The following is a 1,022,698-nucleotide window of genomic DNA, read 5'->3' on the forward strand; positions in this document are numbered from 1 at the left end:
GTAGGGCGCGATAAGGAAAACAAGATGGATGCCGCTCGTGTGTGGAGGTCATTGCTTTGTGAGAAAAAGAACGCAGTTGAGTGGCGGCAAAGGTCGAGGAGAAACGCCAGCTTTCCGGTCATCCAACTCCTTGGAGCCTCTCCCTTTAAAAATACCGTAGCAATACTGTTGTAATCGAGTAGATGAAAGGTAATAAATGACAAAAGTGACAAGATAATAGCAGCGGGGTATAACGGACGTCCCTTTTTGCCGACACCAACACCGACCCAAATGCAAGTGCGAATTCAATGCAGTATTTCTAATCGGTATCCGTAGTAGATGATCCTAGTTAGGGGTATGAAGGGAAAGTAGCTCATGTGGAAGCGGAAGGGCGAATGGGCGGCGCAGCGGTTGACTGAGGTTCGAAAGTAACTTTGCGCACTTTCTGGTCACCACTATCGTGTGCAAGGTCGGACTTGCGCTTGTTGGATGGCGCTTGAGCATGTTTGCTGTCAGGTAATCTGCCGTCTCTGTTTGGGTTGTGGAAGTCATGCTGTGGTTCTGTGGCTGCCTCACTAGGTGGTCTAGTGTCGTAGTCTTGCGGGGGACAATGACTATGCGTCCACTTCCACTCCTCGTACATGGCATCGGCCTTTTTCTTGTGGGCTTGCAGTTTTGCTATCAGATTCATGCTCATTCTGCCGAGATCGTTGCCGTTCTCCGCTGGTGAGCTGTGCCGATAGGAATCGGTATTGGGAAGAGGCCGCTTCCAGGCTTCGTGGCATCCTGGACATCGCTCGACTGAGGGGTCCCGACGTCGTTGGGCATGTGATGGATCCTCGGTGGGCTGATGGTTGGGTGGGGGTGCGGTCTGCATAGAGGGCTCTATCGACGGTGTAACCGACTGCTCTGGCTCACTGTTCTCAGTAGCAGCGGGCACTGCAGGCGAAGGATCAGGACGAGGTTTCTGGAAGGGTGGCATGTTTTCCGAGGTGTAATTAGCGATGAAGCGGACGTTGTAGCGTTGCTGTCGCGTGGTACTATTGTTGGTTTGGTCTGAAGAAGCAGATGGGCCCAAAGTTTTGGTTGCGGACTCAATGGCAGTGGGCGAAGAGAAGGCGGCTTCGTGATCATGTGGCTTGGCGGGCTCCATGGAAACGGGATTGCCTTGAAAAGGTGGTTTGGCGTGCCCTCTTGCTGCCGATTGAGCTCTAGACTGTGAGGGCAATTGGCTTGTGCAGGACTCAGCTACTAGCAGGGGAGGAGACGACGGGGTGGTTGGTTGGGAGTTGGGCCTTGGACTAGCTGGATGGTGCTGACTGTGGTTTGGGCTCCGATGAGAATAAGAAGACAGGAATTCGGAGGACGAGGCCGAAGACTGCGTGTCCGTGGAAGCCTCTATGCGTTGCTGCGAGATGGCCGAGTCTTGGCGTTGGCTGTTGATTGGTCTTTGTGAGGGTGCTGCGTCCTGCAGGCTCTGGCAATCTTCAGACGTCAAGGCAGAAGTGAAGGGCGGGCCGGCAGGCTGGAGTTCCCGGTGATGGTAGCGCGGTTGATCTAGAGCAGTAGTAGATGGTTCCCTTGCGTCGGTAGGACTAGGACAAGAGGTCAGGACATTTGGGCGCGGGCACGATGATTGATGGCGACTACGTTACCTGACATGAGGGCTTGGGTGATTGACGGCTGTCCAGGACGACGGTTGCGCAGGTGTTGGAAGTGGCGCCGGGGGAGGGGTCGAAGGGGAATCTCGAGGGTTGACGGGCAGTGGGCGCCCAGAATGAGAATGGTCTAGGTGGTGGTGATGGTACGTAGGCGGTGAGGTAGGCGTTCTCGACAACGACGACGACGACGATAGCAGCTCCGCGACGCTGGGCAGCGTGGTTCCCGGGCTCTGGAGTTGACGCCAACCACTCCCCATGGTGGGCGGGCTGGACGAGGGCGTGGGGAAGTGCGCTCTTATGAAGGGCACCAGCAATGGTGATGTGTGTGTGTGTGTGTGAAGCAGTAGCAGCGGGCAGAGGGCTGTTGGTTGCACAGAGGGGAGGAGTAGTTAGTACAGTCGCACACGCACACTGTGAAGAGTAGGTAGGGTACTCTCTCTCTCTCTCTCTCTCTCTTCCACTCCCTCTCGCGTCTTGCTTGTGCTCCACTCTTTGTCGCTCGTTTGGCCCGCAGGACGGCGTAAACGAAGGATGAGCCGTGGCTTGCTACCCTGCATCTCATTTGCGGGCGGGGAAAGCGCGCTGCAGTGAAAAGGCAAGAGCGACCCACTTCTCTCCATTGCGTGCAGCGGGGGTCTCCTTTGCACCTGCCGCCCCAATTCATGTCAGGCAGGGATCTTGGATGGCGGGAAGAAGGCGCGGCCGAGGGTGGGATGGCGCTAGGCTAGGCAGGGCCGGGGCGACGGGCACCTCATCCGCCGCCAGTCGACGACTTTCCCGTCTCAGCCCAGCAGCCAGCAGCAACGCATCCCCCCTGCCCTCCACACCTCCTCCTTGCAAGATTATCATTCATCTCCGTTGCTTGCGCCCACATGCTACCACCACACACAACGGCGTCTACCCGCCAAATGCAGCGCGCGCACGCGGAATGACCAGCAATGCCAACAGCGCGCCCTCCATTGAGCGCGCTTCGCTTCGCGGGACGCCCCGTAGGAACCTCGCCAAGACTATACTTCTTCCTCGCTATGCTCTACCTCTCATCTCGCCTTCTCAACCACCCACCCACCCACACACACACACACACCCTTCTCCAGTCTCCGCCCCCACCATGGTCGAGTACGTACCCGCTAATGCAGCCATCCTTGTGGCGTGCGACGACAAGCTTCAGCGGCGGCCACCATGACGTGCTATACTGGCATTGCCTCACCGATGGATAATAGACGTGGCGTACCTCGCCTGTTGTCTTTCGCTGTATAGTCAACTCGCCACCGCGACACTAGACAATGTCCGGAATGGAAGAGAGCCTTGGGATCGAAAACGCATCCTATTTAGGCCATATGGCGCCACTTCACCTCAATCTGGGCTTGGCCAGGAGGATGCAACGCCTTTTGCTCCCCATCTTGGACAGTTGCATGGTGCATGCCGCCATACCTCGAGTCCTCGTTACGTTTCGTTGCATCGCGATTGGAGACTGCTTCGCTTCGCCGACAATGCGAGGGTGAGGAAGCATGAGCCCACTGCAACAGATCACGATTCCGCTTCTTGTTGCTATTGGTGACAAGAGGCCAAAACCTGAAACATGGTGGTTGCACAAGGAGAATGGCCACGCGAGTGCCCTACGCCCTCACCGTTCGGGTACTTGGCTCCTCGCAAGCTGCATTCCATTCTCCCCACTTGCCGAGGAATTGACTCTGCGGGATCCGCTCGACTTGATACTCGGGTGGCCCGAATGCACAATCTTCGTCTTCTCTCCCGGCAAGAGCCTTGGTCGTGTTGCACGAAAAGCTCTGTGCCGTGTCACAAACCCATTCAAGTGACTCGCTTCGAGGCTGTCGAAACTCATGCGAACTCCCGAACCTGATGGTGGGCTCACTTAGATCCAAGCCCACCGTCCCCTGAGCGTCGTCCTGCATCACGATCCTGCGCAGTTGAACAGCAATTCGGCCCAAGTCTACATTCCGTAGTCCTCAGATAGACCAGTGATAGCCGGTGGCTCCACCAAGTCGTCTATTATGCTCACGTAAGCGCATACTCCAAGACCCTACTCATCAACCAGTAAACAAAATCACCGGTTGCAAGCGAGTCCATGTCCATGCAGACGGTTGATGAGCCATGTGAGCGCTAAACCGAAGACTTTCACTGCTGCAAGCCCCTAGCATCGGGAGACTTTCCCCGGCTCGCTTGCATGTCTAGCTCAAAAGACCAGGGCCCACGTCAAAAGAGACAAGCCTACCAATCAACGAAATGTGGGCGTCACACAGTCAATCTTGCAGCTTACGGCAGTCCTTGTAGCAAGTTTCCTTATATGGGGCTGCCCCGCTTACGCATGTGCCTGCGACATTGAAACCTGGATGCACAACTTTCCAGCGGAGGTTAGGTCGGGTGCTGCAAGGCTAGTGCAGGTCACAGCATCGCACGACACGTACTTACCCTCGTTCGCTTACCTTTTGACAAGGAAAGTAGCCTCCGCATTTGCAACCGACTGGCTTGTGCTCTACGAGGAATCGCCACCGCCATAGAGAATGACAACCTCATCCTTGTCAATACAAACACGTTAGGAATGGGAACGAAGCCACCGAATACGTTCCTGGAAGCACTGTAGCTGCCAGCACCGAATCATTGTCGTCTTTGCCACCAGATAGATCAACTCGTTCGACTTTCCTCAGTCTCACTGTTATGAAAAATAGTAGGATCAAGGCACCTCGAACTCACCCAGGTCACGCATAATGTCTCGGCATTGCACCATGTCGCATTTAGGTCATATCGCAGACCACACAGGAGCTGTAGCTTCCCATGCGCTCTGCGACATCACTTGCATAGCTTTTCGCTGCAAGTAACCGCATCTCATTCCAGGTTGGACTGCCCAGGACTATTGACAATACGCACGGTACAGCTTCTTTATTCGTCGTATATAGGTACGCCTCAACATGTATTCAAACATGTATTCCTGTATATCATCCCCCTTTCTAGAATATTGGCAACACATGCCAGAGTCTTGGTACAACCTTGCATCGTTCAAAAGACTTCTAGCATCGGAGAACTCCGTTCAGCGACCGGGAATACGGCCTGAGGTCTCTAAACATAGACCACATGTTTTCAGCAAACTCTAGCACCACGGGTTCGCTTGCTAAACGGGCCGCACCCGTGAGCTTATTCGGACCACTGGCGAGTTTTTTTCTTTTTTCGTTGGATTGTTGGGCCTAGAATTGGGCCCGCTTCGGGTGCTGGCAGGCTGGTTCGATGGGTGCCCGCATCCCGCGCGTACGAACCAAACACGATTGGGGAAAGTGAGGCTGCGAGGTGCGACATGGGGTTGGGATGTCATCTCGATGGCGAGCATCATGTCACTCACGCGTTGGCGAACCTAGCATTCAACACTGGCGCCGGGTCTTTCAACTGCGATGAGTATCGCCGGGACGTAGACGGCGAACGGTGAGTTCTTCTAGCGTCGTGTAATATTTCTCGGAAAAGAGAAGGGATGTCGGCGTTCAAAGCCTTTGTTGGGTCATGATTGACAGCATTATTACCGCTACGACAAGCCCTTCCTTTGCGTCACATTACTCTTCATTACACCGTGCTTTCTATTACGAGAGTGCAGATCATGTTGTTTCTTTTAACTCGATCTACCCGGCAAACGACCATTGTAGTGTGAGATCTTTCTGCGCCACTGTCGGGCTTCTCGTCCACCCACGCTACTCTGTCTTCTAGCGCGCTGTGGGGTAGATTGTCCCGGTGATGACTGAATCTGATTAGCTTTACGCGGGAATGGAATCGGAGCAGCGCAATAGCGACGGGAAGAAGGAAAATAAGACTATGCAGCCATCAATCTAGGGATAGAAAGTCTCTCTCTATTCTTGACACAATCTCACGCCTCAACAGCAGTCCAGAACGCCCGTCCTTCGTTGCCTTGCTTGACCTTGGCGACACTTAGATCTGCCGCATCTTGCTGCCAGCTGATGTATCTCTGTACTACCTGCAACCACATCGCCTTCTCCGCTCTACTTGCTCCTCGTCCTTCCCAAATCCATATGCCCTTCCCCGAATCCAGCAGAAAGACATCGTCGCCATGCAGATCCTCCTTCCCGATACCATTCCCCTCTTTCACCAGATCAAACGCCATATCCCCACCCGCATCGCTAAGCCGGAACAATTTCTTCACCTCCCTCTCTGTAGCCGCCGATACAGGCCGTGGAGCATGAAACTGCATGCTGAACAAATCAACGTCGTGACCACCCAGGTAGTCAACCACAACTTTGGACCGTGGCTCCGTCTGCGCAAGAACCTCCACATCGACATGTTTCGCAATCGTCAGATCGTGCACCACCTGCGCTGCTTTCAGCTTCTCCATCGGCGCGCACTGCTTGCCCTGCCACACGTATATCTTGTCTCCCTTGTCCAGGATGAACACGTCTTGTTCGTCCAGACTCTGCCAGCTGGGCGCAACTTCGTGCACTAAGATGGCATCACGACCTGCTGCAGCGCTGGGGTGCTGGAACACCCGCAACAACGTATCGACATGCGGCGACACCTCGTCTAGATCCACGTGCGTAAAGCCCGACTTGACACCGCCGCGCAGGATCTTGAGGCGCGGGAAGACGCGCGCAAAAGCATCGGAAGGAGCGGTCTGCAGCTCACGATGCTGTGTCGCCGCGCCGTGGAGAAATTCATCTAGTTCGACCGTCTTGTACGCTGCGGTCCCGGCTTCATCCTGCGTCGTGTGCGCCCCGAGCCAGAAGAAAATGTCATGAATCAACTTCTTCTCCTCGGCCCCCTCTCTTCCTTGTCCATCAAAGCTCTTACTCAGCAAAACAATATACGAGTCTCCCTCGTGGAAACTCCCGTATTTCCCTCTCGGCCACGGCACGACTTCAAAGTCTTCAATGCGCCAGACGAACAGGCCTGGTTCGGCGCCGACGACGCCGTTGTTCCACGCGGGTTCTGTGGCGGCGGATTGGTATTTCACTTTGTGGTCGATGTCGGAGTTTATCAGCGCGACGTTGGAGTCGCGCCAGTCGTATTGGTCGGGGTGCACGAGGCCGTTGTGAGGCGGCATTGTGGTGGGAAGGGTAGAGGAGAGGGAGTTCGTAGTCGTGAGGAGATGGCGAGAGGGTCTTGGGAAGCTAAGCTAAGCTTCAGGGTGCTACGGAGCTGTGGTGGGGCAAGGGGTCTGAAACGTGGGGTGTGTCGAGCTACGTCATTGCTATTTTTGGAGCGTTGGAATGAGCGCGGGGATAAGAGGTTTGTTCAGCTTCGTCTTGTACATTAGCACAGTTATTCCACTGAGAACTGTACTGCTGGCCACACGTGCTTTTTCTTTCTTTCTATAGGTGCTCTTAGCAATTCGCTCGAGGAATGAGATAGGTTATGAACGATTGCGAATTCCTACGTAGGGAGTAAGGTATTTTGGCATGCCGTGTTGTACATAGTGACCTAAAAGTAATGTTAGTACTTGTATCCAACTATTATCATACATGTTTACCTCATACGCGCTGTTGGGTTTCTCACATCACTGTATATAGCGCTGCCAGCAAACCTCCCTTGGCCCCCTTATCTTTTCCCTTCTTCTTCTCGTCTCCGTTATTGAGCTCTTGTGATACCGGATATCTTTTGCTGTCTCTTTTGCTGTCATGGCCTGAGATCTCTTTAGCTTACTCAGGCGTGACGTGGATGATGTTGTCTTTGCTGCGTTGCTCGTTCATGTACTTGGAACAAGGATTGCTGAAGGAGTAGGGCAGTGTGTCAATGTGAGCTGGGGTGCTTAGCTTTGTTTATGTGACGAACTCAGCACTTCAGCTCTAGTTTGGGGTTGCTTCTAGCAGTAGGGAAGTTGATCGTCGCACAACCGTAGATTGCGAAGAAATAGCAAATTGAAAAATGGTGAGCATTGTAACCGCGAGAAGGATAGCTAAGACAAGGCCGGGCTTGACACGTTCGACACATCAAACATGACATAGGATTGCGAAAGAAATGATGGTATTGGAATCTAACAATGAAAAAGAGAAGAAGAAAGCAAAGAGTGTACTGTGCTTGTAACAGACTGAAGGAAAGCTTGTCCGCAGAGAGGGCGTGCAGTTGGAAGGGCCCAGGTCTAGATTGCATTCATCAGAAAACAGGCATCTAAGATTCAAAAGAAGTACATTCGAAACTGGGTAGGATTGTGGATGCGAAGATACGGGTATTTCAACGTAGGAGTGGAGCCTCGTTCATCGGCGCAAGCGCCGCCGAACGAGGGGCGGGGCGGGGCGGGCATCCTCACAGCTGCTCACGCTCGAACGTCATCTTCCTCCTGTACCACGCTCATCTCATCTATAATCTATAATATGTCATCTTGGAGTGCCTGATCCTATAATGCCTTTTTCACTTACAACCAACCGGGCGCAGGTCCCTTTAACAGTTAACAAGAGCCATTTGCAGGTAGCGTATGCTGACGAATCTCGCACCAAAGCACCAAAACGACGCCGAACAGTGTGATTCGCTAGGGATACGATATTGTAGATGCCGGGCTGATACTGAATTGGCGGTCTAGTGTTCCTTAAAACCTATTCTTCTCCTCCAGCTGTCATTCGGTCATTATTCTCAGATCAAGTATTCCTTTCCTTCCAATATGCGTTCTTCAACATACATCGCAGCATTCGCAGTCTCCGCTGTCGCGCAAGAGTCGGCCACAGTGCTCAACTACTTTCAGCTCAGTAATACCCTCACTGTTCTAGGCTCAGACGCGAGCGCCACAACCTATGGGAACACGTGCCCCCCGCAAAGCGTAGGCATCTCTGCAATTCCAACGCAATTGCGCAAGTCCCACTTTCAGGCTTAAAGATGAGTCACTGACGTCGCTCAGGACCAACTCCAGCTCCTACTGCGAAGCCCCGCCTGCGCCGCCAGGACCAAACAACGAGCGATGTCGATGGCTACTCCATCTGCGAACCGTTTACCCTCATACAAGGCGCTTCGACGTACGAATTCCACCTCACGGATCCTGCACCAGGCGTATGGACGATAGATATGGCCTGCAAGTGGCAAGGTGCAATGACAACAGCAGATCTAACCTGTGCTGTTACACGGGGTGGCTACGTCGCCGGTTCGGCTGGCGTCGGAACTACAACAACAGTTCTGAAGCAGAGCGTGATACGGGACATGGAGGCATATCAGACAGTCGCCTTGGTGAGCGCATCTGGCGCGTCTTCGGGTAGTTCCTCGGTGTCGGCTTCCCGTACCACTTCGCAATCTGGGACAGGAGCTGCCTCGCCTAATCGGTCTGGGTCTGGATCTGGTTCAGCTGCCGCGACTCAGAGTACTGGCCTTGCGCCTGCGGGACCGTTGGCCACTGGTGCGATGGGGCTTCTTGGTGGTGCGGGTATATTTGCAGCGGCACTTGCGTTCTAAAGTGCACAGCGTACTTCGTATTCGTTGCTACGGAGTTGGACCAATCCTTGGAATGCCTGTAAGTTGCTGCAGAACCAAGGTTGTGCAAAGGTAAGTGATCTATGATTGCTACGATTCGCTGCAGCATCATAACTTTTATGAACATACTTATTTTATTTGTCATAATGTTTCTCTGTTCTCGATTGATCGATTCCTTTCTGAAAGTATGAAGGCCCATGAAAGCCTGTCTCTTGGTGCGAGTGGGACTTCCGGAAATTCACCGCGCCTTTGAGACACGTGCTAACGCGTCATCCATCGACGCGAAACCATCCTTTGCTGGGCAGTAGGCCATCGCGGTGTTACTAACCCCGCAACCGTCACTACGCCGTTTGCGGCGCTGGATATATTTCGGTGACTTCCACTGTACCTCGTTCCGCAGTCTTTTCTTTGTCTCACCTGCTGCCTGCAACGCCAAATTTCAACAACTCAATACATGCCACAACCTCGAATTCTACTCCGAAAGAAGGGCTTCAACATCAAGAACATTCATTATGGCTATCCTAATCGATCAGAAGTCTGCGTTGCCGAACATGTTTGCTGATCCAGCAAAAACACGACTCCTGAGCACTCTTATTCGCCATGCCTCCGCGCCAGCAAGCCCACGATTGACGATTGACATTTTCAACCCCAGCGAAGGAGGTCTGGGTTATCATCAAAAGCGCTCAGTGCCGCCTCACAGGTCCTCCACGGTTGTTGCATCACGGTCCAACCAAAGCCTCCTGAACGAGCTATCGCTCTCCCAATCTCTCGTGTCCCGCCTGCGTCGCGATCGCGATAGCTGGCGCTCTCTTGCTCAGAAGCAAGGGACTGACCTCGCAGCCCTTGAACCGTTGATCAGGGAACAAACCCACACTATATCCCAACTTGAAGATCAGAAATCTAGCCTCGACCGCCGCAACGAAGATGACCGCTCCAAGGGCAAGCACCTATACTCCCGCTTCCAAGGCCTAATCACCAAGCATGACAAGCTCGTAGACCAACTCAACGATGCACTACGCGCCATCAACCAGCTGAAGAAGAGCGATCGCGCCAAAGGCAAAGTCCAACAGCGGAACCTGAGATTAAAAGCCACCCTGCAGCACTACACTTCAAGAAGTGAGCCATCTGCTTCTCGATCCGATGGCAGTGTCGAAGCTACCCTGCTAGAAGCGCTTGCGGCCACCAACGAGCGCATTGAAGAGCTGGAGAGGAAGGGCGAGGATCTACTGGAGGCGCTTGAGAGGCGGGATAATAGCAGCGGAAGCGATGACGATCACGAAATGGAAGAGAAGGATGAGGAGGCGGAGCTGCGGGAGGCCAAGGGCGCGTTCCAGGGTGTCATCGAGGACGAGACGTTTAAGGAGCAGAAATTGAACTGGGCGGATCTGCTCAATGAGTGAGGGCGTACTTCCGAGGTTTCTAGCTTCTGGTATGGCCCGCAAATGGCGCAGTTATTGCTGCGTGGAGTTGTTTTATGAGCTGGATGTGCGTTGCATCAGGTATATATCGGCAAATTGGGAACATACACATTCCTCGCTGCATCATGGCCCTCATCAACAGCGTACCACCTCTATCGATTCTGGAAATATGCTCTATTAATAGCGAAGTTCGATTTTGCAAGCCACATTATGCTGGTCGTGAATACATTCACATCGCTTGCCAGCAAGTAGTATGTTCTTAGATACCCGTGAGCAGCGCGGAGTAGTCTTCACAAATCTGTATTATCTGAATCGCGCTCATCACATCATATCTTTTCATTGTTCTCGTCATCGGACACAGTAGAAACAATCTAGCGAGAGTTATGCTGTGGCGTAGGAGTGAGTTTAGAGAAGAGAAGGGAGCATGTCTTCAAACTTGGGCTTTGGTGGATCCTCTCAGACGGTCAGGCAGTGACGATAAAAACCTGTCGACAACCAGCGAGCTAAACATACTCAAGGGGAAGTGGTCATTTTACTTGACCCATCTCTTTCATTGCTCGCATAATCAATTCACCCGTCATTCCGCTCAAACCTCTAAATCCTCTTACACTCAAAACTTATCCCACCCCTTCTCAAAAGCCTCCACCGTGGCCTTTCCTACATCAGACGAGAACTGGAAATGAATGCCACCAAAGATTCTGCTATCCCCGTTATCCTTGACCGCCTGTTTGAGACTCTTGTATCGTCTCATAATCACACCAATGCCCGCGCCTGTCCCATTCGTGCTCTGCAGAATATCAATGGTATCGCTGCCATTGTTCCAGGGCTTGATGACTGCAGCCGCGGCCCCGCCGAAAATCGCATGTGTGGATATGTACTCCTGGTGATTTGGCGTAGGATCAAGCAGGGGCGTTCAAGTCGGATTCGACACATTCTTGCCACTGGGTAGCCAGATGTCGGTTCTGCGGATCGCAGTCACGGGCCGCCAGGAGTTGTAGAATGCCTTCGAGTCCCATCCTGCGATCGCGGCGTTGGCTAAGGCGTAGTTGACTTGCAGGTAGAATTTGGCCGAAGTCAAGACATCTTTGGCATAGCGGTTTCCAACGATGTTATGGGCCACACGGTTCCATTGGATTGTTGAAGATTCGCGCCAAAAGTATGCTGTCTCTGTGTTATAGGGCGTGCGTACGGTGGAATTCTTTTCTCCCTGCGCTTTGACGTAGTTCAAGATAGCTTCGTACTCGGAGGAGTTCCAGGCTGGTGGTGGAGGTGCACGGAAGCGCGTGATGTCGCCGAGTCCGCTGAATGTACGCAGGTAGCGTGCTTGTGGTGTGTCGGGAGCAACAAAAGCTGAGCCTGGGGTTCTTTGATAGACACCTGGAGTTGCTGGATTGTATACATAGTTGACGAAATTGTTCAGTTTGTCGTCTTGTCGCGCGTTTGTGACCTTGATAGCTGCTTTCCGTCCAATAGCTGCCGCGCGCCAGTAACGATCGTCACTTTCACTGATATTGATCTTGACCAAGATGTCTTGTGCTGACTTGAAGATGTTCCCATAGTTGCGCGTGCCATGGAATGTCCAGGTGAGGCTGTCGTGCGCAGCGTGCGACACAGCGAGTTGTTGAAAAGCAAGTGATTCGTTCTTGGTCTGGACGGCGGTAACGTAGATAGCTGCCTGAACGACAGCTTCGAACCAGCCAGAAGGTGGGGATTGAAGACCGCCGATCAAGGAGTTGTTTGAGAGAAGGCCGGATTGGTCGACCCTTTTTCATTTAGCTATGCAATCGTCGAAAATTGTAATCGCTCTCACCAGTACTGCACAATATCACCAGAGTATTCTGCGTTTGCAATACCAGCACTGAGCGCAAACAATAGCGTCGATAGCTTCATCATGAGGACTTAGGGCAGGTATCGACTCGATAGATTCGTCCTAGGTATCAAATGACCTCGTGGAATACTGAGAAATTCAAAACTCCCAGCCCTAGCTGAGATCCGTATCGGGGGGCCTTTTGTATGCATTTCATCGGATTCCAAATGCTAGATTGCGATCTAGACTCATTAAGCCACCAGATCGCGACATTTGTCGACCATGGCTTTATTCGGCTTCTTTGTATTCGCGCAGACCTCTAGGCGTGCGGAGTGATGCAGGACGCGCTTGGCAGATGCAGGTAGAAAATAGACAAACTTAACCGGCGTACCAATCAGCAGCTCCCCCGAAACCTTGTGCCTGTGAGGCTGAAATCGCAATCGCAGCTAGATGTGGAGTGTTAGGCTTTGGTTGTAGTTGCTATTGGAGCATGAAGCACATCAAAACCGCCAATCTTGGTACGAATTACATGAATGTCGGTGGCCCTCGAAGCTGATCAAAATTTACCGGCACGTACCAGCTACAGATCTGTTGGTACTTCCTATTACTTATTCGGGCGCACTTTGGAATCTCTGGGTGAGTCGAACCGCTTTCTTCACAAGAGTGTCTAAGTATTTTGTTCGTGCTTTCTCTTCTTATCGAATACTCGTCTGAGTTAGAAGCAATATGACTTCCAGAGGTATTGGTTACTGTAATGAAACTGGATGGCCGTGTTTCATATATTTGATGAAGAAAAGGGAGGGTATTGGCTTATCTTTGAACTATTGCCAGACTGAGTCTCCTTCCTTGTCGACTCATATCAAACCTTCTAGGCATTTGGTATTGATAGCATCGGTAGTTTCGTTGTGTGAGTAGGAGTCCTGTGTTAAGAACTGAAGTATCGGCGTAGTGGGACATCGATCCGCGGCCGCTCGCTTACGCGATCAGTGTTCTCCGCCGACCACATCCATCTCACATCCTCATCACAGGTCAACATCGGGATAGCCTGTCTTTAAAGATTTTGTATCTTCGCGAAGATCCCTGTCTTTGTTGGGATTTGTGTCGTAGAGGCTGATGCTTTGGCGTGCCTCCATGAGATTCGACATCTGGCCTGGGCGACTCCGTCGAGGGCTTGTTGCGGACAAACATAGTTGTTTCAAAAGATGTACATGGCTCCTGCTTCTTTCTCTTGGGTATTATTGGTTCAATAACTGGATGAGTTGCAGTGATCCCGAGTACGACTCCGCTTCCACGATTGGCTGAGAGCTCTGAACGAGCTTTAAACTTCTTCCCTTCACCCATATCACAATGTATGACTTCAAGTCAGGTATCGCTGCGAGAATCCCTGGAAATCAATTAGCCTACTACAGGTTGATTGGAAACGCTCAAACACCAGCACCTCGTCTAGGTAGAGCGCCCTTCTAGCGCTAGAAAGTGGCTTGAGAGCATGTTCGCTCTACTTCCGTCTTGATAATTTTCGTCTTCACTTTCACGCAGCTTGCGTTTGCTCTAGCGGGCTTGCCAAGATCCAAGTCTAATCACCTTTCATTGTCCACGACGTCTTCTCACTGACATCGCAAATAATCAGCCATTGCATGTAAGCTCACTTTAACAGTGTACCTTTGAAAGCTAGCTGTGGCTACTAACCAACAACTAGTCCGAACAAAAAATCACTTGCGGCACCCCGATCATGGACGACGAAGTCATATTCATTCGCGCGACTACGACAGGAAAGCGCGAGGCAGCAGAATATGCCAATCCTCCTCCGGCGAGGCCTGCACAGCCCAGTGACGTCCCTACAGAACGTCAAGAGCGGTATCTTGCACGAGAGAAAAGCAAGACTACGGAGGGCTATATCGCGAGGCTGGACGATGCCCTCAAGCGGAAGCAGAGAGGCCTCCAAAGCAACGATTCTTCCCTCCAAGGTCAAGTTGCCATGCTCAAAGCGCAGATTGCGAACCAGGAGGAATCTTCCAGGGTAGAGATCAAAAGTCTCCGCGAGCACAATGCGAAGCTTGAGTACAATGCAACCGCACACAACGACAAAACCCGTGCTCTGGAGGCCAAGATTCTCAGCTTGACAGAGGAAGTCCGTGAGCAGAAGAGCCTGCACAAAGCGGGATCAAGCGATGACGCCCGAATCCTAAAAAGAAGAATCAAGCTGTCCATAGAGAGAGCCGAGAGGCAGAAGCAGCAGATTAAAGACCTAGTCAAGGAAACCGACACTCTATCCCGCAAAGTCGAGAAGCTGAAAGCCGAGCGTCAAACCACCAGGCCTGAGCAAGGCAACACTGCGGTACTTGACCAATCCGACCAAATCAAGACCCTCCAAGCTCACGCCGCGCGACTAAAGCAAAAGCTCCGCGAGCGTGGCGACCACCTCATCCGACTAAGTCGCGACAACATTTCGCGAACGGAACTGCGAAGGGAGAAGAAAGCTGCGTTAGAAGCTACCAAGTCGCTGCGTACGCATGTCGCGGGGATGTTCATACACTACCGCGCTCTTTCCGAGAAAAACGCCGTGTTGCTAGAGAAGCTCTCGGGTATGGCGGAAGCGGGTGGGTTTGGAGATCCGGGGAGCTTGTATCGGAAGGAGCTGGATAGGTTGAAGGGGCAGCCGATTGAGGAGTTGTACGAGTATAAGAGCAGGGTGTGATTGATGGGGTTGGCTTTCTCGTACGATAGATTACGATGCAAGACTGCAGTGTTCGGAGTCTGTCATCCCCCAATGACATAGAATATGCCTTTCTTCCAAGGCATAAGCACCAAGAGGAAGTCCCGTTGGGCTATTTCTTGCATTGTATGGTCTTGTTCCGTCAGGAAGGCTACGTTGAACGAACGGTTTCTAGCTCCAATCGTTGGTTAGTTAGTGAGATCGAACTACGTCCCCCTTCTAAACCAGTAGTACCTTACCTACTTTGTATCTTCATCACACTCATGTATAATTCTGCCAGGATTTGGACACAATGGAATTCGTGGGTGCAATGTTGCACAGTAAGTAGTTACAAGGCTCGGAAAGGATCGACGTTGTCGAGGATATATCCTGTACGCTGGACCGGCAGTCTCCAATGGAAGAATACACACCACATCGAAAGAAATACGCCTCATTTACCCAAGTAATCACTCTACAATTTCGAGCTCGCCAGTCCGCTGCTTCGCAAACGTGTCCTTGTGCTCCTCCCACAAGCGCATGAGCTCACTAATGTACTTCTCATGGACCTCATCCAGATACTCGGCATCCGGGTGTTTATCCTGCACCACTCTAATGGGCCGTCCGACCACGATGTTTATGGGCCTGCGGTAAGGCATCATGCCGACATCGTAGTTGAAGATGCCTCGTGCGTGGAATATGGGTATCGTAAATCCCATGACCTTCTTGACGAGCAACTGAAACTTGTGGATGTACGGATGCGACTCGGTGTCGAGTTGGTCGTAAATGTCGTTTTCGCCAAATGCAAGCACAGGGACGAGGTCGGCGCCGGTGCGAATCGCCATCTTGACGAAACCTTTGCGACGGCGGAGGACGAGGCGTACGATGCCGGGGCGAGCGTCGAGGGATTCGCTGGCGCCACCTACAACAATGGTGATGGCGCGGCCCATGCCCTCGCCATTAGTTCCACCTTTAGATAGCAAGTTTTCGCAGGACTCGCGGGACACGGAGGCCATGCCCAGACGAAGGGCGTACTCGCGGTAGATGGGGTAGCGGAAGTTGGAGTCGAGCGTCAGCAAGGCATTCGTGATGCCAGGAAAGAGCTGGGAGAAGCCCAACGCCTCTGTTGCAAACGCAGCAAATGCGCCATGAGAGATGATACCATGGGGATGGTAGCCAAATATGTACTTCCTTGTAGGCTCCAGCTCCTGCGACCGATGCAGACGTGCGGGGAAGTATGACGCGAAAAGCGACCAGACGGGGAGGCGTCGCAGGCGCTCGCTGCGGAGGGAAAGTTCGCCCGATGTGCCAGCATTGGAGAAGAGGACGTAGACGGTGTAGGGAAGGAGGATGGGCCAGAGCACAGGTATGCTGCAGAGGAAGAAGAATATGGCGAGGCCGCCGACGATGCTGAGCGTGTGCATGAGTACGGCGAGGGTCTGGAGGCGGCGCTGTAGCGGTACGTTCATAGGCGCAAATCGTATTCTGCTGTAGTTAGTATATAAACAATCTAATAAAGACAAATTTAACCTACTTGCTCCTGGCCCATCCAGCACCAGCCTGTCGTCCCGACTTGAGCTCTGAATTCCTACGCTTGAGAGCATCCGTCCTCGCGCCCTTGTCGAGCTCCAGCGACGGCTTGACGGTTGTCAGCGCATCACCATGGCCGTTCTGATGCTTCTCATAGAGTCCGTTCTCTGTGTGTTCGCCACGCTTGCGGGCAGGAGAGCTGCGCGACCCGCCCCGGCGATGGCCCTTTACTGTCGGGCTCTTGGGCGACGAGTCCAAGCCAACCCCTTCGAGACTGTCTTTGTCTTCTGCAGACGGGATCTTGATGCCATTGGCCTTGACTTGCTCTGCCTTGTCTCTCACGCGCCTCCCAGCGTGCTCGAGGGTGCCATCCGTGTGGTTTGCATGTGATTCTGGCTCGAGCGCTTCTTCGGCGGCGTTGGCGTACGTCTTGGGCGGGAGGTCTTGTCCTGCGCGCTCCTCAGGCGCGGATGGCTCGGGATTCAGCGACATGGCTAGCAATGGGCTGGAGGAGGGAAAGGGGGGAGGATGTGTGTGAAGGGGGTTATGGGGACATAATTGGGACTTGTTGGGTGAATAGCGCGTGTTTGAGCTTTCCTGAGCAGCCGCGTGGAAATGACATCAGAAGTGGCACCGCCGGAACCTGCCCGGAAGCTGCGAACGGCCTCACTGGCGGTCATCCAAACACGCGTAGATTAGAAAAATGTACCCTTTGAAAGGAGTGTGTAAACGTATCTTCACGATCCATAGTCTTGTTCAATTCCTACACATATCCCTAGACATTGCATGTACTTTACCTTGCACATACTGAATGATCTGCACTAGCGCTTGTGGCGCATAGGGACCTGGGGACCGAGGCTTCAAATCTTCAACACCACGTCTCTTGTCTCGCCACTCTCTGATTCGTCAGTACAAGGACATGTTTATGTTCTGAGTTGCGATGACTCTGATTTCGCATTCTGTGTTACCTATTCAACCCTTCATTCCGCCTGACTGACGCTCCTTCTGCCTACATGGTGGCGCAGTTCTCACTCATCTCCTTCTGACTACTTTCAAACCTCATCAATCGACTATCCACCGTCGAAGACGCAAAGATGTCTTTCCAAACTACGCCAGCGCGCTCATCGCGCATCACAAAGCCGCGGAGACCGAGCGCACATGCCGCACTCGGATTGAAGAAAAATACATCATCCCCGTCTACAGTCAGCCCGAGGAAGAAGTCACTGCCGTCTGAGACCAGCATCTCATACGACGATGAAGAGCAACTGGACGACACGGGGGTAATTGCCTCCCTTGCCGAAGACCTCAACTTTCGCGACGTGCCACAGTACATGGAATACATCCGCAACAGAATGTTCAGCAACATGCCAGAGAAGGCGGGCATGAACTCGACCAGGATTGCTGAAGTCTTGAATTATCAAAGGAATTTGCCGCCGTTTGTCACAATAGCTCATGTCGATGCCTTGAGCACATCGTCGACGAGAATCGAACGAGAGATCGCCGAGTTAGCGCAAGCAGGCATCCTACGAAGAGTGACGATACCGCATCGCGGCGTTGGTGCTGCTGCTGTAGGAGATGGTGTTGCCTCAGTGAGGGAATGGCAGGCGCTTGTTCAATCGCATGACGGCCTGCCAGAAAGTATCAAATGTAAGCAGACTTTAACACAGTCGAGTTCGGCGCTGACTGTGTATCAGTAAAGTATAACGCCGCCATGAACGCACATTCAACATCAACCACAATCTCCGGCATAGCCTTTTCGTCAGCAGAAATCTCCGCATTAGTAACTGTCGGCTTTTTGACTTCAATGAGCGCCATCAACTCTGGCTCGTCTTTCTTCGCTTCTCCTGGCGCCAGCTCACTCGCGGCCGTTTCTACGTCTGGTTCCCGTCACGCAGCAGGCTCCTTAGAAGCTGTCGGTGGCGCCTACGCCGCCCAGCACATCCACGGTGGCACATCGTTGTCCGGCTCTCGCCCATCAGTAACTGCTAACTACACATTCTCCCTGCCAAACATGGGCACACACATCAAGCTTATTGTAGAAGCGCGAAATCACCTCTTGAATATGTTGAAGAAGACAAAATACAAGGAAATGCCCCTCGATGTGCTACGTGAGCGCTGGGACGGCGGCGTTGTAGCAAGTACTGTGCAGTCGGAAAGAAAGAAGTTGAGAGGAGAATTTTCCGGCGTACTTCCTGGGCGGACAAAGAAGTGGAAACAGTTTTACGGGATGAGGTTCGAATGGATCCTGGAAGAGTGCCTTGGTGCTGGGCTTGTGGAGCTTTTCGAGACAGGAAGTGTGGGCAGAGCTGTACGCGCGATACTCTGAAGTACAAGTACCATGAGCCTTGGAAGATCATCTTTGCCGTCTTTGGAAAAGGTGTTGCGGGCGCTGAAGATTCGTTATATCTTCAAGTATTGCGCTATACAGAGGGACTGGAGCACGCCACCTAATGCTGGTCTTGAGTTATCTCCGAACCGCCATTCACGTCACTGCTACCCCACCGACGTCGAGCCGCCAATGCCCCGCGCAGCATTTATAAGGACGAACACATAACATCGCTGTACGCTTTTCATTAGAACAATTAGCAACTCATCATGGCTATCGCAGAGCTCGTAACCGCACAGCCAGACATCGGCTACACGCCCGATTTTGATAAATACATCGCACGTGTCAAGAAGAATCTTGCAACCAAGAGCCTCGACAAGTCTCTACCTCCCGGTTTTCCGTCGAAGCTGGAGTCGAATCTTGTTTGGGATAACACCGACATAGCTTCGCGCTTCGACTGGGCGTATCAACTCTCAACATCAGACCTAGACGAATTAGAAGCAGCACTGCAGCACTTCAAGAGCTTGGGAAAGCCATTGGGCTATTTGAATCAAGACACATTTCCATTGCCAAAGCTGCACTCCAAACTCCGGGCTATCTCGAACGAGATCCATAATGGCTTCGGCTTTCAAGTCATTCGCGGCCTCCCCGTATCTACTCACTCACGCGAAGATATTGTCGCCATCTACGCAGGGTTGGCCTCGCACATAGCTCCTATACGTGGACGACAAGACCATCTCTACGACGGAAAGCCTGCTGATGTCGCTATGAACCACATCAAGGATCTCACTGCCATTTACGACGCGAGTAAGATTGGCGCGCCAGCGTACACATCGGATAAGCAGGTCTTCCACACAGATTCAGGGGACATCATTGCGCTGCTGTGCCTGAACGAGGCTGCTGAGGGAGGCCAGAGCAAAGTGAGCAGTAGCTGGCGCGTGTACAACGAGTTAGCAGCGACAAGACCCGATCTTATCCGGACGCTGGCAGAAGATTGGCCGGTTGAACTGTGCGTAGTACCCTCTCTTCATCTACAATGTCAAGTGCTAATCTGTCTTCTCCCATCCAGTTTCGGCGACAAGGACAAAGCATTTGTCAACCGCCCACTCCTACACTACCAACCACAAACAGGCACAGAATGTTGGTTTGGATTCCCAACACGTGATTCATCATGTGCCCAACACGCTAGCCCATGTACAGACTAGCCTACTCTAGTTTTACTCCTTTTTATATATAAATATAGCTTCTTTTACACAAAAAATATTATTAATACAATTATTTTTTTTTAATTTTATAAGTTATAAGCTTTTTTGCGCACTTATGCGCAGTTTAGCTATAATAAATTATATTTTTTTTACGCTATTATTGCGCAACTATATTAGTTACTTTTTAATTATAAAGTTAATTTTAAAATTATAGTATTTATATTAACTTATTTAAATTGTTTAACTACTATGTTGTTTAAAGACTACTGCGTTTATTTAATTTACTAAAATACTACTATATTAAGTATAGTATAATATTAAATATGTTTTTACTTATAGTTAATACTAAATAAGCATTTAGTAAAAATTTTATTAAATTAACTAGTTTTAATAATTTTTATAAATAAAAGTGCGTTTTTAAGAAAGTTACTGCTTAATAAAGCTTATTTAATTACTATAATAGCTTTATAGTTTAGTACTTTAAGCTTATTAAGCTTATTCTTTTATATATAAAAACTATATTTAAAGCTATAATACTGCTTTTTAAAAATTAATACTTTCCTTTTAGCACTATTACTTTGTCTAGTAATAATAATAATACTACTTAATTTAAGTATAAGGCTAAGCTTAAAATTTATAAGCTTAAGCTTTAATTTTATAATAAATATTATAAAAAATTACTTACTACTTTTTATTTTTTTAAAAATACTATAAAAGACTATATTTAGAACAAACTTAATAATAAATAAAAAAAAAAGCTTTATATAGCCTAAGCTAATATTACTAAAACTTACTAAATTTTAAATTTAGTTATTATTTACTATACTAAAGCAAAGCTAGATGCTTTTATATTTATAAATTTTTCTACTATTTATTTGCTTTTTACTAAGTTTAAATACTATTATAAAAATATTAATGCTGCTAAAAGCTTTTTTACTTATACTATTTTAATTTATAGGATTAATAAAATTCTTTCTTTATAATAGTACTATATTTTTATTAAAATTTAGGACTTTTTTTATTCTAAAAAAAAAGTTATTACTTAAGAAACTTAGGTAAACTACTAAAATTTTATTATTAAGTACGCTAATAACTACAAAAACGCCTAAAATACTGTTAAAAATAAGTTTAATAATACTAGTAATGCTTATATTAATAGCAATAGCAAAAATAATGGCAAGAGCAATAGCAATAAAAAAAGCAAAAATAATAATAAAAATAGCAACTATAATATAAGCAATAGCTTTATATACAGTTACTATAGCTATACTAGTTATACTATTAAAACTTATTATTATATTAGCAAGCTTAATACTTCTAAGTGTACTAGCTATAGCAAATTTAAATATATTAAAGCTACTTATTGCAAAAAGCAATAAAATACTAAAAATACTAAAAATATAAGTAATAATTACAATTCTAATTTTACTATTACTAATAATTTCTATTTTAAGCATATAATTGCAATAGTAACTAATAATTCTAATTTTAATTTTTTTTATATTTTAAATTTTAAATATATATACTTTACCCTTAACCGCTCTCTTATATTTAACATATAATAAAATTATAAATATAAGCTAAAGACAAGTATAAAAGGGGCTGTCGCAAATAGCAATAGCTAGAATATATAAAATTTAAATAAAATTAATAAATTATTTATATAAACTATATATATAGTTTTAATACTACTAATTTTTTCTAATTATTAGATTTATAACAGTAGTGCTTTTTATTATATTATTAATAATTTATCTTTTTTTTCTAAGCTTAAGCTTTATAGAAAAACTATTAAAAAATGCAAACAAAAATTTTAATTTAATATTATTAGTATAAGTAATATTAAATTTATTATTACTAATTTATATAGCAAATTTACTATTTTTAAATTATATAATATATAATATGCTTTTTAAGTACGCTGCAATCTACTATTTTTATTGCTTTTTATATAATTAAACTTTATTATTATAGTTACAGGCACTGCTATAAAAATATACAAAAAAAATAATAAAATAAAGTTTATATACGCTCTGCTTTACTTCTAAGCAAATATTTATATACTTTAGTTTTAGTGCTTATTTACACTTTTTATTACTGCTGCTGCTATTAACTTTAATAACCTAGTTTAGTTAAAATATTATTATTTTAATTATTTAAGTCTTAATAGTATGCAGATACTATTTAAAATAAGTAAAAAATTTAAAATTATAAATATATAAATTAAAGCTAAAATTAAAAATATTTATTTTATTTACTATACTATTTACGCACTCTATAAAATTTTTTATAATTTAGCTTACTATTACTATAAAAAGTTTAGGCAATTTATTACTATAAATATATAAGGACTATATTCTGTACTAAGCCTAAAAAGCAAAAAATATATGCTATTTTTTGTTATAGCTTAGGCTTTAGCCCAAGCTTTAGCATTCGCGGACTAAGGACCTTAGCAAACTTTAGCAATAAACTTTTATATAAGTAGCTAGAAATTTCTGTACTTCTTTAAAGTATATAATACTATTATTTATACTTAAAATAGAACAATTCTAAGGCTAGTTTATAACATTTATATACTTTCTTCTTATTATTTATATTTAATAGATAAAATAGAGCTTAATAATAAAAATAACTTAAGCTTAATTAAAGCTTTTTTACAGACTTTTAAAGAAGGATAATAAAAAAATATAGTAGTAATAGCAATATTATATTAATAAAATAAAAATGTACAAAATAAATTTTAAAGCTTTGCTAAAATACTTAAAGGCAACTGCTTATTATAGCTAGGATTTGTAAAAGCAGAACTAGCACTTGCCTTAGCACTGCTAGAACTTTAAGTTAACTTTTAATTAGGCGCACTTACCCTACTTATTACGCCTATATTTTAGCTAAACTTTTTTATTATTTACTATAAGCTTTTTTTAATAAGGGAGCTATTTTTAAGATATAAAGTATATTTTTAGGCCTAAAAAGTTATAATTAAGTATAAGTTAAAAACTAATACAGCTTTTATAAAAAATAAAAAAAATATATTTGCCTTTATATAGAGTTAACTAAAAGTAAATATTTAAAAAGAAGTTAGCTTTTACTACAAGACTAAAAAGTAAAAAAAATAATAAAATTTAATTGCTTTTTTTTAATACTTAAACTTCTGCTATAGAGATAATTATAAAAAGGAGTAGGCGCAGGCTAAACTAGAAAATTTTTAGTAAAGTAATAAAAAAGTTTTTTTAAAATTTTTTATCTACTTTAAGCAGCTTTTAGCCTAAAGTAGCAAGGCTAAATAAAACTTTAAATAAAAATTTTATAAGCTTTAGCGCTATTTAAATTACACACTTTAGACTATTGCTTTATACTAAAGAGTTACTTAAGTAAACTACTATATAGCAGTTATAGCCTATAAATTAATTGCAGTAGACATTAAAATTATAGCTATAAAAAAAAAAATCTATTTATACTATTAGCCTATACTAAAGGCGAAGTGTAATAAGGATAAAAATATTAAAATAACTTTAGTTTATACTATAAAGATAGTAAAATTATAAAAATAAAAAAGCCTAGTAGCTTTAAAAAGCAAATTATAATTATAGCAATTTAATTAAGTGCTAAATAAAGTTTTTTAATAATAATGCAAGGCAGGACTATATATATGCTGCAGAAAAAATAAATATTTTGCAAAAAACTGCGCAAATATAGTATTTCTACGCGCAGTATTTATTAAGGCTATAATAATAATATTACTGCTAGTTAAGAATAAAAATTAAGAAAATTAAATATTTTTAGCTAAAGATTAAACTAGGGGCAATGCAGGGATACTATAGTAGAAAAGTAAGCTAAAATAAAAAATAATATAAAAAAAATTTAAAAAATTTAGTAAAAAATAAATAAACTTTTATTTTTTGTGCTAGTTTTTTTTAATAAAATAAAGTTTATAAATGCTTTAGTTAACTTAAAATGCAAGTATTTTAGTGCTATAAGCAAAAAAATAGTAAAGCAAGTTAAAATAAATTTTATTAATATTCTGCTTTAATTTTTAAACTAGGCTATAGGAACTTTTTTAGGTGTAAAAATAACTTAGCTAGTTATACTAGGCTGCAATATAAATAGTTAGCAGTTTTGTTTAATAGTATATATAATTCCTAGCTTAAAGCACAACCTTATTTTTAGGAAATTATAGATAGGCTAAAAAGGAGCTATATTAAATATAGCCTAAAGTAAGCTAGTTGTGCATAGCGCAAAATATATAATAATAAAAAAAAGCTATTTTTAGGAAATGCTTTTAAAAATAAAAATAGTTTTAGGCTTAATATATGCGGCCCTGCTATAATAAAAAAAAAAAAATTTTAATAGTAGTAATAAATTTTATAAGATAATAATTTAGCACTTAACTACTATTTTCTAAGGACAGGGCCCTAATAATACCCTGCTAAAAAAAAAGTTAATAAAAAATAAATTAAAATTGCTAAAAAAGCTAAAAAAGTTTTAAAATTTATTTAATAATAGTAAAGTAAAAAGGCTGCTTTTATACTAAAAATGCTTAGACTATTATATCTGCTTATAGCAAACTAAAAAAAGCAACGCTTTATACTTACTATAAAAATTTTTATATAGCATGCTTTAAGATTATTTGCTAAAATTATAGAAACAAATTATAAATTTAATAAATAAAAAATAAATTTAGGCTAGCTTTTTTTTAGCAAAGGTACTTATTTTCTTTATATATAAGCTTTTAAGAGGGTAGCGCTTTTATATAAACTACTAGGCCTTAAATAAAATTATAAAAGCAGATTAGTACCCTTTGCTTTTTATTAAAAAAAATTTCTAAATATTATCTAATACTAAGTAGTTTATAAAAGTAAATATTTATTTAGCATTTTATTATTTACAAGTAGCTAAAAAGGATAAATACTTAATTATATTCTAAACTTAGTTTAGCTTTTATAAATAATTAGTATACTTAATAGGCCTAATTAAAGCACTTGCTTTTTTTTAATAATATATTAATAGAGCGCTTTAAAAAATATTAGGGGATTATGCTATAGTATACCTAAATAATATTTTAATATACTTAAAAAGTACTTGCAAAAATTATATAAAAAAAGTCTACTAAATTTTTATACTACTTAAAAAAACTAAATTAAATTTAAATTTAAAAAAGTACATTTTTGCTGCGCACAAAGTTTAGTATTTAAAATATATTATAAAAATAAAAAAAGCAGTTTGCCTAAATTTTAAAAAAATCTAAGTAATTTAAAAATAAAAGCTACTTACTATAGTATAAAGAGTATAAAAGTTTTTAAAATTTATAAACTTCTACTAGGATTTTATTTTTTAGTTTTTTTAAGTAGCAGGGCTGCTATATTCTCTAATAAAAAAAGGCGCCCTATTTTTATAGGGAAAGGCTTAGCAGGTAGCTTTTTAAATACTAAAAAATATTTTTGTAGCAAAGCTAGTACTAGCTTAGTAAAATTTTAGAAAAAATATAATTATAGAAGCAAATTACTTTAGACAGGCATTAAGAAGATGCTTATTTTAAATTATAAAAAGTATTTTATACTTTATTATATACTATTTAGCAGCCCTTACTTTAAAGTAATAAAATTATATAATTTATAATAAAAAGCTAACTACAATAGTATAGTGCTTAAAAGTATAATTAGTAGAATTTTAGAGCGTAAAACGCCTGTTTACAATACTAATAAATTATAAAAATTTAAAATACTTTACTACTTTTTGCACGCTTAGCAAATGCTAATATAAATAAGTAAAAATACTGTTTTAGTATAACTTTTATTTATAGTTTTGCCTAAGCTAGATAGCAGCCTACTTAGATATATTAAATTAATAAAAATAAAATATTATAATAAAGTCCCTTTAAATATTTTAAGTTATAATACTTATTAGTATAGTAGTAATTTAGAATAGTAAAAATATAAAGGCTAAACTAGAACCGCAGAAAAGCTGTATTTTTATAAATAATTATATGCAGGCCTTATAAAATAAAGCTATAATTTAAAATAAAATGTATAATATCTAGCTTAAGGCAGTGCAAAAAAGCAACTAACGCTTTTTACTAAAAGCAAAAATTTTATAGTAAATTAAAAACTATATAGTTAGCGCGCATAGCACTTTATTGTAAAAAAAAGTAATATAAGTATTAGTATAAAAACTACTTACTACTATAATTATTTAGCAGGCTTATAAGTTTAATTTAGCTAAATATTTAAAAAAAAACATAATATTTTAAATAATATAGCGTAATTATTACTAAGATAGCATGTTTAAGGACGTTGCCTAGTACATTTAGAACTATTACTATTATAAAGCTTATATATTTTAAAAAAAGCAGTAAAGACTATTATAATTTTTACTAATAGCAGACTAGTTTTAGTTATAAATTTTTATAGATTTTATAGTAAACTTGCTAGTAAAAGAAGAAAAAGCCTTATACTATTTATTAGTTATTATAAATTACTTTTTTAAATATATTTAGTTAAAAGTACTAATTTTTATAGCTGCTAAGCATTATGCGGCAGTTTTTTATAATATATAATAAAAATTCTATAAGTTCCTGTTTTCTATTATTACTAACTGTAAATTAGACTAGTTAAAAAAGTTCTAAACTATGCTATATAAACTTATAGGTATAACGCAGCTTTTTTTTACTGCCTATTACCTTTAGACTAATAGTAGTATAGAAAAAGCAAACTAAAAAATACAAATAATATTAAAGGTAGTAATTTGCTTTAAGTAAACTAATTAGTTTAATTATTTTTTAGCCTACTAGCTAGCCTTAAACAATAGAAATTTTATAGTAATAAAAATAAGCTTAAACTTCTTTTTTAATAAATATACAGTAGACTTGCTCTAATAAGTGCTAATAGAAAAAAAAAGCTAGACTATACTTAAAAAACGTACAGTATAATTCTTAAATTATTTAAAATAGGGCATAGAATTAGTACAAGCTACTATTTTATTTGTATAATAATACTAATAAAAAGTAATAAACTAAGTGCGTTAGCTAGTAGAGTAATTTTAAATAAAAAACTATATCTAGTTTTCTTTATAGAATATAAAAATAAATTAGCTTAGTAATAAGCTTAACTAGCTGCAAGCCTAATATATAGTTATAGTAATATTTACTTTTTTAATAGTTACTCTAGACTTGCTAAAGAATTTCTATAAAATAATATATATAAATTTAGTAAAATAAGCTGCAACTAACCTATTACTAAGCTAGAAGAAGGAGGATAGCTAACTAGGTCTAAAGCTTATTTTTAAAAAAAAAAACTTTTTTTTTTATAAATAAAAAATAGAAGAGATCTTTAATATTAAAAATACTAGAAAAAGAAATAAAAAAAAAGCTTTAGTTAAATAGCAAGGCTAGCTAAACCTAACTTAGCAACTTCTAAAGAATGTAAAAAATATAGTAGTATTAAACTACTATTATAAAAAAAAAAAAAAAAGAATATATTACTAATAAAAACAAAAAGTATGCTAAAAAGGGTAAAATATTATGTATTTTTCTAGCTAAAAAAAGGCAAAGGCTGCCCTAGGCCTAAATAAAAAAAAAAATATAGGGGTAGAAAGCCTTACTGCAGCCAATAGGCTAGCTTAAGTTAAAATAAAATTTTAAAAAAAAAAAATAAAAAAAATATAAGGGCTAAAAGCTACACCGCGGCTACTTTAGACTAGTCTAAGTTAAAATAATAAAAAGCTTTAAATAGAAAAAAGGCAGAAAAAATACAAAACTTAAAAAAAAATTCTATTTTTTTTTATTATAAAAACGGCTAAACTATTAATGCTTTCTACTACTATAATTATAGCAAAGGCGAGTTTTTACAGGATGCTAAGTAAGTATAGTACAATTTTACTAAAAAAAAAAAAAAAAAATATTTAAGCCTAAAATAAAGCAGCTTAAAAAAGTACTGCTTAAGGCCTAAGTTTGCTAAGCAGACATAGTATTACTAAAATAGAAAAAATTAAAGCAAAGAAGGCTAAATAATAAATTACTAAAATATTTAAAGTTAAAAAGGCAAATAAAAAAAAAAAAGTTTAAACTAGCCTAAAAACAGCGCCGCTAATAGGAATTAACTAAAAAAGGCTAGGGTAGAAGCTAAGCCTAGGGCAGAAGCTAAATTTAAAATAAAAGCTAAACTTAGAGTAAAGGCTAAACTTAAAGCAAAAGCTAAATTTAAAGCAAACTTATTAACTTATTTTATATTAAAAAAAAAAAAAATTTTTTAAAAAAAGAATACTTATACTAGCGCTAAAAAAGAGTAGGGGAAGAATGCTAATTATAAGTAACAGGCGACTAGTTATAATAGCTATAAAAAAGCTTAGGAAGCTCTTAGTAGACTTAAAAAAAAATTAGCTTATTACTACTATTAATAAAACTAATAAAAAAAACGCGTTAAAGCGCTTTTGCATTATTGCGCTAAAAAGACTATTTTAAAGCTAATTTATAAAACCTAATTTACTAAAAAAGACGCATAAAAGCAGACAAACTAGCTTAAATATAATAAAAAAAAATTTTAAGAAAGAAGAAAAATACTTATATTAATACTAGTAAGTAATATATTTATAAAAGCCTAAAAGGCGTTAAAATAAGCATTTTAGCCCCTAATATAAGTATAAATTAAATTAATAGCCTAATTTATAATATTTATTATACTATTTATATACGCATTAAGTCCTTAACTAGTATAATTATAAAATAAAGTATAAAAAATAATAGCTAAAGCTTCTTTTATAGTAGTGCAGGGGGAATTACTTATAGCCTATTTAAAGCTATAGGCAGTCTAAAACAGAAATAAAGTAATAATATTATAAATAACAGTGTTGCAGACATCCTTATAATAATAGCGCAGTATATAAAATTATAGATTAAACTAGTAGTGCATACTAGCTATATAATGTATTAAATTAGTGCTATAAGTGCTTTAAATAATAATATGCGAATTATTATTAAAATTAGACTTATTATAGTAGTTTTACTAAGCTTAGAAGGCCTAGCGAAAATTAAAATATATAGCAAAAAAAGTATTTTTATATTTATATATTTTTTTACTTTAGTAGCAAGCAAAGCATAACTAATTAAGCTTATTTTAGTATTTAATATAATTAAATTTTTTTATAATACTAATATACTTAGTATATATTTAGCTTTAAGTAAATATTGCTTTAAGTTTTTTATTATTAAAATTGCTTTTAGTAATATACTGCCTAGATTTGCATACTAGCTTAGCTAAAGTACTTAATTAAAAAAAAATTAGCTTTACTATAGCGCTATATAAAAAAATAGCATATATTTTAGTAATAGCTGCTAAAACTACTATAATTACTACTAAGTAGGCTACTACTACTGCTTAAAGTAGAAAATTAAAAGCTAGAAACAAGGTTGCAAATTGCTATAGTAAAAAAATAAGCAGTACTATAAAGCTAATATAGAAAAGGAAGCTTATAAAATAAAAGTATAAAAAAAAGTAAAAAAAAAGCGTATAAAAATAGTTTTAAAAAAAAATAATTAAAAAAAAAAAGTTATAAGTTTTTGCTTAAAAAATTTATTTAAATTTAGTATAAGCTACTATTATAAGTGCGCAAAAACTAATAATTCTTAAAACTACTTAAAATTTCTTTAAAAAAGAACTATACTAAAAGTACTATAAAAATTTAATAATATTGCAACTGGCCTAAGGCCTAAAAAAAAAAGAAAACTTTTTTTAAAAATAAAAAAGTATATTATAGCTTAGGCTTTAGTTTAAGCTCTAGTATTCGCGGACTAAAAACTTTAGTAAACTTTAGCAATAAATTTTTATATAAGTAGCTAGAAATTTCTGTACTTTTTTAAAGTATATAATACTATTATTTACGCTTAGAATAGAACAATCCTAAGGCTAGTCTATAACATTTTTTATTAATAACGCCACTTAATTTACTTAGGTTATTTTATTTATTACTAAAAATAAAATTGCAAAGTTTTTTACTATGCTTATTATATATATATTTATAAAATATAGCAAACTTATTATTTGCATATAATGTAATAATAAGTTTTTATAATACTTTATTTAGGCTTTTTGCAATAGTAAAGGTATTACTATTAAATTTAGTATTTTATATACTTACTATATAATTAATATAATTAAATACTTTTATTAAACTATACGCGAATACTTTTTAGCTATAATTAAAAATTTTATGCTTTTTTTTAATATAACTAAATTTATTATTAACTGCATTAAAAAAATACTGCGCAGTGCTATATTACTAAAAAGTTTTTAAATATATACTATTTAAAAAGCTATTAATAAAAAAAACTAAGCTTTTATAAAAGTACTGCTAAATAAGAAAACTTTTTATAAAGCTTTTTATAGTAAAAAGCCTAATTTTAGCAAAAATAATGCATAAAAAGTATAAATTTATATTACTACGCTTCCTAAACTCCGCGTCGCTATTAGCTAATAAAAGCTTTATTTTTTATAAAAATATATTACATATTTTTTATATATAAATAGTAAAAATATTTACTAAGTTTAGTGCTTTAATATTAAATAAGTTAAGTGTATTTTTATAGCTTGCGTTAATAATATAATTAGTATAAATAATATTTATTTTTATAATTAGTATATTAATAACTGCGTACTATAAAAACCTATTTAGGTACTAAATATAATACTTAACTTAGATAGCAACAATAACAGCAATAGTAATAATAATACTATATTTGCTTTTAATAGCTATTTTTTTGCGCTATCTACTTTTATAAATAAATTTTTTAATAATAAAAACTTTGCAAAATAAATATAAAAAATAATATATATATAAAACTTTACGCGTATTGCTTAAACTAACTATTACTACTAGTAATGCTAAAATTATTTTTTAAAAAAACTAAACCTATTACTAATATATATACTAGCACTATTAATATAGTTTAAAAAAATAGTATACTAATAATATTTAAATATACTACTTTTTATTTTTGCTATTATTTTACCTTACTTTTATACGCCTAATTACTAATAGGCAATTTAATTTTAAGTAAAAAAAAAGTAGCTGCTAAGTATAAACTTATGCTTTAAATTTACTTAAATTATAAAATTTTATTTTTTAAATAAATAAATAAATTTTTTTTAAATTTTAGAAATACACACTTTTAAAAATTACTTTATAAACTAACTACTTTATAATATTATATTTAACTTGCAACTAATTATATAATATTTTAATAGTACTATATAGTTATTAAATACACTTATATAAATATATATAATTATTAATTTTACTAATAAAAATAATAGCACTTCTTAAAACAAAGATGCAACTATTAATTTTATTAATAAAAGTAATAAAAATAGCTTATCTAGCTTTTTTAATAATAGCAATAATACTTTGCTTAAAAATATTATTTTTAATTTATAACTTTAGCTTAGTAATAGTAATACTGCTATAGCTAGTTATAAACTACTTATTAATTTTATATTTTAAAAAATATTTCTAAAACTACAATAATTCTTAAATAAAAATAGTTATAGCTTAGTAAGTAGTAGCAATAATAGAAAATTTAACTTATTTAAGCTACTTAAAATTACTAAGCCTATTAATAATATCTGCACTTACTATTTTATATAATAAAAGAAATGCTTAACCTTAAGCAATAATATAAAATATAATTAGTATACTAAAAAAAATACTAAGTGCATTCTATTTATAATAGAAAAATAGCAGTATATTTAAAATTACTATAAATAATATAAAAAAACTGCAAAGGCTTTTACATGCACAAAATTTTTATATAATTATTATACTGCAATTAATAAATATTTAAACTATATACTAGTGCAAACACATATATAGCAAATACTACTTAAAAAGTAATAATGCGCTATATATTAAAATTATAAAAAATAATCCTGCAACTTTTACTAGATACTTAGGCTATTATAATATAATAGTTAATATTTATATAATATATATATTATAAATAGTAATACATATACAGCTTTTGCTAATAAAAATAATAATTTCTGCAACTACTATATTAGAATAAACTTTAAGTATAACTAAGCTATTTTTTACTTATATTGCATAAATAGTAGCGTTCTATATAAATGCTATAGTAATAATAATACTATATAAATAGCCTACTACTTTAATAGAAAACTTAATTACTTTAAATTTAGTATTTATATAGTTTATAAATACACTAAATAAAGCTGCGCAAAAAGTTACCTATACTTATAATATATAATAATAAAATATTTACATTTGTATAAACGCTAACAGACATATATAATAAAAATAAAAGATAATATTTTTATTGCTAAAAAAAAAGCTGTATATATAGTTTATAAAAAGCCTAATAACTATAGTTATACAATACTTATTATTACTTATAATTTAAAATATAAAAAACATAAATTTATATTTTAAGTACTTATAAAAAATAGTCGTCTTATAGGACTTTGTAACAGTAATAATAATAATATATTTAATAAAAATATTTTTAATAAAAAATTTTTTTAAATTAATTAGTTTGCTTTTTTTGCATACAACTTTAGGCAAGTTTTAGATATAACTATTACTATTAATAACTACTTTAATAGTAATCTTGCAAACTTATTTATTATAAAAAATAATATATTACTTAATAAAAATTTTTAAAATATATATAATTAGCTTGCTTTTACTGCTATTATAGCATTTTTTATTTGCATGCTATATAACTACAAAAAAGCTATAATTATATTTAAAGTAAAAGTATAGCGCGATATAATAATAAAAAAGCTTAATTTGCTTTTTAAAAAAAGCGTTTATAAAACAGTTTTATTATTTAAAAGTAAAAAAACTATTTTTACTAAAATAATTTATAAAATTAAGCTTATACTAATTAGCAAAATTATTAAGTTTAAAACTTGCTTTATTGCTTGTAGTTTTTAATAGTACTTTAGTATTAATTATATTAAAAATTTTTTTTTTATAGCTTGCTTTATATTAATACGCACGCTACTTGCTATTTATATACTATTTAAATAAATAAGTATATAAATTAATATTATTATTGCTTTTTTTAATACTATACTTTAAAAAATAGTTTATTATATACTGCTACTTCTAGTTACGCTACCTCCTAGCTATATATAGCTACTACTTAAGTTTTTTTATAGGCTTGTATAGGCGCCTTGCGTATAGTACAAAATACTTACTATAAAATTTATATAAATAAGCTTTTATATTTTACTTTATAATAGCTGCATTTATATATATATTACGCAAAAGCTAATTATTTTAGTTTATATTAATAATATTTGCATTTATGCTTTATACTAAAATAGCATTAATATATTTAAAAATAAACTTTCTAATACTTTTACTATTATATTAGAAAATTCTAATACTCTGTATTTAAAAATACACATTAAATAAAGCACAGATATAATAAAAATTTACTAAGCTAAATATATTTAGCAATTTTTTAATTACTATAACTTTAGCAATATAGCTATTACTAAAATTTTATGTAATTATTGTGTTAAGTTAAAGTAAAATAATAATAATATTATTATTTTTACTTTTAAAAAAAAATATTTTTAAAAGTTTAATTTTTTTAACTACTTACTAGTTATAATATATATTAACCTAGCCTACGCTGCTTTGCTCTATAAATACTTTAATAGTAATTTAATATAGTATTATATAAATGCAATAATTAGAGTATATGCTTATATAAATAGTACTTACAAAATTAGTATTATATATAAAAAGTAAAAACTTTAGCTCTTAAGCTATATTAATACTAACTAAGCTAAATGTCTAAACTTTTAACGCTCTACTACTAGCTATATATTTATTTTTACTAAAAGGCCTATTTTATAGTTATCTGCTATATAGAAAGTTGTAGCCTAGTTTATATATAAAGCAGAATATATAGTTTTTAGCAAAGCTATAAAAAAAATTATATAAATTAAGTTATTTATTAATAACTTATGCATTAATATTTACTTTAATACTATACTTATATATATTAATAATTAGTTAGTTATTAAGCTAGCTAAAAATTTAGAATTTTACTAACAAACTAAGCATATTAATATTTATTATTATTTTTTCTATAACTATGTTTATAAAAGCTTTATTATAGTTAAATAAATTAGTAGTAAAAAAAATTTTATTAATATACTTACAAAAGCTCTAGACCCTATTAAATTTAAAATAGTTTACTAAAATATTAGTTTTATTAGCTAGGCACTTGCTATAAATACTATTTCTAACCTACTAAATATAAATATAAATAATATTATTATTTATAACTACTAGCTCTACAAAGCAGAGCAATATTTTTTTATTTATATATTATAGTAAAAATAAATTAAAGTAAATACTAAGCGCATTTAAATTCTAAAGCTTAAATAACTTTATATTATTTATAGCATTATAAAAGATTGTACAAATGTATAATTTAATTATATTAAAATTTATAACTATTGCAATTATAAAAAAAAGGCGTATAATTATAATTTTGTATAACTTTACTATAGCAAACAGCGTATAAACTATAATTTTAATATAAAATACTCTTATTATAGTATAATACTATAATGCTATTATTCTTTTTTATTTTATTTTATATTAGAATTTAGGGGGGCTGTTAGTTTAAATTCTTAATATATAATTTATTATATGCCTAATACGCTAGCCTATATATAGACTAGCCTACTTTAGTTTTACTCTTTTTTATATATAAATATAGCTTCCCCTACACAAAGAATATTATTAATACAATTACCTTTCTTCAGTTCTACACAGAACCGGAGCGCCTGATCATCCAGTACGCCCGCCGAACTTTCACTGGCTTCCAAGGCCTCCCGCGCTCAGCAAATATCCCGCCCATAACCGAAGCGCAAGCTGAAGCCCTCGACACGCTACATTTCCTCGCGGAAAAATACGCACTGGGGCTGGAGTTCAAGCAGGGCGACGTACAGTTTGTCAATAACCTTTCCGTGTTTCACGCACGCGATGGCTTCACCAATACAGCTGAGAAACAGAGACATCTCGTTAGACTGTGGCTCAGGGATCCAGAGAACGCGTGGAAGACCCCGGAGATACTACAGGAGCGGTGGGATAAGGTGTATGCTGGGGTGAGTGCGGAGAATCAGGTTTTCCCGTTGGAGCCGTATATTAGGACTTCAAGCTTGGGGGGCAGCGAGAAGAAGTAGATGTGTGGGAGTGACAAATTGTTCTAGTGAGTCAAGAAGGCGGGGGAGTGTGCATGGAATGGTGCACCATGTTTTCTCATAAACTCTACGCAAACATGAAATAAACTTCCTCCTTGAACTCTCAAAGCACTTGTCCCCGAATATAATATGATGTACAGAATATAACCAACGCAGCCATTGCACACTCGTATATATCTAATATGTGGGATCAACGTAAAGCTGAATATGCGCCTATGGACAAGCGGATAAGCAAGCAGGAGGAGGTGGAGGAGGAGGAAGACGAGGAAGACGATGGCCTCGCGTTTGAGAACTCGGCTGACGCACCTCCTGCGCCGCCACCCACGATTCTACAACTCATGTGATTCCACCTTGGCACCCGATTTGTCCTTGGAGCTAGCATCACCACTCTGCAGCGTCGTCGGCGCAGAACTACGATCTCCAGCCCCGCCCTCGACATCCACCTGCGCGCCGTCCTTCAAATTGACCGGCCGTCCAGTGAAAACATCCGCAGGAAACGGAAACAGCGTCCTACGCCTTGGCGGACTCTTTTCCTGTGCAGTCATCCACACCAACGCCGTGACATCTTTGCCCAGCGCCTCCAGCACAGGCGTAACAATCGGCAAGCTGAGGAATAGCAAAACATACGACGTCACGCCCACAATCGCGACGTTGATGCCGTAGCTGAAGTCCCGTGCTGCAAGGAAGACGAGCAGCCAGCTTCCCCAGGTCCAAAATACAAGGCCGTGCAGGAGGTAGATGGTGAAAATGTGGGGGAAGAGGAGGAGGAAGGGGCGTGTGGAGAGGAGCCATTGTACGGTCGAGGATAGTTCTACAATGGCTTGCATGCCGCCTGCGAAGAGAAGGCCGTTGAGGCGGGGCGTGTAGTACGCTGGGTATCTAGGGGAAGAACGAAGTGTCAGTACTTGTCTTATATTCAGCCTGGACACTGTGTTTGTACATACCCCGCGCGGTCAGTATTGAGAAGCGCTTCGCCAGTAGCAACATCCGGATGGATATTGCGCTCTGAAATAGCAAAGTTGAAATTTCCCGGCACCCAGTTCGGAATCAAATTAGCAGCGAAGCCAGCACCGACACAGATCCAACAGAAGACCATGAGCGGATAGTACGCCGCTGGCCGAGTGGACAGGTACGTCTTCCACTTGAACGTAACATCGAGATCAGTGAGGAGCAAGCCGAGCCACAGATACGAACCCCAACTCTGCGCATACCAGTGATTGACGAAGCAGAAGAAGTAAAAGCCCATTCTTTTCCACGGACTCTTGATCTCGTACACGACCATGGCACCGAGTAGGACTAGCCAGGTGCCTTGCAGCTGCACGGCAATAGTCCATAGCACACCCGTGCAGTAATGCAGTGTAATATTCGGCACCGCATTCGGGATCAAAAAGATCAATTCGAGCACTTCAGATACGTATTGCCCTGGGTTTGCGTAACGCGTCACGTACGGCCACGTCGACCATGTCAAGCTGGGTATATACCGCAGATATGTCGTAGTGCCCACGTCAATGAGGAAATACTCCAACAACGCTATGCTGGCAACTGGTATCATGAGCCTCGGTGTCCGCCGCACGGCCGCCCGGGCGATGTCCTCCACCTTGCCTTTGCGTAGGTATGGTGCAGTGAGAAAGCGCACGGAAGTTGTAAAGAAGACACCGAGCCACATTTGGTTCAGCAGAAAGGGCGCAATGATCTTTTGTGCCCAGTACTCCGATCTGTTGTGTTGAGGTGCGCCAGGGATGACCATGGCGGGCACGAAGGTGAGGCCAAAGTGCATGACTGTTACGAGAACGGAGCATAATGCCGTCAGCCCGGCAAGATGGTCGATGCGTTGTCGTGGCGGGGGCGGCTGAGATCTCATGCGAGGTGCTGGTAGCGCAGACTCGGTGACGGTCTCCATTTGGATCTTGTCGTTTGAGGTGTGGGGAGTTTGTGGCGAGATAAGCGTCGACTCTGAATCTTTACCGGGGAATTTGAACGCAGCTAAATCTTCTTTCGTAGTGTTCAAGTTACTAGTGCGGGGCGACAAGATATGAGGCGTTGTCCCACGACTGTCAAAACGTACAGAGTTATGTGGCGATGGTCCGGTTTTGGGAGTCGAGCCTCCTAGGACTGAGGAGCATTGACTGGGGCCAAGCTTTTCTATAGCAAGATCGTCTGTGAACTCGTACTTGGATGATGGAGGTCGGCTTGCCAGGGAAGAGTTTTGGAGAGAGCCAGAATGATTATTCGCCTCGTGCTCTCTCACGGCAAGAGCATTCCTATCCACCTCATCGACGGCAGAGGATTTCGTAGGCGAACCATGGCCATTGGATTTTGATTGTGTCACGCGGCGAATGAACGTATGGGTGAGTAAGAGTGTCGAAAACGCTATACAAGCGACCGAGATCCATAACGCCGGCATCCGCTTGATGCTCTTGTAGGGGTCCTGTTTCCACTTTTTCGTTGCCTCTTCAGTGAATGGAGTCGACCCTCGCAGTGTAACGTCATCCATTGAACAGGCATCGCTAAACCCACAGCGAGCAGCGAAATCCTCACGGACAGGCTCACTCGTCGAAACGGAGTTGAAGAACATACGGATCCAGCCAATATTAGCAACCGACTCTCGATCTGGTGGTCCCTCCATCGAGAAGCTGTTGCCCGTAGACCAGTGCTTGAAGAAAAGAGCAGACGGCACCGACGGCATGCCTTTGTTCTTTACATGCAACACTTGTCTAGTCAGATTACCACCAATGTAAAAGTTGATATAGTCCGGGGTCCAGTCGATCCGATATTCAATATAATCCCATGGGCTGACGCTGCCGTTGCCGAGTCCTCCACCCAGTGTGGTATAATTACGATTCGCCGCTGGTTGTTCGAGGAGTTGAGTAAAGTTGACTCCCAGATCGCGCGTCGTGAACTCATTGTTGACAAAGGTGCCCACCCAAGCATCCGAATGATTGTTTCTGTTCATTACAGAGAGCTCTGCGACTTCCGTCTCGTTGTACTTCCACATCATGGACATGGAAGAGCCGCTCGTCGTCTGTCCGGGTGACTTGATGAGGGTGCGGAAAGAACCATGCTGGATATCGCGTCTTGTCGTTCGAATACCACCGCCTTTCACCAGATGTTCGTTGTTAGGGGGTTGCACAAAGAGTTGAAGGGACTCAGAGTTGTTAAGCCGGATGTTTGAAGAGTCTGCACCTTGCCGGTATATGGCGTTCCAATCCTTCTCGTACTTTTGGGCGTAGTCTTCAGCGATGAAGTCTTTTGGTAAGCTACTCGTTTCGTTGAAGTAGACAATGATGGAATCGGTGAAAAAATCGTTGGTCTGTCCATTGTAAAATCCGCAGGTACAATTCTTCTTCTCACTCAAAACTTGCGCGGACGTAGTCAGCGCCCACCAAAGGGCGGAAAGGGAGGGAGTGAAGGATAACATGATGATGAACGAGCGAGGGAATGGAAAGTGCGAAAGAATGAGGACGTCTCAGTCTCAGAACGGTTAGTTTCCCAGCTACAGGCGACTGTTCACAGAAAATGACAGATTCCCCCGGAGAATTGAGGACCACTGTGACCGTGGGGGCGTTGTGAATCTTCCTGGCGTGAGTGGAGCCGCTCTGTTGTTTGGATCGTCATGACGAGGGGTTGGAAGCTTCAGCCTCGAGAATACCCCTATCATTTACAAGGCCTGTTACCTGGTTCTTGAGGTCATACTCGGAGCCATACTCAGCCACATGCTGTACAGTGACTTGGGATAAAGGGCCGAAACCCTAGTAAAAATCCTTGGCAAATCTATTTCTTTTTGAAGGTAACGGCATGCGTTGTAACCTGTGGGCAGGTTGCCGTTGTGTGAGGCGACAGAAGCATGTCGAGACGTTGTGCTCTCGTTGACGGGAGCCGGAAGCGAAAACGGCTAGCACGGGCCCACCTTTCTTCCCATCCCGCATCTGCTCAGCCCACTACTGCATCCTAGTCCTCATCTACGTGATTGGAGATGAATGATTCCAGCCTTCATCTCTTCATCTCGGCACCGCCTGATAGTGCTATGAAGTTCGTTACACTGGCCCCTTCCACGGTCCAGCTGTCTGCACATTTGCGTTGCTGATGTGGAGACATGGTGCCGCTTAAGGTTGAGAAAGAGTGCTTTTTTCTCAGCGGGCACGGCTTCCGTTACACTAGTTCTACTGAAGACCAGGCCAAAGAGAGGAAGATAGCGAATGATCTGTCAACTAGTGTTCTTCCCGGCATCCCCTCCAGAACCTGGTTTCATAATCGACAAGTGTTCTCGTTGACGACAATCACAGATTGCGATAGATCATCTTGTTGAACGGACTGACGGCGTTTCAAGGCTATCTATTCGGCGCTTTAAACATTCTCGTGCATGCAAGAATGTACAAGGATAGACATGATGAGGTTTCAGGGCAGACCCACTACGATCTCGTCCTCATGGTCCGGAAACACGCCTTACTATTGCTGGTCCTGCACGCAGTACGAAAAACTAGTTTGTGGTTGGTCCAATGGTTTATCTTGAAATGTTGTGATTGTACAGCATATTCCCTTCATGAGTATATCTCTTCAGTCTCTCATTGTCCGCTACGCTCCTCATTAATCGCTCTCCGCGTGTTGCGCCGAACGAAGGGCTGGTCTCATTTTTCTTCTTGACTTTACATTCACTCGTTTAAGCTCAGCTGTGGTGGTCACTCATTTTCCCCGCCTATCCGCTCGTTAACGTGCCATCAAAATCAAAGCACCCCTGTTCTATCAACTCGCTTACTACACTATGTCGGATTCGAAGGACTACATCATCGAAATTGGAGAGACGAACTCTATTGAACTCGATGAAAAAGTACCCATCAAGGATAATTGGACAGCCTCCAACGTTGTAGAGAGCGTGTCGGCATTTATTTCGGATTGGACACCGTTTGGTCTTGTCGCTTCATACTACGTCTTCTCAACATGTCTCTACATGTACTGCAGCGAGGGCTTGATCGCAATCTTCTGGTTCATTTATATGTGCACAAACTTCTACATTGCCGGAACAACTGTCTTGGAGGCGTTTTTCAGCATCACTCCCTGTCGAGAGGCGAGGAAGATTGTCACGCAGGCTCAAGACAAAGAATGGCTCTTTCCGACAGCGAATAGCAATCTCCCGATTCTGGATCTCATCATTGTGGCATACCTTCCGAATGAGCAAGATATTATCATGGACCGCGCCATATACGCTCTCGAGCAACTCGACTATCCCAAGGAACGGATTCGCATCAACATCGTTTATAACACACCAAAATCAATTGAACCATTGGAGACCGACCTACACCAACTGCCTCTGCGATACCCCCATGCTAGGATTATCAAGGTTCCTAACTCGACCTCCAAAGCGGACAATCTCAACTACTTCTTCACTTTGGACACTGGGTCAGATCTCATAGCCATCTACGATTGTGACCACTACCCGCACCCTAATAGCCCGAGATGGGCAGCCGAACGGTTCATGGCTGATCCAGAGGTCGACATCGTTCAGGGACGGTGCATCGTGTTCAATTCCACCGACACCTTCCTCACCAGCATGATCGCAGTTGAGTTCGACAAGATATATGCAGTTTCACATCCTGGACGCTCTACGATGTGGGGGTTTGGACTCTTTTGCGGTTCCAATGGCTATTGGCGAACTTCAGTGCTTCGCGAACTGAGGATGGACGGTTCCATGTTGACCGAAGACATTGATTCTGCATTGCGCGCCTTCTCACGCGGCTGCAAGACGGTTCATGATCTCAACGTCACCTCCTACGAACTCGCACCTACAACCTTCAGTGCATTCTGGAAGCAGCGCCTTCGATGGGCTCAGGGCTGGGCACAGGCAAGCATGCGACACCTCAAGATGGTCTACAATGGCGTCCAGGACCCGTTACATGAGGCGCACTCGAAGCGCAACTTCACGGCTCGGTTCGGTGTACTCTCGCTTCTACTCATCCGCGAATCGTCCTATTACCTAGTGACGCAGTACGCGTGTCTGGTATTATCGTTTCTTATCGTCAAATTCCCGTCGTCGGGCGAGGAACTGTGGGGGCTAGTCTATTTCCAGTACCCCGTGTCACAGTGGCTTTTTATCATCAGGTTCGTACCACAACACCACGTTTCAGCCTGCACGCATCTCGCTAACAGAGTTTTTAACAGCATCACTTGTCTAATTGCCACACTTTGGATCACAAACCAGGTCAAATCCGAGTTCGTCTCGAGGAGGATGATTATTCTCTTCTCGGTTCTTTACCCCTTCTACCTTATGGTCAATGCGACTATTGGGTTGTACGGACATGCACGGCAGCTTGTCAGGTATAGCTCCTGGAACCCGACTGCGAGGAAGTAACGTATCACCAAGGGTGCACTGTGGATTCTCTGGGAGTCAGGCATACGTCCGATCGTTGCGATTAGGCCAACATCAGGATAGGGTAGAACGGTATCTGATTGCATGTCAACTTAAATGTCACATGAAATAGTAGAAGAAGCAATTGTAAATGTTAATGCGCACAAACCTGTATTTTGAATGTCGTAGACATGCAAGTTTCTGCAGGGGTACATATCACTAGGACATCGGGATGGTCAGAATCTGGTTACAAGATGCATCCCAGGACATGGTGCTGCTTTCTCTTGCCCGCATGCATGCATTTGATGCACAGCGAATTTTTCAATTTCTCCATGTATCGCCACCTGCTGTCTCAAGCTGGCAGGTTGCATAACGTCTCTTGGCTTTCAACAAAATACAGGCGCTATGATGTGACGAGCCTGTTCACGGTAGGTTATAACGGATCGACGCATCGCTTAATCCTGTTTCTCGTGAAGCCATGGATGTCACAAGCTTTCGCAGCACAAAGTTATTGGATAGTGCAATCCTGCCGAGATTCATCCATGAAGTCTACTGCCTGAAGTGTGAAACGCAGGAGGTAGACACGACATGCGTTCTCGGGAAGCCCACATGGTTAGCAGACGGCAGCGCCCGAAAGCTTGGCCCCAACGCGGATGATCCCTTGGTAAACAAACTGCAGGAACAAGCCGGAGATGCAACCCCTGAGAAGCCCCTTGCAGCAGTTCCGCCATCTCTCAGATATAGTACCCATCCTGTAATAATACTAGCCTCATAAACTACCACCAATATGACGAGAGAGATTTGTGGTCTATGCTCCCACAATACTTTCCACGGGCACTTTTAAAAAGATCAAAGACACCACGTGTTCATCGAGCACGTCACGACGGACGACAAACAGGATGAACCCTGCACATTGTAACATTGACGCCACAAGATAGGGAAATTTGACTATACGGTCGGTTCAAATTCCCGTCAACGCTAATGCAGTCATGGCGTTCACTACGGTAACTAGCCAAATCTAACACTGAGCCCCAGTGGGGCAACGGAATCTACGCTTTATCACATACGCAATTTCTGGGCGCATACAAGCTGAATGTCTCGGACCGTAGCTGAAATTTGAGGTAGTATCTATAATCTAAAGTCTGTTGTGCAACAAGACCAGGGACCGGAGAGACCGGTGGCCCCAGAACATACGCTGGCTACCAAGACGTGAAATTATTTCGGGTCTCCCCACGGAAAATTGTAGACGCGGATTTGCACCGTTCGAGCACGTGTTTGGGTCGCACTTGTCGTAGAAGCAGAGGAGGACATTCTTCATTCTAGACAGACTATTCTTTTGATGTGAGTTTACAACGCCTCAAGCCTCAGTGGAGATATAATACTTATGAGTTCGAGTAGTATCGTTGTTACTATGAAGTCCCGACTTCTAGCCTCTCGTTTTGCATCAGTATTATCTTCCTCGAATCTTCGTTCGCCGACTACGACTACCGACCAAGACTACCTCATCGGGCTCCGTAGCCTTCTCGTAGTTCAGTCGTTCCTGTTCGTCTTCTTCCAGACGTTCCTTCCATCGGCGGTACCAGACTCGAAAAATACAAACGGTCCGCTTTACCAGATTGTCCTTCGGAAGTCTTTTTCGGTACTGTTTTGTAACGAATCATTGATCTACTCGTGGTTCATCTTCCTCTCAGCGCGCACGATCTGCGTACCGTACCTCGTAGACAACGCTCGCGGAGTCTGCGCATCCAGCGTCTTCCGTCGCTGCATCAGACTATGGATTCCAACATTTGTCGCGTACTCGCTCGCAGCTGCGGCATTCAGCATCGCGTCCACCGACTACATCTCCGAATTCCTACATGTCACTGGCAATGTCTCGACAAATACGCCAATGCGACTCCGAAACTTCCTGGTGTACTTCAACTCGCTTTTCGAGGTCTTCTGGCTCAATAAATACTACAGCAATCAAGCTGCAGCTAAAGTCTTCCCCTCTGGTACTCTTTGGATTGTATCCGTCCTCTTCCAGCAAAGCTATACAGTCTACATGACGATGACGATCGTCCCCTACACACGCGTATCCTGGCGCGTCAAGGCACTGCTCGTGTTCATCGTGGCAGCTTTCTGGGTGCAGAGTTGGGCCTGGTACAGCATTACCGGTCTGCTCATCGCGGATGCGGTCTTCAACATGGACTTTCGGTCTAGGTCGCGTGCCGGTTTGCGGGTGAGGAAGTTCCGAGTTCCCATCTGGCCGTTGTACATTGCCATGGTCGTCACGGGTGTGGTGCTCCAGTACCTATTCATCTCCTGGAACCCAAAGATGCGGGACCACGAGCTGTATGGACATACTGGGTTATATGAGACCGGCGTGCTGAACGAGAACCTGGATGTGGATCAGCCACTAGCGAGAGTAGACAGTTACCTTATCATCTTGGGTGTCATGCTCCTGGTCGAAACGTTCAGTTGGCCGCAGAAAGTGCTTCGGTACAAGCCTTTCGTCGCGTTGGGCAGGCGAAGCTTCAGTAAGTCAGCTGACAACGTAGTATTGTTGGAGTCCATTCTAACCAGCACTAGGTTTCTTTCTCGTCCAATCTATTATCGTCTACACAGCCGGCATCAAGTTGTTCCTCCACATCAAAGCCACTGGTACAGGCGACGCCGTAAATAACTTTGCATGCTTCTGCGTCTGCGCGCCATTAGTCGCGCTAGCGTCGGAAGTCTTCTACCGCCTCGTTGATCTCCCGAGTGTAGTTCTAGCAAGAATTTTCTGGACATGGATGACGAAATAAGGAGTGCAGGGACCGAGAAGCTCAGCAACCCGGACTGCCACGTTTTTGACATGCGGCTAGCATACCTCGTGCTGTGTTCATTGCCCTACGTATATAATTGGTCGATTTGGCCAGGGTGGAGGGCGTTTCCTAGAGTTATCCCGCTGACGTCCTGTCGACGGCATGGGTTCATAGTCCCGGGCTGCCTGATGTGGCATGCCCCCGCAAAGTATTGGCGATCTTTTCCCCGCATGCCGGTAATTGTACAAGTAGCCGACATAGCGAATAATGCATAAGAGTCCGTTTCTGTCTGGCTTCCTGGTTAATTTTATTTATCTGGCTCATTCTGAAGCGGAGTTGTGTAATGGCAACTGATCGTAGTTGATTTTAACCACCACAACAGCCGACATGGAGAAATTTACGCCGGATGCTGCACATATAGAAAAGGCAACCAATTCCGACGACGCCATTGTCAATCTCCAGCTCGATAAGCGGCTAAACCGCAAATTCGACGTCCACATCTTGCCATGGCTGTTTGGAATATGGTACAACACACCTCTCGATTCAACTCCGTAACTTACCTAACGACTGCGTCAGGCTTTTCTCCTTCATAGACCGCAGCAACATAGGAAACGCTCGAATTGCAGGCCTAGCTGAAGAACTGCACATAACCCACGGCACATCCTTCAACGTTGCGCTCCTCGTTTTCTACATACCTTACATCCTCGTCGACGTTCCTTCAAACCTTCTCGTCAAGAAACTGCGGGCAGGAGTGTACTTGCCGACTCTGATAACGGCATGGGGGCTGGTATGCACGTTCATGGGCTTCGTTCAGTCATTCGCGGGATTGGTCGTTTGTCGCCTTTTGCTGGGCTTGTTTGAGGGCGGCATCCTAGGCGGCGTTATCATCTATCTAGCAATGTTCTATCGTAGACATGAGATGCTTCTGAGAAGCGGGTTGTTTTACTGCGCTGCGCCGCTCAGCGGAGCTTTTGGAGGGCTCCTTGCGTCGGGCTTGGCGCGAATTGAGGTTGGTGGGTATAACAAGTGGCCGTGGATCTTCTTCAGTAAGCCAAATCCAACGCATACATACCGAACTCGAGCTAACGTCATGTTCAGTCGAAGGCGCAGTAACGGTAGTCTTTGGCATCGTCTGCTTCTTCTTCATGCCGGACACACCTGCCGCTGCACATTTTCTCAACGACGAAGAGAAAGAATGGGCGCTGCGACGTATGAGGCTTGACGCTCACGGGTCCTCCGCCGTCGTGGCTGTTGATGACGAGAGGTTCAGCTGGTATTGGATGAAGATGGCGCTCACGGCTCCGCAGACGTACTTTTGCTCAATCATTTGGTTCTTCCTTCTGGTGCCACTCTACGTAAGTCTGAACCATCGATCTGATTTCGTCATACTCACCTCAAGCAGAGCTTTTCTCTCTTCCTCCCCTCAATTATCAGGGGCATGGGTTATCAATCGACTACTGCGCAACTTTTCACCGTTCCGCCGAATATGGCAGCATTCTTCACAGTTCTACTGACAGCATATTGCTCGGACAAGGTCAAGAACCGTGGTTACTTCATCGTTGGGGGGTCAGTACTCGGCATATGTGGGTATATCATGATGCTTGTTGCAAAGAACAATGCCGTACGATACGCTGGGACGTTCCTCGTCGCAATTGGTGTTTTCCAAGGCTCACCCATGGTCATGGTAAGGCTCTATTCACAGATTACGAGTCTCACACTGAACTAAATGCAGGGCTGGGCTTCAAACAACCTCGCGCCTCATTATGTGAGAGCAGTCGGTATCGGTATTGTGATTTCGATCGCCAACTGCTCTGCGTTTATTGGCACTTTCATATACCTCCAACGCGATTCGCCAAAGTACGCACTGGGTCATTCGGTCAGCCTCGGTGCGCTGGTCCTGACGCTTGTCCTTGCTTTGGCACAGATCATGTATCTGAACTGGGAGAATAAAAAGCGAGATAGAGGAGAACGAGACGACAGGCTGCTGCAGGAGAACGTTGGGCAGCTTGGACATCGCCATCCTAGTTTTAGATATACCCTGTAAAGCGTTCATTCTGAACGTAGCTTGACAGATTGTGAATAGACTCTGGCATTGCAAATGCAACTTCTCCATCACTTTGCATTGTGTTGCAACACCGCTTTTACGATTTGTAGAAAGCTCTCCGAGCTTTACAACTTCTTCTTCTCATCATTTTGCCTTCTTGTTATCTCGCCCCCCGATCATCCCCTTTTGTTTCGTATTCTGCAATCGCCACGGTGCCAAACTCCCACCTCCCGCAACCCATCCAATCGCCATGACAATCAACGTGAACGGAATCGCAGTCAAAAAGTACCATCCGTAGGTCGACTTCAGCGCCGAAATACTCTCGTTCATACTATACAAGCCCGACACAAATGTCAGTGGAATGAAAATCGTTGCCAGCCAGGTTATGCGCGCCATGTTGTGGTTCTCTTCTAGGCCGCGCCGAGAGTCCTCGATGGATATTTCAGACGTCACGATACTCGTGAGGCGATCGACGCGCTCCTGCAGTTCATTGACGATGGCCAGAACGCGGCGGAAATCGGGGATGATGTCTTCGAAGCCGTCTACGCTGTCGAAGTTGATTACCACGGGGGCGGACCATGTTGTGCGGGTTGAATATGTTGGTGAAATTGGCGCGGCGGAAGAATGAGATGATGGGGAGGTCAGTCGCGCTGCAGTTGGGAGGGCTTGTTCAATCGTCTCGGTGACCATTTCTCTGAACACCGGGATTTGGCGGCGCCAGGTATGAAGACGTCTGAGCGAGGTGTCAATCGCGTCGCCTTTTGAGCGGAAGAGTCGCGGCATCTCGAGTTCCCATTCGATCTGACTGAGTCGAGCTTTGACGTAGTCGCACACAATGAGCCATTCGGCGCAGATGGTGTATATCGTCGGCTTAGCAAGAACCTGAGCGTTGATCTCGTGTCCTTCGGTAACTTCAAACCAAGGGAACGCGGCTGTCATTTGGACAATGTCTTCGTACCAGGACACGGAGGATTTTATGGAAGGAATCGACTTGGTGTTCATTTTGGGCGTGGGAAGCCAATTGGTGCGATCGTACCAGAGTGGCTGACCCTGCGAGACGGTTGGATCTAAAAGGACGATACCGACAGTCCCGTTGCCACACTTCTTATCCTTTCCAATCCACACCGTGGTGCGTGTGCGCATGATGGACACAACCGCACCCTCTCTATCTTGATAGTGCCAGTGGTTTTCATCATTATCTGGTCGGCGAAGGACATTCCAGCTGTTCGCCTCTAGTCGCGATTGCTTGAATATTTCCTTGGAGGTGAGGTATCGTAGCCGCATGTTCCGCATCCGAAACCACTGGCGATGCTTCATATTCGATTTGAGACTTGGCGGCTGAGCCCAGGGATCGCGGGTATTATGCCACACGTAGTCGTCGATTTGCTCGCGGAAGAAAAGTGGGTCGATGTCAAATCGTGACCCCAGAAGCTCAATGACTTGCTGCGAGAGGTCTTCCACGACGAACAATCTGAGAGGGAGTTCCTTGGAATTGTCGTGTGCAAGCGCATGTAGGGTCTCTTTGAGCGCTATTGATGTAGTGATGGGTGTAGTCGTCGGCATCGTGGCCGGTTTATATTCAATAAACGTGATATTGGTCTTGTTCGCACGGCGCTCCCGCTCCTTTGGTTGGTTCTTCAGTTCATTCCAACGCAATGGCGTAGTTCCGACTTGCATCCAGTCCGCTAGATGACGCAAAGTTTTCCATGTCGTCGAGAGAGATTTTATGTGCGCAAGATATGGTAGTCTTTCGCTCCTCCTGTACTACGTGAGCATATACCCAGGAAGATCGTGGCACTTTACTCACGGATCTGGTATCTCCCATTCATCCGCTACCGAGGGTCGTTCATAGCAGTCTCCTATCAGTTTGTATGGGTCACCAAACTCGGGCGTATGCGGTATTTTTTTGGCTGACCATAGCGCGGGCGGTAAGTCTATCGCGATCGCCTTAGCGGGCGGCGTGGCCTGGCGCTTTGTAGAATCAGATGACATGGCATCAGCCCGCTCTCTCAACTTCTTTTTGGTATTGTGCGTGTTACCGCATATGCAAACATGATAGGAAAGACGAGGACACAGGCGGTCTATATACCCATAGTAGTCAGGCTATGGGGCGTGGTTGGGGGCTAAAACAGCACGGGGAAGGCTGAGGCTGAAGCTCCCAGGATCGTCTCCACGGCCCTAAACTCCCGCTATTGCCGCAGTGTAGCGCCCGCAATGCCACTAATAAGCCCGGCGCCCAATGAAACTAATGCGCTCAGAAGTATCATGTTCGAAGTATGGAATCTTCAAAGATGGAGAAAAAATGGTAGAGATGACGCGGTTGTGCCAGAGCAATGTTCGTGTCTGGGTCGGTCAAGGTTCCACATTTTAGGCTAGACATGAAACCAGGCCTCCAATAGCAAAACCAAATGGAGTATCTAACGTAACGTAGGCGCTTGTTCAGCTCAAGCTGTTTTCTCTCGTTCGTTGGACTGTGGTGGGTCTATATCGTTGGCATCTGTCGTCCTTGAGAGAAGAAATTAGCAAAGTACCAACATAAGGTAGACCAACACACCAACCCATTGACGGCTGCTGACTAAGCTCGACTGCCCAAGTGGAGTCGTCGCAGCTTCCCTAACTCATCTGATTGTCATCTATAAACACGACTCCAAAGCTGAAGCTCATACAGCCTATAAGCCCCGAAATGACGTCGGCGGGCTTACTCGCGTGCGAAATGTCAGAAGAACGCCAGAAGTCCATAACCGCGGGGTGAAACCAGTACCTCGGAACGCGTAAACGATGAGCTTTTCGACCACCATAAGCATATACGACGCCTCGTTGCTAGCTATAATATAAGTGCATAGTCTACTATTCTGCAAGGCCTACAAGTGCCTAAGATTTGCGTTCTGGCTTCAACATGACGACCCAGCACAACATCTTCACGCCCCACTGGTCCAGATTCGTAGCTCCCAACGCCCCCGATCCCCACACAGCCAAATACACACCCCACGACAAGCCCATCTTCGCCTCGCCATTCGGCGCGTTCCCGCCTACGCCATCAGATCTCAACATCCATGACCTGTGTTTCCCGCCCGGCAACCCGCTACCAGACGACTACCCGCTGTTCATCAACGCGGTAACGCAAGAAACCGTCACGCTGCACAGCTTCTACGCACGCGTCTGCGCACTGTCCCGGGCTCTGCGCTACGATGGCCCGAATCCACTGCGTTTGGGTAAGAGCCCGGTGAATGACGCAGAGCAAGGCGAGATTCTGGGTCTTTTCTCGAAGAATCATATTCACTATCCGATGGTGGCGCATGCGTGTTTCCGGTCTGAACTAGTGTTTGGCGGGATTAGTCCAGAGAGCACGGCGTATGAGCTTTGGTGGATTCTGCGCAAGATGCAGATTACGAGTCTGATGTGCCATGAGGCGTTACTTCCTGTGCTGCGGGAGGCGGTGAAGTTGGGGCGGGGAGAGGGCGATGATTTGCCGCTTAAGCTTGTTTTGGATCTGGAGAAGGTGGTTGTGCTGAGTGATGATGGACGGTTGGACAGTGTCGCTGGGCATCGGACGATTGAGTCGCTGGTGAGAGAAGGTGAGAGGCTTCCTGAGAGACCGCGCAAACTGCTTGGGGGAGAGCGTATGGCGTATCTATTTCAGTCGTCAGGGACGTCTGGGCTGCCAAAGGTAAGGTGAGTTTACACCGTGTTGGCCTGCAAGTCAGCTAACATACGCAGGCGATGATGATCTCGCACAAGAACGGCTACCACTCAGGCATACAACTGCTCATCACCGCGGTCCAAACCGCACGATACTTGGGCGTCGAACCACTACCGCCATCAACCATCCTCGGCGTGATCCCAATGTACCACTCCTACGGCATGATCCTGTGGATCCTGCGTATAAACCTCACCAAAACCACCACCATCCTCCTACCAAAATGGGACATTGAACTCGCACTCCAAACCATCGAAAAGTACAAGATAACCCACCTGCCCCTCGTCCCCCCTCTCGTCCGCCAACTAGCCCAATCCCCACTAACACAAAAATACAACTTGACCTCGGTGCTAGCCGCCATGAGCGGCGCCGCATACCTGCCCGCAGACGTCGCCTACCAACTGGCCCAGAAGCTGCCGCAAGGCGCCGCCGCCCCGATCCCCAGCGGCTACGGCCTGAGCGAAGCAGCCAGCATTGCCAGCCCGCCTGCGGCAGGCCTCTTCGGCCTCGCGCCCTCGCCGCCCGGCACGATTGGGTATCTACTACCCGGCATGGAGGGCCGAGTCGTAGACCCAGAGACGCTGCGCGACGTGCCGAAGGGAGAGAAAGGCGAGATGTGGACCCGCGGCCCTGTTGTTTGTCCGGGGTATTTCAAAGATGCGCAAGCGACGGCGGAGATTTTTACAGAGGCTGGGTGGTTGCGCACGGGCGATCTTGTCTTGCGCGATGAGCAGGACCGGCTTCATTACCTTGATCGCTTGAAGGAGATGATTAAAGTCAAAGGCTTGCAGGTCGCTGCTACGGAGGTCGAGGACATGCTGCTTGAGCACCCGGCGGGGCTTGTGCGCGATGCATGTGTTGCTGGCGTGGACAATGGAAGGGGCGATGGGTCGCTGTTCGTTCGGGCGTGGGTTGTTCTCACGGCTGCGGGCAAGAAGTTGGGCGAAGATGCACTGGCGAGGAAATTGGATGAGTGGGTTCAGAGTAGGTTGAGCAAGCATAAGTGGCTGACTGGCGGTGTTGAGGTGGTGGATTCGGTACGTATCTGACGTGAACGTGAGGTAGTTGATGCTAACGCAGACCAGATCCCCAGGACGCCATCAGGCAAGATGTTGAGAAGAGAGATGCGGGATCGATATCATGCGCGGCTGAAGACGGAAGGAAAGGCTAAGCTGTAGAGATCAACTCGAGACGCGTCACTGATACGAGCGCTTCTTCCCAGGTGCTCTCAAAATGCTGTTCTTCCAAGGTTAACAGCCAAGTTCAGCACCAAGTATATCGACAGTGGGTGAAGTTAGCGCTAATCCAAGTGCACTGCGAATGTTGCTAAACCTCGGGAGTAGAGCGAACAGTCATACTAAAAGCAGAAACAACTTAACACGACAAGACAACACATCGATTTATTGCCAAAGTTGTAACCGAGAAGGTGCGCTGAGCGTCATAGGAGACCTCTATCGAGAGCAAGTGCGAACCTAATCCGGAATGAACAGATTAGGAATAGCGTTCTGTTCCGCATGTACACTGCAAGCCACCTGCACGCATATCGGCCTACTCCTCTTGTCCGAGGTTGTGCGAACTCCAGACCGAGTCTACAGATCGAGACGCGCGATCCCTCGACCCAGGCGGTCTAGAGCCTCTGCGCAACCAACTATGCAATCTGAAGCACTAGACTGGACGCCCAGTATCTCGATCCACCCTCAAGCCACAGTGTCCAAGCGGTCAATAGCTGTTCTATACAAAGAAGCTGTCCATGCCCGAGAGTTTGACTATCTTCTATGACGGAGGTAGGTGGCTGAAGGGACGGCTAGGACGGCTAGAGGCTTGATCTAGAGCAGTCTACAAGCCATTCCTTGACTGGGTGCCAGAGTCCGGGTGGACAGAGTTTGATTTTACTCCACGGATAGTGAGCGCGCTGGGGCCTCGTGGGGGAGCTTCGAACGTGGCAAAGGGGGCACGAAAAGGAGGAACGGCAATAAGCTGGGGTCTGGATGATTGATGATGTGCGCGTCTGTATTGGTGGCCAGCACGCATGTGCAAGCGTCAGTGCCACGAACTGGTGGTATGGACGCGTCAGGACCGAGTGTCGTCGACTGCCGCCGTCAGCCCTGTTCCTCTTGGATGAGACACGATTGATTCACGAAGGATGCCTGCTGCTGATTGTGTAGGCGTTTTCACCGTTTGGAATGTGGATCTAGACCGTGGACGGCCGCCTTGTTTGCGAATGCTAATGAGGTAGGCAGGCAGGTGCTGTCAGTGCCCGATGCAGCCTCCCATGTCGACGCTGGTAAGGTCCCTGCTGTGATGGTAGGTCCACGGGTAGACAAGGGGTCTAGTATAGGTATGGCCCAGACCGTTGCCAAGGATCTAGGTCTATATCGAACAGAACTGCAGTCGACATGGGCTCCCATCGTCAGCGTCATGGATCGTCTGGGTGAGGATGTAGGTGGTGTGCGAGGAAGCTACTGCAAAGGCGCCCTCATGGTCGTGGTGTGCACCAGGCTGGCAAGACAGCAGAGTGAATTGATGCAAGGGCCAGTCATCGTCAGGATCGTTTCGCTAATCTTGCTAAGTTTTCGCTAGTGGTCTGGAGAGTGGCAGGCTTTTAAGCGTGTATACGCAGAGTAAGAGCTACCGCGCATGTGCGGTTGGGGCTCTGAGAGAAAGCAGGCAGCGGAACGACGACGTTGCGATCTGTCCAACCCGTACCGGAATCATAGACTCGATGGCATTTGTTGGTCAATATTTGCATTTGGGTCAGCGTTTGGAGGTGGAAGGATGTGTCGAGTTGGTAGCGCCTCGGCCGGTCTAGATGCTCAGGCTGGCCAAGTTTCAAGTTGGCCACGGGTCACGGCATATGGAGGCGTTGCAGATGGATATCATGTCTTTTGGATGCGCATCTGAGAGAGCGGGTAGTGGCAGCTTGACGTGATGTGTAGGGGTTGAAGCTTTGGGGAGGCCAAGAGTAGGTGAACAGGGCGGGGTGGTGTTCTTCGTCCCTGCCGATCCTTGGGGGAGCGACGCCCACCCGCACACAGACGCATGACATGGTAGACAGGTAGAGCAGCCCTTGGACTCGCTGCTGAATCATGTGTCAGTAGAAGAGCGAGCAAAGCCGTGGCTGGAGACTGGCAGCGTCTCTACCAGCGAGCAAGACCATGTAACGTTACTCTCGAGGACAGGCTTTGAAAAGCATGGAGCAATGAAGAAGCGTGGAGCAAACGGCCGTTCAAAGGAGGCGCGACGGGAGGGCGTGCGGATGATTCGCCTGGCCAAAGCGAGTGTTGGCTTGTTCCCCAATGAAGAGACGACGGGAATAAGAGCCGCATGGCCTAGACGCCAAACTTTATGCCAGGCGACGGCATGACATGACAGGTTTGAAACTCGCCATCGAGATGGACTGTGGAGTGCGGCGTCTTGATGAAGAAGCCATTCTCAGCGACGCGGTTCCATCAAGGGCTCGAGCAGCTCGAGCGCAGCGCAGGCACACATACAACTACATGCACATGGTCTGGGGTGGCTATCGATGGTCGATGCTGTAGGACAAGGCGCCAGCCATGTCGAACCCGTCGTACGGCTACAAGACTGACTTGCGATGGCCATGGATAGGTCTATTGTAAGCAGCTGCGTCCTGAGTTCTAACAGTACACCGTACTATTAGAATACTATGACTACTGAACTATTAACTATTAGACTGGACCAGGCATAAATCACCATCCATCGTTTGTCGGCAACGCGGCCAGGCTGGGGGCCGAGCAGGAAGGAGCTGCCGGCTAGTGTTGCAAATCGCGCAAGAGCCGAGCGCGGCCAGACTGTTCCAGCAGGTGCGACCCACTCGACGCCTGCCAGGGCTCCCTGCTCAGCTCCCCACCGCCGCCCATCAGCCATCAGCCATCAGCCATCAGCAGCAGCACATCAAGCCAAACCAGCAGTCAAAGCAAGCCAGCCGCCAACAAGCCAGCAGTCAAGCCAGCAGCCAAACCAGCAGCGTGCCATAGCTCGGCGCCGCATCAGATGGGTGCAACATGCTACCCGCTCAATGTGGCTAGCTGGGCTGGGTGAAGCAGCTATCGCGCCCCAGATGCGTCCATCCATCCAGGCGGACGCTCGGAGCAGCTACATGGACATGGACACGCAAAGGCCTCCACAGCATCGGGACATGTTCTAGATGCTCCTGGGCGCAGACCTGCCGCCCGCCGCCCTCTTACGTGCAAACTCTCCAAGCACAAGCAGCAGCCCCAGGCCTGTCCGTCCAGCGTCTGCTGCCAAACCAACCATGTCGTCGCCGCCCCATTCCTCACCTTTCTCTCTTCGTCCGCACTCAACCCGCATTCCTCACCCTGCCCTCCCATCCTGCTGTCCCAATCCAAACTCCTCCACTGACTGCCCACTCGTCATTCGCTTCCGCAAGCGATCTACAACTTTGTTTGCTCGTGTGTCGTTGTTCACCTTCTCGTGTCGCCTACCATCCCAGCCCGGCCTTGCATCCCACCTCAGTCATCCACCCTCAGTCTCGGTATCCCACCTGCTGGCCATATCTGAACTACCACCCCCCGGCACCCATCTCTCCGGCGCCCCGTCACCTGCTGTCCGGATGGAATTTTGACCATGGCCGCCTCTACCGCCATCCCACCTGATATAATCGAACGCCAGTCGCTCTGCTTCTCCCGCCCAATGCCAGGCATGGTCGTGCAGCAGGGCGAGTCCGGCTTCAAGGAAGAGCTCTCCCGCATCTACGACTCGGCAGAAAGCAACGCGGCCGAGCAATTCGTCCAGCTCAAGGACACGCTGCGCAAAGCCGACACGGAGAGTTTTTGGGGCCTGCTCACCAAAGGCCTCGCCAGCATCGCCGATGCGCAGTATGCTTTCGTCTCGAAGAGAATTCTGGTCGACGACAAGGACGTCGCCGTCGAACTGCCGCCCATCGGAGAGCCTGGCGCTTGCCTCATGGGCGAGGCTTTCTACATCAATGATGACCATAATAACGGCCCCGGCCACCTGCGCAACTTCAAATACCACGCCTACTCGTGTCCCTGCGCCTACATGAAACACGACAAGATCCTCGTCATCCCGGAAAGACTAAACGACTTTATTGTCAACAATCCCAACGATCTCATTATTCCTGGAGAGGCCTATCTGGGGATCCCACTGTTTGCTGAAGGCAAATGTTTTGCCCATTTTGGTGTCATGTGGGGCAAAGAGGGCGCTGCACGCCGTGTATTGGGCTGGGGCTTTCTCGAAATGCTGTTCCACGGCCTCGAGGACCTGATTCTGGAGCGCGTACTGGGAGGGAGCGACTTTGCAAGTTCAGCACAGCCCGTGCGAAGCCAGCAGCCTGTGCTCGTGCCACACGAAGCAGTGTCCGTCGCTCAGTCGCTCAAGCCCTACGCCAGGAGCCTTTCGCACGAGCTCAGGACGCCCATGCAGGGCGTCGTTGGCATGCTGGACGTCATGATGGCCAATGTGAAGGAAGCATCCGAAACGTTGCAGATCGATCCGAGGACTCGCCAAATTCTGGAAACATTGAAAGATAACATTGAGGCCGTTCAAGGTTTGTAGTGCACCCTTGACGCTTCTTGATACAATGTACTAACCTACTACAGATAGCTCAAGGCGCGCAGTCGAGGCAGCCGACAACGTCGTCCATGCCTACGACATGAACATGGGCGTCCCAGAAACGCCACTCTCCCCCCTGGACAAAACCCCTGAGCAGTGGAACGCCTTCTGGCACGAAATGCGACCTGATCTCATGATCACCGGCAACGGCATGCCAAGGCCATTTCGCGGAATCAAGAGACGGAGAGACGAGGTGTCCTGGGCAGACGTCAGCTCCAAAGCACGTGTATCACGCCAGGCTCGCGTTCGAATTCGAGGCGTCTATTCTGACGAAGCTCGAATTTCTGGTTCACTGTCCTGTCCGCCGGACCTGGACATGGATCGGTTAGAAAATGCCTGTTCTCATGGAACCATGACAGACCGATGTGACTCGATCAGCTCGCCCATGTTCGCGTCCGAGCATTCCAAGGTACCCGGACTCCGACATACCAATGTGCGAGAAGTGCTCCAGTACGTCATCAACGATGCTCTCAAAGTAGGGGGGAGGCCAGATTCTGCCATCGCAGAAGCCACGGATACAGGAGAGAGAATCGAGGTCCGGACACGTGGGTCCAATGGCGATGTACACACTAAGTGGATCGAGTGGACCGTGTCTCCTGACGTGCCAGAGACGATTCTCATCGATGAGAGGGATCTTGCCAAGATGGTGTCGTGCCTGGCTCTGAATGCCATCAAGTTCACCCATGACGGGTCCATCACACTGCAAGCGTCGCTTAGTGCCAAAAGCCGCTACATTGTCATCAACATCACAGACACTGGCTCGGGGATTCCGCCAGCTTTTTTGCCGAATCTCTTCAAGCCCTTTGCGCGCGAAGACGACTCGACGACACGCCAAAGCGAAGGCCTCGGCCTGGGTCTGATGGTGGCAAAGGGCATTGCCAGGAAGCTCGGTGGCGACCTCTTGTGCGTGCGCTCGCATGTTTCAGGGCCAGGAAAGGGGTCGGAATTCGAGATGCGTGTTCCTCTCAGCCCAGGCGAGCTCTGCAGTCGTCCTTCAACCCCGTTCGGATCGCCCAGCCCTTCGGTCAAGTCTCGCATGTCGGTGGATCCTGAGGTAGCTCGCCCCGACTTCCACCATGAGCCCGTGACGCCTCCTCTGTCGTCGGACTCGTTCAAAACTGAGGGTGAGCGCCGGGCACCGATCACGGCACCAGATACACCCTTGATCACCATCCATAGCGGGACTCCACCAGAAGCCCTTGGTATGATGACACCACGATACACCTCGTCGCCACCTCGTCCGTCCAAGAAACGTGCTGCTTCTTCTGAGCCAGATGCCATACCCGCAGACCTCGCCCAACAGTTGCCTCTAAACTTTCTCGTCGTCGATGACAACGCCATCAACCGCAAGGTTCTGGTCAACATGCTAGCGCGACTGGGCTACAAGAACGTCACAACAGCCTTCAACGGCAACGACGCAGTCGAGTGCATGCGCCGCAACGCCCAAGGCCCCGCCTCGGCAGCCATCGATGTGGTGCTCATGGATCTCTGGATGCCGCTGCTGGACGGGTTCCAGGCGTCTGAGACGATTCTGTCGATGCCCGAGTTTGCGCACGAGCGCAGGCCTACGATTCTGGCCGTCAGCGCGGACATTACGGATGCGGCTCTTGAAAAGGCGGTCAAGAGCGGGATGAAGGGCTTCATCACCAAGCCCTTTGTCACCCGAGACATTGCCCGGTTGATCCGGTCGTACTGTGCGAGTCGATGATGCGCTCCTTCACTTCCCTTCACTTCTCCCAGCGCAAGAGGTTTGCGGTGGTATATTCACAAGTATATATGGTATTCTGATGCATAGTATTTTGGGACATGTAGAAGCTGGGCTTTGCATGGTTATGATGATGACAGCATTTATAGAGCGTATAGCTCATGCTCGGCGTTTGGACGACGGTTCATAGGCCGCGCCACGTTTAATACCCTGTTGACGACGGTCATATAGTAGGTAATGATAGATAGCGTAGTAGGTGGTTGCCAAGTGGTAACTCGTGAATACATGGATACACTATGTAATAACCCAAGTGTTTGTTCCAAGACTAGAAACAGACGAGGCTTGCTATATATTAATCCCAGCTTCTTTCTACCCTGCAGCAGAGGTGATGGCTTGCAGCGAAGTGGGGGTACCTGAATCGCGGGGCAGATACGATTCCGAAGGCGGCGCAGCGTCGGAATCGCGCCCATGCCCGTCTCACCTACGAACAAACAGCCAAGCACAACAGCAGTCGAGAATAATAATGAAATAACAGCAAGCAACATGGTGCAAAGTCTCTGGTCTGGTTACTAGCGAATCCTGGGTGATCTGGTACAACGTGCGCAGATGCGGCGGGATGGCTGGACTGTCTGGGCGTTTCCCCGTCTGGGTGGTGGGTGCATGTGGCTTAGCGCGGCGGGCGGGCGAGAGAGAGTGAGAGGACAGATTTCTTTGGGGACGTTTTCTCTCGACGAGCCCAAGTTTTGCGAAAGCTTTGCGCCAAACACACTTGGAATAATCTTTCTAATATAATAAAGCTGTTGTTTCTGCGGCCTGGCTTCAGAGACTGTACCTTCTCTTGAAATTCTACAAACCCCCCCTGCGACTGCAGATTTCTGGTCGTATCGCTATCTGCTGCTGTACTTCTGCGCCCCGTACCAAGACAAGACGACCAACGCGCACACCGATTGACGCGCGATACAACGTCCAACGCGCACGAGATCAGACTTGAGGATTACTTGACGGGGAAGCGTGTGGGAGGCATGGAGAATGCGTACACAAAGTCGCCCGCTGAGGCGCTCAGGCAGTTCCAGGTAACAGAGGAAGGAGGCCTTTCAGAGCAGCAGGTCAGGAGCTCGAGAGAGAAGCATGGCAAGAATGGTAAGTCGCATTGGAAAGCTGGGAGAGGGTAAGCTAACGCAAGGGAACAGCGCTGCCAGAAGACCCCCCAACGCCCATCTGGGAGCTCATACTCGAGCAGTTCAAGGACCAGCTCGTCATTATCCTGCTCGGCTCGGCCGCAGTGTCGTTTGTGCTCGCGCTCCTCGAGGACGACGAGGGCTGGACCGCTTTCGTGGACCCGGCAGTTGTACGTATCTTCTAAAAAAAAGTCTTGATAGCTTGCGCTCACAGTATGCTCTACAGATCCTCACCATCCTCATCCTGAACGCCGTCGTCGGTGTCTCGCAAGAGACCAGCGCCGAAAAAGCCATCGCCGCGCTCCAGGAATACTCGGCCAACGAGGCCAAGGTCGTTCGCGACGGACACATTACCCGCATCAAGGCCGACGACTTGGTCCCTGGCGATGTCATCTCCGTCACCATTGGCGACAGGATACCCGCCGACTGCAGGATCCTGTCCATCCAGAGCAACAGCTTCAACATCGACCAGTCCATCCTGACGGGTGAGAGCGAGAGCGTGTCCAAGGATACCCGGGCTGTCAAGGACGCAAATGCCGTCAAGCAGGACCAGATCAACATGCTCTTCTCCGGCACCACGGTGGTCACGGGCCATGCGACTGCGCTGGTTGTCTTGACCGGTGGCAGCACGGCGATTGGCGACATCCACGAGAGCATCACGGCGCAGATCTCGGCGCCCACGCCGCTCAAGGAGAAGCTCAACGACTTTGGCGACCAGCTTGCCAAGGTGATTACTGCCATCTGCATCCTGGTCTGGCTCATCAATATCCGCAACTTTAGCGACCCGAGCCATGGCAGCTTTACCAAGGGTGCCATTTACTACCTCAAGATTGCTGTTTCGCTCGGTGTGGCTGCGATTCCGGAGGGTCTGGCGGTTGTCATTACGACTTGTCTAGCGCTAGGTACGCGCAAGATGGCGGCGAGGAACGCGGTTGTGAGGAGTCTGCCGTCCGTGGAGACACTGGGCAGCTGCAGCGTTATTTGCTCCGACAAGACGGGCACCCTGACCACCAACCAGATGAGCGTCAACAAGCTGGTCTTCATCAACGATGCCGGCAACGGGCTTGAAGAATTTGATGTCGAGGGCACCAGCTTCGCGCCCGAGGGCCAGGTCTCGTTCCAAGGCAAGCCGGTGCAGAATCTCGCGGCTTCGTCCGAGACGGTCCGCCAGATCTGCGAGGTTACTGCGCTGTGCAACGAGGCTGCGCTGTCCTACGACGCCAAGAACGGAACGTACAGCCTTGTGGGCGAGCCTACTGAGGGCGCGCTCGTCGTCTTGGTGGAGAAGGTCGGAACTGCTGATGCGAGGGTCAACGCAAGTCGCGCGAGCGCTTCCCCCGAGGAACGCCTCGACTTCTCGACCAAGCACTACGAAAGCCAATACTCGCGCCTTGCTACGTATGAGTTCTCGCGCGACCGCAAGAGCATGTCCGTCCTGGTCAAGAACGCAAACTCGCAGAAACTCCTCGTCAAGGGCGCGCCCGAGTCCATCCTCGACCGCTGCACCAGCGTCATCGTCGGCAAGGACGGCAAGAAGGTGCCGCTCAACAAGCAGCTCGCCAGCCTCATCAACAAGGAAATCATCGAGTACGGTAACCGCGGTCTTCGCGTCATCGCGTTGGCTTCGGTCGAGGATGTTGGATCGAACCCGCTCCTTTCCACGGCCAAGACGACCCAGGAGTACACGCAGCTCGAGCAGAAGATGACCCTCATCGGTCTCTGTGGCATGCTGGATCCTCCCCGTCCTGAAGTGCGCGCCTCGATTGCAAAGTGCCGCTCTGCTGGAATCCGCGTGGTCGTCATTACCGGCGACAACCAGAACACGGCCGAGGCCATTTGCCGCCAAATCGGCGTCTTCGGTCCCAATGAAGACCTCACTGGCAAATCGTATACTGGCCGCCAGTTCGACGACCTCAGCGACGCTGAGAAGATGCACGCTGCCAAGCACGCTTCCCTGTTCTCCCGCACCGAGCCCACGCACAAGTCCAAGCTCGTGGATCTCCTCCAGCAGGCAGGCGAAGTAGTCGCCATGACAGGCGACGGTGTCAACGACGCGCCGGCCCTGAAAAAAGCCGACATTGGCGTCGCCATGGGCTCAGGCACCGACGTGGCCAAGCTCGCCGCCGACATGGTGCTCGTAGACGACAACTTCGCGACCATCGAAGGCGCCGTCGAGGAAGGCCGGTCCATCTACAACAACACGCAGCAATTCATCCGCTACCTCATCTCGTCCAACATCGGCGAGGTCGTCAGCATCTTCCTCACGGCCGCAATGGGCATGCCCGAAGCCCTCATCCCCGTCCAGCTCCTCTGGGTCAACCTCGTCACCGACGGCCTGCCCGCCACCGCCCTGTCCTTCAACCCGCCCGACAACGACGTGATGAAGCGCCAGCCCCGCAAGCGCGACGAACCGCTCATCTCGGGATGGCTGTTTTTCCGCTACATGGTCATCGGGACCTACGTCGGCGCCGCCACCGTCTTCGGATACGCATGGTGGTTCCTGTTCAACTCCGCCGGGCCGCAGATTTCCTTCTACCAGCTCCGCAACTTCCACAGCTGCGCCGCACAGTTCCCGGAGATTGGGTGCGAGATTTTCGCCAATGAGAAGGCGCAGGCGGCGTCGACTGTCTCGCTGAGTATCCTTGTCGTTATTGAGATGCTCAATGCGATGAATGCGCTGTCGAGCTCCGAGAGCTTGGTTACCCTCCCGCTGTGGAAGAACATGATGCTTGTGTATGCTATTTGTCTCTCCATGGCGCTGCACTTTGCTCTCGTATACCTCCCCTTCCTGCAAGGCCTGTTCAGCGTTGTCCCGCTCTCCGCGCATGAGTGGCGCGCTGTGCTGTGGATTAGTGCGCCGATTATGTGAGTACCCTATCGTAGTTTGTGAAGGGCCTTTTTGCTAACGACATGCAGTGTGATCGATGAGGTGCTCAAGTTCTTCGAGCGTCAGTTCTTCATTCAGAAGGGCAATGAGAAGTTGGAGTTGGATGAGAAGAAGGCTGCGGCTGTGGAGCAGAATGGCCGGCCGAAGAAAGAGTAGAGTAGAAGATGTTTCGCGTTTGTGTTGGCGTGGGTATAGACGCATGTTTCTTTACGCGTGGGTGGTTGGGCGGCTGGTTGGTTGGTTGGGGAGATGTAGGTATTAGATGGCTGGCTGGCTTGCTTGCTTGCTTGCTTGCTTGCTTGCTTGCGAGAGTTTATAACATGCGTTCATAAGAGAGTAGAGTAGAGTTAAGTAGAGGTGACATTGCACTGCATCTAGACCGTTGAAAGGGCTGAAAGAATAAAATATAGAAGATCACATTTTGCATAAGAAGAGTTTAGAATGGAAAGGAGAGAAGAGGAGAGAGGAGAAGAGGAGAGTAAATGTGTAATACCTATACTCACTGTGTTAAGGTGCTGGATATAGCACCTGAACTGTGATTTTATACTGATTTCTCCTACTACTGTGTTTGTAGAATCCGCTCTAGCGTTACCTATACTCTTCAAACAAAGCAGTAATACCTATACTCTACTAGTTCTCACTGTCTCCGCTGTATGGCATGTTCCTCTCCCCGGTTGCAGGGTACAGATAAAGATATCACCTGTCATCACGGCGAATTACCAGTCCGTCCAGTCGGCATGATTTTAAGTAGTTTAATTACTAAAGCAATTGCATCGTGTGGGTTGCATATAATCCGCTAGAGGGAGTCGGGCGCGAATGGAGTAGTCGGTGTCGTTTGACTCCCTCTACTAGCGCGCGTATGTAATGTTTGTTATGGAAGTATGTTTGTCAACGGCTGCTCGAACGAACGACCGACCGGTCTGAGCTGAGCTGAGCTGGACTGAGCTGAACCGGAAATGCAACAGATAGGTGTGAGCTCGGATATATCCAAGATCCAAGATCCAAGTCCAAGTCAATCTCCTTCAACCATTCAATCACTTCACTCACTGAACATTCAAAGCGGTAGAGCAGCTCCCTTCTCAGTCCTCCACAACGCCCCCATCATACTTAGCAAACAGCCTGCGTCCCTCCTCCTCCAACTCATCCTTCTCCTCCGCCCACCGCACCGCGCGATCATGCACGCCAACAAACTCCATGAACCTAGCCTGCCCCCCGGGACCGCCCTCCATCGGCTTGCCCAGCAGCAACAAGTGCAGATCCATCCTGAGCCGGAGATACCCGTTTCCGAGAAACACGACGTCGACCTTGTACCCCTCGACGCTCGTGGTGAGCGTAGTAGACCGGAAACTCGCGTGGGGCGGCGCGCGGAACGGCAGAATCGCGTACGCCATGGAGCGCGGGGGGATGCGCAGGCGCGCCGTGCACGTCGTCGCTGTGTCTGGGGAGCCTGCGATGGGCGAGATGGCCAGCGTGCGCTGCCCGAAGCCGTACTTGTCCTCGTGCGTCGCGCTGTACTGCGGGCAGAACAGGCGCCATGTGCCCTCGATTCTGCCGAGTGGGACGGGCACGCGCGCTGCGAGGGCGAGGGCGAGGAGGTCGTCTGCCTTTGCGCAGCGCGCGGATGCGTCGGCGAGGGCGCGCGCGTGCGTGTCTGTCGCGACGAGGAGCGAGAGCAGGTGCGACGATGCACTGTCTTCGCGGCTCAGACGCAGCATTTGCTCGCGCTTGGCGTTGCAGCCTGTTGCCTTGTTGAGGCAGGGCAGCGGGGCGGAGGCGGCGCTTTGCGCGCGCCAGGTGAGGTACGTTGTCGCGTAGTCGTGCTCGTCGGTGAAGTTGACCGTGTGCTGGCTGGCTTTGAACTTGGCGGTGAACTCCTGCGTGGTGGCTTCGTCGTGCGTTTCGCGGTGCTTCGTTTTCTTCTTCTTCGTGGCTTCAGGCTCGGTGAAGGGGTCGATTTCGGCGCCGGAGCGCGAGTACGGCTTTGTGACGCGGGGGGCTTCGACGATGCTCATGGACGATGCGCTCGACGTGGTGGAGGTAGCGACGGATGCAGCGCGGCCGCGAGGGCGGGGCTTGGGCTCATCGTTCAGCGGCTGTGTGTAGCGGAGGAGGTTCGACGAGGTGAGGGAGGCGTGGTTTCCACTGCTGACATTTGTGCCTTTCGAGAGACCTTCTTCCGATGTTGATGGAGAGAGGTGGACGGTGGGACCTTTCTTGGACTTGCTACGCCCACTCGTCGCGGGTTTGGAGAGACTGAATGGAACGGGTGAGCTGAGAAAGCCAGACGGCGTCCTGGGTAGCTGAGATGGCGGCGTCTCGGCGACGAGAATCTCGGAGTCCTGACGACTGGGCTTTGCCTGCTTTTGCCTCGTCTCAGTGGCAACAGTAGCAAGTCGAGAGGGCGACTTCTGCGGAAGCGGAATGGGCGTGTGCTTTGGCTCGGATACATAGGGAGACGTGACTGACGGTGCTGGAGCCTTAGCTGGGCTGTCAGAAGCCTGTGTGAGCGTACTCTTACGAGGTCTGCCCAGCTTCTTCTTGACACTCTCGCCAGGGGGGATGCCGTTATTCGTGCCATTTGGAGCTGCTTCGCTGATCTTGTCGATGGTTTTTCCCTGCTCGGCCTTGCTGCTCGACTTCCTCTTCTTCGATGGCTTTTCATCAGTCTGGACCGGCTGAGCTGGATGGCCAAAACTGGCCGAGAGATCACCCATGGACGACTTCAAGCCCTGCAAGAAAGCGCCACCGAGAACAGAGCCGGCATTGACCAGTTCACCACGTGCAGTAGTCGGCGTGTCTGCGTGTACTTTGCTCTCTCTCTTGCGCTTCTTCTCAGACGCGTGCGCGTCATTTGTGCTGCTCTCTTTCTTCCCATCCTTGTCTTTTGTGCTCTTGGAGCTGGATGGAGCAGGCGTCGCACTCGCGGGAGCTGTAGGCACCGTCGACTTCTTCGTGACCTTCTCGCCCTCCGCATTGAGAGAGTGTTTCTTTTTCTTCTTCTCCTTCTTTTCACGCATCTTGTCGTCTCCACGCTCGGTCTCATTCACCGGCTGGACCGCGTCACTGTCGACAGTCGCTGCTGGCCCCGGAGACGTATCTTGGAAGTCCATGCTATTGAACACGGGACGCGCCAGTGGTGCCGACCCACCATACTGGTGATGTCGTGCCACCGTGTAGAGGCCGAAAGGCGGCATTCAGATCGAAATGAAGACGGCGCGACTATTGCAGTTGAATGGTAACTTGGGCGAGGCGGCTGCTGTTGGTGTTCTAGAAAGTGCGAGGCTGGACGGTTAACAACAATGTAAACACGGGAGAGGCGCAACCGGATAGCGATATGCGTGCGGAGGTGAAGGTGAAGGTGAAAGCCAAGGCAAACAGCCAGTCACCTTGAGTTTATACTTTGTTTGCTATACATGCAGCTCATGCTTGCACACGGTGTGCTCGGGACTTCGTGGTGCCTAGATAGTATCGAATATCACAAAGTAATCGAGAAGAGGACTAGAAGCTGTCTGTTGCCTTTGGAAGGCTATGAGTGGAAGCAACAAACAAAAAGGCCAAGGTATGTCTCGAAAATGCCTTTATATCATCCTTTGAAAGTGAAACTGGCAAGCTTCAAGACCATTATTACATATTTTATAATCACATAGTTCCTTTGCGATCAGAGAGCGAGAGGTTGCTCTCCTGGGTTGTTTTGAGTGTGTTGATTCGAAGGAGTCGCTGTGTAGCTGTTCAGCCCGTTAATGGATCTGCCTCGTTGCGCCAGGGCGATACTATAACTTTGAAGCTGAGCGAAATTTACACGCGTGTGCCTTCAGATCATATCGCGAGTCGCCAAGCAGCGCATGAGTTGGATGTGATGATGTAGGAAGCTGAGGGGAGAGGTTGGAACAAATCTCGGCTTGTACATTGTGTCCGTGCGTCGGCGTTAACGTCAACACATCCCCCTCGCCTCAACAACAGTGAAAAAGCAGGCAGAGGTGTGCTATTATGTTGCCATATGACGATAAATTTGACAATATGTAATGTTAACTCCAACAAATATTACCTCCAAAAGGATGCTGAATCCCGAGAGTTTCCCGGAAACCCCTACCATGGTTATTGCTAACGGTTTGGTGCCGGCCGTCACTCATACGCATAGATCAGCTACACCACACCGCGTGGAAGTGTCGATGTTTGACTGGTGCCGTCGACCCCCTTTCTTTTGTTTTGTCCCCTCTCTTCGTCCACGGCAACCGCACCTTCGAACCGCTCCTGGTTCCATTCTTCTTGTTCAGCTTCATCTTATCTCTCCCCGTCCCCATCTCCCTCAACTTCCTAGCAGCAACGAAGTGGTAAAAATTCCACTTCAGATTCTCCCTCCCTTTACCTACCTCGTCTTCTCCACCACTCTCCATCAGGCTAGTGCCAGAGCGCCTCGTCTTCAAGACCCTCATCACGGCGTCATAAGAAGCAGGCCGTTGTCGAGAATTCACCCTAGGTGGATAGGGCGGTGTTCGTGGAAACAAGAAGCGAGGTGTTAACGGTGACGCTGGTGTTGCTGGATGTAGAAACGTTGCCTTCGTAGGCGAAGGAGTGCGCGAAAGAAGGAAGGTACCCATTCTAGGCGACACGGCACAGTCAAATATAGACAGTGGCGAAGCCGGCAGCAGGGGCGATGCCATAGGGAAGAGAGTGTGGGGGCTGAATTCGAGAATTGGCGGTGGCGGTGAGAGGAAAGGGTTGCGAGGTGACATCGTAGCGGTATTAGGTGTCGGAGTCTCGGGGTCCCAGAACGACAGTGGTGGAACAGGAGGAGCGTTGAGAGAGATAGACCTAAGAGGAGAGGTCGAAGTGATCCCAGGTGGCGGGAAGGTTGCTCGTCGAGGCGTCGGAGGACGGGGTGCACGCCATAATGCCGTTGAAGGAGTGGGTATGGTGAGGGAACTGGGTCTTGGGCGGGCTGGTGGCATATTGGATAGAGGTGGGAAGAATATGGAGCTGTTATCAGAAACCCGCCAGATGTTTGCATGTGTGACCAATCTGATTTCAGTGAGCTTCCGACCGCCACAATATATACTGCATTGTCTTTTGTACGCTCGCAAAAGCAAGCACCGAAAGTAGAGACATGGATCTGGCGTCGACAAGTATGGGCTGGCAGGAACAGCACTCAAGACATCCCCTGATTTCGATGAGTATTGTCTGATTCATCGCTGTTCCGGCCAAAGGCCGTGGAAGAGTCTTCGCACAATGTATTCTCAGAGCTTAGCCCAATTGGTGAGCAGATGGAGCAACTCCCCCTCTCTCGCGTCCCCATGGCGCTGTGCAGTGGTTCCTGTGTGCACCCAAGCTCTAATTTTGACAAAGGAGACGTGGTATGCCGAAACAAAACCAAAGCATCAGACCCATAAATCAGAGTCAATGAGAATCAGCTATCTGGGACGGGGATGTATATGGCCAGTGCTAGACTAGTGGCTGGATCAAAGTAAGACAGGGGAGAGTCAGGACCCAATGGAGTTCACATAGTTTCAATGCGTATAAGACTCATACACAGAGATTCAGAGAGTGAATGATTGATTGTAGGGGTAGGATCGTATACAACGCTTACGGAACGCTAGAAGCCTCGATCTTTGTACAAGAACCGTCCCGACCTAGGCCACCAATTGTCCTCATGACTCATGAACGTTGAGAACCTGGCCACGCTCATCAATCTCAACTTTTGCACGCTTTAGTGATGCATTCCTTGGGTTCGGCGCATCGAAGATTTCCTTCAGCTCTTCTAGCGTCTTCCCAGCCGTCTCAACAAAGAAGAAGAAGATGACTACGAGCTCAACACAGATCCACCCAATATACACCAAGTACAGCTTCCATCCAATCTTCTCCATACCGACTGAAATACCGTATGTATTGACGACCATGGCGACGTTGAGGAAGAGGAAGTTGACACCAGAGCCCTTCGCACGTGTACGGTTCTCAAGGCACTCGACGGCGTAGAGAGTTTGAAGTGGTGTCCAACCCCATGCGAAGCAGATGCCGAAGACATAGATCGAAACGATAGTTCCATACGCAAGGTTGTTTTCAGGCGTGGCGGTAGCTGTGAAAGCAGTCAAGAGGACGTAGGCGAATAGGCCGCCCGTTAAGCCGCCCATGAGCATCTTGCGACGACCGAGGCTATCTAGTAATGTCGCGCCATAGATGGCTGCAAGCATAGAGAAGATTGGGTTGATAGCGTTGATCAGAAGCTGTTTGTTGGGATCTGTAATACCGGCCTGCTTTACCATGGACGGCATAAAATAGCTTACGACGTTGTTGCCAGACCATTGTCCAAAGAAGGCCATTGCGATGACCATTGCCAACCGGTATCTGGCAGCGCGGGTATTGCCAAGCTCGCGGAAGTCCCACCATGGGTTGTCGTTCCGCGTTACAGCGAAGTCCTCAGTGATCTCGCGGAGCTGGAGTTGTACGATAGGAGCATTCGGATTGCCATCGCCATGGTACTTAGCCATGATTGCAATAGCTTCTTCCCTACGGTCATGGGCTAGTAGCCATCTAATGTTCTTAGCTGTTGCTTTCGACCACACATGACTACTTTGTTTACCTGGGAGTTTCGGGGAAGAACATGATCAGTCCCATAACGATACTTGGGAGGATGCATTGAACAGCGGTGGGGAGTCTCCAGGCCCAAGAGGAGTTGCTTAGGTGGAGATTGGTGCCGTAGGTTGTCCATCCAGCGAGAATGTTACCTACCCACCAGAAGTTGTTGTACATTCCGGCCATCGTCCCCCTATACGCAGGATGCGCCAACTCAACAGTATAGGCAGGGCCTGCGGCAGAGGCAATTGAAGCACCAAAACCAAGCAAAAAACGGCCTGCAATGAACTGACCCATGCCGTGAGCTGATGCCTGGATAGCAGTGCCGAGGAGGACGAGCACACAGCCGACTAAGATGCAGACCCGGCGGCCGTAGCCATCGGCGAAGAAGCCACAGAACGGAAACGCAGCGATCTGACCTAAATTGTAGATGATGAAGATGATTCCCGTGGAGGAACCCTCGCCAGTCAGACCGAAGGTATTTTGATAAGCCTTCATGGCATTGATTGAACCCATAAGAGATGAGTCAAACCCGTTGAGTGTTGAGACAAGATAGCCGACGCCCATGATACCGTAGAGCTGGATCATGCTTCGAGACCACAACTTCGGCCTTTGAGCCTCGACAGCGGCAGCTAATCATCATCAGCGTCGCAGTTCAAGATTGGAGCTCAATTAGCCCGTCTTCAAGATAGAGAAGCTTACCCAGAGCAACTGAGGCAACATTCGCCTCCTTCACAATCCCTGACTTGTGCATATCATCATCAACTGCGCTCAACTGTTGCGTCACAGCGCCCATCTCGTCCTTCTTCTCCGCCATTGTGATGTACGAGATGACCAGTGAAACCAAATGGGAAGCTAGTAATAGAATGGACCCGTGGAAACAATTTCCTCAAGCCAATATGCGCTGATCTACAGAGATCTGGGGAAGTGGGTAGATTTATACACCTTAGACAAGGTACAGGCTTCTCCGCACGGGGAAATAGTCGTAGAACCTGCTTAGAGAGCGGGGGTAAGGCTCTAGGCGCGCTTTACAGTAAATAGTAGCCCTAAACGCTAATATTACTAACGTTATTTTGCACTTTACTTTTTATTAATAGTAAAAAATATATTATTAATATAATAAGCTTATATTAAGCTTTTTATAAATATACTATTATTAAATTACTACTATTACTACTACTACTACTACTAAAATATTTTTAATTATTTTATTATAATTATTATAAATCTTGCGCACTTTGCGCAAAAGCTTTTTTATTTTATTTAATTTTTAGCTTAGTATGCCTGCAATTTTAAAAAAATTTGTTAAAAATTTTTATAAAACTAATATATTTTTACTACAATTTTAGCAATATGCTAATTTTTTATATTTATTATACTATATTTTTAAGCATAAGCAGCTTTAGCTTTAGTAACTTTAATATATTTAAAAAATAAGTACTATATTTGCGTATTTTATAATTTTAATTTAAAAATTTAAAAATTTTAAAAGTATATAAAATATACTAGGCGCAAAGCACTTATTTTGCTTTTTTTTAGTAAATTTTTTATATTATTAAAGTTTTTTATTTTAGCCTTTGCTTTTATTTAAAGCTTTATATTAAGTATTTATAGTAGTAATATAAGTACTATTTATTATTTATACTTAAAATTTTTTACTTTATTTTTAAATATTTTAAGCTTTTTTTTTTTACTTTTTAGCTTTTTTTAAAATTTTTACTAACTTATTTTTACTTTTAGCATTATTTTTTTTTTACTTTCTTTTTAGTTTTTGCAGTTTGCTATTTAGACTATAATAAGTACTATAAATATTAATATTATTAATTAAAAAGCGTAGAATAATAATTTTTTTAAATTTTTATTCTGCTGCCTATAGTTTACTACAAAAATTAACAAAATTTTTTTAAATATTAATAATTCTACTTAAAAAGCATAAAATATTAGTTTTTTTAAATTTTTACTTTTTAGCCTAATAGTTTTTAAGCCTGCACAAAAACTTTATAATATTAATAATTTTATTTAAAAAATATAAAATATTAATTTTTTTAAACTTACGCTTTTTTACTTGCAACTTACTAAGCCTAAAAAAAAGCTTAGCAATATTAATAATTTTAATTAAAAATTGTAAAATATTAGTTTTTTTAAATTTTAGTTTTTTAACTTTTTAGTTTTTAAGTAAAAGCAAAAGCTTAGTAATATTAATATTTTTAAAATAAAAGTGCAAAATGCTAGCTTTTTTTAGCTTAAGCTTTTTAATACGTAAAGTACTAAATTTAAAAAAAAACTTAATAATATTAATAATATTAAAAAAAAAGTATTAAATAGTAGTACTTTTAAGCCTTTTAACAAATTTAGTAAATTTGTAAAAAAAGGCGCTAAAAAAAAAGCAATAAAAAAAATAGCTATTAAAAAAAATAAAAGCAAAAGCAAGCGCATAATAAATAAAAATAAAAATAAAAATATTAAAAATTCTAAAGCTTTGCTGCCCCCGCCCCTAATACTTATACTAATAAAAAAAAAAAAAAAAATATTTTACTTTTTTTAAAATACTTAAGTATAGTAAGCTACTTTAATATAGCGCATAGTAAAGTAAAAAGCAAGTATATAATTATATAAGCTAAAAAACTAAAATTTTTTAAAAGTATAAATTTAAATTTTTTTTTTTAGCAATTTTATTTTTTTTAAGCTTTAGCTAATATATTCTAAAATAAACTATTTAAAAATTATATTTAGTAAGTATATTTAAATTTTTTATAATTTTTTGCCTTTTTTATTTTTAATTATATTAACTTACTTTATAGGATTGCTTTTTTTTTACTTACTTTTTTTAGCTTAATATTTTTTTATTTTAAAATTTTAGTACTTATAAGCTTTGCAGACAGGCATTACTAATTTTACTATATTATAGTACTATATTTTTTAGTAATAAGTTTTATAATGCTAGCAAAAAAAACTTTAAGCTGCGCTATTATATTTATTATAAAAAAAATAATATAAATTATAAGTATTCTTAAAAAAAAATTTAAATAATTTAGAACTTTTTTAATTAAATTTAATTAATATTAAACTTTAATAATATTTTAAATAGTACTAAAGTCTGCCTACTTGCGCTTTATAGCTATAATTATACTATAAATTTTTTTTTTAAAATTTTTAATATTTATTAAAATAGAAGCTAATAATTCTAATATTAGGCTACCTGCTTTAAGTTTTACTATATAATACTTAGGCTTTAAAAAGTAATTAATTCTAAATTTTTTTTTTTTAATTTTTAGCTAATTATATATATAGAAATTAAAACTTTAATATAGTAAATTTATTATTTAATATACTATATTTAGTCCCTTAAACTTTAGTGTGTCTGCCTAAATAATTATATAAGTTTAAAAAATAAAATTTAGCTTTTAATTATTTAAGAAAGTATATCTTTTTAATATTATTAGTATATTCTAAAATTATAGCTAATATAAAAGTAAAATATAAATATTTAATATTAGCAATAAAAAAGCTAAAGCTGTAAAAACGCAAATTAAAGCTTATAAAGTAAAAAGCGCTATTTTAAATAAATATTTTTAATTTTTTTAATATTTAAACTAGTACTTAACTAACTTTTTATAAATTTTAACTTTAAGCTGCTTTTTAAAGTTAAAAGTAAGGCTAAGCGTCTGCGTAAAATTAAAAAAGCAAAATTAGCTAAAAATAGCTTTACTAGGCCTAGTACTTTTTGCAAAGCTTAAAAATAAAAAAATATAAATAATTAAGCTAGCAATGTATATTTTTTATAGTAATAATAAATAAATTTTTTATTTTTTTTAATATTCTTTAGGCTTTAATATAAAAAAAATAGTATCTAAAATTTCTTTTAAAATTATTAAAATAAATAATACCTAGTTCTAATAAAGCTTTACATAGTTATTTTTTTTAGTATTATTTATATATATAGCTAAGTAATAACAAGCTTTATAAATAATATCTATAATTATTTTATATTATAAATTGCCTACTTTTTCTAACTTATCCTTCTTTAAATTGCAGAATAGTTGTATAAGTATAAACTATATTTTATTATATATTACTGTAAATAATAAAGTTAAATTAAAATATACTTGCTAATATATAAAGTTCTAATTTAATTTATAAATATATTTTATATTTTTCTACTAAAATATTTAAATTTATAAATATATTATTTTAATATAATAAAACTTTTGTATTATAAAAAGATAGTAATAAAGTATATATATTAACTTATACTAACTACTAAGTATAGTAAAGTAAATATTTAGTATTTTTATATATTATACTAAGTACTTTAGTTATACTAAAATATTTTTTATAAATAAACAAAAAAGCAACGCTAAAGCTTAAAATTATATAAACTAATAAAATAGCCTAAAAGCTGCAGAGCGCATAGACAGAAATACTAAAAAATTAGTTATAAAGTATTACTCTAGATATTTAGCTAGGCCTTAGTAAATATAAATAATATATAAAAAAAAACAATTAAATGCTTAAAGCTTAAAAAAATAATATTTTATATAAAATAGAGTCTAAATCCTAAATACTATAGTATAATTTTTAAAGTTTATTTCTATAACTTTAAAAATATTAAGCGCTATAAGCATAAAAATTTAATAGCTCTAACTTAGCTTTAATAAAATATATACTATTAAAGTAAAAAATATAATATATTTAATAAAATAAAAATATAAGCATAGTTATACTAAGGAATTTTACTATAATTTTAAATTTTTAATATATATTACTTAAACTATTTTTTCTTCTAAATTAAATTAAAAATATTAATTTTTTAATATACTAAGTTTATTTTTTTAATTAATTACATTTTTTATTTTAATTTATACAGTATCTATATAAAATATTATAATACAGCAATTTTTTTTAATATTTAAAGTTTTAATTTTAAGTAAAAAATTAAAAAAAAGTTTTATATTTTTAAAATTTCTATATAAAGTAAATAAAAGCTATATTATAGTTATAAACTCCTAGAAATATTAGGGAACTACTGTAAATATTATAAAAAAATATTTATTAGTATCTTATTCTACTTGTAGGAATAAAAATGCAAATATTTATAAAATAATTAAGCAGGTATTATAGTATATATAAAGTATTATTTTTATTTATTTTATTATATTATTATTTTTTTTTTCTTTATCTTATAGCTATAGCTAGTAGTATAGCCTATAATATTTAAATGCAATTTTTAGGTCTATATTATATACTTTTATTGCTAAACTAATTTAGTATAAAAAAATATTATTAAAATTATAAATATATTCAGCTTTTGCCTGCTCTAACGCTTTTTTATTAATTTTAGTTTATTTTTTTTATACTTTTTTTACAATTTTTTTCTAAGATAGCTATTTTTATAGTTAACTCTATTTTTTTTAACTTTTTTATATTATTTTCTTAAAAAAGTCGGCTTAAAAAGTATTAAAAGTATTATATAGTTTATAAATACTAATAACTAATTATACAATATAAGCATTTATAAAACTTAGATATTTTAAAAATTTTTTACTTTTTGCTTGCTAAAGTTCTTAGTATATATTTTTTAAAATACTTAGTATAATTTTTAAAATATATCTAGCTAAAACTAAATTAATATTAAGATTATTTAGTATATTATAAGCTTATAGCTACTTTTTTTTTAATTTTTTAATAGCGCTGCTATATTGTTTTTATATACTTTTTTCCTTATTAGTAGTAGTATATTACTAGTATTATATAATATAACCTAGTTTTTAATAATAATTTAGTATATTTTTGCGCATTTTATTAAGTAGTATAATAGAATATGTAAATTAAATAAAAATTAAGTAAATAATTAAAATAAATAATTATAAAAATTAAAAAATATTAAGTTTTATAGTTATAGTTCTAAATACAGTCTTACTAATATAATAAATAATATTAATTAAAAAAAGCTATTTAAAACGGCTAAATGCTTATTAAAAATAATAATATGTTTTTACTATAGTAGTATTATAAACAGGAGCAGCTATACTAAAGTTTTTAAAAATTTTAAAGCTAAAATTTTATTTAATTTAGCTTTTTTATAGTTGCGTATAGTATTAGCGTAATATAAATATATTTATAAAAAATTTATATAAGCTACTTTTTTAATAAAAAATAATTAAACTTATAGCTTTTTACTTTACTTTTTTATAAATATTAGCTTTATAAGTATTATACGCAGCTTTTTTTAAAAATTTTTATATATTTTTTTAAATATTATAATATTTTTTATAGTAATTTTTTTTTGTATAATAAATTTATTAGTAGCAGTATATATCTGCCTAATATTATAGGCACTTTTGTTATTATCTAAGTTTTTATTAGTATTATTTATTTTTTGCTATTTGCTTAGCTAAAAAAAAAAACGCTTAATATAGTATAAATTCTATTATAATTTTTATTATCTTAATATTAAGACGTATTAGAAAAAAAGAAGTAATATAAGCTATTTTTTAGTTTTAATATAAAGTTATAACTGCAAATTTATTATACTTATAATATACTAGCCTGCTTTTTTACTTTAATATAAGTATTAAAAAAGTTAAATTAAACTTTATTAGGTTTTATGCTTATAGGATTAACCCCTACTCTAAATAAAATTATTTAATATAAGCTAAAGAAATTATAGCTTTAGTTTTTATATTTATTTGCTATAGTATTTTAGTATTATATACTTATTTATTGCATAGTATAAGTTTTTGTATACTAACTATTATAATTACTAATTTTTTTTTATATAAAGCTTTTAATATTTTTTTATTACTTTTTTGCTTTTAGCTTAATACTATATACTTAAGCCTAAAATTTTTAACTAAATTACTATATTTTTAGCTTTTTAAAATATTTTTGCATTTATCTGCTTATAAATTACTAAAAAAAATAGCTAGCCTTAAAACAGCGTTAATATTAATAAAAAAATAAATAAATAAAACTAAAATTTTGCAAATATTTAGGTTATTTACTAGAATAACTTAGATAATTTAGAAGTAGTTAATAAGCATTTATAGGCAGTATTTAAAAGTATATAAAATAATGCTAAAAGTATATATATAAAGCAGACCTGTAAAAACTATAAATTATAAATATAGTTAAAAAAAAACTTTTTTATTAGATTTAATAAAAATTTATAAAATAATAGTTAAAGTTGCAGTTATTTACTAACACGTATACACTAATAATAAATAATTTTACTATTATTTTTAAAAATACTTTATTCCTAATTTGTGCATAGATTAAGTTCTACTATAAAAAATTAAAAGTATTATTAAATAATATAAGTATTATAGCTAGATTTTTTAAAGCTACTAATTTTTATAAGTTTAAAAATACTAACTTTTAGTTATCTACTTTTATAATAAAAGTTAGTGTAATTTATTACTATATTTATAAACAAAACTGCTAAAGCTCGGCTTTTATAGAAAATAATAAAAAAAAATAAGTAAAAAACTTATATTTATTAAATATTATTTAGCGTTATATACAAGCGCTTAAGTACTAAAAAGTATATTATATATTAAATTTAATAAGTAAATATATATTTATTTTATTCTGCAAGCTAGAAAAAAGCTTAACTAAAAAAATATATAAGCAATAACTAAAAAAAAATTTAAAAATTTCTACTAATATAACGCAGGATATACTAAAAATCGCAGTAATTATTAAAAATAAAATAAAGTTAATTTTTACAGCTAGGCTAAGCAATGCTAATAAATAATAATAAGCCTAGCCTATGCTATTGCCTTTCTATATCTGCTCTATTTAAATAAAATTTTATAAATTAAAATTTAAAATATTTAAGTATTTAATAATAATATAAAAAAAACAAAGTTTATATTACGTTTCTATAAAATATAGCAATTAGGGAGTAAGTTATTAGTAATACTAAAAAAATATAATTAACTAATTATTAATATAAAAGTTTAACTTTTTTATTTATACTATAACTAAAACTGCTTATAGCTAAATATCTTTATACTTTTTTTTAAGTAAGTTTTAATATTAAAAATTACAAAAAATTATTTATTTTATTTATTTTTTTTATTAAATTAGCTAAAAATTTTAACAAGTAAGAAAACTTTACTAGTAAATTTATTTTATATTTTAAAATTTTTATATTAACAAGCTTTTCTAGAGCTATACTAGTTTTATTTAAAACTTTTATTATAATTTATATAAAATTAAAAAATAAGTATAATTATATACTAGCTACTTATTCCGCCGCAGTAAAGCGCAATAATTTATTACTATTATATATTAAAATATTATATAATTTTATAATTATAAAAGTTAGAGCAAAAATTTTAATAATACTATAATTATTTAGTATTTAATTAATATTTTTAACTAGTTCTAAACTTTTTGCAAAGACTACTTTAACCTAATAGCTTAAAAGCAGCGCTATATAACTTATAGTAAAAAAAGTTAAATATTTCTAATATAGTTTAGTATAATTTTTAATAACTTTTATATTTTTTATAATGCTATACTTTAATAAGTTAAATATATATTAAAGCATAATTAAGTGCACAGATTATACTAGTATTTTAGTAAATAATACTATATTTAAAGCAATTTTTTAAATTAAATAAAGCCTCTGCTTTTTATAATTTTTATTTGCTATTTTTTATACTTCTACTTTTAAACTTACTATAAACGTTATTTTTTTATATATTAGTTAGTAAATATTATATTATACTATTACGCATTTTCCCTACTTGAAGGAAGACTAAAACCGCTTAGGCAGCTATTTAATAATAAAACAACAGTACTATATATAATAAAATTTATATGTTTATACTAGTTTACTATATTAAGCTATATTTTAAAAAAGATATACTATAGTATATTATAAACTATTTATTTGCAGCTTGCAAAAAGTAGTTAATTTAATAAAAAGTATATAATATACTTAGTTTGTAAAGAAATATTATTATTTATATAAAATTTTTAAAAAAATATTTTTTTTTAGTAAAAAAGAGAATACTGCAAGCAAAGATAGTACTATATAGTATATTTAATAGCTTTTAAAAATAAAAATTTCTAACGCTATAAAAAGCAGAAAGCAAGAAAGTAGAAAGTAAAAAAGCAGAAAGTAAAAAAGTAGAAAGTAAGAAAAAAAAGCAGAGTATAAAGCGCAAAAGCAAAAAATTATAAAAATTTTATAAAAATTTTGTAGTAGCAATTTAGTAGTAGCAATTTTTTAGTATATAGTATATAAAATATTGTAGTTTTAAAGTGCTAATTTTTAATAAAATTTTATAATACTTTTTTAATAGTAACAGTTATTTAATGCAATAGTTAACGGTATTTAATGCAAAAGTAATTAAAAATAAAACTTATTTTTATATTATAGCTTATTAAAAGTTAGCTTGTTGTATATTTACTAATTATATATTATTAATTATTATATAAATGCTGTATATTTATTTTTAATTATTAATAAAATAGACTTTAACTACTTAAATGCTGCGACTATAGAGTATAGAAAAAAAGTTAGTATTAATAATAGCTAGCAAAAGCTAAATTTACTAAAAGTACTAAAGCTCTTCTAGTTTTATATTAAAAACTTATATATTTAAAGTATATAGTTATTGCAGTTATATAGTAATATATTTAAACTGCTAAATTATTATAGGGCAGCTAGAATTATTAAATAAGTTTTTTTTTGTTAATTAGCAGCAAATGCTAGAAAAGCTAGCTAAAAAGCTAGCTAAAAAGCAGGCAATAAATACTAAAAAAAAATTTATTGCTAGTTTTTAGTAGTAAGAAAAGCTAGAAAAATACTTATATATTAGTAAATAAATAGTTATTATAACGCGCAATGCGGCAGTGCGGTAGTATAATAGTATAAAAAAATTAAGTAATATTTAGTACTATAAGCCTAGTATTGCGCAGTATATTAGTAGTTATTTTTATATAAGTAATTAAGCTTATTATAAAATAATTATAAAAATAATAGTAGCAAATTGCAAGGCTTATTGCGGGGAGTTTAAAGTATAAAGTATTTAGTATTATAGAATTTAGTAGTATAGTAAAAAAGTTTAGCGCTGCTAAATATAATTTATTTCTATATTAGCTTAAGTATTAGTATTTTATTTTATAAAATTGTAGTAATTGCAGTAATCGTAGTATTATAATATTATAATATTTATAGTACTAGTATTTGCGGTATTTGTAATTGCAGTAGTTTGTATATTTGCTATAGCAGCTTAAAGCAGCTAAAAAGCTAAGGCTTAGTTAGTTATTAATAATAAGATTAATGCATAATAGTTTAATAGGGTCCCTGTTTAGAAAACTTTTTCTACTTAAATATTTATAATAGCTTTATATTATAGCAAAACTAGTAGTAAAAATTAGTAAGCTCTTATATATTGCAAAAGCAGTATACATTAAAAAGCTAAATAAATTTTTTTTAACTAAAGCTAAAAATACTAGAAATACTAAGTCTTTTACTAAAAAATATTAAAATATATATTTACTTTTTATTTTATTTAGTCTAGACTAGAATACCCTACTAGTTTATAGCTTTTTAGTTTATACTAACTTTATAGTAAAAAATGCTAATATATCTAAGCTTTACAAAGTAATAATTTATAATTTTTACTATATTTAATTAAAATTTTAGTCTATACCTCATATGCTTAGCGGCAACTATAGTAATAATATTAAAATATTTAAAAAGTCTGCTTTACAGGTTTATAACTAAATATAACTTAATTTATTATAAATTTTAACTAAATAATAAATAAAGCGCTAGAAATATTGTAAAATTAAAAGCAAAATAAAATATTATTTAAAAATAAAATACTTAGCTATTATAGCTACTAAGCATCGTACTAGATAGCAGCAAAAATAAAAAAAAAAATTTAAAAATCTATTATTTATAAAAAAAAAGCTTTAGTAAGCAGCAGTTATTCTAAGTATTATTATAAATAAATTTAAAATTAATATGTCTAAATTAGCATTCTAAAATAGTAGTATTATAAAACCTTGCTATTATAGCTATAAAATTTAAGAAATAGTACGTTTTTTATATTTTATAGTTTATATAGTTTAGTTTACTAATTATTATTATTATAAAGTCTAGCAAATAGCAAAAATGCTTTAAATAAAATAGAAAAAAAGAAACTTTTCCCTTATAGCTATTTTTATAAAGTATTATAATTTATAATTTTATACTTATAATAATAGCTTATACATCCTAAGCCGCCCTATTAAAAATATAGTATATTAAAAAAGGCATATTTTATATAAATTTTATAGTAAAATATTATATTATTTAAAAATTCTACTTATAAAATTTTAAAATTCTAAAATTAAGCAAATAAACTGCAAAGCTAGTAGCTAGTAAATTAAGCATTTTAATTTAAAAATACTTAGCAAGTATAAAATACTATTTTTTTAATTTTAAAAAATATTTTTTAGCTTTTTTAATTTTTAAGTAGTATATTATATTAAATTATATTAAAATTTGTATATATTAGTACTTACGCGTTTAATTAATTAACTATTAAAAATAGTAAAAAAAAATATTAACTTTGTTTAATAATTTTAAAAAAAAATTATTTATATTTTTTTATAAATATAGTCCTTGTATTTTTTGCAGTATTATACTAAATATATTTATTTTAAAATTAAATTTAGGTTATATAAAGCTAAAACGCTATAACAACTATAAAAAAAAAAAAACAAGTCTAGCAAACCTATATAAATATAAAAAAATTATAAATTATAATTATTTAAATTTTAAGTATTAAATTTTATAAATTTTTATATAACTAATATATAGTATTCCTAAAATTTTTTATATTAATTTTAAAAAAACTAAAAGTCTACTAAAGTATTTTTAACTTATTTATAACCTATTTTGCTTTATACGCTATAGCCTAAAATAATATTTTTTTTAACTTTTTAGTTTAAAATTTTAAAAAAAAATAAGTATTATATTTATATATCCTGCATTTTTAGTTTAAAAGCTTAAAAGTTTTAAAAGTATATAAAGTATATTAAAATAAAGCGCTTACTTTGCTTTTACATAGCAAATTTTTAGTATTACTAAAAATTTTTATTTTATTTTTTACTTTTACTTAAAGCTTTATATTAAGCACTTACTATAGTAATATAAGTACTACTTATTATCTATACTTAAAAATTTTTATTTTATTTTTAAATATTCTAAGTTTTTTTTTTTTACTTTTTAGCTATTTTAAAAATATGTACTAATTTATTTATATTTTAAGTATTTACCCTTTATATAAAGCCTTGTATTTATAAAGTTAATATAATTTAACTATAATAATATTTATAATTTAGCTATTAAAAAGTAATAATGCTGTAAATTTTAAAAGTAAGCCTAATAAAGCCTTTACTTTCTATTTAAAAAAAATTAAAAAATAAGTTGTAAAATTTAAAGTAAAAATACAAAAATATTATATATTCTAAAGGCTAGCCCTGTCCCCTAAAAAAAAAAAAAAAAAAATTAAAAAATAAATTATAAAATTTAAAGTAAAAATATAAAAATATTATATATTCTAAAGGCTAGCCTTATCCCTTAAAAAAAAAAAAATTAAAAATTAAAAAATAAGTTGTAAGATCTAAAGTAAAAATGCAAAAATATTATATATTCTAAAAGCTAGCTCTATCCCCTAGAAAAAAAAAAAAAAAGAATTAAAAAATAAATTATAAAATTTAAAGTAAAAATGCAAAAATATTATACATTTTAAAAACTAGCCCTATTTTTTAGAAAAAAAGAAAAAAAAAAATTAAAAAAAAAATTATAAAATTTAAAGTAAGAATGCAAAAATATTGTATGTTTTAAAGGCTAGCCCTATCTACTTAAAAAAAAAAAAAAAAATTATTTTTTAATATTTTTAACTTATTTTTTTATATATCTGCTTTTTATACTTTTGTAACTATGCTAGACGATTAATTAATTTTAAAATATTATAAATTTAAATTTTTTTTTTAAGCAATTCTATTCTTTTTAAATTTTAGCTAGTATGCTTTAGCCTAATATACATAAAAATAAATTTAATATATATATTTTTTATACTTATAAGCATTTGCTGCGTATATTTTTAAATATATTAATCTACTTTATAATATTACTTTTTTTTTATTTATTTTTTTTAGCTAAGTATTTTATTTTTTTAAAATTTTAGTACTTATAAGCTTTTTTAACTTATATTAAAAATATTTAAATATTATTTGCTGCTTATTAAAGTAAATATAAAAAAATTAAATTTAATTTTACTATATTTATACATTTGCTTTTTTATTATTAAAATAGCTACTAAAATTACTACTATTTTTTTAGAAAATTTTAAATATTTTAAAACTTTTTTTACTAAATATTAATAATGCTAAAAAATAGTTTAAATTAAAAATATAAAAGTTAGTACACTTGCAGACTATAATTATAATTTAGCTATTTATTTATATATTAGAATTTTTAAGCATATTATTTATAAAAGCTAATAAAAAATTTATTTTTACTTATTTTGCTTTTTTTTAATTAAATGTATAAACTTCTTTATTATATAAGCAGGAGATATTAGTACTTTTAAGCTTTTGCTTTTAAAATATTAATACTACTTTAGTATTATATTTTATTTTTTTTATATTAATAATAAAAATAAGTACTGTTTTTTTTATTTTAATATTTTAAGTACTACAAAAAATAGTATAATATCTGCTAGTATAAATTTAATATTTAAAACTAGCAGTAAATAAAGCTTATATATGTACTATTTATATTTTTTAAATTAAAGTAAAAATAAGTATTTAAAGCTATATTTTTAATTTTTTTAATTTTTAAATACAGAAACTGCAATATATTTTTGTAGTAAATATAAAATAGCTATAAAAAACTATTCTAACAGCAAATAATATAAAAATTAAAAGTATAAGTAATTATTTTTAAAATACTTAATATTTTTAAAAAACTTTACTAGCTTTTTTAGTCCTTTTAAAAAGCTTTAAAAAAAATGCAAGCCTACTTATATTAAAATTTAAATTTTAGTTTTTAAAAATGCGCAGTACTTAAAAAGTATATAAAAAAATAGTTATAGTTTTAACTATTTTTATTTTTAATATATTTTATATATATTAAGCCTTTTTCTAAAAATCATTGTTTATTTTAAATTATAAAATAAATACTTTTAATATTACTTATTTTTGCATTTTTATTATTTCTAAAGTTCCTAATATAAAACTATATAATAAAAAAGTAATTTACTTTTAGAAGTTGTGCAGTATGCTAGTACTTATTTAAGACTAGCTTTTTACTAGTAAGCGCGAGGAGGCGCGGCCGGAGTCTTACCCTCGCCCTTCTAATTCTGCATATTCTCACGCCGAGGTATTATACCATGCTCACCATGTCCCGATGCCCGTCGTGACACAACGAACCAATTGGCTGCGGCCACCCCATACGCCAAGTGCGGTCGGCCGCTGCGCCCCAACGGTGTTATAGGGGCCAAGGAGCTTCACATACAGCCCAGCCTTTCTAAGGTGCACGATCCAAGGGATTAAACTCTGAGAAAGCGGATGCAGTTCCTAAACAAGGGCGACGGGTAGAAACAACCCCTAAATGTATTAGCGCAATGCTTAACTGCTGGGCACTCGTCGTGTTCATGAATCGGAAGAGGGGGTTTCGCGCCTTATTTAACTCGTGTGAAGGCATGAAGGCCAGGTTTTGTCGATGTTTGGTGGTTCAGCCTCGGGCATGGAGATGAATGTGTGGAGGGATCCGGAGAAAATGTGGGTCAGCGTAGCCAAATGTAGTAACCCCGCGGTATCAATGCCCCGACGCCGGCGAAACTTGAACACGTGCAATTGCCAACACGGTTTCCAGTTGTCTTGGAAGCAAACTGTTTTCTTGGTTCCTACAATGCATGACCGGAAGGCTTTCCTAATAGGCACATCCCGTGTCCTGCATGACATGGCGATGTGGGGTAGCGGGGGAACATGTTTGGTAGGCATTGAGACATTAAGTACAGAACACAAGTTTCTCAAAACTAGCACACTCTCAGGTCGAATCTTCTACCATGGCTTCAAGCGCCCATCCAGCAGAGATTCCAGACTGGAACAACCTCAGAGTCCTTCACAAGAATACGCTGCCAGCTCGCGCATACTTCCACAACTACTCATCGGAAGCTGATGCCCTCACATATGATGTGACCAAGTCTAAAACACACAGCCTATCCGGCACGTGGAAGTTCCAGCATGCATACTCGCCGTTCGAGGCTCCAGAAGGGTTCCAGGCCACCCAATTCGACACCTCGCAATGGAGTGATATCGCTGTGCCAGGAATGTGGCAGTTGCAAGGTTTTGGAAAGGGCCCTCAGTATACAAATGTCATCTATCCGATCCCGGTTGACCCTCCAAACGTATCATTCACCGAAAATGAAACTGGATCTTATGTCAAGAGGTTCAAGATCCCAGAGGAACTGAAGAATAGTCAGATTCGCCTCCGGTTTGAGGGCGTTGATGCTGCCTTCCATGTCTGGGTAAATGGTCAAGAGGTTGGATACTCTCAAGGAAGCAGGAACCCGGACGAGTTCGATGTGACGGCTCTAATCGACCAGGATGGTGACAACACTCTGGCCGTTATGGTGTATCAATTCTGCGACGGGACTTATATTGAGGATCAGGACCAGTGGTGGTTGAGTGGCATGTACGTTCATCAGATCGGATGTTGGAATTGATAGCTGACAGCAGCAGCTTCCGCGATGTTTTATTGGTTGGCTTCCCGAATGAGTCTCGCATTGAGAATGTGTTTGCGCATACTCTTCTTGACTCCTCTTATATAGACGCCGAGATCAAGGTCAAAGTCAGCGCAATCGGATCCGGTGAGATTGCGATCAAAGTTTTGGACGCACAGAAGCAGGTCGTCGCTTCATCGAACGCGGACATCAAGACTGGGGGCGTGACGGAATTCAGCATCCCAGTGAAGGACCCATTGAAGTGGACGGCCGAATCACCCCATCTTTACCATTTAGTTGTGTCGCTCAACTCCAAGCAACACTTTGCGCAAAAGATTGGCTTCCGCCAAGTGGAGATGAAGGATGGCCTCATCAAGGTCAATGGCGAGAGGGTCGTGTTCCGTGGCGTCAACCGCCATGAACATCACCCTAAATTTGGCCGTGCAGTGCCCTACGAATTCATGAAGCAGGATCTCATTACCATGAAACGACACAACGTCAACGCTATCCGGACTTCTCACCAGCTCAACGATCCACGTTTGTACGATCTTGCGGACGAAATGGGCTTCTGGGTAATCGATGAAGCAGACTTGGAGTGCCACGGATTTGAAACGATTGCTGATGCTGCACTCTCCCCTGCTGAGCAAAAGCTACCTTTCCGTGAGCGTCAGCTACTTACTAGGCAGAAAGCTGCTGAATGGACTACTGACAATCCGGACTGGACGCACGCCTATGTTGATCGGGCTGAAGCATTGGTCAAGAGAGATCAACTGCATCCCTCTATCATCATATGGAGCTTGGGCAACGAAGCATTTTTCGGCCAGAACTTCAAGGCCATGTATGAGCATATCAAAGCGTACGACGACAGCCGGCCTATTCACTACGAAGCGGACATTTATGCAGAAACGATGGACATGTACTCCAGGATGTACCCGCCGATCGACGAGATTGTCAAGTTTGCCGAGGACAAGAGCAAGATGAAGCCTCTCGTACTTTGCGAATTCGTGAGTTCGATACCCCTACTAATCTAATCTTGGGCTAACAGCTTGTAGATCCACGCAATGGGCAACGGTCCCGGCAACATCAAAGAATACATCGACGCTTTCTACAAATACCCGACACTCCAAGGTGGTTTCGCTTGGGAATGGGCGAACCATGGCCTCTTAACAAAAGACAAGCAGACCAACGAAGAGTACTACGCGTATGGAGGAGATTTTGGCGAAGAAGTACATGATGCGACCTTCGTCATGGATGGGCTGGTCAACTCTGATCATGCTCCCAATGCTGGCTTGGTCGAATACAAGAAGGCTATCGAGCCTGTACAGCTCCTAGATTCCAGCAAGACAAAGGTGAAGTTTATCAACCGTTATGATTTCATTGCGCTCGACCATCTGGTGTGTCAGTACAAGACAGCAGGCGAGGCATCTAGCAATAATGCGCAGAGTGGTTCAATCGAAATCCCATCTGGCATTAGACCAGGCCAGACCTTCGAAATCGACATTCCGAAAATAACGAACTCGGAAGGCGAGGTCTTAATCAATTTCTCGTTCAATTTGAAGGAAAGTACGCCATATCTTGAGCAAGGCTTCGAAGTCGCCACAGCGCAGATCCCCGTCACTGCTATTGCACCGCTACAGCGACCTTCTTCTTCCGACAGGCAGTTGGAGGTAGACTCATCTTCCAGGAATCGTGTCAGAATCACAGCTGAGAAGGCCACCTGGGAGTTCGATACCCTCCACGGTACGCTAATATCATGGCTTCAAACCGGGACGGAGCTCATCTCCAAGGCCCCAGAAATCAACTTCTTCCGCGCGCCCACTGACAATGATATACCGCAAGACGGCTGGGACTGGGACGACAAGAAGCTGCATTTAGCCAAGGTGTCGACGCGCAAAGTGTCATGGGAAGAACCTAGCTCTGCCTCAGTCAAGATTACTGTACATCAGCGCGTCGCACCCCCAATCTTGTCATGGTCCATAGACTGCGTCTTGACCTACACATTCTCCGCTGATGGAAGCCTATCGATCCGTGCCAGTGGTACCCCGAAAGGAGAAAACCTCCCAAGAACACTGCCACGAGTCGGATTTGTTCTGGAGATTCCAAACGAATTCCAGCACGTTGAGTGGTTTGGTCGCGGACCGGGAGAATCTTACCGTGACAGCAAACTCTCACAGTCTGTGGGCAGATATAACACGTCTAGCGTGGACGAACTCTGGGTCGATTATGAGGTCCCACAGGAGAGCACGAATCGAACTGATACGCGGTACTTGTCAATTAGAAATGAAAATCGTGCGGGTTTGCTCGCGCAGTTTGTAGAAAAGGATGGGCAACAGAGACGATTGTTTGACTTTCAGCTTAGTCATTATAGGATGAGGGATATTGCCGAGGCCAAACATCCATATGAGTTAAAGAAGAAGAAGAGAGAGGAGGTGGTGGTGAGATTGGATTATGCGCATCATGGTTTGGGGAGTGGCAGTTGTGGGCCCAGGACGTTGGATGAGTATGCGTTGCTGGCGGAACCCTTTGAGTTTGAAGTGCTTCTGCAGGCTGCGTAGAGAGGACTAGGTAGCATCTTGGTAGATCTTAATGGTCTTCCACATGCCTACTGTGCGCTTGATAATAACGTGACCGGAACAAAGGCCCAATCCGTGGCACCTAGCTTATTCCAGGGTGCACTAAGCAAACTGGACATAAAACGCTTTTAGTACATCCAGTCATACTTCAGTGACTTACTAGAGACACGTTGGGCGTCTGAGCTGATCTCGTATTCGACATACGTATATACTCGTTCAATAATTGCGACTCTTCTAGCGCACAGTGAGTGAAAAGAGCGTCGCATTGCCTTCATGTCACACGCAGCCCCGATGATGAGTTGAAGAAGAAGAATAAGTATGTTGGAACGGTCGCCTGCCGAGAGTGCTCAATATATGAACCATTGATCTGGACACCTCACAGTCAGACAAGTATGAAACAACGTCTAGCCTGCCTTGCCTTGCCATCGCATACGTACTCGAACCAAAAGCCGCATGAAGCATAGGCTACCTTATTTGTCGCGTACATAGCTTGTAGCTCTTGGAGACTACCATACCCTGCTTCAGCATATGCGCAGTAGTAGTATGCAGCGAGTAGTATCGTAACGGGAACGCGGATAGGTAGTGAGACCATGGTCATTGTACAGTCAGAGAGCCGAACTCGTACGGCCCGATGTGCGCGAGCAGGATGCCATTGACGGTGATAGGTGGTAGTCGTAGGTGAGGGAGCTGTGCAGTTTCCAAAAACGGCCATCACGACTGCCTTTGGGGGCAGGTCGCACGCGTGCGCACGCGGCTGCCAAAACACACCGTGAAGCTTATTTCAACGGCCACTCAAGAGGATTTTGACTCAGAGACCAAGCCGCACGCCGTTCAACATGAAACACGCATTCCAGGATCAAGTCAGTGTACAAGAAAAGGGTATATAAGTATCAAGTGGCGCTTGCGCTTTCGAGCCAAGGTATACATGACACGCTCAAGACGCTACGTTTGAAAAACATCGACGTTCGTCACGACTATATCTGAACAAGACACCCCTAGCCGCATTATACAAACACCAAGATATGACGCAGACAATGCAACTTCAAATCATGGCAGGTGTTTAGAAAATACGAGCAAACGCGCGCTTCCAGGCGGGCCAGGTCTTCATCTCCTCGCGCTCCCGGTTGATTAGGTCCCAGTCGAGCTCACGACGACCGGTATCGACGTCCATCTGAGCAGTCCTGAGCCAACCCTCACGCTTCCAGAGATATCCAGCAATCCAGAAGACGGCGACGACGAACAGGGCAAGGTAAGCCTTGAAGAAGTCTTCGGCAGTACCAAGCTTCTTGCCAAGAGGGGAGACGGCGGTGTAGAACTAGGCAAAGTTAGTGTTTGGTCTGTAAGGAGTTAAGGGTGGTGAAGAGCTTACCTGAGCGATGAGGACGACGAAGATGATGGCAAGACCGACCCAAGAGCCGATGACACCACCAGCAGCTTTGAATGGAATCTCATCGAGAGTATGTCCGTGGTAGGCCCACGCCTTGCGGAAACGAATGTGGGCCAGGCAGATGGAGCCCCAGGTGAAGAGGGCAGCAAGACCGGACAAGGCAACGAACCAGTCGAAGATTACTACACCAGTAGCAGCCAAGTTCATGTAGGCGAGACCACCCCACAGAAGAACGAAGCCGACGGCATACAAAGGACGTCCAGAGCGGTCCACGTAGGTGAAGATCTTGGGAGCATAACCTTGGTCACCGAGCGCAACGAGGGTACGCGATCCACCGTAGATACCAGAAACACCGATGGAGACGACGGATACGAGAATGACAACGTTCATGAATGAGTCGAATCCACGGAGGCCAGCATCCTTGCCAGCAATGACGAAGGGCGAGGTGTTGGCACCGCCACCCTCAGCACCAAGGAGACGCTCATCGTCAGAACGGACGAGGAGACCGACGAAAGTGAGACCGAGAACGTAGAACAAGGTGATACGCCAGAAGACCTGACGGATAGCACCCGGAAGGGACTTGAGAGGGTTCGCGGTCTCGGCGGCAGCCAGACCGACTAGCTCAGTACCAGAAAAGGCAAAAGCAGCGGTGACGAAGACGGAACAGAAACCCTTGAATCCGTTGTTAAAGGCGCCCGGATCATACCAGTTGCGGGCACCATAGTATTCATTGTATTTGCCATTACTGGGGCCTCCACCGAGAACGAGGACCAAGGCAATGATCATGAAGATGACGGTGGCGGAGAGCTTGAGACAGGACGACCAGAATTCTTCTTCAGCGTATCCCAGCGTACCGAAGACGTTGATTAAGATGATGAAGACCCAGAAGACAGTGATGAAGACGGCAACGCTAATGGGTTTCGCGCCGTCCCAATATTGGACGGTAAGCGCGGCGACGTTGAGTTCGAGCGGCAAGACGATAGCCCATTGGAAGACGTAGTTCCAGCCCATGGCGAAACCCCATGATGGATCGATGAAGCGAGACGAGTAAGTGTAGAAACCACCGGAGACGGGGTACATGACAGCGAGTTCACCAAGAGCGTAGACTGCGAGGCTGGTCAGTTACACGTACGCGCGCCAAGACGCCACAGTTTTGCTTACCGACGTTGAAGATCATAACACCCATGAGGGAGAAATCAATCAGGAGAGAAGCGGGACCCTACAGCAAAGGTCAGCGCGTGCATTGCACACAAAAGCATGGCGCATCAAGAAAGACTTACACCCTTGTTGAGGGCGCCGCCGGAACCGACGAAGAAACCAGCACCGATGGAACCACCGATGGCAATCATGTGCAGATGGCGCGTCTTCATCGACTTGTCGAGGACGATGAGTTCGCCGCCCCTTGGGCGGCGCTGAAAGGACGCGAGGTTGAGACCATTGCGGGTCATGAAGTCCTCCTTTTCACGCCATTCTCCTTCGTGGTGGTCGTGATGCGTCTCGACGGCCGGGTGGGGGACGGCCGTCTTCTCATCATGCGCGAGTACCTTCTCGTGGTCCATGGTGGGCGATGGACAGCAAAAGACTGGGGCAAAGAGTGACGGGAATACAGGGAAACACACACCCTGGGGACGACGTCCTTTAAAGCGACTCGCCGGTTGGGATCAGCAGAGGGGCAGGCTAAATACAAAGGTTCCCAAGAACAGTAGAGTTGGCTCACGGCGCGACCGACAGACAGGGTAGCTGTTCCCTCTCCGTTGCTGGAGCACGGGCGCACACGAGCGCAAAGGGCCAGGCATCCCGCCGCAGGACTGATACGCTGGAGCGCCGTTTGATTGGCTTCTGGCACGCGACCACGATGAAAGAAGCGTTGGACGAACATGCGCTAGCAGGAGAATGCAGGGTGGCGGGCGCGGCAACTCTTGGTGGTAGCTTGGACCTCCCCATCGCGGGGGGGTATTGCGCGTTGGCATCGTTCGTATCTCTCCCAGAGGGGTCCCTGTTGGTCGACCCCGGTGTATGGATCGGAGATGACACCCAAAACAGTCTGATAAGGAGCCAAGTGACGGCCTAGTCAGCCTGTAGCGACATTCTAGCAGCCTTTCTAGAACGCGGAGAGAGCTGCTAGGTCTCCTTGGCTGCTCCGCTTTTCATCGGCTGGCAGCGAACAAAGGCCGTTCGTTTCCTTGCCAGCTGCCTGCTTGGGGCATCTCGACGACACGACGTGATGGGGGCCGTCTTATCTGCATGCTTTGCGGCGTCTCGCGCACCCTGCAATGGAATTTCGAGAAGCGAGAAGTTATTGGATAATGAAGGCCAAGTGATTGGAAACGAATTGCACGCCGAGTCTGGAGATGACCCTCACGTGCGCCGGGCCTATCCCTTGTCGACAATGCGCTCCTTCCCCATATGGAGTAGCGCTCGCGTTTGGCGTTTGGATCCGACACATATCAATCGTTGTTCTTTGTCAGAGTGAGGAGGTGGTGAGCAGGTGGCTGTTGCGAGGCGTCTGTCACCGCCCGAGTACGAGTGGCCATCACACTTCGGCAAGCGGCAAGAGGATAGATGCATGTATGTCAAGATGCTACTGCATGCTTGCTTGCTGATAGCCCAGCAGCGAATGTATTGCGGCGCGGAGGTTGGTATTGGGCGTCTGCATTCGGCCTAATTGCGTTACATTTGGGCCCGTCTCAAGCTATCAATCCCAGCGCATGCGGCGCGGCACAACACCATGCTCGTTTCACTGCCTCAATATCGTCGCCTCCTGTATCCTTTGCTCGTCCGGCTTTCTGAACTTCTTCAGGACAGCCTTATCAGCATGTGGGGGTCCGTCGCCGTTTATAGCGGAATAGTGGAATCCTTCTCATAAGAGGCGCCCCATTTCGCCTGTTTCGCGCTGGAGGTTATCTCAGATCCACAACCGCCGCCGTCCCAAAGGAATGCTCACTTATCAACGAGAGCCAAAAAGCAGCGATTTTATCCTCCTCGTCCGCGCGTCCCAGCCAATTGCGGGTGCTGACGATCCGGGCGTGCCAAGCCCGCTTCCCCGATTTTCACTAGCGCAGAATCTCCGCCCGCACGGCTCCCGCCTTCATGAGTCGCCGAGACATCCACACTACCTAAATACGACTGAATTCGTGGACGTGATTTGGAAACGCCGGCATCATCATGTCAGAGTGTCGTGATCCAAGCGCCGGGCAACAAGCGACCGTCAGCACGTCTTGCCACACTACGGGAACACCGTGGTCTTCTGACGGCCCTTTTATCACCGTTATCGCTACATGTCAGATCAGCGTTGCCCATTGTCTGTTTAGCGTGGCTCCACTGATACCCAGCTGTTTGAGCGCTTACAGAATGATCACAGTCAGACACCATGTTTCTCGATTAGTGCACGCACTCATCACCACTAGACTTACATATAGGTCGGAATGACGATTCGTGGCGCCCTGTCGAACGAACCTTGATGACGTTCCTCAATGTACATCATGGATACACAAAGGTTGTGACAACTCACTCTGTTACAGGGCAAACAGCAAGGCGGACAGTCAACATTCTTGACATGTCTCACTTTTGCTATGCCTTGCGCTAGCATCCTGACCGGCTCTTCGGCCTTGTACGAGGCTTGTGCCACGAGGCATTTTCACCGCTGTTGCGGCCAGGTTACACTTGAATAACGAGCTACTAATATGGGCGACAGCACGATCCCGATCGTCATACAAAAGCCGAGCCGTTACTACGCACAGGCTTATCTACAGGTGGCTATAAAGCAGCAAACACGCGATACAAACGGCACCTTTAAGAACAGCCTCTTCCTCAGGCACGCTCAAGACAGGTATATCAATTTTCTTTGTCTTGAGTATAGCCTGCGCAGTTCTCAAAGGCGCTTAGCAAACGCATCCATCCGATGGAAACTTTGATCGCTCCTTGTCGCAAGGTTCTCGGCTTGTCAACGCATCTCAATTTCAGATGACGATATTTCTTTGCTCTCCCCTTCAACATTTCTCTGTCTCAAAATCCTGGGTAGGATCACCCTGACCAATTATGACCCGGCCAAACCTCAGCATACGAGTCCAGATCAGGTAAGGCCATGTCATCTAACGCCCCGCTTATGGATACCTGGACCCACCAACCTCGCAGTGCTTCTCGAAACTATAGAGTTTATCTAGGACTTTCACAATTCCGTAATTATGGCCATTGAAACAGATTTAGGCACCGTCCTGGTCACAGGAGGCCCTGGGAGGAGGCCTTGGGTTTCTAGGTTCGCACATAACATCACGCCTTCTCGCAGACAACCATGCGACGACGATCATCAGCACCAGTCGCAATCCCAAACCCGATGCCAGTCCCAAAGACACAAGACTCGTTCACCACGCGCTCGACATCACCTCTCCAGGCTCCGTAGACACCCTTTTCAAGACCCTGAAGCCCACCGTGGTAGTCCACAGCGCAAGCCCACCGCCACGCTCTCATGCGTCCCTCCTCGAAGTAACAAATATAACAGGAACAAATAACCTCCTAAAAGCAGCAAAAGCATGCCCGGAGACTCAGGCCTTCATCTACACATCCTCCGACTCAGCATGCCAGCCTTCCCCCTTCGAGCAAATCACAGGAGCCCAATGCAACCTATACACCGCATCCTCTGCCCCGAATCCCTAAAAGGATTTCCAAAGCGCCTACGCCCTAGTTGAGCTATCGCTGGTTCTGTGAAAGTACTTCGAGTGCCCAAATCCCTACGCCCGCACAAAAGCGCTCGCCGACGCATTGGTACTCGCTGCAAATTCTCCCAGCCTAAGGACAGTGACACTGCGGGTACCCATCATCTACGGCGAGGGCGATAAAAATTTCATCCCGCAGATTATCTAAAGCGTGCGGAAAGACCTATGGCGGAACCAAATCGGTCCCAATGACAAGATCTTCGAGTTCGTATACGTCGAGTCCGCAGTCAAAGCGCACGTTCTCGCTGCCCATGCTCTCCTTACGCACGGAGCTGGTGCAGACGGCCAAGCGTACTTCGTCACCGACCGCGTGCCAAGGCCGTTCTTCGACTTCATGCGCCTGTGCTATGTCGCTGCTAATTGCACGGTTTCTCGGGAGGAAGTTCGCGTTATCCCTCTTTGGGCTGTGCAGACTATGGCGAGTGTAGGCGAGTGGGCGTTTTGGATTTTCACGCTGAGGAACGTGACGCCGCAGATGAGGGATGATATTAATCATCTGGACACGGGGTGTTTTTGGAGTATTGAGAAGGGGAGGAGGGTGTTGGGGTATGAGCCTGTGCTTGGGCAGGATGAGGCGATTAGGATGAGTGTGGAGTGGGGGATGGGGAGCTTGTAGTTGAGTGGGTGGTTGAGTGGTTGAAGAGTGGTAGGTAATAGTGAATTATATTCATTTAGTTTCGCAGTTGCTCTGCGGTGATAACTAGTACCATCAATTGCTGAAAGCACTCCCTCTGGAATTTACAAAAATCTATAGATGGAATTTACAGCATTCCCGAACTTCTCATTCTCGTGCTCAGTTCATAGAGCCTCCGTAATCAAGTGGACAATAAACTAACAAACTAATAATATAATCCCAAACATCTCCGCACTCAAATTACTTTCATAGAACCAGAGTAGCTCAACTAGGGGGTATGCGCTTTGAAAATACTCTTAACAAGCTATTATAACACATGTCACGTGCTAGAGACGACTGGAGACGTAACGCTCCATACAGTATCAGACTCTAGACGTCCCCTGAGCTAATTTTGGATCTTGAACCTTGAGGTAGGTTGAATTGGTGTAGGTCTGACTAACCCTATCACCTAGGCCGTGGCAGATAATGACCGTAGATATGATATCTTTCCCGTAGGAAGCGTGACACAGCCATTTGCCGCTGCGATCGACGCCTTTCATCAAAACTTGCCCTATGTGGAAAGTGGAGCAGTTTCGGCTGATTGGTGGACGTAGTAAGGTAGACAACGTGAAGCACCGTGAAGAACCGTGAAGAACTCCTGAAAGCGATATCCAAGACTTGTTTCCTCGAGGCTTTTGCCGTCCCATCGTAGGTGCTCATAGACCCCGCATGCGTGGCTGCGAGGTCCTGCATTTCGGGCACAGCTGAACCACTAGCTTAGGCTGCCGCGACACCATGGCTGCTTGTTATTGCTTTTATCACCATTTCTTTCTTTCTGATTTACAGGAAGGATCTTCTTACTGGCATCTTCTCTTACGCCGAAAGATCTCCCTGCTCGGGTTACTTTGTCCACCGCATTTCTTCTTGCAAGCACAAGGCTGAAACATGGCCTTCGTCCACCAGCCGCTAATTGCGCAAATCCGGCGAATTCGCCTGCTCAAGATTATAGCACCAATATCCCCTTCTGAGTTCTGGGGTCCATTATCGTGCGAAATCAAAACAGTCAATATGGAGTCTGCGCCGCCCTATTTCGCTTTGTCATACACATGGGGCGATCTGGGAGATCCAACATATATCATTCATATCAACGGTGGGGCCTACCGGGTCAAAAAGAATTTGTATCACTTCCTATGCTACTTTCGGGGCGATTCTAGATATCATGGAACCTACCTCTGGATCGACCAGATCTGTATCAATCAATCGGATTTGGACGAGCGCAGTTATACGGTTCGGTTTATGCCTACGATATACTGGAGATCTACTTGCGTTATAACATGGCTTGGAATCGACACCGACACCGTCGCCGCAGCGCTCGATTTCGCGGCTACGAGATCAGCCGATGCCCTCACAGTGTTATTGAGTAACCGCTACTTCACACGGCTATGGATTGTGCAAGAAGTCCTCCTCGCTCGCGAAGTCCATGTACTGGCCGGAACGGTCTGGCTGGGATTCCAGGACATGGAGGAAACCGCCCGTGAACAGGTGGATAAAATGTTGTATGGGGTTCGCAATCCGTCCCTCTACCTACTGTGGGACAGCATACACAACCGACAAAGTCGGCATTTAGCACAATGCATCGACCGATATAGCTCCAATCACTGTGAAAAACCACAAGACCGAGTATATTCGCTCCTGGGTCTTGTTAAACCAGAAGAGCAACTAGCAATCGACTACGAAAAGTCGGTTCCCGAAGTCTTTGTCGATGCCGTGAAGGTCCTCGCGAGGAGTCATTGGAGACAGCACCCTTACACACGGTTCTCCAAAGAGCCTCCATACATAACGACTTTTATGTCTCTCGCCAAGAATATGGGGTTCGCACAGCAACTCGATACTCTGCGCAAACTCACTAAAGAGATCTATAACACTAAACCGAGTGCTGCATGGTACCAAAAGGTTTTGCAGTACCTAGAGAGTAGTTACGGTGCCTCGTATAGTCATATTACAGATGACGACTATGATGAAGAAGAGGAAGTGCAAGAGGAAGAGGAAGATGGGGGCTATCAATACCTCAGTATCTAAGTTGCCTCAATCAATATATATTATCAAGACAGCAACGTTAGCCCTCTAAGCGGACTGAGGAAGCTGAATAACACCGATTCAGCGCCATAGCTGAAGAATCAGCAAGTAAAAAACGTCGAGAGACATTGAGTGCGCAAGGCGACTCGAATACACCCCTATCGTTGTACATTTGTAAACCCGGATCTAGCTCTCCTGCCGATGGAGTTACTTCGTGCACCTCGGGTTCCACCAAGACACGTTCTATACCTGGATACTCTCGTACCTCGTTGAGCGCGGAATCATCCAATGTTAAGCCGCCCCAAAGCAGGGATCTACCAGGAATTCGTCTGACGGAAGTTATGTACCTGCTCTTATCCACAACAACCGTATCGTTCAGAAATTTATTGGTTTCCAGAATCTCGTCGGGGTTATTGGGGTCCTTCGCCCATGCCATGTAGGTAACGTCATCATCTCGACATTCGACTTGGCTGCTCTGGGCTTGTGATTGAGTGACAGATGAAGTTCTGATTATGGGGTTAAAAAAAGAGTTGGCGAAAGCAGTCTGTGCGACGACTAGCAACAGAATAGTGAGGGAATAACCATAGTAAAGTCAACAAAAGTATAGTTGCGGCTTTTGAAGGCAGGGTACAAAGAGGATGAATGAATACTTGTCTTATTGAAAAGGTGCCACACATGTATACATCTCCCCGGCCATGACATATTTGACGAAGCCTTGGAGTCGGAAAAGACTCGCGCAATGGACTGTAGATGACGTGTGGTGCTGCGGGGTGACGTTGGTGCTGTGGACGGCAAAGGAAGATAGAAACTGTGATTGTCCTTCCGGTGCCCATCATTATTTCACCCAATCCTCTGACGAGGCTTCATCAATGCTATACACTTCCTTGAGAAACCTGCTCTTTGCCTTCGTATAGGAGTAATTGTGTCTGTAATGACATTTTTCGTCACGGCTTTTTTTCGGGGCTTAGCGTGACAAGCCTCCGCCCTGAGAGACATCCAATAGACAAGTTTCTCTCTGTCTGATAGAGGACCACGTGAGTAGCCGCAATTGACTTCATAACTTCTTTTCAAATGATACATGCGATAGTATCTTAGATTCAACCTTTACTTTCTGACTCCAGCCAGCCCATGCCGTCTGTAGGCGTTGAGAAATCTTTGCGTCAACCCTGCAACCAACTGCATCAATCAAAACTGCGTAAGGTCTCCGACTCTTTATTTGCAAGATTGAAGCTCTCGCCACTCTTTTGGGATAAGTTTCGCAAGGTTTCCCCACCTCAATTGGGTGGAGGCTCTAATATTCACTGTTCTTGGCACCTTCCGGTGGGCCACCGTGGCACAGGTGTCGGAATGTCCGGCGAGGCGGTACTAAAGATTGTATTCATTCTGGTCATTTAGAAGGGCAATTTGTGGAACTCTTTGCCGATACTGAAGGAGTGGAGGTGTGCTAGCCGTTCACCACGGTGACATCCGCCGCAAAGTCCTTCATGATTCTTACATAGCCATTATCATGACACGCTCCAAATACGATGTGTCGGCACGTCGAGTTTCGCAAAAACTGCTCAAAAACACCTTCCCAGTGATCAGCGAGCCAAACCTAAACGCAAAGGTATACTCACCCTTGATCTTTTCGTCTACGTGATCCTTTCCATTCCCTACGAAACAAAGTCGGATGCGGCGGGAGCCTTGGAGAATCCTTTTGCAAATTTCATAGGGAACCCGAAGGCTGCACAACTGCGTCATTAGAGAGAAACTTAGACATCCTATTTCCATTGGCAAACGCCCTGATGGCGATGGGCAATTTTTTCAAATCCAGCTTCGCTTCCCAAAGGTAGTCTCTCACACGGGAATGCAAATACCAAGCCGCCTTTTGCCCGCCATCGGAACCGAGGCAATATTCATCCTCAGCTTTGAGTTGTTAACATCAAATGTAACAATAGGCAAGGGTATCTTACTGGTCACGCATCGGAGTCGGCATGGAGACCGCGGCTTCGACGACGATATGGGTCTTATGACCCCGTACAAGATGCTGTTTCCGATGCCCTAAACGAGGTCAGCCAAGTGGGGAATGGTGGAGATCTCATCGCGCTCGGTCGGAATGTTGAGATGGTAGAGGAACAATATTCGAGCTGTTTGGGTCTGTTGGCGGATTTCATGCTAGAAAGGGATGTCAATGCAAGCGTGGTTGTTGTGCAGTCAAGAAGGGAATAATTTCACCTAGTACCTGTTAGATATCTTGGCCCATAGTATTGGTATATAATTTTCAAACCTGGGGAAGGTCTCCGTATGATGAGCTGGTCTCATACACAAGCCACTTGCGTGTGTAGAATGCCAATCATAATAATATAGGGAGCTACACACGGGAAATTATTAACGAGAACAAAGTGATTCATGAAGTACTTATCATTACCTGAAGTCGTTAGTTCATCCGTGCTAATAGTATTCTGACCCGCTATTCAAGCCCTCCCGCTACATATCGAGATCCGACTTCCTCGTCTATCGCTTCCAGTCTGGCATGAAATCATATCTCTCAATATCGATAAACCCTTCTAATCCAGCCCCTATGCTTGCTCTAAGTTCTTCGTTCGCTCCGTCTGCCCTTCTTAAGGTGCGATTGTATACGCATTCCCGTTCGCATTGTCCCCACCCGCATTTGCATGCCCATTGGACTGACCATCCGCATACGCACTCGGCCGCCCATTTGCATAGACATTCGTATGTCCGTTGATCAGCCCACTGACACCGTCGACACCACTCGGCACATCATCCCCATCATAGTGTAAACGGAGGCTAGTTGGGATAGGGCTCTCCTTGGAACTGGCATCGAGATAATGCCTCATAGTAATACCAGCGAGTGTATGTTCGGTAATACTGAAACGCCCCTGTTTCCCTGGTGCACGGCGTACATTTCTTAACTTGAAGACCTCTCGTAGCGTGGCAGCGAGCGAGGGGCCGACTAGGCGCGCGCCGAAACAGAAGTGCATGCCGTGACCAAGCAACGTGTAGTCTTTGAACGATCGGTGCGGGTCGAGAATCTCTGGGTTTGGGAATGCGACGGGGTCCATAGAGGCTTTTGACGTGGCAACGAGAACCGTGTGGCCCTTTTTGATGGCGATGGGCCCGCGGACGCCGTCGTTGATGGTGATATCGCGTGTAGCGACGCGGGGAAGACCAGGCACGACGCCGGCGTGGCGCATGCCTTCGTACACAAAACCCTGGAGTTCACGGTCGGAAGCCGCAGGGTCCATGTGTGCAAGCTGCACGATGCGTTCTTTGTACTGCTCGTATCCTGGGCTGAGGTAGAGGTCAATCAGGAGGGACGCTTGCTGTGTCAAATTACCGGCTACGGGCGCTCCCATGCCGATACAGTCGCCTACTTGGTCGCCGAGAGGTAGCTTGGTCTCAGCGAGCGCGTGGTAGATACGGTCAGCATGCGGGCCAACTTCAAAAGCGCTGCCCTTGGCCATCCAGTCCACGATGCCTTCAAGCCTGCCAGTCTGCGTCTTGAGATGGGTTTCGAAAATGGAGCGGAGTGGAGCAGCGGCTTTCATGGCACCTTCCCGAAGCTTCCATTCGTTGGCGGGGATGATGTTGAAGCTCTGGTACATGAATAGGACTAGGTAGGCGGTAAAGGCCTCATGGATGGAGAGGAGGCCGCGTGGTTGCTCCTGCGTTTTGAGAGGCAGGGCGAAGCGCTCTGCAAGCCAGAGGATGGGCGCGATGTTCGTCACGTCCCGGACGATGTCGATTGACATCCTACCCTTTGCACCCTTGAGCGAGTTCTTCTTAATCAGATTGCGGACGTTGGTGCTGAAGAACTCGTTGATATTCTTCTCAAAGCCCTCCTCAAAAAAGATCTTATGCAGGATGTTGGAGCGCTCGTCATGCTTCTTCTGCTCGTCCCATCCGATCATAAAATCGTGACCAGCTGTACATTGGCGGATTGCGGCTTGGTACATAACCGCGAAGCTCTCTCGGTCCTCGAAGACTTTCTTGCAGCCCTCTTGGGTTTGGATGCTGACGATATCGTAGTCATTGGGCGGTCGCTCAAGCTTGTACTTCTCGAGAACTTTGTTGCCGCTGAGAATACCCTTCGCAGCCTCGGGTGTGTAGAAGGGCAAGAGCACGTAAGGTGATGTACCAGTGAAGCCACCGGGAAGTCCTTGGAAAAGAAGCCTCGGAAAAACACCGCCGTAAGCGCCAGGAGTCGTCTCTGAGAGCAATGCCGCACCCCACTGCGTCAGAGTATTGCTGTTGAAGTCGTAGCTCAAGAATCGGTCGCCACGAACCAGCGCAACGGCGTCATCAAGGATGCCTCGTCCAGTGGTTTGCCCTGGACACACACCGCTGCCTGGCATAGGAGGCTTGGTACATTCAGCCATCAGGCCGGGATACAGCTCCATATTCTCAATATGACCGTACAACAATTCTGCCGATCGTGCCGTCTCCTTGTCAGAGCACCAGTCTTCGAATGTCTCGTAGGGCTTCAAGTTCAAGTATCTGCGGAACTCGTTGAGCGTGCAAACGTTGAACATTTCGCGCGCCTGCAACTGCCCCATCAAGTCAACAACCTTGAGACTAGCAGGAGTACCATGGGCGCCAAATGCGTGAGCAGGTTCCTCGGTGCAACTCTTGATCAGCTCGGCCAATTGAGCGTCCTTGAATCTCCCATCAGCTCCTCGCTCAAGGCCCCCAAATGTCCAATCTTTGGGTAGTTTGCTCATAAGAGAATGTCCATGGTACTTCATGACCTCATGAAACATCTCGATAGTGAGATCGTCGATGCTTCTCAAGTCGGGGAATATGACTCGCACGATGTCTTCCATCCACTTGTCGTCCGCTACACTCAATGCTGCATGCCAGTGGTACAAGACCGCGAACTCAACGGATACTTGACTACCAGTTCCGCGCTCTACACGATTTCCGCCCTGCTTTATCTCCTTGCCGAGATCGAGAGACCATTCAGAATTAGCTCGCGGGGTGTTGAGGATAGCTGCAACGTAATCTCGAAGCACGACTGACGCGAAGAAGCCGACGTTGATATTGCGCGTGATCTGGAAGATATCTTCGTCTTGCCTTTTCGAACATTTTAGCTATTTTCGTCACAGCGTTAATTAATGAGACTTACCATTTCCTACCTTTGTCGTCGAGAGTATCCCAAGGCCTATACTTGCCGTCCTCATTCACCGACAGCAGCGACTCAGCGATATGGTTGTGATTCCTAGAGAACATGAGGAGCACAGCGACGACACCAGGAGGCATCATCATGATACGCTCTGAGGCAATCGAGTCGGGGTAGATTTCGCCATTGTGATATGTTCGAACCCGCTTCTGCTCATTTTCTGTGTTCCCGTAGAGGGTACTGAGGTCGACGTAACTGGACGTTTCATTGACCCAGGGGTCCGTTCTTGATGTTTGGAAGCACTCGTGAATCACGACAGTAGCGAAAGAGAAGAAGAGTCGGTTCAATCCAGATGGATGTGGGCGGAAGGGACCATCACGCTTCAGAAGCGCCTCATATACGTCTTCAACATCAGGAAGATTTGGTCCTATGCGCGTCAGCCACGCTAGATGAACAACATAACAGGGCTTACCTTTCGGCTTCGAGGGTGGCACATTTCGGGCATATGGTGAGCCGGCCTTGCCCATCTCAGGGTTGTGAGGGTTATTCCCAGACCCGTCATGTTTGCGGTATCGTGCAGAGGGTCCTGCATGGGTGGGTGTAGGATGTGGCAAATCATGCCAGAGCATACTGATGAAGCCATCCGATACCTTTGCGCTTAGACCACTGTTTGGCGGCAAGGTTTGGAGCATCTCAACACCTTGCTCGAGCAAGAGGTCTTTGTCGTCAAGAGGCTCGCCAGAGGCTAGCGTAGTAACGGCCTCAACAGCGAATTTGGCGTTCTTGACGCCCATAGTCGTCACGTCGTTGACGATGGACGTTTTGTCATTATTCGTGACTCCATAAGCTTCCGCTGACCTGCCATCGCTGGCCTTGGTTGGCTTCTTCCTAATGGTGCCGAGTAGAGATCGTAGTTGACTAGTCATGGTGATGGAAAGCTTGTGTGATCATGTGAGGTGAGCTGGAGTAGAATGAAGTTGAAGTATCTGGGGAGCTTCAAAGAAGAAGAATGAGGGGAGGCTGGAGCAAATGCTCTGGACACCTTGTCGGAGGCGTCATGCTCTGGCTGCAAGAACTGTCCTTGAGGAGCTTTGCCATGATCGTCGGTATTAGCTGCAATGCAGTGATCACCGTAGGCAGCCGCCGAACAACGCTTGGACGCTCCCCACTCCGTGCATATTGTCCCATACCCGTATTTGTGCTCAGTGGGGAGTGGTGTTGTGGATTTGGTACGTCAAAGCTCCTTCAGCTTCAATTAGCCTGCTCCTCATTGGTGGTGGCTGGCTGAGTGGAGGGCAACACTAGACGGTTTTGCACTACTGTTTGCTACGAGCATATGGTGTACTGCATGCCAAGGGTGATACTAGAATATCCTATGCGTAGATCGTGCAACACAATGATATGTGAGAAAGCGGGGCACCAATGTAATGAAAGCATTTAATAAGACTTTCTCGTGTGGTAGAGAAGGATGCGATACGGGCCATTTCGGGAACAGATGGCAATATAGGTAGGCGATCGGCATCCCGATCCAGTTGGCGAGTAGGAAACGCACAATTATGGAGGAGACGTAATTCAGCTTCGGAGGCGGCGCTTGTGGCGTACGCTATCTGCCAGCACACCTCTCCGGTGCAAGTCGAATGCAGTGTGCTAGCAACATGAAGACGGGCGTTCTGTTCCAAACCAACACGTTCCATTCAGCTGGAGGGCAGCCTGGACAGCCTGACAGGGAACACTGGAATCAACCATGGGTCCATCACCATTAGTTTACCAGACGACGGAATGCTGCCACTTCGATGCGACACACGAGCTGTTACTAAGTTAGATACTGGTCGGAATCTGGTAAAACTAGATAGGTTAGTAACTAGAGCCAAGGCACAGATAATACTGGGCGAGGAGAAGTAGGGTAATAGAAGTAAGGCACGTGCGCACCTCTCTTCCTTAGCTAGTCCATATCCTCAGCTCAGCCATCAGCTATATGTATGATCGACATTTTAAATCGAACCAGTTAGAACGTTGTTGACAGTCAAACGTAAAGATCGAGGGAGGAGTTGGGACGACAAAGAGGGGGGAGGTCCGTGCCTTAGAATATGCACAGCGATCGCGCACAAGTCACCAGCGGTCTTGTTCACAAACCCACCAACACAAATACAGCGTTTCAGCAATACACCGCGTCCTCGATCAACAATACGGCGTAAGCTAGATGAGTCGCGGAGCTAATTAGCGGTTGCATAATGCGGGCCGCACATCATCCCTGGCCAAATCCAGATCTCACTCGTGAACCACGACAGGACACCCCCACTCAATCAAGTTTCCCGGGCCATACAGCATTGGCTATCTTGTATGAACTACCTAACACCTGACAAGAGCTGAGGCATCGTGTTGCAGGAGCGGGGAACGGTCTGCGGTGGACGCTGTCGCGTGTCCAACAGCCATCATCTCTCAACGCGGGTCGTGTCTGATTTGTCAACATTGAGACTATCATAATGTTGAGAAAGTTGGTGAGATCTGAATCGGAACTCAATCGAGCGGGGCCCACATATGATCAGCTAGCATATGCAGGAAGAAGAAGCTCTCCGGCGCGATCAGCTGCGACTTTGCAGCAGTAGGACATTTTCAGGTCTACACCAACTGTAAACGGTAAGACGTCTACTGGTGCATGTGACTCTCGATGCTGGAGCAATGCGATCTTCGCCGCCGTGCCTCTTATGCCTCATTTGGAGTGGCTATCGCTCCGTCGGAAAGGCAGACACGCCACCTACCCATTGCATGATTCGCTTTCCTTACTCGTCTTGTCCTTCATTGCCCTTGTGTCGTAATTATCTATTTCTTTCTTTTTCAATTTTTTTTCTCCTCGTGAGTGATTCCATAATCTCGTAATACGCACGATATGGCTCCCAAAGACACCGAGCAGTCACGGCCTCCAGCCGTCCTCTCACAAGTTGATTTTCACTCCAACCCGGGACCAATGGAGTATGCGGCGCCTGCACCAGGGCGAATGTATATGCGCAAGAAGTTTGTCCTTTGCTTTGATGGCACCGGCAACAAGTTCTCTGGCACTGATGCAGACTCCAATATTCTTAAGATCTATCGCATGCTTGACCGCAATGGGGACGATCAGTTTCATTACTACCAGCCCGGCATTGGAACCTATGTTACAAAGGCTGAAGGCTCGATAACGCGGACGAGCCGGGTCGAGAGATTCAAGAGCTGGTATGCGAAGGCGAAGGACAGCGCTATTGGTAGGCTTACTAGTAACTCTGGTGTTGTATCCGAACTGACACCATACAGGGACTTCGTTCGATATGCATGTCATGGCAGGATACAGGGTAAGCTCCAACATGTCTAATACAAGAAAGAACACATCAGTGCTCCAAGTGATGGCAAATCTCATTGATTAAGCTTCACCGTTGACTGCCATCATCTGCTCATATCTGTTTCTAGTTTTTGATGCGGTATTACACACCCGGAGACGACATATACTTCTTCGGCTTCTCAAGAGGCGCCTATACTGCGCGTTTTCTTGCTGAGATGTTGGATCATGTCGGCCTCCTATCGGTAAGTGTACCCACCAGGTAGCTTAGCGATTGACCTAACGTCAAGTCAGGCCGGAAACGAAGAGATGTGCCAATTTGCGTGGAAGTAAGTCCAACAACTGCAAACCTGAATTGACCCGACTAAAACACCTCACCAGGACGTTCCAGAAGTGGCAATGTCGACTGCCCGAAGGCAAAGATACCGACCACAAATCAGGAGAAAAGTCGGACAAGAAGAAGCTCCTAGAGTTCATGTGCGCCTTCAGAGAAACATTCAGTCGTCCAGTCCGCCCCATTCGCTTCCTTGGCCTATTCGACACAGTCAACAGCGTACCGCATTTTGAAAATGCCTGGATGCAGCGCAGTAAGTTCCCGTACACTGCCCGGAGTAGTGCTCGGGTAATCCGGCATGCTGTTGCCATCGATGAGCGCCGTGCAAAGTTTCGACAAGATCTCATTAGTCAGGCGAAACCGGATAAGTCAATGTACTACAAACGTCATCATAAGCATAAGCATGTCAATGACATGTTTCATGGACAAGGTACGGATAGAGCGAACGAGAAGCGAGGAGAAGAAGAAAATAGAGGCCGTCGCGATACCTTAGCCCCACCCGAGCGGTTCAGAAACCCGCACGATACGTCTGGAGTGCGCAGCATGAGTCCTGGTTACTCGCAATGTGAAAGCACCGGACCTGGTTCTGCTACACCCTCGGTGATATCGCTGGATCCTATGCAGACGTGGAATTCAGACGAGGACGACGGGGAACAAGACATACGGGAGGTTTGGTTCCCGGGCTGTCACGCTGTGAGTAATCCTCATCCATCTTAAGATCAAAGCAAGACTAACAACCGTAGGACATTGGCGGTGGCTGGCCCCTCGCTGGCGACGATGCAGCGCTGAGCCACGTCCCCCTAGTGTGGATGGTGCGAGAAGCGCAGAAAGCAGGCCTCGAATTCGACGAAGACAAGCTAGAAGCCTTGCACTGCTGTCACGAGGACGTACAGGGCACAGCTGACCCTCGCCGCCCAACCGTCGTACCAACTATCGAGATCGACCCCGTCTCACCGCCACCAGTCTCAGATGGCACAGAGCCGCACAGTCACGGCACAACAACGACAAATGGTACAACCCGCGGCGCCCTCTCGAGTAACACAACAACGTCGACACCAACCACCACCTGGGTCGACGAAGACAACTTCGCCGAGCACCACCGCACCCACCCCAACACGCCGTTCCACAAGCACCTCCACAACGCAGCGACAAAAGGCCGCATCCACGACGTCCTGCAGTTCAACAACGGCGCGCCCAGCACCAGCGTGATAAGCTGGAACATCATGGAGTACCTCCCCTTCCGCCGCATGGACCTGCAAGAAGACGGGACCTGGAAAGCCATCACCTGGCCGCTGCCCAAAGGCGAGACGCGCGACATGCCCACCTCGGCCACGGTCCACTGCTCCGTCATCAAGCGCATGCTCGCCGACCCCAGCTACCGACCCGGTAACTTGATTGTCGGGGGTGGAGGCCGGGGCGTGCGGCGCGCGCCTGAGGAATTGGGCATGGGGAAGTGGGTCGTTGCGTGCGAGGATGGACATCATGTTGGCGAGTGCTTTGTGCGGAAGGAGCCGCCGCTCAAGAAGAAGGCGGATGAAGGTAGTGCCTGTCCGCCTATTTTGTCTGGAGGCCTGCAGGGGAATTATTTCGCGGGGCGGGGGGAGAAGTAGGGATGTCTTGAGGATGGGGTCCAGTAAGCACGTTGGACATCAAGTTTATTTTTTCCGATACCTTGACGAGCAAGTAATACAATTGTGATTATTTCTATTTCCATGTGGATAACTGAATCTCTCTTCCCCTCGTTCTCGCCGTCTTTACAACCATAGCTCTTCCAAATCGTGCAAGTAGAATAAAATAGAATAATCCTATCCTATCCTATCCTATTCTGTATTGTTGTTACTGTAACTCCCCATCGTTACAACTTGCAAACACCACGACCACTCGCACAAGCACTCAGAGTACAAAGATTAATCCAAAGACAGATCAAATGTTGAAAGACGGTTTTATTCGTTCATAGTCCGCATGCCTGCCTATCCATCCATTTGCCAATGGGCACGTTCGAGCGATCCGCATCCTTGTCCATGACCCATCCATCCATCCTTCCAATGTGTCCAAATATTCAATCTCCACATCTCCATCCCGAGTAGAGCAGTAAGCAAGACATATCCAGATCTCAATCCAAGTCAGTCCACCCATTCATCCGTCCCTCATATCCAACGAAGACACGTCGAGAAGCGGCCCAATCGCTTAACAACGCCATAACCTGTCCCAACAGCAAGCCAAGCAAGGCAAAAGAGATGAGGATATCTCAACTGCACAGCGCAAAAGCAATAAAAGACAAGTCGAAGAAATAGGGTTCGCATCGCTCTAAAACCAAAAGGCAAGCCTAGATTGCCAAAAAACCAAAACAATAAAACGTGCCTGCGAGGGGCAGGCGGGTATGCGAAGGGTAAAGCAAAATAACGTGGCCCGGGAAAAGAAAAGGGAGCCTAGTACGCAGTTCGCTCGCTGGATGATGGATCAAAACTCGCTAAAACCGAACGCCGGAAGGTGGGGAGCGGCACACAAAACAGCGGCCGCCCACCAGCCCGCCCTAATTAACTTTATACAGGGGGGGAGAAAAATGTCGAGTTGGTAACGAGGCTCGGCCCATGGATCCAGTCCTAGGGCCATGAATTAAGAATTCAAACATTAGGGAGAAAAATGTGCCGTTGGATTTGATTTGGTGAGAAATCTAGCCTAGTCAAAGGCAGTCTCTTCTTGCACCATTAGATTGGTCGCGCGCGGTTCCATGCGAGGGTTCGCCGGGGGGTTGGAGCCGTTTGAGCCCTTTCGCGGAGCGCCCATGCCCATGTTCATCAGAAGCATGCCCGACTCTCGTCGTCGCTGGCGTTGTTCTCTGGCGGTACCGGTTTGAATAGCACCGTTAAGACTACCATATCCTTCTCCTTGATATGGTTGCTCATAAGCCGGGGTTTCGTAAATGGGGCGAATAGGAATAAAGCCGGACTCGTAGCCGCTGTATTGAGCTTGTTGCTGCTGCTGTTGTTGTTGCTGTGGAGGTTGTGGCGGTGGGTAGCTTGGAGTAGCGCTTGCTTGGAAATTTGGTGGTTGCCGGTCAAAACGTTGCTGAAAGGTGGTCTCGTTGTACGCAGGCGTAGGAAGATCAGAGAACATCTGCCGTCGAGGGGATCGAATGGCATCATCTCCTAGATTGGATGCATTATTCCGAATTTCGTGGATCGGAGAGCTTGCTTCGTCGAGTGCGGTGCCGAAAATGTCCGCGTAGTCTGTGAGGAAGAAGGATATCAGTGGGGCGGGAATGTTCAGAGTGGGAGCAAAGACAATGCCGACATTTCGGACAGTCATCTTGTTCACTCCAGAGTTTTCGACAATCTCAATCAAGAATGAAGAGAGGTGGCGGAGTAGTTCGAAATTGACCGTAGGTAGCTTATGCACAAGGACGTTGAACGTCTGAATCTTCTTGCCACGCTCATCCATATCTAGATAATGTTAGTAGTGTAATCGTTTTAGATGCAAGGGTAGGGATTCTTACCGAGAACCTTGAGAAAGTCCAAATGCAGTTCTCGGGTTAGGATCGATGCGGGAAGCTCTCGCAGATACAACTTCAAGAGCGAAGCAACAGCATGGACGTCGTAATACTGCCCCTCTAGAAGCCTAATGTCGCCCTCCGTGTTGAATCGATCACGCAAGCCTTTGATGACGATGTTCGACCCACTAAGCCTAAAGATGCCTTCTTCACTCGTCGCTTGTTTTTCTCTGAGGTACTCCAAGCATCGGTAGACCACAGCTGGTAGCTCGACGGTGACGCCTGCAGGTTGAGTGAATTCAACAGCTTCTTGAAGAGGGATACCAAAGATGCTGCGGTTCGCCGGCATCGTCCGCTGTTCCACGGCCGTTTGTAGCGGGTTGCCTATTTGGATAGGTGCAAGGTCTGACGAGCCGCGGGCCCTGAAGCCAAAGATACTGCGCTTCTTATCTTTGATAGCTGTTGGTCCGGGCGTTAACTTGTTACCCCAGTTCCCTACATCCTTGATCGGGGTTCCGTTGCTCGGACCGGAGATGGAGGGATAGTGACCGAGATTGTCTTGAGAGAACGATGACATCTTTGGGGACCCTCGCGATGGTTTGGCTGCCATACCATCTCGATGATTTGGACCGCGCATAGGAGCTTCTGCTGCTACCGTATCGTCGTAGCTGAGACCCTGTAGTCGATCTGGCCTCTCTAGATCTGGGCTTTCTTTCCTCTGGGAACGAGCTGAGTCTTGACTAGGTTGCTGCTTCTGTAGACGCGCCGTAGTAGGGGCTGGAACCTCCATAGGTGAGGGATCCTCTGGGTAGTCCACGTGTTGCAGGAGCGCCTCGACCCAGGCATCTCGCTCCTCGTCGTTCTCTGCGCAAAGCACGTGGCGCACCAAACTGGTTGAATCCTTTCGTTTCGGTTCTAGAATCAGAAAAGCATGACGGTACTGGTTGTCTTCTGAATCGTCACGTCGCTGCGGTGACTGATTAGACTGCTGCTGTGACTGTTTGCCGATCTGAGCACTTTGCAGCTTGATGGTTCCCAGGTGCGCACCGCCTTCTGACTCGTAGTATCTGAACTCAGGGCCGTCAAGGACAAAGAAGCGAGCCTTCCAGCCACCAAAGTTCTTGCCGCGTTTGGTGAGATAGCCCTCTTTCCGCTGCCGAGTCTTTGGTGCAGCCACAACTGGGCCCGCGGCGGGCTCTGGGGCTAGCCGATCGCCAGCTTGTGCACCAATCACGTCCATGGAGAGATAGTCGCAGACGATCAAGGCGGTCTTTTCGGTCATGGGTGTTTCCAAGATAGTGTCGAAGTACTGATTGAGCGCAACTCTTCGAGCGTCTATTTTAGCAGGCGCATGGCCACCAAACAGGGCTCGGTCAGGCAGTCTGCCTTGGAAGTCGCACAACGATCGGAGCTGAGAGTCAAGGGTAGGCAGCGTAGCAATGGTCTTTTCAACACGCCATAACTGCTTATTGTCCGAGCGGGCATAGACTGCAAGAATAAAAACCGGGTCTTCTTCTTGTGGTCTTGGGGCTAGGAAGCTCAGGCGAGACGGACGAAGACGAGACGAAAAGACCTTTACCTCGATAGAAGGCAGCGCATTGGGAGGAAGCAAAAGTCCGGGATACTGGTCGGAGACAAGGCCCCGATAAACATGCTCTGCATCGGAAGCCTCGTACAAGGTGCTCGAGTCAGAGTCTGGACTGGGTTGCGCGTTGGGCACCGCTAGAAGATTTGATGACGGATTGCCGCTGGGTTGGGCAACCCTCTGAGTCTGTGCAGCTGGAGTTGACTGGTCCGACTGAGGTGTGTTGGGCAGTAATGGGACCGGTTGTTGAAACGTGCGCGGTGGATGAACTATGGCACTCGGCGACAAGGGCGGGGATGCTATCGTTTGTTTTGGGTGCCTTGGCAACGGCGACCTCAATGGTCGATCCCCAGGGCGCGGACTGGAGGGAAGACCGGGACTCATCAGAGGCGATGCGATGGATGCTACGCTCCGGTTGACCACCATTGAACTGTCTGAGTTTGTTGGACTGAGCAGGGCATTTAGTGAGCTCGCTGGCGGATGGCGGGGAGAAAGTGGTAGCCCGGCCTGCAGAGGATTGAATAAGCGTGGCGACAGGGGGACTGCTGCAGCTTCCTCGTTTACCGGCGCTTCGGCAGAGGGTGTGGTTTGCTTGCTCTTGCTTTCGCTCTTCTTCTTCTTGGACTTGCTTCGAGGGGCCTCGTCCACTGAATACATGGCCTCGCGGACACGGTCATCTTCTTCACGGGTCTTTCTCCTGCCCCGCTGCTCCACGATGGGTATCTCATCGACCTCCAGAGTGTCATCGTAATCCGAATCCTCGTCGTTCCCATGGACAGCCTGGTGAAGATGGGCACTGGTCGTGACGGGCTTGGAGAGATTGAGGGGCGTGGGCGGGGCTTTCCGCAGTGGTTGCACTGGCTTCCGTGGTGGTGATTCGAATCCCTCTCCGCCAATGACAGGGGTTGCTTGTATGAGGGAGATTTGTGGGGGCTGGAGTTGCGCTTCGCTAGATGCCGGCGTGGTACCAGATGGTCGTTGTGCTGGGGTGTCTGGCTTCTCTGGGGTCTGCGCAGCGCGGCCGTTCTCTAGCAACGTAGTGTCAAGACCGAGCCCTCTGCCGCCAATGTGAAGGGGCTGGACAGAATAGTCTGTTGGAGAATTGAAACTCGATGCGGACGCAGGGTTCGATGCAGTGTAGGCGTCTGAGGAATGCGAGGGCGACTGTTGCAGCTGTGAGTCTGGTATCAAATGCGGTGCATGGTGCTCTTGTGTCAGCGGAGAGGACTTGTGCTCGGTGGACCTGGGGTCGGTGCCCTTGGCGTGTTCCTCAGGTCTCTCGCTGAGGGCCGGAGACTGGCTGGAATCGCGTTCCACAACAGAGGTGAAGGTGTCGGACGTGTGCAGTGCACCAGGCACTGGTGGCACCTGGTCGGCGAAGTCCTTTACTTTCTTGCGGTAACGGTCCTTGTCTTTGAGGGCGCGCTCGAGGTCCTTTTGCAGGCCGATGATCATGGAGCGCTGCTTCTCGACCAGGCGCCAGAGCTGTGCGTTGTGACTGGCCGTGCTCTGCTTCTCCTTCCATAGCGCTAGTAGAGCAGCCTCTGGAGAGCCTGCAGCTGCTATGAGACGGTCCATGTCGGGGGGGTTGGCGGTGCTGGTGTCTTGCGAGGGCCTGTAGGCATGGCCAGCCGGGGCGCGGTGCTGCGAGGCACTCGACGACAGCGACGAAGCTGCCGAGTCTATCGAGGCGTTGCGGACAGGCGCCGCGGGTCGCGTCTCTGGACGGTGGGGCCGCGAGGGGGGAGGCATGGCGACGGGCGAGGCTGGCGGGGAGAGGCGGCCAGCCGACGACGACAGGGTGGGCGACGAAGTGTGCCGTAGCTGGGCAGCATACGCAGACGGCCGTGTCGGCTGGGTGAAGGCACTGGCGGAGGCGGCGAAGTTGGGCGGCGTGGGCGGCGGACGATGATGGTGTTCTTCCTCTGCTAGGAGTGCGTCGAGCTTCTCGCGCGGCGAGCGAGGCTCTTCGTGGTATGCGACTCGAGTGGTGCCAGATGGAGGCAGAGGACTTGGGACTGCTTTGCGATGCCCCAGCACGACGTCGTGCGATGCCAAGGGGCGGAAGGGGGACTCGAGGAGAGATGCCGCCTGCGCTCTGCTTTCCTGAAGCATGGCTACTTTTGGCTCTAGCTAGTAGCTAGAGTGAGGTGAGGAATTAGTGGGGAGGGATCAGCGGGTGAATTGCATGCTCAGCACACACACCACACACAGCAGACTTGTGGGCAGCCCTCGCTCAGAAAGTGCAGCCGAAACAGAAAGGGAATTGGGGGAGAGCGGACCACGAGCAAGTGAGTGCTCGATTAATTTAGTGGGGAATGATTCACTCTGTATTACGCGCCCAGCTAGGTCTGATACCTACCTTCAACATGTGCTCCATCATTCCTCAGACCCAGCTAGCGAGCGGTACCTGGCCGGCCGACTCTCACATGGACAGCGCCAACGGGTGTCTTTGTCCTTCTGATTGGTGCTCCTCTGTGGCTTCATCACCGACCTATTGACCCACACCTCATGGGCTCGACTCGCTGAAGTGCTATGAGGGTAGGTGTATCGATATTAGCCGTCTGCACGCTGGTCACACGCAAGCACATAGCGATGGCACTGACGGCTGATTTGCTATGGCAATTTGGAAACACATGCTGCCTCCAGCGAACGCACATCGTACGACTTGCCCTGACATGGGCTCTGAAAGCAGTAGGGACAGGCGTAGGTGGTGGATTCTGAAACACACTGCCGTCGTGACGCGAATCCGAATACGGGGCCGCCACCGGGTGCTACAGCATTCTGCGCGCTTACCGTGACGACGGAACTCACTCTCTGCACGAATCTCGTAGTCTAGACTCGATAACGCTGCATTGATCTAGTAGTCTAGAGACTCTGCATTGATTTTTGATGGTAAAGTTGACTTCATCTATCTAGACTGCTGCGTGGCAGCATTGGAGTCACGGTTCCTGCTTCTGTCCTTGATACCACCAACAGCTTCATCAACACTATATCACCGGCACCTAAGGTCGACAGCATGCGCTCGCGAGCTGCACCCGACCCGCTGCATATGGCAACATGGCAGGGCTGCATCAGGGGAAATGACCACGAGAACACTCTCTTCGCCTTTAACCCTGTACTACCGAGGCATCGTCCGTGGAGATGAGTACGACCTGATAACACATATCCTTCCCAAGTACATCGCAGCCCATTTCTCTCATACTCTATTCTCGAACTCACAAGTCTTCTCGCCAACGCTCTAGTCTACTACACTGCAGATACTCCAAGTGCACATCACCGGGACCACTGTTTCCGCCTCGCGACGAGTGAGTTGCGTCAACATTCTAATTATACACCCGCAGACAAAATACCCGACATCACCAGGGACAGACTGACTGACAGACACGTTTCAATTGCACCACTCTCGGTTGCAAGGGAACATCCTCTTCCGAATCCTACTTTGAAACGAACACGTCCAGTCTGCCAGCGGGGCCTGGGCTATATCCACCGCGGCCTAAGACCCGCATTGTCAATGATACCCACCCTTTATATCGCTCAAACACTGCTGGACATGACTTGAATATTTCAAATATCTCATGTTTGCTTCCAAATAGAGATGTGGGGATACTTGTGGTAGTGTTTGCCAATTATGCTTGTTTGCGTGTAGAGTGTGTTTGGAGTGAGTGCTGGATTAGTAGACTCTAACGATATTTGTGATGTGATGAACCCCGCGCTCCATCAGCTCAGTGGATATGAGATCGTGATCCATAACCGAGGGGGGATTCGGTAGCTTGTAGGTCTAACTTAGCTGTGTCCCAACTCGACATTAAGAGTAGCATACATTCGTACTATGCCACCACCCAAACCCAGATCTATAAAGTCGCCGAGAAAATTAAAGCCCAGCAGCCCACCAAGTCAAAGTATTTGAGCGATAAATCGCATAGTGAAAGTGATACTTGACACTGCAATGCTTGAGATTCCTCTATTGTGTCGTAGACGCCGTCCCATGCTAAACCCCCGCTATACAATATGATACACGTCCATTCCACCCACCCCCCTACATCGACACCCGCCCCGAACCCCCTCGTTCTATCTTGTTCAACCGTCTCGCAGTCGCAATCTATTTCACAGTTAGCACCCATCCAACCACCACCACCACCAACACCAATACCACCGTCCCCAATTAAAACTAACCTGTGTCCTCGTCCTCTGTCCCCTGACCGGCAAACCCATAGCATGCCTACGTCCGCGATACGTGCCCATGTCCCTCAACCTGCGTATATCATCCTGCACCTGTCGCCGCAGGTCGTTTTCAATCTTCATATTCGCCAGCTCGGCCGTCAGGTCCATGACGGTTGCGTTCTTCAGGCTGCCGACTTTGGCCCAGGGGTGGATGTAGAATTTCGACATGATGGATTGCGAGACCTTGGGGCCGATGCCGAAGAAGGACTCGAGAGAGCGCTTGACGAGCGTGGCTTCTGTGAAGCTGAAGCCGTTGATGAACACCTGGAGTTGGAAGTTAGCATGGGTGTTTTTTCAATTGGAGGCCCTGGACTAGATTGGATGGATGGGAGTGTACCATTGTGTTACGCGCTCTCTCGCAATTAACGTCGCGATGTTGAAGTCAACCGGTGTATCTGGAACCGTGAGGATCTATGAACTCACGCCAGACTCTATCCGGCAGGCGGTGTGCAGCGGCAATAGAGGGTGCGACGGGGCAAGCTAGCACCAGAACACCACGTTTCAACAGCAAGCTAGCCAGCTACTCCGCCGCCCATTGAACCTCCCCAGGGGCTCAACTCTTCCCTCTAAACCCCCCATATCGCATTCCCGTTGACGAGAATCACGGCCAGACATCATGGTTTCCATCCAGAGAATCGTCATCTCTTTCTTGCTCATCCTCTCGGTTGCTTTTGTCTTCTTTGCGCAGACGTCCGAGGCAACCAAGGGCCCTAAGATCACGCACAAGGTATGTGTATACGTCTGGAGGAAGAGGAGATGTCGATGCTGATTGTGTCGATAGGTGTACTTTGACATTACCCATGGCGATGAGGAGCTCGGTCGCATTGTCATCGGTCTGTATGGCAAGACTGTGCCCAAGACCGCTGAGAACTTCCGGTAGGTGGCCCCGCACATGTAGAATGATGGTAGACTTGAACTTACATGAATATAGTGCTCTTGCTACTGGCGAGAAGGGTTTCGGATACGAGGGCTCTACCTTCCACCGTGTGATCAAGCAGTTCATGATCCAAGGAGGTAAGGATACCCATAACATAGGCTACGAAATCTTACTGACACTTCTACTTCAGGTGACTTCACAAAGGGCGACGGAACTGGCGGCAAATCCATCTACGGCGCCAAGTTCCCCGACGAGAACTTCAAGCTCAAGCACACCCGCAAGGGCCTCCTCAGCATGGCCAACAGCGGAAAGGATACCAACGGATCTCAGTTCTTCATCACCACCGTCATCACCAGCTGGCTCGACGGGCGCCACGTCGTCTTCGGCGAGGTGCTCGAGGGATACGAGATCGTAGACAAGATCGAGAACGTGCCCAAGGGTGCTGGTGACAAGCCAGTCAAGACGATCAAGATCGCCAAGAGCGGAGAGCTCGAGGTGCCAGAGGAAGGTATTCACGCGGAACTCTAAGCTGGTGCGCATCGCACTGGTATCAGGTGGAGAGTTGCTGATAGTTTACTTTGTCTTCAAGATACATACGGCGTAGCGGAACCCATGCATGCCGGCGACAATCTCGACATTACTGCTACTGCTTCGTCTCAGTCCGCAAAGGGTAGCGAAGTCGCTCACATTCCGGCCGCAAAGGGAGAGTCGCCCAAGTCCAAGATCCCGGGTCTGGCCGCTTCTTCCCCCACCGAGGGCTTGTCTGTGGGACAAAAGCTCATGTTTCTTGGTGGTATCGTTGCTGTCTGCGCTCTGTTTCTGCGTTCAAGGGGCGGTAAAAGCAATACGGCGACGACGGGTAGCTTCAAGGAGAAGAGCATGGCCTAGAATAACGAGAAATGAGAACATGTTCACGCGGAGTGCCAGCTTAGTTGAAGATGGTAAAGTGACTGTAAATTGCCAAGTCCGTCGCAATCCAATGCAGCATGTCTGAGTGGTTTGCTACATGTGCTTATCGTTGTGCGGTTCTGGCCATGGGCATCTGCTCGGCAGAAACGTCCAGAAGGAACGCAAGCGATACTCGCCACCATATGCACTCGTCTACAGAAAGATGACGACGGACCAGTGACATGCAGCGGCGAGCGATGACGATAATGTCGTCGCTTTCACCGCCCATCTTCACCGACTCGCCACAGGATGAAGTGTTGGAACACTGCGCCAAGCCGCTAAGCCTAGCGTTAAGGGCTTTGGCATTTTTTTTGTCCCGCCGTCCTCCTCCTACCAACACCCACCCACCAAACCCTTATCTAGTGTATCCTACACAGTTCTACCAGCACAGTCTCTGTGAAGCCCTTCTTTTGGCCTTCACGCTCTTTTACTTCTCGTTTCCAGGACAGAGGCGTTCCCTTCTTTCCTGTCACACGAGTCTCAGGCGCGTTTCTGCCTGCAAGTTACGAGTTTCGTCACTTAGACCCCACGCTTTTCCTCTGTTGCTCACCGCCGAGCCAGCCGGAAACACATATACTTTGTATTCTGCAATTTACCGCACGATACTTGACGAGCAACACCAAACACACCTTTCAGCTTCAATACTCAGCTCCTTCAATATGGCTGAACAACTCGACATGGGTCGTCTCAACCTGAACGACTCCCAGCACGCTCCCAACGGCTTCAACGGCGAGCGCTCTGCCTACATTCCCCCCCACCTACGAGGTCGCCCCCAGCCCGCTGGGGGCCCAGGCCCTGCGCCTATGGACGGTCCTCCACCCGCGATGAACGGTGGCGGTCCTGGCATCGGTGGCTCCGCATGGGGCCCAGCACCAGGAGGGTCAGTTAACGCCCCTGACATGACACACGATGGCATACTAACTCCTGACAGCTATGGAGGCCCCCCTCCCCAACAGATGAACGGCGGCGGCGGCAACTGGGCCAATGCCAACGCACCCAACTTCACTCCTCGTGGTCGCGACGGTCCCCAAGGCGGCGGTGGATGGGGAGGCGCTCCCCAGGGCAGGTTTGACGCCAACGCATATGGCAAGCCCGGCGGTGGCGGTTCGGGCGGCTCTACTCGCGGATCTGGCGATGGTCAGTGGAAAGATGGCAAGCACGTCCCCGGCCCAGCCAACGCTCGTCTCGAGCGTGATCTCTTCGGTGTACCAAACGACCCCTCCAAGCAGCAGACCGGTATCAACTTCGAGAAGTACGACGATATCCCCGTTGAGGCTTCCGGCCAGGGCGTCCCCGAGCCCGTCACACGCTTCACGAACCCGCCCCTTGACGACCATCTGCTGAGCAACATCGAGCTCTCCGGATACAAGGTTCCCACACCCGTCCAGAAATACTCGATCCCCATCGTCATGGGTGGTCGTGACTTGATGGCTTGTGCCCAGACTGGTTCCGGCAAGACTGGTGGTTTTCTCTTCCCCATTCTCGCCCAGGCCTTCGTCCACGGCCCTGCCGCTCCCCCCCAGGCACAAGCTGGAGGCTACGGTCGCCAGCGCAAAGCGTACCCCACATCCCTCGTACTCGCCCCTACGCGTGAGTTGGTCTCGCAGATCTTCGAGGAGTCCCGCAAGTTTGCCTACCGCTCATGGGTCCGCCCCTGTGTTGTCTACGGTGGTGCCGATATTGGCTCTCAGCTTCGCCAGATTGAGCGTGGTTGCGATCTCCTCGTTGCCACTCCCGGTCGCCTGGTCGATCTGATTGAGCGTGGCCGCATTTCGCTTGCGAGCATCAAGTACCTTGTTCTTGACGAGGCCGATCGCATGTTGGACATGGGTTTCGAGCCCCAGATTCGCCGCATTGTCGAGGGCGAGGATATGCCCCCCACAGCTGCTCGCCAGACACTCATGTTTTCAGCCACTTTCCCCCGCGACATCCAGATGCTCGCCCGTGACTTCTTGAAGGAGTACATCTTCCTTTCTGTCGGTCGTGTCGGTTCCACCTCGGAGAACATTACTCAAAAGATCGAGTACGTTGAGGATGCCGACAAGCGCTCTGTTCTTCTTGATATCCTTCACACTCACGGAGCTGGTCTCTCGCTCATCTTCGTCGAGACGAAGCGCATGGCCGATTCCTTGTCCGACTTCCTTATCAACCAGGGCTTCCCGGCTACCTCCATCCACGGTGACCGCACCCAGCGCGAGCGTGAAAAGGCTCTTGAGATGTTCCGTAACGGCCGTTGCCCCATCCTCGTGGCCACCGCCGTCGCCGCCCGTAAGTCCCTGCCCGTTTTCCTCCTGGTTTCCTCCTCGTCTTCCTCCTCGTCCTCCTCGTCCTCGTCTTCTTCATCCTCGTCTTCCTCCTCGTCTCCTTCCTCTTCCTCGTCTTCCTCCTGTTCTTCCTCGTTCTCCTCGTTTTCCTCCTGTTTTCCTCCCTTCCCCCCCAAAAATTTTCAACATTTCAAGATTTTAAAATTCCACCACGAATCAAACGCTACAGAACTAACCATTGTACCTAGGTGGATTGGATATTCCTAATGTGACTCACGTAGTCAACTACGATCTTCCTACCGACATTGACGATTATGTACACCGTATTGGTCGTACCGGACGTGCTGGAAATACTGGAATCGCTACTGCATTCTTCAACCGTGGCAATCGCGGTGTCGTTCGCGACCTTCTTGATCTATTGAAGGAGGCAAACCAGGAGGTTCCCGCTTTCCTCGAGTCGATTGCTCGTGAGGGTTCTGGCTTCGGTGGCGGCGGTGGCCGTGGTGGTCGCGGTGGAGGTCGTGGCCGTGGCGGGGCTGCTACCCGTGACGTTCGTCGCATGGGCGGTGGAGCTGGTGGAGGTGGCGGCTTTGGCGGAGGCAACTGGGGAGGTGCTCCTCAGGGCGGTTACGGTGGTGGCTACGGTGGTGCTCCCGCTGCTGGCGGTTATGCACCTCCAGCAGCTGGCGGCTACGGCGGCGGCGGCGGTGGCGGTGGTGGCAACTATGGTGGAGGCTACGGCAATCCATCTGGCCCAGGTGGCAGCTCTTGGTGGTAAATTGACCTGAGATCCTCCGCGCTTCACGATAACCGCCAGCCCAGGACCCGAATTCTTCCTCAGCGATCTCCTGGGACGTCGTGTCGCTACATCGACGGCTTACTTTCCATTTCTTTCACTTTTTCGGACGTTCTACGAATTCTTTCCGGTTACTGCGGATCACAACGGAATTCCGGAATCTCATACCCCAACCAGCATATAGACAGCGACTGTTTTTTGCGGATCTGCCTATTTTCGAGCTCTACTTGCACAGGATACCCTTTCGACGCATTTTTTGTCGAGCTCGAGCATAGACGGCAGAACCACCCGCCTTTCCATGGAAGGCATGCATTACGAACATTTTATGTCTTCGCTCTTTGCTAAGCATGCTGCTTGGGGAGCCATAGATCTCGCGTTCCGGGTCTTCCACATGCGGACGACCTCATTTCGGCACATTTCCTATTTTACTACAAAAGCGATTCCTTTTCCCTGGTCATATACACTATCCTCGGCGACAACGTCTTTTTCGCCGTCGTTCTGTCTCTGGTCTCTCCACACGCGGAGGGGAGCGCGACTATTTTGGGACGACGGACGAAAGGTTTGCTGGGTGATGCTCGCACATAGACGGCGTTCATGAAGGTTACCTACTGCCTTTCTCTATTGATGAGGATGGCTTCGCGACGGAAATACCCCGGTTCTTTATGGTAACCATCATGGGCTGTCTTTTAGGCCAGCTCGGCGGTGGGCCTACAGCTAGTTTTGGTTTGCATGTACACGCATGCCAAGATGCGAATGCCATGACTTGGGCAAAGGGAGTCTTATAAAAGCACAGTTTCGAGCGATGATTCGTTAGATAGACTAGCATGGGCTGTGATGCGCAGCCTGTGCGTTCAATGCACGATTTGATACTTGCACTATTCGCATTTACTGTCAATGTGATGCGCCCGTGATATCCACAGGTTGGCGTACTGTCGTAATCTAGCCTGATAGTAGGAGCCTCATGACATCATAGGATCGTTCCAGCATTCCATTTTTCGGAATTTCAATCATGTATTCAAATTATAATATCAATTACAATATCTCGTGGTATCATGGCTCTAGAACCTCATCGGAGACTAGTTGTTCCTTCCCGGACGGTTGGTGATGGATGGTTGCGAATGGCTCAGCTTATTCAAGGGATGTCTGGTTAGCGTCAGCTTGGCTCGCCTGCACCTACGGTACCATTGAAGCTTCTCGATACCCATGACCCTCGGATTGCCGTGACTAGACCAACCAAGCTTGAGGCAACATAACACCGGCCAAATTGCGTGCGACATGTCCTCCATGGACGACACACCGGCCTCTCGCACCGAAGAGCCCGACTCTCGAAACAGCTTGCGACACATTCTCGCAGCAGATCCGCCCATGGACGACTCCAAGCCCTCGCCTTCGCTGGCCAATACACCTGCGCCCGAAGACAGCGAGGCTGCAACAGATGCGCAAGATGGCTCCAAGCCAGCGGCAGACGGCGACGCGGCGAAGCCCTACTACACAGCTACGACGACAACTACCCGCCGCAACGCAAATGGCAGCGTGTCGTCTGTCTACAGTGGAAACAAGATTAAGCATCTCAAGAAGGACGACGGCATCCCGCTATGGCGCAAGGACATCCAGTACGACTTCCTGAAGCTTGTCTTCGAGGATGACCAGCGCGTCTTCACCAAGCAGTCGGATTCCTCGGGCGGGCATACTTTTGCCGACATCTACCTCGATGCCATGGCCAAGAGCAGCAAGTGCAGCAAGATCCTCAAGGACAAGCTGTTGACGGAGCGCCCGGCTGCTATCAACATGGCCATGGTGTGTCTGCTCGTCAACGTAGGGCGCATGAACACTACGCTCAACTGTGAGGATAATGACAATGATGCATCTGTATACTGGGCCCTACTGACTTGCTGCAGTCTTCCCCGAAATGCGCGCCCAACTGCGAACCTACCACTCGATCCCCTCCCTCCAAGCCCACCAAGACCCCAACGCATACAAGCAGCTGCAGGATGCGCCCCGACTCAAGTCGATACTGAAGGGAGCAACCGAGGATTCTGAGCAGCCCAGCACCGTCGAAGAGATCATGGCAGCCTCGATCCCCCGCACGAACCCTGTCAACCTCATCTTCGTCCTGTCGCAGTACGCGCCCAAGATCTCAGAACTACACTTTCTCCCACCACGCGACTTCTTCGACCTCGTCATGCGGTCCAACCTGAGCAGCAGGAGCCGAGCAACAGCCTTCCTGTGGCTGATGTGGTGGTACCTCGAGAGCGACTTCTCCAAGGAGGCTGCTGAGAGCAACCCCTTTGGCCCGGGACAGCTTGGGCCTGCTGATGATCCTGCAACGGCCGAGTTCCCTATCAAGTGCCCTCCCTTTGAGTTCTTGAACCCGGAGCAGGAGGTCCTGGAGAATGTCGATACGCTTGAAGAGAAGAATTTTGGCGAGATCAAGCGCAAGGAGAGGATTGCTATACTGGCAAGTGATATGGCGCCTATTGTTACAGGTCCGAAGCGCACGAACAAGAAGGGTGAGTCGAGTTTTGCTTTGCTTCATGCTGGAACGTTGACAGCATTCTTTTCATTGCATGACCCCTTTCGACCCTTTCGAACGAACGAGCCTCGACGCTTCTCATGTCATCTCCGAGCCAGTCTGACCCTTCTACAGGTTTCAACCAAAATCCAGTTTTCTCAGTACTAGCGGATGATGGCGCTTCGACGCCTGGAAGAGATCGCCAGTCGCCATCTCATGGTAAGCTTGAATCCTACTCGGCCTAAAGGGGGAAACTAAGAAGAATAGGATCTGCACGAGGACGTGGCAAGCTGGCAAAGTCCATCATAGAACGCGACTACCCTTCAGATACGGATCGCACCCGTTCTGTATCCCCCCCAGTCAGCGTCTACAACACCGGCAAGAAGTCCACACCAAACATGCGCATCAACACGCTCCTCAATGAAGACGGTCTAGCCTCGACACCCGCTCCTAAAGGCCCTGGCCGCGGCAACTGGTCGCGTAATCGTACCTCCACAGCCGGCGGCACAGCAGCTCGCAACTTCAAGTCCAAACTCGACGCCACCGCGTCCCAAGACGGCCAATCCCCCTCAGCATCAGCACCGACGTTCAATGGCCCGCATGGTTTCTACCTCCCCTTAAATGGCTCCGATCCATCTCACAAGCGCACACGACCACTAACACAACACCAACTCGCCGTCGAGCAGTATCGTCGCCGCCGCGTAGACGTGATCCTCGACCGCGGCATCCGCATTCAGTACAAAGCCGCAGCCAAGCGCCGCCGAAAGAACAACCTCTTCATGCAGAGCTGGATTAGGTGCAAGGGCATGCCCGACGGCTACGACACCGACGAAGAGACACACGCCCAAACCATGCACCAGCAAGACATTGAAGTAGGCACAAAGACACCCCCTCCCATGCCCGCCGGCCTGGTGCCCCTCGACTTTGGCGGTGAAGTCAACGACCACGGCGAAGAATCCTACTATCGTGCTAAAATGCTCAACCGCGCATTGCGCAGGCTGTCTCGCTGGGAAGATGGCCGTGCAGGCGCGCCACGAGGCAGTCGTCGGGCTGTCAAAGGGGAAAGCAGTCTCGTTCAACCTGTTATCGCGGCGGAAGACAGCGCAGACGATGACGATGAGGAGATGCTCGATGTCGAGGATGCCCTCGATCGACGGGATGAATCTAGCTCTGATGAGGATGTTGATGATGAGATGGAATTGTCTAGGGAGAGGGCGTGGGATCCGTTGTCTTTGCCGCCGTTGCCACGGATGCGTTGATTCATGTTAAGCGGGGCGTCTGTGTTGGCTTCTTCTTTCTACCCCTTTTTATTGTAGTCTATCTGTCTGTATTAGTTCCGGATCATACTTGCTCTGCTCGGCGTCTTGGTATTGTCTATGGAGTTATTACTTGGCTCACTACTATGGAAGGAAGACGGGGTGTTTGGGTAAGGGGGTATGTAGGTATTGTATGCATATATCGTCTAGTAGTTTAGTTACTTAGACTAGACCCTTTTACTTTTCTTACTCAGGATTTCATAACTGCTAGTAGAAGTAGCAGTAGTCGTAGTCCAAGTTTAAACTCAATTTTCTTCTTCTTCTTCGACGACTCTTGTTTTTCCTTCCTTGTTGGGAAGTTTATATAGTCATTACCAGTTAGGTACATTCACTAATCTGCCACAGCTACTTAGTTTTACTACTTCTACTATTTACTAATCTGCCCCGGATCCACGATAACAATGCCCTTCCCCTTCATTTTGCCACTGCGCGCTAGCTTAATGACTCCTCGATTTCCCCTGGGCCGTGGAAAGAGTTCGCCTACGATATGTAGCATCTGACGCGCATCTTTACGATGAGCTGGTGAGCGAGCCGCGAAGGCGGATGTCGCGGAAGATGAGTTCGTGAAAAGGAATGACTGCGTTGTCTGGCTACGGAGAGAGGCGTTAGTGTCAGATGAGATGAGATGGGAGGTGTTATAGGTGAGGGTTGATGCAACAAATGGCAAGGGTAGATTATGGAAAAGACTTACCGGTGCCATGTATCTTTAATGTTGGAATATGTTGGACGGGACTGGAAGTGTGCTGATTTTCGAGATAGGACTTGTACATGGGTCGCTGACAATTCTATGGATGATACGAATATAAAAATAACGGCGACGTGATCTTATATGTCATGGAAGCGCTTTCCGGATACATCGACTACGTTCTTATAGCGAGGCTCCGTTCATTCTTTTTGACGTATGATACTATTCGCGACGAAGTGGAGATATTCGGCGCTCTTGAATCCGCGTTCCTGTGTTAGTGTGGGCGTTCGTAGACCGCTTTCCAACCCATCTCCGATGCTCCTTTCGATGTAGCCATGTAATCATGTGCGATCATGGATTTTGCTAGCCGCAACAAAGGCACACAACCTAGTTCACATTTCACGTCGGATTGATGCTCTAATCCACCCGTTCAAATCTCGGGTCAGTGTTAGACTATCAATGAAGCATTCGAGCCATTCACGTCGTTGATCATGATCCAGTTCTTTGAATTTCTTTCAAATCTTCTGCTAGCACAACAGCTTGCCTCGTACCGATCCGCAGCGCTATGTACAGCAACATGTCTATACACCATTGCCGAATTTCGTAGCTCGAGAGATCAGACTGCCCCGCGGCGAACAGAGGCCAGATGAGGTGAATCATGCCCGTTGCCTGCGCACGATGAATGAAGGTTCCCGGTGTGTGAAGGGTGTATTGCAGCTCCTGTCTATCTAGGTCCAAGGTTGCCGGGTCCTTTCGTTTGGGGGATGTGGGGTCTGGGAACGGAATCATGGCTGTAATCTGGGGTACTGATGCAATGATTGCTGCTGCAGTGTCGCGCATGACTGCTTCGGTTGCCTCCTTGCGTAGTTTGATCTCGTCCGGTGAGAACAGGGGCGGATTGTATTGTTCGCAGCCTCTGGCGAGGTTCTTTAGTAGGGTTTTGTAGAGCGACATCCGGCAGGTTCTGAGATTGTTCCACATCTGCGCGATCCATGGATCGGCATAAACATGGTAAGAATCGCCGTAGAGATGTTTCGAAGGGTTTTTGAGGAAAACGGTTTCATAGTGCCAGATGGTGGGCATAAGTGCTGTGACTTCGTCTATTTCGCGGTCGATGATCAAAGCCCTGTTGACCATGATGACTGGATCGCTGAGCTTGTCATGGTTTAGATCAATAGAATCCGACATGACAGACACCATCTTGGTCGTGAATATTCGCCCCTGTATGTCGTAGTTTGAAGTGGGGGCGAGTGCCTTGTACAGATCTTGTATCCTATGGTGGATCGGCGTGCCAGTTTTGAGTGACACCAGAAGAACAACCCCATAGAATTGGTGAAACACGCGTCTTCCGATACTGGTTTCAAACTGCTCTTTTCCCCGAAGATTAAGGAGAGTACATGCCCCGACGACATGCTTTGCCCATGCTTGTATCGATCGCTGGCTATTGGAGACCAAGTTTTCATACGTACCCAGCAAAATCACAGAGATCAGCGTGCTATCCTTGACGGCAGTCTCTTTCACGCGAAGAGCGCTATTCGTCACTTGAAGGGCGTTTACATAGGCCACTTGAGCTTTATGCATAATGGCGAGACTTTTCGTGGCATTGGCAAGTCCAGCAAGGCTGACAGCATTTACGCTGCCCCGTAGAATCTCCTCAGTGTTTGGCTGAGCCAGAAGTTCGGTGATCCATTCATATTGACCTCTGGGCACGATCGACGGCTGGGCGACGTAGTTTGAGATGAAGAAACCTTGGGCCTGCTCTTCAATAGAAGGAAGAATCTCCATGGTCATGCTTTCTGGCGTTGAGTACCGGGACCATGGAATCAAGTGCGTGCTAGATCGAGGGACGTTCGAGGGACGTTTAGTATGTGTAAGCCAGTCCGGGCTGTCGGAATTCAATGTTTGTTGGCCTTTTGTCTTCGGAACTTTTGGCACCTTCGATTTCGCCAGCTCTTCATATCGCTTCTCTGCCTTCTTTGCAACGACATCACTTTCATTCTTGAACATCATCGATAATGCGTCACGATAGCCATAGCATTTCTTTCCTGCGCGAATGCATTGTGAACATGCAGGTCGTTTTAGGTCGCACTGAATGGTAAGTTTAGCGAGATTCAGTAAGCAGACAATCGGGTGCTTACCTTGACCTTCCTATCCCTGCAATGCTTGCATCCCTTGGAAGGCCGTCCGACATTAGGCATCTCCACAGCCTGACAAAATAGGAGATATACTAAAGCAGGTGGGGCTTACGGAGATCGAGATAGAAACCGACTTTAGGAGTCGCCGCCTAAGGCCCGTATACTTGTGCGTGCGCTGCTAAGCTTCGATCCTCTTTTGAAGTCCCACTTGGTATTTTTGACTAAACGGTTTGCGCGATTCTAAGGTAGTGCTGGCCCGGGGTGGTGACTGATTGGAAGACGCACAGTCTGAAGAGACACAGGCTGACGTAAGATTGGCCCGCGCTTTCACTTTCTCGGCATAGACCGACGCGTGACCTTGAGACCCCAAACTGACAAAAGGGATATGAAAAGTGCCTACGTACTAGGAATACCTTCTGAGCTATCGTTGATTCTGTGGAGGTACTTTAAGTAGGGAGATGTTTGTGATTCCTTCATATCTTCCAGACTGAACTCAGAACGCATCGGGCAAATGGTTGTTACTGAGGTTGTTCCTATGCCATAGTAGAAGTATATATTTAATTACGATTTAGGTATCTTATAATGTTGATAATACAATGCGCTATTGACTTCCACCCTGTTTCGTCTGATTTCTCCCCCTGGAGACTTCCAACCGCCTGATGAAAATCAATTCCAACGCTGCAATACTCCATACCACAAAACTTGACCTAGTCGCTATCACTGCTGCTACTACTACTATCCTCCTCACTACTCCCGTCATTATTTCCTACTCCTACAAATCCTTTGCTCCTCCCCTTCGCCTTAGCAGCCAACTTTCCCAAACTCATCGTTCTCGGATCATACGCCTTAGTCTGCGTGGCCGTAGGCGTTTTTTGTGCGTCCGCGAGTTGTTCCCTTAGCGTTCTAAAGCCAGCATAGCGTGTGGCGGGTCGCCGGGCTGCAGCATGTACAGAAACAGATTGTGACGAACGTAGTTGTGATGGAGGGGGAAGAGGAACAGGCGTTCTACGAATAGTGGATGGATTGAGTTGCGAGGTGGTGGGTTGGCTGGTTTCTGGGACCAACGGCGTCGAATTTGGAACAATCGCGAGACGGGGTGGGGAGGAGGGCACGGCGCTTTCGTCCACCGCTGTAAACTGCGGTTCGGCCTGCGCTGGGACGTCTGGCATCTCTATGTCCTCGTCTTCAGCGCCAGATTCATCGCTGTCTGATGAAGAATCGCTTTCAATTTCGTTACTATTTTCCTCTGGCAGTGGAGGCGTTGTAGCCTTCGATGCTGCTGCCGATATTCCGTCAGACTCATCACCACTATCTGATGCCTCCGGAGTGGGCGAGTGGCTGAGGAAACGCGCTGGTCGGCGTGTGATAGCAGGTGACGATCTTGTCGAGTTAGCAGCACTCGTAGAGCTCGACTTGCTGGAGGCTCTCGCTGTAGAACCCGCCCGTGCCTCATCCTCAAGAGTACCTTGGGTTATTGCTTGCGATGGAAGAGGTGCATGGGCTTGTAGCTGAACGTCTTCGGCAAGTGTGTCAGGCGCGTCATTTGAACGCTCGAGAGCTCCAAAGTCCCAGGAGTTTGCGTTCCACGTTCCCGCTTTTGCTGCCGACCCGTTCTTTGAGGGCCCCTCTTTCGAAGAGACTTGGTTTCGAAGTTGAGACTGCACTATTTGTTCCTCTGCCGTTGTATCTTTTTCGACTGCACCCTGACCTGCAGCATCGGCGTCTGCATCATTCTCCGTAGAGTCAGTCTTGCGTAATTGAGCGATTCCATTTTCTTGCTTCCGTAGGGATGGTGGCTGTTCGATTTTCGTACTTGCTGAATGTGAGACAGTGTCTTGTTGCCCTTCTTCTTCCGAGTCAGTATAGTCGGAAGTCGAGGGCTCGCGACTAGAAATCACAATAGCCTCATCTGCGTCTGGCTTGCGCGTAGGACTTGATTGAGAAACAAACTGGACTGCTTCCTGTTTTGTGGCGGGTTCGACCACTGGTGTTGCGTCTGGGGTTTGCGAAGAGTTGTTAAGGGTACTTTTCGCTGAGCGCCCGCGTCGCTTAGGTACTAACACTGGAGCTGGAGAAGCGATTCTCGTCCTGCTGCTATTACCATTTGGCTGCTCTATGCTACTACTTTTCGGGGGGCGTCCACGTCGTTTAGCAGCTACTACCGGTTTCGCTGGGGAAACGCTTCTCACCGTGCTGCTATCGCCATGCAACTGCGGTCCTTTCTCTGTGCTGCTATTGCTACTTAGGCGTCGTGCATTCGCGGGAAGGGGGATGCCACTCGAGCTCGACGGTTGCCTCACGGGGTCCTCCGCAGCAGGCTTAACACCAGACCCGTTGGTGCTTGACAGCAGTACCTCAGTCCGCAAGGGCGTGCTTCTCCTGTCAGAAGACCCTGATCCACGTCTCTCCAAGGAATCGCTGTTGGCTCGCTTGCTGGACTTCATGCTCCACAGTTTCAGGTCAGGCTTCTTGAAGACCTCTGCATCATCAGGAGTATTTGATTTTGCAGAAACCGGATTCTCCTTTGGTGTAGGATGTCTGATATTATCCGGAAGCGGGACCGGAGTTCTGACTGGTGTGGGTCGTGACAGAAGTGGCTGCACTGAAAGTCGAGTAGTGTCATCTGGAGTGATTGTTTTCGGCTCAATCGATGCTTTTTTCCCGGCAGAAGCCTTCTCGACTTGTGTCTCAGGATCGCCAGAGCTCTTGGCAGCAACATGCGCTACATAACTCTCGCCGACTGATCTTGAATCTTCATCGGATTGCTTCGAATTTCGGGGCGAAGGCTGCTTAGCTACAACTTTAGATGAACCCCTCATTTGCCGTCTTAGATTATCTACGCGTGCTTGGATTTGTGGGTCTAGCTTCTTGCTTCTGGAATTAGTCGAGCTAGCTGGTGACGCGGCACTATTCCTCGAATCTGAATCTGCCCTCGTTCGTGCATTTTTCGCTGACTCTTCCATGTTCTCAAACTGTATGCCGCGTTTCGCGCTCTGTGGAGTACCAAGATGTGCATTCCTGGAAGGCTTCTTGAGGCTGCCTGGTCGAGCTGGTTTCGCCAATGGAGTTCTCTCAGGTGTTTGAACACCGTTCTGAAGATCTCTTCCAGTACTATCCAAGAAAGCTGCGGTCAAGTCGGCATCGTTCTGCACGCTCTCTGCACGACTTCCTCGTGGCATGGCCTTAGCAGCTTCTTCCTCTTCCTGTGGAGTTGACTGGATCTCGTCGGGTGGCTCTGGCAATTGAAATGCACGGGCTTTCTTCGATAATGAGTCGGGCGCGGATCTCTGTGAATCGCTACTTGACTGAGCGTGAGTGGACAGTAATCGCGAGCTGTTGAGTAGATTGACTTCTTTTTGAATGGTATTCGCAGCGCGTGGGGATTTAGCGTACGTCTGCTTTGACTTGGGCTTCGATTTGTTTTTCAGGAATTCTGGTGAACTTGGTACATCGTATACATCTTTACGCTTTACCGCTGCAGAAGATGGGGTTTCTTGTGAAGGTCCAGGAATGGGCTTCGGGGATGGGTGTAGAGCTGTCTCAGGAGAGCCTAGTTTAGGCGACGCTGTGATTCTGTGCGTATTCTGTGCGACTTTTCCCTGTACGGGCACATTTTGTGTGGCAGCGTCATCAAGTTCCGGCACCCCATTCTCGACCTGTTCCTCAGGAATCATCACAGGGGGCACGCGAGGCGTTCGCGATCGCGACTTGGCTGATTTTCGTTTGCGGGGCGATTTCTTCGAAATGGGCACTGGCGGCTTCGTGAAGGTGGTTTCTACCGACGCAGTGCTGGGAGCTTTCTGGGTAATAGGAAGACCTAGTTCCGGCGACTCTTCCTTGATACCTGGTCCAAACTCAGCATGCCCTGTGTGAGTGTCCTTCACAACAACCAGTGATGTTCCTGTTCGCGACCTCGAGCGATGTCCACTTTGTTCCGCACCGTCGTCACCACTGCGCTCCGACTCGGTGGTCGGCATGGGCTGGTCGCGCGAAGGATCAACCTCCTGTATATCCCCCAGCTGCTGCTGCTCCACTCTTCTTCTTTTGTTTGCAAGCTCCTCATTGATTTCCCGTACTCGTTTCTGGGCGTAACCGGGACGCAGATTTGACGTAACGGGCACCGAAAAGTCGCGGTTGATGAAGGAAGGTACGACCTTGATCATGCGCATTGTGGGATCCGGCTCGCCCTCGAAAATGGAGCTGACCGTGTCGCCCAAGTCGAGATCGCAATCGTAGGCATCTTGAAGCTTCTTGATGGTGAATGCCCTAGAGTGGTATTAGTGTCTGTCGCATAGGAAGTCTCGGATTCTAGGGCACTTACGCAGCCTGTTGGGCGTCGAGATAGTTCGTCTTGTATCGCTGCTCGATTTGGCCCCATACTCGTTCGAAGGTATCCTCTAATTGCACGGGCAGGGCAAACTTGCGTCCTTTAAATGCGGCGATAGCCTGCGCTCGGTAGGGCCCATGGGCGTTCGCTGCCTCAAGTGGGAGTACTTCGACGGTGAGTCGCATACGCGCAACTGGTACCGCCATTTCTCGGGACTATCGCGGTGACGATTCAAAAGGGCTGGAGCATAATGTGCGGCGACGCGGTGGACGTGTCTGGGAGACTTGAAAAGAAAGTTGCGAGGTGGATCCGGCGGGATTAGCCTAGTACATCACCGCAGACTCTTGGCAGACCATCGTGAACTCACGGTGAAGTGCTAAATATGTGCTTTATTTCTGCTCGGACATTCCAAAGGCTTCACCGTGTGATTCCATAAACGGTTTTGAATACCTCGGCTACACTTTTATGATTACGTTCTTCCAATTGCAATTACTATCGCCAATCCGGTACCACGTGACCACGTGTCTTCGCTTATCTCTCTCCAGACTCCGACAACGCGTCTTTGAGCTCCTAACCTTTCATCTTGGATAGTTCTACGTTACCCAACAGGCGACTTCTTGATTCAAGTTTCGAATAATATCCGCAATTATGACGGAACTTGTGGTTACTCAAAGTACTTTCACAGAACCAGCGATAGCTCAACTAGGGCGTAGGCGCTTTGAAAATCCTCTTACCGCTTTAAGCCCAATGCACTGGCCTTTCCCCAATGGGATGTTTGTATACAGAAACTTGCAAGGCGTTTCGATGGAGTTTGCGTAGATGATCAACATTACTCTAAGGAATCTAACCCAGGCGTATGTGTAAAGGGTGATAACGCTGCGGCTGCACGTATAGCCGGGCTGTTAGCTACCTCGCTCGCCCGTCTTAGCTTTCACCGTCACCATCATTGGACTGAACCCTCAAGGCTTCACTGCTGTACCTCATTCCGCACCCAACGTGCCCACGATATTGCACCTGCTTAATTCTAGTCTTTGCATATAATCGCAGTTGCCATACCGAGTAGCCTCTTGCTGCGGCAACTGCATCGTCTCTCCACAGCATATAGCGCCGTCGTAGTTGCCTAGGTGTTTGTTTCACCCCGAACCTGCTCCTCTGTTGCTGACTGACACGTAGGTTCACTACTGCACGTTCACCCTCGTCCTACTCAAATCCCCCGCATGAACATCCGACGCCCGGACTGTTCAGACACGTCCCTGGCAAGCCCTCGACAACACCGTATCCCCCCGACCGACGGAGCCTCGCTCAGGCTATCCCATTCCCTCTCATCAGTGTGTCGGTCTGCAAGGCAACATGGCTAGTAGCTCAAAGAAACGGAGAGTGCGTCAGCATGTCTTCTTTGACCCGCCCATTGCGCTAATCTTAAATAGAGCTCAAAGTCGCCCAGTCGTGATGCTGCTTCGAAACGAGTGCGGCCAACCTCGACCACTGCATCAACTCATTCACACCAGACTGGAAGTGAGCCGAAACTCGCACGCGCTAAATCCGTCTTTCGTGGTGATCAAGACCCATACTTCCCTAACAAGCACGAACGCGCTACATCGTTGCCCACTGGGGATGATTGGGCCTTTCGAGTCAAGGTCATCTCGTCCTCAACCGACCTCAACGATGATGTCTTTAAGAAAGCCGTCCAAGGCTTAGTCAAGATCTGTTTTCCGCAAGGCGTCCTTGAGGAACTGGGTATCGATGTCGTCTACCAGCACATGCAGGAGGAAAATGCGTCGGAGGAGAACATCGCGAGGATGAAGGATATCTTCCGATCGGAAATGATGCACCGCATCACCTGGATGCTCGCCGAATATATGGATTCGCCCGCACGGGTTGAGGCAGGCGTACAATCCATGATTGCAGCGAGTGCCAAACTGCATGGTGACAAGCTGGGAAACGATGTGCTAGGCGATATTATAACCAGCCTGCACCGTCTCAGGGAACACGTCCCGGATGACTCTACCGGGCGATTGGCAAACATTGACGTGCTTCAGGCCGTACCCAGCGGCGATGAAACCGACAATATGAACAATATCCAGAATAGTTCGGATGAGGCATCTGAGGAGCATGTGCCTGTTCCGAAGAAGAAGAATAAAAAGCGCGACAAGAACAAGTCGCGCAAAGTACCTCGGAAGCCTCCAAGTGAAGAAAACGAATTGGATATGAATATAGATGAGCCAACTTCTCGAGCGGAACATGTCTCACAACCTTCGACTCAATCGCTGCATGAAAACAGGGACAACAAGATATCGTCGAAATGGTTCTGGGACGTCAACCCAAATGGTCTTGCCGCTAAAGATGTCTCTGAACACTTTAAGAAGACTAGTGATCTTTTCGCGTTTCATGCACTACCTATCGCAAAGAAGAAGGTTGGGCCGAATGCTAAGAGAAAGGCAATCAGGTATGAGATGGAGTCAATGCTTGCAGACATGCAGGATACCGAATATGATAAGTGGGTTGAGAGCCACCAGAAGCTCCTAGACGGCGATAGAGAGATGCTCGTCCGCCCGGAACCAGATGCTACGTTCAACAATCGAGGGAGAAGCGCAGCGACGCCTGCACCCATTGATGCTCGTCGGCGCGTGGAGAATAATATACAAGCTATGGGAAGCAATTCGAGTCAGGGCGCTGGATATGAAGATAGAGTCAGCATGCTGCCTCAGCATAGTACTCTTATCAAGCGTGAAATCAATGCTGATCTGAGCGCGCCAGCAGGAAATCATCAAGCAAAAGCACAAACAGACGAAGTCGCGGCGGCCACAACCGCCTTTCGGCACTTATCCACCGAAGAGCGCAATTTTCGACCGCCGGTGACGAGTATCGAGACTACTGGTAGAGACGATGGTGAAGATCTACAGGTACCGCGAATGGAGTCCCCAACTCCTATAGTAGATCTTTTATACGGCGATGCACAAATTGAGCGCAATGATAGACTCGGCGCAGTGCAGCTACTCATGGCGAGGCTGTGCCAGCGAGTGATTGTTGACGTAAGCATTCTGTCCAAGAATGGTGTCAAAGAAGCTAACAGATTCTTCTAGTCAATCACCATAGCACAATACGATGGTACCTTCAAGCTGATGACGAGTTCATCCCTTCAGAAAGAACTTACAACATGTTTTGTATCTTCTAGAGGCGGATATAGTCCTCAAAGGTTGAGGATAAAGCTTGAAGAGAACCTGATTCCATGGATCTGCACCAATGCTCAACTCTTCCCTGAGCTCAGGCACCAAGCATTTTTCTTCACCCATATTAAACCAGTCAGCCTAAGAACTCTCGATCCTAAGCTACCTTTGCTAACTGTTGGTCTAGACCGATCTTGTGGTGATCAATAAATTCTGTGACAGAAGTCTTGCATTAGACAAAGAATCCCGGCCGATCTTCAAAGCTTCTGTGACCATGATCCTGCATAAAAAGGGCTTATCTCCGGTATATCACAACAGCTTACACTATTAAGTAAGTTCCTTCTAACCAATTGCTAGAGTATTAAGTGTGGACGGAAGAATCAGCCTTTCCAAGACTACCTTCATGGCATTGTTCCCAATAATGAACCCGACAAGCTCAAGCGCCATAGGATGGATAAAGTCCTCCGCCATCTTGTGTTCGTGCACTGGGATAAATTTCCCGAGTTCAGGGACACGAGGTTGGTTAAAGAATGGGAGCACTTGACGGGACTGAAGTGGTGAGGGTGATCGCGAGATGGAGCTTTCCACTGTCACCATGTCTAAACCGAATGCTATTCTAGGATGAAGCGATGTTATGTAAGAGAAAGAGTGCTGAAACTGCGCTTCTACATCAATCACATAGTGTAGTGGAGTTCTCTGCTCAAAGGTCTCTCCTAGACATAGCTCAATAGCTAAATGGCAAATTCCATCTGATTCATTAAGCTATTCATCGCGCTCACGACAACCAAACAGTAAACTCTACAAGACCTACGCCTTCTCCAACGTATCTGCACCTCTCTTCGCCGACCCCGAACTCCCCATGCTCTCAACTCCGCACTAATCTGCAACTTGATCCCCAACTCCTTCCCAACATTTTTCCACTTCCTCTCCATACTCTCCGCATTATGCCTGACCTTCCCCTCAACCGCCCTCCCTCCTGTAGCGGTTCCGAGGCATAGAGTTTGGGTTCGTAACTTTCTATTTCTGAGTGCGATAACATTGTGTATTCCAATATATAGGCGGACAGTGATTGGTATGAGCAAGCTGGTTCTGGTTGTCAATAAAATGTGGCAGAAATGGTGTAAGCAGGTTGAGGTGATTTTGTGCGAAATGCAGGTAAGCGCTACGTCGAGTCAAGTAGAGCCGTGTAGACGCTAAATTCTACGGCACGCCTATAAAGTAAGCACTACTTTCAGAACACTAACATCTGGACAAACGAATTGGCACCCTTCGAAGTACCTGGTAGCTACTCACTGCTTAAGAAACAGTGCCCACGTATTTCGTTCGGGTTAGCGCAAAGTGAGGAGCGTGAATAGGCCTTTGTGTTGTAAACCATAGTTTACATGCCTTTTTTATTTCGTATGGATGGTGAGGTACCAGTGCAGCATACATTAGCCAAGGAAAATCGGTTTAACACAAGGGGCGGGCTCGAAAGCGTCCTCTAGAGCTGACTGGAGTATCTGCCCAACTCCCCGGCGCTCTGCAATCCCGTCTTTCCAGATGACATGTAGCACCCAAAACAACTTCATGGGCTTATTCGTATCAACCTTGTCTAGCTGGAATAGTGCTGAGCTGACAGTTGGCGTGTGGCTGCGAGTAATGAGAAGCAACTCGATTGTAGAACCTGGTGGCTCCATGAGATGGGTGTTATCGGGATGGAGTGAGCCGACAATTTGACCTTTCTTTGACAGCAATGGAGTTCCAGAAATACGATCAAATGGGGATTTGTGAGAATGCGATTTGATATTTTGATTGTGCTGTGGTGTGTTGGTACCGGTTTGCAGGTGCAAGGATATGGTGATGAAGTCGAGAACCGTGTAAGGCGGGAATGCACTATTCTTTCATCAGTACCCTTTTACGCTGTAACGTTGGGATGAAGGAGTTATGCAAATCTTACGGTATATCAACAGTCTTTCTAGAGAAATTTGGATTCTCCTGCTTTTGCCTTTCCATGGCCCCTCTGCCGTTTTCTATCCGCCGATCCCTCCAGCCAGAAGCACCTTTTTCATCAGCAAGACTCATGTCTCGTGAGTTTCGAAAGCTGCTGAGTTCTAATTCGTCATCGTGCGAAAGAGACTGCCGACCTATGACTGTTCTGTTTTCCAGTGCGCGACGTACACCTAGCACGTATTAGAGTCTAGTGATCCGTGGGATGGGAGATGTCTCACGACCATGGCGACCCGCCATCCAATTCATAAGTGCTAGACTCTCGTGAATATTGTCTATCCGAGAGACAAGCCTGTTGAACTCAGATTTACCGTTAGCTAAGTCCAGAGCTTTGATATTAAAGCCAGGCAAGGCACCTGACTGCTCGGCCTCCACTGAACTGTTTTCCCATTTAGAACCGAAACTGTAACCAGTGCGGATACGATCCCAGTGAGGTACGCCCCCGGAGGAACCGCTGCTATGAGAGAATATGCGGTGTGTTTCGAATTGCGGATCCCGTAAAGGGTCGGTTTCTGACGTAGTGGGATGAAAGAGGCTTGGGAACTGCTGTATCACCTCTAACAGCAAGGACGGTAGCTCGTAGGGTCGGAATGATAAATCTTCCGAACTCCCCGTGGCGTCCAAGCTTTTCCAACTTACGATCCGATGGTACCTGAGATGCTTGAAAATATTCACGGTATCCTGCACTCTCTCGGTGGTGCCGTCTTCCTTTTCGTTGAACCACACGAAGTTCTCTCGTGGCCACATAATCCGTCCCTCCCAGCCAGCCCACGAAAAACTTGCAAATCTATCTCGTCGTCGCAAGTCACCATGCGATGCAACAAAGAGTACGAAATGGTCGAGGTAATACCCGGGGAGGCCTTCAACCATTATACAGTCCATACCCGCTGCCATTGGACGTGTTACTCCTGCAAGAGCGCGCAACGCGTCACCATCGTTTCGTAAATTTCGGGTTGAGAAATCTTCGCATAGCTTCTGATAAGCCCAAATGGAGGGAAGAAAGCCATCAACCGGATCCGGCATGCGACTAATATTACTATCATCTGCGTCGAGACATTGGATCCACTTTTCGGCCCACGTCTCTTCACTCCAATTTGACTCCTGACAGCGATAGTAGACCTGCCCGTTGATGAAGATGACTGTTCTTTTTGGCAAAACGAGTTCTTGGAGCGTCCAACCTCTCTCGTTGTATGTAGATCGGCTTAGATGCCAGTCGATGCCGTGTAGGATTGTCATGTGGATGCCTGGTGCAACCTCCCTTATTATCTGTGGTACACGTCTGCCATCTTCTTCAGTATGTTCCAATCCCGGTAGTCCGGCATTAGCATCTGTGCCTGAGCCCGCAACAATTGTGAAATATGAACCTCGATAGATCGAGTTCATCATGTTAATGCCTAGGACTACATCGTCCAGGTCATCTTGTACAAGGCATAAGCCGTCGACCCATAGATACCGCTGCCCCAGAGCTTTGACAAGCTTAATTGCATCACTGACTGTGTTAGGTAGGTCTTTAAGAACACCGTCTAAGCCACGGTCCTGGGAAAGAGTTTCGAAATTACTCTTCTGAAGCTTTAGCATCGGTAGCGCGCCCCACACATAACTCAATGTGACATATCTGACATCCAAGGCGACCCTTCGAATGCAGCCAGATTCGACATCGATGACACGGAAATTGGACGTCGCGTTTTCGTTGAAGCTAGACGAGAAGTTTCTATCTCTGACTACTACCTTCGATTGATTAGCCTGAACACATAAAGGATATCGCGAATGAGATGTATACCTCGTCTTTCGTCTCGATTTGATGCTGTTGACAAGCTCCGTGATTATCACAGCAAACTTGTAGCCATGAATTCAATCTCGATATATCTATCCCGGCCCCGGGCAGTGCTCGAGCGGTATCTGGGCCTCTTGCTTGAGCTGCGTTTTCGGCCACGAAGGCTATTCTCGTACCTAGTCGAGAGGGGTACGATAACCGGAATGACTGCTCGTCTGGAAAGACTAGAACACTGATTGCTTGATTAGAGTCGATATCCTCGTCGTGCGTCTTTTTAACGCTGCCAAGTACAGCGTCGACTACCAGCTTGCAGAATGCGCATTGTTGGCGTTGCTGTAGCTGACACCACGTGCCGAGGCACCAGCCGCCATCGCTGTCTAGAGGAGGAAGCTGTGCAAGCAGCTCATCGTGCGAAGGAAGTTGTGCATGTTGCAGTTGGACTCTATTGAGTTTCTGGCAGAGTTCGGTGCAGGTGCTCATTTTTTTGCGAGTTTCCAGGACGTGGTTTCAGTTGGTGGGGTGTGATGTCAGATTGTCATGTTGTGATGGTGCATGTTAGTGCCGGGCACGGATATTATATTACTTCGTTTCTTTTTACCCGTGGTCAATCTCATCTTCCTGCGAGATATCCACGAGCGACCGAAATTTTAATAGCACAATGGCACCCTGTAAAGGTTTAGCTTTGTACCTTCGCAATAAGTCGAGAGACCCTAGCCGTCAAGAAAGCACTTCGGCATCGCAAGAACCACCAACTCGTGGATAAATTCTGCAAAGAACGAGAGCAAGATTCGGGTGACTTTATTTCAAATCCAGTTGCAGCACCCGTCATCGGGTCACAAGTACCGCTGTGCTATAATTTATGGTGGCAATAGATTGTTACTTGAAGCCTATACTAGCTACACTACCAATCAGAGAGAAGACCACGCGCAAAATGAAACAATATCTTACCGTCTACTCAGTGTCTTAGGTCATATATTTTTGCGCCCTAGAAAGCTTGCGATGCGACTACGCAGGTATGCAGGGGCGAATGGGAAGCTACAGCGTAAGCGCTAGTACCCACACAGTTGCGACAGCGAATGCCAGGTATATCAATGTCAGCGTCCCCCCTCTCCCTCCGGCACTCCTATCTCTACTTTGAAAATCATGGCTCCGCAGCAAGAGCATCATGATGTCGTTGTTATAGGCGCAGGTGTGTACCCCACCTCATTACTATTGTTCGCGATCACTAAGGCCTCCCAGGTTTTGCCGGTCTCATAACAGCCCACCGCTACCTAGACCTACATCCAACAGCATCACTCGTTATTGTAGATCGCAATGTACACGTTGGCGGTGTCTGGAGTCGAGATCGAATTTACCCGGGTTTCTACACGCAGTTCGTCACAGGACTTGCGGAGTTTTCAGACCTGAAGATGCGCAACCCGCCGAAAGAGGACTGCATTGGGGATTGTTTCAAGGCGAACTGGATGAGTGACTATCTGCAAGAATTTGCGACAAAGATGATTCATGATGGGAAGAGTTTGCAGGACAGATTTCGACGTGCTGAAATTGTCAATGTGACGCGAGATAAGCTCGATAAATATATACAATGGCGGGTTGTATGCCGCGATTTGACAGGACATGAGGACAATCGCACGTTTAAAATGGACGATGGAGAAGCACACATTGATGTGAAAACAAGGAAATTGGATACCAAGCTCTTTACAGCACAAAAGCTGATCGTAGCCACCGGGGAATTCTCGACACCAAAAATTCCGAGCTTCAGAAACCATTCCCAATTCGGTGCGCCAGTAATACATTCAACGAATTTCGGCGAGTCGGCAATTCTCTCAAAGCCCGACATCAAACATGTCGCCATCCTCGGGGCCGGGAAGTCTTCAGCAGACATGCTCTATCTGTGCATCAAATCCCTGCCCCCAAGCACTACGTTCCATTGGATCATTCGTGCAGACGGGACCGGCCCAGGCTGGTTCTCACCAATCGATCTCGCATCCCCTTACGCAAGTACCATTGAATCCGCCAATACACAAGCCATGAGCTTCATGCAACCAAGCATCTTTCACGAAGAGGGCTGGTGGGTGTGGTTTTTGCATCGGACTTGGTTAGGTGTTTGGCTGGTTTCCTGGCTCTTCGGTCTGATTGATGCGGAAGCTAAGAAACGAGCTGGTTATTTTACTAGAGGAAAAGAAAGTCAGGAACGCGGTTTTGAGCAGCTAGATTACAGCCCTGGAATCTTCTGGATGAACAGCGCTGGTGGTGCACTGCATCACAAGGATTTCTGGGATCTGATCGCTTCCCGCGTTGTCGTTCATCGTGCCCATATCACCTCGACAAGTGATCATACTCTCCACCTCAGCAACGACACCCAGATCTCATGCGACGCACTGTTACTTGGCACTGGTTGGACATCGAGCCTCACTTTTCTATCTGATGAGCTCAAAGCCGAGCTAGGACTTCCTCATGATCACGCGCTTGATTCGCCAGAGACAGCCGCAAACTGGAATACATTAGAGATCGAAGCTGAGAAGGAAGTATTCAAACGATTTCCGATTCTTGCTAACCCGCCGAAGCACAAGCTCAAGCGAGCCTACACCACCCCCTATCGTCTATACCGCGGAATTGCACCTCTCAATGATCCCTCACACAGTATTGTCTTCGTCAACTTCCTCCTAAGCGGGAATATGATCATGAACGCTGAATCACAGGCCCCGTGGGCTGTGGCATATCTCTCCCAATCCAATCAGCTCCGACTTCCGTCTATTGAAGAGCAGAAAAGGGAGGTCGCTATGCAGGTAGCATGGAGTAGGAGGAGGTATCTTTCAACCGGGCAACTGGGTAACTTTGCAGGGTTCGACGCAGTAATGTACACAGGCTTGTTATTAAGGGACATTGGTGTAGAAGGACCTTGGAAAGCAAAAGGAGCTTGGGGAGTCAGGAGGCCTGGGGATCTGGGCGAGGCTTGGAAGTTGTTTATGGAGAACCAGAAAAGATTGTCAGCAAAGGAAGGATGAAAAGGGCACAGGAAAGCACAATATCTAGCCAATAAGATAAAACACAGCTCCATTTCAGGCTTATGTGACCAACACTGTCTTTCTAACTACACCTATCGCTACGTTGATGACTCCATCGACCCCGGATTTCAGGACCCTCCCAACTGAGTAAATTTCTACGCTCTACCCAACCCGGCCACAATTAGATATCCACGCATCCCTCATTAATACCCGCTCATCTAACTTTTCAAACCTTTCAGGCACTGATCACACTGCGCCAGCATCCATCCACCGACCTCCGTCCCAGCAACTTTCTTCCCTGTAGCGATACATATATCGAGCGTATTGCTGTATTTGTCGCACGGGTATGCAGGAGTCTTGTGCATGCAGGTATTGATAGGCTTCTTTGGGTCTCCCTCGTTTGTAGACTCGTCTGAGTATGCCATCTCGGTAGGTTCGTCAGAGTCTCCCTCCCCGGTAGGTCTCTTAGGGTCTCCTTTCTTGGTACGTTTCTTCGAGCCTCCCTTGTTTGTACGTTTTTTTGAGCGTCTCTTCTTGGGAGGCAGAGGGGGACCTCCCCATATCCAGTGGACGTTCGTGTTGTTAGGGTCGCACATTGCCGGGCAAAGGACGGTTGGTCGGTAGCTAAAGTTTGAGAGAAAGTTTTGTCGAGTTTTGGTAGAGAAGGTGCTGTAGTTGTATAGTCTTTGATTTTGGTAGAGATTGTAGATGGTAGGATGCAGGTTGATGAATTTACTTTGGAGAGAATCGAGAGCTTTTATGATAGGGAATGACTTTTCTTTTATGACTGGGCTTCGTGTGGTACGAATTAGTGACTGTTTTCTAGTAGATGGGTGTATTAGTGGGCTGTGCTTTGATGACTAGATCTACCTTTTGGATGAGTTTTGGTTCCCCGATAGTAGTTTTCAGTCATATTCTAGTACCAATGACATTCACCAAGAATATACGCCGGTTTCAGCGCTACAACGCTGCGCACCAACGCAACGAGCCTAAGCAGATTTCTGCAAAGGCACACCCGAGTTTAAAAGTCCCACCGTTTCCGAGAGACTGTAGGCGGGATATCGTAAGAGCGCGCAATATCAGGTCTCGCAGCGGGTGTACTAGGACTAGTGGTGTTCCTACTCCAATTCTCACTAGAGTTGACACTTCTGCTCTTGCTCCTTCCTCTGCTACTATTCCTACTCTCTCGCCCTCTCAACTTTCCACTCGTCACACTAAACTGATTAATAGTCCCCACGTCCTCACTGGATATTGAGCCGTCTCCAAACTTAGTTGGCACTCGTGTTATTCTGCCACGTTTTAACGGCGAGGGTGTTGACTCGGCTGCCTTGGTAGTTGTAGTATCCTCTGGTTTGACTGGTGAAGCATTCCACTCTTTTGCATACAACGGTGTGGTATCGATCGTCGCAAGTACATCTTCCGTCTTGTCAGTGAGCGGAATGCGCTTCGATGTGCTGAGTGCGCGATGACGAGGGCCCGATGGCGTAGACTTTGGTGGTGCAGAAACAGGGCGTGTGAGTGCGGCTTTTGACATACTCCTCGCCTGGGTAGCCTTCGAAGGCCGTGAGAGCGGGCGCGCCGGGGTTCGAGTGACGGTATTCGACGGTAGTGGAGTCGGTACAGCTTCAACGATATGTGCCTTCGAGGTTTCCAGGCGCGTTTTTATGTCCGTCGATTGTGCAAGTTGTGTGAGAGTTGCGGCTTCCTCTGCCTCAAGCGCGGTGAACTCATTGATTAGTTTCGCCCTTCTGATGGCGATGTCTTGCAACTTTCGGACAAGTGTGGAAGAACCTGCTGCAACCTTTACACCGTCTCCATCATTCTTATTTGAAATATTCGAAGCTTCTCCTCGACCAGGTTGCGACAAAGTAATCGGCGTAGAGGTGACATGACTCACGGTGGTGTCAGATGTAGAGCGAGAGTGCTTGCCGCGAGTGCGAAGTGTATTCGAGATCGCCACACTCTCTGCTGAGCAGTTCGCAACTTTAATGGGTCGCCTAGTCGTTCTTCCCTCGTCCTTGAAGACAGTAATCTTCTCGATGACACTCACACCGGGCATTGCGGTGTTGCTGTGCAAAGCCTGAGCTGGGTTGACTGGAGGAGTCCGAGCTAGAGCTCGTGCGCCGGGGAAATGTAATATAGCTGCATCCTTCGCCGGCTGCGGTGATTGTTCGCTCGAGCTGGTATGCTCCTAAAAATTTCAGTAACGATCTGAATAGAGGAGGAGATAGGATGATGTGTACCGTTCCTGTGAGAGTCAGTTCCTCTAACTCTTTCAATGCTGCGGTGTGTTCAAAGTCCACCGAGTCCGACGAGCGCTGATGGGTACGAAATTTCGGCATCGTGACGTTTTAGAAAAGTTGATACAAGTCGAAGAAGTAGAATATAGCTGCAAGGTCTAAGAAAACAAATATATAGCAATGGTGGGGTAGCGGGGTAGTTGAGGATCAAGTAAGATAGGGAGCACAGAGTGAAAGAAAAAGCTACTACCAACATGGCGTCATTACATCACAACCTTCCCCGGGGCTTACAGGTCGAATTTCCATTAGGATCTTATCAGATTCGCGTCCATTCAATTCCCCGATGAAAATGCAGTTTGACGTACTTGAAAAATATCCGCAATCAATACTCTTCACCACCGCACGTTCCGAGTTCACCCAACTTACTCAACCCGCCCCATATACACGCCCGTCAACTCAACAACCGTATCCACAACAACCCCAGCCCGACACCCGGCATCAGCACCAACAACCGCCAGCGCAGGAAACTGCACCTTAACAAACCCATCCGCCAAAAACGCGAGGCCGAAATGAACATCCGCGCCCGTCTCATGGCACCTCGCAGCATAAAAGAGAACCTGCGTACTAGCCTCAGCAGGCAAATTGATCTGATCAGTACTAAACGTCCGCGACCCAAAATCAAAGTATACCCGCGACGCGTTGAAGATGGTCTGGATACGCAGGATACCCCGTGGCACCCACTGGGGGAGGTTCCAGCTAAATCCGTTCTCGAAGTAGCGCCATAGCTTTGTGGAGATCAGATCCCACATGCTGTGTTCTGAGAACTGCGTTGTTACTAGGACGGTGTTCCATAGTCCCGTGACGCCTTTACGAGTGGCATGCTCTCCGGGCGGGTGGAGGTTGGCTGTGTCTTCGTATGCTTTGCGGAGCTGAGATTCACGGCCTAGGTGTAGATCGTAGACTTTCTTTTGGAAAGCGAGCTTTGTTTCGGCCGCGAAGTCTGGGAGGCCGGAAGCGCGGTAGCGGTGCTGCATGTGGAGCGCATGTTGCTGCCAGATATCGGTGTTCTCTTGGGGAAGTTCGCTCGGGCTGTTTGGGGGTTCTTCGTCTTGCTTGACTGAAATGCCTCCATCGTGTCTGCCCGGATCTGGCGTGTTCTCTTCATCTCGGAAGACTCCAAACTCTGTTCTCTTGTCTAGATCTTCGTCGCCTAGGATTTCTTCAAGCGTATGCGTCTTCCCGGCCCACTTGCGGCACGCTTTTCCAACGGTGTTAGCTGGAATTCCGTCCTTCAACATGGTTATATGGTGGGCCACTGCATACTGAGCTTGTTTCAGTTTCTTTCGAACGACTTCCAAGGCTGTCGCATCATCGCTTGTCTTGAGCAGATCCCGCTCTTGCTTTAGGGCTGCCACGTCCTTACGTTTCTCTCTCAGTGAGATTTGCAGCTGCAGTCTCACCTGAGCGGCAGTCTTAACCTGCAAGTCATCGCTGTGTGCCTCACTGTACCATTGTCGTAATGTCTCCTCCCGAACTCGCCAAAAGCGCTGCTCAAGGCGCTCTTTTTCCTCCTCCGTTTGTTTAGGTCTCTTCACTTTAGCCATTTGAAGCCGAGGATGAAATAATAACTAAGAGCAATCAAAAGCGAGGGCAATAGGTGTAGACAAGGAGATGAAGGCAATGCTGGCTGTGGGAGTCAAAAAGTGCGGGCAGCCTTGCTATAGGTCGATTGACTTACAAAACATGTCTAACAGCGTGGTTGACGTTTGTACCACTTCAGTTGACAGCTCATGAGGGAATTAGCCTCTCAGAAGCTTGCCCGCACTGGAATGCTACATCCTCCTCGGCTGAGTACCAATAGGATAGCGCCTTGGCCAATATGACAACTGCGCCGAGAAACGAAAAGAAACGTCTCATCTCAAGAATGGAAAAAATAGGAGAAACGTGATAGGAAGAGAGGTCAATGTGCATACGTGAGTGCTGACCCGCAAATGCATGCAACTACTGCCACCATAAGCGCATGAAGTACGACAGCATATCGTGTCACCGAGAGATGCTAGACTTACGGTATAAGGAAAGCTAATTCTTTCATACATAAGTCTCCACACACATGCGTTTTCGATGCTGATCACACATGAAGTCTGGGCCTGGTGCTGCAAGTCATAGTATTACTAGTGCTCAACTGCATGGCACTAGTTTCGATGTGCCTTTCGGAACCCGTCCACACGTTGAATTTGTTTTTCGGCATCCGTGAAGTCTTTTCTGCAGCTGTAATCTGACTCGCGAGAGCAGACCCGCGCATTCGACACTGTCGTGACGATATGTAGAGCTCATCGTTAGTTTCATTCATATACTGCCATTTCTTGCCATCATAAGCCTTCTCACTCCAGCCATCGCTTCGCCTATCCTTCTCCTTCATCCTAGCCAATCTCCATCTTATCACCCTCAGTAGCAAGTCTCTTTGCCCTCTGCTCCTCCTTCCTCGCCCGCCTAGCACTGGACTTGGTCATCTCCTTCCCGCCTCCATGCTTGCGCTTCTCACGATACTCGTCTAACGTCATGCCTCTTCGTTCTGCGGCAGCGGCCTGCGTCCGCGTAACAAGCTCCTCAAACTTGGCGCGGTTGTTGCCGCTCTTTTGCTTGCGGGCCTCCATCTTGGCTAGATTCTGGCGTGTGCGCTTGTCTGACAGCGTATTAGGATTTACGATGGGATGATGGTGGGTGAGAATAGTGAGTAACGGCGCTATGGATCGATTGAGGAAGAAACTAGAGAAGAGCACTCACTCATCTTCTTCCCAGCGGGGACTGGATCGGTTTCCATAACAACGTCGCCACTTGCTTGCTCCACTGTTCCTGCGCATTACCGTCAATTTCTCCTCTTGCCAATCTCAGTCCACGTGCAACATTTGGCATGCGTGACCAGTGTTTCCTGTTGTGTGACTTGAACATACCTGATACGCCGCCCGTTGCTGAAGCGTCGCCATTTGGTGCAGAGAAAGCAGACCCCAACAGGCTATCCAGTTCATGAGTTAGCGCACCGATCCGCTTCCGCTCTCGCTTTTTCTTGGACTTTGTTCGCTTTTTGGACGGTGAGATGCTCCGCTCGCTTGTCGCTGATTGGTCGCTATCGCTCGCGTCTGAGGCGTGCTGGTCCTCCCCTAATCTGAAGCCTGTATTCGCGATTTTTGCTGTCTCCGCCGATGCTGGCACTGCAGTTGTAAGTGCGGAGTTCATTATGCTGACTGTAGGGGTTGGGTTGACGTGAAATGGGACCTGGAAGCAGAGTCAAGCGTTGGGGGAAGAAAGTGAAGATGGCAAGCTCGGAGGAACTTTTATCCATCAGATCTAATTCGTTCCCTAAGCCTCTACCATGATCGGCGGATATAGATGCTCTGTTCTCGCGCAGCGTTGCCTATCTAACATCTACCTTGATTTTCCGCCTTTTGAAAAGAAGTCATGCTATGCAGTATGCCGCCCAAACGTACAACAAATAAGTATAGATGTGAAGGAAGGTCGGTCCAAGGATGTCATGATGTATCCGTAATGGGAACTATGAAGAGAGTGAAGGTAGGAATAATAATGAGGAAATTCGTGAGTCGTAAATGCATGTCCAAGCACCCTGGTCGGTGGCCGAGTTGGCCAGTCCAATTGCGCCCAACTCCAACCAAAGCTCAGTCTAGCTTCTGTCCCTAACTCCAGTCCAAGTAAACATCAATGCGCTACTGTTCAAGGTCGTCGTCTACAAAGAAACCCCAGAACAGTACCTCCTCGTTTTCGCGTCCTCTTAGTCGGCCGCCGTAGACGTCTGCACACATCTCGATGGGCACCTCGAGCTTTATGCATCCGTTACCCAGGAATGTAAACAGCAACCACGAATCAAAGCCGGGAAAGGCGCCACCGTCTTCTGGTTTCCTGCTCAAAATGCCTCTGTTCTGTAACGACGGCGCAGTGGGTAGTCGGAAGGTATGGTATGGTAGCGTCTCCATTGAGTCGGCGACGTAAAAGGCGTTATTAAGCGCGAGCTCAACAGTGACCCATGGCGACTGGGAGTGTGATGGTTGCTCTTGTGTATCGTGGGTCGAGCGATGCTTGTGGAAGCGTAGTGTGCCGAGTCGGAGCTCAGTTGGCTGCCCTAACAGGTCGAATAGCTCGGTAGAGTAAAGCCGGAAATAGCCATTGTGTAAGCTGCCTAGGTCATCGTCGTCTCCTGCACTGCCGTCAAGCGATAGGTTGTGCAGCTGCTCTTCTACACGCTTTCCCTCCGACTCGGCTTGATTCAGTGATCGACGGATGTACTTGCACGTGTAACTGTTACTTAGGTCCGAGATGGCCAGCCGACAGGCCTCACGTCGAATGTCGTCCCTACGCCCACCCTTCAGCTGCAGGGGCTTGCTCTCTTCTGCATCCTCGAGGGAGCGCAGCAGTCCTGTCTCGAAGCCCTTGACCAGCTCCTCGAACTCGCGCATCACCCGAGCGAGGGGAGACGAGTCGGCACTGGCAGCTTTCGCATCGCGGGGCGCTCCTCCATCTCTCTTCAGTACGGCCATTGGGGGAGGCCAGGGCCAATGCGCGTGGTAATCGCAGGCTGTGTGGTTGCTGAGCAGCCGCGGTTGCTGGGACGCGGTCGTGAGTCGTGAGGGGTTGCAGCTCGGCTTGTGGAGCTTCGGCTGATGCTGCACGGAGACGCGGCTCGTGTTTTGGGGGGGATGGATCGTGTTGCGAGGGGGTTTCGACCGGACAATCGTGAGCGAGTCGGCCGTTAGCGGTGGTAAACAACAAGAGGCTGCGAGCTCAAGGCTGGCATTAGGAAACAAAGACACATTCGGTTGCTCGAGGGAGGGACGGAGATTTTGCTTGTCGCGGATCGAATGCGTGCCAAGGGTCGGTGTTCTGGCTTGTCCATCCATGCCAGCCATCGGACGCACTACTGCATCCCCGGCCAATGAAGCTATTTGGATGTGCACGGGCGATTCGCTTTCGACTTCCCCGATAGAGGTGCGTCGAGCGGCTAAACGTCCAGCAGCCCATTAACAAACGGACCCGGTGCAGCTATTGACTGGGAGCGACTGGCGACTTTGGGTGGGGCTTGGCTCTCACACGAAGACGCTGAGCAGCGGTTGCTCGCCTCACAGTTCGTGCAGCTAGCAGCAAGCATCTGCATCAGCAACCGCCAGGCCCGCCACCACAGCAATTCTCGAACTCCTCCCCACAAAACTCCAAAGGCACGCCAATCACCAGAGACCAGGAGCAGTCCTGCATCACACCTGTTGGACGCCACGCATGCCGGTCAGCGCCCCTCTGACTGGGGAACCAGAGCGTCAGGTCGCCCTCGGTGCATAAGTCCAAGACATGAACCGGACCACCGGTAACGACCTGCTGCCTCTTCGGACCTCGAGTGGTCGGGCCCAGGGAGAGCGGCTGTCAGCCAATTCGCCAGCTGCTGCGTAAGAGGGTACCGACCCGAATCTTTGCTCTCCAACAGCCGGCCCGATCGATCGCACGAGACATGAAGTGGGCTGAAGATGAACATGCAGGTCGAGATTTCTTTCACGGCGATGGACATGGTAGACACGAACCTGGGAAGCGGTACGTGGAACCTCTCGACGATTTGTGCCACCTCAACGGCCGCCTTGTGCCAGGCCGGCAGCGGACTTGGACAATGGCTGCTCACCGTCCAAGTGTGTGCTGTCGGATGCTTGAACGAGAATGCAGTTTTTGCCCGAGTCTCTGTCTTCGATAGACGCGGTGGTCAGCGCTGTCGTCGCTGAGTAAAGAGGACGTAAGAGGACGTGGCTGTCTTGGAGATTGGAAACGTAAGGCGACCCCCACACCCTCCCTTGCCCCCCCTGCTGGCGTGAGCCCGTGGATGCTGCAATAATTGTTGAATTTGTGCTAGTCTTCTGACGAGAGCAGTGGCATCTTCAACATGGACGGGCCTGGTTGATCAGGTCATCTGAGTGGTTGTGGGCGTGAGACAGGTGAGTAAAGGGCGGAGAAAGCGTGGGGTGGCCAAAGACGGTCAAGGCCGGTGTCAGCCTTTGTGCGCTATGCCTAGCTAGGAACCCGCCTTCCTCCAGCTACACCCACCCGGATGAGCCTTCCTCGGAGCTGTAGAGGCTCCTGCCCTAACCAGCCACTTCCAAGGTTGCCACCTCCCTTCTTCATCTGACCACCTCAAACCCACCATCTTGGAAAAGACCAACGTCCATAGCAGCTCTCGTAGAGCTCACCTATCCCTCGCTTTCGGCCTCTCCTGCGCGTGATTGGAAGGCTTACAGGGCCTATGTATCTAGGGTCTACGGCCGCGGGCTTCGGCATATCTAACACGTAGTACAGCCCCATCCTGCGAACTCTGAACACACTCTATGCATCGTCAAATCTCTCCAGTCCCACTCAGGAAGCTTTTGAGGTGAGGGAGGTAGCGGCGTCTTGTCTCCACAGTCGCCTTTGACGGCCTTCTTCTTGCCTGCCCCAAAGAACCATGCACATGCATGTACAGCACGGCTTCACCAAAGTCCAATATATGTCATCATCAATGTCCTAATAACTGCCAGACATCCAGGAAGCTCCAAGATCAGAACCTCTACACCTAGCGCGGCTGATAAATCCTTCCCATGGGAACATGCTGCGAGCTTTGCTGTAGGCGGTCATCGTCCACGACAGGGATATAGGTGCTTACCGTCAGCCTGGGACACTCACTGTTTGCGTGCTTCTTATCTTCATCTATGTCGTATATTACCCTGCGCATGATAATCAATCCGACCCAGCCCTACGGGCCTTGGCCCCGGTATCTCACGCGCAGCAATTCTCACGTCTGTGGCAGCATCGGAGGCGGACCGGTAATGGTCTTTCACACATGGAGAGATCGTGAATCGATGAACGAGGTGTCGGATGGCACCTTGCAACCTCAAAATTGATCTGGTATATTAGTGGATGCATACTAAGATAATTCGTCGGTCATGGTCATGGTGGTGACATTTCGAGACTGATTAGAGTTTGTTTCGTTGTAAGAACAAAGTCTACCGTCTTTTCCAATTCTCGGTGCTCACATAGCTCTTTCCTGCTCTCACTTCCGGCGCAGCTTCGCTTGATGTCAATAGGACACTGACTGGCCCCTCTCTACGGGCTTTACCAAACGTTAAGAACGCACCTCCATCTCCATCTCCGCAATCTTTTTTCTTCTCAAAATTGTCACCTTTGCAATGTGTGAGCTTTCTTACTTTATAATGATTACCATTTCTCTCTAATAGCGTCGCAAATGACTTCTGCATAGTCTCAAGCTAGCTATGCTATCTCTCGAATGGCACTGCGAGCAATAGCTTCCCTGTCCTAGTCACTGACTCCAAAGTTTCGCGATGAACCATCGGATATAAAAGCTTTTGATCGGGAAACATCATGGACGCTAGCTTGGGGGCAGGTCGGGATGTCAAGGCCTGGAACTGCACTGAACGCTCTTTGCGGTCTCTGGTTTCCTGCTCAGTTAGAGCCAGAGTGAAAGACAAAATGGGTTCGCCAGAATGTTCCATCGCCGCAGCGGCGCTCGTTTCCCACAACGGCACGTTTGCCAAATCGACCCGCCAGCGCGTTTGTCCTTAGGCCCCGGGCATTGCAAGCCTGCTGCATCAACAGCACCTCAACCCTTTTCACATTCAACCCCAGCCCTTTCGCGCCTTGTCTCTTGATTCCCACCAAAAGGTCGTGCCATGGCCGCGTATAATCAACAGCCCCCGCCCACGAACCATGGTCTCGACCCCGGCTTCATTGGTCGCGGAGGCTATAACAATGGCGGCCGCGGTAATGGCAAGAAGACGCGCGGCGGAAAGTTCAACGGACACGCTAATAATAATAACGGTAATGGCAAAGGTCGCGCTCTACCTGTGAATCAGAAGTACGATCCGCGAGCCGTGCCTCATACTCCTGCCGCAGTTAGCTACCCCCCAGGCTCACTACCCGCGTGGCAGACGCCTCGTAGCGGCTACCCGATACCAGTAGGCGCCATGGGTAGCATAACAGGCGCAAGCCAATTCGCTCCGGCCACTCCTCCTGCGAGCCACCCTACAGCGCTGATGGGATTCGCAGCGCCCAGCCCTTCGGTCGGGCAGCCCATACTACAGCACATTTCTAGCTACGGTACGAACAATACGCATATCTCCCCCATTGCTACGCATGCCTTGCCCGTTGTTACGCCCTCACTACAGCTCTCCCCACCAAGTACTCACATCGCCAATCCGACCCCCGTAAACAACACCATGGTGCTCAAAGCGGTCCAATCGAATGGAGGTGATGCAGAAATGAAGTATCATGTGGAGCTCTTGAATGCTACATCTGTATTCAGCGCTTCGGACACGAGTACCACCATGCGGGGAGATGCTTTCGCCTTCGTTCCCACGGTTCACGCACCGACTCCGCCTCGCGATGATCCGATCGATCTAGCGGAGAGCATGACTATCTCGACCCCAGGGACTCCAGCGTCAGATATTCATACAGGTCAGTCCGCTTCGGCGACTCCAGTGGTCATATCCAGTGCTAAAGATGTCGTCCCGATAGATGATTCACTCTCACCCCTGCAGGAGTCTCACAGGGGCCCGGAAGATATCCTTGGATTACTCAATCACAATGCCATTGCTGTTCTCCAGACTATCGATGTGGCTGATGCCGCTGCGCTTCGAAACAAGCTATACCAGACGCTTAAGGAGCGCAATGCGAACCAAGACATCATTCTCAAGTTGCAATCGCAGATCAGTTCCAACCTTGTTCGCGCCTACGACCAAGAACGGGAATGCGAGAAGAAAATTACCACCATGTATGATCAGTTCATCTCCAAAATGACCGCGTCATTCGACAGCGAGGACAAGGAGTCTCTACAGCGTGAGGCTATCAAGCTCATGAAGCTTGCCACGGAGGAATCAAAATTGGCAGCACTATATCGCAAGAGCATTGAGACACACCGACATAATTTGAACGTGTCAGATCGCAAGCTCATGAACATGTCGCATATGTGCACGGATGCGATTTGGGGTGCTGTGGTGCAAACTCTCGGTATATTCCATTCTCTTATCTCTTCTACGTCGATTGCACTGACATGGCAATAGATCGCGCCCAGGAGACCGCACAACAGGTCGGTGACAAGGAAACCGACAAGGCCACCGCCTCCATGACGAACAGGCAGATCAAGGACGAGGCAGAGCCCGAGCGCCCTGAGAAGGCCACCCAGCAGTCGGTGTTTGAACGCCATCCTGACAGGGTCCACCGGAGTATCGACGAGGTACTTGAGGACACAAAGACTTTGGAAGAACAAGTGAAGCTCAAAGAGCGCAGCGAGGATCTCACAGCTGAGAAGCTGACGACTATGATCCAGGAGACGCTCCATGTTGGAACGAACAAGAAGACGGACAGTACCACGGCGAGCAAGGGAAAAATGCCTGTGGTATATAATACGGAGCCAGCTAAGGAGCTAAGCAAGAAGGAAGGTATCGCTGGTATCACGAACAAGCAGGAGCAGCAAGATGCCACCGGCCACTGCATTCAACAATCCACCAAGAAGACTGGCGCTCAAGACCAGACTGGCAACAAGGCAGTCGAGGAGGGCTCAACTACCAAGAAGCAAAAGTACAAACACAAGAGGTACAAGAAGAGGAACGGCGGTGACTCGAACGGCGGCTCGAATAGCAAGGTCGAGGATGAGGCTCCGAAGACCAAGCACAATGCAACGATCAGCGGTGACTTTAAGAAGGGTGGCTAGACTGGCGTTGGATGACTTGTCAGTGTTACTTCCGTGGGTTGAAACGCCGTTTAGCATTTGCAGGAGTTGAGTTGAGTTAGGGAAGTTAATGTATCGCCTGAAGAGACGAGTGAAGGGCGAAGACGGTAGCTGAGACGACGGTTCTGCTAGTCTTGACGTGGCTGTCATCTATCTGTGTTCACGATTGGATAGAACAAGCTACGATTCTTCTTCGCCTGTTCCACCAACTTTTGCATGTCCAACTTGGTCTCTGTGTTTGTCTGGACTTTAAATACTAATTGACAAACTCGCTCGATTCCACAGGAAGATCTCCAATCGATGAGAGCGAGAAATTGCAGATAGCATTCAGAGGACCCAACCTTTGCAAATCTTTATTCTTTACTATCGATCGAAATTATGACGTAACAGCTTCTGACAAGATCCCTTCCTAACACAGTGATGAAAGAAGCTTTACTAAGCTTCCATCACTACCATGTCATCCTTCAATCTAACCCACATGCTCAATTCACACTCAACAAGCATGATACAGCCTTCAACATGCGCGCCTTGAAGCCCCAACCTCTCCAAACCGAATATCGTCCCTCAGTCTTCCCCACCAAACCTCCCCATCTCCCCATCGAACTCGCTGACCAAACCCCCAACCCACCCCCTCAACTTCTCCAAGCCCGCCCCCTCTACTCTCTCCCTCCCCTCCTCCTCCTCCTCCTCCTCCTCCAAATCACCTAAAAACGCCCACTCCGCAATAAACAAATCAAAACACAACGCACTCGTTAATTCAATCTTCCTCTCTACGCGCGTGATGGCCGCCATGGCATCTGCCTGGTTAAACCGTGTGGATTTGAGCGTTTCGACGTGCGCAAGTAGAACCTCTGTTTGTGAGACGAGGGTAGATTGTTCGGCTTGCATTGCGGCGAGGAAGGACTGTGTTGGTGTTAAGGGGATGAGATCATCCGGGGGAAAAGGTTGATTTGGTGGGGTGGTAGAGGGAGGCGGGATTGGGCTGGGTGGTGTGCTTTCAGTGAAGGCCTGCTCGGGAGATGGTGCGGTAGAACGCTGGCGTTGCCTAGTGTGTTTGGTTGGGCGTTGTGGCTGTACTATGTTGAGCTCGTTGGTTTCGCAAGTGGGGACGGCCGGGCTGTAGGGAGCCTCGACAAGAGGAGGAACTGGAGCGGATGGATTAGGAGAGAAGGACGACGCCGCATCGTCTCGTAGTCCATCCGGCGAATGATTCCACGGCGCTTCCACCTGTGTTCCCGTCTCGTTCGTACGTCTAGGCGATGCGGGTTTTGGTTCCTTACGGACTGCCATCATCCCATCTCTCTTTCGTCCCCTCCTATTCTTCTTCTTCTTATCCTTCATCGTCTTCTTATTTCCCACATCCGCAAGAGGCAGCTTCTCTTCTTGTCTCTTTGTAGCTCCTACTTCAACTTCAACTTCCACTTCCACCCTTCCTGCCCGTACCACCGCCTCACGTAGCTCGGCACGCTTCTCCCCTCTCTTCTGCCTTCGATCTCTTCGCTTGCGCTCTCGCGCCAAACCTTTCGCTTCGGCTTTGTGCACATTCTTTCGCCTGCTCGATAAGATGTGGCCGGAATCATGGCGGTGCTCTTTTTGCCGCTTGGGTGCGTGAATGCTGCCCTGGATGATCCGATCGTTCTGTGTAGGCGTAGTTTCATTGTTCTTTCCTGGATGTCCTGGAGTGGGCGGCGGTGTCATGAGAAAGCTGTGAGCGGGAGGCCGAGTAAGGTGGTTTGGTGGGTAGCTCATTGCGAAGAATTTGACGTGTAAGGGATACTTGCGAGAGTTGGCTTGTAGGATGTCGCACGGGGTAGTGCTCTTTTCTGGCGTGAGTGTCGCAGGATAGGGCGTTAGGACATATAATTGGAGTGTTGATGTTGCCGTAGATGTGCAGACGTTTAGGCTGGTTGTGCGAGGTCGGTGAAAGTGAAGTGTGAGCCAAGCAGCGTCACACATGAATCTAAGTGTACATGAACAAGGTGGTTAATCTCACACATCCAATAACATGTGGGAGCAAAGAATGGCGCAAGAATATTAGGATAACAGAATGTGACATAATTTCTATTCCTTGTTGCTGATCGCCCTACTCGTAGAAGACCAAACATCTGACCTCGATACTCTGCCGTCCGGGGGCATCTTCAGGCGTGTTCGGGTCGCTAAAAGCGGTATGTGGCGTCCTCACTGCGAGGCCTTTCCTCCCATTTGGCATGCCCTCTCCATAGCTGTCAAAGCACTTAAGTAGGAGCACTTCCTCGGGGGTCATATCCTTTTGGTAGTAGAACTTGTGCCTCTCGCTCGGTGCTACGGCCATGGTTTCGCCTCTGACTTCGTACCCTGCAGTTGAGGTATAGTTGTTGGGATCGGGGAGAACTTCTTTGCCACGGTCATCAATGTCCGCAGAATCTGCACGCTTCGGGTAAAGAAGGTCTGTCGCAATAAAGTCCTCTGGAGAGGTACTGCGCCAGTCTATCACCGCCAAGGGACTATCGGATGCAGGGTTCTCAATGGGTCTCCAGACGTTGATGATCTGGTATCGGCCTTTAACTAGTTCGTCTGCTTCTTCTTTGGGCAGATGGCGCCGCACACGGGCTTCAGCCGCAGCAGGGGTCTGATCAACGTGGACTTGCTGAACGGGTTGACGTGGGGAGTCCTTGATTCTCCGACGGATAGTGTGGTCGAAGATGACTACTTTCTTGATCCCTTGAATCTTGTCGCGAAGCATGTTTTCGACTTCCCGGTAGTAGCCTTCTCTTACGGCTGTGTCATCGATGAATAGCTTTTCATTCGCTGGGTACTTGTGTACTTCGAAGCCCGAGTTGTCGGTTGTGAATTCGTGCTCTCTTCCTCGCAGATTGAACACTTCTCGCTCATGCCTCTTTTGAGCGAAGTTGTTGCCAGGGCCGTCGACCTTGGACCATGGTTTGCTGTCATAAGACGCGGTGTCGATGTGTACAAAGCTTGAGGTCGTCATGTCTGCAGACGTCGGAGAATGTGGCAACGGACTCCAAAACTATGAACGGCGTGGTGGTGTTAATGTATGGGCTGCTGCTTAGAAATGCTGCATGACGCCATCTAGAGATTTGGCCGATGTGCTTGCGGCCAATCAGCGGCTTTCATCTCGAACAACGCGGAATTTGTGGCAAACATTTTCGGATGACAGTTGCAGCTGGTAGACTCTAACTTTCTCGGTATAAGAGAATACATTGAGAGCACTAACTGCATTCTAATGAATGGTGGGACTCAGGCTTTGAAGGGGATTGAAGAGACTTGAATCCAAACGTTGCTTGGAGCACTTGTTGAGCTTTTTTTTGGCATCATTACAATGATGCAACACCGCTGTAAAATACCATTGATATACTGTAGACCCAATTACGATTGCTATTTGCTCGAAAAGAAAGAAAAGAAAGAGGAGAGACGACGGGTGAACTTGGAAAGGAAGGACGAACGATGAGTAATCACGGACTCCGAAGCTTTCCATTGGCTGAGACCGCTTCCCCGCAATCTGTGCCGCCGTCATCCTCCAGCTTCGCCTTACTCAACTTATATTACGCAACTCGACATGCAAGATGCCGCGATACGTTAGTGACGATGAAGAACCTCTCGACGACAAGACGGCAGCGCTCACTCTCAGAAATAAGCGCACCGAGCGCATGAAGCGCAAAGATGCAACGCGACAACAGAAGCGGGACGCCATCGTCAATCTCACCAAGCTCCCTACCGAGCTCATTCTCGAAGGCCTCAGATATCTTGAACCTTCCGATGTCTTCAATTGCAGCTTCGTGAACCGTCGATTCCTCAGTCTTGTCAACGCGAATGCCAACGTTATCGGCGATGCCATCATAACCCGTCGTTACCACATTCTGGCGCAATGCTTTCCCAAGCCCAAGTTGCTCGACGATGTGGAGCCCCATTTACAAGCCCTTCTCACAGATCCGAATCGCCAGACGCAGCTCAGTATTCACAAGCGACCGTACCAGCATATCCAACCGCCCGACGCGCAGGAGCTCTGCACCTGCTTGACGTGCATCTTGACGTGGAACAACCTGGGGCTTGTGCTAGACTTTGCGCACTGGCAACCTCATCTCGACACGGGAGAGCCAATACCAATAATAGCTAGAGGGACAGTGCCAGAGTGGAACACTGAGCTTGTCGCACGCAATGCAAGAATAGCGCGAAGAGCTGTCGAGAACTCGCTGTGGTATGCCCGCATACTCGAAGCGCATCTGGACAGTACCAGACGATCCATCAGCAGACATGGGAAGAATAAGGGAAACAAGAGGATACATGTCGCTATGACAGAAGCAGATGCTGAGTCCGGAACAGATAGCTTCCTGGCCAAGCATGGGCCGCCGAGTATAGAGTTTCCCTATCAGCGAGACGAATACTATATGCTGTATGATAATAAGAAACCTCGGTGGCATATCAGTTACTGACGGATCACAGTGAAGCATACCTGCCGAATCGTTGGTGGAAAAAGGTCGAGGGACGCTGGGTATACAACATAGCAGGCCACCACGAGCGCGATCTAGAGCTCGTCCAACGCCTTGCCAGCAGGTAATACAGTCTCAGCTCTCTATGCATTGATTCAACTTGTGCGTCATCTTCAGTCTCTGAATCCTACATCGCACACTTTTTCCTGCGCTCACTAGCCATTGAAATCAAATGTTGGAATGCTACTGATCGGCTGCAGAGACCAGTTCGCGCTCTTGAACCACGCCATGGCCTGCATCGATCATGACAACTGGATGACAGACGTTTTGGATTTCAAGACTTACATGGTGGCTAGCAAGCGTGACGCCTCTACATCAAGGAGACCACGACTAAAGTACTACGCTGCAGTTGTATGACTGCGATCTCTCTAGTACTCAAAAGGCAGATAGCCCAAGATCACAAGCGAGTCTTTTCGTTGTTTTGTGAACACTGTTCTTGTTGCTCTAGACCGATATCGGTCGCCATCGGCAGCTTGCACCCTTCGCTGTCATGGCCTGTGCGGTTGGTAAGCGCTGCCGATTATCAAGCATTGAACCGACGCTTGAACCGACGTTTACCCCTCAACATCTTCCAGCGCAGGGCAAGACATTTACTTAAAGGTTGATCAATGTCCTATTTGAATCATCCTAGTTATCTATGTTGTACGACTAGTTCACGAGCAGTGGATCTTACTCGTTGTTTAGTTAAACAACTTCTATCTTTGTCTCTAGCGGCTTCCCAACGACCCACAGATGCGTATTTCAATGACTCCCAAGTCTATAAGAACAACAGCGCTGTTTCCTGGGAGAGTGGTGTCAGACTAACTTAATAAAAAGTTCGCATCCGGCACTTGACTACAAGTCATCATGGATCAGAACAGCATTGAGAGAGAGGAAGAGAAGGCACCGAGTATCGGAGAGAAGACCGATACCTCTAGTACCAATGACATTCAACCACCGCTTTCTCAACCAGGACCAAACGTCTCAAAAACCAATTCACGGCACTCTAACGCCCTCTCTCGTGTCGCAAGCCGGCTCAGCACGCGCTCGCTCAAAGATCCTGGCCCACCTCCCGATGGCGGGGTTGTTGCATGGACCCAGGTGCTTTGCGCCTGGTTCGCCATTCTCAACACCTGGGGGTTCGTAAACTCATTCGGCGCTTTCCTACCCTACTATCGGACAATTTTGCCCCAGCCAGCATCGGCAATCTCCTGGATCGGATCCATTCAAGCATGGCTGTTGTTTGCGCTTGGTATGTTTAGTGGTAGAGCCCTAGATCGCGGGTGGTTCAGGCCGATCGTGGCGGTAGGCATTGCCTTCCAGCTCCTAGGTATTTTCACGCTGAGTGCCGCAAAGTCGTATTGGCAACTACTCCTGACTCAAGGGCTATGCACCGGCATTGGGGGTGGCATCTTCTTTGTTCCAATCATGGGGCTTTGCGCGACATATTTCTCTGCGCACAGAGGTATGGCTATCGGTATCGTAACGACTGGTAACTCCGCTGGAGGTGTCATCTACCCTCTTGTTGTACGTCAACTGCTTCCCAAAATTGGTTTTGGGTGGACGGTCAGAGTGCTCGGGTTCATCAACGTAGCAAGTCTCGCCATTGTAATTGCATTCATGAAACCACGATTGCCGCCCAGAAAATCCGGTCCGCTGATCGACTGGGAGGCGTTGAAAGATAAGCCATACGTCTTACATGTCCTAGGGATGTGCTTCATTATACCCGGAATATATATCGTATACTACTATGTACGTTGCCTCTATTCACATTTACCAACAAATTCAGAGTTGATCGCTCTTGCAACCACCATCTACTATCATACACCGCTGACCGCCATTTCAGATTGCGTCTTTCGCCCGCGACACCCTCTCCATGCCCTACACCACTTCCCTAAACCTCGTCATCATCGTCAACGGCGTCGGAATCCCCGCACGAGTCCTCCCAGGCTTCATCGCAGACCGATACATTGGCGTTCTCAACACGATGACCATCTGCCTCCTCGCCAACATCTTCATCCTCTTCTCCTGGCTCGCCGTGGACTCCATACCCGCAGTGTACATCTGGACGGTCTTCTACGGCGTATTTAGCGCTGCTTTCCAGAGCTTGTTCCCTACCTCGATCGCAGAGTATAGTTCTGATATTGCGAAGACGGGGACGAGATTGGGTATGGGGCTTAGCGTTATTGGATTTTCAGCCCTGGTGGCTGGGCCGCTTGGGGGTGCGCTGTTGCAGGCTGCGCATGGGAATTATACAGTGCCGATTGCGTGGGCAGGTGCGAGTACGCTTGTTGGCACCATTTTATGTGTTTGTGCGCGGTGTATGAAGTTTGGGTGGGGAGTGCGGATAAGATGTTAGGGGTTTTGTTGGGTTGGCGTTGAGATGGGAAGTCGAGATTCTCTGTTACAGATGAAGTCCACGGGCATGGTATGGTTTAATTACGATAATCTCGCGTTAGAACAAACACCCTGCGTGGATTGTGGAGGGCTCTAGACCAGCTTTACTGGACTTTGCAGAAAAATCAACACTAATACCCGGTACAATAGCAATGAGCTACAGAAAACGTAAAAGGTCATTCCCGATCATTGCTCCATCAGATCTTCGGGACTCAACATGAATTTATTCTTGTATGCCTATATCAGACTGTATGCGCCTCGTATGGTACATAGAAGAAGCGTTTTAACAGTTGCTCTTAGTCCACTACGCGGGTAATACCTCACAAGTGCAGCTAGCATTCACTGAGCAGGCCTTGGCGCGTCAACGGTGTTTCTAATACGCCAAAAATAATAAACCATCTTTAAATGTCCTGTCAAAGGAAGGCCAGTTCAATTTCAACAGTACTATCACCAGCGCATTGTCAATTATAATCAGGAAAGTAAGAATTCGACCACACCCGGGGCAGATATCTGAACTTCACTATCTTGCGCGGAAGGCTTGGGGCAAAGAGATTTCCCCAGTCATGCTCGGCGCACTTCGGTACAATTTTACCGCCAAGGCGAAGAACCGAAAGTCTTGCGCAGACTATTTGCCTTCGCTCTTGAAAATTGACGAAGTATCTACAGAGGTATGGAAATTAGTTCAACGGAAGACTTCTCAAAACATTGCTAGTCTGATTCACTGATCCTCGGCACATTCAACCCCTTATTCAACGACTCCTCTTGCGATGCCATCCTAAGAGTTGAATCGAGTACTATTGCGATGATACCAGATCTAGATCCGAACAAGACACTGACTCTTCAATTCCTATCAAAGATAGTGACCCTGTCGAGAAACAATCGCACCGTTTCTCAGAGAATGAAAATGTAATCATGCAACGTAAACCTAGATTGGTTTCCAACCAACTGGCTTGGAGGAGTCGATGGGCGACCTCGCACTTAAGGTCTAAGGTCTTCAATCTGAAAGACGAGGAGGATCGTATAATCTAAGGTCTTGTGATCGTCATGTTTAGCAGATGCTAAGTCCACTGAAGACTAATGTGATGGCTAAGCCCACATGTGCATTACTGCGTAAGAGAGGCGCTGAAGATCCTAACACCACCACAGAATCAAATGCCATTCGCTAACAACTCTCAACCCCCCAAAACTAGTTCGGCCCTGAACGTCTTGCTCCATTCGCAGTCAGACCCTGAATTGAGCAATCATGCAACGGATTTTCTCGGAGATGCACAACATCGTCTGATAGTCGTACTCTCCAGTCGTTGGTGCGCTCTCAACTTCCGCCGTGTTGTCGTACGAAGCAGCGAAATCGACTGCCGCCTTTGTGACGGCGACCAACAAGCCTGCTTCAAGACTGTGAAATTCCTCTTCCGAACAACGAAGTAGTTGCGGCAAAGTAATGCCCATCTCCTTGCACCACTTGTCTATCTCTTGCTCGACGACCCTGGCACCATCCCGCCTTGCCCTATGAAACTCGCCAATGGATCCACGTATCGTACACAGCTCATCGACTCCACTGCGAGCTGTGCCACGGGGAGCGATGTGTGTTACCCGGTTGCCGAATTTTGACATGTAGTCCCCTGCCTCATGAAATGGTGAAAAGATACCGAACTGAGCGCCGGTAGAATCGAGGAACCACTTCTTTGAAGGATTCCTAGAAGTGATCTGGAAGACATTATGAGGGCTAGGCGGGCAGACTTTCTCCATGAACGAACTGATGAATAATTGTGCCATCTTTTCTGGCTCTTTGAGATTGATCGTGGTCTCACGGATTTCGATTGGTATGCCTGTGTATGTTAGTGATGGGTATAGTACTGGCCTTGAGAGTCTCACCTTTGAACATCTTTGCCAATATATCTGAGAAGTTCGCCGTGTGCTCTGCGCACATCGACGCGGACAACACCATCTCCTTCGTCTCCTCGGAGGAAAACGTGTTGTTGGGCAACTCCTTGAAGGAACCAGGGCCATGGGTAGCCTGGAAATAGATACGCGTCTCAGTCTCTTCGATGTTGACGAACTGCTCACTCAAGGTGTTCTCGCGCCAGATGAAGAACAGCTTCTGAAGCAAAGCACCAGCGCGCTGGACCATCCTGTCAAGATTGACTTTGTTGCATGTCTTCTTGTGGCCACGCCAGTGGGCCTTTTGACAGTTCGCGTCGCAGTAAATGGTGTTCTTGCAGCGACTACACTGCAACACAGCAGTATTTCCGCAGTTGGCGCAGAGTTTCTCCGCTTCGGGCGCCATGGTTGTTGTTGTCGAATCTTCTAGGTTGTCGTTTTGGAGATCGGTTCGAGGAAGAAGGATAGTTGGCTGACGAAGGAGGGGCAGGCTGCCGTATATTTGACAAGAGCGTTGGTGAAGGTGAAGATTATGTGCTGTGTGCATGAGTTGGACGGGAAAAACGCGTCGGACTCGTTGCGATAGTGAAATCAAAACACCAACACGGACTATTGTTCTACCGGATTCACTCGCCCTCACCTTCGATCCTGTTCCATCACCATCTGTCTTCTAGCATCAATATCGAGTTCAATATCGCTTGTCAATGATGGCAACTTCCTCAATGTCTGAAGACGACTTCATAATACGCGCTGCATTCACCCTCAAGCAAGCCTTCCTAGATCTACGCCAAGCGACATGGCACACCTTTATCACCAACGTCGTCATCAAAGGCAAAACAATCGCGCTCCTTACGGATAGTAGTCAGGCCGATAGATACAACGGCTGGTTCTCACACTTTCCAAACCACCTAGTTCACGACGAACATGAGAAGAACGCTGTGCTGACAACGATTTCGTGCCATGAGATTGGACATATGAAGAAGCTCATTGAGCAGCTGTTCGCAGGTCAGAATTTGAAGATACGACAGGAAGAGCGGAAAAGAATTGGGCTAACAGCGACTGGATAGGTATGGACACACTTATTGAAGAAGTCCGCGTCCGACTCAAGCCCGTCCCGCGACGCACCGTACTCGTGTCTGAGAACGGAAACCTCAACTTCAACGATTACTACTATTGGCTCATGCGCGCCACTTCACGTTCCACTGGCAAGCAATATGCCCTCGATATTTGTGGACCTCAGTACGATATCCAGTTCCCTTGCTTCGACTGGGACTTCTTATGTCGGTATTACGTCGAGGAGACTCTGGTGGTGAAGCCTTTTGGGACCATTGCGGACTATATGGCTGGTTTGATTGAGACAAAGGGCACGCTGGGACTGGAGCTCCAAGTTGGCGCGTGCGCGATGCAGGTATTTCACGCGAGTGTTGACCCGGCGATGGAGAAGAAGGGTCTGACGTGGGCTAGCATTCTGCGGAAGGACGAGGGGGACTACTTGAGGCATAGAAACAAGGTGCTGAAAGTGGGAAGGAGAGCGATAGAAGTCTATGTTGCGGGAGAGAATTTGACAAAGCGGAGGCAGAAGGCTGAACGGTATGATACGAGACACAAGGAGGAACTAGATGGGGAGCGACGGAGGTTGGGCCAATTGTTCGGTTATTGAGCATGAGAGGCGGAAAAAAGTTTGATGGCGAAAAGATTTCAGACAGACTGTGCAGTTCTATGCTAGCTGCTAAGGTATCGGGTGTGCCATGTTTCGCAAGACAATGAACGCCCCTCGACAGATATAGGTCCGTGAAAACCTCCTCTCCTGCTAATGTGATATGCTTCGTGCAAGCACACTTCCCTTCAAAGAGCCATTGCTTGATTATCCCTTAAGCCTCAGGTCGCCATGTGTCAGTTTCTAAATCCTCCCTAGGGCGGGTCATGATGCTGGCCCTAGAATACTTGACCTGACGACCATTCTTACTCGTGGGTAGTCATTCGTTAGAGTCGTGCCGGGACTCTAGGATGGAGTCCTTATATCCGTCAGAATCCTGTTAGCCAATGATTGGCTGATGCGCACACTGTCACCTGGTCCCTGCCTTGCCGCTCGGATGTCGTTGCTGTAGTCTGCCTTGGCCACGAATTCTTTGAGAGCTGTATCAAGGGTACTCAGAAGCTTCTCCTTATGAATACTATGCTCCATTTCGTTTGCTGAGATGATCCCATAGCAAGTGATGCCATTTTCCTTGATCCAACGATGCATAGCTTGATCAAGGACGGCTGCAGCGTCTAAACTGCTACCATAGATGAGGTGCATAGTGGCGTTCGCCTTGGAGCATGCCTTGATGTACGCTTTGTTCTTGCCAAACAGGCTGACACCTTGAATAGTATCCACGTATCGTTGGTCAAACTCCTTGACTCTCCAGAAAGATTGGCATAAGCCGTACTGTCCACCGGTGATATCGATATACCACATTTTGCCGCTCTTCTTGGAGGTCAGACGGAGAAGGAAATGTGAGTAGTCTGGCCAGTTGGGTTGACGAAATCCACCGGGGTGGACAGCCGTGTTCTTGCGAGGAGGCTTCTTCAACTTGACAGCGACTTCGTGTATCTCAATGGGGAGTGCTAGAAGCTGTTAGTGGACATGAACTTTAGGACTTATATACTGAGGGCCAGACCGACCCGAGATGAGTATTGAGATGAAGTTATACAGATATGCAAGCGGCTCGTTGCACATCATGTTGCATAGCACGCCAGCCTTGACGCTATCATTTGGCATAAGATCATTCGGGAATTTGACGAACTGGCCACTCTTTGCCCACTGGTCTCCATCGTACGTGATAAGCTCATCTTCTTTGACTTCGACGCGTTCGATGGGCGTGTCCCATGTGTTCTCGCGGAAGTTAAGCCACGCTGCCTGGATAAGATCGGCCGCAAGAGCGAGCGGCTTCTCGAAAGGGTCCTTGCAGTGGACCTTGTGCTTAGACCAGTCTTTGTTCTGGCAGTCTTTTGTGCAGTAGTAAGCCGTCTTACAAGCACCGCACTTGTTCGTAGCCGGATCGCCGCAGGTGGAGCATTTCGTGGGCGGCTCGGGAGCCATGGTCGTAGCTGCTGCTGTGTCGCAGTATGCAGCTTGTGAGAGAAGATCTTTAGTGAGATAGACGGGTTAAACAAGACTGCAAATATAAGTGTGGCTACGGAGTGGAGCTAAGATGGCCCAAACCTGCTGTCAGACAAAGTAAAGGTGACGGCCAAGGTGAAGGTGAAGGCGAAGGTGAAGGGGATTTGTCGCAGCATTCAGTCGCTCTTTGGTGGTAGGCAACGTGCCCCAAGTGTCCATTGAATATCATAAGCGCCTGCGTGGCTACTTCATACTCTCTTACTATGCATGTTTCGATACAAACCATGCCCGATGTCCTTCGCGAGGCTGCACTTCCAAGGTTGTTTAACGTTCCATCAATGCCCTCATGACGTCGTTCATGCGTGGAGAACCATGGAAGTCCCCAGAGGTAGAACACCGTTGAGAAAAGGGTCTAATGATCATCTCTAATCCTCTAGCCGACTACAAGTGGTGTAGGGATACAATAATTCCGCTTCCCTCGCGCGTAGTAGGCATGGGAGGCCTAGACATAAGAACTTTGAACATGGCTAATGAAGGATGGCGCGTAGAAAAACCATCTTTGAGAATCTTGTTGTCAACGAGTAAATCGCAATGACCAGAGGAGAGAAAGGGGGTTGCGTGTTCGAGATGCGACACTACGAGTCAGCGCTGCAACACATGTCCTGTCACCTGACTCGTCATGTCTGACGTATCGCGGAACGCTGCACCGCCACCGGTGGCAAACTACCATCCCCATAAGGTGTATACCGTGTACCTCCCTTTCTCCCTTTCCACTCTCACCCAACCTCCGAACATACTGCCTCTAGAACTACTTTGCAACAACCCTCGCCATGGACGAAGACCTTATCGCCTTCGGCATCGTAATGGTGCTCTTCCTCTCTTTCCCTATCCTCCTCGTCCTCGGTATCACTGGCTGCGTCGCGTACGGCCGCACCAAAGCTTGGGACAAGTCGCGCAACCAGGCCACCGTTGGTCTCGAAGGTACCCCACTGGTCGACTCCGCCGACGAAGAGTCCGACTTCTACGACACCGACGACGAGACCGAACACAACAAGCGCAAGGCCGAAGAGGAAGCGGAGAGGTTCTTGACCTTTAAGCAGAAGTTCAGGAAGGAGTTCAAGAAGGCGTGGAGTGGCAGGGGCCGCGAGGATGTCATGAAGCAGAAGGAGCGTGAGGACAGGAAGAAGCTGGCTAAGGCGGTGGCAAGGGAGATGGACCGTAGAGAGAGGCGCAGGGCAAGGCAGGCAGCGCAGGGTGTTGAGTCTGAGGACCTGCCGCCCTACAAGAAAGCTTAAATACTAGGCTCCGCTGCTTCGATACCATAGCACACGATGATTTCGAATATGGGTTCGAGCACTTGGTGCGTGGATCGTAGGAGCGACAACTATTCTCTCTTGGCATAAATTGAACGTTTTAAACACCATGCGCCAACATTTAAGACAACCAGTGAAGCCAAACCAACAAATATATCCCTTTCAAACGTTCAATTTGTGGGCGCTGGCGGTCGTGATACGCTCTGGGCGGGCACTAGAGCACGGTCCAGCTCAGTCTATGAGGGGTGGCGGACGACCTTCAGTTCCTCAGCTTCCCCATCAATTCCATCCAGCCTAATTGATTGATCGATAATGGGACATGGGTCCTACCTTTTGCCCATGTTTCCTGCGCACCTAACAGGTTCTTCAGCGTGCCCGAGAACGGCTGCTTCAGGTGTTCCATCTCCATGAGCTTGAACACTGAAGCCGGTAGCCGGTGACCCGTTCTATTCCGCCCTGGCCAGATTATCAAGACGTGGAAAGTGTCACAATTATATTCAGGGAAAGAAAACTGTCAATTTCGGCCTATGTGAGACTTCGACCGTATCCAGCTCGATGGCAAGTGTAAATTTGGGTCAGGATACTTCTTCTTACCGCCGGGTAGGCGATGCCCGAAATACCAGTTCGTTTTTGCCCAGGATCATGTACGTACCTTGTCTTAAAATCCTTACGTACCTGCACTTCGTGCCGACTACCGTTCCATCCGATACTCACGGGTCTGACATGCTCCCACTCCAATCCTGCAGGATTTACCCGGCATCATAGTGTCGCCCAGGACGAAACCCCAAACTTACCAATACTACATTATAGATAATTTCCCTTTTGTTCTCCGCGATGAAATAATTGAGTATAGTCTGTCTGATCAAGGTGCAATTGTGGAACGTCCCAAGAGCAATAGCACTTTAGAACATACACTGCGCTGACACTACTTTCACACCTGGCCCACAATTACAAATTAGATACCCCAGTATTTAATTTACGATACTTTGAAGTGAGCCAAGCACTGCCCGGTGTGGCTCCCCATGCGAGAAAATTCCCCAGCTCGAATTAATAGCTAAGACGTCGGGGGTCAAGGATCTGCACATGCATCTGGCTTCCAAGTGTCGATCTCCTCATACCAATGTTGCGGGGGTAGCCCAGAGCTCGTAGCGGGGTAAACCGATCAAGAGAATATTAAGCAGCGGGTTTGGTGCTATCTACGACACTCGCTAGCATCTACTTTTTGAGTCATGACGGGAAAAGTGTTTGCGCTACTCTTTAGTCTCCAAGGAGCTGGATATGCTGCAAGCTCCTCGGACGCCCCTCTCTTTGCTTACGAAAAGAAACAATTGACCGACAGTGCCCTCGCAAGCTTCTCGCCTGAACAGCAGAAGCTCTTCGGATTCGATGCCAGTGCTGTTAATTCTAGCGCGTTCCAAAGGAGCGGAGCATGCAAAGTCTTTCCAGGTGATAATAAATGGCCTCCTAAGAGCACATGGGAAACGTTTAATGAAATAATCGATGGAGCACTGATCCCAACGGTGCCGGTTGCGGCACCATGCTACCAGAGTTGGGGAGTGTACGATGGTGCAAAGTGTGCTGCGCTCGAGAAGAATTTCACCGACCCGTACTTGCAGTAAGACAAATCTGTATCCAAAACTGCGAACGAATACTAAGCGTGACAGTGAAGCGGATCCGACGTCCAACATGTGGCCACTCTACCAGGGACGGACGTGTCTTCCCCATAACAGCACGAACAACACCTGCACCCTTGGATCATATCCAACATATGTTGCCAATGTCTCCACCGTTGGTCAGATACAACTCGCGTTAAACTTTGCACGCAACACCAACATTCGTTTAGTCATCAAGAATACCGGGCATTGCTATCTCGGCAAGTCACTAGGTGCTGGAGCATTGAGCGTGTGGACGCACAATCTGAAGAACATTGAGTTCATCGAGGACTACAAGAGTGATTCCGGGTACAAAGGCAGTGTCTTCAAGGTCGCAGCTGGAGTCACTGTTCGAGAAATCTATCAAGCGGCGCACAAATACAACGTTACAGTCACTGGCGGTATCTGCGAAAGCGTCGGCTTCGCAGGAGGATATGTCACTGGCGGAGGGCATACACCTATGAGCGGATACTACGGAATGGCAGCCGACAATATAGAGGCACTGCAGGTGGTGACTGCAGATGGTCGATTTGTTACAACATCCAACACTTCCAATGCCGACCTCTTCTGGGCGCTTCGAGGTGGTGGGGGCAGCACCTTCGGCATTGTCACATCAGTTATCGTACGCGCTCATCCTAGAATGCCTATCGTTACTTCGACGTTCTCATACGAGACAGGAGGTAATGTCACGAAAGAGGTCTTTTGGGAAGGCACGCGCAAGTTTTGGGAGATGTTCCCTACTCTCGCTGACGCACACACATACTCCTATTTCTGGATTTGGCCACAGCCTAATGATGGCTTACAGTTCCAGATGATGCCTTTCTGGGCGCCAGGATATACTGTAGAATCCTTCAACGCCTTGATAGCGCCGTGGTTTGATCACCTACGTAAGCTCGGCATCCAGTTCACGCCCAGAACTACGCTTCACGATTCCTTTTACCCGGCGTACCACCAGAGTTGGGGCAATGAGACAGTTGGCAGGTCGACAACCTTGCCCGGTAACCGCATCTTCCCCCGCGGTAACTGGGAAGATCCAGTAAAGTTTGAGCGCATGTTCGCTGCCATTAAGAACCATAGCATGAGTGGCCGCGCAGTAGGCGGCTACCACCAAGCCCCGCAGAATCGTCTGAATGTCGACAACGCAGTATCTTCCGCCTTTCGACACACACTCTCTTTCCTCATCGGCGCTGCGCCCGTAGAAGGCGGGGATGACGCAACGCAAGCCCAGCTTCAGGCTGCCGCTCACGACCTCACGAATAACGTTTTAAAGCCGTGGCGCGATGTGTCGCCGGAGAGCGAGTTTGGCGGGAGCTATTTGAACGAAGCGAATGTGGCTGAGCCGGGCTGGCAGGAAAGCTTCTATGGAATACAGTATCCCAGGCTATTAGAACTGAAGAAGAAGTGGGATCCAAAGAGCGTGTTTTATGCGACCACCGCGGTGGGAAGTGAGGAATGGGAGGTTAGAGACGGGGACTGGGGAACACAGACGCAGAATGGGAGATTGTGTCGCGTGTAGCCCTTCCTGCTGGGCTTCTGATCAAATTGAGCCTTGGCTGGAGCATGTCCATGTCCAGCGCTATTCCAGAGGTTAGCCAAGCTGTCAGAACTTGCCGTGGTGCAACATATATCATTTAGCAAAAATATCAGATGGCGAGCATTGCAAGGTATTAACGCCACTTCAGAAAGCGATCATCTAGTCGCAGCGCCATTTGCAGCGACGAAAGTGCGACGAAAAACTCCCTTTGTACCACCACCAGGCTACTGTACCCAGGTGCCACCCGCACCCATCTCAAACACGACCAGGTACGCAAGTTCCCCGAACCGGCAACCATCGAACGCAGCACTAGGCGCGACTAACCCTCGTTGTGGCATTTCTAGGCTAGTTTGCAGCCTGCTAATCCGCGCCAGGCTACGCCGCAATCCAAAAGACCGGCGTTGGTGTAGGATTAATGAGGCGTGAGCGCAAGGGTGAGTAGCGGCTCGGCGGCGCCGCGGAAGAGATGATGGTGTGCGAATGGAATGCATTCTGCAAGGCGTGATGATCTGTTCAGACAAGACCAGATAGGGGATAGTACATATAGTAGGGGTGAGGAAACAAGACGCATATACATGTTGGAGAGGTAGGGTTCAAGGTCTGCTTCTTTTCGGAGGGTGGTTGTCGTTTCGAAAGGTAGCGCACCCGTCGAGATCTTCACACCCATTTAGCGAACAACCGCCCTCAAACTTATTGAACGCAATTGCACCAGCATCGGATGATCACTCCGTTGTCCCTCATTAACTTCATTTGCTCATATTACTTCGCCTACTAGTTCCAAAACTTTCCTATTGGCGACCGCAATCCCGTCTTATGTACTAGGTTATGCTAAGTCCGACTAAATGCCGACTTACGGTGATGAACGCTCTTGTTTGATATGCGGAGAAGTGACAGAAAAGCTTTACAGTGTTGTAACCGAAGCTCTAATAATAAGTGCGTGATCATGTTCTAGCTAGGTGCTAGAGAGTGGCTTCGGACCAGAGTGCCCAATTCATGATCCTTTCTTTCCATTATGTAACAGAGCTGCATGCCCTTATCTATCTGTCCTGCGAGTGCAGAATTCGGGCTTTAAGAAAGGTACCGCAGTAACGAGATGGTAATCGGGTGATAACGAAGCTGGCGAGTGCCTAGGTATATTGGATACGGTTGCTGACACAGAGTGCGCTAACCCTCTCAATACTAGCCTTTTTTGCCCCGCGGCCTTGATCCTTCGGTCAATCTCGAGACTCCATAGACTCTATAGACTCTGCACACCGACCGGCCCATTTCTGACTCTTGATCAATTAATTGCTACTCTCGTAACCTATAGAGCGCATGATATTGCTTCGTATTACTTAATTCCGAGCCCGAGCCTCGAGCCTCGAGCCTCGGCTTTCGGTGGAGACGCTACCTCCACTGAACTTTCGAGACCCACAACTTCAGCACTTCTTCCACGAAAGATTCAGAATCTCGCCAAAACCAACATCTGCCGAGCTACCTTGCACATATCCGTTGCCCTTGGAAGTACCCACTGAAACCGTAGCGGACAAGCTAATCTGTATTCTCGCATTCTTTTTCTGACAGACCGGTGGCTCATCGTTGGAGAGTTCGTCATCCTTGTGCAGAAGGAAGTCATCTTCGAAAGGACCCATGACCTTCTTTTGAAGGTGACCCTAAAGATCCTATCAGCCCATCAGGTTCTCCATAACTTCTCCGTTCACCTACCTTCCCCGGCAGGTCGATTCCGTTCTTGTCGATCCACTTCCATCGGCTGACCAAGCTTGCCTCTACGCCCTTTTCAACATACACATAGCCACGGAAATCGGCCGAATCAACATCGAATGCCCAACCCGGTGTGTTCATCCCAATGTTCACCCTGCAGAATGCCCGAGGATTCTTCTTGCCAGCTCTCGGTCCGTCGGCAGCTGCAAACTTATCGAAAATGATTGTCAGGGCGGAGTTGTCCTTTGCTATAGTAACGCTGACCTGGCCAGGTCTACAACCGTCGCCGTCAAGGTCAACATCGAGTGAAACCAAGGAAACCCCTCCAGGAGGTGGACGAAGTGGGGCAACAGCGGGTAGCACTGAAGCCAAAGCGGAAGAAAGAACGAAGAGCAGAGTGATAACGGACGAATACATGTTTGGCGCAGATGAGGGCTCACGGTAAATACAGGTCAAAGATACTAACATCAAGGAGATATACATGTCGATTCATGATCCGACCTACAACGAGGCTGTGAATCCTCTACTCCGCCCGGAATGATATTTAGAGCACCACTGTGCGGCTGCGGCTCAGCGTAGCCATTTCTGATTCCCAGCCGTCTATCGACCAATGGCTAATGCAGCTCGGAGAACACAGGACTGATTACAGGTACAAAAATAGGAACATACACGGCATCCCGTTCCCGGCACGTGCAGTTAACTATGGTAATGGATTGTGTTGGGGCTAATGCGGACTTCGCAATCCCACGGAATTGTTTTGATGTGGCTTTGAAATTAGCCTATGCGAGTACCTTGCATAATCTCAGTCAGCGTGCATGATATATTGCAGAACAAGCACAAAGGTTCAAAGAAGACTAATAGATTCATCATCTGGATGTTGCAGTACTACCATTTTCAGGCCGTGCGACGTCGTTGACTAGGACGTGTTCTTTCGCTAAGCGAAGTCTGACAGCGGCGTATATGACTTGTCGTAGCAACAATGGGCAAACGAAAGCCGCATGTAACATTACATCAGCGTCTGTGACAAGAGACGTCTTCCATTAGTTAGATGTGACTCAGTGACAACTCACATCAACCGCTGTTGAGAGAGAGGCAGATAATCTGTATAATAACAGTGTTTAGGCCCGCCCGCGCTCATAAATCCTATCAGAATCGATGGCTTTACCAAAATCGAAGACTTTAACGAATGCACGTTTCCGTAAAATATGTATCCTTTCAGATGCAGACGGTGGCCCTTCACTTGGTGCCTTCAACTCTGGAATTGAACTTGTCCAAACTAAATATAGTGGGACCTATTGTGTTTGTAAGAAGTTTAAAGCCGACGATGTCGCCCGGGGATACGCTGCGCGGGAGATCGACATCCTCCGCCGTCTTTCCGGCCCTGATAACATTAACGCATTCGTTGACTACTATTTGAAACCTGCAACCCGCGAGGCTGCCGTTTTCTCGCGTTTCTGCGACTGTGGAAACTTATGGTATTTAATCAAGAGATACAAGCATGACAACCGATCTTTCCCAGAGAGCTTCGTCTGGCACGTTTTCATCTCCCTCGTCAATGCAATTGCTCACATGCATCACGGCGGAGGTGGAAATACAAACTGGAACTGGGTTATACATCGTGATTTATGGCCGGCTAATGTTTTCTTAGGTAAGCTTGATCCAGATGTATATCCGCGAGTAGTCCTCGGTGATTTTGGTTCCAGCATAACCAGAGATGAAACAAGGAACCGGCATCAGATCGAACTGAGAAACCAAGATAACTTCGCACCTCTACCTCACGACCAATTTCATGTCGATGGGAGAAATGATGTATTTCAAATTGGATTGATCATCGTAGCTATGTGCAAACTTACCCAGCATCCGAAGGAACACGATTCAACATTTACCAAGTCGCCAGCCGGGTCGACTTACTCACTTAGACTCAACGAGCTGTTGAGTATGTGCCTAACAGTAAACATGTTAAATAGGATAAACACAATGTCTTTAAAGCGACTGTTGGACAGAGAGAGAAGGCGTGTAACTCAAGATAACAATCGTAGGCTGTATCTAAAGCTGGGATATGTTGATGTTAGGGGGTTATTTGATTGGAGAAACCTGGTGTTTCTAGAATAAGGATTGTGATACGAGTTGTTTTCATTCGTTCGAGGCACAGCTAAAGTGGATTAAGTACTCCTACTTTACGTTTCACCTTCATTCCTCTCTTCTCTGCAGTATTTCCTCGGCTGCATTTTCGAAATTGTCCAGTTTCAATTGTTCCGATCAGAAATGCATGCACAACATTCGCATATCTCAAGCCAGGACAAATGATATCCCAAACTCGATTGAAGCGTTTGTCCTAAACTCAGAGGGTTCCTGGAATACACTGCCTTCCTCAATGGGGCCGACCTCCATTACCAGTAGTACAGAAACCTCCCTTTCGAATCCACGAACAGATTCTACTTCCCCCTTTAAGTTGCGACTGTCTTCGCATACTTCCATAAAAGCCAAGTGAGTGGAACGCGGAGTTGACCATGGCCCTGGGTTCCGTTTAAGATCATGTTCCCTCCGGAAAACCGCTTGGACATCCCCATCATAGAAGTATCAACATTACAAGGGTGTGACCCTGATCGTCAGGCCCGACTAGGCGAAGTCTTTGAATCGTTGCGGTACGTGTATCACTCGTGATTAATATTGCTAAGTTTTGGCAGACCAGCTAACACGACCTAGGCAAGAAGGGTTCCTAATCGTCGCATCGGGCATGGCTGTCCACTCATTCCCTTCGATACATATAATGCGGGAAACCTCTACCAAAGAAGATAAAGAAACCACCGCAACGAAGATCCTAGCAGAGTCTGGGGCTTTCGACACTCACCTTTGGGAAACAGTGAGAATTCGTGATCCAAACAAAGAGGAAAAAAACCCTGCTTAGATAGAGGAACTGTACGAGTTCAAGCGCTTGTACCCCACTGTCGAGGTAAGATTGGGATTGCATATAATTGTCGAGATCAGGGAGATTGCTAACACCAAGTGCAGCATTTCACACCGCTTTTGGTTGCAGATGGAGCGGTAGGCGAGGCTGATATAGAGCCATTTGGTGTTGATTTCGTTGAGCGTGGGATGTCTTATCTAAACATTCACTTTGCATAAGTCCTCTAAGATTGCTTGGAATTGTAAATTTCTCTTATTGAGCTTACGAATATATTCAACACAGTCCTTTTTTGCGTTGCTAAGATCCTAAAGGTTTCAAGGCTAGTAAAGACGCGCTTGGTTAAAAGCCGGTTTGCGAGCCGTAGGTGGTTGTCACGCTGTTGTGGTGGCATCAATCACCCTCCAGATCATTTAGCCAGAGTGGCACATTAGATGTCGCCGAAAATGGTCATTAAAACATGGCCTCTGAATTGTACGCCTCGTAATATATGACCGTGGACTTCTGCTAAAACATCATTTTGTTCCTCAGGTGAAGTTGTCCGATTCTTGCTCGTCCTCAAAGTACGTTTCGAGCAACTTCACATTGCGATTAATTTCATGACCCACCATTGCCCGTGTCCTCACTGTGGCCTTCATTGCATCCACCAAAGCCTCCTTTGGGCAACCATCGAAAAAGCTCATCCACCCAATTCCCTTATCCGAGTCGTCATATGCCAAACGCGCAATATTATCAGCAATCAGGCGTCTGAGAGGTGATCCAGACGGGGTGCCATTGTAAACAATAGTAACGCTCTCCGGTCCCATGTTCCAGCCAGCGCTCTCCTTGGCCTCTAACACAGACTTTACCACTGTGTTTTTGTACTTCGCGTCGATTATTTTCTCTCCGAAGACGTAAGCTTGTGCAAGCAGAATGAAGACTTTCTCTGATTCCTCAGCTATCTTTTCTCTCGTGTCCTCGTCTCTCATCCTGTATAACTTCAATGGCATCGTAGCGGTATATAGCCATCTAATATAGTCGCTGACCGTATTCAACGGGTCATCAGGAAGTTCAATGGTGTCGGGGCTCTCTCTCAAGTCAAGCCATTCTGGCCTCATCGCGCGTTTGAAGAATCCAGAGCTCTTGCAGAGAACACCTTGATGAACGTTCAGGACTTCTGTTCCACTAGCGGTATTCGCTACGACTAGCTTGATGATCTTGTCGCGGGGCCTAAGCTTGTGAGTCACGAAGGCTGGGTTTATGGGGCTAGGAACTTACTCCATCTTGTTGGCTTGTGAGATTCAAAGGGCTAAAAGCGAGTTGGTTGGTTGGTCTGTCTGTAACTCGCCACGAATAGGCTTAGCGTAGATCGGCGGCTCGAAAGTGGGGTTTCGGGTGAGTGTAGCAGTGGGGATATGTTGTGTCGATCCAAACTTTGACAGCAAGTCGCAAAGGGAACTCCGAATTGCTAGAACTAGGACTTCATCTACATGCTTTGTTTCAATAGTGTGCAAAAGTCACCTGCAAACTTATGTGAGGAAGTTGCGAGGAAGAGAGGATTAGCCCTGGAGGCTACCACGCACCCCAGGCCGCTAAGCGACATGCTATTAGTCATCTAACCTTTGCTTGGCGGCGGTAGCTGTCAGTGAGTTGTTGGACATTCCAGTCCGAAGCCAACGAGATAGCCTTGACTTCAGCGAGGACACCCACCTTTAACGCAGGACTCTTACGCCTACCACCGCCCGTTCCTCCCTTTCGCCGCAGCAACTTACGGTTACTCAGTACGATTTCGCTCGTACTCACGATCTCCGAGTCCTACAACCTCCCGCTCAGCATTCAGTTGGCCCTTAGCTCTAGGCACTGCAATAACGAGGACGGCCACGGGCACAGCAGCGTATAATAATGACCCATAAGGACAGGGAGTGAGCGGTGGGCACAGTGACAACACGACGCGGTTTCCTCCGCGGCTTTAGCGACAGTTATCAAGATAGGGCACTTGAGACTGAGCAACCCAAGATGGGACGGCCGACGATTGAGGAGTCGAATGCCCCATTGGCATAATCCGACGGACTTGTTCGTCACGTACGTAGCGTAGTTTGGTGGCGTGTTCGCAACCTGTCTATCCACAATCTCAATCTTATGCGCTATTCTTCTGGTCGAACATCATCAGACCTACACATGAATTCTGTACAGCTAAGACTTGTATACGGGCGACGAGAAGGCCATTTGAGTCGTAGAATAGATACTTTGCCCTGTCCTTGCATTGTCAGGACTCGGAATACAACTTTCTCCAAGCACAGATTTAGAAGCTCTTTGGATCGACTGGGATCCATCAATATAGAAGGACGACTAAATGCCATTTCTTGTTGAGGATTCCTGGTATCCTTTCAGAATCTAGTTTTTTATGTTCCAGCGCCATAAACCCATGTTTATCTATTTGGTTGAAGCCTACAACGAAACCTCGAGCTCATCCAGCCCTGAGACCTGGTTCACGATCCACTTCCTCTTCTCCTCATCAATGTATCTGGGGTAAGGCCGCCTGCAGTCCGCGCTCGACTCAGGATATCCTCTCTTGTGCGCGACGACATACTTGGTGCCGTTGATGCCACCCTTGCCAAAGCCCCACTCTGTGACCGAGAGCTTAATCTGCAGAGCAGAGGCTTCGTCATGCTTGCCTTGCTGGTAGAGGTTGTACAATTGTACACAGGTCTAGTATGGTTAGCATCGATGATACAAGCTGTGGGTAGAATCAGCCACTTACCTTTGGGTAGAGGTTTGCAAGGCCCGTAATGGTTCCAACGCCACCGACGCTCAAGGCTGGAATCAGCCATTCACTTTGGCCTGCCAACGCAACAAATTCAGACTCCTTGAATGAAGCAGATATCCTTGCTACCTTTGCGATACCGCCGCACGTAAGCTTGACAGCCGCGATGTTCCTGTGCTTGCCAAGAATATCTAGCATCTCTGAGTTGAGGTCCAGACCAGATACGACGTTGGGGAAGTTGTAGAGGACGATAGGGATTGGAGATGCGTCCGCGAGTTCCTGGAAGAAAGCTACGATGGCGTCTTGGGTCATGGCGAAGTGAAAGTAAGACGGTACGAGGGCGAGATATGCGGTTGCGCCCGCCTCTTTCGCCTCGATGGTTTGCTGAATAGCATCTCTTGTGCAGCCAGCTACACCTCCGATCGAGATGGGGAGATCTCCGCGACCTAGACGCTGAGCGGTCTTGCGCGCTTTCTGTACGAGTTGGGCCTTCTCGGCGGACGAGAGAGTTGCGGCCTCGCCGTTGGTTCCCGCAATGACAATGCCATGGAGGCCATTGGAGACGAGAAACTCAAAGTGCTTCTCTTGCACGTCCCAGTCAATCTCTTGATTAGTGTCGTTTTTGAACCAAGTCAGAGACGGGACGTGGATGCCAGGAGGGAAAGAATAAGCGCTTTTGCTGCCATTGGCGAGGTTTTCGTTGGAAGGCATTCTGAGTAGTCTTTAGGGGAGAAACTGATAATGATACAGTATGGAAACGAATCGAGATACTTGGATAGGGCGAAGCCGCGCCATTTTGACAGTTGCTGCTACCGCGACGCGTTCCGACACCAAAGCCGACAATTCCGAAGACGTGCTCATGTGGAGAAAAGTGTGGAGTCGACATCCACAGCCTCATCAGTGCTCGCTTGAACTTGGAAATAATGCGATTCGATACAAGAGTTCGTCGGATCGTGTCGCATGCGCTTGGCCTAGAACAGGTGTCGCTCAGCTGAACAGGCGCGCTTGCCGCAAGTTGTCACGTTAGCGCACGCGACAGCCGATCGCCATGTGTAATAAACGACGACCGGCTAGCGCGAAACTCCTTCCCGAGGTCTCCACGAGGCTACGCAACGCCACCTGGAGACTCCACGGGGAACGCTATGCCCACTTCACGGCACGTTTGGTCCGATCTAGTGTCGTATGGCGGCCAAAGTTCGCTCCAATGTTGATGGTCGGATGATGGCTCTTGATTGCAGCGCCCAGTTGCTCGGATATTAGCCCTTGTTAGTTGTCCCCAGTGACCCGGGAAGGATTGTGGAGAAGCGAGCTGCACCTCTAGATCCGACCGTGTCTTCACATAAGAAGTAGTTAGTACCCCAGGTTTGGGATCAGCATCAAGCAGCCTGGAGCACTCCGCAGGCCCAACGCTCCCTCCTCTCGTCTAGTATTCAACTGTTGTTCAGTCCCATTCATCATGGGTGGCTTTGCAAGGGCACCAGAGGACAGGCCGACGCCTCCAGAAGTTGTAAGTTATTTGTGTTCCCATGGCTTGATAATCGATGCATTACCATACTAACACGTCGATAGTATAATTGGAGGGTCTATATGGCCGCGCTCGTCATCTCAATGGGTGTTTTGGCCTACGGTTATGACTCTGCATTTATCGGGGGCCTATTAACGTACGAGAGCTTTAAGCGTGATTTTGGAATCACACCGGCGAATAAGAACGAGATCACAAGCAACATCACCTCCATATACTCTGCAGGTGGCCTCATCGGAGCCCTCTTCATGTACCCCATCCTTGAGGTCCTCGGTCGCCGCACGACCGTCATCATCTCGGACGCTATCTTCATCTTTGGTGCTATCCTCTGCACGGTGCCAAAGAATCAGCTCAGTCTCGTACTCGCTGGCCGTTTCTTCACCGGTATGGGCGTTGGTGGAATCGCGGCTGTATCTCCTATCTACATTGCCGAGATCTCGCCTCCCGCTATTCGAGGGCGATTGACTGGTTTCTTCGAATCTTTCTACCAGACGGGCGCAGTTATCGGGTTCTGGATCAACTATGGCATCGTACATAATATGGATCGGAGCAAGTCGACAGCTTGGAGAATTCCTATGGCTGTGCAGCTCATTCCCGCCGGTCTCCTCGCTCTGATGATCCCGCTGCTCAAAGAATCGCCTACGTGGTTGTTGAAACGTGGTCGTGAAGCCGAGGCGCTCAAGGCCTATAGCTTTTTCCGAAACTTGCCAGAGGACCACCAGTATATTGCCGAAGAGGTTCAATTCGTCAAGAACGACATCGCCAAAGAACGTGCAGCACTTCTGGTTGGCGAGAAGCATGCCACATTCCTCACCACCGTTAAGGCTGCTGCAAAGGAAGGAGCGCTCCCAGGCATGCGAAACCGCTTCTTGCTGGTATTCCTTATGTTCATGTGGCAGGCCTGGTCAGGCGCAGCGGCTATCAACTACTACAGCCCGACTATCTTCACGTCTATTGGTCTCTCTGACGTCACGCTGTGGACTGGTGTTTATGGTCTCATCAAGGCTGGCGGCTCCATCATCTTTTTTACCTGGTTTATTGACATGTTTGGCCGCAAGTGGCCATGGATCATCTCGTCACTGGTCTGCGCGTTCTGTCAGTACTACTTGGCCATCTACATTGCTCTTGGCAAACCGAAGGCCGGCCAGCCAATGTCTGACTCCACGGTCGCCGGGGGAAAAGCCGCAACAGCCAGTATCATGATCTTCGGGGCGGCCTGGAGTTTTGGTGCCAACGGTAAATGATTCTACGTCTTTTAAATTGTGTATTATCTAACTTAAATAGGCCTCCCATGGATCATCTCATCCGAAATTTTTCCAGCATCACTTCGGTCCATTTCGGGCCCCTGGGCTGCTGCATCCGTCTGGATTTGGACTCTTATTGTAACAAAGTCGCTTCCCCAGATGTATACCTCTATGGGGTGGGGTGTATACGTGTTCTTTGCCACGATGTTAATCTGCGCTAGCATATATGCGTTCCTCTTTATCCACGATACTAAAGGTCTACGCATGGATCAGATGGATCATCTATTTGGATTTGAAGGGCAAAGAGCGGAGTTTATAGCACAGGCACATGCAAATGCAGATGCAAAGGCTGTGGATGACGAGAGCGAGCACCACGAAAAGGTTGGGAGTGCGAAGGTAGACCGCACCGACAAGTTAGTTTAGAGTTATATCATTGACCTCGCTTAGTGGAGCTAGGAGTAACTCCATAAGTTTTGTATATAAAGATGCAAATCACAACGCATATTGAATATCTTCAGGCACTACTTACTGTAGCCGCTACTACGGAGTAGTGTATACATGTATTCTTCTTGATCCAACTAGAGGTCTATGCATGGTTCAAATATATCAATTACATGGCTTTTTGGAACGAGAGGGGTTCATAGCAGATTGAGTGATTCGAAGCAACGAGCGGGGTTTGGGGAGACGGCGGCCAAAGTGTGGAGGGGGAGAAAGTCAGTGTCGTCAGCAGACATGACTCGCGCCTTTAATGTTTCGATATTTTCACGTCATCTGAATTTTGAAGAGTAACAAAGAAAAGTTTACGATGCGATCAGCTGATCTGAATTACTTGGTCTCCAATTCAAGGCGGCAGCATGAATCATGTACAATGGTGCTGGGCGCAAAGTGGAAAACGCACGTGCTATTGCTGACTCGTTAGCGCCATGGCCCCCGCAACTCGGATGCTCTCCTCTACCACGGGGTCCTGGAAAGTTTCGACGTATGCAAGTCGCGCGCAAATCGCATCTTCCGCCTGCCAATTCCTGCTGCATGAGACTATTCACTGTTGGTACGCATGTCACAGTCAACACCGCCAGAGCAAGAGACATCTGGGCCCACCTCTGAGCAGCAACCGTCCGCGCCTCGCCCTGCACGGTCAAAGAACGGTTGCAATGCATGCAGGTATATCCTCCCCCTGCTCAGGTCTCCATGAGCTGCGCTAATTAGCTTTTTAGGAGACGGAAGGTGAGATGCAACGAGCGAAGACCGCGGTGCGCTCACTGTGAGCGGCTGAACCTGGATTGTACTTGGAATCGGCCACCACAGGCGCGCAGCAAAAGCACGCAGTCGTCGCAGTCAGTCTTGACAACAAGCCCGCAAGCAAATCATCAGCAGCCATTCAATCCTAATCTCCTGCCTCTGGATGGATTTGGCATGGGCGGTAACGGCTTCTTCGATTTCTCGGGCCCGCTGCAGATGGGGACCTGGGACGAAGCCATGCTCCTTAGCCCCAACTCGTGGCCTTCGGATCCCTCCATAGTCGCCGCAACGTCGCACTTGGATTCGGTGCCACAGTCTATCTATCAACTGCCACTCGCGCACCAGTCTTCAGGTCCGCTCATGGAAGCCGTGCCTACCGTACGGCCTCGAGGAAGTGGGAGTATTCAGTCCTTGCCAGACCGCGGACCGCATCAACCTGACCCAACATCAACCTCGCCATTTTCCGCAGAAAACGCTTCGAATGGACAGGTTGATGAAGATTTACTGCTCAGCACCTTCCTGCAAATGCTGATGCCGCCTATCCTCACGCCTATTGAGATTGGACCTAAATGGGCATCTACCAGAGCCTTCTTTGGAACAATGGCGGCTGAATCGTCCATCGTTCGAAGCGCAATCATGGCCTTTGCCGCGATGCAGATGCAACGAAGTGGGTTAGGCGGCGATGTTATGAAGACGGATTGGCGGCCGCTGTACGACAATGCTACCCGCCAATTATCAGGCGCGCTTGCGAAAAAGCGAAAGAATGATGAGGGTGAAAACTCGAAGTCTAGCCTGAAACATATACTGGCATCATTATTTTTGATCACGTACACGGATGTAGGTAAAGCACATCAGCCTTTGCATTCAACCCATGTATATGGGCTTTCTCGGCTAGAGTATTTACTGACGTGAGACTACAGTTACTCACTGAAACACTTCCAAGGGCTCACGCAAACCTACGGGAAGCCTATACGCTGATTCAGAACGCTGATAAGACGGCATTCTCGGTCCCGGAGCGACGTCTGATCTCCTGGCTTCGTCTTCTAGACGCTCGCGCCGTATCAACAGCTGGCGGAGAAGGACTGTTCCTGGCCGACACAGATGAAAGCTTATTTGATGCATCCCCTGCCGCCAACCCTGCATCAGAACCCGAGACGCTCGATACAGAAATTGAGGAGATCTTGTTCGACGTACTGTATCATCCAGGTATAGTTTTCTACCAAAAGGTGCAGTCTTTTGTCGGACGCATCACGCGCATCGACCCATGGCATCGCAGTCGTGGTACCGTGCACGACGAAACCGATGTCATGGCACTCGCAGCGCAAATTTCCAAGGACTTGCATGCACTTTACGGGCAGCGGCCTGCGTTAATGGACCACGCAGTAGCGGGCAACTTGACCGAGAAGCATCTTGCGAAGAACTTGGCAGGAGCACTTACTCGCAGCTTTCGCACTTATGTCGCCAATTACTACGCTTCGTTCCTCCATCTACACCGCGTTGCTTACTTTTCGTACCCGAAGACGAAGGATGTCACCACTGCCATTGCCAACATCAAACGTCTAGCGCACCTCATGGCGGAAACAGACGAGTCGCTCCCAGTGAATCTGCTGTGGCCACTGCTCATGTGGGGCTCAGAAGAAGACAACGTGGACGAGAGAAGATGGATTCTCGAAGCCATTAGGGGTCTCGAGAGTATCGCTACCAATGCAAAAGCAACAGCGGATCTGCTCGAAGAGGTGCAGAGAAGACAAGATGAGGGCAAAAGGAGGGTAGATATACGTGGTGTCAGCCAAGAGCACTTTGCCAGTCATCACTTTGCGATAGTGTGATTAGGGTCTCTCTATCATCTTGACTGACACCCATCGGTCCACGACTCACGACTAGCAGTGCTCTCAATGGTGCAGATATCTTCAATCCCCATTACCGACAAGCTTGGACATCAACTGCCCATCATCCACGGAGGGCCTCCACGCTAGCTCGTCACGCTTGGGAACTCGGATGAGGCGAGCATAGTGCTCATGTGGACCTACACGACCGCTTCCGGAGAGTGGCGCCATCTTAGATTGTGCCCATCAAATTGAGCATGTCCAGAGCTACGCAGACCATAGTCGACGAATCCATCTGGAACGCCAGGCTTGTATCTTCACCACACCATTCCCGTCCCGCGCCGTTCGTATGGTTTGTACCATTATGGAGATCTGGCGACTGTCGCTTCGACGCTCATGTACTACTTCCCCTCGCAAGCGGCAGAAAGAAAAGAGCGTCTATGTCGACAGCTGATAGATTTTGAGCTACTACTTCCATTGCTATTTATGTGAGGAATAGGGCGTATGAAGCCGAGTCCCATGATGTGCCGGGCGATCAGCCATTGTTGAGTTATTATAATGTCAGGGTTCAGGGAAAAGAAGCATTGATCAACGCGGGGTAGCGTCATGCAGACTAGTAGTGTGAAGAGCCCGACATGCGCCCGACCCCATGTTTTAGAGCCCGTTAGGCAGAGATAAACGAAACTTGGACCATGCTCACTCATGACGACGATGCTCGGAACGCGCCGAATTGTACTGCACGTAAACTGAGTCTCACTAATCGATGCGCCCCGAAGGAATTGGGCGATGAAACTGAATATAACAGGGTTGTTCATTATTCAGGTTTTATAGGATTAGGTATTATACAAGAATTCGCTATCCTCCCTCATTCCATTACGTCCACACTCATTCACACATAACGGTCAGAGAATTTACATGCCGAGGATGGCAGCAACGAAGATGGCGCCGAAGACACCACCGGTGGCACCGAGACCAGCAGCCGCGTTGACAGACTGCTCAGGGGGGGCAGGCTATAATAATGTTAGTGAGGATCATATGAAGAGTAGTCTAAGAACGAACTCACCTTGGAGGTGTAGCTCGCAGTGCCGTTGGTATGCGGCTTGGGTGCACCAGAGGCAGTGGTGCCAACGGTGGGGTAGACAGGGACGACGACGGAGCTCTTAGTGGGGTAGGCAGGGGCAGGCTGTACCTTTGATGAAGCCGAGCTAGAGGCTGGGGCACCAGAGGTAGGCTTTCCAGCTGAAGGAGCTGCGGTAACGCTGCCGCTGGAGGCAGGCGCTGGGGCAGCGCTGGAGGCGGGAGCCTCGGTAGGCTTAGAAGCGGAGGGGGCTTCAGTAGGCTTAGCAGAGGTAGGAGCCTCGGTAGGCTTCTCAGAGGTAGCCGGGGCGGGGGTCTCTGACTTAGGAGCTTCAGGAGTCGGGGTGGGAGAAGGAGCAGCAGAGTTGGTACTCAGGTGCTTGGCTGCGGGAACATCAGGCTGCTTGCCAGACTTGGGCTCGGTGGAAAGACCGCAGCTCGTGCCGGCGATGGTCAAGGTCCTGCCGTAGTACTTCCAGATGTCGATGTTGTCGGGGCCGGCGCATACGAGGCAGTTGGCATAGTCGTACTTGAACTCCTCAATGTCGCACTTGTTGGGCTGCCTGGACAAGGTGATAGCGGTACCTAATGTGGAGTCAGTATAGTGGGACGAGAAATTTGCTGCATGAAATCTTACCGCAGTTGTCGTGGCAGTTGAAGGCCGGGGTGCCGGGCTCTTGACGCTTCAGGAGCTTAGCGAAGACGACATCTTCAGGGTGAAGGACGGAAGCGCTGGCAGCGGCAATGAAGCCGGCAAGGAGGGCGGATGTAGCAACCATTGTAGCGGACGGGTATTGGCTTGACTTGAACGAGTGAAGAAGCGAATGTTGGTTGATGGACAAAAGATGTTACAACGAGATATAGACAAGATATATAGCACTGTAGCACAGGGGCAGTTAGCATGCAGGAACCGGGAAGTGGCGTACCTCATTTCTTGCATGCCGAGCATTCTCGCTTGCTCGCTTACACGCTCCTCACCAATCCGTGCTCATGACCGATAGAAATTCTGTATATAGGGACTAGTCCGCATGCTCCACTGATTAATTTGTTGTACGAGGTAACAAAGTGGAGTGATGTATGCCGGCCGAACGTCGGAGATGCAAAATTTTATCAGATGGCTCGATAAGATGGGTCTGATTAGCCAGTTGAGGATGCGCCAAGAGACTTGGGCGTCGTTTAACTGGCGCGGCGGGGAGGGTTTCATTCGTTAGCGCAATCAGATAACTTTGCGAGTGTACCCTGAGCCGGGCAGACCGGTACTCGAGACGTCCAGCCCCATAACCTGCCAATTAGATCGCAGTGCGCTGGTTCTGGATGGTTCAGATGCCAGAGTCTGGTTGGACCGAGGTGGGTAGTTCTGTTGGCATGTCGCCGCTGATTGGGCAAACCCAACGGCAAACAATATCTCTGTGTCCTTGGCAATGCAATGCGCGACTCGTTGTGGTGGAATACGAACCGACTGGCCCAATTATCAGATCCTGCACACGGCTGGCAACCTGACAGGTGATTTTGAGTACCAACCCCACCCACACCCAACGGCGGCATGCAGTATATAGCGGAGGGGACCGTGGCGGCTTAATTGCTGCACGCCTCATCTGTCCTTGACTCTCATCTTGAACTACCATCAACATGCGTTCATCTCTCCTCTCTCTGGCAGTACTGCCTTTGTTGGCCGCTGCGCAAAAGCATGGTTCAGGTGCTGAGGGAACCGTCATGGGCCCTGTCCAGTTCCTGTGGCCATCAGATCGTCTTTGGGATGCCAAAACCGACAACGTAGCGCCTTGCGGATCCCCAGACGGACCGAAGAACAGAACCACCTACCCGTTGTCTCAAGGCTCAGTCGCACTCAGCATCGCTGACGAGGCCTACAAGATCGCCTTCCGCCTTGCGATTGGCGACAGTGAGTTGTTCCTCCAAGGACCCTGAGCATCTCGACTAATCCTGTTGAACAGACCCCACAAAGCAGTCTGACTTTGATGACCAGATTGTTGACAACGTTACCGAAGTTGATCCCGGCCATCAATGTTACAAGATTGAAGCGCTCGAGAACATCAGAGAAGGCACCAATGCCACCATTCAGCTCGAGTACTGGGCCGATTTCGAAGGCGAGAACGACGGCAAGAACCAGTCCTTCTTCGCTTGCGCCGATATTGTAAGTAGCCCTTCTCGTGCTCAGACATGATCTCTCCATTTGCAGTTTCACATGCTAACCATCCTCGAACAGACCTTTGTCGAGACCAAGAACTTCAAGCTTCAAGTCCCATGCTTCAACGTGACGAGCAAAGACTTTGAACCCCCGGAGACCTCTGGCACTCCAGCTACGCCATCTGGCGGCGCCAATCTCTCTGGCTCGCAAACACCATCCGCTTCGTCTGGTAGCAGTGGACTCTCCAAGGGTGCCAAGGCAGGCATCGCCGTAGGAGTGATCGTTGCAGGTCTTGCCATCTTCGGCGCCATTGGTTTCTTCTTATGGCGGAGAGGCAGGAATGCTGGTCTCCAAGGAAAGGATCAATATGAGCTCAGGGCGAAGAACTTGTCGAGCCCGGATGGCGACAGGAAAGTCGGAGCATAAGGGACGAACCAGTGGAGCGGGAAGTGCGGTATGAAGTGCGTTGCATTCTTTCAGAGGGTTCGAAGTAAAAGCTGTAGATATGGTGGTATTGCGGGAGGGTTTTGCGCGATGTTTTGACGTAATGCGTTACGACGTATGTAGTTCCTTTTGACGATACACAATGAATACGATAGTTATACCCCCTACTTCATCTTGCTCCAAGAACCTGAGATACTCAATATCTTGAAGCTGTCCAGTTTCCGCGTCGAGCAGGTAGGTTGCATACACCTTGGCCGTTTTGGGTCGGGAGATGGCGTTGCGGAAAACCTTTGACGGTAGTTCCACCGCTTATATCGCTAGGGCGGATCGACGATCAGATAAGGCGCCTTATGGTGCACGACCCGTACCACGACTCGCTTCATACGTGAACAACATGAGCCCGCGACATTCACAGTCGAATACAAACCAGGCACCGACGTCTGTAGCGACTGCTTACCTTCAAACACACTCGCCATGAATGGTTCAGTCGGACATGCCATGCTCCAACCGCGCATATACTATGCCTCTGCCATCGGCGATGATCCCGCGCTAGAACGATCGATTAGGCACTTGGTCAACAAGGGTTGTAGATACATCACTACGACGCAACCTAAAGATGCATCGCGCTGGGAGCTAGACGTTTCCGACCGCCTGCCAATTGCCGACTCAATCAAGGTTGAGATCGGCAAGCGCGGCTTCTTCGCAGTCGTGTAGACACAAGCGACCCGTCGACGTCGATAGCTTGTGAAGCAACAACGCCATGAAAATTCGATCTAGAAAGCGAAGGAGCAGACGCTGAGGGCTGGGAGATCAAGACGGCGGATGTGCGGCGGATTTGCGGGGCGCTGCATTGACGCAATACTGCACGAGTTCCAAAGCCAGAAAATTCATGGATGTGCGGACTCCGAGCATCCCGCGAAGCCGTCAAGCCAGCTGAAGGTATAGATCCAGACGGTCGAATGGTCAACGGCGCGTACGGGGAGAACAAAGGCTGGAATGAGGTTTCAGCGTACCAAAAGCCCGCTGGATTGGACACTGCGGATTCAGGAGGATATCGACTTAAATCTTCTGCCCCAAGAGTTTGAATACACATCGTAGTAGTGGTAGTAAGCATCTGCTCGGCCCTTCGACGTGCTTGTTTGAGCTTGGCGTTCTGTCCTTGTTGGCTCCACTTGATATTCTCTGCACAAATACCCAGATGAAGGGTTGGGCGAAAAGCTCCTAGAGGTGTCTTTGACGGGCTGGTAAGGTTGCCTGCCAGGTTTGAGTGGCGGATCATGATTTCTCATGGTTGCAGGCCCATCTCGACTCTTAGGAAAAAGGTAAAAATCGGATGAGTACTTCTCAAAATATTCAACGATATTGAATATGAAAGGCAGCCTGTACATGACAGCAACAACGACATGAAAGCTTCCGCAGCGTTGGAGGAAGTACTCACATAGTTCAGCCTCGGAGTTGGAGTTGGAGGCTGCTGTGTCTGCAGCGCGTGTTATCTCCGGGCTGCTTCGCGCTTTAACTCCGTGGCCTGTCTGCCGCCGAAAGAGCCCCCAACTCTGTCGCCCTCCTCGAGCTCAATACCATGACACCGTAAACACATTCTGGCTTCCGTCATTGAATCAGTACACTTGGAACAGAAAACGCGCATTGTTACTACACAAAAGGCCTGGCCGCAGGAGATCCATGGGCCTAACATCTATATCTGCGAGCTGTCGTCTCACAACAATTTCCGAATGCCGACGCCGGAATTCCTTCGGTGTGTCGGAAATGTAGGAACATAGAGCTAAATCCACATTGCAAGCCTCTCGTTACCACCATAGTCTGAAGCCCTTTGCTTGACAATCATATCCGACTATATTATTCTCTTGGGGCCCTCTCTCGCCAATATCCAATAGCTAAATCCCGTCATGGCAGTCAATAAGCCATCCTTCGATGAGTTGCCGCTTGCTAAAGACGGCCCTCATGGCAACGCCTGGGGCCTTTTCGGTAGCTCCGATGAGCTTGGAATGCTCAATCTCCTCACACCTGCAACCACCGCCGCAGCCGCCTCGGAAATCAAAGACGGCGTACGAGTCGCGTTGGACTGGCCGCTAGACCTGATGGCGGAACCCTGCTTTGGCCGCGTTCCTTTCAAGCAGGAAATCAAGAACAAGGCCCCAAGGAGTGTCAATGACGACACCTTGACCTTCAACACGCAGTGTAGTACCCAGTGGGATGGACTCAGGCATTACGGATACCAGAAGGAGGCGAAGTGGTTTAACGGAAAGACGCTGGACGATCTACTAAACACCAAAGCCCTTGGCACTCATGGTAAGTTTGCTGAGATGTACCCTGTCACATACCTGAAAGAAGACACTAATTGCAAATGAACATGTAGCTTGGGTAGAGAATGGCGGCATCGTTAGTCGGGGCCTCTTGTTGGATTACGCCTCTTGGGCGGAGAAGGAGGGACTCCCCGTAGATTGCTTTAGCACAAGTTCCATCCCCGTCGCGGTATTGAAGCAAGTCGCAGCAAGCCAAAACACAATACCTCGCCCCGGAGATATCCTCCTCATTCGTACTGGCTGGACCAAGCAGTACGAGTATATGACTCAGGATCAGCGACGCGCGTTGGCGGACATGACCTCGCCACCCGCAATCGGAGTCGAATCTTCCAAGGAGACGCTACGATGGCTCTGGGAAAGTGGCTTTGCAGCAGTTGCGGGTGACATGCCCAGTTTCGAGGCATGGCCGTGCCAAAACACTGACTTTTGGCTTCATGAATGGCTTCTGGCGGGATGGGGCATGCCGATTGGAGAGCTTTTCGACCTTGAGCGACTGAGCCAGGAATGCAAGAAGAGGGATAGATGGACTTTTTTCTTTAGCTCCATGCCGTTGTACGTACCGGGCGGAGTTGCAAGCCCACCGAACGCTGTAGCCATTTTTTAAGGAACACTGAGATTCCATTGTGCAAGAATCGATCGATGCATGTGTAATTTCATCTTTGGCGTCCAACGAGTTGCAGAACAATTTGAAGTGAGAGGTGTACTGCAGCAACACACTATGGAATAGAGTGGGCCGATGATTACTACTCTGTACCACTGAGAAAGGCGAATTTGCAACACGATGATCAAGAGAGTGGTCAACTATATCTTTGAATTGCTCCCAACACACTATCTAGATCTCTCATCCCCGCACTATTCGAACTGCTTCCGGTCTCTGAAAGTGCAATGAACTCAGTAGTTTACCACAGGTATCTGTACCTTGGCTGGCCATCACTCTCTTCTTCCTTTTCCGCCTTCTTATTGAGGCGATACAGGATATAAGCAAGGAAAGCTGCCGTGCAGATCTCAGCTGCCGCAAAGGATGAGAGAATAATACCGCCCTGTTCGTACTGCGGGGCATCCGAGTCCGGGAAGAAGTATGCTCCGTAGATGTTCGCGGTGTTGCCCATCAAGTTGACAAAAGCATATACGATCGCACGTTTGGTACGTGTGCGAGGAATAGTCGACGCGATCCATGCTTGAATGACGTTGAAGGCTGCGAAAGATCCGGCACACATGAAAAACATGCCCGTGTATCGAACCGGGGTGGTGTGGCCCTTTATAACCATGATATTTCCCACAATATCGAGCATAGCAGGCCACATTATGAGGACTGCTAGTCTACTCGTACGCATGGCCACGAAAGCGTTCGACAAGGAGACGATAAAGCCGAAGACATAGACTGGGGCCGTGATAAGAAGCGTGATGATGGTGTTGTAACCAAGAGTCTTAACAATCGACTGTTGATGTATTAGTATCTTTCCGTTTCTCAACAATAGAATTCCAGAGCTTACCGGGAAGAAGTATGTCCAAGTTTGAGATGTGAGCAAGCACACTTGCATGAATACCAATATCCATGTCTTGGGGTCGGTGAAGGCGTCCTTGAGACCTTGTTTTACCGTGCCATTCTCGTCCTCCTCATGGTTTGCAGCCTCAGCCAGCCTCCAAATAGCAAATCTTTGTTCTTGCTCTGTAAGCCACTTTTGCTGTCCGGAATTGGGAAAGTCGGGAAGGAGGAAGAAGGCTAACAATCCGGCAAGGATAGTGCCTGCACCTTCGATGATATACAACCACCTAGAAAGTTAGCGTGAACTTAGGATCCCAGTATATAGCACTCACCGCCAACCCTCTAATCCATTAGCCTTATGCAGGCCCCCAAGGATCCCAGCTGCAAGCATCCCTCCGAATCCGTTTGCGATTGTATTTCCGCAGTATACTACCGCAACGCGGGGCGCTATCTCGATAGGCTTGTACCAAGAGCTGATGAGAAGTCTATGGGAGTTAGTATGGCATAGAAAACGTTCTTTAATATCTGGGAACTTACAAAGCGCCTGGGAAGAAAGGTGACTCGGCAAGGCCGAGAAGGATGCGAATTACCATGAGCCCCGTGAAATTTTTGACGCCTGCTGTGGCGAGAGAAATGCCTCCCCAAAGGAAGATCGCACATGGAATGTACCGAGAAGGCTTCACCCGTGTCAAGATGATATTACTAGGGATCTGGCCAAGCAAGTAGCCAACAAACTAGGTGCAAGCTTAGTAAAAATAAGCTAGCAAAACGTCTTTGTCACAACTTACCATAATCGAGACTGCGGTTTGATATTGCGTTCCAGTAAGTTTGAGGTCTTTTGCGATACCGCCAAGTTTGGCATTGGCGATGTTCGAGCGATCCAGGATGTTGAATATGAAGATTAAGAACAACGCCGAGATAAGGTGGATGTCAACCTTTCTGACCACTGTTTCATGCTATCAGTCACTCATCTCTTTTGGCAAACAAAAGGGTTAACGTACACCGCTTCTCAAGTGCTCGTGTCTCTTGCTCATTCAGACCCTCGAAACCTGCTACACGGTCGTCCGAGATCGTCTCAAAGGTGTTCACATCGTCAAATTTTGACTTGTCCATCGTGTCCATCTTGGAAGTCAAAGCCCGTCGATCAAAGTAATCGTATTTAAAAGTGTAGAGAGGAAAGTACCATCAAGCTTTGTAGAATCGAACCTTGTAGAGCGAAAAGGCTTATTATTTTAACGTGCCTCCAACGATCTCCCAACCGAAAACCACTAGCTCATATCTTTCTCCGGGTCAAAACTCCCGCATTCGGGGAGATCCCACGGCGAAAGCATGCGGGGACCCCACAACGCTGCGTAGTTGAGATGCACCATTGTCATTTAGGCTTGCACCAGCGTTAACGCTAAGTTTCGATAAGGAAGGTCTCTAGCTGTGATGGACTTAGTGCAAGTATCTCCGGTCGGAGTGTACTCCCGCGGAAATGCAGAGCATCATCTCCGGTAGCCTCCGAGCCCCGGCCTTTCTAAATAATGACGCCAACAGCACCAAGACGACCCCGAGGGAATCTGGGAAAAGCTTATTTCCGCGTAGAAGGGCATAATTCACAAAGGAAAGTCTTCTTTGGCATATCACAAGACGGGCACTAGCATAGCGCCAGGGAAGATAATCACCGCGTTCTTCTTCACATAATCAACTGTGCATGAGAATACCAGAAAGCAATCAATACATATTAAAACGGCTGTATGAGTGCACGGCGCGACGCAGGTGAACATTGCTGCCGTCTGGGAAGGAGCAACATGGGGGCTTGGCACAGGCAGATTATATGTGGCTTGTCAGTCGTACGGATTCATCGCTTCGTAATAGTACATCTCGGATTGATTCAATTTAGAGGGAAATATTGCCATTCAAACCCTTGTTAGAGCACTACCTAGTATGTGTATCTGAAGAAGACATTTTCCTTGTCCGTAAGATCGTTGAAAGACGCAATTGTCCGCGCTTGTTCATTGTCCGCATCAGGGCCCAGTTCCTCAAATATACTTTGCTTTTTCCTGTTCATCATGGCCACGTAGACCGCAAACAAGGCAAACAACGCTATCTCTACGCAATACGCAACGAGGATTGCAATAATTCCGGATTGGTATTTGGGCGCTTCGGAGGGTTTGAAAGCGAATGGCCCGACGATGTTACCGGTGCAATACGAGATGAAGAATATAGCGGTGACTGTTGATCGCTTTGTGTAACCACCGATATTGGCGGTGATGAGTGACAAGGCCATCGAGTATGACACGGTGTAGGTGCCGGTTAGCTACGCCTTTGTGAGCAACTACAACATCATTCATAATTGGAACCTGACTTACCCAATAGCAGACCAATAGTGCCCAGTGGTTATGTCTTGGGATGGTATAGACTCCAATAATACCTACCAGAGACACAAGGACGTACACAATTGCCACAATGCACCTGCGTTGTCCGGGAAGCCATCGCTGAATGTACATTGCGGAGATATTCGCCACTAGGATGAGGAATCCATAGGGAATCTGAAGTAGTGTAGTCTTCAGCGTGGTGAAGCCAAAGCCTTTGATGATGAGTGATCCGAAATTGCTGGCTGCCCCGTTGACAACCTGAGTTGAAACACCAAAGAAGAAGAAGAACCATGTTTTCGGATCAAGCAGCGCCTCGACGATTTGGTACCGCTTGATCTCCTTGTTTTTGATACCGGTGTTATTCACGCGTAGTCTTTGAACAGCGAGTATTCGCTGCTCCGGGGAAAGCCATCGTCTGCATTTGGTCGTTAGAACAACACAAGGACTTGGAGATGGCAAACTTACGCGCTGGCGGCATTTTCGGCCAGTCCGAAAAATACAACTATGGCCCACACCGAAGAAACGGCTCCTACGATGATGAATTGATATCGCCAACTGGCAAATGAACCTTGGATATGCCCAATTCCAAAAGCCAGGAGACCACCGAATGCGTTCGATATGCCGAGGAACATTGCCCATATGCCAATGCGGATCGGCTGTTCTTCAATCTTGTACCACATTCCTATGAGAAGTATGGTTGCTGGCGTGGCACATGACTCTAGCATTCCCATGATGAAGCGCAAAGCCATAAAAGGCTCGAAGTGGTTGACACCACCTTGAGCCATGGTGATGCCACCCCATAAGAATATGTTGACGGCGAGCCATTTAGAGACGGATAATTTCTGCATGAAGAAATTTGTCGGATACTCGAATATCAAGAACCCGAAGTAGAAGATGCTGCCTATAGGTCTGTCAGTCCACAGGCTATCTGATTAGAGGCATGTTAACATACTAAGCCAGCTGTATTGCGTTCCATGTAAATGAAGATCCTTCGGCAAGTCAAAGACAGCAGCATAGCCGAGAGTCGCCTTGTCAATATACGTGATGAGATAGGTAATGCAGAGGAAGGGCATGATGTACATGTCAATCTTGCGAACCAACTTGTTCTCAGCCACTGGGTCAACGACTTCATCGACATTTCCAGCTACCAAGATCTTCATTCCCACATCTCCATCCAAAGACTCGTTCGATTTGAGATATCCATTCTCTAGCATTGTCGCTCCAGACTCTTTTTGGGCGTCCATGTTTCTAACTAATGTCGTATCGAGTAGCAGTGGAGGCCGAGTAGATGGGTTGGTGGTCAATGGATGAAAATGTGCGGTCAAGAAGTGGTCCTGTCCCCTGTAAGATGTTACCCAGAAGTCTGGGGTTGATGCCTAGATACTCTTTTAAGCTAGCCCATGAACCCCAGATGGGGAAACCTCCGAGTCCTCGGGTTCCCCAGACGGTTGAGACCAATCCGCGCGAATCAGCATGCGTTCCGGGTTTTGAGGCTGGAGAGATTTCCGTGATTTCCGGGGCTTCTCCGCACCAATCGGAGCGGTTTTATCCTTGTGTGATCCACCACTCCACATAAGGAGTATAAGCCTTCGAACGGTCTGGTCCTTGATGGAAGTAAGCTTCGGGAATCAGCAAGCACAGTCGCATAGGGCGGAGAAGGCTGTGGTTGTGTCCGTGATCTGGTACACAACACTACTTGCGTCGCGATACCCAAGAAATATGTAATTCTAGCGTACAACACGAATTCTGAAGTGGTGCAGGACTTGAAGCTTATGAGCAAGCCACCTGAAAAAAAGAGAAACCAGCCCCGCGAAGAGTGTTCGCCGTTTGACTGCCGAGGTATCAGGTTGAACGATGAGACAGAGACTGTAAAGAAATAGAGCGCAACTACGACTCTAGTTAAGAACCGAATAGCTAAAGTCGCGTCTCGGTTGCACCTAGCGCCTAGCTGTTCTATTTCGCCCAGACAATACCTAACCCCGTAATTTAACCAACTTGTTCGTAATCCTCGTACAAGTCTTAGATGAATACCATGCTAATACACAAGAATTGTGAGGCTTGGTCGTCGTTCGCTAATCTGAGGACGTGCTGGTAACCTTTCAAACGTTTGCGACAGCTCAAATGCAAAGCGAGTGATGGATCGAGTTTGTAGTACATGTGAGGTCAAGCACCGGTGGCTTGATTATGCAAACAAACAGTGGCTGTTGTCTACAGGGACGGGGAGAGAAGAGCGGGCGCGATTAGTAACTATGACGGATTCTTCCCCGCGCACGTGTACGCGCGTGAACATGGAGAGCGGGGGTGGCTTATCAATAGTCTGGTTCGTCAGCCCAAAGTCCGCGCACATCGGTAGCTGGCTGCCTAAGGGGCGCACTATACTTCAAGCAGGTCTTCGCGGAGGTCAGAACGCGCGACAAGATTGGGCGAAATGTATAATCTAGGAATTGACAGTGTTCACGACGGCGTTGAAGATCACCGGCCTAAAGTGCCGCTAACTCTGTTGCCCGGCGTTTTATTGGTTGTTCTTACCAAATCCCCTCAACGTATTTTATCCGCTATTGCGGTCTTTACTTACGGATGTCGTCACACGCCTCAACCTTGAACTAACCATACTTTTGGTCATGGAGATACTGTCCTGTCGGGGAAATCGTGCTATACTGCAATCTTGGCTCCGTACGTGCGGCCGTGAAAGAGATGGAACAACCGCGAGTTCAAATCGAAGAACCGCCAGCCAAGCGCCAAAGGAAGAATATCGCCAGAGCTTGTGACCATTGCAAGCTGAAGAAAACCAAATGCGATGGTGTTTTGCCCTGTGGGAAGTGTCGCGCTTACGGCTTCCACTGTTCTTACGATACTCCATACTGCAGGGGTTTAGCTCCTCCACCGCCTTTGTTGGCCGTCTCTCGGGCCCAAACTCGAAGCCAGAATGTTCGCATCGACTCAGGCCTTGACACATTCGCCATACCCCGCGACGAGGCTCAAGAAAGCGACACCGCAATACCGGATGGTACAGTGGCCGCTGTTCGTCGCGATGACACACCACAATCCGATCTGGAAGATGCTGAAGGGTATTTCGGTCAAAGTAGTAATATCGCCTTCTCCAATGCCGCAAGGCTTCAACTAAGCTCTCGACCACCTTCTCCACCGCGCCTCGGCGCTGATACTTTAGCAACCCCCAAAGACTCAGTAGGTGTCGAGCATGGCCAGTCACTCGCGGCACCAGCCTTTGGCGCCCCACCCAATAATAAATACAACGCCCAAAGTTGGCTGCGCTTCAGTGAACCACCATTACCAGCACTGAACCTTGCTAGATACTATCTTCCCCCACCTGAACAGGGTTTCGAGATGTCGTCTTGGTACTTTGAGAATGCTAGTCCGACGTACCGGATCCTTTACCAGCCGTCTGTGGAGGCCATGGTCGAAGGCATGTGCGGTGAAAGCCAATGGCTTGGGGGCGGAGGCGGTCATAAGTCGGAGCTGAGCCGAGTCGAAGAATGCTTGGTCTTGATGGTATGGGCGCTCGGGTGTCAGTATCCTAAGTCTCGAGCTGGCCGATCGTTTGCACCCAAGGAACTTGCATGGCTTCAGCAAAAGGGACTCCAGTACTTCCAACTCGCCCAGCTCATATTAGACAAGGAAAGATCGCTGATTGATCGACTCGTTGTTCTCCAAGTCCGGTTGTTAATGTGCCTATATCTGCTGACCGCAGCTCGACTCAAAGCGGCATGGGACCTCTTCTCAACGGTCAAAAACATGGCCAACAACCTTGACCTCAGCCGTGTTGAGTACCCATTGGGGTCCAGAATTGGTATGCACACTGTCAAGTGTGTAGATTCGTTGCAAGCGGAGCAACGGAAACGAGCGTTCTGGGCGGTCTACACTTTGGACACTTATCTATCCGCCATGTTGGGTAAGATCTTTATCTTCGACGAGAGCGATATTAGAATTGGCCACGCAACGCTTGATGACGAAGACATTGTCACTGGCAAGGATCCTAGCCGCCCCCCGACCATACCCCAAAGCCCTGATGGGTTCCCATCTTTAATGGGGGCGCCGAGTGCACATGCAAAGTTGGCGAGAATCATCAGGCAAGCTCTAAAGACTCTCTACTTAACTCAGGATGTTGAACCAAACGTTACCAAGATCGAGGAACTTGCCGCGGCGATGCAACAATGGGAAGACGACTTGCCGGACTTTCTCCGTTTAAAGAGTAGCCGAAGTTTGCTCCCAATATATGCACGCCAGTCGACCGTGATTCGACTGGCATGCCACCATGCCTATCTTCTTATTTTCAGACCCTCGCTACCTCTGTCTATGCTCTCCAGATATAGCACGGGGGAAGATGCCGTCTTGGCACCTCATATCCGCTCCTTTCAGGACCAGTGCTTAGAGGCTGCCCTTTCCATTGCGGAAATTATCTCAGCCTTGCTCCGAGAAAGCAGCATAACTGGTCAATTCTGGTTTAGCGCATATGTCAACTTTTGCGCAGCTACCGTAATGCTGGTATACCTAGCGCACAACCCATCAACTCCACGGAAGCAGGAGATTTGGGAGGCTGCTCAAGCCTGCTGCGAGGCCGAGCGAAGCTTTACGCCAACAAATCGCCTGGCAGGGAGATATGTTGCGGCACTCGAGGTGAAATACACACGGACAGCAGTAGAATGCTTACACTGACAGCAATAGGACCTCACTCAAAAGCTACAACGACGGCTTACAATGAGGCACTTACATCCAAGCTCAATGCCACCAACCCCTGCAGTTATACAAACTCCGCAATCAATCATGCACGCTCAGTACATACCTAGCAACGTTTTTGATTCAGGCTATTTTCAATATAATGAGAGAGAAGGATCGAACTTCCCCGACGGCATTAATTCGGGACTTTCTCTGGAACCTAGTTCTACTTGTAACCCTCCAGCTCAGAATGAGCAATGGGATGATTTTCTTACGGGCAGTCTTGAAAATTCGTCTTTCTTTGATCTGGATTCCCTGGTTTCTGGAGGCCAGTACTTTGGTTGGCCGGAGAACTGAAGATGAGGCAGGCTGTCTCTGTTAGCTGGTAGAGCTATGAACCCCGCTTGGAAGGCACTGGGAACTCAAAAGGCTATCAACCGGTTTTGTCTGTCCTGTGCAAGACAAGATGAATGTTGTATGAAGCATGATCTCATAGATGATTGAAAACCGGCAAACCCAATGTGTCTCACGGCAGCGCGGAATACCGATAATCAAGTGGCATTCTGTGAACGGAAGGACCTGCCCGCCGTTCGGTCGCATTGTATGCAATTGTCGTATAGGTCTTGTATAAAACCGTGCCGCAATTTAGATGATACGACTGGAAACAACGGCCTCTCCAGGGTAGGAGAAAAGATGGACTCATACGCTATTAAGACAGTGTAAGCACCTTTAACAGTGAATTATACAGTATTCGAGCACGTACTCCCAGAAAGAATAATTATCGGTCTGTGCACACTTCCTTGTTGCTTTAGGAGCTGCAAAGCCCGGTGGCCACTAATCATCCCTTAAATCTGACCTCCCAAGTTCAGCGCGCGATGACAGTGATAGGTGCCGAATACGATCATCTGAGACTTTCAAAATTCCTGCAGCACCTCTTCGAAAAGCATGGCTACGTTGCTTGGCCATTGCACTCTCAGTCCGCCAAGTTCAGTGAGCCCATCTCGCTGTGGCGATCGGCTGCAACTTCTAGGCCATAATGGAAGATGATAAATGCTATGTGCACCATTAGAGGCCGTCCGTTCTCACGTAGAGGTCATGATGCCAGGCTCAGGTTGCCAGCGTCTCGTAGATCGAGCATGTCAGGATCAAGAAAAGGCCTGCCACTCTGCTCCATACCGTCGACTTTCCCCAGTGGCGTGGGCACCGAACCTATCAAGCACTCAAAGATATCTGCGCTCAACCGTCTCGGAGCTACTGCTTCACTGGTTTCTCGTTCGTTGATGCGACACTTAGTCATCTAGAGACGGCAGCCTGAAATCATGCGTGGAATTTGACAATCGCGTGCGTAAATAAATTTGCAACAAAAGCCGATATTCCAGGGAATACTAATGGGCGAAAAGACCGAAAATGTTTTGTATAGCATTAGGACTTCTTTAGGAATTCTCAGGGGAAAAAAGCATCAACGGGAAGATGGGGCTGCGGACAGTTGAGAAGCTCCAACTACTGCTATTAAACCTAGGTACTTGCACGAAAGGTACATGTTCCATTATCAAAGCAAGTATTTTCTTCTATTTCAATCAATTTCTACGTTTAGAGTTGGAAGAGAGTGAGTAGATTGCAGAGAATTATACCACGTAAACACATTAAAAAGAGTCTTCGTTGCTCGTGTAATCTGCTAGTCTGACGAAGGTTCGTAGAACGGATACACGCAAGATAAGAAGGTTATAAGTAATAATAAGAGAGAGAGAAGAATAAGTTGTAAAGCTCGGAAGCTCTCTGCAAATCGTAAAAGCGGTGTTGTAACAAAATAAGTAATAATAGCGCGTGATGTGTAACATATAGGATGGTGATAATCGATACAAACCGGTAGTGGCCAGTCTCTATTGAATTGGCAGTCCGCAAACACGAGGGTATGTAGTCCTTACGCTTTCTAATAACTTTATTGATACGAGGTCGAATACACGCGTAGCTACCTCACATGTAATTTCTGTGACTCTTAGGATAGGCGTCTTGACTGTTGCTATCCTCCTGGTGTGGTATACTTGTTATTTTCAATTGGACGCGATAACATCAGACATGGACTAATAATAGAGCTACAGTGGTAGATCCTGCGAGATTCTTATAAGACGTACGTAACCGCTATGTCTTTAAAGGTCAGGCTGACATACTATACAGAAGGCTGGTGTCATTATGCAAAAGTTCGGGCCAAATACATCAACAAATGAGGGGCAATGGCTATCACGTACGAGCATGTCATAATGATGACATGTTAGGCAACTTCCCCAAGGAATGATATTGATATTTGTGCGCTGCTATATTCTTGCACCTATGCAACATGCCCAAACCGCCCTCTCCTCCAGCCCGGAATGATCGATTATTCGTATCACAGAAACCAAAGCCTCCTACAAACTCGAACCTGCGGTACGAGCACCAGTAAAGCTGTTCTGAAGTGCGTCCCACAGCGGCTCACCACCCTCCGTCAGATCCTTCCATGCGGGACACGCAAGACTGAGAAGCGGTGCAGCAAGCACATCGTTTACCAACTTGATGGGGACATCAAGAGTTTTGAGGAGTGGGGAAAGCGAGTTGGGCAAGAAGGTTTTGAGGACCTCGAAGACGAAGCAAAGGAGGTTATTCTTTTCAAGGAGGGTGCTTGTGTTGAGGATGCCACCGGTGATGTTGGAGAGGGCAACGCCGGTGAAGGTGTTTACTTTGCCGGTGTTGCCTCCGATGCTATTTTGTATGGTCAGCGCATCATAGTCCAGGGAGGAGGTTGGGTAACATACCTGCCAAGTTCAGGGTGTTTCATGACCCAGCTGACGATATCCAAGTTCAAAGGCGCAAGACCATACTCGCCCTTGATACGATACCAGTTCTGCGGGAACGTCTCATGGCCCTCGCGGTACTCTAGACCGCCATAGCCATCATCATACACAGCGAAGAACTTCTTGAACACCTCCTGGGTGAGAATACCACCTGGGTGCTCGTCGGTATGGTTGGACAATAGACGACCAAGGAAGAAGTAGCCAGCATTGCGACTGACCATCCCTGTGACAGGTCCATAGTAGAAATTAGGGTTGTTCCTAATGCTGTATTCCCACCGCCGAGCAGCCTGATCAGCGAGAAGATCCATGGAGATAACGCCGTTCTCGTCCGCACGATCATGAAAATCGCGGAAAAGAGTCATGTTCATCGTCCAGGCGTTGCCAGTGACGTAGAGGTCGTCGCGGGTAAGGGAGGAATCGGACTCGATCCAGTTGTGAGAGCCTTGGAGACCGCGGGGATCGCCTGTGCGTTATTAAAATACAGATCATATAGATTCAATGATCGATCACGTACCAAGAAGGCCTAGAACGTTGCCTAAAAGGTTGTCGTTACCACCTCCTCCAATGGAAAAACCTGGATTTAGGGACAGCGGATTGCCCGTCCACACCGTCCCCATGATACCGAGGATAAGAGCAAGCTCGATACCCATGCCAAATACTGTATCGCAACGTCAGTGTCGCACTCAATCTCGTATAAGATCAATCAGATGGTACCTTTATTGATAGCAGCTACTACCTCCGCAAAGCTGGTAATCCCATTATGGGAGATGTAGTTGTGGTTCGCTAGTGCGTTGAGCCCTGGGCATGGACCACGCTGGTCGTTCGCCTTTGGTGCGACGAAGGCATGCTTGCCAGTGCGCTCGATAGGCTTGAGAATGTCGAGCAGGAAGCGCTTATCGTTGCGCAACTTCTCAACTTCTGCAAGCGCTCCGTTGAGCTTCTCGGGGGTGAGACCTTCTAGGTTGCGGACGGATAGAGCAGGGAAAGCGTCAACGAGGCAGCTCGAAGATGCCAAAAGAAGGGTAGACCAGAACTTCATTGCAGAAGACTTATTGCGGCCAAAATTAAGTATAAGGGTATTATGAATTGTAAAAATCAAATCAAGCGAGTGTGAGGGTGCAGCGTTGTCGCTAGACACCGGTTAAGGAATGTATGCGTAGCAGTCAATATTGCAACTATCGTTGAATTTGGGTTTCGGACAACAGCGAGAATGATGAAACGTATATCAGCATATTAGAGTCCACTTAAGCCAATGAAGAACAAGTGATTATGCTGAAGGTTTCACCAAGGAATCCTGTCGATCCCATAAGCTGCACGGTGTAGAAAACTGCGCCGTGCGTTATGGATTTTGAATGTCCTCCGGAGAAACAACGGCTCCATCCCGTACCTGATAGGAAAAGGAGCCGTGGAGATCAGTCGGAGATTTTCTAAGTGGTCAGTTCGTCACCGAAAGACACATGCGGCCAAGAATCGACAGGAACTAACGTAAACCTGCATCACGTAGTTTCAGGAGTAGACAGCGGTCCGAATAAACGTTGAGAGCAGAGCAGTTGGGCCGAAGCGTGCAACGGTCCGAATTCGTGGGGGCTAGACTGGGTCTAGTACTACCCTGGTTTACTTCACTGCACGTACCGGCCCATCATTTCCGCCCGCTGCCTGACAGGCACGGACGGACCCGCAATTCAACCGTGAACAGCCCCATCTTCCCCAAGCAAGCCCATTGTCTCGTAATCTCTCTCCTGGCGCCGCACGCGCGCATGTAGCACACTCGCTGCTAGACATCACTACCACATGGGTTGATTCTGATCTCTAAGTTGGTCACTGGTTGCGACGTAATGAACGATTTCATTTTCTTCTGCTGTCTAATAACTAGCCAGTTACAAGAACACCCAGAAGTGCCATGGAAGTGAGGCGTGAATCCCTGTAGCCTCGGGTACTATGTAGAAAGAAATGCACACGCTATGCTCAGCTTGGCGAACCCTAGAATAATGCCACTCCAGAATCGCGCCATTTGTAAAAGTTCCGCATGCGCAGTCAAGATTCAAACTCAGATGTGCTCTTTTCCCATTGTTGCCGTGGCCATCGGCCAGCCATCAAGCCGCTCGTTCGAGACGGACTCTTTCATCGAATGGCCTGGCTGTTCCTTGCGCTCCAAGTTTGAGTGCGAATCATTTGCTAGAGCACGATCGTTACTTGACTCAAGATCGACAAGTGGGACGAAGTCGCTCTCGTCTCCAGATTTTGGCTTGATCGAGATGTTGACGCTCTTGTTCGTATCCGTTCCGTTGGATTTGTTATTGGTAAGTTTCGATATTTGAGAGTCGCCTCGGCTCGAGTTGAAGGTCATTCTGATCTTGGGCATCGTCATTGAGACCAGTAGCCGCAATGCAGGCATACATCCGCACACTATAGAAACGTCGATCTCTAGCAGACTCCAATATCCGGCTTCGACGTAGTCCCAGGTAACGTTCTTCGAGTTCGCAAAATGCACTAGCGAGTACAACCGCATGGCCGAGGTGAAGACAACGATGATACCGACGCTAAACATGGACATGACCATGAGCTTCTGCTTCAGCTTCATGTTAAGTCTGGCTAGGTTGTTGAGAGGAAGGATCATGACCCATGCGTCGAGAACGATGTTGATCGCGGCAGCAACCCAACCTTGAAGGTGAATATCGTTGCACCTTCCCTTATGAAGACCATCCCATTGGTTCCAGGCCATGCTGACAGGTATGCACTGGAGTGTTGTTGCGAAGAAGAAGGCGATCGTGTAGGCGACGCACACACCCATGACAGCGTATATCTTGAGACGAAACTCTTTGGCCGGGAAGACACGGAGGTAGAAGAAGAGAATAGAGATCTTCGAGATAGCGAGGGCGAGGACGTAGAAGATCTCACCTAAGAAGAAGTAGTAAAGCGTATTGGTGATCTCATAGTCCTTCAGAGTCCACATGTCTCGGCCAAGTCCATTTTTGACCACTATTCGCTTGTTAGAGATGCAATCGTAAGATAAGAAGTTGAAGAACTTACGATATGGTATGAATACGGCGGGTGGGATCGAAAGCGCAACGACTAGGCCCATCGTCAAGTCGTCCCACGATAGCTTCCTTCCTCTCTTGCCTAGACTGGCAAGCAGTCGTAGGATGAATGCTACGATAGCAACAATAGCGCCAGCCGTACCGAGGACAATGAACTTTTTGCTGTTATTTCGGATTGGAACGCCACAACTTTTGCTGGATACGTTTTTGGTCTCTATGAGTTGTATTAGTATCATCATGTATGCAGAAGAATCGCAGAGAGAGCCTTACGGAGCAGCTCATACCGGGTACAAGACTTCATAGCGCAAGCCCCTACCGCGGCATTCAACGCGGTGTTTGTACACATGCATGCCGACGTGAGGTTCCTAGCACATGTTGATTTTGGTACTTCAAGCGTGAAGCATGCCAACTAGAGTCAGGTGTTAGTAGAGGAAGTGATTATCCGTGATGAGTACTGGTAAAACATACGGCACATTTGGGCATCTCCTTCGCCAAAGCTTGAAGTGCCTCCTGGGCGTGTACCGAAAGGATAAAGCCGCATAGAACGGTCAGTACGGTGCTGAATCTCATGATGGTTCGGTACAAATGATGGTGGAAGTCTAGATCTTGAAAGGAAAGTCGCACGTCGGATGAGAAATGATCAAAGGAGAGTTCCTGAGAAGACTATGAGCATTATAACCAGCATCCTGCTGATTCCCGTTGAAAGGCACAGCTGCACGCGCCAAGTACACTCAGAGTTGCAATAGCGGACCAGCACGCTGGCATCTACCGACGTATGCCCGTGGAATCGGACGATGTCTACGTAAAAACTTGTTTGGGGATCTTCAGACGAGTGGCCTCGTAACGGTCTTCAAGGGTCGCTGTGAAAGGACCGCCTTCCGGTGGGTTGGAGACGCGAACCTGTCAGCAGCGGTGAAGGGAATTGCCGGTATCTTGGTAGATCCTAGACCTTGCAGGGCTTGCAGGTCGCAGATCATACCTCAGAGGGCTGAGCTGGTGGAGGCATCCATGAATTGGCGTCTTGTGGTCGTCCCTGGGAGTCTGGGCGCAGATTGAAGATGATGAAAAATTGTGACTCTGCATAATTTGCGCCGTAACTCGGTCGCGATACGATTACGTGAGTTTTCAGGCGCCTACGCCCTGCTTGAGCTATCGCTGGTTTGTGCAAGTGTTCTTTGAGTGCGATTACAATGAATCTTCCACGATTACTTCCACCATTACCTCCACTATTACTTCCGCGATTATTCTCATAAGCATGCTCAACATGGCTGTTGAACTTAAGAAAGTCTTCCTGACGACACTTCCTTCTTGGTCTCTTTGGGGCGGCAAGACGGTCTACTTGAGTTTATTCCGGTACTGTCGGTCCGATTTAAATGAGGAATCGCATGCAACCCCTGCGATCCCGTTTCAAGCTGAGCACAGTCCACAACTGCTGAATCCTTCTCCCCGCAATTTGGCAATCCAAAAAGGGTCAAGTCGAATGCAGGAGAAAGCCGGTAAAGGCACCGCCGATGATCACAATCACGGATCACAATCACGAACGGAATCCCGGGGGACGGGACGAAAGTTGCCACGAGCTATGCATCCTGTTCCCGTATAAGAGCCAGGTTCGTGTTCCTCTGTATTATCACTCATCAATCCAGTCGCTCTTTTAACTACGGGAATATCCGATTTCACTCTTTTCATCGTAATTATTCCTTAATCTTGGTTCGCTGATCATGAAGGCATTTGCCGTTCTCGCGTTGCTAACCTCCTTGGCAGCCGCGCGGTACATGTAAGTATTCCGGACTCACTTTTTAATAGAGATGTATAATTACTCACTTGCACTTCAGCAATGGTGCCGACCACACACCATTCAAGGGCGTGAACGTGAAACGTGCGGATAACAGCTCTGCTACCGACACGACAACGCTCGAAGATTACGAGTATGTCATTGTCGGTTCTGGTCCGGGAGGCGCTCCTCTAGCTGCGAGGCTCGCTATTGCTGGACACAAGGTCCTCTTGCTTGAGGCTGGTGATGACCAGACCAACACGACCCAATACAACGTACCTGTTCTGCACGCAGTCGCTTCTGAGTATGAACCCATGAGATGGGACTACTTCGTCAAGCACTTCGACGACGATACAGAGATCGAAAGAGACACCAAGGTCACCTATGAGCTGCCCGATGGTACTCGTTACACTGGCGCAAACCCACCCGCTGGCGCCAAACCTTTGGGGATCCTCTACCCTCGTGTCGGATCTCTTGGTGGTTGCTCCAGCCACAATGCTCTCATCACGATCTACCCATTCAAAAGTGACTGGAAGCACATCCAAGACATTACCGGCGATGCCTCATGGGCCCCCGACAACATGCGGAAGTACTTCACCAAACTCGAGAGGTCGCGCTATTTGCCTAGCAGCATAGTAGGACACGGCTTCAATGGCTGGCTGGAGACTTCGTTGACTCAGCTCACGTTAATCGCCCAGGACTTCAAAGTCCTCTCTTTAGTAGTTGCTGCTGCGAGTGGCATGGGCAAGGGCCTCATCGGATCGCTACTTACCACCGTTACTGGTCTTGCTCAGATCTTGCTCCGCGACATAAATCACCCTGGTCCGCTGCGAGACTCTCAAGAGGGTCTTTGGCAAGTTCCTATAGCCGTGAAGATCCCAGAATACAAGCGTGCTGGCCCCGTTGACTTGCTCAACGAAGTAGTCAGTGCTAGGAACGCCGATGGCAGCCGTAAGTACCATCTTGACATCCAGCTCAACACCCTTGTCACCACAGTCAAGTTCGAAGATGGTACAGACGGTAAACCTAGGGCAACTGGCGTCAATTTCCTAACAGGCAGATCCCTTTATGGTGCCGATCCTCGCCGTCAAGACGGCCGCGTCACTAGCAAAGGAACCAAGGGCTCTGTAACTGCTACTCGCGAGGTTATTCTTTCTGCAGGCGCTTTCAACACTCCCCAAATCCTTAAGCTCTCTGGTATTGGTCCCAGGGATGAGCTTGAGAACTTCGATATTCCGGTTGTCAAGGAGCTCCCAGGTGTTGGCTTGAACCTCCAAGATCGCTACGAAGTCCCTATCATTGGCGAAGCTCCCTCCAAGCTCGCTCTTCTCAACGGTTGCACTTTCCTTGAGGGCTACGACGCCTGCCTTGAGAAATACGAGACCCAGCCAGCAATCAACAAAGGTGCCTATGCCACCAACGGTGTCGCCATCGCTATTACGAAGAGGTCGAAGAAGACTCCTAACGGCAACGCTGATCTTCTCATTGCTGGCTGGCCTGTTTACTTCAACGGCTACTACCCCGGATATTTCAAGAACGCCACTCGTGACAGGACCCAGTGGACTTGGCTCACCCTGAAGGCCGAGTCTCGCAACAATGCCGGTACCATTACTCTCCGCAGCGCAGATCCCCAAGAGGTGCCCGACATTCGCAAGCGCAACTTCGCGGTTGGTGGCGACGATGATCTCAATGCGCTTGTTGAGGGAATCAAGTTCGGTCGTAAAGCTTTCAAGGACCTGATTCCTCTCGACGGAAAGTTCACTGAAGTGTGGCCTGGCAAGCAGACAGCGACTGATGCGCAATTGAAGGAGTTCGCCAAGTACGAGTCCTGGGGTCATCACGCTTCATGCACAGCTCCAATCGGTGCTGACGATGATGTTAACGCTGTCCTGGACGGAAACTTCAAGGTTCGCGGTGTTGAAAGTCTGCGCGTTGTCGATGCCTCTTCCTTTCCTAAGATCCCAGGTACCTACCTGGCCCTTCCCCTCTACATGATCTCTGAGAAGGCTGCCGATGTGATTATTGCAGACGCAAAGGCATAAATGTGTACCTATATTAGATATATACAAGAGTAATAAAGAGGCTAGAGAAAGATAGTTAAGATAGTATAATATATAATAGCTAAAATATTCTGCTACTAAGCTAGCTCCCGGAAAACGGCATGCGATACCGATGATCACAATAGGCTCCTCCTGTTGCTGTGCTCTGTTGACAGCGGGGATGTTGAATCAAGGTAATACCGAGAGATGTTGAGCAAGATATGGTGTAGGTCAATCTATACAGTGTCCAGCTCAGGCTCAAAACCATTATTACCCCCCTCTCATTGAACCGTCGTCATTGAAATGCCGACCGCTGGGATTATTCGGAGTTTAGCCACCATGGCACCAAACGTGTTGGTGTGCAAATCCCCACTCCATATCTCCATATCCCGGGGCTCTCTAGTACACCGAAGATCGCCGGTCGTTTGCGCTTTGCTTCGGTATAGGCATAGATGCCTCCTTGTGCCGATATCAGGTTCTAAATGGCGATGTACAAGCTGAAAAAAAGCTCAGCGTTGACTATATCCTTCAGATATCTGCATTGCGTGCCTATTTGTCCGCTCAAGCCGTCGGAGCTCGATCTTCGATGCACTATGAAAAGATAACGGATCATAGTAAATAGACTCATCAGAAGCTTCTCGCCGTGCCTTGCTCTTTTATTAGGGAAAATCGGAAAATCTTTTCCCTACGACAATGAGTTGCTATTTGCTCTTAATATCTGAAAGATAGATAGAGAAGCGTCATAGCTTCGACTAAATAGACCCATGTTTTTCATTTCGCGATACACCAGTTATAGGAGGCCTTCAACAGTCCAGCTAGGCTGCTGAATGCATGCTTTAACGTGCTCGTAGAGGTGCTCAGTATAAATTTATAGTTTAGGTAGTATACCCAGCACCTTAACACAGTATTAAGGCAGTGAGGCTTACGAGGATGCAACAGGATATGTTGTTCAGGTCATGCGGCTGGTTGGCCGACCTGAGAACAAATACGCAGCTACTGCTTCTGCAAGGCTGTACTGCGACGGCAAACTGGTCTGCAACCCGCAAAGGGTGGTCGATAAAGCCGATGAATACACATTCGGAAATTCGAAGGCCGGCCATGCCCTGATAGTAGACAAGTTTTATGATGGGGAGGGTATTCCAGCCATCTTCCGGCCCAAGAACGTGGGATATCGAATCGACTTTCTGTCTGAGGCCAAGTGGTCTTTTGAGCTGCGTCATGTCCGATCATAGTGGCGGATGTCTACGAGTAAGCCAGGGCCAGACGCAACAGGCAGCTCAGCTTTCGTGGTGTCAGTGAAAGGGGGTGTGGTCGGATCCGGGGACATGTTTGAAGGCTTTGGAATGACCGGACAGGTCGAGATGCCAGAGTAGAAACATGGTTTATGGAAAATGCAGCGTTTATGTCCGCTGCAAGTCATGTTGTATGGTCGGGGCATCGTAGGCATGGAAATATACCTCTTGTGTTGATGCATCTGCATACTGTGAACTAGAATCTGTAAAAGATATGCAATATTTAAACACTGCGCTACAAGGAAGAAGACACTGCATTCAACTTTGAGAATGACAAATGAGTTTTCTTTGAGAAAAGTTATCTAGGAGTGAAGCAAGAAGAGGACATGTTTTTACTACCTGAGACAGCACCAAGTCAAGCTACTTCGGCGGACCCCGGTAAGGCCCTGATGTAGGGGATTTTCGGCGTTCAGACTTTGCTCCGCCGCAAAACTTCGGATTGCGTATGATTTTAGCGCAGTGACATGGGGCGAGGGGCTGACAGCACATGTATTTCGCCAGCTAGAAAGGGAAGCTGCTGTCCTTCGAGCCTACAAAGTTCGATCCCGCCATTCGACTCACACTGAGTTTATACCCTCATTTTGAACTACTTGCCTCTCAATAGTCGCACGATGACTATCAATGGGGAGCATGCTGTAGCACAGCATCTCCAGTTGAAAAATGCAGTGGGTCCGAACGTCGCCTACCTCTGCACCGCCATGGAGATAGGAGTAATTAAAGCCTTCATCGACTGGAAAGTCTTCGACCACATCCCAGACGAAGGCCAAATCTCGTCATCGAGCCTCGCGGACATGATTGGTGGAGAGCAAGAGCTACTCGACCGTACACTTCCATTACTCACTGCCACTGGCATCCTGGCGGCCCCGGAAACTGACTCTGTCGCTCACACAGATCGCTCTCGCCTCTACAAGTCGGACCAGATCGGGGCGGGTTTCCTGACGCACATGCACAATCTCTTCATCCGCTCCATGGCTCATTCCCGGCATACTTGGCTCTGCACGGCTTTAGCTCTCCCAAGCATGCCCAGGTAACCCCGTTCGGCATGGCAACAGAGCATCCGAACGAGAACGTATATGAGATCATCGCCGGCGACCCAAAGCTTAGCAAAGAGTTTGATAGCTTCATCGGGCGCGCATCGAAAGTCTTCCCGATGAACGGGGTCTACGACTTGTCGTGGATGCAGAAACAGGCCGCTGCTACGCGAGATAGACCGCTCTTTGTGGACATTGGCGGCAGCAACGGCCACGCACTGCGTGACATTCTGAAGGACCATCCATGGTTATCAGCCGAGCGATGCGCCGTCTTTGACCGAGCCCCGACCATTGAACATACAAGAGCAAACCTGGATGACAGCATCACATCGATTCAGCTGGTGGCAGGCAGTGTTCTCGACGTACTCCCATCCCCAGTCCAAGGCGCTCTGATTTATCAACTTCATCGCGTCCTCAACGATTTCCCCGACGATGATGTGCGCCGATGCTGGAAGTCGCTGCGCACAGCGGCGGCACCTGACACGCGCGTGAACGTGGTCGAGGAGCTACTACAGGCCAACCGCAACGTCGCGCAAGATATATCGCTCATGCTCGTAGGGGGGAAACGGCGGAATGCGCAGATGCACGCCGCCTTGGCGGGTGAAGCGGGCTTCAAGTTGAACCGGATATTCCCCGACACGTACAACGACTGCTCGGTGTTGGAATTCCTTTTAGCGTAGATATTGTAGCGTAGCGTAGCATGCCATGCTCGAGGTCGAGGTCGAGGTCGCAACGCATTGCCGGTAGCAATTGGTAGCTCACTGCAGAAGGACAGTAACGACACATGCCGCGCAAATAAGGTTTGTTCCATCACAGGCGCTACCGTAGTGCCGTTAGCCCTTCGACCTGTCAGCATCGTTACGCGTTAGTAGCAGTGTTAGTAGCAGTGTTAGTGGGGGAACGAGGAGAACAAGCAATGTGCGCCAAGACTCCCCCAGCTGTCACTATCTATTCCGCACGTGACCCATGTCGTATTCACAAGTGGGGCCCCCGCGACGAATACCGAACAACTGCGAGGTTCTCCTTTGGTCATTCGATAAATCGCGCATGTCAGATCGAGTATGCAGCCCTTGGCTCCTGGGTAGCCGCTCTGCTCTGCGATACGCCTCTCTTCTCACTGAAAAGCTTACACTCACTTCCTTGCCACCTTCTCACAAGTCTTCGAAGATACCTACGGCTTTGGCCAGGGCGTCGCAGGTCTTTCGTATCTAGGCTTGGGCGTGGGATGTGTCATTGGCACTCTTATCTTCGCAAAGTTCAGTGACAAGCTTGCGAAGAAGCACAACACGCCCGAACATCGCATGATTATGATGATGTTTGGAGGCCCCTTTGTACCCGCAAGCTTGTTCTGGTATGGCTGGTCTGCTCAGTATCAAGTGCACTGGATCGTACCCATCATAGGAACGGCTTTCATCGGGATTGGCATCGTTTTTGTCACCGCTTCAGGACAACTCTACATGATTGATAGATTTGAATCTGAAGGGTCTGCTTCGGCGATGGCGGCTATTACTTTGGTGCGAAACAGTTCCGGGGCTTTCTTGCCTCTCGTTGCGCCGCCCTTGTACGCTAAGTTGGGCTTGGGTTGGGGCAACAGTGTTCTCGGATCCATCTCCCTAACCTTCCTACCGCTCTCCTTCCTTTTCTATAAATTCGGTGGCCGGCTCCGGGAGAAGTATATTTTCAAGCTCTGAGCTGGGGACCACTGCGGGATATGGCACTCATAATAGTGCGTATGGCTGACCATGTAAAAGTAATATAATCTTCACTCAAGGACGGTATTGTATAAAATAGCACAATCCCCACCCGATCACGACACAGTGTTTCGAATCCCTTTCTTTCCTGCCTAATAGATATCCATCCCGCCGCTGATGGTGCACTAGGCTACAAAAGTGCCCTGCAGTGGTACCGTTGACCGGTAGGTAGACCTTTGTTTTATCCACTTCGCCGTACTGAATCATTTAGGGCCGCTCCAAATATGCTTTTGGTTCGGACAATATTGTAATTGAGAAACTTTATCAAATCCTAGCATCGTAGTCCATAGCATATATTATCTTACATCGGACTTGTCGGATTTTCCTGCCTTTGCTGAAAACCGAATAATCCCAATTGATCTGGACGGTCTCTATAAGACTCGGCCCACTTAACGGAATATTGGTCTCCATTGGACCGGCTCGGATTATTCGTCTTTCGAGGCCGCATGATCTTACTTTCTTGAACGCTCCCTCCTGGACTAATTTCGATGTCCAAGTTGATAGTGCTTCCTTCCCCAAAGTCAATGCTGAAAGGTATAAATCATTTATTTGCGGATATCATCCCTTGCGCAGAAACAAGCAACATGAAACCAAGACGCTTATATATACACAGTCAGTATTGCCTGCGCCGGCCCAGTCAGACTTCTACTCACCTGTGGGCTAGCTCTGACAGGTGTTTCAACCCTTGTGCTTGAGAGACAAGCTGCCTTAGCAGACGCATGGCGAGATGGTGCGCTAGGCTTCCGACTCCTGAATCATCTCTCTACAGAGGCTTTCTATCTCCAACATCTATTGTCTCAATCTATTGCAACTGAGCATACGCCAGGCGAAACGACGCTTGCCGGGGGGAAATAGGAACGCAAAGGGCAAGTGCAGCACGGAAACCTGGCGATTTCCCTGTGACAAGTCATTTTGCTGGTATCGTTATCCATTCTAATAACGTCGACTAGAACCAATGGAAACACATTTTACCTGGGCCATCAGCTTCTGGTGGCGCTCTAAAACAGGGTCAGCTTGTTGGAGTCCTCTATCAACGTGCTAAAGACCTTGGGGTCGAGATCCTCCTCGACTGCCGTATTACTCGCTTCGAGGACACTGATACAAACGTCAACATCTGGACCGGTCCGGACTCTGCTATAACCAATGGCATCAATAATCACTCGAGTGCCAGCCACGAGACTGCTTATGTAGCCGAGCATCAGATTGGGGCAGATGGTGGCCGCAGTTTCGTCCGCCGTCACGCTGGCTTCATTATGGAGGGCAATGAAGCGACTTGGATTGGCCATATGGCTGACTGTAACCTGTCCGCGCGGTCGAAGGAGCTTCTGCCGCCTAGTTGTGCACCGTACGAATGAGGGCGCATACGCAAGTCAGACCTCGACGACGTTTGTCCTGGACTTCTATCAGAGAGTGTGCAACGGCAATAGCAACTGCAACAGTAGCCCCAACGCGTTACCATGCGCTTGGCCACATACCTATTCATTGTTTAGGTCGAAAGGGAAAGTCACTAGGTACTAGAATGAATGTAAGCACTCAGACATACACTTAAAGTAACACGAAACTTCTTGAATGTCTCCGAACCCTAGACAAGAGGAACCCGCACTCTGTGTCCGAAAGGTTCTGTGAAGGTACTTTGAGTGCGAAGATAATTGCATTACATGTGACTCAGTCAATAAGCTGGGGGCAGTCCAGCCATTTCTTCCGCAGTAGGGGAAAGGGCGAACGTTGAAGTTGGAAGATGGGCAATGTTTTGCTTCAGTTTGCTGCAATTGTCTTAGTAGCAAATTCGAGGAGTTGAATGAGACTAATTTGTGCATGTACTGGCTCAATAAAGCATTCTGGATGCGGCTGTAGGAAACTTATTATTAGCCATGTGTGACAAACTCTTTTGATGTGTTAACTCCCACTTCACTTTCCGTCCACAATGCAATGGAAAAGTGTATATCCGAGCTAGCTCTGACCCATGCGCGTAATTTGGGCTAGCATTTGGGAGTTTATTTTAGTCTCAGTACACTTCCCTTTTGACGGGCGAGGCTCTCAGTTCGCCCGGCATTCAACCCCTCAATGGTGCCCAATCCTTCTTCTGCTGCTCACTCATCCAGCTGTTCACATACACGCCCTTCCCAAGTCCGAATCCCTTGCTCCTCAAAAGCATGTACATGGCATTGAGATGGAAGTAGCTGTTCGGTATCACAAAGCCGTGAAAAAAATCCGCCATTCCCGTCATATGCAGCGTAATGCCCATATTCTCCATAGGAATGTCAACACTCTTCTCGGCGCTTTGGTTGAACGCCTCCGCGTCAACTGCGTCGAAAACGGCCTGGACCTTCTTGAAGAATTCGATGACATCGTCGAGGGAGGAGAAATTAGGGTCGAATGCCGGGATCGGGGTTGAGCCGTTCAATTGGAGATGTTGCAGCGCCGCGAGAGGGAACTTGGCGAGCAAGATTGGCTGCATGCGAAAAGGCAGCATGTTACCAATCTGGGAGTCGAAGATTTCTTGGTCCGAAGGCAGCGTGCCTTCTGCGGCTTTTGAGCGGGCGTCTTTGGCCGAGGTTAAGGTGCTAATAGCGCTGGCACAGACATTGCGAAGAGCTGGAATGGTTGTCCCGTAAAACGAGTATGTAAGTGGGTCCGACATAGCAAGAATAGGTTCAAAGACGAATGTTGAAGATGAAGGTAATGAGCGTTTGAAGAGAGGTTGAGAAGGAAACAGGTGTAACTTTAGTCCGTGACGTACGCGCTAGCTTGAGATCCACTATACTGTGGACTTTGTTCTAGCTCGTTGAACAATTGGGCGGTGTGTCTGGCAGAAGTTTCTAGTTCGGGCTGTCGGCGAGGCTGACAATTCTACCGAGACCTAGCTCCGATTGTGAAGGACATCTCCGTACTTTTTGTAAAGTGGCTTGGATGGCAGTCTAATTAACTCAAAATTTTGGAACGGCCCTCTTCAGCGCATAGTTGCATTCCCGTCGAACATTTGGTCAGCGATCGCCTATTTGCCAACAGGTACTACTGGACCACCACATTCGTGCGTCTCCAACTTTAGCAAACGCTTCCCTGCAGCCTCCTCCCCATAATTGAAGTCACCGTAGCTCGACAGCCGATTGTTTACCTTTGAGTCTGATCCGGCTCGGCGATAGTGTTGCCATCACCAGCACGATAATCTTCACCGTCGGCTTCGACCCCATCCAGATACTCAACCTCGGTCACGTGCGAGACAAGCATAGAGTAAATCTCTTTTGTAATGGACATAAGGGGCGCTTCGTACTGTAATACATCAGTGGTAACTTCCACTCTTATGGCGCGAAAGGAACCCATCCAACCCGTGCACTCCACTCTTGTGACCGTACAAAACTAAACCCACGGAAAGTTGCCCCTACAGTAGCAAAAGTGGGCATTGAAAACGCCAGTAATAGAACCCTTTCCCAAGAGGCCTAACAAGAACTGAAAAGTATCTAGTGTTGCCCCAGATAATTACCCACAAGCTCCCCCTCGCGTTACATATCGAGTCAAGCTGCATAACAAAAGAGATGGCATGTGGCCAATCTACCTCAGACCGCGTTCAGCCCTCCCACCAACATTCCTCTCTCTCCGCCTTCTGTTATTCTCCACGCTAAGGTAATGTTTATCTTCAGCCTCGTCTTCCAGCTCTTGCTCTACCATCTCCCTGATCCGCATCAGCTCCTCCTCTCCAATGCCTTTGGTATTCACGACGACACTTGGCGCGCCTTCTAGGTACCTCAAGTTCTCCATTGCGTGTTCGAGCAGCTTCTGCAGCTTGGGCATCGAGTTGAGATTCTCATGGCGCTTCGTGTTATGAAGGTCAGGGTAGAGGATGCCGTCGCCGTTATCGGCGCCTTGGAAGGCTTGAATGTAGGGAATATGCGCGGGAAGCTCGTCGTGCAGTTCTGCGCCTACACACACGGCCGTCTCGTGACACCAGGTGCGCGCGACGTTGCGGGGCGTGTAGCCGCCGCCGCCAATGAGGAGGATTGGGCGCCCGAAGGCCTTGACTGTCTCGATACAGTAGCCATGTGCCTTGATGTTGAGATTGAAGCGTCCGAGACGGTCGCCGCCAAGTGAGTCAGCGCCCGATTGCAACACAATGGCTTGCGGATTGTACTTGTCGATGACGGCGCCGGTGACGGTTTTGAAAAGCCATTTGTACTGGTCGTCGTCGATGCCGTCATCGATCGGTATGTTCAAGCAGTGGCCTTTTCCACGGTTGGCGGCGTCTGAGGGGCCCATTTCGCTAATATTGCCTGTGCCTGGGAAGAAGGGGTAACCGTGTTTATCAATGCCATACTTGTGGTACGAGAGTGTGAAGACGCGATCCGTTGATTCAAATGCCTGCTCGACGCCATCCCCGTGATGCACATCGATGTCGATGTAAAGAACGCGTTGGTGCTGGGTGAGGAGGAGCTGGATAGCTATGACGATGTCATTGACATAACAGAAGCCCGAGGCGAGATTCTTCTTTGCGTGATGTAGACCACCAGACCAGTTGATTGCAATGTCTGACTGCTTGTTTAAAAGGTTCCACGCCGCGCTCATAGAGGCGCCACTGTAGAGAGAGACGTAGTTCCAAAGCCCATCGAAGACTGGGCAATCGTTCGATTCGCCGCCAAAGCCGTACGATATGTACTGAAGATCTTCTGGCTGTGCGTTCTGAGGCGTGATTTTACTGAGATAGGATAGGTAGTCGCGATCGTGGAAGATGGCGAGTTCGTTAAAGTTTGCTGGTCTAGGTTCATACAGGTCCATGGTGTACTCAAGCCCATACGACAGAACGAGCTGTTTTGTAAGCGTCAACCGCCATGGTTTCATAGGATGTGAGCTACCAAAATGGTGATATTCGACATGCGGGTTGTAATGGAAAGACACGTTCCACCCTCTTGGTCTCTCCAGTCCGAAATCTTCAGCTTCTCGAGCGATTACCTCTTGCTTTTCGGCATCAGAGAGGGCTTTGAAGCCTTGAAAGTCTTCAACATAGGCATCGTTTGGGGATAGATACTCTTCGACGATGTTGTTAGCCGGTCCACTGGAGGGGCCATAGCCAGAAACGCGCATCTCGCGCTTCTTTTGAGCTTGGTCGCCTCGAAGCAGTCGGGTGAATGTGGTCGGTTCTTCAAACCCTGGCGGGGGCCCGTCGTAAGTCCAGCGATTAATATCGTCCTGAATCGGAACGAACGTGTCGACAAATGAGTGTGGCCTCGGCTCCTCGACCCCGTGCTTCTCCCAGCAACTCTCTGTTGCGGGATCAAGCCTCTTCAGGGTCGGCTTTTGGGCTGTTGATGTTGTTCTGACCTGTGCCCCGTCAGTCCTTGTGTTTCATCGCTGGGGGTTTAGGGAACGATCCATTTACGGATGGCTAGTAACGGCAAAGCCCCTTCAAGGCGCCTAGGCTATCCGCTGGCATGATGCACATGTCTACTTACTTTAGGCGGTGGTGGTTGCTGCGGTGGGGTTTCACTCTTCTTCTCACGGTAATCGACCCTTGCAATACTTCGAGTGCGACGGGCGGGCTGCTGCCACCACGCCTTGTCTGTGCGGAATTCGAGCTGCTTGTCTACGTTCGCGTTGCCGTATTCCTCACCGCTATCGTTTCCATTAAACTCGTCGTCGTTGTCTTCGTCTTTGTCGTAGCTCTCACTGCTCGTTTGCTCGCTGGCGGTGTTCGAGGTGACATCGTCGTCCGCTTCTGATTGGTAGGCTTTCAACATTTTCGCCGAGGCACGTGAGGGGCAACTAGCTCGCTTTGTCCGGCCTGATACCTTCGACACCTAATATGTTTGCGCGTAGCAATTTCCCTAACCAAGCGGAGCGATTTAGGGTGGTATATCAATAGTTGAGTGTTAGTGAGAGTCAAGAGCAGGAAGTCGTGCGGCAAAGTCTTGTTGTTACGGTGCAGAGTAGTTCCTCCTTCACCAAGGCGCGCTGTCTACACCTTCACCAGTGCCATAGCACCGCCAAAATCCATCGAAGCGCCATCGAAGTCATCAAAGTGAAGAGCGCGCTCATAGGCGCATCAACTCTTTACCCGCCTAAACAACATTGCGAAGCTTTCGAAGAACTCAAGAGGCCGTGCTAGTCATCACAATGGCTATTGCGGAAGACGCCGCGACGGTCTTGGAGCAGTTCATACATGATGGTATGGCCGCTACGCCCTCATGGACACAGGTTGAAGCTAACCACGAATAGTTGCAAATCTGCCAGCCGAGATCACACATCTCTATGAAGAAGCGCAGGCCAAGGACACACAAATACAAGAACTACGCGCTGCCATAGCGCAGCGTGACAATAGTCTGCAGAAGTTCATCAAGCTGAATGGCAGCCTGGTGGAGAACCCGAAAGAAGACTCATACTCGAAGGTCGTATTAACGAATTACGAGAAGGCGCAAATACTGCAGGAAGAGAAGGTCGGGCTCGTTGAAAAAGCTGCTGCACTCGTACGTTCCCTTGCGCTCCCTTGTCAAGAGATCGCACGACTTTGCTCACATGTACCACCAGCTAGACCGCCACGTCAAGCGACTAGACATTAAGCTCCGAGATTTGCAGAACGACGGCTCTATACCCACGGATGCTCAGATGCCCTCGTTGCTAAGGGACTCGCCTGGGAATCTGGTGCCGCCATCGTCGATGACAACCACTGGCGCCAATACACCGCTGCTCCCAGTATCGGGCAACCATGGTGGAGGCGCGCCAAACCTCGCTCAAGCCGCCGCCATCGCACGTATTACGAATGCGACGAGCGTAAACCTCAATTCCAGGATGAACCCGTCGCTGCAGAATATGCAAACCCAAGCGTTGTTGAATCAACAAAGGCTCACTAATGCGCAGAGTGCTACGCAGCCAAATGCTCGCCAGGAGCGCGAAATGCGCGAAATGTCAGCCGGGAGCGATAGCAAACGTCGTCGACCGACTGGCAACATTGGGCCCCTCCCAGCAGCACCCTCGAACCTGGGGCGACAAAGCTCGACGGGGCCGGGGACCCCGAAGCCAGCAACTCCAGGCTCGCGCGCAGGTAGCGTGGGACCTAGGCCGCAGAAACACGCACTCACCGTGAAGAGGGCGAAACCACAGCAACCGCTGCGCAAAGCCGCCCTCACGGCCAAACCTGGGGTCAACAAGAAGCGTCGCAAAGGCGGGTCACGCGCGTCGCCGTCGACTACGGCGGATGACGAGAGCGTGGCAAGTGAAGCTGGCACAGAAGACGAGGACATGTCGGGCGTGGGAGGTGGTGACGCAGACGAGGAAGAGTCGGACGACACAAAGTATTGCTTCTGCCAGCGCGTCAGCTTCGGCGACATGGTGGCGTGCGACAACGACAATTGCCAGTATCAGTGGTTCCACTGGGAGTGCGTGAATATCAAGGAGGAGCCAGTGGGCGACTGGCTGTGCCCCGATTGCAGAAAGCAGCCTCCTACCAAGATTAAGAGGGTGCGCTAGATGTGTTGACTTGTATGAATGAACATGTGGGAAATAGTCATGTTGGTCTTTTTTCGGGACTTGTTCTCTTTGCTGTGTGCGATAATGAGGCTGAAGTCCTCTTTGCACAATCGATAGGCGTTGTGGCGCATGTGGCGTACCTCTGGGTCGCTGGGAAGGTGCGATGCTGGCTGTTTACTATGATTCATTGACTACAAGGTCCGTTGTATATACCCCCATGAATTTGACAGAGACATTGCGCGTATCTTCCTGTTGCCTACGCGTCGTCGCCCAGGAAGGTCTCGAAGCTCCATGCCATGGCTCGAGACCCGTGCTGCTCGCAGGGGGTGGTGGTGGGTAGCCGTTGCCAACATGGGCGGAGAACAACACGATGCGCCCGCTGCTGTGAGACACACCCACAGTTGCCACTATGCTTGCTGCTGAGCCTCCGGTACAGCTCGCTCGTTGCACATGCTACCCGTCCAACAGACTCGCAGTTTCGAGCAGCCTCAATTGCGCGGCCCACATCTCTGTGCCTTCGGACGCGGCGGCTGGCCCTGTGTCATTCGTCCCCCGGCTAAGTTAGCGCTCGATTCCACCAGACCAACGCTCCCCCAGCCAGGCCGCTCCGCTGTTGAAAGGGGCATCACCGACATTTGGCTCCAGCAGCCGCAAAAAGCCTTTTAGCACTGCTGCACTAATCGCCGTCGCTCTCTTCGCTGCTGCACTGCGGGCTCTTTTGCTAGACGCTGACGGTGCTGCCTCCACGCTCTCTTCGATATCGATACGCTTCCCTGCTGTGCTCGCACGCCTCCACCACGCCTAAGGTTTCAGCAGCCCCATTGCCTAGCAGCCACCTCGAACCTTCACCTGCAGCCTTCAGACGAAACTGAACTTTGCTATCCACCTTCCATTACACTCGACATCGCCAGCAGACAGCGGCATCTCGCGCGGTGAAACGCGACCCCACACCCATCACACTATGAACACGCGCAATGGCACCCTGTCACCTGTCTCGACCGCCAGCCAGGACTGGTCCCCCATCACCCGCTACCAGAACATCGCCGGCGACAACCCCTACTCGCCCACCCTCCCACCAAACACCTACGGACCCAGCAACCCCGATGGAGGCATGCTCAATGGGATGCGCCCTGCAGGCAACGGCAACCCCTCACCACCGAGCTCAGTAGGGCGATCGAGCGACGGCACGGGTCTCTACGCCTCGAGCATGAGTGATGCGGGCATGAGCAGCAGGAAGATGCAGATTCTGGAGGAGACACTGTCGGAGCATTTCAAGGTGCTCAAGGCGTACCTGGGGCCATATCTAAATGACGAGAAGGGGAACCCGCGGCCGAGCAGGGCCAAGGACAAGTTGACCAGGCTTTCGGCAGTGCAGTTCCAGGAGCTCAGCACCGACGTATACGACGAGTCAATACGTAGGGAGCAGGACCGCAAGCGCGGAGGGCCAGGCGCGCCCGGGAACGACACGCCAAAATACTTGCTGCCCAAGAACAATTTCCATCCCAAGCGTAACCAGGCCCGGCAAAAGCTATCCACGCTGCCACTAGAGCGCTTCCGCCAACTCGCAACCGATGTCTTCTACGAGCTCGAAAGGAGATTCCCCCGTTTCACTAGTGGTGAACCGTTCCCTCGCTCGGCGAGCCCAGCAGGCAGTATTGCAAGTCGAATAAGCAACAGAGGTCCGCCGAGCCGCACAGGAACGCCCAACAGCATGAATGGGCGCCCACCCCCAGGTCCACAAGGATATCGAGGACCACCTCCACAGGGAGGTCCACCAGGCCCACCAGGAGGGCTACGGCCCGGATCCGCGAACAACGAGAACTCTTTCGGTCGCCCCCTCCCAAAAACGTTTCAGCAAAACACTATTGTGCCAAACAAGGGCACATTGGTGGAAGATGACGATGATAGTGCTGCAGATGACGATGATGCATTCAACCTAGAAGCCGCTGCCGCAAGACGGCAAACCAACAAGAGCGCCAAGAGCATGAGTATGGCGCAGGATAAAGTGGTCATGGACCTGCAGGCACAAGTCTCAGAGTTGCAGGGCAAGCTCGGTTCCCTGGAAAGTCAATTACGAGACCGAGATGAGGAGCTTCTACGACTTCAGAATAACGATAAGACACGAGACGGGAACACGGCTTCAGAACGCGCGGAATGGGACGAGCTGCGCTATTCCCTTGAGGAGAAGGTAGAACAAGCCGAGAATCTCAACTCGTCACTTCGGTCCGACATAGACAGGCTACGCAGCGAGAACGATGGCGTGGAAAAGAGCTTGCGTGCACAAATTGCCGATCTCGAATCACGAGCTCCCCAACAGGCTTACGAGAATGGCGGTGGCGAGTTGCGGCAGCGTTGTGAGGCCCTCGAGCGTGAATTGAGTGAGCAACAACAAGTTACAGAAGAGGTTCGAAGAGATGCGTCAATATTCCTACAAGAGATGAAAGAGCTGTCGTCGCGCAGCGATGCCGCTGTAGAAAAAGAGGAACGGTTGGCTACTCAAGTGTCATTGCTGGAGACTGAATTGAAGGATTGGAAGTCCCGTTATGCTCGGGCAAAGACACAGTTGCGGAATCTCAAGGCATCCTCTATCGGCTTGTCCTCTCTTGCATCACCAGACATTGCCAACTACGCTCGCGATCCCAACTTCAATACCCCTGATGGGCTTGTCAAGGATGTCCATGTAACCAAGTTCCAGCTCAGCATCGACGAGCTGCTACAGACTGCACGAAGAGGTCAATCAGAGCAGACACTTGAGAGCATGCGACATGTGGTCAAGTGTGTGCGTGCCATCACGGGGGACATCGACAGTACACCCCTTTCACAAGCGCAATCGCCGAGCAGTAGTATCAATGGCGACATCACAGCCAACCCGGAGAAGCAACAAGCAAAGCTCAAGTCTCGCGTTAGTGCTACCGCCAACAACCTCATCACAGCTACCAAGAATCATGCGACCTCCAGCGGGCTATCACCTGTCAGTTTGTTGGATGCAGCAGCGAGTCATTTGTCCACCGCCGTTGTGGAGCTGGTCAAGTACGTTAAAGTACGACCGACTCCAGAAAACGAGCTAGATCTTGAGGATGAAGACGACGACAGACCAATGCCACTAAAGCCCGCCGTCTATTCCGCTCACAATGCATTCGCGCCACATAATGTCAATGGCAACACCAATGGCGCCAGTCCAGGGTATACGCATCATCGCAGTCGCAGCAGCAGAGGAGGGAGCAGTGACACTACTGGTTATAGCACCTACGGCTCGCCTTACAGTGGCTACGACCGCCAAAGTGCAACCATGAACGGCATGAGCGACCAGAAAGATAGCGGCATGATGGAGTTCAAGGTATGTCCGCCCTGCGTGAACAAAACTAGCCACTAACGCATGCACAGAATTACCTCGAAGATCAAACCGCTCTTCTCGTCCAGAGCATCCAGCCGCTCGTTAATCTCATTCGATCAAACCCCGTCTCCACGCCTGCCGATGAACAGCAGATTTACGACCACATTCAAGACATCTCACAAGCCGTTGAGGACACCGGCAACAGAACATACACGGCTGTCAACCAGCTCTCAAATCCTGCCTTGAAGAAGCACGCCATTCCAGTTGTCGAAGTCTTGGACGACTGTAGACAAAGCATGCTGGCCGTTGATATAAGAGGCGGGGGCCGTGAAAGGATTCCTCCACTGGCATTCAAGACTGCTCGAGCGCTCAAGGTACGTGTTTGAGCCTTCAGAAGAAGGTTTATGGATGCTAATAAGCTGAACAGGAACTCGTCCTCCGCGTTGATCGTATCGAGTCCGGTGAACTCACCGCGGACCAGACGCTCAAGACCGAACTATAATCTTATCAAACTTGCACGTCCATTCGTTGCTTTTTAGCAATATAGCATTTCTCCGGCTTAAATTTTTTATCTGTTACCGGCATTCTGTCGCACACGGCATGGCGTTCTTTAGCGACGACTTTTTTGACTATCATCTCACGAGCAATGCAGCTCGAGCCACGCTTGTATACCGTTTATACCTATTTGGATACCTCACTCTCCCGACTTGATGCTGGGTGCGAGCAGGAGATAACACGAAAGTACTGTTACTGCCATCTATCGCTAGTTTCTGTTCACCACCAAAGGCACGCCTTTTTTGTTCGCTTCGTTATGGATATGAGCCTAGACTATAAAATGGGCATTTCAGACAGCAGTACATTTGCGAGGCGGATGGAGGCTTGTACATGGCATAGTAATGGGGTTCGGACATCATAGATCATGACGAATGGAATCCTCTGTTCTATTAGGGTATAGAGATAATCAATGGCACTCATGTTTCGCACATACAATGCTTTCGATATTCTTGTAGATTGCGTAAAAATATCAATCATACTTGTAGGGCAGGTGGCTTGGCCTGCGTCTTCCCCCACCGAAGCTGGCCTCTCCGCCCCGGCAGCCAATTGCCCCAGAAAAGGCCTTTTACGGCAGTATCGGCAATCTGACCGACCCACGATGACGTCACAACCAAGGCTGACGTGGCGCGTGAGCAATTGTGGCTGTGACCACCACATGCTCCACAGCCTCACCCCTCACACAGTTTCAGAGGATCAGAGACTCAATTGACCACAACCACTGCGGCCACCATCAGCACGTTCACGAAATTCAAATCTGTAACTGGTACAAAAGATAAGAAAGCGCCTCAAGAAGCGGAACAGCACTTGGCAGTTGGAAGAGAGGCTGGAAAGACAGCGAGGAGCAGACACCATGGCAGACTTTCCAGGCCAATTGCACATGGCAATGCCACCCTACAACGACTCGGTTCTTACAATTACGGACAGCAGCTGTGCAGATCCTTATGTGCTATGGGACAAGGGAACTTACTACATGACGTTTACCTGCGGCGGACACATTGAGGTATGGTCTGCCGATTCCCTCTTCGATTTTGAAAAGAAGTGCAAGAAAGAAGTCATCTGGCGCCCACCGCCAGACCAGCCCTACTCTGCCGACCTGTGGGCTCCAGAACTACATTCACTCCATGGACGGTGGTATGTGTACTTCGCTGCCGACGATCCAAAGCATGGCAACCGCACCCATCGCATGTATGTCCTGGCTGGGCCTCCAGCGGAAGAGAACCCCCTAGAGCCTAGTAAATGGAACTTTCATGGTCGTCTAGCCGGCTTGCCAGAGGACCAATGGGCCATCGATGGCACCGTCATCACGCTCCACGGCTCCATGCTTTTTGCATACTCCGGCTGGCCCCTTGGAACACACTCCGATGAATCGCGACAAGAAATCTTCATCATCGAAATGGTTTCCCCCACCGAATGTACGGGGCACCCCATCCGTATAAGCACGCCAGACCTACAATTCGAGTTCTCGGGGAAAAGCGGGATCAATGAGGGTCCGCAGTTCTTGTGTTCGCCGGATGGAAAGTGGATGGGCCTTGTGTATAGTTGTGCAGGAAGCTGGACGCATGAGTACAAGATGAATGTGTTGTATTACACTGGTGGACATCCTCTGGACCTGAGGAGTTGGGCAAAGTCGAACAATCCCCTGCTCCAGGCGAGTAAAGATGATAGTCCACCGTATGGCCCCGGACATGGCAACTTCGTCCTCATCAACGGTCCAGCAGGTCCGGAAGTGTGGGGTGTCTTCCATGCTACGGATGCCAAGACGGGGTGGGAAGGAAGGAAGGCGCGCGTCATGCGCGTAGGCTGGGGTCAGGGGGGTCCTTTCATGGGCAGCGGAGAATGTGGACGTTGCTGTGGTGAGGTGAGCCACTTCATCCAGGGCTGCCCAGGAGGTGATTGTGGTGGCAAGGGGCATTGCGGTGGCGATGGAGGAGGTGGCGGTGCGTTCTTGGAACCTGGAAAGCAAGGCGGAGGTAGTGGAAGCGCAAATTTGACCCACGAAGTGAAGCATCTGGTGAAGGAAGGGAAAGGGTTTATTAGTAAGTTTCTCAAGTAAAGTGTCTACAAATGAAACAGAAGGACGGTTTGATTATGGAACCGCGTTGCGCGTTGCAGATCCCTAGCTTATATGAGCAGAGCTATTAACTTGTCAGTGCTTTTAGGCCCTGCATTAGGGCTTATCAGCATGCGACTTGTCTTTCTTGATCTGTTGGGTCGTTTTCCAATGTGGTCGATGCTGACTCGCTTATTATAGTTGAGAGCTCATCAACTTTGCACATACGCATGCAATACGAGGGAATTTGACATGTGCAGCTGCTTCGATGCTTTGCATTACTCCACCCTCATTGCTAGCTTTCAAGACAGATTCCGCAGTTCTTAAAGAGAAATTAGGGGAACGGATAGAAGTGAGACAGTGCTGGTCGCCTGTTCAAACTACTACCCATCCACTAATGGCGAGGTGGGGTTTGGAGGTAGCATCTTTCCTGCGTTTTCGTCCGAGTACTGCTTACAACTACTACTCGTTTGTAATGACACGGAACGGATCTACTTCTGAATTCGGTTAAACCTGCCAATAGGCATTCCCGCTCTCCACTTTAATGTGCTACTAGTTATGCCGCGTACCTTACTAGGCAGACATCCACATGGGGCGAGAAGAAAAAAGAAAAAAGTATAAAGCTCATAGAGCACTCAACAGATTGTGGGTTGACCGAGGGACATAAATCACGACTAGTCTCTTACTCAGCCTCACACGTCCTTCACATCACGCAACCGTTCACAAATACAATGGCAAAAGTACAAGGAACCGCCGAAGACCGCTTCAAAGAAGTCGAGAAGTTGTTTCAATCCAACCTAGATGAAGGAGCCGAGCTAGGAGCATCCATTGCCGTCAACATCGATGGCAAAGATGTCGTTGATCTCTGGGGCGGCTACGCGAAACCAGACCATTCACAACCATGGGAAAAGGATACCATTGTGAACGTTTGGTCGACCTCTAAGAATGTCACTAGTCTCGCTGCCCTTGTCTGCATCGATCGCGGCTTACTGGACCCATACGAGAAGGTCTCGAAGTACTGGCCAGAATTTGCAGCAAACGGTAAAGAAAACGTTGAGATTAGACATCTGTTAAGCCATGCCAGTGGCGTGAGCGGATGGGTAGAGCCCGTGACGGGCGCTGACGTTTGCGACGTGGGAAAATCGACTGCGATGCTAGCTGCCCAAGCACCTTGGTGGGAGCCTGGCACAGCATCTGGATACCACAGCTTGACCATGGGTCATCTCATTGGAGAAGTAGTGCGTCGCGTCAGCGGGAAATCGCTCAGTCAATTCATCATCGAGGAGTTGGCGACGCCGCTTAACGCTGACTTCCAGCTCGGTGCGAAGGACGAGGATTTGGGCAGGGTGGCGGAGATCGTTCCACCACCGCCCATGGATCCCGCCACAATCCCGGACAGTTTCAAAGACCCTACCTCTATTGCATTCAAGAGTCTCATGAACCCTTCCATGGATGCGAGTAGGGCTAACACTGAGGTGTGGAGAAAAGGCGAAGTCGGCGCCGCAAACGGGCACACCAACGCCCGTGGCATTGTACACATTCTCTCCCCAATATCCCTCGGCGGCGGAAACCTCCTCTCGCCCAAGACTATCGATCTCATCTTCAAAGAGCAATCGAATGCTCCTGACCTGGTCCTTGGCCAAACTATTCGCTTTGGCATTGGCTTTGGGCTTAGTGGTCCCAATTCATTGCTGGACTGGCTGCCCGAGGGCAGGGTTTGTGCGTGGGGTGGATGGGGTGGAAGCATTGTGATTATGGATTTGGAACGCAAAGTGACGATTGCGTACATGATGAATAAGATGGAGACTGCAGTGATGGGAAGTGAGAGGAGTAGAGCCTATGTACGGGCTATTTATAAGGCGCTGGGCGTCGAGTAGAAGAGATTTACGGTTACTCAGGCGGCATTCACGTGTACAGCTTTGACTGGACAAGCTAGTAGGGAATAAGTGCTTCTGAGAACAAATTATTACCTATTACTCTTCCTGATCTCTCTAAGCGGGTTACCCACTCATTAGCTGCTTTTCCCGTGTTGGCTAGGCAACTTCAGGCAGCAACATTTTGCGCACTCTTTATACTGAACTGACCGTCTTTGAACATACCTAAAATCTACAACGATTCTGTACCGTGTTTGATAATGGCAGTCCAAGACCCAGTTGCCGGTCCTTTCCAAGTCTTTGTGCGTTGGCGACCACTACCAGCCAGCGAGTTGCCCGGAACCGAACTCCAACATAGCGCTACACAACAGGACTCGAAACTCTCGGTATCCTTTTCTTCGAGTGCTAACCCAGGTCGGCCTGAGACATGGAAGAGCGGAGCATCCTACACACACGTCTTTACAGCGGCTGACGACAACAGCGTTGTCTACGAACACGTCGTTGCGGCCACACTAGCCCACATCTTGAAGGGGGTAACCTGCAATTTCTTCGCCTACGGACACTCTGGCAGTGGGAAGACACACACGATCATTGGCTACGACTACGAGCGAGACCAGCGGCTTGGCTTATGTTTGGCGGCGGCACGAGATGTATTTCACGCTCTGGACCGCATCATTGAGTTTGACATGAACCGGCAAGCAGACTCGAAAAGCAGAGGAGAAGAGCTAGGCGTTGCGGTCCGGATGTACGAAGTGCGTGGTAGATACGCATACGATCTGCTCAACAACGGCGCCGAATGTCATGTCCGCGAAGGTCCTGATGGCCGCACGCACATTCGCGGGCAAACTGAAATGCTTGAAAACGGAAGAGTAAGGGTACGTCCCATTGCTGCGAAGCCATGTTTTTCATTCGAGGAGACACGTGCGACGATCCTGGACGGCCTGGCAAAGCGCAAAACGGGGTCGTCGTCAGTGCACGAGGAGAGCTCGCGCACACACGCCGTGGTGGAGCTAGAAGTCGTGAACAAGACTTTGTTAGAGGCGCGTGATGCGGTGATTGAGCGCGAGTCTGAACTCGTACCCGTAGGCAAACGCGCCACGGATATTTATCTGGAAGAGCAGATGGCGAGCCTCATTCGCAACTCTGACGGCACATACATGCCGAACCCAGAGTGCCCTCCCAACCAGACGCGCATCGACGCCGCCGAAGCAGAGAAGAAACTCTACCAAGACCGCTTAGTCGCCGCGGAAGAAGCAGTTGTTGCGTGCTTTGCGACGACTCGCCACGCCTGTCTAGGCGGAAAATTCGTCTTCGTAGACCTCGCGGGGTCCGAGTACTTTGACCAAAACCAACAAGCCTCCACTGCACCAAGACAGACAATGCAGGAGCAGAAGCAAGGTCGCCAGATTAACACCGATCTCTTTGCGTTGAAGGAGGTCATCCGTGCCCGAGCACAGAACCAGTCTCGTATTCCGTATCGAGCGAGCCCGCTGACGATGGTTTTGCGCAGTCACTTTGAAGCCAGAGGCACAAGCCAGGAAAAGCCGTCTCGTTCTGCTATGATATTGACTGTGTCGAGTGAAGAGGCCATGATGGCTGCTACGAGGAATACGTTGAAGTATGGAGGGTTGGTTGGATTGGCCGGCGGTGAATGAAGATGCAAAGTGGAGTCGATTTTATAGGTGTCGATGGTGTGTTTCGCATGTTCTCAACAAGTAGCATCGCATATAGAATAGACTTACAGGTAGTATACTAATTATAAACCGCTTAACTTTGTGCTTTTGAACTGTACCCGCACAAGCGGCATGCCCCATGTCGCTGTTCACCGTTAAATGTCAGTCTTGTGACAGCTTGCCCTAGTGTATACACGTGCTTCCGATGCACACTACACATTGATACTACCCGCTTATATACCCCGCAGAGCTTGATAGGTGCTTCTCATTATCGGAGATGCGGACTTGGGCCCCGATCACATACGGCGATCCTTTAGCCACATGCATCTGGCGTGCCTTTGGTAGTTGTCGGCCGCGCAATATCGAAGCCCATGTTTCTTTGTTGCCTGCTGGAGTCCACGTTGTACCTTGCAATGCATGTATGAGTGGGGAACGAGAAGGCCTGATTAGGCAGGTGATGCGCACCTGGCTGTGAATGTGTGCTGACTAAGCACGGCGCCACAACGCACGGGGCATAGTTCCGTGGTAACAACCTTGGAAGGCATGTACCATGCCTGGGCATCTCTACATAGTCTTGTCTTGTAGGGGGCAGTCGATATTTGCACACCTGGAGTCCTCGAACAGATCACGAAAATAACAAGCTTTCAGTTCAGGCCAGTCTCGCTACTTGCCGGTAGCCTCAGATCATGACGACAGGCGTGGGTAGCCGGGGATATCATTCAGGTACTTATTAACCTCCTCGCATGACCATACCATAGCAATCTTATTGCCACTTATCAGAGCCCTTTCTCCGTACAATGGCAGTAGCAGAGTTCCGTGCTTGACTCATCTGACCCATTTTTTGCCCCCCACTGCGGCAGTGAGACTCATGCTGCATGCAGTGCCCGTGAGCATCGGTGCCTCTTCTTGTTCCACCCCCGACAATCTACCAGGGTCTTGGCCCAAAAGTTCAGCCACGCGCCAGAACGTGAACTTGACAGCTTATTATTCTGCTGCAGGAGGCCTTTCAACAGTCACTCAGGTATCATGTCGGACGATGCGCTTCTCCCCACGAGTCCAACCGACAGCGTACCGAAATCTAACGGCCACTCGAACGGACCTTCTTCCGCGGGCGGGCCGACTCCGAATCCCCGGTCGTGCGTAACCTGTCGTCGCCGCAAAGTCAAGTGCAACAAGAAGAACCCGTGCTCCAATTGTGTGCGCGCAAAGATCGAATGCATATTTCCTGGGCCCGGTCGCGCGCCGCGAAAGAGTCGGAAGCCGGCAGATGCCGAGCTGCTGGACCGCCTACGGCGCCTCGAGGGCGTTGTGTCGAGTCTCAATGCGCAGGTCGAGGAACACGAGCAAGAGGCTGCAGGGCGAGAGCAGGAGAAACAGAGCAGCACGAGTGAGAAGGAATGCCCTATGCAGAGTCAGAGTCAGGTGGCCGTGGACAACAGTGTAGAGGGCCTGGAGAACCGCTTTGGCAGGCTGGTGGTGGAAAAGGGCAGGAGTCGGTACATCAACAACAGCTTTTGGGCGAGTTTGAACAATGAGGTATGTCACTCACTCCTCCATGCCTGGCAAAGAAAACCAGGTGCTGACAATGGGCAGGTCGAAGATCTCAAAGCCATCCTTATCGAGCCGTCCGACGACGAGGATGACGCTCATTCGCCCGAATCCTCGAACACCTCCTCACAACACCAAGGTTTCATCTTTGGATACAGCTCTACAAGCGTCGATATGCTGGCGCTTCACCCCCCAGAACAACAGGCGCGTCAGTTTTGGGAGACGTACAAAGAGAATGTGGATCCGCTGGTGAAGGTGCTACACATACCCACCTCTGAGCCCACGTTCCTCAAGGCCGTAGCACAAGTAGACAAGGTCAGCAAAGGGCTAGAGCCGCTTCTATTCGCCGTATACTATGGCGCAGTGACAAGTACATGTGCTGAGGACTGTCGAGAAAGGTGGGGCGAGGACAGGAGTACGCTTCTCGGTAGGTATCGCTTTGGCCTAGAACAGGCGCTCTCGAGAGCAAACTTCCTATACTGCGACGAGGTCATCATTCTCCAAGCCTTTGTAATATTCCTGATCCTACTTCGCCGAAACGACGATGCGCGCAAGATCTGGACACTCACTGGTCTTGTTGTACGCATTGCTCAGACCCTTGGAATTCACAGAGATGGCAGTCACTTTGGCCTTCCTCCCTTTGAGATCGAGATGCGTAGGAGGCTTTGGTGGCAGGTTTGCATCCTAGACGCGAGGTCGTCTGAGGACCATGGCTGCGATCCTACCATTGTCGAAGCACAGTTCGACACCAAGATGGTAAGTCATCCTACCTGTGAGTCGATCAGCCGCTAACAATGCTTGTTCATAGCCCCTCAACGTCAACGACACTGACCTACAGCCAAAAATGACCAAACTTCCCGAAGAACGGCGAGGCTTCACGGACATGACCTTTTGCCTCATACGATTCGAAGTCGCGAACATCTTCCGTCGCATTCTTTACGTCCCACCTGGGCCTAACAGGTGTACTGAGATGTTTGCTGGGCTTTCAATAGCAGACAAGGAGAAATGGATCGCCGAGTGCCATGAACGCATGGAAGACAGGTACCTCAAGAACTGTGACATGTCTATACCGATATGCTGGGTGACAGCTACACTTTCAAGGCTCGTCATGAGCAAGATGTGGCTGATCGTGTACCATCCACATCAGCGCAAAGACGGAGGTGCGTGCAGAAGTCGGGGAACCGATTTACTAAATCTGACATGCTACAGGCGCAACGCTACCACAAGAAACAAAGGACAAACTTTTCATTACCTCTCTTGAAAATATTGAATATTCGATCTTACTTGAGACAGAAGCACGCACCATGAAATGGGGCTGGCTCTTCCGTACCTACGTCCAATGGCACGCCATTGCCTTTCTTCTCTCGGAGCTTTGCGTTCGAACCAAGGGCGAAGCGGTGGAGCGTGCTTGGAATGCCCTCGAAGCAACCGCTGGCCGTTGGTGGTTTCCTCTGAACGACGGTTCCCCTTATCGCAAGGGTCAGCAAGGTTGTCTATGGTTGCCGTTGAGGAAGCTTCTTGTAAAAGCAAAGGCGGCAAGGGAGAAAGAGTTGGCGCTTGAGCGAGCCAGTCAGGCCCTTCAAAACGATCCGTTCGCCTACAACTACCCGCATGGATTCCCTCCATCGATAGATCAGCCAAGCTCACAGAACCTGGATAGATTGCTTAGACCGTCTGCGCCCAAGTTGGGTGAGACACCAGTTGCTTTGCAGCCTAGTTGGCCTAACAGCCCGTCTATGGCTAATGCAGAACGCATTCTCTTCACGCCTGTTAGCGACGGTTCTGGCACTAGCAAGCAACAAAAGGTGCCTAGACATGACTTCACTAATTCTAAGGGCAACAGTAACAGTCCGGGGCAAGAGTTCCATGAGCTCTCCAGCTTTGGTCTCGACAACGTCCTGCTTGATGTCATGGACGATATGACTTTCGACGGGACATCTATCAATAGCTACCCTAACTTCGATCCAGCTACAAATCGCCATGACGTAACAGACGCGGTGCAAACCAATCAGCCCCTCACGACCATTGCCCCTCATGCTCAGTCCCAGAATGGTACTTCGGGCACTGCTGGCGGCGTACTACACCCAACATTCGGTGACAACATGTTTTCAAACCCTGAAATGGACTTTACCACAATACCAGCTACGCTTAACAACAACGGCCAACAGACAGACTCCCCGCTTCTTGATGGCGGAAACATGGATTGGACGCTCTGGGACGACATGGTGAACCAGTATGGGCTTGATGGCCAACCAAATAATCAGGCGAATCCGCCGAATCCAAACGGGTCAGGGCATCTGGGGATCATGCGTTGGTTTTGAGGACCGGAGCATGTGAGGAATACCTTTGGGGATGGAGCGTCATCTTACAGCGTTAGTTTGACATAAGTATGAATTTACGACGGTAGTTTCCGGCGCTTTGGGATACCTCAACTCTGCCCTACGGATAGCGGTGTTTATACCCCTGATCATGATACGATCTGTACTGTACATATGTAGCATAACAAAGTTCATCTGTTTTCGTCAAGATCGCGGGCCTCTCGGCAGAGGTTGGTGATGATGTTTGCCCAGCCAGGATGCCGCGCCTCGTCGTCGGAACCGCCACAACTCCTCAATCCTGCTTTAACAGTTCTGGCTTACGATGTTCCACCAATTGACGGTTTCAAGCCTCAATCGATGGCAGTCCTCGAGACATCGCCAAACCGTGAGTACCTCCTCTTATTCCACCGGCCTATTATCGGCCATGCAGGGTTCAGCCGAAGCCACGTCGAGGCGCTAATTGCGTGCTGATAACCGTATCTTCCCCGCCCTATATGTGGTTACAATCGCATGCAGTTATAGGTGACCCCGACTTCATACCGATCCTGCGATCCGAAGCTCTGTCCTAGCGCTCACATGCCACTCGGAACGCGCATACTGCTACGACTACATTCACCAGCGAATATTTAACGGACATTTCTTACCAGACGAAACACAGGCTGTATCTTACCGTTTCTTTTTGCTGCCGCATGAACACGTGTAAACCTTATGGCACGCCACGGAAAATCTTATAAAAGCTGTTCGGAAAGCAGACAACTACCCCTCTTGCAATCATTGGCATTCGTACTAGTCATTAAGTCATTCTGCTTACAGGCTTTCTTTATACATAGTCGCGCCAATATCGCCAGTGTGGGTACTGCTTTAGATTTGGCTATACCACAAAACTATGTCGGCAGAAACGCCAACACCCCAAGATTCGGGCCTTCCACCACCACCAGCCCCTAACAAAACCTCGTCTCTTGCTTCTGGCTCATACCCAGATGAAAGTTTCAGACCGACAATCCTCCATCTTGGCGATGACATCCGGTGGAACCACCGGCTATATGTTGAGTTGACAAAGAAATTCAAGGTTGAGCGGACCTACTCGATAGGGAGAGAAGATTTCAAGCAAGCGCTGAAGGACAGGAGATGGGGTGATTTTGTAGGGATATATCGCCCGTTTTGGAATACGGGAGGTGAAATGGGGAACTGGGACAAAGAACTGATGTATATCCTACAAAATCATGTCTTCGATGGCATAGGTCACATTACTAACACTTCGCAGTGACTTGCTCCCCAAATCCTGCAAAATTTACGCTTCGGCTGGTGCAGGCTTCGATTGGGTCGACACCCGCGCCCTCGCGCAACACGGGACGATATACTGTAACAGCGCTTCTGCATGCACCGAGTCCGTTGCCGACGCGGCGATCGTACTCATCCTATCGTGTTACCGTGCAATAGCTTGGTCGTTCCTCGCCGCGCAGTCCTGCGATACCGAGCAGTTTCAGGATGCGAACCAGAACATTGCTGCAGTGACACATAACCCCAACGGGACTGTGCTCGGGATCGTAGGACTTGGTCGGATTGGGATGCGGATCGCGGAGAAAGCGACGCGGGCATTTGAGATGAAGATCGTCTACCACGATGTGGTGCGCATGGAGGAACGGGAGGAACAAATCGGCGCAGGCTGGTGCGCAACGCTGGACGAGTTGTTGCAAACGTCAGACTGTGTACTGCTCGCCACACCCTTCAACGGCGAAGTTCTCCTTTCCACCCCGCAGTTCGCGAAATTCAAGCCCGGCGCTCGACTTGTCAATATTGCACGCGGAAAGCTCGTCGACGAGGACGCGCTCAGTCAGGCCTTGGACGACGGTGTCATTAGCGCCGCAGGCCTCGATGTCCATGCCAACGAACCAAATGTCAACCCAAAGCTCGTGAAAAAGAAAAATGTTATGGCGCTGAGCCATACGGCTGGAGCAAGTGTGGAGAGCCATATTGGGTTTGAGAGATTAGGGATGGAAAACTTGCTGGGGTGGTTGGAGAAGGGGGAGAGCGGAGTGGTAAGCCCAGTAAATTTGCAGTGGTTAAAGAGGGATTAGAGTAAGACTGTATTATGAAAGGAGGTAATGTAGCCGCTGGAGAGGGGTGCATAGAAATGGTCTATTAAATAATGAAGGTCTGGAGTACATCTCGTTTTTTTGCTGCCCCAGCAATGAACCGTGTGGGGTAGCGTGTACTACACGTATTATTTCTGTCATTGCAACGCCCGAACCTTTGCTCGTAATTAATCTCGCATAAGCTACTGAGTAAGTGCTGCCGCAGTATATCCCTAAGAACTTCGAGGAGTAGTGACTCTCGCTGGCTGGACTAATACAGACCCTTTCTAGTTTTATCGACTTGTTACTGCGATGAGTTGGTCTAAACTCATCACTTCCTTCATAAACGCACAGTCGACATATATCACTCTTAAAAACTCGGAAGCGCACGTACGAATCTAGTACACAACAAAACACGTCTCTATATGTTAGTAGACAAGGAACGACCGGCGACCGATATACTTCATTTTTACTAGAACACAAGTGTCCGAAGAATTGAAATTGAGGCGGGAGTAATGAGCGTGGCATTCGCAATATTGTGTAGGGGTCAAGTAATGTTTTAGCTTCTATGAATCCCTCTCGCACAAAGCAGCAATGCAAAGTCCATGATCACGCTGGTCATGCACTCTTAGAATACTAATTGCGGTGCCTTTACTGAGCAGAGCTTATAAAAGATTCATGCAATGTAATTCTGCTAAGTTAGCGTTAAGATCCACGTTCATCCCTTTTCAGAATGCCACCTAAGTGAAGTGTTTCTCACTATTAACAACTCTGTCATGCATTGATATCAAATCATGTAGTTTCCCGAAGGCGCATCTCTCGTGCTCAAAAAAATTGGGAACAGCAAACGCATCCCACCCTAGTCTGTGTAACTTGGGAAATGAGCTCAAGCAGAACCTAACTCTACACCATGGGATTTGCTAATTACTGATTTGGTTACCAAAGCCGCTTCCGTTAGTCCTTCAAATCCCACAGCTGGACCAGCAGGTTGGTGGCAAATGCGCACACTGCCACCGCGGACGAGTTAGTGTATCAGGAGCTCACCACGAAGCTGGTAAGATTCGGTCGGAGCGTCTTGGTTCGAGCCTGGAGAAGTAGTAAAGCAAGTAAATCTGAAACTCGAAATGGCTGGTTTACTGTGCTGATATCTCTTAGAACGATGGGCCAGACCATCAAACGACTATATCTTCGGATAACGTCCAAGATCTCACAGAAGAGGGCCCCGAGTCTCCGATAGGCTTCGACAGCCAAGCGCAGTCCACCAGCAGAGAGCGCGGTGCATCTGTAGGACTCAGATATGGAAAACTGAACAAGAGGGTCCAGACTCATCCTCCTGGCGATAGAGAAGTGGGTCATATGAGTCCGAAAAACGTTCGGAAACGGGTTTTCAACGATGAGTCTCAGGAGGAAAGGCATACTCCATCAAAACGACAACGTGTGCGTCCAGCCAAATCCACCGAGGGGTGATGAGATGGTTCTGGAGAGGAGGTACAGGAAAAACTACAGCAATTAAGGGATAAGCAACTGCCGAGGCCAATGCGGAAGCATGCCTTACTGAACTGGAGATTACCCGTAGAGAAGTCGCCGAGCTCAAGGATGAACACGACCTTTGTAGTCATGCCGTGGATTATATGATTGCACAGATTGATAAGTCGAAGAAAGGGGAGGTCAAGATGAGCTTGGAAGCCATAACGCGGAATAGGCCGGGAAGAGGGACGGAAAGACATGGGGTGGTAGCAAGTATCATAGCGGGACTTACAGGGCTAGTTGGGGGCCAAAGACAGAGAATTCGAGGGTTGGAGGAGGGGTTGGAAGCGAAGAAGAGGCAAAATGAAAATGGCGCAAGGGCGGCGGCGAAAAAAAATCTTTCAGGAGAAGTTGCAAAGGGCAATGTTGGTCCTATTGAGCACTGGGTCTCAATCTTTCTCGCAGCGACTAAGCTAACGAGCGCGGGAGGAGACGGACGTCATGTAGTAGTTATGGCCAATCCTGTTAATGCTTGTGATGGATTCCTCAAGTCGAAATGATTGGAACGTAAGACATATCCATATAATATAATCGTTATTGCGTTACATATATGTAGATGTACCATGTACAGAAATAGGGGCCAGAATACCCTCATTAAGCATCGTAAAGCTGGGTTTATACATCTTCGACAACCTCCTTTCGCGTCACCTCCGTCTTCTCGCTCTTCCCATGCATCTTCCTAGCTACTTCATCTGTAAGGTATTGCTCTACATTGGGTGAGAACATGGCAGCGATGATAAGAAGTACTCCAAAGGGAAGAGTGCAAAGGTACACAGTCCTAAAAGCCAGAGAATACGCCTCTTTGACTGCATCGCTTGTGGTCGCAATGATCTCGGGAGAGATATCAGGCACACTGGTAAAGTTTCTGAGTGTGATACCCGTGAAAAGGGCAGGGAGAGATGCTGCGGGTAGTCCAGCCGCGAGCGCAGCCGGCATGACCTTCTGGGGAATATATTTGGCGGCTTCGGTGGAGAGGATGGACGAGTACATGCTGGTTGCGATGGCGGATAGGCCGGTACGGATAGCACCCATCACACCGGTTACGAGACCCATATCCGCAGGATCCCAAAGGTAGGCCGTCGAGGAGAGAGTGAGGTTCTCGATGTATCCTGCTGCAATCGTGCCAAGCAATAGGAGCGCGGTGGTTTGATTCCTAGTGTTAGGGGTCGATGCAGCGACAGCAGCGACAAAAGCTGTGGTAAGGATGCCTGCGACGGTCATTTGATACTTCATCTTAGGAAGGAATCGAACGCCGGCGCCACCGAGGATTTGGCCAAGAAGGAGACCACCACCGACAGCGCACTATTTGGCGTTAGTTAGAGATCACACATAAAATCTAGCATCATGGTACTCACTGAGAGCCAGCCGATCTCGGTAATATTGGTCGTGAAAAGCGAGCTGACCATGGTCGGCCAAATGATGGAGTTGGCGTAGTAAACAATGGCAGCCAAGCTAGCACAAGCGACGTTGGCATCGTACGCGATGTTTTTGAAGAGTCGCATGGGAATGAGGGGGTATTCGAGTCCGGAATAAGCCTCCCAGAAACAGAAGATAACCAAGGTTGCGAAACCACCGATCAAGGCTCCAAGCACATGTCCGCTCTTCCAGGGATACGCGGAGCCACCCCAGTTCAAGCCGATCAAAAATACGACAAGACCAGTCGAGAAGAGGAAGATGCCTAACCAGTCCAGAGTCTTAAGCTGCTTTAGTTTGGATTTACCACCGACGTGAAGCATTTCCTAATGTCGTCAGTCCAATACTGTGCGTCATTGGAGAAGGACTCGCTTACATATGTTGGAGGGTGATAGAAGAAGAAATATAAGGTAATGGCGAAAGTATTGACAATGCAGCCCAAAATGTAACACCAACGCCACTGCAACGCAGTAGTCTGATATAGAGATCGTGCGACGGGAGGCCCGAAAACAGCGAAAGGGACTGAGGTAGACAGCACAAAGGCATTTACGGGACCTCTCAGGGAGTTGGGGACGAGCTCGCCCAGGATAATGTGAAACGAAAGTTGGCCGGCTGCGGCAAGACCATTGATGGAATTTGTAGCCTATAAAGTTAGTCAAGTATAAGCGGTCCATAATGACATAAACGTACAATCAGCATGTTGATGCTCTGTGCACTCGCTCCAATTATGTTTCCAATAAGCCCGAGAATTGACGCGGCAATGAAAAACCATCTTCGTCCGAAGATATCAGATAAGCGACCAACGAGGGTGAAGCCGATGGCAAAGCCTGCTGTCCAGGAGATGCCGACCCAGATTATGTTTGTAGAGGGGCCAATGGCAGCATTGATGAGGGAGAGGGTGTTTGCAGGCAGGACCCATCCAAGGTATCCAGATATCTGTGCTAGACACGTTGCCTGATGCATGTAAGCAACCCCGCAGAGTACTGTGCTACACCTTTGCAACTCACGATAACAGTGCCGATAAAATTCATGCTCCTGAAATATGATTTGCCCAGGTCTGCTGTATGACCTCCGAGAGCCTCCTGGGCAATGTGGTCGTGGTGAAGTCCATGGCTGCTTGCGGTGTGAGTATGGGAGAGAGGGTTCGCAGTCGTAACCTCTTCAGTGTAGTTCTTTTCGCTCGCCATGGTTTCGATGATGCCCAGCGGGTGGGAGAGGGAGCGTAGATAGGAGAAAGGGTGGAGGAGCAGAAGCTGGGGAAGATGAGACCTGGGGAACTGGGGTCACTTTATCCTTGACGGACTGCATAGGAGCCTCGACCCACAAGTATGTAGTCCCCGGATGTTCCAGTGCGGAGAAAGTGCTCCAAGGCGGCGGTCAAAGCCTCTAAATTAGGCGCACGTCCCGAAGGATCGGGATATTGTTCCATGTTCTAGGCGTATGGGGCCCTATCCAGCCGGCCTCCGTATGGCATGGTGGACATGGAGTGATTGGCGAGATATGTACATCGAAAGGCCCGATCGCTTAGCAATGCGGCGGCTCCACGTGTTTCGTGTCACATTGCGGAGAAGCGTCGACGTCGGGGATGGTCGGTAAGTATCAAGAGGGTGTGGGTGCTGGCGTTCGGGTGATGGTAGCCGAGCATCCTGGACAAGCCCTGCCGTCTGTCTGAAGATTGAAGACAGACGCAATCGCGGCGCAGTATCGTGTTTAAGACGGCGTTTGTTTGCGGAATCACTGACATGTCAACAGGTGCAAGCGATGGTTGCGCAAGACGGTAGCAGCCAGCTAACAGTGCATTGCATAGTGAAACGTTGTGACTCTTGACATGGATGGTATACATGAGCTTGGATTCGACGACGACGACGCGAAGGATCGTCTAACGTTTGCCGTGTGGCTTGCCTCGGCCTCGACAAATGTTAACCGGGGTGTGTGTTGCCAGGATAAGAGTTCCATCCATCTAAACCTGGCAAATGCTGATGAAGCTCTTGCGCCGGTGGGTGTCTGGTTGGTGAAAGCGCCAGCGGGTTGGTTGGCTCGACGCCGTCGGATTGAATCTGGGGTAAGCGAGCGGGAGATTGATTGATGGGCGGCGGGCGGGAGGCGTGGGGAAGGATAGCGCCAAACTTGGGAAGAAACGCTCGGAGCAGCACGTCACGTGAGCGGGCGCATCGCCAACTTTTTTCTCGTGATTCACGACTAGTGGGCCGCGCGCACGTCGTCGTCGCCTCTTCGCAGCACACCTTGCCCATGATCGATCGATAGCCTTTAGTGCACACCTGCAGTAGTCTCCAACATGGCCTCATTAGCTGCGCCTTTGCCGGTGCCTAAAGAGGAAGAAGCTCTCAGCATGCAGGATGTAATCAGTCCCGCCGACGCACTCTACGACAAATGCGCGCAGAAGGCCCAGGGCACCGTCTTCTTCCAGCGCGACCTGTCTAACATGCAGATCGCTGAGACCATGGGCGAGTTGACCATGCTGCTGCAAGAGCTGTGCGACCGCCACCTTATGAAGCTCATGACGCTGGAGGGCGAGCCCTGCTGGAAACTGCGGTCCCGATCAGACGCCGACAAGTAGGCTACAACTGTTGGCTCCTCTCTTGTGAGCGCTGCTAATTCATGTGTTTAGACTGCGGCGACTGACGCCCGATGAACGCCTCCTTTACCACCACATCGACCAGGTCCAGGCCGAAGGCATCTGGTCCAAAGCGCTACGAGCACGCACGAACGTCACACAACAAGTCCTGACAAAATGTCTGAAGAGCTTGGAATCAAAAGAACTGGTGCAGTCCGTCATGAGCGTCAAGTTCCCTAACCGGAAAATGTACCTCTTGAAGCACCTACAGCCCTCGGAAGACATTGCTGGTGGACCATGGCAAGCCGAAGGCGACTTTGACACGGCCCTCATTCAAGCCATCTCGGGCGCAGTGGCACAGTATGTCGAAAATGAGACATGCATCAAGGTTCCAGGGAACTGGAACGACTACGCGCAGAAGAAGGCAAACGCGCAGGGCATGCGCGACATTGAGGAGGCGCCAGCTGTGAAGCCCCACCAGCCGTCGAGTGACCCAAACACCTCAAAGCTCGTCCACAAGAACAGCCCACAATATCCAAATTCTGCCTCTGTAGCCGAGTGGGTAAATGCCAAGGGGGTCCTCAGGGGCAAAATTGTCAGGGAAGATGACATGGAGCAGTTGCTGGAGATGATGGTCCTCGATGGCCGCTTAGAGAAGATCTCGGGCACCAGCTATCGAACGGTCTTGACTGCCATCGACACCAAGATATATAACGGGTTTGTCGACGCTCCTTGCGGCAATTGCCCGGTCTTCGATTTGTGCGGCGACGAGGGCGAAATCTCAGCGAGGACGTGCGTGTACTATGGGGAGTGGCTGCAGACCCAGTCAGAAGAAGTATAGTCACCTTTGTTGACATCAAAAGCATAGCGGCGGCGTTTGGTTTATCGATGCATTTTCGTCTCACGTAAAGGTATACCCACTTGGCACGCTTGACGACCCTGCATCTCTTCCAGTTATCAATCTATCCACAATTCTCTCAGTATTCAGTTCATGATTGCTTTCCCACTTTCAACGTGTCTTTTGTGTTATCTTCCAGGCGTGCCTTCAGTTAGGTCTGTTGCACCGATAGTCGCTTCCTTCCACTAGACAGACAGAAGTCGCTCACCATTCGACCCTTCACACCACCCGTTAAACTCTCGCATTAATACACGATACACGATAGATCTTTGATATGCGCCTAGGATGTCGACCACAGGTTCGAGCTCGATACACGCCAATGACGTCCGCCGCGCACTCCTCAAGACGTACATCACCACCTACACACTCACAAGCATCACCGCCCTACTTCTGCTCATGCTACTCATCTGGCATACCTCCACCACACAGGTCGTCGAGAAGTTCGATATGCCTCACGTCTGGGAGGAGGATTTCACGAGGCAGCAGTTGAGTGGGCTGAAGCTGGAGGTTTGGGTTGTAGTTTTTGTCTTTGTAAGTAGGCGCGATGTCGAGACCTAGTACATGGGTAGAGAGCGGTACAACAGCGTGGAAGATAGAAGGGAAAACTGACGTGCGAGCAGGTACCAATGGATCTGGTGCACGCTCTGTTGTGTGTCGGATATTACCACGGACAACTGAATACGACGAAGAAGGCAACAGATAGAGCACAGCGATTACAAAACTTGAGTGAGGACATCGCCGACGGAAAGAAAGAGCGCGATGACAATGATAGACGTGAGGCCAGCACGTCCCACTCTGTAAGAGAAGTACAAGGCTCTTCAATCGATGCAGCAGACATTAGGACACAGATCCCTCCGCACAACGACCACTCTGAGACTTTTTCATCGGGCAATCAGAACGCAACATCATCACCGCCGCCACCGACAAAGCCACACACTTACCACCCTCTCCTTTCCAATCACCTAACACCAACAGAGCGCCTCATCCTCCAAACGATCTGGGATACCATGATGATTACCATCCTATCTCTCCACATCTTCTCATTCTTCAGCAACATCGCCCCCAGCAGAGCATTCTGCTATACGCCCGCTGCGCTGCAATACCCCGACTGGGCTTTCCATGACTCTGCGTTGGACTGGAAAAAGGGCAAAGAGGCTCGACCACCGCAACTTGGCATGAAAGAGCGGTGCGAGAGGATAAACTGGAGCTTGCATTCCGCCGGTGGCTTCTCGTCTGCTGGCGCTGCTGTGCTGGCGGCGTTGCACCTTGTTGCTTTGGTGTGTAGGGTAGGCGAACATATGAGGCTAAGACTAGAAAGATGGATGATGGATACAAAACTTCAACAGAACGCAGAAGTAGGGCGAGGACGAGGGCAGTCTGAATCAGATAAATGGGGGCAGCAAACTCCACGCGACATCGATATTCACGCCCGTGGTATTCATGACCATATTCCGTCGGAGTCGCACACTACTACTGACCAGCCCACTACACTCAGCGAGGAAGAACAAAACACGGGTCTCAGACAGCGAAAGAGACCCGCACTAGAAGAGAGGACGGGCGAGAATGGACTGTCCAAGCTGGATGCGTTGGAGCAGAGTATGTGGAGCGCTGCGTTGCTGGAGTGCCTCCTGCCTTGAAGCCAGCGTCAAGACCAGACAAGACAAGCGAGGCATGAATAGAGCTGTCTGATTTGGAGAGAAAATGGGAAAGCCTGTTCTTGCCTTTTTGTTTGGTACACGCAAGTACGAGGCGATTAGGAAGGAATGACTTTGTTTTATCATAATTTATACCTCCCCAAAAGACGTACTCAAAATACAACTGTTCTTCTAGGTCCTACGTGATCACTATCGCCTTGCAACACCTGGTGCAGACTGGCTGTCTGACCTGTCACAGAGCGGACACCCGATATGTACTAAGTGCTGCAAGGTGACAGCGATCATGTAGGACCCTTATATGGACAAACAAATATCCCCAGTCTACGCCGTGCAAAAGAAACGGAAACGCCGGAAAATGCCTCGCTAAAATAAGACGTCGAAACGAAAACTCTCTAAGCCTGGGATACAGGTCAGTTCCCACAGTCACATGCGCTTCCATGCTGTAAATGTCTCTTCTTAAAGTCGCCGCCGTAGCTCGCGACATGATTCTGCCCATCTAGGCGCTGCCCTTCTACGGGAATATTGCCCATCCAGCTCACCTGCGTGCCATTGACGTCCGAGACGGTGAGTCCCGCGCCCTTTTGCCGCAGTTCCTCGGTCACGGCATCGACGTCGACGCCCAGGTACTCGCGTAGAAAGTCGCCGACTTCAGTGTTCTCGTGGTTGCCTACGAGTGCCGTTGCCGCTTTAGGGTCGGAGGAGTAGATGTTGACGTCTGCTGCACTGTGACCGTGGGTGCTCCAGCCTGTTTGACTCCTCCGCGAGATCATGTCAGCGTATTGGTATAATGCTGTCAGCGGCTCGTCGACAAGGTTCTTGACTTCGGCATCGGTGTAGTCGTAGATGCCAAAGCCGTCCCTGATGGAGTCGCGGATGAAATTGGCCTTCTGTTCGTCCGAAGGCGAGGAGATGAGATATTTCGCGTACTGGAGAGCGAGATGTTCGGCGGAGTGGGTGGCGTTTGCGAGGGGAGAGGGGTACCATGCGTATTCGGGGTACGTGGTGTGAAGTTCTATTGATCAAGGTTAGTAAGAGCTTATGATAAGAAGTTGGGACGAATGGGCCGCAGAGTACATACGACGAGCAGTAGCAAGACCACCGGTCTCGTGGTCAGATGTAGATACCATGACCGCTTCCGTCTTGTCGTTTTTTAAAAAGTTGAGTACACTGGTAAATGTCTTGTCATAAGCAAGGACTTCGTGCACTTGAGCAGCGGGATCGTTGTGGTGGCCTGCATGGTCGATACGGGAACCCTCAATCATGAGAAAGAAGCCCTTGTCGCTGTCCCTCGTCGCCTCGCTGAGGGCCTTCATAGCAGTCTCAGCCATCTCGTGGAGACTGGGATAGACGTCGTTCTCATTGCGGCGGTCGATCTCATACGGAATGTCCGTGTCGGCGAATAGACCCAGCAGAGGAAGTTCAACTCCAGCACCGCCTTTCAGTTTATCAAAGCCCGCGCGATCATCAATGTAGTTGAATCCATTCTTCTTCGCTAGCTCAACGATATCCCTACCATCCGCTCGACACGACGACTCGACGGTCGAGTTGGGAAGGAAATGGCACCGTCCGCCACCCAACATCAAATCCACCACCCTTCCCAGCGGAAAATCACCCACCATCTGCTCCGCAATGCGATCTTCTTCCTGGCGCATATTGACATGCGCTGCAAAGCATGCTGGAGTAGCGTCCGTGATGCGTGTCGTAACAACCAAGCCCGTCAGGTAGCCCGCCTTCTTGGCCGCTTCGAGCACCGTGCCACAGGGCTCATGATCGGGTGTGACGGAGATGGCGCCGTTGTAGCTCTTCTTCGCGCAGGAGAAGGCCGTTGCGCCAGCTGCCGAGTCGGTGATGAGGGATGAGGAAGAGCGCGTCCGCGATTGTCCGATGAGGTGCTGGTCGATAACCAACTGTTCGCCAAAGGGCGCGCCGTTCTGGAACTGCATGAAACTCCTCGTCAGGCTGAGACTCGTTGGACCCATGCCGTCAGAGACCATGAATATCAAGTTCCTCTTCCCGGTTGGGTGCGGCCTGTGGTGCTTCGCATCTTGAGACGACTGGTACAAGACTGCGAGGAAGATGACAAGCGTCGTGGCTATCACGGCCCAGACGAAGAGCCCGACTTCGCGCCAGAACTTCCATGATCGCGGCCCAGAGGCGGTGCGCTGAGTTGGGCGACCAGTGAGAAGGGCGTCTTCTTCAGCTATGTCGCGGTCGCCAGAGATGTCCGACGAGGCTCGATTCAATAGAAGGGGGCGTTGACCCGGCATCTTTGGGCAGTGAAAACGCCAACGCTCGCTGAACGATTGCTAAAGAAAGATGTAAGACTAAATGAGTGACGGCGCAGGTTCAAAAAAGCATTACGTTGGAGTTTGAGGTTGGTTGAGTTGCGAAGCCACGAGGGGTGAATGAACGTCACTTGGACGGTCGCAAAGGGCATGGCGTGGTCTTGGCATTATGTACATCCATCACCTGGACTCGAAGCGTGATCCATCTCTCAGTCCTTGCTAGCCATGTTCACCCTCGCACCGTCAGTATTATGCTCTTCAGTCGTGCTCCTTTTGTACGACACCTGTACTGAGTAAAGTACACCTCTCTCTGCTCCGGATCTTATCGAAAAGTTCGCGCCAAGAGGTTGCAGTAGGTATCTTGATCCATTACCCCATCTACTTCTTTGCCGGACGCCCCCGACATACGCTCATTGAGGATTTCTGTCGAAGATTCGATCTCCTCCGCCGTGGGCAACGTAGTAGGAAGGCTTGTTTCGTCGACAAAGTATGGTATGGTGAAAGAGGCCATCATAATGACTGTCGAAGAAAGCTAAGGTGTCAAATTAGTGCAATGGATAGTTTTGTGGTTGGGTATTTCCAACGGTATTTATAGACACCGCACTAGCCACAATGCTAAGACCAGTACGTCAAGGATATTTTAAGGACTTTAAGAAATATACATATCTACTACTCACACCTGCGCTTCAAGTCACCGGTATGCCCTATTAACCACTCTTCCACCCCCACCCAGCAATACCATCGAATTCCAATGTAACTTGCTCCTCCTCGCCTCCCGCATCCTTCGCACTCTCCTCCAGCATAATGCCATTCAGTTCCTTTAACCACTCCTCCCTCTTACCCTCTTCCCAATACGCACCCACCATCTGAAGCACAAAACTCATCGACTCCATGAACAACTTTGGTGTGCCAACCTGCGCCGACTTCTTCTCTCGCACCGCCTTCAGACAAATTGCAAAGTCAGCCAGCATGCACGCGTGTTGAATAATAGGGGGGAGGAGAGAGCTTACATCGACGTTGTGCAACCCCACTTCGCGGAGTTGAGATACAACGTACTTGTGATCACCCCACGGTCGGCCGGAAAACAGCTTCTCCTCAAGATCTGAGGACGACGGACTGTAGGGTGCGTCGGCCATTCTGGCGATGGAACGAGCGAGCAGTGAATGCCATGGCAGACAGGCCAACGTCGTTACGCCGATAAAACCGCCGGGCTTGAGTAGCTCATAGAGTTTCGGCAGCGCATCAGGCATGACGAAGATGGCAAAGGAGACGAATATGTGCGTGTATGTGTTTGCGGGGAGGTCAATGTTCTATGTGCACGCGTAATGTCAGTATGTACCTTTTTCAAGCACGGTTGTACCGAAACTCACATTGCCATCCACAATCTGCGTCTCTGTTCCTGTCCAGCCTTCCGTTTCTGCCCATTTCTTCACGTACTCCAACATAGGCGGGCTGACATCAGCCGCTAGTATCTTCAGTTTCCCCCACTTCTCCTTCGGCACTGCATCATACAGCTCTTTAACAACGGCACCCGTCCCAGTTGCAAGATCAAAGACATGAGCGTCAGAGTTCAAATGTGCGAGACCAGATTTATCCACGAGGATCTTTCCGAAGGGCCGCGTTGCTTTTTCGGCATTCTCATACTTCTTCGCTACATCGTCTTCTTGCCATAGGGCGTTCACGGCTTCTTTGAACTCGCTTGCGCTTGGATCCTGGTGTGGGGCAGCCATGGTGAAAGGTTACTCGCGAGGTTAGGGCTAAGTATATTTCTTCTATTTGCGTCGTCTGTGATGATGCTTTCCTGCGTGGGAAACAGGGGAAGCTGGCACTTTTATATTATCTTCTAAGTGCGTGGTCATCAAGTAGGGATCATCTGTTAGCGTAGCAGTTGTCGAAGGAATGCTTCCTTGACGACTAGTACCTGCTCACCTTCGGGCTTAATGGGCCTAGGGCTTATTCCACCGTATGCACATTGGTCCAGTATAACTAGTGGTGTTGGATATTAGGAGCGCGGAGACATTGTATAGCGTAAGCGGAGACATTCTGGCGACGCAGTGGACGTATCAGCAGAAGTCTCCGAACAACGAGCAGCGAAAGCTTATAGATCCACGACTCCTACCTTAGCTTGGCTTGCGATAGCTAAGAATAAGTTGTGGGTCCAGGACAGAATTGGTATATCGATTAGAAATATGATTCTTGATCTAATCGAAGGAACAGAAAATGGAATAGAAACTTGTTGGTCAGGCTATTGACTGTAGCGGCTACTGCTATTTATGCCCGGCTCTCATTATCGTCAATCCCTCCACATGTACCTCAGCCAGCATGCCAATTTACAGTAGAATTGTGAAAACGCATGGGGTACTACACCAAGCCAAACAACACCTCCTAGGCTGCTGGTCCTTGAACGCCACGCTAAGACTAAAGACAGAAATAAAATACGGGGAAGAAGCAATGAAATAATTACAAGGGGTCAATACAGAACAAGAACAAAAGTGTATTGAAACAGTACCGCCGTGTGTCCAGTAGAAGGATCATGACGAGTAGCCCTTCTCGAACTCCCCATGAACATGCTCTTTCAGTGATGGCGTTCATCTGGTACATACTAACTGGGGCAAAGAGCTCAGATTGCCATGCTAGGCTGCTAGCTAGCTAAATTCCATGATGCGCTTGATCATCCAAATCCAGATATTCGCTGCTTCTTTGCGTGTTGTAGGTGGTCTTGGATCACGTCGCAAACGTTCAGTCCGTGGGACGACGAAAAACTTAGAGATTGTTGGCACCTCCCATGGCTCTAAACGCATAGTCTGCGAGAGGTATTAGGTTATCCTTAGACCCGAAGATCCTTCAGTCTATGGATACCGACACCATGGAGACGTCGATTAGATATCGAGTATGATGGATCGTATGGTGAATCGGTTGTAGAATGCTGATGCATAAAGAACCGAAGGCACTAGAAAATCGTGAAGTAACCAATTGGGCAGGCCCTGAATAAGGCGGTTTTGATGGAACCAACACTGCTTGTGGTAAGGCTAGTCACTCTAGGGCCACCTAGGTACTAAAGTCGTTCCCGAACCCGGAATTTCCATACGAGTTCCAGTCTGTCTGCGCTTCCAGCATCCAAGACACGGAGTCAAAGAACTCGTAACTGTTTGCGCTCGCTAAGCCGTTGGGTAGTTGCAGCGGCATGCTGAGAGTATTAAGATGTGGGTTGAAGTTCGGAAGGCCATGAGCAGGATTCTCGACAACCACACCAGGTGGAGGGGTCGAGCTCGTAGATGAATCGGGATTCGTAGGGTTGGTCATAACGATGCTATCCAGTTGCTCCGCGGCACCGCTGACCTGTGCCTCTCGCCAGCGCCACGCACAATCAAATACTACGCTCATGCTCATCCGGCTGCGGATTATGAGACCAAGCGGATCATCCATCATGCCAGTGCTGTCTCTTCTTTGACCTTGTTGCTGCTGCTGTTGGGTCTGCTGTTGATGGTTGTGGTGGTTGAACATGGTCGCCATTCCTGAATTGCTAATGGATGGTGATTGTGACAGGCTGTGGAGGCTGCGTCCTCGAGAGCTCTCTTTCCACAGCTGTGCGAGGACTTCGGCAAAGCGGTCCAAAAGGTCGTTGGGCCAAACCTTAGCCTTTCGTAATGCATCTACTGTTTGCAGGACAAACTGCCGGCCGCGATCAGCAGGTAGTTTGCTAGCGAAGTCAGAGTTGAGGAGCTTCAACAATGCGAATCCGGCAGCAAGAGCCATTTGCATAATATAGTGTGGAACGTGAGGTAGCTTGCCCTCACGTTGTAGTTTGAAGACGCGCTCGAGGTAAGCCGTAGCTGCAAAGTACAAGGCGACTAAGTCATCTCGCCGTTCAAGTCGAGATTCGGGGCTGAAGAAGGAGTATAGGTGGAGGTGCAACGATACTGCATAATGGTACAGTTCTTCGAGATCTTCACATGCGTTAGTGAGGCCCAATTTTGGCTTGGCCATGCTTGACATACCGTTATCCACTCCGTCCAGAGAGCCACGGTCTTCCTTCACGCGCTCTTCTTTCAATCGATCCGCTTCGAGGCTCATATAGCTTGTCGCGGCGCCTTCAGCAAACCTGTGACTATTTGCTGAGTATAGGAGCTTGTTGATTCTGCTCGCTGCTATCTCCTGGCGTAGACGAACGAACAGTGTCGGTGGTATTATTCGCATATGTTCCTCGTCATCCACATTAAAGTCTAGAGTCGAATCGTAAAGCGTAATGGAAGGTTGCCCATTTCCTGTGGATACCCTAAACCTTGTCAGTTGTTGCTGTGGGCGGGTGGGAAGGGGAAACGTACGTCTGAGCTACGATATTGCATACCGCCCACGTCCGTAGTCGGTCATGAATGTCTTCCTGCCTTAGCCGCACCTTTGCCCGCTGGAAATCTTGTGGATGAGTAGGCTGGTGTAACCCTATTTGCATGGCAACCTGCATCATCGCGCCGCATAGTATGAATGTTGGGTCAGTCACAGTCCGTTCTGCGGGAAGCGGCCAGGTACAGAGAAGACATAAGGCTTTGACGACATGGTGATTCGGCTGGTTCCTGATGGAGTCCCAGATCAGATCGCTCAATGGTTTCGCAAGGTCTTTGAGAAGTGAGGGTCGTGGCCCATTGCGGCGCGCTGCAACGGCGATGACAGCCCAGAACAACAGCTTGTGATCCTGGGAGTAGTATTCTTCAGGGGAGCGCACCTGATCCAAGAAGGGTAGAAATGGGTGGTATAACGTGAAATACTCGGTGAACAGCTCGTTGACCTCGCTATGGCCAAGCCGCACTTCGCCAGTGCCCAGCGCGAAAAACATGGGCGATCCGCTGCGCAGGTCCAGCAGTGACGTCGCTGCCACCTGTGTGTGTTGTGTCTGTAAGAAGGCGTCGTCCTCCAGCTTGGGCATCGGACCGGGAGTGAAGTTGTGGTTATCTGACGCTGGCTGCGGAGCATTCAGTGTTGGCTGGGTCGGTATCGGTTGCCCTTCGTACAGGGCGAGCCTATCACGCAGGTACTCCATCTCCTTTTCCATTTCGGCATTGCGGTTGCGTTTGCCTACCCGCTTAAAGTTGGGTTCGATGACGCATCGTAGGCCTTGCTTTTGGCATCGGGCGCAGCTCACGAAGGGATCCTGCTGGACGTTGCACTTGAGCTGTGAGACAAATGTTAGCGGGGCACGAAGTTTTGTCCTTTGATCGATGCGCGTTGGCAATATCGAGAACAAGATTCTCTTTCTGCAGCTTAGGAAAGGATAGCGGGCGATGCCTTGATTGCGCCAGCGCACCAAGACCAAGCAACTGCCTCCCTACTGGCACTATCAGAGTCCAATTACTCTGCTGAAGCTTACCTTTTGCTGGCGACACTCATTGCATGCACGCTTGACGGCAGTGTTGCGCCGCGACGACGTGCCATTTTCATTCTCGTCATCGGTCGAAGCAGAGCGTTTGAATCCTCGGGCGTGCGCACTCGTAGGGCTGGCGAACGGGTGATGTGAGATCCCTTGCGCCAGCGGTGTCGTCGGTGACAACGACAAGCCGTTCATCCTGTGTTCTCTGGCGACACCGATATCGCAGCGCTGTGCGCGAAGTTGATGGTTAGTGGGGTGAGGAGAGGCGGAACCGGAGACCAAGCGCCTCGGTGGGCTCTAAGGCTGAAGTACGGATATTTTCCAGCCCCGCCAACGCGCACTCTCTGACTCAATTGCACGGTTGCTGTCCAGATCATGTGTTTCCCGTCGGCTATCGCAAATGACAAGAGTTGATGCAGCAAGCTGCCGAACTATGGGCTCGAGTGCGGGTAGGGACAAGGTCTCGAGTCACCAATCACAAAACGGGCGCCCACACTGAGTCGCGCTTGTCCGTTTTTTCCAGCCTCAATCTCGCCTTTCTCCGCCACGCTTGAGTCAAAGAAAACTAAACAAACGTCGTTTCTCGGGACGTTTGCCGAGTGCGAAATTACTCGAGACGAGCTCACGAATGAGTGCACGTGAAAATAATCAGGGCGCATCAAGTAGGCCGGAGGAACAAAACATACTCGCGATATCACTCCCTCTGACGCCTCATCACGCCTGTTCATGTCCTGGAAGCCTGCTGGGTGTACGAGAGATACAAGCCTCGTTATTGATGCTTTCAATGGTTCAGATCAGCTTATCACATCTTGGCTTACATATACTCATAATCATTAGTCCTGTCTGGTTACCGAATGGCACCTAAAGAAAATTCGTTGCTGTGCGAGGACCACCCATTATGAGACCTGGAGAGATCTTGATCACATATCCACCAGCTCGTCCCCTATCGTAACGGGTTCACGATTCGTGGGCCGAGAGGCACCATTACGCGACGTTAGTAACGATACCGAATCTCCATTGTGCACGGTTAAAAATCATAAGAACGAAGTCAGGGGCTCAGACGAGGACTACGCTCGTACTTCGTGGAGACAAATTGTTTCGTAGCTTGTGGATGCATTCGTGACCCTACTCAGCTACTGCCCTGGCGGACAACGCGAAAATCGTCTTGATATCGTGAAAGCCGACCGAACCAGGAGACTGCCCATAATGCACATGAACACCGATTGACCCAGTTTTGACATGCTAAACCCCTTCAACCTTCAATACCGCTGCTTAACGCTTCTTCTGTTGAGACTCCTTGAGCACCTTCTTGACGACCTTCTGCTCCTCGATCAGGAAAGCGCGGACGATGCGGTCCTGGACGCAGTTGGCGCAGCGCGATCCACCGTATGCACGCTGGACGGTCTTCTTGGGGCGAGAGATCTGGGCATACTCGCGAGGACGGAGCGCAGGGATACCGGCAAGCTTGGTTCCGCAGTCCTACGCCTTGTTAAAAATGACTCCCGATGTCCTAGAAGGTCGAACTTACACCGCACTTGGGGGCAGTGCCCTTCTTCTTGATGTGCAGGTAACGGAGCTCACCACCGGGGGTCTTGATCACGCGGACCTTCTGGCTCTTGGTGTTGTACGGCGCACGTCGCCTCTGTCCATTGTCAGCTCCAGCTTCCAAGCATTCCATATTCCCCAATCGCCATATTGAGCGCTCTGAGTTGTGGTGGGACATACGTAGGTGAGTCTGGAGTCCGGCATTGTGATGGATTTCCCGGGAATTCAGTTCTGGTTATCTGTTGTGAGATGTGAGCGACGGCGTTGGTGCGTGTGTGCGTTGCGACAAGATCGTACCTGAGTCTGTTGATGATTAGCGAGAGGTCCTGCAAAATTTAATAGCAGCACGGATTGGCGAGACTTACCACTGGGCGTGCTGTTATCGTTAGTGGTCGGTCGTGGCTTCTGAGGTTGTTCGAATTTCGTGCGCTCTAAGCGAGGGCGCTAACGAGCAGCTTGGCCAAGGAAGGCGCGCTCACAAATCACGTGCCTGCCTGCCGCCTTGGCTGTCGCGAAAAGATATCATCGAAGATGCGCCGCCACGAACTAGGAGAGCAACTCCATCCCCAGATCGCAACAACGCGCTGCGCGAGCATCTGCGCATCTCGTGCCCTGTCATTCATTACACTCGGCACTCGGAGATCGACTCGAAATTTGTGCGCCGACGCGACTTTCTCTCCTTCGACTGCGGCTCTGTCCGCCAAAGCTTTAGGACTCGACTCCTAAGCTTGCAGCGCAACGCACTGTGCTCACTCCTCGCGTGCACTGAAGGCCAGAGCTCGCTCATTTGAGAGGTTAGTATTTCCTCTCTTTTTGTAGAATACCAGACACCGTTCAGCTATGGACTCCTTGTTGGACTCCTTGTAGCTCCTCACACACGTTTCCCCTACCTCCTCTCAATTATCAACATCGTCCACTTTACTGATATTGAGAAGCTCTTCCTCCACACGCTTCTCAATATGGCGTTTCCTCCTCCACCGCCTCCTCCACCAGGCCCTCCCGGCTCCGGTTATGCACCGCCGCCGCCTCCACCTCCTGGGCCTCCAGGCCCTCCTGGTACCGTAGGGCCTCCTGGCATGCGACCGCCCATCGACCCGCAAATCGCCAAGTTCGCGCAGAAGAAGAAGGACTGGCTGCGACAGCAGCGCCAGCGATTTGGCGAGAAACGGAAGGCTGGGTTTGTTGAGACCCAAAAAGCAGACTTGCCACCAGAGCACCTGCGCAAGGTCTTCCGAGATATCGGCGATGTGTCACAGAAGAAGTTCACAACCGACAAGCGAAGCTATCTCGGTGCGCTGAAGTTCATGCCCCACGCGGTTCTGAAACTCCTCGAGAACATGCCGATGCCGTGGGAGAGCAGGCGAGACGTCAAGGTCCTGTACCACACCAATGGCTGCTTGACGCTAGTGAACGAAGTTCCTCGCGTCATCGAGCCGGTATTCCATGCGCAGTGGGCGGCCATGTGGCTAGCCATGAGAAAGGAGAAGAGCGACCGCCGACATTTCAAGCGCATGCGATTCCCGCCATTCGACGACGAAGAGCCACCGCTGTCCTACTCGGAGAACATCGAAGACGTGGAACCTCTGGAACCAATACAGTTAGAGCTTGACGAAGACGAAGACGGGCCGGTCTACGAGTGGTTCTATGATCATCGAGCCCTTCTCGATACACCACACATCAATGGACCGAGCTACGAGAAGTGGAACTTGGACTTGCCCCAGATGGCCACCTTGTACCGCCTGAGTCGACAACTTCTCAGCGACACCGTGGACAAGAACTACTTTCATATGTTCGATATGAACAGCTTTCAGACGGCAAAGGCACTGAATGTGGCGATACCTGGAGGACCCCGCTTTGAGCCGCTCTACAAGGACATCGATCCAAATGACGAGGACTTTGGCGAGTTCAATGCCATCGACCGCATCATCTTCCGTGCCCCGATCCGGACCGAGTACCGCGTCTCATACCCATTCCTCTACAACTCGCTACCACGAAGTGTCAAGCTAGCTTGGTACTCCCATCCGCAGGTTGTCTACATTCGAGCAGAAGACCCGAGTCTTCCTGCCTACTACTTCGATCCTATCATTAACCCCATCTCATCGCGAGCCGTGGCACCAAAGAACATATCTGTACCCCACGAGGACCAGGTTTTCGGCCATGGAAACGATGAGGATGATGAGGACGACTTTCAGCTACCGGACGAGGTGGAACCATTCATGGCTGATGAAGAGCTCTCGACCCCTGAGACCGCCTCAGCAATCGCGCTATGGTGGGCACCACATCCATTCGATAAGCGATCAGGACGAATGGTGCGGGCACAGGACGTCCCTCTAGTCAAGCAATGGTACCTTGAACACGTGCCTGCGGGTCAGCCTGTGAAGGTCCGGGTCTCGTATCAGAAGCTGCTGAAGACTTTTGTTTTGAACGAGCTTCACAAGAAGCCGCCACAGGCACAAAACAAGCAGGATCTCATGAAGACCCTCAAGAGCACGAAGTTCTTCCAGCAAACCAAGATCGATTGGGTTGAGGCGGGTCTGCAGGTCTGCCGACAAGGCTACAATATGCTCAATTTGCTCATTCACCGAAAGAACCTCACATACTTGCATCTTGACTACAACTTCAACTTGAAGCCTGTCAAGACGCTCACCACCAAGGAGCGAAAGAAGTCACGCTTCGGAAACGCGTTCCATCTCATGCGAGAAATCCTTAGATTGACCAAGCTCATCGTTGATGCACAGGTCCAATATCGTCTGGGTAACATCGATGCCTTTCAACTCGCTGATGGCATACTCTACGCCTTCAACCACGTTGGTCAACTGACCGGCATGTATCGATACAAGTACAAGCTGATGCACCAGATTCGGTCATGCAAGGATCTGAAGCATCTTATCTATTATCGGTTCAACTCTGGGCCTGTCGGTAAGGGCCCTGGTTGCGGTTTCTGGGCTCCCGCGTGGAGGGTCTGGCTGTTCTTTATGCGAGGTATCATTCCTCTGCTAGAGCGCTGGCTTGGTAACCTCCTTTCCCGCCAATTCGAGGGTAGGCATAGTAAGGGTGTCGCCAAGACTGTGACCAAACAGCGAGTAGAGTCCCACTTCGACCTGGAACTCCGCGCTGCCGTTATGAGTGATCTAATGGATATGATGCCCGAGGGTATCAAGCAGAATAAAGTCAATACGGTCCTGCAGCATTTGTCAGAAGCATGGCGATGCTGGAAGAGCAATATCCCGTGGAAGGTTCCCGGCCTACCAGCACCTATCGAGAATATCATTCTAAGATATGTCAAGAGCAAGGCAGATTGGTGGATCTCAGTTGCACACTACAACCGTGAGCGCATCCGACGAGGCGCTACTGTAGACAAGACTGTGGCGAAGAAGAACTTGGGGCGACTGACAAGACTGTGGCTCAAGGCCGAGCAAGAGCGTCAGCACAACTACATGAAGGACGGCCCATACGTCTCATCTGAAGAGGCTGTCGCCATATACACGACGATGGTGCATTGGCTCGAAGCAAGGAAGTTCCAACCGATACCCTTCCCGAGTGTATCGTACAAACACGACACGAAGATTCTCATTCTTGCTTTGGAGCGACTGAGGGAAGCTTACTCTGTCAAAGGCCGACTCAACCAGAGCCAGCGTGAGGAGCTAGCTTTGATCGAGCAAGCTTATGACTCTCCAGGAACGACACTGGCTCGCATCAAGCGCTTCCTGCTCACGCAACGCGCCTTCAAGGAAGTCGGCATCGACATGAATGACAACTACAGCAACATCAACCCCGTCTACGACATCGAACCCATGGAGAAGATTACAGATGCCTATCTCGATCAGTATCTGTGGTATCAAGCTGATCAGCGCCATTTGTTTCCTGCTTGGATCAAGCCCTCCGATTCAGAAGTCCCCCCTCTTCTCACGTACAAGTGGGCACAAGGTATTAACAACCTCGACAAGGTCTGGGAATCTGACAATGGCGAGTGTAACGTCATGATCGAGACGCAATTGTCGAAAGTCTATGAGAAGATCGATCTTACGATGCTCAACCGCCTGCTACGACTTATCATGGACCACAACTTAGCAGACTACATCACTGCAAAGAACAATGTCCAGCTCAACTACAAGGATATGAACCACGTCAACGCCTATGGCATGATTCGTGGATTACAATTCTCGGGCTTTGTGTTCCAGTTCTACGGACTCGTGCTCGACATTCTACTGTTAGGCTTGCAGCGCGCCAATGAAATTGCTGGCACGCCTGACAGCCCGAATGATTTTCTTCAGTTCAAGGACAAGGAGGCGGAGGTTCGTCATCCAATCCGACTCTACACGCGATACATCGACCGTATCTGGGTGTTCTTCAGGTTCACTGCCGACGAATCTCGAGACTTGATTCAACGCTTCCTAACAGAGAACCCGGATCCTAATTTCGAGAACGTCATCGGATACAAGAACAAGAAGTGCTGGCCTCGTGATTCGAGAATGCGCTTGATGCGCCACGATGTCAACCTTGGTCGCGCAGTCTTCTGGGACCTCAAGAACCGTTTGCCACGCTCGGTCACGACGATTGAGTGGGACGATACCTTTGCCAGTGTTTACAGTCGCGACAACCCCAATCTACTCTTCTCAATGTCAGGTTTCGAGGTTCGTATATTGCCAAAGATCCGTAATCTGGCAGGCGAATTCCCTGTGAAGGACAGCGTGTGGTCTCTCGTCGACAACTCCACAAAAGAGCGAACTGCGGATGCGTTCTTGCAAGTGACCGAGGAGGACATCCAGAAGTTCAACAATCGTATTCGACAGATTCTGATGTCTTCCGGATCGACCACGTTTACGAAGATTGCTAATAAATGGAACACGACCCTTATCGCCCTCTTCACCTATTACCGTGAAGCCGCAGTGTCGACGGTCAACCTACTTGACACCATCGTCAAGTGTGAGACCAAAATCCAGACCCGTGTCAAGATTGGGCTGAACTCCAAGATGCCTTCGCGTTTCCCTCCTGCTGTCTTCTACACTCCCAAGGAGCTTGGTGGTCTTGGTATGATCTCTGGGTCCCACATTCTCATACCCACAAGCGATAAGCGTTGGTCGAAGCAAACCGACACTGGTGTAACGCACTACCGTGCCGGTATGTCCCATGACGAGGAGACACTGATTCCTAACATCTTCCGCTACATCATTCCTTGGGAATCCGAGTTCGTAGACTCACAGCGCGTATGGATGGAGTACTCACAGAAACGCCAAGAAGCGCAGCAGCAGAATCGACGACTGACGCTTGAGGATTTGGAGGACAGCTGGGATCGAGGTCTTCCTCGTATTAACACGCTGTTCCAAAAGGACCGTAGTACACTCAGTTTTGACAAGGGCTTCCGAGCTAGGACCGAATTCAAGATTTACCAGCATATGAAGAGCAACCCCTTTTGGTGGACTAGCCAGCGACACGACGGAAAGCTGTGGAACCTCAACGCGTATCGTACGGATGTTATTCAGGCTCTTGGTGGTGTTGAAACCATTCTCGAGCATACATTGTTCAAAGCAACGGCATTCCCTTCCTGGGAGGGTCTCTTCTGGGAGAAAGCTTCTGGTACGTTAATCCCTCTTTTCCAACTACAATTATCAATGCTAACTCCAGTGCAGGTTTCGAAGAATCGATGAAGTTCAAGAAGCTCACCAACGCCCAGCGATCCGGTCTTAATCAAATTCCCAACCGTCGTTTTACACTCTGGTGGTCTCCAACCATCAATCGAGCCAACGTCTACGTTGGTTTCCAGGTCCAGCTCGACCTCACAGGCATATTCTTGCATGGAAAGATCCCCACTCTCAAGATCTCGCTTATCCAGATTTTCCGAGCCCATTTGTGGCAGAAGATCCACGAGTCGGTTGTTATGGATCTGTGCCAAGTCTTCGACCAGGAACTCGAAGCTCTCGGCATTGAGACGGTGCAGAAGGAGACGATCCATCCTCGAAAGTCGTACAAGATGAACAGCTCCTGCGCTGACATCTTGCTCTTCGCCAGCCACAAGTGGAGTGTTTCGCCGCCGTCGATGTTGTACGACACCAAGGATACCATGAGCGCCACTACCACAAACAAGTTCTGGGTCGATGTTCAGTTACGCTATGGCGATTACGACTCGCACGATATCGAGCGCTACGTTCGAGCCAAGTATCTCGACTACACTCAGGATAGCATGAGCATATATCCTTCCGCTACTGGTCTCATGATCGGCATCGACCTGGCATACAACCTGTACTCAGCATATGGACAGTATTTCCCTGGTCTCAAGCAGCTCATTCAGCAGGCCATGGCCAAGGTCATGAAGGCCAACCCAGCTCTCTACGTCCTCCGTGAGCGTATCCGCAAGGGCCTTCAGCTGTACGCTTCTGAAAGCTCCCAGGAGTTCCTCAACTCTCAGAACTACTCCGAGCTTTTTAGCAATCAGATCCAGCTGTTCATCGACGACACCAACGTCTACCGTGTGACGATTCACAAGACTTTTGAGGGTAACTTGACTACGAAGCCCATCAACGGTGCGATTTTTATCTTCAACCCTCGTACTGGACAGCTGTTCTTGAAGATCATTCACACGAGCGTCTGGGCAGGTCAGAAGCGTCTTGGTCAACTCGCGAAGTGGAAGACTGCAGAGGAAGTCGCAGCTCTCATTCGATCCCTGCCTGTGGAAGAGCAACCGAAGCAACTGATCGTCACGCGCAAGGGTCTATTGGATCCTCTTGAAGTCCATTTGCTCGACTTCCCTAATATTTCGATCCGTGCGTCTGAGCTCCAACTACCCTTTCAAGCGGCTATGAAGGTTGAAAAGCTTGGTGACATGATTCTCCGAGCGACTGGACCCCAGATGGTTCTCTTCAACTTGTACGACGAGTGGCTGAAGACGATTTCCTCTTACACTGCCTTCTCACGTCTCATCCTCATCTTGCGCGCGCTCCATGTCAACCAGGATAAGACGAAGCTGCTTCTGCGCCCCGACAAGACCGTCATCACCCAGGAGCATCACATCTGGCCCACACTAGCGGATGAGGACTGGATCAAGGTCGAAGTCCAGCTTCGAGATCTCATTCTCAATGACTATGGCAAGAAGAACAACGTTAACACCTCGTCGCTCACGAGCAGTGAAGTGCGTGACATCATCCTGGGTATGGAGATATCAGCACCTTCGATGCAGCGCCAGCAGGCTGCCGAGATCGACAAGCAGCAAGAAGAGCAGCAGCAGTTGACTGCTGTCACCACCAAGACCATGAACGTGCATGGAGAGGAGATGGTGGTTACGACAACCTCACAATACGAGCAAGCATCCTTCGCTTCGAAGACCGAGTGGCGGACGAGGGCAGTAGCAACCTCAAATCTGCGTACCCGTGCGAACAACATCTACATCAACTCAGAAGACGTCAAGGTAGATGAGCAATTCACCTACGTCATGCCCAAGAACGTGCTCAAGCGCTTCATCACCATCGCCGACCTCCGCGTCCAAGTTGCAGGGTACCTCTACGGCAGGTCGCCTCCAGACAACAACCAAATCAAGGAGGTCTGCACCATTGTCATGATCCCCCAAGTCGGCAACACGCGCGATGTGCAACTGCCCAAGCAGCTGCCGCAGCACGAGTACCTCGACAACCTCGAGCCACTCGGAATCATCCACACTGTGAGCGGAAACGAGCCACCTTACATGCAGGCTAGCGATGTCACACAGCACGCACGCTTGATGAATGCACACGCTAGCTGGGACAAGAAGACTGTTTCCATGACCGTGTCTTTCACCCCAGGCTCTGTCTCGCTGGCTGCGTGGGCCCTCACGCCCAATGGCTATAAGTGGGGCGCGGACAACAAGGATACCATGTCTGATAACCCCACTGGCTTCAGCACATCGTTTGGCGAGAAGTGCCAGCTCCTACTGTCCGACAAGATTCGAGGTTACTTCTTAGTGCCCGATAACGGTATTTGGAACTACAGCTTCATGGGCAGCACGTTCGGCACGGTAGAGAAGAAACCAGTACACGTACGACTTGATACTCCAGTCAGGTTTTACGATAGTGCGCATAGACCACTACATTTCCAAAACTTTGCCGAGTTGGAGGATGTTTGGGTTGATCGGGATAATCAGTTTGAGTAGTTTGGAGCAAGTTCACGAGTACGACCGAACGCGAGGGGACAGGGATTTTGAGTTCTGGGGGGTTTGTACTATTCTACGGCGTTCATGGTGTGTGCAAGCTTTTTTGCTCTGCGGATTTGCATTGGTAGGAGAGATTGGGCGACCATAGCGGGGATAAAATGTGTATAGTGTATTGTAATCGTTCGGTAGCATGTATTCTGAAAGGATAAAAATACTTGATCGAAATGTCTAGTCTTCGTAAGATCTCCAAAGATACTCTGTCAACGTATTCTGTCTGTTGTTACTTTGTCCCATAGGGCTCCACTTCGTTCTACCGTATTTAAGCATGCTTCCCGTCCTAACTATTGAACAAGACATATCATTACGCATCCATCATTACTCTACAGTCCCTTCAATTTTCCACTGGCTCTTGGTAATGTCTCAAAGGTTATTTCAATTTTTAAGTATTTAATTAGTTCTAAGTATTCTTGAAATTTATGAAAAATCGGCATCACAACAGAACTTCAATCTCGGCAGAGAAACAGGCCTCCTCGGCTCCATAACCTTTCCCGCAGAGTGTAATCTAATTTTAACGCTGTTTATCACACTGTTTCTCTGTTTAACTGATATATCACGATGGAAAGATAGCCGTTTATACCAGAAGCGGTTAGCGTCGAGGTAACAAGTGGATTTGGACCTCGTGGACGGTCACACCCCCGCTGCATACATCTCTAAACCAACTGACTCCCTCCACAATCCAAATTGTGAGAACAAGATGGTGTCGAGCTCCCTGCACGCTCGCGCCTGCATGTTTGATGTCGATGGTACCCTCATAAACACCGAGGATATCTAATCTGATACCTACAACAATCTTGAAAGAGTACGGAAGGCCTAATTATCCATGGAGAATCAAGGCTGTTCAGTAGAGCCGGGGGACCTCCGTAATTGCTCATCATATGGTGTACTATCTCAGTCCCCTCCTAACATATGGTAGGGAGCCACGCACCATCTCGAATGGGCACAGGTGCCCCTCTCAATATCCGAATGGAAGACGAAAGAATAGGCTGATACAAACTCTTCACAAATAGCAGGCTGCTTCCCGGAGTGGACACCCTCCTCTCGACTCTTAGCACCAATGTTTCTCCCCCGTCAAATTCGCCCTAGCGAGCTCTGCCGACCACCCTCTCTTCGATCCTAAATTATCCCACATACCGATCATCTGCGCCAATTTTGTTGGAACATCTTGCAAAGCCTTCGGTGACGATCCAGAAATTGTGCACTGCGATAAGAAGCCTACTCCTGATATCTTCCTACTTGCTCTTAAATGCCTAAGTCAAGAATTTGTAGCAGATTGGGAGCCATAATTAAAACCGGAGGAATGCCTCGTGTTTGAAGACTCGATAGCTGTGTCGAGTCGGTAAGAGGAGCCGACATGAGGGTGGTTTGGGTATCGCATCCGGGGTTGGCGGAGGTTTGTAGATGGACGGAAATGGATGTACTCATGGGGAGGACAGAGGAGGATGGAAGACGACCAGACTTTGGCGAGAGTAAGCTTGAAACAGGTGCCATGACGAAATCGGATGATTTTCATGATAAGATTTTATAGGACAGTCGGGCGGAGATGAGAAGAAGTCTAGCGGATTTTCTATATGGCAAGTATGGCTTTCACGTGCAGTTTTAGCATGGATTTGCGTGAACAAAAAGCCCTCTACAATAACAGTTGCATCTCCTTGAAGGTAAAGACAGAAGGAACTTCCCGTTACTTTTATACAGAGACTCTATCAATAGCTTTTATTTCACTCTATAATGTGCTTCATCGTCGAACTATTTTCTTCTGTTTGCGCTCAAGAACTTTGGGATCAAGCAACGCTGACGGCGTAAGGAGAGGATTAAAAGTGACGACTTATAACAAGCGTGTAAGTAAAAATACCTCAATGGATCGAGTGTCTTACGCTTACTTTTTCTTTTTCTTTGCTGTAAAGTAAACAACAAATCTCCTCGAGAGGTAGAGGGTTGTTGTGCAGACGACGTTGACGTCATTGGCTTGGTGGAAGGCTTGAGTTGTCGTTTTTCCAGTAGTTTACGTCCCATTCTCTCACGGTTTATGAATGAATTTTCAGATAAGAGTTTTGGGCAGTAGGATTGATGTGGCTCTGGTTGGCGCAAGCGTGTCGTCTGCGCTATCTGCCCCGCATCCTCCTCAATTGCAGTCGCGTGGGGTTGCTGCAGTACCTTGACTGGCCAGCCGTTTGCGTCCACTGACACGACAATCTACAATACTATCCTTATCAATGCCAGCAATATTGAAACGCACGAAGCGGACATGGGCGACTGCAGCATGGAGCGGCGTCTAAAGACCGTCGATACCTTTGCTGAACATGCTCTTCTCGACAAGATTTCATTAAGCTGAATAGTCGCGCATCTCCTGTGAATACTTTTTGATTCCTTTCTAAGCTCCAACTCACGAACTCGCGTCTAGTTATGATTACCGAAGTTGTCCCTGTGCCTACGGTGTCAAGCGCTGCAACCTACGCTATCCCTGGTCTTCTAGTCTACGTGAGGAACCTATCGTCAACTTTATATATTCCTTGCTGATGAAACATCTAGAGTGTAGCTCTATGTCTGTACCGCGTGTTCTTTCATCCACTAGCCAAATACCCAGGCCCGTTAAGCTACAAGCTCAGCGGTTGGCCCCTCTTATGGCAGGCATACACTGGAGATCGGCATATCTGGCACCTCAAAGACCACGAGAAATATGGTATGGCAGGCCTGGATACTAGTTGCTTCGGAACGTTGATTTTCATTGATAGGACCCATCGTCCGCATCGCTCCCAACACACTCTCCTTCAACACTGCATCGGCCTTGAGCACAATCTACGGCCCTCGCAGCGCCAACGTCAAGAAAGGCGAATGGTACAAGACCTTCGACATCGCCGCCGGATCCTACAGCAGCTTCACCGAAACAGAGAGAGAGAAGCATACCATCAAGCGACGATGGATGAGCCCAGCGTTCTCGGGCGATTCTATGAAAGCCAACGAACCGCTTATCATCAACATTGTAGAACGATTTTGTAGGACGTTGAAGCCGGCTACCTCCGGCTGGGGCGCTAAGTGGAACATGAGTGAGATGAGCACTTATCTTGGATTCGACATCATGGGTGCGTTGGTGTTCGGTTGTGACTTTAAGAGTGTGCAAGAGAGGCGAAATAGAGACCTGGCGAATTCAGTTCTGCCTGCTAGTATGCTGATGTACTGGGTATGAGGAAGTCCTGCAACTTTAATGGCATCTGCTGATACGTATGTCAGATATCTTACTTACCTTTAGCGGTCCTCGTGCGCCCGCTACTGCGCACCAGACTTTTCGAGTTGGTCGGAGGCAATTCTGTGGCGGATAACAACCGCCTCATCGATTATGCGAGTGGCCAGGTGCAAGCGCGGCTCACAAGGAGTGAGGTTGAAAAGAATATTGCAGAAGGGAGGATCGACTTTCTATCCCGCTTGGTCGGCGTCGAAGACAAGAAGACTGGCTGGCAGCCTACAATCGAAGACCTTGGCACAGAAAGTCTGAACATGATCAACGCTGGTGCAGATCCATTCAGTGGTGTGCTCGCAGGAGCCATCTTCTACCTCGTTCACAACCCCGAGGCCCTTCAGAAGGCCACCACCGAAGTACGGTATGTCACGTTTATACGTGGAATCATCATCTAGCACTCAAATGACTATCGACAGGGACACATTTGCCTCACCGGTCGAAATACAGAGTGGACGTGACCTGAATGAATGTACTTACCTCTACGCATGTATCGAGGAGACACTGCGACGCACTGCACCCGTACCCAGCCACCTTCCGCGCATTGTCCTCTCGGGTGGCATGGATATCGATGGCGAGTACCTCCCCGCAGACACAGTTGTAGGCGTTCCCATGTACGCTATCCACCATAACCCCTCCTATTTCGCTGAGCCCTTCGCCTTTCGTCCAGAACGCTGGATCGAATCTGCCAACAATTCACTTGAAAGTATCGCAATTGCACGTAGAGCATTCAACCCTTTTAGTATCGGCACGCGGCAGTGCATTGGTAGGAATTTGGCGTATCTGCAGCTGAAGCTTACCTTGGCACATTTGCTGTGGGGGCTCGACATGCGACTTGCACCGGATGGGCCGGGTTGTGGGGGAGGGAGGCTGGGATTAGGGGTAGGAAGGGAGCGGGAAGACGAGTTTCAGCTGTGGGATGCCTTCGGCTTTGGGAGGGATGGACCAATGGTGGAGTTCAAGGTGCATAATAGCTATGAGAAAGCTGAATGAGCAGTGAAAGCAGTGGTGTAACGACCATAACTTGTCTTCTGGTGTGACGAATTTATGTATCCAAGGACGAAGGATGACAGGGGCACCCATGGCTTATATCGGTCCCGCCAGTCTGGTGTTCGTGGTTGTCACAGTAATATGAATGGATGATAAGAGCTGAGGCTGACCGGAGACAAACTTGAAATGCTCCAGGTGAAAGCCTAGCGTGCGATTTGAAACGCTTTAGCGAGCTGTTGTCCTTCAGCCTTCTTAGGATACTGCACATTTATAGCGCATAAACTAGATTACACACTTGCACTCTATCAATGGATCTGCAGACGACAATGGAGTCAACGGAGACGACGTCTACACAGATATACAGCAAGCACTTCATCCCTCTCGAGTCCAATCCAGAGGTCTTCACAGAGCTAATCCACAAGCTTGGTTTGTCCAAATCACTAAGTTTCCACGATGTTCTTTCGCTGGACGACCCTGAGCTGTTGGCATTCCTCCCGCGACCTGTTTACGCTCTGATCTTGGTCTTCCCGACGACGGCGGCGTACGAGGAGAGAATTGACCAAGAGGAAGCCGAGCTGCTTGACTATCAAGGCTCTGGGGTAGATGAAGACGTGGTATTCTTCAAGCAGACAATTAACAATGCTTGTGGCTTGTACGCAATCCTGCACGCTGTGTGTAACGGGGACGCAGGACGTAAGATTGGTATGCCTTTACACATGATGCGCATAAGATGATGCTGATGGACACTAGACGATGCGTCGCTCATTGGGCAGCTTCTGCAAGCTGGCCTGCCTCTTGTGCCAGACAAGCTCGCTCTAATGCTAGAGCACAGCGAAGAACTCGAGCTTGCGTACGCCGAGGTGGCGACGAAGGGGGATACGGAAGCGCCAGCTCATGCTGAAGATGAGGTGGACTTCCACTACATCACTCTCGTCAAGTCGCATACGAACAGCCATCTCTATCAGCTGGACGGCGATCGCAAGCGCCCGGTAGATCACGGCCCAATGGCGGTACATGAAGACGTTCTGTCCGACAAAAGCCTCGATATAATCCGCAGCATGATGGCAAGCGAAGGCAACAACCTTAATTTCAGCTTGATGGCTTTGGTCGAAGAGGGATGAATGTAGGTGGCCAAGGAGTCACACTCTTCGTGGAGAGTCTCCGAAGAGCGAGGAAGTGTGAACTATGAAGGACCTTTTGTTTGTTCTTGCAACGAAGAAAGCACGCACTGGAGTGCAGCCGCAGCACCAAATCGACGCAAGACGCGAAGACGTGGGATGCTCCCCGAAGGGACTTGTAGGAATGTCGGAGACCAAGTGGCTGGTGTGCGGGTTGCGGGTTATATATAAACATGACGTATAGACCATATAGTGAGTCTCTTGCATCAAAGAGTAGTACTACTGCCTGCCGTCGAGACGTGAAGGTGATGAGGTTTTGGCGCGGAGCTTTCGCAGGAAAATGTCGATATGGCTGCCAAGACCGGGCCGCGCTAAGGCTGACCTCTCCAGCTCTCGAAATCGCGAGCTTCACCTACCGACCTCGACGTACTCGACCGCGATTGAGACCAACGCCGCTCTTCAACCCACCTATATCACCGACTTGTCGAAACACTGCAAGCGCTGTACCCTATCTAAGCTCCCCGATTCGACCGCGGCCATGACGAAGAAGCGCAAGAGATACCCAGACCTGAACCAGAAGCTCGAGCGGCCATGGTGCTACTACTGCGAGCGCGACTTTGACGACCTCAAGATTCTCATCTCTCACCAAAAAGCCAAACATTTCAAATGCGACCGTTGCGGACGACGATTAAACACTGCTGGAGGTACACACGCCCATGTTACTGCCTTCCCTTGGCCCAATATCTGGCCTCGAGACGTTACAGTGCAAGTGCTAATACGGTGACAGGTCTCTCCGTGCATATGAACCAAGTCCACAAGGAAAACCTCACGCATGTCGAAAACGCCAACCCCGGCCGTCAAGGCCTCGAGATTGAAATCTTCGGCATGGAGGGCGTGCCCGCCGAGATAATAGACCAGCATAACCAGCAAGTCACCCAAGCACATTTCGCCGAGGAGCAAGAGCGTGCGCGGATAACGGGTAATCCCATTCGCGGGCTGTATGCGGCTGGGCAGGCGCCACCGAACAAGAGGCCAAAGGTGACGGAGAGCTTGGACGAGATCGAGAGCAGGGCGGACCAGTTCCGGGTGGACAGGAAGAACGGCGTGTTGCCGCAACCAAAGCTGGAGGCTGTGACGAACCCTGTATGTATATTTCCTTTCGATGGGAAATGGCGAGGTAAAGATGCTAATAGATGGACAACAGACGCCGCCAGTCGCACAATCACCCTATGGAGCGCCACCCCTAGGCGCTCCATCTCCCTTCCCGCCTGGCGCACTTGCACAGGGATATCCACCACAAGGTCTCCCCGGCCATCCTTCACCATTTTCCCCCTCCGCAACTGGCGGCATACCTCCGCGGCCAGGCAGCATACCTGGTCAAGCAGGTATACTGCCTCCTCGCCCCGGCTTTGGAGCACCCCCGCCTGGCGCATTTTCGCACGGACAGAATGGCGTAGACTCGCATGCGATAGCAGACTCGATCGACTATCTCATCGGCGAGGTTACGAAAGAGGCTGTGCCAGCGGAAAAGAAGGAAGAGAAGAAGAGTAAGAAGGACAAGAATATGAAGTTGATTTTCTTTGACGAGCTTACGAGTCCGGAGGAGAAGATGGCTGCTCTACCGAGGTTTGCGGAATTTGTACGGACGTAGGGCAGATTATCTCGTCCTGAGGATTTTGCAATCAGCGCGAGCGCGAAGAGGTAGCGCGGCGATTGAGGAGGAGTGGAATGCGTCGAGGCGTTGCGGCGGGGAAAAGGGACATTGCCTCCCACATAGTACCTATCTAGGAGCGGAAATCTCACGAAACGAACATTATCAAGTCTATTACGAAAAACAGTCACTTGTCAATATGCGCGCGTATAATTATAACAGCATAGAGGAAGTAATAGTTGCATTCCTATTAAGATAAAACGGATATCGTTACGGCACTCTTCACATCTTTTCCAACATCGTCTTTTGTAGTGCGGATATTACTGATCATAATCATAGCCTCCGAGCTCCTCGCCCTCTTCCTCTTCATCCTCATCGTATTCTTCGCTTTGCTCATCTTCCTCGCTACTACTCTGCTCGTCACTAGCCCGTGCCCACTCTGAGCTCTCGGTGAAGAGCGAGTCGCCTAGATCCAAACCCCTCGTGTGCTCGACGCCTGAAAATGCCAGCTCGCTAGCCGTTGAGCCTGAAACGTCTTCGATGGGATCGACGTGTTGCAGGGCCTCTTTCTCGTCTGTGAAGGATGAGGATGAGGCGTTGTCGCGCGTAGCAAAGCCGACGCTCTTTCCAGTCGTGGGCCGCTCCGACGACGAGCGGGAGAATGTGCGTTGTTGTTGCTGCGGCTCGATTATGTCGCCGTTCCATGACTTGCATTCGCGAACTACCTGGCCGCAGCGCAGACATGTCCAGCCCTCGCCCTCTTCGTTGGCGATCCGTTGAGCTAGGCATGCAAAGCAGTATATACATCCGCATGGCATCGCCTCGTACGGATTCGTAATGTCTGTTGCAGCGGATCCGACGACGCCGCCTCCGCCCGCGGAGGAGGCCATGATGTCGGCTTCGCTGGCGGTGGTGGGGTTTTGGTCGCGGTAGCAGATGGCGCATGTGCGTTCAGGGAGGAACCCGAGTTCTCCCCCCTTTCCAGCCTCTTCGTCCTCATCATCTGTTGAAGGTTTCTGGCCGCGGCCGAGCAGGGAGAGAAGGGAGGAACGCAGTTTCCGCCAGGTTCGCCCGAGTATTCTTCGCCAGCGCGATATGCCCACCAATGGTAGTAGAAATAGAAGGAATTCGGTGAAGGCGTGCCAAACGAGCTGGCGATTTAGGTACTCGAACGACACTTCGCGGGAGGTAGAGTGACTTGTAGGCGTCAGGCGAAGGCGTAGGAGCCGGTCTGTAATGGTTCTGTATCGACCGTTGACGAGGAAGACGAGGAACGAGGCCAAAGAGGCAATGTCGTGTGCTGAGTTCGCCAGCTCTGATATCCGGGATAGAAGTTTGAGGGAATGTGATTCTGGGCGCGTGTAGTCTTCAGAGGATGACAGGAGGTGGTCTTCCCATTTTGTCCACGCATATCTCCCTCCAACCGTAATCGCCCCGTAGGCAATTTTCTGCCACGGCTTGGGCGGCGGCCGATTCGATGCTGTCGAGCGCGCGTCTGTGTAGCGCAGGCCTTGGAGATGTGCGCCGTAGGAGGCATTTTGATCCCAGATGCTGAGCTTGAAGAGCACCAGTCTCAGTCCCAGCAGTATCTCGGCTTCGTATGAATCAGTAATGTGGGTGCCGAAGTATTTCAGCGCGTCGCCAACTTGCTGTTTGAGCAGGGAGAGGAGCTCGTCGTCTAGCAACTCCGCGTCGACCTGGCCAACTCTAAACTCGGGCCTCGTGCCTGAGCGGCCCTTGATGGCGTCCCAGGCACTCAGGCCCGCAGAGCTCAGTCCCCCAAATGGAAAAGGGAGGCGCGACAATGCGCGTACGGGTGGCTGTTCATGATGGGCACGTTGGTTGGCAGCGCGCTGGGCGCGACGGGCTGCTATGCGCTCCTGGGCGGCGGCGAAGTCTGCGGCGGGCATCGGGGAGCATTGGTAGAGTGAAGCGCGGGGGAAGTCGATGCGGAGAGATCTGGAGGTTGCTGAACGTGATAGCGTGATGGGGTGAGAGAGTAGCCCATGGATGGGATGGGCCGAGGTTCGACGTCGAGAGGCGTTACCGGGTGCTCAACGAGGCAGGTTTACGCGGCGTCTTCGATAGTGGTACTCTCTCCATAGCACGTGTAAGTCGGTATATGTTTTGGTTGAAGTTGCACAAATCGAAGTCGATACAGGTGTGCTTGCGAAGGTCACGTTCTTGTTGTGGGCACCTCAAGGCGTCAATTGCAGTCGGAGGTCGGAGTTGTGACGCGGGGAGCTTTTTCGAAGCTTCGCGCCTCGTACATGTGAATACATGTAATTACCACAACAGCCAATCTCTCCCACCTGCTGCCTTCCTCTTTCTTAGCCTGGGTGGGCAAGATCCTGCTTCATTTCGAACAACTGCGCAGCTTCCCGTGATAGCATGGCCTCGGGATGTCCTTTGGAAACAAATTCCCGCCCATAGCTGCCCCACCATCACCGCTTTCACATACACGACGACCCTCCGCATAGCACACAATGAACACGGAGTTCAGTGCTATAGAGGTGCCTGGGGAGGCGAATCCCCTTACCGAAGGCATCTTATACCACGTACTGCGCTCGGCGTCTTCGGCAGACCCAACCCAAATACAGACGGGGACCAAGCAATTGCAAGAATGGGAAAAGGCCCAAGGCTTCTACCCAAAACTTCAGGTACGCATAGCTTCCCTACCGTTCCATGCCAATAGCTGACACAGTCCAGTCTGTTTTCCTCGACAAGTCTCTTCCCCTCGAAGTCCGCTACCTCGCCATCATCCAACTCAAGAATGGCATCGACAAATACTGGCGGAAGACAGCCACCAAGTATGCACTTTGGCCCTACTTTGAGAACATGGATAGTCTGACACAGCGATAGTGCAGTCATCAAAGAGGACAAAGCCACCATACGAGCGCGTCTGCTGGAGAGTGCCGTTGGTGAGGCCGACCATCGTCTGGCGCTTCAAAATGCGCTGGTCGTTGCGAAGATTGTTCGCTTCGAGTTTCCAAACGATTGGTGAGCTTAAAAAGCCCGAGTTCATACTGTCTCGCTGACATCTGCCAGGCCAGACCTATTCCAGCAGCTACTCCAAGTTCTGCGCGCCTCGACCGACCCAAACGCCTACCGACTTCAACTCCCTCGAGCCCTCCTCGTGCTGTTATACATCGTCAAGGAGTTGTCAACAGGTCGCTTGTTACGCACGCGCCAGAGCTTACAGAGTGTGGCGCCGGAGATCTTCAATGTTCTAGGCACAATCTACGTGAACAAAGTCCAGAGCTGGCAAGTTTTCTTCCGCAATGGCGGAGACGACGAAGGCGGGGCAATTGAGAGCATCGAGAACAGCTTGCTCGCAATCAAAATCATTCGGCGACTGATCATCGCAGGTTATGACTTCCCAGCCAGAGAGAAGGATGTGCAAGGGTTCTGGACATTGACTCGCACACACTTTGGAGAGTTCCTACAATATGTCACCGCAGGAGATTCACCCCTCGCAGAACCTGTTCGAAAATTGATCGAGAAACACTTGATGCAGCTTTCGAAGCTTCACCTAAACATGGCCATCACACACCCAGCAGGCTTCGTGCTCTTGCCTGACTCGCTCGGCCTCGTACGCGACTACTGGAGCCTCATCTCAAACCTGGGCGAGACCTGGGGCTCCAAGTCGATAGAGAGTGCGAAAATAGGCACAGATGGCGACTCCGAGGATGACGCCCCTATCATCGAACGCTTAGGCCTGAAGGGCTTGCTACTCATACGTGCCTGCGTGAAGATGGTTTTCTACCCCTCGCAGACCTTCCGCTACAAGCAACAACAAGAAAAGGATGAGAAGAATGAAGCCACCCAGATGGTCAAGTCACAGCTTCTCACTGATGACCTTGTTCGTGAGATGATGTCTTCGCTTGTCACACGCTTCTTTGTCTTCAGACCCAGCGATCTTCGAATGTGGGAGGAAGAGCCCGACGAATGGGAGAAGATGGATGAAGGCGCAGAGGATTGGGAATTTGCGATCCGTCCTTGCGCCGAGAAGCTATTCCTAGATCTCTCAAAGAATTTCAAAGATTTGATCGTCCAACCTCTACTTCAAGTCTTCAATACCGTCGCGAGTGAGTACTCACAAATAAGCAGTGGAGTGCCCTAGCTAACAGTCCGCAGCCCCAGAGAACGAAGACATCCTGTTCAAGGACTCCGTCTATACTGCCATCGGTCTCGCAGCCGATATACTCCACGACCAGCTAGATTTCGACTCTTTCATTTCAAGTACCCTAGTCGTTGAAGCTGGAAAACAGAAGCCAGGCTATAACATCATCCGTCGACGGATTGCTATCATCATTTCTCAGTGGATAACTATCAAGGTGGCCAAAGATAAGAAGCCAATCGTTTACCAGATCTATCAGCACTTGCTGGACAAGAGCGACCCCTTGAACGACCAGGTCGTACGAGTCACTGCGGGCAGGAAATTCAAAGATGTTGCGGACGAGTGGGAGTTTCATGCCGACAACTTCTTACCATATGCACCAGTCATGCTCGAAAGATTGATGGCATTGGTGCAAGAGGTTGAGCTACCGGAGACGAAGATGGCGCTATTGAACACCATTAGTGTCATAGTGGAGCGACTAGAGCACCACGTATGTTACACTTGAGTAAATATATTATCTGGCCACTGACAATGTTTAGATCACGCCTTACGCAAACAGCATCATATCCCTCCTACCGCCACTATGGGAACAGTCTGGCGAGGAGCACTTGATGAAACAAGCCATTCTCACCATCCTCTCCCGCCTAACCAATGCTATGAAAGCCGACTCGCGCTCATTCCATATCTCATTTCTTCCCATCATCCAGAGCGCTATCGAGCCGGGATCCGAGACACAAGTCTACCTCCTTGAAGATGCACTCGACCTGTGGGCTTCTATCCTTGCACAAACACCATCTGCTCCAGAGCCCACACCACCCGAGCTACTCAACTTGCTCCAGTATCTCCTCCCTCTGTTCAGCATGGACAACGATACTCTCAGGAAAGCTATAGAAATCACTGAAGCTTACCTCTTACTCGCCCCTGCCTCTGTTCTCGCCGACAACTTCCGCCCAGCAATCCTCCAAGCCCTCGCTGACCTCCTTGGCAACCTCAAACCCGAAGCGAATGGCATCATGACACACCTCGTACAATGCATCATCCGCGGTGCAGAGGGCGTAGGTGGCGAAAATGCCGTTAAGATCCTTACTAGTGATCTGATATCCTCTGGCTTCTTCGCGAAGGTTCTCGAAGGCCTACATGGCGCTTGGACACATCATCAGTCTCACGGTCCATACCGGGAACTACCTCCACAAGCAGTAGACGGCGTTGTGGAGACCGACTACTTCACCGTGCTCGCACGCATCGGCCTCGCATCTCCTAACGTACTGCTGGAAGCATTATCGAGCATTGGTGGAGAGGGCCTGGAGAAGACGCTCGACTGGCTGCTCGAGGAGTGGTTTAGCCATATTGAGAACATTGGGGATACCCCAAATAAGAAACTCATGACGCTTGTGCTAACGCGGTTCTTGGAGACGGGTCAGCCATGGGCACTTGGACGTCTTCAGAACTTGTTCGTCACGTGGACTGATGTTCTTGGGGAGTTGTTGGATGGTATGGATGACCGGACTCAAGAGTACGTAATGCGCTATCTCGATTTTCTCACTTCATTTTTCTCAGATTCTACATTTATTCAATCACCCCCATACTAACATCAACCTAGCTCTCTCTACTGGCCACCCGAACCATACCATCCAACCGAACCCGAAGCTCCCGAAGACATCCGCAAACGCGAGCTCATCTACTCCGACCCCGTACATCGTCTCAATCTCGTCGCTTTTGTACGAGAGCACTTGCAGCAGGCTATCCAAGCTGTAGGCGGGGAACAGCGGTTTCAAGAAGAGTGGCTCAGTAGGGTGGACAAGGATATATTGAAAGGCTTTGGGGAGCTAGGTATCATGTAATGGGTGAGGATTGGGATCGGTAAAAATCTCTGACCCTAGGGTCGATGATATGATGTGGATCGAGGGGAAGAAGGAGAGCGTCTAGGAACTAGTATAGCGTGTATCCATCTATATCCATGGGTATCATGGAATATAGGCATGATTCAAATGATGAGATGGACGAAGACCTCCTCGCCCATGTATGATGTGAGATCCCATCAATATGCTAATGAGGTTAGCATAGGTACATGGAAATAAAAGCTCGCAAGATATGACCTAATATATGCTACAAGGCTTCTGTTTCTGAGATTTATTGACGCAAAAATTCAATAAATATATATATGTGGTTGAGGCAAGCGCGATTCGGACTGCGTGTGGTTTGCAGGACTCGACAAGTGTATCACAGAGGACTCAAATCTTGATATTAGCATGCTCATCCCTGGTAATAGCGCCGAATTTAATAAGAGATTTCTGCAACTACCAGTCTTGTAGAAGACGATCAGTTAGTCGAAGGCCGCATTGGAAACGGGGGCTCGTTCTGGGTCGCAATAATTCGCGAAGCAACGCAGAAGCGCTTGGCTGTAGCACGCGGTAAGATACACAGGGGGTATGACAACGACAGTACGAAAAGTGCGTCGGACAATGAAAGTATTGAGAAGGAGCTTGATTCTTGGAATGATAATGTCACGATGGATTGCATTACTCATGGCGAGTTCATGGGTGGTTTTGAAGCATTGGACAAAGCTCAAGGTGTTGTAATGAGACAAAAGAATTAAACAGCACCTAATCCCCAAGGACATGTTAAGCGGTTGTAATGGTACTGGTCTAGATTATTCAAGACAGGCCTGAGGCTTGATTGACTAGCGGGTTGGCAACCTCGTGCTAGAAGACGTAGGTATATATGTATAAAAAATCGACTAGGAACAGCAGACAGATTTCATAGTTGGTTGGTATTGTTTTTCGTCCGAAGGACGGTAGCTATCTAGGTATATACTATTCTGTAGCCTCCCTTAGAGCATTAGGACGTGCAAAGAAGTAGGTTTATAGTGCCGTTACACTACTACTAAACGTATTTCCTAGTCCTATAAAGGTTGCCTGTGTTTGTCTGTACATCAGCTCCCCCTCCAAGCGGGGAGACTGTGCTGTTATACTATTGGGAGATCGAGCTCCCAGAACAGGTTTCATGGCAAGGCTGTGAAAGGCATAGTGACACAACAGTGGGGTGCTGGCTAACATCTAAATATCGTTTACGCCCAACATTCCATGCTGCTCATTCACTCTTCGCTCCGAAAGTCGATTCAAACAAGATGCTATCCACTATGGCGAACCAATGCTCCATCTGTTTCAAGCCTTTCCCTTCTAAATCCGCGCTGAAAAACCACACCGGTACCACCGATCCGGAATCACGCAAACCGCACGAATGCCGTAAATGCGACCAGAAATTCTGCAGTCATAGGGCGATGGAGCAGCATTGCAACGCACCGTCTCACAGTACCATGTTCAGTTGCGACGTGTGCAAGAGGACGTTTGGGAGTAAGCAGGCCGTGGCACAGCATAGGAAGTCGCAGCCTCATGCGAAGATGCTGGCTCGGGCGAAGTCTGAGGCTGGGTCTGCTGTGGGGGCTACGCTGAATATGGAGAACGTACGCTCATAGTCTCATATTTTAGCAGAAGAGATCATTGTTCGGATTCTAACATCAATTATAGGGTTCATCTTCCCGAAATAAGCCGGATACACGCAAAATGCCCTCGTTCTCAGGCCAAGACTGTATGCATAGTGGCAGCAACACAGAGGACGAAGACTCAGATGACAACTATGACGAAGATGCTTGGGCAGACCATTCTCGAGCAGGTTGGGACGACGATCAGGACTGGGGGCTTTGCGATAAAGATTGTGGATGGTGCGGACATTGTGCTGATGGGGTTGACTACTGAGTACTCAATCAGTACCGAGAAAAAGGATGTTGGAAATATAATAGCGTGTTCGCGAATCTAGGTATCCCCTAGTAGAACATAGTGAGGACAGTCCGATTCTTATACAAATATATAAATTCGTCAAACGACAACAGAAGCTTCGTTTACGAAATAGGATATCATACATGCTCTTTAACGCCGCGGGAACCCAATATACACGATTCTCCCCACAGTATAGTGATCTTACAATAACAGAGTCTACAGGTCCCGCCTCTCTGTACGACGCAGGAACTCCCACATAGCTCTCACAACCGCCACACCACCACCCTGCGTCTCTACCGTTCTGCCTCGCCCCCGATGATTAAGGTCGCCTTGAGCTTCGTTCGCAGCGATCAGATCCTGGGCCGCTGGTTCTGCATACTCGGGATCCGAGTACATTTCTTCTGACTTGGTGCGTGTGTTGTGGTAGTCCACTGCACCATGCGGCAGCTGGACGACAACGGTGTCCTTCTTCTGCACTTCACTGCCTTCTTTACCAGATTGGTCAGAGAAGGCGGAATCGGAAGCGCCCCACCAGGCTCCGAAGCGGCCTTGTTCGTCTCTGGTACGCAGGGCTGCTTGGGCATTGTGTACGACCCAGCCGACGTATTCGTTGCAGCTTCTTTGGTGCAGCGTGTGTATTTCTCTTGTAGAGGCGTACGTTTTGCCAGGTCTAGCGGGGTGGGTAGGCAGCGGAGTGCAGAACGCAGTGAGGTGGTGGAAGAATATGCCTTTGAATGTCTGCCCGTCTTGATTACATTGTCCAGAAGGGTCACAGAGCTCTGTTAGAATGCCGTTGCTGCCCAGGCCGTGCCAGTCTGATGATAGAGTGTCTTTGTGTTTAGCAGTCGTACTCCTCGACTGCCAGCCCGTAGCCTTGATGACGTTGCGGATCAACTCATGCCCGTCCTCGAGGTACGTTAGGTTCCCTGTAGCTTCCCATAATCCTCGCAGTCCGGATAGGATTACGCCCTGATTGTATGTATAGACCATCTCATTCCTCTCGTCGCACGCTGTCTTGCTATGATTCTGGCGATACCCGCTGATATGGAAGCCATCTACATACAAGCCCTGGTCATTCGTCATGCCGATGTTCTTCAACCAATCGTACCCATTGACCGCATTCGCAAGGTACACTGGATCGTACCGACCGCGAATACTCTCATCGCAGTCGTCGTACAGTTTGTCCGAATACGAATTGACTGCGTCGTGCTGCGAGAGGAAAGGGCTGCAAATATCGTCGCCGGGAAAGTTTAGGTACATACTGATACTCGCAGAAACGAAAAGTTGATTGGTGATAGCGTTCTTGTACGGCAGAAGACGCGGGTTCCACGTCATCCCTCCGCCGCAAAGGCGCCAATCCCAACCTTTCTCCGCGAGTTCGTAGAAGACACGCGCGCGGTGGGCAAATGCAGATATGAACTGGCGGGCGTGCCATTCTCCTTGCCTCCCCTCTCCTTGTCCAAACCCAGCGCCGGGCTCATAATGAGTTGCAGAGTGTGAGGAAATGAAGTTGGTAGCCTCCAACCACCCCAAAACCACCCAGAGCATATCGTCGAACGCTTGCATGCGTATGGCAAAATGGTCTTGACCGAAATAGTAACTTGTGCTATGCGCGAAGTACTTGTTTATCTCGTTCTCCACCATCTGCGCCTCGACGTCTAGCTTCCGTGATACATCAAATGTACCCGGCATGGTGTAATCGATCGAGCGCGACAAGGAAGACAGTGTTGCTGAGACGTAGGTACCCATCACGGCGCCTGTCCAGTCGATGGCTGTCATCCATGTACCTAGCCACAGCGAGAAGTAGTGGTCTTGCATGGTCGAGAGGGCATTGTGGAGGTCGCGAAGGATATTGTTCTCGGTTGGAAAGAGGGTAGGGTTCGTGGGTCGTATAGAATTATCGGTTGATGGTCTTCGGGAGGGTTCTGAGTGATATATGGGCGACTGTGGTGGTGGTAGACTGAGGACATGCTGGGCTCTGATCTCACCAGGCGATTGATGTACCTCTATAACACTGTCAGTTGAAAGTGCCATAGTATAGAATTTCAGATCTTACCCGCTAAAGCTTGCCATCGCGTTTCGATAGCGTTTGAGAAATCCGCAAAAACAGCGACGACTAAGAAAAGAATGGCATAGAGTCGCCAGAGAAACACGACCCGGGAGTCTATCATTCTAGAACTTTGAGAGCAGCGCCCTATCACTTGAGGGGTTTCTGTACAAGCACTCGACATCGGGACTTTACTAAAGCATACGCAACCAGAGCGAAAAGCCGCTCTCTGGAGCGGCGGCAGTCGATAAGCTATTGATCAACATGAATTTAATGGACAAAAGCATCGAGGCGACTCGCAGAGCAATGAGGAGATCCAGACGCGAGGTAATCAGCCGCGGATCCATGAGGCCTCCAAGAGGAGCCAAGCTCACCCTGCCGGGTAGGAATGAGGGGCTTCCTGCGTTCCACGGTTCAAACTATAAAAAATAAATTTAGCTTGCGGGAAGTATACCTGCACCTTATAGCATGTTATACCATCAAAAACAAAAGGTTGTAGTGCAATCCCAATCGTTATATGCTCTACGTTGTAGGAAGATAGGCACCGACTCTAGGGAGGTGGACGATGCCAAGAGTAGACCCTGGACGTCCAGCTTGCCCCGCTCTTACTTTCTTAGCCCCCCGAAAGCACGAACCAGGTTCAGCCGAAGTTGCTAATAAAAAAATCACCACGCCTGCAGAGACTTCCTCTATGAAGAGGGAAGAGGCATAGAAGAGCAAAAAGAATGATGATGATGAGAGTGGGACTCGCTAGGAAGTGTTAGCAGTTGTAATCGAACTAGGGAACTCAGTAGTACATACAACCCACGCAACTTTCGTTACTAGCACCTGAAGCTAGCGCCTTAACCGCTCGGCCATCTCACCTGGATGCTGCTCACTGAGCTGCTTGTTGAAGGTTTGAACGAATTGAGATAATATATTCAAATTTACGGATGGCCTGCTCACGCCGCTAGCTAAGATGCAAATTCTGTGGGCGCTAACAGTAGTATCGCTTCTATCGGATCCGGGCGGGGTAATTGGACGTAGTCTTCCACGATAGAAAACCAAAACTCTACCCAGATCCTGCTCCACCTGCTACGCCTCCTGCAAGGACTTCAACCGTCCAGCTCTTAGTTATCCTATCCCCCTATCCAGTGTCATTTTGACAATCTCTCACGACAAGCAGACCCTCAGTTTTTGCTACAGTTCGCACCACGTCGTACTACCACACTCGAACATTCATGTCAAGCCTTACCGTCTACAATCGATGATAACATTTGTAGATTGTTCTATATCTACTACTAGCTAGGCGTTTACATCTCGACCCCATCCTGCAACACAAGTCTGCGTACGAAACCAACCTCCAAAATATGGCTTACACCTTCTCTGGCGCAGGGGAGCTGTAGAAACCTTTATGGCCAATGACGTCTTCGATAGTTTCGTCAGTAAACTTGAGATCTTCCTCAACCGGCACAGTGTCCTTGATCTTCAAGAGCATGACCGGGAGCGCAATGACCAGGCTGCCGGCCAGCAAAATCCAACATGAAGCGAACAGGTTCATATATGGACTCCCCATCATGTCCAAACGCCATATTATAGCTGCTCCTGCTGACTGTATTCCTTTGTAAAAGCCTGCAAAGTTGGCCAGCTTGCGACTGTTGTTGCTAATAGCGCCCATAAACCTAGCTAGTTCAGTGAAGCTCGACAGCCAAGTCGACATAGGATAGCTTACCAATACACGCACGTCTGCCATGCTGCATCATAGAAGCCGTAAGAGATGTACAGGAACATCGGTCCGATATAGCCATTTGACGTCCAGTCATATTGGGCATAGCCCTTCCGATCCGTGTCCTCGCGCGTGTACTGCCTTTGGAAAACGTACCCCCCGCCCCATACCGCAAAGGTAAGACCAAACATGACAAGCCAAGCAATTTTTGCTCGTGTAGTCCTCCTGATATAAGGAAAATCGAGTGCAAACCCGAAGGCAAGAGCACCAAACATCTGAGCTAGCCAGTAAAGCGTGTTGTTAAGGGCGCGAGTACGCGTGGTAAATTGCACACGATTCACGTCGGAGAACTGGTATGTGTAGAACCAGTTGGACGCGAAGAACATTGGAAAGAGTAGAATGATGTAGGGATCACTCCGAAGTGTTTCCCAAAGACCGAATATTTCCGACTTCCAGGTTGGGTGCTTCATAAGGATAATTTTAGAGCCGTCTCGACGCACAACGTCCTTAGCGTCGACTAATGTCCAAGATAGGCACGCTCCAAGGAACGTAAGTACCAAAAAGCCTATATAAGTTGCATCGTTGACAGCTTTATTCTCGGATTGGTTGTAGTTCAAACCAAGCGAAGCCTAGTGTCTGGATCAGCTTCCTTTGTTTAGCTATTTGCTAAACAGTCTCGACTTACCACACTACCAACAACAGCGCCCAAATTGAAGATTATCCAGAACCAGGAGATATAGCGACCTTTGAGTTTCTCTGGTGGATACGACATCATGATCGCGCCTTGAGCGGACCAGAGAATGCCCGCGCAGCACCCAAGTAACAAGCCAGAGAAGATAACGTAGCCAATGTTCTTCGTGTGATTGAAGCATAGATATGCACTCACATACACGCAGTATCCAAGGCCACCAAACGAGAGCGCAGTTTTGATGCCGAGGGCGTTGGTGACAGTGCCGGCGAAGAAACCAACCACAGCAAAAGTAGCATAGAGCGCGCAATTTGCAGCGTTGTTAGCATTGGCATCAAGCTCAATCTGACCTCCCCCACCAAGTCCGTTTAGGGCATTGAACATGCCTTAATATTGTTAGCGGCCAGCAGAACAGGAGAACAGCATCTCATTTCTCAGCCTTACCTGGACACAGGAAGCACACGAACGACACCAGAATCAACTGCGACTCAGGCGATGCATAGCAAGGCAGAGTAATGGGGCCGAGTTTCAAGTTCTTGTATTTCCACCCCGTGGGCATGACCGGGTAAGCTGTTGATTGCGGGTTTGCGGGTGTTGGACCTTTCCGAGCTTCTGCAATAGGGTAGTCCATTGTTGGAGCGTGTTAGTCCCTTCCAATCGAGGTAACTACCGTCAATTTGTTATAACTCTTGATTGATTACACAAAATCTAACTCGATAAACGACGAGGGTGCTCCAGGGACGCTGTAGAAGCAAAAAAGCGAGAGGAAGATGCAACAGTGAAATGAAGGCTGAGCTCAGCTTTGTGTAATGAGTTCGACCACAACCAAGTCAGTAGGGGGCTGAAATGCAAGCCCATTGTCGTCCTCCTCCTTCGCCACCACCATCACAAGCGCACGGGCTGCAGTATGCAAGAAGACAAAACCAATAAACATATTGACAACATTGTGTTCAAAGGTATTATTCGTCGCAACCTGTACCATTTCGCAGAAACCTGGGTCATGTTTGGTATCGCTGAAATCCCCGTGCTTTTGCGAGTCGAGTAGTTGCACATCAAGACTTTTTGATGGGATAACTAGGAGTTCTCATCAATGTTACGCTCAAGGCTGCGTTTGAAGCACGATTCTTTCATTTGAAACTATCATACCCGAAATGAGATTCGGGTAAGCCCGTGGCGTTGCCTGGACCAGTCAGATGAAGACGCGAGCGCCTTGCACTACGCAAGGGGCTTGGTGTAGTTCCGTATCGGTCGTACTACATTCATCAATGCAGTTGATTCAAGCCAAGGTCAATCTATTGTTGGCTCAAATTCCGAGGTTTGCACCATGCCCCGCTTGAACAATGTCTTCTTGCCGCAGCCAGCAATTCCTATTTTCTACAACTCCCCCTGTTTGATTTGGTACCATTGCGCATTACGGCGTGTATCAATCTAGTGCGTTTGTCACAGCCCATACATACGCATTAATTAGAAGCGATGGTGGTCACCCCAGTAACAGCTGAGGACACAGCCACCGCTATCCTTGCGCTCGGAAAGTCAGCTTGGAAACTAGGGGTTTCTCTCTCGAAGCTCGATCAAGACGCCGGAATCGTTGATATAACGGTCAAGAACCTAGCAGGGGAGGTCAAGTCCTTTGGCATTGAATGTGACCTCGTATATTCCGAGTTGCAAGAAGTAGTGAGTAAGGCTGGGGCAGGGCCGCCTCCGCGTTATGAAATCTATGACGAGATTTGGAGCTGTCTCATAACCCTAGTAGAGGAGGCCGATCAAACAATACAAGAAGTGGAGCTGTTTTGCAATGGTGTTAGTGGGGAAGGTTCTGGTTCGATAGGTCAGGCTCGGCGTCAGAGGAAGCTGGAAAAAAACAGAGACAACATTACAAGCGTCAAAGAAAACATTTGTAGGCACACCGACAGCCTGCGTATTACGCTACTATTGATCAAGACGTGAGCATTGTTTTTACATATCATTTAACAAAGCTAATACCACCTGCAGGAAACTTAGAAACCCCGAATCTTCCCGCGCCGATCGGCGCCTTTCTCAAGCACTGGAAAAGTTACAATATATGCTTAAGAAGCTGCAAACATCTTTCGAAGCGAGCCCGCAATCACGACCCAGTCAAATCGAGGCCCGTTTGATGCAGTATGCGCGTGAAGTCATCATCGAAGGTACAACTACGAATGAGACAAGATCGGCCGCTAAGTCTATTGCTGGGAGTCAAGGTGCAACAAGTGATAGTATAGGAATTGCAGAATGGCCGCATAATCAGGGCTCTGCGCATCAAAGTCAGCAACGTTGGAATCCTCAAGACATGGAAGCTAAGACCCACTCCATGTATCCTGCGCAGCGTACCGTGGAAGAATGCGAGGCTGTCGGTGAATTAGGGGATTCTGATGACGACCTGGACACCGATCTTGCCACCGCAGCACTAGACACCGGCACCGTAGCTTTCGAGGCGCGAGAATGGGAGGATGCCAACTCCCTACTCCAAGAAGCATTACGAGTACTACAGCAGCTGCCAACCGAACGGCGTGCATTCTGCGATATCTTCAGTCTGCACTATAAGCTTGCTGTCTGTGCCTATCATACGCAAGGGCCTGTGGATGCCGAAGAAGCTCTTTTGAGCCTAGTTCAACAGCCAGCGAGTTCCGATATACATCGTGGGTGCATTTACGACGCGAAACATCTACTATCACAGATATATCTCCGAATAGGCCAGGTCGAACGTGCAAGGTCTGAGTGTGAGAAAGCTTTACAGGCTCGAAGGCGGTTACTGGGTAAGCAGAGCGATGCCTCGTTGGAGTCAACTGTGCTCATGGCACACATATACTTCTTGCTCAACAATCGTGCTCGTGCTAAGTCATGCCTTGCCATGATACCAGAAGCACGCAGAGAGGAAGTCATAAAGACTGTTGAGCGTTCAATGGGTACGACACTGGGGCATCTCGAATTTTCAACCTTACTGAATCGAGAGACCTCTGAAGACTTAGATCGGGGATCAACGCGCAACGAAAGTAGGCGCTCTTCGTCTACTTTTGGACAGCCTGTGGAGAACTTTTTCCATAGCCCGGTGCCTTCGATAATCAAATCACCAGCTAATAGTCCACGGCAACCCCCACAAGACATCTTCTTAGATAAATCGGGCGTGGAGGGTCGGCAGGTCACGACGGCAAAATCTCATTTGTCGGTAGAAGAAGTAAGCGAATGGAGATCTACGAAGAAAGAAAGACCAAGTGAGGATCATTCGGCAGACCCAGTAGCATTTGGTGAGATGGGACTAAGCCAGAGCGAAGTCTCCAAGGGCCAATCACTATCTCGGAAGGAGATACTCGACAAGGTTGGCTGTCAGCCTAGAGATCGAATTGAAACTGCTGTCTGCGACGGAGATCATGCAGCTTTGGCCAGTCTTCTCAGCAAGAAAAAGGATTCTTGGCGATCAAAGTTCCGCAAGCGTGTCCGTTCGGAACGCGTAACAGCGCTGCATTTCGCTGCACTTTTCGGCGAGATGAATATGGCGCGGCGCCTGCTGGACTCAGGTTTCAACATCAACGAAGTCCCGTATGGGTACACAACAAGCCTTACGCCCTTGACATTTGCTGTAGGTGCTCGGCGAGTAGACATGGTTAGATTTCTGGTTGCAAATGGCGCGAAGCCGTCCGAGCTGGATTCCTGGTCAACGTTGGCCGGCCAATTGATGAGCCGCTCATGGTTGATGAAAACCATGTCAGACTCTGAGAAGGAATTGGTTCCGACCCAGATAGTTGCAATCTTCGGTATCTTACTCCAACATGGGTGGGACGTAAATATGCCGTTCGAGACGACCGGCCGAACGGTGCTGCATCAGGCTGTCACCTTTTGGACAGGTTCATACAAGTGGGACCTAAACCTTCGCGCTGTCATTACTTCGTTTCTGTGTGAACGAGGTGCAAACCCTTTCCAACGAAATACCGAAGGAAAGACGCCGTATGATATAGCTTCGGCTTCCGGTCATCATGATCTTTTGCTGGTTCTCGACCGACATGGGAAAAGGAAAGACTTCAACGATGGGCGAGTAGAACCAGCTGAGCTTGCTAGCTAATCCTTAGTGTTGAAGCGAAAGTGTAGCGGGTGTATTATTGAAGATGTTGAGCACTCTGGGCGTTGCTTCGCTAAATGTCAATAAAATATGTGGGAATCCGAATACGAAATAGGCTAGCTTCAACCTTTATCTAACGCGTATTTACCAATCTGAAACGATTAGCTCCGTCATCTACTCTGACTCCTTACATCAACTAAATGTACCAAATGCCAGGCTACCAGAACCACTGTGATATATGCGTTTGGGATCAGCACCAAACATGTGTCAATACTGTCAGGCGCCTAGTGGGGGCTAAATATAACGCTCAGCCAGCTGTCAGCGTAATCCCGCACAGCTTCACCCTTTGCTTTGGTCTCACTTCTATACCCGGTCTGTAGAATCCGGTTTAATTCTTAGTCGCTGCTCAACTCAGGTCAATACGCTCACCGAGTGCGCATTTTCAGAAATTGGGAGACGGCCGTGCTTGCCAAGCAACCACCAGCAGCAGAGCACCAGCGGGGAGACAAGCGCGACAGGCCCACACCCATTCTGTCACGGATCCGCACAACCTTGTGATTGAACAACGATGTCTCGCATGATCCGGAACGTATCGAAAGGTTTCTGGGCCCAGTATCCAATTGGTACAAGGCTGAATTGGGCCTATGTTTCTCACCAGCTCAATCAGAACAGGATTGATATTCTCAACGCGTTCATGCTTTTCATGTCCATCTTGGACAAATCTTCTGATCTCTGGGATGTCTACGCTGTTGAGTTACTTGGCTTGGCAAACCGAGATGCTTTCCGCCAGTACGTCTCAACCGGCTCACACCCTACGAAATACACGTACATGATAATAGCGTTTCTGATTGGGAACTTGATAGTGGTTTTGACCCTCATCATTATTTCCGCTCTTTTCATCGCAAGCTTGACTACATTGCTAGTTACCACTGTGATGGTGTTGGGGATATGGGCTCTAGTGGTGTTCATGCTGTTCGTGCTATGGTTCACCTTATACAGGTATCCAATCTTCGAAGTCATTTACCCGAGGGTAAGGAAGAGGATGCTCATCAAGAACTCGAAGGTTTATTCCCAACTCTTCAATGACCCGCCATCAATCAGGGTGGTTAGGTTGAGAGCAGGAAACGTTGGCGACAAGATCCAGTGCGATCTTATGAGTGGTCCCTTGACAAGCATGGACTTTGAGGCTTTGAGCTATGTTTGGGGTGTTACCTTGGTTCCATATTCCATCCAGGTCGATGGAAGGCCATTCTACATTACATACAACCTATATAGCGCTCTCACGGAATTGCGCCATCCGAAGTACGAGCGACTCATATGGATCGATGCCGTGTGCATCAATCAAAATGACAACTCAGAGAAGGGGTTTCAGGTACGGATGATGCGAGAAATATACGCAAAAGCCTCTAGGGTTATTGTCTGGCTAGGCAAGGACACCAAAGCGACCTCTCCAACACTTGACCTGGTGCGGCAATTTAGCGCTGCCGACACAGACGCTATGAACACCCTTTGGGAAACCCGTACTAAACTGCCTCACTGGATGAGAATTCGACGAGAACTAGACCGTATCTTGGAATACGAATGGTGGGGTAGGGCTTGGATCATACAAGAGGTTGTAGTTGGACGTCATGTTGTCATGCAGCGAGGCCCGCATCAAGTGGAGTGGGAGGATCTCCACAAGTTGCTCACTTACACACCTTTTCATAACGATGAATTTGGCATGTTTGACGCCCCACTGTTCGCCGCTAATATCCAAGATCTACGAATGGAAGACATAGCTAATGAGCCGATATCGAACACACTCCTTGGACTTGCTGTCCGCTTTCGATTTCAAGCAGCAACCTTTGGATCTGACAAAATCTACGCTCTCCTTGGCTTACTCAAGGCGGAAAACCCTTCGCCTATCGTACCGGATTACAACAAGTCCCCTGAGGAAGTTTTCTTACAATTTACAGTCTCTTGTCTTGAGCACAGCGGAACCCTGAACGCTGTTGTTTTAGCAGCCGGAGCCGAGTTGCAAGGCGTGAGCTGGTGCCGTGATTGGCGCTTCACCCATGACGGGTCATTTGACGCTCCAGCACTATCGATTCATCCACCCCTTAACAAGGGTTACACAGCTTCGGGGAATCATCCGCCTATCTTCCAGGTCGATATCCCACGACGAACGCTCTCTCTTCAAGGGTACACAATCGATACAGTCGATAGGACAGGGCGCTTTCATCAAGAGATTTGGGCCCGCCTCATAGACTGGGACACGGCTTTACGCAGCTGGGAGCGAGTTGCTGGTAGTCTTCTAAGTGAAGACCCAGAATCAGAATCGAGACTGGCGTTCAATCGCACTATAACTTCGGACGGCTGGTCAACCGAGCCACTGGAATGGAGAAAGAGAATCATTCCTGGTCAGAAACTTCCACATGACGAGGAAGGTAAGGAATATCATAAGACAATGGAATATGCTTGTACTAACCGTCGCTTCTTCGTCACCAGGAACGGAAGGTTTGGTCTAGGCCCATGGAACATGAAGAGGGACGACGTAGTCTGTATCCTCTTTGGAGGCAAGACCCCGTTCATTTTGAGACAATGGTATACCAGGCCGCCGAGGGATGGAAAAGTTGACCCTAAGAAGGATGAAGCGAGAAAGTACTATAAAGTCATCGGTGAAGCCTTTGTTCATGGGCTCATGTATTACGAGGGAAGCATGGAAGAGGACATCAATAATGGGTCAGTGGTTGCAGACTGGTTCCATCTACTATGAAGCGCGTCAACATTGGGAATTATCAACTTTCATGGGGAAACATGAAGCAGCCGGGCCACCCGTCGCCTTCTTCACCTCTAGTGTATTAGCGAGTTCAGCCGTATTGATATTTCATCGTCACTACAGACTGACCTCAGGACTTTCGTACGTGACAATTTCTGCGAGTCTTCATCATTCAGTAGAGATGATCAACAGATCATGTTCGCTCTCTAGACTGCTACTGTGGGTCGTCGTCGTGGGCTTGCGTGCGTGGATGTCGAAGCACCATCCAGACCTGTCCGATTGGCTGCTTTTACCCATGATTTGGGAAGCGGGGCGCAACAACCCTCCCTTGTCCCAACCTCGTAGCAATAGCACGTCACTCCAGCACACGATAACATTGACGCGCTAGACTTACTTATCCCTTGCACGCAACGATGGCCTTAAATCCTGCGGCTCGTAAAGCCAGCCGAATAGCTTGCTGCCCGCCACCGTCAACGGTCCCGCTCCGCCGATCTCCAAATCTCCTTCTCCTTCGAGCATGGGGCCATCCCTCGTAGTACCGAACTACTTTATCCACCTTCCCTAAACATGGCAGCATGGATCATGATATGAAGCTACCCTGGTCGACCGGATAGTAGCTTAATGGCCGTCGTCATCCGTCGCGTACCTGAACGTTGCGTGAGTATTTAGTCGGACGCCTGTCGTGCCTCGCTTTGCACAGGATTCAGCATCGCTTCACTGTCGCCATGCGTTTCTCAATTGCCATTGCAGGCCTGTTGTGCGCCCTCGAGGTCGCTGCTTTGCGAACTCCACCGAGAAATTTAGGGGAGAGGGAGAATCTAGTAAGTATCTAGACATACTGGGTTGGGCAATCCATGCCTTCATTGACGACGAGCTGACAAATCTAAGGGCAGAGCTGTAGGAACGCATCGCAGTCTACACAAGCGCGCAGACGAGCCTGATCTTACACTCCTCTATCCTGAGCGCAACATCTCAGTACCTGTTGACTTTTTCCACAACGAGACAAGATATGAGCCACACAGCAACGGAACTTTCAACTTGAGGTACTGGTTTGACGCCACCTACTATAAGCCCGGCGGTCCCGTCTTCGTTCTCCTCGGCGGCGAAACGGATGGTGCGGGCCGTCTCCCATTTCTGCAGAAAGGCATTGTTCACCAGGTGATCAAAGCGACCAATGGGCTAGGTGTTATCCTTGAGCACCGTTACTATGGCAAGAGTTTCCCGACTTCAGATCTCACGACAAAGAATTTGCGGTTCTTGTCGACTGAGCAGGCTCTAGCGGAAATCGACTACTTTGCTAGGAACGTTAAATTTGAGGGTGTCGATGCAGATCTTACTGCACCCAAGACGCCTTGGGTTGTATATGGCGGCTCGTACGCGGGAGCCCAGTCTGCATTCTTACGTGTTGTATACCCGGATACGTTCTGGGGTGCTATTTCATCTTCTGGAGTAACAGTTTCCATTTATGATTACTGGCAGTACTTCGAGCCCGTCAGACTGTTCGGCCCCCCAGACTGCGTCAAGGGCACTCAGCTTCTCATCGATGTGATTGATAACATCCTGTTGAACAAGACCAACTCGGACAAGGTTCAGCCACTCAAGGAGGCCTTCGGCCTGGGCAATGTCACAGACAACCGCGACTTTGCGAACCAACTGACTGGCATCGCCGGCTGGCAGAGTACCAACTGGGATCCCGAAGAAAACTCTGCGTCTTTCTTCAACTACTGCAACAACATTACCTCAGACAAGCCATTGGCCGAGAACCTTCGTCCTGCCGTCTCGAAACTCGTCTCTGCAGCAGGCTATGACTCTGATATACATGTTGAAAACATTACCCTGAACGCGATTAGTTGGCTCAACATAACCCAACTCGGTGGCTGGCGACGCTCTAACAAAACGCAAGACGCGTACTTCACACAGCTGAACGCAACCGCTTTGCAATCATACACCTCCCTCGAAGACTACGGTTCAACCAGCTGGAGCTACCAAGTCTGCACCGAATGGGGCTACATTCAAACCGGCAACACGCCACCGGATATCAAGCCCCTCGTTTCACGCACCCTCGATCTCGAATATCTGACCTTCTTCTGCCGCGCGCAGTTCAACATCACCACGCCCCCAGATATCTGGCAGGTCAACAAGTACGGCAACTACAGCGTCGACTATCCGCGCCTTGCCCACATTGGAGGCAATGCTGATCCATGGCGGCCCGCAACCCCGCTCTGGTACCCGGAGCATAAGAATACTACGACGGAGCAGCCGTGGCTGTTGATTAGCCATGGTGTTCATCATTGGGAGGAGAATGGCGTCTTTGAGAATGAGACTACGCCGACACTTCCCCCGCCACAGGTCGTGTACGCGCAGCAATTTTTGAAGAATTTTGTCGTTGATTGGCTTGAGGGTGAGTGATGTCCTGGACTACATTTGATTGAAATATCGTGCTAATTTGGTGTAGAATTTAAGAGCGAACGCAGTGAGCTGTAAGCGGTTGCTAGTTGACCAAATGTTCACTACAAGCACGAAGAGGCTTCCGCTGGCGAACAAACGCACTAGATATTGATGAATCATGGATGTATTCTAAATGAGCATCATTACCACTCTCAATAAGCCGCGCTCACAGTGACAATCCTCAAAGTTGTATAAATGTGCAATTGGAAAATGCGAAGTTGCTACACTAGATCTTATAGTTCTTCCCGTAGACTTCCTTCTGACTCGTCGCAGGTTTCCACTCGAAATGATGCTTCCCTTCCATCGGCTTCTTGACTTCCTTATCCCCGTCGCCCTTCTTATCAAACATGTGACTACCAAAGTAATCCAGCTCAGCCTCATAGAACGATGTCGGCAAATCCGTACCACTAATGATTTTGAAGTATTCTAGTGTTGCACTTATTGCCGGAACAACCTGATCTGTTTCGATTGCTTTGCCAACCACGCGCCGAAGCGCAGGAAAACAGCGCCGCACATCTTGGGCAACGCGCGATGAGAAGTTGAGGTTGAGGTCATCTGAAGATGGTTTCGACTTGAGTACTGGAGCGAGGATCTCGTCCGAGATGTAGTCTGCTTGGATGATACAGCCTGCGCGCCAAATCTGCCAGACTTGCGAGTAATCGATTTCCCACTTGTGTTCTTGGTCTGCCCGGGCGATGATATTAAAGCCTTGTATGTAGCTTGCTAGACATGCAGCGTACGTAGCTTTCCGCAAGTCTTCAAGGAAAGCTGTCTTATCATTGATATCCATTTGAGCGGGCGGGAAGCCCCCATCAAACGCATCGTTTGCTTTTTCGCGATCGCCGCGGAAGGCGGATGCGAGACGCAGTGCGTGAGCGACATTGAGTGTGGAGGCTGGGACGTGAAGCTCGATCGCTTCGGTGTTGGACCAGATACCTGTGCCTTCTTCGCCTGTCACATCTTGGACTACCTTGTCTAGAACTTCTGAGAGTACAAGAGGGTGGTTGTTTGGATCTTCCTTGGCTTTGCCATCGTTGCCGGGCTCGCGTTTGTGTGAGAGGTCGGCTCCAATGGAGATGAGAAATGTGCCTCTCTGTTCATGATGTTGTTAGACGCACTGTTTCTGATCCAACGTGTTCGGAACACATACCAGTTCGCCTTCTGAGTTCCATTGCGAGAAGACGTTGCCAATCTCTTCATACTCCATGCCCATCTTGCGCATGATCCCCCACGCTTCACAGATAGCACTCATCATGCCATGCTCAATGCCATTGTGGATCATCTTGACGTAGTGCCCGGATCCACCCTTTCCGATTATGCCAACGCATGGCTTCTCGGCCTTGTCTTTCGCTGCCACCTTCTCCAACAACGGCAGAAGTTCCTTCAGCGCAGACACATCGCCACCAGGACACATGGATGGCCCAGCTCTTGCAGCCTGATAGCCTCCGCTGACACCGCAACCAACGTATCTAATGCCCGTATTTTTGACCTTCTCCTGGCGGCGTTCGGTATTGGCGAAGTGCTCATTTCCGCAGTCGAGGACGATGTCGTTGCGAGACAGATGGGGTAGCAGTCCCTCGAGGACTTTGTCGCCGACATTACCATGTGGTAAGGAGAAGATGAGGAGACGGGGCGATGACAAGGATTTGCACAGTGAATCGTAGTCTGTGAGGTAGTTAGCAGTGGATTTCGTACTGTCGACTTGTGCTGAATTCATGCAAACGTCCCTTTGTGCTTCGTCATCCTGCCATTGTACCCTGATTGCTCAGCCTTTGCAATTACCGCGTCCATTGCTTCCTCTGAAGGGTCTGAAAGCGCGACTTGCATGCCATCCTCTGCGAAGAGTAACGCCATTCCTCCTCCCATACTGCCGCACCCGATCATGGCAATCTTTCATACTCAGTTTTGTGTACGCGAAGAAGGGGATGAATTCTCGTACTGTTGTGAACTCCGCCATGTCAATGTGCGGTTTGCTCTTGTTGATATTGTCGTGAGCGGAATGAGATGAGTAGAGCGGAGGCTAAGATCAGAAAATACAGGTATGCGAGTGAGGAGAAAGCGGGAAGGGTGGGATCGGCGTAGAAGACGAGCCTGTCAAGATAGTGAAGCATAGTGGAGGATGCCTGTCAAAAATTGGTCTGTGGATGTTTTTGTGGATGCGGATTATGATATAAATGAAAACCTCAGGGTGACGTCGGCGGGGCGGTGGTTAGCTTATAGTAGTCCGTGACGGGTAGGACGTTGTTCGGCATCTTTATTGCTCTAGGGGCATCCAACAAACCGGACACCTGCAAACCGTTGAGAAAGCCGCGGTGCCCAAGCATGCGTCGCCTGACGTAGAAGTGAGATGATAAGCTCAAGGAAGTGGAGACTTGGAAGCTCTGGTGCAGGTGAAGATGCACAGCTAAAAGCAACCCAGCCTAGCGCAAACGCTTCCCCCACAGCAACCCGACTTTTCTGCGACACCCTAGCTAACAACCACCCGCGACATTCACCTCTCCCCCAGCATCCACCCCTACCACCGCACCCACTACCCAATTACCCACCAATCCGCCATGGCCGACACAGAAATGGACATCGATCAACCCGACCTGGCTGAGCAGTCTGAGCAACTCGAGTTGGCCGAGCCCACGTCCGCCGACCCCAAAGCCAGCGATGCGCGCACAGCCGCTGGCGCAACAGCAGTCCGCTCTATCGAAGGCTGGATCATCATAGTCACGAATGTGCACGAGGAGGCGACAGAAGAGGACTTGCATGACATGTTTGGCGAGTTTGGCGCTATCAAGAATCTGCACATGAATTTAGATCGCAGGACAGGATATGTCAAGGTATGCACTAAGTCAAGATGCTGGGAACCACCATCGCAATCAGGAAAGTAGCCTACGTGAGTAAAGCTAACATTGGCAGGGCTACGTCCTCATCGAATATCCCACCCTCGACGAAGCTAAAGCTGCCATCAAGGGCGCCAACGGCGAAGAACTCCTCGAGCAGAACATCACCGTCGACTTCGCTTTCGTGCGACCACCGCCAGCTGGCAAGGGACGCGCGCGAGACCACGATCGGAGACAAAGCGGACGTGGCGCAGCAAGGGCGCGGAGCCGGAGTCCTGGACACGAGGGCGAGGATATGGAGGATTGAGTGGCAATCGCCACCTATTGATAAATACGACAGGGCTTCGCATGGCCCACGAACAGAATCGGGATCACCAAAGACGACGAGAGGTTTGGACGAGGGAGAATTAGTTCACCGCGGCACGGTAGGCATTTAGTGTCAAATCAAGCTTGCCGGCCTGCCGTCCTTTCGAGGCAGGTCGGGCTCTCACACCTTTCTCGTAAGTACATCAACTATCCATTTCGAATACCAAGATCTGACATTGTAACAGCTTGATGCGTGGTGTTTGACCCAAATTTCCAGCTGCCCTACTATCATCTACACTACGGTCAGGGGAGTGGCTGCTTTGCCTCCAGACCAGCCAGTTCGCCCAACTGCACCTGATAGTCTGATAGCTCACTTTAGCAGTTACAAGTTGCGCGCCTGAAACGTGAGCACTTCATTGGCCGCCTACATGATGGCAGGGGAATGCGAGTCGGTCGAGTGCGCAGTTAGATATCAAACTAAGCAAGAGATGGGGGTTGCTGGATATCCCTAAACTGAATTGAAGAAGGCTGGAAGGGCGATCTCGAATATATCCCTGCCCACCGTGCCGCAGCCATACATCGACGCACGGGCTCTCTCATGATCTTTTGAACGCAACATTAACCATTTCAGTGTTGTTGGCCAGGGGTCTAATGCACCATTTAGTACTTGCCGAGTTTTAATTTCAATAATGTGCCTACATTAGGTTGCCAACCACGGTCATGTCGCTCATGCTTTCTGTCAGCACGTACTCTTGTAGTATATTATCTTCGCTTGCTACTAGGACTCTCTATCTGGCATTTTCTTGGTTTCAGACGCCCACAACCACCCATAAAATATACTCTTCTTGTTCTGTCAAGACCGACATCCAAGAATGGTTCCCCTACTTCCACAGCGCGATGTATCGAAGTTGGAACGGACGGGTACTTTGCTTAAATTAAAGGATCAGCTATCGAAGAGCGATGCGGATGCGCGTGTTCAATGTCTTTTTTATATCCCAGGGGAGGAGTATTGCCCATGCATTTGCAAGTACTATCAACATAATCATAGGGAAATCTTTAGGAGAGCAGCTAGCATCCTCGCGAAAGACGTGGACAAGATCGAAAAGGAAGACTTCACCGCCGTCAATCTTGAGCGGCCGCTGGGCGGAATGCTTCTGTACAGCCCTTGGGCCGGCTTCAGCACAGACTACCCAAGCTTCAACAATGAGGCATTGGACATGATGTCGCCGATTTGTCTCCGTAAATGGTCCGCTATGTTTCTCGACAAGGCCCATCCCGCCGATCCAGAAGCGGACCCGGGGCCAGTCTCAGGCGATGCTTGGACTGAACCTTGTCTGAACCCTGCATCTTGGTGGAGCGGGTCGCATCAGGTTGTCAATGGTATCTTTATCTCATATCGCAGTTACGAGGTGCTCGCGGATTCCATCAAAGAGTTGGAACAAGAGCTGAAGAGAGGCTGGGTAGAAGGTGGTGGCGATGCGAATCAAGTGACGTTTGTTGGTGCGCCCAAAGAGGCTCATATTGGCCCAATCCAGGATATAATGACACCTGGTAAATCCAGTCATAAGAGCGAGACCCAAGTCGCTATCGAAGCGTGGTATAAGGCACGTCTGCAAAAATAAGTCGTGGTGGTCTGCGGCACGCAGGACGGACCCTCTTCAAATCCTTCGTCAGGATTCGATGTTCTCTTGCTTATCGATCAAGGCCAATCACGGTACTCTATACCGCATAATCGACGTAGGACAACTCATCGCATCCTTTTTTGCATATCTAGTCCTCGTTTCCACTGTCGATGGTGCATCATCTTGACATCCTGCCGATGCTAAACGTCCCCCCATTTATCATCACGGTCAGTTCATTCGACTCGAGGTGCACGAAGCACCACGATGATTGCTCAAGAGAATGGAACGTCGCGCAGAATTCTCGGCAGATATAGCACTAGAGCATGTGCGCGTTGTTCAAGGTCGCATATTTTCATTGCGGGGGCAACATTTTTAAGCACTCGATAGCTCTCGAGGTCACCGCTCTTTGCGTAGATGCATCTCAGCGGCAAATTCGTCGTCCGCTTTGGTGCCCCGATTAGAATTGCGCAATGGAGCGGCTCGATGTGAGGACCCAGTTTCCTCAATCTCGGTGCAACCAAATTGATCGACACAGTAGTATGGTAGTTTACCATCAGGAACATCTCGGACTGGTCTAACATGACGTATGATGAGGTGATGAGGTATTTGCCCCTCGGATCTTCACAATTCCAGGCATAGCTCAAAGATCTCTTTACACAGCCCCCTTCTTGGCATTTTGGATGCTACACGAACACGGTACATGGTTGCCAAGATCATATCGAGGGGACCTCAAATGCTCGCCCATGGGCTTTTCAGCAACACTATTTCGATTCTGCGCCGGAGCGGTCCTTTCGAGGTTCAATGGTTCACCATGTCTTTTCTCTTCACAAAATCACGAGCGCGGATAATTTGACTTTTCCGTTATCCATCGAGGACTATCAGCGCTATGTATTTGGCGATGACAAGCTAGCGCACCGTCTCGGCACGGACCTCGCTAAAGCCTTCATTGCCCATGGCCCTGGGTTTGAGGCTACACAGTCTACGCGACCTGCGACTAAGACGAGCAATCAGCTCCCGACGGACGACGTTACGGTTGCCGTTCTATCCGGCTACGTTCCTACGGCCACTCACAGCCTTCGTAACCACTTCGTCGCCTATTTGAATCGACATCTGATCTCAATCAACGCAAGGCCAGCACTCAAGATTGATGTGCATGGTGTGGAGGAAGACTCGCAGACACGGAAGGGCGCACAGACGAGCTCTATAGAAGCGTATCACGTCGACCGAAAGCGTTTGGAATCCAGGACTATCGTCGTATTAGCCGACATACGCATGAGTCAGGAACAAGAAGATCGGATCAATCAATCGCTACAAAACCTTCGGATCGATAATCAGGTCATCTTCGCGTATCTGGTGTCACTCGACGGTCCTCCAAATCCTGTTGCCTTATTGCCCATCTTGTCGCGCGTCGTCAGCCCTTCCATTAAGGATGCCGAAAGCATTGCACAGGCAGACCAGTTCACGATGAACCAGTGCTATGTGCAATCTACGTTGGGGCGGGACCGTGTTGAGTTCTGTCAGTTTGTGAGACGGCAGGACGATTACTTTGTGCGACTGTTGCTCGACTACGCTATTGGTGGTAGCTTTCACAAGGACGAGCTTTTTGAGCAGAATGTCAACTTTTTGCTTTGGGAGATTGGAGTACGGGAAAGCCTATGAAAGGGGTGATGGTGTAGACTAGGGACTGAGTATGCTATGCTACTCGAAATGCTTCGTACCCGACTCCGTGGGCTATTAAGATGTCTTATCGGTGTGTTCGTAAGTAGCAAGGTTTCGCGCGTTGGGAGTCATAGCCCAAAGCTGACAGGTTTGTGCTTGTGTATCTTGGCGGAATGCGGTTTGGCTATTATCCACATGTCGACAAGTGAGGCACACTGAACTTCGCTCTTTCAAGAACATTCCGAAACAAATCTCGTGTGACACTAGATCTACCACAAAGCACCCCCTAAGCTTTGAATGAAACTAAATGTGACAAGAATTTGTCACTTTACCACAGGCTCGCAACATCCTCGTAGTTTACCTCTTACTGGATCATGACATCGAAACAAGTAGTCCACTTTGGCTTTCCCCCATACGACCACACCCAGACCATCATGTGTCGTCCCGGGGCCATACATTCAGGTCTATATTAAAATTAGCAAAGCACTTCTTGATCTCGATTACACTCCAAAGTCCAAATTTGACTGGAGGTGGGAATTACTCACAGCTTCAATGTCATCCAGTTACCTTTATCCTTCAGAGCAGGTGGGGCTACAACAGTCTTATCCAACGGCCATGCAAAGCTCTCCTCGGCAAATCCATTTTCTTGCACTTTATACTCTTCGGTAAACTCGCTCACGTTTATAATATCGGCTTCAGCCTCACCCTTCCAGTATACACTCACCCGTCCTGCATCCCCGTTCCCGCCAGCGTTTTGTCCACGGGAATGACCATTGCCGCCGAACATGAGCTTTAACTCACTACCTGCAGCTGCAGTAGCCATGGGTGCGGGGGCGGAATGGAAGGCGAGTTTGGGGTCTTTGGGCGTGAGGTGGTAAGTTGGAGTACGTTGACTGGGGTGACATGCATGGGTATCGCCTTTACTAGCGGCGAGACTGAGATCCCAGATATAGTGGCTAGATTCATCAACCCAATCTCCGGGGTTCTGCTTTGCACGGGGCCAGCCGTGGCAAAGGTCGGCAAACCAGGGCATGCTGCGCGAATACTAATTAGATATACGGCGCTCGGCCTCGCTGAACTTCGTGCTTCTTTATAGGAATTGGCTACTCACAGTGGATCTATCTGGCGATACGGCGTCTCCGCTGCAGCCTTTTCCATCTCTGGCCGGATTCCGGTGTTGTTGTGGTCGGTGCAGTGTAGCCATGAGTGTGCAGATGCCACGGAAATGAAGGCTAGCACCGTGGGTTTGATACCGAGCATTATGTCTTAGATAGGTGCGTGATCAGTCACAGAAGATGGAGACTTAGAGATGATTAAGTTATAAACTGTTAGGAATATCGACAATTTATGTGGTAAGAGATTGATATTGAATTGTGACAGCAAAACCACTTGAATGTTTAGCTGAGTGATGATTGAAAATACAACTTCACGTCCCCGTCCTTCAAGACTATCCATGCGCCGTGTTCGACGAACGAACTTCGTTCGCCTTTTGCAACCACCCAACTCCTGAGGACTTCTCAGGTGCACTATATGCCCTTCCCACCCATGCGCTCTCGCATCACCGGATGCAGGCCATGTCCCCAAGCGTCGGTAATATCCTTCCCCGGGCCACTTCGTCCAACATATTCCCCAGAAATCATCACACCCTTAACCGCAACGTTGCACAGCACCCTGCCTAAAGCCTTTGGTAGTTTCCAAAGAACAAGCCGACCGAGTCCATGAATCCATCCCCACCAGAAGCTGTAGATATGCAAGAGGTATCCGTTGGCCGGGGTTTCCCAATTGATTGTCAATTCTTTGAGTGATTCCAGAGAAGTTGGGAAGTGAGGAACCCATTGGAGGTCCATGACATCGCCGCGATGGAAGGCGGCAGCCAGGTTGAATGCAGTCACGAGCAAACTGCACTGCACCTGGAACTTGACCAAATTCCAAATGAACCCAAGTGCTTTTCTCATTGAGTGATACAGTCGGGGTAAGGTATCAGCAAGCGCTTCTCTAATCGTCCTTTTGTTTTGATAGATTGGATCTTTGCCTCGGCATGGGTCTTCTGCGTTGAGCGCGTCGGTTAAACATGTTCTCTGGTCGATGAGATCCGGTAGATCACAACTCGCCGGAGTAGCAGGAATGTGTCTAGTCGGTGTGCCTAGGGAGTCATGAGTTTTTGAGGGCATGAATGCGGCAAAATAACGGACGTACCACTGATGCTTTGTCTTCTCTCTAATGCCTCAAAATCAAGACTTTGCGTTGCGTTTCGTGCATTAGGCATGATCTTTTCGAGGTAATACGTTGAACGAGAAGGACCCATGGTGTAGGAGATGGCCGGCACGCAGATTAAGAACGCAGCTAGGAACCGTGCTCGGGAGAGAAGTAGCAAAATAAGGTATAAGCCTAGTGCTGCAGCCTTTACAACATTAATCGGTGTCTTGCTTGGGACACGTGACATGGACTTTGGGGACTACTGACAAGACAGGGCCTCGCTTTGCGCATGATGAGATCAAGAAAATTATATCGTTCTTCTTTGAACTCAGGCTCAATAGTTTTGGCTATTATAACTCTGCTGGCCCGCTGTATCGGTCGCGCGGTGCGGGTAGGTACGGGTTCGCTATAGACATACCATTCATCAAGAAACGAGATGTCTTGCGGGTGGTTGATGCTTCCATGTCTACGAGCGTTTTTGTAAGCTTGGCTGCGTGTGTAGTAGTCGGATATCACGGGCATTTTGTAGAAGTATCCAAGAAATCTTGAACGAAAGGGGTGTCAATTAGAGGTATTTGTTAAGAGCGCGAAGAATGGTAATGCCAGTATTAATGAAGGAGGTTGAAGAAAGCGAGCTGTGAACAAAGAAGGCAGCCACAACTTCTGTATCCGGAATCCCACAAAGAGTTGGGGTAAGCGGCAATCTTTGAGCTTCCACAAGGGATATGCAGGAAATTGAGATACTGCAGAGTGTTAGCGAACCTACTCAAAACATCACTAGATTTAAATTGATCACACTATTCTACGCCAAAATTACTCTTGTTGCATCCTACTTCCATCAAACCCGTTGAACAAGGTCTTCCTCCCCTTTGTTTGAGGATCTCCTATGTTCGACTCCTTTCACGGAATAAATAACACTGAAAGATCCTCACTCTCACCCCTCAATATGCACGTAATCAGCGGTACTGAACTAATTATCGGGAATAATCTCACTAGTCCTCGACCAAGGTAGCGACAGGTACGACAGGTACGACAGGTAGAATGCTGAGCTATGAAGACCTTAGTGGTTGAGATAGTCGGAGATTGCAATATCCAAGAGGCTATTACGCTTAGCTTTGCAACGCAAATATGATTTTATCGTTTCTTCTCTTCCATAAGCTCTTCTCGTACACACCTTGTTGTAGTACTGTTTTCCACGCAACGATACGGCTTCGAGAGCTAAGAGATATGAGGGGTGGCAGATTCGCGAGTCTGTCGCGACGATTTGCGCGTACAAGCTGCACTAGACAAGCATAGGCATTTCACAAGTAATAAATCTACCACTTAGTCATCGCACAATCGTGCTGCGTGTCTAGATGTCAATGACATAGTACAGATGGCTAATCTTAGGACTATTCGGCCTGTTATACCCGGGCGTATCGATAAGGCGTTGGTGGGGCATGAAAACCGGTCCCTACGTCATCGCGCCGAAAAACGCGACGCGCGACCTGTTGTACTGCTGGAGGTACTAGATAACAAATAATGGAAATCCGGGCAGCTTCGGCACTGCGGACTGAAACTTTGCTCTTAATCGTATAATAAGTGCTTACTAGACTCCCATGTTATCGCACCTGAGACCTTCAATTTCAGTTCGAGCATTGCAACGGTCATCTATCTCATCTCCCCCACGCGTTCAACAGCACACCACAAGCATGTCTACCACCTCGAAGCCGCAAGATAATAGCAAATTCGGGCATTTGCCCCTCTCGACGTCCGGGCCACAAGAGACAACCTTGACCGTACATTCACCCTCATGAAGTCGAACCATGTGACACTGATATAGAAGCCAGGGAAATGCGCTCCTCCGGACGCCATACTTCAACAAGGGCTCGGCCTTCACTAAAGAAGAGCGTGATACCTTCAAACTCCATAGCCTCCTACCTTCAAACATGCAAACCCTTGACGAGCAGGTCAGGCGCGCGTACGCCCAGTACAGCTCTCGTCCGAACGATCTCGCGAAGAACACTTTCATGGCGAGTCTGAAGGAGCAAAATCACGTCCTATACTACAAGGCATGAAGGCAATAGGTTCATCGAATCGAGTCATCGCTGACCCGTTGCAGCTCATTCTCGACCACCTCAAGGAAATGTTCCCCGTCATCTACACCCCGACCGAAGGTGATGCCATAGCCGAGTACTCTACGCTCTTCAGAAGGTCTGAAGGCTGTTTCCTTAATATCGATGATGCCGACCGTATAGAGGACGACATCAAACAGTGGGGCAATCCCGAGGACATCGATGTGATAGTCGTGAGCGACGGACAGCAGATTTTGGGTATCGGAGACCAGGGAGTTGGAGCGATCTTAATCAGTGTGGCTAAATTGGTCATCTACACGCTATGCGCTGGCATCCATCCGTCGAGAACGTTGCCCGTAGTACTCGACTGTGGTACCGATGTGAGTGTTGGCAATGCTCAGTCGCTTTTTGATCTTGCTAACAACATGTAGAACAAGGAATTGCTTGATGATGATCTGTATCTTGGCTTGCCTAAAGGCCGCGTTCAAGGCGAGCGATATGACGACTTCGTTGATAAATTCGTCAGCGCTTGCAGGAAGCGGTACCCGAAAGCATACATCCACTTCGAGGACTTTGGATTGAACAACGCGCGGAGAATTCTCGATAAATACACGCCCGAGATCGCCTGCTTCAACGATGATGTACAGGGGACTGGGTGTGTCACTCTTGCCGCTATCATGGCAGCTTTCAAAGTCAGCGGCGTGAATTGGGACGAAGCTCGGTTCGTTATGTTTGGATCGGGATCAGCAGGTACTGGTATTGCCGATCAGATCAAGGATGCCATTGCGCAGAATACCGGAAAGTCTGTAGAAGAGGCAGGACGTCAGATCTGGTGCGTTGCCACCAACTGCTAGAACTCGTTACTGGAAACTGACATACTGCCAGGTGTGTTGATAAACCAGGGCTTCTCTTGCAGGGCAAGAAAAACGAGCTCACCCCAGCCCAGCTCCCTTACGCAAGAGCCGACAAAGAGTGGGAAGGCAAGGAACACGGCGACCTTCTATCAGTCATCAAGGAAGTCAAGCCGCATGTTCTCATTGGCACATCTACCAAACCAGGAGCATTCACGCAAGACGCTATTCGAGAGATGGCGAAGCATGTGGAGCGCCCTGTGATCTTCCCGCTATCGAACCCAACTAGACTGCACGAAGCAAAGCCGCAAGATCTGTATGACTGGACCGACGGAAAGGCCCTGGTGGCTACAGGCTCACCATTCCCACCAGTGAAGCACAATGGGAAGGAGTATGAAATCTGTAAGTCTTGTCTTGAACCTGAAATGTCTGTTTACTGATGGTTACTAGCCGAGTGCAACAACTCTGTGACCTTCCCTGGAATTGGTCTCGGCGCAATTCTCAGTCGCACGCGCCTGATGACTCCCGCTCTCCTCGTCGCCGCCGTCAAGGCTCTCGCTTCAGCTGCTCCAGTGGTCAACAATTCAGGAGCCGGTCTCTTACCCGACGTCGAGAACGTTAGAGAGATCAGTGTCCAGATCGCAAAGAGTGTAATCAAGAAAGCTATCGAAGATGACCTTGCGCAGGAGAAGGATATTCCCACAAATGATGATGATCTAGAAGAGTGGATCCGCGAGCAGATGTGGAATGCAGAGTATCGACCACTGAAGCTAATCAAGGAGCATACAGCGAATGCACATGCAAAGGGCGAGGCGGGCACGGCTTCAGGCCACAGGGAAGCCAAGTTCGACCACTGAGACCTTGTCTCGATTCGATACACGAGAACAGAAGGTCTTGTGATGCCTCCATCCAGTCAGAAGCAAGATTTTATAACTCCTAATCCAAATACCAGAATCCTCTTTCGTGATACCAGTGTGAAACGCGTTGCTGGTAAAAGTATCTGGCAATCGACTAAGCTAGTGGATACCGTCCCTCGGGCCCCGTGCTTGATTACCAGGGGAATTGTGGGCCCGAGTACCTGAGCTTCAGGTGAAAGACTAGCGGCCAATTATCCCCCCCTACACCTATAAGTATCCCAAATCCCCCGCCACAACGCAGATACTGTTCTCTACACACATCCTGCTATCGCTCAACCGCCTCACTCAACATACTTGGAAATTCGAAACAGTCTCTCACATACTTCAAACAAACAACAAGTCAACAAGTCAACATGAAGATCACCATTCTCATCGGCGCGCTCTTCACCATGGCAGCTGTAGCTGTCCCTGGAACTGTACGTTTACCTCATACACCCTTCTGACTACCTCACTTGCCCACTCAGGTACGTTCATCTTGCTAACGCATATTTAGGACTCGCTCAAGCGCTCCTTCAAGGACGTCGCTGTCGCCGTCAATGGCTCACTTACCCACGTCCTGGCTCCCTGTGTCGAGTGCCCTTGCGATGTAAGTACACACTCAGCTTGAATTACCTTTCAATTCCACGTTACTCGAAGCTAATTTTGATTTATAGGGTTGGGACGGACCTTGCCACTGCGTTCCGAACGGCTGTTGCTGCACCTAGGTGGACCCTGCGCAGCCGCCTGCTACTTTCCTCGACACTTCTTCCCCCGAAGATTGTCCCCTTGGAATACGCACAATTCGGCTCATCAGCATGGCTTCGGCGTTATATGGGTGTCATTTCACGATTTGATAAGGTGGCGGGTTTCTGGGTTATAATGTCACTGGGATAGAAAGGGTTCGATATGGCGACTTGAGAGTGAAAGATTCGCTCTTACTGGCGCTTGGTTAGATCCGACATTTTCTCTTTGGCATGGATCTGGGAACATAAGGCAGATGACGATATGTGTTCATTGCAATCCACGAGCTTATCATAACCCCCAATTGGTCACTCATGTGAAATCTTTGAGAGGTGGTGGACTTTCCGTTCCTTCATCTTCTCAGCCTGCTCTTCTCTACTTGAAGTTCGTACCCACTACTATGTGTGAGATATATTTCATTCGGTGACTGCACGAATTATTTTCTGACTAACGCTCACAACAAATACAGGACCTCATATGTTTAGTGCTTCTATGTTGCAAGTGCGCCAGGTTTATACATTTAGCACTGTTCTTCGCCCGGCCAGAGGTTACCCATGTCCAAGGTTGTCTAGTGTATGATCCTCACCTACCCATGCAATCCGCCGATCCCACTATAGCAGCCACACCCTGCAGTTCACAAGGCTAGCATCGCGCTACCTGAGCTTGATTGAAACTAGTCCCAAAAGAGTGCATCTTCTATCTTGGAGCCTCTCAACATATCCAGCACCTTCCTTCTACAACATCATGCGGCATCACAAGACTTCGACGATAGGAAGGGGTTCATGAAGGCTGGTGTTCCATGTGCCTCTCATCATCTTTCGTTCTGCGTCTACTTCTGTCCCGTCTTCCAGCTTGGCCTTTCTGAGATCAGCCCCGAGAGCGCTTTGCAGTTGAGGATGTTCGCCGCAACGAAGAAAGGTTTCGGGGTCTGCTCGAACTCCTTGCCTTTGAGATAGGCCATAATCTGGTTTGTCGCTGTTGGCTCTGAGTCCAAATGTTCTCACCTCCACTGGCGTCACTCTTCTCAATTCATCTTCCGTTAACCCCCAATCCAACCAAACGATCTACTCAGAGTTATATTTTGCATATCGATAATAAGAAGCTTGGTCTTGGCTGGATCAATTATCACGTTCGTGATCTCGCAATCGAGGGGAATTCGAGGCTCTATTGGGAGAGTCTGCTGTCGCGGGATGGGTCGAGTCCCATCCATCTTGGAGGGACCATGTTCAAAAGTTCTCTGGGGTGCCAACGAAGATTCTCTCGTGCACATTTTCAAGAGACAGTTGTCGATCGAAAACACTATCAAAACTTTTCGAGGTAGCTTGAAGGCTGGTCTCTCATCAGAAGCGTCATCGGTTGTTGAAGGCGATTGACCGGAGAACACCCAGACTCCGGAATGGATAAAAACGAACGCATTGTTAAACATTGTGGTGATTGTATTGTGAGATTTGAGTCTGCCGTATAAAGGATACCTGGATGTCGTGCGGGGGTCTGGTTTGGAAATCACACAACGCACAGTTCACGTTTGGCGTAGGCGTCCACTTTCCCGTTATCTTCTGACTCAGTTTCTTGACACACATGGAAAATCGTTATAAATGAGGAGATCATCATTTCCGTGATATAAATCCTAGGCCCGTGAAGCCTCCCAGAAACCATAATCACAAATGACTACATTACCTCAACTACACACCTATTTCCGTGGACTTGCTTTTGCCAGCCACTCCTGAATTCTCCCCCCTGCAGTCCGTGGAAGATCCTTGTACCTCTCGCCATCATATGTCTCATCAATCGACTGCGCAAGACGCTGCGCTTTCCTAATGGTAAGTCTCTTCGCGCCCGCCCAAGGCGTCTTCTCCACGAAAGCATCCGCCTCGCCCACCAACTCCATTCTCTTATCCCGGACAGCCCGGCCATCCGCCTTCTCCGCGGCACAAAACGCACAGCTACATTCAAACCCCCAAGTCGTCATCAGGGCTGCTTTGCGTGCATCGTAGTCCTGGGACTCGTCGTAGCTGTGGAAGATTTCTTCTCCGGCTTGGATGGGTCGCGCGGCGCGCAGAATCATCAGGTCGCCAATGTACTCTTTTTCTGCGTTGGCGATGCAGGAGTGGTTGATGTAGGCGGCATGGATCCAAAGACCGGTGCTGGCGTTGCGCGCGCCTTCCTCGCCATGCTGGGATCCAGGGCCGAAAGCGTTGCGGGACATGATATCGTGTACCCGGAAGACGTCGACGACTGCGCCCTCTTCCGTCTCTGACACAGCCTTGCCATCGCCTTCGTAGTCGCCATAGAGGTCCATGACTGATTCGATCTGCGAGGGGTTGCTGAGGAGCTTTTGTACAATCGATTTGCCCAAGCCGACGGGTGATACCCTGATCTTGTCGTCACGAACATCGTAAGTCATTGCCGTCAGAGCCTCACTTTCGTGGCCCCAGACAACACAGAAAGCCTTCTCACACATGACGATCTCGCCCGGAGCTATGCTTCGTGTCGCATACAAGCCGCGTCCTCGTCCTGCGCTGTCTTTGATCTCGGTGTTCTTGATGAATGTTGCCGCATCCACGCGCGGACGTCCCTTTGATAGCCCGGTGCTGATTTTCATAAAATCGTAAGTTCCCGAGTCTTGTTCGCGAAGACGTGACGCGATCTTCTTGAGTTGAACTTTCGCATCCTTGTCGTCTGGCGTAAGTTTTTGTTGCTCCTCAAAGAAGCGTTTTGCCTCCTGGTATCTGCCTTGACTGTATGCAGCAGAACCTGCACGGTAGAAAGCTTTGCTATCGAGGTCCTTGGATCGCTGGTCATCTTTTCCGGTAAGAGAAGCGCGGGCATCAGTCTTCACTTCGTCCAACTGGTTCAAGAGTAGATTCACGTAGGCGCGGTTGCGGGAAATATCTCGGGCCAGATCGGGATTCGAGTCTGACAGAAGAGGTTGCTTTGCAACATTCAGACCTTCCGTATACTTGGCATGAGCTAGCGGAAGGTCTTGTTTCTTGAGTGCGGCGTTGCCCTGTGTCTTGTACTTTGTAGCTAGCTTTTCTGCAGCAGCAGAATCCTCGACCTGCGTCTTTCCATGTGCTTCTTCTTGATAAACAACCAGATCCGAAGGATGGTCTATTCGAATGGTGGCTTCACCCTGGTCGGTAAGGGTAAAGTATGGCTCCTTGATTATGAAGTGTTTGGCCGATTCCAGTACGTCCTCGTCGTGCCTTGACTTGTGCAAACACATCTCCAGCCGCTCCGTCTCTTTTAACTCTTCATCTTGCACCATAGTCCATGATCTGGCCACAAGCGTTACCACCGGACTTGAACGCTTGATAGTGAGTTTGCGTCCTCGATGATGTGTATCCATGAGAAGATCGGCCATTTTCATTGGCTGTAAGTCTTCAAGAGAGACTGTGCATGGCGGATACGGCTGTCCCACGGCAACAACAGGTATGGTATCTCCTCGTCCTTTGGTGTGCGTCATGTCTGGATCTGGTGCACCGCCCATATCTGCCATGAGTGCCGCGCCAGTTGCTTGTTGGTGGGCGGCTAACTGGTCCCTGGGCTCCCGAGCATGGCCGACCTTTTCTAAGCAATTCTTAGATCTCTCTTTGACAGTGTGACGGATGCGTTCCGCCTCTTGTTCGGTGAGAAAGATTGTATTTCTCTCATTTTGAGAAGCCATCCTGACTTGCAGGCGTCGAAAGCGCTACGAAGCCAAAGCGTGTTGGAAACAACAAGGCTTTGATGAGATTGACCAGCACCAACAGTGACCGGGTGTCTACAGGAAAGTCAATTGAACGCTTGCCAAGTGAATGGTGTAGGCCAATGAATGAGGCGAGTGGACAGCGTATTGAGCTTGTTGTGATGGAGGTCGAGCGGAATGCTTTCAAGGCCAAACGAGTGACGTTTAGCGCTTAATACTATCCTCCAGACAGCTATGTTGATTCCAACACGGCGTATCTCGTATAATTCGCTGCTTTTAGTGCAAAAGAAAAAGTGATGCGAGGGGCAGATGAGGCTAGACGAAAATTGTTATCGATAGTGCTAACCGAAAATGCTCAAGTCGCATCTTCCCCGCCGACAGCTCCTCCAGGGCTTGCTACTACAATCAAATCATCTTAGACCTATTCTAGTAATACAACAATGCCCCCCACAGTCTATTTCCAAATACTAGAACTCTCCGCGCCCGCCATCTTCCCCTGCTGATACACGTCACTCAAAGCACCATAAAGACCCTTAACCCTGTCAATCTCCACCACCCATTTCCGTCTCTCATCATCATCCCCCTCCTCCATCGCACCAGCAACATCATCCAAAGACCTCGCGTGGAAAAACTTGTTACGTCTATTATACAGCGGCGCGCGCCCACCCTGACCCTCCCCCAGCCCACTCCGGACCGTGAAAACCTCCCTCAAAATCTCAATATCGTGCGGAATAGCGAACAAGTCCCGGCTCTCCTCGTACGAGAAGAGGAAGTAGACCTCGCTGAATCCCGACCACGCGATGCCGCTCAGACACAAGCTGCACGGCTCGTGTGTTGCGAGGAAGATGCAGTCTCGCGCAGGGTCGGGCCGCGTGGTGGGGTCGGGAAAGTCGGCGGTGAAGAATTGCTGGATGCAGTTTATTTCGCCGTGGAGGAGGGGGGAGATGCGCTCGTTGTTTGTCGCGGTTGTGTAGGGGTGCAGCGTGGTGCGGGATAGGATTGCTGCGCCGAAGAGCTTGGAGCCTGATGAGACGCCTTGCTGGGTCAGCGGGATGATGCGCTCTTCGATGGTGGAGAGGAGGGTGGAGAGGAGGTGGGTTTTAGATGGCGGTGGTGTGTCGACGGGAGCGGACATGGTGAGTTGGTGTGCACGTTGTTGCTGGTCGGAAGACGATTGTCGGATATAGACCACGAGAGGTAAGAGGAGTATTTACCAGTAGACAAGGATAAATAAGTTATATGGCCATTTGAATCGACTTTATATCCGGACAGTACCCAACTGTGTGTGATCGGAGGCGACCGGCGTGCTGAACACGGCGACTTCCGATGGCAAGATTGTGCACATAATACTTCCTTTTTCCCCTTAAACTGGATGTGAGAGTTAGTCCAAGTGGACTGCTTTACCATGCAGTGAAATGCCTCTAGCTTAACTAAGCGTGTCAGCTACAGAATGGATCAAATACCATAGTGTCGTACATGGCGATGCGAATTGGAAAAGAAACCAAAGTCCAAGGTCCTCTTATACAAGTTGTTACGGGGGCAAATTCAAAATCCATCTTCGATAGAAGCAGCATGTACAGTAAATATCTCATCTTTCATTGTCTTCAATCACCCTTCTCACTGGTATTCAAACCCCTCCAGGGGTACTAATCGCTCTCTCCCTCCCCCCACAGCGCCTGAATGGAGACGGCCCAGCCCAGCCCAAGGAACTCTTCATCAAAATTCTATACAAACTCACTCACTCACTCGCTCCAACCGACCCACCCCCCGCTTCCCTATGCATGCAATACAACGCAGCCACAGCCAACAAAAAGAGATCAATCTTTTGCTAAAAGTGTGCAGCCGAAAGAAAAGAAAGGAAAAAAAGAACCCCGCCCGAAAGTGATATCGTAATGCACCGCCTCGTAACGCCTAACAAAACTTGTGAAATCTACCAGTTCCCAACCCATGGCAGCTGGGTGGGTGGGTGAGGAGAAGCTTTGCCTCCAGATAATGCGCCGAAGTAGGCAATAAAAGAAACAAAAAAGAAAGGAAGGAAATGTGTATCTTTACCTGGAGAGGAGCCCGTGTGGGATGAATGGGGTTCAAGACCTTAGGCGCTGCCGGGCCTAGAAGAAGTGATGGAACATGTATGATCGACGAATAAGGATGACCGATCCTGGCGTAATCGGGCGTCGAAAGGAATGAAGAAAGACTATATCTTTCTCCGGACGGTAAACAGCTTGTGCTCTATCGTAGCCGCCGGCAGCGCAGCAGCGAAGTGATCTCGAACTTTTCATACGTCAGCAACAACTTAATTCACATACCCACATGTAATACTTACTCTCAGCAGAGTCAAACTGAATCAGAATATCATCATGCTCGCCAGGATATTCAACCTCATCCAAGCACACAAACCTTCTCTTGACCCCCGACCAGCCCGTCAGTCTGCCCTCGGCCTTCTGCATCTTGCCTTCGCCTCTCCTCTCCTCAACAGGCAGCGCGAACTTGGCATCGACGAGCTTGAGGCCAAATTTGCTACCTTTGTCTGTCTTCTCGAAGACGTCCATGGTGCGCAGTTGGAAGTTCATGGCGTCTGCGTGGGAGAAATCTTCGAAGAAGGCGAGGAGCTGGACAATATTGTCTTGTTGCACGATTTGCAGGCGGATGCTGGTTGCGGTCCATTGCTTGTAGATGGGTACTACCATGCGGCGGCGGGAGATGGAGAACGTGGAGGCAGTGCCGTCGAATTTGACATCAAATCCAGTCACAGCAAGCTGGAAGTCATGTAGGTCCTTGAACGAGTTGAAAGTCAATCGCCGAATGGTAGACGCGGTCGTCAGAGTTCTGAGTAACTCGGCGAGGGCTTCGGGGATACCGCGCTCTGTCCGGCTGCCATCAATCGCAATAGCCATATCTTGTTGGGCTTCGCGGAGGAGCGTGAGTTCAGCAGCGCCGTCGACCGGGAGGCGGACGAGGAGTTCACCTGGACCCAGGTTCAGGCGATCAGAGACAATGCCAGCACTATGCCTGCACACAATCCTCAAGCTCTCGCTCATCACGGTTGGTGCAGACTCCAGTCCTGTAGCTTCCGGATCTTCATTCATCACCTTGGCCTCCTGCCACTGCAATTTCTCGAAGAGGCGGCTGCTCTGTTGGCTGAACCCCTCGGCCTGATCTGCACTTTCAATATGGAAAGCTTTGAGTGGAACTTGTGCGAATGTCATCTCGCCCTCGGCCATGTTCATAGACGTAAAAGTACCAAAGAGGTGATTGCGATCATTCGTCTCCTGGAACACGAGGTGCACGGTACAATATCTCGGTTTCTTGTCCGGACCCTCTTCGCGGAAGTGCAGTCTCATAGCGGGTGCTTGATCGGGCTCGGTGACGTACTCGAAGTTCATCGGCTCCTGCTTGGTTCCTAGCTCGTGATTGACGAGACTGACTTGTTTGTTTTGCTGGCCCGTGACCAGTGCCATTCTGTATCCTCGGTGCAACTTTCGCTTTCCAGTGCCTTCGCTACTGCGCTCGATTCTCCGGAAAACCATGAGTTTACAACCTGGCACCCGTTCAGGCGGGAACGCAGACGGATTGGCCGGGTCCTTGTACGCAGCTTCTCGGAGATACAGCTTGCACGCGAATCGCTCGTCTCTCCGTTCTCGTAGATCTGACTCGACCCGATTGGTGTGTTCCACGATAGCCCAGAGGCTGCGCCAATCGCCTTCGCTAAGCTGGATATTGAGCGTGAATCCATGCCGTAATTGAACGCTGATTTGCTGCGACTGCTTCTTCCAGTTGACGTCGTTCCAGGTCACTCCACCTTCCGAATTCGAGACGATGATATTGATGAGATTGGTCTGACTGCAAATAGCGAGTTTAGTTTGGTACTCGTCCTTTGAACGCAGTACGGAGATGACAGTCGACATGGGAACGCGGTCTGTGTTGGGATCATCAGTGCTCAGCGAGGCTTTCACAAACATCCGGAAGTAGCAGAATTCGTTCTTCGTATCAGCAAGCGGGATGTACTGCGACAGGCTGAATTGCCGCTGTGGAGCGCCCTGCGTTGTCATTGGCGGAAGCCCTGAGACGAGTACGCTTGCCGCGTCCGGGGCAAACGCAGGATACTCCTCCCATATTGACTGGTCCTGGCCTTGGATGAGTGCCTGAGTCGGTGGCATGCTTTGGTGCTTGACCATCGACCCAACAAGTAATTTCAGGTAATGTGTTATCGCATTCTGGATCTCGTAGGCTTCTGCACTCGCAGCATCTCCGGCTTGTCTCGCTAGCTCAGCCTGCACATCAGGCCCTTGAGGCCCATACTTCCGTAGGCCAGGATGATTCGGAAGCACCTCGGTAACTATCCATAATACCTTTGCTAGGTCGACATGGGGTTGGGCCAGTCGTTCGGGCTGCTCTTCTGCAATCCTCGGCCGGCTCCGTATCAGTGTTTCCATTCCCGCGCGGCCCCTCAGAAACCACCAGGTAGCCACTCGAACCCATTGCAAGGGCGAATAATCATAAATTGAACCTCCCAATTGAGCAGTGAGTTGGAAAATGCCTTTCATATGCGTGACGCGTTCAGCAAAGTCATCGTAAGCTGATTCGCCCTGCATCTTGGTGTCTGACCGACCCAGAGGCTGTGATGGCTTTGCACTAGCGTCTGGTCTCGACCGCATCGGAAGCTGACCACCGGGCGAAATGGCAGACGATGGGGGGTGTTGTGTATGTGAGGGCGGGAAGTAGGATGCCCCTTTTTCAAACGGAGACGGAGGGGGTAGCGTGGAGTTTTGGCTAGCAGTGGAAAATGGGGGTTTCTCCATGGTGGACGGTGTTTGCTGGGCTGATAGGGAGGAGAATGGCTCTGATCGAATAGCGGGTGAGGCGCGTGCCGGGGAAGTTGTAGTATGCTGCGATGAAGCTCTTGACGACGGTCGTGCTGGAGAAGGTCCACGTCTCCTCGATCGGTGAGGATCATCGGCTTCTAGTGCCCGCAGTGGTGATCCCCTCACGGTGTCGACTGGCGGCGCTTGCGGTGGTGTTCTTCCGGCGAAGGGCGCAGAGGACGAAGGCGGTGTTGTTACTCTGAACTGTTCTGCCGACTGCACCGAACTCGCGTCTGAATCTCTTTTTGAGCCAGAGGCTGCCCGTTGCGCCGCTTCGTGTAGCGCTCTCCCCTCTGTTTCTCTCATCTTGACCCGCGCTGCAAAAGAATTCGGTTCTGCGGGTTCGCCGCGTAGGTAGCGCTCTACCAACATGGCCTGGTCATCGAGTGGAGAATCATCTCCCATCTTCAGCTCTGGCAAGTGTGGTATATTTGGAATTGCGGGAGCAGGCTCGTTTTCTGAGTGGGCAGCAGCTTGGTCGTGGAGGCCGGTCTGAGTCCGCTTGAACGGTTTTGGTCGGAAGCCGTCGTCCTCTTCGATGTTGGGCTGCACGGTAGGGTCGACTTGGCCATCCAAGCCAGTGGGTGCTCGCTCAACGACGCGCGGGCGTTCTCCCAGACCCATGGGGCCCAAGCGCTGCGGGGGCGGGGGTGGAGGATTCACGTAGGCGTTGATTTGGCCCATCTGGAGCCTCTGGCCGAGCTCTGGAGATAGCTCGCCGTGGGAGGTGAGGGTGCGCGTGAGGTTGTTTCTCTGCTCTGCCTGCGAAATGGTCCTGCCTATGCCGTTGCTCCGTGTACCCAGACTCGTGTCGTCCTGGTGCCCTTGCTGCTGCAGTTTTTCCACGTCGGGCGCGCCGTTGCTGGACGTTTTCCGCCTGGACACGTCGACGACCAGCTCGTCGCAGTCGTCGCCGCCATGGCCAATGATCTCGGGTACAGTGCGCACAAAGTTGACGGCCAGGCCTGGCTTGCGCGTGCCCGTCTTCAAGCCTCCCCGTCCTGGGCTCCTTCCCTCAGCGGCCACAGCGGCATTCAGGACGTCCTGGGCGCCAGGCCAGCGCTGGGCTCGGGCGACATCTATGCGGGGTCGGTTTGCGCTGGCGAGGAAGGCGGCGGCGGCGGCCTTTTGCTGCTGGGCTTTCTCGGTCGAGGGCTTGAGGAAGTCGTTGACGTCGTCGTCGTTGAGCTGCGCCTTTTGCGCGGGCGTCTGTTCGTTTGGGGAGGGCTTGGTCCGCCAGCGGCTCTTGGAGAACATGATGGTGCTGCCCGCAGACCAGAGGAAGAGGAAGGGATGCGGTCTAGGACGAATGCGGTTCCTGCGTAGGAGAGTGCTCGCGTGCCTGGATGTGAGGCGGTGCTCTGGCGGGTGCTGACGATAGTTATGGTGTGGAGGAGGGGAGGAGGCCGCGGCTCCAACGGGGCTGCTGGAACATGAAACGCAATGCTACGCGCCTCCAATGCCTACGTCTTCGTTTCGAGTAAATAAAGAGAGGGTCGTGGGGGAAGGGAAGCACAACACAGCTTTAGACTTTGTCGGGCAGCTGGGTCAGGGACCAACAAATGTCGTGGAACCTGCAGGTAGCAGTAGTGCCGATGGACTTGAAATGGCGGGACGGATGGGGAAGGGCTGCCGCTAGTGATTTACTCCGCTTAATCTTATAATTATCTGTAGCTCTCCTGCTCTGTACCAGCTTTGCCTCGAAGGTCTTTCTTTCGGTGAGAGAAGATGACACATGTCAAGGGAGGGAGAGAATTGAATACAACAGAAAACATGAGCAGACAACAGCCTCCCTAGTGTCTGTCTGTCGTGTCTGGAAGGCAGCGACGGCGGCCAACCCCACATTGGCCCCTCCTACTCCGTCTGTGCGCCGTGCCGCGCCCTTACTACCGCCCTACACATTCAATGGACAGCGAGAGAATGAATACAACTAATAACGTCTCTGCAAGTCATAAACACCACGATTCCATGACCATCATGTTGCGCTGTACCTGGTTTTCTCTCTCTTTCACATCTTCAAACTCCGACTATAAATACCCGGCCAGGCAGCTTCTCCACCGTCCAAGCCCAACCGTCGTTCCTATGGTGGAGCGTGACGACATGAGCATCAATGACGTGTGTATGTCCAGCAGCTCCATTGTGTGTGTCCTCCTGGAATCAAATCAATCATATCCGACAAGCTCTTCACCTCAACTGCGCAAAAATAAACCCACGCCAGTGTGGCGCAAAGTCTATATTCTGCCATACGTCCCAAAGGAGACGTGGAAAGGCGGCCATACTTCCAAAACGGATCCCCGGGCCCCAGCGCCCGCAGAACAAGTGTGGAGTGATAAGGCGGACTAGGGTTTCTTGCAGGGCGCCCATGGGACGAATCGAGTAGCCCATTTACGCTGCGCTACGCCCTTCGTCTAGGCTTGCCTGCGGGCGGGAGATAGAGTGCTTACATGACTGCATCACACTAGCAAGCCGCAAGGCTGCGCAATTGGTGGCTTCTGCCCAACACCAACGCGCCTGGAATAACTCAAGACAGGCATATATCCATGCCATGCAAAACCGGTGAGAGAAGCTTTCAATCTATGCGAGCTGGAGGCGCAGTGCAGGCATCCATCTCTTCGCCAAAATTGTCTCACCACACACGGGAATCATATATTATCAAGCAATAGACCCGCGTCTCTCACTGCAGAGGAACGACAACACCAAGATGACACGGGACGTTTATTCCAGAAATAGAAACTATCCTACTGATACTAATAATGAAGCAGCAGCCATGTACAAGACCCCGCCCAGATAACAATGTATGACCAAAGTAACAAGTCCTGATCCAGCCAAATACGCAAAATTAGCGCGTGCGTAAAAATCGTCGTAACGTGGTATATGCAAAAACGGAGCAAAGTGGTATGCCGTGACAGATAGATCGCGAGCGCCAACAGAAGATAAAAATAAGAAAAAGAAAAAAGTGTGAAGCGAATAAACACCCACGCTCAAAGCATTCCAACGTCGTTGCCTAGAAATTAGTAGAAGATCCACCACTCTTCCAATCGTCGCCCTACCTGCGATCAACCTACCGAAGGGACAACAGGCTCCACATAATACCGCGTCCCAATGCTCTGTCTCAACTTCTCCCTCCTCTTCTCCGTCTTGCGTTCCCGTATCTTCTCCTTCACCCCGCTCAACCCAATATACTGCACTTGGTACTTCTTCAACCCTGGCAAGCTTCGCCCTTGACGCCACGTTCCCCGTCGCCGCGGCAGCTCATACGACACATTCGACCGTAGGCTATTCGATCGTAGGCTGCTTCGTGAGCTCTGTTTCGAGATGCCACCACCGGGAATGCGTCCAAGAGGCATGGTCGGTGGCTGAATGAGGATCTTCGGCGACGAAGCCTGCGTGGGTGTTTTGGCCGACTTGGAAAAGCGCGCAGGAAGCGTGACATGGTGCCGGCGTTTGTTTGTCCCGTGACGTTCTACGCCGAGGGAATTGCCAATCAGAAATCCACCTGAGCCCTTGAAGCCACTGGTGAATCGCTTTCCCAGCGTATTGGATCGCCTTGGGGGTGCAATGGGCGCATCCTCGACGTCGCTGGTATCGCCACCAGATGGCAGTGCTGATTCCTCGTCACTCTCGCTATCGCTGTCTTCAAAGTCGTCCCAGAACCCGCGCGGTCGCCAGAAGGGATGCAAAGCACCATTCTCGTCATTCACGGTAGGCACGCGTTGAGTACGGTGGGCGTGCGGATCGCTGGCATGGCGACTTGACGCGCGGGCTAGCACGGGCCGTATGATGTTGTCAGAGTAGCGACGCGCTCGTTGGACCAGCGTGAGTCGGCGCTGTGGATGCGAATCAGACCGCTTGGGCGGTCCAGGTACAAGTTCGCGCTCGAGCTCCTCAGCCGGCGTGGGAGGAATGAACATAATCCTGGGTGGTTCTGGTGGCGGTCGAGGATTCTTGAGAGGAGAGTCTACGGCACTGGGCTGAGCGAAGCCGATTTGCAATGGAGGCGTGGATGGTTCAAAGTTCAGACTTGGCGGGAGAGGATGCTCATTGCTTTCAATATGCTCTTCGCTTGCATCCACAAATGGCGGGGTTGGTGTGGGTTGCAAGTCTCGGTGATCCTGCTCTGTGAGTAATGTGTCGCCAGTCAACTGACTCTGATCCGGGAACATGGAGTTGCCGCGAGAAAGCTGCTGCACCACAAGGAGGGAGTGGTTGTTGTGCGGGTAGATGCTAACGGCAGTCGCTTCACTGACCTCGATGGGCGTATCCGAGTGTTGTGAGAAGGGTGTCGTCTGCGCAAAGAGATGTCGCGCCATAGCATGTTCCTCAGTGCGTATCGTTGACCTGTCGAAGCTGACTCGTCCATGCTCCTCAGAGGGCCTGCGTCCCTCGTAGCTACGACGCACCATTTCCTCTGTTGACACTCGGTCCAAGCTCGGTCGTAGATGGGTATCTGGAGACAGAGATGTGCGATTGCCCTCTCCAGATTTTGACGAACGCGAGTCTTGACGAACAGACGGCGAGCTGTCTTGGAGAGGCGAGAACTGTTTCAAATGCTCGGGGGAAGTGGGATCTTTGCTTGACTGTGTAATGAGCGTAGTCTCTTCGTCGGTCTCACGTTGAGCGACCAGTTGCCGCACTCTTTCCATTAACGCAACTGGCGGATGGTTCTCCTCTTTGTCCTCAACTGGCTCACTTGCCTCTACGAACACATCTTGCAGTACATGCTCATCTGTATATTGTATCGGAACATCGGGTAGAGACTTGTTGACGTTGGCTGCATGCTTGAATTCGGAACGGGGCTGTCGTTGCCCTTCTTTACGTGATGCAGGGGATGCTAGGAATGGCTTTGGTGAGAGTGTAGGCGATGCCTCTCGTTCATGAACAGGCGATTGAAAGAATATGTCTTCTACAGGTCGCGGACTCTCAGGCGGAGACAACTGTGAGAAGTTCCTGGGTGCTAACCTCCGTACAGGTTCCGGGGCAGACGAGATGCGCTTGTGGTAGCTGCCAGTGGATGCATAGGATCGTGAGAGGGGACTTGACCTGCTCATTATATCTGCTGCGGGTTGCAGTACATTGCGAATGGACTCCTGATGCGCGAGTGTATGCGCTGTGCTATCAATGGTTCTCTGCCGTAATGACGAAACAGGAGAAGAATAATTACGCTCACTGCCGAGGGTGTCCGACTCGGCACTGATCCTCTTATTTCTGTCGACAACACTGGTCCTCTTATGGACCAGGCGATGCAACGGAACATCATCGGACAGGACAGAATTGCGGTTCGAATACGTGACTGAGCCTAGATCTGCAGGTGAACTGGTGTCTCTTCTGTAAGCCATGTTCTTTCCAGAGTGACGGAGCGTCTGCCGTCTCCGTGGTGGTGTCACAATCACTACGGCCTCTACAACAGTCGAGCCCACGGACGCGGTGGAAAGTCGCTGGTTGCTGACATCACGCTGTGTTTCTTCCGACAATTCCTTGTCCCCGCTAGGCCAGCCAATGGACTGCGCAAACATCTCGATGGATGGAGTATGTGGACTGTTGCTGCTCGCTTCGACGCGCTCGCGAAGACCTGAGCTTCGACGCGCCCTTGTGCTCGGCGAGGGCGAGGCAGTTTCTACGACAGTGACGGCAGGAGCTCGTTGCTTACGGGGCGATGAGCTTGGCGTTCGTCGTTTTCTACGGATGGTTACGTTGCGCATCATATCTGTGTTCCACTCCCGATCAGGTATATCCTCCACCGCCGGGAAACCCTTGTCCTCCTCCGCGCCGGCCATTGTATCCGCATTGTGAATCTCGGCGGAAGACGAAGCTCGTGTTCTCTCGGTGGGCGTGACGTCGTTGTCCTCGACCTCAAAAGCAAGTCCCAGTCCCCTATCCTCCTCGACTGTGCTCAGCCTATCCCCCACTGGTGTTATCGATCGACTGTCGCTAGGCTCAGAGGACACGGGGTCTTCTCTTGCCGTTTTGAAGGACTCTGCTCTCGACGATGGATAGGCAAACATGGGCGGGCGACTGGGGACGAGGTTCGAGGTATTGGATTCGCTGCTTCGTGGTGGGCTTGGATCAGGCGTCGGAGGGCTGCGGGCATTGACTGGCGTGCTGAGAGACGACTTCTTCGACAGGAGGGAGTTTACCACGCCGTCGGCATGGGGCGGTGGCTCAGAGTCCTGTGCGACTGCCCCGTCTTGCGATACGGTGGGCGGAGTGGGTGGTAGGCCGTTCTCTGCCCCCGTCAATGCGCCTGGCGATGCTAGCGGCGTAGATTGCTGACTACTGACGACTGACTCGGCCTCGCTATACGTGTACGATGGATCCCGTCTGAGGGGTGCTGCAGTGCGCGAGAAAGAACGATGTTCGTCGCTGCGGCGCGGGAGCTGCTTGTGTTGTTGTAGTTTGGGGGATGCGAGGAACGACGACTCGAGCAGCACGTAGCTGTCTGGCTGAGGTTCTGGCATGATGCGAGGCTGCTCTACGCAGTGAAGGAATTACGAGTCCTGCCCTCGATGACCGTTGTGCCTGTCGCTCGCTTCGCTACCAGTCTTTACTGCGGCGGACGGGCTCTGCCTCTACTGTTGGGACGAAGCCATGCCCTTTGAGCACAGTATAGCGATGGCCTGCGTCATGCGACACCGACGTCGTTGGTTTGAGCGTGAAGCTTCAGGTCGCATGTAGCCTTCTGGGCGAGGCAGGACGCGCGCAGTGGTGACGCAGGTAGCCTTGGGTGTGCAGCGCCAAGCGGACAGTTCGCGATGATGGCCAACGGCGCGAGCGCAAGACAAGATAGATGATAGCGATAAATGCTAGACGTGTGCTCGGTGTCGCCAAAGTCTCTACTGCGCTGCCATCCGGCGCAGAATCCGGATCTCACTGAGGAGGGGGTTGGGGGCGTCGAAAGGAGCAGGTCGCTTGCGCAATGTCGCTGCGAGCTGGGCTAGGCGCACATGCAGACGAGACGCGGCTTCGGGGCGACGGACGGCTGGGTCCGATTCGGGTTTCGAGTCACTATGATTATTGGGTAGATGCTGTGTTCTCTCCAAGGAAATCCTGTGTCGGACTTGGAACGAAGATATGCAAGCAAGCGGGGGGAACTGTGTGGTTGATGGGGATGGGGGGCTTCCATGATCTCATTCGTCGTCTTGCAAGCATTACACGGCGCTCCCGTCCACTCATCCCCACCGAACACCATGCCTTTGCACTCTGCTAGCCCTCCTTGGTCTGAACCTGCATCCCGTCCCCGCTGACGAGAAGAGACGCCTCTCTTCCATGCACCGTCTAGGTCATGGCACCGCATCGCCTCGCAATCATGTGTGTCCAAGCACCGTTGCACCTTACTCCATCACCTCACGAACCAGAGAATGGCCACAGCAGCAGGTGAAACAGTTCGGGTCTTCCAGCGCACAATCATGTCCGATTGAACTACGATACGCTGCCGTGCGACGACACGTCAATCACTCCATCAAGTCATGGAAGAATCGACCTCCTCTGAGCGAAGGTAACACGGATCTAGTGGGTGCTGATGCTGACGAGATCTCTCCGCGAACAGCCTCGTCTCCTCAACACCTGGCCATCATGCACTCTATCTCAGCTTTGCGCACCAGCGTGAGAGCCATGTACAGAACAGCAGCTACATCCATCTACGTAGCAGGCAATACAAGTTTTATAGCTACTCGGAATCGCAACTGCGCCGACATCGCATCTACCTGACGTCGACTGGAACCCCGCTCATCGCGATACCTAATCGGTTAATTCTATCCGTCGGGTTATCACATATCACTGTGCGAGCCGCGAACAGCCGTCTCTTATATTCAAGTTGATCTTCAAGTTGAACACGATTCTCTCTTCCTGCCAAACTGTTGATTATACACACGTGAACATGGCCGTGGCTCCAAAAGTGAAATCCTACAACCTCCCTCCTACTCCCCTAATCCCCAATTCACCCTACCCTCTACTCCACTACCCCGCCTTACTCCGCGACCAAGTGCAATCCCCCGACTTCCAAACTACAAACATCTTTGACCTCTTCGCAAGCAACGGCTGGCAGTCCCAATGGATAGCCCGCTACGGCCCAGACATCCAGTCACACTACCACTCCACCACGCACGAATGCATGGTCGTCATCTCAGGCCAGGGCGCAACCATTCGTTTCGGCGTTGCGGACAGCAAGACGTGGGACTACGGCAAATTCGCCTTTGGTGACAGGGCAGATGGTGAAGAAGGGGGACTAGATCTCCAGGCTGGGCTGGGCGATGTCTTCATTATTCCCTCGGGCGTGTCCCACAAGACTTTTAATCCCAGGCCTAATACAAGTGTTTTGGCCTTCCATCAGCCTGACGATATTGCCAATGGGCAGGCAAGGGATCTTTCACCAGAGAAGGAGAGGGCTAGGAGAGACTTCTTTAGTAAGGTGCCTGTGGAAGGCGAGTTTATGATGATGGGTGGGTATCCGTATGGAGGTGTGTGGGACTTCGCTGTCGGAGGCGAGCATAAAGGTCACGAGGAAGATGTTTGGTTTGTGCCAAAGCCAGAGAAAGATCCTGTTTTGGGAAAGAGCAAAGAAGGCTTGGTCGGGTTGTGGGCGGGGAGGGAGAGGGGTAGCAAGTTGTAGAGGACGCAGCAGTAGTTTGATACGACCAATTGAAAATCGCATGTAAGCGATGTATCTAAATGGACGCATGACCCACAATGTCTTCACGACTTCACGTTTGCAAGCTGGGTGGAAGGTATGAAAAATGTGAATGATATATTTCTCGCTTCGTAATACACAGCTAAACGATACGCTTACATGCCGTCCTTCTCCTTAACGGCTTCACCCATGGCCTGGGTGTCAGTTTGATACGTCTTGAACTTCCTTGCAGGAACCTTCTTGACGAACATCTCATCCAACTCCTCGTATGTGCGTCCAGCAGTTTCGGGCTGGAAGAGCCACAAGTACACCAAGCAGATGACGGCAAGGCCTCCGAAAATGAAGCCCAAGCGACCCCCGAGATTGAGATGGTCGGGGTTGAAGAGGTAAGGAAGAGTAAAGGACCACATGGTCTGGAGGCCGTTCTGGAGAGCGAGACCGATGGCAATCGTCTTGACGCGGAGACGGGACGTGCTGGTCTCACAGAGAATCGTGTACGCCGTAGCGCCGATCGTGACGTTGTACCACCAGCAGTAGAGGAGGATCATGCTGATGGCGCCCTTGAGCGCGGGGACAGTGCCGACGACGGCGAGACCTGCCATGACGAAGAGGATAATCGTGAGAACGAACAGGCCCCAGAAGGTGAGATTGCGGCGTCCGACGCGGTCAACCAAGTACCAGGACATGACGTTTCCGACGAGGGAGATGACTTGCTGGACGATCTGGAGTTTGAAGGACATCGCCGTGGTAAAGCCTGCCAGCTGCATGTAGTAAGTACTATAAGAAGCGGCAAAGGCAATTCCACTGAGGGCCTGGATGCAGAGAGGCATGACCGAGATGATGGTTCGTCGCAGGTTGGACTTGCGGAAGCATTCCAGATAGGTGACGCCTTCAGTTTCACGCCTGACCTCCTGGAGCGTGGTCAAGATCTGAGCCAATTTCTGCTCGCCTTCGGGTCCGGTGTGACCTAGCTTGTTCAGCGCCCTCAATGCATCCGCCTGGCGTTCCTTCGAGACCAACCACCAGGGTGATTCAGGCATGAACCAGACGATAGCACTAGCAATGGCGGCAAAGCCAAACTGAGCAGCAAATACAGAGCGGTAGGCCCAGCGAGTAGTGTAGACACCAGTGGAGTTCACGATGAGAGCGACAGTGAGTGGCCCGAGGGTGTATGCGAGAGCAGTCAAGCAGGTCAACATGCCGCGGAGCTTCAAAGGAGCGATCTCGCCAATATATGTGACGGTGACAGATGCGAGGGCACCCAGAACGAAGCCGTTCAGGAACTTTCCACCGAAGAAAAGGGCGTTGGTTGTAGCGACGAATTCCATGGCAATGGCGACGAAAGTGACAGCCAGGCAGATCATGACGACCAAGCGACGGCCGAGCCAGTCAGCAAGTTGACCACATCCGAGGGCACCGACGATTGCGCTTGGAGATGTTAGCTGCCAAACTTTTATTCCAGTTTTCCCATTTACAGTACTTACGATGCCACAGGTGCGCCCTGGAAAGCAGATTGCCACTTCGCCTCGACGACGTAGCTCACGGTCCCATCCGCAGCCTTGAACTCGCGCCCAAAATCCTTCCTAAATTGCGGAATACCAATAACGTTTCCGGCAGCCTGGTTCTCGAAACTGACCAGCAGTACCAGCCAGACCATGTAGATGCACCAAAGACAGGCCCAAGGGTACTTGCGGAACGACGCAAGTTTGCCTTCTTCGTGGTCCACCTGGTTGGCAAGACGACCAAGCTGGGACGTCTCTGCATCCGTGGCGGCAACAGGGGCGTGTTCGTTGACCTCCACATTGTGAGCCTTGTGGTTCTCGGTGATGGCCATGATGAAGAGCGACGATGGGGGAGACGGCAACAGTAGTAGTAGATAGCGATAGATTGGCGAACAAAGAGACGGCTAGAGACTCGACCCAGGACTGTGGTTTAAGGCCCCGAACTGCAGGTTGTGGGTCTTGTCCAACGCGGGGATGCAGGCATTTATAGATAGGACGTGGAGAGGACGTGAAGTCGAACGCGGGCCCCCAGAAAGTAACGACCCACGCTAGCATAGCACCGACAGGCGTCGTGCTCAGCTTCGTCTCCCATCTCAGCGCCTAGTTGCCCTAGTTCCGCACATGGCACGAATTTCCCCACACCCAGCACGTCGGCGCTTGTGGGTCCTTGTTAATGTTTTACAGGCATCGAGGCCGCATCGAGTGCAAAGGCCATGGCGGACTCTACTCCGATTTGCTCACAATCAATAGTCTCGTTGATAGCGTACCCGAAGATTTACCGCGCATCGCAAACGCCGCAAACGAGTCACTTGGTGCACAATTCGAGCCAGTTTGGGAAATCAGAAGCCCTGGAGTGAGTCGTGCAGCTTCTTTACATTTGCCAGGTCGTGGTGTGGAAGCAAATGTTTTCCGGAGTTCGGCACAACAACCACTATCCATTTCTCAATTTCGTTTACTGCAAGACGGGTACATTCCCTGCGCATGCTATAAAACACGTCATGGTTGCAAAAGCCAGAGGTGAGCATGTTGTTCTGTCCTGAAAGAGCGACTTGGCCAGTAGAGATGCAATTCCCAAAGAACAAGCGTATTTCCAGCGTCTAATTCCATGCCAAGGCGACCGGACACTAAAATTGAGCTTGTTCCTGTGTGTGGCACTGTCTCCATCTTCTCACCGCATGTTTTATCAGCCCACATTCAATCCTGTACTAGGGTGTCCTCTACGCGAGGTATACCCACCACGTGCTGCACTCTCCCCAGATTTACAAAAATGGAAATATTAGGAGCCTTTGGAAAGCATCACAGGAGCAATTTCAAATCTATGCTGGGCCGCTGACTGCTATCCAAATGTAGGCAAGCCGGAACCCCTTTTCAGCAGCAACGCATCAATGCGACAACTTGCTATCCACATGGGAAACATGGTCACGGATGACTTGAAGTGCTTCTATCTACGCTCACAGTCGGAAGAAGTCGGTGTGTACCTGTATTCGGGTGGATCGGGTGGATACAGTATGCTCTCCACAAAAGATGGAAGGAAAGTTGCAAAGCTTATTGAGCTCGAGCAATTCGTAGAAGCGGTGTTACCACAATGAATGGTACAGTACCGCGACGCAAAACTTTGCCGAAGTGAATCACGCTCTCCACGGCACGGTGGAGGGCGAGATGAAAAAAAGCCCCCGGTGGAAAGCCTCGTAACTAACTGGGGCTCGTGTCCAGCTCAAGCGCACCTCTCGAGATCAGGGCGCGCGCTCGCAGACCTCGAACACTGCCACATGGTGCTTTCAACCGACCAGCGTGGCCACGAAAAGTCTGTAGATTGAGTGGGTCGTTGTGCGAACCCAATCCTTCTTCTAGACCAGGAACGCGTGCCATTACCCACTCAACCCCTGAAACCGTAACCGATTCCGAAGGGCTCCCTGCCTCTTCTTTCCTCTTTGCTCAAAGTCTGAAAAAGGCCATATTGCGGAGTCTAGATGAATTATAGAATGGTGGATCGTCGACACATCAGTGTTTATGCGCGGCAAAGCGTTTCAGGAACCGACAGGACGAGCCCCTGAGTCGCACGACAAGTGCGTAGGAGGGGGTTTCATTAAAAACAGCACGAGCTAAGTTGTGATTTACAAGCGGGAAGCATTAGATGGAAGCACAATACTCGAAGCTTGAGAGCGTTAGTCACCTGCGACATAAAACACACTCTCTGCTCATCTCCTGGAGACTGAACAACTACATGCAGACTATTGAAATTCACTCGAGCTCACACAACTAAACACGCGTTTACTTAGCTCGAGTCGATTGATTATGTTTGCGAACACCACTTAGCACAAGTATTCACTCTTCTCCAGTATCTAGGAGACGCAACAGGAGTAATTTAGGATATATTATTACACCATAATCTGATGGTCTCTCTGACCATCTCCAATCCAACTGTGTGTTGAAGGACCGACTAGTTATGAATCCTAGAAAACTCTGCCAGCTCGGTGATGCCTCTCGGCCTGGCGGATTGCTCAAAAGCTATACAACCTGCCTGACAATCAACCAGCAAAGAGCACGAAATTACAAGCAAAGCTTCAACGGACGAAAGCTCGACAAAGCGAAGGGCTTTAATTAGGAGTTGATCATAAATTGTTGAGGTATCATTGATGCATGAAGTTATAGTACATTCTCCTGCTCATCAACAATCTGCACCTTGATACTGCCATTACTCAGATCGCCACATGTATGCAGCGCATCGAGCGCATTCTCCAGCGGGTACGTGTGGCTGACGAGAGCTTTCAAATCTAGGATCCCGCCCGACAGGCATTGTAGGCCAGCGGGCCAGGTGTCGCGGTAGCGGTTGATGAATTTAAGATTGATCTGTAGTTGATGTTAGCAATAACGCGCTTTGGATCTATTGTCCGGACATACCTCAGCAAGCGATAAATGCATAAACGGCAGGTTGTTCATGATGTCTCTTCCTACACCAATGACCATGACTGTGCCGCCCCTTCGTGCCGTATAGGCAGCTGTAATCACACTGCTTTCCACACCCGTGCATTCCAGGATCGTCTCAGGAGCACCATACTCGCCCACATTCTCGAAATCGAAGAGTTCTCTTATCTTCTTGGCATTCCCTTGTGCATCGAGGTTTCGATCAACTTGGTATGTGGAAGCGGAAGGGACGAACTGCTTTGCAAACGCCAGTCTCTTTGGCTCAAGATCTGTGATGACTAGGGGGTGTGCTCCAGATGCCCTGGCGGCAGCAAGCGCAATGAGTCCAATTGGGCCCGCTCCGCAAATCACTACTCCCCTGCCTAAGCTCAAGCCAGCAGATTTGATGCCATGCATGACAACCGACAACGGCTCGAGAAGCGCGCCCTCGGCGAAGGAGACGTTCGAGGGCAGTTTGTGGCACCATTTTGCTGGGTGGCATTTGTAGCGCTGGATGGTGCCGTGGTATGGGTAGACGCCTGCGAACTGCACGTCTTCGCAAAGATTGTACCGGCCGTCCATGCACATGAAGCAGTCGCCACAGGGAACACCGGGCTCCACTGCTACGCGGTCACCTGTGGCATTGTCAGACTATGTTCGCAGTAGTACGAGGGAGGAATAGGAAATACCAGGCCTAAGGTTTGTGACGCCTTCACCGCATCGTAGGACGATGCCTGCTGCTTCGTGGCCAAGGATGCAGTCTCCCTCAACGACGAGCGAGCCTATCCTTCCTGTTCTCCAGAAATGGATGTCGGACCTATTGCACCAGCGTCAACCAGAATCACTTAAAGTGCAGCATGGGCACCCTACCCGCATACGCCCGTCGCTTTAATGTGCAGTAGAACCTCGCCCTTTGCCGGCGCATAAACTGGTGCCTCTTGTTGCTTCAACTTATGATCGGCGGTGACCTGCAATGACGGGTTTGGCAGCGGCGTCTTGATAGTCGTTCGTGTCATGCCATTGGTAGCCTGAGGTGAGGTCTTAGTAAGGAGTGCATCGGATGCGGGAGGGTCGAGGACAATTGCTGGAGACATGTTGCTATAGTTTGTAGTGTAAAGCTTTCGAAGGTGTGAAGAAGTCTTCGAGTCAACAAGGACGTAGACCCGGACGCGTCCAGAACGCTTCACGTGTTAGCGTGTAGTCTCCGGCAGTCGAGCGGCACCCAAGAATTTCCATCTAAACGTTGTGCAGCTGACCCTGAAGGGTGGCAAATGGCGGGGAGGGAGCCAGCGGGAGCATCGAAATGGGAGGGCGGTGCCTCCAATTACCGTATTTGGAAGCCCACCGTAACACCCAGCCAATGGGAGTCCAGACCCGTGGAAAGCATCCACCGCGCGTTGGGAGCGTGATCTTTTTACGTCCCCGGATTTCCCGTTCCGGTAATCCATCGCATCCGCTTCGAAAACACTTGGGTGGTTGCATATGCATAAGCGACGTGAAGTACATAGGCGCTTCGTTGCTAAGAAATTTCTAACTCTTCAACGCCTTCTAACTTTTGTTACCCAGAGACTGTACAATATGCATCTCTCACGCGACACCCCACAAGTCAACGGCTCGACCGACTACGGCAAGAATGTCGTGGAGGGCTTACAGAAAGAGGAGAAGCTGGAACAAGCATCAGTGCAAAAACTGTCGGAGGAGCAAGACCACGTCCTGAAAACCTTCAGATTGCTGATAGCAGATCTGTGCCAGCAGTTCAATGGAGGCCACCCAGGGTAATTTGTCTGCTCAGCATCACAGGTTAGAAGCTAACCATTTTGAAGAGGAGCGATTGGCATGGCGGCCATTGGAGTTGCGCTGTGGAAGTATGTCATGCGATATGCGCCGCATACGCCGACCTACTTCAACCGTGATCGCTTCGTTCTGTCAAATGGTGAGCTTTGAAACCCAATCTTCTGCGTCAGTGGTAGAGCTAATTATAACAGGCCACACATGTCTATTCCAATACACGTTCCTCCACCTCACAGGCTACAAGGCGATGACCCTCGATCAGCTGAAATCATACCACTCGGACCGTGTCGATGCGCTATGTCCAGGCCATCCGGAGATCGAGCACGAGGGCATTGAGGTGACCACAGGCCCCTTGGGACAGGGTATTGCAAATGCAGTTGGGCTTGCCATGGCATCCAAGAACCTCCAAGCAACCTACAACAAGCCAGACTTGGATGTTATCTCCAATCACACTTGGTGCATGATCGGGGACGCGTGTCTGCAGGAGGGTGTCGGGCTGGAGGCAATCTCCTTTGCTGGGCATCTCAAGCTGAACAATCTTACCGTTATTTACGACAACAACCAGGTCACATGCGACGGCAGTGTCGATCTGACCAATACCGAGGATGTCAACACCAAGATGGCGGCTTGTGGCTGGGATGTTATCGATATTGAAGACGGGTGCTTCGATATTGAAGGCCTTGTTGAAGCTCTGAACAAGGCCCGCGCATCGACTGAAAAGCCCACATTCATTAACGTCCACACCGTCATCGGTCTCGGCAGCGCTGTGGCAGGAGACGCAGTTGCTCATGGAGCGGCTTTTGGAACGTCTGATGTGGCCAACATGAAGAAGGCATACGGCTTCAATTCTGAGGAGCACTTCGTCATCAGCGAGAAAGTCCGTGAGTTTTTCGGTGACATTCCCGCGAGAGGCCAGGAGCTGGTGCAGGCATGGGAGAAGAAGGTGCAAGAGTACGAGACCAAATACCCAGAGGAGGGCGCGGAGCTGAGGCAGCGCATTGAGGGACGTCTGCCCGAAAACTGGAAGGAGCTCATCCCAACCTCTTTTCCAGATGCACCCACAGCGACGAGGAAGTCGTCAGGGCTTGTGTTCAACCCGATTGCGGAGAAGATCAAGAACTTCATGGTCGGCACCGCGGATTTGTCGCCTTCTGTGAACATGATCTGGAAGGGCAAGGTCGACTTTCAAAACGTGAGTATTCTGGTGGTCCATATCGCAAACCGTACGCTGACACTACTTCTTAGCCTGGCCTGAAGACAACGTGCGGCATCACGGGCAACTACAGCGGACGATATATTCACTACGGCGTGCGAGAGCACGCCATGTGCGCCGTGTCGAACGGATTGGCAGCCTTTGCCCCTAATACCTTCATCCCCGTGACCTCATCCTTCTTCATGTTCTACCTCTACGCAGCCCCGGCCGTCCGAATGGGCGCGCTGCAGCATCTCCAGGTCATCCACGCCGCCACACATGACTCGATTGGTATGGGTGAGGACGGCCCAACCCATCAGCCCATTGAGCTGGCCAACCTCTACCGCGCCATGCCCAATCTTCTCTATATCCGCCCTGCAGACAGCGAGGAGACGGCAGGCGCGTGGATCACGGCCATCGACGCGAAGAACACGCCGACCATCATCTCGACATCGCGACACACGCTGCCCCAATTGAAGCAGACACGGCGAGACCTGGTCGCCAAGGGCGCGTACGTGGTGGAGGAAGTCGAGGACGCGGACGTGACGCTGATCGGTGTTGGCGCTGAGCTGTCACATGCGCTCGAAGCCGCCCAGGAGCTGAAGGCGAAGAAGATCAAGGCGCGCGTGGTCAGCTTCCCGTGCCAGCGTCTCTTCGAGGCTCAGTCGACCGAGTACAAGCGCGACACACTGCGAAGGCACCGCGGCATCCCAGCGGTTGTGATTGAGCCGTATGCGCCCAATGGCTGGGAGCGATACGCCGATGCCGCTGCTTGTATCAAGCGCTTCGGCCACAGTCTTCCGGGCAAGGCTGCGTACAAGTACTTTGGCTTCGACGTACCAGCGCTGACGGCCAAGGTCGAGAGCTACTTGCAGCAGCTGCGCGACGACCCTCTGCTAAAGGGCGAGTTTGTTGATCTATGAGCGTTGGGAAATTGGGAAATTGGAAAACTGCATTGCTGGCGTAATTATTAGGGTAGAATGTTCAGGATAGATTCATAGCATGATTCAATATGGATACGAAGATGTTTCTCTGCTACAGTGTCCCGGGGACAGAAAGGCTAATGGGCGTCTTGTTGGAGGAACATGTATACTGTGCGGGACGCAGATGCTTACGGCCAATTAATTTACTGGGTCTGAGCCCTTCAAAGCTCGACCGTCTTTCCCGGATCGAAGCCATTCGATTGCGCGAAGTAGTAACCACGCTGATTCGTAACGAGTCTGGTCTGATGAGTTTCGTGTTCAAAATCACAGTTGAAATGAGTGTGTCCGAACGCCCACACCACCACACGTTCCGAGGAGAAGCAAATCTCCTGGGACAGATCAGTCATGAAGCCAGATGAAATAGTACTGCTCTTGTGTTTGGGATCGATAGCACGAGCATCATCGGTCGGAGAGTAGTGTGACATGATGATGATCGTGCGGTCCGATCCTTCCATGAGCTTCTGAATTTCGGCGTTGAGCCAACGAAGCTCGGATTCGTGCTTCTGCACATGCTCCTCCACGGTCCAATTCTCGATGTAGTAGAAATCATTGAGTCCAAAACTGACAAAGTCTTTTTGAGCAGCTGTGATGTTGGAGAAGAGCGTGCAGCCGAGAATAGACACCGTTGGCGAGAGATCGTACCGCGTTTGGTCAAGGAGGACGAACTTCCCACTTGCTTGTTGTTCGGCTTCAGCCTGGAGCGTGAGAAGCTGTTGCTTGCTAGCCGCATAAGACGAGTGATATGGCTCATGGTTGCCGAGCACATAGAAGATGATTTTGAATTTAGCCAGGTGTTTTCGAAGGAATTCGATCAAGCCGACGTCCTTGGTGTAGCCAATGTCCCCGAGCAGCGCAAGATAATCTGCTGTTGGAGTAATTTCTAAGACATCGTACGCCGCTGGAGCCTCCAGATGAAGATCAGAGAGAATTTGTATTTTTACCATGCCTGTGGTGGTGGACGCGAATCGGGAGGTCCAGGGCCGGTGGCGCCTGCTCACATGGCCGGCTAGCTCCTTCGCTTCCCCACTGCCCCACCTTCTTTATTCATGTCACCACCCCTGCACATGCTTTGCTCCGCTCCCTGCCCCGAGCGACTCCGCATACACAATTCCAAACTCTTCCAGCCTTCACTTCGCCGTATATCACCACCTGCACATGCCGGATGAACCAGCAAGCAAACGACGCCGCCTTGATGAGGACGGTCCCGTCAACACCCCCGCCGACTTTGTGTCGACCTTTCTTCCCACCCCAGTTACCGAGAATGGACCGGGGGTAGATGGCTATGGATTCGAGAACATGGATCCTTTTCTCTCCCCAGCTACTGCATCGAGCTGGCCTTTTGATGAATTCGCGCACGATCCGGACTACCTGGCATCGCAGGAAGCTCTTCGCTCTCTGCTATTTACCACGGCCCGTTCAGTTGCACCTACCCGTGCAGGAACCCCTGTCGATGGAGACGAGCCGGCTGGCGTCGTCAATATCAAACAGGTACTGTCAAAGGGCAGACGCGTCCAATACTTGAAGAATTACATGTCGCAAGTGGCACCATGGGTAGGCAGATTATACATTCATAAACGGAAAGCAGAGACACGACTGATGAGTTACAGCTCGATATGTTCGATAGTAAGCGTGCATTCGGCATTCAATTACCGGCTCTCGCCAAAGAATCGCCCCCTTTGCTGTACGCTATCCTGGCCATTGGCGCTCGTCAGCTCGAACGCAAAGAGAAAACCCAGTCATCGTTCGATAGCCTGGAGCTCTACCAAGAAGCTATTCGCCTCTTGACGCCTCTTCTATCAGCCCGAGACACGCAGGTCATCGCAGCTTGTGTGATCTTATGCTGCCTGGAAATGTTTTCTGCTAGCGCCCAGGACTGGCGCCATCATCTGGAAGGCTGTGCGGCCGTGTTCGAGGCCTTCGGCGTCAACGGCTTCAGTGACGATATTTTGCAGGCAGTCTTTTGGTGCTACGCACGAATGGGTGGGTGTTCTCTATACATTTCTTGAGTTGAATTAATGTGTTTTAGACGTCTGTGGCGCGCTAATCTCGGACGGTACAGAGAGCACACTACTCAAACCATCACAGTGGCTTCCCGTCGGAATGACTGAAGATACTGCTGAGTCTCTATTCCGAAATGCCCCGTCGCCTGACATGTACGCCAACTTTGCTGTCTATCTCTGCGCAAAGACTTGCGAACTCATCTCTGATCGCAACAAGTATGTTGAGCTGGGGACTGAGAACGGCTGCGATGCGCCCAATTTCCAACAACGGTGGTCCCAACTTTGGGTGCAGCTCTGCAACTGGGCGCTCTACCGCCCCAAAGAGATGCTACCTATTGTGACTACCAACACCATGCCATTTCCGCACATACTCTTCGCTCACTGGGCCGCTATCTCGTCAAACCAACTGTATCACACCTCTTGCGTCTTGCTTCTCAATGCCAACTCAAAGCAAAAGATAGCTCTTGGATCATCACATACGGCCTCCTTAATGTGGCACGTAAAGCGCATCTGCGGAATCTCCTTGACCAACCCGCACGAGGGCTGTCTAAACAACGCCATCCAACCACTGTGGATCGCTGGACGTCTATTGAGTCACTCCTCGGAACAGGCCTTGGTCGTCAAGACCATTCGGCATATTGAGGTCCTTACTGGATGGACTGCCACATGGCGCATCCGCGATCTGGAAAGCACCTGGGGCTACAAGGTCCGCCTAGAAGCTTGAAATCCCGACCCATCCTGTCCGATTTCAGATCACAATCTACAACTTCACCATCCGTCGGCTAATTGCCACTCGCTCCTCAGCTCATCGGTATAGCGCGAGAGGTTCCATCCAGTCAGTCTCTGAACATTTTCAAGGGTGTAAACGATAGCAGCGTGCTGACTTCTGTGCGTTACAGTCCGGGCGGCAACGATGAGCGAAGCGACTAAGCATGGATCCCAATATTCGGGTTCCTCGTTCTGGATCGCGATACCGCAGATTCTATGTGCGTGCCTAAAGGTGCCGGTACAGTTAGTAAAGAAGCAACAGTATCAAGCAACAAGAGAATATGGCATGCAATATAACATGGCCCTAGAGTACGCGGGTCTTACGTACCATAGTGTCGACATGGAAGACGAGTGTGAGCTGGGCCTATCGGCAAAGCGTGGCTTGTTTTGTAACAGCAACAACATGCCAGTGTGGTAAAGCTGATTGGCTAAGATGGCTGCGCCGCCTGTGAAGACTATGGTTGGGAAATCATGGTCGGATCTCATACCGTCTCTGGGATAAAGCTCGATGATAGGCTGGAACTCCTGTGGGCGGTGCATGTACCAATGGACGAAGCCCTGAACAAGCATTTTCCAAACCTCTACCCGATTCAGGCCATACCGTTGCTGAAGCCACCGGTCCTCGTCGCCCTGCGAGAACATGGCTGCATCGACACACAAGGCTATAACATCTTGCGCACATCGCGCTATGCTATCATTTCCGGTTGATCGAAAGAGATTTTCAGCTGCAAATGGAAGCGGAATGCGAACTGGCGTTGAAGCCATCAGTGCACAGCTCAGTACTACTTGATAGTCAGTTGAGAAGAGTACAATTTCAGCAAATATCCTCACCAAGCCTCACCGCTAGCCAATACGCACAAGAAGCCAGTGCTGAGTCGCTGTTGAGTTGAGGTAGTAACGTGTCGATGACTTTCCTCCCATTGCCAGCCTCCGCTTCCTGCAGCCAGAAGTTCCCAAGGTCAGTCACCACATCTTTCAGGATGTGGAACACGTCCAGAAGTGCGCATTGTATTACATCTTGTTCAGCGGTCGACTCCCTATTGTCATCCGCTATTTTTTGTATCTGCGCCGTGCCGTTCCTATTCAGTATTGCATCAGCGAGCGCCAGTACTCCGTAGCGGACCATTGTCGTTTCAGCCGATAGTGCCAGAACTTCGACACCAAAACATTGGTTAGAGTCGCAAATGTCTAGCTTCTCATTCTCAGCTGGTTTTCTAGATGTCTCGTTCTGTCACTCACCCAAGGCGCAATGTGGTACCGATAGTACTTCAACAATTCCAATACGAAGTCCCGTGGCACTGCATCAGATGTGTTTGTCCACCCTGGCGTCGACAAGTCCGAAATTCTCGTTTGATGTGTACTCGCCGCTTTATTACTTCCTGCAATCGCTATGGTGCGGTTTATGGAGCTCGATTCGCTTCCGGGCGTTGCAGCAAAAGGGGATTCTACTGTTGCAACCGTGCTGTAGACATTCCCGTCGACCTGAACTCGACTGGGACTTGTCGATTGCCAGTTTTCACCGACTTGCGTGTCGCCAATTCTATGGCCGCCGCCTGCTTTCGGCACTAGGGCCACATGGTCACCCAGCATCGGTATACTATCGAATGCCGATGTAACTAGTTGGTTGAGTGGCTCATTCATTGGGGAGAAGGTCAATCCGTCGTTGACTCCGTTTCCAGAACCTAGTGCTAACAGGCCATGCAACGCAAACTCGTAGCTGTTCGGCGACGGGGTGTGGCTCGCTACATTTTGTAGCTCAGCCGGTCCGGGTAGGTTTTCAGTTCCCGTCAAACGCTGTTCCCTGCCCTGAGGGATCGAGACTGTGCGACTGCTGAGACTAGGACTAGTCTCGGTATTCTTTCCAGTGTTGACAACCAAAATATTTCCGTTCTCATCTGCTGGTTGTTTGTCATTGTCTCCGACAAACTACGAGAAGGTTAGCACTTCGATAATATCAAACTTACGTATGCACAGGATCAAAGCGCAACCGAGGCATTCTCAAACAGTTCTGCAGCTGATAAAGAATATGCAGGCCGCTGTGAGAGGAATAGGACACACTGACCCGAACATTTCCATATTTCACACTGCTCTCCACTTCTGGCGTGTAATTGTTCTTGCCTAAGATCTGGAAAGCGGCAGCATAACGACACTCGAAACCTTTCGATGTGCAATTCTGACATGTTGGTTTGCTCTCGTCACCTATCTAATATCAAAACTAACCTTTTGAGTGGCAGTGGTTGGGACTCACATTTGCGACGTCGAGTACGGCACGTCAAGCAACCTGTTCGGGACCGTTTTGGCCGGGTTACCGTTGGACTGTCAGCATCTTCGGCTGGTTCCGAGACCTCCATCTTCCCTGATCCCATACGCAGTGAAAGCTGACAGCTTGGGGTCGGGGGTCTGTGTAGGGTTTAATGGCGTTCTCTCCTCGGTAAAGATAGCCACCGGCAGCACTTCGGCTCTATTTCATCCCCACTGTGCACGCAGCGGGGTAGGGAGGCACATCTTCGGGCTGCAAACAAACACCAACACACAAGCTTGAACGATTTGGCAGCGCTGGAAATAACTGCAGGCCACTGTGGATTTAGCGTCGATTCCTTGCAGCCTTCAGCCACGTTGGTAGTCATTGGCAACCTTGGAATGTGCCCAGCTGCCAAGTGGCGCGTCACCACGTATCGGTGCTTATGATTTCCTATTCGGGACGTGACGTAAAACCAATGAGAGATCTCAGAGGCCGCATCGGGAGTTCCACTTTTGGACCCTCTACTCGCTCTATACAAAGATTTGACAGAGCAGTTCTAAACGCAGGGACATTTTTTCAACTACTTCAATCTCTTCTCTCTAAGCATATTCTTACCACTTGATCTTCCACCTCTTCTCTGATACCCATAACAATTCCCCTTCAACATGTCCAAAGATACTATCAAGCTCGCCTCCGGCCACCAGATGCCCCTCGTGGGGTTCGGTCTCTGGAAGGTCCCCAAGGATACCGCTGCTGATACTGTCTATAATGTAAGTTTCACGATTTCTACTCCTCTGCGAATTGGTCAACTAACAATTGCAAAAGGCGATCAAGTCTGGTTACCGGCTCTTCGATGGAGCGTACGACTACCAGAACGAGAAAGAGGCTGGCGAGGGCATCAAGCGCGCAATTGACGAGGGTCTTGTAAAGCGCGAGGAGGTCTTCATCACCACAAAGCTTTGGAATAATTATCACAGCAAGGAGCATGCGCTTCCTATGATCAAGAAGCAAAATGAGGCATGGGGACTAGGCTACATTGACCTGCTTCTAATCCACTTCCCATGCGCTCTTGAATACGTTGACCCCGAGAAGGGAACACGATACCCTGTACGTTCTTTCCAACACCAAAGCTTCTGCAACAGCACTGACAAAAGCACAGGGATGGTGGATGGAAGACAAGAAGACAGTCAAGCCTGCCAATGTCTCCGTTCGTGAGACATGGGAGTCCCTCGAAGCTGCCGTCGACCAAGGCATCGCCAAATCCATCGGTGTTTCCAACTTCCAAGCCCAATCCCTCTACGACATGTTCACCTACGCTAAGCACCCCGTCTCTGCCCTCCAGATCGAGCACCACCCGTACCTTACACAGCCTGGCCTGGTCAAGATGGCACAGACGCACGATATCGCTGTTACTGCGTACTCGTCATTCGGGCCCCAGAGTTTCTTGGAGCTGCCCCCGGCCTTCAGGCAGCGAGCTACTGATGTGAGCTTGTTGTTTGATGCCGAGACCGTCAAGAAGATTGCGCAGAAGCATAGCAAGACCCCCGCACAGGTTCTGCTCAGGTGGGCGACACAGAGGTATGTTTGACATGTCCCCTTACCTGTGGAAGCGATTTAAACTGACTGTTTGCTAGGAACATCGCCGTCATCCCCAAGTCAAATAACAAGGACCGTCTCGCTCAGAATCTGGATGTCACAAGCTTTGATTTGTCCAAGGAGGAGCTCGAATCCATCTCGGCACTTGATAAGGGGCTGAGGTTCAATGACCCGGGTCACTACCTGCCTGATCACCCACTACATATTTTCGCTTAGATGGTAGTTTCGTGTGGGCTTGGGAGGTATGTGGAATGACATTAGATACACGAATGGAAAAGCTCATGCGTTTGCATCCCAGATACTCTATTTCTTTTCTCATGGCCCGTGGAAGTCTAAAATGCGCCTGGAAACTTAATTTACGATAGGGATTAGAATAGGACACTGGTAGGGTGGTAGATTAGTCTATATACTGACGATGGTGTTTAGCTTGGGACGAGTAGATAAATGTATTTATTCATCATAGTATAAAAGCTGCAGGCTTACAGTAAAAGAAGTGGGGCTCGGAATCAGTTCCGATGACGGACGTTACTATCCGGACTTATCTCAAGTCGATCCTCGCTCGACATAGTTCTCCCATACATTAATCGAACAATCTTCTATGACTTTATAAACTTCCAAAACTATCACATAATGGCCTCGACCTCCTCAGAACCCCCTATCCAATACTTTGACATTCCAGATTTCACCTTCCACAATGGTACCACTCTCCCCCACGTACGCATAGCCTACCAAGTCCTCAACCCGCAAAACACCAAAGTCGCAGTTATACACAGCTGTTTCCGCGGCAAAATCTCGAGCACAGTAACCCATTCCCGCGGCGCGCTGTCGTCGCACAAAATCATCGTCATCGCGCTCTTCGGAAACGGCGAGTCGGCCAGTCCATCCAACACGCCAAACTTTGCCCGCACAATCGAATACATGGACTGCGTTGCCGCACAGCACCGCCTCTTAAGCGAACACTTGGGTATCAAAGAAGTAGATGTCATGATGGGTTTCTCCATGGGCGGACAACTGACTTACCATTTCCTCGCTACTTACCCTTCTTTCACCCGCAGCGCAGTCATCATCTGCTCGTCCGCGAAGACTAGCGGGCATAACATCCAGTTCCTCGAAGGGCCGCGCGCCGCGCTAGAAAATGCAGCGGATTCTGCGCGCGGTCTCAGGGCGTTTGGGAAGGCGTATTCAGCCTGGTTGACGAGCGCGGAGTGGTTTGACGAGCAACTTTGGCGGGACGTGGGGTTTGAGACGAGGGAAGCGTGGGATGAAGTCGCTGCTGGGACGAACTATGTGGACTGGTCCGGGGACGATTTACTTGCTATGTTGGGCATGTGGCAGCGGGGAGATATTACAAGGTGTACTGGAATGGGGGGAGTGGGTGCGGAGACAACGTTGGAGGATGCGTTGGCGCGGATCGAGACTAGGGTGCTGTTGATGCCTTGTCTGACGGATCAGTATTTTCGGCCATATGTGAATGAGCGGGAGGCACGTACAATGAGGGATGCGAGGGTGTGTGTTGTGCAGAGTGTTTGGGGGCATGTTGTTGGCGGTGGGGCGAATAAGGCGGATTTTGAATGGATGGATGGTTGCATTCGTACGTTTTTGCAGGGTTGATGGAAGAGCTGGAGTGGGAGGATAGACAAGAGTTTGAATCGAGAAACTAATCTCCAAGCAACCCTTGGGATATTGGATTAGTGATGTAATCAAAAACGCTGACCCCAATCTCACCTCAAATCCTGAGGACATGAATTGTTAATACACACCAGTTTTACAGTATTGAGTCGTAGACCTTTCGTATTTGCCATCCAGCTAGCTGTAACCGAGAGTTCGGTTGGAGGGAGGAGCTACGGGAAGCTCGAGTCAGGGGGCCAAACTGAAACTTTCCGCCGATCAGGATGAGATGAAATGCGGATTCATACGATGGTTAACTTCTTGGGATCAGGCTTGTCTTCGGTACTGTACCGACTTGGCGTGACATTGGATTGGGCAAATTGAGAGGCTGAGGACGCAACGAGTTGGTTAAATGGACGCCGATATAGTGAAAAAGCCGGAAGGGTAGAATAATAATAGTTCGGTGAAATAGGAGGCCGATGGTCTTCCAGTGCTATTTTGGTGAATATGCTTTCGTCGTTACTACCTGTAATTGACACGAGCAAGGGTCAGGGTAGGGGGAAAGTATGGAAAACAAGGAAAACGCTGGTTGCCGATCATGAGAAGTCGAGGACACTCCAAGAATGGCTCTTTTTACCAGATCTCATGATATTTCGCACTAGTCATAGCTGCTACATGTCATTCATCAAGGTACACGAGGTTGAAAGCGTGCTAACTTGAGAGTATCAACATCAAAACAGGTATTTTTCAGGATTTTGACGGACTGCGAGCCTAATACTGTAAGCTAGCCATGTAAATATCCACCATGTCGAACGAGCGTCAAAGGTGGACCTGGAAATGAACAAGCGCCGAGGAAATACTTTTCCTGGCTTAGCCGATAAACGAAGGATGCTTGAAATTGCACCTTACTCGAAGGTTCGAGCACGAAGAGACAGGCGAGATCACTTTTCAATGACGCTGCGTCGCAGCTTTTCTAGCTGTTGGGGGATTTCCGCGTCGCCAGGTCCACTGGAGGCGTTGTGACAAGGGATCGGACTTCAGAGGCCGGACTTAGACGGTTGGGCTCCTATATGATTGGACTTGGCGGTTGAATTAAAGGCTCATGTCATTCCGTGGACGGACTTCAGCTGCCAAGGCATTTTCGATCCTATGACAGTCCCGTTGGTCTCAATCTGTCTAGATTAGGCGGAGCCTTCACATCTACCCCTATGAACTACATTCACAACTGAAGTCGAAGGAGTTATAGGTTTAGTATGAATCTTCGTAGCAAAGGAACAAAAATAATTGAGACAGTGATAGCACTCCTGCGCTTGTATAATTTGTGTTGAGGTCGAGATCGCACGGACCGAGTCATACAACGCTTACTTCTCTTGTCATGACGATCCCGTTTGAGCCCATTGCACGATGAGGCTGCAGAGGCATAATGCTTTCATCGCTATCCTTCCGGTGCGCTTCCCATGCCTCTTTATCCGCGCGGCCTGTTGGTTGTGCCGTAATTCGAACGTGGTACGGACTCTGCGAATTGGTTGACGAGGACCCGTCTTCCCTTGGAAAACTGTCCATTGCGATGTCCTTGTTCCATTGCGATGTTTTATTCTGATAACCTCGTGAGCTTCCGCTGACTCCATAGCTTTGGCCCTTTGATCGTCCGCCCGAGGTAAGGGCTCGCGCGGTTTCCAAGAACCAGTTGAAAAGGGGTTTGATAGTCGGTAAGGAGGCGGCAATTATGCCGACGGTGAACTCGATGTAGTTCCAAACGTTGAAGGAATCTTTTACGGTCCAGTCCGGCTCTGTCAGAACGGTCCACTGCTTGACCGCTTTGATTATCGCAGCGACACACGCGAACCAACCGAGAGAAAGAATGACTATGAGAGAAACTTTAGTTCGAAAGTTGAGCTGAAGTTGCCAGATTAGAGGTACTGGAAGGCATGCGAAAAGGACGTCGGTGATAATGTTGAATGCTATAAATGTTAATAGATATACAGACTTTGAGAGAATTTGTGTCTTACAGCTATTCATGAGACCTAGGTTACGAAATATGGTGAGATTGTAGCATTTGGCGTCTCCTGTCCCGACTGGTGGAGGACGGAGCCTCGTGTCCCAGGCAGCTTGAACCGGCAAACATTGAAAAATCAGTGTGCCGGCGCAGGCCGTGGTCATCAAGACAATGAAGATGACCGATCCGTAGAGTATCCGTTTATACGTCCGCTGGGTTGAAAGGCGCGAAAGGCAGAATGCAATCGATATCTTGACTGCCGATATGCCAACCATGATAATAATGGCCTCAGCATATTGGACTTTTGTGAGTGCCATCAATTTGGGTGGGTCTAGTACAAGTACCGTCGTATGCTTCCCAATTCCGTAGTCTGTTCGGAGCTTGAAGCAAACGAACGTCGCTGTGCACAATACCTGCATAGGGTTCGTAAGAGAATGTTGACAAGTAGTCGGGCTCACTCACCATCGCAAAAAGCATCACATAATCGTCAGTCCCGAACACCCTAAGCATAGAGATGCGGACGTAGCATCGTAGAATGACGACAAAGGCCGCCAAAGCGAAGAATGAACCCGTGATAGAAAGAATCTGGGGCGCATTGTTGAAAGCCAGCTCTTCTGGTGTAAGTGGAGGCCCTAAGGGTGCTTGCCTCCGCGACAGGGCCTCCCATTCTGATCTCATGGCAAGGGCTGTTAAGAATATCGGTAGAACGACAATATTTCAATTGAATATGTTCTGGGATAGTGGTATCTGGCTCGGCCTTATACTTGGGGAAAGCGGCCGTAGGAGGTTCAATCTGGGTTGCGATTATAGCGCAGTTTGAGAGCAGGAGATGGATCAGCCACTTGGACTAGTTTCCTAGCGAGGAAATGAAAGTCATGGAAGGATAATTGTAGGATCTACAGTTCCCTTCACCACATCCTTTCTCACCCCAAGAGGCCCTAGCGCTATGCATCAGTTGTGGTCGTATGGCTTGCAGGTACGGACGTGCAGCCCGCAGATGTAGTCTATTTCCTTGTGTCACAGGTGAACCGAAACATGATCTCGAGCAAAACTACCTGATTCGTTAGCAGGCGCGGGAGGTGAAGCAGACAACGTATACTAGTTTCGGATATAGCGTCAGGCCAACTCTTTGATGCGAATCATGCTAGCGAGAAAGAACTATAGCGGGATCAAAATAGAGTTTGAGGAGAATAGCTACATAGTCATGCGCAACCTGAGCTCGTCCCATAGCCCGTAATTTAGCCCCTAGAAGCAGGAAGTATGCATCCGCACCCAGAAGGTTACAACCACCGCTTGTTAGCGGAAGGAGCCAATACGTACATATGAACGTATGAACATAGCGGGCCCTGGTTCTGCCGTGAAGCTTCTGTGCGATTTACAGAGCTTTTCATGGCTACTTTGGCTATATTAGGAAAATTTCCCGTCGCCTCAGAGTATTTGAAGATTAGACGTTTAGCTATCTGTCTTTTATGTCAACATACCGATCGTCAACAGTTTTTTTCTCTTGTAGAGATCGCATGAAGTGCCACGATTTAAAGTTTCGCTCAAGTCCGATTGATGGCAGGCAAATGGCTTTCATGCAGATTAGCCGGTATCGCTCTAATACCCTTATGAATCTTGCTCCGCAAACCTGAGGCTTGAGAGCAGCGCCAGTAAATACTTGAGAGACACCCAAGCAATCAGTGAACAGCAGCTTGCCTATGATGTTTCAGACACTCGCAAGCGTTTGGATACTTCGCTTAAAGACTGATTCGAATTCTGCGATAATCCCGTCTGATGAGTTTTGAGTATGTGGAAAACAGGAGAGTACGTTGTAGTAGGTATCGTGAATTTGGTCGCAGAATTTCTGGTTATGGGTATTGGCAATGCGTTTGCAGGACTCAAATCGTGAAAGATATACCGAGCAGGAGTACATTCACGATGATAGCGCATGTGTGAGATCTGTTCGGATTGACCTGACAAGTGGAAGCGAGTTCGGTTCGGTTCCGGATAATTAGGGACTGGTGGTGCACATATGCACATATACGAAGACGTTTGGCCCAAATCTCGGGTGTAAGGCGGACGATGGATGCGAGGATAGGGAGAACGTGCTGAGCCGTTGTGGTGTAGCGAACCGATTACGTATTTGACGTCTAAGCGACATAGATCTTAGCGTTTGGCTAGCGTACTCATTCCATGCTCGTGCTGCATGTCACTCCGGTTAATATCGTATCGCTTCGACGTATCGCGCCTCTTAATAACAGGTTTTACTTCGTCGCTAATAGCAGGCAGCGCCCTCATCGAAGTCCGATGTTCTAGACCTCCAGCATTTCCCAGCCCGCACTGCGACTAGCGAGCTTCGTACATCTTTCGCAGGCGGATGTGGTGACCCTCTTTCGAGCGCTCGTCCTGACTGCGGTTTGGACTTTGGGTCTACGCCCGTACCACGGGACGTTATCGCAGCTTTAAAACGTGAGTTTCCATGTTCCCTTATAACACATCGTCGGCGAAGAATTTTTAACGTAGTTAGCCAACTTATCGTCGGCTTGTCTACGGTTCAAAAGACGCGCCATCCTTGCATATGTCAGCTTGCAGAATGGCTTGCAGATCCAATATAGTAGCCCTTCTTCTCCGGTCTTTCTCTGCCAGCTCATCGGGGAAGACATTAAAAAGGTTACGCTCCGAAGGGTCATAGTCCGTGAGATGAGTAGATCCTATTGGAAGCCGAAACTAAGCCCTGCGTGAGTAACGACTTGGCAGCAAACAATCGACTACCTTAGCCCTTTATTTGGCTGTTGCAAGAGTCTCAGATGAGCTGAAGAATATTTCCATCACGCCTACTACGCCTTAGTTGTGCAATCACTGTAGATGAGCTTCTCGTTGAATTCTTGTTTATTTGGCTAGCAAGCGATACTGTGCTTAGGGTTAAGATTTTTTTTTATCCTTTATCGGGATGCACTGTAAAATCGACCCGACATCTCGGAAGCGAAGTACCGCAACACGGCCCTTGCTATGGATCCCTAGGAGCGCGTTCGGAAGGAATGTGTAGGATTTCCCTCATGGGGAGCCTCATAGTTGCCTAGCCAAGCATCGGCGCGATGATGCCGGCACCATGGGCGGGAAGGACTTCGAGATCGGACGCGGTCCCATCTCTTATCAGACGATCGGAGTCGAGATCTGTAGCCGGGCGACTGGTAGCCCGTCCTATTGGATCTCGGAATACAATCACCGTTCTTTTAGCGGTTCCTCCCATCCAACGGACGTTAGTGGCCTCCAATCTGCCCGTTTGAAAAAAATAGTCTCGCCGCTTCTAATATACATCCTTGCATCGGGATGCAAATTGCGAGGCTTAATGGCCAGCTCCATCAGCCACACATGCGGCAACTGCTCGAAAGCGGCAGTGATGTATTGCCGACATGCATTGCCGACTTGCATTTCGGTCATTCATGAGCCTTCGGACGAACTTCAGTATTCCCAAATGCTCTAAAGGACCGAACTTTGGCACGCCTAGGGCGTTTGCCACGTGTGTGACACGAGGGCATCGTGGTAACATGAGCTCTTCCACGTGTAAAAATCAGACAAGGCTGCGTATAAAGACTCTCTTTGGCCTAGTCTACCACTAACAATCGTACTAACGCATGTCAGATGCATTGAACGTACGTGGAATCGACCATTTGCTCTATGCAGCCGCGTCTAGTATCGTTATGCGACCGAATCATAATTTCTTTTACTCTTAAATAACAATGCCCACATTCAGATCTCACTTAGTTTGGTAAAATATACTTTACCGCTGTCGACAAACACCTACCTTTATTCCTCAGGCTCTCACAACGCACAACCCCATGAAGTTTTCGAGCATATCGGTGGCTGCACTCCTCGGAGTTGTTGGCGCAGCTCCTCTTGACGCCCGAAACGGATTCGAGAGCGACGCTCTTGCGGCCAAGGGTGCTGTCAACCTCGGATACCACGTTGCCAAAAATGGGTATCCAAACCCGCAGAAATGTACCTTGGAGACGGCAGCTGTTCGGAGAGAATGGTACATACAGATCAAATCTTGCATAAGCGGACGATTTAACAATATGTCAGGTCGACGCTAGCGTCATGGGAGAAGAAAGATTACATCAACGCAGTCAAGTGTCTGGCGAAGAAGCCAGCAAAGACACCAGCTGGTATTGCCGCTGGAGCAAAGAATCGCTACGATGACTTCGTCGCTACTCACATCAACCAAACCTTGGCGATACATGGGACGGTATTTCTCTCCGTCTACTTTCGAGATGTACGGCACTCTGATCTCCTGTAGGGGAACTTTCTGACATGGCATCGATACTTTACCTGGACCTATGAGCAAGTTCTTCGTAATGAGTGCGGTTACAAGGGCTACCAGCCCTACTACAACTGGCCTTGGTGGGCCAACGACCCTCTTAAATCACCCACCTTTGATGGGAGTACTCTCAGCCTGTCGGGCGATGGAGCATTTGTCGCTGGACGCAACAACACATGCATCCCCAGTCCAGCAGCATGTGGCATCAGTCTTCCACCAAGCCATGGAGGAGGCTGTGTAAAGTCTGGACCGTTCAAGGAGTACGTACCCCATCTTACCACTCCCAAGAAGAAGAAGAAAAAGCTTATGTACTCACGTGCCTCACAGCTGGTCAGTCAATCTTGGACCTGTCGCCCCCGTCCTAGCAGACGCCAAACCAAACCCCGAATTCACGGGCCTAGGCTACAACCCGCGCTGCCTTCGACGCGACATCTCCAAGATCGTATCACAGGGCTGGACTAAAGACTCGGACGTGGCATCGCTCATCAAGAACGGCAAAGACTTCCTCAACTTCACGACCACCATGCAAGGCGATTTCGCAAACGGCTTTCTGGGCGTGCACACTGGCGGCCATTTTACCATTGGCGGTGACCCGGGCGGTGATTTGTTTGCGTCGCCAGGCGACCCGGCGTTCTTTTTGCACCACGCAATGATTGATCGGACGTACTGGACGTGGCAGAATCTGGATCTGGATAAGAGGTTGTATGCGCTTGGAGGGACGATCACGGTGAACAATTCGCCTCCGAGTCGGAATGCGACGTTGGACGATGTCATCACGTTGGGATATGTCGGTGTGCCAGATGTTACGATCAAGGAAGCGAGTAGTACCTTTGGTGGGCCGTTCTGCTACATCTACGTGTAAATAGTGGAGAAGAATGTAACGGCCGTTGACCTTGTACTATCATCATGAATCTACAATAGGTTGTTCAAAAAATTGATAAAGATATCGATTTTGTATGCATGAAGTACATATTGAACCGTGACATTTATGTCGTTTACATTATTTCGTGATATCGCTATGAAGTGAACGAACCCTAGCCCACTGTAGACAAACAGTATAAACCCCAAAAGACGCAATGCTCCGCCATTTTGAAAAGACAACCAGTCCAACGCCGTGCTTATGCTATGTATGCAGTTTCAAAAAATCATCAAACCCCTAGGAGAGAAGCCGACTAAGCCAGTCCAAATACACCCTTCGTTCTCCTCCACAATTCCGCTCCCATTGCTTTCCTGGTATCCACTGTCCGTAGCGCCGCCTCCTTATTCTCGCTCGCCCTTCGTAGCAAGAAGTTCAAGCACTCAGTTGTCGTACCCCAAGTCATGCACTTGACCACCTTAGCCTGCTTGTCTGCCTTCATCGTCGGGTCCAGGACGAGCGACTGCGAGATCTCGTCTGCCATTCCTTGAAGCTGTGCGTACGTGAGGCGCGGAAGCTTCTCGGGTGCGGTGGTGAGCATTTGGGATGCGCGGATCTGCTTGGCTCTCTGGACGGAGGCGAGGTTGTGGGTTGCGAGGACGATGTTGACGGGTGGGAAGGGGGTGTTGGGTGATGGCGAGGGGATTTTGTCGGTCCATTGTTGCTGTACGGCGGCGTCGAGACAGGCGTCATAGTTTGCGTCGGTGCTTTCCTTGTTATCGAAGGTGAGCTCCTTAGGCTCGTAAGTCAGATATGCGCCCCGAACAAGCTTCACACCGGCGATGTAGCCCTCTTTTGATGCGATTTCCAGATGCTGCGCCATGCGTTGCGAAATGCCCCGGAGGTAGCATTGGTAGGTAATGTAGAGAAGGGCGCGGCCATGTTCAGGGGCGTTGTACTTTTTCTGGAGAGCAAGAGTCCACTTCTCGATTCCGATGTTTGTGATTTCCTCCTCGGCTCCAGGGAGTAGAGTGACACCCTTTGCGGCAGCGGCATCGCAGGCGGCGGTCATAGCGGCCAGCATTTCCGGCGTAGGGTCTTGTTGCTTCTGGAGGAGGTGAAGGGCGTGGCGACCGAGGCCTGACCATCTGTTGTTCCATTAGTACACAGCTAATTGCGAGGAGTGTGGGCTTCCAATACGCACTTCAAGCCAACAAAGTCACCGTCCATCGCCATATCCACGCTCTTCAACATGCCCTTCCGCCACACTTCGATTTCCTGCTTCGTCTCCTCAGCCGTTGCTTCGCCTCCGGCGAGCACTTCCAGTGCGTACTCGTAATAGACGCCACCATATCCTAACACATTCCGCGCGAATTCTGAGTTACGGACTACCTCTTCTTTCTGCTCGCCCACGCAGAACTGGGCGTAGAAAGTCTTCTTGAGTAAAGTAGCGAGCACAGGGTTGTGCTCAACGCTCATGAAATACGACTTGGAGTCGAGCATGCGCCGCAAGATGCCGAAGCACAGAGAAAGCAACACTGGAGATGAAGACATGGCGGTGATGAGGTACGAGCGAAGGACTGTAGAGGTTGGCAGACGGCCAAGGACGGCTTTAGTGGAGGCTTCGTGTGGCGCAGTCTGTGTGTTGAGGATCTGTGAGGAGGCGGTCACTGGTGATGACGTCGGCAGAGAGACGTTTTGCCGTGAGCTCTGGTGGACATATCGAGCAGTGTAAGAGAAGGTTCGGGGTGTCTGTGAACGGGCCAGGCTTTGAAGGCTTTGAAGGCGCTGAAGGTGGTGTATCCGGAGTGCCATGGCTGAGATTGTGTGTAGAAGTCGTTATCGGTGTTCCAGTCGGGGATTTGACGACTTCTTTGTAGGTCACGGATCGGTTATAGTTGCACTTGGTTGGGTGAATTGCCACGTCGGTCCAGCCTGGCTACGCAGCAACGTGATTCGAATGGGGTACAATTGGGCCTTGTGACTGTCCAAAGTGCAGCCTGACGACATATATACTACCGATGACCATCATGGTAATCCACAGAACTCGCGCCATGTTGTTGGCGCTGCTCGGCTTGCGTCGGCACGCGCTAGGATTGGCGGTGCTCCAGACTGGCGGCGCCGCATCCGGGCATGCCTTATCGGCCACGCTACCATTGGGCTATGTCGTTAGATGTAGGGTGGAGGAGCAAATCGCCTTGATCGGCGTGTCGCAGATGGCAGAACCCAGAGCTGCGCGCTGTTGGGTGGGAGTCTGATCTGCAAGGCAGAGAGAGGACTTGTTGAGCGTGGTTGAGCGAGGAACGCGCCAAGACATGTCGCGTTTTCCTGACTCAGCATCAATTGGGCGTAACAAAGTATCATCTCGACTCCTGCTCCTCGTCTGCCAGAATTGCCAATTGCCTTGTCAATTATTCCCGTGAATGCTTCAAGAGTGACCGCATCCTGCCGTACCCCACAATCGGCAGATCCTTGTCTGCGTCGCGCTCATCTCAAACTCTCCTAGCGCATCCAAGCACAGCTCGCACCGCCATCTGTGGCCAATTTGCTGCATCCAACTAAGCCGAACCTACCCAGCCGCCATCGCTCTTAATCAAACGACACCCCGAAAGCTTTTCTTTTCCATTACAGCGCTACTTCTCCACATCAGGCCTGCACGGGACCACGCGCACCGGTATCGGATTCTGAGGACACGCATGTTTTTGATGGGGAGGCGATACGGGCCGTGGGTGGTGCGGAAAGCGTCGGCGCTCCACTATTCAATCGTTCGGTGTTGAGGGCGACGCACGCTGTTACTCCACCTTTTCAACGCATCGTTCTACATCTCCATTTCTACTCGAGCAGGCCCAGGGAACATCTCCGAACCATGTTCGCAGTTGGCTTGCGGATGTGGAGTTCTCCTCACGCTCCTGATGTGCCAGTGTGACCATCGATCGCTATCGCAGCAAACTTTCAATGTTCTTAAGTTCTTTGTTATGAGCCTGTGGCGACTCAAAGTAGGTACAGGTATAATCCATCAATTTGTTCCTCATAACCCGCGCTATGCCATATTGTTCTCCTTCTCCACGCGCCTTGCCTGATCCTCCTCATCGCGGGCGCGATACTTCGACCATCTCCACGCTGTCGGCCATATTTCCCTATTACTGAACTATACCACTGGCTTTCTTCCTCACGAGTTTCCTCCTCTCCTTCTTGGGCTTCACCGGTTCTGCTGCAATCGGGGGTGGTGGCATGGGAGGCAGCGCTGTGATGTCCTCGACCTCGTTCTTCTCCGCCTCTTCCTTGATGTCTTCTTTCCGTGCAGTTTCAATATGTTGGTCGCAATACCGATCTAGACCAGCAACGTCACCTTCCGCCTCGTTCCCTACGTCTCTCCACGTATTCGTAGAGCTCGACATTGTGGTCCAAGAGCGTTGATAATGTAGTCCCTTTTCTTCCTTTTCCCTACTTGCGTCCAGCTCATTCGCCTTGCGCTCTTTCTTTTTTTCAGGCCGCAAAATTTCCAACACCGCCTTCCACATGTTCTTGGCTGTTACGGCGGATTCCACTCGCTTTGGAAATGATAGAAAGCTTTGTGATGTCAGTCAACACGCGGTCTATAGGGCGAATAACTACCATACCTTCTAGAGAAGCTACTCAAAGTTGTGAAGCTGAGGGCTTTCGTGGTGTAATAAGAGTCGGTGAGAGGGTAGAGGGAAAGTCTCATGCAAACAACAACAAACGGTTTGTTTCTGCGACATCCTGGCGCTCGGTGGTGAGAGTGAGACCCCTCGCTTCTATATAATGCAAACTTCTGGAATACTACCACGAGCCCCCCAGAGCTAACGACAACGACGCTCAACTTCCAAGATGTCCTCAACCTACTTCCACCCCCGGCTGTGCGCAAACAGCACCAATGGCGTGCAATGCACCCAATCCGCCGACCGCTTCGCATGTGCCAAATGCCGACTCGTCCAGTACTGCTCCAAGGCCTGCCAGGCAGCACACTGGCCTACTCACAAGAAGCAGACTTGCAATCACGAGCTTATGAGTAAGGAATGGCTGCCAAACTACGCCAAGGAGCAACGTTTGCCCAAGTTCGCAGATGGGTCGGAGAGCGGTTTGGATATCTTCGGCCCGCTCAAGTATCTCTGGGGCCAGGAGCCGGCTCTCGATTTGATCAATCTAGCTCAGAACGAAGGCCTGGAGGATCTGTCACGCAACGTGGACGTTTTGTGCGCTGCGTCTGGCGACTCTCGTCATGTCTTTAAGACTATTGCCAATCTTCCCGAGAAACACACTGGCAAGTGTACCATTGTGTCCAACGACATCGACCTGGACATTGTAGCGAGGACCGCTATTTTCCTTCTCATCGCTGGCTACATGGAGCAAGAAGAAGCTGTACCCGCCATCATCCACCTCTGGTACTCCGCGCTCATCCCCTCTTCCATGCTATCCAGAGTCTGCGAGAAGATCCTCCCGCTAGTCGAAGATGTCTGCACCAAGATCGCGGCCAAAGCTCCCCACTCCCCTCTTGGCAAGACGTTCAAACTCGACTCTGGATCATCCATCCGCATCGTCCTGACAAAGGAACAATGGTTCAAGCTACGGCAGTACCTCTTCCTCCCCACCGGCGTCACTCGAACCTTCGCAAAGGAAGGCCGAGCTCTCCAAATCAATAACCCGCGACGCATCGACTACAAGCAGAACCACTGGTACTACAAGTCCCCCGCATTCCGCACCTGCATTGCCAAGTTCCTCAACGACGACATCTTACTGCCCTTCGGCACGTCGCGACAGCAGTTCGATACGCCGAACCCGACGTTCCATCAGCGCCCGGACATGTGGCCGTTTCGCGACGATGCGGGCCCCTTCTATGGATGGAGCCACGAGGACGTTATGCAAGGGAAGCAGGTAGCAGCTGAAGACGTACTGGGCGCGCAATTCTTCATGCTGCGGTCGCTGCTGTCCAAGGTCTGCGGTCGCATCCGCGCCTCCGATGTTCACTTCAAGCTGTCGTGTCTGGATGCGCGGGACCTGCCTGGGAGGTTGAAGCAGTGGGGGGAAACGCAGGAGTTTGACCGGATCGAGGTAAGACACGCATATTATTACTGACAGTCATTTGCTAATATCATGTTATTGCAGGTCTCCAACCTGTGTGATCGCGCCTACTGTGGCCCAGCGGCTATCATCAACCTCTTCTCTCCGCTGCTCAAACCTTTGCCTATCAACCCGCATGCAACGCTCCTCCTCTTCTTCTCAGGCGCTAATAAGGAGATGCAATTGTCCCTTACCGACCCCGAGAAAGCCCACGAGTGGTACGCCGCAAATAAACGCACTGCGTGCTACCTCGCTGTCCCGAACCCTTACACCATACCGCAGTGGCATCCAGATGGTTTCCGTTTCCACCAGTGCGCCGGCAGTGTCATGTTCGATTGGGACAAGATGTGGGAGAAGTTCCAGGTGGTAGTGGGATTGAGGGGGTTGGTTCTGGACGCTGGGCTGAAGATAAGGAGGGAGGATGAGCATGGTGTGGCGAGGGCGTGGCCTAAGAGGATGAGGGATATGACGAAAGAGGAGTTTAATTTGAGGTTGGGGAGGGATGCTACTTGTTTCGAGCGGTATGTGGAGCTTATTAGGACTGGATAGCGTTCTAGTTCCTTATGGGATGTACTGAAGATCATCTGCGCTGAAGCGATACATCTCCTCGCATGCATCATCCTACTTCTCAAACAGCACCCGCGCCAGCCTCGGGCACTTCCGCCCCCTCCTGCCCAAGCTGCACATGCCCTACCTTGGTTCCCCTTTCATTCTTCTCCGCGCTCACGCCTGTCTCCGCCAACGCCTTGAAAGCAGCCAAAAGATCACTCTTCAAGTCCTCCCAGTTCTCCACGCCAACACTGACCCTGAGCAAAGTCTCGTCTACATCAGAGTCTGACATGCGGCGCCACTCAATCAGCGACTCGACGCCACCGAGCGAAGTAGCATGGTGGAAGAGGCGGAGTTTTGAAGGGAGTTGGCGGGCTTGGGAGGACGTGTGCGTGTAGATGCTGAACACGGGGCCGAAGCCATTGGGCATCTGCTTCTTCAACCAGCCCATGTCTTGTTCTTGCAAGCTTGCATGCACAACCTTGCTAACCACCTTCTTCACCACGTCGTCGTCAGCCTCCGTGCCTTTCCCATGCAGTGCGTCGTCAAGCCATCGTACTAGCTTCTCCGCATTGCTCGATTGCCTCTGCACCCGCAACTCCATCGTCCGCATACTCCGCACACCCAACCAGCCCTCCAAACTGCCCAGCACGGCGCCGAGAAAGATCCTCTCTACCCTCAGCGTCCTGGCTCGCTTCAGCCCGTCTGCTCCTTTGGCCGTAGCAAGGATACCGCACAACATATCGCTATGGCCCCCTATATACTTTGTGCCAGAATGCAAAACCACATCCGCGCCCCACGCAAACGGATCCTGCAGCCCAGGCGGCCCAAAGGTAGCATCTACACTGAGAAACGCACCACGCGCATGCGCTCTGTTGGCGTACTTTTTGATCTCGTAGGCTTCCCCCGTTGGGTTCAAGGGTGTTTCAAGGTGCACCAAGTCACCCTTTCCTAGACCTGCTTGATCCCAGGCGGCATCGTCGGCGTGTAGATCTACGGTTTTGACGCCGTGCATCTTCTTGTGGAGGTCGATTACGCCGTGGCACCCATGGTAACCGCCAGAGATAGCGATGACTTTCGGCACTATGTTGACGAGCAAGGCGTGGAAGGCGCTCAAGCCGCTGCTGTAGCTGACGACATGGTCTGCTAGCTGTTCTAGTTCTTCTGCCTTGGAACCAGGGTAGATTAGCGGTGATAGAATGGTTTCTAGGCGGTTGATGTTGGCGGATGCTAAGCGGGAGTAGACTAATGGGGTTTGGACGCCGACATATGCGTTTTCGAGGTCTTTTGGAATGGGGTTAAGGTCGTCTGAATTGTGCGGGTATCGGAACGTGGTTGATGTGTGTATTGGAGGGGCTACGTCCGTCAAGATGTTGATGCGGTCATCAGCATGGATACCGTAGGTTGCAGGGTGAAAAGGCGCCGACATGGTGCGAACTAGCGGTGGCTGAAGTCTTCAAGATGATCTGCTGAAGCTATTTAGGCCAGACCTGAACGTGTGCTCTTGGTAGAAGTATTCAAAAGTGCAAGGTGCAATTGGTAGCTGGACCTGATGCTCTCAATTCTGCTATGAGATGAGAAAGAAAAAAAGACTTGCGAGGAGCAGTGAGTCAACGCAACAAATGTCGACATCGCGCCCTATACATCAGAACACGTGCGGTTTCGGACCTCAAGAGGCTACACGCCATTTTCAGCGGAGCCGTCGGCATCTGTGGGCATGCCGTTAGACGATTGATAGGAGAGAGGCTTGCGCTGCTGCGGCGGCGCGGGTGCTGTCGGCGATGACGAGGGCGCGCCTCTAGTGCGGGGCCGCCGTTGAGCTGCCCCTCCATTGCCAAATTATGTCGCAGAACCGCGATAAAAGCGCGCAGGACGTCAATGGGCTGCCAAAGAAAGGGTGGCGCTGAGCACATTGACATGGTTGAGAGTTGAGTGGGTTGTCATTCGTAGCTACTGCATTGAAAAGTCGTAATCGTGTTTACAGTGGCTGCTCCAAGAGAAGAAGCTGAAGCCGCTTGCCTTTGCATCTGATTCCTCCGTGACCCCAATCATCTACTCGGCACCGGCAGCAGTGATGGTAGGCGGACCGTCCTTGTACTTGATGCTTCCGCTGCCGCTGCCACAGGCCTCAATGGCGCGGACCACCCTGTATGAGTCGACATCGCCATCAGGAACGCCGCCGAAGACGACGTGCTTGCCGTTGAGCCATGAGGTGATGACGGTGGTGACGAAGAATTGGGAGCCGTTGCTGGGATAGATTAGCGCAGTGTTGGGCATGGATGCAACAGACGTACGTGTTGGGGCCCGCGTTGGCCATGGAGAGGAGGAAGGGGCGGTCGTGCTTCAACTTGAAGTTCTCGTCGGCAAACTTCTCGCCATAGATGGACTTGCCACCAGTGCCCTACTGTCTGTCAGCCAGTTGCCCCTCCTTGTGTAGCCCAACGTCAAACAGGACTCACGTTGCCACGGGTGAAGTCGCCGCCCTGGAGCATGAACTGGGGGATGACGCGGTGGAACTTTGAGCCTTGGTAGCCAAAGCCCTTCTCGCCGGTGCAGAGAGCGCGGAAGTTTTCGGCCGTCTTGGGGACCACGTCGTCGAAGAGCTCGAAGTTGATGCGGCCGGATTGCTCTGCAGCATGTTAGCAATGGGGTGCTGTACGCGAGGGTCGACCTCGGGAGGGGCATTGGTAGCCTACCCTTGACGTCGCCCGTTTTGGTGACATTGCCCTGGTCGTCGACTTGGACGTCTGGGCCAGTCCAGGTGCAATCAAAGTAGGCTTTCTTGACCATGTTGAACGCCGAAGGGGTGAAAAAGCGCTTGTTGAGAGGGGCGCGAATCGAAGTAGCAGAGCGGAAGGCCGAGAGAGTGGCAGCAGAAGACTTTAGGTGGGCCATGGCGGGGCGCGGGGTGCTGCGAGCGGAGCTTTACCCAAACCGTCAGCTTCATGGGTGAATCACAAGCAGCAGCTCTGCGAGTGTCTGGCCATTGCGCGGCCACACAAACTCTACACTCGGGGCGGGACGAGCAGGGAATCCATTCTCGTACCTGTGAAGCTGTTGCGATACTCCAAAAAAGAATAGCTAATGTACAATCGGGGTACTGCACTCGGGGAGATGCTGTGCTGCGAAGGAGGAAGCAGGAGGGCGGGACCAGGCAGCTGTGCAATGCAGTATATGGAAACAGATGGCTATAGTACAATTGGCGAGAAGAATAGCGTGTGAGAGAGTTGCTGGTGTGATGGAATCCAAGGAGACGTAACAGACGTGCCGAAAAACTTTGGAATCCACCTGTCGAAGCTTGAGCACAAACCTCCTGTTCTAGCCCAAACAGCGTCACGTGGTCCAGAGCCCCTCGGAGTTCGCGACCCCGTTTGAACACGCCTCCTGTCCGGGCAACAAACGTGTGCATTCTTCTCACTCATCGCAAGAGGCCGTGCTGCTACTCTCCGAGTCTGTAAGATAGCCAGTAGCCTTTCACGTCGACTTTTAGAGACCAACGAGGCACTCCCGGACGATTCGTTGCCGAGCCCGAATTCAATAAAGCTGCCACATCAATACACAACACCCGCCTCGCCGTTGTAACCAAGCAACGCACCCTACCCGACCACGATGGATCTCAACAACTTGAAGGACCAAGTGAGCAATCTGACGCTCTACGACCTCAAGGCGGGGTTCCGCAAAGCTCAGAATGGTACGCATCCGCCCAAGGAGAGCGCCAGCTGGCCAATGCTAATGCGCGGCAGCCGTCATGAACTACACCGAGATGGAGGCCAAGGTGCGCGAGGCAACCAACAATGAGCCATGGGGTAAGCCAGACCTTCCGAGTGGTATATACACCTAGTGACACACCCAAGGTGCATCCTCGAGTTCGCTGCAGGAGATCGCCAATGCCACCTTCAATTAGTACGCACGCCTCTCCTATACCTCGACAATATTGCCGCTGACCACCGTAGTCAATTGCTGAACGAGATCATGCCCATGATTTACAAGCGCTTCACAGAGAAGTCGTCGGAAGAATGGAGGCAGATCTACAAGGTACAGCAACTGCTCCCCCTTCTCTGCGCCTACTTACAAGCTAGGCCCTCCAACTCCTCGAGTTTCTCATCAAGAATGGCTCAGAGCGAGTCATCGACGATGCGCGCTCCCACGTCTCACTGCTCAAGATGCTCAGGCAATTCCACTTCATCGACCAGAACGGCAAGGATCAGGGTATCAATGTGCGCAACAGGGCCAAGGAACTCGCCGAACTTCTTGCTGACGTCGATCGCATTCGAACCGAGCGCAAAAAGGCACGAGCGAACCGCAACAAGTTTGGCGGGGTCGAGGGTGGAGCGGGCATGGGCGGCTTCTCTGGCAGTGGAGGCTTCTCAGGGGGTAGCGGGGGCGGCAGCGGCAGTAGATACGGCGGCTTTGGTAGCGAGTCAACAGACTTTGGTGGCTACAGCGGAGGTGTATATGGCGATGGAGGCGGCTTTGGGGGCCAAGAAGCCGGGTTTGCAGACACACAACAGCGACGCGATCGCTTTGACGAATACGACGAGTACGACGAGGGCGCAGTTTCAAGCAGTGCACCACCACGGCGGAAAGAGAACACAACGGGCCACCCCAGGAGAGAGGCGAAGAAGGAGGAGCCCAAGGCAAAGGCACCTGAGCCTGTGGCCGATCTGCTTGCGTGGGATGACGAGCCTGCACCAGCTTTCACCTCTGCCGGCAAGCAACCCGCGGCCGCAGCAGGAAACAACTTTGGGGACGACGACGATGACTTTGACGACTTCCAGTCTGCAGCCCCGGCACCCCCCGCAGCGAAACCAACCGGTGCAGCGTTCAACATTGCGCCACCAGCGTCCACGTCTACCATCACTTCTTCGACGCAATTCGCCGCACCACAGGCACAATCTGCCGCGCAAAACAACAACCTCAAGGACTTGTTTGCTACGGTCTCGCCGGCGCCCGCCTCAGATCGCTTCGCTCCGCCTTCCCTTTCTACTCCAGCAGCGACTTCGAGCTTTACGCAAGCACCCAAGCCAAGTGGATACCAAGCTTCGGGGCCAAATTACTTCACGTCTGTCAGCCAAGGCGCACCCAAGTCTGCTGCCTCTACGCCCTCAGTCATGTCTCCAGGTGCTAAGATTGGCGGCGCGGCACCCAAGAAGGCGGGTGGTGATGCCTTTGCGTCTTTGCTCGGTTCAGCGCCTAGGAAGACATCGACGCCGACGCAGAAGGTTACCATGGGCGACTTGGCGAAGCAGAAGACTAGTCAAGGTCTCTGGGGCGCTCCCACATCGAGCTCTAGCACACCTGCAGCTCAAACACCACAGTCAGGGTCCAAGCCTGGTGGTGCTCTGGGCGATTTGCTCGGTTAGATGGTGGCGACACAGTGCGTCCCTTAGTGTCTTTGTAGGTCTGGAGTTGAGCAACAAAATATGGCGTATTACAAGGCTACAGCTGAAGGCTGGGGGAGTGGGAGAGTAAATGACAGCTTGACAGCTCCAAATTCTGAACACATTCGTGAGCCGTCGAGCACCTCCTTGCCGTGCGATTGGTTGCAACTGATCCCTGTCATGCCCCTAATCTCCGCGTCCTGTGCCGCCCTCCACGCTTGCATGTCCTCTCGACGCGCTCAACATGTGAATATTCTCATTTTCCCTCGCTTTGCCTGTTTAACACCCATTTGAGAATGCTTCAATGCAGCTCTCGCGCCTTTTCTTTCGCATTGCCCTGCTCTTTGCGCCGCTAGCCCTTCTCAGCACAACATGGCTCTACTTCTATCCCAGCTTCGACCACCGTTGCGCCTTTCCCTCGCCTCCCGCTACCCACGCTCACGCCACTGCACCGTTCAGGCTCCTCGCTCTCGGTGACCCGCAACTCGAAGGCGACTCGTCACTACCTGATCCCCATGCGCGCATCTTCCCCTCTGTCGAGGATCTCGTGCCCCATCTTCGCAATGCGACGACCCTGGACGAAACGAGAAGTATCGTGACGGAAGCAGTAAATGGGGTAGGAAAAGATGCTATGAGATGGCTAGAGGGCAAGAGAAAGGCGGTTGATCTGTGGGGCAATGATTGGTATCTTGCTCATATTGTGAGGACACTGAGGTGGTGGACGGAGCCGACGCATGTTAGTGTGCTGGGGGACTTGCTGGGCAGCCAGTGGGTTACTGATGGGGAGTTTGAGAAGAGAGCTGGACGGTATTGGAATGTTGTTATGAGGGGGTTGGAGAAGGTGCCGGATTATATCTTTGGTGTTGAAGAGATTGATAGGCGGGGAGGTGCACGGGATGAGACGGTGCGTGATGATGCGAGTACAGAAGATGAGGTGGAGGTGGAAGACCAGAGGAAGGCAGAGGAAGGAGAACAAAGCAAATCAGACGGAGAAGAACACCGCACGGCAGAGGAAGGAGAACAGAGCAAGCCAGAAAGGAAGCCGGCGTGGGGAGGCACAACAGAAGTCCTGGGTGCAGACAAGAGCTGGGAGAAGCGCATCATCAACATCGCCGGAAACCACGATGTCGGATATGCTGGAGACATAGACGAGTCACGCATTGAGCGATTTGAAAAGGCTTTTGGGAGCGTCAACTGGGACATATGGTTTACTCTTCCAGATGGCTATGCATCCGCTACAGCCACAGAAGATTCGACCACGACCGACCCGCCACCTGCCCTCCGCCTCGTAATTCTCAACTCCATGAACCTCGACACCCCTGCTTGGTCAGAGGAACTCCAAACCGAGACGTACTCTTTCATGAATCACATTATTGCGAATTCACGCTCTATAACCGACAAAACACATGCCACCATCCTGCTCACTCACATCCCATTCGAGAAAGAATCTGGCATTTGTGTCGACAGCCCGTTCTTCGACTTCTTCGAAGACGGCCAAGGTGTCAAGGAGCAGAACATGTTGAGCGATCATGCGGGTAAGATTATTTTGGAGGGCATCTTCGGGATGAGTGAGAATAGATATGCGGCAGGCGGGGGGCTTGGTAGGACGGGGATTGTGGTCAATGGTCATGACCATGAGGGATGTGATGTTTTGCATTGGATTAGGCAGACTGGGGTGGAGGGTGGATGCCAGGCAGATAGCATCAAGAGGGAGGAAGCATACTGGCCTGCGGTTGCCGTTACGCTGAACGACAGTATGCCCATTCCCTCTGCCGATGTAGACGATATCGATGTCGATGCAGTGTCACTCAACGAGACCGAACCTGCAACCACGAGCAGCGACGAAGCCAGCGAGACCGCATCCTCCGAACCGAGTACAGAGCCTACAGCAGAATCACCAGAACCAGACGCATCACCCAAATGGAAGGCTCGCCGCTTCCCGCCGCTTCGTTACGATATCAACGAGAAGAACGAGTGTACGACAATCAACGACGCACCGCACATCCGCGAAATCACGCTTCGTAGCATGATGGGCGAATTTTCCGGCTATGCCGGCTTCCTCTCTGCATGGTTTGACCCCTCAATGGGCGATAAAGGCGAGTGGGTGTTTGGATTTGCAAGCTGTGGAGTAGGCGTGCAGCATTGGTGGTGGGGCATCCACATTCTAGATCTGGTTTTGCTCGTGTTATTCGTAATCGCGGGTGTGCTGAGGATTGTTGAGAGCTTCCTACAGGAGGGTCAGCTGAGAAAAGAAAAAGAAATTCGCGAGAAGGAGAAGGTGGGAGTAATACGCAAGACGAAGACTACGGCCGATCAGTAGACAAGACAGAGATGATTGTTTGTAAGTTTTGCATAAGCATACGAGCGCGGCGTTCACGGCATGTGTTGGATGAATAGACGCGCGATTATATACAAGTACCATTGTACCTCAGTGGCATCGTTACCTTGTTCACATGTACACATCGCTATGCGAAAGGGACCAACTTAATCGCATGTGGGGAGGAACTACCGCAGTGCAAGACACCACAATCTACACTTTACTAATCACCAACTCTCCCTAGTCTCGACTTCCGTCCAAGCCTCCAAGACGTCAAAACACAACAAAAAAACAGAGTCTCTAATGCCTCTTAATTCGATACATTTCAAGGACGACATAAAGTGACACGAAAGAGAAGATACATGGCAAAGCAGTACCTCGGGACATACAAACAGATGCGGAAGACCCGAGATCTACATCACATTCCAACCCCGCAATTCACTATGCGGGGTCGCGGCTAGTCGACTCGCCGGTGCGGAACGAACGCATCATTGGCGCCTAGTACATCTAATTCAGGCGATTTAATTCGTTGCGCCCCAACCTGGTCGGATGCTTTTGTTTTCGCTCCATGAGACATGCATGCTAAGCGGATCAGGGACGATATGTGGATTTCAGATAAACTCGGATTCATTCCGTCCTGTCAGCGTGTTAAGGAGGATGTACACATGAGTCTTCCATCCGAATGGGGTATATTCCTCATCTGAGCACACATTATTCGTGCTAGTGGCCTGAAATCAGGCATGCTTTCCTATACGACGGAGGATCGAGCCGGCAAACCAGGCGGTCGGATAATAAGAATAAGCGCGGATACTTTCCGTTCATCACGCAGCTGAGCTACTCGGTACATAAAGGGCTTATTCGAACATGCCGCGAAGTGGATATCATCGTCTCTCGTGCTCCAGTGCATAGAATCCAGGATATCAACAAACACTATAGCAACCATGTCTCTCGAGCGCGTAGATTCTATTGACCCGGCCGAGGTTTACGACTACATCATTTGCGGGTAAGACATTCGCATCTCCCACCGAAACCAGTCTTCGAAGACGCAGAAAACATTTCACGTTCCCGAACATTGAGGTCTGACTGACACCCAGCTAGTGGAGGGACATCCGGCTGCGTGGTAGCAGGACGACTTGCTGAGGACCCTAATGTCAAAGTCCTTGTGTTGGAAGCTGGACCGGATAACAAGGATCTCGAAAATGTGCATATGGTGGGAGGGTGGAACAAAAACCTCGAGGGTGAAACAGACTGGAACATTATCACCGAACCCATAGAGCAACTCGACAATAGGCAGGTGAAAGCTAGTCGGGGACGGTTTCTCGGAGGATCGAGTGGCGTGAACGGCACATTATGCATTCGTGGGACAAAGCAAGACTACGATGATTGGGGGTTGGATGAGTGGACTGGGGACAAGATGTTCGAGTACATGAAGAAGGTACGAGCCATTCCTCCTAAACTTCCAACTGTTATGCTTGACGGAGTTAACCGTGACAAAGGCAGAGACATTTCACGAGAAAGATTGGCACAAGGCAGACAAATCAGCCCACGGCACCAACGGCCCCCTACATACAGAACCACACGATCTCGCGCCCATCTCAGAACGAGTCAAGGAAAGCATGATTGAACAAGGACTCCCTTACCACCCAGATATGTTCACCACGGGCAAGATCTCCACTGGATGTGGCGACGCACTTCGAACAGTGCATCAAGGTATCCGATCAACGGCTGCGGACTTCATCACCAAGGGATCTAAGCGGAATAACATCACCATCAAAACCGAGGTGACTGTTGATAAACTTCTCCTATCGCGAGATGCAGGTGAACTCACCGCGAGGGGCGTTGCTACGATTTCGAAATCTGGGAAGAAGGTCGAGTATCAGGCTAGGAAAGAAGTTATTGTCTCTGCGGGTGCATATTGCAGTCCTCCGATCTTGATGCGGTCAGGTCTTGGCCCGCGGGAGCAGCTGGAGAAGCACGGCATCGAGTGTCTGGTGGATCTTCCTGGAGTTGGGCAGAATTTGATGGACCACGTGGTACGTTTATCATCTTATATTGCACTCTCGTGCCAGTCACTGACGAACACCAACAGCTATGTTTCATCTTCTATGAAGTTTCCCAGCCCGCCCTAACAAATGACTATCTCGCCTACCACGACAACGCCATTGCCTCGACGTATCAATTGTACAAGGAGAAAAAAACGGGTATGCTCTCCACCTTCCCCTTTGGCATCTTTGGCTTCACACGACTCGATGAGCGCCTCAAAGACTCGGAGCTCTGGCAAAACGCAAAGAGGGAACCAGGCCGTGACCCTATGGGCTTGACGAAAGATCAACCGAATATTGAGTTCTGGAACACTGAGCTATACGGCGGACCAGCGCAATACAACGATTTCCCGGTTGATCACAAACACACATTTGCATTCTGCACGCTTCTTTTCAATCAGCATAGCAGGGGCAGTGTCGTACTCAAATCCACGGATCCGCTAGAGAATCCCATTGTCGATCACAACTACCTGGATCATCCGCTGGACATGCTAGTCCTCACCGAAGCATGTCGTTTTGCGAATGAGATTGTTATGAACGGGAAGGGCACCAAGGATGTGATCAAGGGGAGTTGGCCGGCGAACCTAACGCACCACACTTTTACGAAGCAAGGAGATTGGGAACCGTATGTTAGAAAGCATGCAACCACTTGTAAGAACACTTACGTCTCCTATCCACTCTTGCTGTTATGGCGCTCCTTCGCCCTACCGTCCTGCCATTTTGCTAACTCGATTGATACTCTAGGTTACCACGCCTCCGGCACGTGCAAGATGGGTCCGCCAGATGACAAGAATGCCGTTCTTGACTCGCGACTGAGAGTCCGAGGTGTACGTAATTTACGTGTTGCAGACGTGTCTTCCGTGCCGATAGTGAACAATGGACACACGCAAATGGTTGCATATGGTATCGGCGAAGGCGCCGCAGAGCTGATCAAGGAGGATGCGCTGAACTCAGTCTCGAAGTTGACGCCTAAGCTAGAGGGTATAGCAATCTGATCGAAGCAAAGTCTTCTTTGGAGGCTTTCGTTATATTGCGCACTGATAGGCTGAGTCTTGATAGGGGTGTTGATGAATACATGTGTAATCTTGGGAAGTATTTATAATGCTATGTGTAACTGTGGAGGCCTTCGATGACCTGTAGGTACATACTATGTTCATGCTGGATCTTCCATCTCAGATCAGTAACGGCGTTATCATCCCTGAACAAAACTTCTCGCTCCCGTCCCTGACACCGGCCCCATGCTCGTCTCAAGAAAGCCGTAAAGGGGTTAACACTTAGGAGGCACCGCCGTGTCCACCACGTCCAGGACCACGACCGCAGAAGCCACCGCCGCGTCCGCCATGATTTAAACCCATCAGACCGCCGCGCGTAGATGGTGCACTACCACCTCTTGTAGCTGTAGAGGTGAAGCCAGGAGGAGGCGTCGTCTTGCGAGTATCGCGCCTAGCATAGTCAACATTCACCCCTGTCTACACTTCGAAGCAATGAACATACCAGTTGGGATAGTGCATCATGGTACGACCTGTACACCAAGTCTTACCAGAAGCCATCTCTTCCTTAGCTACAATCTCGTGAGCTTCCTGTAGTTCACGTGCGGCTTGCAGTGGAGGAAGCACCAGACCACCATGAGCCTTGAAATGGCGAATCAAGAGTAGGTCAACCAGTGCAGGGTTTTCTACGATGGACTTAACGCCTGGATGGCAGTCGCTGGGGTGTGTAATACCCCAGATGACTTGGTCAAGGGCGCGCTCGTTACTATCGATGAGATCCTGAGTAGTTGTTAGCTGCGTATCGACTTCTTGTAGGGAGCACGGATCTGTGTTCAATGGAAGCAGGGTTACTTACAATAGTGTTGCTGGTCTTGACAGCAACATCGACTTCCTGGCCCCACCTCTGATTGGGTTGTTTATGTTTCTTATACGTGCGCCAGCAGGTCACGATGCTAGCGTCTGCATAATCCTCTAGTAGGTTGGTTGTGGGACCAAGAGCTCGATCTCTGTCCTGGCGGTAGGTCATGTCGGGGTTCCATGCATGATTAGGGGTGGATAGGTTTTGCGAATTCGACATAGTGATGATGTATCGGGTATATGCACTGGCTAGGCTAGTGGAAGACCATGTAAGTCAAGAACAATGAACTCAAGATTCCTGGGCCGGACTTACCAATTGTGTGTCGAGAGATGACTGTCGATTTAAGCCTCAAGAGGAAAGCCTGGTTAATAAATGAAATACCTGGTGATCGTTGCTGGTAGTAGAGGGGCAAAAAAGACTATACGGGCGGTAGAAGGGGTTTATAAGTACCAGGAGTTTGGATCCATGTGATTGTGAAGTCGGATTCCTACCACAATCCTCCTTCACGGAGAGGCAAGAGTGGAAGGTTATAGACAACTACCGAAGGGCAGCAAATCCAGGTGAGTTTGCTGCTCACCTTCAGTTTCCAAGCCATGTGACGCTAGGAGTGGATGTTCAGTCACACGGAGAATTGTTTGAAGGAGCGTAGAGTGACCGAAGACAACAATTGCGGGCATCATGAGCCCCGTTCAACAAGACCACATTTGCGAATGTTTTCGGTTTGACAATGTTAAGCGCTCCCTACTTGCGAATGCCATCCAGACCGTATCTTTCAAGTGGCGCCTCGATATTACCCATCTCAGTGTTGACGCAAGACGAAAGATGGTTCAGTATATACTTGGAACGTACAAGAAGGCCATAGCTATACAGTTCGGCGCTTTAGAAACGCAGTCTCAAGTCGGAACTTGAAGATCCAGTTGTAAAGAGTCCGTCCGTGATGGCCATGATAGCTATGATAGCGTCACAGCAAATTTGCATCTCCTTGTATCGGCATTCACCCCTTCTCAAAGCCCAAAAAGACTGCATCCTTACTGGGAGCAGGTCATCCGTTTCACACTTGGTGGCGCTAGCCGTTGCACTGCGATTCCCGCTAGGAAAAATGGATGTCTCGGGTGCTGATGTTGAACAGTCAAATGAAGAATTGGAATTCATCGACGTGGAGGCGACACATATTGCTAGTATGCAATTCTGACGAAAATACCTTGGCACTTATCGCACCTGCCTCAAGCTACACGGATCGAGGCAGCTGAGCCGAAGAGCTAAAAAGTCTGTCAAGCTCATTAATGGATTGCTGTGTCATTAGACTGCGGGACGTCATAATAGCAATTCGGTATATGAGACTTCGAGGCCCGTGGAAAAGTAGGCACTACATGTCAACAATGTGAGTAAACGATGAGGATTGAATGATATGGCAGAGCATTGAGAGCAGACAATCTGCTGAGACTGAAGATGGTTCTTCTGATGTGTCTCGGCGTGTTCGCGATCGAGCTGCCCCCACCAAGCTCGAGCCCTCACTGCGATGACGTCAAGCAGAAAGTGCGAAAAGGATGGACCAGAGAGATCTCATAATTAGTACTAGCTCGAAATCACGAACAAGACATCTTTGTTGGAAGCATGTTGGTGTAAAGTGTGTTAGTGTTAAGAGTTTACCTAGGTATCGTGTTCACGCCACGCCTCAGCTCCGCCAAGACATTATTGACGCTAGTCTGTCCCAGGTTAGCGCCGGCGGAGATATCTTGAAGCGACCTCCGCCCACAGACAATTGTGCAGTTGCAACTTCCCGTTTTTCGATTCACACCAGCGACGACGCACCCGACACCGCCCAACGAAACTCGTCCCCAACTAATCATTCGAAATGGCATCCAAGCGCGGGTATGTTGCGACGGCTTTGAATGGGAGGAAATTGGACATGGCTAACTGGCTGCAGTCGCGGTTCCTCTGGAAACAAGCTCAAGATGACCCTCGGTCTGCCTGTGTACGTTCAAATCCGATGCGATCGCTCCGCCCAAAACCTACTCCCGTTTGCGAGGTCGCTCAATACATACACGATGAGAACTGAGGCTAATGGAAGCACAGCGGAGCCGTCATGAACTGCTGCGACAACTCCGGCGCCCGTAACCTGTACATCATCTCCGTCAAGGGTATTGGTGCGCGCCTGAACCGTCTGCCTGCTGGTGGCGCTGGCGACATGGTCATGGCGACCGTCAAGAAGGGAAAGCCTGAGCTGAGGAAGAAGGTCATGCCCGCCGTCATCGTCCGACAGAGCAAGCCGTGGAGGCGAGCAGACGGTGTCTTCCTGTACTTCGAGGACAACGCTGGTGTCATTGTCAACCCCAAGGGTGAAATGAAGGGCTCCGCCATTACCGGACCCGTCGCAAAGGAGGCTGCTGAGCTGTGGCCGGTACGTATAATTGCAGCATGCGAAGGACTGCGCTAACAAGATCCAGCGTATCGCCTCCAACTCCGGTGTCGTTATGTAAGGTGTCTCTTTTCCAGCTTTCTCCAACATTCATGGGTCCACGGGCACGGCGAAAATGCATTTACGGGGTGAAGGAATTGGAAGTAGACATTGCACAGCTAGCAATGGGATGATCTTCACAATACCAGTCAAATGAACATTACGACGATCAACACCAGTTCGCACTCCTGCTGATGTGATTGACCAAGCCATTATGAGAATTATGGAACAACGCGGGAGCATTTTGAATAACTTCAAGTATTGAGAAGCACCCATTTACATGCTGAAATCCACAGATTTGGTCCCTGTCGCAGTTTACTCACACGAAGCTCGATCGCAGATTAGCACATCGAAATCCGGCTCCTCGACAACATCCTGCGCCCACCTCATCTGTATCATAGCATCCCTCTCTACCTCCCTCTTCCTAGCGGCAACGAACTGCAGATTCTCGTTCCCAACAACACCCTTCGTAACCGTCCCAGTACTCGGCGCCCCCAAACCCTGCACCACGCCGTTTCCACCCTGCATAACGTTCGAATAACTCGTCAGCATAGTTTGTACTCCAGACACGAAACCCTGTCCATCGAACGCGCAGTGTCCTCCCTCAGGCGTATTGTCTACTGTTTGCAGCTGGCTGATTTGAGCCGTGTTCAACCCCGCATCTGCAGCGAGCTGTTCGTACGCTGCCACCGCCTGTGGTATGCTACCCTGGAGGGATTCGAGTTCGGATTGGGTCGACTGATAATGGATGCGCGTTTGTGGCAGAACGGTTGCAGCGTTCTGGAAATCGACCTGTGGCGGCATACCACCACAGTTCAACTCGACGGCACTGTTAGGGTAGTTCTGCATCTGTGCCGGAATGAAAAAGCCGCTCAACATCAAACTCCCCCCACTAACACCCGTGAATACAACGTTACTCTTATTCATCGCGACGCGCTGTGGCAGCTCGTTCTGAATGAAGTCGTTGACTGCTTGGGAGTGCGCAACGCCGTCCGTCCGTTGGAGACCCTGACCCCCTCCCCAGAACAGTTTCGCGTTCGGAGCGAGCAATGCTACGCCCATCGTATTCGCCTGAACGTTCTGATTCGGCATGTCGAAGAAGGATTGGCCCCCGTCGCCGTGGAGTAGGACATTCACTCCCAACGTTCCGTCAGACGATGTCGCTGCAGCCCCGGGTACTCCAGAGGCCGGCAAGAACTGTGCTGCTGGTGCAGATATCTTGAAACGGAGCGGTAGACCACTTTTTGAGTGTTAGTATTACTCTTGTAATGGAAGGGGAGAGATTGAAGAGACTTACTTCACCGTAACCGTGTCATCGAGGATCATGGAGCCATCTTGGGCCTGAGAGATACCTTGTGGGACCTGAGCAGCTTTTTGTTGGGCGGTTTGTTGTGTTCGGCCGCCGCCGCGGTTACGCTGCGGGAGGGCTGCTGTGAGCACTAGGAGGGCGGAAAAGGTAAGAAACTTCTGCATTTTCTTGTATTAGAGGTTTAGTGATGAATGAGATAGTGCGCAGCACGGAAGATGAAGAGAATAAGGGGGGGAATTAACGGTGGGCCTGCCAGAAGAAGAATAAGAAGAAATGGAGACAGCGAACGGTAGAGGAAGAAAGAAGATCGAGCTGTGTGGAGAAGTCGATGATAAATGTGGTCCTCTTGAGTTTTGAGCAGCTTAGGGAGCACTCCAAACATCGTCAAGTAGCCAAGTCGAACCCAGGAGATCATCTGAGCTTCGCCTTACTGTTCTGAGCTTGACTTTTCCCATCTCTTTGCTGCTGTTGGTTGTTCACGTTTGATGTGCGGCTGATGCAGCGCGAGTGGTTTGGGGGAGTGTTTCGGAGGCTTGCTTGGCGTTAGCTTGCTGCGACGTGCCTCAAGAGCTCCATGGGGCCTAGATTGTATTAGGAGGTACATAATAACAAAACCTAGGCAGACATGGATTGTAGCTTTTTCATTGTGAGCCGGGAAGTGGGAGAGGGCACGATAGGTACCGTAGAAGCAAGGCCCGTGCGTTCTCTTGGTTACATCCCTGTCAGTCAGCTTGCATCAACCTCACCAGTCCACTCCTGGCGTCTTCATCGCAGTCATCATCCTTCAACTTCTACTATGGTCGGCACCAAGGCGGGGTAATGAATCTTGATCTAAGATACACGCCTCACGAGAGGCACCCTCCAACCACGTATTTACCGCTGTAAGCGTCGCAGTGCTCTTCGTGGGCAGAGCATATGTGGAAACAACGACCGCCATAACGGTGACAACAAGGTCAGAAACGATATACTATATGGTAAATGCCAAGTTGAAAAGGCCTGAAGTCGGTCACACCGAGCATGACTAATTTGGAGCAGAGGAAATTGTTGGATGCAGCTGACCAGATTACAAAGTGCTTTACATAGAGAATCTTCACCTCAAGAGTTAGGCGTACTTTCTATAGATTGTCAAAGGTGGGTAGATGCGTGCACATTCATTATATGCGAAGATCGCTGGGATCGACTAGCTCCGAAAGGTGGCGCAAGAGACATGCTGGGCGTGTAACCTTGAGAGAGTGGATTAAATGTGTGTTTCGTGACTGAGTAAAGAGAAAGAAAAAAGCCCCATTCTACCGTGCAGACGCCAAAAAGACCGATACCACATCTTATCAGGCACTCGGAAGCTTTTCAAGCCTCTCATTGAACTATCATCTAAGCTCTGGTGCGTCTATGCCGACCACATTATACTCAAGCTGGAGAAGAACTCAAGTTGTAGAGACAGCTTGAGAACCCATGGCTGTCGTGCTGTCAGGGGACTGGAGATCGCGACCGGAGATGTGGATCTGGCTGTAAGTCGGAGTCGCGTAATGGCAGCCATAAAAATGGCGCGTGTACTTGTCAGTTGCTTCTCCAACGACGAAGTCGAGATCCTGGCGGTGTTCCAGATCCAACATGCCCATCTGTTCAAGATAGCGAATGGCTGTGTTGTACATGTCTTTCTTGTCGAAGAGCGCTGGAGCACCACCCTTAAGGAAACGGATGTAGATAGTAGCACGTTGATCGACTGTATCGAAGGTAAACTCGACTTTCATATCCTTCTGAGTATCTTCACGAACGCCTTTCAGCCATGCCTCGCTACTGTTAGCGAGAACTTTGTTCACTATTCTGAGGTAGAAGTGATCGCCTATCAAATCGCATATGGCCTCGTCGCGAGCATCCTCGTGTTCGCAATCGATGCCACAGTCACAATGAATGCTGTGTCCACAGTCCCAACAATCAACGTTTGGTAGGTCAAAATCCACCAGTCTACGCGATACAAACTCGGCGGTGAAGGTTGGGGAGTGCGCACGTAAGTGGCACAAAAGTGTGACATCAGACAGAACGTCGTCGTCTTCGCCATCTCCATGATCCCATGAAACCATTAGAAGACTGGGAGCGTTCTTGTACTCTTCGGTCTTCGGATAGTATGTCGTGATGAAGGGGCGGACGTTCTTCATCTCGATACGGAGTGCGGATTTGCGTAGCCACAAGGGACGAAACTCTGAACGTATTTGCTTGCAAGCCTGTGTAAGGGCAAAGAACTTGCGTGCGCTGTAGGGTTGTTGCAGAACTGTTGCTTTGGTGGTCTTGACGAGAAGCGGGGGTACCTCGCCATGTGGGTGAAAGTGAATCTCTTGAGCAAAGTGATAGATGCGGTTGCGAAGCTCTAGCGAGCTCTGTCAGCATGTCTGCTATGTAAATCTATATTGGAGAGTACCTACCAGGAGGTAGCTCGAGGAAACAGCAACGCGCGGCTCCCCCGGTGGGCTTCTTCTGGTCAAGGTCCGCTTTCTTGTTGTTCTCAGACTTCTTCCCGCGGCCGCCTTTCTTGACACTCTTGGTTTGGAACACATGGCCCTTGGCCGATGCACGCCTACAAGAATGTTAGTAAGAATATGAGGTCGAGTGTGCGGATCGTACGTTTGAGGAGCCATGGTCACCGATCGCTTGAGTTGCGCGGGGAGGTGGTCAGAGTTGTATTAGTTGGAAAGGTCGACAACCGGAAATCGAAACTGGAGCGTGGTCCTTTATTTATGGGCCAAGGTGCGACGTACAAGCAAAGGGCACGGACGTGACGCACTTTCCCATGGTAAAGTCGCAGGAGCAAACGCGCGGGCCACCAGGGAAAGACTTTCCCACAACCACAATTATAGAGCCGGGAGACATTCAGTGCATTGCCCTTCAAGTGCGAAATGTATTGTGCACATCGATCAAATCCGCTCAAAGCATCTCTACAGCCTGAAGGAACCGATGAGTAGGTCCATGCTGAGCTGAGGAGTACCCCAGGACGAGCTACACCTGTTTTCTTGTGATCATGTAACTCTTTCTGTGTATGCTAGATTCGAGTGCTTCGCGTGTTGGTGCGTGTGACCTCGTAGCGTGATATTGAATAGTCTGCCAGTTCACCGTCTGTGTGTTGATGTCCCACGGGAACTCAGTCGTTCGCGAAGCGCAGCTAAGTTGACAAGTGCTTGGAGGATTCAGGAGGTAGCAGACCCTACACGTTGATACAGGGGCGTCCGTCTTAATGGCTTCATACCTAGGTCTTTATTATGGAGATATCGGCGTTCAATTTCCACTGCATCGATGCCCATGGTTTCACCGCGATGGCGCTCGGCATCGCACAATTTTTTCTTAACCAGGCGGCAAGTATGGAGCCATGATATAGCTGTGAAAGGACTCTAGTCGGCGAATTGCATGAGAGTTTGGTCTTATCGCGGATAAGCACGTTTGCCCGACGGGTGCCCAAGGTGAAACAAGACTTTGCCAACAATATAAAGAGTCACGAGGGTCTGTGAATCGTCATTGCGTACCCGACCTGCTCTTAAACACGTCAATTAAACCTCGCATCTGTTACTACTTGGTTACTGACCTTCGCTCACCCACCTTGCTAACTTGACTTTATGAACACCTCCCCCTCATCCCTTCGAGATCAGTAGACATGATTGAGCGGGTTGATCAAAAGTGGGCACAGTCTGAGCTCATCCCCTTCCTCAACACTGTCTTCTACGAGCAGTCGCATTCCGCTTGGCAGGAAGCAATTCGCGTCGCAGAGATGAACATTGATAATATCGTACGTATCCCCAATCGAAACGCGTATTACCTGTCTATCCACTGTACTAATTTCGATGGACTAGCCTTTCTACGAGGACTTCCCATCGACTATGGATTGTCTTCGCCTAGCGCTCATTAACCCGGCCGTCCTCACGGCTGCCGAAACCACGAAGTTCGATCCCGTGAAGAATATGGTTCAGCTATGTGTTAGTATCTTTGTTCGTCATGCGATCCGCCATGAGACGTGGCCGTTGTTCTCTATGGGGCTTGCTCCAAGCCGCGATTTTCCGCGCCCACTGGGAAGTTCAAAGCCAGTGGGGAATGCAAAGCAGGGCAACTCAGACGGACTGTTGCAGGTTAGCAATGTCATACAGTAAGTCTTGATGACATGAGGGGTTCTGCGATATGCTAATAGTGTTGGAAAGGCGCCAGTCACCCGTTCAAGAGGTCAAGGCTTGGAAAAAAGGCTCTAGTGCTCCGAAGCAACAGGTTAAAGATAATGGCGAGAGCAAGCCTCGCGGACACCGCTCAGGTGGTCTGGGCGAGCTTAGCTTGGGTCGACGTCCCAACCCTGTTACATCAAGGTTAGCATACGAGACATGGCAAGGCCACGCGACTCGTGTCGACCATGCCTATGGGATGCCATCAAGCTATGACGCTAGATATGGTCCGACATCCAATTTCCATGGTACACCATCGCCAATGGCACCACAGTGGATGGGAGTCTCAAGGCACGACCAGACCTTCTTTCCGGGCCAAGAGTTCGGTACGTCTGCCATGCAGCAGGCGTACCGCCACGGGGACGTCGATCCGATGACCGGGTTATGCAGTGCGCTCTCGTACACTTCGCTGCAGGCGGGCTCAGATCTTTCTGGAGCCTACTACGACCCTTCCTATCAATATGGGTCCTCACAGCCAGCTATTTCTCGGGATAATTTTCAGCATTCAGTCGCGCCTCTCCAGGGCGGCGACGCACTGGCGTCTGAATCTGGCACTGGCTCTCACCGTCTTCGCGCCGAGGCGAAGGATTTCAACCCAGGTGCTGCCCCTCATGGCCTAGAGAGTGGCGAGGGGATAAACGTCCGGAGTCCCGTTGGTTTCGCGTCATGAGCGGTTGATTTTACTGTTGGAAATGACTCTATTGAGAAGGTATTGTCGATGGTAGGTGACGGCGAACACAATAGTCCTGTATATCGAAGTGTGACTTCTTTCTTGATAGCAGTTTTTTAATCCCAACGCATTTCATCAACAAACGTATATGACAGTGTGGGTGTGTGGAGGTCATGGGTGTCGTGTTACTCCGCTCTCCACATTTCTCCGCTAAACGAGACAGACTAGCCTCGACTTGACGTCCAATTAAGAAAACGCCATTCCAAGGTTTCAGCACAACGTCCTCTCCGAACGCCTTCGTACTGCGCCGTACGCTATCTTACCGCGTCAACACGATTGTAGAAGGAGGTGGACACATCGTAACGTTGTTATCCTGGGTTTTGGATCTTCCAAGCCCTTGGCTACCATCCTCACCAACTTATAAGACGCTAGAATAGGGCTAGTGTAGGCTTGAACGGGCAGGTGAGAGCACAAGAAATAGAACACATCTTGGCACATGAGACCTGCGTGGAAGCTTCGACAAACTGTTATCTTTTGCTTCCTCGCACGCCTTGGCAATTCTTTCTGAATGGCCTGCCGACGTGAAGTGGCAACGTGGTGCATGGCTGATCGCAAGGATTCATGCCTCACGCATTCCTATTCGATTCTAACCCCGGGGGGCCTGGGCTTGGTACCACGGGCTTGGACGCCTCTAGTAACGCGCTTACCAGCGGTAAAGATGTAAGCGTTCGTAACAGCAATCTCCCGACCGAACCAGGCGTGATCCCATGGTCTTGGTAGCCCTTTAGGATGAGAATGGCGACGATAAGAGGCCAAAATAGCAAACGCCCTGAACCCTCGAGGGTAGGACAAGTCGATGGCCCGCGCAGAGTGCCCCACCCCTGTGCAACTCGTGTCCAATGTGATAATCTAGACCCTGGTATCATGCCTATATGAAGAGGGGTATGGTACACCGATAGAACCTCAGGTGCTCGTTCACTCGCCAGCTGATTTCCCTGTGAAAACGGCCAGTCTGTGATCGCTTGAGTGTCCCTCGCGATCATTCCCCCATCATTAACTTGCTTGCCTCGACAGTTGAACGCCAGTTCATCTTGCGATCGAAATGGCTGCTACTACTACCAATGTCAAGGCTAGCCTTGAGATCACCAAAGGCGCCACTGCACTCGACCCTATCCCTCTCGACACCACTTCCGACTCATTCGATAATGAGGGCACCAGTCTTCTAGGACCGTTTCCTACCGAGGAGGAATGGGCCACTCTCCCTCGAGTCGCTGGTTCTATCCCGTGGCAGGCTTGGACTGTTGCCGTCGTCGAGTTCGTTGAGCGCTTCTCCTATTACGGCACGAGCGCTGTCTGTAAGCCACCTATATGTCATCTTGCTGTGTGGAACATGAAGATTAACCATAATCCCAGTCGTCAATTTCATCCAGAAGCCTCTTCCTCCAGGTTCCAAGACTGGTGCTGGTTTCCTCAAGAAACCTGGCTCGGGTATGTTCTCAACAGAGACATCGAACTAGATTAAACAACTAACCAATCTCAAAGGAGCCTTGGACATGGGACAGCGCGCTTCAACAGGGTTGACCATGTTCAACCAGTTCTGGTCGTACATCACGCCGCTTGGTGGTGCCTGGCTGGCTGACGAATACTGGGGTCGCTATGCCACCATCCAGTACTCTAACGTCCTCGCTGTTATCGGTCACATCATTCTCATCATGTCTGCAATTCCAGCCGTCATCGTCAAGCCTAACGTCGCCATCGCCATCTTCTCCGTCGGTATCGTAGTTATGGGTCTTGGGACAGGCGGATTCAAATCAAACATTTCTCCGCTCATTGCCGAACAATACAAAGATCAGAAGGCCTATGTCCGTGTCAAGAAGAATGGCAGCAAAGAAATCGTTGATCCCGCCACCACCACCGCGCGTATCTACATATACTTCTATTTTCTCATCAACTGTGGCTCTATCTGTGGTTCTATCGCTATGGTCTGGTCTGAACACTATGTGGGCTTTTGGTAATGAATCCCTGCCTTTCCTTGTACCTGTCTGTTATGTTTTGATGAGTTCGAAATTTTGGGTTTTCTTTTTTTTTTGCCTTTTTCATCTTTTTTGCTTTTTTTTTTAAGAAAAAGCCCCAGCGCACGATCAAGATCAATGTCCGAACTAACTCTTCGATCAGGCTCTCTTACACTCTACCGACTATCTGCTATCTTCTCTGCCCGATGATTCTCGTCACAATGAAGAAGCACTACCGCCTTTCTCCTCCTACTGGATCCGTCATGGGCAAGGCCTTCAAGCTCATTGGCCTCGGCATCAAGAAGTCTCCAAAGAAAAATACTTTCAAGGACGACGGTTTCTGGGCTAGAATCAAGCCTAGCGAGATTCGTGCGCGTGGTGAGGTCGTTCCCACTTGGATGACGTTCGACGATGCTTGGGTGGACGAGGTTAAACGTGGTGTCCTCGCCTGCAAGGTTTTCCTCTGGTAGTAAGTAGCATCGGTGTGCCCATTACGTGAAATATATGCTGACTTCAGACCTCAAAGCCCGCTATATTGGCTAGCATACAACCAAATGACTAACAACCTTGTGTCGCAAGCAAACACAATGAACCTGGGGAAGACTCCTAACGACATCGTCGCGAAACTGAACCCAATCTTCATCGTCATCCTCATCCCCATCATGGACTTCGGCATATATCCAGCACTCCGGAAGGCAGGCGTGAGACTATCTCCCATCAAAAAAATCACCGCTGGTTTCGCGCTCAGCTCCTTCGCCATGGTCTCCGCCTGTGTCATCCAGTACTACATCTACAAAATGTCCGCTTGTGGTAGCCATATCAACAAGCTGAGCAAGACCCGCAAGGACTGCCACGCCGACATTTCTGTCTGGGTGCAAGCCGTGCCCTACGGTCTCATTGGTATGTCCGAGATTATGGCCTCTATCACGAAGTTAGAGTACGCATACACAAAAGCGCCACAGAATATGAAGTCTACTATCCAGGCTATTGCGCTCTCCACATCTGCCGTCTCCGCTGCTCTTGGCCAGGCGTTTGTTAGCTTGTCGGAGGATCCGCTTCTTGTGTGGAACTATGGATCTGTTGCTGTCATCGCCATGTTTGGTGGTATCGGCTTCTACCTTACCTTCCGCAAGGCTGACGCCGAAGAGGACGCACTCAACAATCTCAAGGAGAGTCAATACGTGGGTGGTCGTGAGATCGGTGATGCTGAGAGTGTGAAGGAGGCTCACAACGTTAGGGATGAGAAGAACGAGAAGGGTGCTTTGAATTAGACGACACTGGTGATACCCCTATGCTTTACGATGGATGCCGAGAGTCAGGAAAAATCATGGCAATATGAGTAATACTCGTCTACTGTATACACGATCTGAAAATGATGATATTTTCGACTGAATGAGCAGACTGCTGCTTTCGTTGTCGTATCCTGTGACGCAATGCCGCATTTTGACACCCTCAAAGTGTTATCGCCAACCACTGCTAGGTTCAGCGCTGTGATGTAGCCTCAATAGCACATCATCAACGCTTTATAGCAAACACTTTGAATGGTCCGCGCGAAAGCCACCGCAAGTACCGCCGCCAGGGGTTGCAAAGGAAGTTCGACGACCAAAGGCGAACTTAGCTCAGGTTTCAAAGCTTCTGACGGGCTCTTCTGGCCTACCAATCCAGCCAGAGAACAGCGATACAGGCTACCTGCGACTACAACCTTCGACTGACACGCCGATCCTCATCGAGTGGCTTGCCGCACATCCTCACATCAAGGTCCTGCACGAAGCCCAAGCTTCGCCTATGTCTGAACACAGTGTATCATAACGAATGATTTGTGTGGATATACATGGTCTGAAAATGATGACATTCTTCGACTGAATGCGCAAGCTGCTGCTTTCGTTATCGTATCTTGTGACGCAATGCTGTATTTGAAATGTGATGTAGGCTCCATAGCATAGTATCAATTCATTGTATCAATACTCTGAATAACCCTAAAGGTAGGTATATGATAACGCAATGCCGTATCTAAAATGTGATGTAGGCTCCATAGCACAGTATCAGTTCTTTGTATCAAATACTTTGAATGACTCTGGAGGCAGGTGTATCATAATGCAATACCGTATCTAAAATGTGATGTAGGCTCCATAGCATAGTTTTAACTCCTTATAGCAAACACTCTGAATGACCCTAGAGGCAGGTATATGATAACGCAATGCTGTATCTAAACTGTGATGTAGGCTCCATAGTACAATTTTAACTCTTTATAGCAAACACTCTGAATGACACTGGAGGTAGTTATACTATAACGCAATGCTGTATCTAAAATGTGATGTAGGCTCCATAGTACAGTATCAACTCTTTATAGCAAGCACTGAATGGTCCGCGCGAAAGGATTGCTGGCTTCTTATTGTGCTGCTGTAGGCAGCAGCATCGCTGCTACGTGGCTGGACTCAGTTCTATGGTTCTGTTTTTGCGTCGCGGTAAGAGGATCTTCAAAGCGCCGGTTAGATGGCTCCCTTCCACTTTCACGAAGGACCTTTCGGTGGTAAAAACATCTTCAAATTCAGAGCAACCTTCCAACAAACCGTGGAATTCTCTGCCAACGTGGCTCGAACAGTCAACGGCACTATACCGTTGGTCCGCACTAAGCTTCCGAAGGCTTCAATAGCTATGGCCATGCAGAGCACATTCGAAACCTTCCGTCGTGAGAAGAGCACTCTTAGGATGGTTGATGAGCTTTTTGTATCGCTAGAAGAGCTCACTCTCGGCGTCTCGATTCTCAACAGGCAGAATCATTGCATTTGTTCAGACGAGCATGACAGGGACACCGAAGCTCATGACTGCATGTTTTGCTGCAAGTTCAAGATTTGCTCGAGTATGGTCTGGAGCGGAGACGAGCGCTTAATGTACCCATCGCATTTCGTGGACGGTGTGCCACCACACGATATGATCGTCCATTATCGAGTCACCAAGAAAGCATATAACCTCGAGCCGCAGCTTCCTTTAGAGTTCCTGCTTGCGATGAGGGATGCCTTCCTTACCAACGACTGGCTACAAGGCACCAACTTCAAAGATGCTTACAAGGGTGTCCGCCCAGAAGCACTGACGCCGAATCACATGAGCCTATCGATCGATGCAGTCTTCCCTCTGCATAAGTCAAACGACAACTATTACGTTCATCACGCCGGTAACGTTTGTTTAACCACTGTCTTCCCAAACTACCTCAAACAAGACGATCTCCCGATTGTGCTAGTGGCTGCATCGGATGCGCTCAAGTCAACAGCCCCCGGCAAGTATCTTCCTCAAATTGAGTTGGGTTCAACGATCGGCTAAGCTTGTTAGACTAGGGGTAAGTCTGCTGCGAGCTCTCTATTGGTAGCATATAGTTTCTTAGAGAGCTCGCGCTCGATAAATTGGTTATAGAGCATTGAATATTTGTTCTTAAAAGGTGTGACACTATAGATGTCTTTATACTATAGTGACTGGTGGAAGAGCTAACGCCTGCTAGCGGATGTCTATAGACTTTCTTATTGCCAACATACTTATTGTTTTGAGAATTTTAGTGCACGGAGCCCGTAGGCAAGCTTATAAGTATAGTAACAGAAATATGTATGGCACGGTGCGTGTTGACGACCGGAGATGGGACAAGCTGTACTCAGCGTGGGAATACTATCTGGGGAATGGTTTACTACCGGTAATGACTGTTCGTTTGGGGAGTTCTCGGTAGCTGAGCTCCCTATCACTTGTGTTGTCACTCAAGAGAGTGCAAACATTTCATGCTAATTTGTGACAGCGAACGACTTAGTACCTAAAGCGGCAGCTAGGCAGAGATGTCTATTATGGAGCACTATTATTCAATTTCTCATGCTAGAAAACTTCCGTACCCCTTTGTTGCGTTTCTTGTGTCTTTGCTGTCAATAGTCATGTCGCTGGCTCCACCAGGACTACCTCTTCGTTCCAGGTCCGCAATGTGCCCACGACCTTTCTCTGCTGTAGAAGGCGCCACGCGGTCGCTTATGACGTTGGAGGTGATGTAGCCGGGCAGACCCTGTTGACGCTGCCATGATTCTGAGGGTATACTTGAGGCCAAAAATTGTTCCTCGTCAGACCCAGCACTTTCCCTTCGAGCTCGCGAGGTTGTGATTGTGACTGATTTCTGAATGGACTTCTGAACGGATGGCTTAAGATCGCTAAGTTCCTGCCCCGACTGCAGCTGACCTGACTTGTTGGAACGTTTGCTCCACGGCAGCGCTGAGGCGGAGCGAGTAATTTCAAAAGCTTGTTTCATCAGTGGCCGCAGTGTCGCAACGGAGCCGGCTGCTATGCCCAATCCTACTTCGACTGTGCTCCAAATGGCAAAGTCGGTCGTCCGGTAGAGGAAGTCGCCTTTATACCCGTTAAGTGACTTGGTGTAAGGAAGGCGGACGATGGTTGCTGTCGAACCACTATGGTTGAGGTTAGAGAGGTTGCTACGAGGATATGAATTTCACTTACATGGCTGCCACCGCGATAACCAAGGCTACTATAACCTTCATGCGCATCTTCATGTGCAAGTCCTTGACGATGAGGACAGGCAGGAGCGCAAAAGTCCAATCCGCAAATGCATTGAGACCAGAAACGACAAAGGTAAAGTTCATGACCAATGTCGATGACAGGCAGGTACCAGTATGATTCGGATTTAGATCCCACCAAAATGAGACGGGTCTGCACTGAAAGATGACCACTGAAGTATATGCAACTCCCAGGACTGCTGAGACGGCCATGATGATCCGGATGATCCAAACGTGGATGGGAACGATGGTGATGCGCAAAAGGAAGAAGCCAACCGAGATTTTCAGCATACACGTGGTAAGTGTATAGAAGACCTCGCAGAGGAACCAGAAGCGGAGAGCCGTTTGTGCGCTTGCATCTGAGAGTTTTTCGCGGCGTACGCCTGTACCGTTGGCTGCGCCGGCGATCTGGCACACCGAGTATATTGTAAAGAAGCATAGCGTTGCGACCATGGTGAAGTCATCTATGCCGAAGCCCTTTACCATGAAGATCCTATAACCTGAATAAGTAACATGTCCTGTTATTGAACTTGGAAGATGAGTCTCACCTCACATAGCACCGAAGGCCAACGGTGACCCAAGTCAAGACAAAGAATGAGATGGCGATACTCAACACCTGCCCACTTCGATCCTCCATTATCAGTAGAAGTGTAGTGCAAGTCTCGGCAGAATGAGAATAAAAAGGCCGGGAGAAGATATGGTGGATCCATTCGTGATTGAGCAGGCTATTGTATGTTTTGGATGGTGCCCTAGACTCACCCTGTCGATCGCTCTCTGCAGACGTCTCAGCAGTTGCCGCGTTTGCTTATTAGCAGTATGATGCGCTAAAGTATTGCAAGCAAGAAAACCGAAGCATCCTGGGTATTTTTGCGGAGGCAACGACCAAGACTGTCGTTGGGGCCAGGGTCGTCAGGCAGCGGAAAGGAGGTTCAGGGTTGAAGATCGGCAACGTGGCGTTGCACGTCTGTTCGTGCAAGGATGGTGGTGACAGAAATGGCCGCAATGGGCAAGAGCGCAGTGGGCGCTTGACTCGACCAAGCCGAGGTTGAAGGAGTTGAACCTTAGATTCATGATCTGCAGTCAAATTGCATAGCTAAACCTGTGTGCCCCTCACTCGATAATGTCTGACTCAGCGTTGCTAGCCAGCTTTGCAGACGACAACCCACGATATCCATGTACTTAGTGCTCACGCGTCAGCTGTAAGAGTAGCTAGCTTGCACTCTTCCAGCGAGGACTTGATTGAGACTACAAACCTGCGCCATTTGGCATATTGTATCTGCTAACATCAATGCGCAACACCTGCACTTATTCAAGGCCTCGCATTGCGGTTGTCGTTAATCAGGTCTTGCGTCTCCTCTTTAGGAGTTGAGGAGCGATTTTCTTGTTCCCTTCTCATCTCGCCCTTTTAAAAGCCGTATTATGCGCTAAGGCTGAGTCCCGTGGCCCCCGTTGTAGCGTGGCAGCCCATCTCTAGCCCCCATGGCGATCCTAGGATCCTGATACATTCTCTGTCGGCCGAACTGCGGCACAACACGGGTTATGCATGTTAGTTTCACCATGCCTGATCGAAATCTCGAAATCTCTGATGTCGGCGACTGTCCAAAAGGGGCAGCCAAAGCGCACGCTAGGATGGAGATGGGCGTAGATGGGCATGGAGAAGAGCGGATGCGTGCGATCCGAACGCCTTGCCCATTTGTAACTGCCGGCCGCTCCAACTCACCCCCTCATACTACGACGAACATTAACCTGCCCTTTTGGAACGAACGCCTACTAACCGACTAGTCTGCAAGAAGCTTAGGATACAGAGGACAGGAACTTTAATAACATCGCACTAGTCAAGGATAAAGGAATAGAGTTTAAGGGCAACGTAACTCTAGCCTAAGACAAAGATGACAAAGGAGAGAGAGAGAGAGAGAGACAGCATGGGAATCATAAAAAATCGACTTGTAAGCTTGACATGTCACCGAAAAGCCCTGCGTGGCAACTGCCATGCAGTGGACAAATTATCAGCGATTGTAGCACTGAATCTTCCAAAGGACATTGAAATGAAAAGAAAGGCACGCAATCATGTACCATTATTACTTGATACAAAGTCCATGAATATCTAGCATTCTCAATTCCAGGAGCACTGTAAAAAAGCAGCATTCTCAGTTCCAGGAGCACTTTAATATATCGTAAAAAGGCCCCTTTGTCATAAACCCGCTACAAGACGCCAAGCCCATACTCCTTACAAAAAACCTATCCATCCTCAGCTATATTGTACTCCCTTCTTACATACCGCTAATATAGTCTAGCAATCTCAATAGCGCTCCATTCTCCACTCTACACCCTTCGCCCTCCCGCCGCGCCCTCCTCAAGCCCTGAGCCAGCCAAAGCCGAATCGTCTCCGGATCCAAACTGCGGAAATTCTGCTGCGATATCATAACATACGCCTGCGCACACAGCGTCGTACTCTCCGACGGGTCAGGCGGAGGGCGCGTCTTGCACGTCGGGCACTCCGGGTCCGTAGGCTCGTCAGGAGGTGGTGAGCTGGGAGTATCAGAGCAGCAAGGGGGCGGGCCACTGCTGAGCATGGCAGAGTCTGTTGTTGTTATTGTAGAGGGAGAGAGGGAAAGGATGTCGGTGATGATTGAAGGTGAGCCGGAGATGGTGACGCCTAGGAAGGATAGATCTGATATGTCTGGGTACGCCAATTGTGGGTCGCTAGTTGGTTGGATCAATGTTTGCCCCGCATGCTTATTTGGGCTTGGTTCTGTGTCCGCGATAGTAATTGCGTCTCCATTGCTGAAGGCAGAACTCTCCGGCGTCCTGGGCAGGTTGAGATGGTAGGCGGCATTTGGGGCCGCTTGCTTCGCTTTGAGCGCGGCGATTTCCGCTCTCGCCTCTGTCAGTAGTTGTTCGGTTTCTGCGAGTTTTTGTTCGAGGGTTGCGACATGATCCCTCTGTCGTGCGCGATGTCTCCTTTGGTTCTCTCGTACTCGGGTCAACGTATGTTCAGCTGAAACGCGAGATTTGCGTCGCCCAGATGCGCTCTCGGATGATGTAGAAGCCGGTGAGGCGATTGCTGATACTGAATGAGGCATGTTAAGGTCCGCTACCAAAGCACAACATCAAGAGCGCCTCTAAGACCTTGGTAAAGACAGAAAAATGGGGGTGATGCTAGATATGGTTATGTTTAGGAATGGGAGCATGAAGCATGGTGAGTATGAGCTTGGCGGTGACATATCGAGGGGCCTCTTAGCGCGAGGCCGAAGCTCTTAACCCTGTCAAGCCACAGATCGGAAACCGATCGCATGGATGTCTAGCCTGACGCCCTTGGATTGTTTACCTACACGACATGTAAAGTGGACAGAGGCTCTGAAGAAATCATTGGCTTTGTTATCAACTACCTACGCTATGCAGATGCGCCTAAAACTCCATGTTTTCGTTCATGCGGCTAGTCACCCGTCGTTATGGGATGTTAATGATACAGCTGTCTTCAGATTGGCCACCATCAACCGCGGCGATTCACGGAAAGGGACTCAGAAAGGCTCATCTTCTGTTAACCCGTTCATCGGCCCATGCGGATGACACCAGCGTGAACCAGCTTCTGGATCTTCGAGCGAATACCGGGGTTCTTCAGGTGCTCTTGTAGCGCAGCTGGATCATCCTTGGCTTGCTGCAGAATGCTCTGCATGATGGGATCCTGCAAGATGCCAGTGATCTTACGAGCAGTTAGCAGGGTTAAGGGATGTCGGAATATCAAATAGGCTTACCTCTGGGTCTCGCTGAATACGCTCCATGGTCTGTTGCTCTGTTTCACCCTCGCGTGCAGAGTACTGTGCCTCCAAAGCCTTCGTTTCCTGCTGCTGGATCTCTCTCGCATTCTTGCCATCCTTGTCATGCGCCAGAGCCTCAGCACACACGTTGATACACTTGTTGTATTCTCGCATGGTAAAGTAGGCCTGAGCTTTCCGCAGGTACGCTCGGATGAAGTCAGGATCACGCTTGATGGCTTCATCACAGTCTTGAACCGCGGAAGGAAACTCGAGAAGCTTGATGAAGCAGGCCGCACGATTTGAGAACCCTCGGGGATCTTCTGGTGCGCGCTTGATCATCTCGGAGTAGGCTTCGACCGCAGCGGGCCAATCCGACTCCTTGAATTTGGCATTCCCAAGCTCGCGAGCTTTCTCGGCTTCTTCCGGGTTGACATAGGACTCCTTCTCCTTCGTGATCTTGGCCTTCTCAGCGGCTCGGAGCTTAGCAAGGACTTCGGGCGTGCGGTGTTCGGTCTGCGCCTTCTGGTAGTAGTTGATGGCATTGGGGAGGTCGCCTAGCTTCTCGTACGCAGTGCCAATTCGAGCAAATGCCCTACATCATGTTAGTCGCCGTCTGGATACGAGGTTGGAGCTTAGACTCACTTGGCGATGATCTTGAAGTCGGCAAGAATCTCGCGACCATATTCAACAGCCTCCTGGCAAGCCTGGATGCACCCCTCATAATCACCCTTCTCAAACTTGGCTGCTCCAAGGTTGGTCTTGTAGGCAATGTCCTTGTGTGTCTCCCAAGCTTGATTGTATTTCTCAATAGCTTCGTCGAATTGTCGCTTCTTGTAGAGCTCCGTGCCCTTCTTCTTTAGCTCATCGGCCTTGGCTTTCGCTTCCTTCGCAGCCTTGTCCTCCTCTGTCTCTTCTACCGGCTCAGGTGCAGGTTCGTCATATAACTTGTCTGGTCCTGGCCGCGCGTATAATGGTCGCCCGTCTGGTCGCTCGCCTGGCTGCCCTGGTTGTATTCCGTCGTTCATCTCCTCTTCCCGGGAAGGTCTACTACCTGACCCACCTGACCCAGCAAACTGCATGTCAATGCCCAGGAGCACACCCATGACCGATAGAAATCGGGGATCCTGCATATAATCGCCGATCAGATTGGGGTTGGTCTTCAGCTGCTCCAGCTTGCTCATGAAATCTGCGTCTCTGAGGAGGCCGGCCGTCTTCGGGTTGGCGGCAATCTTCTGGATCATGTTTGGGTCGCTGAACATGCCATTGAGGCCTCCTGAGGGATCGTTCGGGTTATCGCCCATGGCTTCGGCTTCTATGGCGCGCTTGACGGCATCGAGGCCTGACTTTGCCTGGGCGTTGTTCGGGTCGAGCTTGAGGGCTGCTTCGAAAGCGTCTGTTGCCCCCACTGCTTACTGTTAGCCGGAACGTTTCCTTCATGTGTACCATGTCCTACCTAGGTCGCCTTCGCCGTGAAGCGCCGTTCCCTTACGACCCCAGCCTTTTGCCCAGTCCGGCTTGATCTCCGTGGTCTTGGTCGCATCGTCCAGCGCCTTTTGCCAGTCCTTCAACGAGGCATATGCACCAGATCGGTTCGAGTAAAGGACGTGATTCGAGGGGTCGAGCTCGATAGCTTGTGAGAACTTTTCGCTGTACGTGGGTAAGAAAATTATTTGGTCGGGCGAGATATGCGGGGGACTTACATGGATTCCGCGAACTTCTTCTCCGCGAAGAGCTTGTTGCCTTCCGCTTTTAGTGCATCAGCCATGATGGGAGCGGTGGGGAGGATTCGTAGGGTATTGGAAGTTCGGCTGCGGTTCTCGTGGTCACGAAGGCAGAAGCAGATGGTGGGTTGCAGAAATACATGGAGAGCGCAAGCTTCCAGATGCTTCGGTGTCCGCACGGGCCTCCCGTAGAGGGAAGGGCAAGGGCGTCATCCCACTTCCCCTTTGGGCTACCACGACGAACCTTCTGGGCTATACGAGGGACGAAGCCTTCATCTCGTGGTCAGTGGCCTTTGTGTTTGGCTAATCAAGTACACAGTCCTTCGGCCCCTTCACAACCCGGTGTGATTTCCTATTATTTGCTGCCCTACAAACCAAGCCAGCAGACTATTCGTGTTCTTAAAGCGTCCAAGTATTCAGCGAACTGCACCCCCACCATGGCCAAGCTTGTTCGGCAATCCCAATGGGATGCCCAAGTTGCTCAAAGTATACACCACGACAAGATCCTCGTTCAGAATCTGGAAGTCGTCGTCAACGCTGGCAAGGACGTATGGGGCCGTCCGAAGAAGCAACGAGCGTTGGTCAGTGTCACGTTGATTTTGGGCAAGCAATTCACATCCGCATCCTCGACAGACTCAGTCGACGATAGCACCGTGCACTATGGAACGCTTAGCAAGGCCATCCAAGCACACTTTCAAGACGACAAGCTGGCCTGGCTGTCCACTGCTGCGCTCTCGGACACGGTATTGCAGTGCGTGCGAGGCGTGACGGGCTCGACAGCCATATATGCCATCGAAACGAATGTCTGCTACTTGAAAGGGAGCATGTTTGGAGACGGGGCTGGCCACATCACCTCGACGATTGGTGATTCAAACGTGCGCTCAAATGTGCTATATCTGCGCAACGTCCGCATCCCGTGCATAATCGGCGTCAATTCTAACGAAAGGCTACAAAAGCAGCCGGTGGTTCTCAATGTTTGGGTTGATAAAGTATCCGACGCTCGAGCCGATGACTATGCAGCATTGGAGGCCCTCTTGTTCAACGTAAGTGTCGGTACCTGCACAGTCAGATTGTACTAACACGACGCAGCTCATCTCCGAGTCTTCGTATCAGACAATCGAGAGCCTGCTAGCATGGCTCATAGAAGAGCTCAAGCAGAAGTTCTTCACAAGAGAGGAGGACCAAGATGCATGGATCAGGCTCAGAATCGAAAAGCCGCTGGCGGTGCCTTTCGCCGATGCACCTGCCGTCGAGATAACGCGCCCAGTACGGTCGAGCCAGGACTGATCATCAGGATCAGCCTTTCCCTGAGTTCTGAGTTGGCAAGCATAGAATCTTCATGGTGGATGTGTATTATGTATTATGCGACCCCACGTGGTCCAAGCGACATGCCCGCGGGCGTGGGAGGCAATGAACGCCACACCTCGCAACCGCATTCCCCCGACAAACAGGCCGCCATCTTCAGGGTTCAGCTGCGGCATCGACTCCGATTTATTTTCTCTGCTCTCCACATGCAGTTCAGCGTCGAGTGGCACGCTTGCCACACTCCAGCTTTTGGCCTGGGGTAGTAGTGGTTGGGCGAATGGCGGGCATGTGGTTGAGCACGCTATGTCATGCTACATGTTTAGTGCGGCGGCCAGAACGAGGGGCGCTCGAGAGAAATTCCTGGTCATAGCTCCCACATGAAAATTGTTTCCCCATTCTTCCCAACAGTTGTGCATATCGTGAGGTTCTGAGTTGTGTGCTAAGCCGAGGGCTGCGTTGAACTGCCGCAGAGCCCATTTCCGGGTGTCTCATGGATGGCTCTTCAACGCAGCTTTCTCGTACATGGCAGGCTACGTAGGAAAGAATCGGGCGTGGATCGGCGTGGCCCATCTGCCATTACCATGTTTCGATTGCTGCAGTTGAGGCTTCCCATTTGGTTCTTGCAGGTGAGCGGCACTGTGCTAGCCATACCAATACCAAGCACGTATATATATAAGTCCTGTGTCATGCCTCGCAGTCGTCACACCGAGTTTCACCGGATTCCTTTTCACTCCCGTTGGCGTGCGCTTTCACCCTACTGCCCCACGTTTACCGCCGCCAGCCAGCACAGACGTCGATAAAGCAGACCGCTTCTCGACCCTGATCTGCTCCCCTCCACCTCTACTTTCCACTTTTCCTCCACATACACAGACACAATGGCATCTCGCGCGATTCCTTCCCACCTGAAGCCCTCTGCCGCAGCTGGCGGTGATGAGGGTGGCTTCTCGCAGCGCCATCACGGCAAGTCGCAGTCCCATGTGGTAAGTTGACATGTCCTTCCTACAACTTCCAGCCTACAGTACAATTCCCTCCTCGGCAAACTGCACATTCGACAGCCAACTTGAACTTGGTCTTTCCTCGCCCTCCTCGATTCCGGCATCATTGTCAACTGGCGAAGCACCCATGTGCGGGGAAGGAGCGCTGGCAGCCATCGCAAGCAGCCCTCGCAACTCCTCACACAACGGCCCTCGAGACTGGACTGCTTGGTGGAATCACCTCTCATTCCCTTTGAGCAGTCTGGTCCTCGAGGTCATGCCACCTGGCGATCCACCTACATAACTCGGGTCGCTTCTGCCGCTACCGTACAATGGAGCCCTCCAACAGAATCAATGTCACCCCACACGCTGTCGTCTGATAAAGACGGCCCAAGGAAAATACAGCTAACATGGAGACTCCTCAGGCTTTTGAAAACACATCCACCAATGTTGCGGCCTCGCAAATGCGAAATGCCCTCAACAAGCTCGCGGACACGGTCACAGACCCCGCTGAGAAGAAGGTGAGCAACAATTCCCCTACCCTTGCCTCAAAATGAGCCGATCCCGGCAGCCATGAGTTGTATCTGACCAAATGTAGTATTTTGAGACGGAGATGGACAACTTCTTCGCCCTCTTCCGACGCTACCTCAACGACAAGGCCAAGGGCACCTCCATCGACTGGAACCGCATCGCGCCCCCCAAGAAGGAGCAAGTCGTCAACTACGACGACCTGTCCAACTCCGAGGCAGTCGAATACCTGAACAAATTGGCCGTCGTAAAGCTCAATGGTGGTCTCGGTACCTCCATGGGTTGCGTTGGCCCCAAGTCGGTCATTGAGGTCCGTGATGGCATGTCCTTCTTGGACCTGTCAGTGCGCCAGATTGAGTACCTCAACAGGACGTACGACGTCAACGTGCCGTTTGTCCTGATGAACTCGTTCAACACCGACACGGACACTGCCAGCATCATCAAGAAGTACGAGGGCCATAACATCGACATCCTCACCTTCAACCAGTCGAGGTACCCACGTATTCTCAAGGACTCGCTACTACCCGCGCCCAAGGAGAACGAGTCAGACATTGCCAACTGGTACCCTCCTGGCCACGGTGACGTTTTCGAGTCTCTGTACAACACTGGCATGCTCGACAAGCTCCTCGAGCGCGGCATTGAGTACATCTTCCTCTCCAACGCCGACAACTTGGGAGCCGTTGTCGACCTGCGCATCTTGCAGCACATGGTCGACTCCAAGGCCGAATACATCATGGAGTTGACGGACAAGACCAAGGCTGACGTCAAGGGTGGCACCATTATCGATTACGAGGGCTCAGTCCGTCTGCTCGAAATCGCCCAGGTTCCCAAGGAGCACGTCAACGAATTCAAGTCGATCAAGAAATTCAAGTACTTCAACACCAACAACATCTGGATGAACCTGGCGGCCATCAAGCGCGTTGTGGAGGCCAACGAGCTTGCCATGGAGATTATCCCCAACGGCAAGTCGATTCCTGCCGACAAGAAGGGTGAGGCGGATATTTCCGTGCTCCAGCTTGAGACGGCTGTCGGTGCTGCCATCAAGCACTTCAAGAACGCACACGGTGTCAACGTCCCCCGCCGACGCTTCTTGCCGGTCAAGACGTGCTCTGATCTCATGCTGGTCAAGTCGGATCTGTACACGCTCCAGCACGGTCAGCTGGTCATCGACCCCAACCGCTTCGGCCCCGCGCCTTTGATCAAGCTTGGCAGCGACTTCAAGAAGGTGTCGAGCTTCCAATCCCGCATCCCGTCGATTCCCAAGATTGTTGAGCTTGACCATTTGACCATTACGGGTCCCGTCAACCTCGGCCGCGGCGTGACGCTCAAGGGCACTGTCATCATCGTTGCGACAGAAGGCTCCACCATCGACGTTCCCCCCGGCTCGATTCTCGAGAATGTCGTTGTGCAGGGTTCGCTGAGGCTGCTTGAGCACTAAATGGATAAATGGCGTCTTGCCTGCGATTTCTAGTAGATTTACGGGATACAAGTCTTATTTATGCGAGTACTGATTGATGACCGACATGCATGCATTTGAGTGAGCTGGGCAAGATGGTTGGGAACGTAAAGGTGCGCGTATCCCGATGTCTTGCGCGTAGTAGTAGTAAGAGTAGTAGGAGTAGATAAATATGCATCTTTCTCAACCTGTTCTCCATCTTGTTCGTAAAAGTGGAGTCTAGTAGACTATTCGACATGTTCCTCATTTTGAGTCAGGTACCAAACAGTTGCCTGATTGCTGCCTTACGGTTCGTTGCTCCGCTTTGCGGCCCACCATAACCCCCCAGTGCGGCTGGGGAACCGTGATGTCGCATGTCACCGCTGGCACCAGCCACTCAACCGCGAACACATCAGGTTCAACGGAGGCGCAGCAGGCCAGTCAGCTGCCTGGCGCATAGCCATGACACTTGCTGATAGGGCGAGAAGACATGACTCTGCAGCGGTATAAGCAGCAACTCCCTCCGTTCCACTCCCGGCCATTTGTGTTGCACAGGCACTCCCGCGGGGCAGTTTGGGGCTTCACCGCATCTTCCACAAGCATCACGTCCGCACACTGAGCTGAATGCCCGTCTCTGTGAGCGCAGCGTTGCCGACCATTGTCGCATCTTTTTGGCAAAATGACCTTGGAGCCCAAAGAAAACAGAGAGGCGCACGAAGAGCATGCAGCGAATCTAGCGCATGCGGACGCTGCACATAGGGAAGCTTACGATTACTGGGGCTATCTGTTCAAGAAGGACAAGTGCGGAACGCCATTGCTGGACCGCCTCCTCAAGGGCATTGCAGAGGTTATTGTGAGTCGTAGAGAGAGAGAGGCCAGACGCAGTGCGTTGAACTGGCGAGCTGATGCATGCGACTACAGAGCAAGAAGTTCGACCCAAGCGACTCGCCCGACCTTACGCCTTCGCAGCTGGCAGCTTGGTACCGCCATGTCGGCGGGGACTACAATCTTCTCTTCACAGACACGCCTCCCTCGTCCATTGCCTTTATTTACCGCTCGCTCGGCGCATTTCACAGTCTACAGCCCGCGCCAAGTGACGACGGGTACGGGAGTCCTACTATACCCGCACTGAAGAAGCAAGGATTTGTGACATGGCAGACGATACAGTTGCTGCTTGGGCCAGAAGAGCATGTGCCGTTTCTCCAAAAGGCGGTAGAAAAGGACGACGTCATCGATCCAGAGACAGGCAATGCATTTCCCAAGATCCTGCCCAAGGAATGCTTTCCAGAGAGGCCCGACGATGCCATGGAAACATGGTATCAGGGCGTCGCTGCCAGACTTAGGCGGGAGGCAGAGGAAGAGGCGAATGGCGCACGTGTAGCCGACGAGCCTAGACCGCGCATCTCCACGGATATGTCTGGGGAGGGCACGTCTGCGGACGAGAAACATGGCGCGTTCAGGTACTTTGAGGACCCCATGTATCGCAGAAGTAGGCCACGGCCGAGCTTCATGCGGCACGTTTCGAAGCAAGCGGCGCGCCCTGTGGAAGACCATGGGAGGGCTGTCGCTTCGAGAGTTAGGCATATGCTGAACCCTTTCGGCAGCAGGAAAAAGAACATGCCAGGACGCTACGAAAACGACAGCCTTTCAGACGACGAAGATGCTACCCCCATTGCCGCTGCTCCTCCCCAGGCGCTTCGCTATCCTTCGCACAAGCGCCCTCACCCGCAGCGACGAGATGACTCCCTATCCACGACCGACTCGGACTCGGATTCGGATCGTCCACCTTCACGACGGCATACGCCTCCACTGCGACATCGCAGATCCCACGAAACACCCACCTCGCCCCTCGAGTACTTCCCCGCCTACTATGAGGGACCGCGGCGCTACTCGCACCAGCCTGATGCCAACATCAGAGCAGAGGGCAGGGGCTCCAAAGCTACTTCTCCTCTGCCAGTCTATGGGCCCACTCAATCGCCCATGTTTGCAACCCATGTTGCGCAACTCGAAGCGCGAAACTACTACGACCGCAGGCCTAGCATGCCACCAAGACCAAGCTACCGCCCTGTTCCACAGAATGTGAAATGGGGGTCTCCTTCTGTGCCCGTCGGCCCTTCAAGAGAAGGCGAAGCCCCTTATACTCGAGATGACGGCCGTGAGCGCGAGCGACGACGCAGCGACCGAGACCGCGAAGGCCGTGCAGTTTCGCATGATGTGGGAGGCAGTAGTCGAGCGCGCCGCCGGCGATCCACAGAGGACGCTGCGTACCCACGTGAGCGCGAGCGTGACAATGCTCGAACGCGAAGCCACGACCGCGTTAAAGACGAATGGGATGAGCGAATCGGCAGCCGCGAGAGGGACAGGTCGAGAGACGATAGCAGGTCGAGAGATCGGGAGAGAGATAGAGACCGGGACCGTAGGGGGGCACACAGGTATGTGTCGGGCGTGCAGGACGGCGTCAGCGGGCGAAGATATCCGACTATGAATGCTCCATACTGATGAGAGTGCGCAGTGTGAGGGGGCAGCTTGTGCAGTTCTTGAAGGGGTTTTGAATGTGGGACTCTACTGTGTTTGTTCAGTTCAGTTCAGCAGTTCAGTATTCAGGGTCTGCGACAATATGGGTGGTGGTATACATGGGTGGTACGTACCTATTGTGGTATGGGCCTGGAAGGTTTGTGGCGCGGGCGAGATGATGTGGCTCAGGGGTTTCAGCAGCGCCTCACTACGACTATACAGCTACGTCTCTATGGTGAAGACGAGAGGTACACTAGAGTCGGACTATCGACACCCATTCATCTTGCTATCTTCCCATTTGGGCCCAATCTCCCATGCCCCATAGTATTGCCCATCTGCAAGCAGGACATAATAGCCTGTGGCCGTGCATTCTGCTCCACTCGTGCGACGAGGATGCCGCCGGATCGTCGTCATCGCCCGTCCCAAGCTCCCTGATGGAGCGGCCTGATTGCCCGTGGCTCAGCAGTCGAGCTTCACAGCTGAGCAGTTCCATCTCGTCCCTCCAACCCCGACTATCCTTTTAGCTTTCGTTTGTTCTTGCATCGTGCCTGTGCCCTACAGTGAATCGCAATTGGTGAGGTTAGTTAGCGGTAACCAACCAACCCTCGGTCCAATAAGCCTGGAGGCTAATGAGAGCAGGTTTGTGGAAAGCCCGACATCAACAACACCGAGCCGCCCTCTTCCCCTCAGCTAGCTCTCTCTCTAGTAGCATTCTTCTTTCTCTACTTCTCTACTACCATTTCCTACATCCTCGACTGCTATCCCCCCAATTGCACGCCGTGCTTCGTGCCCGATACATAGCTTGGACGGGCCGCGCCTCAGCTCCACCACGCCAACATGGCGACCGAGTCGCGTGAATCAGAGCTCAAGCAGCAAGGCGCGCTTGAAGCCGCCAAAGACCCCAATTCTTCCGTCACCGCCCAACAGGCTGAGAAGTCGGTCGTCGAGCAAGCCCGGGCCGGCGGCAGCGCGGCCTTCCAGTTCGACCCCGACGCCAGTCCAGCAGAGAAGCGGGCACAGGCAAGAGCGCGTGTGCCCGTTGGCTTCCACCACGAGCGGAACAAGAATGCTACGGCCCTGGTCTCGGATGCAGACGACAATAGCGCAGCGACCAAGTACGACCTCCCCCCACCCTCCAAGGCGGGCGCCGTAGATTCCCCCACAGACCCAGATTCGATAAAGGCAAACGGCCATGCGCCCGGTCAAGACGACGACGCTCGATGGGAACGCGTGGGTTGGGCGCCGCGATTTGGCATGCCCGGCTCCGAAGACCCCGACCAAGACGAGGGCACCCTCGCCGACCACCAGACGTGGCTCGAGAGCAGGATAGAGGACAAATTCTTCGGCGACTGGTACCACAACACGGGCATCATCATCTTCGCCTGCCTGACCTCGTGGGTCGTGGGCATCCTGGGCGGTGGGCTGGGATGGATCATGCTCTTCATGGCTGTCTGCGGCACCTACTACCGCACCTCGATTCGCCGCGTCCGCCGCAACGCCCGTGACGACCTCAACCGCGAGATGGCCAAGAACAAGCTGGAGACGGACACGGAGAGCCTAGAGTGGATCAACAGCTTCCTCGTCAAATTCTGGCCCATCTACGCCCCGGTGCTGTGTGACACCATTGTGGGCTCCGTCGACCAGGTGCTGTCCACGTCTACGCCTGCATTCCTCGACAGTTTGAAGATGAAGACGTTTGTCCTCGGCACGAAGCCTCCGCGCTTGGAGCACGTCAAGACATACCCCAAGACCCAAGACGATATCGTCCTCATGGACTGGAAGTTTAGCTTTACGCCCAATGACACGGCCGATCTTACATCGAGGCAGATCAAGAACAAAATTAACCCCAAAGTGGTGCTCGAGATCCGCATCGGCAAGGGCCTTGTCAGCAAGGGTCTAGATGTCATCGTCGAGGACATGGCCTTCTCCGGTCTGATGCGCCTCAAGTTCAAGCTGCAACTGCCCTTCCCGCATATTGAGAAGGTCGAGATGAGCTTTTTGGAGCGGCCGACCATTGACTATGTCTGCAAGCCGCTTGGCGGCGAGACGTTTGGCTTCGACATCAACTTCATCCCCGGCTTGGAGACTTTCATCATGGAGCAGATACACGCCAATCTCGGCCCGATGATGTATGATCCCAACGTCTTTCCCATCGAAATCGCAAAGATGCTTGCAGGCAACCCCGTGGACCAGGCCATCGGCGTCTTGCAGGTCCACTTCCACGGTGCGCAGGGGCTGAAGAATCCCGACAAGTTTTCTGGAACGCCTGACCCGTACGCAACTGTATCCATCAACAACCGCGCTATGCTCGCACGCACCAAGACGGTTCATGAGAATGCTAACCCGCGCTGGAATGAGACTGTGAACATCATTGTTACCTCCTTGAAGGATTCGCTCACCATCAACCTCTTCGACTACAATGATATTCGCAAGGACAAGGAGCTTGGTACCGCAACGTTTGCGCTTGAGCAACTCGAAGAAGATGCCGACCACGAAAACTTGCATCTTGAGGTCATGTCCGGCGGCCGAGCGCGTGGCATCGTTCAGGCTGACGTGCGCTTCTTCCCGGTTTTGGGAGGCGCAACCCTGGAGGACGGCACTAAAGAACCTCCACCAGAGTCAAGTACCGGTATCTGCAAATTCACAGTGGAGCAGGCCAAGGACATGGATGGTAGCAAGAGCATCATCGGGCAGCTCAGCCCCTATGCCATCCTGCTCCTCAACGGGCGAGAAATCCACACGTCGAGGACCATGAAGCGGACCAACCAGCCCATCTGGCCGGATGCGTCCAAGGAGTTGCTCATCACCGACCGCAAAAAGGCCAAACTCGGAATCGTCATCAAGGATGACCGCGACCTTGCGGCAGACCCCATCCTGGGAACATATCAAATTACCATTGATGACATGTTGGACCTCATGGGCAAGGGTCACGAATGGTTCAACCTCGCTGGAGCTCAGACTGGTCGCGTAAAGATGAAGCTCGATTGGAAGCCTGTGGCTCTCAAGGGTGCACTATCATCTGGCGGTTACCTCACACCGATCGGTGTCATGAGGCTGCACTTCCAGAGCGCCCGTGATCTGCGAAACGTGGAGAAGCTGGGCAAGTCGGATCCCTATGTCCGCGTCCTGCTCTCCGGTCTTGAAAAGGGCCGGACCGTGACTTTCAAAAACAATCTGAATCCAGATTGGGATGAAGTTGTCTACGTGCCCGTACACACGGTGCGTGAGAAGCTGACGCTTGAGGTCATGGATGAAGAGAATCTCGGCAAAGATCGTTCTCTTGGCCATGTCGAGCTTTTGGCCGGCGACTACATCAAGCAGAACGAGGCTGGCGATTACCTTATAAATGAGCAGAAACAGCCCTCTTCGGGGGCCCTCAGAATGGCCGGACACTCACAATCGAAGGGTAACCTGAACTACACGTGCTCGTTCTACCCCACCTATCCAGTATGGGATCCTGAAGAGGACGAGGAAGAGAAGAAGGAAGAGACTGTTAGCACGCCAAATGGTGTTGCGCGTCCGGCTTCCACGACGACTGCAGGATCCAAGGCGGGATCACTACATCAGAGAGCCCTTTCTGGCACCTCGGCCATTACTCGCTCCGAAACTGCAGGCACCTTCTCCTCGATAAAGTCCAGTGAGGCTGACCTGGCCAAACAACTCGAGAAGAATGAAATGCACCAAGACGAACACATACCGGAGACTAAGAAGATCGAGAAACTGAAACTGACTGCTGATGACCTACAGCAGTATGGTAAGCTGCACCGCAACTTCGAAGATACGAGGTTCTATGGCTGGTTGAGTTGGTTGGCCCCGACCTAACAGCTTTATTACTCCGTATTCTTATCCCCTTTCGAGAGCAGGAGCTAACGCGAAGCAGAATCTGGTCTCCTAGTCTTCAAGCTCATTGACGGCGAGTTTGCGGGAACAGGCGGCTACGTCGATGTCCTTATGGATGACATGGCGTATGCTAGCTACTCCAGTGCCAAGATCAAGAGCAAGAACATGACCTTCAACGAAGGTATGGATGAAGAAGTCGTCTATGGTACCGTGCTAATAGTGATGCAGTGGGCGATGCGATGATTCGCGAGCTGGACTTTTCCAAGATCACCCTTCGCATCATTGAACATATTGACAAAGATGGCGACGGTGACGAAGACCATGTCATTGCTAAGCTTACAGGAAACACCATCGATACGCTACGGAGCTGCTTGGTGAGTCAATTTCAAATCTTGCTTCGCATCGAGCTTAGCTAACCATTTCTAGTACACCCCCACTCAGCTCATCTTGAAGGACAAGCACGGTCGCGAGAACAAGATTACCGTCAGTCTCAAATACCTTCCCGTCTATATGCGCCTCGATCCAAGCGAATCCTTCAACAACCAGGGCACCCTGCGCGTTGATGTTCTGGATGCCGCCGATTTGCCAGCCGCCGATCGTAACGGCTACTCGGATCCTTACTGCAAGTTCCTCCTGAACGGAAAAGATGTCTATAAGACGAAGACGCAAAAGAAGACACTTCACCCGGCGTGGAACGAGTACTTCGAGGTGCCCGTGCGAAGCCGTACCGCAGCCGACTTCCTGGTCAACGTCTACGACTGGGACTTTGGCGACAAAGCAGATTTCCTGGGCAAGTCGACCATCAACTTGGAGATCTTGGAGCCGTTCCAGCAACAAGAAGTTACACTCACCCTGGATGGCAAGTCGGGCGTGATCCGCCTCCGGATGTTGTTCAAGCCAGACTATGTGGTGCGTTCTCGACAAGGCTCATCTACCTTCTCTGGAACCTTTGCTGTCCCCGGCAAAGTCATCGGCGCGCCTGTTAAAGGTGTCGGCAAGGGCGCTGCTTTCGTTGGCGGTGGCGTAGTACGTGCCGGCACCTTCCTTGGCCGCGGTTTCAAGCGCAGAAAGTCTCGCGGCGCAAACGGGGACGAGGACTTTGAGCGCCCTGACTCGTCACCTCGCGCGTCTGCTGACGTTCCAATCGTCTCTGTAGAAGGCGATAGTACGGGCGGCAAAGAAAGCCCGTCCAAGGATAGCCCATCAAACCATAACAGACATCGCAGCTGGGGTGCGCAGAGCTTCCATAGCCGCTTTGGTGGCGAAGGCGCTCCAGGCGCAGGCGGCGGCGAACAAGGCACGGCAAACATCTCCGTCGTGAGTGCAGATGGCTTCCCACCCAATACCAACCTGCGCGTCCATGTCCAATTGGGCAAGAAGGAAGTCCACAAAACAGACCACATCAAGACCACTTCAGGGAGCGTAGCCTTTGAAGACGAATCTTTCAAGGTTCCCTGCACCGCCGACTCGTTCTTCAAAATCACCGTCAGGGACCATAAAGCTTTTGGGCGCGACGAAGAACTGGGTGACGCGCAGTTCACGGTCGATGACCAAGGCAGTGGCAGCGAGAAGAACGTTGGCGTGGGCAAAGGCATGGTCGTTGTCCGGACTAGTTTCCAAGCTGCGGATGCGACGAGCGCCGTGGGCAGCGTGAGTCCAAGGCCGGAAAAGGGCAGCAGGAGAGGACTGCTATCCCGGGGGAAAGACAGGGAGAAGAGCGCTACACCGGCTTAGAAGGCTCGGCAGTGGCTGCATAGGGAGAGACTGTCAGTCGATGCGCCCTGGTCCAGGGAACTGACAGTGGATAGCTATCTCGAGGCTCGGAGGTGCTCTTTCGAGCAGGAGATGCGTGATTGATGAGGCTTGGGGGGCGAAGTGGGATGATTTGACGTTCCTGTGTTCTACCTTTTTGTCGCCGTCCCAGCACCTCCAGTGGGCGGATATTTGGGCTTCTTTTTTCCTTTTGTGTCTACGGCTAACTTCCTATTCCTCCTACACTATTCTTTTTCATTGGAGGTGTTTTATACCAGTCTAGTCTAATAACTGGATTCAGTTCATATTCATTGCCATGCTACATTGCAGAGGAACTGGGAAAATGTCTTAGCCTTGAGTGCACGCTCGGTCAGAGTTCGTGTCCTGCGACAGGTACTTGGAATCTCTTTCTCCCATTCAAGGTCCAGTCCAAGGCAGCGCCCACAACAACAGCACCCACGATGGGCCCAGCATAATTCATGGTCAGCCCATCAACGGGCAACATGGCCGGAAACGGCATCCAGATCAGGATAAACAGTATGTAGCACATGGCGCCCAAGTTTACATACGGACCTGCTTTTCCCAGTTTGAACGGACCCCACGGAATAGGCGTTGAGTGTCGACCCGCCAAGCGGCGCCAGGAGAGGAAGAAAATAGGGAAAAAATAGGATATATACAGCGCCAAGGCAGGAAGACTAATAAACGCATTGAACGCCGTACTCGAGCCAATGTTAATAAGCGCAAGCAGCACAAGACACACAGCAATGAGACAGAGCGCATTAACCGGCATTTTAAACCGTGGATGCACACTGGCGAACACACGCGCAAACGGGAGCCCGTCGTCCCGCGAGAAGGCCCATACGAGACGCGACACGGACGCGAAGACGTTGAAGAAGGACACGAAGATGATGAATAGGAGCATCACGACGAACAGGTTGGTTGCTGCTCGCGATCCGGTGGCTTGGTAGTAGACTTGTATTATCGGCAGTGGTGAGGCGGATACAAGGGTTACGTCGCCGATGCAGAAGAGCACCGTTATCATGTAGAGGAATTGCATGGTGCTGTTTATTATGACGGAGAGGATCATGGAGCGGGGGATGCGCAGGCGCGCGCGCTGGACTTCGTCGGACATGTGCAGGACGCCGTCGAAGCCTGGTGGGAGTGTTAATCTTTTTTTTTTTCGGCAGTTGGAGGACTTGAGTTGGGAAATTTGGATAGTTTCAACCACCTACCTGTGAGAGGGTACGTCACAGTTAACAAGCCCAGTCCCCAGGCCACAGCCGGATTCGTCCATCCACTTACATCGTGCGTGAGCGTATGAAAGACATACTCGACCGAGCTCTTGTCCGCCATGACAGCGAGCGTGATGATACTAGCGAAGAAGAACACAACATGGCACACGGCCCCCACCGTCTCGAGCGGATTAATGAACCGCGGAAGCCAGAAGTTGCCCACAAACGGAAACACCGTGAGACTCCACATGATCAGCGTGGAATGCCATCGCAGCGGGACGTAGGCTTCGTTGTTAAACGACGCAAGGCCAACGACGATGTTGGATATCAGTGCCGGATTCGACGTACACGAGCAGATCCACGCAAACACCGTGACTAGACGCAAAAATCAGTATACATCTCCTCACATCCACCCACCCCCCCAAAAACCAACGTTTACTTACTCCATCCCTGCATAAGGCCGAAGAAGCGATTCCACTTCGGCGCAAACGCAGCGCTCCAGCGGTACTGCGCGCCGACCGTCGGGTCCATGGATGCCATCTCTGCGAGAGAAAGGGCTACGAGCGTCGTTCCTAGGCCCGCGAAGATGCTGCCGTACGCGATGGAGGCGGGCCCGCCGTTGGTGAGTGAGAACTGAAATGTCACGGCTGCGGCTTCCCAGGAGCATTGTAGCAGTAAGGAGAAGTTTATCGCTGAGGGCGCGTTGATGTATCTCTACGAGTGGCTTAGTTTTTTGTAGAGTTATATATGTGTGTGTCTGTGAGGGGGGGTTGTGGATAGAGACGGACTTGAAGTGCCCCTCCCGATTGCTCTTGCTCGGTTTTTCTTCGCTGGTCCTCGATCGCTTCTTGTGTGGCGATTGCGTCGAGTCCATCACTCGCTTGAGGTGTGGGGTTGATGGTTGCTTTCTCAGACATGGCGCGTCGAGGCTGTGCTATGGAGAGATGGTCAAAGGCGCGTAAGAATGAAGCAGGGCGATGTGAGGTACTTGTTCATTCTATGCGTGCTGGATACCGCTCGCTACCTCTCGTGGACTGCGTGCGGCAGTTGAGTGCTTGTCGAGGCTGCATCTCATAGGATCCTCTTTACGCCCTCCCAGGATTGCGCGTCGGACCGGGCCATATAAGGCAAGACTGGAGTTCCGTATGCAAGCGCGTGCAGGAAGACGCATCAAGGGTCAGCAGCATATCGGAGGTTTGTCATGGTGTGGGAAGTAGATTGTTGAGTTCGACATTCTTGAAACACCGTCTTGATCCGACGTAAGCCATTTAGTGATTCAACATGTTCAAATGGTACTTATTCGCCTCACTAGGTGTTGTCAAGGTCTCTTTGCATGTATGATGGATGATGGGTGTAAGATGACGATGTGGAGATGCGATCGGCCTCCATTGGTTGTAGATCTCGTACACCCCAGCCCGCACAATATCTCTCTCGACAATATACATGTTGATTATTCAATTGCAACTTGCTAACATATCCAAGCCTTTGATATCATCATATCCTCACAAATCTGCCCTATTTCAAGTCCCTTAGCGGTGCACAGGAGTCTGCACGGGCGCCGTATCCGGGCTCGAAGGCGCCACATATACCTCTTGCATATCCTTGGAACTAGGCATCTCGTGCACTGCGCTTTCTATGCCAGACAACTGCGCCGGTTTCGCCCCCTCTTGATACCGATACACCTCAACTGGTCCAGAGTCGAGCTCCCTAGCATAACTATACGGTGGTGCTGCTGCCTGTGCCTGCTTCCGCCACTGCATCGCCTTGTAGATGAAAATACCCAACGCAATCAAGGCGATGACTCCCAGTGCGACGCCAGCTCCGATTCCTGCCTTTGCCCCCTTGGTTAGGCCGCCGTTGGGTGTAGTAGGCGCCGAGCTGGAAGCCGCAGGCGGCGAGGTCGATACCGCTGCGGAAGATGAAGCGACAGACGTGGATGACGAAGGAACTGGAGTAGGAATAGGGTCTCCGAATCGGCTTGCGAGTGTATATACCGATATACCGCTTCCGGCGGTGCAACAAGCGTCACTACTACCGCAGCACCACGTCGTGGACGTAACATTGCCCTTTCCGTCGCAGGACGTTACTTTGACGTTACTGTTTCTCTGGGCCTCGCGCTACCCTCTATCAGCCTTGAAGTTTGTGTAGTACTGGCATTCAGTTTACCTCGTTAGAGCACATTTCCTGACACCCTCCTTCGTCCCAGTTCTTTTTGGTACACGACTCGCGCCAGATGACCTTGTCATATGACTGACATAGTCCGTTTGGCAAGCAAGTATCCCATGTCGCACAACACACAGTGGACAATGCATTCGAGGTATCATTGCTGCATGGCGAAAAGTCGGCTGTCGTTGCAGTGCCGTTGCGAAAGTAGCAAGCTGCTTTTACTTCTTGAAAGATAACAAAGGCGAGGAGAATGGTGACAGGAAAAGAGACGCGAAACATGATGAAGATGGGGAAGCACGACCAAGGACCTATCTTCTGGGGGACTCGGGCGGCTGTGGAGTATAAGAGGCCTTACCGCACACAACCGCTAGCACTTTCATTATCACTAGCGTCTATGCAACTTCAAGGTCAGCGTTGGGACGTTAATAAGACAGACAGGGAATCAATACAAGAATGGCAGGCGATGCGCACTCTAGACACAACCAGCCATAACATCGCGGCGCGACTGAGCCAGCGCTGATTGGTGGTGGTTGGGATATTCGTAGCCTAGTAGGTAAGCATACGCCCTGGGGGCCGAGCGTGAGGGATGCCGTCGTGCCGTCCATCGATCTTGACTCCGCCTTGTCAGGCTCAGCGCCAAAATGGGTATCCACAGCGCGCGCACCATGGACGTGTTGCATCTTTTGAAAATCCTTCATATGCAACAGTCGGGCCTTTAATCGGGTTGTGGCCCCCAGATCTCACAAACGAATATTCGGGTTGACGTGTCATGCTCTCGAAGTCAAGAATGGTCTCAGTCTATTGGGTTTGAATGCACAGCTAGGTGTTGCATTATTTCACAAAATGTATATACAAAGAAAGGCACTAACAACAGGTCCAGGCTGGCCTAGGAGCGACAATCACGCCCACTCGCACCGACAACTGCCAGAGGTCCACGTGAAGTGCTACTCAAGTGCAAATGGTCTTCTTTCCGGTGCCCGTAAGCTTCCACTTGGTCTTGTTCGCCGTGCACGGAGACTCTACGACGTCGGTGCCATCGACCTTGAGCGTAATCGCAATATCCTTACTGTTGGCAAATTCGGACCTGGCCGCTAGCCTAACTTGTCCGCCACCGTTCACGGTTCCTCCCTTGATATTGACATTGTAGCAGTTCTCGAGCAGGATCGCGTTGTTGCCGTTGTTCGCCAAGTCGATGGTGCCAATCTCAGCAGCACCGGATTCAGAAACGCAGAAGATACCGCGACCACCGCCACGGGACTTCACCCTGTCGATGAAGATGTTGGTGTTGTACCCGCCGTTGAGCTTACCGGCCTGGTTTGCGAAACGAAGGGTAGCGTAGCCGTTTCCTTTGGCGACGTTGTCACCGTCCACGAGGCCGACCTTTGCATTGGTCACTTTCTGGAGCAGCAAACCGCACTCGCCAACGTTTTTCGCGATGACCGAGCCGATCTGGAGCTGGTTGATGTTCCATGTCTCGACGCAGTGACTGCCTGTCCTCTTGCAGTTGATGGTGCCCATCTTCACGTTCGTGTTGGCGGCTTGGTCGCGGTCGAAGCGGATGCCCATACCGCCGCTGAGATCGAACGTGATGTCACCCAGCTCAAGGTCCTTGGTGCCGAAGAAGCGTAGGCCAAAGTAGGGGTTACCGGTCATGGTAAGATAGGGAATCTTGACGCCGGAAGCGTTCGTCACTTCGATGGCACCGCGCCCAGCTTTGAGGGCAACATTGATGGTGCCGCATGCCTCGAAGGTCTTGCCGCTTTGGATGGTGAGGGTCGATGCGCCAATGGAGCCGGAAGCAATGACGGAGACGCGCTGGCCGCTGGTGATGGCATCGATGGCTGTCTGGATCGCCAGGCGGTAGTCGGAGCCGGTGTAGAGGTTGGTAGAGCCTCTGGATGCCGTGAAGGAGTTACCGGAGCCAGTTACTTTGGCGTTGGGTGTGCCTGCGCCACACTGAGCGTAGACGGAAGAGATGGGCGCTAGCAGGGCCGCGAGGAGAAAGAAACGCGCCATGGCAAGATTGATGCGCCTGCGCTTCGTGTATAGGAAGTATAAAACGAGAAGTAGAGTGATTCGATATCCTTGACTGAGTTTTCAACAATTATTAGCCAGGCGCGCTTCTTATAGGACTCGTGTGAGGAGGAAATAGGGCTTTAAATTTAAGCTTCCCCTCTCACGTCCCAAGAGAAACGAAACTTCCAAGCCTTCGATATAGGATGGTGTCGTCAAGCGATCAAGTTCCGTGCGACTCCATTAGATTAGTTTCAGGAGCGCCAACCTCCTATAGGTGTTTGCATGGCCTCCTGACGGTCGCTCAGTCTCTGTTAGGCCTACAAGCCATGAAACCCGCGATAATCCACCTATCAGTCGAGGATAAAAGCCATCGCACGACAAGCGCAGGGTATAGTTAAAGCCGTTTGCAGGATATTACACGGCGGCACTACTGTTTCAACACCAATCTACCCCCGGTTGCCTCGACAAATGTTTCCGCTCCGTATATTGAATTGGCACATGGACAAATTACAGACCACCAGTCAAGACCCTATTTCTAGCAGCCCTCCTGCCTTAACAAATGTTCCGATACGATATGAAGAAGAGGTTAATGTTACCCCGCAAAACTGTCAGGTACCTTGGATTCACGTGGAGTCCCGCCAATGACCCTTCAATCTAGTCGGCAGTCCATTCGGGCTATTTCTCTCCGCTCACGTCTTGGCAAGAGATGTTCCGCCGCCACTCGTCTAGAATGCCGATTTGTCCCCTGCCAAGCAACATCCAAGACTAGGCCACGATCCTGTCATCTTAACGCTTCAGACGAGTCTCCCCATCCCACGAATGATGCTCAATCCCTGTTCATCAAAGCGACGAAGATAGTCGTCATGCGCTATCAGAGTTGACACGAGATGCACGAGATCTGTTCCTTGAGCAAAAATGGGTGTGCTGCTAGACTGTCGTTTATTATCTGCACCTATATTAGGGTTGTTGGCTTAGGAATGCTTCTACGGCTATGTAGAAAGATGCAGGCAAAATGATGCATATGCCATTACTACACGCCTTTTGCCGGACTCGCTTCCCCACGCCCAAAGAGCCGCTTTTGCCTGCACGTTGCCGCTGCCCGGACTACCGACGTGGACACACGAACGCTTAGCCTGAAGTACTTCGCATCCCCATCGTATGCTCACCACCCATTACCACCGCTCACTACCCTCTACCACCATTCACCATTGTGGCCTTGCATCCTGAGAAACCAACCACCCCTGGATATCGTGTGGCAGCTTGCAGGGAGCCATGCGGCATTCGCCTAGTTTTTGCTTGAGAGAGCATCTCCAGCGGGCGCACTTGGCATTACGTTCAGTGCAGTTGTGGCATCGGGCATTGCTGTCGCAAGGGAGATTTCCGGCGTAGCATTCGGAGCAAGAAATGACGTTTTTCGGCAGCTTTCCTTTCGGATTTGGCGCAACCAGGTGTGCGGCACCCTGGAGAGATTCGCCATCGTTTGCGGCGCGGAGAACACGTTCCTGGCTAGCTTTGAGCTGCAGCTCAGCCGACTTGACTTGGTTTCGTAGACGGTCACACTGGCTTGTCTTCTCGCGCAGCTTCTCCTTCAAGTCGTCGATATTCTCCTGGTTGACCTTGGCCCTCAGTACTTCGACCTCATCCTCGAGATTGGTAACCTTCATGTGCTCCTCCAGGTGCTTCTGGCGGAGGTCGGTGACAACTCGCTCCCTCTTAGCAAGCGTTTCAGCCAGATTATGGGCCCGAGCCATATGATCTCCAGCATTGGTCTGAGCTGTCATTGCAGCGTCTCGCTCGAGAGTCACATGCTTCAACTGCCCCTCGAGCTTACAGATGGCATTCCTGGCGTCTTCGAGCTCGCGGTGTTTGCTGTCGGTTAGTTTATTGAGAGAGCGCTCATGAGCCTTCTCCAGTGACATTTTGATATGACGAAGGTATTCCAGCTCACCTACCAGCTGTTAGCTCGATCCATTCGCCATGAAGTCACCAGACTTACCTCTCACGCCACCAAGGTCTTGCACCTCGCGTTCTACTTCCAAGAGTTTCTTGGCCAGACCATCGTTATCCAGCTGCAGCATCTTGATTTCAACTTCCTTCGAGGCTAGGGATCGACCCATGGAGGCTTTCTGGTCTCTGTTCACCTCGTTCTGGAACCGAAGCTTGCCGATTTGTGCTCCCACGTCGTGCCCATCAATGCGCAGCGACTCGTTGTTGCGCTCAATGCTCGCTAGCTTAACCTCCAGCGCTCGCTTCTGCGCCGTTAGCATCTGGAGTTCAGTGTCCATCGAGTCCCAAACACGCTTGGTCACACGGACAACAGCATCTTCAGCTGGTGGTTCAGCTGATAGGGCAGTGTGGAGGGGTTTCTTCGGTATTGGAGCATAGACAGGACCGATGTGGATAGGCGACTGGAGTTTAGGGACATGTAGCGGTTCTTGATATCGGGGTGACGGTGTGCGCGGGTATAGTTGACCCTCAGTGTCGTCGTGGATCGGATAATTGTTGATCTGATCGGTCAGAGAATCTAGACGTTCGATGCCCTGCTTACGAAACACAGATACAGAGGGAGGCGAGGCCGAAGCAGACGATTGCTCCTGCTCTCGTAGGAACTCTGCCACGGTTTCGGGAGCTGGAAACGGACTAGCCAACGGTGACAGCAGACTACGACCGGCAGCGGTTGGACTAGTCAATTGCATACCTGAAAGACTTTTAGCGCACTCCCATAAGAGAGTGAGTATAGAAAAACACACGGTTGGTCGCAAATGACAGTTGCGGTTTTGAAGTAGGTGGTGCTACTGGCGTATATGGCTTCTTCGCCTTCATGAGAATCGCCAGATCTGAGAAGCTGTCCCGATGAGCCGGATTGGAGCGACTGGTGGCCATTGTTGTGCCGACGGAACCAATACTGGTGCGTAAGGTGGTGTTATAATGAATCACGCTCTCGTCCTCGTCAACGAGGCTGATAAGATTTTCTGTCATTGCCGTGCTGAGAGGATAGAGACGATATAGAGGATATGGTGAGGTGGTGGGTATTGATCGTGACGAAGTGAGAGACAAGTGGCAGTCACCGCGACGCCAAGCCTCTGATCGTGAGAAGGCAGGAACGTCGGTGTGCATCCGCAACGGAACCTGCTTGGGGAATGACAGAATATCGGACGCATCATCTCGACAGGTAAAGGTGAGATGACAGCGAAAACAAACCAGCCCCATTCAAACGAGACAGTTTGAATGCTGGAAACATAGAGGGTTTTGGGTAGCCAGGCTATTGCATACGAGAAGACGTCAACAGCGTGAAATTCAAATAAGAAACAGGCTTAGGTCTCAGCGATTGTATTCCGCAACGCTGCTGCGATGGCTTTCAAACAACATCTACAGACGCATCGAACGAGGGACATAGAAACATGATGAAAGAGTAGAACATGACAGATACCATAAGCCAAGTATAGTGTGCGCCCCAGAGCGCTGTCTAGTTTATAGAGGCCAGACCAGGAGAGTAGTATGATTTTCATACTGTCGTCATGAAACAGCGCGGGGGGTTGTCTTGAACATCGTTCAGGAGAACAGGCTACTCCATACGAGTTGGATCGCTAAACGATGACTCTGTTGGAGTGGTAGGATATATCGATCATCGTCCGAACCTCTTCAGTTCCCACATCCTCAACGGAAAGTACACAAGCGCAGCCCATGCAAAGCCAACAAAATTGCCCATCTAAATTTAGTCAGCACTCGTCCAATAATTTTCCACGCATAGCTTGAAGGTTCACTCACGTCCGCTCCCTGTGTTCCCACCTGCTTAGCGATCGGTCCAATGTACCAAGCTTGCGCCATGCACATAATCGCGCCCACCCAGCCGACCACAAAAGCTACAAAAGCTGCAATGCCTAATGGCAGCTTCTTCTTCTGATTCCATACTTCCCAGTTGAACCCTGTCTTGCGGCGGAAGATGAAGTGCTCTTCTAGAGTGATGGCAATCCAGACAGATACCCAGTATCCCATGAGAGATGTGAAGTTGGTAAAGATCACGGCGAGATGCTCGCGTCCTGCTAATGCGCACACAGTGTATATTACTACACCGACGGTGTTCCAGACCACCCTGGGTACAGCGCCTGCCCAGCGACCGAGAATCTGTGCGTCGATACCAGAAGAATATGTCGGAACAATAAGGTTGGCAACAAGACCTAGAGCAACGACAACGCCGCAGAAAGAGCCGAATGCGCCAAGAGGTTTATACGCCTCAACGATGAGAGCGCCTTGGGAGACGGCAAATGCAGCTTCCCAGTCAGCGTTTGCCAGCATACCGCACCCCAGCCCGACACCCAGGACGAAAGCAAATGTGAAGCTACACATTAGCCCAATCATAGTCATGCTGAAGATCTTCCAGGAAGATGCGTGCTCGGGATAATACACAAAGTAATCGGCTGCTCCTCCACCGTAGGTGATCGCCGCTGCGAGGGTCAAGCCGAAGAAGCTGATGCGCGTCCCAATTGTGGTGTCTGGATTGTCATCGCCGTGGGAGGCAGACGAAATGTTGAAGTGTGGACCGGCTACACCAGCTAGAATGCAGAGGACGATGACTTGTGGGAGCCAAGCCCAACGCTCGTAATAGTGGAAGATTTGGTATCCGAAAGTAGTGATGACCCACGCGATGATGGCTATAATGATGATGCCTACCACGACCGACATGGAGCCTCCCGACACCGCCGAGAGGATTTGGCCTGCAACGACGCAGTCGATCATCGCGTAGCCTAGAAGAACGATGATGTTGAGAACCACCACAATCTTGGAGGGCCACCACCCCATGATGTATCGTGAAAAAATCATGGTCCTATTCCCACTTTTGGGGCCAAACGTCGCAATGTAGGCAATGACTAGGCAGCCCACGAACGAACCGAAGATGCTCAACAAACATGCGTCCACAAAGCCGAGCGCAAAGACGGCAGGACCCAGCATGCCAAGGGTGATGTTATTAGCGGCAAGATTAACGGAGAACCACATGATGGCGACTTGGGAGTACCCTAATAGGCGCAAGTCCTGTCGCTCGTCTAGTTCGACGCGCTGGATCCCACGTGCTTCGAGATTGTATGAGACAAGCTGCTTCTCAAAAGCCTGCCATGATTGTCGCATTCTTCCAAGGCGTGTTCCATTATCTACCTGCGACTCCTGCGCGGTGGTGGGCAGTTGTGGTCCGTCTGTCGTGTTTGACGCAAACTGAGGTATTTTCTCAGCGGTCGCAACATCGTGCTGGTTTGCGATAGGTTCCATGAGGGCGACCTAGAGCTATTAGTAGCAGCCTTGGGGCATAGGGGAGCAAAGCATGATGTCCTTTCGCAGGGTTTAACCTGATCAAGTTCGGACCGTATTTCTCAGATCACTCGCCATTGCTTCCCTACGTTTCCTGGGGGTGGAAGCAGGGGAAGTAGTGACGAGCAACCACCGGTCTCATGCGAATTGCTATCAAAAGATACCTTGATCGGGTAGGGCTCTGCTACTCAGCTGCATGTTGGCTGTTCGCTGTGGCCGTACTTATAACGCGTGACAGTGTTGTCTCACGGTAGGTAATGAGTAACAAAGGGGTGAATTGAGGTATTGAATAACTCGGGTACTCTAAAAATGAGGAGCGAAGTGTTCGGTTGATACCTCCAGAAAATTGGTTGACTTCGCAGGGCCCCGCTTTCATGCCGTCGCGAACCGTCGCGAAAACCGGCGCATCTCCCGCGTCTTAGTGGAATAAAGCCCCCACCTCGAATGACTATTCATCTCGAACATTCTTGGTCAGTTTTCGCACTGAGACAAGACACGGTGTTAGAACTTAGAAGACGGCAGCAAGGCAGTCGGTTGTCGGAACTCAAAATTGGCCATAGTTTCCACAGCTTCCTGTGCAACGCGTCGAGGTCATCAGGACACAAGTCGCGCAGCCACCCAGCCCAGGGTGAATAAATTCTCAACAGATCACTGGTGCCGGCTTGCAGCGGTTATAAGGTTCAACATGCACACGAAAGCTTATATTGTCCAAATAGCCTGTCGGAGCACACTTGATGTACGTCACTACGTCATGGACCGCGTCGAGCTGGCACAAGCGAGATCATTATCATCTTGAACATCCCTCGCCTACTACACATCCGTATACGACTCCTACAGGCTTCTATTGGCTTCACACTCGAAACATATAAACCCACATGTCAAAAGACTTAAAGCATATGTCAGCCTATCAAAATTGACTACATAGTAGGAGGATGCAGCCTGCAAGCAGACAATAATGTTATAATCTTACGTTTGTTTACCATTAAATGTCGTTAATCATGACTAGTCGTAGGATCCCAGGAACAACTTTCATATACCCCAGTGTCTAAGCTCTCCATCTCACCTTTCGTAAGCTCGAAATCGTAGACCTGCGCGTTCTCTTCAATTCGTGACTTTGTGACAGACTTCGGGAGCGGCACGAAACCCTTTCATCATTAGTGCATGTTAAGTAGGAAGGGATTGCAAAAACTACTGACCATCTGTAAACTCCACCTGATCAAGATCTGCGACGGTGTCTTATTATACTTCTTGGCCAGCGGCAACAGCAGCGGATCATCGTTCTTTGTCGCCCTCACAATGGGACAATATGCCTCGCAGAGCACACCTCTCTTCTTACACCACTCTGTAATGTCCGGTCTCGCAAGCCATGGATGGAGCTCTATCTGGTTTATATCCAAAATGCCGCCGGAACCAGGTCCCTCTTTCTTTTCTGTTTCCTTGATCCATGCTTCCAGCTCGTCGAGATGATGCACGCCATAATTCGACACACCAATCGACCGAATCTTGCCGGCTTGGACCCCCTCGACAAGCGCTTTCCACGCACCAAGGCGCCCTTCCTTGCCGCCATATGGACTGTGCAGGAGATATAGATCAACATAGTCGAAGCCTGTGATTTTGAGTGTATTCTCAATGTGCTCTTTTGCTGTCTCATAGCACAGGTTCTTTGGCGGGATCTTTGTAGTGAAGAAAAGTTCTTCTCTTGGGATGCCAGACTTCTTCATACCCTCAGCGCAGTTTGCTTCGTTGCGATACGCCACAGCGGAGTCGACGTGTCGGTATCCAACCTTCAGCGCATGCTGAACGACTTCAGATGTGATATCTGCAGGCGTCTGATAAACGCCATAGCCGAGCGCAGGTATCTCGTGGCCAGACGGCATGCGATATTTGGTGTTGATGGTAAGGTTTGTCATGTTGGGCGATGACGTATGGAATTTGTGCGCTGTTTTGGCAGATGACAGATGTGGGCGAAGCTGCGTCAATCTGGCGAGTGCTGTGCGCATAGTCTTTTTACAAAGTTATGAAGACTGCCTTCTCATGTGTATTTGAAAATAATGAGTCGCTCGGTGGGAATTGCCTGATGGAGGTAATGAACGCAGTGATAGCAACGCACGATCGATGACTAAGGAGGTGACGGAACGATCAACACCGTTGCTCCAAATCCCGTACACACCTACGCTTCATCGCTGGGCTTTAGTGTTCGCTGCACGATACGTTTTTTAAGTTCCAATGCCACCGAGAATAAAACCTATCAACTAGCTGCGAATGTACTCTGCAGGCCTTTGGTGTGATATTTCCTAAAGGGGTCAAATTAATGCCCGCTAATTTGCCCTCACAGAACCTCATACATGCATTGTTTCAGCATGGCCCATTACGGCCCGGCAAAACACTCAAGCCATAGTCGAAGCGAGCGTTCCGGGTAAGCTTTCACATCCGCCTAGTCCTGTACACTTCCGAAGAGAGCCTCAGTCGTCATATCTTCTCTGTCCCCCCACATGTACAGGGTAGCGTAAGCCTCGAACCGACGTATTTTGTTGATGCGTACGCCGGGTACCCTCGCGAGCTCAGCTGCACGGATTCCGAGATCACGTATCGGTAAGCACTAGAAGGTTTGAAGAAGGTCAAGAGAAGACAGCGGAGTGGAAGTTGGTGGGGCTTACGCGCCATGGCAATATGGATAAATCGAAACCACGTTGCGCATGCGGAGCACGGATGCTGAAACGTCCCGAACTGACTGTCGATTCGACACAGTCTGGTAGACTGTAGTCTGTTTTATACTCGGTCCGACGGACTGGCACACGGTGGGGAGGCCCCTGTGTCTAGTCAGGGTCAATCTCTCCGAATGTCTGAATGCAAAGCACAGCTCCTGATCGAAATGCTTATTCTAACTAGACTTATTTAGACATTTTGCTACTGACTACTCGATCGCATTATCGAGAAGATCGATCTACGATTTAGCGCTGAAGCTTGTCCAGACAGTGTGCATCAGAGTGCATGGTTTGGAGGACTGCAGTGTCATCGGTGATCAGTGAGACCTACAGGCTGACACGCACGTGCGAAGTGTTTACATCAAGCCTAGTCCGTCTCTTTCTGAGCCATACTGTGCCACATGAGATACGGCTAAAGGTAGGTATACGTTCAGTCGGACTTTTTTAAGTTATTGAGTCGAGCTATAGCCTAGGACCGAGCACACGGAACTGGTTCGCTCATGTGGGGCGTAGTCTCAAAACGGTACCCTGGTCAACTCGCTTAACGCGTGATATGTCATGCTTGCATGTCTTTTGTGGGCAATACCAGTAAGCTCCAATACGCGTGATGTTTCATATTTGAAGGCCAATCTCAAATGCCGGCCACTGCGTGGGTCTAAGAGGAAGTGTTCCTGTGAGCATGATCCTGTTATCTTTACGCGGGTCGGCTATGCGGAGTAGATCCCGTAGGCCCCAAGATGGTGCGACTACGAGAAGGCTAGCCACTGTACCATGTTTATTGCACTTGCAGCGTTCGGAGTACGAAATGCATGACCATTTAGGCCATCAATGCTCTGCCAAGAAGCCATAGCATGCCTATAGGTACCAACAGGTTCATCGTAATGGCACACGCGTGGGGAACGAAAGTTATTCGAAAACAAGCTGACGGTGTCACAACACGCCTGAGACAATAAGCACTCTCTCGCAGCTTCTAGAAGATACCAAATTCCTAAGCTCACATATAACAGGAAAGCTACTAAGCTTGTCGCAAAGCCTGCCGCTTCCGCTTACGCCTGCAAACAAGCCCTTTGTAGGCCATACGCCCCGAGTTCCGTTCTCACAGAGTAAGCTGGTTCTGTGCCAAGGGAAACTACTGTTCACACGTCCACATGATCTGGGCTTATGATGCGAGCGAATGTCAGCTTACTAGGGCTTGTGACACCCTCCCAGAAAGTCAAGGGCAAAGAGTAGACGAATAGATAGCCGAAATTCGGTTTTCCCAATAGCAAGCCACAGACGACTCACTTTTTTATACGTACACCGGTCCGTATTTTCGGCTCGGCCATGAAGATATCCTTTCTTCCCTTCATCCGTGAAGTAGGCGGAAATAGTCATGCACGTCAGATCTTTAGCGACATGTGCTAGTCGCTTCCTAGAAGCAACGAAGTGTCTGTGATCGCAAGTAAAATAACAACTTTCTCTTGTCTTTCAATTGGGTCGAGATACGAACCAACGCTCAGAGATGCAGTAAGCGCAGGAATCGTGTATGTCTCATACCCGGTATAGTCGGGACATGCAGCCCGAGGAGGAGGAAGAGCTTCAGGAGAAGATTAGGATTGAGCTCGTAAACAAGCCTTGAAACAGATCAAAATGCATAGGTGCACTTGACTAAAGTTGAAGCTAGATTTTATCCGAAAAAAAGGACGGGCCGCATGATCAGCATGAAGAAACTCAAATCTTTGGTTTCAGAATAGCACTGATAGGCCTGGTTGAGCTTGAACAAGGTTAACGCTAGACTATTTGCGACAAGAAGGACAGGTCGAGAGCTTAATATATGAGAAGGAAGAAACAAGGCCGACGTGAAGCGAGATAATCTTACATCGTTAGCGACCACTCCACTGCGCTTGTGATGCTTTCCAGCAGTGCTTAGCATCGAGGGCGTCTCGAAACAGCCACTCCCGCACAGTAAGGCAAGACAACACTACCCGCCATGCGCCAGCCGTTTCCCAGCCGTCCACCTCTGATAGGCGGTTATAACTCTTGCGGCACCTGCCACTAAAGATTTTTTGCGGGCAATAGTGAGCGTCAAAAGGATACTGCATTCCAATAGGTGAGTCGCGCTGATAAACCGCAATACTGCAAGAAAATAAGAAGCAGCGATAATTTCGTTGAGGACGGGCGGCGCTTAAGATCAAAAGCGTCGAGTGTCAATAGACGTGTGATTGCGGCGCGCTCCAGTATAGATTGCGGCGTTGCTCGCATAATAAGGCGTAGCGGGCTAGGAGACCACATATTGGTGGCCTTTCTACTGCTGCGGTGCAGTATTAGCAAGACAATGCAGGAAAGAGTGGATTTCTGAGCTCATCACTCAGTGTGAATTATGCTAGTATTCAACGAGAAAAAAGAAATATGGGTTGGACTTTTTGCGCTATGTAAACGAAAATCGCATCCGGTAAGCATAAAGTGGTCAGAGGCTAGATAAAAAATTATATATACAAAAGCGGGGGTATAAAGCGAAGAAAAACAACCGGCCAGGGGTATTCAAAGTAGCATGAGAATGGATATGTGCAACGCCTGCATGCAGCCGTACCGTACGCCGCGCCATGACAGTAATGTAAGGGGTTTGAAGTCGCAAGGAGAGTCTCTACGGAACGTTCATGTAGGGTGAGAATCCGTGCGGTGGCTCGATCGGACTCATTGCGTAAGGAGCAAAGCCATGCTGGACATGTTGCTCGTAATGTGCGTACAGTGTTGGCGTAGGGTCGAGCTCGGCCCATTTGCGCGCACACTGACGGGCTGTCCACTTCTCTTGAGCGCCGAATTCAGCCATCTGTTTCGGTCAGCGTCTGTCTGCATGAAATGCACGATGCAATTACTTACCTTTTGTGAGATGATGTCGAACTTGTTTTGCGCCCAGTGCTCGTGTGCCATGCGCAGAGCTCTAACATCTGTGTCGGTCCATACACGCATCCGCTCTCGAAGTCGCTTGAGGCGCATCTGGAGAGCTGGAATTTGGTAAGTCTTACCCAGGTCGGACTGAAAGCGGGCTGCAATGTCTTTCCACGGCATGGACTCTTCTTCCTTGAGCTGCAGGAGTAGCTTGTCTTCCTCGCTCAGCTCTGGCTGTACAGATGCGTTGGAGTCTGACCGCTGCCTTCGTTTGACACCATCCACAGCCTCGTCATCCTCCTCCCGAAACCTCTTGACTCCATGCGACCTTGGTACCTCCACAGGTTGGGGAGCGATGGGCGTATACATACGTCGAGACTGTGGTGAAGTCAAATGGTTTGAGGGAAGCTCTACCAGCGGCTCGCTTAGGCGGGGACTGCGAATCATTGCTGTTGGGAAAGTCGGAAAATAAGGATCATGAGAGGAATGAATGCCGAGGGGGTTCATGGACCACGATACCTCGACTGGAGCGGAATGCAACGTGCCTGAGCTACTATGAGGACGGTCGATAAGCCGTGAATGTGCTCTCAACTGTGTTCTTGGTTGCTGTATAGCACGACTCAGATCGGGTTGCGGCTCTTCCGACGAGCGAGCAGAAACGGGTAATACAGAGTCTCGAGAGTAGGCGGAAACTGGAGAAGTGGTGACTGCTGGTGGATCATTTGGGGTAGCAGACATTGATGATGGTGGTAACCTTGGATACTGTAGGGCAAGCCTCGGCGAAGAAAGGGTGATTGACGAGGTATGTGGAGGCATATATTGGCAGTATGAGGTGTAGCTAGCCTAGGCAAGCATGTGAGCACACCGATGTAGCAACACCGGAGAAAGACATACCTCGTTGTTGCATTCTGGGGCCGAAATAGAGGGGCCATACCAGCCAGATGCTGGCAAGTTGTGGAATTCCTGAGAAGGATCCGGGCTTTCAGGTATGCGGGACATGTAGTGAAGCGACTGAGGAGACATTGGGCCAGGCGAAGAAGTTGGCGCGGGGTAGTGGTGAGGTTGGTAGGAGCACGGCCACGATGTTGATTTGTCTTGGTGGAGATGAGGTGGAGGAATAGCACGCTCAAGTAGAGACATGGTGACTAGTTCTGCCGGGTGGTGGGAGCGAACTTTAGTGCTGCGCCTCTAGTAGTTCAAATGGCCAGCAGCAGTCGAACCAGGGCGGCAGTTGGGCAAAAGGAGCCGTGCACGGTGATGTTCAAGCTCGAGCAGATGTATGACAGGGCTCGGGAGAGCACGACAGACATATTTATCAAATTGTCGATGGAATGGCAGCCACCAGTGCAGCTCACCTCTAGTGCGTCGACTCTATCATCCCCCCCGGCCTGCAGGTTTCAAAGGATTCTACTGCGCACTGACTGCACGTTTAGCGCCGACGTTCACCCTGCTCTTTCTACCTGGCTCTTCACGGTCTGGCGGCATAGTACCCTGGCTGTCCAGTCTCGCGCTTGAGCTGCGAGTTGGCCAGTCCCATCCCAGCCTGTCTACGGTAGTGCCCGGCCCAGTTTCTGGCCAGGAACGATTTACTGGGACTATCGGTAACGGCGACGATCGCGGCTGGCGTTGGAGCAGCCTCGCCGCCGTTTGGTTGCTTGCCAGATGGTGCTACGCTTTGCCCGCGACCAAGTCTCCAGCCATGGTGCAAGGAAGAGCGAGTAGACATAGTCGTTAGGCCGGCCCCCAAGGTCGGTCTCTAAGGTCGCCAGAGAGGCCCAGTCGAAGCTACCCATCAGGATAATCTCTCTTCGCTGCAGCGTGATATTGACAAACGTGTCTGTGCTGGCTGCGCCATGGGATGCTGTTGGCAAGGATGGAATTCCATCGCGCAAGACGACAAATTTCGTCAGGCCGTGTCCTCCCATTCGGCACGCCTTGGGACTGTGCCGTCTTTATGCAGCAAAATGACCCATGTTGAGAGGCGTGCAGCTGAGACAAGACAGCAAAGGCGCTTAAATGCATGAAAGGGGTAGTTGTGATTGGAGCCAATGCAGGCTAATGACCGCTAATTCGCCCGAGTGGGCCCCCAATCCTTCACCTCCGCACGCGCCTTCCTGTTGCACTCGGTTTGCTAATTAGCTACCCCGAGGATCGTCCACGATGCGACTCACGACCAAACCACAATGACCACCACCACCTTGCTGACCAGCATGCAGCTCGGCCAATTCGAGCCTCGCCGAACGGAAGTGAATTGTACCCCAGGACCAGCGGCAGAGGGTCGACGGCTCGAGCCCCCACCGTAGCCATCCTTCTGTCTCTAGTCATCCTGGGCTATGCGTTGTCGTGGATGGCTAAGCCGCCTTGCTGCTGAAATACTATCAAAGGCCCCGCCCTCTGCTCTATCCTGGGTAGAGATGCCCTCTGCTCGCCATGATTTTTCCGCTCGCCATATACTGCTGGTCGCGTTTGGTGTGTACTGCAGCTAGTATAGGGTAATAGCCGGTTGGATCGAGTCTTCTGTGCCCTATGGGTCAATTGCAGCCTTATTTTGTAAAGTAGAAGGGAGCGGACGTTCCATTCGCCTGATAGAAATTCTCCCCATGGTAAAGGATGACTGTCGACTGAAGATAGTGGTTGACAAGATGTCTTCTCCAGGTAGGTCCAAAGCTGGGGTCAAGCTCGAAGAGGAATGGCGTGATGTCGCGTCCGCCAAGCATCGAGTACGAGCTCCAGCTGGAGCTTGCGACGCAGCAAGGCAGCACCAACGACAAGCTATTCACAGCTATCACGCCCAAAACTACGACCCCATAGATCTATCCACATCTCGTGGATCCGTCTGTCGGTGTCAGTAAACCTTCACATCATCGTCTCTCCTTCTTGGCCGGCACAGGTGGCTGGCCTCGTGCTCTGTAGTCGTCGCATACCCACCAAACATGAAGTTCAACCTTTTCCACATCCTCGGCGACGTGTCGCACACGTCTTCCAAAATCATCCTAATATGGGCCATTCATTCAAATAGCAGCGCGGAGGGTGAGTCGGCCTTGTCATGAGCCTCGTGCGCAAGCTTACGCGTATAGGTGTCTCCCTCATCACCCAAGCCCTCTACGCGCTCGTCTTCGCCACACGATATCTCGATATATTCACATCATCGGCAACACAGGATGGCTGGCATACGTGGAACTTCTCGCTCAAGGTACGCACAAGTAGTGTACAGGAGCGGGGACAGGGCTAATCCGTGCCAGATATTCTACACCCTCTCCTCGCTGTATATCATCTTTTTGATGACGAGCGTCTATGCCCGCACACGAGAGCGGGAAAAGGCGTGGAAGTTTGGCATGTACGGTCTGCTGGGCAGTGTCGTAGTAGCGCCATTCTGGTATCTTCTATTCAAGCACTGGGTCATAGGGCATAGCACTTTTCTAAAGGTACCCTACCAACTTCCTTTCAATCTGTTGGAGCAGAAGCTGACTCAGTCTTCTAGATGCTGTGGGTCTTCTCTGAAATCCTTGAATCCGTCTGTGTAGTTCCGCAGCTCCTTCTCCTCCGCCAAACAACCGTCCCTACCGTCATCGATTCCTTCTACCTCGTTACGCTCGGTACATACCGCTTCATGTATGTTCTAAACTGGATTGTCCGCGGCGCCAATGAGAAGAGCTATGCAGATCCGACGAGCTGGGTATGGGGCTCCATCCAAACAGCGCTGATGATTGACTTTGCATGGGTATACTGGACACGCCAGCGCGTCAAGCTCCGGCACGGTGGCGTCGTGGACTCAGATGACCTGGGGCGTGGATGGCTAGTAGGCCGCTTTGTGGGCCGAAAGAGCGTCGATTTTGACTTTGATCAAGAGGCTGCTGCTGGACAGAGCAACAACGTAGTACAGCCGAAGAATAAGTGGGGGCGAAATGGCATTTCCGTCTCTGCAGATGAGGGCGTGGACGGAGCGCCGAAGAGGAACGGAGCGTCGAGCAGACATGTTGATCCCGAGAGTCAGCCCTTGGCAGACCCTGCAGCGTTTGAGGACGAGAGCGATGATGACGCGCCGCCACCTGCTGTTGGTGGGGGTTCTGCAGGTGAACATGAGAGCGGTGTAAGGGGAGACGAATGGGATGATGATATAGATGAAGATGCAAGGGAGCACGATGGTACGGCTAAGCCAGTCAAATAAGGGTACGTAAAGTGTCAGCATATTCGCAGCAAGCCCATTACGTTCAGCATGTCGCCTAAGTCTGTCCTTATCATACCATGTTCCCTGCATGCCCTACATCGTCCGGCTCGCTATTCTTACCCTTCGCCTCAATGCAGACCGTATTCGCTATCTATGCAAAAACGACGCACTTTCCACGTGCAGGCCACGCGATGACCGTGACTGCTTTACAGGGTCCAGCCTGGCATCAGATGCCATACGCTTACTGCGACCACCATCACACAAGAGTCCACATGCTTGCCGTCTGACAGCATATACCATCTTTCCATGCACATTCTAGAAGGGCGGCTAGAAAGATGTGGCCGTTCATTCGCGTTCGGACACCGATGTTATAGCTGTCCCAATCCAGCATCCAACAATGCCGTTAATTAGCTTGATTCGGGACGCCTCCAGCTTATTCTCACTAAGGGAGGATTGCATGCCAAGGTGTTCCCCACCAACCAACGATTGATCCGATCGAACATACGACGGAGCCGCGATTGGATGTCTCGTACAAGGTAATGAGGGGTGCTTGTGGAGTGGCATCCTACGTATTAGCGTGCGAATGTTGTTGAAGGTATGATTTTCTTGTTAGTCGCAATCGTACTGCAAGCTGTAAGCCAATATTGGGGCATTAGAGTTCTGAGGTAAGGTGATTGCGAGTACGAGTACGAGTACGATTGCGTGCTGACAGGAACTCATTTAAGCGACTGCCCCGAGGACGGGCAAGACCATCTCCACTCTGTAATCACTCGTGTAACAGTATCTCCACGTAGCATCATAGTTTCAAGTTTAGAACTCCACATGGCGGTCGAATGTTGTACCCGAGTTCATTAGCATTACTACGTATCGTAACTGGATCATACAGCATGCGGTATCGTAACACAGCTCTCTTCCACCTCCTTAGCCAGTGCAAACACCCTCCGGCACCAAAAAGCTGTCCGTCCGCTTAGTAGCGCTGTACCTTGCCAGCTCACCCAACCCTCTCTTCGCAAACCCGGTCCAAAGCTCACACGCATTCGCACCACCAGTGAGCGCCTTATCCGCATCAATGATAGCATCACGCGCCAGGACAAACGTAGGATTACAAGGCTGCAGCGCCATACCGTCCATGACAAGTTTCATCGCAAGATACTTGCCGTCTGTCGGAACACCGTTGTTGTCAAACTCGGGAGTGCCGCGATCGTTCTTGCCGTGCTTGTCGATCAGGTTCCACAGGACCTCGTACAGGATGGACGCCCAGATGTTGCCGATAGGGTGTACGCGTTGATACAGGTCGGCGTCGGCGTAGGTCTGGGGGTTGACGGTCGTGTCGGTGGAGTACAAGTAGTTCCTGATGCCCTTCGGGTTGCCCGCTACCCATGCGCCCATGGAGTAGTCGGTAGAGCGGGTGTCGGAGCGCTTGAGGCGAATAGCGGTCGCGAAGAAGTCGCTCCAGCCCTCGCCCATGCCGCCAGATTCGAGCATACTAAGACATCCTGAGTTGCGAGGTCCACCGGTAAGGCGGTTGGAGAGTCCTGTTTTGGTAAGTAAGGGAACGAGATATTGTACTGTACTGGTTTAGACTAACCGTGCGTGTACTCGTGGATAACAACACCAGCCTCGAACGAACAGTCTCGTACTGGTTGGGTGTTGGTCCAGATGTACATCCTCATTCGGGGGGCTTGACCATCAGGAGGTGTTGCAAAGTTGGCGTTGTTCACACCAGAGCCGTCTTGTGCATTGAGGTAGACGAAGTCGTTTCCTAGACCTCCTTGACCGTTGTTGTTAATTTCAAAGTTACCTGCGCGTTCGTTAAAGCCGAGCTCGTGTAGCAGATCGTGATAGGTGTTCGAAGTGTAAAACAACTGCGTGACCGATGCGTTGGCGTATTTCTTATAATCAGTCTCATTCAGCGAGTACGGGTAGTAAAACTTCAGATTCTCGCTGTAAGGTCGGGGCAAGCCGAGCAAGCCATCAACTTTGTTGTCCCAGTTGGTTTGTGCGACACCGTTGTTTCCGCGAGTAGTCTTGAAGAATTGTTGTTGAGTGCTATGCCATCCAAATTCGCTGGCTTGGCTGTCGAAGGGGTCGTCGAGAATCACGCGCCCTCCTTCAGTAGGGTCGTTGAGGCCCCATGGGCTTGAAAGGATTAGCAATATGTCCAATAGTAGTCCATTTTTTATACTTACTAGACTTGGTAACTTGCGTCGGCCGAATAGTCAACGACAGCGTGTACTTGATTTCCGCTTTCGGCGTCTACGTATGTCAAGAGCCAGTTGCTCATGATGTCAGTCTCAACCCGCCAGGTCAGTTTCAAGTTGCCAGCAGCATCTTGAACGTAAACAAGGCGTGCTTCGGGCTCGGAGACAGTTCCGCTCGTCTGTTTGATAGCAAATGTCTCATGCGCCTCTTTCGGTTCGGCGGTGGCAGACTCAGCAGACACTGGGAGCTGGAGAATGCTAACTGCCGACTTGAGGGCATTGGCGGGCTCCACAGTATCGCGCTTGCTCACGCTCGGTGCTGCAGGGATAGCGCCCTTGTAAAAAGAATTGCCGAACGAAAAGACAGTACCGTCGCGGCCAATCTGCTCACTATTAGTAAAGGTCCATTTTTTGCGCAATCTCAATGATCTTTCATCATTTGAATAGAAAGTTTGCAGCACTTACGTTAACATTAAAGTCCGCAGTGTCAATGTCCAGACCATTAGCGGTCTGCTTAAAGTAGAAGTGAGCTATGCCGTTGGCTCCGACATAGTGATCGTCGACAAGACGAAATTTAGCATCAGGCACCGTGGACTGAACCAGGGCCGTTGCAACTTCTTGAGGGCTGGCGCGTTTTGCAAGCGAAGGGATTGACGGATCTGCTGCGACTTCTGTGGCGTTCTTGTAGACGGTGGCGACCTTGACACGGAATGAGTCAAGATCGACGGCTCGCCGATGGAGCGTATTTGAGCCAGGTCTCGGATGAGCATAGGTGCTCTTGATGGCGGCCAAAGAGGCGAGGGAAGCGAGAAGAAACGATCGCATATTGACAACGAGTGGAGAGCTACGAAGAACAAGCCGCGCAGATGTCGAATAAGACGGCCCTCTTGCCAGTTCTTATACAGGCACATTTTAAGCCACACTTGATACGAGCCGTCTCCATGTTGATGTTTGAGACATCCCATAGGATCTACTGCGCGATAGCAAATAACAAGTTAGCGAGCGGACGGTAAACCGCTCACCGGTCAGCTCAAATTTACGGCGCCCTGCCTCTCCTGGTCACGACTTCGTTATAAGCTCTCACGCGGTGTTGAAATTAGTAGCATGGAGGCTTGGCGACTTGGTAGAATAGGCAGGCCCAAATCTCTAATCCCGGTCCTTCGTTGTCTGGGCACTATATCGTGCAGAGTCGATCACGACGTGATATCCCAGGACCTTCCAGATATGGATGTCGCGACCGGGAACCCAGATAATGAATCCAGGCTCATGGGATTGTTAGTGAGAAGTCCAGGCGGTATTGGCTAATACAAACCCTATTGCGAGTCGTGGAGATGACATTCCACTAGCAAACAGTAACTTTGTGCAGATATTCAGGAGAGATGTAAGCGCTGCCCCTGCAGGTACCCGTCAGCAAACAAGCGAACTCGGACGTACGATGTGACCATTAAGAACCAGCTGTCTCGTTTTGATAGGTGTGTGGCGGATGCGCAAATGTGTTACTAGAGCGTAGTGGATGACAGGAAGACTTGGCGCCTTGTTCTCCTGCCTCTTCGGCAATAGCACAATTTGTAGACCCACTCCGAAAAAGCGCAATCACGGCGGAGGGCTACCGCGGAACAACTACACTCCTACACCACAGTTTTAGACGTTATGGGAAGTGTGCGTTCTATCGCACGCATATCGAAGCCCCAACCAGCTACTCTGCAGCCAACATCTCTAGCATTTTGTCCGCAATCCCATCCGCCGACATTGGGTTATCCCCGGTTACTAGCTCACGGTCAACGGTGATGCTTCCCAAGCTCTTTGCGATGCCTTCAATCATCTCTGCGCCGCTCTCACTCAAAAAAACTCTCCGCTTTATCGATCGCTCCTCTGTCCATGACCTCCATGAACTTCTCCTCCACGTCGGACTACGTGAACTCTTTCTGCGGTCCATACTTGGTTAAGAGGAATGCCCGTGGTCCATGGCATAGTGCGCCTGTTGGCTTCTAATTCTGATGGAAGTGCAACAGTATGCGACCCAGTTCGGGGTTGTCTCCAAGGTCTGTGAGAGGGGCGTGACCGCCCGGAATAAACACGGCGCCATAGGACTTGAGCTCGTCGTCGCTGATCGCGGAGAACCTCCGTAGGCTAGCGAGTCCGTTCTCTTTCTTCATGCGCTCCATAAGGTCAAGGTCGCGTTGCCGCTCGTAGCAGTTCCCGACGAATGCGGCTATGGAGACACCGAGGGGATCATGCGGCGGCTATTTGCCTTCAGCTGATGCAAAGGTGACTTCGCGCCCTACGTCCAAAAACTTCTTAAACGGCTTCGCAATTTCCATGAGGAAATAGCCAGAGGGTTGAGAGCTGGTTTTGCCATCAGAACTTCTGTTGTATAGGTGATCTGCGTAGTAGAACAATGTGAATAGCTGGATGGGAGATATGCAGTGGTGTTCGAAGCAGGTCCAAGGTACGTGAACAGTATCTAGCTCGAGAGAAGTCGCGATTAAGTACCAAAAAAGCCGTTGTCGGCATTCCAGACAAGTGTGAAGTAGTTAATTGGGTATTCGTCAACACCTGTAGAAGCTCGTATTCGTGAAAGCTCAGTGAGCAGCTCGAAGCTCCGAAACGTGGGGCAACATGATGAAAGTCGAGCTCTAGGAAATTCGGCGCGATGACGTCCATACTCTGAAGCTACCCCAGAGCACCGTTTCGTGGTACGTGGGGGGCTTAAGCTTACGAATACGCTTAACCCCGCAGCCGGCGTGCATCATATTTCTCAGCAAGAGTACGTTCCTCGCCCTCTCAAAACTTTACAAAACTTGAGAAGACCAATAGTCTCCATTCTCATCAACGACACCCACCATGGCCACCAGCACGGCCAAGTTTACAGGCGACCCAAATTCACACGACACGTCCGAATTCAGTGACGGCATTAGCGCAACATGCCTCTGCGGCAGTATCCGGATCACCATTAACGACAACGAACTCTTTACTAGAAAGCGCGGACACTTGTGTCATTGCGCCAACTGCAGAAAAGTCGCTGGCTCATACGTATCGTCAAACTTGGCCATCGAGAAAGAAAAGGTCGTTGTTGATGATCCCCAGGGTGTATTGAAAAGGTACCGAGACTATGCCACGGCAAGTGGGAAATGTGTTGAGAGGTGCTTCTGTGGGACTTGTGGGAAGTGAGTTCCTTCCAATTCATGGCTCTGAGTATATGAGGAGTGGAGAAGAGCATTAGGGCGAACAATGTGATACTAATGGTTACGCAGCCCCCTCCTGAGTATTGCTGAGATCTACCCGACTATGATCATCGTAAAGATGGGGATATTCCCGAGGATACCAGAGCCAGAATGCGAATCCTTCGCGTTGCATCGTCATGCATGGCAGGGGAAGCATGGCGACTTGCCGCAGTTCGAGATCGTACGCGGCGGAAAGCAGCTCGGCGAATAGGGTCAAGTTCTGTATCCTAAGCAGTACTTGGCGCAGGCGAAGTACTTAGTCATTGTGAGTTGGCGGGGACGCAGTGATTTATAATTGAAGAAGCCACGGTTTGATTTGTCCTTCAAGCCCCTATTTCGACTTTGTCATTCCGCTCGAGCTCAACATCCGCCCAGATAGGAACATGGTCGCTTGGACCTCGCTCTGCTTCGCTGTCTAGGATGCCGCAAGCCTTGATGTGTCCATCGTCCCAAGCTTTTCTCCCTGCAATGAAGTAGTCCACTCTGTCACAGCTCGTACCCCACTCTCTTCCTCGCGAGAAATACGTATATCTCTTTTCTTCCGCATGCATCTGCCTCCACACATCAACGCCATTCAGGCCTTTGCCTTCTAGGAGCTTCTCGTGGAAATCAGCACGATTAACAATATGCTGCTGAGGAAATGTGCGTAGTTTGGGATAGCCGTCACGAGCATCTGGCGCGACGTTCATATCGCCTGCCAAAAGCACTTCCCAGCCTGCCTTTTCAAGATCCATGCATTCTTGCATCAACAGTCGATGGAACTCCAGCTTCCGGTCGTGTCGGGTGCCTCGTATAGCGCCTGTTGTTGGGTCACGGTAGGGATTTTCGGTACCATTCACAGCGTATATGTTATAGATTGCCATTTTTCTTGATGTTGATGTAACTTCGACAACGGAAATGCGGCCTTCTTGGTCCCAGTCTACTGTTCGGATGTTGACATCGAAGTCTTTCCGAAGGTCACTGCGAAGTATGCTGCACACGCCGTACACCTTGCCGTTCCCTCGCAGACCGCGTGCATTATACGGGTCATTAGGTAATGTGAAGTGGGCTTCGTACGTAGGTCCATTGTGACCCGACGTCATTTCTGAAGGCGATCTCGACTTCACAGCAGCTTTGACATCATTTTGCGTCTTTGTGTCCTTAGTCGCGACCTTGACTTCCTGCAGAAACAACATAGCTGGCCAACCGTGTCGCTGCAGGAACCCTCGGAGAGATGCGGGGGGTATAGCATCCTTTGCGCCCTGAGCTTTTTTGTTCGATGTCTGGAAGAAGGACGTTATTGGCTTCTGCAAAAACGGTGCGATACCGTTGATGTTCCACGAGAAGATGCGCAAGACATTTGAATCAATTGGGGGGAGCGCTTCGGGTGCGGGCAATGGCGATGTTTGTATACGAGATGCTCGTTGCGCTGCGAACTTTCGCCGCTTCGCAGGCGGTGGGCTGATATCGCGGTCCATGTTTGTGTATACAAAGCGAATAGCAGGAATATGACGTCATGTAACAGTGGCCTGCATAGATGCGTTGCAGGGAGTAATCTGGCTGCGTAATCAAATGGGGGTGTTCTGTGTTGGCCAGGCACGAACGCGTTATGCACGTAGATAAACACTAGAGCTAAAGCGGTAACGAGGACATTCACTACCCCTCCAACTCAACATAGCCCCTGCACCGTCAACTTCTACAGGATAAACACAGAGTCCCCAAAAGGTGGTTGTGGAGCCAGAAGACCACAGAAACGATCACAAAATCTATACATAGAGCAAACATGTCCTACAAACGCAAGAAAAGCCTCCTAATCGGGATCAACTACGTCGGTAGCCGCCACGAGCTGCGAGGCTGCCATTCAGATGTCGATAACATGGCCGAATTTCTTTCCTACAGAGGCTACAGCAACGCCCATCGGGACCGCGTCATTCTTACCGATCGACCTGAAGTCCCCTACGACGCACCCTACTACCCTACAGGCCACAATATCTTAGCAGCAATGGACTGGCTAGTGTCAGAGCCCGGTTGCACCTTGTTCTTACACTACTCCGGCCATGGCGGACAGATCAGAGATGTGGACGGAAACCGCAGTACCGGAATCGACGACTCCATTGTCCCTGTTGATTTCGAATCTCGCGGCCAAATTTCAAGTACACTGTTGCACGAACATCTCGTAACATACATGGCGCCTGGGTGCACCCTCTTCATCATCATGGATTGCTGCCACTCTGGCTCCGCTGTTGAGCTTCCCTTTGTCTATCGCTCTGACAGCGATGGGCAAATCAGCCTCATGGACAACCTGAAGGCTGGCGCACAGCTGGTTGGTGAAGCGCGAAATATCATTTCGGGTGGCTTTTCGTACCAGAAGGTCGGAGAGGCGCAGAAACTTCTTGCAGGCGCGAGCAGCTTTTTCAAGGGACTGAAACATATGGGCGAGCAGGACGAAGAGGGACTGGCGGAGGGGGAGTTTGCGGGGCAGTATGGGAGTGAGCAGAAAATGGTTACCATGTTTTCAGGATGCAGAGATGACCAGGTATGGAACTTGAACCTGGTGTGTTTGAGACCAGATTCGCTGATAAGCATAGACAAGCGCAGATGCAAGCATCCAAGGCGAAGCAACCGGCGCAATGACATGGGCATTCTTGGAGACAATGAAGCGTGCTGAAAACCCTTCGTACGCAGAGGTAAGTTAGGCTCCTAAAACTTGAAAAAGTCGCGAATGCTAATGTTGAGTAGGCTTTGCAATTGACGAGAAGAATGCTGGATGAGAGTAAATATACACAAATTCCGCAGTTGAGTGCCGGGCTCGATATTGATCTGGATCATATGGCGTTAGTGCTCTGAGCATCTTCTGGCTGTCCTCTCGTAGATCGAGAGGACGTTTACCTCAAAGATACGATCAAACTCTCCCCACTAGTTCATGGCTATATTAGTGCTGCTCTCGCAGTAGCACATCGGCATATCTATTAGGAAGCACATACATAGCAACTAGAAACAAGCTGTGTATACATGTAGCACAACGACGAATACTATTACTCGGGTATATACTATTTTTTCTCGTCAGACTGCTGACAGGAGAAGAAGAGATCTCGGATTACGTTAAGGGATGTACATGTGAGGAAATATGAGGGGAGTTGGACAGGGTGGGATGTGTTGCCGTACGACATCAGTGCTAATAATCTGTATAGCATGGAGGGCCGTGATTCTGCTTAAACAGACCACCTGCAGTCACACGTGCTAATAAGAACTGAACATATTTTAATCAACTGATTTGCCGCCCCCACAAGGGGACGGACCGTGGCGTAAACACAAAGAGTCAGAATAAATAGAGTAGGTATCCTAGACATCCAGTCCATGCCTGTCACACCGTAACACCGTCCGCTGCAATTGAAAAAAATAAAAATAGAGTGAAACGCCGACCAAATGCACCTGCCACCCTTGGCCAATATGTTTTGAACACATGCTTACAAGCCGTGACTAGTCCTTTGCGACTTCTGTCCGAACTTCGCCTTTGACATTCTCCGAGTCTCGTTCTGCTTGGCCTGCCTCTTTCGCTTCAGATACTTCCTTGGTTGCGTTGTCATCCATGTCGACATCTGCAACGGGAGCCGACGAAGGTGCCAATCCGGATGTAGCTGTTGGTGGCGATTCTGGCGGGGTAACCACACCAGCTGGAGACTGTGACCGTGTCGAGGCAACTGCAGCAGCAGTCGGAGCAGCGGGCTCATCCATGTCGATGTCGCCGTCCTCGTCAGCCTCGTGCTCAGCGGCAGCCGGCGTTTGTGTGCGTGATTTCACTGCAGCGGACGGTTGCCGAGTGGAGAGAGCGCTTTCACCGTTCAGCTCTTCTAAGCCGTCCAGATCGTCGGCCGCCGCGGCGTTGGGGTTTGGGTAGTCGGTAATGTGCCGCCTCTTCTTCACTCCAGGCTGAGCGCGTACACCCAGGCTGTTCTTGTAGTCCTCATCGTCACTAGCATCGTAGAGTTCACCGTCGTGCTCGATTTGCTGATCCCGTTGGCGCTGAGTCATGCGCACATCTGCATTCTCATCAGCGTCAAGGTCATCGTCCTCGTCTTCAGCATCCGAATCCATTGTGCGAAACGCAGCGGGCACATCGGGTATGGTGGTGAAGGCTTCGACCGAAGGCTTGCCCGTTCTGCGAATGTTGTCGATGACGGCTGATTTGATCTTATGAAGATAGTCGTGGGAATTCGCGTTTTCCATGTTGGAGGGGCGCACGTCGAGTTCGTAGTCCGGAGCAAAGTACTCGTAATAGTCATTGAAAGGCAGCTGTTTCGACATCTTCTCCGAGACCAGTTCGCCAGTCTCGAAGGCCCATGTTCGCGCAACGTTTCGCATGGTATAGCCACCTCCACCGAGAACGATGACTGGCACACCAAAGCTCTTGACATAGCGCACGCAGTTAGCGTGCCCATCCATGCTCAGATTGAAGCAGCCCAGCCTGTCTCCCGAAAGACTGTCACCACCACACTGTAGCACGATAGCTTCAGGGCCATAGTAGGTCATGACAGCCTCAATGGTTGGCTCGAAGATGTTCCGGTACGTTTCGTCCGTGATGCCGTCGCGAAGAGGGAAGTTGACGGCGTAGTTCTTTCCGCTACCCACACCAATGTCGCGCAACTCGCCGGTGCCGGGGAAGTACTCGCCATATTTGTGGAAGGAGACGGTCATGACGCGGTCGGTCGTGTAGAAAGCTTCTTCGACACCATCGCCATGGTGGACGTCGATGTCGATGTAGAGGACGCGCTGCTTGTAGCGCAGGAGCTCGATGATGCCGAGCACAATGTCTGCGGGGTCAGCATGGCAAAAGACGCAGGATTAGGAATTGCTCACCATTTACATAGCAGAAACCGCTAGCTTCGCTCTTTTTTGCATGATGCAGACCACCCGCCCAGTTGACAGCAACATCACACTTGCCTCTGTTCAAGCGTGCGGCACCCTCCATTGTGCCACCAGCGCTGATGCCGCAGAACTCGAAGAGGCCGTCAAAGACGGGACAGTCGTCTCCGACATTGTACTTGCTTTGTTCTCTGGTGAAGTTCTCCATGTTGTCTGGGGTGACCTTGTGCAGGAACTCGATGTACTCGTCGGTGTGGAACTGCGTCATCTCGTACTTGGAGGCGGGCTTTGCGCGCTACGACTGGTTAGCAATCCTGGCCATGCTATGGGAGATGTTGTCTGCCTACGTAGATCTCCATCTTGGTGTAGAGGCCATAGTTCATGATCAAGCTGTGCGCCATGCGTATGCGGTGGGGCTTCATAGGATGCCCCGCGACATAGGCGTAGTTACCGACGTCCGAGTCGTAGAAGTAGGCCACCTTCTTGGCTCGCGACGTGTTGCCATTGCTGATACTGTTGGAGGCACCCAAATCGCTGCCCGCCATGTCTGTCATGTTTGGGTTGCTTGTCCTGAAGATGCGCTGGGGCGTGTGTTTGCTACGGTGCGACTGCGCAACGTGAATAGGCTTCGAAGGGGGTGTAGTGGGAGTCGGAGGGTGTCTGCGATGCGCAAGGGTGTCGTCGCACACGCCTATAAGAGGGGAGCGTCAAAGAGCCCCAGACAATGAAAGATAGAGATGGTGGAGCATTCGGCAAACAAAGCTCGGGTGGTCATGATGAGTTGCGCTGCGCCGCCAGGGCTACCTACCCTTGCTTAGTGCCGGTGCCGGAACAACACGCCTGCCGCCAGCGGTCGCGACAGAGCTCCGAAGAGAGAGTGCGTACGTAGAGTAGTGGTACCTCATCATCACCGCCGCCTCACCAAACACGCTCTACGCCCTCTACCCTACTCCACCTGGTCCCATCCTCGACGCGCTCCACGCCCAAAGAACCCACTCTCAGCACCCCACACGCCGCCATGGATCGGTTAAGTAGAATGCTCGCCGCCGCCCAAGGAATGGGTGGCATGGGAGGTCCCGCCCAAGACACCAACCTGATCGATAACTCGGAAACCGTATACATCTCCTCTCTTGCGCTACTCAAGATGCTGCGGCACGGCCGGGCTGGTGTGCCTATGGAGGTCATGGGCCTGATGCTGGGCGAGTTTGTCGACGACTACACAGTGCGCGTGGTGGACGTGTTTGCCATGCCGCAGTCAGGTACCGGTGTCTCTGTCGAGGCGGTCGACCCGGTATTTCAGACCAAGATGATGGATATGCTGCGGCAAACAGGAAGGTGCGTGTCTACTACCCTGGCTCTGTCTACGCGCAGACGCTGACCAGATACAGACAAGAGACAGTCGTCGGCTGGTACCACTCACATCCCGGCTTCGGCTGCTGGCTGTCTTCAGTCGACATCAACACACAGCAGTCTTTCGAGCAGCTCACACCGCGTGCCGTCGCCGTCGTCGTCGATCCCATCCAGTCGGTCAAGGGCAAAGTCGTCATCGATGCCTTCCGCCTCATCAACCCTCAAACCCTCATGATGGGCCACGAGCCCCGCCAAACTACCTCTAACGTCGGCCACTTGAACAAGCCCTCGATCCAAGCCCTCATCCATGGCCTGAACCGCCACTACTACTCCATAGGCATCAACTACCGGAAGACCGCACTCGAGGAGAACATGCTGATGAACCTGCACAAGCACGTCTGGACAGAGGCACTGTTGATGGACGATTTCAAAGGCGAAGGCGCACGGAATAACGACAGACTACAGAAGCTCGTCTCGCTGGCCGAGGGCTACGAGAAGCGTGTCAAAGAGGAGACGGAACTCACAAAGGACCAACTGAAGACGCGATATGTCGGCAAGGTGGATCCCAAGAAGCGTACGTTCAGTCTTGGGGCGACCTGTTGTAGATATAGGCTAACGTGTTTCCACAGACATCTCCGACGTCGGCCAGCAACTCATCGAAGACAACATCGTATCTGTTTCACGGCAAATGATCGACAAGGAAGCTTCGGTGCCCAAGTCAAACGCGCGGCAGAATGGCAACGCGAATGAGCAGGATGTCGATATGGACGAGTAGGTATCCTCCGCCAGCAAGCTCCCATTCCTTTGAGGATGGCGAGTGAGGCATAGACATGACTGTACTATATCCACCGGACATGAAAGTCAGCAATGATTAAACAGTTTGGGCGCCTGGCGAATCGATGACGAGCATACCTGGGCTTCTTGGAAGCGCGCGCGATATAGTAATGCAACGAGCATGAGACAACGGCATTTAATATGAACATTGTCCAACGAAGATTCTTTCTATTCACCCCCATCTCGTTTCTCCTCCCTCCTCACTATCTCATGGTCAAACGGTTTCCTTGCATACACGCACCTTACCTCATGCCAGAGATGATTTTTCCGATTCTTAATCACCCTCCTAAACTCCCTCGCAAAATCCTGCACTTCAGCATATGTCCACCCCAGCACTCTGGTGTACAGCGCCAAGATCCAGCCCTCAATCCCTTCACTCCAATTCCGCTCTCCCCACCGCCCAAGGTCCTTCAAGTGAGCATCTTTAGGCCAGGTACCAATAGGCCATATAAACTTGACATCGTGTATGTCGACAAAGCCAGCTTCATGCATCAACTGGCCCATCTGCCGCACAATACTAAACGTCATGCCCGTCTTCTCTCCCGCACCGATCATGCTGTTCGAGAACGCGGTGAACATCCGATCTGCCTCGCGCTCACCGTGCGGATCCGCACTCGTGTCTACGCTGAACTCGAGGTGCTCCACCCACCCACCGGGCTGCAAGTGCTCATACACCTGCGCGTACGTATTCGACCACGAGCGTATACACCCCGTCAGCCCGCGGATATGTACAAAGTCGAAGTGATTGGGCGGATACGTCCAGGGGAGATTTGCATCGTCGATCTCGTAGGTTAGGTTTGGTGGGGCGCTGGTGTACAGGATGGGCGACAGGTCCGTGGCGGTTACTTCGGCGTGCGGGAAGTGGTCTGCTATGTCGACGGCCCAGAGGCCGGTGCCGGAGCCGATGTCGAGGATACGCGCGGGGTTGGCGAGGGGCGCGAGGAAGAGCTTGTCGTGCAGGGTTAGGAGCCAGAGATGGTGTCTACACGGGCGTTTGTGTTAGTATATAGGGGAGGAGGGGAAAGGAAGCGGGGGACTACTGACACTATGGCTTCGTAGGATTGGCTTTGCGCGTCGTTGGGCTGGTAATAGGTTCCATCTCCTATATATGTCATCATTAGCGCTGGTGGGTTTTCTACACTCGATAGTCAAGCATGTACGCACGGTAGGCATGATATCGTCTTCCATTCTCGTACCGATATCTAGTGATGTTTGATGCTAACGAGCCTCCCCTGAGTTGTCTATATGAGCAAAGTAATTCAGACCAAGAGGTCATGACTATATTGTACGTACGTAGCATAGGACATGCGGTCCGCATCATTGTCGTCCTCTTCTTGGAAGTCGGAATATTCCGTGTCCTGTAATGGTTAGTGATGGATTGCGAGAGATATTCTATTCATGGAGGCATGAACGTGTATCGGGACATGAGTGACGAGTGACTTTGAGTACAGTATGTATTCTTAGGACAGGGGGGTAGAACTTGGTGGCGTAACGCCACCAACCTTCTTGAACAAGGAAAGTCCCAGTGTGAAGGAGCATGTGAATAAGTTCGCAACGCAACAGTGTTACACGACTCGAAAACAAAGAATCGAAACGCAGCAAGTCCAGGACATGGAGTAGGAGAACATGAAGCGGGAAATATATACCACACTTACGACGTCGATGTCAGCTGGCTCAGCAGCGTATAGAGCATCCGACATGTTTTTGTTCCCTCCTCTGTAGACTACCCACTAGCTTCGTATGCGGCCCAGTCTCGCGGGTTTGAGAAGACAGAATGCTCGGGTCCGCGGAGTATTTCTCAGGGTTCGTAAGGTGTTTGTAGCTTCGCACTACCCGTATCTGACCACGGGGTAACTAGGTTGGTGAAGGTAGTGAAATCCCTTTGTTGGGTATCGACACTCCTCACAATCGCAGACCGCTCGTGGCAATCTCCGTGTAAACAGTACCGCAAGTCCCGCCAGCAGCCAGCGCTCGCTGCGTGAGAGAAGTTTCCTGAAGGCTTTGCAGAACGGTCTTATGTATAAGATAGAGTGAGTTGTTGTGGGGGGGGGACCAAGAGACCGCCTTTGTCAGGAGGGAGAAAACGAGGAGAGGTAGTTGGGTTGGGCGTATCCCGTTAGAAGCGTTGAACAAGGCCGGGCCAGTACCGAAAAGGCTGATCCGCTTCTTCGCTGCCGCCTGCCACAGCCGTCGTCGCCGCCCTTGAAAACAGTGCCAGCCAGCCAGCCTGCGAACAGTATGGATCCCAAACGCTTAATAAACTTGCCGGCCCCTCCTTGCTGCAGGCTACATAACGGGTGGGCTCTCCAAAACTGACGCCTCCCCTGACTGCGATACGCAGCTATGGCGGGGTCGACCCGCTTGGGTGTAGGTGGACCTGAGCCGCAACAATATAGAGGGCATAGAGTAAGCAAGCCGAGGAGTCGTTGGAAGCGACCCGTCAATTCGGGACGCTATGGATGATCACGTTGCCTTTCCCAGGGTGTCGGTAGCGGGCTGAGCGACACAGCGGACATCGTGTGCGGTCCTGAGACAAGATGTTGCTGCTGCGCCGCAGAGGTGCAGCTCTGGGTTTACCGAGGCTTCCAGGGACTATGGATTCTGAGCACCAGCATGCCTCCCAGCCTTGAGTACTCCACTTGACACACACACACAGCACCTTGCAATGAACATCTGAATGTTGCAATACCTCTATTCAATGTAATGCGCCATAGATTGGCATAGTCTTCGAATCACGACACCGCCCACGCTGCTATCGAATCACATCTCATACGCCGCGACACGACACGACACGACACGACGCTGTAGATAAACAGACACACCCGGTCCCAAAACGCTCAACTATTTTCACCGTGTCGACGTAATCCGTAATTTTGGTATCCTCCCGTGCCGATGTATTAAAAAAAAAAGAGGCAAAAAACCACCCGCTGGCTCGCTCAACATTACCACCAAAAACGCGTACAATCAATCAATCCATGTTGAACGTCGAAAATCCATCATCGTTACGCCATTGCGGTAGGGACAAACATGGTCGCAAGAATTCGAAGCATGTACAGCGAAAAATCAATGTCGTAACTTACGCCGTGAAAAGAGAGCCTCCCAATTTTGGATCGCTGAGGGAAAAGGGCCTTGGGCCGTAGGGAATTCTAAGGTAGGGACAGCGGTTTCGGCTTATATGCTGCTCGAGCTCGAGTCAACAGGGCCGTCGATATCGCCCATACACTGCTTCTAACACTCATGGTAAATGCTGGGTCGGAAATGCATGACCAGCAGTGCAGGTCTATGATATCGCTCTATGATGTCGCATTCTCATGCGACTTTTCTTGCCGCCTTTACGGAAGCTGGGGCGACTCTGGTAATACTAATGTACGAGACTATGGGTGTCCATGGGGTTTGCTAGAGCCCTCGGCTCGATAAGAACCCTCCTGAGGTCCAGAGCGGAGTTTCTTCGCTCTCTCGTCGTCAGACGAAGAAGCAGAATGGCTGCTGCTGCAATCGTCAAGCCCAATCGTTCCGTCCTTGGACTCTCGTCGAAGGCGATCGGCTTTGTCTTTCAGTACCTTGGCTTGCTCGGCCGCTCTCTGGGCTCGTATCTGCTTCTTCCACATGGCCGCATAATGGCCATTGCGCTCAAGAAGCTCCTCGTGGGTTCCTTTCTCCTGCACCTTGCCTTTGTGCAGGACGAGAATTTGGTCAGCGTGAGTGATGGTGCTAAGTCGGTGGGCAATGATGAGCATGGTACGCCCTTGCGCCAAGGTTGTGAACGCTTCCTGGATGTGCTGTTCTGTCTCCGTGTCAAGCGCCGCAGTAGCTTCGTCGAGCATGATGATTCGGGGGTTCTTCAGAATGGTACGAGCAATGGCAACACGCTGCTTTTCACCCCCGGAAAGGCGCAACCCGCGCTCACCGACTTTGGTTTCGTACTTGTCCGGGAACGTCATGATCTTGTGGTGGATGCTCGCTGCTCTGCATGCCTCGTACACTTGTTCGTCCGTTGCCTCTGGGTTCGCGTATCTGAGGTTGTACATGAGCGTCTCATTGAACAAGACTGTGTCTTGAGGAACAACACCAATGTGGCGGCGCACTGATTCGATGGTCACATCTTCGACATCGTGTCCGTCCACCTGAATGCTTCCCGATGTGGTGTTGTAGAATCGATAGAGGAGGCGGAACACGGTTGACTTGCCGCCTCCAGACTCGCCAACAAATGCAGTGGTTGTGCCCGGTTTACAGTGAAAGTCGAGACCCGTCAAAGCGGGCTTGCGTTGGTCGTAGGCAAAATGAACGTCTTGGAAGCGAAGATTGCCTTCGCACGAAGCCAGGACAATGGCATCCTCCTTGTCCACCACGGTGGGCTGCTCTTTGAACAACTCAAGCATGCGCTCTGAGTTGATCATGGCAGACTGGATCATTCTGTAAAAGGTGCCAAAGAAATTAAGAGGACTTTGAAGCTGAGCCATGTAGGTAATGAGCGTGACAAACTTGCCTACGTCCTGCTGGTCTGTGGCGACCTGATATGCTGCGATGAAGCAGGTCACGAGCAGGCCGAGCATGAAGACCATGTTCTGTGTGATATTCATCACGTTTAGCGAAAACATGACCTTGTACTCGGCGTTCTGGTACTTCTTGACGGCCTCACGGTAGCGGTTGAACTCGTACGCTTCGGCATTGAAATACTTGACGGTTTCGTACGACACCATTGAATCGTTCTTGACGGCATCTTCTTCCCTATCCGCATTGACCATTTCTCGGCGAATCTCAGCGCGCCACTGCGCCATGCGAATCGTCAGATAGATGTACCAGAAGGTAACAATGGCGAGGACGAGCGCATAGTAAGCATCGTATTTGACGAGAAAGTAGACAATGGCGACTACCAAGTCGATCAGCATGGGGACCACCGAGAAGGTCACCTGCTCCAGAAAGGTGTTGACGGAGCTTCCCTTTCCAAGCGCGGACAGGACTTCACCCGTCTTTTTCCCGAGGTGGAAATCCAGGCTGAGGCTGTGCACGTGCTCAAATGCCGCAACAGACAATTCGCGATACGAGTACTGCGAGACGGGGATCCAGAGGGCAGCTCGTGCAGCGCCCAGCAGACCATTGCCGCCCTGCAGAAAACGAAACGAGATGAAGATGATGATGGCGGTCCAGGGGCTGCCGGGTTGCTTGTGTGCAAGACGAGCAACAATGCTCCCCAGCTGATCGGGAACCAGCAGGTTGACGACGCGCTGAGCGAGGACGAGGAGGAAGCAAAGAACGACGACGACTTGCAATTTTCGATCCTTGGAAGGCCAGAGGTACGGGAAGAAGACATGGTAGCCTTTGATGTATTCCCACCAGCTGCGCGCAGGTGCGCCTGTGGGTCGACTCCAGGCGGGCGGTGCACCCTCTGTGTGTTGGTGTTTGCCACCCACCGGATGGACTGAGCCGTAGGAGCCGTTGGCGTGACCGTTTTCCGCGTGGCCATTTCGATCAGCGCCACCCAGCAGCGCCGTACTTTCACTCGAGCTTCCCGCCTCTTCTAGCACCTTGCGCTGGGGCAATACAACAAAGGCAACATAAAAGCCAATTAGGGCGAGGAGCAATACGATGCGGAGCAAGTCCATGGCCACTTCAGCCGCTTCCCAGCTCGTCATGCGGAAGCGCAGTGGGGTGTTGGTGCGGCCCGCAGTGCGCTCATTATGGGCATGCGTGTATATGGCGAAAGAGCAGGCTACCAGTACTATTTCTAGCACGGTAGCCAAGGTCCATGTTGCCAGGTGGGCCATGGTTGGCGAGGGCTTCGAATCGAGGAGGGAGATGAGGAACAGGCAGTAGACGAAGAAGGAGCCTACGAGATAAATCTACCCAGGCGTTAGTTTTGCCAGCCACGAAGCTCCCATGTGTTGTGTTCTCTGTACATACCACAGCCGCCTTGCCAGCCCAATAGTGCTCCTTCTCTTTGACCAATGCATGCACAATGATGACGGCAGAATTGCCGACAAAGGTGAGGGCCGTGGCCAGGGAAACCCATTCGAAGAGCCGCTTCTGGGTGTGTGTGACATGGTCGTGGGCCGTCTTCTTGACAAAGTTGCGGGTGGGATCGGTCGCGGGCAGCGGCTTGCCTCCAGGGCCAAGGGTGGTGGGTTTCGAGATATTAGCATTAGAATTAGAGGCGGCAATGCTACGCAGGGTAAAGGCGACGAGGAAGAAGCACAGCATAACGATGGGATAGGCATATTGCAGCAGGGTGACGAGCGAGACGAGCGTGTCGGCATGGGCCCATCTCGAATGGTCGACAGCTCGCTGGTGGAGGCGCTCGACCTGGGCGTCGTCGGCCACCATGGCCATGATTGAAGATGGGTGTAGCTTCCTGGTCGTCTGCAGGGCGATGTGAGACCCGAGTGCAAGGGCTCACCACCTGGGGCAGAGAGCGAGGGACAGAGGGACGAGATGGGAAAGAGAACAAGACGTGTGACGGAGACGGAGACGGAGACGGTAACAGAGAGGGAGAAGACGCGGTGACATGGTGCACACACACGGGTGATGGAGAGGTGGGCGAGCTGGGTGGTGGCGTCGCCGCACCCATGTCCTTGGCGGTTAGCTTTTGAAGCGAAGATCGAGTCCAGACGCCACCACCCCGGCCTGCGCCTGCGCCTGCGCCGCCTGCAGCTGCATCCCATCCTCGCCGCACGCACGCATCCAGGGGGAAGCCCCCAAACAAGCCTGCAGCAGCTTGTCACCACACCACACCACACACTACTCCACTACACCACGTCCTGTGTACCGGTACTGGTACGGGTGCTAGTAGTACTGGTACCCTATCGTGCATCGAGGGGGGACCTCTGCCGCCGCGCCGCCTACTACTCACCTCTCCTCGCTTCACACACCCACACCCACACCGTCCTGTCCTCTCACCGCCGCAAGAAGGCTGCGCTGGCCACTGTCGTCTGTCATGAGGCCCTGGACCTAGCCGTAGCCGTAGCCGTAGCCGTAGCCGTAGCAGCTCATCAACACCAACACCAGCATTGGAACACATGACGGACCGCCGCACGTCAGCTGCTGCTGCTCCTGTCGCGTCGCCAAACATTCCCCCAGCACCTCCACCACCGCCCCCCAAGCCAAAGTCCCGCTCGTACTTTGAGCGCTTTGTAGCCCAACCCTTGACTACCGCCTACGGGTCGCGTCCACCCAGTGCGCAGACGAGTCGAGCCGAGGGCGGGCCCCCAAACGTGCTAGTGCCGAGACTTCCCGGGTATGTTTTGTAGCAGCCTTGCTTCCCTTGCTTCCCATGTTCCCATGTTCCTTTGCGCCTCTACAACTAGTAGTCGCCCAAAGAGACACGTCGACTACCACCATCACTGGCATGTCCTTGTCTGTCGTCTATCCATGATTACGCCCCTCTGCATCCAGGCCCATTGCTGTTCCTTGCTCGTCCACTCACCACCTGCCATGTATTCCCACCTCTTGCCCAACGTGCCTGCCCTTTCCATCCACCGCTCCTTCCCGTCTCAACATCTTCTCCTCTCTCTCTGCTCCTGCCACTCACTGAGACGTCCCCTACAGCATTCGCACAGGCTACTCGCAAGATGCAAGCCACAAGACAGGCCTCGACATCTCGGCCCTGGACATCAACCGTGAGAGGACGCATGCTGTCCTGGCGGGCAAGGAAATCCTAAAAACAGTACGCGTGCAAGATGCCAAGATTGTCGACGAAACCAATCTGCGCGCTGCCGTCCTCAACTATGCAGACTCACATGTCAGACAGCGCGAAGGCCTCGGAATCCACGACGTCAAGTGGTCCCATGGCCAATTCAGCTCCCACATCGCCACGGCCGCTGCCAACGGCAAAGTCATCCTCTACGACCTGAACCGTGCCAGCGTGGAGCTCACTAGATTGCACGAGCATACCCGTCAGGTACACAAGCTTGCATTCAACCCTCACCAGGGCCACTTGCTGCTGTCTGCAAGCCACGATGCCACCGTTCGCCTGTGGGACTTGCGCGATATGCGCAGAGACGTCACCACCTGCCGCAGTCGAGATCAGTACGCTGGCGTCAACGGTGGCATTCGAGACGTCCAATGGTCCCCTACCGACGCTGTCGAGTTCGCCTTTGGCACGGACAACGGCACCATCCAGCGCTGGGACTTCCGCTACAATAAAGGCCCAAAGCAGAAAATCACCGCCCACGACCAGCGCATCTGCACCTCCATCGACTGGCATCCCGATGGCAAGCATTTGCTCAGTGCCGGCGTCGATCGAACCGTCAAGGTCTGGGACTTTTCCCTCGTCGGCCGCCGCCAAAAGGCGGCTTGGGTCTTGACCACGCCCTACCCCGTCTACAAGGCGAGATGGAGACCGCCATACTGGTCTGATGAGTATCATGAGAAAGGCGCCTACCAATGCACCCAGATAGCCACGTCCTACGATCGTGAGCATCCCGGCATCCACGTCTGGGACTTTCGTCGGCCCTACTTGCCTTTTCGCCAGATCAACAAATTTGCTAGCGCACCCTCTGACATGCTTTGGCACTCGCGTGACACCCTGTGGACGGTGGGAAAGGAAGGCGTCTTCCAGCAAAACGATGTGCACCATGCTCCCAAAACGGTGGATCGCCGTAACTTGCAGGCTCTTGCAGTATCGCCAAGCGGCGAAGTTGGCGGCGTGGCGCAAAGAAGACCACGGCGCCGGTCCTCGGCTGGTTTAGCGTATCCCGAGGATGCTTACGCTAGTAGTACACGTGCCCGACGCGGTAGTCCAGAGAAGGGCAGCCTACGAAGCTCGGCAGATGACAGTCTAGATGACAGCTTTCTCGCCTCATCCATGAAGCGACATCATGGCCGCACGGCAAGCAACAGATCGGCCAAATCCTTCAGCAGCACCCCTCCATCTGACACTGCACCCAAAGTCATGTTCCTCAGCGACTCCATGACCACACATGGCGAGTCGTTCAAGCCGAACCAACTGGCCTTTCGGGGCACACTGCCAGGTGCCTCCAACGTTCACATCTTTGCTTATCTAGCTCAAAAGTACAAAGCGATACCACTTTCTGATCCGCCCGACTTGCTCTCGTTTCTCGAGCTGGACCGAGTGTTTGAGCAAAACGCAGAGTACGCACAGCGAGCTGCTCTATACAGGCTTGCACAGACGTGGAGAGTAGTTGGCGCGTCCATTACCAGTGCAACACGGCGACGGGCAGAGTTGCACAGAGAACGAAGATTGCGCAAGCCTACAGCGTCAGCGTCAGCGGACATGGACAGTAAAAGTAATCTTGAACTTTTAGAGGCACAGGACAAGCGGTGGTCAGTTCCAGCAAACCCCGCAGTGCGTGCTATTCTCGGTACACTCGAGAAACCGAGTCCAGTGCTGCCTTTAGCCCAAACTCCGCCCATCAGTGAAAGCACGTCTAATATTACCACCCCTCTCGCTCGCCCACTGACAACCTCCAACTCCACTGTAAACAACCCAGAAAGGCCCGATCTTCTGGATCTTGATCAAGAGCAAATCACTCTGCCGCCGCCTGTTGTCACTACTCCACAGACTAATGCTGGCAGTTCCCTGGGTGGAAACAAAACGCTTACACCTTCACAAGCCATCTTCAACGGGCCAAATTGGTACCACGCTACAGATGGCCTCGATGAACGCCGTGCTATGGTCAGCAGTTGGCGAGCGTCCCCACGGATACCATTGAGCCTTGAACCCACTAACCCACAAGGGATCAGCATAACCGTCCCGCCTCCGTTAGAGAGGCACGATTCGGGAGAAAGTTTCGCCATGTTCTCCGCTTCCACAGATTCGCAACGCGGCAACTCCATGCCAAGCTCGTTTGCGAGTGACAAGTCGCGCTTGCAAACCACAGACTCCTTCTCAGAGAGTTGGCAAGTCAGTACAGAAAATTCAAGCTTTGGCAACCCTAGAATCACGTCCACGGAGGATCAACAACAGGGAAGTATTCCACTATCACCAACTGGCATCCCTTTGGATATAGTTCGGGATGGAACCGACGTGCCTTTAGATCAAGGTGTCCAACCAGGCTCAACCCGTGAGGATCCGGGCCACTTGGTCGAATTCAGCAGCGGGGAGCGAGCAGTGCAGGAGATGCAGCATTTGCGACGCAACAATCAGCTGCTTCGTCATGATAGCTCTGAGTCTGAAGCATACGCCAGCAGCCTCGACGACACGTCCATTTCCTCACTGGAGCACAGCACTGATATGGATGCTAGTGGAACAATTGTACCTGAAGTCTTCGACGAGGTTAGATCGCCACAGGGCTGGAAGCCACCTGCACCCCTGCCCCCTACCACGAATAGTGTGCCTCCTGTACTTGATCCAGCTGTTGGGAATGCGTTGTCGCTCTCTGACTTCCAAGCTCTGCACATTGATGCTGAGGAGGGATCATCCTACTCTGTCATCGGGTTTCTGAATCATCTGCTCGCTTACCACTCAAGCGCATCAGACGCACAATTTTCATCGCTCCTACTTCTACTTCTAGCACCACTACTGCCGCAGACGCACAGCCCTTCTCCAGCAACTGCCGTAGACGTTGGCGAAGTTCTCACCACCTTCACAGATACCTTCGTGTCGCTTGGTTTGACACCAACGCAAGCAAAAGCTATTCTCTCAACGCAGCTGAGTCAATTAATTGCCGCCGGTATTAATCCTTACCAAGCAGAATCCATCCTGCATACGTATCATGCGCAGCTACACAGTCTTTCCCTGTACAATTCCGCGGCTTCCCTTCGCCGACTCGCGTATCCCGCATATCCTGCCGTTTACGAACAGGCGCTAAAAGACACCCAACTTGGGCTACTGTGCCTCAGTTGCAAGTCACCAATCAATAACCCCAACAACAAGATGCGTTGCGAGTCATGCAAGCGAGCACAGGCACCATGTCCTATTTGCTGGGGCAAGTATCCAGCTTTCGAGCCGATCACTGCGAAGAAGAAGGCAAAAGCCAAACTCCGATCAACCTATCATGACAGACGGAAGCGGTCCTCGACTATTTCGAATCCGGCTCCCGATTCGGATCATGAGGATGAGGCATCGCCCGTGGCCCCAGCAGAATGGGGACCGCCTATCGCGACACTTTGGTCATGGTGTTCGCTGTGTGGGCATGGTGGACATGCAAACTGTCTATCGACATGGTTCATCGACCCTACCTTGTCAGATGGGGCCTGTCCGACCGAAGGATGCCTCTGCGATTGTGTACAGGGTAAACGGCGAGACGAGAAGCTCCAGGAAGTTCTCCGGAAAAAAGCAGAGAAGGATCGTACGAAACCCGTCCGCAAAGGCGACGACTGGAAAGTAAACGAAAGCAAAGCGGTATCAGCAGTCCGTGGTGCTCTCGACAAAGAGGATAATAAACGGGTACGAGTCCTCACTCCCGACCCTACTTCACAAGCTTCCGGCACTCCGTACGGCCCGTCGCCTGGATCGACATTCGGCAAAATGCCGAAACGCTAATTCATCCACTACAACACATATACCGCGCGTACATACGTCCATAGTGGAACCTGATTCTGACGTCACGGTGTCGAAGCGAGATGAATAGCGGTTGTTTCAGAGGCACTGGCTTGCGGAGCTGTCCGCAGCTTGCATAATCACACCGCTTATATGCGCGCCAAGGCCCAGGGTCGGAACTTTGTATGCTACAAGTACCGCCCGCTTCCCCGGATGCGGGACGCCTAACTTGAGGTTGAGGTGTGGGTCTGCCACGTTGTGATGGGTGGGAGGGCAGCTTTGGTAGCGAAGGGGCTTGTACACCGGTGTAGCACTGGGATGGGTTCAGTAATCGAAGTTTGGGAGAGAACTGTAGAGATCAAGGGAACGGGTTGTGGTATTTACGTAACAGCCTAAATCCGTCAGCTCAATGGACTGATTTGCAATTCATCAAGTTAATTGGGGCGTCCTTCTTTGACGTGGATATTCGCCTCGCGTCGTACCAGGCGAGTCATCAAACTAGCGGACCATGCATGGCCTGCGCCCTAGGAAAAGTTACATGCTCTATCTGCTAGTTTGTGTCAGCGATACTCGCGCAAAAGAAACACAAACATTACAAAAGCAAGCTATCCCGCTATCAATGAATGCCTGCATTAGGTATATGCTCCATAATATCTCCTATCGTCGAAAGTGCACTGTCCAAAGTGCAATTACAACAACTACGGTCCAATTGGCCACTACTCTTCTTTCGGTGCTATTCCATGACCACATTACAGGCAATGCAATGTTACACCTATTCATACCTCGTTGGTACGTCACCACTCACCACACACCACACACCACACAACCAAAGTTTCTTTTGCTCATCGGTGTGCTTCACGCACATTCCCATAGCGGACGGATGAGCGGCTGCCACGCACGGGTGATCTTTTCCTTCGATCCTCGGGATCCCAGCATGCAGAAGTGTGGGCGGGAGGCTTATTATAATCAAGTGAGATGAGCGTGTCGTGTCGTGTGCTGAATGTGTCAATTGATAGAGAAGATTTGATGACTAGGTGATGTGTTATCGGTAGCCAGCTTAGTGGTAATGACCGAACGCACGCACGAACAAACGAACGGTGAAGCCCAATATTGTTCCCACCCGTCTGTACAGATACATGTCACGCGCGCAAGTCTACAGAAAGGGATCACCGAGGCAAGCCAGCCTCTACTACCCAACGATCGCGTTAGCCCGCGAAATACCCAGCCTAGACGCTTCGTCCCGGAGCCTTGGGAATGGACTTCTCCACATAAGATAGGCAATCAACGCGTGCATACCATACCGTACACACACGAGGCTGCTGCCTATCGTGATTGCTTACCGCTTCAGGGCGATACCCCACCTGTGACCTATCGAGCCTTCTCGTCGTGTGTTTCACGACAGGATGTACACAGCAGAACCTTACATGAGGTATACGTGTCACGACCGGCGTGATGGGATGGAAGTCTAGGCTTAGAGTACAAGGGAAAATTCACACGATGGGCAGGTATCGCGGCTACATGGTGGATCTGCGTGTAGCTGGTCTTGTGACGGAGCTTGGTCGGACTGATGCGGCTGGGAGGAGCAAGTACGCCGCTGGCACGTGTAATGGGTTTTGCAATGAGTGTCGGACAGGATACGACAAATCTAGAGGAGAAGCTAGTTTTCCATGCGTGTCTTGTAAGACTCCATTGCTCGATTCGAATGTTGAGCGAGAGGCGTTTCGTGTCGTGTCATGTGTTGTTAATGGCACAAGTCGATGCGATCGGTAACTGCTCGGGCATCAAGGCATCTTGACAACTCACACGGAGGTCAAGATTGCTGGCTCCGTATCGTGTTAATTAGGGTGACTAGACTGCGGCATGAGGCAAGTAGTGGTGGGTGGAGGTATCCCATGTTAGCTCTAGACAATAATCCACCATGAGCCCTGCTTTTCGTTAGGTGTGGGATGTGCGCCTAGAGCTCGACACGTTTGTGCACTGGGACGCCGTTCGTTCATCACTCGGCCAGCGAGAGATGTCGCGTGCGAACACCATAAAGCAGACATGTAGACTTGCGTGAATTTGATGGTATTCATGTCTTAACTGATTTCCATTCCTCATGATACCGTTGTAGTCCTGGTGAGAAAGGAAAGGAAGGCCTAAGTCGCCGTGAAATGCATGCCTGCGCCTTCAAAGAGGCAGTTCAGATTCCGAATTCCTGCTTCAGTCAGCCCTCGCTCTCCAGTAAAACTGAATTCCGGCGTGGGAGCCATAGATCTGCCGTACCTCAACTCCATCTCCATCCAGCCCTTTACCGGGACGCGCTCCAGACCGACTTGAGGAAGCCGTCCTTCTGTGTGAGCCTGTTGAAGCTGTCGTCGCTCTCGCCCATGGCGCGTACGAAGCCGCAGAGGGCGTAGACCTGGTTCTCGCCGGTGTAGCGGCCGCTCTCATCGACCTTGCCGACGCTGAGCTGGACAGAGGCGTGGTCCTTGGCCTTGATGATGCGTCCGGTAGCGGACTTGAAGGTATTAGCATCGCGCATCGAAGGTTACGAGCGAGTTTCTCGGGCACTCACGCATTTGCGGGGGACGTAAACTGAGTGATGTTAGCAGTACTTCTGGGGCAATAATCGTGTGCGTTGGGCTGGTGGGGGCCCAAAGTGCGCTGCCAACTATTGTACAAGGAGAGAGGGTCCTTACGGTCAACGAGCTCGCCGCGTTCGTTCTCCATGGTGACTGATGAGTATGTAGACGGCGGGGTTGTCTTGGGAGTATCTGCGTCGAAGGTCGAGAGTCGTCGTCGTCAAAGCTGGTTGGGAAAGAGCGTGAATTTCGACTCGCTTATTGCGTCGTTCGTGTGGCGCTAGCCTGCATTCGGATTTGGCGCCATTCCCATATCCACAGCCAGCCGCAACTTGGATCATCAATCGCAGTGCAAAATCATTGGGAGATTCGTGTCGACGCATGCTTGAAATGTTCTGCAGACTGTAAATGACACATCTAGTCACTCTTGGCACGATGCGCATAGGGGGCTAAGCACGTGTTAGCCAAAAGTTCGATGAAGACTTAGCTACTGTGCCAGTAGATGCTTCGCAAATGTCTACTTGCATAGCGAAGTTTGTCTCTATGTACGTGGCTAGATACTGGAGATCATGGCTGGGTGGCTATTTCTACTCTGTATTCGGTCCAGCTCTAGTTCGTTCACTGAACCACCTTGTGTCGGCGGCATGATGCTTCGTGACAGTTGCAGACGATGCCCATATTTGTATGAGAAATCTGTCCAAATAACCAAAGTTACTGTCGTGGAAGACTCCATTGACCGTTCAGAAATGCCTGCACTTAGGTGCAATCATCCATCTGAGCAACAAAAATGTATTGTTATCATATAGTAGCAAAGAAGAAGAAGGACGAGTCTTTTTCCGTCGCAAAAAAGCCTGTCAACCTTGCGCATTGTTTCAGTGCTTGTCAGTGATCGAGAGACCCGAGTGCGACCGCTTCAACCGCAACACCCCCCCTTCAAAAAGCAGAATAATATACCGCAGAGAAAGGACGCGACGAGTTAATCCTAGGCGCAAAAGAGAAGCGCCCGTCTCGGTGCGTTGGGTCAGCGTTCGTGAGTTGTGGCAGAGACCCCGTCCCAACCACCTCATTCCACCACAACACCACCCACCACCATTCAAATCGCAAAAAAAGATAGACATCTGATTGCATCGGCCGGGAATCGAACCCGGGGCTAGCCGAATTGATCTGTGAGGATGGCAACGGCTAATTTTACCACTAAACCACCGATGCGATGAGTTGAATAGTTGATTCAGCTGATTGATGTTGGAATTTCATTTTACAATTATTATATCTGTTCAGCAATGACAGCGAGAGCTGAAGAGGTGGCATTGAGACAGGTAGAAACAATGGGTGCAAAAGTTTTCGGTGGGGCAAAAGAGGAGATTAGCAGAATACAAGTCTAGCCAAATGAAACTTTTGGCGGGGAGCGGCCAAATCTCCTACCAACGCATCGCGCAACGTTAGACACCCTCTGATTATAGTTATTGAGAGAATGAATGTATTTTGCTATATCCTAAAATTTGATAGTATGCTGGTGCATACAATAATGCCGCTGAGGTATGTTTTTGATGGCAAAGTTAGGATTCGATTCTCTTTTGGGGTTAGCATGGAGGGTTTGGCACAGCGTTTGCTGGTTCCTACCCGCTAATAAATGTCTGGTGCACAGAACGCCTAGTCGTTAGCTGCCAATGTGCAATCAGCCTCAATCGAGACTAAACATATAACTATGATAACTCCACGCGTGTATAACCTTTCCCAGCTCCCAACCCCTATAGAGCCGTCTTCATGTCTCTTAAGAGTTGATGGTTCAATTGACATCGAATCACCACAAATCCGCTCGTCAAACTCTTTTGCACCGATCAACAGCTCTACCAAGCGTCGGCGGATCCTGCAAATGTCCCTTTTGAGAATTCGCGCAACTTAACCATCCAACTGTCCGTGGCATTTACCCAAAACGCAGCGCAGATCTTCTGCCTCCACCCAGGAAATATCGCTCCGCCACTCGGATGGCATGTCCAAGGCAAATGCCTCGGGAGGATCCGGATATTCATCATGTAATCGTTCGGTCTGCGTTTTGAAGACATCAGGGTTGTAATGCTATCTTTTTAAGATTCTTCGAAGTGCCGTGTCCGTCATCTTCTCTATTCAGAAACGGAGACAATTGTCAAAGTCCCATAGCAGCTCTCTTCGCCTAGGAGGGCGACAAGAATCGTCATGATCTTCTAGTTCGAAGATATCGGGGTCAAGTCGAGTGGTAAGCTCGAGACCTTCAGGTGAGTCGTGATCAAAGCCGAGGAGATCAACCTGGTCAAGGTTATCAGTTTCATCTTGAAGATCATTTTCGAGCTGACCTAAGTCAGAATGTACCGTCCCATTACTAACATCTTGATCGCTTTGGACTACATTCATGTTAAACATGCTGTCTAGCTCCTCTAGCCTCTCCGTTCTCTCCATCACTGGTCGGACAGGAACACTTTGGGCAGCCCTAACGATAGCCGGAGCACAAAACATCGTGCAGAATAGGTTATTGTCGTCTTCGGTATTGAATGATCGGTAGCCATCCACTTCTACCGGTAATGACTTGCAGAACTGCGCCCAGGGAGAGTGAACGTATCCCTGACCGCCTGCATACCGAAAGGGTTCGATTCGTTCCAGAACAGCATTATGCTGTATGTGGGTACATTATAGTGCTAAACGAATATAAGTCTCTAATCTATCCCTTGCTACCGTATCGAATGCGATACAGATTGAAGTCACTTGTTCCAAACTAAAAGTTTGATACTCGAACGACCTTGGTGGGTGAAATCTCCGGGCAAATCAAGCTACTGATCGCAATGATGCGGGAGGTAGTTCAATTTGACTGGTACTGGGCCTATGAACGTTCTAGATATGGCCAAATACTCCTAATTTCCTCTGGCGATTTGTTGTACTCGTTGCTTTTGTGCATGACCTCTTGGAGCAGCTCTTTGTTCTGCTGTTGTTTCGCCGCGAAATCAACCTGCGGGGGGACCCAGCCCTCGAAATCAGTGCTGAGAATCTTCCTAGCGAGTTCGTGGACTTTATGAGAATCGCGGTATTTCTGAAACTGCTGTTCGTGTATTTGCAGGTCGTCTTCGCTGAAGTTGACTGGGCATTGATCAATAAACCCTAGGTCATTCCACACCTTGGACAGCTCTATAAGACAGGCCCGAAGTGGTATTACACCCTCTTCTGAGACCTCTCCACACCGAGTAAAGAGCTCCCGTAAGAATGATGGTATGCGCAAGGCTTTGTAGGCCTGATTATTTTGGGAACCACTGCTTAATTCGTATACCTTAGCTAACTTAGCTTCCTTCAGTTTATATTCGGCATACTCTTGATCGTCTGCGTCCATCTCGTGAAAGTTTTGCGGTAGCTTAGGGAACTCCGTGGTTCCAAAGGCATAGTCTTCGTCAACTGGTAAAAAAACTGGGAAGCGAGCTTGTAAAAACAAAGGCGAGATTACAATCGATTGCCAATCGATAATTGAGACGATCTTAGCCGGGTCTTCGTGAGAGACGAAAATATTGCCCATGTGGAGGTCAGTGTGCCACAAGACCGGCTTGGAGACCTTATCGACAAGTGAAGGTCCATCTAACCTTGACATCACGTCTCTAGTCAACTTCAATACGGCGATCTGTTCATCGAAAGATCCACGGGGTGGATCAGAGGTAGCGGTCGTCGGGTTTTGTTCAATGAGCGCAATCTCCCGTTCTGCAAGCGCAATACCGAAAGAGGATAGACTAGGCCCTATTAAAAAGCGTCAGCTAAGAAGACATCATTCGTACATTCGACTTACATGGTCCTTGGCTGGGACGAGACGGCAAAGACGTTATCTTGCCTTGAGCATACCACCCTCGCTCACAGGACGGTCCTATACAGAACTGCCCAGAAGGATCAACGTCACGGTCCAAAACAATATATGTGTCGTCGTTTCCCATGGACTCGCAGAGATAAAGACTCCCGCTGGCGGGGAAGCGAATGCGAGTCATTTCGCCCTCAAGCTTCGTCAACTGCTTGACAACGCACAATTGATCCCAATCACTCATCTCGCCCCATACCTTGTACAGCTGCACTCCAGGGGCCTTTTCCATCATAATATACTCGGCGCCAACCGAGTTTGACGGATCAGAACTCCAGGCTAGAACCCTAGGAACTGGGACTTTAGTATACGTATGTACTGCCAGCAGCGATTTCATTAGTTTTGGACACAACAGCAACTTGATGGGCTCGGCAGTCTTACGATATTGAAGAACAGCTACTTCAGATGCTGTTGTGTATTTCGGCGGTCCGGCAATTGGAAAGGGCAATTTTGCTATGATTTCGCTCCCGTCCTCCTTACGCAAGAGGAGGGCCTTGCTGAATCCTCCTTCCATTTTCTCGATCGCATAGACAGGCGAGTGTTCTTGCCCGCCGGTAGATGCGGCCACCGCGCAGAGCCGGTCGACGTCGAGATTGACATATCTGCGATCGGTAGCCTTTTTCTCATTGGCTAGGAAACGTCCGTTCGTGTACTTCAGCAGTTCTTCGCGGTTGATGGGTTTGCCTGCTACAACTCAGCTTTTGGATGTAATTGGATTTGCGCAAGTATTACCTCGACAAGTAATGGTGAGCGATCGAGAGGGCTGAGCCGCTGTGGAACGTTCGCTGCTGCTCCAACACCTTCTACTGATGGTCTTGAGCGAGAGCGCAAACGGCATGGCTGCCTCGCTTCGGGGGCAAGAACATATGACCTTTGGGGACAAGTGGACAATTGCGACGGCGGAGCGCGACAGCAGAGGGGCGCCCGTGACACTTTCCCAAAACACGACCGGAATAACGGATCCACCGAGCGGGAGTACTATTAATACTGAGAAGTGAATGTAACGCTCGATCCCAAACCAAATTGAGCCAAAGAAACGGCTGAATCTCTGGCTCGGCCTTATCGATAAGAGGCGATACATGGGGATGGCATGCAGCTAACAGTTCAGCCTCGCGCCAGCCCAACGCTTGGCCCATTTGCTCTGCCGCAAGGCTGTCTGCGTACGATATGACGTCGTGTCGCGCGCCGATCGTAGGGCTGTGCAATTAAGATTGCACGCCGAGGTTCCAAGCTTGGGCGTCTCTAGTGCATCACGCCGTCGTGTGCCTGTGCCTTTCATACTAGGATTCAATTGTTGAATGGTTGTACCTATCATCGAGGGTGCCGAGGGCAATGAACGCGATGTTGATAGCATAACAGTGTGTATCTTGCATCGTAAGAGCTGGACTAGTTGGGTCTAAAACTACGTATGGGGACCTCGTCACCTATCCATCTCCAGTTCGTTTCAAGGCCAGCACTCACGGTTCGGCCCCCATCCTGTAGGATCCTTAGCCTATGCTTGAAACCAACGAGCGTGTCTACGTAGTTAATCACCTGTATGGCGTACCCTTGTACAGAGCCGCAATCTTGGTCGATTGTGCGGCTACGATACCTAGCTACGCATCTCTTCACAGCGCAAATTCTGGGCATGGTGACTAGACGAAATGATCATGGCGAAAAATGCAATATTTGCATTGCTCCTGTAGTAGGAAAATAACTAGAGCAGACTCCGTTATGCATATAATTTGATTTCATGATGGCGCAACCATAGAGCCCTTTCTTGCTGCGCGACCCATTGTCTAATTTTTACTTGAAACTTAACTAGAGAGCAACTAGAGAGGAGAGAGCTACGCTCTGCTACGCTTTGTTTTCTTAATCCTACAATTCCGTGGGGCGCAGTTGGGGAGGCCTTATTTGCTCCGCCACACGTCATTGGTCGGATTCTTCCAGAATGAAGCCTCGCATTTCAGTAGCGCGAAAGCTTGGCCTATAACTCTAAATTTAGAGTAGGGAATCCAGGTCAGGTATCTGTTGTGTTGAAGAAACAGGTGATGAACGCTCCACTATTGTCCTTGCAGGACAGTGGAGTGAGGTCATGCTGAATGGGGGCGGTTTGGAGTGCGGACGGCATGAAATGACCGGGAGCCCCCAGCAGCATATTCTTGAGCTGGAGCAGTATAAAGGAGCCTCCACCTGCCAGCAATTCAGTGATACATCAACCTACAAAGACACAACAAAGCTTCAGATCACAAACACTACACCTTCGATCAACAGAGAAGCCGTTATCTGATATTCTTTCATCGTCCCGATTTTCGCAAACATGCATCTACCACAGCCCAAGACCGCTTTCGCAGTGCCTGTCATGGCAGCACTGCTTCTTTCTACCCCCGGATCCCAAGCAATGCCTATGGCAATGTCATCTGTAGTCTCGGGAGTCAAGGCACTTCTGCCTCGTTCAGTTGAAGCCAGAGGCTTCAACGGCATGGGACCCATTACTCTTTTCAATGCTGTGAAAGACTACCTCAAGGATGCGAATGCTTATGTAAGTTCGTTCATTCGTTGATTTAGCATCGACTCCCGGCGCTTGGTACAGATAACTGATTTAATGCTCTACAGGACCCAAGTGTCCCAAACAAATGCACCCTCTTCATGGAGACCACGGATGGTGGAAATTGTAGAACATCGATCCAGTGCTTGCAAACCGATAAGGCTGGCGTAGCCCTGCCCGATTGGAATGTCTGCTACTTAAATGGCCGCCAGTTCTTCACGCATCCAGAAATCGGTGACTGTGAGTTGTCCCCTCAAGTATGGCAGAGACATATATATCTACCTGCCAGTCTTTTAGTTGAAGTAAAGCCAAGCTAATATTCTTCCTCTAGTCTCCATACAATACACAAAGGCGGGCGGTGTCGACGGCAACAAGGAAGACGGCCTCCACGACCCAATCTTGCGATTGAACAATCTAAACAACAACGAAGACTTCAACGTGCAAAGCTTTATCGACCAATCGGAGGGACAACACGGCAAACTGTGCGAGAAGACAAAGAATGTGAACCGCGGTATTGTTTATAAGTGTGGCATCCCGAAAGTGGGCACCGCTGCCTTTGGCCTCAGCATCTTCAAACCTGTGGACCCCAGCCCGGGCTTCACTTCCGGCTGGTGCACCATGCATGTTATCCAACATCAACGCAACGAGTATGGCATTGGCGGAGACTACGCTTTCGACGTCATTGTGTACGATGCCGCGCACAAAATCATCGGACTTGTGCAGCGCCAGCCAATTGATGCAGGATCAAAGACGCTGAGTGTTACAAGTCATTTGCCCTTGACCGTCGGCATTGAGGCCAAGGGGGGTGACGGCGATGCAGTAGTGTTTAGATATGGGGATCAGACGTGGAAGAGTGGAGATGGATCGCACCAAAACACTTTCGGTAGTGGCCCGAGAAATGGGTTTGAGTACGGAAACCGGGAGGGTGATATGGGATTTAATTGTTGAAGTGCGCAATACAGAGTAGAGTTCTTTTTGGTTTATGTAGAATTCAAGTCCCAATTAGTATAATTACCTAGATTCTCGTCTGATGGGTACAAGTGGTATATCAAACAGTAGCATAACTAACTAGGCTACTTCCTTCTTCCTTCTAAGGAACCCAAGACTTGGTGCAAGTCTCCCGAAACCAAAGTAACTAGTCGGTACTTGATATTTGAGATTACGAGTAGTATTCTTAACGCAGGCCTTTAGAATGTAAACATCAACTGAAATACCTCTTTTTGAAAACTCAGGACCGCTGGCAATCCCACTGGCTGAACCACCAATATAATGGTGTATCAAGTGATTGAAAAAGAAATTTGCACACTGACAGAAAGAGCCCGAAGAGTAATCATAAAGATGAAAAAGAAGAGATGAGTAAAAAGTCTCTGAGGTGCGTGTGATGGCAGATGAGCGGTGAGCGAGTGGCATATCTAGGTCGACTGTTCCTATCTACAACATTGCTACATCAATCGGAAGGATTCACAAAAACAGAAAAGAGGGTGATATAAAAGATCAAGTATTCATTCACCAAGAGACAACCCAAGCGTAGAGTCCGCAAATTGTTAGGACGGACACTTCCCGGTCGGATCCTTTTTAATCTTCACCCAGCCCTCCACCTTCTCGACCCTCTCCAACCACGCCCTCACATGCCCTTCCACCCTAAACCCGATGGCCTCTGCTGCACTCGTATATACATAAAGAGCAATATCCGCAATGCTGTAATCGTCTCCCACGAACCATTCCCGTCCACTCAGATGAATTTCCATGACATCGATAGCATCTTGTCCCCGCTCTCTCAACTTTTTAATCTCCCGCTCAGTCAAATCGTCAAATCCTCCCGGAGCCCAATACGTCCGGAATTTGCACACTGCTACATAAGGCTCATGCGAATACTGTTCGAAGAATAGCCATTGGAAGACCCTGGCTCTTTCCAGTTTGTCATCTGGTAGATATTTCGTGCCCTCGGCCAAGTAAAACATGATAGCGTTTGATTCAGCGAGGACAGTACCATCGTCCAGAACTATGGTGGGAATTCGGCCATTTGGATTCAATACAAGGAATTCCGCGCTACGGGATTCTGATGGTATGGATACAATATTCAGACTTGTTGTCTTGTAGGGGATTTTAAGGTGCGAGAGGAGGAGTTGAATCTTATAAGCGTTGCCAGATGGGATGGTAGAGTCGTAGAGATGCATTTTGGAGGTTGATTCAGGTGAGGATCGTGTTTCGTTCGGAAAAGTTTGATATGTATCCACTGCTGTTCTTACAGCCATGTACGAGTACTCTCGAAGCGGGGGTCGCCCTGCACGCCCTATTGATGACTAGGCTTGGCGGCCGATTCCGAAGATGAGCCGTAGGCTCGAATCTGAGCAGATAGGATCTGACGATCGACCCTCCGCTCGATCGCCTTAATCAGTCGGTCCATTCCCTTCATGAGACTTCCACCCACTACGGGTTGTTCTCCGTTTGTGGGTGTTGGGAGGCTATGGCTAGAGGCGGAGGCGGGGACGGCTTGAGAGAACATAGTGGGTAAATCGGGCGTTCGGTAAGCTAAAAAAGGGATGTTATTCGAGGAGTCGCTTCAAAAACGGTATGTATCGATGTTGAGTGTGAGGTGAAGCTCTGGTCAACAGGTAACACTGGGTGGGGCGTAGGCGCTTTTGAAATCTTCTTTTGATGCTCTGGTGATGAGAGTGCGCCCTGCATGCTATATAGTGGACTTTCTTTTAGTTTCATCGACATATTACGTGGATCTTCCATTACGATAGACGGACGAAATGGTGTACTCTGCGGTGCTGTCGTCCTGGATTGTGGCTGGGAGGTTCGGACCTCGTACGCTGCACCAATCGGATTTCGCTAGTTGACTCGGATTTGGTCAGCTTCTCCGAATGGTCCAACAAGCTTTCGAGGCATTGTTTGGTGTGAGATGCTTGATCCTCCGTAGATGCAGGCTTGTCTCTCGCATAGTCTTACATTTCCAAGAAGATGACGAAAGGTAGAGCGTACTGCGCCTGGTGGGGACTCAGCCGACCAGCCCCACGCGTATGCCTGCACAGCCCGGATCCTTGGTAGAGAACGGATCTCTCGCAAAGTGCTCCAGGATAACTGAAAATCTACTCAGTAAGGTTAAAATTAGGTGTATAATTGGAACACGCGTTTCGCTTGATTTCCGTATGCGATGTTGGCCAACCTTTTGTCGCATGAGCCCCGAATATACGGGCGGACCAATCACCTTTGCGCTGATCAGAGCTATACGAACTATTCGTTTTCGCGCACTGGTGTTGGCTACTGGACGTTAGATGAAGAGAGCGCCCTCTTCATAACATGGCCAGCCTATCTAGCATATTGTAAATGGTATGAGTAGTTGTATGTGCATTTGAAATCTCATCTTCATTTACGCGTCTCTCGTTGCTAACGCGTAGATAAGAGGATTTTCAAAGCGCCTACGCCCTAGTTGAGCTATCGTAGTAGGCTGTATATATGTGAAGATTAAAAGATAACGAGACACGGTGTAGTCCCAATGAGAATAGGCTCCAGTATACCATGGAGCGACATGAGGAACTGCACGCGATGGAGCTACCTAGGTATGAAGGCACGGCGGCCGGTTGCCGCGTCGCAGTGGATACAGATGACTAATCTTATCTAGCGCCAAATCCTGCTCTCGTGGCTATCTTGTAACGGGACATCGACTTTGGCCTAGATTTTACCCGACACCCTACCCTAAGTTCCGACCCTTAAAAGTTACTCCTGAGTCTTGCTTGGGTTCAGCAATCTTCGTGTTCGCTACTTCGCTGGAAGATCTCGGGCATAACTAGCGCGACTCTGAGGGCCCATTTCCCATGATATACGTAATCTCGCGGTTCCTACTTGGCAGAGGTCTTTAGCCTTACAGGTCCTAATCAATACATAACGCGCCCACTGGTTCGTTATCTATGACGATGTTCAGTAGACGCGACTTTCCACCACTGCCCTCGTACAAAACAACAAGGTCCAGATGGCAAATAAGCAACCATGCCATTGCACATGTCCATACGCCCAGGCCGTTAGGTTCGGCCACTACAATCAATGACCTGCCAGACGAACTCATCCTAGAGATTTTAGACCACCTACCAGGAATCGACATTGACGATTTCCAACTGTCAACGCTTGTCTGCCTATCATTGACAAACCACCGTTTTCATCGAATGGTTGCCGAAAGACTCTATGCTACATATTCCAGCCATTTTTGCGAGCCATACCTGTTTCTCCGCACGATGGTGGCTAAGCCACAACTCGCGGAGTTGGTGCGATATGTTGATGTGACATGTGGGGACGGGGCCCATCATGACCGCAACCGTTATGTTGCAACAGCCCAAGACAAGAAGACTATCAAAGAAGGGATGCGATTGCTGAGTATATCGAACTGGAAAACTTGGGCTGTGGACTGTAATTCCTTCGATGGTGAGGTCGAGGTTTTGCATTCTGCGGTCCTAATGCACGCCCCTAATATAAAGTCTCTGGTTATCGAGGATACTGGATCGCATGATCACACAGGTCCAAAGTGGATTGATATTATCAGAAAAGCCACCATAGGAACATCTTCCGGACGTGTGCATCGATTCGAACATCTGCAGTCAGTGCGCGTAGGTGCAAGTCGTTACAATACAAGTCAGCTTGCGCCATTGTTCAGACTGGACTCCCTGCGACTACTTCATCTAAGAGATCTTGTTGCGCTCGATACTGGAGGGAGAAGCACGACAGTACTACAGCGTATGATCCCGCAGGACTGCAATCGAATTGAAAAGCTTAATTTGGAGCATAGCTTCCTTCATATGGATACTTTGGGTGTTCTGGTCGCATCGTCACGAAGATTGAAAATTTTCAAGTACGATGTAACGCTAGAGTGTATATCACACGAGCTCAACGCACATCATGAGTTGGGTGCAACGAAGCTCTCCATGGTGCTCCATCCCAAGAGAGATTCTCTTGAAAGCCTCCATCTGAGTTGCGACGCTCGCGCAGAAGAGGAGACCCGCGGTACTATCACTCTTCTTGACGACCTTCGGAACTTCGTAGCGCTGAAGCACTTAAGCTGTCCTCTTACATCAATTATCGGCGCAAGACTAGATGCATCCGCAACGTTCATCGAATCATTGCCGCGGTCCCTGATTACCTACAATACAGTCATTCGAAAGTACACTGACGATAAGAACTGCCTGACCGCCTTGGAGCACATGGCAGCCAATTACCACACCAACACACAGAAATTGGAAGAAGTTCGCATTGTTGTTCCATCACCCGCGCCCTGGCTCATGTACGATTGGGAACCTCTGGTCAGGTTCTTTTCAAGGAGTGGTGTCAATCTAGTAGTGGAACACGAAGAAGATGACGAAGATGATTTCGGTGAAAGCTGGAACGATGATTCGACGGAATCCTCGCAGTCTTCAGATGAAGTTGATCTATACAGTAATGAAGGTTGAACCATCGTCTGGCAGTGCGATGTGCACATGCGTTCATGCTAGCTTTTAAATCTCGAAAGATCGAGTTCTATTTCCGTGCGTAGTTACAAGAAGGCCCTGGCACTCTAAACATAAAAAGAAATATTCTGGTCTTATCATCAGAAGGCAATGTCTTGGCAGCCATCAATCACGCGCAACACATGTCTATCTAAGTATACTGACTCTAGACCTTGCGCTTAGGTAAAGGGCGTTACCAATGAATAAAACTTGTGAGCTCCATGCATGCCTGCGGGGGCTACGGATACAGTCACACGTAAGCCAAATCCTTCGGAATAATCATGGATTGTGCCTGCATGGCGGAGAAGAGTTCGGACAGAATGTTCAGTAGGATCTAGAACTATATGTTCACAAAAAGTCGGCTCGCATCTTAGTATGAGAGGGCAGATCAGAGCCCTCAGAACAGGCTATTCAGGCCTTCTGGTTACGAGCCGACCTGTAGTAAGCGTGTAGCACAGCACACGCGGGATGAAAACCTCGCAACATGATACCCCTGTGGTAGGCTGGACTGTGGGATTGTCATATTATAGCTTGAAATTCTGTCCAGTGTTCATACATAGCCCGTTCGCTCTCTGCTGTCAGTGTCGTGGTGGAGCATCTGCATTAGTAAGCAGCCTCGGAGCGATTACGTCATTCGCGGGAAAAGATCTCCACTAATGGCTTCCAACAAATTGACCATGACATGCATACACGAGCGCTATTAGAGACCCTTGGAAACTAGGCACCTGGCATATAGTCTAAGCTACTTGCTCTTCTCGCGATACCATCAATACGCACTTACTGAGAGAGAACACTATATAAGAGGGAGCCCGCGACTTAGGCAATTAGTATCAATTTAAAGATGGCCGACACGAAAGCAGCCCCAGTGGACCCATCCTACACCGTCCCACTCCTCATCAACGGTAAAGAAGTCACTACTACGACCACCTTCCAAGTCGTTTCTCCTGTATCCCATAAACAACTATGGCAGGCATCCTCGGCCTCGCTGGAAGATGTGAAGGCTGCTGTATCAGCAGCACAAAGTGCCTTCCCTGCTTGGTCAAAGATGAAGCCTGCTGCGAAGCGCGCCATCTTCACGAAAGCCGCCGACATCATCGATGCGCGGACGGCTGAGCTCACAGAGATAATGAACAGTGAGACCGGCTCGGTGTCAGCTTTTAGTGAAGGCTTCATCGTGCCAAAGACGGCCGACATGCTGAGAGACGTTGCAGGAAGATTGGGGACGGTCATGGGACACGTTCCTACGTGTGAAGAGGAGGGACAAAGTGCGCTTATTGTGAAGGAGCCATACGGTGTTGTGCTTGGGATTGCGCCCTGGTATGTCCACTCTCGATGCCAAAGACTTGCAAGTACTCACGTAGCCCAGGAATGCACCCTACTTACTCGGTATGCGCGCGATTCTCTATCCTCTTGCAGCAGGGAACACCTGCATTCTCAAGGGATCCGAGTACGTAAACCCGAATGTGGAACCTGACCCGAGCTCTTTACTTACGTTCGACTCTAGACTTAGTCCCCGCATATGGTGGGCCATCGGAAACATCCTTACACAAGCTGGCTTACCAGCCGGGGCACTCAATGTCCTTTTTCATAGGCCAGAGGACGCCGCCCCGATTACTGCCGCATTGATCGAGCATCCTGCTATCAAGAAGATTAACTTTACGGGATCGACGTCTGTGGGCCGAATTATCGCTTCTCTCGCAGGCAAAAACCTTAAGCCCGTTCTCTTGGAACTGGGCGGGAAAGCAAGTGCCATTGTGCTTGACGATGCTGAGCTAAAGAACGCAGCTGTCCAGTGTGCCCTTGGCGCATTCTTGCATTCTGGACAGATTTGTATGAGCTCAGAGCGAATTCTGGTACATAAAGATATCAAACCAAAGTTCATTGAAGCGTTTAAAGACGCCGTGGAGGGGATTTTCGGTGGAGAAAATCCGGCCCCAGTCCTCGTAACCCCAGCAGGTATCGACAAGAACCGACATTTGATTACCGAAGCAGTCAAAGCCGGTGCGCAAGTCGTGCATGGCGACCCTAACAAGGATGAGCTCCACCCGGAGACGAAAGAGGTCTCCAACACAAGGATGCGACCGGTCATCGTCGACGGTGTCAGGAAGGGTATGGACTTGTTCTATACAGAGTCATTCGGTCCGTCGGTATCGGTCATCGAAATCTCCAGTGACGAAGAGGCTATCCAGATTGCCAATGACACCGATTACGGACTGTCCGCCGCTGTGTTCACCGAGAACCTTGGGCGAGGTTTGAGAATTGCGAAGCAAATCGAAAGCGGGTAAGTAACAGCACAGCGTGACCTAATGGAGATTAGCTGACCCTTCCCTAGCGCCGTTCACATCAATTCGATGAGTGTTCATGACGAGGTAGCGCTGCCGCATGGCGGTGCGAAGGCAAGCGGGTTCGGCCGCTTCAACGGCAGTTGGGGGATCGAAGAGTTTTTGTGGTTGAAGACGATCACATATAAGGACTAAGTCTGATCTGATGACCTGGAGATGGAAAACACGTGAACGAACCATGACTGGCAGGCGGGACAACTGTGTTCGAATACTGCAATGCCTTGCATGCTAGACTCGCTTGGTGTGTACACATGAGGGCTCTTCAACAGATCGAAACAGAATTTCTATAAAATATGGTAAAGATTATGAAACCCTCATACCCTGGTGCAGCCGTTAGTGTCACAACTTGATACCAATTTGGTTTGTAAGACACCTAGGAAATTCCTCGAAGAAGAGCAGGGCCGCCCACGCTCACTCGGGTTCAGTGGGGTCTCTCATCTGTAACCCAATTGCAGATGGCCCTGCATGCAATCTTGTCACACAGCATTTTGATTGCGCTGACAGCGGGGGTAAGCTGACGGCAGCCACATCTTTCCCTTGTTCAAAGATAAGGCTGCGTAATGTCAGTCGACAAGTGCTCGATAGCACGTAAGGATGCATGGTCGAGACCCGGCTCTTGAATCTAGGAGCATGCATGATATAGGGCTGGGTGTCGGTTAAAATTATTACTCCCTCAACGTGCTGACGTTCGAAATCCCAATAAAGCATACAATTACTGCTCTGTGAAGAATCGTGGCAGCTTCTATTGTGCTTGATCGAAAAGGACGGAATTCCAGATTGAGGGTGCCACTCTTTCGTTCAGCCCACGAAAGGCCAATTGCCAATTGTCAATCGTCAATCTCCAAGGCAAAGAAGAGTATAATTATTTGGTAGACTTTTCAGAGGTTCCTTGAGACGTTCGGCTTTTGAGGAGCCGAAAGTGTAGGGTGCTTGCAAGGATCGACGGCTGTGCATAGCGGATAGGGTTAGGTCTGGAGGAGCTGGAGTGGGGTCTGCGACGATGAAAATCGCAATTTACTCTCCGCGAGTGTTGGAAAAGAATACACAACAAGCACGACGAAGAGAGAACTGGGACGGATCAAACATGAGGTTTCACAAAGCAACGGCCACCCCAAGTTCCATGCCCTCGGATCACGACCGTGCCCTTGTGGTCCCAGGGGCTCTAAATGCATGACGTTTCTGACAACCCCTCCCGTTCCGGAAGATCAACATTCCATACTACGCCCAGAGACGATCGTGCGCCATGTCGCACCTTTCACCCTGCAACCAGCACACCAAGCATCAACCATGCCGTGTTCGACGACTTCCGAATCCACAGCGGCATGTTAGCAACATCTAGGCCGCGCTGCACATTACGTTGAGTATGCAGCAGGCTGCGCTTGGCAGGAGTCGTGGTGGATGTGGAAACTTAAAGTAAGCTGGACTCAGCCCTAGGACACCGGCGGGGTACAGCTGAATTAACGATTGACAGCTGTCTTGCACCGTTTCCCGGTGTAGTCTGTTCGTTCGCTTCTCTTCGCTCGCTCGACTTATCGGTTCTTCCCCCCTGATTTGAACCTGCGAATTGTTCGAGTATGACTCAAGGCTGGGTTGGCTTGAAAGGTGCCAAGATGTCTACCGTCGAAACAGAAACACCACGGTCGCTAGATAGGACGCGCTCCATATTCCGACGCTTTAAGAGGAGAGAAGGAGGCCAAACGCTCTCCCCGAAACTTCCTTCAAAACCTATCAGCGAGAGCTCTCAACCAGCGCATCGAAAACTGCAACGAAGATCCGTAGAAGCACCAGCAGCTCTACCAACCCCACCAGCCTCACCTAGACGACATATCTGCGAAATCTCTAAACCTATCAAGTCGCTACAACCGCAATTAATCACACACATTCAACGTATCGAGATACCACCCACCTACCACATCGTGCGCGATCCTCCCAAGCATAGCGACTCGAACGACCTTCCTCGCGTCCTCCCAACCGCCATGCCTACGACCGCTTTCCCCAGCAACTCCCAAATACGACCGTGGGACGTATTCCTCCCGCCCTCGCAGGTATACTCGCTATACCAAGGCTTCGTGCCCAAAGACATGTCGGACAAATGGTTCATCTACAGCGAAGGGCCCGACCAGGCCGGCAAGCTAAAGGTACACTTCCACAGGACCTGGACGGGCATGAAGATTGCCGAGCTGTTCAAGTACATGATTCGCATGAGTTGTCAGTGGACGTTGGGTGTGGACCTCGAGCACGGGAAATGAAGATGGATAATGAACCGCCAACTTTGGCGTATTCTTGCTGCTGTTTGCGCTTAGCTACGTGTTCCTTTGCGTTTGTGTAGCGACTTTTATGCTTCTCATGTGTCGTTGAGCGAAGATGAGACTTGATCTCTTTTACTTAGTTAGGTGGTATTGTCGGTTACACTTTTAATGCGAAAGTCTCTACCTTTAATGTATATCTCTGCATATGTATGCATGTTTCACATTACCATCGTCGTTCCCTCGTGCTCTCCAGACAATATTTACTCCCGCCCATCGACCTCATATAGAGAGGCTTGAGATGCTCCTTGATCATGGATACTAGAGAGATCGATCTGTTGACATTCGTTGATATTTCATGTGGCAGACTCTAAGTCGTCTGGCGACCGAGAGAGACATTCAATTGCTGTATATGCCTAATCCGGTATATGGTAATGTAGCGCCGGGCATCTGGGTCGAAACCTCTTTCTCCGAGGGGCCAAAGTCTAGGCTAGGTTCTCTTGTACGCATGGTAACTTACGAGAGGGGTCGAAGAATGTGATGACAAACCCGAAAAGAACCCACGATGATGCCAAGCAGAGGATAGAAATAGCTCCTCTTGTTTGTTGTACGAGAGATGATGGTTGCGCTGAAATCTCCAGCCTATCTGGGCATGTCTTCGGGTACGTCTAGTGAGATTGAGACGCCATTTCGTCTAGAGTCCAACGTCCTGTTTTGACGTGAGGCACGGGCGCTTCTTAACTTTTCTTGTTTTTGCTTTTTCCTTGCTACGTCCGTGTGTTTTGAGATGGAAGGCAAAAGGGCCGTCGAAGACCAGACGGAATGTTTTGACCTAGCGGGATGCCGAGTGTGTCCGGTCCCGAAGTACAACTTCCCATGGCCGCCCATTGCTTTTCGACGCATCACGACCTCTCTGTTCGCCATGTTTGTGAGCGGGGTTTCATGCTGTCGAGTTGGTACCTGACCGTCGCACAGATGTCTGTCGAGGACGCGACACGAGTGGCCATTGGACCGGCAGGCGCCTAGAAGCTGCAGCAGGTCGCCTCGCGTGTTCCTCGTCCACTTCTCTCATGTCTATAAGACGACGAACTAGACGACGCCAAACCTGAATCCTGCCCAGGATGCAGTCCAACATGATGGCTTCGTCTTCAGAGGACGGTTCTCAACAGCCGCGACGCTTACCGGTCAATCCACGCCGGCACAAAGTCGCGCCAGAGCAGCGGAAACGCGTCGTGAGGGCGTAAGTATGACACCATTGTCCCGGCCTTCTCTCGACTGTAGGACGCAAAGGGCAATCTACACTACCGACAGCACCCATTGAGTCATGCACATGGCTCATCAGAATCTCGTTGCTACCCGTGTCGCCCGCTTGTTGGAGCTACGCATCGACAAATTGTGCCGATCTCTCTACTGACTCGTGTATCGTAGATGCAACCGCTGTAACTCCCAACGCGCGCGGTGTTCGGGAGAGCAGCCCTGTCAAAGATGCAGCAGCAGCTCGCGGGCGTGCGAGTATCCTGCCCCCGAACCGGATAAAACCATAGTGAAAAACGAGTTGGACCGCCTGCAAAAGCGATGTGCTGCGCTCGAAAAAACCCTTCACGCCGCATTGCCAGATGAGGCTGCGGATCTGATTTGCCGGGTTGATCAAGGCGAGCCCGTGACGCGCTCCACAGTTCAGGCGTTGCGAGATGCACTATCAGAGAGTGAGGAAGCCAAAAAGACAGAGGGCGGTTTCCTTGTGGACGGTGAGAAAATCATGAGATTCCTAGGCGGGACTTCTGGCGCGACCTTCCTTGATCATCTGAAGCGGTTCATGCGACGGCTGGTCACTATGAATTATGAACCTGAGACGCCTGCAGGCTCCTCATTCCTCGCGTCATTAGGCAAGTATCAAACCTTCGACTCACGTCCACTTCCGAACCCAGACGTGAACACTTCGTGGTTACCTGCTCGGGCAGACATGCGACTTATGCTTGATGAGCTGCGTGAGTACGTCCAGGATGGCAACGGCAAGTTCTTGTCAGGGGGCATTCACTGGTGGGGCCACCAAATGAGTTTGTTGCCGCCGCATGGGACCAACTCGGCTTTGCTGAGCACTATGACGACCGACGACACACATCGCAATCTGGCTTTCTACCATGTTTGTTTTGCGCTGGCGTCGTCCGTTGGCCATACTCCCTTCAGATATACGGAACAGCACGCCGGAGAGGCGTACTTCACACGCGCACGGAAACTTCTAGGAAACCCCTTGGACAATGTTCGGTATACGCTTGACGATGTGCCAGTCTTAGCGCTCATGGGCTTTTACCTGATCGAACTTAATCGGAGGGATACAGCGTACATGTATGTGAGCCTAGCAGTCCATATTGCTATCATCAATGGCGCGTTTGGGCAATACAGTAGTGAAACTAACAAGCGTGTAATATGGAACCTCTACATCATGGACAGATGGCTGAGTGTACTGATGGGGCGACCTCCAACGATAGAAAACGAGGCTATCAAACTTCCACGGCCTTGTGACGCTGAGTGAGTGTACATGGTAACGTTCCAGTGTACTGAGGCTGATGTTTACAGCTCGATGCCGTCGGCCGCAGGTCTTTGCGCGCATATAGATCTTGCGAGGATATCTGGCTTTATTGTCTGCGAGACCTACCAGATCGCAGCTCGCGACGGACAATCCAAGTATTCAACAAAAACCGTCGACACGGCATTAAAAATGCTCGATGATTGGAAGTCGCAGCTTCCATCCGTATTGGAAACCCCTGACGACCAGGATTCGGCCTGCTGCACATTGCATATGGCACAGAATCAACTAATTGTGCTCACAACCCGGCCAATCTTCCTCGCTGCCGTGGAAGAAACCATCAACGAGCGCACTGAAGGTCGCTATTGGTCAATCGAGCGGCACACGCACCGTAGCTATCTGCAGGCCTGCTCCGCGGCGGCGCATAGAAATCTGATATTGGCCCAACGCACGCGGCCACCAAGGAAGTTCCTACAGGCTGGCTTGCACTTCGTCTTCAATGCCGCTGTCATATTGCTCCTGGATCGTCTTCTTCACTGCACTCAGGGCCAACATACGCGGCTTTACAATGGCCATACGACACCAATGCCGTCTGGTGAAGATCTTCATGCCCCCGAAATAAAATTCGCCATATGTGTCTTTGAGCAAGCGTCTAAGACTGGGACGAATTATCCCCGGGACTGCTACAGGATTCTGCAAGATCTGAGAGCTCTGATTGACCACCATTTGTCGCCAAGTCAGCTGGACCTTCAACAAGGCATTATCACTGGTCGTTCTCGCAACCATGCAGCGCTACAGGTTGGCGCCGACCAATTCCTCGGACCGCCGCCGTCTGCTCAGCGAGCTTTTTCCGGCGACAATCATGTGGATCGAGAGAGGATGACATGGGTTCAGAGGGACAGTGTCAAATCAGAGGGCCGCCTATTGATTTAGGGCCTGTCTCCCTAAGCAATCACGATAGGCCCTACTTGCTCGATCTTCAGCACCTCGTTGGCAACAATATTGAACAGGTGCCACGGGCCGTATACTACCCGGGAACAGTTGCAGGACCATGCACCGTATGAGGTGCGTTCGCCGGAAGGGGGCAGTTGTATGACCCGGCGGATCGAACCGGCCGTCCGTAATATGCACGCCTTAACCTAAAAGAACGAACGAGAAGCGGTATAATACTCGCTAAATCCAAAGGCACTGCCATGTGTCATGTGTGAGCAAGACGAGCAAGGGAGTGCCCTGTTTTGGGAGTAAGCGATTGGTCGAACCAAACTTTGCATACTTGGACTACGGGTACAGCTACCGCGAGATTCGCCAGGAATGAGAAGGCTACGACTTGGTTCTAGCAAGTTAGGAAAAGGCTCAAACACGACCCCATCGTTCGTTTAAGTTTACTTGATCTAGATTTGGAAGAGCCTCAATGGCGGCTGTGAGTAGATAGGCAAACGGCACAGTGGACACGGGTGACCTCAAGACAGTGAAGACGTGCGCTATCATTTTAGAAAAGAAAACATTTATATTTGAGATATGGACACCATGGAATGCCAAAGACTGATCAGTCCTCTTTGTCAGCCATACCAATTTCCTTCTCGAAGATATCTTACGCCGCTGACATGGAAGAGCAAGCCCCGAGCCCTCCGATCGACCCAACACAGAGCCCCCAGTACAAAGCGATGTCAAAGCGGGTGAACCGAAAGATGGACATTGCCCTCTTACCCTTCCTCTCTCTCCTATACCTTTGTACGTAAACCTGCGGGATATGCCCCTAGAGTTTTTCCGCGGAGTCTTAGCAATCACAAAGCCCTGCGAAGGACTCTGACAGTACCTGGATCTTGATTTTACCCTTTTCTTCTCTCGTAGTCCATGTACTGACTTGTCTCGCCTCCCAAAGTCAACGGTTTGGATCGATCCAATGTCGGCAATGCGGAAACACAAGGTACGATTCACGATTCGGAACGCTGGGAAAAAAATTAAAAGTTGCTCACTGTTCTGGCAGGCTTTACGAGGGATATTGGCGCTTCTCCAGATGATCTCAATCTAGCCGTCTCCTTATTCTTCATTACCTTCGTGCTCCTCCAACCTCCGTCCGCTGCCGTGGGAAGATGGGTCGGAGCCAAACACTGGATTACAATCATAATGGTAGGTGGACTTTCTTGTCTTGGACATGACATGAGTGATAACGTTCTGGCCTAGCTTGGTTGGGGCGTCTTCACAGTTGCACACGCTTTCATCCGGGGAAGGAATGCGCTCATCGCCATGAGACTCATGATCGGAGCGTTCGAAGCAGGCTTCTACCCGACTGCCGTAGCGTACCTTTCGTTCTTCTACTGCCGCTACGACATGGCAGTCCGAGTTGGCCTCTTCTACGGCCAGTATGCCATTGCAGGCGCCTTTTCCGGATCAATAGGTGCATACCGTGTCCACACAGCAGCGTCTAGACATTACTATGCTAATCTATTGGCCTAGCGTACGGCGTTTTCCACCTCAAAGGCACTCGCTTGCACAATTGGCAGTACCTCTTCATCATCGAAGGCACGCTGACTATCCTCATTGCCGTGGTTGCGTGGTTCTGGCTTCCGCGTAGTCCTGGATCCGCGTGGTTTCTCAATGCAGAAGAGCAGAAGTTCGCTGCTGAGCGCATCCTCAAGGACAATGCCCAGTATGTGGCACATGAGTACGGTAGTGATGGTGGGGAGAGGCAACGACTTACGAGACGCGATATCGTAGAGACGGGGAAAGACTGGAAACTATGGTATGTGCTGGTATTCAACATCTGTGCCAGCGTACCCAGTCAGGCTTTCTCCGTTTTCTTGCCCTTGGTCGTTCAGGGGCTGGGATACTCGTCCATCCGGGCGAATTTGGTTAGTAGCACTACCATCTGTTCACCGAGAGGGGAACAGGCTGCTAACGTTTCATAGATGTCGGTGCCACCATACGTTTGTGGCGCTACTGGCTTGTATCTGTTTGCCCTCAGCTCAGACTATCAGTACGTTTGGACTCAGCATTCATTACCATGAGAATCTCTCTGACATTGATGTTTGTAGCAAAGAGCGAGGCTACCACATAGTTGGCGGCATCTTCATTGCCCTTGTCGGACTTATCATCACGGTGACCGTCCATTCAAGCGGTGCCAAGTACGCAGGCCTCTGCATCCTGCTCCTGGGCAGCTACATCTCCCCACCACTGACTGTAGTCTGGCTAAGTGGCAACACACCTGGTAAGTCAATACCTCGCGAGCTTCTTACACCTAAATTGCCTTTCCTCCCTTCTGTTCCCTTCGATACACTGAAGCAAGCGAACCAAACTAAACCAAACTGAACCAAACGAAACTATACCAAACCAACCATACCAAACTATATCAAACCAAACCGAGCATAACTAACCCACCCTAATTCAGAACCCGGAAAACGCTCCCTCGTCCTCGGCGTAAACGGCTTCGGCAACCTCGCAGGCGTAATCGGCAGCCAACTCTACAAGCGGCGCTACGCACCCCACTATCTCTTCCCTTCATACGTTACGATCGGCTTCATAACTGTAGCGTTGGTCGGATACACAGCATACAAATTCTCGCTGCAGGCTGTGAATAGTAGAAAAGCGGAGATCATGGCTAGCAAGACGGCCGAGGAAATTGAGGAGGAAAGGGTGGACGAGGCGAGGTATGCGGATAAGAAGTGGACGTTTATTTATGGGCTGTGAAGAGAGTTTGGGGTCTGTAGTAGAAGGGTTGAGAAAGTTTGGTTTGTTTGGTATACTTGGTATGTGGGCTTGTTAGGTTTATAAGGTGTGTAATGTTCGTGAGTTTGTAAAGTTCGTAAGGTTTATAAGGTTTGTAAGGTTTATAAAGTTTGTAAGGTTTATAAAGTTTGTAAGGTTTATAAAGTTTGTAAGGTTTATAAAGTTTATAAAGTTTAGAAGGTTTATAATATTCACAAGGTTTACAAGGTCTGTAAGGTTCGTAAGGTTTATAAAGTTTATAAAGTTTGTTTGGTTAGTTTAGTTTGCTTGGTTGGTTCGGTTTATGAGATTTGTAGAGCACGGGGACGGCAACGTCAAGGGCATCAAGATGGTCATCATGTGTGTAGCAGATTCGATACATAATCAAGAATACATGTATACTCCATTCTCCATCAAAGTATATACTTGATCATAATGACATTTCTTTGTCTTTAGATTCAACGAGACCTGCGTCTGCATAGACCTACCGCATACGCCGTTATGAATCATCGCCAATCATCCATGTCATGTCTACCTTGTACTACACTCTCGTCACGCCTACAGCACGATCAAATTCCCGATCTTCACACCTTGACTGCGGAAATAGTACCTCCGCCGTACACCTACAGCACTGCCACGCCTCAGTAATGCCATGGTTTCATCGCCCCCATTGATCATGACAAGTGGTATGGGATTCGGTCGCGGAAGGCCCGAGGGAGTGTATTGCGCTTCGTCGAGGAAGGGTTGGACAAGAGGGCTGGGATTGGGCGGTGCTTGTTGTATTGGCTTATCCGGGTCAAACTGAGCGGCATCTTGGTCTGCAAAATCGGATGGCTGTTCGTACTCTGGAAAGCTAACGATTACAACGAGCTGAAGACTTGCACTGTCTGGAGGGAAAGCGGGAATGTTCCGCAGTTTGGCAGAGAACGAACAGGCGCCGCGCGGGATGACAATAATTTGATGTCGCTTGGGTATCTCAATAGGCAGTCGTTCATCGCAAAGCGTGGTTGGATGGATGTAGATGGTCGCCCAATCCAATGGGTTGGCACTGCTATACGCGAGTTCAGGATCTGACGTATCAGGAAGAGGTGCTGCGCCAGGGCCTACAGGGAGAGTACCGACAATGGTATGACGCTGCGTCGTTTGCTGCGCGGGTTTGGGTGGCGATGGAGGTGAAGTCGACGTTGGCAAGGGGGCAGACAGTAGCGACTGCAGCGACGACAGGAAGTTTGCAAGATACGAAGGCTCATCATCCAGCGACTTAGGGTCGTCATCAAGGCTAATAGTATCCGCAATGTCGAAATGTGATAAATTTCTCATGTCACCGAGCGCGTCGTTGAGCAGATCTGTCAAAGCGCTTGAAGAAGCGGGGGTGACTGGATGTGGAGGTACATCGATTACCAGATCAAGGGTGTGCGCATCCCGCGTCCGAGTGAAGTAAGGGTCAAGGGGATTGAAATTGTCAATCGTCGAGCGAGACATGAAGACCTTCTCATCGCGCCCTAGCGCTATGTTGGAGATTGCGTAGATACGAAAATGTTCATCCAGTTCGACCCTGGGGAATTTGTCATGTTCGCGGACCATTCCAAGTCTTAGCCCACTCATTGAGTTCACCAAGATACCTTCGTGCACCCTCTGTAGCGCACCGGCCTGCAAGGTGTTGGGCATGTTCGGAAAGGAGAGATCAAAGGTTGTGCGAACCGCCATGGGTGAACTGGTAGCATTATGAGGGATAAGCTCGGGAGGCAATGTCCACGGATAGTAGGTGTAGTTGGAGGGAGATTGAATATCTGACAGAGAGATGCTTGGATGGTCGGCACTAAACTCGACGAGGGGTGACTCTAGTGTTTCGATAGTGGGCATGAGATGGAGACGAGCCAGGCTTGCGGCGTGGAAGATGTCAGATCGGGCTGCTGTCGCCGAGATGCTAAACGGTACAGTTGCTGGAGGAAGAGGGCATGTCTCAGGGGCTGGCTGCCATTCAGGAGAAGGCTGCTTTTGACGCGTTACCTTGGAAGGACGTAATCGTTTCGGTATGACTAACGGATGGCCCTCGGTAGTGAAGACAAATGGTGCGTCCCACGTGTTCAGTGGATGGGAGGGGTCGAAAAGCAGGAAAAGATATTTGGCGGTCTCGCCAAGGAAGAAGCTCTCCATGCGATCGCTCAGCTCACCAGAGCGCACATCCTGCAGGCCCGCCCATCCACACTTAGTCCAGCACCGTCTCTTGATATCGCGAAGCGCCATCTCACCAACGTGCAGGTACCATGGATCTTTGGTAGCCTGGTAAAGATACCAAGTAGATTCGATCCACTCCGGACGTCCTCCCCACCAGCGTAGACCATGCTCAATGTTGCCGGTTGCGGTAGACCATCTTTCAGGCATTGCCGAGTACCGGGTCCAAAGAGCTGTGTAGAGTAGATGCGTCTCGATGGCCTCGTCGAGTTTGCCGGCCATGGTTAGGAGACCTTGGTAGAAAGCGCTTAGGCTGTCGATCCAGAAGGCTCGGATGGCTCCAGTGTATAGGTCAACTTGGGCGTAGTGGGGATGCTGATGTTGTGCTCCGCGGTAGATGTGCCGCCTAATGCCTTCGTGCGCATCTCCCCAAGCGAGAAGAAAGGCTTCGGGCGCATCCGTACTTACATTTGCTAGATCGTAGGGCAATCCAGAGAGCAAGATGTGCGACTTGAGTGCGTACTCGAAGAAGCTATCGATGCCCGCTCCAATACCTGTGTAGGGAGAAACCCATTGGCCAGTCTCCGCATCGATGCCCGCCCCGATCAAGCCGATGCTGCTCCTTCGGTGCCACACAGCCCAGAAAGCGTCTTTGGCGGCTCTTTCATAACGAGGGTCACCAGTCAATCGACTCAACGTCGCAAACTCTAGCACTAGACTCCCAGCTCCCGCGCTACATGTCTCGGTAATTTCGGTGCCCTTTTCGTGTGGGTCTCTGCTGCATTGGCCATGTTCAGCGTCCATGTTGTAGGGGGAGTTGGCGTAGAAGGGGACGCCATGGCGCAAATTGACTCTAGGGTAGGGTAGCTGGGTCGGGGTGTGAAAGGCTGGCATCAGACGGTCTGTGAGGTCCGTGGCCAGTCGCAGCAGCTGACCGTTGTACACGAAGCCATTCGACCAGCGTATGCCCTTGAGACCATTTTTAGACGTCGCTTTCGCTGCGTATCCGCGAATGGGCAGGTCACCGACGGCGAATTGATGCGCACTCAGCAAGCCACCCACGCCACGGATAACCGTCTCGAAGACCTGGACCTTGCTGTCTAAATCAAAGCCCCGCGCTCTTGCTCCTTGACCGCTGGGTCCTGGGGTGCCGTCTCCATAGTTCTCGACTAGCAGCTTGATGCCGTCCTGGAAGTCTTGCAGCGCCTGGTTCGTTCCATTTCTGGACGGCGGGGGCGTAGAAGCGAGGATGGCGAGAGTGGACAAGCTGTCGATGAGGGTCAGAGAATAGTTTCCGAGCACATCGTTGACCTGGATATGGGCGGGGTTCTGGCGGTCGCGAGTGAGGGGTGCACAGCTCAGTGGGCGTAGTTCATCCTCGGGAAAGGCATGCTTCATGTAGTTGTCGTAGCCATGGTAGAAGATGTCGCGTGTCTCTTGTCTGTCAGCACATTAGCATGCGCACCAACATAATGTCAGAGAACAAGAACTCGTCTTCACCTGAGCAGAGAAATAGCTTCATCGGTCATGCCACATGCGAGCATCGCCCAGCAGCATATCCACAGGCCAAAGAGGCATGACAGCTGACAGGATGCTCCCCGGGGTATAGGCGCATTCCGCCGCAGAGGCCTTGCAGTCAGTCGCATGCCCAAGAACGTGCCTGTGCGGGAGACATGGGACTGAGACTGGCTCTTCTGGTACCTATGACAGGCAGTGAAGCGCAGACAATATCCAGGGCGGGTGAAGGAAGACTGAGGATCTCGAAGACTTGTGGACACGATGGCTATCTGAACCGACTTGGACAGGGCGTCATCAAGGCTTGGCGCAAGGGCAAGGGTAATTATTTCATCTGATACAGCGGGACCAAGACCAGGACCGTCACGACACCACCGCGAGCCCGCTCCACGCCTTTTCATGGATTCTTGTAGACGTGCCTTTTATTTATAATTTGTAGTTGCCTATCTATTTCCCACCATGCTCCCACGCGCAGCTTTCCGCGCGCTGCGCACCACCCGCCCTGCTCTTGCAGTTCCGCGCACATCATGCATAGCATCCTCAACATCACAATGGTCGCGCTCCTACGCGAGCAACAAAAGCCGAAAGGACAATACATGGAAGCAATCAGACCCCATTAAATTCGACGAGCAGAACAAGTCGCGCCCGAATCCCGTACATCCTTCAGAGCAGCCCGAGTTCGACACGGCCGCAGCACCAGAGCGCAACACCGAGGCCACCACCGAGAACCCCGAGAGCCAACAGCCGCAAAAACCCCTCCCTGATCTACGACAGGGCATACCTTCGACATTCGCCGCCGAGTTTGCTGAAGCCGAGGCCAAGGCCAACAGAGACCCCAACGAGCCCTCAGAAGAGCCCGCACCAGGCAGCTCAGGCGGGCGTGAAGGCGGGCGCGAAGGCGGCGAGCTCCCCAAATCCGCCTACGAGACGAGCACCGACAGGCGGCGAGTCCGTGTTGCCAACTGGTCCTACCTTGCCTTGCTGCTCTTCGGCACAACGGGTGCCGTCTTCATGGGCAGGAACTGGGAGAGTGAGGAGGAGGCGCTGGCAAACGCCGATGCGCCCAATGGCTGGGGACTTGGCCAGATGTACGCTCGCGCTGCGGCCCGCATCAATGGACAAAAGGCATACTACACCGAGCCTACCTTTCAGAAGCTGCTCCCCGACAAGGACAGGATTCCTGGCGGAGCCCCAGAACTCACTCTGGTGCTGAGTCTTGAAGACCTGCTGCTGCACTCGGAATGGACCACCCAACACGGCTACCGACTAGCAAAACGCCCTGGCCTCGACTACTTCCTGCGCTACCTCAGCTCACAATATGAGCTCGTCATCTTCACATCGGTCAAATCCATGGACGCCGACCCCATCATCCGCAAACTCGATCCCTTCCGTCTCGTCATGTGGCCCTTGTTCCGCGAGGCCACGCGCTTTGAGAAGGGCGAGTACATCAAGGTACGTTGAAAATCTTGGATATTCTGAAAGAGACTGCTTACTGACAGTATCAGGACCTCTCCTACCTCAACCGCGACCTCTCCAAAGTCATCATGATCGATACCGACCACTCGCACGTAAAACTCCAACCCGAGAACGCCATTGTCCTTCCTAAATGGAAGGGCGAGCCCGGCGACAAGGGCCTCGTAGGCCTGATCCCCTTCCTCGAATACCTCGCCATGATGTCGCAGACTGGCACACCCATTGACGTACGACAAGTTCTCAAGTCAATGGAAGGCAAGGACATCCCCGTCGAATACGCGCGTCGCGAAGCCAAACTCCGCGAGCAGTTCCAACAGGATCTCGCAGAGCAGAAGCGAAAGAGCAAAGGCAGCGCAGGCGGCATGTTTATGAAGAGTCTGGGTCTCGATGCGCCCAAGCAAGGCATGGTGCTTGGTGACCAGAATATCTCGCAGGGCATGGCTGAGGGCAAGATGATGATCGACATGTACCGCGACTTCAACAAGCAAAACTTCCAACATTTAGACAAGCAGATCAGGGAAAATGGAGACCAGTGGCTAAAGGAGATGGCCGATGAGGAGAAGAAGATGCAAGAGGCGCAATTGAAGGACATGAAGGCCGGTGCATTTGGATGGTTGGGTGGCGGGGCGCCGCCATCGTCTACAACTGCACCATCCGCTGCTTCGTCACCTGAAGCTGCAGCGGCACAAAATGCAGGCAGATAATCGGGCTGTAAGTTGAGAAAAAGATCATGTTTCCACTCCAAGATTTTAATTGATGAGGGCGCTCTGCATGGATGCTAGGGTTGTTGACGACCATGTTGGAATACCATACGTCGAGGACTATGTACTATATGTTAAAATTATAATGAGTACAAAAGCTACAACACATTCTCCGCTGCCTTTACCAAGTACGCTCCAGCTCCTTGTTCTGCCACTTGCCTCGGCACGTCCCGGACTTAAGCTATAGTGGGGTTCGCCCGCCACCCGTCGTTCGCCCATCACGTCTCACTTGACTAGGATGCAGACGAGACTGAGCAGTTCTTGGGGTTGATACCATCTACATTCTACTAAGTTCGCTATACATTATTAAATTATCACGCGCCTAAGCTGCTTCAATTGACATTGCTACCACGATGGCGTCCGGGCCCGCTTCGACCGCAGAGAAACCGTTTCCCTTACTACGTCTTCCCCTCGAACTCCGCGAAGCCATTTACAGTTTATACTTCAAGCCCGCTGATCGTCTCGTGCAAAGCCACTCGCTCGAAGCGCAGGGATACTATGGCGGAGTTTACAATATCGAATTGGCTCTCTGGAGGGTGAACAAACAGGTGTATCAAGAGTCAAAGAGGGTGTGGAAACGAGAGAATATCTTTGTCAAGATTGCGACGCCATGGCCTAGTGCGGGTATGTATCGCGTTTACCTTCTGGCGACGGATGGCAGGGACATGTTAGAGTTTGGGGCGGGTGGGAAACGTAAGTAAACGCCCTTTCTTTCGTACAAGACTACACACGGGGCATGGCGCTGATGATCAACACAGCACACTTGTCTCTCTCATTTGACCTTGCCTGGTTATATCAGCATGCATGCTAACTCGTCTCTGTTCTAGTAAATCATATCTCCACCGAAGGCCTCGTCCCCATCCTGTGCACCGATCACCGCGCCGACGCGTTCACCTCGCACCACGCCCTGGTCCAGATATCAGCGCCATTCCACCAAGCGGTTCCAGAACATACCGTCGTAGTCCTGTTGGATGATCTTCACCTGTTTACGCGAACGTGGTACTACAGCGCGCTATCCCATCCAATGCTAAACGACCGCCTATCCACCACTTTCGTCCTCCGGGATCCAGACTCCAAGGAAACAGCAGGAGACGGAGACCAAACACCCACGAAGGATATCAGCCTCGCGCTGCAGAAGAGATTGCTGTTGCCATTCGAGCAGGTCAAGGGCCTGTACCACATGGAAGTCACCGGCTACGCGCAAGAAGTTAAACAAGAGCTAGAGCGCCGCATGGCAATACCCATTCCAACAGTACAACATTGCTGCGAGAGCGCTGCCGATCTCATGACGCAGGGCGATGCTGCACTCGCCGCTAACAACGGCGCGGAAGCCTTGGACCTGTACAGAAGAGCGTTCCTTGCAATTCACATTCTAATCCACGGCCGCACACGGCGTGTCCTAGCCGACGTCTTCTTTCACGAAGGCATCGAGCATGGCCGGTTTGCCGGGCAGACAGGAATGACTATCCGCGTTGTCCTGCGCCTCAAACTTGTTTCGCGCACCATCGCCGCACACCTCCAGCTCGCACAATGGGGCGAAGCAGCATACTGGGGTATGCGATCCATACGCATAATGCGAGAAGCCATGGATACCGAGTTTGAAGACTACTTGACTGATTTGCTAGGGGAATGTGTTGTTGGGCTCATTTACGTACGCGCTGCCATAGCGTTTCGGAATATGGAGGGGGCGAGGGGAGACTGGAATAACGAGTTGGAGGCATATGTCGAGGAGCCAATTGCGAATAGCGAGAGGTTGTGGGGGTTAGCGGTGAGGTATATGAAGAATCAGAATAAGGAGGTGGTGCGGAAGGAGTTGGATCGTTTCAAAGTACCAGAGCGTGTTGTGCTGATGTTTAGAGATGAGGAGAGGTCGGTTGATGAACAGTCTACTTTGTGCCAGGATGGGAGTGGGGAGGAGTAGGCGGTCATGTAGAAGCATTCTAGACCACGTAAGTTTACCGCCCTATCCTTCATATTAATACAAGTTTCTACGCCTATAGCATATTCCTATCGGATCTTGTTTCAGTCTCTACCATCTTCTCTATCATATCCACGACATTTCACGAGTTGATATCTAGAGGAGGTCCGCGGGGCCCGCGCAGCCCCTTCTACTTTCACCATCGACCGGCTTCGACTCGATCTTGGCGCAAACAACCTTAATACATTCTTGACCTTCAGTCTTCAACAGCTCAACTTTGTAACTTTTAAATCGTGTTCTCTAGAACTAGCTTTCGAAATCGATCTTCGACACCACCTTCCATCACCATCGACCGCAATGGCCGACAACAAACCACTCATCGTAATCCTCGGCATCAACAGCCGCCAGGGCAGCTCCATCGCACGCCATTTCATTCGCCACCCCCACATGCAAATTCGCGGCATAACCAGGAACATCCTCTCCGAACGAAGCCAGAGCTGGGCGGCACAAGGCGTCGCAATGGTGCAAGTAGCCGACCACCGAGACGAGGGCGCGATGGAGGCAGCTTTTCGGGGCGCGACAGGTATATTCGCGGTCACAGACTTCTACCGCCATATAACTGAACACTCGACGCTGTCCTTGGCTGGAGTGTGGAAGAAGACCCCAGAGGAGATCGCGGGGCAGAGGGAACTAGCAGAGGGCAAAGTGATGATTGCCGCCGTGGCAGCGACAGTCAAAAGCCTTAGACTCTTTGTACTCTCGAGCCTGTGCCCCGCGTACGGCGAGGCCGAAGACACACGCGGCCTCCAGCAATTCCACAGCAAAGCCAAAATCGTGCAATACATGGAAACCAACTACCCAGAACTAACCGCGCGGTCAAGTCTACTCAAGCCAGCGCTGTACATGGAAGAATGGACCATATTCCTACGCTGCAACCCCGAAAACGGACACTACACGTTCGGCTCCACGGTCCCCGCGTCTTGTGCCTTGCCCTGGACAAACATCACAGATGACATGGGCACGCTGTTCAATCTGTGCATGGTAACACCACGCCGCTTGAACATAGCAGCCATCTCGGACATAGTATCTGGTGCCGAAATATGTACCCTCTTCACTGAAATCACCGGCATCCCGTGCACATATGTGCAATACAGCGAGGAGGAGTTGGCGAACATGCTCGGTAACCGAGGGCAGATTATCGTCGATATGCTTGCCCACATCTTTCGTAAACGGTATTATGAGGAGCCGGGCATTCAGCTGTCGCATCACTTGTTGAAAGATCGGCCGGAAGTGGCGGATTTCAAACCCACAACGTTCGCGGAGTTTATGAAAGCGGATTTGACCCGGAGCGTTAAGAAGAAACAGGGTAGCGGGGGTGAGGAGGTGGGGAGTTCGTCGGGTGGCGAGGAGATGAGCGATGGTGTTTCGCACTAATTGGCAATCGAGCTACGGGCATAAGAGGAGCGCAGGTGAGGCATGGTAGCGAAGGACTTTGTCTTGAGACGAAGCAGATTTTGGATGCGGAGGGATCAGGAGTCATGAAGGGAGAGGGGATGGAAATGAGTTAGCAAAGCCGCATGCTACTGCAAAGATGGCATGGACATATGCAGACCTGGTAACTTCGCTTCATAGACTATTCGTATCGAGATGGGCTAGAATGGATCAAGCGATCTAGATTAACGTCTAATATGCCTGCATTCTGGGAGGTTCAGATAGTGTGTAGAGTACCCTAAGAGACGTTTTCAAAGCTGGTAATTACTACTATTCACTCGGTATAAGCTTCGTCAAAGTCTACATATACCGCATGCTCCGCTCGAGTGCCCAGAGCTTCATGGCTCATCGAGAACACATGGGAATGTTCTTTCCCAGTTAATACCTCTATCCAATGAGTTCACTTTCGTCCTTTTACTCGTCGTACCTCTTATTTTGCACCTCTGCAAACCATCATCCATGGTATCCTTAGTATTGTAGTCATATTCCTCATTAATTACAATCATAGGCTTGGGATCTTGAGGATAAGTCTCTGTCGCACGCGCCCGACCAACGGCATTCATAGTCACGAGGGGATGTCTCGTCTGAGGTGATAGTGGTTCTGGAACCCCCCAGATTGAGTTTGGGACTCCATTTTACTGAATCGTTCGAAGGCGAGGCTGCGAATCCATCCGTGCTCTGCTGTAGCCTTCATGGTGTGCTACATCGTTCTTTCGGATCGGGTGCCGGCCTTGCCCACGTTTCAAAGTGGCGTGTCCAAGGAATCGTAAAGTGAGTCTTTCGAAACATCGGGCATTTCGACCACCTGCTTTGGTTAGATTGGCTCTTCAGTTTTCGGGCTGCAAGGTCCCAGGTGAGGATAGTCAAGCCTGAGAATTGGCATCGTTTAGAAGTTCTGTGCTCACCTTGCTATCTGTTCCATGATCTGGAACATCTGGTCCCCCATCCGGAGGAACATACTGCTGACATATCTCAAAGGGCGTTACGCCACTACTGTCTAAGTGTCTTTTGATCTGCAACGCCTTGGACAATAGTTTCGCCTGATTAAGACCAAATTCTCGCGCAATACGATTCAGGTAGGTGTATACCAAGTCCTGGCTCTTGGGCGATGCTATAGGCATAGCACCTGCTACATACAGCGCCCAGACGGTCGAATAGCCGCCAGATACACGCAAAATAGGGATACGCTCTGTGGTCGCGCCGTTGCCGATAAAATCGTAAGGGACAAGAGTCGACTCGGCTCGAAAGTTTTCATGGAAACCTCTAGAACCACCTAAACTGCTTGGTGACGACGCGTTGCAACTTGGTGACCGTGTTTCCTGAGGGGTGAAGGAAGATGATATTGGTGTGTCTGACTTAGCGGCATCGGTTATGGCCGTGCTTGAACCTGGAAAAAGCGAGCTATTGTTGGGGTTGGTCCTGTCTGGCACAAACATGGGGACATCATGCATGAATTGCGGCATACTTGCCAGTATCTCCGACTGCATTGCGTAGAGAGTCCTTGTGCTCTTCGCCAACTGTTCGTAATACTCTGACGCGGTGAGTGTTGGTGGAGATGTTGCAATGCCTGCCAGAATACTGTTGCGAATGATGTCGTGGAAGTAGATTCTATTGTAACGCACCCAGTTCCAGGTCTGCGCAGCGGCACAGGTAGGATAGACATGGTAACAGTCCCCATAGATGCCCCATTGAACGTCGCAGGGCACTTCTTCGTACTCCCAATCCGATCCCGCGTCTTGGAAGATTGATATGGCGATGTCATCGAGCTTGAGTGCGCTTTGTATAATGTCCGCTAACTCTATTACTTGCTGATTGATGATTCGAGCTCGAAGATCGATGGTTTTGATGTGGAGAAAAAAGAACGCGTTTCTAGGGTCCTTGAGGTCCAGGTGACTCCACACTTCCTGATTCATCTCACGGATATATTCCGGTAGGGCAACACCTTTTCCCATGCAGTTCATCGTCAGCAGAGTAACGGTGTGAATATACATTCGTTGTCCGGCCGGGGTCGAGAACTGTTCCATACCACGCATCTTGACCAGAGAAGCGGCTCCGTCAACATGATTGCTCCATGCATCTAGCGAACTATCGTTGGATGTTGCTTCAAAAGTGCTTAGAAGATTGACAGCCGCCAGTGTAGTGTCGGCCTTGACTTCCTTGGGGGATGATATGGCTGCATTTGCCATTTTGATAGCATTCAGATACCAACGTGTTGCCTCACGTTGCAGGCCTAGGTCCATGTGAATGTTCGCAATGCCGGCTAAGCCCAAAGCCGTCATTGTTGTAGCAACAAGAGGGTGAAATCCATCTGTTGATAGGTACTCATGATATTCTTTTGAATGTATTGGTGGTTGATCGACCCCCAAGGTATAACGAGACATGAAGAAGGCAATCCCTTGATCGATAAGGGAAGGCATGATATACATTCCGGGACTCTGCGGAGTCTGGACCAGTAAGGATGCCACCCGCGAATTGCGGGCATCGCGTGCATCCCGGGCAGCAATCGCTTTCGCTTTCGCCTTCTTTGCTTTTGCTTGGACGTTCGCCGTCTCATCGCGGAAGAAGGCATCTACGGTCCGATCGTATCCAGGACAAGAGAATCCCCTTTCGGCGCACTTGAGGCATCCCTGTGCTTGCTCGTCGCACTAAAGAATCCTGGTCAGAAATTATGGTCAATAGAGCGGGCTTTGTCAGACTGTCGCGATTGTCTTCAACAAGATAGTACGACCGCGCTGTGCTCGCACAGGTGACCCGATAAGGGAGCTAAGTAATCTTGCTAAGGGGCTGGCAGAAGACGCTTTTGGAAACAATTTCAGGCTACATGCCCAAGAGAGTACGTTGTGCGAATGATGTATAAATGATTGACTGCCACTCACCTTGACTTTGCGTTCGCGACACCTTTTGCAACCTGTCGAAGGCCGCCCCCGATATACCATGTTGGACACAGCCTATCTTGTTGTATTCGAAATACTGGAGAAAGTGCAAAGATAACTATCAGGCATGAGATCATTGGAGATCCAGATACCAAGCGATAAACTACCAACTACACTGGTGTTGAGCGGACTTCTCATTGCAGAGGGAAAAGAATCGGACAAAGAGTGTTGGCTCGCATGCACCATCTATTTGGTTGGCAAAGTTAGAATATTCGTAATGAACTAGGACTCGTTCTAACAGCCGAGAAGCATACTGCGGCACATGTAGAGTCTGCTTGTTGATACTCTTACTAGTTCGGTCGTGGCTAAGGATGGGGGCGCGAAGGTAGGCCTCCAGCTAGCGCTGGCGTTATGGGTCACGCTTACTTAAGCAGGTTTCTTGTAGTAACGTCATTGGCTATTGCGGTCCTGGAGATGTCAGCACCCAACATGCTTTTCTGGCCTAACCTGGGAATAATTACGATACCTTTGCCAGTTTGGGGTTCGAAAGCATGAGGTGATCTACTATTACTGTTCTCACAGCTTGCTACTCGACAGCTATGTTTCTCGCGAAGAACCAACGAGACCTACAACGTTGGGTGGGGAACGCGGAGGTGGGTCTAACTAGAGCCAATCAATGAGCTATATGTGGGTCACGTGATCCAATCTGTCCACTCAACTATCATGATAACCCTGAACCAATGTGGGTTCTTAAGTTTGATGAAGAATGGTGCAATTTGATAAAGGGGGCAATGTAGCATTGCTCTATCATTAATAGAGATTATTAACAGATCATACATATAACGTGCCAGCTTTCGGTAAGAATTCAATTGCTCCCATTTCCCCCTCAGTCTTGAACTTATTTCTTCCTTCGATAACTGCGTCCTCTATCTTTGTTAGGTTGGCTCCCCGGACTAGAAACCAATAGCTATGGATGTTGTCAACTTCACATCTATCACATAGCGGGACTACTCGTAAAGCTTAAGTGTTTTTACATGTAAGCTTGCATTGGACCCCTAGTCTGGACCCTTCCATACTCCTTAATCCTACTTTCAACCTCGCCCAACCCTCAGAAGTTTACCCAATCATCTTCATCTATCTCTTCTCGTGCTAGAGCCTTCGGTCCACAAAGACTTGCACATTCATCTCTCTCAACCAGCCTATATCTCCCCCCTTTTCTTTTGCTGCTAAGCCCATAAACTACTCTGCTACCTCTGGGATCTGCCCGAATTCCCTGAACTATTCCCTGACACTCACCTGAATATCTCCTGAGCCACGGCTGTAATAGCCTCACGTAATCACTTGAATCCAGCATTTTGTACGTTGCTGCATTATACTTCAAGAACACCCATACCCAGTCAGTCGGCCAAATATCCGCTTTCTCGCAGTTCACAAACAGGTTTTCGTGCAGACTTGTGAGTTGATGCCTATACCATTGGCTTATGGTAGAGTGCCAGAAAATATAGTACGTCGGCGGAAAGATTATTTTGAAGGTCCTTAACGTACAATGGTTCGACAGGAGAGTGATGGAATGAGACAGCGCGTGTTCGTACGACCATTCAGGAGGGACATGAAGACCAAAACGTCGCATACGTGTGCGAAAGTGGGTATGCTGTTGGGCGATACGTCTGCACTCGCCTGGCGTTGGGTAGACGTTCTGGCTGGGGTAATCCGGAGCACAGATACGCTCACACTGGTTGCCAATTAGCCTTATGCCTTATGCCTTGTGTGAACTACATGTGAGGCATTACCATGGCAGTAGTCCCGTAAGTTGGGAAAGCGACGTAATCTCTCCCCGGGAATGGAATGTGTAGGTTGATATGCTTCAACCATTGAAAGTGCCTGGGTCCGACCGTATGCAACCAGCAACTAAAAACCATCCATCCATTGATACCGCTGAACCTCCATTCGTTCTCGCCGTAGAAAACCTGGCTTGCTTCATCATGAACTAGGTGGTTTACTCGTAAGAGGCGTAGTGAAGGTTGAACAGTTCTTCGATAGTTGTGCATATTTTTCGCGCGCTCGAGATTGCTTCGGGACATGATATTGTGCACGACATGGGGCCAAAGCTCGATAGCTTCGTGTTGTACAAGATGATGACGGTATATCTGCAATCGCAGCTCTGCAGGCAACTTGAGGAACTGGAACGGTTTTCCGGTAGCCCAGATGAAGTCAGTATGTGGGAACTAATCGGTATTCTGATAGGTGCTACGTACTAGTTTGCAATACTTTCGCTCATTATGGAGCTCTGGATACTGCCACTTGGGGTATTCACAGTGAATCCTTTTAGTCTCTCGTTTCGAATATGCCTGCCACGGTCGATGGCTTCGCAAGGTTGTGCGTTCCTATAAGACAGCTTGTCGGTGATCGACGGCAGATACAGGCAATGCTGTACGAAGGCTATCCAGGCATGGAAGTGCGCGCGGGAGTCGCGAATGTGTACCTCGAGGTGGAAGGTCGGCGTTTTGGTAATGACGTGTGGGTAACATAATGATTGATTAAATACTGACGATGGGATGGATAGCGATAGACTCCAAGCTAGTCGGCAACATGCAATGGTTTGAGATAGTGGGAGACAGAGATGGTGTTGGGCTGCTCTCTGCTGCCTGAGTGTTGTCCCTAGGCGTTGCTGCAGCTGCAGTAGACAGCATGACTCTTTCCTCATTCCTCATTTTGCGCCCATTCTTCTGTTTTCGAGTGATTCGAAGGCCTACAATAGTCTAATTCTGCACACTGCAGTAGATTTTACGAGCGCATACCCGGGCTAGTCTAAATGATGATAGATACCTGATACACGACGGCCACTGTCAAATATCGCGCTAGGATTGTTGTCTGTGGTAAACGCATTGACTTTGAAGCGACAACTTTAGCAGCTCGTAGGCCATTATTCACGCGAATAGCCTGTCGTGGCAGCAACGCATACTCGCCTACTTTGCCACTCAACAAGTCTTGCCGCTCCGCCCACGCGATCTTCTTTGTCCAAACGTTGTGAAGCACAAGGTGAAAGAACGGACCAGCGGTGAAGTGCGCGCACAATGAGAACGGTGAACAATGGTCCCCCAACCTCCCCAATTGTCTTATTGTTCACCAGGCACGAAATATGCTCCTCAATACCATATCAATTTGTCTCAAGCAAAGCCACCTCTTTCGTACTCACCACTGAACTTTTACATTTCTACGTGCCAGCCTGGAGCAGCATATCGAAAGCGGACCTCACCAATTGCACCAGCAGAATCGGAAGATGACCACGATGGCGGAGCAAGTACTTCTGTCTGTTAAACCAGAGCCAACGCAATTCGCAGCAGCGTCCTTCATCGAGCGCAACAGCACATGGCCACACCAGCAGTCGCGAAAGTCTTCAACATCTAGCAATGCTACATTGCGCGAACTCCTTGGATCATGGGGCATCCTCTCCTCTACACCACCTAGCTGTTCTGCTGTGAGCTTCTCCAGTTGGACCCGGTTCACCGCATCCACTACAAGCACCACCCCGCCCGGTGAGCTCAAGGCTTCAACGCTGTGCAAAGGGAGTGGACTTTCAGCATCTTATGATCCTCCGGCGAGCGAGTGGGCGTACCTTGGTGCTGATCAGCCGGTTGGTGCCGAGAACCCTGAACATATACGACGAACCAAGAATCGGCGACAGCGCAAGACGGCCAGCTGGACCACGGCGTCTTCTCCAAGCGACGGTGGGCGAAAGAGTGAACCGATCCAGTTCCGGAAACAGGAGCTGAAGCAAGTAAACACCAGTTCGCAGCTTACGACCTCAATCAAGATGTCAGCAGCCCCGGCAAAGCAGCTCTCCAAGACAGAGACAATGATGAAGAGGCTAGGAATTGAGGGTATGAAATGCGAGGAGCTACCATCGGCGTTCGACTCAGACAGTGAGGAGGAGGACGAGTGACTGGAACACGAAACATGAGAGAGAAGATAAAGGCAGGGTACTTATGGCGCTCGGAGACTTGAGGTGGGCTGCTGATGGTGGTTCGAAGGCATTTCGGGTATGCAACTTTCATGCATCCACCAGGCTCGCGGAGGATTAACAAGGCGTCATCTCTCGTATCGTGTGCGCCAGCATCGACTGGATCAGCAACGCGTTTTGGAGAGATAGGGACATGCTAGAGGCAAAGGGATATTGAGAGTGAGAGGTCATAGTGCTTGGGCCATAAGAAGGTCCAAGCTCCAACATTTCATTAGCATTGGATGACGAGCATAGCGTTGGAGCCTTACATCTTTGCATGTACGAACATTCCTATTTACAACAATTGCATAACACAATGAAACGAAATCTACTATGTTGCTCGCGGTCTTTCTCATATTCCCTTAAGCCTACCTCACAACGATTGTCTATTTCCACAACCTCAAGACGCGTCGCATCTATTCCAAGCTGCCGAGCTTCTATTCGATGTCTACACACTACACGTCCCGCCCTCCTCCAGTCCAGGCCTCCCAAGACCCGCGACCGTGGCCCCAGAAGCGATGAAGATACACAAACTGACTTTAGCGCACTCGATGTGCTGCGAAATACCGCAGCGCCGGCGACCTCGATCGACGCCTGCACCAGCGATGGCTTTGCGTTGAACAACCAGATGCGCATAACTGGGTGCGGTCTGATATTAATAGGTGGAGAAGCGTTTCGGTGGCGGCCATGGTTGCAGGAGAGTAACAAGGAGGGAACAGCTGCCGAAGGCGGGGCTGGCGATGATGCGATGACAGGGAGGCTTCTGAACGCGAAGAATCAGTGGGAAGTACAAGAGAGCGCGTGGGGTGTGTTGGAGTTGGTGTATCCGAAGCCAGGCATGTCTCATCCATGTTCCTCTACACAGTTGGAATTGGGCGACTGACTGCTCACAGATCTTCTGATAATCGGCACCGGCCCAAACGTCACTCCCATCGCACCTGCGGTTCGCAAATACCTTAACGGCCTCGGCTTGCGGCTCGAGATTCAAGACACAAGAAATGCAGCCGCACAGTTCAACTTGCTTGCAACTGAGCGTGGAGTGGGCCAGGTCGCAGCGGCGCTCATACCAATAGGCTGGGCAGAGAAGGCGAAGCCATGAGGGTGAATGATGAGGCAAAGTTGCGGCTATGCCCTTTCCATACGCCAAAAAAGTCACATTCTTCCTTTTGGACACCATGTAGCAATATTATACACCAAGAAGTTAACGAGAGATACTCTGGGCCGCATGCTATGTACGTCAACAGGTTTCTGTGTCTTATTTACGATTCTTCGACATGCTTCACGATTGTCTCATACGTCACGCGCATTCAGTGGAGGGACCTGTCATGCTAACTGACAAGTAAGAGCAAGCGCGTTTCCACATATCTGCCGAATTCAAAGTCTCACCATAGTCACGCTTTGCTCATTTGCAGCACGTGTAGTTTTCACAAGCAGCAGCTGGGAATTAATATGCTTTTGTTCGCGCCCTTTTCTCCCTCTCGCTCATCTTCCCAAAACAATGCGGGACTTTACTGCTCCAACTCCAACTATGTATGAGGCAGCCGCGGAGGTCGACCCTACTCCACCTTTTGCTGTAGAAGAAAGCGCCAACGAGGAGGCGTCAGACGCAGACGAACCCTCCATTCTTCGCAAATTCAATGGGGTCTGGGAAGTAGGTAACCACGACGCGAGCTCCGTCCAGCCTGCAGCCTCTGCTCACGACCCGCCCTTATCCTTCGCTGGTACAGATTTACCCCCCATTGATAGCCTGTCGCTTGTAGCTATTTACGCCCTCCAGTCGTTAGAGCTTAACACATCCAAGGAGCGCGGCCCACTACGCAAAAGTCCGCCTCAGTCCGCGCCCGAACTCGAAAGTCCCACCAATAAACTTGATACCGACTCGGAAATGCAAACCGACGCTCGAGATGGCGAACATAGCCAGGCAACACCGCCACTCATCACCCTCTCCCGGGCAGAGCAGGCACAGATGGAAACCTACTTGACGCCAGTTCATGCAAAGCTGTGCAGCCTCAAGGCCACAACGCCAGAGAGTCTTCCACCTTACAACCCACGCTTGCGGACTAACAGCCACGCCCAAGTCATCAAGTCAAGACTGTTGCCCGTGGGCGAATTCATAGTGCGCCTCTTAGCGCAAGCGCCGGAGGAGAAACGCGGGATGCTGGAACTGAAGCTGTGTCGCCATATTGCTGTTGAGTACTGGCCTCTACCCGTCACTGATATGACCCACCTGCGTATACAAGAGATGTACCGGAATGCCATGTTCAGGAAGGCTGCGCAAGCGACTGGCGAGAAGGGTTCACCACACAGTCTCGAACCCGGCAGCGGCTCAGCCCAACATCAGCCTAACCCCAGACCCGGGGGAGTTGCAGACCCCCAACAAGATGCTCATCCTGTTACGGAGGCAATAGAAGGAACTCGCGAAATGGACGAGTAGGATCGCGATCTCGAGATGATTGACCGCGAAATAATGCCGGATCTTCGACGGCAATTGAAATGCGGTCATGGCCATCGTGTAAGGGAGTTCCTTTATGACTTCATTACCGTGAGTGGCGAGTGCCTTGTTTGGGATGGCCGCTATGAAATATCTGCGTACGGCAGCGCTCTCCAGGTCAACTTTCTCAATAGCTTTGTCGATTTCTTTCTCAAACAGCTTGTTCTCGAGGACGAAGTTATCGAGCACCACCTACCACTGTATCGGCTCGCGGGCTTGGACAATATCTCCTATGAAGTTCTAGAGCGAATGACGATGTTATATCGCGAAGACCGATTACGATTGGCAAATAAAATGGAGTTGCAGATAAAGCATATTATAGGTCGACTACACATGCGCAGTGTTTGTCAAGAAAAACACGAAATCTTATGGAGTGCCGTCCGTCTGGCTGAAATACGACATACAGTAGCCCTTGAAAAAGTATATTCGATGCTTTTTAAGATAATCCCGAGGTCGTTGTGTGCAGCAAATCAGAGTATTGAACTTCTCGAAGAAAAGCTATCTATGCCAGGAAATCAGGGACTTTTTGCATCGGAGACCCTACACAAGCTCAAAATGATCACCAGCCAGGGCCTTAAGTCAACTCAGCTTAGTGACCACCTGGCCGACACAGCCGTTTACATGAACTTGATACCTGATATTGATAAGCGCAGCACGAGGGGAATAGACGCTCGCAAGGAGCTTTACCGGCGAGAAGAACAGAGGAATCCGGATGTTGATACGCATATCAAGCTGATATGTCGAAGATTCGCCGAGTACGACGATGAGGCTCAACATGGAAAAGAGCAGACCAGCCGAGATGTGTCCGAGGCACTCACAGGCCCGATACCTGCTTCCAATGCAACTAATGACGTTGCGAAGCCACATGAGTCGCTTATTGCAGTCCGGTCAACGAAAAAGAAGAAGAGAAGGTCGAAGAAAAACAAGAACGCGAAGAAGTCATTGGAGCCTGTTGTCGAAGAAAGTATCTCCTCTGTTAGCGTTCCAGTATTAAGTCACCAGTCTACGACGGAGCTACAAGGTTCTTCTTCAGATGCAATCGAGCACGAAGCAGCTGAGAAGAGGGACGACTCAGCAGTGGAAACTGATGACTCCATATTCCGCTCACCTACACCAGTGGATGAATGCGTGTCAGCGGAAGAGCGCAACGTGATTATGACTAATACCATCGAGGCCGTTGAGCCTGGATCATCAATATTCGACTTCGTACCGGTAGTGGATCATGCAAGGACTGGAATAGAATCGGAGAAGGTCTTAGAAGCAGCCTATCAATGGGATTCTGACGACTGGCAAATAGTGCTTAATCGCAAAATTCAGCGGAAGCAGGCTCGGGACAAACGAGCGTCGAAGAGGCAGCTTGAGTCAAATCAGCAGCACCAAGTGATTGAGGACCCAACTACTCCGTCAATTAAAGCCGTGGGACCGCCACCCAGTGTGCAAAAAGTTCAGACTCAACAAAGGAGCGGTGAAGGAGACAGCAAATCGACGACAGATTTGTCCGATTCTGACAGGGAAACGTTGTCATTGTGCAATACGCCTCCAGCAACTCCTGAAGGCCCCGATGAGCAATGCATTTACGAAAGCCTCCCTGCATTCTCACACCTCGTTGAAGCCATTAAACAAGATCAAGGACCAGATGATCGAGCGCTGTTGTGTACAGACCCTGCGACGTCTACAGCGGAATCATTGTACGTTTGCGACACAGACATCGCCCCGCTACCGACACCAGAGAATGATGCGCCGCAGACATCAAGCCTGCCTAGCCCACCACTATGTGAAGCAGGGACTACGCCTGTCGATGACACGGAGGCCTCTAGGTCGACGAGTCCGCAGTCGGAGACTCCAGATATCAAGGAGTGGTTAGAAAGCATGTACAAGCGCACTATGGCAGATCTTAGTCAAGAAAGCATTGAGACTATGTTGTGGCGGCCTACGGCAGGGAAGGAAGTCAAGGGTCGTGGGTTCCTTAACCGTGTAGAGGTGGTGTCTGAGCGGATGAGCTTTTGGTATTGATACTGCTTGTTTGAAGGCTGTGTTGCGGATGATGGAGCAGTAGGTAGTGAAACGAAGAACATCAGTGTCTTCATGCCTATCACGTCTGTTTGTGTAGTCTTGTAAACAAGTATTGCACCATTGTTGGAAAAGCGCAGGGTCATTGGCTGCTCCGTTGGCAGTTCATAACTAGACTATCTCTAACTGACTGGTGCTCGGTAACTACTTCAAGTTTTGTGTTTCCTTTCTCTTCTGTCTTGTTCGCCTCTGGACAAGACGGGCACTCTCCAATTCACAGCAAGCGAGTCGATTGACGTAGACATTCATAGTCGTACGCTCCGAGTCGCTGGTAATCATTGTAGATACGCACTGATTTCTCACGTATAATTGTCGCCAATATGAGGTTCGCAAATATGCGCTCTGAGAGGCCAATGCGTCGAACAGCTATCGGAAAGACGTCCCATCGGAATATCTTTACGGGTTGCGCTGCTCACCCTTACTGCGGCGAATTGAGTGCAGTGATGTCAAGAATCCATCCAAGAAGCCGATCCGGACGTCCAGTTAGTTCAGCGCTCGAAGGTGACGATAAGCCTAAGATCGTGAATTATATCGAATATGTGATTGCGGGTGTTGGCGGAGGGCTTGGGAGAGATCGACCTGGCACCAGTGGACCGAGTAGAACTCGTGGTGCTGTCGTGAGTTCGTACCCATTAATGCAATAATTCTTTCTTTTCATCAATCTTTGCGCACTCGCTCACCACGCCGGACCTTGTCCCTCCTCCTTCTCCTTAGCCAACTTCTTCTCCAGCGCCAACCTCGCCTCTTCGCCGTATTTCTTCTCCCAGTCCTTACTCCTCTCCTTTTGTGGCGCAGAGAACTGCGTACTAAGTCCTCCCCTACTCTTGACTTGCATCTTCTTCTCCGCCGCTTCATTTTGCTTCAATTGCTCTTCGGCACTCTGGATCCTCCTTGTCAACGTGATCTCGAACATGTCTCGCCCTTTTCGGCGACCTTTGAGGCCGTTGTCGTCGCGGTCAAAGTAGACGGCCCATCGAAGCCCTTCTCTACCCCAGGGCGTGGAGGGGTCCGAGTCAGCGCCGTCCCACTCGTCGATTACGACAAAGCCTTCCCAGCTGTCGAAGATGAGGCGTGTTTCGTCTTCGCTCCAGTCCCAAACACCGACGTGGTGTTCAATGCTGCCGGTGCGGTTTGAGTGGCGCAGCTCATATGTCTCGCGATCACAGTATATCCAGTTCAACATGGGCGGATCGTCACTAATCGTGGATACTAGGCCTCGTTCCGGCGGACTGCGGTTCTCGTCTGGATATTGTATATAAAAGCCTGCAAAGGCATGGAGCGGCCCCAGCTCCGGGCTCAGCTGGACTCCCTTCATGTCAAAAGCCTCTCCTGGCGGTATAGGCTTGTTCTCGGTATCCCTAGGCACAACCCAGACTTTCTCATGTCTTACAACGAGTATGCCCTTGTTTACCTCGTCTTGGGCGATTTCGTCGGGATCGTCGCAGGAGACTAGGCAATTGAACTTCCACATTCGCGACTCGTTGGCGGCTTCTTCGTTTTGTTTCTTCTGGTGCTCGACGCCTTGCGCAACGCCCGTCACGACCGGAATGGCGACGACGCAGCCGCCGAGGAAGATACCGAGTGGCAGCGCCATAGTGCGCGATTGTGGTAGTAAGAGCCGTTTACGCGCGAGGGCTCGGGTAGTATTGCGTGGAAGAACGTGTAAGGTGCAGGCAGGTGGGGTTTCAATGGTTTGGCGGAAGTGGGTTCAGACGGCAGGGCTACGTCATTGGCAGGGATGGCGAACTGGATTTGGTACAATGCGACGCGACTCTCACCACCAGCACCATCGAATTAGGCCATTAGAGATGTCACCGTGAATTATACCCCAAATCCGGGCAAAACTCAAGATCATGCCTAAAACGCTCAGGTTTGGGTCTTTACAAACCGGAGCATAGAACTCGATAGGTGCCAGCAGGAAGAACGTGGATCCTAATATCCCCTCGTTGAGCGCTATATGGCCTGCACAACGGCACCGGTTATATTCACTTCCGGATATCCAGGGCATATTCTGAGGCTCAGTGGCAGCAATCAAGGTTGTATCAGACAGGAGTAGGTTTGTCGTATAGCTGGGCGACTAAAGATGCTGGAACAGCCACCAACGGTCTATGGTAAATAGAGTTGCGAATAGAATAGCACAAGCGATGGAAGAACATGTCGTTTCTATTGCTCTCCGCATATCACAATCTCGGCTCTTGACCTCGCGGGTACGCTCTTGTTCTCGACAGTATTCACGGCGGCAGCTTCAAGATCGAGATCTTAAATTATATGGGAAACTAAACAAACTAATGATCGAGATAGTAAACCACAAGACGCCGTAATAGGGTATTCGAATGGTAAAGTACCAAACCTCTAAGGAAAAATCCAAATAAACACTAATATGCACCATTTTACTAAACAGGAGACATGAAGTACTTTTAGGACGTGAAGTCTACCAAAGGCATTATCCATTTAATGAGAATAGCGCGTCAAGGGCTTCTTGTGCGAAGCACGGAATTTACTCCACTGGCTGTACATGCGAACCTCTTGACCATGGGTGAAGTGCGACCAGCATGACCTACAGTGGTGATTAGTAACAAGCATGCTAAAGTGTAGGTTGCATAACTCACTCGTCGGAATAGTCCATAAAGTTGGTGACCGGATCTTTGCCGCTTCCAGGACAGGAATTCCTGTTTTTGTCGCAGCCTTTGATTCCGCTCATCGCATACTTGATGTCTTCTGCGGGAGTGTCGTCGATCCCATCACCGTCCCCTTCGCAACCGCCTTCAAAGGTATGATACACTATTATCGAGAAAAGATCAGTAACTTTCCAAGAAGTATTAAGAAGATTTGTGTGTTGTCGGGTGCTTACATCCCAGCCAATGTCCAGCCTCATGTACGAGTGCCTTGCCCATATTCCAAACGGTGTCACTTCCTGGCGTCGTGTCCGATCGAAGTAGAATGCCATCATGATACCATTCTTCTGACTTTGGCACAACAGCTTTTGGAAACTCGGAACAGTAGCCGAGAATAGAAGACCCCGCCCCTACTTCAGTGCCATCAATACTGTCAATCGAAGGGAAGAGGTAGACATTCATATCGGCGTATGTTCCTATACGAAGTTTCTTCATCATAGGGCGCTCGTCCTGGTTTTTTGCCCACTGCGGTGCAACAGTCCAATCGGCTCCCGCTTGCGTCCAAGTGATGTTGTGAGGTCGGTACCCATCGTTGAGGGCTTGCGTTTGGCGTTTTAAAACAGAAAGACTAATACCACCGTCCTTTTTGGACTTGGAGTCGGCAACAATGATATGATAGTATCTAGCCTCGATCGGCGAGTCAGCGGTTGGGCACAATGGGCATGACAACGTATTTTGACTTACACGCTGATGTTGATTCCAGTTTTGTTAGCAAGAGATTTTCCCATGGACCGGGAGTCAATCTCGTGGACATGCAAGTTTCGAGCGACTTGCATCTGCTCGTGCGTAGGCCCAGGCGTACCGCAGATTCCAGCCACTTTTGCACCGAACGTGGCGAGCGCGACAAGTACAACAGACGTAAGTCTCATCGTGACGGTTAAATTTGTTGAAGATGTAAAAGCTGCCGAGTATGTATACTTGTCGAGTGTAGCCTGATGAGAGTTCAGAAACCTATCTTGTCCTAGGACTCAGGCGCATATAATACTTTCTCTAGGTGCGGTCAGCGGATAGGAAAGCCGACTAAGAGGATAAAAATCTAAACCTCACCCAGAGTTCATTAGTAATTCGCAAGGCGGTGTTTGCCACGATACTGTAACACTGGTACTGAACCGTATTGAAGTGTACTCGACTAATAGTACTTGACTAATCGCACCCAACGGAGAACGCGCAGAAGGGATTCATTTCGATAGCGATTGGTACAATCGCCATGAACCCAGGATGAAGTTGCAACATGGAATGAGAGCAAGAATCCCATTCGGAGATAGTTTTGAGATGATTTGTTCGCCATTTGACTAATTTTTCTAAGATTTACCACTGGCCTTTGTAGTCATTTTTCTTAACTTTGGTACTGGATTTCTACTTCGACCGATTGCACTCAGATTCACATGTCGTTCATATGCACCGAGATCACATTTTGTAAGTCATTGAGACGAGCCGCTAATGAAGTTGGCAGCAGTGAAGGACTGGCGGCAAGAGTAGTATCAATCGAGCAAGGAGCTTCTTGACGATGTAAATGCGTGGTGAAATCAGATTCTTCATCAATAATGAGCATGTTGCTGTTGCTTCGAGGTCATATCGTCGAACATGATCCAGAAAACCTAAGTTGCATCGTTACAATGCATTTCACGTTCTTGGCATGTGGAGTAATGTTTGTCTAATGGCTGGTAGAAACAGCAACTTTTAGCGTCAATGACATTATCGTTCATTATTCATCTTTGATTCTCTTCGTTGCACATTTAATCATGACTGAAACATGACTGTCCATAATTGATATCGTACAATTTTACTCATGTATACGCCTAATTTCAGAAGTATATCACGAGCTCTAGATTCCTCTTAGCCGTCCTATAAAGTTTTAGGCTTACTGTACTATCAGCCCTGTAGATATCAATACGACATGCGCAACTTGCATCGTCGGCACCATGGGCCCGATCTACAAGATGCTAGAACGAATGCGCTGAGCAATACGCGGCACCTCATTTGCTTTGTTCATTATACGCATGCCTATATGATGTCTTGGCAATGAGACGTTTAATGTTAACGCCACATAAACACTACCGCCTCATTCTTCGCCTCGGACGTGATTAGCCGAAAGGATTCGCACAATTGAACTTTGTAAGTGATGGTAAAAGTTCAAAGGGGGCACTCCACAATACTTTGTACAGACATGTTTGGTCGTCTAACGCCATTGACCCTGGATAAAACCATGTTCGAGTACTTTCGGTACCTTACACCACATCCCCAACTACCGATTATGATGCGCGAACGATCGGTTAATCTCGAGGCTCCCGAAGATCTATTTTCCCGACCATGCGACACCAAGGCCGTACCCTGATTCCCCGCGTTCTTCCCACCGCTGCCCACATTGGGGAATAAATGAACGCTAATCTAGATGAGGCGCTTGCAGCCAAATCGAGCAATTGCCGCAACCTATCACCACCCTCGTGATTATGGACATCATCCAGAACAATTTGGGGTAAGTAAAATCACTAAGATTTGTTTACATTAGTCGCGTCCTGGCAAGAAGGGCGAAGTGAGAATGACAAGTTCAAGAGCCGAATTGCCACGCGGCGAAGCAAGTGTATAATAAGGTAGGAGGATGACAACTGAAAGCTTGGAGCTCCTCGTTGCACTTCAATACTCTGCAGTTGCCATGGTTCAGCTTTCTCAGGCTCTTGCAGCCATTCTTTTGGCTACGGGCATTGTCGCACACCCCGGTGGAAACACCAACAGAGAGATCCTAAGGAGGCAGGCTCATCTTGACCACCCCAACCGCCGAAGCATTCAGTCATGCAAACGGGATCTTGTTGCAAGTGGGTGGGTACGAGAGCAGCATCAGAGGCGTGAGGCTAGGCTCCACGAGCTTCGAGTCGCTGCTGGATTTGCAAAGGCGCATGAGCTGGTTCGTCGTGACCCTGCTGAGGTCGAAGCAAACTATGGTGTCGAGGCGGCCTGCACGCTTGATCCTGAATCTACTGAGGGACCATACTGTAAGCATGAAGGTGGCTTTTCAATTTCACGCTGAAGACTGACAAAACATAGGGGTCAGTGGAGAGCTTATCCGAGAAGACCTTCTGACCGGCGAGAAGGGCGCCATTACCCACTTGGACGTCAACATTATCGATACTTCGGGCTGCAAGCCCGTCACTGATGCATACGTTGAACTTTGGGGTAGCAACGCCACTGGTGTCTACACCGGTGTACAGGCGAAGGGGAATGGTGATGGCTCTGCCACTGCCATCAAGACGAATGCGCTCCGCGGTCTACAGCTCACTGGCTCCAATGGCACCGCTAAATTCATCACCGTCATCCCTGGGCATTATGTTGGCCGTACAAACCATCTCCACAGTAAGCCTGTCCGCTCTGTTGCACACCACTGCTTGACACTGACATACATAGCCATCGTCCATCATGGCGCCAAGCTTCTACCCAATAACACCATCCAAGGCGGTACCATCTCACATGTTGGCCAGTTCTACATCGATCAGAATTTTCTCGGCCAGGTCGAAAAGACCTCCCCATACAACGTCAACAAGCAAGCCGTCACCACCAATTCCGCAGACCCGCTTTTCAATATGGCAAAGCAGGGTGGAGATGATCCCGTCTTGAAGATCTCACTCATCGGCAACAAGATAGAGGACGGTCTATATGCGACAATCGATGTTGGTGTCAACCCGAAGGCGAGGCAAAATCCTCAGGCAGTCAATGCGTGGACGGCGAACGGTGGCGTTCCCATACCGAATAGTCCATGGGCGGGGTACCCAGACAGCTGTCGCTACTGTGGATTCAGGCCACCGAAGGAGAAGAAGGATGTGCTTGTTGAGGAATAGATCGAGAGCAAATATTGACGGAATGTTTACATGAATTGGCATTGATTGGACTGTCGGATGGCGCACACATGTATGTGCTTGCACTCAGCTTAGCCTAAAATATATGATGAAAATTGACGCGATACGAGTGTCAAGCGATCGATTGAGTGCTACAATGTTCCTAAATGGCAAAGAACATGCCTTCAATCAATATTCAGCCTCCAGTCGCCTTCCCTTACCATACACTACACCCTGCCACAAATTGACTGCCAGAATCCGGCATATCATATCATAAGAGACAATCTAGCATACAGCCTGACGTGGCTGCTGTTCCATTGAGTAAAGGTCTCCAGTTTTCTCAGGTATCCTGTCTGTAGAACATCTTCACCTTCTCCAAGAGGCCACCCTTGTTCTCCACATTGACCCTAGGCTCAATCTCGACAGGCTGTCCATCAACACCAGTGTTTGTAACAGCATTCTGCTGTTTACCGAGGTAGTAGTCTACTCATCAATCAGTAACGACCTCCATTTCTGTTTGGATACAAGTGAAACTCACCAGGCATGCAGAGCGAAAAGATAACTGGCAAAATGTTGAGTACAATCGCCGTGATGAAGATGACGCCATTCACTCTTGTATAAGCCCTCAGCGCCCCCTTTCGAATCGGACTTTGCCAATCATACTTCGTCCTCAACGTCTTAATGCTCCCGTAAATTGTTTTGATCGTTTTCTCCGGAACGCCAGGCATCTCCTCGCGCATGAAGGGCAGCATCTTATCCGTCCAAATGGAGGCCGCAATTGTGTAACCTACGGAGGAAGCAAGCGTACTCCACAAAGACAGGATGGCGATGACGGAAGAAAGGTCCTCGTGAGGAACGGAAGCCTGGGAGCCGACGCGGGCACCGATGACTGTGAACGCGCCACAGCCGAGGAGGAGCTGAGACACAACGAGCGCCCCTGTAGATTGTGTGCTGCGGAAGTCGGCAGTCATGAGGATGCAATTCCCGATGAGTTTCAAAACAGCACCAAGAACCATGAGGGATTTGTAGCGGTGTGAGCATCGATGGATCAAGCCACCCAAAAGCCCGAATATACATAGAACTAGGGTGGTGATGTTGAGGAACGTATTCCACGCATAATTGGACCAGTTCTTGGTGATGTAGACGTAGGATGAGAAGTAGTTCGATCTCGTAGAACTGCCCATCTGGCCGAAGACATCGACGAGTATCGCGCAGATGAAGGCTCGGTTCCGGAAGATGCGACTTGTCATGATGGGCTTTGGGGCGACGAAAACTTCGAAACAGGCGAAGATGCCTAGAATGACGAAGCCAACCACTAGCATTGCGACCATGGACGGGTTACTCCAACCACCTTTTGCTGTCTTTGCCAGATTGAACGATAGTAGTACGAGGGCAAAGCCAAAGCCGAGCAAGATTAAGCCCGCAAGGTCGATATCAATGACACCTCGCCAAGCGAGATTCAAATAGTCTTTCCCACCGCGAACCTTGACACCTTCTCTTCTTGCCATGCCTGCTTCGCCGAAGCTGATGGCTCCAAGTTTGTCCGCTCGCCTCTGTACGCCGTATAATGTCCATATGGCAGGCACCAGAAGGATGGGCATCATGATCGCAAACATGCCCAACCCCCAGCGCCAGTGATCAGGGATCATAGCATTGGCGATGAATCCGTTGATGAAAACTGTGATGATAAAAGGGCTACTGAGCAAACCACTCCAGAACGCGCGCCACTCTAGAGGTGTCAAGTCCGCTACAATAATGTCTCCCAGGAGATCAAGGCCTGACTTTCCAAATGCTGTAAACGAGATGCCGATGATGTACGCACCAATATTATGGCATGTCGCCGCCACAATGAAGCCAATGACGTAGAAAAACAAGACAATCATGTAGCACGTAGGTCGCGACGTGATATCCGATAGCTTTCCGATGAAAGGCTTTGATATAGCGCGGATGATGGAGGCTGCGGTGTTGACCGCTCCGATTTCAGCGTGGTGTGAGAAGGCGGAGGCTGCGATGACGGTAAACTGCGAAGTGATGCCTTGGTCGAGGGCATATCCGAACATAGTCAAGCCGATGGATGCCGCAAGAATGAACAAGAGCATGCGTCCCGACTTGCCAGACTGGTAGAGTACATGGCTAAAGCGTTCGACTTTCTTGACACCAGGGGTCGCAGACTCGAGAGGGGTCTTTTGGGGTTTATCTTCTAGCTCATGGCCAATTTGTATGATTTCGTCTTCCGTTCCGTGTTGTTGGGTGTGAGAGTTGGCAGGTACATGCGTGCCTTGCCTGGGGACAGAAGTTTTCTCGGGCGTCATGTCGGATACTGAAGCTGACGATAAAACGATCGGGAATAGTTGTAGACAAGAGTGCTCAAACACATGTTCTGGTCTTGTACAAATACACTGCTTCGTATGCCGTCATCTCCCTTCAACAGCAAAGCAAGATATTGGAATAGTGTCATCGCTACGGAATTTTCGCTGAACTAGCACAGAGTCAAATGTTCGGAGGTATGAATCTAATACAAATCTGATGCGTGTGGGTGAAACGATTGATAAGATTAGATGCAAGAGCGGCTGGGCTGTCGATCAACCCCACCCACACGAGAATTAGTGTGACGCCGCCAACAATGCGATGATGTGATTAGACGAGACCGTTGCAACGATATGGGTAGTTGCCGAAAGTAGAGTATAATAAGACGGGAAAGGTGGCGTTGTGGAGATGATCGAAAGTTCGTTGCGTTGCGATCACGGTTCGCGACATTCACGGCTTCGGCAGCAATTCGGCTATAGCAGATCGCTGAATGCAGGAGCAAGACAACGCTCCTCCTCGTGTGGCAAACATCACCCCGCTCCGCATTCCAGTGTTGAATTTGCGCATCATGGCTGAAGAATATCGCAAATACTCGATTCCGCACCCTGAATGGGTTGATGTGAGTTTAACGTCTGATTCCTCGGATTATCACAACAAAAGAATCGTACGCTCATCCCGATAGTTTCCAAACAAGCTTCCACCAAATACCCGAATCGAACGCATGACAAGGGCTCGCAAAGACATCGTATCAGACCCAGCACTCGACATCACAGAACTTACCATCAAAGCCCGCGATGGATACGACATTCGACTCCGCTCTTACCGCCGTACAGCTGCCTCTAAGCTACCACTATTCCTATACATGCACGGCGGCGGCTTCGTAACAGGATCCCTGGAGACAGACGACAAAACATGCCGCGCCGTTGCGAAAGAAGTAGAACTCTGCATCCTCAGCATCGAGTACAGGCTCGCTCCCGAACATCCCTTTCCAGTAGGGTTTGAAGACTGCTGGGACGTCCTTCAGCACATCACCACATCACCCGCTATCTCGAATCTAGACTTGGATTTGGAGTCAGGGTTCCTTGTAGGTGGCACGTCCGCTGGCGCAAATTTCACGGCTGGCCTCGCGCATCGGTATCACGTCCAGGCTGTCAAAGGGAAGCCGAAGATCACCGATTTGGTATTTTGGGCAGGGAGTTGGTGCCATCCTGATGTCCGGCCTGAACACCTACGTCCTTCTATCCTGTCTGTAGACGAAATCGATGATGCGCCTGGCCTTACGAAATCAAGCATAGAGTATTTCTGGAAGAAGTACGGAGCCCCGAAAGACGATAAAAGATACAGTCCGTTGTTAGAAGAGGAGTGGAAAGGCGTGGCATCGAAGGCGTATTTTGCAATCTGTGGCTGGGATCCAAGGCGTGATGAAGCAATTGTCTTCGCTGATATCTTGCGTAACGCCGGTCTCGATGTGAAAGACCAAGTATATCAGGGACTGCCACATGGCTTCTGGACTACATGTCCTGAGTTACCTGTCAGTGTTGAGTGGGAGAAGGAAACCGTGGCGGGGATTAAGTGGATGCTGGAGAAGGGAGAATGAAGCCTAGGTTTAGTTTTCCGTCGAGTAAAAGAATTGAAGTTGCGAACCGAATTGAATCGTGGCATTGGCAAAAGCGACACATGCAACGAGGAGCCAACTACAGTGCCCGTTCTGGCCCTGTGGATCATTGTTAGAATCATGCGTCTTAGTTTCCTTCACAGTCAACAACACATTGCATCGCGTTACGTTTTATCACCTTTAGTATAAAAGTACGTCCTCAATTTTTTCCACATATTTTGTACCTTCTAAGAGCTGCAGTCTAAGTTAACGCAAATTTTCAAGGCCACTCCCATTACCACTGGAGAAGATTAAGAATCTAACGACATTCCAAAACCAATCCAAAGCCAACATTAACATGAACCCTAACTCCACGCAGCCCTCTAGCTACACCTTTTACTGCCAAAATCCCAAATGCGGGCAGCCCAACGTCGTGCACGGTTGCCCACGGTCGCCGTATCCGCAGATGCAGTATCAATTCAGATGTATGGCTTGTGGAGCGCAGCAGATGAGTGGAATTTGGCAGGAGTACCCTGATATGTATGGACGGGGGCATCGGGGGTTTTGAGAACTTGGACTTCGCGGAGGGATGGAAGGAATGAGTAGCTGAAAGGCACTTAGGTAAAGTGGATATGCTGAGGTGATGCATGCTGAACTGACACTCCATGTTGATGAGGAGGAGGTAGTAGCTGTCCAGAAATAGCATGCTCTCTTCAACGGAGCTTCTTGTATGCCAGATGAGCACCTATGTGTGATGTGACCAAGCGGGTGAGAGACACGCATTCTTCTTTGCGTTGTCAAAAGTGACGCTCACTGTGTCTGACCATGCAGGCGACGTAGACGCATCAATAGGCGTCCCCGCCGACGAATTTGTCAATGTATCTGGCCTTTCCGGCCACCACCTCGACGCCAAGTAGGGATAACTATTCTCATTTCCTAATTGCGGCGGAGATTCGGAGTTGCTGTAATCTGGTTGGGCCTGCACGAAAGCAGGCGTGTTGTGCGTGCTATCGAGTGGAACCGTAGACGTGGTCGGCGAATTGGGCCACCATCCGGACGTGGAGCATATGTTCCTGCCCGTAGCATGTAGGAAGTCCACAGGCCTTTTCTCCCAGGTTCGGGCCATGAATGCGTTTCCATGCGTAGTGCCGAAAGACTTGACTGTTGATGCACCTGAACTTCGAGGAGTGACAGTCCGCAACGGGAGTTCTTGTACACCTAGACTCTCCCTATGCCATCGTCCTTCTATCGTAGCCGGATGAAAGGGCTTCCTCTTTGGCGGCTTTTCCCCGATATTATAATGCTCCTGATAGCTACCCGTTTTGTTCTCATAGTCGAGCTTCATCACCATCTCGCCATCTTCAGCTTCGAAGCGCACGCGAAGCGGTAGCCAGTCTGGGATTTTCTCGCCGGCCATCGAATCTAGAGCTTCGAGCAGGGCCTTTTCGTCGATGGAGGCGACATCCCATTGTTTATGAATTCGGTTGCAATGGTCCATGATCCAGGCTTTCATACACTTTGCTCGCGAGACCTCGAAGGAGATTTCAGGGTCAGGTTCAATGTCAAGGTCAGAGCTAATGGATTCGAAACTGCCAAGGTCGCGAATGATTCTATGCCACGGACCGACGGATATTTGAAGGGGAGTGTGCAATCGAAGGGGAACAAGCGGTAATCTTTGAGAGACCGACTCAGCCCAGGGGAGACTTTTCGCGAGCTGCAATGCTGCGTCGACATCGACATCCCGTATGACTTTCGTACTTGGAAGTAAGGATAAACCTGTTTCTATGGGGAAGCGGCGGTGAAGTGTATTGGCGAATCCGCACAGCACATTTTGTAGCATCCAATACCGCGTGCAGAGTGTCATGCTTTGCACGGAATCAAACTCTAGCGATTCGGGTAGAAGATCTGCTATCTCTGGTGTGGGGGGAACTAATACCCGCGTGATAGAAATTCGCAAAAGCTCCGATACTTGCCTTGGTAAATCGAGCTGCCATAGGGACTCAGCGTGTGAAACGGCCGCGGCTAGAACACTCTTGTCGTCTGGATTTGTAATCGCATGTCGGATGAGGCGGCCCAGACGCGGGCATTGTATGAATGCGTGCATAATCGCCATGGAGGCCCTTTGGAATGCAGAGAGCGATATGATGTCCGAGTCAAATGCTGGTGGATATGTCGAAGACAGGTAGAACTCATTGTCGTAGACCGATTTTCGGCCAGCGAGAATGGCCTCATTAACCTTGATACAGGTTAGAGGTGCCAACTTAGAGGAATTGAAAAGACGCATACATCATCAATGTACGTGTTGTCGATGAGGTTCCAGAAGTGATCATCATCGACGTTGGAAACCGCTCCCGACTTAAGAAGTTCTGCGAGCCCAAATGCGTGAATGGCGTGGTACATACTATCGATACCTATAAGTGCCTAACACATGTCAGCAAATAGTTTCATCACTAAGATTATAAACAATGAGCCTACCTCTGCAGCATAATGCATCTTCGTAGCCAGGAGAACCTCGTAGCTTGGTACGCCCTGCGCGTTCATTACGACAAGCTGTAATTCCTTTAGGGCTTTTGCTTTTGACGCTCTCGCTACCTTTCGTTTTGAGAAGGTGTCATCCCAATACACGGTATAACTGTTGACAAGAAACTCTACTGCAAGGTCGAGCATGTGATTAGATCCTATGCGCGATGGTATTGATTGGATCCACGTCCCCAATATTGAGAGTGGTTGTTTGCCAGAAGTTTCCGAGCCGAGCATGTTGATATATCTAGCTATGAGCGTGGTTTCAGGTGATGAAGGTCCTACGGGCACCAGTGCGGAATCTTCTTGCAATTTTTGGAGGTACCTCTCGAGTGTTCGCTTTTGATGAGCTGCCTGCTTTTTTGACGGCCGTATCCTTGGCTTGGATTTTGGTGCTAGGGTTTGGAAGAAGCCGTGTCCATTCTCCGCCTCCCTCTCAGCCGTGATTCGCAGATCGGACGGCGGCGAGCTTGATGAGGCATGCTCGTCTGCCGAAGAATCCAGCGTATACACGACAGGTGCAGTCTTCGATTTGCCGTGTTTTGTCAGCTGGTTTGGGTCTTGCACCACGAATGCGGTGGCCTTGCCGTATGAGTAGGTACAAGGCCGGTCCCTCTTTTGACACGCGCCGCATTTCGGTCTTTCTTCATCGCACTGAATATATATTAGAGATGTGCTAACGAGAGGAAGAAGCTCGATCTGCTGCTAATTTTGTGTGCGCATTGAAATGTATTTACCTTGACTTTCCGTTGACGACATGTATCGCACTTGCCTATCTGCGTCATTTTGAGCGTTCAGCACACTGATTCAGGTTACTGTCCGGGTGCAGAGTTGAGTTGGTTCATGGGCGCGCCGCTAGGCAGCCACTGAGGTACAGAAGGTGATGAGTTGACAAATGATTCAGGGCAGCAATCTTCATCGATGCTAGGGTTATTTCGGCCAAGGATCAACATTCAACTCCGGATGCATTCTCCTGAACCATCAATGGATATCCGAGTGTGTTTTGAGCAGAGACGGTGGTGATGTTGCTGGTTGAAGCCGGCCTTCGTTGGGGTCACCGGTGGCGCAAGGATCGACGATCGTTAAGCCCGGGGCCATTCCCTATCCGGCGTGGACGCCTTACCGGAAAGAAATGTTTCAAATGTCCCCGACCTGACACGCAAATACTTACCAAGGCAATGATTCGGAGAACTGGTGAACGATACTGGGATGGTGTGGTTAGAGCAGTCCGTAAATTAGAGTACCGTTCGTCCCTTAATGATTTGTGGTTATATACAACGGCATGGTGCGTTGACAGAATATATTATATATTCTTCGAAATGTTGCTACGATATTTGGAAACAAAACATGCTATTACAAATGAGTCCTAGGACACTAGTAAGGTGTTCTACCTCAGTATACTGTCCGCGCTGAGAAAACAATATGCAGGAATTCTTTCCTACCCTACGCCAATATATATATATACATCACAATCAGAGAAGAATCCAAACACAATCATCATCATCACCCTTTTCTGGAGGCAATCGCACCTAACGACTGTCTCTCCTCTCCTCTGTTGTTGTGGGGCCCGGGACCATAACCTTGAACGGCATCTGTCGATCCGCACCGATCGGCGCGTAAGGACTGTAATGTTGAGGTGGCGCTGGTGCTAACGCGGGCGGTCCGCTTCGCGGCGGCTGTCCACTACTCTTGGGCCCAGAGCCAGCAGGGCTTTGCGGACCATATGGACTTGGGTATGTTGGTACATGCTGGAGCGGCATTGGCGCTGGGGCAAGTGCTCGAGGGCCATATTGAGAGTTCGGTGGAGGCGCGCCTGAGTATGCGGGAAAAGAGCCCGACGGCAAGGCTGCAAGTGGCGAATACTGCATCATCATAGGATGCGCCGGTGGAGCGGAGACGTACATGTAGTGTTGGGGAGGGCCTGAGAATGGCCCCGGAGTGGCGTACGGAGCATATGCTTCTGGTGGTGGGTGCTGGGGATGATAAGTCGGGGAGGGTTCCTGTTGCTGTTGTTGTGCCTCTGAAGGTGTCGCTTGGGGCGTTGTAGCGGTTACGGAGTCTCCCGATGTTCTGCCACCTTTCTTTCCGCTTGAGGAGTTCGACCTTGAGGCGGGAGCTTTCACAGGTGTGCCGTTTTTCTCATCTTGCTCTCTTTTGCGTGCCTTCCGCTCTGCCCACCAGATCGTCATTGAGTGACTCCGCTTTTCGCTCTTAACGCGCGGTTTTCGTCTCGAACCTGATGTAGGTGTCGACTCTTCGACATAGTTGTTGGTGTATTGGCTGAGAGGGGCTGTAATCATATATGCATCGGGCGTAGTCGATTCGCTCGGATGTATAAGAGGCACTTCTTGAAGAGTAGAATGTTGTGGCGTGGCTTGGAAAACCGTCTCAGCAGAGTTTGCTACCAGTGAGGGTGTGTCTGGAAAAGGTTGAGCATCAATCGTGAACTGACCTTGACCTTCACTCAGAGAGTTCAGTGCGGGGGGCGGAGCATTTGGGCCATGTGCCGATGGAGCTGGCGTGCCAGTCTCGCTAGTCTTTTTGCGTGGCCCTTTCTTCACGCCGTAGTCGCTACGTCTTGCCACGTTCTTGCTGCCGGCTGGGCGCCCTCGCTTTGGATTTGCATCCGAATAGTCGTCCACATCCATTGCAGAGGAGCCTTCGTCGCCTGAGCTCCCAAAGGCCGACTCTTCTCGCATCTCTTGAATGCGTTGATGAAGTAGGTTGGTAGCAGCTGTCCTCGCACGCTTCGCAAGTCGGCCTTCGGGCTCGGGAGTCTCAGATGTGGTGTTCGCAAATCTGCTGACGCCTTTCTTTCGTGCACCGCCCCATCCATTATGTTTCTTGGGCGTGTTGGTCCCGTTTCCAGAGTCGGTACCATCAAATTTCCGCGTCGCCTTCCGTTGTCGCTTCGCGGGACGGCCTTCTTCATCTTCCTCTTCCTCTTCTTCGCTTGCTGCAGCTGAGTCGAGCATGTCACGAGTACGTCGTGTGCGGAGCTCTCTGCCACCACTCTTCTCAGCGCCTGGTCGTTGCGCCCAAGGATTCTGACAGCCTGGTAGTTTTTTCGGGTCGTAGGTGTAGCCGTAGAGGTCGGCTTCCTTCAGGTCTTCAAAGATATCAGTAGCTAAAGGATTTCGCCCTCCATTGCATGCTTTCTTGGGTGGGTGCATATGAGGCGCGGTCTGGCTTGTTAGTGACTGGAAATGATTATTGGAGTCGCTTTACTTACCCTTGCGTCTAACATGAGATACTCATCCTGCCAGGCTTTGAGGATACTTTGAGCATTTTGGGTCAGTGCATAGAGATTTGCGGTACTTCGCTGAGATGCAGGAAATTTTGTAAGCGCTGCAACGATGGCTTGTACATCAGTCATGGGCTTGAACCGTTTTTGCAGTAGATAATCAGCCCTATCTTCACACTCGGCCTCAGTGGGCAAAGGCGCATGTTCGATCCAGGCTTCCGGAAGATCCGAGTCTGACAGTACATCGTCGTCAGGGTCCAACAGTCTAGATACTGCTGAAGTTGCTGGCGTGGAAGTCCCATCTCGTGGAGTTTGGGTAGCCGAACCTGTTGGGAGAGATATCCGTGGAACTGGTATTTTGTTGATGGTAGTTGTTTTGCGCTCCGAGTCTAGCCCTAGTGTCGTTGCTGACGTGTGATGGGGCGTGTATGTGCCTCCGATGATTGAAGCGTGAAATTTGGGTGGCGGTGAGCCGCCAGGTGTCGTTGATTGATTTTGAACGCCCTCCATTGGCTCTCCATCGTCAGTATCCCCATCATCGATTTCTTGCTCATCTTCAACTTCTGAGCTGTCTGAGTCTGGTGAGGGCTCAGAACCGTGTATACGGCGTAGCGGCTTGGCATTCATCGTTTGATTGGACGGTTGGTCATCATCCTCTTCTGTAAGTGGAAACATGGGGGCAGCATTGCGAGATGGGCGTGCTCGCACAGGAGAAGTCGTTCTTACAGCTCCTCCTCCTCTTGGGCGACCTCCTCTGCCTCTGCCTCTCCCGCCTCGACCGCGCCCGCCACGACCGCGACCGCGACCTCGACCTCCCCTTGGGGCTGGCTGTGGCACGATTGGCGCATCGACCTCACTCTCTTCCACGCTCTCTTCATCAGATGAGTCGGAATCATCTGAACTAGGCGATTGCTGTGGAAGAGAGGAAATAATGACTTTTCGTTGCTTTGGAAGTTTACCATGATGCTTTTTGAGACCGTCGAAGAACTCGTGTGATATGCCAAACACCATAAAGAGCGGGTCCTCGTACGAAGCATATACTTCAGGCGCAGCTTCGAACGATTGACCGGAAATGTTGGATGCTGATCGAGTGGCTTTCCTGGCGACGTTGGGACTCAGTTTCGTCGGAGTCGCCTTTGGTGCTACAATCTCTGGCGGGTCTGGCCTGGATAGGCCTGACTTTGCTCCCCTTCCAGCACGGGTTCGCACAGGCGTGTCATCTTGCAAGGAATTGCGCCGTTGCGATGAGCGCGTGGGCGCATTCCTCGGAGGCGGCATAGATGCAATCAGAGATTGAGAATGCCCGAAGATGGGTTCTTAGGATGTGAATTCAATGGTGTGTCCATGTACAGTCCCGGGAGGCGTAGCGTAGATCGCAAGGCTGTCAGGGAGACGGAAAACCTGCAGGAAACAGATGATGAACAAAACCATGCGCCAACGCAAAGAAGATGCGCAAATGGCCGTGAGTATGGGCTGAATAGATCCAAGGAAAAGAAAGAATCCAAATGGAATAGTACGGGCAGCAGTGTGTGATGATCTTTGTCTCGGGGTCGTGGCTGCTTCAGCAAAAGCGAACCATGTTGGGCTTGGCAGGCTGCTCGGGCGCCCAATGACAGCGACGCGCTAGATTGAATGCCATCCAAGGATGATGGTCCTAAACAACATATGCATCCAGCTTGAGCTTGTCGAACCTGCACAGTATACCCACCTTTGCCTCTTTCTTTTGAGGCTATATAGTCCTCATTGCCTTTGTGATTTGCGAGCCCAGACCTATAGCCTTCCCCATGCCCCCTAAAACAGTCGAGGAACAGCTTGCAGAGCTGGAAATGGTGGCCGAGGCACCAGCTCCGCCGCTGAAGCATGCCAAAGCTTCGAGAGTTCCACGACAGAAGCTGGAGCGAGAAGCCGACGCCTTGAAGGAGCTGGAGGAACTAGAAGCATTGGAAAAGTTCCAGGTTGCCCGCCCGAACACACCCAAAATCTCATCGTCGTCCACCGCGTCGAGTAACCGTCGTGGAGCTGGTGTCGTCACCCCTTCTTCTACTGAATCCGCGCGCACGAGTGAAGATAGGCCTGCTCCGCCGAGGAAGTCAGGCGAGAGTACCCGGTCGTTCCACCGAAGCTTCACGCCCACGGCCGAGGAGCCCGCCATACCAGCGCCAGAACCAAGGGAGGAGCCGAAGGAGGCTGGCGGGTCATGGTGGGGAGGCGGATGGGGTGGTCTGATATCGTCAGCTACAGCAGCTGCCGATGCAGCAAAGAAGCAAGCAGAAGCCGCCTATCAAGAAATCCAGAAGAACCAGGAAGCCCAGCGATGGGCAGACCAAGTACGAGGCAATGTGGGCGCCTTGCGTGGCATTGGTATGTCTATATGCACACCACACCACACCAACTATAGGCTAACTTGAGACAGGAGGAGAGCTGGGCAAGCGCGCCCTTCCAACTTTCACAAACCTAATTCACACGCTCGCGCCGCCCATCTCGCAACATGAACGCCTCCAAATCCACATCACCCACGACCTTATAGGCTATCCCTCGCTTGACCCTCTGATTTACCAGACATTCGCCGGTGTCATGGCGCAAGTGGAGGGCGGCGATCTCATGGTCATTCAGCGGGGCTCCGAATCAACACAGCGTGGCTCAGTAGACGGGTATAGAGGCGGGGGTGGCGGCTGGAATGATGGCCCCTGGTGGCGCCATACAGACAAGCGCGACTTGAGTGTCATCAAGGGACTTGTGGAAGGGACTAAGCTCGCCCGAGTGAGCGCTGAGGCGTATGCAAACGAGTTCTTCGCCGCAAGAGGAGGCGTAGAAGAGGCAGCCAAGCACGCTACCGAAGTGCTGAGCGAGACCAACCCTGTTCGGAGCAGCGACATTTTTATCTCTATACAAGCCATCAGCTTTCCGACAGAGGCAGACCTATTCGGTTCATCGACATCAGCTGAGAAGAGTGATGTGGAGGAGCAAAAAGAAGAGGACGAGCAGGTGGCTTTCGCCGTCTACCTACACGACCCCATCCACGGCATCAGCTTCAAGATTGTTACCCAGTCTTTCCCCTCAAAGTGGGTCGAGTGGCTGGACGCGCCTGCGAATACAGAGGCTGCGGGCGAGGAACTCCAATTACCACGAGAGATTCAAGAGATTATCGAGAGCGGAGGTGTGGACCCACGTGAATGGGTATCCGAGTGGATGGAAGAGACGCTCAACCTGGGCGTCGGTATTGTAGCTCAACGGTACGTCGCACGAAGAATGGGTGTGGGTGAGGGGGGTCTGGGAAGGGGGAAGTCGCGTGAAGAGGTTGTGGAAGCTGGTGGTGGTGAAGCGGCACGGGCAGGCATCATTTAAAGCTATGCTCGTTGAAAGGTCTTCATTATAATGCTTTGATTAGGATTCGGCGTAAGGCCGCTGCGGTGCTCAGGAGTTATATACCGTGAGCCATGGTTTGTGCTCGCTGCAGAAAACTTTCATTCTTGTTGGCCTGAACCATGGTCGTTCGACCATAGATCCTTGTGATGCGAGTTCAAGCATACAGCTCTGCGAGGGCTTCATGGGCTTGAGGTGAGCCGAGTTGTGCTAAAGTACCCTTTGCCTCCATACCCGAACCAGTCTTGTCGCCGCTTCGAAACAGTGTCTACGTTATCCTACGCAGGTCCCGAGACGTTCTAGTTGTAAATCTGGCATCCCCAAGGCGCAAGTAGTCACCACAGTCCTCTTTGGTAATGCCGCGTTCTGAAAGTCCAATTTGTATGCCCAAGTGCCTTCATTTCTTTCCCTTTTTATCCCCACCATCCTTCTTATCCCTCTTCCCGCCCTTGAGGATTTCCAGATGCCCTGCCTTTGACGCCAGAAGCTTCTCGGTTTGCGCCGTGAGCCCGCAAGAACTCTTGTGCTTGATCTTGTTCTGCGTTATAATTTGCGTCTTCTTGGGCTTGATGACTTTGGCGCCAGGCTTAGGGCCGCTTCTTGTCGGTCTGGGGGTAGTGTAAGTATTTATCCCATCTCAATAAGCAAAGAGGCTCCCAGACTCGCGTGGGGTAAACTCACTTCCTCGCCACTACGGGCTTGGACTTCTTGACTGCGCCCTGGGCCATTTTGATCGCGAGGTTCTGTTTGCCGAGGTTTGGAGCGCAAATATCCTCTGTGACTGGGTCGGTAGGTAGCGGAAAACGGTTAACGGAATGCGGTTGCTTTGGATAATTTTCGGGCGGCGCGTTCCTTCAAAATTCGCGATGCTTGGCACTAGAGAGGCGCACTACGCCACATGCACGTTAGTTGATTGCGGGGGATGGCGCATTTAGCCTTTTCATCCCACCGCTCCACCTCTCTCTCCTTGAGCCCGAGGACCCGTGTCCAAGACTCTATGATGCCTTTGATAATCATTCTTGATGCTCGAGATGCATGTGACTAGACGGGGACGCAGCAGGAGCATTGAAAGTACCCGGAACAATTTCCCCGACATCCGATTGACCCAGAGACGACTTTGATCTGTACGGTGCCTTGCATCGTGTTCATTTATCACACTGCTCCATGCACATTCACCCACAGCCTGCATCTACATGGGCTCGGGGTATTCTATGGCGACTGGTCCCCATCCCGCGGCCAAGCGTGACTTCTAGAAGGATCGCAGCTAGAATAGGACTGGATGATGTCGTTCATCAACTTTAACCATCTGAAATACCCGGCCGTGCTAGGATTCGTCATATCGGGCCGGTACACGGCGTGCATGGCGACCTTGTGTTCCTGGATCTCTGGTCAGGGTAAGTTACTAGGGATGGGAATGGCAGGTGATGCACGATGACTAGTTATTAAGGGAATAGCCAAGTGGCTATGGAGATGGCTATATATCTCGGTATATCACACAGTGGGGGAGAGTTGAGGGATCTCTAGTCATCTTCAACTCTCCTGGATTACTGCTATCGCGGCGATTGTACTAACGTCGCCATCATGGAGCTCCTCTCTCGCACCGCGCTTGGCTTCCTCTCGCTGTCAGTCGCATTTGCAGGTTCTGCTTCTGCAGTTGAATCCTTCCGCAAACCAACTGTCGGTACACAAGGTGGCAATGGAAGCTTTCTTCTCGCGTCCGGCAGCTCTCCAGTCCGTATCCTTGCCGATGCTGCAGACTGGCCTGGTGTGCTTCGTGCTGCAAATGATCTTGCCGTCGACTTTGGACGCGTTACGGGAACCAATGGCACGCTGACGGCATCGGGTAAGGGTACGGCGAATGCGTCTACGATCTTCAATGTCACTGGCATCAACGATGACTGGAGTGTTGGTAGCAGTGGAAACAAAACCGCAGCTGGTGCTACCGGAGGAACGATCATCGTGGGTACCATTGGCAATTCGAGTCTCATTGATGGCCTCATTGCGAGCGGAAAAATAGATGTCAGTGCCATTGAGGGTCAATGGGAAGCCTATGTTAGTGCTATCGTGGAGAACGCTGGGAATGGGACTAGCGAGGCGCTTGTCATTGCTGGTAAGCCCTCTCAATCTTTGGAAGTGCGAGATACTAAAATTGTATAGGCAGCGATCGTCGGGGTGCCATTTACGGCATCTATGATATATCCGAGCAAATTGGTGTCTCTCCATGGCACTGGTTTGCCGACGTACCTCCCAAATCCCACGAATCCATCTATGCGCTGAAGACTACCAAAGTTCAGAAAACTCCCACCGTAAAGTACCGTGGCTTCTTCATCAACGACGAAGCGCCAGCTCTTACCGGCTGGGCGAACAAGATCTACCCGCTTTCTCCCTATGGAGCACCTTTCGGAGCCGACTTTTACAAGCATGTTTTCGAGCTGCTGTTGAGGTCGAGGGCTAACTATCTCTGGCCTGCCATGTGGAACGGGATGTTCAACGTGGACGATCCGCGTAATCAGCCCCTTGCTGACGAGTATGGCATTGTGATGGGAACATCACATACAGAGCCCATGGTCCGCGCTACCCAGGAGTGGACGAAGGTCGCCAAAGGCTCCGAGTCTGGCTGGCAATGGGCGACTAATAACGCTACCCTATACAAGTACTTCTATGAAGGTGCGCAGCGTGCGGCACCATATGAGAATGTTGTTACTGTTGGTATGCGCGGGTATCACGATACTGCCATGTCTTCGGATGTCCAGACCAGTGTGCTCGAGGCGGTCGTCGCTGGGCAGCAGGATATCCTAAGCAAGATCCACGGCAATGCATCAGAAGTGCCACAAATGTGGTGTTTATACAAAGAAGTACAAGATTACTTTGAAGATGGAATGAAAGTTCCCGACTGGGTCACCCTCCTGTGGACAGAGGACAATTGGCAAAATATCCGCAGGCTTCCGGTTGGCGACGAGAAGAAGCGGTCTGGCGGTGCTGGTGTGTACTACCACTTCGACTACGTCGGTGACTCGCGAAACTTCAAGTGGCTCGATACCATTCAACTCCAGAAAACCTACGAGCAAATGAAGCTTGCCAAGGACCGTGAAGCAGACCGTATCTGGATCGTCAACGTGGGCGACATCAAGCCCGCCGAGATGGCTATCAGCCATTGGTTCGACATTGCCTACGATATCCATGCGTACGACGAGACTTCGGTGCCTCAATGGGTTACAGAGTGGGCCGCGCGTAACTTCGACGAGGAGCATGCGCACACCATCTCCGATATTCTGGACGAGTACGGCGCACTTGCAAACATGCGAAAATTCGAATGGGTAGAGCCCTCCTCCTACAGCATCATCAACTACGAGGAAGCAGACCACATTCTTGCACGCTGGACCGCTCTTGCTCAGAAGGCGCAAAAGGTCAACGGCGCTCTACCTGCGAAGCAGCAACCCGCCTTCTACGAACTGGTCCTACATCGCGTGCTTGCAGGTGGGAACTTTGTAGATATCCAGATCTCAGGTGCCAGGAATATCATCTATGCGCAGATGGGCAGAAATAGTGCGAATAGGTGGATGCAGCGCGTTATCGATGGTATGAACCAAGATCATAACCTCACCAAAATCTACCACACGCAACTCAACGGCAAGTGGAATCACATGATGGACCAAACTCACCTCGGCTATCAAGGATACTGGTAAGCTCTACTAAACTTCCCTACGTCCTTTTACTTGATAGCAATGCTAACTGAGACGACAGGCAACAGCCCATGCGCCAATCGACCCCCGACCTCCGCTGGGTGCAGACACTCGAGCGCAGTCTGGCCGGTGATATGGGCGTCGCAGTCGAAGGTAGCAATGCTACTATCCCTGGTGACGACATGTGGCACGGTAACGGGGCCTCGTCCCTCAACCTACCAGATATCACGCCCTTTACGCCTAGGCGCTGGATTGAAATCGTTTCCAGGGGCACTGGCCCATTTAGTTGGAACATCTCTGCTGATCCGTTTATCACGCTCTCTCAAAAGTCCGGCACTCTGAAGCCAGACGATGAGGATCTGAGGGTGTATGTGGATGTTGATTGGACGAAAGTGCCTGTTGGGTTCAGCAAGAAGAGTGCTTTGAACATCAGCTCTTCGACCAATTACGGCACGCAAGGCGGCGCACCGCAAGTCATTGTGCAAGTCAACAAGACCTCCATCCCCTCCAACTTTTCAGCTGGCTTCGTCGAATCCGCAGGCCAACTCGCATTCGAGGCCGAGCACTACACACGCTCTTCCCCAGCCGGAAACCTCAGCTACATGGTTCTTCCCAAGTACGGCCGCACACTTTCTGCTGTCAAGCTGAATAACGGTCTGGCAGAGGGGTTGACCTCATCCACTGCCCCCAGCCTTGAGTACGACTTCGTTACCTTCACGCCTACCACCGCCGCCAAAGGCCTCAACGTAACACTCATTCTCTCCCCAACACATAACATCAACCCCAAGAAGCCGCTCGCATACATCGCCCAGGTGGATGACAAGCCAGAGCAACGCCGCCAATACGTTATTGACCGCAAACAACCAGACTTCCCCGTTGGTTGGGGCAAGGCAGTGGCAGATAGTGTATGGTACAACACTACGAATCACGGCGAGTTGGCGCCTGGAAAGCACACATTGAAGTTGTGGTTAGTTGAGGCGAATGTTATTCTGCAGAAGGTCGTTGTTGATCTTGGGGGTGTGGTGTATAGTCATAATGGCCCACCAGAGAGCTATCGCGTGGGCGGTGGGAACTCGAACTCTACGGTTGTAAGGAGGCATCTGCAGGGTTGTTGGGGTAAGTTCAACAAGGAGCCGATAGGTTAGGTCAAACTATAATGCCGCCAGAGGAATAATTAATGTTTCATGATCACATTTGAGCCTGATATGAGTGAGGAAAGGTGATTAGAATCTACGAGTGGAGATGACTAAAATCTCAAAGGAAGGAAAATGCACAATGCCAATCCTGATGTAAAACCAAACCGGACGCCAAACCCATTACTGTGTCCCTACACAAATCCCGTCTCTCGTACTCTTCGCGCTAAGTAGTGATTACGCCCCGCTCCCCACGTTACGCTATTCCAGCCCCGCCCGCCCCGCCCGCCGTTCCTCCCACAGCACCACCGGCATCCACGCCGCCCTCAGCCTTGCCCGCCTTCCGCCTCATACTCTTACTCCGATGTGAGTAGTAGTTGCTCGGCTCCTTCATCTCCGCTTTATCCTGGCGCTCTAGCGAGGGCTGCAATTTGCCGTGCGAGGGCGCGAGTTTGCTGCCGCGAGAGCCCATTGTGCGCTTGTGTGCTGTGGGCGTAGAGGTATTTGTAGCCCCGGCGGTGGCAGAAGTAGAGTTGTCAGAGGAGGTGTGAGCAGTGGATGGCGGAGATGTAGAACGTGGAGGCGAGGCGGATGCACGACGTTTGTTGTAGGAGAGGATGATTACTCTGAGGGTCGCATGTTAGCTATCTGCCTACTGGAAACTGGATTGTTGCAGGACATTGTGGATGCGGCGACGCGAGTGAGTCGCGTGTGCGTGGAATTTAAGCATACTTACGGTGGTGCGGGATGGGGCTCAGGGCCAGGATTATCAGGTCCTCTCTTTCTAGTAACCTTGTCTCGCTTTCGAAGATCGTATCGTGGTGTCGTAGACGTGTCTTGACTGTGTGGGTTTTAGGTAGTTAGAGAAGCGATCGATTGAAGCAAGGATGCGGAGAGGATGCATACCATGAAGATGACGTAGGTGTTTGTGGCTGAATATTTGCTGCAGGGTCCGGTACCTGAAAGTAAGGCGCAGCTAGCGAGTCGCCGGATCGGGAAAGGATCATAATCCTAGAACAGATGAGTCAAAATTGTACGAGAAATGTAAATTTAGGTTCCGTATAACAGCTATATGGGCAGGTAAATGGTGCTTGAATGGGACGTACGGCGGTGCTGAGGGAGAATCCACAGTTGGGTCTGGCTCGGGATTGGGACCATCCTCGCGCCAGGGAGGTGATTTGGCGACATCGAATCCGGTATTAGACTGTCGAGGCATGTGGAAAGGATCTCGTAGTTCGGAGCCAGAGATCAGTAGGAAGGATCCTCTGATCAGAATGTAGATGTTGAAAAGGGCAGTGAGAGTCGAAGCAACGACTGGCTCATGTATAATGGTAGATCGGTTTGATGTAGCGAGAGCGATGCTTGTAAGATGGCCGATGATGCTTGTGGGCAGGCGAAATATGATTACAGGCGAAAAGGTGGTGTCCATTCTGTCCATTGTGCCAACGACCAAAGGCTCTTCATCCAACTCTTATATATGGTCTGTTCCCTCGACCTCAAGCTGATAATTGCACTGTTTAACTTGGCTTCCGATTATTCAGAGTCACTTGCTTTGAAACACTGTATGCTCAAACTTGGCCCCATGATCCTTCTCGTCTTCTCGCTAACGGCGGTAACTGGTCGTTCGCATCTTGCGAGTGCTGAGAAGCCACATTAAGAGGCTCGGCCAGAACGTGTCGGACCTTTCCCAATCTATATTTGGGTGGATCGAGCCTCCAGGAATACCGCTCGTGTGGGTTCATTGGAAAAAAAGCTTTTTGAAAAGATGTGAGCCTAAGGAGGTTCCAGTCGAGCTTCGTCGTAGGCTAGCAGGTATTACCCAATGCGGTAATTAGCCGCGAACACGCAATTCGGACAGATCAGTAGGTCGGTGGGACATGGCTCATCAGGCGAGACATTGAACATTGACTTCAGAGGGTATGACCGTCTCTTCAAAACACGTAGGCGATGCTGTTCTGTTCTAAGTGGCTGTGCGGGTGAGGAACGATGCTCCTGGTGATCCAATTCGCCAATGAGGTACTCCACGTGGGACGCCGTGTAGGATCGAGACAGGAGGCTCACGATAAGTTGCCACAAGGGCGGTGTTTAATGATCAAGGCCCATCACCACGAACTACGCAGCAGCCGTAGGGTGGAGAGTGGGGGCGTTCGTTGTTGAAGTTCGGCGTTTGGCGTCACTTTGTCCCGCTCGTGCTCGCCCACTCAGACAACCACGTCCGCCCCGCCAACACCATCAACCTGCAAGCAAAGTCGCAACTCCTACAGCCACTTCTCTGGTCACTGTAGTAACTCTCGTGATTACTCACTTTACTTCCTGATTCCATCTTATTGTCATCCTCGTACAATCCTCGCACGCCGCGCAGTTCATTCGGCCACTTCTCGCTTACCCCTGACACAAATACGCTGCTGGTGACCCGGAGCCCCTACATCTTACCAACATCGTATCAACCACTGTACTCGGGTTCCGAGAAGGGCGGAAAAATCCCCTAGGGATCTCACGGGCCGAAACCTCGCAATTCCAAATAAGGTTACTTTCGTCTTCTCGAAATGTTCCAGTCCAGATCGGGCAGGCCAGGGTGGAGGAATTATGACTGTCTTCACAGCAGTGCGGGGTGACGGATCTTCATGCACATACCCTCGAAGGGAATTGCACTGCTTTGTGTGGGGTCCAGTAACCGTATCTCGACCATGTCTGCCTCGCCCTAATCGAGAGTCTCAAGAACAAGGCGGTGCAGCTAGGTTCCCACTGGGGGCTTGACGACCCCTGACCCACCGCCTATACCTAAAATGTCGCATCGAGAGATTGCCTAAATTCCTGCACAATATGGTGACTACGTCTGGAAAAGAATTACATTTTGAATTGTCATTGGTAGAGAGTCTAACCTTTATTGGCTAACTCAACTACGCGCGGCTGATTGGGCGACTCCGCGATGCCGACGTCCAGGGCGCCGTATCAAGCAACTACGTTGCTTACAAATTATAGGGACTCATTCGTGGCCCTCGATGACTTCAAGGCACCGGTGCAGCTCATACAGGTAGATCGAATGTTTCACAAGGATCTTCAACCTACATCCTTCAAAGACGTCATTTGTCATCTTTACTGCTTAGCATTCCTTGGGAGTGGCATTGAATTGCTCCGTCGGCGGTGTAGAATTGCCCGAATCCGTCTGGTACTCTGTCGTGCCTTTTGTTCCTTTCCTACCTCGAACTACTGTCCATATCTGGTTTGCACCCCCGTCAATGAGCGGGTAGAAGTTCGAAACAAGGAGTGTCAACCAGAGCCATATTAGGGAGATGACGATCCAAGCGATGAAGAACTGGTGTGAGTCAGAGAACTTATGTCGTTTACCAAAGCTGGAGATAGAAAGAAACACTCACGCCCTTCGAAAACGTCATCTTTGCACCGAACATGGGTACCGGCCACAGCAGCACATGTCCCAAAATAGTCGCTGTTGCCCACCCAGCAGCCAATCGACTCATGCGCTTCATGTATTTCACTCGCTCGGGTGTAAAGTAACTTTCCCTCTCCTCTTGATCGTGTAGTGCAGTGCCATGCTCGGAACGAACTCGCTTTATCTCAGTCGCAAATACATTCCAATCGAACTCCGCCGGCCAGAGTAGCGAGATTGCGACCGTAGTTGGGAGTGGCACGGCGAAAGAAGTGATGCAGCCGAATAAGCAAGGCATCGTTGCGCCAGTGGTTTTGATTGTTATTTCTCCAAAATAGTGATATGCGGTACCGAACCTAGGTTTGTCAGAGTTGCGTTCCTTCAGCAATAGCGGGTAGAGTACTCACCACACTGACAGCCCACACGCCATACCAAATATCGGCGATACTATAGCTGCCGTCTTCGTTTGTCTTTTCCAGAGTAGTGCGAACATTGTTGGAAAGATTCCTGGATTGATTAGATTACCCATCATGTACAAAGTCCAAGTCATGTCAACACCGCCACGATGAAAAGCGGTCGCAAGCGATGAGATAAAGAGCGAGGTAAATACCACGCCGATATGCGACCATCGAATCAGCTCCTTGTCAGTGGGCTTCTTGTTGACGTATGTGCCATAGATGTCGAATGAGATGATGGAACTTGTCGCAATCATTTGGGCGGAAGCGATAGACGTACACGACATAAAGATAACGAGGAGAATGGCAGCAGCTCCGCCTTTCCCAGCGACCGCTTGAGCGACATACGGGAGGACAAGGGTAGCACCAACTTCTTCGGAACTCATCGGGTTAGGGTATGTTGGCCAGGAAGGAGCCTTTTCTAGAGCAAGAGCGGCAAGCCCGACGATGGTGCCGAACGCCCATGGGACTGAGAATGAGGCAATGCCCCCCAGGATATAGCCTGGAACTGCGGCGGCTACATCGGCGGAGAAGCCCTTTTGCCAGAACCCCGTGTCCATGATAACGACTCCGAAGTTCGTACTAGTGCATATATAAGCATATAGGACAACTAAAGTGTAGCATTCACTTACACAACATGCAAAATGCCAAAGTAGATACTCTCTTCACTCCGCATAGTGAGGTATGACCCTTTGTAATTACCCGCAACTGGTCGATCAATACCAGCTTGAACAACTGCATCATATAGTGCACCGATCGATCCAATCTCTTTGCTGACGATAACCTTTACTTAAATTAACTGCGGAAGCTGGAAGTGCTGTGTGTTGTTTACCTTCGTTGTAAACCAGACCAGGACGATCATGATGATGAACGTGTGCACATAGTCTGTCAAGAACGTCGCTCTTAGCCCCCCAAAATATGTATACACCGCTACGCCTAGAGGCAATAGATAGGTGCTAGCGGTGATATTCATCCCCGTCAAGCTTGTGATCGCCGTACTCGCACCTAGAAGCATGCTCGAAAACGTCAAAGCATTGTTCATCAAAGCTAAAAATATCCAAAGGATATGCACACTGCTGCCGTAACGACCTTTGATGATCTCAAGCATCGTGTGTGCATTCGGCGCCTTGCGCTTGGCTTCAATGCACAGGTATGCCATGAGACAAATCATAGTGCTTGCAGAAGCACCCCACCAGACGCCGAGAGCGACACCGTAGCGATACGTCAGTGAGGAGGCTGCGAGTAATGCGGTGCTGTAGAGCCACGAAGCGATGACGACGGCAGACGTGAGTCCGGTACCAACACTGCGGTTTGCAACCATAAAGCTGATATCAAACATCAGCTTGAACGACGATGAATGATTTTATACACTGCACGTAGTTGACAAATTCCTTAGGGAATCCTAGGCTGCCTTGTTAGGGGGCCTTTTTGGGAAGCAAAAGTCTGGTACTCACGTCTCGGTCGAGTTATTATCTTCGTTGAACGACTTCTTCATTGCTTTCGTCACCCATATCATGCCTGAAGACATTAGTGAGTAGAATTCCGCTCTCTTCTAGAGCGCTACTTACCCAATGCAAAAGTAACACCCAGGCCCACGACAACCCCATATCCTGCGCCTTGAGGCAGCGGTGCCTGTACATCTGACATTTTCCAGTCGTAAAAAGTGTTGAGAGGCTCAAGAATAAGTGCCACGTGGGGATGACCGAACAAGAAGGATCGGGGGTAGATTTATATTACATCGTGTGTGACAGCAAAAATTGCCAGGAGCGAGGATGACATCTTCATGCATTCTCATGATGCCATACGCTCTAAGACATGGAGTTCAAATCATTCCTTGTTGATCGCAGGGCTTGACTGGATAGATTGGGGCGCCTGAACGAGGTTCGCAGCTGAAATTGTGGAGAAATCGCCGAGAAGAGCATCATTGGGCAGTCTGCTAGTCATCCACCTCGAGTATCCACGTTCTTGCAGTGATCGATGCAATGGGACGCCCGAGAGCGAGTGTCCACCATCCTAACAAACGAATCGGAGATTTGATGCAATTATATCTAGTCCGTAGTAGAGAAGATGATTGCTAGAATATGAATTGAAATGTTTCTGGGAGCGCCAGCTAAGATGTTCGAGGGTAAATGGTTGAATTTTCGGAAGTAGTGTTCCGAAGTCAGATGTCGTGCTCCAGGGACGCGATTAGGTGCGAAGGATCACCACAAACGAAATATTTCACAGCCTTACTATGAAACGACGGATAACAGCGCTGGAATACAGCGCATGCAGCTGACACACAAGGCTTTGGGTTCGGATACATACGGGAAATCCTGTAGTAGGCGTCCCGAATCCTTCATCGTTAGCACGCGATAGTGCGCTGACGTGCCTTACGCTTGCGATGATGTGCACACTTCTGTTGCAGTAGAAGGTACACTTTTCTGAACAACTGGGGTCAATACATAGATGTAGAAAGCCTCGTCTTTGTGACAGTGGCCGAGTCAAACTACATCTTCCTCCGCTATGGGTGACTCGAAAGCCCCGAAACCAAAGCAATGGATCCTGAATGCGTTCACCATGAGCACGCCGGGACATTTAGCTTCAGGTGAGTTTGAATTGTGTCAGTGCTGTCCTGTGTCTAACTCAGTATGTAGGCCTATGGCGGCATCCGCGCAATCGTACTACGCAGTACACGGATATTGAGTATTGGACTGACCTCGCGAAAATACTGGAGAAGGGGAAGTTCCACGGACTGTTCATCGCAGATGTACTAGGCCATTATGGTGTATATAAAGGAGCAGGCAGCATCGATCCTGGATTGCCAGGCGCCGCGCAATTTCCTATTTCAGACCCCTTGTAAGTGCTTCAAGTATGATACGGCATGGCAACTAGGCTTACGAGGAACCAAGTTTGCCGATCGCAGCAATGGCAGCAGTGACAAAGAAGTTATCGTTTGGTGTTACCGCTTCAACAACCTATGAGAACCCGTTTCTGCTCGCCAGAAGGTTTGCGACTCTTGATCATCTGACGAAGGGTCGTATAGCATGGAATGCGGTGACTAGCCATCTGGAGAGTGCGGCAAAGAATGTCGGCCTGGAGACGCAGATCCCCCACGATGAGCGATATCAAATGGCGGACGAGTACCTGACAGCGACTTACAAGCTATGGGAGGGGTCGTGGAGGGATGACGCGGTTGTCAAGGACGACACGCAGTACACTATGCCTGGGCGAGTAAGATACATAAACCACGAAGGGTAAGTATCCAGATTTACGTTTGCGGAATACAGCTGATTGTGAGCAGGAAGTACTTCAGGACAGCAGGCCCGCTCACGACCGAGCCATCCTTACAGCGAACACCCTTCATCTTCCAGGCTGGATCAAGCAGTGCCGGGAAGGCCTTCGCAACCAAACACGCCGAGTGTCTGTTTCTAGCGGGAATGGATCCGCAAGCTGTTCGTAGATCAGTAGAAGACATCCGCAGACTTACTGCAGAACAAGGCCGAGATCCGAACAGTGTCAAGACTATTGCAGGTGTATCCATCATCGTCGACGAAACCGACGAGAAAGCCCAGGCGAAGTACGAAGAATACCTATCGTACGCCGACCTGGAAGGATCCCTGACCCTATTCGGCGGCTGGACAGGAACGGATCTCTCTCTGATCAACGACGATGACGACCTGAAGTTCACGAGACCAGGCGCGATCCAGAGCCTCGTATCGACATGGAGTGCAACGGTCCCTGGTACCGACAATGTCAAGTGGACTAAAGCACGAGTAGCCCGAGAGCTCGCCATAGGAGGAGCACACGCCAGAGCCATCGGATCGGCCACCACTGTCGCCGATTTCCTGGAACACTGGGTCGAAGAGTCGGGGATTGATGGCTTCAATCTCTCGTACGCGGTCAATCCGGGTGACTTCGAGGACATTGTGAAGTGGTTACTGCCGGAGCTGAGGCGGAGAGGCGTATTCTGGGATGACTATGAGGCGAGCACGACTAGGGAGAATTACCTTGGGGACGGAAAGGGACCTAGACTAAGAGATGATCATCCGGGGTCGAAGTTCAAATGGGCAGCTGAATAAGCCTTGAAGCAAAGTTCAATACTGCAGTATAGTGGTTGTCGGGGTGGAGGAAGGGTGGGCGAGGAAAAGACAGGGACCCTGGCTCGCTTATCTGGGGCGATCTGGACCCTCCGATCCAGGTACCATTCACGTCATAGATCGAAACGCGCGGGCGCGATCTTCAAACTGAACGCGTCGTGGAACAGAGAGGAGAGAAGCCGTTGTTTTCCTTCCTTCTTCATCTCTTCACAGTACCATCGTAGGCAACATATTGGCGAGCTGTGTAGATACTGAGTCCTAGATCTCGTTACATCGCACGGCGCTGTTTACAATGACCTCAGCTCTCTGAGGCAATTGGTTTCTCCGAATCCTTGTCGCATCCCAAGTTCTGCTGCCTACTTAGAAGTTGTGAACGGACAGACCGAAGCGCTTACTATGCCACCCAAACGCAAAGCGGGCATTCCACCCAATGCTGCCTCTGCCAACGACTATACCGACAACGCTGGCGACGCGCCCAACAAGCGGTCTCGAATATCTAAACCTTTGTCGAAGCCATTCACGAAAGGCGCACAACCGGCCGAGTCCGTGGCGGGAGTCAATGCGAACATAGCGCCAGGAGAAGGCTTCAAGGAGGAGGAATCAAGCTTCGATCATTCGCGGCCGGAGGAAAGAGTTGGAATTGTGGATAGACGGTATTACCCTGCTGAAATGAGCAGTGAAAGATGTACGATGTATAACGCGGACGAGATACCGCGGCCGATTGAAATATTGAACAAGACGCTCGAAGAAACAAGAAACGGACGGGAAGAGATTCGGACTGGCAAGGCGGGCGGAACGGGCGATGCGGTCGTGCATTGGTTCAAGCGTGATTTGCGTATCCGCGACAACACAGCGCTCTCGCAGGCAGCAGCATTGGCGAAGGCGAAGGGTGTGGGGCTGATATGCGTCTGGATTATGAGTCCAGAGGATTGGAAAGCACATCTAGTGAGCCCTGCCAAGTGCCATTTCGAGCTCAGATCGGTACAGTTGCTAGGAGAGGAGCTAGAGGAATTAGGCATACCGCTTTACATTGAGAAAGTGGAGAAGAGGAAGAACGTGACAAAGCGATTAGTGGATTTAGCGCAGGAGTGGAAGGTGAGGAACGTGTTCTGCAACTTGGAGTACGAGCCCGATGAGCTGCGGCGAGAAGAGCGGCTCGTGCGCTTGATGTTGGAGAAAGAAATCAATTTCGATCCGCAACACGATGACTGCGTAGTACCACCAGGGAGTCTGAAGACGGGTACAGGAAAGCAGTATGCTGTGTACTCACCTTGGTATCGCGCATGGGTAGCACATTTACACGCCCATCCGCATCTACTCGACGAGCGCCCCATGCCTGGAAAGAACCCTCTCGGTTTCCGAGAAAAGTTTGGGAGGCTTTTCGACTCCCAGATCCCGGGCCTGCCACAATGCAAGAACCTGACAGAGAAGGATAAGGACAAGTTCCATCACATGTGGCCAGCAGGTGAAGCAGCGGCAATCGATAGAGTGGAGCACTTCTTGACCGAGAAAGTCGGCAAATATACCGCAACTCGCAATTTTCCTAGCAAAAATAGCACTGGGCGCGTGAGTGTGCATCATGCGGCTGGCACACTAGCTGCACGGACGAGTGTACGTATGGCGAGGGACGTGAACTCGACCAAACGCCTCGACGCTGGTGTTGATGGAATCAAAGGATGGATATCAGAAGTAGCATGGCGTGACTTTTACAGACACGTGCTCGTGCATTGGCCGTATATCTGGTATGCTTCCCGGTTGCTCAACAAATTTTCCTCTCCACTAACAATGTGTCAGTATGAACAAACCTTTCAAGTTCGAATACACAAACATCGAATGGGAGTACAACGACGCGCACTTCCGTGCCTGGGCCGAAGGCCGCACCGGCTACCCCATCGTCGACGCTGCAATGCGCTCCCTCAAAGAAACAACATACATGCACAACCGTCTGCGCATGATCACCGCCTCTTTTCTCGCCAAGCACCTCCTTCTCGACTGGCGCCTGGGCGAGCAGTACTTTATTTCACACCTCATTGACGGGGATTTTGCATCTAATAACGGCGGTTGGGGCTTCAGTTCATCGACTGGCGTCGATCCACAGCCTTACTTTCGCGTCTTTAATCCGTGGCTGCAGAGCGAGAAGTTCGATGAAGACGGCGAGTTTATCAGGACGTGGGTGAAGGAGTTGGAGGGCGTCGAGGGAAAAGCGATACATAATCCGTATGCGGCGGGTGGTAAGGCTAAGGAGATTGCGAAGGAAAATGGGTATCCGGAGCCAATTGTAGAACACAAGTTCGCGAGGGAGAGATGCCTTGCGAGATATAAAGCCGGGATCGGGAGGGAGACGGCGTAGACCAGCCTGAAAGAGTCGATGAGGTCGTGGTGTCGCCCGTGAAATTATCACGGAGTCGAGCGTGACTTCGCCAATGGATGTGCTCACTGCGTATAAACTAGTCTCATCATTTCGCCATTTTGAGTTTGGCGTACACCCCACGTGACCGCGCGATCGATTCGCGTACACTCACCATAGTAGTGACCGGTCAGCCTCTGATAAGTTCGTATTGTGGTCATGGATTCTGTTCACCGTTAGTAGCAAATCCAATTCACTTGCACATCAAGACAGGCTATCGTAATTCGTTTCAATCATTACTTCCCCGTGTAAACTCAGGGCCTTATACCTTGATGACATTCACAATCATTTCCATCTACTTCTTCTAAGCTCACCTTGTATTCACGCTAATAGAGTCCCTTCCTAGCTCCCCCCTTGCCCCTTCCCTCCCCCCAAATGCAACAAACACTCATACTCTCACACCACCCCTGCGCCATATAGGCTTCCAACTCTTTCTCAATCGCAAGGACCTCATCGCCGCTCTCATCGACACTCAAGATTGATTGCCCATCACCCTTTAACATCTGGTTCCAAGCCTTGATCTGCTTCTGCGTCGCTCTCCTGTAAGTGCGGATGTTGGTTTGTGCATTTAGGTACGCAGTGAAGTCCTCGAGCACAATAGGATCGTACATGAGAATTTTCTCATGCCAGCTGGGTTGTTTGGGATTATTTGTTGGTGGGATCGCGCGGATGTGTGTGGTTATTTGGTTGAAGATCTCTGTTTTGATATGTACCCATTGGAGATTGGAGGTATCGATGCGGAAGACGGGCGTGTGGGCTAGGGTGTTGGTGCTAGGTTTCAAGGGAGCTTTCACAGGCGAGGGATCTAAAGAGAATAGCGGCAAGGGTGTTAGATCTTGAAAGTTGCGTTTGCGGGGTGGTGTGGGAGATAGGGCTTCGAGGGCTTCGTCTTCGGAGTCGAGGATCTCTTCGATGTCAATGAAGCGACTCGATGATTTGGATGGCGTCATCGCTATCGCCTCGGGTTGCGAGGACGCTCCTTTGAGCATAGCTGCTTTAGGAGTTCTCCCATGGCGCCTCTTAGAACTCTCGTCAGCGGTCGCTGACGCTGGCGGCCTCAACTTTGGTGACGGAGACATGCGCAGCTGCGCTGACGGCGGGAAGTCGAAATCGTCAATGTCTGCAAAGCTGATCTCAGAGTCGACATTCTGGTTCGAGGGTGGTGGCTCCTGCTCGAAGCCTTGAATGTCCTCGAACACAACATCCTTGATTGAATGATCAGCAACCCCTGATTCGACAGTCTGGGAGCCCCGAGACGTGGCATGTGGAGGTGTAGGGAGATCGGATGATATAAGGATTGCTGGTGCAGAATTAAGGTCATCGATATCAAGGAAGGTAGCAGCGTCAGACTCATCACGTGTGCTATCCATGAGCAATGGGATGTCTTGAGTCCGGTCAGGCTCTGGAATGTACACATCACCCACGTGCTCAAGCATACCGCCCTCGTCATCTCTAGTACTCGCAGCCCATAGTCCCCTTGTACCGATTACTTTTCCGAGCCTTGGCCATCGTGGTGGTGCTGGCAAGAGAAAACTGGGCGGCGCTTCTGCGTCATGTTCAGATTCTTTGAGTGCTAGCTGCAATTGGCGCACCATCGTCGGCGATTCCTCGAGTGCAAGTTGACTCGAAGTCCCGAATAGAACATCCTGTCTACCCAGGCGCTGTACTGCAGATGTCGGACTGAGCAGCTTCTCTGCAACTGCCTTAGGCTTAGGAACCTTGGCGGTCGTCTTTCTAGCTCTCGCATTCGTCTTAGTATTCTCGGTATCAGATTTGGATTTTGAACGCTTGTGAGGCGCTTTTTTGGGTGGTGCATCGGCGTCCAGCGCAGAGGTATCGTTCAACGGCACTTTTGTTGCGGTAGTTCGAAGCTGAAAGAAGTCGCTGGTCATGGCTTGTGGATCGAAATTTGGATCTTTGGGGCCGTATTGTCCGGTTACCAGGTCCGTGATTGTGCGTACCTTCTTCTTGGGCGCTTTGCCCTTCTCAGGCGATGAGTTTCTTGAATTAGTCTGGTTGCTAGGGACTTCGACGAGCTCGACTCGTCGTCGCTTCGTTAAACCCATAGATTTTGTAATTGAGCCCGCAGCTTCTACCATAGTTGGCGCAGATGGTGATTGTGCATAGGCAAAGTTGGAGAGCATATGGGTAAAGGTACCATTAGTGTCCTGCGCCGAGTGTTTGTTTTCTTTCCCGACTGAATCTGTGAACGGGGTGATGACTGCAGTATCCTGCGGTGGTGGCGTCCAATCTCGTCTTCGCGCTACGGCTTCTTCTAGATGCAGTGCCTCCTCCATGGGATTTGACGGCCGCTTTTTCGAAGGAGCCTTGTTCTTCGGTTGTGGACTTGGCGGTACCTCCCATGTTGATGTACTCTCAACATCCATATTCTGGGCCTCCACCGATTTGAGTGTTCCGAGCTCATTTGCAGCCTGATCCTCGCCCCTGTTCGCATTGTCGCGGAAATGTGCAGATACGAGCGACGCATCATCCCGCTGCAGCTTCCCGTCTTTCGCAGCCGCCTTTACTTTTGTAACTCTTGGTTTCTTCAGCTTTGGTTCTTGTGCCGTCTCGGCACTCTCGGCTTTCTGCTTCTTTGCGCGCGGCTTTCGCGGCTTGCCCGACTTTGTGAGTCCCGGTGTGATTTCTGCAGTTTCGTTCTGGGGCTCAATTTGTGGCTCTGTGTCTTGTTCCGCAAAGAAAGGGGATTTTGTAGACGCTGGGAGTCGGAGCTCTGGGTCGCAGGCGGTGTTGGCTTTGTCCGCCGTCGCTTTCCGCCGCCTGGGCTTGGGCTTCGTTTTGTCGCTGTCGCCCGCTGTCGACTTCTTCGTAGGGCGCCCGCGAGGTTTCTTCGAAGCTGGAACATCTCCTTCTGCAGCCTCTAGCGACCCTCGACGTGATTGCGCGTGCTGTCCCTCAGTCAAGTTGTCGTACAGCTGGTTTGCGAAGTGCTCTGAGCGAATGAGGCTATTAACCGTGGCGAACCCCCTGACGGCGCCGTCGGGGATGGGGGCAGCACGTAGGTTGGTCTTGGACGCGCCGGCGATTCGTCTCCTCGGACTGACGGGCGGAGAGAATGCTAGATGGGAGGATGGTGACATTGCGACGCGTCTCGTAGCAGGATAGCCATTGGGCGGGGAGGATGGGGCGTACAGCTCAGCAGCAGGCGGACTCGAGGATAGTATGACTATCTCATAGGAATTGCCCGCCATCCTCAGTCGCTGAAGAAGGCCCCGGGCAGCCAGTTGGGTCAAGTTGGCAGTTGCAACCCGTATTGTGGCGTGGGTTGTGCATTCGCGGAGAAGGCACGGGCCAGGGGGGGTGGGTGACTTTATCACCGACTAAGTCCATGTCCATAGCAACGCCCTCACCCTCAAGTCCATCTCACTCGACGTCCTCGAAGCACTCTGTAGCGCCGGTAGGAGATGTCTTCTCCCGCGCGGCTTCCCTTTCTCGTTTCCTCACGTCTCCTGGACGAGTTTCCACCGTCCAGATGACCGGATCTTGGACCCCTCTGTCCACGGCTCCAAGCATTGTCCCCGACCCTTTTAGTTACACGGCCAACCTGATCTGGCCGTAGAGCTTTCAGTTTCCCTGCTGACGCTCTCCATCGCATTCGTCATGTTCTCGTCGCTGGGCATGGTGTCCTTCATACTATGGGCCAGTAGCTCCTTCGCCGCAGCTCGCTTTGCTAACATGGGTTGAGCGTTAATTCAGACACACGATGCCGCAGAGCGTCGAGAACGCTCTGTTTCCCCTCAGGTAAGTCTCTGAGGCCTCTAAGCTCAATTCATGTTCTGAACCTTTGCTCACAAGGGCTTCGCAAACCCCCGCCTGTCGCTGCTCTGTCGAAGTGATAGAGATGACGCACAATCTTTGCAGAGCTGGAACCACGCCGGGCTACATCGATATTGACACAGTGACAGCCTCGAACGTGCTTTAGCAGTAGCAGCGGCGCTTGTTGGTCGACTTGAGCTTCTACCCTCACCGCTGTCAACACCCCACCCCACCTTGTCCTACCCGCAGCGTCAAAAATTGCGATCACTGGCGTAAAGTCGAGTGCGACGACCCTGAGAGATGTTCTATGACCTCCTCTCTAGGTTGCCGCTGCTTGAGTCGCGATGAGTGATCACCCGAGGCGCCTACAATGTTACGGACGACCTCAGGCGTATGAACGGCAGCGGCGATGCTGTGCGGTAACATGTACAGACTGTAAGCGCCACTGCATCTGTTAGATGTATCGCAACTAAAGGCGTTAGATATGCTGACCAACCTTGAGTAGGCTGAGTATCTACTTGGAGATCTCGGAACCTAAACCGCAAGGGCCAATGACCTGAACGACAGTTCTGAAAAGTCGAACTTGAACAATCTTGCGCTAGATCCGGACATCCAGGCACTCGAAGTACCTACTGGACACACAGGACGCCACCCTCGCTGCCATACTGACACACACGTACCGTATGGCCTTTCGACAGAACTGGAATGGCTTCTTGGCGGGACGCGGTTGGATGAGACCATCGGCGATGTCATGCCACCGTCGGGCCAGGTATGGCTTGCGACACCCAGGAGGCCACGGGAAATGAAGTGTACGGTAGCAATGATTCACCGAGGCATCGCCTTGCGCTCCGGTCAGGCCGAAACCCTTCATTTCTCTAGGAATCTTTGCGATATAGCGCTGGCAGCTGCGCGCTCGCACAGCAACTACTAATCGACGGTGTGACCTAGACTACATCCGTTTGGCCTGATTATCAAAGAACGCCTACCCGTAGGTATCGTTACAATGATGTGGCCATGCTTACCTACATCGTCATTAGTTGTTGCAACTCCAATTAGGTGCCTGGCACTTATCTTTTCGATACATTATCTCAGGCTCCGATGCTTCCATCGACCATCCTCGCCAAAGCCAAGTACCCTACGCAGTTAGTAAAATCGATCACTATCTCCCCGCGATCTATTCATAGTCACGATATTGCGAGTCATCGAGGAAGAGCGTATCACACGAGTTATCATTGAAACTAGAAAGGGTCAGCGAAGGCTCCTTATCGGGACAAGAGACGGGACTTACAATATACATGGAAATGTTCCGGCTCCACTTGACGAGGCTAGGCGTGGGTCACCTCTCCAAGATCAACAAAACAAGGTGGATGGCCTCTTCCTTGTTCACAACAATTGCTCTCCAAAAAGGTCTGAACATTCTGTTCGGTCCATGGTCGACATCGTTAAGCCAGCTGTTGTATGCCATAAGCCCTGGGACCTTATTGAGGAGGACGTACGAAACACCTTATCCTCGTCTACCCAATCCGTATCGGCCATCGAAAAGTTTCTCGAGACCAAAGGCTATAGACCTTGCCTGGCCAACAGAGAGAACAACGGCCACTAGACAAAAGATGCTTGCGCAAGTCTTGTCTAACGGAACAAAGTCCGGGTTGATTCTTTCCAGAGTTTGATCCTTATTCAGTCCTACATGCAACGTATAGAAAAGAGGTCAATCGGAAAACTCTCAGTTTCAGGGCGCAGTGTCATGCACAACCGATCAGTAAGAGGTGGCCTCATGAGGATGTGACAATTCCGCGCCGAGGGATATGAGTTCGCTGAAGCTTGAAGGCAGACTCAGTGTTGCTGCTCTTGAATGCCGTGCTGCTTCGTCGTAGTAGGACAGCTAGGCCTTCTCCGTGTTCATAACCTTCTCTATTCGCTTGGGGCATATTATTGATTATCTCGGAGATGGTCTCAGTGGACTCTGGGGTATGGTCTTGAAGTCGTCGAGCCCCCGCTACGATCCGATATCCGGTCTTCAGGCTTCTTTTAGGACGACGACGTCGAATCCTGAAGATCAGTCAGCGCACCGTTCACTGCGGAAAATATAGATATCGACCAACCCTAAATGCGTTGCGCCGGAATACAACATCTACCTAGACCGCCTGGTGGACCGTCTCTCCTCGAATGCATTATGGACAGCATGTTCCATACGCAGGGAATAGTCGGTCGTTATGGGTGCCTATTCTAAGCCGCCATTGGATGGCGCATCTTGGGCTAGTCATCAGCGAGCAGAGGAGGGCTGATGACTTCGAGTCAAAATGCGGATCAAACTCTCCTCCCACGGAAGGGGTTTGTGTTCAACACGGCTCCTTGTCATGATAGCCCCACGTGTCGAGGTTCATCAGAGTCATGCTGCCTCTTCAGTCACCCGCTTTTCCCGCTCTTGGAACTGTTTAGACCGACCTGGAGGAAAGAAAAGCCTCATCGATGTCTCCTTAAGACTAAGACTATCGCCATTCGCTGTTATACAGTCGTCCTCAACCTGTTCATCACAGGTGGGGGTCACCTGTCGTGAGTAACACTTGGAATTGAACTTGCGGGATAGTTCTTTGGTGTACTGGCCAGTCTTGCATGAAGTAACTTTATCGTTTATGCAAGACCGGCCTCTGGTGTATTGGCCAGTCTTGCATGAAGTAACCTCATCGTTTATGCAAGACCGGCCTCTGGTGTATTGGCCAGTCTTGCATGACGTGACCCGTCGTTTACAACTACCGCGTTGTAGTTCTCGTCCATTGCTGTCCACCCCTTTGAAGTGCAACCCGATTTGGGAGGGTTTGATGCACTGGGGTAGTTTTCCGCTCCCTCCGGGGGGTTTTGCCTCCGCGCTTCGTGCGCCTAAGTTTAGGGTGTTACAACCCGCTTCTACGAGCTTTACAACGCTTTATTATCTCCCGCTGGCTTTTAGTTTTCGAACCCAACGGAATATCGTATACGGCGGATTGAAGATCTTCCCGACTGTATGATCTTTTCGACGTCCTTGTTGGTTATACCAACAGACGTACCAACAGACGTGCCGTTGAGCAGTGGCTCAGACGAGTCTCCTCGGATATGAAGTGGACGTTGTAGGGCTTCGACTGCCCCTCCGCTGGAGTAAAGAGTCTCTGTTTATCCTCTAGGCGCGATCTAATCTTATACCGATCTCCGGTATTCCATAGCCCAAGAGGCTTCACCGGTCTAGTATTGTTTTCTCTTTCGCGGAAACCCGGCGCGTCAAATGGTTTTGCAATCGTCCTTTTGTGGCTCATGATGGGAGAAGTTTTGGGCATGACCACGGAGGGGCATGTTACTGTTTGCTGCCTACCGAGCTTGATGCGTCAGTATGGATACGATATGCGACGCACGCAAACAAGTCTTACGAACCTCTTCGCCAGTGATTCAGTGCAAGAGCGGCGTGCAAAATGGCCGCGGTCAGGAGTATTCAGGTGGGGTAATGATTTTGGCAGCCGTGGAGACCGGCAATGGATTGCGCAAGCCAGCCTGTTGGTCAAGGTTGATCGAATCCGCTCTTATGCCTCCAGTGTTATCGAGATCCGAAGCCGCCATCGTCAACTCAGGGTTGCCGTTGTGGTTGTTGTCCGCAAGCTCGACTAAGCCGCGACCTGCCCCTCGACAGGGCTATCGAAATACTTCTCGCTGTCGCAGATCATGATGTATGCACACTCAAGTGTTATAGCAGGCGAACTGTTGCTAAAGGATGTTAGCAATCGTGGCCCACCCCGTCGATCTTCCGACAATGCTTGGGCGAGGATGATGAGTGCGCAGAGGGTGCGACAAGCAAGCTTTCGCAAGCTCTGAATCGCCTGAAGCCGCGCTGTCCTCGCTACATGCGATTATGCTGTACACGTGGACCTTCTTCCAAAAGCTTCGTCATCATCGTCGTGCCCATGAAGCGCCTGCGACAACAAAGAAGAAAGTCGGTACATACCGTATGAGCTATTGGTGTTGATAAGCCCTAACGGCAGCCTCTTGAGCTCGCTGCACTCGCACGGGAGCTCAGGAGGAGCTGCTATCCTTGCCGACCTCGCTGTTGCTGTCGTCGCCGCCGCGACCTAGATCGTTGCCGCGGGTATAAGTCATACATGAGGCTTTGATGATCCTCATCAGCCTCGTTACGGAGTGCTTGCATCGCAATGGCAGCTTTCGGAAGTGTGTTGTTGTTGAGTTCGGGGTGGTGAGTTAAGCCGCACCGGAACAAACTACCAACTCTATCACCACCGCTGAAGCTCGGACCCCACCCTCGTCTGCTACAACACATGTTGCGGTGGCGTTATGAGTGAGCAAGAGTAGACTTGGCGAGCTCGTTGAGTATGCCTAAGTGCACACCAAGAGCAAAGAGCATAGAGTAAAAGTGGCCGTGTCCAATTGTTCGGTCTCTTTGCATGTGCCTGCTGGCAAACATCATCAAAGTTGCGCCTGTCGGGGACATTATACGCGGGCGCAAGATGTTGGAATCCTATGACCACATGCAGCTACAGAGGTGCAGTGGAGACTGAAGCTCGGCTGCGGCGCCTAATATGCACCCAAAACTATCAGTATCCTTGGTATGCCTGGTGCTTGTTCGAGTCGGCGCAGTCAAAAGCCAGACAATAGTCCATCATGCTTCGTACGGACAATAAGGAATGCCGGAAGAAGGGACAGTGCGCCAGTCTGAGTCCAACAGTGCCGTCAGGATGGTGTTGCAACACCATCCCCTAACAAGTCTGCACCTAGAAGTGTCTAAGTCCTCCTGAAGCAGCCCCGGCTTTCTCAATATCGGCTTCGTTACCGTCGACTCAATTCCCATTGCATCTTCACTAGGAAAAGGAGATGTCTTGGACAAGTCGCAGGGTCTTTCAGTTGATTCTACAATTTTGATCATGATACCGTCGATATCTTGCTAACTCTTAGTTCGGCTGACATGTCATTGCAGCTTACGAGTAAGTCACAAAAGCTGCCGCATTAAGCAGTATCAGCTTTTCGAAGCGGCCTGTCGTGATGATCTTAGTACTTCTCTCCTATTGCCTTTGGAGGCCCCAAGTAGGTTCCTGCGATATCACTTTCTCTTCTCAATTCTTTTCTCTATCCAGTCTTTCTACCTCCTATATTACCCCCCTAGTCCCCTACCATCATGATCTACGATCCCGCTTTCCTCTCTCTCTCTTTCATCAGATGACCAGCTTCAATGCAACACCTCCCTTCAACTCTAAACTTTGCCTCCCCGTTCTTCAGGCGCCGATGGCGTGCTGTATATCATGCCCTCCATGCCCTTCCTACCACTCCTCTTCTTCGCCGCCTGTATTCTTCTTCCTTCAACCTCATGTCTTTTCATAAGCCTCCACGTCTTCCAATTCTTGTCCCCCATTTTCACAGCCACATCCACCAACGTATCCTCACAACTAGGCTATCGGTCCCCTTGCGCCTTAAGTAGCCCGAAAAGTGTCAGATCCACGACCAAACACCTTACAGAGACTCCAGCATAAGGAGTCTCTGCCAAGTGGCCGCACCTTCCTACTCCTAATAAGGCCCTGGGATTGTATGTGTGCTGTGAGGCGGGGTGTTCGGTACGACTGGATCCGCACCGTGTAGGAGCGCTAAGTGTGTGAGTGGATGGCGAGGCGAGGTACGTCTGCGTGTGTGTAGGAGTGTGAGGGTGGAGGACAAGAACGAGATTTGTACGCTCGCGAAGAGACGAGGGTGATAGGACGATTCGAAGCCTGCGGTTCGTGGCCGGTGGAATTCGGCGGCGGGGAGATGATTGTCACTTTCCTAAGTCGTCAGCTTCGCTCCGTCCCTCCAGTTTTCTTCTCTGTCAGTCCTTACCGCATCAGCACCTTCCTCATGTCCATGCATATCCTCCTCCGATCCTGCAGACACACTTGATCGTTGTTCATTTTGTTGTTGTGCTCCACTTTCTTCTACCCACTTACTGTATCCCCCATCTGCTCTTTGTCAGTTTCTTTGTCGCACCTTTTCGATCTCTTTCACACCAACCTTGCAACTATCGCAAGACTGGGTAGACCGGCGATCCTCGTAACCAGGCATTTTCAACTCATCCTCCAGACTCGATAGACAGTCGTGGATGTAGGGACTCTGGAAGGACTTCGCTGCCGACTGGTGAGGTCGTAGCTCTTATCCGTCTCCATGTGATCGTGTCTCATCCTGCCATTCGTGTCTCTAGCCTATTGAAACCACCCTCCTGGCCAATGACTATCCTCAGTGTTTGGTTATCCTCCCTCCTCGTTCCACGCGTACGCTTTGACTTTCCGTGTCTGCCAAAACTCTATGGGTATTCGCGCTGCCCTCTCTAGAGTAGGTTTCATGGGTGGAAGATGTCTATGCGGTGTGGGTAGATATCGTATTGAGGGCGGAGAAGGCTTCGCCGTGGGTCGTCGTCTCTGCGAAAGGTATGGATGACAGTGTGGTAGATCTGGTGAGGTGCGCTCCTCTCTCGTCGACAGCTTGTCTTTGCTACTACTAACGCACAGTAAGCATCTCTTTTCCTTTGTGCCGCTGCCGTGTTTCTCAAGTCCCCGTTGTCCTTAACCTTTTCATATCGAGCGCAGTGCTCGGCGTTTTCGATGGCCGAAGTTTCCTACCCTCAGACAAATTGTGATATAGTGGTATGAGAACCTCCGCATGCAACTATTGAGCTTTGGTTTGCGATCAGTCCTCGCCAAGATCCAAAAATATTGGGCTTGTTCTCGACATCTTAGTATCTGCGTTGCTGGAAGCTCGCTGTCAACAAGCTCCGCTACCTTCTGCGACCGGCCTCTTATTATCAGTTTCACCTCCTTACCGTCGTTGTGTATCGCTCGTCTTCGCGTATTGCGTTGCTGTTGTCAAGTCGCATCCACCTGGCTCGCTCGACATATCCCCTTGCGTGATAGGCCTCGTAACTTCTCATTAAGTTACACAAGTCGCTGTTCATTCAACCATATTGTGAGTGCCTCTAGGATTCCTGGATCCTAGCTGAACCGGTTCGCGGATCCCGTTTCGTGTCCTGCTTCGGGCGCTGGGGGTTGCCTTGTGCACAGCGGCCGCGTGGATTCTATTATTCGACGGGTATGAGTCGCCAGTTGTCCCGCATAGCGCTATCTCCAAGTACCCTGGCTCTGATGTGCATCCGATCGGGATCGCGGTGGCTGCTGGATGGAGGTTTCGGTGTCGGAAAAGCTGTTCGCGGCTGAGGATACGTGCAACACGGTGCTACAGGGCGAGAAAAGAACTTACTAGTCCGATGGCGGCCACACAATATGACAGGGCATGATCCTGGTTGGGTCCTTGTGGTCAATTTGGTGGTGTGTTGTTGATGAGGTTGGCGGCCTGGCGTCGAGCACGCCGCCCTTCTCTGCCCACGATCCAGTGATCCCGCCATGTTACATGCGTCTGGGCTCTCAGATTGTGTATTAAAGATCTATTTCTTGCATGCATATGCTGGCTGGTTTCTGCGCACAGCCATCGTAGTTGATTTGCGGGTTTTGGTGTTGTCGAACTTGCTCATGGTAATGTTTTCAGTACAATTAGTGAGATTCTCTCGCCAAGACTACCGCCTGTCAACCCGTCCAAAGCCAACTTCGATTTCCGTTGTTTGTACATCTTGTTTTCGATCGGAATTCGAATGCGCATCGATTTCTAGCTGTCTAGAGGAGTTTTGGGGGTACGTCAGATCACGCAGGCGTAGCAGGAAAACCAGAACTCATCAGACTTCGGACGAACATCATGTCATGCTTCAACATCAATATTTTGCAGCCCCGCTCAACACCAGCGCAATAACAGCCCTTCTTCGCTTTAGATCTGTTTTTTTTCAAGCTATAGCTCGGTGGTCTCGAGATAAGGAGGTATTATTTCGTAACTGGCACTTTACATGTCGTAGTTTGTCGTGGACGTTCTTGTGAATGGCGTATTCGTACAGTACCGACTTCGCTGACTTATGGAGTAGTTGATAGTAGCCAAATATAATCCAAGTCCAGTATCGAACTAGAGCTCTTACAGCAATGATAGGTATTATGTATTCATTCTACATAGAAGGTAGACTACTTCCATTGAGCCAAGAACGTGAAGTGCACGTAAGACCCCCATGGCTAGCTTCTCCGTTTCGGCAACAGTATTCTCGAGTCTGTACTGTGACTCTCAGTCACAAACACTGGTGAGATGACTTGGAATGCATCAAAAGTTAGCGTCATAATGACAATCTGCATAATAATAAAAGAGCAAGGATGTGATGTCAGACTCAAAACAAAAGATCACGAACAACCGGGAAGCTTTTTCAAACAACGACTGCAATAAAGAACTACAACCATAAGATATGGGATCATCATGGTGCATTATGCGTGGGAGGGGATAAGGACAGTGGACGTACTGATAACATTCTATAATTCTACACCAGCAAAACAAAGCCGGGAGCGACGTGAAAACTCGATATGATCGTGGAGAAAGTGACAAGAGCCTGTAATGGTGTTATCATTGAACACTGTGCCGTAAGTTGATCGAAAAGCTCAAATATCTCCCATGCTCAGACTTGTAGCGGAGTTCATCATGAAGGTAGAAGTCAACATATGTGTTTGATCGGGATGAAGGGAGACTTAATTTGTTGATGGCGCTTTCGAGGTGGCTTCAAGGCAGCTTCAATCGAGGGGGTGGGATCTTGTGATTTGGTGTAGGAACCTGTGAGTGCGTTACCATTGATCGTACTGCGCTGCAATTGACATGCAAAGGATGAAGCTCATCAGGATGGCCCTACAATGGGAGACTTATGAGACCCCGCACCAGAACGGATACCATCGGTTGACCGTGCTCGACTTTCTCATGTGTGAATCGCCGTTGAAAGTAGCATCATCATCGAGCTTGAGATGTTGGATTGAAGAGGATGCCTCACCTGTTGAATTGGAGTTGCATTGTAGCCAAAGCGTGTTGATGGTTCGTGAGTGCAAAGAGCTGATATTTCAGGAAGTGAGAGGCAGCAGCAATGGTGGGGAAGGTGCAATCTTAACAGGACTGTGCGTCACGTGCAGTAGCGGCGGGCAGCGTTGACTTGAGCTCAGTCACGTCGGAAACAGCTCCCAAGACACCACAACACGTATGTAAATTTTGAAAATTGAATCCTCGATCTTGCATGGTTAACACAGTATTCTAGACCTCATTACCAAACATGACCAACTCCAACAACTTGAAAGCCCAGCTGGACGAGGTCATCGCCTCCTTGGTCCGCCGCCATGAACGCATGGCTGAAATGCGTGCCGCTGGCACACCGGAAGCCAGCCCCCGACTTGGGGCTGAGAAAGCTGCAAAGGAAACCGAGATTCGCGTCTTCGTCGAGTTTTCTGCAAAGGTCAGGGCCGCGCAGGCGCAGGAGCGGTCGTTCGACCGGTGGTGGACCACACTGGGCTCCGTACGTGCTCTGGACAGCTCTCCATGTGCTCATAGTTGTCTAACATTACTGATAGGCCGAGCGAGAACAGCGCATCGAAGATGCCTGGCGCGAAAAGTATCATCAACCAAGGCGTCGCGATTAGGCGAGTTGGTCGATGGGGAAGAGGAAGAGGTGGACGAGTAACGAAGACGAGGGATCACAACCTGTAATGGGTCTCCCTAGCCAGGAAGGATACACTCCCATGTCTCGAGTATTGTTGCCCGAGAAAGAGACTACGGGGCTACTCACCTGCAACTGGTCTTAACTGACTGCGCGCGGGAGGGTGTGCAATGTGCATGTGTATACGACCTGGGCCGCCCCGTTGATCGGGACGGTGGACTCTGGCATAAGCTTCCGGCGTTGCGAGCCGTCAGAGATAAGTACCCTCTCCAGAGGCGAAACTAAGAGAAGCTTGTGATCCATTTGGAGTAAAGCTTGATTTGTAGAGCAAGATAACGCAGCTGAGTATTCCAGAACCCTTTCAGTGTGCCGTAGAGATAACTGACATGTGTAAAAGCAGGCCATTGTCTCCCATATAACGAACCGTTCTTCCACGGAATTCTCGCAGCAAGCAATATCTCCAGTTGCCTGGCCTTACATCAACGCAATTCCGACTGCTCCATTCCCTCCACCGACAAACGAAGGGGTGACCACGAGCTCGCAATCAGAATGCCTCAATCCTCGGATCTCGATCACAAACACGCTACAACTCATCTATACTACAGGAATATGCGAAACAAGTACATGGAGTGGAATTCGAAGGAGATAGGCATTTTTAAGAATAGCTTAAAAGTATGACGGACGCTTCTTGGTTAGAAAAAGCCTAGGATACTCTTGGCGGCGCTGAAGGGCACTTGAGACAGGTAGAGGAACCAGCATGTACGTCTGTGCTGATGCATTGCCCGGAAGTCTAGTCACAGTGGGAAAATGGTGCGGATTGCCCGTCACTTTGGTTTGAGTAAGGAATGATAAATGATATAGCTTGGACATGTACATTGACTTGATCTATAACTAATTGGTGAAATATCCTCCGTTTCCAACAAAAGTTCCCATTCGATGAAGTAGACTTCCTCCTGATAGAATCGCCTTGTTAGTCAATGACACTAGAACACAGTCACTTACCTCTTTCAAGTCCGTCTTAGCTTCAGCCATTGTTTTCAGTCGCGGCTTACTAGACCCCAACGGTGCGTTGACCCGCGGACTTACTGCTGGGGGCTCTTTAAGCCCAGAGGGCGGGAACAGAGGACCGAAGCCGAGACCCGTATGCGACAACACCTCATCGGCGAGGTTGTGATGGAGGAGGATTGGCGAGAGGAGAGAAAGTGATTGAGAGACAGGAGACCGGAGCGAAGAGAACCAAAAGAGGCGGCAACCAATGGTGGTGGTGGTTGAGAATGACTTTCTGTTGGCAAAAATGTATTAGTATCGAGACTTGAAGCGGTAGTTGGTAAGAAATGGACTTACAGCAATGGCACAGTGCCATCTCCGGGAAGTTGGAGTAGTCCCACTCCCCCTCCGCGCAGCGGCGATGCATCTCCCTGCACGGGTACTTCCGGCAGTGCATCTGGCAGTGCGGCGGCGACGGCGGTGGACTTGGTGGTGACTGCGGCGGAGGTGCAGTCGAAGTTGCTGCCTCAGCAGCAGCGGTGATCGCCGGAGGGCGACCGAGCAGACGGCGGATTGCGTTTTTGACGCGGCGACGGAAGGACATCTTGGAGAGTTTTGATAGTTTTGTAGATTTGCTGTCCAAAGTTTAGTGGGTGGATGGTGTTGATGGAGGGGTTTAAGGCTGCGGGCTGACTTTATCATGCCCACGTCTTTTCTATGACATAATCGGACGTGAAGGAGACTCGAGCTCACCACCTGTATTGTTACAATCACTTGAAGCCGGAGCGTTTGAATATCCCCAGCCGAATCAGTACGACTCATTAGGTGGGCAAGATTTTTGAGATATTGTATCTCTGAAGGAATACTCAGTCATTGACACCTACAGTAAACGTAAACGCCATGCTTAGCATGTGCAGAGGTAATCTCAGCTATCGCCTTACTTCTCTATTCAAAATAGATATCAGTAAGATGTGTCCGTCGCTTTCCTGGAACTTTGTCAGAGCTCATGAACTTGTGCCGGTACTCTAATAATGCGTATGCTATGTCTTAGACAGTGTTGTAAACACTGAGGCTTTGTTCCGCGACTGAGAAGGACGGGGGAGATGCTCGCAAGTCATTCTGCAGCCATGTTACCGCGAATATTGAGTAGGAAAGCGCGTATAAGTGTACCACTTTCGGTGTTGCTTTATCTATCATGTAGACCACAATGCACCAGCCCGCGTCTCCGTCTCTCCGCCGTAGATATTCATCCGCAGGCAACTGCCACAACTACCCCTTCTCCCCTTGGCTAACATCAGCCCACTGTCTTGTAGGCCGGTGAGCAGTCGTGCGGTGGCTCCCAAGCTTGACCTTATATCGGTGAGAGGCTTCCGCGAGCGTGAAGGCTTAGCGTTCTCGGGGTAGGAACCTAAAGTTCTGCTGTGCTTTTCGACACTGACTGCTACTAAGGTGAGTACATGACGAAGCGGGAGATCGAAAAGCTAAACCGGGGTCGCGAAAGATTGTAGAGGGCAAGTTATATGGTGGGGAGTGCGGCCCTCCAAAACGTTGGAGGTTACGGGGTAGCTCTAAGGCGGGTAGATAAGCTGCCACGAAGTAAAATCCAAGAATGTCAGTTGTAGGCCAGGGACAATGAAACAAACAGTGAATGAACGGTCGCCGCGTCGGTAGCTTCAAGCATCGCAAGGTGACAAAAGCATAGCCTGTACATCCACTGTTTAACGCGTCGCAACGGCTCAATGGTCCAAAGACTGGCAAGACAAAGCAGCTTCTTCCTCAAGCAACTCGCAAGCGAGAAGTCTCAATGAAAAAGGTCGGGTTCGACGTTAGAAGCAGGTAGTGTAATAGCAGCAACATCAATCCCTGAGTATGAGCAAGCCCAGTGACTCAGAGGACCCCCTCAAAAAAAGAAAAAAGAATCAAGGATATCAATCCAAGATTTGGGAACGCCGGCGTCCAGCAAGAGAAGCAAGAGAGTCCTGACACTCGGGCGAATCCCATAAAGAAGAAGAGAAGCAATGGGGGCAGGCGGGCGGGTTTTATAGAAAAACAAGGCAGACGCTAGTGAGCGTTACTAATCAATTAAGCGACGGCATTCAAGACATGTACCGAAGTTATGCCAGCCTGTAGGGTGGTGACAGTGAGGTCAGATTGAGGGTATGACGTGCTACTTGTTGTTGGTCAGTGCGAGCTACGGCGCCTACATAAGTCACCTCAACTTAGTCCCCTTCTCCATCTTCAGTGCTGGTGCCATCAAAATCAAGAGACTGCCTGGCTCAACCGGGTACCTTCAAGTCTTGACCAATATCATCGGCTTCAGCTGCCCTTCGGGGCTTCTGGGAATTTTTGGAATCAGGTCGAAAGGAAATCGTTCCACTCTCGCAACCGTCTTTTCGTTGACTGTCACTGGCTGGTCCAGTACGTTGAAGAAGAGATCCCTACCATGCGTGTTTCGCTCGGCCGTCGCCCACCTATCTCTATGATATTATTAAGACGCCATAGAGGCTTGTCGCCGCATCTTCTTTGTATGGCAAGCTATTAAAACGAGTCGTTCCACCAACAGTACCGACCACCAATGATTCCTCACCACGGTTTGGCTTGCAGATACTCAAGGCATAATAAGTCTATGCAGGTCTTCAGTGATAGGACACATTGTATGTATGAGGTTAAGCTATTGTTCCATCCGTGAGTTATGGCTGACTGCCTGCTGGGCTTTGACAAAATGTAAGCTCCCTCTCCGTGATCTCCATCATCGTCCTCAATCTTAGGCTCACTATGCTAAGCATCTTTATTTGTTGCCTCGTTGCCTGCGCAGGAAGTTGCTTCCTCCAAACCATCATCGCCTTCGTCAAAGCCCTCTTTGTGCTCACCTGCTACATCGCCATTCGCCTCAGTATCCGCATCGGGTGCTTTGTCGCTAGAATCAGTGAAGTCGGAATCCCTCATCCTCAGACAGCTCAAAGTCGAAGTCTTCCTCCTCATTCTCCGAGCACTCCAGCGTCTCAGGCGACAAAGTATTGCCCCTGACCTCTTGCTCCTCCCACATCGGTGGATCGTAGTCTTTGCCCAAATTTTGCCTTAAGTCGCGCCTCTTCTTGCAGCTTGCTCAACTGTTCCTCTTCACCGCGCCCCAGTCGAGCTGTGTCGGTTCCCATCTGACTGGCCGAAGATTGGCTGTGTATCTTCATCCTGTTCACACTGGCCGTTAATACGTCCATTTGAATGATTCGTAGCTCTCTGAATAGTGTTGTGCGCTCTACCGATGACATGCCCTCAACCTGCGCCGGGGTGTGGCTGGTTTCTTCTAGCAACACCAGCTCCTCCGTCGTGAGCTCTTTGGGCTACACGGCGGCCACTTCTTGCTGCGCTTCGGCAACTGAAGAAGACACTGGAAGTTGATTCGATGGCATCTCGCTTTGCGGGTCAGTCGACGAGGCATGCGATTTGGGTATCGGTTCGGGGGATGATGCAGAAAGATCCGCAGTATATTCTGGAGGAGACGGCATTGTGGACGTGGACGTGCGGATTGGAGGCGACGCAAAATACTTGCTGGAAGACTGTATGTATCTGTGTATTGATCCAATTGCGGTAGATTACACGAAGGGCTAATTGATGCCTGCAAACTAACGCTGTCTGGGCGGTAGTTTGACAAGCGCCATATGATCAGCAAATCTGCGGGCAAGCTCTACACCAGTCCAGCAGACCCGAACCACTCGCAACCGCAAGAGAACTCAAACGGGCCTACTTCTCATACCGCCCCTCTCATCATGCACCATTTATTATGCGCCATTTACATTCATTTCCATAAGCTAGGCGCTTTGGAAATCCTCTTATGTCCTATTAGGAGCGCGTACCCCGCTAAATAAACCCGCAAGCACCAAGAACCGCACCGCCGCAATACCGCAACGTCTCCGCACACTGTTCACAAAAGGCCACCGGGAGGTCATATCTTCTCGAGAAATATACTAGATTACTTTATGTTATGAAGTTAGGAGCAAGGCACTGAGAACAGGTAGCAGTGCGCAACGAGCAGCAGCGATTTCACTCTACCACAAAGTTGGCTTGCGTTTTTTTCGCCTACGAATCATGCCTCGAGCCCTTCCACTGGACCCGGTCTGCCAATCATCCGACGCTAAGTTCCATTGCCCTCAGCGCTTAGATCGGATGGAACATGAACAGTTGCGCAAGGATACCTCGAATGATGCATGAATCCTCCTCATCAGCCAAGTCACACATCAAATCGCACTACCACGTTTGGTGAACTACTGGCGTTGGTTGAAACAAGACACTATTGAGCACATCATGGAGAAAAACGGTCCATGTTGCTGGTTGTAATGCATCAGTACACCAATCACGTTCATCTCAAGCTTCGACATGAACCGGCCTTTCCCACAGGTCGATAACTCCTTATGAAATTGGCAAGTATGAGGCTCACCAAGGCGGCATACATCATCATCTTAAACATCGCCGCTAACCTACTTAGACTTCGGCCAACTCCGTGGGTCATTTTACCACCCGTTTACGCCACTCTTGTCGCCGATGTTGAATACGCGGCTTGAGAGCTGCTATAAATGGGCGAATATTGGTTCACTTAAGCAATATAAAGACGCCGTTGAAGCCGCTCGATCCGAGTCGCTCGAATTCCCTTTCCCACAGCCTCTCCGTGGCGACTAGCACTCGACCCCTCGATCTCCATTTCTCACGACCCTCAAACCTTTAGCAGGAACGTGCTCCACCGTATCCGATCATATCAATAAATTGATGTGACGTTCACTTAAGGTTATCGTGGGTCACCCCTTGCGTCGGTAGCACGGTCGGAGCGGCCGTTGGGACAAAGCAGAGACAGCACACGCCCTTTGCTATAGTAGTAGTACCGGATCGAGAAAAATGACGCTTCTCAAATCAGATGACTATACATGAAGCTGGGGGTGGACGTGGGTTAGGTTCGGATAGAGTAGATAATGCCGAGATGTCTATAGCAATGCTAAGCGTGGAAAGAGCGAGCTTACATCATATCTAGGGGGGAGAAATGATTCTTCTGAGAATATTCGACAAGCTACACAAGTGGCGGCGAAATTAGTGGCAGTGACTGGGCTATGTTCGCAAACTTGATGAAGACGACAATCAGGCTTTATCTCCTAAGACTATTTCCGTTGAATAATAGGTCACGTGAAGTAGCGGAGACCGATTCACATGCACATATAACGTGGTTGCAGAGTATAGGCCCTCCTATCATTCGACTTAGTAACGAATCATGTATATGTCGATTCAATGAACAAATACTGCGTCTGATATGGTGTGGGATGGTGACATTGCCGTCATCGTTGAAGTTGCCACGCCGCATTCGTAAGTTGATGATACGTTAGCGAAACCATGGTGTACAGCTGTCGATCATCGCATATCACATTATCCGACCCTCGCCATTTTGGCTCGGCCCGCATCCAGCCTTTGACATGGGCACTGGCTCTGGCTTGATTTCAACTGTGCTAATGGTGGCCAACCTGCATATCAGACTGATGGGTAATGACCGGATAGCAGGCTGCAAGCGTTAATAGCATACAATTGAAGAAGTTATTACTCTTCTAAGTTCAGCATTTGCTGCAATATCTCAGATTGATCAAATATGGGTTTTGATACCATGATTGACGACCGGCTCGAGCAGCCTATCCGAGAAGAGTCGATGTATTCATAGATAGTTCCGCACACAAAGCACCTCCTCAGAGCCGTGGATAGCTCACATGAGGGCGTAGGCGCTCTTGAAGTATTTTCTTGATCACAGAAAACAATAGCCTCTCCCCAGTGGACTTCTTCATCTCCTCACTTCATATGCCTCTGCAGCCCTCTCCGGCACCTTGATAACTTCGAGAACTTGTCCCTAGAGTCTACTCTGCCTGCTATACTACCACATGCTCCTCCAATCGCAGGCTTTGGCTGAGATGTTGACAGTCTCGCTCAGCTTCCTGCTGGTTTTCTCGATGTTCGTGTTAGAGAAATCTGTTACCACCTTGGCCTACCACCCGATTAACCTTGGCGTTGCCTATCCAGTCACACATAATAAACCGCTCATCCTCTGACAGGTCGATCATGAATGAACGTTCATAGCATTTCACGCAGCCACCATACCCTGACCGCAGGATGCGGATGCCCAAGATGTGGTCCTAGAACAGTATATCGGTCCTGAGTGCGCTGTTGGGATTCGACCACGTCCGAAGAAACCTACCGTGGTAGTGTTCGGGCGGCATTTTCTCAGAGTCAGGCCACATAGCCTTCTTCTGACACCGTCCCTAGGAGGCAACGGTGTCTTCGATCGCGAGCAGCATCAGGCAAGCGGTGCGCACAGGTTTGGGACTCCGAGGGTATCTCGAGGGGAGTGGTTGCATTCGGCGAAAACGATCTATTCATTGATGGCGCTGTCGAGATACATGACGGTGGTCAGCTATTGAAACAGAAATGGGTTTACTCTCGTCTCTATCTTCTGCTTCGCAGCATCTGTCCGAGCGCAAACAGCAGGTGGAAGCCTAGGCACAAGGTTTTCCGTCGGCCTCAATTTCTCTACGCTATACCCATACTTGTTCGTCACATAATCCGCTTGGTCCTCTTTCCGGTGCCCGTACTTTTCCAGACCTGATGTGTGCTATCCGAGTCGGCCTCCACGCCTTCGTCATATTCTGTAGGGTGCCACGTGGAAGCTTCGAGAGCTTGTGGGGACTGCTTCTGTCGATGTATTGCTTCACCGCGTTATTCCAGGTGTTGGAAATGAGGGTCTGGGGATGGATAATATACGGGCGGCGATGTGGAGCGGCAGTGCGGCCAGCTTGATCTCATAGATAAGAGCTGTGAGATGTTGGCGGAAAGGTGAACGGCGGCTGCGAATTTCAGCCGATTGGTTATACCAGTCCATATATCATTATTACTGTAACAATTTTTAATATGCCTTGTACACTTAGGGAAGTGCAGAGAGTTGATACAAGTGGGGTTTGCGGACCTGTTGGTGCGGGCGCACAGAACGCGACATTAGCTCTCTTAGGACATTGACATCTAGCAAAAGGCAGCAACAAGAAGCACTACGGCAGTCATTCCGAGATGCCACGTTACATATTCTTTTCCGATAATTCATTATTATCACTCAGGGTCGGTTTCGATTAAGCCTCAAGCTTTCCACCCGCCTTGCCTGTACTCATCAAGCATCCTATTGTATTGTGTGTCTTCCATACCATAGCTTGAATAGAGCTGAGTAGTTCTATGATATCCATAGCGGGCAACATGCCTCTTCTCCATTATCTTTCTACTTATCTAGTGCGACTCACTTACCATGACGATGATGTCCTCAATCGTCATGCCTAAATCCCTGTTTCACCGTCACCTGGCAACCTTGCTCTTTCTCTGAGTTAAAAGCGCGTTTGTCACAGCGTCTTTTCGGCTAGTCCGCCCACAACATTTCTGCCTCTCGCTCACCAACAACAATTAGCCGACCACTGCTCTGCATCCTGTCAGCACGAGATGAGTTTTCAAAGCCCTTGATTCCCTCATTCTACGATATCTACTATTGCACTGCGCCGCAGACGTCGTCGACAGACGTCGTCGACCCTCCGCTTGCACCTCTTCCCTTCCCGTACCTCGCACCGCACGGTATCATTGAAGTACACCCTGGAGATATACACTACGGTTCCCTCAGTGAGCTGAGAGTCATGCATTTCAGCGGTGGTATTATCGCGTTGACGGGCAAGAGCTAAGTGTGCCCGTCTATGAGTTGACCTGACTCTGACGCGATCGCTTTGGTACTGGCACCTGAGGCATTGGACTGGACTGCAGTACCTGAATGCTTCATTCGATATGTAAGTTCCCATGCTCATCGTATTCTACTGTGTCGTGACGAACACAAGAACAGTTCTATCAGCCGAAGCGTCCTACATTGGTCAGCTTTAGGCTATCTGAGAACCAGCAGGCGGAATACTACACATACAAGCTTACACCGTCCTTTCCGATTGAAACTTCTATTCCTTTGCCTTCTTTACCGGGCCTTCCCTCAGTAACTAACATCACTAGGCCAAACGTCCATCTCTACACCGCCTTCACGGATGTACGGCATAACCGCCAAGTTCCTACATAATCTTTGTGGAATCAATACAGTTTGGGATTGAAGTCGCTAGGCTTTCCTTGCTCTCAGTCTTAAATTTGGCATTTGCGGCCATTCTATGGATAAGTTATAGGCAAGTCACATCTCATCGCCATCGACCCTCTGCGTAATGATGATCTTTTAGCTTCTCAAGCTACTGTATCGATGAGACGGCGACTAAGCTCCTCGTATGAGTTGAGCGAGGTTGCCTGAAAATGCTTTCATTTCTTCTTCTGATAATTGCAGCCTGAATGCCCTTCATATTTCATTACATCGGCATCTACGTTTGCTAATTCTATCCATTAGATTCAAGCCGCTCTCCGAGGTTTCAAAGTGCGCTTGTCCCAACTCATTGAGAGAGAGCAGTCATTTGCAGAAAACTTTTGTACTGAGTTGTCATCTAATTATGCTTTTGGTAAGCTTTCAACCGTCTCCTTCTCATCTTTGGCTATGATCATACAGTAGAGCTTGAAATTAAGCATCGCATCTCAACGATGGTTTAAACTGTACACGATTTCCTCCTGGAAGTTCTTCAGATTCTACACATGAGGTATACTCTTGGGCGTAGTCTTCTTGTAGACTTTGTTTCCAAACCCGCTAACTTCTGAAAGGCGTAGCCTCACATGACCATCACTCGAGACAGGTGACATATCAGTCTGATGCCTCACAAAGCCAACCCTCAAGCCACACCAGTAATCAAGGCAAGTCTATTCTTTCGCGTTTCTTTATTGGGCAATGACGAGACAACCTTTTTCGGGACAAATTGTCTCAGACAAGAACCTCGCACAATGGTAGTTCAATTATCGTTGAAACATGGTAGTATCATTGGGTGATGGTGCTTACTGATTATTTCTGGAAGATTTATACTACTGAAAAGAAGACTGAGCCATCACAACCTTTATCTTTATCAAATCATCCCGCCTGGCTCGTTCGCTAATCCTTCTTAGGCCCACCATAAACAGTTTTTCAATACCATCGGACAGCTATACTATCTTGAACATGTCATTCAAGCTTGAAACCCCACCGCACCACCCGATAAAGCACTTTGCCGCCAATATATTCTGACAGAGTTGCCTCCTATTAAAAGGCGTATAAGGTAGTTCTGAGGGTTCAACTATCTTTTATACGTCCTACGCACTTTCAAATTATTTTAATGATTTGCGCTATCACTATACAATCTTGGGGTTGTAATAGACTATAGCCACGTCTGTGAGAAGCATCTGATAGTGTGTCTGGTATGACTGATCCCACCTCCACCCCTGATTCAAAAAAGACTCAATGGACGCAAGACAAAAGAAAAAAGGGAAGACCATGGGGTAGGAGTACCAACGACTTGCAGACCACATCTTTGCAAAAGCGGTTCCTCTACTGGCTATCTTGGATGTATGTAGCGTTGGCGGAATGTGTTCAAGGTCTTGGTTCAGATTTAAAGTCTCAGTTGCAAGAGGTGAGTATGGCTGTGGTGCAATTTGTGTATTGAAGTGTATTGGGGCTACCTGTTTATCTTAACTAGAAGAATAGCTGGGTTGATAGACAATTACAATCACCTCTCATGTCATCACAGTTCAATGGCAAGACGCTCCTGCTTTCAAGCATCGCAAAATATTGTCTTCTCTCCCGATTCCCTCCTGGCCCCAGTGTCTCAGTGCTCTTATCTACTTTGCGTCTCATGAACCTGATTTCTGTAGCACCCATGCGTGGTGTATGTTTTATCTAGGACATCATAAGAGATACGAATAGTCAATGCCGTAGCCGGGGGCCCCATAATAAATCATCTATGACTGCGATATCACGAAGCTGACATCATTTTCGCTCCTTCAAATTTACACAATGTTTTTACCAATCTATATTGAGTTATGCAGACCCCGTTTTCTGGGCCGTAGATATCTAACCGATATGTTGTTGGACGACTTCGTGCACCTATGGCTGCTCTGATCGTGTTCGGAATTCGTCTGATTCTCTATCCTGTGACTCTTTCTCCGTCACCAAGTATTCCATGTAGTGCATCTATTTCGCGATAGGTAGGTGGGCTGGAGGTAATGCGAAACGCTATCGCCTTCCACTCCCCACTTCTGCCTTTTTCCATGAATCGACAAGCCTCCACTTCCCTACCGCCATTATTCCCCCTTTGTGTCCAGCGCTTGCAATACTGAGGCTACTAATAGTAGACTACTTTCACGTCGTTACCGTCACTCGAGTAGACGCTGTGGTGTGGGTGGATGGCGAGAGCGAAAGCGACCGTCGTCACGAGAGGTACGACGGTGTTCGGGTACTAAGATGTAGACTCTCAAGCGGGGCTGTATGTGAAGTTTAACTTATCGGCTTTCAGACCGGCAGGGTGGCAAAGGTGCGGCAGTGGAGGGTGTTGATACGAATGCGCGCTGGAGTAGCCGAGATGCTGCGTTGGAGGATTAAGGATGTTGACAGTGGTATCGTGGAGAGGTCACACAGCCAGTCTAAGAGACAAAACTCATGCTTCTTTTCTTTCTTCCACTGTGTCCCTCCAGCATTCGGACAATCGTTGCTCCTAAAATGCGTCACTGGCTAGCCGCAGACGGCGCTAAGCCCGGTTAGTATCGCCTATTAAAACTCTCCCACGGTGCCCTCACGCCGGCTTCACCATAGACACGGAAAACATTCTTTGCCTCCCTCTTTTCAACTTCGTACAATGGTGTCCTCAAGTTTATTCATTCTCACGACTACGACTCCGCGTTCGTGCTTTACGAGACGTGGACTCCCCTTCAGTAGCGACATACAACAAACCTCATCTCCCATATCCAAACATGCACAGCAAGCGAATAGAAAACCTTAGTAAGGTCTTCTCAGATTCTGAACTATCCGTCATTCAGCTAACTTCGAACAAATGGCTCACCATCGGTAGCCCTAGTCCCTTCGATAACTCATGCCCTCGACATCTCGAAACGTTAGTCAACCTCTACCTGAGCTACGGCATATTGCTGTCGGAATCGCAATTTCATCAAGAAACTGGCCATTGACGCGCCCTCCTCTCCTACACTTCTCCTTCGGCGCGTTTTAAGCTGTGCCTTGCGCACTTCCGGAACTACATCTCTAGTCCCCTTCCTGACACCGATGCAGGACACTCACCCACCCGCTTCAAGGAATAACGCGCAATTTATCAACGAGAGACTATGGTCTCGGGGTCGAGCTTCCACCCTTAGGACCTAATCGGATTCGACCATTTCTTTGCCATTTTGCTTGGGGGTCATACATACCATACCACGACGGCCAACTAGCTCTCTGTCCTCATAGACATTGATGCTTACTAAACGTCGAAGATCAATTCGCAAGGCAGATGTTATGGTTGTTGTCTATGGTTGTGCATTGCACAGCTTAGATTTGCAGCCTGGCGACCTGGCTTCCCACTTTAACTGGGCTGTTGGGAATGAAACCCTTTTCCCGCAGCAGAAATAGGTGGTACATTTTTTTAGCTTAATGAATTCCGTTCAGCTCGTTCTACTTAGCTTCTTCGTGATTTTGAACAGTGATTATCCAACATCTCCCTTCTACTCAGACAATCGTGATCTTGCAAGCAATGGTGAAATGAGTGCTACAGGGAGGGCATTCTTCTCCACGTTCCTCTCTTTCGCTTCCCGCATTCTAATTTGTGAAGTGAAGGGGAACTGCGTCCTGACGCACTATTGTATCCTGCGCACGGGGAGCGACGTGAAGGTGTAACTTAGGAAGCCGCTCCCAATTTCGCTCACCAACCTCAACACTACACACACAACGTACGTATTGCCGCTATCTTGCTTTCCCTCTTCATATCAATTCAAGCTTGAGGTACCTTGGTACATCAATGGTACATAGTGCTGACAGGTGTAACAGTCACCAAACAAATACCATGCCAGGACCGCCCATCATCATGCGGGATTCGGAGGTGCTTGCAGCTCGCCTGCACAACGCACGGTGGAACGTACGTATATATTGAACACGCACTATTTACCAGGAGCTAACGAGGAGTTGCAGCTTGCGGCCGCGCGTGCGGATCGTCGCCGCATGCGACAGACGGGGACCTTTTCGGTGGACGAGGACATCCGCCTCCGCCTCATAATCCGCCGTTGTAAGCGGGAGATTCGTGTCTTTCGGGTGGAGTACCGCGCAGCTATTGAGCGCGAAGTCAACTTTGAACGTGAGTACAGCTCTCTTTGAGTGGCTCAGTTGTCAGTGTAGATGATTGAATTGGAGCTGTACCGACTCCAAGCGTCGATTTACCTCGAACTCAAGTCTAAGCTACACTGGCACACTGTCATTCATAATGATCAGTGGTTCAGTTCAATCGCTAACTGTATATATAGAGTGAGCACTGCCTCCTGCGCCTCCTCCTCCGAGGAGAAGACGATGACGACGACAACGACGACGACGACGAAGAGGAGATGGCGAACGGCCTGAGGGCACCACGAACTCTGTACTTTTATATCTTGTATCAATATAATACCAGCCCTCTCTTCGTCCACAATATATTTGTACATGACTCCCAAGGAAACTGTGCATACTTCACTCCAGGAACAGCATAGTAGCGTGAGACCCTCCTGAACTCCGCATAGACCCAGTAAGTAGAGCTTCAACCTGGCATACTCAAGTATATCAGGGCTACTCCTCAGCTCGGCACATAGTATGAAACAAGACAACGTAGCCACCACGCCTACCAATTGGGTAACCCATATACAGGTATCAAGAGATTGTATACCCCAGGCCCTATTTACTCCTCTAGCCAGTCTGCAGCATCATCGATGGCCTTCGCCGCTATATCAATCCACTTCTTAACAGCCGTGTCATCGGACTCGTCGATGCCCTCCACGATGCCGGGAAACGTGGCACCTGCATAACCCGTCCACTTCCCTGGTGCGAATACCACATGTTTGAACCACGGGCGTCCATCAAGGCCCTCGGCATACAAGAACTTGCGTTCTAAGAACTTGTATTTGGTGTTGATAGCGCGGATAGCGAGATAGAGTTGTACTCTCTTCCAGGGCTTCCACCAGGGAATGTCACCGATGTGTGAGTAGTCCTCGAGGAGGTTCGCTGCAGTACCATCCTGGATAAAAGAGGCGAATGCGAAATGAGATGTTGCGTCGTCGAGGGGTCCCCAGAGATCATCCTTGCCGTTGGTGGATGCAGAAGAAGTAGGATACCCAGCCTCCTGAGCCTTCTGCTTCACGCTTCCGACGTATCTTTCCAATCCAATAGCGTACTCGGTAGCATTCAACTGGAGCACCGGCGTCTCCACCAGTTTCGCCGCCACCAGCCCCCACACCTTTGCAATAGTCGCGTGATACTCGAATGTCGGGTCTCCAAAGCGTTCCATCCAATTAAAGGAGTCGTAGTTACTGTGGTAATGATAAACAGCAGATTTCGAGTCGTAGCCAAAACCCATGTCGGTTGAAGGAATGCCGGCGAAGTCTTGGAAGGCGGTGAAGTCGCTGCCGGAGCCCATAGTGGCGATATGCTTATTCCATACGTTGTAGACTGATTGCCCTGGAACGGTCTGGTTGGGAGAGGGTACGATTTGCACTGTGCTGGGTTAGTAACTGCCACAGACAGGATGAGGATAGACTTACGAGCTTCCTCAACCACTCTACTCAGGAGCGGAGCAGCGGAAAGCTTGAAGTCTGGCCCATTCGTGCCAACGTCCACATTGAGGTACGCAACAGCGGAATCCGAGAGCCAAGGTAAGTACTCCTCCACCCATTCCGTACTTCCCAACAACCCGTACTCTTCGCCGTCCCAGCTTGCAAAGACGATAGTCCTTAAGGGTTTCCAGCCCGCCTGAACCGCAAGACCGAAGCTTCTGATGACTTCATTGAAAGCTGCGGAACCACTGTTTGGATCCCCAGCACCTCCAGCAATCCAAGCATCACGATGGTTTCCCAGCACGACTACTTCGTCGGGTATGGTGCCGTTAATAATGCCAATCACGTTCCAGAGCGGCGTTGTAACATACTCCTGCTCATTGACAAGGTTCAGGACGATATCATCTGGCGAAGGTCCAATATTGTATTGTACGCCCTTGTAGTCCAAACCGCCGCGGTGCCAGTACTTGTTGAATGATGAGGCTTCCGGGCCGTGTCCGTTCAGCGCTTTGAGTAGGGGTAGCGCGTCGAGGTATGATATGGGCAGAGAGGGGATATGCGGCATCGCGTGGTCGACTGGAAGACGAGGAGCACCAGGCTTAGAGGGATAACCAGGGGTTGTTGGGTCACCGGGTGCAAAGCCTGTCGTCCATTAGCATATGTTAGAAAAGAACTAGGTCTTGACATACTCAAGAATTGAACGCTGCCTCTCTGCACGCTGCTAGGTTCTCGCGCCGGTCCATCAGGGTACGTCGCATTCCCGTTTTTCTCCGTAACGTCTCCATCGTCGCCAGGATCGGTATACATGACAACGCCAACCATGCCCAGCTCTTGCGCACGCTTCACCTTAAGGCCACGGAAGACACCTCCGTATTTTGCCAACGCGATCTTACCTTCTAAGCTGACGTTCGCAGCCTGGAGTTCTTCAAAGTCTTTATATGTGCCATAGTTGACGAAGACGTACGGCGCCGTGACATTGCCTGAGGCACTGTAGCCGTGGAATGTGGGTATGCGGTCTGCGAGCTGGCTCGATTTGTCGTCGTCCAGCACGTCCTCTTCGAGTCGTGCTTCGTATTTGACTTTCCATTCCTCCTTCGCGTCCATGGCAGATTTGCGCTCTTGATGCTTGTCATTAGTGCTCTTCTCCAATAAGGCCAACCGGTGACCTTTGGGGTAATTGATGTACACATCATAATCCACAATCGTACTCTCGATCCCAAACTCCTCCCATTTTGACTTGGTCCACAGCGCCTGGCTTAGATTCTTGCCGGCCAAATGCGGGCCATCTGTGTAATATCTGCTCCACTCTTTTGCCCTTTCTGCTTCTGGTGTCCCAAGCAGAATGGTCTGCAGCTCTTCATATTCCAAGCCTGTCGCATGTCCCCAACCATCTGGTACTTGTGACGTGGAGAATGACGACGAAATCGACGGATTGGATTTGCGTTCGGACTCATCATCGAAAGGCGCAAAGCTAAAGATAAGGACTGCAACGATTCCTCCTATGAAAATGGTGGCGGAAAGGAGGCTTGTGCAGATGAAGCGCAGTCGATGATGCGGGTAGCGGTCGCGGTGGGGCCTCACATCCACGCGTTGGATGAGTGGCGTGCGTTCGTCGGCCATGACGCCGGTGGGCTTCTCGTTGCTTGCGAGAAGTGACATAAACTAAGCTGGGCTAAACAAACCTCCAGGGTTCTACCGGAAGGGTTGAGACGAATAGTGAACTCCGGCTAGCTAGCCAGAACCATGAGGCATGGGCTTGGTTGATGGCGTCACCCATGCCTGCTAACCGCGCACATCTAATCTTATCACTTGGCATGTCAGCGGAAAGATCCACCGACATCACCGAACAGGACACTTTAATACTGTAAAGCTTGACCTTTTTACTTTCTTTTATACTGCTGAATTACATTTGGTGAACGATATAAATATAAGAGAATATTCCTCAAAAATCTAATCACAAACATCTCCGCACTCAAAGTACATCTCTACAGACTAGCGATAGCTCAACAAGGGAGTAGGCTCTTTATTAATCCTCTTATGGTATCGTTTGCCAGGTCTGCCATTGTCTCGTCGATCAACTCGTACTGTCATTCTTACGAAAGCACGTCAGAACACTTATGCTTATCGGTCCACTCGTTATTTGTACGTTCCTATTCCTACATCAATAACACCAACAACATGCGGCTTGATGGGCACAAAATCAGTCGCGATGACTATCAAGTAATGTCCGTTAATTTAAAATTGGTAAGCCAGAAACGTTGACGAATTGATAATGTTAACTCTATTTCTTGCCTCTCTTCACAGTGTTTTCAAAATATCTTCCAGTTCCGGTGCAGCACATGTCATTGAAGGGGTTACAGTTGTAGACACCCTACCCTGGAAATTGGTGGTTCTGGGATTAGCTGCATCAATCGGATCTCAGGTGTTCCGATTGGCCCACTTCCGAGCGTCGATCGGGGGCCAGCTGATTAATTCATGTGGCATAGTGAAAGATATGACTTATATCTTCAGCACACAGCAGTAGCGACTACCATATCCCAGGTATCTTTTCATAACAATTACAAAGTAATAGATGAACAACGTTAGATAAAAGCAGCACAGAACAACGAACGGCTTTGAATAAAGCAACCATGTCTGTCGCTCTCCAACCAATCAAAGTCTCGGGCAAAGGCGGTCCCAATCCCCTTGTCCGAAGTAAAAGAGCCGTCGTACCTAGCCATCAATTCAAATGGACGCATCCCTGCCATCTATGACCCTAATACTGATCTCACGCTTTGGGAGTCTGGTGCTATAGTTGAGTACCTAGTTGAGAGGTACGATATGACGCATCAGATTAGTTTTGCGTCAGGTACGCACGAGTCATATCTGGCGCGACAATGGCTATTCTTTCAAGCCAGTGGTCAAGGGCCCTACTACGGGCAAGCGTCATGGTTCAAGAAGTTTCACACGGAGAAGGTGCCTAGCGCCGTAGAGCGGTATGTCAAGGAAATCAATCGCGTTGCGGGCGTGCTTGAGGGCCATTTACTGAAGGGGGATGAGAAGTGAAATGGTGGCGGTGGAGATGGACCATGGCTGGTGGGGAACAAGTACTCATATGCTGATATTGCGTTTCTGTCGTGGCAGACTATCGTCACGCGTGTCATCCAGAAAGAAGACGGTTTCGATCAGAATGATTATCCCGTGGTCAAGGATTGGCTGAATAGAATTCTTTCGCGCAGTGCAGTCAAGATGGCAATGGGAGATGTTGAGCCCGTGGTGTAAGGTGGAAATTACGTCGCAGGAATAGAGTAAGAGTACCTGTCAAGAACGTGGTGCTCACCTTCCTCCATCATAGAGGTCGCACTACAAATAGTGTCGAGGGCGTTGAAGTACTACAAGTAAATGGCAATATTTTGTATTCATGTATCATAGAGCAAGCAGGTAAAGAAATCCTTCCTGTTGCAGTGAAGTAATGATTTTTGAAGACAGGGACTAGATGCACATGCGAAATTCTGTTTCATCTGATCTAGCATTGAAGAAGCAAGGGCCGACCTGGCAAGGGGCACAAGATGGACTTTGTCGATATGCACGGAGTAACTGCCTCCAATTTCCTTGACATACTTTCCAGGCAACCATGGATCGCAATCGAGTACAGAGTTCGACTTATGGAACGCAAAGGCCGCGTCGATTTGCTGCGGTATGTTGCAAGCGGTGATGCATACTCCAATCATAGTGTTATAGCCAATTACACAAAAAGTCTTAGCAATAGCTTTGATTAGAGTACTATGCACCATGCCATCTTGAAAGAGCATAACGACGGATATCTCGTTAAGTTTGTGAGCGCTCCAAAGCATAGCCAGGACGTATTATTGCCACTTGAGGGTTAACTCACCGTTCATGTCTGGTTTTCAACATCTTGTAGATTTGACCCCGTACTCTGCTTTAGTCATAAATCTCATTCAAGGGCCATATATCTCTTTCCAACGAAGTTCATGTTTTTTACCGTCACCAACAAAGCGCCACCTGAACAAAAAGGCCATTTGACAACAGCTCCCATCTCCATGTGGCGTGGTCATCCTCAGCTGTAGTCTGGTCTCGACTTCTACGTACGCTCTCTGATGCATATAAGCACTCTAGAGTCGGCACCACCTCTGCTATCTCGACGTTGATCCCCTCACATCTTTCGTACATTGAGATGTGATGTTATTGGGAATACTATACTCAGCTTCAAACTTCTTTGTCTGGCTACCAGCTTTGTTTCCCCACTTTGGCTCTTCTTTTACTGAATGCGCTCATTGCTATTCGATAATGGGCGCCACTTGCTTTGTTACAACAAAGGTCAGCTCTCTAATCCCATAGTAGTTGTACAGTTCCAAGTCTATAAAATCTAAGCTCACATTCTCCAATTCAATCCTACTTTTCGAACACAGAGACGAGCCAAGATCTCTTCACACTTCACGATATTGCATTAGTCCAGAGATATCATACTATCAGATCAGTAACCATGTCAGGCTACGACTCCAACAATGACTCCACGACCGGTGAGCCCCTGCTCATTGGTGTCATTGGATTCAACTGCGCATCCTGCAACTCAACCACTGTTCCGCAATATGAATTGTCCTGTCATGAAAGCGACGATTTACATTGCCGCGATTGCTTGACTAAGAAATGGTATACTTCCAACGACGAGATCGTTCGGTGTCCGCATCGCGCTTGCGGCCAGATCTGTGGCTTCATGCCACTCAGACCTCTGTCTGAGGTACTGCACCTAGACAACCGCTTCTACGACACGGAGCGAATCGATAGAATACGTCAACAGCCGGAGGTTATGAACAATCTGATAGCTTTTACGAGAGAGGAAGCAGAGGTCGCACTACAACAGGTCTATAGTTTCTTCGAGGATCAGATCTTGGACCCCGTCGCCCTCGGAGGTGTACCAGGTCATGTTACAGAAGGCGCGCAGAACTCACTTCTAGCAAACTTCAGCTTCAATCCATTCTTTACGGGCTTGTTGGAGGAGTTGAAGGCCGCGCCTAAGCTCATGACCACACCCTTGGAGCTTGAAGAGGACCTCAACCAATTGCTTTCTCGGCTTCTCTACACATATGCAACGCAATATCATGGGGACGAGTTAGCCAGACAGGGAGTCGATTTGGAGCATGAAGAAGCAGTACTTGGCGTGGCGCTGCAGAACTACAAACCCATCAAGGATATCAAGGAAGTATGGGCAGAGATGATCAAAAGATGGGTTGACTTGCTGGCTTGGAGGCATCTTGAGAGGCTTTCATCACCAGAGGGTGGTGCTGCTGAGCGTCAGCATTGATGGCGTTCATTGATTTCAGGTAGGTAAAAGTTCAAATCCCCAGTATGCTATCCAATGTCTGAAATCAATTCAACTGTTTCTCTATTTAATTGTCCCACATGTCAAGTAGAAGGTGAAGGGGGATGTGAGCTGCGCTAGCACGTCACTGTTTGCTCTGTTTACTCACTCCAAACCCGCGCCTTGACACCAATTGCCCCAAATACTAAAGACATCACCAACACCACAACACCAAAACCAACACCAACACCAACACAATGGCCTCCACCATCTTCGTTCAGCCGACTCCGCTTGAAATTATCAAGCGCCAGGCCAAGACGTACGCGGACGTAGCACGCCTCTGGGTCAAGCAATGGCTTAAAAGCCACCGCAAGCTCTTCCTCCTCGCGCAATGCGCACGATATGGGGTCTTCGCAAAGAACCCTCTCCAAGTCAACGCGCTCATCTTGAGAGATCTGCGCTGCAAGCCGCTCCGCGAGTGCTTGCAAGAGGTGCTGAAGCTGCAGCGGGAGCTGAGGACGTTCGAGAAGAAGGTCAAGGAGTCGATCAAGGAGGAGAGGAAGTGCGATGCGCAGTTCTGGGCGCTTGCACGGTCAGTTCAATATGAAAATTCAAGATAGACTGAGAGCTAATGCTGTTCTAGTACCATGAAGCAGTGACCTTTTTCCCGGCCGCCCAAGCATCGCGCCTACCCGTGAAACCCCGTTCACGGGTATCTCCTCTCCCCCACGTCTCTTAAGCCCTAGGGAGGGACACGGCGCATAATTCTTTTGGTTTGGTTTCTTTTTTGGGTGGAGGTGGGGAGGCTCAGGCTCTTGACATGGCGTTATTTGTGTTTTTTCCTCTCCCATTGGGATGAGCGTAGTAGCCCTCAGCAAATCAATCGGACGCATGGCCTGAGCATTCAGTTTGGCCAGAAGACCCTCCATACAATCTTCCCAATGCTTTGATATGTGATGAATAGTGCTGGTGGTCTTTAATACCCCGCCATGGTGTTCACACATCTTCCATGACACCCTCGCCAAATCACCATGTCAAACGGGATGCTTCAGCTTTTGCAAACTTCAATAATCCACTTGCAATATGAAAGTAAGAAGGATAGAAATCATCACACATGCAAGCCAGACATCAGGAGAAAATACGCGCAGATGGGGTAAAAGGTTCTAGGCCGTGAAGCGCTATGCTACAAAAAATCGGTGTACTATACACAAAGAAGGTAATCGAGTCATTCGTATCCAACGAACTTCATACGGTCAACAACAAAGTAGCATCAATCATATCATGCGATCTACTGCCCTCCATCCTAGAGGGCCAAGGTGAGACGCTTAGAAAGCGCGAGCGTGGCGGCGGGCCTTGTTGGAAGAGCCCGCAGCCTTGTCCTCGAGCCATGCAATGAAGGTGTCGAGGGTGAACTGGGCGGGCAGAGTGGTGTTGCCACCGGCGCCGGAGGGAGCTGGGGAGGCGACGGGGGTAGCAACAGGCGTGGCAACGGCAGATGCAGACGGCGAAGGAGCGGACGAGGGAGCGGATGAGGGAGCCGACGAAGGAGCAGATGAAGCCGCGGCAGAAGAAGCGGCCGGGGCAGCGGAGCTGCTGGGCTTGGTCGGGGTGGTAGGAGAGCCACCGCTGGAGCCGGCAGGCCAGAGAGCGGGGCCAGGGATCTTGTAGTTGATGGGGGTGGTGTAGGGGTTGAAGATGATGCCGTCCTCATCAGCCTTGTAGATGGCAGTTCCAGCAACACCTTCGGGAGTCTCGGTACCGGAGCCAGTGACCTCAATGGCGAGACACTGGGGGTAAGCCTGAGCGCCGTTGGCCTGTTGGGCGCCGTGGAGCGCAATGATCTCGTGGCGGAAGACGTACTTGCCAGCCTTCAGCGACTCGGGGACGGTGACGGGCCAGGTGTTGTTCTTGGAAATCATCTCGATAGCTGATATATTGTAAGCAGTTGCTTGAGAGATGACGATTAAGGAACTTACCAGCCCATTTGCCGTTTGCGTAACCATCAGCTTGGATCTTGGTCCACTTCAAGTCGCCCTTCTTGACGGAAGCAATGTCGCCCGTATAAGGAGCAACATAGGTGATGACTGGGCCCACATGCGACTCGGGCCAGGTAGACCAGTGGAACTCAACCGTTCCACCGGCAGCGACCTTAGCCAGGGAGTCCGAAGTGCCCTCAGGGCTGGCATTCTTGTGGCAGATGATGTCGGCAGCGCCGAAATCAGCAGGCGCAACGAAGCCATTGTCGGTGTTTTCGGCGTAGAAGCCGATGTTGGCAGGGATGGGTTGGTTGTTCTTCTTGGTGTAGTAGTAGTCGAGCTTGAAGCCGCCGATGAACTGGCCGTCGATGGTGACACCGTTGGTGATACCGTGGGCGGTGGCGGTCGCAGCTAGAGCGGCGATAGCACCGAGAGAAGTAATGACCTTGTACATGTTGATTGATGTGTGGGGTGTTCTTTGGAAGTTGCGAGTTGAGTTGAAGTTGTTCGATGGAAGTGAATGTCAGGTTGTTTGGAAAAGAATGTCTGCCGGCTTCACACAGTGAAGGGACTTGGAATGAACGAAGGTAAAGGTTGAAAAGAAGGACTGAAGCACCGAAGACTGAAGCTGTAGCGATGAGGTTCTGTTTGGGAGGTACCCAGACCTATTTATTCCAGCGCTGTCCTTCCCGCCCCGCCAGTCCAAGACATCCACAAAATGAGAGCCCAGGACGATGGATCATGCCGCGCGCAAAGCGAAGCACAAACGTTGGCCATCCTTGAGGTCCCGATTGCCTAGTGCCGTTCTGGGATGGCCAGGCGTTTCTACCTGCGGGCTAGGCGTCAAAACGACCTTTGGAAACGAAACTCCACCAGACGTTGCTCACTATACGCTAGAATTTCCCTTCAATAAACCGCACGTGCCAAATGATGGTGTGGTTCTAGTAGACGGTTCGAGCTAGGCGGGGACGCTTGAAACGTGCGACCCGAATGTCCTGGTAATCTTCCCTGCCATTAACGCCGCCAAGATGCTAGGTGTTTCTACCAAACAGCTGCCGAGAGCGCCGCATTGCGTGTGGCGCCACGCCTGTCAAATGTTTCGTTCCCGTAGGGATGGGATGATGGTGTGAGATGATACTGACCGGGAAGTTGTTCATGCTTCGGTGGTTGTTGCACGAAACAGCGTCGCTAAGCGATAGCGAGACCAACGACCAGAACGGCGAGGATGTCAAGCGACCTCAACACAACCTACGCCGCGCCCAGGCTCGTCTTGCGTCGACAATACCAAGATTCCCATCTCGCAACCTCGACCCGCGATTCCAACAACCAGAAAACACATGCGAGATTAGGCGGGTTCGGAGCGCCGACTTGTACTTGGTCAGGGGTGCAGCCTCGTTTCAAACATGAAACGGCGAATTTTCCTCCAATAGTGGGCGCACTATATCACAACCTATATTGGCCCGCATAACGACGTCTGATATCAAATTTCAGGAGGAAGTAGTCGGAAAGCGGCATCTTAGGCATGTATGATGTTAGTGACCAGGGAGTTGAAGAGGGCCGGAGGCAGACGATCGATCCCGCTATTCATGCGCTGCAATGCCGAGGATCCTGTTTATCCCGAATGTTTCTGCGCGTTCGTTGCATCCTATCTGCGCTCGCATCTTGTTGAGAAAACGAAATTGAGATTCGAGGAAAGAGCCCATTGTGAGGGCTGTAGTTTGGAATTCGACGACGAAACCGGTTGCGTACGTATTTGAATAACGGGCGGACTTCTTCAGCCTTTATATGCTCTTCACGCCGTAGTCTGGTCCGGTGACATCCACATACGAGCGTGGAAATGAGGAGGAAGAAAATGTGCTCAAAAGACCGCTCCAATCTAACGGCTCCAGCCCAGCATATCCTACTCCAACCATGCTTGTATTCCACCCACCAACAGCACTGCAAAGCCTAGCACCCACTGAGCGACACCGAACGCACCCTGCACGTCGTTCTTCTTGACCGTCCACATTACGGCAAACGCTACGCTCCCCAATCCGCAGATTCCCATCACGACCATCCAAACCCGCTGCGCTAGGAAGCCTTCAACCAGATTGATGCCCCAGCCCATACCGAATCCTAGTCGTTCGCGCCTTTTGGGACTACGGAGATACGTAACGAGTTCGCCGTCGTAGTCGTTCGGATGCTTGAACAAGTGAAGCAGGTAGGTGCTGCCCACAGGTGGAAGTAGGTCGATAGGTTCGAACGTATAAGGGTGTCGAGATGGAGCTTGGGGCTTCTCAGGATCAGGCGTTGATGCTGGAGGGGAAGCAGAGTTCGGGGGCATGGAAGGCGTTGCGCGAATGTCTGCGAAGCGATTACGGTGCACTTCAAACTGGACGAACTCGATCGTTGTCAATCCGCGAAGGCGAGCCCAGTTGAACCAGCGGCGGTTGAGCTGATCATAGTGTTCACGCAGTGCAAGAGCGAGGTCCTTGTCACTCTTGATCCGAACGTCGTTCACGTCAAGGTGTACGATCTTGGGAGTAAGCCTGCCCTCATTTGCACACGTCAAGAGCCACGCCTCTTCTGCGCGAGTTGGCATCCGCACACTGAATGGGCTGTTGGTACGTAGGCGTGTTGGACTGTACTTCGATGAGTCCAAATGCTTGCCCCAGGGGGATGGACTACCATAGGTTGACGAAGGGGTCGCTAGGGTAGATGCTCTACTAGATGCATCAAAGATGGACGCCATGGAAGATGCAGAACTGCTCTGACTTGTAGGGCTTCTAGGGGTATGGGTTCTTGGGCGATTTAGATAAGCCTCTAGGAGGCGAGCAGCGTTTGGTCGCGTCTCGATGAAATCATCGTACAAAGGCTCTCCACAGGACTAGCTCCTATTAGCAAATTGAAGATCTAGAAACAAAGAATTTAGCTTACACAAGTCCATCGAACACGAACATGCCCTGGTGGCACAGGTGGCTCGGTACCGTATAGGTCGCCCAGGACTTTTAAACCTTTGTAAGCTTTCTCTGATAAGGCGCTGATAGCAAGACCCCAGAACTTCAAAGTTGGACTTCGAACACTGATAGGGGCAGACCTGATTTCGACTTCAGATGGAAAGGGGATTTCACCAATCTGGCTTTCATCTACCGGCTCAACTATCCGTGGTATAGATATCTCTTCAAAGCTCTCTTCCACGTCATCGGCAATATCGACCGCAGACGTAAACGCCCTTCCTAGAGCTTCCCGAAGCTCGACTGACGGATCCACTTCGGACCACTCTGGCGATGAATTCGGTTGCTCAGTATTGTCTATGGAATCGTCGGAAGAGCGTGAAGACAATACTGGTTGGTGCGTCCTCGGGGACTTCTTCCTACGCACGACCGGCGAAACATTTGTGGACTTGGGTCTCGGTATATTTGTCTGCAACCGCAGGTTTCCCTTCGTCCCTAAGACCTGTAGATCATCTACCGACAACCGACGCGAATGCCCAGGCTTGACTACTTTTACGTTCCGCGTTGGATGCTGCCATGTGCTATACTCAGCCGGAGCAAGGTCTTGTTCGGGCGAGCGGCGAGCTATTGGTCGGACACGCTCCCGCAACGTTGATGAATCTACATGAGCCTCTGCAAATGAGACTCCAGTTGCAAAGTTCGATGTCGAATTGCGTGGAGATCGACGTTTGACAGATTTGTGGGCATCAGAACGATTGAGCTCTAGGTGCGTCGTCTTACTCTTTGTGCGAGCACGGTTGGTTTTCTCCACTCTTCGCACTGGTCCTACGACTGACAAACCGCGGGTTGGAGTTTTGACTATACTAAACACCGAGTCTGATCTCGTTGGCTGAACGACGCTGGTTCTGGGGGAGAACTCTGTGTCTGTCTGATCTTCATCTATTCGACCACTTATCGATTGGACATCCGGAATCAGGGTTTCAGCATCACTCAGACTCTCTTCGGCTATCGAGCCAGCCGATAGCACATCAACAGCTGTGTGCCTGCGAGATGATGTACCGATCGGAAACCTCGAGGGGATCGCAGGGGACTGCCATTGCTGCATACCAGGTTCGTTCGAGGTTCCGATTTCATACACATCAGGGCGCCCAATGACGCTATCGTCTGTAGATGGAATGATAGTCTGAGTAGAGTCAAGTTCAGCTCGCAGATCTGAAGAGTCTAGCTCGTGTGAGGTGGAGATAGTAGTCTCCGCTGCAGTGTGTTGTTGACCAAGGTCCACCTCGATCTCGTTGGAGGGGTCTCCTGTGGATCCTTTCAGCAATCGCACTACATACCCTTTCCCTTTCTTTTTAATCTTGGCTTTGATATCAGCCAATCTTTTGGATTGCGTGGACGCTGTCGAGTCGCTCCGCGAGAAGGTAACATTCCAATCTGGCACGACCTTTTGGAGAAACTCGGATGGGACAGCATCCAGATCTGACCAGCCTTGCTTGTCTTGGAGCGGGGTGGTAGGAGGACTAGACTTTTGTGTTTGATAGAGTGTCTGAGCATTCAAAATCGGCTTTGACACCTCATTTTTAGGTGTGTGCAGATTGTGAGGAGTAGCAAGGTTCAGAGGTAGCCCAGTGGCTGTTTGATGCTTCGGGCTGATGTTAACCACGAGCTGGAACTGGCCAGGATTACGTGCGTCCTCTTGAAGATTCAAGGTGAATGGAACGGACTGTGTCTTTTCATACTGCGGAAGCGGCGTGTCGCGTCCAGGTTCTGCTGAGTGCACGTCGTTGCCCATATGTTGACTTTGGTCGAAACGCAAAGGTACAGGAGAAGCTATAGTGGAAGCCTGTTGTATCAAAAAGTCAGCCATTCTCCATCATTCGTCCTCATGTGACATTCAGCCCCGCAATAGCCTCGTCACTCGTCCAGTCTGAGGAGCCCCACTTTCACGAGGCACAGAAAGGCTACCTACCATATTTGCATGTTCAACATAGGATGATGCAGGAAAAGCTGCCTGAAAGGCGTCGAAACGGATAGCATCTCAGTTTTCATCGTCCCAGGCTGCAGTCAGCTGCCGTGTGATACGAGCAAAGCCGAGTTGGCACTGCCACAACTGCCTGTACACTGGCTGCAGGTGCATAGCCATCGCCATCGTTGATTGGCGAACTGTTCAGCCGAACGCATTACAGACTGTCGGCGCAGGACACCTCTTCTCTTCTTGTCCTATCCATGCCTCTCCTGCTGAAGCACTACCAGGGAAGGCTATGTCCTCAGCCTCGTTGTGCGTCGACTCCCAGCGTCGGAATGTGTGTGGTGCCGCACTTGGTCCTATCAGCGTTGCCTCACAATGAGTAACATGGTAGGTTCCAGCTATCAGCATATTGCGAGTAACACGAGATGAAAGGTAAGAGGCGTAGTAGAAATACAGTCGGTGGCTGTCACATGTCGAGCCAACGTCGCGATGCGGGTGTGTCATGGCCGGCTCCTTCCCGGTGGCGTCATCCTTCATCCTTCCTCCATCCAACATGCCAAACCTCACTTCAACCACCATCCCATCTTTCGCCAACGCTCGTCTCCGTTGTCGCCTGCGCCAACAGTCCTCGGGCAGCCCCATGACCCTCACATTCTCTCGCTCTACCGCAATCAGTCCTCTTGCTCCGCGCCTCGGCTCTTCTCTCGACGTTAATCCGACCGGGGAAATTCCATATGACTACATTAGCACCGTTTCTCGGGGTATGTTACTGCCGCTTCCCTACCATTCCCCCGCAAAATCTGAAGATCCCTGGGTCCCCATAATTCCTCCGCCTCCGGCATTGCAATTCCCCGCAAATCAATGTCTCCAGCGCCATGGGCGACAAGGACTACGATGGAGGCAAACGGCTGTTCGGAGCAATCATCCCTGCATATATCGGCACCGAACCATAGAATGGGTTGGTAAGACCTGGTAGATGGCTAGGCAGTGTATAGTGTGCTATTTGGCTGTGTGCTATTTCTTTATATAGTCTCGTTGTCTGTCCATCTCTTTCAGTCTCATCCGCTCCAGCTACTCGTCAAGATGCGCCTCTCTACCCTCTTCCTCTCTCTCATCACTGTCGTCTCTGCCTACCCCCAGCAGAAGGCGGCACAGCCTACCTTCTCCCGCCGTGTCATCTTCACACCACCCTCCAACTACCTTGACCCTCGCGTCCTCTACGCGCGCTCTGCTCAATTTGCAGACGGGTCCCTGCTAGCAACATGGGAGAACTACAGCCCCGAGCCTCCTAAGGTCTACTTCCCCATCTATCGCAGCACAGATGGCGGATTGAACTGGAAGGAAATCTCCCGCGTGCAAGACACCGAGCAAAAGTGGGGTCTACGCTACCAGCCGGACCTGTACATCCTGCCCGAGGACTTCGCCGGGTTCAAGGCAGGCACTGTCCTCCTTTCCGGATCCTCCATCCCTACCGACCTGTCCAAGACGCAAATCGAGCTCTACGCATCCACCGACAAGGGCGTGTCATGGAAATTCATCTCGCACATCGCTGCAGGCGGTGAGGCACGACCCAACAACGGGCTGACGCCTGTCTGGGAGCCGTTCCTCATGCTCTACAAGCAGAAGCTGATTTGCTACTACTCTGATCAGCGCGACAACGCGACTCACGGACAGAAGATGGTGCATCAGACGACGACGGACTTGAAGAAGTGGGGCAAGGTCATTGACGACGTCGCGTATCCCAAGTACACTGACCGCCCAGGCATGCCGACTGTTGCGCTGCTGCCCAATGGCAAGTACATCATGACGTACGAATATGGCGGCGGCCCAGCGATCACCACCTCGTACCAATTCCCCGTGTACTTCAAGATCTCGGCCGACCCCGAGAAATTCGGCCCGGTCACTGGCGTGGTGCTCAAGGCATCCGACGGCACTATCCCCACTGGCTCACCGTATGTTGTGTGGAGTCCGGTTGGCGGCAAGAACGGCACCATCATCGTCAGCTCGTCCAGCGCAACCGAGGTATTCATCAACAGGGCCCTGGGCGAGGGACCGTGGAAGAAGGTCGACACGCCCGAGACCGCATCGTATACCAGGCACCTCCGCGTCCTGAACGATCCTACCAAGCTGCTCATCTTGGGCGGAGGCAAGCTGCCGCCTAGCACTACGAACAAGGTGCAGCTTTCCGTCGTTGACATTAGCAAGTGGTAGACTGGGAGGTGGCAGGGCAGGGGACAGAAGGGAGGAAGACTGAGCGTGTGGACAACTGTACATAAAAATGTCTTGCATATGCCATGATAACGTATAACTTCTAACTGTAAATTCTCAATCTTGAACCAATATGTCCAGCGAGTCTTTTGCGTTGTAAATATGTTTAGTAAGACGATGGAATGATAACATCACATACAATCTGAGAATGAAAAGTACACCTTGACCAATATCTCTCAAGTACCTGAACATGGGATATAGTCGAGTGACCTACGGGGCAAGAATATTGAATGACTTCACTATGCACATTACCAGGTAAGAAACTGCTTGCCTTTCCACGAGGTACTAGTGCACAGGAGAAAAGTTTCGCATTGTTGATGTGTAGGTTAAATGGGACGTGTGCATTGAGAAGGAGATATGGGGTAATTAAGACAACCACAATGCAGACAAAAGACCAGGCGTGTTTGTAGTAGTATCGTAATTCAGATGGTATTCATAGACACTCATAATGGTGAACCAGAAACGCCGCGCTATGCTAAGTGGGTATCAAAGTGGATGGACAGAATAAGGAAAGACAACGCCATGACAGACGTCCAAGAGGAAGAGTCTAGGACCATGCCAGACTCCACAGCGCAGGCATTTGCGGCCACCGCTCCTGCCACGTGGCGATGATATCAGGAACGCGCTCATCAAAACCTGATCGCGCAGCTCCACCGCCAGACTCCCAGCCGCTCTCGCCATGTGCTTCCCTCTCTTCGGCAGCAACTTGGTTCAGAGTCAGAGCTAGGTCGAGGATGGCCTTGCCGCCTACCAGGGCCTCTTCATGGTTATCCTTGATGTCGACATTGATGACATGAACAGGGCGATTGAGTTTCCCACCCTTGTTGTGCAGGTCTTCTAGCACCGCATCAAAGCAGCGCTCCTCACACGTAATGACGACATCGACAACACCAGCTTCAGTGCCTTGCCAGCCCTTGTCCTCGGCATGCTCCAGGCGCGGCTTACCAGGCACCCAGTCTTGGAAGCGCTCTGGGAAGCCTTTGATGGCGAGGTTGCGGCCAAGCATGTTCAGCAGGCCGTTGTGGGTGTAGAGGGCAGTATTCTGCTGGGCGAGTTCATCGTGTATGGAGCGGTACGTGGTGCTGTTGAAGTGGTAGACGTTGGGCTGGGTGACGGTGGGCCCGGGGAGGCGCACGAGGGAGCCTGTGCCAAAGGAGATGGTGGGGAGATGGGCAGAGGCAAGCTGGAGGTGTGCTTCCATGGAGCTATTTTGGTCAGTTGGGAGCAGAGCAGAGGCGGGAGAGGAGGTGACATACCGATTCTGGTTGCTGGCACACACGGTGCAGAACTTGAGCTTGAACTTGTCGTCAGGCACCATGTTCCTGTCTGCGTGGGCGTCGGTAGCACCGTCCATGCCCATAGATTGAGCTGGAGCTTCGACTGGCGGTGGTGGCGGTGGAGGAGGCGTAGCAGCAGCAGGAGCAGGGGCGAGCTGCTGTTGACGCGCCCGTAGGCGGGGATCGGTCGACATGGTGAGAGATGCAGCGACGGGTGAGGTGATGGTGATGGTCGTAGTGTTGCGAGAGGCAGCGACAGAGGCTGGACGCGTGTGGAGCTCAAGCTTCAGGCGTGCAAATTCTTCTCCAACGTTAGCGAGGGTGCGTAAACATGCGTAAAGCGGCAGCAGCAGCGATGTTCAGGAGAGTATCAGAATTTTCAGTGTATATTATTATTGTAAGTCCTCAACGACTATAGCCTAGGACAGCTCCAATATGTTGTTCATCATCTCACGGGGTGGGCAAGTGCAGAGTTGTAGGGGAGACATACATTTAGGATGCGAGCGCCTCAAGCCTGTCATAGTACCGGATCATTGAAGAACCAGTAGCAGATGGATGGTGATGGCGTCAATTTGGCAGATGTTGAGGGAGGGTGTGTGAAAGGCACAAAGGCCTGTGGTGTGCAAAGCTTTGTCTCGCGAGCTTTCGAAGGTCATTGTGTTTTTCGCGCTGACTAAGCCGCCCAGGAACGGGTAGGCGGGGCAGCTCTGGGACTATCAGCCCAACGAGAGGGGCTGGCAACACTTCCAAGCTTGACGCTTTGAAATTAATCTTTCCTGTTCCTGATGCGCTTGGATGTGATAGCATTGCATTGTATAGCCGATCTGGGAAATGAGATCGAATAACGCCATGCTATTGCGCAAGTGGCACGCCCAAACGGACTATTACCCGCCTCAAACTGCCTGCCCACAGCACCCCCTCCCTCTTGGACGGGCAGATGAAAGGCCTTGCTGACGGGTCTGTCTGTCTGCCATATACCGTCTTGTGATGGTGAACTCGATGAGCGGCGCACGAGCAGTCCCAGTCTAGCTAGTTGGTGCATCTGAAACAGTGGCCGGCGTGAAAGCAGCCTGGCTTGCCCATGTTGGCCCTGGAGCGGTTGGCACCCATGGCAGACGACGCGCCAGAAACACCAGCCCCTCCCTCGTCTCTCGACTTGCTGCCATGAAGCATTGCCCGGCCCAGCTCGTCGTCGTGTCTGTACTCGTCTTGCATTCGAACTTCTTGTTTCTTATGTTGTTCTTCGTGGGCTGACGACGGCGCATTCAACTTTCTGAAACAGTCCATCGGCGTTTAGCATATGCCCCCCCGCCGTCCTGGGCCAAAAATAGCGTGCATTCACTCGACTATCCACCACCTCGCGCTCCGAGAAACCCCAGCATCCATAACCCGCCGCAAACCTCACAGCAATTCTCCCTCGCCCATCCCAGCACCGCAGTCGTACCCTCGCACGCGGCGTCTTCTATCCAGCCCTCGTCGTCGCTCCCTCGAGTGCGCATCTCTTGGGCCATTCACTGCGTAAGTGTTAGCGCCCAGGCCTGACCCCCACAACCCCCAGCGAGCGCTTCCCCAGCCGCTGCACACTGCAAATATCTTCTCCTACGCCTGCCCTGCTCCCAATCGCCGGGCGCATCCTCGCGATCAAGCTCGACTTCCAGAAGCCCTCAGCCGCCGCCCCAAAGACCCATTGGTCATCCACACCTCGAAACATCCGCCCGTGCAAACATCGAGTCGCTGCGCAATCAGCCATATCCGTCCCAAGAGCGCCCCTCCAGGTACCAACGCACCGTGATTCGAGCAAACCTGGTGCGCCTTGTGCGCTGGCCACCTCGCCGTCGTCTTCCTGCTGCTTTCGGCTCCTCTTTCTTCTGGCCCAAAAGCTTACCTGCCTCGCGCGCGCCCTGGGCCACCACACGACTCTGCCACCCACACTGCACTTCGCCTCGTTTGAACAAGACCGTATGCCATAGTCCACCGCTGACGTCCCAGACTCTGTCATATAACCCCCGACATCTCCACCTCGCATGACCGACACCACTACCGCACCGGACACGCCTGCCGACACCCCACGGCTGGACGACATCACCGAGGGAGTCGTTGTCCGACCGCGCCAGAACCATCCAGACATGGCCGCCGACGTATTATCACCGCGAAGCGAGCCTGGCTCTGCAGGCACCCTCGGCGTGAACCGCACCTCGCTACCCCCGCTCGTCACTTCCCCGCCCTCCAAAGCGAGACTGGATCGAGCCAGCTCCTACATCAACAAGCGGCTATCGACCTTTTCCAACACATCCACCACGCAACAAACACGCCCGTCACGGCCTCAGTCGCTCGCCTTCCCCATTTTCCACTCGAGCCTGCCGTACTCGCTAGTGCGGGACTTCGCTTACGATCCACTTCACCCTCTCTTCTACGGCCCTCTACCAGAGCAGCCCTCGAACATATCAACACCAGCAAGTGAAGTGGGGAGGAGACTGTCAGACCCGCCTCCGGTCCCATGGCGCAGTGACCGAGGTTGGTCCGCCGCGGCAAACGACGAAAACGGGGAACAACTACCGCAAACCTCATATGACGGCGGACCGCCATACAGCGAAGACGAAGACATCTCAAGTCCTGTCGTCACCAGCCACCACGGCGCACGACACAAGAAGCACAAGTCCAACATTGTCAACTTTGACCAGACACGGGGGCGAAGAGGATACCCAGAAGAGCATCGACGAGGCCCATTGGTGCCCGCCAATGGTGAGGGCAGCCAGGCCGTTCATGGCAACGAGGCCAACTCGCCTGCCAACGGCTCTAGCAGCGAATACATTACCTACCCGCCTGGATCGTCGCGGCTAGGAGTACCGGAAGGAGCTTCACGGCGTGATTCGCACTTTGCCACCACCCTTCCCCCGCGCACATATGCAGACGCACAGGGTCAACCATACGAGTCCGACGAAGAGATGTCCGAGCCTGAGGACTATATCCATGACGACAACCGCTTCTCACGCGACTACCAATTCACCATTGCATCGCCTGACGAGGAGATGCATGGCAAAGCGGTTGCGCTCTTCGACTTTGCGCGAGAAAACGACAACGAATTGCCCCTTGTTGAGGGGCAAGTGATACTAGTCTCCTACCGCCATGGCCAAGGCTGGCTGGTCGCGCAGGATCCTAAAACGGGCGAGAGTGGACTAGTGCCAGAGGAGTATGTGCGCCTACTCCGCGACATCGAAGGCGGTTGGAACGGGCTTATGAACGGTACCATCAGACCACAGCTACAGGAAGCAAGCAACGATGGACCTGAAGGTCTGCTCAGTCCTGTATCAACAGGACCAGAAGCTAAGACGCCTACTCAGGCTGATCACCCGCTCAACTACCTGCCGGTCATCTCGACCTTTTCTACCAGCCACAAAGATCTTGAGCCGTACCCCAAGGATCGACTGGGCACACCGACGAATCCCGAGGGTGGAAGTTTTGGGAAGGGCAAGGAGAGCGGTGCAATGGAAGGCGTCGAATCTACTCCGGAGCCACAGTCCCAGCAACAGCAACAGACCTCATGACCACTTTGAGGCTGTTTTGCACAAAACCCTTTTCACGTCCGTCTCCATGGACAGCTTGCACGCTACCGAAACCAGGCGGCTTGAGTAGCGCATATTCGCCACTTTTGTTGGAATCCAGCTCCGTGAGCAAAAGAAGCAGAAGCTCGTCTGGCCTTTCTTTCGACACTTGGAAGGACTGGATCCCACTTTGACCTCTCTTCACGACATTCGCTTCACCACCATGTCTTAACTGGTTGTCTTTTTAAAAGGCTTTATGGTCCCTGGCCGCTTTGCATCTCATGAATCAGTCGCTACAGGCGGGAACAAGGAAACCGGAGCTGGAAAGCAGGCGCAGGAGTAGGAGTAGAAATTGGCGCCCCCGAAAGGTACCATGTGGAGGAGAAAGTTCCCTTTTCTGCATATCCGTCCATCACGAAGAGAAGAAGGGAGGAAATCTTTTTGTATTGTTTTTTCTTCTTCTTCTTTTCTTCTCTGTAGTTGTACTTTTTTTTGTTCATAACGATTAACATGGCTTGGAAATCGGAAAAGACTTTTTCGAACCAGCCCCGACATGATGACGATGGATGGGAACAACGTCGATTTGTTAAGGGTCATTTAGCGTATTATGGATGGGATGAAGGATGAATTGTTGGTGTGTGTGTGTGTGCGGGTACGTGTGCGTTTGCTATAAAATCGCAACGTGCGTGCGATAATTATATGATGCTTAAATTTTCGAACGAGCTCTCAAATTGTTGTACAGTGTTTGCTTGAATGTGGAAATGACTATTCAGGCTATGTGTAGGCATGAAGAAAGTAGTGTGAACAGGGAGAGAATACTCTTGTTATGTAGGGAGCGACCATGTTTAGTAGCTACAGAAGGTTTAGTAGATTAGGTTTAAGGGGTTGAAAGGTTTGAAAGGTTTGGAAAGTTTAATCTTTTTCGAAACGGTTTAGTAGTTTGAAAAGTTTAATAGGTCTGAAAGGTTTGAAAGGTTTAGAAAGTTTGGAAGGGTACCTTCTGTTCGAAAAGGTTTAGCGGGTTTAGCAGGTTTGATAGGTTCAGAAAGTTTAGAGGGGTTAATCTTTTTTTGAAAACGTTTAGCAGGTTTAGAATGTTTAGAATATTACGAAGAGATGCACACAACCCCTCCTTGCGTCGGCGACCGTTATGCCGTAGATAGGAGTGCCGTAGTTATTAAAATGTATCAGCGGTCATCACATCACTAAGAAAAAAACAGGATTGTTCATAGAGGGAAGAGTGAGCAATAAAGCAACAAGGCCGTGAATTTCGGAAGCCTAATAAAGTGTACCAAACACCTGCAGTATCCCATGCGAGACCCGTAGCTTGCAATACCCAAATGACCAATAGCCGAATAGTAGTTGTAAGAATGAAACGCCAGACGCGGGCGCTTGCTAAAAGTGCTGAAAGAATTGTGAACAGGGGAAAACTAGTATACAAAACAAACGACCGTTGACCAATTCCAAGTCAACGAATCTGATAGTGAAGGTTAAAGCGTAGGAGCCTTCTTCAGCCCCTGACAGTAGCGCACGTGCAGAGAATCGATGAAGTGCGAGTGCCGAATCCCCGGCGGGCGCGCTTGCTGGAAGGTGTCGATGGCGTCCTCGACTCTATACCCCAGGCGCTCAATGAGATACGACACGAGGAAGAAACCGGTGCGGTTGAAGCCATAGTGGCAGTGTACTCCGATGAGGCCCTCTTTCTTCTCGGATCGGATCTTGTCCACCAAGTCCATGAAGACCTTCACCTCATCGTCTTGTGGAGGCTGCTTCGACACGGTAGGAAACTTGTAATATGGGATGCCCCCCACCTCAAGGCCCTTGGGGTCGTACACCGGGTTATCGTGCGAGATGTCAATGACAGCGCATAGCTTGCCCGCCCACTTCTTAGCGAGGACCGCTGGAGTATGTTCCTCGTCGACTTCCCGGAGCGTCTTCATGGCGCGGAAAACGCCCCCAATGGGTCGCGAAACAGGCAGCACGGCTTTCCATTTCTCGAGGTTCTTGACGTCCCACTTGCCTTCTGTGGAGAGGTATTGGAGCTGCCAGGCAAGAGACAGGCGGGGGTCAATATGGTCAGCAAAGAAGGTGCCAATGAGTCCGGCTATGATGCGTGACGACGATGGCGCGAATAGCAAAGAGTGCGCTGCCGGTGTAGGCATGATGGCGGTCTTAACCACCAGGCGGCGTGGATGGGGTGATGGATTACTGGAGCTTGGGGCCGTTGAAAGTGAGATTAGCGTGGCGTCAGCGGTGGTCATGCTGCCTTCCGTGTTGACAAGGCTGGCAGCATTGGTAGATGCAGCCGTTGAGCCCACCGTCTTGACATCATCCTCAAGGTGTGGTAGATCATCTGCGTCAATGCCAGAGTCTTGATGCTTGCGCGCCGAGTCGCCTGGAAGCACTGCAGGTAGGTCGAATGGTGCCGCTGCAATGGGCAGACTCGCTTTCTCGCTCGGTGGTTCAATTGCAGATGCATCTCTACCCAAGAACTCGACAATGCGCTTAACATTTGTAGCTGGTGTAACGTGATCAGCTTCACCAGCGGCGAGGAAAACGGGAATATCCAAGCCGGACCAGACCTCCTTTCCGGGAAGGCCACCTCGAGGTGAGCCGCTTGAGTAGTCTGGACACATGCCTCGTGCCATCCTCTGCCAAACGGCACTGCGACTTTGTTTGTTGAAGCGCAGTTGCAGCTTCTTGGTTTCTTCTTCAGCGTCGGCTCCTGCCATACGCTGAACGCTCTTACTATTGATGCCTCCTCTTCGATCCCATCGTCTGAGCAAGTCGAAGATCGTGGATGGTAGTGAGGTGAGCGATCGTAGTGCCTTGACTTGATTTTCCGTTGGTGGGTCTGCCTGGGGGCAGATGGCGATGAGGCCACTGACGTGTTGAGAAAGGAGATACGCATGGGGCGAGGAAGGTGAAGCCAGCAGTGCACCCAGTGAGCAGCCCATGCTGTGTCCGACGAGAATGACCGTCTGACCCTCATCTACCGCACGATGCGTTTCAATGACAACAGCAAGCAGTTGCACCAAGGCCTCTGTAGTATAAGCGTTCCATGCTCTTGGCTCGAAAGAAGAAATGCCGCACCCTGGCAGATCGATAGCCAAACACGAAGCGAGGTTGGAGAGACTGAGGAGAATAGGGCTGAACTGAGCGATGGATCCTCCTAGACCATGAACAAACACCAGCAGCGGAACTGGACGTGGCTTTCTCGGAAGCTTGCTCTCTTGGGGATGAGGCCGATAGAAGGTTCTGATTCCCGGGTAGGTGATCTTGGTGGAGGGCACCGTGTATGAGCGGGTGGTACTATGCTTCTTCAATAGTCCCGGGTCAGTAGTGGATGCATCATCTAGGAGGTGTTAGTGGGAACTTAGGGTCGAGCAGTGTGATCAAGTGGAGCCACGTGATTTGATGTGGAGGTGTCACTGATCCTACGGGGATAACTTACCAACAGCAGGGTCGGATGCGTGCTGGGAGCCGACAGCCTTGTCCTTCCCGTTCCGTCCGCTCCAGAACCAGAGCGCAGATCCAATTCCACAAAGTGCTGTCAATTTGACCATGCCCACGGAAATCGAAGTCGTCAAGTCGCCACTAGCTACGAAGGGATTGATGAGATGGAGCAGACGGTCAGCCGTTTTCTTTATATTCTGCCAGAGTGCCAGGTCTGCAACGGTCTGTGTCACTTGGTCGCTGGTTGGCCCGGCGAGTACGGTCCTCAGCAACCAAACGAGGGCCAAAGGAAGACGCAACGTGCCATTTCGAGATGAGCAAGGACGCGAATGAGGCTCCATCTCCCTTTGCGTGCCCCAGCGCTGAATGTATATTCAACGGGGCGTGGAAGTGCTGGCGTGCGGGATGGCGACGTGCAAGGCCCTGGCCCAGGATGCAGCCAATGGAAACAGGAAAAGCCTCTCGTGCTCCCGTCTTTGGCGAAGAAGCCCCGGTGCCTGAGAGCGTGTGTTAGGATACGAGGCGCGCACGTTGGGGATGTAGCGAATGCGCTGCTACGAAAGAAAATATCTAATCTGCACCCGGAAGACGTGTACGTTGTGCGAGGGTCTCATGTTGAAATGCAACGACGAGGGATGGCGAACCAGCGAGCCGTGACTGTCGATGGCAAGCGTGATGACCTGGAATATGTCTCTGGGGCCAGTGCAAAGAAGAATGTGTGAGGAGCAATCGCGATGGAATGTTGGCACATTGAGGATGTTGTTGGCGAATTGAGCCCTGGGCCGAATGACGTTGGGCTGCCATGGAACGAACGGCGTGGGCGGCGCCTGCCATCGTGCTTCTTGGCAAGGCTGAGCTGGAGCGTCCAACTCTCGACATCCTACTACTTTCCCCCTGAATATCATCTCATCGTGTTTCTGTCGATTGGGGTTTGAATAGCGAGTTGGCTGATGAGTTTAGAGACCATGCACGTTCGACATGACCGCCCCTCATACTCTTTGCCGACCGTGTCCACTTCCATCCACCTTCGTGCTCTCCCAGCTGTCGTTCTCGACAGATGCCAGAGGCAGCAGCTTTCTCGCAATTGCCCAACGTGCCTCCTACATTGTAGACTCTCCGTCCAAGGATGGCGCACTGGAAGAGAAACCGTTAGTCTGGCTTGTGGAGCACATACTTCTAGGCTGGCTACTCATCCGCATTCCTATCAACTGATATTTGCTGACGCGCGCTTCATCGACTGAATCCATGTTTACTTGGTGTATCAGATCTGCAACCAGACCTTCGCATTGCGATGAGTACCACGAAGCGCTGTGCTCCGCTAGTCGTCCCACGCGAGCTGCCATATTTGGGTGTCTGAGTTCAAGTCTCTCTCCCCCGGTTGGCAATGTTGACTGGCACATACATGCATTCCCTTCACGATGCATTTGGCCCCATTTATACTACGCTACCACGACCTCATTGGCCTCGTAGGAAAGCCGATTGCTTTGCCTTTGAGGAGCTATATCCGGCTAAGCTTCGGGGTTCTCACCGACGCCCTCCGCATCGGAAGCTGGCCGCGCGCAAGCACAGGTTCGTAAAGTCGCCCATCATAGCGCCAACCCGACATCGTCGCACTAGGTACAAAGGACCCTCCAATCGACATGACTCGGCTTGACAACTCAACATCTCACATTGGCCACTCATTAGCATGGACCAGAGCTAACACGCACGTAGCTTGTCGGCTATCGAGGGGCACATGTCGTGTTTTGTTATGCCCCTCTATGCTTGGAGCTTCGTCTCGACCAAGACGTGAGAACTGGGTCGCGCCCCACCCGGGGTCTCTTTGATCTTTCGGATTACTGGATCACAACTAGGGGCAACTGCTTCCGCTTGAGCCTAGTTGCGGTTGCGGGAGTGGCTAGCTGGGGTTTAGCACCGTATCTGCTCACCTATCATGCGTATCTTATTCGGCTTTACCACTGCTTCAACTTTCCTCTCTCTCATCTCTCCCACCAAGTCTCAACGCCCAATTTTCACTCTTCGGTGTTCTCAGCTTTTCTATTGAACTTTGCCATACTCAGTTGACAATTGCACACTCATCACAGTGCCAAACAATTGATAGTCCTCCACAATGGACCCACGAAATCTTGAAAAACAACGCGAGCCAGAGGAGCCACGCTTCCTCAACTTTCCACATCTCCCTGATGATGCAATGAGGGATGGAAAGCCTGCATTGAACAAATACTCATCTACTCTCACTACCGGCCACAATTTTCCAGGAGCTCAGGTTCGTCGTTCCGAATAGCTCAGCCGTCGAGTTATGTCAGCAGCTAATGTGGGCATCTCCATGTAGGCTATGCTCTATGCAGCCGGCGTGCCATCGAGAGAAGCGATGAAGACGCAACCTCATGTAGGAATTGCGAGTGTGTGGTGGGAAGGAAACCCATGCAAGTAAGAGCATTCCAAGCCTGTATGACAACATGGTACTTATTCGTTCTACAGCATGCATTGTAAGTTGCTGCATCCAAAGCTCTTCAGCTTACCACTGGCCTAATTACAACCAATCTATTCAGAGCCCCAACATTGCGTGGGACCTATATTCTGACTGAAGCACAGTGTTGGATCTCGGAAAAGAGATCAAGAAACATGTCCTGAACGACCAAATGCTCGCATGGCAATATAACACTATTGGAGTATCAGACGGTATCACCATGGGCGGAGAAGGTACAGCCAGCCCAATCGAGAGATGGAGGGTTCAAGCTAACGAAATCCAGGGATGCGATTTTCACTTCAAACCCGCGAAATTATAGCAGACAGCATCGAAACAGTGACTTGTGCCCAGCATCACGACGCCTGCATCGCGATTCCAGGGTGTGACAAGAATATGCCTGGTGTGATCATGGCCTTTGCTCGACACAACCGCCCATCTCTCATGGTGTATGGCGGCTCGATCATGCCAGGCTACTCCAAGACGTTGAAAAAGCCCATCAACATCTCAACTTGCTACGAGAGCCATGGCGCCTACATCTACAAGAACCTCAAGAGCGCCGAAGACGGCAAGTTTTCGCCAGATGAGATCATGGAAGATATTGAGAGGAATGCGTGTCCAGGAGCTGGAGCGTGCGGTGGCATGTATACTGCGAATACGATGTCTACCTCCATTGAAGGTATGCTTGTTCAGAAAGCCAGTCCTGGCGTCTTGATGCTAAATATATACAGCAATGGGACTCACTCTGCCCAACTCATCGACGACTCCTGCAGAGTCACCCGCGAAAATGCGAGAATGCGCCAAAGCGGCGGCCGCGATCCGCGTCTGCATGGAGAAGAACATTACACCCCGCAAACTGCTCACTAAAGCTAGCTTTGAAAACGCACTCGTTATGATGATGGTTTTAGGCGGTTCTACAAACGCCGTCCTGCATCTCCTCGCCATGGCAGGAACAGCCGGCGTCCCATTAACGCTCGATGATTTCCAGCGCGTATCCAACAAGATCCCATTCCTCGCCGACCTCGCTCCATCAGGGAAGTACTTCGCCGCCGACCTCTTTGATATTGGCGGTATGCCGAGTGTAATGAAACTGCTCGTCGCGGCTGGTCTGCTCGACGGCTCCATCCCTACCGTAACAGGCAAAACACTAGCAGAGAACATTGAACCCTACCCCTCTCTCCCACAGGACCAAACCCTCATCCGCTCCTTGGACAACCCTATCAAGGCCACAGGTCACATTGAGATTCTGCGCGGTAACCTCGCGCCCGCGGGCGCTGTTGCAAAAATCACCGGAAAAGAGGGCCTAGTCTTCAGAGGCAAAGCAATGGTCTTCAACAAAGAGCATGGCCTCGACACTGCCCTGAACGATGGAAAGATTCCCCGAGGCGAAAACATCGTCATCGTCGTGCGCTACGAAGGACCCAAGGGCGGGCCAGGCATGCCCGAACAACTCAAAGCCAGCGCTGCGATAATGGGTGCTGGACTTACTAACGTCGCTCTGATTACCGATGGGAGGTACTCTGGTGCCAGCCACGGATTCATTGTCGGGCACATGTGTCCTGAAGCCGCGGTTGGTGGGCCGATTGCCGTGGTGCAGAATGGTGATGTGATCACGATTGATGCGGAGAAGAATCGCATCGATATGGATGTCAGCACCGAGGAGATTGCGAGGAGACTGAGTGGGTGGAAGGCACCTAGTATGCCGGTGACGCGAGGTGTACTGGCCAAATATGCGAGATTGGTTGGGGATGCGAGCCACGGGGCTATGACGGACTTGTTCTGAGGGATTCCAGGATGGAGAAATGCGCTGTAGGGGCTATATTGATACTAGTCTTTGAGCGGTCTTGGTGGAGTTACTTGCGTTGGAGTTCTGCTAAATGGCGCTTTAAGGCATTCGTAGAAAGAGAAGCAGTTCGCTACTTTCACCTCAGATTCTCGCACCTAGGTGAGCAAATTATGCGGGTTCTTCGACTCCGATAACATCACAAACGTGGGAAATGAAATGGCACGATGGCAGTGGTGGTGGGTATCAAAGTTGCTTTTAGGCCACGCCCGATCTCATTGGATATCCTAGGCTATGATGCCCCAGCGAAGTCATCTCAACGCCATAAGCCGTAAACCGTGGATCCGTACCGCCCGCAATCAAATGCTAGCAGTTCACTTTGTGAAAACGTCTACTCGTCATCCTCCTCCTCCTGCTCAGCCTCGAGCGTGGTCTGAGCAATTCGGTCCAAATCACGCTGGCCGGACTGTGTGATGCGGCGGCCACCCTTGTCCTCATCCTGCTCAAGGACACCAATCTTCTCGAGAGCCTGCATGACCTTGCGGTCGACAGAGCCGGAGGCGTCAACGTGGTGGGAGGGGCGCGAGCCGCGGTTCTTGGTGGCACTACATGTATGCGTTAGTATCCTGCCTGCATCCGGCTTGTGGACGAGGGTAGTCGTACCCGTGGGCCTTGCGAAGACGGCCAACACCGACGGTCTTGCGCATGTAGACGTGGCGAGCGACGGCAGCGGCGCGGACGTAGAACCAGTCGATGTCCTGGGGAGGAAGCTCCTTGGACTCTGCTCCTCATTAGACACAGCCCAAATGTTCAGCGGGGTGAGTACGTACGCGAAGTCTTGACAGTATCAACCCAGCCTGTAGATAAGGGTCAGCAAGCTGAAGTTATCCCCCATTTACGGGATTCAGGCGTGTTTCACCCGGTGGATTGACACGAACCTGGACTGCAAACAATTAGCACGGCAGCATGAGACATTGGGCAAGAAGCGAACATACATAGGGAGCTTGCCCTGCCTCTTTAAGAAACCCGCATACGATTGGATGAATTTGTGCGCCTGCGGAGTCGTGTCAGTTCGCTGTTGCTGGTGGTCGCATTTGCGGTAATCGAGTGTCGCGTACCTCGACGTCCTTGACTGAAACACCACCCATTTTGTCGGTATTGATGAGGATTGTCGGGAAAGGGAAAAGAGGGCGTTGAAGTCTTGTCGAGTGCTTGCGGTCGTTTTGCGAAGTCTCGAGTGGCCGGTGATTTTCCGTTGTGGCTCGCTTAGGTCCGCTGGAAGATTTGTCGGACCGGCGCTAGCGCCACTCTAAACCCCGGCCTCACTAGCTCACAAACCTGGTCACGCCTCGACTGGTGAGCAAAATGTGTGGATGGATAGGACGTTCATAGGGTTCATTGCATTTCATTTTCATTGCCTTGGAGCTAAAAATATGATTTTAGCGCCACGCATCTGAACTTCTCGCAGCAGACATACGACTTCGCTAGTGTATGGTGCCTGAGCTATCAGCGCAATTGAAGGCTGATCCGATCACAACGCTGTTGTACGCTCCGATGATGCTTTCGATGATGGCAAATGTTCTTCCAACGTACGTGAAGGCACTGATGAGGATTAGCAGCGAATTTCCGTAGTAGACCAACATCTTCACTGGTTTGCCTTTATTATAGCTGCCATGATCGTGCAGCCATAGCCCATCCTGACAGTATGATAGTGAGTGGCGCAAAGCACACGAAGCCGGTCCACACAATCAAGGAAAAGATTGGGATCACCTCAGCGAGAACAAGTGCCAGAGCACCCAGCGCAATGGTGCAACCGAGCCAAGTACGCCAATGGACGAACGAGTTCTTTGGCAGATGCCGGCTGTTTCGCAGAATTCGAACGAAATTTCGCTGCGACGTGCAAGTAGAGACAACCGGAGACCATGAGGCCGATCAGACCTGCAACAATAAATCAGCTATGCACTTTAGGACAAGAACAGCACAACAGACCGACACCGTACGAGACCTTCTTAAGTGTAGAACCAGCAGAGCCCAGGGAGGGATCTGTGACCCATTTCCCACACTAGTTGTATACAACTAGCGCAAAGGCAAGGTATGACGCTTGAACGAGAGCCATGCAAGTTTCCTTGTGACATAATATCTGACTAGCTCGGCAGTTGCATATCACATGCCTAACTTCACGATAAGCACCGCGTGCAAGATTCCGCTGATACGCCGTACATGGGTCATGGCATGTTGTGCCGATCCTATTTCGCGCCGGTCAGCGTCTGAGGCTATTAGCTAGGAATATACATCTACTTCTGTACAAGAGTGCAGCGCCTACTCAATCTCTAGGATCGCAAATCAGACCGCAGCAGAGACGTGCGGTGCCAGAAGGCATGAGGCCCTATCATAGGACGAGCAGTTTAGCTTTGCTTCGTGATTTCGATATCAAGGTATGATCGTTATTCCGACAGATACTCGACTGCTTATAGCCAAGTGGTGGAGATGACAACGAGTCCTCCTTTCGGGTACCCTGCAGATGCCATGCATATAATGTGCACCGAGCATGACCGCATGTGCGTGGGTGTTTGATATTCCCAAGCGGGATCGAGGACCAGGCTGCAGGTCATGTGTTGTACAATCGAGAACAGTAACTACTCGCACTAATCGTTTGCGCGTCCTTGCTATTCTAGTAATCGCAATGCATGTAATAGCGCAAGCAGTCAGGAAATAGTCTTCCATGCGCCGCATTCCTTCTGAAGGTACTCATTCGAAGGGTGTGGGCAACGTATGAGTCCTGGCCACGAACAAGAAGCTTGGCTCAGAAGCGGATATCAGCACCCTTCTCGCACGAACGCGACCGCCATAGCCCTGGACACCATATCGTTTAACCGACTGCGCCTCTCACATGCAGGGGCAAATATTTGTTTACCAGGTCGGTCGGAACTCGGAACGGTGATCGGAACGTCTATGCGCTCCCCCTCGAGGACGAAAGGCAAAGGACGAAGTGTTGGTGGGTGACCGCAGGAGGATAACTAGCATGCTTGAGCACTGCATAGGTCTCACCACTTATGCAAGAGCAATATGAACCTTTTTGCGCAATTAATTGTGCTTACGGAGTGAAGATGTTGTTCGTTGGAGGATTCCATCCGAATCCCTGCGGGGCGAAAGAGTCACACGTGTCGGTTTCCAGGGCCTCCCACACCAGCAACTCTATCCATACAACCCTGATGCCTGCGTCTTTCTCTGTCGCGTTCGACCAAATTGCCGAAACAATTGGCAAAGCCTCATTGCTCAGCCGTTTCACACCGTGCTACAACGGCGACTATGTTCAATCTATCGGCCCCGCACGCCAACAGTATCTGTGGTAGACAGTGCTTATCGCAGGCTGTACCCTGAAGAAAGTTCTACGCTAGATCGGCTGATTGTTACCGAGCCTAGCTATCCATCTGACGGTAGCATTAAACGCATCTACAGTGGGCGAAAACGTGGACAGCTGGAATGGCCGCCCAAGATCCGGTGCCAATTCGAGTGGGTCAGCACGCTCCAGGAAATCCAACAGCTTTATAGCAGCACCGCAGAGCCTACTACCTTTGAACGGAGGGCTCGGGTGCCAGTCAATCAGTAACATCGGCATCAATTTGCATGTCATGGCTCCTGGGTACCGGTTGGGTGTTGATGTCGGCGGGTGAGTGCTCTCTTTTGATGTCTGCGATGTTTTGTGAAGCGCACCTGCTAGCATCAAGCCATGGTGGCAAAATGCCAGCACTCACCCAGTTCTAGCGCCGCGACCCTGCTATTTCAGGGGCGCGCCGCAATGCGTGCCATGAAGCGGCTGACACATGCTTAGTACTTTCACAGACGTCTGCGTCATTACACCGAACGGAGAGGCGGTACGAACGAAAGTTCTCACGAACACGACCGACCAGTCAATTGGCGTCCAAAACGGAGTCGCGCAGGCCCGTAAGATCTTGAATGAGAAGTACGACTGGAACGGCAAATTCGAGTACATACACCATGGCACCACGACGGGCACGAACGCGGTGCTCGAGGGCAAGGGCGCGAAATGCGGCCTGATCGTGACAAAGGGACACAAGGATATATTGACCGTGCGGAGGAGTCAAATACCGGGTGGACTGGGCGCATGGATAAATTACATACAGCCAGAGCCCCTAGTACCGCCGGAGCGGACTGTGGAGGTCAAGGAGCGCATCAAGATCGATGGCCAAGTCTGGTACGAGCTGGATGAGAAGGCGTTCAGGGAAGACCTGCAGGATTTGAAGAGGCAGCAGCCCCAAGCGATTGCTGTGTCCCTACTCAACTCCTTCAGCAACAAGGTGCACGAGGAGAAGGTTCGGGACATCTTGAAGGACGAGTTTGGTCCTGACGTCGAAGTTGTCACTTCCACCGATGTGCTGCCGGAAATCCAGGAGTACGAACGGACAGTCACTACAGCGGCAAATGCGATTGTCAAGCCAACAGTCAAGAAATACATGCACAATCTCCAGAAGATGCTGGCGAACGACACGGACACGATCCGCATCCTCAAGTCCGATGGTGATCTTACATCAGTCGATCTGGCAGGAGAGACCCCCGTACACATCCTCATGAGCGGTCCAGCAGGCGGTGTCAAAGCCGTTTCGCATTTGGTTGCAAAAAATACCCCTTTCAAAAACCTCATCACATTCGACATGGGCGGTACAAGCACAGATTGCGCGCTGCTCTCAGGTGCAGACCCTATTATTCGACGAGAAACCGAAGTCGGCCACTTGTCGGTCCGAGCACCATCAGTAGATGTACGAACAGTCGGTGCAGGTGGTGGCTCGATAGCTGTTTATAACGAATTCACAAAGAACTTCCGTGTAGGGCCTGAATCTAGCGGAGCGACTCCTGGACCTGCTGCGTACGGAAAGGGTGGAACACAAGCAACCGTTACCGATGCCAACCTGACCCTTGGCTATCTACCATCAAAACTACTCGGAGGTAAATTTGAGCTCAATGTTGCTGCATCAGCGGCCGCGGTCAAGTCGATGGCCAAGCAGATGGGCATGGATACCACAACAGCAGCTGAAGGCATCATCGATCTTGTCAATGAATCAATGCACGGCGCTCTCCGTCTTGTGTCGGTTGAGCAAGGCTATGATCCTCGCGACTTTGCCCTTGTTGCATTCGGCGGAGCTGGCCCTCTCCACGCCAACTCGCTCGGAAAGCTCCTCGGTTCCTGGCCCGTCATTGTTCCTCCTAGCCCAGGCGTACTGTGCGCTCAGGGCGATGCGACCACCAAGATGTCACACGAGCAGAGTTGCACATATATCAAGGTCTTCTCTGAAATCACCGCGGGGGACCTCACCAAGACCTTGAGTAATCTCAAGGACAGCTGCGTGAAGACGATGAAAAAGTCGCTCGCGAACGACGACGCCACCTTGAAGGTTGTATATCAGTCCGATATGCGATACAAGGGCCAGGCGATGACGCTCACCGTTGACTTCAGTGAAGACGAACTCAGCGACACACTAGGCCTTTTGGAAATTCTCCATTCAAAATTCAACGAGGCGCATAATCAACAGTTTAGCTTCTCACATGCGCAGGCTGAGATTGAGACTATGCGCATGCGCGCCAAGGTTATAGATGCTTCCGAGGAGGTAGCTATCAAGCCCATCGAGAAAGCCAAGAGCTCCACACCACCGAAAGATGCCATCACCTTCAAGCAAGATATCATTTACGAAGACAAGAAGGTCAAGGCTACCTTTTGGGACCGCACGATGATCACCAAAGCAGGCATCAAGATCCCTGGACCAGCTGTCGTTACTGAAATGGATTCCAACACTCTCATCCTCCCTGGCTACTTTGGTGAAATCGACTCCATGGGGAATATTCTCATCTGGCCTGAAGAGAAGACGGCTGAACAGAAGGCTGTTCACACAAAGCAGTCTGCCACCGAACTTGTCAAAGAGCAGCCCTTGATTGCTACTCTCATCGCGTCAGCGCTCGGCTCGATCCGACGAGAGATGGACACCCTCATGCTCCGTTGTGCTATGAGCCCAGCTATTCGAGAACAGCAAGACGAGTTCAACGTCATCACCAACACGCGCGGTCAGATGTTAGTAGGCCAATTTGGCAGTTTCATCACACAGTTTTTGAACGGTTGGAAAGGGACAGTGGAAGAGGGCGACATATTCGTTACTAATGACGTTTACCAAATTGATGGCGCTGTATCACATCTCAACGACGTCATCATCCTTCTTCCCATCTACTTTGAGCACACGCTCATCGGCTGGGCCGCCAACTTTGGCCATTTAACCGATGTACAAGGCAAAGTCCCTGGTTCTATGAGCATCAACGCTAGCACAATCTACGAGGATGGCTTACAGATCCCCATTGTCAAGCTCTATGATAAGGGCGTGTACAATGAGGGGCTGGCGTCAGTATTCTTTCGCAATTCTCGCAAGCCTGAGTGGTTCCAGAGTGACCTTGTCGCTCTTGTCACTGCATGTCGGACGGCCGCCACCCGAGTCAACGAACTTTGCCAACGCTATGGTCTTGAGCTCTACGAAGCGGCAACTGATTATCTACTTGACCAGAACAAGATCGCTATTAAAACTATTATTGACGAGAAGATCGGCCCCGAAAAATCGAGATTTACCGACTTCATCGACGACGATGGCCAGGGCGTCGGACCGTACGCCATCTCCTGTTCGATGCAGAAAGAAGGTGACAAGCTCGTCTTCGACTGGGACGGTACATCGCCGCAGTCGAACACATCTATGAACTACTACCTCTCCATCACCATGTTCAAGATGTTCATCGGCTACTACCTCCTCGCTGTGTACGACCCCCACGCCGTAGTCAACGACGGCTTCCACGACCTCATCGATATCAAGATTCCTACCGGTACCATTCTTCGCCCCGTCCGTCCTGCTGCGCTCAGCTGCCGCACACATCTCTTAGGTCGCGTAATGGACGTCATGCAAGCCCTCTTCGGGCAACGCAACGCGGCGTATAGGTGTGCAGCAGGCTTTTCTGACTCTCCACATCTCTTCTACTCTGGTTTCAAGCCAGACGGCGAATTCTACCTGCTCTACCAGATTGGCTTTGGCGGTGTGCCTGCACGGCCTGTTGGCGATGGTCCAGACTGCCATTGCCTCTTCCCGGCTATCAAGTCTATTCCTGCCGAGAATATTGAGTTGTACTTCCCAGTCATCCTTGAGGCTAATGAAGCGCTGCCAGACTCGGGGGGTGCGGGATACTTCCGAGGCGGTAATGCGCAGCGCACACTATATAGGTGGCTTTGTGAAGGCGATGTCAGCATACATGATGATAGGTGGATGATCAAGCCGTGGGGTGTAAACGGGGGCCTGCCTGGGTCGAGATCGAGGAAGGTGCTCTATAGGAATAACAGTTATGGCACGGGTAGAGAGAAGGATAACATAGAGCTTTGTCAGTCGAAGCAAGACTACATCCATGTCTATCCTGGTAAGCAGTTACACATCCTACTAAGGATTTAGGGCAGTTGCTAATGAATGTATTAGGAGATGTCCTTGAGTGGGTAACCTGGGGCGGCGGCGGTCTCGGCGACCCTCTGACCCGCCCGGCTACCATCGTAGCGCAGGAAGTTCACCGGCGCCTCGTCACCATATCAGGCGCAGCGAAGAACTATGGCGTTATCGTTCGCTCCTCGGATTTCACGGTCAACGAAGGCGCGACGACCGAACTTCGCCAGAAGATGCGAGAAGAGAGGAAGAAGACGGGTCATAGCGATGATATGAGTATCGACCGCGGCGGCACAGTACGAGAGCTCATGGCCAAGTGTGAAGCGGAGACAGGTCTCAAGCCGCCGAGACCACAGTGGGACAAGGATCCTTACGGCCCACACGTCGGGCTTCCCTATGTCAAGGAATGGTACAAAAAGATGCGGGTTGGGGGCATGGATCTTTTCGACAAGGCGTGATAAAAACCTCCGCTCGCTATAACACTAACATGACATGTATATACGAATTTAACGATATCATAGACTTTCAACAAGTATTCCAAGTCTCCTCTTTCACAACTTTCTCGATCTTGCAATCTGACCGTTTACCGTCTTTTTCGCCCATCGCACACTCCAGCATGACAGTACTTCCTACACCCCTCCTCAAACACCCAGTTTCGTCCTCTCCCATCTACATCTCCATCCTCATCACACCGCCACACTCCATTCCCACACTCGAAAACACAAGTGCAATACAAAGCTCCCTCCTCGGTGACAGTGCACAGTGAATCATCGCCCGTTTGTGCCTTGTAAATGTTGCCGAGAACGGACATTGGGATATCTGAATGTGAGTGTTAGGTCGTTGGACCAAGTCAATGGGGAGACGGACCGTGGTCTTGCATGAGTTCCCAGCCGCAGTATCGTTGTGCGGTAGTGCAGGTTGTGAACTGGGGTGGTGTTACGAATGCGCTTAGCGCGAAGATGGCGGTTGCGAGAAGGCTTATGGGGATTATTTTGACGAAAGTGGGTATATGCATCGTTTTTATCGTCGTTATCGCGATCGTTTGATTCGCTACAGTGAGTTTCGTGAGCTTTTGAAGATAGAAAGATAGTTAGGTGTTTGACAGTGTGTCGACCGCGCAGGGGAAAGTTTGGTACGAATCTGGGAGAGGCAGGTTCTACCGATGATGTGGTTACACACGTGGCAGGCTATCTGATAAGTGGTGTTACTTTAGGGGTCAACGTTGTACAAGGACTGATTTTGTTTTTCTGGTCTGTTTCAGAGTGGAGGACACTTGCTCCAAGATGTTTACTATGACTTTATCACAGAGAATGACTGCTGCAGAATGTATGAAAACGGGTGAAAATCAAGACCATCAAGCGAAAGTGGGGAGTTCGAATAATAGGACTATTAGAGTATTTAACATTGAAGCCAAAAGTGCGAGTGCATTAACATCTTGAAGTTAACTCCCCACAGTGAAAGTAGATACCCTTAGCTCAAGATCTCCACACTTGGAATACTCCCTTCATCATTCGCAACCATCTACCCAATTTTCCCGACATATTATACAGGTGACTTCTCTATTCCTTGTTACGCACTGATTCTGCCATGCCTTGAAACATTCTCGATGTACACTTCTACCGCAACCAAACTTGCACCATACAAGCTCAGACGGCGTATGGGATAGTGGAGCATTGTCGTAGCAAATAGAACACTCTTCATCCAAGGAGCGACGGCGAACGGGAGTAAGGTTGCAATGTCTTGATCGTGATGATGGAGAAGCAGTTGGTGGACCAGAAATAGAGACACGCGACACTAAGAGAATATCGTTTGAAAATCTCGTATTTCGCATTTCCTGGAGCCGCCGTTGTGCTGTTCGGAGCCTTTCTTGCAGCGCTATGAGTTCGGGGAGAGATGGAAGAGATGGCATTGATGAGATTGTCGTGGTGGCTGTTAATCGTCTCGATGATCTTGTTGACTCAAGGGTTGGGGTGCGGGATATCGTTGTTGAAGGAGTGGAGTGGGATGTCGTAGATGGAGCGACTCTCGCCGTCTCACTCTCCGGATATGCCGCATGTATCTTCCTCGTCCACTCCTCGACCATGCCGTCAATTTGAGTTTGCTGGCATCGCACGCATAAGCTATACCCCGCGAGACGCATCAGCTTCGGCCTCAAGATCGATAGGTCTGGTGATTGCGACGATATCTCAATCAAGAGAATATTCATTCGTGCCTGGTTCAACCAGGATATCGGCCTTCGACATTTGCGACTAGTGGATGGAACGATGCCGACACATCGCTGATCGGAGCAAAGATCGAGGACTTCTTTCGCCTCCCAGAATTGAGGCATTTTGCGATCTGGATCTGTTTGCTCGAGGGCAACGGGTGAGGCTGTGATTAGAATAGAGGTTCGATGCATACCTCCGTAACGATCGGGCTGAGCATATATACGCCTTGAGCATGTTTCCACATACCTCCATTACGCTGTGTCAGGCAATCAAGCCTCCAGTGCAAGGATGTTCCCGAACAATCCAGCTGTTTATGCATGTGTCAGCCCACGCAAGTTGAAGCGGCCACCTCAGGCCAGAAATACAAGATAGGGTACATCACCCACCTAGCGGAAACGGTCCGCTACCCTTCATTTTCGTCTACACTTGCCATTACTGCCTAGTTGGTGGAGGCTAATACGGTTGTAATAATCATGCAGAGGAGGGCTGATGCGGCGTAGCTTCGTTGTCATTGGTGAAATCCGGTTCCGACACCCTGGGTTTTCCGGTTTTTCTAGCAATAAGCGCCAGCCCAGCTGCCGGTTTTATTAGCACCAAAGAGAAATAAATATGGCGTGTCCTGTGACACTCCTGGAGTGCATATAGTTCTGAGGACGTGTAGTTAGCACGAAGGTTCATGAAATTAAAGCTCTCAACTTCAATATAGTGAATGCTTTGTTTTGGGGTAGTTCATATGGGAAATCACTTATGTTTGAAGGGTTCGTCACATCTTGTTATACCAATACAGACGAGAATGCTCCTGGGCATTGCAAAGAGCTCCAACGCGGGACCAGATGAACTCTACCTTGACTATAATTAACTTTCGTACACCCTTCTCCCCCTAATTCATCGCACCTCGAATGATATCGAGTTACAGTAGGGAAAGGTGCATCTAGTGTAATTTCGACTATTAAATGCGTCAAGTTCAAACAATGTTTGCCTTCTTGAAAACAGCTTAGACATGCATCGAAGTCCCCTTCATTGCATATAGTGCACGAGTACATCAAGTTAGGCATCTTTTAATAACAGAACTCACAGTAAACCGATTTTACGCGGCATGGTCTCATGCCCCCTTCATCCATCAAAAGTTCTCGCGCCACGACTAGGTTTACGTTGCAGTCTAATCCTGAACGACTGCAGGAAACTCATGAAGCATATCGGCTGCACGAGGACGAGCGAACGGATCTGGGGCGTAGCAGGCATTCACCATATTTCGATAGTATTCCGGAACTGTCTCCAGTAATTGAGGGAGAGAAAGAGGGCCAGTGTTGTGTCCCTCGTATCAGGACTCGAGATCCTTATAGAAGCGCTCTTCTTTTACAGAATATGCCGACTATCTAGTTGCTCAACTCTCGGCTAGGACCCAAAGCAACGCGCCCAGTTGGAACACGTCTGTTGATGGAGTCACAAGTAGACTCTATTGATCAGCTGGTTGAGCTGATGATGTCAGGATAGGTTTTCCATAATCCCGGAATCCTGGAGGATCAAACGGATGTGCTGCCCGCGAGATGTAGAAAGCTCGCTCGACCCGGCACAGATACAGAGTATCGAAGACGTCTACCAGGATCGGTGGACGTTGAGACCACAAAGTGCCAACAACATAGCCTTCGGGATGCGTACTGGCCACTATTTGTACCAGTTGTCTTGCCCAGCTTTCGATTTGCTCCCATGGAGTTTCTGATGATTAACTTTCCAGTTAAAAAAAACGGAGATAGCTCGAGCGGCTCTCCAATCTGTGACTCGAAGCCCCAAGTACAGTCAATCTCACTGGCTCCTGCAAACTTTACTGATGGTACTCACAGACTTCCTACACCCACCATGTCACGGAGAGAATCTTTTGAAAGCTGTAGTGTCGAACGTTTGAACTTACGGAATGAATAGTTCGGAGGGTAGTTAGTGTTCTGGTTTGGTTGGATCATGAGCAGGGCGATATCAACGACAAGCAGAACTCAAGGGAATGACAAGGAGTTTGTGGCAATAGCTTTGGTAGCTAAGTGTATTCGATTGGTTTGGGGTTGTGTGATTTTTACTACGTGCGGTACATTGTGTAATTTGCTCGATATTCACTCTGGGCTAGTGTGATGTTTCTTGACATTATACACCTTTAATGTCTATAATTGCTACACAGTGTCAGCCAATGTCTTCACTCCCTTACAGATATAATGTTCAAGCCAAGATTTCGCAAACATGACTGACAACCTACCCAAGATCAACTTGAAACTTACATTCCTAGCGATACTACCACACTTAGGCAAGTGTATAATGTCCGCGTTCATCATATCTATGACCACCCCCATGACGAGTCCCGAGAAGCGCCCGACGCGCATCGTCATACCGACAGGCACCGTTCGACTTCCGGTAGCGCCACCGTCTCCTTTCTTCGATGGTATGAACACGAACATCAACACTGAGCCCTTTCCTGACATTGGAAGCGATTTCAAGTTAGATGCGGCCGAGAAAGCGGAGCCATTGCACTGCGTTCTGCACTGTCAAGAGAGCGTTTGCAAGCGTATGACTCTTGCCGGATTTGATCTTCCGCCATGCCGATGCACATTCGAGGATGCTCAGCCAGTCAAAGTCCCTGCGTCACGCCCCAAGGGTCATGTTGACGATCCGGTAATGGACGCCCTCTCCGTCATGGGCACTCACGTTGTCCCTAGCGAAGAGCTCGAAATCCAACAGGCAGATATCACAGGCTGCTGTCTCTGAGAACTATCACCTCTGCAGTGCCTTGGACTCCCAATTTCCAGTCAAGCTGTACTTGCGACAACGAAATGATCCTTCGACGACATTCTCTCCAATTCTACGACGCTAGAACAATTAACTTAATATTTGATGTTGATATACGACTGGTCGGGCAGTTCTCAGAGTTCGGCGCGCTCACTGCGGTGTGCAGTGCCTGCCTTCGTGGGCCCTCGTTTGATTTGTTGGTCGTTGGGTTGGGCTCCCTATTTCATTTTTGAGTGCACTATGTTAATTAAAGTTTCCACCAGTCCTTGGCTTAGTCAAGCTCCAGTAGCAAGTAATATACGAGATCCTTGTTAAGCCCCATCTTCTCCACTTGATAATGACAACCAGCGCTCAAACTAATCTAGGCTTGTGTACGTACGGGAACATTCCTTCCTTGCTTGTCCAAACATGACAGACAGTAAGACTCTTGGGACCTAGGACTTAAGTATACGTAGATATGATATACAAGATTAGCCGATAGATGATGTTGTAGGCTGTAGATTCATGATGGCGGTGGGTTGGAGTGTGCTCACATTAGCGCATGATGACGATCAGCAAAGGCCCTCGGTTAGGCGGCTGACTAACGGCGCTCCTCACCAAAACTCTTTCGCCGCGACCCATTGCTCTTCTTCTCTTCAGAAAAGTTGCACCCACAAATTTGACATCAAATTTTTCCTCTCTATAAATTTGAAGTTGACAAAGCTGGGGAGATCGAGAATCTTTGCTCCCAAGAACTGCCTGCCCAAATCGCATTGGGCTGATGGTCCCGTAGCTCCGAGACATTCAATCATCGCATCGCCACGCTTTCCACATCCTCGAACGATCATCACGTATAACATCGAGTGGCACGATGGATGGATAACGCTTTCAAAGCGGTTGACGTGATCGCTTTGAGGAACGCGTAGTCTGTGACAAGATGGCGCGCAAGGCGAAGGCTGTCGACTTCTTGGTCAACCGCATGAGCAAGATGCGCCTGAAGGACGAGGCTCTCGCCCTGGCAGCAACCGTGAAGGAGGACATCAGTGATGAAACCGCCGAGCGCCCGCCTTTCCGCTTCTTCGACCTTCCGTCCGAGCTGCGATTACGCATCTACGAGTTCCTGCTCATCCTCCCCAAGACTATTGACCTTGACCCTACAAACTATCGCATAGTCGCTCCCTATCTCCGCCTCTTCCTCGCATCCCACCGCATGCACGAAGAAGCATCGCGTGTCTTCTACGGCCGCAATACCTTCCGCGTTTTCCCTATACACGGTCGCTACATCAATCGGAAGCACCCGTTGCTCGCGTGGCTGCCCCGAAGGTACCGTGCATACATCACAAGGCTAGAGTTGCGGCTCGGTCCAGGCTTCACGCGGCCGCCGAAAGGATGGGTCGTGGATAGTCGCCTCGGCCTTGCGGCTGCAACGAAGATTCACAGGTTGAAAATCTTCATTGAGATTGACCCTGCGTCGAATGAAATCTTCGAGGGGTTCCGCGTGGGGCAGGACTTTTATACAGAATATTGCGTGAACTTGCTGAGGGGCCTGCTCGCACAGGTGCCCTCGGTCAATGAGGTAGAGTTTGATGCCTACCCTAGCGTCTCGAAGTCTAGCCCACTACTGGAAGGATTGCTGGTAGAGACGAAGCTGAACCAGAAACGCATTACTTGGGGGCCAGAGAGGGGTTGGGACAAGATTGTTGAGGTTGGTCTCGCGAAAACGTTGCAGAACAAGGCCCCGACGACGCTATGAGAGCTTACAAAGGCTTGTCGGCTGAAGCGCCCATGATGCATCCAGGCAGCATGACGTCCTCTCGGTAATGTGCATAGGTAGATGAAGTATACTTTTCATACCTTTCAAACAATTTACCCGGACCCTTGTCCGGTTACCCTCCCTACTTTTGGTCCCTCTCGGGTAGCTCAAACGATATTATGCCGATCTATGCCGTCGATACATCGAGAGCCAATGTCAAATATGTCCGCCGTTGTCATCTCGTAGTAAACAGTATCTTGAAGCAGTCCTTACGAAGCGTTCACGTGCGGATGCGCACATTTTTCAGAAGGCGCTCGCCGTTCCAATCACTAGATACTCCCACTTTATAAGACTGTGGAGAGTAGAAGGCATAGTCCGGAAGGTTCATGGACTTCACTTGATATTCCTAAGTATCCCTCCTAGAGACTATATTCGTCTTTACAGATTGTCAAATTGATGCTGTCTCCTTCATTTCTCTTGTTTCCTGTCATCGCTGTTGCAGACCTTATCTAATAGCTTAGAGCGACTGGCAAAGTAAAAAGAATGGCGAAGAAAATTTACGACTGGCGATATAAACGGTATATCTCAAGGTCTATACTACTGTGAATAGTTCCACGAGGCTGCTTGGGGTTTCTGTGACTAGATTGCGCCGGGGCGTGCTTGAATTCCGCTCAGTAAGAGGAATGCAGCAGTCAGACAGTTGAGAAAACATTTGAACTACTTAAAACCCGGTGTTGCGCATCGTGCTATAGCCAGCAGTCCTCATAGTGAAATAACAGACAGTGTGCACACTCATACACAAAGAGCGTCACGTTGGCCACGGAGAGGCTCGTAGCTACGTATATGAGTCGGGCGATTGGTGCTGACGTAGGTCTTGTTCTTACGAGGAAGCAAGTGGAGCTCGCCCGCAGCCCTGACCACATCTCTCATATCCACAGTCAGAGTTAGCTAAAGCCGCGTTCGCCAAATATCACGTATTTTTAATGACTTCACAGTCTTATGAGGAAGTCAGTTAGTAGCTAATTGTGGAGTTGACTTGAGATTTCTCCTAACTACACGGTACCACGGTACAGATCGTCAAAGAATCTCGAACCCATATAACCATACATAAGACCCAATAAGAGACCAACTAGACTAACCGCCGCTGTGCTCCCCCACAAAAGCATAACCCCGATCCTAGCCGCAAGCCAATCTGGGACAAAGTTCCACGTGGTAGCTCCAATATTCAGACCGCAATTCTCTATGCAACATCTCACTGAGAAGTCAGCTTCTCAGATGTGCTAAAGCTCACTTGTCCACGGCGGGGCGTTTGTAGGTTCTGGTTTCTGCCCCACAGTCCGCGTGACGAAGGCCGTTGGTGATGCCGGGGACATCCACATGCTGGTTTGCGTCGGAATCGCACTCGTGGGCACGGTGATGACCGTATTAGTAGAGATAGGCGTGGTCTGGAAACTGAGAGGCCAGGTAGTGGCGACCGGGGCCGGGCTCAGATCCTTCCGTGGGCAGCTATACGGGCTAGAGAAATCCGCCATGCACTTTTCGTAATCCTCCCAGGAAATCAAGCGATACCAAAACAAGCTCGCATGTTTCTCAACGGTTCCCCAGCACTTCCGGCCTTGTGGAGTGTTGCCCTCGAATCGCATAAGCGCCTCGCAAAGAACGCCTTCGTCAGTCATCTCATCTCTGTTTGTAGCCATCTTTATCAGAGGGCCATAGCTCTCGGAGTCGCCGAAGAACTGCCCAGTCATGGGTTGATTGGCCATGAAAACCTTGAACTCCCTTTTGGATATGATGTTGTATGAGATGGGCAGCGTCTTAAACGTACCGAAACAATCAATCACGCTGGATTTTCTCCAGGAATCCGGGTCGCAGAAGAAATCGAGTGGGGCAGGCGTAGGCTCAGCTTTCAAGCCACCAGGACCATCGTGGAAGTAGACTGTAGTAGTGGGTGCGATGGCTGTCGTAGTGGTAGTGGTGGCGACCGACATGATTGGGGGACCCACGAACAAGGATATGTCGCAGAGTGGTGCGGAAGTGGTGGCATCTGTTGGCACAGAGATGGTGCCAGTTTCCGTCGGCGTGGCAAGGGTGAGGCCCAAAAGGCCAAAGAATGCCACAAGGGCGAGGAAGAGGCAATTCCTGAGAGGAACCATGGTGGTTAGGTAGAAGGTTTAATGATTCAGTGATGAGAGTGTGCTTTGATAGATGAGATTCCTTCCATGGGGAGGATATACGACTTTAAATATATCCCGCAAAGGTAAATTGCTTACGTGTGAAATCTAGTTACATTGTTTCTATGAGGAGATCATCCTATTGAACCATTGAAGATTCGTTCGAATTACGAATGGGGGATCAAGTGAGCCAACTAGATCATGCATATTCAATAAGATAACCAGTTATACTTCGTGAAATACATTCAGAGTTAACCCAGGCAAAGCCGTACGTAAAGTCTTCCGCTTCTTTACAAGCTGAAAAGCCTTTGCGCTCAAGCTACACACAGATACAGCGAGTGAGACTATGTGATTACCAAAATGAATCATAGTGCAATGAATATATCCAGGGCCAACTGGCCCGAAGGCTTCAGCTTCCTCATAGTACGCTGAAGGCATCTACGGTCAGCCTACGCAAAGCAGGGCAATTGAAATCATGGGCTCAACTTAGGCAACATGTGCTAAAGGTATAAAGGTCGACTTACGTATGTTCATCAATTAAACTCGGGTAAGCTAAAGGTGCCCAAGGAAAACATATGCACAGTCCTACCAAGCTCATCGAGCAAAAGAGTAGTCAGATAGGTGAAGAAGAAAATGTATTGCATGCTCGGCATGTTATTTAGAAGTTCGAAAATATATACAAAGATCCGCTTTCAAAGCTATCAATGCTCCCAGTGAATTATTGTCGCATCAAAGCATGACGGACCAATGGTTCAATGCTTCCACCGCCTGTGACTGTGGTTCTCATTGAGCCTTTCCAGCAAGCTGAAGTAGACGTCTAGCAAGCCTTGATGGAGGCGGCAGCGTACTTGCAGTTGTTGGAGGGGCCCTTGCTGACGGACTTGGGCTCGGAGCCGGGCTTGGTGCCCTGGAACTCCTCGCAGATGGTCTTGACGTTGGTAGCGCAGGTGCCGGAGATGCTGCAACATGTCAGTAATGGTTTAGCACAAGAAGGAATGGGTTTGCTGACGTGGAGGTTCCACCGAAGTTGGGGTTGATTCCAGTGAGGACCTTGCCGTTGTAGGCCTTGACGTTCTTGACGACGACGCTGCGAGAGACAGAGTTCTTGCAGTTACCGCAAGCACGGTAAAGCTTGCCGAAGTCCATGACGGCTGAAAAAAGTTAGATATGAATTGGAGATGTTGTGTTATGAGTACTTACTGAAGCCGTCGATGGTGACGGTGCCTTGTCCGTTGTGCTGGATGACCTTGTCGGAAGCGCTCTGGGCACCTCCGCCCTTGATGAGAGCATTGCCGTTACCCTTGATGGAGAGAGCATCCTCGCAAACGTCAACCCACCAGACGTTCTCGATGGTGCAAGCACCAGCGCAGTGAACACCCTCAACCTGGTCTTTGCCAATGATGACATTCCTCAGGGTACCGCCATTCTGGACGATGAAGACGGCATCAGCGTCACCGCCCTCCTTCTGGCCACTGCAAGAGACACCACGGCCGTAGGTCTTGAACCCACCGTCAAAGACGCCGGTAACAGACTGGGGCTTCTTCAAGGTGACGGTGCCCTTGGAGGCAGGGATAGGGAGGCCAGCACGCTTGGTGAGGCTGGAGAAACCCTCAGGGGCGGCGACAGCAGGACCGGCAGCAGCGGTGGCCACGAGGGCAGCGATGGAGGCAGCGATGGTGAACTTCATTTTGATGATTGTTGGATTGGGACTGGAAGTCGAAAGAGGATTCTTGAAAAGTATATATGAAGAAGGTAAAGTAGTGAAAGTGGTATGCGTCAAGCAAATGAGAGACTGAATGAAGGTGATGAGATGATTCTGTCTTGGAGACGTTCACTCCGATACTTATACGTTCAATCGTCCATACTCCCTTTTTCCACCAACTTGCATTCTGATAGAGGGGCCATCGTAATTGACGGGGGCTGACACCGACGCTATTCCTCGATGAGATGGCTGTAGAACCTGGCTGAAACTATGCAATATCCACATCAGGTATCGTTCTCCTTGGCAAGATAGAGCGGAGGAACTTTTTACGCACTTTAATAAACGGGACCTGCCGTAGGTTGGCGGAACAATGTTCTTGGTGGTCGTGCCAGGGTCGTCCTCCACCTCGCGTATCGAGTCGAACGTAAGGCTAGGCCCTTTTAGAGTCGAACTACGTTTCAAAATGTTCCGTTTAGGTTATTCCTCCAATAGTCGCCCGATTCAAACCAAGCTTCAAACAAGCCATCAACCCACTGTACCTGCCAAGCCTTGGCAGATAAGTTGTGCATGACTGCGCTCCTAGCGGCCGTACTGGCATCTGTCAAACACCCTCGTGGGTAGCATATTGTACCAATAAAGATAACTGGACCTTGTTTCAGGGGGGCATAAAGTGGAGCGGTGTTATGAGTCCAGTACTAGTCTTCCGTCTCCTCTTCATGGGACTTGGCAGCGGAGCCGACCAGGAGTAGCAATGGGTATTATGAGGATTTTACCACGTGAACAGAGCACACGCACCGTTTGTTTAAACATTGAATCTAAGGGTGCTTTGCGTGTAGCAGATATACTACTTTGCATGCCTTCTCCTCGCGGACGGCCGACAGTTGTTCCACGCAGTAGATGGCAGGCTCGCTACTCACTGGAGACTCCATTGGTGAGTGAGTGAGACTGCGTCACTGCGCATGATTAAGGAGCCAAGGGGACATTGAGAGTGTGGCCAAACCGAGAACCGAAAAGCCGTTTCAAGGTCTCCACAACCCGACCCCAGCGCCACGCCTAAAATAAAAACTTGAGTCTAAATTGGAAGCAATAGACGAGATCGGATATTGTAGGGTTCCCCATCCGAATGCGCGCAGGTGTGTTATGCGCGCCATCACCTGACGTGGCGCTTACGCCTACCAACTTCAAACCATGCGCGCTCTCGTCAAACATACTACCTTCGGCCACCAGCGATCGCCTTGCGAGAAACACTTCTCTCATTATTGCAAATCCAGCCCTGCCAAGGGATATTCAGCTGCAAACCTCCATACGCGTTTACCCCCCGATGCCCTTTTTTGACCGCAATCGTTAAGGCTTCCTTGGCATCGCATAGCGCGGAGCTCGAAAACCTCCCGCAACTTGGCAAACCCTCACTTCTCGACACTACTAGAAGCTTGTCCTAAACGGACCACCATCCTCCGGCGGAAGTGCTGGGTCCAACCCGTGCCTATAGAATGGGGCCAGGGGGGAAGAGCTGCGCTCCTTCGATATGCGCGTATCCCCCATTATTCCCGATGCCAGACATGATAATATCGTGGTGCTGCTGAACTCTATCTGTTTGACTGCGGTTGGCATTACACGCAGATAGAAACATAGGTGACCTGCTCGACACTAGGAATGATGGAGATTCTGTCTGCACAAAGCCGAGACTCCCCGATATATTCACGCCACGGCTGAGAACCACCCCGAAGTGTTGAAAGTACCATCAACCAGGTTCTAGACAACGACTGGATCCCTAGTGTCCGGAGCCATATGCTTGGCATGACGAAGACTAGAGTAATCTCATGGATTTCTTGACTCGGTCGTGAAACCGCATGGGAAGATTATATCTGGGGGCAGGGGACAGCCCCGTCTGAACTTGGTAACCTCGCGGGATGTGTCCTGAATCACGCTGACCCCCACAAATTCGAAGTAATTGCAATTGAAATATTTCAGTCTATGGCTTCTCACTCACTGCGTCGCTACGTAGCGTGTTGCTTGTACCACTACTGAGTCTCCAACTGTCTACCGCATCTCACGCTCAAGAGATGTTCTTTCCTCCCCCAAGCTCGTCGCGGTTCTGAAAGATGCGGTCTAGAAGCGGGACCGGAAACTAGAATCTCTAGCTCGTGCCAAGGTGCGAGCTCCGAGATAACGAGGAATAGGAAAGCTTGGCAGGCCGGTGGGCCAGATCCCCGATTGAAAAGTTTAGTTAAGATCGGCAGGAATATAGGCTTCTATCTTTGAACACTGGGACCCCGAAATGATTGACACGAGCAACCGCACAAATTCGTTCGGTGCCCGGTTCTATTGTGCCTAGGCAACAGGGTTCTGGTCGGATACCTGATGACACCTATTCCAATGAGCGGGTACTGGTACCACTATTAAGTTTCTACATGTACGACCAAAGGCCCTCAACGGGTGACCTGACGCAAGTAGCCAGCCCATCTTCCAACTCTAACACTGAACACGGCTTCAAGCTCACATGAATAAATAAAACTTGATGAGTACACAGTATAATCTATAGTAACCCGCCATGTCTACAGCACTTACTCCTGTGCATGCGCCTCCCAGAACAAGTCTTTCGACAATCCCACGCCCGTATGTAGTCACACCTTAAGGCCTCATCGTCACAACACCAAGATCACTCAACCTCCAATGACTATGCAGCTTAGCGCTCGTACTCCAGCCGCCCAACCGAGCAAAACAGCAACTTAACCCTACAATACACTCGCCCTGCTCCGCCCTCTTTACAAACCAATCGTTTCTATCTTCCTCGCCCCAGTAACACTCTCGGTTCCTGTTGGTAAACAGCTTAATCGCCCCGAAGTCATCAGAGACATGAACTTCTGTAACCATCTCGCCACCCGGGCCATCGATTGTAAACTTGCTCATATTCGCTTCATCAAAGGACTTGGACTTCTTCGATAGTTCCAGCTCAGACAAATTAGTGCATTTGTGGAAATCAGGATGTTGGGCGGCTACAGGACGGATCTCTCCTACGTGTGTTCCGTGTCCTTGTATCTTCTCTGCCGAGATAGCTAAGATATCTGGTACTTCCCACACTCTATCGCCGCTCTGCTTCGTTCCGCCAACGACTTGGAAACAGGATATGCGAGATAGATCCTGGTATCGTTCCGGCGACTCGGCCCACAGGATGATTTCGTGGGGGCACATATCGGATGGCACCTCAGCGGGAGGGTAGTAAGATGAGGGGAAAGTGTGGATCTGGTAGGGCCATTCAGACATGCCTCCCTTATTGTTGAATGGTACGCTTGGAGCCCAGAGCCGTCGCTGCATTGGCGTGTATGACACTGTGGCGGGCTCTTCACCGGGACGGGAGGCTTGGAGAAGACCGAGACGTGAGATAACGCCGTTCTGAATTGAATATGGATGTGAGTATGCTAGTACGGAGAACTGGGAGAAGATAAGATAGGGGTAACGTACAGCAGCGATCTGGCCGGTCAAGCCGATGAGATGCATATGTGGAAGGACTGTAAAGAGGCGTATATTCCTGCCACCCGAAAATAAATGTCTGACTGTGCCGGACGTCAGAGTAATCTGTACCGTGTCAGTTCTTAAACCACCACTCCTAGTAGAAGCACTGGACTCGACAAGAATCGATCTACTTACCATCATACCCCTAATTTCAGCAGTTTCAGCCGGTCGAGCATCCAACGCCGTGACCCGGTTACTTCTATTTTGCCTATCATTGAACATGCGGACTTCGCTGACGTTCACCTGGATCTTGCTGATCCATTCATCTGAGGGAATGTGAATCGTCTTACCGGCTTTGCCCTCGGTACTTCCAAATATCCTCTGATGAGTGCCAAAAGTCGCCGCAATTCCCACCAGTGCGCCACCTTCATTCCAATACGTATCAAAGTCACAAGGCTGATGTGTGATCTCTTGCCACGAGCGGATGAATTGTGAGCTTGTGGTCCGGACTTCTCTAGGGGAAGGATATAGAACCATCGGCATGTGCAGTGATACAGCGCGGTCCATGATGGTTTTTGCTTCATCGTCTTCCGGCTCCGCACGATCATTAGGACCGGCTATTTGTTGGTACTCTGGAACGAGTGGCTGGCACGCAGTCCATATGCGACGGCGGTTTGCGATGCCCACCAGTGGACCTGTGCTGCCAAACTCTGGTTTTGTGACACTATTCACCCATAAAAACAGGGCTTTATGGTCGAATGTATCCGGCAATATCGACTTGACAAGCATTGTATCCAGCTCCCAAAACCATCTCAAAATGTGACGACGAAGCATATATCTCCAAAAGGAAACCTCCCGAGTTGAGCTGAGAACGTGCGAGGAAGCTGACATTAGTGACATCGTATCGTCGACAGAGAGGCGATCGATAATGCCATGAAGGACGTCATACGGTAGTACTGCTAAAGGGTCATTGCGAACCTTATGCGCTAGGTCCACTGATGTCGTGCTGTCGAACAGAGTGGCGGGTATCATGCTCGGCAAGACCTCCTCGAAGCCGGGTTTCGGTCCTGGATCGGATACCGAATACTAAGCCGCCTATTAGCCATCTTCAATCGCGGTCAACATTGATAACTCACCTCTTCACCAGGTAAGCACTCCCAAAACTGCCCGCACTCTTGCACCAACCCATAATCCAGACGAGGAGCCCTAAGATATTTATCGAGATTCTGAGCTATAATAGTATATAGCACATCTTTATTCACCATTGAGCGATCGTCATACCCCAAACTCTTTGCCAGAATATCGAAGCAGGCTTCATGAAATGGGAACGCAGGAAGAGTGTTAGGATCATACGAGTAGAAGCAAGAGTGCTGGTCTTCACCGGTATCATTTGGATCGCGTCCCGGCTTTTTGATGTCGAAGCCTCCGTAATCATTATAAGTCCCGCGACCAGAAATGAAGGCTTTGGTTACACCTGGAGCGTCGGCATTGAATCCGAGACAACGACATCGATCGATCCATTTGACATCTTCGGGATTGAGGATTGAGGGATCGTAGGTAGTCTGTTCTTCGTAGCTATGCATCCTTTCCGTTTCGTCTATAGCGTTATAGGCGACGAAGCTATCCCAGCCAGAAAGGTCTGAGGCTTGGGACCAGGTGTCCTCATGTTCGCTTTCAGGCTCGGGTGGAGGAATGGGCACGTCTTGGATATCTCCAGTGTGAATGTCCGAGCTGGTGCTTTCGATGGAGTCGCTATCTTCAGACGAATACGAGGATGTAGAGGACACTTCATAGTCGTCATCGTCATCGTCGTCTTCTAAGACAGCATCCTTTGCAACTTCGACGTCCTCTTCGGTCGGAGCATCTTCCATCTCTTCATCATCATCATCTTCAATCTTATCCTCGTCCACATCCTCCCCATTGAGCTTCCTCTTCTGCGCATCAACCCTAATCCTCCTCTTCCTAAGCGCCTTTGCCTTCCTACTCCCAAATTTTAGAAACCCAATCCCCAGCGGACCGGAGCAGAATGCACAATAGCAGTCAAAAGAGCCCATGTTAACGGAGAACTCGTGCACACACGACTGAGTGAATGCCAGGAGAAGTTCGGTGATGAAATCGAATGTTTATCGCTACCTGAGGATTAGGCAAACATGGTCTGTGCCGCGCGCTATTGTACGCCATCAAGGCAGGCGCGGGGCTGCAGCCTCATGCGACAACACATGTTAGGCATCAAAGGCAGAATGCTACTTCTGTGGGGTAAAAACGATGCACGCTTGGTGATGGGATCGAGGAAGCACTCACAGTCTATGTAATGCATTATACTACATGGAGCTTAAAGCACGGTTGCCTCACCATGGCTGCTTATTGCGCTTTCAAAAATATATTAGTTTAGTACATAATATCATGTGTTGAAAATGATGTTATATTCTTTTCATTGCCCGAGGTTCCATAGGCTACGCCACAATGCTCGCAATGTCATTGCTATGCTAAGCCGGATTATTTCTCTTGTAGCTGTTACGCAACCTCGAAGCGGGATGCAGGTTGGAAAGTACCCACTGCTCGATCTCTTGAGACGACAGCCTCATCATATGCCTGGTCGGATAAAACACAAAGTTCCTCATAGCCCAAACTTTACGACACCATGCGCAAAGAATAGAACAAATGTGTATGAGTAATTCGTAGCAAGGAAACCTACGATTGTGCATCAACAAACTCCTGCTCCTCATGTGTCTCACTATCCTTCCTCGTTAGTAAATTAGGGTCCTTCGGCTCGGGAGCTGGATTCGAATGCAGCAGCTTGCTCGGGGGTAGTTCCCGCGCAATCTGCGCCTTTGTCTCCGGTGTGATGTCTCCTCCTGGGGACTTAGGCTTTTGGCTTGGTAGGACGGGGTGGTTTAGTGATGATGAGTTGTTTGCGTGGATGTCCTTAGGGAGAGAGTTTCGTGGTGCTGTTGGTCCATCGAGATTGAGGTTGTTGAGTCCGCTGATGACTTGCTCTTGGTGTTGCGGGAGAGGTTGTGGTTCAGATGGTACGGGCTGAGCGGGTTGCGCAGGCGCCTTCGACTGTGCAGGATGTTGTGTGTGAGTTGGCTGGATACTACCCGTCCTAGTGGGGATGTTGAACTGTCTATCCGGCTTTTGACCGGGCAGTATAGCATGTATCTGTAGAATCTGCTTGATCCGCTCTTCTGGAGTTTTGCCATCGCTATCTCATATTAGCTATCATTCGTACAAGGGATTCGAAGCACTAACACTTTGGCGTTAATGATCCAATCCAGGTCTTCTTCGCCTTCTTCTGATCCGCCATGACCACCTTGTACTCGCCGGAAGAGTTGTGGGTGCCAGTCAATGCCTTCGTTGTTCCTCTTCGCCGCCTCTTCTCGCTGCATGTCTTCGATTTTTGCCTTTGCATCCGTGGCCACATCCTGGTCTCTTCGCTTGACAGCTTCAGTTACGTCGCGCCAGAGTCGTTGAGATTCCCGTTCTTCTTGTTCTTCTAATGGGCGGGCTGTCGGTGGTGTATGTTTGCTGTGTCCCGCGTCGAAGAGGAGTTCCTTCTTGCCAGTCTGGATAGTCGCAGTCAGCTCCCCCTATTTTGAGTGCACGCGACGAAGGCGAAAAACTTACCGTTAAATCTTTGATGTACATTTTATCGTTCCAGAAGCCTGAGAACTCATAGAGGTTTTTGCCCTGCGCATCTTTGATATAGCCGCCAATCGCATCATATGTTCCGCTGAAGTAGCCTTTGGTCTTGAACTCCATATCGGCAACGAGTCCAGTCTCGGGACAACGGACGTAGGCATGGTCGCCAAGTTCGTACTTCATGGCGCCGAAGAGGATGCCTCTCGCGTACATGTTCGGTTGGGTGACGAAACTGTGCTTCAGTGAGCCTCTCATAATCACAAAGATATGCTCCATGCACTTACAAGCGCTCTCCAGTGTTTAACAGTCGTAGCACCGCTATACCCTCCATCATACTCGCTGCAGAGTTGCCCAAGAATTTGCTCCTTGGCTTCAGCGTGCCGTCTATTCGGATATTGTGTTCGGGTGCCATAAAGAAGTAGCTCGACTTGGGCGGGTGATGCGAAGTTTGTTCGGAAATGTAGTATCCTTTGGTGCCGTCTGGATAGTCCCAGTAGCTCGTGAAGATCTCGCCGAGGATTGGGTTGAGTGGCTTCTTCACGCCCCTATACTCACATCAGTTGTTGCTTATGGGTATGTGGAAGTCTTGAGAGACATACGGAGGTTTAATATGCCATCCACTTAGGTAGAACTTGGTTACGGCTACGAATCGCTGTATGGGGTCTTCGATTGTCGGAATGGGAAGCATAGTCTCAGGATGCGCCATGAAGCTAACTCGATCGTCAGCACTGGAGTTGCTCTCGGAATACTCGGGGTTCTGCAAACACACTTTGTTATACGTTCCAGCATGGATCGTGGCTCGAGGATGAAGGTAGGCAGCGTGACTCGGCTTAGGTCGGCGCCTGGCCGCAGTTGTGATATGATGTGCATGAGCACTGTGTCATTTCCCTGTGTTAGCCAGCTCTTCTTGTTCCCTAAGATATTCTGTCCTGCCTGGAGACGTACTGTTGCCCTGCTCTGAGTCCATGACCGTCTCATCTTCCTTGCTAACTTCGTCGCCATGTCTTGTCTCGTCGATGGATGATGCTCGGCTGCCTAGAAGCACAAGTTTAGACATTAGCTCTTCGTTCGCACTCGAGATGCTGTCCAGAGAGGCTCGGTACCCCCGGAAGACGGAGAATGACGCACTTGTCAGTGAGGCTCTTCGCCGATGCGATACTCCAGGTATATGCGGCATCGTGGGGATGCTGAACGCAGCAGGTAGTCTAGGAGGAAAGACAGGGTGGGAGGGCGTAGGGAATTAGGAAGTAGATAGTAGGCAGCGAGGTACCGCCGTGAGCTGTCTAGGGTGCTCGGTGGCGGTAGGAGTGAGCTCCGCGCAGATGACGATGGTGACAGAATTTAGCGACCCCGCGTTGGTAGCAACGCGTAGACTGAGTGATTTTACTCGCGCGACCAAAGTTTGTTTATCCTCAACGACTGCAGGAGGAGTTTGGAGACATGACGAGGCTTAGCTACGACATTGATTCAGGTGACCACAACTACATCTAATCAACTTGCATGCCTTCCAAGCTTCTGCCCCGCAATCGGCACTCAAACGCAATCCTTGGACGGCCAGCGGCACGATTCGGATCACGCACGGTTGGTTGGGCTCTCTTCGTATATGCTTGCGACTTTATTCGTTGATGAGTCGCTCAAGTATTCACTACGACTTGTTTCCAAACTATCCGCCAGTGCCGTGACTACTGGCCCTTCACCTTCTGCACCACCACATGGTCCATTCCTACGACGGTAACACCAACCTTCGCGTACTCCTTGTGAACCTCTTCCATCGATGACGGGTCTACTGCTCTCGTCGCCTCGCCTACGACCCACGTCTTGAAGCCTTCTTTTTGCGCGTGAAGCGCCGTGTGCTTGATACAATAGTCCGCAGCCAGTCCTACCACATAGACATCTGTGATACCTACACCTCGCAGCATCTCGGCTAGCCCGCTGTTGGCAACGCAGGGGTTTTGGAACGGGTCTGCAAATGCTGAATACATCTCGACGCGCGAGTCCTTGCCCTTCTCCACGATGCGATCGACCTTGCTGACATCCAGCTCTGGCAACAGCTCTGCGCCTTTTGTCCCTTGCACGCAGTGATCTGGCCATAGCTTTGTCTTCTGCGTTTCGTTCGGATTGAGTGGGTTCTTGATGGTGACGATCGACTCAAACGGCTTGTTGTTTGGCGCGGCGTGGTTGGAGGCGAAGGAGACGTGGTTCTGCGGGTGGAAGTCCTTGGTCGCAACCTTGAGCGTGAATGGCATGGCGAGGAGCTTGTTAATGGCGGGCACGATGTCGCGCCCGCCTCCTACTGCCAGGGCGCCCTTCTGCGACTACATTAGCATGAGTGGTGCGCGTAGTGCCTACGACCAGCCTACCGGAGGACAGAAGTCCTCTTGGACGTCCACCACGATCAGCGCTGGCTTGAAGCTCATATTGTATAGAATGTTCTGGGAGTACAAATGCGTGTACGAGTGCGGATGAGGGGTGCAAGTAAAGAACCGGTGCCAGAGGGGTTTCGCGGTAGTGAGCGATGCAAAGTTCTGAACAAGTCACACGGTCTTAGGATACAAACCGAAGGGTCAAGGACTCTCTTATCAGTACGAGTGAGTGATCGAGTGATCAAGCGCAGCCTACATCATGGCATGCGACCGAGCGAGTTTGCGCGTGTCAAAGAAAGCCCTCGATGATCCTCCTCCGTTTGCGAACACGGCGTTTTCCTCTGGGTTGATGTGTTACTCAGCAAAATCCCGCCAAGCCCCAAAGCTCTCGCTCGGATGATCGAACGTCAATTGCACAACCCCCAAGCTCGACACCCACGCCCACCCTCTCCACTCACCCCAATTGCTCTCGCCATGTTCGTCCAGCGCTCTGCCATTGCCGCGGCAAGACGGGTGGCCCCCGGCGCCCTCGCCCGACGCACCTTCACCACCACTTTTGTCCGCCGTAGGTGCACACGGGAGCCATCGTACGATGTACCATTGACGTGATGACAGGCGACGCGAACGAGAAGGCTGGTGCGGATAAGCAGGCCGGTAATGCTACTGGTCCCCGTAGCCTTCTTGAGGGCTACAAGAAGCTTGATGGTACGTTGCGCGCCCGCGCCCAGGTTTTCCGCATCGCCGCGCTGCATTTGGGCTGCGATGTGCTTGTGTGAGGTCATATGCTGATGTGGGTTGCTGTGTAGAGATCAAGAGCTACGACGACCTTCTCGCACCCGGTGCGAAGCCTGGTACCGTCCCCACCGATGCCGAACAGTCCACTGGTCTGGAGCGTCTTGAAATCATGGGAAAGATGCAGGGTATCGATATCTTCGACATGAAGCCATTGGATGCCAGCCGTCTCGGTACGTGATAGAGTCGCCTAGAGGACGATAATATGCAATGGTAGTGGCGTGGTACTGATAGCATACAGGCACGATGGAGGACCCCATCACCGTCAACTCGGCCGGTGATGAGCAGTACGTCGGCTGCACTGGCTTCCCTGTCGACTCGCACAACGCCATTTGGATCACCCTCACCCGCGAGCAGCCAAAGTCGCGCTGCATGGAGTGCGGCTCCGTCTACAAGATGCACTACGTTGGCCCAGAGGACGATCCCCATGGACACGACCACGGACACCACCCAGTGAACCTTCACCCGAGGCCTAAGAACATGGCTGATTTCATCAAGCCCGAGTACTCGGAGCTATGAGCTTGAGGGGCTCTTATAGAATCGGGCATGTATCTATGCGATCAGATACCATCCATGTAGCATAGTCGAGTAGAAGCTTTCTTTTGGTCTATCTACGTGCCATCTCTTTGCCTAGCCCATGTGCACAGCGCCATGAATGTTGGCAAAATTATGATCCCTTGAGCGCGACAATGCCCAGAATGATACTCTCCATCTCCTGCCTCGCATCTCCCTCTCCTTCTACAACCACACCCTTCTTCCCTTTCTTCCCCGCCCCACCTCCACCCAACTTATACACCTTGCGCACCTTGTCCACATCACAGCACGAGCCCAACTCCACGTCGTCTTCCCCAATCTCTATGCTCGTGCCCTGGACCACGTCGCCTAGATGCTGACTCACGCTGTCATGTGACACATGCTCGGCAATGGATCCTGCAGCAGTGATGGATAGCTTGACGGCAATGATTGATGTCGTGTCGTCTGCAATGCCGAACTTCTTGTAGCTTTCGCCAATGTTATTGTTGGGGCTGAGGCGGAAGACGAGCTCAGAGTGGGGGGTGCGGGTCTTTTGGCGGGAGGTGAGGAAGGCGTGGAGGGCGAGGAAGGTGGCTGACAGGAGGTGTTGGGCGGAGAGGATCTGTGGGTGTTAGTTGGGTGGATATGTATAGTGGAGAGCAGATGTATAGAAGGTAGGGAAAAGAGATATAAAATAGAGGGAGCAGATGTATAGAGAACAGACATAAAATGGAGGGAGCAGAGGTGTAGAACAATAAAAATAATTAATAGAAAATGAGTTTATGGGAACATGAGCCTTTTAGCCAATAGATCACTTAGACTACTTAAAATGAAACTGCTGGGGAGATACTGCAAAAGAATCTCGTTTATGGCATGATAAGTTGTAGTGGCATGAAATAGAGTAGATCACTCACCATGCTTGCGTCTAAGAAGGCATAGTCAAACTCGGGATTCGCCTCGAGTAACTGACTTCGCAGGAAAGCAGCATTGGTCACGTCCCTGAACAGAGCCACGTGAACGGGATATGTCTCATAGTGCGGCAGCGTAAAGGTGCGTATCGACGCCATGGCTAGAGTTGAAAGGTGGGGTGGTTGTGAGAGTGAATAATCTGTAGAGCTCTTTTCTCTCTCTGGTTCCAGGTGTGGTCGAGTCGTCTCCCAATGTCTAAGCGGATTAGTAGAAGACAGCGGCTGTATGCAGGTTCTGGATATGCACCTACTAGGCGCAGGTGTCTGCATCAAGCCATGGTGAGTCTGCGATCCCCGTCGCCGTTCTTGGGTGGAAGCGGGGCGCGCCAAGGCCAGCCTTGCACGTTTAGTCCCATCGCGGACGGGTTTACGGCGAATCAAAGCCAGGTAGCCCGTCGATCATTGAGCAGAAAACTAAACCTGGCCAGACATGTCAGGGCAGACAGACGTGACAGCGGTAGCGGTCTAGAGGGCCAAAGTTTCAAAGCAGTGTTGGCCAATGATCCAAGAGCTAGCACCTAGCAGCACAAGAGCTGAAATGTGGACGGGGAATGGGTCCGTTCCCGACCTCGACGCCAAACCACCTGCGCTGCGCTGCGCTCTTTCGCCTGTCCAGCTTCAATCAATTCTCTCTCCCCAACTAGTAAATCCCCCGAGCCTCGCACAACCGCTGCCCTGGGCGGCTGTGACACTCTCGCCCACTTCCGAGGCTAGCGGCTATGAATCTCGTGCCTGACACGCGCTTTGCTTAGGCCAGGCAAGCCACCGAGACCCGCCCCAGGGTACTTGCATCCATCGAATCCGTACCAGGGCGTCATCCTGCGGAACATACCGTCACAACAACATGGCGAAGCGCGCCTCTGATGCTGACGACTCCCACCTCGCCAGCAAGATACAACGAATTGAGCACGCAAATCCTACGAGCCCTCACCAACCCCATACCAACAACGATTTCTCTGGCTCTGTCAAGAGGAAGCTTGCCGATGCGAAGCGAACGGGCCAGGCCTGTGACAGATGCAAGGTACGTACCGAGTGCGCTGAAGGCAGGCATTCAAGCTGCCCCTTATATAAAGTCCCATTGAGTCTTGCGAGTGCCTTTATAGGCGCTGACTGCCTGTACTCTACTTGACTGCGCCTGCCCCACGTCTCCCCGGGCGCGCGTCACGTCTCGAAGGATGCGGCGCAAAGAAAGTGCTCGCGTCGCGAACCGAGTGTGAGCGACCAATTGATAGTTCAGCGCCCGCAAAGGCACTTGCATTCATATACTATGCAGAAAGAACACTATGCTAACCAGTCACTTCTAGATTCGCAAAATTCGTTGCGATGGACGACCCGAAGGATGCACACCCTGCGAGCAGAACAGAACGCCATGTCGCACAACGGATCGCATCACCGGGCGCGCTACGGTACGCGGTCACGCTGAAGCCATGGAGTCGGAAAACCAATACCTGCGGAATCAGATAGCCGATTTGCAGGCGCAATTGAAGGAAGTGGGCGTCGAGCCGCGTCCTACACCTGCATACAACCCTCTACAACCCCCTAGCTTGTCATACGACACCCAAAGCTGGTCGGAAACACCGCGACCGATAAGCACATCTCCGCTACCTGGCTACGCGCCAGCCGGCGGTGGGCCTGGCAAAGGCGAGCTACACTCGCTGCCTCACTTCAAGCATGGATCCATAGGCGACAACTATCTAGGCGTCGCTTCTGGCGATTCGCTATTGAGCCACATCAGAGGCACGTCACTGTCCGTCTTCGGGACCGAGATTGACATCACGGACTTCATGGCGGACGAGGCCGAGTACGAGAGCTCAGTCATGTCGTATACAACTCTGCTGAGGATCTCGTCAGGAGGCCAGCGTGTCGTAGCCCCTTCTTTACCACCATACCAAGGTCTGCAAGAGTACGCCATGTGGTATCTTCGGTCTCTCAACCCCTATACCATGCTTGTGCATAAGCCTGCCTTCATGGACCTGGTGAGAACCCCCTTCTTGTGGATATGAAATGCGACTAATGTTGCCAGATCTGGAGATTTGGAAATGATGCGAATTTCACTCCCACCGCGCCCGAAGTCGTAACCGTCCATATGATGCTTGCGACGATCCAGTATCAAATCGCTACGCGGAATAGCCAGCAGAGCGCATTGCTGGAAGAATCACACGCACATTACCAGTACGCCCTGACCTTCTACGCGGAGCTACTCCAAGGACGACACATGTTGCAGGATGTGCAGGCGTTGGCTATGATATGCCACCATCTTCGCAATTTCCCAAAGCCCGGCCCTGCCTGGATCTTAACCTCCCTCACGTATCTCTTCGCCATCGAACTTGGCTTGCATCGCTCTGTCCGTGCGTGGGCCGACGGAACAGGAAAGCTGAGCAAACTCGAGATTGAGATGAGGAAGCGAGTCTTTTGGACCTTGAACGCGCTGCAAGTGAATCTCAACGGAAAGCTCGGAAGGCCAATGCCAATTAGTAATGAGGACATTGACGTCGAATTTCCGGAGCCGATGAACGACTGCCTGCCAGGCGAGGAAGCAAACCTAGACCCATTCCATCAATGTTCATTCCAAGTGGGCATCCAGATCGCCAAATACACGGCTTTGGAGTTGGAACTCTACAAGACAATCTATGCAGTACGACATTCACCGCGCGCATATATAGATAATTTGAAACGGCTGGAGGCGGGCATTCAACAGTGGAAAGATGAGCTGCCTCGCGAGCTTCAAGACCCATCGCGCGCCTCTCCGGACAAGCACATATTCGCCTTGTATCTTGAGTACTGGTATCAAGCGTATAATCTCTTGCTCCATCATCCAGCGGTTTGCCGATCCGTCGATCCCGCCATCCTCAGCTCAAACCTTGACAAGTGCCTAGATGCGTCACAAAAGATGTTACACAACTGCACGGAGATGATGCATAAGAAGAGCTTGGATATACCCTGGATCAATACAGTCGTGTTCATCGCAGCTACTTTTACCACGCTATTCATCTCGACAACGCGGAAGGACCAGTTAACACCCGTCGACATGACGAAGCTGAAGGCCGACATGGCAACGTGGGTCAATATTCTTGGCGAGTGTGACCATTTCCTGGGTACGTCAGCTCTTCTTGCATAGCTTCAGACTTTTCTACGCATCAATTTGTTCTCTGAATATCCCGCAGCAAGTCAGCGTTCACTAACGTCTCTTAGGATCAAACGATAAGCTGAAGAATGCAATCGCGAAAATCATCGCTCAGTCGCTAAACAACATCAATGACAGCATTGTCAAGCGCACGGCAACGGAATCGCTTGCGCGCGTGGCTTTGCAAACACCCCAGCATGTCAACTCTACTTCGGTCTATGACAATACTAGCTACCAGGAACAGTATGCCACAACACCTAACCCCACAGATTCTGTCATGACGTCTCAAAGCTCAGGCTACAATAGCCTTTCTGGAGGCGTAAGCACTTCGCATCCCTATAACCTTGCGAACCCTCTAGTGGTTTCGCAGCAGGCTAGCAGTGGTTTTGACCAGCAGGCATACAGTAGCGGGGAGGAGTCGGGCATGAATCCGACACACGCGGCGGCTTTGGCAGCAGCAGCCAGCAACACGCCGCAGCCGACAAGCAGTGCATATGCTTATGCAGCTACTCAGATTGCTAACAATGGTCACCAGTCCGAGTACAGCAACAGTTACGCCGCACCCCATGATTGGCGCCAATGGACGAGAACGTATATGCAGCCGCAACTGGGTCAGCCCGGCGAGTACCTAAATACAGCAACAACGCTCATGACACTGGGTCGCGGCGAATCCCAAGGCCCTGGGAACGACGGGCCAGGGCTTGTCGATGGCTCCGGGGTCCAAGGGCATGCCGGCCCTCATTGGCCGGAAATATCGTTCCCGGGTGCTGCCAATGGGCATCTGGGGCAGCAATGAACGGCCAAGCCGACAGCTTTCGATCAATTTTAACGCAAGGCTGGATGCTCTCGAGAGCAATCTTGCCAACGGCGCGACATGCGCATCACTTTGAATACTTCCAGAACAGACCCGACATACACGGCTTGTTCATATTGCGCGACTGTGCCCCGCGGATATTACATGCTTAATCAATCTCTGCGGTCTGGTCTCGTGGCAAACACGATGCTCGGTTCTAGACGTTGTGGGGTAATATGTGGCATCCGTGCGGCTCCATGTGCATTTCTGGGGGACAGGCAACTATATTGTACGATAATTTTTTATTGGAGCCGCGGTGCGAGGAGAAGACATGTGGAAGATCACATGGAGAAACCGCGTGTGCGAGATTAACGCGGATAATGTGTTGTTGTACCTTGAAGCAGATGGGAGGAAGTCGAGTAGAGAGCAGATTCACGTTGTGCGATGAATTGAGATGAGATAGCACGAATACAGATCGACAATGTGTGGCAAGGCCGATCTACAGCGCTGTATCCAAACTTCTGGCTAGCCCACGTTCCACGTTCCAACGCGGTGTCACGTTGAACACACCTCGCGACCTTTCCCCCCTCTCCTCCCTCTCAATTTCGCCCACGAGACCTACCTTTTGCCACAATACCACAATATGTTCTTCGGCCGCCGCGGAAGTTTGATTAAACCGCATAAAGCACCGTCTTTTGCCGGACTCACGCGACGAGGGGGATAGCAAGGCTGCAAGAGACGCACCCTCCCCCCGGTGGTACTATGGCACAGTCTAATCCCGAATAGGCAGGAACCTCGACGTCTTGGCAAACACCTGTACACGAATGGAAGGCGCGCAACTCGTCGATAAGCTTTCTCGACGAGTTGCTCCACTTGTTTCTGGGTCGCGGGTTTGCGGCCTTCTTCTTCGAGGCTATCAAGTCCGCGCCGTAGGCAAGCTTTCGGGTCTTTCGTGCGTGGTGGTTGGTTGCTTGAGATATGCGCGGCTGCAGCATGTCCATCGTGGGGCAGATTGTACGCCCGGTTTACGAGGTTGTTGTGGGACGGGTAAGTGGCTAGGACGGGATGGGATGGGAGGGCTAGTGAGGGTGAGTGGGTATATATGGGCTGATATCGCGACGTACAGAGCTGTCTGGTCTTGTAGGATTGACATCGTCGCGATCAAAGAGGTTTGACGGCTACGCTTCCGTTTCCTCTTTTCTTGCCTGCCCGTCGCAACGTTTCCTTCCTGAACGTATTGATCGGATTCTTTGATCATGCGTACCTCGACTTCGGTGGCGGCGCTCGCGCTCGCGTTCCTCCAGACCACAACCGCTTTGAACTCGGCAGTGCAGCGCAAGTACAATCTCCTTGCGGACATGGGCCTCAATCCCGACGGATCGTCTATGGACCTCCCAGCTGTTGATAACCCCGCCATCGACATTGGCTCTCTCAAAGCTCTGAAAGCGACCACTGCTTCAGACGACCAATCCGTCTCAATCACCGCTGCCGAAAAGATCCTTCCGGAGTATGTTAAACTGCCGCTCGACAACTTTGCAAAGGACAAGAATCAGGACTATTCGTATCACGGGTCCTTTTTCAATAGATTCTGGGTGGCGGAGAGCAGTTACAAGACCGGCGGACCCGTGTTCATCTACGATGTCGGAGAGGCCAATGCAGAATCGAATGCGCTCTTCAGGTTGCAAAATGAGACGAGCTTTTTCAAACAGATGGTGGACTCGTATGGAGGCATAGGGATAGTCTGGGAACACAGATACTGTGAGTCGTCCTTATTCATACTCTACAGGACAGAGCTGACCGACATCCAGATGGCAACTCAACACCAGAGCCAATCGACATCAACACTCCACCAGAGGCTTTCAGATTTCTCACCACAGAGCAGTCGCTAGCAGATGTAGACCGCTTCGCTAAACAATTCGCTCGAAAGAACATCAACTACACATTGACGCCCGATAAGACTCCATGGGTCTTCGTCGGTGGCTCTTACCCGGCTATGCGCGCAGCTTTCATGCGCGACCAGTACCCGGAAACCATTTACGCCAGCTATGCGTCCTCGGCGCCCGTCCAGGCGTCCGTCGACCAGAGCTTCTATTTCGAGCCAATCTGGAGAGGACTAAACAAGTATGGCTTTGGCAACTGCTCAAGAGATATCCAGGCCGCCACGAGGTATATGGATAGGATCATGGACAAGGACCACGCTGGTGCGGCGAAACTGAAGGAACAATTCCTCGGCCGTGGTGCCGCCAAGAACTCTCATGCTACCTTTGCTGATGCTCTGACTACCATCTTCGCCACCTGGCAATCATATGGTGTGGAGAGTGGTGTGACGGGCCTCCGTCGATTTTGCGATTGGATCGAGACGGATCCTGATACGCGGACGTTGGCGCCAGCTGAAGGGTGGGCCAAGTCAAAGGGTGCCAATTTCACCGTAGCTAGATGGGCGACGTATCCCTGGTTTGCAGCCAACGTCAACAACTTAATGGAAACGGAGTGCTCTGGGAAGGCAAACGTTACGGGAAATTGCGACCTGGACAGGAAGTTCACTGATCCGGCATCCATCGCGTGGACGTGGCAGTACTGCACGCAGTGGGGTAAGTCCTCTCCCCTTAAAAACCCTGGAGCTGTCCCAAATTGACTTTCTTCAGGATACTTCCAATCCGCCAACCTCGGCCCCAACCAACTCGTGTCAAAATACAACTCCCTCCACCACCAACACGACATCTGCCACCGCCAATTCCCCACAGCGCCTCGCTCCCTACTCCCGGACTGGCCCAACGTCGACCGCACCAACGCCGTCTTCGGAGGCTGGAACATCCGCCCCTCAAACACATACTGGTCCAACGGCGAGTTCGACCCCTGGCGAACCCTGAGTCCCGCCAGCGCAGAGCCGTTCGCGCCAAAGGGTGTGAAGCGCTTCACCGACGCGCCGAAATGCGGAGAAAAGCAGAGCCACTGGGAGCTTTTCGGCTATGTGCTGCCGGATGCGCAGCATTGCTATGATTTCCGCACTACGTTTGCTGGCGGGGCGATTTCGAGGCAGTATTTTACTACTGCGTTGACCAAGTGGTTGAAGTGCTTTAAGCCGAGGGGCGGCAAGCCGGGGCGGCCGTGGAGGGCGTAAGGGGAGATGGTGGGCGGGGAGTGTTGTTGGATGGGATGATGCCATGACTATATTGAAATATATCTTTTATTAGCAAGGTGTTTGACTTGTCTTTGCTCAGGTCCGCCTTGTATGAGTACAAAATACAGAGCTACTAACACATTAACTCGTCAACTATTTGTTGGTTACGAACTACGGGGCCATACTTCATCAGTTCTAATGGGCTAGGAGAAACGAGCTGGTGACTGACTGTAAAAAGAGACAATAGCTGGACTTTGCACGGACTTGCTCAAGATGACTGAATTGTTGAGAATAATTGAGGTGAGATGTCTTCAGGGGCTGTACGTGAAAATACTGTGATCGAGGGGCTTCGCTGCTTCTTAGAAATGTGTGAGTATCGTAGGATAGGAGCTTTGGAAAGGCAAAAAGGGGGTTTCCAAGAGTCTTCGTAGGTTCATTGGGAATCGATACTGGTGGGAGAGGTTCGCCTCATGAAAGCATGTAACTGGGAGGTTTCTATACCGTGAAGGTTTGGGAGATAGACTCGAGTCCTAGCAGGCAGGTTTCCAATCGTTACGAAGTCTCCTGGCGTCGACTTAACTTTTTTTCTTTGTAGTCTTCATCGCTCAAGAATGTCCCCGAAAGGATTTGCAGCTTCAATGAACCTGCAATCGATATTTACGGTGCCGTTGATTTGTTATCTAGTACCGATCTACTGCTCATTACTGCTCTGGTCCGATCGAATGAGTATGCCACTCAAGAGTGAGAAGTGAGGCTAGAGAGAAGAACGAGTTGTAAAGTTCGGAGAGCTCTCTGGATAATGGAAATACTGCCATCACCGCCTTTCGCTAAGGCTGACAACAAATATCAAGTGCACGGTCATCGGCAGCCACTATATGCGCCTGGTCATATTAATATGCGGCGATTAATCTATGGCCGCTCGACTCCACCTTGCTATTGTCAGCGGTTTGCCAGTTATGAACTTGGTTCAGATCGTAGGGCGAGTGCGTGAAAGCTCTCGCTACCAAGATGTTGGTCCTCAGTGAGCCCACACTCTGCATAGGTACTCGGCCAGCCCGAAGATCCACTTGTTTTTGTGATACCTTGCTCTTTACCTGCTACGCTCCGGCGGTCTCCTAGGTAGCAGGTATCCCACAAAAGATCACTGGCCACGCTTAGGTGTTTCCGGATAGAGCAAGTCACGGAACCAGGCTCGGGACCTGCTTACGTCCTGCTGCCTAGCATGGCTTCTCATCAACTCCGGTGGCGCTATACAACTGATTCAGGCTATATCAGAAGTGACAGACATACGCGATGTGGCGACTTGTCAAAGGTTCCCAGTGCTTGTAAGCAAAGCGATCTCAAGCGCGAACTTCCTGGATTCTGGAGGCGAGGTTTTCCAATCGAGTGACTATGCAGTCAGCTACTGCGCTGACCAGGCTTGTTCCCCAGCTCATATCATCCGACCTACCGCTTCCGCTCTCTGGAACCCAACCTCCGAGATGGTCGGGTGGTCAGCAACCGAGGAGTATGCGTGACCACACCAGCCAACTGAGCTCCGACCGAACAAAGCCATTTCCACTCTACTCGTAGGCACTCGCGATGTTACATCCGCAGTGGATATGGCGCCTCACCTTCTCTTGGCTAGCACCACCCAGCAAGGCAATAATCGACTATCAGAATATTGATCCTACCGATTGATTGAGCAATGATGGCTCAGTCCTTAGCGGTCATTGAGAGGCAAATTATGCCTGCAAATCCACGATTATGGGAAAAGATTTTTGCGCGTCCGTCCTTTGCAAGCTTGCTTGTGTCGTAGTCTACGAACCTACGAACTACACACGAGGCGCATGTTGCATATAAATCTCCCGCTAGATAGACGGAACGAGGGCAGTTCAATATATCACCTCTGCTCGGTTATCTTTTAGGACCGATTAGGGGACCAACACGGTATCTCCACATGCTCTTCGGTGCGCGAAGGAGAGACTCCCCTTTTTTCATGGCTATTACCATGACTTTCACCGGATTCCTACACCGCCGACCTCGCGTCTGTTTAGCGAGCAGCATGTGAGTGCTTCGATGTTCGTGAAGCCAAGTAGCGGAACATGCAGATACCGTGCCGGCACATCTTCTGTTTCTGGACAACAGACATATATTAGCTCCACATATAGCCTATGGTTTCTCGCCCCACGTATGATCGTAAAACCCGCATTTTCCAAGCCGACTATTGGCTATACCTCCACTTTCCATTTTTCGGTTTTATCCAATAAACACGGTGCCTATCGTCCGACAGTGGCGCTATGGTACAGTGGACTTGCATCCTGATTGGGACGAAGCCGATTGAGTTGTTGTCGTTTTCCGAGGACCTTTCGCGGGCCAAGGGAACGTTGCTTTTCGAAATAGACGCGAATGACCGTATACCTGGCTCGTGGTGTTGCCTTTGCCAGTGCGCAACAGTCGGCAACGACGACAATGGTCAGCACGGCAAATCGCTAGTCGGGGGTTTATTTACGACAAAGCAATATGCCTCGCCGCTAAGTGACAAGGTGATGCGCGCCTGTAGGTGGACATAGCGTCTTCACTGTGCAGCGTCTTGCAGTAGGGTGCGGAGCTGCCCGCACCTGGTCGCAGTCCAGGGGAATATGGGGTCGCTTGCGCTACGCTACGAGATGATGAGATCATGTAGAGAGGGGTGCAAGCCCATTGCAAACATGACTTGGCCATGCGCCGAATTTGTGAACTGAACCTGCATGACACGTTGCGTGCTCTCAGTGTGCTGGTCGGGCATCACCGGTGAACGAAGTCAGTTCATAGACTTACAAGCTACCAGTCGCTACACTTTCTTCCCCACATGTAACTGAAACCGTCATGCACAGCTGGACCTGCAGGCGAACTATATCAAAAACATCTCCACTGTAGATCGTGACTTGACGATCACCGCTGTTGTATCGTCCCAACATTGCAACTGGTCGACAAACATAGACATCGCCACATGCACAACTCGAATATGTTATGAACAAGGGTCAGAACCAAACTTCATATTTGCCACTGCCACATGGCTGACGAGGGTACTGTTACGGACGAGAGAAAGCCTCCTGCATCTAAAAACCCAATGAAGCGGTACGACTTGTCATACTGCTGTTTCACAGCCCCAACGGTCGATGAGATCTACACGCTCTGAGGAAATGCGGAAGTGCATGGGTGAGTCACACACGTCAGGATGAAGATCGCTACCATGAGAGAAAGCCGATGAGCGAATTCAAACTGTTGAGACATGATGCAGATGATGCAGCAAGGAGAAGCTCCCTTGGGCAAGGCAAGTGGCAAGTCTTGACGAGAGAGGTGTGGATGCGTCCACGGTCGCGGTAATATGGAAAGCTTCCTGACGTCCGTCAGCACACACCCATAGCCAATATCACGCGATCGGAGAAGAAACGAAACCCACTCGGGCTCTACATGGAGCACCGACATGTGCAAGTGCATGCAGCGGTACGTTAATTCCGTAGCGCATGGCTATAACGCAGTTCAGTGCGCTGGTTCCGCGGGACGTGCCTTTTTTGTTGGCTATTAAGACCGGGATGGGGGGTCACGGATCGCACGAAGCTGGACAAGTCGGATGCGAGCCAGTTTGCCTCGCGCTGGCCGAAAGAAACGGCTGGATTTATGCGGGACGTGTAGCTTATCCATGCGCGTGACAATGCTCGACTTGGAGTGCTTCGCTCCACTATGCATATTCAATGTTGTTCATACTCTGCTCCTTTCCATCATGTTGTAACCGCACACGCAGCGGGCTTATGCAGCCTGCTTGTTCTCATCACTGCGGCGGCGCCAGGCGAGGTAGCGAGGTGTGTGCGGAAGCAATCTATCGTGGACCCGGGTATTATGAACAAGATATTCCTGCAGACGCAGTATGTTGGGCATGCGTCTTTAATATCGAAAACATGATAATGGTGTTGACTTTTCGGTGTGTTATATGTACCATGATAATAGTAATAAGAGTGATTCTGGGATGTGACGCTTGATGTGGAGCCAATGAATGAATGGGTGAAACAAATCGACCTTGATGCAAAAACAAAGAAAAAACTAGAGTGAAAAAGATGTTGTAGATGGATTTTAGTAATTCAGTGCTCTTCGCAGGAATCCGAGATTTGCTGTCGTACCTACTTGCTTCAAGTCCCAGAGCACATATAATGCGCAATATGCGCATAAGTCCAGAAGGCGCGGTATACATCAAAGCCGACAGTCTTTCAACGCATTCAGAATCTCCACATAACATGCACAATTGGCGCCGTTACAAGAATTCAACAACATTCCCATCCTGTCTCGCAAGGCCTTTTGAAAGTCCAGCCATCAGGCATTTTCCAAACATCGCCAAGGCAAGGCCGTTAAAGCGCGAGCATTATAAAGCCAGACCAACAACGTCAGCGTTTCACATTTCCATGCGAACAATCATCGTCACTCACAACCTGAGACACGATGCCACCAGCTCAGCAGAGCTCTGAGACAAATCTGCCATTGCGCCACTCGTCCTTCCCCGCATAACAGCGGTTGACGTGCATGATAGCAGTAACAAGTTATGATAATGTGAAAACGGGCTGATCGCATATAGTCAGGAATAAAATGCGTCTGACGATTAATATTATGGTATTATATGTATGGACTTTCGCTATGCTATAGTTCGATATCTGTATATAGATATATGCCGATGTGATGGGACTGCTATTACATTACGAATCTTAAAGATCTCTAAAGAAGTGCGGGAGAAGGAAAATAGTGTATCCCGCGACGACAAGTGCCAAGATGTAGCTGTATAGTAGTAGGAGAGAGTAGTGGTATAGCGAATGTGGCTGCGCGAGTACTGCACGCGCGGAAACTGTGTTGACAAAACGAAAAGAGGAGTACGCTCGTAGTAAGTAGTGGTATGGAAAACAGAGGGCATATTAATGGTGATGTGGTACATAGGAGATTGAAAAAAACGCAAACAAGAAAGACAGTAAGAAAATGCGAAACGACTTCCCAATGCGCCCCCCTTTGGGTATCTTTTCCCTCCCCCTTCCTTTCTGGCCTGCGTTAGACGGGCGCGCGCAGTTCGCCAAGACCGTCGTTCCTGGTATCGCGACGGCTATTGTGTTGTATGCCGAAGAGGTAGAAGGAGGCCGTTCCCGTTCAATGCGCCACAACAACCACGAATTGCCCGCCCACCTGCCCCAAAAAAAATGTGTTTCTAGTTTCTTTCCCCAACGCCGGCCGCTATGCTTTATAAACCCACTCCGAGGGGCCCCATCCCCCGCGCCTCTCTATCAATGTTCCTGTTCCGAGAATGCAAGTTTTTTTGTGCTAGCGAGTGTGTTATTGAAGAAGGGTATACCGTATCCATATCGTTGTACGTCGTGAAATATAGATTAAAAATGCATGTATGCCCCAAAAGTGAAGTATCGCAATGCCTCGGAACGAATTCGGTTTCGCAATGGGGGGGATGTTGTGACCAGCACAACCCTATAGAACTCTCCCTCCCACACACACACACATAGACACACAGACACAGACACCTCCTGTTCGTCTCTCCATGGAATGCGCGACGCTCACCACGCGCGCAGACCCTCAAAATCACCGGCCAGATCCTCACACGCCGGGTCGGCCAGTCACTGGTAATTTGCGCCGGGATCGCTGGGTCCGGATGCGAGTTGGCTCGACGTATACCCGCTTTGGTGGTGTTGTGAATGCTCCTGCTCTTCCTCCTCAGCTGCGGCTAGCTCCAAAGCCTCCATCTCAGCGGCCTTGTCTTTGCAGGCGGCGGGCGAAAAGCCACTGCCCACTTTGGAGGAAACGATGCGCCAACGGTCGTTCTCGTACTCCTGCATGGCGTTGCGAAGCTTGATTACCTGCGACGCGCAAACGTGGTTAGTACAAGCGTGTCTGAGTTAAAAATGTGGCTGAAGAATGCACAAACGTCGTGCGTTTCATGACTGGGGGGTTAGGGCTGATTACTCACCATGTCGTCTGTCCAGACGGTGGTTTTTGCCTTGAGCTTCGTGCAGTACCGCACCTGTAGCGTGCCGGAACTGCGGCCGGGAAAGAAGTCTGCGATTTGCTTCCAGGTCAGGTTCTTCTTTTCTTTGAGGTCGACGAGTAGCTGATCGTCTTCGGGCGTGAACTTGAGCTTGGGACCGCGCGGGCGCTGCGCTGGTGCGGGCATCCCTTCTTGGCCTACGACGCTGGGAGGGCCATGCTGAGCGGGAGAAGGAGGCGCGCCCTCCATGTGGTGCAGCCGCTTATTGCGGTGTTGATTGGGGAGGTGGTGATGGTGGGTAGGAGGCAGAGTGGATTGCGGGGCTGCCGGGGGAGGATACTGCGGGAGGGAGTAACTCTGAGTCGCGTGCTGTAGTGAGACGCTTCCTGCCGCCTGGGCGTATGGGTTGAGTTGCTGCTCTAGGCTCGGAGCAAGTTCGTGCTGCAAGTCGTCGTGATGACTTCGCTTGCGTCCGGCCGTCTGCTGCTGCTGGGAGGGTGGTGGGTAGCCCACGTCGTAGGAAGATGGAGATTGTTGCGACATGGAGTGATGTCGCAACAGATGGGGTTGATATGGTGCCGAAGGCGTCTCGATATCTGTGTAGGTAGTGTGGTGGCCGCCAGCGCCGGCATGTTGAAGCGTTTGAGAGTGGTGTGGCTGCAGGAAGGAGTGGTGGTAACCCGGAGGCAGTCCGGTATGGGAATGGAGGACATTTTGATGTTCGACGTTTGACGTCGGAATGTGGTGTTCTTCCCCGGCATCGCCTGGTACGCTGTAGTCGAGGAAAGGGCCTCGATAGGGACTCGCCAGTGTTGCGAATACGCATGGAGACTACCAGAGCTAGCTTGCTCTGGCAGGCCGCCGCAGTGAGACCTGAGCCAGAAAAAGAAAGCTAGTTTGAGTTTGTGTGTCGACACGAGCGTAGTTGTATCGCACGTGTTTGGGGTATTTTGAATTCTGTTATAGTGACAAATGTTGGAGCAAGAAGAGCCTGGAGGAATGCGCCATCGGTCAAAGTCTTATCGGCCGAGTTAAGGTGATGGGGTAGGCGGATATAGGCCTTGTGGGAACAAACCAGCAAAAAAAGGTACCTACGACTGGGAGCGCTCGTGGGAGATATAAGACGTTCACGCCTGAGAAGCAGGGCATTAAAAATTTGGGCAGTACGTCCCTTGAAAAAGCCCGGTCCTGTGCGATTGCCACACGGACACAGAATCCAAGCGCGGTGAGCAATGGGTCATCCCCACGAGACGGTCTCTGTTCCTGAGGATTGGACGGAACGAGCTTAGTAGGGAATGACCGGGAGTGCATTCTACGTCAAGCATAATGCGGTGATCAATGACCAGGAGGGGGGTCCCTGGCACACGATCTCGACGGCTATCCAGGTCATTTGCCCGAGTGCAATGCTGCCGGGGGCGTGATGTGAGTGGCTGCTCAAGCAAAATGAGATGGGGCATGAGGTACTTTGGCCGCCTTCCAATGGCCAGCGGGGCGAGCGCGGGCCCTGCCATCGTTGAACTATTTCTAGAAAGCTAGAAAGCCGCCAGAAAGATCTCCAACGCCGTTGCAGCCTCTACATGCGGGATCCTGGCGAGGCGTGGTGGCCAGGAGATGTGCATTGAGGAACGTTCACAATCGGCTAGGAGGCGGCGCAACATTGACAGGGGCTCGATGGACAATTGCCCAAAACGGGCGCGCCACCAGCGAGCGCAGTATGCCAGATGGATGGAGCCAAACTGAAGCGGTCGAGCAGCCAGGACCACGGGATGCGCAGCTCGGTTCCTGCTAGTAGGCAGGCGCGGGCGCGGTAAGCTGCGTGACGCCAGGACAGCATCCTCTTTCATCATCATCATCATCATCATCATCATCATCATCTTCTCGTCCCATGGCCCACGCACCGTGTGCCTCATCAGTGACAAGATGGTACTCTATGCCAGCCTGGAAGAGCCTTACCCGGCGCCATCAAGCATGATGCTGCTTGCTTGCTTGCTGCTGGCGCGGTACTCGGAATCAGGGCAGCGTAAAATGCCGGCAGAGGCAGCTGTGTCTTGCCGCACCGGCTTGTAGGCATAGGCAGTGTGGACGGGGCGCTGACAGGCCCTCCGCCATCGTTCTCTAACGCATTGGCATGGACGGCCTCAGATTGGCTCAATGCAGAGGCCGTTTCAAGGTATAGACGACTACCATGTCTATATGCGAGGATCGACCAGCCACAGGAAGTTGCCGAAGCCGACCAGGGCTGGATGACGCAGCAGAAGCAAAAAAAAGGGTACTGCAGAGAGCCCAGCGGGCGTACGGCGGCTGCGCGCAGATGCAGTGCTGGCAGCAGCAAGAGGCAAAAAAAAAAGGATGGGCGCAGGGGGAAAAAGAGGGTTGACGGGGTTCTACCTGAGACAATAGTCGATCAGGTTGGTGTAAACGAGGTAGTGCTGGTGCTGTGCTGTGTGGGGTGAAAGGAAGCGAGGAGGCGAAAGTGGTAGTCTATCGCCGGGCGATGCGCATATCCAACGCTAAACCTCACACACCAACGATAGCGACAGCTTGGCGGTTCGGTTCCCATTGACGCGCCACCATCATGATCTGCCCGCCCCGAGGGGCTCGCATACAAGTCATCTCTCGACCGCAGGCGGCGGGCGCATCGCGTCGGCCAGGACGTCGTGTAGAGGCGAGCAGGCTTCTGTCATGCCCAGGGGGGGCCCCCCATGGCCAGCGGATGCGCTGTCGCCGAGAGAGCACCAGGAGGAGCTCAACACCAAGCCAGACGGGGCACGTGACGGGGACACGACATTGCACACGGCCGGGTCGCGGACAAGGATGTCCCTGCAGGTGCAGCGCTTGCCATGACCTCACGGTCCTGAGGCCTAACGAAGAAAGTCGCGCCTCGCGGTAGGCGATGCGAGTCTGCTCATCGTCAAGTACTCGACCAACTAGTATAGCCATTTAGCCTGATGGGCCACCGCAAAACTCCAACTCACAGGCTGCTTGACCAGGACGCTGACATGTCGGGTGGAGTCATCAGTCCTTGCGCTCCAACTCAGTCAACCAGTCAACCAGACTCCTATCTACTCTACCCTACCCTACCCTACCCTACTGTACCTGCCTTGAGCGAGCGAGCACTGCCAAATACGTGTGGGGTGCGAAGACTCGTATTGTAGTTCACGCCGTCGGGGCGACAAGGTACCCTCCGCCCGGCGATAACATAATGATTCGAGCAGAACCACATTGTTTTTCCTAGTTCGTTTCAAGTACCGGCGGCGCCCATTGGGTCGGTTCGGCAGCCTAGCCGGAGCGTTCGTCTGGAAACTTCGCCGTTACACATGGATCTCTCGACTAAGATCGCCAACAAACGCTGCTGATCGCACACAAAAGTACAGCAGTCGATGCTCCCTGTTGCGTGCTGCGCCCCAGCAGGACACTCGCTACACACCAGCGGCAGGCCGCCTATATGTGTGTTCCACACATAGCCAGTAGCCAGCTGGTAGGCTGTTCGCCGAGGACGGTCCACAGCGGAAACTTGGGTGACGAGAACAACGTTGGGAGGCGAGGCACAATCGATGAAACAATTGGGTGGGACTACTGCAGATACCCGAAACAAGCGGCTCCCATGTGAAACAGAGACAGGTTCCTATCGACCAATGACCGTCGGAAGGTTTCTTCCTACGTTTGGGAGATTCCTACGTTTGGGAGAATCGAGAAAAGTGCACATGTCTGCCGCTATGCTATGCCAGGGTAAGCTGATACTGATACTGGCAAGAGAGAGACCATATCCAGTTCCACCCAAGGAGATAATACTGCGTCCTAACCCTCTCCAAGCCCATTACCAACCCACGACAAGACAGACGACAAGACATCTATCGAAAAGAGTCCCAAGGGGAAAAAAGACCAAGAAGCATTGCCCGCACGACCTATACACCCAAGCATTTTGATCGAATAGAAAGTCGGCCTAGCCCTTGTGTACCCCGCTGCCGAGAAGCAATGTCCGGAAACTCCAAAAGGGCGAACGGGCGGCCGCAGCAGTTTTGTTGCACGCAATGCCCGATCGAGAAAGGAAAGCTGGTATCATGATAAAGCGGACACGCCGTGCCCAATCCGGAAAGATGCAGACTGTGGTGCCGAGGTGATTAATAAATCCTTCAGTATTTCCCACCGAAATGCTCCTTTGCATACTGCTCACATGCCTGGTGCGCGGTCAGCTTCACATTCCCTCCATGACACCTGAGATGCAGGAAAGCGTACTTTTGCAGGTTTGCCAACCTTTTGGCCGATTACTTTCCACTTGTTGGCGTCGTATTCTTTGATGGCAGCAAGCAGCGCAGTACTCTTCTTACTTGTCAGCAATCATTCACTGAAAGGTCACAGGCAGACGAGAGAGGAAAGTCACGACTCACTTCGTCCTCTGCGAACTCGGCGTAATGCATGTCCTTGTACCAATGCTTCTTCACGCTGCCTTCAGTCCGTTGCGGGAACGTCTATCGCAGCAGAAGACGTTAGCGGCCAAGGTACTTGGCACCTTGGGCGTTGATTTACCTTTGCGATTTCACTCCAACTATTGCCTGTATCTCGCATCTGCTTCAGCCTCTGCTCTTCGGCCGGCGTCCAAGGCGTGTTGGTTCGACTCTTCTTGACCCTAGGCTCCTGCGCTCCAGCGTCGACATCAGCAGGCGGTGGCGCTGTCGCGCTGGTCGGTTGCGCGTCCTCGCCACCGCCTGCTGCTGAGCTCGCCATCTGTTCCTGCGAATGGTTGAGGGCCACAGATTTGCGCTTCCGGTTGGTAGGTGATGTGAGGGGCTGCTGGGCGCCGGCGTGGGCGTCTTGAGCGGCCGTGGCGACAGAGGCCACGGGCTGTGCGCTCGACAGCTCCGTGGGCGCAGTGAAGTGGGAGTTTTGCGGAAGGGTCGCTGCGATGGCTGAGGGTTTCAGATTGCGCTTGGTGGAGGGCAAGGAGCTGTGCAACAAGCGTCACGACGTCAGCGCGCGGGCAGGGTAACGGAGTAAAATGGCCAGAGGAGTCGCTTGGGGAGCTGGACGAGGTGGAAGGCAAACACGACAGAGACACTCACGACATGGCGGCAGACGGGGGGGCTGACAAGAGACACGAGACAGCTTCACTGGAGAGTTGTGGCTATAGAGGGTAGTAGTGTCATGCTCGTATATTGCAGCTTCAGGACCGCTTTCAAAGGGTACAAAGGCCAGCGTGAAGGCGGTAGATCATCATGAGAATCCAAGTAGGCAGATAGCCTGTCGGTGCGAGGGCTGATCAAGTACAAGGGATACAAAGAGGGTCAGGTTCGCAGGCAGGCGAGCGAATGGGGGGGTTGCAGCGGCATGAGGGGTGGACGACGACGGGGATGGTAGAAGGTTAAGCGGCCAAGGACTAGCGGGGGTAGCCGCCAGAGCTGGGGAAGCGGGGTACTGGTACATGGCCTAGCAGTGAATGTCGCGTCGTGGTCGAGGTAGAGGTACGTGGGAGGAGGTGTGCAGACAAGAAGCGGGGTAAAAGCGCCCCAGGACCAGCCTTTTTTGATGAATATGTGGCTTCAGGGTACGGGGACGACGACACGACGAGTCGATACAAGGTGAGGGGAGTGCAGCCAGCGCGTGACAGATTCATGCATGTCCAAGTTCATGCGAGCGCTGCAGAGCGTCCCAATGGAGACTCTCTCTCTCTCTCTACTTGGTACGTGGCCAGTTAGCAAACTACGCTGGTGTTATGTTATGACTGTCCGTTGCAGGTGGGTAGAGTGGCTAGCCGCCCATTGTCAAGGCGCGGTACATGTAGGCGTTGGGGGACGACGTCGTGGGTGGTGGTGATGGTGGTGGTAGTAGTGATGTGACGGAGAAGCGGGGCTAGATTGGTTGGTTGGTAGGGTGCACTGACCGGGCGCTCTTTCTCTCTCTCTGTGTCTGTACTTGCTCGTGCCTTCCCTCACTGTGATCGGTCAAGGACATGACAGGAAGTCGCGACTACCATGAACCATTGCAGCCATGGTGCCACAAAGCGTGACCACGTCAATCATCCTCTCTCTCTCCCCCAATCCATCTCACCACCTTCAGCCTGCCCACCAATGACCAACCCACTACTGTAGATTATGCTGCTGCTGCTGCTGCTATTTAGCCCTCCTCAGCGCGGGGAAACTCAGCTTCATCGTCGTCGCGTCGTCATGGCGCGCGATGCCTTTTCAACCCAAGCGCTTCCGCCACTTATTTGTGTGCCTCAGCCGCCTGACGCAGCGCCAGTATCAGCCCCAGCTTGATGCGTTTGAGAGAAGCCCGCCGCCAGAGCCGTCCATGATCTGCCAAGGCCTTTGGCCTCAGGATGCGCCTTATCGGCTTGATGCTCAAGAGCGGCCCACGACCGTTCCGAGTGTACTCGTTTCGCACGTCTCACAGCGTCGACGCCTGCGTCACTCGCAACCTGGTGTTGCGCGTCTTATCTCCCCTCACCAGCATGCTCGGCCCTTTTGGTTTCCCAAGTTGCACCCTTCTCTTCTCTTCGCCTCTCTTCTCCCTCAGTTTTGTGCGCTGAAAGTGTCGCATGCGGAACATTCATCGTCGAGTCGACGTGGACATGGACATGTTCCCTCCCCAGCCTGTCACATCGCCTTATGGCTTAGCGCCCGTCGTCTCTGGAGCTTGGTGCCAGAGCTTGTTTCCAGGCATGCCAAACACTGTCAAACCTCGCGCTCCGTAAAACTGAAGCACGTTCCGCGCTCTGACACGCCCAGTTTTGAAACCACCTCCTATATTCCCCGATGAGGCTGCTAACATCATGCATCCCGCCCAGATTCCCGACTTTTCAGGCGACGAGATCGCTCTCGGCCTTATGCCTCGTCCTCTTCCGGCTTAACATGTCTCGTGACAGGGTTCTCCAAAACATTTTGGCCTTGACCGCCCGTGAGAGCCCATGGCGACGATCGAAAACTTGGCCTGCAGCCACGATGGCTTGAAAACGTTGCCAATCTCAGCACCTGCCACTGACAATCAGCCATGCTGTCTGGTTCCTGGGACCACCTGTTTCGCCTCGCTGTCCAAACGCTTATATCTCGTTCGGATGCCCCAAGTTTCGAGGCTTCAACCGCATCTGTTCAATCGGCAACTGTCTTTTGTGTTCTTCTAGCAGCCTTTTAATACTTTCTTTCAATTCCCACTGGTTTGGGCCGCCTTACATTCCTTAATTGACATTGCTGAGCAATTACTTGTGTATACCAAAGCAAATTGTAATACATTCCTTCACGAGCAAGACTCCTATCGATCGACAGATATCCCCAGCGGAAACGAACTTGACGACATTCACGCAACAACAACAACCAGAACCACTTCTTCATCAACCCCAGCCTCATCATCCACACCATCCTCACAATGCTTCACCACCAGCCGCAAATCCTTTCCCCTCTTCCCGAGATGAACTCCCAGTCACCCGACCCATCAAGCCTTCGTGCTCGAAAAATGTCGGTCGGCGGTAACAGGTCTTGGTCTGAAGAAGAGGTATGATTGCCTCTAATCATGGCATCTACGTGTTCTAACATCATTAGGAAAACTACCTTCTCCAGACCCGCATGCAGAAGATGCCCTACAAGCACATTGCTGCACACCTCAAGAAGACTGAGCTTGCCTGCCGCTTGCACTTTCACCAGCTCTCGCACGGTAGCCATCGCCGCAAACGCAACTCCTCCGTCTCTTCGACAGCGTCCTGCAGCTCTGCCGGCCAGTCACCGGCTTATGCAATGGCCATTGACCACGACACCTACTCTCAATCCTCCCGCCACAGCTCCCCCATGAGCTACAATGGGAGTCCCCACGTCAGGGCCGCTTCTGTCACCACTTCTCCAGGCCGAGCCCAGCATAAGATCCTTCTTCCCAAGCCTCGCACACTGACTCCTCGAGGATCTCCCGAACCGTACAACGGCCTTCGTATCAACACTGAGGTGGCTCACCAACCCAAGGTCGTCGATACGGATCGTCTCCGCTCTATCTACGAGGCCCGTCGTAACCAATTTTGGGCCACCATTGCTGCAGACTATGGTGCGGACGTCTCTCCCGCACAACTCGAGGAGATCTGGCGCAATGGTTCCAATGCTGTTCGCCCCCCTACCCCCGATGCTTCTCCCGATGGCAGCATGATGAACAACCCGGTGCTGAAGCCTTCTCCGTTCCCGTCGTATACATCGCCTGCATACAGCGAGCCGACCAAGCACTACAGCCCCATGAACCCCATGAACATTAGCGCGGTATCTGCTCCTGAGAGACTTCCGTATATGCTCCCAATGCCGGTTCCCTCTACTGGTCGACAGAGGGCGGGCACTTGGAGCTCTGCGCCCCGCGACAACATGCCGATTGCCAGCCTGCTCAACGATGTGAAGAGGTAAACGGCATCTTTGTCATCTCATTACAACTCGGCGGTACCTGTTTATTTTGGGTTCGATATTGGTACGACACGGCACGACGATTCTTACTCTCGTTAATCACACTTTCAACCACGTTATGCACCTTGGGTGGTCTGGACTCTTCGCATATTGTTTGATGTCGCACGTGCGACATGGCATGTTTCGGATCAGACATCGGTTCTGGGGTTTCCAAATAGTTGCGTTTCAGCAACTGGAATCTATTCCCTCTAGTCTATAACTAGTTTCCTTTATTTACAATGATAGTTTCGGGTCCAAGCAGGCGCTTCTGGGAAATCTGCAAGATAGAAATGTAAAGACGTGTAGTCCATCCAATCCAATCCAGAACCGCTTACTTTAGACACTATTACTGTACGTTTGACCCCTTGAATCTCGCTTCGGGGGCTGTGTGTGTACCTGCCTTTTCTGGGTCGCTTAGCGAGTTTCCGATACTTGACCTCGTTCGATCTACTGCCGAGTCACGATATTGGATAACAACAACAATAACAAAACATCCTAACGAGACTATCTAGGTGCCTTGTCGCGTATCCACATTCTTCATTACTGCTAGACTATCCACGACTCCATTCAAAAAGAAAAAGTCTAGCTCAAAACACTAACCGCAGCATCCCCACCCCATTGCGCAAGCGCCATCCATCCCAAGGCATGTTCCGGTTCATCAACTCTGGTCCAAGCGCATCTTGACATCTCTCTCTGTGATAGGTAGATAGTCGGCGCGAGAATAGCGGCTGTCATCGCCATCTTTGAGAGTCTCGACTGAATGAAAACTATTTCGAGAAACTAGGTGCATGTGTGGCTGGATACCATCGTCGCACGTTGTGCGTGATGAAACATCAACGGCTGCACGATAGTGTATGACTAATGAGATTCTTGTGATTGGGCAGTATGCATGGAGTCTGTGTGAGGTGAGGTAGGAGAGCACCTGGGGTGAGTGGTTGTTCGTTTGTTGAATGACGCATGGAAGCGTAACGGTGAAGAAGTGGGTCTAGATACCTTCGCTCGCTCTAGCTTTGAATTTTCCTACGCGCGCCAAATAATAACGCGGTAATGGTTTCGAATGTAGACACGATGACTAACAAGATAGCGCCTTGTGTGTACCGGCTTGTTCATTCCGTCCCTGGTCCCCTTAGCTTCGTTGGCATACGCTGTACGCGCACATCTCCCGTTCCTATCCCGGCCATTACACCGATTAGCTGACCAGCCTCGCCGACCAAGAGTCTTTCATTTCCTAACCTTCATGCCTGCAACACAAAAACGCTCTCTGCCCCTATCCCTTTTTGCTCAGACCCCACTCCCACTTCCCTGTCTTGTTTCTTCTCGCCAACGACGACCCCTGCCCTTGTAACCTGCATATGCCGAGCACTACCGCGATCTTCGCTTCGGCAGTCCGGCGCACCTGAATCGAAGCATCGGCATCCTCAGTGTAATTGCTCTGCGTTGGTTTTTCATGCGGTGGATCCCCCGTTTTGCAGCCACTAGAAGATGATCTGTGATAGCCCTGGGGTGGATTTGAGCGGGGCGCTGGGGGGCGTGAACGAAGGATTGCGCCGACCTAGTCGGGATACAGGACCTACCTCGTCGCCTTACAGGGCTGATCTTATTGTGGTACTCTCACATACCCCTTTGAGTTGACGCTGGTGGGGTCCGGTCCAACGAAGCATAAAGGAGATATGACGTCAGGACGGATTACGCGAGTCCTTCAGTCTGCGTACGCGCATGTGACGATGAGCGTTTGATATCGCGATTTGGAAGTTCGACCGAAATTCCGTGCGTCTGCATAAGCGACATCAGTTGATCTGGTCGCCGTATGCATGTAAGAGTTGCCGTTCTTCCATAATCGTGTGTTTATGTTGGCTCCGAGGAACGTTATGATCATACGTTGATTATGAATTTCGCTGTCGCTGTTCCTTCTAACCGATGCGGCCTGGTAAATTGTCGTAGAAAGCAGTACCCCGAGGAGTCCATAACTGAGGGATGCGTTCGAAAGATTCCTGTCTTCGTGTCATAGTCGTCCGTAGCATCTTCGACCTAATCTCACTCCCATCGTGCACAATCTTTGTCCGTCTCAGCCCTCAATTGAGATGGGGTCCTTTCCTCTGGATCTTGCTCCCCCTTCCCCGTCTCCGGACGATACTTTCCACTTTCCTCGATGTCGTTTACAAGCTCTTCCACCTCTTCGGGACTGCTTCTGCCTTGCGCACTATATTCTGCGTCCATGCGTCGCATCAATTCTTCCCCAGGCAACAGTATACTCCTGTCGATGGCAAGCGGTAATCCGCGATGCCTACCTCTCACCATGACGAACAGCATGACAACCTTGCTCAAACTAGCAAACGAGCCGCTGAGACTGTAGTCTTTGCCTGGGATTCCGGTACTTAAGCCAACGGTGCCGTATGCGGACGTGACCTCAAACAGTATTGAGAAGACATTGAAACCAGGATCTTGGCGCAGAATGTGCCCACGCTCAATGACACAAACAAGAAAGAAAGCTGCGAAGTAAAGTAATCAGTATGGGTCTTGTGTGCAGCTCATGCAGGACTGCTCACCAAAGAACTGAAACCAGATGTCGTAAGCCAGCTGTTTCTGGAGATGCGATGCTATACCAGCGGCACTACTGTCGTGCTCTTCTAGCCCGATAGAACGTTCTTCGTACGTGTTCGTCTTTCGTAATGTCAGTACCATGGGGTAGCTAGATATGTACATTATGACGAGATAGGCGACGAGACATGCTGGTGCTAGAGAACCAAAACCGATTATATAGGCTCCACTTGTACGCAGCCCTGTCGCCTGAAAAAGGCCATCGAGGATTCGGGTGCCTATAGGAAGCGCTTCGACGTCTGGCATGCCGATGTTCAAAATCTCAAAGCAAAGCCATGCTGTGACGTCGATGACAAATTGTATAGCGAAAAGATACCATGTCTCGCGGCTGGGGAACAGATAGATGAAGCATCGTCGTGGATGTTGTAGGAGGAACTCCAGCGTGTTCCTAAATCTGGATCCCATAGGACACAACTTTTTCATGGTCCAGATTAGCATTCGGAGGAAGATCGGAAACTGGGTTTGGCCGGCGAAAGCTAAAACTCCCGCGACGAGCAGGATGTAGGGATTGCCGCTAAAAGGAATGAAGTTGGCGTTCAAAACGTTCAGCCCACCGTTGGCAAACTCGGTGGCGGTACAGAAAAAGGCCCACCAGCCAGGATTCACCCCGTTCGGTTGTGCTTCGTTCAGCACGTTCTTGATGTCATTGCGGTATGCGTATGGTACCAGGAATAGTACCCCGATGCAGTACCAAAATACTTGGTAGCCAACCAAAATCATGAGTAAAGCTTGAAGTGCGCGATACTCCACTCCTCCTACAGTTTCGAGGCACAAAGTCAGTGAGACTGTCATATAACTATCACATGGCTAATAGATGGAGACTCACCTAGTTCAAGCCTGTCGTGCTCGCTAAGCTCCAAGAATCGGCCTTTGGAATCCAACCGTGGCTTGAAAGATACGTAGTCATGCTGTTCAGGCTTCAGCTCGCTGGTTAGCTTATCGAAGATGCGACTGAAGAAGTTGCGCGCAAGCTTGGTTTCCCATGGCGTTGGGATGAAGCCAAATCTACAGGAATTTAGCTGGGGGACCATATTAAATGAATTGAGCGATGCCATACCCTGTCTGGTAATGGTAGGTGCGGCTCTTTGAAAGTGGTGGTAACTTCTTTGGTGATCTGTCTCTCTGCCTTTGCTTGCCATTCGCGGGTAAACTGGGCTCTCCCGCTGGCCTCTGTCTCAAGCTTCCGTTGCGGCTACTTTCTTCTCTGCCTGTATGCCGGTTGTCTTCGATATCTTGGACCAGTCTCCGCATTGTGTGCGAATGCTTCACCACATCTGCCATCTTCTTGCGGAACAACGTTCTTCGGATCAACACAACGGCTGTTGAGACAAAAGGGATATTTCCGATGATCATCAAGATGCAGAAGACAGCCTATGATAGTAGGCACGAAATCAGTGTATGTCCCGCATGTTGTTCATACTGCGATCTTACGTACTTGCTGGAACCCAGATACGTCGCCTAGGTCCACGGGGTTCAATCCTGTTTCGCAGTCAGTTCAAGTCGACCAATGATCAATACGATAATAACGTGCCCGTGGTAGTCATGGCACTACAGCAGAGGAAAAGTGCATCCATATAAGTGAGGTGGGCGCCGCCAATCTCCTTTGGTCCATTTGCTATACCCTGCCCGTAGACAATGACCGACGAGATGGCAATGATGATAATGAAGTATAACATGTGTGCCCGGTAAAAGTTTAGATTGAAGATTTCCTCGTGAAAGTACTTGAGGAAACCATTCTTCGTCTGTCGCGCATTTCGCAGCTCAACGAAGGGATCCGGCATGTCGTCGATTCGTTTCAGGACGAGCTCATATAGGTCCTTGGGCGAGATGTATGTGCGATGAGCGACCCGGATCAGAATACATGTTGTAGATTTATGAGTCTCTTGTGCTAAAGTGACAAGGCACGTTGCGGAAGCTGAAGGAGGCAGTGCAGATGCTAAACCGAGGTGTTGCGGAAATGACATCATTGGCCAACAAAGGAAATCGCGCATTGCTCGCAGCGAATCGGCCCGCAGAGTCACCCATAATCCGCGAATTTACATCGTCAGCGCCGCTGATTGGTTTCCACGTTGGATTAAATGGCAGATGTATGGTGAAATTCCTGACGACTGCTCATCATCTGTTGATATATCGTTGCATTGTCGGCGGACATGGAGCAAAGTCACAAATTTGAACTTGTTCCTCTCCGTCGAGCATCCCACTCCCAGTATTCTCCCATAAACCTCGTTTTCTCCCAGTCGTCATAGATGGCCTTTTTCTCCTCTTCTTTTTCAGTTTTGCACATCTTCTCCCAGACTTGGAGTTGCTCCTTGAAACCCGGGTTAGGGTCACAAACAGGTCGGGCCTCACACAGCTGCTCTAATGCTGTTGTTGAATCGAGGCGGTATTTCCACATCAAATAAGCGACGACCAGAGTGGCAGATCTCGACTTGCCCATGGCGCAATGCACGAAAACACCGCCGCCGCCTGCACCTTTATCGTCTTCTTTCCCGTTTCCCGGCGCTTTACTGCTGTCTTGATTGGCTTCCCTCAGAGCCTGGTCGATGTAATCCACCCCTTCATGAAAGTACTGCAATAGGTTCTCATTGGGATGATCGTCTGCTCGAATGAGGTGGTGCTTGAGGTGCGGAAACTTCTCTTGGAGTAAAGCATCGTAATCGATTATAGACAGGACGTGCGTTATGCCCTCGGCACGAATGAGATCCGTGTAGAGTGCGTAGAGACCGCCGATATACAGTTTCCCAGCACGTGGCACCTGATCTACCCAGCCCATGCCAGTGTACGCGGTACTACCGTGGAGAAGGTAGGACATGCAAGATATTGAGCACCAAATGAGCAAGTAGTGAGGCTGAAAGAAGAGAAGGGATGGTGAGCAGCTTGTAGTGCGACGCGAAGTTTGACAGGGCAATTCGAGGGGATAGTACCGAGGTTCGCGCCAGCTGTTGCCTAATCCGGTGGAGGCGCTAAAGACGTGTATCTTCGCGCGTACTGAATGACAGCTTTTCCATGTTTATGAGTCGCCGGGGATTGTACTTTGAGAATCTTACTATGTGCATACTTGAATTGTCGAGGTTGATGCTACATCACGTGTTAGGCGCCAGTGTGGGGAAACTCAGTCGTCGGAAAGGTCGAACGTCACTCATTCTACCACACATTGCACCATCTTCCTATGTACTGATTCTCATCTTCGCAAGTATGGTAACAACGGAGGGCAACCTTCGTGCTGTGTTTCCAAATCTCAAGGGTAGCACAGTCACGGTAGGCTAGGCGGTAGTGTGCGCCCCAAATAATCAGCTCAACGGAGCAACCCGAGTGCTGGAAGACGTGGAGCGTGCTAAGTATAGGTATACGGAGAAGTCCTGCGTCTTGGGAAATGATGCATGGCTTAATACTATCGTGGACGCGTGCAGTGTTCAAGCTGAGTGGTACTTCTTTCTTCAGTGCCAATCCTGCGTTCCCATTAGGAAAATGAGCACTTTCTCGCGCTATACTTCTAGTATAGTGAGAAGAAGCTTTTCACTTCGAGGTTATAGGTAAAGAGTATGGGGGATCTAAATGAGCTAATCTAAAACTGGTAAAGCCCCTTTACTAGCGAAAAACGAAAACCTTGGAAGCGCGTAGCGAAACAGATCCTTGGATGTACACCGCAACGCCGGTCTTATTGCGAGAGAGGAACATTATGGTGCTTGCCCAATTCTGATCGTATAAAAACTCGATAACATCTACATGCGCCTAGCATAATCAGGTTACCATACTGCTTTAACAAGAGGTACCCCCTTCGCAACCTTGTTTTCGTTCATTTCTTCCAAAGGTGTCATCGCCTTCCGACTTCCACCGAGCATCAAACTTGCTCAAGACGCGTCTCAAGACGTGTCAAACGCGAAAGCTGGCTACTCACTGAACGAAGTAATACACTATCTGTTCCTAGGCCGCTCATCCTCACATTGCCTGTCACCTCGCCTCGACCAGTAAGATGTCGCTAAAGCCAGTTCACACTACGCAACCGCCATTCTTGTACGCGGCAGGAAACACGCCAGCTGTGAGCTTAACGCAATCTCTTCCGCCAGAACAAGATGCTGCTCTGCTTCTACTTGGTTGCGGGGACATCCGGAACATCCTCTCCAGCGTCTATAATGGAGCTGGTACTAGTGCGTGCTTCTTATCTGCAGCATCTATCTTTCTAACCGCATACTAGATGGACGCAAACTTGACTTTACCTGCTGCGACCTTGAGACAGAAATAATTGCCCGTAACGTCCTGGCGCTGAGTACGATCCTCGACGATGCAAAAGGCACTTGCGTCCGGCTGCTCTGGAACTTATATTATCATGTCTTCATTGATAATGAAACTTTGACTCTTCTACAAGGCCAAGCTAAAAAACTCCTCAATCACGCGGAATCTCTTGAAGAGTGGGAACAAGGCCCATACGGCAACTTGGTTCGTTTTTGTGATAACACGACCTTTGCGAACGTGGTCAAGCTCTGGGAGTTGTACTCGGTCGAGCCCTCTGACCAGTCGAGGTATAAAGAGGTGCAAGAGACAGTGAGACGCCAATGGGACGCAGCTAGGCGTTATAAGAACATGATGGTATCTAATGATGGAATCGTTGTGGATGGACTTCGCGCTGCAGCTCCGTTTTTCATTGAAGGTTATGCTGACGTCCCAAGGCAATACCAGACATTCTGGGATAGCGGCACTTGCTTCGAAGACAAGAAAGCTATCAAGAAACTCACCTTCGCTAACCCTATGTTTGCCTGTCGTCGTAGCGGTCTCATCCTCCACTATGCTAACAATCCTTTGTGGGGCTTCCACCTCTCCCTCATACATGTACCACTCTCAGCGGATTCGCCACTGGGGGTATCAAAAGCAGTGCCGGCGTCAGAAAAGTCCATGCCTAAAGAGCTGAGAGCAGCTCTCGTCCAACTCGGTGCGTGGTGCCAGGCATTCCGTGATGCTGACGGTCAAGTCACGGTTCGCTATGTCAGTTCAGATGCTATCGCTTTTTGTCATGTACTCCAGCACCATCGCACGAACAACGGGTCACACAAAGCCAACTGGTACAGAGGGACTTGGAACTACAACCCCCTGGTACTCGATTCATCAGACTACGCAGACTCTGGCCACGCGCCCCTCTCTTTCGACGTGATCGACACATCGAATCTAGTAGACCATCTCGGTAGTCTGAACCTCATCACCGCCACAGCTCCATTACTCCGTGAACTGCCATCATCGACCCTCCGTACGGAGATGTTGTTGCCGCGAGAGATAAGTGTAGCAGAGTCTGCAAAGACATTGCTTAGTGGTGATCTCCCGACAATGGCACTGCTGCTCGGACTGAAGCCAATACAGTACTTGGCAAATGCCACCGCAACTTGGCACGTCAACGAGCCTACGTTGGAGGACATTCCTGGTGCCAAAGATATCGCTGGTATACTAGCGCGGAATATTGTTGTCTGGAAGCCTGCCGAGATTGGCAAGGTGAAGTACGAAGCCACCGAACTGGCCAAATTTGTCGGCAACCTCTACATGGAGATGTTTCCAGACGAGGACTTGACTCGGAAGCTCCAGAAGTTTCAAATTGGGAATGAAGATGAACGACTTAAGAAGCTTCAATTTTGGGAAGTGTATACAAAGGCCGGCTTGGCTGTTGTTCTGCGGCATCTCAAAAACACAGACATTGTAGAATGGCTCCCATTCATGGACGACTTGGCTGACAACATCTTGGCCGATGAGAAAGTGAACATGAGTCCATATCAGTTCCATTCATTGTTCGCGCACCTCGATATGTTCGGATTGTACTCTATCGAGGAAGACTGCACGTTCCAGCAAGACTTGCATACTAACATCTTCTTAACCTGGAGCCAGATGCCACCCATTGTCTGTGTCACCATGGTCGTTCCTCACTCAGCCGTAGCGGCGTTTGACGATCTCAACGACTATAATGGAACACCACTGTGTCAACTGCAACTTAGTTCGTCGCCGCACTCTAAGAAAAAATCCATATACCCCGACGTACAGCTCGGATTTGGAAAATTAACGACGTCCGGAACGCCTTTGACAAACAGCTATAGGGTTTACGTCGAAGATGACCAGGCAGGATGCAACGGCAAGTCGCCACTCATTGTCTCAGCCATGGTGTCAAGATACTCTCTTATTCAATATGGAGGTACAGAATGTGGCGTAATGTTCGGGCTGAAGGGAACGACAGCGAATGCAGCACACTTCTCACCATCCCTTGGCGAGCACCTGCATTTGCATACCTCAGCTGTTAACAGAAAGAACGTCTTCGTCACGAGATATCGACCCAACATGACAGGGCACGCTTCTGTACAGTGCGCGGCTCCCTCGGCTAAAACACATGGTAAGATGATGCGTTTGTTTGCCCTCTCGGGCACCCTACTAACACATATTACAGACGAAGATGTAGCTATCACTGTTCGGCCATGTTTCGACGACACTTCGTCCAGGATTATCTCCTTGCATACGCGGCTTGACATCATCTCAGTGGACGTCAAGACAGCGTTGCAGAGCGCTGCGGCCGTTGAGGTCGAGCTGTCAAATCCTTATAGCCTGATTATAAAGGTCGGCAGCGCGTTCCGGAAGGTATTGGAGTTGCCTCTGCCACTGGACGGTGCTCGTGGGAAAACCAAGGTTGCACGCAAATCGTTATGGATTGAGTACTCTGCGCCAGTTGCCCAGCCGAGCCTTCTTGCTTCGCGCCCAGACTCAGTGTTTTCCATTCAAATGACCCCTTCGTAAGCCGCCTACCGATCTTATCATGTTTTTGCTAACCTGCTACCAAGGTCCAAACCCCTACTTGATCATCTTCACTACGTTTTGCCTGATGTTCTCCCCAAAATGAACAATGCCAAGGCGAACATAAACACCGACTCACTGTCGGCCCTAGTCTCAACCAGGGCGACCATGTCAGCTACGGAGCATGCTGCGTTTAAGAAAGCCATTTCCACCACGGATCTTCACAAAGGCGGACGTTTGGGCATGAAGGAGACCATCGTCTCCATGTTCATTATGGCGCTGGGGCTTCAAAAGCAAGAGAAGACGTCTGTCTTCGGCTTAAAGGGAAGCCATGGAGACTTCGCTACGATCTTCGTAGATGCAGTTCGGATTGATGTCTCCAACCAAACTATTATTCTAGACGCAGCTTGCGTCGCGCTTCACGACGAAATCAGCGACAAATTTAGCACGACTCTGTCAGACATCATGTCGGACGTTGACAACGTGAGAGGTGTCTTTATCACGCCAGACGCCAAGGAAGTTCCCTTCTGGAAGCACCTCTTACCCACCTTCGCAGAGCGCTGCCGTCAGTGGAAGCACAAGTCAACGTGCGAGTACAAGCCCGAGGGCAGGATTCCGCTTTCTACAGACGCAGGCAAGCGTTACATGTGTAGATGTGGCATTGATATCTTCCCAGCCGGATATATGAAGGAGTTGAAGCAGTTTTCAAGAATTTCCAAGCACGCTGTTCGGGTTGCTATACCACTCATCTTCGCCTCGCCCATCAGCCCTGAGGATGCTACTGCTTCACCACGACCCGCCCAAAGCCATCAGCCTGCCGCTCCCGCACCCGCTGGTCAGCAGAACGGAAGCGCAGCATCTCTTATGGACGAAGATGATGCAAAGATATTACAGTGTATTGCGTGCGATGCGACGAGGGCGAAAGACGGAGGCGAACTCAAGAAGTGCAGTCGGTGCAAGTTAACGCGCTACTGCTCTGCTGAATGCCAGGCGTGGGATTGGAAGAACGGGCACAAGGTTTCCTGCAAGTTTTTGAAAGAGCACAGAGAGTTTTTTCAGTGAGTCGTGTCTGTAGCAAGCGGATGCAATTGCAATTGGAATGAGCTTAGTGCGTCGCGAGGTTGGGCTGGGGTTGACAGAAGAATGATGACGAAGTAGAATGAATGCACAATACGCACTTGCCGCTCGAATAAGAATAATCAGAGCCACGGTGCAAGATGGAGGATTTCAACACAGCGCATTAATGTGACGTCCGCCATGTGCTGATCTCAAGACCAGTCAGCCGTGTTCGTACTCGGCAGCAGCGACCCGGATCCAGGGGCAGAAGCAACACAAGCCCTGCAGGACGCACGCACGACACAATGGCACAAGTCAACGGTGCTGCATTCCATTGACCGTTTGCAACATTGTTCTGTCATGTCATTGGCAGGTGACGTGTGACCATAGCCGTTGAACATTCCAAAGTTCCAGGGACATCAGAGAGCACGTGGAAGCTTGGCACACCTAAGAATAACCCTTGGCACTAGCTGGTTATGGCCTAGCGGATCGTATCGGGTTATTGACCGCGACAGCCTGGTGTGACGCTAAAACACTGCAGCAGACGCAGGTGGCGATGTAGCGCAACAGGAGGGAAAAATCCATTATGCAGGGCAAAGGCAGGTTGAAGAGCAAAGGGAATAGGACAACGGGTTCCCCAGGGCTCACTGCGCGGTTCGTCGTATTTTGTAATTGCAAACGGTGGCCGTGGCGTTGGCGCCTCCTCCTGGTATGCCTGACGGCTATAGCAACAGAGCCGACCGGAAAGGGTTCGCGTTTAGGCCGAGTGAAATTAGGAGAGCGCTAGCCCAGGACGGCTGACACGGCGTCAGTGGGCTTATACTCCCTTCTTTTTGCTGTTGTTGCCTCGTGCATTAACCAACTCGCTCATCCTCGCCCTCTTTACTTTCCGTCCGCCTCAAATACACTTTCGCTACCGCCTAATTACCGCTCGAACACCCGACACTCGCTACTCGCCACTCTACTCGCCGACAAAGGATATTGAGGGGACCGTTGAACCAGTCGTCATTCGCTTGCGCCTGCTCCAACGGCTCGGATCTCCAGACCTTTGTTTCAGCGAAGAAGCTCGGAAGGCACTGCCCGATATAACGCGATTGCGTTGCTCGACGGCCGGACAAGTGGTCGCTGGTTTTTGACAGCTGCACGACACACTTAGCATCCTTACACGACATCTGCGCCCACCAAACCCATCGCGAACATGGTTCGAGGCGCACTCTCCGCCGTGCTCGTCGCGGCAGCCTTTGCCGGCACGGCCTTTGCTGGGGCCAAGTGCTCAACTACCCAGAAGTGTCCCGAAGACACACCTTGCTGCTCTCGTGCGTACCGCCCAGCCCACTCTCGAGAGAGGCGCTGCTAACAAGATGCATAGTATATGGCGACTGCGGTGTCGGTGCTTTCTGCCTCGGTGGCTGCAACCCGCTCCAGTCGCATAAGTTCGAGTCGTGCGTTCCCAATCCCGTCTGCAAGGGCGGCAAATACGCTCTCGATTCGCTCGACGATGTCAAGACCATCGACAAGTACCTCGGCGACCCCTCCAAGACCAACTGGCAGTCGCAGGGCCTGCCCGCCATCTACACGGATCCCAACGGTGGACAGAAGTCGACCCTCTTGACCCTGTCGCAAGGCACAAGTGGAACGCTGCTGGCCTCCACATTCTACGTTTGGTACGGCAAGATCTGCGCTAGGTTGTCAACTGCCCAAGGCAAGGGTGTCGTTACTGCCTTTATTCTCATGTCCGACGTCAAGGACGAAATTGATTTCGAGTTTATTGGTGCCAGCATCAACCAGGGCCTGTCCAACTTCTACTCGCAGGGTGTCACAGTCTGTACGTCATATCCTGTTACACAACGTCTGATTGCAAGCTAATCTCGCGCAGACACAAACGGCAAGAACCTGACCGTCGACGGCCCAAGTACCCTTGAAATGCACGACTACTGCGTCGACTGGAAACAAGACGACCTCACCTGGTACATTGATGGAAAGGAGTCGCGCAAACTTGAGCGCAAGGATACCTGGAACGCTACATCCGGTCGCTTCGACTACCCGCAAACCCCCTCGCGCGTCATGCTGTCGCTCTGGCCCGCTGGTCTTCCTACCAATGCCAAGGGCACTGTCGACTGGGCCGGCGGAGAAATCGACTGGAACTCTCCCTACATGCAGAACGGATACTACTATGCCCGCTTCCAGGAGGTTAACGTCGAGTGCTACGACCACCCCAAGGGAATCCAAACCAAGGGCGACAAGTCGTACAAGTACACGGATAGGGCGGCTACTAACAATACCATCGCCATCGCCAACGACCTGGTTGTTCTCGGATCCTTGATGGGTACTGGCGAGAAGCCTGGCGAAGCCCCTAAGAGTGGAGACTCGAAGCCTACAGGCAACGTTGCCATGGTACCTGGAGGCAACCCGGGAGGCGGCAACCGTGCCGAGCAAACGTCTGCAGGCCAGACGCAGCCTACAGACGCCAGCTCGCCTAACTCGCCCCAATCTACCAATGAGGTGGGCGGTGACTCGCAAACGACATTCAACCAGGGTGGTGATAAGCCCGCCGCCGCTGGTGCGGGATCAGCGCTTGAGCCTGGTCTGGGCCGCATCAGTGGTTCTGCGCTTGCCATTGTCATTGCCATCATGGGTCTCATCACGCTATGAGCGCAATACTCAAGCGGGATTAATTTATCCACACGGCCTGCACTTCTCACGCTTTTCATGTCCAGCCTTGGATCTCATATTTGGTGTTTTTGGATGGTGAACAAGGAGGGATTACCGTCCCCCTCTTCCCGTTGGTTGATTGTGTATAGCGAAGCAGGGGGGATTTCCGTTTCTTGCATATCGTTGACATGTATCTCTTCTACTATACTGTATTGTACGGGAGGAGGAAAGGTGTAAATTCCTGACGCATTCATTGCACACACATGTTGATTAGTGAGGAAGACTTTTTGTTGTCGGTCTTCGGACTGAGTAAGCGTTGCATATGCATAGTATGTTAGTGGCGGCGGTGATACCAAATTGGAGCTGTGAATGAAAGTTTATTCTTGACAATGTCACGTCTTCCTCCTGCCACCAATCTATGGTGCAAAAGTTCACGCGCACGGTGTGACGCGGGATATAGACAGGTTGAATAGACAGCGACTGAATAGTGCTTCTCTACATTGACACGTCCAATTAATCACTTTTCCACAACCAAAACCTTCGCCCATCATCCACTAGAGACTTAATACTAACCTCATCCTCAACTCTTCATACCTATCCTTCATGCGAACAAACAGCGAAATAATGTCTTCATCAAATCTCCCAAATTGCCCTCCAACCCCCGCCCTCGATCTACCTTCCACTCCCCCTACAGTCACATCTTTGACCATCCCCCCTCGCGCTGCTAGGGCACCCACAAACACAGTCACCGGTCTTGTACGTTACGGCCCAGATGCGCATCACAGTCCGCGCATCCCCCTGCTGTACACATGGCGCTGCTGTCAACCGAGTTGCAGCGGCTCTATTAATAGTAGAAATACGTATCGCAGCGATACGCACTTTACGTTACTTGGTAGGAGGAATGGGTATCAGGAGTGGGGGCCGGGATATGTTGGTGCGGATAGTTGTGAGGAGTGTGAGCATCTGGCGTGTGAGGGGTGTCGGTTTTTGAAGGTGGAGAGGAAGGAGGGTGAGGATGCATGATACCATGAGAGATGGTGCTAGGCTGTAGTCAAGAACTCAGCATCTGCTGGGCAGGCTGTAGGGCTTTAGTTGATGTAAACTTATATTCTTACATAATCCGCAGCTCACGCCCGTCTCTTCAATTATCCGTAGTGACGACAGCTACTTGTAGAACCACTAGTCCATTCGATTCTTACTCATGCTTCGTATACACCTTGACATACCGAACATGCTCAATACCCTCCGCATCTTCATACCTCTGGCTAACGATCTTGTAGCCGCCAAACTTGGGCCAGATCTTTGTCCAGCAGACCCAGTAGAGCACACCGAGCAGCAAAACGCCCACACCAACCACGGGGAAGATGTAGTACGGGTAGCCTTCAGCGTTCCAGGAACCATCCGGAGGAACAAAGGGAACAAGAGCTAGGAAGATGTTGGCAAGCAGGTAGACGACCGCGATGGGAAGGTACGTGTGCCATGGGGACTCCCAGCGCTCACTCTTTGCGTAATGTAGGTAGATGAGACCGGCAGTAACGAAGGCGTTGATCCAGGCTCCAGGATACGTGTAAAGATCGGTGATGAAGTTATACGCTGGTCCAGCGGGAGGAGCCACAAGAACAATGACAGTAATCAGCCAATGCAGGAAGAGCGCCGTTGCGGGAGCATTGAAGGGCTTGTTCGATGCCCAGAACCGGCTCCAGGGCAGGAGGCCTTCCTTTGCAAATTCCTGATTCAGGCGGGCATGTGCAAAGCTGACAGCCAGCACGTTGCCCAAGTTGCTGAGGGCGACGAAAGCAGGCAGACTTCGTGCTCCAGCGCTGTTACCAAAGACGTTGCGGAAGAAGAGACCCGCAACAATGACTTCGCTTTTCGCAAGTTCGGACTTAGGAATCGCGGCGAAGTAAGCTACATTCGCAAGGACATAAAGGATCGTTGTGCCTCCGATGGCGAGGGGCGCAGACCATGATAGCGTCTTCTTGGGGTTCCTGACCTCACTAAGAACATAATTTGCATTTTCCCAACCTTTGTACGAATAAATTATGCGAAGTAGAGCCTGGCAGTACTGATAGGCGCCACCGCCACCGTAGCCGTCTCCGACCTCGAGTTTAAAGGCGTTGTCGAAGTTGTTGGGTTTGTCGATCTTTAAATGGCCTCCGATGGCCGCGAAGCCGGAGAAGACGATGAAGAGGAGGATGAAGACTTTGAAAACGCCGAGGACGTTGAACAGCCTGATGCCCCATTTGGGGAATGTGGCATGCAGGCCAACAGAGAAGGTAACGCAAGCAATGCCGATACCCCGCGCTGCCCACCCATCAGGGGCAGTTGATCCCGAAGCGAAGAGCACGTAGCGACCGAAGGCGAGCGAATTTCCAGACGAGAAGCCGAGCAACAGCATCTGTGCTGCTAGAACGCACGTTGCAACGTACTTTGGGTGACGGTACACCCGCTCGAGATAGTTCTTTTCCCCACCAGATCTTGGGATGGCAAGACCAAACTCTAGGAATACGGAGAGGCCACAAAAGGTCAGGATGCCCCCGATAATCCAGAGAAAGAGCGAGACACCAACTGAGCCAGAGACGGCGAAAATACCGGATGGGGTGGAGAAGACTGTTACCCGGATCAGCACACAACCCCTCTATCTTTGTGAAGGAGCCTACTTACTACCAGTGCCAATCATTCTAGATGGTTGAAATAGGAAGTCAGTGTGTGTTTCACAGGTAAGTCATGAACGGACTGGACGTACTTGTTGAGGATGACGAATACAGTCGCGGTGTAACCCAGCTTTTGATCATCGGCGTACACATATGCGTTGTCCTCCTGTACGCTCCCGTAGTCTGGGGGAGGGGAAGTCTCATCGTCGGTATGCCGCACGACCTTGGCATCCTCCGCGTCGAACTTGGTAGCCATGATGGACTAAATACGCCTCTCAACTCCGAGTAACGTTCGTTGGAGGTAGAAGTTCAGATAAGGTTGACACCTGTCTTTAGCGTCGACAGGGACGTGTGACGGCAACGGTAGTTGCAACAGTAAGCCGGTGGAGCAGACACGATCTGCATGTTCTACGGTTCTTCTCCTAGGATGAGGAGGCCAGGATGGTCATATAGCTTTCTCTGATGACGTGATCAGGTACCTTCATACTTTCCCACGAGATATTAATTAGAATTTGATCCTTTCAGAATGCCTTGATTTCGCGATCGTCACACCGATTGACGTTTCAAGCCTTGGGTTACATGGTCAACCAGTAATTGGGTGTTGGTAACCAACGTTGAGTGGCCCAAATCAACCTGAAGTGGAAGGTGAAGCAGATATTTGGTGAGATTCTCTTGGTATGGTGGTGAGAATCTCTTGGCATGGCCTCTTAGCGGTGCGCATCGTGCGCATCGTGATCAGCGTCGATGTCGTGATTACTCGGCAGTATGACCCTACCGTTATCGTGCTTGGCACCTGCGAAACTGCGTATAGATGCCCTTTGGCCTGAAAGAAAGCTGCTCTTGGTGACTACACCAAGCCTTTTGTTTGCCTGAAGGATTCTTTTCATTCTTGTTCTGGGAGACAATCCGAGCGAGCCGCTCGCCACTCGCGACAACATCCGACCCGATTCAGGGAACCTACATCCACGTACCGCTAATGGAACCACAACGTTAGAAGATGTGTTCGTCCGGGGACTTTTGCTGTTGAATGATGGACGTTGGTGTTACAGACGTGGTGACACCCGCTCTTCCTCCTTCCTGTCATTAGCGGCTGCGCTAGCGAAGTAACGTGCCCCGAGCATTCCAATCAATGTCTCTTGACAACATCATGTACCTGGATATTCGGACGCACCGCCAAAGACTACAAGCTACCGCAGGTATCGGGCAGGCGTTTCTGTGAGGCATTAGCATTAGCATTTGACTTGACATTGGTTAAGATGATCCTATTGTGCCTAAGCCGCAAGCAGGGGGGGAGGACTCCCAAAGCGCTTACGCCGTCGGGGAGCTATCGCTGGTTCTATGGAGGTACTTTGAGTGCGGAGTTGTGAAAACCGACGGAAGGGTACCTCGACCATGTTTTGTTACACCACCTTCCCGCGACACCACGTTTCGCGCATTTCGTCTGCTATTGCGTAGTAGTGTAACACATTATGCCACAGAAACACCATACCATTATCGTGCCAGGTGGTTGTATCACCTGCAGTGATCATTGGACTTGGCTCTCTGTAGAGTTCTGCAACTACATTGCTCATATAAGACTCTTTATTTTTAGTGAAATTAGGCGATACCGACACCTCACTCGTTCACTTACCAAACCACTGCTCCAAACCAACCTCCAGTTTATTCCATTATGAAGGTACTTCATCTACTCGTTACCATTCTACCAGCAATAAGCCTGCAGCTAGGTCCAACAGACAACGACAATACGACCCTGCCCTTGCAACAAACCTCAAGGCCTCTCCCCTTCCATATTCCAACTACTGTAGACCCGTGGATACAGGAAAGTCTGGTCGAAAGTGTCTTCCATGGCAACCTCGAACCTCTCGACCGGGCAGTTGAGACGGCGCTCATAGCCAATGTTCCGCAACTGAATGATTGGGGAATCACCGACGCGAAAAGATTTCTACTATTCGCTAGCGGAATGCTGTATTGGGCACCTTCTGAAATAGCCAGTGGAAGCCTCATCTACTGGGTTCTCTGCCTTTTTTACTGGATTCTGGACCAGAAGCCTCTGAGCTTAGAGCCTTTTTCCGTGCCCATTGAGCCGTCATCCGTGGGCAAGATCTTGCCACTGGATGACTGGATCAGCCGATTTGCAGTCAAAGTTGGAGAGTACATGGACGAGCCCGGTTCGATCTCTGATGCAGCTATCGCAAGCTTCCAAGCATCACCGCTATACCACTACGAGGAGGCCTATGTACCTCCTGAAGGCTTCCCTACATTCAACAAGCTTTTTGCTCGCTATTTGAAGAAAGGCATGCGCCCCATCAGCTTCCCGAATGACGACAGCGTGGTCGTGTACCCGGCCGATTCCACCTTCAAAGGTGCATGGCCCATCAATGATGTAAACAACCCTGACCACGAACCGAACACGGTCACAGTTGACGACACGGATAACCAAACTGTTACCGTCAAACACATTGATTGGCATATCAAAGACCTCCTGAAGGATAGCAAGTATGCTCCACACTTCGTTGGTGGACAGTTCATGCACGCCTTCCTAGGCCCCCAAGATTATCATCGACAACACGCACCCGTCGGAGGCACGGTATTGGAAGTAAATAAAATTCATGGTCTCGCATATTTGGAGGTGACAGCCGAAAAGTCTGGCAAGCTCCGCTTACGCCGTCGCCTTGAGCCCCGACTACGCAAGAGACGCACCACAGTTAATGCTCCGGACCTTGATTTCTCAGAGCTGGATGCTCCAGATGGCACCGGATACCAATTCTTGCAGACACGAGGTTTAGTTGTGATCGATAACCCGCTACTTGGCAAAGTAGCTGTTCTTCCAATTGGTATGGCCCAAGTTTCTTCTGTCAAACTTGTCTGGGAGCCACCAGCGGGAAAGAACTACCCAATCTATCCGAATGCAACCATCAAAAAGGGTGACGAGATCTCACATTTTGAGTTTGGCGGGTCGGATATTGTGCTTGTCTTTGAGAAGAAGGCTTGTCTTAAGATTCTTGGGGCTACAGGTACTAATGACAAGGGCAAAGAGACCGATAAGCAGAAGTACCTGGTCGGCATGCCCTTGGGAGTTTCGTGCAAGGGAAATTGAGCCATGGACCAGTATCTTGCACATTTCTCTTTACCGTAGCCCTTTTCTCTGTCGTATCGTTGAGGCCAAAATTTCTCGCAAGGGCCAGCAAGATTCGAGTTCTGAGCGCTTGTTGTGTGCTCTTGCAGTTAGCATGGCCTTTTGTGCCGCGTCGCAACCTATCGCTCAATTCTACCGACTGGGAATGACTCTTCTATAGCAATGAACAGGTGTTGATAATAATGCGCAGATTCTTCGCTACGTTGATGCTTGGGCACGACTTGTTCTTCCTTGCTTGCTATGTCCAGTCCCGCTGCTCTATCGAGCTCATTGTCGTGCTGGTGCTCGAGTTTGTGTCCAGAGTGCGCAGCAGATTTAGGAGCGGTGGCACGACTTCCGCCAGTGCAGTAGAAGAGATTGGGGCTCCTGCAAATGTCCAGGTCATCGATGTCGTCTCATCGTCCCGTCGTCGCAATTTTGTGCCTGCAGCAAGTGGCTTTTCGATGATTGGTGGACCTTCCTTCTCCACGTACCCCACGATCCCCATGAACGCCATCTAAAAACCACGAGCCTCACCCCGCGTTCGGTAAAATGCGAGAGCGCTCTGATTGGCGGCTGTTTCCAAATGATGAACGTAAAATGTGCGTCCGCGGCTGATGAGCATGCATGACAAGTGCCTGTATGCCCACTTTGCGCCGCGGGTAGGATACACGGATCGCGATGCTTAAGTTTTTCCGATGCCATCTAGATGAGCTAGCACTGTCCTCCATAAAAGCTTGATGAGCCAAGCCATGTGGTAGGCTACATCACTATCAACCAGGACTTCCGGCCACAGGAGTCAGACATTTAAAGAACGCCATGCGTCTGCCCGCTATCATCGCAGGTCTTCTCGAAGCTGGCGTGGCTGTCGCTTCATTTAACCGTAGAGCATGTCAACACCCAACGAGGAATCCTTTGGACGGGTGTCCTAAAAACACTCTTCTCGTAGGCCCAGGGCGCAACTTTACCACGGTCCAATCGGCTATTCTCAGCTTGCCAAACAACACGTCTCCGCAGCACATACTGATCCTTCCCGGTAACTACACAGAACAAGTCAATGTCACTCGGCCAGGCTCGGTATACCTTTTCGGCCAGACCCAACATCCTAATGATCAGAGCAAGAACAGTGTCAACATCATCTGGCGCAATGCTGTACGTAACATCCATGTACGGACGGCATGAGAGACATACACTGACTTCGTGCACCGATATTTAGACGGGAGCAGGCGTCAATTCAACTCTGGACAACGCGTATACTTCTACCCTAACTGTCGCTCCAACCTTCAACTCGAGTACCACTGGGAGTGGTCCAACGGGCAACCCTGTACCTGCAAATACTCCATTTGGAAACGTCGACTTCAGAGCGTACAACTTGAATTTCATCAATGACTACAAAAACTATGCTACTGGGCCAGCTCTCGCTGTATCGGTCAGCTACGCTAATACGGGATTCTACTTTTGCGGATTCTACTCCTATCAGGACACAGTAGCTACACCAAGTTCCCCAAATTCATACGATCAATGGCTAACTAGTATTTTGTAGGTCTACGTCGGCAAGTTAGGAAATGCATATTTCTACAAGAACGAGATAGCCGGGCAGACCGACTTCTTCTACGGGTTCGGTACTGCATGGATTCAATCTAGTTTGGTAACACTGCGCAACTGCGGCGGTGGCATCACCGCATGGAAGGGCACCAACACTACCTTCGAGAACAAATACGTAAGTTTCAACGACGGATTCGACGACCTGAGGCTAATCACAGAGTTAGGGTGTATACATCCACGATTCGAAAGTGCAAAAAGCAAACTCATCTCTCGCACTCACTGGCAAATGTGCACTCGGTCGACCCTGGAACGCGCTTCACCGTTCTATTTTCGCAAACACGTATCTCGATGATTCAATTCTGCCCAGCGGCTATATCGATTGGAGCAAGACAGACCCGCGTGTTAATTCTAACACCACGATGGCCGAGTATAAGGACTATGGGCCAGGCTGGAATGCGACAGCAAGAGCTCAGAGCAATATTACGATCGTTATGAGCGAAAAGCAATATGAGCCATATTCAAGTGTGGAAAAGGTGTTTCAATATCCGTTTTCGGGCAAGTTTGGAAATGTTGCGTGGATTGATAGGGACCCGGAGCGGTGAAATCGGCTGCGGACACGTAATGATGGGTGCTTGTTGGCGTATGACAATATGCAATGAACAGCATTATTCATTTCTGATTTATGTACACGCAATATGTGGAGCCCGAAAGCCGCGCCCTGTAGCTAATACTAGCTGAACTTGCGCTATGCGCACTCATATCAAATCCTTAGAAGGCACCACAATCTTTCCATCTACCCCTTTGATATATGCTTAGTGAATACGCGTGGACCCAGCCCTCGCTCTGTCGTTTGATACGTTACTAGTCCCGAAGGATACAGGCAATTTGCCTGCTCTTTACCTTCCTATGTGCATCGGAATCTTAAGGCATGGAGATGAACTCGTTAGTCGGCTCAGAGTTAACGGGAGGATCTAGGATCATGCCAGAATCTCGATAGTAGAGAAGAATCAAGACCTGACTTACCGCAAGCGATCTTCGTAGGGCTGTCATCTGTAGCCGTAAAGCGACTACGTGCTGTGCGGATAGGGGATGTCGGAACTGTAAGCGCGAGATGATCGTGGATGTCTTACAAGTCTTCGTCGGTGGGCAAGTCACGATCTGCCATTGCCGTGTCAATATCATCCTCCTCTTGATCCCCCATATGGACATCTTGGTTAAGACTCCACGTATGACGGTGCTCGGGAGCCTGAGTAGCGCGAGGCTCGATCAACGGCTGTTCAGCTCCAGTATCGACGTTGTTGTCGAGCTCGTCTCGATCCGGAGTGGCAGTGTCTTCGCGTAAGTCCTTTCTAACTTTGCGGCCAGCAGCGATGATTTTAGCGCGTTTGTCGTTCTGGTTACGGTTTGTCAACGCCTGGGTCAGCTTCTGAAGCGGTTGGGCTACAGTTTCTTCCATAGCAGAGCCCTTCATGAAGGCGTCGCACCTGCTCTTGAAGAAACATAGCATCTTGATAAGACACTGCATGCGCTCTTCGAATGTGAAGTTGATGTCCCTCTTGATATTTCGCAGAGTCTCGCGGTCATAGATGCTGAGGATGTTAGGCCCGTGGATGTGCAACTTCTCTGCGATGTTCTACACTTGAGTGTTAGGAGTTAAGACATGAAGGGGTGGAAGGATGATCGATACGTACCACAATCTCCCAACAGACCTTCTCCATATCCTCCTCCTTATAGTAGTATCCACCACCCATATCGTCCGTGCCCGTGGCATTGTAGCGCTTTGACTCTACGTCCTTATCGAGGACGTCGTCACGATTCCTCATCGCGAGGAGCAGGCGGAGCACATAGCCGGCCCGCTGCTCGTCTGTTTTCGGGATTGAGAGGTCCGGAGATGGAGGCATACAGTCCAGATCCCGGTTGAGCACAGAGTCTCTCGCCTCGCGCAGATTCGTAAAGTTCAGGCTCATGTCTGAGTTTTCTGGAAGCGCCATATCTGGAAGTACCATTCTGTTTATGCGATTGCTCTTTTTCAATCCTTTCCCGGGAACTGGAGTCTTGAAAGCCGTCGGTCGAGCAGGAGCATTGTCACCGAACTTGTGAATCTCCGGATTTTGCAAAGGAGCTTGCGCGGGGATCATGTTGTGTGCTGCAGGCACTCCAGCATACTGTCGATACGCTTGCGGAGCCCCAACGTCCGTGTAGTGGATCGGGCGAAGCTCATGGTTATATGGACTAGGTTATTTTTAGTAAAGTAGCGGTATCTTAGTAGTAGGTTATCTTACGGAGCGTTTGTAGGTTTGGAAAGAGTACCTGGACGGCCTTCTTTTTCCCAATAGTTTCCGCCGTCGACTATGCTAGCCATATAGTGTGTAGAGTACGGGCCAGTATATAAAGAAACAACTTGCTCTGGGGTTAGTTCAGCTTCTGTCGCCGGCTGGCCACATTCTCCACTTGAAAAGTCAGAAAGAACGTTCGTGGTAGGTCTAGCATGAGACCCATGAGCCGGAATAGTTGGAGAAGCCATTGGCGGCAATAAGTCGGCTCGAAGGTTGATATCTGGGGCTCGCGTTGCTGGGGACGGCGTCGGCGCGTGCTCAACCTTGATAACGTGACCTTTTGGATTCGTCATACTGAATTCGTTCGTCAAATCGACTAGCACCAGCTTGATCTAATATTCTAGTAGATTCAGGCTAAGGTCTATTCCTGCCGAGAGAGGCGCGGTTGTGGTAGATTTGTCGATGGCTGAGCTAGAAGAAGGTGGGACTTTATTGAAATTCACTCGGGTGTCGAGCGTGAGAAGTATCCGTGGGCGATCAGTGAAGCTAGTCTGTTCCAGTCATGGCCCAAGCTCTTTTCTCGCTATCAGAAACGCATTAACAATCAAAGGTTACGTCTTGTCGAGGCATCTGTGAGTGAAAGCTACCGGTAGATTTGTGCTGATTGGCTACAAGAATGTGTGCGCTCAGGCACCCGCCGTATTGGACGCCCCTACAGCAATCACAAGCCTGGTATGTAGGGTCATGTGTATCGCGCGGGATGTAGAGCTTTCACTATTGTATTGAGAATGTAAAGAGTAGCTAGGTTACTTCACAGTGACCTACATAGTCTATTGCCAAATAGCCCTAGAGTTTGACAGTGATCAGCTGTCTAAGAAACTAGACTGCTAGAATTCGAGAGTAGTGATTATACTACTTACAAAAGTTGCAATGAATAGGGTGAACGTTCGGGGGCTGGTGCAATGCCGAGCTTGAAGGTATAGAAGGCTAGACAAAGTTTCCTCTCCTGCCTCCCTCATCAACGATACATGCGCACTTCCACCACCTACTCAGACGAAGTTTTCAATATCTAGTAGGATTTGGGATAGGTGCATAGGCCACCGTTGATCCACCCTTTGCCTCATAGCCAGGAACCTCTTGCACAATCCTCGTCCAGCCCTCGGCGCCCAATGTAAAGCGTCGCTTTCCGGCACCCTTGACCCAGATATTCGTTGGGGTATCTGAGTATCCGCCATCGCTGGGAAGAGCGTTACCTTCATAAACAGTCTGCGGCTGAGCATGTCCAGAGATGCCCGATTGCGATGTAAGGAAGCGCCCAGCTGACGTGTGTTGTAAGAAAGTGCGCATAGTAGAGGGCTTAGCACCGGAGAAGAACACAAAGAAGAGCGTTGTTGTGAAAGCACCGACAGTGAGCACGAGAGCCAGAAATGCGGGGATGCCGTAGGCGTAGTGATACTTGACTCTCCTCGTATAGCTGGTGACTGGTGGGGTCTTGGAAGATTCATTCGTTACATCGTCGCGCTTGCGCTTAGAATCCTGACCGGGCGCAAGACTCTTGGTGCCAACAACCATGTTTGCTGCAAGATCTGTCCAGACTAGATTCAGAATCTTGGCCGATGAAGCGGGGGTTCTGGAGAGCTCCTGCCATTTCTTAAACATGGCAAGATTGGACTGTCCGGAGTAGTCGACACCTTTTGTGCTCATGCCGGTTTTGTACGCCATGCCTAGAGCAATCGAAGCGAAGTCGGCACCGGGGAGGTTCTGCCAGCCCATAGACGAGTCTCGTCCAGGGAGATACAGGCTCTCCTTCCTCACTGTGGATAAATTCAGGGTTTTGGCCTTCTCTTCAGACACCAGACCCCATAGCGGGCCGCCATCCTTCAAATACATTTCTGTGTTTTCAACACCCCAAAGAGGCTGAGACTCTTTGTTAGGATATGTCTTGTCGACAAGGGAGAGGACTTCAAGGCCAGTCATATCGTCATTTGTGCCGTTGAAGCGGAATTTCACGGTCTTGATAGTTGCCTTTGCGGTGGACATGCATGTATACATCGACATCGACCATGCAGAGCCTGGGTCAAACATAAGGGATGCGCTGCCATCCTTACGGCGGGGTGCGCCATTTAGAACACCGCATTTGGCCACGATATGAGTGATGTTTGCTAAATCACCTCCTCCTTGGCCTCTGCATAGCGTATCTGCGATTATATTAGCCTCAGGGTACCGTTCATGTTACATCTGTGCTTACCAATGGAAGACCACTGTGTAATATTGATATTGAACGGATTGGGGTAGATCGGAATCTTGGTGTCGAACTTGTACTCCGTAGTCTGATTCCCAACGGTAGACTTGTTCGACAAGCCTTTTGTCCCTTCAAGGTACTGGCCAAAGGACGTCGAAACGGTCAATGATTGAGGGTCGATGGCAAGCCAACCGGATGTCGTCTCATTGTTTGGATAATATAGAGGGAACGTCTTATTCATCTCGGAGTTGAGGTAAGCAAAAGCTTTGACGCCCGTGGTTTCATTCGAAAGATTGGTGACGTTCATGTATGCCATCGAGTACGCATTCCTAAGCCAGGCTGCGCGGTAGGCGCGGTACCACAAGTTTGGGTTCTCCTGGAAATCATCAATCTGCCATCTCGGATAAGTCTTGTTGAGATCAATAAAGCCACCTCGATCGGTAATTGACGGCTTGAGTATACCGTTTCGTGCTAGGAGACCTTCAGACCCGGTCCTTGGAATAAGGAAATCCAGAGTCAGGTTCGTATCAACACATACAGTATCCGGTACAATGAAAAGAAGATCCTCGCTCCACGTACTTCCATACTGTTTCAACACCGGCGCACTGTGGTTCCGGAATCCTATCCCCCCATTCTTCATGTCGACAATCAGGCCTTCCACTGGCATGATGGCGTCGTTCAACAGAATACTAGACAGGGGTTGGTAGTTACCAATGGTCCGCGCCGTCCCGTTATCGATCAGGGGGCCCTTTTTGTTATCATCGATGACTGATTTGATGTAACTTCGGTATTGGATGTCAAACAAGCTCGACATGGATTCAGCGAAGCCGGAGGCGCCGCTTTGGAAGACATCAATGACCTTTTGTGGGACCTTGGAACTGTACCATTCGTCTCTGTAATCGACAGAGACCATCGACTTGTTGTCAATCACCGTCGCTTTATTATCGTCATTGGGGCAAGGCACTAGAAGGAAAGCGCCGCACAATCTGCTCCACGTGTTGTTTGTATCTCGCGGAGGAGTACCGTAGCCCATGGCTGAAGTGTCTTTAATGTAGTGGAAGGCGGATGCTTCTGAAACTGGTTCGGCCACGATGCCTTCGTATAGACCGAGAGGTGTTACGATTGCTGCGATTGCAATCAAGACTAACATGAATGTCTTGAAGAACGACATGAACAGAGCCGACTTGCAGGCTGAGAAAGTCGCCGCCGAGTCGGTTCGGAGGATAATAGGCCATAACGAGCTGTGCAGATATCGACCGATTACAGACCTATCCACTGATTAGACTTGTGCATTCGTCGCGCTATGTGCTGGTGTTATACCAAGATACAGCGGACTCCGTGACAGCGGCCGACCGTGGTCGGAGCAAGCCGAGTAGGATGACGGGTAGTGCTATCGGGACGAGAAATTGAACTTGGAGCTTATGTTAGCAAAGCCTAGCATTGGTAAGGAAAGCATACCAACGAATACAGCCGCTGCAATCATACCAGACACCTGGCCAACTGTCAAATCCTGGAGCGAAATCATAGTGAGAAGTCTAGCACCACTTTGGTGTACAACCGCCCCGCGCGACCATCGTCGTGTTCAAGTATCCCACCGAAGCCAAACTATGTTTAGGGTGCCAAAGGTCCACAACAAGGGTGGTACAGAATTACGAAGATCTAGGCAGCTGTTATAGCGTCTAAATAACTGGTGGAAATTCAATCACCTAGTTCGGGAGTCGAATGCGAGAATGCGAGGCGGTTATTTTGGGGCCAACGGCCTAGCTGAGGCTGGCTCACCGGTGACTGCCCTATCGTCGGCAGCGGTCTACTTGTCCGGTTATTCCGCAACACAACAGGCATTGCTTCAAAATTGAATACATCATATCACAACAACTTTGATAATGTTACCTCGCATTCAGCTCGCATCGCGAAGGAAATCGTTTGTGCGATACGCAAGTGGGGAAGATCTTGAGGTCGAAACAAGCCACATCTTGGCTGCGCTTTAGCTTTGCCTTAGCCTTATCATATCGCAAGATGTTAGTGGTAGATTTGCTCAGGGGTCTTAATTTTGCAAGCATGAGGCTGCCAGTATTGGGCGAGAGATGATCTTGTGCTACCGTATCTTGCGTTGACCGGTGTCTGGACAGGGGTACTTGAGCTGAAGAGCAACAAATTTGCAAATAGCAAGTACATGACATTGCTTGCAAGATTCGGAGAACAAAATCCAGGTTGTTTATCAGAACTGCATCCAAGTATGGTTAGAAAGGTCTTGCGATGATGATCTGCGCCGTGCAGATATGAGGTGACGGAGATGCATCCGAAGGTCGGCGAACCAAGATAGTTAGATCCCTGGGCTAGCCGGAGGTACACCGATGTACTGTATATAGACTTGCCTGCAACTGTGCATTAGCGGATGAACGCAGCCCTACAATAGTATTCCCTATCGCACACTCTATAGGGCGAGTGCACCACGTGCTGTATCTTGGTGAACTACCATGTGTGAGTTTCGACAGCGTTCTTTCTATCAAAGCATGCACTGGATTAGATAATTATGGCCTATAAACATGGTCTCCTATCCATTGAAACAACACATTATCAAAAGTAAAAGCTGGACTTGCAGAAATTAGATGAGTGAACAGCGTGACAACGCGTAAACAATTTCATATTACATTTAATTACTACAGGGCAACAACACTAGATGCTACTGATTGTTTTCGGTAGACTTGACTTGCGATGGAAGTGGATGAAAATCTGATGTTCTAACAGCATGTCAACCTTCTGCGTTCACGACACGACAAAGATACTAAACTCACCTTTCCCCGTCGACCTGTTCTTAAACAAAGCTTTAGAAGCGAAAAGACTCTTGATCCCTTTGTGGTTGCGCTGTGCTGTCTCCACGGCCGGTAGTGCAGGCGGAGAAGGAGGTAGATCAGGTAATGCAGTTAAATCGGCATCCACGCTGACTACAGACGCTGACTTGCTACGTACACTTCGTGGTGGGGACTGGAGGACTGGAGGCATGGGTATTTTGACTCTGTCGAATTCGATAACGCGCTCGACGATGTTACCGCCTTCTTTCTTGTTCCAAAGCCTAGGATATGGCATGGAGAGTGTTTCGTTGAACGCATGGTTGAGCCCGTCGTGCGTTTCGGTGTCAGACTGCTCGTCTCTGTCTGAGGCTGGGCTGAGACCTGGCACGTCGTCTACTTCAGGCGTGACAGTCGGTGTGTGCGGCTTCGTCTTCAACCCGGTAAGGTTGAAATCAAAGCCTGAAAAGCGTTTGGGCGTCTTTAGGAAGTCGTTTGCGTCAAAAGGGGAGTCGCAGTTGTGCGCAAAGGTTTTGCATGCTTCCCACCATGCCAGGCTCTCGCGTGTTGCGTTGTTTGCGCACCTGCCCCGAGCATGTTGGAATATCTGCATATCCCGCGAATTCGGTGGCGTATCAGTCTGGTTGTCAATTGAAGAGGCAAGCTCAAGATGTGACACCCGCGATTGGACGTCAAGCATGATTGTTCGGTGAGCTGCAAGTTCATCTTGGATGTTCTGAAGCGTTTCGTGAAGGGTGTGATTCGACTGTCGCAACTGAAGATTGGTAGTCGATGTACACGAAGGTTGATTCGAATCAATAATCCGCTTCGAGTACATGTTTGGCGATGGATCCTCAGTCATGAGATATGCTTTAGGGGCTTTGAAAGAGTTTAAAATGGTTGCGCAAGACAGATTTGTCATGTTGTTCTTTGGGGTATTTTCATGGAAAGAGATTACATGTGGTGTGTTGGAGGGAGTTGGAGAGTCCAGGAAGGTCGACATTATGTGGTAGAGTACGAAAGGGATGATTAGAGGTGGAGAATGGCGAAGCTGGTGGTCAAATGAATATCGGCGTGTCGGTGGAGCGTCAGCGAAACCCAAGCCCTACCCTGAAGGGGTTCAATGTTTTACAGCGTTATTCGCCTCCGACATATCATAAAATGCCAAGCTGTATAGACGCTGCCCTTACCTTCTTTTCCATTGCTACTGCATTGCGATTGGCTCAACACGCACGCACGACGCTGGAAAGGAGCTTTGTGTATTATAATGTACGTGAGAGAGATATAAAACACCCTTAAGACGCTGGTGTCGGGCGTGTCCTGTCGTTGAGAGTTTCAGCGACTGAGCGTTGGTGTTTCACTCAAGTTCGGTGGAGAAGCATCAACTTTGGGCTTATCGATAAGCGGACGAATTAGGGAAGGTCGGGTGAATGACTAACCATCTCAACTTTCTTTACTCTCCTCACCTCTATTCATGCTCACGCTCAACATGCGAGACATGATAGAAGGAGTAAAACCGACTCATCTCACAAAATGTGCCTAAGACAACGTTGAGCTTCCAAGAATTCGCTGCCCGAGACCCAGCGTGCAAGGGGCGCACGATCGTCGAACCGTTGAACCGTCGAAAAGCAAAACACATCTGTTAATTTCCATCGTTTTCAGATGGCTCTACCAATCACCTTATCGTGGGCGATCCAAACTCCACGTAGCTAAAGACAATACTAGCGCTAGTAGCACCACCACTCCTCACCCTTGCATTCGACCCTTCTCACCGGGCCGAGCCATTATCGATCCACCACCACAACGCAACCCTACTGAAACTGGAACTTAGGTAACCCTGCCTGCATTGTATGTTCCACTTCTTTCGGGTTCGCCTTTGACTTCTGTCTTCTGCCACAGAGCCAGCGTGTTCATTACCTCACTTGGTGGACGTGTCGACCTCGAATTGATAGCGTTTACAGTCCAGATACGTAATGTACTGGTAGCGTGGGAGAAGCCAGAGGCCACGTCCTAGCTAAACGGGTACAGCGAAACCAGAAATATTGCCTTCTGGAGAAGCAAGACCGTCACACTGATTTCCAATCGATACACCTATTCCCAAACGCTCGTCTTGCCCAAACCACCTATAGCCCTCACTCTACCCCCAATCTCAAGCGGACTCCCCTCCCAAACAACCCAGTCAGATTTCTCCACCGATTCCTTGCGCGTGATATCAAGTATACGATCGAAATTCGCGCCAACAAGATCCAGCGCCTCCCTCTCACTCAACCTCCCCTCACTATTCGCAAACGCAATGCCAGCTAACAGCCCGAGATCCCTAGATTCCCATGTCTCCTCGACACAGATTCCCAGCAGCACGCCAGCATCGAGTAGGATGTTTGTAGAGACATTGGTTAGTGGTGGCCCGGTGAGGCCGCGGCGCTGGTCCCAGCTCTGCGCGTGAGGGAGTAACGGTGCGAGAACGATGGGAATGTCTGCTGCGGCGACCTCATTGGCAACGAGGTGGGCTTCTGCGCCTCCTATGATGACTATGCGGAGCTTCTTCGTTGGACTAGTGGTTGAGATGGGGGATTCAGCGATGGCGGATTCGATATACGCTTTTGATCGGATGATCGATGCGATCGTATCCGCGCTGTGAGCGCTTAGAACTAGCGGTATGTCGCCCTGGACTACTCGCTTCAAATATGCAGATTCCTGGAACTTCTCTTTACTCGGCACATCTGCGGTTTTGTTCTTGCGTAACTCATCGACAGCATCAAGAAGTTTCGCTATTAGATCTCCAATCGCCTTTGAGATACTAGTTGTCTTGTCGTTTTTAACACCAGGTGTCAACTGATAGTGTAAAGCCACTTCCGCGTTCCAGATAGCGCCTTCTTCGAGCCTATTATTGGCGCCAGTGTGGAAGCCTACACTCACGCCTTTGCTATCGATACCGCCGAGTGAGGGTGCACTTATAGCCTTTGTAACGCCGTGGTCAAATGCTGCCGCGAGTTGTTTGCCGCCGAATGAGATACCCTCCAAGGCAAAGGTAATACCATCAGCGGGCGGCAAGCCGTCATGCGTGTCGGTCATGGCGTCGATTTCTTGGAGGCCGAGTGCAGTGCCGAAGGCTGTGAAGGGCGCTGTGAAATACCCGTTCTTCAGGTCAATTGTCTTCAGGGATTCAGTGTTAGATTTAAGAATAGTGATTTCGGACTCGCACAGGCCAACGCAGGTTATGGTTCCGTTGGAGATGATCGCAACGACCGATCGATCCGCTTGGGTGGGGTCCAAATAGGCGCTGTGATGAACGTTTGAGATGCCAGTGAGGATTACACTACCTTCCACATCTGACTTTTCGAGCGCTTTCGCAAGCTCAACGTCAGGTACTGCCGGCAGCTGTACCGGCTTCTTCAGTTCGATCGGGTTATCAAACTGCTTTGCGCCGTCGATCCATACCTGCACAGGTGTACCACCCACACTCAACGGATCCGAGTCCCAAACCACGAGATCAGCGTCAAAGCCTAGCCTAATCTTACCGATTCTGTGGCCTAGGCCAAGAAGCTCTGCGGGCGCAGAAGTGACGCTTCCTAAGGCGGCATGATAAGGTAGTCCATTTCTGTATGCCTTCGCAGCTTCGAAGACGACGTGTTGGGAGTTCAGTACTGGGTTATCAGAGACGTAGGTTGGTGTAATGTTGTGCGCATAGAGAAGTGCGCCGGCGCGTTCGGAGGCTGTGTAGGCCTCGACTTTGTAGTACACTAATCGATATTGTCAGCCTGTCTACAGCAAACACAATGTTGAGCTGCGAAGTAAATCAGAACATACTGTTATCAGCAAACAGTGCCGCGGCTGGAGTACCTCCCCACGCTCTCTTCAGAACTTCGGGAACGAGGAATGTCTGGTGCGCGTGATGAAACGCATATACGCGGAACTTGAACTCGTTTGTATGACGTACGAAGGCTTCCAAATCTGCTACCGTATAGCAGTGGGTGTTAACCTTGACTTGGCCTCTCAGGACGGCACCTAGAGACTCGAACTCTAGCTCTTGCCTCAAATGAGTGGCCATATTCTCCATGCCGAGAGCATCCGCAGCGGCACACCACTCGTCCTGCTCCTGTACATACTTGGTAGCCTGTTCAAAGGCGTGTCGGAACTGCCATGCTTCGCCGAGTCTGCTGAATGGTCCGCGCTCGCCCTGTTTTCCGTACACAAACTTTGCGTTCTCACCACACGCCATCTTCATGTAGCGCCAGGTTTTGTCTGGATCAGCAAACATGTCCTGCTGGCTAACCTCGAGTCTCCCGTTCTTAGTGCCTACGGCAAACTTCAGCACGAAGGCCTCTCCACCGATATTGTTGCCGCTGCCAGGCAAGATGAGAGACGTTGTCACGCCACCCGACTTGATGAACTCGATTTCAGGCTGGAGGGGGTCTATGCCGTCTATGGAGCGCACATACGGCGTGATGTCAGAAGAAAGCTCATTGCTGTCGTCCTCGAGGTTCCCAACACTACCCAAGCCAGCATGACTGTGCATGTCGACGATGCCCGCGGTTACTTGGCGGCCTTTTGCGTCGAAAATGTCGGTGTCGTGGGGAAGAGTCTTGAGGTCGATGCGAGACGCGATGTTCCAAATGAGACCTCTGTCGACGAAGATATCGGAAGATAGCCAGCTCCATCCTTTCCCAGCTCTTGCATCTTCGTCGGAAGTTCCAGGAGCAGGCTCTCCTGTCCAGATGGTAGCGTTGCGGATTAGCAGGGGCTTGGTGGTGTTGGTCCAGCGCTTGTTGAAGTCTCTCGTCCCACTTGTAGTTGCAGGCTTGCTTCTTAGTGTTGAGCAAGCAGCATACTCATCTTGCAGTCGCTTAATTGAGAGCGTGTTGATCGGCTTGGTCGTGTTATTTGCGATTTTTAAGGTGTAGTATGCAAGGGAGGCGAAGCACGCCAGGGCAAGCAGACGATAGGTTCTTCGCTTCTTCCGCCGGTTATGCCATGGGCGTGGAGTTGAAAGGGTTGTTGCAGCAGCGTACGTGGGTAGACCTTCCCCAGCCCCAACATGTTTCTCCATTGCCCGGCTATACACTCAAGGCTCTGGCTGTAGTAACAAGTGTGGTCAGGTTGGAGTTGAGGTTGCCAGCCCTGCGATTGAGTTGCCGTCACGCGATTGTGTGATGAATGATGCTATACTACTTGCGACGGATTAGGAAAGAGTTTCCCGCCAAAGGATGGAATATAAGCATGTACACCCAAAGCGACCCTAAGAGAGAGACGACAACCAAACTCTAGACTATTCTTGGTACCCGCTTCTGAGAAGGTTGATGTCTCGCACGAGTAGCAAGGGGACGCTCAGCAATCGACCCTCGGTCCCGCCGGAGTTAAGATGGAGCTTTGGCCACCTTTCTCGCGCTTTCCACCACCAAAACGTCATATACCCAAATCTCCCTCCAGAAGCCGCCGCCTGATCCCTCATCGCCTCCACCCACCTCGTCGACATCGCGAACAACTCTCACAATGGCGTTCCTCCTCCGGAGACCATTTGCGATCACCGCGACACTCAAGCAAGCAACCTCAAGGTCGTCGCAAACCCTCACACTGCGCGCCTTCCACAACACGCCACTCAAGCAGCACCCACACTTCTTTCGCCCGGCGAAGCCCGCTGTCTCGACGTCCCAAAATGTCTCTAAGTTTAGGCAGACATTCCGACGGAAATACCAGCAGGCCGCATACAACCCGGTAGCGCAAGGCGACGTGCGCCAGCGACTGCTCTACGGTGCTGGCATTTTCGGCGCAACCCTCTTAGGCATCAACTTCATCTTCAATCGCGAAACCAGGGAGGATGGCGGCATGCCGCCCTTCGAACGCGCCTACCTTAACGACACCTTCATGCACACTGGCCTCGGGATCGGAATCATCGGTATTGCGGCGCGCGCACTGCACATGAACGGCTGGAGCTTCAGGCTCATGGGCGCAAACCCGTGGCTGGTGCTTGGTGTGGGCTTGGTCGGAAGCATTGGAACTATGTATGGCACCATGGCGACAAGCCCAAGCAAGTGAGTAGCATCCACCATGGCATTTGTGACCTGATAGCTAACAATGCGCAGCTATGTACAAAAGTATGCCCTCTGGTCCGCCTTCAACGTCACTCAGGCACTTCTCTTGTCGCCACTCTTCTTTATGCACCCCGCTATCCTCGCACGCGCTGGCCTCTACACTGTCGGAATGATGGGAAGTATCGCCTTTGTTGGAGCCACTGCCAAGACGGACAAGTACCTGTACCTCGGTGGTCCGCTGCTCGCAGGCGTTGCCATCGTCGCCCTCTCCGGCCTTGCCCCACTCGTCGTCCCCGCCACTGCCGCCCGCACACTGATGTTCACTGAGAACATCTGGCTCTACGGAGGCCTTGCCGTGTTTGGTGGATTCACACTGTACGATGTGCAGAAGGTGTTGAACCATGCGCGCATGGCGGAGCGCGGTCTGATACCCAAGGATCCGGTAAACGAGGCCATCTCGCTCGAGTTGGACTTCATCAACATCTTCATCCGGATGGTGCAGATCTTGGGCATGAGCCAGAACAGGAGGAAGTAAGGTGTATTGGAAGAGCAACGGACGTCAGGAGCGACCGGGTATTGATTCGGATAATTTCGCGGACGACGTTTGGAGCACAGGCATCATTTTGAAGCTGTGTTGATTGATTGCTTTGGACTACTGTATATTACTCTCTTCTCCTGTTTTACTACTACAAACCGTCTAAAAACAATATAAATCTACCTCTATCCACACATAAACATCACGAAAGACCAGATGAAATACAATACACGGTGGAAGGGTGCGTCTATTATACCATGACGAATTCGGGCAAACCATGCCTGGGACCTTCTTGAAGAACAACAAGAATACCCAATGACGAAGATCCACTTTACTTATTCACGCCTACACCCTCACAGCTTCAACAATAACAAACGTAGGCCTCTCCACAAACCAATCCCAATACCCATTCCCTCTCCTCTCATCCTCAGGCAAGACCAATTCCTTCCACGCCAACTTCAACCCCGCCCTCTCCGCACACCGCTCATAAACCTCTTTCCGAAACTGAAACACGTCGAACTGAAATGGCATCTCTCCCTTGACTACCACGCGCATTTTGACCCCCAGCACCTCCTCGTTCGCGCTTGAGCTGCTAGAAGGGTCCACATACGCCGCATCCAAAACCAGCACATCTATGCCGTAGAAGTCCCGTTTATCCAGCTGCATCTGCGGATCGTGGACGTTCGTCGTAAGCCCTACGAACCGCCCGCCGGTTACTAGGTTCTTTTCTATCACGCGGAACATGTTTGTTAGCTCTGTCTCAGTGCCAGCGTAGTTTAGAAACCAGACTGCGAGGACGATGTCGAAATTTCCGGTTTTGTTATTGTCGGAGGGGGAAGAGGAGTGCGGTAGTGATATGTCGGGCAGACTGCAGTCTGCTACGGCGAAGTGCAAGTTGGGGTTTTGTGCAGGTGGGTAGGTGGCTTTTGCGCCTGCGATCATGGCGGGCGATATGTCGTAGCCGTGGACTGTGGAGGCGCCTAGCGAGGATAGGAGGGCGGTGTATTTTCCTGTGCCGCAGGCGAGGTCTGTGGGGTTGTGAGTACGTGTTTATGATAGTTGACTGGGCATCGTCAAGAGCCTGTTGAAGGATCTGAAGCCTAGATCTGTGCAGCTTATAATAGTAGACCCATCAGTTTGCCCTGGCACTCATGTAGATTCGACCAGTACGACATAGATGCACATCTCTCTACCGCATCTGCACAAGACCACATCATGTGACACCTTGATTAAGATCAAATCCAACATACCAAGACATTTCTTCCCCACAATATCACCCAAAGCCCTAACAACAGACGGCACCTCCGCCTCAGTAGCAGGCAACGTCTTAATTCTATTGTACTTTGTCCCGATCTGATCGTACTGCGTGTTTTGCGTGCTCTCCTTCACACCTACATGCCCCGCGTCTTGATTACGTGTCATAGTATATAAAAACCCGTTGGAAAAGAGATGACGTGACGTTGACTTTCGGTTCTCTGCGCCAGGTAGCGGGGAAACGTAATTTTTTAATTTTAACCGGGGAAGCTGGACAATGGTTGAGGAGCTTCCAAGGTTCGTCGTTGTTTGAGACATGCCATCCCCGCCTTGGCCGCTAGCAGAGCCGCCGTGCGCGAGAATCCACTTTTAGTCACACGCTATTATAGTGCTGCATTAGGGGATCTTGGATCTTGGACCTTGGACCTTGGTATAATTATTAAGCGCCTTATATAGTAAAGTATAAAAATATGTGGTGAAGACACTACTAGTGTGATGTTACCTGCTGGTGCTGAGGGTAACGAATCCGGAGGTGGCGTCGCAGCTTCCTCGCGCTGTGAGGGAGGTGGCGTCGCAGCTTCCTCGCGCTGTGAGGGAGGAGCTGACGACGGCATGGTAGCTGACGCAGGATTCGGGGGGCGGATGGCGACTTTGCACTGACTTGAACCCCTGAAATCGCTGCTGGCTTTAGTGGGATGGCCGTCTCGGATTTCAAACGCCTTGATGGGAGAAAACCTAGGCCTGTAAACCTAGGCGGAGCGAATGTGATCGTGTTCGCGGACTTTGGCGGCTGCGAGGGCGGTGGTGCTGGTACAGGAGCAGTAATAATTCTGGTCGCGGCGACGACGTGGTCTGCAGATGGGTCGGGTGCATCGTCCATCTCCATATCTGAAGACGACGGTTTGCTACTGCCCGCGGTCACGCTGTCTGAGGAGCTGCTGACAGCCGCCATGCCAGGCTGAGAACCCACGGGACTGGACAGCGATGCTGGCACTGAAGGTCGACGAGGTACCTCCGGACTCAGTTGGGCTACCAAACATGTTGGTGCTGGATGTCGACACGCTAAAGGCGGGAAGAGGACTGCCAAAGAGACCGCCGCTCATGTAGCAGACAAAGCGCGCGCATCCATCGTGTGGTATCTGCACCCCATTTCCTTCTCGTACTGCGCGAATGGTAGTGAATCGGGTGTACCTCCACTTCCGTATATTATAGCAGCCAGTGCGTGTAGCGCTTGTCTTCTTCTTCTTCTTCTTCTTCTTCTTCTTCTTCTTCTTCTTCTTGATCGAAACTCCACGCGCCAATGAGTGCCAGGTCGACTTCCACTTTGTCATGCGTAGGCCCAGTGATTTCTGCGCCAAGCGCGAGCGAGGAAAAGAAGCAATGTCTATACGGCGAGGTGTCTTCTCGCGAGTATTCTTTGTTCGCGCTGCTGGGTGTGGCTCAAGGCGAGCAGGAATCGGTCGGCAGTTATGTTCGCCTTGTTGTTGGGTGTTTTCGTGATGATGAGCTCCTTGGAGCTGCGCTTGCGGTCCGTCATAACAGCTGCACAACGCATTTCGATGTCGTCTGTCGGAACTGATGTGAAAATCTCTCTTGTTTGTTTGTAAGGGAAGATGTTGAGGTAGACTAACCGGTGTCCGCGAATGACGTGGTCTTGGATACATTTGTGATCAAAGATAATGAACAGCAAGATCGTCACGTTAAGAAACATGACAATGAATGCAACAGTGAGCGTTAAATTGCTAGCACGAGTACAAGCTCCCTTCAGACTAAGTAACGGGCTGTGGAGAGGCGATTCGCAAGTGGAAATGAATGGAGGTGAAAGGGTAGCGAAAGCTCACGGTTGGACTGACCAACATCGCGAGTACACCTCCTATCGCAACGTCTACAGCGAGCGTGCTGTGAAGGTATCGACTTCAAGTTTGCCTGTTGGATGCATACAGACTAATGCTTGTTCGAAAGGCCAAATAGACAAAAGAAGATACCAAGCTCTAACTTATCTTGTAGTAAGAATAGGTCAGGCGATTTCCTACTTCCGCTTGTCAGATGATTCTCAGCGCTTTCCGCCCCCACTTTACTGTGGCTTCGAGCTTTTCCAGTTGTGTCCTTTTGCGTGACCATAATAGATGAAACCCTTCTTTAACATCGACAGGCATGCCACTACGAGTACATTCGCCGCCGTCGTGCATGGTACAAAGTCCAATGCGCCTGAACTCATGTTGTCCGGCTTCCTTCAACAGCAAGAACAACGCCACATGGAAACTCCCGCATCGGCTTGGCTCTCGAAACATGCCGATATATAGGGCTTTCAATTTTCCAACTGTATATTCCTGGTCATTGTCCAGATATACAGTAGCATCAGGCAGTTCAGAAAAAATATATGGACGATGTTCTCCTACCCGCAAATGGCCACTAATCGTGTAGGCGACAACGTCTATCCTGTCCAACTGATGTCAGTGAATATACGAGTCGGATGATCTAAGTCACCTACCATGGATAGAAGCGGGTATAGTCGTCCGCCTGAGCCGTATATGCCAACATGCTCATACGTTCTCCAGATCTGTGCGTGACAGAAGCACTGAAATTCGCGTCTCCGATTTCGTGGGAAACGTCGGGACGGCTAGAGATGACCAGTCGACACTGGCCGTGATTGAGACGCTGATCCTTGGCAGAAGCCCAACTCCAGGATGGAAAATCGGGCTTCACTATGGCTCTATCGTGTGTGGATAGAACACTTTTTCTTCCTTCCTCAAGCCTCCACCCAAGGTTGAGGCCAAAGCGCACCGAAGTCTTGTCATCATCCCTAATTTTGGGCGCTTGCCACCACAACATTTTACTATCATCATCAACACGTTCGGGCTCTTGCAACCAGAGCGGAATACCATAAAAATGCGGGTTCGAACGCGGCATATAAAGCCCAGGTACGGACCGGAAAGCATGCATACGGTCGTCTGACGTTCGGCCAGACAAATCGCGGAACACTCCGGCAAACGCGTTGATATTGTCTGTTTTGTACCGCAGTGTCCGAACATAGTATTCCTCTAAGCGAGAGTAAATATCATTGATGGTGAAGCATTCTTTCTGGGTCGGAAGAAACTGCTTGCTCCCTGTCATCCACTTGATCAGATCTGTCGATTCGAAATCCTTATTTAGCTGCTCCATGGTCTGACGTGTTTGACACTGGAAATAGACTTGACGATCCGTGAAAATAAGGCGGCGACGGGAAAGCAGCATTTCTTGATAGGTCCAGCCTCGCGTGTTCCATATCGAGGCTTCTATATCCGTTAATGGATCCTGCACTACCATAAAAGCATGACTTCCAATCCTTACAGAGGGTGTTGCTTTTCGGAGTCGGCTCACTCCTGGTAACCCATAGTCTGAGCCGCTGCCCGCAGCAGCTATGATGGTAATAAAAGCGTTTCCATAGATTGAATCCATATTGCGAATAGCGTCGTGTTTCTCTTCTAGATTATCTTGATCAATGCAGTACCGATCAACCCACAAGTACCGCATACCGAGTTGGAGAGTGACAAACATTGCGTCGGATACTGTCTGTGGGATTTTGGCCAGAGTTTGATTATTGGAAGTCGCGTTGTCGACAGGTGCATCGCCCCAAACGTAACTCAAACACGCATATTGACTGTTGGAAGCCGCGCAAAGTGCACTGGTTTTGCAGTCGATGAGTCTTGTTGGCTTGAACTCGCGGGCGAAAGAGCGGCCACACATCGCTGAATGCTCTGATTCACATAGCTTGATGCAGTCGTTGAACATGTCGTAGTCCACAGAGCAAGAATACACTGCTCGGGCACACGGTAGACAAGTGTGCTCGCTAGACTGAGAGCCGACGAACCGCGCCTGAATTGGAAGCAAGTATCTCCATGGATCACTTTCATAGTCGACGGGCCCGAGCGAGAAGTACACTGCCTTGTAATCAGTGAGAACAGGATGCGATACACGATGAATTGTTAGGTGACAATATTTGGGTAAGTTTTCGGTTTCCTCGTCACCAAATGATGTCCATAGGAGCCTTGTAAGCTGGTTGCACCAGGAGCATCTCCCTTCTTCAGGGCTTATCGGTGTAGGAGCCATGCTCATGTGCTGCAAGTCGGCGTCTGATAATCCTGAGCGCATGATTACACGTGGGAGATCCAGCTCTCGGCAACCGTAGCAAGTACGAGTAGTGCAAGGCATGTCGTGGTGGCGATTGACGTCCATTCTAGAAGCTTGATCATAGACCGACGCGAAGAGTAAAGAATAGGCGTCAGAAGAATCTTTGGATGTGAAAACGTCAGCGGGCATGGATGACAATTAGACCACGATAGCGGGGCTGTGTAGGCAGGTAAGCCACGTGTGTCCGTTCTGCAGAGCGCTGCGGCCAATCAGCTGCACGAAGATGCCTTACAACTTGACGAGGCTGAACCAGCTTAAAAGATCAGTTTAACTTAGTCGTGGATACATCTACCGTTGCGCTGTCCTTAAAACATGGTTTTTAGAGCGCCTGATCGCCTGAGGCATGTTGAAGTAGTGCATCAAGCGAAATTGCCAAAAGTGCTCGAGATAGGAATGTTGCAAGAGAAAGAATAGAATTTATTCTTGGTAAGAAGTCATATAGCGTAACCAGCCGTCCGACGCCAGCCGATCAGGGTGAGTCTCTGCGAGCGTAGCGTCTTTCACCTTGACCACATGCTCTAGCCGTCTCACAGCATCCGTTCGCCTAGTAGGAAACGCTAAGCGCATGCTTAGACAACAGCTAATCTGGATTATCTTTGTCTAACCCCTTTCTAAAATAACAGTACTCCTCTAGCTATATTATAGCTTCTAGTATAATAGGAACGTGCCTAGGTTAAGGCCTTAGCTTAATAGCCTTAGATTTAGGGGCCTAAAAGAGAGTTAGCCTAGAACTTATTTAGAGCCTATAGAGATAAAAACCTAACTTCTTACCTAAAGAAAACTAAGTAGTTAATTACTAAACCTTTTAGAGAACTTGTTTTACTTAGACTTTATTTAGGTAAAAGTCTACTCTAGTAGGTCTTTATATTATGTAAGACCCTGCAAAGACAGGACCTAATATATTATTAATAGCTTATATTATTAGTATTTTTACTATATATTATATACTTTTATTTTTAGAATTGTTAAGTAATAAACTTTTAATTTTTAATAATATAACTTTAACTGCTAAGGCGCAGTTTTTTTTAACAGCCTTTAAGCATATATTTAAATATTTAGTATAATATTAAACTGCTAAGCAGCTAACTAATACTAGGCTTTTAAATAATAATAGCAATACTAATAATAATAACAATAACAATAATAATAATAATAATAATAATAATAACTTTTTCTGCAATATTAGCCTAAATACTTAATTATTTTTTTGTTTTTTTTTTTTACCTGCGCAAGCTATTATTTGTAGTATATTTAAATTATTATTATTTATTTTTTTATTTTTTTATTTATTTTACTACTTACGTTTACTTACGTACTAAATTAATTATTTTAAAAAGCTATATTTTTTAATTATTATACTATTAGTAACTATAATTTTTAAGAAACTTTTTTTAATACGCTATAAACTTTATATTACTTTTAATATTTTTTATAAATTATAAAAGCTTATTTTTCTAGTTTTTAATAAAAGTAGCTTAATTATAGCTAAAATTAGAATTTTGCATTATTATATAGTAGCTAATTATAAAAAGAATCGCGTATTACTGCTGCTTAGTTATAATTAATTTATTATAAAAAAATGCTAAAAAGTTAAAATTAACTAGGCAAAGTAAAAAAAGCCTGCTATAAAAAAAAAAGTTAATTTTAAAGTATTTATATACTTTTTTATAGTACTAATAGTTACTATTTACTAGCTTAAAATAGTTAAAAAGTAATAATTTATACTAGGCAATTATTAATAGCTTGTAGCTAATATTGCTAGCTATAATAATAATTTATAGGCCTATATATACAAGTTTATTTATTAGTATTATATTATTTATATTTAATATAAAAATAAAAGTAAGAAATAAAAAATTTAAAAATTAAAATAAAAATAAGTTTTAATTTATAAAATAAATGTATAAATATATACTTTACTACTTATATATTTAAACTTTTATTACTTAAACTTTTAATTTTCTACTTATATATAACTATAAGACGCGCAATAATACAGCTATATAATAAGTAATAATATATAATTATAAGCTTTAACTATAAGCTTTACTTTATATACTTTATAAAAACTACGTCTATTACGCTTATTACTAATTATAAAAAAATATTAGCTATTAAGACGCAAGCTTACTACTAAACTAAAACTTATTTAAATTTTAGTTTAAAAATTTATTTATACTTTAATAATAGTTTATAGTTAAAATTTAAAGCTGCCTAGTAATGCTTAAATAACTTAATTACTATTAAGGAATTTATAGTTCTGTTACTATAATTTTTAAATAATAATATATTAAAGCTGCTAATAGTAATGTATTATACAGGCAAGCTGCGCGCCTAAGCAAGCTATGCACTTTGCTAAAACTTTACTAAAATTTAAACTATATTTATAATACAACGCAATGCTTTAATATAATAATATACAATTTTTTTAAAAAAAAAAATTAAATATAGCTTGTAGTTTAGGCTTTAAAATAAAATGCAAATTTTTCCTAATAAGCTACTATATAAATATTTAGCATTTTTTTAAAAATATTTAATAATTAATTTAAAAAAATACTTTTATAATGCAATATTAGGCCTAATAGCATAAAATTTTTTTTAATAAAAAAAAATAATTACTTAGTATATATTTTACTTTAAAAACTAAAAATTTCCGCCTTAACTAGCTGCTATAAATAATATAATTAATATTTTGCTAGCTAAATATAGGCAATTATTTATTAGTAAAAATTAGGCTAGTATATTTATTAAATAATATTTATAGCTTAATACTAAAAAATTTTAAAAATATAATTACTAAAAAATTTTATATAAAAATCTTAAACTTATATAAGACTAGTTTTAACTTATAAAAAATATAAAAGCTAAGTATAATATTTAAAATAAAAATATATATAATTTTAATAAAATAAGCTTTATAATAAATTAAATATTATATAAAACTATTATTTTAAGTACTAACTATTAAAAATAGCTAAAGATAGTGCAGCAGAATAATTAAAAATAAGTAACAGTAATTTAAAGTATTAATATAATAAAGTAAACTATTTTATTTTTTATTATTTTTGCGGGCAAAAACTACTTTTTAGCCTAATATAAAAAAAATAGCCTATTTTATAATTAAGTTATTATAGTTTTTAAAAATAGCTAAATAATAAATAAATTTATTTTTAAGTAGTTAAAGCACTTTAATAAGTATATTAAAAAAAAAATTATTAGTACTTATTATTTACTTATTATTAATAGTTATAAGAGCTATGTATTAGTTTAATTTTAGTAGTACTATAAAAAATAAAAAATTATTACTTTTTATATGCTTTTATATTTATTATACTTGCTATAGCTACTTAATATAAATTATTTTATATTTTTAAAAAAAGTATATAAGTATTAAGCTAAAAAGCTAATGCGCAATAATATTAATTATATTACTAAAATTAAATTTTTACTAATGTATTACACAGGCAAGTTAGTTGCCTAATTAAGTTAGTTACAATGCTAAAACTCTATTAAAATTAGTAGTTTTTTATTATTAAATGTAATACTTTAATATAATAATGTGCAATTTTTTTTAAAAAAAAACTAAATATAATTTATAGTTTAGGCTTTAAAATGCAATGTAAATTTTTTTTAATAAAAAACTACGCAGATTTATAGCATTTTTTAAATAATACTTAGTAATTAACTAAAAAAAAAGCTTTTATAATATAATACTAAGCTTAATAAAATAAAGCTTTTTTTAATAAAAAAAAAAATAATTATTTAGTATATATTTTACTTTAAAAACCGAGGATTTCCGCCCTAACTAACTGCTATAAATAATATAGCTAATACTTTGCTAGCTAAATATAAGCAATTACTTATTAATAAAAATTAAATTAATATATTTATTAAACAATATTTACAGTTTAGTACTAAGATTTTTTAAAAATATAATTACTAAAAAGCTTTATATAAAAATCCTAAGCTTATATAAAACTAGTTCTAACTTATAAAAAATATAAAAGCTAAGTATAGTATTTAAAATAAAAATATATATAATTTTAATAAAATAGGCTTTATAATAGGCTAAATATTATATAAAACTATTATTTTAAGTACTAATTATTAAAAATAGCCAAAAATAGTGCAGTAGAATAATTAAAAGTAAATAATAATAATTTAAAATATTAATATAATAAAATAAATTATTTTATTTTTTATTATTTTTATAAGCAAAAACTACTTTTTAGCTTAGTATAAAAAAAATAGCCTGCCTTATAATTAAATTATTATAGTTTTTAAAAATAGCTAAATAATAAATAAACTTACTTTTAAGTAGTTAAAGTACTTTAATAAGTATATTAAAAAAAAAATTATTAGTACTTATTATTTATTTATTATTAATAATTATAAAAGCTACGCATTAATCTAATTTTAATAGTACTATAAAAAATAAAAAATTATTATTTTTTATATACTTTTGCATTTATTGCACTTGCTATAGCTATTTAATATAAATTATTTTATATTTTTAAAAAAAAGTATATAAGTACTAAACTAAAAAGCTAATGCGCAATAGTATTAACTATATTACTAAAATTAAATTTTTACTATATTTTAAACTAGTTTTTAATACTACTATTATAAAAAGTAATATTTTAAGTAGCTTTAAAAGCGCTAATTTAGTTTTTTTTAACTTTAAAATTATAATATTAAAACTTAATATTTAGTTGCATACTTTACTACTATTTATTATTAAAAATAGTTTTTAAAAGTTAAAAATACTAAGTAATATTTTAAAATTTAAATTTTAATTAATGCTAATTAAAATAAAAATTTAAAAGCACTTAAATAATTTTTTTATTTTAATAGTTAAAGCTTTTAAAAAAAATTTAAAAAGTGCAGCTATAATTGCGCATAAGCTTGTATTAGTATAAAAAAAAATTACTAAATTTTAAATAGCTAATAAAGCTATTATATAATAAAAATTGCATAAAAAAAAGTAAATATAAAAAAAAAAAACTTTTATAGTAAAAAATAGTTTTTAATTAATAATTCTAAAAGAGTTTAAAGCGCGTAATAATAAAAAAAAAATAAAAAAATAAATATATACTAAAATAGGTAAGCTTTTTTAAAAGTACTATAAATATTATAATAAAGCTAGGCATAACGCGCGAATATACAAGTAAAAAATAAAAATAATTTTTAAATAAATTAGCTTATTATAATTTACTATTATAGTTTTTTATAATACTATACTGTTATGCATAGTACTAATTTTAGTAAAGTTTTAGTATTATAACTAACTTAACTAAGTAACTAACTTGCCTGTGTAATATATTATACTTTAAACTAGCTTTTAATACTGCTATTATAAAAAGTAATATTTTAAGTAGCTTTAAAAGCGCTAGTCTAGTTTTTTTTAATTTTAAAACTATAATATTAAAATTTAATATTTAGTTATATACTTTATTATTACCTACTATTAAAAATAATTTTTAAAAGTTAAAAATACTAAGCAATATTTTAGAATTTAGGTTTTAATTAATATTAATTAAAATAAAAATTTAAAAGCACTTAAATAATTTTTCTACTTTAATAATTAAAATTTTTAAATTTTTTTAAAAAGTATAGCTATAGTTGCGCATAAATTTGTATTAGTACAAAAAAAAATTACTAAGTTTTAAATAGCTAATAAAGCTGCTATATAATAAAAATTATATAAAAAAAAGCAAGTATAAAAAAAAAATTTTTTATAATAAAAAATAATTTTTAATTAATAATTTTAAAAGAATTTAGGGCATATAATAATAAAAAAAAAGTAAAAAAGTAAGTGCATATTAAAGCGGGTAAGCTTTTTTAAAAATATTATAAATATTGTAGTAAAGCTAAATATAATATACAAATATACAAGTAAAAAATAAAAATAATTTTTAAATAAATTAATTTATTATAATTTATTATTATAGTTTTTTATAGTGCTATACTATTATATATAATACTAATTTTAGTAGGATTTTAGCAAAGTGCGCAGCTCGCCTAGGCGCGCAGCTCGCCTGTATAATATATTAATTATTAAAAGTTTTTTAATAATTTATTTAGCTAACTTAGTATTATATAAACTTTACTGCCTTAATACTATATTAAGGTGCTAGGTATAGCACTTAAACTATAATTTCTATACTAATTTCTCCTACTGCGTAGTATAATCTGCTCTAGCGTCGACTTTACTTTCAATTATAGAAATATTATGTAAGATTTGTTCTAGAATTAAGGGATCTTCTTAGGTATAGCCTATTATAACTATAGGCTTTTAGTAGAAATATAGTATTAATATTAGAAAAGCTTGTAGAAGTAGGAAAATGATAGATCTGGCAACAAAGAAGTGTCATAGGAACTCGTGGTATTCGTTGCTCGTGCTAATGGTATCTTCATCTTGGAGAGTGCATCACTATCAGTGAGCAGACTTCCTTTCCTAACTTGCATACCTAAATTGGCAGCGTCTAAACCTTCTCGTCGTTCCTCTTGGTGTCGGCAATCTCAACCGTCTCAGCACCGGCCTTCTCGGTAATGCTACCATTGTCAATATCCTTGGGAATTTCCAAACTGGCGCCAATTGGGCCAGCCTCCTCGAAGTGACGACCCTTCTTCTCAGGTCCTACTGCTGTCGTGACCGCAATGCCAATGGCGATGATTGCAGTCGCCACGCCCATGACGGGTCCGTAAGCGGGAGACTTTGTTCCCTTCGAGGTCGTAATCATGGTAGCTTCAGCGACGGCGTTGACGATCTGAGCAGAAGGTGACGAGATCATGTTTCCGAGCTGATAGGTGATACCAACAAAGGACGAACGGAAGGCAGGTGGCGACAGCTCGTTGAGATGGATGGGAATAACACCCCAAGCACCCTGGACGAAGAACTGGATCATGAAGCCGGAAGCGGAGAGGCCACGTTCAGTGGTAGGCAAGATCCATGCAGGAATGAGGCAGCCAGAGATCAAAGCAGCGCAAATGATTGTGCGACGACGACCGAACCATTGCGACGTGTAGCCGAGGATGGTACCACCCACACAGGCTCCGCTCTTCATGAGAATGGAAGCACGGGTTGCACCGGCAGAGCTGAGATGCTTTGACTGCTTCATGAACGTAGTGTAGCTGTCCTGGCTAGTGTGGGAGTAGTAGTTGAACTGCAGGTTCTGTCAGATACAGCTCAGAAGGTATGGCGCAAGAAACGTACCCAAGTCATCAGGATGATGCAGTAAACACACATCTTCCACTCCTTCGCAAGCATCACCTTAGTCTCGGCCCAGAAAGCACCAGACCCTTTCTGAGTGTGTCCAGCCTTCTTAGCTTCGATGAATTGCTTGGACTCGGGGAAAAGCACTCGCAAAAAGCCAACTGCAATGGAAAAGCCGGCTCCAACCCAGAAGACAATCTTCCAGGTGTTGGTTTCGCCACCAACGCCCAGGTTAACACAGGCTGCAAGGACGTAGCCGAAAGAATAACCTTGTTGCAGGATACCGCTCATAAGGCCTCGAGCATTCACACTAGTTGTCACTGTCAGTGTCTACTTGGGTGAGAGCGTCAGGATTAGACTTACGGGCAATTCTCCAAAGCCATGGCGATGGCATTGCCGTACACACCTCCCATGAACAGACCGAAAAGACTTCGTACAGCAAGGAACTGCTGGAAAGTTTTGGCGTAGATAGTTGCCACTTGAAGAAGGCCGAGAATGATCATGTTGAGCACCATGGGCCATTTGCGGCCAAACTTGTCTCCGGCTAGACCGAAAAAGGCCGCACCAATGGATCGGAGGAGCAGGGTGAGGGTGATGGCAGTCGTAATGTTGGTGTTTGATTGCTTGTAGTAAGCAGCCAGCTTAGTCGTCTGAATGGATAGGGCATGGAAGTCGAAAGCATCGGCGGTCCATGCAAGAAAGCCGACTAGGAAATAGAGCCAATCTTTCAGACTAAGCTGAGCGAACAAGCTGATGGGGTTCTTCAAGGGCTCAGGCCTCTGCCATTCGCAGTGTTCCTCGCCATAGTCGTTCCGCACCACGACGCGCTGGTCCCAAACGAAGAGATCTCTGAACCCTTGCTTGGCCGTTGCGATGGTGCCCTTGGCCAAAGGATCTGCGGGACGGTTGGTGCTTGCCATGGTGTCTGAGTAAGATGGACTTGGAAGCAAGAGAAGAGAATGAAGACTGCCCTGTGAAGGAGGTGCAAGTCCGATCGCAATACCGAATCTGAGAAACGGGCGATGACTGCAAGTTATATACCTGCAACCACTGCAGCGGGACTTTCTGCCCTCGAGACGGAGCGATCGCTGCCCTTGCAAGCCATGTGTGCAACCGCGCTGAGGGTAAGATGCGGGCCAAGGAATGCCAAGATGCTAATGCCAGTTGGTTTGTTGGACGATGCATGGTGGATGTAACGCACAGAGGCTGCCAAGGACACTAAGCATCATAGTGACCGGGCACGCCGCAAGAGCACGAACAAACCCCGGGTTCTGAATGAATAGCGGAGAGAAAAATGGCGTGTTGATCTCGCCCACTATACGTTGGTCCCCATGGGGTTGTGCAGGGTAAGTGTTTTTGTTTGGCTGCCCACAAAACATGGGGCTGCGAAAAAGGTAATGACTGATAGCTCCCAGGCTCCCACTCGGGCGCCCAGTAACACAGGACACCGTTCTGTGTTCGTCCTTCAATAAGCTCCACGGCGCGAGGGAAGCCTTCTTGCGACACCTTACCTTCATCGAATGAAGCTTCAGACCGGTTGGCAGCCACCAGACTTGGCCTACAACAACCCCGCAATGAATGGTACGGTCGGCCGCGCAGAAGCTTTCAAGGATTCCTAGTGCGCCGAGAGAAACTAACGGCACATACGACGGCCAAGAAGACGAAGCATGATGGCTTGCAGGCCGAGATAAAACTGTCGTCAGCCGAGCATTCTTCGCAGGCTTCTTTCGACAGCCGTCGTTTGTTCGTTCGAGCCACGCTGATGCAAACAGCGCAGGACAGCAGCCTCAGCAATCGCCAGCGGGCGGCGAGGATGGCATTGCGGCTGTTCCCAATGTTGAAGGCGTTATTGCTAGAGTATTGGACCGAAATAAGGGGCACAGATAGGGCCTGTGCAGCAACCCAAGTCGAAAGTGGAGTAATTCAAGCATGCGGCGCGTCGACAAGAAACAACGGCAAGAGAAAACGGGAGGGTAGGAGCTTCGACGAGCGGGCTTGGCTATTAAGAGGCGTACGGGATGGAGGCGTACGGGATGGCTGACCCTCGCTGTCCTGCTGACGCCGAAGATTTCCCGTAAGGGCTTACGGAACCCAAAAGGAAGGATTGGAGGATTTGCGTGATCGGGGCGGGTTGCCCATTGTGGGGTGACGCCAGAGGCGCTAAGGATAGGCCGGGGAAGCACACTCCAGCCTTGCCGACTCTCCTACTGCAACCCACCACAGCAATTCTTTACCTCATGCCCAAGCCCGACCCCACTAGCATTACTCGCCAACACTTCGCAATGCTGTCCACGTTTGATTTGGTGCTGTCAGCTTGGCCAATCCCATAATCCGCTTTGCCAAGCGTGTGCAGTAATCAGTCTACTTCCTCTTCCAGTTCATCGCGGTTGGAGGTCTTCATATCACAGAATAGTGACCATTCCCTGTGGCTGGTCTCCACCGGCTGCGTATTCAACAAGGCATTCGTTTCTCTAGCGACAGCGAGTGCTCTTCCAGTCCAAGGGTAGTCCTCACTTAAGCGATCGGTCCCAAAAGGACAAGCGGCATTCGAAGTGCTCCCCAGACTCCCCAGACAAAGACACACTTGAGCGTTGTCAGGGAACTTCTCCACGCCAAGTGACACACCGGAGGCGCTAGACTGAGGCTCTTCGCTTCTGCGTTCGAACTACTAAGATTTTCAGGCAAACCGCTCCGATATCTTACGGCTACGCCCTGGTCCTTCCCCGAGCTATTACTTGATCGGAGAAAGCCGCTTCCTGCAGCACCGGAAGATCTAGGACTTATAGCCTCTAACCGCCAATCAAACCTCCAACATTCCACGTGCTCGCTTTGGTTTCTTGACCCTGCATATGCGGCTCTGGCGGGAGGTGGCGAACATGACCTGATCTCTCCGATATGCTACTCATGGCGACCGCGGCCGAGAGCTCACGCGGGGATTGGAAGTCATAGCCCTTGTCTCAACGGCATCCTAGCGACCTTCCATGTGGCTCTAGCCAAGTTCCAGCTAAGCCGCACTAATACGGAAATAGAATCTACTCAAGACCGCTAGTGGCGGAGTATCTAGAAACTCCGCTGATTGCCGCTTTGTTAATGTTTATGCATGATGGGCCCATAAGCGCTTATGCTGTGGCCATCGACTGGTCAGATGTCCATAGTGTACTGGGCGGATGGCGTCTAGTTTCAAATGTGATGATGGGAACTCATTAACAAAACACGTCGGTATGTTGCAATCGGCGTCATACTTATCCATTTTTCATGTTCAAAATCATGTTCGACTATCCGACCTGATGAGCGTCGTAGACCTCGATAGATTATCTTTGATAGATTAAGCAAGAAGAATAGTGGAGCCGGTACTGGGATGGACGTAGCGTAGGCTACGCTACCAAAGGCATGGCGTACCACCCAACTTCGGGTCATTGTCTCCGAGACATCGCTCTTTGTGAACAGCAGACCTTCCATCACTATCACTCCGGATCACGGTCAGAACAACTTCATCTGACGCGTTGGATACACAATTGGGACCAATTCTTGTTGTAAACATGCTGCTAGCGCTGGTCAGGATGTGTGGCAATGCATATTGAAAAGATGAAAGGTAAAATTATACGCTTCTAATTATGCTAATATGCTTTCGCGTTCGACATCATTTCATATCATTTCATTCCTTCAGCAATCATCAGCATAGCTCAACCCATCTCCGTATCTGAATACGGGATTCTCGGTATCGAAGGGCACGTCCTCCTTATTCGCCTCCACAGCCGCCAAACTCCTAGGCAGATCAAAGGGCAATTTTCCCAGTGGCCTCGATCCGTCGACCCCGAAAACAACATCTAAGAATGCTTGCGAAGAAGCGCCAAAGTTGGCGATGAGAGCCGTAGCTGCGTCGGCGATCTCTGGAATGATGGCGGGGCGATCGAGGTAGATGTCGACAATGGTCGGGACAGCTGCGTAGATGGCTGCTTGACGTGCCTTCTCGGTTGCGTTGTATTCCAGCGAGCCGGCGTGGTAGTTGGCTTCGAAGCCTCCCGGGCGCGGGACATAGGGTGCTTGTAAACGAAGCAGGGCGAAGTCGGCTTCAGCGGGTGTCTCGACGACTTGCAGGTTGCGCTCCTCGAGGTATGTCTTGTTGAGGCCTTCAATGTAAAACTTCGCGTTCTCATCAGCTTTCAGGGGCAGGACGTCGTCATTGTTAGTGAGCAATGTGTATGCCTTCTTCTGCGTCTCGAAACCTAGGCGAACCCATTCTGCCTTTCCGACGTTCTTCTCTGCTGCGTCGACGTCAACGAATGGGTTGTCGAAGAGACCTAGGAGGAACTTCTCGCGGAGAAGTCGGCGAACAGAGACATCGATGCGCTCCTCGCTGACGATACCCTTTTTTACCAGTTCGAGAATCAAATCGGGCCGCTGCTCGCCTCCGAACTGGTCGGTACCAGCATTCAGGATCTTCTCCGCACGTTGAAGTTCCGTCAGGTTCTCCGCGCCCCAAGCACGCGCTGGCATATCCTGGCCCGCGATAATGGCATCCGTTATAAGGCCCCAGTCACTCACCACGATACCGTCAAACCCGAGTTCTCCGCGTAGAAGATCAGTGATAAGACCCTTGTTGAACCCAGCGGCGACCTCCTCGTACTTAGTCCCCATAGGGCGCGAGTAGTAGGGCATTATCTGCCTCGTTCCGGCCGCAATGGCAGCCTTGAACGGGATCAGGTGGTGCTCGAAGTTTTTCCCACGATACGTCGCGTTCTTCCCATACGTGAAATGGCTGTCTTCGCCATGCTCCACAGGTCCGCTGCCGGGGAAATGCTTGGACACGGTCGTCACGGACTGTGTTCCAAATCCTTCTTCGCCAGTGAAGCCCTTGATGTATCCAACAGCGAGCTCAGCAGTTAGATCCGCGTCCTCACCCATGGTGCCTGATATCCTAGCCCAACGAGGCTCAGTCGCTACATCAATCTGCGGGTGAAGGGCTGATCGAATGCCAACGGCTAGGTATTCCTGGCGCGCGATGTTTCCGAACTGTTCCACGAGGTCTGCATCCCGTAGTGCTGCTAGGCCCAAAGTCTCAGGCCATTGTGAGAAAGAATTTGCTGCGATTGCGGAACCGGCTTTGTTTGAAAATGCATGACGAGGATCTGAAGACAGAGTAATCGGAATACCGAGCCGGGTATCTAATGCCAGTTGTTGTAACCGGTTGTACCACTGTGCAGTTGTTCGGACGTTGACGATTCCACCCAGGAGGTTGAAATGCGTCATGAGTTTCCCGCTGACGACTTTCGCTGTGGTATTCGATAGCGTGCCATTGGGTCCCTGGGCAAGGATCTCATCTACAAAAAATGTTAGAATTGAGACTCGAACTGGCGAACCGGATAATACACACGGAAGAGCTGTCCTGCTTTCTCGTCGATGGTCATCCGCTGGATCAGATCCTCCACTCGATCGTCTACTGGTAGCGATGCATCTCGATATGGCAAACACTCTTCGCTGGTCGATCGAGCGAAAACCTGGTGGTATCCTACCTCGCTTGATGACGGTGCGTGGATAGCAGCCGACATTGCTGTTGTCGTAAAGAGTATTGAGGTAAAGACATTTAGCCTACGCTGACTGCGATGAGAAATTCCCATCTTGACCAAAAATTAGTATAGGCACGCGACACGGTAGAGGTCTCGATAACAAGGGCGTCTTTTCGGGCAGCCTCATCCTAGGTCTTTATACTCCCACAAAACGGCATTACAACGGACGCTTCCCGTTGAACACGTCATAGCAAGGGATGCATTCACATGTTCTAAGACTTGTCTCGGGCAGACTAAACACGAGAGACGTAGCTGCCGACGAGTTCCGCAGTTCACGATGCTCAATCCGACTACCAGAATTGCGGAGAACGATCTTGCCAAGGATGCCAAGTGTGGGGAGGGAGATGGATCCGGGAAGAACGCACCGAAGCTAGCATCCAAACCACGCGATCGTTGTATCGGCACCTGTCTCATTGGTCAATGGCCGCGCTACCCCATCCGTGACGACCATGAACTGACTTTGAAATACCCACCAAGCCCACCAGCGGGTTGCCATGTGAGCAAACGAAAAGCCATGCTCGACCAGAGAACGCTTGACGTCCCGGTTCACACACCTATGGGGAATCCTCGGCACTCGAGGACCTGGGGCCGCGCTTCTACAGCCAGTGACGCGTCTTTAACGACTGAGATGCAGTCTTGTGAATTCCATTTACCCATCCTCCAAGACATGACGGCTCGTACATGGCTCCCCAAAGGCAGAAGACCTCTGCTCCTCTACGAAGAGAACATGTTCAGGAGCTTTTGGACTACATATTCGGGCAAGGAACTCTTATACACCACCTCACAATTATGCACAGCCTTTTTCTCTCCCGCGGCCGTTCCAGGAAGCTAACCGCGAACGCGGGCGAGCACGTGGCCGTATAATAATAACCGGCTCGCCAAGGAGCCGTTCACCGAACAGCGATGACCGACCCGTGATAATGGCCATGATAGTGGAGAGGACTAACTCCAACTTCGAGCCAAGGAACAGTATCCTTTGTGCGCATGACTGTCGACTGAAAGGAACCGTGTGCCTAGAACTGGGAGTGCTGGAGTCAACACGCAGTCTTGTCCCCGTGTAACTGCTTTTTCGAGACTATGACTAGCGTATACTATAAGTTGTCATTCTAGCAAATACAGAATATGTCTTTCAACATCTGTTTTGGTTGAAAAGCGGAACATAACATTCTTCCCCCCTAGTGTCTTATGCTCCATGCAAGGGAGCGCTTGTTGAAGGAGCCGCCCTAAAACCCCGAAGCGCCGACGACGTTAACGTGTTCGGGCGCTTTGCGCGTCTAGTTCACCCCATAAATAATGTCACGCACCTCTCTGTCGAGTAGAATCGACCACTTCATCTCACTCAAGACAAACTCTTCCACCATGCTTCCCCAACCACCTCTTGGGGTCTCACCTCAGTGGCTCTGGTAACACTTTCACGTTGCGATGTAGCGTGTGTGGTGTTGTTGATAGCAGGTAACACAATAACATTTCTAGGGTATCACAATACATAGAATACTCCCAACGCCAGCTGCCATCCCTTGCTGTCTCCAGAATAGCCCCACAGACTCGTTGGTCAACATCCTTGTCATCTCCCACCCCCAAACTCACTCATCATTTCTCTCCGCCGGCCTCTGTAGAACCTTTCCAGCATTTTCCTCCGCTCCTCCTGCGTGCTACTTTCAACGAGCAACGCAAACTCGACAGGATCTGCGAACCCCATACTCTCGGCCATGCTGCAGAACTGCCTGCGTCGAATACGCTCATCAGGCCTGTACCGGTAGTTGATCTTGAACTCCCCCTTCGTAGCACTACCTATAAGCTTCAAGTCGTCATCATCGTCTTCAGGGCTGAATTCAGGATCATCGTCTTGCGCATGCGAGTGATGCTGTGATTGCGACTGCGACCCCCGGAACACTTGCTTCGTGGCAAGATCAATGTCGTTACGCAACTCCATGGCCTGCTTGCCAAGGCGAGCTTCTATCTCGCTGCGGCCGATGACTTCGGAGTTTTCATGCGTGTATTGCACACCTGCTTTCGCAAGGATTGCATTGATAGGGTCGGCACCAGCGCGCTTTGTGTACTTCTTCCTACCTCTAGTGCTCTTCGTATCCGTACTGGAAACAGATGTGAAGGACTCGGCGAGCTTCTTGATCTCCGCGAGATTGGCGTCGTCATCTGCAATGCCGAGGCTCTTGTTGGAGAGAAGTTCATCGTCTTCAGAATCCATCTGCGACTCGTCGAAATGAAAGTCGTGGGCATTGACCCCGGCTTTCGTCTCGGCAACGTTGGTCTTGTGCATGATGTCCCGAAGCAGCATGTTTTTCTCTTGAAACGTGAACAGGTTCTCGAGGCCGAACAGTTCACCTTTCTTGCTGGACTGATCCATGACCCCCTTGAAGTAGCGACGCTCTTCAGAAGCATTGTAGCCAATATTGGCCTGTTGCTGCTTGTAGATCTGTCGCGCATACACGATCTCTTCAATTGTTCCACTTGATACTAGTCGGAACACTTCAACATCCCGCGTCTGGCCGATACGATATGCACGATCTTGGGCTTGAAGATCATAGGCGGGGTTCCAATTGGGATCAACAACTACGACCTTGTTCGCAGATGTGATGTTCAGACCAACACCACCAGCTTTCGTGCTGATGAGGAAAACGAATTGATTCGAGTCCGCGTTGAAGTCCGCAACAGCCTTGGAGCGGTCTTCGTACTTCATGCTGCCGTCCAGATAGGAGAAGTTGTACTTTGTGCCATCGACGTCGAAAAGGCCCCTGAGGAGACGCAAAAGGCGGACCGAATGAGAGAAGATAAGAACTTTGTCGCCATTTGAGTGCCAGAAGTCTAGCAGCCGTCTCAATACTTTCCACTTCCCACAAAACTCACGCTGCGACTGGTTCAAGATGTTGTCGCGGATCCTGAATAAATCCTGGAACGAATCGGGACACGCAATCTCGAGGGTTTGCATATCCTTTGCTTGCTTCTCATTGTTGTCCGTTGATACCGGCACAATGAGTGCGAGATGGTTTGCAAGTTTCTGAAGGGTGACCATGCAAGGGAACATGAACTTCGCCCACTTCTCACCCTCACCAGGAATTTCCACATAGCAGCACCAGCCTCTGGACTTGCCAGAACCACAGTCGCAAGGCTCTTTCGCCGTTCGGATAAACTCGCACCTGTCGCTCTCCAAGAATGTTCGATATGCGTCGGCTTGAGTTTCAGTGAGTTGACAAAAGACTACGCGGTCGCTCTTTTTGGGTAGTTGATCAGCGATGAGTGTCTTCATTCGGCGAAGAAACACACTCGGCAAGACTTTATGGACAAGCTCTTGCGCCCTGCTTCGTGAGTCGGCGAGCTGCGCGTTCGTAGCATCGTGGGCTTGACCTAACTTGAGCGGAAGACTAATCGTCTGCTTCCACTCCTGAGCTGAGCCGTATGCGCCAGGTCGCGCCCAGTTTAGCAGATTCCAGAGCTCTTCGTACTTATTCTGTATGGCCGTGCCCGTAAGCCCAATACGACAGAGCGCATTGATCTTGTTCATCGCCTTGGTGATTTCCGCGTTCTTGCTTTTGATCTGATGACATTCATCAGCAATAACGCAGTCCCAGTCAATAGTGTTGATTTCGCTCTCGTTATTCCGGTACGTCGTATAGGTAGTAATCATAATCTCCAGCATTCCCTTCGCAGCTGCTCCAAGGACGCCTTTTCGATCTGCAGCGTTGGAACCGTGGTACCTGTAGACTTCCCACCACCCCCACTTTGACAGCTCGTCTTCCCAATTCTGCATCAGTGTCCCGGGACAGACTATGAGTACCCTAGGATACCAGCGGTTGTCGCCAAAACGTCGGATCTTGCGCATGCACTTCGCATCGCGCTTCGTAGCGGTCTTGCCGAATGCTGCTGTCAGGAAGGCGATAACCTGGATAGTTTTTCCCAACCCCATATCGTCGCCCAAGATGGCACCCGTCTGCTTGACAAAGCGCTCATGAAGAAATTGGACACCTTCGACTTGGTAGTCTCGTAACCAACGCGCAATTGGTGCTGGTATAACACCACCAGACTCGCGTAGCTTTATGTCTTTGTAGGCTTGCTGCGGTTTGATTGCCTTGTCGAGCTTAGGTTTTTCTTCAGTCTCAGAGTCAGAGAAGTCGACGTCTCGGTAGCTAGGGGGATACCGCAGTCCAGCTTCATGTAGCTTCTTCAGGATTCTCTGACGCGACGTGACGTAGTCGGGGATTGGATCGTCTAGGTAAGTCGAAGCAGCGTCCGCATCCTCAGCTACTGAGTCCGTACTGAATCCTGAAGGGCCACGACCTGGCTTCTGCTTGGGTGGAGGTTTGCGACCGACAATACTGGAAGCTGCGGCAACCTTGGATTTCTTCTGCGCGCGGATCCTGTTCGTTTCAACGGCAGCGCGCTTGCGCTTCAAGGTTTTGCGCTCTTTCCAGTTTTGATATACTGCTCTGGTATCTTCATCAGACCAGTCGGACTGTAAATCCTGCTCTTCGTCATTGGTTGCATCTTCGGACCCTGAGTTGAAAACAGTCTTGCTATGTGACCGTGGGCGTTCTAGGTGAACCTGAACCTCATCATCCGTGATATCCTCTTTCCCGTCATGCGCATTATGTTCGCCATCAGCATCTTGAGATTGAGTTTGGGTCTGTGTGAGAACTACAGTAGGTCAGCGTTTCGCTCCACGTTGCGAAAGATACTATCGACTGACCGTCAATATACTGTGAGAGATCCAAACCTTTACGTGTTGATTCAATGATGTCAAGGCCTTCTTCGCCATCGCTGTCGCTGTCACTCTTTGCCTCGCTCTCTGCAAAGGCGCGTAACGCTCTCCGGTGGGCCTTGTCTCGATTGAAAGACATTACAGAGACGCGACGGTTGAGTCGAAGATCAAAGTGTGTTGAGAGTGTGGTAGTATTGTAACATTACTCGTAACCACGACCATGGTTGGGATGACTGAGGAGTGATGGTCAATCGCGCTAACACGCTCTCACGTGCACAGCGGGGCTATTTGGCTGCAGAATCCCTGCGCTCAAGCTTGGACCACCCAAAATATCGATGAAGCTTCCCATGGTTATACATCCCCGCATAGACAGCCAACAAGCTCGAACGCCTTTCACTTTCGCTGATATAAAGATCTGTTTGACTTCTATCTTCGTTATTAGATAGTCCACGAAGCATTGAACGCCATACCGAACCTACAATGCCGCTCGACACATCCACCTACTCCCTCGCCCTCCTGCGCCTCGACGGCCGCCGCTGGAACGAACTCCGGCGCATACACGCGCAAATCTCCACCCAAGCCGCCGCAGATGGCTCCTCGTACCTCGAAATGGGCAACACCAAGATCCTCGTATCCGTCACAGGCCCCGCAGAAGGGCGACAAGCAGGCCAAAGAGGCGGAGCAGGCAGCCAAGCCAAAGTAGAAGTGGAGATAAACTTTGCAGGCTTCAGCGGCGTGGAGCGACGGAAGCGCAAAAGCGACAAGCGGACAAATGAGATGGAGCATTGTCTGCGGTCGGCGTTTGAAAATGTGCTGTTGTTGCATATTTACCCGCACTCGACTATTACGCTCAACATTCATATTATTAGCCAGGATGGCTCGCTGCTCGCTGCGTGTATAAACGCTTCTACTCTCGCGCTTATCGATGCTGGTATACCCATGTCTGACTACCTGGTTGCCTGCACCGCTGCCTCGTCCGCTTCGTCCAGCGCTGCCGACAATGCGTCCTCGGATGATCCGCTGCTGGATCTGAATAATCAAGAAGAATTGGAGCTGCCCTTCCTGACGGTGGGTACTCTGGGCGAGAGCGACAATGTTGCAGTCTGCATCATGGAGAGCAGGGTGCGGATGGAGAGGATGGAGGGTATGCTAGCGGTAGGGATTGAGGGCTGCAAAAGGTTACGCGGGATCCTGGATGGGGTTGTCAAGGGGTATGGAAAGAGGTTTGGGTGAAAAGAAGACGGAACCGTGAGCCAGGATAGGATACATGTTGTTATCCCTCGACGCTACAAGGCTGGTCGTTTGCAGTGCATGCGGGCTGCAGGACATGCACCCTGCCACTGGGGGCAAAGCGACCAACCCGACTTCAAGGTCAAGCTTGGAATGGAGACTTTACTAATCGGACGGTATAGATGGGGTCTAGGATCAGTTGATCATCTCTGAGGACAGTAAACGGTCAAGCAAGTGTCTACCACACAAGGAAGAAAGGACGCATGCGATCTCGAACAAGACAACCAGTCCAGACCCCCCGATCGCTATAGCCTGACTGATGTGCATCGATATCGAGAAGCCTAAACACATCGTCTGGCGCAAGCCGTTGCGAAAGACTAGTTACTATAATCATGCATCTTCTAGAATCAAATCATGTTGAATCAGATCACATCGCTCACTGCAAACCTCATACTGACACAGTGCATGCGGTGCTAAATGTCATTCTCGTCCCTCGCCCCTTGAAAAAATCTCCTACCTCCCACTCTATTCATTTCGTACTAGACAAACAGTCGAGAAGACTAAACGCATGTGCTTGTGAAAAACGAGTGATAATCTCCATGTCATTTCATGTTATATACAGGACTACATACGACGCTATATAAAAAGACGGAACATCGCTAGCTAGCTGGGCTGGTATCTTTGAAAGCAAAGCAACCAAAAAGAGAGAAGAAGAAAAACGTGCAAAATCTATATCATCCGTTGCCGCCCACGCATGTGGTGCGTTAAAAATGTACTCAAGCTTCCTGGCTTCTAGGTTCAAAATATATGTCAGAACGCCTCGTACGCTCGCTCGCTCGCAATGCATATAGTAGATATCGTCTCGTTGTGGTTGTGTGTCGAAGCGTTTCCAATGTGCGGTTTCCAAGGACAGAACGCTCCAGCTCTTTACATCGTCAAATCACGTCTCTTTAGGGAGTCCCTAGTCCTTCCGTCCAACTCTCCACCGCCCATCTGCAACTGTTTCGAACTTGACGTTCCTCCCCTTCTTTCTCACCGCCTCGGGACCGCCCGCATCCAACCATCTTCCCAAATTCTTACACTGACTCACATCAAACAGTTCTAGATCTCTGCAGCCCTCGACAACCGCTTCGACACCGGTGCCCGTTACCCTAACGCAGCCACGAACAGAGAGTTGGCGGAGCTCGAGGAGATGGAGACTGATGCATCGCAGCGACGTGTCTGAGACGGCGGATCCGCAAAAGGCGAGGTTGAGGTGCGTTAGAGAAGGGAGGCCGAGGGCGAGGACTTCGGTCGCTGTGTCGGAGAGTGCACAGCAGAATGACTGTACAATAGTTAGCAACCAATACCCTCAAAAGAAATTCCTTCTGGTCCAGTGTCTTTGGCTTACCAAGTCCAACTCCCTCAACCCCTTGGCAGCATTCGTAAGATAGACAATCGCATTATCAGTCAGATACGTGCAGTCCGCCAAACACAGCCTCGTCAATCTCGGAAACGGATAAACACTCCAATGCTGAAAGCCCACATCTGTAATTGTTGTACACCTAGTCAAATCAATGCTTTCGATGCGATTGGCTGCATGGACGGCGATGTGCGCCATGGACCGATCGGTGATGTGTTTGCAGTAGCTGAGAGTCAGGCGTCGAAGTTTGGGGCAGCCAACGACGGTGCCCGGTGGTATGGGTTGGGGAACTGGTTGTTGGCCATTAGCTCCGGCCTTTTGGCCGTTCTGGCGGCGGTTGTTAATCTGAGCTTGGTGTTGGGCGTGAGCCAAGGCCATTTGTGGGGGTAGTTCGGGAACGATCCAGCCGATGACGCGAGCGAGGAGGTTGTCGCCCACTTTTCTGCAGTTGCTGAGGTCGACCTCTTCTAGATTCTTGGCCTTTTGCACCATTTCAAGGACAGCAGGGCCGGTGATGTCCCACACGCTCTTCATGCGCCATATCTTGACATTAGGGGCGCAAGTCTTTGCCAGTTCGCCGAAACCCTCATCTGTTACGTGGAAGCAGTTGCTGATGTTGATGTACTGTGGTCGGCTGCCGACGAATGGACATATTATATCTACTAGTGTTCGGTCTGTCACCTTCCGGTTGTACTTGGTGAGGTCAAGATTGTGTAGGATATCTGGTGATGTTGAGATGACTCTGTGCCAATGCCAAGATATCTCCCGCAGCTTCATCAGCTCAGGTATGTCCAGATTCTGAAAGACCTTGGTCAATAACGGATCCGGAAGCTTCCCTCTCCCATGTCTACTCGGTCGTCTTATCATTCGCGGGCGCTTGAAGTCAACAGGGGCCTCTGGTGGGGTAGACGTGTGCTTCGGTATTGGAAGTGGGGATGGGGACAGCGGCGATCCGTTCGGTGAGGGTGATTTCGGGAATTCGCCCTTCGACGGGCTTGAAGGCGAGTCTGTAGTGGAGCCTGGGGTAGGAGGCGCAAGTGACCCTCTCCGTGATCGTGATCTTACGTTGTCGAGATCAACGTTTAGGAAAGGATCCGGGTCGAAAGGTTCCATCATCTTCTCGTCTCTCCGGGTCGGTGTCACTGGGCTCTCGATGGTGCTAGGCATATCGTTGAATGTGACGCTTGGCACGCTCCTCTTGCGTCTTGGTGTCCGTGGTATGATGATGTCTGCAATGGCTAGCTCGTCGATTTTGGGTGTACTGTCCGCGTCCGACATGCGCACATCGTCATCTTTGGCCGTCTGCAGCCTCTCCTTTGCCACCGATTCGACCTGCCTGCGCACGTCTGGGGTGCATTTCTCCCACAGCTGGTTCAGCGTGTCGCCACTGATCATCAGACATTCTACAGACGAGACGGTGCGGACTGTAGCGGTGCGGCGTGGTGCGAGGGAAAGACTGACTACTTCGCCAAAGTATTGTCCGGGCCTGAGTCGAGCCTTGACTTCCTGGAAGTGATGCTCCCCGGCAGCTATTGATTTCCTGCGGCCAAGGTTAGGGGATGGGTGGCCATTCTGCTCTGGTGGGTTCATGTTGCTGATGACTTCGACTTCGCCCTTGACAATGAAGAAAACATCACGTCCCTGGGTGCCTTGTTGGATAATATCAGTAAAAGGATCAAAGGAACGAGGCTGTGCACGCATGCCGATGAAGTGGAGGATGTCGTCAGGCAGCTCAGAAAAGAGTGGCAGTTCTTTGAGCAGCGGTCTCACATGGACACTTCCGCTTCCGAACGCGCTGTGGGCTATAGCGTCGGTGAGACCTGGACTCGGAGACTTTCTCTTTTTGAAGGCATTGATTTCCCCATCGCGCAAGGTACCGACCTCAGCCATGACCACGTCTCCGTCCTCGCGGTCTCGCTTGCGTGTGATTTGGCGAACGGGGATTGCGGGCCGCTTGCCACCCAGTTCGTGTTTCTTACGCTGTAAAATGGCTAGACGCTCCTGTGCTTCGTGCATGATGGCTCTTTCCACTTCTGGAAACTTGGGCAGCTCCTTCATGAGATCCTCCTTGTTCAAGCGCACCACGAGCGAGCGCATGTTGGCGATGATGGTAGCGGTGCGGGGAATGTCCATGAGTATGCCAATTTCGCCAAAGAAAGCACCAGGCTTCAGCTCTGCAAAGGTGCTCTCCTGGTCCCGCGAGGTTACGCGCACAGCACCGCGAACGAGCCAGTACATGGCCTTGCCCGTCTCGCCCTCTGTGAGGATTGTGTCATGCGGCTGGTGGAGCTGCGGCTTGAGGTGTAAGCCCACGGCTGTGAGGAACGAGTCGGGCGCGGCTTGGAAGAGTGGGAAGGAGCGCAGGCGGTCGAGCAGGTCCAGCGGTAGACCCTGGATGGTAGAGGCTGCGAGAGGGGAGGGTCGTATGGGGCGAGCGGGATTGGAGTCACTGTCGTATGCGCGCACCATGGCGAAAGGATCAGGCACGACTACACCGCCATGAGCCCGCACAGGGCCGCCGCCAGGCCTGTATCTGCGCATGGTGGTGGCAGTGGTGGTGGTGTTGGTGTTGTTGGCGGGGAGCGAGGCAAACGTCGGGTTGTGGGAGCGAGGGGCAGCGTTCTGAGGTGTGTGTGTGGACAGAGCTCGAGCTTGCTTGGGAATCTGCGTGCGATGGCCAGGCAGTCCTCAGCTCATGGTGGTGCGTCTATGACTGTCGCAGCTAGCAAGTATAGTTCTTTTTTTTGGCGGTGATTGCTGCGCTGCACGAAAGAGTGGGCTGCAGAAGCAGCGCAGGCGGAATGTATAGTAGTAGTCGTGTGGTAGGTAGCGCTGAAGCGAGGCAAGCGGGCGTTCCTGATCGACGTGCCTGTCGGAAGGCTGCCGCGGCGGTTTTGCGGCGTCTTGTACGTGGTGCTATTATTACTACTCTCTCTCTCTCTCTTTCTTGGTGTTGGACTGAAGCGTGATGGTGCTCGGCGAGACGATGGATGAGCTGCGGGACGGGCTTGGTCTTGCGGGAGCGAGGCATCCAGTGGATCCTTCCAACCTTCCACTAGGCTTCTCGAAACCGCACAGGCCTCCAGGGCTGCTCCTCCGAACGCTAGCTAGCTCCCATGCCCCTTGTGTCTCCCCTCCACCACCTGAACCGCTGCGTGGCCCCTTCGCCTCAGATCATGTCGCATGTCGCAAGCCGCAGAAGTAGCCGCATGAGCACGTCATTCAAGCAGTCAATCACTGTCCAGCCATGTCATTCATTGCATTCGTTAATCGTCAAGAGGTATCGTGTTGCCTAGCCCTATCTTTGAAACGCCCGTCCAATGCAGACTCCCAAAGGCTGTTTTCATAAAAAATCGTCGCCCTGGAGTGCCAGTCCCAAGATAACCTGGTCTTCATCAGTAAGCCATGTCCGTCTTCACTGAAACCGCTCCTCTATCAGTATCTCCTTCGGTCGCCGCGGTCGTCTCTATCCTCTCTCCTGCGATCGTCGCGACCATCTCTGTCATCTCTCCTACGGTCGTCGCGGCCATCTCTGTCATCTCTCCTTCGATCGTCGCGACCATCTCTATCGTCCTTCTTACGATCACCTCTATCACCCCCTCGATCATCCCCAAATTCACCCTCCCATTCTTCCTCCTTCCCGTCTCGCTTCCTCCTCCTATCGTCCCAGAGCTCTGAAGCCTCTCTCGCACCAACACCACCTACAATCGCCCCCACAATCGTCGCAACAGTATCAAACTTCTTGCCTTTGAGAGCCTGGTTGCCCGCAAATCCACCAACTAGTGCCCCGCCGACAGTCGCTATAATGCGATGTTGCTTATCTTTTGACCTGGAGCGCGCGCGCGGCTTGTGTGAGTCGCGCTCGTGTTTATTGGAGCGAGGCGGCGACCACGATGAGCCTCGTCGTTGGTGCGTGGGGCGTGCGCGGCCCTGATCGTAGCCTCGCTGAGGGGATTCCTGGTATGGCTGTCCATATCGTTAGCTTCAAACTTCAGCATCGTCGAGTCGATGACCTACTGCTACTTCAAAGCCGCGTGCTTTGTTGGGTTCGTCGCGATCGCGAGGCACTACTGCGCCTGGATTGGGCCCGTTATAGTAGGAGCGCTCGTCGTTTGCGTCGCGATAGTCGCGCTCTTGTCTGCGGTCTGGGGCGTACATCTCTGCATCGTCTTCGTAGCGGTTCTCGTCTCTGGAGGGTGCAGAGCGAGGGCGCGAATACCCTTTGTCGGGATGCTGCGACGAGCGCTGCTGTTGGTCTGGTCGGCCTTGCTGGGACCGTTGTTGGCCTTGTTGGTCTTGTTGGTCTTCCTTCATCTGTTTCCTCTTCCACGCTGGTAGGTGGTCGTACACCTTGTCGTGATACTTGTCTGTCACCTTGTCGAGTCCTTCAAATCCAAGCTCCTGTGTGTTGATTACGAGTCAGCAAAAGTCCCCACTGCGGCAACCATAGACGTTATATACCGCGAGCTCTTCATAGTCGGCCATTTATGCCGTAAAGTCTTCCGTGCGATCCGATCCGCCCTTTTTCCGGTGCGGTAGTGGAGAATGCGAGAGTGCTTTCTCGTCTTAGTACTGCCTGCTAACTGGCGCGGTCTTTTATTATCCTTGGTTTTTATATGCGCAGTGACGTCGCTGATGGTCATGCCCAAAATGGCTAAGCGACGGGAACTTGGAAGCTGAGACTTGGCCGCGGCCACTGCGACGTCGATCATGGGCCACAACCTAGATCGAGACTCGGCCTGGAACGCGCTGCAGCCCTAGGAGTATTAACACACTTGTTCCTTCGGCGGATCCAAAATCTTTCCGACATTCTGGTTCGGTGGTTGGTAGACTACATCATGTCACACAGCAGTGGCTGGTAAGTTGGAATGGTGGGGGCCACAGCCTTGAGGATTTACCGGTCAAGCAGCAGTTTGCTAATATATATATGTATGCGTAGTTTGGAGTTTACCTCCATCACTTCTACAGTCCACTACTTTAAACCCCATCTTTTCAGAATATCAACAACCATGCTAAACGTCGACTCCGAAATCGCTGCTATCGAACAGATCTTTGGGTACACTTTTACCAACAAGTTTATCTGCGCAGAAGCTCTACAAATGGTCGCTCCCCTGTTCAGTGTCTGCGTCGATGGGACAACCTCTGTTGTCCCAAAGAATGTGAATCTTGCCATTCTAGGCGATTCCATTCTCATGACTGTGCTTTGCCAGATGTGGGATGAACATCGCGATGATCAAGGTATTACACCACCGTCAACGAAGACATGTACTTCGCTGATACCCGACAGGCCGTTCCCTTACTCCTGAAGATTGGACCACGATCCGAAACGAAATGCTGGGAAATCACCATCTCGCCTCTCTTGGATTTGAACTCGGAGTGGATGCTTGCATCCTCAAAAACGCGTCCTCAGCGTCCGCTAAAATGGTAGCCACTACCGTCGAGGCCGTCATTGGTGCTGTTTGTCGCGACGTCGGCGACGATGCTCTCAGCGTTGTCCGTGCCATTGTTGAGCATATCGGCCTCAACGCCCATCCTCTCCTCATGGTAAAGTTTCGCGACCCCCTATCTTTTGACTTTTCAAACATACAGATGATAACTAATGTGCCAACCCCTAGCTCCCCGACATGGGGGACTCCGGGAAGGTCGACAAGGCGACCTCCAGAGTGGCTGACAGGAAGTACCCCGGGGCTCTTTTGAGAGCTGGTAGAAAATGGTCTTTTGGGCCCCTGGGTCGCGCGTGCAGTCATAGAGGCTGTCTGCACGACTGCACCAGGGGACTTGGATTATCTTCTACAAGCTCTGAGAAGATCCCCCGGGCCCTTCCTGTTGGCCACCCCGGAGATCTCCTTGTCCGCATTCCCGGAGTACCCCATGCTGGCTCGGATCTACGAGCTTGCATGTGTGGTTACGATTGCCTAGCCTCGGGCTGCTGTTGTATCCACGGTGTGATCGTGTACTAACCATCCGACATACAGAATGGCGCTCACTGAGTCAACGCCCTCAGATGAGTGATGGCTCACCGACCCGTTCCCGACAAGTCTGTATTCGACATGTGGGGGTTGAACAAACTGGTGGCATGAGACGCACACAGGATGTTATCGTCCATTCCGCTCGTTTCTCTTTTGGTTTCTCCTTGTCTGGTTGCAGTCGTTCCACCGTTATCGTTAGGTGGTTTTGCCTTTTCCTCACCCCATACACTCCTTATAGCTTCAATGAAATAATCGACTCTATTCTCTGACTTGGTCTTATTAATTATAGGGTTTTTTGAAGTATACGGGCTTACGTTCCACGAAGCTGGACCTCGGTTTTTTCTATGCAATAGCTCTTTCAATATGCTTGTGCTCTACATCTACCATCTTGAAAGCAAAGTTGTCATGTGGAATGTTCAACGGCTCCTTAGCCGCTAGTTGTTTGGAAAGACTAGCGACGAGCCTTGGAACGCCCATTTTTAGTATCTGGTTTGGCCATATCAGGCTTAGCGAGGTTGATCATCCCGACGTTCCGTCGACTCATTCTCACTCACTCTCCTTCGACTACATAGAGCATCAAAGTATCTCTGTACTCCTTCATCTGCGCATTGCAATCCGAATATGACTACCAACTCCGGTCACCACGCTCTTGTCATTGGCGCTTCAGGCCTCATTGGCTGGGCAGTCGTCGATCAACTCCTCCAGCCTTATCCGTCACCATCGCCATTCCGGAAAGTCTCCGCCCTCGTGAACAGGCCGTTGGAACTAGAAGATTCGTTCTGGCCGGATTCTGCAACAGGGAATCCTGAGCTGGGACTCATCTCTGGTGTAAACTTGCTCTGCAGTGACAGGGAATTTGAAGATCTCTTAAGAGACAAGGTGCCAGACGTTGCGTCGATCAGCCATGTCTACTACTTTGGTATTTATATGCGACATATATGATATGATGAATAGAAGTTGATTATGTGGTAGCGTTCAAGGACAATCCCGATTCAAAAAAAGAAGTCGAGATCAACGTCGGTATGATGCGCCGCGTCGTTCGCGTAGTCAAAAACCTATCGTCAAACTTCAAGTTTTTCGTTTATCCAGGGGGCACACGGGTAATCCTTTGCCTTGTCCCAAATCCTACTATCTCGTCTTAACCCACTTATACAGGGCTATGGCATCTACCGCCCAGAAGGCATTTTCACCGCCCCACTCGTCGAAGAAATGGCCGACCAACTCCCAGAAGACTACGCAAAAACCGTATCCTACCCCCAATACCGCGCTATGCTCACAGCAGAATCCGCAAACGCAGCGTGGACTTGGAGCGAAGTCATCCCCGACGCAATCATAGGCTTTACGCCCAACGGCTCTGGCTTCTCGCTCGCCGGTCACTGGGCCATGTACCTCTCGACCTACCGCCTCGTGCACGGCGAAGGCGCGGAAATCCCTTTTCCAGGCGTGATGAAGGGGTATGAGAGTTTGTGCACAGAGACGAGTGCGTCTACCTTGGCCAGAGTGGCTATTTTCGCTTCGCTTCATCCAAACGAGTTTAGAGAGCGGATATTTAATGTTGCTGACTCTGCGACACCGGGGTCGATGTGTGAGCGCTGGCCACAGATTACGTCGTTCTTTGGGCTTAAGGGCGTTGTGCCGCTGCCCACTTCTAGTTCTTCTGATGATAAACCTAGTGATTTCATCAAGCTGCATGAGGAGAAGTGGAAAACAGCTGGTATGAAGGGTATAGATATCTGGAATTACGCCCAACTAGACAGCTATGGCCATTGGTTGACGTTTGATCGGCAGTTGAGCCTGAAGAGGTTGAGAAGTGCTGGGTTTGAAGAAGAGAGGAGGCCTGAAGAGGGGTGGTGGGAGGCTTTCAAGATGTTTAGGGGGGCCGGTATGATTCAGTGAGCGAGACTTGGAAGTTCCCGCACTACTATTCATGGTACCCGTTTGTGCCTCCAATTTCGAGGCAACGGCTGGCCGGAGACTATTGCATGATTCGCGTAGCCGGGAGTGGCTTGTTGAACCACATTTCTACTACCACTGCCGGTTTTACAAGTGAGTAGAACTCGAGCTTTCGAGGACCGACATGGACGAGACGAAAAAATGGTTTCAGATACCCCCTCGCCCTTACAGCATCTATCATGCCATTGCTAGTATAGAGCTGTAGAGATATTCAGAACTACGTGATAATCTCACACGATAAGTACGGCTAAACCGGATAGCGAATGCATGGGGTTTTAGTCTAAAAAATGCAAGGCAGCTTCGTAGTAATATCGAAGGATTCGAATAGAACTCCTCAAGCTTCAAAAGGTGAAGGGTTTACTAGCTACAGTGACAGGAGAACCACCGCCTGGAAATAACTCATCGTGCAGCTAGGCCGCGCGTTCACAAAGATATCATTCCACAAAATCTAAGTGCAAAAGTCAAAGCCTCGTGCAACATGCAACTCGCTTGAAAGGGGGGATGATTGGCTGCCGAGGCAGGGTCGACAAGCTTTAGCGAGTGATCATTCAGTTATCGTAGAAGTGGTAAATAGGCTTGTTGTGAACCAATTGAACGTTCTTGAATCCAGCCTCATGCATCCCATTGCAGTTTCCCGAGCTGGAAGGCGGGAAATGTGTGGGGGCGGAGCGACGAGGCTGAGAGATTGAGGCCCGATATAAAGACGTGTTCCGCTAGATTTTTTGCGCTCACAAAGTTCGTTTATAGTCTCAAATGGCGATTTTCATACATCGCTCGTTGCTCGTTACCTTGCTTGTAGTGTTTAGTACACTATTACACACCACGACAGCAGTGCATATACCCGCCAGAAACGATGATGTATCTCAACAATCTCTAAGCCTCGATTCAGAATGCCTCGCCTTAAACGAAAGCCTTTCCGATGATTTTTCAGGACAATTCGGGGACGGTTTCTCGCCCATTAGCACTGGTAAGGGTCTGATGCCGATTCAATGGCCGGTACCAAACATCTTCAAGAGGCAAGACTGCCCTAGCAACTGTTTCCCGGATAATCCAGGAGCCTTCTGCAGCTGTAATTTGGTGTGTTGTACAAATACTGTGAAAAAAACAGGCTGGTGTTGTTTGTCAGGCGATGTATGTGATGGCAATACGGGTTGCAAAGAGTCCACGTAAGTACCCTCTACAGTGTGTATCGAGACATTGGATCTTGGTTAAATGTCATAGTGCCACGTGGTTCATCCATGAGACAAAGACGTTGTTTTTATATAACTACCGTACCACCATTTTATCCGTTGCTGCTACGACAACGAAGACCGAGGTTGTTTCTCGTATTACGGTAATCACGGTGTCTAGCGCAGCTATGGTAACGGCGGGAGATACGGTATTTAGCCTTCTGACTTGATAAGTTATTGAGCTCATTTGTTGTCAGAAAACAATCAGTACTATTGCGAAGCGAGCACCAACAGTGGCCAGAAACAACCCAGCAAACATCCCTAATCAACCAAAGGAGACATTCTTATTATCAAGTCGAACGGCGAAACCAAAACTTCAGCAATCAGTCCATGTACCTATAACTCCAAAACCTACCACGACAAAACACCGCTGCGTTCACAAGGAGAAACGTATTGTGACGTCGACAGTCGTTTTTGACACCGTCACCACAACCATCACTTCCGCGGTGGAACTTACATCTGTAGTATCTTACATTTCGACCGAAACGAGTTTGACAACGGAATGGCAGACGTCAACCACGAAGGTCATTGATGAAACAAGAACAACAGGAGGAGGTAGCCAACAAACACCGATAGATGATGAGATAACCTTAGGAAATAGCAGTCGAGGTGGCCTCAGCAAGGACGCACAAATCGGAATCGGAGTTGGTGTAGGCATTCTCGCTATCTCAGCCGCCATATTCCTCGTGATCTTCCTCCGACGTCGACGCGCCCAAAAGAGTCCTGCAAACCAAGCCATGATCAACGATGCTGTTGCAGCCCCCATGGCTGCAAATTCATCTCAGTCACCTCATGACAAAATGCCGCCCACTGCTCCGTCCCCAATACCGTACGGCACGACGTCAACTGCCTTTTACACCCCTGGTGCTCCGCCAGGCTCTGGCCAACATGGGTTTTACCGGCAGGAAGCACCGGTCGTTGACTATCAAGGATATTCTCCTGGGTTGTCTGCATCGCCTGTGCAGCAACCGTTTGGGCGGCCGCGTCAGACTGAGCCATCGCCACCGTATGATTATCCAGTACTAGACTCTCGGTAGACTGTCTTTGTGTTGTTGCTGAACAAACTTCGGGGTAAGGATTGTATTGATCACTACATAAGAAAATGAGCTGAAAAGCTTAGACTATATACTCGAACAGATCAGATGCTTAATCATCTGATCTAACTTCATCCTACTGTTCACGTGATCGGATCACAACCGTCTGATCGGATCACATCTCTGCTCCACAACACTTTGGGAGTTTTGGCAATTTCGAGAGAGAGAGATTGTCTAATGTATGCAGATTTCACAGTGAAAACACAAACCTTTGCACTCTTCGTGTGTTTCGCTAGGTTTATACTTTCCAATCCGCTGCTCTACGCGCGGCTATTATAGTTATGCTTGCTGTGAAGTCACATGGAATGATACTTAAACGTTACGGCTTGGTTTCTTCTAGTATATACCAGCTTGTTCTCCGCTTATACTATAGTAATCTAGGAGTCGCATACTTCGTCTCGCTATTGAGGATGTTCCGCTCATACTACGAAGATTTCGTACTATCCCTATATCATATCTAGATTGAAGAGAATGTCCACTTTTTATCCCATGGCTTGAACAGCCAAAGCGTACAGTGTGCTGTGTCTGTCGCGCTCACCATACATGTCGCATCGATCGACGCGTCCTTTTCTACATCACATCACATCGCTTTTCTTTTTCAAACCTGCGTATTTATGCTACTATATCACTTTGTATGAACACTGGGCACCTGTGCCAAGCCCGACCTCGTGGGCACTGGCACGTGACTAACATTTCACCACGGGGTTGCTATGGCTTTAAGCGAGCACTAAAACGGATGTTTCCCCTGTTCATGGCTGTGGTCCGTGCGAATGGCCTCAGAGATTCGGTGACCCGCCCGTACACTAATGCGCCGCAGTCCATCTGGACTTTCCTCACTCCATACGACCATTCCACATCAACTCACATCTGTTATAAACTCAACTCGCCAACTCGCCAACCTTAAACTCGAACAGGCAGACTGACCGTCTGCTTCGTCACTCGATCACCCTCAACCCTCACATTTCTGAGATTCCAACACCGCTATGTCTCAGCAGGACTCCAGCGGCAATCTCCCGTCGACGGGCTCACACAACATTGATCCAGCCGGGCAGCCCGATCTCGATAGTATAGACTACAACAATATCGATTTCTCTACTATTGATTTCGGCAAATTTACTGTCGCCAGCTTCACTATCGACGACTTGAACAACTTGGGTCCTTACAACGCGGATCCTTACAACATCGATTTCGGCGATTTCGATGTCAACCAGTCGGTTGTTGAAAGCCTTGATGATAGTAATCCAAACAACGTGGCTCCCAATGACGCGAGCATCGACTTCGATCCCGAAAACTTTGACCCTGAAAACATTGCGTACGACACAATCAACGCCCTGAACTCAAACGCAGATCTGTCGTTCTCGGAACTACCCACTGAATTTGCGTACGCGGGTACGACACCTGATCTACAGGAACCATCCAGCAACCATAAGTCATCTGTAGAACCACCCCTTGATCTTACTGATGAAGTGGAAGATGATGAGGAATTGGACGGTGGGATCGACATCTTCAACACCAAATTCACGTCAGTTGGTGTCCACTATCAGCTGCAGCCGCCTGATGAGACGCTACGTTCGGATATTATATCGAAGTTCGTTACAGATCGTGTATTAAACCGAGCGGACAATGACCCAGAAGCTGAGTTTGATCAACTCATAACATCCTTCCCAACGATTGGCACATCTCCTGAACCTTTCATGTCTTTGGAGGAGTTCTATGGACTACCGCAAGCCGTCAGAGAGCCGTGTTCGCGATCTATTCAAAACTCTGGTGGACCTGTCACATCACCTGCGCAGTCCGATCTCGGTCCCACTCCCCGACACAGTACGCCTATTGCTCCTCAAGTAACCATCCCGAAGAAGAGAGCCAAACGCCCTCGAGACGAGCCCATAGTCCCATCTGTTTCGAAACGCGCAAAGCTCACCTCTGTTTCTCAGGCGTACCAGGAGCTTCCTCAAGGAAGTCATGTACCTCTCCAGCAAGACCACGACGCCATTCCCAGTGACTTGCTTCAAGTCCACCATGATAGGAATGCATCGCACTCAATACCTTCCCAAGAACCTGAAGTAGACTTGCCATCGCCAGGCGGTCCAGGTATTGAGTCCGAAGAGACTGTGACGCCATTGCCACCAGTTTCTACCCCACGTCTACAATTCGCCAATGGCGCACAAGCCCTGCTTTACAAGGCTAACCGAACTGTTCCCTACGATTGGCAAGCTCCTCAAAGCGATGACAGTATTCCACACGACGATGAGCGTCGTGGGCTTTACGTTCGCCAACTTTTCGCTGCGTTCTTGGACAACAGTGAGTCGATAGACTCCGAGAAGATGGCAGACTGGAGTTCTGCCTACACTGAGCAGCAAATTGAGATTGTTTGCTGGAAAATGGTAGGGATCGCGGAAGCTCTTCACACACGGGGCCCTATCAGCTTGGGTGTATATGACCAGGCTAAGCTTAAGCTTACGAGGGCATCACGGAATCTGCTGTTCTCTGGCCGCATAACTCAAATATGCCAACTTTTGAGGTTGTCCAAGTTTCGCTGCGAGTCAATGATGGACTTTGAGGGTCTTGAGATGTGTGTCGCCACGCCAGATCTGTTGATCTCGCAGACTAAGATCAACAAGAGGCTCAATGCCGAGCGACAGAAAACTCTTGTGGAGGGACGGAAAGCGATGAAGGGGAAGGGTAAACGGAAGGTTATCATACTTCCAGATTCAGATGATGAGGATGAGGACGAAAACGAGGAAGTTCAAGAGCCGCTGCTTGACCCAGCTCAACCAATCGCCCAGTACCCGGCTCCTCCACAAGGTTGGTCCGCCAACTATGGCGCACCTACGCCCGGGAACATATCATATCCAGCTGGTTATGGTGACTTCTCTGGTCAAGCAACGGCTGGCCCTTCTGCTCCTCCACACACACGTGTTCAACGTCCCCGACACATGGGTGGCCGTGGCACACCCCTCGCGAACAATTCTGGTGCAGCAAACCAGTTTGTTCAAATCGCCTCACCAGAAACCGTCCGTGGTCGAAAGCGTCGCGGCAATCATCTCGACGACCCTGATTTGCCAACTCAGCCTCCATCCAAGCGTCAGAAGTAGTTGTGCTGGTCCCAATTCTCTCCAATAGAAAAAGGGAGGCACCATGAGTGAGAAAACTAGTTTCTTTCTACCCCATTAAGTATAGCGATGTGTTTCAGGTTGATCTTGTATTTAAAACGTTGGAACTCTTTTTTGTATGTAGCTACCTTTGCGCCAGAGCGCAAAGAATCATGTAGCTATTAAGGCAATATATCTAGAAACCATTGTTTCTATATATCTTCCGAAATTAACATCACTTTTTTCTCATACAATATGATTGTCCATTATTCATTAATAATTGTCCACGTAATCTTGACTGTATAGAACTTTCTCAGGTGCACGGCTCCCTTACGGTAACACTCTATGCAGCTATCCCATGTCGTGAATAATGATACGGCGAAGAAAGAACTTATTGAGATACTAATAGTTGAATGTCCAGAAATATTTATGCTTTCTCTATATTACACTACATTAAATCCCAAGTCAAACCCATAACCACACGTTTCTAACAATGTGTTAATCTTTCAAATGGGCCATGGTAGTGAGTTATGAAAGGCGAAGCACTGTCTTAGTGGTGTATCTGATAAGTTAACAACAATGAGTTCATTTGGGCAGTTCCTTTGGAAACACCGCCTCAACAACCATCAATCGCCGAAAGGTAATGATTGTATCCGGTATGCGATAGCGTATGCCCAAATTTTCCAAAGTTTCCAAAGTTTCCAAAGTTTCCAAAGTTTCCAAAGTTTCCAAAGTTTGTAAAGTCTACAAAGTTCACGAAGTTGGCAAAGTTGGCAAAGTTCTCGTTGCTGGGGTATTCTCCAAACCCTTGGATTGCGCGACCATCTCTAAGCAATTGTATAATCTGCTTGTGAAATGTTTTCCACTGCAGCTGATAATGTCAGGGTAACAGAAGAGCACGTGATTACCGCCCTTCACTCAGATCATGCGTTGCTTTACCGCCCCTAGCTACCTTAAATAGTAAGTTCCTTCTCCCAAACAGTTCTGGCATACTCTACTCTACCGTGCACTCAACCCCCCTGACACACTCTCTACCGATATATCTCAAGAACAAGCACACCTTAATATATCTCCAATCGGAAAAGTTGATACAATCTCAAGCCATGTCCTCCCCATTCATTTCCGAGGACACTTATGAGCATGCCATCGATGTTGCTCCCGAAGCACATGGCAAGACACCTTCATACAGCCAGACCTCACTAAGCCCCCAAAATGTCGCGCATTTTGGTAACGTTGGATTCCTTGCCGACAACTTATTGTACGTCGAACAAGAATCCCAGCAACTTGAAACTTTGTCTACCCTCAACAGCTCGTCTCCTCCTCAGAACGATGTTGGGCTGCATCAAACAATGTTTGGATCATTTGGCGAGAGCTTCACAACAGTTCATGATGGATCCTACCGACCATCTGAAGGATTGATACATTCACAGCGTCTCGATGGGCAAAACACTGCTTTAGTCGTTGTACCTCCAGCCCTATCGCAAGTGCAGCAGACGAGTCAACCCCGGCAAGCCAATGGAGTCTACTTTGATAACTTCAACCACGGCATAAACGCCCTTCCCCCTTTCTGGCGCTGTCCAGCCAACGACACCAGCATTCCCACCACCGATGACCACCGACAATACTGGGCAGGGAGACTTCTCGCCGGTATGAACAATCTCACTGATGTGTTCGACAAACCGAGTGCTGCGTTCAGAAAGCACTGGTTCGATCCATCCTGGTACACCGCTCCCCACAGAGAATCCGTATGCTGGGAAATCCTTGCGATAGCCGAAGGACTCCATCGATCCCGCCCATTCGCTCTCCAGACCTTCGATCCGCAATTCTGGAAGCAAACTTTCAAGACGCGCGATTGGACTTTCAGTCAGCGCATGGAGAAGATTATCACACTGCTGACGTACTCGAAGGCCCGATGCGAGAGGCTGCTAGGAGGTATGAGTATGCACCATGTGGTTGGAAATCCGGTGACGTTGCTGTCCAGCACGAGGGGCAACGCCAAGCAGAATCGCCGACGCCAGGATTTCTTGGAGGCTGGTCGTGAAGCGCAGAAGTTAGATCCCGCACTTGGTGTCGTTGAGGATCCTGCAACATCGCCAGACAACTTGTCGCGGAATGCTAGGCAGAACCTTAAGCGACAGCGTCTGTTGGAGGTTGGCCGTGCGGCGAAGAGGCAGAAGACTGAACTTTGAGCCGTTGATCGCGTTGTAGATAGTGTTGCAAGTGGGTTTGAGGTCAGTGAATAGGACCGATGGTGTTGAGACGGGATCAGAATTCTGTTTCGGGTATAAGAGGATGGAGCCATACGTAAAGCGTGGCCAAAATGGGAGTCGACAGTATGTTAAGCAGTCAAGGGTAGTGCTGCTCACTAGTTGCGTAACGTTATACTATCAAATCTGTTGTATCCTGAGACGAGAAGACTACATTACCTGAGCACTGTGAGGCGTTCTATGTCACAGCCAAGTCAGCAAGGCTTTCTACGTAACAGTTTGTCTCAAAAAGACATTGGTGATTGCCCTTAGATGATAATTAAAGAAAGCCTCCGGGTATCTTACCATTCCTTATAGTTTTCGCGTATCATCTTAAAGAATCTTCTTGTGAGGCATTTTGCTGCCCGTGCTGAAAGATTCGGGCACAGCGCGTAAGGCACCAAAGATGGTGAATGAAGCACTGGTCTTGGAGGCCCCCAAGGTACTCATAATATACATATTTGGATTTGTGCCTAGATAAAATATCAGATCTGCGCATTGGTCCCGAAAGTGAAACAGTCCGATTCCTCTCAGTGTCTCCTGGAATATGGTGTATAGGGTAGAAGACGTCGACATAGCGACCGAGTCATGTAGCCAGCTTCAGCTCCCCCACGTTCAAGTGCTGCGACGGTAGCCTAGGAAGATCTACATGACCGCTCTCCTTACGATATCAACTCGGGGAATCATGAGCTGGTGTAGGTGACGAGTGGACTCATATCGAAGCGTGACATTCGCTGATCCTAGGCTGCCTCATCCCACATCATACCCCACCACCATGTCATTCAGCACATCACGGCGTGAGCACCACGTACACCGCTTGCCTCGACTTATTCCTCCGACTAAAGACCCTGATCTCCGTCTTCATCCCACGCAATGTGCGGGGAAAAAGGTACCGGGCGACCAGTGGGGTCGAGCGGGCGATAGGGCTTGCGTGTGGCGATGTTCTCCGGCGTCCAAAGTGCCACCCGCCATGCACGATGACCGCAGCCCACATCAACCCAGCCCAGTTGTGGCATGCCACGCCAGGCTGGAGCACCAAAAGGGTCGGGCAGCCCCGCTATAGTCGAAGTTTGCGCTAAGAATTGAGGCTATTCGTCCGCATGACCTCACCGATCGCGTGTGCCGGGGGAGCAGCAGAGCAGGGTTTCACAGGCACACTGCTTTAAAGTGTCTGCCCTTCGCCTGCTGCATCAAGGGGTGACCCAACACACCTGTCCTTTACCACATCTTGCGAAAATGGGCAGACGCGACGAGACACCGTATCCACCGCCGCCCATGGGGCAACAGCGTACGATTCTGCTGCTACGAGAAGCTCTGCGTCTTGCTAATTATATACAGCAGAGCCCACCTATCACTTCGATAACTACGAGAACGGGAAGCCAAAATGGGCCCCCGACGCAAACAATCAGAGAGATTACCACGACTATCGCGACAGTCGACGGGACCAGCGACGTCCGCGCAGGGAGCGAGAACGGGAGCGATATGATGATGATGCCCCTCCCCCTCCCCCTCCTCCAGCAGCAGCTCCACCACCACCAAGAGGTCAGTTACTTCGCTCAACGCAATGGCTCGCAGCATGATGCTCACGCAGATGCAGAAGCCCGACCCCCTCGGCCCCGCCGACGAAGGTCCTACTCGTCATCAGATTCAGACTCTCCACCACCGCCACGGCGCGAACCCCGTCGAGATGACCGCCGCTCCAAACCTCGTCGCGAAGAAACCTACGATTCCTATGACGAACACTACCCTCCTCGCCGGCCTCGAGACGATGGACGTAAGACCCGTGATGGCTATAAATCCGAAGGCTACAAATCCGATAATCGTCAGAGCAAACCTCGTCGGGATCCGTACGATGATGACCGTGACCGAAGAGACAGGCCGCGTGACGACCGAGATCGAAGAGACAAGTCTCGCGACGGCAGGGACCGACGAGACCGACATCGCGACAACCGATATGACGAACTCTTCGATAAGCCGCGACGCGACCCACGCTACGATGACAGAGATCGCGACAGGCGGGGTCGTCACGACGATGTCGATCGCTATGGCGACCGTCGCAGGAGCGATGGGAAAGCTCTAGGCAAGGACCAGCCTCTGTGGCAGAAGGAGGCTATGAACATGTTCAAGCAGTATGCAATGCCGATCATCAAGAAGGAGGGTGCCAAGTATGTGCAGAAGCAGATGTCTGGTTTTGGTTCGAAGCGCTAGAGGCTGGTTGCTTGCATAGCGTTTATTGCGTAGGTCTTTTGGCGCATTGGTTTGACTTTGCGATACCTTCACTCTCGGTCTTTTAGGTTTGGTAGTGGAGTTTGGGTTAATGGTGCTAAGATATCCAGAATACACAATTTCAGCGTATCAGCCCAATTTCAACAGTGGGTGACCTAACTGATTCCCAGCTCTTCACAGTGAACCGTTCTTGAACCACCCAGAAAACCATGAGGCAGTGTCACTTCAATAGTGCAGGAGCATCACGTCAGTTCAATCGCCAAATATGGACAGTGCTTTAGTCAAGTGACGTCATGTCTTACCGTACATCTGACTTCTTCCTCGATCAGCTTACCCTACATTACGATCGTAACTGCACAATGATCTAAATATACCTCAGCGTGGTTTGTACAATCATCGCAAAGATGGTGACGACACGCAGCAGAATCACGCAGACGCATCTAATGGACTACGCCACTACGAAAAGCGCACCGAGAAAAAAAAGTCCACAATCTGAACCAGCACAGAGATCACCACCAAAAGCTAAAATAGTGATATCAACGGAGCAGAAGCCCGCAACAAAGCGCGCCAAACAATCGGGTTCTTCCTCAAACCCAGAGCACGCACATGGGATTGCACTGGGATGATGAGGTCTGCATGGACGGTCAGAACGATGGGGACTGCAAGGCTTGGACCGCGTTTGATACGCTGGTGACACAGAAACTGGCTTTAGAACTCGAGATCGTGCGCATGATTCCCAAATATGTATACTACAGAGATGAACCGGTGGAGGGATTTGGGTATTCGCCGCCTTCACATGCTTGGCTAGTTCGAAAGTTCAAGGGCCTAGTAGATAAATGTACCTTGAACGCTGCATACGAAGGTGGATGCTGGAAGGTTATCAAGGAATTATCTCAGCATGCTCTGTTTCCTAGGGTGCGACCGTACGGGAAATAGAGAAGATGAGACCGGTCATTAACTTAGTGGCCGCAAGGAGGGAACAAATGAAAATTTGGTATTGAAGAATGTATGCTATTTGGTCTCAAACTTTGATAATATGAACTGGTCAGATTGTGTGCTGCACCTTGAATCAACGCTGATGAATTGGTTTGGTTCAAACTCATTATGGGACGAGATTGTGAAACGAAACGATCTTATGCTTTTTAAGTATCGTGCCCGAACATAATATAAGAGAACCAAGTTTCCATCGTTCTACCACTGTCGCCTAGCCTGTATATTGGTGGAATAGAGCGGAAGCCATTGTCGGATCCGCTTCCAGCCTGGACTCGGTTCCAGCCTAAAACTCAATGGAATCGAGATGGACAAGGGAGTACTTGTATATTATGTCCTGCACTTCGTACAGAAGTGCGAACAAGAATTCAACCTTGAGCTTATACGTAATAGATGAGTATAGCTCATTGGTCTATCGGTTCCTAGGTACTTACATATACACGCTGATACTTGCGTTCAGCATATATTCTGGGGTATTTCTTATACGGCTTGAGGTCTTTCTTGCGGTGGACCTAGAAAGGCTCTTGAACACTGCGGGGTCCGCTCACATAGTGGTAGATACGCTGTGGATAATCTCGCTCATAAAGCTTTGCCCTTGTAACTGACTGCATCCAAAAGTTAGTACGCATTTGATGAGTTTTTCAAAGTCATGTAAACTCACATCGTGCCAGTGAGGTTGACGACTAAATTCGAGACTGAAATTGGGAGGATGAGGTGTACAGTTAGAGAGAGCGTAAGGAATAGGCTGCTATGCGTTATGTAGACGTAAGGCGTCCAGTGTGCAAAGTGCCCTAGCTGATCGTCCGTAAGAGGTATGGGTTCGACGCGATAATGTGGCCGGCATTCCCTGCGCCTAGTACTTCACTCGGTTTGCTTGCGGCGGGGTAGATGACGACGATCTAGTTGTAATCTTCTACGTGCTACGGGAAGATTGCTCATTTACGAGTTTCCACCCTTAGTCCCATTGGTCGTGCAGTGGACCTGCTTCTCAATCCCAGTGATGCTCCCACAAGCATACAAATCCTTGCCACTCGGACTCGTCACATTGATGTTCTGAATCCTAATATCAGAGCAGACCTTTGGACTCGAGCAGACCAGGTAGCCGATCAGCGGGTCGTACTTCTTGCTAGTTTTGCCCGAGAAGTTTTTGATCGTGATGTCGGAGATGGTGAGATTGGATGGGTACTGTCGCCATTATTAGCATATGATTCAGCGCAGGAGGGGGAGGGGAAATACCTGATTGCACAAGGTGATGTTCCTCTGCCCATAGCACTGCGTGATCTCGATTGCGTAGTCGACGTTCGAGAGCACCATGCCGTCGTACGTGATGTTCGAGACCGCGCCGGAGCCACCTCCGCCTTGCAGATCGCCCGAAAGAGCGGATGGCGAGCCAGGCCAGACCTTGATGCGTGCGCCATCCGAAGCGTTGGACATGCTAACGTTGTACACGTAAATGTTCTTTACGTAATCGACTTCTCCGACGTATTGGCCTAAGCTGCCGACACTGATACCGTGGCTGCCATTGCACCACAGGTTTTGAACAACGATGTTGGTGCTGTTGGGCTTGAAGGATACGCAGTCATCTCCATTGTCGATATGTGAGTTTTGAATGACGATGTTGTCGGAGCGGTATGTGTCCCAACTACCGGAGAGTTAGCATCATGTTACTTGGAGTAATTTAACACTACATACCCATCAGTGTTCTTAGCAGGGTTCTTGCTCACGCTGCCTCCAGCGATATCTATGTTGGAAAACACAACATCGGTCGAGTTCGCAACTAACGTGTACCACTGCGGGCTATATCGAAACTTGAGGTCCTCAATGCGACCGCCATGCAGACCGATTGCACCGAAAAGGATGGGTCGAAGGATGTAGATATCCTTGGCATAAAGGTCATACCAGACCTGACCATTGCCATCGAAAGTGCCGCCACCGTAGACATTGACGTCTGTGCCGCCTAGCTGGAAGAACGTGGTGGCGTTCTGGAAGGTTTGGTAGAAGGCGTGCTTTTGCCAGTAGTCCGTGTCATTGGAAAATTGGATTGTCCCCTGGATATCTACGCATGTTGTTAGCGCAGTTTCATCGCAACATCTTCCAATTGAACGTACCGAGGTCGATATGTTGGAGGAACGTGAGATCAAGTGCCGTGCCGATAGTAAATTTCTTGTCCTTCGGGAAGACGACGTGACCGCCATTGTTGCAGGTTTTGATGGCCTTTAGTATGTTCTGTGAATCATCTGTACCATTTCCGTTCGCTTTGACGACACATGTCTTCGTGCGGCTCGGGGACGGTGGAAATGCTTTGCCAGGGTGATATGGTTTAATTGGGTGTTGTGGCCGTTTCGACGGAACGGTACGAGCCTCATAAGGTTCGTTAGGCGATGACCATGCCGATGATGCTTGGAGCAGCGCAAACGTGAGGAGCTCGGAGACACGCATGTTTCTTTTCGTTCAACGAACAAAGTTGAGGGAGGACTGGCGAGAGAAACGTTGACGTTGGTGACTTTAACAATATCGGAGCTCTTAATATACCCATACCCTGCACACCACCAGGTCTAGGGCCGCGGAGGCGCCCATACCCTCGGTCATGATTCAGGAACATAAGATTGAGGTGCGGAGAAATTATGGTCCTCTCTATAATGATCCTGGGGTCCCCTCACGGCCACATGGCTAATTAGTGGCGCTAAGCGACAAGCAGCGAAGCTTTCTCCACAATGCTGGGCACTTGGCTGACAAGATTGGTGGACTTTCTTTTACCCCAGCTAGAGTGGTTTCCAGCATCACAACGTCAATTTCGGTCCTAAGGCCAGTGCTTCCACGTGCACTTTTACAACGATGGAGTTTCGCCGCGCTTAAGATGAGTTCGCTGGAGCTCCGGGATATGTCTACCCTCATCGATTCTCAAATCATTGTTGTGTACCCTCGCTGTCAGCTAGGCCGGTGGGCCTCGTCAATAATCAATCGCATAACCCGTCTCTGGCGTGCAGTTGCCCTGTAACACGGCGGCGGGCGCTTGTGGCGCATATGTCGGCATCCGCGAGTCGGAGGAACTCCCTTGCTGGGCGTTGCGTAAGGACTACCATTTTAAATTCAGACCTCATCTTAACAGCATCGACGTCTCCCTCACAAAATCTTCCTACTTGATGGCAACGCTGTCTGATCGATGTGCTTAATGCTTCCTTAATGACCGGATATGGTGCATTGCTTCTTAGTAGGTCCTTATTTTCGAACGCCGTGGATTCTCGTTGCTTGTCCTTACGACACTTGACAGACAATCTAAAGGAACAGTTTCCACAATGGGAAGCCTCAGAAACCGGCTTTTGAAGTTTTCATTTTTGAGTAGGCTAATCCGTGGAACGTGAAAGAGCTGGATTATAGGATGATCGAGCGAGAAGCATTCGCACGGCGTCCTGATTTCCGAGCCTTGGGCTCTGGTAAAAGTTGGCGCCCCAGTTACCGAAACCTCATCATGCTCAAGCGAGAGTGGAAACTGTCACCTAATCGAGCGTTTCGCGATTCTCAGCCCCCCGTCGTAGCAGGCCGTCCCGCGTGGCTGGGAGTCTCCCCACGGTGGCTAATTAGGCCGAAAGGATCCGAAGCAATGGCACGACGTCTACACGAGGCCAATCAGATAATGTATGATTCAGCACAACGGTAAGACAGAGTTCGAAAGAAATCTCTTTTCGCATGAAAGCACCTACGGGACGCGACCCGTGCCCCACTTCGCGTAGAGACTATGTTGCCTACGGACATCTCAAAGTGGACTTCAGCGAGAGATGAGCGTATTCGTGTGGCTGCTGTGCAACAATGGATGCAACTTGGACGTCGTAACTTGGATGTTTCAAGAAGAGTGCATGAGGGCCAAGGGTTAAGATTCGTAGGCCAAGCCGATTGCGTGATTGTCAATGGACGGTCGGCTGAACTTCCAGCCAAGTCAGCGGGCGTGTACGTAGAAATGCCTGCGACAGCAGTGCACCTTGATCAATAGATCTTACCAGGCGCCTGACTCACGGTCCAGCGGTTGCGATGGGCTGCTAGTGAGTGCGTCATAGGTGGAGAGATCTGATAAGATGAATAAGCACCTTGCGCTCTGGCCAGACAGAATTAACCCCATAGAATATACCTCGTATGCAGTGCGTGGAACGATGCTTTCGGTTTCGTCCCTGCTAAACCTTATCGTCCGTAAGGCAAGGGTGAAAAGAGAATGCCAGGGGTATCATTGGCCAGGACTCACCGTTCCGTATTCCGCTGGTAGGGTACCAAATCCACAGTGGCAAGGAAAACATCTGTTAGTTAAGTCCTCCCGAACACAGGCTTTCCGGCCCGATTCTCCGAGTGTAGGCGATCTTGCAGATCCATCTTGGCATAGCATAATCTGCTCCAAGTATCAGATGCCATGCGGTGTGACATTTTGAGGAACATCGTGTGAAAGGGCCGATGAGGACTTACCAACGGTTGCACGTATGACGGAACGCTGATGGGGAAGCGGGAGACGCTCGTTTGACCATAACCGTTAGACCAAGCGAGTTGCATACTAGCTTAGAACCAAGTGGCCCTTGAGATCGTTGCTACCTTTACCAAGTCTTGCAAGGCGGCTTAATCTGCATGAGTTGGCATGTAAGCTTTCCACACCGACATCCGCGGAAGAAGAAGAAACCAGTCCTGGTGGAGATTGGGAGAACAACACTCGGTGCGGATGTCCTATCGTACAACAACGTTTGCATTTACAGCGGAATAGGTTGATTATGACCTGTTGCAGCTACTCGTGTGGAATCCATTAGGTGCATTCAAACCTAATAGAAGCCATTCTTATGCTGCTAAAAGCTTCACGTCAAGACGACGAGCCAACGGTGCCAGGAAGGCAGAGAAGGTTTGGCCCAGGGTTCTGGACAGGGTTCTGGACAGGGTCTATGATCGTCACCTATACTCGGTATCTACTATCTGATGTTAAATGTAATCACAAACATCTCCGCACTCAAAGTGCTTTCACAGATCCAGCGATAGCTCAGCTAGGGCGTAGGCGCTTTGGAAATCCTCTTATCTTATGCTGTGCCTCAGGTAGTAGGGTCGACGTATGGTCGATCGTTTAACCATCACCAATGACATGGTACTACAGATGGTTGCTTTCAAGGACTCCAATGCGTTGGCCCCGTAAGCCGGAAGCGGCTTGCAGCTTCCGCTGTTAAGTCATTCGTCAGCCGCGTGGGATAAGGTCGTACATAATCGTTTTTCATTCGAGCGTGGGGCCTACCAAAGCGCCCGAGGTATGACCCACTCAGACGGGCAGTACCTGAGGCTTTGCGATAGTCTAGCGTTGGCTATGTAGTGCAGGAGTGGATCGGAAGACATGCTGCAGGTGTATGCACGAGAAGGACACCCGTTACGTTGAGCTAGACCTTGACCGCAGATCCGATTATTGGTCGACGCAGGGCTTCTACAAATGTTAGCGAGGCGGCCATACTAGATAGGGATCCTTTCGGCGGTGGTTCTACCCAGATCCGGTAAATCTTGACGAGAGGTCTGCGATAAACACTGTAATGTCAACACAAGTAGAGAACTGCAAGTGCAGGGATGTAGTGCGTCGTGAAGTTCCGCGCGAGCCATGTGATTGGATCTCTGAACTGGCAGACAAGGAGCGATCGTTTCAATCGTTTCAAATGCATAGTGCTGTAGCCTGTTGTGGATGAGGTCGTCCGGACCAAGGGAGATGAAGTTCGCCGGGTGGAGCCTTTCGGGATGTAGATGATCGGGAAGGAGCGCAAAACTGCCCTTCGATAAACGCAGCCATATCGCGAGTGCCTGCGAGAGGATCATTGAACATCTATAGGATAATAGAAACGATGGCCGTCTGTATCTTGAACCAAGTTAGAGAGTAGATGTTGAAGGTAATGTGTATATTGCCAATTATGTGACTATGACCCCAGTAGTCCCCGTGTACCCTTACGTTGTACAGGAAGAAGACGCGTAGATGCACAAGAATGTCGAACTCCTAATAAAGACCGAAATGACAATCATATGCTCTATAAAAAGGGTGTGCTTGTTGTCGTGATAGACGGTGACCGGGAAGAAGATGAAAATGCGACCACGAGTCGATTGTCTGTGCAGGGCTATGCTGAATCCGAGGGGGGCGTCAAAAGTGACGACATGAAGTTAAAAGCCAACCTACACCATAAAAAGCAAAACCAACGTTACAGTAACATAGCTTTGCATGTCGCCCAGCCATGTCCGCGGAGCCAAGCGATGAAAAATCCCCGGGCGCGATGACCTTACCGCTCATCCCGCATACGCTTGGTACGGAGCCTCGCCATGTACATTCGGCGCCCCGAGGGTACCCTCTCCAGCCCACATACGCGGACTCTCCGGCGTCCTCGGCTCATCCGGACTTAGGCTGGGGCTGTTAGTAAACAGGCTTTCAGTCGGACTATGGTCTAGCACGTATGCTGTATCCATGATGGGCATGCCCTGCGACAAGGGTGATTCTGTGTAGGACCTCGCAGGCCCGAAAAGATCAATGCCAGGACCAACAGACTGACTGCCAAAGTCACTATCCTGACTTCCATATCCAAAGTCCACATCGCTTCCATAGTACGGACTTGGCGGATACGGCATCAGCGCCTCCGTATTTTGGAATATCGGATCAAATGCGGCGGGCATGGAGCGGGAGGTGTACGGATCACTCCTATATGTTTCCACCCGATTCGAGCGTCTCATCTTTGCAGAGCGGCGGGCAGCCTGGCCGCCCTTCGCACCAGACGCTTGACGCTGGGGGAGCGGGTTTTGTGGGCGCTGGCCGCGTTTGTTCGGCTGCTTGCTGCGGTAGCGGGTCGTGGATTTGACCCCTTCGCGGACTGCTTTATCTGTAAGACGCCACTTGAAACCTTTGTGGGCGTCGTCGCAGGTCTGGTCGACCTTCTCAAAAGCCTATTGTATGTGTTAGCCAGGAGTTTAATCAAGCCGGAAGTGTTGAGGAAGATGTACCCCGTTCATGGAGAGATTGTGCCGGATGCTGTTTTTCCATCCCAGGGTCTCCGAGGCGCTTGCCTTGTCTGTGTACTTCTTGAACCACTCGTAAATGTCACGTAGGATCATAGTGTGGTCGGTTGCATCTAGGAGGGCTTTGTATATCAACTGCGCATACGGTTGCTCCTTGTCAATTGCACCTGCTTCACGAGCATTGTGGTCATGCGGACCCCTAGGTGAGTCGTCATGGGGGGTTGAAGCGCGGGTCAGGTCTGAGTATGGGCTTTGGTAGCCACTATGGTCCTCGGCCTTGATATGGGAACCGTAGTGGTGGTGTTCATAATCATTACTCAACTGCATGAGCTGGCTGTTGATGTCCTGATCAGATAGATCCATGGTATCGTGGTGCTTTGGCGGCTCGATCTGGTACGCTGCCGGGGGGTATGCCTCTGAGATACTGATGGGACCGGGTAGACCGTTGGAGCCAGGGCCATTGTATGACCCAGGGCAGGTTGAGGTGAGGGTGGGTAGGCCGCTGAGATCAAGGTCGCTGTATGTTCGCGGATAGTTTAGGCTCTGGTACTGTGCCGAGTATGGAAGGTTGAAGTTATCGTTGTATGACATGCCATTCTGGGTGTAGTGATAGAAGTCCTTGGAACCGCTCGTAAATGGGGTGGGCGCGTGGCAACCAGGAGCATCCTGGTCCATGTGGTTGAGAGGGAAGTTGTCTGGTGCTACCCACTGCATCGGTACTGATTCGTCAAGACTCATAGCTGTTGGCACAACTCGGTGGTCGCTAGAAGACGCAAATTCTTGGACAGCAGCCGCCATGCGAGGTACTTCAAGAGATAGCCCGTGGGTGGGGAAGCGTAGCGGACTTTGGGCGTGAAGAGGAAGCGATGCACCAAATACGTCTTTGGTATGTTGAAGTGCACCGAGGTCACCAGACAAGTCTGCGGAAGATGGCCTATGGGTTGGTTGTGAACATGGCATGGTCGTTGTGTTGTCCTCTTTTGATATGTCTGAACGGCAAAGATAGGAGCGTATCAATGAACAATGCGCAATGGACGATGCCAGCGCTACCCGTGGAACCAAAGGACTAGCGAGATTGGACAGGTAGAATAAGCAGAACCGATGCTGGAACAAGTGAAGCGATCGTTAAGGCCTTTAGATGCTCCGCCAGGCCCCGACGACAGGGATTGGGTGGAGAGAGGTGTCATTGTCACCTGAATGCTTCCCTGGGCGGGTTCTTGCTGCCAACACATCTGCAGAGCTTGATGCTGCGGGCGCTTGAGTGGGCAAACAAAAATTGACATCTCAAGGTGAGGACCTGAAGCCTTGTAGGCCGATGCAGGGTTAGTGTCACGGGGCCAAAAGAGCCGACGTTCAATCAGTACTGTAAGTACTCACAGGCCGAGGCGGAGCCAAAACGCCTCATTGTACTACGCCGATAGAAAGTCAGGATGACTTGCTGTGTCACGCAAAGGCCAGTGATTTTGCGGTGAATACACACTGCCGGGGCTGCAGACGGGATCCCGCATATTGCCCAGACCCTTGCAACACAAAAAGCGGAAGTTCGACGTACAATGCAGTGCCGTTGGGATAGATCTTTCGATGTTCCTACCCGTGTTCCATGCATGTCTTCTGGAAAATGTTCGACAAGAATCCACATTTACTTCATGCAGGTGCGGATAAAGGCATTGTCTGCCTCGTTGACCAAGAAAGACCCACACACAGTGATTGTCTCTCAGCAAGCGCGGAGCATTGAGGAAATTCAATTCACGTGCAAACTTTGCCTTGATAGAGTCTAATCGTAGTATATGCATGTCGACAGGGATCTGCCTGATCCAACCACTATACAGGCTGCCTACAAAGAGACAGCAGCAAGAAACCGTTTGGGGCAGATTCCACAGCGGAATGTAACACAATCCTTAGGGCCTTACTCTCCGGTGAAATAACGTTGCTCCCTGGTCGAGCGGGTAGGTTGATGTTTGCTTCCGATTGGCGGGGCGCTTCATGTGCCTGTCACCGTTCGGATTGTAGGTACACCGCCAGCAGTCCCGGGTTCGAATGCATTGCGACATGTCGATGAACAGTAGGCTGCGGCCAGATCGGCTGCAGCTAATAGCCTCACCAATTGTCACCGCCATTGTGTGGTGCTCATTGGTCAGCGCACGATCGTAGAGAAGCTTGACATGATGAGATTCCTCGCCTTGGAGAAGTAGCTATGAATACGTAAGGCTTGTGTTAGCCAACGCCTATCGATTACCCTATCGCGGTCGTTCTATCCAGGAGGGACCAGACGTGGTGGGGCGGAGAGTTGTAGTGTGATAGGCTGAACCACAGCTACTTTCGATAGTATATCTACTAGCTGTTAGTTGTGACTTTCAAAGGTCATGAGACTTTGACGCACCTTCTTGAACTGAAAATGGAGTTGTAAGATGCCCTATATTGCCTTAGCCAACTGCTCAACGCGTAGTAAATTGTACCTCGACAACCAGACCGTTGTGAGGGAGCCAGAACCTACCTTGTCGAAGCTACTTTTGAAGCCACGTTCTCTCTTAGCGCTATAGTCCCACTCTTTGTCGATTATTCTAAAAGCAATGTCTTCGTACGGTGGGCCAGCGATGAACCGGATAAGGCACGTGTCATCCTCACCGGCTGGCGCAAAGGATTGACCACGCTTGCGACCATTTTCGCGCTCGATCTTATATGTTGGCGCCTTGGCCTTATCGATGAGGTCAGGGTAGAAGATATTGAACTTGTAGCCCTGAACGACCTTGGGTGGTGGATTCTCGTGGTCATAGTGTGTCTGGTTGTACTTATTCCACTCGTAGCCCATCTGAACACGATTGAAATAGCGAGGTTTCCTGGGTTTGTAGCTCCCAGCCCATTGTGGGCTCGCGGTTGTCACTTGCTCTTCGGCAGTAAAGATCTCCTCGCCTTCTTCAACACCCCGCGCAACCTCCCGCTCATATAGAGCCATTGTCGCTTTAGAGTAATCTTCCTTCTCAACGGGTGCAAATCTTGACGCACTTGTCGTGACAGCCTGACTTGTCTTCGGCTTATTGTCGGCTGCCGATCGATCTTCCGATTTGTTCTGGGTCGGAACGTAGCCAAGCTTCTGGATTTTGCGCCGCTCATTGGCCTGATCTTGTTAGTCTTTGCAAAGCATGTCTGGACATCAAGCTGTGTAGACTCACCACATTGTCCAAAAAGGTGTTCTCTTCAATTTGGGGAAGCGATTTGTCTTCGGCACGAAGCTTTAGTAGCGGCTCAGGATCGAGAACTGCGTCGTAGGCAACAGTAGTTGGTGGCACGTCGCTCGAATCATCGGCGGGTTTGAGTATTTCGTAAAGCTTCCCTTGCACTGATGCAGCCGCCTCTGCTTGCTGCCTACGCAGTGCTTGAAGTCGCTCCTTGACAATCTCCTGTGACACCCGCCGTAGCTTCGCCTTGGCCTTCCAGACGCGCAGACTCCGTAGCAGTTGTTCCCAGTAATCATAGTCGATCGGTTCATCCGAGTCAAGCTTCTTCTTGACCTGCACCTCAAGTGTCTCAAGTTGTTCGTACGATTTGGGGGCTAGTAGTTGATCGATGTCTGCGGAAACTGAGCTGGTGCCACGGGCCTCAGCAGCGGAGGACTTGGACTTGCGGCGGACATCTTTACAAATGGCTTTGAGGGACTAGCTGGATTAGCGGGGATGCCAGATATGAGGAAGTACACTGCTTACAGTCCAATAATCCCTATTGCTGCGGTTCGTCTCCAAGGTGAGGTAACTCTCGATTTCCTTCTCGAGCTCTGACAGAGCTGCATTATCCAACCCTTCTAGGACGCCTTCCGGATCTACAACATCCAGCTCATGGTCCTCTACCTCTTCATCCAACATGTTCTTCTCCGTAGGGTCAATGAAGCGCAGCGTGACGGCGAGCCAGTCGATGGGCTTGGCGCGGCCACCTTTCACGCGTAGTGCAGCCTTCTTCTTTGCCTGCTGCAGTGCGAAGCGATCCTCATCTGCGACCCATGCCTCTTCTGCCGCGTTCGTCGACCGTTTCGCAGGGTGGTCGTGTGCGCGCGTGTCGGCGGATCGCTTTGCGGGAATTGTTGAGTTTGGCGCAGACCGCTGGGGCAGGCGATTGCGCTCATTCCGCCAGGGAGGCTCGCGAGATGCCATGATATTGTAGAGTTCAGTATTATGGCTGTATCAATAATTACGATAATGCTGCACTAAAAGCAGCACGCGAATCTAGGTGACATCACGTAGCTCTGGAGAGCCTTGGAGATGCCTTCCGCACCTGCAGGAGCCTACTCCAGTTTGGGCAAGGCCGAGGGCGTCTTGGCGCGGCTGCCTTTCACCTACCACCCGAACATTAGGTCTTAGACCAGTGCGTTCCATCTTCTCCCCTTTCCATTCCAAAGTGCTTGGTTGATGCTCGCATACTGTTCAGCGTCGTCTGCTCTTATGGAGCGTGGCTTGCTTTCCCGGCTGCTGATATGTCTTGCTGGCGCGTCTTAGAGCTGTCCGAGCAGCCAGATGGCGAGCATATCCCGCAACTACTCGTCAAACCAGTCTTCAATTTGGATTCGTATATCATCTATGTTACCGACCTGAGTAACATATGGAGTGAAGAGCTAGATCTCCAGGGTATAGTGGACCGAGCTTCTCGAGAGCAATCACCAATCGAAGTCAGCAAACAAGACACCACGCAGCTCGCCATCCTCCTCGACAATGTCAAGAAACCCCTGGAGAGCTCCAAAAATAGTACCTGCCACATCACCCGCAGTGGTGAAGATGTTGTTATTCTGCATACCACCATCACGCTACCAGAGCCACTCGAATCGTTGACCTGGAAGTTTCATCTAGGGAAGCGCTCGTCGATCATCCTCAAAAACGAACTCATTCTTCCGCTTCTCGTATCTTCGCATATTCAGCATGGGCGCATCACTGCCCTCGTTTCAGTAATTGCTGACAAAGATAAAGCAATCACTCGCCTAGTAAATCAATACGAATCCAGCAACCTGGACTTGGCTGCAGCCTTCCCCAGCGTCGGTGGTTTGAAGGTGGGAAGGAAGGGCATCAAACGTGAGCAAGCCGCTAAGCACGTTCCCGCACTTCAGCCCTTTCGAGAAGTAGCATGGAGGGAAGAGACAGGACAGTTGGAAGAGTCCGACGTCACTACGCTAGGGTTGTTCCAGGAAGCACTAGCGCAGAGCACGCCGAAAGTACCCTCACAGTTGAAGTCTGAAGACCGTGAGAATTCGTGGTGGAGTGCAGTACCGGTCCGGTTGAGTCTATCCAAATCTACGTCGAAAGGCAAAGAGAAGAAGGCCACGCTTGCAGCAAAACCGAACAATATAATTGTTGATTCGAGTGAGGAAGAGACCGAAGACGAGTTCGATACACACGAAAACTTCAAAGTGAATAACGCGACGGCCCTTCTGCATGCAGTGATTGCTAACCGCTTCATAGACAAGAAACATTCCGAGCAGAACGGTAAAAGCACCAGAACCCATACCTTCCTTGGTTCAAAACGAACAAGATGGAGACGATCTTGATAGTACCGAAGATGATGGGGATCTTGACGCACCACCGAAGAGTCAAAGTCAGAGTCAGACGACCCGCAGGCCTCCACCGCGCGCAAAATCACCAACATCAGAAGCTTCTTCACCGGGGGGCAGTCCGCGTGCTGTGAAATCAAAGGGTAAAGCTTTTCGAATAGGTGGAAAGACAAAGAACACAAAGCCCGTGTCTCCAATTCCAGATGCAGAGACTCCTCCAGTCAAAGATGACGTGCCTTCGTCACCTCAGATTGATCCACAAGCAAACATGACACCTAAAAAGGCGAGACCGGCATTCAGAATTGGGGGAAAAGGAAAAGCCCTTCAGGATGATTCGCAACGCACGGTTCCAGATTCAACAGAGATGAATAGCATGAGAGCGATACGGTCTCCGATAGCTGGGCCCTCTTCATCACCACGGCCTGTCAGGGCTGTGAAGGAGGAAACGCCAGTCGAAGAGGTGCATGAAGAAACTCCAGAAGAAAAGGCAGAAAGGAAACGAGCCGAGCTGAAGCGTAAAAATGAAGAAGCGGCAAAGAAGCAGGCTCAACATAAGAAGAAAAGGCGCTTTTGATCGTATTTTGCAAGCCATAAGCGAAGATACCCCTTGAATATGCACGAGTAAGCGTGAATCTCCATTTTCCCTATACCTGCGACACCTTCACGAATCGAAGGAGTGATCAATGCCTTTTTCTGGTGGGTTTTCATCTTTGCGCTTCCACGCGCGTGTTTAATCTCATGTCTCCTAGATGATAGCACGTCACTAGGCTGTACATAAGAACCTGACAGTTATAGCTTCGCTAGCTTCGTGGTGCCAGTCCCTGGCTATCGTTATCACGTGCTTTTTCGCAGCTTGTGCCATCTTCACTTTCACTTGTTCCCTCGTCATTCGCTTGAAGTTCGCTAGCTCCTGCCAGTTGGGACCACTACCCTCGACACCGCACTTTCTCCTAGGTTTAGCTCAGTTGGCTGCATCGACGCACCCAATATTGATAAACAAACATCGACCTTTCCAGGGCGTTACCAAAGACAACCGCTACCCAGCATTATGTGCAAGTACATTTATGCGTATTCTTCCACCTGCCAGCATGGCGAGCTCACCAGAGTAACATACTGTAACAAGGCGACAGCACTTGGCCTGCCCAAACAGTAAGCTTTTATCAGGTTTGATCTTGGATTTGGCTGATAGCAGTAGCGACAGTCATTCGCCAAACGGCGCCGGTGTAGACAATACTCCAGGCGCTCAACCTGGCCCGTCGTCTTCTCATCCACCAACATCATCCGCAAACAACAGTAGCTCTTCGTCTCCGCATACGCAGCAACAGCATTATAGCAACATGTCCACAATCAGTCCATCTAAGGCTGGCACACCGCTCGCCTGGAGTATCACCGCAACGGAGCGAAACGAGCAGGTGTCCCCGCAAGCTGCTTTCGTCCCACGCTCCGCCATCAACGACAATTATCGCCACCAAGCCAGTGGTAGCGCCAACGCCAACTCAGAGTTGGATACGCAAGGTTACCGTAATATCGACATGGATATTCCATTGGATACTCAGTCATCTCTGTCTATGGGGTTCACTCACGATGGTAAGGTCACGGAACTTGTCGCTCGATTTGAGTCATATGCTGGTTGCTCTGACGCATCAGAAGTATCTCCCATCGGCCACGCCCGCATTCACGGTGATTCCAACCGTAGTCCAACCCAGTCCGATACAGACACCGTTCGACAGCCTCCGAAAGAGCACGTCCAATTCGAGACCGATAATCACACGATTGGCCACACCGCGCAGGGGCAACAAAGCCCTCGCAAGCCGATACCTTCTCAGTGGTTTCCAAAGAGCAATGCCCCCAACCTTGCAACGGCCCAGCGAGCCAAAGAGCGCTCTCACAAGAAGGGTTCGCATAGCGGCTCCCCGGTTGAGGTGAGGACGCTTCGTGGAACGCGCAGCTCGGTTGATCTAGGCAAGAGACATAACGCGGAAGGAGCGACCTTTCTTACCAAGGAAGCTCTCGCCGCTGTCGATAGCAATATCACCTCGCCTACGTCTCCATGTAGTCCAAATAGACTCCACCGTTCACCCTCAAAGCCGTCTTGGCAGAGCCCCAATGCTTCACCATTACGTAGCAGCCTGCGTCAGCAATCTACTGTCACCAACAAGGTGTCACCAACTAGGCCGACATATCTCAACGCTGAAACGGCATTGAATGCGCATTCACGAGCTGCTAGTAGTGTTGCCACTTCTACGGGCGGAAACTCTTTCCATACTGCAGAGGACTCGCCGGTAAGGAGTCCTGTAGGCTCGGAGCTAAGCTTCTGGTCGGCTGAAGAGATCATTGAAGATATGGACATCCCTTATCACAATTTGACTGCTGACAGTGAGACTGTGCAGACAGGGCAAGGTTCGAGCAATGTTTCGACACTCAAGGGAAAATCTACTGGCAAGACGAGCTCGATCAAGCCGAAGCTCGCGCTTACGATCCCACCTTCAGGCTCATCATCCAGCACTGATCATGATTCGGTGGTTGCGTTGACTTCAGCTACAAGCAAGTCCGAAACGATTGTCAGCCCCTGGAGCCTAACATCACCTATACAAACATCTCGCATCCCCCGTGTCGCTACGAAAAGCCAGATAGGAAGGCCAAGCGGTGCAACTCGAAGCTCCACATTGAAGAAAGCACAATCTGCGAAGTGTCTAATAGCTAAAGCTAAATCGCAACAAGAACAGACATCAGCTTTGCCTCAAATTTCTCGGGCCGATCCTTCAACAGTGCAATCCCTACTTCATACCTACACTATCAACAGCCCAGATTCAACTACTCTATTTTCGCACATCTCGGCAGTTGATAAAGTCGCCCATGCGTGCGATGCTCCAGCTCATGCTGAACTCTCTCCAGCCCTAGCCCCACGTCACACTTCGGACAAGCTCACATTGAACTCGAACGAGACGGCACTGGCTGATAGTGCGACCTCTGTTGATGACTGCATCTCAGGACGCACCTCTAGTGCGACATCTGCCACTGTGAAAGCTTCACCAGCTCTGGAAGATCCCGTGCTTATAGATTCTGCCGTCATTTATAGCCGCAAGAAATCGGATGCTTTTGGTACGATGCTCGAATGGTCCATCAACGTGCTATCGTTTATTTTCATGATGGCTCACACATTGGATCTAGGGACTGTGCATGTGCACGACATCCACGACGACGCTGCCTCGGTCGCTTCTAGTTATGCCGGGATTGCTCACAACGATCTAGCAGTCCGAGGTAGGACTGACCGATATGCGCCCAGTGCACGGAGACAAGTAGAGAGCGAGACTTCTATGCAGTCCAGTTTGGGCTCAGATCTACGTGCGACTGCTCCAGCGTTCGTACCTCAGGCGACTCAACAAACGTATCCTGCCAGCTCTCGTACGGAAGAAACGACACTTCTCCGACCAGACCAGGAAGGATTATTTCCAGATCTGTCTAGTCTTGACCAGCACGGTGTTCCTTGGTTCTACTACATGTACCCGATACATTTTGCCTACGAACAAGGATTTCGCAACGGACGATCGAGGTCTCCAAAGAAGTTCAAGCCGAGGAAGCAACGCGAATCCATCTCTTCGCCAACTGCTACTCAACATGTGTTTCAGAACGCCAATACTTCTGTAGCCGGATTCAAGCCCGCGGCTACTCCTCTATCGGAGGTGCTACAGCGTCAGCCTTCGGCAGTACTAATGCCGCTTCCTCCTGTGCCTTCACATGAATTACAAGAGCCAGTGAAGCAGGAGAACTCCCATCCTGGCCTCACAGCGGAGCAGAAGGTTGCGAACATCCCTTGTACCAATGAGTCTAGTATTCCCTTCTCTACGCAAATCGATCTCATCACTCAACAAGCCGCACTGCGCAACGACACTGATAACAAGACCCAACGCTTCGCAAACATGGATCTCACCACAATCCGCAACGTAGGTCTGCCTCTCGGTCCGCGCAACATGTGCACTCCTTCTTACTACGCGTTTCCTCGCCGCAATCCGCGCCAGGGTTATCGCCACACTGGCAACGGTTTGTATGGTGGTCGTGGCGCTGCTGGTGTTCCTATGCATGCTACAGCCCCATTCCCGGATCCTGTCCCTCCCCCGAGTCGACCACTTCAGAATCAGCAACAAGTCCTAGGCGGCAGCTCGAATAACTATATGGGGTATAGCATTGGAACGGAAGCTTGTGGTCGGGTTGACATTGACATTGCGGTGGAGAGGGGTGGCGGCGATGCGTGTAATACCTGCGAGCCGGATCACTGAGTATCATGGGTCAGGGTTTCTAGGCCAGGCTTTGGAAGGGGAGATGAGTTGGATAGTGATAGAACTCTGAGAGGTGGGACGGTTAAATTGGAATGCATTGGATGATGAGATGGCATTGGAAGGGCTTTGTGTATTGGTATCCAACATGCTTCTTGATGGAACTGGATACGAAACAGTACTTATGATAAGGGGGTTACGATGAGTGTATTGAAAATAGCGCTATGAAGAATAATAACCATGCAAAACTACATTGTAAATCATCCCATCTCACTTCGTGAATTCCACAGTCATCAAAAATCGAAAATCGTAATGTAAACTTTATGTACCTTTTTGAATTTTACATATGACAGCTTAAACAAGTTGATCCAACGCCGAAACTCCACGCTTAAAATGCAAACACGCTAATCTGATCGCTCAAAGTCAACCCTAAATCCAAGTAGCCAAGGCTATGCATTCCTTATCTTTCAAACGCCACCTCTTCCCTTTCTCTCAGCCTCGCTACCATCTCAGGCCAGCGCCGCGTGCAGTAGCTTCATATGCTGCTCTGGATGCGTTTTCTCCACGTTACTCTTTGCCACCTTCTTCATCATGAAATTCGCATCGATTTCTACTTCCTCAACCAATTCCCCGCCAGCAACGCGCCACTTGCCGCTGATAGTAAGCACGCCCACGGGCGGTTTGGCGTTGACGAGAGAGTTGACGCCCGAGGGGACGTTGGTAAGTGTGAGGTTGTATGCTGTCTATAGGGTCGGTGTGTTAGTCTGAGGATTCTTTGAGGAAAGGGGGAAGGGGGAGGGGGGGTAGATGGCGTACCTGGCCACCGGGCGTCCTGTCAGTGATGCAATATGTCGCTTGGGTGTTTCTGTAGCCGGCTTCGAAGGTGTAACTGACTAGTGCTGGACATAGGGTTCTGATCATCAGGTCGTGGTTGTGTAGGGCAGTAATGACGACGGCGGCGTCGACTGCGCCGATAGGAGTGGAGATGTGGGAAGTCGGCATCTTTGGTCGTGTGGGCTTATTATCAATGATTGATGATTAATTAATCGGTTGTTGGGTTTGATATAATTGTTTTTAACGCGTTGAAGAATAGCGACAGTAGTTGGAAAGTTGATTGATGTGTTTTGATTGTTGAGAATCTTGAAGCTGGCTATGCATCAAGATTATATACACTCACCATGCCCGTCTTACAAGCTCAACTAAGACCCTGAATTTTCCCAAAGCGGTTGTACAACGTCAATCTGCATGTCGAACGACCCTTGTTGCTGCACCACATACCCATCTTGCCCTACTTCTCACCCCGGGTTTGGTACGACACCGACGATCACTAGCAGGCTCATATCGAAATAGCAGCCACGAAAACACACCGCGCTGTTTACTGAGTAAGAGGCTTCTGTGCGTGGGGATGACAGAAGCCGGATTTTCAAGGCAGGCAGCCGATCGTTACGAGCCGAGAGCTGAGTCGTATTGGGGGTTTGACGACACGATAACGGTGCTATTGTTAGTGCTCTCATTGCGACGATACGAGATCGCAAGAGGTAAGCTTTGCGCATTGTCGTCAGCGATCGCGAGCCCCTCTTTGAGATCCACTCATTTCTTCTTCTTCTTTAGGCCTTCACGCTTCTCCTCGTTGCCAACTTCGAGCTCGCAGCACCACCGGTGTACAGCTCCCCAAGAGCCCGATCATGCAGAGTGCTGACAGAAGCATGTCAGATCTACACGTAGCTCCGGTGGCCTGGGAGCCGTAATTGGTTGCTATTGAGGTGTGTTTGACTCGGTGTGTCGGACCTGGTTGGAAGAGTGATTCGGATGTCTCGACGGGCGCTCGAGATGGGGAGCCGAACCGCGCTAACGCTAATCAGCCTCAACTTGTTAAGCCAACTCTCTTATCTTCGACTTCTGGGGGCTGAAATCATCTTAAGGATGTACTGATCACATCAATCCGTGTACGATGATAGCTACTAAGCAACTGCTGTGCAACCATAGTCAACTTGAGAGCGACACTTACACTGACTATTCGAGATCAGGCCTTTCCTTCTCTTAATCACTACCCGATCCGATAAAAAGGGTATACGACGTTAGAATTGTAGTACAATTTTAATAACGCATCTCGTATCATTATAGTCCCAAGACATCCAGGAGCGCCGTAAACGTCTGTCCGTACAAGACATGCATTATTCGTCAATAGTTTAGATTGATGGGCTACGTATATATGCAAAGATATCATATCTTAATTATAAGGATTCTCACCTTTTGCGGGATCAAACTAAATATGTCTCACAAAGAGATGAAGTAAACTGTTTTCATTAGGAAAAGAATTTCTAGTCGTTGGAAGCTTGGTATCAAGTAGGCCTCTTAGACCCGTAGAAAGGGAAAAAGGTGGATATTGATGAAGACATAATTCTGCTATTTACATTGAAATGTTATCCAGGCTTGCCGACTAGTTAGCTAACTCACCTCACAGCTTCGCCTCAACACCCTTCGTATTCCCATCCACTTTATTTCCCGTAAAGCTTACTGCCTCAGATGCCGCTATCGTTCCACTCTTGTTAATTATCTGCAGTTTCCTCCGTCGCGAAAATGGCTCGTCATCATCCTTGTCCCTAATATAAAATGCCCAATCCGCTGTAGGATCGATCTCCGTCTGTGAGTACCCGTTGCCGAGCCAAGCGAAGCGATTACCGCTATACTTGACTTCCCAGTCATCATGCCTTACTTCCATAAGCGCTTCGATGTAGTGGAGCGTTGATCCGGGCCAGAGAGCCGTGACAGGCCCGTCCGCGCCAAGGGACTTGTACCAGGAACGGCATGCATCGTGCCAAACGGTGCCCTTCATGAAATCATCCTTGAACTGTAGGAAATCATCAATGGCTTCGGCCTTCGGTGCGAATTGCGAGATGTTGTGTGTCTGGAAGCGGTCGATGAGCTTGCACATGTAATCTGCCTGGCACTCGATCGCGCTTAGCACAGGCCCATTGCCGATAGGACAATTCGGGCCGAGGAAAATGAGGTAGTTGGGGAAGTCTGCGGCTGCGACACCGAAGTATGAGCGTGGCTCTTTGGCCCAGATATCTTGCAGGTTTTGGCCTGCGGGGTTGATGACGGGGAAGCGCGGCTTGAAGGATGTGTTGAAGCCTGTTGCGCATATGAGGACGTCGATGGGGTACTCGTTTCCGTCGGAGCAAAGGCAGCCGCGCTCGGTGATTTCATTAATCTCGCCGTACACCGTCTCAACATTGGGCTTGCCCAGGGCTTCGAGATAGCCAACACCGGGCGTCAAGCGACGGCAACCGACATGCCAGTTTGGAATCAGGCGCTCCTCGAGGTACTTATTCTGTAACTTCTCTGTCATTTGTTGGCGGAAATAGGTTTCTGTTTCCGTGTTGATGTTGCTTCCTTTCAGGAAAATCCCAAACTGGCCGTTGAGACCCCGCTCAATTTTCTTGCGGTATTCGACCAGAGTACCGGGCTTGGTAGCAAATTCGAGTTTCTCGTGCTCAGAGAAGACATGTTGCTCGAGACCTTGGACAGGTGACACCCAGGTGGGTTCGCGAATGAAGGTTGTGATTTTCTTGACGTAGGGTTGTATTGTGGGGAGGACTTGGATGCCGGAGGAGCTGAGGAAGAATCAGTACAAAATCAAAGATACAGAGATGGTCACTAACCCATTGCCAATCAACCCTACATGACGACCCTTCAGGTCAACTTTGTCATCCCAGTTCGCAGTATGTAGCAGGGTGCCCTTGTACTTGTCCAGTCCTGGAATGGCAGGCCATTGCCAGTTATTCAAAATACCTGACGCATTCACAAGGATATCGCAGTGGTCGTGCACTAGCTGGCCACTCGCAAGGTCTTTGACCTGCACATCATATCCGCCCTTCTCCTTGTTCCATTCGGCTCTCTCAACCTGGTGTTGAGTCTTGACGTATTTGTGCAGCCCATACTTGCGCGCAAAGTCATTGAAGTAAGCGAATATTTCCTTGGAGCTGGCGTACACGGCGGACCAGTCGAGCTTGGGTTCGAAGGACCACGTGTAGTTGTGAGATGGGACATCACAAGCACATCTAGGAATGGGTTAGCGAGTGATATTTGATTTAGACTGAAACGATGTTGCGGGGAAATCGCCCACAACCCCGGCAGTCAACAACTTAATCCACTTACCCCGGATATCGATTCTCGAACCACGTCCCTGAAACCTCGGTGTTTTTCTCATACACCTGGAGGCTGTAATTTGAAAAGTGCTTTTGCAGCTTGTATGCCATCAAAAGGCCTGAAGCACCGGCTCCAATGCACACTACGCGGACATGACGTTGTGCGTGGATTGGACCTCTCAACCGATGCTGGGCATCTGTTTCTGGACGAGCTGATGAGGGGACGATGAAGTCTGCCATTGCACAATGAGTATGAAATAAGTTGGGAAAAGCAACAAGAGAGAGGGGGTAGAGGCAACAGCCTAAATCCAGCGTACGACGATATTTGTACTTTTCCATCGCGTCTCCTCTCTGCGTTAACACTACAGTCCCCGGCTTTCAAGAGTCATGTGTAGCTTCTCCTCGCATATTGCGAGTCATTAGGATGATCTGTTAAATCCGGGGTTCCGCGAGGACGCTGGCGGAGAGCTACCACGGCTCGAGATTCACGACTCGTAGGGCGGACCAATCATGCGGGTTCGTTTTCAGCTCCGTCTGGCAAAGCATTTCCGTTAGGCATGCAGAGCCCGAAGCATCAATACCTCGCTTTCCACGAGCGGCACATTGGCCGACAGTCGACTCGTGTAGTTTGAGGGGGAGAACGCGCTGTTCGAATTTAGCGCTCTCTTGGATGGTAGGTCTCACTTCATGTTGGTGTAGAATCTGTTCCGGAGAAGCTACGCGGTCGAGGAGTTATCGGTAGTCGCTAGGCGTGATCTGGCGAATCTATCTCATTTGCGAAGTAATATTTAGGTTAGCGATCATGGGGTTGAAAGTGAGACGTCATTTGTAAGAACTGCTATACAATTGTGTACCCGCCATCTGCAACGAGTGTTGCACCAACCATGTAGCTTGCAGCATCGGAATGTAAGAATGCAATACAGTCGCCAATCTCCTCCATCTCCGAGTAGCGATGAACAGGCACCTTCTTCCTCTCAACCTCCATCATGTCGCCCTGGCCCATGGTCTGCTGCACCAGCGGAGTCAAGACGTATCCTGGTGCAATCGCATTGATCTTGATGCCCCTATGCGCAAAGGCAAGGGCGTCTGATTTGGTCAACCCGATCACGGCGTGCTTACTAGTAGCATACGCTGTTACGGGCACGTTGTCCGGCGGTGCGACGAGTCCGTACATGGAGGCCACATTGACGATGGAACCGCGATACGAGCGGTATGAGTTTGTGAGCTTTTCTTGCTTCAGCATCTGTCGAATCTGGGCGCGCTGACATGTCCAGACAGCTGTAGTGTTGACTGCCATGACTTTTTCGAAATCATCCTTTGGTATTTGGTCGGTGGTTTTGATCATGCCACCAATTCCAGCATTATTGACTGCATAGTCCAATCGTCCAAACTCCTTGACCGTCTTCTCAATGCTGTCATCGATGGCTTTCTCATTGGTCACATCGAGCTCGAATTCTTTGACGGATATGTCTGGTGAGATCCGCTTGAGCTCGCTGACTGTTTGGGAGATGGGATTCCGGTCAAGAAGCGCAAACGAGCGAACGCCTTGTCGTGCGAGGGCATAGGCCGTATATTGCCCAATGCCTGATCAATGTAAGTTTGTGCCTACAGGAGCTCACTATGGAGCTATACAGGTTGGTTGCGCATACCTGATCCAGCGCCGGTGATGTACGCAACGCCCTTCAAAGCAAATGCCATGTTGTCGATATTGCACGAGCACACGCGTCAAAGTAGAGACGTGTCGTATCCTATAGCTTCCGAACCCAAGCTTAACCTAGGCCATTACGGCAAGCAATGCTGGCACAAAGCGGGGCCATCCTGCATGCCCATGCCCCATGGTCATGGCCATGGGCGTTGTGCCGGGTGCCTATTCACTTATGGACGGTGTCGGCTATGCTCTCCCCAGTAGTTCTGGACCGCGCGAGTCATGCCAAGGGTAGTGTGTCTTCGTCCGGACTCAGGCAGACTCGGGCGGGTGTGAGGGGTCAACGATGAAAGGATGAGGATGGCTGCTACTGCTAGTTCGAAGCTCGTGACTGTTTTCACTGAGATGCCGACAGGAAGACTATGTGGAAAGGGGAGAGAATTGGATTCCAGGTGACGGCACGTGATAGCGCGTTTCGCACGGTCCCTGTCTGCAAAACAACAACCACCCCACAGATGATGATGTGATATCAACCCTGCACACTCAAAAAGCAACTTCGCTATGAACGCTTGGCTCCGCCATGTCGACCACCACCCCGCACCGAATTGCGCAGACCTCTACCGAACTCAAAAAGCAGTATAAGAAGAATGGGCCCCGCCTCCCTGAGCGACAACAGAAACAACTGGAGCGCGCCTTCGAACTAGACCAACGCGCCGCGCGCATTCGTGAAACCGAGGACCGCCGCAAAGCTGCCAAGAAGAAGCGCGAAGATAGAGAAGAAAAGGAGGCACGCGCGAGGAAACAGGTTGGCGTTGGGTTGGCAACACAGCTCATTGGATACAGTCATACACAGGCGCAGTTGAAGAGTGGCATGGAGGCCTTTTTGGGAGTGAAGAAGAGACAGGAAGAGGAAAAGCGCAAGAAGGAGGAGGAATTTGCGAAGCGGTTAGAGGTCATCGCTGATGATATCGACAAGGAACCGTGGGATGATGATGATGAGCTAGACGATATTGCGCTCCATCTTCCAGAGTGCGATGGTTCTTCTGGGGAGCAATGGGTTGACGAGGAGCTGGACGACGACTCGCTCCTTGAGGCGCATGCCTTGGTCATGTCAGACCCTGTCGAAGAGTCTCTCGAAATCGCGCAGCCATGGCCCGCCATCGCTTTTCCCATGCCCCCGACCTCGACCGAACAAGCTCCTGTGAAGGAAGAAGCCGACTTTGTCCAGACCCATGGCCCTATAAATACGGCATTGGAAGCAATCTTGGATAAGCTACCAGAGCCATTGATTGAGCTGCTTTCGCAGGATCTATCCATGAAACTGCCAGACTGGGATCCGGAGTTGAGCCTGCTGCATACGCTGAACCCTGTTGGACTGCCGCCACACCGATTGCGCATCAAGATTGGTTGCGCAGTGATCTTACTGAGAGATTTGAATACAAGTAGCCAGTTGTCCAAGAGCCAGCACTTGCAGGTTCTTCGAGCCGACAACGACCGTTTGGAATGTCTTGTTTTGGACGGTCAGCTAGAAGGAACTAGGACAATCCTTACCCGCGTAGCCTTCCTCGCGAGGTACAATAATCAGGAGCAGCATCTTTTCCAAAGGACACAGTTCCCTATACGTGTTGCGACCGACTATACACATACAATCCGCGCACGAGACACGTCGCAATCTCAGTTTAAGCTGCCCTCGATGCCCGGTCATGTGCGACCGGGTTTGCCTAAGAGACTGAGTTCCAATGTCGTTAGATCAGCTGCGCAAACAAATTCGAATCTAGGATTTAAACTACCTGGCCTGCCGGCGTCCAAGTCAAGCTCTTCTATACCGGCTAAGCATACTCCGCCTATATACCCATCTTCCATAGATAGCTGGGATGACTTTTTTGAAAGCGGTACGCAGATCGCGCGAGATCTTGCTGTTGAAGTGGTACCGATACCCGCGAGTCTACCAAAGACTACTACCTCTGCATCGCCTTCAATAGGCGACTGCCTTCCTCCACTGTCAACACAAGACTTTGACTTCTCGCTGGAGGATCTAGACGAGGAGACTTACCCATGCGTCACGAGGGCAACAAATCCAAAAGATAGTACGAGCCCAGCGAAGTCTAAGTCTTCATTGCTCCCTAGCCAGCCAGTAGCAACGGAGAAACAAGTGCATACACGGGTCACTCCTTCAAAGGTCAGAAGTCTTTCAACTGCGCTCTCGACAACAACATCGAACTCGAAAACTTCAACAAGGCTAGTGAAACCACCGCTACCGAATGGCGTTCTTAGTACATGCAAACCTTCGATAGCTCCACCTCCACGAAAGCCTCCATCGGTTTCTGACCGACCAGGTCTCAAGAGGAAGACTTGGACGGCCCAACGGAACAGTTCCTTGCCGCCACCTAAACGGCCACACACCCCATCGTCGCGTCCAACGGTTCCGGCAGCACCTACGGTTGCCCCCATGTCACATAGCTTTATCAGTGACTTCGTCATGTCGACGCAGGAAGCAGCTTCCTTCTTTGACGACGATGAAAGCTTGAACTTTGGATCTTCTCCTGTTGCGGCATGAGTTTTGAATTGGCGCTTGGGTCGCATACGTTGCTTCGCTTTTATGATTTGAATAGATACCCCTTGGAGCATTGCCATTCCTATATTAGGCTAGTCAATATAGTAGTTGTCTAGTATTATATGCCCAGCCAGCCGATTCACGAGTGGCATCTGTTGCATAGGTTAGCGGTGCGGGCTCTTCTACGGACTCGGCCGCGAAAGTCTGCAATGTAGCAACTGTCGCTGACCTTGTGATAGCGGCGTGGCAATTCACAAGTGTGGACTTCCTACCCGCGACCTCCTGTCGTGGTGTAACCTGCCAGACGCACGCCGCCATCGTCTTTGAACTCCGCCATAGATCTACTTGCTACCGGAGTATCTGCTAGTTGGTATGGCCGATTTGATTCGGTTGGTGGTCTCCACAAAAACATGTGACATCGTTACCACACAAAAATAGACCTTATGGGGGCGGGCAGAAGATGCGCGGAAGGCTAGGCAAAAACCGGTGTGCCTCATTGGATGTGCAGGGTGCACAATTTGCTGACAAAAACACCGTTGCAAGGCTAACCTTGGAAAGGCTGAACTGCGAAACGCTGAGCGTCAGCCCGATTGCCTGGGCTTCTTTCCCACATCTACGATAGACGATTCACTCAAATTCAACTAACTTTCCTTCACTGACGCATAGATAGACGTCGGCGTCACTGGGGCGCGTGATCAGATGAACAGGCTAGATTGGCATTCGTTCGCATCTCGCGAGACGATTGCGCACGACTCTGACTTTGACCTTACAGCAGATCCAGCACGAGACGCCTCTTCCGTTCAGTTGCTTGATCAACCCCACGAAGCGGTGAATCACCGGGGCGACTACCAGAGAGATACCCACTCTTTCCAGCCGTATGTTAGCGATGGATTGAAAGACCCGGGGGGAGATACGCTTCATTCACAGTCCATTCGAAACAAGTATCACGATCTAGATTATAGTATTCCCAAAAATGTACAGGCCACTACGGATTCTTCTACACGGGTTCATTGGAAAGGAAACCCACGCTATCACCTTACATGGGAGATCATCGGGGTTTTGGTCTCGGTGTGCTTCCTAAGTAAGTCGGCTCCGCCAATCACAAAAACTAGCCCAAAAAAGCCGAAATCGCTGATACATCGACAGTCCTCGGAGGCTTCGTCGCAAATCTGGAAGCTAAGCCACAGTCTAGTTGGTCCACCCGGATTATTCAAGCCACCCAGATCGCCCCTTCCCTCTGGCCCATTCTCTTCTCTGGTGTATTAGGGAACGCAATCCGAGCGTTTGCAGATTGGCGAGTGGAACGTGGAATCCCCCTGTTGGTATGAACCAATCACTCCATGAGATAAATTCCAGTTCAAACTAAACTATGCTAGGCACTAGAACAGCTAATGGGCTCACTCACTGTGGGTAACTCGCACTCGAAACCATATAATGCGAATGCTAATGAATTTGCAAACAGTTAGCTAGTTCTTTGATTACAGTCTTCAGGTGGTCTATCTTTCGACTCTCTTCTATTGCTCTTATTCTTCTATGGGCCTTTAACCCGTTAGGGTCACAGGCATCGTTTCGAGGAGTTTACCTTCAAGCACTGAAGGGCTCTGGTGCAGGACAAATCACGTACTACAACTACAACTTGAGCAGCCAGCTAGGCTTGACTATGTACAAAGGCGGATCCACTCGCTCTAGGCCTACGGTCCGCGCACTATATTCTGCAGTGCTATACGATGTCATTGCCAGCACGCAGTATGTCAATCGGACAAACGCTACCTACGAAGGAAACATTGTGACGCTTGGAGGTCATCAAGCCTCAGGGGTTCAAGCTGCAATGGATTCTTGGGGCAACCTGCGCATTCCAAATCTTGAGTATCTCGCGAATTACGATGCGCAAAATCCATACCGGTGGTTGAATACACCTTGGATGGAGTCGGTGCAGAATTACTCCAGTCTTATTGGCGACCGCGTTGACGGCATTAATCGGAATTTCACGGGCAATACTACATTCAACGTCAGCTCCAGCTATCAGAACTTCAATGTAAGAGAAGCCTTTATCTCCTCTATGTCTCTCACAGACCTTAATGATCGTTGACAACATCCAGTGTTCACCATGGATGAAATTCAACTCATCAGCAGAAGCTGAGCCTTGGTTTCTCGCCACCCTCGGAACGAACATGAGCTCCATTGTGCTTCCGAGTAACCGGGCAGCAAATTTCCCTCGCACGTTCTTCGTCGCCTCCACGCACAAACGGGTCGCCAATTCGTCCACCGTCGGCCATCCAGGGATCATTTTTGGAACGAGGGGGGTTTCCGTATTTCTATCAGTCACAGCATGCTCCACACGCACTACCTATGTCGATGCCCAAGTGTTCTGCATGTCTAGAGGCACACTAGGCAAGGCGAACTGTGGGGTAAACTCGGTTCGCAAAACACTTCTCGCAACAGACCCAGAGGATCTCACTTTGCTCGAAGCTGGCCGTGTCAATTATCCAAATACGACGATCAATCATGATCCGGGGATCCCCACTATCTTCCTCAATGCCTTTATGGATATGCTTGACGATGTGCAGACTGGTAGTGGTACATCGAGCATCGTAGAATGGTATATCAAAGACCCACTCAGCGCATTCAATAATCCGGGCCTTATTACCTTAGCCGAGCTGGGTGATCTCCACATTGAACTTTTTGAGCAGCGTTTCGCCTTACTGTGGAATACGCTGTGGAAAATCTCATTAGAATACAAATCCGTATTGGGCGGCCCCATGACTACTTCGCCATCCTACGACACGCTCATCAACACTACATCTACCACGACCTTTCACCTACCACCAGTCTACGCCATAGATAGGCCTTGGATCGTGCTCTACTTCTTCGCTGTTGCGATCATGTTCTTCGCCGCTGTCTTCTCTCTCGTAATGCACTATCGATGTCAAGCGCCTTCTATTCTAGGATTCGTTAGCAGTTTGATCAGAGACTCGACTTACTTTGGGGATAATGGTGTGCAGGGTAATAGTATTGAGGATGGTGTGAAGAAGACTAAGAGGCTAGGCGATCTCGGTGTCATGGTCGCGGACATCAAGACTGAAAGCGAGGTCGGCAAGATGGCTTTTGTGCCGCTCCAGACGGGTATGAGGGTAAGGAAACAGAGGTTTTATGAATAACGGCCTTTGAAGTCAAGATTTTCTTAAAGACTGGGAAGTATGGAACTACAATGTGATTTAAATCATTTCAAGTGCGCTCTAGCACAAACCGCCAACGCCAAATACCCGCTTCCTCAATTCATCGCTCTAGAAAACAATCATAAGTCTCGGTATTGCGCCTCATAAACAAACATTACGTGCTTTCATATCTCTTTGCCCAAAACTTCTCAATTCCCCGATAAAACGCCCATGCCAAACCCACTTTGAGATGGGAACCCATCCAGGTCACTCACCACACCCCCGCTGCTATTCCATTCCTTACCCATACTCCATTCATTGCCTCCCTCGCCCAAATTCATAAAATCCAGGTTAGTCATGCCATCTACTGAACCACCATTCGCTTCGTCAAACGCGTTGAGTTCAGGGAAATGTGCAGTAGCAAGTTGGGAAATTGAGTCTTGGGCGTCGAACTCAGCGCCCATCCAGGCTCCCGAGTTGCGCGGATCAGACGAGGACAGCGTGCTAGTGGACGGTGTGGATAACGTGTGAGAGAGCTCCGGTGTTTCCGAGATGGGCTGCCAGGCGCTCATTTCAGAGCGGGGCGTTACCATAATGAAACCGTCGCCGTTACGGTCCATGTCGTCGAAGCGTGGTGGGGGAGGAGGTACGATGCTCAAGCTCTGACGGTCCATGGGCATACTCATCGCTGTGCTCATGCTGCTCGTCCGCACTTTCCTACTACTTGCTCCTGTTCCTGCGCGAGGCCGGCTTGTCTGGCGTTTCTTGAAGACCTGACTTGAGCTCTCGTCGTCTATGTCGATGGTGGATCCGCGCCGGGCTGGCACAACCGAAGACTTAGATTTGTACAATGTGAAGGAGTTCATGTTCGGCTCTGGGCCGCCGCGTAGCTCGACCATGACGGCGCGCAACACGATAGACATGCGTTCCGCGGGCTGGTAGGTTGCGGCCATATCGGAGAGTGCAGCTGAAAGGCATTCGAGGTATTGCATGTTGTTGTTGCGGTCGTTGGGGTCTTTAATGAATGCTAGCGCGGCGACGAGGGCGGTTGCTGCTGTGCCCTAGGAAGAGTTAGAATCATGAAAGTCCACTAAAAGCTCGAAAGATGGCTATAGACCGGTCCTTACCGCGTGCTGCATCCCGGTAACAAAAATCTGCTTTGTATCAAACCGCTGCCGGTGCTGCCAATAGATTCTCGCTACGCGAATCGCATGCTTGGTGCACACTGTCCTACTCAGCGCCGAAAAGTGATCATCTGGCCCATTGCTCTCCAGGCCATCCCGCGCACTTTGGTCTTCGTACATGGCGAACGGCCTGTGCAACAGGATCAGACTGGCGTGGTACTGCTGATGTAGCAGGAAAAACGAAAAGGGCGCCGTTGCTATGTTGTTTGGTGTCCAGCGTAGTTGCTCAGGTAATCTCGCATACCAACTACTAAACTCGCGATCAAGAGCTGCCATGCGGAGGTACTGGTTGCGGTCGACTGATGTGTGCGATTCGGGGTTTTGCGACAGGTGTGGATCCATGTTCTCAGTAATCTTGCCAGCGAGTTCCATCAAGTCTATGAGTGCTTCGTAGATGAGTGTCTCTGTGGATTTTGAGGGCCCGGATGGGAGACAGGTCCCTAGGCGGGCGAATTGAGTGGTTAAGCTGTAAATTTCCAGGTCGGAAGATTTCATTGAGGTTGGGCGACCAAGGAAAAGCGCCCAATACCTGTGAGAATTTAGCAAAGCTCGCATAAAGACAACCAATTATATCAAGGATAGATAGGGGACTTACTTGTCGTAGATTACACAGGCCCAAAGCGTCATTTGGCGAATTTCGATTTCGCGTTCCGACAGGCCGGAGAGACGGGCATCTAGATGAAGCCTATCACGATCAGCAAGGAAGCCCTCGAAATCTCAAAAGCAGACATTGAGGTGCATACATACCCGATATCAAACGCAAGCCTTACAGCCATACCTGCGTAAAGCCAGCCCAGGTTATCGCGGCCAACTCCACATTCGAGGTCACCGAGTAACAACATCGCGACGACAGATGGAACTCCACCTGGTCTTTCCAACTCGTGATCAAGCATATACTTCGCCTCTCTATGAAGCGTGCTCTCCTTTCCGGGAAGACTAATTCTGAGTATATCCATGCGTTCCTTATCAGCGAACCGGAACCCCATCGCCAGCACACAGACATGCAGGAATCCACTGTAGAACTGCGTCCGACCCATCTCCCGGTCCTCGTTGAACGCTTCTTGGTGCAAAACGTGGATGACGGGGTTATAACATTGCCAGAAGAGATCCATCAAATAGTCATATGTCTCGAGTGGTAAGGATCGAATGATCTTATCCGCACGTCGCGCCTGTTCGCTCATCTCCCGCGTGGAGTCGAAAGGGTTGAGCATCTCGGAATGCACGTGGCAGTTTGTGGTAGGGCCAAAGTATCGTAGTCGGCCGCTCAATTGATCGAAGCTTAAATGTCCTCGTGTGGAAAGCAGGCGGCTGACCATGCCGTCTCTCTTCGGAGGGGGAAGCATGGCTGGGGAACCGGCACTCTCTGCGTCGTTGTGGGGGCTACCATTGTACTCATGCTGCTGATCGAGCTCAGGGTAATCGTCTTGGGGGCTCAGTTGGCTTCCCGGACTGGAGTTGTCTTGTTGGTTGCTTTGGCTATCTGTTGCCTTGTGGTTTGGTGATAGATCCTCGTTGCGTTGGGAACCGTGACGAGTCTTTGGCGGGTGGTTCGCTGGTGGTAGATCTTCACCCCTCTCCTTCAGCATTGTTTCTAGGAGTGCTACGCGCTCTGTGAGTGAGCACATGTACGCTCGTGAGATGGGTCTATCATTTGTCAGCTGCGTGTCCTCCTCCAAGCAAAAGATGCAAAAACGAACCTTCGTCGTTCGTCATCGTTCTTGATGACACAATCCACGCCGGATCTTTTGCATTGCGTGCAGTCTTTCTCGCCAGGAGGCACAACACACTACCAGAAAGTCAGCAAACGGATAGGGGCGCAGTTAGGGCAAGCATACGCGAATCCGGCGGTCCCGACACGAAGCACATGCTACTGAAGCCCTGTGCCGTGGTTTCGAAGATTTCTCTTTCGCTGAACCCTTCTCTGATGGGATTTTCTCTTGCTTGCTGTCCGAGGCAGACTTCACATCAGATGAGTCCGTCTGTTCGTTCGCTTTAGTAGGCTCTGTTGACATGGTGTCGGCGGCTACAACGGTTGTTGTTCGGTGCATTCACGGTCCAATGTGTAATGTCAAGGCTCTCACTGGGATGAGGAGGTTTAACGTATGAACTTGGAAATTGCGGGGAGCGACAGCAAGAAGGCGAACAACCCAGACTAAATTGAGCTCTTGAGGGTCCGCAAACAGGCCCCGGGACAACGTCTAGTGTTCGGACACTCCAGCCCGCTAGGTTGGAACAAGGTGGGTTCTGACCTGCGGAGCTGGGGCCCCGCAGTTTTCAAGGTTCTGAGAACCCTTAACAACGCCACGCGAGCATGAATCCGTACGATTGCGGCACAGATTAGCTCTTCGCAACCTTCCCAGCAACTTTCTGGGGTTTGTTGGGGATCGGACCGATTCCTCGCAATGATCCGAAACCTGGAGAAACCAGTCGGTAATACCTCCTATGCCTATGTCGAACCGAACATGGCTTTCACAAGACTGTCTAGAATCACTCTAGAGCATTCTCCTTGCCATTCGACCGAGCGCTTTAGCAGCCGCACCAGGTAGGCTTGAGATGACGTTCAAACGCATACTTCGGGGACAGCTGGTTGGACATGCTGTAGGGTCACAGGGATACAAGCGTAGGTTGAGAGGTCACAGGGGGGTTGTGCGTTTGGCTGCTCAGCTCGGAAAGAAGCTCCAGTCCGCGAGCTCCAATCATACGATGTGGCGTTGGCATCTGCCATGGTTCTGGGTTTTCTGCGATTCGTGTGTGCTTGTAATAAGGGAGCAGTCTGGGGAACATTAGTCGCGACACGAGGGGCGATATTGATAAGCCCTTTGTGATTGGATGGATGGGGAGTGTCGGAGCCGTCACATTCATGAATTGAGGAGGCTAAGAGCGACCATCCGAACCTATACAAGCCATGAAGCCAGGCTATCGCAAGCATGCATCCAGGCTTCAGCGCTTCTGCGAAATACGCGACCATGCCGTGCGCGCTTGTCCGCGAAGCACAGACGAGAGCTCTCCTGCCGATTGTGCACTCCAAGCGAGCTATGAGCAAGACGTCGACGTTGCCAAAAGAAGTTGTTCATGCATTCATGCATTGGAATGTGTAACCGTGGGGAACCCAAAAGTCCGGGGATACTCCGCGACCCCGACATGCAGATAATGGAACGCCAACGAAAAGAGACCCGCAGTGAGCTGGCTATCTTTGCCGAGCAAGCTCAATCCGGCCCAACATAAAGGATTGCTCGCTTAGTCGACATCCCACTCGTGATCCGAGCTCCGGATATACGTGCTCAAACCCAAGACATCCTTTGACGCCGTAGCCTTGACATCACCATTGCCCAAGAACGCGAACCGGTTCTTGTAACGATATGTGAAGTCGTAGTCCTCCCAGCGCGGGGTCTTGATGGACTTGAGGAAGTGGATCGTCTAGCACGAGTCATGTTAGCTTCAGGAGCGCTAGTACAAGCGGGGTTCACAACGATCATCTCCTTCCTCGCAACGAATACGATGACTTTGGGGAAACTTACCGCGCCTGGCCATAGGTAGATGCGGTTCTTGATCTGGCCGTCCTTGAACCAACTGCGGCACTCCTCTTGCCACACAGTTGTTTTATGATACTCGTCAAAGTGGGCATAGAGCTCATCAAGCGCCTCCTGCTTGACAGTCATCGCCTTGATACCCTCAGTCTGCATCTTCTTCATGCACTTGACCGAATACTCAATAGTGGTTTCGATCGATGGCAACAAGGTGCCATTACTCCATGTCGCGCCGGGGCCAACGATGGTGTAGAAATTGGGGAATCTAGGCGCTGAGACACCCATGTAAAGGTTGGGGCCGTTCGTCCAGTCCTCCTTGATTGACTTGCCTTCGCCGTTGCGCACTGTGAAGGCAGGCTGGAACGCGACTTGAAACCCTGTAGCGCAAACGATCGCATCTAGTTTGTGTACTTTGCCGTCGACGGTTTTGATGCCTTCTGGAACGACGCGCTCAATGCCGCTGAAGACGGGAGTCACGTTTTCTTTGACTAATGCCTCGAGGAAGCCGTCACCAGGCGAGATTCGTCGGCAGCCCACCGACCATTTGGGGATGATGAACTTCTTCAGGTCCTCGTGGCCGGGACCCATTCGGCGGTGCATTTCCTTCGTCACGACATCCCTAAACTGATTCGACAGTTCTGAGTTCTGTTGGTACATTCCAAATAGACTGTTGATCTCCGCCTCGATCTTCTTCCGGAACTCCAAGTGATAATCCGGATTTTCCCTAAACTTTTTGATATCTGCCTCTGTAAAGTTGTACTGGCGCTGGCCAGGGTCGACGTCTTGGCCTTTCTGTAGGTCGTTGGTGAGTGCGCCTGCGCCGAATGGAGGTGAGATCCATGTTGGGCTGCGCATGTATACCTCCAACTGCTTGACAACCTTTTGCAGCGATGGGACGATTTGGACGCTGGTGGAGCCAACACCGATGACAGCAGCGGTGATCCCGTTGAAGTCGACGCTGTGGTCCCAGCAGGCAGAGTGTAGTAGAGGGCCCTTGAAATCATGGATACCCTCGAGATCCGGCCACTTCCAGTTATTAAGGATACCTTCCAAGGTCAGCTACTATTGATTGAAGGTAGATGAATGTCTCACCTGAGCCATTCACTATTACATGTGCCCAGTCTTTCCACATCGCACCAGTCTTGGGGTTCCTAATGGTGATATTCCAACATCCCTCCTCATTATTCCAGTTTACTTCGGTTATCTTGCTATTAAGTTTCATGTACTTTTTGCTGCCTGGTCCAGATTAGCGCTTTAGATTTCCATTGTTCATTCGATTGCAACCTACCATGCCTCTCCGCAAAGTCCTCAAAATATCCCTGGATCTCTTTCCCTGACGCAAAGAATTGTGACCAGTCGGGTTTAGGATCCCATGTGAAATTGTAGTCATGCGAAGGGATATCGCAAGCGACACCCGGATACGTATTCTCATACCATGTTCCACCGAATTGGGGGTTCTTCTCGAAAAGGGTCAATTCCCAAGACCCGGGCTCCAGCATCTTCTCCATCTTGTACGCTAAGCAGAGACCTGACGCGCCAGCGCCAACACAAGCTACCCGCAGCTTGGTTGGCTTTGAGTGGTATTGATCGAGCACTCTGTATGGGCCGTCGATATGCGAAGGTGGATAGTCATAGTTGTGCCCGAACCCATTGACGCCGTTGAGGGCGTTGGGCATCTCGGAGGGCGCCATTGGGGAGGTTGATGAAAGAGACCAAAATGCTTTCAGTTCGCCGTAAGAGAAGATTCCTAAAGCGCCTCTACCCTAGTTGAGCGATCCCTGGTCTTGTGAAGTTACTTTAAGTAGCTCGCCGCAAGATGGCAGTTTGGGGAGATTGGATGAGTGGTCTGGGATAAATAACGAAGATGCAATGAGGGGTAGAACGAAATGCAGCCCTACAGACAGCAGATCAAGTCTTTAAAGAATCTACCGCTGGCATCCTAGAGAGATAAACATAGCTCTCACACCACTACTGCGCGACAATCAAGTAAATGCCTCTGGAGTCTTTAACCGCTCCTCGGCCTCCTCCTCACGCGCCGGTAGTTGATGCATGCGGGACATGTTAGCCCTTTTCGCTGGATATGCTTCCGACAAGCTGTGCTTGAACACGCGTGCATACTGGCTGTATTCGACAGGCTGGCGGCAACATGGTTGTTTTCTGGGGTAGCGGAAGAGTTTACGCGGGGTCGTTCCGATGGCGCGAACCAGTTCTTGGACGCGTCGGCTGACATAAGCATTTGTATATCCAGTGGTCCACCTTCTCATAGAGCTGATGCTACCGAAGATTGGGGAGCATGTTGGTGTGTTTGAATAAACGATTTCATAATGTTATAGCAAGACGTTTCAATGGGGATTTATTTGATCAACACAGTTATCCGACTGTCTGAGCCACTTCGATATGTAGAACTTCAAGCCATGACCCGCTCTCAAGACCAGCTGCTCGGGGATGTTCGGTAGCTGTATTACCGACCATTTCGTATAGGTGCCGTTGTCTAGCATGAATCATGGCAAGTTCAGCTCAACGCGCGATCCCGTGATCAGGCGTGCTCACCCTCCCTGTATTTGAAGGTCTGGAGTATATGATCGCATCACGCCGACTCGCACTCTAATCTTCAAAAGTCAAACTAGAGTTTCAACAACATCTTCTTTAGGCCCTCCTGTTGGATTGATACGGTTATGGTTTCTCCTCTATTAAACTACGCACATACAAGCAACTCAGTGTATAGGTCTACAACTTCGCCTTCAGCGCCCCATTTATCTTCTCCGCATCCCTCTTCGCCCACTCCTTGAGTACCTTTCTCATAATCTTCCCACTCTGCAATTTTGGCACCTCGTCAACAAACACAATCCCGCCAACGAGTTGCTTATGCTTCGCGACTTTGATCTTCATGTGCTTGTGGATATCATCGGCAGTGATCTTGTTCTTGTGCTCCTCTTTGAGGGCGACGTAGGCGCGCGGCCACTCTTGGCCATCGAGTGTTATGCCGACCGCTGCTGCGTCGGCGATGGGGTCGAATTCGAGGAGGACGGCTTCGAGTTCGGCGGGGGCTACTTGGAGGGCATTGACTTTGATGAGTTCCTGGCGGAACGTTAGCACATCCCACACCCAGATAACTTAATGAGGCGTACCTTTTTCCGATCTACGATCCAAAACCACCCATTCTTTACAATCGCAATGTCACCAGACTTCAACCAGCCATTGGGCGATATAGATTCCTTCGTAGCGTCTGGATTGCGCCAGTATCCTATGCAGATATTGGGACCCCGAACGTGCAGTTCGCCAGGTTGGCCTTCTGGTACCTCATTGCCGTCGTCGTCGAGGAGCATACATTCGCAGTTTGGATCAAGCTGGCCTACACTTCCAGAGCTAATCCAGAATTAGCCAGCAATCGAGACCACGAATCAATGAGGGAATACTTACTCGTCGACAGTGCCGCCAGGCACATGTATCGCCCCGCAAGTCACTTCCGTCATACCCCACCCCTGCAAAATCTCACAGCCCAACTTCTTGCTGATTTCATTCTGGAGCTCCTTTGACAGCGGCGCCGCACCACACAGAATATCCGTCACACTGCTCAGATCATACTTTGCAGTCTCCGGTCTCTTGCTAAGCATTACCATAATCGGTGGTGCTACTTGTAGATGCGTTACCTTGTGTGTCTGAATTACCCGCAGAAACTCATCGTACTCGAACTTCTTCATGATGTAAACCGGTACCTGAAGCTTCTGCGCCATGGCAATAGTGTATAGTTGACCGTATGCATGATACAAAGGAAGAAAGCCAATCCATACTTCTCGAGGCCGTGTATCTGCACTCCAGGGCTTGTGGAGATATCGCATGAAGATGGTCTGCTCGAGGTTTGCTATTAGGTTGTGGTGGCTAACTTCGACGCCTTTGGGTAGACCCGTGGTGCCGGAAGAGTAGTTCACTGTTGCTGTTGTGGTCATTGCTTCATGTTCTGAAAGAACGGGGAATTTGTAAGCCTTTCCTTCTGCTGGCGAGGGGAGGAAGTCTGTCCAGTCTGTACAGCCTTCCACTGGCTCGTTGGGCTCATCTGAGAAGAGGAAGACGCGGCCATCTGGAAGGCCAGCTCCTTTAGCTGCTTGCACGGCTGTTTTGACAAGGGTGGGATGCGCGAGGATAAATTGTGCTTGTGTGTTGGAGACTTGATGAATCATTTCTAATCCCTGGTTAGACTATCATCTGGTTGCGCATTGGACCAAGTGCAGGACCAGAAACTTACCCGATACTGTGTACGCTGGGTTCGCTCCGCTAAATATCCGCTTTGAACCTACAATCCCTAGATATGCTACGGGGACGTAGATGTGGTTAGGTGTCAGGATCATAACAACCTCCCCAGGCTTGCTTCCTATGCGATCCAAGCCCAGCGCGAGTCGCTTCGTCCATAGTAACAGCGTCCGTGGTGTGAGGTATTGGTTTGTGTCTTTGGAGTCTATCCACAGTGGCGTATCTGACGGTGTTTTCCCTTGTGGAAACAAATATTCCAGTAGATTGCATTTTGGGATATTCAGGCTGGGAAAAGGTGAGGAGAAGGGCATTGCGGCTAAGGAAGGAGCAATCAGTCAGGGCGGAAGGAGCGGACACGACAACCAGAAAGAAGACAGAGTAGTCCTTCGGAGAGAGAAACATCCATAATGAACTCTATCTCTTATAGCGAATAGCAACTTTTGAAGTTAGGCTGATGCGACAGCCAACCCACACCCGGCAAAACGAGGTATTCGCGGGGCCGCACAGACACGCGTTGTTAGTTCCGAGGATGTCGTTCTCCACAAACCGAGCTCCCCAAACTGCAGCTATCTACCCCAGCCGGACTCTCAAGATGGCGTTCAGTATTCTGAAAACGCACACTCTCTGGTGCGCTTTACTTGTGTTTGCGGGAGATTGATCATCATGTCTGAATTGAAGAATTTCGACCGCATGTTCCGCCTGGACGGCAAAGTTGCGCTGGTAACTGGAGGTGAGCTTTGCCATTGCTGCAACCTTGGTCGCGTACTAATAGACAACGACAGGCTCAAGAGGTCTTGGACTACACACAGCGACTGCCTTCCTCCTCGCGGGCGCCAAGAAGGTCTTCATCTCAGCGCGCAAGAATGAAGGACCGCAGGGCATCGACCGGGCCGTCGAGAAGCTCAACAAGCTGCCCGTCTCCGGTACCGCCATTGGCATCGCAGCGAATGTCGCCGACACAGAAGATATTGAGAGACTGGTGAAGAAGGTGCAAGAGACAGATGACAAGCTGGACATCTTAGTCTGCAACGCCGGCGCGACATGGGGAGGGCCATTCGATCCTACTCCAGACTGGTCGAGCAAGAAGGTGTTGGACCTGAATGTCCGCGGTGTCTTCAACCTGGCGAGATTGTGAGACAGCCCAAATTCTTGGCTATACGGCGAATGCTAATGAAATAGATTCGCGCCCCTCCTCGAACACGCTGGCACCCGCCGCGACCCCTCACGCATAATCATCGTCTCCTCCACCGCAGGCACAACCGTCCCCCACGTCGGCGAGCATGGTACAATAATGTACAGCGTCTCCAAAGCCGCAGCTCACCACCTCTCGCGGCAACTTGCCGTCGAGCTCGGCCCGCGAAACATCACCACCAACACGGTTGCGCCGGGCTTCTTTCCCTCGAAGCTGGCAAATGGCCTGATTGAGATGCTTGGGGGACAGCAGGAGCTAGAGGATTGGAATCCGAGGAAACGGCTGGGTGAGCCGGAGGATATTGCGGGGGTTATGGTGTACCTGGCGAGCCCGGCGGGAGCGTATGTTAATGGGGAGGATATTGCCGTTGATGGGGGCGTGAGGTATGCTGCGGGTAGGCAGTCACAGTTATAAATTACTACCCATCTATTTCAGGTATTTGAGATACACGCTGCAAGCTTGGTGATGTTCCTATCCCGACTTTTGTTCCTGCCTGGTCGTCACACACTATTTGTTCTTCCATCAGCCTGCTCCCTCTTCGTCTTCTCAATCCTAGCCAACTGATTTGCCATGCTGGTATTCTTCATCATGGCCTCCATATTCGCATCACAGAATGGCGTCTGATCCCTGAAGTAGAAGTTGTTGCCATTCACCTCCACAGTGAGGCCCCAGTTATCCTCCCCCTTGACCTTCTTCCCTTTTGCATCCTCGATGTCTCCGCCATCGACGATTTTCAACACAGCATCTACCAATGTCTCAACGGGCGTAAAGTACTCATCTGGAAAATTCTTCCACTCCTCCTGGTTCAGCAAGCCCGTCCGTATTGTCCCGGGACATGTTGCGAATGTGCGAATACCCTCGTGATGATACGCCACCGTGATCGCGCGGTTGAACTGCACCACTGCCGCCTTGCTGCCTGAATACATGGGGCAGAACTCACTCGGGTACAGACCGCCACAGGAAGCAGTCATGACTAGCACCGGAGCGATCTTGTCCTTGCCGTACTTCGCGATGGCTTTACGGAAGTAGTGTAATGCGATGTGAGACGTGTTTACCACAGCTTTGTAATTGATGTCGATGCTCAACTGGTTTGGCGGCGGCGGCGGTCCTGCATCCAGATCATGCTTTTCGTAGAAGTTATCCCGCTCCACGATGCCAGCGTTGGCAAATACAAAGTCTAGTCTCCCGGTGACATTGAATGCAGCTTCAAAGGCTGATGTTAAAGACTGATAGTCGGTAACATTGGTCTGGTGAAAGTGTGCGTTTTTCAAGCTTGTGGTTGCTTTTTCACCAGCTTCAGCGTTCAGGTCGACGATGTGTAGGTCCCAGTCTTCGTATGTGCGTGAGGCGAGGGCTTCAGCGACCTTGAGACCCATGCCTGAGGCGCCGCCTGTGATCAATGCAACTTTTTTCGTCATTGTGGTGTTATTCGCAGATAGGTTAGGGCGTTTAATGCAATCTTTGCAAAGGTCGAACATTATAAGTAGAAGACAATAGTCTGGAAGGCCTTGCGGTACAAATGCGTGAACGATAAATGGGAAGGGATTTGCAGTTCTAGACAACAGTGAGATACATGATTCAAGGTTCTCGTGGCATGTATAGAGTGTATTCGTAGATCTCAACTAAGATGACTCGAAAGGATAACGCGCCCCTACAGTGTTTCTCCGCATATCGCGAACATGGGGTACTCTTCCGGGCAAAGGGAAAGGAAAAGAGCGTTCTCTCCGGCACGACATGCTCTCTGAAAAGCCCATCTTCTTAGGCATCCAATGTTACCCACATCCTCCCTAACAGCCAATCAAGAGGCGACATAAAGTATGCCGCCAGGCTGTCATGTAACTTCACAATCAACGATGATCCTCGGAACAGCTACGGTTGCTCGGAACGAGAGTCCCCATGCGAGTCATGTGTACCACGTATCTCCAGCGCGTCCGAGTCAGTTACCCCGCAGAGTTGGAGCAAGGGTCGTCATTGCAACGCGGAAAACAAAGCGCGAGCATGCCTCTTGCTCATCCGAACACCACCGCTCAACGCGTCTCCACTCAATGGTTGCCACCCTAGGCGAGGTTGTTCTGCCGACGAGATCATGCAGGTAGTCCCTAGGCGGCGCTGGGACGCTACTTTTGCCCATTTGCCTTCGGAGTTAAGACTTTCCTGTTCTGTTAAGAGGTGAAATGGCTTAGCCAGCGCGTTGCATAGATAGCACCCAAGTCTGGAGTACAGTTGTTGACTACCCCTCCTATCCCCCGCCGGGTTCAAACTTCCTTTGCTTCCCTTTTATCTCATCATATCTTGATTTGTGCGGCGGATCACAGCTCTTCATCATGACACTCTCATACTCTACCAAGAATCTACCTAAGCAGCTCTTCATCAACAACGAATACGTTGACTCCAAGTCCTCCAAGAAGCTCTCCGTCTACAACCCCAAAGATGGGTCACTGCTCGCCGATGATGTGCCTTTGGCAGGCGAGCAGGACGTTGACGTCGCCGTAGATGCAGCAGAGAAGGCCTTCCCCGCATGGAAGAAGATGAGCGCGAATCAGCGCCGAGGTATCCTAAACAGGTTTGCAGATCTGGTGGAGAAGAATGCAGATTCCATTGCGCAGCTTTCGAGAATCTCGCTGGGCGCGCCTGCCGCGTTTGGGGCGTTCGAGATTGGACTTTGCGCTGAGTGCTTCAGATACAATGCCGGCTTCATCGACAAGTTCGGCGGCGAGTCTTGGCCACAGGAAGACGGCTTCCTCAAGATTGTACGCAATGAGCCCCTTGGTGTGACTGCCGGCATCGTTCCCTGGAACGGTCCCATCGGTACAATTGGTCTCAAGGCTGGACCTGCCTTGGCTACAGGCAACTGCTTCATCCTCAAGCCCTCAGAAAAGACACCCTTCTCTTCACTCGCACTCGGCACCCTGATCAAGGAGGCCGGTTTCCCCCCAGGTGTCTTCCAGGTCCTCACGGGAGATGGCAGCACCGGTGCTCTGCTTGCGAGCCACATGCGCATACGCAAAGTCTCATTCACTGGCTCCATCGCAACGGGCAAGAAAATCCAAGAAATGGCCGCAAAGTCAAACTTGAAGCGCGTCACGCTTGAGCTCGGCGGCAAATCTCCCGCCGTTGTGTTCGATGACTGCAACCTCGAAAATGCAGTGACGTGGACCGCAAACGCCATCACCGCCAACACTGGGCAGGTCTGCTTTGCTGCCAGCCGTGTCTACGTCCAGGAAGGTATCTACGACAAGTTCATTGAGAAGTACAAAGAGGCCATGAAGGCGAAGGCAAAGGAAATCGGCGACCCAGACGACAAATCCACAAACATCGGTCCCCTCGTTGATGAAGCACAGTTCAAACGTGTACAAGGCTTTATTGAGCGTGGACAGCAAGGCCAAGGCACTCTCGCCGTGGGCGGTAAACGTGTTGGCGACAAAGGCTTCTACCTCGAGCCTACCGTCTTCACAGACGTCGATCCCAAGTCTGAGATTCACTGCGAAGAAATCTTCGGCCCTGTGAGTGTTGTCAAGAAATTCAAGACAGAGGAGGAGATCATGCAATTGTCGAATAACACGAACTTTGGGCTCATGGCTGGTGTGTTTACACAGGATATCAACAAGGCGCTGCGTGTGGCGAGTGACTTTGATTCGGGTATGGTGGGTATCAACTGTGTGAGTATCATGTTCACCATGACGCCTTTTGGCGGATCGAAGGAGAGTGGCCTGGGGAGGGAGTGTGGTGTCCATGCGCTGAGGGCGTTTACGGAGCCGAAGACGATTATGATTAACATGAGCTACTAGGTCTTTCTAAGCAGTTAGAAGGTTAAATGCGGGTAGCTTTGAGAATTTGTTATCAATTGAAACCGTCCCTACTATCACAATCTTTTCACTAATTATAACGTCTACCAACAAGAATGCCGAACATCTGCTGAACCAATCAGAGAGGCATACAGTAACATATCACTGGGACGCTCTTCTCTGATAAACTTTGCAAGCAAACAGTGATCATTTATTCTATCGAATCCACCGCGCACTCTACATATCGCTACGGAATAATCTTCGCTTTCCTCATCCGATCAAACACGCCTCCCCAAGACGTCGCCGAATCTCTCTCCTCAGTAAACCCAGTACTATACATCTTCGTCATATCGTACTGCCTATCAAAGTCAAACAGGACTAAGAGGGCATACTCAAATCCAGGAAACACTTTACCATGGTCTGCATGGCCCTCTTGCAACCCATGCTTCTTCTCAAGCTCCTTCCACGTGCTGAAATTCTCCTTGATAAACTGGCGAACCTCGGGTGGATTTTCCACGGGGCCAGTACCCTTCAGCCCGAAGTATTCACATAAGACGGGCCACCTCTTCTCATAGGAGGACGGAGTCTTTTCGTCTGCGACGTTGTATCCGCCGCCCTTTTCCGTCTTCTCACTCAGTGATAGGTGGATTGTTTGCCGAGCTATCATGTCGCTGCTTGAGTCGTTACTCAGCGCTTTCCAACTCTTCTGCGTACCGGGGAACGGGCACTCGCTTCCCTCTCCCTTGACAGCTTTCCACAGACTGAGGTAAATAGCGAGGGAGGAACCGAGCGAGTAGAAGTTCTGGTTGGGAACGAAGCCGATGATGATGTCGGGACGTGTCTCGCACCAACTCCACTTTTTGTCTTTTGCGTAGTCGGCGATGAAATCTATTTGTGGGTGGTAGAATAACTTGTCGTGGAACTCGCCTTTGAGGCGCGGCTGGGTCTCTTTGTGCGGTGGGGTGATTTCAGGATCGGAGTAGCCGGGGACGGTTACTTGCAGCATACAGCCATCTATTTGGTGTTAGAGTGAACTCTTCAGGGAAGGTCTGGGGTAGGAGGACTTACAAATCTTCGCCCCAATCTGCAGTACTACGAATTCTAATTTCGGACACAGCCTATCCACCGCTATCACGGCTTTCTTCCACATGTCCATTGCCTCTTCTAGCTCTTTCGGCACATCTGTACCTGCCTTGTATGCCAGGTAGTAGACATGCGTAACCTCCCCAATGTCCGGAATCTTCTCCTTCAATTCCTTTTCGAGAGATTCCTGATCGTTGGCAAGCAGATCTATGCCAGATACGATGTTCAAGCGCGGGTCATTTGGCCACTGTGATTTCTCCTGAGACAGGGGCCTATTGGTAAGGGCGTGGGCGCGCTTCCACGTGTTTTTAGCAGGGTAGTCATGTAGAATCTCGTTGATGAAGGACCAGCCTGTTACCCCGCTGGCGCCGAAGACGAGGGCGGACTTGGACATTGCGAGGATGTAGTGGGGTGAATTGGCGGTATAAAGGAGGCTGCCAATGAAAGACTTGCTTGATATCCCGGACTAAAATGAAGTTGGATAGATCAATGGTACGATATGAGAAACTATCAGCCCACCTCTTCGAAATCGTCTACTAGCCATGTGTTGTCATCGGACGCTTTAATGATAACGCCGAAATCTGTGGGCCTTCCTACCCCGCGACACGAAGCGTGAGTTAATACAGGTTAGTTCAGCGCAAAATTATCTTCACGATACATGACCTAATTCCGAGCGTGTGACCGACTCAAGAAGTATAGAGACTCTGCATATGATGAGTTGTATTTCCAATCGCATACATCGCATCGGGGTTGGAAATGTTAGCCTGGGACTTCCGGGCGGCGGTTTCTAGCTTCCCGGCCTTTTGCGAGTCATCTGGAACAGTTCTCGACAGAAGCGAGTCATTAGACGTGGAGCCGATGAGGTTAAAGTTTTGGGGGCGCTATGGATTCTTGGCTTGCACTGTGCCAGGGTGGTGGGTGTGATGAGGTCGCCTGTTTGTGCGTATAGAACTTATGTTGAAGCAGGGGTATATTAGCGAGATGCATTCCCAATCAAAACCTTCGTACTAAGTCAACCAACGTCGGTGTGGAAATGCTTCCTGTAAGATGTAAGAACCAAAAGATAACTATATTAGAAGTTGACAGCCCCTGATGTTCTATAGCACCTTCATCGTAAACTAGCTCAGTGAAATTCATTCTTATCAGCGTATACATCGTTCTCCAGGAATACCTCCACCTTGTCCGTCATCTTCGGCGTCAAATCCTCGCACCAAAAGGCACAGAGCAACCCCACTATGCCAAAACTCAAACTACTTAACGCCACAATCTTCAGCGCATGTGCGTAACTCCACTGGTACGCTAGTGAAGCAGCACTGATTGCCTCCATGCTCGTTCCGGGTACCTCCGCGATAGCGGCAGCTCCGAGTGGAACGGCTGCAAATAAAGCCTGCGCATTTTCTGAAGACATGCCTTCTGCGATGGCTGCAGCAGGTACGGTAGCAGCAGCCCGTGTGCTTTGTGCGTTTGTCAGGATCGTGGTATAAATCGCTTGAGCAAGAGAGCCACCGGCATAGCGAGCCATACCGGCAAGACCTCCTGAGAAACCTAGGTCTTGTTGCGGTACACCGAGTTGGGTGAATGCGATAGACTCATACTGAGCCCAGCCGAAGAAGCTCGCGTTGATGCAGCAGAATGCGATCATCAGACCTTGGTTGAACGGCGTAACTAGACCCATTAAGGCTCCAAAAAACACCATGCCCGTCCAGGTTATTATCAAAGTGAGCTTCCAGTGTCCCAACAAATTGCCAAAGGCTATCAAACACATGGAGCCGAAGACAAGACCGACGTTGGGTGGTAAAGTGAGGAGTAGCTCGGTTCTGCGGGAGGTATCTGGTTTAAGGTAGAAGACGTTCACCATCGTAGGCCAGATTATGTTGACGGAATAGTAGAACATTGTGACAATAAAAGCCACGATAAAGGGTGCCGTAAACTCTCGTCCCTTGTGGCTCCGGAACAGATGCGGTGGGCACAGCTTGAATCTGGTATTCGATACTGTTTCCCAGACGCCGAATGCAACGATCATAATGAAGCCAACGACCATGGGCGCGATTACTGTGACATCCGAGCTTGGTTTATATGTCGTTTGGATTATGCCTACTAGCGCGAGACAAATGCCTGGAACGATGAGAGCAGTACCGACATAGTCAAGGCCCTTGATTGCTTCATGCCATGGGACGCCTTTCGGATGCTTGGGCGGTTTGTAGAAGATGAAGAGCGCAGTAAAAGAGAGGAACTGTGCGACAAGACCTGCCCAATAAACATATCGCCATGCGCCGACATCGATCGCGTACTATATACGAAAATTAGTCCTGAATAACTCTGGCTTACCAGGTTTTGCGTGAATAAATGGGAACTTACTCTTCCAACGATAGGACCAATAATAACAATGAGAAATACGAAGCCATCAGAGAGACATATACCAATATGTCGAAATTTGTTTGGCAAGAGTTCTGGGATTGTCAGTAACGGTATTCCTGCCTGTATGAAGCTTGCCTACCTGGAATACTACACATGGCCATCTGCGCAAACCCACCCCCAAACCCCGTGACTGCCAGACCAGCAGTAAAATGATTTGCGGTGTTACTCGTAGCCGTAACTATGAATCCTACACAACAACACGCATTGCCGAACAGCAAGAAGAGTCTTCGCCCGAAAAGATCCGAGTTTGCGCCCGCCAACAAAAATCCAATGCTGTTCGCTGTTGTATACGCAGGCACATACCATGCTCTGGATGTCGGGGCTCCGAACTGGACCGAGAGACGGTTCATCATTGCAGCTGTGGTAGGGACAGGCCAAAAGGAGAGACCGAAGGTGGAACTGAGGATGAAGATGACGAACCACGTTTTCCATGTTATCGTCACTGTTTCTCCTTCAACATTTTGGAGGGTATGAGCTGGTGTTGCGGCGTCGGAGACTTGTTCTACTTTTTCTATTTCGGCCTTCTCCATGGAGGAATGACGTAGATCACCATCGTGGACATCTGTCACTGCCATGGTGATGGAAGGAAAGTTACGAAGATGAGTGTGTGAAGGTTGGGAATCAACTCAGACTCTTCTACAGCACGTCCCTGATCCTTAACATGTTATTGTCGATCCAACAAAGCCCAAAGTCCAATCAATCTACCTTCCCCGCATCCCGGCCTCGGACAGCCTGAGTCAAACATTACGGTTCTTTGTTCTCATGGTCTGTATCGCTCAACTACCAAGTCGAACCGATAAAAAAGCCACAGGGACCAGGAAGTTCGCTGAAAGTCTGGGGTGGTGGAGCAGGATGTGGATATCCGGGGTAGAGTGCGGAGTGAGACAGTCACAGGCTATGGCGCTTACCTGATCAAAGCACTGTGTGATACAGGATTTGAAGATCATCTTGGCCTGGAACAACACTTCCGGAACCATCTAAGACTTCATTCTTTCTTCCTTCTGCACATTGTCTTCCACTGGCTGACAAGCTTGCACGCACTGCTCACATGCACTGGCTTGTTTAAATCGGATCTTCGGCATACATCTCAGCCAAAGAAAAACTTCACAGAACCCACTCTCACAGCGTGTGATATCTGCAGCAGCCACATATACCCTGTCTAGCAAGTTTCTTATTTCCCGCTCAATGGGACTTAGCCTGGCTCAGTTCCTCAGTCTTCGCAATATCTTCGCGCGTAATGCCATCCGCAGCATCGCAGTCAGGAATCGCTTTTCCAAACGCGATAAGATCATGTCTACACCACCTATTCAGCGAGATGTCTCAATTGCGCGAACTGTGAAGCGGAAGGACTTACCCGGCCATAACTTTAATCCCACTATGCTTGTAATCCATGAAGTGGTCCGCATCTGGCATCAGGGCAGCCTGGTACTCCGCACTCCCACTGAACTCCGCCCAATCGTCCCACGTCTTGACCCAAATTGTGCTACACGCATCATACTCCAGGATCTCCATACCCAGGCTCTTCACCTTCTCTTTCATCTGTGGGGACTGATACAGCTGTGCATAGAGCGCTCGTTAACTTTCGTATCACTTCTCGAGGGCTATTAATGAAAGAGTGGTGTACCTGAACGTATCGCTGCACTTTCACAGCGTGAAACTTCTTGCAAGCTACAGTGAGGTCGGCGTGCACGTGATTGTAATGCATTTGGAAGTCATAATCGGAGACCGAGGGAAGCTTCTTGAAGAAGAAGGAGAGTTTAATGCATGCTGAGGGCTACGTTTCAGAACGAAGGTAGTCAAATAGTAGTATACGAAGAGCTGCGTACGTTGGTAGTTCTCCTTGACTTCCCATTCGAATTGCGGGTTAGCGAAATGGTGCTTAAAGCTAGTCAGTGAACTGGTACACAGATGAGATAGTAAGATGAACGTACGTCGATCTTGCTGTGAACCATGATGAGGATTTGGTAGTAATAAGATTAGAGTAGATGAGTTGCCTAGGTTGACATTGTTAGAATATAAGTGGCCTCGCAGCTATAGCTGACAAGATATAGACAACCAAAGTATACTGTAAGCCAAGTGAAGGGCGGGGTTAGGGGCGTACTCTGGACCGGGATACTGGGACACACTCATATACTACTCGTGCCAGGACAATCTAAATCAGCATTGATCCATGCGTGACATTGTAACCCTTGAAGCTGGTATCAAAGTGACATCACGTCTTGAAAAACTTCATGTGCCGTGTTATGAGTTGAATTCTATACAACCACTTTGAGACAATTAGAATACCACCACTTGCCTCTTCTCCGCCTTTCCGGCCTCCATGTCTGCGACCATCTGAGGCAGATCATCAATCTTGCGGAATTCTACTTCCGGTTGAATGCTGTGTATACTATTAGCCCTAGAATACCCCAGTCAAACCAATGTTGGACGTACCTGTGCTTCCCTGTGAAATCAACTGCCTTCTTCATTCGCTGAGGAATGCTCGTGCTATCAGCCTTGATGCGGTACCGTCCCGTGGTTAAATCGAACGTATTGATGAACTCTAGACCTTTGGGTGCAATGCCAATCACCATCAGCAAACCGCCTATTCGGAGAACTTCGATTGCACCTGCGTATGCTGCATATGATGCACTGTAAACAGCAGCCGCATGGCAGCCTTTGCCAGTGAGATTTTTGATCTCCTCGACATAATCCTTATTCGTCATGGAGTTGAAAACGGCATCGGCGCCAACCTTCTTTGCCATATCCAGTTGGTGATCGTTGATATCGAGGCCGATAGTTTTTATGCCCATCTACCAATCGTAAGTTCTATACCTCTCCCTATAAAGCAAAACGAAGACTTACCGCTTTAGCATACTGTATAGCGTATTGTCCCAACCCTCCACACCCAATAATAGCTAACCAGTCACCTGCCTTCAACTCACAGCTGTCCACACTGTGGAACGCTGTGATTCCCGCACAGAACAGCGGTGCACTCCTCGACATATCCAGGTTCTGTGGCAACTTTACTGCATTTTGCCAATCCACTACCGCATACTCGGCAAAATATCCGTCGGCGACGAAACCCTGTAGTTTTTGGTTGCCTGTCTCGCAGCGAAGGTTGTGCACCATGCAGCCATCGCATTCGAAGCAACAGCCGATGAAGTAATTGAAGCCAATTGCGTCACCGACCTGGAGGTCTTTGGTTGGAACGGAGGAGCCGATGGCTTCGATGTGCCCGACGCCTTCATGCCCGATTGTGACGGGATAGTCAGGGCGCATGGACATCATTAGATCTGAGTGGCATAGTGAGGCACTTTGGATCTTGACGAGAAATTGATTTGGTGCTGCAGATGGTTTCGGTACGTCGTTAATAACCACTTTTTGTTGCTTGCTATAGCATGCTTAGTTTTCTGGGGTGGTTAGAGTAATGGGATTTTACTTACGGATCCCACTGGCCGGCCTTCATGGTGGATGGAACTGTTTCAAACAATCAACAACTTGCCCGGGACTATGGTGAGTACTATGATGGTTTATTGGAAGTATATATACTAGTGAACTTTTACCCACATTTCTCGGATAAGAAAGACGTGAGACATAACGAAATAGGAAAGACTTCTAAGATGTCAACGCGAGTCACGCCAGGGTCTTGGAAGGGTGGCGGCTGACCTTTGCCTCAACCGTCTAAGCGGAAAAGCAGCGCCGATATAGTGAACTGGCTGGACGCAGCAGCGCTGATCGCTTCGAGCGTAGGCTTGTGCGGGTGGTACTGCGGGGACGATGAAGCGGGGTTGCAGCCCTCCGTACTTTCTGGGGCACGGACAGGTTACGGACAGTCACGCTATAGTACACTCAAGTTCTTGGTCAAATATAATACCTTGACAAAGGCATTGTCTCTATTCATATTGGTCTATAATAAACCCGTCTGCTAGACGCGGCCCTACTTTGATGCTTGTCGTCTCTCTAAATTTTGACGTCAATCCGACCTGCTACGACAATACGAACTTGATACCCGAAGATAGGTTGTCATAGAACCGCTTCCTTGGCGTGTCAAGCTTCGCTGATGGCCAAGCGAAGAAGAAGTGTGGGTAACCCTCGTATAAATCAAACGCACTCGGAACCCTGTAGTCAACTCAGCTTTGTTCATGATTCGAAATGACGGATGACTGACGCTGCCTCGTCGAGTTTCTGCTTCATGAGCACACCGTCATCCCTTAGAGTATCGTGTCCTGCAACTGCCAGGTATACCTTCTTCAGATGCTTGATGTTTGAGTGCAGGAGAGGCGAGGCATATGGATCAGTAGGTGGGGCACCGAAGGCATCTGTTATCGTGTTAGTAGCTACGAAGTTGGAAACACATCTGAACTCACCCCAGAACGCCTTCATTGCATCACTTGTATTGATAGTGTGCTGGTCATGCTCCGTCATTGCCGTGTACTTCGACTGTAGGCCCTCTGGGACACCATCTGGGTGGATCGTTGCAGGTATGAGCCCTATTACGCCCACCAGCTGATCTCCAAGGCCGTCATCAATCGCCTTCAGAGCCGAGCTAAACGCAAGCCCACCTCCAGCCGACACCCCAGCTGTAAGGAACTTTCCCTGAATGGTATTCAACCTCTTCGCGTTCCCCAGCGCCCACTGCAAGCCTTTGTAGCAGTCATTAATCAGGCCAGGGTGCTCATTCTGCGGAGCAAGGCCGTACTCGACAGAGACAACGACAATGCCACCCAGCTTTGCGATTGCCCTACTGAACGGATCGTCGCCATTAATATCGCCCATTGCCCACCCACCACCATGGTAATATACACAGACCGGTTTTCCGCCAGTGTAGCCATCTGGTGTGTATATGCGGAGTTTCAATCCATCCTCGGTCGTTGTGTCTTCGGTCTTAACGGAGGGATCGGGTGCTGGGAAGGTGTATTTGGAGGCCATTAAGCCTCCATACCTCGCGAACGTATCTAGCATCCGCGAAACTGGCGGCTCGAGGCGCATGCGTTCGCCGAGCTCCTCTTCAAACTATGGTTGTTAGAAACTTTCTCAGGATGTACACTTCTTCGTACCTCGAGCCATGGTTTCGCGAATCCTTCATGAGCCATCTTCACCCGATCCAGAACATAAACAATATCGAGACCCTTTCATGGCGGAGGCCATTACTATAAATGCTGCGCGCCAACCATGAGTAATTGTGCATTGGCGTATGGAGACACGCTCATCTCGACTCATTTCGACGCGAGCACGTCAGGGGCCCAAGCTCACTCTGGGGTTCGCTCCACGCCTAAAGAACTCCGACCTCCCCCGCCGTACACCCTCGGCCTGGCGCACCACAACCCCATCGCCATCAATTGGTGTTCCGAGTCATTTCGGCTTTAAGCATGCGTTCACTTTTAATGTTGATGTTTGATCTTCTTTACTTACCTTCGCAGCATTGCTCACAGAACAGCACTACATCACAATGGCTTCAAATGTCCCGATAGATAGCAACCCAGCTTTCGCTCGCATTCCACCATGGGTGAAGGCTAAGCTCCGGCCAATCGCTATTGAGAAGATCCAGCAAGTTCACGATTGGGTCGAGAATGAGTGCATACCTGCCGAGCGCATATACAAGGCTCAATTGGCAGCAAGCAAGACCAGATGGGAGACGCCCGCCATTATTCACGACCTGCGGAAGAAAGCAAAAGCGCAAGGACTATGGAATCTGTTCCTACCGAATCACTTTGTTGAAAGCCCTGGTCTCACCAATTTGGAGTACTCGTGCTGCGCCGAGATCATGGGAAGGGTATACTGGGCCGCACAGGTGAGCTTCACTCCAGCCTCGTTGCGAGTACTGTACTAATCGTTTGCTTAGACGATGAACTGCCATGCCCCTGAGACTGGTAACATCGAGCTCCTGGCCAAGTACTGCACACCTGAGCAAAAGAAGAAATGGCTCCATCCCCTCATGAACGGCGACATGTCCTCTGCTTATAGTATGACCGAACCCGACGTCGCCTCCTCAGACGCAACACAAGTCGGCATAAAGATGGAGATTACAGACAAAGAAGTCATCATCAACGGAAGAAAGCTATACGGTAACTGCAAGTCCAACCCGGAAATGCAGCTCTTCATCTTGATGGGCTGCTCCGACCCCAAAAACCCCAACCCCTGGAATCGACACACCACGCTAGTTGTTCCTGCAAATTCACCGGGTCTGAAGCAAGTAAGGAATCTGACTATAATGGGTTATGACTGGGCGCCAGAAGGTCATGGTGAGTATATCTACGAAAACGTGCGCGTTCCTCGCGAGAACATCATCCTTGGCCCTGGCAGAGCATTCGAGATTGCGCAAGGCCGACTGGGACCTGGGCGCATCCACCACTGCATGAGACTAATCGGTCAAGCTGAGCGGGCCTTCGAGCTCGCCCTCGTACGATGCATGGAACCTCGTAAGAAACCTCGAGGCAAGTTCATTGGCGAGTTTGACAGCAACATCGAGCGCATCGCCGATATGCGAATGACCATTGATGCAATGCGCCTCGTTGTTCTCAATGCCGCAGATACTATGGATCTTCAGGGTAACAAGGCCGGGCGGTACGCGATTGCGCAGAGCAAGATTATGGTGCCGAACGCACTCCTTAAGGTCATTGACGAGGCGATGCAGATATATGGTGGACAAGGCCTAACGCAGCACACTCCGCTACCAGAACTGTGGACGTACGCTAGGTTTGTGAGGGTTGCTGATGGGCCCGATTCGGCACATAGACATCAGGTTGGGCGGGATCAGATGAAGACTGCGAAGGCGTTCAGGGAGAGGGCGGAAGGGTATACAACGAAGTACAAGGAGCTATGCAAGAAGTGGGGTCTGGAAGCCGAGGAGTTCCTGGGCGTTGTATAATATCCTAGCATGATCATAACTTGTATATAGCGCATGCATTCCTGACTTCAATCACTGATCCTCTTGAGAGCCATTGACGGATTTCTATCATGTACTAACTCCTACCGTCCTGTGACAAAGGCAACTAGCCCCTGCATTTTCGCGTACTGTACGCGTCGGCTTCCACGGTTATACTCTCCCGAAACTAATGCATCACTAGCGCGGTGCGGAGAGTTCACCCTAGCTCACTGTAGCCTCGGCTTCGCGGAATGACTCGACCTGTCGGTATACACTATGGAGTCTAGGTTTACGAACTAGAAAGAATTGGTCAACCTTTCAGTCGTTCCTCGGAATTCTATTCAACAATCCAATATCATCTTCTGTTGAAGCGGGCACAGTACTATAAGTGAAAATCGAACGCATCAGACCCAGTTATGGCGGGACCAGTCCGTCAACCTGTTGACATCCCCTCGCTAGAACGCTACATCGACAAGTATGTTCCTTCAATTAGTACACCAATCTCTCTAAAACAGGTACGTATGCACTATCCTACATTTCACATTCAGCTCGAATCTTACAAGCTGTCCAACAGTTTGGCTTCGGCCAATCAAACCCAACCTACCAGCTCACAGATTCCAAATCTGCAAAATTTGTGCTGCGAAAGAAGCCGCCAGGCAAGCTCGTATCAAAGACGGCCCATAAAGTAGAACGCGAATATCGAATCATCCATGCATTGCAAACGACCGATGTTCCTGTACCAAAAGTTTACTGCTTGTGTGAAGACGACGAAGTGGTCGGGAGCAAGTTCTACATCATGGAATTCCTCGACGGCCGCATATTCACAGAACCACATTTCAAGGATGTTAGCGCAGACGACAGAAACGAGATGTGGCACGATGCCATACGCACCCTTGCAAAACTACACCGGTTAGACCCAAAGTCTATCGGACTAGAATCGTACGGGAAGCCGAGTGGTTTTTACGATAGGCAGGTGAAGACATTCACTGCGCTGGGGGAGGCCCAGAGCAAAGTCAAGGATATCGAGACGGGGAAAGAGGTCGGTGAAGTTCCCAGAATGAAAGATTTAGTCAACTTCTTTACGGGCAAGAAGGGCCAGCCGAAAGATAGAGGGGTACCAATCCACGGCGACTATAAGATTGATAACTTGGTATACCACAAAACTGAGCCGAGGGTGATTGGGATCCTGGAGTAAGTGTCACCAATCTCACCTACCCACAGCATCTCGGCAGAGATTGTGATGAAAGTTTGCTGATTAAATAACCAGTTGGGAAATGTCCACGATAGGCCACCCCCTATCCGATCTGTCCAATCTCATCGTTCCGTGGACACTCACTGCGTTCAGCACCGAAAGGAGGAACAGCCACCCCGCTTTCGCTCCCAGTGCGACTACGCCCGGCCTACCAACCCGAGACCAGGCCATCGCATGGTACGCCGAAATGGCTGGTTGGGGTCCGAGACCTGAATTGGCGTGGGGCGCCGCATTCGCCATGTTTAGAGACAGTATCATCTTCCAGGGCGTTGCGTCGAGGTATGCGGTCAGACAGGCAAGTAGTGCGGATGCGAGGCAGGTGGGCGAAGAGATGGGTCCTGTGGCAGAAATTTGCTGGGAGTTGGTCAGACGGGCGAAAGAGGCTGGAAGGGCGAGACCAAGTTTGTAGATTATTTGCGGTTAGGTGATGGAGGAGCATGGAGACTTGGCTCGAAGGCGATGTGACAATAATGACAAGTATTTGAGTTCCGCTAATATGAGGTGGTTATGTGAATGGGGTGCATTACTTAGTTATTAACTAAAATTAACTAAAATTAACAACTCTCACGAGTAGATCTCGCCATGCCCGGGCCATCCTCATCTCATTGAGTCATACATCCAGTCGTAAGTCATACATCCAGTCGTAAGTCATATCTCATTCGCAAGCGTTTATGATCATCTTATGTCAATTATCGTGTCCCTGGATGTACTCACGTTGTCATCCTTCTCGCTCGTCAGCTCTTCGTCATTAACCACGGTGCCTATGCGTGTGAGCCTGCTCTCCCTCCCCTCACCTATCCTTTGGACCATACGCTGAATATGCGGATGACTTGGCGCAGGCCTCTGGGTTGAACGTCGCGGTACTGCTTCTCTATTTTTCAATCGTAGTCGCATGCCTTCTTCAGTCGACATAGTTCGGCTGAACGGGGTTGGCGCGGTATCGGAGTCCGTATCATTGGACGCTTGTGATTTGACTTTTGGTATCATCCAGCGCCATAGCTGCCTCGTCTTTGCGGCCCATATGCGGTAACCGTATTTAGTGGATAGAAAGCCAATGATGCTAAAGAAGGGTATGCAAATTGCAACCAAGGTGATGCCAAAGGGCCAGAAAGGAGCCGGTTCTGCAGGCAAGTTTGTCATTCCAAAGATCGAGGTGACGAATGTGAGAGGCTATGTGATAATTAGTGCTGGAATACCGGTCGGGCGGAAGTAATGATGGCTTACCATGAAGAAAAGGTTAACTATAGTTAGAACCTTTATGTTGTATCCTTGGTGTACTGTAACATCTGCTAACTCGACCGATTTCCTTGCTTCTTGGATGCTCGTGCCGGAGAACAGTTGTTCCTGCAGTGTTTCAATTTCACGCCGCCGTTCATTGTTCTCGCGCTGAATGATCCGAAGCTCCTTCATCTCTCGCTCGAACTGAAGCCGCAGCAACCGCAATCGTCGTTTCCAATGATCGTTCCGCGGGGATTCTTCAAAGAGTGGCCAGAGCGTCTTACTTTGCCCTTCCCATACGTCGTCGGTAAAAGTGTCTTCGAAAGCGTCAATCATTGATTTGATACTGTCATTAACGTTGCCTAGCGCTTGGTGTGCGTAGAAGTAGCGCCGCGTCCAGGTGAAGTCCTTGTCTTCGAATAGCCGTTTCCTCCGCAAGTCCTCGTTGAAGAGGAAACCCAAGGGCGGGGTGACCAGCTCGGTGATTTGCTTGTAAATCTCATCATACCGTTTCCGCGCATCTCGGTACTCCGTGAGTAGTGCATGCAAAAACGCTTCTGCTCCGTTCAGGTATCGGTGGCCTGCTTCGAAGGTATACGGGATGCCGTTCAACGGGGTGCTCTTCCAGTCGGGAAAACATTCGAGTTGAAGAACCTGCCACGGAGACCATACATCATGGGTCCATCCGAATTTTGTTTTTGCGCCTCTGCCTCGATTTCTCAGACGCCGTGGATGGTCATCAAACAGGACTAGAGCAACAACCGCACCGCACCGGGTCAATGGTATGTGTTGATCAGATGAGCTCGAAAATTTATCCGCACGTTGCCATTGCATGGGTTTGCAATCGTCTCCAATTATCGTGTAATACTCGAAATTGAAGAAAAAGGTTCTTTGTTGTTTGGGATCCTCCATAAAGGCTCTGAACATATGCGATGATGAAGCTTCAGTACATACAAGATGCCTAAACAGCTCATCCATATCGAAAGCATTGTGCAGCGTCAGATGTAGAGCGCCAAAGAGAATCGGTGATGGTTCTCGAGCGACCGTAATGCGGCCAACTGTAGTTTGATCCTTGCTCTTCCCGATGTCTCGAATCGCGTGCCAGATTTCAGTTGCTTTGCTCATACCGTTGTCGGCGCCGCTGACTTCAACCAGTTCGGGCAGCCCATTAGGACCCACATTGTAGACTTGAAAATGCGAATAATGGCTCCTGTCGTCCGCCGGGCCGGGTCCTAGATGGAAGAGGTGAGGTTGTTTGGATAGTTTAGCTGGGTCGGAAACGATCGACGCTAAAATCTCTCTACCATGCTCGGTCCAGTTGTGCGTCTTCAGGTGCTCACGTAAGTGCTCATGATCGAAGGATTGTGACGGGAGCTCGGTTTGCACAAAGAAGTCGTCTTCATCGTCGCTGCTGCTGTCCGAGAGCGTTGAAGTGTCCGCAAAGACCGCATCGGTGCCCTGCCGGGTTGCGGAGGAATGAAGTGGTGGATCATCAGATGGTCTAAAGGTGCCATTTGATGCGGTCAGGCTCTTCAGTAAGGAATCGTGCGAGCGCTGGAGCGTCTCCAATTGCTTGCGAAGCTCGTCAATCTCACGCGTGGCCATGTGCTAGAGCAACTTCCGTCTCCTGCCGCATGCGATCTAGGAGGAGGGCGACGAACTAATACCAAAGCTGCGATGCGAGGCTCTTCAGCTTTTGTTGGTTTGTCAATTGGCACTTTCAGCCCCCACAGAGACCGTGCGGATGCCCAGCCTCGCGATAGATCGCTCGCCCAATGTCCATCCGAGCCAAGGCGGACCTCGAACAAGAAACACGACTAGACGAGGGGTCCACGTCCTGGTGAGCCGAAGATGCAAATCATTTGCCTAGGATGGCGTACACGCTCACCGCTACCTGTTCGCCAGTATCCAGAGTAGTTGAAGCATCACTGAACGAATCGAAAGAACCAGGCGCAAGAGGATGTCCATTTGGAACGCCCAAAACAGAAATGCAGCTGCGCAACCGTATGCGAGAAGGTGTGCGAACGGTTGTCGCTCAGGTCATTGCTACACCGCCTTAACCCAGATACGGCTCGCCAAGGTCCGGGGGTCGGGTGGGCTTACACCGGATCGAGCCATTGTCCTGCGGAGTTTTTAGTATACATTTTGAGTGCATTATCGTGTTTGGGAAAAGAATCAACGATGTTGGTTGAATTGCAAAAAGTCGAGGAGGTGGTGGCTTGAGCCTATCGCCTTTCTCATTGGCTCTCGCTTATCGTGACTTCCAGAATCGATTTCCAGAGAACCTAACCTTTTTCCATCTTCTCAACATCCTTTACCATCAGACTCACACACGTCATTGCTGTTACTGGGAGGGACATGCCGCCGGTATTCACTCTCTTCTGGGCGTCGCTACCCATCATTTTGGCTGCACTCGTTTACCAGATCGGGATTCCAGGTTTCATTCTTGTTCAATTATCCGAGCACATTGCCTTTAAGGTACTTCGGAACCTTTTCTCAACAACACATTGCTACACTTCAATCAGGACCCTATCGTCAGGACTCCCACGCGCAGAATGTTTTAGCGTCTCTGACGGGAAGTTCTCGAGGGTGTTTCTTGACGACACCTCCTTCGACGTGGTGAAGCAGGAACGTACTGGGCACGTTATACCTGGTCTGTGGGATGGTCATGGACATCTGGTTCAATATGGCGAGTCGTTACACGCCGTGAGCTTGTTTGGTGCCAATTCAATGACGGAGATTAAGGAAAGGCTCGTTGAGTACAAGGCTAAGAATCTAGAAGTTGGAACAAATGAGCAGTGGCTGAGAGGTGTTGGGTGGGATCAGGCCAAGTTCGAGGGAAGGTGGCCGACCTCAGTACGTCCTTTCCGCATTTATGACAGGACCGATGCTGCTGAATTACTGTGTCCACGTAGATCCTTATTGCTGACATCTTGAGTAGTCGGATCTGGAGATCGACGACACCTTCAAGGACCTTTTTGTTATGTTGGATAGGGTCGATGTCCATTGCATCTGGGTTTCTGATAAAGTTCTTTCCCTTCTTCCGTCTTCGCTACCAGAGATTCCGGGAGGCGAAATCCCTGCAAAGGGTGTCTTCTGCGATAATGCTATGGACATCGTCTTGGAGTACTACCCAAGGCCAAGCAGAGACCGCAAGACCAAGTTCATCAAAGATGCAATGTCTGAGTTGAACAAGCTCGGAATTGTCGGTATGCACGATGCTGGTGTAGTTCCAAGTGAGCTAGAGCTGTACCAAGAGCTATCCGCTAAAGAAAGCTGGAGTGTGAGAGTCTACGCCATGATTGAGTGTGATATCAGGAACACCTTCTGCCCGGAATCTGTCGTAAAGGTCACCACGCCGAATGGGAAACTTCATGTGCGAAGTGTGAAACTCTTTGGTGGTACGTATTACCTTTCTATGTCGGGAACACTACACTTACGATGTATAGATGGAGCACTTGGCAGTTGGGGTAGCGCAATGATTGAGCCCTACAGCGATAAACCAGGCTCTTCTGGATCGCTACTGGTCAACGCAACTATATTGTCTAAACTCACACAGGACTGGGCAATGTCGGGGTACCAAGTCAACATCCATGCAATTGGGGATCTCGCCAACAGGAACGCTATCGATGCTTTCGAGGCTGCCCTGAGAGTTTTGTGCCCTAGCTCGACGGCGCACGAGTGTCAAGCAAAACACCGCTTTCGCATCGAACATTCTCAGATTATCCACCCAGACGACCAACGCAGGATGGCAGAACTGGGGATCATTCCCTCCATACAGCCAACGCATGCGACGTCAGACATGGGCTACGCAGAAAGCAGGCTTGGCTCGCAACGCACCAAGGATGAAGCCTACCGAATGCGCTCGCTGCTATCACTTCGTCCCATCCTCGGAAGCGACTTTCCTGTCGAACCAGCCAACATCTTCGAGGGCATATACGCAGCCACAACACGACGCAGTCCACAAACGGGTCTTGATCCTAATGGCGACAAGACTGGCTGGTACCCCGAAGAGACTCTTACTCTTGACGAAGCTTTGGTAGGCTTTACTATCAATCCCGCTTATGGCGCGTTTCTCGAAGGCAAAGCCGGTATTATTGAAGCGGGGGCGTATGCGGATTGGGTGGTGCTCGACGAGCCATTAGAGTCGATGGACTTGGAAAGCTTACGGAAGGCGACTGTAAAAGAGACGTGGGTTGGTGGTAAACGTGTCTATCGTCGACCTGAAGACCTTTCCTAGAAGAGAGGCTGACAGCAACGTCTCCAACATCGCTCGCTACGCTTTACATCGGCTCGGTCAGCCATTCAAAGGTACGGCACGCGGCATGACAGGTGAAACTTTTACCTTACGCGGACTGACAAGCTCGGATATGTAGCCTCCCGTTAGACTTCTAGCTGCCTGTCCTATACTGGCCCCCTCAAGAGCGAACTTCTATAGGCTCCTTCCGAGTATCTATACTAGATCTATAAAACTACGTTCGCACGGCGTGATGTTTGACTCCCGCCTGTTGGTTCAGATCCCCCCTGTACGACATACAACCCCACGAGACAACACGGTGCTCAATCTATGCAACCAACCACGCCGATTTTGTATCCTCTTGTTTCTGTAAGCGTTGGCTAGCGGCGGGGAAATTTTCACTGCATCCACGTCATTAATTCTGGAATGGCACTTCGCAGCTCCACTGTGCATATAAATTTGAGAAAGATTTATGGATTAGTACCTCTATCCTCCTAACAGACCGTACGAGCAATCAGGATATCTATACTATCGAAAGCGCAAGGACTACGGTTCAAGTACGACACCAACATGACGACTGTTTTCAAACTCACTACCACCAACCTCTCACAAGCGCCGGCACCTTCGCAGCACTCTGCCACGACTCCCCTTACAACACCAACGGAACTCGCACTCTCTGCCCACCAACTATTCACCGAGATTGAATCCATATACAACGAATTGCGTACCATAGCGTCTCTTGCACCACGCGATCGAGTCAATAACCTCCTCACTCGTCTAGTCAGCCTATGCATCTCGCCGCATAGTACAACCTTCATGTCTCATTTCTCGAGTATTCTCGGCGTAAAAGAGTTGTGCGCGGACTTGAGACCGCTCTGCGCCGCAGCAGAAGGTGAGCTAGAACGACATTGGGCGAGGAGGATAATCGATAGTACTGCTAATATACAGGGTACGTTCACGCTAACATTTCATGGTATACACGGATTTGTTGACAGAGGAGAAGGACCGAATCAAGACACCAAAAGTCTGCTCCACACCTTCCCATACTATCAGAACTACATCGACCTCTCCCGTCTCGAATGTTCGATCCTCGAGGCTTCTCTAGCTTGCTCATCAACGCCACCTGCTAAGATTGCTTTTATCGGTTCTGGACCTCTGCCACTCACTTCGCTCTGCGTTTCGGACCGTTATCCCAATGCGACGGTGCACAATATTGACCGCGACGCTTCAGCACTAGAGGTGAGTCAGGAGCTATGCAACCAGCTGGGGTACGGTCCGAGGATGACCTTTGCGGACGAGGACGTGAGCCAGGTCGATAGCAAAGAGAAGAAAGATTGGAAGACTTTCGAGGTCGTGTTTCTCGCTGCTCTGGTGGGTATGGATACACACTCGAAACTTAGTATCCTCTCATCATTGGCCCTCAAACTTCAGCCGGGGACGTTGGTCGTTATTCGAAGCGCGCAGGGCTTGAGAAGCGTACTGTATCCGGTAAGTTGAAGCTCTGTTGTCGTGATGAGCGATTACTAATACAATCAGGTCTTCGAGCTCACAGACGACATTGAAAAGATTGGATATGAAGTGTTGGTGGAATCGCATCCGTGGACTAAAGTCGTCAATTCGATAATCGTGTTGCGGGTCAAAGAAGAATGAACAGGGGTGTGTCTCTGACGCTCGTCAAGACATGAGTTGATACAAGTATGCATAGCTAGCGCATAACACCAATGCAACACATAGGCGGGGGCGTGAAACATAGTAATCCATATGCCAACATTTCTGGTTCGTTGACGATTTTCCCGCACGTTTGAGAAGACCACATAGGTAATGACCACGCGGTTATTTTAAGATACGGAGGACAACAACCCAGATAGCCGTTGGGCCTTTTGTCATGCTTTTCATTAACAGTTTTGCACCAAATATGCTTGAATGCGAAACCTTGTTGGAGAGACGAAGATTCTTGATTTATTATTTTATAGCAACACTATGTAACATAAGAAAAGGAACAGGGTATCTTGACAAAAAGGAGAAAGCAATTTAACATCATGAGATCCTTTCGTTCGCTTCATGGCTAAATTCATCAACACCACTCAGCCAATCTACCGGGCATGATGGTCGCCTGGCCCCGGGCTAGGCGACGATGACCAGTCATTGCTCTGCTTGTATGGCTGCAGCTCTTTTTGACTAGAAGTCGAAGCTCCGCTTTGCTCCACCACCGTGACTTGTGTCGTCTTCATAATACCGGCCCCTTTGCCCTCTTCCTCCTCTAGTATGGCGCGATCGCTTTCGTCATCTCCATCAAGAACTGATTCGCCTGGAATGCGACTGTGATACGCCCTGCTGTTGAAGGTGTTCATCTTGATGTTTCCTTCTGTTCCGTATCCGTACTGAGGTGTTTTCGACTTCGTCATGGATGCGGGGAGGAACATCTTGAACAAATTGTCAAAGGGTTTGCGGAGAGGCGGGAGGGAAGCGATAAAAATGCCAATTGATAGTTCGGTTGCACTCCAGATGCCCAGGTTGATGCCGTCCCAGCTTGGATCACGAGTCTTCGTAATAGCTTTGAGTTCAATGGTCTTGAATATGGAACATATAGTCGCTCTGTACACTTTATATTAGCCTAGTGTCCTGCGCGATTGGAGCTGCTGCACAATGTAATGTACAGATGAGACTTACGGAATACTAAGAAGGAATACTACGCGGAGGCCCCATTGCGTTTTCCTTGTCAATTGTACCCTCGAAAGATAGATGAGTGGCGCAGCCATATACACAACGTCGGTGATAATGTTGGAGGCACCTTGCGTGTATGAAAGAGCCAGGGTGCCCTTGGCCCAGCACTTGTGTGGTCCTTTGTAGCCGCGGTTCCAGTTCTGCTCGAGAGGTGTGCAACCAAACAGCGTCAGAACCGGCGCCAGGAAGTTGAAAGCAGTGACCATGAGGATCGAAAGCCAAATGATAGCGCGGTAGAGCTTGGAAAAGTTGAGCATGAGAAGCCATGCGCAGATAGACCACTTGAGGAACGCAACGGCGATGATGTTGACGATTTGCGAAATCCATAGATAGTATGCGTATCGCAAAATGTGTGGAATAACAGAGGGGTCCAAGAGATGGCGTCCCTGTCCGGCGTCTACGACGACCTGGGTGAGCGCTGTTGCTGCGATGTTAAGTGCCTGTGCAGATGAGATCGTTAGATCTTGTCTCCGATCCAGTGGGTGCTTGACTTGACTTACAGTGGCGATGATCAGCATGTAATCGCATGCCATGAACTTGCGCGATTGCATAACTCCGTACACAATTCTCCAGACAACGAATCCAGTACTGAGGATCATGAGAGCGTAAGAGGGTACCAGAATCTTCACAGCATGGTTCGGCCATTCCTGCGGGGCTGCGTCTGCCATCGTGGGCACTGAGGATTTCTGAGACGGATGGATAGAATGAGAGCGACGGCTAGCTACTTGATGGCTGTGGTGTGCAGAGGGCTTTTGAGGTACCTCATTCTCCTAACCACTGTTCACGGAACAAAGTGGCGTCGGATGGCCGGCCGGTCGGTCTCGATTTACTAACTGGGCGCACGAACCGAATAGTTACGATGCTCGAATCATTCAAGCTCCAGACTCTTATAAGACTAAAACCCTGATACGATCTGTTCCTGACTGATTTCGCATTGATTAAGCCCCACATGGCTGGTAGTGGTCCTTGGTGCCGGATGATTTGGCACGTGGAACTGCAAGCGAAGATGAACTGGTTCGTGCCAAGTACTAAGTCACACCATCGATACGAGGACTTCGGTAATATTATAGCATCATATTAACATTTGCCCGCACGATGTTAGTATCATCTCTAACATTGTCTAGATCTTTTCTAGCGGCGTTATGCTCGATGTTGGTGAAGCACTGAGCGGAAGCGAAAAGCATCCGGTATTGCATATCTGATAGTATGTCTGTCGCCTAGGTGATTGAAACTCCGGCAAAAAGCGATTCGCCTTTGCGGAAAAAAACGAATCGTCCTCGTGGAAAAAAGGGATTCGTCCTCGTGGAGGTAAGAGTGGAGGTAAGACATGGAGGCCGACGGTTATACGGCTAAAAACGCCTTCGTACGTCAAATATAATAGCTGCATTAGCTCCCATCGACTGTCGTTCCAGCGCAGACAGGAAGGAGCTGAAGCTAGCTTCGGTACCGGCGCAACACCTCTCTGTAAGTGCTTACGCTGTGGAGAATATGGGAGCAACCAGCAGATATTCAGAAAACTACCACAAAATTTTCCCCGACTATCACAATGTAGAAAACTTTCTGTGAGGGGATCATCCTTGGTCCACTTATCCAAGAGTCAAGATGGCGCAAGAGAGGTTTGATCCATCGTGGCAGGGAGCTAAGCGAGGCCGCTCAGGTTCGTCTTCTTGTTGGTCGAATTATTGATATTTGCCTGAGCTAAGGCGCACACCACAAGGAAAAGAGCGGACAGTGGACCATCAGGGGCCGGAATCCGAGCCGTCCCATGCTAGTTTAGCACCGTCTATTGAACTTTGCTCACTGATCAGTGATCAGGGCAAACTCAGGTCCAGTACGTCGATGCAGTCTACTGTCGCTACCACGTTGGCGTATCCGTTCAATAGCTGGCACAAGCGTTTAGACGTTACGAGGGTTCGATATAGTTGTTCCAAGATCGTTGATCCAAGATCTACGATTTTTACCATACCACGCGAGGCAATCCCAACGGAGGAACCTGACAGATCTTACGCGAACAAGCAAACCCTGCCGGGAAGTATTGCGGGCGGAGATGCAAATATCGACCGAGGGGGATGAACCCTGAACAGGCAAGCTTGCTCCGACCTCAGCCCTCAGCCCCTCAGCCCTCAGACACGAAGGAAGATAGGACCTGATGTGCTCAGTGGCGCTGCCTCAGGCCGCTCTGTAAGCCATTCCCGTGTCTTCGACTGCCGGAATTAAAACAATGCTCCGAGTGAGAACCCGCGAGGCAGGTAACACAAGCCGTATTTAGCGCACTGGACACCGAATCTTCTCCCGAAACCTAAATTTTACTTCTCTACCACCAGCGGAATCGCCGCAGTATCACGGAGATTCGACATTGTAGCTAGAAGTCGAAATCTATCCTCTCCTCTTGCATCTCGCCGCACTCGGACCGACTGGATACATCCTAGTACAAATGCTAGTAGCAAAGGGCCGTGCACGCACCTGAATTTCAACCTCAGACAGATAGTTGTACAAGGGTAGGCGGAGCTAGTTCGCGTGCCCTCCCTGCTCCCACAACGGGAAACGGACCATCGACCTTAGTTGGAAAGATTTTCTACTGCATTGGCGGCCTCTCTTTACCCCGTGTCCGCACCCTAGAATGCGTTTGCGGAAGAGAAGCTCCTTGCCGAAGGTTACTTGGACCATGGTCGCGCCGAGGACTTGGTTTGCTTAAGCACGTTGCCTACACATGCCTGTTATATGAGTTGATGGCGACATGCCTGCTTCCGTGCCTGCGTCCATGACTCGCAGCCTGCTAGCGCACAAGAGCCGTCCGTTCCAGAAAGTCTTCGGTCTCGCAGGAGAGCACAGCTGCGCCGCCGGCATCACTGCTCCGATCATCAATTACCGATGAACTACCTGCCTTCGTCGATATGTGGGCCTTCGATAACGTCGACAACACCAATATGGTCTGAAGCGTGATACTGGCATTCCCCAGTTGCCACGGGCCTTTCCACTCGATGCCGGGACCTTATTTCGTAGTATAAAGCCTTTAGTGGCGCTGCACCCTCTAATTGCTCCTCATCTGCACCCTGGTTTACTCTCGTTAACTTTGTACTTTGGGTTCAAGATGCCTGTATTCTCCCGTTTGGCGGTAGCCGTCCAGCTCTTCAGCGTATTCGTCTCCCCCGTCCTTGGCGCCGCGGCCACGCAGCAATACGACTATGTTATTGTTGGTGGAGGAATTACAGGGTTGGTTGTAGCTAACCGTCTCACTGAAGACAAGAGGAGTGAGTACATTGCTGATCTGCTGTAATCCTTCAACTCAGATATGCTCACATGGAATAGAGTCTGTACTAGTGATTGAAGGTGGCGACAATGTCGACAAGGACTCCACCAAGATTCCATACAAGGCGAACGACTTGTCATCCGCTGCTGGATTAATTTGGGATGGCATCAAGTCAAAGCCTGAGCCCGGACTTGGCGGCTCGTCATATGACGTGTACGTCGCAAAGGTCCTCGGTGGAGGATCGGTTATCAATGGAATGGTGTATGACCGCGGTTCGGCTGCCGACTACGATGCGTGGGAGGCGCTCGGCAACAACGGCTGGGGTTGGAGTGGTTTGGAACCATACTTTATCAAGGGTACCACCTTCCAGCCTCCGTCTGATCAGGTCACTGCAGACTTCAACGTCACCTGGGACGATTCTACGTACGGCGATGGACCGTTGAAGGTGAGCATCACGAGCAATCAGTATGCCGACATCAAGGACTACTGGAAGGCGTGGAAGGCTACCGGCGTCTATGCTCCCCAGGATGGCAACAATGGCGAAGCTCATGGTCCATCTTGGTATCCCAACACCATGGATGCGACTACCGGACGGAGAGCTCATGCGCGTTATGCGTACTACGACCCCATCACCGCGCGCACCAACCTCAAGATCCTCACCGCCACGACAGCGACAAAGATCCTCTTCGACGACAAGAAGAACCCTACCATGGCAGTTGGTGTAGAGATTACCGATGCCAGTGGTAAGAAGTCCAACGTCTATGCGAAGAAGGAAGTTGTCCTCGCCGCCGGAGCTATCCAGACGCCCAAGTTGCTCCAGCTTAGCGGTGTCGGTCCCAAGTCCGTCTTGAAGGCTGCTGGTGTCAAGGTCCGCGTTGAACTCGACGCAGTAGGCTCCAACTTCCAAGACCACGCCTACGGTACCGTCATCTTCAACACCACCACCAACACCTTCCCCAACCAGAACTCGTTGAACACCAATGCTACCTTCAACGCTAGTGCTTGGGCGGAATACGAAGCTCATAAGACTGGTCCCTACACATATGCTCGCGGAAACGCACTCGCATTCATCTCCCTCCCTGACATGACCGATGACGCCGACGCCGTTGTCAATAGCTTGAACAGCCAGAAGGATAGCGACTACCTCCCTGCCATCTACAAGAACAACGCGAAGCTCCTCAAGGGATTCTCGCGCCAGCGCGCTATCATCGCAAACCTGTTCACACGCTACGACGCTGCTGTCGCCGAGTTCCCCGTTCCAGCTGATGGCAGCTTCGGCCTCGTCGGTGTTGAAAAGCCACTCTCTCGCGGTACTGTCTACCTCAACGCATCGAACCCCTCCGGTCCTCCCGAGGTCTCTTTCAATGCTTTCGTCAACCCCGTGGACAAGACCATTCTCGGCATCAGTCTGCGCTTCTTCCGCACCGTCTGGGCCAGGCCCGAGCTCAAGCGCTTCCAGATCAGCGAAAAGGTCCCTGGTGCTCAGTACAAGACTGACGATGAGATCTTCTCGGCGCTGCTGAGCCAGAAGAACCTGTCGCCCACGCTTGCACATCCTTCCGGCTCCTGCCCGATGATGCCCGAGCATGCGGGTGGCTGTGTCAGTGACAAGTTGCTGGTGTATGGTACCCAGCATCTCTCTATTATTGATGCTTCTATCATCCCCATCATCCCGTCTTGCCATCTGCAGGCTACCATGTACGGTATTGGCGAGAAGGCTGCCGATGTCATCAAGCAGAGGTCTTAAGCTGGGGCGAAGGGTTTTCGCTGGTTAGCCGTCTTCGGCACTTTCTCGTAGATACTTTATGATAATGTTTGATGGAATTCCCAATCTTGGGCTACTCTTCATACCCCGCTCCTTCATCCTTCATTTCGTTCATGTACTTTGACTGCGACCAGCCCTTTTATACCTGAAGCTGGTGTTAAATAGCTAGTGCCGTTTTGCCACATACATACTAATCTACAATGCCGCACTACTCAGCCTGCTTTCCTCCCTCCTCTATTTTGTCTTCTTTGGAGCCTCCTACTCCAATGGCAGGGAACTATTTCCCTCGCCCCGACCCGCCTCTTTTCCCGCTCTACTCCCCCTCCAAAATCCCCTCCAGAGAGCATCCAACTTCCCGTTTCTCCGCCTGAGTTCATCCCAATACTCTTCGTCCACCTCGTTTTTGAAACTTGTTGCGCCCACATTCTCCCTAGTCAATCCTTCCACACCCGGCACACCAGGATGCAATCGAACTTTGAGATGTCCAAACCGCCGCTCGTCATCTGTTCTCGGAATTACTTCTGCGCCATAGAAATAAGTGTCGACCAGTACGCGACGACCAGTTTGTTGCACAAGATCAGCAGAGAGCCAGCATACTTCGCCGCAGCCACAGATGCACATGTGTACGCCGCGCGCGGCGCCGACGGCGTCAGTCCCCATGTACGGTTTGTTCAGTGACTCACCGTTTGAGTCCTCCCCGCCGATGACGGAGAAGTAGGGTGTGTCCAACTGTGGCCACGCGATGCTCCATTTTTGTCCCGCTTGCCATGAGAATGTGTGGCCTCTGGCGACGGGTCTGAGGATCTTGTAGTCCAGCCAGATGGGAGCGTACTTTTCTATCGCGTCTTTACGCGGGTCATTAAAGAAAGGCCTATCTTGAGCAGGATAGAAGGGATAGTAATGCGTTTTGTGTCTGGATTTGTAGCCGCGCTGGATGTAGATTTCGATGCGTGAAAGGAAAGGAAACACGAGAATGCCGTTGGCAAGCATATTTGCTACAGCGCTGCCACCTTTGATGTACCCTTCCACGAGGTCGTAGGATAGCGTAGTAATGGCAAATGTTTGTTGTGCGGAGAGGTGCGATGTTTTGTCGCGGAGCGCGACGAATGAAGTCCGCGCGTTTGGTTTTATGGCAAAGGCGTGCGTGTTGAAAGCGAGGTTTGTGGCTTCATGATTGATTTGGTGGCAGGTGAGGAGTAGAGATAGTGGGTGGTGCACCGCTGAGATAGACTCCGAGGCATCCAGCGAAAAGGCATATTGATAGATCTCGTTTCGGATTTCAGGAGGCAACTTGGCGAAAAATACGCTTTGGCTTTGCTGATTGCATGTGCCCGTACATGGCTTGCGAGGGGGAAGTGGTGGAGGTGTTGAGCTCGATACTAGTGGTGACGGTGGCGGTGGTGACTTCAAGAAAAACATGATGTCTCAAGGGACCAGTCTGATAGCTAATTAAATTAGATTGGGAGAGAAGGTTACTACAGAAGGAGATTGGACGAGAGAGAAGAGGGATCTGTCTCTGAGAAGGATTTTGAATCAAGTTTTGACATACTTATACTCTCCGGCACAGCCTCTATCTGGAGATGCTAACTCGGTGCGCAGCGCGGAGCTCAGGCCCACAGTACTGTCAACGACGCAATTGTATTGTGCAAAAAGCTAGTGATTAAATCGTTTGAGGCAGTGAAACCGAAAAAAGAATTGAGATTCCCGTATTGGTTTTGCGGTGTAAATAAGTTGATAGTCCAGCTCGTGGGACTGGAGCCTAATCCTTCGCAATCCAAGCGCAGACGCACAGAAGCATATGGCCATGACATTTCGTAACTGATGTATACGTGTAGTCAGTAGTAGATTGGAGATTTTTGTTGAATTTGTAAACACCAAGTGACAATTGGGTTGTTACCCAGGCGGCGGACGGTCAATTTTAGCGAGAACCCCTCATGCCGTCATATGTCAACTCCTTCAACGCCCACGATGACCGCCTCACAAACCTCCACCAGCACAAGAGTTACGCCCCAAGGCCGCGAAAACCTCTAGCCTACTCATCATGAGGCTTCTCAAATCGCAAATCGAACAAAAAACGGGTGCAGGGTGGGCGACCCTACTGCCAGAAGAGCCCGAGGATATGGTACCTACACGTCCCGCAGGGCCCTCAAGGTGGCAGGTCATGCTAACAGCATCCAGTGGCATGCGTATAACTTGATTCAAGAAAACGATCGGATACGCGCAAAAGCAGTACGGCGAGTCTCCAAGACGTCTGATGCCGGCTCTACCTCGTCGCAACGAATCACCCTCGACCTCACCATCGCTGTAACGTCAACCGACTTCGATATTGGCTCGGGCCAACTCCATGTCTCAGGGCGCGTCGCCGTAGAGAACGAGCACGTCAAATTAGGGCAGCACCACACGCTAGATCTCGAGCTCAACAGGAAGTTTACACTAGAGAAGGCAGATGGCTGGGACAGCGTCGCGCTGGAAATGCTGAAAGAGGCATGCGACAATGACAAGAGAGCAGAGCTATGGGCCGTGGTATTAGGCGAAGGCACAGCGAATATATGCATGATAACCGAGCACCAAACCATCCTCCGCCAGAGAATAGAGATGTCCGTACCGCGAAAACGAAAGGGTGGTGTAGACGGGCACAGCAAGGGCATGGACAGGTTCTTCTCAACCACGCTCTCTACTCTCCTCCGCCAGATCGATCTCCCGAACACCTCGACGACACAGCAAGGCAAGATGCTGCCGCTATTACTAGCAAGCCCCGGCTTCGTCGCATCCGCCTTTCTCGCCTTCATAAGAGCCGAAGCCACGCGCACGACGAATAAACCCTTACTCGCCCTCATACCCTCCATCATCATCGCCCACTCCTCCTCCGCACATATCCACTCGCTCAACGAAATCCTCTCGTCGCCCGCCATAACAACGAAACTCTCCGACACAAAATACGCACGCGAAACCGCCCTAATGGACAAATTCCTCACGCTGATGCGCCAAGATGACGGGCGCGCATGGTACGGTCCGCGAGAAGTGGAGCGAGCAGTCGATAAAGGGGCCGTCGGGCGCGGCGGCGGGGTCCTGTTGATCAACAACGCGTTGTTCCGGGCGCAGAATATAGCAGAGCGGAGAAGATGGGTCAAGTTGGTTGATCGGGTACGCGAGGCCGAGGGCGGAGAAGTCAGGGTCTTGAGCTCACTGCATGAGAGCGGGAAGCGGTTGGAGGGCCTGGGCAGCATCGCTGCTATACTCACCTACCCGCTTGAAGACCTTGATGAGGAGCAAGAGGGCGATGATGTGCATGGAGGGGAAGGCGAGAATGGAGAAATGATTATATAGAGACTAAAGCATTGACATGGGCTTTAGGTGGCTTGCTACGTGGAGTCATGGTGGCGCAATATACCCCTTTGAATACACATTTGAATCAAATGATACGTACAATCGTATATTAGCTCTTATATCGTGACCCATCACGGACATTTCGCGCATCAAGGTATAGCGTTGGAAACTCGCACTACCAATCTATCTATTCGCACTACAACTTCTAACTTCGTTATGACAAGCTTGTACCGTGAGTGCAAAAAGATATATTAAACAGATAATAACACAATAGTTTACATATGTTATGAATTCATCATGTACGCAAGCGAAGCAAAAGCACTGTATATTCATATATTTATTTCTTTTCAAGAGATCGTCTACTGTATCATCTCACCTACAGACAGTATATATACGTACGCGCTTTAATAGATCTCATTACGCACCAAGTCTGTGTGGAGGTATATCTTTCCCTCGGCGCGTTACAGTGCATCCAGCTGACCATCTATTCAACTCAGAGAGCAAGAAAGAAGAAGGTAAAAAAAGGGAGAAGAAGAGAAGACGCTTCGGAAAGCCAACATGTTAGAATCGTAAGCGTAAACTGATATCATACCCTCCCCCCACCAAACAAACAGCACCCAGAAAAACTCCAGAAAAACTCCCACCACCAAGTAATGCCAATTGGAGAACAGAGAAAGAAAAGAAGAAAAATGCAAAAAGAGGTATCCATCAACACAAAGTTCCTAGAGTCTTTTGCATCCAGCCCAACGACACTCGAATCCGAGTGAGTTTCCCCAATTCAATCTTTATCAAGAGTTGATTAACACCCCCCAACACCAAGATTGCCAAATTTATTCCCAAAAAAACACACAGAACGCTTTACTCGTCGCGGTAGAACTTCTTGAAGATCAAATGCAGGAACAAATTAACATTAACCCTGACGGCGCCACCGCCCGACCCATCTCGCCCATCGCCGAAGAGATTCATGAATTGGTGGTTGTCGAACTGCGCTTGTAGTAGGCCGTCGAGCGGCACTTCTGCAAACGCGCCGGGGATCATCATGGAGCCCTGGGAGCCCTGGATTTCAAAGGTACCCGTTGAGTTGGACGAGATGGTGATGTCGAGGCGGTCCCATTGGCGCTCTGGATAGCCGGACCAGGAGATGAGGATGCCCTTTTCAGCGAGGTTGCGGGCCGAGTATTTGAAGGAGCCGAATCGATATTCCCGCCCTGCGCGCTGTAGTTCTCGCTGATGGTTGTACTGTCTTGTAAAAGGCAGGAGGAACTTCTTCTTTCCCTTTTTGGACTGCAGCGTTACCATAGCCTGCTCGATGTAGTCGTTGTAGCTCTTGAGCTGGCTCTCGAGGAAATGCGCTTTCTCGTCTAGAGCGGAGAGCGTAATCCGCACGCCCTCGAGTTCCTTGGCGCGCTGGATGCGCCGGCGGTGCTTCGTGCGGATATCGACAGCAATAGCGTTGAGCACGTCTTGATAATTGTTGAGGTGGGAGATGCGGCCTGCGCGTTGGAGATGCACCATGTTCTCCAGACAATACTGCTTGAGAGTGGGATAATCTAGATCCAGCACGGAGTTGGACCCCATATCTGTGGTGTATGTGGAGGCGGCTGAGGAGCGCACAGCGCTGTGTTTTCGTGACCGGTCTTTGTTTTGTGCGGCGAGTTCTTCGCGAACCAGGGCGTCCCAGCGGTCTTCATCCTCGGGTGTGATGGGTTTAGTCATGATTTCTGTCAGGTTTGCACCGGTTTGGACGCGGATGATGTACAGTACGTAACGCTTGGTCTCCATGAAGAGTGACTTGATTTGCGCATCGGGGTCTACACATGTCAGCGACGTGATGCAGATGGGCTAGAAAACTGCTCACCTTCTTGTTCATGGTACTTTGGGTTCAGCGTCAACGTGATCTCAGTGGAGCTGACGTGTAACAGTTCGTTTTCGTTGTTCTTTGCGCTGCCGAGTTCACGAATCACCTCACGAAGAGGGTCGTCATGGGCAGGGCAGAGAGTGGGAAGATCATCGATGACGAGATTGTGTATAGCAAACACATCTGCAAGCTTGATATACAGGGTCGGCTTCGTCCGTGCAAACAGATCGTTGAACTCGTCAATTTCAAATTGGGCCTCGGGATCACGCACGTTGATCACTGTAATGATGTTAGTTAAGCCCCTCTATCATGAGCGGTGCACTTACTATTCGACCAGATGTCCTGTAGACGATCGATAGCCTCGGTTATGTAGCTGTTGAGCGGCTGGAGGTAGAGATCCTCGCCACCAAACAACTTCCCTGATGCGATTTGACCCAGAACCTTCGCAACAGCACCCAGGTTCCGATTCATGATAGGAGACAGGCCGCGGTCAACCACGCCCCAGTGCTGTGGTTGGATCAAGGCAGGCATTATGTACGACTTCCACACCCAGTGGCCTGCGATCTGCAGGAGTTGCTCTGGCGCCTCATAAGGAAATCTTTGGCGAAGTTCTTCAAACATTTGCTGGGCGAGGTACCGGACTCCGTACGGCATTCGGTGAAGAACCTCCTCAAACACAGAGAAGTATTGGTCTGCAACATCTCGAAGATCCTGGAGGTTGTGGATAAAGGTGCCGCGCGTCTCGGGATCCTTTAGCGCTACATCTCGTGAGACATTCGGGTCGCGACGACTGCGTTGGCCAGTGCGAAGCTCTTCGTTGTTGATAGCTGACCGATAAATCTGCATCGGGTCGCTCTCCAGATCCAGGTGTTCATTTTCAATGATGTTCTCTAGGATGAGTGGGCCTAGGACTTCTTTGAGGAATTTGCGGTCCCGTGGTGATCGAACATAGTTTCCGAAGAGCTTGGCCCAGAAGAAGTTTCCACGCACAAACTCCTGTAGCGTTGCGCAGCCTTCGGTTTCCTCCGTTAGAGACCGTGCTAGCAGCTTTAGTAGCCAGTACTCTTCCCTGCGCTTCTGAGCCAACCCGAAAAGACTCATCGTCAGCTGCTCGATGCGCTTAGTATCCTTCTCGGCCATGTTTAGTTCGCGAACGCGTCTAAAGAGCCGTGCCATGTAATGAGGTTGGGTCTGCAGGGTGAAGAAGAGTTCCTGGTACTGCTCCAACTTCCTGCGAGAGTTCTTGTTGAGGGCCTTCAGATCGAATGGATCTTTCGAAGAGATGTCTTTGCTGCTGAGGAGGGTTCCAACGTTGCCGCCGAAGTGCTTCTGGTGCTTGACGACTTCGTCCAGTGTGATCTTGTTCTTCACCAGGAGCGCGATTTTGATGTCAAGTTGGTCGACGTATTGCTCAGCAAGCTCGTTCTGTCGCACGTGTTGCACGACGGTCTTTCGTAAGCGCTCGAATTCTGGAGTGTTGTTAGAAACGTATGCTTGTGGGAAGTGAAGTATGCTTTACCGATTTCCTCATCAAAGTCAATGTCGTTGTCGTTCAGAAGATGAACAAAGTTTTTGACTGTGGACACAGGAGGGTTTGTCCCGCTCGTCAAGCTCTTGTATGCTTCACCCTGTTGGCGCCCGCGGATGAAGCTCTGAACCTTGATGACCTTCTCCATGTTCTCCTTGTAGAACTGCTTCTTCTCGACGAACTTCTGTCGTATCATCATTCCACGAGCCAAGGCCTGAAGCTCAATGATAGCCTCTTCGTGCTCTTCGACCTGGCCGAGCTGCACGCCAATGTGCATGCGCAGTAACATGCCGCGTGCCACACCTTGCAGTTCGATGATCTCTGGTTCTTGTGCGTTGAGCTCGCACAGAATTTCATAGGTTTTTTGTCGTTGAACGAATCCTCGACAAGCAGACTGAAGGTCAAGGATAGTGGGTGTTTGTGCCTGAAGTGCCTTGAGATCAGAGAAGTGCCTCTGCCTTGAAAGGAAGCCGCGAATGAAGGACTGAAGAGAAAGAACAGCGCTTTGTTGATCATTCAGTTGGGCAAGGGTGTCTGCAACTTCTGAACGCATCCTGCCTCCTCTTGCTACAGCCTGCAGATCAGTGATGTTGGGCACTTCGACTTGAAGCGCTTCTTGCAGCTCCCTAACAGAGCTCCTGATAGTGTTGCCCCGAACTTGAGATTGAAGATCGGACCAATTAACATGTGAGCTTACCAGATTCTTTTGCACATCGGCGTTCTTGCCTCGAGCCATAAGGCCTCGTGCAGCGGCCTGTAGCATGGTGACAATAGACTCGTGTTGGCGAAGGCTCTCCTGGTCGGCACGCATTGATTGGCGAAGAAGCACTGCTCGGGAGACAGCCTGGAGTTGTACAGTCTGAGGCTCGCTCTCTTTCAGCTCCGTCCATTGTCGATCGACCTCATTCCGGAGAAGGGCACCACGAATCATCGACTGTACGTGTACCACGGCAGGCTCCGTGTCGCGGGTCTGCTCGTAGCGGTCGCAGACGCGTAGTCGTTCCAGTGCTCCTCGAACTGCTGCTTGGAATTGGCGTATGCCATGCTCCTGTTGCTGAATTTTCGACTTGGTGTACTGGACTTGTGCCCTGGCTTTGCGTCCTCGGAACAAATTCTGCACCTTCAGCACCTGCACTTCCTTATCCTGCCAGTACTGCTCTTCGCCTTGCAACCTGGATCGAATCAGGTATCCTCTGGCGGCGCTCTGTAGGGTCACTGCGAATCGACGCATGTCCATCCGGTAGTAGGCTATCTGTCTAGCCCAGTCACCTCGAATGCGTGCTTGCAGGTCCACAACGAGGTGCTCGTAATCCCACAGATCCTGCATCAGGTTTCCCAATCGTATCCTTTCCAGAGCGCCTCGCATTTGTGCCTGAAGGTCAACAATGATGTGTTCATTTTCGGCCAATTCGCGGTCGACGCGGTCCTCTTCGGATTCGACTGGTTCTGGCTCTGGTTCCACCTGGAAATTCGCCTGCATACCTGAGAAATTCGGCATGCTGACGCCGGATTTGTCCAGGCCTTTTTGGGTAGCCTCCAGTTCATGGTCCTCAAACTGTAGTTTACCTACGAGGTTGCCGATACGAAAGTCGACTATACCCTTCCGGAACAGTAGCCATGAAAGCGCGTGTATACAGTAGATGACTTTGGGGATATTCTTCTTCTCATACAGATCGATCAGCTCGAATCGGAACAGGTCTGGGAGCTCGACTTCAGACAAAAAGGCAAAGAAGTGGGCGTAGTTGTTCGAGTGTCGATATTGTAACTTGGGGTCCCGGAATATGCGCAACGGCTTTCCTTTGATGGCCTGTACAATCTCGGCCAAGGTCACACCGTTTCGCAGGGCTTCTTCCAATTCGACGACGGGTGGGAGATCCGAGTGGATAATGTCTTCCACCCACTCTTTTGCCTCTCCAATATGGCAGAGATATTCGTATGCTTGCAAGAATTGGCGCTGCTGATCCATCCAATTGCGACTGGACCACGCTGAGGCCGTCTTCTTCTCCCGTTGTGGGTCGGTCCGTTGCAGCCTCCTTCGCCCATGCAGACCGACCACCTGGTGCTCGGGAGACTTGATTGCAAAGTCTTCATCGCTGGCCGACTCGGCGAATTTGGACAGGGTGCGCAAGTGTCCCGTCGACGACTTCTGGAAGCTCTGCAGCTCAGGGCGCTCGAGGTGAGCTGACAGCGGACGCGATGCGTGATCGCGAGTGGGCGCGCTCGCAGAGTCTGTTCGGGAGATGGCCAGCGACAACGGTCGCGGCTTGCTAGGAGGAGAGACGGAGCCATCATAGGGTATGTATCGCAGGTTTTCGACGCTCTGTGATCGGACATGGCTGTGCGTGGGGCTGCTTGCTGTCGCGCGCGCGGGCGGTTCAGGCACTGGGGAGCTTTGTGGAGCCTGCTGGAGCGGGCGCAGCGCTTTTCGCATACTGGAGTAGGCATGCGATGGATCGGCCGCTGAGGATCCAAAGTAGTCCTCTGACCGCGGCTGCGGGAGAGCCGTTGCCTCGCTCTGGCCGCGACGGTGGCCTATGGATCCGAGTCCATTGGAAGCCTCGCTGGACCGTGTGCTTGAGCGGCTCGGTGGGTACTGGTTCGTGCCGTTGGAGTAGTTTGACGAGCCATTCGAGGCGGTAGACGTCTGTCGCAGTGGGGAGGGCGAGGTCGCGAGGTGGCCGAGTCTCGTTCGCGGGGTGTAGGTGGAGTAGCTCATGGCGATCGCGACAGTCGAGGGCGTTGCTGCGACCCAGTTCGACACGGCATACGTCGTACAGAGCAGCGAGCGGGAGTGGGTTGGCTCTCGTAGAGTTTGGGGGGTTGGAGAGGCCGTTATAGAGGCCGCGATATTACAAGTAGAGATGGAGAGGCGCCTGCCTGCAGAAACAAACACCAACAACAGACTCGACCAAGGTGCGTCAACGAGTCAAGCGATCAGGCCGGCAGTATCGCGCAGCACAGGCCAAAGAAGGTAATGCGGAATGTGCAATTAAATTGGGAGCGTAAGAGGAGAGTCGCGGGCGGCGAGGGTGCTGGAATTGGCAATGCATGTGTCGAGTCGAGTCCAAGCTTGGCCGACGCTTTGTTTATCGTGTTTGTTGATGCGGCGACGGGACCAAGGAACCGAACCGCCTCCGCGCCACCACAGACACAGACACAGACACACACGCCCATCGCTGCCCGACCCACGTCACACCGACTTGGACATTTCCGAAGCACGGCCTGAGCGCTGGTTTATAGCTTCAGGAGATACTTTGCAGTCTTTTCTTCTTCTTCCAGCAATTGGGAGATATCGTCAAACAGTCCTATAGTCCTAGCGTCGCGTCGTTGCTCGCACCACCCTCACAGATTTCCCCCCATCCATACCGGCAACACGAACCGACTTCTGCCCTCACACAACATTATCGCGCCTATTCAACAGACTTCTTTTTATCGTCTGATGCGCCATGGAAATCAACTCCTCGAACGCGTCTCGCTGCTCTGGCTGGGGACACGCTAGAGGCGGGGTCACCTGAAAGGCTTGGCACAGGAACCCACAGAAATTCTTTCTTCGCCTCGATTCCCTCCCAACTTTTCTTTCTCTTGGGAAAGCCCATAACTTTCCCCGGCCCAAGTCCTTCCACCAAGAACTGCGGTCTGTTTCGTTCAGTCAACCCTCCTACACCCTTCTCGCTTTCTCGAGAAGACCGACTTTTCACCATGCCCATTTCCAACGGCGACGCCATGACCAACACCGCCGCCGACGCCCTCGACTACTCCAAGGCGCTGGACGTGCTCAAGAACGAGTACTCGGAGCGCGATGGAATCGACATCCAGACGCTCATTGACTCGAAGAAGAACGGCGGCCTGACCTACAATGACTTCCTCATGCTCCCTGGCTACATTGGTGCGTTGCCCCTGTACTGAGAACAGCTCCACGCCCATGTACTCGATTCCAGCTCATCCTAACCATGGCATAGGCTTCCCCGCCGCTGAAGTCACCCTCGATACCCCCATCACGAAGCGCATTACCCTCAAGACTCCCTTCGTCTCCTCGCCCATGGACACCGTCACCGAGCACAACATGGCGATTCACATCGCCCTTCTTGGTGGCCTCGGTGTAATTCACCACAACTGCTCCCAAGACGACCAGGCCGAGATGGTGCGCAAGGTCAAGCGCTTCGAGAATGGCTTCATCCTGGATCCCGTCGTCATTTCGCCCACAACCACGGTTGGCCAAGCAAAGGCGCTCAAGGCCCAGTGGGGATTTGGCGGCTTTCCCGTCACAGGTGAGCATCTTCTTTTTATCATCTTGCGATTTTTCTTTTATGATGAACAACCTTCTTATATAACTTTCGTTCATCCGCAACGATTCCGTCGTGCTGTGGAGCCAAGTCTTTCTGATCTAGTCTTCTACCGCCCTCTTCTATGCATATGGAGTAAAGCGCAATCGCTGACAAATGTCCGTAGAGAATGGCACTCTCCGCTCCAAGCTCGTCGGCATCATCACTCCTCGTGACATTCAGTTCCACGACAAGCTAGAGGACCCGGTCACGGCCGTCATGTCCACAGATCTCGTCACTGCCCGCCACGGCGTAGAGCTCAAGGAGGCCAACGACATTCTCAACAAATCGAAGAAGGGCAAGCTCCCAATCGTCGATGAGAACTTCAATCTGATTGCGCTCCTGTCCCGATCTGATTTGATGAAGAACCTAAACTTCCCGCTTGCCTCCAAGCTCCCTCATTCCAAGCAATTGATTGCTGCCGCTGCCATTGGTACTCGGCCAGAGGACAAGATTCGTCTGCAGAAGCTCGTAGATGCCGGTCTTGACATTGTCGTCCTTGACAGCAGCCAGGGCAACAGCATGTACCAGGTGGAGATGATCAAGTACATCAAGGAGAAGTACCCCGAGATTGATGTGATTGGCGGAAACGTCGTCACTCGAGAGCAGGCTGCCGCGCTCATCGCCGCTGGTGCGGATGGCCTCCGAATTGGTATGGGCAGCGGAAGCGCCTGCATCACCCAGGAAGTCATGGCTGTCGGCAGGCCCCAGGCCACATCCGTCTACAACGTCACCTCCTTTGCAAGGCGCTTCGGCGTTCCCTGCATTGCGGATGGCGGTATCCAAAACGTAGGTCACATTGTCAAGGGACTCGCCATGGGTGCTTCCACCGTCATGATGGGTGGTCTCCTTGCCGGAACCACCGAGTCACCCGGAGAGTACTTTGTGAGCCGTGATGGCCAGCTTGTCAAGGCTTACCGTGGCATGGGCAGCATCGCCGCCATGGAGGACAAGAAGGCCGGAGCTGGTAGCGCCGACTCGAAGGCTAGCAACGCCGGAACTGCGCGCTACTTCTCTGAGGGTGATCGTGTTTTGGTCGCTCAGGGTGTGTCTGGATCCGTCCAGGACCGTGGCTCCATCACCAAATTCGTTCCTTACCTTATGGCTGGTGTGCAGCACTCGCTGCAAGATATTGGCCTCAAGAGCATCACAGACCTTAGCGAGGGCGTTGCCAACGGCACCGTCAGATTTGAGCTGAGAACCGCCAGTGCTCAGGCTGAGGGTAACGTCCACGGACTGCACAGCTTCGACAAGAAGCTGTATTCATAGATTCTGCAGAGAACCGGTTAGGTGTGCATTGGGAGGGCGTTCAAAGAGTGGTCAGCTGGGTTGCTGTTTCTTTTTCGGTAGACACGTGAAGATGATTTGATGGGTACATTACGGAGCAATGGATAGGCTTAAAAGCAATGATACCACGAACAACGTTCATTCTTGATAATTTACTTTAATCACTTCAATCATTGGCTGCCAATGTGACAGCTGCTGCCGGTTTTCCTCCTGTCTCGACTTGTCTACGACGTCACTCAGGGCAAAGCTCTCCCCACAACCTCGGCATCTCCCCGCGTCCAACACTCTCCAACCACACATGATGGCGCGCTACCATCCCGCATTGTCGACTCTTTTTGAGGCGAAACATGTCAAAGCCGACTTCATTCTCTTCGCTCCTCCAGGTTGAACCTAGGTTTGCAGTGTATCCAAAACCTCGCCTCGCCTGCTCTGTTGTAACACGCCCAACTTCGTTTCACTGCGTTAAGCTTCAGACAAGACGCATATCTGCAAATCAAGAGAATTGTAGCTGGAGGTTTGCTGTACAGGAAAATAATAGAATACAACGACGTAATATGTCAACACCAGCGGACCACAAACAGTCGAAGAACGCGCCGAAGACGCCACCTGTGCCACGACCAAGCGCAAGGTATGTCTTCACTCTACCTCCCTTTTAGAACCTTGCGACAACCGCCTCCCATACTGAACATATACTGACATTTCCTAGCGTCCTTCTCATATCCCCTACCAACCAGATCCTCCTCCTCCACCGCGTCTCCAAAGCATCCAGCTTCGCCTCCGCACACGTCTTCCCCGGCGGCGCATTATCAAAAACACACGACGGCGAAATACCACACGAAAATGATCTCGGACGACATCAAGACGGGCCATCATACCGCATAGCAGCCGTGCGCGAAACCTTCGAGGAGTCCGGCATCCTACTCGCCAAGAGCAAGAAGACAGGGAAGCTTTTCACCGAGATAAGCGATGAGGAGCGCGAGGAAGGAAGACGCGCAGTGCACGCCGGCAAGACCAAGTTCACCGCGCTGCTGGAGAGCTGGGGAGCGATACCAGATACCGAGGCGCTGATTCCGTTTACGCGCTGGGTTACGCCGCCCAATGTGCCCAAGCGCTTCAGCACGCAAATGTACATGTACTTTCTGCCCTTGGGCTCTACCTCACCTACCAGACATGCTACTACTTCTGCTCCCAAGGACACGCCGCCCAGCTCAGAGTTGGAGCAAGACGAGATTGTCATTCCTAACCCCACACATGACGGCGGCATAGAACACACCGCAGCACGCTTTCTCCCCCCAAACAAATGGCTCAACCTCGCGCGGCAGAACTGCATTATCCTGTTTCCACCCCAGTTCTTCCTCATGTTTATCCTCAGCCCCTATCTCGCAGCGACGATCACGTCGCCCGAGTCCCCTATTCCCTCGACACCGGACTTGCAGCTTGAACGCGAGCGGCTCCTCGCTTTCCTAGCTAAGCCGAGGATGTACGAGGGTAAGCCGGAAGTTTCGTTTGCGGAGGCGTGTATTTCTCCCATGGCGCTGGGAAAGGGCCTGTACGGCGATAAAGCGCAGGATGGCGTGGGCGGCGTGGATAAGTACACTGCTGTGCTCACGCTTGATTATCCGGGGAAGGAGGTAGATGCGCAGAGTTTGGGGAGGAAGGGGGTTCAGGAGTGGGTTGTTACGACGCGGTTCAAGGGCGAGGGGCCAAGGGATGTGGATGTTAGGCGTAGAGAAGATGTTTTGGGTAAGGGGTTTCAAAGGGTGGGGAAACTGTGAGTGAGAGGGGTTGGTGGGGGAATAGACATATTAAGCGTACGTAGACTATAGAGTGATTAACGCTTGAACTGAGCGACACGGTGATGGTCCAGACTAAGTGTCTCTCTCTCTTTCTCGGCAAATGATACTGTCAGGACCTTCTAGTATATAACTAGAGAAGTAGCAAGTAAACCAGAGGCCGTCTTAGCCTCGTTGGAGGCATGTATAATATTTTAACAATATTAGCTAGCTAAGCGTCACCTGCTTGTGTGCCTGGCATAACAGGAGGTGCAGAACGTTGCTGGAACTTTTAGTTCTAGCTTAGTATTTTACGCATTCTTTCCTACACTTTGAAAATAATAGATACCTATTGCACTTCTTGATATACAATTTCCTAGTTAAGCACTGTACAGACATCCTGGCCTAGGCGAAAATTCTGAAGGCATTGTTGGCCCTCCTTGTAAGCGGCAGAAACTTGGCTTATTAACTGAGGCAGTTAGCGTCAAGGTTTAGCACATGTTCGCTCCTAAGGGTCATCACTCGAGCTATCACAGTTCTGTCTGTGATCAATGGCATTTATCGATAGTTGACACCGTCGAGACTACAATACCGGCCCGCGGCGGAAGTCAGCTTCAAGGACTCATACCCTAGGGGCCTTGTCCAGCTTCTCTACAATGCCATCCTTGTACTTTCCTCTGCCCCATTCCAAGATTTTACTCAGAAAATGCACGAGCTCTCGTACATTGTGTGTTGTACGCCATGACCGAATACATTCCATGTAAACCGCGCCCTGGTGGTTGAAATGTACCCACAGCGTGTGTATGGGACCCGCTGTGACAATCGAGAAGCAAACATCCGAATTAGACTGATGAGTCCTATCAGAAGAAGAACCAGAATCCCATGCCACTTGACAGTCAAGATCCTGAAGGATCGCAAGCATAGAAGCACCGCTAACAGCGGCTTGGTTCTCCGCGCTGACAAGGCTCCCATTAACACTCTGTCCCTTTGCTTCTACGACTAGGAAAGGGAAACGTATACCCATATCAGCCGCATGTGGGTCGCTAAGTATTGACCCAGATGCCTGATGATCAACAAGCTGACGCTGGTTTTGTTGGCTGAATGCAGTGTGCGCGAGACCGACTGTGATATCGGGCTTTGGCGTTGATATATGGTATGGATCTGCGGCTTCACTGCTGCTAGTCGGCGCCAGAGACGGTGGCAGGGACGGTACGGGGCCGGCAAAAGTGGAGTTAATCGCTGAATCGTCTAGTGTGTTGAAACTGGGGAGGGCAGTCTGGGCTGTGTGAAAATCGCGCGTTTCGCGTTGGTCTTCGGTCTCGTTGTACGGTGTACTTGTGGGTTTGAGGGCAGCATTCCAGACTAGTCTAGTAAGTACATTACGACAGAGCAGTGGAGCACCTATGCACCTACCCTTCTCTGACATGTGCGCTTGTAATTCGTCCGGCCAAAGATCTGATAGATAAACCAGGAGGTTGTATAGGCTGGCTTTCCAATCGCCCTCGAGCGAGCAATTGCGTGCATTTCTTCGTGAATCGGTCTGGTAGCGTGCTGCGCAAGTTTCGATGCGTGCATCGTGTGTTGCTGCCGCGACCTGATCGTCCCATGACTTGATGTCCAGTATACCTCGCACCTCGTTGTCAATTACCGACGGAAGATAGCCCAATCTGTCTACAAAAACACCTGCCTGGTGCAGGTTCCGCGTACGATACGTTTGCGGGGATGTTTGCTTGCTAGGACTAGGTGTCCGAGCCCGTCGGGGGCGGCGCCCACGGTTGTTTGAAGGTGCGCTTCGAGGGGTGGGAGGTGCTGCCATCATCTCTGGATCGCAATCAGCCGTACTGGTTTCCACCCAGTGTCGGACTGATGATTGATGTGCCTTGTGATTTAACTGGGAGCAGAGCGCTTCTTCCGTCAGAGGTGGAGTCGGTGATGTACGGGGCTGATCGAGTTTTGAATATTGATTCTTGAGCCGCTTCACGCTACAAGCGCTGCCAGGATCAGTCTGCAGGCTGTCCGATTGTTTCCGCTTCATTGTATGCAGTGGAGGCGGAAGGGACAGCTACGTCGTTGATAAATGCTTGGGAGGCGGCTTCTTGGCAATGCTGGTACTCGCTTAGTAATTAGTGGCTGAGAGGCAGGAGCGACGATGGAGGCTACACGACAACAACGTTTACCAGTCGCTTGCGAACAGCCCGACAGAACATTTGGAGGTCACAATGATGAAGCTAGCAAGGGGAAGTCTGACAAGTTCTGAGGCTTTCGAGTCAGAAGACGACTACATTCAGAGGATGGAGGCACAGAGTGGCAGGTACCTTTTAAATTATCTGAGACTTCTGCTGACTAGATGCAGATATCACGTTCTTCAAAACGTACGACATAACATACGAGTTCACCGCCACGACCTTCACAAAAACTTCCCGGCTTCCAATCAAGAGTCAACGGCTTGATGGCACTCCTTTTGTATGGTATAGATCCTGGTAAGAAACAGTCACACTCATTCGGCGGGCCAGGGGAGTGAATGACCTGGCTTTCAACCACAAGATCGTGCAATAGTAACTACGGATAGGAACCATGAGCGCATCACCAATGAGGCCAGAGCCTTGGAAATAGTCTTGAAGGAGACGAAGATACCTGTTCCGCGACTGCTAGCCCATGGGAGTCATCCAGATGGTCGGAGATTTTTAATCACAGAGTTCATTGAAGGCCCCCGTCTGGACACGTTTCCTGGCCGGAGTTGCTCCAAGCCAGAGGGACAGGAGCACACAAACGGTACGTCGTGTAAAGACTGTTCAGACCAGGCTTATGCAAATGCTCTCGACTTTATTTCTGGCACAGTTATGCCACAGCTCGCAACCATGAAATCTCAATCTCGGGGTATCGATGGATTTGTTATGCCCCCCTCTTGGCTAAGCCCTGACATCCAGCCTCCGTGGACAGGAAAAGAACGCTGGAAAACTCTCCCTTTAAAGCAGCCTGAGTATGTCTTCCAACATGGTGATATCGCAGCCCATAACATCATCATGGATCCACGAACACTGAAGGTAAAGGCCTTGATTGATTTTGAGTATGCTGGATTTTACCCACCAGGAATGGAAAACTGGACTGGAACGCTTTGTCCAGATGCGTACAACAGGCGTAGCGAAAATATAGCCCATCTGATAAAGCAATTCCTTGCGACGGAGTACGTCGAATGTTACGACAAATGGAGCGACAAAATGGAGTTAAACAAGTTAACCGACCTTGGGAAACTTCCGCATCCAGATCAAGTGAGGCAGGATGGTACAGAGGATTGATTAAATGCATGACGAAGCTTCTTGAATCCTGACTTGTCTCATAGATAACCTCTCTACTTTGAATGCCTGAGTGTGACCGATGCATTCTTTGCTTCAATCAAAAGTGTTTCCTCCACAATTCAAGCACTGCGTAGTAGTGTGCGAGACAACCGCGTCACAGCCCCGGCACCTCTTCATGATAGGAGGGTTGTTTAGTATCGTGGTGTTGAAATGGCCATATGCACACTGCACATTCTCTAGAATAACCTTACAATCCCTGTTGTGCCTGCGTTTGCTTGGCAAGCCCATTAGCAAAAAGAAGTAAACAAATGGCTTATGAAAAGTTGACGCCAGTAGACTGCGGTGTACTGTTAGTATACACCGTATTGGCCGAATCTCAAGCCTGTCTCGCAACCACTGATTCTCGCTCATGCGTAACAAGTAGGCTGTAGAGAAATGCGGACGAACCCCTCTAGGACTTACCCACCCCAAGATTTTGGAGTAACCGTAGAGCTTTACAATAAATTCTTGCGCTGTGCGGAGCCCGAACGGAGAAGATTGCCTCTCCGTATGCCACATCAACGTCAAGTCACTATGCAGCTTCTATCATTTTTTCGCACGGGCGGATCCGCCACCACTCCATTCTCCATAAGCATCAGTTCATCAGTTCTGCCAATGGCATATTCCAACCGCATCCAAGTCTTCAGGCTTCCAGCGCTTGCGTTAAGTTCCCATACCCGCATTCGTCGATAAAATCGCTTTCCGGCGTACGAGCCATAACCCCCAAAACCACTGGCACCTCCATAGCATAGCCAAGGACTTTGCGGGGTTTTACCGTCATGCTGCGTTTGTTGTGGCAATAAAGCGGCAAAATCGTTCACGTGATCGTGCCCGCAGCCTACTGCTGATATGCCATAGTCAACCAAAGCGTCGTAGAAATGAGAATTGAAGCTAGGGCCCTCGGTCGGTTCCCTTCGTTGGCCGCTCCGTATACAGAGATGGCGGTCTTTGAACTCAGGTAGAGGAATGTGTATGATAACGAAAGAGAGATTACCCGCGTTTCGTAGCGATTGGAAAGTGGTCTTGAACCAATCAATTTGGCTTGGCTTGATATGATCATAGCGGTTGTTCAATGTCGTGCTCGGCAGTTTGCTGTGCGAATCCAGGAAATACAGAGTAGATACGGGGAGCTCTGATGGGGCGGGGGCCAGGATCTGAACGTAGAAGTTGCCTACACCATCAACCTGCTCTGGGCCTGGCTCGGAGAGGCTAAAGGGTAGATTCTGAAGTATTGACATCTGTGCTGTGCCTGTGCAAGATCAGCATGATCATCTTGCGGAAACGAAACTAAACCCCTTTGCAGGAGCGTGGCAGCTCTGTGTCGAATGCTATCTTTGTTAGGGTTATGTAAAAAATGATTACTTACGTGATAATGCGTGGCTTCCCTCACTATCATGATTGCCAAATACGGCAGCGAATGGAATGGAACGCTCGATGATAGGAGCGACCACCTTGAAGAGGGCAGTTTGGCTGTCTGTGATGTCGTGATGCAATTGATCTCCAGTGAGAATCACAAGGTCTGGCTTCTCTGCGTCCAATATCTCCCCAATAAATCTTACGGTAAGGGGATCAGCCTCGCTCTCCGGTAGATCGTTCCCTTGTTCATCAATAGCATCATTGCATACGCCAACACCAGTAACCATATGCGTGTCAGATATCTGGACAATCTTAAATTTGCTATCCTCCCTAACTCTCAACGGCACATCAGCAGTCAGTCTAGGCTTGGCTCTGCCGTGAAGTATGCTTAGCCTCGCAACCGGAATCTCTGGTTGAGCATTAATTTGGAGCGGAGATTGCATGAGAGTCCATTGTGGTCGTGGATCAACAGCATCTGTACCAAATAGAACCTCCACCTCTGTCACAGCCTGGTCAATGTCGCCAGCGAACTTCTTTCTCAGCACCCAAATTCCGCCAGGTCGACTGTTCCAGTGGCCTGAGCTGGAGGGGGGCCGCTCACCGGCTCTGATATCTCCAACCACCAGGGTCTCAGCCGCGAGCTCGTCTTCATTTGCCAGCGCTACATACAGCCAAGCACTGTGCTGAGAGGTATATTGGTAAAGATCCTTCTCTATACAGTGCCATGTTCGCGGGTCGAGTTCGCAGGTGGACGTCTTCGGAGGGATGATGCATACGGTTATATCTGTGACGACGTGTCGAGCAACGATAGTGGTAGTATGCGGGGCGGACGACATCGCCCTTCGATAGGGGAAATTTTGAAACGGTCGAGCGTAAGAAGCGTGAAGGCTAGTAAGACATCATAAACAGTTATTCGTTGTTTGGGTCGACCGCGGTCGGTGCATCCGACCTCAGCGATTAGGTAATAACGGTAGGCCTTGGGTAACGATCCAGGAGCAGCCCACTGGAGGAGGTTAAGGATATAACAATATAACCCCGCCATGACGCTAAGCCTGTTTGGCCACAGAAAAGAGTTCCGTAGCCGCGGGAACGAAGCCTGGGGAAGCATCCTTGCCGAAAAGGCTGATGGGCGAATGCTAGCTCTCCTCTGAGGCTGAAAGGGCTTTGGTTCATCGCTTCGCCATCTGCAGTCGTTTACTGGGACTTTTACTTTAATCTCTACTTCTTTCGAGACCCCAGTATTTACTAAAGTAGAGGCAGGTTCTGCACCTGTCTATATTTCGAATGCGCTGCGACCGGTATTGGACGTACTGTCCCCTCAGCATGCATTTGGGCCTTATTTTCGTCATTCTCTACTTTGCTTGGGATATGGCGGTGACCATACTCCCTAATCTCGGTCCTGATGATATAAGTGCTTGAAGAAAGGCAGTAACAAACAAGACAACCATTCACTTCCAACAAGGAAGACGTCATGCTCTTCATAATAGCTCCCCCACTTCTATTATCGGAATCTGCCTATAAGGTATTGCCTGGACAACATCTAAAATGAGTCAGCTGCGTGTTATGTAAAGAGTTCCTGGCACATACTGCTCATATCCCCCTCGAATTTCTCGTACTTCCTCAGTCTAAGAAAGAGAATATGAGAAAGGCAACTCGCTAGGAGCTTACCTGAAAGATCAATAATTCCTCTTCCTGTAATAATAGAACTTAATTCACTAGTCTATGCATACAAGTTGTAATAGATTATATATCCCCTAATGCTTTATCTAGGCAGTAGCATGCGTATATATATATAAGATACTAGCGGGTATAGCACCTGAACTGTAGTTTTATACTGATCTCTCCTACTGCGTTGTATGATCCGCTCTAGCGTTGACTTTACTTTCAAAGGCAATGAAGAGAAGATATCAAAAGGTCAGCACTTACAAGAAATCGCGCCTAAATCATATCCCAACAGTTTACTTTCTTGGTTTGAAAGTAAAGTCAACGCTAGAGCGGATCATACAACGCAGTAGGAGAAATCCCAACAGTTTACAAAAGGAAGACGACTCTGACCTTACAGCCTGCGCCCTCTGCTTTCTTCACCTGGGCTCGGGCTTCCACTTCCATTCCCATTAATCGCACCATAGTCGTTCACACGAACCTCGTTCGCGCCAGGCATAAGCACCTCCCTGGCGCCCTGAGCCTCCTCTTCAATATTGTCTCTCAGAATCCTATGGCTACGTCGCCAAACAAAAGCGACAAGTGCGATACCCACCAGCAACGCCAGGCCAAGGAGGATAATGTTGACGGGGACAGGATCGTTGCGAAAGGCCTTGTGCGTTGCGGCGTCGAGTGCGGATTGCGAGAAGTTGAATAGGCCGGCAAGACAGATGATTAGGCCGTAGACTTTGCCGAAGGTGGCGAAGCCAAAGACTTTGGCGGAGTAGTCGCTACGAGCGTGTTAGTGGCATATTGGTGGTTAGTTCAAGCGTGACATGGAGGACTTACGAGACAGCAGTGTAGTACAGCGGGCGATACAGAACGAAGAGAGCAATGTTCGAGTACGCTGCCCACGTTTCGGGGATGACGCCTAGAACACCGATTGCTGTCGCAGTAGATACGAGCATGGCTAGGGTGAAGGTAGTACTCGTGTTATCCAGCAGCAGACCAATGAAGGGAACCGAAATAACACCGCCAACGGGTAGTGCGACGTCGAAGAAATTGTTGATCTCAACGGCCTTGTCGTAGTTATGGAAAATGTATGTGTACTGCGTCCGAATAGTAGCGACGAAGTAATTGATCCTCGTCATTTGCAGAACCGTGAACAAAGTGATGAGAACGAACCACGGTGTGCGGATTTGCTGTGCGGCAGTGCGTCCGTGTAGTGCACCCCACACGCCTGATGTGTTCTTCTTCCTCTCTTCCTCTTGTGCTTGATTTGCGCCGTCTTTGGTGCCAATGAGGGTTGTGATCTCACTGACAATGCTGTCACGGTGCGCGCGACGGGATTCTTGTAGACGTTGGACTGTAGCTTCGTCTTCAATGTCATCATCCGAGTCGTGGATGAGATGTTCTTCTTCTGCTTGGGTAACGAGCTCGCCGACAGTCTTGTAGGACACAGATGGCATAAAAAGTACTTGGACAGTCAAGATAAATGCCGGTACAATGAGGTAGATGAGGAAGAACTTCTTAAGCGTGAATCCGCCATTGGTAGCCTGGTAGAGCAATCGGTAGATTAGGAAGATTGCGCTCGAGGTATCGAAAGCTCCAGTGAGAAGGGCCAGGATAAGTCCAGAGTATCGCGGGAACGTGTTGCTGAGCTGGAAGGAGGAAATGAATATAAATGGTCCGCCCAATGCCATGAACAGGTATGCGGGGATATATGCATCGAATGGCAACTGCGCCGCAAACGCGAAAAGCAGTGAACCGAGAGTGATGGATATGGCGCCGGTTATGCCACATACGCGCGGCCCGAAGCGATCGAGAATCGTACCAACAGGCAATGCGACGACGTTGGTGGAAACGGCAGCAATTGTGAACATGAGGTTGAGCCTGCTCTCGTGTCAGCATCGCACCTTCCACTCCAAAGATGGATTACGTACCGGAGCTCCTGCTCATAGCACACAATGACATTCTGGTCAAGCTCCTCCTTTGTGCACTGATTTCTGTATACGCCCTCCTCGAGAAGTACCGGTTTTATCGCGGCGTACCCGAAGACGACGCCGGCGGCGAAGAGGCAGTAGATAACGGCGAAGAAGACCTGGACTACGGGCGATTAGCTCCTATGTCTCCAACTCCTGCATGTGGGTATTTGCGTACGCAGTCTCTTCCACTTGGGCACTTCGAAGGCGCCGATTGTTGCTTCTTCACCCGTAGGCTCTGTCCATGTTCCCACGGGGTTGAAAGACATCTTACGGTGCCTCGAGTCCGGACTCGCCTCTCTACTCCACGGCTCGTGCTCCTCCATAGCCGTGAGGCGCTGGGAGAGAGACATTTTGTGCTACTCTTTCTTCCGTTCTCCTCTAGGAACACCGCAGTTCGTCAGTGTATGATGCCTCCAACCTTCTATCGTGCTATCGGTGGCGGCTATCGCTCAAGCTTCGCAAAATTTAGGCGGGGGATGACGTCTGCGCTAGCTTATCTCCGGCAATTGGCTCACCCAAGCATAGTAGATCTGACGACGCAAAGGCAAAGGGCAACAATGGGAAGCAGAAGTGAAGGATCTGGGTCCTATATACAAAGTCATGGCGTGCGAATGGTAAGAAGCGGGGATGTCTGGCTGCATGCCGAGAGGTGCATGAGGCGTCGAGGTCCAAAGTCCTGGGTTCCGCGTGATCGCAGTGCAGGCAACCGCCAGATTCTATTACGCATAACACGGGTGAGGCGCCTGACATGGAAATGTGAGCTCATCTCTTACAGTCTCTACCCAAACAGTTACATTTGTTCCCTTGAAGTTAGAGCCGCTGTTCTCGAGACGATCTCAGAGCTTCAATCGTCCAGCCAATGGCTTCGCAGGCCAGCCGCGGAAGGAGAGCTCTGACCACTGTGCATATCACATAATTCTCTCTCCCCTCTCCACCACTGATGCACGATGACCAACTCCTGCACCTTGTGACTGCGTGACTGCAAATTTTCAATTACGTTACAAGAGGGCAGAAGCCAGCACGGTATTTGCACTACGATATTCGAGGATATTTGCTCTTGCCATTGCGTATCCCAAGGTTCTGTGGCGTCATGGCTGTTGTGTGTTATCGGGAATTTAACAGCATACAAGTTATCTCGTAAAATACTTTTCGTATAACTCGATATTTCTAAAATTCCTTAGCAGTCTTGCTTCATATGTCAAGCTAAGTACAAGTGGTTTTAGCCTGCGATTCTTGAATGACACTCCCCGTGTTAAGGAGTCATACTTTGCAAAAGACTATGGGTCAGCAACGAGTCGTTCATGCAGTTGTCACCGAAGACTCGTATGCCATATCTTGCTGCATTAGGTCTCTCAAACTGATAGAATTCCAAAGTTAACCCTCTGTATGTGCACAATTTACCGTAACCGCCAAAATCCCCAGTCCACATTCACTAAGCCCCGATGCATCCTACAACCCCACAATGAAACCAATACCTCACCTCTCGTATAGCCCTCAACATTCACCAGCCCGCATTTGCCCATCCAAATCAAGCTCGAGCCTTCACTGACACACCAGCCCTCTGCTAGTCCCTCCAGCCCCTATTCACCCTGTACTTTTTTACGCCAGTCCTCTATCCGCTGACAGTTCGCGCAAAACACACCCATTGTCCTTAGACGACCTTCAAGCACGCCGCACCAACCCGGTTGACGATCGCCACGATAGATCAGGACATTGGGGTTTTCGTGACTTTGGCAGTACGTGCTGTGCACAATAGCGGTGTTTTGGAGCACCTTCGAGCATTGATGGGGTGGATCTAATTTATAGTTCTCACAGACGTATTCATACTGTTCGCACATGTTGCTGGGCTTGAAGTTAGACTTTTGTTGGTTGGTGTTAAATGCTCGCTCGCTGGCTCGAGGTTTCTAGTAAGTGTTCGTGTCGCTGTCGTTTGTAGTATAAATGATAGCTCGATTGTCTTGATACTGGTCCTGTTTGTAGATTGTTGATCGTAGTATGTTGGTGGAGGAAGGAAGACAAATGCTGCCACACTGGAGCTTTTATACTTGGTATACAACATGGAACAGTCAGTTACTTTGACTCCCGAATGCGTGACTGTGGATGACTGACTAGCTCGATGCATGGGGATAAGACTCAATGTGACTAGTATATGGAGTAAACCTGCACCAAGAGTCAAAGTCGGTCATGAAAGGCATGATCAGAGGCACAGAGGACTAAAAGTGCATGTGAAATGCGTTGATAGATCACAAAGATGTATTGGTTTTGGAGGGTCTTGCCCAGTAATGATCCATTAGGATTAAAGACATTCAATGTCTAAACAGAATATAACAAAACAAAGATAAAAAGACTCCAAACTCCCTTGTAATGACCTTTTTTTGTTGACTTGACAAATATGAGGAAAAAGACGTAGAAGGCTGGCAGAGGACGCTCTTGGTTGACCATTCCTTTTGTTCGTGCGTCGCGTTCGTTGATGTAGCAACATGCGACCCTAGTGGACGCCACGTTTAGGCTTCCTCAACGGTCTTGGGGGCAGGCTTCTTGTTCTTGTACCAGAGAGTTGGGAGAAGTGTACACGATACTGTGAACAAGATGCTATGTAGGGTTAGTGTACGTTTGCATTAGATCATGTTGCGTGGACTTACCAGAGAGCAATAGCCATACCCCAAACAGTCTTGGCCTGGAAGCAGTTGGTGCGCGTAACACCAGCCCAGTGGCGCAAGTCCAAGCCGGCTCCCGAAGTGTTGAGGTTCTGGGCCGCGGCTGTGACGAAAGCGTATGCGTACTGGGCATCGACTTCCTTGGACGACTTGCCAATGACGTAGCAGTTAAGGAAGGACATCGGCTTGCCGAGGGTGACTGCGCAGACGATGAAGGCGATGAGAAGCAGGGAGTCAACACCGGTCATGACAAGCAGGCCGAGATTGGCATGAGACCAGTAGTAGCCAACAGACACCATGATGTACAGTGTTGCGATACAGGTCTATGACCAAGTTAGAGGCAGTTTTGATAATTTGATGAGAAGAACATACCACACTGAGCGTCCCGACGAATTCTTTGGGTGGCTCAACACCGGTCGTAACGATCATCTGAACGAAATTGGAGGTGATACCGATGACGATGATCATGCAGATGGCCTGGAGGACGCGGACCATGAGAAACATCTTGCTCAAAGGCATGGCTCCGTAGCTTGGGACAGGCATGATGACTGGCTGAAGTGATTGTTCTGGTGGAAAGAGGCTCGGGGAGTGTGGCTAAGGATCGGATGTCGTGAAGAACGGACGAAGCTGGTTTGTGCAACAAGGAATGTATTGCGATCTGCACAGCAGGATGAAGAGAGTGTCGTGTATTAGACAAGAAGCAAATGAATGAGACCCAAGTAGGAGACAAGGAAACAAGGAAATAAGAAAGACAGAAAGGAAACTCGCGAAGTGAGTTGGTAATGAGATGGATGCTGATGTGTTTGGTGATTGTAAGTGAGCTGCCCCAGTTTGTCTTATATATCCAAGATCTGGGTTGCTACCTCAACAACTGCATCAAAATGGCATAGCTGAAATCGCTGCTATTCTTACTCTCGCCTGTCTGGACTCCAGTGGTTTCAAGGTATCTCGAGTAGTCGCTGGACGTACCAATGAGAAGCGAGAACGGCGATGCTTCAGAAATTGTCCGAGCTGCCGCATTGACGTTCTGTGGCGGCTACAGCAGGGCCAGTCCAAACATCAATTCTGGGGAAGCCACTCATATACGAGACATCTCAGCGGTACCTGAAGGATCTGGAGCCCATCTCGCTTCGTGAATCGAGTGGATGAGAGACTGAGTTGCGGCTGTCGCTCTGCTTCCCCGACTCCACCTCAACTTCCTGCCCAGTCTCGCGCGCGGGAGCTATGCTTAGAAAATGTTGAGGCTCAATCAAATGCGCTGGAGCATGAAACTGTACCTGAGCGGATCGTTCTGTAATGGCGTGTTGGCGTTGCTGAGGAACGCAGGAGTTGATGAGAGGACAGCTGGGGTACACACGTCAATGCTAGCACAGACAGTTGGTACTTCTCCGTGCGTATTGGTCAGGGGCCTATGTGCGATAGTTTATGAAAGGCTGTCGCGTCAAGTTATGAACCATAGGGCGTGGTTCTTGTTGTGTTGCCGTTGTGCTAGGTGTCAACGCGTTGGACGCTTGCAACGGAAGCAGCACTAGCATTCACATAGCCTCCTTCTTACCTATCTCGCCAGGTCAACGTTGTACATCTTCCAGGTGCATGGCCAGCTCTTGTATAGTGTCATACAAGGCCAATACATGTAAAGTTCCTCGTGCATCTAGTTCCTGGCGAGCAAGCACGAGCTGTTGATAGCCACATTCGGTGTCTCTCTCGCACTTTAGAAGGCACATAATACGTCTGGTTTGAATAGTCTATAGTGAGCGAAGATAGATGGTACGACGGCACTGAGCCAATTGATGATAGTGAGAGTGGTGTTGAGGACAGCGATAAACAAGTGGATCGAGGGTTGAAGCTCCCCACTTCCTGACCTCGGGTAGCTCTAATACGGCAAGTCCTGCCGACAAGATAGCTATATCCGCAGGTATGCGCTCTGCATAAAGACATCGACATGTTGCTGATAGATATTCCAAAGCCCTGTCTTTCAGAGCCCCTCACATTCCAGTCCTCCAAATTGGACTTGCGCCGTGAACAGCATGGGTCTTCTAGAGTATAGACAACACAAGCTTGACTGGTATGCAGTCCCACCTTTGCGCACGACCTCGGTAGCAACATGAGCTAATGTTGTCGTAGCCAGCGCAAGCAGTCCGAGCGAGCCTCCAAGATCGCAACGCTCCCCACGTCCTACCTATACCCGCTGTCCCCGCAAGAGCGTACCATACTCGGCCGACCCATTCAAGAGCTTGTTCAAGATGTACACAAGCAGATCGCCAGCCCCGTCGACATTCTACGCGCATACGGAAAGGTCGCAATCAAGGCGCACGAGAAGACAAACTGCTTGACCGAGATACTGTTTCCAGAAGCTGAAGAATGGGCAGCGAAGGAGATCAACTTGAAGGGACCGCTTGCAGGCATTCCGGTCTCGTTGAAGGACTCGATACAGGTCAAGGGCTTTGATATCTCGGTTGGGTACTCAAGAAACGTAGGGAAACCGTATGCGGATGATGGCGCCATGGTGAAGCTGCTGAAGGATGCCGGCGCGATACCATTCGTCAAGACCAACCTTCCTACTACCCTGCTCTCCTTCGAATCGACGAACGACGTATGGGGTCAATGCAAGAACCCACATAATGACAAGTACTCGCCTGGAGGCTCTACGGGAGGAGAGTCAGCGCTTTTGGCTTTTGGTGGCAGTCGCATAGGCATTGGCTCAGACGTTGCGGGCTCTGTCCGTGTCCCGGCACACTTCTCTGGCTGCTACTCGTTACGCTGCTCGACTGGACGATGGCCAAAGGTTGGAATGAATACCAGTATGGCTGGCCAGGAAGGCATCCCAAGTGTCTTCAGCCCTATGGCGCGGACGTTGAACGATTTGACGTACTTCACACGTAGCTTCGTGCAGATGAAGCCCTGGAACTATGACTACACTGTTCACCCTCTGCCGTGGAGAGAGGACACGGAGACTGAATTCAAGGACAAGAAGAAGCTCCGCATAGGCGTAATGCGGACTGATCACGTCGTAGATCCCTCACCTGCGTGCGCGCGTGCATTGGACGAGGTCGCCAAAGCTCTCGCTGCTGAAGGCCACGAGGTCTTCGATGTTGAGCCTCCATCTCCATATGAAGCCTTGTATCTAGCATCACAGCTTCTCCTCAGTGACGGCGGCAATGTATTCATGTCTCATTTCCGTACCGGCGAGTGGAATGACCTCGGCGCAGCACAGATGGTAAAGTACATGCGTCTGCCCCGCTTCATCAAGTATTGCCACTACCTTTGGGTGAAATACGTAAAAGGAGATGGTATATGGGCTGGGTTACTACGTGACTGGCACCCCAAGACTGCACACGAGTATTGGCAACTTGCTGGCAAGCGCGAAGCCTACAAGGCCAGGTTCTTCACCTGGTGGACCGAAGAAGCCAAGATGGATGTCATGCTCACGCCACCAAATGCAACCCCTGCGGTACCGCATGGTGGTATGCATGACGCCGTGAGCAGCTGTGGATACACATTCCTGTTTAATCTTGTGGGTGGTCCTCCATTTCTCCACTTCCTTTCCTTCCGCTAATCTCGATGCAGCTCGACTATACCACGGGTATCCTGCCAGTAACGCATGTCGACCCCGTCCAAGATGCACTTCCGTCGACTTTCAAATTCGACAAACTCAATGGTGTCGCACAAGGTGCATACAAACACTACGATGCTGTGAAGATGGCTGGGCTACCTGCCGCTGTGCAAGTTGTCGGTCGCAGACTAGAAGAGGAAAAGGTACTCGCTATTATGGAGAGAGTTGAGGACGCACTCGATAGCCACGGTGGAAGATATCAGCTGCTAGAGGTAGATTAGGGATTGCGAGTCAGAATGGTCCGGATACGGGAGATGCTGGTTGCTTAGTGAAACTTATGCTGCTCCGTGGAGGCTCGATTAGTATTCAGAGATATTGTATATAGATGTCAAGCTTGGTCGCCTACAGCAACACACTGCATCTTCTCTCAGACAGCAAGGGCGTGGAACCCAAACCATTCAGCTTGTTTACCATTCAATACCTCAGTCTTCGAGACGTGGCTAGAGTACGCTGGCCCGCCGAAGAGCGTCCAGCGCATTTGTCCCAACAGAAGGGTGCAGCTCCTGTTCCAGAGCCCGTTTCCGTTTCTGTCTCCACGCAGACTACGCGCTTTACAGCTTGACTTGTATTTGGAATTCTTCTCGTCAATTAGTGTTATCTCACATCCCATCTCGTGTCGGCCAACGAATCGGCGACAGCTCAGATCTCAACTGCCCCACCTTCGTCATCGCTTCCTAAGTAAGCTCTTCGACTGCCCCTCACCGACTAGCGGCCCAAGCTTCTAAAGCTCTTGGGGCTTTGGACGATTGCTGAATGAAGAATACCACGGTGTTGATGAGGAATTGCTGTCGATATACAGGAACTGTAATAACAAAGAGCTGTTGTATGTTTGATGTAGGACCTTTGATTGATGTTGAGTCTACGACCAGGAAAGGCTACTCGCAGAGAAGCGTCAAGTACAGCGACGTCATTTTGATGTGATGCGACGCTCCGCATTTGACAAATACTAGCGACAAGGATCTATATTGATACATCTGGAGCTGATACGCTGCCCGCCAGAGCTCCGATCAGGGTCCGACGCCTTCGGGTAAAAGATGGAGAATGTACGAGAAGAAGCAAGCGGCTCTGGAGCGAGCTATAAGTACCCCTTCATCGCCGCTATGAGGACCTTGTTGTCCTACTCATACCTCACTATCATCGAATCCGGAAACGCTGAAGATCAAACATCCAATCAAATATCAACATGACGGACTTCAAGGGACACTGCCACTGCGGACAGACGGAATGGACTGCTACGCTGCAGAAAGATCAACAGGCCCATATTCTCTGGTATGTCATTGATTCCTACTATCAACCGATCTAGAAGATTGGCAGCAACCTGCTTGCAAGCTAGACTCCAGCCTACGATCACTAGTAGTTCTAGCAGGTCATGCCAGCCAGGTAGACTTCAGCATTCTACTAAACGGTCCGATTTCTGGTGTTTAGAAGCTAACAATCTGGCAGCCATTGTAATACCTGCAAGGAGCTTTCGGGCTCAACATACACGCTGAACCAAATCATCCCCACCAAGGCCCTCAACATCACCAAGGGCGGGGATAAGTTGGGCAAATACACCTACAAGGGTGACTCCGGTACGTTCCTATCGAACCAATCCGATGCCAAAAAGGCTCCACCGCTCCATTTCCATATGTGCTTCTATTCTCTCCTCAATATTTTCTAACCCCGCATCCAGGCAAGGGAGTGCACTGCTACTACTGCCCCAACTGCACCTCGCACATTTACCACCAGCAAGAGGCCCTAGGTCCCGACAACATTGTTCTCCGCACCGGTCTTCTCGAGGAAGGCATTAAGAAATTCACACCTGGTGCTGAGATCTTCGGAAAGGACCGTCTTTCATGGGAGAAGGAGGTTGCGCAGACGTTCGAGGTTATGCCTCCATCGTAGATAATTGTATCCGGAGATAGCTGTTAGTTGGTCAACTTAGGCAAAAGTTATGTCAATGGATTAAAATCTCCAACAATTTCGAAACTGTGCGAGTATTGACTACTTCATGCATTCGTATATGGGTATCGAATAATTCGTGTTCTCCTAACATCCACCACCTACTCTCCCAGCGCGGGGAAGCTTCTCAAGAAATGCGAAGGACATTCGTAGCCGCCTGGGTTGTTATCCAAGTACAGCTGATGGTATTGTTCAGCGTCCCACCATTCACCAGCGGGGAGGATCTCAGTCGTAACCGCGCCCTTCCACCATTGCTTGTTGACCTTATCTGTGACCTCTCGTGCCTCTTTCTCTTGCTGCGCGTTATGATAGAAGACTGCACTCCGATATTGTGTTCCCACATCCGGACCTTGTCGGTTCTCCGTCGTTGGGTCGTGCATCTTGTAGAAGAATTCAAGGAGCGTGCGATATGATACTTTCTCCGGATCATAGACAACTTGGAGGGCCTCCGCATCTATGCAATCGTCAGCGATTATTCAGACCATCTATAATGACTGTTTGTACTCACGACCTGTCCGTCCACTGCACACAGCCCTGTACCCTGGGTTCTGTTCATCGCCTCCAATGTACCCAACGCGCGCGTCGTACAAGCCCTGGCTCTTGAACTGTCGCCTAAACATGTGCTCGACGCCCCAGAAACATCCTGCGGCGACGGTAGCGGTTTGCGCACCTGCGGGTACGTTTATCGGTTGTGCGGGGGCGGAGGACATGCTGGACGATGTGAACGGGCGGAAGAAGCGGGTCAGAAATGACATAGAAGCGTAGGAAAGAAGGATAAAGAGTGCTAATGCGAGGAGCTTCAGCTTGAAAGAAGAGTGAACGGGTCTTGATTGTCAAGACTTCCCGTGGTCCTGGTGGGACGTTTAATGTACAATGGTGATTTGAGTTTTGCCGCTTTTCGAAGGGCTTCTCTGACGCCATCATCGCGACTGACAAATCGACCAGCTTCAGCCACACTTGCCGCGGTTTTAGATTTTGTCAAATCTGCAACACCGAACTCAGCCACTTAGGCCTACCTCGACCACCTCGTCTAGTATCTTTCTTCTTTTTGTCACTATTGCTATTAGACCGCCTCTCGTAGGCCAATATGCTCGCCGCTTGTCACTCGTGGAAAAGCTGCCTACGCCAGCCAGGCATCTTTATCCGGGGAATTAGTGGCGGCGCACGATTTCAGAACACTCTCCCGAGCGCTCAGTATTGTAGCAGCTTACAACTTTACTACTTGCGCAGTACAGTTTCCCCAACTTCTTCCTTTGGCAGCTGTGAGGTGGAGTATTTGTCCCGCACTGTCAAGACTTTTGTTCCCAGCTGATCCTCGCAAGCATTGTACTAAGAGGTGTCTGTGGTCATGGCTTTAATGAGGGATGTAGCCGCCTACGATCTCAGCACAACATCCCTCGCTTTGCCATGGCTTGGTATGCCGATGCGGTGTGGGATAGCGAGTGGCCTGGACGCTGCGTTCTTGTCAGTTGCAACCGCCGAGCTCGTTTTTACCTTCAAACACTTCCTCTCGAGCTCATCTGTTCTCTGCAGCTGTTCTCCACTCGTCGTGACTGCATGTGAAGTGGATGTCACTGAGCTGTCACTGTTTTCAACTCGATAGCTCAACTCAACAACCTAACGACGTCTACCTTCCCAGTCAGGCTCGACCCACCCCGCGTGTCGCGACTCCATTACACGAGGCGTGTAATCAATACTCACTATATTCCACCTGGCGTTATTGACAGCGGTTGTATTCAAGCGTTCGTGAGCCAGGTAGAGTGCGAATCTGGACTCAGCATCATCTATCTCCGGGATGTGGCGTGTTTTCTAATCACCAGGTATATCGACAAGTCTGGGAAACGCATCGTGACTACTCACCGTCTGAGCACTTATTTTTGGCTCATTCATTCCAGAACCAGCACTTGCCCTTGCAGGACATCGTGTTCGCTAATTTTCATTATCGCAGGGTCTCATGTGCGGATGGAGTGACAAGCTTTAATATAAGGTTAATCTACCCGACAATGTCCGCATCCCATTTTAAGATCTGCGACATGGAACAACCTCGACACCTCCCATCACCAGAATCGCTCGCTTCAAGGAACGACTCTATTTTCAGCAGTCGCTTCCGTTCATTCTACCGTGGCTGCGTTGCATACGGGACTGATAGATGAAAGTTGCTGCCAGAGTGGACTTCCTATCGCTGTTCCCTGATAGTCACTACCCAGCATCCAGGCCTTGTGTTTCTATTTCAGGCTCGGTACCCCAGAAAAATATATTCATCCAATTCAACTTCAATCTATGTTCGCCATGCCGGCTACGAGCCTTCGGACGCGAGGTATAGGCGAAGTCTGTGGTTCGTTCTCACGAGGTGAATCTTATGTCTGAACATCATCTGATGTGTGATGGAAATGCATTTCACGACAAGCCCGAGTCCACTGCTCGTATTCTCCATCTAGAACTCTATCGGACCACGCGAAGGAAGAGACAGAATTGGAGAGACTGCTCCCTTCCGCTCATATCCGGGTATCGTGCACGGCAACATAGATTGGCAATGACCAGACGACACTCTCCTTCAGGGATCTGTTGCTTCCTCGTCAGGGACGCTCGATATGAACCTGCCTCATCGGTTTCATTCGGGTTGGCGTCGCATCATGAAGCGAAACCTTTGGCGTAAAAGTCCACGCTACCGCATACCCTAGATATTGGCCCTCAGAGCTAGGGAAAGATCCAGGCGTCTTTCTCGCAAACACACATTGCAGTGTTCCGAAACACGAACTCACCTGAGTGACTTTGCGATTCTGGACCTATGAGCACGAGCGGCCCGACGGTCCAGTCGTACTCGATATTGCTATTAGCACTTGCGCTGTTATCTGCCTCGGTGGTGGAGGTCGAATCGAGAAAGAGGCTGTTTCTGTGACGGTGATTAGCGTACACAGAAAGAGTGAGGAATCGTCGGTGTATTAGTATATAACCCCGTCCATATCCTTTCTATAATGATCATCATCCAGTTTCCACTCTCGGTCTTCTCTACCACATCTTAAGATCTACAGTCACTCCACATCTTCGGATCTTTGTACTCCATTTCAACATCGTCAACATGAAGTGGCTCTTTGCTCTCCTTCCACTCGCCGCTGCGGCACCTGCTTTCCCCGATGTAGCCCTCGGTGACGCCCCTCCCGCTGGCCAGGTAGGATGAATATCTCAGAATAGTATGCCTACCTTTACTAATACATCTGTTCAGGTCAAGATCCGCGGTGTCAGCTACGGAGGAACCGGCTGCCCCCAAGGCACCATGAGCTCCCAGATCTCCGCAGATAGGAGCATCGTCACCCTCATCTTCGACTCCTATATTGCCTCCATCGGCCCCGGCATCTCCGTCACCGAGCAGCGCAAGAACTGCCAGCTCAACGTCGACATTGAGTACCCCGGAGGCTTCCAGTACTCGATCCTATCCGCCGATTACCGTGGCTATGCTGCCATCCAGAAGGGTGTCTCTGGTACCCTCAAGTCAACTTACTACTTCTCCGGACAAACTGCTCAGGTACGCAACTTTCCTCATATCCACAATCTACCGTTGCAAGGTATGCTGACATTCAGGTGTAGACCTCCACCGAATACGGCTTCACCGGTCCTGTCAATGGCGACTACCTGAAACACGACGAAGCCGACAGTACCTCCATCGTCTGGTCACCCTGCGGCGCCACGGGCATGCTCAACATCAACTCGCAGGTCCGCCTGACCAGCTCCAACTCCAGCGCCACTGGTCTGCTTACTACCGACTCTACTGATCTCAAGTTCACCCAAGTAGTGTACGTGCAGTGGAAGAAGTGCACCAAATAGCTATAGATGGCTAATTATGGCGTTTGCTTTTCTGTAGCCGAGCTAACACGACGAGCTTGATTACCGTGCAAGGGCCGTGGGAATTTAGTGTTGATCAGCTTCAGTGGCGGAGGTGTGATGGAGCGTGACTTTTGAGGGCTGCTTGGTGCATGGAATACCTAAATTCTAGATAGTCGTTTTGTGAATGTATGAGATGCGCATCTGCAAATCAACTTTGGCTGCCGTGATGACGGGGTATTTTCTCGGTTTGCTGATAGTCCTGAATCATGCGGTTCATTGTACCGCTTTATCTAGTAGTGTTTGTTCAAACACTATCAAGTGTATTGCTGAGGCCGATCTCATGCAAGAGTCACACATTGTTTAAGGGCATGTATTGAATACGGCTAGAGCAGAGACTGTAGTAAGGATTACGCATGAAGGTAGTCAACTAAGTTCGAATGAAGTGAATGATCGATTGCGTCCCGTCATGGTACAGGAAAGAGGAAATGTGGTCGATGCCACGGCAGCCACGTCGGACATTGCGGGGTGAAACCATCACGTGCATTGTATCAGGGTCGCGGTTGCCGCTTGCGTATCCTTGTCTGTTTATGGTCTGTGCGGAAATCAACACCCTCCGAAACAGTAAATCGTCATACAGCCCGACAATCCGCAACAACACACCCTCGCTCACGGCCTCCGGATTCCAGTCTTCTGGAAGTCGCGCAGTGTACTTCTTGAATTTCTCACCGTCTATAGGGCGCTACCATGGCCGCCAATGGCGCGTCTTCTATCTCTGTCACCGTGCGAGTCCGCCCGTTTACTATCCGAGAAGCTGCGCAATTGACAAAGAGCGATGATCAAACGTTGTTCCTTGGGGATGGCTCTTTGGCTGCGGTACCGATGCCTAGATTGCATTCAAAGGGCATCCGACCTGTAATCAAGGTCCTGGACGAAAAGTGCTTGTAAGGGGCCACCTTGCTGCGCTCCTATGACAAGAACTAACGTGCTCGCAGGATCTTCGACCCCCCAGAAGACAACGCAGTTCAACGATTCGGACGATCGACGGTGGGCCCTCAGGGCAAACGGGTGAAAGACCAAACTTTCGCATTCGACCGAGTGTTCGACGATACCACGTCGCAAGGCGATGTCTACGAATCAACGACAAAACCCCTGCTGGACAGCGTTCTGGACGGATACAATGCAACTGTGTTTGCGTATGGCGCCACAGGGTGTGGAAAGACGCACACCATCACGTATGTCTATGTACATCGACCATCGCTCATCGGAGGACTAACTTGTGGTCAGGGGTACGTCACAGCAACCGGGTATCATCTTCATGACTATGCAAGAACTGTTTGAGAAGATACAAGAGGTGCAGGAAGTCAAGGTTACGGAAATCACGCTCTCCTACCTTGAAATCTACAATGAGACAATTCGCGACTTGCTAGTGGAGGGGGGTAGCAAACAGACTCTGATGTTGCGGGAAGATGCGAACCAGGCTGTTTCCGTCGCTGGTCTTTCCAGCCATCGCCCACATAATGTGAGTAGTACAGAACATGGAGGCTAGTCGAATACTAATGATGCCCCAGGTGCAAGAAGTCATGGATATGATCGTGCGCGGCAATGAGTACCGAACAATGTCCCCAACCGAAGCGAACGCAACGTCCTCACGATCACACGCTGTCCTACAAATCAATGTATCATCTAAAGACCGCAACGCCTCGGTCAATGAACCTCACACCATGGCTACTCTTAGTATCATCGATTTGGCTGGCAGTGAGCGGGCGAGCGCAACCAAAAATCGCGGAGAACGTCTCATCGAAGGCGCCAACATCAACAAGTCCTTGCTCGCTTTGGGAAGCTGTATTAATGCTTTGTGCGATCCGCGAAAACGCAACCACATCCCCTATAGGAATTCGAAGCTCACACGATTACTGAAGTTCTCACTTGGAGGAAATTGCCGGACCGTTATGATCGTTTGCGTCAGCCCGTCCAGCGCCCATTTCGATGAGACGCAAAACACCCTGCGATATGCCAACCGCGCGAAGAACATCCAGACTAAAGTTACAAAGAACGTGTTCAACGTCAATCGCCACGTGAAAGACTATCTCGTGAAGATCGACGAGCAGAGGCATTTGATCGACGAGTTGATGAAGAAGCAAAAGGACGTGGAAGGCAGCGCACTTGTGAAATTCCAGAAACAGAGCGAGAAGAAGGATAACATCCTACGAGACGCCGTTGCGCGGCTGCGCCAGGCCTATGCGGACTCAGAGACGGAACGCAGAGATCGACTGAATATGATGAAGACACTGAAGCAGGCTGAAAAGCGCATCGCGCTCATCTCATCCTGGATAGCAGCGTTTGATAACGTTAGAGACGTTCGCGAAAACGAAGAGATGCCCTCACAAGTCACAGCTATGAGGGACACGGCGGTTGGCATATCAGCGGAACTTGAGCAAACACGACAACATTGCCATCGACGCATGGAACGCACAAACTGGACGAGCAAACTGGATACCGCCCTACAAGTCGGTCTGAGGGGACTGAACGAGGTGGATGGCAGCACTGATAATCATGATACTGCCAACTTGACAAAGGAGTACGAGTTGCTCAAGTCGAACGCGGATAGAGAAGTTCTCAATGCGCTACTGGATCAAGATAAGGGTGGTGACGCTGCGATTGTGCAAGTGCTTGTGCAGGCGCACATCGAGACGGTCACTATTCTAAGCCAGATCACGCAGTTGAATGAGGCCGAAGCGGTGGAGACTGCGAGAAAGCTTCTTACTAAGATTATGAATTCTTGCACGAATGCAACGGCTCAAGCAATTCGGCCAGACGGCGGTCTTCCAGTGACTGAGTTCTTCGCACCAAGCCATAAGGGCACCCCAAAAAGGAGGAAGCCAGTCGAAATCATGGCGCCGTCCCCTATGCGGCCACTTGCTTTACAGACGGAAGCACCGAACCTCAACTCATCGCCCATGAAAGGTTCGCCGCGCCGTAGGAAAATGGGTGGGGTGAAGAAAGGCGTTCAGTTCTCGCCGATGAAGAAGAGGTCACCGTCCAAGACCAAGCGTGGGGTGCGCTGGAGGGACGATACCGAGAACGGGACGCTGGCGGAGTTCCAGAAAACACCAGAGCACGTCGAGTCCACACCGACGAACTCCTCGATTGAGCTACCACCACCGCCCAGCTTCTCGGCGCCTGTCGTACCATTACCGACGGATCAGAACGGATCCTCGCCAATACCAACGCCTCCAAAGGCGTCTGTAGATCTCAAACGCTCGAATCGGTTCGCATTGGGCGCCTTGTCCAAAGGAATAAGCGCGGCTCCTGCTCCCCAAATCGGTGCATATTCGTCCGACTCAGACAACACATCACCCTTGCGTGAGATTGGTGGCAATGTCCGCACCTCGTCGTTGAGTACCGTAGAGAACGCAAACTCAATGCCAGCTGAGAACAGCGGCAACTCCAGCTCGGAGGAGGAGAAGTGGACAAACGCAGATGCACGCAAGATTGGATCTGCCATCAAGCGCCGCTCCTCAACAAACCAAGGCTCCATCCCCATCAGCCGCGCTCATCACCATCGTAGTCCCACTGCAACGTCCTACAGTCCACCAAATGAGAACTCAATGTTCTCAGCCAGTGCGGCGCGTCGCATGGTTGTCAAGAGTAACCACGATGCTGACTGGAAGAGCAGCGTTCTCAGTCCGCGAACTACGCCTATCATGAAGGGCGCTGTGAGGCGGACAACGATGGCGGTGGCGGGGGAGGATAGCGAATCAGCGAGCTTGAACCGCGCGCCTGTGCGGATTAGTAGCAATTCTTCGAACGGTTCGAGAGGTAGTCTTGCGCCCGGCTCTAAGAGTGTTTGGCGTTGATGGCTTCTTTTCTGACTGACATGGTTACAGTGTGTCCGGGTCCTTGATGTCTTTCCACAATTGCTTTTCCTGCGGTCCAGGCTCGGCCCTGGTCCTCTTGTTGCTTATTGGCAAGCGGCGTTGTTTGGAATGGTCATGGTCGAGTTTTTTTCCTTGGAAAATCCGTATTCGAAAGCATTACTGAACGGCCGGTTGGTGTTTTGGATGTTCTGCCAATGGCAGCGGTTTTGGAGTTTTTGATTAGCGGGCATTAGAGCTCTGTCTCTCTTGTGCTTTGAGAATAAGAGCGTTAGCATATTTATACTGTCTGTTAATAGCATGTCTACTCCTGATAGAGTCGTTCTTCATCGATTGTTCGTGCTCTCTCCCTCTCTTAGTTAGATTCACTTCTACCCCTTTCTTAAAAGCGATTCTGAATTGCACAGCTGTCTTGTAGCTCGCAACTGGTTTGTGATTTTCAATCTCGACAGCAGACGTTGGTTACGGTCAATCCCGGCTATACTATTTCGGCTAGTTCATTACGACTCACCGAAATGTCGACTCGCAGCATACTACTACATTCGCCATAGATTATGCCGCGGATTGCGTGATGGCGCGGACGTAGCGTCTTCGGTAGTCCTTCGAGTGAGGGGTGAAACAGGCATGATTATAAATTCGACAGACCCCGCGGCGACCCTGAGATCTATATAAGATCAACAAACGCCACGAAAAGCTGCAATATCAGCGAACAACAGATAGTACAAACTCGTGTACCGATAATCAATCCCATCAACCGAGAGGAGAATTCAGAATGAAGGAAGTGAAAGTCTCCAAAGGTCCCACGGCCGTTATTAACGACGTTCCCCTTCCCGAACCCGGCCCGGACCAATTAGTCATCCAGGTCATCGTCTCAGGAAGTAATCCTAAGGACTGGTGAGTGCAATTTCAGTTGGATTTGGGTTCATTGCCCACCCATTATGATCAAAAGAATTTAATTTTGGCGCAATTTTTCTATGGAGCTAACATCAGGGTAGGAAGTATGCTGAGTGGATCGAAGGTTACAGTGCCAACGCCGGCGACGACATCGCCGGCGTGGTGCACAGCGTTGGTTCCAATGTCTGGGAATTCAAGCCGGGTGATCGCGTTGCTTCTTTCCACGAGATGCAGACGCCTGGCGGCAGCTTTGCAGAGTATGCAGTCGGCTGGCAACATACTACGATCCATCTACCTAAAAACGTTTCTTTCGAAGAAGCCGCTACTTTGCCGTTGGCTGCCCTGACCGCTGCTATTGGCCTGCACACGAATCTGGGTTTGCCGGATCCGTGGACGCCTACGAAAGAGAGCATTCCGCTTGTGGTGTATGGAGGAGCGGGAGCGGTTGGCGCATTTGTCATCAAGTTAGCGCGGCTCGCAAACATTCACCCCATCATCACGGTCGCAGGAAGAGGCGAAAAGTTCGTCGAGGGCCTCATTGATCGATCCAAGGGCGACACGATTGTTGATTATAGGAAGGGCGACGAGGCGGTGGTGCAGGGTATCAAGGACGCGCTGAAGGGCGCAAAGCTGAACCACGCATACGATGCCGTCGCGGAGCATAATTCGCACACCAATATCTTGAAAGTGCTCGAACCGAATGGAAACTTGACCTTGGTTCTGCCGAACAATTTGAAAGAGATATCCGACACCGTGAACAAATCCCTTACGTCAGTTGGCGAAGCACACAAAGCTGATAAAGACTACGCGTACGTTGCATTCCGGTACATTGCCCGCGCGCTGGCAGAAGGCTCCTTCACACCGCATCCATACGAAGTTATTCCAGGCGGACTCGAGGGCGTGCAGACTGGGCTGGAGAATTTGAGGGACGGCAAAGCCAGTGGCGTCAAATATGTATTTAAGATCGGAGAGGTTAAGGAGAAGTTGTAATGAAGATTGGCAAATAGGTGTGTGGCATAAAAGTAGGCCAGACGTTTAGAGGTGCCAGTCATGAACTGAGTTTTCTGGAAGAAGACCATAGGCACGTTACCATACCTCGATATTGTCAATAAATGAGCTACACAGCAATCAGTGAATAAAAGTATGTTCTTAATCGCACGGGAAATATTGCAACCTATATTCCACCAAAGTCTCCTACAATTTTCTTCATCTCACTTACGGAGGGCGTGTGTCTGCCTACATCTTCCACATTTTACAGTAAACGGTAATATGCATAGCGACTAAAGTCGAGTAGCAACCTAGACTTCAAAATCTTAACTAAGAGGTTGCCGCCATCAGTAGTAAAGAGGAAGAAGACCCTCTGAGTGATTGCACATGACGCTTCTCGTGATGCTGCAACACCATTTCGTGTTAATTAGATCAGTTGCTTGGGCATCCCGTATATCGTCTGCTCATCAATACACGGTTTCTTAGTCTAATAACAGAGAGCACTGTTATGAAGGGGATCAGGGGAACTACGGTTGGGGTAACGACAGAGCGCATTTGCACTTCTTCAAGTATATGCACATCTATGAAAGTAACAGTGTAAGGTATGAGGTGTGATTATAGTGTACAATCCCCTCGTGTGCGTCAAACAAGTCAGTCACTCAAAGGGGGACGAAAGAAGAGCAGCAAAAAGAATGGCAAAAACATACAACAGCGGGGATTCGCTAGTGGTCACCCACCTAACTACTAATCCGCCGGTATCCTGCTTAAGTACCGCTGAGCGAACGGGAAGCGCTGAATTCAAGATCCTATGGTCGTATGTGAAGGAATGGACAAAAGTCTATGTATAAAACCTTACTAAGCAGCATGCAGCCGCTGCAATGTCCTTCAGATTCCCTATTGCCAGGCTCGAGTACCAAAACGTCAGACGACGCACTCAAATACGTTCAAAAAACCTCATCGGGCTCTAGTAGACTTCCAAGTCACCAATCCCAAGCCCTACTAGTCATCGTTCTTATGACCACACGGTGCAATATCAAATCGCCCAAGGGGTCTCCGTTTAGGCTCCATACAGTGTGATTCGCGTCAAACTTAGGCAATGAACTTAGAACTTCTGCTAACTTGAGGTAATAATATCGGCGTATAATATAAAGTCGCGTTCGTTGATACAGCTGCCAGAGCGCTAGAGCTCAGCAACTTGTAATGCATTTGATGGCGGGCGTTTGGCTGTGGTAATCGCAGTCATCATTGCGTTTGCGTATGGCTTTTCGCCTGATCTCGTTTATCAAATCATATCAAATCAAGAGATAGAAAATTATCGCAGCGTAGAGTGATAACTACAAGGTGTTTTCACTTGTGAATGCCGACTTTCGGGAGGCAGTGGCAGTGGCACAGGCCAAGACGCTAGTGTAGTATCCGCGGCCCCGAGGGGACCCCTACACCTCACATGCCCTACCCTCATGCCCACGCAAACATTTCTCGCACATCCATCAGTCCTTAACTCATGGTCAAGCTCCACCCATACTAGCACGTCCTTCATAATGGCGAGCCGCAACCTCTACCTTACGTACAAGAAAGACACCAGTCGACTTTTATACTGGGTCATCAACACATCCAACGGCATCATCCAGTCGGGGATAAATGCAGAACAATATGCACCCGTCGCAATCAATACCACAGGCTGGAGTACCGTTGCCGAGATCGTCAGCATGTCCCGACTCATTGCAGGAAACCTCAAGCCAATACCATCCGCCATCTTCGAGCTGTTTCAGGCCGTCATTCAAGCACGATCGACCATGTATGCTGCTTTCCAGCAGATTGTGAGCGAAAAACATGATCCGGATATTGAGAGAAGCAACGCGACCCACAAGCACTTCATCGACGCACTGACAGAGGCTTTTGACGCACTCGGCGGCAATTCACGGGGCTCAAGCAACGTCTCTTCTGCCGGAGAGGTGGTCGACGACGAACGTATCTTCCAAAATCAATTCTCTGCCCTGAGTCTTGGTACAGCGAAAGATGACGATGGCGATGCTTCATCAGATGATGGCACTCACCTAACACAGGCAAGACAACAGAAGAAGAAGACCGGGAAAGGAAAGAAAGGAAAGCGAGGCAAGAAGTCAAAGCGAAAGCCAGCCTCGGAGTCCATTGCAGACCCCCCCTTGGCTGATATCCCTGTCGAAAGCTATCGCATCATCGAGGACAAAGATGGCCTTGTGTCCGAGTATCTCTTGGCTGTATATGCAGTTGTACACGAGTGGAACGAGTTGAGGTCTTTCACTCAAGATCTTTGGCGTGAAGTAGCTTACGATGGCCTCAATGGTGCCGTAGCCGCGTCATTGACTAGCACCGCAGTTGCAAAGGTCAAACAGACATGCATTGCCGTATTTGCGGATTTTCCAGGCCACGAGTCGTACGACACCATCATACAGACAATCACACGGGGTAATCCAGACAAGGCTCAAGCACAATTCAGCCTGAGCCTTTACCGCATTTCGGCTTGCGGCCATCAGAACGAAAAGGTCCAGGAGCGAAGGCTTGATGTAAAGGAGCACTTCTGGGTGCACGCCTACAATGATCTGGTGACATTTATATCTGATTACCAGAAGAACCGAACCGGCAAACCGACCAAGGCAATGCAAGAACAGCTCAACAAATGGAGTCCAACCTTCGATCTTCAGCGCGCTTCAAACGAGGAGCGTGTCAGCTGGCGCCGTTCGTACACCGTCAATTGGCTCTACGATTTAGTCAATGTGTTCTCATCCATTGTCGTCCAGCGGAACACAATGAAAGGTGAGCGGCATGTATATGAAGACGTCGACTGGTCAACGACCGGTCCCTGGCATCAACATCGAAGGCTCTTCGGATTGAACGAATTTGCTGGCGACATCACCGCAATCGCCATGCAGAAACCGAGCACGGATATTCGGAGAAAGATCCTTCCTCACCATGTCTTTCAACTACAATGTATTGTCGATTCTTTTACTGCTTCCCGGGGTTGGACGCTGAGCCCTCTTCGTGGCCATATCTTGGCTCCACCTCCACGGAAGTTTCGTCCGAGGCGCGACGTTGACCTCTTCTTAGACCGCGAAGTCCGGAGAAATGGCAAAAACGGCCAAGGCCTACTTCAATCAATCCATGTACTGACGCAGCTACTGCAAAAAGATGCCGACCTACATCAAGATCCGAACCGGCACAAGGCACAATCCGATCTCCTTGAGGATCTGAAATTCGATTTCGTCAACTGGCTGGGCGAATCCAAGTACATGTATGGTCTCAACACTATACCCGCCTCGCGATTCTCGAAGCACAATGCAAATGGGCTATGGGAGTACTCTCCATTACTGTGTGCAGCTGGCTTGATTGAAGGGCTCATTATTGTACAACGTGTCGTGATGAACCTGTGGGACAAGATTCCAGAGCCTACCCTTGCCCTTCACTTACATAACATGCTCGTTAAGAAGGGCTACCTGAAGAAGGAAGTCGGGCTGTACGCAACACTAGAGAGCCTTCTCCAAGACTCATTCTTCCCCGGAGGCATTCCAACTGATAATTTTTCCGATGCTCTCGTCGCCCGAGTGGGGCAGGAACGCAGCAAAGGTGCGTTGTCACGCCAACAAGCAGTGAGTCGAGATATGACCAAGGATATCCACCACCTTCTGGATGCCAGCTTCAACCGCTTCTTCAGGGACAAATCAGCGCTCATGATGTATTATGACGCTGATTGGGTGCCTGAGCAAATTCCGGACAACGCGGTCAGGATCCCATCTATGCTGTACATGATTCGCCTGATGGGCACCGAGCGAGTGATTGATCCTGCCACTAACGAGAAGCGGCTCAAAGAGACCGAAATTATCAAGCGTGCCAAAGCACAAGGACAAACTGACGCCGCGCTGCTAAATGCGGCGTCCATCTCAATTCCAGATAGGGATACCAACGACGAAGATTCTGAAGCGATTATGCGTCGCATTTCCGACTCGAACGATTACAAGACCGGCCCACGACGCAATCCGTACCATGTTTCAGAACAGCAAAAACCTGAACAGCTTCAAGGACGTGCCCTGCTCGACATTCTCCGACTTGATATATTCGCTGATGTCTGTGGCAAGACTCCGGAATCCAGTCTGAACTATGTGTGGATCACTTGTCACATCATGCTTCTGTTCATGGAGTTCGAGGACCGGTTTCGCAAGGCTCGTCACCCGCTGTGGATCAAAGCGTATGAGCAACCGCCACCCCAATTGAGGCGCCAGAAGAGACTTGCATTAGTCGTGGCGGCGATGACTGATGAAGACGACCAGGCCATGAAGATCTTTGCTGAGGGATTCGAGAAATTGAGGCTGGGCGCGCTTGCTTGCATCTTTTGGGAAGATCTGCGGGAGGAAGAGTCTGGCGCGAAGCCTAAAGGAGACGATGATGAGATCCCCACGGATCAGTGCACGGTCATGTAACTATGAATGATAGTAGAGATTGAACTCGATGATACCGGAAATATTTTCTTGGGCGCAGATTAAGTGATATTACTGATAAATCGGCTGATCTAGCAGTCTACAAGTAGTAGCATAACGGCATCACTTAAAATAGAGTTGGATAAAGAGGAAATTTTCTCGTAAACCATGGGATAGGCAATGAGTGGATGATACACGAATGATACATGTGAACGCTTCTCAAATCAGTCGCCCGGCGCTACTACACGCTGCAAAAAGTGGCCCCATACGGCTATCGTGATACTCCTAGATCTAGATAATCACCAAGACGTTGGACCCGAACTGATTTACGTCAGTACTGCGTCTGAAATTCGTGGTGGGAAAAATCTGTTATGCAGCAACTCTAGAGGAGAACACCTGGGACACGGCATAGAACAACACGTTAGCTCCTCAGCATCACTGTTGTGCAGTACCACAGCTAAATCATATGTTTAGCTAGAAGGGACCTATTTTCACTCCAGGAGAAAAGTTAATAGAACGCGCTTGCTTTATTGTAATAGTTCAAATCGCATTGGCTGTATAACCACATTCCATTTCAGCTTTACTTTAGCTCAGGCAATGCCCATTTGACCATCCACTCGGACCTAAGCACCTCCTCTATTGTTAGACGTTCCTCAGGCTGGAACTTCAGCATGCCACGGATCAAATGAAGAATGGCCCGCGTCTCTTCATCCTCAAAAGTCCCAGCCGCCTCTCGTTTCCTTCTGTACTTTTGCACGAACTCTTCGAAGGCGTCCTCAAGGCTGGGCCACGTTTCCCGATCACCAACTGGCTGTCGTGGTATTGCGTCATTTCCGTCATTTCCTTCCTCGCTAAGTCGTTCCCATTGTTCCCCCCAGTTTTTAGGGAAATTGTGAGAGCCCAACACATCAATTTGTTGAGCAACGATTTCGTCCTGCGTTTCTGACTCGCTGAAGATGAATTTCATCCCCAATATCTCCCAGATGGCGGTTCCAAGACTCCATATGTCTGAAGGGTATGACAAAGGTTCATTTGGGTCGAAAAGAGCTTCGGGTGCTCTCTTAGCCAGGGGAATATTGCAGTCTCTGCCAAGTCGCTGCTCCGTAGCTGGAGAGAATGCCTCGCCAAAGTCGCTGAGGATTAAGCCGTGGGCGTCAGCTAAGATAAAATCCTGAGCTTTTTTACCAAGATAAAGAGGCACTACAGCTTGGGCCGGGACATTGGAGGTGAGGGGCTTTTCATCGACTCGAGTAATGGGGACCGTATCAGGCTCGCCAAATTTCTCCCTAAATTCTTGGACTGAAAGTTCGTCAAACGTCGATGGGAGTTTAACTAACACATTTCGGAGATGAAGATCTATATTTCTTATTAGCGTAGTCTACAGTAGTTAGATAGAGATGCAGCAAAACAAACCTCCATGAACGAAACCGCGTGAGTGAACGAACGAGACTGCAGTCGCCAATTTCGCAGCTAAAGCGCGAGCGACTTGAATAGGAAAGAGACGACTGAATGATGCCTCCTTGAGACTCCCTTGGGCGGGAGTGAACGTGTAGCATGTGTGGGTTCCGTTGGGCCCGTGGACGTCGAACACATCAAAAATTCTCGGTACCACCGGGCATCTATTGGCATCAGAAGCAGCGCGAGGAGCTTGTGGGCCTGAGCCAGATAATGTCCGTAGGATATCGGGTTCCCGTCGAGGGAGTGACAGGCCTGATATCCCAATTTTGACAGCAACATAGCGTTTAACTGTCTCGTCTCGAGCAAGCCAGATAGTAGAATACCCACCAAACCCCAGTTTATCCACTATCCGATACCGATTGTGTAGTACGCTGTCGATCATCACAGGGTGGTATCCACAGAAATCGTATAAATCCAAGCGCTCCACACCATCGATCCAACGGTACTCGATTGTTGATCTGAGTGACGTCGTCGAAAACTGTGGATGAAAACAACTATTGTTATTCACGCGTCGTGGGGCTAAATAGACGCACGGAAATCTGACTTTGGACTGTGCTAACTGAGAATCTCTGACAGCAACTCTATGATGGTAACAAAATGCTGGCGAAAATTTCCGCCAGAGCATAGCTAGAATTAAGCTGTGCTGAACAGAACAACAGAGGGTTTTTTGACGCGACAAAAGGACAGCCCGGCTCCCTGGAACGATGCTTAGGTAAGCATATAGCACAGATCCCTTTGTGGTCGTGCAGCTTGTGAGGCGGGGCTCTGAAGTTGACGCGAGATTGGGATTCCTAGTTGTGAGCTATAATGGCTCATGAGGCACACACATACCGAACATGCTACACTGTAGCCCTCTCCAATACGAGAGTTTAATCGCCGATGCGAGGGCGGTGATCAGCCGTGCTAGCGACCTCCTCTCGGCTAGCTCGACTATTTGACTCTAGAAAACGAGGCGAGCTTCACAAACAATGTAGGCGTAGACGCAGAAAGTAGGAGCACTTCGTGGGCGCATCATTGCAATATACACTTGCGTCAACAGCAATTGCGAAGCCTCGCCGTGCATACTGCTCGATGCAGATAGAATGTACTGTAGGTATTAAAAGGATGCAGCTGCAATTTCTCGTGGACGCAGGTGAATCATCGCAAATAAACGGTGCTTACAACATTAGGACTGCTCACCAACTACCTACCTATCATTTGCGTCTTGTCTCGTCTGGGTAATAAATAATAGCTTGTATTACGACGCTATTCGGTCTTTCAAAGAACGCCTAACATACGAGGTCATGCTAGAAAGGGCGCAGCAACAGACGGCCCCGCCCTTTCTTTAGTGCAACAACGACCCACCAGTTCTCGCAAGATTACTGTATTGGGTAGAATACCAACGTCACAGCCCACGACCATTTATTCGAAATCGTCTGAGAGCGGAATTATTTAAGAAGTAAGGGTTCCATGGTTTCAAGACTGCACATTCCTCACAACTGCACCATCAATTTGAAACCCACTGCTCTCAAACAAATTCAAAAGATGTCAGACAATCTTGTTATCGTCGTTACGGGCACAAATCGAGGCATCGGAAAAGGCATCACTACTGTGCTTGCACAGCAAAACTCCAAGCGGCCTCTGACAATTTACGCCACCTCCCGTACAGGGACCGACACCGGCATTGACACAAATTCTCCCAACGAGGTCCGATACAGCACGCTCGATATTACCGATCGGTCATCCATTCAGTCATTTTTCCAGCAAGTCCTCAAAGAGCACAGCGCGATCGACATTCTCATCAACAATGCTGCTGTGTCGAACGATTATCGCGAGAACCCTGAGTATGCCGCGCAGACCGTCTGGACGAATTACGGTGGCACAAGGGACATGTGCGAAGCCTTCTTGTCGCAACCAAACATTCGGCCTGGAGCGCGCATCGTCAACGTAACCAGCGGGTACAACGCATTGAGTACGTACGGACCCGAATTGCAAACTCAGTTCCGTGGAGCCACGACAATCACCGACATCGACGCACTAGCAAAACGTTACCTCGAAGACATGAGCAGCGGTCTTGACGCGCAGCAGAGTGCTGGATGGGGCCCCGGGGCCCGTAGTTACAAAGTCAGTAAAGCGCTTAACAGTATTCTCACTGTTGTCCTTGCGCGACAGCACCCGGATGTCTTGGTGAATTGCTGCTGCCCCGGGTGGGTCAACTCGGACATGGGAAGGCAAGGGAAAGGCACGCCACCGAAGACGTTGGAAGAAGGCGGGCGCACGGCGGTTCGACTGGCTATTGGCGACTTGGGACCTGGAGGCGATGAGGATGGCGGGTTGTGGAAGGAGTCGGACAAGCTGAGCGGGAGGTTTTACGAGAACAAGAACATTATAGTGCCAGGGTGGGGGACATCAAAATTGTGGCTCGAGTTGTAGTGCAGGCTACTTTGTTTCTCAGACGCGATTGTGCGGGTATGATTTGGAGACGAAGAATACTATAGCTGAAGGACCCCCATACAGTTCCACGAGATATGGTGATGAGACAAGAGAACTAACAATCGTGTACCATAGTATATTTTAGATACGCGGGCATGCTTAGTCCCGGTGAGCATGCCAAGAAGCTCCCAAGACAACAACCCCGCAATCGCAATGGTAACGAGTCACGTCAGTACAGGAGGCTGGGAGCCGCCGTTGTTTCGAGTTCCCGTCAAAGCATGCACCCCTAATGCGACGACTAGTCCTACGATGAAGAGTATACCCCTTATCCAGCTGATGCTTGCAACTAGGCAATTCACGGTCACAGGCCGCGCGTAGCCATGCTTTGGGCTAAGCGATACTGCGTTAACTTGCTTCCGAGTTACAGCGTAGTAGCAAGACACATTCTATGATTCTACTGACTACTGATAGTGCGGTTTGCAGTGTATACTAGTGGACTAATACTCCTCCAATCCCTACCTTGTGTACTTGGGGTTACCCATCGACGCATTTGTGGTGATCTAAGTGCTGGAGTTTACCCAAAGCACAGCCCTGGTCCTCCTGCATCATGGTGTATGAAACTCATGGCGCTCAACAACGCAAAGACCATTCGACGGGCCCGGCTGAGCCTCAACATCTATGGAGCTTCGAGCTGTGCCACTCAGCGACCTGCATGCCTGTTAGGGATGTATGTCCGTGTGTGCTGCTAACTGTGCCGCTCTCTAGCTTCTTTGTATCTAGTATCAAGGCACAGCCTCTAGCTGCCACTCTCCTGATTATGTACCTGCAGGTAGTATATCCCGGGGCCGGAACTAGTCATGGAGTGCTCAGTACGGATATATAGGAAAGCTAATACAAGCTATGTCTGCGGTTATACATTAAACTCGAGAAACAATCGCTGTTGAACCTCATGGCTTCGCGAACACCCCCTCCAGGCCTCGCAGCACCTTCAATTCCACATAAGTTCCGCCGCTCAAGCCGCTCAAGCCTCTCGCCCAGTCCAAATCTATATAGACAAGCGCTAGATGCATCTACGCCTGCGGATGAAGGTTCGCCTACAGCCCGTCGAAACCCAAAGCACACGACAACAGAAATGATGACACCAACACGTCAGGCTAGTCCACCTACAACATCTGTTCTGCAGCAACCTACCACCCCGCCCAAAAATCGGCCTACCCTCACGAGAGAAGTCGCGTCTGCTCCGGAATTCACTCGAAAAGCTAATATTGAGGGGTTCAACGACAGCCCGATAACCATGTCAGAGTGGTACAAGCCGACTCCGTGCGGCCGGCGCTCGTATTCCCGTAAATTCTACATGGACAAACATGTGCTTGAATGCCCTTATTGCAAGACGGCCTTGCAAGAGCAGGCTCGGGAGCAGCATTCCACCCAACGCATGTCGGTTCCAAGTGAAACATTTGGTACCGAGAAAGACACCAACGATAAGCAAGGAGCGGTTGACATGTTGGAAGAAGAAGGAGATTCGGGATTGACGGAAATCGGCGCAAGCGATAGGATACGCAACCTAGAATGCGGCCCAAAGCAGCTGGCAACACCAGCAAATGGACAGAGGTCACCCGACGAAAGCACATCAACAAGCTCTCAGGATGAATCGGTGCCCGTGAAGATAGCAGTCACCACGAAGCTATCAGCCTCACCCAAGCCCAAGAAGTCCAAGACGCCGCTAGACCTCGAAGATGAACCAAGCCCAGACGAGCAGACGAAAAATCAGACGAGCAATCTTCCTAAGGATGCAACTGGAGTTCAGAGAAGGCTACGGGAAGCCTTTGAGAGTACCCTTACGCCGAAGGACAGAGAGGGGTATGTGTACATATTCCGTGATCCTACACGTCCCGATCTCCGAAAGATTGGGAGATCCTTTAGCCCAGAGAGCCGTTTGAAACAGGTAGAATATAAGTGTGGGCTTAAGTTAGTTTTGGTTCACGACAGGAGAGTGGGATATTACACGCGAACCGAACGACTCATCCACGCCGAGCTGACGGATCTGTGCCACCCTTATACCTGCAAAACATGTGGTGCAAAACACGGAGAATGGTTTCAATTGGATGACCATACTTCTAGGGCGTCAGTGGATAAATGGGTCAACTTCATGCGCGTGGAGAGCCCTTACGACCTGGTATCGAAAGAACTCCACCTGTTTTGGAGACACTGGGTGGCAAAGAGAGAACCTCTCTTTACGGAAGGATTCGACGTGAAGAATCTCCGGAAAACTTGGGCTCACATCTTGTCACCATCTTCGTTGGACCGCTTGAACTACCAGATTGAGAACCTTTCGGCCCATTCTGTATGGGGAACGCTGTGGAAGTTCTCTTGGCAGGTGAATGCTGTGCTTGCATGGACGACAGCATTCGTTGTTTTCCAGCATCCTTCTACTTTCGTGGCTATGTTTGTTTCCATCTCTTGCACTTTTATGAGAATGTCTCAAGATCTGCAACAAGTACGACAATCTTCCCCGAGCCCGCAGAATACTAGTACGACTCAACAAAAGGGCCCACGTCCTCGTACACCACAACAAAAACATCCGTGAGCTAGAGCTTTGTAGCGGGCGCCCGTCCCTCAGTCGTATACAGAAGCGCATACGACGATCTTGCTGCTAGTGATGTACATGATCGGTTTCTTTGTGGCAGGACATCTGTTTGAGCTGTTGCCAGTCTGTAATTGTACTTTGAGATACTGTAATCGAAATCATACTTAAATATCTAGGAGCACCATGATAGAAGTGAAAACGCAGCTATGATGTTTTCTTATTCTTGTTGAGAACTTAGATAAAAACTCGTACTACCTAGTTCATCCAATGCTCAATTAAGGTGCAGACACTGAAGGTAGAGAGACGTTAGATGCGTAAACAAAGTCTGCGTCTTAGTTCACAAGCTGCCTCGGTACCCAGCAACGGAAATTCTCTTCGCCGTACTCCCCATGACAGTCGCAGACCTCAACCTAAGCGAATCTTTTGTCTACGCTTTGGGATAGTGTAAAACCATTGCGATAATGATGATCGCTCAATCATGTCGCGTTTAGAGTCTCCCGAGTCCAAAACAACATCGTGAGGCCACCAAGCGGACCTTAAAACGCCAACTTCGCTAAGCTCAAAACAACCTACTCGCTCATAGAAAAGTCCTTTGTCCTCGACTACCAAGCCAAATGCCCGTCGGGGTTCTTTTCGCGAGTGTTCCCATGGTAGGAATATTACAACATAAGTCTTCTGCAGGAGGTTTGTGCGCTGAATGGGATCTGACGTGTCAATTGACAGATGGGTTTGTAGATATCCAACGTCGACATCATTTATTGGAAAGCTTATGTAAAACTCCGAGTATTGCAGAAATTTTGATGACTTTTGCGTTATATGAACGATTGAACAAGGTATAGTCCATGCTTCAATGTGGATGTATCTCGCTGAGTAGTCTATCGAAGACAGGAAGTCCGATAGATCATTAAAGTCAGGAAACTCTTTCAATTGGCCATCGGTTAATTCGATCGAGACTGTTGTGTCACTTGGCCCAGAAAGAAAGAACCACTCTCGTCTTAGTAAACTGTGGGATTGTAATCTCCCGCCTTTCCATCCGGCCCATGACCAACTTGGGTGATGTTTTCTTCTAATACCGCCTTCGACATGATACCAGAGTAAGCCCAAGAGAAACAGTTGTGCCGGAGTTGGATTCTCATACTTTTTGGAGTATAGTATAGAGCAGATTGGAACGCCTGTGACAGTGTATACTCTCCGAGATGCGGGCGCTTTGTGAAATGCTTGAAGCACTCCTCGCATAGCGTTGAGGGCGTCTTCGTCGAAGGAGAGGTGTCTTTGGTAGTATTCAGAGATGTACTGCATGATGTCGAGTGCGTTGCTACCGGGACGCTTTGCTTCAAAATAGCCTAAAGCTACAGACGTTTTGAATCTATGTCGGCTTTTGGTATGTAAAACATCGAGTGGTAGTACTAAAGACTCTGTACAGTGCATACCATTGCACTCGTATAACATCTGTTGAGCTGTAAAGATGAGTCGACGGCGTGACAAAATACCTTCTTGGTATGTCCAACCACGAGATGCCCACGTAGAATTAGACAGTACTGGTGGTATCGTTCCAACTAAAAGACGGTCGCCGATGCGTAAGCTGTGTTGTCCTTGTCTCGGGCCTCCACTCAATCCTGGTAAGCCGTAGCTAGGGTTTTCTCCAGCTGCCGCAATGATCGTTAATGTAGCTGAAGAATAAATCAAATCCATCTGTTGTATTTGTCGATGCTTATCGACCTTGTTTGCTTGATCGATGCAGTATCTATCGACCCAAATATACGGTATCGAAAGATCCCGGGCAATCTGCATGCTGTCTTCGATAGTATCTGGTAACTCGGGAAGCTTTCGCCCTTCAATTCCCTCGCCTGCCGTCTTCCAGGTCTCATCTGAGGGCAGCTCTCCCCAGACATACGACAGTGCTGCGTATTGGCAATCAGCTGGAGCAGCCACAATTGTCCGTAGCTCGCAGTCAATCACCTTCATGTCCCTTATGGATGCTGCATTAGACATGTTACACACCGTGGTGTGGTTCCTACAACAGTAGTTCCACCAATGGCGTATCGTTGTGATATCAAAACTATCAAGATGGACTGGACGCACCGCAACTACGCTATGTTGCTGTTTGATTGAGGCAGAGTAAATGTATCCAGATGACCTCAACGATGAGATCATTCGAGATTGCGCTTGATTATTGCCGCTGTTGGCCTCGCCGGGTGGTACTCGAACAACGCCAAGCAAGATGGTGTCGCCGCCCACCGTGGATAGTTCTTCCTGGCTGAGCCCAGTAAAAGCTTTGTTTGCGGAGAAAGCGCGCAAGTAAACATAATCTTTCGTAGCCAAATCATCCCTCACCGTCAGCGGAGGGCTTGATCTAAAGAACATCTGACAAAGTGGGCAAGAAGACGATCGTAACGTGTCGAGCGAGCCCAGGTCCCGGACTTCTTTACCAAGTCTCGATCTGATATGAAGTCGTGAGATCTCGTCAAAGTCGATTGCGTCACAGGTGGAACAAAGTTGAGATCGCCGATCGGGATTGGATAATAAGGCTGCCGCAGTTGTCTTTAAAATCGGCCGCTGCTCGTCGTCTATTTCAGCATGTTTGCGTTTCTGTGGTTGAGTTGTTTCATTCATGTTACAAGAAATGGCGCGAAACCCAGGAGTTTCTAAAAGTACAGACACGAACAAGGAAGCGAGTGTCGTCCAGAACATTGAGGGGAGTTGGCAACCTCGAGCACGGTGTGGCTGTGCATATGTCTTAGCGTGTTAATTGGTAACCAACGAGGCTGAGTGGCCTTGAGGTGGATGGGTGCCCGGAAGCAGTGAGTGGCGGCAAATATGCGACCCCCAATGCGTAGAGATTACTTGAACTTTTCGATAAACACACGTGCGCTGCAGGCAAAGAGTGCGTTGCCTGGCACGAGCCTAGAGTCGTGAGCAACGAACTTGGCGCAGTGAGGCCGTGAATAAGCTCAAGGAACCAAAATATGTTGAAGGCGACCTGGCTTGATTCCACCTTTTCTTGTGAGCACTCGTTTTCAACGAATTTTGATCTATTTTGGGTGAATTTAACGTAGGCGGCCCAGAATGCAGACAGGCAAGGCTAAGGTGGGGTACAGCAGTCAGCTGCGGAAGCGAGGCTAGGCTCCAAGATGATGTAGTCTCGCCTGAACACCCCCAAGTCAGCCGCAGCTTCGTTCCAAGGCGAATGATTCACTGTTGCCTCTTTCTGACTGACTAATTACAGATTTCATTACCGGAAACTGGTGTCTGTTTACCTATTGGGGAGTGCTTGTAGAAACTCCCGTGTTCTTTGCCAGATTGAAGCCTTCCTCCCAATTATATCAACCAAATGCTTTCTGCTCCTGCTGACTCGAAGAGCGACTCTATCTCCCTTTCGAATAGCCTACCCACACCCACCCGCTCATAACATGGTACATACCCCGGCCGCTCGACTTTCCTCAGATACAGCACCCTAAATATAGTGTATTTCCCGCTCAGCCTTCCTATGCCGAAGTTTCTTTTGATACCAGGCATCTTGACCACGAAGAACGCGAAAATAGAACTATCTGATAGGCACTCAACATCAGTCTGATAATTAGGATGTTCGATAGAGGCCCAGCCAGCGACGATGTCTGTTTTCGTGTACGTGGTAACCCGGCGCCACATGGACCTTCCAAAGTCTGGACTATGACCAGTTAATTCTGCTGCGAAGTTTGTATCTCCTTCAGAGATAAAACTTGAGCCTATGCAGACACGGTGTAGGCGCCCGCGCAGCCGTAGAATCGCAAAGCGACTATCATTCCCATACCCGCTTTCCGACTGATCTGTGGGTGAATTGAATAGGGGTTGCCAGATTTCGGTTGTAACTTGTAACCTGACTCGTTGTTTGACTACGCAAACCAGTTCTTCTGTCTTGTGCTCATCCGGCCACCGTACTTTGGCGCCTACAAGAGTCTCGGCGCCGTCTTGAGAGACTCCCGTAGTCCCCAAAGAAGCCCAAGACCATGCCGAGATCCCCCTTAATCTTCGCGGAGGCCTAGATTCAGATCGTTCCCATAGCAAGCTAGGGATGTCATCATACCAAACGCCACATACGTATTTATTTGCGGTTCCGGTGCTGTCCGTGCTTATCTGAGACGTGTCCAGCAGCAATTTCTGCAGTGCTTCACCAAACTCAGCTGCTATTCCAGATAGTGATACGAGGCGGTCTTTTTCTACGCGGCTGTGATCGAGGGCTGAGTACGCTTCCACAACCGACTTCCACGATTTGAATAGGCTCTTTTTGGATGACATGTCGAAGGGTAAGATGTTCTTGAACGCATTGGCGATAGTTGATGCTTTTATCTGGTCACTTCGAATGAGGCTGGTATCCAGTGCCTCACCAGTTACCATCTTTGGGGTATTGTTACTTCGACATTGCATGAATATACCTGAACTTGAGTTCGAAAAGGTCAGAAGTCGAGGACTTAAGAGCCATTCCTGTAAAACCCATCCACGACTCAAAAGTGTGCTGTTGCCGACATTTTCCTGCCAGTCTGTTGCAAGTACACTTTGGCCAGTTGCCTGTAGATAGAAGTGGCCCTGTTGATATCCGTCCTTGTCATGGTACGGCAGGCGGGTGATCCTTGGGAAGTCTGTGATTCCTAAATCACTGCGCAAGTTACCACTCTCCGACGTATTTGTCGCGACAATAGTGAGCCACGCATGCTGGTAGTATTCAGCCATCCTGACGGACTCTTTCGCCCAGTCATCGGTGTCATCTTGCACGATACATATGGAGTCGATCCATATATACCGAATGCCCAACTTCATGGCAAGCCAGCATGTCTCTTTGAAAAGTGTAGTAAGGGGGTTACTAATCCACGTAGTGCAGGGTGAGATATGCTCGCATTTCTGTGTTCGACACTGATAATTTGAATTTTTCGTTTGTGCAATCTTGGCTTTTTCTGTCCAATGATGACTCAATGCAACGTATGTCCCAGTTCGGCCGGCAGTTTCGCGAAGAGCGAACCGCAATCCAGAGCCAGGGGCAGTGCTCTCCTGAACAGATTCGATTTCAATACACCGTGTGGGCAAGGCGACATGTTCAATGTTGAATGACTGACATTTTGACAGAGTTCTACTGCAATTTGGATGATCCAGAATGCATTCGTTATGCCAGCTCTTGATAGCATTAAAATGTGTATCTGACCACGGACGAGGGTCTGAATGCACTTTCCCTAGAATATCCCCAGAGATGTGTGCTGGTGTTCCTTGGATTTTAAGGTCAGCGCTTTATTCATATCTTAGATTGGAGACAAGTTACCTGGCTCTGCTGCGGTGTGGAAGGATACCACTTTACTAGTTAGGCTGGGGGGCCATGTATTCCACCCAACGAAAGCATTCAGATGCGATATGCGCAGAGACTTTTCTTCTTCTTCGATATAATCCACTGACCGTGTAGTGCAGAAGTGTATAAGAGCAGAGTGTGAGAAAATCGAACCAAGCATTTTCTGTGGTAGTGAACTACCTGAACTGGCCTGTAGACCAAGCATCGCCCCCAGGTCTGCATCTTGTTCATTTTCCATCACTCCTTTGATGTTTTCCAGTAACAGGCTACAAAATGTGCAGCCAGATGCGGCACTTTCGATGACAGCTTTTAGGAAATAACCTCGAGGGAAGCCATCCCCGAAAGATTGGATATCAAACTTACTGCAACGAGAACATAGTTCCATCATAACTGTATGTATATATGGGTTGACTTTTGAATCCACTGGTTTGTTGTGTTTAGAAGAAGATAATGGGAGATGCACAGCCCACAAGGCTGAGAGATCGACCTTGGTCAGCTTTAACACGTGCATGTGTCACGCAGCCTAGCCCACTGGTTTCAGCCTGATTCTAAGAACCCAACTTTGACGTAACCCTCGACTTGCTTTCTTCTTTACTACTAACAAAATTACAAACTGTCTTAAATGGAAATAAATAGAGGTTTTCCTGTCCTGGTTAGACCTCGCACAGCGGTTATCACTCAATCTCACTTCCTCTTCGTAAGTTCAACGCATGCTTGTGCAAGACCAACGACTGACTATCCCTAGGAGAAAAAAGATAAGCAATCCAAAAATGGCCTCGCCTGCTGCAAAGTGGATTCATTGCTGCCTACGACAATGGCTACAGCTCTGTTTCTGGTATTGGTCCCTCGTCTTCTTCATAGCCCAGCTATATGTATCGGTGTTCAGCCTACCTGGTCTTTTCGATCTAGCGGCTGTTGCCGAGAGAGCAATTCCGGATGAAGCCGCACAAAGGAAGTTGCACGGTACACGTGCAGTCCTGATTACTCATACGGCCATCTTCATATTCAATCAACTCTGCTTCCTTTGCCTACCGTGCTTTAGAAGCAGTGCCTATACCAGGATTTGTGTTCTCTCTATGTCGATACTGGCTGATGTCGTCGTACTTGCGATTGTGGTACGGTTCACGCTAGATATAGGTGATAGCCTGATTTATCTAAAATACCGTTCTGGGGCTCTGAGAACCTGTGTTTGGTCGATTGTCTCAACGGCTTTGGATCTCATGCACAAAATCCTGGTCATCTCACTCCACACATGGCTTGTGCCGAAGCGATTTAGGACACCTTTCCATTATGAGCCGACTTTATATGGTAAAAGAAGACGACCACCTACAATACAAGAGGTGGCTCTACAGGTCCGCAATGATGCTTCGACGGCCCTAGCGAATTCCAATCCGCTAGCCAACCTTTTTGAGAAGCATGAGAATCTGAGACTGTCACTGAATTCTTCGGGGAACATGGCAATACAGGCAAGGTGAAACTTCACCCCTTATGGACATGATCTGACCGTATATATGCAACTAGGCAATTCCCAACGTTATACAAATCCGCGTATCTGTGGATGAACCTGGGCCGCAGATTCGCCCCTCATTACACTACTGGGATGTTTACGAACCTATCGTAGCGATCACAAGGTTTATCCGTCTATGGTTTTCTGCCTTCATTGCTGTCGCCTGTGCCGTATTCGAATTCACTCTCTGGGGGCTCCGGCATCAGCTTGGCTACACCTATACATGGTTAGTTTTACATCTCTTGAAAAGCTTACAAGCTGACGTGTTGAAGGGATCAACTTATTGAGCTTTTATATCCTATCCCTCTTCTCCTATACGTCATTACCTACTATGTCCTTATTCGTTTTCGGATGTTTCCAGCGTACCGAGTATGTTGGATACTGAGGCTAGACCAACTGCTTGGGGTAACATTCTGCTTGAGTCTACTTTTGGGTATAGTGGCGAACTGGGTTTCCGAGTCTAAGCACGATATCGGTGATTTGATCATGTTTCGCGTGTTTATTCACGGATTTCTACCGCCTTTTTATATTGCCACGTATATCGCGTATATCTAAACGCTCTTTCATTGTTTAGAGCACTCTCCTCAGAGGAGATGATTTCCAAGAGCCACGCATACCCTACATTTAATTCCATGCCATCGCATACCATGCAAAGTTCGGAAACTATAATTACCCGCAACTAGGAAGTGGTAGCTTAATACTGTCTTGTTGAGGACTCCTGAAAATGCAATACACTTGAACGCCCCTCTGTTTGCCCAGACTTAGAAGTGAGTTCATCCGGTCGTGTTTCTTCCTCATCCTTCAAACTCCCGTCCACCGCCGACATCTGTCTCGTTGTCCACTCCATAAGCATCTTCAAAGCTTGCCAGCTTAACACCCCACATATCTGCCTCCTTCCCACTTCCTCCCTTATCCAGATCAACATCCATATCGCCATCATCCCCATCCCAATTTCCATCACCCGCCCACCTAAACGCCAGAACAGCACCATCTTTCAGCCCCGCACCCTTCGGACAGTTCTTCACATTTGCCGCACTCGCTATTGTCCCGCCATTTGACTTGCGCCCCGCCTTTGCTTTTCCCTTGCCCTCAGCTTCTTCCTCGGCCGCTGCGTACTCCCACTCGCCTAGTTGGAAGCCTTCGTGCGCATCGTTGATGTTGACTGGCCGGCCGAACTGGATTTCTGACGGTGACGCGGGCATTGGTATTGATTCGCCGGTCTCAGCGTCTTTGAGGTCTGTTTCTTGGAGAGCGTCATATAGGTATGATTTGATCGTGGGGAAGGTATGAAGTGGGTCGACGTGGAGGAGGACAGTGGTTTTGCGGGATTTGAGGCGAAGCGTCCATGTTTGTGGTGAAGGCGTAGCCATGGTGATCTCTTCAGGCGCGGGAATGATTGAGATAGTTCGTTCTGGCCGAATGATGGTATAGCTGTGTATGGAAGAGCGAAGGTTGGCGTTCCTGCTTCAATGATCCTCTTCGAACCGAATGACGCGTCTCTTTTCGCTGTTGAGGACAAGAGTAAGTAGCAATGGAGTTTTGACTATTAAGACGCGTTCTTGCAAGTGATAGAGGGGTAGGCGGGGTTGCGGAGCGCGACTCAGTGAGTTCACCAAATCCTTGCCCATATCTCTTGGCATGGTGCCTTTACCGTGATCTTAGCTCCACAGCTCATCGGATCATTCTACAAGCCAACGCACTAGAACCACCTACTAAGCCGTCCACACATTGACTCGAAGACCTCGGGATTCAGTCAATTAGATATCTGTCAATCACCTGCGCTCAATCACTAGTCACCACCGTGCCGCCATTGTCTCAGCTAGTACCCATCTCCGCATGACCTCCGCACCGAGTGCATAGCTCGTCGAACGCCAGACCGAAATCCAATCGTACGAACCACACCGATCCCCAATGGCAACAACAATGGCAACAACCCACGAAAATGAATCCCTACCTCCCGCCGACCTCTCCACACCCCCCTCCCAAACCTTCCAAACCCCCAGCAATGCCCCCCGCCTAGGCATGCCCTTCGACCGACGCCTCCTCCTCACAACCGCCCTCTCCTTCTTCTCAGGCTTCACACTAGGCTCCATAGACGCGGGGCACATGGCATCTCTACGTTTCCGCGCGGAAAACGCGCACCGCCTCCCCATCTCCCAGCCGGGCTGGTACCTCTACCACAAGTCGAAAAACTACTACAAGTGGCAACAAGGCGTCTTCGAAGGGCTGCGCAAAGGCGGCTACATAGCCGCCTGGTCATCCGTCTTCTTCGTCGTGGAAGAGAGTCTCGACGTGTTCCGGGGCACGTGGAGGGCGGGCCGCACCATGGCGGAGATGGAGGGTGTGGATGAGCTGGATATTAAACGGATTGATCGCGGGGTGGGGAGCAGTCGGGATTTCTGGAGTAGCGCTATGGCGGGCATGGTTACGGGGGGGTTGTGGAGTGCGTGGCATCAGTTTCCTGTCTCCATGGCTGCGCGCACGATTCGGTTGGGGTTGGTGGTTGGGTTGGGGTATGGGCTGGGGCAGGATGGGCTGGTGTTGGCCAAGGAGAAATGGGTGGGGGAGGGGGGACCTGGTGAGAGCTGGATTTACAAGGGTGCGAGGAATAGGCAGATTGCGGAGGATGTTAGTAGGAGCTTGGAAAGGGAATGAGGATGGGGAGGCGAAGAGAGGAGACGCAAAGGCGCAAGATCGAAATTATACCCCACTCAACGTCAAGACCGAAGACGTCGATAGTTCATCACACCTCCTGAGGTGTCTGGAATATGTAGTCTTACGTGAATGTGAATGCTGTGTGTGATTGATGAGTGAAGACAATGCTAGCAGAGGATCCAGCTTGGGAACACCCAGGAGTAGTAGCACAGCAAGAACTAATTATCACAACAAAAAGCATAAGTTGCTCAAATATCCAAGGCTACATGGGGCAATAACTTGCTTCCCTCACATGTACCAATGACTACTTTTGAATTTGGATATCTTCCCTAGCCCATGATCTATCGTATCATTCATGCACGTCATCCGAACCATCGTCCATTTCCTCATCCTCCAACATCTACTCTTTGTCGAAACGCACAGCCGGTTGCTCTCTGATCCAGCTCAAGTCGACTTTGTGCCCCAAGAGTTCTCGGATATTCGAAACACCGTACTTCATCATCGTGGGCCGCTCAAGAGACAGACCGAAACCATAAACGCGCATATCCTTCGGCAGGCCCATGGGCTCCAGCATCTCAGGTCTGAACATGCCAGAGTTGCCGATTTCGAGCCAGCGCTTGAGGCCAGCGTGGAAGCCAAAGATCTCCATGGAGGGCTCGGTGTAGGGGTTGTAGGCGGGTTTGAAGCGTAGGTTAGAGATGCCCATGTTGGCGAAGAAGTCTTCTAGGAAACGCTGCAGGCCTGTAGTACGTCAGCATTACTTCTATGACTATCTAGTTCGGGAATACTGATGACTTACCGCCCAAGGTGAGACCAAAGTCAGCGATCACACCTTCGATTTGGTGGAACTCTGCCAAATGGGTCGCGTCGACAGTCTCGTTACGGAAGACGCGGTCAATGGAGAAGTAGCGGGCGGGTCGAGGATCTTCTGCCAAGCGGTGGAGTGCCCATGTTGATACAGCGGTTGTGTGTGTTCGGAGGACAAGGCGCAGACTCTCATCTTCCTCATAAGGATATCGGTCTAACAGCGCGTCAGCTCAAGGTACCCAAGCCTATATATCTGCCCTCTCGAAACAGAGCGCGAGGGGATAGTTGCAGAGACACATACATCCTATCGATCCAAAGGCACCATCTTGGTGCACCTTCTTGACATCCTGCCAGTACTTCTCGAAATCTCTCGGCTTCTTTTCCCTCTTTTCGCTCTCTGGTGTCGCAAAGAGGCGTTTTGAACCCGCTTCCATGCGGTCCATGGTCGCTTCGCTAGCAGGGTCTAGCCGCGGCTTATCAGCTTTTGGTGGATGTGAAACAAAGAAAGTATCCTGCATGTCGCGCGCGGGATGTTGCTGAGGTACGAAGAGCGCGTCGAAATTCCAGAAGCCAGTGTCGACGTAGCTAACGCTGTCAGTGTTGCGCACTTTGAAAAGGATGGCGAACTTACTGTCCTGTCGGCATCTCAACGAAGCCTTGTGAGAAGAAAATGGTCCTGAATTCCTGCCTGACCTTATTCAAAGGATGTAGTGCGCCGGCATCCTGGTTTGCTCCCAGGGCTGCGAAATTGTACGGCTTGAAGTTCGCCTTCTCCCACGCGCCGTTTGCCAGTAGGTCAGCAGTCAAGTCGGTGTGCTCTACCGGTATCTCCTTTGCGTATTTTGGACCCTTTGTAACGGTATAGGTTATGACCTTGGTGACGGTGACCAGCTTCTTCTTTTTCAGCTGGGCGAGTAGCTTCGCATCAGATACGGATTGGGTTTCTTGGATGTCCTTGAGCATGTCTCGGTTGGTGTCCTTGGGCGAGTCGGTCAAGAGAGGGACTAGCGAGTCGCCGTCCTTTTTTATCCACTTGTTCTTGAAGCCATTGCCTTGCCCTACACTCGCGGATTCGGCGCCTACGATGTTCTGTACGCTAATCGTCAGCTATGAAGCCATATAGCCTCCCTGGATACTGTGCATACCGGCAGTTCCTTGATTGGAATCTTCCCCGCCTCCTTCACGGCTTTCCAGACCTTGAATTCGTGGCTTCCATGCTCGACAATGCCCTCGGATTCTGGGGTCAAAAGAACCTTCTCCGAGTCTATTGACTTGTATTCCACCATGGACCGGCTTGCGAGCCTATCCAGCGCAGCCTTGATCTCGGCTTGCGATATAGCGGGGAAGTCTTCATTGGTTTGGAGGGGCTGTTTCGTGTCGAGAAGGTCGAGGACTTCTTGGGTAAGATCGCGATTCTTCGTTTCGAGCGGAACAGGCACTGGGCCCCGGGTTCCTGCCATGACTGCGGATGTGGTGTAGTTTGTCTGTACAGGCCTCCAATCGTGGGGTTATGCGTGTGAGTCGAAGGTGGAATCAGCTCGGAAATTTAGGCGGCCCGCTCGGAACTTTACGCGCTATTATTGGCTACATGCTCAGCAGCCGCAGTAGATGCGCGAGCAGTCGCAAAGAAACATTCAATTGCTCTCTGCTTCATAACACGTCTATGGGCTTTATTGTGAGATTTTCTTACACATGCACCCCTCGGCCTGGTGCCATGGCGAAGATACAACACACTTTCCTGGAGATGCTCAACGGCACAACCTCTACAAAGTTTCGAAGCCCAGAGGCCCGTATACCAGCATTGTATGATCGAGACCGGATGAGTACGTGATCGAAGGTCAATGAGTGGCGAGCAGGTATGATTACTACCTATAAAAATAACTGCGACTCCAAGTGAAGGGTGATACAGCTCAGCCTACTCGATGAGGTCCAGTCCAAGCTTGTTTACCATTCTTGATGCTTTCCAACATCGTGTCTCACACACTCCTACGAAAACGGTGTCACCAAGACACACCTTTCCCAAAGATGCGCTCCGAAGGAGTGGAAAAGGCATACAAGTACAACACACACAGTAGGCACAGTCACGAGCAAGCGTCGAGGTTCCACTTACGGGTGCGTGGTGAGTCTCGTACTCGTGTTGCCGCACAGGGAGACGTCCCACTGTGACGCAACCGCGGGATCTACCGATGGTTACCAGAACGACAAGCTTGTCTGGATATTGAAGTCTCATAGTTCCGGAGCACCTGCCTGCAGTGGACCTACAATCATGCGCGAAGAGAGGGTTTGCGCGTCGAGTATCGGATATGTGGGTATGTTTGGCCGACCGTCTTGGTGACGACTGACCATTCTCACAGCTGACGACGCTCTATAGCCGGTTTCTGAGCTCCAGTGAAGTCGACAGGTCAGTGTTACAGCACACGGTACCGGCAACACTGAGGCCTGCTGGGGCATTGTGTCTCTATCGTGGTTGCTACGATAAGCGTGTCGCCAATACCGCCGTCGAGCTTGGACTGGCACTGGCACATGCACATGTCACCCGGGGATAGCAGTTATCGCTCACGCATGATATCATTGGGAGAGGCCTAGTGTGTTTGACCACGCAGATCCGAAGTCTAGCGCCCCAAGACGATGGAGAATGAAGATTTTTATGCGTGGTGGTGCACAGCGTCCACCTGGGCAACGTCATGACGCGGGATGCGACACGGTTCCTTCGTGGAGAGTGGATATTGGGTGCGGGGCTCCTAATTTGGGTAAAGCATTGCCTCCATGTTCAATCTTCAATCTTCAATCTTCAACAGCCAGCGCCATGCCGACCAAGACAGTCCAGCACCGCTTCTGCAAAAACTCACTTTGCGTGGCTCGATGCGGCGAGATATCTGACGCCAAGCGACAATCTCGAACGGCCGGGGGAGGCCCGCCCGCACTGGCCGCCACTGAAAGGACGCGCACGCAATCTGTAAAGGCCTTAGTAGGCGGCTGACTGAGCTGAGACGAGTCCAATCAAAGCCTAGCAGGCGGTAATTTTTGCTGCGAACTTCCCAAGCTTGGCCAGGGGCGGGCAAAGGCCGAAGGAAGGCCAGGGGTGGCACTGGAGCCATCCTCCATTTGCACGTCTGCCGCGGTAGAGAGCGAGGGGAGGAGAGGAGAGGAGAGTAGGAGGAGTGACCCTTAAGGCTGCGGAGTACCCCAACGAGAATCAACGAGACAGGCCCCACGAGAACAGTCGCAGTAGACTTGCTGTTGTTGGGACGACGGGCAACCAGCCGCAATGCCGTTGTAGCTGCACGACGTCTTATGCAGGGTGGGTGTGTGTGTGTGTGGGTGGCGGGGGGCTCTATTACCGTAGCAGAGTGAATCGAATTGGATAACTGGGCGCCTTTTGGTTGGGCCGCCTGCCAAGCATGCCTGCGATAACGAAGCATGAAGCTCCTCGCAAGAATGAGCACGCCGCCAAACAGCACCCATCCAGAGCAGAGAGTCAATTGCGTGTCGCCTGCTGTCCATCTCCTCTTTCGATCTACTTTTCGTTACCGCGAGGCTTGTCAATCCGCCGCTGCATCAGCTAGTTTGCGTTGATCCTTATCCTACGGGCCGAGCTCAAGACCAGAGTGGCTAGACGAGGGCAGGTTGGCAGACGGGCAGGCGCAAGGCCACGCTAGGCTGTCTGGGGCGGCCACCCTTTTTCCGTCAGCCCAGCGTCTCCTCCGTCTCTCTCAGCCCGCCTTCGTTCCTCTCCCAACAGCGCCTCAATCCTGCTCGTCCCTAGGACCGTACGCTCGTTTCAGTATCGCTGTCGTCCCTCCACTCCCTCAGGACAAACACTCTCGCGCGACGGCCGAGTATACGCAGGCCCGCCATCACTCGACTACACACCCTCTCCTGGTGCCCGCGACCGACTCGTTCTGCGCAGCCTTGGCCGCAGATGCGATAAGCAACAGCCGCTGTACAGCATTATATTTCCTCCTTATTCCACCACAATGGCCTCGCGCTTCAACCCCGGGAAGCTGTTCATACGGACGCGCTTCAACTACGAGAAGGTGCCCGGCGACAGTCAGAATCCATCCCCTCTACCACTCTTCGGCACAAAGTCATGGGGCAACAAATACCACCAGCCCGCCTGGGCAAGTCGCATGCAGCGCCCACGCTTGTCCTTTGCCCGCCTTGTCACCCTCGTCGTGACAGTCGTCGTCTTGGCTTCCATGCTCGGAACAGGCATCTACAGAAGGCACAGATGGAACGCACAGCAACGGAAAGGCGAAGCCCAAAAGCAGTACCACTGGGAACACTATCCTCGGTAAGCACACAGCATGCCATCAAATACTAAACCACATTGCTGACTGGCCTAGATTGAGTGGTTTCTTCAATGGTGTTCGTACCATCGTACCCTATGGTGAATGGGTGTCGGAGCAGGATTTCGTCAAGTACTCGCAGAGCCCCAACCCAGAGGACAACATCAAGCCAAAGTGGCCGCACATGTCCAAGGATAACAAGGAGCCTCCCCTCGACCCTGTTCCCTTCAACCCCTACAACTTCGACTCCGCCGATTACCTAAAAGACCACGATTCGGTTGAGAAGTGCTTTCTCGACGAGGAGGAGAAGGTCGACCTGCCCGACATCTACGCATACCCTGGAATTCCTCAAAACATGACCGCACCTTTCTTCGGCTCGTACGAGGAGCTTGGCATGAACGACAAAGTCTGCTTCGAGCGCTTTGGTCGCCTGGGACCCTATGGCTACTCCTACTCGCGCGATGAGGGCGGCCTTGACATGTCTGCCAAGTCGGAAAAGGCTGGTTCTGAGAAGATTTGGAGCTGGGAGAAGAAGGTCGATTACCGCAAGGTCAACTGGGCCTCTGCCCAAAAGCGTTGCCGCGAGAAGAACAAGCACCGCTTTGTGAAGAACACCACTGAGCCAACCGAAGAGTCGGCGCCTGCGAAGAAGAAGGTGCCCAGACACGCCTACATTCTCCGCACTTGGACCGGCTACAAGTACACCGACTACCAAATCCTGACTATCCGAGCCATGATCAATGAGCTTTCCCTCAAGTCTGGAGGCGAGTACGATGTTCACTTCCTACTCCACGTCAAGGACGATAGCCTTCCCATCTGGTCCTCGGAGGAGATCTACCAAAAGGTCATCGAGGACAATCTTCCCAAGGAGTTCTGGGGCATGGCTACTCTCTGGTCTGAGCAGCAAATGCGCATGTACTACCCCGAGCCGTTTCCCAATAACGTCTACAACCATGCCAAGGCGCCCGTTCACTCTGTATACCGCAGCGCGCACTTTGCTCTACAGTGGTTCTCGCAAGCTCGTCCCGAGTACGACTTCTACTGGAACTGGGAAATGGATCTCCGCCTTACTGGCCACTACTACGAGTTCCACAACAAGATCGGCGAGTGGGCCAAGAAGCAGCCTCGCAAGGGTCTGTGGGAGCGCTCTTCCCGCTACTACATTCCAGAACTCCACGGTTCATGGAAGAACTTTACTGAAATGGTGGAGGAGGAATTATACAACAGCGACGAGAAGCCCGTTTGGGGCCCACCCAAGTTCGAGAACACAGGCATGCTTGCCAGTCCCCCAGAAACAGAGCCCCCTCGATCCTACCTCCAAGACAACTATGAGTGGGGTGTCGGCGAGGAAGCCGACATCATCACGTTCAACCCCATCTTCGACCCAGCAAAGACGAACTGGGTTTTCCGCGACGACGTAACTGGCTACGACCTTGAGTTGCCAGAACCCCCAAGACGTTGCGCCATCATCACCGTATCCCGCCTATCTAAGCGTCTATTAGACCTCATGCACCGCGAAACGTATCTCATGAAGCACCACATGTTCCCTGAGATGTGGCCGCCATCAGTCGCATTCCACCACGGCTTAAAGGCCGTCTACGCCGCCCACCCCGTCTACTTCGACCACAACTGGCCACTCGAGAACATCGATGGTACCTTCAACAAGCCCCCAAAACCCACCGACAGCGTTTTCGGCTGGGGCGAGCATAACCAGCTGGGCAACAGCTTTTACTACAATGCAGGCTTCAGCTCAGAGTGGTGGCGAAGGTGGCTTGGTTCGCGCGAGAATGACAAGGGCGGGCCAGCTGAGGAAGAGGCTGGAACTGGCCGGTTATGCATGCGGCCGACGCTCTTCCATCCCGTCAAATACGAGAAAGGATCAGATTGATCTGTCCGCTCTGTGCTTTCATATCCTTTTAATTATTGGATTTCTCTTGCGTTTCACGTTTCGCAGCGCCCCATCATCGCTGGCGTCGTGTCTACCGACCGCTAGACGTTTTTTATTCGACATCGCATATTCAGCGCCCATCACTACATTTGGATTTTGCGCTTCAACCATCGGGCGGCGTTTTCTGGCGTTTACCTCGGGAATGAATCGAATCGAATTGATTATATATTTTCCACGGCACTGTACATCTCCAGGCTACTGTTCTGTCGTTTTCTTTTCAAGCGTATACCTCTTATCACCCACACACACACACAACACAAAAAGTCGATTGGAAGTGTAATTAGCCTGTATATGGCATCCATTCCTTCGGTTTGGCGCGCGTTCTTTTTTGGATTTGGCACACGAGCGGGTCATATTGAGAAGTGGGCTGCGATGTTGAGGAAGTGTATGGGGAGAAGATGGCTGAGCCGAGTGTTGATAGGAGACAGAGAGAGAGAGCATAGCTGGAGATACACGGGATTTTTTTTTGTTTTGTTCCCCCAATTCGTTCTGCTTGGACTTGGAATTGGGGGGCTGTTCTGGCGCACAAACAGCATGTTGACACGTGTAGATGAAGAAGGAACCGGACTTTGGACTTTGATACCAATTCACCCCAAGGCTGGTCTCTTCGTGTGGTTGTAGATTATTATGAAATGCAATGGAGGTAATCACTGTCATTGCTGTGTTTTTATGCTGTGCTGAACATTGTTATACTGATATTCTGGAGATGTGAATTTACTAACATGCTCAGACAGCATGATAGATGAGGCCAGTCTGAATATATTTAGGCCAAGCCACTGCGTTACACTTCTTATCTAGCGGCTTCACGAGTATCTGAGGAACACGCATCGCGATACTAAGACTCCCGGGAGCTGAGACAACATATGTTATATCTCGCAAGGTATATACGGGTCACTAGTATGTCTGTCTGTATAGACAGGTAGACCCTGTATCGCTCTTGCCCTCAACGCTAGGAACTCATAACATTAGATTTGTTGTGAGAGGATTTAGCTGGAAATTATGAGATTAAGAAGAAGTTTGTCTAACGCGTACTTGATTCTATCTACCAAGTATACAACTTGTGTCTTGATGCGATGTGAAGTGATGTGTAGATGGGTAACGCTGTGCAGTACCCTTATTGACTAACATGCAATCTATACGAGAGGCTGGCTGGATTCAGGTCCATGGTTGCTGCGACTAAGTTTATGCGTCGCAGTCCTTCTCTTCTCTAAGAGAGTTACACTAGTTCGGTACAAAGTAGTGTACAGAAGAGGCAGAATTCTACAACAGTGTCTAGCAAAGATAGGTTTCGTAACGCATTAGCTCATGCCTTCGTGGTTGCTCCTGGTCCAGGCGGCCAACGTCCGTCGCCTAGTTGCCCAGCTTTATCCCCATGCACGCCCTCGCCAGTACTATGAGGCGCTTCCGCAACAACTGTCCCAGTTGCTAGCTTTGGACTCGGCTTCGGCTCTGGCTTGGGCCTCTCCTTTGGCTTTGGCTTGGGCTTTGGCTTCCTGTGCCGCCCCTTGTACCAACCATTCGCCCACGCCATGTACATGGCCTCTCTGTCCGCTAGTTCCTTACTCTGCTGCTCTGTCGGCTCCGCAATAACCCATTCATGCGTGTCAGGATCAAATCCGTAGCCATTGTACCAGGTATCCGTCAACGATTCCAGCCCGTATTCTTCGGCGAGGAGGGACTCGTAGGCGTAGGGTATGCGGACGGGGATGGATTCAAAGGTTGAGCGGCGCAAGGGGAAGATTTGATAGTGCGAGTAGGCGTGTTGGTCTTTAGTGAACATTAAAATGTCTTCATCTTCCACGTTGGACGAGGGAGAGCTTGGATCGCGTGGGTCGGGAGGGGTAGGTGCTACGTGGATGGTGGTGATGTCAATGTACAGCCCCGTCGCGGTATCGATCCATCGTGCGTCGATGACGTTGTGTCTATCCGTTGTACTCGTGTTCGTGTAGTGTGGGTTTACTTCTAAAAGATACTTCTTGCCTTTCCGTAAAACTTCCTTTTCCAAGTACAGCTTGCGTAGATGGGCTTTCTGATCTTCTACGCTGTGGGGTATCTTGGGCTTCTCCATGTCCTTTGCTGATATCCCAAGATCCTTGGCAGTATAATGGTGTACAGTCATGTTCCACCAATTCCCCAGTTCTGCCATGGACCGTTCGTCTACCATGACGTCCACATCGCTGTCCCATGGCAGGATCTTGCCATTCCACCACCAGCCGAGTAAACAGCCATGCATTATCCAAGTCCTTATACCGATGATATCCATCGTGTCCATGTAGCTTCGCAAGAGTAGTCGCAGGTGGAAGGCGCGTGTCTGGGGCGGTAGTTGGGCTTCTGCGAAGCGGCCATCGTAGTGTGAGTGGAACGTCGATTCGTGGAAATACTTTTCGGGTCGAAGAACATCGTTGTTGCTCGAGTGGTCGGTAGATAGGCTCGTAAGGCCACGAACGGAGGCGAAGTTGGCGCTGCGCGGTCGCAGGGTGGCACAGGAGGCGAGGTGCGTGAGGGCGAGGAGAAGTAGCTCGGTCGGGAGCTTCATTGTATTTATTCGGTAGGCCGTGACGTGTTCGAGGTATGCAACATAGGTAGAGGTCTCTTAGTGTATGGTAAATGCATGGTCTGAACCAAGTGTCGCTATCGCAAAGTTGTGTTGACGCGCATAGAGATAACGCAAACGGCTAGATGAGACTTTCAGACCAAGAGAACCCGAAACATGCCAATGCCAGGCAAATCAAAAGAATGCGATGGCGTCGTACTGGGTGCTGGGAAAATTTCTGCAAGAGGATAAGGGTCGTGTGCTCATGTTGAGGGGTGCATCTCAACTGTTATAGGCGATCGCAAACGCCCAGGCGTCCGTCGCCTGCCTCGTCATGGATACCTCATCAAGCTTCTCCCCTTAGAAGCCAAGCCTAAAACGCTTATATGGCTTTGAGAGAGCTTAACAAAGCTTGTGTTGTTAACATTCTGCAACGGACATCCGTAACTGATATGAGTTGCATTCCATAGACGCGGGTGTAGGAGGTAAGGCGAATAACGGCGGCTGGAGCAAGGCGCGAGCTGAGTCTGAGGTAGGGTCTTAGCGAACACCGAGCATGACGAGAAAACCCGCCCGCTCGCCCCACGTAGGCTTGAGACTTGTGGGTGTTGAGGGAGCCGGCGGACTTCAGGAATGAGTATCCCTCGTTCTAGATATATGTCACACATTTGAATGCAGGTACAACTGGGCACATTCTTGCTCAAGCGATCCACCCGCCGTTGCGCCCCGGCCCGGTGTTCCATCTATTACCGTAATTTACTTTAGTTATATGGTTGATTGTCAAGATCTTTCTTGGAAGCTATTCCCTTCTACCGGATTTGAGATTTATCGCCATCCATTGTTTACCCTTTTGGGTTGGTAATCGTTGCGAACGTCACGTGAGCTATTCATTCACCCTCGGAAAAGCAAGGTATCCAAAAGGAGAGAGAGGAAACGTGGCGAACAACTTCTCGGTCACCTCAACATGCAGCGCATGCGATAGTCTTCGCCAACGCGGGTCACCCAATAGTCCACGCACAGCGTTCTACATCATTAAGCCTGGAGCATGGATAAAGACAGTAAGAACCTAGTATTTCACAACGATATACGGGAGACTTGTTTTTTTGTTCCTATAGCATTTGACAATCTCTAGACTTTGCGCTATTTCTCAGTTAAATCTACTCTTAGCACATACCTAATGTATTTAATTAGTCTTAATATACGTACCTTGCGAGTATACAGGTAATGTAGCCTCTAAGCAAAATGCTACTATATGCGAGCTAATATAGCTATTATATAATGTAAATTATACATTACTACGTTAAGAATGTGTTAAGGTGCTGGGTATAGCACCTGAAGTATAGTTTTATACTGATTTCCTGTACTGCGTTGGATAATCCGCTCCTAGCGTTGACTTTACTTTCAAATCAAGAAAAGAGGGTTTCCAAAGCGCCTACGCCCTAGTTGAGCCATCGCTAATTCTGTAAAAGTACTTTGAGTGCGGAGATATCTATAGTTACATTGATTCTTCCAGGATAGGCTGCATTCGAGAGGTTGCCAACCATGGTTCCAAACATCATCATCGCGGCATAGGTCGATTGCTTGGATGGAGAAATCATACTATGTGTGAGTGATCATGTTACACATATATTCTGTTTGGTTCTATCTTTCTTCCCGTGACCTAGATCGTTAGCCTTACCTGATGGTAGTTCACTTACTCAAGTCTTCTTCTCTTTGACAGAGCGCCATTCCATGAGCAGACTCCCAACTAGCGTCGCACATGTGAGTCCTACAGCAACATACCACTTTACGCTAATGCTTCGACTGACTCCTGCGAGCACTGCATTGTGCAGCGCAGGCGGTGCACGCCCCGTGATTTCCATCAAGCCATTGTTTCCAATATCCGTCGATGTCAGATTGGGAATTAGCCCAGCCAAATTTGAGGAGAGCTGGTTCGTGAAAATCACTTGAGCTATAGCGATCGACACTGCGGGGGCCAAAGTGTTGAGCAAACAGTACGATAGACAAGCCGAGCGAGACATCTTCGGTTGAGAGTACTGTTTGTACCGCACTCATTGGTGCATTGAATGCAATTCCGCTTGCCAATCCGGATGCGCCAGTGTATGAGATAAGTCGTGCAATGTCCGTGTTCACACCAAATGTTGTGATTAGACCTGCAAAGATAGGCATAGTAATTGATGAAAAGAGCATGAAAGGCGTATAATAACCCACCATGCTCGTTCCAGATCCGCAAAGGAACATGCCGAGCGCGCTTCCGACAACGATCGGGGCCATCATGTAACCGCTTTTACTCGGAGAATACTCGTGCACGACTTGGTAATAGGTCGGCAGGTAGTATTCGAGGACATTAATGGCACTGTTGGTGCACATTGTGAAAATGGCGCCGGCGATGACGTTGCGGTTCTTCATGATGCGTGGCGGTAATGCCGCAGTATCACCACCGCGCCGTTGGTTGAGAGAGAAAGTTGCGATGAGGACGGCGAAGGTGACGAGAAGCCCGATGACTTTCCCGTCGTCCCAGGGATACTTGGTGCTGGCCCAGGAAAGTGCAATGAAGAGGCTGGTCAGACCAGGAATGAAAAGTCAGTTGCTCAATAGGTCGAGCTGAACAAGTTTGTCCCGGAAACTAATGTTCTTTGATGCTCGGCTTTGGATCGGAGAAGAGAAATTTGATCATCAGAAGAGTGACGCCTCCAATGGGCAGATTGATCCAGAAGCACCATTGCCAGCCAAGTGGTTGCGTCAACACTCCACCAAGGATGGGAGCGCCGAGCACGGCAACGCTTTCGACACCTCCCACATGCCGCAGTAAAAGGGTCTTTTACGAAGAGGTACAATATGTGTCAGGATGGTGAAAAAGCCCCTAATAATGCCTGCGAAGCCAACCCCAGTGATGGCTCTGCCGGCTACAAACATAGCCGACGTTGTAGTTGTTGAGCACAGCAAGCTTCCCAGCAAGAAGATGACGCTGGCGAGGAGGAAGATGCGCTTCACGGAGAAAAGCTTGTACATTTTGCCGAAAATGAATTGGAGTGCGCAGGAGCAGGGCCTGAAGGCTGATGAATACCAACCAACATCGGCTACCGTATGGAAGTGGTTGGAGATGCTGATGCGAAGAAAATTAGTTCTATTTCTCCAATAGTTCTACTACACGCACCTTGGTACAGCAGTGGCGACGATATTGGTGTCCAGTCCGCCAAGAACGAGCAATGCGCCCAGTTTGATGATTACGAGCCAGAATTTGAGACCAGTAGGGTAATCGCGAGTTTCTTCCGCTGACCCAGATCGAGGCTCCAGTTCCTCAATGTTGTCTGTATCTGAAAAGATACCTTGTCTCCTATTTGGCATCGTCATGCTGTTCTCGGCATCCGAACCTTCCTTGCCAAATCTTCGCATCGGAATAGCATCTGCTGCACCGCTATCGATCGTTGTCGTTTGTGTCGCCATTATGAGCTGTCGCGAGTCACAATGTGGTCTTCAGAGAACGACGTGAGGTGGTGGTACTTGAAGACAAGCTGAAAGGGGGTCGAGATGGTACTCTTATCAATGCTTGATTCAACAGAACTGCGATTATGGAGCTGTGATCACGCAGGTGTATCGTGGGAGATGAGCGCCTCTAGGTGCGATGCAACAAAACGGCGTGGTGTCATCTGAACTGACGTTATGCTTGGTACCTTCCTCTTTGATATCCTGCTAGCCACTCACCAACGTCACAACGGATCAACCTACATACTGCCTATCGAATTTAAAAGTTTACAGTTAGCCAGGATGTAGGATTCTTCTAGACGTGTTCGTCTCTTATCTGTAAGCATGAAGCGCTCTGTAGAAGCTCAGCTAGCTATATTTATTATTAACTGTTAAATATAGACTTTTTACCGTAGTTTAACTGCAGGCTAGGAAGCCTTCGTTATTAATTTATACAACAAGTTTAAAGCTTTTACTTATTACTTACGTTGCGCCCTTACGTAACTTAGGGTTAGAAAGAGCTTTATATAAAAGTAGATTTTACTTTAATATCTACTACTATGTTAGGAAAATTTAACTTAGGTATAGTAGGCTAAGCAGGCTCTAGTAGCCGGCAATCTGCGCGACTAGGATATTTGCTATATTTACTTTATATTTATTTTTTAGTTTTAGCCTGCTATTGCGTACTTTAGCTAGTACTACTTAACTATTTTATATAGTTTGCTTATGCTACTTGTGTCGCTTATATTACTAATATTATTTATATTACTAGTGTTGCCTATATTACTAGTGTTGCCTGCCTTAATAGTATTACTTACTTTAATAAAATTGCAGAAATAGGCAAGCTTGCTTATAGTGCCTAATTATACTATATATTAAATAAAAGTTGTATATATAAATCCTGCTTAATAGCTTTTATAGCAGTATATATTTTATTAAATTTAAGCGCCTATTATAAACTTCTAAATAGAATTTAGAATTTTGCTTTATTTTATTATTTTTTATAGTTTTATACTATATATACTAGCTGCAATTGTAGTATAATTAATAAAGCATATTAATAATTATATTACTAAACTATTATTAAAGCGAATTATTGCATGCTTATATAAGGCTATTTTTAATTATATACTTATTTACCTGTATTTTATATATATTAGCCTGTTTTTAATACTTAGTTAGCTCCTATTCCTATTTATCTTTTATAAGTATAATAATTATTATATATAGTTTAGTATAGTACTTTTTTTAGGCTAGTTTAGTAAAAGTATACTAGTTTATATTTATAATAATACTTTATCTATTATTACTATTTTAAAACTAGGCTTAGGCATTATTATTTAGTTTATATATTTATATAAAGCTTGCAGCGCTTATATTATAATTAAAGTTAACTTTAATTATATTATTAGATAAAAAGCGTATTTAGATATATATTTATATAAGTAAATTTAGTTAGTATTGTTAATAGTAGTTGTGTATATAATACTATACTTTTATATTTTTTATATAATATATTTTAACTTAATTAGAGTAAAGTTGCTGCTTTTTTTTATATTATTAAGCTAACTATATATAATACTCCCCTTCTTTTAGATTATATATAGCAATAATATTATTAATATTATTATTATATTAATTATTTTTAATAGCTATAGCAAGTTTATTATTATTATTATTATTTATATATATAGCAATCTCTTTGCGCAGTGCCTCCTATATAATAAGCTGCTTTAATAAACTTAGCTAGTTCTATTTTTAGCAAATAGTATTATAGTTTGCTATGTCTTATTAATTATGCGCTATATACTATTCTGTATATATTTACTTTTTATTATATAATTATAAAATAGTATAGTTTTTCTAGTACTAGCTTTGGCGTACTTATTAATAGTGTAGTATATTATTATACTTACTAGTACTATAGTATTTGCGCTTAGTATCTAGAAGTAGTTTTTTAACTAACTTATAATAGCAAGTCTTTATTTTTTATTTGTATAAAAAGCTTTAGCAAGTATAGTAGTAATACTAGAGTATATAAACTATAGCAAATTAGGCTGCAGGTTTATTATTCTTACTCTATATATTTAGAAGATATACTTGCATTTTTTAGGTCCTTTAGCAGGTAGGTAAAATTATTTAAAAACTAACTAATTGTTATACTGCGTTGCTTTAGGTATAGCATTATATATATACTTTTAACTTTATTTTTAGCTTATTGCATTATGTGCGTTTTTAAATTGCTAACTATATTTAGTATTTGCAATAAAGTATAGTTAACTACTATTTTACTATAGTAAACTATAATACTTATTTATTAAGCAGCACTAGAGCATAGCTATAAAAGAACTATTTTTTAAACTTATAGCAGTATTATTTTTTTTGCTATTATTTATGCATTAAGTACAACCTGTATAAACTAGTTATAGTAGGAATTTATTTATAAAGTAATGTATGCCCTATCTGCACTTATACTATTATTTATTATAATTTAAGTTACTAAAATAATCTTAGCTTTAGCAAAAGTATTTTTATATTTTACTAGTACTTTAACTTTAGCCTAGCGCTTTATATTCTTTTATAGTATATTTTAAAAAAAATTAAATAGGTGCGGTTGTATCTGCGGCAAAAGCTAGGCTACTATTTTTACTATATAATAAAATTAGCTATGCTTTTTTTTATAATTATATTGCAAGTATTTAATATATATTAATATTGCTATAAAAAAGCTAGTATAAATATATCTTTCTGCGTAGCGGTGTTAGATATTTTATATTTATTAATTAGCTTTACTTTATTATAGTTATAGCTAGTTGCAAGTATAAATATACAGTTATTTAGAATTAATAACTATAAACTAGTTAATATTTAGCTACTTAAAGCAGCCTTTTAAGTACGCTATAAAGCTAATAGCATTATAATAGCATTTAATAGTTTTTTAATATCCTTATCTAAACTGTTACTATATACTTAAAATAGCACTAAAGTATATTTTATTTTTTATAACTGCTTAGTATTCTAGCTACTAGATACTATAACTAGAACTAACTTTACTACTCCTAGATTTACTAATAGCTTGTTTTTTTTCTGTTATAATATTTCTATTGCATAATAATAAATAAGTTCTAGTTTCTATACTTATAGTAGTTAGGTATAATAGTATAGGAGGCACAGACTGTAGAACTGTAATAATAAAGTAAACCTTTTAGCATTAGCAGAACTCTAAAAAAAAAAGAAGCAATAACTCCTAAAAAAATAGCTAGTAGGAATAAAGGCTAAAGTATACGCGTTTTTTATTAAGTATAGCAGGTAAAGCTAATAAACGCTGCAGATTTATTAGTAGAAAAACAGTAGTTTATAGTCTACTATTAGTATTAATAATTGTTTACTATTAGTATTAGTATTATAGTAATATAGGCTATCTCTACAAACTTAATTACTTTAAGGCACTAGTACTTATTTATAATAGTTTATTAAGTTTATAGAATGTGCGTAAAGATAGATAGATTATATATAGTATTATATAAAATATAATATAGGAATATTGTAAACTAAATTAATATATATAGTAGAAAAAGCAACTACAAGATAAATAGGCAGTTAAATATATAGTATTTAAATTTATACTAAAGGTTTAATTGCAAAGCTTAGTCTATTTCTTTTTAAATTAACTATATCTTCTAGTACACTATACTACTAAGACTTAGTTAATATTTGCATTTATCTTTAATTATTTCTATTTTTTATATAGTAATATATACTATTATTATTTTTCTAAAAGCTAACTTTTTTTTTTAGTATTTTTAAGAACAAAACAAAGTTTAGCTTATTAACGTTTAGTATGTTTTTTTTAAGGCTAGGTTGCAATAGCTATCTTATTTATATAAGTGTTTAATTAGAGTTATTTATTATATAAAGCATTATAGTTAATAGTTTGTATATATTATTAGCGCTACTTAATAATTTTTTATGCTTTAGTACTATAGGTCTACTGTAGTTTATATATAATGCAGTAGGGTATTTAATATTAGGCAGTATATATAAACTCTGTATTTTTTAAATACAGATGTATTGCGTAGCATTATAATTATAGTAGATAGTAATTTAGGTAACTGCGCAAAGCTGCTTATAAACAGGCATTTAATTAAAAATTAAATTATAGTTTAATATTACAATATTTATTATTTATTGTATTTATTTTTTTGTAAATTTTATTTAAAGTAACTAGTATAGTATCCCCTGCAATTTTATGCCTTGTTTAACTTAGGCGTATAATACATTATATTTTTATTTTATAATATGCAGTTTTTTGCAGAATTAATTTATTGCTAGGCATACTATATTTCTGCATTTTTGTACTATAGTGCAGGCTTAAGTATTATTTAGTAGGGTAGAAGGGCTAAAATATTGCTATTTATAGATAGTTTCTAGCATTAAAGTATTACTTATAGGTGCAGTAGTGCAAATAATAGCTAGTTTATACTAAAAAGGTTAAGTATACTCCTAGCCCTATTTACGTGTAATTAATATAATAGTAATATAGTAGTATAAAATATTAGTAGCTTAGAGAAACGCAAATAGCGGTACTGCGCCTACGTATATAATTATATAATAAATATATAGCTTTAGTGCTTTAAGTATATATTTTGCATTTTATGCTAGTATTTTATAGTATATTTTATAATTTAGCCTAACGCTATTCTTGACGCTGGCAGACTATAGAGCACTATTAGCTATAGCTTATTTTTTAATTTAGAGGGGTTTATAAGGCAGAAAGCTAGTTATTGCAATAGTAAATTTAAAAAAAATACTTATTTTAAAAACTTGCATAGCTAGTACTAGTAACTGCAGTAATTAGCTATAGCTGGTTGTAAAGTATTAGTAGGGAGTTAAAAGTATACAATTATAAAAAAGGCTATAGAAGCTTAAATTGCTGTTTAACTACTAAAATACTAGCCTTTTTTACCTTTTAGAAGTAGACAGCTATAGAGGTAAAATATTATTTGCTAAAACTATATAGCTTTTTATTTATACCTGCACTACTACAAAGAAACACTTTTTAAATTTAAAAAACAAAGCAGCCTTTTTCTAAAGTCTATAGTTTAAGCTATTAAATAATAAACTGCCCTAGATTTTTAATATATTAAGGTTTAATGCAGTCTAGCGTATTAAGCTTTTATTAGTATACTATTTTTTTATAAAGCTACTATAGAAGCGTAAGAGCGTTTTTTACCTAATTTAGTTTTTTAATAACTGCAAGAATATAGAACTTTAACTATATTTATAATACTACTTAATAGCTAATAAAGTTTTTTATTAAGCTTAAGTTTACTTAATTTGCAGGTAAAAAAGATGCTTATAAAGTACTCCCTTTTATTACTTATCTAGACAGTTACTTTAGATAATATACTATTTGTCTTATTGCTATGCATAGAAATAGTATGTGTGCTTTTTTATTAGTAATAACTAATTACTAATACTGCTAGGACTGCAATGTAATAGCGCGCGCAAAAACTTATAAAACACTATTTTAGTTTATATTTATTTTAATATTAACTATATTCTTTAGAGCATATACTAAATTTTTAATAATAATAAAAACGCCTATAATACTAAGCTTAAGCTTAGGAAAAATACTAAAGCGCGCTTTAGTGTTTTCCCTAAGCTTAAGTTTAAAAAAAATACTAAAGCGCGCTTTAGTATCTTTTTTAAGCTTAAGTTCTACTTATTTAATTTTAAAAGCTAGTACTTTAATACTAGAACTACTAGTTATAATAATAAAAATCTTCTTAGAGTAGCTAAAAACTTAACTATTTTTAAATACTTTTTTTTACTACTAAAACAAGTATAAAGTATTACGTAACGCCTGCCTGCTAACTACTTATTTGTTACTAGCTATTTATATACTACTATTTATATATATATTAGTTTTATTTTTATTAAATATTGCTTTTAGTTTTTTTGCTCCAATCCCTGGACGCAAAGAAACTAAAGGCAATATTTAATAAACTATACTACTACTATTATTTCTACTACTATGCAGACAAAAATTTAACTATTTTTAAATATTTTATTCTGCTGCTAAAACAAGTATAAAGTGTTATATAACGCCTGCCTACTAACTGCCTGTCTATTGCTAGCTATTTATATGCTACTATTTATATGTATATTAGTTTTACTTTTATTAAATATTGCTTCTAGTTTTTTTGCTCTAATCCCTAGACGCAAAGAAACTAAAAGTAATATTTAATAAATTATACTGCTACTACTATTTCTACTACTATGCGGACGAAAACCTAGATAACAAAAACTGTACTAATAATATTAGTATTACTACTATTAAAATAAGTATAAAGTGTCGCGTAATGCCTGCCTGCTAACTACCTGCTTATTACTAGCTATTTATATACTACTATTTATGTATATATTAGTTTTACTTTTATTAAATATTACTTTTAGTTTTTTTGCGTCTAAGGATTAGAGCAAAAAAACTAAAAGCAATATTTAATAAACTGTATTGCTACTACTATTTCTACTACTATGCGGACAAAGACTTAAATAACAAAAACTGTGCTAATAATATTAGTATTACTACTACTAAAATAAGTATAAAGTGTCGCGTAATAAGCTAGGTTAATAAGTGCCTTTTTAGCTTACTATTTATACTACCTTTTATGTGTGTATTTTATAAGTATAATATTATAAGCGCCTTTATTTTTTTTTACTATAAAAAAGATAAAAGTATAAAGCGCGCTTTAGTATCTTCCTTAAGCTTAAGCTTAGAGAAAATACTAAGCCTAAGCTTAAAAGCTATACTATAAATAAGCTTAATATTTAAAAGAATATCTTTAATTATACAAAACTAGAAAAAATAATTTAGAATAGTATAGTATAGTTTTTTATAGTTGCGTTTCTACTGCCGCTATTTATCTACAGTTAAATACTTAAAACTAACTAGTATAAAGTATTAAAACTTAAGCTTGTAAATTAAATTAACTTGTTTTATTAATATAAGATTATATATATTTATTTAGTTCTTTACTACTTTATATTATATTTCTAAATAACTCTTGTCTATTTAATATTAAACGTAGATAAGTACAGTCTATTATACTTGTCCTAGTTAATGTAATTATTAATATAGTATAAATATAAGTTTCTATTTAAAGGCGTAATAATATGCTTTAATACTAAGTGCGCTAGGCAGATAATAGTAAATAAATTATAAAACTTAAATACTTATAGCGTATAACAGGTAGCTGCGTTTCTAGCTTACTAGCGTTATATACTTAGTATGCCTAACATTTTATTAATATTCTTATTTAAATTAAACTAAAGTGCTTCTGCAAATACTCCTATATACTCTAAATTTATTTTATTACAGTTACTGTAGTTTATATTAATAAAAGTTATAAGTAGGTAGAGCTATGCTATAACGCAACTATTAGTTACTATCCTAGTCTATTGTTAATAGTTGCTAAATTTAAATTTTTAAATTTAGATAAAATCTTTTTGCTATACATTCTGCTTATTCTAATTTAAAGTATACTATATTATATTTTTTTTACAATAGTTTAGGTTGTTATAGATTTTGCTACTATTTATCTAATAGTAAATAGAAAAATAAATTTTTACTTTAAGGCGATTTACTTATAATAAGTTAGACTTTTAACAATTTTTATTTTAAAAAGTACTAAATAGTTTTAAGAGCTTGCGCTAGCTCTAGTAAATAAATATAGTAGCTATATTTACAAAATCTACTATAGCAAATTGTATTGCAACTTCCTTTAGTAGTAGTATAATTATATTTAGTTAAAACCTATATATTAACTAGCTTAATTTTTAGTATAGTAATAGGAGGGATAAACGTGTTAAATATATCCTTTCCCTGCAGTTAACTGTTGTTAATAGTCTACTTAGATTATCTACTATTCTATATTCTGCCGCTAATACTGCTAGCTTTTTAAAATTATATAAGCAAATTTAGGTTAAAAAGTTTTTCTTATTTGTTATATAGTAGAACTGTTTAACTATATTTATATAGTAGGCTTTACTATTAGCGCCTATATAAGTTCTATCTAAAGCGCTAAATTTTTAGATATTGTTAAGTATATGCGTTAAGGCATGCTATTTTAAGTAGTTAAAGTATAGCTTACTATTACGCTTGCCTACGTAGTAGAGGCAAAACTTTTTTTTAAGTATATTTAACTAGACAATTAAAGAGTTAATATACTCTATTATATTAGTATTGTAGCTTTTATACTATATAAAAGTAACAAAGTTATATATAGCGCAAATAAAATATAGCGCATATAAAGCTTTATATATTAGGAGTAGTGCTACTATAAGTATAAACTATTGCACTAGGTTTTTTTGTTTATTCCTAGTCTACTATACTATATTAGTAAATAGTTGCTAACTGTTAAATTATTTAAGCTTATTGCTGTACTTAACTTAGTAAAATTGCTTATTTAACTACTTTGTACTTATATTAAAGTTAATAGTAACCCTTGCACTATCTCTAGTTTTTTAATAATTAGAATAAATATTATTAAGTAACTTATACAACTATTTAATTATATTTATAACTAAACTTTTAAGTAATAAGTATAGAGTATTAGTAGGTAAAAATTAGTATATATTAAAGTAGGGATATTTCTATCTAAAGCAATTAATATAATACACCTAGTTATTGTAGCTTTTATCTATATCCTTAGCCTGTTATATGCAGGTATACTGTTTAGTTTGCTATAAATAAAATTCTAATAAGTTTTCCTAATTGTTAGGTAGGATAGTGTATTTTATACAGTAGTAACTTTTTTTTATACTAGTTAATAAAACCTGCTTTTTATAGTCTGCGAGTATAGCATAAAGTACTAGGTAATAGTGCTGTGTTTTACTATTAGTATATTAAAGTTATATTCCTGTAATAGCAAAATGCTTAAATGCTGTAGTTAACTATTAGCTATAGTTAGTAATAGTTTAATACAGTGCAGTACTTACAAGCTAGTATTTTACTTATATAGTAATAGTATGCCTGACTTTTTATATTTGTACTATTATTATTTATTAAAAGTATAAACCTAGCTAGTACTATACTAAAAGTGCTTTAGCGCTTTTGCGCTTTACAACTAAGGTTCCTAATTATAAAATATATAGGCTATGCTAATATATTGCCTTAGTATATAAATAGTTAGGTTTTGTCTACTGCTAGAATAACTAGTATAATAGTAGCACTAGGCAGCAATTTTGCTTATATATTCTACTACTAGTCTGCTAAATATAGCTTGTAGTATACCTAATTTTTATTATTTACTTTACTGTTAAAAGTTTAACAAAGTGCGTATACTATATTATATTAAAATAGAAAGTAGCTAATTAAGAATAATATTAAAAGTACAATATTCTAGTAGATTAGGATATGCATATTTAGTTATAAAATTAATAAAATAAAAATTTTAGTAAAGTTTTTGTGTATCTATATATCTTCTTTAAAACTAGAACTTATACTAGATATAGTATTCTGCTATTAATATTTAGACTAGAAGCGCAACTTTTTATACAGGTTACTTATATATAAGTTATTAAATAGACGCTATACGTTTTTTTTAGTATATTAAATGCGTTAGAGCTATAATACAAACGCATAATTAAACTTGCTACTAAAATTACTATATACTATTACTTTATACTAGTTAGCTATATATAGTATATCGCAGCGTGCGCATACTTAGGCTGTATTTATAGTATATTTAATAAAGGCTCCCTAGCTGCTCGCCTACAAGGATATTTAAATATTTAACTCTATAACTGCGTAGATATAGACAAAAGACCTATATATTTAGTTAGTATTAGGCTATTACTAAATTTTAATTTACTAGCACTACGTTTGTTATATAGTATAAAATAGTTTAGTATAGTGCCTGCACACTTATTAAGTGTTAGAGTACTATTATTAGGAAAGCGTATATTATTAGAACGTAGTGCATTTAAGTCCGCGTTATTAATTATATTAGTTAATAAGTATTATATTTTGTTTTTGCAAATATAATATAACATATATTTAGTAAAACTAGTATAGGTTTTTATATAAGTACTACATATTGTACAGTAATAGTCTATATTCTATAAAAGAAATAATACTAAGTTTGTATATTAATAGCTAAACGCGCAGCTTCTTTAGCTATATATTAGTATAATTACTGTTTAATAGTTTATACTATATTTAGTAATATTCTAACCTTACTACTACTTGCACGCTTTAGGGACGCTTTAAGGCCTATTTAGTGCCTAATTTTAAAATGCTGTTTTATTAGCTTTAAAAAAAACTAGAAAGTTTAGGTTAAGCTTAATAACTTTTCTAGTTTTAGTATTACTACTAATAGTATTATTATAGGCAATCTAGCCGCGCTAGAGGCGTATTTTAAAGTTTATAAAAATATTTAAAAGTTTAAGCACTAGCTAATTAAGTATAAAGATAAGTTTTGCTAGTTATTTAATAGTATACTTGCAACAAGCAGCAACGCTTTTACAATTAAAAAAGTAATTAGCAAAAATGCTACAAATTAAGCTTGTTAAAGTTTTTATCTATATAGTAATAATAGTTTATATAGTTATAAACTGCAATAAGAGTATATACAAGCTTTACCTATATTTAAATTAAGAACTTGTACAGCTAATTAAAGATTTTCTAGTATTATTTAAAGACTCTAATGTCTGCTTAACTATATTATAGAAGCTTAAATAACAGTAATTAAATAGCTTTTTTTTGTTTTTAGGTATTTAGGCAGCTTAACTAATTTCTTGTAGATAATATTGTATACCTTTATATAGGCAGAGCAATATATTACTATTTAAATAGCCCGCGTCTGCTAAATAATATCTGCTTATTAGCGCTTTAAAGCCTTAATCTACTGCGTTTGTAAGCATTTTACTATTATAAGCAGAGCTTTCCTAGCCTAGCAATATATATATAAAGCTTATATTAAAGTTAATAACTGCAAAAATATTTTAGCTAAAATAGCTATACTAGTTCTAGAAGCAGTATTGTTAATTAGCTAGCATATAGAGCTTAAAGTAAGAACTGTTAAAAGCTCTAATGCAGTTTTTAAAGGCTAGCTAGCGCTTTAGATTATTGCGGATTTAATTAGAGACTTCTAATAAAGCTAGTTAAATAATTACTAGATAGAGCTTTATTAAACCTCTAAGAATCTTATAAAAATAGCTAGTAATTATAAGTAATTGCTTATACAACCGCAAGAAATGCTTACTGCTTACTATAATATAGTTTTAAAGGAGTACTTAGTGCAATATATAGTATTTTAATACAATATACTTTGCGCGCAAATATACAAAAATATAAGTAGTTTTTTTTTAACTGTAGTGCAGGTATTTTTTACAAGCTTATATAATTTTAGGAAATCTAATAGCAATTTAAATACTTTAAGCTTTAATTAGGTTTTATTATATAACTATTTTAAGTTGCGGAAGTATGCCTCTAACTAATATTTTTTTTTTTTATTATTACTAAATTAATTAAACTAACTACAAAAGATAGAAAATAGTATACTTCTAGCTTTTTTAGTAAACTTACTGTGCGCTAGTAGCTTTTTTAGCTTTTTTTACAATTAATTATAAGAAATAGAAGATAGTATACATCTAGCTTTACTAGCAGACCTGCTTTGCATTATTATTTTTATCTTATTTTTATAGTCCTAGCTACTATAACTAAAAATATATATATATATATTTATATATATAAACTAGACTATGTTTGCAACTTTTTATGCCTTTAAAAAATAGACTAATACTAGATAATACATGTATAATGCCTACTCTATTTAAATACTAAATGTGTATAGGCAACTTTATATTATATACCTAGGTAAATAGCTAGTATGCTTAGCAGTATATATATATTGCAAATAAGCAAAAATAGTTTTGCACTATTTTTAATTAAAGCTAATAGTATTTATTTAAGTGCAAATAAATAACTATATTTTTTTCTATACTACTAAGTCTAGCTGTGTGCGTCGCGTTTATAATATAATATTAGCTTATAGTTACTAAGACTTAAGTATAATTAATTTTTTTTTTTTTGCCTTTTTTTTGTGTAATATATCTAATATGGGTTTACTTCTACTTATATACTAAGATATTTTTATAAAAAGTACTTTTGCTATTTAACGCCTTATATACTTAAAGTAGTTAATATTTCTATTATACTTTGCTAATTACTTAATTTCTTTGCGCTATTTTTATAAGCGCCTACTTAGTAACGCAAGTATATACAGTTTTTTGTTTATTGCGTAGCAAGCATAGTGCTTTATAAAAATATAATATAACTTATACGTGCATGCTAGCAGCTCGCGTCTATTTTTTAATATATATTTTTAGCAATTGTACTACTTTGCGCGCACTGCTTATAAACGCTATTTGCTATAATATACAGCTCTTAATATAGTTAAAGCATGTTAGGATTATAAAGATAAAAACTACTAAAGTCTATTTTAAAGCATACAATAGTATAGAGCTTATATAAAAATATTTAGTTTAAATAATATATTTTAAGTAACTATAATATAGGCTATAGCCTTACTTTACTTAATTTACTATACTTATTAATAGCTTTGTCAACTTCTTTAAGCGTTAAAATCTATATAAAAAAGTTAAAAACACTAGTAATTATTCTAATAAGCTATAGTTGCTATATATACTAAAGTTAATAGAATTGCTATAAATTATAGCTTGTTTTTAACTGCGTAATATAAATATCTCTGCAGAATTCTACAAAGCTATAGCTAGTATTATATAAAGTTTAATACTTTCTAAGATAAGAGAATATAAGAACGTAGAAAGTAAGGTGCGTAATAAAATACTAATACTTATACTAAGTAAAGTAAAATGCAAGCAGTTATTCTTAACTGCTTTAAATATATTTATAGTATTAGTAACTAAGCAAATAGGCTTTATTATGCTAGATATTAAAGTAATACTTAATAATATAAATATTTTTATTATAAACAACGTAAACTACAAAGTCGCCTAGAACTTTTTATTATTTAAGTTAATATTAGCCGCCTGCTAAGATTAGCTTAAAAAAAATAATTTTAATATTAAGCTATAGTATTTTAAGTTTAACGCACTTGTCGCTAACTTACTATAAAAAAAGTCTAGGGAGTAGTATATTTCTAGTAAGCTAGAGATATTTAATGCGCTAGCATTACGTCTAATTATATATAATAATAGTTTAGTAGCTACTACTAGTTTTTATATTAAAGTAGAAAGACACCTAGGCATTGCTATTAAATGCTGTAACCTAGCGCTAGCGAATTTAGAGCTAACAGGTAATATAATATACTTAAATATAATTATATTAATAGCTAACTATAAACTGTAGTTTGCTTTTAATTCCCTGCACTTAATTTTATTTCGCCTAAGCCCCTACCCTATAAGAAGAAGAAACTAGTTGTTTCTAGTTCTAATTTTAAAAATAATGCTAACTTTAGTATAACTGCTAAATTATACAAAAAAATAACAAAAAGAAAAACGCTGCTAAAATAATAGACAAAGTAGGAAAAGGACAAGAAGGAGGGAAGAACAATAAAAAAATAAAATAAAAAAAAAAAAAAAAGTTAAAAAAGTAAGAAAAGCTAAAAGTAATAATAAAAATAAAAGCTTAGATAATAAAAGTTCTGCAAATAATAATATTGTTAACACTAACAATAGCAATAAAGAAGATAATAATATTATAATAGCATAGCAGTGTATAAAAGAAAATTAACAGCGCCCTTAAGCTCTAATAAGCGCTAGGTAAGTATATAGTAGAAAACTATTAACTATAGTTTATAATACTAATATATAGCTTAAAGATCTAGGTGCCTTAACAATACAAATAGGGCTAGAAAGAAAATACTGCACTATTAAAAAATAGGAAGAAGTAGCTAAATTATTTAGCATTTGCATTAAAAAGTTCTAAAAAGCAAATTAATTACTTTGCTAGTAGTCTAGGACTTTTATATTACGTTTATACTTTACTAACTAAATAGAGTCTATTTTCTATACAAGAAGGTGTAGTTAAGAAATAAAAGTTATATATTTAAAAATATAATAAGTATAGAAAAAACAAGGGCTATACTACTTAAGCTTTTAGTAGGGTGCATCTACTAGCTTAATTAGTTAGAAGTAATAAACGCCTAAGCAACTAGAAATACAAGTTAATACTAAACTATATACAAAAGTAGTAGATAGTACCTAATAGCTAATAAAAGGACTATTTAATATGCGTGCAAGAAATTTCTATTTATGCTAAAAGAGCTGCATATATATCTAACGCTAGCTAGCAAATAAAGCTATATACTAAATATATAGAATAACAATACTATAGTAATAGCTATTTTTAAGTTAAAGTAGTATAACTTAGCTAACTTTTTTTAACTATACTTAGAGTTTTATAGACAATAAACTGCTAAACAGCATAAAGCTACTAATAAAAGATAAAAAAGTAGAAATAAGGATTAATCTTTGCGCTAATACACTTATTATAAATTATAATAAAACTATTACTACTTATAAACATATATTTAGCTACAAAAAAAGGCCTAAAATAGTACTATAGACAATTAGAGACAATAATATGCTAGTAGTTTACAAGAATATAATAAAAAACTATCCTATTCTATCTATAAAATAGTTTGTTATTATATGCAACTTTACTACACATTTATAACATATTCTAAAGAAGTATTATAAAATAACTATTAAGAACTACTATATAATAAATAAAAAAGGTGCTAGTATAGTTAAGTACTTATAACTTTAGATTTCTAGCTATATTATAGTTTAAGGTAGCATAATTTTTAGCAAATTCTATAACTGCAAGCCTAAAGACATAATTATTTCTATAATTAAAAGTAAAGTCGACGCTAGAGCAGATTATACCACGCAGTAGGAGAAATTAGTATAAAAATTACAGTTTAGGTGCTATACCCAGCACCTTAACACAGTATTAAGGCAGTAAAGTTTACACAATACTAGGTTAGCTAAATAGATTATCGAGAGACCCTCGACGATCGCTATTAGCAGCCCTAATGCGTTATTATCTGAAAATTGTAGCAACGGAACTATAGATTCCCCAACAGTGACTAAGTTGTTCGGGCATTGCCAGGCAGCTTTAAGTTTCAACTGTGGACTGTTGTTAAAGCACGGATAAATCCTTGGACCGAGATTTGGGCGAGCTTTGGTTTGGTAGTAAGCTTGCGCCTTAACAGCCAATGCTCTCCTACAATTAGTAATAGGCGCGATAGACGTAGTCTCTACAGAGCACGCAGGGTAGAGCTTGCGGTTAAGGCTTATAATTATGTATCGTCGCTTGTTGTATAGTCGTATCGTCGCGCGTCCTATAGTTGTATATAGGCGGGAGGTTAAAAGTTTGGGTAGTAAGGGTCTAAACGCGTAGGCAGCAAAGCACACATTTGCGCGCTTATCCTATAAATTAAGACCTGTCCCTATCCTAACTTTCAAGTCTTCTATCTCCTACTTCTATTTCTATGTCGAATACAAACAATATAACGCCAACAAATAAACTTGTGCATGCAGGCCCGCAAGTCGCTATTATAGCTAGCAATACTAGCCGCAAGCTATTGATAGTTGCCTAGTACGAGTCGCTGCTCCTTAATTATCTTAAGCTAGTAAATAGTAACTGCTAGTACTATAGGAAGGTATGCAGATACTTTAAAGTCAACCTTCTTTCTCGCAGCGGGCTCTTTTTACCCTGCCTAGTTGATTTTAACCCTCTAGCATCTCCTTACAATAAGCTGGTTATAACTAGGCAGCAGCGATACGCGACTCTCTCTACAGTCAGCTGCTGCATAATAATGCGAGACCCTAACCTCAGCCGCGACTAGGCTGCCTTTGTTAAAAACTAGAGAAACAAGCTTCTGCAGCTTACAGAGGATATTAAGAGTAACGCAAGGCTCACAGCGTATTAGGAAAAGTTCCTCAAAGACTGCAGTCACCAGCAGTACGATAACTAGAAGATACAGCTTCTTGAGACAGTTGACTTAGTGCGTAGGTAGACGTAAGCAGTAGAGCGAGCGATAGAGCAGAGGAGCGAGCGATAACAATTCGGATACACTACAGACGATAGCTTGCGCGGGCAAAGGAGAGGAGCGAGGAGGCGGTCGAGCGTTCGGGCTGACGTTGCAGGAAAAGTTGTTGTTGTTATTGTTGTTGTCGTTGTCGTTGGCGTTGCTGTTGTTGCCTAAAAGCCTAGTGTTGGTTAGCCGCTTGGCAGTCTGACGTTACGCCGGACATTCGGACATGTGCTTAGAAGCCGTTAAAAAAGACAGCGCCTTAGTAGTTAAAGTCACGTTGTCGGGGGTTAGAGGTTTGTTGCTTAGCAATTCTAAAAATAAAAGTACGCAATATATAGTAAAAATACTAATAACGTAAGCTATTAATGACACATTAGGTCCCGTCTTCGCGGGAAAGACATAATTATAAGTATACTATATAAAAAGCTTTAAAAGTATAACTATAGGTACTAATAAAAAGCCTAGGCCTTATTTAGTACCCTAAGAAAAAAAGGCTTATTTAAAACCTTGTCCTCTATTTCTTTATTTTAAGTTAAACTAGAAAATACTAATAGAATATTTAAGTAGTACAAGCTAGTTAACAAGGCAAACTCTAATAGTATTATTAAGTATAAATTAGTAGACAAAGTATATAAAAATATTGCAATAGTCCCCCTAGCTTAATGCTAGTGTAAGAAGATAATTGCAGGCTTAGCTATAGTAAAGTATTAGGCTAATATAATCTTAAAAGCTAATAATAGTATTAAAGCTATTACTACTTCTAAAAAGTATAATACGCTTAGGACTATTAGAGTAAATATTTTTTTTAAGTTTATACTCTGCTAAACACTTGTTACGCATAACCCCTAGTATAGGCAGATATTAGGGGTTAAAAGAAATATCCTAACACTTTTTTACTTTTATAAACTTATTAACTCTTCTTTTACTATATATAATTCTACTTAATAGTACAAAGCTATACTATTTTAAGACAGGTTTAGCAAGCAAATAGCTAATAAAATAGTTATTTTTAAATATATTAAAATGCAGGCAATTATAATATACTTAAACTTTGCTAGACTAAAGGCTATAAGCGTATAAAAATAAGAATAGTAAAAAGTCTAGGCAGTTTATATTAAAAAATATATAGCTATATTTTGCAATGTTAGACAATTGTCTGTCTACTAGAAATATTAATAAACTAACTAAATTAAAGTTTACGTCCCGCTATATTAAGTGCAAGTATAATATAGTTAGCAGCAGTATAATACTAAACTGCAACTAGAGCTAGGCTGTCTAAAATAAAGCTAAGAAGACTAAAAAGCTAGTACCTTTAAAAATAGCCTAAGTAGAAATACTAATAAAATTATATAAGCCCCTAGTATAGCTTTGTACATAGCTAGCGCGCTAAAAAAAGTATATTAATAATAAAGTTCTTATTGTAAGAAGAAGAATAAATAAGTTAGAACTTAGGGAAGCGCTCTTAAAATAGAGGGACCTAGATAAACTGTTTATTTTAGTAGTATTTATAGCTTTTATAAAAGCTAGTATGCTAATAAAAGCAAGTATAATTATTATTATAGAAGTATAATACAAACAATAACACGATACTTATTCTTATTTAGAAGATATTATATAAGCTAACTTGCTAATTTGTGTAAAAGTATTATTTTATATACTATAAAGAGCAAACTAGAATTTGGCGTACTAAGCAAGCAGTTTTTAAAGACAGTACTATAATATAGACTACAAAAAAACAGAACAGCTAGTAATAAAATTATTAAGTAAAATACTAATAGGGATATTAAAATAAAGCTAGAAAGTCTAGTGCAAGTTCCTAAATAGCTTTATTAATAGTAATTAACAGCAGAAGACAGTAAAAGACTATAAATATAAAATAATTACTGTACTTTTCTACGCTTATAAAAAACTTTAGAATAAAACTTACAAAATATTGCTGTATGTATATAGACTACTAAGTATAACAACTACTAAACCTATCTAATATTATATTAATAGGCTATAACTAATACTATATATATTACAATATTATACGCTACATTAAACTAACTTAATAAAAATATTACTTAAAAGTATTGTACTTTAGCTGCCCTTTTTAACTGCTGTAATTACCCTACTAGTCTTTAAATAGTTAAACAGCATATATGTATATTCTAATTTTTAGTTATTTCTACTGCCTTTTTATTTTTCTATCTAGTTTAAAGCTAGTACTAAAACAGTATAGTTTATATTGTATCTATTTATATATATATAACTTATAGTCTGCTCCTCCCCTTCCCTACGTATGCTATCTGCTACCTAATATTAGAGTAATTCTGCTTATAAAAGTCTTGCTCTAACCTAGACATATTGCATGCCCTAAAAAGAGCTACTTTTTATCTATATTAAGATACAAAATATTAATATCTATTTATAGAACTTTAAGTAATTTATTAAAAACTATATTATACTACGCGTTAAAGAGTATACGCAAGCTAAGGCTGCTCTAAATACTTTAATATACTTATTTGCACTATTAATATATAAAATACTATTTTGCTTAATAGTATAGTACTAGGCTTTAAAATAGAGTGTTAAAAGCGTAACTTAGACAATAAAGTTTTACTCCCTTGCTAGTCCTAGGCAGTTTTTTACAGTTTAGTATAAATAATAATAATTTTAAACTACTGCACTTTTCTGCATTTAATAGAATACAGCGTTTTTAAGAACAGCTATATTATAATATTTATACTAGATATATTATATAACTATTAAAAGGTTAGTTGTGGCATATATATAGTACTTAAAAGGACTTTAGTTTTCTAAAAAATTTATACTAAAATTGCAGACAATATGCAAAAGCTTTTAAGAGTGTTTAATTAAAGTAGATATATATAGTATAAAAAATATAATATTATAGCTTTAAATGCATGCTCTGCGCTAGCTACTTTATAATAATTACACATAGTATACTACGCAATAAAGTCTGTATACTTCTTACTTTATATTTAATTTTAACTATATTAGTAATATCCTAGCGCTTCCCTAATATTAGCTTGTAAAATAAGAAGATATAATACTTTATACTTTTTAGTTAGATTAGAGCGCTAATAGCAGTTTATTAGACTATTTTTATATTTATATACTAGAATACAAAAACTACATACTTTATTAATTCTAACTACTTTTTACTAACGCTAACAGCTTTTTTAAGCTCCCCTTTTTTAACTATAAAGAAATGTAAATAATATACTTTTTACTTTTTAGCCTAGCCTATTCTGCGCTGCTAATTTCTACTACTATTAAAGAAAAAGCGTGTACTTCCCTAGCTTATAGGCAGATAGTAATGCACTAATAATTTTATTAAATTTTTATAATATAGACTATTGTATATAAAGATATGTACGCTCTAATTTTATAGTAGCTTTACTACTATTTTATAAAATTAACCTAGACTAGATAATATACGCATAGTCTCTACTTTATTAAAATATAGTTTCTGCATTTAGAAATTTGCAACTTACTTATATATAGGTAGTTAGTAAGTAAAGCTTGCTATTATTATTATAAATAGTTATAGATAGTCTTGCACTATTTCTAACTCTAACTAACAGTATTTATTAGAAAGTAAAAAATACTTATACTTGTACTTATACTGCTAATGCAACTTATATATTCTATATTTATAATATAAAGCTAGCTTATAGTTTTAAGTTTTTAGTTACTTTTACTTTTACTTTACTTGCCCTACTTTTATACAATATCTAATTTTAATTTACTATAATTTTGCTACTATAATAATATTTATAAATACTTTTTAGTTTTTTGCCTTGCTAATAATAAACTAGCAATGCTACTATTATACTTTACTGCTTATTTACTTTTTTTGCGCTATTTTTATAAGCACCTAATTAGTAACGCAAGTATGTGCAATTTTCTATTTATTGCGTAGTAAACACGATACTGCACAAAAGCACAATATAACTAATATATATAATTTTGCAGCTTACAACTGCTTTTTAATATATATTTTTAGTAATTGTACTGCTTTGCGTATATTGCTTATAACTGTTTTTTACTATAACGCACAGCTTTTAGTATAGTTAAAGCATTTTAAGATGCTAGTAATAAGGACTGCTAGCATTTACTTAAAAATATACAGTAGTATAGAAATTATATAAATAGGCTTAGTTTAAATAATATATTTTAAGTAACTATAAAATAGGGCTATAACTTTAACGCAATTAACTTTAATATTTTTGTTAATAACTTTATTAAATTTACTAAAACTAAAAAACTTTATAATATAATTAAATATTTTGCTGCTTAGTTTAATAGACTTAAGTTACTACGCATATTAAAGTTAAAGTAATAGCTAGAAGTTATAGCCTGTTTTTAACTGTGTAATATAAATATTTCTATAAAGTTTTATAAGGCCGCAGCTAGCACTATATAGAGTATAATACTCTTTAAAATAAAAAAGTATAAAAAGGTTAAAAATAAGGCGCGCAGTAAGACGCTAATATTTATACTAAATAAAGTAAAATATAAGTAATTGTTTTTAATTGCCTTAAACATATTTATAGTATTAGTAACTAAAAAAATAAGCCTTGCTATACTAGATACTAAAGTAACGCTTAATAATGCAAATATTTTTATTATAAATAATGTAAACTGCAAAGTCGCCTAGAACTTCCTATTATTTAGGTTAATATTAGCCGCCTGCTAGGAATAGCTTAAAGAAAATAATTTTAATATTAAATTATAGTATTTTAAGTTTAATATACTTATTGCCTACTTATTGCAAGCAAAATTTAGCAAGTAGTATATACTTAGTAAGTTAGGAATTTTCAATGCGCTAGCTTTTTATCTAATTATAAATAATAATAACTTGTTAGCTACTGTTAATACTTATATTAAAGTAAAGAAATATTTAGGCATTACTATTAAATATTGTAATTTAGTGCTAGCAAATCTAAAACTAACAAGTAATATAATATATTTTAGTATAATAATATTAATAGCTAACTGCAAACTATAGTTTGCTTCTAATCTTCTGCGCTTAGTTTTACTTTACTTGCGTTATAATCCTGCAAAAAATAAAAACTAATTATTTTTAGTTCTAACTCTAAAAACAATATAAACCTTAGTATAACTACTAGAATACTAAAGAAAATAAAAAAGTAGAAATTATTAGCTACTATAATAGGCGAGCAGGGGAATAGGACGAGAAGAGCAAAACAGGATAAGGGAAAAAAAAAAAAAAAAGAAGAGGAAATAAAGAGAAAGGAAGAAAGAAAGAAAAAAAAAAATAAAAAAAAAAAGAAAAAAAATAAAAAAAATAAAAAAGTAGAGTAAAATAAAAATATAAAAAATAAGTTAGAATAGGAAAGTTTTATAGAAAGCTCTTGTTAGGAAAATTTAACTTAGGTATAGTAGGCTGGGCAGGCCCTAGTAGCCGGCAATCTGCGCAACTAGGACATTCGCTATATTTGCTTTATGCTTACTTTTTAGTTTTAGCCTACTATTATATACCCTAGCTAGCGCTACTTAACTATTTTATATAGTTTGCTTGTGCTACTTGTGTCGCCTATATTGCTAGTATTGCCTATATTGCTAGTATCGCCTATATTGCTAGTATTGCCTGCTTTAATAGTATTACCTGCTTTAATAAAGTTGCAGAAATAAGCAAGCTTGCTTATAGCGCCTAACTATACTATATATTAGGTAAGAGTTGTACATGCAAGTTCTGCTTAATAGCTCCTATAGTAGTACACGTTCTACTAAGTTTAAGCGCCTATTGCAGACTTCTAAGTAGAATCTAGAGTTTTGCCCTATTTTATTGTTTTTTATAGTTTTATACTATATATACTGGCTGCGATTATAGCATAATTAATAAGGTATATTAATAGTTATATTATTAAACTACTACTAAAGCAAACTATTATATACTTATATAGGGCTGTTCTTAGTTGCGTACTCGTCTATCTGCGCTTTATATATATTAGCCTATTTTTAATACTTAGTTAGCTCTTGCTCTTATTTGTCTTTTATAAGTATAATAACTGTTATATATAATTTAGCATAGTACTTTTCTTAGGCTAGTTTAGTAAAAGCATACTAGTTTATATCTATAATAATACTCTATTTACTATTACTATTTTGAAACTAGGCTTAAGTATTATTATTTAGTCTATATATTTGCACAAAGCTTATAGTGCTTATATTGTAGTTAAAGTTAACTTTAATTATATTACTAGACAAAAAGCGTACTTAGACATGTGTTTATATAAGTAAACTTAGTTAGCATTATTAATAGTAGTTGCGTATATAGTACTATACCTCTGTATTTTCTATATAATATATTTTAACTTAGTTAGAGTAAGGTTGCTGCTCTTCTTTATATTATTAAGCTAACTATATATAATACTCCCCTTCTTCTAGATTACATATAGTAATAATATTATTAATATTATTATTATATTAATTATCTTTAATAGCTATAGCAAGTTTATTATTATTATTATTATTTGTGTGTATAGCAATTTCTTTGCGCAGTGCCTCCTATATAATAAGCCGCCTTAATAGACTTAGCTAGTTCTATTTCTAGCAAATAGTATTATAGTTTGCTATATTTTATTAATTATGCGCTATGTACTATTCTGTGTATACTTACTTTTTATTATATAATTATAAAATAGTATAGTTTTCCTAGCACTAGCTTCGGCGTACTTATTAATAGCGTAGTATATTATTATACCTACTAGTGCTATAGTGTTTGCGCTTAGTGTTTAGAAGTAGTTTTTTAACTAATTTATAATAGCAAGTCCCTATTTTTTATTTGTATAGAAAGCTTTAGCAAGTATAGCAGTAATACTAAAGTGCATAAACTATAGCAAATTAAGCTGCAGGTTTGTTATTTTTACTTTATATACTGTAGTATAGTAAGTTAGCACGTAATAGATATCCTTAGTAGCAAGGCTGTATTGTAGTTTAAATAAGTAGAGAAGGAGAAAAGCACTAATACTAGCTTATAATAGAATACTAGAAATACAAATTGCACGTTCTACTAACTACAGGTTAACGCCTACCTCCTCTATTTAAATGCGCATTGTAGTATACTATATTTTTAGTAACCTAACTAGGGGGCGCACAATAGTCTGTTAGTAGAACAGGAAAAAGAAATAGATTTATAAAGAAACTAAGGGATTCTAAAGCAGGAAAACCTTAGCGCGAAGTTATTAGTACCTAGAGTTAAGTAAAATTAGGCATTAAGCTAACTCTAAAAACTTGTTAAAGTAGTAGCTAAGGCAGTTACCTCTTATTTAAGAGCTTTTTATGCAGCAAGGGCAGAGCAAGTTCCTATAAAAGGCCTGCAGCAACTTACTTACAACTATACTTTAAAAGGAAATCTAGAAAGTATCCCTTGCAAAACTAATTTCTAAATAAGTATTAGTTAACGCTCCTAGCTAAGGCGGCTTGTTATTTAAAGTAGTAATTAGCGCATAGTATAAAAGAAATACTTTACTTAAGTAGGAGGTAGGAGATACTACTACTATAAGGATTTAAGGCAGTCCTGTTTAAGAAGCTATTAGTAATTACTTTAATTTACTTAAGCATTTTGCGCAAAGCTAAAATTATAATTACAATCTACATTTAAAAGATAAGACAGTAAAGTCTATTTTATTGCTAATATATTATTAAAACCCCTAATAACTTAAGGCAAGTTAATTGTTTAAGGCAAATAATATAGTTAGTACTAATACTCTGTCGCTTTCTTTGCAGGAAATAGGTTTTAAGTATAGGAGCTAGTTTAAACCTACTAATATAAATGCGCCAAAGTTTAAAGGGCATAATATTACAGAGTTTCTAGAGGAATACAACTTTAAAGCTAATTAGGTGTTATAAAGCAAGAGTACTTAGAAAATACAGCTTCTATACTTTTATAAAACTTAATACAAAGCATTTATCTAAAGGCTTCTAAGTTATAGGGATAAGGAGAAGAGCTAGGCTAAATACTAGCAGGAGTTATAGAGTCTTTATGCAGGCTAAAATAAGAGCTAAAAAAGAGGCACCTAAGCTTTTATTAAGAGTTATATAAGCAAGGTTTAGAAGCGCTAGCCTATAGTTAAGATTATTAAGTACTATTAGAACTTTATTACGTACTTTCTAGCAGCTCAGCTCTAAGGACAGGTTATAGAAATTAAGAAGGGCTATTTCTTCTTCTAAGGACTAGCCTAAGAGAATATAAATAGGGTAATACACTATATATTAAAGGAGGATTGTCCTTAGTTTAAAGATGTATTAACTTTTAAAATTAAGAAGATTTACAAGTTTGTTTAAGAGTACTAAGAGCAGAAAAAAGAACTAAATACTCTTACTACTAATTACAGCGTAGTAAGTAGGGTGCTAGCCTAAAAAGATACAAAGATTCTAGAAAAACTAATGCCTCTAATTAAAGTAGCTTTAAAAGCTACTATGCTAAGCGTTCTCTATTTACTTATACTTGCAAAGCTAATTAGAGCAAAAGTTAATTCTACTATAGCTAATCTTATTTAGGGCTTTAAAGGGCTAATACTTACTATAAATAAGTTTAACTTCTTTGCGAATAACAATCTAAATATAAAAAGAGTATTAGTATTAAGCGAGAACTATACAGAAGCTTATAAGCAGCTAGTGCTTAAACTGCAGCAAAAATTGCAAGGGCTTCTTAAGAGGAATAATAGAAGCTTTTAGTCTATCTACCTACCTATAGTTAATCCCTAAGCTAGAGTTATAATAGTAGGAGGCAGGGAGCAGACTATGATAAGGTGTTACTATTGTAAAAAAGAGAGACATATAATAGCAAATTGCCCTAACTTAGGATTGCTAAAAGAAAATTAGTAGTTTTATACTAGATCTAAGAAAATACTAGGTAGCTAGGCCTAGGCTAAATACTATTTTAGACTTTATCTAACTAATATATAGAGTATTTTCTTAAGCAGAGGGTTTGCTTTAAGAGCTTTTAATAGCAAGATATTATAGTAGGTGCTGCAGTTGCTAAAAGACTAATTCTAGGTTACTAATAAGTAGCTAAAGAGGCTTATTAGGTCTGTTCTTCTAAGCTAGTTTAGAGCTAATAAAAAGGCAATTAAAGTTACCTGCTTTTTAGCTAGTAGGGAGAGCTATAATATTAAAGCAAATAATAATAGAGGTGCGCTAGTTTAGCAGACAATAGCACTTTAAAAAGCTGCAATGTTTCTAGAAACAGTGTTGCAAACTAGAAAAGTATATAATACTAAGCCCAGTTCGTACGCGGTAGAAATAAGGAATAAAGAAGTTTAAAAAACTGCAGTAAAGTAGTATTAGAAGAATAATTAGGTTACTAAGAAAAAGCCTATAGTAGTTATAGCTCCAAAGATAAAAAGTAGTAAGCTATATAACTAAATTCTCCTGTTAGTTAAAGAGGATTTAGAAAATAAGCTCTTCTAATATAGGCTTATTATAGAAGTACCCGAAGTGCAGATAGAGAATACCTAGGTAGACCTATTATAAGAACGCCTTAGAGCGAATATAACTCTACTAACTATAAGGGATAGTTAGAGTATAACTATAGGCCTAGAAACTTCTCTACTGCCTGTAATAAAGGCACAGAGGAAATTGCAGTAGATTTAGATACTAACTACTAAAAACCTAGCAACTATAGCGCGGAATACGTCTCTAAATATAATAGCCTAGGCAATGCTTAATTAGGAAGTAAGAAGACTTTAATAAGTAGATCTACTAGCTACCCTAGCTATAGTAGTAGCTATTAGCAAGGCTATTAAGGATTCGCGAAAACCTATTATTAGATTCTAAATTTTTAGGCGTAGTTTAGGGGAGACTATAAATGTTAAAGAAGAAGAGTTAATAGGGAAGAGTTTCTAGAAAATATTTAATTAAGGATTAAGCTTAGGAGAGACTTTTGCGATTAAGAGTAGAAAAGGATTTAAAGAAGTAATTACTAGAGAGGTACTTAAACAGCTATGCCTAAAGCTTAGTTGTAAATAGCAAGAGCTATTAAAAAGTGCTAAGGAAGTAAATAAGATTTATAACTTCTAGAGTTATAAAGTAGAGAATAAAGAAGATAGATATATTAAAAAGTAGTTGCAGCTACTATTTAACCTTTAACTAAAGATTAAAAGCTAACACCGCAGGCTATTAATTAAAGGTTAGCTCCCTATGTATTAGATATCCCTATATAAAGGCATAGGTTAAGCCTTAATTAACACAGGCTCGCAGCTAAATATAATAAGACTATCTACTATAAGAGCTTTTAATATATATATTACTAAACTTAACTAAAAAGGGCTACTAATTAAGCTTTAGTAAGGAATAATTATTATAGATAAGAGCGTAGACCCCTTCGTTAGTACTATATACAAAGTACTAATTATAATTAGTAAAATACTAATCCTAACGCATTTTTAGATAGTGCGAAAGTTAAGAAGGGCAATCCTACTTAGTATTCCTTAGTATTTAGCTGCCTAGCTCTAAATCTACTTTAATACTTTTAGCCGCACTATATGTTATATTAGGTCCCTTAATAGGCAGAAAAAAGTCTTGTTTATAAAGTGCAATCTAGCTCTAATAGCTAATTTAATTGCGATTAACAAGGAGGGAAAAGAGTAGAAAATATGCCTACTAGGGAGGTATGCTTAATAGAAGATCGCCTAAGAATCTAAGTTTAAGAGTATTAAGATTTCTTTAAAACTAAGAATATTAGTAAAAAGCATAAAAAAATAAGGGAAGACTTTTAAAAATCTTTCAAGGAGCTAGAAAGTTAAAAGTAGCGCTAATTAAGAAGTAGAAAGGGTTTAGGGGAAGTAAATACCCTATACAAAAAAGTAGGCAATAAGGTTTAGCCTATTAATATACCTAGACTAGATTAGCTAATAGAGCTTAAAAAGGAGGATTAAAAAGAAAGAGCTATTGCGCAGTATATTAAGAGAGTATTATTAAAGGGCCTAGACCTAGGTTTATATAACTATATTTTTAGAAAAAGGACAGCAAGCTTCCTGCAGGGGCATTAGTTAACAGCTAAACAGCTAGTAAAAATAAATATAGGAGAAAACCTACTACTAAATAAAGTTTAGCTACTCTAAGGTTTAATATTTTAGCAAGAAGATGCACTAGCTTAAGACTTTAAAGATATATTAACAATATATTAAAATATTTAGCTACTGTATAAAATTCAAACTGTGCCTTACAAAGCGTAGTAGGTAAAGGGCTTCTAGTGCCCTAAAAAGCTTAAACTAATTGTTATTAATATAATAAGAATAAGGCTAAACTAAGGGACACTTAAGCGCAGCAATAGCTAGTATAGGAATCTATATTTCCTAGTACCTAAGGTTAAGAATCCTACTAAGGCAACAGACTTTTAGTTAATTAATAATGCCTAGCAATATAATACTGTTACTAAAAGAGATGCGTACATTCTGTCTTCTGCTAACAAGTTTTTAGAAAGATTTGCTAAAAAGGCAATATATTTATACTTTAACTTATTCTTAAGATATAACTAGATTAAATTACACTTAGCTAGCTAAGATATTACAGTATTCTAAACTCTAATTAAGCTTATAAAGTAGTGCACTTTGCTGCAAGGAGCTACAAACTTAGTTGCTGTATTTATTTGCACTATTATAAAAATCCTTAAGGACTACTTCCTAGATACAGCGCCCTTTATTAATAATATAGGGGTAGCTGGCCTAAAGTTAAAGTACAATAATAAGGAAGTATTAGATAAGATTTATTAATTTGTTTTTAAGCATGCATAGCAAGTAGACTAAATGCTTATTAACATAGCCTAAGCTAAGGCAACAGTGTTAGCTATAAAGTTTTAGTAGAGAGTATTAAAGATAATTATAATTAGATATAAAGTAGACTAGTAAGATTAATATCCTAGCAATAACAAGGTCTTAAAGATACTAAACTAGCTTAAATACTAAATAGTAAAGGAAGTTTAACAGTTTGTTAGAATTGCAGTATATTATTAGTAGTAAATTTTCTATTTCTCTCTAAAAGCTAAGCTACTTTTTAAGTTACTCTAAAAGAACGCTAAATAGAGCTAGGGAGAGAGCTAGAGAAAGGTAATACAGTTAATTAAAAGCGCAATTACTTAGCTTCCTGCGCTAGTAGCAATAAACTATAAAAGAGGAGCAATATACTTTAGAGTAAATACTTTAAATATAAGTAGAGGAGCGCACCTAGAGCAAGTTAGAGCTAATAAATAGTAATACTTAATTAGGTTCGATAGTACTTTGTAGTTAAAAGCAGAATTCTAACAGCATTTAATAAAGCTAGAGTGCAAAGCTCTAGTTTAGGCGCTAAAAGCGTTTTAGTCCTATTTATATAGCTACTAATTTATTGTTAAAACAGATGCAAAAGTCCTAATTGCTTAATTAAACTAATCCTTATTAGACCTTCCTAGCTCTGTAATAAACCGATAGCTTGCAATAATCCTTTAGTAAGACTTTAATATTGTCTACGTACTAGGCAAGAAAAATATTATCTCTAATACACTTTTAAAGTATCTCTAACTAGAAGACTAGAAGCCCCCTTTAGAGGATAAAGACAACCTAGAGCCCTTTATTAATTAAACTCTAGAAAAGTATAAAGAAGTTTATATAGCTAAAAGCTTAGTTAAACTATAATACTTAGTTAAGAAGTATAATAAAGACTTAGAAGAAATAGTAGTTTTTTTCTAGATACTAGAACGCCCGACTCGCCTACAAGGCAAGATACTCTAAGCCTAGACTAAAAAAGCAACTCGCTTCTTTATCTAAAAAAGGTATTTATTTAGGAAAGCTACTAAGGTAATGCTAGCTTAAAGGGTGCTTAACAGGCCTAAAACGCAAGCAGCGCTAATTTAAGAGATGTATAAGTAACTAGGATATAAGAGTATTTAAACTATATTTAGAGCAATTAACTAGCAATACTAGTAAGAAAGAATATATTAGCAAGTAGCAAAACAACTCGGCCCTTGCAAAGAATGTTAGTTAATTAAAAGAGCTAGAAAAAAGGCAGAGCTTAATATAATATACTCTTAAGCATTATAAGCGTAGTAGACTATTAATATTACGTTTATACTAAAAGTTAAAAAGAAGACTTACTTATTAATTGCCTGCAAATACTTTTTAGGATAGCCTAAAGCTTGTGCAGTTTGCACTGCAAATTTAGAAACTATAGCCTAATTTATTTTTAAAGAGATCTGCTGTAGATAGGGAGTACTACTAAAGCTCTCTATTAATAGAAGTACTAAAAATAAGTTAGTAGTTAAAGCGCTTACTACTTTTTTTAAAATCTACTATATACAAGTCTCCGCGTATAATTTAAGAGCTTAAGAACTTATTAAAAGGAGATATTAAAGCTATATTTATGCCTTAGCAAAGCTAACTAGCCTTTAGGTAAACAATTTAGTAGTAGTTACTTAGGCTGAGCGTATATTGCTGCAACGTCTTTTTAGATATTCTCCTGCGCAACTAGTTCTTAGCTAGAACCCTATACTTCTAATAAAACTTGTAGTACCTACTTAGCAGAGTTTGCTATAGTTAGCAATAGAGAGTTATACTAATTTGCTTGCAGTTCGAGCTACCTAGCTATAATTCTAGTAGGAGAACTTAAAAGAAGCAGTTAATTATACAAGAAAGCTTTGCAGAGAGGCAACTAAAAGTTAAAATAAAAGAAGAGAGGTGCTAATTGCCTTACAAAAAAGCAAGTTAGTATTAATCTAAGATATAATAAAAGCTATTAATAAAAGCTTAAATTAAAAGCTTGCTAAGAGGTAGCTAGGACTCTACTAGATAAGTACTATAAACCTAGATAAGAGCTATTATTAGCTTAAAGATCTAAATAAAGTAGTATTTGCAAGCACTACTTAAACTAACAGGCTAAAGAAGTTTAAGGAGATGCTAAGGACACTTAAAGCTAAAATTTTAGTAGGAAGACTAAGGTTATATCTAGAAACTAAAGGGTTTTAGATAGTAATGCTAATCCCAAGCACCCTACAGGCACTTAAGAGACTATTACTACTAATACTTTCTATTACAGATACTAAAACCTTATTGTCTAAAGATAACGAGCCTTTGCTAAAGGGCTATATTCTAATAAGTTTATATATTCTAAATTAAAGGTTTAACAATGCGCCCTAAAGAGCTGTTAATAAGATTTTACAAGACAATATTCTTAGGACAATAAAAAGAGGAGAGGTAATTATAAATACTAAAAGCAAGTTAGAGTAAAGTTACATAAGCAGAAGAGAAAAGTTAAAAAAGCTGCAAGAAGATTAAAAAAAAAAAAGAAAAGAGAGGAGATTTATTAGTAGGCTATTAAAGAGGATAGAAGCCCTAGGTGCTAGCAGTACATCTAAAAACTAGTTTTTAAAAACTTTTAGATAAGCAGCTCGATCTATGCCAACTGCCTATTATTATCTAATCCGCCTATATTTGCTAGGCCTAAAAAATACTGCTAACCTAAGAACTAGGAGTATTACTATAGCTCTTACCCTTACTACTGCTGCCTTAAGGAGCGTTTAAACTGCTAAACTAGGTAGAAAGAAAAATTAGGCTATAAGGGCTACGCAGGCTACGCAGGTTGTTTAAATTTATAAATACTAAGCTTGTAGTATAACTACAAGCCTAAAAACCTTACAGACTAGGAAAGCTAGAATACTTAGAACAACTTTAGCTATAGGTAGCAGTAATTTCTGCAAAAGTAGAAGCAGCACTAATAGCATCTATAGAAGGGCAATTTAGTATTAAAAGTTAGCAAGAAAGATCTTTAGGTAAAGATTAGAAACCTACTATAAAAGCTGCAGCAAGCAGTATTACTGTTAAAAGCATACTTATTGCAAGCTCTATAGTTAAGAAGGCGGCCTTAATAGTAGAATTGCGCGCAGCTATTAAAGGTATAGCTAGCCCTAGTGCTTAAGTAACAGGTATAGTAATTATTAGTAAAGTAGACTTAGTTGCTAGCAGCTGCTTATTAGATAACTAGCAAAGTTAGCAAAAGACTATTAGTATAAAAAGAAAAGCATATTTTACCTGCTTTAATATTAGAATTGTAGTATCTACAAGTAGTACCTATTCTAAAGAGCTGCTAGATACTTAAAATAGCGCTAGCAAAGCAAATAAACGCTAGGGACAAGTAGCCCTTAATGTCGTCTTAGTAAACTGCAGAAAGTTAAAAGTAAGGGCTAAAATTAATGCCCTAGGCTGCTAGCTGCTAGAGGAAGTAGGCTAGTACGTAGATAAAGTTAAGGGTTACTTACTACTACTTTTAGCTCTCTACTGCAAAAAATAAGCTTACAACTAAGTATTAGCATAGAAGGACTTACACTACTTAAGAAAATAGCTCTTAGCTAAGCGCATATTATAGGTCTAGAAAAGGCTTTTTTTATTACTGCTATTAGCAAAGTAGTAGCTGCGAGGATAGAAAAGCTAATAGTTATTACTATTATTACTACTACTGCTACCTCTACCGAGAACACCTATTGCAGTACTGCCTAAGGCGTAGTTAACAGCAGCTATAGTAAAAAGAAAAAAGAAAAGAGAAAAAAGTAATAGTTAAGCAGTAGGTTATTAAAGAAAGCTTAGGGAACTAAAAAAGAAGAGTAAGGGAGTAGAAAAAAAAATAACTAAAAAAAAAGGGGCAGTTTATATGTGTTTTCTTCTAGAAGGGTATTAGGCCTAAGCTCTTACTATACTACTATTATATTAGAGCTGCCTCTACTTTAAAGCTAGTAGGTAATATTTAATACTAAAGCAGTAAGTAATACTGCAGCAAGTAAGAGCCTAGCATTTTACAAATAACTATCTATAATTGCAGCTATTAGTTTAGTAGTAAGGTGCGTATAAGAAGGGCTTAATACTTAAGCAGCGCATTAGGCGATAGGTAGATAGGGAGAGAGAGGAAAGTAGGACAGCAAATAATACCTAATACTACAATATTTAGTGTTAAGGGGGGGTATTAGAGCTTAAAGGGGGGTATTAGAGCTTAAGGGGACTAAGCTTATAATTAAGGAAGAAGATGTAGTATAGTAAGTTAGCACGTAATAGATATCCTTAGCAGCAAAGCTATATTGTAGTTTAAATAAGTAGGGAAGAAGAAAAGCACTAATACTAGCTTGTAATAGAATACTAGAAATACAAATTGCACGTTCTACTAACTACGGGTTAACGCCTGCCTCTTCTATTCGAATGCGCATTGTAGTATGCTATAATACTTAGGGGATATACTTGCATCCTTTAGGTCCTTTAGCAAGTAAGTAAAATTATTTAAAAACTAACTAACTATTATACTGCATTGCTCTAAGTATAGCATTGTGTATATATTTTTAACTTTATTTCTAGCTTATTATATTATGTGCGTCCTTAAGTTACTAACTATATTTAGCATTTATAATAAAGTACGGTTAACTACTATTTTGCTATAGTAAACTATAGTACTTACTTATTAAGCAGCACTAGAGCATAGCTATAAGGGGACTATTTTCTAAACTTGCAGTAGTATTATTTTCTTTGCTATTATTTACGCATTAAGTACAACCTATACAAACTAGTTGCGGTAAAAGTCTATTTATAAAGTAATATATACCCTATCTGCACTTATACTATTATTTATTACAATTTAGGTTACTAAAATAATTTTAGTTTTAGCAAAAGTACTCTTGTATTCTGCTAGCATTTTAACTTTAGCCTAGCGCTTTATATTTTTTTATAGTATATCCTAAAAAAAATTAAATAAGTGCAGTTGTATCTGCGGCAAAAGCTAAACTACTATTCTTGCTATGCAATAGAATTAGCTATGCTTTCTTTTATAATTATATTACAAGTACTTAATATGTATTAATATTACTACAAAAGAGCTAGTATAAATATATTTCTCCGCGCAGTAGTATTAGATATTTTATATTTACTAACTAGCTTTACTTTATTGTAGTTATAGCTAGTTGCAGGTATAAGTATACAGTTATTTAGGGTTAACAACTATAGACTAGTTAATATTTAGCTACTTAAAGCAGCTTTTTAAGTACGCTATAGAGCTAATAGTATTACAATAGCATCTAATAGTTCTTTAATATCCTTGTCTAAACTGTTACTATATGCTTAAAATAGCGCTAGAGTATATTTTATTTTTTGTAACTGCTTAGTATTCTAGCTACTAGATACTATAACTAGAACTAACCTTACTACTCCTAAATTTACTAACAGTTTGTTTTTTTTCTGTTGTAACATTTCTGTTGCGTAATAATAAATAAGTTCTAGTTTCTATACTTATAGTAGTTAGGTACGATAGTGTAGGAGGCACAGACTATAAAACTACAATAATAAAGTAAACCTTTTAGCATTAGTAGAACTTTAGAAGAAGGGGAAAGCAATAATTTTTAAAAAAATAGTTAGTAGGAGCAAGGGCTAGGGTATACGCGTTCTTTATTAGGTACAGCAGGTAGAGCTAATAAACGCCGCAGATTTATTAGTAAAAAAATAGTAGTTTATAGTTTACTGTTAGCATTAATAGTTATTTACTATTAGTATTAGTATTATAGTAATATAGGCTGTCTCTACAAACTCAATTACTCTAGGGCACTAGTACTTGTCTGCAATAGTTTGTTAAGTTTATAAAATGCGCATAAAAACAAATAAATTATATACAGTATTATATAAAGCACAATATAGGAATATTATAAACTAGGTTAGTATATATAGTAGAAGAGGCAACTACAAGATAAATAGGCAGTTAAATATATAGTATTTAAATTTATACTAGGGGTTTAATTGCAAAACTTAGTCTGTCTTTTTCTAAATTAACTATATCTTCTAGTGCACTATACTACTAAGACTTAGTTAATATTTGCATCCGTCCCTAATTATCTCTATTTTTTATATAGTAATATATACTATTATTGTCTTTTTAAAAGCTAATTTCTTTTTCTAGTATTTTTAGAAACAAGACAAAGCTTAGCTTATTAACGTCTAGTATATTTTCTTTAAGGCTAGGTCGCAGCAGCTGTCTTGTTTATATAAGTATTTAATTAGAGTTATTTATTGTATAGAGTATTATAGTTAATAGTTTGTATATATTATTAGCACTGCTTAATAGTTTCCTACGCTCTAGTACTATAGGTCTACTGTAGTTTGTGTATAATATAGTAGGGTATTTAATATTAGGCAGCGTATATAAACTCTGTATTTTTTAAATGCAAATACATTGTATAGTATTATAATTATAGTAGATAGTAATCTAGGTAACTGCGCGAAGCTACTTATAAATAGGCATTTAGTTAAAAATTAAGTTGTAGTCTAATATTATAATGCTTGTTATCTGTTATATTTATTTTTTTATAAATTTTGTTTAGAGTAACTAGCACAGTATCCCCTGCAACTTTATGCCTTGTTTAACTTAGGCGTATAATATATTATATTCTTATTTTATAATACGCAGTTTTTTGCAGAGTTAGTTTATTACTAAGCATACTATATTCCTGCATTTTTGTACTATAGTGCAGGCTCGAGTATTGTCTAGCAGAGTAAAAGGGCTAAAATGTTGCTATCTGCAAATAGTTCCTAGTGTTAAAGTATTGCTTGTAAGTGCAGCAGTATAAATAATAGCTAGTCTATACTAGAGGGGTTAAGTATACTCCTAGCCCTATTTGCGTGTGGTTAATATAGTAGCAATATAGCAGTATAAAATATTAGTAGCTTAGGGAAACGCAAATAGCAGTACTGCGCCTATATATATAATTACGTAATAGATATATAGCTCTAGTGCTTTAGGTATATATTTTGCATTTTATACTAGTATTTTGCAGTATATCCTATAACTTAGCCTAATGCTATCCTCGACGCTAGCAGACTATAAAGCACTATTAGCTATAGCCTATTTCTTAATTTAGAGGGGTTTGTAGGGCAGAGAGCTAGTTATTGTAATAGTAAACTTAGAGAAAATACCTATTTTAAAAACTTGCGTAGCTAGTACTAGTAACTGCAGTAATTAGCTATAGCTAGTTGTAAAGTATTAGTAGGGAATTAAAAGTACACAATTATAAAAAAGGCTATAGGGGCTTGAATTGCTATCTAACTACTAAGATACTAGCCTCTTTTACCTTTTAAAAGTAGACAGCTATAGAAGTAAAATATTGTTTGCTAGGACTGTATAGCTTTCTGTCTATACCTATGCTACTACAAAGAAATACTCTTTAAGTTTAAAAAACAAGGCAGCCTTTTTTTAGAATCTATAATTTAAGCTATTAAATAATAAACTGCTCTAGATTTTTAATATATTAAGGTTTAATGCAGTCTAGCATATTAAGCTCTTATTAATACACTATTTTTTTATAAAGCTACTACAGAAGCGCAAGAGTATTTTTTGCCTAATTTAGTTTTTTAATAACTGCAAGAATATAAAACCTTAACTATATCTGCAATACTACCTAATAGCTAATAAAGTTTTTTATTAAGCTTAAGTCTACTTAATCTACAAATAAGGAAAATACTTATAAAGTACTCCCTTTTATTACTTATCTAAATAGTTGCTCTAGATAATACACTACTTATCTTATTGCTATGCATAGAAATGGTATATATGCTTTTCTATTAGTAATAACTAATTACTAATATTGCTAGGACTGCAATGTAATAGCGCGCGCGAAGACTTATAGGATACTATTTTAATTTATATTTATCCTAATATTAACTATATTTTTTAGAGCATATACTAGATTTTTAATAATAATAAAAACGCCTATAATACTAAGCTTAAGCTTAGGGAAAATACTAAGGCGCGCTTTAGTATTTTCCTTAAGCTTAAGTTTAGGAAAAACACTAAAGCGCGCCTTAGTATTTTCTCCAAGCTTAAATTCTACTTATTTAACTTTAAAAGCTAGTACTCTAATACTAGAACTACTAGTTGTAATAATAGAAATCTTCCTAAAGTAGCTAAAAACTCAACTATCTTTAAACGCCCTCTTCTGCTGCTAAAATAAGTATAAAGTATTGTATAACACCTGCCTGCTAACTGCCTACCTATTACTAGCTATTTATATACTACTATTTGTATGTGTATTAGTCCTACTTTTATTAAATATTGCTTCTAGTTTTTTTGCTCTAATTTCTGGACGCAAAGAAACTAAAAGCAATATTTAATAAATTATACTACTACTACTATTTCTACTATTATGCAGACAAAAATTCAACTATTTTTAAACGCTTTATCCTGCTGCTAAAACAAGTATAAAGTGTCGCATAACGCCTGCCTACTAACTGCCTATCTGTTGCCAGCTATTTATATGCTACTATTTGTATATATATTAGTTTTACTTTTATTAAATATTACTTCTAGTTTTTTTGCTCTAATTCTTAGACGCAAAAAAACTAGAAGCAATATTTAATAAACTGTACTACTACTACTATTTCTACTACTATACAGACGAAAACCTAAATAACAAAAACTATACTAATAATATTAGTATTACTACTACTAAAACAAGTATAAAGTGTTGCGTAACGCCTGCCTACTAACTGCCTGCCTATTACTAGCTATTTATATGCTACTATTTATATATATATTAGTTTTACTTTTATTAAATATTGCTTCTAGTTTTTTTGCGTCCAGGGATTAGAGCAAAAAAACTAGAGGCAATATTTAATAAATTGTACTACTACTACTATTTCTACTACTATGTAGACAAAGACTTAGATAATAAAAACTGCACTAATAATATTAGTATTACTACTACTAAAACAAGTATAAAGTATTGCGTAATAAGCTAGGTTAATAAGCGCCCTTCTAGCCTACTATTTATACTACTTTTTATATGTATATTCTATAAGTATAATACTATAGGCGCTTTTATCTTTTTCTACTATAAAAAGGATAAAGGCGTAAAGCGCGCTTTAGTATTTTTTTTAAGCTTAAGCTTAAAAAAATACTAAGCCTAAGCTTAAGGGCTATACTACAAATAAGCTTAATATTTAAAAGAATGTCTTCAATTGTGCAAAACTAAAAAAAATAGTTTAAAATAGTATAGTATAGTTTTCTATAGTCGCGTCCCTACTGCTGCTATTTATCTGCAGTTAAATACTTAAAACTAACTAGTATAAAGTATTAGGACTTAAGCTTGTAAATTAAGTTAACTTATTCTATTAATATAAAATTATATATATTTATTTGGTCCTTTGCTACTTTATATTATATTTCTAAACAACTCTTGTTTATTTAATATTAAATGTAGATAAGTATAGTCTATTATACTTGTTCTAGTTAATGTAGTTATTAACGTAGTATAAATATAAGTTTCTATCTAAAGGCGTAACAATATACTTTAATACTAAGTATGCTAGGCAGATAATAGTAAATAAATTATAAAACTTAAATACTTGTAGCGTGCAACAGGTAGCTGCGTTTCTAGCCTACTAGTATTATACACTTAGCATACCTAATATTTTATTAATATTTTTATTTAAATTAAACTAAAGTGCTTCTGCAAATACTCTTATATACTCTAAATTTGTCCTATTGCAGTTGCTGTAGTTTGTATTAATAAAAGTTATAAGTAAATAAAGCTGCGCTACAATACAACTATTAGTTACTATTTTAGTTTATTATTAATAGTTGCTAAATTCAAACTCTTAGACCTAGACGAAATCTTTTTGCTATACATTTTGCTTATTCTAATTTAGAGTATACTATATTATATTTTCCTTATAATAGTCTGGGTTGTTATAGATTTTGCTACTATTTATCTAATAGTAAATAGAAGAATAAATTTTTACTTTAAAGTAATTTACTTACAATAAGTTAGACTTTTAATAATTTTTATCCTAAAAAGTGCTAAATAGTTTTAAAAGCTTGCGCTAGCTCTAGTAGACAAATACAGCAGCTGCGTCTACAAAATTTATTATAGCAAATTGTATTGCAACTTCCTTTAGTAGTAGTACAGTTATATTTAGTTAAAACCTATATATTAACTAGCCTAGTTTTTAGTACAGTAATAGGAAGGATAAATATATTAAATATATTTTTTCCCTGCGGTTAACTATTATTAACAGTTTACTTAGATTATTTACTATCCTATATTCCGCCGCTAATACTACTAGCTTCCTAGAGTTGTGTAGGCAAATTTAGGTCAAAAAGTTTTTCTTATTTATTATATAGTAGAACTGTTTAACTATATTTATATAGTAGGCTTTGCTATTAGCGCCTGTACAGGTTCTATCTAAAGCGCTAAATTCCTAAATATTATTAGGTATATTTGTTAAAGTATGCTATTTTAGGTAGTTAAAGTATAGCTTGCTATTATGCTTGCCTACGCAGTAGAAGCAAAACTCTTTTTTAAGTATATTTAACTAGACAATTAAAGAGTTAATATACTTTATTATATTAGCATTGTAGCTTTTATACTATGCAAAAATAACAAGGTTATATATAGCACAAATAAAATATAGTGCATATAAAGCTTTATGTATTAAGAGTAGTGCTACTATAAGCACAAGCTATTGCACTAGGTTTTTTTGTTTATTCTTAGTCTACTATACTATATTAGTAAATAGTTGCTAACTATTAAATTATTTAAGCCTATTGCTGTACTTAACCTAGCAGAATTACTTATTTAACTGCTTTGTACCTGTATTAAAATTAATAATAACCCTTGCACTATTTCTAGTCTTTTAATAACTAAAATAAATATTGTTAAGTAACTTGCGCAACTATTTAGTTGTACTTATAACTAAACTTTTAAGTAATAAGTATAGAGTATTAGTAGGTAGAAATTAGTATATATTAAAGTAGGGATATTTCTATCTAAAGCAATTAATATAATGCACCCAGTTATTATAGCTTCTATCTATATCCTTAGCCTATTGTATGCAGGTATACTATTTAGTTTGCTATAAATAAAACCCTAATAAGTTTTTCTAATTATTAGGTAGGACAGTGTATTTTGTACAATAGCAACTTTTTTTTATACTAGTTAATAGAACCTACTCCTTATAGTTTGCAAGTATAGCATAAAGTACTAGATAATAGTACTATGTCTTGCTATTAGCATATTAAAGTTATATTCCTGTAATAGCAAAACGCTTAAGCGCTATAGTTAACTATTAACTATAGTTAGCAATAGTTTAATATAGTACAGTACTTATAAGCCAGTATTTTACTTATATAATAATAGTATGCCTAACTTTTTATATTTGTACTATTATTATTTATTAAGAGTATAAACCTAGCTAGTACTGTACTAAGAGTGCTCTAGCGCCTCTGCGCTTTATAACTAAAATTCTTAATTGTAAAATACATAGGCTATGCCAATACATCGCCTTAGTATATAAATAGTTAGGTTTTGTCTACTACTAGAATAATTAGTATAATAGTGGCACTAGGCGGTAATTTTGCTTGTATATTCTACTACTAGTCTGCTAAATATAGCTTATAGTACACCTAATTTTTATTGTTTATTTTACTATTAAAAGTTTAACAAAGTGCGTATACTATATTATATTAAAATAGAAAGTAGCTAATTAAAAATAATATTAAAAGTATAACGTTCTAGTAAATTAGAATATGCATATTTAGTTATAAAGTTAATAAAGTAGAAGTTTTAGCAAAGTCTTTGTATATTTATATATCTTTTTTAAAACTAGAACTTATACTAAATATAGCATCCTGGTATTAATATCTAGACTAAAAGCACAACTTCTTATACAGGTCGCTTATATATAAATTATTAAATAGATGCTATACGTTTCTTTTAGTACATTAAATGCGTTGGAGCTATAACGCAAATATATAATTAAACTTGCTACTAAAATTACTATATATTATTACTCTATACTAGTTAGCTGTATATAGTATATCGCGGCGTACATATACTTAGGCTATATTTATAGTATATTTAATAAAAGCTCTCTAGCCGCTTGCCTATAAGAATATTTAAATATTTAACTTTATAACTGCGTAGACATAGATAGAAGACCTATGCGTTTAGTTAGCATTAGGCTATTACTAAATTCTAGTTTACTAGTACTGCGTTTATTGCACAGTATAAAATAGTCTAGTATAGTGCCTGCACACTTATTAAGTATTAGAGTACTATTATTAAAAAAGTATATATTGTTAAAACGTAGTGCGTCTAAGTTCGCATTATTAATTATATTAGTTAACAAGTATTATATCTTGTTTTTGCAAATACAATATAATATATATTTAGTAAAACTAGCATAGGTTTTTGTATAAGTACTATATATTGTATAGTAACAGTCTATATTCTGTAAGAAAAATAATACTAAGTCTGTATATTAATAGCTAAACGCGCAGCCCTCCTAGCTATGCGTTAGTATAACTACTATCTAATAGTTTATACTATATTTAGTAATATTCTAACCCTACTACTACTTGCACGCTCTAGGGACGCTTTAGGGCTTATTTAGTGCCTAATTTTAAAATGCCGTTTTATTAGCTTTAAAAAAAACTAAAAAGTTTGGGTTAAGCTTAATAACTTTTTTAGTTTTAGTATTACTGCTAATAGTATTATTACGGGCAATCTGGCTGCGCTAGAAGCATACTTTAAAACTTATAAAAATACTTAAAAGTTTAAGCGCTAGCTAATTAAGTATAAAAATAAGTTTTACTAGTTATTTAATAGTATACTTGCAATAGGCGGCAACGCTTTTATAATTAAAAAAATAATTAGTAAAAACACTACAAATTAAGCTCGTCAAAATCCTTGTCTATATAGTAATAATAGTTTATATAGTTATAAACTACAATAAAAGTATATATAAGTTTTACCTGCGTTTAAATTAAGAACTTGTGCAGCTAATTAAAAATCTTCTAGCATTATTTAAAAACTCTAACGTCCGCTCAACTATATTACAAAAGCTTAAATAATAGTAATTAAACAGCTTTTTTTTATTTTTAGGTATTTGGGCAGCTTAACTAATTTTTTATAAATAATATTGTACGCCTCTGTATAAGCAGAGTAACATATTGCTATTTAAATAGCCTGCGTCTGCTAGATAATATCTGCTTATTAGCGCCTTAAAGCCTTAATTTACTGCATTTGTAAGCACTCTACTATTATAAGCAGAGCCTTTCTAGCCTAGCAATATATATATAAAGCTTATATTAAAGTTAATAACTGCAAAAATATTCTGGCTAAAATAGCTATACTAGTTCTAGAAGCAGCATTATTAATTAGCTAGTATATAAAGCTTAAAGTAAGAGCTGTTAAGAGCTTTAATACAGTTTTTAAAAGCTAGCTAGCGCCTTAGATTATTGCAAATCTAATTAGAAATTTCTAATAAAGCTAGTTAAACAACTACTAAATAGAGCCTTATTAAACTTCTAAAGATCTTATAAAAATAGCTAGCGATTGTAAGTAATTGCCTATACAACTGTAAAAAATACTTACTGCTTACTATAATATAGTCTTAAAAGAGTGCCTAGTGCAATATATAGTATTTTAATATAATATACCTTGCACATAAATATACAAAAATATAAGTAGTTTCTTTTTAACTGTAGTGCAGGTGTCTTTTACAAGCTTATACAATTTCAAGAAATCTAATAGCAATTTAAATACTTTAGGCTTTAATTAGGTTTTATTATACAACTGTTTTGGGTCGCGGAGGCATACTTCTAACTAATACTTTTCTTTTTTATTATTACTAAATTAATTAAACTAACTACAAGAAATAGAAAATAGTATACTTCTAGCTTTTTTAGCAGACTTACTGTGCGCTAGCAGCTTTTTTAGCTTTTCCTACAACTAACTATAGAAAACAGAAAATAGTACACATTTAGCTTTACTAGTAAACTTGCCTTGCATTATTATCTTTATCTTGTTTTTGTAGTCCTGGCTACTATAACTAAAAATATATATATTGTAGTGTAGTAAGTTAGCATGTAATAGATATCCTTAGCAGCAAAGCTGTATTATAGTTTAAATAAGTAAAGAAAAAAAAAGGTACTAATACTAGCTTGCAATAAAATACTAGAAATACAAATTACACGTCCTACTAACTACAGGTTAACGCTTGCCTCCTCTATTTAAATGCGCATTGTAGTATGCTACATTTTTAGTAACTTAACTAGAAGGCGCACAATAGTCTGTTAGTAGGATAGGAAAAAAAAATAGATTTATAAGGAAACTAAGGGATTTTAAGGTAGGAAAACCTTAGCGCGAAGTTATTAGTACCTAAAGTTAAGTAGAATTAGGCATTAAGCTAATTCTAAAAACTTGTTAAAGTAGTAGCTAAAGCGGTTACCTCTTATTTAAGGGCTTTCTGTGCAGTAAGGGCAGAGCAAGTTCCTATAAAAGGCCTGTAGCAACTTGCTTACAACTATACTTTAAAAGGAAATCTAGGAAGCATCCCTTATAAAACTAATTCCTAAATAAGTATTAGTTAATACTTCTAGCTAAAGTAGCTTGTTATTTAAAGTAGTAATTAGCGCATAGTATAAGGGAGATACTTTACTCAAGTAGGAAGTAGGAAATACTACTACTATAAGGATTTAAGGCAGTCCTATTTAAGAAGCTATTAGCAATTACTTTAATTTACTTAAGCATTTTGCGCAAAGCTAAAATTATAATTACAATTTATATTTAAAAGATAAAATAGTAAAGTCTATTTTGTTGCTAATACGTTATTAAAACCTCCAACAACTTAAGGCAAGTTAATTGTTTAAGGCAAATAATATAGTTAGTACTAATACTCTGTCGCTTTCTTCGCAGGAAATAAGTTTTAAGTATAGAAGTTAGTTTAAGCCTACTAATATAAATGCGCTAAAGTTTAAAGGGCATAATATTATAGAGTTTCTAAAAGAATACAACTTTAAAGCTAATTAGGTGTTATAAAGTAAAAGTACTTAGAAGATATAGCTTCTATACTTCTATAAGACCTAATACAAAGCATTTATCCAAAGGCTTCTAAGTTATAGGGATAAAGAGAAGAGCTAGGCTAAATACTAGTAGAAATTGCAGAGTCTTTATGCAGGCTAAAATAAGAGCTAAAAAAGAAGTACCTAAGCTTTTATTAAAAGTTATATAAGCAAGGTTCAGAAGCGCTAGCCTATAGTTAAGATTATTAAGTACTATTAGAACTTTGTTATATACTTCCTAGCAGCTTAGCTCTAAGGACAGGTTGTAGAGATTAAAAAGGGCTATTTCTTCTTCTAAAAACTAGCCTAAGAGAATATAAATAGGGTAATATACTATATATTAAAGGAGGATTGTCCTTAGTTTAAAAATGTGTTAACTTTTAAAATTAAAAAAATTTACAAGTTTGTTTAGAAGCACTAAGAGCAGAAAGAAAGACTAAATGCTTTTACTACTAATTACAGCGCGGTAAGTAGGGTGCTAGCCTAAAAAAATATAAAGATTCTAGAAAAACTAATGCCTCTAATTAAAGTAGCTTTAAAGGCTACTGTGCTAGGCGTTCTCTACTTGCCTACACCTGCAAAGCTAATTAGAGCAAGAGTTAATTTTACTATAGCTAATCTTATCTAGGGCTTTAAAGAGCTAACGCTTACTATAAATAAGTTTAACTTCTTTGCAAATAACAATTTAAATATAAAGAGAGTATTAGCGTTAAGTAAGAACTATGCAGAAGCTTATAAGTAGCTAGTGCTTAAACTGCAGCGAAAATTGCAAGGGCCTCTTAAGAGGAATAATAGAAGCTTTTAGTCTATTTACTTACTTATAGTTAATCTCTAAGCTAGAGTTATAATAGTAGAAGGCAGGGAGCAAACTATAATAAAGTGTTGCTGCTATAGAAGAAAGGGACATATAATAGCAAATTGCCCTAACTTAAGATTACTAAAAGAGAATTAGTAGTTTTATACTAGATCTAAGAAGACACTAGGTAGCTAGGCCTAGGCTAAATACTATTTCAGACCTTATCTAACTAATATATAGAGTATTTTTCTAGGCGGAGGGTTTGCTCTAAGAGCTTTTAACAGCAAAATATTATAGTAAGTGCTGCAGTTGCTAAAAAACTAATTCTAAGTTACTAATAAGCAGCTAAAGAGGCCTATTAGGTCTGTTTTTCTAAGCTAGTTTAGAGCTAATAGAAAGGCAATTAAAGTTACCTGCCTTTTAGCTAGTAAGGAGAGCTACAACGTTAAAGCAGATAACAATAGAAGTGCGCTAGCTTAGTAGACAATAGCACTTTAGAAGGCTGCGATATTTCTAGAAATAGTATTATAAACTAGAGAAGTATATAATACTAAGCCCGGTTCGTACGTAGTAGAAATAAGGAATAAAGAAGTTTAAAAAACTGCAGCAAAGCAGTATTAGAAGAACAATTAAGTTACTAGGAAGAAGCTTATAGTAGTTATAGCTCTAAAAATAAAAAGCAGTAAGCTATATAACTAAATTCTCCTGTTAGTTAAAGAGGATTTAGAAGATAAGCTCCTCTAATACAGGCCTATTATAGAAGTACCTAAAGTGCAGATAGAAGATGCCTAAGTAAACTTATTACAAGAACGCCTTAGAGCAAATATAACTCTACTAACTATAAGGGATAGTTAGAGTGCAACTATAGGCCTAGAGACTTCTCTGCCGCCTGCAATAAAGGCACAGAGGAAATTGTAGTAAATTTAGATACTAACTACTAAAAACCTAGCAACTATAGCGCGGAACACGTCTCTAAATATAATAGCCTAGGCAATACTTAATTAGGAAGTAAGAGGACTTTAACAAGTAAATCTACTAGCTACTCTAGCTATAGTAGTAGCTATTAGCAAGGCTATTAAGGATTTGCAAAAACTTATTATTAAATTCTAAACTCCTAAGCGTAGTTTAGGGGAGACTATAAATATTAAAGAAGAAAAGTTAATAAGGAAGAGTTTTTAGAAGATATTTAACTAGGAATTAAGCTTAGGAGAGATTTTTGCAATTAAGAGTAAAAAAGGATTTAGAGAAGTAATTACTAGGGAAGTACTTAAATAGCTATACCTAAAGCTTAGTTGTAGATAGCAAGAGCTATTAAAGAGTGCTAAAGAGGTAAATAAGATTTATAACTTCTAGAGTTATAAGGTAGAAAATAAAGAAAATAGATATATTAAAGAGTAGTTATAGCTACTATTTAACTTTTAACTAAAGATTAAAAGCTAATACTATAAGCTATTAATTAAAGGTTAGCTCCCTACGTGTTAGATATCCCTATATAAAAGTATAGATTAAGCCCTAATTAATACAGGCTCGCAGCTAAATATAATAAAACTATCTACTATAAGAGCTCTTAATATGTACATTACTAAACTTAACTAAGAAAAGCTACTAATTAAGCTTTAGTAAAAAATAATTACTGCAGATAGAAGCGTAGACTCCTTCGTTAGTACTATATACAAAGTACTAATTATAGTTAGTAGGATACTAATCCTAACGCATTTTTAGGTAGTGCGAAAGTTAAGAAAGGCAATCCTACTTAGTACTTTTTAGTATTTAGCTGCCTAGCTCTAAATCTACTTTAATACTTTTAGCCGCACTATATGTTATATTAAGTCCCTTAATAGGCAGAAAGAAGTTTTGTTTATAGAGTGCGATCTAGCTTTAATAGCTAATTTAATTACAATTAACAAGGAAGGAAAAGAGTAGAGAGTATGCTTACTAAAGAAGTATGCTTAATAGAAAATCGCCTAGAAATCTAAGTTTAAAAGTATTAAAATTTCTTTAAAACTAAGAATATTAGTAAAGAGTATAGAGAAATAGGGGAAGACTTTTAAGAGTCTTTTAAAGAGCTAGAAAGTTAAAAGTAGCGCTAATTAAGAGGTAGGAAGAGTTTAGGAGAAGTAAATACCCTATACAAAAAAGTAGGCAATAAAGTTTAGCCTATTAATATACCTAGACTAGATTAGCTAATAGAGCTTAGAAGGGAGGATTAGAAAGAAAGAGCTATTGCGCAGTATGTTAAAAGAGTATTATTAAAAAGCCTAAACCTAAGTTTATATAACTATATTTTTAGAAAAAGGACAGCAAGCTTCCTGCAGGGGCATTAGTTAACAGCTAAATAGCTAGTAAAGATAAATATAGGAGAAGACCTACTACTAAATAAAGTTTAGCTACTCTAAAGTCTAATATTTTAGTAAGAGGATGCGCTAGCTTAGGACTTTAAAGATATATTAACAATATATTAGGATGTTTAGCTATTATATAAGATTTAAACTATACCTTACAAAGCGTAGCAGGTAAAGAGCTTCTAGTGCCCTAGAAAGCTTAAACTAATTGTTATTAATATAATAAAAATAAGGCTAAACTAAGGGACACTTAAGCGCAGCGATAGCTAGTATAAAAATCTATATTTCCTAGTGCCTAAGGTTAAGAATCCTACTAAGGCAATAAACTTTTAGTTAATTAATAATGCCTAGTAATATAATGCTGTTACTAAAAGAGATGCGTACATTCCGTCTTCTGCTAACAAGTTTTTAAAAAAATTTGCTAGAAGAGCAATATATTTATACTTTAACTTGTTTTTAAGATATAACTAGATTAAATTACACTTAGCTAGCTAAGATATTACAGCATTCTAGACTCTAATTAAGCTTATAAAGTAGTGCACTTTGCTGCAAAGAGCTACAAACTTAGTTACTATATTTATTTGCACTATTATAAAGATCCTTAAGGACTACTTCCTAGATGCAGCGCCCTTTATTAATAATATAAGGGTAGCCGGCCTAAAGTTAAAGTACAATAATAAAAAAGTATTAGATAGCATTTATTAATTTGTTTTTAAGCATGTATAGCAAGTAGACTAAATACTTATTAATATAGCCTAAGCTAAGGCAACAGTATTAGCTATAAAGTCTTAGTAAAGAGTATTAAAGATAATTATAGTTAGATATAAGGTAAACTAGTAAGGTTAATATCCTAGTAATAATAAGGTTTTAAAGATACTAAACTAGCCTAAATACTAAATAGTAAAGGAAGTTTAACAGTTTGTTAGAATTGCAGTATATTATTAGCAGTAGATTTTCTATTTCTCCCTAAAAGCTAAGCTACTTTTTAAGTTACTCTAAAAGAACGCTAAATAGAGCTAGGGAGAGAGCTAGAAAAAAGCAATGCAGTTAATTAAGGGCGCAATTACTTAGCTTCCTGCGCTAGTAGTAATAGACTATAAAGGAGGAGTAATATACTTTAGAGTAAATACTTTAAATATAGGTAGAGGAGCGCACCTAAAGCAAGTTAGAGCTAATAGATAGTAATACTTAATTAGGTTTAATAGTACCTTGTAGTTAGAAGCAGAATCCTAATAGTATTTAACAAAGCTAGAGTGCAAAGCTCTAGTTTAGGCGCTAAAAGCGTTTTAGTCCTATCTATATAGCTACTAATTTATTGTTAAAATAGATGCAAAAGTCCTAATTGCTTAATTAAACTAATTCTTATTAGACCTTTCTAGCTCTATAATAAACTAATAGCTTGCAACAATCCTTTAGTAGGACTTTAATATTGTCTACGTACTAGGCAAGAAAAATATTATTTCTAATGCACTTTTAAGGTATCTCTAACTAGAAAACTAGAAGCCCTCTTTAGAAGATAAAGACGACCTAGAGCCCTTTATTAATTAAACTCTAGAGAAGCATAAAAAAGTCTATATAGCTAAGAGCTTAGTTAAACTATAATACTTAGTTAAAGAGTATAATAAAGACTTAGAAGAAATAGTAGTCTTCTTCTAGATACTAGAATGCCTAACTTGCCTATAAGGCAAGATACTCTAAGCCTAGACTAAAAAAGTAACCTGCTTCTTTGTTTAAAAGAGGTATTTATTTAAGAAAGCTACTAAAGCAATGCTAGCTTAAAGGGTGCTTAATAGGCCTAAAACGCAAGCAGCGCTAATTTAAAAGATGTATAAGCAATTAGGACACAAAAGTATTTAGACTACGTTTAGAGCAATTAACTAGTAATACTAGTAGGAAGGAATATATTAGCAAGTAGCGAAACAACTCAGCCCTTGCAAAGAATATTAGTTAATTAGAGGAGCTAAAAAGGAGGCAGAGCTTAATACAATATACTCTTAAGCATTATAGGCGTAGTAGACTATTAATATTATATTTATGCTAAAAGTTAAAAAAAAAACTTACTTATTAATTGCCTGCAAATACTTTTTAGGATAGCCTAAAGCTCGTGCGGTTCGCACTGCAAACTTAGAAACTATAGCCTAATTTATTTTTAAAGAAATTTGCTGTAGATAGAGAGTACTACTAAAGCTCTCTATTAATAGAGGCACTAAGAATAAGTTAGTAGTTAAAGTACTTACTACTTTTTTTAGAATTTACTGCATATAAGCCTCTGCGTATAATTTAAAAGCTTAAAGACTTATTAAAAAGAGACATTAAGGCTATATTTATGCCTTAGCAAAGCTAACTAGCCTTTAGGTAGATAATTTAGCAGCAGTTACTTAGGCCGAGCATGTATTGCTGCAATATCTTCTTAGATATTTTCCTGCGCAACTAGTTCTTAGCTAAAACCCTATACTTCTAATAGAACTTATAGTACCTACTTAGTAGAGTCTGCTATAGTTAGTAATAGAGAGTTATACTAATTTACTTGCAGTTTAAGCTACCTAGCTATAATTCTAGTAAAAAAACTTAGAGGAAGTAGTTAATTATACAAGAAGGCTTTACAGAAAAGCAACTAAGAATTAAAATAAAAGAAGAGAAGTGCTAATTACCTTACAAGAGGGCAAGTTAGTATTAATCTAGGATGCAATAAAAGCTATTAATAAAAGCTTAAATTAAAAGCTTACTAAGAGGTAGCTAAAACTCTACTAAATAAGTACTACAAACCTAAATAAGGGCTATTATTAGCTTAAAGATCTAAATAGAGTAGTATTTGCAAGCACTACTTAAACTAATAGGCTAAAGAAGTTTAAGGAAATGCTAAGGACACTTAAAGCTAAAATTTTAGCAGGAAAACTAAAGTTGTATCTAGAAACTAAAGGGTTTTAGATAGTAATGCTAATTCTAAGTACCCTATAGGCACTTAAAAGACTACTACTACTAATACTTTCTATTATAAATACTAAAACCTTATTGTCCGAAGATAACGAGCCTTTGCTAAAAAGCTATGTTTTAATAAGTTTATATATTCTAAATTAAAGGTCTAACAATGCGCTCTAAAAAGCTATTAATAAGATTTTACAAGACAATATTCTTAGGACAATAAGAAAAAAAAAGGCAATTATAAATACTAAAAGCAAATTAGAGTAAAGTTACGCAAGCAGAAGAGAAAAGTTAGAAAAGCTGCAAGAAGATTAAAAGGAAGAGAAGAAAAAGAGGAGATTTATTAGTAGGCTATTAAAGAAAATAGAAGCTCTAAGTGCTAGTAGCATATCTAAAAACTAGTTTTTAAAAACTTTTAGATAGGCAGCTTAATCTATGCCGACTGCCTATTATTATCTAATCTGCCTATATTTGCTAGGCCTAAAGAATACTGCTAACCTAGGAACTAGGAGCATTACTATAGCTTTTGCCTTTACTACTGCCGCCTTAAAGAGCGTTTAGACTACTAAACTAGGTAAAAGGAAAAGTTAGGCTATAAGGGCTACGCGGGCTACGCAAGTTGTTTAGATTTATAAATACTAAGTTTGCAGCATAACTATAAGCTTAAGGACTTTGCAAACTAGAAAAGCTAGAATACTTAAGATAACTTTAGCTATAGGTAGCAGTAATTTCTGCAAGAGTAGGAGCAGCACTAATAGCGTTTATAAGAGGGCAATTTAGTATTAAAAGTTAGCAAGAAAAATCTTTAGGTAAGGATTAGAAACTTACTATAAAAGCTGTAGTAAGTAGTATTGCTGTTAAGAGCACACTTATTGCAGGCTCTATAGTTAAAAAGGCGGCTTTAATAGTAAAATTGCGCGCAGCTATTAAAAGTATAGCTAGCCTTAGTATTTAGGTAATAGGTATAGCAATTATTAGCAAAGTAGACTTAGTTGCTAGCAGCTGCTTATTAGATAACTAGTAAAGTTAGTAAAAAACTATTAGTATAAAAAGGAAAGTATATCTTACCTGCTTTAATATTAGAATTATAGTATCTATAAGCAGTACCTATTTTAAAAAGCTGCTAGACACTTAGGATAGCGCTAGCAAAGCAAATAAATGCTAGAGACAAGTAGCCCTTAATATCGTCTTAGTAAACTGCAGAAAGTTAAAAGTAAGGGCTAAGATTAATGCCCTAAGCTACTAGCTACTAGAGGAAGTAGGCTAGTGCGTAGATAAAGTTAAGAGTTACTTGCTACTACTTTTAGCTCTCTACTACAAAAAATAAGCTTACAACTAAGTATTAGTATAAGAGGACTTACACTATTTAAAAAAATAGCTCTTAGCTAAGCGTATATTATAGGTTTAGAGAGGGCTTTTTTTATTACTGTTATTAGCAAAGTAGTAGCTGCGAGGATAGAGAGGCTAATAGTTATTACTATTATTACTACTACTACTACTTCTACTAAGAGCACTTATTGTAGTACTGCCTAAGGCGTAGTTAACAGCAGCTATAGTAAGAGGAAAGAAGAGAAGAAAAAAGAGTAATAGTTAAGCAGTAAGTTATTAAAGAAAGCTTAGGGAACTAAAAAAGAAGAGTAAAAAAATAGAAAGAAGAATAACTAGGAGGAGAGGGGCAGTTTATATATATTTTCTTCTAGAGGGGTATTAGGCCTAAGCTCTTACTATACTGCTATTATATTAAAGCTGCCTCTACTTTAAAGCTAGCAGGTAATATTTAATACTAAAGTAGTAAGCAATACTATAGCAAGTAAGAGCCTAGCATTTTACAAATAGCTATCTATAATTGCAGCTATTAGTTTAGTAGTAAAGTGCGTACAAAAAAGGCTTAACGCTTAGGCAGCGCATTAGGCAACAGGTAAATAGGGAGAGAGGGGAAGGTAGAACAGCAAACAATACCTAATACTATAATATTTAGTGTTAAGGGGGGGTATTAGAGCTTAAAGGGGGGTATTAGAGCTTAAGGGGACTAAGCTTATAATTAGAAAAGAAGATATAGTATAGTAAGTTAGCATATAATAGATATCCTTAGCAGCAAGGCTGTATTATAGTTTAAATAAGTAGAGAAGAAGAAAGGCACTAATACTAGCTTGCAATAGAATACTAGAAATACGAATTGCACGTCCTACTAACTATAGATTAACGCCTGCCTCTTCTATTTAAATGCGCATTGTAGTATGCCACAATATATATACTTATATATATAAACTAAACTATATTTGCAACTTTTTATGCTTTTAGGGGATAAACTAATACTAGATAATATATGTATAGTACTTACTCTATCTAAATACTAAACGTGCATAAGCAACTTTATATTATATGCTTAAGTAAATAGCTAGCATGCTTAGCAGTATATATATATTGCAAATAGGCAAAAATAGTCTTGCACTATCCTTAACTAAAGCTAATAGTATTTATCTAAGTATAAATAAACAACTATATTTTCTTTTATACTATTAAGTCTAGCTGTGTGTATTGCGTCTGCAATATAATATTAGCTTATAGTTACTAAAACTTAAGTATAATTAACTTTTCTTCTCTTGCCTCCTCTTTGCGTAATATATCTAATATAGGTCTACTCCTATTTATATACTAAAACATTTTTATAGAAAGTACTTTTGCTATTTAACGCTTTGCATACCTAAAGCAGTTAATATCTCTATTATACTTTACTAATTACTTAATTTCTTCGCGCTATCCTTATAAGCGCTTGCTTAGTAATATAAGCACATATAGTTTTCTGTTTATTGTATAGCAAGTATAGCACTTTATAAAAATATAATACAACTTATACGTGCATGCTAGCAGCTTGCGTCTGTTTTTTAATGCATATTTTTAGTAATTGCACTGCCTTGCGCGCACTACTTACAAACGCTATTTACTATAATATACAGCTTTTAATATAGTTAAAGTATATTAGGATTATAGAAATAAGAACTACTAGAGTCTACTTTAAAGCACGCAATAGTATAGAGCCTATATAAAAATATCTAGTTTAAATAATATATTTTAAGCAATTATAATATAGGCTATAGCTTTACCTTGCTTAACTTACTATACTTATTAATAGCCTTGTTAACTTTTTTAAGCGTTAAAATCTATACAAAAAAGTTAAAAATACTAGTAATTATTCTAATAAGCTATAGTTGCTGTATATACTAAAGTTAATAGAATTGCTGCAAGTTATAGCTTGTCTTTAATTGCATAATACAAATATCCTTATAGAGTTTTATAAAGCTACAGCTAGCGCTATATAGAGTTTAATACTTTTTAGGATAAAAGAATATAAGAACGTAGAGGGTAAGGTATATAATAGAATGCTAATACCTATACTAAGTAAAGTAGAATGTAAGCAGTTATTTTTAACTGCTTTAAATATATTTACAGTATTAGTAACTAAGTAAATAAGCTTTATTACACTAGATATTAAAGTAACACTTAATAACGCGAATATTTTTATTATAAACAATATAAACTACAAAGTTGCCTAGAACTTCCTATTGTTTAGGTTAATATTAGCCGCCTGCTAAGATTAGCTTAAAGAAAATAACTTTAATATTAGGCTATAGCATTTTAAGTTTAACGCACTTGTTGCCGACCTACTATAGAAAAAGTCTAGAAAGTAGTATATTTCTAGTAAGCTAGAAATATCTAATGCGCTAGCATTATATTTAATTATATATAATAATAGTTTAGTAGCTACCGCCAGTTCCTATATTAAAGTAGAGAGACACCTAGGTATTACTATTAAATGCTGTAATTTAGCGCCAGCGAATTTAGAGCTAATAGGTAATATAATACACTTAGGTATAATTATATTAATAGCTAACTATAGACTGCAGTTCGCTTCTAATCCCCTACGCTTAATTTTATTTTGCCTAAGCCCCTACCCTATAGGAGAAAAAAACTAGTTGTTTCTAGTTCTAACTTTAAAAATAATACTAACTTTAGTACAACTGCTAAACTATACAAGAAAATAACAAAAAGGAAAACGCTACTAAGATAATAGACAAAGTAGGAAAAAGACAAGAAAAAAGAAGGAATAATAAAAAAATAAAATAAAAAAAAAGGAAAAAGTTAAAAAAGCAAGAAAAGCTAAAAGCAACAATAAAGATAAAAGCTTAAATAATAAAAGTTCTATAGACAACAATATTATTAATACTAACAATAGCAATAAAGAGGATAATAATATTATAATAGCATAGTAGCGTGCAAAAGAGAATTAATAGCGCTTCTAAGCCCTAATAAGCGCTAGGTAAGTATATAGTAGAAGACTATTAACTATAGTTTATAATACTAATATACAGCCTAGAAATCTAGGTGCCTTAACAATGCAAATAAGGCTAGAGAGAAAATACTATACTATTAAAAAATAAAAAGAAGTAGCTAAATTTTTTAGTATTTATATTAAAGATCTCTAGAAGGGCAAATTAATTACTTTGCTACTAGTCTAGGGCTTTTATGTCCTATTTATACTATACTAACTAAGTAAAGCCTATATTCTACACAAAAAGAAGTAGTTAATAGACAATAGCAGCATATTCGCAAATATAATAAGTATAGGGAAAACAAGAGCTGCACTACTTATACTACTAATAGGGCACATCTACTTGCTAAATTAGTTAAAAGTAATAAAAGCCTAAGTAGCTAGAAACATAAGTTAATACTAAACTGCAAAAAAGGGTAGTATACTATACTTATTAACTAAAAAAAGGACTTTTTAATATATATATAAGAAATTACTATTAATGCTAAAAAAGCTGCGCGTATATTTAATACTAATTAGTAAATAAGGCCGCGCAACAAACGCATAGAAAAAAGAAGCTATAGAAATAAGTTTTTTCTACTTTAAGTAGTGCTACTTAGCAAACCTACTTGCGCTCTATTTTTATTTTATAAATAATAAACTATTAGACAGCATAGGGCTACTAATAAAAAATAAAAAAGTAAAAATAAGAATTAATCTGCGCGTTAACGCACGTATTATAAATTATAATAAAAATATTACTTTCTGCAAATATATTATTAGCTATAAAAAAAAGTCTGAAATAGTATTATAAATAATTAAAAATAATAATATGCTAGTAGTTTATAAAAATATAATAAAAAACTATTTTATTTTATCTGCAGGATAGTTTATTATTATATGCAGCTTTACTATACTTTTAAACTATATCTTAAAAAAGTATAATAAAATAACTATTAAGCTCTACTGCTTTATAACTAGGAAAAATGCTAAAGTACCTAAATTTATAATACTTTATATCCTTAGTTACGTTATAATTTAGGAGTGTATTATTTTTAATAAATTTTATAACTATAAATTTATAAATATAATTATAAGTAATTTATATAAAAAGCTCTAAAAGCATAACTACAAATACTAATAAAAAGCTTAGGCTCTATTTAGTACTTTAATAAAAAAAAGCTTATATAAAATTTTAATTTTTATTTCTTTGGCCTTTATTAGACTAGAAAACGAAAATAAAGTAATTAACTAGTATAATCTAATTATTAAGCTAGATTCTAATAGTATTATTAAGTATAAGTTTATAGACAAAATGTATAAAAATATTATAACTATTACTTTAATTTAAGGCTAATGTAAGAAGATAATAGAAAGCCTAGCTATAGTAAAAAATTAGGCTAATATAATCTTAAAAGCTAAAAATAGCGTTAAAAATATTATAAATTCTAAAAAGTACAACTTACTTATAAGTGCTAAAGTAAAAATTTTTACTAAGTTTATACTCTACTAAATACTTGTTATACAGGACCCTTAAAGCAAGAATATATTAGGAATTAAAAAAAATTTTTTAACTTATTTCTGCTCTTATAGCTAACTAAACTTAGTTATAATTATATATACTGCTACTAAATAGTGCAAGGCAGTGCTGTGCAAAAATAAGATAACTTTAGAAAAAGCTTATATAATAGTTATTTTTAATTGTGCTAAAATGTAAGCAATTGCAATGTACTTAGTACTAGCTAAATTAAAATATAAAAAGTATAAAAGCAAAAGCAGTAAAAAAACTAAGCAATTTATATTAGTATACTTTTAGCTATTTTTTGCAACGCTAGACTAGGGGCTTTTTTCCTACTATTTTAAAAACTTAGTTAGAATAAGTATAAAGTATTAATAAGTTAAAACTAAGTGCAAAATAGTTAGCTGCTAAACAATGCTAAACTGCAACTAGAGTTAGGCTATTAAAAATAAAGCTAAAAATACTAGAAAGCTAATACTTTTAAAAATAGTTTAAGCAAAAATACTAATAAAATTATATAAGCTTTTAGTATAGCTTATTACGTGGCTAGGGCTTTAGAAGAAGTATAGTAATAATAAAATTTTTTTAATAAAAAGAAGAATAAAAAAGTTAAAACTAAATAAAGCGCTTTTAAAATAAAAGGACTTAAATAAACTATTTATTTTAGTAGTATTTATAGCCTTTACAGAAGCTATTACGCTAATAAAAGTAAGTATAGTTATAATTATAAAGCTATAAAATAAGTAAAATACTTAAAACTAGTTTATATTTAAAATATATTACTTAGGCTAGCTTGCTTTAATATGCGTTAGTTATATTTTATATACGCTAGAAAGTAAGCTAGAAATTAGTATATTAAGTAAATAGTTTATTAAGATAGCTTTAAAAAACAAATTATAAAGTAAGAAAATAATAAATAGTGCGTATATTAAGTAGGATATAATAGAAAATATAGCTATAAAGCTTAAAAGTTTATAAAAAAGTTTAATTTTGCAATATTAATAAAAGTAGATAGTAAAAGATAGTAGAAAATAGTAAAAGATAGTAAAAAACAGTAAAAGATAGTGTAAGACTGTATATATAAATTAAATTACCTAGCATATTAGTTTTAACTTTAACCTAACTTTTATAAAAAATATATTTTATATTTAATTTTTATAAACTATATTACTAGCTTGCACCCTATTACTAAAACGCTAACTATCTAATAAGTACTATTAATCTAGTTTTTATAAAAATATAGAATAACGACCCTGCAGGCAGCAGAGTATATATATATAAAAAATTTATACTAATAGCAATATTAGCAATTTGCGCGATACTAGCAACTTGCTTAAATTAATAGCTGCCTAACTACTAATAAGTATATATAATTATGCGTAACTGTTTATTACTATACAACCTAGCTAGATTAATTTTTTAGAACTTGAACATAGACTAAACACAATTGAATTTTCCTGACGTATTCCTGACGCCGAACTCCCGTTGTGACATGTCGGCGGAACGATATTCCTCGAATATTTCTCCACATCTGGGAACAAAGACCGTTAACTCCATTATATTCATTTTGGCTTATAGTAGTCTGTGATAGCCTGCGCACTTGCTGTAGCGCGTAGATCTAATTGGTCAATCTGTAGGTATGCGACACTATGTCGGCCCTAATTGGCGTTATGGATCGTAAATTCCGCAATCTCCGCTGCACACTATGCATGCCGTCTTTCGAGACGAACCATTCTAAGGCCCGTACATATCATTTCCCAATGATGTCAGGAGCTGAAAGACTAAAAGTATAAGAAATAGTCATGGACCGAAGCTAACAAATCTCTTGCATTTCATCTTCAATACCCTCCATAGCACATCTCGCTATCTTTTCAAGCTCACCAGCACTCCATAATCAACAAACGCCAGCATGTCAAAATCCCTCTTTGCGGTCTTCGGTGCCACGGGCAACCAAGGCAATTCCACCGCGCAATTCGTTCTCAATGACCCGGAGCTTTCACAACGCTATGCCGTCCGGGCCATCTCCAGAGATACATCCAACCCCAAGATGCAAGACTTGAAGTCCAAGGGCGCTGAACTGGTGCAAGCCGACCTGGATGATCCCTCTTCCCTACCTGCAGCCTTAAAAGGGGTCGAATTTGTCTTCTTTATGACAACAACCCAGTACCAAGGCAACACACGCGAAATCGAGACAAGGCAAGCGAAGAGCTTTTGCGAAGCAGCGCTGGCGCAAAGTGTAAAATACATCATCTTCAGCTCTATGTCGCACCCCTACAAGATCACAAAAGGCGTATTGAAGAATGTGGAGCACTTTGACGACAAAGCCGAAATCGAGCAGTACATTAGAACGCTGCCGGTGAAAAGCGCCTTCTTCGCGCCGGGGTCCTTCATGCAGAACTTCCATTCCAGGATGAAACCACGCCCCAGCTATACCGGAGACGGGACATATTTCGTCGCGAACATTGGCAATAGCGATACAAAGTACCCGCTCATCGACATCACTGACACGGGTAAATGGATCGGTGCCATCCTCGCCTCGCCAGAGGAATACGAAGGCAAATTCCTTGCCGCTGCTGAAGGCTTATACACGATGGACGAGGCGTGTGCAATTATCGAGAAAGTCACGGGAAAGACGGTAAAATATCAGCAGTTGCCAGATGAAATGTTCAAGGGGTTCTTACCAGAGGGAATGAGGGAGCCGCTGTATGAAATGTTCGTGCTGCAGCGAGATTATGGATATTATGGGGAGACTATGGAGGAGCAAGTGGCGTGGGCGAGAGAGCAGGCAAGAAGCAAGTTGATAGGCTTGGAGGAGTTCTTGAGGAGGGAGAAGTACACGGTGGAGTAATTGCTAGCTGAATCATAGAATGACAAGATGGGATGTTCATATTAATGAAAGACGTATTTGTCGTATCCGAGCTAGAAGTAAAGCATCGAGCTACACAGTGAACGTGCGTCATTGCCATTGTCATTTCCGACCTTGAACAGAGTGTGGGAACCCTAATGTGCGTTGATCGCTCCTAACGACCGTCTCGACAGCCTATCTGGAAGAATCAATGTAATCACAAACATCTCCACACTTAGAGTACCTTCACAGAACCAGGGATAGCTCAATTAGGGCGTAGGCGCTTTGAAAATTTTCTTCCTCTGCTCTCGTCTCGCCCTGAAGTGAGGTTTAGATAAGCTGCAATGATTAAGCACATGCACCATGACTAAGTACAATGCATATAAACTAGGCGCAGGCTTACCAATTAAAAGAAAGAGTTTAGTACAGAGGCGTAACACAACAGCACGCAGCCCCGCCACGTTGAACTTAATTAGAGCCATACTTTGCCTTTTAAAGGTCGAAATGCGATAGCGATGATGTCACGGATCTAGACGGAGACTAATGGAGATAAGCTAAACACCACCACCACTCCCTACCTGAACGATTCAGCCCCATATTCCGAATGATGGCCAATGGAATACGCCAAAACTAGTAGTCTGTGGCGCTACGCTCATTAAGCCTGGTCAAGCGTGCGTGGATTTTACGGAAATAGCGTTTAGACACACTAAATCTATGTTCAAGGCTCGTGGCTGTACTACCCGGGGCCTAACGGTGGAGTTTGCACATGTCCGGGCACTCTCTAATGCAGAGAGGTATTGTATATAATGGCACGAGTACAGCCCTAGAGGGATTTATATCAAGTCATCAACATTCCAAACTTGTTTGAGTCACCGATAAAACCTACCTTAAGTCACCTTGCACACAAGATTATCTCCTCTTGTCCCCCCAAGTTAGACTCCAATCACACCAAAGAAGTAGTAATGACCTCTACTACTCAACCTCTCGCCGGCAAAGTCGCCCTGATCACCGGCGCATCAAAGGGAATTGGCGCCGCGACGGCCCTCGAGCTCGCCTCCCTAGGCGCCAGAGTCGCCATCAACTACTCCTCTGACGCCAAACCGGCCGAAGAGCTCGTGGCCAAGATCGGAAGTGCCGACAAGGCGATTGCTATCAAAGCGAACGCGGGCGACGTCAAGGAGCTCGAGAGACTGGTGCAAGAAACGGTGGCCTGGTCTGGCGGCAAGATCGACATTCTCATCCCGAACGCGGGAATAGCCTTGATGCGGAATGTTGAGCAGACGACCGAGGAAGACTTTCAACGCACGTACGACCTTAATGTCAAGGGACCTTATTTTCTGGTTCAGGTACGTCCTCTGCGCCTTTTTGAAAATCGATTTCGCTTTAAAGATAGAAAGGATGGGAGTTCTAACAGACATGCAATCATAGAAAGCGCTTCCCTACCTCCCCAAAGGCGCGCATGTAGTCCTACTCTCTACATCCCTGTGCGCCTCATCCACAATCACACCGAATTATCTCCTGTACGTGACTTCGAAAGGCGCAGTTGAGCAGATGACGCGCGTTTTGGCAAAGGACCTGGGAACAAAGGGGATCAACGTGTAAGTCTCATAAAGCCCACCCCTGCCTTCGCTCATTCCCATCTTCCGAATGCCCCCGACTTACAAGGCAACAGCAACGCTATAGCGCCCGGCCCTATGGCAACCGATCTATTCTTCCAAGGTAAATCCCAGGAACTCGTCGACACAATCGCCTCGGGGAACCCGTTCAAGCGCTTAGGCCAGCCCAGTGAGATCGCAAAGGCCATTGCGTATCTCAGTGGCGAGGGAGGAAGTTGGGTCAATGGCCAGATATTAAGGGTAAACGGCGGGATGACTGTGGGCAATTAAAAAGGAAGAAAGTGAAAACGAGCGGGGTGTCGAAAGATATCATAGATTGATTCTAGATGGAAATAGTAAAAGTACACTTGCTGTTTCTATAGCTATAGGTGAATCGAGCACCAGAAGAACAAACTCCCAAACACCAGAATTTTGGCCTGATAGTGGCTGTTGAATAGCAGAAATTACATGGTCGTACTGCACACACAAAGCTGTCCATATCCGCAGCTGCCGAGCTAGCTCGTGGTGTGCCTAGAACCCATTATAGCCTGGCAAAGCCGGATCCAGAGGATAGCTCCACATCGCCATTGAATCTGGAATAAATAACGCCGACAGGTCCGCATCCGAGCCAGTACTCAAGTCGAACTGCGTGAAATCGAAGTTCATGTCGAAAGCGGGCTGCTGGAGGCCCGTCATGTCCGGGACTTGTGCTGACACGCCGGGAAACCAACTCTGTTGCATGGGCGGTTGAGGTTGTTGTGCTTGCGCTGCTAAAGCGGCTTGAGCCTGCTGCTGAGAGCGGGCGTGCGATTGCGCTTGGCTCTGGGAAGAGGCATTGTTGCTGCTGCCCATAGCGACCTCAGAGAGGAGATGGAGTGGGGTCTGGTTCGCAGAGGACTGCTGAGAAGGAGGTTTCGGTCCTTGGTAGCTAGTTTGGCTAGACTCGTAGTCGCCGTCTGGTTGATCTGCCCTTGCCGTACCCTCCTTGATTTGGACGAATCGCTCCTGTAGACGTTTCGCGACGAAGTAGAATTTACCGTGTGGAGACTGGGCATCGCGAGAGACGATTGCGCTGAACATGGCGACTAAACGCTCGGTGTACGACTCTATCTCAAGGTCTTCCATCTTAATGACGCTGCTGACTTCGCCAGAGCTGGTGACGGAGACCCACATCTTCATCAGGCAAACAATGGCGTATATAGCTCGGACACCTATTGTTGTTAGCTAAATACTGTTGCGTACCGTCTGGAATACATACAGAAGATGACAGGCAGGGTTAGAAGGATGTCGAATTGTATGCTCAAGATCGTGTCTAAGATGCCATGCGTAGCAGTGAGACATTCGCCTAGGGCACCAATATGTGCAGGGCCGATCGGAACGTCCTTTTTGACCCCGGACGACAATGTTTCTGAAGTAAAGGGGGGTTGGAAGTCCGCTGCATTCTGGTTCTGGTGAAGAGCAATCTCGTGGAGATAGAGATTTGTCACATGCTCAGCCAGGCGCAAAGTAGCTTTATATCCGTCAGCAGCTGTAGCGCCAAGGTTTGACTGACTTACGATCAACCTCACCCATTTTGGCGTTCTCATCCCGCAATTGCTGAAGGTCGTTCTCAAACATTTTCAACGCATAAATGACCTTTGGCTCCGAAATGACCATCTCCATGGAAGGATCGTCCATGCAGAACTGGATTGAGATATTCTCGCCAATACGGGCCATCTTGACTTGTCGACAAAGCAGTTGGTCGGATGGAAGTGCGTCAGGCGCGGTCTCGAGTATCTTGAGGCTCTCCTCCATGTACTTGGTCCAGCGGAGAAGAATCGGCCGTCTAAGTACCATTGTGATACTCATGCAGAGGTAATAGCAGACAAGGAATGTCCGTCGCGCCTCGATGCTGCTCGAGTTGGGATGATAGCCCCGGAAGGGACCAATTGAGAGCTTCATGACATTTGGGGTCGCCTTCCTCCCAAGCCCGAGGTCAAGCGCCATGATGGTAGCGCAGTTGACCATCATGTAGAAGTTGTGCTGTTCAAAGTGCAAAGGTGGACGGTACCATAGTACTGCGACTTGCAGTGCTTGCACAATCTCGAGCGACTTCTCCCCATTACGCCAGATGATATCTGCAAGCTGGTCTTTGAGAATCTTGGTCAACTCTCGCTGTACATCTTGGGAGACTAATTGCTCTGCACTGCCATGAGACGAGCCGGCCAATATCGATAGGAATAAAAGAGGCTTTTTGTCCCGAATCTCGCGGGCTGTGGTGCCCGGCGGGAAAGGCACGGCGGGGAAATGTGGACAGATGTCGTTCACATAGCGAAGGAAGACGCGCTCCGCAACATCTGGACTCATCAGGTTATCGACAAGGCCGTTGATGTGCTGGTGGTCGGCGTGGATCTTGGTTCTGCCACTCCGCTTCATCTCAGGATGCTCGGCGAGGTCGCGGTGGAGGGCATCCATGTCCTCGGGTATCGACTGTTGGTCAGTATTGGCCAAGTTACAGAGTCAAGGTGACTTACAGCATGGCCATCAGCCAGCTTCCTCCGCTTAGGTTCAGGACCACGCTGGATAGTTTGCGCCGGGCCATAACCGGGTGGGATATCCGAGTACCTATTTGCGGGAGAATTGGACCAGTCGTGACTGAGCGTGCCCGCGCGGAAGGAGCCTTCGGGCAAGGCCGTTGCGGGAGTGTTGCCATCGTACTGCGGTATGCCTCCGTGGTGCTTGACGTCGGGGACTCCTGTTTTCTGCGCGTGTAGTGTCGCCGTCAGTGCGTCGATCTTGCGTTCGAGTTCGGCAACGCGACTGTCGGCCTTCTTCTGGCGCTTTCGCGTGGGAGGGGTCGTAATACTAGGCAGCGTTAGTCACAGTAAAGGTAGACAGCGCAGCTGGGTCTATACATACCATAGGCGGCCGGCCTTTGCGCAGCGTCTGCATGACTGATCTGGTCGTTCTTGGTCACAGCGAACCTGGAAGCGGTCAGTGGCGGGTTTGTCTCGCGGTTGCGCCTCTCCACACCTTTAGCCCTCGACAGGAATCGCATGCCCTGGGGCGCTTGAAGTCGCCTGGAGACTTGGTAGAGCCTGGCGTCTCATGTGCACTACTTGTGCGCGTCAGCATCCCTTCGCAGCGCGCATCCGTTGGCACCAAAGGCTATGACGTACCCATCGTGATCGCCCTCGTCGTCCTGCTCGTCCTCGTCGAGCGAGGCCTCAGGCCCGGTGGGAGAGGTCTGTTGGAGCGCGGGATCGAGGGCATGGCTGAGCGGGGCAGGCTGCGATAGCTGCGGGGCCTGGTGTTGAGAGCCCGAGGGCAGGTAGTAGGGTTGTCCGGCGTTGTGCTGCGGTGCAGGCGTGTACGACTGCGTGTGCGGCGGCAACGACGAGGCGTAGAGGCGTGGGTCAATAGGATCTGCCATGCTTAATGTCGCGGCTGTCTCGTTCGTTATCGTCGGCGGTCGGTGAGTCGTCTTCCGTTGTGTTGACCGCGGACGCCGGGATATACAAGAACCGCTAGCGTTGCGTGAATCAACTTTGGTGCCAAGCCTTTTTGGATACGCTTTCAGGAAGGATTCAGTCATGGGTTGGAGAAATCCATGGTATTGCGATATTGGAGCCGCTAGGGCATCCAGAGTCAATCTATACACAAGTCGTACTTCCTAATCCTAAACCTGGTCCTTTGCATTCCCTTTACACTCGTTCATCCAGAGCTCACGGGTGGGATGATAGCAACCTCGTCCCCCTCCTTGATCACTCTGCCCGCGTCCTCTGCATCATCCCCCCCAGCATCCACATACTCCAGATTCACCGTAACAGCACAGCTGCTCAGGACCTTCTCCCCAATGCCTGGATATCGCTCCTCCAGCAGAGCGAACAAGTCGCGAGCCCGTACAGGGGCGGGGAGGTGTTCGCTTGCTCTGCGTGTATACGTGGAGGCTGCGGCAAAATACAAGATAGAGAAGTGACCCGCGGGGGCTTTGGCTGGCGCCATTGCGGTGATGACTATGGCTTGTTAGGAGCTGCGTGCTGGCTGGAGGTTTGCGTTGTAATGGGCATAGAGAAATTTTCATCAGGAAAATTAGGATCCGCAGTCTACCGCAGATGCGATGGTCGGATAATACATGCTATAATTTTTGAAAACATCATATGACGGCTGGAATGTGCCAAGAGGAGAAAAAGTACTTACATTACGTGGTGTGCAGGAGGAAGAAACGAGGCATGCGAGGTGGGCACCAGGAGTAGGTCTCGGTGGCTAGCGGAGAGTCCCCGACTTGGCGTCACTGGCCGCGGAGGTCTTTCAGTGTTGGTGCTATGACTTGGTAGCCTTTTCTGTGCAAGTCAGCATGGGGTTGTTGATAAATTTGTGTCTTTTCCCCTCGCTTTTGAAGAAATTGGACTATACAAACATACATATACCTTTTGTTCTGTTGCGTTGCATTGCGCTGCTCATGTGAGAACGCGATATAGTTAGCGTCTGTGCACGGACCATATCAAAGACCGCGACTTCCTCTGCTGCACCTTTTGGGATGCGGCCATTGACCTCACTATTCACTTCAATCTGCCATGTATCCCCGCTCGCTGTGGGCCACAGGCGACGTTTGCCTGCGATGCGAATGGCGACTCCTGAGCCAGCGCCATAAGACTCGTCAAATACATTCTCGTATTGCACTTTCTTCGCGAAAAGCTCCACGAGTGCCACAGCGGACGCTACACGCCGCTGCAATTGTATATACCCTCCCACAGTGCCAATTGATCTCACCATTGACCAAACCCAGCGCTCTCAACTGGCTTCTACACCAGCCCCGACCTCTCAATCCTCCAACCCCGAGCTCATTCCTCACCCGCAACACCTGCCCATTCGCCAGCACCTTGTGCAGTGGCAGCAGCAGTTTAGTAGCCCGACAGAAGAGATCTTGTCTGCATTCCAGAACCATCCAGCATGTGGCGACATGCAAAATGGTATTTCCAAGCTGTCGTCGGGATACAAGGCGGATGAGGACAGCGAGACGAACGAGTGGGATGGCGGCGAAGGAGACGAGGGCGAAGAACTGATAACCATTGGCCTCTTCTTGAGACCTGGCGATGTGGTGGAGCTTTCGCAGCCTGGCCGAGAACCCGTTCTTGCTGTCTTCGTTCAACAGATCAACAACATCAGCCAGTTCTTCTCCGTCAATGGTAGATGGTCCCACTCTATCCTAGCAAAAGTAGCCTTCGCCATCACTGGCTGCTTCGACCCCTCGCTCCTGCAGCCTCTTGTTCCCTTCTTGCCTACGGACCCAGTCACAGCCAATCCCAAAGGCGAAGTCCATGTTCCCATCGACATTGCCGCCCCCGTCCAAGCTACTCTCCAACGTATGACAGAAGATGCTGAGAGGATATACCGCAAAAATGCGTCCGTTCTCGATACTGCATATGCCGTCCTTGCCGATCCTGCCCGCACACGTATGATGACCTTGACTCAGATCACAAAGACGTTGCTAGGCCGCGATGATCCAGCCTGGGTCCCGTCTCCGGCCTCTCTCTTAGCTGTCCGGAAAGCCCTGAATCATAACGAGTTCCGCTTTCGTTCCGACATTCGTAGCCATCGTCTGACCAATGTTTTTGCTATTCGACCCAAGAATGACGTCCAAGTCGTTGAGACAGTTCACGAGTGGATCCGGGAGTACCATGACCATCTTGCTCTATCTGCCAATAAATCCCTACACTCCGTGCGCAAGTGCACTAAAGGAGCATCTTATGTCGCAGAATTCCTTGAGAAAACACGCAGGCTGGTCGCCAATAGCCGAAAAGACCGCGCTCCTAATCGCGGCAATCTTGGACCTAGTAAAACACGCTTGACGGCGACAGATGGGTCGTCCAAATTACAGGTTGTGTGGGGAGAGCCCTTCACTAGCACCGACAAACAGATCATCAACTTCCTCCAAGCCTGGGTGCTCACTGGCCAATTCAATGGCATGGGTGGCCTCCACGCTGCCTGCGCAAGCTTGATACTAGCAACGGACTGCTATGGAGCAGGTGTCGTGCAAAATCCTGCAGGCTTCAAACAAGTCGCGAATGAAATGAGACGTGCCATGGGTTTCGTATTTTTGCAGGAGATTGGCGTGCTCTTGCCCTACGAGAACCGTGCAATTTACGACGAACAGCTAATGCTTCCTACTGTTCGCCTTTCCCGCAATCTGGAGCTTCTCAATACCAAAGCCGAACTCACGCGAAGAAATCCAGATTTCCGGGACTCCATGGCAGATCTACGCCGCGACTGGGGCTCGACTACGGTTTACTGCATCGACGACGTAGGCGCGCAAGAGATTGATGATGGTATATCGATCGAGCGGGTGAAGGGTCAAGATTCGGAGTTTTGGATTCATGTTCATGTGGCAAATCCAACTGCGTTCTTCGACAAGACTCACACACTTTCCGGTCTCGCCGCACACATGACTCAGACTGTCTATACCCCAGAAAGAACGTTTCCTATGCTACCTACCTGGGCTACTCAGGGTTATTTCAGTCTCGATCGCAACCGACCCGTCATTACCTTCAGCTCTAAGATCAATCGTAACGGCAGCGTACTAGAGACGAAAATACAGCACGGCATCATTCGGAAGGTTATCAGTCTGACCCCTTCCGAGCTATCTTCGCTTCTTGGCGAAAACTTTACTACCGAGACGCGAAAGCTTGTTGTTGGTGGCGAGATTCCAGTTGAGGGTAAAGACCGCCCGTTACCAAACCTCTCGCCCAATCAGCTTGAAGATCTAAATGACCTTTACTCTGCGGCAAAAGCCCTCTGGGAGATGCGTAAAGCAGCCGGAGCCATCCGTTTTGCTAATGTATCGCCTAACGTACGCGTTTTTGAGAATCCTAGCAAGGCCGGATTGACTTGGGATCCGCCCTCCATCGACCGAGCACGCCTAGTTCAAGGAGACCCTATCATTGAACTCACCAACACTATCTCTACCGGCTTAATACAATACAGTATGAGCCCGAAGAACATTGTCGAAGAAATGATGATACTTGCTGGCCAAACAGCGGCATCATGGTGCACTGAGCGGCATATACCCGTCATGTACAGAGGTACAGTTGAACCACCCACTGGCGATAGCTTGTCCTCGGAGAAAATCAAGCAATCAGTCATGTCCTACTGGGAGAAACAGGAAGAGCCCCCCCTCAAGCTCGCCATACTCTATACCGGGTCGTTAAGTAGAGCTATCGCACATTCTGAGCCCCTGCCACACAAGATTATAGGCGTGTCTGGCTATGTCAAAGTCACCAGCCCGCTTCGTCGTTTCAGCGACATGATAGCCCATTGGCAAATAGAAGGCGCCATACGACACGAGGCACGGTCTGGCAAGAAGTTCAATGCAACTAATCCCACGAACGCCTCTCGGGGTGTTCTTCCCTTCTCCCAACGTCAAATGCAAGAATCGATAGTTACGCTCTCACCCAGAGAACGGATCATCTCCGAGACCCACCGGGCTTCGACGCGTTTCTGGACAGTCATGGCTATGATGCGTGCCTTTCACTACAAAGAGGCTCCGCTTCCAGATATTTTCATGTTTTGGGTCCGTACTGTACCTGATGTTGGGGTTCGGACAACCGTGTCAGGTTATCTTCCTGAGTATGGACTTCGAGCCAAAATGATAGATCACGAAGCCGGCCAGGTCGGCGACCAGTGGGAGGTAAAACTAGACAGCTTTGATGTGTTTGATGGAGACGTTTACGTAAAGCCTGTTCGCCTTGTCAGCCGGGAAGCTAGCTTTCCATAAACAGCCGAGGCCATCGGCCCGTCAAGACTGGCCTCTTCTTACGGGTGTTAAGTGCGGTTAAGTGCGGTTTGGACAAACATGCGCTGAAATGTGGTTCGTACACAAACAGTTTTGCCGTGGATCCTGCATGCCGAGTCATGAAAGGTAATGGCGTTAGCTGCGATGTTTAGGCCACTCCACACCAGAACTTGCAGTGCGACGAACGATCGGATTCCCACTATGGCGGAACGAGGCGTTTCGTGCGACGGCGCGGGACGAATGCACGGACTTATGCGGATCATTGACGACACTACACTCGATTCCAAATAACGTTGCGGTGCCGTAAAGACAGTCTAATCGTAGAACGAGATGTGCGGCACGGAAAGACTGGTTTCTCGAGCGGCGAGGCGTGACGGAAAATCGACTAGATCAGCAAGGCACATCAACAGGCGCCCATGTAAGCCACTTGCAAGCCATAGATGCACTAACCACGGAGCTCGATCCAGCAAGGGTGTCATTGTCTTGCTCTAAATACGCGTCGCGCGGTTGGTGCTAGAGACGAAAGGACGGCAGCCGATCCGGTTTGCCGGGGAGGGACATGCGCATGGCTAGGGCGAGAATCCAGAGGATCGGCCCGTGGTAAGTGCACCAGATCTATGTACAGTATCCAGGATCAGTATTATTCCGGCACTCCCTTTGTCTGCTTGGCGATATTCTCGTACAAGGGGGCTAGCCCACGCACAATGCAGCACGACCCATCCGGCAGTCCAAATCTCGGTGTGGGTCCAACATATCTGACCAACAATCAACTTCGACCGCCTCCTTTTCACTTCCAATTGCTTTCTTACTGCTAGAAATGAGGCTTCGCATACGCATTTACTAATCACGGGCGCTGGACTAGATGAAACGTCTTTTGCGGCGTCGCTACATGGTAGATAAACTCAGCTGGGCTAGGTCGAGACCATTGCCATTCGATTACATGCATCATTTGACATTGCTATTTTACCTTTTACATGACTCTCGCGCATTTCCAAATAGTTGCACTCTACCCACCAGACAACTGACGTCGCCCTTTTGCGCCCAACCCTGGTCAGCCTACGGCCCAGATACCTGAAGCATCTGGACACTCCTACGCTACGATGTCGGACTTCTATACACCTAGCGACCAACCTCCCGGCTCAGCCGAAGTCAACAAGAGAAAGCAACATCCGCAGCAACCTCGACAACTTCTCTCATGTACCAAGTGCCGCGAGCGAAAGGTAAAGGTAAGTGTCCAGTCGAAATTCCATGAATCGTGCCAGTGTGCACTATGAGCGTAGAAGCTAGGCTCAGACAATACATAGTGTGATCGTACAAAACCCTGCTCCGCATGCTGTGCTCGTGGTGCGCCCAAGGAGTGCCATTTCGTCGCAGAAGGGGGTGATTATGCTCCAATACAACAATCTTACGAGCTTCGCAAGCTTCGTGCGGAGAATCTTCGTCTTAAAGAGCGACTGCGCGCCAGCCAGATTCCTATTGAGGATGACGACTCAGACCCAGCGGCGACTCCAGAATCCCAGCACGGTGAAAGATCAGCCTCGTCGAAAAAAAGACGTGCTGCAAAGCAGAAGCGCTTTCAAGGTTCCGAATGGCAGGATAGCATATATTTTGGCTCACCTGGACTTGCCAGCGTAGTCACAGATGTGAGCAACATCTTTCTCCATCATTGTTTGGACTAATGCGACGCAAGTTTGCTTCTGTAAATCTCAACCCAGCATCAGCTTCTCTGTCACATCTCATGCCTCGCGGACTCGATATGTATGCGCCGCGAAACCCGCCACCTCACCCTTTTGCGACTATATTCAAGGCCACTCCAGAGGAATGTATTCCAGAGCTCTTGAGTGTCCTTCCACCGAAAGAAGAACTTCTGGAATACCTGAGCTTCTTTGAAAAAAGAGTAAACATATGCTCTTTCCCCCATGTGCCTGTCGAGATAACGAGAAGCGAAGTCGAGCGCTTCCTCTCTGAAGAAAGAAAGAACGCCCAGATGTATCCCGATATGCTAGCTTTGCTCTTCGCCGCAATAGCGTTAGGCGCCCAGCATTCGGTGTGGGACAAATCCGGCGAGCAATGGAATGGCGAAGTCATGGATGCAGAAATGAGGAGAGGCGACGTTTATAGTGAGATTCTCAATCATACCAGCAACTCTGATCTGACGTATTGTCTAGTTGCGGCCGCAATGCAAGCCCTACGACTTGCATCTTTCATGCACAAACCAACTCTGTTAGGAATTCAAACACTCATCATGATCGGACCCTACTTGACCAACAGTGGCCGATTCCTGGAGGCGTGGACCCTCTTTGGTACTACCATTCGATTAGCCCATTCAATCGGCCTTCATCGACACCCAAAATACCTCGATCCTGCTCCTCCGACACAGCGGGAATGCTCTATCCGACAAACGCTCTGGTGGTGGATGTTACACATGGACGAACAGTATTCGATGACCCTCGGTCGGCCGCTTGGGATTAGTGGGATTGGAGACTGTCCATGGCCTCAGGAACTGACGACTGACACCGCCATGTTGCGGTTCGGCGAGTTTGTAAACCACTTCACGATTTTGACCAGACAGATCTTAAGCAGTGATCGGTTGACGCTTCAGAAAATCGACGATTTTACGGAAGCTCTTCGAGGACTGCTTGATACGATGCCCGAGACATTACAGTTTGACGAATCGTGGTGTCGGCCTGACACTGCTATTCCTGATTGGCCGCTTAGTGCCATGTCTGCTGGTGAGTTGCTCGATTCTTCATGTCACACGAGTTGACAATCATAGTCTACTATTGTAAAACACATACCTATCTCATTCTCCTTAATCGACAGAGGATCGACAGGAATACCGTACACGCACAGTCGCCATACTCAAGAAATACCGCCTCGTCATTTCGACCCATCAATCGGACGCCTTCGTCGTATCCATCAACGCCTACGTCATCAAAAGCCTCACTTCGAGGTCGCCCCCTTGTGCTCTCCTCATCGGAGGATATCCTTAGCGCCTTTGTTTTCTTCTATCACAGAGTGCCAGCGGCGCTGATCGATTGGACTATCGGCCAACAGGCGTTCAATTCCTGCATGATCCTTCTACTTGACGCCATAGAGAACACAAAGATCACTGCGGGCGCTATGAAAGTGGAAAGAGCATTTGCTGTATTCAAGGAGCTAGAAGACAATCATGTGCATAAGCTTGCAGCTCTGGCTGTGGATAGAATCAGTTGGGGCCTGCAAGAGCTGCATCGAGTCGTCCAGTCCGCATCCAGTACAGGGGGGCAACAGGGGGTCCGCGTCGGGATGGAGACAGCCGGCCCAAGTGAAGCAACGCATGGCTCGGGACATGTGAATACGGTGATGGGTAACACTGGACTTTTGCTGTTGGAGGATCCCGGTCTGCAGGCTTTCGTCCAAGAAGATTGGGCTCCAATCGCATGGGCCATCCCAGGGGGTACGAGCAATATTATGAAAGAGCAGGAACAGCAATCACAGGCCGAAGCTAGGCAAATGAGCGGACTAAAGGCAGAAGATGATGTCTACCGTTTTCGATCCCCGGAGGTTATGCAGGGTATGCGGAGATCGACGACCACGCGTTCAGCACCCATGCGCTACGCGACCCTGTCAGAAGAGGATTCTAAGCCACAACCCTACACAGCTCCGACATCCCCTGCAACCCTCGCAGCGTCGATGCAGCAACAGCATCATGATGCACAAGCGACTGCCACGAGAGGCCGTCGTGAGCGGCAGCCGCCTCAAGGCTATCAACAATTCCATCCGCCTCACTTGCCACACGCACGAGAATATGAATCGGCGTCAGCAACAGGCACCTCAAGCAGCAGCGGCTGGGGATACGAAGCGATCCCGAGCGCATCGAGCACCATCCAACAACATGGCAATTTGCCCCTGACGTCTCCAGATCCGAGCAGTGCAGACAGTCCAGCGGCAACTCGATTGCCAGGTACACCCCTGAGCGCAGCCATCTCAGCAACAATGGCAGGATCAGAACCTGCCTCCTTACATGCATTTCTCGAAGCTATTCCGACTACGAATATCGTTAACCCTAGCGTTCACCCCCCGTTTGCAGCCCGACCCGCGGCTCCCATGTCTAGCATAGCAGGCTCATCGATGAACTTCTCGCCGGTGTCTCCTGGTGCATTGCACGGCATGGTGCAACAACAGCCCCAGCAGTTAGTTTTTCCTTTTACATCGCAATTTTCGAATGCAACGCCTACGACGATGGCGGAGCAAATGGACTTGGATGAGTGGCAGAGATACGTCGGTAGTTCCCGGGGCTAGGTGAATTGGCAGGAAGCTGGCCGGCAACATCCTTTCGTTTTTGTTATTTTTGTTACAAGGGAGGCCCCTTTGCTTGATACCTGGGATTAATATCATTTTCCATAGCTCACACACATTTTGGTGTAAATAAAATTTGAGCTCCACATCCCGACCTCGCTAGCATTCTGATGGGGGGTCCGAGAAATTGTGGCAAAATACTGCGCGACTGCATGTATCCGCAACCGCGCTCTCCTGCCTGTTCGGGGCGGCTAACGTCAGGAGGCAGCAGCAGCTAAAGCAACCACTACCCGTCGACCTATTTCCCATTTAGCCAATGCTATCTGATCGGCCAACTTGATTTTTTGGAATTCCGTTCCCCGTGCGTAAAGCGGGCCGGCAATAACTAGGTCCTTCCCCGCGAGTATTCACGTTTCAGTGGTGGCTGGGAAAAGAAGATCAGCGTCACAGCCTCGCTGTTCCACGCGCTGCCATGGGTTAAAGATCGCCTTTACGTCGATGATCACCTACACGTGGGGGGAGAGGGGGCCGGAGATGTGGGGTTTCGAAGCAACGCAGAGAGCACATCATCATCATCATCATCATCATCATCATTGTTTCCGGAGCCCGTGTCTCCTTCGCGATCCATCTTTACCGCCGTTGTGTGTGAATTGCTTTCTGAAACGACGCTATGGCCCCTTGTTCCCTAGCGAGTCGCTGAACGTTATACGCCCTTGTATGCATGGCTACATCAGCCCGCAGTCAAACCAGGACCCGTTCCCATGGCCCGGGGCGATCAGGGCGTTCGGCCACGAGGGTCTGGATCGCGATCGAAAAGGAAAAGGAAAGTGTGGTGTTAGCGGGTGGTTAAGTGTTACAGGGTACCGCATCCCTGGCTTCCACACAGCTGCGGACTCTCCACATTCTTCTTTTACACGCTGCATCTTGGCAGTTTCGGCGACCGACCGGCAAGCTCATTTATCCGGGTCCTCGATCCTGCGTCTGGCCGGTCAAGGTCGTTTTCTGGAAGCTTGACAAGTTGTTCGGTTTAAAATGTTGTATGCTGGATAGGGGACACGATGCTTCGCGATGCTTCGACACGCTTAGCCCATGGTTTTGGGACTGTATTACCACGTGTTGAGACACCACGTGGCCGACGGTTCTATTCCAAGTTCTCGGGCTATCGCTTCCAATCTTGAGGCTAATCTTCCCTCAACGCAAGCAACAAACTTTCGCTACCGCCATCGGGCCGTGATCAACAGGCGAGCTTCCCGTGAGGTCCTGGTAGGTGACGGTCTCTCAAGATCAACGCTGAATAGTAATCACAATACGAGAGTGCCCCAGAACATGACAACGACGACATTGACATTTTTTTTCTTTTTCGTTCTAGATTTCATCTCGTAAAGGGAACACACGACATCATTGAAAGTCACAAGTAAGCCTACGCTCGGTTACGGAAGTGGGTCCGGGAACAGTTGGCCTACAGTAGTTAGGACCCCATCCCCATGCGATCTCTGGACGCGATGCCAAGCGCAGCCTGCTCGCAGAAGGGTTGTAGGCACTATTTTTGGTATTACTACGTAGCCCCAACATTTCTTTTTGAGCATCTCGAGCCTAGACTTGCAAGAGCCGATCGCCGTTGCAAGTACTTCTCAGCCTAGGAAGTTCCGCATCGGGAAAACCGAGCCGACCTACCATGTATTCTGACGTCGGCTCGGGAAATCATCGTCATCGCATTGACAGTCGAAACTTTCGAAATGAATGCCAAGGCTCGCTCGTATTTGAGATGGGATTCTGAGTGGATGATAGATGCGCATGCATAGGCTGGTGTAGTTGATCTAGATCGGACGCAAGGAAGTCACACGACGCCAAGCTGAACTGGCATATTTATGTTGACACGATTACGGCCCGATAGTTGCAGTCTACACACGCAGCTAACCCTTACCGCAGCGCCTTCTACCGACACCGATCGGTTCGGTATGAGACCTGGAAGGCGAGATAGCGTTCCTTTAGCACCTCCACAAGCATCCACTTCCTCATCAAGTTTGCAATAGTGTCGTCGCCGACTAGGATCCCTGTGGTTACTTCCGGGAGTTACCTTATAGCGTGGCCTTGGGAGTGGAGGATAAATATACCACCATGGGAAGAACAAGCGCTTGGTGTGGAGCCGCGGTATTGTATTCAACCTGAATGGCAAAACCAAGGTATTTCAGCGTGCATGGCTGGGGGCGTACAGAGATCCTGCAAGGGGAGCGGGTGGGAGAAGCGGGGCTGAAAGATAGTGTGCGTTAAGATAGGCATGTGATGACGGAAAGACTTATAGGGGAGCGAGTAGGTGCGGGGCTGAATGCCATTGCAGTTAAGATTATTTGAATAACAGGAGCCTAAAAGTAGGGGAAGATGAAATGATAGTTCGGTCTAGACTGGTCCAAGATCAATGTGCACTAGCTAATGTGAGGTTCTAGCCTTCACGAGTGCGACAATTTAAGCACTTCATTGTAGCTACCGCAAAATGAATATATTTAGTAATTTCTCTTACGACTTGAAGTCTTTAACTCTTGGAGCGAGACCTAAGACTGTGCTTAATCGCAATCGTACGTTTAACTCGTAAATCATCTAATCTTTGTACATATTGATGCCACTCGCGGGTTCTAGTGTGTCGAGCCACAACCGCTATGACTTACAAATCAGGACCCAGTCTCCTATCTTAAATACAGCATTTAAACATAGAACCAACATAGTATACTTAAAATATTATGAAAGTAAAGAGGTCAAGGCGTATCTGGAAGCGAGTATTTAAGTAGTTATCCCAGACAGCTAGTTGCTTCGTTGTACAATGTTGCTACACCTGAAGGAAACAACTTGTGTACATAGGCTAAAAGTAGTACTCAATCAGTGCCTTCTTTAAACTTCTTTAAAGGTAGTGTGGCAGAAGCTCAGCGCCCCTATGCCAGGAGGTCTAATACAATCTCCCGAAGAAAGCAGCTAACAGAGCTAGAGGAACAATTATGCGAGCTCAGTATATATACAGAGCTATGCTACTCTGTTTTGATATAATAATCTTTCTCCTAATCATTCCTGGGCTCGTTTTCCTATCACAGGTAGGTAGTCAGATTATTTTTGAAGTCACACTTCCGCACAGTACAAAACAAGAGCTCAACGATTTCCCCCTTAGAAGAGAACACATATAAAAAGAACCCAAAACTCTTCTCGCGGTACCTCACAGTATAACACAGTGCACGCCCGCCAGCCCGTTTATCACTCCTCACTCTTTGACCCATACCTTATCCCCTCTGTAGTACTCGCGAACGAAAAGCCGTAGATCCCTTGACACCGCACCCATTAAAGAAACGTGACGACAGCAAGCAGACCTTTACCTGTAGTTCCCAGACTAACAGTGCGCGAACACGACGAATTTATCAGGAGAAGGGCCAGAAAGATCAAGTTAGAGAGTACACAGCCGCGATGAGATTGAACTAAACGTCTTCGCACTATTCTATAGATTCCTCGAGCGCTTGCACTACCCGCTACTACTTAGCCACTGCTACTATACTACTACCGCCCCGTTGCTGCTATGCGTATCCAAGACGCAAGAAACGAGACGATTTCCCTGTCTACATGTGTTCTCTTCTGCGATATCGTGCTATCCCGTTCTGTCCTGTCCTAGTTGTGTTCTTTTCTTTCTCCCTCTAGAAATGTTATAATAAAACATACTAACATCCACATTTCTTCGCTCTATTCCCTATAGAAAACTTGAACAACACCCTCTTACCTCCTCCTCTCCTCCTTCCTTATCAGTAATACACCGTCATGATAAGGCAACACGCCTACTCTAAGCCATCCCACGCACACGCACACCCGCACGCACCAATATCCCACCAAGTATCTCAATTCAATGTGAACCAATTCAAACCAATCCAATTCAAAAACACGTCAAGGTGAGAACATCTCAAGGCAGGCAATATACTTAACCAACTTCGATTTAAACTACTACTACCAACTATGCCAAACTAAGCAATTACCATACCATAACACACTATCTCACCACTCACCACTCGCCAAAAACCATGCGACTCAACGTTACGCGCGTGCTTATATATATAGTTTTCTGAGAGGGGAGAGGGAGAGACAGACAGAGACAGAAAGGAGTGAAATGCCATGCAGCCTATTTTCATCAATATGCCTAGAGGAGATGCCATGAGAGTGTTTAAGGTATGGAAAGAATGGAAAGAAAATAGCAAGAAAGGATAGTAAGGGGGTATATGCCATGATAAAAAAACGCCATTTGCCTGCCTGCCTGCCCGTCCCGTGCTGTCCATGCCTAAATATGGGGACCAAAACGCTTTCGCTGACAAGATGCTGCGCATCTGCAACGTCCTCTCCAAACTCCCCACAGCATCTCACCACTCTACTCCTGAAGCTGATGGGTAGGACACGCGCCCCTCCCCTTCTTGACCCACCACTCCTTGATGCATTTCTATATGAACACTGATTAGCCTCTCCTTCTCAAATCACAGTAGAAACAAGCAAAACGAAAAAAGTCGCAAACATACCTCATGGAACTTGCACCAACAAACCAGCCTAGCCATCCTATCCCCCGCCTCGAAATCCTCAAGGCAGATAATGCACTCGGCCTCCCTCCCCTCGTCATCCATGCAATCCTTCTCCGTCGCAATGTACGGAAACATGCCGCGGGCCGCATGGCTCATGCGGTTCTGGTTACTCGCGCCCTCGCCGTTGCCGCCTGCGCTGCTCATACCGCGGGTACGCTGGCTCGGCAAGCTAGCGGATGCAACTCGGGTAAGAGTTGCTGCTGGAGCGGGAGACGCAGAGTGCAGAGCGATGCATTCTTCAATGTGCTGTGTGCGAGCTGATTCGTCGTTACCGTGACCTTTTTGCGGGAGCTCATCGCCGCAGATGGGACACTCGTCTTCCTCTGCGATTTGGCGCCGTGGGCGAGACGGTTGCGGTTGGGGCTGCTGAGGTAGGAGTGGAGGCGCGGGTATGGGGGTATACAAGGACCGTGGAAACATGCTGGTTCTGGTTACGGAAGCGGAGTTGGGGATCGGAGGGAGTGGGGCGTTATTGGGGATGGAGCTGGCAAGCGAGCGTGGGATAGAGTCGTCAGCACCATATCCGCGTGATGCTTGGATGGCGCTGGAATTGGGCAGCGGTGGCAGCCTACGTTCTCCAGCATTTGAGCCACCCGGATAATTCACTCTCCTGTTCTCGCTATTGCTGCTGAACAGGTCACGTGGGCGTTGCGTTTGTCCATGGCCAATAGTTTGAGATGCATCGTGCGCATTCGAAGAAGATCGGTGTTGACGTGGTTGCGGCGGCGGAAAAGGCGGAACATACGACGATGATGAAGATGCTGAAAACGTTGCGGGATAGCGAGAAGAAGCTGGCGGGTTATACTGGGGCGGGGGATTGAAGTTTGGATCGGGAACACAAGGGTTGCAGACGCGGACTTCCTCGCCTCCGCCTAGCGCTGGGTTGCGGAACGGGCCGAACGAAGACATGGTGGTCCCATCGTCGTCACACGTCAAGTCGATGACGCTCGATGTGTTGTCCGCTGGCGGGTGGACGATGAACTGGCGTGGAATTGTGATGCGATGCGGTGAGCAGGACGAGCACACGACGCGTCCACATTTTCTGTTCACGCAATGTTAGCTCTGGATTCTTCTACAAGCGTCACGCATGGAACACGACGAGCTTGCCGTGGGGGATTTAAAAGAGCACATACCTGCAATGATGCTTCCTGAATAGGAACGTAAAATACCTCCCGCACACCGGACACTGCGAGACCTCAGCGTCGGGCTGCCAGGACGGCAAGACAAGATCACTCTGCCTCCTCACGGACTCAGTATTCGCCTGTGGAGGAACTGACGGCAGCGGTGGCTGGGGTAGCGCGCGTGAAGGAGCTGGTGATGCGTCCAGCACGATGGGATCCGAGCTGGTGTTGCCCGCATTACTGGAATGCATCCTGATACTCGAGGGCCGTCTCATGGGCGACTCCGCCGTAGTCAAGCGCCTCTTGCGGTCGGAGCTGCGGGACGACGAAGAGTCGGTGCGTGGGAGAGTGCGGTTGGGCAGTGTCTGTCGTGAAGTTGAGGGCTGGGGGCGCTGGTCCGAGGTGGTTGCGGGGTTATTGTTGCTGTTATTACTGGGCGGTTGGCGGTGGACAGTTTGGTCGGTACCGGATTCCCGCAGAAAGTCTATCCATGTTTCTCCGCCGTATGCCTGGAAGTGTGATGCTACAGCGCCGCGTGAAGAGTGTCTTGCTGGGAAGCTCTGGGGGATAGCCTCGCTGCCTCCTTCTGTGCTGTCGTTCCCTCCGCTGCGTTGTGTCTCCAGGACCGAGCGGTTGTGTGTATAGCGTCTGCTCTGCCGCGGGTCAAGGCTGGTGTTGGGAGGCATCTGGGAGTGGTCTTTGTAGAGGCCGTCGGGGTGGGGACAGCGCTGATGGAGGGTAGTGGCTATGTTGATATAGAGGCCGGACGCTCACGGCGACATGTCGCTCGCCACCTCGTCCTGCTTCTGAAGCGCTCGTGCAACGTTTAGTAATGCAGCAAAAAGGAATCCTGCGCTTTGTATTAGCACAGCTCCCGAGAACCATGCTTCATCTACTCTCACCTGTCAAGAGCGAAGCGTGAGTGAGCGAAGCCGGGGTGCGTGGGTCCCGCGTGGTCTGCGGTCGGGGAGGACCGATCTCCGTGCGGCGTAGATTATAATCCCAGAAACTAATTACAAGGCTGTGCGGATGAAGAACGAACTCAAAAAGCAGGACAATGTGCACAAAAGTTCACCCCCAGGCCCTGGAATAGGCGGAACTCGGCTTGGAGGAGGGTCAAGACGAGCCTCAGGCGTGGATAGCGTAGTCGAGCTTATCGTGCCAAACAAGCGCACGGCCCCACTCTGTCTCCAGCTGCAATCCTACTTATTTAGTGCAATGCTGCATCCTCACAGACCTCTCGCATCAGACCACTTCCAGCAAACGCAAATGTATCAATTGCCGCTGTATTCATTCACAAGTCTATCGTATAAGAATTATATTATCCACGTGTTCCAACTACTAGTATATGTCGCCATCGTGGCCAGCATCCCCCATATCACACACCAGAGAGTATATAGAAGACCGCTCTTTGAAAAATCATGTGTACCCCCCTTCTGCGCCTCGCAAGTCATATTGCCTGCCCCTGTCCTAAAAGAAAACGCCGTAAAGAACCGCTTTTGACAACTAAATGTGAATGTACAAGCAAGGAAATTCGTGAAGGCCACGTGCGTCAAGACTGAGATTACAAAAAGGGTTCCGATTCCCCGTGATATTTCGTCAAGAAAAATAAGGTTGATAGGTGATGCTGTATATCGTCACACAGCTATGCACATCTCGATTGCGAGACACAAAGACCGCCACTGATTAGGAAATTATTTTGAGCCGACGTTGTTTAGTTCGGCTTCTGACTTCGCCCACTTCTCTGCGTACTCCCGCTACGACTCCGATCCACAAACTCTGCTGAAGCTTCGAGGTGGTTTCCAGCGTCATACCCGTCGCTGTGAAGACTGTCCTTTGTTACGTGGTGCTGCACGTACCCCGTGCTCAAAGGTCGCTCCCCTTGTGCGCCGATAGGAGGCGGTGCCTCGTTACGATAGATGCTCGAGCCTGCGGAGCGCTCTGGGGAGCGTTCAGGAGAAGGCGACGGCTCCGTGGATCCAAAGGGAAGGCGGATAGGCAAGCCGGTAGAGGTAGGCTGCAGATGTTGATTGCCCTGGGGCGGCGGGAAGTGGGGCGTGGCTGGGGTAGAGTCCATGACGGTTGATAGTCGATTCGAGCCCGTGAGTGCTGAAATGTCAGTTGAGCGTGTGCGTCGAGAGTTCTTGCGTGGTATTGTCGGCGCTCGACTCAGAGGGCTTCGCGTTTGTGTAATGCGGGATGCGCGCGACCCTACTCTACTGGGAAGCTCGATTCCGCCAAAAGTCCCAATAGGCCCTAATGTTGGTGCCATGGCCGAGACTCGGTTCGCTCGATCATACTCCACGTCGCTTGCGTCTGACTCGCTGTCAGAGGAAGAGCTTCCTTCACCGGCCAAGACTCCTGCGGAAGCCACACCTGGTGCCGTCTTCGTTCGGGGTGGTGATTCTGGACTGTCGCGATAAGGTTCATGTGGGACCTCTGGAGAGTGCTCGTCGTCTTCGTCCACAGCCATCATCTGGGGCGGCATGCGCGTGCTCCTGACAACCTCGAACCCTTTGCTCTTCTCCTTCTTCCTGCCACCCAAAAGATTCAAGCTCTTGAACCAGCCTGTAGCAGAAGACACCGGGCTCATGGGATCTGCAGGTCCAGTCTTCCGTTTCCGGGTAGGCTGCGAAGACAAGGCGGGTCCGCGGAGGCCGTAGTAGAAGTCGGATTCTCGCACGGAATAATCCGTGTTGTTTCGTCGCTCAAGGTTCGGGTCTGAGTCGTCTCGGTTCATTCGTAGATAAGCAGGAGCTGGGGTGCCTGAAGTCCGAGATGGACCTTCCCCAACATCGCCGACCTCAAGATCCGCATTGTCGGAGTAGGGCACATCTGCAATATCAGCGCTTCCAACAGCTCCTTTGCCTTGGGTACCTGGTCTGAGCGAGTCCATAGTGTGCTTCCGTGGACGTGGAGGTCGGTAGTAAGGGTCTGCGGCGTCCAGAGCCGCGCCCATGGTTGGTCTTCGAGAACTCGGATTTGACCCGCCACCTAGTGGGGTGTAGGGTGTCGCACTCGTCCCGGGTGTGCCTGGACTTGTGTTGCCCGCATTGTATTCACCACTGAATTGATCGAACCCTAGGCTAGCGCGAGCACTCTCCCTGTCATAGGGTCCGTTGAGGAGAACCGCGGAACTGGCAGACAGGCTTCGAGATCTACTATCCATGAGCTGGATGTTCTTGTTCTCGTCATGCGAGAGCATTGCCGCATTCGAGTTGAGGCTGCTCCGCTGTTGCCGGTGAGCTGCTCGCTTGGACAATTGACGCTTGCCGAAGACTGAAGTAAGACCGCCTCTCTGATCTGCGCCTGCACCCCCCAACCTTGCGGCAACTTCGATGATGGTCTGCAAGGAGTTGAGGAAGAAGCCAAACACCAAAACGCTGGCGTGAAGTAGAAGAATAGCGTAACCGATCCAGCCTTTCGGGGCCTCGGACACGGCGAGAGAGGGAACGAAAGCAACCATGAGCAGGATGCAGGTGAGTCGCACGGCCGAAAAGAAGGTATGGTAGGCGTTCATCGAAGTGTTTGACTGAAAAGGCCGGAAAGCGTGGAGGGTTAGGATTAAGATGACTTCGCAAATAGCGAGGATGATGATCTGCGCAATACCAGAAGGCTGGATGGCACCGATGGCGACTCCGCGTATGATGGTCAGCAACACAGGGATGAATGCAAAGGGTGCGGCATCGTCCGAATAGGTGTTGTAGAGCGGTCCATAGGTTAGCACAGTCGGCAAGTCATCGAACAAGTGAGCTCGAGGACGGGTCGTGAAAATGAACCAGAAGATCCAGGTGATGACGCCGGTGACTAGCATGAGCAAGACCACAGCCGCGGCTACAACGGATCCCGGCGAGCGTGGGCCTACAACAAGCTGGAATAGTGATATGGACACGATGGGAAGCATGAAGTAGTTGAAGACGATGCGAACAATGTGGCCTGCGGTAAAAGACCAGTTCTTTCCCGTGAGGTCGCCGTCCTGCGTCTTGGTCAGATACCGCGAGAACCATCGTCCAAGAAAGCCGAGCTGAGTGAGCAGAACTGCGATGCTGATAAGTACAAGCAGGAAGATGGCCATGCAAGCCCAAATGTCCCTCTCCTTTGTCATGCCTACATACTGTCCAAGACGCGTCAGGCCGTAGGTTCCGTTGGCGAAGTAGATTCCATCGACAAGACTCTGGGATCCATTGCCGTGGCTCACGAAGCTTTGGTTGAACAGCAGGACCGACCAGCTGGCCTGGCTGACGACTGGCTGAAAGAAGCCAGGGTAGTTGAGACTCAGGCTACCGGCCAAGACGATGAACTGGATGTATTGCAGACAATCTCCAAAACCCGGGGTGACGAGGCGCAGCAGATCCTCGTCTCGGCCATAGTTGCTCGTCCAACGGAAGACATTGGAGGTTCCCCATGGGCTGCATGTTGCGGCAAAGATGGTGGCAATGGCGACAAGCGCAAGTACAGCGGCGGGCATGTAACAAAGCGCATTAGATAGTCTATGTCCTAGGTCTGGTGTAATGTTGGCAGATATACAGCCAAGCGCCTGGGCTCCAGTATTGCCTTGTACGATGCGCAGGGTTGCGGCCCAAGTGGCAAAGGAATAGGTGCTGTGGAAGTCGTGGGCAACGCTGAAGGCAGGTAGCGTGGAGACGTCGCTCGTGTTGTCGCTAAAGGAAGGACCCACTGGACAGCTCCCTTTGACAAGCGATGAGCAAAACTGGATCGAAGGTGAGGTCCATGCTGAATAGGTCAGGACTTTGACGTTGGCGAACAAGGTCGTGAACTTGTTGCCTTCTGGGTCTACATCCACTATCTTGCCAAAGGTCTTGTTTGGGTCCGACCAGCTCCTGTCCAACGGAGGAGGGTACTCTCCATTGCCCGTCTGTCCTGATACATCCCCGTACACCGTCATGTTCAGATTGTGGCTGGGCGCCGTGGTGTTGAATTCGGCCCAGACATGTAGCGGGGTGAAGTGGAGGTAGGACGTTCGGTTCGGCGTGGTGAAGAAGACGGGCTCCAAGCAGTTTTCAAAGTTGACAAACACGGCGGTCGTGAGTGGGAGGAACGAGGCAACGACGAAGAGGAGGAAGAGGGGCGAGGATGCGCTCCGTGGTTTCCGTCTCGAGCGCGGCGGAGGCTGTGTGGGTTGGAGGGTGGGTATCTCGACCTGGCGGGTGTCGGAGGCTATTCGAGCGCCATTGCGCGGTAGGGTAACTGCCATGATGAGCTTGGAGTCTACGTCTTCATGTTTCTCCTCCCGTCTGACTCTCGATGAAGTTGTAGTACCCGGGGGTGGGACGGGGTGTCGGTCGCGATTGGGAAGCCCGGGGGTTGTTGGAGAGGGCTGGGGTAATTCACGGCCGAGGGATGGCAAGATTGTCGGTAGTGTTAGGTGAGAAACGGTCGCGCAGACGGCGAGGATCAAGCGTGGGAGGGAGGGAGGGAGGGAGGCGTGAAACAGGCGTGCGAGTCTGTTGCGACGATGTGCTGGCAGCAGCGAGGGGCCAGGGTTTGGATCAGCAGCTCCAAGGGGCCATGGCAATTGGCAACAAGAAGAAAAAAGGTTGGAGAACGAGTGTATGAAGTGAAGGTAACCGAAATCCCAGGTGGGCGGTACTGAAGCTCCTGAGAGGCGAGGGTATGGCGGGAGCTTTACTAAACGGTAGCACAGAGAAAGCGCGCGACGGGCAAAGGCGCTAGCTTCGTATTCACAGCGCAATGCGCGCCTGTGGGTTGGGAGTCGCGTTGGCAGGCCGGGTAGGCAGGCAGGGCAGGGCAAGGCAAGGCACAAGAGGAGAGTCGAGGAGGGTCAAGTGAGTGAAGTGAGGTAGGGTGTGAGGTAATGCATGCATGCAGGTGGATGGGGGTCTTGACGGCGGCGCCACCTGCACTGAGGAGCGATGGGTGCCGGAGAACAAGGCGACAACCTTGGAAGCACCGTCTTAAGATGCATATACTATCAGCATTCTACCACCACGTCATGCCAGCAGCTAGAGAAGTCCCTGTGCATATATCTACCTATACAGACATAAGAGAGGTTATCAGTCAGGCCGTCTATCGCGTCCACTCGTTCAGCCAGAGCGACGGCGAGACATGGCCCTGATTGGCTGCGTAGGGGGTTATTTTGGTAGTGCTGCAGTTCCGACGCCGCCTCTCCCGCCAACGACATTGCGTCTCATGCATGGCTCTCACAAAACACCCGGTATGCTGTTCTTCTGAATGCGCATTTGCTCCACCGTTCAAGGTGGCTCCTGGCAAGAGACAAAGTCCCCTAAGCCTTACGACGATGGATGGACACTTGTCGCCTGAGACGGGGGATTACCTAACCCATACAACTGGCCCAAACGGGATCCAAGTTCGTGGCGCAGCAGGCCGACTAAAAATGGAGCATGTCGATCGTCATCGCTTGATGCTTGCGCAACAGCATCTCTCCTGCGACAAGACGGGTATATCCCACATTGCTATTACTCTACACGTCAGGTCGCATCAAGAAGCCGTGCATAGGGAGAGCTCCCTGGCATTGGTCTTGAACGCAATGAGCTCATCTGGCTGTTTGTGACATCACGAGACATATACGAATTCTTAGTCAGCTCGCGCATTCTCCCCTCAGAGCACTACAATCAAGTATGATTATATTGGCTCGATTTAAGCACATCTATCGCGTTGATGAACATAGACCCCATGCTGGTGTTATGAGTCCCGTCCTGGCCACCTAGCGTTTGTGGGGTGCACGCTAGATACACCAACACTCTGGCATCGCATCGTCGTTCGCAACTGATCAGCACAAACATGTTCTCGAACATTGACTTTGCTGGCGCAATCAGAGACCATGGTATTCTGCGCAACCAAAACAATTCCATCCAAGCTTCCTCTATCGCGTCATCCTGCAGCATAGCGTCCATCGCCTGCCTGCCACCCCATTTTCCACCCCTTCACCGACAATCTCAATCTCCATCCGGCAGGTCGAGGAACGACGAACGTGCCCCTCGCAGCAAGCCCCGCTCCTATCAGCGGCATCACTGTCTAATTGAACAAACTCCAGCTTTTGCCCAGCCCCGGCTCAACTCCATGTTGGACAAGCCCCAGAAAGCTTCCTTGGCATCTGGCTAATGAGGCAGGTGCGTACCTGGCGGGCCCTTGGCAACCATATCACGCAAACATTTCCGTTTATCATGTCGTGACGCTGCCCGAGTACCCGGCTCAGCTATAATACCCCGTCATGGCCGGCTAGGTTCTCCAGCCCTCCGTTCTGCATCTCGACTTCTCCACAGACATCTTGGGCCAATTGGGAGAAGATGGCTATGAAGACGGTAATGCTGGCTGCTGGCCTGTTGCTAGGCTCTGCACAGGCCATCACCGTTGAGTAGGCTTCTCCTGATAAAATCATGGACCCAAATTGATCGTGTTAGGGGTGTACTTGCTGCTCCACGAAGAAGCACGGGTATCCTCAGCCCTAAAGGAGTACGTATCACATCGACACCTGTCGTACCCTATACTAAGGTTCGATAGGACCGAGCCCTGTTCACAGAGGCCAAGTACAACTGGACCTCAGAGAAGTCTACAACAACTTGGTACTTCCTGGACACCACGACTGGTAACACCACCAAGGCACCGTTTGGGGGCGCAGTCTCAGAAGTCGTGTGGGTCGGTGACACCGAGGACAGCATCCTCTACGTCAACTCCACCAACGCTGATATTCCTGGCGGTGTGGCACTCTACACCGCTGATCTTGGAAGCGATTCGTTCAAACCGTACGTTTGAAAGTTTGTGTCGAACGACACCAAATACTGACAAGTAACAGGAAACTAGTTGCTTCCTTGCACGCTCCTCTTACAGGCTTGAAAGCTGTGAAGACCAAGTCGGGCGCCATCAACTTCGTGGGCAACTGTCTTGCGTACCAGAGCAACGGCACTGCCTACAATCCAAAGCTTGTTACCGCGCCAAAGAGCACTGGACAGCTGTACTCTTCCAACTTCGTTAGGCATTGGAACTATTACATCACTGCCGAACGATATGCGGTCTTCAGCGGTGTCTTAAACGCCGGAAATGGCAGCTATTCCTATGGTGGTGAACTCAAGAATCTACTGTCGGGTATCAACTCTACCATTACCCGCCCGGAAAGCCCAGTTCAAGGCTCGTCGAGTGATCCAGGCGACTACGATCTCTCTCCCGATGGCCGCTTGGTGGCTTTCCGCTCCAAAGCTCCTGAACTTCCAAAGGCAAACTACACGGCTTCCTACATCTACGTCGTCCCGCATGACGGCTCAGAGGTTGCCGTCCAGGTCAACGGCCCTAACACAACGGCTCCCAAGACTGCGCAAGGTGCATCTGGATACCCCACATGGTCGCACGACAGCAAGAAATTGGCCTTTGGTCAGCAAGATGGCATCGACTACGAGTCAGATAAGTACAAGCTGTACGTTGCAGACATTGACGGTCTGAACTCTAAAGTAAGGTCGGTTGCCGAGGACTGGGACTCGAGTCCTTCAGGTCTCCAATGGAGCCCTGACGATGCCGATCTTTGGGTCACTTCTGAACTGCACGCCTCAGTACGCCTATGGCTCGTCCCACAGGACGCAGCAGCCGACTTCAAGCCATCCAACTTTACTGGTCCCGACACCGTGGTGTCTGGTTTCGGCATTCTGCCCGATGGCTCTGCTTTCGTTGCAGCTGCAACCAGTTGGAGCAGCCGCATTTTCTACAAGCAGCACCCCGGCCAGGACAAGAAGATCCTCTTCACTGCCAACGAGGTCGATCCCGAACTCAAGGGTCTCAAGCCCGATTCTGTCTCTAACTTCTGGATCAAAAATGACGACGGTGATGATATCCAGACGTTTGTCTTCTACCCCACCGACTTTGACCCCAAGAAGAAGTACCCACTCGCCTTCATCATCCACGGTGGCCCACAGAGCACCCAAGGCGACAACTGGAGCACCAGATGGAACCTGCGCCTCTGGGCGGACCAAGGCTTCGTCGTGACCTCAACGCAGTTCACCGGCTCCCCGTCCTACAGCCAAGCCTTCACCGACAAAATCCAAGCAAACTGGGGCGGAACTCCCTACACGGACCTAGTCAAAGTCTTCGAGCACCTTCGCGACAACATCTCGTACATCGACACAGACCGCGCCATCGCCGCCGGCGCCTCATTCGGCTGCTACATGACCAACTGGATCCAAGGCCACGCGCTCGGCCGCGCCTTCAAAGCCCTCGTCTGCCACGACGGCAAAGTGAACCAAGTCGGCTCCTACGCCACCGACGAAATCTGGTTCATCCAGCGCGACAACAACGGCACCATCTGGCACGACCGCGCAAACTACGAGAAATGGGATCCCCTCGCCCACTTTGCCAACGCCAGTACCCCGCAGTTCATCATCCATAACGACCTCGATTACCGCGTCGTCCAGGCGGAGGGCTTGCAGACGTTTAATATTCTGCAGGGTCTCGGTGTGCCTAGCCGCTTTTTGCATTTCCCTGATGAGGGCCATTGGGTTACGAATCGCCATAATAGCTTGTTGTGGCATAAGAGTATTTTTAATTGGATTCGGTATTGGGTGGGGTTGGAGGGCGAGTTGCTCACTGAGGGGGTTATTACGCAGTAGTTAGGATGATAGGGGATGAATATATGGTTTGATGAGTTGATTTAGTTTCTGGAGGTGATGTCGTGATGATGTTGATTCGCGCTGGGAGTTTCTTCCATTCGTGTTTAAAGGACCGTATGCAATGGGTGAGGTGATTCTCATAAGCTTTTGTGATAGACATTGCCATGTATAGGAGTTTTGGTGTCCCAGGTTGTAAGAGGAGGAGAACTTGTGAAGCTTATCCAGAGCACTGTACATTTGGCATTGGAACCATGAACGGTACTAGTTTTAAAGTGTAGTCCTGGAACTCGACCATGTTCGAAATAAGGAGGTATAATTAGTAAGCTGTAGCGTTAGTTTATAAACAATTTTCCTCCTTATGAGGAACATCAAAGTGTTTATATTTTCAACAGGCCAAATTCTACGGCGAGCTATAGCTCAGCTTTAATTCTCTTTACCCGAAGAAAAGACTGTGGAGCAAGTGGATGCTGCCTGGGGGACGGGACGGGGGATCTCCCAGAGAAGGTCTACGCCCCACTGTGTCACACAAGGATGTGGCAGCTGAGTTTCTCGGACCACTTCTGCAGCTGCCGAATCTTTTACGCGCCTTGGAACACCCAATGGGGACTTCGCGACCCCGCCGCAGCCTTGTGTGCATCGCCACCTTCTAGGCTCCTATCTTCATACATCTACCATCCTACTGCCTGTCCCTAGCTGGTAACCATCATCACTATCATCTCCGTTCTCGAACGGAAGTGCTTCTACCATATCCTTCCTCATCTCGAGTCAGCGCGAACGAGCCGATCTAGCATGGAGGTTGCCAAACAGTTAGACGAGGCTGGAGCCTTCGTACACGAACCGCTCGACCAGACTCAACCTTCCATTCGCCTAATCCGCGTCTCACCGGAGCTGTCTGAAGAAGGACTTATCCAGTGTTCCGTTCTCCACACGACAATCGAGGCATCGTACGTTTGTCTGTCGTACAGATGGGGCGACCCGGAGCCCACGAACGCAAAATTTATCTTAATGAACGGGAAGCGGTTTGCTGTTCGCCAAAACCTCTCCGACTTTCTTCGGCTGCTTCAGTCGGAGCCACCGCTGGGAGTGGGGAATGACTACTGGATTGATGCTTTGAGTATCAACCAATTAAATACTTCCGAACGGAATCACCAAGTCACGCAAATGGGCGCGATATACTCTGGTGCGGAACAGGTCCATGTGTGGCTTGGAAAGTGCGCCGACATCCACTGTATACGGCGGGTTTTCGAGAACCTAGATGAACAGACGATTATCAAGAATAACGAATTGGATCTCATCAACCAACACATCATTTGGAACGACTACTGGGCGCGGGCATGGGTGACTCAAGAGATCATGCTTGCACGCAACGTTGTAGTGTCACTGGACACAATTCTGGTCAATTTCTCTCGCCTTGTTCTATTAACCAGAAACTTGTGGCATCAGCCGTCGTTTTCTGCTTTCGCGCAATTCGTCAAATGCTATCAAAACGACACCAAAACTCGAGACCAAAGTCTCCTATCTTTGCTATCGAAGTTCCGAGACAGGAAAAGCAGCGTCCCTCACGATAAGGTTTACTCCCTGCTTTCCTTGTGTCACGAGAAAAGCGTGATTGAAGTTGACTACAATGTCGGACAAGATGATCTGGCATATTCGGTTCTAAGTTGTCGCAAAGAAGATATCTGTATCTGTTCTGCTGCTTTAGTGGCAAAGGCTATCTTCGAGGTCGATCCGCCTAGCCGATGCGCATTCTCAGAGCTATTACTCGAGATTGACATAGCTGGATGTAACTTTTCAATGTCGAAGAATAGATATGGTAGCCACCTTAGTCTAGGCTACCTAGGAGAAGGCGGAACATGTGATCTGTCTTCTTTCAGCTACTTGCTTTTGGGGGAAGGGGTTCACAAAGACTGTCTTGGATTCTGGCTATACGACTTCGCCAAGACACTTGTAAACGACACCGACCTATCCAAGTACTGCAGACGTCTACTCGTATCTGCCACAGTGGCTCAACTCGTTGCAGTTATATCTCACATGGGTTCGCAGAGTGCTATGTATAACTTTTCGTCGGGGTGGAGCATCCAAGTGTTGGAACATGAAACAAATCTATGCAGAGTACGAGTTTTTCTACCCGCCTTGGGAAGCAGTTTGGGGGCTGTAATCGAGGCGTGTCCATCTCCTAAACCATGGCACCAAAAACCTGCTTACGGACCCATCCAAGACATCCGTTTAGTGAGAAGATCTTATGATGGCCAGTAGGGTAATCGCTATATGGAGGAATTCAGTAGCAATGAAAGCAATTATTTCTGATAGATTTTATTCTATTCATCTACACTTCTGGGAACGTAACGCTCGATACCACCAACTTCGTAGTCATTGATTGGGACGATGATAGATCGGCGATTATTTCAACTGTTTTCTCGCAAACATACCATACTGCCGTCATTAACTTCTTTCCCTAGACTATGATTCTCTCCCAATTCGCATCAAGTACTGTTAGCGACACAAACACAGCGTATCTAAATCACTGTAGGTCTTTTGATATTTCCAAAGACATGATATGTCTTACAGTAGGTCTGCCTGAACTAGCTTGCTACAAATGATTGTTGACACAACCCCCGACTTCACTGTGACCAGCTCCAAACGGCATAGAGCAAGCTCCGTTCCTACTATGTATCGGATAGTGGTAATTCGTATCCTATATATCTACTAAAGAGAGCCTAGGGTTGGGGAGTTAGGAGCCTTATTAAGAACGAACTCTTTCACCCTATCGCGCCTAGTTCCTAGAGGATTTATATTTTCCTAGTATTTTTCGTCTATGCTATACCATTTCTCAGATTATATTGTTCGATTGATTTGATTAATACATTTTGTTCCTGAAGGCTTATACTTATATTTCAATCACTGTATTTAGGGCGGATACCGAATGTTCACCATCGCGACAACGAAGAAATTGACCACCTATATACGAAAACACAGCTTCAAGTTATATGACAGCTTCCACCTGTGATCTTAAATTCTACAGCCCCACGATAGCCACCTGCACAGTGAGAACTACGACAGCTAGGCACTCTGATCCGCTGTCCAAAAGTACTCCGACCATTTGGTCCGCTTGAAATTCCACCGATACTACGACAGCACGTTCAGGGAGTCGCAAAGATGTCAGACCTTCCGTATTTTTCAACTCGCCGCGAACCGTCGCGATTTCCGCAGGCCAACATGGATAATGTCGACCCATCATTGATTATGTTATTTCCGGTATCGATTGGGAGTTCCCAGAACTCTGATGAAGACAAGCACAATATCCAGCATGATCGTATTGTGTCTCCACAGGAGGACTGGCACACTTTCCCTTCGGTGTCGGAGGTGATCCAGCCGCGCTCACAACAACAGAGCCACAACACTTCTATCTCCCGCGGGTCTCATAACTACGAGTTGCGACCTTACAACTTTCCGACTCGATCGGGCAAATGGGGCGACGGTGGTGAGGGCTTCCACCATGCCCTCCCCCGATCTGACATCCAGCCGACTGGCCAACAAGTTGCACAGCTCCAGCAACGCAGCAATGGCTTCACGCAGGTGTCACATGTTTACAATCCATACCACCCGACCAGGGCCATGCAGACGGGACTAGACAGACATGTTCTCGTTGCTGCTCAAGAGAAACAGCCTATGAACGAGTTAGACGGTCGGACCATAGCTGGAAACCACTACCAGCCATTTCGACAGCAGTTCGATGCTCATAACCCGGAGTGGCACATCGGGGAGTATAACATTGACGAGCAACAGAACGGTTACCACATTCCTACTATCGAGATGTTGGACGAGGGTACTACAACTCCTGTTCCTATGGCTTCTCAAGCTCCTAAGGCTAAAGCCGAGCGCAAGTTTGCGAAGATGCCGAAATACCAGAGTGGGGAGGCGGAGGAGGGTATTCCAGTTCAAACTAGGAGGACTCAATCTCACAAGGAGAAGGTTGTCGTCGGATCACCTGCGGAGGGTTTACATACCGAGCAAGAACTGAAGCTTTCTGCGAAAGTGAAACCTGCAATCCGTCAAGCTAATGGTCGACTGTCGAACACGATCTACATAATCGGTCGTGGCATTCGCGAGCCAGTGCCGCCAGTGAAACCGTCTGGCCTGTTCTTCGACAGCTACGAGGAAGCCTGCGAAGGTGTCGGCTCTGTAGACTGGATGCCGCCTGCGAACGATACTTCTATTCCTGAAAATACGACAGAGATTCGCCCTCATGTCCTCAAGCTACGCGATGCGATGATGGATATGAGTGCTTACGGGGACAACCCGAGCAAGAAGATGCAAAACAGATGGCTCCCTCTGGGTTGGGTGGCGGCCCAGACGCCTCAACGTGGTGATGTGCTTACCAACCCTTACAATCCAAAGCAGTGGCTTGAGAAGCGTTGTTGGGACATTGTCGTAAGTACCATTCTTCTGTAACTGGTATACAATCATTAAACTCCACTTAGATGACGTGCATTCGCCTCCACCGCGAGGGCCCAGGGTTCATCTCGTGCCTCGATCCCCTAACTCTAGAGAAGTCTTTCAAGTACAAAGACCTGACCTTCTCGGAGCGTATTGGACTTATAGTAGACATGGTATTCTACTGTAAGAACCGTGTCTCAGCACTGATGACTGGGGGCTTTGGCGTGGTTGAAGAGTACCTACTTATCCCTGGTGATCTTGTGAAGACTAGCAAGGAGAACGGGAAGCACAACAAGTTGCGCCAGGATGTTTTGAGCTCATTCCGGGAGCCTTACAAGGAGAGGCGTGCACAGGAGGCTGGTAAGCGATTATCATGAGATTATCATCAATTTTAAAGCTGTCGCTAATAGCATCAGCCGCTGCTGCTGCCGCCGCTACCGCCGCCGGTGAGATCATTCCAAGTCTGTCTCTTAATGCGGGTAGTATGAATTCTGCGGAGTCAGGTACGTCTATTATTCAACGATTTTCCCAATCTGAAACTAAGAGCATTTTACATCTAGATCTCAGTGAACGCGACTTTGATGAGTTTGTGGAAGTGGCAGCCACTGCTTATAAGTCTACCAAGAGTAAGCGTAGTCACGCCAACGGCGGCATGCCCGTAAAGGATAGGCCGAAGCGTGCTTCGAAGAAGTCTGGTAAGCTATCTTCTTAGATCTTTACAACATAGCTGATGGAACCATCAGCTTTGAAGTCTGGCGATCAGTTTCAAGAAGATATGTTCAACGACCACGATGAGCTTTCAGGTATTATACCATTCTCATGTAGGCTCATAGTCAATGACTAATGATGTCACAGAAGAGAATACCGAACTTCTTGACGACTCTTCAGTCCTTAATCCGATCATAGAGCCGATCTCCAAATCTGGACACGGGAAACGCAAGCGCGGGCAGACCAATGTGGATACGCCTTCGACGATCAAGGCAAAGCGTGGTCGCAAGGCCTAGCGGTCTTCAATCCTCGCGCCACGACGCTCCTCCTTTCCTGATAGCAGCCTCCTCAATCTTCAGTGGATTGACAGCTATCCTTTCTTTACGATAGTACTGTTTCTTTTTCTTGTGCCGCAGGATATGCTTCCATCCAGCAATTCCTGCATATAAGCTCCTATAATAGGAAACGAACAAAGACGTTGGCCCGGATAATGGAGTTGGTGGTCGATTTTCTTTAATGAAAAATATACAGCCTCAGTGATTGGCTGTACGGCGTTTGGGTTTGCTGCATCTCCAGGCGCAATATACCCATCAAGTAGCGTAGACACAACTTTGATATCATGATGCAAACCTGCTTAAAACCACTTACTCTCTACTGAACACCTTGTACGCCTGATTATGGTCATACGGTGAGTAATTCAGGTGGAATCTCTATTCTTAGATGACACTCTAGTTCTTTTTGCTCAAGGCTTTGTAGTGCTACTGAAAGCGCGTCCACTATATTTGCTTCTATGATCATCAGCACGAAGTAACAAAGTAGTAGAAAATTTGAGCATAACACTGGACTAGCATCACTTCCGTCACTAATAGCAGTCATCAGTGTCTCGAATATGGGACATCATCTCGCCCAGGAAAAGTTTCAGTGGAGCATCCTTCTTTGTACAAACAGCCAACAGCTCAAATTATAGCAAGCTGTTTCTGCAACATAGGCCGAAGACTACAGTATATTCGCGTCGAATGGTTTAGTTCACCACGCGTTCAAAAGCCTGCACATAAATGACTGACACCTACATGGCCTACCTTCATGCAACTTCGCCGCCTGACGTCAACAGATCATCTGCTACAGTCAGCTCTCCGAGAGCATCATGTTCCAAAAGCTATAGCAAGCATCTAGGGACTTATAATGAGAATTATGGCCTGTAGTTCCTTTCTTGAGAAGACAGGGACGAAGCATCAAGCACAAGCTGGCATGAACGACAACGTACCGAGATGCCCCAGACCTGTTGAACCACTTAAACGGACACCGTCTTCTGCTCTTCCTCCTACAGTTCAGTTATATACGCTCTTTACTCCCATCTACCTAGTTCGTCATTCGTATATTTGCCAGCTCAATTTTGCTTCACCTTCCCACTGCTGCTGTACTGCACCCAACTGCGCGATTAACAGCGCGACGCGGTGGCTCGGACCAGGACAGACGTCATGAAACCCTCGTCCTGACCAGATATGCCTCGATTCGGCAATTCCGCTAGACTAAGAATGGAGAGATACGAGCTCTTAGCGCGGATTTCATTCACCCTGCTGCAGCAGCGGGTGTTAGTCAGCCCGCTCCCCTCCCCAGGACTTTATCAACGCGTCCAAAGTACCCCCACCGTGTATAGAAAGACACCGCGATTCCACCCACCGCAATTGACCTTCCCACTCAGTCTATTGCGGCGACCTAACTCTTCCTCTCCGACTGTACCTACCCTCGGATCTCCTCCAGTGTTACCGACGCGGTACCAGTAACGACAGCCCTTCAAGATGTCGGGCTACTATCCCTTCCCACAAGAGCGCCGCCAGATGGAGCGCCGCCAGACAACTCGCGCTCCGCCCTCACGTATGGCCGACTTCGACCTATCTCCGACCTCGACCTCGACCGACAACCACAACAGCTCCAACAGCTATGGGTCCACCATTCACCGCATAGAACAAACATTCCGTGGGCAACCCCCGCTCAACTTCGGGCCCTGGAACGATCCGCTGTCGACACCGGAGCTGCGAGCTCATCAGCAGTCGCAGATGGAGTTCCACCAGACGCCTGCCGGCGACAGTTTTCAAGAGCAACAGAGAACTGCTCCTCCAACAAGCGGGTTCGCTGAACGCTTGTTTCCTTCCCAAGACGACAGCCTTTTCTTCTCTCAAGCCTACCCGGCTCCTCACAATCAGCTGGGTGGCAACACCTCAACGCATTCAAGGTCAGAATTCCTTGACTGGGCCGACAACGCCCTCCAAACAGACTCCGGCTTTTCTCAGCAGGCGCCGCTGGCCAATCTACCGCCAGTCCCCCATCATCGAGGTTCTCGCGTTCCGCAGTTGTCACACACCTCCCACCCTGGTGCCCGTGGCTCCATCCCTAATGCCACACGATTCCCTCACAGCGCTGCCTTCCTCCAAGATCAGGAGCTTACTCCGGACGCTCAGTGGCCGCTCAGATTTGCTCCTGATGGTACGAGCAACACTCAAGCTGAGTGGTCTGGCGAAGAAGATAGGTTCGACTTCTTTGTGAACCCTAACGCCCTCAACGATGACCACCAAGGCGCTGGTTCCTTCCATGAGGCAACTCCTAACCCAGCGACCCCTCTAGTTGCTACTCCTTCGAACACCGCCTACACCAGGCCTGTCCTGGCCCCTGGAGCTCGAAAGATAGCTATTCCGAGGGCTAGAGCGCGTATCGCTGTCGATTCTGGATCCAGAGCTGGGTCGAGCGCTCCAAGCCAGGACTTGGACGCTGTTGTTGGGGCTGTGAAAAAGCGAGGAAGCAAGTCGTGCAAAGACAGTGACAAGGTCCCTGAGCAAGCACCATCTCTTCGACCATCCGGCTTGTACTTCAGCAGCCTCCAGCATGCCCGACAAGAAGTGAAGGGGCTCAGGTGGGATCCACGCCCCGATGAGACGTTGCCAACCAGCCAGGAGGAGCGTGAAGCCGTCGTCCAAGAGCTGTTCGACGCCATGCAAGACATGAGCGTTTTCGAGGACAAGAAGAGCAGCAGCGTCCTCAAGAAGCGCTGGCTGGGTGAGGCAACACCTACGGACGACAAGGAGGGCTCCAAGAGCGATGAGGAGGACGAGAGTGCTGACGTCGACGACCCTGCAACCACCCAGTACATTGCCAGGGACGATGTCTACAAGCCTTGGGTGAAGGAGAAGATTTGCTGGGAGATTGTCGTAAGTAACACCCACAAGACCACCTCAACACTCAGCACTAACACCCTGACAGGAGACTGCCGAGCGTATCTACGTGGAAGGCACCGACTTCGTCTCCATCCTGGACCCGGCCACTCTCCGAGAATGCGAGAAGTGGCGCCACCTGACCTTCCGCAAGCGCATAGACACGCTCGTCAAAGTTTGCAGGAAGTTCAAGAGTCGCGTGGACAAGATGCTGCGCGGGGGTGTCATCGAGGAGTACGTGCTTTGCCCGGGCATGCTTCTCAGGAACAGCGAGATGAACAGGCACCACAACGATGTGCGCAAGGACGACATCACGGCGGGTCGACAGCGTGCTGGGAGGCCAAGCAAAGCGGGTGAGTGTTTCTGATTTTTTATACTTTTGGCTCCACTAACGATTGTAGTTGCTACTGCCGCAGCTGGCAAGCGGAAGCTCAAGGATTCGGACGATGACGAGCCGGCCGTGGTGAAGAGGGTGCGATTCAAACGAGACTAGAACGGTTGAAAAACGTTCCGTTATCTAGTCGTCGGCTCTAGCCTATATGTTTGACCAACTCGCATCGCTTCGTATTTGAGGAGCTGTTTTTCGACGGACCTTTGCAATAACTTGTGGCAGGGTTCCCTGTATAGTATAGCATGTCTCTTTGTTTTCAGTTTCGGACTTAGGCCCACATAAAGAAGCTGGCCGGCGAAGGTTTTTCATGTTGTTTTTCAGCGTTTGACTTTGGATAGCATGGCTCTGATTTATGCGACGGCGCGATGGCGAAGCTTCGATTTACCGGTTCGGTTTGGATCGCAATTTTGAATACACGAAGCATTAGTAGCGTTCTTCTTTTCAAGATTCAGCGGGATGGGGTTTGATTTGCGGCATTTGAAGGCGTTCTATACCCATCGTCAGTAGATGAATCACGAGTTACTTTTAATTCCACACGTATTACCCTCCAAGACATTGTAGAAGATGCCGTGCATAGCTTACAGCGCATCCAGGGCAGTATCGCCATACTCCTAACATCTGGGTCCGATAGAGCGTTGAACCTTCACCTTCGGGCCAGCATTCAGTGTAGAACATATGTGCAGCTTTTCAGATGATGCAGTGCGGGGGAAAACACGCTAAACGCGAAGACACATGACCACGAACCATCGCAGAAAACCATTAATGCTGGCATCCCCCATGGAAGCTGACTACATCACCTCCTTTGATGACTTAGATACACACAGGTTCCAGCAAACAGGTCCGAGCAGCATGAAGTGATACCAAGTCTGCCAAGCTATCGAACAAGGCCTCGATTGATGAGCTTGGTACGTCGTCCAATGGCGCAACATCTCACCGCAGAGGTGATCTTTCTGACACGACCGCCCCTGTGCACATCAATCTTGACGCCGACGCCAGTCTCTTCACTCTAAGCAATCTAGCCGAAATGACAGCAACGTTAGAGTCAGACGGCCTAACTCTGCTGTCGCGCATGCTCATACTTCTTGCTCATAGCTATTGTAGTTTCGTGCCATCGTGCGCCCTCGTCCTACAACACCACGCTTATTGAAGCTATCAAAACACACGCAACACAACGCGCAACGTAACCGGAGTGTGCCAGCGCATCGCTACAGTAGATCCCGCTCCATCATGCAATAAGCCCGAGAACGCTCCTTGCCAAGACGGTCTCCGCCCCCATTTCAGCCCGCACAACACGGCTCCCGCTACAACCATGCAGCATGCGCGATTGGACCCGCATATCGTCACCTATCCCCTTGCAGTAACTTCCGCAAATCGAGGGGCTCAAATTAGACTGCCACGGAGAGATGTCAAACGCACGTCTAGACGCAGGGTCGTTATTGGTGACAAGAGAGACGGACCGTGACAGGGGCACGCGACCAGTGGAAATGTGATGTGCACAACACAACGTGTTTTTTGCGGGCGAGCACACGATCACTTTTACTTCATTTTTGCGAACTGGACTCAGGAGAGAATTGAGAGTCAAGCATGGCGGAGAAGACGCAAACCACGGCGAACGTGTCCAATGGCACAAAGACGCCTCGACCACCGTTGAAAAAGCAGGACACGGATAAGGATCTCGACGACTATTTCGTATGTATTCTAGTCTCGATTATACTTTCGTAACAACCTCGACAACCGTCAAGAGCGCTGCTAACGTCCCCAGATCGGACCGCGAGACCTCGATCACCACTCGAAATGGCCCATCTTCTTGCGCCTGCACGGCAGTATCACACCAGAGATGATCCTCCCTCTTCTGTTCATCGCCTGCTGGTCAACTCTGATCACTTGTATCTCGAAATTCGTACATGATCGTAAGCTTCCTCCTAAGCCCGAGAAAAACAACGCGCTGACATGGATTTAGTCGGCATCAATCAGCTCCTCCTCACAGTCCTCGGTTTCGTCGTCGGTCTCGCCCTAAGCTTCCGTAGCTCTACCGCCTACGAACGTTACAACGAAGGTCGCAAGTACTGGGCACAGCTCACCCTCGCTTCCCAGAACCTGGCGCGCTTAATCTGGATCCATGTGGACGAGCGGCACGGAACGGACGCTGCAACCGGCAAGCAAGATCTTCTGGGAAAGATTAGTTGCCTGAACATGATCGCCGCATACGCCGTTGCGCTGAAGCATAAATTGCGGTTCGAGCCGTACATGCACTACGACGACTTGAAGCATCTCGTCGGGCATTTGGATACATATGCGAAAGCTGCAGATCAACCTGATGCGAAGAAGAAGCAGAATCCCTTAAGGACAGCAGGTCAATTCCTCGGTGTGCCCATGGTTGAATCCAACCCCCGTAAACTCCTCAAAAGGGCCCGCGTGCCTCTCGGCAACCTCCCTCTAGAGATTCTCAGCCACCTTTCTGCGTACATGAAGACCATCTACGACAACGGCACATTCAAAGTCAGCATCTACCAGACGCAATCTCTCAACGCGCTCACGACCATGAACGACGTGCTTACTGGTACTGACCGCATTCTCAACACGCCTCTTCCAATTGCGTACTCCATTGCTATCAGCCAGATCACTTGGGTCTACATCATCCTCTTGCCATTCCAACTATACAAGAGTCTAGGCTGGGTCACAATCCCTGCCTGCGTGTTTGCTGCATACATTATCCTGGGTATCGCACTTATTGGCAGGGAGATCGAGAACCCCTTCGGCGACGATGTGAATGACTTGCCGCTGGACGCGTTCTGTGAGCAAATCCGCAAGGACGTGGATATCATCATGTCGCGCATCGCTCCGCTCTCCGACGAGTTCGTCTCCCACGAAGACAATCTACCTTTGTACCCACTTTCTCATCTCGGTAGCACGAGCTGGGCCGACAGGAGTGTCGAGGAGATCAGGGATGCATTGGCGAGCAAGCCCGGCCTGCATTACCCAATGGTCGAGCACAACGAGCATCCGAGGCCTCATTCGAACGAGGTTAGGAAGACAGAAGCTAATCGGGCTGAGAGGGGCGAGGCTGGATGTGGTGCGGCGGCTGGTACTGAGTAAGACGAAGAGTTGTAGAAATGTTGATTTAGTCAATGAAGGTGGAGTTTCTTTAGCTTGCTTATGTTACTATACCCTGTCTACCCTACCTACCCTCTCTTCATCTATCAAGCCATCAACCCGCTCCCAGTTAATAGTAAACCTATCGAACACCATATGTCACTCTGCAACACTCATGCTTTCGCTGGCCCCTTCGTCCATTTGCTCCCTATGCCCCCAGATTCCTCAATGTTCCCCATCATCTTCTCCAAGCTCCACGCCTGCCTCTCTTCGCCCACCCCCAGGAAACCCAAGTCGCCTAGTAACTGCTGCGTTTTGCGCCCGTACTCTTCGGATTTGGCGCGATCGCCTTTCTCGCGATACAGCATAGCGAGCATAGCATACGAGTCCGTAAGCGTGGGGTATATTCCTGCCTCAAAGCATCAGTCTAAATCCCCACAACAAGATCAAACAAGCAAACAACTACCTACCTTCCTCCCTTATCATCTCAACAGCCTCTTCGGCAAGCGCGACAGCATCATCAAACTCCCCTGCTTCCGCGAGCTCAATCATCTTCTCCTCAGCCTGCGCGATCATCGTTCGTCGAAGATCAGACGCTTCGCGCTGCCTCTCTGGCAGACTGCACAGGTCGCAAGTACACGTGAAGCCCCAGCGGTGGATGAGGTGTTGGCGCTTGGCAAACGGGATGCCGAGGAGGAGATAGGAGATGGTGATTTCTTCGCCGGGTGCGATGTCGCGGTAGGCTTTTATTGCCATGGAGACGCCTGCGCGGGAGAAGAGGACGAAGGAGTTTGGGGCGCAGGCGTGGTTGATTCGCTGGGTTGGGGTTAGAAAGCCTGGAGTGGAAGGGAAGGGTGGTGACGACGCACTGATATCAAGGGGTACAGCACTCGACTGTTGACCTCCGCAACTGTCCCTCCAAACGCGTTGGTTTTCATAACGTCTTCTTCTAGCTTCCCTTCTTCTTCATCTTCTTCTTCCCTATCATCAGCACCTGCAAAACCCTCCTTCTCCCCCGCTGTCTTGTGCTTATGCCCCTCATGCTTCCCACTCATATCCCTGATCATTTCCGGCACGAGTAACCTGTCCACAGCAACTTTAAGCAAGTTCTGATTCTCCTTCTGCGAAAGCGCCTTTTCCGCCTCCATATCTACAACGACCGCCGCTTGATCCACCATGAACGTCTCATACTGCTTGATCTTTCGCGTTGCCACTACGCCCTTGTCCTTACCTGGAATATCGACTATCGTCCACGGCGGGCCGTCGCCTAGAAAGAGATTCTCTGCTTCCGCCTGGGTGAGAAATGAGTCCAGGGGGTTGTCGTCGAGATATTCTGTAGCGAGGTGTGCGGAAGATGGAGGGAAGATGAGGCTAAGGCCATGGGGTCCGGTGGTATTCGAGGTGTAGACGCAGTATTTTTGGCCGAGGGTTGGGAGGCGTGTGGATGTTGTGCAGTGCGGTTTGTGTGACCATGGTGCGTACGGTCGCTGCTCCTCGTGATGAGTGAGCAATTTTGAATCGAGGTTTGGTTCGAGAAGGTTGTTGATGTCTAGGACGCCTACGGATGCGTGGGCGTGGTGGAGAGTGAGGAGGCAGATGGCTGTCGCGCAGACCGAGAGAAAAGGCATGCTGATAATCTGTGGACGCTGGAAACTACAGAAAGGAAACGTTCCATCATAACGCGAAGGACAACACAGCCGATTTCTTAATATCAATGTCAGTCGTGGTATTCTTGAAACGACAATGCATGTCTGTATGCTTTACCCGGAAATTTACCCCCATGCACACTTGACCAGATCCCAAGAACTTGGTACTTTGTGCGCGATGTTGGCGCTACAAATCAACCAATAAGGAAGAATTATTGATATCAGCAATTTATCTGCGGGATTAGCTGCAAGCTCGTGCCTAGGGAATTAGATGTAAAATTTAAAGATCGGTCCCCTGCAATTACACAAAGTCACTTTGGATTCCCCAATAGATTGTCTCCACCTTTTGAACAGCTAATCTTTAGAATAAAAAGAGCTTTAAAAATGAGAAAGTATTAACTTGGATAACTATTGCCTATTAAGAAAGTTGGAAATTGCCAGGGCCTTGCAAGAGATTAGGTTTAAGAGATAAAGATAACACTAAAACATCGTGTTTCTAGGCCAGCATTATGTTCAAAGAGCTTCCTGCATCTTTTGTATACTCTGTCAGGCATCTGTCTATTTCCTGTCACATTGGACGTTATGTAGGTTTGGATTATAGGTAGTTTAATTGCCTCATTTAACGGATGCACAAATGTCCTTGAGGACTGCTTGTTGAACTGCGCGGTGAAGATGGGTGCTCTAAGAGCGCTTGGCATGTCCCGGAACAGCACAACGCCCTCGCTGACATGACTGGCGTCATAGTCAGTTCCGATATTGATGATTTCAAAGTCATGTCAATAGTGGAATTAAAACAGCGAGTATAATAATTACGTAAGCAACCACGTTCGGTGAGCACCACATACGCGCTTGCCAGTTGCCTTGCAGAGTCTTGGCATACTGCGTGAATGCTTCGACATTTTACATGTTCCCTGACCTGGGCTATCACGTAGGTCTGCACCATAGCCTCCAGGAATTGACCCGTCTTGGAACATGATCAGTTGACATTTTCGTTGAACCATGCGATGTTCAGCTACCTCCAAGCCTGTGAGGCGGGCTTTCATATAATCGTCGATATCAAAACCATGGCCAGCACGCGCGCTGAGGCCCATTATGCCTTATTCTACTGCCGTGCGGGCAACCTCGTTTGTTGGGAGTGGGCGCACGTTACGGTTACGGTTTGCCATGATGGCTTGAGTTAAGTTAATTTAGACTAGGGATTCGAGTTTTCATACGTTTGAGTGAACTTGAAGAGTATTTAAGGTGATGTGATTTGGATGCTGAGCGGAAGCTTGGAGAATACAAGTTGGTGTCCCTGCACGAAGTCGTTAAAAAAATGAAATGAGCCGTAATCTAAAGGAGGTCACCGTATACAAAAACTGCGGTCATGCCTCCATAACCTAAGCTGTAACGTCTTCAAAAGGTTGAAATTTCTACATACACGCTCACTGCGTTTTACGGTCTTCAGTTTCAGCCTCCCTTCTCTCTAGAGTCCAGAGGTCACTCTTTGTTGAGTCCGTGTTGTTGAAGATACGAGCCCCCATGGGAAGAAAAAAAGCAAACTTAAACCTGTCACTATCGTGATCATGGCCTCAATCTCGGACAATGTCAACATCCTATATGGGAATTGTCGGTGATAAGTATGTATTACTTTGTAAATCTAGACCTCGCATTAGCTAATTGTTCAAGCAAGTCGAATTGGCAACTTTACATAAAAACAAATCGGCGTCAATAATACAGCTATGAACAATGCTCCAATTATGAACAAAGAGACTTCGTGTCGGCGATTTCTGGCGTCAAGGGTTGCTAGGGGAGTTGGAAGGGCTGTTCGTCCGTTATCTCTGGTATGTACCTAGTAGAGCATTAGCGGGCTTGGAAAATCAAGGAGCCAAGGACACGTACTTTGGTGGGGTCTCGGTATTTTGTCCCTGATGCTAGTTGTAGATCTTGCATCATGTTTTTTGTTGTGACAAAGCCGACAAAAGAGTACGCTGGATTCTCAGGAAGCATGTTCCATACACAAACTGGCATCGAAATGAGGACTAGTTTCGAGAAACTGCCGTAAAAGCCTTCGACTTTGATTCTGGTCGCAGATGCAGGTAACAGGCGTAATATCTCTGTGTATATCCTGACATTCTCACTCGGATTATTCTCGATTTCGTTACTGTCAATGCTAATCGATACGAGTACCTGGGCTTGATCTGGCTCGTGGAGGTCACTACTCGTTGTCTTCCCAGACGATGATCTACTCTCGTCACCAACGTGAGATGCTGTTGAACCAGAAGCTGACGCTAGACTCGAAGGCGAGCTTCCTGTTTGCGGGGACGATACCGACGGCAGATTTAGCCCAGACTTGAGAGGTGCTAACATGATACTTCTGTATATCGTCTCATTCGTCAGAAAACAGTGTACCGCCGTTACCCGTTGCTCTGCTTCAGTAGGGATTGTACCATCTTCGTTCTGCCACAAGTTACCATCCCGATCACGCTGCAATGAAGGTTTCCAGGTCTTAAGTCTCCAAAGGATTCTTCCATGCAACTTTGCTACCGCGATTGGGGGTCCTTGGCTCGCGATTTCTAACTCGCGAATGAGGGCATCGGTGAAAGAGTGTGGCCCTACTCCCGAAGCTGTCGTCTCAAACCCACAGGCCGCGATGGCTTCTGTTACACCATGATCTGAATCTGTCAATGTAGGGTGTGCCGCATGGCAACAGTCCAACAACAATAAAACATCCGAATCAGCCTCCTCCAACTGAGATTGGATTGAGTTGGATGGAAGTGTTGGGCTTGAGGGACCTCGATTCCTGTGCACGTCAACCCCATGGCCGATGAATTGTGAGAAAGAGACTTACGCAGCCCACATTGGTACTCGTTGCTCATTCAAAAATCCATGCCCGGCGTAATATACAATCAATAAGCGGTCTTTGCTATCATATCTCTCAAGAAACTTGCCGACTTCGAGATTGAGCTTTCTTTCTGGTTTGTGCTGAGGAATCCACCACTCGGTAACTTCGTAGTGAAATAGATCACAAAAGGTTCTCTTCAAGTCTTCAATTTCCCTGTATACTCCAAGATCATCGTCTTCCCAGCTTAATATCAGAACCTTTACGTCTGAATATCGGCTTTCATGTCTGGTTGCCCATACCGCTTGCACCGCCGCTGAGAGGTCTTTTGAGAATAGCTGCAAATCGTGTATATGTGCGTTGGTAACAACATTGTGGGTGTTGAGTGGAAGGGGCAGGGTAAATGGGGCCGAGCGAGTCACATTTCGACCCTCTGTTTTGTCGACTGGTGTATCATTCAAGGGTGGGGCACGTAGAGGCTTGCCATCTTGCTGGGGCTGATCCATTAAGCTTTCGGAGAAATTAATGCTTGGTCCTCTACTAAATAGCGAAGTTAGTAACCAAAGCCGCGTTATGATCACATAGCGATCCTTATAGATTAGGCGTCTTACCGCCCAAAAGGTTACCTAGCGGAGGCTATCCAAGTCGAAGCTGAGTGATAGAGCTATCGAAAACCCCAAGAGATAAGTTAAAAGACATTGGAAGGCATTAAGGCTATTTATTAGATAGGCCTTTATCGTGCGACTAAGGTACGACTAAGGTACGACAAAGCAACAGAGTTCAGCTGCCTCCCTCGTTGAGTTAAGCGAGTGCGGCTACTCTTTGCTTTTCCTAGGCAGTAGCGTCAGGTTACCCCACCTTCAAGAGTCTAGATGCGATAGCTCCTCCTACTTACTATGCTGTGCTTGTTAACTGCTTGAGTACCTCCACGATCTATAACAGCCCAAATAAACAATCCTAATACAAGATGGCAGCCGTCCTTGAGAGAGGTGTTGACAGAGACTGAATTTAGCCTTCTTCGTTACAATAGAATAAGCCCGCCACAGCTGATGTATCAAAACTTGCAGCCCCGCACTTTAATATAGAATAAAACTAGGCCAATTTCATCTAGCTGCACAGTGAGATCGTCATTTGTGGCTGTGTTGCAGTACTAGCACCACTCAATCCTGAAAATGATCTAGGCCTTGTCAGCCATGACTAATTGCTGTTCTTTAACGACTCCCGCGGCCAGATTGCTGGCCCCGTATCTAGCCTGTTCGTTACAAGTAGGTTTTTATTGACCAGACACACTTGAGAATCCAGTTTCGACGTCCGGCAATCAGCGCGAGGCTGAGTTAAAGCCTAAGTAGTCGGAAGGCGAAATGGCGGCCACCCAGCTGAGTTCGGGGAGCGTCCTTGATAGGTAGGTGCTTTTGTGCTGGTTTCACCGTTACATGGCATTGACCGTCTAGTAGCGACCCACAAGCACTTTTCGCCAGTATATACGAGAAGTTCAAAGATGCACTACCACCAGGCATCCAGAAAGACTTCGCCGGGTTCAAAAGTCCCTCTGAAATGCTTCAGAATTTCAATCGCCTCGTGGAGGATAGCAAATCACGCTCAGGAATGGCTGGGCGGTCCCTGAAGGTGACTGCTAAGCTTGCGGAAAAATTAGGTCCATATTTTGAAGTCATCAATATCTACGTGCAAAGCCATCCTGAGTATGCTGCCTTGGTTTGGGGCACATTAAGGTTCATTTTTCTAGTAAGGAAAAGCTGTTGTCCTCCATGCCTATTATATTGACAAATTTGGTCAGGTTGCGACAAATTACACGACCTTCCTCACCAAAATCGAAACTATGCTGTTTCGGATGACAAATACTATGCCTAACTTCCAATTGTTTCTGTCAAAACTTCAAGAAAATAAGGTTGTCACCGCAGCAGAAGTTGTTCCTCGTCTCACTCAAGCGTTAGCATACATTTATAGCGATATCTTGTCGTTCTGTCATCGGTTGTGCACACTTCTCCATCCAGAGCAGAAAGGTTCGACCCATGAATGCTTCATTATACAATAACGGCCTAGTTCCTAACGTGCACACGTAGGGATAAGATCCAGATGGAAGCGCTTCAATAACATGGCATTTAAGCCATTCGACGCGCACTTTGCCGAGATTCTTGAGAAGTTTGAACTTCATTCAGAGCTATTCATGGATCTCATGAACACTACGTCTGCTGTTGCGGCTCTTGAGTTCTACGACCGATGGAAAGTTCACATGATGCATGTACAGCTGTCCCTGGATCAAATGCAAAACCAACAGCAGTCACAAGAGAAGGAGAATGATAAGATTTTGATGAGTAAGTGAACTAAAGGTTCTTAAGTAACATATCAATCGCTAACTAAGATTGGAGACGCTGCTATTGTAGATCTTCAGCGAAGGGTCGGTGCCCCTATGTGGGCGACTACATTCGAACACGCGCGGAGCCATAGGGTAGATGAGTCGGGCGAATGGCTGCTAGCTCATCCTCTCGTGGCAGGGCTCATTGAGGATAGTAGTGCCGCGACTGCGAGACGACCAAACGTTTTGTTTCTATACGGTGAATATTGATGGGATTCTGCATCTTGTGCAGCAATCAGTCTTACTGACGATTTAACCAGGAAAGCCGGGCTACGGCAAGACGACACTCGCAACGGTAGTGATTGACCATCTCAGAGATACGGCTTCGTTACGCGGGAAGAATGGCCCCGGTTCTCTCGCGTTCTTCTTCTTTGACAGGCAAGGCCGATTTAACTCCTCACACGATGCATTTCGCGCTCTACTAGCCCAGTTGATATTTTGCCGACGATTTGACCGCATTGTCCTAGATATCGCAGCAATTACACGGTCTGATCACGACACTGGGCAGCAACTGGCTTCGGACGATGAAGTATTCGCCATACTGCATCTGTTTCTTCTGCAATTTTCCAATTGCGCCTTTGTATGTGACGGTGTAGATGAATGCAAAGACAGAGACAACTTTCTAAAGAGGTTGAGTCGGCTCGCTGCCGATCATGAAGAATGCCAATTCATACTATTGAGCCGCCCAATAATCAAGATCCCAAGAGAATTTCGAAAACGCTGCAACATCTTGGAAATGGACCATACGCAGAACATTGAAGACTTGACAAATTTTGTTCGCCCACAAGTCGAGGACCTCGTCGAAGGTGGAGAATTAGTTCTTCTCGGTGCCACCTCTGTTGATGATCTCACATCCAGCATTTGCACTCGATCAAATGGGATGTTTCTATGGGCAGCACTGTTTCTTGGTTACCTCAAGTTACCCTCTCTTTCCATCTCACAAAGACGCGAGGCGCTTGAAGACTCACACAAGTTCGAAGGTCTATTCAGTCTGTATGATGGTATCCTCGAGTTCATTGAGAAAGAGTATCCCAGACTTTCGCGCCGCAATATCCGACGGGCATTATCCTGGGTGGTCGGTGCATTTCGGCCTCTTCAAGTGGACGAATTACAGGCTGCAATCGCTCAAATGGACGACAAGCCTTTCGATGAAGCTGACACCATCCCCAACTTCGAGGAATCCATTGGGCCAATGACTGGAGCCTTGATAGAAATCACCAAGGACAAGGCTGTCCGTCTGATTCATATAACGGTCGCGGAGTATTTGGTGTCAAATTCAGAGACCATCAGACCCAGCTTCCGCGATGAGAGTATATTGGACTTTAAGCAAGCTGTTGTGCAAGTTTATCTCACGACGACCTGTCTTGCCTACATGGTTCATACGGTCCCGATTGGTCCATATGCGGATAGATACTCCAAAGACACCGATTTTGCCTCGACACGAAAAGAGTACCCACTGTTTGCTTACGCGGCGCAATCCTGGACTTCGCATCTCCGAGAAGTCACCGATCAGTTTGCAACTTCTTCATATGTTGATAGCCTGTGCATCTTCGAAGAACTTGGTCAGCGGGCAATATTGTTCCTATCCAACAAACTCAAATTTACATCTTGGACTGAGGCGCTGTGGCATATGAGTTGCCCACAGGAAGCTTGGGCAATGGAGTCCGTAGACTGGAAAAGGATTGATTCCATCTACAACGACAGCGAAATAAAGACCGCTGCTTCTTTACTGCACTTGGCCTTTGAAGAACATAGAGGACTTGTTAAGTCTTGGGGCAATGTTCTACAGAAGTATCCAGAAGAATTATGGCAGCCAAGCATCTCCGCTTTCTCCGAATCAATGCTACGAAAGACTACAACCGCAGCGGAAACCACAAGCATTCTACACAATTCTACAGGAGGCCAAGATTCGACTGTTCTACAGACAAAGTGCTCATCATCAGGGCATGCGATTGGCATACTACGCGCGCAGTATCAGTCAAAGTAAGGCGACTATCTTTACAAGTCATGTTCCTCGTAGCCCACTACTAATACCGCTAGTGTAACACACTACATGTACCAAAGTGATAACCCGACTGATTTGTCTCCGATCACGGTGACCTATGAGATTCGTTCCCTGAATGACGACCAGCTACTCTTCGAGACTACCTTGGAAGTCCCGCGTAGGGATGTGTATATAACCAGTCGTAAAAGGACGCCGGATTCATTTCACCAGAAACAGGACAGCTTTTCCATCGAAACCTCGATCAGCACAACCTTGATGGAAGTCATAGTAGGGTGCACGCTCATGAAATTGGCGGTGAGCATGGAAGCTTCAGGTCCACAGTTTCAATGTACTAAACATACCCTCGGATTTCTTACAGACAACTCTGGCTTCCAGAGACCTCATTCCTCGGGATCGTTATGGAAGCTATTCTTGAGCCCTGGAGCGGAGTATTTACTCCTCTTACGCAATGCCACCCAACCAGAAAGTGGTTCTGTCAAAGGTAAACCATTCTGCGTAGATATATTTCAGGACCCCAGATGCCACCGGAGTCCCATGGAGCCAAGATTTGCTTGGGTAGCATGGAAAACCATCGCTGTCAGTGATTCACTTCATTGGCTTTTACTTCGGCTAACAACAATAACGTAGAATACGCCTACATTTAGTAAAGATGCCAATACTGATACCAAGTTCGGTTCCGATGATGATGATGATGATGATAATGATGATGATGATGATGATGGTTATGAAGATGGTTATGAAAGGAAGACGGAGGATTTCCAAAACCAGCCATTTGATAGGTCCTTGGATACTACCACCCCGTCTCCTGACAAGATAGCATTGGAGCTCTTGGGTGATACTAATCTACCGCCAATACTTGCTTATTGGCCTAATGGTTCATCATCTCAACCTATAATCGACACTGATTTGGACAATGAGTTGCCGGAAAACGTAAACAGGCGGAGCCATGAGCCGATATTACATTTTCATCCCACCTTTCCACAAATTGTGTACTCTTCTAGTACAGGAACTTATCTCTGGAACTTCTGCTCTCTGCTTCACTCCACCGTTCATGCGATTCATCAAGACCACGTCAAGATCCATACCTCGGCGTTGAGCAACATCAGAATTGCCGACTCTGGAAATCTTCTGTATGGGCTCGAGCGGGTCGAAGGCAAGGAACGAGTGGCCATACTAAGCCTTGAGCCATACCAGGAAATCTTCGGGAAACCTCGGATTGTGCCGGTAAATTCACAGACATTGAACTCCGCAAAGTCTGTCGTACAATACCTTGGAAAATTCAAGCGAGCTGACTTGCTCCGGGAGGCATCGTCGAACGCACAACCGAGTGGCACGGCGATGCTTGTGCTGGATCCCACTGGTAGACCAGCGATATCTATTCTCCGTCAGTCCAGGGACGATGGCTCGCTCGTCCAGGAGACTTTTGATAGTGAAGGGAACGCGAAGGCACAAACTATCGTGCACCTACCACGCTCAATTCCCAATAATACCGAGGTTACACTTCTAAACCCAGGAGCATCCAGCACACAGCACAGTTCCAAGCGCGTAAAGGTGCTGCTAGGAGTACGACCCAAAAGCTCCTACTCGTTCCAAGAAGCCTGTAATGTATCAACGGCAAAAGAGTGCTTACCAACTATGTTCCAGCGACATAAGAGTTCGATACGGACGATTGAAGGCAAAATCCAGCATCTAGTCAAGGATTACTCATCTTCTCAGCCGACTACGTTGCTGAACGAGGAGCAAAGTCATACAGCAGGGAGCGTTAAAGAGGGTGGAGATGACGACTCTTATTGAGATGCTGGTGCAGGCTCATTGACCTCCGAGATACAACATGAGACCGGATTGGACGTGTCACATCAACCTAGCTGTTCTCACTGGCGTGCAGTCTACCAATTAAAGCGAGCCTCAACCCACCTCTTTGTCTGCGACTACCTGCATGCTGACACACAGACGCGTCGATGATAAAACGACGCGTTTACGTGCCGCCAAGAAGTGAGATCCCACAGACTACTCAACCACTTCGTCACCGTGTTTTCGAGATGTAAGCTAAAAAGTCCGCTCAGCATAGCAGAGCCAGATAGACATGGAACGATAGCAAACGGCAGACTAAGAAATCCTTTGGAGTTAAAGCGTTAGTAAAGTCCCGATAGAAAGAAAGTTGTGAAATGATTCGTGACGGACGTCGATTCGTATTTCATGTAATAGCTTTTCCACTTCCTTCCTAGTCTCTGACCACCTCTCTTATCCCACCAACACGATTCGTCTTCATCGTCGGGTCGTCTTAACCTACAAATTATCAACACAGGTTCATTCGACCTCCGCACTTCAAAGCTTCGAGCTCGTACCAGAGTAGGCAATGCACTCGACTTCAACTGGCACGCCCTTGGGCAGCTGCTTGACCGCGACACAGCTCCGCGCGGGCTTGTGCGCAAAGTACTTCTCGAAGACGCCGTTCATCTCAGCGAAGTGCGCCATGTCGTCGAGGAAGACGTTGACCTGGTATACAGTCAGCGACCACGTCCCCTAATTTTCATCCTCCTACGTTGTGTAGGGTCGGGTGGATGTACCTTGACGACCCTGTCCAGGCCTACACCAGCCTCAGCGAGAATGCCCTTGATGTTCTCACAGCATTGCTGAGTCTTATCCGCGATGCTGCCCTCGATCAACTCGCCCTTGTTGTTCGCTGGGATCTGGCCTGAGACGAAGATCTGGGAGCCTGCGACAACGGCCTGGGACTGTTGTCGAGAGTCAGTATTGTCTAAGCCCACATATGTACCCGGCTTCCAGCTCTTCCTATCATCACTCCGAGGAGTCTACTTCTAGTATGAGCTGGTCGTGGGCACGGTAGAAGCTTCGTCGAGGGTATTTGCTACGGAAGTCATAGGTGGAACGCGATGGTGGGGTATCGTCGACGCGAAACGAGGGGAAAGAGCTGGAGCTCAACTCGAGAGCTACCCGCGGTTACGAAAGAGAACCTACATAAGGCCCAGCAGCTACGAATGAATCAGCAACAAGCTCAACCCCATCATACAACAGACTTACGCGGGCAAGCATTCGCAGTGAAGATCTTCTTGATATCCGCCATATTTCGGTGCTGTGTACTCAATTGAATCTGCCTGAACGTGAGTCGGGAAGTAGTCGAAACAACAGGTCGTAGCAACGTCTTCGAAGGTAGTAGTAACACTCGGGGACTTCGCAACAACATAAGACACAGACACAGACACAGACCCGACAGGTTTATTTGGTTCTCGGTTTGGGTAATCAAAGGCTACTGGCGGCCGACGGACAGCATCATCGGGCGGGCCGTCGCAAAAGCTCCGCGCTTCCCGACGTCGGAACTGGCAACCCCCACCTTCCTTTCCGGATGAGGCATGAGCGTGGCAGGGATGGGGCCTGGCGCGTCTGGCGTGATGGAGGGGTAAAGGTGAGATTTTTTTTCTCGATGCGGGGCGGAATAGAAGGGAAAGTGTCGCGATGAGGGAGCGCAAGTGTTTATTATTTTTTCGCCCGTAATTCTATGTTTTGCTTGCTTTGAATGCTGCTTGCTTGCGATAGCACGGGGTATGCTGAATGGAAAAATGACGTGGGGAACATTTAATAACCCCCACTAAACAAACGTATTATCGCGAAAGTTGGCTGCGAGATACCGCCCTAATGAAACGCCTTCCTATGCAAATTCCTCCTCTATATGTGATGGATCTTAATCTCATTGTGTCAGCTTACTGCTCGAGCTTCTCCTCCTGGCCCGTCAGCAGCGTGTACACGGGCGCATCGAGCTTATCCCTTCCTTTGAGGAAGTCGAGCTCGAGTATGAAAACGTAGCCCGCAACTGTGCCGCCGAGCTTTGTTACCAGCGATCCGGCTGCAGCTGCAGATCCGCCTGTGGAGAGTTAGCTATCGTTCTCGCCCGTCAATTGTCATGCATGTAGACGTACCAGTCGCGATGATGTCGTCCACGACAAGCACCTTCTGCCCTTGCTTGACGGCATCGGCCTGCATCTGGAAGAAATCACTGCCGTACTCCTTCTGGAACTCGGCCGTCTCACAAGGGCCCGGCAGCTTGCCCCTCTTCCTGACGGGCACAAAACTCGCGCCCAGCCTCAGGGCCAGCGACGGGCCAAACAAGAAGCCCCTGGCATCCAGGCCTACGACAACGTCTGGCTTGCCCCACCCGCTCTTCTCGACGGCCAGCTCCAGCGCCCGCAGGAGGCCTTCATGCAGCTCTGGGTTCGCAAAGATGGGCAGGATGTCTTCGAAGAGAATGCCCGGCTCGGGGAAGTCGGGAAACTGGCGCAGCGACGACTGGAGCTTTATCTTAAGACTGGCGAGTTCGGCGGCGGCGGAGGGACGGGTGGCGGCGAATCCTCCCTGGGAGGCATTGCTTTCGAGAGTCGGGTCTGGCTTGTCTCGCGAAGGGTGGGAGGAGGTGGCTTTGGAGGTGTGTGCGGCGGGGGTGTTGGTGGAGGACATTATGGAGAAGGGGAGGAGGGAGGGACAGTTATGTGGGCGGGACAGAGCAGTGCTGTGTGGAGTGGGTGCGTGTGTAGGGCTGGCTGCAAGGCAGGTAAGAATTAGGTGTCGGCTTGACCGCGCAGTGCACCCAGCAACGTTGGCAGAGGGGGAAAAAAAGGTTGCGCGTCTGGAAAATGAGTTTGTAGTGTGGAGCTAGGGTTGCGGGCGAATAGGTGTCGAAGCAGGGGAACCGTGGCGCCCGCACATTCCTGGCTAGCTGCTCTGTAGTGGCCCTTGACCGCAACACTGCTTTTGGTGGCTGCCTATACACCATGACGCTGCTTGTCCTGCTGGATGGGGCAGCTCGATGCAAGCTGCTGCGCTGATGGCGTGCGGGAAGCATATTGCCTATCGCATTTCGACCTACCCCCGGCCCACAAATGGCGACTCTCCAGCTGCTTGCTTATCGCCCGCCCCGCATGCAGCACACACATATTATCTCCTCTGCTCCTGTTGCTCACCACCACGACGCACTGCGCGGCTGGGGCTCTTCACATGTAGACTACCGATAACCCTGGCGCCGCGGTATGACTCCCACCTTACCTTACGACATCCCAACAAAACTATCGCGCCGCAGAAGGGGTTTTGCAAAGCTGCTCGTGTGGACGAACACGCTGCCCAGGGCGATTATTCGTCGTTGCCGCAATCTATTACAAATGATATCAAACCTCAACAGTGTCGCCTTGAGCGTACCTGGACTATAGCACTCTGCCGTGTTCCCCACGCACACATGCTGCCAAAGTCCTGCCAAAGTCCCTGGCGGCATCTAGATGCGCAATATGCATTACACACACGCACATGGAACCAAAGAAACCGGCACGATGCATCTCGTTTCTCCTGTCAAGATCGACACGACGTCCTTGCAGCAACCTGTTGTTGATTCCCACATTAAGCACGCCAGTACGTGGCTTGCAGCCTGCATGGGGCTAGAAGTCTGGGTAGCACTTCTAGCGCTCTGTTTTCAGCTCACCAAGGTTCTCTCTCGTTGCCGGGAGCCGGAGGCCTGAGAGCCAAAGCGTGAGTGAGTGAGTGAGTGAGAGATGAGAGCAGCCATCCATCGAACGAGGCATCACATTGAGGCTCAAGGAAACTAAGCCGCGGCAATGTTGCACGAGTGAACCCGTCTCCGCGTTACGACGCGTACAACATACACCTAGACCCTTTCGTGGAGGATTAATAGACTGATTAAGGCACCAGGACTGGCATTGGTAGAAGTGGGTATAAGTGTTTTCCGATGCCCTAATGCCTAAAAAGGTAAGACGAACTTGTCCTCCGCTGCCATCACGCATCCTCCCCAAGCAGCTAATAACATAAACTACGTGCACCGTATATGACTTTTGACTTCCAATCGCATCCCCCAAGACCGTCCTGCACGCCGGATACGTCAAGATTCAACGCCTAGATCATGCATTTCTAAAACAGAGGGAAGAAAAGCAGGCTGCTCTCGACTGCCTGGTGGGCCCAGCGACCACTAGTCCACCTGGTGGTCCGTACTCCTGACGTCCCGAGGGAATGTCCACAGCCAAACACTAGCAAAATATTGTCTGCCAATACTCAAGCAGAAGCGGTTCCTCATCCCCACACTTCCATGTTTCGCACGATGCAGTCCTCGTCAGCTCTCTTGACCAGCTGGCCGACAACAAATACTTGCTCTCCATGCTCCTGCAGTCTGTCCATGGTCGTCCTGACGTTCTCGTGACTAACCACAAGCACCATCCCCAGCCCCGTATTGAATGTTCGAGCAAATTCAGTAGGCTCAAGCCGACCCGCACTCTTCAGCCACTTGAACACGTCCGGGACTGGCCACGTCTTCGCATCAAGCTCGGCAGCTAGGGTCTTCGGTAGCATGCGAGGAATATTCTCTAGCAAGCCTCCACCCGTAATGTGGGCCATACCCTTGATCAAGCCCCTCCGCACTGCAGCTAGCAGCGGCTTGACGTAGATCTTTGTCGGAGTGAGGAGCGCAGTCCCGATGTTCTCACCTTCGCTCCAGGGACAAGCGTCGTGAAACGAGAGGCCCTTTGTTTCGACAATTTTGCGGACGAGCGAGAAGCCGTTGGAGTGGACGCCGCTGGAGGCCAGACCGAGGAGAACGTCGCCTTCTGCCATGGATGCCATGTCTGGTAGGATGGTCGCGCCTTTCTTTATCGCGCCGATGGCTGCACCACCTGCGTCGTATTCGCCTTCTTTGTAGATACCTGGCATCTCTGCTGTTTCACCACCAACGAGGGCAGCACCGGATTGTCGGCAGCCGTTGGCTACACCTTCGACAAACTTGGCAGCGCCTTCTACGTCGAGCCTGCTGCAGGCGTAGTAGTCGAGGAACATTAAAGGCTCGGCACCTTGCACGACAAGGTCGTTCACGTTCATGGCGACGAGATCGATACCAACGGTGTCGTGCTTGCCCATCTCGAACGCAATCTTGACCTTGGTCCCGATGCCATCGATCGCACCCACCAAGATGGGCGCCTCTGTGTAGCCAGCCGCTTGCAGATCGAGCAGTCCACCGAAGCCACCAATCTCGCCGTCCGCTCCAGGTCTTCTTGTGCTAACCGTCGATGCTTTAATGCGCTTCACGAGTTGGTTGCCGGCATCAATGCTGACGCCGGACGAGGCGTAGGTCAAAGCTTCCCCAGTGCTTGAACTTGTGGTCGATGGTCGTACGACGGTGGTGCCTTCCTCAGCCGGCGCGAGGAGCTTCCAGTCGCACGTGATACCCTCCTTCTTGAACTCCTCTAGAAGGTGATTTGCTATTGAATCGAAATTCTCCGTTGCCAGCGCAAGTATGGTAGGTCCAGCACCTGAAAGGCAGATGCCGAGCAGACCGGGATGTGACTGCGGGGTGACGGACTGAAGGATCTCCGTGAGACCAGGTATCAGCCCACTGCGATACGGCTGGTGGAGTTTGTCCTGCATAGCTGTGTAGATCATATTGGGATCTGGCGTAGGGTTCCCGAGTGCAGTCGTCAAGACGGCCAATCGTTGCATGTTGAAGATGGCATCTTTGCGCGAATATGACTCTGGTAGCACGGCGCGTGCCTTTGCCGTCGAAACCTCGAACTGGGGTATTATGCATATGCACTTGATCGCGGGTGACCAGTTGAACTTGGTGTAGTGCCCAATGTTGAGGGGTGGCTCAGGTGGCCGCAGACCGGTATCTACGCCGCCTGCGGGCTGCGGTAGGACTTCGCTACGGGGAATCTCGAGGCGCTCGGAATCTTCAGGTGAGAGTTCGTTTAGATATGTGCCGACAAATCCTCCGTATAGTGCCGCTGCGACATTGTCCGGGTGACGCTCTTCCATGAGACAGTAGTCTAGCATGCGCGCCTTGCTCAGCTTCAAGTTGCCCACCTCGTTCGCCAAGTATACTCCTCCAACGATAGCCGCTGCCGAAGATCCCAGGCCTCGTCCCAGCGGTATGGGGTTCTTGACATGTAGGTGGGTTTCGGCGGGGAATTCGCGGATGCCTTGACAGCGGAGGACGTATACGGCGGTTCGGGTGATGAGGTTGTTTTCAGCGACCAGAGGGACATCTTCAGCGCCAACGCCTTCGTACGTGATCTTGCAATTGAGTGAATGCTCTGAGGAGGCCTTGCGCGTCACTGTGACCTCCAGCTCCAGGTAAAGGTTGAGCGCAAGGCCGATAACGTCGAAACCGGGGCCGATGTTGGCTGAAGAGCACGGGATCTTGATATAAGTCGACATCTTGTGTGCAGAGCGCCAAAAGCTGGACGCGATGGTCTTTTGTCAGATGCTCAAAAAAAGTCGACCAGATCAGAAAATCCAACGTGAGATGCGTGGGGCTCAAACGCCGACGCCGATATCGCGGGGTAGACACAACCACACCCAACGCTTCTCACTTCACAGTCGCTCAGCCCTGCGACTGGTAGTAAATGAGTCCCAACAGACTCACCGCGTGATTCAGTATCTTAGCAACATATACCACATCTTTAATCGCCTCCAAAAGTTTTCCATGCGGGCTAGGCAAAAACAAGGCTCGCCCACACTGGATGGTTAGAGGTCCACATGCTGACCTACAGGCACGAACGTTACCAAGAACATCGGGCGGTACCCCCTAGTGCTACCCGTTAAGATATTGCTCGTTCTGTGGAGGTACTTTGAGTGCGGAGAACTTTGTGGTTACATTGAATCCTCTGGGTCGAGCTGGGCGTCAACTATGGTATCCAACCTTATAGTCGTTCTCCCAATTGGTACCAACTATGAATCAGACGGTACGATAAAACCCTAACACAATGAAAATTAAGTCACCGGAGAGGAATGGCCCACGTGAAAGACGAGCAAACGCATTACGCCTTTTCGCCCTTTTAATGTCTATGAAAGGCCCCGACGCCCTGTATTCGTTGCTGTGCCACCCGGACAAGCCCGCCAGCTCACCCCGCAAGGTACAACCGGTTTTTCAAACTTGTGCTAGACGCCTAGAGGGTACCTGTATGAGAGGGCGCATTACCAGGCTACCAGGTCATCGTTAGGCAGTAGCTCCACCACGTGGATCGAATAGCCAGGCAACAGAACATTCGTCCGTACATTAAGCCTTGCGGAGTACTTGGGACCATCCCTGATCTCGCTGTCTCTCACTCATCTTCTCGCCTGCTGTAGATCGCTATTCAGCAAACGGGGCGGTTTAGATTCTGTCTCACTACCTTATCTCGACCAAGGCGCTACCAAAGCGTCGATTCGTCTTAAGCTGCGTATCATTTGATCCCAAAACCACCCGCCTATTCCACAACAACGGCGACCAAGCGACCGAAGAGGAGTCGTGCAAAAGTGAGCTTGAAGAACCTCGAAGAACCTCGCAAGATCCAAACTCAAACTACCAAAGGTTCTGAAGTTCTCCGCCTGGATTAGAAACTGTAGTCGCATTTCCAAGATTGTCCCAGCCTCCGTACAACGTCAAACAACACCATGTGCGACTCACCGACAAAGAACTACACATATTTTCATGAAATGATCCAACAAAGAGAGCTTGATGAGCCCCGGAGGCGTCTCTCAACTCGTCGATCGCCTTCTACCTCATCGTCGTCCTCGTCCAACGAAGACGAACCCGCTGAAAAGCCCAGGACGAATGACGTCGAGCAAATTGCTGTTAACGGTAAAGGCAAGGCCGAAGTAAGCGGAACAAAAGAGGAGGCGGAGAACGACGGCGTGCACTGCGATCCAGGTATGAAGAGTGGGCTGCAGCACCTCTACTCTGGAAAAGAAGACAAAAAAGGTAGATTTCAGTGGCAAGATAAGATTCCCGAAGACATTGGGGATCCAGTGGAGAATGACGAGACAGCAAAATGGGCATTGCTGGTGCGAAATGTCAAAGTCTACAACGACCCCACGCGAGTCTTGTCCGTACACTCGATCGTTGTCCAGAGCCCTCTACTCAAGACACTGCTCGCGGGAGTCCTGAAAAACTACCCTGGAGTCACCGTCGGCTTGAATCGACTCGAGTTCTCGGGCAAGTTTGAACCGCTCATCCATCGATGGACTGAATTACAAGAAGCTATTGGCAAACTAGGCGATGAGACCGAGGATCAACAGACGACGAAAGCGCATGCCGAACTACTCCAGGAGGTTCTCGTCAAGGAATTCAAGAGCATGATCGATACGTCTCAGGACATGAAGAGCAAGCGGGTGATGACATACGAGCATCTATGGACACTGTTTCAACCCGGTGCGACAGTTTTCTCGCGACAAGACGGGCAAGAGACAGCTATGGTCCTAGTGGAGACACGTTACGGGCAAGATGCAAAGGGCACTCCGTGCTTCTGGCTTACCTGTAGATATGTTGACTGGGACGGCTCGAAATTTGGTACGCAAAAGATCAACCTCTCCGTCTCCATATACACCGGCACGCGCTCCATCAGCTCGCTTCGAGTTTACCCGCTGGAGTATCATCCCGAGGGACAGGCTATCCGTACGCGTCTTATCGAGCGTGGCACCAAGGCTGAAGCACTGGCTGGACCGAATTACCGTGCTTATCAGGGCGTCGCGTGGCGACAAGGCGCATTCGGTGCGAAGGATAAGTACAACGTCAAAGGCCGGATTGTCATCGATACGTACGGGTGGAACCGCTTCAACCCAACCCACTTAATCTTCGTAGCTCCACTTAATCAAAAGGAGCCTACGAACTCATGGTCTCGCTTAGACGGCGATCCCATTGAAAACCTGTTCGGCGACGGCGGAGACGACGAGGAAAACCGCACTGAGGTGGATGATTACGATGAGGATGATAGCGGCATGCCAATGGACGGTCACTTTGCCGACGAGGAAGATGCAGCGAAGCACGTCCCACTCACCACCGAGCAAAAGCTCATCTGCACTCCACTCCTTCGCGGCTATAGTCTGAAGAACAAGCTTTGGCTTAACTTCTTCGTCAACTGCGTCAAGGATATCGAGTGGCAGAAGGATGCATTCGACCGACTGGTCCTACCAAAGAACCAGAAAGAACTGATCCTAGGCTTCACAGAATCTCAACGCAAGTTCCGGGATACCTTCGACGACGTGATCGAAGGCAAGGGCAAGGGCATGATTATTCTTCTATGCGGCCCGCCTGGCGTTGGCAAGACGCTCACGAGCGAGTCAGTAGCCGAAGAGATGAAAGTGCCACTGTACATGATGAGCGCTGGAGATCTTGGCTTCGACCCTAGAAAGGTTGAGACCAAGTTGCAGGACATCCTCGAGATGTGCAGTCGCTGGAACGCAGTACTCCTTCTCGACGAGGCAGACGTATTCCTCGAGCAGCGATCCCTCCACGAGCTCGAGCGCAACAAGCTCGTGTCCATCTTCCTACGCGTTCTCGAGTACTACGAAGGCACCATGTTTCTCACCACGAACCGCGTCCAGACCTTCGATCCCGCCTTCCAATCGCGCATCCACATCTCGCTCGACTATCAAGAGCTCTCCGTCGACTCGCGCAAAATGATCTGGACTAACTTCCTTGACTCCACCTCCGCACAGGATCACTCCATTACGGCCCCGCAACTGCATGAGTTGGCTAGGATGAACATGAACGGTCGGCAAATCAAGAATATCCTTAAGATTGCGAGGTTGCTGGCGAGTAGGAAGGAGGAGAAGCTTAGTCATGAGCATATCGTTACCACGATGGAGGTCACGCAGCATCTGCACAATGAGACGCAGTTTACTGACCGCATGAGAGGGAGCTTATATGGGTGAGCAGTGTGTCTGAGGCGACGGTGGAGTCTAAGTCAGAAAGACTGCTAGATTCAGTCGTGGATTAGGCAACGATAACCTAGCCGAGTGGTACCCGGCAAGGGTCTGGTATGGTTACAGCAAAGTGGCGCAAGAGATGGCGATTACATCATGTATTATACAAAGATAGCAGGACCAGGACAAGGAACGATTCGCCTTCCGAAAGGGTGATGTCTTTCCTCGCGCCCTAAGGTAGTTCACCGGATGGTAGCAACGGCGTCAAGCTCATCCATAGACTAGTTAGATCAAAATAGAAAATCGTGTAGTTTGAACCTTGTTCCTCCTCCTTTTCAGATAGACTGGCCCATCACAATACCAAAAGAATGGGGTATTTTACGGTAGTTAAACGACAGTAGTCGCAGAGTACGCAATAGTCTTACCACTCATCTATTTACACTACGCTCCAGAGCAGGGTCCACTGAAATTCTCTCAGCTATGCCAGTTCGTTTGGTAACATAGTGAGCTAGAACAATGATAGTTACGACTGAAGTTGACTAATCGTACCTGACAAAGTATCCGCAAGCCATTCTCAGTTGTAGAGTGGAGGGCTTGCTTGAAGGCTCGGGAAAGAAATGTTTAAATCATCTATGCCGAGCTCCTGCCAATCTGTGGAAGCCTGAAGTCTTGGCGCATGACGCAAACTGCTGTGCCGTATATACCTGGCATATAAATGAATGGCCTCGCCAGCAACACCGTTGTCTCCACCCCCTTCGCTATCATCACCACATCCATAGCCACTACTCTAAAAACTACTGCCATGAACCTCCCCCCGGATCTCCAGGACATACTCGATGCCAATAATACCGATGCGCTTGAGGCCCTGCTATCCGGAGGCTCGAGTATCAGCCAAAAAGAGCTCGATGAGTGTCTCACCTCAGTGATGCCGGAAGGGAGCTTAGGCATGATCAAGATATTGGTTCGACATGGGTCTAAGCTCACGATATTCTCTTTCTTCAAAGCTATCAGAAGAGAAGAGCCGGCTGTGTTTCAACTGCTTATCGATCATGGCTGGAACATTGATTCCACCGAATTTGAAGTCACTGCTGTACAGTGAGTGTGATCTATAGAGTCATGGTGAATTCTACTGAAACATGGACAGCGCCGCACTTCGCCATGACAAGTTACTTCGTTGGCTTCTCGAACATGGTGCAAACCCCAACATCATGTCAACACGGAGCCGTGGTTCATGTGCAGAACGCCGCACACCACTAGTAGCAGCGGCACGTATGTCTGATGCGACGCCGCTCGAGATTCTTCTTTCGTATGGTACCAAACTGGACCCCATGGTTATTTTCAGTGCCATTTGGGTGAGGCGATACGAAAACGGCGTCGCGACTATGGCTGCCCTTCTTGCTCATGGGGTAGACGTCAACTATATGTCAGAGAGATTGGGTACGCCGCTGTTGTACGCTGTTCATAGGCTCAGGAAAGAAAAGGTCAGCTTCCTTATGGCAAACGGCGCAGATCCAACTATTCCCTGCCCGGCATCCGGGCTTACAGCAATAGAATTCGCAAAGAAACGGGGACTCGTGGAGATATTGGACATTTTAGAGGGTGTACGAGTTGATGATGTTCCTTGAGACAAATTGCTTCTCCCACGTGTTTTCGGGACTAGAAACTTGATTTCTCTTATGACTCAGTGTGGGCATGGTAGTTTATAGTCTCTCGTCATCTTTTAAAACCAAATACATGGTAATCTTTGTGTTCAAGACAATTTTCCCTATCGGTTCATGGCATACATAGTTTCTATGCGTCCTATTTGCTGTTGAATATAAGCGGTGAGTCCAACACTTTAGTATAATCTTCACAAACTTCCAGTAAACTTACATTTGTTCCTTGACGCGTATCTTGCTTAACGATATAACCCCCAAACTGTTAGATCTCGACCTGCATTTTCACTTATGCTAAAGTTTAATATAGAGTTTGAATTATACAAGCTAGGTTAGCATGTCGTTTGTTTATATTGCTGCATTTGCAGGGCTTGTAGAGAAGGTGGCGTACCGACGACAGTCTAAGTGGACTCGGATTATGGAAACTTTCAAATTTCGCGCCAGTTACGTTGGTTCTTACCTGTGAGATATTTCATGGATTTCAACTCGAGACAAAGTACTAATTCACTTCTATTTGTAGGCCTTGTTGCAGCGATTGTGTGTGTCTCCTTACATATCTGTTGTCGGTTCGCTAAGTTGAGCGAGGGTTAAGAAAGTGACTTAGCCAAGAACAAGCCGGATTTTATCATTCTAGAGGGCGCATTACATTAACAGAATTTAATTGCCCGACAGTATTCCATTCTGGTCTAGGTTTCGAGCGCCGATGGGCAGATGCGAATTTCCACTGAAAACGAAATCTGGGCCAGAAGAGATAAAAGTAGCGTAAGACCCAAGCACACCGGAACATATACTTCTTGGGTCTATGTAGATTTAGATAAGAGCTAAGAAGGTCGGACACCAGTAACAGGTTTTGCGGCCATAGTTGCGAGGAGCGAATTGTCGTGTTGCAAATCAGTGAAGACAGGCCTTCCTGCAAGTCATTGTCTGTAATTTCGGATCAATCTCCGTATGTCTTCCGACGACACAAGAATCCTAGTGTCTCAAAGACCAATCAAGTGCATGATGCCCTCGACAACTGTCAAGGAACACCCATCTACAGAGAGGTATATGTATACCGTTATGAGCGAGAGAGGGAGCTAGGAAGGTTGTCCAGAGGTGGCTGAGTGGTCATAATGAGCACGGCCTTGCCTAAGTGCGGGGTTAAATTTCCGCTTCCTCGACTTTCACACGGACCGAGCCCCAATTTCCCCCGTCATTTCCACTAGCTACCTCAACGCTTTCTCAGAGTCAGGCCACTCCAACTGGATTGTAGATGGCCCATGTTAGGCGACCTGTTTCGTGAAACGAGGCTTACCTCTGAGCCGTTGTGCGCTATGACTACACCTATGGCAGGTCCACAACGTTTGGGAACTGTAATGCGATATATATGTGGCTTGGAATCACTAAGATATCCAAAAGATACGAGAGCACTGACAGTCCTGAGGAGATCAGAATGCACGCCACATGGTTCCCTGACCGCCTATTTTGAGGACCAAGGGAGCAGCTAAAGTGACAAGAGATTGAACTGCGCTAGAGCTAACTACACTGTAAGTTCCTTTTCTGAATACAGCTGCTTTAGCACACTATATTACTCTTAGTGAGCCTAGCCGAGTGAATAGGAGAAGCAAAGATATGAACACTTGAACTAATGGTCGCAGTTTTCAACACCTCAGATTTCGAAAAAGAGCTCTTCAGTCTAGGTAGGAACATGCATGGTCGAGGAAAGACACAGAAGAGGTAGCTAAGACACTGTCATAGTGCACGGTTGACACATGTATGTTTTTAGTCCAAGACTCATGGTCTGATTCATAGGAACCCCATGAGCTGCGGTGTATGACAGAGATGACTGCAGTTCTTGAGTTTAGCACCCCAATGAGTCTTCATTCAGTGACTCTTCGTCAGCTATAAAATGCAATGTGTTGTGGTAGACCTTTTCTATACACTACTACCTACACCAAAAACGATTCAGGAACGCATATACCAGCTTTCATACACAACCATTCATCATACAAAAGAACGTCTAGAGCAAAAACGAGACAAGCACCGGACAACAGGACGACATGACACGCAACAAACAGTTACAAGAATTAGCCGACCAAGTCTGGGAGTTAGAAGCAGCCCTCCAGGTCACCCTTAAGGGTGGTGCCGGTGATGCAAAGTGGAAATGGCCTGCAGAAGCTCAAGTCCTTGTGAAGCAGATGCGGAAACTGGGGGAAGATAATAGCAATTTTGTACGAGAAAAGCTCGACCCGCTACTCACATGGCCGGATAAGGATTCGTCAAATCCGAAGGGTTTCTACGAAGATAAACCACCCTTCGACCGCACAGTTGAGTGGTTTGGAAAGGTCATGGGCTTTGATAAATATCAGACTCCATACACTTTCACCGACTCTTGGGACAAAGTGGAAATAATGGCTACATTTCTTGTCCCCAAAGACCTACAACCCGGCGATAACTGTCCAATTATGTGGTACTTTCATGGGGGAGGGTTTGTGAGTACTATTCAATGAGAACAAATACCCAAATTGAGCTGACACAAGAAAGTGTACTGGTGCTGGCGACCATGTTCCGTGGTACTCAAAGGCTAGCCTCGAACATGCCAAAAGACACAAGGCAATCGTCATTGCTCCAGATTATCCCCTTGGACCGGAAGCGCATTACAAGACCATCGCCGACTCAGTTCGTGACTTCTTAAGATTCTATAAAGAAGACGGGTGTTTCGAAGCAGGAGAGGATCACTGGACGCAGTGGCTAGCCAAAGCGATCGACAAGGAAGATGTCACGATTAACAGAGAGAAAGTCTTCATCGAGGGCGAGAGCGCTGGTGCGCACGCAGCCGTGACTGCTATGTTTCTCAATGCCGACAAAGGGGATGGGGCTAAGCTAAATATCAACGCCGCACTACTGCGATACCCCATGATTGCGCATTATGAAAGGTCTTTCCCAAGCAGGTCAAAGACTCTTAGCTATATGGGCCATAATGTTTTCGAAGCAGATGCGATTCATCAAGCGTCAGCGATAGTAGCCGAAATCGAAGTCCTCCAAAAACTGGGGCTTGTTCCAACTCGTGCTAGAGGTTACGCTCCAGAATATATGGCACCCGCCTTCCTATTATCGACCACTGGCTTCTGGAAGTATTTGTTCCAGCGCCGGCACCAATGTTCGTCAGGGCTTCCTTCCGATGAGCGTGACTATATGGACTGCCTGGAACGTGCGGAAAAGTGTTCCACGACAGTAGAGAGCAGGCATCTTCCGCCTATCGTCATGTATCACGGTCACGATGATCTCAATTGTCCATACCATAATACGGAGAAGTTCAAACAACTTCTCATGAAGTACTACCCTGAACAATATGTGGAAAATGAAACAGTTTTTCTTGAACCAGTGACCTTTCTCAATGAAAAGGCTGGACTCGAGGGGAATTACTCCCCGGAAGTAGGACATGGGTTTGACTATGCACTACGCGGAGATCGTGAGCCTTTCCTGAAACGAGCTTATGAGAGGGTTGATAGGTTTTGGCCTGAATGCAAATAGCGTGTCGGTACACTGCTTTGTTTCTTGGTGGGAGGATGCAGATCTTTGAATGATTTGAGTGCGTACTCATACTTCCACTTTTGACTATAAACTTCAATCGTCTTTTGTGATGCTCCCCTATCGAAGAACTCCACATTTCCAACGAGTGGGACCTCTTGCTCCATTCTGCATTGAAGCTGACTTAGACATGAAGCGTTAAGTTATCAGATTGCAGCAACTGGATATAATCAGCCTTGGAGATCTGTTGAAGATGACACAATGGAGCATCACTTTAACGATTCTAGATCTCCTATTGCTGCATAAAAACGATATCACGGCTACGAGGGAACAAGAATGCTCTAATAATGCTGTTGTGTTGAAAGCATCACCATAGAGCCCGCAGACGTTAACTTTGGGGCCATGATACTTTGATCTAAAAATGCCATCACGTTCGTCTTAGTAATCAAAAGCGAGTCTTCTCTTTAGTTATTTAGTAGACTAACTATTACATTAGCTTTCTATTCTATCTACTGGCAGAAACCGCCATCTCCTTGTCAGCTACTAAGATCTTCTGTATGGCTGGCCGATTCACGCAGCGGTCCCACCAAGCACTCACAGCTCCACGGCTGACGATGATATCTCCGTACCCGCATGCGAAAAGTCTTTGGATCAGCGGAATGTAGTAGATATCCACGAGGGTGAAGCTGCTTCCCGCCATGTAGTCTTTGTGTTGTAAGAGACATTCTGCGACATCGAAAAACGACTCGACCGACCGCATTGCATCTGTAACAAGAGTCTCGTCGGGAGGCAGTCCCATGAATCTTTTCGCAAATTTCTCGAATGCGATTCTACCGGCAGGCTCTGCAAAGTAGAGCATCTCTGCGCACTGCGCTTGGTCGAACAGCGATGCAGCTTCGACATCAGAGTCAGGTGGTAGAAGTGGAAAGGCGTACTTCGTTGCAAGGTATTTGCAGATTGCGCGACTCTCGTAGAGAGTGAACCCTTCTGCGGAAGTCATTACGGGTATTTTACCCCATGGGTGACGTTCTTTGTGTTCTTTGGACTGGTGCAACGGCATTAGCTCCCATGAGTTCGAATGTTGCAGGTGGAAAAAAGTCTTCGAGGGTGTAAAACATTTTGAGGCTCGATACGATATACAATCTGCGCACGCAAGAAGGCGCATCGTATTTTAAGAGAGACAAGCCACTCACCTTTTGCTCCCCTTTTTGAAGGTTGAGAAGCACGAGTTTGTAATCCGTAAAGCCACCTTCGGCGAGAGTGAGGCGAACACGATCGGTGTTGGTCGAACCGTGAGAACCATACAGAGTAAAAGCTTGCATTTTCGAGCTGCTCAGTAGTTTCGACACGGCTCCATGGTTGTAAGTAAGCTTCGACATTGTGTGATACTTTTTTCGAGAGAGATTGGATCATCCCCCTCGGTTTATAAGCTGAAGACATCTCGCTGAGAGCAGGGGTTAGCGGTACTGCAGAAAAAGATTTCAAACGCGCCTACGCCCTGGAGGTACCTTGAGCGGAGCTAGCAATATCTACAGTTCAATACTTATCGAGGCATTTGGAACTCGGCGCATGCAGGATGAGGGATGAGGGTCTTCCAAACAGCGGTATGGTTGGTTGGGTCGCTTTTGCTACCTAATCGAGCTAGCGCCGACGGCTGCTCCTCGGGCTACCTCTTTGTCAGCATGCGACACAAATCAAGTCCAAGCAACCTACCCTCCTCATGGTCCCGGTGAGGAATCATACTGCATCATTTGATTCGTCTGCTCGGATCTCTTGCTTGTTACAATTGTTCCTCTCGTATGAAAGGTGATGCGCGACAAGCTTCCCCCCGCCGAACGATGGCCGGATGCGCCGTCCTCCGTAAACAACATGAGACGTAAAACCAAGGTGAAAACTGGTTGTGCAACCTGCAGGTCAGTCATAGCGGACAGATGCCATCACCGGTCTACATCCCAATATTTTGAATTTAAACGAGGAGTGAGTGTACTCATTCAGCAATAGAACCAGAAAGGTCAAATGCGACGAGAAAAAGCCGTTTTGCCAAAGATGTGTCAACACCGGTCGTACTTGCGACGGCTACGAGTCCCCATTTAGATTTTTCACCAGTCAACCCATCAAAAACGCCCATGCTGGCGGCATCAAGTCAGACATTGGTTTACAACGCATCTGGTCCACCTTCATTGAAATCGCCCCTCGGGACATCAATCTTCTCAATCGTTACTTCTCAACCAAAACCCTATTCGATGTGAATCTGGGCTGTGACGAAGAAGCCAGGCAAGTCCTACAAGCCAGCCAGACTGACCCGCCTATACAACACGCAGTCCTGTCTCTAAGAGCTCTCCGAGAAGATCTCGAGACATCCGGAGACGATCCAGCGTCTATCGCGCAGCAGACTCCAAGCTATCACTACGGCCTTCAGCAATACTCTATGGCTTTGTGAGGTCTTGCGTTTACCTTGTCATCCTTGGGCTCCAACGCGTTGAAGCCGGCATTACTTTGCTGTCAGATATTGATCAGCATTGAGCAAGTGCGAAAGAATTATGCTGCTATGGTCCAGCATATCATTAAAGGACTCAGGATAATGCACGAGTATCGAGCAAGGCCGGGCTTTACTTCCGCAAACAAGTTGGTGCCAGCGCACTGTGAACAATTACCCTTCCTGGATGTTTTCGTCATTAAACTATTTGCTGCACCATGTAAATTTGCGGATCCTCCAGCAGCCGATAGAAGCGAGACAACATCGTCGTCTGCGTGTTTGTTTTCGACTCATCAACAGCTTGTTGAATCTTGCAATCTTCGCACGATTGCACCCGACATGCGAACAGAGCTTACACGGATTGCTACGTCGACACTTGAGTTCCTTGACAAAGTGTCGCAAGTCAAATCGATAGGCGTCGCTCTTCGGCTACTATCCGAGAGAGCAGCTCTGCTAGACTCCTTACATTCTTGGCTCATTGATCTTGAACTTGTTCAGACGGAGATCGGGCATCCTGGCCCAGAGCCTGTGTCAGTGTCCTTTTTGCGCTTCTTCCATCACATACTGAAAATCATTCTCTTGGACGCGCTAGACTCTTCGTCAAATGTTCATGCTGAGCTGCGGCCTGAGAACGACCAGTTGCAGTGCGTAGCCAACGAAATATGTGAAAGAGTCAGGTCTTATAGAACCTGCACTGGGACTATTAATGGCCGAGGGGAGCACTCCACAGTGTGCTAAGATTTATTGGCAAAGTGGCGTAACCTGTTCTAGCCACGCACATGAGTCTTGACTTTTTCAGAATTGGGAATCTGCGAACTCCATTTCTAGCAAGCTAAGCGAGACAAGGGCAGTGGCAGTATCGAATGCGGCCTAATGCAGTGCAGGTTAGAAAGAGAAGAAAAACGAGTCGGCTAGTGTGCGTTGGTAGGATCGTATGCAACTTCCGATTCCAGTATACTGACCGAATCAGCCAATCAGTGGCTGACTCTAGCTCTGAACCAACCCCCCTTGTCGACTATATAGTTGTCTACCCTGGAGGGATGGTCAACTTTATAAATAGGCCCACAACCCCCTTACCTGCTGTAACGAAGCCTCTTAGTCTCCCCAAGCAGACGAGTACTCACCAACACTTCTCGTCGAAAGCCATGCATTTCCTCCTCCTCGGCGCTAGCGGACGGACCGGCCAGCACGTCGTGACCGAATTACTCTCCAAGGGTCACACAGCGGCAGCACTCGTGCGTACCACTGGTAGCCTCATCCCTCGCCCTGGTCTCACCATCGTCATTGGCTCGCCGCTATCGAAATCCGACATAAGCAGCGCTCTCCTCGCAGCGCTTCCACTATCACCTTCTGCAACGATCATCACGCTGAACACAGTCCGCAAGTCCGACAGCCCTTTCGCGGCTCGGGTCTCACCTCCCCGCTTCCTGGCCGACTCGTGCGCCAATATTTGCGAGGTTCTGGAGCATGCCGGCTTCAATCGCGTTGTAGTGATGTCGACGGCAGGTGTCGGGGATTCATGGAGTAACCTACCGTGGTTGAGCAAAGTATTCTTGAGCTGTACCAACGTCAAGTACGCGCTCGAGGATCACGGCCTGGTAGACAAGGACATTCGGCTAACGAAGCTGGATTGGACTCTTGGGAGGGCTGTGAGGCTGCGATTCGACGATCAGAAGCCCACCGATACGAAAACGGACGTGAGAACGCTGGGCAGTAAGGGTGATGGAATGAGCATGACTGACAGCGTGAGTGTTGCTAGTGTGGCCAGATTCCTAGTCCAGGTTGCAGTCGAAGGACTCTTCGTCCAAAGCGCAGTGGTTGTCGCCGGTTAAGGCGGCTAAGGAGTTCGTGGACTTTGTCGATATTGATCAATCATTGAGGACTTCCTGAACAACTTTATTTAGACTATACTGTGTATCGGTGAGTGATTGAATCGGTTCTAGATTAACTTTCATGACTCTAGAGTGTGATCTTCGTAGCGGAATTTTAACATGAGACGGGGATATAAGTACGGACCTACAATATTACGGTTACCAATGAATCACCTGCTTTCATCTTGCACACTACGAAGCCAGACTTGCGTACATGTTCCCGATTAGCGAAGTACTCGAAGACATTTAGACTATTATGCATGGCCATATTGCTGTGCCACCCCTCGCAAACATCTGATCACGCAATGTAGAATGAACAGAAAGATAGTGATCAGATGCGTTCACTGATTTTTTCACCTCAATCAGTGGGAATCAATCAGGAACAGTCCTGAAGCGTAGGCGCTTTTGTGGCATTTATTTTTGTTGATCATTAACAAACCTTCTTCTACGCCCCTCCAACTTCAGCGACGCTCTAATTGTGACATACAAACCCACCGAGTTCAATTTGACTACAATAATAGCAACGCCACAACAGTAAGCGAGCGGAAAGAATACAGGTCATGTAAGACCAAAAGCAGCTAGTCAAAGCTGGAGCTATGCGGGGCGCTCTCATTCCCTTCTGCCATCTCCTCTTTAATCCTCTGCTCCTCCTCTTCTCTTCGTTGCTCAAGCACAGGAACCACAACCTTCATTGCCACCATATTGTTCATTCTCTTACGAATCGAGTCGTTGAATATCAAGAACAGACGTTTTGTGTTGGCCGCAAACTCGTCCGCTGTGCTTTCTCCCGTCCACAGACTCTCCATGTGAAACAGGTATTCGGTCCAATTCTCCAGACCAAGCGCTTGTCGTACACCTTCTAATTCCTTGGGAATAGGGTACTCGTATCGTGGCTGAGGATTGCGGGTCTGCTTTGCTGAAGGATCAACCAGGGCGGCTAGAGCTAGTTCCATGCTAGCAGCATGCGCCCCGATTGAAGCAAGAGGAGAATCGGTTTCATCGTCTTCGTCCAACACCACTCTCCGGTTCCTTGGCCTCCTACTCAATACCGGTGTCGTACTGTTGCTGAGTGGTGTATCCTGGCGCTTGATCTGTGTCGTCTTTGTAGGCTTCGGTGTTTTATATCTGGAGGTTGATGTATCTGGTTTTGGGAAGGGAGGATCTTGCTTCAACGCGTCTGCCTGCTCGCCGGGTCGTTTCCGGGCAGCTTTTGGATCTACTGCGTGGGGCTGAGGCTGGCTATTCTTTGGACGGTTGTTTAGGGAGGAACGTTTCGCTTGACCTGGTGTTTTCCGTGCAGCATTATTGGATGGAAGGCGACTGTGCTCGTTTTCTGGGTGCGCCAGAGACGTATGTGTGAGAGTACCTCCCCTGGTTTGGGTTACGCCGAATAAGTCGCTATCTTTCGCTGTCTTTGCATCTGATCGCGCTTTATGGACTAGATCGTTGTCATTGATGGTGTTGTTAGCGATATCGAGTCTTCCACTTCGTCGTGGCGGCATGGTCGGATAATGGTTTGAGTACGGATACACGGGCCCTAGGTATGGCGTGAAGCCCGGATAATTTCCAGGATACAACGAAGAATAGGTTGGCAGGTCTGGTAAGAAGAGGTGGCTGCTAGCTGCACCTGCTCTAGTCGCCTCTGCCGGATTGACAGGCAGCATGTTTGGAGCAGGTCCGATAAATGGATGCTGCGGCAACCGCATTGCTGCATTTGGCGGTTGACGTTGCCGCTGGGAATCATGCTCTTGCGACATGATGTGCAGGCGTTGATCTGCGAGTTGAAGGCGAGGTTGCGCGACGGAAGAGGAAGAGGGAGTAGAGGGAGAATTAGAGCTGTCAAGCTTGCTCATAGTTCTCTGCAAATTGTGAGAGCGGCGTTTGCAATGATTACTAGCACTCGGAATCAGCCGGTAGTGACCCGGGAGTTGAGTCTAATACGTGAAAATGGTGGAAGAGTGAGTGATGCCTGCCTCGTTAGTGGCCAGTTCAGCGTACACTCTCGTGATTGACCCTAGCAAGCTACGTCATGCAACTTCTATAAATTCCAATAGCCTTTCACTCGTTTGAAAGGATACGTGGAGATCCCGATATCTTCTCTACTCTTCATGTCCTGACTGACAGTAAATTAGAATGCTAGGATGCTTTTTAACACATCAGCACCTGAAAATGACTTCACTTTAAAGCTAGTTGCCATAGGCAGCACGAGATTAAGAGATGGTGTATGAAACATACATTCTTCGGTGGCTACAGTAGAAAGGCCTGGTGCTTATACAAAGCGAGTTTGAAAAAGACACTGAACTCAGCTTACCTTCAGCACAAACGTCGAAACTCCCCTAATGCTATGAAAAGGTGCGGCAGCACCTACGCCGTCCCTGTTGTTACAACAGGTCCTTATCTTCTGCAACATAGGTAGATTCCCGGTCGCACATGAAGCATCTAGACAAACAAATGGTGTCTACAATCTTGTGGTACGCAGCCCCAGTTGGCACCAGATGTCTAATACAGCAGTTCTGGCGACTTCGCTTGAGGAGCACCCTTGCCTACTTCGTCGCTCGTCCGGCCAGCTTATCATCGTGGGGCCGCGTGTTATCCGTTTTATTGGGACGAGGGCCTGGAGCACTCCTAGCCCCCGAACCAAACGGGTCGCGCAACATCTCAGCAGGGTCAGTTTGATCCGGGGTGAGGTCCATCGGTGCGCTTTGTGATGTACCGGGCACAGTCTGGTCGCCGTGTGGTTGACTATGTCTAGAGGTAGAGGGCGCGTATAACGTTGGATCATAAGGATGATATCGACCCGGTTGGGGAGGACGAGGAGGTGCCATACCACCTAACGGTCGACGAGAAGGCGGTGAGTTACCCGCAACACGCAAATGTTCGCGAAGATTTCTCGTACGTCCAAAGGTAGTGCCATGGGCTCGGGGAGGATCTGAAGTACGGTTCTGACCCAGAGCAGCATTTCGAGTGATGGGCGCCGCAGAAGCTACACTATAACCGCTTGGAGCCTGTGCAGTAGCAGGAGGCATGTTTTGTTGGTTTGGATTCCCAACACGTGATTTATCATGTGCCCGACACGCTAGTCCGCATACAGACTAGCTTACTCTAGTTTTATTCTTTTTTATATATAAATATAGCTTTCTTTTATACATAAAATATTATTAATATAATTATTTTTTTTTAATTTTATAAATTATAATGTACTTCTATAACAAATAGTTAGTTAGGACAAGTAGTTAGTCTTTACTAAGCTTTTACTAAAACCTACTATTACTTATAGTATATTGCAACTATAGTATATTGTACTATAACTAATAATATATAGTATTAATTTATAATATTTTTTATATTATTTTTATATATGCGCATATTGTGCTTTATTTTATTATAGTATTTATAGTACTTTTAAAAAAACTTACCTGCTTTAGTACGCGCTTTTTTTTTTATTTTTTTTTTATTATTACGCGCTTTAAACTTCTTTAAAATTATTAATTAAAAATTATTTTTTACTATAAAGATTTTTTTTTTTTATATTTGCTTTTTTTTGTGCAATTTATATTATATAGTAGTTTTATTAGCAGCTTAAAGCTTAAAATTTTGTTTTTATATTAATACTATTAAATATGCTATTATTTTTGCACTTTTAGTAAATTTTGCAAAAGTATTTACTATTAAAGTAAAAAAGCTATTTAAGTACTTCTAAATTTTTTTTTTTAAAAATATTAATTATAACTTAAATTTTAAAGTATTATTAGGTATTTTTAACTCCTAAGCACTATTTTTAATAGTAAGTAATAGTAAAGTATATAACTAAATATTAAGTTTTAATATTATAGCTTTTAAGTTAAATAGTACTAAGCTAGCACTTTAAAAACTTTTTAAAATATTACTTTTTATAATAGTAATATTAAAAGTAGTTTTAAAATATAGTAAAAATTTAATTTTAGTAATATAATTAATATAGTTGCGCATTAAAATTTTAGCTTAGCGCTTATATACTTTTTTTAAAAAAGCAAAATAGCTTATATTAAGTAGCTATAATAAGTGCAATAAATGCAAAAGTATATAAAAAGTAATAATACTATTTTTTTTATAATACTAGTAAAATTTAACTAAATTATAGCTTTTATAATTATTTATAATTAAAAAATAATGCGCGCTAATAGTACGCTTTTTTATATATTTATTAAAGTACTTTATTTACTTAAAGCTATACTTATTAGTTGTTTAGCTATTTATAAAAATAGTAATAGCTTAATTTTAAAATAGGCTATTTTTTTTATACTAGGCAGAGAAGTAGTGCTTGCCTATAAAAATAATAAAAAGTAAAATTATTTAATTAGCTGCGCTAATACTTTAAATTATTATTATTTACTTTTAATTACTTTACTATATTATTATTGCTTATTTTTAATAGTTAAAGCTTGTAATAATAGCTTTAGTTAATATTATACTTATTATAAAGCTTGTTTTATTAAAGTTATAAGTATTTTTATTTATAATATTATACTTTACTTTTATATTCTGCACTAGCTAAAACTAGTTTTATATAGCGTTAAGATTTTTATAAAAAGTTTTTTTATAATTATATTTTTAATTAAATTTTACTTTAAGCTTAGGCTAGCATTTAATAAATATATTAGCCTATTTTAAACTAACTAAGTTTTAGTAATGCTTAATAAGTAAAAAATTAATTATATTTTTAATTTTAGTAAGTTTAGGCAGGTATCTTCTTGCAGCAAAGTTAAGTATATAATTAATAATTATTTTTTTTTCTACTATAATAAGTTTTATTAAATTAAATATATAATTGCGTTAAAAAGTAGTTCTAGCAAATTATTTTCTAAGTATTAATTTAAACATATTATAGTATTTTATAGCGCAATAAATTAAAAAATTTGCATTTTATTTAATAGCTTAAATTATATTTTATATTTAATATTCTTTTTAAGCTAGTAATGTATTATTATATTAATTTATTATAATATACTATAGGCAATAGTAGGTTTTAGTAGGGGCTTGGCAGAGACTAACTACTCGTCCTAACTAACTATTTGTTATAGAAGTACGTTAAGCTTTTTTGCGCACTTGCGCGCAGTTTAGCTATAATAAATTATATTTTTTTTATACTACTATTGCGCGACTATATTAGTTACTTTTTAATTATAAAATTAATTTTAAAACTATAGTATTTATATTAACTTATTTAAATTACTTAATTACTATATTGCTTAAAAACTACTGCGTTTATTTAATTTACTAAAATACTACTATATTAAGTATAGTATAATATTAAATATATTTTTATTTATAATTAATACTAAATAGGCGCTTAGTAAAAATTTTATTAAATTAATTAATTTTAATAATTTTTATAAATAAGAGCGCGTTTTTAAAAAAGTTACTACTTAATAAAATTTACTTAATTACTATAATAGCTCTGTAGTTTAGCACTTTAAGCTTATTAAATTTATTTTTTTATATACTAAAATTGTATTTAAAGCTATAATACTACTTTTTAAAAATTAATATTTTTTTTTTAGTATTATTACTTTGCCTAGCAATAATAATAATGCTGCTTAATTTAAATATAAAGCTAAGCTTAAAATTTATAAACTTAAGTTTTAATTTTATAATAAATATTATAAAAAATTACTTACTACTTTTTATTTTCTTAAAAATGCTGTAGAAAACTATATTTAAAATAAATTTAATAATAAATAAAAAAAAAAGCCTTATATAGCTTAGGCTAATATTACTAAAATATACTAAATTTTAAATTTAGTTATTATTTATTATATTAAAGTAAAGCTAGACGCTTTTATACTTATAAATTTTTCTACTATCTGCCTGCTTTTTGCTAAGTTTAAGTACTATTATATATTAACAGCTACAGCGAGGGCAAAGAGGCCCTCTAAGGTTAGTTACAAAAAATTAAGCTGCAAAAATTTGGATTTTTACCTAGGTAAGTAACCAAATTTGGCAAAAAATACAGCTTTTATTGTTGGAAACTGCAGGATTCGACCTCAGTTCTACGGAAATAATTCGGATATAACTAGGTTATAACTCGGGTTTAACTCGGGTTTAAAACTTAGTAATTCAGATTTAATTGGACAATTATTAAACTTGGCTATATAGTTAACTGAATTATTAAGGTTTTTAGAGCCGTAGAAGCTTTTCCTTAATAGGCTACAATATTTGAATTTAACTACAATTGTATAGCTGCAATAGCAGCTTAAGCCTCTATTTTTTTTTTTAAAAAGTACTATTATAAAAATATTAATATTGCTAAAAGCTTTTTTATTTACACTATTTTAATTTACAAAATTAATAAAAAATTTTTTTTATAATAGTACTGTACTTTTATTAAAATTTAAAACTTTTTTTACTTTAAAAAAAAAGTTATTATTTAAAAAACTTAAGTAAACTACTAAAATTTTATTACTAAGTATACTAATAACTATAAAAATGCTTAAAATACTACTAAAAATAAATTTAATAATACTACTACTAATACTTATACTAATAGCAATAGCAAGAGCAACGGCAATAGAAAAAGCAAAAATAATAATAATAATAAAAATAATAACTATAATATAAGCAACAGCTTTATATACAGTTACTATAACTATACTAGTTATACTATTAAAACTTATTAACGTACTTCTATAACAAGTAGTTAGTTAGGACAAGTAGTTAGTCTCTGCCAAGCCTCTACTAAAACCTACTATTATTTATAGTATATTGTAATAGATTAATATAATAATACGTTACTAGCTTAAAAAAAATATTAAATATAAAATATAATTTAGGCTATTAAATAAAATGCAAATTTTTTAATTTATTATACTACAAAATACTATAACATATTTAAATTAATACTTAAAAAATAACTTATTAGAACTACTTTTTAACGCAACTACACACTTAATTTAATAAAGCTTACTATAGTAAAAAAAAAAAAAATTATTAATTATATACTTAACTTTACTATAAGAAGATACCCGCCTAAGCTTACTAAAATTAAAAATATAGCTAATTTTTTACTTATTAAGCATTACTAAAATTTAGTTAGTTTAAAGTAGGCTAACGCGTTTGTTAAACACTAGCCTAAATTTAAAATAAAATTTAATTAAAAGTATAATTATAAATTTTTTTTTTATAAAAATCCTAATGCTATATAAAACTAGTTCTAGCTAGTGCAGAATATAAAAACAAAATATAGTATTATAAATAAAAATACTTATAACTTTAATAAAACAGGCTTTATAATAAGTATAATATTAACTAGAGCTATTATTATAAGCTTTAATTATTAAAGACAGGCAACAATAGTATAGCAGAATAATTAAAAATAAATAATAATAATTTAAAATATTAGCGCAGCTAGTTAAGCAATTTTACTTTTTATTATTTTTATAAGCAAGTACTACTTTTCTGCCTAGTATAAAAAAAATAGCCTACTTTAAAATTAAGCTATTACTATTTTTATAAATAGCTAAATAACTAATAAGTATAGCTTTAAGTAAATAAAGCACTTTAATAAGTATATAAAAAAGCGTACTATTAGCACGCATTATTTTTTAATTATAAACAGCTATAAAAGCTATAACTTAGTTAAGTTTTACTAGTACTATAAAAAAAAAATATTATTACTTTTTATATGCTTCTATATTTGTTGCACTTACTATAACTACTTAATATAAACTATTTTACCTTTTTAAAAAAGGCATATAAGTGCTAAGCTAAAATCCTAATGCGTAACTATATTAATTATATTATTAAAATTAAGTTTTTACTATGCTTTAAAGCCGCTTTTAACGCTATTATTATAAAAAGCAATATTTTAAAAAACTTTTAAAGTACTAGCTTAGTACTACTTAACCTAAAAGCTATAATATTAAAGCTTAATATCTAGTTATATACTTTACTATTACTTACTATTAAAAATAGTGCCTAGGAATTAAGAATACTTAGTAATACTTTAAAATTTAAGTTATAATTAATATTTTTAAAAAAAAAAATTTAAAAGTACTTAAATAGTTTTTCTACTTTAATAGTAAATACTTTTATAAAATTTACTAAAAATGCAAAAATAATAGCGCATTTAATAGTATTAATGCAAAAATAAAATTTTAAGCTTTAAGCTGCTAATAAAACTACTATATAATATAAATTGCACAAAAAAAAGCAAGTACAAAAAAAAAAACTTTTATAATAAAAAATAGTTTTTAACTAATAATTTTAAAGGAGTTTAGGGCGCGTAGTAATAAAATAAAAATAAAAAAAAAAGCGCGCGCTAAAGTAGGTAAGCCTTTTTAAAAGCGCTATAAATGCTATAATAAAATAAAGCACAATACGCGCACATATAAAAATAATATAAAAAATATTATAAATTAATACTATATACTATTAATTATAGTACAATATACTATAGTTGCGATATACTATAGGCAATAGTAAGTTTTAGTAGGGGCTTAGTAGAGACTAACTACTTATCCTAACTAACTACTTGTTATAAAAGTACGTTATTATATTAGTAAGCCTAATACTTTTAAGTATACTAAATATAGTAAATTTAAATATATTAAAGCTACTTATTATAAAAAGTAATAAAATATTAAAAATACTAAAAATACTAAAAGTGCAAGTAAAAATTATAATTTTAATTTTATTATTATTAATAATTTTTATCTTAAGCGCATAATTGCAATAGCAATTAATAATTTTAATTTTAATTTTTTTTATATTTTAAATTTTAAATATATATATTTTACTTTTAACTACTCTTTTATATTTAATATATAATAGAATTATAAATATAAGCTAGAGACAAGTGCAAAAAAGGCTATTATAAATAGTAATAGCTAAAGTATATAAAATTTAAATAAAATTAATAAATTATTTATATAAACTGTATATGTAGTTTTAATACTACTAACTTTTTTTAATTATTAAATTTGTAATAGTAGTGCTTTTTATTATATTACTAATAATTTTTTTTTTTTTTTTTAAACTTAAGCTTTATAGAAAAACTATTAAAAAATGCAAATAAAGATTCTAATTTAATATTATTAGTATAAATAATATTAAGTTTGTTATTACTAATATAAATAGTAAATTTATTATTTTTAAACTATATAATATATAATATACTTTTTAGGTATGCTGCAACCTACTGTCTTTATTGCTTTTTATATAATTAAACTTTATTATTGTAATTACAGGCACTGCTATAAAAATATATAAAAAAAATACTAAAGTAGAATTTATATACACTTTACTTTATTTTTAAATAAATATTTATATATTTTAATTTTAATGCTTACCTGCGCTTTTTATTGCTGCTACTACTATTAATTTTAATAACTTAGTTTAGTTAAAATATTATTATTTTAGTTATTTAAGTTTTAATAGTATGCAGATACTACTTAAAATAAGCAAAAAATTTAAAATTATAAATGCATAAATTAAAGCTAAAATTAAAAATATTTATTTTATTTGCTATACTACTTGCGCACTTTATAAAAATTTTTGCAATTTAGCCTACTATTACTATAAAAAATTTAGGCAATTTATTATTATAAATATATAAAAACTATATTCTATCTTAGGCTTAAAAAGCAAAAAGTATGCACTATTTTTTATTAATAATACTACTTAATTTACTTAAATTATTCTATTTATTACTAAAAATAAAATTGCAAAGCTTTTTACTACATTTATTACTTATATATTTATAAAATATAGCAAATTTATTATTTGCATACAATATAATAATAAATTTTTATAATACTTTATTTAAGCTTTTTGCAATAATAAAAGTATTATTATTAAATTTAGCGCCTTATATGCCTACTACATAATTAGCGCAATTAAATACTTTTATTAGACTATACACAAACGCTCTTTAGTTATAATTAAAAATTTTATACTTTTTTTTAATATAACTAAATTTATTATTAATTGTACTAAAGAAATACTGCGCAGTGCTATATTACTAGAAAATTTCTAAATATATACTATTTAAAAAACTATTAATAAAAAAAACTAAACTTTTATAAAAATATTGCTAAATAAAAAATTTTTTTATAAAGCTTTTTATAGCAAAAAACCTAATTTTAGTAAAAATAATATATAAAAAATATAAATTTATATTACTACACTTTTTAAACTCTGCGTTACTATTAGCTAATAAAAGCTTTATTTTTTATAAAAATATATTATATATTTTTTATGCGCAAATAGTAAAAATATTTATTAAGTCTAGTACTTTAATATTAAATAAGTTAGGCGCATTTCTATAGCTTGCATTAATAATACAACTAATATAAATAATACTTATTTTTATAATTAGTATATTAATAATTATGTATTATAAAAACTTATTTAAGTACTAAATGCAGCACTTAACTTAAATAGCAATAATAATAATAATAGTAATAATAATACTATATCTGCTTTTAATAGCTATTTCTTTGCACTATCTACTTTTATAAATAAATTTTTTAATAATAAAAATTTTATAAAATAAGTATAAAAAGCAATGTATATATAAAATTTTATATATATTACTTAAACTAACTATTGCTACTAGCAATACTAAAATTATTTTCTAAAAAAACTAAACTTGTTACTAGTATATGTACTAGCACTATTAATATAATTTAAAAAAATAGCATGCTAACAATATTTAAATATACTATTTTTTATTTCTGCTATTATTTTACTTTACTTTTATACGCTTAATTACTAATAAGCAACTTAATTTTAAGTAAAAAAAAAGTAGCTATTAAGTATAAATTTATATTTTAAATTTATTTAAATTATAAAACTTTGTTTTTTAAATAAATAAATAGATTTTTTTTAAATTTTAAGAATATATACTTCTAAGAATTATTCTATAGACTAACTACTTTATAATATTATATTTAACTTATAACTAATTATATAATATTTTAATAGTATTATGTAGTTATTAAATGTACTTATGCAGATATATATAACTATTAATTTTATTAATAAAAATAATAGCACTTTTTTAAACAAAAATATAATTATTAATTTTACTAATAAAAGCGACAAAAACAGTTTGTCTAGCTTTTCTAATAATAGCAATAATATTTTGTTTAAAAATATTATTTCTAACTTATAGCCTTAGCTTAGTAATAATAATACTGCTAAAGTTAGCTATAAGCTACTTATTAATTTTATGCTTTAAAAAATATTCCTAAAATTATAATAATTTTTAAATAAAAACAATTATAGCTTAATAATTAATAATAGTAATAAAAAATTTAATTTGTTTAAACTTCTTAAGATTAACAAGCTTACTAATAATATCTGCACTTGCTATTTCTTAAAATAATATAAATATTTAATTTTAGGCAATAATATAAAATGCAACTATTGTATTATAAACTATACTAAGTATACTTTATTTATAATAAAAAAATAGCAGCATATTTGCAATTGCTGCAAATAATATAAAAAAATTATAAAAGCTTTAATATACACAAAATTTCTATGCAACTACTATACTATAATTAATAAATATTTAAACTATGCACTAGTACAAATATATATGCAGTAAATACTACTTAAAAAATAATAATATACTATATATTAAAATTATAAAAAGTAATCTTATAACCCCTATTAAATACTTAAGCTATTATAATATAATAGTTAATATTTATACAATATATATGTTGTAAATAGTAATATATGCATAGCTTTTGCTAATAAAAATAATAATTTTTATAATAACTATATAGGCATAAGATATAAGTATAATTAAGCTATTTTATATTTATATTATATAAATAATAGCTTTCTATGTAAATGCTATAGTAATAATAATATTATATAAATAGCCTACTACCCTAATAAAAAACTTAATTATTTTAAACTTAGTATTTGTATAGTCTGCAAGTCTACTAAATAAAGCTATATAAAAAATTATTTATGCACATAGTATATAATAATAAAATATTTATATATATATAAATATAGACAGATGTATGTAATAAAAACAAAAAATAATATTTTTACTATTAAAAAAAAAGCTGCATATACGGTTTACAAAAAGCCTAATAGTTATAATTATAGTTATATAATATTTATTATTATTTATAATCTAAAATATAAAGGATATAGACTTAAATCTTAAGTATTTATAAAAAACAGTCAACTTATAAAACTTTGCAATATTAATAATACTAATATATTTAATAAAAATATACTTAATAAAAATTTTTTTTAAATTAATTAGTTTGCTTTTTTTGCATACAACTTTAAGTAAGTTTTAAATATAATTAACGTATTACACAGGCGAATTAGTCGCCTAGTTGAGTTAGTTACAATGCTAAAACCCTACTAAAATTAGTAGTTTTCTACTATTAAACGCAATGCTTTAATATAATAATATACAATTTTTTTAAAAAAAAAACTAAATATAGCTTGCAATTTAAGTTTTAAAATGTAATATAAATTTTTTTTAATAAAAGGCTACGCAGATCTACAGCGTTTCTTAAATAATACTTAATAATTAACTAAAAAGAAAGCTTTTATAACATAATACTAGGCCTAACAAAATAAAGCTTTTTTTAATAAAAAAAGAAGTAATTGCCTAGTATATATTCTACTTTAAAAACTAAAGATTTCTACTCTAACTAGCTACTATAAACAATATAGCTAATACTTTGCTAGCTAAATATAGGCAACTACTTATTAGCAGGAACTAGGCTAGCACGTTTATTAAATAATATCTATAGCTTAGTACTAAAACTTTTTAAAAGTATAATTACTAAAAAATTTTATATAAAAATTCTAAGCTTATACAAGGCTAGTTCTAACTTATAAAAAATATAAAAGCTAAGCATAGTATTTAGGACAAAAATATATATAATTTTAATAAAACAGGCTTTATAATAAGCTAAATATTATATAAAATTATTATTTTAAGTGCTAATTATTAAGGACAGCCAAAAATAGTACAGCAGAGTAATTAAAAATAAATAATAGTAATTTAAAGCATTAATATAATAAAATAGGCTATTTTACTTTTTATTATTTTTGCAGGTAAGAACTACTTTTTAGCCTAGTACAAAAAAAATAGCCTGCTTTATAATTAAATTATTATAATTTTTAAGAATAGCTAAATAATAAATAAGCTTACTTTTAAGTAGTTAAAGCACTTTAATAAGTATACTAAAAGGAAAGTTATTAGTACTTATTATCTACTTATTATTAATAGTTATAAAAGCTATATATTAGTTTAATTCTAGCAGTACTACAAAGAATAAAAAATTATTACTTTTTATATACTTTTGCATTTGTTGCACTTGCTATAGCTATTTAATATAAGTTGTTTTATGCTTTTAAAAAAAGTATATAAGTACTAAGCTAAAAAGCTAATGCGCAACAGCATTAACTATATTACTAAAATTAAATTTTTACTATGCTTTAAACTAGCTTTTAATGCTACTATTATAAAGAGCAATATTTTAGGTAGCTTTAAAAGCACTAGTCTAGTTTTTTTTAATTTTAAAGCTGTAATATTAAAGCTTAATATTTAGTTATATATTTTATTACTACTTACTATTAAAAACAGTTTCTAAAAGTTAAAAACACTAAGCAATACTTTAGAATTTAAATTTTAATTAACACTAGTTAAAATAAGAATTTAAAAGCATTTAAATAGTTCTTCTACTTTAATAGTTAAAGCTTTTAAAAAAATTTTAAAAAGTGCAGCTATAGTCGCGCATAAGCTTATATTAGTGTAAAAAAAAATTATTAAGTTTTAAGCAGCTAATAAAGCTGCTATATAATAAAAATTGCATAAAAAGAAGCAAGTACAAAAAAAAGAAACTTTTATAGTAAAAAATAGTTTTTAATTAATAATTTTAAAAGAGTTTAGAGCGCGTAGTAATAAAAAAAAATAAAAAAGTAAATATATACTAAAGCAGGTAAGCCCTTTTAAAGGCGCTATAAATGCTATAGTAAAGTTAGGCATAACACATAAATATACAAGTAAAAAGTAAAAATAATTTTTAAATAAATTAGCTTATTATAATTTACTACTATAATTTTTTACAGTGCTGTACTATTGTGCATAGTACTAATTTTAGTAAAGTTTTAGCATTATAATTAACTTAACTAGGCAACTAACTCGCCTGTGTAATATATTATTACTTAGTATTTTTAACTCCTAAAAACTGTTTTTAATAGTAAGTAGTAATAGAATATATAATTAAATATTAAATTTTAATATTATAGCTTTAAAGTTAAAAAAAACTAAATTAGCGCCTTTAAAGCTACTTAAAATATTGCTTTTTATAATAATAGTATTAAAAGCTAATTTAAAGCACAGTAAAAATTTAATTTTAGTAATATAATTAATACTATTGCATATTAGCTTTTTAGCTTAGTACTTATACGCTTTTTTTAAAAGCGCAAAATAATTTATATTAAGTAGCTATAGTAGGTGCAACAAATATAAGGGTATATAAAAAGTAATAATTTTTTATTTTTTATAATACTGCTAGAATTAGACTAATGCGTAGTTTTTATAACTATTAATAATAAATAAATAATAAGTACTAATAACTTTCCTTTTAGTATACTTATTAAAGTGCTTTAACTACTTAAAAATAAGCTTATTTATTATTTAGCTATTTTTAAAAACTATAATAATTTAATTATAGGGCAGGCTATCTTTTTTGTACTAGGCTAAAAAGTAGTTTTTATTTGCAAAAATAATAAAAAGTAAAATAATTTATTTTATTATATTAATACTTTAAATTACTATTATTTACTTTTAATTATTTTGCTGCACTATCTTTAGCTATCTTTAATAGTTAGCACTTAAAATAATAGTTTTATATAATATCTAGCCTATTATAAAGCCTATTTTATTAAAGTTATATATATTTTTATTTTAAATACTATGCTTGGCCTTTATATTTTTTATAAGTTAAAACTAGCTTTGTATAAGTTTAAGATTTTTATATAAAATTTTTTAGTAGTTATACTTTTAAAAAGTCTTAGTACTAAGCTGTAAATATTATTTAATAAATATACTAGCCTAATTCTTGCTAATAAATAGTTGCTTATATTTAGCTAGCAAAATATTAGTTATATTATTTATAGCAGCTAGTTAGGGCAGAAATTCTTAGTTTTTAAAGTAAAGTATATACTAGGCAATTATTTTTTTTTCTATTAAAAAAAGCTTTATTTTGTTAGGCCTAGTATTATATTATAGAAGTTTTTTTTTTAGTTAATTACTAAGTATTATTTAAAAAACGCTATAAATCCGCGCAGCTTTTTATTAAAAAAAATTTATATTATATTTTAAAGCCTAAACTGCAAGCTATATTTAGTTTTCTTTTTAAGAAAATTGCATATTATTATATTAAAGCATCGCGTTTAATAGTAGAAGACTACTAATTTTAGTAGAGTTTTAGTATTATAACTAACTTAACTAGGCGACTGATTCGCCCGTATAATATGTTATAAAAAAGCTATAATAATACTTAAAGCAGGAATATAACGCAATGCAATAATAAAAAAATTTAATTTACTTTTTAAAAAAAGCGTTTATAAAGTAGTTTTATTACTTAAAAATAAAAAAACTATTTTTACTAAAATAGTTTATAAAGTTAAATTTATACTAATTAATAAAATTATTAAATTTAAAGCATGCTTTATTGCTTGCAGTTTTTAATAGTATTTTAGTATTAATTATATTAAAATTTTTTTTTTATAGCTTGCTTTATATTTATATATATATTATTTACTATTTATACGCTGCTTAAATAGACAAGTATATAAATTAATATTATTATTATTTTTTTTAATACTATACTTTAAAAAATAGTCTACTATATGCCGCTACTTTTAGTAATGCTATTTTTTAGCTATATATAGTTACTATTTAAGTTTTTTTATAAGCTTATATAAGCGCTTTATATATAGTATAAAATGCTTATAGTAAAGCTTGTGCAAATAAGCTTTTGCATTTTACTTTATAATAGCTGCGTTTATATATATACTGCGCAAAAGCTAATTATTTTAGTTTATATTAATAATATTTGCATTTATACTTTATACTAAAATAATATTAATATATTTAAAAGTAAACTTTTTAATACTTTTACTATTATATTAGAAGACCCTAATGCTCTATATCTAAAAATATATATTAAATAAAATATAAATATAATAAAAATTTACTAAGCTAAATATATTTAGCAATTCTTTAATTGCTATAATTTTAGTAATATAGCTATTACTAAAATTTTGTGTAATTATTGCGTTAAGTTAAAGTAAAATAATAATAATATTACTATTTTTACTTTTAAAAAAAAAAATTTTTAAAAGTTTAATTTTTTTAACTACTTACTAATTATAATATATATTAACCTAGTTTATACTATTTTACTTTATAAATGCTTTAATAGTAATTTAATATAATATTATATAAATGCAATAATTAAAGCGTATGCTTATATAAGCAGTACTTGCAAAATTAGCATTATATATAAAAAATAAAAACTTTAGCTTTTAGGCTATATTAACGCTAATTAGGCTAAATATTTTAACTTTTAATACTTTACTACTAGCTATATTTTTATACTAGCAGAAAGTTTTATTTTATAATTATTTATTATATAAAAAGTTGTAGCCTAGTTTATATACAAGGCAGAGTATATAGCTTTTAGTAAAGCTATAAAGGAAGCTATATAAATTAAGTTATTTATTAATAATTTTAATATAGGCATTTACTTTAATATAGTGCTTATATATATTAATAATTAATTAACTATTAAGCTTGCTAAAAACCTAGAGTTCTATTAATATAGTAAATATATTAATTTTTGTTATTACTTTTTCTGCAATTATATTTAATAAAATTTTATTATAGTTAAATAAATTAGTAGTAAAGAAAATCCTACTAATATACTTATAAAAACTTTAAATTTTATTAAGTTTAAAGCAGTTTACTAGAATATTAGTTTTATTAACTAAGCACTTGCTATAAGCGCTATTTTTAACCTACTTAATATAAATATAAATAATACTATTATTTATAACTATAAGCTCTCCCGCGAAGACAGGACCTAATATATTATTAATAGCTTATATTATTAGTATTTTTACTGTGTATTGCGTACTTTTATTTTTAAAATTGCTAAATAATAAACTTTTAATTTTTAATAATATAATTTTAACTGCTAAGGCGCTATCTTTTTTAACAGCTTTTAAGTATATGTTTAAATGTTTAGTATAATATTAAATTACTAAGCAGCTAACTAATACTAGGCCTTTAGGTAATAATAGCAACGCTAATAATAATAATAACAACAATAATAATAATAACTTTTCCTATAATATTAGCTTAAATACTTAACTATTTTTTTGCTTTTTTTTTTTGCCTGCATAAGTTATTATTTGTAGTATATTTAAATTATTATTACTTATTTTTCTGCTTTATTGCTTGCTTTACTACTTACATTTACTTACACACTAAATTAACTATTTTAAAAAGCTATATTTTTTAATTATTATACTACTAGTAATTATAGTTTTTAAAAAACTTTTTTTAATACGCTATAAGCTTTGTGTTACTTTTAATATCTTTTATAAATTATAAAAGCTTATTTTTCTAGTTTTTAATAAAAACAGCTTAGTTGCAGCTAAGGTTAAAGTTTTGCATTATTATATAGTAGCTAATTATAAAAAAAGTTGCGTATTGCTGCTGCTTAGTTATAACTAGCTTATTATAAAGAAATGCTAGAAAGTTAAAATTAACTAGGCAGGGTAAAAAGAGCCTGCTGCAAGAAAAAAAGTTAACTTTAAAGTATTTATATACTTTTTTATAGTACTAGTAGTTACTATTTACTAGCTTAAAATAGTTAAAAAGCAGTAACTTATACTAAGTAATTATTAATAGCTTATAGCTAGTATTGCTAGCTATAATAGCAACTTGTAGGCCTGTATGCACAAGTTTATTTATTAGTATTATATTATTTATATTTAATATAAAAATAAAAGTAAAAAATAAGAGACTTAAAAAGATAGAAATAAGTTTTAATTTATAAAATAAGTGCGCAAATATGTGCTTTACTGCCTACGCGTTTAAACCCTTACTATTTAAACTTTTAACTTTCTGCTTATATACAACTATAGGACGCGCAATAATACAACTATATAATAAATAATAATATATAATTATAAGTTTTAATTATAAGCTTTACCTTGCGTACTTTATAAAAACTATATCTATTGTATAAGCTATTACTAATTATAAAAAAGTATTAGCTATTAAGGCACAAGCTTACTACTAAATTAAAGCTTGCTTAAATTTTAGTTTAAAAATTTATTTATGCTTTAATAATAGTTTATAGTTAAAACTTAAAGCTGCCTAGCAATGCCTAAATAACTTAGTTACTATTAGAAAATCTATAGTTCTATTACTATAATTTTTAGATAATAATATATTAGGGCTGCTAATAGCAATTATTAAAGGTTTTTTAATAATTTATTTAGCTAACTTAGTATTATATAAACTTTACTACTTTAATACTATATTAAGGTGCTAGGTATAGTACTTAAACTATAATTTTTATACTAATTTTTTTTACTGCGTAGTATAATCCGCTCTAGCGTTAACTTTACTTTTAATTATAGAAATAACTATAAGCTCTATAAAGTAAAGCAGTACTTTATTATATATATATTATAATAAAAGCAAGCTTAAAAAAATGCTAAGCGTATTTAAATTTTAAAGCTTAAATAGCTTTATACTATTTATAGTATTATAAAAAATTACATAAAAGTATAGTTTAATTATATTAGAATTTATAATTATTGCAATTATAAAAAAAAGTATATAGCTATAACTTTATATAGCTTTGCTATAATAAATAATATACAAACTATAATTCTAATATAAAGTACTTTTATTATAGTATAATACTATAAGGCTGCTATTTTTTCTTTTTTTATATTTTATCTTGTGTTAGAATTTAGGGGGGCTATTAGTTTAAATTCCTAATATATAATTTATTATATGCCTAATATACTAGTCTATATATAAACTAGCTTACTCTAGTTTTACTTTTTTTTATATATAAACATAGCTTTCCCCTATATATAGAACATTATCAATACGATCACCTTTCTTCAGTTCTACATGTTTCTAGAACGGTTTGTAGCGCCCATACGCGCTTGATCCAGTGCTACACCTTGAGCCGTTAGTGCCTCCATGTATCTCGCGGTTCCATTCGGATCCCATGCGTCCAACAGATCGTTCAAAGCATGCCAGCTCGCTACCGGCGCTGCTAGGAACTCCTCAATGCAACGGCCACACATTACATCATCTGCAGCCTTCTTGAAATCTCGAATCAGCTTGATGAAGGCTGCTAGACGCTCCTTGAACTGTAGGTTTGCATCTTCATTGCGAGGTATATTTGCGGGAGTTTTGAAGAAGAGGCTCGTAGCGCCGTGTGTGTAGAGACGAGCAGCTTGATGAACCAAGGAAGTTGCCGTGATTTCGATGTCACGATCGTTGTAAGCGCCACGGGGACCAAAGTTGGCAAAAGCGGTAGGTCGTTGTAAGCGATCACGAGCTCGAGTAGTGTCTAGCAGTCCGAGAGCAACGGCGTTGATACAATCTGAATAATGCTGATCGTTCGCAGGGAGAATGCCGGGGTACCGTGGCCTCCAACGCGCAACATCTAGGTGTTGTGCTGCGAGTTCAAGCTTTTGGTGGTATTCACCGAGCCGCGACTTTGGCTCGTGAATAGGTGCTGAGGGCGCTGCGGAAGCATTCTATCTTTGCTTTAGTACTTGAATCGTCCGTACATAGCTTCATTGAGGACTTACGGGTTCAACCACGGAACTATTCTTCTCTTGTGAACTTTTTCGGTCCACGTCCACCGTGACCGCTCCGCTTTCAACATCGACGTTTGAAATGGTGGGGGTTTCATGCACTGCAGCTGTGCTCTGTTTTTCGACATCTTCGACCAGCTCGTCTCCCTTGTTGCCGCCGAAATCCTTTCTTATAGCACTGGTACGAGCTATGGTGGCCGCATAGCGATTTGGGAAGCGGTTGATCAGCTCACCGGGAGAGATCTTCTCCGTAGATTTCTTCTTGGGAAAATGGTCGGGTGCCATCTTGGTAGCAGAATTGCTTCGACAGTTGAGTTGGCGTGCTTTGCCTATGTGATCTTGTAGGTCGGACAAAAGAGACTTTTGGTTGGACTTATCAAGTGTGCTCCGGCAATGGAGGTTTATATTCTTCCAGGAGTGCCGCTGTCGGTCGCGGTATTCAAGTGAAGTCGTGTCGAGGCATGGCGAAACGAGAGGAACCTGGGTCACGAGCACTACGCGGTTGCTGTGAAAGCCTCATATACAACCAGGTGTGACGTAATTCCACTTCGACAACCGCTGCTTGATACTCTTTCACCGAGCATGTTACCTCTGTTGCGTCATGGGGCGGACGTGTGTATTCACTATTGATCGCTTCCTCGAGCTTCTCTCTGACCACGCTTTCACGTCCCTTCTTTGAGATCAATTTGTTTTTCATGATTGTCCAAACTCTAACAGCAGTGTACTCGATCCTAGAGGAGAGGACTAGATAGCGGGTGGAGCGCGATTCTTAAACGTCTGTAGTGGGACATTCTTCCGCTGTATTCAACTACTTCCTTGAAATCGATAATTCAACACATCAGCCACTACCCTGTTAGCATCAAGAGGATGAGAAATGAAGTGCTTGAGTAATTGTAGATTGAGAGAGATGCTAGCAGTGGCGAGAAATGAAGATTGCGACTCACGGGCGTGATGCATGCTCTCGTGTTTGGTCTCCACCGTTCCTGTTGGGTAGTGGACCCTGGTTCTACCCGGGAAGGAGCTCCCCAGCCGAGGACGGCAACGGCAGCGGCAGTCGCAACCTTCGCAAAGTTGCAACACAACCGCCACTTATCACCGCCAGCACACGCAAACAGACATCATCGCGCATATCTGCAACCCTCTTCAGAATTCTAAAGAGCAGACAAGAGGCTGATGACGAAAAGGCGCGACCCGTGCTGCACGCGTGGCGCATGACCCCTACACGGCTAGCCCTCAATGCGGGGTGCGCGCTTTCAACCCGAGCACGCAAAGATGAGGAGGATTCAGACGCCTAATCTGCGCTGCCTCGCCTCTTTCTTTCCATCCTCACGCGTACTGTCTAGTATGCTTTCTCCGGCTCTCTTACCATCATGACAGAACACCGATTGCCAGTCAAGCAACTGGTAATTCTTTGTACGTCCCCCGGCGCTCCCAAACTCTTCAAACTGGCCTAACCTCAACACCAGCAATATGTCGCTTCGCCGAACCCATCGCCTTGACCTCGGTGTTTCCATACCTCCCCGAGCTTATGGAATCCTTCGGCGTTCCTGAAAACGACATCGCACGATGGGCGGGCATCTCGTCCGCCACATTTTCCATATGCCAAGCTGTGACAGGACTCTTCTGGGGCGCTGCGTCAGACCGATATGGGAGGAAACCAACAATCTTAATAGGGCTGTTCAACACCATGTGGGCAATGCTGCTCTGGGGCTTCTCGGTCAATTTGCCCATGGCTCTAGCGGCGCGCGCCCTACAAGGTTTAACAAATGGGAATGTGGGCATCTTGCGCACAATGGTAGCGGAGCTATGCCCATGGAAGGAGTTACAGCCGAGAGCCTTCTCCATCATGCCTTTGGTATATACGGTTGCCGCCATTTTCGGCCCGACGCTGGGAGGAGCACTCGCAAATCCTCTGAGAATAGACCCACGCAAACCAAGGGGCAATAGCTTCTTGGAGAGATTCCCGTACGTCTTACCAAATCTCGCGGCAGCAGCCTTCTTCGCATGTGGAATCGTCGTGGGTTGGCTGTTCCTGAAGGAGACTTTGGAGAGTAAGAGACACAAACAGGATCTGGGGCTGAGGACGGGTGCGAAGCTCACCGCCTTCGTTCGCAAGACGTTGAACATGCCGAAGAAGCAGAAGGAATTATCACCTGAGCGTGAACCGCTACTTGGGCAGCAAAAAGCCTTCGATGACCAGTCTACAGCACGGCTTGGCGTTGCAAGTGAAATCATCAAGGAGGGCTCTCCAAAGATTCGCGATGTCCTCACATACCAGACCACACTAAACCTAGTCGTGTACACACTACTGGCACTGTACACACTCGCGTTCGATCAGGTAAGCTCTCACGTTCCCGAGTATCTCTTTGCGTTGCTAAACAAGGAAAACAGCTACTTCCAGTACTCCTGCACCATCCTCCCCAATCCTTGGACGACCCCAACGTTCGCCTTCCTCTGAAATTTGCGGGCGGCTTCGGCATCGACTCCCGCCGCATTGGCGCAATCTTTACCTTCTTCGCCGTCTCCTCCACTCTTAGCCAGTTTCTCCTCTTCCCACCCTTGGCCCGACACCTAGGTGTTCTTCGCTGTCTGCGCATCGCATTTTTTGCGTTCCCCTGTGTCTTCTTCATTACACCATTTATTACCCTTATCCCCGACCCAACAATGAAGCAAGTCGCGATGGTGGCGCTGTTGATGTTTAGGGGCATGTGTGGAACTTTTGCGTTTCCAACAAGCACGATCATGTTGACGAATAGCGCAAGCAGTCTGCGCATCCTTGGTACCCTCAACGGTTTCGCAACAAGCATGTCAGCCATAGGACGCGCTGCCGGTCCTATCATTGGTGGTGGACTCTTCTCTTGGGGCGTCAAGCGCGGATATGTGATTGTTCCATTTTGGGTATTGTCTGCTATTGCGTTCCTTGCATTAATACCAACGTTCTGGCTGGTGGAAGGCAAAGGCTTTGGCGATGATCCGGATTCGGATGAAGAGAGCCTCACCTTGGCCGAAGACGACGCGGGGGAGCAAAATACAAGACCTCGTTCCATCGACACGGATGATGAAGCAGCGTTGTCGGAATCAGAGTTCGGGGAACTAGGGGAGCCACCGAATTTGCTGAGCTACACGAGCACACGATCTAGCATAGCAGACGTGTCTGACGACGGAGCTGACCACAACGGTGACGAGGCATACAGTGATCGGAGGAGATCGTCCAATGCCCTCCACCATAGGAGTCATTCACACAGCGGGCACACAAGAGGTGTGAGGAGAAGAACATCTGTGCCAATTGGGATGGGCATAGGCTTCCGACGTTATAGCTCGAATCTAGGCGCCACGGGGATTGGGGCTGCAGGTACGAGCTGGGGAGGGACTTGAAGAGTAGATTGGAGAAGCACGGGTAGGAGGATAGATCCTACGCGCTCAACAGGACATATTCTTAAAAGTCATGATTCAATAGGATACGGCTTCTCTTAATTTCGTTGCCTTCTAATACACGTTCTCTACCACCAATTCCTAGACTCTACCAAGGTCTCTTCTGTCCAGGTCAAACGGTTCATCATGCCAGCTCGCATCTGGGCCACCAACCGGCCTCTCATACGACGGCATCCGACTAAGCCTATCATTTTCCACCATTACTTCTTTGGTGCACCAGATTCCACCCCTTCGCGTAGGAGACTCGTGTAGTATGTTGTCCTCCGACCCCTCGGTACGAATGTTATCTAGTTTGAAACCCGCATCGTGTTCGCCGTCAACGACAGTCGCTAAACGGCTTCGGCTCTGACTTCGGCTTGACTTCTTCGTTTCTTCGCTTCGATCGTATGTTCTGCCATATCCGCGCGTGTACGTGTGTTGCCGAACGCGCACAGTCAGTACGCCACAGTACTCCAGCACGTGCTGAAACAGGGAGCGAAGACATGGGATGCAGATGACAATCATTCCAACCAACTCTTCGACTACAGACCACATACCGATCTTGATGCTCTCGTTGGTGGGGTCGCCGGTGCGTCCAAACTGCGCGGCAGCAACAATTTTGAGAATGGAGGCAACGCCGGCGAAAACGCCCAGACCCATCAATCCGCCGACAATAATGCGCTCGCGGACCGGCCGCTGTATCTTGCGCAAGAAGGAGATGGGCATCATAGCGAGGGCGAAATCGGTAAGGACGTTGAGTACAGATACGGCAATAGTACTGATTGACTGGGCTCTCCTACTCCAGCAAGTGCCCGGCACGGCACCAATGAGGTCCCAGGCTTTGTAGAAGGGAAAGCATTGCAGGAGTATGGTAAGCGTGTTGTACACGCCGAGAGCCATTTGAAGGGCGATCATGGCCCAGAGGAAGCGGCGAAGCTTTTTGGACTGCTCGATACGCAACAGCATGAGGGCGAAGGAGGTTTTGATAGCAGCCATTGCCCATGCCCAGATGGGCTGCGCAATAGTAGCATGTCTGAACGCGTCTTGGGCGTCGGAGAGAAAGAAGGATGTGGGTGAGTGGCCGAAGGCGTAGGGAATTGCGGCGAGGAGGAGGATAGAGTTGACGACTACGAGGACCTAGTTGGACGTCAGTACCCGGAACGTGTAGAAAACGAAAGGTAGTGCGTACATATGCTATAGCGCAGACGTAATCGTCCCTATGCATTCTAAACACGGGATAGCATCGCGACCACATTCTCCCTCCAAATACCATGAGGGCAATACCATGGAGCGCCAGCGCGGTCCCAGCAAGAGAGCGTGCATTGTTTTGCGCTGCTGCGGAAGGGAATGCGGGGATTAGACTGGGATCAGGATGCTTATCCATCTCTTCTTCCTCGATATCATATCTCGACCAAACGTGAAAAAAGAAACTAGAGTATATAAAACAGAGGTTTGAAGCGAGACGAGTGTGTATATATGAAGCACGACGGGCGCGTATATACCAAGCGAAGCGAAGATGCCATTTCTACAGTTCGCATAGGAAATAAGGTTTGTGCAGATGCAGAGTTCGGTAGAAGTGGTTTCGTGGCCCTGTTCGGATTTTGGCTGTTTCGCTTCGACCACAAGGCTGGGTTGAGCCAATTTGAGACAGGGCCGCATTGGAGAAGGGTTAATGCCAATAGGGAGATTCACGTACGAACAGGGATTGTGGGGATCTTGGACGTCGTGGTAGCGGGGCTTCAGCCGGATCTTGGAGTCGAATCTCGGGATCAGGCTTACTGTGGGGATGCACTTGTTGTAGCAAGCATGAATACATCCAACGGCGCTATTAGAGAAGAAGGTAAACTCCCCGTTCCTTCAATGCTATCGCCAAGTTCTCCTGTGTCGGTTCTACCACTTTCATCTCCATGTCCTAATGCTTCTGGATGTGTTTCGACACGTCGACGAGATTGTAGATGAGACTTTCTTTGGCAAATTCAAGCTTCAGGCTAAAAGCGCATGTGCGTAATATGTGCCACGCATGGACGCACGGACATATGCTTGTACGTGTCGTTAGGGCATAATACCGTTGTAATTGCGCATGGTGTTTACGTATTGCGAAGGGAAAGCCGCATGGCTGCCAGCGTTGGCGGACAGAGATCCGGTCTTCGCTCTCCTAACCGGTGCACTGTTAATGAAGAACGTGATCATAGCGATTATATGATACAGCGGATTGCTTTAAAAGTTTAACTCTTAGTCGTAGAGAAGAAATTGCGACATAGTAGATAAGCAATTAATGCTGACTTAGATAGATATGGGTAAATCCTTTGCCTACGCCTTTGTACTAACCTCGCAATCGTTCACTTATTAGCCCTAAATAGGTATTCCCTCGTTAAGAGACATTGACACATTCCTAAATGTTGCTATCCACTTCCAGAAAATGATATTAGGTCCCATACTTTAAGCCATCGAAATACTAACCGAAATGTTCGCTCGTCGCAAACAGAATCCATAAACTCCTTTGCATATCACAAGTTCTCCGTCCAGATTCCAGATCTTCCCGTTTTAGGCCATTTTAGTACGTCCTTGACGGTCTTCGACGGGCTACCTGATATTCTTAATCCGCGCAAGCAACCGTACATATCCTCAGCATTGTTCTATTCTCAAGTGTAGGAGGCGAAAAGTTACTGACGGCATTCAGGCTGTACCATAATACCTGCAATAGTTGCTCTTCCCGTCTTCTCATCCTACTAAATATCTGTTTAATCGATGTGGTGGATAGGTAGAGGATTGACAAGCGCCGCCCCAAGCTGCTTGGCTAAGCTCGTGGACGATGCTGGCTTCGTTCGTAGGCCCACGCATTGTTGTCCGCCACCAAGAACACTGGTTGTATAATTGCAATTGTGTCAATCGCTGGTCAGGTGGGGCACAGGCGTGCTGAGCCAAACGAAGCCAGCGTCATGATCACCATCCGTAACCACAGATTATGGAACTCAGCGAACTGGTACCCGATCTCTACCACCAAAGGCTTCATGGGTTGAACTTTGAAATTTACACGGAAAGGAACATGTGTCATAATATCCTTCACTAGGGAGGGGCTGTCATCGTTTTCTCTCTGCAGTGTATACTCGGCAAAATATGGAATTGGAGACGTCGAAACAAGGCCACGTATGGGATTGGCTGCCTTAAAGCTTTGCGCGAAACAACGATGGCGGTTCATTAGCGTTGGAGGAAGTTCGCGGAAGGTCGAGCGGGCGAGGTCGCGGATGTGATTCTGTGACGACCCTGAAGGCAGGCTCCACCATTGTCTCCAGAACATCTCCGGTCCCTCAGCTAGCACGAACCATGTCAACAATAAGCTACCCCTGCGGCTCATCCACCGTCCACCGACGTTCTCATCCCTCATCAATAGCAAGTCTTCTATTCCCAGATTTGAGAGTGCGTCGCCCCTATCAGAGATCCATGGCTCGTCTTCTCCCGTATCTGATAAATCGGTGCCGAAGCATGTCCACAAAAGCCTGAACATGAGCTTGTAGTCGTTGGCAAGCTGATCTGGCAGAGTTTTCATGTATTGCAGGCGTTTGTCAAGGATAATTTGCTCCTTCTGTATCAGGGTGTCTAGCTCGCAGTCCGTGTAGAGGACGACCTCATATCTCCTGTGCACCTCGCGGGAGATGTTTGACAAGCTACGCAAGACGTGCCAGCCATTAGCGACTCGGGCGCGTAGCTCGTCGCCAAAAGGGTCTTCGGCTGGTATACCGTAATGCGACAGTGAACCAGTAGAGACAATACGGTGTCTATCGACTAGTATTGCTGCCAGCTGCTGCGGTATCAATCCTTTCAGCCATTCGAACGTGTATCGTGTGCGGTCCGCGAATGGTTTTAGGAGGCGGTCGCTGTATGGAAAGGTTACGCGGGCTACAGAGGGTGCGATTGTCAACATGTATTCTGATATGATGTTTCGTATCCTCGAGTTGGTCAGGCGAAGATCTAGAAGCTCGTCGATGCGACATTGCGAGCAGATCACGATGAGTATGTCGTCCGGTAGGTCGAGTAACAAATGGCACTTTATTGCTGGCCCAGAGGTGACTTTGGTCGGCTCCATAACAGGACGATGGAACATGAACAGTGAAGGATGCGGACGATGCAAACACTTCCTCCGTGTACAAACTTAAGTTAAACGAGCTTGAGTAACGTTGGACAGAGTGCATGTGAGCAACGGGGTTAATGAGGCGGATATAAGTCACGCGAATTACTCATTACACCCTTCAGGAGTGGCCGATTTCCAAGGGAAGGAACAACTCTACGCGAAAATCACCACTACTGCGCTTCGAAATAGTTGCACTCTCGTCAAGAAACTCGACATCCCTCATCGTTAGCGACAATTTCAACAAGATGAAGTTCGTCGCTATGGAGCAATATGACTCCGACGACCGGCCCGGCAATAACCCCAGCTAGCTTCCAAACGTCGGCGCCCCGTGGGGGCTGTTTCTCGTGTTCAGATCCTCGTGCGCAGATCTTGATTGCCAACACATCAGCAACAACACCAGTATCGATATCAGAGGTTTGACAAGTCCGTCGACAAGATTGATATTCCCGGTCAGTCTCTCCCGCTCTAGTTTTGCACTGCGCCCTCCGGTGTTGACATAAATTAACTGTGCAGCCGCAGCAGCACTAAGCCTCCCGTCTCCATAAAAACTTCGATGGATCTCCACGCTGGCTTTCCTCAAGTGTACAATTTCGCTTAACTTTACCAAAACCGTAGAAGAGCCTTGCGGTCTCTTCAGGGCTGGCTTTTCCGACCAAGGCCGGTCCGGTTTCACGTTCTTGTTGCACTGAATGAGGCCAGCTGAGCTTTCGCGTACCACCTCCCACGCCTGGCTCTGCGTACATGACCTATGGCAGCCCAGCGCCTCGACATGTCGTATCTGGTCGAAGTTATCGATAAATAGTAGATTTCAGCTTTCGCCCATCAGCCCTTTGCGCTAAAAGTAATACCTACGCCTAAACGCGCCACACATAAATCTTCCCGGTTTCCGCATCAATTTGGGACGCGCTAAGTCCCTTATGGGCACTCGAACTTCCACATGTCGTGACAGTGGGTCCCAGCTGAACAATAGATGGGCAATGGAGCCGCCTGCAGAAATACACCAAGCCTCGTATGGCTTGGTTCATCCCTATTATCGCTGACCGGTACCCGTCTCTAGTATCCTAGGCCGTGTCTAGGACAGTCCAACCGTTAAGCCCTGAATGACACGAGCCCGGTGCGACTTTGGTGTGGATGCAGTGTGGCTTTGGCAGAGAGAGTCGCCGTCTAGCACGCAGTGCTCGGTATTTAACTAGTCCTGCCGCCTCCCTTCGCGTTGACTTTGGGACTGCCTCTAGGAACGCGCTGCTGAGCCATAACGACTACGACGATGTCTGGAACAGTCACCATCTCCGTTCTCTGCGCCCTTGCGCTTGGAAAGTTCGCGAGCGCTCTAGTGCCCGCCGACCCAACCATCACAAGCCCGGCCGTGCTACCAAAGAGGCAGAACAACGACCGATTCATCGGATGGGTAGAGTCCAGCGGAGGATGGTATTCTCAGACTTGCAACGCCGGCCTCACATGGTATCAAGATGGAAAATACGCTCAATGTTGCCCGGCTACCCTCCAGTCCTGTTATGCACCCACTGCCTGCGTTCGCGGATCGTTGGTCTATCCTTACTCTGATAAATCAACCACGAGGACAATCGCCTGGTAGGACTTGGCCCACCGTCACGTTATTCTACTTCTAACGAATGCCTAGTACCGATAACTACAACAACAAGCAATTTTCGATCTGTAATACCGTCTTCATCTTCGAGAATATGAGCGACTCGAACCCCAAGACCGACATTGTCTGCGGTCCAAACTCTAGTAACTGGTCGTATTATCGCAAGATCCCCGCATCTGCCACTCAAGCAGTATCATCCGGGTTAGGTGAGCACGCTTCCATACCTTGAAGTGAGTTTCCATTGACATTGCCCAGCGTCCTCAGTACCACAAGTAGATCCCACCGCCGCTACTGTTCCCAAGACTGCCACAAAGAAAAAGTCAAAGTCAAAGGCCTGGATCGCAGGCGCGGTCATTGGTGTCCTTGCTGGACTTGCTCTCATCGGTGCAATTGTCTTCTTCCTCCGCCGTAAGAAGAGCAAGAAAGCTATCGCGCCTCAGGCCGGTGGCGCTGCCATGGTCCAAAACGATCCATCCCAGCCGCCCGCTGGTGTCGGAGGCTACACAGATACCAAGCCTCAGTTCAGTCCCCAACAACAACCACAAGCTTATGGTCAGCCCGACCCATATGCCCAGCAAGGAGCCTACTCAGCGCAACAAGGTTACGCTGCAGCACCGACTTCGCCTGCTCCCCAGTACAATGCTCCTAATCAGTACAATGCTCCTAATCAGTACAATGCGCCTACTCAATACAATGCGCCTACTCAGTACGATGCTCCTGCTCCTGCCCCGTACAATGCTCCTAGCAGCCCGCCGCCTCAGCAAGCATACCAGTCGCCTGCCAAATATGAATATGCTGGCGCCCCCGCAGGTGGAGCGGCAGAACTCGGTGGTAACTCGAGGGGTATCGCGCCGGCTGCTCCGGCTGCTCCAGTTTCTCCTACGCCCCAGGCTGCAGAGTTGAGTGGAGGTGCGCCAGTTCATCAAAGCCAGCAGCAGCCAGGTCACGGTCAAGGCACATATGGAACCGCCGAGTTGCCCACTCCCCCTCCAAACTCCAGGCCGGTTTATTAAGCGACTATGGAACTCACAGACGATTGAACAAGTCTGCAACCTCTCTCCTAGAAAGGGCTGTGTATAGATCGGTGATTGCGTTGTTGGAGGCTCTCTTCTCTGGTGTATTTATGGGGGAGATGAGGGAAACACGCTTCGCTATTCTTGCATTTCAACCATGTCGATATCCTATTTAGTTGTACATGTTTACGCAGCGTGGTTTACATACAAACCAATATACCACCTCATAGCAAGGCTGTGCGATGATCCAACGTATGTAATGTTCAATGTATTCATCACCTTGGACGTCGTGGCTCGTACTACAATAGTCTTCTCTCAATACGTGACCTAAGTGACTCGTACCGGTATTTCCAAGCAACCTCGGTACGCAACAGATTCGTCGCTCAAGCCTGTCTCAGGCCTCCAGGCTTGTTATGCCGACGGACTAGCTCGTAATCTCGGGCAAAGCCCCGGCATCCATGACTGCGCAAGGGCGATCAATGACATGCGTCAGGCGGAGGTCTGGGCGATCGCTTTCCCCTTGGAAGATAGAGAGCCTGCTGTTTATTATCCTTTTCGCAACGAGCTGTGAGTCAAGCAAGTACACTAATTGTATAGAGGGAGTGTAGTTGTGGGTCGGTCGGGCTATTCTTTGCCGACAGGTATCCGGCTAGTGCCTGCGCGAATGAGAAACATCGTAGATGTCACAGCCTCCTCTTCATTTCCACAACTACTCTGATGTGTTTCTGCTCCCATATCTCACGCCCCTTATGCTACAATGAGGGGGTTTGAACGTCTGCCGCTGCCACCTCCCAGCGCTGATGGGAAACTGCTATCTTCTGATATCCTTCCAGACCTTTAAGCATCCTCGTCGTCATCTGAACTCCCCATCAGACGTGATGCCAGAGAAGCTCATTCCACAAGTAGTCTTTGGTGCAAGCTTCAGTAGACTAGTTGGATGAAAACTAGAGCAGGAACTTGCAGAGGATAAGCAAGATGCCTTCTTTCGGACGTCGTGGCGTCTGGTAATTGCGAGCATTGATATGAAAGTGCGGGTGAACTGGTGGGGATAAGCAGACGCATGCGAGGCGAGGTTGCCTCTCTGGGGTACGCTCGAAAAGGAGAGCATTCTTCGAGGAGTGGTCGAGACGTCTGGATGTCCAGCAGACCAACTCTCTTCCCGTCAAGCTGCAATGGTGAAATCAAAGGGGTTGAATGGCGCCCGTCGTTGCAACCTTCTCTAACACGTCTGCACGAAGAGTCTGCAGCTGGAGAGTCGCACTGCGTTCAAAGCGCCCCGTGGCAACGTTGCCACCCTATGGCAACTCCAAGAGGTTGCCATCAGAGCGAAGATGTTTTGCCCCTCAGCCAACCCTGCTCACCCGCGTTTCGAAGCTGCACGCTTCTGCCCTGGTCGGGCAACAGCCGTGGTACTATTCGCCAGCGCTGCTTCGAGAAACGGACATGGTCCTCGCGTCAAGTGCTCCGCCCCCAGGAGTGCAGACTGTAGTATCAGGGAGGGAAACGAGGAGGTTGTCGCCGTACCAAGGCTGCAACATGGCCATGTAGCATCTCTTCTGCGACTCGGCGAGCTTGACAGTTGCAGGCAATGTTAGAAGAGTTTTCGGATACGACGGGTGATTACACGTGATGACTGGGGTGCTATGTAAAGCTATTTAAAGCTTGACGATCCACGCCATCTGCTTTAGCGTGACGCTTGTGCCCGGCCGAAGACGTAGGCCGTATCCATGCTGCAGTCGTATCGCGGTGGTGGACCTATATGGACGCTCCTTATACTTTTTGCTCATTTTGCTATGTTTAGTTTTTCCTTTGCTATAGCTGAGTGTAGATAGCGAGGGCATGTTCTATGGAGGCGTCTCAGCATTCCTTGTAGACGTTCGCAGTCCCATCATCGACCCGACCGAAAGTGGAGGCGTAAGAGCATACGATGGTAAAGAGGCCCTCAGAGGGCGAAGGACGCAGCCTGGCGATTAGAACCGACGTGAGAGGAAAGGGAGTCGCCTTTGCTAGCCATGACGGCATCGCTTCGATACCAGCGCACGGCGAGCGCAACGCCTCGGTGATTTCACAGTCCGACGACGACCAGGTGAATACGCTACTCTCGGCTTCTTCACTGGGAAACACAGACACGATTTCTTCGTCGGGCATCTCGGGCCATTCGACGGCCATGACGTCTGCTACGACATACGACGACCGACCCAGCGCCTCGAGTCCGACCGCCTCATCACCGTACGCGCACCCTAGCCTCACCCTCCTCGAACTCGTCTCCAATAGCGCCTCGTCGTCTGCATTGCCAGATAGCTTTGACGTTAGTGTGTCACGGCGGGGGTGCTATGTGGCAGTATACTCGGCATCCAACATATGGCTCATCAAGACGGTGCAGCTGCCGCGGCTATGGGCGAGGACATTGCAGATCAAGCGCAAGCCTGTAGCAATCGATGTGACCGACGACGGGTCTCTACTGGCGGTGTTGTCTAGGCCGTCGCAGGTTGACGTGTACGAGATCCATGGCGAGGGACACAATCAGATCAAGAAGAGACGGACTATCATGATGGTGCACGAGGCGAGCTCCATCGTCATTTCGCCCGATGCGCGCATCCTCATCACAGGGAACAAATTCGGCATCGAAGTGGTTGCCATTGGCCCAGGCATACCTGAGACAGCCAGACGCACCCTCTCTGGGCCCGCAGGCGATGCCCTGGAGTTCTCAGACGATGGCAGAACGCTGCTCATCACTGGCTATGCACGCAAATCGGACGGATCAGCCCTGTTTGTCCTACCCGGTCTCTATGATGGCCCACTCACCGAAGAGGGCGAACCAATACCTCAACCACCAGAAGCAGCGTGGACGGGGTCGGTGCTCTTTCCTGAAACGGCGAGGATAGCACGTCAAGCCACGCTCCTCCCAGATGCAGATACCGGGACATTCAACGAGCTATTTGCTTTCAACGCAGAGGAAGACTCCTGGGGTATCTACGACATTGCGTGTCAACGCTTCACGCAGAGAAAAATGTTTCTTCCCGACCACCAGCGATGGACGCGCTCAGAGTTTGTCGACGATGCCATGCCTGCTGTATCTCCAAACGTTGATCTAGCGGCTGTTGCTCTGCGGATGCGCGGCACGACCAATATCTGGATCTACGAGGTCCCAGGCTGGGATTACAAGCCGAGCGAGAAGGCGCAGCTGCAGGAGCCTATCCAGCCCTGCTTCTGCATCCCCATCCCGAAGGATGATGCGGGGACGCTCCAGGAGATCTGCGTCTTGCGATGGGTCAGGCTCAATGCGAACATCCAGCGGCTTGTGGCTGTTGGAAACTCCAGCATACTGCCTGGTGAGAGCGATGTGCCTGGCGTACCCCTGGGTTCAAAAGGCGTTCTCATTGTGCTTGACTTTGATAAGCGCAAGCCTCCAGGGAGTCCCGCACCGACGCCGTTAAAAACAGAGTATGACCTGGACCCTCTATGTCCCGGCGAGATGCTACCTGAAGGTTCGTTTGACTTCGAGCGAGAAGTGGAGTTGGTGCGGACTAGAACGCTGGCCCAGCGACGAGCTCAAGATCGAAGCGATGATTCGCGACGACAATCGCGAATTGGCTCGACCCCAGTCCAGCGAGCTCGTACCACAGCAAACCGAGCACCGATACGACCTCCACTCCCCACAGAGGATTCGGAGGAATTGACTGCGGAAGAAGCACAGGCAGCCTTCGAGGTGCCTTATGACAACCAGCAGCCCAGGTCGCAGATGTCGTTGGCTAGAGCTGCCACGGTAGCCGCCGTCTCTCCCGCTAATCGTCGACACCTTCGAGCGCTGCCCTTCCGACCCCTTGAGTATCGTCGCGCCGATGGCCAGCGTGAACTTCCTCACGAGAGCGACGCTGACAACTGGGTGCCACCTCCGCCGGCCTATACAGCGACTGCAGCGGCGGCGGCAAGTGTCAGCCTCAGCCATCCAGATGTGCCACCTGTCCCGCGACTACCTCGGGGCTCTACGGCGTCCTCCATCCCGCCTGTGCCTAGCATGTCTGCGACCATCAACCCTTCGCAATTATCACCCTCGAACCCGTATCAACATAGACAGCCGTCGATATCCTCCATCAACCTGTCTTCACCGCCACAGCAACCACAGGAGCGTCGCCCGTCCCTGCTCCATCCCTCTACATACCCAAATCCACAGTCCTCTGGTTCGGTACGCCGACGTAGCTCAGCTGCACAATCCCCGCCTCAGATGTCGTACATGGCATCACCCCAGTTCCAGAACCCCCAACTACCACCACATCCTCATGCAAATGCTACACGCCGGCCTTCTCTCCGCGCCCGCAGAGTGGTAGAAAGCACGGTCGATCTTCGCGCGCCGCCACTCGTCAATCCAGACTCGGGTCGCCGCGACTCCGCGCCCAACGTCGCAGTGCAGCGGCGCCACGTCCCGCTATTCAGCTCCCCGACAATGGACCGGACGAGCGTCCCCCAGGGCCCTCAAGGCGCGCCCGCCAACGCGTATCCCAACCCGAGTCAGAGGAGAGGTATCCTGCCCAGATTAGTCCAGCCTGAGCAGCAGACTGGCCAACGGCTCCCTATGAGCGCACCGCCGCGGACAGACTCCCTTGGACCAAGTTATGGCTACGGGCCGCCACAGGCCCAAATGCAGAGACAGGCGCAATCTCAAGTGTACTCGCACCCGCAGTCACAGTCGCAGATGGACCTGCCCAGCGGGCGAGCGTCGAGGACACCATATGTGCAGAGCGGGCGGGCGTCGCGGATGACTACGGGACGAGACACGCCTGCTCCGTCTGAGAAGAAGGCGGGGAAGAAGATACTCCAGTGCGTTGTTATGTGAGCTACATGTGAAATGTGAGATGATTTGAAATGTTTTTTTTTTTTGCGTTCTAGCAGTTATGAAAAATGGATTTACAATATACCCTATCCTCGGCGTCTTGGGGAAGTTTGATTGGATGGCTCCTGCTGCTGTGGCAGTTGAGCAGAGGTTTCTAGCTTGTTGTTTTTGTTTGGGGAAGAGGCCATGGTGGTTTTATGAAGAGTAGAAAATAGGAGTAGAAGCATGGATCGAAGGGAGAGGGTTAGAGTAGCAAAACAACTTTTTCTTTATTGAAGTGCCGTCTTTGGAATATGGAATAGGAATAGGTTGTGGGGCATTTACTAAGAAAGGGATATTTGAATGGATAGTTTCACATGTTGTCAGTGTGTATGCCTCGATGTTGTTGATTGGTTACTTGCGTGATGCGGGAGGATGACTAACGGGCGAGGCAACTTGTACAAGTCGAGCAGGAAGGAGCGGTCAAGGCGTTATTGGCGTTATTTAAATGCAATGCATTACATCCCACACCAACCCTCATAATCATACCATCAAGTCAGATCACCATGAAACCTCGTTGAGGTGCGCGCATGCGCAGACACTATGCAATTGGCTAGATACACCCCACGCCCCCCCTCCAACGCGCAGGTTGAAACTCGATTCCAAACAAACAAAGAGCGGTATATACCAATACCCTAATTAACACCAGGAGTATCTCGAGAAACGAAAAGCAGTCATGACATATAAACATCCCTCACGCGCACGGAAAGGTGTGCGCGCAACGCGAAAAAAGATCAACTCTTTTTATGCAAAATAGAGGTGCTTATAGCATGAAAGCGAATGCAACGGCGGCACCGGCCAGGCTGAGACCAGCCTGGAGGGCAGACGCAGCGCCGGTGGCTTCGGGCAGCCTGGAGGTGGTGGCGTTGCCGGTGGCAGAGGGCTTGAGCGAGCTGGGGACGGTGATGGGCTTGGTGGGCTGGATGACGGTGCCGTTTGCGTGGGGAGCGCCGGTGCTGTAGATGACGGTGCTGTGGGGCGGCGCAACGGTGGTGCTGTGGGCCGACGAGACGGGGTATCCGGAGGACGCAGCCTTGCTGGCAGACGGGGTTGGCGTCGGGGTAGCGACTGGGTATCCAGAAGAGCCCGAGCCGGACACGACGGCGCAGCCCTCGTTAGAGATGCCGAACTGAGTCGAGTACTGGTACTGGCCCGTCACGTCGTCGATGAGCTGGAGGCCATAGCCGGTGTGGCCGGTCGTGGGCTCGAGGTCAGAGGGGGGAGTCCAGGTCAGGCTGCCGCTGTTGGCGATGCCCTCGGCGAGCGAAGGACCGAACTTCTTGACGTTGGTCGGGGGGCCCTTGAGGAGGAGGATTGAGACCGTGTTGGGCGTGGTTGGCTGCCAGGTGATGGTGAAGGGCTTGCAGGCGGGGACGACCTGGGTGTTGTTGTTAGCCTCGTCGTTTCAAAGCGCATGCAATTGAAGCGCGCAGAGATGGTGGTTACATACCTCGTTCACGGGCTTGGTGATGGGGTTGCCGGTGGGCTCGCCAACGGGAGCGTGGACCTGGGCAGCCGCGAGGGTAGCGAACAGAGTCGCGATGGTAGCCTTGGAGAACATGGTGATGAAGATGGTCGAGTTGGTATTATGCGATTAAGCGTAAAGTGGTGGGGAGTTATGTAGAAGGTGGGCGACGACGACGAAGAAAGAGTGACTGTGTGTAAAGAAGGGCTGAAGAACAAATTCTTCGGGTTTTGTATGTAGGTCGAGGATACTGGGTCGAAGGGGTCGAGGAGCGTAGGATTAATGTATTGATTTCCGGTCACACACTCCCCCAACGGCCAATCTTAACCCGCGGCATCCAGCCCTGTTCCTGCACTAGCCGACTAGCACAGGGCTGGCCGCCAGAGCAACGCCGCCTATGCTCCAAATGCGCGCGCTATGCCCCCATGGCGTGCGCCAGCTGTTGCTGCGCCAATGGCGGGCGAGGAATGCAGGCCGCTCGGCCTCGTATACCAAGGGGAACGCCGGGGTGCTTCAGGGGGTTGCATGTTTTTCCGGTCAGGTTAGTTGTTTGGCACGGCCTATTTCTGGAAATTGGGAGCCGTCGAGCAGAGGGGGCCTGAAGGGCTGGAGTCGCTCAGTCAGCCGGCGCCTGCGAGGTTCGGCCGCGCTTGTCGAGGGTGCAGTGAAGTCAATTGAAGTGAAGAAGCAGGGACTGCATAAGGACAAGGACAACGACGACGACGTCTGTATCCATCTAATAAGCATGGGCGAAGCTTCTTTCTCCAGATTCTCGTAACAGTGGAGTGGGGATCTGCCTGTGCTGTCGTGCACGGCAGCTTGGCTCAGGTACTATCGCGGCTGACTGGCGGCCTAGCCTGCCGCCCTATGCCCAGCTGGTCCCTGGATGTTCATAAAAGGAGAAATACGACCAGCACGCACACCGTTCATCCTGTCGCACCATGCTGCCATTCGCAGAGACGCGAACGCGGGTCCCCCTTGAGCACGACCTTCGCCACTGACGAGCTGGAGCTCCAAGTGCTCACGGAATAGGCCAGGTGCGACGGCGTGGAAATTGGCACGGCAGCCATTTGGCCCCCAGGGCGAATCGAGACCTAGTGAAACAGCGGGTGGGCAATACTCGGCTTGATTCGAATCAATTATTGTTCAATCTTCATATTCATTTCAACTAGCTATGCCCCCTTCCACCTATATGCTGCGCCTCGCCCAACTACTATATGCTTTGCTGTATAAATACACACGCTGACACAACACCATGTGTCAATCTGAACAAACGTGGGCTCCCGAAACGGGGCCCTTCTAGCGAGTGAGCGCATCGGGGTATCTTCGAAGCGAAACGAAATTCGTTATATCGTGACGTTACTTGCCATGAGCAGGTAGGCAAGTAGGCAGTAGGTGGGTTGGAGATGGTGTCCGGGGCGCAGCGAATGTAGCGTGTTGGTACAGAAGAAAGAGCAGGAAAGACAACATTGTTCACACGCCAAGTCGCGTCGTCGACAAGGTGCTTAGCTGCACTGGCCGGGATCTGAAGCATGTCAGTTTCACTGTCATCAATGGATAATACGGGGACGTGTCTTACACTTGCGCGCAGTCAATGGCTGCGGGAACAGGCCGTTGGCCAACAGGTCCTGCATATCCCACTCGGGCGCACCCTCAGTCTTCCACGTCCAGAAGATCCAGCCCGTCGCCTTCTCATATGCGTCGAGCTGGGCCTCGATGAAGCGGCCAATGTTGTGCTTGTCGTCGGCGGAGAGGCCCGCTACGCTGCCCGTCGACTTGCCCGTGCAGTCGCCCACCTTGGGCGCGCCGTTGAGGTTGCCGTCGTAGCGCGCGCCCTTGTCCTTGCCGTTGAGCCACTTTGCGCAGTCGGTGATGCCGCCCGTCCACTCGCCCGCGACCGTCCACTTGCCCGTCGACGCCATCTGGTTGCCAAAGTCGCAGGCTGTCCTGATGTGGTCGTCGATGCTCAGAGCGACCTGGTCGTTGTTGAAGATCTCGTAGTGATGCGTGTCGAGCAGGAGGTTCCACATGCCCGCGCCCCAGTCGTTCCACTTGGTGACACCCTGGAACGCATCGTGGAAGGTGACGGCAACATTCGAGTTCTTCAAGTTGCCCCAGCCGTCCATGTAGAACTGCTTGACCACGTTCATGTCGAGGTTTGGGCCCAATGGCTCATTGAGGAGCTGGATCGCAGAAACGGCAGGGTGCTCAGCATGGTCGTCGCGGATCTTGTTCAGCACGTTCTTGGTGTGCTCGACCGTGTCGCCTTGCGTCCAGCCAACGCTGCCGTACTTGCCGGAATTGTCGAAGCCGTTCTGTGAATCGGGAGCTATCGACTGTCAATCTCGTGAGACACATTTTGGCGATGGCAACAACTTACCACCATGCAGGTCGATCATGACCTTTAGGCCAGCGCCCGACGCCCAGTCCAGCGCTTCACCAAGCTTCTCGTACGCACCCTGCACATACGGCTCGCCGTCCCGTGGAATGACGCTCCAGTACCCAATTGGGATTCGCACGTGGTTGAGACCAGCGGTGGCCATCTGGTTAAAGTCGTCCTGTGTGATCCACGAGTTCCAGTGGTTCTGCAGACGCGACTTTGCCCCGTCTTTGCCCAAGATCTCGCTGAAAGTCCACTCGTCCTTTGCAGCATTGCCTTCGAAGAGGGAGGGCGTGATCCAGGGCTCGAGGACAAACCAACCGCCTGTGTTTACTCCGCGGACCTTTTCGCCGTTGTAGTTAAATAATGGCGCTCGCTTCATGTGTTGCCTACGCCAATGTCAGCTCAATTGGGATCATCCAACGCCTCTAGTACTCACATAGGAGAGGCATTTGTGCTCAGGGCCAACAGGCCAACAGCCGCAGCGGTAGTCCAATGTCCAACCATGTTGTCGTTGTTGGGGATGCTCTAGCTAACCGAGTGTTGCAAGCTCATCCAGGTATATGGATATAAAGGACTAGAAAGATACTGTGCTACAATTGCAGCTGTTTCAAATATATCCAAAGATGACCAAGTCACTACGACGGGGGATCATCTTCTCTTAAAAGCATCCCTTCCAACAACTTTTCCAAGCTTCCAGAGCTTCCGCCCCAGTTTTCTGTTCTACCCACATCCATGCACGTACGTGTCCGCTGTTTCCGCAGCTCCCCCAAAACAACGATCATCATTCTTTTGCGGAGCCTACGTACTAGCCGGAAAGCCATGGCTGTTCTCTAGCATCTGCCAGCAGGGCGGTGTCAAGGATACCACCAGGCCAGCCAACCGCCGTTCCGCGCACAAGTCATGGTCTGTTGTGTCTCGTGCTAGGCCCTAGGTCATAGGAGCCTTTGCTTGTACATCGTTACTTGCTTCGGAGCGGGCCTGAGGGCTGCTGGCAGTCGGTCGACCAGACACAGTGACGCAGCGGCGTCATGGGGAAACAGTATTCCCGAGACCATCTCTGTGCTGGCTAAACTGGAACAGGGCATTGACAGCTAGCTACAAGGGACCCGGTCCTCGTCGGGACAAGGCCGTTGTTTAGGCAAGGTCAGATGATGCCTACGTCGACGAACGCAGGGAGAAGCTGGTGGTAAAGTCTAAGGGGCAGTCAGGTACGCTCGTCTGATTGGATGGCGGTTTGATGGCGATGATGTGAGGATCGCCAGCGATGCGACTCAAGACGGTTACGCGGCAGGCGTCCGCCACTTAGATCGGACTGCCATGCCCCATGCGCAAGGTTTGGCATTTTGTCAAGTAAGCCTGCCGATCGTGACAACGTGGATGTGTACCTCCGAGGTAATAAACCTCCTTCAAATTGTTCGAACGGGTGTTTGTACGTCTGTAATACCACGGGGCTAATGCAAGGATAGGGGTTTTGCAACGTCATTTGTCTAGGTCGCATGATGTGATGATGCATGCGCGCCGCCACGAGGTAGGGGGAAAATATTCGAACCAAAATTCCCACATTCTCAGGTTCCTTCACTCCGCGGCAGCGTCCCGTTGATGTGGACCCTTTCTTTCAGCAGCCGCCTAGGAGTTTCTCAAAGCGGCTCAAGGCAGCATTGCGGGGAAAGCTGTCTGCAAACGGGTCCTGATCTTCACAATGCCATGGAGGATTCCCATTCTACCGAGGGATTCATTTACTCACGCGAATATTTTTTGCACATGTCTGATGGAATGCTGGCACGCTTCATCTATTCAGCCTTACTTTCTGAGCGCCATGGTGCAAACCACTTCTTGGCCCAAGCAGATTAAGTTCAAGATCAGCCCTATGTCCAGCAGAAACCCAAGGCGGCCCAGTTAGCGAGAAGTTTGTTCACCCCTTCTAGAAACTAGGCTTGCAGCTTCGATGTCATAGTCTCACCTCTCAGCCAAACAACCGTCACGAGAATTGCCACTCCGATCGGTCTAAGACGGCACATCGTCCCTTCGACGCGGGGGAATACAAAGGTAAGCGCGATGGTAGTTAGTTAGTGCATCGTGTAGCTGATGCGGGGAACGCCAACGATGCCTTATTCCCCAAGTCGGATGTGTTCGTCGAGTAGATGTGAAGATCTTCAGATCTTCCATGCGCGTGTGACCGCCAAGGGACTGCTCGGCCTCCTCACCGTTTGCTCAAGTCGGTCATTTCCTCTTTGCGTCTCTGTTAGCCGCAGCGTCATCGGTCACGAAGCAACGGCAGACGGCGCTGGCGCGGGGACTCGGGTGATGCACGCACGGTCTTGATGCTCCTTGTGGAGGCTGATCTCCTCGATGTGGTAAGAGCGTGCAGAGGGCGAGGGCATCGTGAGCTTCAGCTGCGGTTGCGGCCCTCGTGGTCGCTACATGCTCGTCATTGTCGTGATGGGGTGCGGAACTTCGGTGCGACGCTGGAGTTATTCGGCGGTACTGCAGCCTCAGAAGCTTCAGTAGCGGTGACTACGGGAGTTGCTGGGGTAGATGATGTTGAAATCGATCTAGTTATCGCTGGCTTCAAGTTGCATGGCTCCAGCTTGAATTGCAATGTGTTAGAGATGTAGAGAGACTTCTGAATCATTAACCATACTTCGAGATGGCGAGTGAAGAATATAATGAAATCAAGTTAGCCGTTTAGTGATGATAACGGTTGAATACACTGGAAGAATACTCGTGGGCGGGGCGGAAACATTTCACACCTGGTTCCGTGCTTCGCCCTAACGAACAGAACATGGTTACTAAGACTCGACGGCTGCATTCCATCTGAATGAACATGAACGCAATATGCGAGAATATGCGAAAGTAGGTTCCACGTAGAGACTTTGCAGCGCAGTACTCCTTGCAGCTAGCATCTCTATCCCGAGCTTCTACGTTCACCCTGCGGGAGAGAAGTCGCGAGGCATGGCAATGGTTACTTGCACGAAAGAGGGCAGGTGCGACCCAGGCCCTGCTGAGTAAGGCGAAATGCGGAGACGTCAGAACCCACTTGGTATTCAGTCGTACCAAACGCGCAATACAATACAACGATCATCAAGACCGCCGCTTCGAGGTAAGTCCGCTTCCTCGGCTCTTCTCCAGGGCATCGCACCTTTTGCTCGACTGCGACACGCTGGATACCCGTGAAAGCATGTCGCAAGACGACGGCACCTCCGCCATGCTGACCCTCTTCAGAGGCCACAATGGGCCGCCACGCAAATCCTGACATACGGAGAGCTTTCGCAGAGGTATGGAATCCTCCTGGTATAGCACATGAATGCGTGGCTGACTTGATGTCTCCGCGCTGTAGTTCCAAGACCAGGATACGCCCAGCAAGTGTAACAAAGTCCGATGTCTGCACTGCGGCTTCGTGCGCGCAAAGAACACAACCCGACAAATCGAGCACCTTCAGGAATGCCAGCCATACCTCGCCTCTCCCGAGGCGCAAGCCCATTTGCTCCAGACACAGCAGCAACAGCAGCAGCAACAACAGCAGCAGCAGCAGCAGAATGGCGTGTCGACTGACCCGAACTTGCCCCCGGGCCCCAGCCAGATACTCAACGGCCAGGCACCAAATCCAAACCTCCAAGTGCATAGACGAGGCCCGAATACAAAGCGCGCCCGCGATGGCCAGCCCATTGCGCCCAATATCCAAATGGCCACCCCGCATCTTGCGCCTTCGCTGACTGCGCATTTACTCTCAACTTGCTCGACGCCCTTCACCCAGGCGACGCAGCAGCCCTTCCTTTCACACGCGGGGTGCGGCTCGTTAGCAGTAGGACCGCTGTCGCAGTGGCTCGTCCAGGACGGGCACTATGCGCGGGGATACATTCGCTTTGTCGGCCAACTGCTGGCCAAGATACGGTTACCCCAAACGCAGAACTCGCAGTTTCACCACATGTATAGGACTATGGATCTGCTGATTTCGGCGCTGAATAACATGCGGCGCGAGATGCAGTTCTTTGAGATTACAGCGACCAAATATGGGCTTGCGCTGGGCATGGGGAGTCCAACGCCTATTACGCGCGCGTTGCTTGATCTTTTTGTCAGCGCGAGTAGTTCGAGCGCGTCGCTGCTAGAAGGCATGGTCGTTCTGTGGGGCACCGAACATGTACGTACCATCTCTTCACTTCTGCGTGCTTTGTACTAACCAGCACAGTGCTATCGCTCCGCCTGGCAGTACGCCTCCTCTTTCAGCACTTCACTCCCCACGCCCTCCAACGAATCCCACATTGTCGCCCTACACCAAGCCCTCATCCCCAACTGGACATCCCCGGCCTTTAGTAAATTCGTAGACGCAACGCGCGCGCTCGTCGACGAGCTAGCAAATGTCACAACGACACGCGACGGGAAGGAGGAGATGGTGCGCTGTGAAGAAATCTTCCGCCAAATATGTTGGCTAGAACAGCGGTTTTGGCCCGACGTCAATGCCTTGGGCGATGGGAATGAGTCTACCCGGCTGAATCCTGGGCTAGGGCCCATGGGCGCGGGTATCGACAACGGGATGAACAGCGGGATGAGCAATCAAATGAACGGCGGCATGGCGGGGCCCAGTATGTCCAGCAACGGGATGAATAACAGTGGGATGAACGGCAACGGCATGAACAGCAACGCTTTGAACAACAGCGGCATGAACGGCTTAAACAACATGAATGGCAACATGAACGGACCCATGTCCGCTGGGCTAAACGGCCCCGTTGTAAACGGTGGCGACGGTGCGTCTGGAGGAGACGGCAGAAACAGCTTCGCGCTCTCGAATGGCAGTGGTCTCGAAGGCGTTGGTCAGGGCTCATAGACCGACCCCAGTCATATCAGAATCTGCGACGGAACCCCCGACCAGATCCATCTTTACCCCAGATCGCCCGCTTGAGGGTCGAACACACCGATGCTCCTCTACGGATTTGCGATGTGTATTACCGTTCAGAATATGCGCCATGCTGAATCTTTTGCTTACTAGAGAATGGCTGGACGGAGTTTCTGGTTAGGCTAACTTCGGACAAGACAGTCTGGGGGAGGGGCGTTGTTGTTATATGGCGTATAACCCTTGCTTGTTTCTCTAGGATATTGCGCTACTCGCGCGGCGTAGGTAAACATGATTGCTCTCAAGCAGGGCGGATTTCACAGCAAGGGCAATATCAACGGTGCTATTCATGGCTTGGAGTTTTGCGCCAGGTTTAAGGCTCACATACTCGTTCCATGTTCATGGCTGCTGGACCTGGGAGTCTGATGAATGATATTGCTGTAAAGACCCTCTGTCGTCGTCTCTTAAGAACTTCCGAGCGGACTCATCTGCACCCCTCATCTTATGTGGTTACATGAACTACGGCTTATGCAACGACCACTCCCGCCCTGGTTGCTCGAGCTCAATCTCATACGGACTGAGGATCGTGGTAATAACTTTGTATGACTCCACAAGCGCCAGTGGGTGTCCAAGACACACGCAAACCCCCCTCTAAAAGACATCAGCATCTTTCATCTTCTTAACCCGCGCTTCACAAGGATTTACACCGACGATTATGCCCGGAGGTAAGATCATGCCATTTGACTAACTTAGTCCGCTCGCGGGTATTACGCGCTCGAAGATGTGTAGCCCAAGACTAAGTAACAGCGTAGGCCTTCTCCATGAAACCAAACCTCTTTCTTACTCCATGTCATGTGTCCGAGAAAGTCCCAGGGCAAAATAGGACATCTAGTCCGCGGTATCACATGCTTTCCGCGATGCTGACTGTCTTTGGTCTGAGTCGGACCACATCTCCGCACTTCTCACGCAGCTTCTTCTGCGTCTCAATATGTATGCGTCTGACTGTGGTGGCTGCGGGGGCGTTATACGTCTGAGAACTTGGCCGGAAAGGGACCTGGGGTTTTCTTAAGCGGTGGAGTGAGATATGCAAGTATGTATTGGCTTATTATCGAGGAGATTACGAATTCGACTTGGAACATGGTCTACAAGTTATGTGTACTAGAAACCATCAACCGTTAAATCCGAGCAAGAAGAAAGCCAAGCAACGGGTATTATATTACACGAAGGGACTAACTTCCTCATCGAGCACTAGCCATCTCGTGCGCCTACTCAATGGAATGATTTACTACCGATTACTCTTTGAAATAGGATCATCAAGGCCCTGATGGAGGGACTTTGTCGACAAGCGGGCATGCAAAGGAGCAGGCCAACATTCTGTTTCGCTATTACCTAACCCCGACTAAGCATGCAGGTAGTTCAGTCTGCAGGATCGGGGCGTTACCAGTCACGGCCGGCTTCTGGCTGACGGCGGCCCAGATGCCGGCAAAAGTGTTAGCGTACTGGTGGCGCTGGTGTTGATATTTGCAGTGTTCAATGTTTCTAACTTTCGAACGGAAAGCCGGGGAAAATACTACGACGCTGTGAACACGTGTATATGCCGCGGCAAGGAATGTGAAATCATATCTTTCGTGACTGTGAGGATGTCTGGGAGTGGATCGGGCGAGCAATCGGTTGTGAGGGGTAGGATGGTTGTTGTTGGCTCGCTTCGCGATCTCGTCGAGATTCAGCCTGTTTCCCGTATTAGTGAACTGCACCCTCCCTCCACAGCCCTACCACTCCCTGAAGGCAGAAACCCGCTTATTGCTGCGATACTAGTCTTGCTCTCGGCCGACACCCCCGTGCCCATATTCCTCAAAGATAGTTCGGTCGAGAACCGCAACAAGGTTCACCGAAAATACTCTTTAGAGCGGGCACTCCCTTAACCCTGGTCACCATGTGAACGGTCAAGATTTCAGGGGAACCCCATCATCAGTCGTTATTGGACACTCCGAAGTAGTCAAGGCATCAGTCTTACGCACAGTTTCTATCCAAATCAGCGTGTACGGCCGCGGATAACCCGTGTAGCGCCACTTTACCTCGGAAAACATGACTTGAATTGGAAAACGGTCAAATCCATGCAACATTGATTGCCTTCGCCGCAAGGCTTTGGAAGTAAGTCTTTAGTGTTGGACGTGTGGTGGAAGACAGCAATCTATTGGAGTGTTGCACCACTAAGAATTAGAGATGCTCCAGCTGACAGAGGTCGAGACCCAGTGGACAGGAACCCAAAGCAGTGAGCGTGAAAAGTCTTTTGGTTATCCTAGGCATGAGTCTGGTTATTTTTGTGTAAGACCTTTCGATAATCAGGAATTTTGGGGTAGAACTGTCCCTTTGTGAGTTGAGAGAACTCGTTCTTGATCATACGGAGCAACATTTGAACAAGATGATTCCGATTCACTCTTTGGAGATTCTGCCTAGTCTCGGTGCCTTCGGTGTCCGGCCCACGATGGTTTTCAGCCCCCAGGTTGTAATAATTCGGACTACTCCTAGCGTAGAAGCAGCCCGTAAGCAAGGCTGCACGTGTAGCTTTGTGTAGGGGTGGTGCAGTATGTCGGCGTTACTCGAAGTAATGTAAGTGGCCTTCGACGAAATGCCGTGCGACCCATCTTGCTGACATTGTAAATTGTGGCGCCGAGCTTTCACAATCTGTGAGGGGAAGTAGTAAGCACCGTCTTACTATCTTCTCACTCGTGTATGCCAGGCTCTGTAGGAGGTATGTCTCGTCAGACCTTCTTTCAACCTATGCCAGCTGTCGACGCTCCGGTGCCTTACAGGTAGATGCCTAACAGTCCTTTCGCGTAATTTCTAGGCAGGGGATTGTAATCGTCTTACGTATCATACGCATATGGCTATACGGGCTTCACAGAGTTGCTCACACTACGTCAACCCTCTCGTGATGCTGCTGTGAATCTAGGAATAGTCTGGACTGCCTTTTAAATCATAAACAGAATCTGAACATCTTCAAGGTATAAAGATGGAAGTAGTTGTCTCGGAGTATGGTTTCTCGTGTACGAGGACTTGGGGGTCTCAGTCGCACAGTATTTTGCTTAGTTTCTGACCGCTAAGTTTCTCCTCGAGTAGAATTGAGGCAAAGAAAATTACCCCTCCAAATGGCGCATTTCATGTCGCCGTTCTGCGGTCATGATGGCCGAAGATGACAGAAAGAGGCGTTACCACCGGGATGCAAAAGACACCATCCTACTCGACAACGCAAATTACTACCGAATATGGCCTCCTTTAACACCCACACCTGAGAAAAGTTATACGAATCGATATTGTAAGACAGCGCCCGACACTACTGCCTTCGGCCCAACTGCGGATAAAACTTCATGTGAATGAGGAGGTTGTGTATAAAGAGCTCGTAAAGTCCTCAACCAAAGTCTCATCAACGCAACAAACTCTCAACCTTGCACATAAAGCCCCTAAAGATTCTTTCAAATCTCCAACCAGAAGTCATCAGTCAACATGCGCTTCCTTACCATCATCATGAGCCTCACTGCCGCGGCCTCGGCGGCGGACATCCGCCTTAGGTTTGAGGGTGGTTGCAAAGGTGGTTTCGCCGTATGCAGCAATATTGCTGCCAGGGTGCGCACTATATGACTTCTCCCCCACCTATGTTTGCAGCTAACAATGTTCCAGACCTGCTGCAATGGAGAAAGGGGTACCCAGGGCACTCCTTCCCTCGGTTTCGTCAACATGCCACACAATGCCGCTGTCGGCGGTTGGCAAGCTACCCGCAACGGACAGATCTGTGGTGCACTCGTTGCTTCGGGGAATACGGGCAATGGAAATAACGCTTGCCTCAATCCTCCCGCGGGCGGATCCAGGTTTGCGGGTGGCACCTGGAATCCGAGCAGTAAGAAGAGATATGCTGTCAATGAAGATATCCTCGAGTGCACGAACTCGCAAGTGGCAGATGCTCTGGTGTTGGCCGACGGAAAGAAGTATAACGTCAAAGGAATGGAAGAAGGGTTGGTTACGGAGCTGTATACTATGGTGTGGAACGGGACCGTGAAGGAGGATGTTCCTGAGGTTTATGCGACCTTCGAGGCCCTGGAGTAGGGAATGCTCTTGAGTCCAGTGATGGGGTAGAAAGATGGGCGGGAAGTTTGCACGTCCTGGTAGTCTTTCTCGTCATTCTGGTGGTGCCACATGGTAGCATCGCTGTTACGAGGTTGGGTTCAACTCTATGGTTGCTATAACCAGTACCGTTCGTTATTGAAGCATAACTTCTACAAAATATAGAGAGCTATGGGCGATCTTTACAACTCCACTCCCCTCTTTAGGTTGGTGGTGTCAAGACCAGCTCTGGCATGGACTCTAACCTGTGATAGTAGATACCCTAAAATCGGATTACTGGTTGGCCTCAATAATTTAAGAAACTTGTACATTGACGATGGTACCTTCTTGAGTACATGCATAGTTATTGGCTAAGCTAAGCGCGTGTTCGATTACTAAAACTTCGTCCTTAGCCTCCATCCTTTACTGACTCCCCTTGCCATGATAAAAATTAGTGTAGAAGTAGCGTAGGTCGCGCCGCAGAAAAGAATAAGTGGGGAGTAATTATCTCCTCTCCCAGCACTCAAGATCGTGCCAGAGAGGGGAACACCTGCTAAAGTCGCAAAGCTCACGATACCGTAAGCTGTGCCATATCTGCTAGCATAATCTTCCGTTTTGCAAAGCTGAGCGACGCAGACTGGGGTCAAACTGTACGCAGAGCCGCTAAAGAAACCGTAAACAACAGCAAAGGCCACAAGCCCTGGAATGCTCGATCCGATATTCAACCAAAGCCCAAGAATCGAGATTGTACACATCGTCGAACATGCGATCATGACATTGAACCGGCCCAATCTGTCTGCTACTGGCCCCGGTAAGCCTCGCCCGAAAATCGAAGCCGCGTTCAGAATGGCGAGTATATGTTGGGAGATGGAGTGTAGGTTCACCGAGGCGGCATATATCGTTATGTATGCAGGCGGAATCAAAACTGCCCAATCTAGAATGAAGATTGCTGACATTGTAAGGACAAAGCGAACGTCCCTGAAGCCCTGCCAGTTCAGAGCAAGAGCACCGCGAGAACTCCGTGGAAGACGTGTATCTAAAAGAAGCACACCCAACAGGAAGCAGAACGTACTCAGCAAAGCGAAGCATCGCATCGTCCACGCAAATCCAATACGTGAGGTGAGTCGAGCAAAGATGACTGGGTACCCCACGCCGCCAAATCCGCCGGCAGTTGTCGCAAGGCCGGTGGCAAGACCACGATTTTGTTCAAACCAATGCCCAAGAGTGGCGATACTTGTAGTCCATAGTATCGAGGAAGCTCCGCCTCCCAAACACCCAAAGGCAAGAATGAACTGATAATATGCTTGTCCCAGTCAGTTCCATCAATAGAAAATGAAATGCGAGTACTTACATTTACAGAAACTTGTAGCCACCAATGAAATGCTCAATCCCGCAGCGCCAGCTGGTAACAAGGTCTTAGAGCCATAATTATCGAATATCGGCCCTATGCTCTTATTAGATGTGTCCAGATAGGAGTTTCCGGCAGCTCATACCAACGAAAAGTCCCCCAAAGAAGAATAAGAAGGCGAATGTGCTGAAAATCCAGCTAACTTCACTTTCGGAGTATCCTTGCAACTGATTCTGAAAGAGCCAGGCTTGGAATATACCAGTAGAGTTCAGGATCCCGGAGGCTGGGAACAAAATCAACCATGCACCAAAGACGACGCTATATGCCTTTAGACCGCGTTCAGGATATGCTTCGTGAACAGAGGTCGGAGGCTCTAATATCTCCATTGCGTCTTGAAATGAACAATGGAAGGTTCAGGAGATGACAACAGTTGGCACATGGAGTATATACACAGTATAAGACAGAAGTAGTCGCCAAGGTCGTATTGCTTGGCTGCTCCCAAATTGACCAATTACAAGACAACTTATATGACCTAGTGCACTCTCAACACATCACATTATTCAGGTCGAGCCCTCTCCTATGAATCACTGATGTACAGTCACTCAGATGACACAAAGGGATTATCTTTGGACAAATGCGAGATACTTGAGATACAGCGCTATTTTGCCTCGACCTTCCAAGATCTTATGTTTCACCGTGTTGTGGCCTCATCCTTATACGGCCCGTCGCTGTAGTCCGTGTATTGGCGACAGTCTCGCGCTGGTCCGCTTGAACATGAGCCAATAAGCCCAGTGTTGTCTATAGACCGCATATCCGTGAGGATTTCCCGTAGCTGTCGGCATATGCTGTCTTTCTCCTCTTCTGTCATTTTGGGCCAAACCAAGTTGAGCATATCACCAGGTATGAAATCCATTCGAATTTGAGCCTCTCCGTCTAAAGCCCCACTTTGCGCGTCGTATACACGTGGAACGGGGAGTCCGAGCTGTGCCGCGAGTTCCAGCGCCGATCGCTATCAAGGATAACTCGCCTACCCGTTTTGGTGACTGTGGAGTCGGGATATCGTAAAATTAGACACTCAGGCATTTGGTGGAGGACTAGGACGCTTAGAAGATGACATTGAGCATTAATTATATTTACCCTTCAGCTGGGAAGGTTGGCGAAGTTGTTGTCACATGGGAAATGGGCAGTCAATGACAACGAAAGCTTAGGTAGAAGTTTGTGCAGAACAGCTTTTGGGACTATATGAGGATAAAGTAACTATCCTTCTCCATGTAGACAGTGCTGCAATGTAATTCTACTAATGCCAATTCCAGGGCCTTCGAGGCCTTTCATTCTGCTGATATCCTCTCACTATGAGCTGCTTTCAGCTATTTGTACTGTATTGTTCTGAACCGCGTCGTGTAGGCGAAGTAGAAGATCCATCCATACCGTATAGCATTGAGTATGCCAAAGAAAACGCCATTAATGCAAGCCAGACAGTACGCCGGACAAAGTAATCAAGCAACCTGTCCAAGAAAAATTCCTATCCTAACCGGGGTATAAAACGCCTCGCAGATGCTACAAGTATCGAAACCTTACTGGACGTTCTTTCGCGCACGTTTGTTCGGGGGCTTCGCTGCCACGACGAGACGGGCCTGGACATCGTTCTCGTCCTCCTCACGGGCGCGCTTCTTGCCCTTTGCCTTGGGTAGGCTCTCCTCTCCATTCGCGGCCCTCCTCAAAGATTCCACCTCAGCACCGTCTGCAATGCGCACCTCCTTCGTCTCATTTGACGCCTTGTTGCTCTTAGTGCGGTTTGTGAGTGCGTAAGGGTTACCGATGATCGAATAGTGGCGCTCGCCTTTCATCAGATCTTGGCATGTTGTCTTGGAACACTATGACTTGCGTTAGAAGAGGTCGAGAATGGAGAGGACATGAACAGTACCATGAGAAGTTCGACGAGGCAATCGAAGCGTTCCTTGAACGTGAAGAGCATAGTCTTCTGGAGCAGGTCACGCTGCTCTTTGTCGTAGATAGACTTCGTCCATCCATTCCGGTGGACGTCAATCATCGTCGTCTATCTCGCATGTTAGTAGAGAAACGTAAGCTAGCATAGAGTGAGATACACTCACCATGACCTCTTGGGCGACTGCTTTCATCTCGGGGACCGTATAGTACGTCGCGCTATCTGCCCACCGATTCTGGAAGATCTTGGAGTCGTCCTTCTCCCTGCATTCGTGGTTGTTACGGATAGCTTCGACGAGCTTCTGAACGCACTTGTTGATCTGTGCTTGCGTGGAGGGGATCGTGTCGTCGTTGGTCGGTGCCTTCCAGTACACACCTGTGATCGTCACACCGTTGGCTGAATCCACAATGCTGACATTAGCCCCAAGCTGGCTCGCGGGATCCGTCTGCTTCTTTTGCTCGCGGATGATGAGGCCCGCTTTCTTCATCTTGTCGCTGAAGTACTTCTTCACCTTCTCGGCAAGTTTCTCCGCAGGAGTCATTTCATCCTTCTTCTGGGTCTTTGTGACCTTGTTGCTATTTGGAGCTGTCTTGTTACCAGCAGCTTTCTTGCTGCTCGCGCGCGTCATGCGCTTCTTTGGCGCCATTATATCCGCAGGAGGTGTCGGATACTGCGTGTTGCTGTCATCTTTACCTGAAGCCTCGTTCTCTTGTTCCTCATCTGCAGGCGAAGCGTGTTGGTCTACATCGGAATCACGCTCGCCATGATCAGCGAAGTCGTGCTCACCGTCATCATGGAAATCGTGTCCGCCATGACCATCGACATCGTGCTCTCCACCGACATCCTCGGCATACTCAACCGTAGCAGTCTCGGCCGCCAGATTGGTATCTGGGAAGAAGTGGGCAGGTGTAGCTAAACGAATGATTAATGGGAAACCATTACACTAAGATTGCGGTACTCACCAAAGTTGTTGATGTTACCGAGGCGAGTGGCAGTGGCCTCAGTGAAGCCTGCAGGCTCCTGACCTCCGAGGAACTGACTACCGATGTAATCATGACCTCCCTGCTGCTCCGATTCGGAAAAGAGGTTTTCCATGTCGTAGTAACCCGGAAGCGCACCGGGCTGCCACGCAGAAAACATCTGAGCGACTGGGGTGATGTAGGGGGGGAACGTGGAGTTCGGGTACGAGGTGAAAGCGAAAGCCGAGCCATTGTGCTCGACGGTAGGCAAGTTCAGTCCAGCGTTCATGGTGGAAGGAGTGCTTATGCGTGTGCGGGTGTTGTTGCCATTGAAGGCGGGGGTGAACTGTGGGTGAGACATCGTAGTTGCGCGTGTATCTTAGTCAGGTCGGGAAGTAGGTTTTGAGAGACTGGAAATCTTGAAAAGATCAATCAATCAATGATAGCACTGGTGGATTGTGTGATAATAGCAATCGATGTACCAATAGGCCGTGAGTAGAGTGGAAGTTGAGTAGGTGAGAAGGTGAGAAGGTGAGAAGGTGAGAAGGATTGTCGGCGTGGGAAGGGTTTTTGAGCCCTCGGGGCGGCTTAGAAGGCACGCGACTTGGCGAAACTGTTACGCGAACGAATCTGGCGTAATCTTGAGGTTATTATCAAAATTGTGCGTCAGATTCTCTTTCACTGGTCTGTGCACGACCTCCTGCGAGCGGGGGAGGTGCAACTCGCAGCGGAAACCACCAATAGAGAGCTCTTCCGACAGAATTCTCTGATATCCAGGGCAATAGGAAGCTTCTCGCAAGGAGGGAGTACGCATGGACCACGCAGTGTCGTCAGATTGTTGTTGTTGTTAGGTGTGTTGATGGTGGTCGACAAGCCCTTGCGACAGCTGTTCGGGCATTGACAGCTACAAACCAAGATAAGTAAGATGAATATAATAGTAGAGAGGCTGTAAAAAGCCCAATTTTAGATCAGGCTGACATCGAGACCTTAGTGTAGTGTACACCTTCATCAGCAACGCGGGCGCGGCAACGAGAAGTCTGCCTAGTGTAGCGGCTGGACGCCCCGAGACACACCCATATGTGCAAGCTGTCGTAATCGTAGCTGCTAGATGTTGCCATGGAATTCATATCTTCCCTCACGCATTGCTGCTCTTTTGTGCCATACAGATCCCCAGCAGTGTTCGGCTGAACGAACAGATACCGAACGTAGCGCGGAAACGGATCAATAGAAGTCATCGCAAGACTTAGAAAGCCGATTTAACGAAGTTCCAGATAGCTCCATCATACCGCAGTATAAGACCTCATTCACGATGAAGGCCAACGACGAAATCCGATTCCTGAGCCCACTCGAAGAACACTCGAATCCGAACTCGGGACCAGATAAAGCAAGATTGCATGATCTGCTGAGAAGCATTCACAACGACTGGAATACTTGAAGAGATGGACTACCACGGCGATTGGTTCAAGAGACACCAGCGGCGATGCTTGAGGCGACAGTCTATAGGGCGGGAATCGTAACAGGCCGTCGGATCCACAGATGGCCCTTCATATATGTTCGGTTTTCATGCTTTACACACAGTCCTCGGATTTCGGGTCGAATTGCTATCGAAAGGGACTGCATTGCGGCTCTGATCAAACGCCTGGAAACCTGGCCGGCATATGACATTTTGCGCTTTCACCCTCCAAAGGGTAGTGTATAAGCCCTATCAATGGAGCTTCCGGGAG

At 48.6% G+C, this 1,022,698-nt stretch overlaps 370 protein-coding genes, 1 non-coding gene and 1 pseudogene across 372 annotated transcripts; 191 read left to right on the top strand and 181 right to left on the bottom strand.

The window, feature by feature from the left end:
* Nucleotides 1–352: 352 nt before the first annotated feature.
* K460DRAFT_406221 (uncharacterized protein) lies at nucleotides 353–3,553 on the bottom strand (the record flags this gene model as incomplete). Its single annotated transcript, XM_040936930.1, has 3 exons — nucleotides 353–1,574; nucleotides 1,630–2,001; nucleotides 3,261–3,553. 3 exons carry the CDS (start codon nucleotides 3,551–3,553, stop codon nucleotides 353–355), a joined length of 1,887 nt encoding a protein of 628 aa, XP_040788557.1.
* A 1,952-nt stretch (nucleotides 3,554–5,505) lies between these two features.
* K460DRAFT_281922 (actin depolymerizing protein) lies at nucleotides 5,506–6,693 on the bottom strand (the record flags this gene model as incomplete). Its single annotated transcript, XM_040928534.1, has 1 exon — nucleotides 5,506–6,693. The coding sequence occupies one exon, from the start codon at nucleotides 6,691–6,693 to the stop codon at nucleotides 5,506–5,508; it is 1,188 nt and encodes a 395-aa protein (XP_040788558.1).
* A 1,551-nt stretch (nucleotides 6,694–8,244) lies between these two features.
* On the top strand, nucleotides 8,245–9,397 carry K460DRAFT_430963 (uncharacterized protein; the record flags this gene model as incomplete). Its single annotated transcript, XM_040938333.1, has 2 exons — nucleotides 8,245–8,400; nucleotides 8,505–9,397. 2 exons carry the CDS (start codon nucleotides 8,245–8,247, stop codon nucleotides 9,021–9,023), a joined length of 675 nt encoding a protein of 224 aa, XP_040788559.1. The 3' UTR covers nucleotides 9,024–9,397.
* Nucleotides 9,398–9,592: 195 nt separating this feature from the next.
* On the top strand, nucleotides 9,593–10,441 carry K460DRAFT_282971 (uncharacterized protein; the record flags this gene model as incomplete). Its single annotated transcript, XM_040928613.1, has 1 exon — nucleotides 9,593–10,441. One exon carries the CDS (start codon nucleotides 9,593–9,595, stop codon nucleotides 10,439–10,441), a length of 849 nt encoding a protein of 282 aa, XP_040788560.1.
* Nucleotides 10,442–10,641: 200 nt separating this feature from the next.
* Nucleotides 10,642–12,352, bottom strand: K460DRAFT_430965 (acid phosphatase/Vanadium-dependent haloperoxidase; the record flags this gene model as incomplete). Its single annotated transcript, XM_040938334.1, has 3 exons — nucleotides 10,642–11,339; nucleotides 11,391–12,222; nucleotides 12,270–12,352. The coding sequence occupies 3 exons, from the start codon at nucleotides 12,350–12,352 to the stop codon at nucleotides 11,070–11,072; spliced, it is 1,185 nt and encodes a 394-aa protein (XP_040788561.1). The 3' UTR covers nucleotides 10,642–11,069.
* Nucleotides 12,353–13,995: 1,643 nt separating this feature from the next.
* K460DRAFT_355734 (uncharacterized protein) lies at nucleotides 13,996–14,961 on the top strand (the record flags this gene model as incomplete). Its single annotated transcript, XM_040931899.1, has 1 exon — nucleotides 13,996–14,961. One exon carries the CDS (start codon nucleotides 13,996–13,998, stop codon nucleotides 14,959–14,961), a length of 966 nt encoding a protein of 321 aa, XP_040788562.1.
* A 464-nt stretch (nucleotides 14,962–15,425) lies between these two features.
* K460DRAFT_406227 (diacylglycerol O-acyltransferase 2A) lies at nucleotides 15,426–16,977 on the bottom strand (the record flags this gene model as incomplete). The annotated part of the gene is made up of 2 exons (XM_040936931.1): nucleotides 15,426–16,440; nucleotides 16,490–16,977. 2 exons carry the CDS (start codon nucleotides 16,975–16,977, stop codon nucleotides 15,426–15,428), a joined length of 1,503 nt encoding a protein of 500 aa, XP_040788563.1.
* A 602-nt stretch (nucleotides 16,978–17,579) lies between these two features.
* Nucleotides 17,580–18,811, top strand: K460DRAFT_377317 (uncharacterized protein; the record flags this gene model as incomplete). Its single annotated transcript, XM_040934961.1, has 2 exons — nucleotides 17,580–18,132; nucleotides 18,180–18,811. 2 exons carry the CDS (start codon nucleotides 17,580–17,582, stop codon nucleotides 18,809–18,811), a joined length of 1,185 nt encoding a protein of 394 aa, XP_040788564.1.
* A 269-nt stretch (nucleotides 18,812–19,080) lies between these two features.
* K460DRAFT_406229 (Clavaminate synthase-like protein) lies at nucleotides 19,081–35,234 on the top strand (the record flags this gene model as incomplete). Its single annotated transcript, XM_040936932.1, has 4 exons — nucleotides 19,081–19,820; nucleotides 19,881–19,951; nucleotides 27,843–27,869; nucleotides 34,825–35,234. The coding sequence occupies 4 exons, from the start codon at nucleotides 19,081–19,083 to the stop codon at nucleotides 35,232–35,234; spliced, it is 1,248 nt and encodes a 415-aa protein (XP_040788565.1).
* Nucleotides 35,235–35,581: 347 nt separating this feature from the next.
* Nucleotides 35,582–38,670, bottom strand: K460DRAFT_355737 (glycoside hydrolase family 16 protein; the record flags this gene model as incomplete). The annotated part of the gene is made up of 2 exons (XM_040931900.1): nucleotides 35,582–36,131; nucleotides 36,197–38,670. 2 exons carry the CDS (start codon nucleotides 38,668–38,670, stop codon nucleotides 35,582–35,584), a joined length of 3,024 nt encoding a protein of 1,007 aa, XP_040788566.1.
* A 1,187-nt stretch (nucleotides 38,671–39,857) lies between these two features.
* Nucleotides 39,858–41,757, top strand: K460DRAFT_338830 (glycosyltransferase family 2 protein). Its single transcript, XM_040931064.1, has 2 exons — nucleotides 39,858–41,345; nucleotides 41,406–41,757. Exons 1-2 carry the CDS (start codon nucleotides 40,012–40,014, stop codon nucleotides 41,593–41,595), a joined length of 1,524 nt encoding a protein of 507 aa, XP_040788567.1. The 5' UTR covers nucleotides 39,858–40,011; the 3' UTR covers nucleotides 41,596–41,757.
* A 1,246-nt stretch (nucleotides 41,758–43,003) lies between these two features.
* K460DRAFT_313030 (uncharacterized protein) lies at nucleotides 43,004–44,375 on the top strand (the record flags this gene model as incomplete). The annotated part of the gene is made up of 2 exons (XM_040930236.1): nucleotides 43,004–44,108; nucleotides 44,161–44,375. 2 exons carry the CDS (start codon nucleotides 43,004–43,006, stop codon nucleotides 44,373–44,375), a joined length of 1,320 nt encoding a protein of 439 aa, XP_040788568.1.
* A 387-nt stretch (nucleotides 44,376–44,762) lies between these two features.
* K460DRAFT_386383 (MFS general substrate transporter) lies at nucleotides 44,763–46,419 on the top strand (the record flags this gene model as incomplete). Its single annotated transcript, XM_040935587.1, has 5 exons — nucleotides 44,763–44,899; nucleotides 44,952–45,421; nucleotides 45,474–45,730; nucleotides 45,778–46,059; nucleotides 46,108–46,419. The coding sequence occupies 5 exons, from the start codon at nucleotides 44,763–44,765 to the stop codon at nucleotides 46,417–46,419; spliced, it is 1,458 nt and encodes a 485-aa protein (XP_040788569.1).
* A 144-nt stretch (nucleotides 46,420–46,563) lies between these two features.
* Nucleotides 46,564–48,411, bottom strand: K460DRAFT_406234 (uncharacterized protein; the record flags this gene model as incomplete). The annotated part of the gene is made up of 2 exons (XM_040936933.1): nucleotides 46,564–48,178; nucleotides 48,227–48,411. 2 exons carry the CDS (start codon nucleotides 48,409–48,411, stop codon nucleotides 46,564–46,566), a joined length of 1,800 nt encoding a protein of 599 aa, XP_040788570.1.
* Nucleotides 48,412–49,030: 619 nt separating this feature from the next.
* K460DRAFT_313038 (4-coumarate-CoA ligase-like protein) lies at nucleotides 49,031–51,285 on the top strand (the record flags this gene model as incomplete). Its single annotated transcript, XM_040930237.1, has 3 exons — nucleotides 49,031–50,086; nucleotides 50,137–51,153; nucleotides 51,202–51,285. Coding segments are annotated over exons 1-3 (1,872 nt in total), but the record flags the coding sequence as incomplete, so codon positions are not given.
* Nucleotides 51,286–51,920: 635 nt separating this feature from the next.
* K460DRAFT_366851 (uncharacterized protein) lies at nucleotides 51,921–52,320 on the bottom strand. The gene has a single exon (XM_040933464.1). The coding sequence runs from the start codon at nucleotides 52,145–52,147 to the stop codon at nucleotides 51,953–51,955; it is 195 nt and encodes a 64-aa protein (XP_040788572.1). The 5' UTR covers nucleotides 52,148–52,320; the 3' UTR covers nucleotides 51,921–51,952.
* A 209-nt stretch (nucleotides 52,321–52,529) lies between these two features.
* On the top strand, nucleotides 52,530–53,049 carry K460DRAFT_366852 (uncharacterized protein). Its single transcript, XM_040933465.1, has one exon. The coding sequence runs from the start codon at nucleotides 52,754–52,756 to the stop codon at nucleotides 53,015–53,017; it is 264 nt and encodes an 87-aa protein (XP_040788573.1). The 5' UTR covers nucleotides 52,530–52,753; the 3' UTR covers nucleotides 53,018–53,049.
* A 1,097-nt stretch (nucleotides 53,050–54,146) lies between these two features.
* Nucleotides 54,147–54,593, bottom strand: K460DRAFT_118761 (uncharacterized protein). Its single transcript, XM_040926608.1, has one exon. The coding sequence runs from the start codon at nucleotides 54,463–54,465 to the stop codon at nucleotides 54,181–54,183; it is 285 nt and encodes a 94-aa protein (XP_040788574.1). The 5' UTR covers nucleotides 54,466–54,593; the 3' UTR covers nucleotides 54,147–54,180.
* A 128-nt stretch (nucleotides 54,594–54,721) lies between these two features.
* Nucleotides 54,722–57,437, top strand: K460DRAFT_286679 (putative histidine kinase HHK17p; the record flags this gene model as incomplete). The annotated part of the gene is made up of 2 exons (XM_040928911.1): nucleotides 54,722–55,664; nucleotides 55,717–57,437. 2 exons carry the CDS (start codon nucleotides 54,722–54,724, stop codon nucleotides 57,435–57,437), a joined length of 2,664 nt encoding a protein of 887 aa, XP_040788575.1.
* Nucleotides 57,438–57,507: 70 nt separating this feature from the next.
* K460DRAFT_118763 (uncharacterized protein) lies at nucleotides 57,508–57,974 on the bottom strand. The gene has a single exon (XM_040926609.1). It carries the CDS (start codon nucleotides 57,902–57,904, stop codon nucleotides 57,578–57,580), a length of 327 nt encoding a protein of 108 aa, XP_040788576.1. The 5' UTR covers nucleotides 57,905–57,974; the 3' UTR covers nucleotides 57,508–57,577.
* A 122-nt stretch (nucleotides 57,975–58,096) lies between these two features.
* On the top strand, nucleotides 58,097–62,125 carry K460DRAFT_313043 (calcium ATPase). Its single transcript, XM_040930238.1, has 4 exons — nucleotides 58,097–58,574; nucleotides 58,625–58,782; nucleotides 58,839–61,477; nucleotides 61,529–62,125. The coding sequence occupies exons 1-4, from the start codon at nucleotides 58,457–58,459 to the stop codon at nucleotides 61,653–61,655; spliced, it is 3,042 nt and encodes a 1,013-aa protein (XP_040788577.1). The 5' UTR covers nucleotides 58,097–58,456; the 3' UTR covers nucleotides 61,656–62,125.
* A 107-nt stretch (nucleotides 62,126–62,232) lies between these two features.
* K460DRAFT_366855 (uncharacterized protein) lies at nucleotides 62,233–65,010 on the bottom strand. Its single transcript, XM_040933466.1, has one exon. The coding sequence runs from the start codon at nucleotides 64,691–64,693 to the stop codon at nucleotides 62,579–62,581; it is 2,115 nt and encodes a 704-aa protein (XP_040788578.1). The 5' UTR covers nucleotides 64,694–65,010; the 3' UTR covers nucleotides 62,233–62,578.
* On the top strand, nucleotides 64,804–65,208 carry K460DRAFT_118780 (uncharacterized protein). Its single transcript, XM_040926610.1, has one exon. It carries the CDS (start codon nucleotides 64,913–64,915, stop codon nucleotides 65,144–65,146), a length of 234 nt encoding a protein of 77 aa, XP_040788579.1. The 5' UTR covers nucleotides 64,804–64,912; the 3' UTR covers nucleotides 65,147–65,208.
* A 292-nt stretch (nucleotides 65,209–65,500) lies between these two features.
* K460DRAFT_118793 lies at nucleotides 65,501–66,603 on the bottom strand (annotated as a pseudogene; the record flags this gene model as incomplete). The annotated part of the gene is made up of 1 exon: nucleotides 65,501–66,603. A coding segment is annotated over one exon (965 nt), but the record flags the coding sequence as incomplete, so codon positions are not given.
* A 454-nt stretch (nucleotides 66,604–67,057) lies between these two features.
* K460DRAFT_386389 (general substrate transporter) lies at nucleotides 67,058–68,972 on the bottom strand. The gene is made up of 3 exons (XM_040935588.1): nucleotides 68,769–68,972; nucleotides 68,074–68,698; nucleotides 67,058–68,024 (listed from the first exon to the last, which is right to left on the bottom strand). The coding sequence occupies exons 1-3, from the start codon at nucleotides 68,881–68,883 to the stop codon at nucleotides 67,145–67,147; spliced, it is 1,620 nt and encodes a 539-aa protein (XP_040788580.1). The 5' UTR covers nucleotides 68,884–68,972; the 3' UTR covers nucleotides 67,058–67,144.
* Nucleotides 68,973–83,152: 14,180 nt separating this feature from the next.
* On the top strand, nucleotides 83,153–86,364 carry K460DRAFT_285302 (glycoside hydrolase family 2 protein; the record flags this gene model as incomplete). The annotated part of the gene is made up of 3 exons (XM_040928802.1): nucleotides 83,153–83,781; nucleotides 83,829–84,813; nucleotides 84,862–86,364. The coding sequence occupies 3 exons, from the start codon at nucleotides 83,153–83,155 to the stop codon at nucleotides 86,362–86,364; spliced, it is 3,117 nt and encodes a 1,038-aa protein (XP_040788581.1).
* A 966-nt stretch (nucleotides 86,365–87,330) lies between these two features.
* K460DRAFT_366861 (amino acid permease-like protein) lies at nucleotides 87,331–89,343 on the bottom strand. Its single transcript, XM_040933467.1, has 4 exons — nucleotides 89,050–89,343; nucleotides 88,931–88,988; nucleotides 87,752–88,875; nucleotides 87,331–87,697 (listed from the first exon to the last, which is right to left on the bottom strand). The coding sequence occupies exons 1-4, from the start codon at nucleotides 89,326–89,328 to the stop codon at nucleotides 87,443–87,445; spliced, it is 1,716 nt and encodes a 571-aa protein (XP_040788582.1). The 5' UTR covers nucleotides 89,329–89,343; the 3' UTR covers nucleotides 87,331–87,442.
* A 1,815-nt stretch (nucleotides 89,344–91,158) lies between these two features.
* Nucleotides 91,159–93,389, top strand: K460DRAFT_386392 (NAD(P)-binding protein). Its single transcript, XM_040935589.1, has 4 exons — nucleotides 91,159–91,521; nucleotides 91,994–92,251; nucleotides 92,477–92,575; nucleotides 92,678–93,389. Exons 1-4 carry the CDS (start codon nucleotides 91,453–91,455, stop codon nucleotides 93,095–93,097), a joined length of 846 nt encoding a protein of 281 aa, XP_040788583.1. The 5' UTR covers nucleotides 91,159–91,452; the 3' UTR covers nucleotides 93,098–93,389.
* A 650-nt stretch (nucleotides 93,390–94,039) lies between these two features.
* On the top strand, nucleotides 94,040–95,228 carry K460DRAFT_395539 (HET-domain-containing protein; the record flags this gene model as incomplete). Its single annotated transcript, XM_040936049.1, has 1 exon — nucleotides 94,040–95,228. The coding sequence occupies one exon, from the start codon at nucleotides 94,040–94,042 to the stop codon at nucleotides 95,171–95,173; it is 1,134 nt and encodes a 377-aa protein (XP_040788584.1). The 3' UTR covers nucleotides 95,174–95,228.
* A 2,542-nt stretch (nucleotides 95,229–97,770) lies between these two features.
* K460DRAFT_386393 (uncharacterized protein) lies at nucleotides 97,771–101,464 on the bottom strand (the record flags this gene model as incomplete). The annotated part of the gene is made up of 3 exons (XM_040935590.1): nucleotides 100,762–101,464; nucleotides 100,296–100,716; nucleotides 97,771–100,243 (listed from the first exon to the last, which is right to left on the bottom strand). The coding sequence occupies exons 1-3, from the start codon at nucleotides 101,213–101,215 to the stop codon at nucleotides 97,771–97,773; spliced, it is 3,348 nt and encodes a 1,115-aa protein (XP_040788585.1). The 5' UTR covers nucleotides 101,216–101,464.
* Nucleotides 101,465–103,000: 1,536 nt separating this feature from the next.
* Nucleotides 103,001–105,745, top strand: K460DRAFT_366867 (uncharacterized protein). Its single transcript, XM_040933468.1, has 6 exons — nucleotides 103,001–103,528; nucleotides 103,578–103,615; nucleotides 103,731–103,844; nucleotides 103,894–103,928; nucleotides 103,981–104,626; nucleotides 104,677–105,745. Exons 1-6 carry the CDS (start codon nucleotides 103,177–103,179, stop codon nucleotides 105,541–105,543), a joined length of 2,052 nt encoding a protein of 683 aa, XP_040788586.1. The 5' UTR covers nucleotides 103,001–103,176; the 3' UTR covers nucleotides 105,544–105,745.
* An 867-nt stretch (nucleotides 105,746–106,612) lies between these two features.
* On the bottom strand, nucleotides 106,613–111,123 carry K460DRAFT_355754 (RhoGAP-domain-containing protein; the record flags this gene model as incomplete). The annotated part of the gene is made up of 2 exons (XM_040931901.1): nucleotides 106,613–107,376; nucleotides 107,430–111,123. 2 exons carry the CDS (start codon nucleotides 111,121–111,123, stop codon nucleotides 106,613–106,615), a joined length of 4,458 nt encoding a protein of 1,485 aa, XP_040788587.1.
* A 1,539-nt stretch (nucleotides 111,124–112,662) lies between these two features.
* Nucleotides 112,663–113,605, bottom strand: K460DRAFT_366870 (30S ribosomal protein S13). Its single transcript, XM_040933469.1, has 3 exons — nucleotides 113,570–113,605; nucleotides 113,185–113,496; nucleotides 112,663–113,110 (listed from the first exon to the last, which is right to left on the bottom strand). The coding sequence occupies exons 1-3, from the start codon at nucleotides 113,570–113,572 to the stop codon at nucleotides 113,048–113,050; spliced, it is 378 nt and encodes a 125-aa protein (XP_040788588.1). The 5' UTR covers nucleotides 113,573–113,605; the 3' UTR covers nucleotides 112,663–113,047.
* A 243-nt stretch (nucleotides 113,606–113,848) lies between these two features.
* On the top strand, nucleotides 113,849–114,997 carry K460DRAFT_406251 (uncharacterized protein; the record flags this gene model as incomplete). Its single annotated transcript, XM_040936934.1, has 5 exons — nucleotides 113,849–113,959; nucleotides 114,014–114,108; nucleotides 114,164–114,246; nucleotides 114,300–114,617; nucleotides 114,699–114,997. The coding sequence occupies 5 exons, from the start codon at nucleotides 113,849–113,851 to the stop codon at nucleotides 114,995–114,997; spliced, it is 906 nt and encodes a 301-aa protein (XP_040788589.1).
* Nucleotides 114,998–115,716: 719 nt separating this feature from the next.
* On the top strand, nucleotides 115,717–118,099 carry K460DRAFT_285253 (DEAD-domain-containing protein; the record flags this gene model as incomplete). The annotated part of the gene is made up of 3 exons (XM_040928799.1): nucleotides 115,717–115,937; nucleotides 115,989–117,325; nucleotides 117,570–118,099. The coding sequence occupies 3 exons, from the start codon at nucleotides 115,717–115,719 to the stop codon at nucleotides 118,097–118,099; spliced, it is 2,088 nt and encodes a 695-aa protein (XP_040788590.1).
* Nucleotides 118,100–119,261: 1,162 nt separating this feature from the next.
* Nucleotides 119,262–122,284, top strand: K460DRAFT_313073 (uncharacterized protein). The gene is made up of 4 exons (XM_040930239.1): nucleotides 119,262–119,960; nucleotides 120,016–120,627; nucleotides 120,765–120,848; nucleotides 120,897–122,284. The coding sequence occupies exons 1-4, from the start codon at nucleotides 119,393–119,395 to the stop codon at nucleotides 121,886–121,888; spliced, it is 2,256 nt and encodes a 751-aa protein (XP_040788591.1). The 5' UTR covers nucleotides 119,262–119,392; the 3' UTR covers nucleotides 121,889–122,284.
* A 671-nt stretch (nucleotides 122,285–122,955) lies between these two features.
* On the bottom strand, nucleotides 122,956–124,828 carry K460DRAFT_338880 (uncharacterized protein; the record flags this gene model as incomplete). Its single annotated transcript, XM_040931065.1, has 2 exons — nucleotides 122,956–124,718; nucleotides 124,769–124,828. The coding sequence occupies 2 exons, from the start codon at nucleotides 124,826–124,828 to the stop codon at nucleotides 123,120–123,122; spliced, it is 1,659 nt and encodes a 552-aa protein (XP_040788592.1). The 3' UTR covers nucleotides 122,956–123,119.
* A 644-nt stretch (nucleotides 124,829–125,472) lies between these two features.
* On the bottom strand, nucleotides 125,473–129,364 carry K460DRAFT_338882 (uncharacterized protein; the record flags this gene model as incomplete). Its single annotated transcript, XM_040931066.1, has 5 exons — nucleotides 129,087–129,364; nucleotides 128,116–129,031; nucleotides 127,770–127,857; nucleotides 126,699–126,878; nucleotides 125,473–126,188 (listed from the first exon to the last, which is right to left on the bottom strand). The coding sequence occupies exons 1-5, from the start codon at nucleotides 129,296–129,298 to the stop codon at nucleotides 125,473–125,475; spliced, it is 2,112 nt and encodes a 703-aa protein (XP_040788593.1). The 5' UTR covers nucleotides 129,299–129,364.
* A 310-nt stretch (nucleotides 129,365–129,674) lies between these two features.
* Nucleotides 129,675–129,964, top strand: K460DRAFT_119172 (uncharacterized protein). Its single transcript, XM_040926612.1, has one exon. It carries the CDS (start codon nucleotides 129,741–129,743, stop codon nucleotides 129,909–129,911), a length of 171 nt encoding a protein of 56 aa, XP_040788594.1. The 5' UTR covers nucleotides 129,675–129,740; the 3' UTR covers nucleotides 129,912–129,964.
* Nucleotides 129,965–130,318: 354 nt separating this feature from the next.
* K460DRAFT_119179 (uncharacterized protein) lies at nucleotides 130,319–132,905 on the top strand. Its single transcript, XM_040926613.1, has 5 exons — nucleotides 130,319–130,469; nucleotides 130,520–132,124; nucleotides 132,176–132,394; nucleotides 132,447–132,563; nucleotides 132,617–132,905. The coding sequence occupies exons 1-5, from the start codon at nucleotides 130,443–130,445 to the stop codon at nucleotides 132,818–132,820; spliced, it is 2,172 nt and encodes a 723-aa protein (XP_040788595.1). The 5' UTR covers nucleotides 130,319–130,442; the 3' UTR covers nucleotides 132,821–132,905.
* Nucleotides 132,906–133,604: 699 nt separating this feature from the next.
* Nucleotides 133,605–136,507, bottom strand: K460DRAFT_386401 (HET-domain-containing protein). The gene is made up of 4 exons (XM_040935591.1): nucleotides 136,026–136,507; nucleotides 134,467–135,973; nucleotides 134,196–134,418; nucleotides 133,605–134,131 (listed from the first exon to the last, which is right to left on the bottom strand). Exons 1-4 carry the CDS (start codon nucleotides 136,497–136,499, stop codon nucleotides 133,690–133,692), a joined length of 2,646 nt encoding a protein of 881 aa, XP_040788596.1. The 5' UTR covers nucleotides 136,500–136,507; the 3' UTR covers nucleotides 133,605–133,689.
* A 640-nt stretch (nucleotides 136,508–137,147) lies between these two features.
* K460DRAFT_395549 (flavin-binding monooxygenase-like protein-like protein) lies at nucleotides 137,148–139,096 on the top strand. Its single transcript, XM_040936050.1, has 2 exons — nucleotides 137,148–137,208; nucleotides 137,259–139,096. Exons 1-2 carry the CDS (start codon nucleotides 137,163–137,165, stop codon nucleotides 139,025–139,027), a joined length of 1,815 nt encoding a protein of 604 aa, XP_040788597.1. The 5' UTR covers nucleotides 137,148–137,162; the 3' UTR covers nucleotides 139,028–139,096.
* A 952-nt stretch (nucleotides 139,097–140,048) lies between these two features.
* On the bottom strand, nucleotides 140,049–141,369 carry K460DRAFT_406260 (uncharacterized protein; the record flags this gene model as incomplete). Its single annotated transcript, XM_040936935.1, has 2 exons — nucleotides 140,049–141,218; nucleotides 141,271–141,369. 2 exons carry the CDS (start codon nucleotides 141,367–141,369, stop codon nucleotides 140,049–140,051), a joined length of 1,269 nt encoding a protein of 422 aa, XP_040788598.1.
* A 335-nt stretch (nucleotides 141,370–141,704) lies between these two features.
* K460DRAFT_266369 (uncharacterized protein) lies at nucleotides 141,705–142,325 on the bottom strand (the record flags this gene model as incomplete). Its single annotated transcript, XM_040927508.1, has 1 exon — nucleotides 141,705–142,325. A coding segment is annotated over one exon (621 nt), but the record flags the coding sequence as incomplete, so codon positions are not given.
* A 1,137-nt stretch (nucleotides 142,326–143,462) lies between these two features.
* On the bottom strand, nucleotides 143,463–144,542 carry K460DRAFT_119262 (uncharacterized protein). Its single transcript, XM_040926614.1, has 3 exons — nucleotides 144,219–144,542; nucleotides 144,052–144,114; nucleotides 143,463–143,950 (listed from the first exon to the last, which is right to left on the bottom strand). Exons 1-3 carry the CDS (start codon nucleotides 144,499–144,501, stop codon nucleotides 143,688–143,690), a joined length of 609 nt encoding a protein of 202 aa, XP_040788600.1. The 5' UTR covers nucleotides 144,502–144,542; the 3' UTR covers nucleotides 143,463–143,687.
* Nucleotides 144,543–144,986: 444 nt separating this feature from the next.
* Nucleotides 144,987–145,814, bottom strand: K460DRAFT_286591 (uncharacterized protein; the record flags this gene model as incomplete). The annotated part of the gene is made up of 1 exon (XM_040928904.1): nucleotides 144,987–145,814. One exon carries the CDS (start codon nucleotides 145,812–145,814, stop codon nucleotides 144,987–144,989), a length of 828 nt encoding a protein of 275 aa, XP_040788601.1.
* A 4,360-nt stretch (nucleotides 145,815–150,174) lies between these two features.
* K460DRAFT_366885 (uncharacterized protein) lies at nucleotides 150,175–151,128 on the top strand. The gene is made up of 2 exons (XM_040933470.1): nucleotides 150,175–150,306; nucleotides 150,360–151,128. The coding sequence occupies exons 1-2, from the start codon at nucleotides 150,255–150,257 to the stop codon at nucleotides 151,007–151,009; spliced, it is 702 nt and encodes a 233-aa protein (XP_040788602.1). The 5' UTR covers nucleotides 150,175–150,254; the 3' UTR covers nucleotides 151,010–151,128.
* A 141-nt stretch (nucleotides 151,129–151,269) lies between these two features.
* K460DRAFT_119287 (uncharacterized protein) lies at nucleotides 151,270–153,291 on the bottom strand. The gene is made up of 2 exons (XM_040926615.1): nucleotides 151,746–153,291; nucleotides 151,270–151,681 (listed from the first exon to the last, which is right to left on the bottom strand). Exons 1-2 carry the CDS (start codon nucleotides 152,981–152,983, stop codon nucleotides 151,660–151,662), a joined length of 1,260 nt encoding a protein of 419 aa, XP_040788603.1. The 5' UTR covers nucleotides 152,984–153,291; the 3' UTR covers nucleotides 151,270–151,659.
* On the bottom strand, nucleotides 153,111–153,998 carry K460DRAFT_285232 (uncharacterized protein; the record flags this gene model as incomplete). The annotated part of the gene is made up of 1 exon (XM_040928796.1): nucleotides 153,111–153,998. The coding sequence occupies one exon, from the start codon at nucleotides 153,996–153,998 to the stop codon at nucleotides 153,111–153,113; it is 888 nt and encodes a 295-aa protein (XP_040788604.1).
* Nucleotides 153,999–154,593: 595 nt separating this feature from the next.
* Nucleotides 154,594–155,874, top strand: K460DRAFT_286403 (uncharacterized protein; the record flags this gene model as incomplete). Its single annotated transcript, XM_040928882.1, has 3 exons — nucleotides 154,594–155,420; nucleotides 155,471–155,581; nucleotides 155,718–155,874. The coding sequence occupies 3 exons, from the start codon at nucleotides 154,594–154,596 to the stop codon at nucleotides 155,872–155,874; spliced, it is 1,095 nt and encodes a 364-aa protein (XP_040788605.1).
* Nucleotides 155,875–156,363: 489 nt separating this feature from the next.
* K460DRAFT_286265 (MFS general substrate transporter) lies at nucleotides 156,364–157,855 on the top strand (the record flags this gene model as incomplete). Its single annotated transcript, XM_040928871.1, has 2 exons — nucleotides 156,364–157,248; nucleotides 157,343–157,855. 2 exons carry the CDS (start codon nucleotides 156,364–156,366, stop codon nucleotides 157,853–157,855), a joined length of 1,398 nt encoding a protein of 465 aa, XP_040788606.1.
* A 1,259-nt stretch (nucleotides 157,856–159,114) lies between these two features.
* K460DRAFT_355769 (uncharacterized protein) lies at nucleotides 159,115–160,177 on the bottom strand (the record flags this gene model as incomplete). Its single annotated transcript, XM_040931902.1, has 2 exons — nucleotides 159,115–159,719; nucleotides 159,766–160,177. The coding sequence occupies 2 exons, from the start codon at nucleotides 160,175–160,177 to the stop codon at nucleotides 159,115–159,117; spliced, it is 1,017 nt and encodes a 338-aa protein (XP_040788607.1).
* A 1,054-nt stretch (nucleotides 160,178–161,231) lies between these two features.
* On the bottom strand, nucleotides 161,232–162,853 carry K460DRAFT_386407 (uncharacterized protein; the record flags this gene model as incomplete). The annotated part of the gene is made up of 3 exons (XM_040935592.1): nucleotides 161,232–161,284; nucleotides 161,836–162,378; nucleotides 162,436–162,853. The coding sequence occupies 3 exons, from the start codon at nucleotides 162,851–162,853 to the stop codon at nucleotides 161,232–161,234; spliced, it is 1,014 nt and encodes a 337-aa protein (XP_040788608.1).
* A 770-nt stretch (nucleotides 162,854–163,623) lies between these two features.
* On the top strand, nucleotides 163,624–164,598 carry K460DRAFT_366889 (uncharacterized protein). Its single transcript, XM_040933471.1, has one exon. It carries the CDS (start codon nucleotides 163,705–163,707, stop codon nucleotides 164,167–164,169), a length of 465 nt encoding a protein of 154 aa, XP_040788609.1. The 5' UTR covers nucleotides 163,624–163,704; the 3' UTR covers nucleotides 164,170–164,598.
* An 804-nt stretch (nucleotides 164,599–165,402) lies between these two features.
* On the top strand, nucleotides 165,403–167,387 carry K460DRAFT_395559 (FAD binding domain-containing protein). Its single transcript, XM_040936051.1, has 2 exons — nucleotides 165,403–165,802; nucleotides 165,852–167,387. The coding sequence occupies exons 1-2, from the start codon at nucleotides 165,417–165,419 to the stop codon at nucleotides 167,353–167,355; spliced, it is 1,890 nt and encodes a 629-aa protein (XP_040788610.1). The 5' UTR covers nucleotides 165,403–165,416; the 3' UTR covers nucleotides 167,356–167,387.
* Nucleotides 167,388–168,757: 1,370 nt separating this feature from the next.
* K460DRAFT_366890 (uncharacterized protein) lies at nucleotides 168,758–169,753 on the bottom strand. The gene has a single exon (XM_040933472.1). The coding sequence runs from the start codon at nucleotides 169,489–169,491 to the stop codon at nucleotides 168,985–168,987; it is 507 nt and encodes a 168-aa protein (XP_040788611.1). The 5' UTR covers nucleotides 169,492–169,753; the 3' UTR covers nucleotides 168,758–168,984.
* A 476-nt stretch (nucleotides 169,754–170,229) lies between these two features.
* On the top strand, nucleotides 170,230–171,186 carry K460DRAFT_285541 (kinase-like protein; the record flags this gene model as incomplete). The annotated part of the gene is made up of 1 exon (XM_040928826.1): nucleotides 170,230–171,186. The coding sequence occupies one exon, from the start codon at nucleotides 170,230–170,232 to the stop codon at nucleotides 171,184–171,186; it is 957 nt and encodes a 318-aa protein (XP_040788612.1).
* A 423-nt stretch (nucleotides 171,187–171,609) lies between these two features.
* Nucleotides 171,610–172,325, top strand: K460DRAFT_355776 (uncharacterized protein; the record flags this gene model as incomplete). Its single annotated transcript, XM_040931903.1, has 5 exons — nucleotides 171,610–171,719; nucleotides 171,781–171,937; nucleotides 171,983–172,027; nucleotides 172,087–172,119; nucleotides 172,302–172,325. 5 exons carry the CDS (start codon nucleotides 171,610–171,612, stop codon nucleotides 172,323–172,325), a joined length of 369 nt encoding a protein of 122 aa, XP_040788613.1.
* Nucleotides 172,326–172,380: 55 nt separating this feature from the next.
* Nucleotides 172,381–173,491, bottom strand: K460DRAFT_313111 (uncharacterized protein). The gene is made up of 2 exons (XM_040930240.1): nucleotides 173,237–173,491; nucleotides 172,381–173,188 (listed from the first exon to the last, which is right to left on the bottom strand). The coding sequence occupies exons 1-2, from the start codon at nucleotides 173,239–173,241 to the stop codon at nucleotides 172,507–172,509; spliced, it is 687 nt and encodes a 228-aa protein (XP_040788614.1). The 5' UTR covers nucleotides 173,242–173,491; the 3' UTR covers nucleotides 172,381–172,506.
* An 810-nt stretch (nucleotides 173,492–174,301) lies between these two features.
* On the bottom strand, nucleotides 174,302–175,477 carry K460DRAFT_386411 (dihydrodipicolinate synthetase family protein-like protein). The gene is made up of 2 exons (XM_040935593.1): nucleotides 174,720–175,477; nucleotides 174,302–174,667 (listed from the first exon to the last, which is right to left on the bottom strand). Exons 1-2 carry the CDS (start codon nucleotides 175,431–175,433, stop codon nucleotides 174,407–174,409), a joined length of 975 nt encoding a protein of 324 aa, XP_040788615.1. The 5' UTR covers nucleotides 175,434–175,477; the 3' UTR covers nucleotides 174,302–174,406.
* A 389-nt stretch (nucleotides 175,478–175,866) lies between these two features.
* K460DRAFT_313118 (general substrate transporter) lies at nucleotides 175,867–178,104 on the top strand. Its single transcript, XM_040930241.1, has 3 exons — nucleotides 175,867–176,229; nucleotides 176,292–177,480; nucleotides 177,529–178,104. The coding sequence occupies exons 1-3, from the start codon at nucleotides 176,179–176,181 to the stop codon at nucleotides 177,909–177,911; spliced, it is 1,623 nt and encodes a 540-aa protein (XP_040788616.1). The 5' UTR covers nucleotides 175,867–176,178; the 3' UTR covers nucleotides 177,912–178,104.
* A 438-nt stretch (nucleotides 178,105–178,542) lies between these two features.
* K460DRAFT_355780 (uncharacterized protein) lies at nucleotides 178,543–180,556 on the top strand (the record flags this gene model as incomplete). The annotated part of the gene is made up of 3 exons (XM_040931904.1): nucleotides 178,543–178,649; nucleotides 178,703–179,564; nucleotides 179,648–180,556. The coding sequence occupies 3 exons, from the start codon at nucleotides 178,543–178,545 to the stop codon at nucleotides 180,554–180,556; spliced, it is 1,878 nt and encodes a 625-aa protein (XP_040788617.1).
* A 1,018-nt stretch (nucleotides 180,557–181,574) lies between these two features.
* On the bottom strand, nucleotides 181,575–182,409 carry K460DRAFT_283144 (uncharacterized protein; the record flags this gene model as incomplete). The annotated part of the gene is made up of 2 exons (XM_040928632.1): nucleotides 181,575–182,215; nucleotides 182,268–182,409. The coding sequence occupies 2 exons, from the start codon at nucleotides 182,407–182,409 to the stop codon at nucleotides 181,575–181,577; spliced, it is 783 nt and encodes a 260-aa protein (XP_040788618.1).
* An 805-nt stretch (nucleotides 182,410–183,214) lies between these two features.
* Nucleotides 183,215–184,646, top strand: K460DRAFT_366896 (uncharacterized protein). Its single transcript, XM_040933473.1, has 3 exons — nucleotides 183,215–183,530; nucleotides 183,583–183,782; nucleotides 183,855–184,646. The coding sequence occupies exons 1-3, from the start codon at nucleotides 183,260–183,262 to the stop codon at nucleotides 184,200–184,202; spliced, it is 819 nt and encodes a 272-aa protein (XP_040788619.1). The 5' UTR covers nucleotides 183,215–183,259; the 3' UTR covers nucleotides 184,203–184,646.
* Nucleotides 184,547–185,665, bottom strand: K460DRAFT_119391 (uncharacterized protein). Its single transcript, XM_040926616.1, has one exon. The coding sequence runs from the start codon at nucleotides 185,497–185,499 to the stop codon at nucleotides 184,891–184,893; it is 609 nt and encodes a 202-aa protein (XP_040788620.1). The 5' UTR covers nucleotides 185,500–185,665; the 3' UTR covers nucleotides 184,547–184,890.
* A 152-nt stretch (nucleotides 185,666–185,817) lies between these two features.
* On the top strand, nucleotides 185,818–187,242 carry K460DRAFT_313129 (putative cyclase). The gene is made up of 2 exons (XM_040930242.1): nucleotides 185,818–186,527; nucleotides 186,595–187,242. The coding sequence occupies exons 1-2, from the start codon at nucleotides 186,125–186,127 to the stop codon at nucleotides 187,143–187,145; spliced, it is 954 nt and encodes a 317-aa protein (XP_040788621.1). The 5' UTR covers nucleotides 185,818–186,124; the 3' UTR covers nucleotides 187,146–187,242.
* A 115-nt stretch (nucleotides 187,243–187,357) lies between these two features.
* K460DRAFT_313132 (putative pantothenate transporter) lies at nucleotides 187,358–189,197 on the bottom strand. Its single transcript, XM_040930243.1, has 6 exons — nucleotides 189,029–189,197; nucleotides 188,816–188,973; nucleotides 188,565–188,761; nucleotides 188,360–188,512; nucleotides 188,035–188,314; nucleotides 187,358–187,980 (listed from the first exon to the last, which is right to left on the bottom strand). The coding sequence occupies exons 1-6, from the start codon at nucleotides 189,147–189,149 to the stop codon at nucleotides 187,441–187,443; spliced, it is 1,449 nt and encodes a 482-aa protein (XP_040788622.1). The 5' UTR covers nucleotides 189,150–189,197; the 3' UTR covers nucleotides 187,358–187,440.
* A 754-nt stretch (nucleotides 189,198–189,951) lies between these two features.
* Nucleotides 189,952–191,547, bottom strand: K460DRAFT_285268 (MFS general substrate transporter; the record flags this gene model as incomplete). The annotated part of the gene is made up of 4 exons (XM_040928800.1): nucleotides 189,952–190,329; nucleotides 190,382–190,802; nucleotides 190,853–191,288; nucleotides 191,340–191,547. The coding sequence occupies 4 exons, from the start codon at nucleotides 191,545–191,547 to the stop codon at nucleotides 189,952–189,954; spliced, it is 1,443 nt and encodes a 480-aa protein (XP_040788623.1).
* A 1,632-nt stretch (nucleotides 191,548–193,179) lies between these two features.
* K460DRAFT_395569 (uncharacterized protein) lies at nucleotides 193,180–195,483 on the top strand (the record flags this gene model as incomplete). The annotated part of the gene is made up of 3 exons (XM_040936052.1): nucleotides 193,180–193,187; nucleotides 193,255–195,022; nucleotides 195,071–195,483. 3 exons carry the CDS (start codon nucleotides 193,180–193,182, stop codon nucleotides 195,416–195,418), a joined length of 2,124 nt encoding a protein of 707 aa, XP_040788624.1. The 3' UTR covers nucleotides 195,419–195,483.
* Nucleotides 195,484–197,463: 1,980 nt separating this feature from the next.
* K460DRAFT_282300 (Cloroperoxidase) lies at nucleotides 197,464–198,925 on the bottom strand (the record flags this gene model as incomplete). Its single annotated transcript, XM_040928559.1, has 4 exons — nucleotides 197,464–197,794; nucleotides 197,848–198,349; nucleotides 198,401–198,544; nucleotides 198,601–198,925. 4 exons carry the CDS (start codon nucleotides 198,923–198,925, stop codon nucleotides 197,464–197,466), a joined length of 1,302 nt encoding a protein of 433 aa, XP_040788625.1.
* A 1,008-nt stretch (nucleotides 198,926–199,933) lies between these two features.
* Nucleotides 199,934–201,494, bottom strand: K460DRAFT_431062 (uncharacterized protein; the record flags this gene model as incomplete). The annotated part of the gene is made up of 4 exons (XM_040938335.1): nucleotides 199,934–200,865; nucleotides 200,917–201,138; nucleotides 201,195–201,333; nucleotides 201,393–201,494. The coding sequence occupies 4 exons, from the start codon at nucleotides 201,492–201,494 to the stop codon at nucleotides 199,934–199,936; spliced, it is 1,395 nt and encodes a 464-aa protein (XP_040788626.1).
* A 1,148-nt stretch (nucleotides 201,495–202,642) lies between these two features.
* K460DRAFT_406287 (GMC oxidoreductase) lies at nucleotides 202,643–204,737 on the top strand (the record flags this gene model as incomplete). The annotated part of the gene is made up of 2 exons (XM_040936936.1): nucleotides 202,643–202,698; nucleotides 202,757–204,737. The coding sequence occupies 2 exons, from the start codon at nucleotides 202,643–202,645 to the stop codon at nucleotides 204,735–204,737; spliced, it is 2,037 nt and encodes a 678-aa protein (XP_040788627.1).
* A 1,900-nt stretch (nucleotides 204,738–206,637) lies between these two features.
* Nucleotides 206,638–207,737, top strand: K460DRAFT_417220 (S-adenosyl-L-methionine-dependent methyltransferase; the record flags this gene model as incomplete). Its single annotated transcript, XM_040937858.1, has 2 exons — nucleotides 206,638–206,848; nucleotides 206,938–207,737. The coding sequence occupies 2 exons, from the start codon at nucleotides 206,638–206,640 to the stop codon at nucleotides 207,735–207,737; spliced, it is 1,011 nt and encodes a 336-aa protein (XP_040788628.1).
* A 367-nt stretch (nucleotides 207,738–208,104) lies between these two features.
* K460DRAFT_431072 (MFS general substrate transporter) lies at nucleotides 208,105–208,748 on the top strand (the record flags this gene model as incomplete). Its single annotated transcript, XM_040938336.1, has 2 exons — nucleotides 208,105–208,138; nucleotides 208,183–208,748. The coding sequence occupies 2 exons, from the start codon at nucleotides 208,105–208,107 to the stop codon at nucleotides 208,746–208,748; spliced, it is 600 nt and encodes a 199-aa protein (XP_040788629.1).
* A 787-nt stretch (nucleotides 208,749–209,535) lies between these two features.
* Nucleotides 209,536–210,163, top strand: K460DRAFT_355791 (uncharacterized protein; the record flags this gene model as incomplete). The annotated part of the gene is made up of 2 exons (XM_040931905.1): nucleotides 209,536–209,538; nucleotides 209,759–210,163. The coding sequence occupies 2 exons, from the start codon at nucleotides 209,536–209,538 to the stop codon at nucleotides 210,161–210,163; spliced, it is 408 nt and encodes a 135-aa protein (XP_040788630.1).
* Nucleotides 210,164–210,611: 448 nt separating this feature from the next.
* K460DRAFT_395571 (uncharacterized protein) lies at nucleotides 210,612–214,534 on the bottom strand (the record flags this gene model as incomplete). The annotated part of the gene is made up of 7 exons (XM_040936053.1): nucleotides 210,612–211,403; nucleotides 211,549–211,571; nucleotides 211,924–212,078; nucleotides 212,162–212,187; nucleotides 212,294–212,325; nucleotides 212,362–214,118; nucleotides 214,250–214,534. 7 exons carry the CDS (start codon nucleotides 214,532–214,534, stop codon nucleotides 210,862–210,864), a joined length of 2,820 nt encoding a protein of 939 aa, XP_040788631.1. The 3' UTR covers nucleotides 210,612–210,861.
* A 72-nt stretch (nucleotides 214,535–214,606) lies between these two features.
* K460DRAFT_417223 (uncharacterized protein) lies at nucleotides 214,607–216,503 on the top strand. Its single transcript, XM_040937859.1, has 3 exons — nucleotides 214,607–214,962; nucleotides 215,013–215,260; nucleotides 215,322–216,503. The coding sequence occupies exons 1-3, from the start codon at nucleotides 214,911–214,913 to the stop codon at nucleotides 216,258–216,260; spliced, it is 1,239 nt and encodes a 412-aa protein (XP_040788632.1). The 5' UTR covers nucleotides 214,607–214,910; the 3' UTR covers nucleotides 216,261–216,503.
* Nucleotides 216,504–217,021: 518 nt separating this feature from the next.
* K460DRAFT_119468 (uncharacterized protein) lies at nucleotides 217,022–220,259 on the top strand. Its single transcript, XM_040926617.1, has 3 exons — nucleotides 217,022–219,597; nucleotides 219,645–219,968; nucleotides 220,022–220,259. Exons 1-3 carry the CDS (start codon nucleotides 217,222–217,224, stop codon nucleotides 220,094–220,096), a joined length of 2,775 nt encoding a protein of 924 aa, XP_040788633.1. The 5' UTR covers nucleotides 217,022–217,221; the 3' UTR covers nucleotides 220,097–220,259.
* Nucleotides 220,260–220,815: 556 nt separating this feature from the next.
* Nucleotides 220,816–222,481, top strand: K460DRAFT_366904 (glycoside hydrolase family 43 protein). Its single transcript, XM_040933474.1, has one exon. It carries the CDS (start codon nucleotides 221,000–221,002, stop codon nucleotides 222,200–222,202), a length of 1,203 nt encoding a protein of 400 aa, XP_040788634.1. The 5' UTR covers nucleotides 220,816–220,999; the 3' UTR covers nucleotides 222,203–222,481.
* A 449-nt stretch (nucleotides 222,482–222,930) lies between these two features.
* On the top strand, nucleotides 222,931–224,076 carry K460DRAFT_406295 (beta-lactamase; the record flags this gene model as incomplete). Its single annotated transcript, XM_040936937.1, has 1 exon — nucleotides 222,931–224,076. One exon carries the CDS (start codon nucleotides 222,931–222,933, stop codon nucleotides 224,074–224,076), a length of 1,146 nt encoding a protein of 381 aa, XP_040788635.1.
* A 257-nt stretch (nucleotides 224,077–224,333) lies between these two features.
* Nucleotides 224,334–225,728, top strand: K460DRAFT_282767 (kinesin-like protein; the record flags this gene model as incomplete). Its single annotated transcript, XM_040928594.1, has 1 exon — nucleotides 224,334–225,728. The coding sequence occupies one exon, from the start codon at nucleotides 224,334–224,336 to the stop codon at nucleotides 225,726–225,728; it is 1,395 nt and encodes a 464-aa protein (XP_040788636.1).
* Nucleotides 225,729–226,390: 662 nt separating this feature from the next.
* K460DRAFT_417228 (uncharacterized protein) lies at nucleotides 226,391–229,895 on the top strand. The gene is made up of 4 exons (XM_040937860.1): nucleotides 226,391–227,282; nucleotides 227,340–228,050; nucleotides 228,103–228,454; nucleotides 228,504–229,895. Exons 1-4 carry the CDS (start codon nucleotides 226,773–226,775, stop codon nucleotides 229,613–229,615), a joined length of 2,685 nt encoding a protein of 894 aa, XP_040788637.1. The 5' UTR covers nucleotides 226,391–226,772; the 3' UTR covers nucleotides 229,616–229,895.
* Nucleotides 229,896–230,152: 257 nt separating this feature from the next.
* K460DRAFT_313157 (D-mandelate dehydrogenase-like protein) lies at nucleotides 230,153–231,855 on the top strand. The gene is made up of 2 exons (XM_040930244.1): nucleotides 230,153–230,818; nucleotides 230,877–231,855. The coding sequence occupies exons 1-2, from the start codon at nucleotides 230,499–230,501 to the stop codon at nucleotides 231,688–231,690; spliced, it is 1,134 nt and encodes a 377-aa protein (XP_040788638.1). The 5' UTR covers nucleotides 230,153–230,498; the 3' UTR covers nucleotides 231,691–231,855.
* A 1,974-nt stretch (nucleotides 231,856–233,829) lies between these two features.
* Nucleotides 233,830–235,814, bottom strand: K460DRAFT_283438 (fungal trichothecene efflux pump; the record flags this gene model as incomplete). The annotated part of the gene is made up of 5 exons (XM_040928654.1): nucleotides 233,830–234,516; nucleotides 234,570–234,953; nucleotides 235,004–235,270; nucleotides 235,318–235,581; nucleotides 235,635–235,814. 5 exons carry the CDS (start codon nucleotides 235,812–235,814, stop codon nucleotides 233,830–233,832), a joined length of 1,782 nt encoding a protein of 593 aa, XP_040788639.1.
* A 1,029-nt stretch (nucleotides 235,815–236,843) lies between these two features.
* K460DRAFT_338969 (DNA-directed RNA polymeras-like protein III subunit Rpc34) lies at nucleotides 236,844–238,235 on the top strand. Its single transcript, XM_040931067.1, has 2 exons — nucleotides 236,844–237,201; nucleotides 237,257–238,235. Exons 1-2 carry the CDS (start codon nucleotides 236,924–236,926, stop codon nucleotides 238,041–238,043), a joined length of 1,065 nt encoding a protein of 354 aa, XP_040788640.1. The 5' UTR covers nucleotides 236,844–236,923; the 3' UTR covers nucleotides 238,044–238,235.
* Nucleotides 238,236–238,536: 301 nt separating this feature from the next.
* K460DRAFT_119734 (uncharacterized protein) lies at nucleotides 238,537–239,951 on the top strand. The gene has a single exon (XM_040926619.1). The coding sequence runs from the start codon at nucleotides 238,727–238,729 to the stop codon at nucleotides 239,735–239,737; it is 1,011 nt and encodes a 336-aa protein (XP_040788641.1). The 5' UTR covers nucleotides 238,537–238,726; the 3' UTR covers nucleotides 239,738–239,951.
* Nucleotides 239,952–240,165: 214 nt separating this feature from the next.
* On the bottom strand, nucleotides 240,166–242,022 carry K460DRAFT_406302 (alkaline phosphatase-like protein; the record flags this gene model as incomplete). The annotated part of the gene is made up of 2 exons (XM_040936938.1): nucleotides 240,166–240,767; nucleotides 240,834–242,022. 2 exons carry the CDS (start codon nucleotides 242,020–242,022, stop codon nucleotides 240,166–240,168), a joined length of 1,791 nt encoding a protein of 596 aa, XP_040788642.1.
* A 247-nt stretch (nucleotides 242,023–242,269) lies between these two features.
* On the bottom strand, nucleotides 242,270–242,599 carry K460DRAFT_366913 (uncharacterized protein). Its single transcript, XM_040933475.1, has one exon. The coding sequence runs from the start codon at nucleotides 242,552–242,554 to the stop codon at nucleotides 242,363–242,365; it is 192 nt and encodes a 63-aa protein (XP_040788643.1). The 5' UTR covers nucleotides 242,555–242,599; the 3' UTR covers nucleotides 242,270–242,362.
* A 148-nt stretch (nucleotides 242,600–242,747) lies between these two features.
* On the bottom strand, nucleotides 242,748–244,007 carry K460DRAFT_417234 (S-adenosyl-L-methionine-dependent methyltransferase; the record flags this gene model as incomplete). Its single annotated transcript, XM_040937861.1, has 3 exons — nucleotides 243,411–244,007; nucleotides 243,051–243,350; nucleotides 242,748–242,981 (listed from the first exon to the last, which is right to left on the bottom strand). The coding sequence occupies exons 1-3, from the start codon at nucleotides 243,768–243,770 to the stop codon at nucleotides 242,748–242,750; spliced, it is 894 nt and encodes a 297-aa protein (XP_040788644.1). The 5' UTR covers nucleotides 243,771–244,007.
* A 967-nt stretch (nucleotides 244,008–244,974) lies between these two features.
* On the bottom strand, nucleotides 244,975–247,715 carry K460DRAFT_119637 (uncharacterized protein). The gene is made up of 4 exons (XM_040926618.1): nucleotides 247,403–247,715; nucleotides 246,366–247,207; nucleotides 246,039–246,316; nucleotides 244,975–245,987 (listed from the first exon to the last, which is right to left on the bottom strand). The coding sequence occupies exons 1-4, from the start codon at nucleotides 247,595–247,597 to the stop codon at nucleotides 245,089–245,091; spliced, it is 2,214 nt and encodes a 737-aa protein (XP_040788645.1). The 5' UTR covers nucleotides 247,598–247,715; the 3' UTR covers nucleotides 244,975–245,088.
* A 481-nt stretch (nucleotides 247,716–248,196) lies between these two features.
* Nucleotides 248,197–249,189, bottom strand: K460DRAFT_366915 (ribosomal protein L34e). Its single transcript, XM_040933476.1, has 3 exons — nucleotides 249,128–249,189; nucleotides 248,931–249,044; nucleotides 248,197–248,881 (listed from the first exon to the last, which is right to left on the bottom strand). Exons 1-3 carry the CDS (start codon nucleotides 249,149–249,151, stop codon nucleotides 248,675–248,677), a joined length of 345 nt encoding a protein of 114 aa, XP_040788646.1. The 5' UTR covers nucleotides 249,152–249,189; the 3' UTR covers nucleotides 248,197–248,674.
* Nucleotides 249,190–250,023: 834 nt separating this feature from the next.
* Nucleotides 250,024–257,066, top strand: K460DRAFT_283966 (PROCN-domain-containing protein; the record flags this gene model as incomplete). Its single annotated transcript, XM_040928700.1, has 2 exons — nucleotides 250,024–254,524; nucleotides 254,578–257,066. The coding sequence occupies 2 exons, from the start codon at nucleotides 250,024–250,026 to the stop codon at nucleotides 257,064–257,066; spliced, it is 6,990 nt and encodes a 2,329-aa protein (XP_040788647.1).
* A 2,460-nt stretch (nucleotides 257,067–259,526) lies between these two features.
* On the top strand, nucleotides 259,527–261,348 carry K460DRAFT_377380 (benzoate 4-monooxygenase cytochrome P450; the record flags this gene model as incomplete). Its single annotated transcript, XM_040934962.1, has 5 exons — nucleotides 259,527–259,601; nucleotides 259,653–259,803; nucleotides 259,856–260,301; nucleotides 260,352–260,719; nucleotides 260,775–261,348. The coding sequence occupies 5 exons, from the start codon at nucleotides 259,527–259,529 to the stop codon at nucleotides 261,346–261,348; spliced, it is 1,614 nt and encodes a 537-aa protein (XP_040788648.1).
* A 323-nt stretch (nucleotides 261,349–261,671) lies between these two features.
* On the top strand, nucleotides 261,672–262,466 carry K460DRAFT_406308 (ubiquitin carboxyl-terminal hydrolase, family 1; the record flags this gene model as incomplete). Its single annotated transcript, XM_040936939.1, has 2 exons — nucleotides 261,672–262,047; nucleotides 262,096–262,466. 2 exons carry the CDS (start codon nucleotides 261,672–261,674, stop codon nucleotides 262,464–262,466), a joined length of 747 nt encoding a protein of 248 aa, XP_040788649.1.
* A 535-nt stretch (nucleotides 262,467–263,001) lies between these two features.
* On the top strand, nucleotides 263,002–264,114 carry K460DRAFT_282516 (uncharacterized protein; the record flags this gene model as incomplete). The annotated part of the gene is made up of 3 exons (XM_040928578.1): nucleotides 263,002–263,167; nucleotides 263,251–263,606; nucleotides 263,668–264,114. 3 exons carry the CDS (start codon nucleotides 263,002–263,004, stop codon nucleotides 264,112–264,114), a joined length of 969 nt encoding a protein of 322 aa, XP_040788650.1.
* A 320-nt stretch (nucleotides 264,115–264,434) lies between these two features.
* K460DRAFT_406310 (uncharacterized protein) lies at nucleotides 264,435–266,024 on the bottom strand (the record flags this gene model as incomplete). Its single annotated transcript, XM_040936940.1, has 1 exon — nucleotides 264,435–266,024. One exon carries the CDS (start codon nucleotides 266,022–266,024, stop codon nucleotides 264,435–264,437), a length of 1,590 nt encoding a protein of 529 aa, XP_040788651.1.
* A 576-nt stretch (nucleotides 266,025–266,600) lies between these two features.
* On the top strand, nucleotides 266,601–270,075 carry K460DRAFT_284953 (ARM repeat-containing protein; the record flags this gene model as incomplete). Its single annotated transcript, XM_040928779.1, has 7 exons — nucleotides 266,601–266,774; nucleotides 266,824–266,924; nucleotides 266,977–267,114; nucleotides 267,163–268,202; nucleotides 268,252–268,724; nucleotides 268,774–269,747; nucleotides 269,835–270,075. The coding sequence occupies 7 exons, from the start codon at nucleotides 266,601–266,603 to the stop codon at nucleotides 270,073–270,075; spliced, it is 3,141 nt and encodes a 1,046-aa protein (XP_040788652.1).
* A 1,439-nt stretch (nucleotides 270,076–271,514) lies between these two features.
* On the top strand, nucleotides 271,515–271,989 carry K460DRAFT_377383 (uncharacterized protein; the record flags this gene model as incomplete). The annotated part of the gene is made up of 2 exons (XM_040934963.1): nucleotides 271,515–271,663; nucleotides 271,833–271,989. The coding sequence occupies 2 exons, from the start codon at nucleotides 271,515–271,517 to the stop codon at nucleotides 271,987–271,989; spliced, it is 306 nt and encodes a 101-aa protein (XP_040788653.1).
* Nucleotides 271,990–272,036: 47 nt separating this feature from the next.
* On the bottom strand, nucleotides 272,037–274,608 carry K460DRAFT_313191 (glycoside hydrolase family 76 protein). The gene is made up of 2 exons (XM_040930246.1): nucleotides 274,067–274,608; nucleotides 272,037–274,016 (listed from the first exon to the last, which is right to left on the bottom strand). Exons 1-2 carry the CDS (start codon nucleotides 274,239–274,241, stop codon nucleotides 272,227–272,229), a joined length of 1,965 nt encoding a protein of 654 aa, XP_040788654.1. The 5' UTR covers nucleotides 274,242–274,608; the 3' UTR covers nucleotides 272,037–272,226.
* Nucleotides 274,609–275,411: 803 nt separating this feature from the next.
* On the bottom strand, nucleotides 275,412–277,081 carry K460DRAFT_285752 (MFS general substrate transporter; the record flags this gene model as incomplete). The annotated part of the gene is made up of 4 exons (XM_040928843.1): nucleotides 275,412–275,718; nucleotides 275,769–276,391; nucleotides 276,448–276,836; nucleotides 276,895–277,081. The coding sequence occupies 4 exons, from the start codon at nucleotides 277,079–277,081 to the stop codon at nucleotides 275,412–275,414; spliced, it is 1,506 nt and encodes a 501-aa protein (XP_040788655.1).
* Nucleotides 277,082–277,923: 842 nt separating this feature from the next.
* K460DRAFT_338998 (uncharacterized protein) lies at nucleotides 277,924–280,525 on the top strand (the record flags this gene model as incomplete). Its single annotated transcript, XM_040931068.1, has 2 exons — nucleotides 277,924–278,393; nucleotides 278,443–280,525. The coding sequence occupies 2 exons, from the start codon at nucleotides 277,924–277,926 to the stop codon at nucleotides 280,523–280,525; spliced, it is 2,553 nt and encodes an 850-aa protein (XP_040788656.1).
* Nucleotides 280,526–281,564: 1,039 nt separating this feature from the next.
* K460DRAFT_283487 (HET-domain-containing protein) lies at nucleotides 281,565–281,972 on the top strand (the record flags this gene model as incomplete). The annotated part of the gene is made up of 1 exon (XM_040928661.1): nucleotides 281,565–281,972. A coding segment is annotated over one exon (408 nt), but the record flags the coding sequence as incomplete, so codon positions are not given.
* Nucleotides 281,973–284,005: 2,033 nt separating this feature from the next.
* K460DRAFT_355816 (serine peptidase-like protein) lies at nucleotides 284,006–285,764 on the top strand (the record flags this gene model as incomplete). Its single annotated transcript, XM_040931906.1, has 3 exons — nucleotides 284,006–284,101; nucleotides 284,169–285,681; nucleotides 285,736–285,764. 3 exons carry the CDS (start codon nucleotides 284,006–284,008, stop codon nucleotides 285,762–285,764), a joined length of 1,638 nt encoding a protein of 545 aa, XP_040788658.1.
* Nucleotides 285,765–285,954: 190 nt separating this feature from the next.
* Nucleotides 285,955–288,058, bottom strand: K460DRAFT_339001 (6-phosphogluconate dehydrogenase C-terminal domain-like protein; the record flags this gene model as incomplete). Its single annotated transcript, XM_040931069.1, has 3 exons — nucleotides 287,456–288,058; nucleotides 286,879–287,393; nucleotides 285,955–286,821 (listed from the first exon to the last, which is right to left on the bottom strand). Exons 1-3 carry the CDS (start codon nucleotides 287,610–287,612, stop codon nucleotides 285,955–285,957), a joined length of 1,539 nt encoding a protein of 512 aa, XP_040788659.1. The 5' UTR covers nucleotides 287,613–288,058.
* A 225-nt stretch (nucleotides 288,059–288,283) lies between these two features.
* On the top strand, nucleotides 288,284–288,866 carry K460DRAFT_377390 (RNA-binding domain-containing protein; the record flags this gene model as incomplete). The annotated part of the gene is made up of 2 exons (XM_040934964.1): nucleotides 288,284–288,556; nucleotides 288,636–288,866. 2 exons carry the CDS (start codon nucleotides 288,284–288,286, stop codon nucleotides 288,864–288,866), a joined length of 504 nt encoding a protein of 167 aa, XP_040788660.1.
* A 1,108-nt stretch (nucleotides 288,867–289,974) lies between these two features.
* K460DRAFT_258149 (uncharacterized protein) lies at nucleotides 289,975–290,481 on the top strand (the record flags this gene model as incomplete). Its single annotated transcript, XM_040927437.1, has 1 exon — nucleotides 289,975–290,481. A coding segment is annotated over one exon (507 nt), but the record flags the coding sequence as incomplete, so codon positions are not given.
* An 807-nt stretch (nucleotides 290,482–291,288) lies between these two features.
* On the top strand, nucleotides 291,289–292,146 carry K460DRAFT_281884 (uncharacterized protein; the record flags this gene model as incomplete). The annotated part of the gene is made up of 2 exons (XM_040928530.1): nucleotides 291,289–291,449; nucleotides 291,492–292,146. 2 exons carry the CDS (start codon nucleotides 291,289–291,291, stop codon nucleotides 292,144–292,146), a joined length of 816 nt encoding a protein of 271 aa, XP_040788662.1.
* Nucleotides 292,147–292,687: 541 nt separating this feature from the next.
* On the bottom strand, nucleotides 292,688–293,406 carry K460DRAFT_377392 (uncharacterized protein; the record flags this gene model as incomplete). The annotated part of the gene is made up of 2 exons (XM_040934965.1): nucleotides 292,688–293,180; nucleotides 293,258–293,406. 2 exons carry the CDS (start codon nucleotides 293,404–293,406, stop codon nucleotides 292,688–292,690), a joined length of 642 nt encoding a protein of 213 aa, XP_040788663.1.
* A 266-nt stretch (nucleotides 293,407–293,672) lies between these two features.
* Nucleotides 293,673–294,451, bottom strand: K460DRAFT_355822 (uncharacterized protein; the record flags this gene model as incomplete). Its single annotated transcript, XM_040931907.1, has 2 exons — nucleotides 293,673–294,289; nucleotides 294,343–294,451. 2 exons carry the CDS (start codon nucleotides 294,449–294,451, stop codon nucleotides 293,673–293,675), a joined length of 726 nt encoding a protein of 241 aa, XP_040788664.1.
* A 1,582-nt stretch (nucleotides 294,452–296,033) lies between these two features.
* On the top strand, nucleotides 296,034–298,104 carry K460DRAFT_377393 (uncharacterized protein; the record flags this gene model as incomplete). The annotated part of the gene is made up of 6 exons (XM_040934966.1): nucleotides 296,034–296,120; nucleotides 296,172–296,393; nucleotides 296,444–296,776; nucleotides 296,828–297,228; nucleotides 297,282–297,649; nucleotides 297,698–298,104. The coding sequence occupies 6 exons, from the start codon at nucleotides 296,034–296,036 to the stop codon at nucleotides 298,102–298,104; spliced, it is 1,818 nt and encodes a 605-aa protein (XP_040788665.1).
* Nucleotides 298,105–298,511: 407 nt separating this feature from the next.
* On the top strand, nucleotides 298,512–298,883 carry K460DRAFT_417250 (uncharacterized protein). Its single transcript, XM_040937862.1, has 3 exons — nucleotides 298,512–298,580; nucleotides 298,658–298,750; nucleotides 298,818–298,883. The coding sequence occupies exons 1-3, from the start codon at nucleotides 298,518–298,520 to the stop codon at nucleotides 298,866–298,868; spliced, it is 207 nt and encodes a 68-aa protein (XP_040788666.1). The 5' UTR covers nucleotides 298,512–298,517; the 3' UTR covers nucleotides 298,869–298,883.
* A 1,691-nt stretch (nucleotides 298,884–300,574) lies between these two features.
* K460DRAFT_406326 (SET domain-containing protein) lies at nucleotides 300,575–302,551 on the bottom strand (the record flags this gene model as incomplete). Its single annotated transcript, XM_040936941.1, has 1 exon — nucleotides 300,575–302,551. The coding sequence occupies one exon, from the start codon at nucleotides 302,549–302,551 to the stop codon at nucleotides 300,575–300,577; it is 1,977 nt and encodes a 658-aa protein (XP_040788667.1).
* A 475-nt stretch (nucleotides 302,552–303,026) lies between these two features.
* On the bottom strand, nucleotides 303,027–303,707 carry K460DRAFT_377395 (cytidine/deoxycytidylate deaminase family protein; the record flags this gene model as incomplete). The annotated part of the gene is made up of 1 exon (XM_040934967.1): nucleotides 303,027–303,707. One exon carries the CDS (start codon nucleotides 303,705–303,707, stop codon nucleotides 303,027–303,029), a length of 681 nt encoding a protein of 226 aa, XP_040788668.1.
* A 1,059-nt stretch (nucleotides 303,708–304,766) lies between these two features.
* On the bottom strand, nucleotides 304,767–308,691 carry K460DRAFT_283940 (uncharacterized protein; the record flags this gene model as incomplete). The annotated part of the gene is made up of 2 exons (XM_040928696.1): nucleotides 304,767–304,843; nucleotides 304,896–308,691. The coding sequence occupies 2 exons, from the start codon at nucleotides 308,689–308,691 to the stop codon at nucleotides 304,767–304,769; spliced, it is 3,873 nt and encodes a 1,290-aa protein (XP_040788669.1).
* A 1,799-nt stretch (nucleotides 308,692–310,490) lies between these two features.
* K460DRAFT_281579 (uncharacterized protein) lies at nucleotides 310,491–313,889 on the bottom strand (the record flags this gene model as incomplete). The annotated part of the gene is made up of 1 exon (XM_040928500.1): nucleotides 310,491–313,889. The coding sequence occupies one exon, from the start codon at nucleotides 313,887–313,889 to the stop codon at nucleotides 310,491–310,493; it is 3,399 nt and encodes a 1,132-aa protein (XP_040788670.1).
* Nucleotides 313,890–315,307: 1,418 nt separating this feature from the next.
* K460DRAFT_417255 (uncharacterized protein) lies at nucleotides 315,308–316,039 on the top strand (the record flags this gene model as incomplete). Its single annotated transcript, XM_040937863.1, has 1 exon — nucleotides 315,308–316,039. The coding sequence occupies one exon, from the start codon at nucleotides 315,308–315,310 to the stop codon at nucleotides 316,037–316,039; it is 732 nt and encodes a 243-aa protein (XP_040788671.1).
* A 141-nt stretch (nucleotides 316,040–316,180) lies between these two features.
* On the bottom strand, nucleotides 316,181–318,073 carry K460DRAFT_395602 (general substrate transporter). Its single transcript, XM_040936054.1, has 2 exons — nucleotides 317,542–318,073; nucleotides 316,181–317,485 (listed from the first exon to the last, which is right to left on the bottom strand). Exons 1-2 carry the CDS (start codon nucleotides 317,889–317,891, stop codon nucleotides 316,213–316,215), a joined length of 1,623 nt encoding a protein of 540 aa, XP_040788672.1. The 5' UTR covers nucleotides 317,892–318,073; the 3' UTR covers nucleotides 316,181–316,212.
* Nucleotides 318,074–320,152: 2,079 nt separating this feature from the next.
* K460DRAFT_386450 (GroES-like protein) lies at nucleotides 320,153–321,627 on the bottom strand. Its single transcript, XM_040935594.1, has 4 exons — nucleotides 321,334–321,627; nucleotides 321,153–321,280; nucleotides 320,461–321,098; nucleotides 320,153–320,409 (listed from the first exon to the last, which is right to left on the bottom strand). Exons 1-4 carry the CDS (start codon nucleotides 321,555–321,557, stop codon nucleotides 320,206–320,208), a joined length of 1,194 nt encoding a protein of 397 aa, XP_040788673.1. The 5' UTR covers nucleotides 321,558–321,627; the 3' UTR covers nucleotides 320,153–320,205.
* A 377-nt stretch (nucleotides 321,628–322,004) lies between these two features.
* On the top strand, nucleotides 322,005–324,729 carry K460DRAFT_417258 (transketolase). The gene is made up of 4 exons (XM_040937864.1): nucleotides 322,005–322,238; nucleotides 322,287–322,396; nucleotides 322,449–323,446; nucleotides 323,500–324,729. Exons 1-4 carry the CDS (start codon nucleotides 322,042–322,044, stop codon nucleotides 324,367–324,369), a joined length of 2,175 nt encoding a protein of 724 aa, XP_040788674.1. The 5' UTR covers nucleotides 322,005–322,041; the 3' UTR covers nucleotides 324,370–324,729.
* Nucleotides 324,591–325,373, bottom strand: K460DRAFT_284334 (ser/Thr protein phosphatase superfamily; the record flags this gene model as incomplete). Its single annotated transcript, XM_040928725.1, has 1 exon — nucleotides 324,591–325,373. The coding sequence occupies one exon, from the start codon at nucleotides 325,371–325,373 to the stop codon at nucleotides 324,591–324,593; it is 783 nt and encodes a 260-aa protein (XP_040788675.1).
* Nucleotides 325,374–325,526: 153 nt separating this feature from the next.
* Nucleotides 325,527–327,237, top strand: K460DRAFT_366933 (putative C6 transcription factor). Its single transcript, XM_040933477.1, has 3 exons — nucleotides 325,527–325,980; nucleotides 326,037–326,409; nucleotides 326,456–327,237. The coding sequence occupies exons 1-3, from the start codon at nucleotides 325,585–325,587 to the stop codon at nucleotides 327,151–327,153; spliced, it is 1,467 nt and encodes a 488-aa protein (XP_040788676.1). The 5' UTR covers nucleotides 325,527–325,584; the 3' UTR covers nucleotides 327,154–327,237.
* Nucleotides 327,198–329,548, bottom strand: K460DRAFT_406336 (uncharacterized protein; the record flags this gene model as incomplete). The annotated part of the gene is made up of 6 exons (XM_040936942.1): nucleotides 327,198–327,423; nucleotides 327,526–327,979; nucleotides 328,029–328,389; nucleotides 328,437–329,123; nucleotides 329,260–329,396; nucleotides 329,446–329,548. The coding sequence occupies 6 exons, from the start codon at nucleotides 329,546–329,548 to the stop codon at nucleotides 327,198–327,200; spliced, it is 1,968 nt and encodes a 655-aa protein (XP_040788677.1).
* A 556-nt stretch (nucleotides 329,549–330,104) lies between these two features.
* On the top strand, nucleotides 330,105–331,251 carry K460DRAFT_377405 (Aldo/keto reductase; the record flags this gene model as incomplete). The annotated part of the gene is made up of 4 exons (XM_040934968.1): nucleotides 330,105–330,209; nucleotides 330,265–330,546; nucleotides 330,599–331,017; nucleotides 331,074–331,251. 4 exons carry the CDS (start codon nucleotides 330,105–330,107, stop codon nucleotides 331,249–331,251), a joined length of 984 nt encoding a protein of 327 aa, XP_040788678.1.
* Nucleotides 331,252–331,610: 359 nt separating this feature from the next.
* Nucleotides 331,611–332,795, top strand: K460DRAFT_366943 (homoserine acetyltransferase family protein). The gene has a single exon (XM_040933478.1). It carries the CDS (start codon nucleotides 331,666–331,668, stop codon nucleotides 332,644–332,646), a length of 981 nt encoding a protein of 326 aa, XP_040788679.1. The 5' UTR covers nucleotides 331,611–331,665; the 3' UTR covers nucleotides 332,647–332,795.
* Nucleotides 332,796–334,320: 1,525 nt separating this feature from the next.
* K460DRAFT_239927 (uncharacterized protein) lies at nucleotides 334,321–335,263 on the bottom strand (the record flags this gene model as incomplete). The annotated part of the gene is made up of 3 exons (XM_040927310.1): nucleotides 334,321–334,604; nucleotides 334,653–335,052; nucleotides 335,102–335,263. Coding segments are annotated over 3 exons (846 nt in total), but the record flags the coding sequence as incomplete, so codon positions are not given.
* A 2,009-nt stretch (nucleotides 335,264–337,272) lies between these two features.
* On the bottom strand, nucleotides 337,273–338,048 carry K460DRAFT_366944 (uncharacterized protein). Its single transcript, XM_040933479.1, has one exon. The coding sequence runs from the start codon at nucleotides 337,869–337,871 to the stop codon at nucleotides 337,698–337,700; it is 174 nt and encodes a 57-aa protein (XP_040788681.1). The 5' UTR covers nucleotides 337,872–338,048; the 3' UTR covers nucleotides 337,273–337,697.
* A 90-nt stretch (nucleotides 338,049–338,138) lies between these two features.
* Nucleotides 338,139–339,848, top strand: K460DRAFT_386456 (Di-copper centre-containing protein). The gene is made up of 4 exons (XM_040935595.1): nucleotides 338,139–338,654; nucleotides 338,705–338,867; nucleotides 338,919–339,199; nucleotides 339,267–339,848. Exons 1-4 carry the CDS (start codon nucleotides 338,461–338,463, stop codon nucleotides 339,799–339,801), a joined length of 1,173 nt encoding a protein of 390 aa, XP_040788682.1. The 5' UTR covers nucleotides 338,139–338,460; the 3' UTR covers nucleotides 339,802–339,848.
* A 169-nt stretch (nucleotides 339,849–340,017) lies between these two features.
* Nucleotides 340,018–341,912, bottom strand: K460DRAFT_386457 (FAD-linked oxidoreductase). The gene is made up of 2 exons (XM_040935596.1): nucleotides 341,000–341,912; nucleotides 340,018–340,943 (listed from the first exon to the last, which is right to left on the bottom strand). The coding sequence occupies exons 1-2, from the start codon at nucleotides 341,608–341,610 to the stop codon at nucleotides 340,112–340,114; spliced, it is 1,443 nt and encodes a 480-aa protein (XP_040788683.1). The 5' UTR covers nucleotides 341,611–341,912; the 3' UTR covers nucleotides 340,018–340,111.
* A 1,023-nt stretch (nucleotides 341,913–342,935) lies between these two features.
* Nucleotides 342,936–343,501, bottom strand: K460DRAFT_406342 (uncharacterized protein; the record flags this gene model as incomplete). The annotated part of the gene is made up of 2 exons (XM_040936943.1): nucleotides 342,936–343,365; nucleotides 343,416–343,501. The coding sequence occupies 2 exons, from the start codon at nucleotides 343,499–343,501 to the stop codon at nucleotides 342,936–342,938; spliced, it is 516 nt and encodes a 171-aa protein (XP_040788684.1).
* Nucleotides 343,502–343,644: 143 nt separating this feature from the next.
* K460DRAFT_406343 (uncharacterized protein) lies at nucleotides 343,645–345,423 on the top strand (the record flags this gene model as incomplete). The annotated part of the gene is made up of 2 exons (XM_040936944.1): nucleotides 343,645–344,865; nucleotides 344,920–345,423. 2 exons carry the CDS (start codon nucleotides 343,645–343,647, stop codon nucleotides 345,421–345,423), a joined length of 1,725 nt encoding a protein of 574 aa, XP_040788685.1.
* Nucleotides 345,424–345,502: 79 nt separating this feature from the next.
* On the bottom strand, nucleotides 345,503–348,702 carry K460DRAFT_395612 (uncharacterized protein; the record flags this gene model as incomplete). The annotated part of the gene is made up of 6 exons (XM_040936055.1): nucleotides 348,470–348,702; nucleotides 348,120–348,346; nucleotides 347,883–348,052; nucleotides 347,718–347,824; nucleotides 347,480–347,671; nucleotides 345,503–346,877 (listed from the first exon to the last, which is right to left on the bottom strand). Exons 2-6 carry the CDS (start codon nucleotides 348,316–348,318, stop codon nucleotides 345,503–345,505), a joined length of 2,043 nt encoding a protein of 680 aa, XP_040788686.1. The 5' UTR covers nucleotides 348,319–348,346; nucleotides 348,470–348,702.
* A 110-nt stretch (nucleotides 348,703–348,812) lies between these two features.
* On the top strand, nucleotides 348,813–351,090 carry K460DRAFT_366950 (ENTH-domain-containing protein). Its single transcript, XM_040933480.1, has 5 exons — nucleotides 348,813–349,114; nucleotides 349,167–349,229; nucleotides 349,278–349,326; nucleotides 349,377–349,458; nucleotides 349,503–351,090. The coding sequence occupies exons 1-5, from the start codon at nucleotides 349,033–349,035 to the stop codon at nucleotides 350,784–350,786; spliced, it is 1,560 nt and encodes a 519-aa protein (XP_040788687.1). The 5' UTR covers nucleotides 348,813–349,032; the 3' UTR covers nucleotides 350,787–351,090.
* Nucleotides 351,015–353,488, top strand: K460DRAFT_366952 (uncharacterized protein). The gene has a single exon (XM_040933481.1). It carries the CDS (start codon nucleotides 351,109–351,111, stop codon nucleotides 353,122–353,124), a length of 2,016 nt encoding a protein of 671 aa, XP_040788688.1. The 5' UTR covers nucleotides 351,015–351,108; the 3' UTR covers nucleotides 353,125–353,488.
* Nucleotides 353,489–353,890: 402 nt separating this feature from the next.
* Nucleotides 353,891–356,354, top strand: K460DRAFT_386462 (GMC oxidoreductase). The gene is made up of 5 exons (XM_040935597.1): nucleotides 353,891–354,124; nucleotides 354,220–354,556; nucleotides 354,618–355,154; nucleotides 355,211–355,814; nucleotides 355,908–356,354. The coding sequence occupies exons 1-5, from the start codon at nucleotides 354,063–354,065 to the stop codon at nucleotides 356,156–356,158; spliced, it is 1,791 nt and encodes a 596-aa protein (XP_040788689.1). The 5' UTR covers nucleotides 353,891–354,062; the 3' UTR covers nucleotides 356,159–356,354.
* A 278-nt stretch (nucleotides 356,355–356,632) lies between these two features.
* On the bottom strand, nucleotides 356,633–357,263 carry K460DRAFT_339070 (uncharacterized protein; the record flags this gene model as incomplete). The annotated part of the gene is made up of 2 exons (XM_040931070.1): nucleotides 357,009–357,263; nucleotides 356,633–356,932 (listed from the first exon to the last, which is right to left on the bottom strand). Exons 1-2 carry the CDS (start codon nucleotides 357,228–357,230, stop codon nucleotides 356,633–356,635), a joined length of 522 nt encoding a protein of 173 aa, XP_040788690.1. The 5' UTR covers nucleotides 357,231–357,263.
* A 1,603-nt stretch (nucleotides 357,264–358,866) lies between these two features.
* K460DRAFT_355846 (ribosomal protein L14b/L23e) lies at nucleotides 358,867–359,491 on the top strand (the record flags this gene model as incomplete). Its single annotated transcript, XM_040931908.1, has 4 exons — nucleotides 358,867–358,883; nucleotides 358,939–358,986; nucleotides 359,088–359,412; nucleotides 359,459–359,491. The coding sequence occupies 4 exons, from the start codon at nucleotides 358,867–358,869 to the stop codon at nucleotides 359,489–359,491; spliced, it is 423 nt and encodes a 140-aa protein (XP_040788691.1).
* A 293-nt stretch (nucleotides 359,492–359,784) lies between these two features.
* K460DRAFT_284693 (uncharacterized protein) lies at nucleotides 359,785–360,942 on the bottom strand (the record flags this gene model as incomplete). The annotated part of the gene is made up of 2 exons (XM_040928761.1): nucleotides 359,785–360,709; nucleotides 360,767–360,942. The coding sequence occupies 2 exons, from the start codon at nucleotides 360,940–360,942 to the stop codon at nucleotides 359,785–359,787; spliced, it is 1,101 nt and encodes a 366-aa protein (XP_040788692.1).
* A 1,257-nt stretch (nucleotides 360,943–362,199) lies between these two features.
* On the bottom strand, nucleotides 362,200–363,408 carry K460DRAFT_377418 (uncharacterized protein; the record flags this gene model as incomplete). The annotated part of the gene is made up of 3 exons (XM_040934969.1): nucleotides 362,200–363,140; nucleotides 363,196–363,280; nucleotides 363,352–363,408. The coding sequence occupies 3 exons, from the start codon at nucleotides 363,406–363,408 to the stop codon at nucleotides 362,200–362,202; spliced, it is 1,083 nt and encodes a 360-aa protein (XP_040788693.1).
* A 1,007-nt stretch (nucleotides 363,409–364,415) lies between these two features.
* Nucleotides 364,416–365,638, top strand: K460DRAFT_406353 (uncharacterized protein; the record flags this gene model as incomplete). Its single annotated transcript, XM_040936945.1, has 3 exons — nucleotides 364,416–364,547; nucleotides 364,612–364,901; nucleotides 364,954–365,638. 3 exons carry the CDS (start codon nucleotides 364,416–364,418, stop codon nucleotides 365,636–365,638), a joined length of 1,107 nt encoding a protein of 368 aa, XP_040788694.1.
* Nucleotides 365,639–366,616: 978 nt separating this feature from the next.
* Nucleotides 366,617–369,050, top strand: K460DRAFT_417274 (MFS peptide transporter-like protein Ptr2). The gene is made up of 5 exons (XM_040937865.1): nucleotides 366,617–366,993; nucleotides 367,052–367,126; nucleotides 367,181–367,649; nucleotides 367,814–368,119; nucleotides 368,177–369,050. Exons 1-5 carry the CDS (start codon nucleotides 366,741–366,743, stop codon nucleotides 368,919–368,921), a joined length of 1,848 nt encoding a protein of 615 aa, XP_040788695.1. The 5' UTR covers nucleotides 366,617–366,740; the 3' UTR covers nucleotides 368,922–369,050.
* Nucleotides 369,051–370,143: 1,093 nt separating this feature from the next.
* On the top strand, nucleotides 370,144–370,968 carry K460DRAFT_406355 (uncharacterized protein; the record flags this gene model as incomplete). The annotated part of the gene is made up of 1 exon (XM_040936946.1): nucleotides 370,144–370,968. One exon carries the CDS (start codon nucleotides 370,144–370,146, stop codon nucleotides 370,966–370,968), a length of 825 nt encoding a protein of 274 aa, XP_040788696.1.
* Nucleotides 370,969–371,457: 489 nt separating this feature from the next.
* Nucleotides 371,458–373,246, bottom strand: K460DRAFT_417275 (uncharacterized protein). Its single transcript, XM_040937866.1, has 3 exons — nucleotides 372,734–373,246; nucleotides 372,130–372,678; nucleotides 371,458–372,080 (listed from the first exon to the last, which is right to left on the bottom strand). Exons 1-3 carry the CDS (start codon nucleotides 372,820–372,822, stop codon nucleotides 371,498–371,500), a joined length of 1,221 nt encoding a protein of 406 aa, XP_040788697.1. The 5' UTR covers nucleotides 372,823–373,246; the 3' UTR covers nucleotides 371,458–371,497.
* A 996-nt stretch (nucleotides 373,247–374,242) lies between these two features.
* On the bottom strand, nucleotides 374,243–375,369 carry K460DRAFT_366960 (uncharacterized protein). The gene has a single exon (XM_040933482.1). The coding sequence runs from the start codon at nucleotides 375,266–375,268 to the stop codon at nucleotides 374,456–374,458; it is 813 nt and encodes a 270-aa protein (XP_040788698.1). The 5' UTR covers nucleotides 375,269–375,369; the 3' UTR covers nucleotides 374,243–374,455.
* Nucleotides 375,370–377,900: 2,531 nt separating this feature from the next.
* Nucleotides 377,901–379,363, top strand: K460DRAFT_395624 (uncharacterized protein). Its single transcript, XM_040936056.1, has 2 exons — nucleotides 377,901–378,707; nucleotides 378,754–379,363. Exons 1-2 carry the CDS (start codon nucleotides 378,102–378,104, stop codon nucleotides 378,949–378,951), a joined length of 804 nt encoding a protein of 267 aa, XP_040788699.1. The 5' UTR covers nucleotides 377,901–378,101; the 3' UTR covers nucleotides 378,952–379,363.
* Nucleotides 379,364–379,400: 37 nt separating this feature from the next.
* K460DRAFT_120453 (uncharacterized protein) lies at nucleotides 379,401–379,954 on the top strand. Its single transcript, XM_040926620.1, has one exon. The coding sequence runs from the start codon at nucleotides 379,464–379,466 to the stop codon at nucleotides 379,767–379,769; it is 306 nt and encodes a 101-aa protein (XP_040788700.1). The 5' UTR covers nucleotides 379,401–379,463; the 3' UTR covers nucleotides 379,770–379,954.
* Nucleotides 379,608–382,241, top strand: K460DRAFT_366962 (UTP-glucose-1-phosphate uridylyltransferas-like protein). Its single transcript, XM_040933483.1, has 3 exons — nucleotides 379,608–379,949; nucleotides 380,369–380,464; nucleotides 380,542–382,241. The coding sequence occupies exons 1-3, from the start codon at nucleotides 379,845–379,847 to the stop codon at nucleotides 381,907–381,909; spliced, it is 1,569 nt and encodes a 522-aa protein (XP_040788701.1). The 5' UTR covers nucleotides 379,608–379,844; the 3' UTR covers nucleotides 381,910–382,241.
* Nucleotides 382,242–382,308: 67 nt separating this feature from the next.
* On the top strand, nucleotides 382,309–384,458 carry K460DRAFT_339091 (uncharacterized protein; the record flags this gene model as incomplete). Its single annotated transcript, XM_040931071.1, has 3 exons — nucleotides 382,309–382,759; nucleotides 382,828–384,344; nucleotides 384,425–384,458. The coding sequence occupies exons 1-3, from the start codon at nucleotides 382,586–382,588 to the stop codon at nucleotides 384,456–384,458; spliced, it is 1,725 nt and encodes a 574-aa protein (XP_040788702.1). The 5' UTR covers nucleotides 382,309–382,585.
* A 799-nt stretch (nucleotides 384,459–385,257) lies between these two features.
* On the top strand, nucleotides 385,258–389,994 carry K460DRAFT_406362 (tricalbin; the record flags this gene model as incomplete). The annotated part of the gene is made up of 4 exons (XM_040936947.1): nucleotides 385,258–388,174; nucleotides 388,301–388,441; nucleotides 388,489–388,634; nucleotides 388,687–389,994. The coding sequence occupies 4 exons, from the start codon at nucleotides 385,258–385,260 to the stop codon at nucleotides 389,992–389,994; spliced, it is 4,512 nt and encodes a 1,503-aa protein (XP_040788703.1).
* A 388-nt stretch (nucleotides 389,995–390,382) lies between these two features.
* On the bottom strand, nucleotides 390,383–392,262 carry K460DRAFT_395628 (amino acid transporter; the record flags this gene model as incomplete). Its single annotated transcript, XM_040936057.1, has 5 exons — nucleotides 392,233–392,262; nucleotides 392,033–392,178; nucleotides 391,688–391,958; nucleotides 391,245–391,619; nucleotides 390,383–391,164 (listed from the first exon to the last, which is right to left on the bottom strand). The coding sequence occupies exons 2-5, from the start codon at nucleotides 392,159–392,161 to the stop codon at nucleotides 390,383–390,385; spliced, it is 1,557 nt and encodes a 518-aa protein (XP_040788704.1). The 5' UTR covers nucleotides 392,162–392,178; nucleotides 392,233–392,262.
* A 283-nt stretch (nucleotides 392,263–392,545) lies between these two features.
* K460DRAFT_417283 (uncharacterized protein) lies at nucleotides 392,546–393,857 on the bottom strand. The gene is made up of 2 exons (XM_040937867.1): nucleotides 393,411–393,857; nucleotides 392,546–393,361 (listed from the first exon to the last, which is right to left on the bottom strand). Exons 1-2 carry the CDS (start codon nucleotides 393,687–393,689, stop codon nucleotides 392,774–392,776), a joined length of 867 nt encoding a protein of 288 aa, XP_040788705.1. The 5' UTR covers nucleotides 393,690–393,857; the 3' UTR covers nucleotides 392,546–392,773.
* A 316-nt stretch (nucleotides 393,858–394,173) lies between these two features.
* Nucleotides 394,174–395,525, bottom strand: K460DRAFT_366965 (uncharacterized protein). Its single transcript, XM_040933484.1, has one exon. It carries the CDS (start codon nucleotides 395,424–395,426, stop codon nucleotides 394,359–394,361), a length of 1,068 nt encoding a protein of 355 aa, XP_040788706.1. The 5' UTR covers nucleotides 395,427–395,525; the 3' UTR covers nucleotides 394,174–394,358.
* Nucleotides 395,526–396,628: 1,103 nt separating this feature from the next.
* On the bottom strand, nucleotides 396,629–398,309 carry K460DRAFT_355862 (uncharacterized protein; the record flags this gene model as incomplete). The annotated part of the gene is made up of 3 exons (XM_040931909.1): nucleotides 396,629–397,374; nucleotides 397,423–398,124; nucleotides 398,177–398,309. 3 exons carry the CDS (start codon nucleotides 398,307–398,309, stop codon nucleotides 396,629–396,631), a joined length of 1,581 nt encoding a protein of 526 aa, XP_040788707.1.
* A 354-nt stretch (nucleotides 398,310–398,663) lies between these two features.
* On the bottom strand, nucleotides 398,664–400,959 carry K460DRAFT_339104 (uncharacterized protein). Its single transcript, XM_040931072.1, has 2 exons — nucleotides 399,195–400,959; nucleotides 398,664–399,135 (listed from the first exon to the last, which is right to left on the bottom strand). The coding sequence occupies exons 1-2, from the start codon at nucleotides 400,686–400,688 to the stop codon at nucleotides 399,052–399,054; spliced, it is 1,578 nt and encodes a 525-aa protein (XP_040788708.1). The 5' UTR covers nucleotides 400,689–400,959; the 3' UTR covers nucleotides 398,664–399,051.
* Nucleotides 400,960–401,719: 760 nt separating this feature from the next.
* On the bottom strand, nucleotides 401,720–402,637 carry K460DRAFT_377432 (2,5-diketo-D-gluconic acid reductase A; the record flags this gene model as incomplete). The annotated part of the gene is made up of 2 exons (XM_040934970.1): nucleotides 401,720–401,872; nucleotides 401,924–402,637. The coding sequence occupies 2 exons, from the start codon at nucleotides 402,635–402,637 to the stop codon at nucleotides 401,720–401,722; spliced, it is 867 nt and encodes a 288-aa protein (XP_040788709.1).
* A 3,156-nt stretch (nucleotides 402,638–405,793) lies between these two features.
* On the bottom strand, nucleotides 405,794–407,717 carry K460DRAFT_417288 (uncharacterized protein). Its single transcript, XM_040937868.1, has 3 exons — nucleotides 407,195–407,717; nucleotides 406,292–407,143; nucleotides 405,794–406,241 (listed from the first exon to the last, which is right to left on the bottom strand). The coding sequence occupies exons 1-3, from the start codon at nucleotides 407,438–407,440 to the stop codon at nucleotides 406,056–406,058; spliced, it is 1,284 nt and encodes a 427-aa protein (XP_040788710.1). The 5' UTR covers nucleotides 407,441–407,717; the 3' UTR covers nucleotides 405,794–406,055.
* A 1,425-nt stretch (nucleotides 407,718–409,142) lies between these two features.
* Nucleotides 409,143–410,594, top strand: K460DRAFT_366970 (uncharacterized protein). The gene is made up of 4 exons (XM_040933485.1): nucleotides 409,143–409,330; nucleotides 409,378–409,493; nucleotides 409,543–409,725; nucleotides 409,782–410,594. The coding sequence occupies exons 1-4, from the start codon at nucleotides 409,234–409,236 to the stop codon at nucleotides 410,466–410,468; spliced, it is 1,083 nt and encodes a 360-aa protein (XP_040788711.1). The 5' UTR covers nucleotides 409,143–409,233; the 3' UTR covers nucleotides 410,469–410,594.
* Nucleotides 410,595–411,275: 681 nt separating this feature from the next.
* Nucleotides 411,276–413,929, bottom strand: K460DRAFT_120721 (extracellular metallo proteinase 2). Its single transcript, XM_040926621.1, has 4 exons — nucleotides 413,135–413,929; nucleotides 412,658–413,052; nucleotides 412,057–412,607; nucleotides 411,276–412,003 (listed from the first exon to the last, which is right to left on the bottom strand). The coding sequence occupies exons 1-4, from the start codon at nucleotides 413,492–413,494 to the stop codon at nucleotides 411,390–411,392; spliced, it is 1,920 nt and encodes a 639-aa protein (XP_040788712.1). The 5' UTR covers nucleotides 413,495–413,929; the 3' UTR covers nucleotides 411,276–411,389.
* A 436-nt stretch (nucleotides 413,930–414,365) lies between these two features.
* K460DRAFT_377436 (class I glutamine amidotransferase-like protein) lies at nucleotides 414,366–415,422 on the bottom strand (the record flags this gene model as incomplete). Its single annotated transcript, XM_040934971.1, has 5 exons — nucleotides 414,366–414,507; nucleotides 414,581–414,647; nucleotides 414,690–414,912; nucleotides 414,943–415,052; nucleotides 415,389–415,422. The coding sequence occupies 5 exons, from the start codon at nucleotides 415,420–415,422 to the stop codon at nucleotides 414,366–414,368; spliced, it is 576 nt and encodes a 191-aa protein (XP_040788713.1).
* A 91-nt stretch (nucleotides 415,423–415,513) lies between these two features.
* On the top strand, nucleotides 415,514–416,104 carry K460DRAFT_283355 (uncharacterized protein; the record flags this gene model as incomplete). Its single annotated transcript, XM_040928650.1, has 2 exons — nucleotides 415,514–415,836; nucleotides 415,924–416,104. The coding sequence occupies 2 exons, from the start codon at nucleotides 415,514–415,516 to the stop codon at nucleotides 416,102–416,104; spliced, it is 504 nt and encodes a 167-aa protein (XP_040788714.1).
* K460DRAFT_366978 (DNase I-like protein) lies at nucleotides 415,786–417,437 on the bottom strand. The gene has a single exon (XM_040933486.1). The coding sequence runs from the start codon at nucleotides 417,348–417,350 to the stop codon at nucleotides 416,217–416,219; it is 1,134 nt and encodes a 377-aa protein (XP_040788715.1). The 5' UTR covers nucleotides 417,351–417,437; the 3' UTR covers nucleotides 415,786–416,216.
* A 218-nt stretch (nucleotides 417,438–417,655) lies between these two features.
* Nucleotides 417,656–418,719, top strand: K460DRAFT_285401 (peptidase C14; the record flags this gene model as incomplete). The annotated part of the gene is made up of 3 exons (XM_040928813.1): nucleotides 417,656–418,408; nucleotides 418,461–418,559; nucleotides 418,612–418,719. The coding sequence occupies 3 exons, from the start codon at nucleotides 417,656–417,658 to the stop codon at nucleotides 418,717–418,719; spliced, it is 960 nt and encodes a 319-aa protein (XP_040788716.1).
* A 214-nt stretch (nucleotides 418,720–418,933) lies between these two features.
* K460DRAFT_120738 (uncharacterized protein) lies at nucleotides 418,934–421,501 on the bottom strand. The gene is made up of 3 exons (XM_040926622.1): nucleotides 421,083–421,501; nucleotides 420,730–421,030; nucleotides 418,934–420,683 (listed from the first exon to the last, which is right to left on the bottom strand). Exons 1-3 carry the CDS (start codon nucleotides 421,287–421,289, stop codon nucleotides 419,353–419,355), a joined length of 1,839 nt encoding a protein of 612 aa, XP_040788717.1. The 5' UTR covers nucleotides 421,290–421,501; the 3' UTR covers nucleotides 418,934–419,352.
* Nucleotides 421,502–421,753: 252 nt separating this feature from the next.
* Nucleotides 421,754–422,860, top strand: K460DRAFT_377441 (26S proteasome regulatory subunit; the record flags this gene model as incomplete). Its single annotated transcript, XM_040934972.1, has 3 exons — nucleotides 421,754–422,070; nucleotides 422,124–422,659; nucleotides 422,715–422,860. The coding sequence occupies 3 exons, from the start codon at nucleotides 421,754–421,756 to the stop codon at nucleotides 422,858–422,860; spliced, it is 999 nt and encodes a 332-aa protein (XP_040788718.1).
* A 100-nt stretch (nucleotides 422,861–422,960) lies between these two features.
* On the bottom strand, nucleotides 422,961–424,619 carry K460DRAFT_431185 (S-adenosyl-L-methionine-dependent methyltransferase; the record flags this gene model as incomplete). The annotated part of the gene is made up of 5 exons (XM_040938337.1): nucleotides 422,961–423,901; nucleotides 423,964–424,021; nucleotides 424,084–424,160; nucleotides 424,213–424,277; nucleotides 424,575–424,619. The coding sequence occupies 5 exons, from the start codon at nucleotides 424,617–424,619 to the stop codon at nucleotides 423,088–423,090; spliced, it is 1,059 nt and encodes a 352-aa protein (XP_040788719.1). The 3' UTR covers nucleotides 422,961–423,087.
* Nucleotides 424,620–426,293: 1,674 nt separating this feature from the next.
* K460DRAFT_377443 (heavy metal tolerance protein precursor) lies at nucleotides 426,294–429,246 on the bottom strand (the record flags this gene model as incomplete). The annotated part of the gene is made up of 2 exons (XM_040934973.1): nucleotides 426,294–428,759; nucleotides 428,821–429,246. The coding sequence occupies 2 exons, from the start codon at nucleotides 429,244–429,246 to the stop codon at nucleotides 426,294–426,296; spliced, it is 2,892 nt and encodes a 963-aa protein (XP_040788720.1).
* Nucleotides 429,247–429,932: 686 nt separating this feature from the next.
* K460DRAFT_286771 (uncharacterized protein) lies at nucleotides 429,933–434,359 on the top strand (the record flags this gene model as incomplete). Its single annotated transcript, XM_040928925.1, has 2 exons — nucleotides 429,933–430,150; nucleotides 430,462–434,359. 2 exons carry the CDS (start codon nucleotides 429,933–429,935, stop codon nucleotides 434,357–434,359), a joined length of 4,116 nt encoding a protein of 1,371 aa, XP_040788721.1.
* A 1,408-nt stretch (nucleotides 434,360–435,767) lies between these two features.
* K460DRAFT_366985 (uncharacterized protein) lies at nucleotides 435,768–436,233 on the top strand. Its single transcript, XM_040933487.1, has one exon. The coding sequence runs from the start codon at nucleotides 435,854–435,856 to the stop codon at nucleotides 436,124–436,126; it is 273 nt and encodes a 90-aa protein (XP_040788722.1). The 5' UTR covers nucleotides 435,768–435,853; the 3' UTR covers nucleotides 436,127–436,233.
* Nucleotides 436,234–436,447: 214 nt separating this feature from the next.
* Nucleotides 436,448–437,136, bottom strand: K460DRAFT_366986 (ribosomal protein S21e). The gene is made up of 4 exons (XM_040933488.1): nucleotides 437,038–437,136; nucleotides 436,914–436,933; nucleotides 436,622–436,856; nucleotides 436,448–436,553 (listed from the first exon to the last, which is right to left on the bottom strand). Exons 1-3 carry the CDS (start codon nucleotides 437,066–437,068, stop codon nucleotides 436,647–436,649), a joined length of 261 nt encoding a protein of 86 aa, XP_040788723.1. The 5' UTR covers nucleotides 437,069–437,136; the 3' UTR covers nucleotides 436,448–436,553; nucleotides 436,622–436,646.
* Nucleotides 437,137–438,043: 907 nt separating this feature from the next.
* On the bottom strand, nucleotides 438,044–438,129 carry K460DRAFT_t40. Its single transcript has one exon. It is a non-coding gene; the product is annotated as a tRNA-Gly (tRNA).
* Nucleotides 438,130–439,693: 1,564 nt separating this feature from the next.
* Nucleotides 439,694–441,767, bottom strand: K460DRAFT_313337 (uncharacterized protein). Its single transcript, XM_040930247.1, has 4 exons — nucleotides 441,512–441,767; nucleotides 441,161–441,463; nucleotides 440,717–441,097; nucleotides 439,694–440,667 (listed from the first exon to the last, which is right to left on the bottom strand). Exons 1-4 carry the CDS (start codon nucleotides 441,615–441,617, stop codon nucleotides 439,772–439,774), a joined length of 1,686 nt encoding a protein of 561 aa, XP_040788724.1. The 5' UTR covers nucleotides 441,618–441,767; the 3' UTR covers nucleotides 439,694–439,771.
* A 1,220-nt stretch (nucleotides 441,768–442,987) lies between these two features.
* On the top strand, nucleotides 442,988–444,306 carry K460DRAFT_395645 (uncharacterized protein). The gene is made up of 3 exons (XM_040936058.1): nucleotides 442,988–443,300; nucleotides 443,375–443,546; nucleotides 443,638–444,306. Exons 1-3 carry the CDS (start codon nucleotides 443,079–443,081, stop codon nucleotides 444,252–444,254), a joined length of 1,011 nt encoding a protein of 336 aa, XP_040788725.1. The 5' UTR covers nucleotides 442,988–443,078; the 3' UTR covers nucleotides 444,255–444,306.
* A 544-nt stretch (nucleotides 444,307–444,850) lies between these two features.
* On the bottom strand, nucleotides 444,851–445,483 carry K460DRAFT_406385 (glutathione S-transferase domain protein; the record flags this gene model as incomplete). The annotated part of the gene is made up of 1 exon (XM_040936948.1): nucleotides 444,851–445,483. The coding sequence occupies one exon, from the start codon at nucleotides 445,481–445,483 to the stop codon at nucleotides 444,851–444,853; it is 633 nt and encodes a 210-aa protein (XP_040788726.1).
* A 1,665-nt stretch (nucleotides 445,484–447,148) lies between these two features.
* Nucleotides 447,149–448,876, top strand: K460DRAFT_366990 (uncharacterized protein). Its single transcript, XM_040933489.1, has one exon. It carries the CDS (start codon nucleotides 447,221–447,223, stop codon nucleotides 448,745–448,747), a length of 1,527 nt encoding a protein of 508 aa, XP_040788727.1. The 5' UTR covers nucleotides 447,149–447,220; the 3' UTR covers nucleotides 448,748–448,876.
* Nucleotides 448,877–449,464: 588 nt separating this feature from the next.
* K460DRAFT_386492 (aldehyde dehydrogenase) lies at nucleotides 449,465–451,634 on the top strand. The gene is made up of 4 exons (XM_040935598.1): nucleotides 449,465–450,100; nucleotides 450,150–450,230; nucleotides 450,288–451,064; nucleotides 451,116–451,634. The coding sequence occupies exons 1-4, from the start codon at nucleotides 449,625–449,627 to the stop codon at nucleotides 451,258–451,260; spliced, it is 1,479 nt and encodes a 492-aa protein (XP_040788728.1). The 5' UTR covers nucleotides 449,465–449,624; the 3' UTR covers nucleotides 451,261–451,634.
* Nucleotides 451,635–452,469: 835 nt separating this feature from the next.
* Nucleotides 452,470–453,552, top strand: K460DRAFT_120927 (uncharacterized protein). Its single transcript, XM_040926623.1, has 2 exons — nucleotides 452,470–452,538; nucleotides 452,597–453,552. The coding sequence occupies exon 2, from the start codon at nucleotides 452,700–452,702 to the stop codon at nucleotides 453,372–453,374; it is 675 nt and encodes a 224-aa protein (XP_040788729.1). The 5' UTR covers nucleotides 452,470–452,538; nucleotides 452,597–452,699; the 3' UTR covers nucleotides 453,375–453,552.
* A 940-nt stretch (nucleotides 453,553–454,492) lies between these two features.
* Nucleotides 454,493–456,831, top strand: K460DRAFT_406389 (uncharacterized protein; the record flags this gene model as incomplete). The annotated part of the gene is made up of 3 exons (XM_040936949.1): nucleotides 454,493–454,611; nucleotides 454,800–455,900; nucleotides 455,949–456,831. 3 exons carry the CDS (start codon nucleotides 454,493–454,495, stop codon nucleotides 456,829–456,831), a joined length of 2,103 nt encoding a protein of 700 aa, XP_040788730.1.
* A 671-nt stretch (nucleotides 456,832–457,502) lies between these two features.
* Nucleotides 457,503–459,585, top strand: K460DRAFT_406390 (major facilitator superfamily transporter; the record flags this gene model as incomplete). Its single annotated transcript, XM_040936950.1, has 8 exons — nucleotides 457,503–457,629; nucleotides 457,781–457,825; nucleotides 457,886–458,028; nucleotides 458,083–458,296; nucleotides 458,356–458,750; nucleotides 458,808–458,875; nucleotides 458,934–459,106; nucleotides 459,287–459,585. The coding sequence occupies 8 exons, from the start codon at nucleotides 457,503–457,505 to the stop codon at nucleotides 459,583–459,585; spliced, it is 1,464 nt and encodes a 487-aa protein (XP_040788731.1).
* A 356-nt stretch (nucleotides 459,586–459,941) lies between these two features.
* On the bottom strand, nucleotides 459,942–463,539 carry K460DRAFT_417309 (glycoside hydrolase family 47 protein). Its single transcript, XM_040937869.1, has 2 exons — nucleotides 463,279–463,539; nucleotides 459,942–463,219 (listed from the first exon to the last, which is right to left on the bottom strand). The coding sequence occupies exons 1-2, from the start codon at nucleotides 463,422–463,424 to the stop codon at nucleotides 460,162–460,164; spliced, it is 3,204 nt and encodes a 1,067-aa protein (XP_040788732.1). The 5' UTR covers nucleotides 463,425–463,539; the 3' UTR covers nucleotides 459,942–460,161.
* A 115-nt stretch (nucleotides 463,540–463,654) lies between these two features.
* On the top strand, nucleotides 463,655–465,645 carry K460DRAFT_395652 (HAD-like protein). Its single transcript, XM_040936059.1, has 2 exons — nucleotides 463,655–464,745; nucleotides 464,799–465,645. The coding sequence occupies exons 1-2, from the start codon at nucleotides 463,753–463,755 to the stop codon at nucleotides 465,468–465,470; spliced, it is 1,665 nt and encodes a 554-aa protein (XP_040788733.1). The 5' UTR covers nucleotides 463,655–463,752; the 3' UTR covers nucleotides 465,471–465,645.
* Nucleotides 465,646–465,880: 235 nt separating this feature from the next.
* On the top strand, nucleotides 465,881–467,448 carry K460DRAFT_286620 (uncharacterized protein; the record flags this gene model as incomplete). The annotated part of the gene is made up of 2 exons (XM_040928906.1): nucleotides 465,881–466,151; nucleotides 466,355–467,448. 2 exons carry the CDS (start codon nucleotides 465,881–465,883, stop codon nucleotides 467,446–467,448), a joined length of 1,365 nt encoding a protein of 454 aa, XP_040788734.1.
* Nucleotides 467,449–467,749: 301 nt separating this feature from the next.
* On the top strand, nucleotides 467,750–469,196 carry K460DRAFT_366998 (NAD(P)-binding protein). Its single transcript, XM_040933490.1, has one exon. The coding sequence runs from the start codon at nucleotides 467,803–467,805 to the stop codon at nucleotides 468,877–468,879; it is 1,077 nt and encodes a 358-aa protein (XP_040788735.1). The 5' UTR covers nucleotides 467,750–467,802; the 3' UTR covers nucleotides 468,880–469,196.
* A 482-nt stretch (nucleotides 469,197–469,678) lies between these two features.
* Nucleotides 469,679–471,872, bottom strand: K460DRAFT_377454 (uncharacterized protein; the record flags this gene model as incomplete). The annotated part of the gene is made up of 3 exons (XM_040934974.1): nucleotides 469,679–469,741; nucleotides 469,842–471,581; nucleotides 471,813–471,872. The coding sequence occupies 3 exons, from the start codon at nucleotides 471,870–471,872 to the stop codon at nucleotides 469,679–469,681; spliced, it is 1,863 nt and encodes a 620-aa protein (XP_040788736.1).
* Nucleotides 471,873–472,679: 807 nt separating this feature from the next.
* K460DRAFT_121082 (uncharacterized protein) lies at nucleotides 472,680–473,587 on the bottom strand. The gene has a single exon (XM_040926624.1). It carries the CDS (start codon nucleotides 473,437–473,439, stop codon nucleotides 472,918–472,920), a length of 522 nt encoding a protein of 173 aa, XP_040788737.1. The 5' UTR covers nucleotides 473,440–473,587; the 3' UTR covers nucleotides 472,680–472,917.
* A 1,511-nt stretch (nucleotides 473,588–475,098) lies between these two features.
* K460DRAFT_355888 (uncharacterized protein) lies at nucleotides 475,099–475,752 on the top strand (the record flags this gene model as incomplete). The annotated part of the gene is made up of 1 exon (XM_040931910.1): nucleotides 475,099–475,752. One exon carries the CDS (start codon nucleotides 475,099–475,101, stop codon nucleotides 475,750–475,752), a length of 654 nt encoding a protein of 217 aa, XP_040788738.1.
* A 339-nt stretch (nucleotides 475,753–476,091) lies between these two features.
* Nucleotides 476,092–477,195, top strand: K460DRAFT_367002 (uncharacterized protein). Its single transcript, XM_040933491.1, has 2 exons — nucleotides 476,092–476,645; nucleotides 476,703–477,195. The coding sequence occupies exons 1-2, from the start codon at nucleotides 476,126–476,128 to the stop codon at nucleotides 476,906–476,908; spliced, it is 726 nt and encodes a 241-aa protein (XP_040788739.1). The 5' UTR covers nucleotides 476,092–476,125; the 3' UTR covers nucleotides 476,909–477,195.
* A 142-nt stretch (nucleotides 477,196–477,337) lies between these two features.
* On the top strand, nucleotides 477,338–478,243 carry K460DRAFT_406399 (uncharacterized protein; the record flags this gene model as incomplete). Its single annotated transcript, XM_040936951.1, has 1 exon — nucleotides 477,338–478,243. One exon carries the CDS (start codon nucleotides 477,338–477,340, stop codon nucleotides 478,241–478,243), a length of 906 nt encoding a protein of 301 aa, XP_040788740.1.
* Nucleotides 478,244–478,855: 612 nt separating this feature from the next.
* On the top strand, nucleotides 478,856–480,483 carry K460DRAFT_395659 (uncharacterized protein; the record flags this gene model as incomplete). The annotated part of the gene is made up of 1 exon (XM_040936060.1): nucleotides 478,856–480,483. The coding sequence occupies one exon, from the start codon at nucleotides 478,856–478,858 to the stop codon at nucleotides 480,311–480,313; it is 1,458 nt and encodes a 485-aa protein (XP_040788741.1). The 3' UTR covers nucleotides 480,314–480,483.
* Nucleotides 480,484–481,046: 563 nt separating this feature from the next.
* K460DRAFT_406401 (uncharacterized protein) lies at nucleotides 481,047–481,964 on the bottom strand (the record flags this gene model as incomplete). Its single annotated transcript, XM_040936952.1, has 1 exon — nucleotides 481,047–481,964. The coding sequence occupies one exon, from the start codon at nucleotides 481,962–481,964 to the stop codon at nucleotides 481,047–481,049; it is 918 nt and encodes a 305-aa protein (XP_040788742.1).
* Nucleotides 481,965–482,821: 857 nt separating this feature from the next.
* Nucleotides 482,822–483,914, bottom strand: K460DRAFT_355893 (uncharacterized protein; the record flags this gene model as incomplete). The annotated part of the gene is made up of 4 exons (XM_040931911.1): nucleotides 482,822–482,927; nucleotides 482,980–483,151; nucleotides 483,222–483,667; nucleotides 483,730–483,914. 4 exons carry the CDS (start codon nucleotides 483,912–483,914, stop codon nucleotides 482,822–482,824), a joined length of 909 nt encoding a protein of 302 aa, XP_040788743.1.
* A 1,784-nt stretch (nucleotides 483,915–485,698) lies between these two features.
* Nucleotides 485,699–486,875, top strand: K460DRAFT_285186 (aromatic compound dioxygenase; the record flags this gene model as incomplete). Its single annotated transcript, XM_040928793.1, has 3 exons — nucleotides 485,699–486,035; nucleotides 486,088–486,393; nucleotides 486,445–486,875. The coding sequence occupies 3 exons, from the start codon at nucleotides 485,699–485,701 to the stop codon at nucleotides 486,873–486,875; spliced, it is 1,074 nt and encodes a 357-aa protein (XP_040788744.1).
* A 337-nt stretch (nucleotides 486,876–487,212) lies between these two features.
* Nucleotides 487,213–489,184, bottom strand: K460DRAFT_286037 (MFS general substrate transporter; the record flags this gene model as incomplete). Its single annotated transcript, XM_040928859.1, has 2 exons — nucleotides 487,213–487,358; nucleotides 487,411–489,184. 2 exons carry the CDS (start codon nucleotides 489,182–489,184, stop codon nucleotides 487,213–487,215), a joined length of 1,920 nt encoding a protein of 639 aa, XP_040788745.1.
* Nucleotides 489,185–489,747: 563 nt separating this feature from the next.
* On the top strand, nucleotides 489,748–490,776 carry K460DRAFT_377459 (alpha/beta-hydrolase; the record flags this gene model as incomplete). The annotated part of the gene is made up of 2 exons (XM_040934975.1): nucleotides 489,748–489,798; nucleotides 489,862–490,776. The coding sequence occupies 2 exons, from the start codon at nucleotides 489,748–489,750 to the stop codon at nucleotides 490,774–490,776; spliced, it is 966 nt and encodes a 321-aa protein (XP_040788746.1).
* Nucleotides 490,777–491,518: 742 nt separating this feature from the next.
* On the bottom strand, nucleotides 491,519–494,078 carry K460DRAFT_377460 (uncharacterized protein; the record flags this gene model as incomplete). The annotated part of the gene is made up of 4 exons (XM_040934976.1): nucleotides 491,519–493,009; nucleotides 493,060–493,194; nucleotides 493,249–493,947; nucleotides 494,031–494,078. The coding sequence occupies 4 exons, from the start codon at nucleotides 494,076–494,078 to the stop codon at nucleotides 491,519–491,521; spliced, it is 2,373 nt and encodes a 790-aa protein (XP_040788747.1).
* A 479-nt stretch (nucleotides 494,079–494,557) lies between these two features.
* On the bottom strand, nucleotides 494,558–498,069 carry K460DRAFT_339177 (uncharacterized protein). The gene is made up of 2 exons (XM_040931073.1): nucleotides 496,526–498,069; nucleotides 494,558–496,478 (listed from the first exon to the last, which is right to left on the bottom strand). Exons 1-2 carry the CDS (start codon nucleotides 497,813–497,815, stop codon nucleotides 494,823–494,825), a joined length of 2,946 nt encoding a protein of 981 aa, XP_040788748.1. The 5' UTR covers nucleotides 497,816–498,069; the 3' UTR covers nucleotides 494,558–494,822.
* A 252-nt stretch (nucleotides 498,070–498,321) lies between these two features.
* K460DRAFT_285369 (uncharacterized protein) lies at nucleotides 498,322–499,882 on the top strand (the record flags this gene model as incomplete). Its single annotated transcript, XM_040928808.1, has 2 exons — nucleotides 498,322–498,898; nucleotides 498,951–499,882. The coding sequence occupies 2 exons, from the start codon at nucleotides 498,322–498,324 to the stop codon at nucleotides 499,880–499,882; spliced, it is 1,509 nt and encodes a 502-aa protein (XP_040788749.1).
* Nucleotides 499,883–500,297: 415 nt separating this feature from the next.
* K460DRAFT_406409 (uncharacterized protein) lies at nucleotides 500,298–500,628 on the bottom strand (the record flags this gene model as incomplete). Its single annotated transcript, XM_040936953.1, has 2 exons — nucleotides 500,298–500,508; nucleotides 500,582–500,628. 2 exons carry the CDS (start codon nucleotides 500,626–500,628, stop codon nucleotides 500,298–500,300), a joined length of 258 nt encoding a protein of 85 aa, XP_040788750.1.
* An 853-nt stretch (nucleotides 500,629–501,481) lies between these two features.
* On the top strand, nucleotides 501,482–504,829 carry K460DRAFT_386504 (glycoside hydrolase family 115 protein; the record flags this gene model as incomplete). Its single annotated transcript, XM_040935599.1, has 4 exons — nucleotides 501,482–502,010; nucleotides 502,058–503,582; nucleotides 503,645–504,671; nucleotides 504,803–504,829. 4 exons carry the CDS (start codon nucleotides 501,482–501,484, stop codon nucleotides 504,827–504,829), a joined length of 3,108 nt encoding a protein of 1,035 aa, XP_040788751.1.
* A 143-nt stretch (nucleotides 504,830–504,972) lies between these two features.
* Nucleotides 504,973–506,154, bottom strand: K460DRAFT_355901 (uncharacterized protein; the record flags this gene model as incomplete). Its single annotated transcript, XM_040931912.1, has 4 exons — nucleotides 504,973–505,342; nucleotides 505,453–505,557; nucleotides 505,623–505,727; nucleotides 505,823–506,154. The coding sequence occupies 4 exons, from the start codon at nucleotides 506,152–506,154 to the stop codon at nucleotides 504,973–504,975; spliced, it is 912 nt and encodes a 303-aa protein (XP_040788752.1).
* A 1,665-nt stretch (nucleotides 506,155–507,819) lies between these two features.
* K460DRAFT_355902 (SSS family solute:Na+ symporter) lies at nucleotides 507,820–510,206 on the bottom strand (the record flags this gene model as incomplete). The annotated part of the gene is made up of 7 exons (XM_040931913.1): nucleotides 507,820–508,032; nucleotides 508,094–508,460; nucleotides 508,512–509,141; nucleotides 509,192–509,343; nucleotides 509,392–509,884; nucleotides 510,014–510,077; nucleotides 510,128–510,206. 7 exons carry the CDS (start codon nucleotides 510,204–510,206, stop codon nucleotides 507,820–507,822), a joined length of 1,998 nt encoding a protein of 665 aa, XP_040788753.1.
* Nucleotides 510,207–511,064: 858 nt separating this feature from the next.
* K460DRAFT_377465 (alkanesulfonate monooxygenase) lies at nucleotides 511,065–512,620 on the top strand (the record flags this gene model as incomplete). The annotated part of the gene is made up of 4 exons (XM_040934977.1): nucleotides 511,065–511,146; nucleotides 511,196–511,397; nucleotides 511,451–511,795; nucleotides 511,843–512,620. The coding sequence occupies 4 exons, from the start codon at nucleotides 511,065–511,067 to the stop codon at nucleotides 512,618–512,620; spliced, it is 1,407 nt and encodes a 468-aa protein (XP_040788754.1).
* Nucleotides 512,621–513,034: 414 nt separating this feature from the next.
* K460DRAFT_377466 (photolyase) lies at nucleotides 513,035–514,988 on the top strand (the record flags this gene model as incomplete). Its single annotated transcript, XM_040934978.1, has 2 exons — nucleotides 513,035–514,380; nucleotides 514,433–514,988. The coding sequence occupies 2 exons, from the start codon at nucleotides 513,035–513,037 to the stop codon at nucleotides 514,986–514,988; spliced, it is 1,902 nt and encodes a 633-aa protein (XP_040788755.1).
* Nucleotides 514,989–515,371: 383 nt separating this feature from the next.
* On the bottom strand, nucleotides 515,372–519,693 carry K460DRAFT_355904 (uncharacterized protein; the record flags this gene model as incomplete). The annotated part of the gene is made up of 6 exons (XM_040931914.1): nucleotides 515,372–518,386; nucleotides 518,434–518,610; nucleotides 518,648–518,736; nucleotides 518,917–519,061; nucleotides 519,192–519,273; nucleotides 519,503–519,693. 6 exons carry the CDS (start codon nucleotides 519,691–519,693, stop codon nucleotides 515,372–515,374), a joined length of 3,699 nt encoding a protein of 1,232 aa, XP_040788756.1.
* Nucleotides 519,694–523,695: 4,002 nt separating this feature from the next.
* On the top strand, nucleotides 523,696–524,266 carry K460DRAFT_121223 (uncharacterized protein). Its single transcript, XM_040926625.1, has one exon. The coding sequence runs from the start codon at nucleotides 523,839–523,841 to the stop codon at nucleotides 524,172–524,174; it is 336 nt and encodes a 111-aa protein (XP_040788757.1). The 5' UTR covers nucleotides 523,696–523,838; the 3' UTR covers nucleotides 524,175–524,266.
* Nucleotides 524,267–527,573: 3,307 nt separating this feature from the next.
* Nucleotides 527,574–528,355, top strand: K460DRAFT_406417 (uncharacterized protein; the record flags this gene model as incomplete). The annotated part of the gene is made up of 4 exons (XM_040936954.1): nucleotides 527,574–527,763; nucleotides 527,885–527,919; nucleotides 527,977–528,231; nucleotides 528,287–528,355. The coding sequence occupies 4 exons, from the start codon at nucleotides 527,574–527,576 to the stop codon at nucleotides 528,353–528,355; spliced, it is 549 nt and encodes a 182-aa protein (XP_040788758.1).
* Nucleotides 528,356–529,038: 683 nt separating this feature from the next.
* K460DRAFT_406418 (uncharacterized protein) lies at nucleotides 529,039–529,963 on the bottom strand (the record flags this gene model as incomplete). Its single annotated transcript, XM_040936955.1, has 3 exons — nucleotides 529,039–529,257; nucleotides 529,375–529,654; nucleotides 529,713–529,963. The coding sequence occupies 3 exons, from the start codon at nucleotides 529,961–529,963 to the stop codon at nucleotides 529,039–529,041; spliced, it is 750 nt and encodes a 249-aa protein (XP_040788759.1).
* Nucleotides 529,964–532,137: 2,174 nt separating this feature from the next.
* K460DRAFT_406419 (uncharacterized protein) lies at nucleotides 532,138–532,865 on the bottom strand (the record flags this gene model as incomplete). The annotated part of the gene is made up of 3 exons (XM_040936956.1): nucleotides 532,138–532,268; nucleotides 532,388–532,653; nucleotides 532,705–532,865. The coding sequence occupies 3 exons, from the start codon at nucleotides 532,863–532,865 to the stop codon at nucleotides 532,138–532,140; spliced, it is 558 nt and encodes a 185-aa protein (XP_040788760.1).
* A 9,020-nt stretch (nucleotides 532,866–541,885) lies between these two features.
* On the bottom strand, nucleotides 541,886–544,785 carry K460DRAFT_367017 (Zn-dependent exopeptidase). Its single transcript, XM_040933492.1, has 3 exons — nucleotides 543,756–544,785; nucleotides 543,055–543,708; nucleotides 541,886–543,007 (listed from the first exon to the last, which is right to left on the bottom strand). Exons 1-3 carry the CDS (start codon nucleotides 544,723–544,725, stop codon nucleotides 542,196–542,198), a joined length of 2,436 nt encoding a protein of 811 aa, XP_040788761.1. The 5' UTR covers nucleotides 544,726–544,785; the 3' UTR covers nucleotides 541,886–542,195.
* Nucleotides 544,786–545,244: 459 nt separating this feature from the next.
* K460DRAFT_386511 (glutathione S-transferase) lies at nucleotides 545,245–546,327 on the top strand (the record flags this gene model as incomplete). Its single annotated transcript, XM_040935600.1, has 3 exons — nucleotides 545,245–545,310; nucleotides 545,737–546,072; nucleotides 546,154–546,327. The coding sequence occupies 3 exons, from the start codon at nucleotides 545,245–545,247 to the stop codon at nucleotides 546,325–546,327; spliced, it is 576 nt and encodes a 191-aa protein (XP_040788762.1).
* A 1,222-nt stretch (nucleotides 546,328–547,549) lies between these two features.
* Nucleotides 547,550–548,368, top strand: K460DRAFT_286750 (uncharacterized protein; the record flags this gene model as incomplete). Its single annotated transcript, XM_040928922.1, has 1 exon — nucleotides 547,550–548,368. One exon carries the CDS (start codon nucleotides 547,550–547,552, stop codon nucleotides 548,366–548,368), a length of 819 nt encoding a protein of 272 aa, XP_040788763.1.
* A 51-nt stretch (nucleotides 548,369–548,419) lies between these two features.
* Nucleotides 548,420–549,024, top strand: K460DRAFT_395669 (uncharacterized protein; the record flags this gene model as incomplete). Its single annotated transcript, XM_040936061.1, has 2 exons — nucleotides 548,420–548,957; nucleotides 549,009–549,024. The coding sequence occupies exons 1-2, from the start codon at nucleotides 548,623–548,625 to the stop codon at nucleotides 549,022–549,024; spliced, it is 351 nt and encodes a 116-aa protein (XP_040788764.1). The 5' UTR covers nucleotides 548,420–548,622.
* A 666-nt stretch (nucleotides 549,025–549,690) lies between these two features.
* On the bottom strand, nucleotides 549,691–550,795 carry K460DRAFT_284089 (lytic polysaccharide monooxygenase; the record flags this gene model as incomplete). Its single annotated transcript, XM_040928709.1, has 2 exons — nucleotides 549,691–550,292; nucleotides 550,342–550,795. 2 exons carry the CDS (start codon nucleotides 550,793–550,795, stop codon nucleotides 549,691–549,693), a joined length of 1,056 nt encoding a protein of 351 aa, XP_040788765.1.
* Nucleotides 550,796–552,241: 1,446 nt separating this feature from the next.
* Nucleotides 552,242–555,246, bottom strand: K460DRAFT_355913 (uncharacterized protein; the record flags this gene model as incomplete). Its single annotated transcript, XM_040931915.1, has 3 exons — nucleotides 552,242–553,207; nucleotides 553,258–555,117; nucleotides 555,244–555,246. The coding sequence occupies 3 exons, from the start codon at nucleotides 555,244–555,246 to the stop codon at nucleotides 552,242–552,244; spliced, it is 2,829 nt and encodes a 942-aa protein (XP_040788766.1).
* A 1,080-nt stretch (nucleotides 555,247–556,326) lies between these two features.
* K460DRAFT_285187 (glycoside hydrolase family 93 protein) lies at nucleotides 556,327–557,454 on the top strand (the record flags this gene model as incomplete). Its single annotated transcript, XM_040928794.1, has 1 exon — nucleotides 556,327–557,454. The coding sequence occupies one exon, from the start codon at nucleotides 556,327–556,329 to the stop codon at nucleotides 557,452–557,454; it is 1,128 nt and encodes a 375-aa protein (XP_040788767.1).
* A 604-nt stretch (nucleotides 557,455–558,058) lies between these two features.
* K460DRAFT_282100 (RNA polymerase II subunit A C-terminal domain phosphatase SSU72) lies at nucleotides 558,059–558,982 on the bottom strand (the record flags this gene model as incomplete). Its single annotated transcript, XM_040928545.1, has 2 exons — nucleotides 558,059–558,716; nucleotides 558,768–558,982. 2 exons carry the CDS (start codon nucleotides 558,980–558,982, stop codon nucleotides 558,059–558,061), a joined length of 873 nt encoding a protein of 290 aa, XP_040788768.1.
* Nucleotides 558,983–560,914: 1,932 nt separating this feature from the next.
* K460DRAFT_282799 (uncharacterized protein) lies at nucleotides 560,915–562,333 on the top strand (the record flags this gene model as incomplete). The annotated part of the gene is made up of 1 exon (XM_040928598.1): nucleotides 560,915–562,333. One exon carries the CDS (start codon nucleotides 560,915–560,917, stop codon nucleotides 562,331–562,333), a length of 1,419 nt encoding a protein of 472 aa, XP_040788769.1.
* A 1,260-nt stretch (nucleotides 562,334–563,593) lies between these two features.
* On the bottom strand, nucleotides 563,594–566,562 carry K460DRAFT_339215 (uncharacterized protein). The gene is made up of 2 exons (XM_040931074.1): nucleotides 565,785–566,562; nucleotides 563,594–565,685 (listed from the first exon to the last, which is right to left on the bottom strand). Exons 1-2 carry the CDS (start codon nucleotides 566,125–566,127, stop codon nucleotides 563,821–563,823), a joined length of 2,208 nt encoding a protein of 735 aa, XP_040788770.1. The 5' UTR covers nucleotides 566,128–566,562; the 3' UTR covers nucleotides 563,594–563,820.
* Nucleotides 566,563–566,722: 160 nt separating this feature from the next.
* On the top strand, nucleotides 566,723–567,318 carry K460DRAFT_367024 (uncharacterized protein). Its single transcript, XM_040933493.1, has one exon. It carries the CDS (start codon nucleotides 566,765–566,767, stop codon nucleotides 566,996–566,998), a length of 234 nt encoding a protein of 77 aa, XP_040788771.1. The 5' UTR covers nucleotides 566,723–566,764; the 3' UTR covers nucleotides 566,999–567,318.
* A 578-nt stretch (nucleotides 567,319–567,896) lies between these two features.
* On the top strand, nucleotides 567,897–570,036 carry K460DRAFT_406430 (dihydroxy-acid dehydratase-like protein; the record flags this gene model as incomplete). Its single annotated transcript, XM_040936957.1, has 6 exons — nucleotides 567,897–568,052; nucleotides 568,119–568,216; nucleotides 568,268–568,275; nucleotides 568,382–568,489; nucleotides 568,540–568,932; nucleotides 568,985–570,036. The coding sequence occupies 6 exons, from the start codon at nucleotides 567,897–567,899 to the stop codon at nucleotides 570,034–570,036; spliced, it is 1,815 nt and encodes a 604-aa protein (XP_040788772.1).
* Nucleotides 570,037–570,427: 391 nt separating this feature from the next.
* K460DRAFT_339222 (40S ribosomal protein-like protein S19) lies at nucleotides 570,428–571,257 on the bottom strand (the record flags this gene model as incomplete). The annotated part of the gene is made up of 6 exons (XM_040931075.1): nucleotides 571,155–571,257; nucleotides 571,032–571,090; nucleotides 570,975–570,979; nucleotides 570,867–570,893; nucleotides 570,700–570,817; nucleotides 570,428–570,641 (listed from the first exon to the last, which is right to left on the bottom strand). The coding sequence occupies exons 1-6, from the start codon at nucleotides 571,182–571,184 to the stop codon at nucleotides 570,428–570,430; spliced, it is 453 nt and encodes a 150-aa protein (XP_040788773.1). The 5' UTR covers nucleotides 571,185–571,257.
* Nucleotides 571,258–573,241: 1,984 nt separating this feature from the next.
* K460DRAFT_417341 (uncharacterized protein) lies at nucleotides 573,242–578,112 on the top strand. Its single transcript, XM_040937870.1, has 3 exons — nucleotides 573,242–573,706; nucleotides 573,869–577,491; nucleotides 577,548–578,112. Exons 1-3 carry the CDS (start codon nucleotides 573,669–573,671, stop codon nucleotides 577,964–577,966), a joined length of 4,080 nt encoding a protein of 1,359 aa, XP_040788774.1. The 5' UTR covers nucleotides 573,242–573,668; the 3' UTR covers nucleotides 577,967–578,112.
* A 714-nt stretch (nucleotides 578,113–578,826) lies between these two features.
* Nucleotides 578,827–579,903, bottom strand: K460DRAFT_367028 (uncharacterized protein). The gene has a single exon (XM_040933494.1). The coding sequence runs from the start codon at nucleotides 579,835–579,837 to the stop codon at nucleotides 579,016–579,018; it is 822 nt and encodes a 273-aa protein (XP_040788775.1). The 5' UTR covers nucleotides 579,838–579,903; the 3' UTR covers nucleotides 578,827–579,015.
* A 2,038-nt stretch (nucleotides 579,904–581,941) lies between these two features.
* Nucleotides 581,942–582,463, top strand: K460DRAFT_406433 (uncharacterized protein; the record flags this gene model as incomplete). The annotated part of the gene is made up of 1 exon (XM_040936958.1): nucleotides 581,942–582,463. The coding sequence occupies one exon, from the start codon at nucleotides 581,942–581,944 to the stop codon at nucleotides 582,461–582,463; it is 522 nt and encodes a 173-aa protein (XP_040788776.1).
* A 937-nt stretch (nucleotides 582,464–583,400) lies between these two features.
* Nucleotides 583,401–584,216, top strand: K460DRAFT_406434 (uncharacterized protein; the record flags this gene model as incomplete). The annotated part of the gene is made up of 1 exon (XM_040936959.1): nucleotides 583,401–584,216. The coding sequence occupies one exon, from the start codon at nucleotides 583,401–583,403 to the stop codon at nucleotides 584,214–584,216; it is 816 nt and encodes a 271-aa protein (XP_040788777.1).
* A 1,280-nt stretch (nucleotides 584,217–585,496) lies between these two features.
* On the bottom strand, nucleotides 585,497–586,369 carry K460DRAFT_417343 (uncharacterized protein; the record flags this gene model as incomplete). The annotated part of the gene is made up of 1 exon (XM_040937871.1): nucleotides 585,497–586,369. The coding sequence occupies one exon, from the start codon at nucleotides 586,367–586,369 to the stop codon at nucleotides 585,497–585,499; it is 873 nt and encodes a 290-aa protein (XP_040788778.1).
* A 639-nt stretch (nucleotides 586,370–587,008) lies between these two features.
* On the bottom strand, nucleotides 587,009–588,362 carry K460DRAFT_313427 (polysaccharide lyase family 3 protein). The gene is made up of 3 exons (XM_040930248.1): nucleotides 587,588–588,362; nucleotides 587,397–587,538; nucleotides 587,009–587,346 (listed from the first exon to the last, which is right to left on the bottom strand). Exons 1-3 carry the CDS (start codon nucleotides 588,072–588,074, stop codon nucleotides 587,205–587,207), a joined length of 771 nt encoding a protein of 256 aa, XP_040788779.1. The 5' UTR covers nucleotides 588,075–588,362; the 3' UTR covers nucleotides 587,009–587,204.
* Nucleotides 588,363–590,445: 2,083 nt separating this feature from the next.
* Nucleotides 590,446–593,676, bottom strand: K460DRAFT_386525 (uncharacterized protein). The gene is made up of 4 exons (XM_040935601.1): nucleotides 592,679–593,676; nucleotides 591,738–592,628; nucleotides 591,552–591,665; nucleotides 590,446–591,482 (listed from the first exon to the last, which is right to left on the bottom strand). Exons 1-4 carry the CDS (start codon nucleotides 593,594–593,596, stop codon nucleotides 590,721–590,723), a joined length of 2,685 nt encoding a protein of 894 aa, XP_040788780.1. The 5' UTR covers nucleotides 593,597–593,676; the 3' UTR covers nucleotides 590,446–590,720.
* A 354-nt stretch (nucleotides 593,677–594,030) lies between these two features.
* K460DRAFT_367035 (uncharacterized protein) lies at nucleotides 594,031–596,627 on the bottom strand. Its single transcript, XM_040933495.1, has 8 exons — nucleotides 596,313–596,627; nucleotides 596,130–596,219; nucleotides 595,954–596,059; nucleotides 595,784–595,894; nucleotides 595,469–595,729; nucleotides 595,170–595,416; nucleotides 594,795–595,108; nucleotides 594,031–594,747 (listed from the first exon to the last, which is right to left on the bottom strand). The coding sequence occupies exons 1-8, from the start codon at nucleotides 596,359–596,361 to the stop codon at nucleotides 594,234–594,236; spliced, it is 1,692 nt and encodes a 563-aa protein (XP_040788781.1). The 5' UTR covers nucleotides 596,362–596,627; the 3' UTR covers nucleotides 594,031–594,233.
* Nucleotides 596,628–596,702: 75 nt separating this feature from the next.
* On the bottom strand, nucleotides 596,703–597,870 carry K460DRAFT_367037 (Isochorismatase hydrolase). Its single transcript, XM_040933496.1, has 2 exons — nucleotides 597,545–597,870; nucleotides 596,703–597,493 (listed from the first exon to the last, which is right to left on the bottom strand). The coding sequence occupies exons 1-2, from the start codon at nucleotides 597,599–597,601 to the stop codon at nucleotides 596,867–596,869; spliced, it is 684 nt and encodes a 227-aa protein (XP_040788782.1). The 5' UTR covers nucleotides 597,602–597,870; the 3' UTR covers nucleotides 596,703–596,866.
* Nucleotides 597,871–598,021: 151 nt separating this feature from the next.
* On the top strand, nucleotides 598,022–598,858 carry K460DRAFT_286184 (COX5B-domain-containing protein; the record flags this gene model as incomplete). The annotated part of the gene is made up of 4 exons (XM_040928867.1): nucleotides 598,022–598,141; nucleotides 598,177–598,252; nucleotides 598,354–598,512; nucleotides 598,581–598,858. 4 exons carry the CDS (start codon nucleotides 598,022–598,024, stop codon nucleotides 598,856–598,858), a joined length of 633 nt encoding a protein of 210 aa, XP_040788783.1.
* Nucleotides 598,859–599,006: 148 nt separating this feature from the next.
* On the bottom strand, nucleotides 599,007–599,919 carry K460DRAFT_313441 (CGI-121-domain-containing protein; the record flags this gene model as incomplete). The annotated part of the gene is made up of 2 exons (XM_040930249.1): nucleotides 599,007–599,474; nucleotides 599,767–599,919. The coding sequence occupies 2 exons, from the start codon at nucleotides 599,917–599,919 to the stop codon at nucleotides 599,007–599,009; spliced, it is 621 nt and encodes a 206-aa protein (XP_040788784.1).
* Nucleotides 599,920–600,664: 745 nt separating this feature from the next.
* Nucleotides 600,665–603,740, top strand: K460DRAFT_406442 (uncharacterized protein; the record flags this gene model as incomplete). The annotated part of the gene is made up of 4 exons (XM_040936960.1): nucleotides 600,665–600,841; nucleotides 601,125–601,796; nucleotides 601,844–602,915; nucleotides 603,013–603,740. The coding sequence occupies 4 exons, from the start codon at nucleotides 600,665–600,667 to the stop codon at nucleotides 603,738–603,740; spliced, it is 2,649 nt and encodes an 882-aa protein (XP_040788785.1).
* A 1,126-nt stretch (nucleotides 603,741–604,866) lies between these two features.
* Nucleotides 604,867–607,209, top strand: K460DRAFT_121834 (peptidase S28). Its single transcript, XM_040926626.1, has 3 exons — nucleotides 604,867–605,495; nucleotides 605,546–606,328; nucleotides 606,383–607,209. Exons 1-3 carry the CDS (start codon nucleotides 604,994–604,996, stop codon nucleotides 606,856–606,858), a joined length of 1,761 nt encoding a protein of 586 aa, XP_040788786.1. The 5' UTR covers nucleotides 604,867–604,993; the 3' UTR covers nucleotides 606,859–607,209.
* Nucleotides 607,210–612,479: 5,270 nt separating this feature from the next.
* On the bottom strand, nucleotides 612,480–613,390 carry K460DRAFT_282270 (uncharacterized protein; the record flags this gene model as incomplete). The annotated part of the gene is made up of 2 exons (XM_040928557.1): nucleotides 612,480–612,719; nucleotides 612,830–613,390. The coding sequence occupies 2 exons, from the start codon at nucleotides 613,388–613,390 to the stop codon at nucleotides 612,480–612,482; spliced, it is 801 nt and encodes a 266-aa protein (XP_040788787.1).
* A 3,590-nt stretch (nucleotides 613,391–616,980) lies between these two features.
* Nucleotides 616,981–617,912, bottom strand: K460DRAFT_406445 (uncharacterized protein; the record flags this gene model as incomplete). Its single annotated transcript, XM_040936961.1, has 5 exons — nucleotides 616,981–617,025; nucleotides 617,084–617,167; nucleotides 617,236–617,316; nucleotides 617,375–617,792; nucleotides 617,908–617,912. 5 exons carry the CDS (start codon nucleotides 617,910–617,912, stop codon nucleotides 616,981–616,983), a joined length of 633 nt encoding a protein of 210 aa, XP_040788788.1.
* An 826-nt stretch (nucleotides 617,913–618,738) lies between these two features.
* Nucleotides 618,739–619,905, top strand: K460DRAFT_121951 (uncharacterized protein). Its single transcript, XM_040926627.1, has one exon. It carries the CDS (start codon nucleotides 619,019–619,021, stop codon nucleotides 619,601–619,603), a length of 585 nt encoding a protein of 194 aa, XP_040788789.1. The 5' UTR covers nucleotides 618,739–619,018; the 3' UTR covers nucleotides 619,604–619,905.
* A 301-nt stretch (nucleotides 619,906–620,206) lies between these two features.
* On the top strand, nucleotides 620,207–621,213 carry K460DRAFT_285119 (uncharacterized protein; the record flags this gene model as incomplete). The annotated part of the gene is made up of 2 exons (XM_040928786.1): nucleotides 620,207–620,332; nucleotides 620,380–621,213. 2 exons carry the CDS (start codon nucleotides 620,207–620,209, stop codon nucleotides 621,211–621,213), a joined length of 960 nt encoding a protein of 319 aa, XP_040788790.1.
* Nucleotides 621,214–623,283: 2,070 nt separating this feature from the next.
* On the bottom strand, nucleotides 623,284–625,628 carry K460DRAFT_377496 (potassium transport protein-like protein 1; the record flags this gene model as incomplete). Its single annotated transcript, XM_040934979.1, has 6 exons — nucleotides 623,284–623,738; nucleotides 623,796–624,602; nucleotides 624,674–624,852; nucleotides 624,905–625,218; nucleotides 625,283–625,326; nucleotides 625,397–625,628. 6 exons carry the CDS (start codon nucleotides 625,626–625,628, stop codon nucleotides 623,284–623,286), a joined length of 2,031 nt encoding a protein of 676 aa, XP_040788791.1.
* Nucleotides 625,629–626,008: 380 nt separating this feature from the next.
* Nucleotides 626,009–626,659, bottom strand: K460DRAFT_406448 (phosphatases II; the record flags this gene model as incomplete). Its single annotated transcript, XM_040936962.1, has 1 exon — nucleotides 626,009–626,659. One exon carries the CDS (start codon nucleotides 626,657–626,659, stop codon nucleotides 626,009–626,011), a length of 651 nt encoding a protein of 216 aa, XP_040788792.1.
* Nucleotides 626,660–627,504: 845 nt separating this feature from the next.
* K460DRAFT_386537 (uncharacterized protein) lies at nucleotides 627,505–631,827 on the top strand. The gene is made up of 4 exons (XM_040935602.1): nucleotides 627,505–627,995; nucleotides 628,043–630,208; nucleotides 630,263–630,602; nucleotides 630,651–631,827. The coding sequence occupies exons 1-4, from the start codon at nucleotides 627,821–627,823 to the stop codon at nucleotides 631,663–631,665; spliced, it is 3,696 nt and encodes a 1,231-aa protein (XP_040788793.1). The 5' UTR covers nucleotides 627,505–627,820; the 3' UTR covers nucleotides 631,666–631,827.
* Nucleotides 631,828–632,857: 1,030 nt separating this feature from the next.
* On the top strand, nucleotides 632,858–634,311 carry K460DRAFT_355937 (glycoside hydrolase family 16 protein; the record flags this gene model as incomplete). The annotated part of the gene is made up of 3 exons (XM_040931916.1): nucleotides 632,858–632,975; nucleotides 633,029–633,484; nucleotides 633,536–634,311. The coding sequence occupies 3 exons, from the start codon at nucleotides 632,858–632,860 to the stop codon at nucleotides 634,309–634,311; spliced, it is 1,350 nt and encodes a 449-aa protein (XP_040788794.1).
* Nucleotides 634,312–634,613: 302 nt separating this feature from the next.
* K460DRAFT_122124 (uncharacterized protein) lies at nucleotides 634,614–635,420 on the top strand. Its single transcript, XM_040926628.1, has one exon. The coding sequence runs from the start codon at nucleotides 634,915–634,917 to the stop codon at nucleotides 635,332–635,334; it is 420 nt and encodes a 139-aa protein (XP_040788795.1). The 5' UTR covers nucleotides 634,614–634,914; the 3' UTR covers nucleotides 635,335–635,420.
* An 86-nt stretch (nucleotides 635,421–635,506) lies between these two features.
* K460DRAFT_283921 (amino acid transporter) lies at nucleotides 635,507–637,221 on the bottom strand (the record flags this gene model as incomplete). The annotated part of the gene is made up of 3 exons (XM_040928694.1): nucleotides 635,507–636,921; nucleotides 636,976–636,992; nucleotides 637,058–637,221. 3 exons carry the CDS (start codon nucleotides 637,219–637,221, stop codon nucleotides 635,507–635,509), a joined length of 1,596 nt encoding a protein of 531 aa, XP_040788796.1.
* Nucleotides 637,222–638,112: 891 nt separating this feature from the next.
* Nucleotides 638,113–640,062, top strand: K460DRAFT_377501 (uncharacterized protein; the record flags this gene model as incomplete). The annotated part of the gene is made up of 2 exons (XM_040934980.1): nucleotides 638,113–638,180; nucleotides 638,739–640,062. 2 exons carry the CDS (start codon nucleotides 638,113–638,115, stop codon nucleotides 640,060–640,062), a joined length of 1,392 nt encoding a protein of 463 aa, XP_040788797.1.
* Nucleotides 640,063–640,283: 221 nt separating this feature from the next.
* Nucleotides 640,284–640,601, top strand: K460DRAFT_406453 (uncharacterized protein; the record flags this gene model as incomplete). The annotated part of the gene is made up of 1 exon (XM_040936963.1): nucleotides 640,284–640,601. The coding sequence occupies one exon, from the start codon at nucleotides 640,284–640,286 to the stop codon at nucleotides 640,599–640,601; it is 318 nt and encodes a 105-aa protein (XP_040788798.1).
* Nucleotides 640,602–640,899: 298 nt separating this feature from the next.
* K460DRAFT_417360 (carbohydrate esterase family 8 protein) lies at nucleotides 640,900–642,227 on the top strand (the record flags this gene model as incomplete). Its single annotated transcript, XM_040937872.1, has 4 exons — nucleotides 640,900–641,232; nucleotides 641,297–641,566; nucleotides 641,624–641,800; nucleotides 641,850–642,227. 4 exons carry the CDS (start codon nucleotides 640,900–640,902, stop codon nucleotides 642,225–642,227), a joined length of 1,158 nt encoding a protein of 385 aa, XP_040788799.1.
* A 524-nt stretch (nucleotides 642,228–642,751) lies between these two features.
* On the bottom strand, nucleotides 642,752–644,254 carry K460DRAFT_406455 (uncharacterized protein; the record flags this gene model as incomplete). The annotated part of the gene is made up of 3 exons (XM_040936964.1): nucleotides 642,752–643,258; nucleotides 643,317–643,857; nucleotides 643,908–644,254. 3 exons carry the CDS (start codon nucleotides 644,252–644,254, stop codon nucleotides 642,752–642,754), a joined length of 1,395 nt encoding a protein of 464 aa, XP_040788800.1.
* Nucleotides 644,255–644,746: 492 nt separating this feature from the next.
* On the bottom strand, nucleotides 644,747–647,859 carry K460DRAFT_417361 (uncharacterized protein). Its single transcript, XM_040937873.1, has 4 exons — nucleotides 647,602–647,859; nucleotides 647,464–647,554; nucleotides 646,150–647,411; nucleotides 644,747–646,099 (listed from the first exon to the last, which is right to left on the bottom strand). The coding sequence occupies exons 1-4, from the start codon at nucleotides 647,666–647,668 to the stop codon at nucleotides 644,964–644,966; spliced, it is 2,556 nt and encodes an 851-aa protein (XP_040788801.1). The 5' UTR covers nucleotides 647,669–647,859; the 3' UTR covers nucleotides 644,747–644,963.
* Nucleotides 647,860–648,826: 967 nt separating this feature from the next.
* Nucleotides 648,827–650,057, bottom strand: K460DRAFT_431273 (uncharacterized protein; the record flags this gene model as incomplete). The annotated part of the gene is made up of 2 exons (XM_040938338.1): nucleotides 648,939–650,057; nucleotides 648,827–648,876 (listed from the first exon to the last, which is right to left on the bottom strand). Exons 1-2 carry the CDS (start codon nucleotides 649,933–649,935, stop codon nucleotides 648,827–648,829), a joined length of 1,047 nt encoding a protein of 348 aa, XP_040788802.1. The 5' UTR covers nucleotides 649,936–650,057.
* A 966-nt stretch (nucleotides 650,058–651,023) lies between these two features.
* Nucleotides 651,024–653,979, bottom strand: K460DRAFT_283339 (uncharacterized protein; the record flags this gene model as incomplete). The annotated part of the gene is made up of 2 exons (XM_040928648.1): nucleotides 651,024–652,672; nucleotides 652,740–653,979. The coding sequence occupies 2 exons, from the start codon at nucleotides 653,977–653,979 to the stop codon at nucleotides 651,024–651,026; spliced, it is 2,889 nt and encodes a 962-aa protein (XP_040788803.1).
* A 443-nt stretch (nucleotides 653,980–654,422) lies between these two features.
* K460DRAFT_286482 (uncharacterized protein) lies at nucleotides 654,423–655,496 on the top strand (the record flags this gene model as incomplete). Its single annotated transcript, XM_040928894.1, has 2 exons — nucleotides 654,423–654,961; nucleotides 655,013–655,496. 2 exons carry the CDS (start codon nucleotides 654,423–654,425, stop codon nucleotides 655,494–655,496), a joined length of 1,023 nt encoding a protein of 340 aa, XP_040788804.1.
* A 345-nt stretch (nucleotides 655,497–655,841) lies between these two features.
* On the bottom strand, nucleotides 655,842–656,918 carry K460DRAFT_282837 (S-adenosyl-L-methionine-dependent methyltransferase; the record flags this gene model as incomplete). Its single annotated transcript, XM_040928604.1, has 2 exons — nucleotides 655,842–656,524; nucleotides 656,747–656,918. The coding sequence occupies 2 exons, from the start codon at nucleotides 656,916–656,918 to the stop codon at nucleotides 655,842–655,844; spliced, it is 855 nt and encodes a 284-aa protein (XP_040788805.1).
* A 386-nt stretch (nucleotides 656,919–657,304) lies between these two features.
* On the bottom strand, nucleotides 657,305–658,084 carry K460DRAFT_367058 (uncharacterized protein; the record flags this gene model as incomplete). The annotated part of the gene is made up of 1 exon (XM_040933497.1): nucleotides 657,305–658,084. The coding sequence occupies one exon, from the start codon at nucleotides 658,079–658,081 to the stop codon at nucleotides 657,656–657,658; it is 426 nt and encodes a 141-aa protein (XP_040788806.1). The 3' UTR covers nucleotides 657,305–657,655.
* A 708-nt stretch (nucleotides 658,085–658,792) lies between these two features.
* Nucleotides 658,793–660,521, bottom strand: K460DRAFT_283909 (HET-domain-containing protein; the record flags this gene model as incomplete). Its single annotated transcript, XM_040928692.1, has 2 exons — nucleotides 658,793–659,189; nucleotides 659,242–660,521. 2 exons carry the CDS (start codon nucleotides 660,519–660,521, stop codon nucleotides 658,793–658,795), a joined length of 1,677 nt encoding a protein of 558 aa, XP_040788807.1.
* Nucleotides 660,522–667,405: 6,884 nt separating this feature from the next.
* On the bottom strand, nucleotides 667,406–669,056 carry K460DRAFT_282985 (carboxylic acid transport protein; the record flags this gene model as incomplete). The annotated part of the gene is made up of 3 exons (XM_040928616.1): nucleotides 667,406–668,086; nucleotides 668,137–668,446; nucleotides 668,500–669,056. 3 exons carry the CDS (start codon nucleotides 669,054–669,056, stop codon nucleotides 667,406–667,408), a joined length of 1,548 nt encoding a protein of 515 aa, XP_040788808.1.
* Nucleotides 669,057–670,492: 1,436 nt separating this feature from the next.
* K460DRAFT_355949 (uncharacterized protein) lies at nucleotides 670,493–671,042 on the bottom strand (the record flags this gene model as incomplete). The annotated part of the gene is made up of 3 exons (XM_040931917.1): nucleotides 670,493–670,801; nucleotides 670,840–670,892; nucleotides 670,931–671,042. The coding sequence occupies 3 exons, from the start codon at nucleotides 671,040–671,042 to the stop codon at nucleotides 670,493–670,495; spliced, it is 474 nt and encodes a 157-aa protein (XP_040788809.1).
* A 757-nt stretch (nucleotides 671,043–671,799) lies between these two features.
* Nucleotides 671,800–673,754, bottom strand: K460DRAFT_339288 (glycoside hydrolase family 3 protein; the record flags this gene model as incomplete). Its single annotated transcript, XM_040931076.1, has 2 exons — nucleotides 671,800–673,457; nucleotides 673,511–673,754. 2 exons carry the CDS (start codon nucleotides 673,752–673,754, stop codon nucleotides 671,800–671,802), a joined length of 1,902 nt encoding a protein of 633 aa, XP_040788810.1.
* Nucleotides 673,755–673,980: 226 nt separating this feature from the next.
* Nucleotides 673,981–674,760, top strand: K460DRAFT_417369 (uncharacterized protein; the record flags this gene model as incomplete). Its single annotated transcript, XM_040937874.1, has 1 exon — nucleotides 673,981–674,760. The coding sequence occupies one exon, from the start codon at nucleotides 673,981–673,983 to the stop codon at nucleotides 674,533–674,535; it is 555 nt and encodes a 184-aa protein (XP_040788811.1). The 3' UTR covers nucleotides 674,536–674,760.
* Nucleotides 674,761–675,150: 390 nt separating this feature from the next.
* On the bottom strand, nucleotides 675,151–678,635 carry K460DRAFT_339291 (uncharacterized protein). Its single transcript, XM_040931077.1, has 2 exons — nucleotides 678,406–678,635; nucleotides 675,151–678,353 (listed from the first exon to the last, which is right to left on the bottom strand). Exons 1-2 carry the CDS (start codon nucleotides 678,554–678,556, stop codon nucleotides 675,268–675,270), a joined length of 3,237 nt encoding a protein of 1,078 aa, XP_040788812.1. The 5' UTR covers nucleotides 678,557–678,635; the 3' UTR covers nucleotides 675,151–675,267.
* Nucleotides 678,636–678,791: 156 nt separating this feature from the next.
* K460DRAFT_367063 (exosome complex exonuclease RRP41) lies at nucleotides 678,792–680,075 on the top strand. The gene has a single exon (XM_040933498.1). It carries the CDS (start codon nucleotides 678,898–678,900, stop codon nucleotides 679,648–679,650), a length of 753 nt encoding a protein of 250 aa, XP_040788813.1. The 5' UTR covers nucleotides 678,792–678,897; the 3' UTR covers nucleotides 679,651–680,075.
* A 156-nt stretch (nucleotides 680,076–680,231) lies between these two features.
* On the bottom strand, nucleotides 680,232–684,030 carry K460DRAFT_386548 (cyclic nucleotide-binding domain-containing protein). Its single transcript, XM_040935603.1, has 2 exons — nucleotides 681,038–684,030; nucleotides 680,232–680,971 (listed from the first exon to the last, which is right to left on the bottom strand). The coding sequence occupies exons 1-2, from the start codon at nucleotides 683,588–683,590 to the stop codon at nucleotides 680,609–680,611; spliced, it is 2,916 nt and encodes a 971-aa protein (XP_040788814.1). The 5' UTR covers nucleotides 683,591–684,030; the 3' UTR covers nucleotides 680,232–680,608.
* Nucleotides 684,031–684,484: 454 nt separating this feature from the next.
* Nucleotides 684,485–685,450, bottom strand: K460DRAFT_281915 (uncharacterized protein; the record flags this gene model as incomplete). The annotated part of the gene is made up of 2 exons (XM_040928532.1): nucleotides 684,485–685,015; nucleotides 685,073–685,450. Coding segments are annotated over 2 exons (909 nt in total), but the record flags the coding sequence as incomplete, so codon positions are not given.
* Nucleotides 685,451–686,058: 608 nt separating this feature from the next.
* On the top strand, nucleotides 686,059–686,746 carry K460DRAFT_283505 (uncharacterized protein; the record flags this gene model as incomplete). Its single annotated transcript, XM_040928664.1, has 2 exons — nucleotides 686,059–686,287; nucleotides 686,337–686,746. The coding sequence occupies 2 exons, from the start codon at nucleotides 686,059–686,061 to the stop codon at nucleotides 686,744–686,746; spliced, it is 639 nt and encodes a 212-aa protein (XP_040788816.1).
* Nucleotides 686,747–687,610: 864 nt separating this feature from the next.
* Nucleotides 687,611–689,183, top strand: K460DRAFT_386550 (uncharacterized protein). Its single transcript, XM_040935604.1, has 3 exons — nucleotides 687,611–687,937; nucleotides 687,991–688,118; nucleotides 688,174–689,183. The coding sequence occupies exons 1-3, from the start codon at nucleotides 687,640–687,642 to the stop codon at nucleotides 688,912–688,914; spliced, it is 1,167 nt and encodes a 388-aa protein (XP_040788817.1). The 5' UTR covers nucleotides 687,611–687,639; the 3' UTR covers nucleotides 688,915–689,183.
* Nucleotides 689,184–689,724: 541 nt separating this feature from the next.
* On the top strand, nucleotides 689,725–691,237 carry K460DRAFT_431295 (uncharacterized protein; the record flags this gene model as incomplete). Its single annotated transcript, XM_040938339.1, has 4 exons — nucleotides 689,725–689,938; nucleotides 690,080–690,137; nucleotides 690,193–690,349; nucleotides 690,398–691,237. The coding sequence occupies 4 exons, from the start codon at nucleotides 689,725–689,727 to the stop codon at nucleotides 691,235–691,237; spliced, it is 1,269 nt and encodes a 422-aa protein (XP_040788818.1).
* A 2,174-nt stretch (nucleotides 691,238–693,411) lies between these two features.
* On the top strand, nucleotides 693,412–693,981 carry K460DRAFT_253634 (uncharacterized protein; the record flags this gene model as incomplete). The annotated part of the gene is made up of 1 exon (XM_040927401.1): nucleotides 693,412–693,981. A coding segment is annotated over one exon (570 nt), but the record flags the coding sequence as incomplete, so codon positions are not given.
* Nucleotides 693,982–695,489: 1,508 nt separating this feature from the next.
* Nucleotides 695,490–696,575, top strand: K460DRAFT_395710 (uncharacterized protein; the record flags this gene model as incomplete). The annotated part of the gene is made up of 1 exon (XM_040936062.1): nucleotides 695,490–696,575. The coding sequence occupies one exon, from the start codon at nucleotides 695,490–695,492 to the stop codon at nucleotides 696,573–696,575; it is 1,086 nt and encodes a 361-aa protein (XP_040788820.1).
* A 1,184-nt stretch (nucleotides 696,576–697,759) lies between these two features.
* Nucleotides 697,760–698,984, top strand: K460DRAFT_367069 (uncharacterized protein). The gene is made up of 3 exons (XM_040933499.1): nucleotides 697,760–697,920; nucleotides 697,971–698,174; nucleotides 698,230–698,984. The coding sequence occupies exons 1-3, from the start codon at nucleotides 697,869–697,871 to the stop codon at nucleotides 698,838–698,840; spliced, it is 867 nt and encodes a 288-aa protein (XP_040788821.1). The 5' UTR covers nucleotides 697,760–697,868; the 3' UTR covers nucleotides 698,841–698,984.
* Nucleotides 698,985–700,738: 1,754 nt separating this feature from the next.
* K460DRAFT_313501 (glycoside hydrolase family 28 protein) lies at nucleotides 700,739–702,432 on the bottom strand. The gene is made up of 4 exons (XM_040930250.1): nucleotides 701,957–702,432; nucleotides 701,541–701,904; nucleotides 701,085–701,490; nucleotides 700,739–701,033 (listed from the first exon to the last, which is right to left on the bottom strand). The coding sequence occupies exons 1-4, from the start codon at nucleotides 702,285–702,287 to the stop codon at nucleotides 700,788–700,790; spliced, it is 1,347 nt and encodes a 448-aa protein (XP_040788822.1). The 5' UTR covers nucleotides 702,288–702,432; the 3' UTR covers nucleotides 700,739–700,787.
* Nucleotides 702,433–706,121: 3,689 nt separating this feature from the next.
* On the bottom strand, nucleotides 706,122–707,579 carry K460DRAFT_285526 (uncharacterized protein; the record flags this gene model as incomplete). The annotated part of the gene is made up of 2 exons (XM_040928823.1): nucleotides 706,122–706,769; nucleotides 706,827–707,579. 2 exons carry the CDS (start codon nucleotides 707,577–707,579, stop codon nucleotides 706,122–706,124), a joined length of 1,401 nt encoding a protein of 466 aa, XP_040788823.1.
* Nucleotides 707,580–709,154: 1,575 nt separating this feature from the next.
* K460DRAFT_377516 (uncharacterized protein) lies at nucleotides 709,155–710,983 on the bottom strand (the record flags this gene model as incomplete). Its single annotated transcript, XM_040934981.1, has 5 exons — nucleotides 709,155–709,172; nucleotides 709,222–709,254; nucleotides 709,336–709,956; nucleotides 710,012–710,494; nucleotides 710,543–710,983. 5 exons carry the CDS (start codon nucleotides 710,981–710,983, stop codon nucleotides 709,155–709,157), a joined length of 1,596 nt encoding a protein of 531 aa, XP_040788824.1.
* A 320-nt stretch (nucleotides 710,984–711,303) lies between these two features.
* Nucleotides 711,304–712,942, top strand: K460DRAFT_406478 (XLF-domain-containing protein; the record flags this gene model as incomplete). Its single annotated transcript, XM_040936965.1, has 2 exons — nucleotides 711,304–712,227; nucleotides 712,280–712,942. 2 exons carry the CDS (start codon nucleotides 711,304–711,306, stop codon nucleotides 712,940–712,942), a joined length of 1,587 nt encoding a protein of 528 aa, XP_040788825.1.
* Nucleotides 712,943–713,416: 474 nt separating this feature from the next.
* On the top strand, nucleotides 713,417–716,645 carry K460DRAFT_406479 (uncharacterized protein; the record flags this gene model as incomplete). Its single annotated transcript, XM_040936966.1, has 2 exons — nucleotides 713,417–713,517; nucleotides 713,564–716,645. 2 exons carry the CDS (start codon nucleotides 713,417–713,419, stop codon nucleotides 716,643–716,645), a joined length of 3,183 nt encoding a protein of 1,060 aa, XP_040788826.1.
* Nucleotides 716,646–716,971: 326 nt separating this feature from the next.
* On the bottom strand, nucleotides 716,972–717,730 carry K460DRAFT_417383 (uncharacterized protein). The gene is made up of 2 exons (XM_040937875.1): nucleotides 717,459–717,730; nucleotides 716,972–717,385 (listed from the first exon to the last, which is right to left on the bottom strand). Exons 1-2 carry the CDS (start codon nucleotides 717,642–717,644, stop codon nucleotides 717,152–717,154), a joined length of 420 nt encoding a protein of 139 aa, XP_040788827.1. The 5' UTR covers nucleotides 717,645–717,730; the 3' UTR covers nucleotides 716,972–717,151.
* A 44-nt stretch (nucleotides 717,731–717,774) lies between these two features.
* Nucleotides 717,775–718,226, bottom strand: K460DRAFT_122415 (uncharacterized protein). Its single transcript, XM_040926629.1, has one exon. The coding sequence runs from the start codon at nucleotides 718,193–718,195 to the stop codon at nucleotides 717,938–717,940; it is 258 nt and encodes an 85-aa protein (XP_040788828.1). The 5' UTR covers nucleotides 718,196–718,226; the 3' UTR covers nucleotides 717,775–717,937.
* A 795-nt stretch (nucleotides 718,227–719,021) lies between these two features.
* Nucleotides 719,022–721,033, bottom strand: K460DRAFT_417384 (FAD/NAD(P)-binding domain-containing protein; the record flags this gene model as incomplete). Its single annotated transcript, XM_040937876.1, has 3 exons — nucleotides 719,022–720,259; nucleotides 720,308–720,706; nucleotides 720,804–721,033. 3 exons carry the CDS (start codon nucleotides 721,031–721,033, stop codon nucleotides 719,101–719,103), a joined length of 1,788 nt encoding a protein of 595 aa, XP_040788829.1. The 3' UTR covers nucleotides 719,022–719,100.
* A 516-nt stretch (nucleotides 721,034–721,549) lies between these two features.
* K460DRAFT_339326 (oxidoreductase ucpA) lies at nucleotides 721,550–722,843 on the bottom strand. The gene is made up of 2 exons (XM_040931078.1): nucleotides 722,443–722,843; nucleotides 721,550–722,377 (listed from the first exon to the last, which is right to left on the bottom strand). The coding sequence occupies exons 1-2, from the start codon at nucleotides 722,489–722,491 to the stop codon at nucleotides 721,632–721,634; spliced, it is 795 nt and encodes a 264-aa protein (XP_040788830.1). The 5' UTR covers nucleotides 722,492–722,843; the 3' UTR covers nucleotides 721,550–721,631.
* A 2,848-nt stretch (nucleotides 722,844–725,691) lies between these two features.
* Nucleotides 725,692–728,150, top strand: K460DRAFT_406484 (uncharacterized protein; the record flags this gene model as incomplete). Its single annotated transcript, XM_040936967.1, has 5 exons — nucleotides 725,692–726,073; nucleotides 726,139–726,314; nucleotides 726,369–726,398; nucleotides 726,455–727,027; nucleotides 727,092–728,150. The coding sequence occupies 5 exons, from the start codon at nucleotides 725,692–725,694 to the stop codon at nucleotides 728,148–728,150; spliced, it is 2,220 nt and encodes a 739-aa protein (XP_040788831.1).
* Nucleotides 728,151–728,356: 206 nt separating this feature from the next.
* Nucleotides 728,357–731,343, bottom strand: K460DRAFT_339333 (uncharacterized protein; the record flags this gene model as incomplete). Its single annotated transcript, XM_040931079.1, has 6 exons — nucleotides 728,357–729,208; nucleotides 729,275–729,860; nucleotides 729,927–730,016; nucleotides 730,079–730,975; nucleotides 731,029–731,117; nucleotides 731,167–731,343. The coding sequence occupies 6 exons, from the start codon at nucleotides 731,341–731,343 to the stop codon at nucleotides 728,357–728,359; spliced, it is 2,691 nt and encodes an 896-aa protein (XP_040788832.1).
* A 956-nt stretch (nucleotides 731,344–732,299) lies between these two features.
* On the bottom strand, nucleotides 732,300–735,018 carry K460DRAFT_395722 (FAD/NAD(P)-binding domain-containing protein). Its single transcript, XM_040936063.1, has 4 exons — nucleotides 734,147–735,018; nucleotides 733,951–734,094; nucleotides 732,850–733,904; nucleotides 732,300–732,748 (listed from the first exon to the last, which is right to left on the bottom strand). The coding sequence occupies exons 1-4, from the start codon at nucleotides 734,547–734,549 to the stop codon at nucleotides 732,569–732,571; spliced, it is 1,782 nt and encodes a 593-aa protein (XP_040788833.1). The 5' UTR covers nucleotides 734,550–735,018; the 3' UTR covers nucleotides 732,300–732,568.
* A 468-nt stretch (nucleotides 735,019–735,486) lies between these two features.
* On the bottom strand, nucleotides 735,487–737,544 carry K460DRAFT_417390 (acetyl-CoA synthetase-like protein). The gene is made up of 4 exons (XM_040937877.1): nucleotides 737,102–737,544; nucleotides 736,279–737,038; nucleotides 735,987–736,224; nucleotides 735,487–735,936 (listed from the first exon to the last, which is right to left on the bottom strand). Exons 1-4 carry the CDS (start codon nucleotides 737,415–737,417, stop codon nucleotides 735,586–735,588), a joined length of 1,665 nt encoding a protein of 554 aa, XP_040788834.1. The 5' UTR covers nucleotides 737,418–737,544; the 3' UTR covers nucleotides 735,487–735,585.
* Nucleotides 737,545–737,682: 138 nt separating this feature from the next.
* On the top strand, nucleotides 737,683–738,795 carry K460DRAFT_417391 (NAD(P)-binding protein). The gene is made up of 3 exons (XM_040937878.1): nucleotides 737,683–737,836; nucleotides 737,889–738,237; nucleotides 738,286–738,795. Exons 1-3 carry the CDS (start codon nucleotides 737,770–737,772, stop codon nucleotides 738,710–738,712), a joined length of 843 nt encoding a protein of 280 aa, XP_040788835.1. The 5' UTR covers nucleotides 737,683–737,769; the 3' UTR covers nucleotides 738,713–738,795.
* A 3-nt stretch (nucleotides 738,796–738,798) lies between these two features.
* On the bottom strand, nucleotides 738,799–739,716 carry K460DRAFT_386564 (NAD(P)-binding protein; the record flags this gene model as incomplete). Its single annotated transcript, XM_040935605.1, has 1 exon — nucleotides 738,799–739,716. The coding sequence occupies one exon, from the start codon at nucleotides 739,714–739,716 to the stop codon at nucleotides 738,799–738,801; it is 918 nt and encodes a 305-aa protein (XP_040788836.1).
* Nucleotides 739,717–740,484: 768 nt separating this feature from the next.
* Nucleotides 740,485–742,154, top strand: K460DRAFT_367079 (aldehyde dehydrogenase X mitochondrial precursor). The gene has a single exon (XM_040933500.1). The coding sequence runs from the start codon at nucleotides 740,623–740,625 to the stop codon at nucleotides 742,084–742,086; it is 1,464 nt and encodes a 487-aa protein (XP_040788837.1). The 5' UTR covers nucleotides 740,485–740,622; the 3' UTR covers nucleotides 742,087–742,154.
* A 121-nt stretch (nucleotides 742,155–742,275) lies between these two features.
* Nucleotides 742,276–743,746, bottom strand: K460DRAFT_339352 (uncharacterized protein). The gene is made up of 2 exons (XM_040931080.1): nucleotides 743,152–743,746; nucleotides 742,276–743,097 (listed from the first exon to the last, which is right to left on the bottom strand). The coding sequence occupies exons 1-2, from the start codon at nucleotides 743,558–743,560 to the stop codon at nucleotides 742,331–742,333; spliced, it is 1,176 nt and encodes a 391-aa protein (XP_040788838.1). The 5' UTR covers nucleotides 743,561–743,746; the 3' UTR covers nucleotides 742,276–742,330.
* Nucleotides 743,747–744,289: 543 nt separating this feature from the next.
* On the bottom strand, nucleotides 744,290–746,329 carry K460DRAFT_386567 (MFS general substrate transporter; the record flags this gene model as incomplete). Its single annotated transcript, XM_040935606.1, has 4 exons — nucleotides 744,290–745,456; nucleotides 745,525–745,616; nucleotides 745,664–746,059; nucleotides 746,290–746,329. 4 exons carry the CDS (start codon nucleotides 746,327–746,329, stop codon nucleotides 744,290–744,292), a joined length of 1,695 nt encoding a protein of 564 aa, XP_040788839.1.
* Nucleotides 746,330–746,934: 605 nt separating this feature from the next.
* K460DRAFT_284250 (uncharacterized protein) lies at nucleotides 746,935–747,480 on the bottom strand (the record flags this gene model as incomplete). Its single annotated transcript, XM_040928722.1, has 3 exons — nucleotides 746,935–747,141; nucleotides 747,209–747,351; nucleotides 747,411–747,480. Coding segments are annotated over 3 exons (420 nt in total), but the record flags the coding sequence as incomplete, so codon positions are not given.
* Nucleotides 747,481–747,861: 381 nt separating this feature from the next.
* K460DRAFT_286160 (GroES-like protein) lies at nucleotides 747,862–749,032 on the bottom strand (the record flags this gene model as incomplete). The annotated part of the gene is made up of 4 exons (XM_040928865.1): nucleotides 747,862–747,964; nucleotides 748,018–748,376; nucleotides 748,429–748,957; nucleotides 749,010–749,032. The coding sequence occupies 4 exons, from the start codon at nucleotides 749,030–749,032 to the stop codon at nucleotides 747,862–747,864; spliced, it is 1,014 nt and encodes a 337-aa protein (XP_040788841.1).
* A 390-nt stretch (nucleotides 749,033–749,422) lies between these two features.
* Nucleotides 749,423–750,753, bottom strand: K460DRAFT_417396 (arylacetamide deacetylase). Its single transcript, XM_040937879.1, has 4 exons — nucleotides 750,624–750,753; nucleotides 749,934–750,579; nucleotides 749,735–749,885; nucleotides 749,423–749,685 (listed from the first exon to the last, which is right to left on the bottom strand). The coding sequence occupies exons 1-4, from the start codon at nucleotides 750,657–750,659 to the stop codon at nucleotides 749,553–749,555; spliced, it is 966 nt and encodes a 321-aa protein (XP_040788842.1). The 5' UTR covers nucleotides 750,660–750,753; the 3' UTR covers nucleotides 749,423–749,552.
* Nucleotides 750,754–750,879: 126 nt separating this feature from the next.
* K460DRAFT_339363 (acyl-CoA dehydrogenase family member 11) lies at nucleotides 750,880–752,506 on the top strand. The gene is made up of 2 exons (XM_040931081.1): nucleotides 750,880–751,357; nucleotides 751,409–752,506. Exons 1-2 carry the CDS (start codon nucleotides 751,016–751,018, stop codon nucleotides 752,432–752,434), a joined length of 1,368 nt encoding a protein of 455 aa, XP_040788843.1. The 5' UTR covers nucleotides 750,880–751,015; the 3' UTR covers nucleotides 752,435–752,506.
* Nucleotides 752,507–752,794: 288 nt separating this feature from the next.
* Nucleotides 752,795–754,205, top strand: K460DRAFT_417398 (kinase-like protein). Its single transcript, XM_040937880.1, has 3 exons — nucleotides 752,795–752,946; nucleotides 753,006–753,622; nucleotides 753,699–754,205. The coding sequence occupies exons 1-3, from the start codon at nucleotides 752,848–752,850 to the stop codon at nucleotides 754,090–754,092; spliced, it is 1,110 nt and encodes a 369-aa protein (XP_040788844.1). The 5' UTR covers nucleotides 752,795–752,847; the 3' UTR covers nucleotides 754,093–754,205.
* On the bottom strand, nucleotides 754,187–756,639 carry K460DRAFT_395733 (uncharacterized protein). Its single transcript, XM_040936064.1, has 2 exons — nucleotides 754,908–756,639; nucleotides 754,187–754,853 (listed from the first exon to the last, which is right to left on the bottom strand). The coding sequence occupies exons 1-2, from the start codon at nucleotides 756,504–756,506 to the stop codon at nucleotides 754,359–754,361; spliced, it is 2,094 nt and encodes a 697-aa protein (XP_040788845.1). The 5' UTR covers nucleotides 756,507–756,639; the 3' UTR covers nucleotides 754,187–754,358.
* Nucleotides 756,640–757,103: 464 nt separating this feature from the next.
* On the top strand, nucleotides 757,104–759,349 carry K460DRAFT_339377 (uncharacterized protein). The gene is made up of 3 exons (XM_040931082.1): nucleotides 757,104–757,757; nucleotides 757,843–758,302; nucleotides 758,351–759,349. Exons 1-3 carry the CDS (start codon nucleotides 757,260–757,262, stop codon nucleotides 759,139–759,141), a joined length of 1,749 nt encoding a protein of 582 aa, XP_040788846.1. The 5' UTR covers nucleotides 757,104–757,259; the 3' UTR covers nucleotides 759,142–759,349.
* Nucleotides 759,350–759,708: 359 nt separating this feature from the next.
* K460DRAFT_282441 (Nicotianamine synthase) lies at nucleotides 759,709–760,788 on the top strand (the record flags this gene model as incomplete). The annotated part of the gene is made up of 3 exons (XM_040928571.1): nucleotides 759,709–760,087; nucleotides 760,136–760,626; nucleotides 760,675–760,788. The coding sequence occupies 3 exons, from the start codon at nucleotides 759,709–759,711 to the stop codon at nucleotides 760,786–760,788; spliced, it is 984 nt and encodes a 327-aa protein (XP_040788847.1).
* A 285-nt stretch (nucleotides 760,789–761,073) lies between these two features.
* On the bottom strand, nucleotides 761,074–762,724 carry K460DRAFT_339379 (uncharacterized protein). Its single transcript, XM_040931083.1, has 3 exons — nucleotides 762,363–762,724; nucleotides 761,809–762,302; nucleotides 761,074–761,733 (listed from the first exon to the last, which is right to left on the bottom strand). The coding sequence occupies exons 1-3, from the start codon at nucleotides 762,528–762,530 to the stop codon at nucleotides 761,232–761,234; spliced, it is 1,164 nt and encodes a 387-aa protein (XP_040788848.1). The 5' UTR covers nucleotides 762,531–762,724; the 3' UTR covers nucleotides 761,074–761,231.
* Nucleotides 762,725–764,953: 2,229 nt separating this feature from the next.
* K460DRAFT_406501 (GMC oxidoreductase) lies at nucleotides 764,954–766,859 on the top strand (the record flags this gene model as incomplete). The annotated part of the gene is made up of 2 exons (XM_040936968.1): nucleotides 764,954–765,113; nucleotides 765,172–766,859. The coding sequence occupies 2 exons, from the start codon at nucleotides 764,954–764,956 to the stop codon at nucleotides 766,857–766,859; spliced, it is 1,848 nt and encodes a 615-aa protein (XP_040788849.1).
* Nucleotides 766,860–767,022: 163 nt separating this feature from the next.
* On the bottom strand, nucleotides 767,023–768,518 carry K460DRAFT_122690 (uncharacterized protein). Its single transcript, XM_040926630.1, has 2 exons — nucleotides 768,427–768,518; nucleotides 767,023–768,322 (listed from the first exon to the last, which is right to left on the bottom strand). Exon 2 carries the CDS (start codon nucleotides 768,294–768,296, stop codon nucleotides 767,136–767,138), a length of 1,161 nt encoding a protein of 386 aa, XP_040788850.1. The 5' UTR covers nucleotides 768,297–768,322; nucleotides 768,427–768,518; the 3' UTR covers nucleotides 767,023–767,135.
* A 323-nt stretch (nucleotides 768,519–768,841) lies between these two features.
* K460DRAFT_417404 (uncharacterized protein) lies at nucleotides 768,842–770,485 on the top strand. The gene is made up of 2 exons (XM_040937881.1): nucleotides 768,842–768,999; nucleotides 769,056–770,485. The coding sequence occupies exons 1-2, from the start codon at nucleotides 768,919–768,921 to the stop codon at nucleotides 770,202–770,204; spliced, it is 1,230 nt and encodes a 409-aa protein (XP_040788851.1). The 5' UTR covers nucleotides 768,842–768,918; the 3' UTR covers nucleotides 770,205–770,485.
* A 577-nt stretch (nucleotides 770,486–771,062) lies between these two features.
* Nucleotides 771,063–776,021, bottom strand: K460DRAFT_284926 (uncharacterized protein; the record flags this gene model as incomplete). Its single annotated transcript, XM_040928777.1, has 4 exons — nucleotides 771,063–772,015; nucleotides 772,063–772,341; nucleotides 772,389–773,531; nucleotides 773,582–776,021. The coding sequence occupies 4 exons, from the start codon at nucleotides 776,019–776,021 to the stop codon at nucleotides 771,063–771,065; spliced, it is 4,815 nt and encodes a 1,604-aa protein (XP_040788852.1).
* Nucleotides 776,022–777,090: 1,069 nt separating this feature from the next.
* K460DRAFT_367094 (IMP dehydrogenase) lies at nucleotides 777,091–779,329 on the top strand. Its single transcript, XM_040933501.1, has 3 exons — nucleotides 777,091–777,476; nucleotides 777,550–777,858; nucleotides 778,040–779,329. Exons 1-3 carry the CDS (start codon nucleotides 777,290–777,292, stop codon nucleotides 779,179–779,181), a joined length of 1,638 nt encoding a protein of 545 aa, XP_040788853.1. The 5' UTR covers nucleotides 777,091–777,289; the 3' UTR covers nucleotides 779,182–779,329.
* A 424-nt stretch (nucleotides 779,330–779,753) lies between these two features.
* K460DRAFT_281749 (uncharacterized protein) lies at nucleotides 779,754–780,974 on the top strand (the record flags this gene model as incomplete). Its single annotated transcript, XM_040928516.1, has 2 exons — nucleotides 779,754–779,827; nucleotides 779,906–780,974. 2 exons carry the CDS (start codon nucleotides 779,754–779,756, stop codon nucleotides 780,972–780,974), a joined length of 1,143 nt encoding a protein of 380 aa, XP_040788854.1.
* Nucleotides 780,975–781,593: 619 nt separating this feature from the next.
* On the bottom strand, nucleotides 781,594–783,006 carry K460DRAFT_284013 (uncharacterized protein; the record flags this gene model as incomplete). The annotated part of the gene is made up of 2 exons (XM_040928703.1): nucleotides 781,594–782,333; nucleotides 782,385–783,006. 2 exons carry the CDS (start codon nucleotides 783,004–783,006, stop codon nucleotides 781,594–781,596), a joined length of 1,362 nt encoding a protein of 453 aa, XP_040788855.1.
* Nucleotides 783,007–783,141: 135 nt separating this feature from the next.
* On the top strand, nucleotides 783,142–784,474 carry K460DRAFT_367097 (uncharacterized protein). The gene is made up of 3 exons (XM_040933502.1): nucleotides 783,142–783,278; nucleotides 783,325–783,451; nucleotides 783,541–784,474. The coding sequence occupies exons 1-3, from the start codon at nucleotides 783,191–783,193 to the stop codon at nucleotides 784,265–784,267; spliced, it is 942 nt and encodes a 313-aa protein (XP_040788856.1). The 5' UTR covers nucleotides 783,142–783,190; the 3' UTR covers nucleotides 784,268–784,474.
* A 356-nt stretch (nucleotides 784,475–784,830) lies between these two features.
* On the bottom strand, nucleotides 784,831–786,498 carry K460DRAFT_283453 (Metallo-dependent phosphatase; the record flags this gene model as incomplete). Its single annotated transcript, XM_040928657.1, has 2 exons — nucleotides 784,831–785,555; nucleotides 785,673–786,498. The coding sequence occupies 2 exons, from the start codon at nucleotides 786,496–786,498 to the stop codon at nucleotides 784,831–784,833; spliced, it is 1,551 nt and encodes a 516-aa protein (XP_040788857.1).
* An 899-nt stretch (nucleotides 786,499–787,397) lies between these two features.
* On the bottom strand, nucleotides 787,398–789,912 carry K460DRAFT_313602 (MFS general substrate transporter). The gene is made up of 4 exons (XM_040930251.1): nucleotides 789,464–789,912; nucleotides 789,247–789,409; nucleotides 788,153–789,196; nucleotides 787,398–788,094 (listed from the first exon to the last, which is right to left on the bottom strand). The coding sequence occupies exons 1-4, from the start codon at nucleotides 789,636–789,638 to the stop codon at nucleotides 787,719–787,721; spliced, it is 1,758 nt and encodes a 585-aa protein (XP_040788858.1). The 5' UTR covers nucleotides 789,639–789,912; the 3' UTR covers nucleotides 787,398–787,718.
* Nucleotides 789,913–791,495: 1,583 nt separating this feature from the next.
* K460DRAFT_386585 (uncharacterized protein) lies at nucleotides 791,496–792,884 on the bottom strand. Its single transcript, XM_040935607.1, has 3 exons — nucleotides 792,318–792,884; nucleotides 791,931–792,268; nucleotides 791,496–791,880 (listed from the first exon to the last, which is right to left on the bottom strand). Exons 1-3 carry the CDS (start codon nucleotides 792,486–792,488, stop codon nucleotides 791,793–791,795), a joined length of 597 nt encoding a protein of 198 aa, XP_040788859.1. The 5' UTR covers nucleotides 792,489–792,884; the 3' UTR covers nucleotides 791,496–791,792.
* A 1,058-nt stretch (nucleotides 792,885–793,942) lies between these two features.
* On the top strand, nucleotides 793,943–796,229 carry K460DRAFT_313607 (amidase signature enzyme). Its single transcript, XM_040930252.1, has 3 exons — nucleotides 793,943–794,010; nucleotides 794,070–795,459; nucleotides 795,513–796,229. The coding sequence occupies exons 1-3, from the start codon at nucleotides 793,973–793,975 to the stop codon at nucleotides 795,777–795,779; spliced, it is 1,695 nt and encodes a 564-aa protein (XP_040788860.1). The 5' UTR covers nucleotides 793,943–793,972; the 3' UTR covers nucleotides 795,780–796,229.
* Nucleotides 796,230–796,311: 82 nt separating this feature from the next.
* K460DRAFT_313609 (uncharacterized protein) lies at nucleotides 796,312–797,536 on the top strand. Its single transcript, XM_040930253.1, has 3 exons — nucleotides 796,312–796,827; nucleotides 797,002–797,129; nucleotides 797,231–797,536. The coding sequence occupies exons 1-3, from the start codon at nucleotides 796,742–796,744 to the stop codon at nucleotides 797,440–797,442; spliced, it is 426 nt and encodes a 141-aa protein (XP_040788861.1). The 5' UTR covers nucleotides 796,312–796,741; the 3' UTR covers nucleotides 797,443–797,536.
* Nucleotides 797,537–797,600: 64 nt separating this feature from the next.
* K460DRAFT_406514 (peptide methionine sulfoxide reductase msrB/msrA) lies at nucleotides 797,601–798,209 on the bottom strand (the record flags this gene model as incomplete). Its single annotated transcript, XM_040936969.1, has 2 exons — nucleotides 797,601–797,953; nucleotides 798,008–798,209. 2 exons carry the CDS (start codon nucleotides 798,207–798,209, stop codon nucleotides 797,601–797,603), a joined length of 555 nt encoding a protein of 184 aa, XP_040788862.1.
* A 2,158-nt stretch (nucleotides 798,210–800,367) lies between these two features.
* K460DRAFT_122931 (uncharacterized protein) lies at nucleotides 800,368–801,413 on the top strand. Its single transcript, XM_040926631.1, has 3 exons — nucleotides 800,368–800,668; nucleotides 800,723–801,022; nucleotides 801,085–801,413. The coding sequence occupies exons 1-3, from the start codon at nucleotides 800,579–800,581 to the stop codon at nucleotides 801,319–801,321; spliced, it is 627 nt and encodes a 208-aa protein (XP_040788863.1). The 5' UTR covers nucleotides 800,368–800,578; the 3' UTR covers nucleotides 801,322–801,413.
* Nucleotides 801,240–801,759, top strand: K460DRAFT_367108 (uncharacterized protein). The gene has a single exon (XM_040933503.1). The coding sequence runs from the start codon at nucleotides 801,515–801,517 to the stop codon at nucleotides 801,683–801,685; it is 171 nt and encodes a 56-aa protein (XP_040788864.1). The 5' UTR covers nucleotides 801,240–801,514; the 3' UTR covers nucleotides 801,686–801,759.
* A 285-nt stretch (nucleotides 801,760–802,044) lies between these two features.
* Nucleotides 802,045–805,575, top strand: K460DRAFT_339424 (kinesin-domain-containing protein). Its single transcript, XM_040931084.1, has 4 exons — nucleotides 802,045–802,262; nucleotides 802,314–802,553; nucleotides 802,606–802,840; nucleotides 802,890–805,575. The coding sequence occupies exons 1-4, from the start codon at nucleotides 802,066–802,068 to the stop codon at nucleotides 805,176–805,178; spliced, it is 2,961 nt and encodes a 986-aa protein (XP_040788865.1). The 5' UTR covers nucleotides 802,045–802,065; the 3' UTR covers nucleotides 805,179–805,575.
* A 187-nt stretch (nucleotides 805,576–805,762) lies between these two features.
* On the top strand, nucleotides 805,763–807,252 carry K460DRAFT_395750 (zinc-binding oxidoreductase-like protein ToxD). Its single transcript, XM_040936065.1, has 2 exons — nucleotides 805,763–806,090; nucleotides 806,192–807,252. The coding sequence occupies exons 1-2, from the start codon at nucleotides 805,969–805,971 to the stop codon at nucleotides 807,078–807,080; spliced, it is 1,011 nt and encodes a 336-aa protein (XP_040788866.1). The 5' UTR covers nucleotides 805,763–805,968; the 3' UTR covers nucleotides 807,081–807,252.
* Nucleotides 807,253–808,544: 1,292 nt separating this feature from the next.
* On the top strand, nucleotides 808,545–811,703 carry K460DRAFT_367111 (uncharacterized protein). Its single transcript, XM_040933504.1, has one exon. The coding sequence runs from the start codon at nucleotides 808,616–808,618 to the stop codon at nucleotides 811,526–811,528; it is 2,913 nt and encodes a 970-aa protein (XP_040788867.1). The 5' UTR covers nucleotides 808,545–808,615; the 3' UTR covers nucleotides 811,529–811,703.
* Nucleotides 811,704–812,049: 346 nt separating this feature from the next.
* K460DRAFT_417420 (kinase-like protein) lies at nucleotides 812,050–813,649 on the bottom strand. Its single transcript, XM_040937882.1, has 2 exons — nucleotides 812,939–813,649; nucleotides 812,050–812,881 (listed from the first exon to the last, which is right to left on the bottom strand). Exons 1-2 carry the CDS (start codon nucleotides 813,606–813,608, stop codon nucleotides 812,106–812,108), a joined length of 1,446 nt encoding a protein of 481 aa, XP_040788868.1. The 5' UTR covers nucleotides 813,609–813,649; the 3' UTR covers nucleotides 812,050–812,105.
* A 722-nt stretch (nucleotides 813,650–814,371) lies between these two features.
* K460DRAFT_367114 (NAD(P)-binding protein) lies at nucleotides 814,372–815,634 on the top strand. Its single transcript, XM_040933505.1, has one exon. The coding sequence runs from the start codon at nucleotides 814,433–814,435 to the stop codon at nucleotides 815,393–815,395; it is 963 nt and encodes a 320-aa protein (XP_040788869.1). The 5' UTR covers nucleotides 814,372–814,432; the 3' UTR covers nucleotides 815,396–815,634.
* Nucleotides 815,635–816,227: 593 nt separating this feature from the next.
* On the top strand, nucleotides 816,228–818,125 carry K460DRAFT_367115 (uncharacterized protein). Its single transcript, XM_040933506.1, has one exon. The coding sequence runs from the start codon at nucleotides 816,345–816,347 to the stop codon at nucleotides 817,980–817,982; it is 1,638 nt and encodes a 545-aa protein (XP_040788870.1). The 5' UTR covers nucleotides 816,228–816,344; the 3' UTR covers nucleotides 817,983–818,125.
* Nucleotides 818,126–818,387: 262 nt separating this feature from the next.
* On the bottom strand, nucleotides 818,388–819,947 carry K460DRAFT_283507 (HET-domain-containing protein; the record flags this gene model as incomplete). The annotated part of the gene is made up of 1 exon (XM_040928665.1): nucleotides 818,388–819,947. One exon carries the CDS (start codon nucleotides 819,945–819,947, stop codon nucleotides 818,388–818,390), a length of 1,560 nt encoding a protein of 519 aa, XP_040788871.1.
* A 1,281-nt stretch (nucleotides 819,948–821,228) lies between these two features.
* On the bottom strand, nucleotides 821,229–823,100 carry K460DRAFT_123027 (HET-domain-containing protein; the record flags this gene model as incomplete). The annotated part of the gene is made up of 1 exon (XM_040926632.1): nucleotides 821,229–823,100. A coding segment is annotated over one exon (1,800 nt), but the record flags the coding sequence as incomplete, so codon positions are not given.
* Nucleotides 823,101–823,899: 799 nt separating this feature from the next.
* Nucleotides 823,900–825,475, top strand: K460DRAFT_123037 (uncharacterized protein). Its single transcript, XM_040926633.1, has 4 exons — nucleotides 823,900–823,990; nucleotides 824,039–824,759; nucleotides 824,815–825,026; nucleotides 825,073–825,475. Exons 2-4 carry the CDS (start codon nucleotides 824,064–824,066, stop codon nucleotides 825,353–825,355), a joined length of 1,191 nt encoding a protein of 396 aa, XP_040788873.1. The 5' UTR covers nucleotides 823,900–823,990; nucleotides 824,039–824,063; the 3' UTR covers nucleotides 825,356–825,475.
* On the bottom strand, nucleotides 825,291–826,388 carry K460DRAFT_367116 (uncharacterized protein). Its single transcript, XM_040933507.1, has one exon. It carries the CDS (start codon nucleotides 826,168–826,170, stop codon nucleotides 825,595–825,597), a length of 576 nt encoding a protein of 191 aa, XP_040788874.1. The 5' UTR covers nucleotides 826,171–826,388; the 3' UTR covers nucleotides 825,291–825,594.
* A 335-nt stretch (nucleotides 826,389–826,723) lies between these two features.
* On the top strand, nucleotides 826,724–827,455 carry K460DRAFT_282034 (uncharacterized protein; the record flags this gene model as incomplete). Its single annotated transcript, XM_040928542.1, has 1 exon — nucleotides 826,724–827,455. The coding sequence occupies one exon, from the start codon at nucleotides 826,724–826,726 to the stop codon at nucleotides 827,453–827,455; it is 732 nt and encodes a 243-aa protein (XP_040788875.1).
* A 400-nt stretch (nucleotides 827,456–827,855) lies between these two features.
* Nucleotides 827,856–829,722, bottom strand: K460DRAFT_377559 (uncharacterized protein; the record flags this gene model as incomplete). The annotated part of the gene is made up of 5 exons (XM_040934982.1): nucleotides 827,856–828,196; nucleotides 828,255–828,476; nucleotides 828,564–828,847; nucleotides 828,894–829,351; nucleotides 829,408–829,722. The coding sequence occupies 5 exons, from the start codon at nucleotides 829,720–829,722 to the stop codon at nucleotides 827,856–827,858; spliced, it is 1,620 nt and encodes a 539-aa protein (XP_040788876.1).
* Nucleotides 829,723–830,218: 496 nt separating this feature from the next.
* On the top strand, nucleotides 830,219–831,242 carry K460DRAFT_356009 (uncharacterized protein; the record flags this gene model as incomplete). Its single annotated transcript, XM_040931918.1, has 4 exons — nucleotides 830,219–830,381; nucleotides 830,495–830,571; nucleotides 830,617–830,663; nucleotides 830,879–831,242. The coding sequence occupies 4 exons, from the start codon at nucleotides 830,219–830,221 to the stop codon at nucleotides 831,240–831,242; spliced, it is 651 nt and encodes a 216-aa protein (XP_040788877.1).
* Nucleotides 831,243–832,239: 997 nt separating this feature from the next.
* Nucleotides 832,240–834,439, top strand: K460DRAFT_282673 (uncharacterized protein; the record flags this gene model as incomplete). Its single annotated transcript, XM_040928586.1, has 2 exons — nucleotides 832,240–832,556; nucleotides 832,609–834,439. 2 exons carry the CDS (start codon nucleotides 832,240–832,242, stop codon nucleotides 834,437–834,439), a joined length of 2,148 nt encoding a protein of 715 aa, XP_040788878.1.
* A 128-nt stretch (nucleotides 834,440–834,567) lies between these two features.
* Nucleotides 834,568–835,463, bottom strand: K460DRAFT_123077 (uncharacterized protein). Its single transcript, XM_040926634.1, has one exon. The coding sequence runs from the start codon at nucleotides 835,154–835,156 to the stop codon at nucleotides 834,695–834,697; it is 462 nt and encodes a 153-aa protein (XP_040788879.1). The 5' UTR covers nucleotides 835,157–835,463; the 3' UTR covers nucleotides 834,568–834,694.
* A 16-nt stretch (nucleotides 835,464–835,479) lies between these two features.
* On the bottom strand, nucleotides 835,480–837,035 carry K460DRAFT_386597 (uncharacterized protein; the record flags this gene model as incomplete). The annotated part of the gene is made up of 2 exons (XM_040935608.1): nucleotides 835,480–835,992; nucleotides 836,035–837,035. 2 exons carry the CDS (start codon nucleotides 837,033–837,035, stop codon nucleotides 835,803–835,805), a joined length of 1,191 nt encoding a protein of 396 aa, XP_040788880.1. The 3' UTR covers nucleotides 835,480–835,802.
* Nucleotides 837,036–838,729: 1,694 nt separating this feature from the next.
* K460DRAFT_386599 (efflux pump antibiotic resistance protein) lies at nucleotides 838,730–840,386 on the bottom strand (the record flags this gene model as incomplete). The annotated part of the gene is made up of 4 exons (XM_040935609.1): nucleotides 838,730–838,960; nucleotides 838,998–839,592; nucleotides 839,782–840,138; nucleotides 840,190–840,386. The coding sequence occupies 4 exons, from the start codon at nucleotides 840,384–840,386 to the stop codon at nucleotides 838,730–838,732; spliced, it is 1,380 nt and encodes a 459-aa protein (XP_040788881.1).
* Nucleotides 840,387–855,697: 15,311 nt separating this feature from the next.
* On the top strand, nucleotides 855,698–856,748 carry K460DRAFT_367122 (uncharacterized protein). Its single transcript, XM_040933508.1, has 4 exons — nucleotides 855,698–856,144; nucleotides 856,205–856,354; nucleotides 856,424–856,479; nucleotides 856,510–856,748. The coding sequence occupies exons 1-4, from the start codon at nucleotides 856,046–856,048 to the stop codon at nucleotides 856,529–856,531; spliced, it is 327 nt and encodes a 108-aa protein (XP_040788882.1). The 5' UTR covers nucleotides 855,698–856,045; the 3' UTR covers nucleotides 856,532–856,748.
* Nucleotides 856,749–868,176: 11,428 nt separating this feature from the next.
* K460DRAFT_284103 (uncharacterized protein) lies at nucleotides 868,177–868,344 on the top strand (the record flags this gene model as incomplete). Its single annotated transcript, XM_040928710.1, has 1 exon — nucleotides 868,177–868,344. A coding segment is annotated over one exon (168 nt), but the record flags the coding sequence as incomplete, so codon positions are not given.
* Nucleotides 868,345–887,137: 18,793 nt separating this feature from the next.
* On the top strand, nucleotides 887,138–887,305 carry K460DRAFT_286296 (uncharacterized protein; the record flags this gene model as incomplete). The annotated part of the gene is made up of 1 exon (XM_040928874.1): nucleotides 887,138–887,305. A coding segment is annotated over one exon (168 nt), but the record flags the coding sequence as incomplete, so codon positions are not given.
* Nucleotides 887,306–897,101: 9,796 nt separating this feature from the next.
* On the top strand, nucleotides 897,102–898,250 carry K460DRAFT_367123 (NAD(P)-binding protein). Its single transcript, XM_040933509.1, has one exon. It carries the CDS (start codon nucleotides 897,260–897,262, stop codon nucleotides 898,196–898,198), a length of 939 nt encoding a protein of 312 aa, XP_040788885.1. The 5' UTR covers nucleotides 897,102–897,259; the 3' UTR covers nucleotides 898,199–898,250.
* Nucleotides 898,251–898,953: 703 nt separating this feature from the next.
* Nucleotides 898,954–900,081, top strand: K460DRAFT_386601 (NAD(P)-binding protein; the record flags this gene model as incomplete). The annotated part of the gene is made up of 3 exons (XM_040935610.1): nucleotides 898,954–899,541; nucleotides 899,624–899,793; nucleotides 899,868–900,081. Exons 1-3 carry the CDS (start codon nucleotides 899,158–899,160, stop codon nucleotides 900,079–900,081), a joined length of 768 nt encoding a protein of 255 aa, XP_040788886.1. The 5' UTR covers nucleotides 898,954–899,157.
* Nucleotides 900,082–900,321: 240 nt separating this feature from the next.
* K460DRAFT_286653 (uncharacterized protein) lies at nucleotides 900,322–903,202 on the bottom strand (the record flags this gene model as incomplete). Its single annotated transcript, XM_040928910.1, has 7 exons — nucleotides 900,322–901,001; nucleotides 901,049–901,300; nucleotides 901,347–902,259; nucleotides 902,304–902,634; nucleotides 902,689–902,753; nucleotides 902,803–902,887; nucleotides 902,949–903,202. The coding sequence occupies 7 exons, from the start codon at nucleotides 903,200–903,202 to the stop codon at nucleotides 900,322–900,324; spliced, it is 2,580 nt and encodes an 859-aa protein (XP_040788887.1).
* Nucleotides 903,203–903,363: 161 nt separating this feature from the next.
* Nucleotides 903,364–903,965, bottom strand: K460DRAFT_367125 (Molybdopterin synthase sulfur carrier subunit). The gene has a single exon (XM_040933510.1). It carries the CDS (start codon nucleotides 903,772–903,774, stop codon nucleotides 903,484–903,486), a length of 291 nt encoding a protein of 96 aa, XP_040788888.1. The 5' UTR covers nucleotides 903,775–903,965; the 3' UTR covers nucleotides 903,364–903,483.
* A 381-nt stretch (nucleotides 903,966–904,346) lies between these two features.
* K460DRAFT_281704 (RNB-domain-containing protein) lies at nucleotides 904,347–907,543 on the top strand (the record flags this gene model as incomplete). Its single annotated transcript, XM_040928513.1, has 2 exons — nucleotides 904,347–904,508; nucleotides 904,559–907,543. 2 exons carry the CDS (start codon nucleotides 904,347–904,349, stop codon nucleotides 907,541–907,543), a joined length of 3,147 nt encoding a protein of 1,048 aa, XP_040788889.1.
* A 1,118-nt stretch (nucleotides 907,544–908,661) lies between these two features.
* Nucleotides 908,662–911,845, top strand: K460DRAFT_356017 (uncharacterized protein; the record flags this gene model as incomplete). Its single annotated transcript, XM_040931919.1, has 5 exons — nucleotides 908,662–908,787; nucleotides 908,866–909,204; nucleotides 909,252–909,681; nucleotides 909,730–910,293; nucleotides 910,338–911,845. 5 exons carry the CDS (start codon nucleotides 908,662–908,664, stop codon nucleotides 911,843–911,845), a joined length of 2,967 nt encoding a protein of 988 aa, XP_040788890.1.
* A 4,032-nt stretch (nucleotides 911,846–915,877) lies between these two features.
* K460DRAFT_123218 (FYVE-domain-containing protein) lies at nucleotides 915,878–918,378 on the bottom strand. The gene is made up of 3 exons (XM_040926635.1): nucleotides 917,568–918,378; nucleotides 916,375–917,476; nucleotides 915,878–916,298 (listed from the first exon to the last, which is right to left on the bottom strand). Exons 1-3 carry the CDS (start codon nucleotides 918,239–918,241, stop codon nucleotides 916,230–916,232), a joined length of 1,845 nt encoding a protein of 614 aa, XP_040788891.1. The 5' UTR covers nucleotides 918,242–918,378; the 3' UTR covers nucleotides 915,878–916,229.
* Nucleotides 918,379–919,269: 891 nt separating this feature from the next.
* Nucleotides 919,270–922,770, bottom strand: K460DRAFT_356019 (uncharacterized protein; the record flags this gene model as incomplete). The annotated part of the gene is made up of 1 exon (XM_040931920.1): nucleotides 919,270–922,770. The coding sequence occupies one exon, from the start codon at nucleotides 922,768–922,770 to the stop codon at nucleotides 919,270–919,272; it is 3,501 nt and encodes a 1,166-aa protein (XP_040788892.1).
* A 2,025-nt stretch (nucleotides 922,771–924,795) lies between these two features.
* Nucleotides 924,796–927,499, top strand: K460DRAFT_367132 (dipeptidyl-peptidase-like protein V precursor). The gene is made up of 4 exons (XM_040933511.1): nucleotides 924,796–924,912; nucleotides 924,959–925,010; nucleotides 925,059–925,300; nucleotides 925,351–927,499. The coding sequence occupies exons 1-4, from the start codon at nucleotides 924,845–924,847 to the stop codon at nucleotides 927,146–927,148; spliced, it is 2,160 nt and encodes a 719-aa protein (XP_040788893.1). The 5' UTR covers nucleotides 924,796–924,844; the 3' UTR covers nucleotides 927,149–927,499.
* A 275-nt stretch (nucleotides 927,500–927,774) lies between these two features.
* On the top strand, nucleotides 927,775–929,445 carry K460DRAFT_367133 (uncharacterized protein). Its single transcript, XM_040933512.1, has one exon. The coding sequence runs from the start codon at nucleotides 927,938–927,940 to the stop codon at nucleotides 929,402–929,404; it is 1,467 nt and encodes a 488-aa protein (XP_040788894.1). The 5' UTR covers nucleotides 927,775–927,937; the 3' UTR covers nucleotides 929,405–929,445.
* An 859-nt stretch (nucleotides 929,446–930,304) lies between these two features.
* K460DRAFT_431352 (uncharacterized protein) lies at nucleotides 930,305–932,589 on the top strand (the record flags this gene model as incomplete). Its single annotated transcript, XM_040938340.1, has 6 exons — nucleotides 930,305–931,579; nucleotides 931,630–931,945; nucleotides 931,996–932,088; nucleotides 932,146–932,280; nucleotides 932,329–932,388; nucleotides 932,441–932,589. The coding sequence occupies 6 exons, from the start codon at nucleotides 930,305–930,307 to the stop codon at nucleotides 932,587–932,589; spliced, it is 2,028 nt and encodes a 675-aa protein (XP_040788895.1).
* A 1,503-nt stretch (nucleotides 932,590–934,092) lies between these two features.
* K460DRAFT_356024 (uncharacterized protein) lies at nucleotides 934,093–935,992 on the top strand (the record flags this gene model as incomplete). The annotated part of the gene is made up of 3 exons (XM_040931921.1): nucleotides 934,093–935,496; nucleotides 935,549–935,852; nucleotides 935,901–935,992. The coding sequence occupies 3 exons, from the start codon at nucleotides 934,093–934,095 to the stop codon at nucleotides 935,990–935,992; spliced, it is 1,800 nt and encodes a 599-aa protein (XP_040788896.1).
* Nucleotides 935,993–937,474: 1,482 nt separating this feature from the next.
* Nucleotides 937,475–938,986, top strand: K460DRAFT_406544 (UPF0187-domain-containing protein; the record flags this gene model as incomplete). Its single annotated transcript, XM_040936970.1, has 3 exons — nucleotides 937,475–937,579; nucleotides 937,653–937,800; nucleotides 937,851–938,986. The coding sequence occupies 3 exons, from the start codon at nucleotides 937,475–937,477 to the stop codon at nucleotides 938,984–938,986; spliced, it is 1,389 nt and encodes a 462-aa protein (XP_040788897.1).
* K460DRAFT_367139 (SET domain-containing protein) lies at nucleotides 938,954–940,737 on the bottom strand. The gene is made up of 3 exons (XM_040933513.1): nucleotides 939,853–940,737; nucleotides 939,454–939,799; nucleotides 938,954–939,392 (listed from the first exon to the last, which is right to left on the bottom strand). The coding sequence occupies exons 1-3, from the start codon at nucleotides 940,609–940,611 to the stop codon at nucleotides 939,157–939,159; spliced, it is 1,341 nt and encodes a 446-aa protein (XP_040788898.1). The 5' UTR covers nucleotides 940,612–940,737; the 3' UTR covers nucleotides 938,954–939,156.
* Nucleotides 940,738–942,443: 1,706 nt separating this feature from the next.
* On the bottom strand, nucleotides 942,444–943,956 carry K460DRAFT_356027 (uncharacterized protein; the record flags this gene model as incomplete). The annotated part of the gene is made up of 3 exons (XM_040931922.1): nucleotides 942,444–942,449; nucleotides 942,511–943,411; nucleotides 943,460–943,956. The coding sequence occupies 3 exons, from the start codon at nucleotides 943,954–943,956 to the stop codon at nucleotides 942,444–942,446; spliced, it is 1,404 nt and encodes a 467-aa protein (XP_040788899.1).
* Nucleotides 943,957–944,811: 855 nt separating this feature from the next.
* Nucleotides 944,812–945,791, top strand: K460DRAFT_377572 (uncharacterized protein; the record flags this gene model as incomplete). Its single annotated transcript, XM_040934983.1, has 3 exons — nucleotides 944,812–944,852; nucleotides 944,902–945,163; nucleotides 945,630–945,791. 3 exons carry the CDS (start codon nucleotides 944,812–944,814, stop codon nucleotides 945,789–945,791), a joined length of 465 nt encoding a protein of 154 aa, XP_040788900.1.
* An 87-nt stretch (nucleotides 945,792–945,878) lies between these two features.
* On the top strand, nucleotides 945,879–947,811 carry K460DRAFT_282847 (uncharacterized protein; the record flags this gene model as incomplete). Its single annotated transcript, XM_040928605.1, has 4 exons — nucleotides 945,879–946,023; nucleotides 946,085–946,459; nucleotides 946,613–946,804; nucleotides 947,273–947,811. 4 exons carry the CDS (start codon nucleotides 945,879–945,881, stop codon nucleotides 947,809–947,811), a joined length of 1,251 nt encoding a protein of 416 aa, XP_040788901.1.
* Nucleotides 947,812–948,347: 536 nt separating this feature from the next.
* K460DRAFT_377573 (uncharacterized protein) lies at nucleotides 948,348–949,623 on the top strand (the record flags this gene model as incomplete). The annotated part of the gene is made up of 2 exons (XM_040934984.1): nucleotides 948,348–948,405; nucleotides 948,896–949,623. 2 exons carry the CDS (start codon nucleotides 948,348–948,350, stop codon nucleotides 949,621–949,623), a joined length of 786 nt encoding a protein of 261 aa, XP_040788902.1.
* Nucleotides 949,624–950,154: 531 nt separating this feature from the next.
* Nucleotides 950,155–950,914, bottom strand: K460DRAFT_356029 (YjgF-like protein; the record flags this gene model as incomplete). Its single annotated transcript, XM_040931923.1, has 4 exons — nucleotides 950,155–950,325; nucleotides 950,397–950,564; nucleotides 950,809–950,822; nucleotides 950,872–950,914. The coding sequence occupies 4 exons, from the start codon at nucleotides 950,912–950,914 to the stop codon at nucleotides 950,155–950,157; spliced, it is 396 nt and encodes a 131-aa protein (XP_040788903.1).
* Nucleotides 950,915–951,548: 634 nt separating this feature from the next.
* On the bottom strand, nucleotides 951,549–952,299 carry K460DRAFT_356030 (adenine phosphoribosyltransferase; the record flags this gene model as incomplete). The annotated part of the gene is made up of 2 exons (XM_040931924.1): nucleotides 951,549–951,709; nucleotides 951,765–952,299. The coding sequence occupies 2 exons, from the start codon at nucleotides 952,297–952,299 to the stop codon at nucleotides 951,549–951,551; spliced, it is 696 nt and encodes a 231-aa protein (XP_040788904.1).
* Nucleotides 952,300–953,554: 1,255 nt separating this feature from the next.
* Nucleotides 953,555–956,494, bottom strand: K460DRAFT_367144 (phosphoribosylformylglycinamidine cyclo-ligase-like protein). The gene has a single exon (XM_040933514.1). It carries the CDS (start codon nucleotides 956,044–956,046, stop codon nucleotides 953,914–953,916), a length of 2,133 nt encoding a protein of 710 aa, XP_040788905.1. The 5' UTR covers nucleotides 956,047–956,494; the 3' UTR covers nucleotides 953,555–953,913.
* A 592-nt stretch (nucleotides 956,495–957,086) lies between these two features.
* K460DRAFT_386613 (P-loop containing nucleoside triphosphate hydrolase protein) lies at nucleotides 957,087–959,792 on the top strand. Its single transcript, XM_040935611.1, has 2 exons — nucleotides 957,087–957,126; nucleotides 957,182–959,792. The coding sequence occupies exon 2, from the start codon at nucleotides 957,265–957,267 to the stop codon at nucleotides 959,521–959,523; it is 2,259 nt and encodes a 752-aa protein (XP_040788906.1). The 5' UTR covers nucleotides 957,087–957,126; nucleotides 957,182–957,264; the 3' UTR covers nucleotides 959,524–959,792.
* A 614-nt stretch (nucleotides 959,793–960,406) lies between these two features.
* Nucleotides 960,407–961,112, top strand: K460DRAFT_258647 (ankyrin; the record flags this gene model as incomplete). The annotated part of the gene is made up of 2 exons (XM_040927441.1): nucleotides 960,407–960,609; nucleotides 960,659–961,112. Coding segments are annotated over 2 exons (657 nt in total), but the record flags the coding sequence as incomplete, so codon positions are not given.
* A 2,234-nt stretch (nucleotides 961,113–963,346) lies between these two features.
* Nucleotides 963,347–964,760, top strand: K460DRAFT_431364 (alpha/beta-hydrolase; the record flags this gene model as incomplete). Its single annotated transcript, XM_040938341.1, has 2 exons — nucleotides 963,347–963,644; nucleotides 963,679–964,760. 2 exons carry the CDS (start codon nucleotides 963,347–963,349, stop codon nucleotides 964,680–964,682), a joined length of 1,302 nt encoding a protein of 433 aa, XP_040788908.1. The 3' UTR covers nucleotides 964,683–964,760.
* A 424-nt stretch (nucleotides 964,761–965,184) lies between these two features.
* On the bottom strand, nucleotides 965,185–966,133 carry K460DRAFT_417448 (glutathione S-transferase; the record flags this gene model as incomplete). Its single annotated transcript, XM_040937883.1, has 2 exons — nucleotides 965,873–966,133; nucleotides 965,185–965,724 (listed from the first exon to the last, which is right to left on the bottom strand). The coding sequence occupies exons 1-2, from the start codon at nucleotides 966,056–966,058 to the stop codon at nucleotides 965,185–965,187; spliced, it is 726 nt and encodes a 241-aa protein (XP_040788909.1). The 5' UTR covers nucleotides 966,059–966,133.
* Nucleotides 966,134–966,548: 415 nt separating this feature from the next.
* K460DRAFT_377581 (uncharacterized protein) lies at nucleotides 966,549–967,893 on the top strand (the record flags this gene model as incomplete). Its single annotated transcript, XM_040934985.1, has 3 exons — nucleotides 966,549–966,592; nucleotides 966,681–967,115; nucleotides 967,197–967,893. 3 exons carry the CDS (start codon nucleotides 966,549–966,551, stop codon nucleotides 967,891–967,893), a joined length of 1,176 nt encoding a protein of 391 aa, XP_040788910.1.
* A 373-nt stretch (nucleotides 967,894–968,266) lies between these two features.
* Nucleotides 968,267–969,171, top strand: K460DRAFT_367147 (uncharacterized protein). Its single transcript, XM_040933515.1, has one exon. It carries the CDS (start codon nucleotides 968,301–968,303, stop codon nucleotides 968,985–968,987), a length of 687 nt encoding a protein of 228 aa, XP_040788911.1. The 5' UTR covers nucleotides 968,267–968,300; the 3' UTR covers nucleotides 968,988–969,171.
* Nucleotides 969,172–969,381: 210 nt separating this feature from the next.
* K460DRAFT_123514 (uncharacterized protein) lies at nucleotides 969,382–971,352 on the bottom strand. The gene is made up of 2 exons (XM_040926636.1): nucleotides 971,338–971,352; nucleotides 969,382–970,995 (listed from the first exon to the last, which is right to left on the bottom strand). The coding sequence occupies exon 2, from the start codon at nucleotides 970,877–970,879 to the stop codon at nucleotides 969,605–969,607; it is 1,275 nt and encodes a 424-aa protein (XP_040788912.1). The 5' UTR covers nucleotides 970,880–970,995; nucleotides 971,338–971,352; the 3' UTR covers nucleotides 969,382–969,604.
* A 217-nt stretch (nucleotides 971,353–971,569) lies between these two features.
* K460DRAFT_406558 (uncharacterized protein) lies at nucleotides 971,570–972,052 on the bottom strand (the record flags this gene model as incomplete). The annotated part of the gene is made up of 1 exon (XM_040936971.1): nucleotides 971,570–972,052. One exon carries the CDS (start codon nucleotides 972,050–972,052, stop codon nucleotides 971,570–971,572), a length of 483 nt encoding a protein of 160 aa, XP_040788913.1.
* Nucleotides 972,053–988,217: 16,165 nt separating this feature from the next.
* K460DRAFT_356040 (uncharacterized protein) lies at nucleotides 988,218–989,204 on the bottom strand (the record flags this gene model as incomplete). The annotated part of the gene is made up of 2 exons (XM_040931925.1): nucleotides 988,218–988,859; nucleotides 988,914–989,204. The coding sequence occupies 2 exons, from the start codon at nucleotides 989,202–989,204 to the stop codon at nucleotides 988,218–988,220; spliced, it is 933 nt and encodes a 310-aa protein (XP_040788914.1).
* A 1,085-nt stretch (nucleotides 989,205–990,289) lies between these two features.
* Nucleotides 990,290–992,294, top strand: K460DRAFT_285032 (MFS general substrate transporter; the record flags this gene model as incomplete). Its single annotated transcript, XM_040928781.1, has 3 exons — nucleotides 990,290–990,332; nucleotides 990,386–991,257; nucleotides 991,311–992,294. The coding sequence occupies 3 exons, from the start codon at nucleotides 990,290–990,292 to the stop codon at nucleotides 992,292–992,294; spliced, it is 1,899 nt and encodes a 632-aa protein (XP_040788915.1).
* A 138-nt stretch (nucleotides 992,295–992,432) lies between these two features.
* Nucleotides 992,433–993,714, bottom strand: K460DRAFT_377584 (uncharacterized protein; the record flags this gene model as incomplete). The annotated part of the gene is made up of 2 exons (XM_040934986.1): nucleotides 992,433–993,467; nucleotides 993,601–993,714. The coding sequence occupies 2 exons, from the start codon at nucleotides 993,712–993,714 to the stop codon at nucleotides 992,433–992,435; spliced, it is 1,149 nt and encodes a 382-aa protein (XP_040788916.1).
* On the top strand, nucleotides 993,567–994,455 carry K460DRAFT_123523 (uncharacterized protein). The gene has a single exon (XM_040926637.1). The coding sequence runs from the start codon at nucleotides 993,807–993,809 to the stop codon at nucleotides 994,287–994,289; it is 483 nt and encodes a 160-aa protein (XP_040788917.1). The 5' UTR covers nucleotides 993,567–993,806; the 3' UTR covers nucleotides 994,290–994,455.
* A 771-nt stretch (nucleotides 994,456–995,226) lies between these two features.
* K460DRAFT_356043 (uncharacterized protein) lies at nucleotides 995,227–996,414 on the bottom strand (the record flags this gene model as incomplete). The annotated part of the gene is made up of 1 exon (XM_040931926.1): nucleotides 995,227–996,414. The coding sequence occupies one exon, from the start codon at nucleotides 996,412–996,414 to the stop codon at nucleotides 995,227–995,229; it is 1,188 nt and encodes a 395-aa protein (XP_040788918.1).
* Nucleotides 996,415–997,726: 1,312 nt separating this feature from the next.
* Nucleotides 997,727–999,078, top strand: K460DRAFT_406564 (uncharacterized protein; the record flags this gene model as incomplete). Its single annotated transcript, XM_040936972.1, has 3 exons — nucleotides 997,727–998,049; nucleotides 998,099–998,271; nucleotides 998,321–999,078. 3 exons carry the CDS (start codon nucleotides 997,727–997,729, stop codon nucleotides 999,076–999,078), a joined length of 1,254 nt encoding a protein of 417 aa, XP_040788919.1.
* A 1,844-nt stretch (nucleotides 999,079–1,000,922) lies between these two features.
* On the top strand, nucleotides 1,000,923–1,004,015 carry K460DRAFT_367156 (uncharacterized protein). The gene has a single exon (XM_040933516.1). It carries the CDS (start codon nucleotides 1,001,006–1,001,008, stop codon nucleotides 1,003,910–1,003,912), a length of 2,907 nt encoding a protein of 968 aa, XP_040788920.1. The 5' UTR covers nucleotides 1,000,923–1,001,005; the 3' UTR covers nucleotides 1,003,913–1,004,015.
* Nucleotides 1,004,016–1,004,711: 696 nt separating this feature from the next.
* K460DRAFT_286405 (uncharacterized protein) lies at nucleotides 1,004,712–1,005,509 on the bottom strand (the record flags this gene model as incomplete). The annotated part of the gene is made up of 2 exons (XM_040928884.1): nucleotides 1,004,712–1,005,326; nucleotides 1,005,399–1,005,509. The coding sequence occupies 2 exons, from the start codon at nucleotides 1,005,507–1,005,509 to the stop codon at nucleotides 1,004,712–1,004,714; spliced, it is 726 nt and encodes a 241-aa protein (XP_040788921.1).
* Nucleotides 1,005,510–1,006,564: 1,055 nt separating this feature from the next.
* K460DRAFT_367158 (glycoside hydrolase family 5 protein) lies at nucleotides 1,006,565–1,008,561 on the bottom strand. Its single transcript, XM_040933517.1, has 4 exons — nucleotides 1,008,233–1,008,561; nucleotides 1,007,794–1,008,182; nucleotides 1,006,993–1,007,742; nucleotides 1,006,565–1,006,938 (listed from the first exon to the last, which is right to left on the bottom strand). Exons 1-4 carry the CDS (start codon nucleotides 1,008,298–1,008,300, stop codon nucleotides 1,006,919–1,006,921), a joined length of 1,227 nt encoding a protein of 408 aa, XP_040788922.1. The 5' UTR covers nucleotides 1,008,301–1,008,561; the 3' UTR covers nucleotides 1,006,565–1,006,918.
* Nucleotides 1,008,562–1,011,026: 2,465 nt separating this feature from the next.
* On the top strand, nucleotides 1,011,027–1,012,618 carry K460DRAFT_377588 (heme oxygenase-like protein; the record flags this gene model as incomplete). The annotated part of the gene is made up of 3 exons (XM_040934987.1): nucleotides 1,011,027–1,011,071; nucleotides 1,011,134–1,011,934; nucleotides 1,011,983–1,012,618. 3 exons carry the CDS (start codon nucleotides 1,011,027–1,011,029, stop codon nucleotides 1,012,616–1,012,618), a joined length of 1,482 nt encoding a protein of 493 aa, XP_040788923.1.
* A 3,445-nt stretch (nucleotides 1,012,619–1,016,063) lies between these two features.
* Nucleotides 1,016,064–1,016,920, top strand: K460DRAFT_417462 (uncharacterized protein). The gene is made up of 2 exons (XM_040937884.1): nucleotides 1,016,064–1,016,248; nucleotides 1,016,303–1,016,920. Exons 1-2 carry the CDS (start codon nucleotides 1,016,129–1,016,131, stop codon nucleotides 1,016,723–1,016,725), a joined length of 543 nt encoding a protein of 180 aa, XP_040788924.1. The 5' UTR covers nucleotides 1,016,064–1,016,128; the 3' UTR covers nucleotides 1,016,726–1,016,920.
* A 197-nt stretch (nucleotides 1,016,921–1,017,117) lies between these two features.
* K460DRAFT_356050 (MFS monocarboxylate transporter-like protein) lies at nucleotides 1,017,118–1,018,456 on the bottom strand (the record flags this gene model as incomplete). Its single annotated transcript, XM_040931927.1, has 3 exons — nucleotides 1,017,118–1,018,025; nucleotides 1,018,074–1,018,166; nucleotides 1,018,216–1,018,456. 3 exons carry the CDS (start codon nucleotides 1,018,454–1,018,456, stop codon nucleotides 1,017,118–1,017,120), a joined length of 1,242 nt encoding a protein of 413 aa, XP_040788925.1.
* Nucleotides 1,018,457–1,019,644: 1,188 nt separating this feature from the next.
* Nucleotides 1,019,645–1,020,556, bottom strand: K460DRAFT_284401 (uncharacterized protein; the record flags this gene model as incomplete). The annotated part of the gene is made up of 3 exons (XM_040928733.1): nucleotides 1,019,645–1,019,944; nucleotides 1,019,995–1,020,126; nucleotides 1,020,182–1,020,556. 3 exons carry the CDS (start codon nucleotides 1,020,554–1,020,556, stop codon nucleotides 1,019,645–1,019,647), a joined length of 807 nt encoding a protein of 268 aa, XP_040788926.1.
* Nucleotides 1,020,557–1,022,698: the final 2,142 nt, after the last annotated feature.

The sequence above is a fragment of the Cucurbitaria berberidis genome (genome assembly GCF_010015615.1).
Source record: "Cucurbitaria berberidis CBS 394.84 unplaced genomic scaffold K460scaffold_3, whole genome shotgun sequence".
Classification (NCBI taxonomy): Eukaryota; Fungi; Ascomycota; class Dothideomycetes; order Pleosporales; family Cucurbitariaceae; genus Cucurbitaria; species Cucurbitaria berberidis.

What these genes read in the sequence shown, in the direction of transcription:
- K460DRAFT_338830 (XM_040931064.1), top strand. Translation starts at nt 40,012, where the DNA reads ATGTCGGATTCGAAGGACTACATCATCGAAATTGGAGAGACGAACTCT. An exon ending in CAGTGGCTTTTTATCATCAG is followed by an intron (nt 41,346 to 41,405) that starts GTTCGTACCACA and finishes AGTTTTTAACAG; the next exon opens with CATCACTTGTCTAATTGCCA.
- K460DRAFT_366851 (XM_040933464.1), bottom strand. Translation starts at nt 52,147, where the DNA reads ATGCGTGCTGGCCACCAATACAGACGCGCACATCATCAATCATCCAGA.
- K460DRAFT_366852 (XM_040933465.1), top strand. Translation starts at nt 52,754, where the DNA reads ATGTGCGGTTGGGGCTCTGAGAGAAAGCAGGCAGCGGAACGACGACGT.
- K460DRAFT_118761 (XM_040926608.1), bottom strand. Translation starts at nt 54,465, where the DNA reads ATGGGAGGGCAGGGTGAGGAATGCGGGTTGAGTGCGGACGAAGAGAGA.
- K460DRAFT_118763 (XM_040926609.1), bottom strand. Translation starts at nt 57,904, where the DNA reads ATGGGCGCGATTCCGACGCTGCGCCGCCTTCGGAATCGTATCTGCCCC.
- K460DRAFT_313043 (XM_040930238.1), top strand. Translation starts at nt 58,457, where the DNA reads ATGGAGAATGCGTACACAAAGTCGCCCGCTGAGGCGCTCAGGCAGTTC. An exon ending in AGAGAAGCATGGCAAGAATG is followed by an intron (nt 58,575 to 58,624) that starts GTAAGTCGCATT and finishes GCAAGGGAACAG; the next exon opens with CGCTGCCAGAAGACCCCCCA. An exon ending in CTTTCGTGGACCCGGCAGTT is followed by an intron (nt 58,783 to 58,838) that starts GTACGTATCTTC and finishes TATGCTCTACAG; the next exon opens with ATCCTCACCATCCTCATCCT.
- K460DRAFT_366855 (XM_040933466.1), bottom strand. Translation starts at nt 64,693, where the DNA reads ATGCCGCCTTTCGGCCTCTACACGGTGGCACGACATCACCAGTATGGT.
- K460DRAFT_118780 (XM_040926610.1), top strand. Translation starts at nt 64,913, where the DNA reads ATGCAGCTCATGCTTGCACACGGTGTGCTCGGGACTTCGTGGTGCCTA.
- K460DRAFT_386389 (XM_040935588.1), bottom strand. Translation starts at nt 68,883, where the DNA reads ATGGCGGAGAAGAAGGACGAGATGGGCGCTGTGACGCAACAGTTGAGC. An exon ending in TGTTGCCTCAGTTGCTCTGG is followed by an intron (nt 68,699 to 68,768) that starts GTAAGCTTCTCT and finishes GATGATGATTAG; the next exon opens with CTGCCGCTGTCGAGGCTCAA. An exon ending in TTCTTCCCCGAAACTCCCAG is followed by an intron (nt 68,025 to 68,073) that starts GTAAACAAAGTA and finishes TAAGAACATTAG; the next exon opens with ATGGCTACTAGCCCATGACC.
- K460DRAFT_366861 (XM_040933467.1), bottom strand. Translation starts at nt 89,328, where the DNA reads ATGGACCACGAGAAGGTACTCGCGCATGATGAGAAGACGGCCGTCCCC. An exon ending in TGTTATGATCTTCAACGTCG is followed by an intron (nt 88,876 to 88,930) that starts GTAAGCAAAACT and finishes CCAGCCTCGCAG; the next exon opens with TCTACGCTCTTGGTGAACTC. An exon ending in TCGTCGTCCTCATCGCTCAG is followed by an intron (nt 87,698 to 87,751) that starts GTAAGCTCTTCA and finishes AACTTTGCCTAG; the next exon opens with TTCTACACCGCCGTCTCCCC.
- K460DRAFT_386392 (XM_040935589.1), top strand. Translation starts at nt 91,453, where the DNA reads ATGGGCGACAGCACGATCCCGATCGTCATACAAAAGCCGAGCCGTTAC. An exon ending in ACGCACAGGCTTATCTACAG is followed by an intron (nt 91,522 to 91,993) that starts GTGGCTATAAAG and finishes TCCTGGTCACAG; the next exon opens with GAGGCCCTGGGAGGAGGCCT. An exon ending in CTCATGCGTCCCTCCTCGAA is followed by an intron (nt 92,252 to 92,476) that starts GTAACAAATATA and finishes GTTCTGTGAAAG; the next exon opens with TACTTCGAGTGCCCAAATCC.
- K460DRAFT_366867 (XM_040933468.1), top strand. Translation starts at nt 103,177, where the DNA reads ATGGCTCCCAAAGACACCGAGCAGTCACGGCCTCCAGCCGTCCTCTCA. An exon ending in ATGTGCCAATTTGCGTGGAA is followed by an intron (nt 103,929 to 103,980) that starts GTAAGTCCAACA and finishes ACACCTCACCAG; the next exon opens with GACGTTCCAGAAGTGGCAAT. An exon ending in GGTTCCCGGGCTGTCACGCT is followed by an intron (nt 104,627 to 104,676) that starts GTGAGTAATCCT and finishes TAACAACCGTAG; the next exon opens with GACATTGGCGGTGGCTGGCC.
- K460DRAFT_366870 (XM_040933469.1), bottom strand. An exon ending in GACAGAGGACGAGGACACAG is followed by an intron (nt 113,111 to 113,184) that starts GTTAGTTTTAAT and finishes ACTGTGAAATAG; the next exon opens with ATTGCGACTGCGAGACGGTT.
- K460DRAFT_313073 (XM_040930239.1), top strand. Translation starts at nt 119,393, where the DNA reads ATGTCCTCCATGGACGACACACCGGCCTCTCGCACCGAAGAGCCCGAC. An exon ending in CATGAACACTACGCTCAACT is followed by an intron (nt 119,961 to 120,015) that starts GTGAGGATAATG and finishes GACTTGCTGCAG; the next exon opens with TCTTCCCCGAAATGCGCGCC. An exon ending in GAAGCGCACGAACAAGAAGG is followed by an intron (nt 120,628 to 120,764) that starts GTGAGTCGAGTT and finishes ACCCTTCTACAG; the next exon opens with GTTTCAACCAAAATCCAGTT.
- K460DRAFT_119172 (XM_040926612.1), top strand. Translation starts at nt 129,741, where the DNA reads ATGACGGAACTTGTGGTTACTCAAAGTACTTTCACAGAACCAGCGATA.
- K460DRAFT_119179 (XM_040926613.1), top strand. Translation starts at nt 130,443, where the DNA reads ATGGCTAGTAGCTCAAAGAAACGGAGA. An exon ending in GCCAGCGAGTGATTGTTGAC is followed by an intron (nt 132,125 to 132,175) that starts GTAAGCATTCTG and finishes AGATTCTTCTAG; the next exon opens with TCAATCACCATAGCACAATA. An exon ending in TCTTCACCCATATTAAACCA is followed by an intron (nt 132,395 to 132,446) that starts GTCAGCCTAAGA and finishes CTGTTGGTCTAG; the next exon opens with ACCGATCTTGTGGTGATCAA.
- K460DRAFT_386401 (XM_040935591.1), bottom strand. Translation starts at nt 136,499, where the DNA reads ATGAGCACCTGCACCGAACTCTGCCAGAAACTCAATAGAGTCCAACTG. An exon ending in AAATCGAGACGAAAGACGAG is followed by an intron (nt 135,974 to 136,025) that starts GTATACATCTCA and finishes AATCAATCGAAG; the next exon opens with GTAGTAGTCAGAGATAGAAA. An exon ending in AGAAAGACTGTTGATATACC is followed by an intron (nt 134,132 to 134,195) that starts GTAAGATTTGCA and finishes ATGAAAGAATAG; the next exon opens with TGCATTCCCGCCTTACACGG.
- K460DRAFT_395549 (XM_040936050.1), top strand. Translation starts at nt 137,163, where the DNA reads ATGGCTCCGCAGCAAGAGCATCATGATGTCGTTGTTATAGGCGCAG. An exon ending in TGTCGTTGTTATAGGCGCAG is followed by an intron (nt 137,209 to 137,258) that starts GTGTGTACCCCA and finishes AAGGCCTCCCAG; the next exon opens with GTTTTGCCGGTCTCATAACA.
- K460DRAFT_119262 (XM_040926614.1), bottom strand. Translation starts at nt 144,501, where the DNA reads ATGAACTCCGCACTTACAACTGCAGTGCCAGCATCGGCGGAGACAGCA. An exon ending in AGCAACGGGCGGCGTATCAG is followed by an intron (nt 144,115 to 144,218) that starts GTATGTTCAAGT and finishes GCGCAGGAACAG; the next exon opens with TGGAGCAAGCAAGTGGCGAC. An exon ending in CCCCGCTGGGAAGAAGATGA is followed by an intron (nt 143,951 to 144,051) that starts GTGAGTGCTCTT and finishes ATACGCTGTCAG; the next exon opens with ACAAGCGCACACGCCAGAAT.
- K460DRAFT_366885 (XM_040933470.1), top strand. Translation starts at nt 150,255, where the DNA reads ATGTCGCATATGTGCACGGATGCGATTTGGGGTGCTGTGGTGCAAACT. An exon ending in TGCTGTGGTGCAAACTCTCG is followed by an intron (nt 150,307 to 150,359) that starts GTATATTCCATT and finishes ACATGGCAATAG; the next exon opens with ATCGCGCCCAGGAGACCGCA.
- K460DRAFT_119287 (XM_040926615.1), bottom strand. Translation starts at nt 152,983, where the DNA reads ATGTGTGACGCTGCTTGGCTCACACTTCACTTTCACCGACCTCGCACA. An exon ending in TTTGATTTGTTTATTGCGGA is followed by an intron (nt 151,682 to 151,745) that starts GTGGGCGTTTTT and finishes GAGAGAGTAGAG; the next exon opens with GGGGCGGGCTTGGAGAAGTT.
- K460DRAFT_366889 (XM_040933471.1), top strand. Translation starts at nt 163,705, where the DNA reads ATGGACGAAGACCTTATCGCCTTCGGCATCGTAATGGTGCTCTTCCTC.
- K460DRAFT_395559 (XM_040936051.1), top strand. Translation starts at nt 165,417, where the DNA reads ATGACGGGAAAAGTGTTTGCGCTACTCTTTAGTCTCCAAGGAGCTGGA. An exon ending in TTCACCGACCCGTACTTGCA is followed by an intron (nt 165,803 to 165,851) that starts GTAAGACAAATC and finishes TAAGCGTGACAG; the next exon opens with TGAAGCGGATCCGACGTCCA.
- K460DRAFT_366890 (XM_040933472.1), bottom strand. Translation starts at nt 169,491, where the DNA reads ATGTATTCGTCCGTTATCACTCTGCTCTTCGTTCTTTCTTCCGCTTTG.
- K460DRAFT_386411 (XM_040935593.1), bottom strand. Translation starts at nt 175,433, where the DNA reads ATGCCTTCCAACGAAAACCTCGCCAATGGCAGCAAAAGCGCTTATTCT. An exon ending in TTGCAAACCTCTACCCAAAG is followed by an intron (nt 174,668 to 174,719) that starts GTAAGTGGCTGA and finishes TAACCATACTAG; the next exon opens with ACCTGTGTACAATTGTACAA.
- K460DRAFT_313118 (XM_040930241.1), top strand. Translation starts at nt 176,179, where the DNA reads ATGGGTGGCTTTGCAAGGGCACCAGAGGACAGGCCGACGCCTCCAGAA. An exon ending in GGCCGACGCCTCCAGAAGTT is followed by an intron (nt 176,230 to 176,291) that starts GTAAGTTATTTG and finishes ACACGTCGATAG; the next exon opens with TATAATTGGAGGGTCTATAT. An exon ending in CTGGAGTTTTGGTGCCAACG is followed by an intron (nt 177,481 to 177,528) that starts GTAAATGATTCT and finishes TAACTTAAATAG; the next exon opens with GCCTCCCATGGATCATCTCA.
- K460DRAFT_366896 (XM_040933473.1), top strand. Translation starts at nt 183,260, where the DNA reads ATGCGTTCATCTCTCCTCTCTCTGGCAGTACTGCCTTTGTTGGCCGCT. An exon ending in CCGCCTTGCGATTGGCGACA is followed by an intron (nt 183,531 to 183,582) that starts GTGAGTTGTTCC and finishes CCTGTTGAACAG; the next exon opens with ACCCCACAAAGCAGTCTGAC. An exon ending in TCTTCGCTTGCGCCGATATT is followed by an intron (nt 183,783 to 183,854) that starts GTAAGTAGCCCT and finishes ATCCTCGAACAG; the next exon opens with ACCTTTGTCGAGACCAAGAA.
- K460DRAFT_119391 (XM_040926616.1), bottom strand. Translation starts at nt 185,499, where the DNA reads ATGATCCGCCACTCAAACCTGGCAGGCAACCTTACCAGCCCGTCAAAG.
- K460DRAFT_313129 (XM_040930242.1), top strand. Translation starts at nt 186,125, where the DNA reads ATGGCAGTCAATAAGCCATCCTTCGATGAGTTGCCGCTTGCTAAAGAC. An exon ending in CAAAGCCCTTGGCACTCATG is followed by an intron (nt 186,528 to 186,594) that starts GTAAGTTTGCTG and finishes ATGAACATGTAG; the next exon opens with CTTGGGTAGAGAATGGCGGC.
- K460DRAFT_313132 (XM_040930243.1), bottom strand. Translation starts at nt 189,149, where the DNA reads ATGGACACGATGGACAAGTCAAAATTTGACGATGTGAACACCTTTGAG. An exon ending in CCTTTCTTCCCAGGCGCTTT is followed by an intron (nt 188,513 to 188,564) that starts GTAAGTTCCCAG and finishes TAACTCCCATAG; the next exon opens with ACTTCTCATCAGCTCTTGGT. An exon ending in CTTGGACATACTTCTTCCCG is followed by an intron (nt 187,981 to 188,034) that starts GTAAGCTCTGGA and finishes ATACATCAACAG; the next exon opens with TCGATTGTTAAGACTCTTGG.
- K460DRAFT_417223 (XM_040937859.1), top strand. Translation starts at nt 214,911, where the DNA reads ATGGCTATTGCGGAAGACGCCGCGACGGTCTTGGAGCAGTTCATACAT. An exon ending in GGAGCAGTTCATACATGATG is followed by an intron (nt 214,963 to 215,012) that starts GTATGGCCGCTA and finishes AACCACGAATAG; the next exon opens with TTGCAAATCTGCCAGCCGAG. An exon ending in TTGAAAAAGCTGCTGCACTC is followed by an intron (nt 215,261 to 215,321) that starts GTACGTTCCCTT and finishes ATGTACCACCAG; the next exon opens with CTAGACCGCCACGTCAAGCG.
- K460DRAFT_119468 (XM_040926617.1), top strand. Translation starts at nt 217,222, where the DNA reads ATGAACACGCGCAATGGCACCCTGTCACCTGTCTCGACCGCCAGCCAG. An exon ending in GCGGCATGATGGAGTTCAAG is followed by an intron (nt 219,598 to 219,644) that starts GTATGTCCGCCC and finishes ACGCATGCACAG; the next exon opens with AATTACCTCGAAGATCAAAC. An exon ending in AGACTGCTCGAGCGCTCAAG is followed by an intron (nt 219,969 to 220,021) that starts GTACGTGTTTGA and finishes TAAGCTGAACAG; the next exon opens with GAACTCGTCCTCCGCGTTGA.
- K460DRAFT_366904 (XM_040933474.1), top strand. Translation starts at nt 221,000, where the DNA reads ATGGCAGACTTTCCAGGCCAATTGCACATGGCAATGCCACCCTACAAC.
- K460DRAFT_417228 (XM_040937860.1), top strand. Translation starts at nt 226,773, where the DNA reads ATGTCGGACGATGCGCTTCTCCCCACGAGTCCAACCGACAGCGTACCG. An exon ending in GGGCGAGTTTGAACAATGAG is followed by an intron (nt 227,283 to 227,339) that starts GTATGTCACTCA and finishes GACAATGGGCAG; the next exon opens with GTCGAAGATCTCAAAGCCAT. An exon ending in CACAGTTCGACACCAAGATG is followed by an intron (nt 228,051 to 228,102) that starts GTAAGTCATCCT and finishes GCTTGTTCATAG; the next exon opens with CCCCTCAACGTCAACGACAC.
- K460DRAFT_313157 (XM_040930244.1), top strand. Translation starts at nt 230,499, where the DNA reads ATGTCGGCAGAAACGCCAACACCCCAAGATTCGGGCCTTCCACCACCA. An exon ending in AACTGGGACAAAGAACTGAT is followed by an intron (nt 230,819 to 230,876) that starts GTATATCCTACA and finishes AACACTTCGCAG; the next exon opens with TGACTTGCTCCCCAAATCCT.
- K460DRAFT_338969 (XM_040931067.1), top strand. Translation starts at nt 236,924, where the DNA reads ATGGCCTCATTAGCTGCGCCTTTGCCGGTGCCTAAAGAGGAAGAAGCT. An exon ending in TCCCGATCAGACGCCGACAA is followed by an intron (nt 237,202 to 237,256) that starts GTAGGCTACAAC and finishes TCATGTGTTTAG; the next exon opens with ACTGCGGCGACTGACGCCCG.
- K460DRAFT_119734 (XM_040926619.1), top strand. Translation starts at nt 238,727, where the DNA reads ATGGATCTGGTGCACGCTCTGTTGTGTGTCGGATATTACCACGGACAA.
- K460DRAFT_366913 (XM_040933475.1), bottom strand. Translation starts at nt 242,554, where the DNA reads ATGATGGCCTCTTTCACCATACCATACTTTGTCGACGAAACAAGCCTT.
- K460DRAFT_119637 (XM_040926618.1), bottom strand. Translation starts at nt 247,597, where the DNA reads ATGAACGGCTTGTCGTTGTCACCGACGACACCGCTGGCGCAAGGGATC. An exon ending in TGCAATATCGTAGCTCAGAC is followed by an intron (nt 246,317 to 246,365) that starts GTACGTTTCCCC and finishes GACAAGGTTTAG; the next exon opens with GGTATCCACAGGAAATGGGC. An exon ending in TCTGGACGGAGTGGATAACG is followed by an intron (nt 245,988 to 246,038) that starts GTATGTCAAGCA and finishes ACGCATGTGAAG; the next exon opens with ATCTCGAAGAACTGTACCAT.
- K460DRAFT_366915 (XM_040933476.1), bottom strand. Translation starts at nt 249,151, where the DNA reads ATGCCGGACTCCAGACTCACCTAC. An exon ending in CGGACTCCAGACTCACCTAC is followed by an intron (nt 249,045 to 249,127) that starts GTATGTCCCACC and finishes GACAATGGACAG; the next exon opens with AGGCGACGTGCGCCGTACAA. An exon ending in GCACTGCCCCCAAGTGCGGT is followed by an intron (nt 248,882 to 248,930) that starts GTAAGTTCGACC and finishes AACAAGGCGTAG; the next exon opens with GACTGCGGAACCAAGCTTGC.
- K460DRAFT_313191 (XM_040930246.1), bottom strand. Translation starts at nt 274,241, where the DNA reads ATGTCGAGTGCTTGTACAGAAACCCCTCAAGTGATAGGGCGCTGCTCT. An exon ending in GCGATGGCAAGCTTTAGCGG is followed by an intron (nt 274,017 to 274,066) that starts GTAAGATCTGAA and finishes ACAGTGTTATAG; the next exon opens with AGGTACATCAATCGCCTGGT.
- K460DRAFT_417250 (XM_040937862.1), top strand. Translation starts at nt 298,518, where the DNA reads ATGAAGATCACCATTCTCATCGGCGCGCTCTTCACCATGGCAGCTGTA. An exon ending in CTGTAGCTGTCCCTGGAACT is followed by an intron (nt 298,581 to 298,657) that starts GTACGTTTACCT and finishes ACGCATATTTAG; the next exon opens with GACTCGCTCAAGCGCTCCTT. An exon ending in GTGTCGAGTGCCCTTGCGAT is followed by an intron (nt 298,751 to 298,817) that starts GTAAGTACACAC and finishes TTTGATTTATAG; the next exon opens with GGTTGGGACGGACCTTGCCA.
- K460DRAFT_395602 (XM_040936054.1), bottom strand. Translation starts at nt 317,891, where the DNA reads ATGGCCATCACCGAGAACCACAAGGCTCACAATGTGGAGGTCAACGAA. An exon ending in CAGGGCGCACCTGTGGCATC is followed by an intron (nt 317,486 to 317,541) that starts GTAAGTACTGTA and finishes AACATCTCCAAG; the next exon opens with CGCAATCGTCGGTGCCCTCG.
- K460DRAFT_386450 (XM_040935594.1), bottom strand. Translation starts at nt 321,557, where the DNA reads ATGTCTCCAGCAATTGTCCTCGACCCTCCCGCATCCGATGCACTCCTT. An exon ending in AAAGCGACGGGCGTATGCGG is followed by an intron (nt 321,281 to 321,333) that starts GTAGGGTGCCCA and finishes CTGGTGCAATAG; the next exon opens with GTCCGACATCCATTTCTGGA. An exon ending in CGTCACAAACCTTAGGCCTG is followed by an intron (nt 321,099 to 321,152) that starts GTATTTCCTATT and finishes ACAATGCCACAG; the next exon opens with GTGACCGCGTAGCAGTGGAG.
- K460DRAFT_417258 (XM_040937864.1), top strand. Translation starts at nt 322,042, where the DNA reads ATGCATCTCTCACGCGACACCCCACAAGTCAACGGCTCGACCGACTAC. An exon ending in TTCAATGGAGGCCACCCAGG is followed by an intron (nt 322,239 to 322,286) that starts GTAATTTGTCTG and finishes ACCATTTTGAAG; the next exon opens with AGGAGCGATTGGCATGGCGG. An exon ending in GCAAGGTCGACTTTCAAAAC is followed by an intron (nt 323,447 to 323,499) that starts GTGAGTATTCTG and finishes ACTACTTCTTAG; the next exon opens with CCTGGCCTGAAGACAACGTG.
- K460DRAFT_366933 (XM_040933477.1), top strand. Translation starts at nt 325,585, where the DNA reads ATGCCGGATGAACCAGCAAGCAAACGACGCCGCCTTGATGAGGACGGT. An exon ending in TGTCGCAAGTGGCACCATGG is followed by an intron (nt 325,981 to 326,036) that starts GTAGGCAGATTA and finishes GATGAGTTACAG; the next exon opens with CTCGATATGTTCGATAGTAA. An exon ending in TTGGTGCTACGCACGAATGG is followed by an intron (nt 326,410 to 326,455) that starts GTGGGTGTTCTC and finishes AATGTGTTTTAG; the next exon opens with ACGTCTGTGGCGCGCTAATC.
- K460DRAFT_366943 (XM_040933478.1), top strand. Translation starts at nt 331,666, where the DNA reads ATGGCCTCGACCTCCTCAGAACCCCCTATCCAATACTTTGACATTCCA.
- K460DRAFT_366944 (XM_040933479.1), bottom strand. Translation starts at nt 337,871, where the DNA reads ATGGGAGGAACCGCTAAAAGAACGGTGATTGTATTCCGAGATCCAATA.
- K460DRAFT_386456 (XM_040935595.1), top strand. Translation starts at nt 338,461, where the DNA reads ATGAAGTTTTCGAGCATATCGGTGGCTGCACTCCTCGGAGTTGTTGGC. An exon ending in CCTTGGCGATACATGGGACG is followed by an intron (nt 338,868 to 338,918) that starts GTATTTCTCTCC and finishes GATCTCCTGTAG; the next exon opens with GGGAACTTTCTGACATGGCA. An exon ending in AAGTCTGGACCGTTCAAGGA is followed by an intron (nt 339,200 to 339,266) that starts GTACGTACCCCA and finishes CGTGCCTCACAG; the next exon opens with CTGGTCAGTCAATCTTGGAC.
- K460DRAFT_386457 (XM_040935596.1), bottom strand. Translation starts at nt 341,610, where the DNA reads ATGGCACTCCGGATACACCACCTTCAGCGCCTTCAAAGCCTTCAAAGC. An exon ending in GGTGACTTTGTTGGCTTGAA is followed by an intron (nt 340,944 to 340,999) that starts GTGCGTATTGGA and finishes ATGGAACAACAG; the next exon opens with ATGGTCAGGCCTCGGTCGCC.
- K460DRAFT_366950 (XM_040933480.1), top strand. Translation starts at nt 349,033, where the DNA reads ATGGATCTCAACAACTTGAAGGACCAAGTGAGCAATCTGACGCTCTAC. An exon ending in GCCAATGCCACCTTCAATTA is followed by an intron (nt 349,327 to 349,376) that starts GTACGCACGCCT and finishes TGACCACCGTAG; the next exon opens with TCAATTGCTGAACGAGATCA. An exon ending in AATGGAGGCAGATCTACAAG is followed by an intron (nt 349,459 to 349,502) that starts GTACAGCAACTG and finishes CTTACAAGCTAG; the next exon opens with GCCCTCCAACTCCTCGAGTT.
- K460DRAFT_366952 (XM_040933481.1), top strand. Translation starts at nt 351,109, where the DNA reads ATGCAGCTCTCGCGCCTTTTCTTTCGCATTGCCCTGCTCTTTGCGCCG.
- K460DRAFT_386462 (XM_040935597.1), top strand. Translation starts at nt 354,063, where the DNA reads ATGTCTCTCGAGCGCGTAGATTCTATTGACCCGGCCGAGGTTTACGAC. An exon ending in TGTTCGAGTACATGAAGAAG is followed by an intron (nt 354,557 to 354,617) that starts GTACGAGCCATT and finishes ACCGTGACAAAG; the next exon opens with GCAGAGACATTTCACGAGAA. An exon ending in TAGAAAGCATGCAACCACTT is followed by an intron (nt 355,815 to 355,907) that starts GTAAGAACACTT and finishes TTGATACTCTAG; the next exon opens with GTTACCACGCCTCCGGCACG.
- K460DRAFT_417274 (XM_040937865.1), top strand. Translation starts at nt 366,741, where the DNA reads ATGGCTGCTACTACTACCAATGTCAAGGCTAGCCTTGAGATCACCAAA. An exon ending in TTACGGCACGAGCGCTGTCT is followed by an intron (nt 366,994 to 367,051) that starts GTAAGCCACCTA and finishes CCATAATCCCAG; the next exon opens with TCGTCAATTTCATCCAGAAG. An exon ending in TGCAAGGTTTTCCTCTGGTA is followed by an intron (nt 368,120 to 368,176) that starts GTAAGTAGCATC and finishes CAGACCTCAAAG; the next exon opens with CCCGCTATATTGGCTAGCAT.
- K460DRAFT_417275 (XM_040937866.1), bottom strand. Translation starts at nt 372,822, where the DNA reads ATGGAGGATCGAAGTGGGCAGGTGTTGAGTATCGCCATCTCATTCTTT. An exon ending in GGCCTTCGGTGCTATGTGAG is followed by an intron (nt 372,679 to 372,733) that starts GTGAGACTCATC and finishes TTCAGGTTATAG; the next exon opens with GATCTTCATGGTAAAGGGCT. An exon ending in GTTATCGCGGTGGCAGCCAT is followed by an intron (nt 372,081 to 372,129) that starts GTAAGTGAAATT and finishes CCTCAACCATAG; the next exon opens with TGGTTCGACAGCAACCATCG.
- K460DRAFT_366960 (XM_040933482.1), bottom strand. Translation starts at nt 375,268, where the DNA reads ATGCCTCATTCAGTATCAGCAATCGCCTCACCGGCTTCTACATCATCC.
- K460DRAFT_395624 (XM_040936056.1), top strand. Translation starts at nt 378,102, where the DNA reads ATGGCCAAGCTTGTTCGGCAATCCCAATGGGATGCCCAAGTTGCTCAA. An exon ending in TGGAGGCCCTCTTGTTCAAC is followed by an intron (nt 378,708 to 378,753) that starts GTAAGTGTCGGT and finishes AACACGACGCAG; the next exon opens with CTCATCTCCGAGTCTTCGTA.
- K460DRAFT_120453 (XM_040926620.1), top strand. Translation starts at nt 379,464, where the DNA reads ATGGCTCTTCAACGCAGCTTTCTCGTACATGGCAGGCTACGTAGGAAA.
- K460DRAFT_366962 (XM_040933483.1), top strand. Translation starts at nt 379,845, where the DNA reads ATGGCATCTCGCGCGATTCCTTCCCACCTGAAGCCCTCTGCCGCAGCT. An exon ending in GCAAGTCGCAGTCCCATGTG is followed by an intron (nt 379,950 to 380,368) that starts GTAAGTTGACAT and finishes GAGACTCCTCAG; the next exon opens with GCTTTTGAAAACACATCCAC. An exon ending in CAGACCCCGCTGAGAAGAAG is followed by an intron (nt 380,465 to 380,541) that starts GTGAGCAACAAT and finishes GACCAAATGTAG; the next exon opens with TATTTTGAGACGGAGATGGA.
- K460DRAFT_417283 (XM_040937867.1), bottom strand. Translation starts at nt 393,689, where the DNA reads ATGTTTCGCGTCTCTTTTCCTGTCACCATTCTCCTCGCCTTTGTTATC. An exon ending in AGGAAATGTGCTCTAACGAG is followed by an intron (nt 393,362 to 393,410) that starts GTAAACTGAATG and finishes GATAGAGGGTAG; the next exon opens with CGCGAGGCCCAGAGAAACAG.
- K460DRAFT_366965 (XM_040933484.1), bottom strand. Translation starts at nt 395,426, where the DNA reads ATGGCGCGTTTCTTTCTCCTCGCGGCCCTGCTAGCGCCCATCTCTTCC.
- K460DRAFT_339104 (XM_040931072.1), bottom strand. Translation starts at nt 400,688, where the DNA reads ATGGAACCTATCGCAAACCAGCACGATGTTGCGACCGCTGAGAAAATA. An exon ending in TGGGAACACAGGGAGCGGAC is followed by an intron (nt 399,136 to 399,194) that starts GTGAGTGAACCT and finishes GACTAAATTTAG; the next exon opens with ATGGGCAATTTTGTTGGCTT.
- K460DRAFT_417288 (XM_040937868.1), bottom strand. Translation starts at nt 407,440, where the DNA reads ATGTCTCTACTTGAGCGTGCTATTCCTCCACCTCATCTCCACCAAGAC. An exon ending in CCCCAGAATGCAACAACGAG is followed by an intron (nt 407,144 to 407,194) that starts GTATGTCTTTCT and finishes ATGCTTGCCTAG; the next exon opens with GCTAGCTACACCTCATACTG. An exon ending in TCGACATCATCTCACAAAAG is followed by an intron (nt 406,242 to 406,291) that starts GTAAGTAATTGC and finishes TGACCGAAACAG; the next exon opens with ATGGCTGAATTCGGCGCTCA.
- K460DRAFT_366970 (XM_040933485.1), top strand. Translation starts at nt 409,234, where the DNA reads ATGAAGTTCAACCTTTTCCACATCCTCGGCGACGTGTCGCACACGTCT. An exon ending in TTCAAATAGCAGCGCGGAGG is followed by an intron (nt 409,331 to 409,377) that starts GTGAGTCGGCCT and finishes TTACGCGTATAG; the next exon opens with GTGTCTCCCTCATCACCCAA. An exon ending in CGTGGAACTTCTCGCTCAAG is followed by an intron (nt 409,494 to 409,542) that starts GTACGCACAAGT and finishes AATCCGTGCCAG; the next exon opens with ATATTCTACACCCTCTCCTC.
- K460DRAFT_120721 (XM_040926621.1), bottom strand. Translation starts at nt 413,494, where the DNA reads ATGCGATCGTTTCTTCTCGCTTCCCTCGCCTCTTTGGCCGCCATCAAG. An exon ending in GACGCAAGTTACCAAGTCTA is followed by an intron (nt 412,608 to 412,657) that starts GTAAGTATAAAA and finishes AATCCTTTCAAG; the next exon opens with CCCATGGGGCCTCAACGACC. An exon ending in TATCCACGAGTACACGCACG is followed by an intron (nt 412,004 to 412,056) that starts GTTAGTCTAAAC and finishes TTACCAAAACAG; the next exon opens with GACTCTCCAACCGCCTTACC.
- K460DRAFT_366978 (XM_040933486.1), bottom strand. Translation starts at nt 417,350, where the DNA reads ATGGACCGCGATATCAGCCCACCGCCTGCGAAGCGGCGAAAGTTCGCA.
- K460DRAFT_120738 (XM_040926622.1), bottom strand. Translation starts at nt 421,289, where the DNA reads ATGACAGACATGGCGGGCAGCGATTTGGGTGCCTCCAACAGTATCAGC. An exon ending in ACACCAAGATGGAGATCTAC is followed by an intron (nt 421,031 to 421,082) that starts GTAGGCAGACAA and finishes AACCAGTCGTAG; the next exon opens with CGCGCAAAGCCCGCCTCCAA. An exon ending in CGGTTTCTGCTATGTAAATG is followed by an intron (nt 420,684 to 420,729) that starts GTGAGCAATTCC and finishes CTGACCCCGCAG; the next exon opens with ACATTGTGCTCGGCATCATC.
- K460DRAFT_366985 (XM_040933487.1), top strand. Translation starts at nt 435,854, where the DNA reads ATGGGCAGGTATCGCGGCTACATGGTGGATCTGCGTGTAGCTGGTCTT.
- K460DRAFT_366986 (XM_040933488.1), bottom strand. Translation starts at nt 437,068, where the DNA reads ATGGAGAACGAACGCGGCGAGCTCGTTGACC. An exon ending in ACGCGGCGAGCTCGTTGACC is followed by an intron (nt 436,934 to 437,037) that starts GTAAGGACCCTC and finishes AACATCACTCAG; the next exon opens with TTTACGTCCCCCGCAAATGC. An exon ending in TTTACGTCCCCCGCAAATGC is followed by an intron (nt 436,857 to 436,913) that starts GTGAGTGCCCGA and finishes AATACCTTCAAG; the next exon opens with TCCGCTACCGGACGCATCAT.
- K460DRAFT_313337 (XM_040930247.1), bottom strand. Translation starts at nt 441,617, where the DNA reads ATGCCGTTTGCGCTCTCGCTCAAGACCATCAGTAGAAGGTGTTGGAGC. An exon ending in AGTAGCTGTTCTTCAATATC is followed by an intron (nt 441,098 to 441,160) that starts GTAAGACTGCCG and finishes CGCTGCTGGCAG; the next exon opens with TACATACGTATACTAAAGTC. An exon ending in TCGTCCCAGCCAAGGACCAT is followed by an intron (nt 440,668 to 440,716) that starts GTAAGTCGAATG and finishes GCTTTTTAATAG; the next exon opens with GGCCTAGTCTATCCTCTTTC.
- K460DRAFT_395645 (XM_040936058.1), top strand. Translation starts at nt 443,079, where the DNA reads ATGCATCTACCACAGCCCAAGACCGCTTTCGCAGTGCCTGTCATGGCA. An exon ending in TCAAGGATGCGAATGCTTAT is followed by an intron (nt 443,301 to 443,374) that starts GTAAGTTCGTTC and finishes AATGCTCTACAG; the next exon opens with GACCCAAGTGTCCCAAACAA. An exon ending in GCATCCAGAAATCGGTGACT is followed by an intron (nt 443,547 to 443,637) that starts GTGAGTTGTCCC and finishes TTCTTCCTCTAG; the next exon opens with TCTCCATACAATACACAAAG.
- K460DRAFT_366990 (XM_040933489.1), top strand. Translation starts at nt 447,221, where the DNA reads ATGACGATGTTCAGTAGACGCGACTTTCCACCACTGCCCTCGTACAAA.
- K460DRAFT_386492 (XM_040935598.1), top strand. Translation starts at nt 449,625, where the DNA reads ATGGCCGACACGAAAGCAGCCCCAGTGGACCCATCCTACACCGTCCCA. An exon ending in GTGCTTGGGATTGCGCCCTG is followed by an intron (nt 450,101 to 450,149) that starts GTATGTCCACTC and finishes CACGTAGCCCAG; the next exon opens with GAATGCACCCTACTTACTCG. An exon ending in GCGAAGCAAATCGAAAGCGG is followed by an intron (nt 451,065 to 451,115) that starts GTAAGTAACAGC and finishes ACCCTTCCCTAG; the next exon opens with CGCCGTTCACATCAATTCGA.
- K460DRAFT_120927 (XM_040926623.1), top strand. Translation starts at nt 452,700, where the DNA reads ATGACTCAAGGCTGGGTTGGCTTGAAAGGTGCCAAGATGTCTACCGTC.
- K460DRAFT_417309 (XM_040937869.1), bottom strand. Translation starts at nt 463,424, where the DNA reads ATGCGACTGACTGCAAGGCCTCTGCGGCGGAATGCGCCTATACCCCGG. An exon ending in GAAGCTATTTCTCTGCTCAG is followed by an intron (nt 463,220 to 463,278) that starts GTGAAGACGAGT and finishes ATGTGCTGACAG; the next exon opens with ACAAGAGACACGCGACATCT.
- K460DRAFT_395652 (XM_040936059.1), top strand. Translation starts at nt 463,753, where the DNA reads ATGCTCCCACGCGCAGCTTTCCGCGCGCTGCGCACCACCCGCCCTGCT. An exon ending in AGAAGGGCGAGTACATCAAG is followed by an intron (nt 464,746 to 464,798) that starts GTACGTTGAAAA and finishes TGACAGTATCAG; the next exon opens with GACCTCTCCTACCTCAACCG.
- K460DRAFT_366998 (XM_040933490.1), top strand. Translation starts at nt 467,803, where the DNA reads ATGGCCGACAACAAACCACTCATCGTAATCCTCGGCATCAACAGCCGC.
- K460DRAFT_121082 (XM_040926624.1), bottom strand. Translation starts at nt 473,439, where the DNA reads ATGCGACGTTTTGGTCTTCATGTCCCTCCTGAATGGTCGTACGAACAC.
- K460DRAFT_367002 (XM_040933491.1), top strand. Translation starts at nt 476,126, where the DNA reads ATGAAACGAAATCTACTATGTTGCTCGCGGTCTTTCTCATATTCCCTT. An exon ending in GTTGGTGTATCCGAAGCCAG is followed by an intron (nt 476,646 to 476,702) that starts GCATGTCTCATC and finishes GACTGCTCACAG; the next exon opens with ATCTTCTGATAATCGGCACC.
- K460DRAFT_339177 (XM_040931073.1), bottom strand. Translation starts at nt 497,815, where the DNA reads ATGCCGCCTCCGAGGAATGCGCCCACGCGCTCATCGCAACGGCGCAAT. An exon ending in ATCTCATGTTAGACGCAAGG is followed by an intron (nt 496,479 to 496,525) that starts GTAAGTAAAGCG and finishes CTAACAAGCCAG; the next exon opens with ACCGCGCCTCATATGCACCC.
- K460DRAFT_121223 (XM_040926625.1), top strand. Translation starts at nt 523,839, where the DNA reads ATGATCTTAGTACTTCTCTCCTATTGCCTTTGGAGGCCCCAAGTAGGT.
- K460DRAFT_367017 (XM_040933492.1), bottom strand. Translation starts at nt 544,725, where the DNA reads ATGTCACTTCTCGCAAGCAACGAGAAGCCCACCGGCGTCATGGCCGAC. An exon ending in AGGCAGCGTTCAATTCTTGA is followed by an intron (nt 543,709 to 543,755) that starts GTATGTCAAGAC and finishes AATGGACGACAG; the next exon opens with GCTTTGCACCCGGTGACCCA. An exon ending in TAGAGTGGTTGAGGAAGCTC is followed by an intron (nt 543,008 to 543,054) that starts GTAAGTCTATCC and finishes AACCCAGCACAG; the next exon opens with TGCAAATCGTACCCTCTCCC.
- K460DRAFT_339215 (XM_040931074.1), bottom strand. Translation starts at nt 566,127, where the DNA reads ATGGAGCCTCATTCGCGTCCTTGCTCATCTCGAAATGGCACGTTGCGT. An exon ending in CGCATCCGACCCTGCTGTTG is followed by an intron (nt 565,686 to 565,784) that starts GTAAGTTATCCC and finishes AACACCTCCTAG; the next exon opens with ATGATGCATCCACTACTGAC.
- K460DRAFT_367024 (XM_040933493.1), top strand. Translation starts at nt 566,765, where the DNA reads ATGACCGCCCCTCATACTCTTTGCCGACCGTGTCCACTTCCATCCACC.
- K460DRAFT_417341 (XM_040937870.1), top strand. Translation starts at nt 573,669, where the DNA reads ATGGCTCCTGGGTACCGGTTGGGTGTTGATGTCGGCGG. An exon ending in TTGGGTGTTGATGTCGGCGG is followed by an intron (nt 573,707 to 573,868) that starts GTGAGTGCTCTC and finishes ACACATGCTTAG; the next exon opens with TACTTTCACAGACGTCTGCG. An exon ending in CTACATCCATGTCTATCCTG is followed by an intron (nt 577,492 to 577,547) that starts GTAAGCAGTTAC and finishes TGAATGTATTAG; the next exon opens with GAGATGTCCTTGAGTGGGTA.
- K460DRAFT_367028 (XM_040933494.1), bottom strand. Translation starts at nt 579,837, where the DNA reads ATGCCTCAATTCTGGGAGGCGAAAGAAGTCCTCGATCTTTGCTCCGAT.
- K460DRAFT_313427 (XM_040930248.1), bottom strand. Translation starts at nt 588,074, where the DNA reads ATGAAGTTCACCATCGCTGCCTCCATCGCTGCCCTCGTGGCCACCGCT. An exon ending in CGTCACCATCGACGGCTTCA is followed by an intron (nt 587,539 to 587,587) that starts GTAAGTACTCAT and finishes AACTTTTTTCAG; the next exon opens with CCGTCATGGACTTCGGCAAG. An exon ending in AACTTCGGTGGAACCTCCAC is followed by an intron (nt 587,347 to 587,396) that starts GTCAGCAAACCC and finishes GACATGTTGCAG; the next exon opens with CATCTCCGGCACCTGCGCTA.
- K460DRAFT_386525 (XM_040935601.1), bottom strand. Translation starts at nt 593,596, where the DNA reads ATGGGCTCTTTTGACTGCTATTGTGCATTCTGCTCCGGTCCGCTGGGG. An exon ending in CTGAAATTAGGGGTATGATG is followed by an intron (nt 591,666 to 591,737) that starts GTAAGTAGATCG and finishes GACACGGTACAG; the next exon opens with ATTACTCTGACGTCCGGCAC. An exon ending in TGACCGGCCAGATCGCTGCT is followed by an intron (nt 591,483 to 591,551) that starts GTACGTTACCCC and finishes TATTCAATTCAG; the next exon opens with AACGGCGTTATCTCACGTCT.
- K460DRAFT_367035 (XM_040933495.1), bottom strand. Translation starts at nt 596,361, where the DNA reads ATGCCGCATATACCTGGAGTATCGCATCGGCGAAGAGCCTCACTGACA. An exon ending in ATGCTGGAACGTATAACAAA is followed by an intron (nt 595,895 to 595,953) that starts GTGTGTTTGCAG and finishes CGATCGAGTTAG; the next exon opens with CTTCATGGCGCATCCTGAGA. An exon ending in TGGATCATTAACGCCAAAGT is followed by an intron (nt 594,748 to 594,794) that starts GTTAGTGCTTCG and finishes AATATGAGATAG; the next exon opens with CGATGGCAAAACTCCAGAAG.
- K460DRAFT_367037 (XM_040933496.1), bottom strand. Translation starts at nt 597,601, where the DNA reads ATGAGCTTCAAGCCAGCGCTGATCGTGGTGGACGTCCAAGAGGACTTC. An exon ending in AAGAGGACTTCTGTCCTCCG is followed by an intron (nt 597,494 to 597,544) that starts GTAGGCTGGTCG and finishes ATGTAGTCGCAG; the next exon opens with AAGGGCGCCCTGGCAGTAGG.
- K460DRAFT_121834 (XM_040926626.1), top strand. Translation starts at nt 604,994, where the DNA reads ATGCGTACCTCGACTTCGGTGGCGGCGCTCGCGCTCGCGTTCCTCCAG. An exon ending in AGTCTGGGAACACAGATACT is followed by an intron (nt 605,496 to 605,545) that starts GTGAGTCGTCCT and finishes ACCGACATCCAG; the next exon opens with ATGGCAACTCAACACCAGAG. An exon ending in GCAGTACTGCACGCAGTGGG is followed by an intron (nt 606,329 to 606,382) that starts GTAAGTCCTCTC and finishes GACTTTCTTCAG; the next exon opens with GATACTTCCAATCCGCCAAC.
- K460DRAFT_121951 (XM_040926627.1), top strand. Translation starts at nt 619,019, where the DNA reads ATGCCTTTTCAACCCAAGCGCTTCCGCCACTTATTTGTGTGCCTCAGC.
- K460DRAFT_386537 (XM_040935602.1), top strand. Translation starts at nt 627,821, where the DNA reads ATGTCGCTAAAGCCAGTTCACACTACGCAACCGCCATTCTTGTACGCG. An exon ending in TCCCTCGGCTAAAACACATG is followed by an intron (nt 630,209 to 630,262) that starts GTAAGATGATGC and finishes CACATATTACAG; the next exon opens with ACGAAGATGTAGCTATCACT. An exon ending in TCCATTCAAATGACCCCTTC is followed by an intron (nt 630,603 to 630,650) that starts GTAAGCCGCCTA and finishes CCTGCTACCAAG; the next exon opens with GTCCAAACCCCTACTTGATC.
- K460DRAFT_122124 (XM_040926628.1), top strand. Translation starts at nt 634,915, where the DNA reads ATGCGAACAAACAGCGAAATAATGTCTTCATCAAATCTCCCAAATTGC.
- K460DRAFT_417361 (XM_040937873.1), bottom strand. Translation starts at nt 647,668, where the DNA reads ATGATTTCGCTCCAGGATTTGACAGTTGGCCAGGTGTCTGGTATGATT. An exon ending in TGCAGCGGCTGTATTCGTTG is followed by an intron (nt 647,555 to 647,601) that starts GTATGCTTTCCT and finishes ATAAGCTCCAAG; the next exon opens with TTCAATTTCTCGTCCCGATA. An exon ending in ACGGAGTCCGCTGTATCTTG is followed by an intron (nt 647,412 to 647,463) that starts GTATAACACCAG and finishes ATCAGTGGATAG; the next exon opens with GTCTGTAATCGGTCGATATC.
- K460DRAFT_339291 (XM_040931077.1), bottom strand. Translation starts at nt 678,556, where the DNA reads ATGTCTTTCAATCGAGACAAGGCCCACCGGAGAGCGTTACGCGCCTTT. An exon ending in TCTCTCACAGTATATTGACG is followed by an intron (nt 678,354 to 678,405) that starts GTCAGTCGATAG and finishes GACCTACTGTAG; the next exon opens with TTCTCACACAGACCCAAACT.
- K460DRAFT_367063 (XM_040933498.1), top strand. Translation starts at nt 678,898, where the DNA reads ATGCCGCTCGACACATCCACCTACTCCCTCGCCCTCCTGCGCCTCGAC.
- K460DRAFT_386548 (XM_040935603.1), bottom strand. Translation starts at nt 683,590, where the DNA reads ATGCGCAGATACAGGCCTGGCGGCGGCCCTGTGCGGGCTCATGGCGGT. An exon ending in GGTTGAGGGAGTTGGACTTG is followed by an intron (nt 680,972 to 681,037) that starts GTAAGCCAAAGA and finishes ACTATTGTACAG; the next exon opens with TCATTCTGCTGTGCACTCTC.
- K460DRAFT_386550 (XM_040935604.1), top strand. Translation starts at nt 687,640, where the DNA reads ATGACTACCAACTCCGGTCACCACGCTCTTGTCATTGGCGCTTCAGGC. An exon ending in CAGCCATGTCTACTACTTTG is followed by an intron (nt 687,938 to 687,990) that starts GTATTTATATGC and finishes ATTATGTGGTAG; the next exon opens with CGTTCAAGGACAATCCCGAT. An exon ending in TTTATCCAGGGGGCACACGG is followed by an intron (nt 688,119 to 688,173) that starts GTAATCCTTTGC and finishes CCACTTATACAG; the next exon opens with GGCTATGGCATCTACCGCCC.
- K460DRAFT_367069 (XM_040933499.1), top strand. Translation starts at nt 697,869, where the DNA reads ATGGGCAGACGCGACGAGACACCGTATCCACCGCCGCCCATGGGGCAA. An exon ending in GCCGCCCATGGGGCAACAGC is followed by an intron (nt 697,921 to 697,970) that starts GTACGATTCTGC and finishes AATTATATACAG; the next exon opens with CAGAGCCCACCTATCACTTC. An exon ending in AGCTCCACCACCACCAAGAG is followed by an intron (nt 698,175 to 698,229) that starts GTCAGTTACTTC and finishes ACGCAGATGCAG; the next exon opens with AAGCCCGACCCCCTCGGCCC.
- K460DRAFT_313501 (XM_040930250.1), bottom strand. Translation starts at nt 702,287, where the DNA reads ATGCGTGTCTCCGAGCTCCTCACGTTTGCGCTGCTCCAAGCATCATCG. An exon ending in CCTGCTAAGAACACTGATGG is followed by an intron (nt 701,491 to 701,540) that starts GTATGTAGTGTT and finishes ACTCTCCGGTAG; the next exon opens with TTGGGACACATACCGCTCCG. An exon ending in ACATCACCTTGTGCAATCAG is followed by an intron (nt 701,034 to 701,084) that starts GTATTTCCCCTC and finishes TAATGGCGACAG; the next exon opens with TACCCATCCAATCTCACCAT.
- K460DRAFT_417383 (XM_040937875.1), bottom strand. Translation starts at nt 717,644, where the DNA reads ATGCCGACTTCCCACATCTCCACTCCTATCGGCGCAGTCGACGCCGCC. An exon ending in ACAGGACGCCCGGTGGCCAG is followed by an intron (nt 717,386 to 717,458) that starts GTACGCCATCTA and finishes CCGACCCTATAG; the next exon opens with ACAGCATACAACCTCACACT.
- K460DRAFT_122415 (XM_040926629.1), bottom strand. Translation starts at nt 718,195, where the DNA reads ATGCGCAAAGCTTACCTCTTGCGATCTCGTATCGTCGCAATGAGAGCA.
- K460DRAFT_339326 (XM_040931078.1), bottom strand. Translation starts at nt 722,491, where the DNA reads ATGGCATTTGCTTTGAAGGGCGTTGCGTACATCACCGGCGCTGGATCA. An exon ending in CATCACCGGCGCTGGATCAG is followed by an intron (nt 722,378 to 722,442) that starts GTATGCGCAACC and finishes TACATTGATCAG; the next exon opens with GCATTGGGCAATATACGGCC.
- K460DRAFT_395722 (XM_040936063.1), bottom strand. Translation starts at nt 734,549, where the DNA reads ATGGCGCCCTCCGAGATGCCCAACGCCCTCAACGGCGTCAATGGGTTC. An exon ending in GGACTTTGCGGAGAGGCATG is followed by an intron (nt 734,095 to 734,146) that starts GTAGGTTGCAAT and finishes AATCTGGACCAG; the next exon opens with GCAGCAAAAAGTACATGAAA. An exon ending in TGTAATAGTGAATGGCTCAG is followed by an intron (nt 733,905 to 733,950) that starts GTGAGACATTCA and finishes TGACCTTGGAAG; the next exon opens with GTATCCTTAATAACTGGAAG.
- K460DRAFT_417390 (XM_040937877.1), bottom strand. Translation starts at nt 737,417, where the DNA reads ATGCCCTTCTCCTCACCTTTTCCCAGCCTGAATATCCCAAAATGCAAT. An exon ending in CCCAGCGTACACAGTATCGG is followed by an intron (nt 737,039 to 737,101) that starts GTAAGTTTCTGG and finishes ACCAGGGATTAG; the next exon opens with AAATGATTCATCAAGTCTCC. An exon ending in GGATCGTAGATCGGAAAAAG is followed by an intron (nt 735,937 to 735,986) that starts GTACGCCTCATT and finishes ACGTTCCGCCAG; the next exon opens with GAACTCATCAAAGTCAATGC.
- K460DRAFT_417391 (XM_040937878.1), top strand. Translation starts at nt 737,770, where the DNA reads ATGTCTGAATTGAAGAATTTCGACCGCATGTTCCGCCTGGACGGCAAA. An exon ending in AGTTGCGCTGGTAACTGGAG is followed by an intron (nt 737,837 to 737,888) that starts GTGAGCTTTGCC and finishes AGACAACGACAG; the next exon opens with GCTCAAGAGGTCTTGGACTA. An exon ending in GTCTTCAACCTGGCGAGATT is followed by an intron (nt 738,238 to 738,285) that starts GTGAGACAGCCC and finishes CTAATGAAATAG; the next exon opens with ATTCGCGCCCCTCCTCGAAC.
- K460DRAFT_367079 (XM_040933500.1), top strand. Translation starts at nt 740,623, where the DNA reads ATGACACTCTCATACTCTACCAAGAATCTACCTAAGCAGCTCTTCATC.
- K460DRAFT_339352 (XM_040931080.1), bottom strand. Translation starts at nt 743,560, where the DNA reads ATGTCCAAGTCCGCCCTCGTCTTCGGCGCCAGCGGGGTAACAGGCTGG. An exon ending in GCAGATTGGGGCGAAGATTT is followed by an intron (nt 743,098 to 743,151) that starts GTAAGTCCTCCT and finishes AACACCAAATAG; the next exon opens with ATGGCTGTATGCTGCAAGTA.
- K460DRAFT_417396 (XM_040937879.1), bottom strand. Translation starts at nt 750,659, where the DNA reads ATGGCTCATGAAGGATTCGCGAAACCATGGCTCGAG. An exon ending in TCGCGAAACCATGGCTCGAG is followed by an intron (nt 750,580 to 750,623) that starts GTACGAAGAAGT and finishes TAACAACCATAG; the next exon opens with TTTGAAGAGGAGCTCGGCGA. An exon ending in CAGAAACTCGACGAGGCAGC is followed by an intron (nt 749,686 to 749,734) that starts GTCAGTCATCCG and finishes AGTTGACTACAG; the next exon opens with GGTTCCGAGTGCGTTTGATT.
- K460DRAFT_339363 (XM_040931081.1), top strand. Translation starts at nt 751,016, where the DNA reads ATGGCTTCAAATGTCCCGATAGATAGCAACCCAGCTTTCGCTCGCATT. An exon ending in GGGTATACTGGGCCGCACAG is followed by an intron (nt 751,358 to 751,408) that starts GTGAGCTTCACT and finishes TCGTTTGCTTAG; the next exon opens with ACGATGAACTGCCATGCCCC.
- K460DRAFT_417398 (XM_040937880.1), top strand. Translation starts at nt 752,848, where the DNA reads ATGGCGGGACCAGTCCGTCAACCTGTTGACATCCCCTCGCTAGAACGC. An exon ending in CACCAATCTCTCTAAAACAG is followed by an intron (nt 752,947 to 753,005) that starts GTACGTATGCAC and finishes GCTGTCCAACAG; the next exon opens with TTTGGCTTCGGCCAATCAAA. An exon ending in AGGGTGATTGGGATCCTGGA is followed by an intron (nt 753,623 to 753,698) that starts GTAAGTGTCACC and finishes TTAAATAACCAG; the next exon opens with TTGGGAAATGTCCACGATAG.
- K460DRAFT_395733 (XM_040936064.1), bottom strand. Translation starts at nt 756,506, where the DNA reads ATGGCCACGCGTGAGATTGACGAGCTTCGCAAGCAATTGGAGACGCTC. An exon ending in TAGTTAACCTTTTCTTCATG is followed by an intron (nt 754,854 to 754,907) that starts GTAAGCCATCAT and finishes ATTATCACATAG; the next exon opens with CCTCTCACATTCGTCACCTC.
- K460DRAFT_339377 (XM_040931082.1), top strand. Translation starts at nt 757,260, where the DNA reads ATGCCGCCGGTATTCACTCTCTTCTGGGCGTCGCTACCCATCATTTTG. An exon ending in AGGGAAGGTGGCCGACCTCA is followed by an intron (nt 757,758 to 757,842) that starts GTACGTCCTTTC and finishes CATCTTGAGTAG; the next exon opens with TCGGATCTGGAGATCGACGA. An exon ending in AAGTGTGAAACTCTTTGGTG is followed by an intron (nt 758,303 to 758,350) that starts GTACGTATTACC and finishes TACGATGTATAG; the next exon opens with ATGGAGCACTTGGCAGTTGG.
- K460DRAFT_339379 (XM_040931083.1), bottom strand. Translation starts at nt 762,530, where the DNA reads ATGGCAGACGCAGCCCCGCAGGAATGGCCGAACCATGCTGTGAAGATT. An exon ending in ACATGCTGATCATCGCCACT is followed by an intron (nt 762,303 to 762,362) that starts GTAAGTCAAGTC and finishes TCATCTGCACAG; the next exon opens with GCACTTAACATCGCAGCAAC. An exon ending in GTATTCCTTCTTAGTATTCC is followed by an intron (nt 761,734 to 761,808) that starts GTAAGTCTCATC and finishes TAAAGTGTACAG; the next exon opens with AGCGACTATATGTTCCATAT.
- K460DRAFT_122690 (XM_040926630.1), bottom strand. Translation starts at nt 768,296, where the DNA reads ATGTTTTTCTTGAAGTCACCACCGCCACCGTCACCACTAGTATCGAGC.
- K460DRAFT_417404 (XM_040937881.1), top strand. Translation starts at nt 768,919, where the DNA reads ATGAGGCTTCTCAAATCGCAAATCGAACAAAAAACGGGTGCAGGGTGG. An exon ending in CAGAAGAGCCCGAGGATATG is followed by an intron (nt 769,000 to 769,055) that starts GTACCTACACGT and finishes AACAGCATCCAG; the next exon opens with TGGCATGCGTATAACTTGAT.
- K460DRAFT_367094 (XM_040933501.1), top strand. Translation starts at nt 777,290, where the DNA reads ATGCCCATTTCCAACGGCGACGCCATGACCAACACCGCCGCCGACGCC. An exon ending in CATGCTCCCTGGCTACATTG is followed by an intron (nt 777,477 to 777,549) that starts GTGCGTTGCCCC and finishes ACCATGGCATAG; the next exon opens with GCTTCCCCGCCGCTGAAGTC. An exon ending in TGGCGGCTTTCCCGTCACAG is followed by an intron (nt 777,859 to 778,039) that starts GTGAGCATCTTC and finishes AAATGTCCGTAG; the next exon opens with AGAATGGCACTCTCCGCTCC.
- K460DRAFT_367097 (XM_040933502.1), top strand. Translation starts at nt 783,191, where the DNA reads ATGATGAAGCTAGCAAGGGGAAGTCTGACAAGTTCTGAGGCTTTCGAG. An exon ending in GAGGATGGAGGCACAGAGTG is followed by an intron (nt 783,279 to 783,324) that starts GCAGGTACCTTT and finishes GACTAGATGCAG; the next exon opens with ATATCACGTTCTTCAAAACG. An exon ending in TTTGTATGGTATAGATCCTG is followed by an intron (nt 783,452 to 783,540) that starts GTAAGAAACAGT and finishes AACTACGGATAG; the next exon opens with GAACCATGAGCGCATCACCA.
- K460DRAFT_313602 (XM_040930251.1), bottom strand. Translation starts at nt 789,638, where the DNA reads ATGTCTCTCTCCCAGCGCCTCACGGCTATGGAGGAGCACGAGCCGTGG. An exon ending in TGCTATGAGCAGGAGCTCCG is followed by an intron (nt 789,197 to 789,246) that starts GTACGTAATCCA and finishes ACACGAGAGCAG; the next exon opens with GCTCAACCTCATGTTCACAA. An exon ending in CTGTACTACACTGCTGTCTC is followed by an intron (nt 788,095 to 788,152) that starts GTAAGTCCTCCA and finishes ACACGCTCGTAG; the next exon opens with CGACTACTCCGCCAAAGTCT.
- K460DRAFT_386585 (XM_040935607.1), bottom strand. Translation starts at nt 792,488, where the DNA reads ATGCCTGTCCCAAGCTACGGAGCCATGCCTTTGAGCAAGATGTTTCTC. An exon ending in TCGTCGGGACGCTCAGTGTG is followed by an intron (nt 792,269 to 792,317) that starts GTATGTTCTTCT and finishes ACTTGGTCATAG; the next exon opens with ACCTGTATCGCAACACTGTA. An exon ending in GGTATGGCTATTGCTCTCTG is followed by an intron (nt 791,881 to 791,930) that starts GTAAGTCCACGC and finishes AACCCTACATAG; the next exon opens with CATCTTGTTCACAGTATCGT.
- K460DRAFT_313607 (XM_040930252.1), top strand. Translation starts at nt 793,973, where the DNA reads ATGGGTCTTCTAGAGTATAGACAACACAAGCTTGACTG. An exon ending in AGACAACACAAGCTTGACTG is followed by an intron (nt 794,011 to 794,069) that starts GTATGCAGTCCC and finishes ATGTTGTCGTAG; the next exon opens with CCAGCGCAAGCAGTCCGAGC. An exon ending in ACACATTCCTGTTTAATCTT is followed by an intron (nt 795,460 to 795,512) that starts GTGGGTGGTCCT and finishes ATCTCGATGCAG; the next exon opens with CTCGACTATACCACGGGTAT.
- K460DRAFT_313609 (XM_040930253.1), top strand. Translation starts at nt 796,742, where the DNA reads ATGACGGACTTCAAGGGACACTGCCACTGCGGACAGACGGAATGGACT. An exon ending in CAACAGGCCCATATTCTCTG is followed by an intron (nt 796,828 to 797,001) that starts GTATGTCATTGA and finishes ACAATCTGGCAG; the next exon opens with CCATTGTAATACCTGCAAGG. An exon ending in CACCTACAAGGGTGACTCCG is followed by an intron (nt 797,130 to 797,230) that starts GTACGTTCCTAT and finishes CCCCGCATCCAG; the next exon opens with GCAAGGGAGTGCACTGCTAC.
- K460DRAFT_122931 (XM_040926631.1), top strand. Translation starts at nt 800,579, where the DNA reads ATGAAGTGGCTCTTTGCTCTCCTTCCACTCGCCGCTGCGGCACCTGCT. An exon ending in ACGCCCCTCCCGCTGGCCAG is followed by an intron (nt 800,669 to 800,722) that starts GTAGGATGAATA and finishes ACATCTGTTCAG; the next exon opens with GTCAAGATCCGCGGTGTCAG. An exon ending in TCTCCGGACAAACTGCTCAG is followed by an intron (nt 801,023 to 801,084) that starts GTACGCAACTTT and finishes ATTCAGGTGTAG; the next exon opens with ACCTCCACCGAATACGGCTT.
- K460DRAFT_367108 (XM_040933503.1), top strand. Translation starts at nt 801,515, where the DNA reads ATGCGCATCTGCAAATCAACTTTGGCTGCCGTGATGACGGGGTATTTT.
- K460DRAFT_339424 (XM_040931084.1), top strand. Translation starts at nt 802,066, where the DNA reads ATGGCCGCCAATGGCGCGTCTTCTATCTCTGTCACCGTGCGAGTCCGC. An exon ending in GGAAAGACGCACACCATCAC is followed by an intron (nt 802,554 to 802,605) that starts GTATGTCTATGT and finishes ACTTGTGGTCAG; the next exon opens with GGGTACGTCACAGCAACCGG. An exon ending in CCAGCCATCGCCCACATAAT is followed by an intron (nt 802,841 to 802,889) that starts GTGAGTAGTACA and finishes ATGATGCCCCAG; the next exon opens with GTGCAAGAAGTCATGGATAT.
- K460DRAFT_395750 (XM_040936065.1), top strand. Translation starts at nt 805,969, where the DNA reads ATGAAGGAAGTGAAAGTCTCCAAAGGTCCCACGGCCGTTATTAACGAC. An exon ending in GGAAGTAATCCTAAGGACTG is followed by an intron (nt 806,091 to 806,191) that starts GTGAGTGCAATT and finishes ACATCAGGGTAG; the next exon opens with GAAGTATGCTGAGTGGATCG.
- K460DRAFT_367111 (XM_040933504.1), top strand. Translation starts at nt 808,616, where the DNA reads ATGGCGAGCCGCAACCTCTACCTTACGTACAAGAAAGACACCAGTCGA.
- K460DRAFT_417420 (XM_040937882.1), bottom strand. Translation starts at nt 813,608, where the DNA reads ATGCTCTGGCGGAAATTTTCGCCAGCATTTTGTTACCATCATAGAGTT. An exon ending in ACGCGGTTTCGTTCATGGAG is followed by an intron (nt 812,882 to 812,938) that starts GTTTGTTTTGCT and finishes TAAGAAATATAG; the next exon opens with ATCTTCATCTCCGAAATGTG.
- K460DRAFT_367114 (XM_040933505.1), top strand. Translation starts at nt 814,433, where the DNA reads ATGGTTTCAAGACTGCACATTCCTCACAACTGCACCATCAATTTGAAA.
- K460DRAFT_367115 (XM_040933506.1), top strand. Translation starts at nt 816,345, where the DNA reads ATGGCTTCGCGAACACCCCCTCCAGGCCTCGCAGCACCTTCAATTCCA.
- K460DRAFT_123037 (XM_040926633.1), top strand. Translation starts at nt 824,064, where the DNA reads ATGGCCTCGCCTGCTGCAAAGTGGATTCATTGCTGCCTACGACAATGG. An exon ending in CGGGGAACATGGCAATACAG is followed by an intron (nt 824,760 to 824,814) that starts GCAAGGTGAAAC and finishes ATATGCAACTAG; the next exon opens with GCAATTCCCAACGTTATACA. An exon ending in CTTGGCTACACCTATACATG is followed by an intron (nt 825,027 to 825,072) that starts GTTAGTTTTACA and finishes GACGTGTTGAAG; the next exon opens with GGATCAACTTATTGAGCTTT.
- K460DRAFT_367116 (XM_040933507.1), bottom strand. Translation starts at nt 826,170, where the DNA reads ATGGCTACGCCTTCACCACAAACATGGACGCTTCGCCTCAAATCCCGC.
- K460DRAFT_123077 (XM_040926634.1), bottom strand. Translation starts at nt 835,156, where the DNA reads ATGACAGTGATTACCTCCATTGCATTTCATAATAATCTACAACCACAC.
- K460DRAFT_367122 (XM_040933508.1), top strand. Translation starts at nt 856,046, where the DNA reads ATGTCGAATACAAACAATATAACGCCAACAAATAAACTTGTGCATGCA. An exon ending in CTAGCCGCAAGCTATTGATA is followed by an intron (nt 856,145 to 856,204) that starts GTTGCCTAGTAC and finishes AGTAACTGCTAG; the next exon opens with TACTATAGGAAGGTATGCAG. An exon ending in GATACGCGACTCTCTCTACA is followed by an intron (nt 856,355 to 856,423) that starts GTCAGCTGCTGC and finishes GTTAAAAACTAG; the next exon opens with AGAAACAAGCTTCTGCAGCT.
- K460DRAFT_367123 (XM_040933509.1), top strand. Translation starts at nt 897,260, where the DNA reads ATGTCAAAATCCCTCTTTGCGGTCTTCGGTGCCACGGGCAACCAAGGC.
- K460DRAFT_367125 (XM_040933510.1), bottom strand. Translation starts at nt 903,774, where the DNA reads ATGGCGCCAGCCAAAGCCCCCGCGGGTCACTTCTCTATCTTGTATTTT.
- K460DRAFT_123218 (XM_040926635.1), bottom strand. Translation starts at nt 918,241, where the DNA reads ATGCCTCCCAACACCAGCCTTGACCCGCGGCAGAGCAGACGCTATACA. An exon ending in TTCAGGAAGCATCATTGCAG is followed by an intron (nt 917,477 to 917,567) that starts GTATGTGCTCTT and finishes TTGCGTGAACAG; the next exon opens with AAAATGTGGACGCGTCGTGT. An exon ending in GTTGGTGCAAGTTCCATGAG is followed by an intron (nt 916,299 to 916,374) that starts GTATGTTTGCGA and finishes GTGTTCATATAG; the next exon opens with AAATGCATCAAGGAGTGGTG.
- K460DRAFT_367132 (XM_040933511.1), top strand. Translation starts at nt 924,845, where the DNA reads ATGGCTATGAAGACGGTAATGCTGGCTGCTGGCCTGTTGCTAGGCTCT. An exon ending in GTATCCTCAGCCCTAAAGGA is followed by an intron (nt 925,011 to 925,058) that starts GTACGTATCACA and finishes AAGGTTCGATAG; the next exon opens with GACCGAGCCCTGTTCACAGA. An exon ending in GGAAGCGATTCGTTCAAACC is followed by an intron (nt 925,301 to 925,350) that starts GTACGTTTGAAA and finishes GACAAGTAACAG; the next exon opens with GAAACTAGTTGCTTCCTTGC.
- K460DRAFT_367133 (XM_040933512.1), top strand. Translation starts at nt 927,938, where the DNA reads ATGGAGGTTGCCAAACAGTTAGACGAGGCTGGAGCCTTCGTACACGAA.
- K460DRAFT_367139 (XM_040933513.1), bottom strand. Translation starts at nt 940,611, where the DNA reads ATGCCTTTTCTCTCGGTCTGCGCGACAGCCATCTGCCTCCTCACTCTC. An exon ending in TGCTGTACCCCTTGATATCA is followed by an intron (nt 939,800 to 939,852) that starts GTGCGTCGTCAC and finishes ACCCCAACCCAG; the next exon opens with CGAATCAACCACGCCTGCGC. An exon ending in TGAGATGATAAGGGAGGAAG is followed by an intron (nt 939,393 to 939,453) that starts GTAGGTAGTTGT and finishes GCTTTGAGGCAG; the next exon opens with GAATATACCCCACGCTTACG.
- K460DRAFT_367144 (XM_040933514.1), bottom strand. Translation starts at nt 956,046, where the DNA reads ATGTCGACTTATATCAAGATCCCGTGCTCTTCAGCCAACATCGGCCCC.
- K460DRAFT_386613 (XM_040935611.1), top strand. Translation starts at nt 957,265, where the DNA reads ATGTGCGACTCACCGACAAAGAACTACACATATTTTCATGAAATGATC.
- K460DRAFT_367147 (XM_040933515.1), top strand. Translation starts at nt 968,301, where the DNA reads ATGCATTTCCTCCTCCTCGGCGCTAGCGGACGGACCGGCCAGCACGTC.
- K460DRAFT_123514 (XM_040926636.1), bottom strand. Translation starts at nt 970,879, where the DNA reads ATGAGCAAGCTTGACAGCTCTAATTCTCCCTCTACTCCCTCTTCCTCT.
- K460DRAFT_123523 (XM_040926637.1), top strand. Translation starts at nt 993,807, where the DNA reads ATGAAGCACGACGGGCGCGTATATACCAAGCGAAGCGAAGATGCCATT.
- K460DRAFT_367156 (XM_040933516.1), top strand. Translation starts at nt 1,001,006, where the DNA reads ATGGTAAAGAGGCCCTCAGAGGGCGAAGGACGCAGCCTGGCGATTAGA.
- K460DRAFT_367158 (XM_040933517.1), bottom strand. Translation starts at nt 1,008,300, where the DNA reads ATGGTTGGACATTGGACTACCGCTGCGGCTGTTGGCCTGTTGGCCCTG. An exon ending in AGCACAAATGCCTCTCCTAT is followed by an intron (nt 1,008,183 to 1,008,232) that starts GTGAGTACTAGA and finishes ACATTGGCGTAG; the next exon opens with GCAACACATGAAGCGAGCGC. An exon ending in CATGATCGACCTGCATGGTG is followed by an intron (nt 1,007,743 to 1,007,793) that starts GTAAGTTGTTGC and finishes GACAGTCGATAG; the next exon opens with CTCCCGATTCACAGAACGGC.
- K460DRAFT_417462 (XM_040937884.1), top strand. Translation starts at nt 1,016,129, where the DNA reads ATGCGCTTCCTTACCATCATCATGAGCCTCACTGCCGCGGCCTCGGCG. An exon ending in GCAGCAATATTGCTGCCAGG is followed by an intron (nt 1,016,249 to 1,016,302) that starts GTGCGCACTATA and finishes ACAATGTTCCAG; the next exon opens with ACCTGCTGCAATGGAGAAAG.